Source organism: Schistocerca serialis, chromosome 4 (genome assembly GCF_023864345.2).
Source record: "Schistocerca serialis cubense isolate TAMUIC-IGC-003099 chromosome 4, iqSchSeri2.2, whole genome shotgun sequence".
NCBI lineage: Eukaryota > Metazoa > Arthropoda > Insecta > Orthoptera > Acrididae > Schistocerca > Schistocerca serialis.
The window spans coordinates 61,076,035-62,229,467 of NC_064641.1; the positions used below are offsets into that span (position 1 = coordinate 61,076,035).

Below are 1,153,433 nucleotides of genomic sequence, written 5' to 3' on the forward strand. Positions count from 1 at the left end.
CAGTGCATACATTCAACTTTATTTTGTAATGACCAAAATAAAATCACGTAACTGGCACCAACACAGAACTGCCAACCGAGTAGGATGCATAAATTTAAATAGGAAGTGTTCCTTTCCACTTGAGCTACTCTATTGCGCTATCTGTTTGTTGAAAACGTCGCGCAGTGCAAAAGAAAAGGTATAACTTTGTCTCTCATAAGTATTGACGTGGCCATATTCATTATCCCACAGCGCTGTGGAATGCAGAATTTCTGGAGTAATTGTTGTTGACTTCTGGAGGTGTTACAGCCCTGTGCCAGCTAGTAGCCTTAATGGTAAGTACTGTGCCCGGTAGATAAGATATCGCGAATTCGAGTACATTCACTGCTATATTTTTTAAATTGCAGTTCTGCTGTCGGCTAAACTTATCAATCTAATGGAACTTTTATCATAATTCCCTTCACTTCTCAACTCAAAATAGTCGTATGTGGAAAAAGGGCTAGCTTCTGTGACATTTTGTTAATTTCAGGTTTAACAGACAGCCAGACAGTAGATACATATCGAAACTTTTGTATTATGTATGGGTAGAGCGCATCGTGCCAAACTACGTCGGAAAAGTATTTTCTACATTAGCTGTCGTCTGGTAGTGGCATTTTATTCTTCTTCAAATCTTGTTTGAGAGCTTTAACTCAGAACAAGTTTTCTACGTGCATGTAATCAATAAACCACATGTGCATTATCAGACTCTTATAGATAATATCAGAGAATTCGCACATATTGTTGATGATTAATTTCTCTATCGTGTTTACTATTGTTTTAACAACATTAAAGGAAACGGTACGAACATTGCGAGCTGTATTATAAGAAATGTTATAAAACTACCCACAATAACCTTACGACGAAGGTCTGTTTTGATAAAACTGAGTATCTGTACACAAGCGTGCCTCTATCGTCACGAATTGGTAAAATACTACTCACTTAGATTTTGATTGGGTCTGTGTTTAATTGGTATGCTGTGTCATACTCAAGAGGTATGCAAATGTGGTATTTCATAAATAATGTTATGTATTCCTAGAAACAAAAATTTGCTTGTCAGCAGCGGAATGAGGCGTTACCTGCTGTGCAGCATTGTAAGTTTTTCACCATGGGCCGAAAGTATTTTCTTGAGATTTCCTTAGCGATGTTCGATCTAACTGCTTGTAGCTCTTTCACACAAGAGATAAAAACGCTACACTCAGTGAGACTGGAACTGCGAACCATAACAGACGCTAGTTCACAGGTCAGCACGTTACCACACAGCTGGCGAAGAAGTATGCGTCTTAGGTTCTTCTACCGAGACCAATAGGGGCTAGAACTCGAGAACCACTATTTGAAGGACGAGATTAGTTGCGATTTCCACGTGCAACGACTTTCCTGGGCTGAAAAACGTAAATTTACAATCTTTTGTTACACCTCAAGCGATAATAACTCTGATTATTCTATGGAAATGACAGGTAAAATCAAGTGAACTTAGAGGCTTAATTCCGTGCACACCCGGAAGTAACTCGTCGATCACAGAGTTGCCAAACATACGTTGCCTTGTTGCCAAATCTCAGTTACAATATCAGCAGGAAGAAGACGAACCGATGCGATCTTACCATGGAAGTGACCATAGCTGGTGCCTCCAAGTCGCAGCCTGCAACGGCCTGGAATACGTAATGCGTCTAATTCGCATTTCTGTAACCAAGTTTAGGGACTGGAGCGTAGTTACTAATAACACTCAGAACTCCCTCCCAACTAAGCATCATAAATCAGTAACTCTCATAGTTGTTTTTACATTTCTTTCGTAAGTGTTCTCAAAACCATGAAACTCATTCACAGACGTCCGCAGCTCGTGGTCGTGCGGTAGCGTTCTCGCCTCCCGCGCCCGGTTCCCGGGTTCGATTCCCGGCGGGGTCAGGGTCATTCTCTGCCTCGTGATGACTGGGTGTTGTGTGATGTCCTTAGGTTAGTTAGGTTTAAGTAGTTCTAAGTTCTAGGGGACTGATAACCATAGATGTTAAGTCCCATAGTGCTCAGAGCCATTTCATTCACAGACGTTTCCGTGCCTTGCCGATAGTCGAGCACAACAAATAAATAAAAATAAAAAAAAAGAATGTGTGTGTGTGAGAGAGAGAGTAAAAAATTGTAAAGAAATTAAATCATGGTATGTAAAGAAAGCATTCATTAAAATGACACATTCCACATCATTACGAAATATCCTATTCATGGTCTATGAAACAAGAATTAATCTAATCTAATCATATCATATTGATGACTAGCCATGAAGAGTCATGAATTATCGAAGTTTTTGCCAATACCAGTAATTAAATCTAAACTTCAAAATAAAAGACGCCAGTTTTTGCAATAAACCGGGACTTCTATCAAGACCCTTTCGTCCCTGTTAACTAACCACGAAAGATGTCTGATATACCTCTATTCTGAAGTAACAAAGTGTGCATGCATTTAAAGATGAAGTGCTGATGTGAAGTTCTGTGACGGAGATACGAACCCAACACGTAATCGGATTGTTAACTAAGTAGAATCAAATGTTTCGTATCGGTTTTTATTACCAGCTGCTAGGTGTTTGAATCTCAAATAAGGATACGAACTTTGGTGCCTAAGCAACAATCGAACTGCACACCTACCATGCAACCACGAATATAGATTAAGTATCAATTGCTTACTCACCAATAGTAATATGTGTGGGGGTTTGACCAGAAGTAACCACATCTATTGCGATTGTTGGCAACACATGAACAGACATTAAAAATGTACGTTAATTTTCACTAACAGGCCGGTGTGCGCGTGATAGGGCTTGAAATGAAGTTATGAATATTTTTTTACTGGATCAGGATTCGGACCCACATACTACCTTTGGAGGAGTCCTAGAGAAGATTGCAGTCTTGGGAAAAGGAACGAAATGATTGAACTATACTGTTCCGAGAGATTCAGATCCTCGAAAGAGGAGATACGAATTCGAATCACAGTCCAGCACCAAATTTTTCAACGCCTCGAGTTCAATGAAGTACAAGTAAAGTAAGAGCCCTGTTCCTTTAAATGGCTATCGGTTCATCAAATAAAATAAAATTTTCAAATGTAAGTAAGTATACTGGTGACAGTATTTCTGTTTACCATGACTTACGCTATGTCATTTCCCAACGTAAACCGGCTCTGCCCAGTTGGTAATGAAGGAACGTGAAGGTTTAATGCCGATTCTGCATTATAACGTCTTCCTCTTGATGTTACCAGGGGTAAAGTAAATCCGTTAGTGCCTCTTAAAAGTAAATGCCTGAACCCACGCATTGCACCTGTGATAGTTCGTTCCGCCAGACCATTGTGGTCACATTTCCCAGCCCCAGGAGTGTGCTGTAACAGATGATGTGCTTAGCTTACAAAATTAGTCACGGTGAAAAAACGCGAGACTATTAAATGATTAAGTAGAAGCAAGCTTCTGAAGCGGAGATTATGCTATTCTCATGTCAGCAGCATGTAAAGACTCTTCTAGGCATCATAGGCTCGATGTGAAGAAATGTTGAAATTTTCACAAATTCAGCAAATTTCTTAGTTTGCGAAAATCCACTGGTAAGTGTGAAGTTACCGGATAACTCTATTATTACCGTCATTATTAATATCATTTTCTTCATACCGCTGCTGGAACACTGTACTTGAAGATCATGTGATGCCTTTTGGTCACTACAGAAGTAGTTTCCCAAGAACAGGTTCTTTCACTGTCTACGGAATCCTTTTCATGTTAATATCAAACATCAGTAATTACTCGTGGATTACATTAAAAGTCCAGTAATTGATGAAGGCGATACTTGATAACAGAAACGCGCTGCCTTTCTTCATTTACTTGCACCTAGAAATGGCTATCGAGTACTGCCAAACCAAAAGGCAAGAGATCTTACTGCCTTCCGATATACGCCGCTGTCAGTGCTTCCATATGATTTGGTCGACATGACCTGTTTCAAGTTGTGTATGACAGACTATGTTTTAGAAAATCAATTGGTTTCCTTTGCAATAAACAGAAAGATTTTCATTCTAAGCTATCCAAGTATAAAATTTTCGCAATATTAGTTCATATTTAATATTCGCTTCTATAATGTGGGAAAGTATTTCACAGTTGCAAAACTCGCATCCGACTCATTGACCTTACACTTAGTCGCTGACCATAAATTCTAGCTCAGAGTGACACCAGAGTTGGCCAGTGCTCTTTATCACCGTACAATACGCAATTCACTCATTGGGCTACATAAGTACACTGTAACAGTAATTTCTGTGTGTATGCAATGCATACGGATTAGAATTTAGTGGTGCTCTCTCTTCCACTTCTGTATACAATATGCCTGACCTAAACGGGCCCTTTATCATTACAGGCCGTGGGCAGTGCAAAATCATACTGACAACAGTAATGAGCTTATACTGACAACCCGAGTGTTCGTTTTACCTGATTTTGTAATCATTTAAATAAAACAACATGAACTGCACATAGGTGCAATCGATTTCGAGGTGCAAAGTGTTTGTTATCTTACTTTTGTGACAGGTGGGCATAAGTGAAGACCTTTTATTGTACTGAAATAATCTTTCGTAACAAAGTAACAAGGGTTGTAGGAAACTGTAATTGTGATGGAAGATTATCCACCTGAATGTTTGACACAACTGGTAGGAGAAAACGCTGTATGTTAACCAAACCCCGCGCCTTCTCTCCATATCCTCCTATGACACGAGCACGGGATTCTCCTCGAATACCGCTACAGAGCTATTCCTAGCACAGCTGAGAATTGGCAACATCGTCACAAACATTAGGCAACACTGTGACAGTGCAATCACTTCCGCGTATGGTACTGAATTGACTCATTAAATTCACTTGATATTCCCTTGCCATTTGAATGACTCGTGCTATATAATCCTCATGTAAACTAAGACACTGAGACAGAAAATTCAGTTTTTTGCCTAAAGAAATACTATTCTTCACATAAGTGACAACTTTTATTATCTTTCACGATGCGTTATGAGGCTGAGCGACAAATACCATGATGAGAGTGGCGTACAGGCAGCAGTGTGTCCGTAGCCCGGTGGTACCGCCCGTGTCTCGGGTCAGAACGGCTCAATCAGTCGTTAGTTCTAACCGTGGTAGGGGCCAGCGTATGCGAGCTTTATTTTCTGATATATTTCATGGAGCTGCGAATTTTCAGAAAAAATTCTGTATCGAAATCGGAAGAAAACCTTTACACATCAAATCCTCTTGGTATCTCGACTCAGTTAAGTTGTGTTAATGGTCATAGATCTTGGCTTTCTGACTGCCAAGCTGCTTCGCAATGCCAGCGTCTCTGAAGAAATTCGAATCGACCATCAGCGATACGAATTTCAATATTGTTCTTCACTTAAGACTCACATGCCAGGATGATAAGTATGAAGGAAATGAACCTCTTGATTACTATTGGGCCTCTATGCTAAATTTCGACAGTAGCAATTAGGAACTTCCTGCAGATATTTTCTAACAGCAGCTCTACCAACTTACTTTTTCTCTGGGTAGCTTCAAATATGGGTAATTTTGTCGCCTTAAATCCAATTGAATATTTTAAATATCACTTGTGAACAGCGTTAACTTCTCCATTAATTAAGGTATAGACCTCAAAACAAGCAATTTGCCTGAGTAGCTATAGAGAGGATTCTGATAGGTGTTGACACAATCTTTTGCATCCATTTACCATAGAGAATCAAAGAAAGAAATCAAACACATTACATTGCATTTACTCTCTGTGGCTTGACTGACACATAGGGATCCATGACAATGATAAACTGTTTGAGGAACCTCCGCTTTAATTGTAGTGCACTAGATCGGAAACAATGAAATTAATTCTGTGCCACATTGATGTATTGCATTCTAGTGTAATAAAATAATCATCAAATAAAAACGGTTTTGTGACTCCGTTACTATCAAGAATGAAACACAAATCGTAGACAGATTTTATGGGTCACCACTCAACAACATTAAAGCATTTTACATGGTCGAGAGGCGTTTTCGCAGAAGGCAAGACAATACAGTACCTCAGCCCCCGCCGGTAGGCAGTAAACGGGTCCCAGAGAACTCAGACGCATGCGGTGTTCAGAGGAAGGTGGTCGGCAAAGAAATCTTTCACTAAAACATTGTTGGACCAAACTGTTATTACCAGTGTGACAGAAAGCGAAATCTGTTGTAGATTCTCTTGAATTACACTCATAGCTTCAGCACCGAGAGGAAAGGGGCGATAAAAACTTTGTCGACGTGTGCTTTTAGTTACCAGACTTTGTATTAGCTAGTCTCGCATTTTACCTCAAGATTACGGTCGTAGTCAAGAATAAAGTACTAAGACTGAGGTCAAGACTTCCTCTGGGAAGTGCCGCAGTCTACAACGTTGCCAGGTCGAGCATATTGCCGGACATAGGATTCTGAGAGGAGCACGGCTGTATTGCCCACCTTACGTGAAAGAATCGGTGGTCAATTTTTTACTCTAAGACTGTATCTACAACACATATTGCACGCTGAAGACCCAGAATAATTGAAAAACAAAAGTAGTTTATGATAGCAACGTTAACTATAGCGTTCGAAGTATTCATAGTATTGTATACGTGTGTGTAAACGCCTTCCAATGACCACTCAAGGAAGACAAGGATACACAGTCTAGCATCAGTACTATAAATTAGCCTCAGTTTGCGGATGAACTCAGACTTAGGTTGATAATCATTTTGAATATTTAGCAGTACTGTACCCATTGGTGTTAAACTCATTTTCAACAAATGATTCCCACAGCTACAGGAACACTACTTGTGATACCTCATAGACAAAATACTTAAGCAGTGCTATCAGACGAAAAGATCAACATGACACATACTGTGGGAAGTTTCTTTTACAACCTTCGTACCTGTATAAAGAGCTTTTTCCTATTTGAGATGTCTGTGAACATTGCTGCTTGAGACGATTTAAGGCGAAACCAAATTCCTTCAGCTACGACAATGTTTACAGAAATCGTCTTAACGGCACTAAATCGTGGTTTGTGAATCATATACCGGCCGTACTCTACCGCATTTCACTGGTTGGAAGGCAAAAAGCTTACTGACAAATTTAACAGAAGGAAAAGAGGGACGAAATGTCTCCCACCGAAAAGTCATGTTGTTTTATTTAAATGATTATAAAATAAGGTAAAATGAAGTCAGATTGTCAGTATAAGCACATTACTGGTGTCAGTATGATGTTGCACTGCCCAGGGCCTGTAATAATAAAGGGCCCATTCAGGTCAGGCATATTGTATACAGAAGTGGAAGAGAGAGCAGCACTAAATTCTAATCCGTATGAATTGCATACACACAGAAATTAATGTTACAGTGTACTTATGGACCCAATGAGTGAATTGCATATTTTCCGGTGAGAAAGAGCACTGGCAAACAGTCTTCGCTAAATGAGGTTCCTTAAACTGGTGTCACTCTGAGCTAGAATTTATGGTCAGCGACTAAGTGTAAGTTCATCGAGTCAGATGCGAGTTTTGCAACTGTGAAATACTTTCCTACATTATAGAAGCGGATATTAATTTTGAACTAATATTGCGAAAATTTTGTACTTGGATAGCTTAGAATGAAAATCTTTCTGTTTATTGCAAAGGAAAACAATTGATTTTCTAAAACATAGTCCGTCATACACAACTTGAGACAGGTCATCTCCACCAAATCATATGGAAGAACTGACAGCGACGTATATCGGAAGGCAGTAAGATCTCTTGCTTTTGGTTTGGCAGTACTCGATAACTACACTCCTGGAAATTGAAATAAGAACACCGTGAATTCATTGTCCCAGGAAGGGGAAACTTTATTGACACATTCCTGGGGTCAGATACATCACATGATCACACTGACAGAGCCACAGGCACATAGACACAGGCAACAGAGCATGCACAATGTCGGCACTAGTACAGTGTATATCCACCTTTCGCAGCAATGCAGGCTGCTATTCTCCCATGGAGACGATCGTAGAGATGCTGGATGTAGTCCTGTGGAACGGCTTGCCATGCCATTTCCACCTGGCGCCTCAGTTGGACCAGCGTTCGTGCTGGACGTGCAGACCGCGTGAGACGACGCTTCATCCAGTCCCAAACATGCTCAATGGGGGACAGATCCGGAGATCTTGCTGGCCAGGGTAGTTGACTTACACCTTCTAGAGCACGTTGGGTGGCACGGGATACATGCGGACGTGCATTGTCCTGTTGGAACAGCAAGTTCCCTTGCCGGTCTAGGAATGGTAGAACGATGGGTTCGATGACGGTTTGGATGTACCGTGCACTATTCAGTGTCCCCTCGACGATCACCAGTGGTGTACGGCCAGTGTAGGAGATCGCTCCCCACACCATGATGCCGGGTGTTGGCCCTGTGTGCCTCGGTCGTATGCAGTCCTGATTGTGGCGCTCACCTGCACGGCGCCAAACACGCATACGACCATCATTGGCACCAAGGCAGAAGCGACTCTCATCGCTGAAGACGACACGTCTCCATTCGTCCCTCCATTCACGCCTGTCGCGACACCACTGGAGGCGGGCTGCACGATGTTGGGGCGTGAGCGGAAGACGGCCTAACGGTGTGCGGGACCGTAGCCAAGTTTCATGGTTGCGAATGGTCCTCGCCGATACCCCAGGAGCAACAGTGTCCCTAATTTGCGGGGAAGTGGCGGTGCGGTCCCCTACGGCACTGCGTAGGATCCTACGGTCTTGGCGTGCATCCGTACGTCGCTGCGGTCCGGTCACAGGTCGACGGGCACGTGCACCTTCCGCCGACCACTGGCGACAACATCGATGTACTGTGGAGACCTCACGCCCCACGTGTTGAGCAATTCGGCGGTACGTCCACCCGGCCTCCCGCATGCCCACTATACGCCCTCGCTCAAAGTCCGTCAACTGCACATACGGTTCACGTCTACGCTGTCGCGGCATGCTACCAGTGTTAAAGACTGCGATGGAGCTCCGTATGCCACGGCAAACTGGCTGACACTGACGGCGGCGGTGCACAAATGCTGCGCAGCTAGCGCCATTCGACGGCCAACACCGCGGTTCCTGGTGTGTCCGCTGTGCCGTGCGTGTGATCATTGCTTGTACAGCCCTCTCGCAGTGTCCGGAGCAAGTATGGTCGGTCTGACACACCGGTGTCAATGTGTGCTTTTTTCCATTTCCAGGAGTGTATTTCTAGGCGCAAGTAAATGAAGAAAGGCAGCGCGTTTCTGTTATCAAGTATCGCCTTCATCAATTACTGTACTTTTAATGTAATCTACGAGTAATTACTGATGTTTGATATTAACATGAAAAGGATTCCGTAGACAGGGAAAGAACCGTGTTGGGTTCGTATCTCTGTCACAGAACTTCACATGACGCACTTCGGCTTTAAATGCATGCACACTTTGTTCTCTCAGAATAGAGGTATATCACACATCTTTCGTGGTTAATTAACAGGGACGAAAGGGTCTTGACAGAAGTCCCGGTTTATTAGAGAAATTGTCGTCTTTTATTTTGAAGTTTAGATTTGGTTACTGGTATTGGCAAAAATTTCGATAATTCATTACTCTTCATGGCTAGGCATCAATAAGATATTATTAGATTAGATTACATTAGATTAATTCTTGTTTCATAGATCATGAAAACAATATTTCGTAATGATGTGGAACGTGTCATTTTAAAGAAAGATTCCTTTACATACCATGATTCAATTTCTTTACAATTTTTTACTCTCTCTCTCTCTCTCATTCTTTCCGATTTTTATCTCTCTCTCTCTCTCTCTCTCTCTCTCTCTCTCTCTCTCTGTCGCACACACACACACATAACCACACACACACACACACACGCACACATTCTTTTTTATTTTTATTTGTTTGCTGAGCTCGAAAATATCTGTGAATGAATTTCTTAGTTTTGAGTACACTTACGAAAGAAATATAAAAACAATTATGAGAGTTACTGGTTTATGGTGCTTAGTTTGCAGTCAGTTCTGAGTATTATTAGTAAAATCGCTCCAGTCCCTAAACCTAGTTACAGAAATGCGAATCAGACGCATTACGTATTCCAAGCCGTTGCAGCCGCGACTTGGAGACACCAGCCCGCTGTAAGATCGCATCGGTTCGTCTTCTTCCTGCTGGTATTGTAACTGAGATTTGGCAACAAGGCAATGTATGTTTGGCAACTCTGTGATCGACGAGTTACTTCCTGGTGTGCACGGAATTAAGCCTCGAAGTTTACTTAATTTTACCTGTCATTTCCATTGAATAATCAGAGTTATTATCGCTTGAGGTGTAACAAAACATTGCAAATTTACGTTTTTCAGCCCAGGAAAGTCGTTGCACGTGGAAATCGCAACTAATCTCGTCCTTCAAATAGTGGTTCTCGAGTTCTAGCCCCTATTGGTCTCGGTAGAAGAACCTAAGACGCATACTTCTTCGCCAGCTGTGTGGTAACGTGCTGACCTGTGAACTAGCGTCTGTTATGGTTCGCAGTTCCAGTCTCACTGAGTGTAGCGTTTTTATCTCTTGTGTGAAAGAGCTACAAGCAGTTAGATCGAACATCGCTAAGGAAATCTCAAGAAAATACTTTCGGCTCATGGTGAAAAACTTACAATGCTGCACAGCAGGTAACGCCTCATTTCGCTGCTGACAAGGAAGTTTTTGTTTCTGGGAATACATAACATTATTTATGAAATGCCACATTTGCATACCTCTTGAGTATGACACAGCATACCAATTAAACACAGACCCAATCAAAATCTAAGTGAGTAGTATTTTACCAATTCGTGACGATAGAGGCACGCTTGTGTACAGATACTCAGTTTTATTAAAACAGACTTTTGTCGTAAGGTTATCGTGGGTAGTTTTATTTCATCTTTTATAATACAGTTCACAATTTTCGTAAGGTTTCCTATAATGTTGTTAAAACAATAGTAGGCATGAGAGAGAAATTAATCATCAACGATATATGCGAATTCTCTGATGTTATCTATAACAGTCTGAAAATGCACATGCAGTTTCTTGATTACATGCATGTAGAAAACTTGTTCTGAGTTAAGGCCCTCAAACAAGGTTTGAAGAAGAATAAAATGCCACTAACAGACGACAGCTAATGTATAAAATACTTTTCCGACGTAGTTTGGCACGATGCGCTCTACCCATACATAATACAAAAGTTTCGATATGTATCTACTGTCTGGCTGTCTGTTAAACCTGAAATTAACAAAATGTCACAGAAGCTAGCCCTTTTTCCACATACGACTATTTTGAGTTGAGAAGTGAAGGGAATTATGATAAAAGTTCCATTAGATTGATAAGTTTAGCCGACAGCAGAACTGAGATTTAAAAAATATAGCATTGAATGTACTCGAATTCGCGACATCTTATCTACCGGGCACAGTACTTACCATTACGCTACTAGCTGACACAGGGCTGTAACACCTCCAGAAGTCAAAAACAATTACTCCAGAAATTCTGCATTGCACAGCGCTGTGGGATAATGAATATGGCCACGTCAACACTTATGAGAGTCAAACAGTTATACCTTTTCTTCTGCACTGCGCAACGTTTTCAACAAACAGATAGCGCAATAGAGTAGCTCAAGCGGAAAAGAACACTTCCTATTTAAATTGATGCATCCTACTCGGTTGGCAGTTCTGTGTTGGTGCCAGTTACGTGATTTTATTTTGGTCATTACAAAATAAAGTTGAATGTATGCACTGGGTAACCGAGGCAGCTAGTTCATGGCGCTTCGGTCAACCATGTAAATGAATTTACTGAACATGCTGTAAATTGATACAGGAAGCCTGTGTGTCAGAATTCTCAGCCAGTGTGGCACAACGGCGTTATAATAGAAAAATGAGCCACTGAGAAGGGGATTTGGTGGTCTGTTGGGCTGATGATAGGTTCATGTACCTATGGGCTGGGTTCGATTCCAACTTCGGTCAGTGATTTTAGATAGGGAGAGACAGATTCCATTCTCTTCTGGCTATACCAAGTGAAGAAGATATAATGGCATTGTGGTCTGAAATTCACATTAAAAATGATATGCCTTCTCTACCAGGTAGACGTTACGTTGAGCCACAATAAATTCTGGAGTGGCCAAATGTAGGAACTCTGTCACCAGTAACCTTTCTTATACTAGTTATTCATTTCTAGTGACGAAACAAACGCTATGTAGACTCACAGGACACGTATTCCATCTTTTATCTGAGCTTCTGTAGGTCGATAAAATTGGTTTTGAACTGGGATTGCAACTCAGACCGCCCTTAACGCGGAATTTGATCCCTTCGTGACAATACAGCTCGGCTACAATTTGTTGTTTGTTCAAAACTGCATCCACATATTGCGCTTGAATGGGTTCGAACCCTGGCCCGGCAGTACAGATTTCATTATGTATTATTAAGCTCTACCATGAGAACACCTATCTGCTGGTGGATAATAATTTCGATGTTTAATGTATTTTCATTCGTTGTCGACACTAACAATATTTGACGTTTTTGACTCCCAGTGAGACACAGAACTATTTGCGAGATCACTGTAAGTTCAAGATGACATTCCGAGCTGCTGGCGGAGAAAAATTCGGTAGCTGACGTCTCTTTGTGTGTAGTAAACAACGATGTGTGTGGAGCTCTATTCCCAGTCAGCACTGAACTCTTTGTCATATTATTTCTTGTTCAAACATGTTCACATGTCGCTGCTAGTTCCACAAACCCATATTTAACGTTCGTTTTCTCTAGAATATAACAGCGATAGTTGCCGGGCTGGACTCCTGGGAAGGAAAAAATTAATTTTTCGTCTCGTCATTTCAGCTAAAACATCTTGCTACTAACGAGAAAATGTGGTATGTCACAGTTGATTGTGCTTCGATATCTATCTGATTAGATTTTGGATTCGAATCCCTGTCCAACACAAAGCTTTACCTCACGGCATTTCAAATAAGTTACTTGTTAAGAAGCAATATTTAACATCTCTCGTAGTTCGTTAACAGTGACAATAGGTGCTGGGTAGGAAATCGCGTCCATTAAAAATGTTTGCGTTATGTAATTTAAAGTTGGTATTTGCTAATTGATGCTGTCTAAAATCGAGGTATATCACTCTCCGTATGCCTAATCAGGAATGACTGTTTGTTTCCGTCAGTCACGAAATCTTTGCTTAATTTTCATGACCTGGGTTTGAATCCATATGCAGAACGAGACGGTTCGTCGTGTCATTTGAAGTTCATACATATTCTCAACTAGCTGCTCGTGAATAACTTAAATTTTTAATGTCATTTTGTGTTAAATAATAAGTACGGTATGTTACTTTGGAGAGGAAATCATGAATACGACGAACTTACTACGTGCAGTACCTATCTGACGTAATAATGAGAGTGGTAACATTTCAGGTATTGTCATTTATTGTAATAAATGTGAGCTTACAAGCCTTAAGGACAGTCTTACCTGTGATAAGGTGTTCCCTGATATTTGTAGTATCTTAGTATTACTTTACATCTTGAGTTATTGTGATACAGAGTAGTGTTTTCTAGTGGTGACTTGTTGGAACCATTTTCAATAGTCAAACGACTGTACCAAGGAGCGATTAGAGGACGTGCTAGACAGCTGAGTTATGTGGGTTGCATGCGAATCAGGAGAAATGCAATTCAGGTCGTTCGCATACTTTTGAGCATGACTGTACAGTTTCTTTTTGAGGTATCATGATTCATCTGGCTACTATTAATTTCCATACGAACTGTGAAATGTCTGCCATGATGGTTTTACGAAGTTGGCCATCTTTGGCCATCTCGGCATACAAGTCTCTTTCATTGACACAGTATCATGGTGGAATTCCCAACCACGTGCTTCCTGGACCCCAGCTAACGTTTGGCACCACGTGTTTGCTACCGGACCCCAGCTTGCCAGCCGGCCGTTCGGTTCTAGGCGCTACGATTTGGAACCGGGCGACGGCTACGGTTGCAGGTTCGAATCCTGCCTTGGGCATGGATGTGTGTGATGTCCTTAGGTTAGTTAGGCTTAATTAGTTCTAAGTTCTAGGCGACTGATGACCTCAGAAGTTAAGTCGCCTAGTGCTCAGAGCCATTTGAACCATTTGAACCATTTGACCCAGCTTGCCAAGCGACCCGTGCGGCCACACCAACTTCTAAATTAGACTACTTCCAGGGTGGCACAACTCGCCCATTACCTCACAAGATGATGATGGAGAGGTAAGTGGGGCCCAGCGCAAACAGGAAGTGTCGTCAATGGATGAGAACGTTTGTAGTATGACAGCGTTGTAAAGTAGGCACACATGCACATAAACCGTTGGGAGGCTTGCCAGAGATAAGAGAACATTTCTGACACGTCAGAGTAGACACTGTGGGTCTGTTACCGCCATCAGATGAATACCGCTATACATTTACCGCAGTTGACAGATACGTTCTGTAGGTAGAGGCAGTTCTAATTAGTAACAAAGCGGCAAGACAACAGCAAAGTCATTTTTAACGGCATGAGCAATTCGTTTTGGCTGTTTAGCTAACATCACTACATCTGTTTCCAACATCATACGACCAGCTACCAACCGCCAAGCAATGGAAAGGTAGATGCTGGCATACAACATTAAAACCTGCACTTAAGTGGCTTGCACCTGTTTTGCCACTTGTTTTACTGGGTCCTCTCAAAGCATATGAGCCAGACATTGGAGCATTGACAGCAGAGATAGTTTAGAGAAAATCCTTTCGCCTGCCGTTCGGTGTTATCCTAACTCATATGCTTTCTGTGGAGACAAAACTGCCGTATTTGTTGCAACGAATCAAAGTCCAGATGTCCAAGCTATGACGTTCACCGGCATCCTGTAATGTGGAGTAGGATGTTTTTGTTGACATAGATCTGGAAACGTCGTTTCACGTAATGTTAAGAAGCGATGCAGTGCGCCCACCGTTGCAGGCACCGTATCTCGGGCCGTTCAAAGTTTTTAAGGAATGAAGAGCGTGCAGTACAGAAAATGTATAACGATAAGCCACAACGGTGCCACTCGAAAGAATGAAACGACCGTATTTATCTTACTGCTGTTGTATTAACTCTTTGTTTTTCTATCTGACATTTCTCTGTTTACTCGAGTTCTCGTGAATTCTCATTTACCTAACTGTGTAAAATAAAACAGTTAACGCGAATATTGCTGACTCTTTCAATCGGTATAATCGAATAATTTAACTCGACTATAAGTTTAATTTTTATAATTTCCCAACTTCACGAAAGTATTTTGAATTTTGGTGTTATTGAAGACAAAATATAGGACTTTCCAGAAATCTTGGAACTAAAGGAACGTAGCGGAAAATTATTAATCCTTTTTCTATATTTGTAAACAGGTAAAAATTTAGTACAGTGACCTTAAAATAAAAAGGCGACGCGCCTTCGTTCCATTTATTTTAGTAAGTGAATGGGGAGTGATGTGCCATGAAACAGAACTAGTTCGTTGCAGTGAGTGAGCGGTTCCTATCTGAAACTTGAAAAAAAAAGAACACGTTTTGTCCATTTGCCCATCTGTAATGAAATGCAGTGTAGTATGCAGCAGACTGGTTTATGATACTGCAGTTCGCACTGATGTGCTATTCATAGGCACGTATTTTAATGTTATTGTGGCTCATAAGTCATTAGCATGAGTCGAATGTTAATAAAAATGCAATGAAGAGGGTATTTTTATATTACCAACTTCAATGTGATCGCTACATTCCATTGACGATGTCACTAATTCACTAAACGCCCTTTGTCTATGCTTCACTTACACTTCCCCTTATTTTAGTGGCAGGATAGGTACAAAACCCATGAAAAGAATTAATTGATCTACGATATGATATCACCAATTTACAACACAACAGATCCGTGAATTTCTAATTTCCTCCTTTCAATTTTGCACCTATGATGTGTTTCTTCTGTGAAAAAATTGTAAGTAATTTTACTAATTTATTCTTACGAAATGTTGAAATGTTATATTGTTTCTCTATTGTAAAATTGAATGATTATTAGACGTAAGCTAGTTGTGTGCAATCACGCTGGCTTAGTCAGGGTTATACGTTGATGTCAAAGAGTATACTAAGTCGCAATCGCATTATCGCTGGGCGTGAAAGCGCACAGCCAGACCAGTGTAGAACGGTGCTGATATGAGAGCAGTTGGTTCGAGTCACCGCAGAGAACGATGGAGAGAGTAGCGAGGCGGCATGTGTGTTGAGACATGGTCGTCAGGCAGAGATGCTGAAATACGGAATTCCTCGGCAGTAGTTTGATGTGGCCAGGGACACTATAAGATGTAACCAATTATTTGATTAGACTTGTATACAGCTAGCCGGTATTGTAGTTAATTTTGTGAACGAATAACAGCAAGATATTTCAGAATTTTGATTATCAGTTCCACCTGAGAAAATTTACCATTTAAGTTTCCATCCTAGTCATTATTAGTAATCAGAGACAATCCTAATGAATGAGGAGCAGTTATGATGTTTTTCTATAAATAAAGTCAAACAAAATAACTAAGCAGTGAGGAACTTTCCACTATGCTGAAAGAAGTAACACTACTTAAGGTTTCAATTGTTTGCCAGACAGTAATTAACTAAAGTGTTTGCGCCTAGTAATTTGAACAATAATTTCGAAAGCAGTGCTCAACAAAGTAAAATTCAGTGAAACATAATTTTTGCGTATTTTTTCAATGATAAGTTTTCATTTAACGCATCTGCAATCGGCCAGAATAGTTTGAGTCTTGAGAAAATCATAGCAGTAACTGTACAAAGTGCATACGTTTGCAATTGAAACTTAGCTTTGTAGATTCTGTAACTGTGAATTACGTGAAAATGATTATTTCATACGGTTCTAACCATGATGACGTTTTCCAATTTAAATATCAGCATTTAGTAATGAATAAGTATAAATTCCTTTTGCGCAAAACTAATGACAGTCGATGATGCCATAATTTTTACATTTTACTTAACCATTCAGAGCTAATGGAATTTTGTTGTGCTTTACTCATTACTAAAATGTTTCTACACTTTACGATTTCACTGAAAAGTGTTTGATCACTGTGACATATTCGTTTGAAGCTGTGCTGACGTAACATTTAACAATTTCGTGACATTTTCGCCTGATAACAAACCAAGTAGTTACAAACATTTACCACTAATACAATACAGTAATCGTAGAAACAGTAATTTTATTCACGTAGTGAGCTGGCGACCATTAATTTTCTTTATTCATTTACTAAATATCTAACTTTTTTTGAAATTTTGCTGACTACTGTGATTCCACTTCATTCTTTACTTTTATTTCATTTTAACCGAAATGCATTTCCTTAACGTCATTGCAGAAAGCACGTACATTTCGCGCATTTCATTTATTCTTCTGAGTAGATGACTTTCCCGTACAACAGAGGACTTTAGGTATGCGGTAGGAAACGGGAAAACACCGCAGTCAAACCGATACCGGTGTTTTAGTTCTCAATAACCGGTGTTTTTCTGTATTTCTTTAGTCTCATAACAGGTGCTCTTTTTCTTTTTTTTTGCTAATATCCGAGTAAAACACCGAAATATCAATTAGCTAAGCAGAAGCTCTATAATTTTTCCTTTTTAAATAAACCATTTTTGAAAAAGGAGTAATTTTTTCATAAAATTTGCTTGGAAATATTGCGTTATTGTAGAAAATTGGGAAAGCGATCATTGCTGTTTTAATAACAATGCTAACAGAAAAGAGCAACTAACACATGGCAGCATTAGTGTGAGAATAATGTCCATGTTTCAGTGTGTCATGGCTTAAGATATGCGTGTTGGTGCGCCGTGCAAGACTTGCCCCTACCTGATTCATACCATAGTTCCTCACTGTCGCCGCCGAACGTCCGTTGTACTGCAGACTGGCACCAACTGTCGCCTGGAAATATTTTTATGAAGTGACGCAGTAATAAAGTACAGTGCTTCATTTGCTTTAAGAGGTTAGAGATTTTTCTGCCACTTCTATGAAATAATGATAGAAGAATAAACTCTGGTAAAACTAATAAATTCTAAAGTGAACAACAATTCACACATAGTATACAATAAAAATAGAAATCAGCTGATTTGCTGTCTGTGTCTACATAATATGTATTTATCTGCTTTTAGCCCTTGAAAATGGACAAATTAACATGAAACACAGAGTTCTTCAATCTGTTTTCACCCTTTATCCCTGACTATTAGTTGTGCCCAGATAGGGGTACAATACCCGATTACGACATAATTTTTTAAGCGGGGTTTCAAAAAATTAGAATAAGAGGAGAATGCTAGTGACATTTCGAGAAAAGCAGTAGAATGTGGACAGACTAATTTTTCTTTTATTTGTCTGTTTAATTTAATATTTTGATTCCATGTATCTGAGAGAGGTTAAAGATTTATACTACAGTAACAATCGGAAAAAAACCTAAAATCGATTATTTCAAAAACCGGTCCTTTCGAGAAGGTTTAACAGACGGATTAAACTGGCTTGGGAAAAATTAAGAGATATAACCGAAAACGATTGTTTCGGCGATAATCGGCATCGCTAGCACACGGTACATTTAAATCCCTATCTAACCGGAAGTGTAAAGGGTTGCTATGACTGAATAGCCGTCGGAGTAAGAAGAGGCGAATCGAATGTATTTCACGAGATGGTGAATCACTCGGCTGAAAATGAGGCTGGCTGTTGAACATTGTCCGATGTTGCAAATGACAGTGGTCGACCACCTCCTTTCCTTCAAGCTCTGGTGCCTGTGTTTTGGAACGCTCCCCATGCACGTGAAACAATGCTGTGAGCGTTACCAAACTCCAGGGCTACGTTTGTCACACTTCGTCGGTCTTCCAGTTTCCCCATGATTTGAAGTCATCTAAATGTTGTCTCCTATCCCTGTACTAACGAAGAACAGCATCAGAGTGCACTGTTAACTGCTCTCTGGTTGACACAGTTCAGCATGCACAATGAAGTTTAGAAATGTACAGACTCTGAGAACATCAACTCATGCTCACAAAGGTAGAGGAAACCAGTAATTCTTCAAATACGGTGCGCACACATACCGCAGTCATACATAACACGACGAACCGGATATCACCCCTCGGTGAGCAACTCCAGTTACTACGCGGACCAGAAGCCAAACACAGCACGAGAGATCACTCTTGCGCTTAAATCATCTGTCTCCCTCATACACCCTGCTGCTAGCACTCCTACCTAAAATCTCTCTCCATCATAATGTCTAATTACAGCGGTACTTATCATCTACGAATATAAACTGTATGTGTATCTAGTTTTCGAGTGTACCTTTGTAATTGTTTATTTCACTTTTCGTACAAGATGTAGTTTCACATATCAACTAAAACATACGAAAGCAAAACACGTAGAATGCCTGGTCAGATGTAAGAGAGGGACTGATCGCCCTAATCTTGCCATATTAAACAAATAAATAAATCAGCTCGGCGTGCAGTAACGATGTCTCTCGCAAGGAGCCGAAGAAGCTGTCTCTAGGATACGAGGAGAAGAGAGGTTTAATTAGAGGCAGAAACAGATTCTAACGCACGTACAGCTCACATATTCACTCCATTACCTTGTTCCAAACTGAATGCTTTCAAAGCGTGATTTCGTAGCATCGTCTGTTTTTCCGTCTTAATTTCGTTAAATGAAGAACCTTCTAGTCATTCTACCACTTTTGTTAACAAAAGACCCCGTTTACGGTATCGTTTAGTGTAACACAATCTGTTCACCTCCTTCATCATTTAGTCTTCTGGGTATAATAATGCGTCAAGTTTTATTCCTCTTTAGAAATTCAACTGTGATAGAGAGAAACGTTACGAAGTTATCAGACCAGCGAAGGTGGTTCAGACATATTCTATTTATACAATTCTCTCTTCAAATTCTTCACTTAAGTAAAGTATAACGTCTGAGTACGTCAACACTTTATAACAGAGTCCCCATGGGTCTAAACTACAGATGTGCACTTGAGGACCAACAATCTGCAGCAAATGTTCCTCTTGACCATCTTACATGTGAATTCTGGCTTCAGTATGTCTTTATATCGATGTCCGCACATTATGGGAAGCTGAAAACGAGAGAGGAAGAGAGAGAGAGAGAGACAGAAAGAGAGTGATGTATCTATATGTGTGTGAATCATAAACCATTTCTCTCAAAAATATTTCTCTCCTTCGTCGCTCCTCTGTGTTACCACGGATGATATGTCACTGATCTCATTTGTGCTAAGATCGCAGTGCATGCGAGGTGTGTATTTGCTTCCACCGCCCTGAGAGGAATGCATAAGTTCTAATAAGTGTTCACCACCCTGCAGTCTTCTACAGTTGTTGTTCCCTGCGCAGTAACCAGTTTGTTTAGTGTGTCTAAAATTAATAAAAGAAGACTATCATTTAGGGGCGCAACTTTCGAAGGCAGCAGCCAATAGCGGAAGAGGACCAGAATTTAGGTGGTCTTCCTCACGAGACTCGTACCGAACAAACCATCTGTCATCGGAACCTCACACCACATTACTTCATCTTGTCACTTCTGCTTTCTCAACTACTCTAAGAAGAGCTTCTTGCAGCTGATGGCAGTAAAGCCAGAAATATTACAACATGTTCAAAAACCCAAGGCGTGTTCCGAATGTATTGATCCTCTTACACGATGCGTCCCTGAGTTCATCGAGTCTATCAGTAGGGCTACAATACACTGAATCTTTAAAGTATTCCCACATCAAACAAATCCAAAAGGGTCAACTGGGTAGACCTAGGAGGTCCTAGTATCAGTAAACCACGACAGTCACGACCGCTGCATTAACTGTCAACGATTTGTGATACGTATTCATGCACGATAAGGAATATCGTTCAAATAGTCAATTAGCTTGTACACTGCTGTGTTTGTGAATAAATCGTATTTGGGAAATTCAGTGCTTTCGGGAAGTATGTTTATCACGATTATTTGCTTATTTCACTGTCTCCTCCTTGCCCCCTTCGTTTGTATTTACAATACGCAAACACTGTATATAATGCTGTGTCAAACTGTTTCTGTGTTTCTTGAAATTTATGTCTGCTAGAGAGTGACAGGTAGCCAGCTTACCATACTGGAAACTTCCTCTAGGACGACAGAGAATAGATTTGGTGGTTTGGGTCGTCTAAAAAAGCATTTCCATGCTACGTAACAGTTTTTCAGGGAGTGTGACCTTGACTGGAGGCTGCTGCACGTGTGACGCCCTCGTAGCGACAGCGCGGGACGCTCGCCAGGCTGTGGTCGCGCTGGCTGGTGCCACGTTCCGCTGGCCAGCCTTCCGCCACGCCCATCCCCGGTGCACTCTGCGCTCGCGTAACCACCACCAGTATAAAGGCGGGGCCGCCAGCCCCCGGCATCAGTCGACGACAGCAAACCGAAGGCGACACCATGAAGACTCTCGTGAGTACACTTGCGTATGATGCCGAACACTGTAGAAGCGGTATCATCGCATTTCACACAATATTGTTACCTTCCATGGTTGGAAACTTTGTGTGTTATTATCACATGTGTTATTATATAGCTAAACCCACCGTGTGCTCCACAAACCACAGTACCATGTGTGGCAGAGAGTACATTTCGACCAAAAACCATTTTCGCCTCGCTCATAATCCGCCTTCAAGTCCATGGTTGCTCTAAATGCTTCCACGTCTACATCTACATCCATACTCTACAAATCACTGTGATGCTCATGGAAGAGGGCACTCCCCAGTGGATAACGTGAAATGAAATGATCACGTGGCATTGTTGGTCGGGAGGCCCTGTCCGGGGAAGTACGACTGCCGGGTGCAAGTCTTATGCCAGGTGACGCCCAATTGGGTGACTTGCACGTCGGTGATGATGAGGTGATGATGAGAAAAACAGAACACTCAGTCCACGGGATGAGGAAACCTCCAACGTGGCTGGGAATCGAACCCATGAACTCTGCAAGGTAGGCAAACACGTTATCACTCAGCTAAGCAGGAGGATAGTGTATGATGCATTGGGTTTTTATGCCGTTCCATTCACTGATGAAGTGTGGGAAGAAAGACGTCTTACATACCTCTGTGCACGTAGCAATTACACTAATCTTCACTATGCGGGAATGATTCATAGGAGGCACTAGTACAGTCCTATATGCTTCAGGGATTCTTGAAATTTCCCAAGTAGGTCTTTGGGTGATAGTTGTGTATATCTTCAGGCGTTTCTCAGTTCATCGTTTCCAGAATTTCCGTGGACCCCACGGATCAAGCAAACCAGTGACCGTTTCTGCTGTCCTTCTCAATACAGTAAGCGATATTTGGTATGGGTCCCATACATTTCAGCAATATTCTATGATGTGTCGCGCAATTTAGCATTGATCTCTCTAGCAGTGAAGTGCGGTAATGTGATGTGGGGATTTCAATGTGTACCAAGAACGCAGACATTGACTGAAGGTGAACAAAAAACCAATTATGCAACTTTCTATTTTCTTGTGGTAGTTAAAACGTTATGACTACGCTTCATATAGCAGACAGTAATGATCCTATCACCGTTCTTTGGGGCCTCGGGACGTTATTATCTATAGTGGCGCCGAGTCTCATTCTGCGATTTGGTTCCTACGAAGTCTTCGAACCAAATGTTACACCATGCTGACATTCCTCAAACGTGTATTATTGTTACTGCGTAACGGCGCGAAAGTTTATCGAAGACTTTCCAGCAGCCTAGAAACGTCATAACAAATTGAAAGGTGGGTTTCACACTTTCGGTGCATCCAAGTTAATTCCTACATAGGAGACGTTTGGTCTCCAAGAAACCACCATACACGGGCGCTAATTGTGCACAGCTAAGGTACGACTTACTCATATCACTGAGATGATGGTTTTACACAGCACTTCTTCAATCGTTCCTAAAGACTGAAGGGTGGATCTGTGTCCCTCTGATAGCCATCGAGTATTCCTCGTGGTTCCAGCACCTATAATAAAACAGAGACTAGTTATTTTACGTATTCGACATGTGTCTCACGAAGAATGTAGGGTGAAGACACTAAAGTTGTGAAGTTAAATTTTGTTCTACTTGTTGACCATTCTCAAGAAAAAGGAAAAACTATAAATAGTAATATTCATTTTTATTTCTTCACTTAGTCCCTGTGGTAGCTAGCATCTTAGCCTTGACTTAACTCTTGCAGTTGTTCTACCTTTGAAAAATGTAGCTTTTAGAAATGTACCTAAGGTAGCGAGTTCAGATTAGTTCTGTCACTCCAAGCAGAACATATTTGTATTTGCTCGTCCACTACATAGTGTTCTGCTAATAAAGGTGTCATACTACATGTACTGTACAGCTACCACCGAGAATCTATGCCAACCTTTCATCTCAAGCACGCCTAACTGGTCGAAAATTCTATGCGTCGGTCCTACTGAGAGAGGAAAGGATCTTCGATTGTCAGGGCAGAATATTTAACGCGACCATAAAGGTTCGTAGTTTTGGGCCATCTCTGTACTGCAGTCATAATCCTAATAAGCGTTTTATAATTGTAATAAGAGGACTTAGACAGAAGGATGTCGGAAAAACATGGTTGTCAGTGTTTTATATCGCTTGACGGAGAATGTGTTAGGTACTATAATGCAGTGACTGTGACGTTAGCTTCGTCTTTCCCTCAGTAGACGTTGACGTAACAAGTCTGCAAAGGAATTCAGCACTCACTCTTGAGACTACATACGTTAATTACGCATTCGCGGCATGTGTAACTCAGGTATTCATATTGGAAAAAAATGTTAATGTTTCAGAGTCTGTGAACATTTCATACATTAACTACGTCACTTTAACCAAGATCGAATAAACATAGGCAGCAAATCCTGGTTTTTGCTTCAGATTGTTTGAAGAAACTTACTCGGGATCCCGTGCATCACTCAACATGTAAGAGCGTCCAGTTCTTTATCCGCTGTACTAACTCGTTGTGTTTCACTTAATTATAATAGCGCTGACTGATACAGAGAGGCTTACCCATGAAGTTAGCCTTCGGCTGTAGCAACGCGTATATACATTACGCTCAAAACACGCTCAGCTGTAAGTACTGCTTTGTAGTAATATAATCCGCAATGTCACTCCCAGTCTCCGTGATGCTGATGATATTTCCATGCTGTGATTAGACATCTAAGATCTGGATGTCGATGGGGTATCAGGTAGTCGACGTACTCCTTATCATCAGAAGTATGTAGTTCTTAAGTTACAATGAACGCTACACTCCATTTGGTTTGTAATGTAAAAATATCCAATAGATTTCAGAAATGCTCTTATTATTACTAACGGTTATCGCATTTACTGGGATTGAGACATCCATCATGATCAGTTTCTTTCATCAAGACTAAACTCAAAATAGGTCTAACGTAAGAAGAAAGTTATCAATGATGGTTTCAGTAAATGTTAGTCATTAAATCATACATATCATTACACTAGCATCAAAGGGGTATTATTAAGAAATATATCCGTGGTTTGCACTAAGCTGGTTTAAGACAACTATGGCTCCATTATTTTATTTATGCAAAAAGAAGATAAATTGGCTCACATGGCACGCAGGTTTTCATTAGAAGCTGTAATGAAAAATAATGGTTTAAAACCCATATACGTTAACGCCTGTCAAATACTCCAGGGAAATGAGTTTCGGTAGGAAAGAGGGTAGAATTCTGTTATCATGATAGGGTAGGAAATTCTCAATCTTATGAAGGTTAATTCTACTGTTATCCTAAGACCATCATTATAATGCTGGAGTTACAGAGTGCGAGGGCAGGTAAGTTTTTGATATCTCATCAACATTAATACCGTTAGAGACTGAACAGAGGTTCGTATGGACCATGGAGGTCGTTGAGGGATGGATGTAAGACTAGCGGCGGTGTGTAAGACATCAGTTCTGAATTCTTTGACGAACCATCCCATAATGTGCCGCAAGTGAGTTAGGGAAGTAACGGGAAGAACCTGGATTTTAAACCTACCTGTCCAGCATACCAATCTAGTGTGATGTTCACAATGCTAATAGAGGCGACACTCATTAGCTTAAATGCTTTGTTTCATGGAGTTAAATACTGTGGTTACTTTATAAAGTATGCCATCGCTCTTTGTTACTGTTTCCATGCCACTGTAAAAAGTCACATTTCTACTCTTTCCCCAGTGATACGGAGGTGTGGAACGTTGCCTGACTGAAACTATAATATAAGGATTGCGTTACAAAGAAGCAGCATCACCATCATGTGAAATATGAGATATGGCACAAATGTATATAGCAGTAAGGTTAGTTTGTGGTTTCTACAAAAAATAAATGAACCTGAGGTATATATCCACTAATCAGAAAATGAAATATTGATGTCACAGCAAATACAGCTACTATACAATATAAGTGATGTGTATCCTACCACAGTCAGCCTTTCTGATGACTCAGACTGAGATGCATCATCACACAGCAGAGACATTAGCCTTACAACAGACAATCGAGGTGATGTAGTGTACACTGTGTTGTCTGTGGTTCTTTTCATCGATGGTGTGCCTGTTGTAGTGTCCTTGTTGTATACTGCCACTGAACGGAGACGTTATTCTTGTTATAGATCTGGCTGTGAATCTGGCTGTGCTATGAAGCCTCCGATTTCTTACGGCCACAGATGTTGCTGCTGTCGTGCTGGCTGATGTGCGCAGTCCACTCTCTGACCAGAGGTGTTCTCTTTGCCACAGGTGTTCCTGTTTGTGGTGCTGGCTGTGGTGTGCGCGGCTCTGGCTGTGCCGGGCCCTCTGCCCCTACCACGTCCTGGCCCAGTGCCGATCCCTGCTGCGCCCAGGGAGACCCTGCGTGGCAGCGAGCAGGTCTACTACGGTGCTTACTACCCATACGTCGTCGGCTGAGCACAATGACAATGGAAAACGGCTACCTAATGGGCATCGCTGTGGACTTGATACAGACATCTTTTGGCTAATGTTTACTATTTCTCTATTACATCCGAAATTGCCTTTAATTCTCAATAAATTTTACACTTCCTATTAAGAAGCCTCTGTTATTTTTATTTTATTTGTTAATTTCTTGTAGCTTATCCAGTTAACACTTCTCCTGTATATGGTGCTGTAACTGTACATGGTTTTACGTAAGTATTCAGTTTAAAAATTTACTACCAAGCCATAATGAACGCGATCCTCTCTATGCCGTCTACAGCCACACAACGTATCTTCCATCTAAAACACAAATGCAAAGATACATTGATTTAAGATTCTCGTTATTACTGTGGACCTATACAAACTCCTACTATGACCAGCTATCGGACCACAAAGTGATAACGAGATTTTTTCACTGTCCCATTTAATAATGTACTCTTCAGAATAGCGAAATACCGTTTAATATTAAAAATCCCAGAATTATCTCCTATTAAACATCTCATCTAAAGGGCGACTACAGGGCAGATGGCATTGACGTGACATCGTTACATCCAAACCAATATTCAGACAACGGTATGTTAAACGAAAATATGATATAAATAATGCAGGTCATTAAAATAATCTACTTTGATTCAGTGCTTCCTCATATTATCATTTTAAACTGGTGAATAAGTAGTAACCACGACTGGTTCTTAAGAAAGTAATATTGTTGACTGCAAACAGATTTGATGATGCAGACACTGACAAAGAAGGAAAAGATATACAAAGTTACAGAACAGGACTGCAGAATACAGAAAGATATACAAAATATTGCCTATGGAAGCTGTAAAACTGTGTGGGAAAATTAATCAAAAAATCTCAAATAGATTCATTTGGCAATCTGAGAATGATGTCTATGGGTAGAGAGGAACGTGATAGTCAAATGACGATGAACTTGATAAAAATTTACGAAATATGATGCAAGAATAGAAATGATAAGTAAGAGACAATGGCTGGACTACAATGATCAACTTTAAACAACACCACACGATGTAAATTAAAATCTGGGCCAAAATGATAATGGGTGACTAGTACTTGTTTAAGTCAGAACGCTCATCGATCACGTAGAACAGCTTGCTCTTTCGTCCTTTAAATATAACGGGTGCAATAAATTCACAAGCATGGTTGATTCTTTGCATGTAGAATCAAGTTATCATTACTGATTGTACTAATCATGATCAGTGTGCCGTCACTAGTAACTTGGCGCTCTTGCAGAATTCTGCAGCCTGTCGCACCTACTACTGCTTAGTCTTTATGAATATCTACATATGCCATTCGATTTAAAAATTCGATTTAAAAATTTCCGCCCTGACATGAGAGCTCTTCGTGGATGAGGTGTTAAGGGGACTGTATTTATTTTTCGTTTATCTTGATGATATCCTAATATTTTCTCCGATGGAGGTATTGCATGAGGGAAACCTCACAGCAGTGATCAGCTGGATAAGCGGATATGGTCTACTAATGAAGGAAGCAAAATGTATTCTGCACCAGAAGCAGATAACATTCTATAGGCATACAGTTTTAGCAGTCAGTATTTGTCCATTACAGCAGAAAATAGAGGTCATTAATGATTTAATGACATATCACACCACCACTCCCAATCGATTTGCAGAAAATAGGTAGGTAAAAATTAGGGAGGGAAAAAGAACATTTATTACCAATTAAGGGTGTCCCAGCTATCTTGTCCACCCAAAATATCTCTGGAACAATAACAGCTATTGGAATACGACTTTCACCGGTTGAATGTAGGGCTGGGGCCCATGAACGTACATATTTGGAAACATTCTAAAACGAAAGCATATGTGTTTTTTAACACAAACTTATGTTTTTTTAAATGCACCTCCTATATTTTTTCTTCAGCAATCCATAGCATGACAAAGCACATACACAATGGCGTTGATTGCATCACAATATTCCCATTACATCCCGAGATATTGAGACGCGAAGTTGACGCTTGAAACACCCGACATGCGCTGCTAGCGCACCTCCTGAGGCTCAGGCGTGAACCCCATACTGCCCGTAATCGCGATGTGATTGACATGTGTAATCACACTTCCACCCTGTATATATCCTATCAACTCACTCATCCCACATTATTTCGGTAAAAGAATCATTCACATGATCTATGGAACATTCAACCAACTAAGTAATAAGATTCCTTGAAATCTCGAACTTCTGTTGAATACACCTATTGGGAGCGCTGAAGAGTTTGGCGCCATTGGCAGCAGCACTGTCACGCAATGACATCACAAGCTGACCTGCCCAGGAAAGGACACTAGAGATGCAGTGCGCTTTGGAAAATGTAAAAGCAAACATAGAGAGCAATGCTGTTGAACCACAGTGTAAGCAATGCATCATTAGCTATAGGGAAGACGCTAGCTTGCAGGCTACCGGCCCACCTCTACCAGTACGTCGGAAAGACTTGAAACCCCTTGGGTTTTTCTCCTTTCTCCTGTAAGATCAAGTAGAGAGCATATGACAGAGGGCTGTTAGCCACATACAAAGCAGTGTGGCACTTCTGTCTTTACGTCAAGGCTAGAGCATTCATAATTAATATGGACCACAAACTACAAACATTTCCGCTATCTAGAGCTTGTCAGCCATTTTACAACAGAGACGAAACACTTAAAAGGAGTAGAAAACACTACGGACAATTAACTGAAGGAACAGTTACAGATTACATTTATTAGAAGCTGAGGAACTTATTTGGTGTGGTGTTTTCAGACCATGTCCCAGATTTTTGTGCCTAAAATCTTACATAGAACAGTTTCTTACAATATCCATAACTTCGCCTACCCTAGAAAAAAGTAAGCATTAAGCTGATGATGGGGAGGTATGTGCAGCCCAGCATAAACAAGAACTGTCGCCGATGGTTGGGAACTTGTGTAGTATGACATTGGTGCAAAGTTTGGCAGACATGTGCATAAACCGTTGGGAGGTTTCCCAGAGGTAACAGAGCATTTCTGACACGTCCACATACACATTGTGGGTCTGTTACCTCCATCAGACGGATAACGCTATAAATTGGCCACAGTTGACAGATTTGTTCTGTAGGGAGAGGCAATTCTAATTAGTAACAGAGCTTCAATACAACAGCAAAGCCCTTTTTAACAGCATGAATAATTCGTTTTGGCTCTCTAGCTAACGCCACTACATATCACGAACGGCATTTACAGTCGACTCTGTTCCTTGACCAGTGCACTTCTGCTGTCTCCAACAACCTCATACCACCGGCTACCAACCGGTATGCAATGGAATGGTAGATGCTGGCATACAGCATTAAAACCTACACTCAAGTGGCTTGCATCTGTGTGTTGCCACTTGTTTTACTGGGACATCTCAAAGAGTATCAACCAGATATTGCAGCAATGACCGCAGAGATGTTTTAGAGAAAATCTTTACACCTGGCATTGAATGTTTGCTAATATCCGAGTAAATCACCGAAATATCAATTAGCCAAGCAACAGCGATACAGTTTTTAACTTTTAAATAAACCGTTTTTGAAAAAGGAGTCATTTTTCATAAAAGTTGCTTTTAAATATTGCGTTATTATAGAAAATGGGAAAAGTGATCACTGCAGTTTTAACAACAATGCGACAGAAACGAGCAAAAAACACATGGCATAAGATTGGTAGAATATTGGTGAGACAATTATGTCCATGTTTCAGTGTGTCATGGCTTATGATATGCGTGTACGTCCTCTGTGCAGGACTTGCGCCTACCTGATTCATACAATACTTCATACCATAGGCATAGTTACTCACTTTCGTCGCCGGACGTCCGTTGTACTGCAGACTGGCACCAACTGTATCCTGGAAATATTTTCATGAAGTGACTCAGTAATAAAGTACAACGCTTCATTTGCTCTAAGAGGTTAAAGATTTGTCTGCCAAATTAAAACATAATTTCTTCAACAGAGTTTCAAAAAATTAGAATAATAGGAGAATACTAGTGACATTTCGAGAAAAGCAACAGACTCTGGGCGGACTAAATTTTCTTTTATTTGCCTGTTTAATTTAATATTTTGATTCTATGTATGTGAGAGAGATTAAAGATTTTGACATTTAGTACAGAAACAATCGGGAAAAAACCGAAAATCAGTTATTTCAAAAACCGGTCCTTCCGAGACGGTTTAACAGACGGATTAAACTGGCTTGGAAAAAATTAACAGATGAAACGATTGTTTCGGCGATAATCGCCATTGCTAGCGCACGGTTCATTTAAATCCCTATCTAACCGGAAGTCTATGTTGGAGTAAGAGGAGGCAAATCGAATGTATTTCACGAAATGGTGAACCACACGGCTGAAAATGAGGCTGGCTGTTGAACATTGTCCGATGATGCAAATGACCGTGGTCGACCGCCTCCTTTCGTTCAAGCACTGGCGCCTGTGTTTTGGAACGCTCCCCATGCTGTGAGCGTTACCAAACTCCCGGGCTACACTTGTCACACTTCGTCTTTCTTCCAGATTCTCCATGATTCTTCCCCGTTTGAAGCCATCTAAATGTTGTCTCGTCCCTGTAGTAACGAAGACCACCACCACAGTGCACTGTAACTGCTCACTGGTTGACACAACTCAGCATCCACAAACCTAAGCAGTAGAAGTTTAGAAACTTACAGACTCTCAGAACACCAACCCATTCCCACAAAAAGGTAGAGGAAACCAGTAATTTTTCAAATACGGTGAGCACACTTATCGCAGTCATACATAACACGACGAACCGGATCTCAGCCCTCGGTGAGGAACTCCAGTTTCTACGCGGACCAGCGGACAAACGGACCACGAGAGATCACTCTTGCACTTAAATCATCTGTCTCCCTCATAACCCCTGCTGCTACCACTCCTATCTAAACTCTCTCTCTATCATAATGTCTAATTATATCAGATTATCTACGAATATAAACTGTATGTGTATGTATTTTTCAAAGAGTACCTTTGTTACTGTTTATTTCACTTTTTGTACTACATGTAGTTTAACATGACTATTAAAACATTTGAAAGCAAAATGAGTAGACTGCCTGGTTAGATGTAAGAGAGGACTTGATGGCCCTAATCTTGCCAGGTTAAATAAAATCAACTCGGTGTGCAGCGACGATGTCCCTCGCAAGGCACCGAAGAAGCCGTCACTAGGATACGACGAGCAGAGAGGTTTAATGAGAGACAGAAATCGATTATAACGCACGCTCAACTTACATATTCACTCCATTACCTTTTTCCAAACTGAATGCTTTCACAGCGTGATTTCGCGGAACCGCCTGTTTTTCCGTCTTCGTTTCGTTAAATGAAGAATCTACTGCGCATTCTTCCGATTTTGTTAACAAAAGACCCCATTTACGTTATCGTTTAGTGTAATACAAACTACCTCCTGCATCATTTGATCTTCTGGGTATAAGGCTGCGTCAATTTTTTTTTCCTCTTTCGAAACCAAATGTGCTAGAGAAAAATGTTACGAAACTATCAGACCAACGAAGGTGGTTCAGAAACATTCTGCTTATACAATTCTTTCTTCAAATTCTCAACTTAAGTAATGTATTATGTCTGAGTACATCAATACCTTATAACAGAATCCCCATGGGTCTAAACTACAGATATCCACTTGAGGACCAACAAACGGACAAATGTTCCCCTTGACCATCTTACATGTGAATTCAGGGTTCACAATGTCTATGTCCGCACATTACGGGAAGCGAAAAAAGAGAGGAAGATATATATCATAAACCATTTCTCTCGAAAATATTTCTCTCCTTCATCCATCCTCAGTGTTACCTCGGACGACGTATCATTGATCTCATTTGTACTAAGATTTCAGTACAGGCGAGGTGCGTATTTGCTTCCATTGCCCTCAGTGGAATGTATAAGTTGTATTAAATGTTCACCAACCTGCAGTCTTCTACAGTTGTTGTCCCCTGCGCAGAAAACAGCACGTAGGTCGTGAACCCGAAAATTGAGTCTGTAAGAAACACCTAGCGTGGAACTGATATTTTAGAAATGATTAAATTTGTTTGTACGGAATGCCACTTGCTTTTTATTGGCAGAACACGAGGCACTGCGCAATTACATTCCAATTTAGAGTCACAAATAATTTCTATTCTTCATCAAATTAATGAACTGCGTATTTCTGCAATTACAGTCACACTGCTTTCAACTACACGTCTATATAACCGCACATTGCTAATAAAGTCTTAACATGACACCGACCGCAGCAGACATGTCTGTTCTCCAAGTCTTCCTAACCAGCTCTCACACTTACAAACAAGACACTGCAAAATAAGCCTTAACTTATACCACGGCCGATAACATTTCTGCCCTCCGAGACTACCGAACCACCTCTGTGTGTGTAAATGATAGATTACTAACGAAATCTTAACTGACACTGACCGCGGCAGACAACACGTCTGTCCTCCGACACTGCCGAACCAGCTCTGATCTTACAGCCGAACCACTTCGCCCGCCATCCAAGTTAGGTGCGATCCAATGATGACAGCAGTGATTCGTCTGCCTTTTCGTTTAGCAATTGCTTATTATTCTGCTGGATATTCATACTTGCAAAATAATGGAATAACAACACGCTAATGAGAGGTGCTTCAATTTAAAATGCAAGTAAATGCGGTGTTTAGTTTGCGTAAAATTAATAAAAGGAGACTATCATTTGGGCGCGCAACTTCCGATCGCAGCAGCCAATCGCGGAGGGGACCTGAATTTGCGTGGTCGTCCTCACGAAAGTGGTACTGAACAAACCGTCTGTCATCGGAACTTCACACCACATTACGTCATCTCGTCACTTCTGCCTTATCAACTGGTCTAAGAAGAGCATCTTTCATCTGAATACGATGGCTGCAAAAGCCATAAATATTACAACATGTTCAAACAACCAAGGCGTGTTCCGAATGTATTGACCCTTTTACACAATGTGTCACTGACTTCATTGAGTCTATCAATAGGGATAGAATACACCGAATCTTTCAAGTATCCCCACACCAAAAAAATCCAAAAGGGTCAACTGGAGAGACCTAGGAGGTTCTAGTATCAGTAAACCACGACAGCCACGACGGCTGCATTAACTGTCAACCATTTGTGCTACGTATTCCAGCACAACGACATGACAGTCTTCTGGTGCACAATAAGGAACATCATCCAAATAGTCGTTTAGCTTGTACATGACTGTGTTTCTGCATTAATAGTATGGGGAAACCACTGCTTTCCGGACGTATGTTTATTAGGATTATTTGTTTATTTCACTGTCTCCTCCTTGCCGCCTTCGCTTGTATCCGTAATACGCAAACACTGTAAATAATGTTGTGTCAAACTGTTTCGGTGTTTCTCGAAATTTATGTCTGCTAGAGAGTGACAGGGTGGTTCAGAGAGATTCTACTTACACATGTTGCTTCCTCGTATTCCCAACGTACCCAACTCTAAATTTACTCTAGGACGACAGAGAATACTTCTGGTGGTTTGGGCGTCTAGAAAAGTGTTTCCAGGCTACGTAACAGTTTTTCTAGGTAGTGTGACCTTGACTGGAGACTGCTGCACGTGTGACGCCCTCGTAGCGACAGCGCGGGACGCTCGCCAGGCTGTGGTCGCGCTGGCTGGTGCCACGTTCCGCTGGCCAGCCTTCCACCACGCCCATCCCCGGTGCAGTCTGCGCTCGCGTAACCACCACCAGTATAAAGGAGGGGCCGCCAGCCCCCGGCATCAGTCGACGACAGCAAACCGAAGGCGACACCATGAAGACCCTCGTGAGTACACTTGCGTATGATGCCGAACACTGTGGAAGCGGTCTCGTCGCATTTGACACAATCTTGTTACCTCCCATGGTTGTCAACTTGTTTGTAATTATAACATATCATATTATATAGCTACATCCACCGTGTGCTTCACGAACCACAGTACCATGTGTGGCAGAGGGTACATTTCGACCGAAAATCGTTTCCGCCATCCGTATAATACCCCGTTCAAGTCCACGGTTGCTCTAAATTCGTACACGTCTACATATACATCCACACTCTACAAATCACTCTGATGCGCATGGCAGAGGGCACTCCCCAGTGTATGGCGTGAAATGAGATGATCACGTGGCATTATAGGTCGGGAGGCCCCATCCGGGGAAGTTCGATCGCCGGGTGCAAGTCTTAAGTCAGGTGACGTCACATTGAGCGACTTGCGCGTCGGTGATGATGAGGACAACAGAACACTCAGTCCACATGAGGAGAAAATCTCCACTGCGGCTGGGAATCGAACCCGTGCTCTCTGCAAGGTAGGCAAGCACGTTATCACTCAGCTAAGCAGGAGGATAGTGTATGATGTATTGGGTTTTTATGCCGTTCCATTCACTGATGAAGTTTGGGAGGAGGACGACTTACATACCTCGGTGCAGGTATAGATCAGACTAATCTAGACAACGCGCGAATGATTCACATGAGGCATTAGTACAGTCCTCAATCCTTCATGGGCTCTTGAAACTTCGCAAGTATGCCTTTGGGGAATTGTTGCGTATATCTTGAAGCGTTACTCAGTTCACCATTTCCAGAATTTCCGTGGATCCCAAGGAACAAGCTAACCAGTGACCGTTTCTGCTGTCCTTCTCAATATAGTTAGCCATATTTGGTATGGATCCCATACATTTCAGCAATATTCTATGATGTGTCGCGCAATTTAGCATTGGTCACTCTAGCGGTCTAGTGCGGTAATGTGGTGGGGGATTTCAGTGTGTACCAAGAATGTAGACATTGACCTGCAGGTGGACAAAAAAAAAATAATGCAAATTTATTTCTAGTTGTAGTAGTTAAAACGTTATGACTGCGCTTCATATAGTAGACAGTAATGATCCTATCACTGTTGTTTGGGGCCTCGGGACGTTATTATCTATAGTGGCGCTGAGTCTCATTTTGCGTTTTCGTTCTTACGAAGTGTTCGAACCAAATGTTATACCATCAGCATGGTATTATTGTTACTGCGCAACGGCGAGAAAGTTTATCGAACACTTTCCAGCAACCTAGTAACGTCATACCAAATTGAAAGTTGGCTTTCATACTATCGGTGCATCCGTCATCCATGTTAATTTCTACGTAGGAGACGTTTGGTCTCCAAGAAACTATCAAACACGGGCGCAAAATATGCACAGCAAAGGTATGGCTTGCTCAGATCAATGAGATAGGCTGATAGTTTTATAGAGCCCTTCTTCAACCGTTCCTAACGACTAAAGGAGGACCTGTGTCCCTTTGATAGCCTCCGAATATTCCCCCTGGTTCCAGCACCTATGATAAAACAGTTGTTATGAGAGATACTAGTTATTTTACGTATTCGACATGTGTCTAACCAAGAACGTAGGGTAAAGCCACTGAAGTTGGCAGGTTAAATTTTGTTCCACTTGTTGACAATTCTCAAGCAAAAGGAAAAACTATAAATAGTAATATTCATTTTTATATCTTCGCTAAGTCTCTGTGGTAGCTAACATATTAGCCTTGAGTTAATTATTGCAGTTGTTCTAGCTTGTGAAACGTGAAGCTTCTAGAAATGTAACTAAGGTAGGGAGTTCAGATGAGTTCTGTGACTCCAAGCACAATATATTTGTATTAGCATGTCCGCTATCAAGTGTTTTGCTAATAAAGGTGTTCTGCTGATAAAGGCGTCATATTACAGATACTGTACAGTTACCACCAAGAATCTATGCCCACCATTCGTCTCAAGCCCCCCTAACTGGTCAAAAATTCTGTGTGTCGTTGTAATAAAACACAGCCATTTATATCGATTTGTCGTACTGAGAGAGGAATGGATCTTCGATTGTCGGGCAGAATTTTTAAAGAGACCTTAAGAGTCATAGTTTTGGGCCATCTCTGTACTACAGTACTAATCCTAATAAGAGATTTATAATTGTAATGAGAGGGGTTAGACAGAAAGATGTCGTAAAACCATGGTTGTCAGTGTTTTCTATCGATTTACTGAGAATGTGTTAGGTACTAATATAGTGATTGTGACGCTAGCTTCCACTTTGCATCATTGAACGTCGACGTAACAAATCTGCAAAGGGCTTGAACACTCACTCTTGAAAATACATACCTTAATAGCGCATTCGCTTTATGTGTAACACAGGTCTTCATAATGAAGACAAATGTTAAAGTTTCACATTCTGTGCACATTTTTGTCATTAACTATGCCAGTTTAACCAAGATCGAGCAAACATAGGCACTAAATCTTGGTGTTCGCTTCAGATTGTTTGAAGAGTCTCATTCTGTATCTCGAGCCTCACTCATCATGTAAGCACGTCCAGTTCTTTAACCACTGCACTAGCTCGTTATGTTTTACGTAAGTATAATAGCGCTGACTGGCACAGAGAAGTTTACCCATAAAGTTAGCCTTCGACCGAAGTAACAAGGATCTACATAACGCTGGAAACATGTTCAGCTGTAAGTACTGATTTCCAGTAATGTAATCCGCAATTTCACTCCCAATCTCCGTGATGCTGATGACATTTCCATGTTTAGATTAGATATCTAAGATCTGGATAATAGCATCGAGGGGGAATCAGGGAGTCTACATATATTTGATCTTCAGAAATACATAGGTCCATTTGCTTGTGTAATGTTAAAATATCCAATAGATTTCAGAAATCCTCTCATTATTACTAATGGTTATCGCATGTACTGAGATTGAGACATCCATGATGATCAGTTTCTTTCATCAAGACCAAACTCGGAATAGGTCTAACGTATGAAGAAAGTTATCAGTGATGGTTTCAGTATATGTTAGTCATTAAATCATATATATCACTACACTAGTATCAAAGGGGAATTCTTAAGAAATATTTCCATGCTTTGCGCTAAACGTATTTAAGTATGGCCCCATTATTTACTTTGAGTTCAAAGAAGATAAATAGGTACACTTGGCACGCAGGTTTTCATTAGAAGTTGCAATGAAAATCATGGTTCATAAACCATATAAGTTAACGCCTGTAAAATACTCACAAAGTACAGTACGAAATAAGGTAGAATTGAATTATCATGAAAGCATAGGAAATTCTCTATCTTTGGCAGGTTAATTTCACTGTTATCCTAAGGGCCATGATAAATAATGCTAGAGTTAACAGAGAGTGAAGGCAAGTTAATTTTTAATATCTGATCACCAGTGATACCGTTAGAGACAGAACAGAAGTTCGTATGGATCATGGAGGTCGTTGAGGGCTGACTGAAAGACTAGAAACAGTGTGTAAGATATCAGTTCTGAGTTCTTTGACGAACCATCCCATAATATACCGTAAGTGAGTTAGGAAAACAACGGGAAGGATCTCAATTTTAAACCTACCCGTTTACCATACCAATCTCATGTGATGTTCACAATGCTAACAGAGGTAATACTCATTAGCTTAAATTCTTAGTTTAATGGAGTTAAAAACTGTTGTTACATTATAAAGTATGCCATCGCTCTTTGTGGCTTTTTCCATGGCACTATAAGGAGGCCCATTTCTACTCTTTCCCCAGTGATACGGAGGCGAAGAACATTGCCTGTGTGGGAACGTAGGATAATCTACAAAATTCTGAATGAAACTATAATATAAGGATTGCGTCACAAAGAACCATCCTCACTGTCGCGTGAAATATGAGATTTCACACAAATGTATTTAGCAGTATGTTTAGATTGTGGTTTCTACAAAAAAATAAATGAAACTGATGTATATATCCACTAATCAGAAAATGAAGTATTGATATCACAGCAAATACAGCTACTATACAATAAGAGTGATGTGTATCCTACACAGTCAGCCTTTTTGATGACGCAGACTGAGATGCATCATCACAGACCAGAGATATTAGTCTTGCAACAGACACTTTACGTGATATAGTGTACACTGTGTTGACTATGGTTCTTTTCATCGAAGGTGTGCCTGTTCTATTGTTCTTGTGGTACACTGTCACTGAATCGAGATGTTATTCTTGTGATAGATCTGGCTGTGCTATGAAGCCTCCGATTTCTTAATGCCACAGATGTTCCTGCTGTCGTGCTGGCTGATGTGTGCAATCCACTCTCAGACCAGAAGTGTTCTCTTTGCCACAGGTGTTCCTGTTTGTGGTGCTGGCTGTGGTGTGCACGGCTCTGGCTGTGCCTGGCCCTCTGCCCCTACCACGTCCTGGCCCAGTGCCGATCCCTGCTGCGCCGAGGGAGACCCTGCATGGCAGCGAGCAGGTCTACTACGGATATGTCCCATACGTCGTCGGCTGAGCACAATGACAATGGGAAACGGCTACCTAATGGGCATCACTGTGGACTTGATACAGACATCTTATAGCTAATGTTTACTATTTCTCTGTTACATCCGAAATTGACTTTAATTCTCAATAAATTTTACACTTCCTACTAAGAAACCTCTTTTATTTTTATTTTATTTGTTAATCCCTTGTAGTTTACCCTGTTACCGGTGCTCCTTTACCTGGTGTTGTAGCTGTACATTGTCTTATAAGTATTCAGTTTAAAAATTTGCGAACATGCCGTAATGAAGGTGATCCACTCTATGCCATCTGCAGCCACACAATGTATCTTCCACCTAAAACACAAATGCAAAGATACATTGATTTAAGATTTTCGTTATTACTGCAGACCTATACAAATACACTCCTAGAAATGGAAAAAAGAACACATTGACACCGGTGTGTCAGACCCACCATACTTGCTCCGGACACTGCGAGAGGGCTGTACAAGCAATGATCACACGCACGGCACAGCGGACACACCAGGAACCGCGGTGTTGGCCGTCGAATGGCGCTAGCTGCGCAGCATTTGTGCACCGCCGCCGTCAGTGTCAGCCAGTTTGCCGTGGCATACGGAGCTCCATCGCACTCTTTAACACTGGTAACATGCCGCGACAGCGTGGACGTGAACCGTATGTGCAGTTGACGGACTTTGAGCGAGGGCGTATAGTGGGCATGCGGGAGGCCGGGTGGATGTACCGCCGAATTGCTCAACACGTGGGGCGTGAGGTCTCCACAGTACATCGATGTTGTCGCCAGTGGTCGGCGGAAGGTGCACGTGCCCGTCGACCTGGGACCAGACCGCAGCGACGCACGGATGCACGCCAAGACCGTAGGATCCTACGCAGTGCCGTAGGGGACCGCACCGCTACTTCCCAGCAAATTAGGGACACTGTTGCTCCTGGGGTATCGGTGAGGACCATTCGCAACCGTCTCCATGAAGCTGGGCTACGGTCCCGCACACCGTTAGGCCGTCTTCCGCTCACGCCCCAACATCGTGCAGCCCGCCTCCAGTGGTGTCGCGACAGGCGTGAATGGAGGGACGAATGGAGACGTGTCGTCTTCAGCGATGAGAGTCGCTTCTGCCTTGGTGCCAATGATGGTCGTATGCGTGTTTGGCGCCGTGCAGGTGAGCGCCACAATCAGGACTGCATACGACCAAGGCACACAGGGCCAACACCCGGCATCATGGTGTGGGGAGCGATCTCCTACACTGGCCATACACCACTGGTGATCGTCGAGGGGACACTGAATAGTGCACGGTACAACCAAACCGTCATCGAATCCATCGTTCTACCATTCCTAGACCGGGAAGGGAACTTGCTGTTCCAACAGGACAATGCACGTCCGCATGTATCCCGTGCCACCCAACGTGCTCTAGAAGGTGTAAGTCAACTACCCTGGCCAGCAAGATCTCCGGATCTGTGCCCCATTGAGCATGTTTGGGGTTGGATGAAGCGTCGTCTCACGCGGTCTGCACGTCCAGCACGAACGCTGGTCGAACTGAGGCGCCAGGTGGAAATGGCATGGCAAGCCGTTCCACAGGACTACATCCAGCATCTCTACGATCGTCTCCATGGGAGAATAGCAGCCTGCATTGCTGCGAAAGGTGGATATGCACTTTACTAGTGCCGACATTGTGCATGCTCTGTTGCCTGTGTCTATGTGCCTGCGGTTCTGTTAGTGTGATCATGTGATGTATCTGACCCCAGGAACGTGTCAATAAAGTTTCCCCTTCCTGGGACAATGAATTCACGGTGTTCTTATTTCAATTTCCAGGAGTGTACATACTATGACCAGCTATCGGACAACAAAGTGATAACGAGTTACACATAACTAACTCTCCGAGATCCTTTGTTTTTTTAAATTTGTTACTTCCTTTCTTTCAACACTTTAAGAAGATATCCCGAAAAATCAGACAAAAAATATTTGTAGAGGACTAAAAACAGATTACTGCCTTATAACCTACAACACACTGCCACACATAAGATCTTAGACGCTGTTTTTTGTATTAAACTGTGCGATTCTGAGCCGCCCAGACAGCTGTGCGTGTTGCAAGTCGCTTCTAGGATTCAGGGAGGCATCTGGCCCGGGTCGAACCCACTGAATGGATTAACCATGAGGGCCGGTGTTCTAGCTAGTGTGAACGTGGTTTTCCGGTGGTGAGTATCAAGCTTATACCCACGTTCCACCTCAGTTACACAATTCGCAAACACTTCAAAAGATGAAACTTCCTGGCAGATTAAAACTGTGTGCCGGACCGAGACGCGAAATCGGGATCTTTGCCTTTCGCGGGCAAGTGCTCTACCACTGAGCCACCCAAGCACGACTCACGCCCCATTCTCACAGCTTTACTTCTGCCAGTACCTCGTTTCCTACCTTCCAAACTTTACAGAAGCTCTTCTGCGAACCTTGCAGAACTAGCACTCCTGAAAGAAAGGATATTGCGGAGATATAGCTTAGCCACAGCCTGGGGGATGTTTCCCGAATGAGATTTTCACTCTGCAGTGGATTGTGTGCTGATATGAAACTTTCTGGCAGATTAAAACTGTGTGCCGGACCGACGCTCGAACTCGGGACCTTTGCCTTTTGCGGGCAAGTGCTCTACCACTGAGCTACCCAAGCATGACTCACGCCCCGTCTTCACAGCTTTACATCTGCCAGTACCTCGACTCCTACCTTCCAAACTTTACAGAAGCTCTCCTGCGAACCTTGCAGAACTAGCACTCCTGGAAGAAAGTATATTGCAGAGACACGTTTCATATCAGCGCACACTCCGCTATCGAATGCATATCTTTTCATCAATGCATTGCACATAAAAAAATTAAATTTATTATGTAAATTAAACGGCTTGAACATCCTTTGAAACTAATTTCTTTCGTCATTAGTGCCCGCCCTTGCGTTTCAAAATGGATTTGATTGCTTGAAAGTACTTTATACAAAAAATCATTTTACATGCAAACCCTTTAAAATTTTCCGCTAACTTAGCGTTGCAAGTTATTTTCTGATACATTCTTCCACTTTACAAAACCGCTTTTCTCGGTACATATGCTGTCTAATGACATATTCTTAATCATGAAGAAATACAGTGTGTACTATAGATAGTAACTACGACAATTATCTCTGAAGAAACTTTCTGTATTAGTCCCACAGTCAGCGAAAGTATAACGTGCTACGAGTCAGTTCGTGGAATGTAAGAAGCTTGAAAGTGGTAGTAAAACTAGAAAACCTGAAAATGGAAACGAAAAGACTCAATCTAAATATAGTAGGGGTTAGTGAATTGAAATGGAAAGAAGACAAGGATTTCTGGTCAGATGAATATAGGATAATATCAACAGCAGCAGCAAATAGTATAACAGAAGTAGGATTTGTTGTGAATAGGAAGATAGGGCAAAGAATGTGTTACTGCAAACAGTTCAGTGATAGGGTTGTTCTCATCATACATGCTGATGTCGCAAGCGGAGGATGAAGAGATAGAGAAAGTATATGAGGGTATATATTTTTATCCCCTATTTCAGCCCCTTATGGGTTGAATTTCTCACTGAGAAATCAAATACAAATTTTCTTACATTTAACTTTAAGATGCTTTCATAATGAAACACTTCCATAAAAATTTTCAGCCCCTATTTCATCCTCTTATAGGCTGAATTTCCAGAAGCACTGAAACTTGTATGTTTTTATTTGCAATCGAGAAGTTTGATACCAGTTTTCAAGTATGTAGAAATAAAAATCCTTTAGCAGTAGTTTAAAAATGATTTAATTAGAAATAAACTTTCAACCACCATTTTATTCCGATGGAGACTGTATTTCCAAAATGCTAAAACATTAATTTTATTATTCCTGACCGAGAAACCAATTACCAATTTTTATAGGTGTAGCTCCAAAATTGCCTTAATAAGCGGAATATCTTCAACAAATATTTCATCACCTCCATTACCTCCTTTGGGATGGAATTTCAAAAGATCCCTTCTTTAATGACACCTACAGAATAAGATCAACACCCTTACCAAATTTCAGTTTTCCTTAACGATTTGGGTTGCGTTAGTTAGTTAGTCAGTCAGCAACTCAGTACAGTTCTTTTTATATGTTTTTATAGTCCGTGTATACTTTTACTAACACAAGGCACCTAGGAAACATCCAGAGCATTATGCTCAAATGAGCAGGAGAACATATATCAGAGAGAGAGAGAGAAAGGAAAGACTAGAGGAAGAGCAGGAGAGAAAGAAGAAAATGCAGAAAGAGAGGCAGGAGACAGAAAGCGAGAGTCAAGAAAAGAGTAAAGAATTTTTCATATATTTGCAGAAATCATGTGATGAATTTAGAGAAGACACCAATGTTAGCCTTAATCAACCATAAAGGACAATAGATAATAAGGTTCTAATACTTCCCACTTCATTGGCAGAAGTAATTGTCAAGCAATCGGAGGACAAGGACGATATTAAAAGTTAACAAAAGGAATCAGAAACACTTAAAAAGGATAGTCAGGCTATCAAAAGTGTTTTAGAGATCCTCTGTCACATAGTAGCTAACGATATTGGTGAAGTGCAAACATGGGTAGTTAAAAAAATGTGAGGTGTGATTGGTCTGCAGACAATATCAGTATCACGTGGGGTGAATTCTTCCAGTAATTACGCTCCACCACTACACAGACGTCGGGGAGTGACGGTAAGCAAACTCGAGAAATCAAAGCCTGGAGCAGGTATCTGAGTCAGCTGGAGAGAGTGTGTAGGTAGTCCAAATTGAGAGATAGGAAAATCTAGAGGAAGTTGCAATTGGTGGGAGGAACTTGGCTTTGAAATGGGCAACGGTATCACACAGAAACAGCTTAAATGTGATCCTCAAGATAAAACGCATCCACTTCGGTTTGTGAGAGATTACCTACTGCTTGTTCATATGAACGGAAAATCGACTTGTTGTTACCCATTTACAATGCAGTTTGACGCAATGGGTATTATTAAATATGGAGAAATTTCAGTCATATAATCAATGAGAGGGAGTTGGTTGTCAGGGATCCACAAACGTTTAAGGCTGTAGCTATTAGCACCTGGATTTGTAATAAATCACTGGGTGAATAGATAAATTTTCTAGAATTAGATACAAATCAAGCCAAATATATGGATAAAAAATGTCCAATTCAGATAGTAATTAGCAGGCTACAGTGGGAGCTACAGAGAATCGAATAGACGGATCTTTGGAAAAGTTTTTTTATTCTTGGAATTCTAGATCAACTTGATTACTTAAAAAATTCTGAGGAAGTTTATGGGATTAAGTGGGAGACAAATAACTGTAACGTGGAGAGATGGACAACATGGTAGAGAATCTGCATACCTTAGGTAGATTATTGTCACACATACTACATATCCAAATTTTAACCAAAAATTTAGAGTTGATAGATACAAAGGCCAGGCGGCGAAAGCAGGAAAAATTTGAGAATAGTTAGGAGTGAACGTTGTTGGCCAATTACGTGTGCAGTATGTAATCAAGAAGGGACTATGAATGTAATCAGGCCAGTAATTCATGATCAAATTAGTGTCGCAAATCAAATAAATCGTCCAGGACCCTGCGAGATGGAAGGGACAGTGAACCAATCGACCTTTCTACGACGTCAGGAGGAAGAATTGTGTAGGCACACATCGTCAGGGGTGAAAGACCGGGAGTATGAAGCTAATCTCTACCTTTTGTTGAGGGTCAAGTAAATTACAAGACTGTAAATTTGTTAGCTGTGCTTCTGATTTTGAGAGACAAAAATTTTTGGATGGAGTAAAATGCATCAGGGAGCCAACTTCTTGGTCAGTTAAGGGAGTACATTCACAAGGCATAGTGAGAAACCGAAGCAAAAAACTGGCTACACTGAGATTTTTCATAAAGGGTGTAGAGTTTCTGCATCGAATATACGTGGTATCAGACCTACACGCACAGACTTTGTTGGGAGAAGACTGGCTGAAAAGGCAGGGAGTCATAATATTATTTATCACTCAGGAGGAATGTGAAATATATGAGGGAAAACATGTGATGGTTATATTAAAATGTGATGAGGATAAACTGTAAGCTTATCTGATGCCCATGCTATCAGGACAAGTTAGACACTGTGATGTATGGAGCAGATGCACAAGGGGCCACAGATTAATTAACCTGGCATCGACGAAACGAGAACAGCAGGTAAGGTGTTAGTATCAGATGGAAGAAAGCTGCTGGGTAAAGTGTATAAACAGATAAGCGATGAAATCTAGAATGAGCAAAGGGAATGCAAGCAGAGGAATGGCATGTTATTTGAATTATGAGCACAGTATGAACAAACAAAAGAGAAATTGACAGATGATGTTTAATTATAAGGGCTAAACTTGCAGTATGTAGTCAACAGAACGGTGAATAACGGTGAAGTTAGTATAATATTGATCTCAGGTAGTACTTATAGGCAAGTTCAATCAGAAATTTGGAATGGCATTGAAGGAGCAAATGGTGCACGGTGTCTTGTAACAGGATTACGTATACAAAAAGTGAATGAAAGAAAGAGTAGTAATGTTATAACGACCGGTTTATTAATTTCAGCATCAATGATACTCTTTCTAGACAATCAATGTTGATGTTGGCGAAGATGAGGGTATACATTTATTACCTTCAGGCTGGGTATTTAAGAAATAAAAGTTGTTACGTATTGTTGAACGAGAACTGACGGTACAGTATAAAGAAAATGAGCAGCACATGTTTTTCTGCAGTACAACAATCAGTAGGATGTAAAGCAATAACCAGAGGAAACGGAAGAAGAGAAATGGGAGAAAATTTGTAAAGAAAACCTCTGTACCTCCAAAACTACTTTTAACAGTCCTAGAAAAATCAGTATCTAAACTTAATAGCAAAACAAAGGGAATCCAAGTACTCGGAAAGAGATTAAATAACTTGAGGGCCTCTGATGATATTGTTCTGTTTTCAAATAGTATAGTACAACTCCAAATATCAGTTACCGAAATTGTGATAGTCTTCACTAAAATTAGTCTAAAAATGGAGAATGACAAAACCAAGGTCACGATGAATATGTGGACACTGAAGGGAAATACGTGTGTTGCAGGTACACAACTGCAAAGAGTGACAGAATACATCTACCTCTATCAAATTGTAATTATGAAACGAGACTTAAAACCAGAAATATTTCGAGGTATTAAATTGAGCAGCAGTGTTAAGAAAGTTTCTCCTTATTTTTCAAATCTAATATGTCGACTGAGCTGAATAAAACGGTTTTTGACCATGTATGTTACCAACAATAAAATTATGGCTGTAAGACGTTGGCATTAAAAATTTATTGTCAGAAAGTTCGTAGTAGCTCAAACAGGAATTGAAAGATAAAAGTCCCGAAATGGCAGTGCACTGGTCATGGCAGTTGAAGAAATGATGGCAGGTGGTCCAAACAAATGGTAGATTGGGAACCAGTTAATCAAAGGAGACGAAAGGTAATAACATTAGACAAGTGGGACAGAGACTTGCGAAGGATAGCTAGATTCAAATGGCAATGGTAAGCCCAAGGCTAGCACAAATGGACAATTTAGGTTGCATGACGGCTCAAAGAGACCACATCACCAATAACTGAATTCTCTGATTACGATGAGGTCGATGATATGGAGACATTTAACAAGAAAGCTACGACTTTGCAATCGTTTTAGTGCAAAACTGAATTACAAGAAAATTAATTGATACCTTATAAATAACTGAACTGTACCGTATAATAAAGTACAAAGCTGTTTTGAAATGTCTAGATGGTAATGATATACAGTTTCTTAGGACAGAAAATAGAATGTGAAACTAAGTAAATGAAAGAAGGGGCAATAATATAACATGTAGGTAACACTTCCCGCTGTAAGGAGAGAAGATACCAAGAAGGCAACTGTGTTGAATGTTAAAACTATTTTAAATTTATTTAAGGTTGGATGTGGGAGTAGTGTGAGATGACCCATATGGAAACGGAACAGAATATATATTTAAGAAAGATATGAAGAAGAAGAAGAAGAAGAAGAAGAAGAGAGGTTTGAAGAATTAAATGAGTATTTTATGAGTATTATGTAAAAGATACCAGGAGAGATGAGTAAATGGTTAATTGTAAATGAAGAAACTGAATGAGATGGGTAGTGACCATAGAGTTTTGGAAGGAGTGGATACAGCTGTGAGGCCTTTTTTTTACAGAATGTGGTTGAGAGTGCTTGTCTGTGTGTGTGTGTGTGTGTGTGTGTGTGTGTGTGTGTGTGTGAGTGCGTGTGCAAGATTGTTTAAAAGTGATACAGAAGGCATTTTTGCAGCTAATTGTCAGAAGTTTCTATCTCTATTGCATACTATATTCTTTGGTGACAAAAACATGTCATCTGATAGAATATTCTCTGACAAAAATAGATTTGTAAGGTGAAAGATCGAATGAGAAAATAACATGCAATCCAACGATAGTGGGTAATTTGGATGTATAAATCATTTGCTTTTTTATAAACTAGCTTCCAGCTCTCAACCCCATATCGAAAGGCCAAGAAACGGTACTAATAAAATAAGTAATTAATCTGAACGTAAATTCAAAAAGTTACATATATAATGTTTTGAATTCACACCTGCCTAAAAACGTGTAGGGTCCCCGCGAGCACACAGAAGTGCCGCAACTCGACGTGGCATGGAATCGACTAATGTCTGAACTGGTGCTGGAGGAAACTGACACCACGAACTCTGCAGCTCTGTCCATAATTCAGTAAGAGTACGAGAGGGGGGCGGGGTGAGGGGAGGGGATCCCTTCTTAACAGCTCGTTACAAGACCTCCCAGATATGCTCAATAAAGTTCATATCTGTCGAGTCTGTTGGCCAGCGAAAGTGTTTAAACTTAGAAGAGTGTTCCTGGAGCCATTATGTAGCCATTCTGGACGTGTGGGGTGTCGCATTGTCGTGCTCGAATTGCACAAGTCCGTCGGAATGCACAATGGATAACAATGGATGAACGTGATCAGGCATGATGCTGTCAGAATCGTATTTATCATTGCAACTGCACACGCCTCACACCATTAGAGAGCCTCCACCAACTTGAACAGTCCCCTGGTGACATGCAGGGTCCACGGAGTCATGCGATTGTCTCCATACCCATACATGTCCATCTACCCGATACAATCTGAAACTAGACTAGTCGGACCCGGCAACATGTTTCCACTCATCAACAGTCCAATGTTGGTGTTGACGGGCCCAGGCGAGGTGCAAAGCTTTGTGTGGTGCAGTCATCAAGGGTACACCAGTAGGCCTTCGGCGCCGAAAGCCCATATCGATGATGTTTCGCACGCTGACAGTTGTTGATGGCGCAGCGTTGAAATCTGAAGCAATTTACGGTAGAGCTACGATTCTGTCATATTGAGCGATTCCTTTCATTCGTTGTTGGCGCCATTCTTGCAGGATCTTTCTCCGGCCACAGCCATGTCGGAGATTTGATATTTTACTGGATTCCTGATATTCACATTACACTCGTGAAATGGTGGCACAGGAAAACCCCCACTTCATCGCTGACTCGGAGATGCTGTGTCCCATCGCTCGTGGGGTGACTATAACAGTACGTTCCAACTTATCCGTCTAGCAGCAGTAACCGATCTAACTGCGCCAGATACTTGTTGTCTTACACAGGCACTGGCGACCGCAGCACCATATTCTGCCTGTTTACATATATCTCTGTTTTAATACACTTGCTTATACCAGTTTCTTTGGCAATTTAGTGTATTTGTCCCTCTTTCATTTAACTCTTGACCCCGTTAATAGTACAGGAGGAGCAATGAAAAGGACAGTTTGTCAGTACAAAAATAAGTATCTGTAGTTCTTTATGTCTGTAGTATGTTTCATGCGAGGCAAAGTGACTTTGGCGAGTAGAGTGGAAGAAAGATTTACAGTATTTGTCGACAAAATCCAGCTTTTGATTCAGAGACGTTAAATGCTGCACACAGCTTCTGATCCAGAGACAATAAACGCTACAGACAGAGTCGTGGAAAGAATTGCACAGAGCCTTCATCTTCTTCTTTTTCCCGAACTGAATCCGCGTCTTCACAGGTCTGCATGTAAATCTAGTAGTGGCATTGTTAAAGATAGCGGTTCGCCAGATGGCCTTCCTGTCGTCCCTTCCCCACCCTGGAGGACGGATGTGTGCCCAATTTGTCTGTTTCTAATGTTATCCCATGTGAAAATGTGAGAATGTTTTTTGAACTGTTCTGCGAATCATGTAGCTGAGGCGGGACAAAAGTCTCAGATCGATATTTACCAAGTCGAATGCATGAAAACTCCTATAACCCACTTACAGGCTGACTGCTACACCGGCCGCCATGGGTTAATCCATTCTGTGGGTTCGAAGCAGGACTCCTTGCCTCCCCTAATGCCAGAAGTGATGTGCTAAGGCACGCAGCTAATCGGGGTGTCATAATCGCACAGGGTAATAAGAAGCAACCTCCACGGACCTATAAGTATTTGTGGCAATGTGTTGTAGGTGAGAAGACGTCGATCGCTCCTGGTTCTTTTCTCTCTGAACTTTAGAGATTATTCCTGAAAGTACTGAAAGAAAAGAACTGTCAGAATAAAAATACAACGGATCTTGGGGATTTAGTGGATCTGAAACTTGTGTCATTCGTCTGAGATTCTTACATGATAATTAACAGCAAATTGAAGATGGAAAGGGGAGGGGGAGGGAGGAAAGTGTAGGGAAAAGATTACTGACTTCAGCTGCGCCGGGACATTTCGTAGAATCAGCAGCGGCGAATGAAAGTGATTCGAACCCGGGATTACCTCCTTACATGGCTGTTGTTTTAACCTCTCCACCATCTCGGCACGCCTCACGGCAGACCCACATTCCCACCGAGAGCCATCGATCCCTAGTCCCTGTCCATTTCGTCCGTGCTCCTACTCAGATTTTTGCAGAATGTCGGACATGCGCGTGCATGTGAACTGAAGAATGTGGATCCAATGCTCAGTTCGGCGAATCAGTTATATGAATGAATGGCGTCTGTTCTTTCCTACATGTCGAAAAGAACAGAGATTACCCATTCATATCATTAAATCTAACTGTATTGTAGTTTCAGTTATTTAATTACCAATGAATTATTACTGCTCCATATTTTAATGTAAGATAAATCATGACATTAACTAAACTGAAATCTCACTTGTCATTGCCCCTAACTGTAAATGTTTCTCTGTATTAAACTCCCTATGTTGCTCACTGATATGTTTAATAGTGAACATTATATCTGTGCTCTAACTACTTTTCTCAAAGCCCATTTGCTCCTCTAGCAAAATATTTTCAGAAACTGCTGCTAGTCTCCGTCATTTTAGAGTATATATTATACCCTGTGTTTAGCAGAGTTCTCGCAATTACTTCTGTCTCCGATCTTTTAAACAGGTTTCATTCTAGCTGATTTCCTGTTCTCTTTAATTTTCCTTTTAATCCAGCTTCCAATGACATAGTTTAATAATCTAGATTTCAGTGTGAGAGATGTATATTTAACCAGTTCTGAGTCCAACACTACAAAGTTTTTCTGTTTCTTATTTCACGCATTCCATCTTCTAATTCTTCACTTCTGTCCTTTCTCCTGTACTCTCTTCTTCTTCTTTTCCATATTTTTATTTCCATCACGTCTACTATCGAAAGTTTGTATAATAGCACAGACGATCTCTCTTATTTACCACTTCTAATCTTGCATCATATTTTGTATTTCTGTTCAAATTCATCATCATTTTACAAGCAAATTTCTATCTATTTACCGATTACAAAATAAATCTATCCCAGCTTTCTTGATTGATTTGCCGCCGTAGTTCATTAGCTTCTTTAAGCAATATTTTATATCCCTTTCTATATTCAGCTGTCCTGTTCTGTGAACAATTCAAACTTGTAAAATTCGTTCTCTTCATCGATATATGCAATTCATTATTCCTATTTTTGTTTACAAGTAAAGAAACCACTTGTACTAATCCCTATCAGTACCACCTGTCCTATGGTCGAGCAGTGGATGCAAAGTTTATTAGAGAAGTAATTTTGAGATTTGTAATATTAACCGCTATTTTAATATTCCTGAGAGTACACTACTGAGTGTGATAGTGAAAAAAATCTCGTTAGCGCTTCGTTGTGTGACTTCTAGTCGTAATACCAAACCATAAATGTCCAAAGTAATAACAAGATTCTTAAGTCAACATATTTTTGCACTTGTCGTTTTACATGAAAGATATGTTGTGTATATGTAGAGAGAATAGAATGGACCATGTTCATTATGGCACAATCATAATTTTTTAATCTGAATACTTACGTAAAGCCACCAGATAATGTAGAAGCGTAAATAGGATCAGCCACAAGACAATACCAAATAAAACAAAAATAAAAGAGTCTCTTCAACAGGAAATGGAAAATTTATTGAGAATTAAAGTCAGTTTCAGATTTAATAGTCAAACAGAAAACGTTAGCCAAAAGGTGTTTGTATGCGCTCCACAGTGATGCCGATTTGGAAGCCGTTCGCCATTGTCATTGCACTTAGCCGACGACGTATGGGTAGTATCCATAGTAGACCTGCTCGCTGCCACGCAGGGTCTCCCTGGGCGCAGCAGGGATTGGCACTGGGCCAGGACGTGGTAGGGGCAGAGGTCCAGGCACAGCCAGAGCCACGCACACCACAGCCAGCACCACAAACAGGAACACCTGTGGCAAAGAGAACACCTCTGGTCAGAGACTGCATAATTCAGCCAGCGCAACAAAAGGAACATCTTCGGTAGAAAGAAGTCAAAGACTCACAAAAGGCAAAATGTTACAAGAATATCATCTCTGTTCAGAGACATTACACCAAAAGAACACTACAAACAAGCACACCTCTGACGAAAAGAGCCATTCAACACAGTACACACTATGCACGACAAGTGTCTGTTGCAAGAGCAACATCTCAATCAGCATCAGTGGAAGAGTTGGCTGTGATAGAATACACATGTCTCATCACATACATTGCAAAGTAGCTGTCTTTGCTGTCATATCTGTATTTAACTGTCTGCTTAGTGAACATATGCATCAGCATCAATCATATTTACTAGGATCCACAAGCTAGGCATACTGCTATACATAATTTCGGGCTCGTGTACATTTCTGAAAAATCCCATATTTTACACGTCAGCGAGGCTGCTTCTTGCATTACAAGTCTTGCTCGGTTTCGTTCAGTATTTTGTAGATTCTTTAACATTTCCATGCAGGCAATATACTTGGACTGTCATATCACTGTGGGAAATACAGAGATGTGGAACGATGGAAATCTTACATTAATTACCACTATAGTGTCTCTAAGATTGACGGAAACAGTCACAAATAATGTTGACATACTTCATAAGGCGACCACAGTATTTAGCTACATGTAACTAAGAACTCAAAACTGAGTCTTATACACCCTCGTTCCTCCTTCATCTGCCCTACCCCAACTTCTGAGACACATATCACCAACGATGAAACAGCAAAGACTAACCTTCCTTTTGTGTTTTTGTCAATTTTAGAGTAATTTATGTTAGCCCTTACGATAACAGCAGAATTAATCCTCCAAAGAAATTTCCTACACTTTGATGATAGAATTCTATCCAATTTCCTATTCAAACATGGTTTCCTCAAGTATGTTACAAGTGTGAGACATATGACTTGAGGCCTCTGTTCTTTACTGCAACTTATAATGGATATGTGGGGGTCAAGAGTACTCTTTATCTTGCCTTGGAACAGAGAAAATAATGGATCCATGCTCGCTTCTTAAATCAATGTGGCCCAAACCAATGAAATCCTTCTTAAGAATTCGTCTTTATGATCGTATACTAATGCAGGTTTTCTGTGTGTGACATTCACTGGAACCATCATTCATAACCTTCTCCTTACATTATACTTATTCCGAGTTCAGTAGTGATAAAAGAAATTGATCACCATGGTAGTCGCAATCTTCGTACATGCAATAACCATTGGTAATAATGAGAGCATTTTTGAAATCTATTGGACAGTTTAATGTTACACAATCAGATATAGAATAATGTTCATTGCAACTTAAGACAAATATATTACTGGTAGTATAATGTATGCAGGCTCCCTCACGCCCCATCGATGCTGTTGCACATAAACATCCAGGTCTTACACATCTCATCAAAACATGGAAATATCATCACCATCACGAAGACTGGGAGTACAATTGCGCATTACATTACTGGAAATCGATACTGCAACTGAGCATGTTTTCAACATTATTTACACCATCGTTGCTATGGACAAAGAGGAATTTTATCGGTAAATTTTTCTTTATCAATCAGCACTATTATACTTATGTCAAACATGACGAGGTAGCATTGAGGTTCAGGTACTGCACGCGTATTCATGAGATCGAGGCTAGGGACCCAAATTTTGTTTCTGCATACAATTTGAAGCCAACACCAAGACGTACGGACTATGCTTCTTCGATCCTAGTTCAAGCTCCATACTTAATAGGCTAAACGTTCACGGAACCTTTAACATTTTTTATAATGTGAAGACGTGTAAGTTATACTTACCAAGAATATGCAATCAACGTATTTAGTTGTAAGAATGAGTGCTGGTCCCCCTACAGACTTGTTATGTCGACGTGTACCGAGGGTAGGACGAGATAAACAGGAAGATAAAGTCACAATCACTGCAGTGTAACACTTAATAGATCCTCAATCGATCGATGGAAAACACTGACAACCTGGATTTTACGATATTCTGCTGCATACATCCGCTCATTACTATTACAAATTCCTTATTTGGTTTGGGACTGCAGTAAAGTGATGGCCCTCAATTATGGCGAAGCTATACTCGCTACAAATATTCTGCCCTGAGAGTCGTACATACTTTCGTCTCTCAGTAGGGTAAATCGAAATTAATTTCTGTTTTACTATACTCTCACAGAAATTTTGACCCATTAGGTGTGCTTCAGAGAAATAGTTGACACAGAGTCTCCTTGGTAACTGTAAGAGAACTGTGCTATAGGCACTGTTCACAGTTGACAATTTTACGAGCGGAGCACTCTGTTGTACTCGACAGGAAGATACAAATATGTTCTGCTTGGAGTCTGACAAAACTAATCTTCACCTCGCTAACTTCTGTACGTTTCTAAAATATGTAGTTTCGCAAGCTAGAATAGCTGCAAGAATTGGCTAAATACACCTTTGCTGCCGGCTGGAGTGGCCGTGCTGTTCTAGGCGCTACAGTCTGGAGCCGAGCGACCACTACGGTCGCAGGTTCGAATCCTGCCTCGGGCATGGATGTGTGTGATGTCCTTAGGTTGGTTAGGTTTAATTAGTTCTAAGTTCTAGGCTACTGATGACCTCAGCAGTTAAGTCGCATAGTGCTCAGAGCCAATTGAACTACACCTATGCTAGCTTTCACAGAGACTAAGCCAGAAAATAAAAATTAATATTACCCTTTCTTGTGTTTCCATTTTCTTAAGAATTACCAACAAGTGGACCAAATTTACCTTCAGAACTTCAGTGGCCCTACCCTATATTCTTGGTTAGCGATATGAGTAATACATTAAATGATTAGCCTCTCTATTAGCAATAATTTCCCATAGGTCGTTGGAACCCTGAAGATTCCTGGCTGGCTAGCAAATGACGCAGGTCTCAGTTCTTAGAACGGACTGAAAGAGAGATAGGCAAACTACAGCCCGTCTGAGTATTGTCATTGACGTGTACATATTTTACACTCGTCCTTGATGCTTTCTTGGAAACTAGATGTCTCCTATATAGGAATCCACATGGAAGACGAATGCACGGATCGTGTGAAACCTATTTTTCGATTTTGGCTCACGTGATCCTTGAGGATGAAAATATCGGAGCTCAAGTTGATACGATGTTTCTAAGCTGCTGCAAGCCCTTCGATAAAGTTCCATACCGTCGCATACGAACAGTAATATGTGCTTACGGGATATGAACACAATATACTATTGACTTCTTATCAAATGAAACTTGTAATGGGGAATCAGCGACTCTAGAGGTAATAGGATCTGGCTCGCCTCAAACAACTGTGAGGGAGCCATTACTGTTTACTGTGTGAGGCGTAGGCATCTTTTAAATGCCGGAACGAAAAAATAAAGTTACTTCATTAGTCTCTGGTTTGTCTACAGGTAACTGTTTTCAATATTGATACATATTGAAATCCGTGCACCACAATACCGCAGGAGACCGCTAGAGGCCCCAAACCAAACTTGTGCGACCCATCACAGAATATTGCCCAAAAGTGTGGACGTGTACCAAATAAGACTAAATGGAGATACTGAACGTATAAAGGACAGTGCGAACGGTTAAAAGTTTGGTTGATGCATGGGAGTGTGTCATGGAAGTTCTGGAGAAACTGAGTTGGCAAATACTAGAAGATAGACTCCAACCGTCCTCCGAATACCAATATTTTAAGAACCCATAAATAATTTAGTACAGTACTAGTGCCTCCTATATATTATTCCTGCAGGGACCGAGAAGACAACTTTAGTCTAATTGCTGTGTGCACAGAGGAACGTAAGTAGTCGTTCTTTCCACGCTTCAACCGTGCACGCAGTGGGAAGAATGAAACTTGCTGGCAGATTAAAACTGTGTTCCCGACCGAGACTCAAACTCGTGACCTTTGCCTTTCGCGGGCAAGTCCTCTACCATCTGAGCTACCCAAGCGCGACTCACGCCCTGTCCTCACAGCTTTACTTCTGCCAGAACCTCGTCTCCTACCTTCCAAACTTAACAGAAGCTCTCCTGTGAACCTTGCAGAACTAGCGCTCCCGAAAGAAAGAATGGTAGAGCACTTGCTCGTGAAAGGCAAGGTCTCGAGTTAGAGTCTCGGTCCGGCACACAGTTTTCATTTACCAGGAAGTTTCAGATCAGCGTACACTCCCCTGCAGAGTCAAAATCTCATTCTTAGTGGGAAAAATGGTTCAAATGGCTCTGAGCACAATGGGAGTTAATATCTGAGGTCATCAGCCCCTTAGACTCAGAACTACGTAAACCTTACTAACCTAAGGACATCACGTACATTCATGCCCGAGGCAGGATTCGAACCTGCGACCGTAGCAGGCAGTGGGAAGCAACACTAATATTTGGTACAATGGAAGTATCCTCTGCCATGTGCATCACACTAGAGCCCTTTAGAGAAACCTCAGATTTGGGTACATGGGGGGAGGTGGGGGGATGATGATTCTCAGATGAAAAGTATCCTCTGTCACAGACGCTACGGTGGTTTGCAGAACACAAACGCAGCTGTGGATGTGGATTTAGCTTTATGAGGCCTTACGTGATAATCATACTTTGATAAAAGTTTCTAACAATAGGAGGCAACAAGATTGGGTCAAATGTGACGATACCACTTGTACAGTGTAAGGCATCCAACGAAAGTATAGATATGGGCGCTGTACTCACGAGAGTCTTCATGGTGTCGCCTTCGGTTTGCTCTCGTCGACTGATGCCGGGGTCTGGCGGCCTCGCCTTTATACTGGTGGTGGTTACGCGAGCGCACCGCTGCTGCAGAGAAGGGCGTGGCGGAAGGCGGTACAGCGAAACGGGGCGGCCAGAGCCTGGCTGGCGGACGTCCCAGGGGACCCGCGCTGTCGTCACGAGGGCGACCCGTGACCAGCGTCCACTCAAGGTCACCCACACTAGAAAAACTACTGCGCAACCAGAAGACATTTAAGTTTTTTGCGCAAATATCCCACCCCAACAAAACTATTTTCAGCTGCTCTAAATAAAATCTCGTTACTTTAAGTAACTGATGTGACAGGTAACTCACCATACGATAGCAAATTCAGGCGCAATGAAAGAGATATGTCACATTAAAGGCGATCCAAACAGTCGCTGCGATAGACAAAGTAGTCCTCTATGGATGCAACGAAGGCACGTATTCTTCCATGTCAACGATATCGTTACTGTACCACATGGTACCCTGCGATAGACCGTCCTTAGCATCTAGCACCTATTGTTGCATTTCAGCCGGCCCTGGAGAACGAGCAGGTCTCTGCTTCATCATGTCCAATACATGTTGATTTGACAAGAGATTCGGTGATCTCGTTGGCCATTGCAGTTGTTGCAGCCCACGAAGAGCACGTTGCATCGCAGCAGATGTATGTGGACGTGCATTGTCCAGTAGAAAAAGCAAGTGATTGATGGTCGACCTAACTACGCCTGTCTTCCACTTGGAATTTCGCTGCTGGCGTAAAGAAAAAAGTCCATCGAGGTTGGTGACAAATGTGGGAGACCTAACAACAGTCAAAAGGTAGACATTATGCTCCAGTACAGCCGAGAACTCCACGAAAAACGTGGTTCTCCCAAATCAAGCTATCTAGACGCCGCATCACTACTACAACGCACATCTGGCTGGGTCAAGTCTGTTATCCTTTACATCTTCATAGGATGGAAGGTGAGCTAGCTCCTCACTCCAAAGTCCACACAACTGGGACTGCAGACCTCAGCCGTGTGATACTAGGGTGCTCACGCTGTGAGAGACAATGCCAAAAGTTACTTATTGCCTTGATCAGAGCAGGAATTCCCCAACCTACAACAGTGACGTACCAGTTTCGACAGCTATCCGCAGCTGATTACGTCAGTATTGCACGGGTTCTGCCAGAAACTGATATCCATTAATAAGTCATAAAAGATTCAGTGTGAGAAATTGTGATGTATGGACTGTGTTGAGGGTGGGAATGTACAAAATGTACTATGAAGTTTATCTGGAATTAATGTAATTTCTAATGCCTATGCTGCATGTATGATACTGTATACCACATCTGTAGTTACATCTCTCGCTAAATGGTTAACGCCAAAGTCCAATAAAATAAACGAAAAGAAACACATCACTTACAAAGTGCAGCGGGCCCTGGTTACCTTACCCCCCAGAAACTCCAAATGTGACAGTGAGTTGTAACTGATGGCCTCGCTCACCAAGAGGACTGGGGTGGGACCTCTTTGCTGTGTGTGAAGTTGTTTAACGATTATAGGTACAAAGGAAAGCGTCGAGTGGAGGACAATGAGAGAAACAAATAATCACAATAAATGCTTAGCCAGAAGGCAGTAGTTCTCCCGATACAGTATTTGTACAAATGCATCAATTCACAAGCTAATCGGCACTTTGAATGGATTTTCCTTTTGATAAAAGGAAGTGTAGTTGCTACTGCGGAGATGGCGTACCAGAACACTTTCACGTGGCTGTTCTGGTTTTTTTTTTTTTTTTTTTTTTTTTTTTTGTCATCAATCAGTCTACTGCCTGGTTTGATGCGGCCCGCCACGAATTCCTTTCCTGTGCTATCCTCTTCATCTCAGAGTAGCACTTACAACCTACGTCCTCAATTATTTGCTTGACGTATTCCAATCTCTGTCTTCCTCTACAGTTTTTGCCCTCTAAAGCTCCCTCTAGTACCATGGAAGTCATTCCCTCATGTCTTAGCAGATGTCCCATCATCCTGTCCCTTCTCCTTACGTGTTTTCCACATATTCCTTTCCTCTCCGATTCTGCGTAAAACCTCCTCATTCCCTACCTTATCAGTCGACCTAATTTTCAACATTCGTCTATAGCACCACATCTCAAATGCTTCTATTCTCTTCTGTTCCGGATTTCCCACGGTCCATGTTTCACTACCATACAATGCTGTACTCCAGACGTACATCCTCAGAAATTTCTTCCTCAAATTAAGGCCGGTATTTGATATTAGTAGACTTCTCTTGGCCAGAAATGCCTTTCTTGCCATAGCGAGTCTGCTTTTGATGTCCTCCTTGCTCCGTCCGTCATTGGTTATTTTACTGCCTAGGTAGCAGAATTCCTTAACTTCATTGACTTCGTGACCATCAATCCCGATGTTAAGTTTCTCGCTTTTCTCATTTCTACTACTTCTCATTACCTTCGTCTTTCTCCGATTTACTCTCAAACCATACTGTGTACTCATTAGACTGTCCATTCCGTTCAGCAGATCATTTAATTCTTCCTCACTTTCACTCAGGATAGCAATGTCATCAGCGATTCGTATCATTGATATCCTTTCACCTTGTATTTTAATTCCACTCCTGAACCTTTCTTTTATTTCCATTATTGCTTCCTCGATGTACAGATTGAAGAGTAGGGGCGAAAGGCTACAGCCTTGTCTTACACCCTTCTTAATACGAGCACTTCGTTCTTGATCGTCCACTCTTATTATTCCCTCTTGGTTGTTGTACATATTGTATATGACACGTCTCTCCGTATAGCTTACCCGTACTTTTTTCAGAATCTCGAACAGCTTGCATCATTTTATATTGTCGAACGCGTTTTCCAGGTCGACAAATCCTATGAAAGTGTCTTGATTTTTCTTTAGCCTTGCATCCATTATTAGCCGTAAAGTCAGAATTGCCTCTCTCGTCCCTTTTCTTTTCCTAAAGCCAAACTGATCGTCACCTAGCGCATTCTCAATTTTCTTTTCCATTCCTCTGTATATTATTCTTGTAAGCAGCTTCGATGCATGAGCTGTTAAGCTGATTGTGCGATAATTCTCGCACTTGTCAGCTCTTGCCGTCATCGGAATTGTGTGGATGATGCTTTTCCGAAAGCCAGACTCATATATTCTACACACCAGCGTAAATAGTCGTTTTATTGCCACTTCCCCCAATGATTTTAGAAATTTTGATGGAATGTTATCTATCCCTTCTGCCTTATTTGACCGTAAGTCCTCCAAAACTCTTTTAAATTCCGATTCTAATACTGGATCCCCTATCTCTTCTAAATCGACTCCTGTTTCTTCTTCTATCACATCAGACAAATCTTCACCCTCATAGAGGCTTTCAATATATTCTTTCCACCTATCTGCTCTCTCCTCTGCATTTAACAGTGGAATTCCCGTTGCACTCTTAATGTTACCACCGTTGCTTTTAATGTCACCAAAGGTTGTTTTGACTTTCCTGTATGATGAGTCTGTCCTTCCGACAATCATATCTTTTTCGATGTCTTCACATTTTTCCTGCAGCCATTTCGTCTTAGCTTCCCTGCACTTCCTATTTATTTCATTTCTCTGCGACTTGTATTTCTGTATTCCTGATTTTCCCGGAACATGTTTGTACTTCCTCCTTTCATCAATCAACTGAAGTATTTCTTCTGTTACCCATGGTTTCTTCGTTTCTTCTTTGTACCTATGTTTTCCTTCCCAACTTCTGTGATGGCCCTTTTTAGAGATGTCCATTCCTCTTCAACTGTACTGCCTACTGCGCTATTCCTTATTGCTGTATCTATAGCGTTAGAGAACTTCAAACGTATCTCGTCATTCCTTAGTACTTCCGTATTCCACTTCTTTGCGTATTGATTCTTCCTGACTAATGTCTTGAACTTCAGCCTACTCTTCATCACTACTATATTGTGAACTGAGTCTATATCTGCTCCTGGGTATGCCTTACAATCCAGTATCTCATTTCGGAATCTCTGTCTGACCATGATGTAATCTAGTTGAAATCTTCCCGTATCTCCCGGCCTTTTCCAAGTATACCTCCTCCTCTTTGATTTTTGAACAGGGTATTCTCTATTACTAGCTGAAACTTGTTACAGAACTCAAATAGTCTTTCTCCTCTTTCATTCCTTGTCCCAAGCCCATATTCTCCTGTAACCTTTTCTTCTACTCCTTCCCCTACAACTGCATTCCAGTCGCCCATGACTATTAGATTTTCGTCCCCATTTACATACTGCATTACCCTTTCAATATCCTCATACACTTTCTCTATCTGTTCATCTTCAGCTTGCGACGTCGGCATGTATACCTGAACTATTGTTGTCGGTGTTGGTCTGCAGTCGATTCTGATTAGAACAACCCAGTCACTGAACTGTTCACAGTAACACACCCTCTGCCCTACCTTCCTATTCATAACGAATCCTACACCTGTTATAGCATTTTCTGCTGCAGTTGATATTACCCGATACTCATCAGATCAGAAATCCTTGTCTTCCTTCCACTTCACTTCACTGACCCCTACTATATCTAGATTGAGCCTTTGAATTTCCCTTTTCAGATTTTCTAGTTTCCCTACCACGTTCAAGCTTCGACATTCCACGCCCCGACTCGTAGAACGTTATCCTTTCGTTGATTATTCAATCTTTTTCTATGGTAACCTCCCCCTTGGCAGTCCCCTCCCAGAGATCCGAATGGGGGACTATACCGGAATCTTTTGCCAATGGAGAGATCATCATGACACTTCTTCAATTAAAGGCCACATGTCCTGTGGATACACGTTACGTGTCTTTAATGCAGTGGTTTCCATTGCCTTCTGCATCCTCATGTCGTTGATCATTGCTGATTCTTCCGCCTTTAGGGGCAATTTCCCACCCCTAGGACAAGAGAGTGCCCTGAACCTCTATCCGCTCCTCCGCCCTCTTTGACAAGGCCGTTGGCAGAATGAGGCTGACTTCTTATGCCGGAAGTCTTCGGCCGCCAATGCTGATTATTTATCAAAATTTAGGCAGTGGTGGGGATCGAACCCGGGACAGAACATGTTTTGATTATGAATCAAAGACGCTAACCCTAGACCACAGGTACTGTTCTGGGTTACATAGCACAAATCTTTGCCAATAAGTGTAAGGTCGTTGATTGTCGATATCATCGCCTCCAGGCTTGAAACCGTTGGATTTATTTATTTGGGGATACTTAGAAGTTTTGGTATATTACAAATCTATTGACAGTGTCGCTGAACTCCGGGAACACATTGTGTCATTTTGAATAGTGTTAATATAGTCGGAACAAGCTTGGGATTTTTGAACGCGTACTGTTCTTGATGAAACTTGTCTTCATATGAAAGTTGATCATATGGAACATTTGTTGTAATTAGTTTGTCCTAAAGTGTACATCTACAGTTTGAACCCATGGGGACTCTGTTATAAGGCGTTGATATACTCAGTTCTAATACAGTACTTAAGCTGGGAATACGAAGAAGGAATGTGTATAAACTGAATACGACTGAATCATTTTCCTTTCTTTGATAGCCCTGCTATCTTCTTAATGTTTTCCTCTAGTACAGAAAAATTTCGCAAGAGAATGAAAGAACTTGTCACAGCATCCATCTCAAGCAGAAAAAGTGACGAAAAAAGTAAACGGATGTGTCGCAATAACGGCTCCGTGGATGATTTGTTAAAGAACTGGAAGAAATAGTCAATAAAGTAACTTGCCATTAACAGGCATTACTACGAAGCGAAAAGCTTGAGATCAACAAATCTAATAAGGGCAGAAGGAATAAAGCTAAGACTTAATCGGATGATTCAGCCGTGTCGGCGATCTGGTGTGGAGAAAAACACCCCAAAAGGCAAAGAAGGAAGAATCATCGCTGAAGAAGTTTCAGCTCGTGTATCAACAACGGTACAGAACAACAGGAATAGGGCATCCAGATAATGTATAAGTGGTAACAGATAAAGGCTGTAAGAAGGAACACGCTGAAAGTATATGAAAAGAAGAAGAATTTTTTTAATTTAACAAAAGAAAGTTCGAAGTCTGCGGAACCAACTATGCGCACAGGCTTTGTTGGGAGAAGACTGGCTGAAAAGGCAGTGAGTCAGAATATTATTTATCACTCAGGAGGTATGTGTTATACATGAGGGGAAAACACATGATAGTTATATTAAAATGTGGTGCGGACGAAATGTAGGCTTATATGATACCCATGCTATAGGGAAGTACACAGTATATCAGGGCAAGTTAGTCACAGTGATGCAAGGAGCAGTAGCACAAGGAACAATAGATTAATTAACCTGACTTCGATGAAACGAGAACAGAAGGGAAGGTGTTAGTATCATTTGGTAGAAAGTCGGTGGGTAAAATGTATAAACAGGTAAGCGATGAAACCTAGAATCAGCAAAGGGAATGCAAGCAGAGGTATGGCATGTTATTTGAAATATGATCACAGCATGAAGAAACACAACAGCAATTGACAGATGATATTTAAGTAGAAGGGCTAAACTTGCAGTCTGTAGCCAACAGAATGGTGAATAACGGTGAAGTTAGGGTAATATTGGTCTCAGGTAGTACTTCCAGGTAAGTTGATACGAAATTTGGAATGGCATTGAAAAAGCAAATGGTATATGGTATCTTGTTATGGGATTATATATATACAAAGAGTGAATAAAAAAAGAGTAGTAATGTTATAAAGACCCATTTATTAATTTCGGCATCAGTGATACTCTTTCTAGAGAATCGATGTTGATGTTGGCAAAGATGAGGGTATACGATTTGCTACCTTTAGGCTGGCTATCTAAGAAAGAAGAAGAGTTATGCATTGTTGAACGAGAACTGAGGGTGCAGTACAAAGGAACTGAGCGGCAGATGTTTTTCTGCAGTACAACAATCAGTGAGATGTAAAGAAATAAGCAGAGGAAATGGAAGAAGTGGGAGAGGAATCGTAAAAAGAAGTCTGTACCTCCGAAACTACTTTCAGCAGTCCTAGAAAAATCAACAGCTAAACTGAATCGGAAAACAAAGGGAAACCTAATTCTCGGAAAGAGGTTAAATAAGTTGAGGGCCTCTGATGATATTGTTCTGTTTTCAAATAGTATAGTACAATTCCAAATATCGGTTGCCGAAACTGCGATAGTCTTCTTTACAATTAGTCTAAAAATGGAGAGTGACAAAACCAAGATCACGATTAATATATGGACACTGGAGGGAAATACATGCGTTGGAGGTACACAACTGCAAAGAGTCATAGAATACATCAAACTGGATCAAATTGTACATATGAAAGGAGACTTAAAACCAGAAATATTTCGACTTATTAAATTGAGCCGCAAACTTACGGAAATTTCTCTTCATTTTTCAAATCTTATATGTCGACTGAGCTGAATAAAACAGTTTTTGAGCATGTATGTTACCAGCAATAAAATTATGGCTGTGAGACGTTGACATTAAATGAATTTACAGTCAGGAAGTTCGTAGTAGCTCTAATAGGAATTGAAAGATGATAATCCTGAAATGACAGCGGGCTGGTCATGGCATTCGAAGAAATGATGGCAGGAGACCAGTTAATCAAAGAAAATAACACTGAACTGATGGGACAAAGACTTACGGAAGATAGCTAGATTCAAATAGCAATGGGAAGCCCAAGGCTAGCAGAAATGGATAATTTAGGTTGCACGCCAGCTCAAAGAGACCACATCACCAAGAACTGAACTCTCTGATTATGATGCGGTTGATGATGTGGAGTCATTAAACAAGAAAGCTACGACTTTGCAGCTGTTTTAGTGCCAAACTGAATTACAAGAAATTTAAATAATACCTTATAAATAACTGAACACCATATAATAAAGTACAAAGCTGTTTTGTCTAGGTGGTAATGATATACAGTTTCTTAGGACAGAAATTAGAATATGAAACTAAGTAAATAAGAGAAAGGGGTAATAATATAACTTATAGATAACACTTCTCACTGTAAGGAGAGGAGGACCATGAAGGCAACTGTGATGAGAGTTAAAACTATTTTAAATTTATTTAAGGTTGGATGTGGGAATAATGTGAGATGACCGGTGTAAAAACGGAACTGAATTTATATTTAAGAAAGATATGAAGTAGAAGAAGAGGGGTTTGAAGAATTAAATGAGTATTTTATGGGTATTATGTAAAAGATACCAAGAGGAAGAGTAAATGGTTAGTTATAAATGAAGAAACTGAATGAGATGGGTAAAGACCTTAAAGTTTTGGAAGGAGTGGATACAGATGTGGAAGAGTCTTTGTTCTCTTGTGAGGCCTTTTTTTTACAAAATGTAGCAGGGAACACGCGCGTGCATGTATGTGTATGTGTGTGTGTGTGTGGGCGGGGGGGGGGGGGGGGGGGTGCGCGCGTATTGATGATTGTTTAAAAATGATACAAAATGAATTTTTTTCAGCTAAGTGTCAAAGATTTCTAACTGTATTGCGTACTGTACATTTTGATCACAAAAATATGTCATCGGACAGCATATTCTCCGACAAAAATAGATCTGTTAAGTGAGAGATTGTATAAGAAGATAACACGCACTCCAATGTTTAGCGGATAATTTGGATGTTTTTTTATAAACTAGCTTCCAGCTCTCAACCCCACATGGAAAGGCCAAGAAATGCTGCCAAGAAAATAAATAATTAAACTGAGAGGAAATTCAGTATATATATACATTTCAAAACATTAAAATATAATGTTTTACATTTACACCTGCCTAATATCGTGTAGGGTCCCTCCGAGCACGCAGAAGTGCCGCAACATTACGTGGCATGGAATCGACTAATGTATGAAGAGGTGCTGGAGGGAACTGACACCACGAATTCTGCAGGACTGGCCATGAATCCGTAAGAGTACGAGGGGAATCTCTTCTGAACGGCATGTTACAAGGCTTCCCAGATATGCTCAATAATGTTCATGTCCCTGGAGTCTGTTGGCAAGCGGAAGTGTTTAAACTCAGAAGAGTGTTCCTGCAGCCACTCTGTAGCAATTCTGAATGTGCGGGGTGTCGCATTGAGGTGCTGGAATTGCCAAAGTCCGTCGGAATGCACAATGGACATGAACGGATGCACGTGATCAGGCATGATTCTGTCTGAGTCGTATTTATCACTGCATCTGCACATGTCCCACACCATTAGAGAGCGTCGACCGGCTTGAACAGTCTCCAGCTGACATGCAGGGTCCATGGATTCATGAGATTGCCTCCATACCCATCCACGTCCAGCCGCTCGATACAATCCGAAATGAGATTCGTCCGACCAGGCAACATGTTTCCACTCATCAACAGACCAATGTCGGCGTTGACGGGCTCAGGTAAGGTGCAAAGCTTTGTGTGGTGATGTCATCAAGGGTACACTAGTAGGCCTTCGGCTCCGAAAGCCCATATCGATGATGGTTCGCACGCTGACAGTTGTTGATGGCCTAGCATTGACATCTGAAGTAATTTGCGGGAGAGTTGCGATTCTGTAACATTGAACGATTCGATTCAGTCGTCGTCGGTCCCATTCTTGCAGGACCTTTTTTTGGCCACAGCGATGTCGGAGATTTGATGTTTTACCGGATTCCTGATATTCACATTACACTCGTGAAATCGTGGAACAGGAAAACCCCGACTTCATCGGTAACTCGGAGATGCTGTGTCCCATCGCTCGTGGGGTGACTATAACAATACGTTCAAACTCACCTATCGTAGCTGCAGGAACCGGTCTAACAACTGCGCCAGATACTTGTTGTCTTACATAGGCATATTCTGCCTCATTACATATCTCTGTGTTTTAATACAGTTGAATATACCAATTTCTTTGGCACTTTAGTGTATTTGTCCCTCTTTAATTTTACTCTTGAGCCCGTTAATAGTACAGAAGAAGGAATGAAAACGAAAGTTTCTCAGTACAAAAATAAGAATCTACAGTTCTTTATGTTTGTAATATGTTTGATGCGAGGCAAAGTGATTTTGGCGAGTAGAGTGGAAGAAAGATTTACAGATTTTGTCGACAAAATGCAGCTTCTGATCCAGAGACAATAAACGCTACAGACAGAGTCGTTAAAAGAATTGCACAGAGCCTTCTTCTTCTTCTTTTTCCCGACCTGATCCCGTGTCATCACGGGTCTGCATGTAAATCTGGTAGTGGCATTTTTAAAGATAGCGGTTCGCTTGGAGGACGGATGCGTGCCCCATTTGTCTGGGTCTAATGTTATCCCATGTGAAAATGTGAGAATGTTTTTTGAACTGTTCTGCGAATCGTTTCTCTGAGGCGGGACAAAAGTTTCAGCTTGATATTCACCAAGTCGAATGTTCAAAAACTCCTATAACCCACTTACAGGCTGACTGCTACACCGGCCGCCATGAGTTAATCAGTCGCGTGGATTCGAAGCAGGACTGCTTGCCTCCCCCAATGCCAGAAGTGACGTGCTAACGCAAGTAGCTAATCGGAGTGTCATAATCGCACAGGGTAATAAGAAGCAACCTCTACGGACTTACAAGTGGAAATGTGTTGTAGGTGAGAAGACGTCGATCGTTCCTGGTTCTTTTATGAATATTTTTCTCTTAACTTTCGAGATTACTCCTGAAAGTACTGAAAAAAAAGAACTGTGAAAATGAAAATACAACGGATCTTGGAGATTTAGTTGATCTGAAACAAGAGTACCATTCATCTGTGTTACGTACAGGAAAAATAAGTGCAAATTGAATATGGAAAGGAGGGGAGGGAGGAAAGTAAAGAGAAGTGATTATTGACTTTAGCTCCGTCGGGAGATTTCGTAGAATCAGCGGTGACGAATGAAAGTGATTCGAAATCGGGATTTCCTGCTTACTTGGCAGTTGCGTTAGCCACTGCACCATCTCGGCACGCCTCACGGCCGACCCGCATTCCCACCGAGAGCCATTGATCCTTAGTCCCTGTCCATTTCCTCCGTGCTCCTACTCAGATTTTCGCAGGAGGTCGGACATACGCGTGCATGTGAACTGAAGAATGTGGATCCAATGCTCAGTTCGGCGAATCAGTTATATGAATGAATGACGTCTGTTCTTTCCTACATGTCGAAAAGAACAGAGATTACCCATTCATATGATTAAAACTAACTGTATTGTAGTTTCAGTTATTTAGTTACCAATGAATCATTACAGCTCTATATTTTAATGTAAGATAAATCATGACATTAACAAAACTGAAATTAACTTTTCATTGCCCTTAACTGTAAATGTTTCTCTGTATTAAACTCCCTATGTTGCTCACTGATATGTCTAATAGTGAACATTATATCTGTGCTCTAACTACTTTTCTCAAAGCCCATTTGCTCCTCTAGCAAAATATTTTCAGAAACTGCTGCTAGTCTCTGTCATTTTAGAGTATATATTATAACCTGTGTTTAGCAGAGTTCTCGCAATTACTTCTGTCTCCGATCTTTTAAACAGGTTTTATTCTAGCTGATTTCCTGTTCTCTTTAATTTTCCTTTTAATCCAGCTTCCACTGGCATAGTTTATTAATCTAAATTTCAGTGTGGGAGATGTACATTTAACCAGTTCTGAGTTCAACTCTACCCAGTTTTTCTGTTTCTCATTTTACGCATTGCATCATCTAATTTCTTCGCTTCTGTCCTTTCTCCTGTACTCTCTTCCTCTTCTTTTTAATTTCCATCACGTCTGTCCCAAGTTTGTATAATATCTCAGACGATCTGTCTTAGCCGGCGGGGGTGGCTGAGCGGTTCTGGGCGCTGCAGTCTCGAACCGCGCCATCGGTTTGGTCGCAGGTTCGAATCCTGCCTCAGGCATGGATACGTGTGATGTCCTTAGGTTAGTTAGGTTTAAGTAGTTCTAAGTTCTAGGGGACTGATGACCATATATGTGAAGTCCCATAGTGCTCAGAGCCATCTGAACAATTTTTGCAAAGTTTATTAGAGAAGTGATTTTGGTATTTGTAATATTAACCGCTATTTTGGTGTTCCAGAGAGTACACTATTGAGCGTGATAGTCAAAAAAATCTCGGTAGCGCTTCGTTGTGTGACTGCTAGTCAAAACCATAAAGGTCAAGGTAATAACAAGATTCTTAAGTCAATGTCTTTTTGCACTTGTCGTTTTACATGAAAGAAATGTTGTGTACATGTAGACAGTGTAGAGTTGACCATGTTCATTATGGCACAATCACAATTTTTTTAATCCGAATACTTACGTAAAGCCATTTACAACCGAAACACCATGTAAAATAGCAGCATTAATAGAATCAGCCACACGAGAATACCAAATAAAACAAAAATAAAAGAGTCTTTTCAATAGGAAGTGGAAAATTTATTCAAAATTAAAGTCAGTTTCAGATGTAATAGACAAACAGAAAACGTTAGCCAAAAGGTGTCTGTATGAACTCCACAGTGATGCCGATTTGGAAGCCATTCGCCATTGTCATTGCACTTAGCCAACAACGTATGGGTAGTATCCATAGTAGACCTGCTCGCTGCCACGCAGGGTCTCCCTGGGCGCAGCAGGGATCGGCACTGGACCGGGACGTGGTAGGGGCAGAGGGCCCGGCACAGCCAGAGCCACGCACACCACAGCCAGCACCACAAACAGGAACACCTGTGGCAAAGATATCACCTCTGCTCAGAGATCGCACAAATCAGCCAACACCACAAAAGGAACATCTGTGGTAGAAAGTAGTCAAAGGCTCACAAAATGTAAAATCTGTTACAAGAGTATCCTCTGTTCCGAGACATTACTCCAAAAGAACACTTCAAACAGGCACACATGTGACGAAAAGAACCAGTCAACACAGTACGCGCTACTGCACCACAAAAAGTGTCTGTTGCAAGAGCAATATCTCTTCTCTGCAATGATATATCTCAATCAGCCTCAGTGGAAGAGTTGGCTGTGATAGAATACACATGTCTCATCACTTACATTGCAAAGTAGCTGTCTTTGCTGCCTCGTCTGTATTTAATTGTCTGCTTAGTGGACATATACATCACCATCAATCATATTTACTAGGATCCACTAACTAGGCATACTGCTATACACAATTTTGGGCTCATATACATTTCTGCAAAATCCCATATTTTACACATCAGCGAGGCTGCTTGTTGCATTACAAATCTTGCTCAGTTTCTTTCAGTATTTTGTCGATTCTTTAACATTTCCGTGCAGGCAATATACCTGGACTGTCATGTCACTGTGGGAAATGCAGAGATGTGGAATTATGGAAATCTTACAATAACTACCACTATAGTCATTCTAAGATGGACGGAAACAGTCACAAATAATGTTGACATACTTCATAAATTGATCATAGTATTTAGCTACATGTAACTAAGAACTCAAAACTGAGTCTTATACACCCTCACTCCTCATTCATCCGCCCTTCCCCTGCCTCTGTGACACATATCACCATCGATGAGACAGCAAAAACTAACCTTCCTTTCGTGTTTTTGTCAATTTTAGAGTAATTTATGTTAGCCCTTACGATAACAGCAGAATTAATCCTCCGAAGCTATTTCCTACACTTTGATGATAGAATTCTACCCAATTTCCTGTTCAAACATGGTTTCCTGAAGTAGGTTACAAGTGTGAGACATATGACTTGAGGCCTCTGTTCTTTACTGCAACTTATAATGGATATGTGGGTGTCAAGAGTGCCCTTATCTTGCCTTGGGACAGAGAAAATAATAGATCCATGGTAGTTTCTCAATTCAAATTTGCCCAAACCGATGAAATGCTTCTTAAGAATTCGTCTTTATGCTCGTATACTAATACTGGTCATTCTGTGTGCGACATTTACTGAAACCGCCATCCATAACCTTCTTCTTACATTATACTTATACCGAGTTCAGTAGTGATAAATCACCATGGCAGTCGCTGTTTGTGTGCATGCAGAACCCATTGGTAATAATGAGAGCATTTCTGAAAAGTATTGTACATTTTAATGTTACACAGTCAAATATAGAGTAATGTTCATTGCTACGTATTTCTGGTGGTACAATGTATGTAGACTCCCTAACGCCCCATCGATGGTGTTACACATAAACATCAAGATCTTACACATTCATCAAAACATGTAAATATCAACAGCATCAGATAGATTTGGAGTAAAATTGCGCATTATATTACTGGAAGATGATACTGCAACTGAGTATGTTGTCGACATTATTTATACCATCGTTGCTATGGACAAAGAGGAATTTTATCGGTAAATTTTTCTTTATCAATCAGCACTATTATACTTATGTCAAACATAACGATATAGCAGGTACTGGACGCGTATTCATGAGATCGAGGCTAGGGACCCAAATTTAGTTTCTGCATACAATTTGAAGCCAACACCAAGACGTACGGACTATGCTTCTTCGATCCTAGTTCAAGCTCCATACTTAATAGGCTAAACGTTCACGGAACCTTTAACATTTTTTATAATGTGAAGAAGTGTAAGTTATACTTACCAAGAATATGCAATCAACGTATTTAGTTGTAAGAATGAGTGCTGGTTCCCCTACAGACTTGTTATGTCGACGTCTACCGAGGGTAGGACGAGATAAACAGGAAGATAAAGTCACAATCACTGCAGTGTAACACCTAATAGATCCTCAATCGATCGATGGAAAACTCTGACAACCTGGATTTTTCGACATTCTGATGCATACATCCGCTAATTACTATTACAAATTCCTTATTTGGTTTGGGACAGCAGTAAAGTGATGGCCCACAAATATGATGAAGCTATGCTCGCTTTTAACATTCTGCCCTGAGAGTCATACATACTTTCCTCTCTCAGTAGGGTAAATCGAAATGAATATCTGTTTTACTTCACTCTCACAGAATTTTTTACCCATTAGGTGTGCTTGAGAGAAATATTTGACACAGAGTCTCCGTGGTAACTATAAAAGAACTGTACTATAGGCACTGTTCGCTATATGAGAATTTTACAAGCAGAACACTCTGTACTCGACAGGAAAATACAAATATGTTCTGCTTGGAATCTGACAAAACTAATCTTCACCTCGCTAACTTCTGTACGTTTATAAAATATTTATTTTCACACGCTGGAATACTTGCAAGAATTAGCTCAACACACCTATGCTAGTTTTCACACACACTAAGTGAGACAATAAAAATTAATTTTACTCCTTCTTGTTTTCCCGTTTTCTTGAGAATAACCAACAAGGGGACCAAATTTACTGTCCGAAATTCAGTGGCCGCACCCTATATTCTTGGTTAGTGATACGTGTATTAAGTTAATTGTTTATTCTCTCTTTTAGCAATAGTTTGCCATGGTTCGTTGGAATCCCGAAGAATCCAGTGTGGCTAGCAAATGACACAGGTCTCAGTTCTTACAAAGAACTGAGAGATGTGCAAACCATCAGCCTGTCAGAGTAATGTTAGTAACTTGTACATGTTTTACACTCGTGTTTGATGCTTTTTTGGCAACCAGACGTCTCCTATATAGGAATCCACGCGGATGACGTATGAATCGATCGTGTGAAACCTATTTTTCGATTTTGGCTTACGTGATGATTAAGGATGAAAATATCGGAGCTCAAGTTGATATGGTGTTTCTAGGCTCCTGCAAGCCCTTCGATAACGTTCCACACTGTCGCATACCAACAATAATATGTTCTTACGGAATATGAACACGATATACGATTGACTCTAAGACTTCTTAGCAAACGAAACTTGTAATGGGGAATTAGCGACTCTAGGGATAATAGGATCTGGCTCACCTCAAACAACTGTGAGGGAGCCATTACTGTTTACTATTTGAGGCGTAGTCATCTTTTAGATGCCAGCACAAAAAATAAAGTTGGGTTGTCTACAGGTAAATATTTTCAATATTGGTACATATTTAAATCTACACTACAACAACGCAGCAGACCGCTAGAGGCCCCAAACCAAACTTGTGCGACCCATCACAGAATATTGCCCAAAAGTGTGGACGTGTACCAAATAAGACTAAATGGAGATACTGAACGTATTATAAAGGACAGTGCGAACGGTTAAAAGTTTGGTTGATGCATGGGAGTGTGTCATGGAAGTTCTGGAGAAACTGAGTTGGCAAATACTAGAAGATAGACTCCAACCGTCCTCCGAATACCGAAGTTTTCAAAACCCATGAAGAATTTAGGACTGTACTAGTGCCTCCTATATATCATTCCCGCAGCGACAACGAAGGCAACTTTAGCCCAATTGCTACGTGCACAGAGGAATATAAGTAGTCATCCTTTCGACGCTTCAACCGTGCAGGCAGTGGGAAGTCTGAAACTTGCTGGCAGATTAAAACTGTGTGCCGGACTGAGAGACTCAAACTCAGGACCTTTGCCTTTCGCGGGAAAGTCCTCTACCATCTGAGCTACCCAAGCACGACTCACGCCCTGTCCTCACAGCTTTACTTCTGCCAGTACCTCGTCTCCTACCTTCCAAACTTAACAGAAGCTCTCCTGCGAACCTTGCAGAACTAGCACTCCCGAAAGAAAGGATAGTAGAGCACTTGCTCGTGAAAGGCAAGGTCTCGGTCCGGCACACAGTTTTAATCTGCCATGAAGTTTCATATCAGCGCACACTCCCCTGCAGAGTCCACATCTCATTCTTAGTGGGAAGAATGGTTCAAATGACTCTGAGCACACTGGGAGTTAATATCTGAGGTCATCAGCCCCCTAGACTCAGAACTAAGTGAACCTAACTGACCTAAGGACAACATGTACATTCATGCCCGAGGCAGGATTCGAACCTGCGACCGTAGCAGGCAGTGGGAGGAAACACTAATATTTGGTACAATGGAAGTATCCTCTGCCATGTGCATCACACTAGAACCCTATAGAAAAACCTCAGATTTGGGTAGATGGGGGGGGGGGGATGATGATTCTCAGACGAAAAGTATCCTCTGTCACAGACGCTACGGGGGTTTGCAGAACACAAACGCAGCTGTGGATGTAGATTTAGCTTTATGAGACCTTACGTGATAATCACACTTTGATAAAAGTTTCTAACAATAGGAGGCAACAAAATTGGGTCAAATGTGACGATACCACTTGTACAGTGTAAGGCATCGAACGAAAGTATAGATGTGGGCGCTGTACTCACGAGAGTCTTCATGGTGTCGCCTTCGGTTTGCTGTCGTCGACTGATGCCGGGGTCTGGCGGCCTCGCCTTTATACTGGTGGCGGTTACGCGATCGCAGAGCGCACCGCTGCTGCAGAGAAGGGCGTGGCGGAAGGCGGTACAGCGAAACGGGGCGGTAGCCAGCGGAGACCAGAGCCTGGCTAGCGGACGTCCCAGGGGTCCCGCGCTGTCGTCACGAGGGCGACCCGCGACCAGCGTCCACTCAAGGTCACCCACACTAGAAACACTACTGCGCAACCAGAAGATATTTGCGCAAATATCCCACCCAACAAAACTATCTCAGTTGCCCTAAAGAAAATTTCTAGTTAATTGAAGTTACCGATGTGACAGGTAACTCAACATTGTTGTTCTTGTGGTCTTCAGTCCAGAGACTGGTTTGATGCAGCCTTCCATGCTACTCTATCCTGTGCAAGCTTCTTCATCTCCCAGTACCTACTGTAGACTGTATCCTTTTGAATCTGCTTAGTGTATTCATCTCTTGGTCTCCTTCTACCATTTTTACCCTCCACGCTCCTATCCAATACTAAATTGGTGATTCCTTGATGCCTCAGAACATGTCCTACCAACCGATCCCTTCTCAAGTTGTGCCACAAAGTCCTCTTCTCCCCAATTCTATTCAATACTTCCTCATTAGTTATGTGATCTACCCACCCAATCTTCAGCATTCTTCTGTAGCACCACATTTCTAAAGCTTCTATTCTCTTCTTGTCTTAACTATTTATCGTCCATGTTTCACTTCCATGCATGGCTACACTCCATACAAATACTTAAAACGTCCCCTTAGAAAAATTAATGAATTACTGTGCTGATAAATGTTTTACATTATTTGATTTTCAAACAGCTTAGCAGAACTGAACGTACTCAGACATTTCGCTCTTTACCTATTCTGATCAACACTAAGCTGACAGCCAATATTTTTAGCGCAACGCAATCTGAGTTTCAATAATGGCCCTGACTAACGTTAACCCATTCGTTTCACAAATCACTTACCTCACAAAAATCTTCGTTACTCGAACTACTGTAATACAGCGAGCGCCACTACTGCCACCTACATAAAAGATTCCAACTACTGAAGGCACTAACTACTGATAGGCATAGTTAGCAAATGAAAGATTTTGATAGAGATCATTTACCTTAATAGTGTTCAAAAGCCATACTATATATATATCAGTTCATGACATCCAGTCTTAGAAATTTACTGTCTCTGACGGACACACGTCCAGAACATCCGCTCTCAAAACTCTGGCATCTCTCTCCCCACATCCACCACTGCTGGCGGCTCACCTCCAACTGCGCAACGCTACGCGCTGTTAACAGACAACTGTCCAACACTACAATAGCATATACTCCAACAATGCAAACCAACCACAGCCTTCACAGTGCACAGTCAGTGATTTTCATATAGAGCGCTACGTGGCGTTACCAACATAGAAACCTAAACAGCCTACTTACATGCTTTCAGAAACGACTTCCTGACACTTAAATTTATACTCCATGTTAACAAATTAATATTCTCCAGAAACACTTTCCTTGCCATTGCCAGTCTACATTTTATATCCTAATTCGACCAGCATCAGTTATTTTGCTCCCCAAATAGCAAAACTCGTTTACTATCTTAAGTGTCTCATTTCCTAATCTAATTCCCTCAGCATCGTTTTGCTTTTGTTGATATTCATCTTACATCCTCCTTTCAGGACACTATCCATTCCGTTCAAATGCTCTTCCAACTCCTTTGCTGTATCTGACAGAATTACAATGTCGTCGGTGAACTTAAAAGTTTTTGTTTCTTCTCCATGGATTCTAATTCCTACTCCGAATTTCTCTTTTGTTTCCTTTACTGCTTGCACAATACACAGATTGAATAACATTGAGGATACACTACAACCCTGTCTCACTCCCATCCCAACCACTGCTTCCCTTTCATGCCCCTCGACATTTAAAACTGCCATCTGGTTTCTGTACAAATTGTAAACAGTTTTCCGCTCCTTGTATTTTAACCCTGACATCTTCAGAATTTGAAAGAGAGTATTCCAGACAACATTGTAACTCACCATCTGATAGCAAATTCAGAAGAAATGAAAGAGATATGTCACAATAAAGGGAATCCTAACAGATGCTTCAATAGACAATGTACCTCCCTTTAGAGGAAACGAAGGCACGCATTCTTGCATGTCAACGACGGTCCTAAGCATCTAGCACTTATTGTTGCAATTCAGCCGGCTCTGGAGAGCGAACAAGTTCCTACTTCATCATGTCCAATACTCGTTGATTTGACAAGAGATTCGGTGATCTTGCTGACCAGGATACTGTTGCCCCCACGAAGTTCACGTTGCATTGCAGCAGCTGTATGTGGACGTGCACTGTCCAGCAGAAGAAGCAAAAAAATGTTCAAATGTGTGTGAAATCTTATGGAACTTAAATGCTGAGGTCATCAGTCCCTAAGCTTACACACTACTTAATCTAAATTATCCCAAGGACAAACACACGCACCCATTCCCGAATGAGGACTCGAACCTCCGCTGGGACCATCCGCACAGGCAGAAGAAGCAAGTGATTGATGGCCGACCTAACTACACTTGCCTTACACTTGGAATTTTGTTGCTGGCGTAAAGAAAAATGTCCATCGAGGTTGGTAACAGATGTGGTAGACCTCACAACAGTCAGAAGGCAGACATTATGCTCCAGTACAGCCAAGAACTCCACGAAAAACCTGGTTTTCCCAAATCAAGCTATGTAGGCGCCACATCACTACTACAACGCACAACAGTCAAAAGGCAGACATTATGCTCCAGTACAGCCAAGAACTCCACGAAAAACCTGGTTTTCCCAAATCAAGCTATGTAGGCGCCACATCACTACTACAACGCACATCTGGCTGGGTCAAGACTGTTATCCTTTACATCTTCATAGGATGGAAGGTGAGCTATATCCACGCTGCGAGGTCTACACAATTGGGATTGCATACCTCAGCCACGTGATACTAGGGTGCTCACACTGTGAGAGACAATGCCAAAAGTTTCTTAAGGCCTTGATCAGAGCAGAAATCTCCCAACCTATAACCGTGACGTACCAGTTTCGACAGCTATCCTCAGCTGATTACGTCAGTATTGCACGGGTTCTGTGAGAAACAGATATCCTGTAATACGTCAGACACAAAAGATGTAGTGTGCAAAATTGTGATGTATGGACTATTCACGGTAAATGGTAACAGCCAAACAGTTGCAGGATAAAGATTTATTGAACTCCTTGACCACAGTTTCGGTATATCTAAATATATCTTTATCAGAAGTAAAAATACACTGAAATCACATCCTGCAGTGGAGGTGCAGAAAGCAATCATGCCAAAGGCGTCGTCAGTAGTTAAAATTAAAATATCGTCTGTACAGCATATTTATGAGGAGATGGTCGATGCGAACAAGACATACTATCAGTACTTAGTTCACAGGCTAAGTACTGACAGTATGTCTTGTTCGCATCGACCATCTCCTCATAAATTTGCTCTACAGATGTAGGAGATGTTTTATTTTAACTACTGACGACGCCTTTGGCACGATTGTTTTATGCACCTCCTCTGCAGGATGTGATTTCAGTGTACTTTTGCTTATGATGAAGGTATATTTAGATATACCGAAAACGTGATCAAGGATTTCAATAAATCTTTATCCTACAACTGTTTGGCTGTTATCATTTGCCGCGAAGATTTTCAACAGTTGTTGCTTCAACCATGTTTAAATATTGAAATGTATGGATTGTGTTGAGTGTGGGAATGTACAATGTGTCCCATGATGTTGCCTGGAATTAATGTAATTTCTAATGTCTGCGCTGTATGTATGATACTGTATACCACATCTGTAGTAACTCACGTCTCTCGCTAAATGGTTAATGCCCTGGTTAAACTACCCCCCCCCCCAAAAAAAAACCTCCTCACCAAGAGGACTGGGGTGAGACCTGTTTGCAGTGTGTGAATTCACACCAGAATAGGCCGCTCACCAGGACTCGGCCATACATCACTCGCTTACAGGCAGAACCTACTTAGTTTACAGAAAACATGAGAGAGTGCCATTCCAATCTCAGTCAAGTCTTTCACGACCTCAGTATAGCCGTTCTTGGCTGTATCGTGACATCAGTGGTATTCTGGCCAGAGCTTTATTTGTTTTTAGTACTGATGCTGGCAGCCTGTTTTCAACAGTCCTTGGAGACACACCAAGTGCAAAATGTGCCCACATTTCCTCCCTTGATGATATTCAGCCGACCACTGCTGCTTGAAAAATGCATTCTTGACGTGCTTCTGTACTATATTAACGTCCAGAACCAGTTCTGCTTGTGTCACAGTGTTCCACAGACCACTGCTGAACTCAATGACACACCAACGATACACTGTGCACAAAACATGCAGCAATTTCTTGTTATGTCCATCCAGCTTGCCACAAGACCGCAACGTGGCGCCGTTCAATACAAGTACATACTCGGCGGTGTGGCATGGCTGTATCCTAGAATGAAAGTTGCACTGTTCACCTATAAACTTGGTACAATTACTGCCTGCAGAGTGGAAACAGAATGTACACATACAGGCTTTCTGAGAGCCATTTGATCACTTACGACTGTACATACGAATCACTAATACTACAAGCCTCGGTATGCAGCTATTGTAACCTGGTTCCACTGAACCCAGTCCTTGTGGGTATTGAGTTTTTCTGGCAGTGTAGAAGTAGACTGTGCCTGAACCACCCTCGTTTCTCTGATAAGTTTGTACTGTTTCTCTCTAGTACAGATGAAATAATCCGAAAGAACTTGATACACCATAGAACGTGTGACGAGGGCCTCCTGTAGGGTAGCCCGTTCACCTGATGCAACCATAATACAAGGTGTTTAACTATTGTAGGTACAAATGAAAGCGGCGAGTGGAGGACAATGAAAGTAGAAATAATAATAATGAATGCTTATTAAGAAGGCAGTAGTTTCCCCGATACAATATTTGTGCAAATGCATGAGTTCACAACCTAATAGACAATTTGAATCATGTTTCCGTTTGATTAAAGGAAGCGTAATTGGTATTGGCATGATGGCGCACCAGAAGACTTCCACGTGGCTGTTCTGGGTTACATAGCACAAATCTTTGACAATAAGTGTAAGGTCGTTGATCTTCGATATAATCTCCTCCAGACTTTAAACCGTTGGATTTCTTTATTTGGGTATTTTTAGAAGGTTTCTTATATTACAAATCTATTGATAGTGTCGATGAACTCCGGGAACATATTGTGTCATTGTGAATAGTATCAATGTGTTTGGAACAAGCTTGGGATTTTTGAACGTGTACGGTAGTTGATGAAGCTTGTCTTCAAATGAAAGTTGGTCATGTGGAACATTTGTTGTAATTAGTTTGTCCTCATGTCTACATTTGCAGTTTGAATCCATAGGGACTCTGTTACAAGGTGTTGATACACTCAGTAGAGCTGGGGGTACAATGACACTGAATCACCTTCCTTTCTTTGATAGCTCTGCCAGCTTCTTAATGTTTTCCTCTAGTACAGAAAAATTTCGAAAGAGAATGAAGAACTTCCCACAGCATCCATGTCAATAAGGGCAGGTGATGGAAATTGTAAACGGATGTGTTGCACAACAAAACAAAGGGGTTCAAATGTGTGTGAAATCTTATGGGACTTAACTGCTAATGTCATCAGTTCCTAAGCTTACACACTACTTAACTTAAATCATCCTAAGGACAAACAAACACACCCATGCCCGAGGGAGGAGTCGAACCTCCGCCGGTCTCAGCCGCACAGTCCACGACTGCAGCGCCCCAGACCGCTCGGCTAATCCCGCGCGGCGTCGCAATAACGCCACCGTGGATGATTTGTTAATGAACTGGAAGAAATCGTCAATAAAGTAACACGTCAGCCCACAAGGTTTGTCCCCATTGATATTCTGTTCGGAAGGAGTCGCATAGTTTGACAAGGAACGATATTCAAGGCTTGCCATTTACAGGAATTACTAAGAGCGAAAAACTTGAACAAATCTAACAAGGGCAGAAGCAATAAAGCCAACACTTGATCGGATGATTCAGCCGTGTAAGCGATCTGGTGTGGAGAAAATCACCCCAAAACACAAAGAAGGAAGAATCATCGCTGAAAAAGTTTCAGCTCGTGTATCAACAACGGTACAGAATAACAGGAATAGGGCATACACATAATGTAAAAATGGTAACAGATAAAGGCTGTGAGAAGGAACACGCTGAAAATATTTAAAAAGTGGTAGAAGCAGAAGAAATTTTTTCATTTAACAAAAGGAAATTCGAAATGTGCGAAATCAACTTACGAAAGCAGTCAGATTGGAACAAAGGTGGCCCAAAGAAAGTACGAAGAAGGAAGAGATAAATAAGACAAAACAAAAAATTGGTAATCAGAAAAAGGAAGAGGAAAATTAAGACGACGTGGTGACATAGGGGAAAAAAACTGTAATCACTGAAAACGTCAAATACGTAAAACAGAAGAGAATAGGATGCAACGTATATGACAGAATATAATGCAACAGGAGAAGGAATATAAAGACCAACAGCAAGAACATAGTAATGTTTCATATAAAATGTATAACACGTTTCATTGCGTTTTAATTGAGTAACTTTAAGGATGACATTTGTGTTGACAATGTATATGTGTGCATCAGAGCTAATTTAAATAGAAAAACATAAGAATTGCGTTAATGAGTTTGGCAAAAATGGCTTGTTTCTTTGAAATGACGAGATTTTGTTCTTGGTCTGTTATTCCATATATTTATTCGCCATAACTATTGCGGTCTTCCATGCCATTTTCAAATGACAGCACACTATGGTGTGCGTCAATGCGTAATCGTTCCTTTTAAGAGTACACTGGCCTCACGTATATGTAAACATGGTGGAAAGGCCCACAGTGTCTTCTCAAAAGGAACAATTATGCGTTGACGCACATCGCAAGTGTGGTAATAGCAAAACAAGACAAAACCGCGATTATGAATAAATACATTGGATAAGAGTCCATGAGAGAAACTTTGTCATTTATGAAACGCAAGTAAAGAATCGATCTCCCAAGTATAGTGCTATTCAAAACTTAAGCACGAAACTGATAAAGTAGCGTAACATATAAACAGCTCGGTAAAAATGAATGAAAGCATGGAATCATGAGGTACCAAAGTTGTGTACAGAAAGCTGGCCGTCACATAGGATGAGGTCAGTATGAGTACAGTGCCTAGCCCCGCAGTTGAAGGAATGGGAAAAGGCAGTGTGTGTCAATCAGTGGACAGTTACGGTGCACTGTGATGGTGTTAATCATTACAACATTGGCAGGAGACATTTCGATGACTTCCCGTGGGGAAGAATCATCGGGAAAGTAGAAGAAGGGCGAAGTGTGAATAGTGTATCCCAGAAGTTAGGAACTGCGCATAGCGTTGTTTCACTTGCATGCGGAGCGTTCTGAACCACGGGTACTACTGTCAGAAGGAGAGGAGGTGGTCGACCACTGTCAACTACGACAGGAGATGTCCGCTGCGTTATGCGACAGGCAACTACATTTTACAAGACTGCACGACACGAAATCTCACGCTCTACAGTGGCCCGGCGACTATAGGTGGGTGGCGTCTGTGACCGACGACCAGTACACTGTGTTTCTTTGACACCCGCATTTCGGCGCAATCAATTGGGATGGTGTCACGAGCGTAGGGAATGGGCCGACGAGGAATGGGATTGTGTGCTCTTTCCGGATATGAGAAGTTTCAACCCGAGTACTGATCCTGGACGTGTTCTCATACGGCGAGAGGTGCGAAAACCTAAGGCACCCAGGAACACTGTCAAACATGATCGACTTGGTGGTACAAGTGTTATAGCGTGGGGAAGAATAATGTTGCATTGACGTATTGACCTCCAGTTCCTTGAACACGTTTCTTTCACAAGTGGTATTGCGAGACTGTTCTCCTTTCGTCATATGGTCTTCTGGTGTACATTCGGCCCACATTTCTTTTCATGGATGACAGTGCGGGACCACACCGGACAACACAGGTGGAGGAGAGCTTAGAGCGAGAGGATATTCGGCGAATGGAGTGGCCTGCCCTTTCCCACGGCTTAGCTCCCATCGAGCAAGCATGGGGTGCATTGAGGGTACATAGTACCACACGTTCACATGTACCAACGACCAGCCAGCAGCTGTTAGTCGCGCTGGTGGCATGAATGGAAGGCCCTACCACAAGGACTCCTTACGAACTTTGTGGCCCGCATGGGTGCACGTTGCAGAGGCATGCACTACCGTCCACAGTGATCAGACACTCTCAGAAGAATCGCGTCCCACCTTTTGTTACGTCCAGGGGACCATTACGAATCGCGGTGGCTTCAGTGTAATCATTGTCGTTGAACCTTCTGTATTATGCTGCATCAGTTCTTTCTATGTATGGTCTAAGTTCCATCCAGCTGTGTTATTTTCCAGTGCCACATCACGCGATAATTACTTTCGTCCTTCAAGCTTTACACACCAGGATGAAAAAGACTTCTGTGCACTTTACATATGAGTTAAGGTCCAAAAGCCGGCCGGAGTGATAGTGCGGTTCTAGGCGCTACAGTCTGGAAACGAGGGACCGCTACGGTCTCAGGTTCGAATCCTGCCTCGGGCGTGGATGTGTGTGATATCCTCAGGTTAGTTAGGATTAATTATTTCTAAGTTCTAGGCGATTGATGACCTCAGAAGTTAAGTCGCATAGTGCTGAGGGCCATTTGAACCATTTAAGGTCCAAAATATTTGACGTTAAGCATGTAAGAGAGAAAAAATTTAGGAAAGGTCAGAAATTATGTCCAAAGTTTGTGGGAATCTGCTAAGTGTTCTCATTATCAAACGCTGCTTGAGTACAATCTGGGTAATTTAAGCTCCTTTTAAGAAAAAAACTAGTTTTCCACGCATCGCAATGTCTATGACGTGAAGTCTCACGAACTGTATGTCGTAGAATTATACAATTTTGCAGGTGCGCTCACCTATCATCCTCAAATACTCATGAACAGAGTGCGGGTATTTGCATGCGCTCATATGCACCATCTCTACTCATGTACACTGTCCGTAATTGTAACACTTGCTTTATTGTGTTAAAGCTTTAACACTAAATAATCCCTCATCTTTTTGAAACTTTTAAATTCAATTAATAATTTTATGAAATATTGGAAATCAAGTTCTTATGGCCCTTAGACAGGTTTATGCAGTGTGAACTATGGGCCGTGAACTAGGTTAGCCCTTTAGTGATATTTACTGCAGGACTGTGAGTGCAAGTAAAGTTATGGTAATGTATAGGGGTGCAGCAATACTGATTTTAAAAGGGACAAAAGGGAACATGTGTTCACTGAGACCTCTTTAGAAAAAGGAAAAAGAAAGTTTTGTGACAGAATACTGAGTAGTAATTAAATCTGTGGACGGTACAAAAGAAATGTTGACGTGAAGTAGTCAAATAATTTAGCACAATGAGAGACATCAGTGGTACATCGGCTTTATGTTAAATACAGTGAGGAGACAAATCTCACGTGATACCTACTAATATCGTCTCGGACCTCCTTTCGCCCGGTGTAGTGAGGCAACTGGACGTGGCATGGACTCAAAAAATCGTTGGAAGTCCCCCGCAGAAATATTGAGCCACACTGCCTCTATACTCGTCCATAATCTCGAAAGTATTGCCGGTGCAGAATTTTGTGCATCAAGTGACGTCTTGATTATGTCCTATAAATGTCCGATGTGGTTCATGTCGGACGATCTGGGTGGCCAAATCGTTTTTCTCGAATTTTCCAGAATGATTTTCAAACCAATCGCGAACAACTGTGTCCCGATAAGGTGGCGCATTGTCATCCTAAAAAGTTCCATCATTGTTTACGAATATGAAGTTCATAAATGGCCGTAAATGGTGTCCAAGTAGCCGGACATAACCATTTCCAGTCAAGGAGTGGTGCAGTTGGATAAGAGGACCCGGACCAATCATGTACCAGTCGTACCGGTATGAAATGAGCGTTAAGATACAAATGTGTCGATAGGGAATATTTGTTGTGAATGACCCTCAACTTTTTTGTTTGGTTGGTATGACATCTGTCAAAGATATTTAGTATACATCAAGTCATGGAACAAACTACATCATGTTTTCATCGTATTAACAATGTTTAATCTTGTACCAGAAAGTGATGATTTGCGGAAATCATTAATTTTTTTGTTTTCATTTGAAAAAAAAAAAAAGATCTGCAGAGTCGCATCGAATGATTGTCAAGGCATATGGTGATCATGCTCTATCAGAAGCAACATGCTAAAGATAGTTTCATCGGTTCAGAAATAATGATTTTGATGTAAGAAATGAAGAACGTGTAAGACCGCCAAAAAGGTTCGAAGACGTAGAATTGCAAGCAATATTGGATGAAGATGATACTTTGAGTCAGAAGCAAATGGCAGCAATGCTAAATGTTGCACAACAAACAATTTATGACCGTTTGAAAGCTATGGGAAAGATACAAAAGTGTGGAAAATGGGTGGCACATGAATTGAATGAAAGACAGATGGAAAACCGAAAAACCATTTGTCAAATTTTGCTTCAAAGACATGAAAGGAAATCAATTTGGAATCGAATTGTTGCTGGCGATGAAAAATTTATTTATTTTAAGAATCTTAAACGGGAAATATCATGAGTTAATCCGGGACAACCATCAACATCAACTGTAAAACCAGATCGATTCGGCAAGAAGATAATGCTCTGTGTTTGGTGGGATCAGATAGGTGTGGTGTATCATGAGCTTCTAAAACCCGGTGAAACTGTGGATACTAATCGCTACAGACAACAAATGATCAATTTGAACTATGCATTGATCGGAAAAAGACCAGAATGGGGCAGAAGACATGACAAAGTAATTTTTTTTTCACATCAATGCACCTGCACACAAAGCAAAACTGGTTCAGCTTGGAGCTGCTACCCCACCCGCCGTATTCACCAGACTCGGCCCCTTCCGACTACCATTTGGTTTCATAAATGGGACACGCATTGGCTGAGGATCACTTCGATTCCTACGAAGAAGTCGAAAATTGGGTGTCTGATTGGTTTGCTTCAAAAGACAAATATTTCTATAGGCGTGGTGTCCACAAATTGGCAGAAAGGTGGTCAAAATGTATAGAAAGCAATGGTCAGTACTTTAAGTAAAATGTTTTTACTTTTCAATTAAAAGTTAGTGTTTCACATTCACAAAAAAACGCTCAATTCATACCGGTACACGGTATAAATACAGCCCACACCATTATGGAGGTGCCAACAGCTTCTACGGTGCCTTCTCCAGCTTACATGGTGCCTTGTTGACAACTTTGGTCCATGGCTTGTTGGGGTCTGCACAACACTCGAACCCTATCATTGGATCTTACCTATCAAAATCGGGACTCATCAGAGCAGGTCACGGTTTTCCAGTCGTCTACGGTCCAGCCTATATGGCCACGAGCCCAGAGAGGTGCTGCAGCCGATGTAATGCCGTTAGCATAGGCACTCGCGATGGTCGTCTGCTGCCATACCTTATTAACGCCAAATTTCGCCGTACAGCACTAAAGGATACGTCCCACATTGATTTCTGCGGTTACTTGACGTAGTATTGCTTGTCTATTAGCACTGACAACTCTACGCAAATGTCGCTGCTCTCGGGTATTAAGTGAAGCCCGTCGGCCACACCGTTGGTAGCCTCGGCATACTCAGTGGATCTGGAATACTGAATTCGCTAACGATTTCCGAAATGGAATGTCCGATGCATCTAGCTCCATCTACCATTCCACGCTCAAAGTCCGCTAATTCCCATTGAGTAGCCATACTCACATAAAGTACAGAAGTTTATAGCTGGTGTAGGTGATATTAACTCCATCTGTGAGTGTGTATAACGTTATCCCATGAATTTCGTCACCTCAGTGCAGTAAGGGCGCGAGGAGGAGGTGCTTCGAATGGGAATGTAAGTTCTGCCACTCTCGTTTTTCATGTATGGATCATGACTCGAGCACGTGAATAACACAGCTTAACGAGAAATAAATGAATGCCAAGCGCCGTTATGTAAGCCTACACCTTATCACGCAAGATCAACAGTCGAGTTGCGAGTGTCAGCCATACAGGTGCCACAGCGACTTCAACGAAGTGTCAGGCGTGGACATGCACAAAATAAAAGCCACACGAAGCTACGAAGATAGTACAGTGGTCGCTAATGACAGAATCTCGAGCACAATAGTGCGGGAACACACGGATGAGCCAAAATGGGCGTCAACATCAGGTGTGCGGCGCACCCAAAACCTACTGTGCACGCCGACATTTCCAGTAGGCTAAGGCGATCTACGGATATAGAGCCCATGAAGACACCAAATGCACAGAAGTTGCGACGTGAACGCGCCGAAAGAGAGGGCTACGAGATCCAGACTATGAGGGAGAGCAGTGGACCAATAGGAGTGGGTTCCAGCTCTTCTGTGGTCGGCTTTCATACGCTATTGGCCATTAAAATTGCTACACCAAGAAGAAATGCAGATGATAAACGGGTATTCATTGGACAAAGATATTATACTAGAACTGACATGCTATTATATTTTCACACATTTGGGCACATAGATCCTGAGAAATCAGTACCCAGAACAACCACCTCTGGCCGTAACAACGGCCTTGATGTAGGTTTTCGTATGGATCGAATGAAGGGCAGACCCACGGGTCGTAACACATCTGAAATGTAAAGTCCACTGTTCAAAGTGCCGTCCGTGCGAACAAGAGGTGACCGAGACGTGTAACCAATGGCACCCCATACCATGATGATGGGTGATACGCCAGTATGGCGATGACGAATACACACTTCCAATATGCGTTCACTGCGATGTCCCCAAACACTGATGCGACCATCATGATGCTGTAAGCAGAACCTGGATTCATCCGAAAAAATGACGTTTTGCCATTCGTGCACCCAGGTTCATCGTTGAGTACACTATCGCAGGTGCTCCTGTCTGTGATGCAGCGTAGCGTCAAGGGTAACCACAGCCATGGTCTCCGAGCTGATAGTTCATGCCGCTGCGAACGTCGACCAACTGTTCGTGCAGATGGTTGTTGTCTTGCAAACGTCCCCATCTCTTGACTCAGGGATCGAGACGTGGCTGCACGATCCGTTACAGCCATGCGGATATGATGCCTGTCATCTCGACTGCTAGTGATACGAGGCCGTTGGGATCCAGCACGGCGTTCCGTACCAGGTCGGTTTGACAGAAAAGATAGAGAAGATCCAAAGAAGAGCGCCGCGTTTCGTCACAGGTTTATTTGGCAAGCGTGATAGCATTACGGCGATGTTTTGCAAACTCAAGTGGCAGACTCTGCAAGAGAGGCTTTCTGTATCGCGGTGTAGCTTGCTGTCCAGGTTTCGAGAGGGTGCGTTTCTGGATGATGGATCGAATCGAATATATTGCTTCCCCCTACTTATACCTCCCGAAGAGATCACGAATGTAAAATTAGAGAGATTCGATCGCGCACGGAGGCTTTCCGGCAGTCGTTCTTCTTGCGAAACATACGAGACTGGAACAGGAAAGGGACGTAATGACAGTGGCAGGTAAAGTGCTCTCCGCCACACACCATTGGGTGGCTTTCGGAGTATAAATGAAGATGTAGATGTAGATGTAGATTATCCTCCTGAACCCACAGATTCCATATTCTGCTAACAGTCATTGGATTTCGATCAACGTGAGCAGCAATGTCGCGGTACTATAAACCGCAATCGCGATAGGCTACAATCCGACCTTTATCAAAGTCGGAAACGTGATGGTACGCATATCTCCTCCTTAAACGAGGCATAACAACAACGTTTCACGAGGCAACGTCGGTGAACTGCTGTTTGTGTATGAGAAATCGGTTGGAAACGTTCCTCATGTCAGCACGTTGTAGGTGTCGGCGCCGGCGCCGACTTTGTGTGAATGTTCTGAAAAGCTAATTATTTACATACCATAGCATCTTCTTCCTGTCGGTTAAATTTCGCATTTGTAGCACGTCATCTTCGTGGTGTAGCAATGTTAATGTCCAGTAGCGTAGTACCCGCTGTACCAAGACAGCAGGAGCCGCTGGAGGCCACACGCTGTAACCGGCTGGCTTCAAGTGAGGACACTCAGGTTGGTGATGCTGCAAATATCGTGAGTCAAAAGCTAGTGAACTGTTAACTAAAATCCAAGTGCAGGTAATGTGATATACACAAAATGTGTTTCTCGGTATCTTACAAAATAATAACAGAAAAGAATTTTTATTCGTCTAGGTAAAAGTAACAAAAGTTATTCTTTCTCTGCAAATTATTTAGTTACTAGCCTTGAAATTTCCCTTAGAAAAATTGATTATGACTGTGCTGGTAAACTTCTACGTTATTTGATACTGAAACAGCTGAGTAAAACTAAACGTACTCAGACAGTTTTCTCTTGACTTATTCTGATCGTGTCTAAAATGACACAATATTTTAGCGCAACGCAATCTGACTTTCGATAATCCCTACAAAAGAGTAGCCCTGACTAACGATTACTTATACTTTTCATGAATCACTTACCTCACAAAAATCTTCGTTACTCGAACTACTACAATACTGCCAGCTAAATAAAAGATTCTAACTACTGAAGGCATTAATTACTGATAGCCATAGTTAGCAAATGAAACATTTTGATAGAGAACAAACAATGTATTTACCTTAATAGTGTTCAAAAACGTAACATGCAGTTTTAAAAATTTCCTTTTTCTGGCGGACACACGTCCAGATCGACCGCTCATAGCAACCTCTCTCCACATCCAACGGCCCAACTCTACACAAGCGAATATTACAACAATGAGTCCATCCAGCCATAGACTGCACACAGCGCAATCAGCGATTTTCATACAGAGCACTACTTGGCGTCACCAAAATGAAAACCTAAACAGCCTACTTACAGCCTTTTAATCGCGGCTTCGCCCAGATATGTGTACTCCACTCTCACTGCACCATCCTCCGTCCCCTACATGTATCAACGTCCTTCTACTCACCTCTCTCTCTGACCACCTCCTCGTCCCCCCCTTTCTCCATCCCTATCCTCCTTCCTCTTTTGTTTGTTCACCTCATCTTCCCCACTGTCACTATCCATTTCCTCCTTCCATCTCTCTGCTCACTGTGCCTATCCACATGTATATCCCTTGGAACGTATTTTAGTACTACTGCATAACATGCTGTTCATCCAGGGTAGCCTAAATGTTAGGGGTTACCAATTCTCCTCACCCGCACCCGTAACCTTATGGCAGTAAGGTGATAAGGTAGCAAATTTGGCTGAAATCGATCCAGTGTTTAGGAGGAGATGTAGAATAGTCACATACACTTACAATCAGCCATTTTCATATGTGTGTATGACATGATTTTCCAGGAAGTTACAGCAAGAAGTTCAAATGGTTCAAATGGCTCTGAGCACTATGCGACTTAACTTCTGAGGTCATCAGTCGCCTAGAACTTAAAACTACTTAAACCTAACTAGCCTAAGGACATCACACACATCCATGCCCGAGGCAGGATTGGAACCCGCGACCGTAGCGGTCGTTAGGTTTCGGACTGTAGCGCCTAGAACCGCACGGCCACTCCGGCCGGCACAGCAAGAAGTGGTATTTTTTAAACAGAATACTATATTTTTCTCTCTTGTAGCTGACGTGTTAAACTATTATTTAGGTGAAACAATTTTTTGTGCAATCTTCAGGACATATTTTGATGTACATTAAGTGTATTCGCCATTTCGAATGTGAACAACCGTCACCTGAAGAATGGACTGACGACAATGTAAATTTATGCGAGACTGGGACTCGAATGCGGATTTCCCCTTATCGCAAGCGGTCGCCTTACCATTTGGCTACCCATGCAAATTGCCATATGTCGTCAGCCACGCATCTGGGCATGAATAGCGCACGGTTAACCAAATGGTAAGGCGAGTCCTGATCCGGCATAAATTTACATTGTTGTCATTCATTATAAAACTGATGATTGTTCATATTCGCAATTGCGAATGCATTTAATGTATTTCATAACGACTGTAGTCGTAGCAGTGCCTGTTCCTTTGGACATGTATGCATGTTCAGAGGAACTTAGCATCGTAATTCAGAATAACACAGCCACTTCAACATCGTATCAAATTTTGGTATTTACTTAATTTAGGGGTTCATAATATGAGGCACTTAAAGTAGTAAAGGAGGTTTGACATTTGGGGAGCAAAGGTAACTGATGATGGACGAAGTAGAGAGGATATAAAATGTAGACTCGCAATGGCAAGGAAAGCATTTCTGAAGAACAGAAATTTGTTAACGTCGAATATAGATTTAAGTGTCAGGAAGTCGTTTCTAAAAGTATTTGTATGGATTGTAGCCATGTATGGAAGTGAAACATGGACGATAAATAGTTTGAACAAGGAGAGAATAGAAGCTTTCGAAATGTGGTGCTACAGAAGAATGCTGAAGATTAGATGGGTAGATCACATAACTAATGAGAAGGGATTGAATAGAATTGGGGAGAAGAAGAGTTTGTGGCACAACTTGACTCGAAGAAGGGATCGGTTGGTAGGGTATGTTCAGAGGCATCAAGGGATCACCAATTTAGTATTGGAGGGCAGCGTTGAGGGTAAAAATCGTAGAGGGAGACCAAGAGATGAATAGACTAAGCAGATTAAGAAGGATTTATGTTGCAGTAGGTTCAAATGGTTCAAATGGCTCTGAGCACTATGGGACTTAACATCTGAGGTCATCAGTCCCCTAGAACTTAGAACTACTTAAACCTAACTAACCTAAAGACATCACACACATCCATGCCCGAGGCAGGATTCGAACCTGCGACGGTAGCGGTCTCGCGGTTCCAGGCTGACGCGCCTAGAACCGCTTGGCCACACCAGCCGGCTGTTGCAGTAGGCACTGGGAGATGTAGAAGCTTGCACGGTATAGAGTAGCATGGAGAGCTGCATCCAACCAGTCTCAGAACTGAAGAACACAACAACAACAACAATATGACCTGCATAACATTTTCGTATATTTGGATAAATACCCTGAGTACTCGTGAAATTATATGTTTTTTTGTTCCTTTCAATATTAACTACTTAACGGGGCTTATACATTTTTCACCAGAGATGAAACACAATCTAAAAAGGCTTTATGGATAGGGATTGATGATTTTGATGCTGTGTGCAAGAAGGACCATTGTTTTATTAGTGTGGAAGAGGGTGGAAGTCATACACGAAGTTGGTATTGTATTTTGGTTTGACTTTGCCTAGCTTGGTTGAAATTTTTATCTTAAAATTAGTGACAATAATTACTAACGTTATTCATCAGAATTATTAAATACAATTATACACACATTCTATTATTGATTAAATTGTAATGAAAAATAATAATACTATGTAGAAATCGAATTACACTAGGCACTCGGCCGCAGTTCTTAACCATCCTCTATTTATCTGTATGTGCGTTACAGTATATAGATCGCCAAGATTCAATGGGGAACAATATTCAGGAGCAATGAAGATTATTTAAAACTGCTGTTTGGACTCAACACAATGACGAAAGTATTAAAAGTTGCCACCAGTTTTTATAATTGTTTGGTAGGTCCCACTTCCGCCCGATAATGGGGACGTTTCGCACCAGTAATCTTCCTATTGAGGAGCTATAGTTTTCAGTATTTCAATCTGAAACTGAGTACCAAACAGCCCGAAGTTCTACCAGTATGAATTGAAATTTAGTCATAAATTTCTACATTAAAGAACAAAAAACAAAAATCTAACTTCTAACTTCAGATCTACCGATCAGAGTTTACATTTCCCTGAATGTTTCCTAGTAAGTCTCTAGGTCAAGGTACGAGAGCTTAGAGGTCAGAGGAGGGGGGAAGATGTCTGATATGCACATTGTGGCGAAATTTAAAGAACTGAATAGCTTTATTAAACACGTTTATTCCTGAACTGCATTCAACACAGAACACATTAAAAACCTAACACCATAATTCCTTAATAACAAACTGTAATAACTTAATGAGTAACATTATTCAGCAAGGATTGGGTTGACCATGGAATGCAACATGGACATGCAATTGCTCACACACAAAGAGTCAGGCTCACATAATATTCGAAAGGAAAGATCACCGTAATGACTGAACCATCAAAGCAGACTTGTGACTCTTACTGAAACGGATCATGAAATTCAGGACACATGAGGCAGGAAGTGAAACGTGGGCGATAAAGAACAGCTTCTGTTCCAGCTGAATCTACCTGATACGAAAGCAAAAATATTACTTTCGAGAATCCCACCTTGTTCCTAACAGCAGGGGCTGATCGTTATACGGAAACGTAACTCAGAATTGAACTAACTCCCATTCAAAACTGCAGTTCAGATATGCACAGAAGCTGCACATCGGACTTAAGAAACAGCAACTCTCCATTGCAATAATGAGCAGCCTGGTACCCTCTGTCCAAAATCTAAGCCGCCGCCTCTCGCCACCAAACACTGAGACCGGGCGGGCCTGGTAGGGTGCACTGACCAACAATCAAGACGGATTTGCAAGTAAAAGTAAGCGTTTCCTCCAGTCAGAAGTCAGGAAAGACAACGCCTGATTCTTTCGCCTCAAACTTTTCCACTCGGCTTAACTTCCGAAGTCCGAACACAGCGTCGCCTCCGTGCGAGTTCGGAAGAACCAACCACGGCGCCGCACGTTTAAAACGCTTGGCAGACGGATTTCGCGATTCAGCGGCGCTACTGATCAGCTTCGAAGATAACATCCAACCGCATTTCTCAGACTTCTACTGCGAACTTAAACCAGGATTTTCCATCTGAATTCACCCAGTCGCACACGCTATAATTGCACTCACATTCTTTTGGTCCAGCGATCATGAATGTTTATGTCATGTGGATATGATTACATAGTGTACTCAATGTCAAACACCGTAACACTTAGAATAAAACACACTTAATTACAGTTGCCAGCGTCATCTTCCTCCCTGGCATATAAAATACAGAACGTCTCAGGAGGAGAAAAAAATGTCATGCCTACTTGATCAAATCACGAAATTATAGAACTTCAAGGTTACATGAAAAGTTGACTAATTCATGCCTCTTGATATAGCTATATGAAGATTCTAAGAATGTAGCATTTGATCAACTTTAAGAACGTTCCTGAAGAACGCAACAACTCACAGAGACTTTTTAAAGGCTTTATTTTATGTCGTTACCAGTTTTGGGTTACCATGACCATGTTCATAAGGCTAATGTTTCCATTTGCAGTTAGCTTAGTAAACTAGTTTAACATTCCATGGATTGTTTGTATTATTACCCGCAGTGATGAGGGACGAGTCATTTTACGTTCATATTACTCATTCATATGTAAATACGGCTACATCGTGACCGTTTCCAATGGTTTCAAGTTAGTTATTCCTACCCATCACCTTCTGCACATCATAAAAATGCAAATCCTACGGAATACGGGGAATTATCATACAGAAAATTTTTCGAATTTAACTCCGCTGTCTGTCAGACATTTTATGTCATGGGATAAGTGATGAAAAATTCCGATGCAGCATTATTATGCTAAACACAATGTCAATTAATGAACGCCATCTTTCTCGTATTGTAATTATTTACATCAATGCTGCTTTTGAGTTGCAGTGGGTTATTTGCAATAAACTTCACAAGGGACTAAATAATGGGTGACGCAAACCTCAAAAACGCCTAACTCCATGAACTGTTGTCTACAATGTGATAGTTGGTGAGCACTATACACCATTCTTACAGCTTCCTTGGAAGCTATGAACACTTTATTTCTCAAAGATGAGTTGCACAAGAACACTATACCATATTACATTTTTAATGAAAGTATGCAAAATATGTCAACTTACTAATTTGTCTCTCCTCAAGATTTACCTTAATTCGAAGTCAAAATATGGTTGAACAAAGCTGTTTTAAGAGTTGCACATTCTATTTTGTTTTCAGTTTCAATTCTCGACAATATGGACATCTAAAATTTTTAAAGTTCCCGTCCTAGTTATTACTTCCTCGCCGTGTCTCACACTCATCAACCGTGTAGAACCTCTGGGGGTGCACAATTGACTATGATGTGTCTTGCTTGAAATCGAGAGTTGGATTATTTGCAGAAAACCTCTCAGTAATACTTTTCGTTCTTTTGTTGTTGTGTGTATGTTTGGAGTGACTATAGTATTAGCGTCATCAGCCAAAAGTACTAATTCTGATAATTCTGTTGAAGATAAACATGACTCCCCGAAAGTATGACAAGTATTTGTGGGTGTTTACGTTCTTCACCAACAATCCTTAAGGCCGTGGAGCTGAAGAAGATCCAGAACGAATAAAATAACATTAAGATTGCTAAGACATACAGAACGATATCTACTGAAGCTTTGTGGGTTCTACGAGGATTTACACCAACAACCATTAAACTTTGGAAAATACGGGGATAATCCCAAAAGTAAGGTCTCCTATTTTTTGTAAGTGCAGAACTCTGTTTGTGTGGCAGTTGGTCACGCTGTTATGAAGAGTGCTTCACGCACTGTGTGTAAACATGAGCAAGCCGCAATAAGGCGCTCAGTCTTGGCTTGGCAGTGATTGAGGATGGAGCTCCCGTTGGATGTTACCGCCAAGTGCGAATTGTGCGCAGTTACTCGGTTTTCGAACACAAAGGGAATTGCACCGATTGAAATCCATCGCCAATAAACGGAAGTGTATGGTAAGTCGTGCGTGGCTGTCAAAAGTGTTATTTATTAAGTGGTGCAGAGAGTTTGCAGCAGGTCGGACCGAAATTCACGACAAACAAAGGGAGCGGGAGACCGTCAATTTCTGAGGAGACAGTGTTGAAGGTTGAGCAAATCATACGTAAAGATCGGCGGATCACCCTGGATGATCTCTGCACGTTGGTTCCTGAGGTTTCCCGAAGCACCGCTCACAGAATTTTAACGGAACCACAGAACTACCGGAAGGCGTGCGCAAGATGGGTACCACGCATGCTGACTGAGGACCACATGCGGCAACGAGTTGATGCGTGACGCGCATTTCTTCTCCGCCTTGCAGCCGAACAGGACAACTTTCTGGACTCAGTTGTCACCGGTGACGAAACCTGGGCATACCACTTTATTGCTGAGACCAAGCAACAATCACGCCAGTGGCGGCATCCTTCTTCGCCAAAGCCGCAGAAATTCAAACAAATGCACTCTGCCGGCAAAATCATCACAACAGTTTTTTGGGAACGGAAAGGGGTATTGTTGGTCGACTTTATGCCCATTGGGACCACAATTAACGCTGACAGGTACTGTGAGACTCTGAAAAAACTCAAACGGGCAATTCAGAATTGGAGAAGAGGAATGTTGAGCAAGGGCGTATACATTCTCCATGACAACGCTCGCCCACACATCGCTCGCAAACCGTTGCTCTCCTGCAACAGTTTCAGTGAAACATAATCAGCCACCACCCTATAGTCTTGACTTGGCACCCAGTGACTCTAACCTGTTCCCTAGGCTAAAAGAACATTTGGCCGGAAAGCGATTCAGCTCTGACGACGAGGTGAACAGCATGGCGGTGAGCCGGTATGACATGGGCATACAAAAACTGCCACAGCGTCTACAAAAATAGCTAAACGTTCAAGCTGTAAACTGATGCAAACTATTGCAGAAATAAACAGGTCTATGAAAAATAGGAGATCTTACTTTTGCGATTACCCTCGTAGGTGAAATACACAAGATATTCTATACAAATTGTTTCCCTCTGTAACGTACCAAATACTGAGTGAAAGTAATACTTATTTATATAGTTAAACGTAAGAAACGTTGCTCTTTCTGCGGAGTTGTGAAGATAGCTCATTTATTTACTTCACAGAGAGTTACAGGAATGTCTTGTAATTTTTAACTGATGCACTGAAACCAAATGTGTACAAATCACTTTAAATCAAATTTATATCGATTTCAGTTACCTATCTATTAACGTTTTGGGCGTGGATGTAACATATTGCACATAATTAGCTGTATTCAGACCGACGTTCTGGTGGAGGAATGATAAAGTGTTCACATGAGTGCCCATTTTTCTGAATCAACAACTGAATGCGCTTTCTAAACGAGTTGCAGGCGAGGTTTAAGGTTTCTGGAGTCGCAGAGGGACAAGTGATAACGAAATGAGTCTGCAAAGGAGATTTCTAAAACATTCAAGTATGTGGAGTCTATTGGAGACATGTCGAACGGGTGATATTGTACACATACAAAGAAGAGAAGCTCGAATTGTGATAGATTTGTTTGGTACACGGGAGAGAATCACGGAAAAGCTGCCTGAAGCACCTGATCTGGCAGATGCCTGAATATCGGTATTAAGAGGGGAACCAAGGAATGTACTGCCGACTCGTACGTATCTTTCCCTTAGAGGCCTCAAATACAAGATGAGACTAATTACACAGGAGTTTAAGCTGTCCTTATTCAGTGCTTCACAAAAGGTGATCATTGTAGTACACTTAGTATTTTTGGTTGAGCTGCGTTTCCAGGTCATAGACTAGCAATTAGACTTTCATAATCATTCCGACAAAGATGACTGTGCTCTCTTTCTCCTTACGCTGCTAACTGCATATCAATTAAATGCAAATTTATATAACAACTGTCATAATGCTTGAAGCCTTGAGGGTATTTTCGCTCTGTCGCTGCAACTACAAAAAGTGCGTGCTTTTTTTCACCAGACACATTTCGCTTTATAGCATTATAAGTGGTCTGTAAACAAGTTATTGACATTTTTATTTGCTTTGAGATTGAAAAACAGTTCGTTAACAACATGTTGATTTCTACTTACGTTGATTTCCGCTTGATTTTCTCATCTTAGCGGTAAATGCAGTCTGCTAGCGCATCGTTGACGTTCGTCTTTACACTCTGATTGTTATAGTCTAATTTTCAGTTCCTTTGCAGAACTATATATATTTTTATGTTTTGCACAGCACTGTATTCTGCTTGTTTTTATACTTCGAAGCATGTATCGCCATTTGTGTTTTGTAGAGTTGCCAAAGTAAAATTGCACCAGTTTTTCTTTGACCTACTCTTTGTTTTAAATTTTTCATCTTAATTTTATTGTATGTGCATAATTCTTTTTAATTATATTGCTGTGTACTTATATACTGTGTAAGAGTAGTAAAGTATTATTGATGAAGTTTTTTTGGGTGGGGGAGTTTCGCTGGCTCTCAGCTATGTTATTGCTCGCGTAACAACTAATATATCAGATAACATATGTTGCTACGAAAAGAACTCCGAAATACTTTCTAGGGATGCTGTGCTGTGACTTTCTTTGTATCATTAATTTTCAACAAAACAAAATGTATTATGTTCTTATTATTCTGGATCTGGCTTTCTATTAAAGGAATATTTTTTCGTTACTGTAACTCTCCATAAAGTTCAACATATCTTCCTTACTTTGCAGTTATTGAAAAAGTTACTGAAAATTATTTCGTTATCAATACTGATGTTACAGTACGCAATGTTTGTTCAACATCAAAATTTTGCAGTGGATTTTTGTTAACAGTAAAACACCAATAAGTACCACGACTAACACGAGAACATGAGACTATTATGATAAAAAAGATGTTTTTACTATAATGTTTGCCAGACCAGAACTACGCACAGCAAGATTTCTTTTATGTTATGAAGGTATATTATCTTTTTGCACTGTTAATAATATGTCATCCGCAGCCCACGTCCACCTGTAAAACACATCATAAAATCTGCTGCTCTGCCCTGCAATTCCGAAGCTGGAAGAAATAATTTTAGTTCACTGTTACCTGTCCATTTCTTTGCGGCATGATTGGTTTCATTTAATGCAGTTAAAATGAGCCGCGGCAGCGGCTCGTTCGTTCGTAGCGCAGCTCTGCACCACGAATAATATTTAAATAGCTGAAAATGTCTTTAAAGGATGGGATAAAATACCAGGCAAGCTTATTACAAATCATAATGCACGTTTTCACTAAGTAACTCTATTCAAAACGTTTAAACAAATTAAATTATTACACACCTTTACAAATCAGTACCTAATGGCGTACGTCTCTCAATCTTGACAAAAGAATGCTACACAAGCGTACAATATAACGTCACAGCTTCTTCCTACTCACGTAACTCCAAGAAGGCCACAAAGAAATTAATGTTCGGTCACTACTATTTATACTCGTTGTGACATATTCTCATCTTTGTTTGATATTTAATAATTATCGTTTGTGGCGGTTTCAGTACTCGCCGACGCAGATATTATCTTTAAAAAAATCGGTACATAATTCTATACAAGTATAAAACATGACACATAATGGTTTCTCTTTATTACATACAGTTCACACAATCATTGTCCAAGCCATTACAATCATCCAGTTCAATTATTCCTTTCTCCTTTTTTTAACACATATAATGTGTGTTTTGCCAGAAGACGTCACAGGAGGGAGAAGTCATGATAAGTGGACAAAAGTGTATAGTAGCTTGATGGTTTGCGAGTTGGAGGAGAAGGCGAAGAGCAAGAAGTGAAATAACTGGGAGGGGTCGTGTGGGAGATTGGCAGAGGGTGAAGAATGCGAAAGGCTCTTCTCTTTTTCATGTAATTCCATCAAATATTTTGTATAGATTCTGGTTTCCAGTATTTATCTGGTGATTGGGCAACTGTTTATTTTGTGTTAATGCTTTGTGTACGTGGAAATTTTCTTGGAAAGGGAGGAGGTATCCGTCTTTACTAAGTCTTATGAAGTCATACGTTTTTTAGTATTGCTAGGGCTATGGTGTTCCTTTTTTAGATGACCTGCAAATGTTGAACGGTTTGTTTCGTATTTAAATGCTCTGAAGTGTTCATTATATCTTGTGTCGAGTGTCCCACCAGTCATTCCAATGTCTATCTTTGCAACTGAGCTGACAGATACGAAACTATTTTTATCTGTGTGGTTTTGATTTCAGTTTTGGGATGTGCTTTTGTAAAGAGTTCTTTGTTTTGTAAGCAATGTTCATGCCCGGTTTTTTGAATATGTTACCTATTTTATGTGCGAATTTGTTGTGGTAGATCATTGTTTGCCATTTTTTGTAGTCGTGCAGGTTGTGTGTGTTCATGCGGTTTATTTTTCTGTTTAATTTGTCTACTGTAGTTATTTGTGTCCATTTTAATGCTATTTCTTTTATAATATTTAGCTCTTTCTGGTAATGAGAAGTGATTAGGCGGATCCTGTTCGGTCTGTTTAACATGTATCTAATTACAGCTTGTATGTGATTCTGTGGGTGGTTTGCGGTTGCAATTAAGGTAATGTCACTCATTGTGTGTTACCTGTATATGTCAAATGTGTGTTTATTATTGTCTTTTCTTTTGGTTATGTCTAGAAAGCTGAGTGAGTTTTCTTAGACTTCTTCTATTGTGGACTTTATGTTTTTGTGTACAGTATTTATGTCTTTCTGTAGTTGCTGTATCCTATTTTTAGATTCATCTACTATGCATATTACTTCATCCATGTATCTGTACCAGTAGAAGATAATGTAGCTTTACTTTATTATTATGCCAGCAAATATTAATTTCTCTGTATGATACATGAAAATGGCGGCTAATGTTCCTGAGAAATACGAACTCATGGGTAAATCTTCTTCTTGTATGTAGTACTCTTGGTTGAATTCAAAATAATTTTGTTGTGTTCGTAACTAACAATTTTATTCATTCATCTGTGTGTTCAAGGAGTAGCTGGTTGCACATTTTCAGGTTTCCTTCAATTATTTTTATGGTTTCATTAACTGGCATGCAACTGTACATATCTTCTACAACAATGGTGAGCAGTGTTCCTCTCTTATACGTTCTACTAGTTGAGAGGTATTTCTTATTGTTTTACCATTTTCTAGTTTATAGTAGTGGGTGAGCTGTGAATGCACTTATTTTGCTAGTAGTGATGTAGAAACTGCTCTGAAATTCACTATTAGATGGGCTGCATAATATTATTTGTGGACCTGTGGTTGACATCTAATGTTGAGGGCTTGAGGATTTTGTTGTACAAGTCTCTGTTTGTGTCTGTTGTGTACTCTATATTTTCCAGTTTGTTTTTAACATATGTTTGAAATCCGTTAGTTGGGTTGGTTTCAACTTTTTTATGTTTTTTTGATAGTGAATTCTCGTGTTTATTTCTTCTAAGTAGTCTTCTGTTTTCATGAGGTAGACACTATTACTTTTGTCAGATTTTCTTGTAGTGACGTTTTTTGTTTGCAGCTTTTTCCTTTAGATTTTTAGCTTTTGTTTCATCACAATTGTTTTTGAATTTGTTTACTTTTTTAATCTGTGTTACTATATTTTTAATTTATTCTTTTATTAAATCTATAGATAGGCCTGTGTTTACATTACTGTGGTCATTTTTTGCTTCTATAGTGGGAATATATTCAAATTCTATAATGAGATCTTCTATCTGTTGTTCATTTGTTGGTAAGTCAAAAATGGGATTTAGACCTTCTTCTAAGAACTATTGTTCGTTTTTATCTAGTTTAATATCTTTAAGATTGACTATCCTAAGATAGAAATGGAGTGTGTGAACGTGTTTGTTGCTATGGGATTTTGTACAATCCAATTTGAGATTTCCAATTTCCTTATTAGGCTTTAGTCGCATTTTGTTTATATCTCTCGATGTGCAGTATTCGACTTTTTCCACAACTGAAGCGCAAATAGCAGAATTATTTAATTTTTTGTGCTAGCTGAAGGTGAATTTCGTATAATTGTTGGCTTAGTTTCTGTTTCTTTCGACACAGTGACTTAATTTCGTGTTTCAGGCATGCAAAAAATGTTCAAATGACTCTAAGCACCATGGGACTTAACATCCGAGGTTATCAGTTCCCTAGACTTAGAACTACTGAAACCTAACTAACCTAAGGACATCACACACATCCATGCCCGAGGCAGGATTCGAACCTGCGATCGTAGCAAAGCGCTGTTCCGGACTGAAGCGCCTAGAACCGCTTGGTCACAGCGGGCGGCTTAGGAAGCATTTTTAGCGTCCTGCCTGATAACTATTGCTTGGAGCCACTTCATGAAACAAGTTTACGCTGGTACTTTACGTGTTGGATTTCTTCACACTTACTACTCACGTTCACTGAAGTGGGCTCTAGACCTAATTGTCTTCTTCCAACACACCACAGCCCTTACATAAGAAGCTAAAGAAGCTAGTTGAATCAGGCAACATTGTTGTTAAGAATTTGGCACACCAATGTGCCAATCACGAGAGAGAAATTAAGCACTGTAATTTTTTAAACTAGCAGGTCATTCGACGAAAGACATGAAAGGCAGTTCATTAAGCTTATGCATTACGCATGCTTATTCAATGCATATATGGAAAACTGTACCAGCCGTTTTTTTTAAATTTTGTATTCCGTAAACCGGTTTTCGAAACTTTTCATTCTCACCTGCAGATGGAAGGAGTCTCATCTGTAGATGGTGTATTAGAGGTTACATGACTCAGTAACAAGAAGACAGAAAATGCTGTAATGTATCGCCATCACTACGAATAGTACTATACAAGAAAGGCAACGTTTTTCCACAGGACGAAGAGATTGAAAAGAACTCCTGTCAAAAGTAAACACAGTGAGAATGTTGCGATGGATTCTTTTAAATGGTATTCGCTCATCAGTTCCTCCATCCGTGTTTGTGATAGACTGCTTAATCCTACATGTCTCTTCCTGCTGCAGGTAGCAGAAATAAGATAGCTTTTGTTGGTTACAGTAATATACTCCCACAATAGAAGGGTGCATCCAGAGGTAGATAATGGATAAGTGCAAATTCGATAAAGTATTTGTGTGACGAAGGATAATAGAAGAATTTGGGACAGAGCATAATGTCCTCTCAGTTCATAGCTTCATTACAAAGAAATCAATCTCGTTGTTACCTAATCCCACCGACGTTTCCACGTATTTATAAACTGCATGACTTTCTGACGTTCAGCTATACGCTACGACTGTGCTTTTTATTTCGAAATAACATACCGGTGCCCATTTTCAGGAAATACCTCCATTCACGAATCGACATTTTCAGATAAGAGCAAATGTAATTACTTGCAGCAAGCACAATAATGAAGGAAGATTGGATTTAACGTCCCGCCGACATAGATGTCATTAGAGACGGAGCACAAGCCAGGATTGTAGCAAGGAAGGGGAAGGAAATCAGGCATGCCCTTTGAAAGAACCTGTTCCGGCATTTGGCTGCAGTGATTCAATGAAATCACGGAAAATGTAAATCTGGACGGCCAGATTCGGGTTTGAACCTCCGTCCTCCCGAATGCGAGTCCATTGTGCTAACCACTGCATCATCTCGCTCGATACTCGCAGGAAGTGACCACTAATAGTGTATACAATGGCGACTCAAACCTTTTGAGTCAGATTGAAACAGGTGATAGTGGGTCCACAACTGATTATATTGAGACGGGGAGCCGGCCGAAGTGGCCGTGCGGTACTAGGCGCTGCAGTCTGGAACCGCGAGACCGCTGCGGTCGTAGGTTCGAATCCTGCCTCGGGCATGGATGTGTGTGATGTCCTTAGGTTAGTTAGGTTTAACTACTTCTAAGTTCTAGGGGACTAATGACCTCAGAAGTTGAGTCCCATAGTGCTCAGAGCCATTTGAACAATTTTTTTTTTTTTTTGAGACGGGGAACCAGTATTCGGTAACGCACATTTTTCTGTTTTGTGGAACTACACAGCGCACACGACCTAACAACAACGACGACCACCAGTCTCAAGGCATATATTGCAATGTCTGGAGTAAGGACAATCCCCATGCCACCTACTTGGGTTACCACCAGCAACAATTGTCAATGTATGGGTATGGGTGGGCGTTGTCCAGGATAACCTAATAGGACAGAATTCGTCTTCATCCTGTTTTATTAACCCGTGTTAACTGGTGTTCCTGTTAGATGTGCTGCCACAGTTCTTGGAGATTATACCCTATGTTTTCCGCTAAAGTATGTGATTCCAACACGACGATGCACCAGCCCACTCCGATGTTAGTGTCTGCGAGCACTTCAACAACACGGGCTCTCATTGTTGGATTGGAAGGGGACGTCCTGTTCCATGGCCAGCGCGATTGCTGGATCTCACACTCTGAAGTTTTTCCTGTAGGATTACGTCAAAACGTTGGTATATCAGATCTCCGTGGAAACGGATGAAGACCTGTGTGCTATGATCCATGCTGCCTGTCTCCTGGTACCACAGAGATCTGGGACCTATGAGAGAATGCGACTGAACTTCATGCGCCGTTGCCATGCATCCACTGAGACTCGTGGTCGTCACTTTGAACTATTACTGTGATCTACGTTGTTGCTATGGAGTATACGCTTGTATGTCCATAACGCAATAAATGCCCATTTACGACCATTGGTGCCCTATGCCATTATAATCGGTTGTGGACTCACTATCACCTGTTTCAATTTGAACCTGTAGGTTTTAAAACGCTGTGTATGGAAATAAAGAGTGAAGTACATATCAAATGGAATGTCGAGTGGCTAGGACCTCCCGTCAAGTAGACCGGTCGCCTGGTGCAAGTCTTTTGAGTTGACGCAACTTCGGTGACTTACGCGTTGATAGGGATGACATGATGATGATGACGATAGTACAACATCTAGTCCCAGAGCCGAGAAAATCTCCGATCCAGCCGGGAATCGAACCCGGGCCCCTTTGCACGGCACTTCGTCGCACTGTCCACTTTCCCTTTTTTTTCGTGTTTGATAGTTGTGTTTTGGTCGTTGCTTACGTCACATGACATCCGCTCAAGTTCGTTTGTTGATATTTCGACTCAGTTTTTATTACAGAGGCCAACCAGCTCTCTGACCGAACACGCTGAGCTACCGTGCCGGCATTCACTCAGGTATCGGGTCGGATATCGGGTCGGACCTGAAGTACATCCGAAATAGATTAACTTTACAAGTTCTGGTGCAAAAGAGATGGACACGTAAATCATTGAGAATTGTTATAAGAACCGTATCGTTCGAGTGATTACATCTGTCAAAGTTAACACATCAGATAATCGGAACTGAACGAGTTGTAAGGTAAAACAAAGTTAAATTGCTTCAGATAAGGATTTTTGGTACTACTACTAGTTGTATGAACATTCCCGAAATAAGTAAACCATCTTCAGTCATTAAATATCATAAGCCACCCATCACGGACAGTCTTGCAGCCTGTTCATCTCCTGCACGATATGCTTAGCGCGAAGTTACAGACGTCGAATACAGAATGAAGATTTTTACAGGGCGACAATTATTGAACTATATGAAGTAAAATCGTCATAACTTCTCAACGATTTGCGTTAGGACGTTCAAACTGCACGGTTGGCCGCGGGGCATGATGAGAATGAGTATGCGCAATTTGAAGTGAAAGTGAACAAAATTGGCGCATTTGGGGGACCGAGAATCCACATTTCACCATCGCGAAGTCTCTTCTGTCCCAACGGGTGAATGTGTGGTGTGCAACGTTCGGTCATGCATCAGTGCGGACAACAAGTGATCAGTGCGACATTCTCTGATTGCACGGTGCCTAACGAACGGTAAGTGAGGGCTTTGAAAGATGATTTCACACCCATTATCCAAAGTGACCATGAATTCAACGAGACGTGGTTCATGTAAGACGGAATTGGAACCCATCGAAGCAAGAGAGTGTTTGATGCCCTGGAGGAGCCCTCTGGCGACAGCATTCTTGCTCTGGGGTGCCCAGACACCACCAGCATGGGCCTCGATTGGCCGCCGTATCCGCCGGATCTTAACAGATGCGACACCTTTTTGTGGGGCTATATTGAAGACAAAGTGTACAGCAATGACACCAAAACCATTGCTGAGTTGAAAACAGCCATTCAGGAAGTCATCGAGAGCGTCGATGTTCCGACACTTCAGCGGGTCATGGAGAATTTCGCTATCCGTCTGCTCCACATCATCTCATCAATGATGGCAGGCATACCGAACATGTCATAACCTAAATCCGAATAGCTCTAGTGACGTTTACCATTTGAATAAACTTTTTGCAAACCGTAATTTGTAAGTAATTTACTCTTTTTTCATATAGTTCAATAATTGTCACCCTGTGTCATCGGACAACGTAAATAGTTAACTATTTGAAGTTTTGTTGTCATAAATATTGGTAAATAACGTTAAACTGGTTTTATCGTTACACTGCATAACGAGTCTGGTAATAATCAATGAAAATGGAACCATTTAAACAGTACTCAGTAGATAGAATAATGTTTATTGACAAGTAGGAGTCCAGACAAAGTATACAGAAAACACATTTTGGCCAGGAGCTTTAGAGGGCATGTCCGTGTCGATGCCAAGTCGATAATGCCGTCACTGGAGGATGCTGGAGTACAGTGTCAGGTCATCAGACGACATACGGGTAGTAAGCACCGTAGTAGACCTGCTCGCTGCCACGGAGTGTCTCCCTGGGCGCAGCAGGGATCGGCACTGGGCCAGGACGTGGTAGGGGCAGAGGGCCCGGCACAGCCAGAGCCGCGCACACCACAGCCAGCACCACAAACAGGAACACCTGGGGCAAAGTGAACACATCTGGTCACTGACACTGCAGCACAGCCAACAACAAAACAGCAATATCTCTGGTCAAAGATGTAATAAGGGAACTAGCCACGGAGGTGTAACAACGGAAGATAGCGCTAATGACATGCGCTGTGCGTTGCTTAAAGCCAGCATAGCCATGTTAGTTGCCCCAGATTATTACTAGACTGCCGTCTACGACTGTTTCTTGTTTTTAATTTCAATCTTTCGCGCTCAAAAGTTTTAAATAGAAAATAGTACGGTGATTTCGTGAACAATACAGTGTGAAGAAGACGTTAATCTCATCCTAAACACATATGTGATCCAGTAATGCGACACGTTTCGCCTCGTTAATAGAACTTTCTCTTTGTTATAGGTTTCGAATAACCAAGAAGAGAAGTGTGTTATATGAAAAGGGTGCTTTCGTAATCCAGCATTTTCCTTAATATGGACTGACGAAACTGATGTTCGGTCTGTGTCCTCCTCCCGAAACTGCTAAGAACATATTTTACTATGTTTGGTAGGTTTCCAGTCTTTCCTTCTCGTAGCGTTCACCGAGAGAGTTGAATTGGTAGGAAATCTAAAGTCAAACTACAGAAATAGAACCTCTACAGTAAAAGAAAGCACTGCGACCAAATTTCATGTATATAACACAAAATGTCACCTGAACTTACGAATGAAATGTGATACAAATCAAATGGTTCAAATGGCTCTGAGCACTATGGGACTTAACTGCTGTGGTCATCAGTCCCCTAGAACTTAGAACTATTTAAACCTATCTAACCTAAGGACATTATACTCATCCATTCCTGAGGCAGGATTCGAACCTGCGACCGTAGCGGTCGAGCGGTTCCATACTGTAGCGCCTAGAACCGCTCGGCGACTCCGGCCGACCGAAATGTGATTCCTTTACAGTTCAGAGTGTAATCAAAATGATTAGTACACCCGTAAATTATATAAGTTCTCATTTTTTATCAAAGTGCTTCCACCAGAAGCTAATGTTCAGGACAACTAACATGACGGACATGGGCTTCAATTTTGAGACGTCATGACAGTTCCGCTTAATGTACCTCCATGAAACTAGCAGCAAAAACAGGAAACACCTCTGGAAAAACAACAGTTTTGGTCACAAAAATTACACCGTAGCTAACACCTCAAATAGGAAGAGCATTAAGGAATATCTCTGGTCCGCTCATCACACAAAATACCGCAGATTCATTCAGTCACTGGCAACATCATTCGTGATGCAGAAAGATGAACATCTCTAGTTAAAGATGAATACATTTTAGTAGTCCTATATTAGCTATATAAGGTCTTGAGGATCTCCGATTAACGGTTTACAGGGAGGCGGTTTGACGGAAAGAACGTTATCTATGAGGACTATGTAGCACATCGTCTGAGAGATTGAGGCTGCTTCCTATCAGCTTGTTGGACGGTTGAGTCCATTTGAGGCAGTCCTACCAAGGCACAGAGAGCCATGGCATGCGTTGAACATAGTGAGATCTGCAGCTTCGGGAAACTAAAGAACAGGAAATGCGGCTTTACCCTTTGCGAGTCTTGCTAAGCTGCACCATATTGCTGACATGGTGTGCCACTGAGGTCCAAACTGTCGTTTTAATAACGTTCTTCAAAGCATCCATTCCATAAAATTTGCTAACTTCAATGTATTATTTTATCTAAATTGTGTACACGTTAGCTTTTTATGCAATAACGCGTTTGTCATCAAACTGTGATTCTCCTAACGTGAGTAAAATAAACAATAATTCACGATCTCTGTCACTGTACTTGTATTACTGTGGTTTACAGAATGTTATCAGTAATAAATCGAAATTATAAACAAACCGAAATTGGAGCATCCGTCAAATGACCTCCTATGACTTGATACTAATCAAATAATGAATATCAGCTCGGGTATATTGTTCTCCTTGATCATTCCTCCATGCACGGCACATTTTGTGCATCTTGCTGGCGGAACAGGAGAGTATATGTAACCGAATGGTAAATAACGATAGTAATATTATCCCTAAGAATATGTAACACAGAATATTTAAACAGTTCTCGCACTATCATTAAGCACAACAAACCATCTGCATGCAAGAATGTGCTCAGGCATTATTGACAGTTGCACCAGTGTCTGCAGCTCGAGTCTTCTCACACGACCTTCCTAAATAATCACCCTAATAACATGCACTTCTATGCGCTGTGCACGCAGAAGAGAGGGAAAGAATCGCTGTTGTGATAACCACTCGAAATATCTCTCATCTGTTCCCTGACGTTGTGATGCGCCCTCTTAGACAGATAAAACGGCAGGAGTGAATGCTGCGGTATACTTACGAGGGTCTTCATAGTGCCGCTTTGAGTCGACTGATGCCCCTCGGCTGTCGGGCAGCACATTTATAGCGGCTGGAGATGCACACAGCTCTGCCCCGGGGCATGGGCGTGGCTGGCGCTCCTTCTCTCGGGGTATGAGGTGAGGTGGCGGGGGCGGCCGGCAGCGAGGGCTGCGGAACCTGTAGTCCGGGCTGCGTCGCCAAGGACGCTCAGGCGGGACTCTGCCAGCTAGGCGCACCCGCTAATATACGATTGCGGGATGAGTGGTAAACTATTTCTGCAACTTGCCACGTCGTTCAAATTTATAGTGTTAACCCTACAAAGAGAACCTGAAGAGAAAATAACATGTAAAATCTAAAGCAAGCAGGGCAAGACATTCGTTCCTCAATATATATTTTCTTTAATGTCGTTTGTTGTTAACAATATCAGCTTCTTCTCAGCAAAATACCGCTGTGTGTCGATCTGAAATCGTACCGGAATGATACAACTGCCCAGACTGTTTCACGCATCCCTTAAGACCCGAAGCTAAATTTTAATTGCTCCGCGGAATCGCTGTCTCTGAAATGATCATAACATGGAATCCTAAGCTTATAAATTCCTATAAAACGCTACTGAATGACTGTACTTGCTAATTTCACAACCTGCGACATTGTCGCGAAAAAACAGTGATCCGTATATGTAATAAGTTTCCTTTAATTTACGTCTATGATCACAAACTTTTTGTAAACAGATTACTAGTTTCGGTCTTTAATGACCATCATCGTATCTGCTTCAAAAAAACAAGGTCCTAATGTACTGCAGCCATAGTGGCATCGTCAAACGTTAAATGTGGAATCACCACCAGCATCGTCAAATACGTATAAATAAAGACCGAAACCGGTATTCAGCTAACAAAAAGTTTATGACCATAGACGTAAATTAAAGGAAACTTACACTTACTAAATCGAAAAACATTAATAATAATGAATTGAAGCAAATTACAGCTTACTTCAAATGAAGTGCAAATAAAATCAAACTAATGTTTTATTATATTAAAAGCAATGGCATAGCATAAGACTCTGAGGCACGAACACAGAAAAAGTGTATGCAATTAAGTTTTGAAGCAATTGGTGGGTTGTCTACACTGTTCTAATTGGAAATTCAATCACTAATACGAATGCATCCCACCAAAAGTCTTAGTTACTCCAGTGGTTGAATAATAAGTGAAATGATAATATCTCTGCAACCGGGATTAACGGTACTGTGGCAACGGTACGTACCCTTTGGAAACATCAACGGCTACTTATAGCCAGTACTCACGCTTATTCTCACCAATGCGCTGTCGCAGTAAACCGGCCGTTGGTGGTCGCATATGAATAATAGACTGCGTTTTATTGGCAGGACACTTAGATAATGTAACAGATCTACTAAGGAGATTAAGAAACTTACTGGAAGATTAAAACTGTGTGCCGGACCGAGACTCGATCCCCGGACCTTTGCTTTTCGCGGGCAAGTGCTGTACCAACTGAGCTACCCTCACAGCTTTACTTCTGCCAGTATCTCGTCTCCTATCTTCCAAACTTTACAGAAGCTCTCCTGCGAACCTTGCAGAACTAGCACTCCTGAAAGAAAGGATATTGCGGAGACGTGGTTTAGCCACAGCCTGGGGGATGTTTTCAGAATGAGAAGAATGGTACAGCACTTGCCCGAGAAAGGCAAAAGTCTCGAGTTCGAGTTTCGGTCCGGCACACAGTTTTAATCTGCCAGGAAGTTTCATATCAGCGCACACTCCGCTGCAGAGTGAAAATCTCATTTTGGAAACTAAGGAGATTGCTGTGCTGTTTTAGAATACTGCAGCGCGGTGTGGGATCTTTACCAGACTGGACTGAAGGAGTACATCGAAAAAGTTCAAAGAAGGGCAGCACTTTTTGTATTATCGCGAAATATGGGAGAGAGTGTCACACGAATGATACAGGATCTGGGCTGGACATCATTAAAAGAAAGGTGTTTTTCGTTGTGACGGTATCTTCTCACGAAATTCCAATCACTAACTTTCACCTCCCAATTTGAAAATATTTTGTTGACACCGACCTACATAGTGAGAAACAATCACTACGATAAAATAAGGGAAATCGGAGCTCGTACGGAAAGAAATAGGTGTTTGTTCTCTCCGCGCTATACGAGATTGGAATAATAGAGTATTGTGAAGGTGGTTCCATGAACCTTCTGCCAGGCACTAAAATGTGATTTGCAGAGTATCCATGTAAATGTAGATGTAGCTGAACCAGAATGTCGCTCGTCAGGACTCGGATACCACGCAGTCCCATCCACCGTCGTCGACGTCTAAAACCAGTGACCTTTCACTTTCCACATCCAAACCAAGAGTGTCTATCTTCACATGCCCCTGCTCCCGAATCTGCGGTTTGCGACGTTCTGGCCGAAACCGCCAATCAGGCAAAATCTTATTGTTTTCCCCAGTAGCGTGAAAACTGCCATTAGTAGTAAATTATATCACAGAATGTCTCCAGATGCGGGCCAATCAAAGCGCATCTTCCCCGCCAGTTTGCTCTAGAAATTCCCATCTCACGTCAGTAGGAGATGGGGGAATCAGAGCGTTGTCTACACACTTCCGATTTTCCGGAAGCCTGACCAACGTGACGGCAACGACGTGAGGCTTCCTCTCCCACCGCGTAGGCTCTGGCTCCGAGCACTATGGGACTTAACATTTGAGGTCATCAGTCCCCTAGAACTTAGAGCTACTTAAACCTAACTAACCTAAGGACATCACACACATCCATCGCTGAGGCAGGATTAGAACCTGCGACCGTAGCAGTCGCGCGGTTCCGGACTGAAGCGCCTAGAACCGCTCGGCCACATCGGCCAGCACCGCGTAGGCCCAGTTATTTCAGGACTTATCATTTCTCACCATAAATTATTATCTGGCAGCCAGCACTAGAGACTACCACCCCCAGGCTTCTACGAGACGAAGCTTACCGAGTACCGCGGACCCTGCCGTAGCTTGGTTGACATGGGAACACTGCGACCCATCTCATGTGACAAGCGTAAGACCGATTTAAGCCTCTGAATGCCGTGTGGTCTCCCCTGTTGCTCTCTGAATTCTATGCGAACTTAGCGTTTCTCGCTGATTCTTTGAACGGAACAACAAGCCTCGAAAAACAACCACTGCAGTTTTATAAACTAAATTCTCCAGCATTAAATGTCGTAATGAGACTTGTAGCGTGATGAAACTAAAGTGTCCTGGTCGTCGTTAGTGATGACAAGGGGAAGATGAATTTAGCATATAAATGGAAAGAGGCAAGCCAGGTGGCTTGTGCCCTTTCACCTCAACAGTTAGCAGCTTTCACTCAGTTAATACTAAGTAAAAACCCAATCTGCATCTGGATTGTATCTCCTTACCTCTGGTGTAGAAAGATGTGCAATATTCTCTGTACCCATTTTCAATGAGCTACCACAAGTATTAAAAATGTTAGCAGTAATTCATGCACTTTCAAGTCTAAACTGAAGTCTTTCTTCGTGGCTTACTCCTATTCTGTCAGGGAGTTCTGGTAAAAGATTAAGCTAATACCCATGTTATATTGTTGATTGCGTTAAAGAAAACTTGTTGTTTGTCGTCCGCAAAGGGTTTATTTACTCTCACTTTTTATCTATTATTAATTTTCTGGTGTTACTTTCCTGTACTGAGTCGTTCCACGGCCACAGAGATTTGCTCCTAAGTTTTATGTTACGGATTTGTACACGTATCAGGGATGCTTTTGGGATTTATGTGGGATTATTTAGAAGAAAATCCAAACCTGTTCTGACGCATCCCTGACGGATGAATTTAATGAAATGATAATCGAGGAAGACTGTGTGACAATTGTACTACCTCCCCAATATAACTCACGTAGGGTTAATGTAATGACAGTAACATGAGAGAGATTAAAGCAGTGTCGGCCACATTGTGAAAAATTACACGCTTGTCCAATGTGCTCCCTATGTATATTCCAAAGCCCAGCACACTATGGCTTTGGTCTTCCCTTTGCGGAAGCACTCTGTCCAGCGTGACATTCCATTTAGCAATGCGGTTTGGCATTTTCGATCTGCACGACTTCCTTAAGTTTGGTAGAGTCGTGGTGCCAGCACTGTTTAGCCTTGACGAAGATGTGGCGTAGAAGAATAGCGAAATTCTCCATGACCCGCTGACGTGTCTGAACATTGACGCTCTCGATGACTTCCTGAATGGCTGTTTTCAGCTCAGCAATGGTTTTAGTGTTATTGCTGTACACTTTGTCTTCAATACAGCCCCACAAAAAGGTGCCGCATGTGTTAGGATCCGCAGGATACGGCGGCCAATCGAAGCCCATGCCGGTGGTGTCTGGGCACCCCAGAGCAAGAATGCTGTCAACAGACTGCTCCTCGAGGGCATCAAACACTCTCCTACTTCGATGGGTTCGAGCTCCGACTTACATGAACCACGTATTGTCGAATTGATGGTCGCTTTGAATAATGGGGATGAAATATTCATTCACAGCCCTCACTTACCGTTCGTTAGGCACCGTGCAATCAGAGAATGTCGCACTGATTATTCCATGACCGGACGTTGCAGACCACACATTCACACATTGGGACAGAAGAGACTTCGCGATCGCGAAATGTGGATTCTCAGTCCCCCAAATGCGCCAATTTTGTTCACTTTCACGTTCAAATTGCGCATACTCATTCTCATCATGCCCCGCGGCCAACCGTGCAGTTTGAACGTCCTAACGCAAATCGTTGAGAAGTTATGACGATTTTACTTCATATAGTTCAATAATTGTCGCCCTGTACAAATCTTCATTCTGTATTCGACGTCTGTAAGTTCGCGCTAAGCATATCGTGCAGGAGATGAACAGGAAATATTAATGGACAGCTATTACCTGCTGAATGCAAGACTGTCTGTGATGGGTGGCTTCTGATATTTAATGACTGAAGATTGTTTACTTATTTCGGGAATGGTCATACAAGTAGTAGTTGTACCAAAAATCCTTATCTGAACGCAATGCAACCTTACAACTCGTTCAGTTCCGATTATCTGATGTGTTAACTTTGACAGATGTAATCACCCGAAAGATACGTTTTTTTTTAACAATTCTCAATGATTTATGTATCCATCTGTTTTGCACCAGAACTTGTAAAGTTAATCTATTTCGGATGTACTTCAGGTCCGACCCGATACCTGAGTGAATGCCGGCACGGTAGCTCAGCGTGTTCGGTCAGAGAGCTGGTTGGCCTCTGTAATAAAAAACTGAGTGGAAGCATCGACAAACGAACTTGAGCGGATGTCATGTGACGTAAGCAACGACAAAAGCACAACTATCAAAAACGAAAAAAAAAAAGGGAAAGTGGACAGTGCGACGGAGTTCCGTGCAAAGGGGCCCGGGTTCGATTCCCGGCTGGATCGGAGATTTTCTCGGCTCTGGGACTAGATGTTGTGCTGTCGTCATCATCATCATGTCATCCCTATCAAATCGTAAGTCACCGAAGTTGCGTCAACTCAAAAGACTTCCACAAGGCGACCGGTCTACCTGACGGGAGGCCCTAGCCACACGACATTTCATTTCATATGTACTTCATTCTTTATTTTCATTCACAGTGTCTCAAAGGTACTGGGTCAAATTGAAAAAGGTGATAGTGAGTCCACAAACGATTATTATGCCATAGGGCACCAATGGTCGTAAATGGGCATTTATTGCCTTATGGACATACACTGCGTATACTGCACAGCAACAGTGTAGATCATAGTAATAGTTCAAAGTGACGACTACGAGTCTCAATGGATACATGGCAACGGCGCATGAAGTTCAGTAGTCGCATTCTCTCAAAGGTCCCTGGTGTCTCTTGTACCAGGGACAACGTGGGGTACAATCTCTAAGAACTTTGGCAGAATATCTGAGAGGAAAACCAGTTAACACTGGTTAATAAAACAGGATGACAGCAAATACTGCCCTATTAGGTGATCCTGGACAACGCCCGCCCATACCCATACATTGCCAATTGTTGCTGGTGGCAACCGAAGTAGGTGGCATGGGGATTGTCCTCACTCCAGACATTGCAATATATGCCTTGAGACTGGTGGTCGTCGCTCTTAACAATTCTTATACTATGATCTACGTTGTTGTTAGGTCGCGTGAGCTGTGTAGTTCCACAAAACAATAAATGTGAATTTCCGACTATTGGTTCCCCGTCTCAATACAATCAGTTGTGGACCCACTACCACCTATTTCAATCTGACTCAAAAGGTGTGAGTCACATTTGTATACACTATTAGTGGTCACTTCCTGCGAGTACCGAGCGAGGTGGTGCAGTGGTTAGCACAATGGACTCGCATTCGGGCGGTTGAAGGTTCAAACCCACATCTGGCCATCCAGATTTAGGTTTTCCGTGATTTCACTGAATCGCTGCAGTCAAATGCCGGGATAGGTCCTTTCAAAGGTCATGGATGATTTCCTTCCTCTTCCTTGACACAATCCCGGCTTGTGCCCCGTCTCTAATGACGTCTATGTTGGCGGGACGTTAAATACAATCTTCCTTCCTTCCTTTGCTTGCTGCAAGTAATTACATTTGCTCTTATCTGAAAGTGTTGGTTCGTGAATGGAGGTATTTCCAGAAAATGGGCACCGGCATGTTATTTCGAAATAAAAAGCACAGTCGTAGCGTATAGCTGAACGTCAGAAAGTCATGCAGTTTAGAAATACGAGAAAACGTCGTTGGGATTAAGTAATAACGATACTGATTTCTTTGTAATGGACCTATGAACTGAGAGGACGTTTTATCTATCCCAAATTTTTCTGTTGTCCTTCGTCACACAAATACGCTATCAAATTTACACTTATCCATTATCTACGGCTGGATGCACCATTCTATTGTGGGAGTAAAGTACTGTAACCAACAAAAGCTATCTTATTTCTTCTACCTATAGCAGGAAGAGACATGTAGGATTAAGCATTCTATCACAAACACGGATGGAGGAACTGATGAACGAATATCATTTAAAAGAATCCATCGCAACATTCACACTGTGTTTATTTCTGACAGGAGTTATTTTCAATCTCTTGGTCCTGTGGAAAAAATGTTGCCTTCCTTGTATAGGTATTATTCGTAGTGATGGCGATACATTGCAGCATGTTCTGTCTTCTTGTCACAGAGCCTTCACCCAGGTTTACGCTATGAAATAGTCATGTAATCTCGTATACACCATCTGCAGATGAGACTCCTTCCATCTGCAGATGAAACTGAAAAGATTAGAAAACCGGCTTACAGAGTAAAAATTAAAAAGTAAATGACTAGTACAGTTTTCCATATATGTACTGAATATGCGGTAACATGTTCTTAAGCATCCGTAACGGATAAGCTTAATGAACTGCCTTTCTTGCCTTTCGTCGAATGACCTCCTAGTTTAAAAAGCTACAGTGCTTAATTTTTCTCTCATGACTGCGGAATTGGTGTGCCAAATTCTTAACAACAATATTGCCTGACTGAACTAGCTTCTTTAGCTTCTTATGTACGGGCTGTGGTGTGTTGGAAGCAGACAATGAAGTCTAGAGCGCACTTCAGTTTACGTGAGTAGTAAGTGTGAAGAAATCCAACAAGTAAAGTACCAGCGTCAGTTATAATGTTGTTGTATTAATTTGTTATGAAAGCGGTGATAGACAATAAAAGCGGGTTAAAAGCTGTGAGCTGTCTGGGGAAGTTAACCTTGCATTACTGAGCAACTGTTTCACCAGGTATCCCGTCTAGCTTACCAAATTCCCAACCAGACTAACATTAATTATAATCTTTTAATAGTCATACGACAACCGGTGATATATATATATATATATATATATATATATATATATATATATATATATATATATATATAAAAGAGAATTTAAATAGGAAGAAGTAAATCAGTTTTTATTTGGAAATTTTTTTTTAATTGATCATTGAAATTTCAGCATATTAAACTTGATTCATAACTAAACTGGTGCCTTATTTAGGATTGTGAAAATGTGAGTTTGTAATCTTACAGAACACATCAAATATGGAGCCAAGATTGGGAGACTGCATACAACACTGCATTCATAAAATAACACACGAAGAACGTTGAAACATATGCAAGAGGAAATTAACCGTAACCAACCGATTCAATTTTCACCCAAAGAAGTTACGTTCGTAGCGCAATCCTGTCCGTCATGAAATTACCACACACTGGTATGCTAAATTCATACTAACTCCCTGTGAAATCTTCCCGAAAAGAATAGCTGAGGGCTACTTTGGTGATTACACCACATGCTTCACGTGTTCAACTTTGTTTACAGAAAGAGTGTACTCCACAATAATTTTGATAGTTAAAATAAATTAGACCGAAAAGCAATTTACAAAAGAAAAACCTCGAACTGGTTACTAACGTCTTACTATTAACCAGATGGGTAAAACAATTGTATAAGCACGTGGTACCGGTCTCACAAAGTACACCCCACGTGGGTTGAACATAAAGAAAAGTTGCTATACTGAAAAATATTGTCAGACGAGACATTATAATCTCACGCACATTCGCATTTAAGATTGATGATCTTAGTTAGATTTACTGATCAACACGTGGTTCCACTTTACTCACAAAGTAGTGACAAAGCAGCTACTGGAAGATATTCTGAACTGTACACTCGAATCACACTGCGTTGCAATTTAAGATAACATAAGATATTTTAGAGCTAAACTTGAAATAAAGGTGATTAAATTTTCAGTTAGGCTGATCTTAAGAAATCCATTGTCCTGCGGACTTAGTAGACACGCGCTTAGCCGGAGATCTTACCACTTCAGACGCTCGCCGCGGACAGACTGACCTGGGCTCCTACCAAGGGTGCTTCCGTATACAAAACGGAAGTGACTAGAGAAGCAGCTTCCTATACCAACATGACAAGGGACTGACAGGACCATACGAAGGATAGAAACCTCTTTGCTTTTAGAAAGCGTAGCTACCTGTTCCGACGTTGGTCCTACTGTTCTCTAGCAGACAGGCTTGTCTGCTACCATCCAGCATGCAACTAGAAATACATTTGCTCATTCATTCTTTCACACAGAAGGGAAGGGGGATGACAGTATCTTATCACATACAGTATATAAAAGAAAGCGGATGTAGGTTCCGTTTGAGACTGTGTGACATGAATTTCATATAAACTGTGTTTTAAAGTGTAGTAGTGTGACAGACGTTCTTGTTTATGTGTAAAAGTAACACGTTTCACTGCTCAGTCTCCTCCCAGATAGTCAGAAACACCACAGTAAATTTAGAAGACTAATTTATGCCGTAAATGACAACAGATTTAAGAAATTAACATGAAAGGAATCCAGCAGAGACCTTTCACAGTTTAAACTTGTTTCATGAAGTGGCTCCAAGCAAATGTTACCAGACCCAGTCCCATCGGCTGGTGGAACAAACTTCGAGCATAGAATACTTGTCCGGACGTAACGCGTGCTTGGTCCACCCGCAAACCCTATCGCGGATGCTGCGTGTGGTGGATCCGCCCCCGGACACAGCTCCGGATATATAGTACGCAGCAGATCCACATTCGAACGCTAACTCAGGTATTGTATACTGTGGATCTGCATTCGAATACAGCTTCCTACCTTGCGCGAGGCGGATCCACCTTTCAAACACTACCCTGTGAGTGGCGTATTGTGGATCCGCATCTGAACACCGCTCTCGATATAACTCGCGGCGGATCCACATTCGAACGTTAACCCTACTCTATCGCCGGTCCTGGGAGCCTTCCGCGAGACGTGCATGTATATAGAGATACAGAAAACAGAGCATGCGCTCTCCGGATGTGGAGGTGACTGGATACGCCTGGGTTACATTTACAGGCAATTTTAGAACACAGAACGGCAGGTTATGTCGCGGTCGCATGGATGGATGTGACATAAAATCGAATGAAATGCGAAAACTCATTAGCGCATAGCTATAAACTAACCTAATATACACCGAAATGCGGTGAAAATGAGGATGTACCTGCTTATCTTCTGGTTCGCAGGGAGCAATTTGTACATGGAGTCAAGTATGCTGCAACAAGATGAATGTAGGAAAACGATGACATCGAAGCATGCGGAATAAGGACAGTAGTCAATTTTTTCTCGTTGAGTTCGTATTATAGTGTATGTCTACTGAGGTAGCAGTGATACACGCGAGTTGAATACTGTATCTGATGCTTTTGAGGAGGACAGAAAATCATTCACGTCTAAACTTACTCACCTATGGGTTAAAAGATAACAGAGAGTGTACAGGATGATCGATTGAGACATAGCTGTAACTAGGTACGATTTAAACGTTGAGTAATTTATTCTAGAGAAAGACAAGTTGCTGAAGGTCGATTTTTTTCCAGTGTTCTATCTGGAAGCTTTAGTCACATGATATAGCTTGCGTTCTAGTCGTATGCAGCTAAAATACTTTACACATGGTACATTGGGTGATTTACGTAAAAATGTGTCGAACAACGTTGCGTATAAATATCACTCCGTTCTTGTTCTTCTTAACTGTATGTTATTAAATTAAGGAACTTTGAGATCTGTTACTATAGATCGATATGGTGTGCTAAGCTCCAAGACTTGGTTACATCTCGAGAAATGTGGGGCACTTGGAGGGGTTAGGACTAGGAAAGCTCTATTCAGGCAAGAGAAGAGAAGCATAGCTATATTCGTCTGCTCGGTTGAGGATTAATTGGGTAGCGATGTTGCGGGGTAGGCTGGTCAATGCCGAGGTGAGGACGGTTGTTTAACATAGGAGGGCGAAAATGCTCTGTGAGCGCCATATGCATAGAGATTGATCGAGTACTATGCGCAAGGTCTCAGAAATATGCATAGCATTCTCTGGTATAATTGTATCGTTTTTATGTGTTCGAGAATTAAGTGCGAATGGATGTACTGAGCAGTCATCTATCAATGCTCGCAATGATACTTGCAAAGTAGACTAGGTATGGTTTAACCATGATAATGAAATTAGGAAAACATGCTGTCACATGATTGGCCAGTGTCAGACTTGCTGTAAAATTTTTCGCGATATCAGTTTGATGTATAATATTACAGAAGATCTGTGGTGTCTTATCCATACCATCCGTGCGTTGGGTACCACATAATGATTGAGTGACAATGCTTGTATAAGTTGGGGAACAAATTTTGGTTGATGGACCGCAACTTCTGGGGTTGCTAGCACCGAAAACGGTGATCCCGTACTTGTGCGCAAAATGAACAATCACTAGGGATGGATGGGAGAGTTATCAACTATTGGGTTTGCGACATATAAGTTTAAATGCAGAGGCCGTCAATCACTTTCGGGGGGTGGTTTGGAAAGTCGCCACAACGCCACCAGGCTCTTCTAGTTTCCTTGTGTTGTGGGTGTCCTTTATTTAAAATCATTCATTGTTATGCTATCGACTGTAAGAATATGATTTACAAGGTGCAAGGTATAGTTTCCTGTGAGAGGCCGTGCATCAGTCTGTGTTAATGTCTGTGCTGGGCAGGAATTCTAGCTAGTCAGAGGTCTATGGCGCGCTAAAGTACTAGGACTGTGCTTAATATCGACGAGTACGACGTGAATTTTATAATATTATATTAAAAATATTTTTGGTCTTCTAATACGAGAGCCTGGAGATGTATGTATAGAAGGGGAGCAGGCTCTGATCAGAAAGACTGACGCGTTCCTGCCAACGGGAAAAGGCTCTCGAATTAGCTGAACTGTTCTGAGGGCGACTTGGGTCGACTGAGAGTGCATTGATGCAAAATGGCTATTTTGTACAGTATAGGAAAATGAATTTTATCTTTATTACAAGGACAGGGTACGAGTCGGAATATTGTTATGATTGGTCTGTGTTTAAGTATATAATATTAAATGCCCTATCCTCGGTGAGAGGAGTGTGTATGTAGGTAAACGTATTTGCTTATTTGACTACATGTATGCGTAATTTAGTACATTCAATTGTTCACCGATTATGACTATCTATGCAAAAAGGAATTATTATGTTCTATTGAGCTGGGTTGTATGTGGGGGGGCGTAAATGCTTGTACAAAATTATTGTAACAGGGTTGGTGGCATATAAGTAGAACAAGTTCTGTGAAACTGTGTTGAAGGTCTGAGCGAGTGGATGACGTGACTCAGCTACGACTGCATCATTAGGACATGTAAATAAATGTCGGATAACCTAAATTGAGGTCCTTTTTTCATTTTAATCATATGTATGACTTCTGCTTGGAATTATGTTTGTCTATTTGTTCTAAATGCATACTAATATATGCTTAGAACGGGAGAATGTTTTTTATTATTAAGTGAGTTTTGGCAAGAGTGAGTAGGCTTTTATATATAAGAGTGTTTAGAATTTGTGAGCGGAAATTGTCAGAGCAGCGTGAATGACGTCGGTTACGCTGGCTGGAGTAGAGATAGTGTTTACATGTCGAGTTGGAGATGCAGGAGAGGATAGAGATCTGTGCTATTCAGGAATCCATTTGTGCAGTGTATGTGATTAGACAATAGCTGGAGAGCAGGTATAGAGAGAGCTCACTTCGGCATGCTGGTCCTGTGGCTGAGTGGACCGCAATTTAGATGGACAGATATGTGGCTTTGAAATGCCGCCGATGGCGCTCGCATTTCCGGCGAATGGTTCTGTTGCAGTAAATGAGGTCGTTCTGTTTCTAAACAGGCTGAAGAACGTAATGGATATGTCTTTCTCGGACTTAAATTGCAGTTATCAGATGCGCAAAGATCTGGAAATGGGCTGAAAGATGTGTAGGGTGTGACTAAAGCCAAGTTGGAATTTTACTGTAGCATGCAGGTTCGGGAAAGGTGACACGTTTCGCACTGGGTGAAGCCATCTTGAATAATGATAATTGCGTAATCATCTGACGTGATGACAGAGCGCTCTAGTGCTTGTGATAGGAGCTAAAAACAGTTGAACTTGGGAGCCATTTTTGTTAGGTAAACGAATTGTATGATCTTCCGCCAAAATTCAAACTCCCTACCAGCCCTCTGCTGTTGTCGATGTGTACTAACCCAGTTGGACTCCGGACCTCGTGGCTAACGCACGCACATGATATAAATAATAATAAATAATAAATTATAATAAATGATCATAAATGATAATAAATAATAATAAATAACTGGAGCAGCTGTCCGAATGCAGAGACCTGTTGGAGTGCATCGATCTGTAAGAGTTAACTTTGATGTCCTCTAGACGACCGAATAGCGAAGTAATAGTATGTGTTGGGCGGCTTTGGTGACCAAGTCAGAATTTGACAAGATGATTGATTTGGGTTGGAGTGTTGTTCGATGGGATGTAGATTGTTCGGTTGACTACTTCTGCACATTTGCTTCCTTTATTTAGTTGAGTGAAGATCGATTGTGGTGTGTTGGATACAAGCTTGTCTGTTCTCTAGACCTGGGACAGACCTTAGTTGACATGTAAATTATAGCCAAGATCTCGAATATGTTACATGACTGAAACCGGTATTCGAGAGTGGAAATATCATTTTGCATATGTTTGTTTCTAGTTAGTCAGTTGTTTACAGCATGCTGCACATAGATGAAGTTCGGCGTTTGTAGAGAATTAATTTGAAGTCTATATCTTGGGAATTACGATGAACTAGTTATCGGTAGGGTGTAGCCTAGTGCATGATATTGAGAAGTACAACTAAAATCGTGTAGTATTATGGGGAAAGTACATGTGTTCTTGCAGTCTATGAGTCTGAGGTTATTTGTACAAAAGCGAACAGACAAGGAAGGAGAGACAGTAAGGCGTTTGTGCTGAGGGGGGGGGGGGGGGGAGGAGGGGATGATACTGAATTTGTAAAAAGAGTTCTGAGGGTGACTTAGGTCCGTTGATGTAAGAGGGAAGATTAGCTCTGAGTGTCGGGTCTGTAGAGAGAAAGAGCAGGTTGACGGTGCTTTCCTAAGATTAGAGAGCATTGGGGTATATAAAAGCTGTAGGAATAGGAAATTTTTTTCGCATGCTGTCGAGATATACTGGATAAGTACACTGTTTTGTGTCAAATGTGTATATACTGTATTGTAAAGTTAATGTGGTATACATTGTGTAGCGTCTATATATGGCATTGTAAAGTTAATATTGTTTATGTTATGTGATGAGTAGAGAGAAAGTCGTAAGGACGGTAGAGATATTTCCAGAGTAACTGGGGTCAAGAGAGTGTATTTCCGATACTTAGCTCATTGTCGAATGCCAGTCATTTGAGACCGCGATCGTAAGATTTAACTGTAAGTATAATGACATCAACGACTTCGGTATTCGAGAGTGCGAATATCATTTTTTGGTCTGTTTGTTTCTAGGTACTCAGTGGTTTACAGGCTGCTGTACTTCGAAAAATTTTGATATGTTCTTGTAGTGTATGAGTGTGGAGATGTTTCTAGAAAAAAAGCGAGAAGGCAAGGAAGAAGAGAAAGTAACGCATTTGTGTTGACGGGAAGCGATCGCCGAAATTGTGGAACAATTCTGAGAGGGACTTCTGTCCGTTGATGTAGAAGGGCTGATTACCGCTGAGTGTCACGTGTGTAGAAAGAATGAGCAGGTTCACAGAGCTTCCTTAGGACTGGAGAGCATTTGGGCATATAGTCGGTATTGTAAAGTTACTGTGGCTTACATTGTGTAGGGTTTGTATATAATGGATTGTAAGGTTAGTATTGCTTATGTTATGGGATGAGTAGAGAGGATGACCGTGTGTGTGTGTGTGTGTGTGTGTGTGTGTGTGTGTGTGTGTGTGTGTATGTGTGTAGATTGAGGGGGCTGTGGAGGTAATTTAGCGATCTTTGTAAAAGTAAGCACAGAAAGCCTCAGGAAGAAAAGCAGGATGGTACTTCGATAACGGGTCTTTAGGAAATTAGGCCTGTAAATTCGATAAGAAGGAATAAGAATGATTAATCGGTTGTTCTGAGATATAGGAGGGTTGAGAACTTATGCATATGTTGAGAGCTGGAAGGGTAGGAGGTTAGGAGCGCATACAGTATTATTTTCGTGAACAAGTTCTGTTAGGGTAAGAATTTGAATTTACAAATAAGCTGAGATAACACAAAAGCGAGCGTTAACTATTTCTGGGGGCACTATACAATTTCGGAGAGGTTGACTGGGCTCTTATCTTTTTTTTTTTTTACGTAGTATAATGATCGTTTTAGATTGTGAGGGTAGGGCAGCACTGGGATGTATGTGGACGGTGTGTGTGTGAACTCACTCTCGGCTATTCGGACAACAGACGTGAAGGTGGAGATGTGTCGCAAATAGGCCGGCAAGCAATGGAATGCGGCCTTAACATGTTTTTTGGACCGCACTGAGTTAGGACGGTGGCAGACGACGCGCGCGGCCTGGCTTGAATAGTCATATTCGGCGTCTAGGTGATATGAATTTCTCAGGTGTTAAGTGTGAACGCGGCTGTCATCAAGTCATGTTTGAGGGGTCGAACAGAGACCTTTGAATGAATTGAGAGCTGTCGGACGTGTGCCTTAGTGTGGGACAGGTTGATTGCGGGCGTCTGTTGAGTTATTTTGCTATGCGTTATTTGGACAGATTACGAGTACTGATGATGTTTACAGTTATGTGTACTGCATTATTTAGGAGCAGTTTGATATTGTGCACTGAAATTAGGAGCTTTTTTCGTGTCCGCCGACTGTGCAACATGACACCAGGTCCGTCAGGGCGAGTGTTTTTTGTTTGAGAGAGATAGATATACTCGATGCCTAAATAAAATGTACGTTAAGTATTTGTGGGACGATATAGAATATGAGAGAGTTCGAGTTGGTTATTACTTTTTTTTTGTACTTGGAGGTTAGGTTAGATCTAATTGCTGAGGAAAGTAGCTACGAGAGCGCGAGGAATGTGATTGCAGCATATCTCCGTCTCTCAGCGGCGAGCGATGTTCTCAGCTTAGGTACTGGGGGTGTGCTCTGGCCATGTCCTAGACCGTGTGGATTGAACAACAGTATTCGGGCCATAGTTTAGCTAGAATATTTACAGAGGAGTATGTCCGACGCGAGTATAAAGGTCCAGGCTGTGACGTGGGCGGTCTCACGCTCGTGGTGTGTGAGAGAAGCAAAGACGACGATTTTGAATCATCACAGGTGACTTAGGTTAGTGGCTTCCTTTGCACAATTTTCTTGTGTTGGTAGCGAAATACGAACTGATCATCAGAATTCAAACATGGCTTATTTGTATAGAAAAAATGTGATATACGTTAATGTAGGTTGGCGCACCTTAGTAAACGGCAGTACACATTAGTACATGTTAGCCGACGAACATGGGTCGGTAAGGGGCCGTGGTGGTCGGTAGGGACTTTTAACTATTTCATTCCAAGTCCAGGTGTGTGTGGCACTGGTGAAAATTGATTCCTGGTCTAGGTGGACGTGGAAGGTTTCCGCATCAGAGAGGTTAATTAATTGATCAATTTAATTAAGCAGTCATGGGAACTTTGTTACATCCACTATCGGAGATACTAAGCTCGGCACGCGCGAAGGCTCACGTGTACGGGCGTGTGTTTTCGCGACGATCTTCTATTAGGTAAGTGCATGTGGATTGAATAATGAGAGTGTGTTGATCAATTAACTAAGCGAGGGACGTCGTGGTGGGCACTTGTGATGGACCACTTGTTGTGACGTCATGGCGGATTCCATTCTCGAGCAACCTTTGGGGCCAAACGTGCGGCAGGGCATTCTTTGTCAACCAGGCGCTGGATCAACCGACCGACCGTTATGAAGGCTGCATCGGCAGGTTCCAACCTGTCCAGCGAACAGCTTTGGCGCAAACTGGTCGGTGGGGGCGGACACAATTGTCCACGAAAACATGTTTACATTGCTGGACCAACGCGAGCCTGCGGCAGTAGGCTTTGACGTGAGCGGCCGCTGGACCGGCAGCGGGCAGTGACGCATCCGACGGCCATCACGTGAGGCGACCGCTCGCTTGTCGGTAGCGCTCGGTCCGGTGCGGGTCGGCGGCGACCATATGAACTAATTCAGTTGGACTGGGGACCTCGTGGCGGCTGGACTACGACCTCTAGAATGTGTACTAACTCTATTCGAGAACAAGTGATGACGGCACTGTTTGAAATAAAGACTTCAGTCCTTTTCCCACGAATTCGCAGGAGGTGACTTACGTCAGTAAATTGGTTTCTTTTTTTTTCTTTTTTTCGTAGGTGTGACAGTTTATCGTGTTTGAATTTGTGACAGATTTTTTGTTATGGATGTAAGTGAATTGCCTTTGTGGGCACAAAAATCGACCATCTTGAATAGATAATAATAAATAATAACAAATGATAATAAATGCTAATCAATAATAGTAAATGAAAATAATAATAAATAGAAGTACGGTTTTCCAGAGATCATGGCGTGTGAATTTGAACATGGCGGGATTTTCTATGTTAGTGGAGGTAGGCCAATAATAATAAATAATGATAAATGATAATGAATAATAATAGCTAATAAATGATAATAAATAATAATAAGTAATAATAAATGATGAATGATAATGAATAATAATAAAGACAAGTATGGTTTTGCAGCCATTATCGTTTTGGAATGTGAATTTGGGATGAATTTTCTCGTGGAGGTAGGCCAATCATAATAAATGAGAATAAATGATAATGAATGGTAATGAATGATAATAAATGATAATGAATGTTAATAAATGATAATGAATAATAATAAAGAAAAGAAAGGTTTTGCATCACTATCCTGTTGGAATTTGAATTTCTCTCCTATTTTTTTTGGAGGCTTAGGTTAGTGGACGTAGCCCAAATGGTCTATTTCCCCCCCCAAAATTCAAAATTCCCGCCATTTTTTCTGGAGGTTAGGTTAGTGGACATAGCACAATTGGCCTATTTTCCCGCCAAAAGCCGCCATCTTGGATGACGTCATGCGCTGTTGCCAAGTCTACATGCCGCCATCTTGGATGATGTCATCACCGCCATCTTGAATAAATTTGGCAACAACGCAGCATGTTGTCATACGAATGTTGTCCTACTACTGTCACCGAGACACAGTTGTGCACGACGGATTTTAAAAACATTCTTGATAATTCAAGCGAATGATTCAGGCCCCCCCCCCCCAAGATCACCCTTCATGAATCCCATCAAACAGTTACGGGACACAACTAGAGGACAGTTGGTGCATGAGATCCTGCACCCTGCGCGACTGCTACGGTCGCAGGTTCGAATCCTGCCTCGGGCATGGATGTGTGTGATGTCCTTAGGTTAGGTAGGTTTAAGTAGTTCTAAGTTCTAGGGGACTGATGACCACAGCAGTTGTCCCATAGTCCTCAGAGCCATTTTGCTCCTGCACCGACAACAACAAAAAATTGTTCAAATGGCTCTGAGCACTATGGGACTCAACATCTCATGTTGTCAGTCCCCTAGACTTAGAACTACTTAAACCTAACTAAGGACATCACACACGTCCATGCCCGAGACAGGATTTGAACCTGCGACCGGAGCAGCAGCGCGGTTCCGTACTGGAGCGCCTAGAACCTATCGGCCACCAGGGCCGGCGCACCTACAACACCTCAGCAATTATCGATGGTTATAGAGGCAGCATGGCGCAGTATTTCTGCAGGGACTTCCAAGGGCTCGCTGTGTCCATGCTACGTCGTAGAACTGCTGCGATACACCGGGTAATAGAAGATCCGGCTGTACATTAGGAGGTATTCGGTGACTTTCGTCACCTCGATATAAACATGTCATTATTACAAAATATGCAATTGAGACTGGAGAATAAATGAAAATTGTTTTAAAATTCAAGTCTTCAATTCGCGCTTCACAAATTCGTCGCTTTTGTCATTGATTCTTAGATTTTCACCGATGTTTGCAGACGATGTAACTTGCTGCAAATCTTCACGGTTATTCATGTAATAAGATTCGATTAGTTTAGTTCTAGTTGTTGAAAGCCTTATCTTGAATTCGTTCTCTTATTTAAAAAGTGCTGAAATTCATTACAGCATGAACAATCTTCAAGAAATCTAATACTCTTTTGGCAGTGGTGGAGACCGAGGATGGCGGTAATGTGACCCCAAAACTAATCGTGTAATCCAATACACACTCTCAAGATATAGTGCTCATACATATAACCAGATGAAACCCCTTGCCCATGCAATAGGATGGACGTCCATAAATTTAGTCCTTTCATGATTTCCTAACAATCGCACAACGACGATGCGTTCCCACAATAGCATCAATGGCAGTTAACAACAAGAGAGTGTGCAACGCCAGAAATGCATATCCTCCTATTTACATCTATAGTACTATAAATTTTTTTCCTTGTTTTGTTACCTCAAGATATGACATTTCTGTGTCTTTATATATTGCAATGGTTTTACTATTTGTATATGTTTATGCATTTATGTTGATGTATAATTGGTTTGTTTTGTAAATATTATTTGTATTTTACGCTGGGTCTTACCTAGGGAAAACTATGCTATCGAACGAATACATCGATTGGTCGTGTGAAGAACGAAAGTGCTTAGGATCTTTGGCAGCGTTAACTCTGCCGCGTGGAGCGCGGGCTGAGCAGAAGGAGTCTGGCTGGAGTAGTGCAGTGGAGCAGGTGTGTTGTGTGACGCTCCCGCGAGTTGCCGCGCGTTCGGGGTTGGACAGCATGTAATTCCACTCGGCTGGCTATAACAGTTTCTAGCACGGTGTCGCGGACGAGAAGCATTAGCTGGCACACATCAAGAGCCCGTTTCGCCTGATGACCATGTCGAGAAGAAGGCGCACCAGCATCCAGCTTCTGCAACAGCGACGGCTGACAATGAGTGACTGTCGCCACCTCCTCGATCGATGACTTCAAACCATCAATCAACCAACAAGGATGACTGGAACCACGTAAAGTTTTAGAACTGTATGGCAGACCTCAGCTTTTAAAATTGTTCCATTTACCTCACAAAATTACAGCAACTTAGCATGAACCTTTGTTGCTCATTGTCCCAATTGCATTACCAAGCAGGGTCCCTTCCTTTTCTGGAATGAACCCGAGTGTCGTTGAAATTCAAACGCCAGCATTAAAATAATATTATTCGATTTCACTGCTTTAATTTCAAAGTTCAGTTAAAGTATTGATAGCTGGCTACAATAATTAGATTACACGAGCACAAATTAAGAGTGCGAGTTTTGTTAGCATATTTTAGCTTACCTGTGACTGCAGCTCAGCCTGGTACGTACTAAATTTTACTATTGTTAATTGTTCAGAATCATTTAATTCAAGTTCGAAGTTAAATCTCTTACTTCTAAATTGCGTAGTTTCAAGTAGCTTTTGAAATGATTGTTGAGGTAGCGCAAGACTAACTGTATTTTACTGAATTTCGATATGCTTCAGAAACAAAGTCCACTAAAATCTCAGTCACTAAATTAACTTTCAATTTTCCGGCTTTATTAATTCTTCTGCTAAATTAAGTCAGAGTGTAGCGAAATTTATTACTTCTGAGAAACTTTTGGTTTTCACACTACACGTGTCAACCTTCAGTTGCCACGCTTCTAGTGCTAATTATATGTGTAATAACCTTTTTTTTCAGTTACTATAGTAATTGTCCCCTAATTTCAAATATCTAATTACCGCTAGTTAATTGTTGACGTAACGGCCGCACATTTACATTCTTTATTAACTTTACCCATTTTCAAAATTAATTTCCACCAGTTTCATTTGCATTTTTCCTTTCATTTAGATGTAACCCTTTCCTCCCTCTTTCCCAACAGATTAACTTCGATGACGATTGCTTTTCCCAAATTTCCATTACGTACACGCGGTTTAATTTTTCACTGTAATTAAGGTCGATAAGTGAGGGGGGTCACTAGCTCCAGTCTCATTCGTGTTGAACATTCTGTAACACTTACGTCACGTATCAGGTATCTGGCACTGTTTAAGGTTGTGCAGTATCTTCTAAAGTGTACAGTCTGCAGAGGACGACAATGTGGCTTCGGAATGACATGAAAATTCCAGCGTAACACCTGGAGACGTAGCCTGGCATCACAGAATCACCCACGTGAGAAACTCAGACTGGCTGAAATAGGCCCCAGTATAAACGAACAGTCAGGACATTATGGCCACCGATCTGGCCACCACCTACTCATCCAAGCGATATCAGCGTCACCTAGTGAGTGATGACTGCTAGTCAGACTCAAGCACAGTGCACCTATTACCAGTGAACCTGCTGTCCGTGTACAGAATGGGGAAGGTGCGCGATCTATCTGAATTTGACTGAAGGCAGATTGTAATTTCCCAGAGGCTTGGCACGAACATTTCTCTAGTGTACGAGGAGTGGTGAGTGTCTTCAACAACTGGCGAAACCAAGGTGAAACCACGTCCCGACGCCCTGGGATTGCGCGGCCACACGTTATTTGCAGATGTCGGAAGTCGCAGGCTGGACAGACTGGCAAAACTGGAAGACAACTAACTGTGGTGGAAGCAACATCAGACTTTAATGTTGGAAAAAGGACAAGCGTGTCTGAACACGCTGTGCACCGACCAGTCCTAACGATGCATCTCTGCAGCCAACGAGCCAGGCACGTTCCAATGTTAACACCGCGATATCGGAAACTAGGACTGAAATGGGTACATAACTATTGGCACTGGACGCTAGGCAGTGGCAGAACGTTACATGGTCTGATCAATCCCGACACCTCATTCATCATGCCGATGGGAGGGCGCGAATCCGTCCTCTCTCAAGGGGACAAGCCTTTGACACCTTTACTGCAGGACGGAGCCGAGCTGACGGGGGCTCCATTTTGCTCTGGGAAACATTCACGTGAGAATTCATGGGTCTAGTGGAGCTCGTGCAAGGCACGTGGTTGCAGAACACTGACACCCCTCCATGACAATCGTGTTTCCTGACAGCAGGGTGTAACCTCCCCCTCTCTTATCGACCTTAATGACAGTGAAAAATTAAACCACGCGTACCTAATGGAAATTTGGGAAAAGCAATCGTCACCGAAGTTAATCTGTCGGGAAAGAGGGAGGAAAGGGTTACATCTAAATGAAAGGAAAATGCAAATGAAACTGGTGGAAATTAATTTTGAAAAGGGGTAAAGTTAAAGAAGAAAGTAAATGTGCGGCCGTTACGTTAGCAATTAACTAGCGGTAATTAGATATTTCAGATTTGGGGGAAATTACGGTCACCAGTCCTATGGACAATTACTATAGTAACTGAAAAAGAAAGGTAATTTACACATATAATTAGCACTAGAAGCGTGGCAACTGAAGGTTGACACGTGTAGTGTGAAAACTGAAAGTTTGTCAGAAGTAATAAATTTCGCTACACTCTGACTTAATTTAGCAAAAGAATTAATAAAACCGGAAAACTGAAATTTAATTTAGTGACTGAAATTAATAGTGAGCTTTGTTTCTGAAGCACATCGAAATTCAGTAAAATACGGTTAGTCTTGGGCTACCTCAACAATCATTTCAAAAGCTAATTGAATCTACGCCATTTAGAAATAAGAGATTTAACTTTGAACTTGAATTAAATGATTCTGAACAATTAACAACAGTAAAATTTAGTACGTACCAAGCTGAGCTGCAGTCACAGGTAAGTTAAATACGGTAACAAAACTCGCACTCTTAAGTTGTGCTTGTGTAAACTAAATATTGTAGCCAACTATCAATACCTTAACTGAACTTTGAAATTAAAGCAGTGAAATCGAATGATATTACTTTAATGCTAGCGTTTGAATTTAAACGACACTCGGGTTCATTCCGTAAAAAGAAGGGACCCTGCTTGGTAATGCAATTGGGACAACGAGCAACAAAGGTTCATGCTACCTTGCTGTAATTTAGTGGGAAAAATTTAACAGTTTGAAAAGCTGAGGTCTGCCATACAGTTCTAAAACTTTACGTGCTACCAGTCTTCCTTGTTGGTTGATTGAAGGTTTGAAGTCGTCGATCGAGGAGGTGGCGACAGTCACTCATTGCAAAAGCTGGATATTGGCGCTCCTTCTTCTCGACACGGTCTCCAGCCGAAACGGGCTCTTGATGTGTGCCAGCTAACGCTTCCCGTCCGCGACACCGTGTCAGAAACTATCATAGCAATTCGAGCGCAATTACATGCTCCCAAACCCCGAAAGCGTGGTAACTCGCGGGAGCGTCACACAACACACCTGCTGCACTACTCCAGCCAGACTCCCTCTGCCCGCACTCCACGCGACAGAGTTAACACTACCAAAGATCTTAAACACTTTGGTTCTTCACACGACCTATCGATGTAATCGTTCGATAGCATAGTTTTCCCTAGGCCAGACCCAGCGTAAAAATACAAATAATCTTTACACAACAAACCAATTATACATCGACATAAATGCATATATATTCAAATAGTAAAACAATTACAATATACAAAGACACAGAAATGTTATATCTTCAGGTAACAAAATAAGGAAAAAAATTTGCAGTGCAATAGATGCAAATAGGATATGCATTTCCGGCGTTACAAGGGACATTTCTCAACAAGATAATGCTCCAAGATACAAGGTCAGGAGTGTGATAGAGTGGGCCAATTGATGTGCTGGACCCCAGCTCACCAGATCTGAACCCGAAGGAACACATCTGGGATGTGACTGAACGTGGCGTCAGAGCTCATCGCTCCCCTCCCCGGAATTTACGGGGATTAGGTGAAATGAGTGTGCAGATGTGGTGCCAAATCCTTCCAGCGACCTACCAAGGCCCCATTGCTTCCACGCCACGACGCGTCTTGCTCTAACCCGTGCCGAAGGTGGACATATCGACTATTAGGTAGATGGCTGATCAGTATACATTGAATTCGCTGAAACGGGTAAAGCAAAAGTTCCCTTGTTTCGGCAGGCCCGAGGGCTGTGCTGATGGTTGCAGTTCCGCAGTGGGGGTCACCGTGAACGGGCGCGTGTATGGTGGCTATCATCAATTGTTAATAATATCAATAAATATTCATAATTGTACAGCCAGCACCCGCGGTAAAATTTTCTGATCCAGTGAAAGTACTCCATATGATGATGTCATTCTCAGCAGTAAGCGACGTAGTAGATTGTCGAACGCATTTTGGAAATCTAGAAACACGGAGCCTATCTGTTCTATGCATCTATTGTTCACAATATATCGTGTGTGAACACAGCACTCTGTGTTTCATATGTATTGCTCTTCCTGAATCTGTGCTAATTTTTTGAACGAAACTTACTGTCCTCCAGAAAGATGTAATGTTTGTGAGGCGTGCGCAGCTCGTGTTCTTGCCGTTTATTGCTAGCCATCTTGTCTTTACGATACTGTCGCCTCTTTTCTTATTCGATTTACTGGCGTCACTAACTTGCTGGTTTGCTTGCCCTTGAGTGGCAGCAGCGGCGCTTATCGATAAGTGCACTGTCGTACTATCTCTGGAGCGACCGCTAGTATTTCGGGGGCGTCCTTTTCAGAGTTCAGTCGCGACGGAGCACCAGTGAGGCGCGGACAGCCAGTACTCGCAGACCGCTGCCGACACACATGTACTGTCCGACGGAAGGAGACTTGAGTGGGAACGACCGTTGGTTGGTCGTTCGGCCGGTCGTCTCATGGGGCGACGTGTATTTGGTATTTTGAGCGTTTCTGGGCCTCGTCAGTTGGTCCATCTTGCTGGACGTGGGTCGCTTCCTTCCTTGTGCAGAGACGTCGGGTGGCCAAAGGGCAAGTGCTCCCTCTGCATGGTTGGGTGCGAGCCAGTGTGCCCGGGTCGCCGTATCTCCGAGTCGGGATGGAGCTGCAGTGAGGTCCGGACAGCCAAGACTCGCCCGACCGTTGCTGAGACACATGACTTGTGTGGGGACGACCTTGGTCGGTCGTTCAGTCGGTCGTCTCAGCGGACGACGTATATTTGGTCCCCGACTGCTTCGGGTTCTCTGTATGTGTCGACTTGTCATCCGTCCTTGTTGTTCCACAGTGGTTGCTTCTACGATTGTTCGAGTTCTTGTGGAAGTGTTTCGTGGAACTGTGTCTTCCTTGTGTAATTTCGACTGAGCAGTTATGTTAATGCTGTCTGCGTACTGAGTACGCAGTCGGTCGGTTGGGACAGAGCAGCGAGGAAGTCTCCGCGGCGAGGTCATTAGCGTAGTGTTCCGCAGTGAGTTTTTCCTCGGCGTGTTGATGCTGTCCGTACCGCTTGTAGTTCGACAGCCTTTGGTGTTGTTCATATTTTTTTGATTGGTTATTGTGCCTTGGCTGTTTTTAGACGCCAATTTTGAAGACGTAGTGCTGCTGGTATCTTCGTCCTCGGCTGATATTTTCCGTTGTCGTGCGTTGGTCGGCGGAAGGGAATTGATTAGGTTGTTGGTCTGTCCTTCAGCCTTCCCTGGGTCGGGTTGCCATCTGATTACTTAATCTTGTTCTTGGCTGCCTATCTCACCTAATCTTACGTTAGAGTTACCTCCTCAGGCCGACCCTTGGGGCACTTCTGAGCATCATTGTTCTGTTGTTTTTAGATTTTGATTTTCTTTTATTCTCAGGTACTGTGCCACGGCGTCAGCCGTCTATTGGTTCAGTTTGTTTTAATGTTAAAATAAGGCCTTCAGCCGACTTAGATCAAGGTTTCAAGATTGATGTCTTTAAAACTCATCTAAAAAAAATGCGTATATTTTGCTCTATTGGAAATCCTTATTGTCCAGGCCTTAAGCCTTGAGTTGTTCTATGTTCAGTATGTGGCCTTCATCCGAACTTTTGCATGAAATATTTTAAGATAAGGCCTTCAGCCGTCTTAAATAAAATTTGAAAAATCACTTGTTTAAAACCTTTTAAACTTTTCTTCTCTTATCCAGGCCTTAAGTCCTTAGTTCTTCTATGTCCAGTGTGTGGCCTTCAGCCCAGTATTTATGTAAAATTTTTTTGTAACTAAGGCCTTCAGCCGTGTGTACTCCTTAAGGCAATTTTAATAACTCGTGTTGGGGCCTTCAGCCGTATTGTTTTTGAATCATTTTAAGAGCATGTGTGATTAAGTGTTTTTAGGAAAATAAAGTTTGTGTGTTTTGTGCAACTGACAGTAACTGATTTTGGCCCCTTTCCACAACCATAACCAGACCCGCTCTGTCCTGCGAAACCAGATTTCAGTTTGAGATTAGACTGTGCTCTGTAATTCTGTGAATACGATCTCTTACCCTTTTCGTAAACAAGAATGGCCCGTACAGCAACTTGGTACTATTCGCTGCGGAAGACATTCTCGGTAAATGTGAACTACGAAAGAGGCCGATGCCACAGCGTATCCAGTGTGAAAGCTAAGTGGAAATCCGTCAGGGCGTGATGGCTTGTTTGCTTCGAGTAGTCGTATTTGTCAACACCGGGGGTGGTTATTTCATTCTCTCTCATTTGTGAGGCTCTGTGGCGATCGAACGTTGGTACGGCAGAGTTACGAGGGATAGGAAAGAGCCGCCGTGGTCCGACAGCCGCGTTAGAAAGCAGCTACGAAATCAAAGAAAATTCCACTACAAATCTGAACGTAGCCAAATACAGAAAAACTAAAACTGATTGACGCAAACTTAGCGTAAGGAAAGCCATGCGTGAAACGTTGAAAAAAATGTTCTATCTACCGACTTGACAGAAAATCTTAAGAAGTTTTGGTCTTACGTTAAATCAGTAAACGGATCTAACTCGTGTGTCCAGACACCTCGTGGCCATAGTGGCACTGAAACAGTTGTTGAAACAGAAAACGCCGAACTACTAAACGTCTTTTTTTCAAAACTGATTCACTTATGAAAACTGAAATGTATTACTTCGTTCAATTCGTCACACGAACGCGAAAATGACAGATAGCGAAATAAACGACCATGAAAAGCAGTTCAAATTGCTCAACAGAAGAAAGGCCACTGGACCTGACAGGACACCAGTACCATTATACTTACAGCATAAGAAAGAAGTCGCTCGTCTTGTAGCAGCAATACACAGTAGGTCGCTGAAGGGGCAAAGTGTTTCTAGTGATTGGTAGAAAAAAAAGGTAAGTCACGTCTGTTTTCAGGAAGAGTCGTCGATCAGGGGCACAAAGGTATAGACCTATATCTCTGATGTAGTTTTGTTGTAGAATTCGGAACATTATTGTAGAAACATTTCTTTTTACAATATACGTGGGCTGGAACTTTAATAGTGGCAACTATTTATTTAAAGGTCTTACAAAACAGATACGTGTTTCAAACTTTTACTGACCTTCAAAGTAGTCACCAGCATTGTGTATAACACGTTGCCAGCGATGTGGAAGTCGTAGGATACTCTTAGCAGTGCCATTGTGTTCGAGCGGCGCGGTCTATTGCCAGACGAATTTGTAGCAGTTATGAAGCGCATGCCGTGAAGTGTTTCCTTCAGTTTAGAAATCGAGCTGAACTCACGAGGCCTTAAGTCAGGGGAGTGCAGTAGGTGGCATAGCACTTAGCAGACCCATCAGTCAAACAAAACAGTAATAGCTTGCACTGTACGTGCTTGAGCATTGTCTTCCCAAATGGTGGTCAGATTCTGCTGAAAGAGTCGTCACTTCTGTCTCTACGCTGTTCATTTTTGGAACGCAGCCTACGCCCAGCTTAGAGACAAAAGTGATGACATTTTCTGCAGTACCTGACCATCATTTTCCAAGACAATGCTCAAGCACGTACGGTGCAAGCTATTACTGTTTTGTTTGACTGATGGGTCTGCTAAGTGCTCTACCACCTGCTGCACTCCCCTGACTTAAGCCCTCGTGAGCTCAACTCGATTTCTAAACAGAAGCAAACACTTCACGGCATTCACTTCAGAACTGCTACAAATTCGTCTGGCAATAGACCGCGCCGCTCGAACTGTCAACACAATGGCACTGCTAAGAGTATCCTACGACTTCCACATCGCTGGCAACGGGTTATACATAATGCTGGTAACTACTTTGAAGGTCAGTAGAATTTTGAAACACGTATCTACACTCCTGGTAATTGAAATAAGAACACCGTGAATTCATTGTCCCAGGAAGGGGAAACTTTATTGACACATTACTGGGGTCAGATACATCACATGATCACACTGACAGAACCACAGGCACATAGACACAGGCAACAGAGCATGCACAATGTCGGCACTAGTACAGTGTATATCCACCTTTCGCAGCAATGCAGGCTCCTATTCTCCCATGGAGACGATCGTAGAGATGCTGGATGTAGTCCTGTGGAACGGCTTGCCATGCCATTTCCACCTGGCGCCTCAGTTGGACCAGCGTTCGTGCTGGACGTGCAAACCGCGTGAGACGACGCTTCATCTAGTCCCAAACATGCTCAATGGGGGACAGATCCAGAGATCTTGCTGGCCAGGGTAGTTTACACCTTCTAGAGCACGCTGGGTGGCACGGGATACATGCGGACGTGCATTGTCCTGTTGGAACAGCAAGCTCCCTTGCCGGTCTAGGAATGGTAGAACGATGGGTTCGATGACGGTTTGGATGTACCATGCACTATTCAGTGTCCCCTCGACGATCACCAGTGGTGTACGGGCAGTGTAGGAGATCGCTCGCTCCCCACACCATGATGCCGGGTGTTGGCCCTGTATGCCTCGGTCGTATGCAGTCCTGATTGTGGCGCTCACCTGCACGGCGCCAAACACGCATACGACCATCATTTGCACCAAGGCAGAAGCCACTCTCATCGCTGAAGACGACACGTCGCCATTCATCCCTCCATTCACGCCTGTCGCGACACCACTGGAGGCGGGCTGCACGATGTTGGGGCGTGAGCGGAAGACGGCCTAACGGTGTGCGGGACCGTAGCCCAGCTTCATGGAGACGGTTGCGAATGGTCCTCGCCGATACCCCAGGAGCAACAGTGTCCCTAATTTGCTGGGAAGTGGCGGTGCGGTCCCCTACGGCACTGCGTAGGATCCTACGGTCTTGGCGTGCATCCGTGCGTCGCTGCGGTCCGGTTCCAGGTCGACGGGCACGTGCACCTTCCGCCGACCACTGGCGACAACATCGATTTACTGTGGAGACCTCACGCCCCACGTGTTGAGCAATTCGGCGGTACGTCCACCCGGCCTCCCGCATGCCCACCATACGCCCTCGCTCAAAGTCCGTCAACTGCACATACGGTTCACGTCCACGCTGTCGCGGCATGCTACCAGTGTTAAAGACTGCGATGGAGCTCCGTATGCCACGGCAAACTGGCTGACACTGACGGCGGCGGTGCACAAATGCTGCGCAGCTAACGCCCTTCGACGGCCAACACCGCGGTTCCTGGTGTGTCCGCTGTGCCGTGCGTGTGATCATTGCTTGTACAGCCCTCTCGCAGTGTCCGGAGCAAGTATGGTGGGTCTGACACACCGGTGTCAATGTGTTCTTTTTTCCATTTCCAGGAGTGTGTTTTGTACGAGCTGTAAATAAATAGTTGCCACTATTGAAGTCCCAATCCTCGTATATAAATGACCTAGTGGATAATTTAGGAAGTTCCGTTCGGAAGCTTGCGGACTATGGTGTTCTCTGTAGGAAGACTGGCACACCAGAAGTCAACAGTGTAAAGTAGGAGACTGGTATAACTCATGTTAAAGAGTAAAGTCTTCACTGCTCACCCATTATCATTTAATTAGATAGGTATTTTGACTACTGCTTCACAGTATATTTATTTCCTCATGTAGTCTGTCGTAACTAACCCATTACAGTACTATTCGAACTAAACAGCTACAATCATTACTCCAAATTAATGTTTTCTTCAGCACAAGAAGGGGTGCACAGTGCTGCCATCACAGTTTTTGATCAATTATCCAATGATATAAAATGTCTGGGAAACAGGAACTTTAAATCTGAAAACTGAAAAACTTTGTCCTTGAAATTCCTTCTATTCCACAGAAGAATCTCTGTTTTGGTAACGTGTGAAACGTAATGGAGAGAAATTACTAAATCACATCTGTATTAAAAATATATAAAAACAAAACACAGAAATAAAGAACTGCTTAAGGAACAAGCTGAAAAGCAGGCTTACAAATCCATTTTCAGAAAACCAAGTTGATAACAGATATTAAGGCAGTCCCAAACATAACGAACACCAAACAGGGAAAAATTGAGAGGACTGATTGGTTCGGGTATCCAGGAGAGGTAACTGAACAAGACATTTCGGAGAAGGAAGCCCTTAAAGCAGGAGCTAGTAAGCTGAGGACAGTATACTACCTTACTAAGAACATATACAGTAATAAGAAATCGACATCCAACAATGTTAAACTAACAGACTGCTCTACCGCAATTCGCCCAGAAGCACTTTATGTCGCAGATGGCTTAACTTTGCACACAAGGGCGTGCGGCGGCGCGGTTTAGGTGCCACGCCTCAGGCGGTTATGGAAGCCCTGGAAGTTTCAGAAAGAAGAATGCTAAGGAAAATTTTGAGAACAGTTAAAGAGCAAAAATTGTACAGAAGACGCCATAGTAATGAACTTAAATATTGTAAAGAGTTACATACATGACTACGAAAAGAAGAATGGCTTTCTACGGCACATCCAAAGGTTGGATCCCGACAGACTGACAAAAAGACTGTTTACTTCGCTAAATAAATCTTGGGCAGGTGCAAATAGGATTCACGCACTGAGGGTTCCGTACAAACTTAATTATGTGTATAGACAGTTCATCCATTCCGGAAATCGAGTATATCGACGATTTTTGACTGTTATTGACATTGATGTTGGTAAGACGTCGGCCTCACTTATTCCGAGACTTTAGAGACTGTTTTAATTTCAAGTTTGAATTCGGAGATCAAATGACGAACGAAGTGATGTTCTTCCGTATGACGTAATTATAAATTAACATTGCTTTATTTGTACGATGCCTTCTTGTTAATGATTCTACATCAAGGGGAAGTATCCTATAGGTCTTAGTGAGCGAGTTTGCCAATATCGAATTACGTGACACAAATCGGCCTATCTTTTGGTTGTATTGACTTAGAAGCTTATATTTATTATACAGCCAAGTGAGAACAGATCTTAGTATATGACATAAATTTCATCTTGATACGTCCAGCCCTTCCTGAGGAAAAGCTATGTTAACAAACAGAAAGACAGAGCGTCTGATAACATTTTTTTTCCTTGTTATATATTTACAAACACACAATTTCGGAATTTTTCCTTTACTTGTATACTGAATCGTTGCTTCTGGGCAAATTTCATGAATGAACTGGAGGTAACCTATAGGCTTTGATAACTGAATATGGGAGTATCAAAATATGTGACATTAATGGCGTATCTTTTGATTGCATTCACTTAGATGTTTCACTGTTTTTCATCGCCAGGAATCTTAGACCTTAATATGGGACATAAATTTCAACTTGATACGTCTACCCGTTATTGAGAAAGGGGCTTTTAACATTCGGACAGACAGAGGGTCAGATGGACAACAAAGTGATCCTGTAAGCTTGGTTCAAATGGCTCTGAGCACTATGGGACTTAACATCTGAGGCCATCAGTCCCCTAGATTTAGAACTACTTAAACCTAACTAACCTAGGGACATCACACACATCCATGCCCGAGGCAGGATTCAAACCTGCGACCGTAGCAGCAGCGCGGGTCCGGACTGAAGCGCCTAGAACCGCTCGGCCACAAAGGCTGGCGACCCTGTAAGCATTCCGTTTTTACCGACTGAGGTACGGAATCTGAAAAATGGATAACACATGGCACAAGGAAGTTGAAACGGACATGAACGAACTCTAAATTACTACACAAAAATTGAGGAACGACTGCCACCCAGAAAGAAATTACAGGACTCCGAAGTTTTCGATGAAAAACCAAACAAGGAGACGGAAGCCACTTGTGTAGAAGAAAAAAGACAGAAACGTCGAGAAATGCTGCGAGAAATGCGGACCAAAAAGAAAGGAAAACGGTTGGAATACAAGTAAAAGAAGAACAAAAAAAATGAACGGCATGTAGCCATACTTACATATGAATGATTTCTATGTAAAATGATTCGCTCTTCGTCACTACAATCAATCGTACAAACGACCTATGGAACATGCAGCTCACTAACTGCTGCAATTCCGCGATAATACGTTCCAAGAAGAACTGGCCAAATATCGTTTCCTCCCGCATTCAACTCGTGAAAATTTCGTTGCGTGAAAAACAAAATAGTTAGAACACAAACAAAAGATCACTGGCAGCTATTCCTCGCAACGCACCATTAGAAAGCGGCACAGAAACAGTAGGAAATAAAAGGACTACCCTCCACTAAACAGCATAAAGTGACTTGCGCTATATAGAATCAAATGTAAAATCAGATGTAGATGAAAATTTAGGAAGACGAGAACAAAGAATGAAATTCTACAAGCGAATGGTAGCAAAGAGGTTCAAGGAATTAAAATATCAGGAACCAAATTCGCGGAAAGTACATCAAGTGAAACAGTTAGGGTGGGCAGAATCCAGGAATGTACACTGTGGCCATTAAAATTGCTACACCACGAAGATGACGTGCTACAGACGCGAAATTTAATCGACAGGAAGAAGATGCTGTGAAATGCAAATGATTAGCTTTTCAGATGATTCAAACAAGGTTGGCACCGGTGGCGACACCGACAACGTGCTGACATGAGGAAAGTTTCCAACCGATTTCTCATACACAAACAGCAGTTGACCGGCGTTGCCTGGTGAAAGGTTGTTGTGATGCCTCGTGTAAGGAGGAGAAATGCGTACCATCACGTTTCTGACTTTGATAAAGGTCGGATTGTAGCCTATCGCGATAGCGGTTTATCGTAGCGCAACATTGCTGCTCGCGTTGGTCGAGATCCAATGACTGTTAGCAGAATATGGAATCGGTGGGTTCAGGAGGGTAATACGGAACGCCGTGCTGGATCCCAACGGCCTCGTATCACTAGCAGTCGAGATGACAGGCATCTTATCCGCGTGGCTGTAACGGATAGTGCAGCCGCGTCTCGATCCCTGAGTCAACAGATGGGGACGTTTGCAAGACAAAAAACATCTTCAAGAACAGTTCGGCGACGTTTCCAGCAGCATGGACTATCAGCTCGGAGACCATGGCTGCGGTTACCCTTGACTCTGCTTCACAGACAGGATCGCCTGCGATGGTATACTCAACGACGAACCTGGGTGCACGAATGGCAATACGTCATTTTTTGGGATGAACCCAGGTTCTGTTTACAGCATCATGATGGTCGCATCCGTGTTTGGCGACATCGCGGTGAACGCACATTGGAAGCGTGTATTCGTCATCGCCATACTGGCTTATCACCTGGCGTGATGGTATGGGGTGCCATTGGTTACACGTCTCTGTCACCTCTTGTTCGCATTAACGGCACTTTGAACAGTGTACGTTGCATTTTAGATGTGTTACGACCCGTGGATCTACCCTTCATTCGATCCCTTCGAAACCCTACATTTCAGCAGGATAGTGCACGACCGCATGTTGCAGGTCTTTTACGGGCCTTTCTGGATGTAGAAAATGTTCGACTGCTGCCCTGGCCATCACATTCTCCAGATCTCTCACCAATTGAAAACGTCTGGTCAATGGTGACCGAGCAACTGGCTCCTCACAATACGCCAGTCACTACTGTTGATGAACTGTGGTATCATGTTGAAGCTGCATGGGCAGCTGTACCTGTACACGCCATCCAAGCTCTGTTTGACTCAATGCCCAGGCGTATCAAGGCCGTTATTACGGCCAGAGATGGTTGTTGCGGGTACTGATTTCTCAGGATCTATGCAACCAAATTGCGTGAAAATGTAATCAGATCTCAGTTCTAGTGTAATATATTTGTCCAATGAATACCCGTTTAACATCTGCATTTCTTCTTGGTGTAGCAATTTTAATGGCCAGTAGCGTAATAAGTGTTTCTACGCATTGAACAAACTTACGAATTTTCGGTGCATATCCAGAGCGTTCACGTTAAGACTTAACACGCTATAATCACTGTTGATCGTAATGGATCAAAAAAGCAGATAAAAATTCACTTGGCGCTTTCCTAAGAGACAATCTCCACTCATTCCAAATTCGTAATATGCGTGTAGACCAGATATGGCTAAAATTCAAAGAAATATTATCGGCAGCAATTGAGAGATTTATACCAAATAAATTAACAAACGACGGAGCTGATCCTCCTTGGTACACAATACGTGTTAGAACACTATTGGAGAAACAACGAAACAAACATGCCAAATTTAAAAAGACGCAAAATCTCCAAGATTGGCGACCTTTTACAGAAGTTCGAAATTTAGTGCGGACTTCAGTGCAAGATGCTTTTAACGTCGATATGTAGCAGGAGTTTAGAACATATATTGTGTTCGAACATTATGAATTACCTCGAAGAAAATTGTCTGTCGACACGCAGTCAACATGGGTTTAGAAGACATTGTTCCTGTGAAACAAAACTAGCTCTTCATTCACTTGATGTGTTGAGTGCTACTGATAAGGGATTTCAGATCGATTCCGTATTTCTGGATTTCCGGAAGGCTTTTGACACTATACCACACAAGCGGCTCGTAGTGAAATTGCATGCTTATGGAATATCGTCTCAGTTAGGTGACTGGATTTCTGATTTCCTGTCAGAGAGGTCACAGTTAGTAGTAACTGACGGAAAGTCATCGAGTAAAACTGATGTGATTTCTGGCGTTCCCCAAGGTAGTGTTATAGGCCCTTTGCTGTTCCTTATCTATATGAACGATTTGGGAGACGATCTGAGCAGCCCTCTTCGGTTGTTTGCAGATGACGCTCTCGTTTATCGATTAATAAAGTCATCAGAAAATCAAAACAAACTGCAAAACGATTCAGAAAAGATGTCTGAATGGTACAAAAAGAGGCAGTTGACCCTAAATAACGAAAACTGTGAGATCATCCACATGAGTGCTAAAAGGAACTCGTTAAACTTCGGTTACACGATAAATCAGTCTAATCTAAAAGCCGTAAATTCGGCTAAATACCAAGGTATTACAATTACGAACAACTTAAATTAGAAGGAAAACATAGAAAATGTTGTGGGGAAGGCTAACCAAAGACTGCGTTTTATTGCCAGGACTCTAAGAAAATGTAACAAATCTACCAAGGAGACTGCCTATACTACGCTTGTCCGTCCTATTTTAAAATACTGCTGCGCGGTGTGGGATCCTTACCACTTAGGGCTGACGGAGTACATCGAAAAAGTTCAAAGAAAGGCAGCACGTTTTGTATTATCGCGAAATATTGGAGGGAGTGACACAGAAATGATACAGGATTAGGGCTGGACATCATTAAAAGAAAGGCGTTTCTCGTTGCGACGGAATCTTCTCACGAAATTCCAATCACCAACTTTCTCCTCTGAATGCGAAAATATTTTGTTGACACCGACCTACATAGGAAGGAACGATCACCACGATAAAATAAGGGAAATATGAGCTCGTACGGTAATATATAGGTGTTCGTTCTTTCCGCGCGCTATACGAGATTGGAATAATAGAGAATTGTCAAGGTGGTTCGATGAACTATCTGCCAGGCATTTAAATGTGAATTGCAGAGTATCCATGTAGATGTAGATGTCGGACGTGGTGTACGGGAAAGTGAAAACAGAAGTAGTACCCAACTCTGGAGACGAAAGTCCTCAGCATAATTAACACGCCGGATTCGCTGCGTAGAGTTCTTATCGGTGCACAGCTAGAGTATTGGTATCTGCATCCCAACACTGTAGAGATGGCCTACCTAGTATAGACTGGGATGTCTATGGATTCATTACATGTGGTACAGAGAAGCCATCGTGTGAACTACTTTTGAACACATTATCCGAAAACTGTCTTGAGCAGCTAAATCGAATCTCTTGCCCAACGTAAAGTCCCGAGCGACTGAAAAAAAGCGTAGGTGACGCCTGTATATAAGAAGGGTAGAAGGACGGATCCTCAAAATTACAGACCAATATCCTTAACTCGGTTTGTTGCAGGATTCTCGAACATATTCTCAGTTCGAATATAATGAATTTCCTCGAGACAGAGAAGTTGCTGTCAATGCGCCAGCACGGCTTTAGAAAGCATCGCTCCTGCGAAACGCTACTCGCCCTTTTTTCACATGATATCTTGCGAACCATCGATGAAGGGTATCAGACGGATGCCATATTCCTAGACTTCCGGAAAGGGTTTGACTCGGCGTCCCACTGCAAACTGAGGTACGAGCATATGGGATTGGTTCCCAAGTATGAGTGGCTCGAAGACTTCTTAAGTAATAGAACCCAGTACGTTGTCCTCGACGGTAAGTGTTAATCGGATGTGAGGGTATCATCTGGAGTGCCCCAGGGAAGTGTGGTAGGTCCGCTGTTGTTTTATATCCACATAAATGATCTTTAGGATAGGGTGGATAGCAATGTGCGGCTGTTTGCTGATGATGCTGTGGTGTACGGGAAGGTGTCGTTGAGTTACTGTAGGAGGAAACAAGATGACTTGGACAGGATTTGTGATTGGTGTAAAGAATGACAGCTAACTCTAAATATAGATAAATGTAAATCAGTGCAGATGAATAGGAAAAAAAATCCCGTAATGTTTGAATACTCCATTAGTAGTGTAGCGCTTGACAAAGTCACGTCGATTAAGTATTTGGGCGTAACACTGCAGACCGATATGTAGTGGGACAAGCATGTAATGGCAGTTGTGGGGAAGGCGGATAGTCGTCTTCGGTTCATTGGTAGAATTTTGGGAAGATGTGGTTCATCTGTAAAGGAGACCGCTTATAAAACACTAATACGACCTATTCTTGAGTACTGCTCGAGCGTTTGGGATCCCTATCAGGTCGGATTGAGGGAGGACATAGAAGCAATTCAGAGGCGGGCTGCTAGATTTGTTACTGGTAGGTTTGATCATCACGCGAGTGTTACGGAAATGTTTCAGGAAATCGGGTGGGAGTCTCTAGAGGAAAGGAGGCGTTCTTTTCGTGAATCGCTACTGAGGAAATTTAAAGAACCAGCATTTGAGGCTGACTGCAGTACAATTTTACTGCCACCAATTTACAGTTCGCGGAAAGACCACAAAGATAAGATAAGAGAGATTAGGGCTCGTACAGAGGCATATAGGCCGTCATTTTTCTCTCGTTCTGTTTGGGAGTGGAACGGGGAGAGAAGATGCTAGTTGGGGTACGAGGTACCCTCCGTCACGCACCGTATGGTGGATTGCGGAGTATGTATGTAGATGTAGATGTAGCATCACAAACGAGCAGTGGGCAAAGATTCCTGTTGACACGGTGACAGGTGGGAGAAAACGCGTGGGAGGTGGAAAGAGGAGAGGGACAGAGACAGACACCTAGGCAGGCGTGGCCTCCGCTGCACGCGCTGGCGCCACTCCATGCAGCGCTTCCTCGCCCCCTGTCGTCGCCGGCAGTGTTGACGGCCTTGGGGACTCCACACGCGGGGATCGTGCCAGCTGCGCGCTGTTAGGTAACCGACGCGGCTGATCTAGCCGCTCTGACCTTGGCCTAGACGTCTAGGACGACCTCCGGCGTCGTATATAAGGCCAAGGCACCGGCCAGTCTCCAGCAAGTCCCCGCTTCGAGACTCATCGCTGCACTATGAAGATTTTCGTGAGTATCTCTCGTCGGGGGAAGGGAGACGATTTTCCATTGTATCATTCATTCATACACTGCTGTTCAAGGCATTTTCCGATGTCCACGTTATTGCGACATGACGCAGCCTCACAATATATATATCGCTCGTACTAGTGTTGCAAGTACCACGTTTCCGATAAAAAAGGAAAATTAAAAAAAAAGCGATGTGCTACATTTCTAACAGAGGACGGCTGATCAAATCACCGGCCGAAACTTTCTGGCAGATTAAAACTGTTTGCCGGACCGAGACTCGAACTCGGGACCTTTGCCTTTCGCGGGCAAGTGCTCTACCAACTGAGCCACCCAAGCACGACTCAGGCCCCGTCCTCACAGCTTTACTTCCTCCAGTACCTCCTACCTACCGGCCGTCCATCTAGATTTAGAATTTCCGTGATTGTCCTAAACCGCATAAGGGCCGGTGGTTCCATTGAGAAGGTTCAAATGGTTCAAATGGCTCTGAGCACTATGGGACTTAACTTCTGAGGTCATCAGTCCCCTAGAACTTAGAACTACTTAAACCTAACTAACCTAAGGACATCACATACATCCATGCCCGAGGCAGGATTCGAACCTGCGACCGTAGCGGTCGCGCGGGTCCAGACTGTAGCGCCTAGAACCGCTCGGCCACCCCGGCCGGCCCATTGAGAAGGGCATGCCCGATTTCCCTTCCCTTCCTTCTCCAGTCTAAGCTTGTGCTCCGTCTCTAAAGACCTCGTCGTCGATGGGACGGTTAGCCCTAATTTCTTCCTTCCCCCTACATATGATCTACGAACGAACGTTCAGTCATCTTGCAGTACCTAATATTCCCATTCACTTTACTAATACGATTTCCAATCTCTTCCCTAACTCCTGCTCAGCCCATTTTTAGAGTTGCCTTAAAATGGGCACCCTTGACATTGCTGTCGTTCGAACCACTCATTTCATCAGTACTCGTCAGCACCCAATTATCGTAGTATTAAGAAAACAGTCTTAATCGCGTTGTAAACTTTACAAATTGATCCCGCCGGAGTGGCCGTGCGGTTCTAGGCGCGACAGTCTGGAACCGTGCGACCGCTATGGTCGCAGGTTCGAATCCTGTCTTGGACATGGATGTGTGTGATGTCCATAGGTTAGTTAGGTTTAATTAGTTCTAAGTTCTAGGCGACTGATGACCTCAGAAGTTAAGTCGCATAGTGCTCAGAGCCATTTGAACCATTTGAACACAAATTATATTTATACTTCAATTTTTAAGCCTAGACGTCCACCATCGGTCACCGTCGGAGGCGTTGCTTACGCTTACGTGCTCATAGCTTGCTATATAAACTCAGGCATAAGGTAAATTCTTTACAGTCTCCTGCCACACGTTGTGACGCCACCAGCAGTCGACCAGCGGGTAAAACATTATATTTATGTAATCCATTCTTATAAGATGGTTGTCTAAGATATGTATTGTAATTTCACATGTTCACCCTGAAGATGGCCCCTGCGATGGACTGAATCCGGTCGGCACTAAATAAATAAAAAAACCCGATTAAGACTGTTTTCTTAATACTAAGTTAATTTTATATCAATCGCTGTTATTCCACAATCATGTTGTCCAATCAGCTAATCACATTATCTGTTTACGTCTACTGTACCCCATCTGTAAAGGTCCTTTCACACGAGCTACTTTCTTGTCTCTGTTGACTAATTGTGCCAGTTATACCTACTGCAACGTCCTTAGTGTGTTTAGTTCCGAATTTAGGCTCGTTTGTCGCTAGTGGTCACTTGTGCCTACACATCGGACTCAGAACTGTGAGTGTTCTGAGTGCTGTCTGCAGCTTAGCCCACTACCGAACGGTGGAAGTGTGGGTTATGACGGACTGCTCTAACAAAAGGTTGAAATACAGTAACAGCAGAATACACGAGCTAGCAATCACACCATATTTTGTTAAAGACGAAAGCGAAATTCATAGTGAGCATTCTTGACAAAGGTGATATGGCAAAGTCTCCACACTGCTGAGAACTGAAAGAATACGAAAATTGTCGTTCAAACATTTCAAAATATCAACATTTATTTTCTAGAGAAAACATACAAAAATTGTCTTTCCGCCAATGTGGTGACATGAACAGCCGCGAGTTTGTTGAATTGTAAAGAAACTGCACTGAAGATGGCTACTTATAGCCAAAATCTAGATTTACAATAATAATAAATCCTAACAGAATTGCGACTGACTGCTGAGTGCCACTCCTTCCCTACTGTCTACACTCACTGTGCACGATGGTTCCTGATGGATTCAAAGTTGAATATAAATAAAATCACCTCGTGCAATATTTACAAGTAATTACATACCGGTAGTACCTTTTTAGTGCCAAGTAATATAAAAATATGTTGTTTTTTTCGTTCAGAACAGCTGTCACTATCACTGTTGAAAAAAAATTCTATTTATGTTCTTGTGTAAATAAGTGTAGGATTTTTATTTTCAAGGTATTGTAAAAAATAAAATATTTTTTTTTGCTTTTACATATTTGGTCCTTCTTGTGTGAACATACATAGGACAAAAATGAAGTCCTAATGCAGTCTTAAGCAGTGTATCACAAAAACGGAGCGTACAACAAGACGAAGATTAGTAAGACAGAAAAGCACGAAGTCCTCTACCACAACGTTTGTGAACATGACTGTCAAGAGTCGGTTAACTTGCGATGTTAATATATGATGGAACCGTTCCCTGTTTAGAACGTTCGCAGTCTTCATCACACACAGAACTTTACAGCTCCGCACTGGGCGCAATCAATCAGTCAGTGACGTCACCGACTCACTCGTGGCTTTGTCGGCGGCTGATTTACTCGCTAGCGCACGATGCTCACTCACCACAAGCAGTCGATTTAGTCAACACAGTCGCTCATGTAAAACAGGCTTGAGATATCAGCATTTTGACGTAAGACGCGTCTTATATCACTAAATGCAGCTCCTTCGGTGAATTACTTATATGTGTGTAATGTCATGTATAGCAAACACATCGTCGGTATTCAGAACACAGGAGCGCTTGCTACATCTCCACCAGATTCGAATTCCCCATGTACTATAACTGTGAGGAACTGATCAGGTCGTTCAGAAACAAATGCCGATTCAACTAAAAATAAATGTATTATAAACCTCGAACGAAATTTCAGTTCCCCTGAGGCAACAGTTTCAAATGGATGACAGAAGTGCTGCGTACAGTACATAGCATGTAACAGAACGATACAGACAAGTCTCGGAGGTTTTATGCACCAACGCCTGCCTTTCGGCAGCAAGTGTGACTGTGTATGAGGTGTGTTCAAAAAGTAACACGATTGTTGTACTTTCTTGTATTGTGTGTTACACATATAGGATGTTTACTTGTAGAAACGTTAAATATTGTTTTTTGTGAGTCCGCTATGAGTAAAACAAGGATGTACGAGCGGTCGAAGCATCTCAATGAAGGCTATGAAGACGTGGATGATGACAAGTGCGATGGACTCTCCAGCACATAGTCAAAGACGAAATCGTGGAAGAAGTGAAATAAATGATTATGAACGATGACCGAATCACAATCAGAGAAGTCGCTGATGATGTCGGCATATCAGCTGGCTCATGCCATGAAATTTTTTCGGATACTGCGGGTATGAAAAGCATAACAGCGAAATTTGTTCCAAAATTGCTAAATTTCGAACAAAAGCAACGGCGAATACATGTTGCTCGTGAGTCGCTAGGTTAAATCAGCGACGACGCAGAACTAATGAACGTATCATAAAAGACGGTAAAACATGGGTCTGTCGATAATTTCTTTGCACCCACACTGGGGAGTCCGGGAAGGTGGGCAGGGCTTCGGAGCGTGCTGGATGCCGTATATCCTTGCTGCTCTTCAGTCAAATGCAGTACATGTAGTTGTAGATTTCAAGTAGATTATGTGAAACTAATAGGATTAAAAGAAATAAAAATGTTTGCTTTTATTATCTACTACAGCACATAGTTGGCGAAAGCGTGCTGGTGTTAAAATGATGATGATGATAATGATGATACTTTTGAGAAGACCAGGTTAAGTCAGCTCTAGGTGTGTGGGTAGGAAGGATGGATAGAGGAATGAGGAAGAATAGGAGAATGTAATAGACTGCTATGTCTGAGAGTGGTGTAATGATGTAGCGCTGGGGAGTAGAATGTGTATCTTGGGGCTGCAAGAGGATGGAGCGAGTGTGGGTTCGGAGGCTGGTTGAGGTATTGGTTCTAAGTGATGAGTATAAGACTAGGGTTATATCTGGTAGATGTCGAGAGGGAGGCAGGGATAGGATATGGAGGATGTGAGGGGTGAAGTGTGATATATGTTGGCGTAGCCGCGGCAGCAACCCAGTATTGCATTAGAGAGTCAGTAGGATTTCGATCTTAGAGTTTACGGGATGTATGGGTTTTACGAAGATGTTTGAAAAATCTGAGGAAGCAGTCTGAAAGAATTTTCCAGCTGGTAGAGGAAGCATGCAGGAGCGATAAGATGGATTCGGAAGATGAGGCCGTGTGCACGGTATTCTCGGACTAGTAAGGAATAGAAAAGGTTTCGCGATGAGTAGATCAAGGCAACGTTGTCAGTTCTATGTGTGACTGCGGGACGTAGATACTCAGACACATAAGCTTCTTGCGGAGTCCCCATGGTTTAAACGTGAGTGGCGTTTAAATTCAAGTGGAGAATCATTACTCGAACCAACTTCTGTCTCACTCCGTTCCCAACCACCACTTCCATGTCACGTGCTTCGGCTGCAGTCTGGTTTTTGTAATAGTTGTATATACTCTTCAGCTCCCTCTATTTTATCTCTGCCAACTACAGAATTTCAAAGAGCGTACTTCGATCAACGTTGCCAAATACTTTCTCTAAATCTACAGATTGTATAAACACAATTTGCCTTTCTTCAAACTCTCGTTCTAAACACGTCGTACGATCAGTATTGCCTCACGTGTTCATTCATTTCTCCTCGGTTCAAACTGATCTTCCGTCGCGTCGGATTTTGCCAATTTTTCCATTATTCTGTAAATATTCAAGTCAGTATATTGCAAGCGTGACTTTTAAACTGATTCCTCGGTAATGTTCTCATCTGTTTGCTCTTTGCTCTTACCGTCGTTTTGATGGGAATTCTTGACGTCTACGGATATTTCGCCTGTCTCATACATCTAGCATACGAACTGGAATAGTTTTATCACGGCTAGCTCTCCAACGGCTTTGAATGATTTTGAGGGTATGTTATCTATTCCAGGGTCCTTGTTTAGATTTTCAGTGCTATCTGTAGCAGCTTTTTTATTTGGATCATCACCATTCTGGTTGGTTGATGCGTCCCTCCACGAATTCCTCTCCTGTGCCAACCTCTTCGTCTGAGTGCTCGCCTTACTTCCCCATTTATTTGCTGGATGTGTTTTAGTCTCTGTCTTTCCCTACAGTTTTTAAGCTCTACTGTTCAATCTAGTACCAAGGAGGTTATTTCCTTGTGTCTTAACAGATGTCCTATCATCTGCACCTTTTTCTTGTCGGTGTTTTTCATACATTCCTTTCCTCGCCGATTCTGCTGAGAGCCTTCCCATTTCTTGTCTTATCAGTCCACCGAATTCTCCACATTCTTTTGTAGTGCCACATCTCACACGCTTCGATTCTCTTCTGTTCCGGTTTTCCCACAGCCCATGTTTCATTACCAACACTGCTGTGCTCCATATGTATGTTCTCAGAAATTCCTTCCTCAATTAAGGGATACTAATAGGCTTCTTATCCAAGAATACCCTCTTTTCCAGTGCTAGTCTGCTTTTGATGTCGTCCTCGCTCCGTGCGTCATGGGTTATTTTATTGCCTAGGTACAAGAATTAACTTCGTCTACTTGGTGATCCCAAATTTTGATGCTAATTTTCTCGCTGTCTATAAGCATTAAACTGTTCATTCCATTCAACACATCTTGTAGTTCTTCTTTGCCTTCTATGAGAATATCAATTTCATCAGGATATCTTCTCATTGACAGCCTTTCGCCTTGGATTTTAATTCCACTCTTGAAACACTCTTATTTCCATTATCGCTTACGCGATGTGTAGATTGGATAGTATGGGTGAAACTCAACACTCCTACTTTACATCTTTTTAAATCTGAGCACCTCTTTCTTCGTCTTCCAGTCTCATTGTTCCCATTTGGGTTTTGTACATATTGTATATTATTCGTCTTTCCGCATGTCTTACCCCTATTTTCCTCAGAATTTCTAACATCTTTCTCCATTTTACATAGCCAAACGCTTGTTATTAGAAACACTATGAGTAGATTATACACCAGGCTTTCACTGACAGAGATAATTCTGCAAACTTCTCCTATGATGAAGTGGTGGTGTAGTTATTTCCTGCCCACAACTGTGTATCGGATGTCAGACAAGCGTTCTGCATGATGTTCGTAAATGCTTGTGTATTAATGAGTGATATTTGTATTGATGTTACTGAATCTAGAAGAGGAAGTATTGGTAAGTAGCGTGCAGTACTGTTACCGGAACCTTGCCTTTCGCGATCAATGTTCTTGCTACTGAACTATCCAGAAACGCGTTACGATTCGCCCTCACAGCTTCACCTATGTCAAAAGCTCTTTCCTACTTTCTAAACTTCGCAGAAGCTCTGCTGAATAGCTTTCCGGATTAGCGGCCACCAGTGAGTCATATGATACGCCTTACTCCCCACTGCAGCGCTCGCTGTATCGGATCCCTAACCGCAGTCTGCAGAGGTAAGTTCGACTAGCCCGCAACACAGTAGGCTGCAGTATCGGTTGACAACCAGCTCCGCGTAAGTTTAAGTAGATGCCATACTCCGCATGAGCTTAAAAGACACCACTGTGTTGCCAATGAATTGTTAACAGTTTCTGTGATCCTGTAGAGCAATAATTCTCCTGTGGCTTGCATAACATTGAGACATAAACAAAGAGGGAATTCAAAGAACATTTCCATTGACGGGTGTAAAGCAATTGAGATAATACTATTAATAGCCCAAATAATTTCAAATTTCTTACTGTTTTCAACAACGCTATTGAGAATGAACCGACTTCATCACAGTCAACCTTCAAACATGTTACATGGTGTTTAACGAAACGTCCACTAATTATAATATGCTTATTTCAGTGGCTGGCGACAAAGGCACCTTGAATAGACAGGGATGCGTAAAATGTCAAGTCTACCTTACTTGACCTATTCCTCCGTTTCATTGTTCAGCAGCGTGTGCAGGTCAACGCTTGCCTGTGTGCTAAATTTCATGTAAATTTATTTCAATCTCACCCGCTCCTAACTCCCATCAAATCATTGTTCCTGTACCGCTTCTGATAACATAAGTAGAGTGATCTTGTCTCGATAAACGATGTAGGCCCTACCAGTTCCATTCCTTATGGGTCTAAATCCCTTAAAATCTCAAGGTGTACCGTGAAAACTTACTCCCTGGCGCTTTCATACCTTGAGAGAGTTGAGTAATATTAAGGACGTTCATCGTACATGAAGGAGCTACTGTCAGTTGGCAGATGTAGGCATTTTAATTGTGTGGTGACCTTGACGAATTTATACTGCTGATACTTGTGCCACTACATTGCATATTCAATATTCTTCATCACTACACAATATTTTAATTTGCATTGACCATCCATGCTGCACAGTGCTTGTAGCTGTATTCGAAGTTGATTTGAGTTTATCATTTAGATTTTTAGTATTTTAGGGTTCCTTTTTTTCTTTCGTTTCACTATAATCATCTGATTATGACTTTCTCAGAAATCGTAAGTCGATTAATTTGTAACCCTAAGTTGGAGAAATACAACATCAGGATTTTATTTTCGTACTGTTTTTATAATGAATATTTAAGTTACCACTAACATTTGGTATTTTTGTATACAGTCGTTTTTATTGATGGTGAATAGACTGTTGCCTTTTTCTGATTAAATCGCTGAAGCGTTGTTAATCGACAATTTTTCATTAATTTGGCGTAGTGTTTTATTATCTGAATATGTGTTGTAGCTTTTCCTGATTTTGAGCTCTCTGTTTCGTTCGCCAATTTATAGCAATTCTAATATTCTGCTTTATAGGTAAATTTGCTTAGTCTAGTGTTACTACAACAGACGCTGTTGACGTATTCTATCGAGCCTTGATCCCAAATAAGCACCAAAAACAGCTAATAGCATCTGAGAAAGTAACATTTAGTAATGAACGAAGCAGTTTTGCTGGAACCGATGGCCATCCTAACAAAACAATAGCGCTATAGCGATGTTTCCAAGACAATATACTTTTATATATCTTTCTCCGTTGTCCACGTAGCGCTATACGTTACACTGCCTGAGACCTGCATTCCGAGTGATTTAAATAACCTCTCTGGCTATTGCAAAAATCGTAAACAGTATTTCGTATTTGGTGAATTTTGCTCCATCTCTTCTCTGTGCAGGGTTTCTGTCAGCACATCTGTAGTATAACGTGTTCAGGAAGGACTGAATGAAATGTTGGAATCGGTGAGACGTCCAATACCGAATTTACTGTCGTTTGTTCTGTTTTAACATTTATTGAGATATTCTGTTTGTAGCCTAAAATGAGAACCTGTAGGCTAAGTAACTTTTTAGTAGTAACAGGGATTAAGAGAAAAGCTTCTGTATTTCTAAGGAGGCTAACAAAATGTGAAGTCTATCGAGAAATTTTCAGAAGTGCCACTGCACTATTCCCACACGTCACTACACGACAGGTTGGTGGATAGAAGGCTTCCACACCTTCGTTTGTTTTGGTCTTTACTATTCGTAACACAAATGATCAATTACTCATCTATGGTAAGTCTAGGAACCTAGTGGGCAGGCACACTTTGACTGGAGGTGAAGCTGCTCACACTGCTCCAGTCAGTCAGTTAGAGGAAATAGATCTCAGGTAGTGGGTAACTCTTCTAGTATGGTCCATCGTCAATGTTTCGTATTGCTACGGCACTGTAACGCTATGCGGACATTCATTATATTGTTGTGGATGGAAGGTCATGGAAGACCAACAATCAACGATTATGTACAAGATTCTGCAGCTTTTTCTGGAGGAGAACAAGCTGGAAGAATTCGAAATATGATGTTTTCAAAGAATTAAAAAAAAAAAGCGGACAGATAAAATTATAAATGAATAAATACTAGAAAGAATAGGTTATGAAAAGAGTCTATGGAAGACGTATTCTTAAAGAGGGGATAGTTTACTGGGACATCTGCTGCAGCATATAGAATTCGTTAACTCGGTTCTGAAGGAGCAGTTGAGCGGAAGAAGTAGTAGGGGTAAAGAAAGTCTCTAAAATTTGATTCCAGACTAAAGGCGACAGTCATTTTATCAGTTAGTCATTCACGAATATTTACAGTTCCACAGTTAAGCTGATGACCTCAGCTGCATTCATTACTGAGTTCGCAGCATTACCTGTGTATACTTCTACCAGCTCCTCCTTCAGCGTATCTCTGTTCGTCTCCTCCACTCTCCTCTCTCACCACCGCCTTCACCCCCTGTCTCTGTCAGGCTCCTCCACCCCTGCTCTCTGCATACCTCCTCCTGCCACTCTTTCTGCCCATCTGCTACTCCCCACTTTCTCTGTCCAGCTGCTCCTCCCCCCTCTGTCCATTTGCACCTCTGTCCTTCTCCACCTCTCCGAAGTCAAATCTCCTGCTACCCCCACTATCTCCTTCCCCGCTCTCTGTCTCCTCCTCCCCCACTCTCTGTTGCCTCCTGGCCCCTCTCACTGTCCACTTCCCCCTCCCTCTCTCACTGTCCATCTCCTCCTCTCGCCCCCACTCTCTCTCTCTCTCTCTCTCTCTCTCTCTCTATGTTGATCTCCTGTTGATCTCCTCCTCTCCCTTTCTCTAGCAGTCTTTTCTGTCCATCTTCTCCTCCACTTATCTGTCACTATCTCATCCATCTCCATCTCTATCTGTCCATCTGCCCCCCCCCCCCTCCACCATTCTTTCTCCACATTATCACGCTCACTGCAGTAGGCGGTTGCTGCTTCTTACCCCCACATTATTTGTTGGCAGATAGTAACATGTGTACCAAGTTTGCTTGAAATCCATTAATCGATTAAGATCTTTGCAGTTTGCCTGAATTTACCGACATACCTTTGTAATTGTCTGATTTTTTTCCCTGAAATCTTCTTCAGAATCATAATGTTGTTGTTGTGGTCTTCAGTCCTGAGACTGATTTGATGCAGCTCTCCATGCTACTCTATCCTGTGCAAGCCTCTTCATCTCCCAGTCCCACTGCAGCCTACATCCTTCTGAATCTGCTTAGTGTATTCATCTCTTGGTCTCCCTCTACGATTTTTACCCTCCACGCTGCCCTCCAGTACTAAATAGGTGATCCCTTGATGCCTCAGAACATATCCTACCAACCGATCCCTTCTTCTAGACAAGTTGTGCCACAAACTCCTCTTCTCCCCAACTCTATTCAATACCTCCCCATTAGTTATGTGATCTAATCTTCAGCATTCTTCTGTAGCACCAAATTTCAAAAGCTTCTATTCTCTTCTTGTCTAAACTATTTATCTAACATGTTTCACTTCCATACATGGCTACACTCCATACAAATACTTTCAGAAACGACTTCCTGACACTTAAATCAATACTGGATGTTAACAAATTTCTCTTCTTCAGAAACGCTTTCCTTGGCATTGCCAGCCTACATTTTATATCCTCTCTACTTCGGCCATCATCAGTTATTTTGCTCCCCGAATAGCAAAACTCCTTTACTACTTTAAGTGTCTCATTTCCTAATCTAATTCCCGCAGCATCACCCGACTTAGTTCGACTACATTCCAAGAAAATATAATTCTAAATGCATTCCGACGCTTTCGGGGCGCGTTAGTGGTTCAAATGGGTCAAATGGCTCTGAGCACTATGGGACTTAACTGCTGTGGTCATCAGTCCCCTAGAACTTAGAACTACTTAAACCTACCTAACCTAAGGACATCACACACATCCATGCCCGAGGCAGGATTCGAACCTGCGACCGTAGCAGCAGCGCGGCTCCGGACTGGAGCGCTTAGAACCGCACGGCCACAGCGGCCGGCGCGTTAGTGCCGTTACACTTTAACGCAACTGTGTAGAGCCCAAGTTTCCTCACCGCGTGGCTGAGCCACTCGCCTGTTTCCCAATACTCAGCGATGCTCCACTCATGCGATAGCGAGGGAAGGAACTGCTGGACACGTGCTCCCGCACCGGGTGCAAAGCGAGCGGCGAAGAACGAATTCCACTCACGCGGTTGCGCTGCGCAGATGCTGTGCTTACTCTAGTTGTTATACCTATCCATTTAATATTCTGCCACGTGTTCCCCTCATACAGAGACAACACTATCACTGAGATCGTTTTTCTTTTGTCGGCAGGTGTTTGCGCTGCTGCTGTTGGCCGCCGTGGCGACCGCGCTGGCCGGCCCGCTGCCGCTGCCTGTGCCTGTAGCCTTCCCGGCTGAGGCACGCGAGACGCTGCGACCCAGCGAGCAGGTCTACTATTACGGCTACCCCTACTACGTGGTGGGCTAGGCGCCCGCTGCACCTCGTCTCACGGCTTCGACGACCATCGGCTTCGCTGGCACCTCTCCCTTCCCAACTGGTCAATAAACTCTCTCTCTCAGCAACTGGTGTTCACAATTATTGCATCACCTAAAGCCAACCCGATCAGAATGTACTGTGTAGCGAAAAGTATTTGTTATGGTTCTAAAATCCTTCAAATGGCTCTAAGCACTATGGGACTTAATATCTGAGGTCATCAGTCCCCTAGGCGTACAACTACTTAAACCTAAGTAACCTAAGGACATCACACACATCCATGACTGAGGCACGATTCGAACCTGCGGCCGTAGCAGCAGCACGGTTCCGGACTGAAGCGCCTAGGACCACTCTGCCACACAAGCCGGCTATGTTATTGCTTCTATGTTACTACTCGCATATGCACTTATCGTATCATTCGAGTATACACTACTGGCCATTAAAATTGCTACACCAAGAAGATAAACGGGTATTCATTGGACAAATATATTAGACTAGAACTGACATGTGATTACATTTTCACGCAATTTGGGTGCATAGATCCTAAGAAATCAGTACACGGAACAACCACCTCTGGCCGTAGTAACAGCCTTGATACGACTGGGCATTGAGTCAAACAGAGCTTGCATGGCGTGTACAGATACAGCTGCACGTGCATCTTCAACAAGATACCACAGTTCATCAAGAGTAGTGACTGGCGTACTGTGACGAGCCAGTTGCTCGGCCACCATTGAACAGACGTTTTCAGTTGGTGAGAGATCTGGAGAATGTGCTGGCCAGGGCAGCAGTCGAACATTTTCTGTATCCAGAATTGCCCGTACAGGACCTGCAACATGCGGTCGTGCATTATCCTGCTGAAATGTAGGGTTTCGCAGGCATCGAAGGAAGGGTAGAACCACCGGTCGTAACACATCTGAAATGTAACGTCCACTGTTCAAAGTGGCGTCAATGCGAAGAAGAGGTGACCGAGACGTGTAACCAATGGCACCTCATACCATCATGCCGGCTGATACGCCAGTATGGCGATGACGAATACACGCTTCCAATGTGCGTTCACCGCGATGTCGCCAAACACGGATGCTACCACCATGATGCTATAAACAGAACCTGAATTCATCCGAAAAAATGACGTTTAGCCATTCGTGCACCCAGGTACGTAGTGAGTACACCATCGCATCCTGTCTGTGATGCAGCGTCAAGGGTAACTCAGCCATGGTCTCCGAGCTGATAGTCCATTCTGCTGAAAACGTCGTCGAACTGTTCGTGCAGATGGTTGTTGTCTTGCAAACGTCCCCATCTGTTGACTCAGGGATCAAGACGAGGCTGCACGATCCGTTACAGTCTTGCGGATAGGATGCCTGTCATCTAGACTGCTAGTGATACGAGGCCGTTGGGATCCAGCACGGCGTTCCGTATTACCCTCCTGAACCCACCGATTCCATAACAGCCATTGCATCTCGAACAATGCGAGCAGCAGCGTCGCGAAACGATAAACCGCATTCGCGATAGGCTACAATCCGATCTTTATCAAAGTCGGAAACGTGATGGTACGCATTTCTGCTCCTTACACGAGGCATCACAACAACGTTTCACCAGGCAACGCCGGTCAACTGCTGTTTGTGTATGAGAAATCGGTTGGAAAATTTCCTCATGTCAGCACGTTGTAGGAGTCGCCACCAGCGCCAAACTTGTGTGAAAGCTCTGCAAAGCTAACGATTTGCACATCAGAGCATCCTCTTCCTGTCGGTTAAATTTCGCGTCTGTAGCACGTCATCTTCGTGGCGCGGCAATATTAATGGCCAGTAGTGTATATATATCTGGACTGGGGATTTTTTGACTGAGAAGACTCAGATTGTTATCTAGAATGAAGAAAAGGATGTGAATTCGTGAAACACACGCTTTCACAGTGCATCTTGTACACTGGTACACTGAGATGACGATTGTCATGGGACAGCGGTGTACAAACATGCAAATGACGGTAGTATCGCGTGTACAAGGTATTAAAGAGCAATGGATTGACGGAGGTGATTCATGTGGAAAGGTTTCCGACTTGATTATAGGCGTCGGATGGCATTTAACAGAGGGGATTCACTATTCCGAGATCCACAGTGTCAAGATCGTGCTGAAATTACCAAGTTTCAGGCATTGCCTCTCACTTCGGACAGTATACTGGTAGACACCTTTCACTCAAAAACCGAGAACAGCGTGGAGTTCTCTGCGTAAACAGGCAAGCAACAGTGCGCCAAATAACCGCTGAAATCAGTGTGGCACGTACGACGAACGCATCCCGTTAGGACAGTGCAGCGAAATTTGGCGTTTATGGCCTATGGCAACAGTCGACTGATGCGAGTGCATTTGCTAACACCACAACACCACCTACAGCGCCTCTCTTGGGCTCGTGACCATATCGCTTTGGGCCCTAGACGACTGGAAAACCGTGGCCTGGTCACATGAGTCCCAGTTTCAGTTTGTAAGAGCTGATGTTAAGGTTCGCAGATCCCCCGAAGCCATGGACCCAAATTATCAACAATGCGCTGTGCAAGCTGGTGGTCGCTCCACAGTGGTATGGGCTGCGTTTACGTGGACTGGACTGGAATGGAATGGAATGTTCCGTCACGTGGAGACCATTTTCTCCCATTCGTGGACTTCACGTTCCCAAACAACAATGGAATTTTTACGAATGACAATGGGTCATCTCACCGGGCCACGACTGTTCGCGATTATTTGGAGCAACATTATGGACAACTCGAGCTTGGCCACCCGTCAAACATTTATGGACATAATCGAGAGGTCAGTTCGCACACAAAATCCTACACGGGCAACGCTTTCGCCGGTATGGATGGCCATATAGGCAGTACGGCTCAGTACTTTTGCGGGGGATTTCAACGACGTGTTGAGTCCATGTCACGTCGAGCTGTTGCGTTACATATGGCAGAAAGAGGTCCGACACGATATCAAGAGGTATCTCATTACTATTGTCACCTCGGTGTATGTGTATACCACTTGAGTAGTCCGACTTACTTCGACAGGCGTAAGGACGTCTCAACAAAAGGTGGTATAACTCCAAAATCGTTATCATAATATAAATATGAATATTATAAATAATGACAGATCAGTGACGTATTCGAAACATACGTTATTAGGGAATACAGCTGAACCTTAAGCCGTAAATCTGGGAAGCTGAATTACACAAGACAATCAACAGAATGGAAGGTAGGAGACGAGATACTGGCAGAAGTAGAGCTGTGAGGACCGGGCGTCAGTCGTGCTTCGGTAGCTCAGATGGTAGAGCACTTTCCCGCGAAAGAGCAAAGGTCCCGAGTTCGAGTCTCGGTTGGGCACACAGTTGTAATCTGCCAAGAAGTTTCACAATCAACAGACTTTCAGAAAAGAATTTGCGGTTGAAGTTAAATTATGATGTACAATATTGCTGAGGTTGGATATAATGCAAAACCGAGTCTGATTCCTTGCTACACCAAAAGAAAGCTGACGGCGTAGGTGGTCGTGTTAGTACAGCTACCCGTGAGCACTACAGTAAACGATTTTTTTTTCTTTTGCGTTACTCATAATTTCATTAATTTGGGTTTCTAGCAACAATAGAACCTTGTTTATGCTCTAATCAGTTGAATTAATTGATTTTTGTTGGTTCTTGGTAGAATACTCTATACACTATGAACTAGAAAACACACCTGACACTTGTGCAATATTGTACAATATTTATTGCTTTAAAAACCGTTTTTCTGCTGTTACGCAACCTTCAGGTAAAAAGACAAATGTAGGTCGCTGCGAATTTTTGTGGGATCAAATGTTTTAAATAGTAAATGGTGCATGTTTCCATATTTAGGAAAAGTGTCTCCGAACTTGGTCAAAAAACTTAAATCCAAGAACTTTAAAACATCGTTTCATGTGTACAATACTAGTGGACACTTTTTCCCAATGATAGAGACAGCACTTCAGCTTTGGAAAAGAGTGGAATATACAAAATTACACTTAGTTGTGACAAAATCTATATAAGCCAGTCTGGCACGGAAATATCCACCCGTTAGAAGGAACACCAGAAAAGTTAGAACTTAGGAAAGGAGATTCCAATTTTGAAGACCACCTGCTGAAAGAAGGCTAAAGCTTTAAGGTGCAACATGAAGACTTACGCTTAATGTCCACAAAGGGAGGAATAATTAAAATTAACACAAGTACATTTGTTTACGCTTAGCACTAGATTATCGGACACATTTCCCTTACACGCCACTTGCACACGCTGTTAGTGTGGTGTCACCGCCAGACACCACACTTGCTAGGTGGTAGCCTTTAAATCGGCCGCGGTCCATTAGTATACGTCGGACCCGTGTGTCGCCACTGTCAGTAATAGCAGACCGAGCGCCACCACACGGCAGGTCTAGAGAGACGCCCTGGCACTCGTCCCAGTTGTACAGCCGACTTTGCAAGGAACGGCTCACTGACAAATACGCTCTCATTTGCCGAGACGATAGTTAGCATAGCCTTCAGCTACATTTGCTACGACCTAGCAAGGCGCCGTATTTAATTGATATTGAGATTCTATTAATTTATCATCAAGTGCGATGTTCTACAAATGTGGATTAAAGTTAAGTATTCCAGAAGCTAAGTACTTTTCTTTATAGCATTCATTACGTATCCTGTTTCAGACCTCACGCCAGCCTGCGTGAGTTTAAGCGCGTGCCTTTCGGCTTCCTCTCATTGTGTCTAGGCTGTCTTGTCTAGACACAACAGTTAGCAATCCCAGCCAGATCACTTTGTACTCCTACTCACATGACCCACTTTTTTTTCATCAGTTTTGTTATTTCTCTGGTAATATATCGAAGACGGTGAGACAGCAGCTTTTGCTTGAATAATGATAATTAAAATCAACAGCTGCATTGTGATCCAACGTCGTTTTTTCAAAACATGCTACCAGTTCCGGCATCAAAAGCGGTTTCTGATTGGTTTCATGTGCCCCGCCACGAATTATTCTCATGTGCCAACATTCTCATCTCAGAATATCTATTGCAATCTACGTCTTCAGTTATCTGCTGGATGGATTCGGATCTCTGTCTCCCTTTACTGATTTTACTCTTTAAACTCACTCTGGTACTATGAAAGCTATTCCATGACGTCTTCACAGATGTCCTATCATCTTGTCCCTTCTCCTTGTCAGTGTTTCCCATATATTCGTTTCGTCGCCGCTTCCGTGGAGAACCTCCTTATTGTGTGATCTGAGGTTTTCCCAGCGTAGAGAAATCTTGAAAATCTCTCGGGTATTCAGCCGGGTAGCGACGTCCAAAAGGGGCGATATTTCGGTAAGCCAACTTCTTGCCATCTTCAGTCGTTCTTGCTGTCTGATTCTCTGACGGATGCCGACTTTATACAATCTCCACCCCTCTCCCGCAGCCTCCATCTGGGTGCTTCCGAGCGGTCCGCTGCCGGTGGTGGGGGAAGGGCGGCGCTGGGTGGTGGGGGAAGCGCGGCGCCCCGCGACAGATCATGGACCGCAGTCCTTCCGCGGCTACGGCCGCTTGCGGAACTCTGCCGTCGTCGTGAAAATGCTTCTTCTTCTTCTTCAACCTCCTTCTTCTTCTTCAACCTCATTATTTCTTACCTTATCAGTCCACCTTATTCTCAACATTCGTCTATATCACCACATCTCAAACGTTCCATTTCTTTTATGTTCCGGTTTTCCCACAGTCTCTGTTTCGCTACCATACAATATTGTTCTCGAGACGTACATTCTTAGAAATTTCTTCCCCAATTAAGGTCGACATTTGGTACGCATCTCTTGGCCACGAATGCCCTTTCTGCCAGTGCTAGTCTGCTTTTTATGTCCTTATTCCGTCCATCATGTGTAATTTTACTTCCCAGGTAGCACAATTTTCAACTTCAGCTACTTCGTGATCTCCAATTCTGATGTTAAGTTCCTCCCTGTTCTGATTTCTGCTACCTCTCTTTACTTTCGTCTTTCTTCGATTTACTCTCGATCCATATTCTGTAATCATTAGATTGTTTCATTCAACAGGTCCTGTAATTCTTCTTCACATTCACTGAGGACAGCAATGTAATCAGCGACTCTTAACCACGATATTTTTTTCAATTTGAGTTTTAATCCCACTCTTGAATATTACTTTTATTTCGGTCATTAGTTCTAAGATAAATAGATTGAGCAGGAGGGACGAAAGATTGCATCCTCCCTTGTACACCTTTTAATCCGAACATTTCCTTCTCGGTCCTCCAGGCTTATTGTTACCCCTTGGTATTTTACCAGTCTTTCCCTAAGCTTATCCCAATTTTTGTTAGTCTTTCGAACATCTTGCACAATTTTAAATTGTGGAACGCTCTTTCCAAGTCGACGAATCCTATTTACGTGTCTTCATTTTTCTTCAGTCTTGCATGTATTACCAACGACAACGTCAGAGATGCCTCTCTATCGCCTTTACTTTTCCGAAAGCAAAACTGCGTCCCCTGACTGATCCTAAGCTTTCCTTTCCATTCTTCTGTGTATTATTCTTGCCAGCAACTTGGAGGCATGGACTGTTACGCTGATTTCGCGATAATTCTCACACTTTTCGGCTCTATCTTCAGAGTGTATGATGTGTTTCCGGAAATCCAAAGGTACAGAATGTCCACAATTAAAGTACCAGCCGCGAAGCGTTATAGAAAGAGAACTATTGCTTAGAATGACACGAATTTGAAGAGCATATTATTGGGGCAGAGGAAAACGTCAATAAAGAAAGAAAAATAAAACTAAAAAAATAAAAATCTTTAAAGAAAATTTTATTTATACGTGGTACATAGGGGGCACTGTAATCGTCTTACCGTAAACGGGATCGCTACAAATGACAGATAAATCGCAATACGACGGCTATGATTTGAATTACATATTACACCAGTCGTATTGTTCAATGTGAACGACTGCACAAGTTTGGCAGTCAATACTTGTGGTACTGCCAGTAAGCTGATCCATCACGGTAAGGTGGTATTACATTGGACGCGAAAAATCGGATTTTTACAGTGCCGAGGCCAAAAGCGCATAAAAAGCAAAATGACGTCGGTTTCTAAATGACTTGAGACTGGCGCAAAACATGTTCAGCATGCTGTCAACCGTTTTCTGTCAAAAGTTGCAATCGAGAAACACCATGTTCCACATCAGATCGACTTTCTCTGGGGTGGTCATGTTCAGAGTGCGTTGCGCAATGCGTGCCTTTAATTGAGCTACGCTCGTAATTGGAGCACTGGACACAACATGTTTCAGATAATCTCACAGCCAGGACTCACACTGATTAAGGTCAGGTGATCTGGACGCCCAGACTGTGGGGGAATGACGGTTGGTAGCTCAAGCATTTTCGAAATGCCTCTGCAGCGGCCGATTCACTGACTATGCGATGTGCGGAAGAGCGCCTTTTCGCTTAACAATGATCCAAGATACACATTCATACTGTTGAAGAGTTGGAAAGACGACGGTGCGAGAAAAATCAGCGTCGGTTCGGGTAACAGCCGTCAATCCGCACCACATAATCACAGTGTGCAAAATGAAATGTGTCTGCAGATTTTCCGTGCCCATATTCTGGAATTCTGTGTATTGACATGTATCGGAGGTGGAAATGCACTTCGTGTGTCTTCATAATGTTTCATGGCCACTCATTGTCCACTTCCATGCTAGCAACAAATTCCAAGCGAACGTCTCTCATGGTGGCAGGTCAGCTGGAAGCAACTCCTGATCACAATGTATGTGCTTTTATATGGTTCGCAATTTGCGATGTGTTTCTGGATTTTATGCACCGGGCTCGCAGGTATGTTCAACTTTGGGGCGATTCACAGCGCACTCCACATTTGCACACCATCGTTCCAACCCACCTGCAATGCCGTGACCACAGCTTCGACAGACGCCAGATTAAATGCTTTCCTCCCTTTGCCACACTGCACTTCAAAAGAACCTGTCTTTTCCAATATTGTGGTCATTTTCCTTGGACCTTTAGAAGACGTCGGACTAGCGCCTTTTTTCATTCCCTTGAAAGTTCAGAATCTCTGCAGGGCTACTGATGCACATCCTTGTATAAGAGCTTACCAGCAGCACGCAATACTTCATGGTGGGCGTGCTGGACGCAAAATAAGGAATAGCCGTGTGCCGCGCGTCTGCTGGTGTGTGTATTCTAAAGCTTTTAGCGCCATCTGGTGGTCAAATCTTCGGTGTTTTTGTTACCATACCGTTTTTCCCTCCGTCAAGAATATTCAGTTCAAATTTGACGTCATTCTGACCGGTGGTTCTCTTTCTACAGCGTTTTGAAACTGGAACTTTAATTATGGACGCCCTGTACTTGTATATCACCAGTCTCGTACATTTTACAACATGAATAGTCCTTTTGTTGTCACTTACCCCAATTATTTTAGAAATTCCGATGGAATGGTATCTATACTTTATGCTTTATTTGATCTTAAGTCGTCCAAAGCTCTTTTAAATTATGATTCTAACACTGAATCCCCTGTCTCTTCCATGCCGATTCCTGTTCCTTTTTCTATAACGTCATCAGGCTCCTCTTCATTTAACTGTGGAACTCACATTCTACTTTTGATCTTACGGCTCTTCCTCAATAATTTATTTTTCGATTTCTTCACATTTTTCAAGTTTCCATTTCGCCTTGTGTCTCATTCCCAACTGACATTTATTTCTGTATTCCTGAATTTTCCTGAACATTTTTGTTCTTCTTAATACATGAATTCCGTGCCTAGTTTCCATGTGATCGGAAGGACTGGGACAAGAAGGTAATGAACATCATTAGCGGCCCAACCAATTCTTTAATTGCATTTATTAAACATTGTATTCAGACAAGTTAGTAGAGGACATTGATCTCTCCTCTGAAAGAATTATAAATGACATTAACCCTGAATGAGATTTTCACTCTGCAGCGGAGTGTGCGCTGATATGAAACTTCCTGGCAGATTAAAACTGTGTGCCCGACCGAGACTCGAACTCGTGACCTCTCCGCTGCAGAGTGAAAATCTCATTCTGGAAACATCCCCCAGGCTGTGGCTAAGCCATGTCTCCGCAATATCCTTTCTTTCAGGAGTGCTAGTTCTGCAAGGTTCGCAGAAGAGCTTCTGTAAAGTTTGGAAGGTAGGAGACGAGGTACTGGCAGAAGTAAAGCTGTGAGTACCGGGCGTGAGTCGTGCTTCGGTAGCTCAGTTGGTAGAGCACTTGCCCGCGAAAGGCAAAGGTCCCGAGTTCGAGTCTCGGTCGGGCACACAGTTTCAATCTGCCAGGAAGTTTCATATCAGCGCACACTCCGCTGCAGAGTGAAAATCTCATTCTGGAAACATCCCCCAGGCTGTGGCTAAGCCATGTCTCCGCAATATCCTTTCTTTCAGGAGTGCTAGTTCTGCAAGGTTCGCAGGAGAGCTTCTGTAAAGTTTGGAAGGTAGGAGACGAGGTACTGGCAGAAGTAAAGCTGTGAGTACCGGCCGTGAGTCGTGCTTCGGTAGCTCAGTTGGTAGAGCACTTGCCCGCGAAAGGCAAAGGTCCCGAGTTCGAGTCTCGGTCGGGCACACAGTTTTAATCTGCCAGGAAGTTTGACATTAACCCTGTTTGGATCGAATGTTAAAAGAGTCACACAAATGTTTGTTTTATAGAAAATTATATTGCTATTAATCCTTGACTTAAAATAAATTATTTAAAGAGTTCAATACTTGTCTGAATAAATAATCAAGTTCCTGTGCTTGCGTTAAGGAAAGTTACTAGAAAACATTAATTATAGTTTCAGAACAAATTGGTCACACGCATCAGTACTTAGCTAAACGAATTATTAAATGTCAAAGTTTGGCTTAGAGAACATTACTTTAGAGACATTACTAGTAAAGGGATATCCTAACGGGAGGAAAAGCATTGACACACACAACAGACTGCTGATAAACAAGCCACCCAGTGGCCGGCGACATCCCCCGACGTCGCCAGAGAATTCGGGACGCCTCACAGGCGAACACTCCAAGTCCACAGGCTCCGTCTCTCTAGAACGTAGACACAATCAGATCTTCACACTAATTAACATTTACTGACATCGCAGGTAACATTCAGTTACCTTTAATAAAGAGCGCACAACGCCAGAAATCTGACAACTTCCTTTAAACTTCAAATCATAACAAATAGTTAAGTTGGGGCGCATCCAAACTTATTACATAGTCCCGCAATAAACCCACTGGTGAAATCACATTCGAAAGTATAGGGTAACGGCAGTTATTTCACTGACCAAATTACGTGCGCAAAGAAATTTTGCAAGACAGATACTGTGATAAATCACTCGGAAGCCCGTAATTACAAGGTTAGAGTGACGTTCTCTCAGATGACAAAAGAACAGAATGTAATGTTCATGTTATAATACCAGGAAGGTACAGTGAACTTTTCAAAACTAAACAAGGCAAAACGTACTAAGTAAAAGGCAGGCGCTAATCACGGGTTAATGCTCCTCCCATGAAAGATTGGCGCAACATGCTGCCAGATAACAAGATCATACAAATGATGATTAATTTATACAGAGGCCTAGCCCAGTACTCTTGCCAAACTTAAACAAACCTGTAGACACATTACAGGAGAGAGACGATAGTTAATTACTGATGGAACTTACAATTGTTAAAGAAAAGAGACGATAATTAATTACTGATGGAAGCTACAATTGCGAATGCTGGCATAATGCTGGTTGATCGACAAGGCAACAAACACTCTGGGACGGTTCACTGAAATACCTTAAGAGTACAATGAATACTTCGTACAGAACCGTCCAAAGGTGGTAAAATGGCAAATGGATGGTGACAATAATTTGGGGCTCCAGCGTGATTAAATACAACTCGTGCACCCACATGTAACGCAGTCAGTATTCAAGTGTGTTTACGAAGTTCATCGCTAAAGGAATAAACTATCATAAGAATTTCCTCAAGAAGTAAACCATTAAGGAAACACATCGCGAAATAATCCGTCCAAAAAAAATATACACAATCCGCACAGCAGCAGTCTTAGAAAAAAGGAACACTCAAATTAAACACGCTTCAGAAACGTGCACATTAGTGGCACTTCAAGCTAGGAAGGCTGAGCAGCGATCGCGATCTGATCGTTAATACTCTTATACTTTTACCATCAAATCAAGAGAGAGGAAATTTTTCAAAGTTAATCAGCCGCCAGTAAAAAGGCCACAAAGACGGGGTTGAAGAAGCCCGCAGCCCCCGGCGTCCTTCTGAGTAAGTGTAATGGAGCTGCTTCCCACGGAGACTAACGACCAATGTCCTCCTTCTGCCCGGGCGTTTGCACCATGATCAATTTACACTATTAGCCAGAGTATTATGGACACCGACCTGCTACCGATATAAACTCGTCGAGCTGATAGCCGCGCCACCTGGCGAGGAATGACAGCTAGACAGACTCACGCACGGTCCATGTAGTGTCAGTGGGCGTGCTATCCGTGTGTAGAATGTGTTTGACTGTGGTCAGATTGTGATGGCCAAAAGGCTCCGGACGAGCACTTCGGAAACAGCACGACTTTTCTGGTGTTCGAGGAGTGCTGTAGTGAGCCTCTTCAACATGTTGCGAAACCGAGCTGAAACAACGCCCAGACGTCGTGGGTTGCCGCCTGATGTCGTACGTCCGGGGCTGGGCCGACTGGTAAAACATCACAGGCAGATAGCTGTGGCGGAACTAGCATCAGACTTTAACTCTGGACAGAGTACAAGTGTGTTTGAACACACAGTGCATCGAACATGTCTAATAATGAGCCGATGGGTCTCTTCAGCAGCACCACATCGACAACTACGACTGAAATGGGCGCTTGACCATCAGCACTGGACGCTGGCGCAGTGGAAGAGCCTTGCATGGTCCGATGAATCATGTTACACTTTTCATCATGGCGATGGGAGGGACTGAATCCGTCGTCTTACGGGGGAACACACCTTGTCACTGTACTGCGGGATGCCTCCATTATGCCCTGAGTAACATTCACGTGGGCGTCCACGGGCCCAATGGAGCTCGTGTGAGGCACCATGACGGCCAAGGAGTATCGTGCACTGGTTTCAGACCACGTACACACCTTCGTGACGATTATGTTTCCCGCAGGCAGCGCATTTTTCAACCAGATAATGTACCGTGTCATAAGGCCGGGTGTGTGATGGAGTGGTTCGAGGAACACAGTGACGGTTCCAACTCACCAGACGTGAAACCGATCGAACACGCTTGAATGCGACTGAACGTGGCGTCAGAACTTTTCGCCCCCGCCCAGGAATTTACGGAAATTAGGTGACTTGTATGTGCCGTGTGCTGCCAACTCCTTCCAGCGCCACAGCAAGGCCTCATTGCTTCCAAGCCGTGACGCGTCGCCGCTGTTACCTGTGGCAAAGGTGGACATATGGGCTATTACGTAGATGGTCATAATGTTCTGGCTGTTCAGTGTATGTTGCCTTTACTATCCGCCACCGAAGTACGCCCCGTGTGCTCGGGCTACACACCCTATCGATACTCTCCGTAGTCGTTAAGCCTCCCTAGCACTCTTGCCGTCACTTCTATCGTCTTCACGTCCAAGTCCCCTCCCGAGATCTTTACCGACTGGGTTTCGCGCACACTCCCTCCGATCAAAGATAAATACACTCCTGGAAATGGAAAAAAGAACACATTGACACCGGTGTGTCGGACCCACCATACTTGCTCCGGACACTGCGAGAGGGCTGTACAAGCAATGATCACACGCACGGCACAGCGGACACACCAGGAACCGCGGTGTTGGCCGTCGAATGGCGCTAGCTGCGCAGCATTTGTGCACCGCCGCCGTCAGTGTCAGCCAGTTTGCCGTGGCATACGGAGCTCCATCGCAGTCTTTAACACTGGTAGCATGCCGCGACAGCGTGGACGTGAACCGTATGTGCAGTTGACGGACTTTGAGCGAGGGCGTATAGTGGGCATGCGGGAGGCCGGGTGGACGTACCGCCGAATTGCTCAACACGTGGGGCGTGAGGTCTCCACAGTACATCGATGTTGTCACCAGTGGTCGGCGGAAGGTGCACGTGCCCGTCGACCTGGGACCGGACCCCAGCGACGCACGGATGCACGCCAAGACCGTAGGATCCTACGCAGTGCCGTAGGGGACCGCACCGCCACTTCCCAGCAAATTAGGGACACTGTTGCTCCTGGGGTATCGGCGAGGACCATTCGCAACCGTCTCCATGAAGCTGGGCTACGGTCCCGCACACCGTTAGGCCGTCTTCCGCTCACGCCCCAACATCGTGCAGCCCGCCTCCAGTGGTGTCGCGACAGGCGTGAATGGAGGGACGAATGGAGACGTGTCGTCTTCAGCGATGAGAGTCGCTTCTGCCTTGGTGCCAATGATGGTCGTATGCGTGTTTGGCGCCGTGCAGGTGAGCGCCACAATCAGGACTGCATACGACCGAGGCACACAGGGCCAACACCCGGCATCATGGTGTGGGGAGCGATCTCCTACACTGGCCGTACACCACTGGTGATCGTCGAGGGGACACTGAATAGTGCACGGTACATCCAAACCGTCATCGAACCCATCGTTCTACCATTCCTAGACCGGCAAGGGAACTTGCTGTTCCAACAGGACAATGCACGTCCGTATGTATCCCGTGCCACCCAACGTGCTCTAGAAGGTGTAAGTCAACTACCCTAGCCAGCAAGATCTCCGGATCTGTCCCCCATTGAGCATGTTTGGGACTGGATGAAGCGTCGTCTCACGCGGTCTGCACGTCCAGCACGAACGCTGGTCCAACTGAGGCGCCAGGTGGAAATGGCATGGCAAGCCGTTCCTCAGGACTGCATCCAGTATCTCTACGATCGTCTCCATGGGAGAATAGCAGCCTGCATTGCTGCGAAAGGTGGATATACACTGTACTAGTGCCGACATTGTGCATGCTCTGTTGCCTGTGTCTATGTGCCTGTGGTTCTGTCAGTGTGATCATGTGATGTATCTGATCCTAGGAATGTGTCAATAAAGTTTCCTCTTCCTGGGACAATGAATTCACGGTGTTCTTATTTCAATTTCCAGGAGTGTATATCCGGAGCGTGACGCGAGATATCGAAACGCGGCATGTCTCACCTCCTGCTTACGTCTGTCAGTTGAAATATTTCTTCTGTTACCCATGGTTTCTTCGTTGTTACCTTCTTCGTACCTATGTTTTCCTTTAAACTTCTGTGATTGCCCTTTTCAGAGATATCCATTCCTTTTCAACTCTATTACCTACTGAGCTATTCCTTATTGCTGTATCTATAGCCTTAGAGAACTTCAAGCGTATCTAACCTTTCTTTAGTACTTTCGTATCGTATCCCACTTCTTTGCGTATTGATTCTTCCTGACTAATATCTTAAACTTCAGCCTTCTCTTCATTATTATTAAATTGTGATCTGATCTATATCTGCTCCTGGGCACGTCTTCCAATTCAGTACCTGATCTCCGAATCTCTGCCTGACCATGATGTAATCTAACTGGAATCGTCCCATATCTTCCGGCCTTTTCCAAGTACACACCCTTCTCTGGTGATTCTTAGGCAGAGTATTCGAAATTCTTTGCTCAAATTTATTGCAGAAAATTAGTCATTCTCCTCTCTCATTCCAAGTACCAAGCTTACGTTCCCCTGAAACCATTTCTTCTACTCCTTCCCCCACAACCGCATTCCCAACACTCCATGACTATTAGATTTCCATCTTACTTATGATATTGAATTAATCGTTCAGTGTCCTCATATACTGTACTTTCTCTAATTCTTCATCTTGTGTTTGCGACGTTGGCTCGTATACCTGAGTCATCAGTATTGAAACTTCCTGGCAGATTAAAACTGTGTGCCGGACCGAGACTCAAACTCGGGACCTTGGCCTTTCGCGGGGAAGTGCTCTACCAACTGAGCTACCCAAGCACGACTCACGCCCCGTCCTCACAGCTTTACTTCTGCCAGTACCTCAGTGTTGGTTTCCAGTCGATTCTAATGAGAACAACCCTATAGCGAACTGTTCACAGCTGCTCATTCTCTGCCCTACCTTCCTATTCGCAGCGAATCCGACTCCCGATATACAGTTTTCTGCTATTACTGATATTACCCTACACTCCTCTGACCAGAAATCCTTACCTTCTTTCAGTTTCGTTTCACTGACCGCTATTGAAGCTTAGCATTTCCGTCTTCAGATTTTCTACCTTCCCCACCACGTTCAAATTCGGACATTGCAAGCCCCAGTTCGCAGAATGTTACCTTTTCGTTTGTTGTTCAGTCTTTTTATCGTGGTCATCTCCTCCTTGGCAGTCCCCTTTCTGAGATCCGAATGAGGAACTACCCCTCAGTCTTTTTCCAATGGAGAGATCATCATACCAATTTTACAATTACAGTCCATATGTCCTGAGGATATACATCACGTGTCTTTAATGTAGTGGTTTCCATTGCTTTGTGCATCCTCATGTCGTTGATCATTGCTGATTCTTCTGCCTTTTAAGGGCAGTTTCCCACCCCAAGGGAAATATAGTGCCCTGAATCTCCAACCACTCCTCCTCCCTCTTTAACGTGGCTGTTGCAGAACGAGGGTGACTCCTTATTCCAGAAGTCTTCGGTCGCCATTGCTTATGATTTTTATTCAAAATTTAAGCAGTGACTGGGTTCGAATCCGGGACCCAGGACATTTTGATTACTAGTCAAAGATGCTAACCTTTTTTTTCCTCAGGTATCCTAGACATCTTTTTTGGGGGAGTGGGAACAGCAAGTATGCTTAAAAATCATTTTCTATTTTAATTTTTTGATTTTTATTTTTATATTTATTTATTTAATTTTTTTAATCTGCGTTTCTTTTTGGCACTGTGACTTCAGCAATGTTCGTCTTCTAGATAGTTTGATGAAATATTCCGTGTCTATGTTAGCTTTCTTATGATGCTGCTTTTCAAATTCTGCTTAAGAGTGTCTCTGCCTCTAACTTTGGCAGCATAACGCGCCAAATTCCGTAAAGATGTGTGAATGAGTAATGGCCGTCTGTAGACTAGGAAGTCGCTGAACAGCCTCTAATCCGCCATATACATTGCACTGTGCAATGGAATGTCTGGAGTCCAGTAAACAAAATTGCTTTAAATGAACATACGGTTCGATGGTTGGTTTGGGGAAGGGGACCAAACAGCGACGTCATCGGCTCCATTGGTTTAGAGAAGGATGGGAAAGGAAGTGCCCTTTCAAAAGAACTATCCAAACATTTGCGCAAAGCGATTCAGGGATATCACGGAAAACCTAAATCAGGGTGGCCGGACACTGGTTTGAACTGTCGCCCTCCAGAGTGCGAGTCCACTGTGCCACGTCGCTCGATAAATGAAGATATGGTAATCTTTATTAAGAAAGATAATGTTACTTCTTCTGCAGCTATAACGATAGAACCGTTATGTTCGAAGTATTAACATAAAAAGGAAGTAAAAGAATATAAAAAATAAGTAGTTAAACAAAGAAGTTCACTTGCTGTCGGATTAAAGGTGTATTCTCGTTGCCTTCTTTGGCATGTCACCACACGTTCGTACGTTTGAAAACGAAACTTTGACACTGAACATAAAGAACTTAGCAGTACTGTGTCTAACTGTTGACCAATTTGATACGTTTGTCTTAGGATCACTTCTCGTCCGACGTCACCATGAGAGACGCACGTATTTTCATAATAGCGCTAGATGCCAAGTATGTATTGCACGTAGTCGAAATGCGCCCTCCCACAGTAACGCAATCAGTGAAAGGATTTGGAATAGAGTCTTACACTTAGGATGTGTCTGAAACTGACGATGTTCACCAGTAATGCAGAAAAGAAAGTCCTCTACAGTAGACGATGAATATACTGTAATGCAGTATACGAAGTGTTCCGTGAGGCAAGTACAGCTATTGTGTTTTACATTAGGGTAAAGGTTCCAGTCGAGGAAAACTAGATAATTCACTGATATGGAGTTCTCTACTATCCAGTACATTAATGCCAATTTTTTTCCTGGTGCAATACAGGCTCCGCACAGGCTCCACACTTAAATAACAGCGGCACGGATTCGGCGTGCTGGTAATGATCACGTAGCTGTGTTGCTCTCAGCTGAATCTTACAAGTCTTTCAGCCATCAGGAGGTCGCATTGACGACGTCGTAGCGAGCAGAAGAGTCTGCTGGGTAGGTTTGCGTGTGAGATCGTGTTCCAAATGTTTTTCCAGTTCTTATTCGGATACTTCGTCTCGATGTGGTTCAGTGGACGCTATGCATCGAGTAATTCATAGTCCTTCTTGATGGTGGTTCCACTCTGCTCAGGGGGAATACAATTAATGTCCAAAAAATACTTTCGTACATAGTCAACCCCAACATTGATAGGGCAGACATTGCACGGAGCAGTGCAGTCCACCGGTCTCAAATTTCAAAACAGACATATCGTTAACCCTGGCTCGTCCGCCTGCAGGATCCTGGGGGTCAGGGAGAGTGAAACGCCCCCTTATAACAATTATACATGACTGTGCTTAAACTGACACACAATATTTTTAGCGCAACGCAATCTGACTTTCAAAAAATCCTTACAAAAAAATGGCCCTGACTAACATTAACCTATGCGTTTCACAAATCGCTTACCTCACAAAAATCTTGGTTACTCGAACTACTGCAATACAGAAATCGCCACTACTGCCAGCTAAATAAAAGATTCAAACTACGGAAGGCACTAACTACTGATAGGCATAGTTAGCAAATGAAAGATTTTGATAGAGAACAAATGATGTATTTACCTTAATAGTCATAATATATATAGCAGTTCATGACATCCAGTCTTACAAATTTCAAAACTCCGCCATCTCTCTCCCCACATCCACCACTGCTGGTGGCTCACCTCCAACTGCGCAACGCTACGCGCTGTTCACATCCAGCTGCCCAACACTACAATGGCAGACAACAATGCAAACTGGCCACAGACTGCACACAGCACAGCCAGTGGTTTTCATACAGAGCGCTACGTAACGTTGCCATTAAGAAAACATAAACAGCCTACTTACATAGCCCCCATGCTCCCCACAAAAAATTTTACAAATTGTTTTGGGCAGTGGCCAATAATGATTTGATAAAATTTTTCATAATTACAATAACAAAGATATCAAATGCACCCACTTATTGATACAATGTTGGTCAAAAGCTAAAATTTTCTCACAGTCCATAAAGACAGTCCTGATCATTCATCACAGTAACACTGCAGTGTTTTTCTCAAAGTCTGAGCAGTAAAAGAAAATACACACGGAAGTAGTGGATTTCCATGCAATCTTGAAGAAGTAGTGTTGTCCTTGCAACGGAAAGACTGTGCTGACTCTTGACATGCAGACAGGTATTGGTCCACAACAGAGCAAACCCACAGCAGAGTCATTCGACGTTTTTAAGAATATTGGTAGGTAGGTCATCACAGAGCAGACACACTGTAGTTCTGGTAGAGATTATGGTATTGGTGGGCCACCAGAGGTGCAGACCCGCTGCAGTCCTTGTAGAAATAATGGTATTGATGGATCATCAAAGGTGTAGACCCACAGTAGTCCTTGTAGAGATGGCCAGCAACCATCTGCTGTGACTGTGCAGGTGCACAATCACCATCGAAGAGTCTTGCGGACAATATAACAAGTCCATAACCACCACTTGTGCACTCACAAAGTTTTTGGAATTGTCCTTAGAACCAGCAATGCTGTTATCCAGTCCCTTGCTGAATTATTAACACACGTGCAAACACTAACAGTCCCTACTTCTCACATATTGTCCATATACTATGACCAACAGAAACGTGTGCAGTGAAATGTAACTTACAAGTTAATAATATGATGAACTGGTATCAATTACAATTTTATAACATAAGAATACAATAACAACGGTACAAAATACATCATTAAAAACATAATAATACAGATAACATTTGTAGTAATAGGGCTTTACAAAAGAATGGAAATAAACATATACACCAGCAGCAGCGAGTACTGTTTGTATAAAGCGTTTATTTTGCATTTTGTTTACGACCTTCCACTAAGGAAGGGATTCTATTTGTGTTTATCTGCTCTGCATAGTAACTAACAGTTCTTGATAAAACTTTACGTAGTTTTCGTGTTAGATTTCTTAGTGTTTTCTTGATCGTTTAGAACAGAAAGCGCCCTAAAACCGTCTTTTGTTTGTTTCGCCGCCGTTAGCCACTAGTCACTTGAATCAGCAGTTGTCTTGTGACAGCCAGAGCGAGAGCACCAGCAGCAGCGAGTACTGTTTGTATAAAGCGTTTATTTTGCATTTTGTTTACGACCTTCCACTAAGGAAGGGATTCTATTTGTGTTTATCTGCTCTGCATAGTAACTAACAGTTCTTGATAAAACTTTACGTAGTTTTCGTGTTAGATTTCTTAGTGTTTTCTTGATCGTTTAGAACAGAAAGCGCCCTAAAACCGTCTTTTGTTTGTTTCGCGGCCGTTAGCCACTAGTCACTTGAATCAGCAGTTGTCTTGTGACAGCCAGAGCGAGAGCACCAGCAGCAGCGAGTACTGTTTGTATAAAGCGTTTTTGTACTTATTTGCTGCGCTTAGCTTTTAAATAGTTTTTCTGGGAAAACCTAGCGTAGTTTTCGCGTCTCGTATTTCAGTGAGTGTTTCTTGATTATCAGAGTAGCTCATCAGAAGATTATCTTGGGAATTTGTCACCGTATAGAGTAGGGTAAACATAGTCATGTGTAGGGACTGTGGTTGTTGTGAGCGGACGCAAGGAGAATTGGCCACTCTTCGGGGGCAGGTGGAGGCTTTGTCTGTTAGGCTCATCGAGCTCGAGGCGCAGGCGTCGGCTCGTAGTGGCGTTGGGGCAACTGTGGTGAGACCTATGCCTACTTCGGTGGCCTTGGAATCACATGGAACCCCTGATGTCGCTGCGTCTTCCGGCAGTGAGCATCTTACCGGTCAGCCATCACTCCAGGGTGAATGGCGGACAGTGGTGGGCTCGCGCGTGCCTGGCCGAAAGGCGAAGGTGGGATCTGGCCGCGTGGCAGCTGCCTTACCCCTTTCCAACAGGTACGGGGTGCTTCCTAGTGGTGATGACATCGTTTCCGAGCCACCACAGGATGCCTCGCCTGTTGGGCCAGTGGCCGATTCTCCGGCAAGGTCCCGACAGTCACAGAGGGCGGGCCTATTAGTTATAGGGAGCTCCAACGTTAGGCGGGTTATGGAGCCCCTTAGGTAAATAGCGGGTAGGTCGGGGAAGAATGCCAGGGTGCACTCGGTGTGCTTGCCGGGGGGTCTCGTCCGTGATGTGGAGGAGGCCCTTCCGGCAGCTATTGAACGCACTGGGTGTGACCGGCTGCAGATAGTAGCACATGTCGGAACGAATGACGCCTGCCGCTTTGGTTCTGAGGCCATCCTTGGTTCCTTCCGGCGGCTGGCTGATTTGGTGAAGACAACCAGCATCGCACGCGGAGTGCAAGCTGAGCTTAATATCTGCAGCATAGTGCCCAGAGTCGATCGCGGTCCTCTGGTTTGGAGCCGTGTGGAGGGTCTAAACCAGAGGCTCAGACGACTCTGCGACTATAATGGTTGCAAATTCATCGACCTCCGTTATTGGGTGGAGAACTGTAGGGCCCCCCTAGACAGGTCAGGCGTGCACTACACACCGGAAGCAGCTACTAGGGTAGCAGAGTACGTGTGGCGTGCACACGGGGGTTTTTTAGGTTAGAGGGACCCCCCCTTGGGCGAAACGATAAAATACCTGACGGAGAGGACATTATCATCGTTGATAAAGAACGTCCGTCCTCAGAGACCAAAAACAGGAAAAGTTAACGTAATATTGGTAAACTGCAGGAGTATCCAGGGCAAGGTTCCTGAATTAGTATCTCTTATTGAAGGAAATAGTGCGCATATAGTATTAGGAACGGAAAGTTGGTTAAAACCGGAAGTGAACAGTAACGAAATCCTAGACACAGAATGGAATATATACCGCAAGGATAGGATAAACGCCAATGGTGGAGGAGTATTTATAGCAGTAAAGAATTCAATAATATCCAGTGAAGTTATTAGCGAATGCGAATGTGAAATAATCTGGGTTAAGTTAAGTATCAAAGGTGGGTCAGATATGATAGTCGGATGCTTCTATAGACCACCTGCATCAGCAACCGTAGTAGTTGAGCGCCTCAGAGAGAACCTGCAGAACGTCGTGAAGAAGTTTCGTGATCATACTATTGTAATAGGGGGAGACTTCAATCTACCAGGTATAGAATGGGATAGTCACACAATCAGAACTGGAGCCAGGGACAGAGACTCTTGTGACATTATCCTGACTGCCTTGTCCGAGAATTACTTCGAGCAGATAGTTAGAGAACCAACTCTTGAAGCTAACGTTTTAGACCTCATAGCAACAAATAGACCGGAACTCTTCGACTCCGTGAATGTAGAAGAGGGTATCAGTGATCATAAGTCAGTGGTTGCATCAATGACTACAAGTGTAATAAGAAATGCCAAGAAAGGAAGGAAAATATATTTGCTTAACAAGAGTGATGGGGCACAAATCGCAGAATATCTGAGTGACCACTATCAAACGTTCATTTCTGAGGAAGAGGATGTGGAACAAAAATGGAAAAAATTCAGGAACATCGTCCAGTACGCCTTAGATAAGTTCGTACCGACTAAGGTCCAAAGCGAGGGGAAAGATCCACCGTGGTATAACAATCATGTACGAAAGGTACTACGGAAACAAAGAAAGCTTCATCATAGGTTTAAGAGTAGTCGAATCATAGCTGATAAGGAAAAGCTGAACGAAGCGAAAAAGAGCGTAAAGAGAGCAATGAGAGAAGCATTCAACGAATTCGAACATAAAACATTGGCAAACAATCTAAAGAAGAACCCTAAAAAGTTTTGGTCATATGTAAAATCGGTAAGCGGATCTAAATCCCCTATTCAGTCACTCGTTGACCACGATGGCACCGAAACAGAGGACGACCGAAGAAAGGCAGAAATACTGAATTCAGTGTTCCGAAACTGTTTCACTGCGGAAAATCGTAACACGGTCCCTGACTTCAGCCGTCGCACGGACGCCAAAATGGAATATATTGAAATAAACGATATCGGAATTGAAAAACAACTGCTATCACTTAGTAGCGGAAAAGCATCCGGACCAGACGAGATACCCTTAAGATTCTACAGTGATTATGCTAAAGAACTTGCCCCCTTTCTATCAGCAATTTATCGTAGATCGCTGGAAGAACGTAAAGTACCTAGCGACTGGAAGAAAGCGCAGGTCGTTCCCATTTTCAAGAAGGGTCATAAATCAGATGCGAATAATTATAGGCCTATTTCGCTTACGTCAATCTGTTGTAGAATAATGGAACATGTTTTGTGTTCTCGTATTATGACGTTCTTAGATAATACAAATCTCCTTCATCATAACCAACATGGATTCCGCAAACAGAGATCATGTGAAACTCAGCTCGCCCTATTTGCCCAAGAAATTCACAGTGCCGTAGACACTGGCGAGCAGATTGATGCCGTATTCCTGGACTTCAGGAAGGCATTTGATACGGTTCCGCACTTACGTTTAGTGAAAAAAATACGAGCTTACGGAATATCGGACCAGGTTTGTGATTGGATTCAGGATTTCCTAGAAGAAAGAACACAACATGTCATTCTTAACGGTTCAAAATCTGCAGATGTAGAGGTAATTTCGGGAGTACCGCAGGGAAGCGTGATAGGACCTTTATTGTTTACAATATACATAAATGACTTAGTTGACAACATCGGTAGCTCCGTGAGGCTATTTGCAGATGACACGGTTGTCTACAAGAAAGTAGCAACATCAGAAGACTCGTACGTACTCCAGGAGGACCTGCAGAGGATTAATGCATGGTGCGACAGCTGGCAGCTTTCCCTAAACGTAGATAAATGTAATATAATGCGCATACATAGGGGCAGAAATCCATTCCAGTACGATTATGCCATAGGTGGTAAATCATTGGAAGCGGTAACGACCGTAAAATACTTAGGAGTTACTATCCGGAGCGATCTGAAGTGGAATGATCACATAAAACAAATAGTGGGAAAAGCAGGCGCCAGGTTGAGATTCATAGGAAGAATTCTAAGAAAATGTGACTCATCGACGAAAGAAGTAGCTTACAAAACGCTTGTTCGTCCGATTCTTGAGTATTGCTCATCAGTATGGGACCCTTACCAGGTTGGATTAATAGAAGAGATAGACATGATCCAGCGAAAAGCAGCGCGATTCGTCATGGGGACATTTAGTCAGCGCGAGAGCGTTACGGAGATGCTGAACAAGCTCCAGTGGCGGACACTTCAAGATTGGCGTTACGCAATACGGAGAGGTTTATTATCGAAATTACGAGAGAGCACATTCCGGGAAGAGATGGGCAACATATTACTACCGCCCACATATATCTCGCCTAATGATCACAACGAAAAGATCCGAGAAATTAGAGCAAATACGGAGACTTACAAGCAGTCGTTCTTCCCACGCACAATTCGTGAATGGAACAGGGAAGGGGGGATCAGATAGTGGTACAATAAGTACCCTCCGCCACACACCGTAAGGTGGATCGCGGAGTATAGATGTAGATGTAGATACAACAGTGTTACAGCGATTATGACATAAGTAAATACATAAAAGATCAAAATAATTATTGAAACATCAACTTCACACATGAGCATTAAAACAGAACAAAATTAATAATGTCTAACATCTTTACAAAGTAAATAACATATTATTAATGCAAATTATATTTCAGGATAACAGTATTCCTCATCATAGTTCATGTAGCTGAGTATTAGAAAAATTCTACAACATAAGTCTTATCAGATAAACATATAAAGACAGGAAGAACATAAATACACAAGGGTACACAAACACATAGTGGGATAACACAAGGAAAGGACATGGTTTGTTTTACTGCAGTATTTTGCAAACAAAACTTTCTTTACTTCTCAGAGATCTCCCTTCGTTCTTCATTATTTCCAAAAGTCCTATCTATACCTGCTTTCTGTACTTTTCTCGTATAGCCTCTCAGTGCATTTCCTCAAATTCATCGCAACTCATTCTCTTATAGGCTACCCCCTCTTAAGCTAACTCAAATCTACTGAGCTCAGATGCTAAACTAAGGGACGAGGCAATGCAGCAGCACAAAACAATTAACACAAACAGTAATGACAAAAAAATGGAAAATTGCAAAGCAAGCTACAGTAAATCTAAATTACCAAGCAATGCAACATTACAACTAATATGAGCCAATGTGCAGCAACAAGAAAAATAAATCAGTAGTAAAACTAGCTTAACAGAGTAACACAAAGTGAAATTTAGTAGCACTATGCCTGGCAAACAGCTGCAGCAAATGCAATAACTTATATCTAAACATGAGAAAGCTCAAGCAGAAAAAATATTACAGTAAAAATGGCCATGTTTAATACCTATGTCACATCTTAACACTAGAGTGATGCATCACTGTAACTTGCTCTAGCAGACGAGTTACCAAGTCACTGACAAAAATTATGTATGCAATTCCTATGGAGTGGAAATGTCTTTTTGTGCTCCCTCATTTTTTTTTTTTTTTTTGGAGTACATCCACCATAAAGTTATTTTTTACTGGATCTGTAGGCATAAAATATTTATATTAGTACATCTATAAAATTTTATTTTAACCAATGCTGCAGTGCAGCTAGGAACTAGATATTAAACAAAATAGGCAAAGCAAGGCGTGAAACTTCATTCACTAGCCATATGGCATTTCACAATGCAGTAAACAATCTTTCAACTAGCAAGACAATAGACATGAAATGTTTCTCATCATTTCATTTCAGTAAATATCATAAATTAAGAACTCTACAGTGTAATAATGTTTTCAAGGGTGTCGTATTTACGATGTTTTCTACAAAGGAATGTCAATAGCGAGGATAATGGCCTCTTTTTTTTCTCCACCTGTGCCTCTGAAAGGCACACACTAATGGCATTTTTCCAGGCATCTGTTGTGCAGCTGGATGCCCACGACACATTACGTGAAGGTGGTCACTTAACTTTCTTACCGAAATATTTACGACAGCAGTTTCCGCTACAGTGAGTCTCATATAAAAATATTTCACAGGTCAAGAATTTGCGTTACAAATCTGTAGAAACAAAATCCTATTGATATAACAGAGTCCATAAATTTTCGTCGGCATTGTAATACATTCACGTATTTACATACATTTCATAACTCTTAAAGTATGATTCTTGGTTTCCAACAACCTTTTTCACAAACCAGAGTCCCTAACCACTACTCATTATTCCTTACCTTATTCGTCGACACTTCTTCAATATTTCATCATAACAGATATGTAGCATACTCAAATAACTCATATAGCATCAGCTTATTGATCATAAGCATACCGCAACAGCATAATACACATAGTCATCGTAATAATAACATCATAACGCCTCAGTCAACTCTCAAAATCGTCATAGCTTCCTCCAATAGTTTCAAAACCGAAAAAAAATTCTCTGCTCATTGCAATAGTGTCATCTACCTCAAACGTACTTTAAAATCATGATCCCACACCAAATACATTATTCAAAGCTCTCATAGTATTACAATGGCTCCAAAAAAATATGAACAGTTCACAAAGTACAGACAAAATACAATTTCATAAGTGTGAAATTATCCAACTGTGTAATTGCGTAAACATGTGTCACTGACATAAAAAAAAATTTTTGTTTCTCTGTTAAATAATCAGATAGCTGTGTAATTCTGTGTTGGAGAAATATGGTACCGATGTGTAAAGTTGTAGCCGGCCGGAGTGGCCGAGCGGTTAAAGGCGCTACAGTCTGGACCCACACGACCGCTACGGTCGCAGGTTCGAATCCTGCCTCAGGCATGGATGTGTGTGATGTCCTTAGGTTAGTTACGTTTAAGTAATTTAAGTTCTATGGGACTTATGACCACAGCAGTTGAGTCCCATAGTGCTCAGAGCCATTTGAACCATTTTGTAAAGTTGTATAAGCAAATACCATATTAGCTAGGGATCCTTGTGCTCGCCACACACATGGTACACAAAGTAAGCGTGTACCCCCCTGAGGATTAATGTAATTATACCCTCAGGTGTTACAGATTACAGCAATGGAATGAAATGTATCACGGAAAACCCTTGTATCATTGTACTTCAAATATCTTAAAAAAATAAAAGTTTTAAGTGCGAAATTAATCACTCAAATACGTGTACTGTAGCGCTAAACTGTGCGTCATGTTGTAAGATAATCTCTGTGGAAGTCTCGTAGTTATCGTCCTCCGAAAGCTAAGTTCTGCAGAAGTCAATGTACTTACCTCATGATAAACAAAAGTGAAATGCTTTGTGTATAGATATCGTAGTTGTTACGCTTATTGTTGCGATGAAGAAAGTACTGTACTGTAACGTATTGTTGTGCTACGGAAAAGGCTGTCTCATTGTAGCTATACCACAAAAGTTACTGCTAATACATGTTTTACTTTCCAGAATAAAACAGAAAACTGTGCAGATATAAAACAGAAACACTGCAAAAGCAACATTGTAAATTGTCACTCATTAGTAGCGTCGTGATAAAATCGTGTAGCTGTCACATAAACTAACCACTATGTCATCTGGTATCTCACTGAAAGTACTTTACATCCAGAATGTATTTTCAAGTAAACCAAAATCTTGCATTAAAATCTCATTAGCAGTACCAGTATATGTCCTAAGTATGTAAGCCTCATAGTCGTTACGTAATCGTGCAACTAACAAGCAAGAATGTACAAATACAACACTGTGTCCTCTGTTCACTATAACGATGCATTCGTAATTTCTGTTTAAAAACGTTCCCTAGGTTCTATACTGGATATTTAACTTCAAACATTGTTGCATGTTAACAGTTTATTAAGTCTGACAAAGCATACTAGAAATGTGAAGTGAAAAGTTTTATGGCAAAGACAAAGTTAAAAAGCAGATTGTCTTTCGAAAAGTTTTATGGCAAAGACAAAGTTAAAAAGCAGATTGTCTTTCAATAAACGGTTTTACATGTGAAATGTGGTGTAAACCTTTACTCTTCCTAGTATGCAGAGTTTCAACTTCAACGCAATTATCAAGTGGTATACGTCGGATTCTGTAAGGTCTATTGTAAACTAGAAAGAATTTGTGACTCAAGTTTTTCTTCTTATGTGACAATGAATGAGCTTTAATGAGAACTTTCTGACCAATATATAATTTCTTTGCATTTGCTTTACCGTGTAGTTTTCTCCTTTTGTCTGCTGCAGATTTTATATTTATAATAGCCAAATCAATTATGTCTTTGTGTCGAAGTTTACGCGTATTCGGGAAAGGTACAAGCTCTCTGATTCTGTTCGGTGGTTCTCCATTCTTTAGTACAAGAGTAGGTGGTAATGCAGTGGAGTCGTGAGGCATTTCATTCAGCACGTTTTGAAATAAGTGTAAATATCTGTCCCAATGCTGATGCTTTCTGTGACAATAAAGTCTGCAAAGATTATTGATCTCTTTCATAATCCGTTCAGACAGGTTACAATGTGGTGAGTACAATGAAATAAAAACAGGTTTGATTTTATGGTTCCGAAGCATGCCTGACCAAACAGCAGATCTGAATTGCGGTCTGTTATCTGAAATGACTTTACTACTGTGTCCAACTTCACGTAAGAAATTTTTAACAAAGGCGTGTGGGTTTAGGCCTCTTAGAGGTTGTCAGCACCAGATCTTTAGCTTACGGCAAATAATGGAGAAGTGTTATGAGTGGAACAGGGAATTGTATCTATGCTTTATAGATCTAGAAAAGGCATATGACCGGGTTCCTAGGAGGAAGTTATTGTCTGTTCTACAAGATTATGGAATAGGAGGCAAACTTTTGCAATCAATTAAAGGTCTTTACATGGATAGTCAGGCAGCAGTTAGAGTTGATGGTAAATTGAGTTCATGGTTCAGAGTAGTTTCAGGGGTAAGACAAGGCTGCAACCTGTCTCCACTGTTGTTCATATTATTTATGGATCCTATGTTGAAAACAATAGACTGGCTGGGCGAGATTAAGATATGTGGACACAAAAAAACAGTGTTGCATATGCGGATGACTTAGTTGTGATGGCAGATTCGATTGAAAGTTTGCAAAGTAATATTTCAGAGCTAGATCAGAAATGTAAGGACTATGGTATGAAGATTAGCATCTCCAAAACGAAAGTAATGTCAGTGGGAAAGAAATATAAACGGATTGAGTGCCAAAGAGGAGGAACAAAGTTAGAACAGGTGGACGGTTTCAAGTACTTAGGATGCATATTCTCACAGGATGGCAACATAGTGAAAGAACTGGAAGCGAGGTGTAGCAAAGCTAATGCAGTGAGCGCTCAGCTACGATCTACTCTCTTCTGCAAGAAGGAAGTCAGTACCAAGACTAAGTTATCTGTGCACCGTTCAATCTTTCGACCAACTTTGTTGTATGGGAGCGAAAGCTGGGTAGATTCAGGTTACCTTATCAACAAGGTTGAGGTTACGGATATGAAAGTAGCTAGGATGATTGCAGGTACTAGTAGATGGGAACAATGGCAGGAGGGTGTCCACAATGAGGAAATCAAAGAAAAACTGGGAATGAACTCTATAGATGTAGCAGTCAGGGCGAACAGTCTTAGATGGTGGGGTCATGTTACACGCATGGGAGAAGCAAGGTTACCCAAGAGACTCATGGATTCAGCAGTAGAGGTTAGGAGGAGTCGGGGCGGACCGAGGAGAAGGTACCTGGATTCGGTTAAGAATGATTTTGAAGTAATAGGTTTAACATCAGAAGAGGCACCAATGTTAGCACTGAATAGGGGATCATGGAGGAACTGTATAAGGGGGGCTATGCTCCAAACTGAACGCTGAAAGGCATAATCAGTCTTAAATGATGATGATGATGATGATGATGATGAGGCGTTGGATACAGACCGTCCAGTGGCTTTACGTAACGGAGTGAAAGAAAGAAGTTTTGAAGTAAGTTCAACATCGACTAGAACGTACGAAAACCCATTAGATGTTCTGACAAGCGGTCCCAAGAGATCAACAGCAGCAAATTCTTTTAATTTAGAAGGAATAATAGGAAACAACGGAGCACGATGTGAGACAGTAGATGGTTTCGCCTTTTGACGAAGTTTACAAATAGACAAGACTCTTCGAATTCTCTTTTCCATATTGCTAAAATAACAAGTCGTTCGAAGAATATGATAACATTTAAGTGGACCAAAATGTGCGTAGCTGAAATGAATGTACCAAATGAGCTTATTAACAAAATCGTCTGGAATGCAAAATACCCATAGCTTGTCATCAACAGTGCAGCGTTTGAAGAGTGTGTTGTTTCTAACCAGCCATTTGCTCTTGATGTCTTTCCAAATCGGATCTTTATCTTGTTCATGAGCAATGTCCTTTAAAGATGTGGTGATGAAGTTTTCAAAGGCGACTTTCTGAATGTAAAGAATACTGAAATTTTTCTCGAGGTTGCCTTTTGTGTTACTTTTCTCAAGCCCAGCCGGTGCGCGTGACAGTGCGTCCGCAACAATGTTCTCCTTGCCGGGAATGTAGACTATTGTGAAGTGGAATTCTTGCAGAAACAATGCCCAATGTTTTAACCTGTCATGATTTAATTTTGAAGACATAAGAAATTGTAATGCACGATGATCACTGTATACTTTTACGTGCTTACCAGAAAGAAAGAAACGGAATTTGTTAAATGCCCAAACGATAGCTAAAGCTTCTAATTCAGTAACGGAATAATTTTTTTCAGATTTTGTTAGCACTCGGCTAGCAAAAGCAATGGTTTTCTGAACAGTAGTGTCATTTTTTATGGCTTTTTGAAATAAATGGGCACCAAGACCGACTTAAGAAGAATCCGTGCTAAGGCAGAAATCTTGTGACAGATCTGGATGAGCTAGTATTGGCGCGTTAAGTAGCGATTCTTTCAAAGAATTGAATTCCAACTGTGCTTGTTCGTCCCAGTTCCAAATAGTATTTTTTCCAGTGAGAGAACAAAGTTTTGGTGTAACTAGTATTTGCATATTCAGAAAACGACGGTAAAAATTTACAAGACCTAGAAAACGGCGGACTTGTTTTTTTGTGGATGGAACTGGAATGGCTCTGATTGCTTCTAACTTTTCAGGATCCGGCTGAATGCCTTCAGAAGAAATAATATGTCCCAAAAACTTCACCTTTGTCCTACCGAATTCAGACTTTTCCAAGTTTCTGCAAAATATGTAACACGCTGTTGAGGATGCGATTGTGTTGTTCCCATGAGGCTTCTGCTATCAGAATATCGTCCACATATAAGGTGATGTGACGTTTTAAGAACTCAGGTAATATGGAATTTAGCCCGCGAATGAATGCTGCCGAAGAAATTTTCAAACCAAAAGGAAGTTTCCGAAACTGATAACAAACGCCAAAACAAAGGAAAGCTGTGTATTTTCTACATTCTGGATGAAGTTCGATCTGATAAAAGCTGGATCTGAGATCAATAGAAGACAACACTTTTACGCCATTAAAATTTTGAAGAAGTTCTTCCATCGTTTGCGGCCTGTCTGTTTCAGGAATGATGATAGTATTGATTTTCTATTGATTTTCCTCGAATCTAAGACAAGTCTGATCGATCCATTTTTCTTCTCAACAACATGTAATAGATTGTTGTATGAGCTTACTGCAGGCTCAATAATGCCCTCATTAAGCATAGATTGTATTTCTGTCCTAACACGGTCCCTATAATGTGCTGGAATTACGTATGGTCTAACACAAAATTTAGTATGCTCACGAACACGAAATTGGTATTGAAATCCCTTGATTGTTCCTGTTTTGTGAGTAAAAACTGTGGAATGTGCTTGTAAAATCTCAAAAAAGTCTTGCCTATCAGTGTCATTACAATTCTCAATTGTTCGAATTTTATTCTGAATTAACTCATTAGTATCAAATATGTCGTCGATATCATCCCTGTCAGTACTTGCAGAGTGATTGTTAGTGTCTAGTTCCGTAGAAAATTCCGAACTGTTGTCTAACAGAAGGTAAAGCCGATTAATTTCCTCGTCATGGTTTGAGAGCCAATCTTCAAATTTCAAAGCTATTGACTTACCTTCTTTCTCTAAACATCCCCGTAGAACAATTATAATGACTGTGCTTAAACTGACACACAATATTTTTAGCGCAACGCAATCTGACTTTCAAAAAATCCTTACAAAAAAATGGCCCTGACTAACATTAACCTATGCGTTTCACAAATCGCTTACCTCACAAAAATCTTGGTTACTCGAACTACTGCAATACAGCGAGCGCCACTACTGCCAGCTAAATAAAAGATTCAAACTATGGAAGGCACTAACTACTGATAGGCATAGTTAGCTAATGAAAGATATTGATAGAGAACAAATGATGTATTTACCTTAATAGTCATAATATATATAGCAGTTCATGACATCCAGTCTTACAAATTTCAAAACTCCGCCATCTCTCTCCCCACATCCACCACTGCTGGCGGCTCACCTCCAACTGCGCAACGCTACGCGCTGTTCACATCCACCTGCCCAACACTACAATGGCAGACAACAATGCAAACTGGCCACAGACTGCACACAGCATAGCCAGTGATTTTCATACAGAGCGCTACGTAACGTTGCCAATAAGAAAACATAAACAGCCTACTTACAAGAGAAACATCGCGAGACACTGCGTCTGGACGTGTTTGACGCCCAAGCGTTGTCTTGAAGGACACTTTGAAGGCGTTCCTCTCCCTCGCATGCCAGAAAGCTACAGCTAGAATCTTGTGCGCAAAATCCGGTGGAATTGCTAGTGCCGCCGCCATATGGCCGATTTTTCCCAGAACGTATGCATTACTTAACAGTACTCTTCAAAGAAGTGGGGTATGGAAGAACTAAGGAATGACGAGATACGTTTGAAGATAGACCAATAGGGAATATCTCTGTAGGCAGTACAGTTGAAGAGAAATGGATATCTCTAAAAACGGTAATCACACATGTTGGGAAGAAGAACATACGTACAAAAAAGGTAACTGCGAAGAAACCATGGGTAACATGAAAAATACTTCAGCTGATGAATGAAAGAAGGAAGGAGATCCAGTATTAGAATCAGTATTTAAGAGAGCTTTGGAAGACTTAAGGTCAAATAAGGCAGAACGGATAAATAACATCCCACCAAAATTTCTAAAATCATTGGGGGAAGTGGCCACAAAATGACTAATCACTTTGGTGGGTAGAATGTATGAGTCTGGCGACATACCATCTGACTTTCCGAAAAGTATCATCCACATAATTACTAAGACTGCAAGAGCTGAAAAGTGCGAGAATTATCGCACGATCAGCTTAACAGATCAGGCATTCAAGTTGCTGACAAGAATTCTATACAGAAGAATGGGAAAGAAAATTGAGAACGTGTTAGATGACGATCAGTTTGGCTTTGGGGACGGTAAAAGCACCAGAGAGGCAATTCTAACGTTGCGGTTGATAATGGAAACAAGATTAAAGAAAAATCAAGACACGTTCATAAGACTTATCGATCTGCAGAAAGCGTTCGACATTGTAAAATGGTGCGAGATGTTCGAAAGTCTGAGAAAAATAGGAATAAGCTATAAGGAGAGATGGGTAATTTACAATACTTACAGTGCCAAGACGAAGTAATAAGCAGTGGACGACCAAGAATGAAGTGCTGGGATTAAAAAGGGTGCAAGACACGAATTTTCCCCCTATTTTTCAACCTATAAATTGAAGAAGCAATGATGGATATAAAAGAAAGGTTCAGTAGTGAAATTAAAATTCAAGATGAAAGGTAGAGGAGATTAGTATTTAAACGTCTCGTCGACAACGAGATCATTATAGACGGGCTCAAACATGGATCAGGGAAGGATGGGGAAGGATATCGGCCGGACTATTGACTGTATTGCGTAAGAACGCATTTCCCTCCTCCACATCGTGAGGGAAATAAGGCGAGGACAATATAAAATAAATAAACTTTTGATAGACGAGTAAGGCGCGGTCTACAACGATCAAATTGAGTTCAAACGTCGCATTGAGACAAGCTACAGCGAATTGTACGCCGAGAAAGATGTCGACTTGGCTATCGGTGAGGAACTGCTGTTGGTAATCCCGGCCACACAAACTCTGGATGGCGACGTGGAAATTCTGGGAAGAATAGCTCATCACGAAATTGAAAGTAAAATAAAGGAAGCACTACGGAGGAAAGCAGCCAGAGCAGATGGTCTCCCGGTATATGAGTGTGGAATGTAATTGGTCCAGAGAGACGGAATTGTATAACGAATTGTTAACAGGCACGCCTCTCCCGCCTGCATTTGTTTATGGGAAGGCCAGACTTGTCACAAAAACGACAAGACGAGAAAAGTTAAAAGATTTTAGTCCAGTGACATTACTAAATGCAGATTTTAAAATTATCATTCGCATCTTGAATGCAATATTGAAGCCAGTCCTGCAGAAGGTAATAGGATCATATGAAACCAGCGCCCCAATAAGACGATCAGTGCTAGATACGCCATGTGAATACAGAGATGTTATTAACTTAACGTAGATCTGTAAGTGTCAGATTGCTTTAGCGTTTTTAGATTTTAATCATGAGTTATTATTGGAAACTATCCGAAAAATGGGATTTTGTGGAAGATTTTACACATGAAATGCTGATGTGGCACCAATTCAAAGATTAAGATTAATGGGCAACTAACTGTGCCGTTTCCAACTAACCAATCAGTCTGTCAGGATTGTCCTCTGTCCATGACGTTGCATGAGGACCTTTACTCCGGAATCCGCAAGCGACTTTACCGGGATTAACAGTATTCAATGCTTACGCAGACGACATAGTTGAGGTCGTAAATACAACTGAGGAAATGAATGACCTGTGAAGGATTCTGTTGCTCAGCTCAATCTTCAAAAATCCCAGCGATGTATCTAAGCCCACACGGCAGCAAAGTAGACACGACATTGCTCAAGGGAATCACAGAAAGATTTCAACTCGAAATGAACCACATGCCAAATCTAAGAGCAATGATTTCTACTAACTGGTCAAATAAGTTGAACGCCATTCGTGGCATACTTCGGGAGGACAACACGCGAGCCTTAGATCTACCTCAAAGAGGTTTTTTGTTTTGGTTTTTGAGTCATCGGTCTTCTGACTGGTTTGATGAGGACCGCCACGAATTTCTCTCCTGTGCTAACCTCTTCATCTCAGAGTAGCAGTTGCAGTGTTCGTCCTCAATTATTTGGTGGGTGCATTCCAATCTCTGTCTTGCTGTACAAGTTTTCCCCTCTACAGCTCCCTCTATTACCATAGAAGTCATTCCCTGATGTCCTAACAGATGTCCTAATCCCCTGCCGCTTCTCCTTGTCAGTGTTTTCCACATATTACTTTTCTCTCCGATTCTGCTGAGAACTTCCTCATCCCTTACCTTACCAGTCTGCTTAATTTTCAACATTGGTTTGTAACATCACATCTCAAATGCTTCGATTCTCTTCCGTTCCGGGTTTCCCACAGACCATACAAGCTGTGCTACAAACGTACATTTTCAGAAATTTCTTTATCAAGTTAAGGCTTATGCTTGACACCAGTAGACTTCTCTTCGCCAGGAATGACCTTTTTACCAGTGCTAGTTTGCTTTTGATGTCCTCATTGCTCAGTACATCATTGATTATTTTCCTGCATTGGTTATAGAATTCCGTAACTTTATCTATTTTGTGACCAACATTCCCGATGTTATTATTCTCACGCTTCTCATTTCTGCTACTACTTCTTACTCTCGTCTCTCGTCGATTTACTCTCAATATGTGTTCTGTACTCATTAGATTGTTCATTCCATTCAGTAGATCATGTAATTTTTCTTCACTTTCAGTCAGGATAGCAATGTCGTTAGCGAATCGTATCACTGATATCCTTTCACCTTGACCGAGCAGTGGTTAGCTCACTCGACTCGCATTCGGGAGGACGACGGTTCAAATCCGCGTGCGGCCTACCTGAAATTGTGTTTCTGTTATTTCCCTAGGCAAATAGTTATGTTCGACTTTATCAGTTGTATTTCCAATACATCGTTGGTTACGTGAGAAGGCCTGGAATACAGGTCGCACAAACAGTATAAATAGTATTCAGTCGTGCACTTATACCAAAATACTCGATCTCTGGCCCGTTGGATATTTCCGGAGGTGTGGTTTGGTATACTGAACCCACCAACAAATTCGGTCTCTGTAACGTGACTGATATCAAGACAAATGGTCCAAGTTCTTTGACGGCCTGTTTTAGACCGTCCTTGAGCAATAAGGAGGTGTTAAACTGCCGGTTCCGCGTCCGAGAAACGTTCCTTGCTTCAAGTGTCTGAAGGTTATATGGTAAGCCACAAAAGTTCACTGTCCAATTACTCTCAGTCTGTTAGCCGAAATTCTTCTAAAGGCAGCTCCGCCGGCGCCAAATGTAGCACCCCGCACGGAGATGGTCCGATACACTGCAGCGCCAGCGAGTCCGCGGGTGGCCCTCGTAAACAACAAGTGCTTTGTAGCCACATGATGTTGACGTAGGACGGAATATGAGAACTTAAATCAGTCTTCACAGTACTAATGGCATTAAATACATTGAAGTACCTGTTGTTTGTCCAGCGGTCGTTCGTAACAGTATACACAGATCCCCCCGCTTTATGTACGTACTTTCGATTGTAAATGGCAGATTGTGAAACTTGACAGACCTTAAGGCCAGACCAGCGTAAGATATTGAGAATAGAGTCGCCCCTCTCTTGTATACAGCTTCTTCCATAATCCAATCGCACACTGCAGCGAACGTCATACCGCAAGTGGAACTTGAGGGTCTGTTTACGAATTTGCGATTCCATTTTCACAATCAGTAATGTGCACTTACATGACACAAGTGACCGCGAAAGCTTATAAAATAAATAAAAAAAAAAAAAAAGTTGTTATTTTATATATGTTAATTATTCTATCTGTATGATGGTGATTGTGATTGCAATTGTAATCAATATTTTGCTTATCTGGAACGTGGACGTTTAATTATTCGTTATCAGACGCTTGACAATGGCTTTTTCGTAAAGGCAATGTTACTCGTAGTTGACCGTGAAATAAAACTGAATAATCGGACTTCGTAATTAAATCGTTTCCAAAGACTGCTGCGGTAGGTACGGACTCATAATCTAAATCTCAATATTACAATAATTTGCCAGCCATGCCAATACGTCGTACAGAGGTGATTGTCTACTAAACATAAAAAAGTTACACAGTTAGTTAAATCAGATATATTCAATGAATAAGCCTACAGTTCATAATCCTACTTACTTTTATAAATATAAATTCTTTACAGAATCGAGTGCCTAGTGTGGTTGCAACTCGCAGTATTCTTCTATAACATGAAATATGGCGGTGTGCCAGACAATAAAATAAAATACGTGCTTTCGCACCACTTCAACCAGAGCTCTCCCTTTCTTAATCAAACATAAGAGTAACGTAATTGTGCTTTTGTTTTATCAGCGACACAGCGCTGCAGTTGTGTGCCATAGGCTTTATTTATTTGTCACTGATTATTTATTTAATTAATATATCGCGTTTCCGAGGAAACTCACGCTCGGCATGCAAATGTGCCTTTATAAGCTGTGCGCGCGACTGAATCCATAGATCACAGGTGCACGTTAACTATTCAGGATGGATCACCTAAAACTCGAAAATGTAAGTGCTCCTGATGTGCGGTTTTCGCAGAGTGGATTATTAGTCAAGGGCTCGTACTGTCATCCACATAAACAGATGGTAATAATACATAGAAAGTGGATTTTTGTGCGAAAATAGACTTTTTTAACTGGAACGTTGCCTACTCACATCAACAAACTAATATTAGGGAAATTAGAATGTCAGTAGTGTTTGCTGCAGGATTCTAGTGCGAGTCGTTTACGAGATACCGCATTTTGAAAAGTTCCTACACCAACACTTAAACGATACCTGCGGTAGCAACAACTAAAGAACAACGAAACTGTATACATTGGTTACGTGGAGTATGACGAGTAACGAGACAACTGATCCTTACAAGTTGCATTCAAAATGACCAGCGGCAGTAGCTGACACGCTTGCACTTCAGTATGGCACGACTGTTGCATAAGTGCTACCATTTCAGGGGAGATGTCCGAGCAGGCTGCAGTAATACGTCGTTGTATATCAAGGGTGTAGCTGGTATGTCTTTGTAGACAGCGTCTTTCAGCTTTCCCCACAGAAAAGAGTCTACAGGCATCAAATCTAAGGAACGGGTCGGCCAAAGTACAGGTCTGCATCCAAACCAACGATTGGAAAAAAATTCATGTTTTTCGGATGCCTGATTATATAAAAACATGCTGTTACGACTTGTGATTGTTTCAGTGGAATGGGTGGGACATCTTTCATATTAGAGCCTTATGTTTTACGGCAAGTGGAATGTCTTCTGATAACAGCAATAGCATGTCTGATAGAAATTGTAGATACATGTAGCTATTTAGAGTTCCATCAACAAAATAGGAACCTCCACTACATATTGACTGACCAAGGTTGTTGCTTATCCTCTTCTTTCAGCTGGTGAGGATTTCCAACTGACCGGTAGTGTGTACTGCTAAGTTTGATTTGCCTGTGACATGTGTATGTTGCTTCATCCATAAACAAAATCATTCACAGAAAATCTGTATCACTTTGCAGTTTTCATAGACAACATTGGGATCACTGTAACCGATCTTGAAAGTGGTTGTCATGGAACTGTTGATGAATTAGATTGTGGAAAAGATAAAAAGCTGTTGAAAATAGTATTCACAGAACACTCCTTTGGCTGATACCGGTAGTGACAACTGTCAATATGTGAGTTGCATTTCTTTGAGCGATTTCTGTTCTCTTTTTAGTCTTCCCATTACTAATTTGTTGAAAAGTTTTCTATAATGTATGCAAAGACAGGTCATGAAGGCTTGTTAGGATATTCTTCAGTACACAAATATACTACTGCTCAAACAGTTTGGTGGCATCCACATCAACATAAACAATGTCCTCTTTTTTCGACGGTCCTAAGCTTTGTGAAAGTCTGAATAGCTCCACAAGTATAGTATCTAACTACTACAGCAGCAGAGTACAGACTGACGGGTTTTAAGCAAACATGTAGATCAAAAATGGCTCTGAGCACTATGGGACTCAACTGCTGTGGTTATCAGACCCCTAGAACTTAGAACTACTTAAACCTAACTAACCTAAGGACATCACACACATCCATGCCCGAGGCAGGATTCGAACCTGCGACCGTAGCAGTCGCACGGTTCCGGACTGCGCGCCTAGAACCGCGAGACCAAACATGTAGACATAGGAATCATACCTCAGTTACATGTTTGCTTACATTTCATAAAGTAGGGCAGATATTTGTGGGACCTCGTCTCCTGAAGACAGCAGGGTGGTTTGTGTGCACAGTGGAAGCGTGCTCAGCCTATAACACATATAGTTCATGAATTGAAACCACACTCTGCTACAAGCTGTAGCGTAGGTTTTGCGTTGAGTGGAATTTGGACTGCGGCTTGTGCCGTTGTCATCTCAATTTTACAACGAATTTATTGGATATAAAATATTTTTTTTGACAATAGAGAAATTATAACAGACCAGAACTTAATTAATAGCCCAATACAGATCTTGAAGGCAGTGCTCAACAAGAGAATAACAACACAGCTTTGACCCAATCAAAATAAAATTCATGGCGACTTTGCCCCAGCAGATAGCACTGGGCCAAAAAAGGTTACAATACTTGTTTACAATATCTGGCCACCTGCCACAGGCATAAAAAAATGAAGTGAGTGTTGGTCGAGAGGCCCCATCCAGGGAAGTTCAGTCGACGCCACATTGGGCGACTTGGGTGCCGGTGATGAGGATGAAATGATGATGAGGACAACACAACGCTCAGTCCACGAGCGGAGAAAATCTCCAACCCGGCCGGGAATCAATCCCATGCCCGCTCTCTGGGAGGCAATCACATTACCACTGAGCTAAGAATGCGGACTGCAGGCATGAAAATGATTATAAAAGAGATCAAGAAACTATGAGACCACATTCATACTGAAATAAGCTTACTTACATTAGCACTCAAATAATTATAGGTCCACCACCGCTCCCATCATCAACTGAATCAAATCTGCCATCAACCATCTACAAACCCACATATGCAAATTTTACAATACAGTTTTCTGTGCAGCATGACATATGAAACAGATCACTCTTACAGAGTAAATTAACAAAAGATTTTCGCTAAAATGACATAAACAAAATCAGTCACACTTACTCAGTAATGATTTGATCGCCTTCTGTCAATGGCACATACAAAATCAATCAGGTTCATGGCACATAAACAGAAAACTCAACAGTGTTCACGCTTTTAAAGAAAACATTTGCAAACACAACAACCATAACATGGTGCACAGTACCCACAGACCTTCCATGGATAATATTACTGTACATCTGATATACTGAATGCACAGCCTGTATTCTTCACCACAGACTACATTGCATCACTCGACCGACAAAAATACGGCAAAATATGGCTATAACACCCAGTTATTGCTCCTCTTCTAATCTAGAAGCCCCTGTCTGAACGTCTACTGGAATCGCAGCTCTGTCGCCTGGGAAAAGACACCAATCGCTCCAATGGGTTGCTTGTGACCTCACACTCACCACGTGCTATCCTGGCCGTTAATGTACGGTGAATAGCTACATGGCATACCGGCTGGCGAAGGCTTCCCATACTTGGCTGTCGTCAAACTCACTGCATACATCCACAGCTCTGTGGGCAACACCAGACTGCACGGACCAATCTGCTTACGGAGTTACACAGCATCAGGAAGAGCCCCTGCTGTCCCCAGGACAACTCAGCCGACTGCCCATTGCCGCCACCAGGATGAAGTTCGCGGCGTGCCACTGCTCACAGTCCAACACCGGAGTGTCGCTCACTCGTTGGTCAATCCAATCTTGCCGCTTGAGTGCTGGCCAGCCGAAAACTCTCCGCTCCCGCCTCACGCTGTCCCATCCAAGCTGGGAGCGGGACCGACAATGCATGTGATGTAGGGTACATACATTTTAGAATGACGGTAAAAGATCTTCTCAGTGTTTTTGAGAACAGTGCCAGAGAAAGTCAGCGATCAAAACAGAATATTTGAAATTAATTATGAAACGGTATGGATCGCAAAGGTACAATTCGATAATCAGATGATCATATTCAGACTTCCAAATCCTTATTGATGAACACTGGCTGCACACGAAGCAGGAATCACTGAATGACAATAGTCAACTGCTCTTGTCATTCAACGGTTCCTGCTCGGTGTACAGCTATTGTCCATCAATAAGTTTTTGAATATCTGAAGATGATCATGTGATGGTCGGAACTAGTCACCTTGTAATAAACGTTCCTTTCTGATGTAGAATGTTTTGTAATTAATTTCAAATTGTCAGTGTAAATTTCAATGATTGACGGCATACACGAGAACACATGAGGCAAGTGGTAATGTTCTGTCTGTACTAGTGTTTTAGCTTCTCACTCAAGAGGCCTGTGAGCTGAAGTGCCGTCATGAAGAAACCATATCTTCCTTCTTACCATATCAACAGAGGCTCGCTTTCCAGCAAGGAATGCATAATCACCCGGAGGAAATGCAAATATGCCTCGCCGCTGAGGGTTGTGGAAGGATGACTGGTCGCACGATGCGATCGCCAATACTGTGAGGCCCACACTTTGAGGCAGAACCGGAGCCGACGATACTAAGGTTTCTAGCTTGTTTTTGGTTTTTGGCATTCAATGACAGTGATACGAACTCTGTTTCCATTCGATGTATCATACTTATCTGTACAATGGATATTTTTCAAAGTCTCCATTAGGTGCTATGTTATTCCATCGAGGTTTTGAGTACAATCAATGTGACCGTTGGTTGACCCACCAGGTTAGCCGAGAGCGCTAATGCGCTGCTTCCTGGACTCGGGTTGGCGCGCCGGCCCCGGGTCGAATCCGCCCAGCGGCTTCACGACGGAGGCCGGTGTGCCGGCCAGTCTGTATGTGGTTTTTAGGCGGTTATCCACATCCCACTAGGTGAATACCGGGCTGGTCCCCACGTCCCGCCTCAGTTACACGACTTGCAGACATCTGAACACATTCGCACCATTCCACGGATTACACTAGACACAGACAGTTGGGGTGCACTAATTCCGCCCTGGGGGGGGGGGGGGGGGTACGGGGTGGCGGCAGGAGGGCATCCAGCCACCCCTTAAATTAACCTTGCCAAATTCCGATTAACAATGCTGACCCTGCATCATTGTGGGACAAAGGCACAAGCAAAGGAAAGAATGTGATCTTTCGTTGTCACTGGCATTTTCGTTGCTAGTAGGAATGAGTGATAAATAAGAGAGTGAGCTGGGTGCTGGCCACACTACTGAACCGTCTGGAAATAGGTAGCAGAACGTTCAGGTGCAAACGTAGAGTATGTTGAATACGATATTGCAAAGATTGATTTGAGCTGTTCGGGTAATGTTGTCACTGCACTGTTTGCTTTTGCATAGTTTATGATGTGTTTGAACAAGGGAAAGTTTAGGATTTTTGTTTATTGGTTCTGGTTCGTTAGTTCGACTGTCGAAATGTGATTAAGAAAAATTGCCTGTTCACACGGCTTGCACTCAGAAGTTTAAATTTACCACCGCTTTACCATTTCAGAAACTAATTTCAAGGCAGAGTAATGTTTTTGATAATAAGTAGTGACTCATGCAAGGATTCCTTTTCTTCAGCTGGTCTGCTGCTGCGTTGCATTTTAATGTTCATCACTCGCGGGGAATGCAGACATTCTGTTGCTACAGGTAAGCTGTGAAAATTTGTTAGGAACAATTTAACATCTGCTAGGAAACAATAAAATTATTCACAGTCAGGTGTTACATTTCAAAATTAATATCAGTTTCGATTCAGGTAAAGTTCAGTATAGATCTAATACCGTATACCGACATTCTCGTTCTTACAGTGCAGCGTTGCATTCGAGTGTGTGTCATTTAGCGCTTAGAATTTTATTTAGTTACTTTGCATATGTAAATTCACAGGGAATTTTCACAGAAACATTTTGGACATCTATTCTTTCACAATTCGATTTATAATTTTATGAAGAATTTTTATTCTGATAGCTTTGTGTGTTGGAACTGGAAGTCAAGCACTGTGACGTCACACATTGTAGCACTGTTCACGACACTGCGCAACATATAATTCAACACGACAGCTGATTCAGTATGCGCTTTACGTTTTCTAAAAGTTAATTCAGACGCAAAATATGATCGTTCTCCTTGTTGGGTTAGATTCGGAGATCGGCATCAACACAGCTGGCAATGTCAGGTAATCATCACAATTCAAATACACTTGTAGAATTTCAGACAATTGGCTACTCCTTTTATCGGACAGCATTTACATAATCACGCTACTCGCATTGTTTAGGACTACAGTACAGACATACACGAAGTTTGGAATACAAAACCAGTTCAGTTGACAACGACAAACCCAACAAGCTACACGGCGCACTGCCACCGTACCTCGGACATTCTCCATAGTACATAGATGGGTGCTGCAAAGGTTGGCGACACTAACCCTCGTAAAAGCAGCCTCATATCTGAATAGGGTGGATGACAAAAATCTCATCTCCGTGATGGCCTGTGCGACGAACAAGTGACAAAACCGTCACCGCGGAAACAAATTCGTTGGTAATAATGCCAGCACTCGTTACGTGATACGGAAAGTGGCGGTTGGCTTGAGAATGTTCCACAACGTCGTCTGGCCTAACCCAAGTTGGTGGGCCACCTGCGGGGTGCTGATACCGTGGACACTGTCAAAGACGTTTTATCTCCACATTCAAATGGACGTATATCCTTTGCAACCAATTTCCGGGCCATGTGTCTATATGATCATTTTTGGCACATTATCCTCTAAGAATAAGTTTTTCCTCATTCTGAAAAATCACTCTGTATTTCGGGTGGCTCTACTGCTTCTCCCCATATATTTTTGTCTCCTTCCGCTACAACAGCACCACACAGCAAGTTGTGACATAGTCACAAAACACTGTTAATTTTATTACAATTCCTGTCTTGAATCGCAATGTTTATTTGCAATCAGGTTATTAATTTAGGGTGGTGATAACCATCTTCAGATCCGAATACCAAAGTGTTTGCATTAACATATAACGACTGTGGTGTCACCGCCAGACACCACACTTGCTAGGTGGTAGCTTAAATCGGCCGCGGTCCATTTAGTACATGTCGGACCCGCGTGTCGCCACTGTGTGATCGCAAACAGAGCGCCACCACAAGGCAGGTCTCGAGATACGGACTAACACTCAACCCAGTTGTACGACGACTTTGCTAGCGACTACACTGACGAAGCCTTTCTCTCATTTGCCGAGAGACAGTTAGAATAGCCTTCAGCTAAGTCCATGGCTACGACCTAGCAAGGCGCCATTAGCCTTACATAGTTTGAGAGTTATCGTATGAAATGTCTCATCAAGAACAATGTATACAACAAGGATGATTAAAAGATAAGTATTCGAGGAGCTGCATACTTTTCTTATTAGAATTCACTACTTATCCTGTTACAGAATTCACGCCCGTCTGCGTTAGATAGCGTGCATTTCGGCCTCCTCTATCTACAAGGTGTTGGCACATTTGCCAACACATCAACGACATTAGAAGTGGTGGGGCAATGATTTTGAATGCAATATCACACCCAGTGGCGAGATATGTACAGGGTGATAAAAAAGTCAGTATAAATTTGAAAACTGAATAAATCACGGAATAATGTAGATAGAGGGGTACAAATTGACACACGTGCTTGGAATGACATGGGGTTTTATTAGAACCAAAAAAATACAAAAGTTCAAAAACTGTCCGACAGATGGCGCTTCATCTGATCAGAATAGCAATAATTAGCATAACAAAGTAAGACAAAGCAAAGATGATGTTCTTTACAGGAAATGCTCAATATGTCCACCATCATTCCTCAACAATAGCTGTAGTGGAGGAATAATGTTGTGAACAGCACTGTAAAACATGTCCGGAGTTGTGGTGAGGCATTGGCGTCGGATGTTGTCTTTCAGTATCCCTAGAGATGTCGGTCGATCACGATACACTTGCGACTTCAGGTAACCCCAAAGCCAATAATCGCACGGACTGAGGTCTGGGGACCTGGGAGGCCAAGCATGACGAAAGTGGCGGCTGAGCACACGATCATCACCAAACGACGCGCACAAGAGATCTTTCACGCGTATAGCAATATGGGGTGGAGCGCCATCCTGCATAAACATCGTACGTTCCAGCAGGTGTTTATCACCCAGGCTGGAGATGATGCGATCCTGTAACACATCGGCGTACCTCTCACCCGTCACGGTAGCAGCTACAAAACCAGAATCACGCATTTCCTCGAAGAAAAAGAGGCCCGATAACGGTAGATGTGGTAAATCCAACCCATACCGTGACTTTCTCGTCGTGCAGGGGAGTTTCCGCGACAGTTCTAGGATTTTCGGTAGCCCAAATTCTGCAGTTGTGGGCGTTGACAGACTCTTGGAGCGTGAAATGAGCTTCGTCGGTCCAGAACGTTACTCAACCAATCGTCATCTTTCGCCATATTTTGAAACGCCCACACCGCAAATGCTCTCCGCTTCACTAAATCGCCAGGTAACGGTTCATGATGCCGATGGATTTTGTACGGATAGCATCGGAGGGTACGCCTAAGTGCCAACCAAACAGTAGTGTATGGAATGCCGGTGCGACGTGCGACTGCACAAGCGCTGACTTCCCCGTGCATAGACGATCCCGCTACAGTCTCCATTTCTTCCTGAACTGTCTCAGCAGCATTACACCTTGTGCTCGGTCGGCCAATACGGGTTCTATCGTGTAAACAACCCGTGGCTTCGAACTTCGAAATCATTCTCGCCACAGCTGCATTTGTCAACGGACCTTTGCCCGTTCGAATCCCCTTCCTATGGCGATAGGATCGTAACGCTGAACTAGCACAATCCCCATTCTGATAATACAGCTTCACTAAAATCGCCTTTTCAGGTAACGTCAACATGCTGCGACTGCTGGTGCATCTGATTCTCTCTCTCATTACAGCTCCTTTTATACACGATTATCATGCGCAGTCACTGACGTTTTGCTGTCCAGCGCCATCTGTCGGACATTTTGTGAACTTTGTTTTTTATTTTTGGTTCTAATAAAACCCCATGTCATTCCAAGCATGTGTGTCAATTTTTACCTCTCTATCTACATTACTCCGTGGTTTATTAAGCTTTCAAATTTATACTGATTTTTTGATCACCCAGTACAATGCAACACGCTTCTACTCAGGTCTGATGATGTTCATTACCGACCGAAATTAATAATCTGATTACAAAATAGACGTTGTGATCCAAGACTGGAAGTTATTCCTTGACGTCGTAACTTATGTACTACCATCCCGGCCCTCCTCTAGTCAGCATTTGCTACATATTCCTTTCCCCATGGATTCCGCAAGATTCACCTCATTTCTTATCAGTGCATATAGTAACAGTAAGATTGACGTTAGCAAATTTCAGTTTAGCATTCCTTGGTTAAGAAAGGCATGTTTTCCAAGTATTTTGCAGGATCACACGCCATCATTGCATGTTGTTGTTGTTGTGGTCTTCAGTCCTGAGACTGGTTTGATGCAGCTCTCCATGCTACTCTATCCTGTGCAAGCTTTTTCATCTCCCAGTACCTACTGCAACCTACATCCTTCTGAATCTGCTTAGTGTATTCATCTCTTGGTCTCCCTCTACGTTTTTTACCCTCCACGCTGCCCTCCAATACTAAATTGGTGATCCCTTGATGCCTCAGAACATGTCCTACCAACCGATCCTTTCTTCTAGTCACGTTGTGCCACAAACTTCTCTTCTCCCCAATCCTATTCAATACTTCCTCATTAGTTATGTGATCTACCCATCTAATCTTCAGCATTCTTCTGTAGCACCACATTTCGAAAGCTTCTATTCTCTTCTTGTCCAAACTATTTATCGTCCATGTTTCACTTCCATACATGGCTACAGTCCATACAAATACTTTCAGAAATGACTTCCTGACACTTAAATCTATACTCGATGTTAACAAATTTCTCTTCTTCAGAAACGCCTTCCTTGCCATTGCCAGTCTACATTTTATATCCTCTCTACTTCGACTATCATCAGTTATTTTGCTCCCCAAATAGCAAAACTCCTTTACTACTTTAAGTGTCTCATTTCCTAATCTAATTCCCTCAGCATCACACGACTTCATTAGACTACATTCCATTATCCTCGTTTTGCTTTTGTTGATGTTCATCTTATATCCTCCTTTCAAGACACTGCATACGTAACATAATTCTGGCTGATCGTGTTCGATAAACCTCGAAGCAGAGAGTGACAAGGACGAGCCCAGCCCTGTCGTTAGGCCTAACGGCACAGCGCAGCTCAGCGCAGTATAAAAAGCCGCCAGCGGCAGCGACTGGCAGCTTCTTCCGACAGCAGCAGCACAGCCACACCGTCAGACATGAACAGCTTCGTCGTGAGTATCGCTCCTTCTCTTTGTTCCGTACTCGCTTTCCGTCCCTTTTGTCTCCTTATTAATAACGCCCCACAGTCTCAACCTATACGTGAATCCCACCCCAGCCTTCAACTGTTTGGCGCTTTCAGCGACTCTGATTCCCTGTTAACGCTGGTTGTAACAAGCAACGTACTGTGACTTCTATAAGCTCCCTTTTGTTCCGCAGCTGCTCAGCCTATTTACACTACATTACCTCTCCTTGTACATTAAACTCCAATAATCTCATCGTAACAGCACTAAGTTTCACTCTATACAGTTCACTGGCCCCACCTATCCATAAAATGATACGTCCACTACATCTATTAGTTTACTCATCTTGAGTCGTAAGGGGCGATCTGTATTAACTGCTTGAGAGAGGGTGAACTTCTTAGTCAAGATCGCTTGTAAACAACCTTTATTGTAGGATACCGGTTTCGGGACTCATGGTTATCACAAATGGTTCAAATGGCTCTGAGAGCTATGGGACTTAATACCTGAGGTCATCAGTCCCCTAGAACTACTTAAACCTAACTAACCTAAGGACACCATACACATCCATGCCCGAGGCAGGATTCGAACCTGCGACCGGAGCGGTAGCGCGGTTCCAGACTGAAGCGCCTAGAACCGCTCGGCCACACCGGCCGGCATGGTTATCATCTTCAGATCTCCAAAAATGTTATTACATGGCCCTATATAACCTTTTATTGAGAACTGAAGAAGGTAACCATGCTTACCGAAACCAGTAATCGACAATAAAAGTTTTTCACAAGCGATCTTGGCTAAGAAGTTCAACTTCTCTCACTTAATCCGCTAAATCATTCTTCATTCGTAGTGTCCCCCCAATGGCACTATAAATTGCCACTGTGTTTGCTATCTCTTTTTGAGAAGGAAGTGACTGCTATTTCCTTCGAATCGATAATGTCGGAGAAGAGGTCCTTTGCAGTGCAACACTTTTTAACGCTTTTCTTCTTGTCTTTTCCTCCATCTGATATCACTGATTCTTTCTTATAAATCCTTTCATTCCGTCTTTCTAGTTTTCTCTCTCCCATTATCACTTCTATTCCTATTCTCGTTTTCCTCTCTCATTTCTTCAATCTTCATTCGGCTACTTTGCTTTCACGCTCCTCATATTATTATCTCACGTATGTTGGCACCTGATGTGTTAAGTACTTACTTATATCTGTCTATGTTGGTTGTACGGTCAGATAACGATCATGTGGACAGTAGATTCGTGCTAGCCCCCACACTTCCTCTCTTTTCATAAAACGATTTCCTACTTACGTTACAATGTCTGTAGCACAAAGGCTGTAACTTCTTGGTTAAAAACTCTCTCAGGCAATTACAAGACCTTGGAATTTTTCTGAACATTCTTAGATTATTGTTATCCATTATGGCAGTGAAACAGTGCAGCTGAGATCAATAAATGTTTCCAGAAATAACTACAACTAATCGCGTTTCCTGATGCTTCAGCCGGCCGGAGTGGCCGAGCGATTCTAGGCGCTACAGTCTGGAACCGCGCAACCGCTACGGTCGCAGGTTCGAATCCTACCTCGGGCATGGATGTGTGTGATGTTCATAGGCTAGATAGGTTTAAGTAGTTCTAAGTTCTAGGGGACCGATGACCTTACAAGTTAAGTCCCATAGTGCTCAGAGCCATTTGAACCTTTTTTTTTTTTTTTTTTTTTTTTTTTTTTTTTTTTTTTTTTTTTTTTTTTTTGATGCTTCAATTTTAATTTACCATGACGGGTTTTGAATCACTTAGCGCCTCATCATCATATGTACACACTTTTAATGAATGTTTGGAGCATAGTGGGGATCATGTAAATTTATGAGCATTCGCCGCCTTATTCCTGCTGCATATTTTACTCTGAAAAACATAATTTATGTTTTCCAACTACGTTAAATCTATAGCACGACAAAAACTTTGCCCGTGGCAAAGTTTTGTATAGTGCTATTAATGTGTGCACCTGGAATGAATCCATGGATACTGATAACTCTACACGAACCCCACAATACTCCAAATATTTGTTAAAAGTGAGTACCTTCTGACGATGAGTCGCTAGATGGTGTGAAACCATTCATCTTAAATAAAAATTGAAGCATCACGAAAGTTGATTGGCTGCAGCTATGTCTGGAGATCACTATTATAACTGCTACTTAAATCGCGATAAACACAGGTGTGTGAGTTTTGTTTCATAGCAGAAGTAAATGATTATGGCATCATCTTGGCTAAAATATGCCGGAGGTAAAATATTCCCCCTTTCGAATCTCCAGGCGGGGACTACTCAGGAGGATGACAACATCAGCAGAAACAAAATTGGAGTTCCACGGATCGGAGCGTGGAATGTTAGATCCTTCGATCGCGAAGGTACGTTAGATAATTTAAAAAGGTAAATGGATAGTCTGAAGTCAGATATAATGAGAATTAGGAGCAACAGGACTTTAGGTTAGGTGAATATAGGGTCAGAAATACAAAATGAAACAGCGAACGAGTTATCGTAGCCAAGATAGACACAAAGCCAACACCCACCATTGTATCACAAGTTTATATGCCAACTAGCTCCGTAAATGATGAAGATATTGAAAAATTTTGCACAGAGCATAACTTCATGATCGCTAACACTTGGTTTAAGAATCACGAAACAAGGTTGTATACGCGGAAGAGACCTGGAGCCGCCGGAAGGTTCCATATTGATTATATAATGGTCAGACAGAGATTTCGGAGCCAAATCTTAAATTATAAGACATTTCCAGGAACGGGCGTAGACTCTGCCCATAATTTATTGGTTATGAACAGTAGATCAAAACTAAAGAAATTGGAGAAAGGTAGGAAATTAAGGAGACAGGACTTGGATAGATTGAAATAACCACAGATAGCAAAGTGTTTACGAGGGAACATTAGACAACGATTGATTAGAACAGGGGAAAGATGTACAGTAGAAGATGAATGGGTAGCTTTGTGAGATGAAGTAGTGAAGGCAATGGAGGGTCAAATAGATAAAAATGTAAGGACTAGTAGAAATCCTTGGATAAGGCAGGAGGTATTGAATTTAACTGATGAAAAGAGAAAACATATAAAAAGCAGAAAATGATGAAGGGAAAGGGTATACAAATGTCTAAAAAAAAGTATTGATAGGAAGTGTAAAATAGAGAAGCAGGAATAGCTAGAGGACAAATGTAAGGATTGAGAAACATATTTCACAAGAGAAAAATTAAAGAGACCTTTCGAGAAAAGAAAAGGAAATGTAGAACATTAAGATCTCAGATGGAAAACCAGTCCTAAGCAAAGAAGGAAGGAGCACATAAGGAGCTTCTAGAAAAGATGAATTTGAAGGCGATATTTTGGAAGAGAGATGAAGAAGAGATTGGTGGTACGACACTGCGTGAAGAATTTGACAGAGCACTGAAAGACCTAAGTCGAAACACGGCCCTGGAAGTAGACGACATTCCGTCAGAACTACTGACAGCCTTGGGAGAGGCAGCCGCGACGAAACTCTTCCATCCGGCGTGCAAAATACGTGAGGCAGGAGAAATATACACAGGTTTCAAGAAGAATGTAATAATTCCAATCCAAAGATAGCAATTGCTGACAGGTATGATTATTACTGAACTATGTTTAATCAGTCATGGCTGCAAAATGCTAACACGAATTCTTTACAACAGAATGGAAAATCTGGTAGAAGCTGACCTCACTTAAGATCAGTTTGGATTCCGGAAAAATGAAGGAACACGGCTTGCAACACTGACCCTACAACTGATCTTGGAAGATAGCTTAAGGAAACACAAAACTACCTTTTGTAGTCTTAGAGAAAGGTTCTGACATTATTGACTGGAATACTCTCGTTGAAGTTTTGAAGGTAGTATGGGTAAAATACAAGGAGCGAAAAGCTATTTACAATTTCTACAGAAAGCAGGTGGCAGTATAAGAGTCGAGGGGTATGGAAGGAAAGCAGTGACTGAGAAGGGAGTGGGGCAGGGTTGTAACGTATCGCCGAAGTTATTCAATCTGTACCCTGAGAAAGAAGAAAACAAAACCAAAATTTATTGTGGGGATCACAGTTCAGAGAGAAGAAGTAAAAAACTTCGATTTTTCTCGAGGACGTAATTCTGTCAGACAGCAAAGGACTTGGAAGAGCTGTTGAACGGAAATGACAGTTTTGAAAGCAAGATATAAGATGAACACCAACAAAAGCAAAACGAGAATAATGGAAGGTAGTCGAATAAAATAAGATGAAGCTGAAGGAATTATATTAGGAAACGAGAAACTTAAAGTGATATACGAATTTTGCTATTGGGACAGCAAAATAACTGGTGAAGGCCGAAGCAGAGAGGATATAAAATGTAATCTGGCAGTGGTAAGAAAAATGTTTTTGAATAAGAAAAAAATGGCTCTGACCACTATGGGACTTAACATCTGAGGTCATCAGTCCCCTAGAACTCAGAACTACTTAAACCTAACTAACCTAAGGACATCACACACATCCATGCCCGAGGCAGGATTCGAACCTGCGACCGGAGCGGTCGCGCGGTTCCGGACGGAGGCGCCTAGAACCGCTCGGCCACCGCGGCCGGCTTTTGAAGAAGAGAAATTTGTTAACATCGAATACAGATTTAAGTAATAGGAAGTCTTTTCTGGAAGTATTTGGTGTATAGCCCTGTATGTAAGTTAAACGTGGACGATAAACTGTTTATACAGGAAAAAAATTATCATTATTGACGGGTGTTCGAGTTGAAAGCTTCGTTTTCGTCTGGGATAGCATGCAGTAGTAAAATTTCGTAGACTAGTGATGAAGCTACGCTCGTCTACTGATACGCTACATTGCCAGCCCTCTTTTCAGAGCTAAATTAGAAGAATGTCCGGTGTCGCACAATTTTCGGTTTTGAGTGCTGAAGAAGTAGTGTTGCAGAGTCTGATGCTACGTAAATTTGATTGGTGACTGGGTGGCGATGGCCAAATACCAATTAGGAAAATAAGTCGTGTTTCAAAATCAGTTAATTCCGGTTTTTGATGTCAGGAGGCTGGCTTACGTCGAAAATGCCGAAGACTCAGATGCGTGAAAAAGACTAAAAGCGCCCTATATCGAACATCAGATGTAGAATGACTGGTGAAAAGTTTGTCACATAGATAACGTGATCTTTTCAGATTAGGATATTGCACTGACAAATAAGCGATCGGTATCTCCTATTGCAGTCACTTCAGTTTCCAGTCAAAAGCAAATGTCGAGACTCAGGCACTGAGCCATCGGAAATTACTAAAATCTTATCTTCTGAAAGTTTTCATTTTAGCGCAAATGTTTTTTTCACTGCAAATGTGTCTTTCTTGTATCTGTTACTTTGAAGATGACTTATGACTATGATACCTTTTAAAAAACGAGGGTTGTTGAGCGAGCAGTGGAAGGGTTCATGGTAGAAATAATTAAAAGGCCTTACGGAAGGTGAGTAAATAACGGTACAAAACATGGCACAGAAACTAATGTAAAGGATGTAATTTGCACATTCAGAGAAATTCATCAGAGTGCCCGAAACTTATTCTTCCTAAATTTGACACTTGTTTTGGAGGTGCAGCTTATGTGAGAAATGGAAACTCGCAGTAACTTTCAAGGATTTCGGAATTAGTTTATGGAGCAGTTTACATTCACTCAACCACATTTTTAGCATGTACTTTCCAGGTCGGTTATGTTGATTGATGACGAAAAACTGAGATTTATTTGCGTTTATGGAAACCACAGAAGGCTTAAATTTGGATGGCTGGACGGGGATTTGAACGATCGTCCACCAAAATCCGAGTCCACCGTGCTAACCACGGAGCCGCCTCGCTCGGTGCTAAATACGAGTAGGGACACAGTAGTTAATGAATCACAGAAAAAGGTCGGTTCCTGAATAAGCTGAGAATATGACCACGAAAGAGTGATTTCATATGATTCACTTATTCGGTCATTTACACTCAAATTCTGACACACTCTTACAGCGAGATTGACTCATTACACCTTACAAGGTAGGCGTGCAAATCAGTCATTTAATAACTTACATCGCAGTACAACGGGCCTTGTAAGAACTGCTCTGGTTGTGAGAAGGAGTAAGCTGTCTGCAGTTGCATGAATGTCAGAAACTTAGTATAGATGAGGTGAGACAAAGACAGTAGACAAGCCGCATATCTCGGGAGTGAACATCGGTGTCTTTTAAGATGGCGAGAAGCGCAGTACCAGGAAGTTGCTACTTCGCAGTGAGAAACCTTAAGAGACTGGATTTTCAGAGACCTTAATTTGTCTAAACTCGTAATAGACACTAACTGTAAGCTTTTCGTACAAATTTTTCATTAGTTTCAAAACAAAGCTTTCCGTGGGTCTGAAAGTCTATCTATTACTAGTTTAGACGTATGACTATGAGTTACCGACATTTACTGTGAAAACCTTTTAAAAAACGAGGATTGTTGAGCGAGCAATGGAAGGGTTCGTGGTAGAAATAATTAAAAGGCCTTACGGAAGGTGAGTAAATAACGGTACAAAACATGACTTGGATGTAAATCTTTATAGTTTGCGCGGGCGTGCCCAGGTGGAAGACGGTATGTCAGGATACCTCACAAGCCATTCGACGGCAATACAATCGCTTTATTACTCAAATAGTTCGTGTGCCACCCTCTGGCCCACATCTTGCGGCGCTGGAAGGTGGTCCACGACACATGGAACCAGCAGCGAAGTTTAGCAGTAGGTCACCATTAGGCGTTCTGTTCAGCACGGCCCAGGTGTCGTGAGAGCTTGCGCAGACATCCCTGGCTGGCGGTGAAGTAGTCTGAGAGATGATGTGGCCGCCTGCCACAGCCCGCCTGCTACGAGATGGCTGGCTGCGTTGGTGGTGAGAGAGGCCTCATCACGACGCTCAGACGATTAGGCGGCAGTTGAAAGCCCTGGTAGATGGTCCTGTCAAAATGATTAACCATACGTACAATCAGTGAGGACTGAAGGCGTCATTTAGCTGGATCTTCCCCCTGTTGAGCCCATGTTACTGTAGATGTTGTACCAATGTCCCTGGAAACCACAGAACGCAAGCTAATTAATATATGTTGGCAGCACTACTCTCATCACGGTTTTGGAGTCGCCATTTTCAAGGGAACCATTCCTGTATTTGCCTTAAAAGAATCAGTGCATCAGTCATATAAATACCCGGATGTATTTTGTAGGTAGGGCTCATACAGAGACACACAGACAATCGTTTCTCCTTTGCTCTATTTTCAAGTGGAACAGGACAGGAAATGACGAGTAGTGGTACAAGGTACCCTCCGCCACGGACTGTATGGTGGCTAGCGGAGTGCGTAGATATAGATGTAGATATGAAATAGAATCATCACATAAGTAAAGCAGTTGGCATACTTATGTATAATAAAAATCTTGGGTGTTGTTGTGGTCTTCAGTCCAGAGACTGGTTCGATGCAGCTCTCCATGCTACTCTACCCTGTGCAAGCTTCTTCATCTCCCAGTACCTACTGCAACCTATTTCCTTCTGAATCTGCTTAGTGTATTCATCTCTCGGTCTCCCTCTACGATTTTTACCCTTCACGCTGCCCTCCAATACTAAATTGGTGATCCCTTGATCCTCAGAACATGTCCTACCAACCGGTATCTTCTTCTAGTCAAGTTGTGCCACAAATTTCTCTTCTCCCCAGTTCTATTCAATACCTCATTATTAGTTATGTAATCTACCCATCTAATCTTCAGCATTCTTCTGTAGCACCACATTTCGAAAGCTTCTATTCTCATCTTGTCTAAACTATTTATGGTCCATATTTCGCTCCATACGTGACTACACTCCATACAAATACTTTCGGAAACGACTTCCTGACACTTAAATGCACACCCGATGTTAACAAATTTCTCTTCTTCAGAAACGCCTTCCTTGCCGTCGCCAGTCTACATTTTATATCCCCTCTACTTCGACCATCATCAGTTATTTTGCTCTCCAAATAGCAAAACTCATTTACTACTTTAAGCGTCTCATTTCCTAATCTAATTTCCTCAGCATCGTCGTTGTTGTGGTCTTCAGTCCTGAGACTGGTTTGATGCAGCTCTCCATGCTACTCTATCCTGTGCAAGCTTTTTCATCTCCCAGTACCTACTGCAACCTACATCCTTCTGAATCTGCTTAGTGTATTCATCTCGTGGTCTCCCTCTACGATTTTTACCCTCCACGCTGCCCTCCAATACTAAATTGGTGATCCCTTGATGCCTCAGAACATGCCCTACCAACCGATCCCTTCTTCTGGTCAAGTTGTGCCACAAACTTCTCTTCTCCCCAATCCTATTCAATACTTCCTCATTAGTTACATGATCTACCCATCTAATCTTCAGCTTTCTTCTGTAGCACCACATTTCGAAAGCTTCTATTCTCTTCTTGTCTAAACTATTTATCGTCCATGTTTCACTTCCATACATGGATACACTCCATACGAATACTTTCAGAAATGACTTCCTGACACTTAAATCAATACTGGATGTTAACAAATTTCTCTTCTTCAGAAACGCTTTCCTTGCCATTGCCAGTCTACATTTTATATCCTCTCTACTTCGACCATCATTAGTTATTTTGCTCCCCAAATAGCAAAACTCCTTTACTACTTTAAGTGCCTCATTTCCTAATCTAATTCCCTCAGCATCACCCGACTTAATTAGACTACATTCCATTATCCTTGTTTTGCTTTTGTTGATGTTCATCTTATATCCTCCTTTCAAGACACTGTCCATTCCATTCAACTGCTCTTCCAAGTCCTTTGCTGTCTCTGACAGAATTACAATGTCATCGGCGAACCTCAAAGTTTTTATTTCTTCTCCATGAATTTTAATACCTACTCCGAATTTTTCTTTTGTTTCCTTTACTGCTTGCTCAATATACAGATTGAACAACATCGGGGAGAGGCTACAACCCTGTCTTACTCCCTTCCCAACCACTGCTTCCCTTTCATATCCCTCGACTCTTATAACTGCCATCTGGTTTCTGTACAAATTGTAAATAGCCTTTCGCTCCCTGTATTTTACCCCTGCCACCTTTAGAATTTGAAAGAGAGTATTCCAGTCAACATTGTCAAAAGCTTTCTCTAAGTCTACAAATGCTAGAAACGTAGGTTTGCCTTTCCTTAATCTTTCTTCTAAGATAAGTCGTAAGGTCAGTATTGCCTCACGTGTTCCAGTGTTTCTACGGAATCCAAACTGATCTTCCCCGAGGTTGGCTTCTACTAGTTTTTCCATTCGTCTGTAAAGAATTCGTGTTAGTATTTTGCAGCTGTGACTTATTAAGCTGATAGTTCGGTAATTTTCACATCTGTCAACACCTGCTTTCTTTGGGATTGGAATTATTATATTCTTCTTGAAGTCTGAGGGTATTTCGCCTGTTTCATACATCTTGCTCACCAGATGGTAGAGTTTTGTCAGGACTGGCTCTCCCACGGCCGTCAGTAGTTCCAATGGAATATTGTCTACTCCGGGGGCCTTGTTTCGACTCAGGTCTTTCAGTGCTCTGTCAAACTCTTCACGCAGTATCGTATCTCCCATTTCATCTTCATCTACATCCTCTTCCATTTCCATAATATTGTCCTCAAGTACATCGCCCTTGTATAGACCCTCTATATACTCCTTCCACCTTTCTGCTTTCCCTTCCTTGCTTAGCACTGGGTTTCCATCTGAGCTCTTGATATTCATACAAGTCGTTCTCTTATCTCCAAAGGTCTCTTTAATTTTCCTGTAGGCGGTATCTATCTTACCCCTAGTGAGATAGGCCTCTACATCCTTACATTTGTCCTCTAGCCATCCCTCCTTAGCCATTTTGCACTTCCTGTCGATCTCATTTTTGAGACGTTTGTATTCCTTTTTGCCTGTTTCACTTACTGCATTTTTATATTTTCTCCTTTCATCAATTAAATTCAATATTTCTTCTGTTACCCAAGGATTTCTACTAGCCCTCGTCTTTTTACCTACTTGATCCTCTGCTGCCTTCACTACTTCATCCCTCAAAGCTACCCATTCTTCTTCTACTGTATTTATTTCCCCCATTCCTGTCAATTGCTCCCTTATGCTCTCCCTGAATCTCTGTACAACCTCTGGTTCTTTTAGTTTATTCAGGTCCCATCTCCTTAAATTCCCACCTTTTTGCAGTTTCTTCACTTTTAATCTACAGGTCATAACCAATAGATTGTGGTCAGAGTCCACATCTGCCCCTGGAAATGTCTTACAATTTAAAACCTGGTTCCTAAATCTCTGTCTTACCATTATATAATCTATCTGATACCTTCTAGTATCTCCAGGGTTCTTCCATGTATACAACCTTCTTTCATGATTCTTAAACCAAGTGTTAGTTATGATTATGTTGTGCTCTGTGCAAAATTCGACCAGGCGGCTTCCTCTTTCATTTCTGTCCCCCAATCCATATTCACCTACTATGTTTCCTTCTCTCCCTTTTCCTACACTCGAATTCCAGTCACCCATGACTATTAAATTTTCGTCTCCCTTCACAATCTGAATAATTTCTTTTATTTCATCATACATTTCTTCAATTTCTTCGTCATCTGCAGAGCTAGTTGGCATATAAACTTGTACTACTGTAGTAGGTGTGGGCTTCGTATCTATCTTGGCCACAATAATGCGTTCACTATGCTGTTTGTAGTAGCTTACCCGCATTCCTATTTTCCTATTCATTATTAAACCTACTCCTGCATTACCCCTATTTGATTTTGTGTTTATAACCCTGTAGTCACCTGACCAGAAGTCTTGTTCCTCCTGCCACCGAACTTCACTAATTCCCACTATATCTAACTTCAACCTATCCATTTCCCTTTTTAAATTTTCTAACCTACCTGCCCGATTAAGGGATCTGACATTCCACGCTCCGATCCGTAGAACACCAGTTTTCTTTCTCCTGATAATGACATCCTCTTGAGTAGTCCCCGCCCGGAGATCCGAATGGGGGACTATTTTACCTCCGGAATATTTTACCCAAGAGGACGCCATCATCATGTAATCATACAGTAAAGCTGCATGCCCTCGGGAAAAATTACGGCTGTAGTATCCCCTTGCTTTCAGCCGTTCGCAGTACCAGCACAGCAAGGCCGTTTTGGTTATTGTTACAAGGCCAGATCAGTCAATCATCCAGACTGTTGCCCTTGCAACTACTGAAAAGGCTGCTGCCCCTCTTCAGGAACCACACGTTTGTCTGGCCTCTCAACAGATACCCCTCCGTTGTGGTTGCACCTACGGTACGGCTATCTGTATCACTGAGGCACGCAAGCCTCCCCACCAACGGCAAGGTCCATGGTTCATGGGGGGGGGGGTCCTCAGCATCACCCGACTTAATTCGACGACATTCCATTATCCTCGTTTTGCTTTTGTTAATGTTCATCTTATATCCTTCTTTCAAGACACTGTCCATTCCGTTTAACTGTTCTTCCAAGTCCTTTGCTGTCTCTGACAGAATTACAATGTCATCGGCGAACCTCAAAGTTTTTATTTCTTCTCCATGGATTTTAATACCTACTCCGAATTTGTCTTTTGTTTCCTTTACTGCTTGTCAATATACTGATTGAACAACATCGGCGATAGGATACAACCCTATCTCATTCCCTTCCCAACCACTGCTACCCTTTCATGGCCCTCGACTCTTTATAACTGCCATCTGGTTTCTGTACAAATTGTAAATATTCCTTCGCTCCCTGTATTTTACCCCGGTCACCTTCAGAATTTGAAAGAGAGTATTCCAGTTAAATATCTAACGCTTGGGTATAACAGCAGGTATTTAACTTATACTAGGAAGAGAAGCACAAATCATCGCATATGTTTGTTGCCAAAGCTGAACTGGCACACATTTAAAGACAGGCGCCAACTGCCACGCAGTGACCTTCTTATAAAGTTCCAGGAAACAAAGTTAATGAAATAATGCATTGCAAAGGACAAGCTATACTAACACAAATTTATTTCTCTGCCGGTTTCAGTACATAAAATCATCGTCACTGGTGCAAAGCTGGACACTGGTGATTTACAGATACGTATCAGTATAATGGGACTATTAATTTGTCATTGTACCAATATGACTGTGTAAATCACCAACTTCCAGCTTTCCCTCCAGTGGTGATGGTTTTATTGAATAGAAACCGGTCGAGAAATAAAGTTGTTCGGTAACGCTAGTGTTTGTGATGCATTATTTCAAGTACCTGACAGCTGCAGACTGTTGCATCAAGAAAAGTTATAAACTCAGTTAAGCAAGAAATCTAGAATGTACCACAGCCCCATGCGTATACAGCGAGGTCAAAATTAGTCTAATAACAGGGCGCAGAGAGCCAATCTTCCCGCGCTCCATATACGAATAGAACGGGAAGAAACCCTGTGCAGAGTACGGATGTGGAAGTGATTTAGGGAAACCACGGAAAACCTAAATGTGTTTGGCCGGGCAGCGGTTTTAATCCAGATCCCCTCGTAACGTGTTTCCTGTTTCTTGCAACTGCACCAACTTGCTCGGCCCTTATCTTAAGAGGCCGCCGAGGGGCGCCTTTGAGGCGTCCTCAGGGGAAAAGCCGCGCTGTCCTTGCGACGTGAGTGCGTGCCGTTTGCCCGCCGCAGCCAGCTTCCGCCAGCACGCGCGCACATTTGCACACAAAGCGCCGCTCTTAAAGCAAACAATAACGCCTCAAGCGCGACCTTTGCCGCCACAGACTGATCGAATCACAGCGGTCTGGGGCAGCAACTCAGGTCCTTCTAACAAAGCGTTCCCTATAACACTAAATACTAGGCTAGGAACTTTATTCTATAGGAGTTCAGTAAGCAATGCCACACTTTTTTTCTGAAAGCAGGTTAGTTTTATTCAGGATTCCAAAACACCATGTTATACCCAACTCTTTACCCCATTATTTTTCATAAAATAAACAAACTCGTTGTTTTTACAGTCGCAGGCTTTCATTTTGTAATAGGTAAAATAAAGAACACCAGAGACATACAACACTTCGTTATTTAAACGGTCTGAAGTAAATTTTTCAGTTGCGAGAGCATTCAGTGGATTCTGCTCGAATGTTTCCTGTGTCAGGATGCTGAGACGAATGAGCTCACACAAATTTCGATTCTCACCATGTTGCACCGTTCTGCAATAGGGGGGAATTCCGGGTTCGAGTCCCGGTCAGACACAAATTTTCATTGTCATCATTCCACTATACAGCTAATGGTTCCAGAATGAGATTTTCACTCTGCAGCGGAGTGTGCGCTGATATGAAACTTCCTGGCAGATTAAAACTGTGTGCCGGACCGAGACTCGAACTCGGGACCTTTGCCTTTCGCGGGCAAGTGCTCTACCATCTGAGCTACGACTCCCGCCCCGTCCTCACGGCTTTACTTCTGTCAGTACCTCGTCTCCTACCTTCCAAACTTTACAGAAGCAATGTTCGCAGGAGTGCTTGGGTAGCTCAGATGGTAGAGCACTTGCCCGCAAAAGGCAAAGGTCTCGTGTTCGAGTCTAGGTCCGGCACACAGTTTTAATCTGCCAGGAAGTTTCAGCTGATGGTTGTCTATAATTTCAGCTGTGAGTACCTTTCATGCATTTGCAAATTTTAATCCCATAGAGAATGTTTGAGACTATCTGGAATAGCGAGTGAAACTTGGCAGTCAGCATCCCTGTTGTGCATGACTCAACCATCAATGAGGTCTTGATCTGGATATGACATACTGGAAGGAGCTATAAATTCTCTTAACGAACTGAAGCCCTTGTCGAGGCTAGAAGTTGTATTGCACTGTATTAGCGTTATATGTTCTGGGCATAACTGATTTCTTGTCCGATGTGTTTATATTAAAATTTAATGTGTAACACTCCATCCCCTTTGTCCAATTTTTGCGTGTGTTCGCCCCTGACAAACAATTTACAGAGAATCTGGGAGTGGAACTGTACGCAAAAATGGATAACACTAGATTTAAATGTCGCGTTGTCACCCCTAATTAATCTGCGGTGGTAGTGTTGACGATAAATCACACATATTTTTACTTCCAAACATGAACGATCACGAACACTTAGTGTGTTAAATGACATCAAACACATACACAAAAATAAAATAAAGCAAAAGGGTGAATTCAAGATCAACTACTGAAAGTAAAGGCTCTACTGAATCACAATAATTTTGTTATAACCTTCAGGTCAATGCTGAGTGTTAAAATCGGTCCAAAACGCCATCTCTTATAACTTATATACGAAGAAACACTACACCCCAAAGTACCGTGCAACCTCTGTGGAAACAGCAATTGCACGTGATCCAACTATTTAACGTTACTCCTAACACAGACCGAAGCGGGAGCGATCGCACCGTAATATTCCTGTTGTAGCGGCGGTCTCCGACGGCGACGGCGCGGCCATGCGGTCGGCGTGTGGCGTCTCGGAAAGTACAATCCTACAGTATTCGAACAACAGACTACTGTCCGTAAACTTCTCTAATTGCAACAATGTTTCCGTCAGCAAAGAGCTGGCGCGGTTAGCGTCCTCTCAGAAGGAAAGATCAAGAAGGGAGACAACTTGACTAACGTCCTCTCAGTACGAGAGCCCAGAACGGAAGGCAGCTACCTCTGTTTTCCCACCTCAACTTTTACCGAGCGAATCACATCACTAGAAGCTCCTTAAATACCCGGTTTGCCAGTGCCGACCAATGTACGGCCTGGGAATAGAACTCTTTTCCACCATTCCTTTATTTCTACAAAATTTCACAAGTAAATACCGCCCGCGTCGGCTGGGAAGAACCACAGCTGTGGGCAATAACACGTTTACTGAAAGTTTTCCCCCAAGAGACCACTCGAGATTTTCCCCGCAGGATTCCCCGTCGTAGCGAACACAGACTCTTGAAATTGGAAGTTTTGTTATTCGGAACTCCTGTCCTGCCCCACTTGAGTTACTCGAAATTAGTGGGACATAGGCGAGAGCAAGCACAGGAAAGCCCTTCCAGCTTTCCACTGCTCTGTTTTGGTAAACACTTGAACACCTGCAGCCGCGCGTCCCTCACAGGCTGGGGGCCGCTGTGGCCTCTCTAAACGGGCTACAGAACTCCCCCAGTTCACCATTCATGCCATCAGGCTGTGGCCGTCGGCGGCTAGCTGAGGACGTAGCCGAGCTCTGTCTCGCATACTGCCTTTCCGCAAAATCTTGTTGTTGTTGGGGTCTTCCGTTCTGAGACTGGTTTGATGCAGCTCTCCATGTTACTCTATCCCGCGCAAGCTGCTTCATCTCCCAGTATGAAATGCAGCCTACATCCTTCTGAATCTGCTCGGTATATTCATCTCTGGGTCTCCCTCTACGATTTTTACCCTCTACACTGCCCTCCAATACTAAATTGGTGATCCGTTGATGCCTCAGAACATGTCCTACCAACCGATCACTTCTTCTAGTCAAGTTGTGCCACAAACTCCTCTTCTCCCCTATTCTGTTCAATAACTCCTCATTAGTTATGTGATCTAGCCATCTAATCTTCAGCATTTTTCTGTAGCACCACATTTCGAAAGCTTCTTGTACAGACTATTTATCGTCCATGTTTCGCTTCTATTCATGGCTATACTCCATAAAAATACTTTCAGAAACTACTTCCTGACACTTAAATATATACTAGATGTTAACAAATTTCTCTTCTTCAGAAACGCTTTCCTTGCTATTGCCAGTTTACATTTTATATCCCCTCTACTTCGACCATCATCAGTTATTTTGCTCCCCAAATAGCAAAACTCATTTACTACTTTAAGTGTCTCATTTCCTAATCTAATTCCCTCAGCATCACCCGACTTAATTCGACTACATTCCACTATCCTCGTTTTGCTTTTGTTGATATATATATATAAACATTTCGTATGGCTAATACAATGCAGCAGTAAGTAAGTAGTAACACAAACAACGTATAAAAACAATGATATTCCATCTTATACCCTCCTTTCAATACACTGTCCATTCCATTCAACTGCCCTTCCATGTCCTTTGCTCTCTCTGACAGAATTATAATGTCACCGGCGAACCTCAAAGTATTTATTTCTTCTCCATGGATTTTAATACCTACTCCGAATTTTTCTTTTGTTACCTTTACTGCTTGCTTAATATACAGATTGAATAAGATCGGGGATAGGCTACAACCCTGTCTCACTCCCTTCCCAACCACTGCTTCCCTTTCATGCCCCTCGACTATTCTTACTGCCATCTGGTTTCTGTACAAATTGTAAATAGCCTTTCGCTCCCAAAATCTTATAATTACAAAATTGCAGAATTCTCACGTGCCGATGCGTTTCCACATAGATTTCCTACACCGTAATTTAGAGTATTACTCCAACTAAACCTCAAGTGTCACGTTAAATGGACTCATGTAAAGTGCAAGGCCGTTGCCACCTTACAAATGAATCGTTAGTGAAAGAGGCCTTACACCAGTTTATCAGTCGTCAGGAAGGGATTCTTCGTGGTCTTACCTAAGGAGCAATAGTTCCACGCCTACAGCGTGACACTGTCAGAGTGTGGTAATGTGACGTGACGTGACGGTGTGTTTGTGTGTTGGTGACAGGTGCGTGTAGTGGCGGCGGCGGCGGCTCTGCTGCTGGTGCTGGCTTCGCTGGCGTCGGCGGCGCCTGCGGCCGTGGCTGCGGGGGCGGCGGAGGCGTCGCAGCGCGAGTCACTGCAGCCGGCCGAGACACTGTACTACTCGGCGTTCGGCAGCGTCGTGCCAGGCATCTACCCGGGCGCCGTCTCCTACCTGGGCTGAGCCCTCGTCACCACTCGCCTCTGCCACCCACACCGCCACACCCACTCCACCCGGCGCCGTCCCCGGACTCTCCTAGCTCCAACCAGCCGCGTCACTCTACATAGGCAATAAAGCAGCACTTTCAAAAATACAATCTGCTCTTTGTTTTATTTGGGGAGCAATCCTTTCTACGAGTATATTTTAACCGTTGTGAGTCTCAGTGAAGTGGAACGAGACGCGTTACACTGTACCTTGTTGGAATGATATGCATTTACCCTTGACTTTAGGAGATGGAAGTGATTCACTTCACCGCACGTTGTAGTATGAAGGGTTACAGCACTGCTAAATGACGAGATCTCTCGTCACATCACATATGCAAGTACACATACAGCAACAGAAGAAATGGCAAATACACTCCTGGAAATTGAAATAAGAACACCGTGAATTCATTGTCCCAGGAAGGGGAAACTTTATTGACACATTCCTGGGGTCAGATACATCACATGATCACACTGACAGAACCACAGGCACATAGACACAGGCAACAGAGCATGCACAATGTCGGCACTAGTACAGTGTATATCCACCTTTCGCAGCAATGCAGGCTGCTATTCTCCCATGGAGACGATCGTAGAGATGCTGGATGTAGTCCTGTGGAACGGCTTGCCATGCCATTTCCACCTGGCGCCTCAGTTGGACCAGCGTTCGTGCTGGACGTGCAGACCGCGTGAGACGACGCTTCATCCAGTCCCAAACATGCTCAATGGGGGACAGATCCAGAGATCTTGCTGGCCAGGTTAGTTGACTTACACGTTCTAGAGCACGTTGGGTGGCACGGGATACATGCGGACGTGCATTGTCCTGTTGGAACAGCAAGTTCCCTTGCCGGTGTAGGAATGGTAGAACGATGGGTTCGATGACGATTTGGATGTACCGTGCACTATTCAGTGTCCCCTCGACGATCACCAGTGGTGTACGGCCAGTGTAGGAGATCGCTCCCCACACCATGATGCCAGGTGTTGGCCCTGTGTGCCTCGGTCGTATGCAGTCCTGATTGTGGCGCTCACCTGCACGGCGCCAAACACGCATACGACCATCATTGGCACTAAGGCAGAAGCGACTCTCATCGCTGAAGACGACACGTCTCCATTCGTCCCTCCATTCACGCCTGTTGCGACACCACTGGAGGCGGGCTGCACGATGTTGGGGCGTGAGCGGAATACGGCCTAACGGTGTGCGGGACCATAGCCCAGCTTCATGGAGACGGTTGCGAATGGTCCTCGCCGATACCCCAGGAGCAACAGTGTCCCTAATTTGCTGGGAAGTGGCGGTGCGGTCCCCTACGGCACTGCATAGGATCCTACGGTCTTGGCGTGCATCCGTGCGTCGCTGCGGTCCGGTCCCAGGTCGACGGGCACGTGCACCTTCCGCCGACCACTGGCGACAACATCGATGTACTGTGGAGACCTCACGCCCCACGTGTTGAGCAATTCGGCGGTACGTCCACCCGGCCTCCCGCATGCCCACTATACGCCCTCGCTCAAAGTCCGTCAACTGCACATACGGTTCACGTCCACGCTGTCGCGGCATGCTACCAGTGTTAAAGACTGCGATGGAGCTCCGTAGGCCACGGCAAACTGGCTGACACTGACGGCGGCGGTGCACAAATGCTGCGCAGCTAGCGCCATTCGACGGCCAACACCGCGGTTCCTGTTGTGTCCGCTGTGCCGTGCGTGTGATCATTGCTTGTACAGCCCTCTCGCAATGTCCGGAGCAAGTATGGTGGGTCTGACACACCGGTGTCAATGTGTTCTTTTTTCCATTTCCAGGAGTGTATGTTCTTAAAAGTATTACTGATTGGTTTCACGCGAATGATCTAACTCTTGCAAAATGACGTCATAATAATATAAATATTTATACAGGGTATTACAAAAAGGTACAGCCAAAATTTCAGGAAACATTCCTCACACACAAAGAAAGAAAATATGTTATGTGGACATGTGTCCGGAAACGCTTACTTTCCATGTTAGAGCTCATTTTATTACTTCTCTTCAAATCACATTTATCATGGAATGGAAACACACAGCAACAGAACGTACCAGCGTGACGTCAAACACTTTGTCACAGGAAATGTTCAAAATGTCCTCCGTTAGCGTGGATACATGCATCCACCCTCCGCCACATGGAATCCCTGATGCACTGATGCAGCCCTGGGGAATGGCGTATTGTATCACAGCCGTCCACAATACGAGCACGAAGAGTATCTACATTTGGTACCGGGGTTGCGTAGACAAGAGCTTTCAAATGCCCCCATATATGAAAGTCAAGAGGGTTGAGGTCAGGAGAGCGTGGAGGCCATGGACTTGGTCCGCCTCTACCAATCCATCGGTCACCGAATCTGTTGTTGAGAAGCGTACGAACACTTCGACTGAAATGTGCAGGAGCTCCATCGTGCATGAACCACATGTTGTGTCGTACTTGTAAAGGCACATGTTCTAGCAGCACAGGTAGAGTATCCCGTATGAAGCCTCATCCGTAAAGAGAACATTTGCAGTGAAATGAGGATTGACACATTGTTGGATGAACCATTTGCAGAACTGTGCCCATGGAGGCCAATCAGCTGCTGATAGTGCCTGCACAAGCTGTACATGGTACGGAAACAACTGGTTCTCCCGTAGTACTCTCCATACAGTGACGTGGTCAACGTTACCTTGTACAGCAGCAACTTCTCTGACGCTGACATTAGTGTTATCGTCAACTGCACGAAGAATTGCCTCGTCCATTGCAGGTGTCCTCGTCGTTCTAGGTCTTCCCCAGTCGCGAGTCATACGCTAGAATGTTCCGTGCTCCCTAACACGCCGATCAATTACTTCGAACGTCTTCCTGTCGGGACACCTTCGTTCTGGAAATCTGTCTCGATACAAACGTACCGCGCCACGGCTATTGCCCCATGCTAATCCATACATCAAATGGGCATCTGCCAACTCCGCATTTGTAAACATTGCACTGACTGCAAAACCACGTTCGTGATGAACACTAACCTGTTGATGCTCTGTACTGATGTCCTTGATGCTAGTACTGTAGAGCAATGAGTCGCATGTCAACACAAGCACCGAAGTCAACATTACCTTCCTTCAATTGGGCCAACTGGCGGTGAATCGAGGAAGTACAGTACATACTGACGAAACTAAAATGAGCTCTAACATGAGCGTTTCCGGACACATGTCCACATAACATCTTTTCTTTATTTGTGTGTGAGGAATGCTTCCTGAAAGTTTGGCCGTACCTTTTTCTAAAACCCTGTGTATGTGTGTGGAGAGAGAGAGATTGATTTTTGATTGAGATTTTTACTGTAAGTCGTAACTGGTACCTGAATTTTGGTTGCTGCCTCCTTGAATGATTAGCTTCTGCACCAGTTGGTGACGTATTATAATTTGGAGGAAGTTATTTATCTTTAAATTTTAAAATACGACTCTGTTAGTTACTTGGCCGTATTGCGGATAGCTTTGAGCCCAAGTTTTCGTAGCTTTTCATACCAAAGGGACCACTGTTGTAAGTAAATGAGATTAAACAGCAATCTGCTTTTCGTGAGAAAAGGAGATTGCTTGGCAAACTTCCTTCAAACTACACGTCCTGCTACATCGAAATTGGTCAGTGGAGTTAAAACGGCTCTTAGCACTATGGGACTTAACATCTATGGTCATCAGTCCCCTAGAACTTAGAACTACTTAAACTTAAGTAACCTAAGGACATCACACAAAAAGGCCAGCCATCATTAGGCGGATAAAATCCCTGACCCCGCCGGGAATCGAACCCGGGCGCGGGAAGCGAGAACGCTACCGCACGACCGCGAGCTGCGGACTGGTGGAGTTCAGCAATATACTATTGTACAAGAACATAATCCAATTACTGCAATTAAGAAATTATGAGAGGTTGTTACTTACTGAATGAAAACTATAGAGAATGCATTTCTGTTCCTGTATTTTTGTGAACTTTGTACACTTACAATTCTGTCGATTGATAGACGGCGACGACAATGAAGTTCACCTCCTTTTTCAGAAACAAGATATTTCTGTTCTCCACTTGCAAAAAATTTGTATACGTAAATGTTTGGCAACTCTTACACATACTTTACTCGGTTTTATCACTAAAATATCCATTTTCATTAAATGTAACAATACGTTCTGAGCGACGGTCTAGCAACACGCCGCCTTTCTACAAGATACAGATTAACAGTCCTCTTCTTTTTTAAATAAATCAATTGTCTTTTTTTAAGAGTCCATACTCAAAGATTCACAACTACTATTGTTGCGGGGACTGCGCGCTAAAGAGTTTCTTGCTGTCCAGCTGCACTTCTCTCCACTTCAAGTACTTCTTGAATCAAATTTACATTTACTGTATTTACATACATTACTGAGCTTCTCAGAATAAAATCAGGCACAAATTAGTTTTAAAAAAAGCAGTGAGGCACACATAACATCACACTCTCAATTTCAAGAAGACAACATATTCACTTCCTTACGTCCGTACCTACTACATCAATGATAACTGTAATAAATGGTGAGGAAATACCAAGTAGCGTGGAATACCGACAATATTGTAAGTGCGATATTGATTAGAATTTAAACTGAAAGAAAAAAATATTTTCCAAGTCCCAAAACAACTTAATTCAGCCACATTGGCAAACACACCACTGAAAAACTTGGAGAGAGGCAAATGAGTAAGTTGATATATTCTGCATATTTTCTTTCAGTACTGTCATATGGAATAGGGTTCTCGGGTGACTCAGCTTTAAGAAAGGAAGTGTTCATTGCTCAAAAACGTGCTGTAAGAATAATATGTGGTGCTAACGCACTGTCATCATGTACACATCTATTTAGGGAGTTGAGCATTTTTACTACCGCTTCACATAATATTTATTCCCTCACGCATTTTTCTGTAAATAATCAACTGCGGTCTAAAAATACCAATGATGTAAACAGTTCCAATCTTTAGCAGCAAAACTTTTGCTCACTTAATCCAATACTATTAAATGTCTGACCGACACCAAACTTAAATTTCAAAACTGACTAAAATGTTTCTGCTTGACAACTCATTCTACTCCGTAGAATAATTTATAATTTTTTGATGTTTAAAGTTGACAGGCTGGAATTATCAAATCACAGCGATGCTAAAAGAACCCTGGATAATCAGTATGTAGCCATATTTACATATAAATGTATGATGTGTAAATATAATGACTCTCATCACATTATTAACATTAATCATAAAAATTGATCCACGGAGCATCAAACTAAATAACTAATTAGTTGTATGTTTCAGAAGAACTTGTATATGCACTAATTCGAATACAGCATTCCATATCAGATATATTCAAGTTTGTTGATTACAGTAGTACAGCTGTCATTATGTAACCAAAACAAATGCTCACAAAAGTTTTGTGCAAAAGTAACAATTAAGTTGATGTTAGTTTTCAAAAATTCCAGCTTCTACTTCAGTACAACTTCGAGTTCTCTTGACAACACCACATGTAGCTTTTCAGTTGTCTGCATTCCTCTGTTGGGGGCTGCACTGTTCATAATCTAAACGATCATTTCGTCTATTGTATTTAATTTTTCTTTGTAGCCTTCGCCTTTCTACCGTCCCCACCATATAATGCGAACTGTCCTACAAGGTGGAAAGTATCTCTCTCAGAAATATATTTCAACACTGGCGCAGGCAAGGGGAAGATTGAGAGCAACGAGGTACGTTCCGTTAAGTAGTAGTTGACTACAGCCACTCATAAGTTCACTGTAAATCTGAGCTGATGGCTCTTTACAAACGTATCATGGAAATCCTCAAAATTCTATACCTGACTATCGTTACCACTGAGCATTCAGTCCCTGGTGAAGCACCCTGTATCCGAGAAATGTATACACGTAACAAAGTCAGGGTATGTCACTTCAGCACCCATTAGCTCAAAACGACTCGAGGTTCAGAGTCAGTAGCAGTTAAGACCTGCAGACTGTGTGAGCGGTAAGAACTGTCACCTCGGTCGTTCTGATGAGACACCTCGTTCCCTCTTACCATTAAACAGCATTGATACCAGTCAGATATCTACTAATTTTGTTCTTAACTGATTCTTTTTCCATTAGAATGGTTTGATGTGGCCCACCACTAATTCCTCTCCTGCGTCAATTTCTTCATCTCAGAGTAGCTCATGAGCCCAACGTTCTCAGTTATTCGTTGGATGTATTGCGTTTTCTGTCTTGTTCTACAGTTTTTACCTTCTACATGCTCCTCAAGTACGGTGACTGTTATTCCTTGATATCATTGTACATGTTCAATCAAGCTAGTTTTCTTCTTGTGACCTTGCTGATTCTGCAGAGATCTTTCTTACTCCTTAAATAATGTATCTGTCTCTGCTAATCTATCTGAAGTAATTTTTTACGACTAATTTCGCTTTTTTAAGCACATGGGACACAGTTTTCGATGTAATGGTCGGCATCTTGCTTTCGCGTGTTCCACCAGCAGTTTTGGCCATCTCTGCATTGTGTGTCTTGGCGGCTCTGTGTCTGGCTATAACTGAATCATGGGATTCCGTACTACTAATTGTCATCCACCATATCAATGCGTGAAAGTTTTACCTACACTGGTCAGTTGAGCTTGTGCTATTTCGGATTCTGATAACCTGACTCAGGAATTGGATACTCTTAAGGTTGTTTAAAGGCAAAACGAATATACTGATTATCATATTGTTTGTGCTTCCCAATTTGGACCACCATGGAGGCAACAACGGACGTCTATAAATTAGTTGCTTTTTTTACCCTTTGTGGGATGTAGCTCTTCCAAAATTTCATGAATACACAGAAAATACGGTGTTAAAAGTGTTCTTCTGCCTCTGGCCAAAACTAGAGCCCTTCTTGGATCTGTTAGAGATGATCTGGGAACGACGATGTCTGGATATACCAAATTCCCTACTGTGGAAAGGCTGACACTGGACAGAGTATTCGTAAGATTCATGACGGATGTGTGAAACATCAACGTCACACACGATTGTTCCAGTCGTTTGCTTCAGTCTGAAAAACCTCAATAAAGGGCATTGTATGTCTTTTAAACAGATTCAAATTTATTGCTCCGGCTTCCCTTTACAGGGACCACGTACTTCCGGAATCAATCGAAATTATTATGAATAGAAAAAAAATGTTCCTTTAAGCAAGGAGTGCACACCTATTTTATTAAATACAAAACAACAACGATCAGGTTTTCGACTTGCTGCGTCTTAATCTGCGATTCATCGGTTTTTGTTAGTTTCTACAGTAAGTCTTTTACCTCGCAAAGGTCAACCCTCCCGTTTCTCGCGCAAAAGCAGCAGCCTGTTACGGAGGTACACTACTGACCATTAAAATTGGTACACCAAGAAGAAATGCAGATGATGAACGGGTATTCATTGGACAAATATATTATACTAGAACAGACATGTGATTACATTTTCACGCAATTTGGGTCGATAGATCCTCAGAAATCAGTACCCAGAACAACCGCCTCTGGCGGTAATAACGGCCTTGATACGCCTGGGCATTGAGTCAAACAGAGCTTGGATGGCGTGTACAGGTACAGCTGCCCATGCAGCTTCAACACGATACCACAGTTCATCAAGAGTAGTGACTGGCGTATTGTGACGTGCCAGTTGCTCGGCCGCCATTGACCAGACATTTTCAATTGGTGAGAGATCTGGAGAATGTGCTGGCCAGGACTGCAGTCGAACATTTACTGTATCCAGAAAGGCCCGTAAAGGATCTGCAACATGCGGTCGTGCATTATCCTGCTGAAATGTAGGGTTTCGAAGGGATAGAATGAAGAGTATAGCCACGGGTCGTAACACATCTGAAATGTAATGTCCACTGTTCAAAGTGCCGTCAATGCGAACAAGAGGTGACCGAGATGTGTAACCAATGGCACCCCATACCATCACGCCGATTGATACGCCAGTATGGCGATGACGAATACACGCTTCCAATGTGCGTTCACCACGATGTCGACAAACACGGATGCGACCATCATGATGCTGCAAACAGAACCTGGATTCATCCGAAAAAATGACGTTTTGCCATTCGTGCACCCAGGTTCGTCGTTGAGTACACCATCGCAGGCGCTCCTGTCTGCGAGCAGCGTCAAGGGTAACCACAGCCTTGGGCTCCGAGTTGATAGTCCATGCTGCAGCAAACGTCGTCGAACTGTTCATGCAGATGGTTGTTGTCTTGCAAACATCCCCATCTGTTGACTCTGGGAATGGGACGTGGCTGCACGATCCGTTACAGCCATGTGGATAAGATGCTTGTCATCTCGACTGCTAGTGATACGAGGCCGTTGGGATCCAGCACGGCGTTCCGTATTACCCTTCTGAATCCACCGATTCCATATTCTCCTAACAGTCATTGGATCTCGACCAACGCGAGCAGCAATGTCGCGATACGATAAACCGCAATCGCGATAGACTACAATCCGACCTTATCAAAGATAGAAACGTGATGTTACGCATTTCTCCTCCTCACATGAGGCATCACAACAACGTTTCACCAGGCAACGCCGATGAACTGCTGTCTAGGTATGAGAAATCGGCTGGAAACTTTCCTCATGTCAGCACGTTGTAGGTGTCGCCACCGGCGCCAACCTTGTGTGAATGCTCTGAAAAGCTAATCATCTGCATATCACAGCATCTTTTTTCTGCCGGTTAAATTTCGCGTCTGTAGCACGTCATCTTCGTGGCGCAGCAGTTTTAATCGCCAGTAGAGTATGAAGGAGCCGCTGTATCTGATGTTACCTCATTTCCGGCGTGATTGTGCACCTGCAATCTTATCTGAAGATGGCGGCCAATGGGGTCGTCGAAATATCGTTACGTGAGTACCATGAAATCCGGCTGCATACCCATGAAGAGTATCCAATTTTCCCATGTAAACCATCTAACATCTGTCTCATTTGAAGTAATAACATCTTAAAATTACATTCTTTGTGAGTTCCAACACTAATTTCTTCATCACTGCTTGACAATCTTGTTGATTCAACACTACTTAAACCTTCATTGACGTCTTGTTCCCCCATTTACTGCAACAATATCGTCATATACTTCGTAACGAACTTCACTAAAAGGTACTGAAGCACCACTGTCATTGGTAAATAATTCCTTAATATTGTTCTCAGTATTAGCAATCTCATGCCACGCATTTTCATTAATAGATCTCATCTGATTTACATAGCTTTTATTCACAAATAAAAAAAATACGTCTTAGAATTTCAAGATGAATTTCTGCTAAAACTACGACAAAAGTTACCTTATTTAATAATATTTCAAGTACAACTTAAATTCAAAAATGGCTCTGAGCACTATGGGACTTAACATCTATGGTCATCAGTCCCCGAGAACTTAGAACTACTTAAACCTAACTAACCTAAGGACAGCACACAACACCCAGCCATCACGAGGCAGAGAAAATCCCTGACCCCGCCGGGAATCGAACCCGGGAACCCGTGCGTGGGAAGCGAGAACGCTACCGCACGACCACGAGATGCGGGCTAACTTAAATTAATCACTGTGAAGTGAGGCACCGCCCAGCGCTGTTATGAAGCTGAAGGCACGTACACTGATCTTGTCAAGCAGCCAGTCTTTCACTGGTTGCTGGTAAAGTGCATCTACCGAGTGCTATACTAGTAATCACTCATACAATACGGAATGTGCTGCTGATGCCACCAAGCTGATGCCGTACACGTTGAACTTATTTGCTGGTCAGACCACCGCCAGCTGCAAGTAGTGCAGCTCCGTCGTCGCTGCAGTCATAGAGTCAGCCGAACACTGTCCGTCGTGCGAGGCGCCTGTACTCATCCATTTCTACTTTACACGCCAACATCAGTCCAACATCGTGGTGATTAACATCCACTCTGAGTTACTATTGTTTCTCACTGTTCCATAAACATCGCCTGAACACATCTACTGTTCTCAGTGTTAACACACCATCTCACATAACGGCCTTCAGAATGACACTTGAGTTCATTACATATCCAACACCGCTTGCAAAACGGCATCTACATCGATTGCTTGTCAAACGTTCTACTATCATTGTCCATTAATATTGTTCCACAACAGCAGTCTCAAACCAATGTTCTTTCCTAATGTTCACTGTCATAATATACGATACTGCTTGTAATATTTATTATTATAAAGAAATATTCAACGTCAATGTTCATAATAATGTAACAGTCCAACATCAAAGCTCTATCCTAAGATTCAATGTTTAATGTCTCATAGCAGTTATTCAATGTTTAATGGTAATATTCACTGTTCAAAATTTTTCCTGCCATGCTAATTGCACACTATTTACTGATTTTTTTCCCGAAGTTCTACAATAATATTCACTGTTCAAAATATTTCTTGGTATGCCAGTTACACACTACTTAATGACTCTTTCGCTACAAGGAATACCAACTGTAGCGACTCCTTTACCTCACCGCCTTATTAATTAACAAATCAGGAAGAGACGTGGAATGTTCCTGGCAAGACACATTACCATGTCAGACACGCTAACATCTTCTACCTGCACTGGACAGAAGGGCCTGAATGTTTATCTCATGTCTTCTAAAATTGTCTCAGTTTCACCATCAACTTTTTTCTCTGTCGACTGCAGATTCTAAAATCATGGAATAAACAGTGAATAATGGAATGAGAAACAGGAAAATCTCAACGAAACTACAGTGGAAGTTTCGAAATAAATCAAGAAAATGAATCTTTACGATTACAAAGTATTCGACATCGAGTCTAGCGTCAATTTTAGCCTTGAAGTTCACCGATTCTAACTGCCATTAAGGGAGCACCATGGAAGTTCCCAGAAATATCTCCACACGATTTTGATAGAATTGTGAGATCGTACACATTTTTAAACTTTCACTTAATTCCAACAAAATAAATAATCACTCGTAGCAACAACATGTACATGCCTCCAGAAAAACTATGAACACGACTGACTGATGAGTTAGCCTGACTCATTGCCTCATGCTCAGAGTGCGCTTGTGATTGGTCGATGTAGTCCGTCAGTGATTAATAACGTTAAATTAAATCATTAATTAAATTTTTATCTTGAATTTAGAGTCACTGAAAATATAATTAGAAAGCATTCTGGATGAATAATGTCATTAGTATGGTTGTAACTCTGCACATCCATTTAAACAATAAATATAAAGTATGCCATTGGTGCCAAGGCGAGTATATGAATCACAGCACACTCTGTATATGCTCCAGTATGACACTGCTTATACTCACGCTGTAGCAGTTCCATTTCCTTTTATTTATTCATCGATCGATTGTTGTACTCGGGGTCGACGTACTGCATTGCTACACTAGTTGAAAAATGGATTGTGGATTCCGACACACTCCTGTAAATAATGTAGCCTACAGGTGTACAGTCGCATTTCACGGTACTTTCATTTCACTTTGCACAACACCCCAATAATACACAGTTATATTGCCAGTGCACTATTGTTTAACTTTCGATAAGCCTCATTAATAGTTTGCAAGCAAACTCCATGTACTGCTACAAAAGTTTACTGTTGAACAGCTACGAGCTGTAAAAACATAACCACAAAGTTCACAGTTCTTGAAGAGTAATCAGGTACATATGGAGCAACACTGTCACCGTTTTTACACAAGGCCTAATTGTTTAACAATTGTTCCTCAGTTAATTTGAATCATTGTTGTTGTTGTAACCAGCACAGGTTACTCGTCTGAATCTCGACAGCGGACTGACTGTCACGTGACCAAAAATCATGCCCTTGTACATCACCACAATAATAGGTGCTGGAACTACACATTGTTTGAAGTGAAATTTACAATTAAAACTAAAGTAATTAAGTTAATTGAATACATAGAAAAATTGGTTCTTTTTAGCAGTTTCTTCTACTACGAGGGTTATGCCAAATTATTTGTTTAAATCGTGAAATTAACAAATATAGTTACATAAACAATACTATTGACAAAACTGTTAATTACTTTGGAATTAATGAAGGGCTGATTTTGCTAACATGTTTTGAATAGAGCTAAATAGAGACTTTAGGATAACTAGTACTTCGTCTTCCAAATGCTTACAATTATTAAGGAATTTATACTTGTTTAAATGTCAACAATAGAGTTTCAGTTACGAAACAATCACTGATTTCATCCTATAACAAATGATACTAACCAGTAGTAGTCAAAAAATTAGAAAATCAATTACATACATAAACTAAGCACAAAATTGGATCTGGTGTTATATTCTTTAAAACTGAGGGCCGACCTTTCTCTTTTATGGAAATACAGATAATATTCACTAATGTTAATGGTAAGTAGTAAAAAGTAACAAAACGAATTTATGGAAGCAGATGGCAAAATAAGAGGAGAATTAAAATTATCCCAACTTGCTTCGTCACAACACCACCTATCCCCCTCTTCGTGACCACACCGTCTCCTGCTTTCTGGTGAGGGTAGCTCTACTGATCTTGAATACTTGCTAACTTGCAGCTGTATGAGTTTCCATATATTGTATTATAAAATGTGCCAAAACGTGGCCTGAAATGCTGTGTAAATCCCACACACGGAGAAACGAGTTTTGAAATAACACATATTGTGCTAGCTTTTATTTTTTCGTAGTATTATTCGGACAGCTCTTCTAAACTTCTCTAGGGATCTTGCGGCAGCTGAGATCATACAAACGTACTCAGCAGAATAATGTGAGCGGAATAGCTACCAGCCATACCACTGATCCATTTAGGGGCACACTACAGTTACAAACCCTCTGCTTCAAGCCTCTACCTGGATGAGAACGAGAGAGTCACAATCAGTTGTGAAGACAATGCTGCAGATCGTGAAATTCGTTGATACTCCATGACGAAGACTGGTCTTCTCCATACTTTCTGCCATTCACTGCAATGAATCATGAATGACACGAGAGCCCAGGCGACAGGTATCGTTTGTTGTAACATATGCCACAACCTGCAGGTGCCTGCTCCCTGCTGTTCCATCAATGGCTGCCGGGGCGCCTTCTGTAACACGTTTAATGAAGCCCCAAGACATAATACACAATGCGTGCCCAAGGCGATGCTTCCTCTCCCTCGCTAAAATGCTGAAGATTAATATATCTTTGTCCTTTTATTTCCGCTATTACTTCAACCTGACGCGACATAGCAGACTTCCTTCCAAATAAAGTGTGTCGCATTGGCTTAGTGATAAGCTGAAGATTAATATATCTTTGTCCTTTTATTTCCGCTATTACTTCAACCTGACGCGACATAGCAGACTTCCTTCCAAATAAAGTGTGTCGCATTGGCTTAGTGATAAGCTGAAGATTAATATATCTTTGTCCTTTTATTTCCGCTATTACTTCAACCTGAAGCGACATAGCAGACTTCCTTCCAAATAAAGTGTGTCGCATTGGCTTAGTGATAAGCTGAAGATTAATATATCTTTGTCCTTTTATTTCCGCTATTACTTCAACTTGACGCGACATAGCAGACTTCCTTCCAAATAAAGTATAAAGTGTGTCGCATTGGCTTAGTGAAAAGTGTAGAACCTTCATTTCTCCTTGTTCTTTGTCGCTCTTGCAAACGGACCTGAGATCTATCGCTGCCTAGCCATTCACAGCCTAGTTCCCCATAGTGACAGGTCGCCCAACATATTCGCAACAGTTTCCAATCGCTTGATGGTAGTCAAACCGATTTATAGCTGCAAAGAGTAGCAACTAAAACAGCTCGAGCGCGAGAACAGCATCCACAGTGCATCCAGACTTGTGTGGTGTTCATCGAAACTTTAAACAAATATTCTGTCTGGCGCTCTCTTACTTTTAGGCTTCGTTACGGTACAAATAATACAAATTCCCTTTAAGATTTGAAGTTACAACGCCGGAAAAAGAGATCTGTATTATAACGAGAGGAAAATCTGGGATAAATTTTACTGATTCCTAGATGACAACTTCGGATAGAAAATTTTTATCAAGACTATACGCACAGAATCACTTTAGCAACATCGAAAACGGTGCTAATGTACGAAAATGTGTAAAATATTATTAACTCTAGAGGTAAAAAGTAAATGAATCGGGTTAACATAATATGCGCAAAATACAGTATTACACAATAGTAGTTGCTCCGTAAAATGTTTACGTGGCAAGCATAAAATTTTAAACGCTTACTTAGAAGAAATAGGTCAGATAGCGAAAAAAGCAGTTATCCGTGCTCTAGATGTACAGTCTTGGATCAGTAAGTAAAATGTCCTCGGTCCTGGGTCCGAATCCCGTCAACGCCGAAATTCTGGATAATAGTCAGCACTCACGGATGAAGACCTTCACTATAAGAGGTCACCCTCAATTTGCCAATGGCCCCGTCAAAGAGCGCGGGGGAGCGGACAGAGGTTCAGGGCAATCTCTTGCCCTTTTGGGTGGGAAACTGCCCCTAACGGCGCAAGAATCAGCAGTGATCAGCGGCATGAGAATGCAAAAGGTAATGGAAACCACTGCATTAAACAAACAATGTGTGTCCGCAGGACATGTGGTCTGTAATTGAAAAAGTGTCATGATGATCCCTCCACTGGCTAAAGATTCCGGAATAGTACCCCGTGCGAATCTCTAGGGGGGGGGGGGGGGGGGGGGGGGAGGGTCTGCCAAGTGGAAGGTGACTATGAGAAAAAGATTCAATAACCAACGAAAGGCTAATGTTCTAAGAGTCCGGGCCTGCAGTGTCAGTGGTGGGGAAGCTAGAAAGACTGCAAGAGGAAATTCTAAGGCTCATTCTAGATATAGTTGGGTCAGTGAAGTGAAATGAAAAGAAGATAAGAATTTATGGCCAGATGAGCATAGCGTAAAATCGACAGCGGTAGAAAATGGTATAACGGAAGTAGGATTCGTTATGAATAGGAAGCTAGGCCAGAGACTGAATTATTGCAGACAGTTCAGTGATACGGTTGTTCTCATCAGAATCGACAGCAAACGAACTTCGACAATGGTAGTTCAGGTACGTGCCGACGATGCAAGCTGAAGATGAAGAGATAAAGTATATGAGCATATTGAAAGGATAATGCAGTACGTAAAATGAGGAGAAAATATAGTCGTAGGGGAATGGAATGGAATTGTAGGGGAAGCAGTACAGGAAACGGTTACTGGAGAATAGGGGCTTCGTGCTAGGAATGAGAGAGGATAAAGCTAATTGAGTTCTGTAATAAATTTCAGCTAATAATAGCGAATACTCTATTCAAGAATCAGAAAAGGAGGAGGTAGACTTGGGAAGGGCCGGGTGGTACGAGAAAATTTCAGTTAGATTACATCATGGTCAAAAAAATGGTTCAAATGGCTCTGAGCACTATAGGACTTAACTTCTGAGGTCATCAGTCCCCTAGAGCTTATAACTACTTAAACCTAACTAACTTAAGGACTTCACACACATCAATACCCGAGGCAGGATTCGAACCTGCGACCGTAGCGGTCGTATGGGACCACACTGTAGCGCCTAGAACCGCTCGGCCACTTCGGTCGGCTCATCATGGTCAGACAGAGATTCCGAAATCAGATACTGGATTATAAGGCGTACCAAGGATCAAATACAGACTCACATTACAATGTAGCACTGTTGAAAAATGTGAAGAAATCGAAAAAGAAATAATTGCCAGGAACACTGACTCAGCATATAGAAAAGTCAAAACAACCTTCGGTGAAATTAAAAGCAAGCGTGGTAACATTAAGAGTGCAATGGGAATTCAGCTGTTAAATGCAGAAGGAGGATAGGTGGAAAGAGTACACCGAAAGCCTATATGAGGGAGACGATTTGTCTCAGAATTTAAAAGAGCTTGGAAGGCTTAAGACCAAATAAGGCAGAAGGGATGGACAACATTCCATCGGAATTTTTAAAATCATTGATGGAAGTGGCAACGAAAGGACTATTCACATTGGCGTGTAGAATGTTTGAGTCTTGCGATATACCATCTGACTTTCGGAAAAGCATCATCCACACAATTCCGAAGACTACAAGGGCTGACGTCATGCATCGATGTTGCTGACAAGAATGATGTATAGAAGAATGGAAAAGAAAATTAAGGATTATTCTGGGTTCAAGAAAGGTAAGGGCAGCAGGGGGGCAATTCTGACGTTGTGGTTCATAATGGAAGCGAGACTAAAGAAAGATCGAGATATGTCAATAGGATTTGTCTACCTGGAAAACGCGTTTGACAATGTCAAATGGTCAAGATGTTCGAAATGCTGAGGAAAATATGGTAAAGCTATAGGAGAGACGCATAATATACAGCACGCAGAACAGCCAAGAGAACTATGTGCTCGTATCAAAAATATTGTAAGACAGGGGTGTAGTCTTTTGGCCCTGCTGTTCAATCTATACATTGAAGAAGCAATGATGGAAGTTTTCAGAACACACAATTATAGCTTACAACTGTTGATTTATGCACAAAACAAATAATCTGCCGGAAACTGTCTAAAATATGCTTTGTATCACTTAAATCAGAAACGTCTGAAGATAATACGATGTCGAGTTTCTGAAATATCGGGCCTTCTGGACAACAACACCCCGTGAGATATCCGAGAAACGTTCAAAATTTTCCTACGTCACGAAAACCTGAAATCACAAAAAACACACCCTGAGATTATGGGGGGGGGGGGGGGGGGTGATTTAATGTCTGAATGAGCATACTGTTTCCAAAATTGAAAGAAGCACGTAAGTAGTTTACAGTTGACAATAGAGTATGAATTTTGCTCAACACTGGTATGTAATACAATAGATCACAGTGCGCCTAATAGCTTGACACTGTCAATAAAAGATAGGGAGCCAGTGACATCAAAGGTAAAATGTTAGTATAGTCTGCAATATCAAATTGAGCCTATCTGGCACAATTGGTCTCACAGAAAGCAAACACTGGAAGCAGGCAGATGTATGTTAATTCAAGTGCGAGGACTTTTTACTTAGTTAAATTAACACCTTATCGTTCATTTATATCACTCAAAATAATGACTGAAAATCGTCCTCCGAAGACCTACAGTTAGTTTTTTTTTCTTTTTTTTTTTTTTTTTTTTTTTTGTCATCGGTCTACTGACTGGTTTGATGCGGCCCGCCACGAATTCCTTTCCTGTGCTAACCTCTTCATCTCAGAGTAGCACTTGCAACCTACGTCCTCAATTATTTGCTTGATGTATTCCAATCTCTGTCTTCCTCTACAGTTTTTGCCCTCTACCGCTCCCTCTAGTACCATGGAAGTCATTCCCTCATCTCTTAGCAGATGTCCTATCATCCTGTCCCTTCTCCTTATCAGTGTTTTCCACATATTCCATTCCTCTCCGATTCTGCGTAGAACCTCCTCATTCCTTACCTTATCAGTCCACCTAATTTTCAACATTCGTCTATAGCACCACATCTCAAATGCTTCGATTCTCTTCTGTTCCGGTTTTCCCACAGTCCATGTTTCACTACCATACAATGCTGTACTCCAGACGTACATCCTCAGAAATTTTTTCCTCAAATTAAGGCCGGTATTTGGTATTAGTAGACTTCTCTTGGCCAGAAATGCCTTTTTGCCATAGCGAGTCTGCTTTTGATGTCCTCCTTGCTCCGTCCGTCATTGGTTATTTTACTGCCTAGGTAGCAGAATTCCTTAACTTCATTGACTTCGTGACCATCAATCCTGATGTTAAGTTTCTCGCTGTTCTCATTTCTACTACTTCTCATTACCTTCGTCTTTCTCCGATTTACTCTCAAACCATACTGTGTACTCATTAGACTGTTCATTCCGTTCAGCAGATCATTTAATTCTTCTTCACTTTCACTCAGGATAGCAATGTCATCAGCGAATCGTATCATTGTATTTTAATTCCACTCCTGAACCTTTCTTTTATTTCCATCATTGCTTCCTCGATGTACAGATTGAAGAGTAGGGGCGAAAGGCTACAGCCTTGTCTTACACCCTTCTTAATACGAGCACTTCGTTCTTGATCGTCTACTCTTATTATTCCCACTTGGTTGTTGTACATATTGTATATGACCCGTCTCTCCCTATAGCTTACCCCTGCTTTTTTCAGAATCTCGAACAGCTTGCACCATTTTATATTGTCGAACGCTTTTTCCAGGTCAACAAATCCTATGAAAGTGTCTTGATTTTTTCTTTAGCCTTGCTTCCATAATTAGCCGTAACGTCAGAATTGCCTCTCTCGTCCCTTTACTTTTCCTAAAGCCAAACCGATCGTCACCTAGCGCATTCTCAATTTTCTTTTCCATTCTTCTGTATATTATTCTTGTAAGCAGCTTCGATACATGAGCTGTTAAGTTGATTGTGCGATAATTCTCGCACTTGTCAGCTCTTGCCGTCTTCGGAATTGTGTGGATGATGCTTTTCCGAAAGTCGGATGGCATATCGCCAAACTCATATATTCTACACACCAACGTGAATAGTCGTTTTGTTGCCACTTCCCCCAATGATTTTAGTTACAGTTACTTATGATTTGGAATTTCTGATTTATGTAACATTCTGGGACTTACTTATTTCATTAACACCGTAATGTTCTGGGACATTGTATGTTTGTATAATACGGAGAAAGTTCTGTTGAGGCAGGCAGTTCAGATCCTCTTATAGTTTGTGTCTGCTCAATATACGTGCCTTGAGTATGAAGAGTAAGTTTTGCTGACGACCCTACTCTCATTACTGGTACTGTATTAGGAACTCTACGTCACAATATATTCCTTCTGCCGAACAAATATCTCCTCTGTAGGAATCAAAATGGATCCTTATGAAACTTAAATCCTTCTCTTCGTCCTCGCCATAAATTCGGCATTAGATAACGGCGTCAAGCTTGTCACAGGTTTTGTTTAAGACTTTTCATATAGACCATCAGTGACACCTTGTGAACAATATACGAGCTTACACAATGTCAGATCATCTTATGATCTTTTATATGAGATTCGTCACTTTCTAGGAGACGGATATCGAAGTGTAGTTGCTAATGGAGAGAAACTATTTGATTTTAAATTACGTAGGGTGAACCAAAAGCAATGTATAGATACGATAAGGCCTTCGGAAAGGTAAGGGAAGCAGAGAAGCAGATCGGACGTTATGACTGATAGTGTAACCAACACGTAAGAAAATTCTAGACACATTCATATGACCTGTCTACCTAGAAAAAGCGTTTAACAACGTAAAATGGTGCAAGACCTTCGACATTCTGAGCAAAAATAAAAGTTAGCCGTTGGAAAAGACGAATAACACAAGAGGTACAACAACAATGAGAAGGAAAGACAAAGAAGGATAGAGATGTATTCTTTCGCACCTAATTTTCAGTCTGTAGATCAAGTAAGCAATGACGGTAATAAAAAAAACTTTCAAGAGTGGGGTTAAAATCCATACTGAAATGAAATGAATGATAAGATTCGCTGATGGAAGTTTTATCCGCATTAAAGTGGAAATGAATTTCAGGACGCATTGAATATAATGGACAGTCTAACGACTGCACACCATGGGTTGTGAGCAAACCAAAGAAACACGAAAATAATGAAGAGTAACAGAAATGAGATTAGCAGTAAACTTGACATAAAAATTGGTGACTACGAAGTACTCGAAGTTAACGAATTGTGCTGTCTTGGAAGCAAAGCAACATATGATGGGTGAAGCAAGGAGGACACAAAATATAGGCAAGTATAAGCAAAGAGGGTATTCCTAGCTAAGAAAAGTTTGCTGGTATCAAACAACGGCCTTAATTAGAGGAAGAAATTTCTGAGAATGCATTTGTGGAGCACAGGGAAACACTGACAAGGAGAAGGGACAGGATGTTTGGACCCATGTCAAGACATCAGGAAATAATGTCCATGGTACTAGAGAGGGCTGTAAGGGGTAAAAACTGTATAGAAAGACAGAGATACATCCAAAAATTATTGAGGCCGTAGGGTGCAAATGGTGCTCTAACATGAAGAGGTGGACGCACTGGAGAAACTCGTGGTGTGTAGCATCGATCCAGTTGAAGAGTGATGACTCCAAAAAGAAAAAAAAAGATTTGATAGATTATATCCAAAACTCCGTGATGTAAATCAGGATACCCTTGTACATAGGCAAGTCGTAATCCGAAAAACTGTAAAGAAATGCAGGAAGAATACATAGGATTGCGCTTGGAATTGGTACCGATAGCTGATCCCCACCCCGAACAAATGTAACACAGAGAGCGTAAGTAGGAAGAAAGACCCATTATTGAGCGATTAATCGATTTCCAGTTAGTTTAAAGTGTGACGAACGTAAAATTATTAAGGATATACGTCCGTACCCACCTAAAGTGGAACAACCATATAAAATTAGTCGTAGGAAAGGCAGATACTGGACAAAGAACTATGCCAAAAAATATACAGGAAGTTCCATAGGTGTGGAACCACCCTTAAAGAAAATCGGGTTGATAAACTGAAATTTAATTGAAGTAGTATGAGATGGGAAAGACGGAAAAGCCTGCGAGGTTATGTTACAAACATGGGGACCATTCCGGAAGCCGCCGTCTTTGCGCAACTCGTAAATGGCCAATCAAAATGGGCTGGTGTAACGGATGGAAAATCGCACAGGAAAAATAATGGTGCTGTTCATTTGAGCACCGCTTTCCTCATTCTCGAGTTATCACTGATGTGTCTGCCTCACATGTGACTTCATACCTGATGGTGTTAACATAACCTGTATGTACTGAGATCATCCTCATATCGAGAAGATCATCCATGCTGACGCAGAGGATTTTAATCAATGTCAGGCAGCCACGTCAACGATTAGCCGCAGCGCAGCCGTGAAACTCCTCGGAAAATTCCGTGAAACTGGCTCTGCCGCAGACAAATTGAAGGCTGGACGATCGATGACGGTTGTAGATTATGCAAAATTAACTGCTGTTCTGGCATTATTCAATAGGAGTCCAGGGCACAGAACTCACTGCAAAACTCAGAGGCTGCAGAAATGGCACCCAAAACAGAAATTAAATGTTAAAACATCTCACTGAGGGCATTTGGATCTTATGGCCGTGCTTGGGTGACACGTAAATTTGACAATATTGTCGTTTCCCATATGACGCAATGTTTTTGGATGAATGTAACTTCTGTGTGAACGGAGAGGTAAGTAAACAGGATCACAGACACTGGTCAAATATCATTATTTACTGGATGGATCCATCAAAGGTGGGTGGAGCATCGAAAGTGATGATACGGTGTGGAATACTGAGTTCTCTAATTGGTGGGTCCGTCTTCATTCAGGATGCAGTAACAGCAGCCCTTTAGCTGCTGTTGTTAGACGAATATTTACTATAGTTGCTGCTGTCTGAAGACGGAATATCAACTTTGTTCACCACTTCTCTGCGGGCTAGTGCCTGAACGCTTGAATATTAGTTTTCCCAGAGATGAACAGGTCCTTGTGATCTAACAGAGAAATCGCCACTTTCCTAGTATTTAAGTGCATTAGAGATTTATGAGTGGTATGCGTGGTACATGAGAAGGCAACTGAATATGTGCGGTGAAGATCAGAAAACTTGCACTCCTCGGAATCCAATTTATTGATGCTTTTGCTCGAATTGCAGTACATTTGTCGATTGAAGTTCTTGTCGAATATATGAGACGGATAACAAAAACCTTACAAAGTGCTGAGAAACCCATCGAGTACTTACTGCAGCCTTCATATGTCATCACTAGCATTTGCCTTGTCCTGTGCAAAACATGACATTGCTCTAGAATGAATAAAGTTATGCTCAAATGTAAATCTCAGCTATTCTTCTCACGAAATTCTCTATTGTATGACAAATTACATGACTCCCTTTCCGTATGAAAAGTACAAGTTGCATCCAATACTGCGACTTCCAAAGAGGATGCAGTGTTGGTATTTTATTACTTGTAATTTGCCAAATTTAATTTCGACTACTTTTTCTGGCTTGTGCTTACATGAGTTCCTGGCCAATAGTAGATGGTAATTTTGGCATACGTTTCAGTGTGAAACTTCTTTATTTAAATGTGTGAATCTGTACTTAAACTGCTGAATGGCTGAGACCCACAATATCTGCTCAAAAAAATTACAACCTTACTTCAAATAATTAATTCAAAAGAATGGCCCTGACTAAAAAGAAATCTTAACAATAACCTATACATTTCATTAAGCACTTACCTCGCAAAAATCTTCATTACGCGAACTACGGCAATACAGCGAGCGTCAATACTGCCAGCTAAATAAAAGATTCTAACTACTAAAGCCACTAACTACTAATAGGCACGTGCTTAGCAAAGGAAAGATTTTGTTGCAAACCGAATAACTTATTTGTTACCTTAATAATGTGACATGCAGTTCAAACACGAATATAAATCGTCATTGACATCTAGTACAAAGGTATATAATCATGAATAATATTCAATCTCCAAGTCGAAAATGTACACATGGTTAGCCCATGCTAACACTTCGGATCTCTACCCTCCATCAATGCTAATTTCTCACATTTAACATCCGTCACTGCTGGCTGTTCACCTCCAACTGCCCAACAGTACTTCCATCACTACTAGCGATTAACTTCCAACTGCCCAAAAGTACTGGCGATTAACTTCCAACAACGAGTCCGATCAGCCACAGTCTCTTACAAATAAAGTGCAGTCAGAGATCCAATGCAAAGCGCTACACAGCGCTGCCAACACAGAAGCAGCCCACTTACAAGTGGACCATTCGTACCATAACATTGTAGTTCTGTTTGTAATCCGTCTGAACTGTTGCAAAACGTTTATTATTAATATTGTCATTATTAATTTTATTATTATAGTGTTAGTCACAGTGGTCAGTTATAAACCACTAGCAGGATGAAGTCTTCCAATTTCTGCCAGTTGAGAAGTAAGGTGTCCAGCATGAAGTGATTTATAAACAGTAGGCCTATGCGTAGTGCACACATTTTAATCTGGTTGATTTTAAACGGGGGTGCAAGGTGTAGGTGAAGCAGTTGCCGCTAGGGAGTGGAGTCCTGCAGAGGAAGAAAATTTTGTAACAAGTGCGTACCCTCACTGTGGATAATTAGCGCTCTTCTCTGAGAAGCAGATAGCACTCGCGATACACTGAGAATAACTTCGATATTCTATAACAAGAGATTATTAGAAACAAGCAATAAGGGAGAATGTTGTACCTAGAGGACAGCGTATCTACGAGAACACGATGTTTTTTGTCGGTACTTTGGTCAACAGACTGATTTTAGAATCACATGAACGAATGCGCTAGAGACCACCATAAGCAGTTTCCTCCATTTTACGTTATTTTTAGAGGTTGCGTTTTGTGTAAAGCTATCTGGCGTTTACTCTTAATTCTTCAGAGACAGAATTTTATGGTGAATACTGTGGTGTCACCGCCAGACACCACACTTGCTAGGAGGTAGCTTAAATCGGCAGCGGTCCATTTAGTGCATGTCGGACCCGCGTGTCGCCACTGTGCGATCGCAGACCGAGCGCCACCACAAGGCAGGTCTCGAGATACGGGATAGCACTCGCCCCAGTTGTACGACGACTTTGCTAGCGACTACACTTACGAAGCCTTTCTCTCATTTGCCGAGAGACTGTTAGAATAGCCTTCAGCTAAGTCCATGGCTACGACCTAGCAAGGCGCCATTAACCGTATCTGAAGATAGTCTTATTTGTATTATCAAGAGCGATGTACCACAAGGATAGAATAAAGTTAAGTATTCGAGGAGCTGCATACTTTTCTTATTAGAATTCACTACTTATCCTGTTCCAGAATTCACGCCCGTCTGCGTTAGATAGCGTGCATTTAGGCCGCCTCTATCTACAAGGTGTTGGCACATTGACCAACACATCAAATACAGTGCTACGTATTTTGAGATTTACACTACTGGCCATTAAAATTGCTACACCAAGAACAAATGCAGATGATAAACGGGGATTCATTGGACAAATATATTATAGTAGAACAGACATGTGATTACATTTTCACGCAATTTGGGTGCATAGATCCTGAGAAATCAGTATCCAGAACAACCACCTCTGGCCGTAATAACGGCCTCGATACGTCTGGGCATTGAGTTAAACAGAGCTTAGATGACGTGTACAGATACAGCTGCCCATGGAGCTTCAACACGATACCACAGTTCATCAAGAGTAGTGACTCGCGTATTGTGACGAGCCAGTTCCTCGGCCACCATTGACCAAACGTTTTCAGTTTGGGAGAGATCTGGAGAATATGTTGGCCAGGACAGCAGTCGAACATTTACTGTATGCAGAAAGGCTAGTACAGGACCTGCAACATGCGGTTATGTATTATCCTGCTGAAATGTAGGATTTCACAGGGATCGAATGAAGGGTAGAGCCACGAGTCGTAACACATCTCAAATGTAACGTCCACTGTTCAAAGTGCCGTCAATGCGAACAAGAGGTGACCGAGACGTGTCACCAATGGCACCCCATACCGTCACCCCGGGTGATAAGCCAGTATGGCGATGACGAATACACGCTTCCAATGTGCGTTCATCGCGATGTCGCCAAACACGGATGCGACCATCATGATGCTGTAAACAGAACCTGGATTCATCCGAAAAAATGACGTTTTGCCATTCGTGCACCCAAGTTCGTAGGTTGAGTACGCCATCGCAGGCGCTCCTGTCTGTGAAGCAGCGTCAATGGTAACCGGAGTCATGGTCTCCTAGCTGATGGTCCATGCTGCTGCAAACGTCGTCGAACTGTTCGTGCAGATGGTTCTTGTCTTGCGAACGTCCCCATCTGTTGACTCAGGGATCGAGACGTGGCTGCACGATCCGTTACAGCAACGCGGATGAGATGCCTGTCATCTCGACTGATAGTGATACAAGGCCGTTCGAATCCAGCATTTGCATATCCCAGCATCGTCTTCCTATCGGTTAAATTTCACGTCTGTAGCACGTCATCTTTGTGGTGTAGCAATTTTAATGGTCAGTAATGTACAGGGTGGCGCATGGGAACGGGAAATTTTGAACGTTACAGTTGGCAGCACTGTAGCGCCGGAAGATGTTCGAAACTTTGCACAATTGATGTGAACGCATTGCCATTTAGTAATCATGGAGAATTGGACTGGTGCGTAACGTGCAGTATGTAAGGGGTCCGTAGGCCCTTACTATAAGTTTTGCGACAGCACAGGTCGACAGGACAAACAATCGATAGTGTGCGTCGGGTGGCGAGAGCGAGAGCGAGTGTTGAGATAGTAGTAGTGTGGTACGCGCTGCGGGCCGAGCCGGGTAGAGGTCTGTTGCTGGAATGCAAGACCGTACCGACAAAGGGAGTGGCCATCGCCGCGGTTTAACCCCTTTGTGTTAGAAATATACGGGAAAGTGTAAAAGTATAATTAATAGCGTGATCAGTGAGATTTCTGTGCCGATATTTGTAATTACGCGTCTACCGCGCCGGCATCATCTGGATTGCAGTGTTGGATTGCAGTGTTGGATTACAGTGATTGAAATTACGTGTGACGATAATAAATAACGAAGAGGCCTGTGCTGTGATTAGCCGTTATTAATTCTGTACGACGAAGGCAGTGGCTGTCTCCTTACGTTGTGTTTTTGGTGATAAATATAGGTTGTTGATTAATGAAGCTGTGTTGCTGTTCTTCTTGGCACCAGACATTCATTATTGCAGCATTCGAGAAGGACAAAATGGAATGTAACAACTCCGTAGCAGTCCAATCCGATTGCCAGCCCCATTAGGTACACGGTCACATAAATTAATATCTATTTGGGCTGCTATCAGATCCCGATAGAGCGGGATAAGTAAGTAGAATAAACCGGAGTGTTACAAGTAGCTGTGAGAGCGTTTTACAAAAATGGTGATAGTGCGACTGCCGCGCGGAGAACATTTCGACAGCATTACCAGCTTGGACGTCATGGACGTGTCCCATCTGCGCATGCGATTACAACGTGGGTGCGTAATTTTGAAGAAACAGGATCTGCCTTGAAAAAGAAAGCTCCAGGTGGCATTCCAACGGTACGTACCCCAATCGAGAGAAGTCCTCGCCGCTCCGTTCGACAGCATGCATCTTCGCTAGGGATTAAGCGACGAAGCTTACAAAGAATACTGCACGAATTAGTCTTCCATCCCTATAAGTTGCAGATTGTGCAACACTTACATGAACGAGACCCAGCGTCACGTATGGAGTTTAGTAGCCAGATATTGGCTAAAATCGACGAGGACGCGAATTTCCTTGGTAACTTATGGATATCAGACGAAGCCCATTTCCACCTGAACGGATTGGTGAACAAACAGAATTTTCGTTATTGAGCACAGGACAATCCTTGTGAGTTTCACCAGCGACCACTACATAGAGCCAAGGTCACAATATGGTGTGCTGTATCATTTCATGGTGTTATTGGCCCTTATTTTTTGAACGTGAGGATGGTAGTGCAGTGACAGTAACATCCGCTCGATATGTTGAAATACTTCAAACATTCTTTACACCGAGACTGTACGAGCTTAATCTTAACGTCGAAAACATGTGGTTTCGGCAGGACGGAGCCACGTCACACACTGCTCGACAATCGATGGCAGCAGTTCGTCAATTGTTTGGAATACGCATTATTTCACGTAACGGTGACATTGCATGGCCTGCGAGGTCCCCTGATCTTAGTGTGTGCGATTTCTTCCTGTGGGGATATCTTAAAGGCAAGGTGTACCGTACACGTCCTGCAACAATCCATGAACTGAAGGAGAACATTGAAAACGAAGTCACTGCCATTCCCCAAGATTTGCTACACCGCGCATTCCAGAGTTTTCATAACAGTCTGTTAGAGTGTGAACGCCGAATGGGAGCGCATCTTTCCGATGTCATCTTTAAAAGGTAAAGAGACACTTTTGGACATTTTGATTGTAAAGACATACTGAATAATGGCATACTGAATGCATTCACTTTCGTTAATAAATTACTAGTTTTATGAATTTATTCATGGAAATGACGTTATTTCGAAATTTCCCGTTTCCCTGCGCCACCCTGTATTATGTAAGTGTTGATGGTTAAGGCTTACTTTGTCTGTCGTGCAATGTCTTTTCCCTTGAAACAGAAGATCTTTTAGTACAAAACATATGACACTCAGAAATGAACTGAGTTTCTTTAATCTCTTAACAGTTTTATATTGTTTGAAAATTCAAATTTGTGTTAGTTTCTGTGCTATCGTCCAAAGATCGCGGTGCCACACCCAAGTCGGCAACGCCCATAGACACCACAGACTTTAGCGATGTCTCTCTGAAATCCGCAGCAACAAGTGGGAGACGCTCCTTCTCTCCCAGCAGCACAGCGCCATCGCACAGAGGTCGATGTAGAGCCGAGCATCGACTCACCCAGACCGAATTCGTGACCTCCGATCGAGCAGTCAAAAAATACTGCTTAGGAGAGCAGTGATATTCAAGTCTCAGGTCGATCTGTACTTCTGTAAGTACTGAACTTCTACAACAAGAGAAGAGCTTTAGGCCCTAATTGTGTGCATAGAGTGATACTTTACTATTCAGTTGTTAATATTGATCCAATCGTGCATAGATTGTATGAAGTTAATTAAATATTTTTATCATTATTGTAATAAAGTGAACTAACGTTTCACATGTTTTAGTTCCTATCAGGCACCTCCCACATCTATCAAAGAACCCACAGTTACAACCAGACGATTGTAGTTTCGTCGGGTCATAACAGTTCTTCTATTTCAAAATAGAAATCGTACCTGGTTTCTGATAATACTTCTATTTGATTTCAGTTTCTGCTTATTGGTGTGTAGTAGAGTAATAATGCAACAAATAGACTATTAAATATAGTACTGACAATTATTTCTCTATTGTATCTCTTTTAAATTTGAATTGAATATTTTTTCTAAGTGCATGATCATGTTGTACCCTGGAACATGCTTTCAGATTTAGAAAACTTTAATTTTCTGGAGTAATTTTTGTAATTTCAGAAAAGGGCTGTAACACTAAGAAAGTGAATGCCACAATTTCAAAACGGAATAAGAAAATACACTTCTGAGCAAAACTTAAGGACTTCAGAAAGCCGGCCGAGGTGGCCGAGCGGTTCTAGGCGCTACAATCTGGGACCGCGCGACCCACTGCGGTCGCAGGTTCGAATCCTGCTTCGGGCATGGATGTGTGTGATGTCCTTAGGTTAGTTAGGTTTAAGTAGTTCTAAGTTCTAGGGGACTGATGACCTCAGAAGTTAAGTCCCATAGTGCTCAGAGCCATTTGAACCATTTTTGACTTCAGAAACTTTCGCATGATACGTCACTGCCACCTAACATACCTCGATGAAACTTGGACCATACATAGAAAGAAGTGCTACAATATGCTGTACTACAGACATAGAAAGTAGTTCTACAATATACTGTACTACAGAAAGTAATAAAGGAATACGCATTGCAACGAACAGGAAATAACACTTTTATCCCAAGAAAATAACTACACTGATGTCGTATTGCGATGGCGCGGTTCCTTCCGTCCCCTTACGACGAACCTGCACCTATCTGTGAATATTGTCTCAGCAGTTCATCAGTAGGGAAGCCGAGCGAAATCTATTGTACTTCGACGTGAACCAAGCTCCAATTAAATCTACGTTTCAGGAGAATGTTTGAACACGAAATGAAAGGTTGGAAATTTTGTCCTTAATTAATATATTCTGAAACTTAGATGAAGAAGTATCACTTCCAAGCCTGTGCTAATCTCAACACAGTCACTCACAATCCCTTTCACTCCCATTAGCAAGTTTATGGTGTTGCATTCCCCGAAAACGTAATAGCTACAAAAATACGGATTGTTTTTGATTGAGAATGCTCGCCAAATATTAAGTCTGTCGGTACCTAATGCAGTCACAGTTTTAGCCACCGATCTGCTCAACAAGCCAAGCGGAATTTATGTCTTTCCTCGTCGCAAAATTCACTCAAAAATTCCAAAGTTTCTACACACCCATCGGAATAATTATGCCGTCACTTTACAACACTTTTGATGTACGAAACACTGCTAGATCGGGCAACTTATCGTTTCCATCGGAACTACTACTACTACTACTACTACACACGTCCGAAATGTTTCATGGCTAGGCTCCCACCCTTCCTCTAGAATACTCTAAGTCTTCTCTACCAGGAGAGAAAGGCGCGCGAAGAATATTGCTTTACCATTGGTCAGTTTACTCAACAGCCAATAGCAAAACAACATTTACCGCGTCAGTCCGCGCTTTTCATCAATAGCCAATCGCAAAATAGTAAACCTAACGACTGCAACTTTTACCGACGTAATTATCTAATATGCTGAAGTTTTGTTTATGCATAAAGTTAGTTACTATTGTTATTTATATCTGAATTAACTTTCCCTTTACCATAAACTTACTTTCCAAATCTATTCTACAAAAATCCCCTTTGTCGACATCCATACTTCTTCGAAATGTTCCCACACTAAATCCCACTACATAACTCGTTAAACAATTATCTTCATATTAACCTTAAACCACACTCACGCATCATTCATACTGCTATAACACGTTTATAGCATTTTACATACACAAAAAGACATAATAACACTTTATGAAAATACTAGAACAGTTTATGAAAACATTCTATTACTTTAGTGCACTCTAGTGGGCACAATCGAAACTAAATCACAGTCCCCTATCCAATACTGTCCTCTATCGGCTGATACATAAACTACGTGCGCGTCCAGTCTCGCGTCACCATCTGTCACCATCCGGCTCTGAGACACACCTCCCACTTAACCGCCTCCAAGGTAGGATCGGTGTACTACAAAAGGCTGGACATGATAATTAATAAGAGTGTCTGATCACCACGGACAGCAATGCATGCTCTGCAACGTGCTCCGATTCTGGCTGCAAGGTTGATTAGTTCTTGTTGCAGGGCGTACCAGTACCCACAGAGTGGTTGCAACTTCTGGTTGGTGCTCGTTGCAATGCGTCTCCACAACGCGTCCTTCAAGTGCTGAGTCGGGGGAACGGGCAGGCTGGTCCAAAGACCCTCCATCCCTGCTGTCCGAGGGGGTCCCGCACTGTCGTCCATACAAACTAAGTCAGAGACGAATACACCCCTCAAAATACGCACGTGGCGTACGAGTACAGTGTCACAATAACTTTGGCCGGTGGATGTACCGTGTTCAGAGATTTGGAGGTCTGTTTATCCATTCAACGCTATGCTTGCCCTCACCACCAAAAGGATCACGTTCGTCATTGTTCCTGGGTGTATTACGTTTTCCCATCTTTCGCCATATGAGGTTGCGTCCAGAATCTCTGGTCAGGTTGAATCTGCTCTTATCCGAGAGGAGCACACGGCCCCACTACTCGTTGATCCAGTTCTTGTGCTCTCGGCACCATCCCAAACGGTGCCGTAGATGTGCCTGTGTTAATGGAACCCAACGCACTGGTCGCCGAGCAAAGATGCCACTGACATGTAGTGGTTGTGCCACTTTGCAGTGTCAGATTACGTGCCTTGCAGTCCTCTGAAGGGGAGACGGATGGCAAGTGGGCTTCAAAAATTCGATTTTTAGATTTTAGCATATTTGAAATGCCTGGTCTTTCCTGCGTGAAACAGTTTTTGTTTTATATAAATACCAAAATTTTTTTGTGAGATATGATGGTTTTCCTGACGCTCTGTGCAATCTGGCATTTAAATGCCAGACCTTCCTTTTTATGCCATGCAGAGATAATGCACAGCATTTAATTAAATGAAATGAAATTAAACCCATATTTAGAGACCTTTGTAAAGAGACCTTGTTGAAGAAATGTATTCATGGGAAAACCCAAAATTTAAATGAATGTGTGAATTGGCTCTGAGCACTATAGGACTTAACGTCTGAGGTCATCAGTCCCCTAGAACTTAGAACTACTTAAACCTAACTAAGTTAAGGACATCACACACATCCATGCCCGAGGCAGGATTCGAACCTGCGACCGTAGTGGTCGCGCGGTTCCAGGTTGTAGCGCCTAGAACCGCTCGGCCACTCCGGACGGCGAAGTTGTGAATTATGTCATTTAGAACCGGTTACCGAAAACTGTATTTGTTCAGCTTACAACCCACAAATTTGGTGTTTATGATGCTATTTTATGCTTCAATGATTGTGTAATTAGAAAACTGAATGTTTTGGAATTATTGGGCATGAAATCTAGTGGAAATACTGCAAAATCGTTGGTGCAAATAGATAAAGATAGAACCCGCAAAGCAGATACTGCTAATTTAAAATGCACTAAAGAAGCCAGACAGAAAAGAAGGGAGACCGAGAGAAGAAAAGAAGATCATTATGATTCAGATGATGGTCAGTATGGTGCAGGAAAATATTAGTGGTAAGAAATTCTCATCAATTACTATACTAGAATTACAGTATTAAACTTTAAATGGATTTCTTTTTTACTTTGAGATACCATTATTTGATAAACTAATGGGGTTAGAAACATGAAATTTGGTCAATTTGTACTGCAGGTAGTAATAAGTTATTACAAGTAAATTGATAACCACCAAACAATCAGAAACTGTTTTATAATAATTAATGTACAAAAAAAATTTAAATTATGCTAGTGAAAGAATAAACCTTTTTTGTTCTTCAAAACCATTATGTTCATTTTACTTGTAAATTGAGGCATATATGTTATATATATGCAGTAAACATTTCATTGTTTTATCACTTATAGTTCTTTTGAAAAGTGTACCTATTCAAAGGATAAAATAGCATTGGCAGAACAGGGATAAAAATTGCCTTCCGTCTCCCCTTAAATGTGATTTCAATTGCATCCCCTGCTTGACGTGAGTCCTTTGTCTCCTGTAGCACGATTTAACGGTCATCTGCAGCCGTATTTGACCGTGGTTGACCAATTGCTCTCCTTCGGCAACAGTGCTTGTGGATCGAAACACTTCCCGCGCAAGTAAAACAATGCTATGAGCAATGCCAAACTCCTGAGCCACACTCATAAAACTCCGTTCTTCTTACAATTTTCCGATGATTGATCTCATGTGAAGTCTTTCATATGTTTTCTCCGGGCCATGTTGTAATGAAATACACCAACAAGCGCACCGTAACTGTTGATTGACTGACAAACATTGATTTTCCTGTTCGTTCAACAGTGTCGTGTTGCGGATCCAGCCCCATTTGGAGCGATAGTCAAGCTGGTCTCACGCCGTGTGAGGGTCCAACTTTTTGTCTTTGGCTGGGAGATCTCTGGCAACATGCTCTCGCACTTTATTCACTTCTACAGAGTGTTTAATACGTTATGTTACTTCATATAGGTCGTCCTTAAGTTTTGCGGAGCAATGTAGACATACATAAATGTATGTTTTCGAGACGAATACGACATTGTCGAAATCATGATGGAGTATACTTACAAATGTTAAGCTGATGTTATGTGATCTGATGATGAGCTTGTAAATGTAAAATGAAATAACAGTAAATATATCAACTTAGCAGCTGTCGGTGTAGTCTCCAACACGAATTTCACATTTAGGGAAACACACTGGATGGCGTTCAAATGGTTAAAATGGCTCTAAGCGTTAGGGGACTTAACATGTGAGATCATCAGTCCCCTGGACTTAGAACTACTTGAACCTAACTAACCTAAGGACATGACACACATCCATGCCCGAGGCAGGATACGAACCTGCGAGCGCAGCAGTAGCGCGGTTCCGAACTGAAACGCCTAGAACCTCTCTGCCACGGCGTCCGGCACTGGATGGTGTAACTTGTGGAAATAATTATGTGTTTCCAAAAGTTTCGAATAGCGAAATGGCGTTGCTGTATTTAACATGCGAGACGTCAGTCAGAGGTTTGGGCCTCAAGGCCGCCGTCTGGTGGCCCTGAACGCCTGTGGTCTTAACGTGATAGGCATAGCGTGCAGGTATTACTCTTTTCAGAGCACGTGCACGCCGTTCCAGACCGCACACACACACACACACACACACACACACACACACACACACAGAGTTTATGTTATGTTTTCTTGTCTGTCTTTTCAAATATGTGTTAATTGTAGACACAGCAATAAATGAATTGTAACAACAGCCTGACGTTTTACATTGCAGCGCACATAATCAAAGAAAAAACTAGAATATAAACTACCAGGTAACATCAAAAAGTGACACATCATTATGTCCAGCCAAATATCTTTACTGAACGTTACACTACAACTGAAAGTGACATAGATATAAACAACTGTTTATCAACACGGCCTTCAAGTCTCTGTAAAGGGATCGGAACGTTTTATCAATCGTTCAGTTCCTCGACCGTGGAAGTCCACTCTTTCGTCACGGAGCTATTCGAGGACCTTTTCGTGAACGTCCCTGTGGGTGAAAAGTCGCTCTTGCCCCAGACGTTCTTTCAGTTTGCCTAACAAATGGAAATCGCGTGGTGGCAATGATTTCTATCTTCCCAATCAGTTTCACCGTCGTCTGTATGGCCTTAGTCACATTGCTAGCGCCATTTTCCTACGACTAGACGAGACACTGCATGTTTTTCCATACACCGCCAGAATTTCACGGTGACTATGTGCAACTTAGACGTTTTATCCACGAGAATGGTATTGTCGTTACCAGGTGGCGCGCCACTTCAGCCTTACATTGTGGGTGGTACACCTGTTACCAGTACCGCATCACAGATGCTTCGTCAGGAGACACGGGACACAAACCCTCTTCTGCTTAATGCGCCATTCTTGTTGAGCAATGTTTTGCGTGTGGGGCGTCTTGTGTAACTTACTTTTTAAAGTCATCTCGTATCTTCCAAGTATTTTATCAAGGGGCTGCGTAGAGTAATACACTACTGGCCTTTAAAATTGCTACACCACGAAGATGACGTGCTACAGACGCGAAATTTAACCGACAGGAAGAAGATGCTGTGATATGCATATGATTAGCTTTTCAGAGCATTCACACAACGTTGGCGCCGGTGGCGACACCTACAACGTGCTGACATGAGGAAAGTTTCCAACCGATTTCTCATACACAAACAGCAGTTGACCGGCGTTTCCTGGTGAAACGTTGTTGTAATGCCTCGTGTAAGGAGGAGAAATGCGTACTATCACCTTTCCGACTTTGATGCAGGTCGGATTGTAGCCTATCGCGATTTCGGTTTATCGTATCACGACATTGCTGCGCGCGTTGGTCGAGATCTAATGACTGTTAGCAGAATATGGAATCGGTGGGTTCAGGGGGGTAATACGGAACGCCGTGCTGGATCCCAACGGCCTCGTATCACTAGCAGTCGAGATGACAGGCGTCTTATCCGCATGGCTGTAACGGATCGTGCAGCCACTTCTCGATCCCTGAGTCAACAGATGCGGACGTTTGCAAGGCAACAACCATCTGCACGAACAGTTCGACGACGTTTGCAACGGCATGGACTATCAGCTGCGGTTACCGTTGACGCTGCATCACAGACAGGAGCGCCTGAGATGGTGTACTCAACGGCGAATCTGGGTGCACGAATGGCAAAAAGTCATTTTTTCGGATGAATCCAGGTTCTGTTTACAGCATCATGATGGTCGCATCCGTGTTTGGCGACATCGCGGTGAACGCACATTGGAAGCGTGTATTCGTCATCGCCATACTGACGTATCACCCGGCGTGATGGTATGGGGTGCCATTGGTTACACGTCTCGGTCACCTCTTGTTGGCATTGACGGCACTTGGAACAGTGGACGTTACATTTCAGATGTGTTACTACCCGTTGCTCTACCCTTCATTCTATCCCTGCGAAACCCTACATTTCAGCCGGATAATGCACGACCGCATGTTGCAGATCCTGTACGGGCCATTTGGATTCAGAAAATGTTCTACTGCTGACCTGCCAGCACATTCTCCAGATCTCTCACCAACTGAAAACGTCTGGTCAATGGTGGCCGAGCAACTGGCTCGTCACAATTCGCAAGTCACTACTCTTGATGAACTGTGGTATCGTGTTGAAGCTGCAATGGCAGCTGTATCTATACACGCCATCCAAGCTCTGTTTGACTCAATGCGCAGGCGTACCTAGGCCGTTATTACGGCCAGAGGTGATTGTTCTGGGTATGCACCCAAATTTGGTGAAAATGTAATCACATGTCAGTTCTAGTATAATATATTTGTACTATGAATACCCGTTTATCATGTGCATTACTTCTTGGTGTAACAATTTTAACGACCAGTAGTGTATATTCAGTTTTGGCAAAAGAACAATGTAATTTCCAGGCAGGAAGATCCTGTGGAATTATACACTGACGGAAAAAAATCGCAACACCAAGGTGTTGTGCGACATAAACCAAAATTGTTAGGCGTATTTCTACATCTGAATGATCTCTATTCAAATTTCGCGCGAATAGCCAGTCGCTAGTAGCGCCACTATGAGGATGCAAATCACGTTCACCTTAAATAAGCACTGTAACGGCCGTGAGCGTTAGTTATCTTTAAAACTGGACGTAGTGAGTTGATGCTAATCAAGAAGATCTTTTAGGCGACAAAGACGCCATTGTCAACGCCTCACTGTGCTTCAACAAAGTAGTATAATAGGGCTACAATAATCCAGATGTGGCTTTTGCAACACTGCAGAAACACTTGGAAGGAATGTAGCCACAGTACATGATTGCTGGCAGCGGTGGTTACAAGAATGTTCGGTCGCAAGAAGACCGGGTTCTGGACGGCCACGTGGCACTACCAAGAGAGAAGACCATCGTGTTGGGCTATGGCGCATCCTACTGTATCTGCTGCTGCACTTTGAACAGCAGTTGGCACCACTGTGACACAACGAACTGTTACACTTCGGTTACATCAAGGACAGCTATGAGACAGGCACTCTGTAGCATCTATTCCACTGTAACGGTGACACCGACCACCTTAAACGGCAATCGATGGTAACGTTAAAGAATTTTCGACATATTGCAGCCCTGTCAGCAACTGTGACGAATTAATATGTGAAAAATCCATCTTAGTTGCGAAGTGTTACTATTCTTTACCAAGGTTTCAGCTAGACTAATCTAGCCTTCTTCAGAAGTATAAAATAAACTAATACACGCCAGAATAAGGCACGATCAACGTAGCGTCCACGGCTAACCGACCACTTTCCACGAAGTGGAGCCGGGGCTTTTCCTCAGCTAAGCAACTTAGCTTGTGTAAGGGATCCATGATCCCACGAACATGGATGCTATTATCCGACACTCAGGTCGATAGCACACAGGAATCGATTGTCGAGCGCTGCAGGAGGCGGTGAGACTAGTGTCGAATGACAAGTAGTACTGGACAGACGGGCAAGAATGGCGGTCGAGTGAGTAGTAAACGGTAAATTCACCGGAGTATGACAAATGTGATTGTCCCCCTGATCGTCGTGGGGTAGACACTCATCGATATCGACTCGCGAGTGAAATGAAACAAAAAGTGACAAGTGTCGAATTACGTGTTTCGCGTCAAACGCGTCGGCTAGCAACAACCATGGATTGCAGTGAGGATTGTTGTGAATGTTAAGCATCATCATTGAGTGTGACGAAGTACCTAAAATCAGCAACCAATAAAAGATATAATCGTAATTAGACGTGTAAGGCGGAGGTAGCAACTGCCACATAATTAGTGTGTTATTATAGAAAATACATTTCAGTTCGTACATCGCAAACTTTACGGTCTTTAATTATAGACAAACACTCATTAACTTTTCCGTCTCAGAACAGCCGCACTCGGTTGAAATACCCCCGAAACCACAGCAGAAAAACCGATAGCCTTTCATCCATTAAGCACACGGTCATATAATCATAATAATTAACTGTTTGGCGGCTTCGGTAAATCACACAAAACGCAATAAAGGACATAACGGGGGTGTTTCACTTGACATGGTACCTTGGTACTTTAGCTTTTTATGTTTGACCGTGTCATATTCTGGCATGTATTAGTTTCTTTTATGCTTCTGCAGAAGGCTACATTACTCTAGCTGAAACCTTGGTAAAGACCAGTTACATTTCGCAACTGAGGCGGGTTTTTGACATGTTAACGTTAAACCTTGCGAGGAATTTTTGAGGAATTTGTGATCGTGAGATAACCTAATGGGAACATGTATACATAGTCAAAGAATTTCCATGACAGATACGATATTCTATATAAGCAACACTACAAATTGACATAGGAATATCGATACAGACACAAAAAAGGTCGAATATAGGTGTTACACAACTGATCCCAAATCACCGCCTTTTGCGATTTGAGTGGTGTCAAGCGAGAGCTGACTGGAGGGCAAGGTGGAGGTCTGCTGTGTTTTGTGACGAAAGCTTGTTCTGCCTCGGTGCCAGTCATGGCCGTGTCTTGGTTAGATGGAGACCAGTTGTGCGCTTGCAACCAACCTGTCTGCATGCTAGATACTTCGGACCTACGCCTGGATTTATGATTTAGAGTGCAATTTAATATGACAGCACGAGCACTCTCGTGGCTATCCTACGCACCCTGACAGCGTATTTGTACGTCAGTCTCGTGATTTGACCTGTTGTGCCGCCATTCGTCAGCAGCATTCCAGGGGGTGTTACACAACAGGATAACTCTAGCCCACATGCCACTATTGTAACCCAGTATGCTCTACATTGTGCTGACGTGCTGTCTTGGCCTGCTCGACCACCATTTCTGTCTCCAACAGAGCAGATACGGGACATCATCGGACGTGTCATCCACAAACAGCATTAACCGTCCCTGTATTGACTGACCAGTTGCAAGAGGTATTGAACTCCATCCCACAAACTGAAGTCCGGCACCTGTACAACGCAATGCATACACGTTTGCATGATTACATTCAACGTTCTGGCGATTACACTGATTATTAATGTACCAGCATTTCACATTTTCAATGGCTTATCTCGCCCTTACCTTAATCTGTGATCTTGCAATGTTAGTCACTTAAATATGTTACCCAGACAAATGTACTCCCCAAATTTCATAGCTCTGCATTAATTACACTCATGCTCATAAATTAAGGATAATTGCAGAGTATGGTGGCACAGAACGTGGCACTACACAAAAGTGGCGCTAATAGCATAGGCACGTAGGGAACACACACGACGACAGGTGGTCGAGCAGCTGCTGGGGTATGGCCTCCCGTTCTTGCACCAGTGCTTGTCGGAGCTCCTGAAGGGTCCTAGGGGTTTGAAGACGTGCAGCGATACGTCGACCGAGAGCATCCCAGACGTGCTCGATGGGGTTCAGGTCTGGAGAACAGGCAGGCCACTCCATTCGCCTGATATCCTCTGTTTCAAGGTACTCCTCCACGATGGCGGCTCTGTGGGGCCGTGCGTTATCATCCATCAGGAGGAAGGTGGGACCAACTGTACCCCTGAAAAGGCGGACATACTGGTGCAAAATGACGCCCCGATACACCTGACCTGATACAGTTCCTCTGTCAAAGACATGCAGGGCTGTACGTGTACCAATCATATTCCCACCCCACAGCATCAAAACACGACTTCGATACAGGTCCCTTTCAAGGACATTAAGGGGCTGGTAACTGGTTCCTGGTTCACGCCAGATGAAAACCCGGCGAGAATCACTGTTCATACTATACCTGGACTCGTCCGTGAACATAACCTGGACCACTATTCCAATGACCATGTACTGTGTTCTTGACACCAGGGGTCAGTGGAATGCACCTTGAAGGTCTCCGGGCGAATGAACCATGTCTGTTCAGTCGCCTGTAGACTGTGTGTCTGGAGACAACTGTTCCAGTGGCTGCGGTAAGGTCCCGAACAAAGCTACCTGCAGTACTCCGCGGCCGTCTGCGGGCACTGACGGTGAGATATTGGTCTTCTTGTGGTGTTGTACACCGTGGACGTCCCGTACTGTAGCGCCTGGACACGTTTCCTGTCTGCTGGAATCGTTTCCATAATCTTGAGATCACACTTTGTGGCACACAGTGGGCCCGTGCTACGACCTGCTGTGTTTGACCAGCTTCCAGTCGCTCTAGTATTCTACCTCTCATAACATCGTCAATATGTGTTCTTTGAGCCATTTTCAACACACAGTCACCATTAGCGCGTCTGAAAAAGTCTGCACACTTACTCGCAATACCTTACTCTGACATGCACCAACACACCTCTGCGTATGTGGACTGCTGCCAGCGCCACCGTGCGACGACCGCAGGTCAAATGCACCGAATAGTCATACCCCGAGGTGATTTAAACCGGCAAACCGCCCACCAGAGCGTTGTTTCACCATGTATCAGATTTATCCTTAATTTACGAGTATAAGTGTATTTTTTGTTGCTGTTTCTATTGTTTTTGCGTCAGCTTATGTTCATTCTCCAGCTATTGATTGACAAGAGGAGGGGATACTAACTGAAAGCGGAGTGAGTGCCTCGAAGACGTTTAAAGCTGTAGAACACGGTACGTTTTCCTGCACGGTGACTGTTCATCAGAGACAATGGTATCGTCTGCAGTGTCCCAGGGAAGTGTGTTCTCTATATACAAAACGAACTGACAAATAGGAAGACCAGCTACTTGTTTGCTGATGACGCTGTAGTGTACAGAAAAACTGTGTGCTGATGTAATTTCTATTTCTCCAGAATCGAAGATTTCTCCAATTGCAGAAAACTGTAAGTTAACGCAGATGAGTAGGAAATACGATACTGTAATGTTCGATTACAGCATTAGTAGTGTGCTGAATGGCACAGCCACTCCATAAAATATCTGGCGGTGTTGTTACAAAGTGACGTGTAATTTAACGAACACCTAAGGTAGGTCGACTTCAGTTTACAGGGGGAATTCTTGGAATTTGTAGCTGACCTATAGCAGAGACCACTGCAGAACACTTGTACAACGCATTCTCTGCTATTGCTGTATAGCGGAAGATAATACCTGCACATTCGCTTCTGGGCGCGAACCGCGGATGAAACAGCGGAGATAAAAGCCATGTACCAGCTCCTAGGCAGCCAGTACATCAGCGCACCGATGATGAGAACGTGGTCACTTGCCGAAATACTGTGCACGTAGGACACTGACATCCAGCCATTTACCTACGGCCTACTTCATCATGAATTACACCAGGACAAGTTAAACATCACATCACATACCTCTAAGTGTTAAGAAGTGGTCGCAGCACGAAGAAACTTGAGAAGCTGCGCCACTGGACGATATGTTCGCCGAATGCCTTTGCATTCATTATGAGATGCCGTGAAGAGCGTGTGGTACCGAACTTCGCCAAGTTAATGCGTAATGTTAATTCTGCAGCGCCACAAGAATGAAGAAACATATCAGCCTAGCCATAGTATGCCTGTTCTTGTCTGAGGTCTACAACAGGCCAACCAGTACAGTTTCCAGACGTGGTAATCGACTGATCCTGTCACCTGGTCCACAGTGAACTCCAGATATCAAACAACGAAATTCGTGCGTGTATTACCTTCTGATGCTCCATGCAAGACTCTCCTGAATCTCAAATACAAGCAATCCGATGAGGACACGGTTTCAGTTTTTACGAGAGGAATCAGTTTTCTACTCCTATATGAGCACCTGTCATGGACGTCATCAGCGCAGTAAAACACGACAACTGGACGACTTCCAGGAAACAGATCTGAAGAAGTGTGCCGCGAAACCTGTCAAGCTCCCACGCGAACAAAACCTACGAAACCAAACATCCCTAGCGAGCCATATGGAAAATAAGTTTCAACTATCGTGGTCTTACCATCCGACAAAGGCTGCTAGAAGACCGTGTATATCGGCAGATCGACACTGATCCCATCAAGAGTGTGGAGAGACAGACGAGTCGCTTCTCGAAGCGTGTGGCCTGCAGATGAAAATATTAAAAAGCTACGACAGAGAACTTAAGTTCACAAGGATAGTGCGAATTTACGCCTCATTTTTAGCAACATTGCTGCCTAAGGTTGTTTTTTGGGTGGGGGCTGGTTTGGTGCGGCCCCACACTAATTCGTATCCTGTGCCAAACTCTTCATCTCAGAGTACCTCTTGCAACCTACGTTCTCAATTATTTGCTGGATGTATTCCATTTTCTCTCTTCCTCTATAGTTTTTGCCCTCTACAGCTCCCTCTAGTAACATGGAACTCATTCTCTCATGTCTTAATAGATGTATTTTCATCCTGTCCCTTTTCCTTGTCAGTGTTTACCATGTACTCCTTTCCTCTCAAATTCTGGGCAGAGCCTCTTGGTCTCTTACCTTATCAGTCCACCTAATTTTCAACATTTGTCTGTAGCACCACATCTCAAATGCTTCGATTCTCTTCTGTTCCGGTTTTCCCTCAGTCCATGTTTCACTACCGTACAATGCTGTACTCCAGACGTACATTCTCAGAAATTTCTTCCTCAAATTAAGGCCTATGTTTGATATTAGTAGACTTCTCTTGGCCAGGAATGCCCTTTTTGCTATTGCTAGTCTGCTTTTGCTGTCCTCCTTGCTCCATCCGTCTTTGGCTGTTTTACTGTCTATGTAGCAGAATTCCTTAACTTCATCTACTTCGTTACCATCAGTCCTGATGTTAAGTTTCTCTCTGTTCTAACCGCGCGGGATTAGCCGAGCGGACGCCGGCACGGTAGCTCAGCGTGTTCGGTCAGAGGTTTAGCAACCCTCTGTAATAAAAAAGCTGAGCTTATCGATCAACAACGAACTTAAACGGATGTCTTACGACGTCCGACCCGAGCAGATGCAACGAACAAAATCGAACAAAATGAGATTAAAAAAAAAAAAAAAAAAAGCGGTCTGGGGCGCTGCAGTCATGGACTGTGCGGCTGGTCCCGGCGGAGGTTCGAGTCTTCCCTCGGGCATTGGTGTGTGTGTTTTTTTCTTAGAATAATTTAGGCTAAGTAGTGTGTAAGCTTAGAGGGCGATGACCTTAGCAGTTCAGTCCCATAAGATTTCACACACATTTGAACATTTTTGAACATCTCTGTTCTCATTTTTGCTACTTCTCATTACTTTCGTCTTTCTTCGGTTTACTCTCAATCCATATTGTATACTCATTAGATTGTTCATTCCATTCAGCAGATCTTGTAATTCTTCTTCACTTTCAGTCTGGATAGCAATGTCATCAGCAAATCGTATCATTGTTATCCTTTCACCTTAAAGTTTAATTCCACTCCTGAACCTTTCTTTTAATTCGATCATTGCTTCTTCGATGGTCAGATTGAACAGTAGGGACAAAAGACTAAATCTCTGTCTTACACCCTTTTAATCTGAGCACTTCTTTTTTGATCGTCCACTCTTATTATTCCCTCTTGGCTCTTGTACATATTGTATATGACCCGTCTCTCCCTACCGCTTACTCCAATTTTTCTCAGAATTTGGAACATCTTGTACCATTTTAGATTTTCGAACCCCTTTTCCAGGTCGACAAATCCTACGAACGTGTCTTCACTTTTCTTTAGTCTTTCTTCTATTACCAACCGCAACGTCAGAATTGCCTCTCTGATGCCTTTACCTTTCCTAAAGCCAAACTGATCGTCATCTATCACATCCTCAGTGTTCTTTTCTGTTCCTCGGTATATTATTCTCGTCTGAAACTTGGATGCATGAGCTGTTAAGCTGATCTACACACTAAGATGAATAGTCCTTTTGTTGCCACTTCACCTAATCATTTTAGAAATTCTGACGGAATGTTAACTATCCCTTTTGCCTTGGGGCGATCACTTTTAAATTCTGATTCTAATACTGAATGCTCTATCTCTTCTAAATCGACTCCTGTTTCGTCTTCTATCATATCATACTAATCTTCCCCCTCATAGAAGCTTTCAAGGTAGTCTTTCCACCTCTCCGCTCTCTCCTTTGCATTTAACTATGGAATTCCGGTTGCATTCTTAATTTTACCACCCTCCCTTTAATTGTCACCGAACGTTGTTTTGACTTTCCTGTATGTTGAGTCTGTCCTTCGGACAATCATTTCTCTTTAGATTTCTTGACATTTTTCATGCAGCCATTCCGTCTTAGCTTCCCTGCACTTCCTATTTATTTCATTTCTTAGCGACTTGTATTTCTGTATTCCTGTATTTTTGTATTTCCTCCTTTCGTCGATCAACTGAAGTACTTCCTCTGTTACCGATGGTTTCTTCGCAGTTACCTTCTTTGTAGTTATGTTTTTTCCTTCAAACTTTTGTGATGGCCCTTTTTGGAGATTTACATTCCTCTTCAACTGTACTGCCTACTGAGCTGCCGGCCGTTCTGGCCGAGCGGTTCTAGGCGCTTCAGTCTGGAACCGCGCGACCGTTCAAATCCTGCCTCGGGCATGGATGTGTGTTAGTTAGCTTTAAGTAGTTCTAAGTTCTAGGCGACTGATGACCTCAGATGTTAAGTCCCGTAGTGCTCAGAGCCATTTGAACCTACTGAGCTATTCCTTATTGTTGTATCTATAGCCTTAGAGAACTTCAAGCGTATCTCGTCATTCGTTAGTACTTCCGTATCCCGCTTCTTTGCGTATTGATTCTTCCTGACTGATGTCTTAAATTTCAGTCTACTCTTCATCACTATTATATTGTGATGTGAGTCTGTATCTGCTCCTGGGTACGCCTTACAATCCAGTATCTGATTTCGGAATCTCTGTCTGACCATGATGTAATCTAACTGAAATCTTCTCGTATCACTCGGCCTTTTCCAAGTATACCTCATCCTCTTATGACTCTGAACAGAGTATTCGCTATTACTAGCTGAAATTTATTACAGAACTTAATCAGTTTTTCTCCTCTCTCATTCCTTATCCCAAGCCCATATTCTCCTGCAACCTTTTCTTCTACTCCTTCCCCTACAACTGCAGTCCAGTCCCCCATGACTATTAGATTTTTATCTCCCTTACGTACTGTCTCACCCTTTCAGTATCCTCATATACTTTCTGTATCTCTTCACTTTCAGCTTGCGACATCGGCATGTATATCTGAACTACCGTTGTCGGTGTTGGTTTGCTGTCGATTCTGATAAGAACAACCTTATAATTTTACTGTTCACAATAACGCACTCTCTGGCCTTCCTTCCTGGCCTTCCCACTCCCGTTATACCGTTTTCTGCTGCTGTTGATATTACGCTATAATCATCTGACCAGAAATCCTTGTCTTCTTTCCATTTCACTTCACTGACCCCTATTGCATTTAGATTGAGCCTTTGCATTTCCCTTTTCAAATTTTCTAGTTTCCCTACCGCGTTCAAGCTACTGACATTCCACGCACCGTATCGTAGATCATTATCCTTTAGTTGATTATTCAGTCTTTTTCGCGTGGTCTCCTCCCCATTGGCAGTCCCATCCCGGAGATCCGAATCGGGGACTATTCTCGAATCTTTTGGCAATGGAGAGATCGTCACGACACTTTTTCAATTACAGGCCACATGTCCTGTGGATCCACGTTACGTGTCTTTGATGCAGTGGTTTCCATTGCCTTCTCCATCCTCATGCCGTTGATCATTGCTGATTCTTACGCGTTTATGGGCAGTTTCCCATCCATAGGACAAGAGAGTGCCTTGAATCTCTGTCCAATCCTCCACTCCCTTGATAACGTAGTTGTCAGAATGAGGGTGACTTCTTATGCCGGAAGTCTTCGGCCGCTAATGCTAATTATTAATCAAAATTTAAGCAGTGGTGGGATTCGAACCCAGAATATTTTGATTACAAACCAAAGGTGCTACCTCTAGACTCGCGAGCGCGAAATACGTATATGTTATATTTAGCCTTTATCCCAGGAAATGTCCATTTAGTATTTACAACTCTGTGGATTTTGTTGGGCGCCTGAACAACTTGAGGCTTAAGGATATCCTTGACCACTCTGATGTTTCCTCTCTTTTCACGAGAGGGGTTTATAAAATTGCTTGGAATTTGTTGGCTAAAGATTTGACCGAGGAGAGTGGTTTCCAACCTTTATAAGTACAACTAGATATTAGCTAGTAAGTCTCGTTCCCCCTTCTCCCACCATCACTAATATTAGCGCCTAACTTTAGACGATTTTTCATTTAATTGACGAGAGTAGATTATATTTATTTTTTGTAGGTGTCTTATTAAGCCAGGAACTGATGAGTCAATGTGCTCAATTGGTACAGCAGTGTGCTGTACTTTGATGCATATTTCAGACTTCTGCCTCTAGCCAGTCCAGTAACAGACATTTAATATACACCGACGAGAAAAACATTGACATCTGTTTACTGTGTTCAAAGATTTGGACGGCAGTACACTAATGGAATATAACGATTCTCGCACCCTAATACCTGGACACCAAAACGATCATTTTCGACGATGATAGGCGCATACTCACTTGACGGGATGTGGGAACATGTAATGCACAGAGGAACTGTGTCGAACATGATCGTTTTCGTAGCCCAGGTGTCATGGTGTGGGGATGGTTACTGTTGCATGGGCGTGCTAACCTCCAGATCTCTGTACGGAGTGCACTTACCAGTCGGCATCATTGTGATACTGCACCCCTCCTCACGTTCGTCTTTTCATGGTTTTCTATGGATGACAATACGTGTTAACATCCAACAGCGCATGTAAGGAGCTCTTGGAACGAGTGGATATTCGGCGAATGGACTGATCTGCTCGTCCCCAGCAGTTAAACGTCGTCGAGCAGGTGTGAGATGGATTGGGGAGACGTATTACAAGTCCAGATGCACCAACAGCCATTCAGCAACTGTCAACCGCACTGTTGGAGGAATGCAACGCCCTACCACAAGAACCCTTAACAACCTTTGTTGATCCATTATGGACTGTGGGACAACGGCTGGCATGTATTTCTTGATGCAATAATATACCAACAGCCGTATGTATTGTAGGAATTTATTTTATGAACTTCTTGTATGCTATCAGTTTCGGCATTACGTTATTGCCATCTTCAGGCCTCACACGTCAAAGTCGTAAAATCGCTATACACGGAACGAGCCTTAACAATCTTGTAGCTACCATGGAAGCACGTTGCAGAGCCTGCATTGCCATCCGTGGTGATCAGACACGCTACAAAGAACCGCGTCCCGCCTGTTCTAACGCCCAGGGGACCATCATGAACCGCGGTGACTTCAGTGTAATTATTGTGTTTGAATAAACGTGTCATTTCTGTTTGTCTGATTGAGTATTTCATTCAGTTACCCTCTGTGTTACAAAGCAGCAGTTTTATCTATATATGGTCCAAGTTCCGCAGAGCTATGTCACTTGACAGTGACACACCCTGCGGAAATTACTTGCGTCCTCCAGTTTGAACAATGCTACACGTGTCAATCATTTTCGTCATTTCGAGATTGAGCTTCATTGCAGCAACTATCAAAACCGGTTAAAGGTTTCCGAATTGTTATTAAGAAGACTGCAAAGTCATTTGAGTTGTACGTGTAAAAATTATTAGGGTAGAAGGATGGTTTACAATCTATGGGTAAATGTAGCTTCACCGTATGCACTGAAACGGGTCGATAAGACCCACTTTAACAAAAATTAAGGGCAGCTTTTGCCTTAACTTCCCGACAGCGACTAGTTTTCTAGGTGTCTGAAGTTTCGCTTCGTTATCAATCGCATAACTTCTGGCAAAGAAGAGTGCGCCTGTGTTTATTTATCCAACATTTATTTAGACAGCTGGGCGGCCCGTTTCCAGGGGTATTGGTTCCTAGTTTGGCTATCGCCTTTTATCTCTCCACTCACTCGGGGTGAAAGGACTTTCCAAAGAAAGAAGTGACTACAATTCGAAGAGGCTTGCTAAGTGACAGACGCGCCATAAGAGTATCGTTGCCGCATCATGACTAAATCATTCCATTACATTAATTCTATCTTTGTCTGTGATTAACTCGTAACATTTCTTTGCGAAGATAACGTATAGATTTCTTGATTTTTCTTATATAAAATGTTTCTTGGGGTAAATTCATATCTTTCATACACTACCGACGGGCTTGCTTTGTTTTGATGGGACGACTGTTGAACTTTTAGTCTAGTGGTGCCCTTTGTAGTGTAAACATGGAAAATATTACTTTCAATCTGTTACTGCGTTTTTGCTATCCGAATATTGCATTCCATCTATTCATTTTCTCCCAATGTAGTAGTATTAGCCAACCACATGCTCTCCAGTACAAAATTATCTTCTCGTTGTCTTTTTAATCAATACATCATTTTCCCCTGAATTTAAAGAATACCCACATGCTTGCGTAATTGTGACGTATTTTGTGGTTTCTGAATTTACGAAAAGTGATTGTTTTTTGACAATTAGTCAACCACATGCCCTCCATTTCAGATGGTTCAAAAGGCTCTGAGCACTATGGGACTTCTGACGTCATCAGTCCCCTAGAACTTGGAACTACTTAAGCCTAACTAACCTAAGGACATCACACGCATCCATGCCCGAGACAGGATTCGAACCTGCGACTGTAGCGGTCGCGCGGTTCCAGACTGTAGCGCCTAGAACCGCTCGGCCACAACGGCCGGCCCCTCCATTTCAAAGCTATCTTTTTGTGGTCATGTTTAACCTATACATCGCTTTCCCTTGAGCTTAACAAATACCCACATGATGTGTAATTCGGTATTATTTTTCGATTTTTGAATTTACGAAGATAGAGCCATTTGTAGGCCCCCAGCCGAACACGTATCATGAGTATGCATGCTACTGGAGTGCTACACGAACAGCCACCTGAACTTGTTGTTATATAAATAGGATGGTTATGCACGGGAGTTGTTCAGAAAATGAACTCCGGTCGGCGTTGAAATGGAAAAAGACACTGAAAATCAGATGGAGTTCGGCACAGATGTGTTGTGCAGTTTCTCTAGTATGCCCCGTAGATCGAGTCACGTTGTTCTTTTCAGTTCTGGGCACACAGTGAGCATGTACACATGCCTAGGAAATAGTTCCTCCCGCAAAATATGGCTTCCTGCTGAGAGATTTCGCCCGATTTCATGCAGCGAACACGCAGAATTACAGACAAATATCTCTAACGTAGGTTTGCTGCAGAATTCTTGAACATACTCTCAGTTCTAATACAATAACTTTCCGTAAGAGCCCGCATCTCGTGGTCGTGCGGTAGCGTTCTCGCTTCCCACGCTCGGGTTCCCGGGTTCGATTCCCGGCGGGGTCAGGGATTTTCTCTGCCTCGTGATGGCTGGGTGTTGTGTGCTGTCCTTAGGTTAGTTAGGTTTAAGTAGTTCTAAGTTCTAGCGGACTGATGACCATAGATGTTAAGTCCCATAGTGCTCAGAGCCATTTTTCCGTAAGAGAGAAAACCTTCTGGCCTCAAATAAACACGGTTTTAGAAAGGTGCCCTCGTTACAAACTCAGCCTGCCCTTTTCTTGCGCTTTTCTCACATGGGATCTCGCGAACCATGGATGTAGGACAGCTGGCGGATTCCATATTCCTAGATTTCGATAAAGCGTTTGACACAGCGCCACACGATACCTGTTAAGAAGGTACAAGAACACGGAACACGTTCCCAGGTATGTGTGTACTCGAAGACTTATTATGTAACAGAACCCAGAAAGTTGTCCTCGACGGCGAGTGTTCATCAGAGACAAGGGTGTAGCCAGGAGTGCCCCAGGGTAGTGTTATTTTCTACACAACTGGCCATTAAAATTGCTACACCACGAAGATGACGTGCTACAGATCCTAAATTTAACCGACAGGAAGAGGATGCTGTGATATGCAAATGATTAGCTTTTCAGAGCATTCACACAAGGTTGGCGGCGGTGGCGACACCTACAACGTGCTGACATGAGGAAAGTTTCCAACCGATTTCTCATACACAAAAAGCAGTTGGCCGGCGTTGCCTGGTGAAACGTTGTTGTGATGCCTCGTGTAAGGAGGAGGAAAGCGTACTATCACGTCTCCGACTTTGATAAAGGTCGGATTGTAGCCTATCGCGATTGCGATTTATCGTATCGCGACATTGCTGCTCCCGTTGGTCGAGATCCAATGACTGTTAGCAGAATATGGAATGGCTGGGTTCAGGACGGTAATACGGAACGCTGTGCTGGATCCCAACGGCCTCGTATCACTAGCAGTCGAGTTGACAGGCATCTTATCCGCATGGCTGTAACGGATCGTGCAGCCACGTCTCGATCCCCGAGTCAACAGATGGGGACGTTTGCAATCAACAACCATCTGCACGAACAGTTCGACGACGTTTGCAGCAGCATGGACCATCAGCTCGGAGACCAGGCTGTGGCTACCCTTGACGCTGCATCAAAGACAGGAGCGCCTGCGATGGTGTACTCAACGACGAACCTGGGTGCAGTAATAGCAAAACGTTATTTTTTCGGATGAATCCAGGTTCTGTTTACAGCATCATGATGGTCGCATCCGTGTTTGGCGATATCGCGGTAAGCGCACATTGGAAGCGTGTATCTGTCATCACCATACTGGCGTATCATCTGGCGTGATGGTATGGGGTGCCATGGGTTACACGTCTCGGTCACCTCTTGTCGCATTGCCGGCACTTTGAACAGTGGCCGTTACATTTGAGATGTGTTACGACCCGTGGCTCTACTCTTCATTCTATCCCTGAGAAACCCTACATTTCAGCAGTATAATGCACGACCTCATGTTGCTGGTCCTGTACGGGCCTTTCTGGATACCAAAAATATTCGACTGCTGCCCTGGCCAGCACATTCTCCAGATCTCTCACCAACTGAAAACATCTGGTCAATGGTGGCTGAGCAACTGGGTCGTCACAATGCGCCACTCACTACTCTTGATGAAGTGTAGTATCGTGTTGTAGCTGCAATAGCAGTGTACCCGTACACGGCACCCAAGCTCTGTTTGACTCAATGCCCAGCTGTATCAAGGCCGTTATTACGACCAGAGTTGGTTGTTCTGGGTACTGATTTTTCAGGATCTATGCACGCAAATTGCGTGAAAATTTAATCACATGTGAGTTCTAGTATAATATATTTGTCCAATGAATACCCGTTGATCATCTGCATTTATTCATGGTGTAGCAATTTTAATGGCCAGTAGTGTATCTATGCATAAATGATCTGTTGGACATGGTAAGCAGCAATCTGTCACTGTTCGCAGATCACCTGCGGTGTACCGGGCTCTCTCGTCGAGGAATGACTGTAGGAGGATAAAAGATGGCTTACACAAAATTTCTGGTTGGTGTGAACAAACTTATAATTCTCGGATACAGCACTGGCCTGGAGATTTCTGCTTGGCACGGTCACGGCGGTTAAATATCTGGGCTTACCGTTGCAGAGTAATATGAAATGGAACGAGCATGTGAAGACTGTGGTAGGAAGGCGAATTGTCGACTTCGGTTTATTGGGAGAATTTTGGTAAAGGGCGGTTCATCTGTAAAGGAGACTGCTCATAGAACACTAGTGCGACCCATTGTTGAGTTGCTGAGTACTGTTCAAATGACTGGGATCCACACAGCCTCGAATTAAAGGAAGATATCGAAGCAATTTACAGGTGTGAAGCTAGATTTGTTACCAGTAGTTTCGAATAACACGCAGGTATTACGGAACGCTTCTTATCGGAGGGAAAATGACGTTCGTTTCGGGAAGCACTATTGAGAAAATTTAGAGAACCGGCTTTTCAGGCTGACTTCAACATGATTCTACTGCCTCCAACGTACATTTAATTTAGGGATCATCAACATAAGATTAGAGAGATATTAGAGTGATTATAGCTCGTACGGAGGCATATAGACTGTCGTTTTTCCCTCACTCTATTTGCGAGTGGAACAAGGAAGGAAATGACTAGTAGTATACCGAGTACCCTCCTCCACGCACCATACGGTGCCTTGTGGAATATGTACGTAGATGCAGCTGTAGAACCCTACGTAACGTAACTGTCACGCGTTTCCTTCTTCATAACAATTCTCGGCTGCACACTGCAGGAGCATTGAAGACGCCCCTACAGCATTTTCGATGGGATGTGTTTGATCACACGCTCTACTGCCCAGACTTGATTCCCTCTGATTTTCATCTCTGCTCACATGAACCGCTGGCTATCAAGACAGCATTTTTGCGCAAACAACCAGCAGCAGACCAGCATAGAGAATTGACAGAAAGAACTGGCCGCTGCCTTCTGTATAGCGAGTACTGAGAAGTTGTACAACGCTAGGACAAATGTCTAAGTCAGAGCAGCGACTACGTAGAGAAGTAGCTGGAAGATCTACATCTACATTCTACATTTATATTCCGCAAGCCACCCAACGGTGTGTGGCGGAGGGCACTTTACGTGCCACTGTCATTACCTCCCTTTCCTGTTCCAGTCGCGTATGGTTCGCGGGAAGAACGACTGTCTGAAAGCCTCCGTGCGCGCTCTAATCTCTCTAATTTTACATTCGTGATCTCCTCGGGAGGTATAAGTAGGGGGAAGCAATATATTCGATACCTCATCCAGAAACGCACCCTCTCGAAACCTGGCGGGCAAGCTACACCGCGATGCAGAGCGCCTCTCTTGCGGAGTCTGCCACTTGAGTTTATTAAACATCTCCGTAACGCTATCACGGTTAACAAATAGCCCTGTGACGAAACGCGCCGCTCTTCTTTGGATCTTCTCTATCCCCTCCGTCAACCCGATTTGATACGGATCCCACACTGATGAGCAATACTCAAGTATAGGTCGAACGAGTGTTTTGTAAGCCACCTCCTTTGTTGATGGACTACATTTTCTAAGCACTCTCCCAATGAATCTCAACCTGGTACCCGCCTTACCAACAATTTATTTTATATGATCATTCCACTTCAAATCGTTCCGCACGCATACTCCCAGATATTTTACAGAAGTAACTGCTACCAGTGCTTGTTCCGCTAAGATGAACATAGTCAGACAGACAGACAAGATAGTTTTACAGTTTTATTATTAATATATAGACCAGTATCACAAATTCGTTGTAAATTTCTCGCTTTAAAAATATTGGGCATTTCGCTTTGAAAACTTTATGTAGTTCACAAAAGGCACTTCTGTCAATAGCTAAAATTTTCAAGTAGTGCGCTGAATCGCTTTTGAAACTACTGCAGAATCTTAAAGCAATATATTGGCTATGGGAACAAAAATGCCAGCCTGGACGCACGTTCTATCAAGAGTGGCACTGGGATGTTCTCCACCCCTTATCGTTCCACTTTAATGTGAGTCACATCTCGACAATACTGTCGTCATGTAAGTCGACGACTTTCAGCTTTACTTCAGTGCCTGACATGAAAAGATCAATATTTCTATAGTCTAGATGAATGATCTTTCTTCAGTGGTCAGATGAGTGCAAAATGTAGGAGTCGAAGTAAACACGAAGAAAGACACAATGGAATTAAAGACATCAGCCAGTGGGCATTGATTTATGTCAACGGGGCTAGTTGAAAATTTGTGCTGGGCCAGGATTCGAACCCAGGTCTTCTGCTTACTAGGTAGATGCGCTGAACAACACATCTGGTCATAGTGGTCACTACAAATGCACGGACTACCCTAGCACGCCTCCCGTCAGAGCCAAATTACCAACAATACGCACACTACTAATGTAGTGCCACTGCTACTTAGCCTCATTACTCCCGGCACCTTACTGATTCCCATAAGAGTTCGAACTTGGTGTGCATCGACACTAAAGGTATCATAGGCTGCCATCGCCTTTCTGACACGTCCAAACCAAACAGGGTGAACACTAATAAAACTGGAAAAGTGCAGAGACAGATTCCTAACTATAAATGGAGGAAAGAAGTTCATATGAACAAGTGCCCGGAAATGCAGTCCCAGAACTCAATACAGAGCTGTATCGCATCCACATCACAACAGATATTCAAAGTGGGCCGAATGGGATTGTAGGTGATAGGGATAGTAGCGGTAGTCATGCAGAATATACATAATCGTATATGGCTTAAACCATGTTGGTGGGCCACTTGCCTGGAGCCTGTACTAGTGTTCGTCTCAATATCCTGTAGAAACCAGACCATATCTGGTGTACACACAGTCCGATGCCTCCCTGCACCTTCGTCTTTCTGAAAGGAACCATGTCCACACAAACGCCCAAAAATGGCTTGAAAAGTTGTTTAATGTGGTTGTTGCCTGTGAGTGTACTTGTTTTGATATAGCCATAGCGATTCTGCCTCTCCACCGTTTCCATCTGCTTGTCCGAACATAAACACCATTTCGGCTTGTTCCGACATGAAAACCGACTCTTTCTGCTGCTTACAAGACGCACACAGCCTGCTAGCAATATACAAGGAACGTAGGGCACGTGGTCAGAGGAATTGTCATTCGTCAGCGCCATTAACAACGGCATGATGTATTTCTGGACACATCTTAAAGTACCCTTTGTCCTCCATTTCCAGTCGGGAATACGTCCCTGCTGTTTGTCAGTTTTATTAATTTTCGCCCTGTATAATCCACTTGCTCAATGTTTGCACCATTTTAGTAGAGATCTGATCCTGGTAACCTATGCTGCAACACTAAAGTAATTTCGTTCAGTAGGTTGGACGCTTTCTTACAACTGTGTTTTATAGACATGTTTCTGTACTGGAAACTTTGCCTACAAGCACATCGATCCACAGGATCTTTGTTGTGTTTACTTATAGGTGTAATTACTTAAAGGTATGATGTTCTAACGTCTCCTGACTTGTTTCTACTAGATGCGGATACCGTTTATTTTCACGTAGGACTTTCTGATTTATGTCTTTTGGGGAAATTGACTCACTGTATATTTGTTGGTGAGGTTTCCCTCTTGTATTACTTATCCTATGGTATTGCCTCCTTTGGTTAGGCCACAGTGTTCACTCAGGCGAAATAATTGTACACGGTAGGTCATTGCAGTTAGCTTACTGTGTTCGTACATCTAGATCAGCTCTTCTTGTTACGTTGACCCAATGCATATACATGATGTGAGGTATTAGTGACCCATACGATGATTTTGCTTTCGTAGTTATCCTACATTATATTCATGCTTTATTTATGTATGGATTTCTCCCCCTCCTCTCCATTCCCCCCTTTTGTATATTAATGCCCGTAGGTCGCATTTGTGTAATGGATTCCCTACCCTCCCCCCCCCCCCCCCCAACTCCCATCTCTCTCCTTCCCGAATAAATGTTTCTATTTTTCTACATTTTTTTCTAATTTTGATGTAGACTGTCATTACCTGTATTCACACTCATCGCAGTTATAAGCGGTTGTGCTTCCTTCTATCTCTATTACAGCTACCTACTGTGTTGATCTATTACTTATGTATGACGTAAATTATTAGTGGCTTAGGTGGTAGTTTTGTCATCACGGTTATTTCACATTATATTCAGGTTTTATTTATGCAACGGTTTCCTATCTCCTACCCCTACCCCCCATCACCGCCTACCCATTCCTCTTCCTACCCCCATAACCGCCTTCCCATCCCTGTCCCTTTTTCTGTAATTTTGATACAGACTGTCATTCTCTTTATTTATATCTACCCGAAGTCATTAGATGTCTTATTCACCCAGTTGATGAGATTTTCCGCGATGAATCACGTTAGTTAGTTCACAGTACGCTTACACAAGGGAGTCCGCAGCTTGTGGACTCGCGGTAGCGTTCTAGCTTTCCGAGCACGGGGTCCTGGGTTCGATTCCCGGCGTGTTCAGGGATTTTCAGCTGCCCCGTGATGACTGGGTGTTGTTGTGCCGTCTTCATCATCCTCATTCATCGCCATTACGGTCGGAGGAAGGCAATGGCAAACCACCTTCGCTAGGACCTTGCCTAGTACGGCGGTCCTGGTCTCCCGCATCGTTCCCCTACGCTCAGTCAAGAAGCATGGGACTTGATTTCCATATACTAGAGGACATCCAGTTATGATCTTGACCCTCCACATGTACATTGCTTCGCATATTAATAGTCCATACTGTGTTTATGTAATTGATCTCCCTTTTTCGAAGCTAGTTCTGCTTCGGCGCAGCTGGTTTTTGTCATGCGTGGATGTCACCAATTTCGGTTTGTATCTAATAATACCGATACACGAACGCGCAGGCGGCACGAGTTCCTTTGTGTTGCGTGCTATGTGTAACGAGATTCGGCCTTTTCTCATGCCGTTTGCTGCCGTCTTCGGCTAGTAGGTATGTTACGTTGATTTCATCTCATGCCTTTGGTCTACAAGCCTTATTCAGGTATCGTGAACTGTTACTAATGAGCTCACACATATAGTCCATTTTACTGGGTAATCCTTGGAGTCCCTAGACCGCTATTCTCATATACGTCCGCAAATTTGTGATGGGATTCCATTATATAGCCCTCTCGCACCGTTAATGTCTGAAGTATTTAATATGTCAAACCAATATTGATATGCCCTTCTTTCCGGGTATATTTTTGATGAAGCTTAAGGTACCAGGTTCCTTATTAACACTAAATGTCACATAATATATAGCCACCCCTTTTTTTATTGTTTTACCTGATCAGATCCCATCTCATTTCACGGCTTGTATGTTTCGTATACTCTTACGTGTTTTCATTAATGCACATTAGTGTAAATTTTCACAATGTAGAGTACGTACTTTACTGTGTTCCAATAGCGCGACACTTAAGTAATTTGATCTACCTATATTATTTACTTATGTCTCCTGACCCAACAGAAAAACAGGTTTGATAAATGGTCCTTTTTCCATTATTTAGACCTCTTCTCACTTTCTTTTCTTATGAACTTCTATAGGCTTACTATTGGTTTTGTTCTCTTTATTTTCTTAGGTCTTTAGGTATTTTATTTTAGCTTCTATACTATATATGGACAACCATTTTCATTTTTATTGCTGGTTACGACAAAGACGAGTTGTACAGGTGTATGTACCTCATATCACTAGATTGTTTGAAATCTGTTGTATGCAAGATCATACCCAAGATTAGTGAACATGTCTCTTATTGTTATATTGACTGGTTTGCATTGTTTTAGCTTTGCAAGTATGTACATGATTGGTTCTGTAATGAGTGTTAAGTGTTTGTAGTTACTAAATTCTCTTTGCGTTACATTCTTTGTACACTACTGAGTTTCACTATAGGTGACCGAGTGCATATCTGCACTGACATAGAGTGCACACCGCAATATATGTACATATATTACACTACTTAAGGTTGTATATATATCCTTTTCAAACAAGAGAATGTATTTTAATTCTAGGTGCAGTTTTGGTTCACTAATGTTACTGTTTTCATTTTGCTTCTAGGGCCCGATTATGACGAAGTGTATGGAACAGTAAACTGATAATGAAATTACAGCTGATGGAAGTGTTGAAAATTATAATGAAGCAAATCAATGTTGTTAAGTTTTTAATACACGAAGTCAAATAGGTAAATCTAAATACCCCAGCCAAGCAAATTCGCTGCTAATTTGTATTCGTATAGGTAAGATTGTGGCGCTTAAGCCTTTCACTGACGTAAATTTCGGAGAATATGTCACGGAGTTAAAAATCTAATAGCACCATTTATTTGTTCTTCGGTGCACTATTAAACTAACAGGGCCATCCATTGGTTCTTTGGTGTGCTGCACCATAGTGAGTCAACACCTGACCTACTAAACTGAGCAGACGATTTTAGATAAAACTTTAAATTACGCTATCTTGTTTTTCCGTTTTCCTATTTCGGTGAAATAAAACCTATATGTTACCTGACGCCGCGCTCAAATTACCTTGGAGAATCCCATGTAACTTCGTCTATTTGTTTTAGAGATTAGCGTAGTCAGACAGACAGACACGATAGTTTTGCAGTTTTATTATTGATATATAGACCAGTATTACAAATTCGTTGTAAATTTCTCGCTTCAAACATATTGGACATTTCACTTTGGAAACTCTATGTTGTTCACAAAAGGCACTTCTGTCAATTTTTACAGCTGTCTTAGTTTATTTGCGGTCCATTCTGTAGTTTTTTCAATTACTGCTAAATAGAAAACTGAATTGGTTCTACGCTTACTCTGTTAATGTGCAGTAACTTTTTTCGATGATTCGTTTATAAATTGTTTTTGTTAGTAAAGTTCTTCTATATACTTTCAAACATGCTCTGTCGAGATTTTTCATTCGCAGTTGGAGTTATCTACACTAGAGGCACACAAACAACGCACGGTCATCAGAAAAACGTATTCCTTTTACGTTTTATCAGTTTAAGTATCAGGGAGCTTCCTCTGAGCCTTCTTGTCCGACTCATCCAGTTATTAGTTTTGTTTCGTCATACGGAAGAAGTGTAATAGAAATATACAGTATTATACTACTAATATAGATTCGATCAGTGCGTTATGGGTGTATCTGAAACTGAATGAAAAGTTTCTCAAGCGCCACGAATCCGATACAGAGTGACAATTGACAGCAACTGCTTCTCTCTATTGCTTTACTCACGACATGCAAATGGTGCGTTGTTCGATGTCTTCTTCCAAACTTGTCTTATTCTCTACTCCTATTTCTTTCGTTAGAGGCAAGATAGGAAACGAGTTTAAGCCGCGAAGCTATATTTACTCTTTCTTCACTACTCCAGCTGTTCAGTTTCTTCCTTTGACCTCTTCTGCTGTCCATTTTCATCCCTGATTTCTTGGAAATGTTTTGTTTTAGTAACTTTCCCACTTCTTCATTTTGGCTTTGTGTTTTGCTCTTCCCTGGCTCCAATTTATTGCCCATTTATGCTATTTCCTTCTAGAACTTCACGCATATTCCCAAGTCGATTGATTATGCCTTTTAAGCTTTGGAAATGCAATGTCTGCTAGAAATGATTGGTCCTTTCTTTTTATTAAAATTCAATATTGTTTTCTATCCTGTTACTGACAGCTTTCGTAAATATCTTGTACGCTGCACGTATGTGATGTTGCGCGCCGTTCCAGTGTGGGCGTGTCAAAACATTTCATTGTCATTACATGACAAACTATATTCAACAACACCTGGAAACCGTTACAGAAGTCCATGAATGAAGCCCTCATAGTCGTCGCCCTCTCCGGAGGAAATAGCAAAATAACAATGTAATCACGTTTTTTTAAATGAAGTACAGTACTAGCTTTCTGAGAGTTCAGATGTAATTATATTATCAACCCGCAGTGGATTGTTTACACGTACAAGACATATTCAGAAAGTACAGGGTGTTACAAAAAGAATATACGTAGTTCGAATGCATATATTTATTAATTTTTAAGACGTACAATATGAAACTTTACACATATATTTAGGAACCTCTCAAGTTCAGTTTACAGATGTTCAATATGTCATCCATCAGCTTGCGACCGAACCGCCGAATCTTTCCATCAGTAAATGGGGTATGTTCTCAACTGACTCGGTTGTTTTAACCCCCTCCACTGACAGAATGACCCGCTTCCTACTTCCGTATGTATAAAGCCGATACGGACTTGTAGCTGTCACGCCTTTGCGCTTACTGCTACGTATTTTAACCGTAAATAGCTCAGTCCTAATGGTAAGAGGTAGTAGTGAATTCACGTTATTAATCTTTGAAGACAGCACAGCTGCCACAAGCTCAGCTCACTTTTACTCCACTCCTACCCTCGCCATTGCACCACATTAACTAGGTGCTACATGGACCTTGCTAAATTCACTTGCGTATACATTTTTGACCGTTACTCGCCAGTATTTACCTAATGATTAGTACACTCCTAACCGGACTATTTCCCAAAGAGCTGTGATGATTGAACGGGTTCGATCCACAGCCTACAGTGCCCTCAATGGCGGCTGGAACTACGAGCTGTAGCACTCGTATAAGCTACTGCACGTCCGCCATAAAATCTGGGCGCAGGAACTCTTACAATCAGCCCCAGTGGCATAGAGACGGCTTCGACAACCATTCGTCGCGTTCTACTCCACAAACGGCGACGATATTCGCCTCTTCGCTGTTGCACAACCACTTTTGCGTGAGCACAGTTACGCACGTCCGATCACGCCAACACTCCCCAGGCCATTCCATTGTTCAGTCCCTGTGTCTCCAGCTACCTCTAGCTATGCTCGTATCACCAAGAGTGGGGGCGTTCCCCTACCACCTTTTCACCGAAATCATTTAGTATTTAAGAATATTCATATTTATTACCCTGGAGTTCATACCAGTCATAATAATTTACTACTAGCGCTTTATAACAGTAAATCACACAGTAATAACTTATAATTACCAAGAAAAAGAATACATTTGACTCCGAGAGCTTAGTGCATTGTCTGACAGACAGCGCTAATTCCCAGTTTCGCCAATAGATGGCATCAGGGTGCACTCCCTGGCAGTCTCACACCAGCGCGCCCATTTCGACGCGCGGGCTCCAAATTACTGTCAGCCCACCATCATTTCAGTTCCGTTACACATGCCCCACTTCTTATTGAAGTATCTAACAGTGATAATTCAATAAGAAGTCTCTCCTATAATGAATCTGAAATTTTCGTTTAGCTTTTTACCAAGGGTTTTCCCTTTCTTACTTATACACCTCGGTACTTATATTACTTATTTAAAATTAAACACCAATTCTTTCTATCTTTCCTGCTAAATATTACATTAATGATTTACATATATTCTTTCCAATTTTCTTACTTCTAAACACAGCACACTTTAAACATCTTTTTTACAAAAATTTTAAATACACTTCTTTTATCTCAGGCAAGTAAAACACCCTTATGCGCCTATTACTTTAGAGCCCGTCCTTTTCACTTTACCTCCTCACTTTTCTACCTCTTCCACAACACTTATTTACACATCTATTAAGGCTTTCTTAGAAGCTCAGTCTTTCCCAGTCTGTTTAGTCTCTACTTAAACTAGAAGTTTCATTAGAATACTACAACATATTTTAGTGAACATTTACCTTTCACATAGAACAAAAGAAACAAAACTATTTACATATTGGTTTACTTTAATATTTATTTATATATTTATTTTCAATCTGGTAGAATTCGTGGTTCATACCTTTTGAGATCCACTATGTTTCTTACTCCCAGGCGTTTGCCTGTTAATGGGTACTCTAAATAATAAGCATTCACATTGGGTATGGACACTATTTTAAATGGTCCATTATATATATATATTTAAATTTGCTGATCTCGTTATTAATTTCACTTGACTTTTAATGTGTTTTTACAAGAACGAGATCACCTATTTTGAATTTAGGATTCCTTACTTATTCGTCATGACGACGAATTCTCGCATCTGCTTGTTTTCTCATCTTGTCTTTTACTAAGTTCTTTTTACTATCATAATCTAATTCAACTCTATCTGGAAATTCTAGTAGGTCTTCTACTAGACTTTTACTTCTCGTCTTTTTCAGGATTTCTTCTGGAGTAAATCCAGTGCTCTCGTTTGTTAATGCATTCATGATTTCTTCGAATTCACTCACATACATGCCCCACTTCTTGTGGTTGCTATGGCAGTATGTCCTAAATAACCGACCTATCTCACGCATATATCTTTCTGCCGGATTGCTTGATGGGTGATAAGCTGAGATATGTACCACTTCTACCTGTTTCTCAGTTATCCCATCCTTCCACATTTTTTAGCAAAACTGAACACCATTATCTGATAGTATTCTCTTTGGCTTCCCTACTTTCACAAAATAATCACACACCATTTTATCATACACAGCTCTGGCAGTAGCTTTTCTCAAGGGATATAGCTTTATATACTTTGAGAAAAGTTCAACTGCTACAAATATGTACACAAAACCCCCCATGGTTTTCGGTAATGGTACAAAGATATCTACTGCTACTATTTCTAATGCTTCATCAGGTTTTATTGATTGCATGGGCCCTTGATTAGTTGCTTTTGTTACTTTCGCCTTTTGGCATAGATCACAAGATCTTATCCTCTGTGCTACCCTTCGTGCCATGTTGTTAAAGGTAATACATTCATCTAACTTATCGGTACACTTCCGTGCACCACAATGGCCATATGCCAAGTGAACATAATCTATCAGCACTTCAGTGTGTTGTTACGGCCAACATACTCTCCACTTCCCTGGATTATTTAATCTTTGAAGATACAATACACCTTTGTGTATTTTATATGAAGCCCTTATGTTAGTTGCGTCCGGATTGTCAAACTTGACCTTTACCGACTTGAGTGCATCATCATCACTTTGATATCTTCGTATATTCCGACATATTTCCCTAATTTTTTCTCTTCCCTCCGCTTTTTTGAAGTAATTCACCTCAAAAACATCTTCCCTATTCTTTACACTTTCTAGTGTCTCACATCCTTCCAGTAATCTCGACAAAGCATCCGGTACTGCATGTTCTTTCCCTTTAACATACCTGATCTCTATATCAAATTGTTGTAAAAACAGCGCCCATCTGGTCAACCTGTTATGTAACAATCTGCAGTCCTTCAAAAATATTAAAGCTTTGTGGTCTGTATGGACCACAGTCTTATGTCCCCATAATAAAAGTTGAAATTTCCTAAAACCCCATACTATAGCTAAAGCCTCCTTCTCTGAAACCGTATAGTTTCTTTCATACTTAGACATGGTTCTACTCGCAAATGCTATTTGTCTATGAGTTTTTTCCCCATCTATCATTACCTCCTGAAATATGGATACTCCCAATCCATAATCTGAACTATCTGTTGCCATGTGGAATGGTTCACACAGGTCGGGGTGCCATAACTTTATGTTTTTAGCCAAATTGTCTTTTAGCCGGTTGAATGCTGTTTCACATTCCTCAGTCCATATATACACACTGTTCTTCTTAAGTAGGTTGTTCAGATGTGGGCTATTGAACACCTGATCATCCACATACTTACGATAAAAGGAACAAAGTCCTATAAACGACTTTAGTTGTTTTTTATTCTTGGGAGCCGGACAATTTCTTATTGCTTTGACTTTATCGGGATCCTTTTCAATTCCCTCTAGTGTTACTATGTGACCTAAAAACTTTATTTCTTTCTTCACAAACTCGCATTTTTTCAGGTTCAGGGTCATTCCTCCTTTAATTAAAGCTTTGAACACCCTGTCGCATAACTCCATGTGCTCTTCCCATGTCCTTGTAGCAATTAACAGATCATCTACATAAACCGTGATTAGCGAACTAAGTTCACTCCCTAAAATTTTGTCTAAACCCCGATTGAACACTGAAACGGAAGTATTTAGGCCAAATTGTACCACTGTGAAATGGTAGCATTTGCCATTGAATAAAAATGCCGTGTACTTCCTAGACTCCTCACTTAATGGGATTTGCCAGTATCCTGCAGTTAGGTCTAAACTAGTCATGTACTTTACACCATTAAACTTCTACAATAAATTATCTATGTTCTCTGGACGATCCAACTCCCTCTTCACTACTTTATTCAGAGTACGAGCATCTATCACTATTCGTACACTTCCATCCTTCTTACCTACTATCACCAGTGGGTTATTATATTGGCTATAACTCCGTTCAATGACCCCACATGAAACCATTTTATCTATTTCTTTTTGAACTGCTTCTTTCTTAGACACGGGTACATTATATGGTGGTTTAAAGAAAGGTTCATGCTCCTCTACCTCCATGCAGTACTCATAATTTATCACTTGTCCCGGTCTGTCCAAAAATACCTCCTGATTTTCTTTCAGAATTTGCCATAGATCCTCCCTTTGGGCATCAGATAATCCTTCCGTTTTATCCACTACATTTCGAAGGAGTGTCTCCTTATTTCCATCTTCAACTATCTGCCTCACCAGAAACCAATCGAATTTTTGACCTATTCCTGAATCATGATCATCTCTAAATTCTACCCATCACAGCTGGTTCTCTTCCATTACTCTAGATGATTCAAATGGTATTTCTAATACCGCACTATCAACTTTACAAACTATTATCCCTTTGTCACAATCTATAATTACTTTCTGTTTTATTAACCAGTCAATGCCTAAAATGATCTCGGCACTGAGCTCTGGAACTACTAAAAATGCATTCGAAAATTGCTTGTTTTTTATCTTAAATTCCATCATCACTTGATGTTTAACAGGTTTACTACATTTCCCTGTCGCCCCTATCACTTTAACACCTGTTACTGGCATCATGACTACTCCTCGTTGCTCTTTGATCATCTCAAAAAATGCGTGCGAAATAGCACTTATTTGAGCACCTGTATCCAACAATACATATAAATCGTACCCACACACATTAATGGGCAGGATTGTTTGCATCCTATTGTCCTCTTTCATACTTTCTTTATCTTCCCATAATAAATCCTTTTCCACCGCCAAGTCTTGCCATATTATTTTTCCGGTTTTTATACTGACCATTCCATCTGGAGGTTTCTTTCTCCTTTTCATCCTAAATTCTTTCACCACTTTTTCCAATAGTCCTTCGTCTAGGCTCTTTAATGCCATCTCATTCTCATTCGAATCTGTCATGCCTGAACTCTCAGTTGCGGGATCGGAAACTTCCTCTACTTCTTTTTCTCCCTGGATGCTTTCTGATGATTCTGACGATAATTCCTCCTCCTTAGAAATATGACCTTCTTCGGATTCAAATAATTCTCGCAAATTATAATCCCTTTCTCTACTTTCCCTTTGTTGATAGTGCATTCGCCACTCTCACTTTCATTATTTTCCCCTACTAATGGAATTCCAGTCTCACTCAACTCATCTGCTTCAGTACTACAGGGATCACAACACTCTTTCTCTTGGTTAGATACACTTTCTCTAATTTCTTTAAAAGAATCTTCATCACAGTCATGTACTCTTGCTGTCACTAGGTACACATCATAATCGGTATGGCTCTCTAACACTGTCATATTCGGGTCCAACTTAATCACTTGAGTGGAAGATCTTTCTAATTGTGCTGGCTGGCTTTTGAGCTGATGTACATATTCTGCATACGAAGTAATTTCTGAATCGGCATGCGTCTCTGCACTATGCCCCTTTTTCTTATCCACCCTTTCCTCTTTAATTACTTCTCGATGCGATTCGTCGACTATTCGTATGAACCTTTTACCATAAGTCACATCACTCCTCCCTTGCCCCTGCCTCTCTGCACAGTTGCCATCCCTACCGACAAACAACGCCTTCTCTGACTCTTCCTTCATCAATTCGTCACTCTGACCTCGAATTATACTTATTTCATTCACGTGAGCCTTCACATCCGACCGATATTCTTTTCCTACTTCATTTCCTTTAATAATTCCTCCCTGCTCTCTCTCCTCTGTTTGTATCCCTGCATTATACTTCGCAAAGTTTCGTTTATGTAACTGCTCTTCAGGCGAACGACGTACTATCCTACTATAGTACTGACTACTCCGATCTTCCCTATATTTGGGCCATTTCTTTCTTTCCGCGCGCGTTAGGCCCTTGACCTGCGCGGTATTTAGTTTTCCTGATTTTGATAATGCATCCCGTTTCCCTGATAGTGTCCTCTCCCTCGCTGAGAGTTACCTCCTCGACCTCTTCCTCTCATCATGTTAATTTGCGGTTCATTCCTACCACCTTTTACTATTCCATTCTGATTTCTGAAACCTCGAAACTCTCTAGTTTCACGCCACCTATCTTCATTCTCGATTTTTTCTAAAAATTCATCGAATGTTTGATGAGTGCCTCCTACATAACGCTTTGAATCGTCAGGTAGCTTTTTCCACAACTCCCACACTATCTCCGATTCTGATCTACGATCTTTAAGATAGTCCAAACGCTTGAACCATCCTTCACAGTATTCTTTCATGAGCCCACGCCCATGTTCTGGCATTCTGGCGACAACGAATTCTCTCCACAACCTATCTCTCTGTTGTGTGCTCCAGAATTCCTCAAGGAACTTTTCTTTGAAGTCTGTAAACTTCAAATTGTCGATATCCAAATTCAATCCCCAACGTTTAGCATGACCTGCTAAAGCGTCTATTACTAAATTAATTTTTTCTTTATCCGACATGTCTGTTGGTAAGACACGTTCACAATTTTTTATAAAATCCATTGGATGCCATCCACCTTGTTTCTTTTGAGGATCGTATTTTTCCTCCCTACTCAGTATTTCCGATTTTTGCATTACCAGTGGGATACCACTACAGTTAAGAAACGTCTGATTCTGAACTTGCTGACTTAACAATTTTATCTCATTACGCAGTGTATTTTCCTGCTCCTGCACACATGCATCAAAACTCAACATGGTATTGCGCAGTGTTTCAATATCAGCTGCCGTTTCTTTAACAATCTCTTTCTTCACAACTGGTACTATCACCTGTAATTTACTTTCAATTATCGGTTCTAATTTTTCACTAACCAAAGGTTCCACTGATTTCTCTATTCTCTGAATTTCGGTATCAAATCTTTTCTCTATTTCTGTGACTTTTCTCTGAACATTTGTTATTTCAGCCCTAATGCTATTTACTGATTTGTTTACCTCTGTGATACGCTGGCTTTGCGTATTCAAAATATCTAAATTGGCTTTTATTTTACCAGATAGGTTTTCCTCCAACTGGGATATATGACTAGCCATTTCTGCTTTCAAACTAGCATTCCCTTCTCGAATTTGCGCCATCATCCTACTTAACAAACTTGTTAATTCCATATCCTCTCCCTTGTGACTTGCATCCACAGATACATTGGGTTCACTTTTCATTACCTTTGGTTTCACTTCCCGTTCCTCCTGTATTGTGGGTGTGGATTCATCTATAAGATTTTCCAACCCTACAACAGTATCTATGGTCCCTAATTCTGGGTCTGACCTTGTAATGTTTTCGTCTTGCTTGTTACTATTCGACTCCATCTTATGCTGCTGTATTTCGTGCCTAATAGAAATGTTTATTAAACCAGGTATTACTTGTTTAACTCCTACTATTGGACTTTCTTTTGCTGCTTTGCAGGTTGTCGTCTTAAACTTACCAATTGTGGTATATTTGTCTACAACAGAATTTTAAATTTAAAATTTTCTTGAAACTACAAGTTTATATAAAACACTTTTATTGCAGCCATTATTCTACAAACTTCGTAAGTCCTGTCACGGTCGCCACATGCGACCGAACCGCCGAATCTTTCCATCAGTAAATGGGGTATGTTCTCAACTGACTCGGTTGTTTTAACCCCCTCCACTGACAGAATGACCCGCTTCCTACTTCCGTATGTATAAAGCCGATACGGACTTGTAGCTGTCACGCCTTTGCGCTTACTGCTACGTATTTTAACCGTAAATAGCTCAGTCCTAATGGTAAGAGGTAGTAGTGAATTCACGTTATTAATCTTTGAAGACAGCACAGCTGCCACAAGCTCAGCTCACTTTTACTCCACTCCTACCCTCGCCATTGCACCACATTAACTAGGTGCTACATGGACCTTGCTAAATTCACTTGCGTATACATTTTTGACCGTTACTCGCCAGTATTTACCTAATGATTAGTACACTCCTAACCGGACTATTTCCCAAAGAGCTGTGATGATTGAACGGGTTCGATCCACAGCCTACAGTGCCCTCAATGGCGGCTGGAACTACGAGCTGTAGCACTCGTATAAGCTACTGCACGTCCGCCATAAAATCTGGGCGCAGGAACTCTTACAATCAGCCCCAGTGGCATAGAGACGGCTTCGACAACCATTCGTCGCGTTCTACTCCACAAACGGCGACGATATTCGCCTCTTCGCTGTTGCACAACCACTTTTGCGTGAGCACAGTTACGCACGTCCGATCACGCCAACACTCCCCAGGCCATTCCATTGTTCAGTCCCTGTGTCTCCAGCTACCTCTAGCTATGCTCGTATCACCAAGAGTGGGGGCGTTCCCCTACCACCTTTTCACCGAAATCATTTAGTATTTAAGAATATTCATATTTATTACCCTGGAGTTCATACCAGTCATAATAATTTACTACTAGCGCTTTATAACATTAAATCATACAGTAATAACTTATAATTACCAAGAAAAAGAATACATTTGACTCCGAGAGCTTAGTGCATTGTCTGACAGACAGCGCTAATTCCCAGTTTCGCCAATAGATGGCATCAGGGTGCACTCCCTGGCAGTCTCACACCAGCGCGCCCGTTTCGACGCGCGGGCTCCAAATTACTGTCAGCCCACCATCATTTCAGTTCCGTTACAAGCTTCAAGAGCAATATCACATCGATATAGTCGGGCAAGCATGTCCTTCGTCACTGATGTTATAGCAGTACGGATCCGGTTCTTCAACTCTTCCAGGTTCTGTGGGAGTGGTGGTACATAAACGTTGTCTTTAACGAAACCCCACAGGAAGAAGTCAGAGGGTGTCTAACCCGGTGACCGTGGAGCCCAGCTGAGACGTGCTAAGTCGCCAGCTTCTGGACGACCAATCCAACGAATCGGTAGGGTTTCATTCAGATATTGACGCACTTGACGACTCTAGGGAGGGGGTGCCCCGTCTTGTTGAAAAATGTTGTAGCCAGTTGTAACTCCCGACTGGCACGACGAGTTGATTCTGAAGGACTACGTTGGCAAGCAGTTTCAATTCGTGCAAGATTTTCTTCAGGAACGCGAGGGCTGCCAGGGACACTTCCCTTTACATACACATCCTGTATCTAAAAACTGTCTATACCATCTGCGAACGTTCCACCCATTCTGAGGATCAATTTGGTACCTCGACCTGAAACGTCTTTGCACTGTAATCTCGGAATTGCACTTCGCAAACTCGAGAATACAAAATGATTTCTACTGCGGAGTAGGCATTTTAAACATCTGACGGTTATCAAGTAAAACAGAAGACACTGACATCTAGTGGCTATTAATATATACTAGACTATGTATTCGTTTCTCCAACAGCCGAGCCGAGGCGCAGCAATCGATAGTTTTTAATACATATATTCTTTTTGAAACACCCTGTAAGTGTACTGACCAACGGCCTTGCCGTAGTGGTCACACCGGTTCCCGTCAGATCAACGAAGTTAAGCGTTGTCGGGCTGGGCTAGCACTTGGATGGGTGACCATCCGGTCTGCCGACCGCTGTTGGCAAGCGGGGTGCACTCAGCCCTTGAGAGGCAAACTAAGGAGCTATTTGATTGTGACGTAGCGGCTCCGGTCTCGCAAACTGACATACGGCCGGGAGAGCGGTGTGCTGACCACATGCGCCTCCATATCCGCACCCAGTGACGCCTGTGGGCTGAGGATGACATGGCGGCCAGTCGGTACCTTTGGGCCTTCTTGGCCTGTGCGGGAGGAGTCGTAAGTGTACTATGGCCATATGGACTGTGTTATTTTGGTTTTTGTGGGTTGGCAACACTGAGAGGAAGAGGGGGAGGTTCCACTGACCAGACAGAGTATCGCAGGAACACGGTAGTACGTTAACATATGTTCTAGTGTCTAGTGAAATATGTCAGTATGAAATCCCGCCAAATACGAGCCACGTGCTATGATCCGCTTGCTACTCGCGGTAGGAATAACACCTCTGAAATTTCCTCGTGAATCTGGACCGTTTACGGCGAAAGTGATGTGAGCAGAAATATTGTTTCATTGGTGTAGAGAGGTTAGTGGAGGCAAAACAAATAATCATGACGAGATGAAGAACAGAACGCCTTCCATTTTGACTGATGAGTTGGTGCAGAACATCAAGGACACTGTTCGTGAAGACCGCCGGTTAATAATACGTGAAATTTCTGCAATGTTTACACGGTTCTCCAGAATTTCCTTGTACGAGATACTCACAGAAACGTTAGGATAGCAGAAACTGTCCCAAGATAGGTCCCAGAACAGCTGACAGAGTAGCACAATAAAAATCGGATCAACGGCACCTGGAAGTTTCTTGAGCGACGTGTGTTGCAAGGTGAGTATTCTCTGCGCTCTGTTGTGGCTGGAGGTGAAACGTGGATGGCTCGTTACACTCCTGAGGCAAGAAGACAATGGCCACAGTGGCGTTACCCCAATTCCCTATCTGCAAAAAATTCGAGACCATATTTTCGAGCAGAGCACTCATGACATCAGTGTTTTGGGGCCGAACAGGCATCATTTTGGTCGAATTTCTGCCTCAGGAAAATACCACCAATGCTGAATGATACCGTGACACCTTCAAAAAAAAGGAGCGTTGGAAACAAAAGGATGGGGATGAGAGGAGTTTTCTTGTCGCTCGACAACGCCCATGCTCACTCAGCGTTAGCCAGCAATTGAGATTTTTTGGAACCTCCCCCGTATTTCCCTGACTTGGCGCCGTCAGATTATCATCTCCTCACCTCCCTAAAGGCAGAAACGAGTGGAATTAAATTTTCATTCGATGAGCAGGTGCAGAAAGAAGGTCCGAAGTGGAGAGAAGGAGCTGGCGGGAGAGTCCTTCGATGAGGGCATAGAGAAGCTTGTGTCACGATTCACCACATGCACTGAACGGCATGGTGAGTATGTGGAAAAATAGTCAACAATTGTATTAACAATATTCTGTAAATTTTTCCGATAGACTTTTTTTCTAAAATATATAAAAATCTGGATCACTTAATTTCTGAACACGTCTCGTACGATGAGCAGAATATACAGGGTGCCCAAGGATTATTTTCACAACTTATTAACCTTAAAACTATACTTGATTTTTACAAGTGGTTTTCAACTTGTGGTGAGATAACTCATAAAGTTCTTTTTACCTTCCAGGTAACGCAGTTTTGACTCAAAACTAGACTTGAAAACCTGATAGAATGTGGACGCACAGGGGAAAGCACTGGTTCATACAGACGACATCTGATTCGCAAGTGCAACGAAACTTTTGAACACGACATGGAACACAACCACCGTCCCGAGCAACTATTTGAGCTAGGCATGCGTCATTTATGGAAACAAGTAGTGTTCACCATAAAAAGGGGGCGGATCAACCGTCTGTTTAAGATGCCAACGTGGACAAGGCTGGCGTTTCCAAAGAGTACGACAAAATCTGTGCGTACGGCGGCCAGAGAGTTGGAAATGAGACGACCAACAGTGCACAACATGTTACATAAGAGATTACGGCTATATGCCTACTAGGCATTAAAGCCTAAGGACAAATCTCAGCACGAACAGTCTGCAGTGGATAAGCTATGCTAGCCGAGTTGACGCAATCAATGACTCTTTGCAAAAGATTTGTTTCCACGATGAGACAAAGTTTCATGTATCCGGCAAACTGAAAATTCATATTTGGTGTTCACAGTATCCTCATGTTACACATGAAGTGGAAAGAGACAGTGCCAAGATTAATGTTTGGTGACGACTGATGCACAATTCCATCATTGGTCCACTCTTGTCGTCGAGTCAACAGTCGACGGTGGTGTTTAACTGGATATATTATAAGAGTTCACTGTGCCACAGCTGGAACACCTGCAACACGATGCCATATTACAGCAGCCGGAGGTACTACCTCACTGGTTCCTAAATATCAGGTAAATTGTAGATGAAAAGTTTCCAGATAGATGGATTGGATGAGATGGTCCAATTGGATGATCGCCTCGATCCGCCGACCTCGCACCTCTTGACGTCTTGCTGTGGGGTTTTGTAAAGGAACTGTTTAGAGGTCTATAGAACTTGAAGGCACGCATTCGCAATGCATTTGAACATGACACCGTGAAGATCTTGCACTGAAGAGCCTACGAAGCTGGTACAACCGCCCAATATCGTGTAGGGCCCCCGCGAGCACATGGAAGTGCCGGAACATGACGTGGCATGGACTAGACTAATGTCTGAAGTAGTGCTGGAGGGAAGTGACACCATGAATACTGCAGGGCTTTCCATAAATCCGTGAGAGTGCGAGAGGGCGGAGATCTCGTCTGAACACACGTTGAAAGTCATTTCAGATATGCTTGATAATGTTCATGTCTGGGGAGTTTGGTGGCAAGTGGAAGAGTTAAAACTCAGAAGAGTGTTCCTGGGGCCACTCTGTAGCTATTCTGGACGTTTGGGGTGTCGCAGTGTCCTGCTGGAATTGCCCAAATCTGTCGGATTGCACAATGGACATGAATGGATGCAGGTGATCAGACAGGATGCTAGCATACATGTCACCTGTCAGAGTCGTATGTAGATGTATCATGGGTCCCATATCACTCCAACTGCACACACCCCAGACCGTTATAGAGCCTCCACCAGCTTGAACAGTCTCCTGCTGTCATGCAGTGTCCATGGATTCATGAGGTTGTATCCACACCCGTACGCGTTCATCCGCTTGATACCATTTGTCCGAGCAGGCATAATGTTTCCAGTCATTAACAGTCCAATGTAGGTGTTGACGGGCCCAGGCGATGCATAAAACTTTGTATCGTGCAGTCATCAAGGGAACACGAGAGGGCCTTCGACTCCGGAAGTCCATATCGATTATTTTTCATTGAACAGTTCCCACGCTGACACTTGTTGATGGCCCAGCATTGGAATCAGCAGCAATTTGCGGAAGGTTTGCACTTCTGTAACCCTGACCGATTCTCTTCAGTCGTCGTTAGTCCCCTTCTTGCACGATCTTTTTCCGGCCGCAGCGATGTCGGAGATTTGATGTTTTACCATATTCCTGATATTCACTGTACACTCGCGAAATGGTTGTACGGGAAAATCCCCACTTCATCGCTACCTCGGAGATGCTGTGTCCCATCGCTCGTGCGCCGACTATAACAGCCAGATTCTTTGGCTCTTCAGTGTATATCGTACTTGCAGAGTAATGAACTCCCGAATAGACATTAACCGCGCCACTAAGGGTGTGAGGGTGCAGACACTGATGTGTAAGAATGTGGAAACAAAACTTTATGAGTTATCTGATCACATACTAATAACCGTGTGTTAATATCTAGTATAATTTTGAAGGTATTACAGAAAGTAAAATATAAATAACTCTTTTATTTAAAGAAATTGTAGTGTCGAACAGCCATAATTAATTTAAGTCAACAAGGCTGATTTCCTAGAAGGGGCACAGGGCTGCGAGGGATCCAGAGCGGATCCAAGTTGTTGGCTCTGAGCACTATGGGACTTAACATCTGAGGTCATCAATCCCCTAGAACTTAGAACTACTTAAACCTAACTAACCTAAGGACATCACACACATCCATGCCCGAGGCAGGATTCGAACCTGCGACCGTAGCGGTCGCGCGGTTCCGGACTGAAGCGCCTGAACCGCTCGGCCACACGGCCGGCGCGGATCCAAGTAAGTTAATACATAAAGCGAGGATGGTGACGACACAAAATAATCAGGCAGGCTCTAAGTAAAGGACTTATCCAGTCAGACAGAAACACCACAAGATGTATATAGGCCAATAGATATGTCTCGTCTTTTCATGGAATTATCTTACTCTGCAGACATTCTCTACGCAATGTTTTCGGCGAGAGAACCCTCCAATGTGTGGTGCTTCTGGCGTCCAGGTCACTGTGCGCCACGTTTTATTGGATTGCGTTTTATTTTCTGACCAGTGGGCCGCGGCTGACTTGTCAGCGGACCTGCCATCTCTTTTAGGCAACACTCGGATGAATGTGGTTAAAGTTTTAAAGTTCTGTGCCATGTCAAATATTTTTACAAAGATTTTAGGGAGAGGATCTTAATTTGCTCACTGTGTGACAAGCTCGCCCATATTTTATGTAAGTGGCCAGCTGATGACAATATCCTGTGGCATTCTTGTTGCTACGTTTTCCCTTCCCTTACGTTTTACTTTCCTATGTAGCATTTTCCTTCTTTTCCTGCCTTCTTTGCGTGTGTGCTTCAGTTCTATTAGGTCTGTCCACATTCGTTCTTTTTAATGTGTGTCAGGGCGCTGATGACCTCGACGTTGAGCGCCCATAAGCCCCAACACACACGCACTCTACGCAATGTTGCAAGCTCTTTTGCCTTACTTTGCTGCCGGCTTTAATCATTTCTACCGAGTCACCATTGTCTCTAATCCCTTTCCTCCATACGTGGAATGTCTTCGTACAGTTCATCTGGCAATACTACCACTAGCACAAAAAGTGATGAGTGAGTTGTGAGGCAGAGGTGGTGTGTTGCTCCAGGGCCCTGAGCAGAGTTCAGTGTCACCTCGGCCGCGGCTCCGCGGCTCCCTTAATTTTTACGGTCGCTTTGGACGCCCACCGGGCGCGATTCGGCGTCGTATCCGGGCCGTGCTCTGGCCCCGCCCTCGGCCTTGGGCTGCAGGGAGGGTAAGGCGCGCGCCTATAAAGGCGGCGGGCGGCGACTGCGGGGCACAGTTGTCCGCTCCAGGCACAGCAGACCCTCAGCCAACAATGAACAAGTACTTCGTGAGTATACAGCAACTGCTCTCTGTGTTACCGAAGCCCTAGGTACTGACCACTGTGCTGTTCGGAATACTGCAGTGTGTAGTGTGGAGTACACAGTGATTCTTCGATATGAACGATGTTATTCACTTTAAGTTCTTTTGTTAATGTCCCTGTACCTACAGATTGGAAAATCGCGCAGGTCGCACCAGTGTTTATGAAGGGTAGTAGGAGTAATCCATCGAACTACAGACCTATATCATTGACGTCGGTTTCCAGTAGGGTTTTGGAGCATATACTGTATTCAAACACTGTGAATCACCTCGAAGGGAACGATCTATTGATACGTAATCACCATGGTTTCAGAAAACATCGTTCTTGTGCAACGCAGCTAGCTCGTGATTCGCACGAAGTAATGGCCGCTATCGACATGGGATCTCAAGTTGATTCCGTATTTCTAGATTTCCGGAAAGCTTTTGACACCGTTCCTCACAAGCGACTTCTAATCAAGCTGCGGGCCTATGGGGTATCGTCTCAGTTGTGCGACTGGATTCGTGATTTCCTGTCGGGAAGGTCGTAGTTCGTAGTAATAGACGGCAAATCATTGAGTAAAATTGAAGTTATATCAGGTGTTCCCCAGGGAAGCGTCCTGGGACCTCTGCTGCTCCTGATCTGCATAAATGACCTGGGTGACAATCTGAGCAGTTCTCTTAGGTTGTTCGCAGATGATGCTGTAATTTACCGAAGACCAGTATCAGTTGCAAAGCGATTTAGAAAAGATTACTGTATGGTGTGGCAGGTGGCAGTTGACGCTAAATAACGAAAAGTGTGAGGTGATCCACATGAGTTCCAAAAGAAATCCATTGGAATTCGATTACTCGATAAATAGGACAATTCTCAAGGCTGTCAATTCAACTAAGTACCTGGGTGTTAAAATTACGAACAACTTCAGTTGGAAAGACCACATAGATAATATTGTGGGGAAGGCGAGCTATAGTTTGCGTTTCATTGGCAGGACACTTAGAAGATGCAACAAGTCCACTAAAGAGACAGCTTACACTACACTCGTTCGTCCTCTGCTAGAATATTGCTGCGCTGTGTGGGATCCTTACCAGGTGGGATTGACGGAGGACATCGAAAGGGTGCAAAAAAGGGCAGCTCGTTTTGTATTATCAGGTAATAGGGGAGAGAGTGTGGCACATATGATACGCGAGTTGGGATTGAAGTCATTAAAGCAAAGACGTTTTTCGTCGCGGCGAGATCTATTTACGAAATTTCAATCACCAACTTTCTCTTCCGAATGCGAAAATATTTTGTTGAGCCCAACCTACATAGGTAGGAATGATCATCAAAATAAAATAAGAGAAATCAGAGCCCGAACAGAAGAGTTAGGTGTTCGTTTTTCCCGCGCGCTGTTCGGGAGTGGAATGGTAGAGAGATAATATGATTGTGGTTCGATGAACCCTCTGCAGCACTTAAATGTGAATTGCAGAGTAATCATGTAGATGTAGATGTAGATGTAGATGTAGATAAGGAACTTTTTCTGGGCATGAGGTCATAAGTGATCTAAACGAGAAACGACTCGTTCGGCTGAATGACATTGCAAATCGACGAAAAACTATGCGTGTGCCTGACTGCGTTAAAGAGAGAGGGAAGGAATCAAAATAAGAGTTCAATACCCTCCCCGATCCCCATATCAATCTATGATCAGTAAGCGGTTCGAAATGCTATATTCATTCACTGACTGACCATACTGGCACCAAAATAGAAGATTACAGAGAGAAGGCCGAAATACTGAATTCGGACTTCCGAAATTGTTTCACCGAGGAACATCGTAACACGGTCGCTCCTTTCAATTATGACCGCCGAAAAGGTAGATATTGAGATGACCCATCGCAGAATAGAAAATTAACTACAATCGCTTAGTAGCGAAAGGCATCAGGACCATATGAGATCCCTGTAAAATTCTATACAGATTATGCAATAGAACTTTCGTTCCTTCTAGCATCAGATTATCTTAGATCAATGCAGCACCAAGAGGTTCCTAGAAACTGTAAAAAAAGCGCAGATCATTCCCGTTTTCAAGGAGGGCCACAAAATAGATTCACATAATTATAGACGTATATCGTTGACGTCAATCGGTTGTTTAATTATAGAACATGCTTTATGACCAAGGATTATGACGTTTTTGGAGAAATAAAACCTCTTTTATCAACATTAACATGGATCCCGCAAAACAAAGATCTTGCGAAACTCAGCTCACACTGTTCCTCCATAAAATCCATAGCTCTGTATACAATGGACAAGAAGAGAATAGAAGCTTTCGATATGTGGTGCTACAGAAGAATGCTGAACATTAGATGGGTAGATCACATAACTAATGAGGAGGTATTGAATAGAATTGGGGAGAAGAGGAATTTGTGACACAACTTGACTAGAAGAAGGGATCGGTTTGTAGGACACGTTCTGAGGCATCAAGGGATCACCAATTTAGTACTGGAGGGCAGCGTGGAGGGTAAAAATCGTAGAGGAAGATATTTGATAACCGTCTGGAACTGCCGTTTAGTGAAAAATATACGAGCTCACCGAGCATCGGACGAGATTTGCGACTGTATTCAAGACTTCCTTGCGGATAGAGCTCAACACGTCGCTCTTAAGGAAACAAAATCGATAGATGTAATTTCTGAAGTGTTCCAAGGGAGTATGAGCGAACCGCTACTGTTTGCAGTGTATATAAATGATCTACTAGAAAGCATCGGAAGTTGCTTAACACTATTCGCAAATGAGGCGAGTGTCTGTAAGAAAGTAACAACGCCAGAAGATAGTATCGATTTGCAGAATAGACTGCAAATGATTGATGAATGCTGCAGGCTCTGTAACGTATATCCCATACATGTTGTTGTTGTTGTTGTTGTGTGCTTCAGTCCTGAGATTGGTTTGATGCAGCTCTCCATGCTACTCTATCCTGTGCAAGCTTCTTCATCTCCCAGTACCTAGTGCAACCTACATCCTTCTGAATCTGCTTAGTGTATTCATCTCTTGGTCTCCCTCTACGATTTTTACCCTCCACGCTGCCCTCCAATACTAAATTGGTGATCCCTTGATGCCTCAGAACATGTTCTACAAACCGATCCCTTCTTCTAGTCAAGTTGTGCCACAAATTCCTCTTCTCCCCAATTCTATTCAATACCTCCTCATTAGTTATGTGATCTACCCATCTAATCTTCAGCATTCTTCTGTAGCACCACATATCGAAAGCTTCTTTTCTCTTCTTGTCCAAACGATTTGTCGTCCATGTTTCACTTCCATATATGCCTACACTCCATACAAATACTTTCAGAAACGACTTCCTGACACTTAAATCTATACTCGATGTTAACAAATTTCTCTTCTTCAGAAACGCTTTCCTTGCCATTGCCAGTCTACATTTTATATCCTCTCTACTTCGACCATCATTAAAGATTTTGCTCCCCAAATGGCAACACTCCTTTACTACTTTAAATGTCTCATTTCCTAATCTAATTCCCTCATCACCTGATTTAATTCGACTACATTCCATTATCCTCGTCTTCCTTTTGTTAATGTTCATCATATATCCTCCTATCAAGACACTGTCCATTCGGTTCAACTGCTCTTCCAAGTCCTTTGCTGTCTCTGACAGAATTACAATGTCATCGGCGAACCTCAAAGTTTTTATTTCTTCTCCATGGATTTTAATACCTACTCCGAATTTTTCTTTTGTTTCCTTTACTGCTTGCACGATACACAGATTGAATAACGTTGGAGAGAGGCTACAACCCTGTCTCACTCCCTTCCCAACCACTGCTTCCCTTTCGTGCCCCTCGACAACTGCCATTTGGTTTCTGTACAAATTGTAAATAGCCTTTCGCTCCCTATATTTGACCTCTGCCACCTTCAGAATTTGAAAGAGAGTATTCCAGTCAACATTGTCAAAAGCTTTCTCTAAGTGTACAAATTCTACAAACGTAGGTTTGCCTTTTCTTAATCTAGCTTCTAAGATAAGTCGTAGGGTCTGACCGTCCTTTCAGTTATGAATGCCGAAAAGGTAGATATTGATACGACCGATCGCGGAATGGAAAAACAAGTACAATCGCTTAGCAGTGAAAGGCATCAGGACCATATGAGATCCCTGTAAGATTCTATACAGTTTATGCAAAAGAACTTTCGTCCCTTCTAGCATCAGATAGATCACTGCAGCACCAAGAGGTTCCTAGCGACTGGAGGAAAAGCGCAGATCATTCCTGCTTTCAAAACGGGCCACAAAATAGATTCACATAATTATAGACTTATATCGTTGACGTCAATCGGTTGTATGTTCTTGGAGAGAGAAAACCTCCTTCATAAAAATTAACATGGATCCCGGAAAAAGAGATCTTGCGAAACTCAGCTCACACTGTTCCCCCATAAAATCCATAGCTTATACAATTGCGCTCAGGGTGATGCAGTGTTCCTCAACTCCAGGAAGATATTTGATACCGTCCGGAACTGCCATTTAGTGAAAAATATGCGAGCTTACCGAGAATCGGACCAGATTTGCGACTGAATTCAAGACTTTCTTGCAGACAGAACTCAACAGAAACAAAATCGATAGATGTAATTTCTGAAGCATCCCAAGGTAGTGTGGCCGGACTGCTATTCTTTGCAGTGTATATAAATTATCTACTAGAAAGCATCGGAAGTTGCTTAACACTGTTCGCAAATGAGGCGAGTGTCTGTAAGAAAGTAACAACGCCAGAAGACAGTATCGACTTGCAGAATAGCCTGCAGAGGATTGATGAATGCTGCAGACTCTGTAACATATGTCCCATACATATAAAAAGAAATCCGTTGCTGCTCAATTAGACTGTTGATGGCAAACTGCTGGGAACAGTATGTACCGTAAAGTATCTAGGCGTAACTTTCCAGAGCTACAAGTGGTATGATCACATGAAGCAAATAGTAAAAGAAGTGGATGCCACACTGAGGTTGCATAGGAAGAATCTTAAGGTAATGTAAATCATCCACGATGGAAGTTGCATACAAGGCGCTTGTTCCACCGATTCTTGACTGTTGTTCATCTATGGTATCCTTACCATGTAGGACTGATAGAAGATGTAGATAAGATCCAACAAAGAGGGACGCGCTTCGTTACAGGACCTTTTGGTCGGCGCGAGAGCCTTACAGAGATTTTCAACAGACATCAGTGGCGTACGTTACAAGAGAGGCGTTTTACCTCACCGAGGGGTTCACTACTGAAATTTTGAGAGAGCACTTTCCGGAAAGAATCGGACAACGTACTACTTGCTACCACATGCACCTTTCTAAATGAGCACTATGAGAAATTCGAAAAATTAGAGCTAGTACAGAGACTTCCTGGCAACCACACTTCCCGCGTGCCATTCGCGAGAGCTACGGGAAAGTGGGGATCAGTTAGTGGTACGAGAAGTACCCCCCGCCATACACTGTTAGGTAGCTTGCAGAGTACGATGTAGGTACAGACTATTCACAGGGCTCCATAAATAACCTATCTATCTCCGTTAAAGTAATTATTTAACTACAGCTGCGCAATGTCTGTTCGAAAATAAGACGTCATTCATAAGAACACAACTTACACAGCACCAGAATGTTTAATTGATTGCGTAACGAGGTAAAATGTGCTTTTCCGAAGTATCACATCAATTTTTTGAAAGCAACGACGAGGTGCCTCTTTCAGAGCAAGGATATAGTTAATGGAATTCATGTAAACTGAGGAGCGGCTTGTATCCAAAACGTTTACTGGTCCGCAGTACCACTAGTTAGAGAAATACCTAATAATAACTACTGTACCTCCATTTGTATTCACGAACGGGACGTGAAAATGACTCTACATACTAGTATAGACTCTTGGAATCAATGTGGTGGGTTTCAAATTCTTTGACTTCATTCCTCAACAGAATGTGCAGGTAATGGTTAATCGTTTGTATGTCAGTTGCTCTAACGACAGTACATATATTCTTCCATACAGGCCTAAATGAAAATCTCTGCATGTTTCTCCCTCAGTATAACCACATATCTCAAAAATTAGATTCGAGCACTTCAAGAACACTTTTCTGCCACTGTTGACACAACATTTATATTTTTTTCTTGGCTTCGTTCATCCTAACTTTATTAGTTACTCATGGGTGAGTAATTTCTTATTCTTCAGCATACAATATTACATGTAGTGCTTCCTTCACTGATGAGTCATAACTATTTCGGAATTTGTTATGTAAGTCGACGTGCGGTCGCTTGGACTGTAGCAGTAATAATTCCAAACACACAGTCTGTTACAGATAGCTGCCTCTGAGCATCGCTCAGTATCCGAGTTTTAATGGATATACCTTAGATTACGCACTTGGGCACCGAAAATGTTATCACATGTCCTAAGGTGTAGCGTACGTAACTCCTGATAAAACAAGGGCTTTATAACGCAAGAACGGGCACAAAGACAGTCACGGTGATGCACGATTGTGTTCTATAGAGATTAGCGGAAAACAGATGGACAGTGACATTTTCCTATTGACTAGTTGCACATTTCTGTACGGATTTTGTCTGTTCCTGGCACAACGTACAGCTATTATTAAGGAAAGGGACAGTGCTGTGGAAAGAGCAACGAGATACTGAAATGTACGGCTACTTTCAGTGAAACACGTGGTGCGGTCTTTTCTGTTGTCTCCGTGTCCTGACTTGAGCAATATTGTTTGTTCACCTTCGTCAGAAAAGAAAGATACGGGTCATGCGTACCCTTTTAACTATAAAGACAAAAACCTTAACATCAACATGATCGTGTGTGAGTTAATACTCGTAAGTGAGGCGATAAAAATGGTTACCTATGAGGAGATGATCACATTCTTCAAAAAATTCTGCAAATGTGGACGAGATAAAACCCTGGAGATTTCAGTGCACAGTTGAAAAGCGAACACTTGGCGTAAATTTCACAGTGTGATGGAGCCAATATGTAGTCTTCCCCGCCAAGTTGCTATAGAATTAATACCATTACAAAGAACCTTAGAATGAAGAACTATTAAGCTTCAGTCTAAGTTCAATGAAGAGCGTCGCTTGTGAACAACAGAGACTGAGGTCACCTTTCGCTCTTTTGTAAAAGCTCAAGCCAGGTATACTGTTGGATCGATATGGAAAACGCGTGAAATTATCAAACAACCACTCTGTGTCGGCGCAGTCATGTTGAAGTATGTGAAAGTGTTCAACTTCACGAGGCCTACATTTTGGTGGTGGCGGTCTTCGGTGCGCAATGGTCTCCCGAAACGTATCAGCAAATGCCATCGCCGTCCCGCTGCTTCGTGACTCAATTGTCAGTACCACAGTGCGGTCACGGCCAGGCGGTTTCAATGTCAACGGGTATCAGTGTCAGAGGGTTTCAATGTCAGAACCGCAACCGACCTGTAAGATGCAAGGTCTCACTAGACGGTAAACTCAGCTGGGTGACATAAGAGTTGCGGTACTGCTGTTATAGAGATCCTGTAACTTAAGTCCTCGTCATAAGCAGGTGAAGCTGCCTAACTAGAACCAATTTTGAAACACGAATGCTGTTAAACAATGAGGTAAAAATAAAATGTCTCAGTACTAGTCACAGTTTCTCAAGCAGTCTTTACTGCAGTACACACGTACGTGCGTTTCTTCATTTTTCTCGGATTGTGTCTCCCTGTAAATTCAGACATTCTTTCCGTAGTGTATAATGGTTTTATTATTTTATTTTAGTGGGTGACATGGTATTTGCCGTGAGTGTTTCCAATACTTTCTCCGAAAAATAAAAAAAAAATTAAAAAGCTGTGACAAAACGCAAGGCTTTCCTTTAAGCCTTCGCTACACATTCTGTGAATCCTGAGCTTATCTTTACACGTATATTGTAGGTATTTACGTGGCGGATGAAACGTCTATTTATCGTACTAGGTATGTGATCATTTACTACGCTGTTTTCAGGTAGTCAGCTGACAGGTTGCGTCATCAGTAAACTATTAGTATTATGAGTTGCATTGGTGGCGCTTATAGCTTCCTAGTATATTTAGCTCATGAGAGCTAAAAATGGAAGATTTTCAGGTTTAGAAAGGTGTGGTAAGATCATGAGTCTCATCAATTAGAAGAGACTATCTGTGAATTGAGAAAAACCAAAGAAAAGTAATAAATACATAATTTAGTAAATAAGGGTAACTGCTTGTTATTCCTCTTATCTGCGCAGCCAAGATGGAGATATTGCCGGCATTCATCGAAGAGAAATAATTTCCCGTCAAGTGTGCTGTTATTTGACTGTGATCGTTCGTAAAAATTCGTAAGCAGGTGTTAAAGATATCATTACGTTAAAACTGGTTGTTGTTTTGTCGTCTTCCATAAATTATTATTTCAGTTGTGTGAGATTTTTCGAGGCATGGCCCCACCATCAGCCAAAATGAAAACAGGAAAACGTTTTACTTGCATAAACACACTCTTAAATAAATATCGACGAAAAACAGGGGTACATAGGCGTATTTAAGTTAAATGTTTTTGCATTGTCACTTTTGCTGATGATGTGGTCATACCTGGAAACATGTCGCACAGTTAAAAGACAACTTTTGTGACTTCTAACTGATTCTAAGAGACATGTGAGAAATAAACAGAGATTTCCGTACCGACACTTCCTCGAATTCTACTTCTCGTGCATCTAGGTCCGTGAACTATGTGAACTTCCAACTTCTAACCCTCTGTAATCACTTACTGGCAACTCATGACCACTTCAAACAACTGCATTTTTAGTTAAGCACAATACCATCCTTGTTATCACTAATTTGGAATGGCCATCCAGTTCACCTCATTACTGGATGCTCCAGAAGCTCCAACAAGCAAATTTTCATAATAATATGAGTAACATAAAATGTTAGGTTTTGCGCACACATACAGACGCATTGCCCACTGGTGTTCATCTCGGGATCTTCAGCTGACGGCCACCAGTACGAATCCTCGGCATTGTCAAACATTCTGCGTCCAGTGCTGCTGGCAATGTCCATACTGCCATCAGCAGTGAAGGCGAAATCTTTCACAATGCTAACTTCTCTGGGTGATAAAACTTCAGAAAAATCACTAAATGAACGTTGAATGTACATCCCGAGACCAGCTCCAACAGGGAACACGTTAATGTTAACCCTTAACGATACTCGCCATTTAGTTCGTGGGGTAGTTTTCGACCCCAAAAACAAAAACCGTCAGGAAGTTATTTACTTCACTAAACTGTTGTTAAGGAATCAATAAAAGAAAGACTTCTATTTAAAAAAATCTATCTTCATTAAAAAGAAAATGTGATCTTACCAACAATTAACGTTGTTACATTAACACTGGCCTCGTAAACAGAGTTTTTGGAATTAGTTTAAAAAATAGAAAATTTAGTTCAAGAATCTCCAGAAATATTTTTTGAGATACAATAATTACAAATTGACTGAACTATAAAGAGAAAAGGAAACAATGACATTTTGAACAGGCGTGTTTGACGTTTAGAACCTGTTCTGGCAGTTTCCGTGTCTTTAAGGCTTGGACATACGTGACATCGTTACACCTTTGACCTTCTTGGCTGATTCGCACCCGCTTGGACTTGCGTTTCAAATTCGTCGATCCTGCTACAGTTTTAAAAATGTTTGCAGAGAACTTCGTCCATAGCAGTGTGCAAGTCCCTAGAAAAATTTCAAGAACTCATTTTCTTCTCCTTGATATCTGCTGTGATCAATGCCATGCCGAGTTGTTTTATAAAATCTGTATACACTATCTTGCTATTCTTGTTTATAATATTTTTTCCTTAAAATAGCCAGATAGTCTCACTATTTCTTGGAATTCTACGAGACCATTCTTTTCTTCTGCCTCTTCATCGTCCTCTGATTCACTGACAGTTTCACGATCAGATATTTCTGTTTCATTGTCACTGAACTCGACCACATCATGAAAAGATGCTGGTGTATCCGATGAGTTATCAGTCTTAATTAGCTACGAGTAACTCCAATATTTGATCATCGTTCAAACGCCGCCCATTCCGTCTAAAAAAATAAAAACATTTAGTTTTTAAGTAGCGTTTGTTAGTTCGTGGGATAGATGTCAACCCCAACTGGTACATTTCTACAGAAATAATGGTTTGTGGTTAGCACGCGCCTGCACAATGAGAAAACACAGCCGGTACTAAGAAGGGAAACTCCCCATCGCATCCTCCTCAGATTTACAGGTAAAATGGTCCATTGGATAGCTCGTCAAAAACTGAATACGTATCAGGCACGAAAACAGGAAGAAGGTGTACTGAACTGTGGAAAAAAGAAGCTAAATAGAATGAGTGAACGGTCCAGATTTAATATGTGCAATATCGAACAATGTTAGAGACCGACGTGCCGCATAGACTGCTCACAGAAATAAAATCGGTTCTAGGCGCTCCAGTCCGGAACCAAGCGGCTGCTACGCAGGTTCTAATCTTGCCTTGGGCATGGATGTGTGTGATGTCCTTAACTTAGTTAGGTTTAAGTAGTTCTAAGTCTATGGAACTGATGACCTCAGATGTTAAGTCCCATAGTGCTAGGAACCATCTGAACCATTTTTGAACAGAAATAAAAACAACAAATAAACGGGTATGAACTGTATTACGAACAACGAAGGAATTGAAAAGTCAGAACTTCCTAAACGGAACGCAGAAATAAAAACAACAAATAAATGGATATGAACTATATTACAACGAAGGAATTGAAAAGTCAAAACTTCCTAAATGGAGCATGTGTTACACGTGTAGAACAAGTAGGAGGTGCATGCGTTTGGAGGTCCCTTTTTCACGCGTCGCTGTTGCAAACGGACATTACATCTCGACACATAGTACACAAATTTGCATACAGCTGACAGTGCGCAGTTTTGTGGAAAAAAGTAGGATACGAAGGAGATATGAACCCGGATCTCCCCCTTCACAGTCTTATCACCGTGACCACACAACCAAGACACGATGGTCATTAATGTCGCTCGATAATGCACATATTTTTAGATCGTTCGCTGTTTCTATTTTGCTTCTTCTTCCCGTATTTCAATACATCTTCTTCTTACTTTCGTGTTTCCTCTGTGTTCACGTTTTGTCAGGCTGACCAATGGACTACCTTATCACTAAATGTGAGGGGGGTGCGATGGGGATTTGCCCTTGTAACGTGGGGTAATAAATGACGCCACGAATGCAGTTAAGGGTTAACAGTAACAAAGAGTTCGTGACAAGTCTCCGTTTGTACTCGACATGACAGTGAACCTAACGTTGTCAGGAGGGTCGCTGAACACTTGAGTAGCCTCTGGCGTGTGACTGAGGTGTGTTGGTGTGTTCTGCAGGCTCTATTCGTGGTGTTGGCGGCCCTGGTGGCTGTGAGCGTGGCCGTGCCGTACCCCGCGCCGTACCCGGTGGCCGCCCCCGCCGCCGCCCCCGCCGCCGCCGCCCCCGCGCTCGCCGGCAAGGAGTCACTCAAGGGCCAGGAGGCGGTGTACGTGGGTTACGCCGGCTACCCCTACCTGTACGGCGCGCCCGTCGCATACCTGGGCTGAGCGGCCGCCCGCACACCGCTCGACGACCCAGACATGGACCTCGCTGCTCACGACGACTGCTCCACACGCTTTTCACTCTTCGTTATCGGCGTACGCTGCCATCTACTGTCTCTCTCCCTGCGTCATCTTACGAAATAAACGTTTGTAGATAAACACACTATTGTTTCATTTCCTACAGAAACCTAGTACAAACTTAGTCTATAATGACATTCCTCTGTTCCTTTCAGTCAACAGAGCACCTTTCAATCAACAGCGGAGTGCACTAACAAGTAAACTTACCCAACAGATACACTTCGATTTCGATCGGTTTTGAGTATCTTGTACTATAGAACAAAATAAGATCCACAAATTTTTGCGCATACACCCATACGGCCATTAAGGGGCTGAAACACTACCTTGACAATGTTGAATTTAATATTTCTTATTGAATACCACTGAAACAATAACACATATGAAAAAAAAGTCTAATAAAAGTTTTATGGCTTTTAATGTGCATCCAGATTTGTCGAAAAAGTTTTTTTTTCCTTATCTCTTCCCAATTATTTTGCTTTGCATTTCGACATTTGGCTAACATCAAAACATATAGTATCATTAATACAAAATTCAATCATATATAAACAGTATTCCAATGACACATTTGTCAAAAATAAGCTAGAAATTCTCTAAATCAAAGTTCACACAGCAATTTTTAACTCAACCAGTTCTGCACCTTTCTCATTAGGGATCAGATTTACAATAATGGGTCAACAATTACATACAAAAAAATTCCAAATGTAACTTAATTAAACTTAAAAAAGGTTGCAACTTCAAAATAAAAAATACACCAAATGTAAAAACAACACACAAATACATTACAAGATATATAATATTTCATAAAATTAAAAGAATATATATCGGGGAAAGACATCACACAATCCAACATTGCAATTGGCATAGAGACACATCAGACATGTATACAGCGATTTAGAGCGATTTCTAGCTTATTTCTGAGAGATGAACCTTTGGAACACAACTTCATCATATACTACAACGTATTCAAAGACGATCAACATCGAATTGTATCCCTCTGGTAAATTTACTTATAAGTAATATCACACAAGTTCCAAGGAGAAAACTAAATATTTTTATTGCAGCCTTTATTATTGTTCTTTATCTAAAAAACTCTATTTATAGGTGTAAAATTTATGTGCACATGATAATTTAACAACAATAAATTAAGGGTGTTTCCAAGTCTTGAGGGTAAACTTCTAGGAGTGATAGATCAGTTCATGAGGAAGAACTTCTGTTAGAAATAAAATATTCACTGAGGCTTCCTTTAGTATTCGCCAGCACCTTGGACGACGAGATTTCACCGAATTAGCAGGGTCTGCTAACTGTGGGTGCCGCATTATATCTACTCTAGAAAACTGATAGAGTGATTATCATCACGAAAACCATAAGAATGAGTGTCTTTAAATGGAGAAACATATTTTAGAAGCGAATCAAGAATCTGAATTTTGCTTGGCCTACCACTTTCTTGTAGAGCAGACGACTGGATGTCAGGCAACACACACTGCATACGAGTGTGCCAGTGTACCTATGGTCTGCCACCTCTCAGGGGCACAACCAGCCTAGTGTCACCAGAAAGTGTCAGCAAACATTTTGAACATTTTGTATCGAACAAAAATGTTTCCCCATGACGTGATCTAAAACCCTAGATGTTTGTCGCAACGACTTTGAAACATCTTGTATAGCTGCACAGTTAAAGGTAAGCAAGTAGGGTTAATACAACCATCCTTTTTTGGTATGTAAACATCTTTCCCAGTTAAGAATATTGACTGTAGGTTAAGCGGACATCCAGCCTCATATTACAAAAAAAAAATTGAGGGTGACGTCATGTGATACTGAACCCACATTTCTGTATTTCTGAAATGAAATAATTCGATAAAATAATATAATATAATAAAGACTGACGAGAATGTGATTGGTGATTTATAATAAGATCTGTCAGTAATTCATTTTCACAACAAATACCTTAACACAGTCAAAGAAATCATTCACACACACACACACACACTCACGTGCTGTACATTTTTATAAATTACGAACAAAAGTAATACTGCAAATTTTGAAAACAGTGCAGTGTCGGAAATATTGTGCAGCTAGTAAAATACTCTGACATGACTATCATGGCTTTTCAAGAAGCGAAGATATACACCTTTAAAATGAATTTTAGTGCAAAATAGCATTGGTGAACTTAATTGACACTACTCAAACTATCACACACTTAGGTCTTTCAGTCACTGTTTGAAAACTTCGTATGAGAAGTCGTTTTATTACGAAGGTTAAAATAACCATTAGAACTCTAAAGTCACTCCTAATAGGTTATTTTAAAAATTAAAATATTTCAAGAAATGTTGAGAGCTGCACTTAAAAAGGTTTGATGGCCTTACCTGTGTTGCTGGACGTGCACATTGTCAAGGTAAGTAACGCAATTTACGTGACATTTCTCTCTCTCCCTCTCTCTGTCGCCGAAGCTCAAGTGTAATTTTGTGGCTGTTACTCCATGATATTAAAGGATTCCCTCCATCGTCTCAGCATATTGCCATTTTATTTGTTTCAAGCCAAATTTCCTGTGCTCGATACCATTATCTACGACCACCATTCACACACACTGTCTGGCACTGAGTGACTGTGTGCACACTCTGTCCTACATCAGTTGATTTCGAGATTTTTTTTTCGGAATTTCGTATCTTTGATAGGTCATCGAGACAGATTCCAGAAATGCTCTCTCTCTCTCTCTCTCTCTCTCTCTCTCAGTCTTAGCAAAACGTTTAAACGCATATACTATATTTTATACTATAAATTGTGCTATTTGTGCGTATTTAAATATTTACTAAAACAGCTCAGATGTAACATTGAAAAATTATAAAACAATAAAATTACAGTTTTGCATGGAAATATAAAAACTGAAATTGTTTCCCATACACTAACAGGTGTAACTGGTTGCTACTTCTATTACTTTTATATACATGTACTGAAGTGTTTCAAAGTAAAGCGAAAACAGAGAAAGGAAAATTAATTATGTGCCAGTGCCTCAATGCCATTATGATGAAGTAAAACGTACTTATTTCCCTCTGCCAAATCTCTATTCACTTACATGCCCTGTTTCCTCCATCATCTTGGAAGCGATCAATCCTATATTCAAGTATTTGAGTAATGAACCAATCATAACAAACTTGAACGACGAATGGAAGATTTTAGCAGAGTAAGTTTGAAACTAGGACTCAAAATCAGTCACAATAAGACTAGTGTAGTGTACAATGAACGCACCAGGGAAACATAGTAAAAATTAGTGACGAAATAACAGTAACAATGGCTGAGTTTTTGTACACACGGCAGTTGAACACCTCGACTGGATCGACAGCTACAGATATAACTAAAATAGCAAAAAATTTTAAACACTAAACCGTGATCTTACGAGTAAGCTTCCAATGTTTCTGAAATGAGTACTGCCATTTCTGACTTACGGTAATGAGACAGGGACTTCCTACATACAAAAGCCATTCAAAAACTGAGGGTATTTAGCGACCAGTGGAAAGACGCGTATTGGAAATTGGTACCAGAGACAGAACACGGATAAATGAGTAAGTGAACATATTGGCTTGGATGCCCTAATCATGACCATAATAGATATTAGGTGGAGGAACGAGGGAAAAGGGGCCTGGTAGACTGCTGTTAGAGGGAACACAGACGCTTCTGTTGGATTCCAAGAGACTGGAAAAGATGAAGACGATGACGTAATGGATTGTGGGCAGGAAACTACAGAACAAATCCTGGAGCGACACAGTCGTGAACAGTGCACAGGGACGTCTCGGTGTGGCCTTCATGCAGTAGTGGAAGTCAGACAGCACACGATTATGATGATGATGATTATGCTCTAATCGTGAACAACGATTTAATTGCCTCATCACACGTTCATTGGAAATATTACACTGGGGAATCTTTATCACTGGCTATAGACAAACAGTATTCACATGCCCATATACTGAATTTATTAAATCCTAGCTTTTTGAATTTCTTGGAGCATCGCCGGTACCTTTTTGCTGATGTTGCACTGGTACACACAAACACACACACACACACACACACACACACAAACACACACACACACACACACACACACACACACACACAACCGAGCGAGGTGGCGCAGTGGTTAGCACACTGGACTCGCATTCGGGAGGACGACGGTTCAATCCCGTCTCCAGCCGGCCGGTGTGGCCGTGCGGTTAAAGGCGCTTCAGTCTGGAACCGCGTGACCGCTGCGGTCGCAGATTCGAATCCTGCCTTGGGCATGGATGTGTGTCATGTCCTTAGGTTAGTTAGGTTTAATTAGTTCTAAGTTCTAGGCGACTGATGACCTCAGAAGTTAAGTCGCGTAGTGCTCAGAGCCATTTGAGCCAATCCCGTCTCCAGCCATCCTCATTTAGGTTTTCCGTGATTTCCCTAAATCGTTTCAGGCAAATGCCGGGATGGTTCCTTTGAAAGGGCACGGCCGATTTCCTTCCCCATCCTTCCCTAACCCGAGCTTGCGCTCCGTCTCTAATGACCTCGTTGTCGACGGGACGTTAAACACCACTAACCTAACCTAACACACACACACACACACACACACACACACACACACACACACACACACATACACATACATACACACACGCACACACACGAAACACACTCAAGCTTTCCAGTCCAGGCATTGATACAGTAAATCACAGTACCACAGCAACAGTAAGCCAATATTAACGTTGTCGTACTTTTACGAAATATAATACAAAGAAACTTACAACCTATAAACACACAAGAACTTGGAATGAGAGAAGTTTGGGCAGTTGCTTTCATTGCTTCATTACTGATTCTCTTAGAGCCTAATGCCAAATTAATGCTCCTTTAAAAGCTTGAGTAAAGTAAACGCGATGACGCGCACAGCAACTCAGTAGCTCCCAGTACTAAATTGGTGATCCCTTGATGCTTCAGAACATGCCCTACCATGCGATCCCTTCTTCTGGTCAAGTTGTGCCACAAATACGAGGGCAGTTCAATAAGTAACGCAACACATTTTTTTTCTGGAACAGGGGTTGTTATATTCAGCATTGAAATACACCAGGTTATTCCCCAATCTTTTAGCTACACAACACTATTTTTCAACGTAACCTCCATTCAATGCTACGGCCTTACGCCACCTTGAAATGAGGGCCTGTATGCCTGCACGGTATCATTCCACTGGTCGATGTCGGAGCCAACGTCGTACTGCATCAATAACTTCTTCATCATCCACGTAGTGCCTCCCACGGATTGCGTCCTTCATTGGGCCAAACATATGGAAATCCGACGGTGCGAGATCGGGGCTGTAGGGTGCATGAGGAAGAACAGTCCACTGAAGTTTTGTGAGCTCCTCTCGGGGAGCGAAGACTTGTGTGAGGTCTTGCGTTGTCATGAAGAAGGAGAAGTTCGTTCAGATTTTTGTGCCTACGAACACGCTGAAGTCGTTTCTTCAATTTCTGAAGAGTAGCACAATACACTTCAGAGTTGATCGTTTGACCATGGGGAAGGACATCGAACAGAATAACCCCTTCAGCGTCCCAGAAGACTGTAACCATGACTTTACCGGCTGAGGGTATGGCTTTAAACTTTTTCTTGGTAGGGGAGTGGGTGTGGCGCCACTCCATTGATTGCCGTTTTGTTTCAGGTTCGAAGTGATGAACCCACGTTTCATCGCCTGTAACAATCTTTGACAAGAAATTGTCACCCTCAGCCACATGACGAGCAAGCAATTCCGCACAGATGCTTCTCCTTTGCTCTTTATGGTGTTCGGTTAGACAACGAGGGACCCAGCGGGAACAAACCTTTGAATATCCCAACTGGTGAACAATTGTGACAGCACTACCAACAGAGATGTCAAGTTGAGCACTGAGTTGTTTGATGGTGATCCGTCGATCATCTCGAACGAGTGTGTTCGCACGCTCCGCCATTGCAGGAGTCACAGCTGTGCACGGCCGGCCCGCACGCGGGAGATCAGACAGTCTTGCTTGACCTTGCGGCGATGATGACACACGCTTTGCCCAACGACTCACCGTGCTTTTGTCCACTGCCAGATCACCGTAGACATTCTGCAAGCGCCTATGAATATCTGAGATGCCCTGGTTTTCCACCAAAAGAAACTCCATCACTGCCCGTTGTTTGCAAGGCACATCCGTTACAGACGCCATTTTAACAGCTCCGTACAGCGCTGCCACCTGTCGGAAGTCAATGAAACTATACAAGACGAAGCGGGAATGTTTGAAAATATTCCACAAGAAATTTCCGGTTTTTTCAACCAAAATTGGCCGAGAAAAAAAATGTGTTGCATTACTTATTGAACTGCCCTCGTATCTTTTCTCCCCAGTTCTATTCAGTACCTCCTCATTAGTTATGTGATCTACCCATCTAATCTTCAGCATTCTTCTGTAGCACCATTTTTCGAATGCTTCTATTTTCTTCTTGTCTAAACTGTTTATCGTCCACATTTCACTTCCATACATGGCTACCCTCCATATAAATACTTTCAGAGACGACATCCTAATACTTAAAACTATACTCGATGTTAACAAATTTCTCTTCTTCAGAAACGCTTTCCTTGCCATTGCTAGTCTGCATTTTATATCCTCTCTACTTCGACCATTATCAGTTATTTTGCTCCCAAAATAGCAAAACTCCTTTACTACTTGAAGTGTCTCAATTCCTAGCCTAATTCCCTCAGCATCATCCGATTTAATTCGACTGCATTCCATTATCACCTTTTGCTATCGTTGATGTTTATCTTATATCCTCCTTTCAAGACACTGTCCATTCTGTTCAGCTGCTCTTCCAGGTCCTTTGCTGTCTCTGACAGAATTACAATATCATCGGTGAACCTCAAAATTTTTATTTTTTCTGTGTGGATTTTAGTTTTTCTTTTGTTTCCTTTACTGTTTGCTTAATATCCAGATTGAATAACATTTGGGAATGCTACAACACTGTCTCACTCCCTTCCCAACCACTGCATCCCTTTCATGCCCCTCGACTCATATAACTGCCATCTGGTTTCTGTACAAATTGTAAATAGCCTTTTGCTCCCTGTATTTGACCCCTGCCACCTTTAGAATTTTAAAGAGTATATTCCAGTCTACATTGTCAAAATCTTCTACAAATGCTAGAAACGTAGGTTTTCCTTTCCTTACTCTATCTTCTAAGATACGTCGTATGGTCAGTATTGCCTCACGTGTTCAAACATTTCTACAGAATCCAAACATATCTTCCCCAAGCTCGGCTTCTACCAATTTTTTCCATTCATCTGTAAAGAATTCGTGTTAGTAATTGCAGTCATGACTTATTAAACTGATAGTTCGGTAATTTTCACATCTTTCAACACCTACTTTCTTTGGGATTTGAATTATTATATTCTACTTGAAGTCTGATGGGAATTTCGCCTGTCTAATACATCTTGCTCACCAGATGTTAGGGTTTTGTCAGGGCTGTCTCTTCCAAGGCTGTCAGTAGTTGTAATGGAATTTTGTCTACTCCCAGGGCCCAAGTACATCGCCCTTGTATAGACCCTGTATATACTCCTTCCACCTTTCTGATTCCCTTTTATATATATGTGACGGCTATTCAGAAAGAAAGATCAGGGTGTACATAAAGTCTGGGAACATTTTCAATTATTTATTGCACAAGAACTAATCATTGTATAGATGTCATACATATTGCATTTTCAAGCGAAACTCTGAAAGTTTTTTTTACAAACATTCGATATGCCAAACATGTGTGACCTGACAGATGTCAATATGGTAATCGAATTCTTGCCATACCCGTTCCAGCATGGCATCATCGACAGTGGCAGCCGCTTCCTGTATACTCTCCTGGAGCGCTGCTACATCACGTGGATGAAGCAATACATACACCAGATCGTTAATTTATCCCCAAAGAGAAAAGTCACACAGAGTGAGATCTGGTGATTGGGGAGGCCATTTCATGAAACGGCTGTCCCCTTCTGTAGCAAGGCCGACCCATCGATGTGACAGCTCTATGTTCAGGTACCCACGAACATCATGATGAAAATGGGGTGGAGCACTGTCATTGGATCCATTTAGAGTTCATGGGATACACGATGCATCGATTTGTTTGGACTCCTGATGAATGTCTCTCATACGTACTCCACATTCACTTCACTCACGCTGGGACGTCCGCTTCTCTTTGCAGGGCACAAGCAAACCATAGCATCGAATTTATTGTGACAGTGGTAAATGGCCTTCCTTGTTGGTCGCCTCTTACTGTAATTGGTTCTAAACACCCTTTGAACAGCTGTAGCACACTTGTTTTTGTCGAATTCCAACACACAGAAAGCTCGGTCTGCACCTGAACTCGCCATGTTGCTACTAGTGCTGACTACGAATTACCAAACTACACTGTGGTGTTATTAAAGAAAAGAAAATTTTAGTGTTACTCTTCAAATTGACATATGTATGATATATGTATGATGTTTGGTTCTTGTGCAATAAATAATTGAAAGTGTTCCCAGATTTTATGTACACCCTGTATATAGGTTGATGCACTGAACAACATGAAAAGATGAATAAAAGACAATAGGATTTTGGAAGTGTATAAAATAAAGTAGATACAGGCAAGACATGCCACCAGATCATTTTCAGTTGTACATCCCCGCCCCACCATTAGGGTTAGTAGCGTTATGTTATTCCCACAGTATTTCATATAAATAATGGGTCATGTATAGACCAAACCTGTTTGAAATTTTTCCAAGAGTTCTTGAGTTAGAGTCAGGAATTTAGCGACCTACCAGCAATTAGGCACTATGATAGTGATGAAAGAGATTGTAAATTAAGTGAATCATAAATACAGTAGTTATTGAAGAACTATGAAGAAAAGGTTAAAACACAAAAAAAGAAGAGAAGCAATCAAAAAAAAACATAAATAGAAGTTTGCTAGAACATATTATTCACAGTGAAGCTAAAATATTTGGATGAAAACCTGTTGGTATATTTAAATTTGTTGGTAACAATTGACAAAGTAAATTAACCACTGATGAAAGAGAATATGAAGGTATGCATGAGTTGAGGGATCTGTTACTAGAAAACAGATTACAGGGATGATATTGATGAAAAATTTGATGTCATTGATTTATCAAATTGTAGCGATATGTTATTCAATTTAGGAGCATTATATTCCAACAATAATCCAAATAAAATGAGATTAAATAAATTTATTAGATACAACAGATTGATAATAATGACTGAAAATTATTTTGCAAAATTATGACAATCACTTGCAAGTTCAGATTTTTCAGAGATAAAAAAGGTGAAGCCTTAATTAAAAAATACAGAAAACAAATTCAGTGTATGTGTATAAGTGATGTTAATGATTTAATCGATAGATCAGTAGTAATTCATGGACAGGAATCGGCTGGACATAAAAATTGTTATAGTGAAAAGGTTGGAATAACACACATAAGTAAATTTTGTAATTTCGCGATCAACAATCCAAAAGCAAAACCATATCTGATTAGATTTTTGAACAACATGGCATACCTATTCTAGAAAAATGAAAAATATTGAAAATGATTAGTTAATATATTGATTATTTTATAACCATAATGCAGCTCCCTGATTATAATTATTGGGGTCCAGGAACAAAATTTGGATGAATATTAGCTACAAATCACCAAGAAATAAATTCACCTGAGGAAGTTTCCCAAAAACATCATACTGCATATTGAGGTAATGAAGATTTAGAAAAAGACACAAAGCAGATAAAGATTTTCAGCAACCTGCAAAGGAAAGAATGAATGATTCTGATGCATATTTTGGAGAAAAGTTAGCTGCTACAGTAGCTAAAGGAATAATGTGTGGAAGGAGAAAATTAGATATGCATTTAGATATTGAAGGTAATGGTTGGAGACTCCAAAAATTATTATGTTTGTAACAAATGTTCTTCATACAAATGAATTTATATAAATGAATTGATTATACTTTCCTACCTAGAGGCAAAACTAAACCAAAATCAGTTACAATTAATCTCGATAAATTTCAATTACATAGTACTGACAGTTAGACAGTTTTTCAACTAACGCACAAGAAAGAAAGAAAGGAAAGAAAACTGGTGGTAATTTATTCATAACGTTAGGTAAATCTGGTGTGAAAAAGTTATGAAACATCAAGCAAAAAAGGAAAGAAAGTACTGGATTAACAAAGCATGAAGGATTTCTTCCATAACTTTTGATCAGATCACCATATTCAGCTATTCTTGGTTCATTAGCTGGCAGAACAGCTGTATTGCAAAAGCAGTAATGGACAAGAAAATAGGTGAAAAGAATTAGAGGAACAAAAAAGATATGATTTAGCAATTGACAAGAAGGCTTCATCTGGCGCTCGAGTGAAGACAAAAAATTTCCAAAAAATAATCAAAAACATAATGAAACTTTATCGGATTTTGATATGCAAAAACCTGTTAAATAACTAAAAATCAAACACTTTCTTGGTGTCTTTATGATTGATTACTTATCTAATCAACCAAAAAAGTTTGAGTCAGGAATAGTAAATTTAAGTACTTATGATAATGTAGGCACTCATTGAATATGTAATTATAACAATATGTGTTTGATTCATTTGGAAGAAATATTCCCAAAGAATGTATTAAGTATCTTGGTACATGTGAGTTGCTTTATAATGAGCAGCGAATACAAAATTTAATGAAATCATATGTGGCCATTTACATATATTTGTACTAAAGCTATTGTCAGATAATAATAAGTTTAATGATATTTTGAACATAATAAATCGACATTTTTGCAAATAAGGCGTTGCCTAAAGGTCTTAACATAAATTTTCGAGCTATAGAAAAAATAGAGAATATAACTAAACCATTTCAGAAATAATTAAATAAATCTTTCCATCATACTAAAACTTATGTTAATTTTAAAAAAAGAAGATAAGTAGAAGTGGGCAACGCAGTTAGTGGTTATGATGCTGTTACCAAACAATATTTAGAATAACAATTAAAAGATCTTATTACAATTAGTGAATATACAATATTTAACACAGTTCAATAATTACATTACTAAACTAGAATTAATATTAGCTAAAGCAGACTTAATCAGCAACTAACTAATTTATTTTCCAACAAAGAAATAGAAGAAGCATTGTCAGATTGTTTACTACTGAACAATCTAATTTCACTTATTAAATCGATTAAATGCGATAAAATCCATGAAAAAGTTGAATAATATGAAAGTAAAGTTACAATAAATATTTTATAATTTCTAAGCTTAATTTAAATTTTTTACCTTCTTTACTAACTTCTCAGCTATATGTTATGAGTCAAAACTATGACTTTCATAATAAATCGAATGATACTTCACAGAAATTTGAAAAGGGGAGTTATATAACAATTTGTAGACTGTTTAAACAAATATCATTAAAACAGGTGATAAAAATAGAACTCGTTCTTTTTCAGGAAGAAATATTTCAAAATATTATTACAAACAACATTGAAACGAATTCCAAGAGAAATACATACGTAAATAGTATTATCTATAGAAACCATAAGAAGTGATAATGACACTAATTTAAAAAATATGAAAATTGAGAAGAAGTTAAAGATTTAAATCGTTTTTATAAGAATCCCACTTACAAGGAAAAATATTCAAATAAATGTAAAAAAAACTATTCTAGAATAGAACAAGAAGTCTTGACTGCAATTTATTTTGTAATGGAAACCAAATACAGTAAATGTGAATTTTAAATCTAATTATTTTATATGGTCGATATGAAATGTATCTATTTTATTTTCCAGGGTAATCCTCTTGTTGTTCTGTGGATTCAACGCTTTTTTATGACTGACTGTATTGCTGTGTACATAGTTCCACGTAGTCAGCGCGTACACAACTTTCCCACTAGGCGCGCCCCGCTAAGCACAACAGCGCATGCGCAGCGCTCGTCCATCTCCGCACTATGAGGTGGCGCTGCCATAAAGACGGACCAAATTCTGCTTCCACTGATCCGCGTATTAATATGTCACGCAGCCAATGAGATTGCTGCTAACGTAGAACCTTTTCTCCTAGCGGATCACATTTGTGCAGTGATACCTGAACACGCGAGGTATTATAACGAATGTACAGACCTCCAATTAGTCAGTCTGCATTAGTCAGCATTAGTCTATAGTCAAGTTTCAGTCTGCACCTAATAAGATTATCATATTCCTGTACATAGCCATGAAGATAAATGAATAGACACTTTGTCAAGCATCATGGATATGTGAGAATAAGATTAAGGTACCAAGACCAAAGGAACTTCAGATTGTCAATTGTAAACAGCATCCAGAATCAAGTTAAGTAATTTCTATGGTTTTATTATTTTAATAAATGTGTGTGAAAGTTAATCAAGTTCTGTTTAAAGTTGGTCACCGTCAATCTGCTGCTGGTGCTCTAAGCGTGGAACTGGAATTTCCATCGTCTGACCTAACGGAAGATGATAAACACGCCACGATAAGACCACGAGACATATTGCTGACACTCGCCTACTTCATTAGAGCGACGAGTCAAATAATCTGATGGTGTGTGTACCGAAGGTCTTATAGTACGCACACCCCATGTATAGATGTCAAGTTTTTCACTTTGAACCATGCTCATTGTTCTACATTTTCCAGTGTTGTAGAACAGACAATTCTTGTAGCCCTGAAGGCATATTTTGAACGTTATGACACATTTCTTGATGTGTTCTGATTCTTGCTCTTCCAAATCATCAACTTTATAATCATTTTTTATTTACACCACAAAACTCTTCCATTTGAAATGTTGCTTTTTTGAATAATTAATAGAATGTCCCAATCGTTTAATGAAGCATTAATTTTTTCTATGTCTATTAATCTGCAAAGTAAGGAGAAAAGGTTAATATTTAATGAAAGGAATGTATTTTAATGCTCTTCAGTTAAGGAATTTTCTAGAGAAATGTTTATGTATCAAAACTGTAAAGCAAGGTGAAGGCAGTTGCCTAATTTGGATTATATAGAAGAAGGAGCTGTGAGCTCTATTTCTCTCTCGTTTGTTTTTGATGGCTGTTTCCAAAATGTAAATGTCGCTTTGTAATGTTTGGCAAATAATTACACTACTTTAATTTCAAAGGCCATGTTTTAATTAAGACTGCACTTTCTGTTCTCATTAAGCCCACATATCCAATTACTATACTGCATTTTAGAACTTTTTCAGGCTGCAGCGAATGAAAGTTGTTGACGAATTGTTTGGTGGCCACAGCTGGACGCTATTAATGTTCAGATGGTTATTATTTTATCAAACTTTTGTTTCAGCATGGCTGAGATATCTTTTACTGGTCTTTTGTATCAGTATCCAGGCAATGTAATTACGCAAAGAACGTAATTTTTAGGTCGGTCACTGGCCTCTAAATAATACCACATTCCATGATTAATGAGGAGTCATAACATACCAAGATTAATCTAAATCATAAGCTTTTATACAGTTTTATCTAAAATTTTCGAATACATAGGTGATAACAAATCATCAGTTTTAAGATATAAATCATGATTTTCCTACTAATTATTTGAAACACATTTTCTCCAAATTTATTTTGCATGACTATAATCATCACTTACTTTGTATCCTTTCAGTCTGTTGTAAAATTCCCTTTTTGTTGGAAGTTTTGTTTCTTCAGACTTTTCTCCTTTATCCTTATAAGGTTAACCTCCTTTATTTATTTAATTTCTTAGTTCTTCTCCAGGAAAATTTCTAATATTTTTTATTTGACTCTTTTTTGAATTTAAAGGAAGTTTATCAAGACTTACAGGCATAAAATTAGATGTATCAATAAATCTAATTTTTAAATTTTCTTTTTGTGTACCAAAAATAAGCAACTACTTTCATTATTTGGTATTAAATATATTTCTTTTTCATCAAAACCAAGTTGTTTCACAAAAAGGTCAGATTCATAGTCAGACAAATTATGCAAATTAATTGCTAGAAAATAGTGTTTTAACTGTAAATTGCAATTGTTACATAATGGTTTTATATATTTTCCAATCAAATGATCGTGATGACTGACTTTAATTGTTTTTGATAAATTTTTCTACATAAAGAACAGATTTCAGATTTTATTTTACTGATTGTTATTCAGAAGTTAATGGTTTTATTTCTTCAGTTCCTGAATAAATCTCTCCAAGTTCTTCAACATCTTTTTTAATATATTCTACAAATTTCAATATTAATTTGGTCCTCTATGAACAACAAAATTTTTATAATGTCCATTAATATTTATATTATAATAACAAAAATCACTTGGCTCATATTCTTGGTATTTTATAGTAAAATAATGTTGTAGATCATCATGACCCTTACCCATTTTAATAATAAACTAAAATTCTGCATAAATAACAAAAAGAGCACTGTGCTACAGGTCGTTCCAAACAGCTCCACAATTTGTTCAATAGTCTGTCGTCAGTCTTCGTTGATGACTGCATGAATGATTTCAACATATTTATGAGTTCACACTGCGGACAGACGATCAAATTATGTTTGTCAACCGACATTTCATCATTTTTGTAATGTAAAAACACTCAAACACTTGAGTTTTCACCATTACGTCCTCCTTCTTCGCCTTTTTTAATGTTTGATGAGTTTCTGTTCCACTTTTTTCAAGCAAAAATCAAATTTTCATCACCGCAGGCTGTTCAGGAAAATCCACCGTTGAGAAAACGACTATCACACAAAACAGATGTCACTATAAACTCTGCCGAAACTAGTCCTGACTTCCAGCGACGTCTCTCGCCTTATTGACTCTTGAATGTTCGCTCTATGAGCTACTAGTAGCAAAACCCGGTACTATAAAACCACCGCCCACCAAAAACTTAGGTTTCTTTTGGGTACCCTCTCGTATACGGCATTATGCGTCAGATATTCAAGAATAAATGAATATCTTACGCATAATGCCACGATGGACGATAAATAGTGTAGACAAGAAGAGAATAGAAGCTTTCGAAATGTGGTGCTACAGAAGAATGCTGAAGATTAGATGGGTAGATCACATAACTAATGAGGAGGTGTTCAATAGGATTGGGGAGAAGAGAAGTTTGTGGCACAACTTGACTAGAAGAAGGGATCGGTTGGTAGGACACGTTCTGAGGCAGCAAGGGATCACCAATTTAGTATTGGAGGGCAGCGTAGAGGGTAAAAATCGTAGAGGGAGACCAAGAGATGAATACACCAAGCACATTCAGAAGGATGTAGGTTGCAGTAGGTACTGGGAGATGAAGAAGCTTGCACAGGATAGAGTAGCACGGAGAGCTGCATCAAACCAGTCTCAGGACTGTAGACCACAACAACAACAACAACAATTCAAGAATAAATCCCGGCAAGATGCGACAATAATGTTCTGAATATGGCTCTTTTTGTCCCGTTATTTAAATAAAATACAGAGTATTAAAATGAAATTTCTCAAAATCGCAAGAGATACTCTAGAGCAGATCACACAAAATAAAGAATATGGAACGAACTAGAGGTGAAAGCAAACCACAAAAAAGTAATTAGCGCTAGGCCTACATCGACAATAAAAAAACTTCCCTAAACAACTTTGAATATAAGCTATAGGGGAGGAGAACCATCAGTAGACCCAAGAAGAGATGGATAGAATTTGTGAAGACAGAACACCATTAACTGCCTACTCTATTAAATGAAAAAAGGGGAAGAAAAACTCCTTCCCCCGTCGTTATACAGACTGGGTCGAGCATCAACGTAGTAAATTGTGTTACTGGCTATGGTCAGGCAGGAGAAATACAAGAATTTCGTTTCAAAACGACGAATTTGATTGGGAACTTCACATGTTTTGAACAGCTAGCCCGTAAACAGCAGTGATCGATTTCAAAGCTACTCTAACGCGTCCATCAGTGTTATAGCAACTGTTGCTGACTCTGTGAAGACCACAGCATTCAGTTCACCATCTCTTGTTTTAGAAACTTCTTGTAAGGTATCTTCTGCGGATGAACCTTTAAAATTATCAATATAGCGGCATACTGGTTGGAAACCACATATGAGGTGTTACATTGATACATGCGTCTACTTTTTCAGTTAACAACATAAAGTCATTGGTGCCCAATAATTTTGAGATCGTCACCGCCTGGATGAACACATATCTTCCAATACCTCCGACAGTTTTTAGCACAAAACAAAAGTATTTACTGTCGTCATTAATCAGGTGTAGCTACATACGTCTTATGTCACTCACAGGAAAGTAAATTTACACATCAGCATTAGCACCTTCCGAAAAGGATATGTGAACTTTTCCTTAACGCTGCAGCCACCGACAGTTACAAAGTCTCTCAAATAGTACCCGTCTACAAGAAGGGCAGTAGAAGTGATACACAAAATTACCATCCAGAATCATAGCGATCCATTTGTTATAAAATCTCAGAAATATTCTGAACTTGAGCATTACGACGTATCTCGAACAGAATGGTCCCAGCATGCTAACCAGTATGGATTTCAGATACGTTGCTCACGCGAAACCCAACTTAGTTTTTCTCACACAACACCTTGATACCGACTGCTTAAGGCAATCAGATTGGTTGTGTATTTCAAGGGGTATCGTGTGACGCTTGTGACCAGATAGAGGATTTCTTGCCGGGGATGACACAGCACTTTATATTGTTTGGATTGTCATCGACAGATGTAGAAGTAAATTCAGGTGTGAATCAGGCAGATCTGTTAGAATTATTGCTGTTCATGTTGTATATTAATGACCTGTCAGTAATGTTAATTGCAATCTCAGACTGTTTGCGCTTGTTGCTGTCACCCATAATGAAGTACTGCCTAAGGAAGAATGGCACAACATATTGTCTCATCGTGATAAAATTTCAAAGTAGTCCCAAGACTGACAAATTGTGTTAAACATTCAGAAATTAAAAACCGTGCACTTCACAAAACGTAAAACACAATAAGCAATAACTTCAACATCAGTGAGTCAAAATTCTAGCCAACGAACACATGTAGACTACCTGGTTGTAACCATCTGTGGAGTTATAAACTGGAATGATCACATACCTTCATTTGTATGTAAATATTTCTCAAATTTGTGGGCCTCATACCAGTTAGGATTAACTGTGGATACTGAAAGTATTCGAAAAAGGGTAGTACGACTGGTCACAGGCTTGTTAGATTCACAGCAAAGCGGCACAGAAGTGTCAATGTACTTGAAATGGCCTAGACGTCAACTATCCTGCGAAAGCTTATTTACAATGTTTCGAGAACCAGTATTAAGTGATAAATCTAACAACAACTCTTCGAGTTGCGATATAGCCATACAAGCCGATGATGTCTTATGATGACCTGGTACACTTGCGATGTGTAACTTATCGATTAGCACGCTATTTACCTGAAGATGAACCTTGTGTCCTTTGAGATGGACAGCCAATATCAAGAAATACAGGTGGTCGGAGATAAAAGAAAAACGAAAGAGAATACATATTTTTAACATCTGTAATAAGAATTTAGGTCTGTTTAAAAGTCTTTACTCCGTAAGTATGGCACATGGTGTTTCCGTGACGACAAATTTTCAGAGATTATCGAGAAAGGCACAGGAAGCCGCCGCTTTAAACGACGCGGTCGAAACTGACGAAACCGAATATGTTGTAAATCAACACTGTCAGTGAATAGGAGGAATTACCAATCAGTTGTATAGTGTTAAATTGATTATAAGTCTACCGACTGCCGACAGATAAGTCCCACAGAATTTCTTAGAGTTAACTGCTCGATATCATTAAGTGGTTGCTCCTAGTTACTGCCGGCAATTAGTAACTGACGCTGTACACACTGTGACGATCGTCTTATGGAGATCTCATTGTTTTCCTCGTAGAACTTCTGTAGTACATCGTCGACCGCCCCAGTGTTGTCTGAAAGATCACATGCGACGATATTTCTGACTCTTAAGTCTCTAAAAACGTTTAATGCAAAATGAAACCAAGTGAAACCAGAATAGGTGAACGATCTTTCTCTTCATATCGTCCTTTGTGGCAAAAGCTAGATGTGCAAACTTGGCAGGGCGCCATCATGTCGGAAGCACGTAAAACCATGAAAATAAACTATCTTACCTCTTAGCAACTTGGCCAATGGAGCTTCCCGTGTCCACTCTAGCCCCCCCTCCCTCCCCCAGCACGAGTATAGATATATACAGCGCGGCGAACGCAGACTCCACTGTCATTATTCTGAGGTTCTTCTGGAATATTTTCTGAACATTTTGGTATATCAGACCCATAATCTCAGATGGCTCGCTACAGAGCGACTGGTGGTTTCTACTCTGCGACGACATTCCTATAGACTCCTCTGTCGACTTTCATATGACACTGGGGTGGTCAATGATGTACTACAGAAGTTGTTCCAGCAAAGTCATGCCTCCATGACACCTCAGGAGACGCACCTTGACTAAGTGAATTTAAAGACTTGAACAAGATGTGGACATAAAAAAAGGAAATGCCGTCTACTAGCAATTCCAACATTGTCAGCAGGCTAAAGAAGCTTCATTATTTTCGTTAATAATTTTCAATCAGTCTCTTCTGAGCCAGTGTTCGTCAGCTCATATTAATATACCCACCCTTCTCCATTAAAGTGAAAGTCTGTACCATCATCACAGAAGCACCCTAAGTTTGTGTGTTTCCCACTGGTATTGTTTCCACAGTAAATACACTCCTGGAAATGGAAAAAAGAACACATTGACACCGGTGTGTCAGACCCACCATACTTGCTCCGGACACTGCGAGAGGGCTGTACAAGCAATGATCACACGCACGGCACAGCGGACACACCAGGAACCGCGGTGTTGGCCGTCGAATGGCGCTAGCTGCGCAGCATTTGTGCACCGCTGCCGTCAGTGTCAGCCAGTTTGCCGTGGCATACGGAGCTCCATCGCAGTCTTTAACACTGGTAGCATGCCGAGACAGCGTGGACGTGAACCATATGTGCAGTTGACGGACTTTGAGCGAGGGCGTATAGTGGGCATGCGGGAGGCCGGGTGGACGTACCGCCGAATTGCTCAACACGTGGGGCGTGAGGTCTCCACAGTACATCGATGTTGTCGCCAGTGGTCAGCGGAAGGTGCACGTGCCCGTCGACCTGGGACCGGACCGCAGCGATGCACGGATGCACGCCAAGACCGTAGGATCCTACGCAGTGCCGTAGGGGACCGCACCGCCACTTCCCAGCAAATTAGGGACACTGTTGCTCCTAGGGTATCGGCGAGGACCATTCGCAACCGTCTCCATGAAGCTGGGCTACGGTCCCGCCCACCGTTAGGCCATCTTCCGCTCACGCCCCAACATCGTGCAGCCCGCCTCCAGTGGTTTCGCGACAGGCGTGAATGGAGGGACGAATGGAGACGTGTCGTCTTCAGCGATGAGAGTCGCTTCTGCCTTGGTGCCAATGATGGTCGTATGCGTGTTTGGCGCCGTGCAGGTGAGCGCCACAATCAGGACTGCATACGACCGAGGCACACAGGGCCAACACCCGGCATCATGGTGTGGGGAGCGATCTCCTACACTGGCCGTACACCACTGGTGATCGTCGAGGGGACACTGAATAGTGCACGGTACATCCAAACCGTCATCGAACCCATCGTTCTACCATTCCTAGACCGGCAAGGGAACTTGCTGTTCCAACAGGACAATGCACGTCCGCATGTATCCTGTGCCACCCAAAGTGCTCTAGAAGGTGTAAGTCAACTACCCTGGCCAGCAAGATCTCCGGATCTGTCCCCCATTGAGCATGTTTGGGACTGGATGAAGCGTCGTCTCACGCGGTCTGCACGTCCAGCACGAACGCTGGTCCAACTGAGGCGCCAGGTGGAAATGGCATGGCAAGCCGTTCCACAGGACTACATCCAGCATCTCTACGATCGTCTCCATGGGAGAATAGCAGCCTGCATTGCTGCGAAAGGTGGATATACACTGTACTAGTGCCGACATTGTGCATGCTCTGTTGCCTGTCTATGTGCCTGTGGTTCTGTCAGTGTGATCATGTGATGTATCTGACCCCAGGAATGTGTCAATAAAGTTTCCCCTTCCTGGGACAATGAATTCACGGTGTTCTTATTTCAATTTCCAGGAGTGTAGTTTTTAACTGACCTAATGATGGTCGCCATAAACATCTAAAAGTAACTTTTTTTTATTTTTGACATGTTGAGTATGTGTCAGACAATAACTAAACACACAGTTAACGATCATACACGGTGTACTTCTTCTTGAAGCAATGTAGCTTTAAAAAAGTTGCTTTTAACTACGAAGCTAATTGTTTTGAATCCCCAGCTACTAACATCTGGTCTTCTTCACTACATTTCTCGTACATTTGTCCTAAAGTTTTTATTACCTGACTAAAACTTCCTCAAAATTTGAGACGTCTCACCCTGAACTTAATTTTGGTCCAGCAGCTGGTTTGAGCCCTTCGTTTCTATTCCGTTTCTCATCCTTTTATGATTTCTGACACTGTACTATTGCATCCTGTATTCCCTTCACATCTGTATGAGGCTTTTCATTCTCTAGTTCACAAAGCATCCCAATAGACAAAGTTAACGCGCTATCTGTAACAGCAGAAGCTATAAAGATGAAGTCCGTGAGATATAGGGACCATAATCAATTCCTACTAAAACACCATGCACTTAAAACTATTATAAATGTAACCGAACTCGGCGATTCCTTGTGTGACCGATTCGCCTTTGTATTTTAAATGCTGAAATAGCGTGTACTCGAACCGTTTTTTAACATAACGTAGTAAAGAAAGGAATGCTTTTTAACTACGAACGTGACAATATTTAGCCATCTTACCAACTAATACTGCTTAAAATGGAACAGTTTTTGTATTTCTCCAGAAATCAAAATACGTCGTTGGCCGCGCTACAGAAAGTGAATGAATCCAGTTGGCACTCGGGTTTAGGACATCCGCGTGTGTACCGCTATCAGCAGGGACTACCTAAAAAAAAAAAAACCTAACCTTTGTCCCACCCGGCTCACTGCGTTTTGCTTCTCAGAAAAATACAGCTTTTAGTTCGCCCAGAACAGAGTTTTCAATAAAACTGCACAACATTACACTGTTTTACTAACATTAACAATCTCTAACACAAATTTTGATATGTGTTACTTGCCACAATACTACCAGAATACTATTGTTAGCAAGGCACTATTTCTTATTTAAACTTGGATCCAAAGCGAGGTGTAGATAATGGGGTTCGATTTTCTGGACTGGTACACCACAGAAGTTATTACACATAGAACACTTTAAGTGATCTACCTGGATTTGATCTTATCCACACCCCAGTACCAAATAGCTTTCAGCTGTGTAGCATTACCTCAGGACAGATCCGCTGAAAGAAAACTATATCTATGAAGCTTGTTTTCGTCGCAAGATCTAAAAGAGCAACTTAAATACACTACTGGCCATTAAAATTTCTACACCAAGATGAAATACAGATGATAAACGGGTATTCATTGGACAAATATATTATACTAGAACTGACATGTGATTACATTTTCATGCAGTTTGGGTGCATAGATCCTGAAAAATCAGTACCCAGAACAACCACCTCTGGCCGTAATAACAGCCTTGATAGGCCTGGGCTTTGACTCAAACAGAGCTTGGATGGCGTGTACAGGTACAGCTGCCCATGCAGCTTCAACACGATACCACAGTTCATCAAGAGTAGTGACTGCCGTATTGTGACGAGCCAGTTGTTCGGCCACCATTGACCATACGTTTTCAATTTATGAGAGATCTGGAGGATGTGCTGACCAGGGCTGCAGTCTAATATTTTCTGTATCTAGAAATGCCCGTACAGGACCTGCAACATGCGGTCGTGAATTATCCTGCTGAAATGTAGGGTTTCGCAGGGATCGAATGAAGGGTAGAGCCACTGGTCGTAACACATCTGAAATGTAACGTCCACTGTTAAAAGTGCCGGCAATGCGAACAAGAGGTGACCGAGACGTGTAACCAATGGCACCCCATACCATCACGCCGGGTGATACGCCAGTAGGGCGATGACGAATACACGCTTCCAATGTGCGTTCACCGCGAAGTCGCCAAACACGGATGCGACCATCATGATGCTGCAAACAGAACCTGGATTCATCCGAAAAATGACGTTTTGCCATTCGTGCACCCAGGTGCGTCGTTGAGTACACCATCGCAGGCGCTCCTGTCAGTGATGCATCGTCAAGGGTAACCGCAGCCATGGTCTTCCAACTGATAGTCCATGACGCTGCAAACGTCCCCATCTGTTGACTCAGGAATCGAGACGTCGCTGCACGATCCGTTACGGCTATAACTGCGGATAAGATGCCTGTCATCTAGACTGCTATTCATACGAGGCCGTTGGGATCCAGCACGGCGTTCCGTATTACCCTCCTGAACCCACCGATTCCATATTCTGCTAACAGTCATTGGATCTCTACCAACGCGAGCAGTAATGTCGCGATATGATAAACCGCAATCGCGATAGGCTACAATCAAACCTTTATCAAAGTCGGAAACGTGATGGTACGCATTTCTCCTCCTTACACGAGGCATCACAGCAACGTTTCACCTGGGAACGCTGGTCAACTGCTGTTTGTGTACGAGAAATCGGTTGGGAACTTTCCTGATGTCAGCACGTATTTGTCGCCACCGGCGCCAACCTTGTGTGAATGCTCTGAATAGCTAATCATTTGCATATCACAGCATCTTCTTCCTGTCGGTTAAATTTCACTTCTGTAGCACTTCATCTTCGTGGTGTAGTAATTTGAATGGCCAGTACTGTACTTTCTTTAAGTTTACGTTTTCGAATGTGTTAGAAATAAATGTACTTTAATTACTGTAGTGGCGACAATTTTGCTTGAAAAGAAGATGAATGCCGAGTGAGGTATTTTTACACGGATTAATGGCTGCCATGGTTACTTTCAATAATTATGTTAATTAATATTGTGCTAAAGCAAATTTAAAAGTAAGAAATCTCATAAAATTGAACTTTAGAATAACATTTCAAAGCGACCACACTTTTTGTCTCTTCAAATTGAAAGTAAACGATTATTCTTGGAAAATACTTTTATGTGACATTGAAAGATTGTCGTAGTACCAAAGTTAATGAAGTACAATATTTTGACAATGAGCTCGCTATTCCATTATAAAAAAAAAACAGACAGACATTCTTGCTTTCCGACAGAAAATAAGCTGGATGCGGTTTCAGGAGCTACAAGCCAATGACACACCAAACATTAATCATTTCACAGCGAATTTTTACTCTTTAATCCTCACATCGCCAGACATGGCTTGCCACGACACGTACACGGCCAAGGCTCGACTGTAACCGCCTCTGGTTTTCCATTCTTTTCCTCCATTGCGATGCACGCGCCAAGATCATCCAAAAGATTGGCGGTCGAAAACCCATAGTCGATTGCCTACATTTATGATTTCAATTTGTTTACATGAATTAGATGTTCTGATACCCTTAGAATGTTACAGTTTGTACATTTGTAACTTACATTAATTTCCATATTTTATTTTCCATAAAGTTATTGATGTTTCCAGAAAATACGCTCTTCTTCCAATGAACATTTATCACAGAAATAAGACTTTTACATATTGACACCGTTACAGAGATTTCCTCAACACTAACCTACAGTATAATATCGATAATTTCGATGGTGCAAGAATTTTCTGAAACAGTTCACTGATTTAATCCTACTATACCACTTGATGTAAATTTGCACCTGAGGAATAATATCCTGAAAATTCAATCTTTTATTCAGAATCAGTTTTCATCCCCTCGATTTGTGAACATGTTTAGGTATGCGTGGTTCAAGAGAAAAACCCGATAAATGTGAACCTCCCGTAAATTATTGCCTTAAAATTTGTGATACATACTGTGAATTGTGTAATAATATTGCAATAAACAGATGTGCGTGGTGTACATTTGTATGCAGCACTTCTACCCAATAGATAATACGACGTCACCTCATTATCGCACTAACTATCAACGATAACGTAACACAGCCTAAATGCTGTAAAATAACAAAGTACATGTCAAACTTAATATCCAAACGAAACGATAAAGGAAACGAAACAAAACAAACGACAAACAAATAAAAGAAAGACCATGAAAATACGAAACGGGAATAGCCTCTCGTCACCTCCACGTTGGTTATTCCTGGACTCGACACACAGCGAGACCTTATTGAGTCAATTAAATGCTTCAGGAACCCGTCTTTTATGGTTGCACTGTGAAATTGCAAACAACACTATCGCCATGCATGACAGGCGCGGATATAGCGGTATATAATGGTACTTCAAACTTATATCTAACTATTGCGACTTCTGGATGTATACGGTTGAATTTGTTCTTAGACATACTATTAGCCGGCCGCTGTGGCCGAGCGGTTCTAGGCGCTTTGGTCCCGAACCGCGCTGCTTATACGGTCGCAGGTTCGAATCCTGCTTCGGGCATGGATGTGTGCGATGTCCTTAGGTTAGTTAGGTTTAAGTAGTTCTTAGGAGACTGATGACCTCAGATGTTAAGCCCCATAGTGCTCAGCGCCATTTGAACCAAACCTACTATTAGATTTACTACACGTAAACTTTTCACCATTTCAAAAATTGTGGGGGAAAGAGAAGATTTCTACATATATCAAAATGTTTAAAGATGTGATTGCATAGTTATAAAATACAGTAGCAACCATTGAAATTATATTTCAACATTTTTGTTATATCACCTACTGCTTCCACGGTATTTGCTCAGAAAGATGACAATCGCATTTTCTTTGGGAAGGTTTTCACCAGTTCAACGGCCGTAAGGGCACGTATAAAAAAAATACTTGTCTCATATTATGACCTAGACTACAACATATTCGAAGTGTTTCGGAACCGGCGAGTGGTTCTTATCTTATCAGCTGTTAAAACCAACCCTGAATACTTGTGTGCGTTACATCCGCAACACTAGTCTACTTCACTATATCTGTGATCATACGCATGTTACGCTGGTTGCGGACAGAGAAGTTGCGTATCTACCCCACTTTACGTTTACTTCACCAGCTGCTCAGTGCATGCCTATACATCCTAACACCTTGCACTACGGGTTAAGTACTCATCTCATCATAAGGAAAACTCAGCCTCTAGAACAAGCAGAACTCCACTCTACGCACAGTTCACTGCTCTTTCGCTTTTAAGGAGAACATGAATCACTACCTTTCCACTGCCCTGTTGCTTATAAAGAAAAGCTGAAGCACTTCCTTTAGTCACCCTCATGACTTTTCCACAAAAATTAACGTACATGACATGTTCTCCTTCTCTCAAACAGCAAACGAAATGCTTCGATCTCCTCGAAATTCGACTTCTTGCTCTTTTCATACCTCACTCAGTCACGTCACTTTCTTCTTCCCCTGTCTTCATTAAAGTTGTTTTATCATATATCTCTTTCTCTCCCTTCTCAAATGTCAATTGCTGCTATTCATAGTACCAGTCTGCCTTCTTGTAACTTGTCTCTATGGTCGTACATACGAACGGATGGAAACGATATTTTGTTTCTATCTTTTTGCAGTATAGTAAATACTAAATGTTTTATAATCTATGTTCTATATCTACAGTGAAGAGCCAAAGAAACTGGTATACCTGCCTAATATCGCGCAGGACCACCGCGAGCACGCAGAAGTGCCGCAACACGACGTGGCATGGACTCTGCTAAAGTCTGAAGTGGTTCAAATGGCTCTGAGCACTATGGGACTCAACTGCTGAGGTCATTAGTCCCCTAGAACTTAGAACTACTTAAACCTAACTAACCTAAGGACATCACACACATCCATGCCCAAGGCAGGATTCGAACCTGCGACCGTAGCAGTCGCGTGGTTCCGGACTGCGCGCCTAGAACCGCTAGACCACCGCGGCCGGCTCTGAAGTGGTGATGGAGGGAACTGACACCATGAATTCTGCAGGGTTGTCCACAAATCCGTAAGAATACGAGGGGGTGGAGATCTCATTTGAACAGCACGTTTCATGGCATCCCAGATATGCACAATGCATGTCTGGGTAGTTTGGTGGCCAGCGGAAGTGTTTAAACTCGAAAGAGTGTTCCTGGAACTACTCTGTAGCAATTCCTGATGTGTGGGGTGTCGCATTGTCCTGCTGGAATTGCCCACGTCCGTCGGAATGCGTAATGGACATGAATGGATGCAGGTGATAAGACAGGATGCTTACGAATGTGTCACCTGTCAGAGTAGTATATAGACGTATCAGGGGTCCCATATCACTCCAACTGCACACGCCCCACACCGGTTGTCTCCATATCCGTACACGTCCATCCGGTCGATATAATTCGAAACGAGACTCGTTCGACCAGGCAACATGTTTCTAGACCTCAACAGTTCAACGTTGCTGTTGATGGGCCCAGGCAAGGCGTAAAGCTTTGTGTCGTGCAGTGATCAAGGATACACGAGTGTCCCTTCAGCTCCGAAAGCTCGTATTGATGATGTATCATTGAATGGTTCGCACGCTGTTATTTGTTGATGGCCCAGCATTCAAATCTGTAGCAATTTGCGGAAGGGTTGCACTTCTGTCACGTTGAACGATTCTCTTCAGTCATCGTTGGTCCCATTCTTGTACGATCTTTTTCCGGCCGCAGTGATGTCGAGGAATTGATGTTTTACCGGATTCCTGATATCCAGGGTACACTCGTGAAATGGTCGTACGGGAAAATCCCCACTTCATCGCTAGCTCGAAGATGCTGTGTCCCATCGCTCTTGCGGCGATTATAACACCACGTTCACTCACTTAAATCTTGATAACCTGCTATTGTAGCAGCAGTAACCAAACTAACATCTGCGCCAGACACTTGTTGTCTTATATAGGTGTTGCCGAATGGCATAGGCATGCCTATACCAGTTTCTTTGGCGCTTCAGCGTATATACAAAAGGCTTATGTGTGTACTTACTGACAGTTTTTCTCGACGGGCAGCCATTGTCACCCACTCGTGGTCTCATGCTGTTAGTGTGGGAGTTTGGTCGAGGTAGGTACCAGTTAGTGCGTGTTGCGAGCAAAAATTCGCTAAATACGGAGCAATAAATATCCTTAGGAAGAGTTATATACTCTGCGACATACGAACGTTGTTGTACATTTGAAAATGCGTTTTTTGTTTCCCTCGTCCGACATAATACGATGCTTGTGCGGTTTCATCATTCAGCCTTCAGTAACGATGCGTAATATCAAACACATGTTTCTAATCTCTCAGAGCGGTTTCATCAACTGATGATCAAGAGTCACAAAGAAGAAAAACCAGAGAGACTGAAAGATAAAAATACTCGTAACTAACAAATGAATATTCGAACGGTACACTACAACGATTTCGAACAAACGGTTCGCTTATTCTTCGTGAGTATAATTCTTTTCTGCTCCAGTCAATGAGGTTCAAGGCCATGTCTTGAGACGCCCTGGACAGGGCTCGTATATTTGCGCACCACACTCAGCCACCGCCACGCAAGTCACCAAATTTCCTTACTAACAGGATAAGTACGTTCATTATTTCCTTAATGGGATATACGTCTGTATGCATATCATATCTATAATGGTTCTCGTGCCTTTTCTCATGCCATATATTCTGATCCGGGCAACACCGGTCTCCTCAGCTAGTCTTTTTTATTATACGCAATGAATACACTGTACAATATGTTGAACGCCTGGGTAGAAGTAAGGCAGCGCCTGATGGCCCTAATCTTCCCCAGGTTAAATAAATCAATAAATGCCTCTGGCAAAATAGCCCCCATTAGGTGTTACGCACTTGCCAGATTTTTTTCCAATCCGCGAAACAGTTCTGGAAATCGATTTTTTTTTGTGGGTAGCTTTTAGCTCTCTAAAAGACGCGTTTATGATCTCATATATGCTCCTGAAATGACGACCCTTCAAGCTTTTGTTCGTTCCTGGGAAAAAAGTCACACGGTGACTTGTCTGGTGAAAACTGAGGCTGAGGTGTCAATAGAGTATGCAAGAACCTTACGAACAAACAACTAAGTGGGAGCAGATGCAGTATTGTGGTGCAAAAGCGATGAATCGTTTCACCACAAATCTGAGCAGTTTTTGTCTGATTTCTTCATGCTAACTGGGCTTGACTTTTAAGTAGTACTCCATATTCGTCGTTCGAACTTCTGATGAGAGCCCATGGTACATTACGCCGCTAAAATTGGAAAGCACAGTAGCAGAACCTCCACACCAGCTCGTACTTGTTGTGGTATTCTTCGATCCTGCCGGTCTAAAAGGCTTCCACTGCAGTGATTTTTCCTTACTTTTGCAGTAATATCCTCAATCTCATTTTTCTTCACCTGTGATAAAACGTTGGAGTAGTTCTGCATCAATGGTGACTTCATCTAGCGACATCTGAAATAATTGAATTCGCCGCTGTTTTTGTTCGAAATTCAACAATTTTGGAAGGAATTTTTCTGTCGCACATTTCATATCCGGAACATTTAATAAAACTCATGTCATGAGCCTGTTGATATGTCAACACCGTCATCGACTTCTCTCACTGTGAATAGGTAGTCGTTCACATTCATTTCATTCAGTTTTACGCGATGTAGTTGGCTGATGATGTGCTGGGGTGTCCATAGAACTCGTCTCCTTCAGCGTCTTCAAGACGCTTTTAGAAACGGTTGTACCATTTATAACACCTTTGTATTTCTCATATGAGCTTCGCAGTATCAGTATTTAAGATATTCAAAACTTTGCTCCACTTATAGCAAAATGTAATACAAATTCTCTGATACGTTTTTTTACAAAACATAATGACTGATACTATAGCTAACAACAGAGCAAATATCGACTAGATATCCCGTATCGCTAACAATGAACACATGTTTTTCAGACGACACCAACGACAAAAATAATCATGCGAATCTCACCGTTTTAGACATGACTAACAGTAACAAACGTAAATAAATTTTCAATAAAAGAAGTATACAGCCAACCGGATGCCGACACTTACTGTAAAAACCTTGACCAGGTTTCAGTACCACTAAGTGTACATTCTTCGGAACGTTTTAAACATATTATAAAATAAACGTCTAAAATAATACACTACGTGCCATTAAAATTGCTACACCATGAAGATGACGTGCTACAGACGCGAAATTTAACGGACAGGAAGAAGATGCTGTGACATGCAAATGATTAGCTTTCCAGAGCATTCACACAAGGTTGGCGCCGGTGGCGACACCTACAACGTGCTGACGTGAGGAAAGCTTCCAATCGAATTCTCATACACAACAGCAGTTGACCGGCGTTGCCTGGTGAAACGTTGTTGTGATGCCTCGTGTAAGGAGGAGAAATGCGTACCATCACGTTTCCGACTTTGATAAAGGTCGGATTGTAGCCTATGGCGATTGCGGTTTATCGTATCGCGACATTACTGCTCGCGTTGGTCGAGATCCAATGACTGTTAGCAGAATACGGAATCGGTGGGTTCAGGAGGGTAATACGGAACGCCGTGCTGGATCCCAACGGCCTCGTATCACTAGCAATCGAGATGACAGGCATCTTATCCGCATGGATGTAACGAATCGTGCAGCCACGTCTAGATCCCTGAGTCAACAGATGGGGACGTTTGCAAGACAACAACCATCTGCACGAACAGTTCGACGAAGTTTGCAGCAGCATGGACTATCAGCTCGGAGACCATGGCTGCGGCTACCCTTGACGCTGCATCACAGACAGGAGCGCCTGCGATGGTGTACTCAACGACGAACCTGGGTGCACGAATGGCAAAACGTCATTTTTTCGGATGAATCCAGGTTCTGTTTACAGCATCATGATGGTCGCATACGTGTTTGGCGACATCGCGGTGTACACACATTGGAAGCGTGTATTCGTCATCGCCATACTAGCGTATCACCCGGTATGATGGTATGGGGTGCCATTGGTTACACGTTTCGGTCACCTCTTGTTCGCCTTGACGACACTTCGAACAGTGGACGTTACATTTCAGATGTGTTACGACCCGTGGCTCTACCCTTCATTCGATCCCTGCGATGCCCCACATTTCAGCAGAATAATGCACGACGCATGTTGCATTTCATGTACGGGCCTTTCTGGATACGTAAAATGTTCGTCTGCTGCCTGGCCAGCACATTCTTCAGACCTCTCACCAATTGAAAACGTCTGGCCAATGGTGGCCGAGCAACTAGCTCGTCACAATACGCCAGTCACTACTCTTGATAAACTGTGTTATCGCGTTGAAGCTGCATGGTCAGCAGTACCTGTACACGCCATCCAAGCTCTGTTTGCCCAGGCGTATCAAGGCCGTTATTACAACCAGAAGTGGTTGTTCTGGGTACTGATTTGTCAGTATCTATGCACCCAAATTGCGTGAAAATGTAATCACATGTCAGTTCTAGTATAATATATTTGTCCAATGAATACCCATTTATCATCTGCATTTCTTCTTGATGTAGCAATTTTGATGACCAGTAGTGCACATGATGAGCTAAGAAGCTCAAGTGAAACAGCATAAAATATGGAGTAAAGCCCTTCATGGAAGTAGTGCTAATTCTTACACAGGTGCGACTTGTTAAAACAGCAGACACTGGACTGAACGTGTGGCTAACAGTCGCGATAATAGGTAAACGTGGTGTAGAACACGTCACTTAGTGTGCACTAGTAGCGATATAAACGGTGAACCGTGTGAAATACGCAGCTGTTACAATAATATATCAGCATGATACATATTTACATAGCTTCACAAGCTGCGTGACATGGTCACGAATAAAACAATGACCCGAATATAGAATAAATTTCCTTTACTTTACGTCTATGGCCACCTTCTTTTTTTTTTTTTCGTCGTCAGACTACCGGCATCGGGCTATAATGACCATCTTCAGATTTGAAGATGGTCATTATAGACCGAAACCGGTAACCAGCTGACAAAAAAAAATTGTGACTATAGACGTAAAGAAAAGAAAATTTATTACATATATAGCTATTTTAAATAAAGTAAATTGTATGTCGTAAAAAAAGAAAGAACGTGTAAAAAATACAAAAGGATTATAATAATATCTATAAAAAAGAGTACGACAATATGCAGCATGCAATGAATATAAGGGTTAATTGTAAATACGTGCTGAGAATAAAGAAACGTGCTGCATGCAAAACGGTGGGAAATACGCTCTAAATAAAATCTTCAAATCAGAATGTGGTATACGGTGCCATCTTGTGTGCAGTCAGTCACGAAGTGCAGAGTCCATAAACGAAAGAGAAAAACAACGTTTGTGAAATAGAACGGAACGAAAACATGAACCAAAGCATCATGTAGTTGCGAGAAATTGCTTAAAGGCGCTAAGGGAAGTTTTTGTTTCTTAACTGCAGTTAAAATAAGGCCGTCGCTACTGACCATACGTTTAAAGATTTCCAGGTCTTCCAAGTATTTAAGTTTCCACGATTTCTTCTCTCTATGTAGAATCGTCAATTTATCTACTCATTCGATTACGTGACGATATTAATAAAAGCTCCGTGAAAGTAGAATTACGAACACTCGTACCTCTCTTCCCTAGCAAGTGTTCCTTGTATCTTGTATAAATAACCCTATCGGTCTGACTGAAATAAAGCACCGGGCACATACCGCAAATAATTTTGGAAACTCCAGGGCTATTTAAATGTACATTTGAATTTTTTAAACTGTGGATTAAATTTTTTTGTAAGCTGTTATTTGCGGAGAAAACCTTTTAATATCGTGCCAGGCCTCCTTTTGCCCAGTGTAGTGCAGCATCTCAACATCGCCTAAAAAGTCTTTGAAAGACTCCTGCAGAAATATCGAGCCTCTGCAACCGACCACAATTCCGAAAGTGTTGCCGTGTAGGATTTTGTGCATGAAATGACCTCTCGATTATGTCCATAAATGTTTGGTGGGTTTCATGTCGGGTGATTCTATCTATCTATCACTTGAGCCTTGTCCCACAGTGACTCAGGGTCAGCCATCGATAAGCGGATTTGGCATGTTAATGGTTAAGGGGTGGCCGGATGCCCATCCTGCTGCCACCCCAGGACGGAATTAGTGTACCCTAACTGTCTGCGTCGAGTGTAATCCATGGAACAGTGCGAATGTTTTCAGATATCTGCGAGCCCTGTAACTGAGGCGGAATATGGGGACCAGCGCGGTATTGACCTAGCGGGATGTGGAAAACCACCTAAAAACCACATCCAGGCTGGCCGGCACATCGGCTCTCGTCGTTAATCCGCAGGGCGGAGTCGATCTGAGGCCGGCGCGCCTACCCGAGTCCAGGAAGCAGCGCGCTAGCGGTCTCGGCTACCCTGGCGGGTCGGTTTTATGTCGGATGACCTGGGTAGCCAAATCATTCGTTCAAATTGTCCGGAATGTTCTTCAAACAGTTGTGAACCGGTGACATGGCGCGTTGTCATCCATAAAAATTGCATAGTCGTTTGGAAAATTGAAGCACGTGAATGGTTGGAAGTGGTCTCTAAGTAGTCGAAAATTACCATTTCCAACCAGTGATCGGTTCAGTTGGACCAGAGGACGCAGACCAATCCATGTAAACACAGCCCACACCACAATGGAGCCACCACCAGTTTGCACAGTGGCTTATTGACAACCTGAGTCCATGACTTCGTGGTGTCTACGTCATATTCGAATCCTACCATCAGCTCTTACCCACAGAAATCGGAACTCATCCAACCAGGCCACGGTTTTCCAGCCTTTTAGGCCCCAGTTGATGTGGTCACGAGCCCAGGAGAGGCGCTTCAGGCAATGTCGTTTGTTAGCAGGGGCACTCTGGTCGGTTTTCTGCCGCAAGAGCTCAATAACGTCAAATTTCGTCCCCTGTCCTAACGCATACGTTCGTGTTACGTCCTACACTGATTTCTGCGGTTATTTCACTCAGTGTTGCTCTACTCAAGCGCCGCTGCTCTCCGTCGCTGAGTGAAAGGCCGTCGGCCAGTGCACTGTCCGTGGGGAGAGGTAACCCCTGAAATTTGGTATTTCGGCACACTCTTGAAACTCGCGGAATATTCACTACGATTTCCGAAATGGAATGTCCCGTACGCCTAACTCCGCATTCGAAGTCTGTTAATACCCAAAGTGCGGCCATACCCACGTCAGAAACATTTTCACATGGATCACCTGAATACAAATGACTGCTCCGCCAATGCACTGCTCTTTTATACCTTGCGTATGCTATGCTACCGCTATCTGCATACTTGGAGATAGCTATCCCATGACTTTTGTCACCTCATTGTATCTTAATAAACGCTGAATCTTGTACGGCACATTACCTGCATAAGGTACTGAAATACATTCTCCTTTATCATCATCCCTGTTCAGAGCGTTACCTTGAAAACTGATACTTTTTTTTATCTTCGAAAATTGTTTCCACTGATCAGGACTGATATTAAAGGGGAATGTTATACAATAGGCTAAATTACAAAATTTTCGAGTCGTCGCTGCGGCAGCGAATGACATGAGGGTGCCGTCGGCCCGAGTCGGTGTGCAAGGCCAGCTGGACACATCGTGGTGAATGAGGAGCAAAGCCAAGCGAGTAATCTGAGAGAGAAACCTGGAGTACCACCGAGCAGCTGGGCTGTTTGGATTTTATCGAATGCTGGGGAAGCCGTGGTCCAGTAGGCGGACGAAAACAAGAGTGTGATGTCCGAGCAGTGGAACTGCAGCACGCCTGGTGCCGTTTGGTAGAGCGGTTCGTGCAAAGCACGAACTCGAGCAGCGCCTTGAGCTGTATGAGAGTCTTGTCATGCAGTGCTTCCCTCATTTCTTGACTATTTATTAATTTGCGGCTGTTAAGTGTTTTTCTTATAGATTATCCCTAATTCTGTGTATTTGTAATACAGTCAATCTGGTCAGTCATGTAGTAGGACTGAGTGAACCACGGGATATGTAACTGTAGCTTTCGCTAGGCGATGTAAGTGAGTCTAAATAAAAGAGATCCTTACACATTTTTTGGTACCTTCAATCTAATTTTGTTGTAATTACCGCTCTGGTTTCCACAAACTATATTTGGATGTTATTTGGAAACATTTTCTCATATTCTAGTAATTTTCAATTCTAATGAAATTCCTTACGCTTCGTTATTTTTCTGATTTCGTTTCACTGTATTACTTGGCAGAGACACTGTGCGTACGACTATTCACAGCAAGCTTTTGTACACTTTTCTCACCGTTATAGTAAGATTGTATTTGGTTCTCTGGCCAGATAGCAGTCAATTCATTTTTAATCTAGAACGTGTTTTTAAATTCTTCTCGTTCCTTGGGTTGTCTCAGAGTAATTTCATTATGTTATACGTGCGGTCAGTATTTTTGCGGTCTGTTACCTGATTATGATTTTTAGTGAATTCTAATGGTTCTTGTATTTTGCCTTGATAGGTCAATAATCTATTACCGGACACTTTTTGCTATTCATCCACTGGTTATTGGATTTTAACTCATTGCTTTTATAAGTATTGCAAGATTGGTTGTAATATAAGATCTCTCCCATGTTGTTAAATAAAACACTTAAAATTATGATCATCCTCCGCTCAACCCCACCCTACCACTTCCCGTTGCATAACAGTTTTCTTCATGACAGTTTTCTTTAGTGCTATATAATCTTAAGAACTGGAAGTTTTGTTGACAAGAGTTGTCTCGTTTCTCGACTGAAAACTACGAGAAGTAATGACCATGGCCATTTAATATTTTTGTTCCGTTGACAACATTCCTAATTTGGTTGAGGTCGCATAACTGCGACTAATTCAGTTCAAAGCGACAACCACTTTCTTTCATCATATATCCAAATCGCGAATTTTTTCACTTCTACGCCGTCGGTTATATCGTCTGAAAAATGTATAAATTAATCTAAAGTCAACAATAAACATTACTCTCTCCTTCAGAGTTATTGAACAGGTTTCATTTGAACACAACTCATTATCAAACATATTTCTCTTAGAAGGAAACGGTGATCATTAATGAGAGAAGAATGATAGTAGCAGTAGCAATAGTAGAGGAAAGTATCTAAGACCGGACTCTGGCCCCAAAGCGGACCCCTAGGGCTCCAGACTCTGCATTGTGTTGAACTCTGGTGTAAATCCCTCTAAACATAAGTTTAGGCTTGTGGCACTACTGCAACGGTCGCGTCATCTGCTCAAGCTGCCGCTTGCTCAAATGGAATGTTTTTCATGAAATCAAAGTTTTGAGACAGTGCTACTTATTGCTTCTTTTCTTTAGGATACTGGAAGGTGAGTAATAATTTCTGAAGTGTTGGCAGAAGAGCCAACACCGTGTTGCTAGAGGAGGCCGAAATGCACGCTTTAAGCTCACGTAGATTGGCGTGAGGTCTGGAACAAGGTAAAGTAATTATCCTATAAAGAAAAGAACGTAGTTCTTGGAATACTTAACTTTAATCCACAATTGGAGAACATCGCTCTTGATGGTACATGTTTTATAATTTCAATATTAACTGGTAATGGCGCCTTGCTAGGTCGTAGCAAATGACGTAGCTGAAGGCTATGCTAACTATCGTCTCGGCAAATGAGAGCGTAATTGTCAGTGTAGCATCGCTAGTAAAGTCGGCTGTACAACTGGGGCGAGTGCTAGGAAGTCTCTCTAGACCTGCCGTGTGGTGGCGCTCGGTCTGCAATCACTGACAGTGGCGACACGCGGGTCCGACGTATACTAACGGACCGCGGCCGATTTAAAGGCTACCACCTAGCAAGTGTGGTGTCTGGCGGTGACACCACAATTTCTATACACATTCTCTAATGGGAAGGCTTGGGAATCATGTTTATATTCAAGTTATGTTATTTTGACATTTATCCAAAAAGTTATTTTAACTATAAATCTGATGATATGGGTGCCTAAAATCTGACCTCCTTCTGGTTCCCAAATCGGACCCCTTATTTCTTAATGTATTCTTTTGTATTTCTGTTACAGAATCCAAGGGAACAAAACGTTGAAAACGATGCAGAAGTGGTGGAGTCCAACTAAAATGAAAGAGGCTATAGATGCTATTAGAAGTAAAAGGATGGGCTGGAGAAAAGCAAGTAAGCACTATAATGTCCCGAAAACTACACTAATGAGATTATCTAACATGAAATACAGCACTCCAGAGGAAGCAGCGAATGTTAAAAGGGGCAGACGTACAGTTTTAGGCAGTACCCTTGAAGATGATCTTGTCAATTATTGCCTTGCAATGGAGGCTTCGTTTTTCGGGCTTAGTGACCTGAGTAGAATGGCTTTTCAGTTCGCAGAAAACAATGGACTTGAACATCGTTTCAATAATGACATCGCTGGAAGAAAGTGGGTTAGACTTTTTTTGAAACGTCATCACGCTAAATTATCAGAAAGGAAACCTACTGGTCATCTTAAAACAGGGCCTTTGGTTTCACCAAAGAAAATACACAGAAGTTCTACAAACTTCTAGAGGAAGTTTACTATTAAGAAAAGTTTACCCCAGACAAAATCTGTAATGTGGACGAAAGCGGAATCACTGTCGTACAATCCAAAGTTGCGAAAGCAGTCAGCCTGAAGGTGAAAAAACAAATAGCTGCTTTAACATCAGCAGAAAGAGGAGCTCTTATGACTATAGTCTGCTGTATGAATGCTGCTGGTTTATGAATGCTGCTGGTTCATTTGTACCTATTCTGGTAATTTGTCCGAGCAAACATATGAGTGACCACTTGAAGAAAGGGACACCACCAGGCACAATATTTGCAGGGCAGCCTTCTGGTTGGATCGAAGCCAGTCTATTCACTCGGCGGTTCCCAAACTTCATTGGAAACACAAATCCTACAAAGGAAAAGCCTATGCCACTGATCTTGGACGGGCACTTTAGCCACACAGACCACTGACTTAATTGATCTGGAGAGAGCAAACCATGTTACCATAGTGTCATTGCCTCCTCATAGCTCGCATAAACTGCAGCCGTTGGATATGACGTTGATGAGTCCTTTGAAATTCCACTACAGCGAAGAAGTCATGCAGTGGATGAGAAAATCAACGGGTTCTCTGGGCTTATGACATCATGGAGCTATTTGGCAAAGCTTGTGTCAAATGTCAAAAAATTGGTTCAAATGGCTCTGAGCACTATGAGACTTAACATCTGAGGTTATGTCCCTTAGAACTGAGAACTACTTAAACCTAACTAACCTAAGGACATCACACACATCCATGCCCGAGGCAGGATTCGAACCTGCGACCGTAGCGGTCGCGCGGTTCCGGACTGAAGTGCCTAGAACCGCTCGGCCACCACGGCCGGCTGTCAAATGTCAAACAGCTCAAATTGCTATCAATGGTTTTAAAGTTACAGAGATATAGCCCTTGAACAACACTCTTTTCTCAGATGCAGAATACACTGAGGAAGCAAATAAAAACCAAACAACCTCTTTTTATGAAACCGGTAAGAGGCAACCGTTGATATCAACAATCCATCAACTTGTTTGGCAAACCAGGCAGAGCCATTCGATCCAAACAAGCCATCAACATTTTTGGCAGATCAGCCAGAGCCATTGAATCCAAACAAGCCATCAACATTTTTGGCAGATCAGAGGTTAACTCCACCACCATGTGGTGCATCACCTGAATTTAGCTCGTCTACCAAAAAAAAAAAAGTCGATTCGACATAATTCCGGTCCCACATATCAAAAAGCGGACCTCTACTAGGGGACGAAAAGGGTATAGTTCTACTGTGATCACTTCCTCGATCTACAAAACACAACTGGCTGAAAATCAGAAAGCTAAAGAAGAAAAAGAAGCTACAAAGCAACAGAGACGTGGTCAAGGACAAAAAGGCAGACGTGGTCGCGATAACGGTTCCGTATCAGTCAGGTCTTCAGGAAAAGGAAAAGCACCAGTAAAAAAGCGACTTCATTTCAAGAAAGAAGACGATAAATACGGCAATGAAGATGAACATGCCACCATCTCTAGTGGAACGTCAGAATTAGATGTTATTCCAGGAGTTACGCCTTCCCAAGATGATGAAGAAGCTGAGTGCATCTTCTGTTCCAGGTAGTTTTCAGAGGACACAAAAGGAGAGTTGTGGGTCATGTGCCTGATACGTAGCTTGTGGGTACATACAGAGTGTGCAGGGGCTGAAAAAGACAACTGCATTTATGACTACTGCTGCTAAAGGCAATGTATTCATAAATTGTTCGATTTTTGTTTCATTTTGTAATTTTTTCTGCTTCAAAATACGTAATTGGTTTCATTAAAGCAATAATTCTAAACTTAATTGCGTTTTATTTCACTGTGGCATTTCTGACTCATTTTCATTGCTATTTAAAATATTTTAAAAGGGAGTCTGAATTAGGCACCAATTTTCCAAAAAGAAAAAATACAAGTTTTTTTGTAATTTTTTCAGAGTAAGAAAACTATTTCAAACTGTTAAAAGTATTTCTTAAAGAAGTTGGCAACTAAATGAAGTATGTATATAGAATGCTCATAAAGGGTAAATTTCAGATATTATATATTTTAAAAAATAAAAACGAAATGGGAATCCACTTTTGGGTACTTTCCTCTAACAGTAGAAGCTCTAGTAACAGTGACAGTAGTGTTAGCGGTGTGTGATGGCTGAAGATGAGTAAAGATAAAAATAGATATTTACAGGTCTACAAGCACCAATCTAAATGTAGTAATATTATAAAACTGTAAATATAGTTGAATGGTATTACTTTAACTAGCTAAGGACTTACTGCAGTGAATATAGATAAGAAAAACTAGAGGCATATATTACTTTGTCACATAAATCGGATTAGTCTGTGTTTGAATTGTTTGGCATCAATACATTGTACATGGTTACATTTCACGATTAAAACAATCTGAGGATATGAAACTTCGTGACAGATTAAAACTTTGCTGTTAGGCTCCGACACTGACATTGATACCTGTCGGCACATGCTGCAACGGAGGAGAAATTACGTTCTGAGAACATCCTCTATATTGTAGCTAAATCATTTATAGCGAATGGCATGACTAATGAGGTACGCAGGACTTTTTGTGGAGCTTGGTAAGCGCATAGGAGAGAAGTACTGCGTAACAGAAGCTGTCAAGACGAGCGTCAGCCGTGCCAGGGTACACCAGATAGTACGAGAAATGGCCGCGGAACACTTGGACCCTGCACAGGGTCTTATTCTGTCAACAAGTTTCACAACAATGGACATTCTGCTGCAGTGAAGCATTAATTCTGGGTTACAAGGGCATGTCCAGCACACAGCTATCAACAATAAATAAACTCGGCCTCACTATAACGCCCAAGGGCTTGTCACTTTCAGTCCACAACAATCCCAGTGCGGTATTATACTCATCCCGCATTTTTAGCAAAGTCTTCCCTTGCAAACATCACAGAACGCGAAACAAACTCATAAATGAAAGCACTAAACATTTACCGATCTTGACTTTATCTACAAGAATGTGGCCGCTGTTGGTGTCAATATATTTGTTAAATCTACATCGAAGAAACCTGGAGATCACGTATACTCACCTGTCAAACATGTTGTTGTTGTTGTTGTGATCTTCAGTCTTGAGACTGGTTGATGCAGCTCTCCATGCTACTCTATCCTGTGCAAGCATCTTCATCTCCCAGTACCTACTGCAACCTACATCCTTCTGAATCTGCTTAGTGTATTCATCTCTTGGTCTCCCCCTACGATTTTTACCCTTCATGCTGCCCTCCAATGCTAAATTTGTGATCCCTTGATGCCTCAAAACATGTCCTACCAACCGATCCCTTCTTCTAGTCAAGTTGTGACACAAACTTCTCTTCTCCCCAATCCTATTTAATACCTCCTCATTAGTTACGTGATCTACCCACCTTATCTTCAGCATTCAACTGTAGCACCACATTTCGAAAGCTTCTATTCTCTTCTTGTCCAAACTAGTTATCGTCCATGTTTCACTTCCATACATGGCTACACTCCATACAAATACTTTCAGAAACGACTTCCTGACACTTAAATCTATACTCGATGTTAACAAATTTCTCTTCTTCAGAAACGCTTTCCTTGCCATTGCCAATTTACATTTTATATCCGCTCTACTTCGACCATCATCAGTTATTTTGCTCCCCAAATAGCAACACTCCTTTACTACTTTGTGTCTCATTTCCTAATCTAATTCCCTCAGCATCACCCTATTTAATTTGACTACATTCCATTATCCTCGTATTGCTTTTGTTGATGTTCATCTTAATGTCCTTTCAAGACACTGTCCATTCCGTTCAACTGCTCTTCCAAGTCCTTTGCTGTTTCTGACAGAATTACAATGTCATCGGCGAACCTCAAAGTTTTTACTTCTTCTCCATGAATTTTAATAGCTACTCCGAATTTTTCTTTTGTTTCCTTTACGCTTGCTCAATATACAGATTGAATAACATCGGGGAGAGGCTACAGCCCTGTCTCACTCCCTTCCCAACCACTGCTTCCCTTTCATGCCCCTCGACTCTTATAACTGCCATCTGATTTCTGTACAAATTGTAAATAGCCTTTCGTTCCCTGTATTTTATACCTGCCACCTTCAGAATTTGAAAGAGTATTCCAGTTAACATTGTCAAAAGCTTTCTCTAAGTCTACAAATGCTAGAAACGTAGGTTTGCCTTTTCTTAATCTTTCTTCTAAGATAAGCCGTAAGGTTAGTATTGCCTCACGTGTTCCAACATTTCTACGGAATCCAAACTGATCTTCCCCGAGGTCCGCTTCTACCAGTTTTTCCATTCGTCTGTAAAGAATTCGCGTTAGTATTTTACAGCTGTGACTTATTAAACTGATAGTTCGGTAATTTTCACATCTGTCAACACCTGCTTTCTTTGGGATTGGAATTATTATATTCTTCTTGAAGTCTGAGGGTATTTCGCCTGTCTCATACATCTTGCTCACCAGATGGTAGAGTTTTGTCATGACTGGCTCTCCCAAGGCCATCAGTAGTTCTAATGGAATGTTGTCTACTCCCGGGGCCTTGTTTCGACTCAGGTCTTTCAGTGCTCCGTCAAACTCTTCACGCAGTATCTTATCTCCCATTTCATCTTCATCTACATCCTCTTCCACTTCCATAATATTGTCCTCAAGTACATCGCCCTTATATAAACCCTCTATATACTCCTTCCACCTTTCTGCCTTCCCTTCTTTGCTTAGAACTGGGTTGCCATCTGAGCTCTTGATATTCATACAACTGGTTCTCTTCTCTCCAAAGGTCTCTTTAATTTTCCTGTAGGCAGTATCTATCTTACCCCTAGTGAGACAAGCCTCTACATCCTTACATTTGTCCTCTAGCCATCCTTGCTTAGCCATTTTGCACTTCCTGTCGATCTCATTTTTGAGACGTTTGTATTCCTTTTTGCCTGCTTCATTTACTGCATTTTTATATTTTCTCCTTTCATCAATTAAATTCAATATTTCTTCTGTTACCCAAGGATTTCTATTAGCCCTCGCCTTTTTACCTACTTGATCGTCTGCTGCCTTCACTACTTCATCTCTCAGAGCTACCCATTCTTCTTCTACTGTATTTCTTTCCCCCATACCTGTCAATTGTTCCCTTATGCTCTCCCTGAAACTCTCTACAACCTCTGGTTCTTTCAGTTTATCCAGGTCCCATCTCCTTAGATTCCCACCTTTTTGCAGTTTCTTCAGTTTTAATCTGCAGTTCATAGCCAATAGATTGTGGCCAGAATCCACATCTGCCCCTGGAAATGTCTTACAATTTAAAATTTGGTTCCTAAATCTCTGTCTTACCATTATATAATCTATCTGATACCTTTTAGTATCTCCAGGATTCTTCCAGGTATACAACCTTCTTTTATGATTCTTGAACCAAGTGTTAGCTATGATTAAGTTATGCTCTGTGCAAAATTCTACAAGGCGGCTTCCTCTTTCATCTCTTCCCCCAAATCCATATTCACCTACTATGTTTCCTTCTCTCCCTTTTCCCACTGACGAATTCCAGTCACCCATGACTATTAAATTTTCGTCTCCCTTCACTACCTGAATAATTTCTTCTATCTCGTCATACATTTCATCTATTTTTTCATCATCTGCAGAGCTAGTTGGCATATAAACTTGCACTACTGTAGTAGGCATGGGCTTTGTGTCTATCTTGGCCACAATAATGCGTTCACTATGCTACTTGTATTAGCTAACCTGCACTCCTATTATTTTATTCATTATTAAACCTACTCCTGCATTACCCCTATTTGATTTTGTATTTATAACCCTGTAATCACCTGACCAAAAGTCTTGTTCCTCCTGCCACCGAACTTCACTAATTCCCACTATATCTAACTTTAACCCATCCATTTCCCTTTTTAAATTTTCTAACCTACCTGCCCGATTAAGGGATCTGACATTCCACGCTCCGATCCGTAGAACGCCAGTTTTCTTTCTCCTGATAACGACGTCCTCTTGAGTAGTCCCCGCCCTGAGATCCGAATGGGGGACTATTTTACCTCCGGAATATTTTACCCAAGAGGACGCCATCATCGTTTAATCATACAGTAAAGCTGCATGTCCTCGGGAAAAATTACGGCTGTAGTTTCCCCTTGCTTTCAGCCGTTCGCAGTACCAGCACAGCAAGGCCGTTTTGGTTAATGTTACAAGGCCAGCTCAGTCAATCATCCAGACTGTTGCCCCTGCAACTACTGAAAAGGCTGCTGCCCCTCTTCAGGAACCACATGTTTGTCTGGCCTCTCAACAGATACCCCTCCGTTGTGGTTGCACCTACGGTACGGCCATCTGTATCGCTGAGGCACGCAAGCCTCCCCACCAACGGCAAGGTCCATGGTTCATGGGGGTGGCTGTCAAACATAAGGTTTATGAAACATGAAAATTTTATTGTGCAGAGATGACCTTGATGGCTAGATTTATAAATAATTTTTATTTCCAACCACATTCACATTTATTTTGTTAGACTGCCTTTTTCAACTGCATCTAGCAATCATCTAGCTACAGTACATGTTTCTATCGCACCTTGATGTGCAAATGACGGTTTGCAACGGTAAAAAATGGTAATACTGTAAAACCTTATAATCTAAGACTGTAAACGTTATTGTGTTTTGAACTAAAAATTAGAATAGCTCATCAAACATTTCCGGACTTCACCACTAGATCTCAGTAGAGGCGAACCTGCCAGTGTGATAGGAGGTGGGGAATATTGTGTTATTAGCAGAGAAACTGTAGCAGGGGATAGGAAGGAATGGCTGAGGAGAGCTCAGTGACTCCGAACGTGGGTTAGTGACTGGATGTCGCCTGAGTAAGCAAACTTCTAAACTGCCCATGTCGACTGTTGTTGACGTGACTGTGAAGTGGAAACGTGGAGGTAGAACTACGGTAATCCTATACCATGATGACCTTGTGTACTAACGGATAGACACTGTAGAATACTGCAGCATAAAATCTGGAGAAAGAATCAGTTGTGAGTTCCAAAGCGCTGCCAGCAATCCAGCTAGCACAACCATTGCTTGTAAGGAGATGAAAAGAATGGGTACTATGGTACAGCAGCTCCTCACAAACCACACTTTTCTGTGGTCAGTGCTAAGCGACACTTGGTGATCTGTAAACAGCGACGTCACTAAACAGTGGATGACTGAAAACGAGTGACTGGGACTGACGAATGACGCCATACCCTGCCAGAGTACGAAGGAATAATTTGGGTCGGCGATCACCTCAGAAATTTACCTGCTCTCATGTGTAGTGCCAACAGTAAAATAAGGAGGTGACAATGTGATCTCCTTATTGTGCTTAAGAAAACATTAAATGCGGAATGGAATGAACGGATTTCGCTGCGTCGTTTACTGCCTACAGTATAGAAACAGTTAGGAATCTGTGCTCACTGCCGTAAAGCAACATCTGTGAATGGTTTGTGGACAATAACATTCGTAAAATGAGCTGGCTTGCCCAGAATCCAGAAATCAACACAATAGAACACCTTTGGGATGAGTTAGGACGTCGACTTTACTCCACGACACCCCAGCATCCATCATCACTACGTTCTCTGGTTTCGGCTGCTATACCTCCACAAACATTCGGACACCTCATTGAAAGTGTCGCCAGCACGATTCAGACCATCATAAAGGTGAAGCCTAGACGCACCCCATACTAGTGCCCACTGAAGTGACTCGATACTTTCGATAAGATAGTGTATTTTAACAAATTCAGCAACGACAGTCGCCTTCCAATTGATAAATGTGTCGTAGATCATAAAATGCATGCTAAGCCAGGCATTCATAGAGAAGAAAGAAACTGAAAATGTAAATGATTAAAACCAATGCTACCATCAGTTTTGACGAGAAATCTTTAGAAGTAGAATTCATAACAAAATACAAAAAAATTATATTAAAAATCTCTTGAGAACGGATTAAATAATAAACGAATAAAGTGAAGCACTTTGGATCATATTGGAAGATCTTCAGTTCAAAGACTGGTTTGGTGCAGCTCTCCATGCTACTATGCTACTCTATCGTGTGTAAACCCCGTATAACTACTGCGATCTACATACGTCTGAAGCTTCTTACTGCATTCATCTCTTGGTCTCCGTCTACAATTTTTACCCCCCACATTTCCCTCCAGTACTACTCGTAAATTGGTGATCGTTTGATACATCAGAATGCGTCTTACCATCTCATCCCTTCCTTTAGTCAAGTTGTGCCACAAATTTCGCGTCTCGCCAGTTCTGTTCAGTACCTCCTTGCCAAATGAAATTTACATTAAATTATGAAACTAAATGGGATAGGAAATCCTAATAGATATCGGCGATAAAACTCGTCACAAACTAGTAATATAATACAAGTGACTTTAGACGAAGATAAGAACAATTGCTTTTAAGAAAATCATCAATACTGCCATCAAAAGACACAGTGAAAGTGATAGTCCATGACCCTCCTGGACCATATAACACCATTAACATTATGGTGTCTGCAAATAATTATTTTAACAAACATTCAGCAGCACAATAGCTGGAGCGTTTCTCGTGTGACACATGTGGTCGTTCCCCAGACACCCGTTTTGGGGTCAGTGTCACCTCGTCGCAGGTAAGGAAGTCGACAGCATGTCTCCCTAAATTTTTACGGCCTCTTGGAACGCCCACCGGGCGCGATTCGGCGGCGTATCCGGGCCAGACGGCGACCCCGCCTCGTCCTTGGGCCGTGGGGAGAGCGATCGCCCGCTCGCCTATAAATGTGCCACTCGGGATTCGGAGGGCACAGTTGTCCGCCAAAGACACAGCAGACGCTCCACTGGTGGCCCGCTCAGCACACCCTCAACCAACAATGAACAAGTACTTGGTGAGTACTATCCGTGTTCCCATCTTATCAGGCTCATGAGGATCTCCAGGATACTGGCAGGTATGACATTTGGAAGAGTGTAGCATCGATCGCGAACTAGCGACGGGTTCTTCTGCGTGGTGATCGATGTCTTTGGTTGCAGGGTAGTTAATTTATGTGTGGTCTAGATCGTCCACTTTTGGGATGTGAAATAATTCAACAGGGCGCCTGTAAATTGGGTAGTTTAGTTTGTTATCAAAATTTCCATGCCGAAATAGACCTAAGAAACTCTTTCCCGTGAATCTGTATTATAAAATGTTTGTTTCGAATTTGAAAGTGCTGCACTTCGCTTGTCGTGTGTTGCAGCTTTCCAAGTATTTCGGAGTTACTGAGTAACACTCTGGACTGGCATTCTGGAGGACGGTTGTTTCAAACCCCGCCAGGCCATTCACATTCAGATTTTCTGTGGATTTCCTAAGACGTTTGAGACAAACACTGGGATGGTTCCTTTGAAAGTGGCACAGCTGATTTCATTCCCTAACCTTCCCATTTGCGACCATATGCTGCACGTCTAAAAACTTCGAAGTTGACGAGGGATTACGCTTTTTCTTTGAAAGTTGGCAATATCTAACGTTTGTGAATTTAACCAATAACATTCATCATGGAATGCATTAACTTTGCTCATATGACTTGAAGATTTACACACGAACCACGTTTCATCCTTTCCAGCATTTCCGTGTATTTTTTTGTAAATATTCGGCTTTTTGTAGTTACTGATTAAAATATACTGCGTCCGTTCTTTAATACCCTAATTTTTTCCCTCTTATGTCTCATTTTAATATGAATATATAGCCACAAATGTTGGCGAATAATTTACTTAAGACTCTTCTCCAGTGTTGACTCGGATTTTGAAGTGAAATGCGTGTCTCCTGGTTAGCTCATTTTAACTGTAAGACGTAGCCGGCCGGGGTGGCCGAGCGGTTCTAGGCACTACAGTCTGGAACCGCGCGACCGCTACGGTCGCAGGTTCGAATCCGGTCTCGGGCATGGACGTATGTGATGTCCTTGGGTTAGTTAGGTTTAAGTAGTTCTAAGTTTTAGGGGACTGCTGACCTCAGAAGTTAAGTCCCATAGTGCTCAGAGCATTTTTTTTAACGTATTTGTGAGAAGTCTTTGGAAGAACGTAAAAATCTTTTTCTTGCAAGAGTGATCTCCTTCAATGAAGAGCCACAAAATCTTTTTACTTCTTCAGTAAGACTGATTTTGGGTTTCAGTTTTCCAGTGGTTGACCCTCCCAGTAATCTGTAAGGTTGCCAACAGTTCTTCAAAAACCTGCATATGTGTCCCTTACTTATGATACAATCAGCATTCATTTTAAAGGTAAAGCGAACGAAAAGCCGAAATTGCTTGAGTGTCAGATCGCATAAAACTAATGACCAAACAGTCACTTAGGTGTACAACAGATAAACATTAGCGTGTGTTTCATCAACTCTTTCCTCTCATTAAAATCCCTGCCACGGTTCTGTTCTGGCGACACCGAGACGGAGACCACCTCAAAGCTGACTACTGTACTTCACGGTTCGGAAGATCGCTATAAATGCATTACTAACTAAAATAGCGTTTGTGTTACTGCAATAAACTTGTACGTGATATATCAAATTCGTCAGGCACGAGAGGTATCCGGCATTCTTTTAATCTGATGTCTAATTTTGGTACTCATCTTATGTTCCTATAGTATACAGAAATCGCATATAAACCCTTAATGTATTTAGTGGAAACTGAGGACTGGAAACGGAACAGTAAGATATATGTGTTGGTTCAGTAAGTTTTCTTTTCTATTCGACGACAGGCTTACACAAGCAGCAATTACTTAAGATAGCTACTAATGGATTTTGAAGGATTAGTTCACCTCTTTCGACTTCTCATTCTCCAAACATAGACATACAATACAGAGCAATAGCTTACTTTTGTAACTAACAAAGTTATTTCTCTCAGTCTGTGAGGACCTGTTATTTTATTCACCTGAGATGAAGTGCAGAAAGAATAAATCAGGATTACCGGAATTTTACATAAAGCAGTACACTGTAGAGCTGTAAATAGTTAAGAACGTAGAACTGGTCAAATTTGCCATACTGGAAAATGCTAGAGACTTCTATGCACGAATAGAGGAAAAAACTGCACACGAGTATGTTTCTTTGAGGAACTATCTTATCGTTCGCAAATTGTGAAAGGTGTATCACAATTATCGGATGTGAATCTAAATAGGACAGTGCTCAATGTTGAGAAGGGGAAACGTTTAGCTAAGACTCAGGAGTGACCAAATTTGTCATAACATACAGCGTTCCGATTCAGGGCTAAATGCTAGAGACTATGATGCTGGACAAGAAGGTACTACGTATGCACGATAACCGAATATCATGCATCATTTTCTGCTATACTCATTTTCAAACTAAGAAGAGCGTAAGAGCACTGCGCTTTGCTTCCTTAGGTAATTGTTCTAGTATTCAATGCATTGTGGCATAGTGAGACTTTTTTGACTACTGAAGCCAGTACAGGGCTTCTAAAGCAAGACTTTTGCTATCTAAGCTATGCTACAACTTATCGTCGACCGTCTCGATCAACAAACCTGGGAGTGTAACTAAAATGGGGAGTACCTTGAGCAAAATCCACATTTTAATCATACGGTCGTCTGAAATCGATGGAGACGGGAATGCAATTTGATATCTGCCAAAAAGGTTCAAATGCTGTATACCATTATACGAAAACAAGAAAAGTCTAAAACTAGCACAAATGGAGATGCCTGTGTGTCTGTACTAGAGCTTTAACGTGATCGAGCGATCGGGAACTACCATAAACATGGCGCAATACGTCTCTCAGGATTGTATTAATTCCTATGTCACTCTGCGAGTCAGTTCTCCGAGCTATCGAGCGTTCAAGTGCAGGCGATTTGAATATCTATGGGTTTCAATGTACAAGCCACACAAAAGCGACACCCGTGGTGTAAGGTCATCATTTCGCTGTCATTGGGATTTTACAAGATGTGAATCATTTTGCAATTTTTTTGACATTTTGGCGACTTTACTAGACGGTAAATGACAACACAATTTGCAAAGAATCTACGATGGCTGCTCACATTGTCTCATAAATCGTTTATATATAAGGAGCGATCAAAGAACTTCACTTTGAGGGCGTTGTCTACAGCGTACATGCAACGTAGCGCGACTGCGATGCTGGTATATAAGCAGCGACTTGTATGCAAGGTATCAGCGTGCCATTCGTGTCTTTCCGACGTCCGTCCGGTAAATGCGAAAACGTGAACTCTGGTGACTTTATTACCAAATGCGTCCAAACAAGACCAAAGTGCTGTTATTCTTTTCTTGGCTGCCGAAGGAAAAAAGGGCCTATAACACTTCTTTGGGGCTCAACAGATATGATTTCTGTTTTACTCGATGACATTCCGTCGATTACTACAAACTGTGTCCTTTCTGACAGGAAATCAATAACCAAGTCGTACAACTAAGACATTAGTCCACAAGAAATCAATTTGATTAGAAATCGATTGAGAGGAAAGGTATCAAAAGCCTTCCGAAAATCTAAAAATCAATTTGAGATCCCCTGTCGATAACACTCATTACTTCGTGACAATAAAGAACTAATTGTGTTTCACAAGAACGATAGTCTATAAATCCGTGTCGCCTGTTTGTCAATAAATCGTTTTCTTCTAGGGAATTCATAATGTTCGATTACAGTATACGCTCCAAAATCCTACTGCAAATCGACGTCAGTGATATGGGTCCGTAATTCAGCAGATTGATCTTATTTTCTTTCTCAAGTTTTGGTGTGACCTGTGCATTTTTCTAGTCCTTAGGTCCGGACCTTTCGTTGGGCTATCTGGCTATATGACTGCTAAGTATGGGGCTATTCTATCAGAATACTCTGAAAGAAAATGTTTCGCTAAAGGAGCATCTGAATGTTCCAGACCCGATGACGATGTTCAGAAATGCTAAGTCGTTGCCAGAACCGGACCCTGATTCCTTTTCTGTTTCGGAAGACTTGTTTCCTGACGAAAAAAAAGAGACTTATTAAACAACATTGGTAATTATGCAGAAAAGTAATATGAATCTCCACTTTAGTCACGTTGCACATGTCTTTGTTTCCTGTATAAACTTTATCTAGCACACGTCTTGTTACCTTAATTTTTCAACTACCCCTATAGAAGAATGGAATGTTTCAGATTCTCACCAAATATTTTAAGGTACATATCTCTAGTAAATATATAGGAAATGTATTCGCCGTTGAGAATTTGAACCAAGGTCGGCTGTATATCAGAATTACGACGGTGAGAAGTCGTGCCGGACCAGGACTCAAGCCAAGATTTCCCGCTTTACGCGAGCGGTTGCCTTAACCGCTTCGGCTATCCGTGCACGAATCACGGCCCGACTCAATCTTCCATATATCGTCGTTCATGTGTCTCAAAACTGCACTCGTACGTTGCATATTCTCGTCCAAGGCATATTTAGTGAAAGTTGAGAGTCTGGTATCGGTGAATAAATACGAAATAACTGTCCTTGCGTCATTAAGAATTACGCTTATATGTCTGACAGAACATTCTATCGTACTTATCAATAACATAGGCATTGTTGTTTCGTATTCGAATAGATAGATTATTGTACCAAAGGTTGATGATGAAGCAATATACAGGGTGAGTCAAAAGTCCTCGGACAACTTCATAAGTTGGAAGATTAAAGGGAAAATTGAAATGTAATGATGGGAACATAGGTTTGACGTGGGGCTGCTACTTTTGGAGTGAATGTCATTCATGACCGCCATCTTGAGATCCGCCATTTTGGATTCAAGTCATTTTTTTAAAAATGGGAAGGGGGTTGTATGACACATCAAATAACACTCGCTTGAGCTCTGGAATTGAGTGATGTAATTTGTTTTTGTCTATCTTGTACAGTTTAGAAGTTATTAACGTGGTTGCGGCCACTACAGTTGTGCATTGCGCGGGATGGACAACACGTAGAACATGTGTTGTAGCAGTCGGTATGAAGGCAATTTCCCAACTTTGAACATTAATAACCTCTAAACTCTACAAGATAGACAAAAACAAATTACACCACTAAATTCCAGAGCTCAAACGAGTGTTATTTGATGTTTCATACACCCCCTTTCCCATTAAAAAAAATGACTTGAATCCAAAATGGCGGATTTCAAGGTGGCGGCCATGAATGACATTCACTCCAAAAGTTGCGGCCCCACATCAGACCTATGTTCCCATCATCACATTTCAATTTTCGCTGTAATCTTCCAACTTATGAAGGTGTTCAAGGACTTTTGACTCTCCCTGTGTTTATCTCCGTACAGTTGTTGACACTGGTTGTGTTTGGTGTGTACTACAGGCTTTATTCGTGGTGTTGGCGGCCCTGGTGGCGGTGAGCGTGGCCGTGCCGTACCCCGCGCCGTACCCAGTCGCCGCCCCCGCTGCCGCCCCCGCCGCCGCCGCTCCCGCTGCCAAGGAGTCGCTCAAGGGCCAGGAGGCGTTCTACTTGGGCTACGCGGGGTACCCCTACGTGTATGGCGGGCCGGTCGCCTACTTTGGTTGAGCTCCCACCCCGGGCCAAATACTACATGGACACCGATCTTGCTACTCACCATGACTACACAACTGCTCAACATCACCGCTTCCTCTCTTCGCTACCAGCGTACGCTTCCATCTATTGTATCTCTATCAGTGCCATCTTGTGTAATAAACGTTTATAGTTAAATACAGCCATACAGCTTTATTTTCTGCAAAATCCTTACAACTTTATCCATCTAGATCACAATAGATACAACTGGAAAGGGAAGAAAATACTGAATACTGATAGGACACGCTCAATGTTTATCTTTACACGCTCAATGTTTATCTTTACTCAAATGGCCACGATATTTCTTATTTAGTCTTGAACATTCATACAATTCTTAGTACCACTCTGTATAACTATGGAACTTCGACAGCGAAGCTCAGTATGTGAAATGATTTATAATCCTAAGATGATGTTATCAGTAGAGTGCTTTGATAAGTTTTTGAACTCTAGCCCAAGTGTGGTCATACTGACCGACTGAGTGTGGGTAAGTGGTCGTTTGTAAATTACGAGGGACGTCCAATAAATAATGCAACACTTTTTTTCTGAAAGCAGGTTGGTTTCCTTAGGGGTTCCAGTTCAACATATTTTTCTCCACTCTTTTGCCTACAAAACCCTGTTTTTCAACATAATCTCCATTCAATGCGACGGCCTTACACCACCTTACAGGGAGGCCTTTATGCCCCAATGGTACCTTTCTACTGGTCAACGTCAGACTGCATCAAATGGTTCAAATGGCTGTAAGCACTATGGGACTTAACATCTGAGGTCATCAGTCCCCTAGACTTAGAACTACTTAAACCTAAGTAGCCTAAGGACATCACACACATCCATGCCCGAAGCAGGATTCGAACCTGCAACCGCAGCAGCAACGCGGAGCCGGACTGAAGCGCCTAGAACCGCTCGGCCAAAACGGCAGACTGCATCAATGACCCCACCGTTAGCCATGTACTCCTATCAGTGGAGTGCATCCTTCATTGTACCAAACAGCTGCAAATTGAAAGGTGTAAGATCCAAGCTGTAGGGTGGATGAGGAAGAACAGCCAACGAAGTTTTTTGAGCTTCTCTCGGGTTCACAGACTTGTGTGAGGCTTTCCGTTCTCATAGAGGAGGAGAATCTCTTTTGCATTGTTGTGGCGACGAACATGCTGATGTCGTGTCTTCAATTTCCTGTGGTTAGGCCAATAACTTCAGTGTTATCGTTGCATTATGATGGAGAACATCAAACACGATAACCTCTTCAGTGGTCCTGAAGACCGTCGCCATGGTTTAACCGTGTGAGGGTCCGAATTTGAACTTTTTCTTCGGGGAAGATATGATGTGCCACCACTCCATGTTGTTTCCGGTTCAAATGTATGAACCCAAGTTTCTCTGGCTGTGACCATGTTCAACAAAAAACTATCAGCCTCGTACCGCTCAAGCAGTTCCACACAGATGGTCCTTCTTTGCTCTTTAGGGTCTTCCGTTAGGCTACAAGAAACTCAGTGGATGCACATCTTTTAGTACTCCAGTTGGCGGACGAGTATCTCAGCACGACCAATGAAGACATCCAGTTGAGCAGCGAGGTGTTTTTTTATTTTTTTGTGGTGCCTACATCAGTTCGAATGAGAGTGTCCGCACGTCCCAATATTGCAGGAGTCACAGCCGATGCGGCCGGCCAGCACGTGGGAGATCGGGCAGGTTTGCGCTCCCTGTTTCGATCGTAACAGACGCCTTGCCCAAGGCTCATCATGCTTTTGTTCTCTGCTAGGTCTCCGTAGGTATTGCAGAAATAAGTGCCTTATTCCCTGTAATTACAGTTTCCAGAAAATGAACTGCTTTTGTGTGATGAAACGACAGTCAAACAACTTAAGGTAACATCTATGACAAACTAGCTTCAAGAGTACAGACAATACCACTTCAACATTTTACAATACTTCTTGGATTTTCTCTCTTCTGTCAATTCTTTACCCCAGAGTATGGCTTACTGTGGGTGGTTAACCAGGTTTGCCACTGGATCAAACATTTTTCTGCAGGAAAGGTGCTGCACTTTATGCCCAGCGAGGGATAGCAATAGCTCCGTTGGAAAATTTGGAAACTTGTGGTAAGATCTTATGGGACCAAACTGCAGAGGTCATCGGTCCCTAAGCCTACACACCACTTAATCTAACTTACACTATGGGCCACACCCAGGCCCGAGGGAGGACTGGAACCTCCGACGGAGGAAGCCAAACGGACCATGACAAGGAGCCCCAGACACCACGGCTATCCTGCACGGCACTCTGTTGCTCTTCAGGTTTTACGTTAATGATTTAACGGATAGTATTAGGTGCAGTCTCATACTCTTCCAAGATGATGCAGTTCTCCCAAGATGATGCAGTTCTCTGTCAATGATTTAACGGATAGTATTAGCTGCAGTCTCATACTCTTCCAAGATGATGCAGTTCTCTGTAAGGAAATTCTATCTGGCAATAATTCCAGAATATCAGCATTATGCAAACTAGCTCTTAATGGAAAAAGTTGTACATGGACTGTGAAAGTGTGGCTCTCCGTTTAATTATATGAGTCATGAGTCACAACTATAGACAGTATAATCAAATAAATGAAGGTAATACCCTCATAGGCTGAATCTTAGGTCCAGAAAATGGCAGGCTGCGACACATTGGAAAGATACTGGAAAAATGCAGTTTGTCTGCAAAAAAAATTACAAGAACAGCAAAATCTACAGTTCATACTTGAGAATACTGAAGTCTCAGAACAGACTTGCAAGGGACATGGAGCGTATGCAAAGAATTTGAACTGGAGCAGTTTTTAGTGAGCGGATACTTGAGAGTGGCACATTGACTGAAATCATGATGATAACTAAATAAATACATTTAATAATAGCTTAGGTCATCTGCAGCAAAACACGGGGGAAAACACAAAAACACCTAGAGGATTGCCTACAGCTTAAAACAATAAAATAGGCTATGATGGAAAGTATTACCGACGTACATGTGAAAATGAAGCGGTGTAAATATAACGAGGCATGCCTGTTTGAAAAAACATGCCCTAATACTACATAATTTAGCCATAGTGGCATCGTCAATTGATAAACACAAAATCAGTGTCAACATCGTCACACATATAGAAAGTATGGTATACACAAGAGTCATCTTGTTAACAGCACTACTGTGTAAAACAAATATCCGTACAGTAGCCACAAAATGTCTGTGTCGCAAGCTCGCCAAGATGTCGCAACTGTAGGCGTACACACACACTTCAGTTATATAATTGTATGATATAAAATAAAAAGAATATAATCTGTGAAGTCTGAAGCGGTCTTACCAGGTGTACAAGCTTTCTTTTTCTTTATTGTTATTTTAACATCTTATACAAAAGTGGGATATTACGCCGGCAATATTACGCCGCTCCTCGGCCACAGATATTACAAATAGCAACAAGGAAGACATAGAAAACCAAAACATAATGATGTACAAAAAGCAGTAGACACATCAGTAAAAAACACGTAGCTGTTCACAGGTGAAGTAAAATAAAAAACCAGAATGAGATTTTCACTCTGCAGCGGAGTGTGCGCTGATATGAAACTTCCTGGCAGATTACAACTGTGTGCCCGACCGAGATTCGAATTCGGGACCTTTGCCTTTCGTGGGCAAGTGCTCTACCATCTGAGCTACCGAAGTGCGACTCACGCCCGGTACTCACAGCTTTACTTCTGCCAGTATCTCGTCTCCTTCCTTCCAAACTTTACAGAAGCTCTCCTGCGAACCTTGCAGAACTAGCACTCCTAAAAGAAAGGATACTGCGGAGACATGGCTTAGCCACAGCCTGGGGGATGTTTCCAGAATGAGATTTTCACTCTGCAGCGGAGGAAGGTAGGAGACGAGATACTGGCAGAAGTAAAGCTGTGAGTACCGGGGGTGAGTCGTGCTTCGGTAGCTCAGATGGTAGAGCACTTGCCCGCGAAAGGAAAAGGTCCCGAGTTCGAGTCTCGGTCGGGCACACAGTTTTAATCTGCCAGGAAGTTTCAAAATAAAAAACGTTCATCACTTGTACACGAACACTGATGACTGAAGTAACACACGTGAACGATGGAGCGTGGGTGGTGAAACACTAAAGCACTAACACGACGACACACACAAAGAACCGATGGCGATGATCTCCAGCGAGCGAATCTTCCATTGACGTGTACGAGTCTGGGGACCTGCCAAAAGGGGGAAAAGGTGGGGAAGGAGGGAGAGGGGAGGGTGTAGATGCAAGTGGCAGAGGAGATGGGAGGGGGGAGGAAAGAAGATAAGGGGTAGGGGAATCCCAGGGGGGTAGGGGGGGAGGAAGGGAGGAGGAAGAGAAGGGAGAGAGGGTGCCCTAAGGAAATAGGGTGTGGGAGGATCAAAAATGGCTCTGAGCACTATGGGACTTAACTGCTGAGGTCATCAGTCCCCTAGAACTTAGAACTACTTAAAACCTAAAGACATCACACACATCCATGCCCGAGGCAGGATTCGAACCTGCGACCGCAGCGGTCGCGCGGCTCCAGACTGTAGCGCCTAGAACCGCTCGGCCACTCCGGCTGGCGGGAGGATCAAAGTTGGTAGGAGGGGTAGATGGAGGGGATGAGGGCATCATCAGGGAGGGGGAGCTGGTGGAAGCCACCTTGGGCGAAAGTATGGAGAGTGGAGAGATGGAGAGCAGGTGGGATGTGGGAATACAGGTGCGGAGAGGATGGGAGAGACAAGCGGTTGAGGGGGATCAAGTTTATGGGAGGTGTAGAGGATCCACATCCATTTGAGGAAAAAGGGGAGGTGCGGGAACAGAATAAAGTCATACAGGATCCGCGTGGAGGAGGGGAGACAGATGCGACAGGCAAGGCAGAGCGCATGGCGTTCTAGGATTTGAAGGGATATGTAAAAGGAGGGGCAGAGATCCATCCAGGGTGGGTACAGCAGAGGATAGGGCATATGAGGGATTTATAGGTGTGGAGGATGGTGGAGGGGTCCAGACCCCATGGGTAGCCAGAAAGGAGCTTGAGGAGACAGACGTGGAAGCGTGCCTTGGCTTGGATTGTCCAGAGAGGGGGGGTCGAGGAGAGGCAATGGTCAAGGGTGACGCCAAGGTACAAGAGGGTGGGGGTGAGGGTGGTAGGACGGCCATAAATGGTGATATAGAAGTCGAGGAGACGGAAGGAAGGGATCGTTGTGCCTACAATGATCACCTGGGTCTTGGAAGGATTGACCTTGAGCAACCACTGGGTGAACCAGTCAAGATGGGTTTGGAGAAGGTTTTGGGAGCGTTGCAGGATGGGGATGAGGGCAAGGAAGGCGGTGTCATTGGCGTACTGGAGAAGGTGGATGGGGGGGTGGAGGTGGCTGCATGTCTGCCATATACAGAAGGTAGAGAAGAGGGGAGAGGACGGAACCTTGGGGCACACTGGTTGAGGGGTAGGTGTAGGAATCCATGTTATGGATGGTGACATAGGAAGGACGTTGGGAAAGAAAGGACCCAATTAGACGAACATAGTTAATAGGAAGGACGAAGGTTTGGAGCTTGAAGAGGAGACCGGAATGCCATACACGGTCGTAAGCACGCTCAAGGTCGAGGGAGAGGAAGATGGTGGACCGACGGGAGTTGAGCTGTTCGGAGAGGAGATGAGTGCGGTGAAGGAGAAGGTCATCGGCAGAGAAGGATGGTCGAAAGCCACACTGGGTAGTGGGAAGGAGGCGGTGCTGGCAGAGATGCTAGTGGATGCATCGGGTAAGGATGGATTCCAGGACCTTGCTGAAGACTGAGGTAAGGCTGATTGGATGGTAGGAGGAGACAGCAGATGGCAGTTTGTTGGGTTTGAGGAACATCAGGATATGGGAGGTTTTCCACAGGTCGGGGTAGTAGCCGATGGACAAGACCACATTATATAACCTGGCCACGGTGGAGAGGAAGGAGGCGGGATCTGCATGGAGATGGCGATAGGTAACACGATCATCACCGGGAGTGGTGTTACGTTTCATGTGGAGTGTAGTGATGATATTCTGAGTGGTGATGGGGGCATTGAGTTCATTGTGTGTGATGTTGTCCAAGTACTGGAAGCCAGGAGCGAGTGGAGGGACAGAGGTGTCAGTTCGATCGTGGACATCTGGGAAGAGGGAGTAATCGAACTGGGGATCATCAGGGAGGGTAAAGTTATCAGAAAGGTAGGAGTCAAAGTGATTGGCCTTACTAAGGTTGTCTGGGAAGGGTTGGTCACCATTATGGAGAGGGTAGTAGGCGGGGGATAGTTTAGATCCGGTAAGGTGGCGGAAGGCAGACCAGTACTTGGACCAGTTGATAGGAAGTGTAGCATTAAGACAGGTGCATGTCTGTCGCCAGTCCTGGCATTTCTTAGCCGTTAGCAAGTTTCTGACTTGTCGTTGTAGTTGCCGGTGGCGTCGTAGTGTGTCCAGGTCACGCATGTGAAGGAAGGCATGGTAGAGACGGTGGGATTCGCAGAGGAGGAGAATGGTCTGTGGGGGTAAAGTGGGATGGTGCAGGTGGATGGCGACAGTAGGGACATGGGCCTCCATGGCCCCAGACAAGGTCTGCTGGAGAAAGGAGGCGGCATGGGTAACATCATCAGGGTGGTGGTATGTGAGGGGGGCTATCGACCTGGGTAGAGAGGGTATCCTGGTAGGCATTCCAGACCACACACTAATAATCATGGACGTATTTCAGGGGAGGGTCGATGCAAGGATTGGGATGGGGGCGACGACCATCTGAAATGGTGAGGAGGACAGGGAGATGGTCGCTGCCAATAGGGTCAAGGACGTCCACTGCTATGTGGCCAAGGAGGCTAGGGGAGGAGAGGACGACATCTGGAGTGGTATTGGATTCGGAGCAGGTGTGCTAGGGAATGTGAACGAGGTCGCCTTGGAGGGAGGAGAGGAACCATTGCCACTGCCGTAACTGGGCAGCAGGATATCTATGGATGTTGAGGTCGGCGGCGATCACGTAGGAGGAGGAGGTGCGGTCGATGTGGGAAAGGAAGTCAAAAGGGGCGTTAGAGTGCTCGTAGATGGTGGCGCAGGTAATGGTAAGACTGGGGAAGAAGAGACTGAGAATTAGGTGTTTTGTGGGGTCGGGAAGGTGGGATTGGAGCTGAACAGGGATCTGTCAATGTTGGCCAATGGCGTATCCGCCACATGCTATCGGGAGGAGATTATCGGAGCAGTGGAGGAGGTAGGGTGATGTGTGTACGGTATTCTGGGGGTGAAGAAAGGTTTCGTTGAGGAGGAAGGCATCCACACAGTGGGCCGTGAGGGTGTGCAGGAGTATGTTCTTGGTTGCGGGAAGGGAGCAGATGTTACTGAACAGGATACAGTGCTGTCGCACCATGACAGGAATTTAGACAAGGGTGCCAACATAAGAGAAGGTGAAGTGGGCTTGGTTATGGGTGGCATAGTTATTAAGGTGGAAGACAGACAGGGTGGCGACGGATATCTGCTGGAAGGTGTGGGGGTTCTGGAACAGGTGGACATTTTGGAGGACAATGATGACAAACCTGATTATATCCTCGGCGGTGGGGGAGGGGACGAAGGGAGTTGCCAGGAAGGGTGGTGGCGTCCAGAGGGTGGACGGGTATGGTGAGTTCAGGAGTGGTGGTGGGGGGGGTTGGGCCTTGCACTTCTAGGAGTAGGTAGGGTGCAGGAGGTTGCAGGTATTGCAGGAAGGAGGAGTCTGGAGGTTCGACACTGCTGGAGGAAGTGCACCTGATTGCAGTGCGGGCAGACAGGGGCCTCGTGGCACTTCAGTGTCGAGTGTGCATTATAACGCAGGCACCTCTGCCTGCAGAGGGGTCGACTTTGTACCGACGATGGGGCAGGCTGGGTTGAAAATCCAGCATACTGCCCGTATTTCTAGGTGCAGGTGCACCTTAAGCTCCACCAACACCTCCTCCTTCGTGATCATCAGACAAAGCTGAATGATGACAGCAGTGAGAGTCGGTGGATGATGCAGGGTTTGTGGTTGGCGGGAAGGGGATGGGGATCCGGGGCGAGGGTGGCATTGGGGCAAAAGCGGGTAATGGGAATTCTGGAGAGGATGTCTGAGTGAAGGGTGGGGCTAGAGGGGGTGATAAGAAGGGAGTCGGGGTGGAGAGTGAGGAGGGAGATGGTGGCTCCGGGAAAGTGCTGGTGAGGTTCTGGGCCTCAAGGAGTGAGGGATCAGGACAGGACAGGAGGTATTTGTAGGAGGCAGGGGAGGAGGAAGGGAAGGTGGTAGAAAGGAGACATCCATGGCATCCATGGGAATAGGAGGAGGAAGAAGCTGGGATTCCTTGGGAGGAGGCAGGGGTGACGCTGGGATGCTTAACTGCAGCAGAAGGATGAGAAGGGGCATGGGGGACAGCAGCAACCAGGAGATGGTGGGAGCTGGCAGGTCCCGGTGTGGGCGCTGGTGCTGGTGTTGGCGAAGGTGAAGGCAATGGCGAAGGCAATGGTGATGGTGATGGCGATGGAGACAGTTGGGCATGGGCCTTGGCCCTGTGGGCCACTACCCTGGTGGGGGCCGCAGGGACGGTGGCAACAGGGCAGGGAGGGAAGGGAAGGGATCAGAGGAGGAGGCTAAGAGGGAAGGAGCCAGGGACAGAGCGACGAAGAGTGCTGGAGAGGGGAGGGTGAGAAGTGGGGGCATGGAATGTAGGGGGGCCACTGGGCACACCATGTTATCATGGTGACAGCGGCAGACGGTGAGGTATAGACGATGGCAGTGGTGGTGGTAGTGGTGGTGTATGTAGTCATGATTAGAAGGGGAAAAGAAGGAAGAGAATAGGTCAGGACTGGACAAAACGAAAGAAGAAAACAAGGAACTCACAAAGATGGACGAAGACAGACGAAGACGCTGACTGAGGCAAAAGCCCCTTCCACTGCTGCCACCGGTGGGAGGGCGACCGCAGGAGCTGGTGGGCTGCTGGGCTTCTGGGTTTCTGGGATGGCTGCCGCTGCTGCTGCTGCTGTTGGCTGGATCGCTAGCTGGCTGGATCGCTGGCTGGATCGCTGGCTGTCTGGATCGCTGGCTGGCTGGATCGCTGGCTGGCTGAATCACTGGCCGGCTGGATCGCTGGCTGGTTGGCTGCTGCTGCTGCTTCTGCTTCTGCAACACCTAACACTTCGATAAATGGCAAGGCCGCCGGAGATGGTGTACAAGTCACACAGTAATAAAATAAAGAAATTAAAACATGACAACGGTTACATTGTTAAAAAGTAAATTGTTAAGTGACAATAACTCTAATAAGCTCCTGTGGCGAATTTTAGATTAAAATGATATGAAATGCGACTAGCTTATGGAACACACAGAATAATATAAAAGTGGTAAAACAAATAATGAAACAAGCCAACTGAATGTAAACAGACAGTTCTAAATAATAAGAGCCCTCTGTTGGCGTTGCCGCCAGGATGCCACATAGGCGACAAGTGGTCGGAGGAACTTAACGACCAGAGGTATCCCACAGCACGCCGTTCCAGAGAAAGAATGGTAAAACACCGTATTAGACCATTAACAAGATTATCTAGTTAATAAAATATATAAACAGAGAAGGGACAGAGAACATAAGAGTTATACACCCAAAATAGGAAAATGAAGTTAACATGTAAAAAGGCCGTGCGCTCAACTTGTTAGATGAGCTTGGCATTTATAAAGCGAGAAAACAGGAGCCAGTAAAAATGCTCAGGGGCATATAGATTTTGTACCCAGTGCCTATGTTGCTTTGTTTGACAAAGTTCTGCTTTAATCTCAGAATTTTTCTTTTCTTTATTGTAATTTCATTCTCGTGCCCCGTATGGGATGTAGAAGCACAGCAAATGCAGACATTGGTAGTTAGCATATACACTGACATGTGGACATTCATTGAGAGACAGTTAAAAAAGGCGGCATAAAGTTAAAATAACACAGTTGGCGATTTGTGGAGCACTTAAAATACGCTGGAGTCTCACACACATATTAAAAGTCGGCCACTGTACAAAAACACACAGAGCTTGAGGCACTTAAAAAAAACAGCACTGTAAGTGATACAGCACACACAAAGAATAAAAACTGTCGGTAGGGACCTGTCGAAGGATGGGAGGGCTGAGAGGAGAGAAAACGAGGGTAGAGGAAGGTGCAGGGGGGAGGGGGCTGTTGGGCGTGGCAGGAAAAGAAAAAAGGTGGGTGGGCAACGCACCAAGAGGCTGGAGATGGGCGAGGTGGAAGATGAAGAGGGAAGGCAAGTCAGAAGGAAGTGCAGAGACACAGAAGTTTGACACAGGAAAGGGGTGTATGTAGGAGGTAGGAAAACCATGCAGAGGAAGGGAAGAGGAGGGGAGAGGGAGCCCTGAGGAGCAGGAGGGGGAAGGTGGGGTTAGAGTTAGTATGACACGTAGAGATCAGGGAGAAGCTCATCATCAGGGAGGGGTAGGTGTTGGAAGTTACGTTGGAAAAGGAGGTGTAGAGAGGATAGAAGACATTGGGGGGGGGGAGGGGGAGGGGATCGATTTGGTGGATGATGTACAGGGTGGAGATGTGTTTGAGGAAAAGAAGATGTGGGAAGGAGATGAGGTTATAGAGGTTATGCATGGGGGATGGAAGGTGAATACAGAAAGAGAGGCAGAGGACATGCATTCCAGGATTTGGAGGGCTTTATGAAATCTGCGAGGAGCCAAAACCCAAGTGATGTTGGCATAACAAAGGATGGGGTGGCTCAAGGCTTTGTAAGTGTGATGGATGGTGGAAGGATCCAGTCCCCATGTCTGGCCAGACAGTAGTTTCAGGAGGTGGAGTCTATTGTGGGCTTTGTGTTGGATCATAAGGAGATGGGGAGTTCAGGTGAGGTGATGGTCGAGGGGGAGTACAAGGTATTTCAGGGTAGGAGTAAGGTGGATAGGGTGACCATAAATGCTGAGGTAAAAATCGTGGAGCTGGAAGGAGTGGTAGATATGACCTATGATGATTGCCTGGGTCTTGGAAAGGTTAATGTGAAGGAGCCACTGGTTCCACCAGGCAGTGAACTGATCTAAGTGGGTTTGAAGGGCATGCTAGGACTGTTGAAGGGTAGGATAAAGGGCCAGGAAAGCGGTGTCATCAGCAAATTGGAGGGAGTGAACAGGAGATAGAGGAGAGAGGAAGGGATGGAGCCTTTGGTCACACCAGTGGGGGGATAGAAAGTATGGGAAATGATATTATGGATAGTGACAAAGGAGGGACGATGGGAGAGGAAGGAAGCAACGAGGCAGACGAAATTGATGGATAGAGCGTAGGTCTGGCATTTGGAGAGGAGCCTGGGATGCCAGTCACAGTCATAGGCATTCTGGAGCGACAGATGTTAAGTTGGAGTGAAAGAAGTTTGGCAAGGTTGAGGAGCTGGTCGTCTGCTGAGAAGGAAGGCTGGGTAAAGGGAAGGTGGTGGTTAAGTGATGGTTAAGGTGGTGATGAACACGGTGGGAGAGGATGGACTCAAAGACCTGACTGAACACTGAGGTGAGGCAGATGGAACTATAGGAAGAGGTGTCAGAGTCAGGTTTTTGGGTTTAGGGAAAAGCAGGACATGGGAAGTTTTCCACAGGTCAGGGTAAATGTCAGTGGAGAGGACATTATACAAAGGGGTTGGGTTGTTTTGGGGGAGGAGATCAGACAGCGAGGTCATCAGTCTCATCAGATTAGGGAAGGATGGGGAAGGAAGTCGGCCGTGCCCTTTTAAAGGAACCATCCCGGCATTTGCCTGGAGCTATTTAGGGAAAACGCGAAAAACCTAAATCAGGATGGCCGGACACGAGTTTGAACCGTCGTCCTCCCAAATGTTATACAAAGGGCAGCGAGGAAGGAGGGGGGGACCCCTTGAGGTGACAGTAGGTGACACCATCGTGACCAGGGGCAGTGTTGTATTTAGAGTGGATGACTAGTTTGTTGTCATGTGCGGTGATGGGAGCGTTTATGTCTGGAGGGGTTAACTGATCCAAGTACTGGAAACTAGGGGCGAATGGTGGGACAAAGGTATCATTGTGTTCAAGGATGGTGGGGAAGAAGGAGTAGTCAAGATGTGGATCGTCAGGAATGGGGAAAACATTGGAGAGGTGGGAAGCAAAATGGTTAGCCTTAAAAATGGTTCAAATGGCTCCAAGCACTATGGGACTTAACTTCTGAGGTCATCAGTCCCCTAGAATTAGTCAAACCTAACTAACCTAAGGACATCACACACATCCATGCCCGATGCAGGATTCGAACCTGCGATCGTAGCGGTCGCACAGCTCCAGACTGCAGCGCCTAGAACCACTCAGCCACCCCGGCCTTGCTGAGGTTGTCAGGGAAGGGGCAGTTGTCGTGGAGAAGAGGGTAATGCGGGGCTGTATGGCTACCAATAAGGCGGTGGAAGGTTGACCAGTACTTGGAGGAGTTGACAGGGAGGGCAGAGTTGAGGCATGTACATGTCTGGCACCAGTACCGGCATTTCTTTGCTGTGAGGAGGTTTCAGATGTGTCGTCGTAATTGCCAGTGGTGGAGGAGAGTATCCCAGTCATGGATGCAGAGGAAGGAGTGCTAGAGCCTGTTGGATTCATGGAGAAGAAGGTCAGCCTGTGGAGGAAGTGTAGAGCGCTGAGGGTGGATGAGTTTGGTAGGAACATGGGCCTCCACAGCGTCAGTGATGGCCATCTGGAGGATGGAAGAGGCATTAGTGACATCAGCAGGATGGCGCAAGGTAAGGGGTGGCTTTTAACCTGTGAAGCAATGGATTCCGAGTAGGCATTCCAGTCAGCGTGGTGGTAGCTGTGGACATACTTCAGAGGTGCAGCAGAGCAGGAGACAGGAAGGGGGTGGGGGGCGATGGCAGAAGAGATGTTGAGGAGGACAGGGAGGTGCTCACTGCCAATTGGGTCGAGGAAGTCCATGGTGTGACGCCCAAGTAGCGTGGGGGAAACGATGATGATATTTGGGGTGGAGCTACTTTCAGGACAGGTGTGCTGTGGGAGAGGAACAGGGTCACTGTGGAGAGTGGCGAGGAACTAATGCCATAAATATGTGGGCAGAGTCATAGCTGTGGATGTTGAGGCCGGCACAAATCACATAGGCGGAGGAGGTATGGTCAACATGGGAAATGAAGGTGAAGGGGAGGGGAGCTGTGGGACAGACATAGGTAGTGGTACAGGCAATGGAGGGAAAAAAGATGCTGAGGAGAAGGTGTTTGGTCAAGTAGTTGAGCAGGGGCTGTTGCCGGACAGGCATAAGCTTGAGGTAGCCAGTAGCGATGGGAAGGGGGTTGTCGATGGAATGAAGGAGATAGGGAGACGTGTGGACAACATGATGAGGTTGGAGGAAGGTTTCATTAAGGATGAAGGAGTCCACCAGGTGCTGGGAAGGGTATGCATAGAGGTATTTGTTGGCAGGGAGGGACAGAATGTTGAGGTATAGCAGACTATACTGTTGACACACCAGGAGGTAGGAGGGGGGAAGGGAGTCGGAGGGGAGGAGCAGAGAGGACCTTAAACGAGGGTGCCTAGATAGGCAAAGGTAAAGTGGACTTGGTTGTGGGAGTGGGTGGCATAGGTATTCAAATGGGAGATGGAGCGGACAGCAAGGGAGATATGCTGGAGGGTGTGGGGGCATTGGAAAGGGGGGATATTCTGCAAGATGATGGTCAGGGACTGGATGATGTCTTCAGCTGTAGGGGGAGAACGGAGGGAATTGTTGAGGTGGATGGGCTGGTTGATGGGGCGAATGGGGACAGTGAGCTCAGAGTTGGTGGGAGGCGGTTTGGCTATGTATTTGGAGGCGTATATGAGGCGGATTCGTTGCAGGTGTTGCAGGAAGGAGGAGAGGCGAAGTTAGGAGACTGATTCAATGAACACCTCTCTTCTATATATCTTGCCTATAACTTTACCTAGTGTAGAGTGCCTTACATGTTTACTTCGTTTTCCTACATTGGGCGCATAACTCTCGTATTTTATTGTCACTTTTCTGTTTATATATTTAATTAACTAGATAATCTTGTTAATGGACTAGTACGATGTTTTGCCATTCTTTTCCTGGAACGGCGTGTCGCATGGTATGAGCTGCCCTCTGTCAGTTACTTTCCTCTGACAACTTCTCGCCTATGCGGCATTCTGGCGGTAACTTCAACACAGGGCCTGTTTCGTTATTTGTTGTATCATTTTTTTTATTTTGTGTGTTCCGTAAGCTAGTTCTAACGTATCTCATTATATTTTCATCTAAAATTCGCCACAAGAGTTTATTAGAATTATTGTCACTTAACAATTTACTTTTTAACAATCTAAATTCGTCGTGTTTTAATTGCTTTATTTCATTACTGCGTGACTTATACACCTGGCAAGACCGCTACAGTCTTTACAGACTGCATTCTTCTCTTTATCTTATATCGTACAATTACATAATTGAAGAATGTGTACGCCTACACTTGCGACATCTGGCGAGCTTGGGATACAGTCATTTTGTGGCTATTGTACGGAAATTTGTTTCACACAGTAGCGCTGTTAGCAAGATGACTCTTATATATACCATATTTCCTGTATGTGTGACGATGTTGGCACTGATTTTGTGTTTATCAATTGACGATACCACTATGGCTCATTTTATTATGACACTTTAAAAAAACATGTATGCCTCGTTACGTTCAAACCGAATAATTTTCATTTGTATGTTAGTAATATCTTTCGTCATGGCATATTTTATTTTTTTAAGTTGCAGGCAATCCACTAGAGTTATTTGTGCTTTTTCCCATGTTTGCTGCAAATCTGAAGACGGTCATTGCTGACTGAAACCGGTAGCCTGAGAACCCACATATTTATGATCATGGATGTGGAATAAAGAAATTTTTTATACAATTTCTTTCTGTTCCATGCACTTGTAAGAACAGTGGAAGATCAGGAAGAATGCTCAAAAAAGGCAGAATGCTTCGCGTGGTCCTTTAGAGTCTCGACACAAAAACTACAACAATAATAATAACAATAACATAGGGTGTCACAAAAAGCTGTTTTAAAAATTTGAGATATTGTGGAGGATGAGAGGGTGGAATTTGCAACGTTTTGATATAAGAAACCTATAGCTGTAAATTTGAAAGAAAGTGTCTACAGCCACCACAGGCCTGTTGAAAATCACGCACTACCTGTACGAAGAGTTACTAGGTGAGACTCTCAGTGAATATTTGGGGTGGAGTTCTTGGAGTTCACCTTATTGGACCACACATCTTGCCAGATTGCTTGAATGGTTCGTGGTATTTGAACTTCCTGGACAATGCCTTGCCTGAACTTCTGGAGGACGTTCCCATGCAGTTGAGCGCTATCTGTGGTTTCAGAGCGATGGTGGTCTACGGAATTTTGATCGTCGAAACAGGGATATCTCACAGACACCTTCAAACGGAGAGAATGTCCCGTGCCCTGGCCTGTGCGTTCCCTTCTCTCTGAGTTTACGTAAAGCCCCTTGTGTTCTCGGCACCCGTAGAAACAGTATCTGACCGTGCTGACTGCATTTCAACAGCATTTTAACTCATCAGAGCGGAGCGCGAATCTCATAGAGAATCATACAAAACATAGTTCGTCGTTGCATATTCTGTGACGATGTGTATGATAATCGCACTGAACATTTACTCTATAGCAGTGAACGCACGGTTTAGGATCATAGTATTTGATTATACTCTATGTCGATGGATGTTTTCCCATCTACTGTTTAATGCTGTTTAATTTAGCCTACCGACTGCGTTGAAAATGCATAGTGCTTTAGAAACTTTATTTCTGGCTATAGGTTTCTTATTGCAGTATGTGCCGCAGGGGAGTGTCATTCACAACATACATAAATGACCTTGTGGATGACATCGGAAGTCCACTGAGGTTTTTTGCCGATGATGCTGTGGTGTATCGAGAGGTTGGAACAATGGAAAATTGTACTGAAATACAGGAGGATCTGCAGCGAATAGACGCATGGTGCAGGGAATGGCAATTGAATCTCAAAGTAGACTGCTTGAATACTTCTCAGCAGTGTGGGATCCGTACCAGATAGGGTTGATAGCAGAGATAGAGAAGATCCAACGGAGAGCAGCGCGCTTCGTTACAGGATCATTTAGTAATCGCGAAAGCGTTACGGAGATGATAGATAAACTCCAGTGGAAGACTCTGCAGAAGAGACGCTCAGTAGCTCGGTACGGGCTTTTGTTGAAATTTCGAGAACATACCCTCACCGAAGAGTCAAGCAGTGTATTGCTCCCTCCTACGTATATCTCGTGAAGAGACCATGAGGACAAAATCAGAGAGATTAGAGCCCACACAGAAGCATACCGACAATCCTTCTTTCCACGAACAATACGAGACTGGAATAGAAGGGAGAACCGATAGAGGTGCTCAGGGTACCCTCCGCCACACACCGTCAGGTGGCTTGCGGAGTATGGATGTAGATATAGATGTAGAATTTCATATAGGTTACATAAAATTAGATCAGATATACTTTCGTTCGAATAGGTCCACACCGAGGAGATCTTGCACGGTGTAGACTAGCTCAGAAAACATAAAAAATATTTACAAGGGGAAATAGACATGCTAATATACGTTTCACATATCCGATATGAAATGATCCTCTTTTATGTGAAATAAGACAAAAAAATCTTACACATATAAGTAGCGAAGAAAAAGTTTCCGTCCGAAGGCGACGCTAACCTCTTGCCCACATGTCGGTGCTCGCATACCCACATCGGCGTCGCGCTGAGCTGCTGCAGCAACGCCCTGAAACGGAAAAATTTTTATCGCCCCCTTATATTAACAACCTATGTTCCCAACAATTTAAGACAGTCAACTTCTTCCACCTACTTGACGTTATATTTTAGGCACATGCAGGGGGTAGACCTCTTAAAACTTTTGAACTACATGTTGTGTATTTTTTAAAGTTTTGTGACATAGAATTGACTAGGAACCTGTTATTGACGTCCATGAAAATTTCATTAACCGGTCTTTCTAAAACAATACCTCATTTGTTATTTATTCCAATGTTCATATTGACTGCAAATAAAACAAACGTGGCATCTGGTAATGTTAAAGGTGAAAGACCATTGATATACACAAAAAAGTAGGAGTCCTAAAATGCAAACTTGTGAGACTCCACAAGTAATTGGTTTCCAGTTTTATGATGCCCGATAGCTTAATATATGTCTCTTTGCTAATGCCACACATTGCCTCGTGCCATAGGTATCGGATTTGAACCATTTTTCAGCATTTCCCGTTACACTCTAATATTCTAATTTACTTAAGAGGATATTGTGATGTACACAGTGAAGTGCCTTTGTCAGACCACAAAATATGCCCGTAACCTGTAATTTATTGTCTAATGATTTAAGAACATTTTCGTTGTATGTGTAGATACCTGTCTCAACATCAGAACCCTTTAGAATTCCTAACTGTGATTTCGACAATAAATCATTTACTGTCAGATCGTTAAAAAGCCGACTGCGTATTACCAGTCATAAAATTTTCTAGAATGCTACCAAAAATGAATTTGGACGGAAATTTGACGTTATTTGTTCATTTCCTTTTTTAAACAAAGTCTTTACTTCTGTATATCTCAACGATTCAGAAAATGTTCCACTGATAAGTGATCGGCTGCACAAATAACTTAATATGTTACTAAACTGAGAACGACACACTTCAGTTAACTTCGTTAATATTTTATCATAACCACTAGAATTGCATTGATTTTAAGGATTTTATGGTGGATATTATTTCTACAGGTGTAGTGAGGTTAATATTCATATTACTGAATTTATTTTTAACAGATGGTCTGAGATATTCCATGGCACCATCTAATGAATATGAAAACCTCATATTTTCAGTAACATTCATGAAAGGCTAGTTAAAAATTTTTGGAGCATTGCTTGCATTTGTTCCAGTTTATTTACTCTTAACGTTATCTGCTCCTCTTCTCTATATTTCAATAATTCTCCTCCTTCACTATATCCCGTATTGCCTTCTTTCTTATCTGATGGGCTTACCTTTTTCTCGTAACGCATTTCCTTTGATGTCGGTATTACTACCCTTAATATTCTTTCAGTTTATCCAGTAACGACCAATAGAATCCACATAGCTGTTTCTGACAACGGATATAGTTTTCATTCTGTCTTACCAGGTAACTTTATTCCTTGAGTAATCCATTGGTTCTTTGTACACTTTGGTCTAATCTGGGTTAGTTTTAGGTGAAAAGGCAGCGGGGGAGGGGTGTGGAAAGATGCTGGTACAAACATACAGTTAACAAAATAACAACAAAATTTTGTGTAAGCGATTTCCAATTTGTTTTAAATTTTCCTTTTGTATAATTTTTCCTTTGGTATAAACAACTAATGAGGAAGTATTGAATAGGATTGGGGAGAAGAGAAGTTTGTGGCACAACTTGACCAGAAGAAGGGATCGGTTGGTAGGACGTGCTCTGAGGCATCAAGGGATCACCAATTTAGTATTGGAGGGCAGCGTGGAGGGTAAAAATTGTAGAGGGAGACCAAGAGATGAATACACTAAGCAGATTCAGAAGGATGTAGGTTGCAGTAGGTACTGGGAGATGAAGCTTGCACAGGATAGAGTAGCATGGACAGCTGCATCAAACCAGTCTCAGGACTGAAGACGACAACAACAACAACAACATAAACAATTTTCACAGAACCATTAAAAGATCTCTTTAAAAAAAACTTTAATCAGACATTACTATTCACAAACATTCCAAAGCATAGGCGGACATGAGTGTCCCTTAAACAAAATGGGTATTTATTTTAGTGGTATCAAAGCCCTTAAACAAAACGTACGTTTACCTTAACAACACAGTGTACCATTTATCAGAACATGACGTATGTCGCTTTGCAGAAAGACAAGATTTTACTTAAACTGAGTCAAACATACCAAATAGCAAACATGAGATATGTCACTCTTAAGAAAGAGGAATTATTTAAATAGAACCAAGAGGGAAAACGTTACTTAGCACGTCACTGTTGAGAAAAACTTGACGTACGTCACCACAGGGTCCCAAGAAACACAGCACCCTTAGTTAAAATGATCTTTATTCCAATCCAAAAACATAAGTATCTATAATCCTGGGTAAATATGTAACTTAAAATAATCAATTAATATTAATAAAATAAAACATACATTAACTGGCCGTTAGGTGCGGCAAATTAAAGGTAGTAAATTTTACCTACTTTAAATTTTCCCTCCTTCTTATTTAAACATTTTATACCCGCGTGAGGTGTCGAAAATAGAAACCTTTAATGGCCAAATCTATCTGTGAAATACGCAGCGCCGAATGTCAAATACAGGACAAAAATTAAACCAAACTGTTAAAATTTTGGTATAATCACCATTACACACTGCAGCCTTTGCAATAAAATCTTCATTACTTCAGTGACGTAATCAAATATCAGAACAGGTTTTGATTAAGGTGTAAGTTTTAACTGTGGTGGTACAGCACCTACTGCTGAAATAATATTAGTTAGCCTTAAAACAACGTAGAAAATCCTCAAGATAACGCTATTCAAGGAATTAAATTACTCGCCGGGTCATAAGGACCCGAGCCCCAACAAGGCTATACACTAGCATCTTAATTACCGTCATCAGAACCGGCGACGGGACAACACGTCGCACTGCAAGGCAGAATGGCGTGACGATACACAAATCTGAAATGAACTGTCGACCAACCGTCGCCTGGGGTCAACTGATACTCGTTAACTTACAACAGCGCTTTCGCACGTAAACGGGAGAAAACAATAAATTACAGTAATTAAGTAAAATGCAAAGAACCGAATACAGTCACCTTAGCACGAAGAATTGACATCATTGGACACTGCGCTAATACAACCACTGCAAATGCTTCTGAACGTCAACAAACAGTGTGTAAACAACAGGTCCATAAATCTAGTACAGATCAGTGACTAGTGCACTGTCGGACCAAATCAAACAAGCGTCACCTTAAACTTACAATGACGATTAGACACGACAACAAAATATTTTAATAATAAACAGTTACCAATAAACGCCTTCAAGAGCAAAATTCAGTACAACTTATTTAGATACTGGAAATGACTGGTGCTATGCACGAGCTGATTTCATTAGTCCAGGTTGATGACGACTACCTGCACATAATCGTGTATCAGGATCTCTGACCATGCACACTCATGTAATAAAGGCACAGTAACCACACTGGCAGAAGCACTTGCACTAGTGTGACGTAGGAAGTCGAGATGAGGGGTACACTTAGCGTGGAAGGACTTGGCCCCTGCTATGTCACTCCTTAACACAACAACTAGCAAATCAATTATTAACAATTTATTCAAAACAAACTTTTATGAAACAGATTAGAGGCAATCAACACCGGGGCGTTCTTAAGGCAATATCAAAGTATACAGTTACAACAACTTACTTAAAAGATGAGCCACGGAGATTTCAAGACTTAAGAGACAAATTACAATCTGAAGATGATTTTAAAAGTGGCACTGGTAGTTTCCCTGTTTTTTAAGGCATTGATCTACAATATGGAAGTGATTTACAACACCCACGAGTTCGTTACGAACCCAAATAACACAAGGAGCACAACAAGTTAATTAATAGAATTGATTCCCAAGCAAATTAAAAACGACCTTTTCTTTACATACACATAAATAGGTTCTATAACTACCAAACGGGCAGTGACGCCAGGCTGTCCTGGACAAAAGGTGACTTAAAATGCCAGAGGCAGCAGACCAGCCGTCCGAAACAACACCTAAACACCGGGGTCCCACCGGGAGTCGCTTCCCATTAGACGACACGTCACAGCTCCTGTGCACCGAAGCAGAACGTGGCGCTACTCCCACACGCCGCAACTCGCCGAAAACTGGGACACAAACAGACCGCAGAAAGCACGGCAAACACCAAGCAAACATCAATTAATATAAGTTAAGAGATCAATAAACAATATTAATGAAGAACCCATAAATGCTTTCAATAAACGTGAGTGAAATTTTTCAGCAATATCAATGCTGTAAAACATTTAAACTAAGAACTGCACACCATTCCAGTGCTGAAAATATACTATCAGACCTTTATAATCTCGTAGTTTGTCAAACAAAATTTATACATACGATTAAGGCCGACAATATGTATAAAGATGAAATGGAAATAATTTCAAGATAATATCACGTTATTCAAATGCACAACTTCACAAGGACACTAGGTTATGCACTTTAATTTCGTTGCATAGGTCTGCGATGTAGCCACCAATTGTGTAAGCTTCGCATGCAGAAAATTACAACTAGATCAAAAAATGGTTCAAATGGCTCTGAGCACAATGGGACTTAACATCTGATGTCATAAGTGACCTAGAACTTAGAAGTACTTAAACCTAACTAACCTAAGGACATCGCACACATCCATGCCCGAGGCAGGGTTCGAACCTGCGACCGTTACAACTAGACTATGACCTAGTATCTTGAATACTTTACAGTCATTGCGTCTTTTCGGAAAACTGATATTTTAAAGGTGGTAGTGGCTGCTAGTCTCCATGTGGTCACACACCTTGCCAGCTGCTCTAACTTCAGCAACACGTACACTACAGCAGCGAACAAACAAGTACACTCGCTGGAACACAAATCGTTCATCGAAACGAAGGCACCAAAACCACTAACACCTTCGATGAAGAGAGTTCTTGGAGATGGTCTCGAGGGATGGGTCTCTCCGAGAAAACAGGCACCGAAGCAAAGCCCGGAGATGACGTCAGGCAGGTCCCCCACAAACTCGCGACCGTCTTGCAAGGTAGACCGGCCGCGCCGCTGGTGACCGAGCCCGTGTGTTTTCCTCCTTCGTCCCCGCGAGCACGTCCTTCCGCCTCGTAGCGAGTCCGGCTTCAACTCTCCGACCGCCGAAACAGCCGCCAGATCACAACAGGGGCAAAGATCGTAGTACAGCCTGGTAATCGATAGTCACGTGCCAAAGAGCTGGTGTGCCAGAAAAGGCGCACCACAACTCAACTAGGCGGTCCTCACTACTGTGCCACTCGAAGTGAACAGGAAGCCGAGCGAAATCCACGGGCTTGACACTTATGTATTGCCAAAACTGAGCTGTCAATAAGGCAACTCTACAAGTGCAGTAATGAGTAGCCCAAACTTCCACTAGCTTCTGGCAGTACCAACAGAACCATGCGTGCCTTCATTCAGTGTCGTCCAAACACCGGCTGCTACCGCCAGCTCTCGTCAGCCCAACTACTCCCACAGCCAAAGTAGCACCGCCCGGCACCTCCCCGCTCCACACAGCCGCTCTCCTCAAAACCCCTCTGGCCTCAGCCAGGCACCAGACACCTTCGTAGCTTGTAACCACGGTTATATCGACACTCAAGAAACCACCGATACACCCAATGCACGACACAGAGTTTAAATGAAAAACATTTGTTCACATAACAGGCAGACTTTATACCCGGGACTAATTTAAATTTACACTAAGGACTTATTTGTTATATCAGTCAACTTCTTTTCTTGATATTGTCTGAACATTATTACCTTTAATAAGCTATACTGAGTCTGGGATCTTACCAAGGATGATGCTTCAGTAGTTTACTAACATATCACTTTCTAACTCCAGTCTGCTGGGATGAACTCACGCTGAGAATAACGTTACTGATTCATCTTCGATTTCAGCAGGTATTTCATTCTTAAGATTATTAGTTCAGGTTTTGTGTAAACTGAGTTGCAACCTATCTTAAAACCTACGAATTTCAGGAAAAGTGATATTTCATACTCACTTCTTGGCCTCAAAAATGTTTCATTGTGCTATACTAAATTCGAAGGCCACTGTCTTCTTGTATTGATAAAAGTTCAGTTTTTTCTGTTTGTAGGTTGGGAGCATAATAAAAGTAAGAGGTATTAAATCCAAATATTTCTACTGTTTTCCCGTATTAGGAAAACAATAAAAATATCTAAGAGGTGTGTCATGACCATATAGACTATTTGTAACACTCTTCAACAGTCCAGAAAGGATGCTTTGCGACAAATGTATATAGAAAGCTTTACGATAGCCGATGATAGAAGACCAAATCCGTCTTCATACATTTCTGGAACTTTTAATACGCGACAACCAAATGACTGCGTCAGATCGAGATCCTGTTGGAGTAACTCGAGGCCATCGCCTGCATTTCCACTAACAAGCTACACGCACAGCACACCTGCTGTGTAGGTTGCCTGCGTATATTTGCAAGGAGTACGTAACGTACTAAACATAATGGAGTATTCTTTCTTTTTTTCTTTCTTTTCCTATTACTTTCCCTGTTTCCCTACGAGGTCGACATTGTTATATCGGTTTTTGCGGCCTCATCCCGTTCCTAACGCCAATAATGGTGCATACTTACCGAAAATAAAAACAGTTACCCTCCACAGTTCAGTGTTCTAATTATCAAAAATAGCGCCGTTGCAACTTTCAGGTTCACACGTTCGTCATCGATAATCTCTCGACAGTTACAATGTGAGATTTTATTCTGGGTGCTACAAAATGACGAAATAAGCTTAGATTAAAATTTCTAGGGGGCATATGTGCTACGTAAAGAATCAACATTAGAAAATTCTATATTTTTTCAATTGTTGTGAGATTAGAAGGTACATATAAATACAAATCAACAAAGAAAGAAATTGATAATGCAGAAATTGGAATTTACTTAAGAACTGGGAGGTACCAAATAAAACTGATCAGCAAGTTCAACACTTTAGAAAAAGAAACTTCCTGGTAGATTAAAGCTGTGTGCTGGACCAGCTCTCGAACCAAGCACGTTTGACTTTCACATGCGAGTGCTCTTCAGACTGGGCTAACCAAGCTCGTCCAAGCGTGTTTATTTATACGATGAAATTCTAAAACCATGCTACACAAACATGTACTGTGGAGTAAAACGCTCAGTGTTACTGACAAGACGTTCGATGTAACATGGCCAGTCACAAATTTGTAACACCGTCTTTGATATAAATGATACTAGGTACAACTCTCCACATATCCTTACAGACCATTGATACAGAGGTATGATACAGAAACATCAGACGTTTATTTGCAATTTTATCTGATTTTGAGAAAAACTATTAAATTTGGCGATTGCCGTACTTATCAACGTATTGCAGTCTTAGCCTAGCGAAAAGCTAGTTTTAAGGAGTGTTTATAGCTTGGCTGTTGATGCAAACTAGGTGTTTTCCAAAAAGCTGTACACGAGCACAGTCATATCCTACGAGTCCGTAATGTACTGCATTTGGTCCTCTCGTGTTATGTTGGATATTCCACTCCAAGAGCGTATGCCAACATAAAGTAAAAATTTTGTTATTAATTGTGCAGCGCGGGATTAGCCGAGCGGTCTAGGGCGCTGCAATCATGAACTGTGCGGCTGATCCCGGCGGATGTTCGAGTCCTCCCTCGGGGATGGGTGTGTGTGTTTGTCCTTAGGATAATTTAGGTTAAGTAGTGTGTAAGCTTAGGGACTGATGACCTTAGCAGTTAAGTCCCATAAGATTTCACACATTTGTTATTAATTGTTAACAACAGGGCAACGATGTGATAAAGTATATTTAACCGCTGATTATTCGACTCTCGCTAAATTTACGATTGCGACAAAGTATAAAACAGGATATTTTGTACTGAATTTGGTGTGTAACATACCACTAGGGATCCAATAATTGTAGATAACTAATGTATAACCTAAACATTACGTCACCGTTTTAATAAAATTTGGAGCAGTAATATTTGAGATGGTTCAGTGGCAATGTATCATTTCCCCATTTAGTGTTCTGTAGCTACTATTTATACTGCTCTTTCTAGAAAAAGTGAATTTATTGTTTAATTTTAAATTATTTCTTGGAGTACACACAATATGGTACTCTAAATATGGATTTAAAGATGGTCGAGAAGTTCTTCTCTCATCAGAAACGAGAAACTGACCGTATGTCAAGTCACAGTAACAGATATTAATCGTACCAAATCTTGTGAGCTATCAGTCGATTCCTAGTGAAACGTCTCTGTGGAGTCGTTTCATAAGACGCTTGTCTCACTGTATGCTGTGCATCCTATTCTGTTCACCGCCTGAGTGCGGTTTGATTTATTAACTTTCCCAGAAAGACTGAGCAATCAAACTAAGGCTTGTTAAATGATATTATATTTGATTCTTTTGTGTTCTATAGGAAATCATGACTTGCATTTATTACGTTTTTCCCTTAACCCTACCCTATGTGTCCGTGGATGTGACTGAATGAGTGGTTTTACGTGTGGTTTCAGGTTTCTTTTGTGGGGGACGCTGAGTTGGTTGCCGTCTGCTAGGAGCAGGTGACGTTTGCTTCTCGTTTGGAGGGTAGCACAGGATGACCAATTTAGGATCCGAGTACCAGGACAGAAAGGTTTACCCCTTTTAGTCTGAGGTTGGTTTGTCTGTCCGACTGGTGGCGGAAGCCTACCCTCTGGTAGCTTCCGTTACATAGGTAGTTAGGCGAAGCTCGGTGGAGAAAGAACACTCTGCATCTAGCGGTTGGTAAGTACAGTTCATAGCTCCTAGAGAAGGTTTCTGCTGATAGAAAGTAGGTCGAATTAGAACTTCCTTATGTTAAACCCATGGAATATTTAAGTACTTCAGCTTAACTGAAGCGTGTGTAGTTATGTATTTTCGGAAAGTGGCATAATTATTTTGTTATAAAAATCGGCGATGATGGTGGTTGAAATTAAAAGTGCTGAAGTTACTTTGTACCTTTCGGACATCATGGTGTAGAATTTCTAGCAATGAATATGTTTAGGAAAAGCTAGTCAGTATAACATTGGGTGAACGTGAGAATAATAGTGTTTTCGAGCGAATGTGATTTTTATTATTCTTATTTTCTATGTTTTCGTGGTAGATGCTATTGTCTCTTTGTGCTCGTCTTGTACCTCGTGGTGGTAATCGATGATCCTTCTGGTCTACTACTGCACTGCAGTATGTTTTGATATTACTAGTTTAATTGTTTCGTGTGTATAAGTTCAGTAAAATATCAGTTTTTCATGTGCATTGAGGAAATGTTTGTAACGGTTTGTTTCTGAACGGACCACATGTAACTAACAAGATGAACAGCATTGTATGTCGTACATCAATGATCTTGTTGAATTACACGTGAATTCCTTAATTTTCATACAGTACGCCGTTCATTTTGATTTTTCCTCCCATTTTTGTTCATCACAAGCAAGCAGATCAACTTTAAAAAATCAGGGAACAGAATATTAATTTGGAAACTGGCATGAATGAGAAAGATAAAGGACGCTGAATTCATCTTTTACGTAGCACATTTATTTCATGACTGAATGTGATGCACATCCTATGAACAGACATAACTGGTACCTGAATAAAAAAATTTAGCAAAATAATTGGCCAAAAAATGGTAGAATAGAGCAATCAAAAAAGGAAAAAACACACAAAAGGGAAGTGGAGCATTATGGGGGGGGGGGGGGGGGGGGGAGGGGGAGGGGTTTCTGCCTTGCCGAGTTAATTTTATTTCGTGGCGGTAATATCATTCTGGTTTTGTACCATTAAAATTGCTTACATTTGTGCTTGGTTCATTGTCTAATTTCTGAACAGTTAACTCGTAATCAAGTTTACCACGTGCTGAAGTTCAGCCGTTCGTAAGCGGAAGGCGCGGATTCCATGTCGTATATCTACTATACAAACTTTGCGAATGGGGTAAACCTCTTTCCAAGCCAGTGCATGAGCATAATGGTGAAAAGTATCTCTGAACTATTTCTGTCGTGGCTATGTAGATGGAACGATTGAATTATTGTGCTCCACTTCCCTTTTGTGTGTTTTTTCCTTTTTTGATTGCTCTATTCTACCATTTTTTGGCCAATTATTTTGCTAAATTTTTTTATTCAGGTACCAGTCATGTCTGTTCATAGGATGTGCATCACATTCAGTCATGAAATAAATGTGCTACGTAAAAGATGAATTCAGCGTCCTTTATCTTTCTCATTCATGCCAGTTTCCAAATTAATATTCTGTTCCCTGATTTTTTAAAGTTGATCTGCTTGCTTGTGATGAACAAAAATGGGAGGAAAAATCAAAATGAACGGCGTACTGTATGAAAATTAAGGAATTCACGTGTAATTCAACAAGATCATTGATGTACGACATACAATGCTGTTCATCTTGTTAGTTTCTTTGAAAAAATTGCATTCTTATAATTAAATTCTTAATTTAATTGAACTGATAATTTCCAGTTCGGTCTTTTCTTAATTGCTAGGAAGGGCTTGGGCTGGTGGCGACCCTGTAATTTTTAAATTTATAAGTGTCCTTGTGAGGTGGCTTAACCAGAAGGGTTAAATCTCCATCATTCTTGGTACGTAACGTAAGGCAAGCCTTGGCCAGGATCCGTTTACACTTGTACATACATACTTTAGACTACATTTCAACAACTACAGAATTTACATAAAATGAGAATCGCAGATATTCCATGCAAGGAGTAAAAACGGTAATATCTATAGCAGAAAGAACTATTTCAAATCCAGTTACTGATACCTATTTCACAGAGACTATAATAAATAATGGCTTCTGTCCAATACTTAACAAAATAGAGCGACAGTAGATACGCCCCAGAAATAGCACAAAAATCAGTAAAGCCTCTTGTCGAAACTAGCTGAGGTTTCCCGCTGCCAGTTGTTGACATATTGCATGTTGGCTTCTGTCTCTGGTTCTTTTGTCGTGCTTCGGGTTCTCTGGACGTCAAACAACCGTCAGTCGAAGAACCCGAGGCAGAAGCCAAGGCGTAGTACATTAACAATCTCTTGTATTCGAAGGAATCCATTTTTTTCAGTTCATCTGTTACTATCATCTGTTACTAACATCTGTTCAACTTGGAACTGCTCGCACTGAGCACCACCTATGAACTGCTACTTTAGAAACATGCACCAAGTAGTTTTGATGGAAAAACCAAGGAAATGGTAGCAAATAAATGAGTTAATGTAGTAGTAATCACTTCACTTAACAGAACTTTAATGTAATTGTGCTTTTGATTTAAGACAATTAATTTTCAATTCATGTTGTACAACAAATATTTATGAATGAGGTTTCACTATCCCAGGGTGATCGTAATTTAAGTTGTAAACATATACAGAAGCAATGAAGTTTCAGTAAATATGGTTCTAAAACGTATATCTTAAGATATAGGAGCACTACTTAATCTTCGATACGGTGAAATAAAACTCGTCTACTCCAAGCTCTTTGCTGTCCATATTCTGTAAGGAGGTACTATGGACCAAAACAAGGAGATAATCTGGTAAACATGGCCTCTAACATGAATACATTAAAAGCTATTGAGCATTTATTCAGAAGACGACATATGTTCCACAGTAGCGAAGATGAAGACGTGTTCATAGCTCTTAAGATACGCGTTTTAAAATGGTTCAAATGGCGCTGAGCACTATGGGACTCAACTGCTGAGGTCATTAGTCCTCTAGAACTTAGAACTAGTTAAACCTAACTAACCTAAGGACATCACAAACATCCATGCCCGAGGCAGGATTCTAACCTGCGACCGTAGCGGTCTTGCGGTTCCAGACTGCAGCGCCTTTAACCGCACGGCCACTTCGCCCGGCATACGCGTTTTAGTGCCCATGTTTACTGAGACATATTTTGCTTCTGGTATCACGTACTTTCAATTGTATGCGTTTAGGCCACTGATTATGATACACCCTGTGTAAGCTGACTAATCTTGTGATGAACTACCTCTTATTATGAATTCTCGTATGCTAATCACAAATCTTAGAATTAAATAATTTAGTTTACCAAAGAAATCGCTCCATTCCTATTAATTAACATAAAACGAAAGTAGTGCGATCGGACACTGATATTGCTTCACATAACCTTTTTTTCGTTTACATCAAATAGTTTTACTCAGTTTTGATACAGGATAAATTAATTGCTCTACATAAATCATATGTTACACATCCACTGATATCAATCTTGGGTATATGTCTTCAGAAAATCAACATCCGTTAGTGTCTTACATGGCACCTTGTGTCTCGAGAACTTTAGAATATTTCCCAGTACGTTTCCTTACAATACACACTCCAGTTTGGCACTCGTAAAAATTACACTTCAGTAATTTTTCTAGTAAAAGACATAGCGCTGCTAAAAAAAAGTCGCAGCTGCAGAAGTAGACCACACAAAGCATCCGGGTCTATAAAAGGGTCAACGGCCATGACAGCACTCAGATTTGTGATCAGGTTTCAGTGCAGGGTAGGCGGTCGTAGCCTGGCTTCAGCCACGTGTACCTTGAACGACAGGACAGAATGGAGCTTCAGTACAAGTCCTGCGAGGCACTTATTTTTATCAGATATTGGTAAGACATCACCCAATTGTGACAGGTTAGTCATTCATGAGCCCCGAAATAACTGAGTGGCAATTATGGTTACAATCACTGTTTGTCATTCTGTGAAAATTACAAACCGACCCGCTGTATGTGAAAGGGCGCGTGATAAATCAGTTTTGTCGTTTTACGACCCGTTGATACTTTTCGAAGACGTGTTGATCAACAAATAAATTATTCATTTGACACCCTGGATGTGGAGCTTGAGCTCATTTTCGGATTTGGCAAAAAGTCTTTGGCTCGAAGCGCGCAGCTCGTGGTCGTGCGGTAGCGTTCTCGCTTCCCACGCCCGGGTTCCCAGGTTCAATTCCCGGCGGTGTCAGGGATTTTCTCTGCCTCGTGATGGCTGGGTGTTGTGTGATGTCCTTAGGTTAGTTAGGTTTAAGTAGTTCTAAGTTCTAGGGGACTGATGGCCATAGATGTTAAGTCCCATAGTGCTCAGAGCCATTTTGGCTCGAATAATAACTACTTTGTGACCGATTTCTGCAGCATACAGTAAAAGTAAGTAGGTGAAGCAAATATCAATGATTAAACTAGACGAGACTGTAGTTTACAGTTTAAAATCAAAATGTTTATTAATAAGTCAAGTCCTTTTGCTGTTAAAAACTCCGGAGATAGCGACGCAAGCTGGCGGCCAGCGCACGCAGGGCTTAACTAATGTCTCACTAATAGAGAACAAAGATCATATCCTACACCTAAGACTTTTTTTCATCACTGCGCTTCACAAAAACTTGTACTTTCACAAAAATGTTTCACAACAACTTCAAAATCTGACTCTGACTTCTCTCGTAAAATAATTTGGGTGTGTGGGTTGTGTACCGTGTACCGCCCAGAAACTAAGAACACACGAAATCTTTACTTTACCGTCTCCCAGCACGAACTGTTCACTCCCTGATCTCCGAGAGCAAAGCGTTCTTTTTCATTCAAAAACAACAACTCTCGCCCAATACTTCTCTCCTGCATGTTGTCCCTGTGCGACAGCTATCAATCCCTTCATTGGTTGTCGCTTATTACTGCCTCCCTTCCCGTCGCGCCATCACTAGTGACGTATCTTGACACAAGATAATATTTTCAACTTTCAACAATATTAACCTATTTACGTAATTGAAATCTTATGTGAAGCGGCTAAAACTCATGATAATTTGATACTATACAATTTACAAATAATCAATTATTTCTTATATAATGTTAAATCAATAGTTTGCAACATCGTTGTTCGCCTTTCACGTTCATTAAATTAAATCACAAGAAATGGCGCAGCTAATGTTTGTGCTCAGCAAGAGAGCGTTCTCAAAACCTCTCATTGTGCATACCTTCCTTACCTAACCTATAATTTGCGTATTGAAAAGCAAAGCAGCCGTTAAATATTATTAGGTTCTCATTTATATTTTCATTGCATCCCCAGCCGCCAGGAGGGATGGACTGTCATCGAGACAGTCATCAGTCTGCCAACGACCATGGAGGTCTTTGATTATGACTCTAGCAGTAGTCATTTTCGATTACTTCCCATGTCACCAACTTCCCACTCTTGCTTGGAAGTGATAGGTAAGTGGTACAGCCGGTTAGTGAATTGCACGTGTACCATATTTGGTTGATTTGGCTACATATATTTATGCTTTACATGTCACTTCTTTGTACTGACACCCTCAACACTCAGAGTTGTAAGTGAAGCAAATGGAGCACCGCAGCCGTATTTTCAAAGTAATTATTAATCAATACCTGAAAATATGAAATGTATTCTCAGTTGTGATTATGAACAACCATCAGCTGTATAAGAAAATGGCGACGAAGAAAATCTGTGCCGGACCAGGACGCTAACTCGGATTTCCCGCTTTATGCGAGCAGTCCCCTTATTCGCCTCGGCTATACGTGCACAACTCATGGCCGGACCAAAAGTTCCATAAGTCTTAGTTCTCGCCTAACAGCCTCTACTCGTACACACATTATGTAATTCCCTTACGGCTGAGGGCATTTTAGTTGAAAGCCGCTGCCTGATATTGGCGGATAAATACGATATTGCAGTGCCTCTGTTGTTGAGAAGAGAGTTACAGTGTTCCCTCGGATTTGCACACACGTCCAAAGAAACACTACATCGTTCCTCTTAACAAGCTAGGCACTGCAATACCGTATTTATTATTCAGACTACTAGTTTTAAAGCTGCATTTGCGTCATTTTCAGGCCCTGTTTAGCAAGAAAAAACTTATATAGTTCCAAGGCCTTTGTCTAATTACTTAATTGATGTACAAAATAGGATATCACAACTGCTTTAACATCGAAAAGGAAAAAAAAACACAATCAAAGTAGCCTATGAGTGTACACATCAATACATGTAAATGCTTTTTTTTTCATACACATCTTTTTTTTCAAAAACTTGAATCATAAAATGAATGAAAGTACTGTACATAAACACACACAGTGGAAAAATGTGTCATTCTAATCATACTTAGGGTTATTCGCATGTATGAAAGATATGGAATCTTCTAAGGTAACTATTGCCTTACTTTAAAACTACGACAGTAGAAAGCAATACAGTTCCTAGCAATTGTAAATTTTGATAAGGGTAAAATATCAAACATGATTGAACTGAAAAACATAAAGTGATATACAAGAAGGATCACATATAAAAGGTTATAGAAGTGCTGTACCGAACGAAAGTAAAGTAAGCCAACAGTTACCTTAGAAGGTTCCATCTTTTTCATATATGCTAATAACCACGTGTGTGATCACATTGATAAATTTTTGTGCCATATGTTTTTACGTTCATGTAATTTTTATCCATTTTATGATTCGCTTCTGCAAAAAAAATAAAAATAAAATAAAATAAAATAAAAAAGTGCATGAAACCTTTCCATGTATTGATGTTGTGTTTTCCCCTTTTTTAATGTTAAAGCAGCTCTGGTATCTTATTTTTTACATCAGTTATTAGACACGAGCGTTGTAAGTATATAGCATTTGAGATATAGTGCTACAAACTATTATTGAAAATTAGGTGGTCTGATAAGGTAAGAAGGTTCTCCGCAGAATCGGCGAGGAAGGGTATACAGTGAAAACATTGACGAGAAGAAGGAGCAGGATGGTAGGACATCTGTTCAGACATCACGGGGTATATTCCATGGTAATAGAGGGAGCTATAAAACTGAAACCAAACTCCACCCGAATAGGCCATGAGGCCCAGCAGTACCGACCGACCGCCGTGTCATCCTCACCCCACAGGCGTCACTGGATTTGGATGTGGACAGGCATGTGGTCGACACACCTCTCTCCCGGCCGTACGTCAGTTTACGAGGGCGCGGCCGATACTCTATCAAGTAGTCCCAAAGTTTGCCTCACAAGGGCTTGCCAAAAGCGCTCGGCAGACCGTATGGTCACCCATCCAAGTGCTAGTCCAGCTCGACAGCTCTATACTTCTTTCTGATCTTTCGGGAACCGGTGTTACCACTGCGTCAAGGCCATTGCCAATAGAGCGAATTACAGAGTACAAAAACTGCAGAGGAAAATAGAGGCTAGAATACATACAACAAATAACTGAGGACTCAAGTGGTACTCTCACATGAAAAGGTTGGCACAGGAGAAGAATTAATGGCGAACTCGCATCAGACCAGTCAGAAGAGTGATAATTGAAAATAAAAAAACAAAAATAAAAAATAAAACATCACGCTGTCTTCCTGGTTGTTGTTCTTGGATTGCGTCTGCAAGAAGTCTGAGTTGTTGACAATAAATGTCAGCAGTGATGGATACACAGCGGGGAAGCAATTCGTAGCACAGCACACCGTCGCTGTTCCACCAGATGCGAAACGTTATCTCTTGTGGATGCGCGCAGGTCTTTGTACGGGGATTTGACGCTTTGTTTCGGCTGAACCTTTCCTTTCTTTTATGTTAGCACAAAGATACCCTTTCTCGTCAGCAATAACGATACAGGACAGGAATGGTCGGTGTTATTCACGAGCAAGCACAGACGCACATACGGGCACCCGCTGCTTTTTGTGATGTTGCCTCAGAGCATGAGGCACCTGTATATCCGATTTTTTGAATCTTCCCCGTTGTATGCAAATATCGCACGATAGTCCAAGTCTATGGCTATCCGGACACTTTTGTTTAATCCACTGTAGAATTATGATATTTAAGCCAAGCAATCCTGATGTTAGTGGCACCTCTTCACCAGAAAGTGAGACAGCACTTTGCGGCGTTTTCATGTAGTTACCATTTCATCAAATTTCACACTTGTCGCGTCCCTGAAGTCCTCTTCGAAGTCTGTTCACAGTACCGCAGAAAAACAGCAAAACTACATTAAAATTTATGTTAAACTTCACCATGAACCGACAGCTAAAAAATTACTTGCTTACATCAGAAAATTAGTCATACTGAAAATATTAAATTTTTAACGTCGAACTGAAGATTCGAAAAAATTTTGTACGTGCAGTTGGCGTCCGTTTACTCCACTGCACAATATTTCGACTGGGTACCTCCCAGCCATCCTCAGGTGAGCCACCGAACGCTGACGAATGCTTCTCCCGTTCCGCAATTTGTTAACGCGGTGGTTTCATCAAAAGTTAGTGATTTTGATGGATAAATGTCTGTGACTGGTATTCTGGAGCCAGCAAATAGCCACAGTTACCATACACAAAAATGGCTCTGAGCACTATGCGACTTAACTTCTGAGGTCATCAGTTCCCTAGAACTTAGAACTACTTAAACCTAACCAACCTAAAGACATCACACACATCCATGCCCGAGGCAGGATTCGAACCTGCGACCGTAGCGGCAGCGCGGTTCCACACTGAAGCGCCTAGAACCGCACGGCCATAACGGCCGGCAGTTACCATACACAAGCACAAAACTGATTTAACAAAGTTGTACATAAGTCTACGAATACGGCACAAGATTCACCAAAATATTATTAGTATACTGTTTATCCAGCTGCCTAATTTTATTTCGAGATAAGCATCATTTCATTCAAGAGCTGTAGCCCGAGGGCAGAGACGTCACGTTAGTTTTAGTGAAATATCACAAGCGAGCAGACAGTCGTGGAGGTGACCTGTCGCCAGATAAGATGCGAACCAGGTGCGTAGAGCCTTATGACAGCCCGTGTAACAATGGTGGCTTAAATGTTCGATGTTAAGCTGCCAACACTGGACCATACAGCAATTAAAGTGTTCAGTTTACATCATAACAAGCAATGAATGTGCGTCAATAGAGAGGTAGCGATCTCATAAAGTGATACTGCATTTCAAACAATAGCTTCCAGTTTCACTATATTTAGGTTTCCAAGCCAATAAGAACTCTGTGTTTTCTCCTCAGCCGACCGGGGTGGCTGAGCGGTTCTAAGCGCTACAGTCTGGAACCACACGACCGCTGCGGTCACAACGCTATACGACATCGGATTAATAAGAATTGTGAAGGTGGTTCGATAAACCCTCTGCCAGGCACTTGAATGTGATTTGCAGTGTATCTATGTAGACGTGGACGTAGGAAAATTAGAAAAAAATATTCCGGTTTTTGTTAGGAAAATGAACACTTGTTTCGTAACTTAATTAAATGCCTTTTGGTCTAACACTGTCGACTTTGAGGCTTCTAAATTTATCATCAAGTGTACCTTAAGCCTATACATCTGATGATGAAACAATAAGTCTGGAAACCGACTAAAGTGTAACAAATTAAAGACATGTAAATAGGTAACCTATTTTATTCCTAATTATGCGAATGCGTTAGTCATAGCCCGTTCAATGATAGGAAGTTTAAATATATTCCCTTTCGTGCGGGTGGCTGACACTGAAAATTAAAAGCACCATAACAGGTACTGGGGCCCGAGCTGTTTTTCAAGTAAAATATCGTGACGATAGAGCATAACAGTCTCAAGTTCGAGACCCTCGATCCCCATGTTTATAGTAATAACATAGCAGCGTTTGTTGCCCGGTCTGCGCTAATGATACGATGCTACTCCAGATGAGAATCTTTCTGGTAATTAATGCTGCAGAAAAAGTTTTAGCGCCTGTTTATCCGATTTGCAGAAAACTGATGATCGTCGAAATTGGCAATAGGTTTCTTTAAGCATGATGAGGCAAGTCATGTGAGCTCAGCCCCTAGGCACGCAATAGCGTCATACTTATTCTCGTCAGAGGCTGCCTGCGGCAAAACGAGATCTAGCACCCAACTGACTGGCCACTCTGAAGAAAGGTGTTATTGGCCACCAACGCCGCCAGTGATCCACAAAAAGTGGTCCGCCGCCGAGCTGCTGGGAAGAGAATTACACGTAGCCGTGATGCCATGCCTCAGATAGCTGCCTACACGTTGATACCGTAGAAGGCGCCGCCAGACCCTGAAGGCTGTGGGTTCGACTCCCCGTCACGCGCTGTACTAAGACTTATCCAGTGGTGGCGCACCTCAAACTGAATATTTAATTACGTCAGCAGCGTTGCAAAAAGATGTACCATCCTCATAGCTTGCACAGTAAACGCCTTTTCTTATCGAAAACGTGAATAATTCCTAGTCATTTTTCACAAACACGTCCTAGTCAATGATGAAGATGACGAGAGCTTGTTGCTCGTTGACACTGAGAAAGTATCAATATAATAAATAAGAGGTTGATGAGTAATTAATTCAATTTAAACGAAGCATTTAATCAGAATCAGAATACAGATTCTTGTGTTAGGTACACTACTGGACATTGCTACACCAAGAAGAAATGCAGATGATAAACGGGTATTCATTGGACAAATATATTACACTAGTACTGACTTGTGATTACATTTTCACGCAATTTGGGTGCATAGATCCTGAGAAATCAGTACCCACAACAACCACCTCTGGCCGTAATAACGGCCTTGATACGCCTGGGCATTGAGTCAAACAGAGCTTGGATGGCGTGGACAGGTACAGCTGCCCATGCAGCTTCGACACGATACCACAGTTCATCAAGAGTAGTAACTGGCGTATTGTGGCGAGCCAGTTGCTCGGCCACCATTGACCATACGTTATCAATTGGTGAGAGATCTGGAGAATGTGCTGGCCAGGGCAGCAATCGAATATTTTCTGTATCCAAAAAAGGCCAGTACAGGACCTGCAACATGAGGTCGTGCATTATCCAGCTGAAATGTAGGGTTTCGCAGGGATCGAATGAAGGGTAGAGCCACGGGTCGTAACACATCTGATATGTAACGTCTACTGTTCAAAGTGCCGTCAATGCGAACAAGAGGTGACCGAGACTTGTAATCAGTGGCACCCCATACCACCACCCCGGGTGATGCGCCAGTATGGCGATGATGAATGCCCGCTTCCAATGTGCGATCACCGCAATGTCGCCAAACATGGATGCGACCATCATGATGCTGTAAACAGAACCTGGATTCATCCGAAAAAATTACGTTCTGCCATTCGTGCACCCAGGTTCTTCGTTGAGTACACCATCGCAGGCGCTCCTTTCTGTGATGCAGCGTCAAGGGTAACCGCAGCTATGGTCTCCGAGCTGATAGTCCACGCTGCTGCAAACGTCGTCGAACTGTTCGTGCAGATGGTTGTTGTCTTGCAAACGTCCCCATCTGTTGACTCAGGGATCGAGACGGCTGCACAATCCATTACAGCCATGCAGATAAGATGCCTGTCATCTCGGCTGCTAGTGATACGAGGCCGTTGGGATCCAGCACCGCGTTCCGTATTACCCTCCTGAACCCACCGATTCCATAGTCTGCTAATAGTCATTGGATCTCGACCAACGCGAGCAGCAATGTCGCGATACGATAAACCGCAATCGCGATAGGCTACAATCCGACCTTTATCAAAGTCGGAAACGTGATGGTACGCATTTCTCCTCCTTACACGAGGCATCACAACAACGTTTCACCAGGCAACGCCGGTCAACTGCTGTTTGTGTGTGAGAATTCGGTTGGAAACTTTCCTCATGTCAACACGTCGTAGGTGTCGCCATCGGCGCAACTTTGTATCTATGCTCTGAAAAGCTAATCATATGCATATCACAGCATCTTCTTCCTGTCGGTTAAACTTCGCGACTATTGCACGTCATCTTCGTGGTGTAGCAATTTTAATGGCCAGTAGTGTACATAAAAAATATTAAACTTGGGCTTTACACCGTTTATTAACGTACCAGCATTTCACATTTGCAACGGCTTATCTCGCGCTTACATTAACCTGTGATCTTGCAATACCTAGATAAATATATTCCCGAAATTTTATTACTATTGCGATTTTCGTCAGTCACTTTTCTTTTACCGGTCAAACACGTCGCCAGAGCCGCACGGGGTAGTCGTGCGGTCTACGGTGCCTTGCGACGATCCGCGCGGCTCCTCCCGTCGGAGGTTCGAGTCCGCCATGGGGCATGGGTGTGTGTGTGTTGTCGTCAGTGTAAGTTAGTATGAGTTACATTAAGTAGTGCGTAACCCTAGGGACGGATCACCTTGACAGGTTGGTCCCATAGAAACTTACCGCAAATTTCCGATTTCCACGTCGTCAGTTACTTAATTCTAAATTCCGAACTTCGGGAATACGAAAAATGTTGTGATTAAATAAATAAACATTTGGAACAAATTAATTTGGCACGCGATATAGAATTGTAATAGAACAGTTAATTTGAATTATCCAACAACCATACGAATCAGCAATGAAAAAAGTCCTGCTTTAATAAACGCGAATAAAAATCATTGGTTTCTCGATAAGTATTACTGGAAAGGAACATGGTTAACAAGAAGAATTAATATTGATAGTAAGCAAGAAATGATTGTCTTGTTTCAAAACCTCACCATGCTACAAAAATAGTCGTGGTATATCTCAGACAAAGAACACAACGTGAGAACAGTGAAATTGCGAAAGATATTCGTGTGAAATGAAATCACACCCACAGGAAAGATTATTACAAAGGCTACAACAAAAGAAGATGGAATACCAGAGATGAAGGCTCAGTGTGTCACATGAAAAACACATGGGTGCAAACACGCAATCTCGCACATTACAACAAACGCGAAACTCAGGAAATGAAATGAAACCGAATGACAGATAATGAATTCAATCACGAACATACAAAAACAAACACATAAATTCGCACATAACAGTCACAAACTAAGTGGATTTATACATAGGTAGACTAAAACACTCTCCCACAGTTTAGTTCCGACTGGATTAAATATCATTCTAAAGAAACGGATTATTAATAGACATGATATCACTCTCTAATTCAAATGAATTATACGCATGACTTGCAATGGTTACACCTGAAAGAAGCGCATTAGAATCTCATCTAAAGTAAGTCTTACACATAGTAATTTCCCAACTTATATTGTTGGAGATGATCTCAAATACCTACCGAAGCCCGAGAGTATAGTGAGGCCATTACACTACCGGATCGGGGTTCATAGGTAACAGCGGAAGCAGAGGTACCTGCACCTCGTGGTCTCGCGGTAGCGTTCTCGCTTCCCGAGCACGGGGTCCCGGGTTCGATTCCCGGCGGTTTCAGGGATTTTCTCTGCCTCGTGATGACTGGGTGTTGTGTCACGTCCTTAGGTTCGTTAGGTTTAAGTAGTTCTAAGTTCTAGGGCACTGATGACCATAGATGTTAAGTCCCATAGTGCTCAGAGCCATTTGAAGCCATTTGGTACCTGCACCAACACGCACAACAGCCGCTGTCCAGTGGCCACTAATGTCTCATTGACCCAACATAGTTCTATCCAAACTCTACATAAAAGACGTGTAAACTGCCATTATCTTCAAAAGAACCGTTAGTCGAGAGCCAAAACAGTTTGAAGCTTCACACGGAAACTCAAGCACTCTCTCTACCAAACGAGAGAAGAATTAGGAAAAGAAACTCAGAAATATAGCAGGGATACATAAGCTATTAATAGACATATAGGTGCGTGAAACATAAAACATAAATTGGCCAATTAGAAGATATGAATACTGAAATGTTGCCGGTACCTGCCGGGGTGGCCGAGCGGTTCTAGGCGCTACACTCTGGTCGCAGGTTCGAATCCTGCCTCGGACATGAATGTGTGTGATGTCCTTAGTTAGGTTTAAGTAGTTCTAAGTTCTAGGGGCCTGAAGGCCTGAGTAGTTAAGTCCCATAGTGTTCAGAGCCAATACTGAAATGTCGCTATGAATAAAGCACTCTGCTTTTCATTTTTTATCCATGTAAGAGCATCGATACTATTAGAGCTGCTAACAAATTTCGGAAAACCGATACATCAATACAACCAATGAAACGGCTGACATACAGAGATTTCCAATTTTTTTCCTAAGTATACTTTCTACCATCGTCATGCTTGGCCAACTCTGTAATGGACATAAAGGTAAGCCTACACTCTTAGTTCAGTTCGAGAGCTCGCTACACCTCCGGTGGCTGGTGCTACGACGTTGCCTGTGTACGCCGTTCCAACTAACGTGCCTCAAAGAATCTTTAAATCTTAGACCGTACCCGCGTTGCCCGCCACTCTATTGCAAGACAAGATGGTCAACGCGGAAAGCTGCCCGCTGATATGCGATAGACGGTATTTTAGACTTACGCTGTGCCATCTCGTTGTTATATCACGTGTTCTCTTTGGCACAATACTGCGTCACTGTCGAAGTCTTCTCGGGCAGTACGTTTATGCCTTCTTTGTGGTCCAATACGATACTTCTGATGTAATAGGATGCATGAAAAAATGAAATGTCGTGTGGCTAGGGCCTCCCGGTGGGTAGACCGTTCGCCTGGTGCAGGTCTTTCGAGTTGACGCCACTTCGGCGACCTGCGCGTCGATGGGGTTGAAGAAAATCTCCGACCCAGCCGGGAATCGAACCCGGGACCTTAGGATTGACATTTCGTCACGCTGACCACTCAGCTACCGGGGCCGGACAATAGGATGCATGAGCGATAACAATGTGAAAATCGTCTCGAAATTGCAGTATAATATAAATCTCTGATGTCAGCATTGGAACTCCAATACGCCCCAAGTATATCTACGATTCCAGTTGTTAATACGCATCACAAATTTCAAGCCTGATCTAAACTATAGATTCTCAAAAGCATCAGAAGTATATATTCGGAACATACGTACAGCGATATAAAACGAGTTTGAAAAAAATGTTCAAATGTGTGTGAAATCTTATGTGACTTAACTGCTAAGGTCATCAGTCCCTAAGCTTACACACTACTTAACCTAAATTATCCTAAGGACAAACACACACACACACACCCATGCCCGAGGGAGGACTCGAACCTCCGCCGGGACCAGCCGCACGGTCCATGACTGCAGCGCCCCAGACCGCTCGGCTAATTCCGCGCGGGTAAAACGAGTTTATGATGGAAATTTGGTACAGTGAATTTTAAATGTAAGCTTTTCGATGAAGTTCCTGTGGCCTTCCTTAACAAGAAATATACTTTTTCTTCAGCACGTTACATGTGACTACTTGCTGTACACTCTCACCGCTTAAAGGATGTGCTCCACATGTCTTCGTCGCATTTCGCTGCAGTACCGCACTCGTCTTTGCTGTGAGTTGCAAATTTTTTGAAAAACCTGTGGGTAATTTCGTAAATCTTGAAAGACCTATGAATCATCTGCACCGTTTCTTCAACCTTATCGATGCTAGTGTTGATATGAGATCTGGAAACTGTGGCGGCCAGGGAAGATACTACAGTTCATCCTCGTGCTCACAAAATCAGCTCTGGACGATGCAGCCCACCTGAACACGGCCCTGTCCTCTTGGGAAACAGCATCACCGTTGGGGAACCAACATTGTACCATCCGAGGGACCTGATGAGCAAAAATGGTCGCATATTCCTTGGCAGTAACGTGACTCAGGTCTCCACCTAACTCACACCATGCTTCACTCATGGGGCCTAAACTCGACAAGAAGTTGGAAAAAGTGTGAAAAAAAAAGACTTTTCCGACCAAATGATACTCTTCCATTTCTCCATAGTCGAGGTTTAATGGCTTCGGTGCCAGGTTTTGCCATCATAAGCATTTGAATCACAGATGTATGATTTTAGAATTCGAGCTCTCTCTGCGGTTCCCTACTTATGAAGCCCCCTCCATGTTATTTTGGGAGTGACGGGATTCGGGAGTGCGACCTTTAGTTCTGCAGTGTCGTCTGCTTCTGTCTCCTCTCTCTTTTCGTCAAAACTCTCTTCAGTGACCGTCCGTTGCGATCACTCAACACACAGTTTCATCAGAGCTGTGATTTAGCGGATGATGTTTTTACTCTTTTCCTGTATGCCGTATAAATCCTTGACATGGTATCTCCTGTAACACCAAACACTTCGGCTACCATGGTCACGGAAGTGCCCACCACGCGAACACCAACAATCTGCCCCCGTTCAAATCGCTTAGCTTCGACATAATGCACTGAGAACGCTAAAAGTAAAAATAAGGTCTAGGTTTAAATTATTGTCTGGACTGGTGTAATGTAATAACTAATAGGCTTGTATTGTTTTAACAAATTACAGTTATTGCCGGCGGCTGCCGTTTACGAAATTTTGGATCAACAATGGACAAATCGTGATAACTCTGTGTATACCGATACGCACGAAAGAATCTGTCTAAATACAAAGGCTGCCGCCTGCTACACATTACAGCAATAGTAAGCTTCCATTGTGGTAACAAATTTCAGCTTCTGATATGGAGTTATTTCAACGGTCAGTCAGTCAACAGCTTACTGTCGAAGAGTGAGGTGATTATGCAATGCGCTTGCGATTGTATAAAAGGAAGTGTTACTGCAGAAATACAGTGTTGAACCAACAAACTTTCTTTGCTTCCTTTTCTAATAAAATACAGCTTATTACCAAAAACATAGATGAGAGTGTGAGAGTATTTAAGAAATGCTAGTGAATGAGTGAAATGCTTTCTGAATCTTCAGTTACTCTTTCTCAGTCTTCGAACGTACGATGTGCTCTTTCTGCACAATCTTTAGGTCGTCATCCTAAACAAAGTGTTGAATGCGAGATTAAGAATCAGCATAAATATAAGTGTAGGCACAAATGGTTGTACTTTGACCGGAATCTGGGTGGGGGATTCTTCAAAATTGTGTGAAATACTTTTAAAAATGATATCAAAGATCTACAAACTACAAAAAAACTGGGGGTGTGTTCGCTTCTGTACCTTTCAATAAATTTAGAAAACCTGCTTGAAGCACAATTTTCCATTACAAATATTTTTCCTTAATGGAAGACGAAAGTGCAAGTGTTTCTAACCAAACTGAAATGTTTTTGCTAGTTGGTTACGTTGCATCGCCTCCACCTTTCGAAGCGAAGGAAAGGTTTTTATGTATGATTGAATTGAAACGTACTATAGTTGACTCCATATATACATCAACTGATAGTGAGCTAAGGAAAGGAAAACTTTCTTATGGTAAATTAGTTGTAGCACGCTCTTTAGATTGTACTACTAATTTTATGATTCTGTCATTGAGATCCGCACTCGATTATCAGAAAAAAGGGGGCACGATATTCTATACATTATCTGCAGGACACATGTTTTGTCATTTGCTGCCACCAACTGTAAGAATAAACATCTTGTAACAAAACACACATTACATACTGATAAGGACATTTATAAACTTTTTCATGTTTCTCCGAAATGAGAAAATGTATTGTATGAAGTTCAGTATGCCTTAGAGCAACCTGGCTTAAAAAGGCCCGAAGCTGTTGACATCCGCTTTTGATTTCCGCTGATTGGGTAGCTATCCCACAGTTCATGCTATATTCCTATTCCATTACGATGAATTGTGAACGTATACACAAGGACGGTGCGGATTTAACATGTCCTTCTGGATGAATATTCTTAGAAGTGATGAGTTGCAATTTCATTGTTGGTTTAGTGCTTTTGCATTAAACACCCTCTCAAATTTAAGTAAAGTATTGCAAAAACAATCACTCAAAATTTCACTGCTCCCTGTATTTGTTTTAGGAACTCTGGAACATTTAAGACACATCGACTGCCTTTGTGGTTGCGATGGAAATAGTGCGGAAAATGATATACTAAATAAAATTAGAAAACTGCAAGTGGACACAACAGAAGTTATAACTGTGCTATTGACGTACGACAAGAAACAGACGATGAAAAACGTAAGGAAATTTGTGAAAAGCTTCATTAATGAAATTAGCAATAGTTCGAGGACAAGACTGTGAAAGTGGTAGATCTAAGTGCATATTTTGAAAGTTTTAAAACATTTCAAGAATTTAGTGATAATGTTTTTAAAAAACTGTGCATGATGTTAGGACTTAAAATATTGACACTGTTATTCCAGACTTTTGTTCTTTTCAGTATGTTTCTCGTAGTCAATCAGAAGATTTGTCTTCTGATGTTTCTTTTATCTTAAGGGCAGTCATCGACTATGAAGAATTAAGGACACTCGTTGAATATGTGCTGTGCATTTCCACCTCCAGTGTAGAAAGGCTGCTCAGCACAATGAATAGGGTGATCGCAAAATTAAGAACCAGGATGCTTCAAGCTTCTGTGAATGTATCAACAGAGGTGGCCGAAGAATCCACAGAAATTTTCATTGATACTGTCAAAAAAAGCCTCGACGTATTAGTTTGGTGTAACTGTAATTTATTGCACGCAGTCGTATTGTTTTACTAATTCTCATAATTTTATTCTTGAAGATAATTAATTAACTTAGCCTATGCGTACTGTGTTGGTTTTAGTGTGCAAGTTGTTGTTTTCTGTTCTGTATTGCAAGTGGTGTGCTTTAATTGTATGTACAAGTGCTGATCACTAAAGTGCATGATTTGTAGGCACCTTCTCACGGGCAAATTACACAGTCTTTTTATGGAAATATTATTTGAAGGTTTAATGCCCGCAAAATGAAACATGCAAAAAGCTGTGTGAAGCACTGTACTAGCTCGTATGTTAATAAAATGTCTCACGTTCGTTTTGCATTGCAATTTCATTGAAATAAATACTGCCATAATGTCATGGTTTCGCATAGGGAAATATTATTGCTTGTCGTATTTATCATTGATTATTTCGGAGTACGTTAATTTCTGTGAATTTACGTATCTGAAATAAAAGATAGATGTTATGCGCAACCATAACAATGAACTATTAATCTTTGCAAATAAACTGAAATGAACACTGATGCTAAGTAACATAATTAATTCAAACTTTTTTAAGTTATTGTCGCGGCTCTGTGCCGTTTAATATTGGCAATATTCAAATAAGACGTTTCGGCCGTGCAAATGGTCGCCAACAACTCGCTGTATTGCGCATTCTGATATTCTGAAAAATATAAGTCATAAGCTTCCTAACATGTAGGGATGCTAGAGTCACATAAATAAATGTTTTAAGAGCTAATAAACACATATTTAACCAAAATGCAACTTAAGTACTTTTAAATGTCTCTCACATCTATCCTCGTCCAAGATCGGTACTAGAGTAAGTAAATACATAAAATCATTCGACTGATTCACAATTATTAATATTTTTAACATGCAACAAAGAATAACATACACGATAAATCGACATTATTTCTAAATACAATTACTTTGAATGATAAATGTTTTCTCTGTAGACTTTTTCGTACGTCTTTCATAAATAATAAAGGTCTTAATTCGTAGCACTGTTCCTGATTCGATAAGAATAAATATTGCTCTCCCAAAGGCAACGAGTACAATACTTATTACTTAAAATCCGCACCCACCCCTTTTAAAGTTTAATATCCCCCCCCCCCCAAGTAAAGCGACTGTATTCATCACCAAGTGTGCATAACAACACGGTTCACAGCGTCTGAACATGACGACTTGGTCGGTCGCGAAATCTGGCGCAGAAAAGTGGAAACAACGATTCGCCCGAAGACCCGAAAGTAAGCCACGATTTCTCTTCTCTCGTGAGGAGAGCCACCGGTTGCCTCACAGGGGAGTTTGAAACTCTGAGGCAGAGTGTCGGTTGGTGCAGGCGTGGCCACTGGGACAATGAGGATCAGGGGCTGCTAGGCTGCTTCCCGCGGCGCGGACCGGCGGCCAAGTTCAGGGACAGCCGGAGCTCTGCGGACACGCCCGGCCTCCGCTAATGGGGCAGCGGCAGCCAAAAGGCCGGCAAAAAGCGGAGCCGGTCGGCGAACCCGTGGGCAGTCCAGGGCAGAAGCCGCCAAGGACGGGGGCCGACCGCTCCGTATATAAGGGACCACTGGCCACCGCTGGGGCATCACTCGACTTCCGAGGTTCCTCTGCTCTCTGGCCGCAGCTCGTCTCCAACCACCTCCGCCGACACCATGAAGGCTTTCGTAAGTACCACGTGCCCAAGTGGCACAGGCCGCTCCTAACCGTAACCCGCATAATCTAGGTCTAACTCTGCTTGCTCAGAACCGTTGAAAACAGTAATACTCTTATCTTGCACGGGCCCTCCACTACTTTGGGTTTTTTGCGTGTGAGACGGTATCTTACCGTAATGCGGGAACTGTTTATTTCTTAACTTCCCATCGTACGTTTCAGCTCTACGTTTGTCTGATTGTCCTTGTCAGTTTTGTAGAGCACCAAAAGTCGCTCTTTTCTAGTACTCGTGGTATGTTCTCCATTTCCGCAGTAGGTGCCTGGTTCATGAGAAGTTTTAGTTCACCAAGTCTCACGGTAAATCCAACTACATTGGGCCTCTTGGGCATGAAGTGACATGTCAGTCTACGTTACCGTAACTTTTACCTTTCTTTAATGAGTTTTCTACCACCAGACCACTCCTACCTGTAAGACTCACAGTCACGTTTGGTCTAGGGCTTCTAGGTCGAACTTTGCTTGCTGCGGACTGTTGAAACTATCGATGCGTAGACCAATTCCTTTCGTATCGAACGGTAACGCATTTAATCTCAAGAGCACTTTATTACATCATAGCAATCATAGTGGAGAATTATTGGCAAAAGAGAGACAGCGCAATTAATGTAGAAATCCATAGTAGGTCTTGAGTCTTCTCAATAGAATTTCCACTTTGCCAATGTTCATTTCGAATTGACAGCATTATCTTCCAGCCTTTAGTCGTAAGGACATTAGCTGCATTGTCAACACGCCAGAAAGACATATCTGTGAGAGTTACAGTGGGTTCTTAATTGTAATTTGTGGTATTTTTACGGAACACACCTAGAATTAGAGATGAATATGTGGAGATTTTTGTTAAAGCTTATAGTATGCCATAGACTGTCGCTGATTTCTGTCCTATAGAAATGCTGGTCCTTTGCACCACTAAAAGTTTGTTCCATTCCAGTACTCGTGCTGAGTTCTCCTTTTCCGCAACTCGTTCAGTGTGAAATTGTAGATGATGTACCCTCCAGACATATGCAGGTACATCGAACTCCACGAGAGCGCTTCTAGGGCATGAAACAGTAGTTGATTTCAATGTCTGACTGGCGGTTGTGTGCTCAGACGATACCGTATTCCTTCGTATATTTACACGTGTTATATTACACTTATTAACAAAGAGGATCAATTGGTAAATCTACATCTGGCTGCTCTGCAGTTCACACTTAATTGTTTTAGCAGAGCGTTTATCAAACCCCTGTCAGATTATGTTTCTAGCCTTCCAGTCTCGAACAGCCTCGAAGAGGAATAGTTAAAGTTTCCTCTGCGACTTCTGATTTCTCTTATTTTATTACTCTGCTTATTTCTTCCTTTGTTTGTGGGAGTCAACAAAACATTTTCGTGTTAGCTTTCAGTCTTTTCCTGTCACATATTCCGCTTGTCCGATAGAGGGTAATAATCTTGAAGGGCAGATACGAGGGCTCGAGTACTGACCTAACACAGTTTTAATTTGTAACACTCATTGTTTCCATGACATTCTTACATTTTCTACTGATTGTGATTGATCTGAGGTATTAGAAAAAACTGGTATCCTGATGACTCTTTAATTGAACAATTTAGGTCTTTCTACATGCACACGTCCATAAAATTACGTATTTGAGCACCTGTAGTTATTGTATCACCCGCCATTATCATTGTCAGTGATTCTAGACATTGCAACAATTTCTCCTAGGTATAATTTCTGGAGAGAAGCATCCTTAATATTGCAGTAATGTGTAAATACGGTTTAGAAAATATTTCTTAAGTAAATTTATATAATTGTGGACCAAGTGCAGTCCCCTGAGGAACATACAGAGTTATTCGTATATCTGATAAACCTTTGTTATCTTGAACAGCATAGTCTAGTCTAGCTCCCAGATATAGCTACATTTGAACGCAGATACTACTGGTTTAAGGAAAATGTATGTGATACAAATGTGTGGACACCATTACTTTTTTGACATGGTAAGCTGTTCTGCTGAGTTGGCGTGACACGGTGTGTTTCCTGCAGGTGTGCGCCGTCCTGATGGCCCTGCTGGTGGCCGTGGCCTTCGCCGCTGAGGAGAAGGACCTGAAGGGCTCCGAGGCAGTGTATGTGGCGTCGCCCTACGCGGCCACCTACGGCTACTACGGCTACCCCTACGCCGCCGCCTACCGTGCCGCCCCCGTCGTCAGCGCCTACTCCGCCTACCCCTACGCCGCCTACCCCTACTACTACCGCTGAGGTCTCCGCGAGACTCCGCAGCTGACCACTCAACACATGACGGATCAACGCCACACCCAAACACACTTGCCTTATAGCACACTTTTTTAAAAATACAACTGTTTCACAAAACAATATCAGTGTATAAGTTTATTATTTCTCTCCCTATCAATAATCCATTCCACATGATTCCCTTACAGTCTTCCCCAAACTAAAGCAGCATCTTGAGATTTATGGATAGTTCCCCAGCTGCGTAATAATGTTGGAAACGCTGAGTGGTACTAAAAGATACAGAGCAAACGAGGGTATAAATCTTTTAAACAAGTCACATTCACATCAAAAACTATTTTTCCATACACAAAGTCAAAAGGTTTCGTTTGTCAACATTTACAAAAATGCGAGATCTCACTGGTAATGAAGATGGCCATGTAACCAAAGTAGATCAAAATCATCACACTTGAACACTAGACTTCCCATGTTGATTATTAAATAACTAGAAACGTCTCTGAAGATAAATAATCAATGGAACCCAGGAATTAAAGTATTTTCTCTCCATGTGATTGTATGAATTGATGTGAAATAGCCATACATTAGAAGAGACTTATATCGAATTTTGTGTAACTTTTGATATATGACGTGTGCTAATTTCAAGGTGTCAGGCCACTTAAATATTATGGGACCTCTCAGTTTTCATCTTAAACTGGGACACCAGTTGTTTTACAGCTCTAAAACTAGATTCATCCACTTATACTTCACATTTGGTGAATACGAAAAGAGCAATTGGTGAGCTTGTCCATTACTTCCATAAACCTATAAATTATGCCTGCTTTGGGTAGTATCCACTCAGTCAAGTCATTCTATTAAATTAATCAAGTTGTCTTATATTCTCAACTTTCGCTCAGTCCAAAAAATGTCCCACAGACAAACAATTTGTGCACCTCTCTAGAGGCAAAACTGCGAAAATGATATCATATTGTTGATACTTTCATGTTTTGCCGCTGTTTTATACACACTCTCCTCATTTGGACACATCTGGCTCTTGTTGCCAATTTTTCCATGTCACTTACTACGCACTGAGTTCTCTAAATACAAAATAACCTGCAGAACTTTCACCAACGTCCATAAATCTATGCTGATCAACAATTAAATAAGAGTTAGTCACTCTTTCATAAGATAGGTATCACACTACCTCAGTTATTAGAGTGTCGCCGGCTGGAGTGGCCGTGCGGTTCTACGTGCTACAGTCTGGAACCGCGAGACCACTACGGTCGCAGGTTCGAATCCTGCCGCAGGCATGGATGTGTGTGATGTCCTTAGGTTAGTTAGGTTTAAGTAGTTCTAAGTCTAGGGGACTGATGACCTCAGATGTTAAGTCCTATAGTGTTCAGAGCCATTTTTTTAGTTATTAGAGCAATTTGTCATAGTACGTGAAATGATTCATTAGTAGCTGCAGATACGATTATTACTCGCCTCATAAAAGACGATTGATAGTTTTTTTCTGATCCACAACACAAGCAGCACTGAAGTAACCTCTGAGGAAGAATGGCTGCAAATGTTAACAATGTACTGGAGGTAATGGATTTGACAGAAGAGAAGAGCGAGGAGGAGGAGAAAGAGAAACATGGCAGGGCACGAGTAATGAAGAATGAAAGATCATCACTAATTGAGAAACGCATGTACTTGACTCCTTTTTGTACTAATGTTAAGCTTCCATAGTCCTTATACAGATTGTTTTTGCTTCTGGTACTATAATCATGTTTTGCACTATTTTGTGTAAAAAGAGAAATGTTGGAAATGACAAAGGACATCAGTGAGTATATGTACAGAGAAGTAGCAGTTACAATACCAAGTTTCTTAAAGATGTATCTGCATGATGATCTGGGACTGACACCAGATATAATTCCAATGACTCGTTTCTGAATTTTGACAATGTTCTCGAGAAGATTTTCCCCAAAAGATGGTTCCATAACTCATTAGTGAATGGAAGTAGGCCGAATAAACTAACTTCTCCATTTTTAAATCACGTATTTCTGCTGTCATGCGTACTGCAAATGTAGCTGAACTAAGGCGTTTCATTAAGTTTTAGAGTGTTGGTTTTCCAATTTAGGTAGGGGTCAATTTGTAGCCCTAAAAATTTGACACTGTCCACAGATTTAATTTCATGTTTGAATACATTATACTCATAGGGTCAGGTATTCCTTGTGAGGTACTTAACTGTATGTGCTGGGTATTGTCAAAATTCAGTGACAATCCGTTTGCTGTAAACCACCCATTAATACAAATATTTCATTAGCTGATTGCTCAGTTAGATCACAGGTACTCTTTTTTATACCAATACTTGTATCATCTGTAAATAAGATAAAATTTGCACTTTGTGACACTGCATATGGAAGGTCATTAATATATAATAGGAACATCAAGGGACCTAAAATAGAGCTCTGGGGCACCCCTTGTCTGATGGCTTCATATTTTGAATAACTATTGCTATGTGGCAAGCCTGATACAAACACATACTGTTTTTTATTAAAGAGATAGGATGAGAACCATGAGTCTGCTACTCATGTTATCCCATAATAATATTTTAACTTTTGTATGAGGCTAATATGCTTAACACAGTCGAAAGCTTTAGCCAGATCACAGAATATTCCAAGTGGTAATAACTTTTGATTTATCATCTGTAAAAGTGAATATAGTTTGATCAGTTTACAGTCCTTTCCTAAATCCAAACTGATTACGAATGAGAATATTTTTCTGTACTAAGTGTTTATAAAGCCTATTCTACATAACCGTTTGAAACACTTTTGAAAATACTGCCAATAATGAAATGGGATGGAAGTTTTCCACTGATGATTTGTCTCCTTTTTTGTGTAATGGTTTGACAATAGCATATTTAAGCCTATCTGGAAGAGTACCACTGTGGAGGGCTTCATTACATGAGTAACTCAATAGCGACGTATGTCACTTATGGACAAGTATTGTTTTGTTGGAAATTGTCACCACAATATTGTCACACAAGAGGTAACACATGAAGACTCAGAGTTCCCTCAGTCACTAAGAGCTGTGATTTAAGGTCAAACAGGCGGTTCCCCACACCATGAGGCCCCCTGTAGCACCACTGTGCCTCTCCCCTGATCACCGTAATGTCCAATGGTGCTCATCCAGGGTAGTGTAGAACCGTAGTTCATTGCTAAAAATGTGATGCCATTGATCAGCAGCCCACGCTTCCTGGTCACAGCAATCGTTTGCATTGTGTGTTGAGAGCAGCCTTTGCATTGGGTCTATAATTCCATAATCCAGTTGCTGCTAGCCTCCGACCAGTTGTGCGGGATTACACAGAATGTTCTTTGATGCAAAGTGAGTATTTCATGGGGCGGCTTTATGCTTGGTATAGAGTTCGGTGGTCTTCCTTGTGGAAGTCAGATGTAGTCGACCAGATACTTGGCAACGATTATGCCTAGCATCACTTTCCCATGCAGAACAAAATTGGGTTAGTGTCACATCCAAATGGTCCAAATATCTGGGTATTGCACGATTCGAGCAGCCAACCAAATGGAGACCCACAATGAGGTCACTCAAACTCTGTCGTGCGCCGATAACGCAATCTGGCACGCGTACGACGCATCCCTTCGTTTTTCATAGTAATCTCTCGATAGCTGACGTTGTTCACGCCTGTTATATGCCCTATCACGCCTTGTAACAAAACAAAACATAAACAACACTAAACATGAACAACACTAACGCACTTTGGTGTTCTTTCAATTTACCACAGAGAATTTTAATTTTAGTCAGTTACATACTCGCCGATAGTGTGTACGTGTACGTAGTTACAACGTCTGATCATTTCTGGATGCAGCAGTTTTTTGTCAGCCAATGGACATATTTCATTTTTTGGACAGAGTTAAATGACTGTGTTAATTTTTTTCGGAAAAATTGCAAAATTAATAAGAGAAAGTGCACGGTTTGTTTCTTTCCTTAAATGTAACATGAAACTGAACTGTGCCTGGAGATGAATGACCATCTTCCAGATTCCGGAATTACGATGGAGAAGAAGTTTGAGAAATGTTTGGTTTATGAATTGTAACAGCTGGGCTACTAGCTAAGTTACATTTCATATTGCGACTATCATCAGATGACAGCGATTTGATATGTGATACGTGCATGAGTATCGAGGAACCGATGAAATAGACATAAAATGGGGTAGTCGTGTAATTTGTCCACCTGCAACCATTCTAAATGGTACTTGGTACCGGAACAATATCTTGACTGCAACTGTTCCGTTCTTTTCTCGACATCCTTAAAGAACACCTAACATATACAGTTTTCCTGCATTGGTCTGAAGAATTTGGCCCCAATATTTGTAAATGTTTTTCCGATACTCCATACACACCTTACAAGCGACAAGTGACTCTTTTTCTGATCTTTCTCTTTTACATTGAGCTCCTGAGTATGCATTATATGTAGCAGTCACTGTAACATTAAACAATCATTAATTAGAGTAATATTTAGGTTCAGTTTGTCACAGATTTATTTTCAGTACAGAACAAATATCACACCGAAGGGAAGGAGACATATTCTTAAAAATCTACAACTGCTGCAATACTATTGTCATTTTGGACTTAGTACATCCTCGACATGACGCAGGGTCAGATTCCTCATGTGAGAGCTCTCGGCTTGGAGATTCAGGTTTCACTTTCGGCCTAGATTACCCGGTCCACTCACATATATCAAATGGCAAAACACATACACCTATTATATTGAGACGGAGGTTGTACACCATCTGATTAGAACTGTCCAGGCACCTATCACTGGACATTAATATGAGGTGTGTCCACCTTCTCCTCTATGGGGTCCACAGCCCGTAGTTTCACGGTCGTGTTCTCGCTTCCCAAGCACGGGCTGCCAGGTTAGATTCCCAGAAGGGTCAGGGATTTTCACCTGCCTCGAGATGACTGGGTGATTGTGTTGTCCTCATCATTCATGAAAATGATGAGCAAAGGTTGGGACTTTGTATGGGCGCTGATAACCGCGCAGTTGAGCGCCCCACAAACTAAACATCATCATCATCTCCTTTATGGTGGGTTGACTCCGTTGGAGTGTGCGAATGTCTGGAGGAATGGCAGCTAATTCTTCCTAAAAGAAACCGAAATCAGGGTAAGTAACGATGTCTGACGCTGGGATTCTGGAGAGTTGTCGAAATTCAAACTCATTTCACAGACGTTCCATTTGGTTTAGCTCAGGACTCCGAGCAGGTCAGTCCATTTCAGGAACGTTATTGCCCACAAACAGTTACCTCACAATTGCTGCAATAAGAGGTCTACGTACAAACCACCCTCATACCATATCATCACCTTCTCCATACTTCACTGTTTGCACTGCACAGGACGGCAGATAACGCTCTCCAGACAATCGCCAAACCCAGACCCTTCCGTCAGATTGTCAGAGGGCACGGCGTGACTCATCACTCCAAATCACTCGTTCCCCGTCATCCACCATCGAGTGGCGTCAGTATTTGGACCATGTCAGGCGTCACTTAACATTGACTACAAAAATGTGTGGTTTACGGGGAACTTCTCAACCATTGGACGCCATTCTTTCTTACTCTTTGCGAACAGTCACTTTCTCAGCAGGACTGCTGATAACACTTTGGAACTCTACGAGTGATTCTTATGTCGATTTCATGCCATTTCTTACAACCCCCATCCGCATTGCTCGATGGTCTCTATCACTCAGTACATAAGGTGTGTCTGGTCTTGGTTTAGTTGTGGTTGTTCCTTTGGATTTTCACTGCACAATCACACCACCATCAGTCGACCTGGGCAGATCCAGAAGGGTTGTAATGTCCCTGATGGATTTGTTGCTGAGTTGACGGCCAGTGACTGGACCACATTCGATGTCACTGAGCTTTCCTTACCGACCCAGTCTACTGTTGCTGCTTCTCTGCCGACAACACAGCACTCCCCTCCTCGTTTTATGTTGGCGAGTCTGCTGCTTGCCATATCCAGTGGTCAATTATGTATTACACAGGGGCTTCTGGATACTGAGTAGGTCCTTTTTACGCTCTGCGGCCGCTATTAAAAAAGAGTCCATTACTTGTTCAAACTTTAGACGTTTCGAGCACGGCCTAGCATGACAATATCTGACAAAAACATCAGTCACCATGAAAGCACAATTTATAGATGAAATTTTAAGGCTGAACATACTTGAATTCATTAGAAACCAAGTTTACACACCAGGGGAAAGAAATTAACTTACAGTATTGTGTGAAAGGGTATCCATCGTCATAACGGTACTCAGTTGACCCGCACCACATACTCTAGTTACAAAACTAGCTATAACATAGCACCAAGTGGCATGATTTTCGTAGAGTTGGGATCTTGCATTAAATGTCGAGACAGAATAATTAACAAATTCAGTCCCAGAAACAACTGTAGAAACATAAAATAGCAATAAACATTTTAGAGGAAAATTAAGAATCACGGTTAGAAGGGTGGAAATCAATTTACATCATTAACCCTTGTGATGACCAAGAGATGATGTGAAGGATCGGAAGGGACGACAGAGGGGACTCTGTGGAAAGGCATAAAGCAATCTTAACTCATGCAAGTGACAGCTAGCGACAAACACCATTGGCAAATCTGTAACTACAAGTCTACTAGGTATTGCGCCACTAGTAAACTATTGTTTTCTTTCCCATACAAATAAAAGCACTCCGTCTTCAGGCCGCGTGTGGCCTACCGGGACCATCCGACCGCCGTGTCATCCTCAGTGGAGAATGCAATAGGAGGGGCGTGGGGTCAGCACACCGTTCTCCCGGTCGTTATGATGGTATTCTTGACCGAAGCCGCTACTCTTCGGCCGAGTAGGTCCTCAATTGGCCTCACGAGGTTGAGTGCGCCCCGAAAAATGGCAACAGCGCATGGCGGCCTGCATGGTCACCCATCCAAGTGCCGACCACGCCCCACAGCGCTTAACTTCGGTGATCTCACGGGATCCGGTGCAACCATTGTGACAAGGGCGTTGCCCTTCCCATACAAATAGTAATAAAATTTCTGAAATGCCCATACCATGGCTAGTACTTCCAGCTCTGTAGTAGTATAAGACCTTTCACAGTCTGGTAAAATCCGACTTGCAAAGGATGCACAAAAACCTACAGCTGAGGGTTCAGTCATAAGTCCATACTCTGAAGACATATGAGGATGACATAAAATTTGTGAGCATACTGGCAATGTCTTAATTGCTTCAAACGATTTCTGACATTCTGGTGTCCACTGCCAAAGTACATCTTTCCTCAACAATCAAAGCAAAGTTCTGGGATTCATAGACTGATCTCAAAGCGATTCTTCTTTAGTTCCTGGAACTTCAAAATTATTAATCGCTCGTATCTTGCCACTATGAGATAGAATACCTTCCAAATTGATGAGTTGACCAAGAGACTTGATTCATATTTGAGAAAATGTGACTTTTTATGATTATCTGTAATCCCACTTCCCTTAATTGTTGGTGAGATGACCAAAAAACTTGATTTGCATTAGACAAAAATGTGACTTCTTATGATTAGCTGTAACCCCAGTTTGCTTAAATGTCTAGCACTTGTGGAAGTAGGGTAATTTGTTCCTCCAATGCCGTTGTTGCCAATAGAAGGTCATCCACAACTGAAGTTAGTTGACTCCTAAGTACTGGTCTCAGCACTGTGTCTAATGCCTACATTAAACTCTTGAGGTAATGCTCAACCCATAGGGAAGAGCCCTGAACTAACATGACCTTTCAGTATAAATGTAGGCAGTATATTTCCTTGGCTCTGGTTTTATTGGTCCTTGCCAATATGAATGTCAGAGATCGATGTTTGTTGAGTATTTTACCCCTTGTAACTTTAGTATTAACGCACCCACATTCTCCAGGCGTTTCCAAACTGGTACAATAATCACCTGATCTAGGCACTACAGAAAGGAGATACAATATGGACTGGTGGATGTCTCTATCAAATCCCATCTCAACATCCTCTAAATTTCGTCTTCAAGAGTCTATCATAGTGACCAGGGAGCTACATAAAAGATGTGGTAAACGTTTGGTGAGGAAACACATCTAAAAGGTATGTATATATCCTTTAATGATTCCTGGCCGTTCCTCAAAAACATCCGAATGTTGCAATACGATGTCTGTCAATTGCTGCTATTGTAAAGGTCAAGGTGCTGGGCTTCTCATAATGTTTACTGAACTTCTGTGTAGTGTAGAAGCACACAAATTTTCCAGACAGTAAATTATGCATGTAATGGCGTTTCTCATGAATAACACATAGCTGATTCTGCCTGCAATATTTTCCACGACTCCTTTCTTGCTTTGTTGTTGTGGTCTTCAATCCTGAGACTGGTTTGATGCAGCTCTCCATGCTAATCTATCCTGTGCAAGCTCCTTCATCTCCCAGTACCTACTGCAACCTACATCCTTCTGAATCTGCTTAGTGTATTCATCTCTTGGCCTCCATCTACGATTTTTATCCTCCACGCTGCCCTCCAATGCTGAATTTGTGATCCCTTGATGCCTCAGGACATGTCCTACCAACCGATCCCTTCTTCTAGTCAAGTTGTGCCACAAACTTCTCTTCTCCCCAATCCTATTCAATACCTCCTCATTAGTTATGTGATCTACCCAACTTATCTTCAGCATTCTTCTGTAGCACCACATTTCGAAAGCTTCTATTCTCTTCTTGTCCAAACTAGTTATTGTCCATGTTTCACTCCCATACATGGCTACACTCCATACAAATACTTTCAGAAACGACTTCCTGACACTGAAATCTATACTCGATGTTAACAAATTTTTCTTCTTCAGAAACGCTTTCCTTGCCATTGCCAGTCTACATTTTAAATCCTCTCTACTTGGACCATCATCAGTTATTTTGCTCCCCAAATAGCAAAACTCCTTTACTAATTTAAGTGTCTCATTTCCTAATCTAATTCCCTCAGCATCACCCGACTTAATTCGACTACATTCCACTTCTTGCTTAGTAAGCTCTAATCAGGTTACCACTCTGTTGATCTGGTATGAGATATGACCCTCTGGAAAGTCGAACTTTATGTCCCATTTTCAAGAGAAAAGTCCTCACTGAGGATGTAGTCTACTACTAAACCTTCAATAACTAAAACATTTATCAGTTATTAACGTCGGAATCACCTGACTTAATTCGACTACATTCCATTTCTTGCTTAGTAAGCTCTAATCAGCTTACCACTCTGTTGATCTGGCATGAGATATGACCCTCTGAAAAGTCGAACTTTATGTCCCATTTTCAAGAGAAAAGTCCTCACTGAGGATGTAGTCTACTATTAAACCTTCAATAACTAAAACATTTATCAGTTATTAACGTCGGAACTGTCTAAGCGTAGTCTTATGTGGCGGGAATCACCTCAGGATTTGAATTCATGTTGTTTCTCGGCTCTATTTGAAATGGATCTTCATTTCCACAATACGATTCAGTGCTCGAGGTTTGTGGCTGTACTGAATCACGTACAATGTATTACTATGCTGTATTGCTATCGCACTTGTTCTACTTCTTCAAACACCTTCTCTACTTGGCAAGTCATCAGAGTTTTCCATTGTTCGAGATTCGAATCTCTCTATCGCTTAATCCTATGTAGCTCCTCCTGAACTTTTGAATCGCATGATATATTAGAGCCAAGTAAGATTGCAACCACCAACTTAATCTTTCCATCTACATTTTGTTTAACTTCCACTTCACTTGTCTCAGACTAAGTATTTATCTCTGAGGAAAAGTATCGCTTACGTTAGTCAGACTTTTCCGGTAACCTTTTCTGATGGCCTGAATTAATGTTGGATGCCTACACAACTTAGTCCGCAATAGGAGGAGTGGTAGTTTCAAGCCGAGTTTTCAGTCCTTGTTGTGGAAACTGTTCCTGTCACTTTTTTAGTTCTGTGATTTCAGTTACTAATTCTGTAACTCTAGTAGCAAGATTCGCCTGTTGCCGTGCAATCCCAGATACTTCGCACTGTTAGACAATAAAATCCTGCTCAGAGGGTAAATTTGCTAAGTCTTCCTTACTGGGTATACTGACAAAGTCTTCCTTGGTGGGCATTTCGGACTGTCTGGCGGAAAGTAACCTTAACTGTCTTAAAGTTTCTATCTCTGGGTCACACGCAGTTGGATCTGCCTTGCCTGCTTCTTCTAAAGCCTGCGCATTTGATTGTTGTTGTTCCATCTCAAACTGATATCTAGTTTTCACCAAAACACATAGAAATTATACATAACCTAACAGCCTCACTTTCGAGAAACTGTAAGTTAACTCTGATAGCTAAAGTCACACCAAATAAAATATTTTCTCGCTGCACTGAGATACTGACTATATATAGAGGAAAGTTTAATAGCACTGTTAACAGACTTTTTTCCGCGCTGGACAGCCGCACGGTCTGTGGCCAGGGTCCGCGGGGCTCCCCCCGTCGGAGGTTCGAGTCCTCCCTCGGGGATGGGTGTGTGTGTTGTCCTTGGCGTAAGTTAGTTTAAGTTAGATTAAGTAGTGTGTAAGCTTAGCAGCGGCAGCCGAAAGGCCGGCAAAAGGCGGAGCCGGTCGGCGAACCCGTGGGCAGCCCAGGGCAGAAGCCGCCAAGGACGGGGGCCGACCGCGCCGTATATAAGGGACCACTGGCCACCGCTGGGCATCACTCGAGTTCCGAGGTTCCTCTGCTCTCTGGCCGCAGCTCGTCTCCAACCACCTCCGCCGACACCATGAAGGCTTTCGTAAGTACCACGTGACCAAGTGCCACAGGCCGCTCCTTTGTAACCCGCATACTCTAGGTCTAACTCTGCTTGCTCAGAACCGTTGAAAACTGTAATATTCTAATCTTGCACGGACCCTCCACTACTTTGGGATTTTTGCGTGTGAGACGGTATCCTACCGTAACGCGGGAACTGTTTATTTCTTGACTTCCCATCGTACGTTTCAGCTCTACGTTTATCTGATTGTCCTTGCCAATTTTGTAGAGCACCAAAAGTTTGCTCTTTTCTAGTACTCGTGGTATGTTCTCCATTTCCGCAGTAGGTGCCTGGTTCATGAGAAGTTTTAGTTCACCAAGTCTCACGGTAAATCCAACTACATTGGGCCACTTGGGCATGAAGTGACATCTTTTCCAAAGCTGTCGATGTCAGTCTACGTTACCGTAACTTTTACCTTTCTTTAATGACTTTTCTATCACCAGACCACTCCTACCTGTACGACTCACAGTCACGTTTGGTCTAGGGCTTCTAGGTCGAACTTTGCTTGCTGCGGACTGTTGAAACTATCTATAAGTAGACCAATTCTTTTCGTATCGAACGATAACGCATTTAATCTCAAGAACACTTTATTACGTCATAGCAATCATAGTGGAGATTTATTGGCAAAACAGAGACAGCGCAATTAATGTGGAAATCCATAGTAGAATCTGTCTTGAGTCTTCTCAATAGAATTTCCACTTTGCCAATGTTCATTTCGAATTGACAGCTTCATCTTCCGGCCTTTAGTTGTAAGGACATTAACTGCATTGTCAACACGCCAGAAAGGCATATCTGTGAGAGTTACAGTGGGTTCTTAATTGTAATTTGTGGTATTTTTGTGGAACATACTTAGAATTACAGATGAATATGTGTAGATTTTTGTTAAAGCTTATAGTATGCCATAGACTGTCGCTGATTTCTGATCTATACAAATGCTGGTCATTTGTACCACTAAAGGTTTGTTGCTCTCCAATACTCGTGGTACGTTCTCCTTTTCCGTAACTCTTTCAGTGTGAAATTGCAGATGATGTACCCTCCAGACATATGCAGGTATATCGAGCTCCACGAGAGCGCTTCTAGGGCATGAAACAGTAGTTGGTTTCAATGTCTGACTGGCGGTCATGTGCTCAAACGATACCGTATTCCTTCGTATATTTACACGTGTTATATTACACTTATTTACATAAAGGATCACTTGGTAATCTACATCTACATGACTGCTCTGCAGTTCACACTTAAGTCCCTGCAGAGCGTCCATCAAACCCCTGTCAGATTATGTTTCTAGCCTTACAGTCTCGAACAGCCTCGAAGAGGAACAGTTAAAGTTTCCTCTGCAACTTCTGATTTCTCTTATTTTATTACGCTGCTTATTTCTTCTTTTGTCTGTGAGAGTCAACAAAACATTTTCGCGTTTTGAGGAGAAAGTTGGTGCTTGAAGTATAGCGAAAAGATCTTGTCGCAACGAGAAATGCCTTTGTTTTAGTTATCACCATCCCAGCTTCGGTGCCATACTCTTCCCTTTTCGTGATAATACTAAGTTGTTTGCCCTTCTTTGAACTTTTTCGATGTCCTACGTCAATCCCACCTGGTAAGGGTCGCACACCACGCATCAGTACTCCAGAGGACGGCGGGCAAGCTTAATTGATTACACCTGCGATGAAAATCATAACGTATTTAATTCGTGGAGAGCCATGAGTACTTTGAGACTTTTTCACGGTGGAAAATACATAATTTCAGGGATATCTTGTTTGTGGAACGCTTTTCGCAAGTTACCCATAACTCAGTCAGTGACATTCCTATATGCAAGTAAAGGTTTGTTCTACTTCAGTACCAGAGGCACGTTGCTGCAAAGGAGGGCTCTCCCTTTTTTTGCGTTACGCTCACAATGCTCATAGGCAGACTGGGCTGTTAGTACGGCCTGAGAGAATTCAAACTATTGTCTTCTTACAAGCTGCCTAGTTAACTCACTATTCATAAACATTACTTATCCAAGGGCTAACAGAAAATAATGTTCATTTTAATATTATGGGCTTTCAAGGAAAATTATGATACTTTTCGGACTTACTCTTATTGACATCACATTGGATTTACTGTTCTAAAAACACATTTTACGCGAAGTTTCCTCGACAGTAAATTTCATTACTGGGTGGCTAACTTTCACCACACTAAAATTTCCATTTTACAATAAATCTCAGCTCTAGTCCGCGCAAATTTTTCGTTTCTGTTACGTTCATTCGGAGCCAGTGGAGGAAACAAGAGGACTCTCTCTCTTTTTTATTATATCACTGAAAGTACAAAATCAAATCAAAATTTTTTAGATAAAAGAAATCCTTCTCAGTTCGAAAACCATTGGATAAATAGGACAGTTTAAATTAGCAGTTGTCTGTGATCACAATGCAGTGAATCGAATAGTATAGTTAACGATCATAACTTTTAGGATTTAAATTATAGTTCCACATTCAAAAACATTCTCAGGTCTACTAACTTTCTGAAATATTTTAAACGTCTGTAACTGATTTTCTGTTTGTTCAAAATCATTCGAAACCAATATCGCACAAACTATATTTTATTCAAGGCAACCGGTTCCAACAGACTTAGCTGCCATCTTCAGGTTTTAAACATTTTTTTGTAGAAAAACATTTTCTATTTGATTGATACCTGTTAGACTTTATCATGCAAAAGTTCGCAAGGATTTTAAGAAGTAAGATGTACTTACATTTTTTAATCAGGATGCTGTTTCCTGGTAAATTATTCTGTCAAGAGAAGACTTCAGTCAGATCCATGGTGTGGCAGTAAAACTGTTACATAAAAAAGCAGCATTTTTAGTATCGTGAGGAAGACGCCGAAACGTACCTGACACGATGAAACTAGTGGAAGTGAGGCTTCCTCGTCTATGCTAGGACTCCTGTCTGTCTTATCTCAGAATAGAGGCGCACATGAGTACACAGACTGTCCTTCTGCCATGCTTTTCCCAGCTGTTGATTGGCTATCACAGAGTGTATTTTATGAGGAACACGATTTCAGATGGAAGAATTCTCAGTTGATTTTGTCGACTATTTACGTCATATATTCGTGAAATTACCTCTTAACAAAAAAACTACAGAGCTGTAATGAGTTTGAAACTCATAGATTATAGTAAGGACGGACTGGTATATGGACTTCATCACATTGTTTTGATTTTTACACCCTGTTGCCGAGAGAAAGAATTTCTTTTTGAGAATGTTATGTTGTCTGCTGTTGAATGAGTGACACTACGGCTGAGGATGGTTAGAGTCCCAGCTTTTTCTTGAAGTTCGCAAGCTGCCATTAAGTTATTTAGGTAAGAACACAGTCATCTCAGTAGTGCTATAATTCCTAGAATCGACTTGGTACACAAGTTCGTATAGGCAATGCTTATGGCTTTTTCGTTCGTATTTCATATTACTCTAACAAAGAACATAAAACCCATAGCAATTCCGCAGGGACAGTGATTGTTCGTTTTAATATTATTTTCATATGTAGGCAGTTTGTCTATTTTACTGTTTTATACGCTCAAACTGAATTTTGGCTTTCCTGAGGCAACTGTTGTGTGAAGTTTGTACCAGTAAGCTAAGGGAGACTGTGAGAGTTCACTATTCGACTGCTTTGGGTGATCTTTCTACATAAATCTAATATGACTCCGTTTCATGCATTAGATGTATGAAGATCGATATTCGTGTTTTTCTTTTTTTAAACTTCTATAGATTTACGGGTATCAGTTAAAGTTACTGGAAATATGTGGTGGCAAATCTAATTACGAAGAGTAAAAAGATTATGCCGTAACTTTAGTTCATGATCAGTTTCCTGTGTAAAAGCGAAAGCCAGAGACGTAAACGCGAACACAGCCACGCAGCAACGTCTTTTTCTCATTATATATTTTCAGTTATGAGAGGAAACACATCACCGATTATCTATAGTTGTCAAAATTCAACACTATACTCCATGTGTGACATATACGTAGGTAATGGGGAACGCCCTTGTGAATGCATAATAAGACATGCTTATTTTCATGTATGCAACATCTTTCGGTAGTCATTCATTTTTCAGCTACATTCATTTTTCAGCTACCTCCAAAAGCTCTCCTGTAAAGAGGTGAAGGATCCATCACTTCTATTCACCCTCGTGGTACTTTCTTTTGTTAGCAGAACGTAATATGGAACAAGCACGCCGACAAAACACTGTAGAATAAGAAAGTTATGTATTTAACACCCTCCCTGGCAGGCTACAGCTCCATAGGGTTCTGGCAGTAATTCTATATTGCGTATACTGTGTGAAACTTCATGTTCTCACTACATATTACTTTATCCATAAAATAGAGGCAATTCAGCCAAGCCAAACATAGTCAGTTTTGTTTTGACTGAACTCTCGGAATTTCGTGGATTTATTTACTATACCTGAAAAGGTAAAGCCAGGATTCAGATCAGGATACTTGTAATTTGCAGGATGTTTTGACTTATCACATACACTCAAAGTAGCGTACAGACTGCCAAAAGTAAAATAATTGAGTCTCTCCTGTGGCTAAGTCATTCTTCATTAAACGTGTTCACTCAGAGTGCAGTACAAGATCTTCTGTGGAAGATGTGATGAGCAGTCAGCTTTCGGTCTTTTCCTGTTACACACTCCGCTTGTTCGATAGAGAGGGTAATAATCTTGAATGGCAGATACGAGGGCTCGAGTACTGATCTAACACAGTTTTAATTTGTAATATAGTAACTCCCTCATTGTTTCCATGACATTCTTAAACTTTCTACTGTTTGTGATTGGTCTGAGGTATTAGAAAAAACTGGTACCCTGATGACTCTTGAATTGAACAATTTAGGTCTTTCTACATGCACACATCCATAAAATTACGTATTTTAAGCTCCTGTAGTTATTGTATCAGCGGCCATTATCATTGTCGGTGATTCTAGACATTGCAACAATTTCCCCTAGATATAATTTCTGGAGAGGAGCATCCTTAATATAGCAGTAAGGTGTAAATATTATTTAGAAAATATTTCTGAAGTAAATTTAAATAATTGTGGACTGAGTACAGTCCCCTAAGGAGCATACAAAGTTATTCGTATATCTGATAAACCTTTGTCATCTTGGACAGCATAGTCTAGTCTAGCTCCCATATATAGCTACATTTGAACGCAGATACTACTGGTTTAAGGAAAATGTATGTGATACAAATGTGTGGACACCATTACTTTTTTGACATGGTAAGCTGTTCTGCTGAGTTGGCGTGACACGGTGTGTTTCCTGCAGGTGTGCGCCGTCCTGATGGCCCTGCTGGTGGCCGTGGCCTTCGCCGCTGAGGAGAAGGACCTGAAGGGCTCCGAGGCAGTGTATGTGGCGTCGCCCTACGCGGCCACCTACGGCTACTACGGCTACCCCTACGCCGCCGCCGCCTACCGTGCCGCCCCCGTCGTCAACGCCTACTCCGCCTACCCCTACGCCGCCTACCCCTACTACTACCGCTGAGGTCTCCACGAGACTCCGCAGCTGACCACTCAACACATGACGGATCAACGCCACACCCAAACACACTTGCCTTATAGCACACTTTTTTAAAAATACAACTGTTCCACAAAACAATATCAGTGTATAAGTTTATTATTTCTCTCCCTATCAATAATCCATTCCACATGATTCCCTTACAATCTTCCTCAAACTAAAGCATCATCTTGAGATTTATAGACAGTTCTGCAGCTGCATAATAATGTTGGAAACGCTGAGTGGTACTAAAAGATACAGAGCAAACGAGGCTATAAATCTTATGAACAAGTCACATTCACATCAAAAACTATTTTTCCATACACAAAGTCAAAAGGTTTCGTTTGTCAACTTTAAGAAAATGCGAGATCTCACTGGTAATGAAGATGGCCACGTAACCAAAGTAGATCAAAATCATCACACTTGCCCCACTAGACTTCCCAAACTGAATATGAAATAAGTAAAAACGTCTCTGAAGATAAATAATCAATGGAACCCAGGAATTAAAGCATTTTCTCTCCATGTGATTGTATGAATTGACGTCAAATAGCCATACATTAGAAGAGACTTATATCGAATTTTGTGTAACTTTTGATATATGACGTGTGCTAATTTCAAGGTGTCAGGCCACTTAAATACTCCGAGGACCTCTGAGTTTTCATCTTAAACTAGGACACACATTGTTATACAGCTCTAAAACTAGATACATACACTGGATGCCGATCTTATACTTCACATTTGCTGAATACGAAAAGATCAATTGGTGAGCATGTCCATTACTTCCACAAAGCTATAAATTATTCATGCTTTGGGTAGTATCTACTCAGTCAAATTATTTTATTAAATAAAGGAAGTTGTCTTATATTCTCAACTTTCGCTCAGTCCAAAAAATGTCCCACACACAAACAATTTGTGCACCTCTCCAGAGGCAAAACTGCGAAAATGATATCAAGTTGTTAAAACTTTCGTCTTTTGACGTTCTTTTATACACACTCTTCTCATTTGGACACATCTGGCACTTGTTGCCAATTTTTCCATGTCACCATGTCGGCCTGCAGAACTTTCACCGACGCCCTTAAACCTATCCTGATCAATGATTAAATAAAAGTTACCCACTCTTTGATAAGATAGGTATCATACCACTTCAGTTATTGGAGTAATTTGGCACAGTTAGTGAAATGAGACATTAGTAGCTGCAGGTACGATTATTACTCGTCTCATAAAAGACGAATAATACATTTTTTTCTGATCCACAACATAAACAGCACTGAAGTAACCACTGAGGAAGAATGGCTGCAAATATTAGCAATGTATTGGCGGTAATGGATCTGAAAGAAGAGAAGAGCGAGGAGGAGGAAAATGAGAAATATGGCAGGACACGGGCAATGAAGAGAGGAGGGTAAAAGGACATACTAATTGAGGAACACTAAAAGAAACAAGCGGAGCTGAGAAAACAAGTGAATACACTGCCTCACAAAAAAGCGAAGTACTCTGAGGGGAAGGACAAAACGTAATGAAAATTCACAAGTTGAGAAGTTATATGATATTTTAGTGATTACAAATCGAATCAAATTAACAAAGAACTTGGCTTGACTTTTCCATACGACATTGCACCCCCTCCAACTTGGATTGATGCACCGATTCGGTTGGGAAGGGTGTCATAAAGCAGTTGGATGCTCTCCTGAATCAAACTGGTCTACAACTCTTGTACCTGATCCTGTCACCCTGGACACTGGCACTATGACAGAGTTGACATCCCAGATGTACCCACACATGTTCTGTTGGGAACAGATTTGGAAATCCTGCAGGCAATAGGAGTTCGTCACCATCACACAGACATCAATCCATTACACTACATTTATCGTTTTCCATGGATCCCTTGGAGAGGAGTGTCTGGGATGTGGAAAGAGTCAAAGGTTTTTTCTCTTTTTCTTTTTTTTTCTCATGTACATGGATATTGTACAATTCTTGTGTAGACGGAGTTATGAGCTACAATAATTATGAAGATATTCGTCGACAGAGTAAAAGGAGTTGGCCAGCAGGAAGTTCTCTCATTCATTCTGAAACCGTTATTTATTACTTACAAGACCTTTGATATACTCTGGTAAGTTATTGACTATATGAGTACCCATGTATTTGACTCCTTTTTGTGCTAATGTTAAGCTTTTATAGTTCTTGTACAGATTGTTTTTGGTTCTGGTATTATAATCATGTTTTGCACTATTTTGTGTAAAAAGACACATGCTGGAAATGACAAAAGGATATCAGTGAGTATGTGTACCGAGAAGCAGTAGTTAGAATACTAAATTTCTTAAAGAGGTCTCGGCATCATGATCAAGGACTGACACCAGATATAATTCTAATGACTCGTTTCTGAATTTTGAAAATGTTCTCTTTTTGAGAGGAGGTTTCCCAAAAGGTGATTCCATAACGCATTAGTGAATGGAAGTAGGCCGAATGAATTGACTTATTCATTTTTAAATCACCTATTTCTGTTATCATGCGTACTGTAATTGTAGCTGAACTAAGGCGTTTCATTAAGTTCTAGAGTGTGATTTTTCCAATTTAGGTTGCGGTCAGTTTGTAGCGCTAAAAATCTGACACTGTCCACAGTTTTAATTTCATGTTTGAATACGTTATACTCATAGGTCAGGTATTCTTTGTGAGGTACTAAACTGTATGTACTTTGTATTGTCAAAATTCAGTGACAATCTATTTGCTGTAAACCACCCATTGATACAAATACTTCATTAGCTGACTGCTCAGTGAGATCACTGGTACTCTTTTTTATACCAATACTTGTATCGTCAGCAAATAAGACAAAATTTCCATTTTGTGACACTGCATATGGAAGGTCATTAATACATAATAGGAACAACAAGGGACCTAAAATAGAGCTCTGGGACACCCCTTGTCTGATGGCTTTATATTTTGAATAACTATTGCTATGTGGTAAGCCTGATACAGACACATACTGTTTTCTACGAAAGATATAGGCAGAGAACCATAAGCCTGCTACTCCTTTTATCCCATAATACTTTAACTTTTGTATGAGCATATCATGCTTAACACAATCGAAAGCTTTAGCCAGATCACATAACATTCCAAGTGGTAATAACTTTTGATTTATCATCTGTAAAAGTGGATATAGTTTGATCAGTTTATAGTCCTTTCCGAAATCCAAACTGGTTGTGAATGAGAATATTTTTCTGTACTAAGTGTTTATAAAGTCTATTGCACATAATTCTTTGCAACACTTTTGCAAATATTGCCAATAATGAAATGGGATGGCAGTTTTCCACTGATGATTTGTCTCCTTTCTTATGCAATGGTTTGACAATAGCATATTGAAGTCTATCTGGAAAAGTACCACTGTGGAGGGATTCATTACATGAGTAACTCAAAAGATACGTATGCCACTTATGGACAAGTATTGTTCTGTTGGAAATTGGCGCCACAATATTGTCACACGAGAGGTAACACATGAAGACTCAGAGTTCCCTCAGTCGCTAAGAGCTGTGATTTTAGGTCAAACAGGCGGTTCCCCACACCATGAGGCCCCCTGTAACACCACTGTGCCTCTCCCCTGGTCACCGTAATGTCCAATGGTGCTCATCCAGGGTAGTGTAGAATCGTAGTTCATTGCTGAAAACGTGATCCCATTGATCAGCAGCCAACGCTTCCTGGTCACAGCAACCGTTTGCATTGTGTGTTGAGAGCAGCCTATGCATTGAGTCTATAATTCCATAGTCCAGTTGCTGCTACCCTCCGATCAGTTGTGCGGGATTACACAGAATGTTCAGGGAATCCGTTACTTGTTCTTTGATGCCTGGTGAGTATTTCATGGGGCGGCGATATGCTTGGTGCACAGTTCGGCGGTCTTCCTTGTGGAAGTCAGATGTAGTCGACCAGATACTTGACAACGATTATGCCTAGCATCACTTTCCCATGCAGAACAAAACTGGGTCAGTGACACATCCAAATGCTCCAAATAGAGACCCACAATGAGGACACTCAAACTCTGTCGTGTGCCGATAACGCAATCTGGCATGGGTACGACGCATCTCTTCGTTTTTCATAGTGATCTCTCAATATCTGTCGTTGTTCACACCTGTTATATGCCCTAGTAGACCTTGTAACAAAACAAAACATAAACAACACTAAACACGAACAACACTAACGCATTTTGGTGGTCTTTCAACTTACCACAGAGAATTTTAATTGTAGTCAGTTACATACTCACCAATGGTGTGTACGTGTACGTAGTTACAACGTCTGATGATGTCTGGATGCAGCAATTTTTGCCAGCCAGTGGATATGTTTCATTTTTTGGACTGTGTTAATTTTTTTCGGAAAAATTGAGAAAGTAATAAGAGAAAGTGCACTTTTTTTTACCTTAAATATAACACGATACTGAACTGTGCCTGGAGACCATGACCATCTTCCAGATACCGTCATTACGATGGAGAAGAGGTTTGAGAAATGTTTGGTTTATGAATTGGAACAGCAGGGCTACTAGCTAAGTTACATTTCATATTGCGACTATCATCAGATGACAGCGATTTGATATGTGATTTGTGTATGAGGAACCGATGAAATAGACATAAAATGGGGTAGTCGTGTAATTTGTCCACTGCAGCCATTCTAAATGATACTTGGCACTTGAACAGTATCTTGACTGCAACTGTTCCGTTCTTTTCTCGACATCCTTAAAGAACACCTAGCATATACAGTTTTCTTGCACTGATCTGAAGAATCTGGCCCCAATATTTGTAAATGTATTTCCGATACTCCCTACACACCTTACAAGCAACAAGTGACTCTTTTTCTGATCTTTCTCCTTTACATTGAGTTCCTGAGTATGCGTTTTATGTAGCGATCACTGGAACATCATTAATTAGAGTAATATTTAGGTTCAGTTTATCACAGATTTATTTTCAGTACAGAACAAATATCACACCGAAGAGAAGGAGACATATTTTAAAGATCTACAACTGCTACAATACAATTGTCATTTTGGACTTAAAACATCCTCGTTATGACGATCAAAAGTGGAAGGGTGAGGCTCCTCATGTGACACCTCTCGGCTTAGAGAGTCAGTATTTCACTTTCGGCCGAGATTACCTGGTCTAATCACATGTATCAAAAACTCATATACCTATTATACTGAGACGGAGGTTGTACACCATCTGATCAGAATTGTCCGGACACCTATTGGTGGACGTTAATATGACGTGTGTCCACCTTCTCCTTTATGGTGGGTTGACTCCACTGGAGTGTGCGAATGTCTGGAGGAATGGCAGCTAATTCTCCCTCAAGAGCAGAAACCAGAGTAAGTAAGATGTCGGACGCTGGGGTCTAGAGCGATGTCGAAGTTCTAACTCATCTCACACACGTTCCATTTAGTTTATCTCGGGACTCCGCGCAGGTCAGTCCATTTCAGCAACGTTATTTCCTACAAACCGTTACCTCATAATTGCTGCTTTGTGACGAGGTTCACTTTCAAGTTGATACAAAGAATCTACGAACTCCTTCTCTACTGTACGCGGCACACAATGCTATAGCATTTTATCATATCCTTCAGCATTTAGAGTTTTCTTAATTATACGTTTTTCACTGATGAGGCGTGGTTTCATTTATCTGGGTACATGAACTCGCAAAATTCTGATATGTGGAGTACCGCGAATCCAATGTGTATTCATGAGGAATCACTTCTTTCTGTGAAAATAGGAGTTTGGATTGCAGTTTCTAAATGTCGGATTGTGGGTCCCATACTTTTCATCGAAACAATAAACGCACAACGATACTGCAGTCATATTCTGTACCCATTCATAGGAGAACTTGTGTTAAGTGAAATACTGAACGGTTATTTTCAACAAGATGGTGTAACCCCACATACAGCTCGCGTTTCAATGTCACTGTTTGCCGATATTTTTGGTGATCGCATAATTTCACACGGATTGGCTGACCTAACACCACCTGACTTTTTCTTCTGGGGTGCAGCAAAAGCAATTGTCTATAAAAACCGTCCAAAATCCATCGATGAAATGAAAACTACAATATCCACTTTCACTGCTTCTGTTACAGAAGAAATGTTACAGCTTGTGTTTGGAAACATTATTAGACGAATTGAATTGTGTATTCAACAACAGGGGGTACACTTTCAACATTTAATGTGAAAAATTTAAGCAAAAATGAATATTCAATAAATTAATAACTTGTATTTCACTGAGTTTCATTTCGGCATATTCATTGCGGCATACGGCACGCGCGGCTAACAATCATACGGCACCGCAGAGAGACTCTTTGAACGCCCTTTGTATTTATAGGTGAACGACAATCTCTGTCATGAGATGCGACTGATTCAAAAAGCAATGAATTCTTCTGATATGCTATGACGAAGCTCAGCATGTAGAATGAACGGGTCATCTGGCAATGTTATACATTAACATACAATTCTGTTTTTCTAAAATTTTCGTGAATCGCCATGACCGCGTTGCAGGATTCGATCAACTAGTCAGCCTTCACGCTTTCCTGTGTTTTACGTCAAAAAAGTTCGTGTATGTGAAATAAGTCTACATCTACATCCATATTCCGCAATCCACCTGACGGTGTGTGGCGGAGGGTACCCTGAGTACCTCTATCGGTTCTCCCTTCTATTCCAGTCTCGTATTGTTCGTGGAAAGAAGGATTGTCGGTATGCTCTGTGTGGGCTCTAATCTCTCTGATTTTATCCTCATGGTCTCTTCGCGAGATATACGTAGGAGGGAGCAATATACTGCTTGACTCTTCGGTGAAGGTATGTTCTCGAAACTTTAACAAAAGCCCGTACCGAGCTACTGAGCGTCTCTCCTGCAGAGTCTTCCACTGGAGTTTATCAATCATCTCCGTAACGCTTTCGCGTTTATTAAATGATCCTGTAACGAAGCGCGCTGCTCTCCGTTGGATCTTCTCTATCTCTTCTATCAATCCTATCTGGTACGGATCCCACACTGTTGAGCAGTATTCAAGCAGTGGGCGAACAATCGTACTGTAATCTACTTCCTTTGTTTTCGGATTGCATTTCCTTAGGATTCTTCCAATGAATCTCAGTCTGGCATCTGCTTTACCGACGATCAGCTTTATATGACCATTCCATTTTAAATCACTCCTAATGCGGACTCCCAGATAATTTATGGTATTAACTGCTTCCAGTTGCTGACCTGCTATTTTGTAGTTAAATGATAAGGGAACTATTTTTCTGTGTATTCGCAGCACATTACACTTGTCTACATTGAGATTCAATTGCCATTCCCTGCACCATGCGTCTATTCGCTGCAGATCCTCCTGCATTTCAGTACAATTTTCCATTGTTACAACCTCTCGATACACCACAGCATCATCTGCAAAAAGCCTCAGTGAACATCCGATGTCATTCACAAGGTCATTTATGTATATTGTGAATAGCAACGGTCCTATGACAATCCCCTGCGGCACACCTGAAATCACTCTTACTTCGGAAGACTTCTCTCCATTGAGAATGACATGCTGCGTTCTGTTATCTAGGAACTCTTCAATCCAATCACACAATTGGTCTGATAGTCCATATGCTCTTACTTTGTTCATTAAACGACTGTGGGGAACTGTATCGAACGCCTTGTGGAAGTCGAGAAACACGGCATCTACCTGTGAACCCGTGTCTATGGCTCTCTGAGTCTCGTGGACGAATAGCGCGAGCTGGGTTTCACACGACCGTCTTTTTCGAAACCCATGCTGATTCATACAGAGTAGATTTCTAGTCTCCATATCGAGGAATTCACTGAACGTACCTTGATTAATATAGGTAATTATATATTTTCAGAATTTACACACCTCACTCTGAGTACATTCTCATCCCCCGCCGGAAGTAATATCATAAATTACAACTTTTCCTTTAACCAAAGGAAGTGTCTTAAGTTCATAATACCATCCCATCGGTGTAAGCGTCGCTCATTCCAGAGAGTACACAGCTAACACAAAGCAGTCATTTCTATAGCCACTCTGGCCGCGCTCGGCCGCGTAGCAAAACTTCACTTATTATGCACTTTACACACATACCGAGAAGTGCATAGAGGGATGGGGATAGCATAGAAACGGGACAGTGCGTGCGGAACACGCAGGCACTACTCAGTGGCTGCTGGAGCACTGATTAATCTTGGTGACTTGTTATCACTGTTCGCTCGTATCTTCAAACGAATAACACATTAAATCCGGGACCCTTCTATCGATTGTCCGTGTGAAATAACCACTTCAAAAATACACTCCTGGAAATTGAAATAAGAACACCGTGAATTCATTGTCCCAGGAAGGAGAAACTTTATTGACACATTCCTGGGGTCAGATACATCACATGATCACACTGACAGAACCACAGGCACATAGACACAGGCAACAGAGCATGCACAATGTCGGCACTAGTACAGTGTATATCCACCTTTCGCACCAATGCAGGCTGCTATTCTCCCATGGAGACGATCGTAGAGATGCTGGATGTAGTCCTGTGGAACGGCTTGCCATGCCATTTCCACCTGGCGCCTCAGTTGGACCAGCGTTCGTGCTGGACGTGCAGACCGCGTGAGACGACGCTTCATCCAGTCCCAAACATGCTCAAAGGGGGACAGATCCGGAGATCTTGCTGGCCAGGGTAGTTGACTTACACCTTCTAGAGCACGTTGGGTGGCACGGGATACATGCGGACGTGCATTGTCCTGTTGGAACAGCAAGTTCCCTTGCCGGTCTAGGAATGGTAGAACGATGGGTTCGATGACGGTTTGGATGTACCGTGCACTATTCAGTGTCCCCTCGACGATCACCAGTGGTGTACGGCCAGTGTAGGAGATCGCTCCCCACACCATGATGCCGGGTGTTGGCCCTGTGTGCCTCGGTCGTATGCAGTCCTGATTATGGCGCTCACCTGCACGGCGCCAAACACGCATACGACCATCATTGGCACCAAGGCAGAAGCGACTCTCATCGCTGAAGACGACACGTCTCCATTCGTCCCTCCATTCACGCCTGTCGCGACACCACTGGAGGCGGGCTGCACGATGTTGGGGCGTGAGTGGAAGACGGCCTAACGGTGTGCGGGACCGTAGCCCAGCTTCATGGAGACGGTTGCGAATGGTCCTCGCCGATACCCCAGGAGCAACAGTGTCCCTAATATGCGGAAGTGGCGGTGCGGTGCCCTACGGCACTGCGTAGGATCCTACGGTCTTTGCGTGCATCCGTGCGTCGCTGCGGTCCGGTCCCAGGTCGACGGGCACGTGCACCTTCCGCCGACCACTGGCGACAACATCGATGTACTGTGGAGACCTCATGCCCCACGTGTTGAGCAATTCGGCGGTACGTCCACCCGGCCTCCCGCATGCCCACTATACGCCCTCGCTCAAAGTCCGTCAACTGCACATACGGTTCACGTCCACGCTGTCGCGGCATGCTACCAGTGTTAAAGACTGCGATGGAGCTCCGTATGCCACGGCAAACTGGCTGACACTGACGGCGGCGGTGCACAAATGCTGCGCAGCTAGCGCCATTCGACGGCCAACACCGCGGTTCCTGGTGTGTCCGCTGTGCCGTGCGTGTGATCATTGCTTGTACAGCCCTCTCGCAGTGTCCGGAGCAAGTATGGTGGGTCTGACACACCGGTGTCAATGTGTTCTTTTTTCCATTTCCAGGAGTGTATAAGGAGTTTTCAAATGTATGTTGCTAGCAGTGTACAAGGCTGCGGGGAGTGAAAGGACCAAGTCCATAGAGGATTCCCAACAACGAACTTCATTTACCTGGCATCTAAACAACGAACACAGAGACACAATGACATTACAACTTACTAGTTGTTGAAATGATGTATAAAGTAAAAAATCCAGAAAACTCCTGCGAAGCAACAAGCGTAACGCTTAAGAATAAATAATTTAATTTGAAAGAAATGGCAGTGACTTCCTTACATAAAATAATTTAGGGCAGACACCCGTATACAGGGTGTTTCATAATTAATAGCGAAAACTGCTTAGAATGTCACCTGACCTCAACTCCATGGATTTTTCTATCTGCGGTCATTTCTAACGTGAAGTGTGCGACACAGCCATCGATGTGGTTAAGGATCGTGCGCAGCGTATTGTTCAGTCTTTTCAAGTTTTACGAGATGATCCTGGAATTTAAAAAAAATCTTAGCTCACTGTAGGGAGGGATGCAGCATTGTATCCAAAAGCGAAGAAAATCTCCTTTATCATGTACGAATACACAGTAAATTGTAGGATGTTGAAGAGCTATTCTACCTCTAGTTAAGGTAGACCGCAAGTGATATTTGAATCCAACTAGATGAGGAATTAATCTAAAATTACATGTTTCGAACAAATCTGTACTAATCTGGACAATATTTCATACTAAAGTCATTGCCGGAAAGCAACTACACATTCGCAACTATGTTGTGAACGATTCGTTTCCGGACCCATGTCTATTGGATCGTTTTTGCCTCTGTTATCGTATACCTCATATTTCCGCTGTTAATCATATTCACCCTAAATACAGGGGGAGAGAGTGAGAGAGAGAGGGAAGCATTTTTTTATAGAATTGGCATCACTGAGTGGTAGATGGGGATCCCCTGACCATAGTGAACATCGCAGAAACTTGGTAGTACGTAAACTCACGTTGACGTGTGCAGTTGCGTGAAAGATAGCTGTAAAAAATCCCACCAAGTGCGAGCCACGCCCTGTGGGCCGCTTCTTACTTTCGTGGAAGGAATAACGTCTACGGAAATACTTTCGTGAATGAAAGATGTTTACTGCGAATGTGTTACGAACAGCTCGAGTGTGTTTAAGAGGCTTAGGCAGAACAAATTTTCATGGGGAACAAAGCGGAGGAAGATATTCCATTTTGATTGATGAGTTGGTGCAAAAAATCGACAAAACGTTTTGTGAAGGTCGTAAATTGACAGTGGATGAAATTTCTGCGATGTTTCCAAAACTCTCTTGTGCGGGACACTCATAAGAAACAGGGATACCGAAAACTGTGAGCAAGATTAGTCCCAAAACAGCTGACAGAACAGCACAAGAAAAATGTGATCAGTAGCGCCCGCGAGTTTCGCGAGCGACCTGAACTGGAATGTGAAGATTTTCTGAGCTCTGTTGTGACATGAGATGAAACATGGGTGGCTCATCACGCCCCTGAGACAAAAATAAGTCGTCGCGGCGGCGTCAGATCAGTTCCCCATCTGCCAGAAAATCAAAAACCACAATTTCTGGGAAAGACTCATGACCTCATTGTTTTGGGACCGAAAAGGCATAATTTTGGTTGCATTTCTCCCTTAGGGGGAGTCCATCAACGTACAAAGATAATGTGAGACCTTAAAAACTCAAAAGGAGAATTCAGAGTAAAAGGATGGGAATGCTGGAGAGAGGAGTGTGTTTGCTGCACGACAACGCCCGACCTCATACAGCCTTAGCCACCAATGCATTCTTCAGCTTGTTCGGTTGGGATGTTCTGAATCGCCCTGACATGGCGCTTTCAGATTAAAATCTTCTCATCACCCTGAAGGTACATATGAGCGGGATTAAATTTTCAACCGACGAGCTGGTGCAGTAAGAGGCTCTGAAGAGGGGGAAGAAGCTGGCCGGTGAGTTCTTCGGGGAGACCATAAAGAAGCTTGTGTTGCAGTTCACTACATGTACTGAATGGGATGGCTATTATGTGCAAGAATCGTCAACAAGTGCAAAAATAATATCTTATAATTTTTTTTCAAATACTTTTTTCTAAAAAATATATAAATCTAGTATACATACTTTCCGAACATGTCGCGTAGTAACTGTCATATAAATTTAACAATTATCTTTCTATGTTAGTCCTTTACCTTCAACACAATTCTTGATGTAAAAGACATATTTCTTATATACTTCACTAACAGAAACGTATACAACAGTGGAAAAAGAAGAGTAGACTTTCAAGTCCCGTCGACAAGCCCTTCGGAGATTGATGTCTGAAATACTCCTCTGGCCTGCCGGAGTGGCCAGGCGGTTCTAGGCACTACAGTCTGGAGCCGAGCGACCGTTACAGTCGTAGGTTCGAATCCTGCCTCGGGCATGGGTGTGTGTGATGTCCTAAGGTTAGTTAGATTTAATTAGTTCGAAGTTCTAGGCGACTGATGACCTCAGAAGTTAAGTCGCATAGCGCTCAGAGCCATTTGAACCAGTCATACTCCTCTGTGATACAGACAAGAGGGAAATTGAGTCAATAATTAAATCACTGAAGACCAAGGACTCTCATGGATATGATGGAGTGCCTAGCACAATATTAAAGTACTGTACTGCACTTGCTAGCCCCGTATTTAGCCATATTTGTAATTTTTCCTTTATGAATGGTCAATTTACTGAACGATTAAAGTACTCAGTAGGAAAGCCGCTTTATAAAGAAGGAGTAAGAGATAATGTAGACAATTTTAGACCTATTCCTATCCCATCAGTGTTTGCTAAAGTTATTGAAAAGGCTGTGTACGTAAGGATAATTGATCATTTTATACCACATAATTTGCTATCAAAGGTACAGTTCGTCTATAGAAGTCGTTTAACAACTGAAAATGCTATATTCTCTTTTCTCTGTGAGGTTAAAAAAGATTTCAAACACTAGGCATATTATTTTATTTAACCAAGGCGTTTAATTGTGTTGGACTATTACGGAATACGTGGAGTAGCTCACAATTGGTACACCCCTTACCTTAGCAACAGACAGCAAAAGGCCATTATTCACAGTGTTGAGAATGGCTGTGATGTGGGGTCTGAGTGGGGTACAGTCAAAGTGAGGGGTTGCCCCATGGATCAGTGCTGGGGGGGGGGGGGCACTCCTGTTCCTTATTTACATATCTGATATGCCCTCTAGTATTACAGGTAACTCTAAAATATTTGTTTGCTGATGACACTAGCCTGGTAGTAAAGGATTTTGTGAGCAACATTGGTCCGGTTTCAAATAGTGCAGTTCATGACCTACGTTCATGGCTTATAGAAAATAAACTAACGCTAAATCACAGTAAGACTCAGTTTTTACAGTTTCTAACACATAATCCAACAAGGCCTGACGTTTTAATTTCACAGAATGGGCATATGATTAGTGAAACTGAACAGTTCAGATTTCTAGGTGTTCAGGTAGATAGTAAACTGTCATGGAAAGCCCACGTTCAGGATCTTGTTCAAAGACGTAATGCTGCCATTTTTACTATTCGAACGGTATCTGAAGTGAGAGATCGTTCGACACAAAAATTAGTCTACTTTGCTTATTTTCATTCGATTATGTCGTATGGTATTATATTTTGGGGTAACTCTTCCCGTTCTAAATGGATATTTTTGGCTCAGAAACGGGCAGTTCGGGCAATAAGTGGTGTAAGTTCACGAACCTCTTGTCGACCCCTGTTCATGAGTCTGGGTGTCTTGATATTGGCCTCTCAATATGTATATTCCTTACTGTCATTTATTGTTAACAATATTAGCTTATTCCCAAGAATAAGCAGCTTTCACTCAGTTAACACTCGGCAGAAATTAAACCAGCATTTGGATCGGACTTCCTTAACTCTTGTGCAGAAAGGTGTTCAGTATATTGCTGCATCCGTTTACGATAAGCTACCACTAGAATTCAAAAATCTTAGTAGTTATCCACGCGCTTTCATATCGAAACCGAAGAGTTTCCTTATGGGTCAGGAGTTCCTTAAAAAATTAAACTGATTCTTGTTGATTGCGTTTACTTTAACTTATGGCTTGACTTTTTTCGGGTTCATAAACGTTTAATTTTATGTTTTATTACTTTTATGTTGTAAATTCATGTAGTGACACGTTCCATGACATTGGCGATATACTCCTCAATTTGGTCCTACGGAACTTCATGTGTAAATAAATAAATAAATAATCAGTATCGCCAGAGACGGAAGACTTGTTCAAGGAGATATGGTTGAGGGACGAAATGAAAGTCTCTGTCAGTCATTAACCAGAATGATTTACGGACTCCATCACAAAAATAATCAGTATCGCATTACGGTAGTGTTGCAGCCCAGCCTTGAGAGTCCAGCAACATCGTAAAAGTGATCTCTGGAGCAATATTAACCGCACAAGCAGTACATTTGCTATTGAAGAAACACTACCAATACAGAAATACTTTAAATTAGTGGCGAAAGAAGAAAATAGAATCCTTATGGTACTACGAACAGGGACAATCGACTGAGGAAAGTAGGAGCATCACGAAACCTTCACTTGCTAGACATAAAAAAGAGATCAGGCAATGTGGCTTATGCGTGCTGCCTAAGCTCTCAGGCGACACTAACAAAACTCGGTCATTTCCACACTGCTTTATGTTTTACTTTTATTCGTTTAATTCTTTAAAGGGGTTCTTGTTCCACGTGGCATTTCAACCAAACAGTAAAATCCTGGACAGAAAGAAGGTCACCATCGGTCTAATATCTTGTGTCTGTTTTACTGCAGGTCTACATTTCAATTAACAGTGTAACTATCAGAAATAATAGGCAGTCATGTATACTCAACATAATTATAACAACACATGTTCCAGTATAAATGTCCTCATCAGCTTCCTTCTCTGTGAATAGATCTTCGTTGTCTCCACTTTCGCTGAGTGATGGTTCCCTTCTTCAGGTATAAATTGATGAACCAAAACGTGACCATTAGCTTAGTACCATGCTGGTCTACATTTGTAACGCAATAAAACACCGATCCTGCATGACATGGATTTTATAAGTCCTCTATTGGTTTCCGGAGATATCTAACACCACATAACTACGCACTGGTCACACAATTTCCAAACATTCTCGTGGTTTTTGGGTGATTAAACATCAAGTCAGAGACGTGTACGAACTGGAGGATAATCTGAATACGGAGGCTTTTAATCTTCAAGTCGTCCTAGGCAACTTTCTGTAGGTACTAAAGTCTACACATGTATGAGAGACATCGAAAACAAAAGAAGTACGGAGGAAGAAGTAATTAAAATAGAATTCAGAAGAAACTTTTTAACTTAGGTATAAATTTTAATGTTGAAAGCGAGGTAACAGTAAATTTAACTGAGATATAACTAAAGAATGAGCAAAATATTTTAAATAAAAGGCTGCAGTGTAACCTGAATCCTTCAACTGACTCGAATGCAATTAAAAAATCTTTGTGCATGCGAAATTAGCGTGTGATAACGTGAAAATGAGTAAACAAACCAACACATCAGTTAAGGTAAGTAAGTCAGTCGCAAGTAAACTACACTCTGCTCACAAGTACAGAAAATAACTGCAGGTACTTATGCGTTTAAATAAGAAGCTAGACTCACAGAAGAATGCCGTAACTAAGACAGAAGAGGGCGCCACGGTGGTCTTGACAAATGCTCGATAGGGACTACATCGAGAAAATCGAGGTTTTTTTTTTTACCAAGTACGAAAAAAATTTACGTATGATGTGATGAAACCTTGAATACGCGAACTAGTTAGCAAATAAAGCAGCATAAAGAGAATAAATCTATACAGCCAATTATGAATAGCAACTACACTTCAAATTATAAAATAAAAAAGCAGTTTAACAATAAACTGAAGCCAGCATATTTAAAAAGGTATGAATTTACGGGGTATACCTGAGAATGCGTCACCAACGTCATTGGACATTATCAATTTATACACAAACAGCGCAGTGAGAGAAACGATAGAAATCAGCAAAAACGATCTCCTCACATACAAAAAATAGCAATAGGGGAAAGTGACTGAAATTTTGGAAATGACTGAACTATTTCTATGAATTACTCCACATTTAATGTCAAAATTTATCGACAGAGATATGGATTGGCAATGGACAACAATTTAGCTGGAATCTTGGCCAACATTTTATAAATAATTTAGAAAACAAATTCCTTAACGTAAATCCTAAGATTAAAGATAAAAATATATGTTGCAGGAGAAGTGTAGATGATTCGATGTTATTATACAAAGTAAACGAAAAGGACATTGAGTTTTCAATGTCAATTTTGTCTCCTTTGTATGATAAACTCGAATTATCTACGTATCTTCCATAACATACGATTTGCACAAAAAATGAGTTCTCAGCACACGAAGATTAAATTCACTGTGGAGTCTGAGAGGAACTGCTTGGTAACTTTGTTTGTACATGTGTCCACAGCCCCGACATAATTTTCAAAACATTGCCAATTTTCAACCATTGCCCATAATGTTTATTTGCTGTTGGCCAGTTTCGATTTTATAGTTATTATCAAGCAACAGTAAGCTAATCTCCATCAACATGTCGCAACAAATGTGACATACAAATTAGTGCAACAGCCCACACGTGGAACTACTTATAAACATTAACATGACCTCTATCAAATAGGAACAGAACTTTAGAATGCATATGGGACAATCGAGTACAAAATAATTGACATCCAGCCACACCGAACCCACATTATTCGATAAATATGTTCATGTATGGAATGATGTGAATTCTCTATATATATGTCCATACGCAGTCCTCTAATATTCAGGCTCCACCATAAAGTCTGTAACAGTAACATTAATTTTCGAGTTTCAGGTGTGTGCAGGTTCAAGTTCAATGACTACAGTAAGCAGTAGATAGGGCAGGGATGGACTTCGAAACTCGATTCGACGAGCCACATACTCCCAAAATGAAACAGCGTTTCGTGCACATACGGCAACTTTGTAACGCTCTATCTCAATCATTGATCAGAATTTTGACATCCTGTACAGATTTCAAAATACACTATTACTTACGGTCTTAGGGGAAGTCGAAAGAAAAGCAAGATGCGAATCTAATTTTGAACGACCAGAGCTAATTATACCACAATACCTATTTCATGACCATAAGGTGACAGTTGTTGCTTGCGGAAGTCCAAGGCGGCAGAGGAGAGAATTGTGCAGTGAGACCGCTGGAGATGTATGCAGTGGTTGAGATCGACAAAGGGGCACTCCTGTTCTGGGCTCTGCCTGTGGCGCCGGTTGGCAGACGACTGTCCGGATCGCGGCACGGCGCCAGAGCAGCGGCGAGCAGGGTCAGCACGTCGCGACGGAGACGGACACAGGGCAGCTCTGTGGGTACGGATGCCGTCCACATTCAAGTTAGATTTTTGTGACGTTCCTATAATTTCTGTTTTACCCTCAACAAATCGTAGGTTTTTTATCAAGTATTTACAAGAACAGTATTCTCAACAAGATAAGAAAGTTATTATTAACTCACTGTGGGTAAACATTTTTCATTCGTATATTTCAAATGTATGTGCCATCTGCTGACAATTGCCCTGCGGGCTATATTTGTAACATGAATTCTCCCCGAACCACTATCTTATCCTGTGACGTAACATGTAAATTATTCTGATAAGTTGGATGGGTTACTGTTATAAGCGAAACAATCTGGTACGTTCTACTACATTTGAAATTTGATGGTATGGTATAATACCAATGTTGGATTTCGTAGTTATTTGACTGTTGGTTACAAATCCCCACTTGAGTATTTCTGGGTCATGATCTCGTACTCCAACTATCATAGTTCCTGATGAGCACTGCTTGTTCTACTGTCTATTGGGTCAAGCCGTTGAGTTTACGAATGGCTGGTAAGACGAAATTTCGTAGCAGTTTCACTTGCACTTGGCTACCTTCTTTACAAGTTTGGTCCAATTAAATGAGTACAGCAATATGTACGCTGCAAATTAACTCTTTTTTAATTGAATTCCATTTATGCAAAACGTGTAGATTATCTGCAATATAATATGCATGGCTGTGCTAATTTACTACTTTTTAAACTTACACACGGTCTCGTTGCACCAAACAATTTTCATGACGAAGTGATCATCCACATCGAGTACAAACTTTTATTACTCACACAGTGTTTTTCGATTTGGATCGACTTCAGACAATTCAAAAATATCCGTGAGTAATACACTTCAAATCACACGTATGCGAAATATCACAACAACTATATGATAAGATTTAACATTTCCTTTCGGTTAGAGCTAGTATGTCGTTTCTGCTCTCAGCATGTAGTTAAGGATTTCTGGTCAGACGAATACAGGGTAATATCAACAGCAGCAAAAATTGTACGAGTGAAGTAAGATTCGTTATGAACAGCGAGATAAATCAGAGACAGACATACTGTGAAGGGTTCAGGCATATACACTGATGTCGAAAGTGGAATATGAGCAGGTGAATAGGAATGTTGTTACAACGGAAGGAACAGAAGAAAGGGTTAAGGAAAAATAGCATGAAGTTTAAGAGAATCGCACGGAATAATCCGTGCGGAAGGAACAGGGATACTAAAGTACTGAGGAATGAAGAGACGCGTTTGAAGTTTGCTAAGGAAATGGATACTGTGATAACGACTACTACACTAGGCACTTCAACTGAAGAGAAGTTGACATCTCTACAAACGGCAATCATATACAATGAAAAGACATTTATAGTTACTAGGAACGAAAATGCGAAGAAACTTTGGGTGAATATGAAATACTTTAGTTTACCGACTACAGAAGGAAGTATAAAAATGTTCAGTGACAGAGAGCAATATAGCAATATTAATCACTCAGCAACGAAATAATTAGGAAGCGCAAGGAAGTGAAGGCGATGACTGCAGGAAAGACTCACGCAGCCTACAGAAAAGACAAGATTTCGTTGAAATTAAAAGCAAGGTCGCCAACATCAAGAATGCAATGAGAATTCCACCGCTAAACGCAAAGAAGAGGGAGGGTGGGTGTAAAGAATACACTGAACTCCTCTATGAGAGGGAGGAATTGTCTGATGACGTGATAGAGGAAGAAATTTGAGTCAATATGGAAGAAATAGAGGATCCAATATACAAACCAGAATTTAAAAGGGCTTTGGAAGAGATAAGACCAAATAAGGCAGAAGCGATAGATCGCGCTCCATCTGAATATCTAAAATCATTTGTGGAAATGGTAACCAAACGACCATTCATCTTGCTGTGTGGACTATGTCAAACTGGTGACACACCATCAGACTCGAGGCCGTGTAATATGTCTATAGTCCTATTAGGCTCACCGCAGAGGATGCGGTTTTTGTACAGGGAGTTGACATCGTTGGGAGCTTGCGGATAATTAGTGCCTGATGTAAATATTCAGATCTGACCTTAACATAAATAGATGGAAGTATCCGATAGCGTTTGAATACGGAATTGCTGTGAATCACTGGAGGCTGTCACACCCTCCAAATACCTAGAAGTTTCTGGCCGGAGTGATTTAAGGTATGAGCACAAAAATTTATAGGATGCCAGACATTGATTTATTGGAAGAATCCTGAATGCAATTTGTGCACAAAAAAGATCTCTTTTAGAGCCCTCGTTCGATCACTTTTTGAGTATTCTTCATTGTTCAGGGACCCTTGCCAAGTTGGATTAACGGAAGAGAGCTATGCTATGAATATTGATGTGTTTAGTAGCATGAGAGTGTACAAGAAACACATAACTGACTACGGTGTGAGGCGTTAAAACAAAAGCGTTGCGTGTCGTGAAGAATTCTACAAACTTCCAGCAGCCCACGTACAGAGTCATCAAGAAGCATACAATTTCCTCCAACGTGCAAGTGGCTCATAAAGTAATCAAACAAGATCGTGAATAATACATCTACATCTACATCTACATGATTACTCTGCAATTCACATTTAAGTGTTTGGCAGAGGGTTCATCGAACCACAATCATACTATATCTCTACCATTCCACTCCCGAACAGCACGCGGGAAAAACGAACATCTAAACCTTTCTGTTCGAGCTCTAATTTCTCTTATTTTATTTTGATGATTCCTACCTATGTAGGTTGGGCCCAACAAAATATTTTCGCATTCGGAAGAGAAAGTTGGTGACTGAAATTTCGTAAATAGATCTCGCCGCGACGAAAAACGTCATTGCTTTAATGACTTCCATCCCAACTCGCGTATCATATCTGCCACACTCTCTCCCCTATTACCTGATAAAACAAAACGAGCTGCCTTTTTTGCACGCTTTCGATGTCCTCCGTCAATCCCACCTGGTAAGGATCCCACATCGCGCAGCAATATTCTAACAGAGGACAAACGAGTGCAGTGTAAGCTGTCTCTTTAGTGGACTTGTTGCATCTTCTAAGTGTCCTGCCAATGAAACGCAACCTTTGGCTCGCCTTCCCCACAATATTTTCTATGTGGTCTTTCCAACTGAAGTTGTTCGCAATTTTTACACCAAGGTACTTAGTTGAATTGACAGCCTTGAGAATTGTACTATTTGTCGAGTAATCGAATTCCAACGGATTTCTTTTGGAACTCATGTGGATCACCTCACACTTTTCGTTATTTAGCGTCAACTGCCACCTGCCACACCATACAGCAATCATTTCTAAATCGCTTTGCAGCTGATACTGGTTCTTCGGATGACCTTACTAGACGGTAAATTACAGCATCACCTGCGAACAACCTAAGAGAACTGCTCAGATTGTCACCCAGGTCATTTATATAGATCAGGAACAGCAGAGGTCCCAGGACGCTTCCCTGGGGAACGCCTTATATCACTTCAGTTTTACTCGATGATTCGCTGTCTATTACTATGAACTGCGACCTTCCTGACAGGAAATCACGAATCCAGTCGCACAACTGAGACGATACCCCGTAGACCCGCAGCTTGATTAGAAGTCGCTTGTGAGGAACGGTGTCAAAAGATTTCCGGAAATCTAGAAATACGGAATCAACTTGAGATCCCCTGTCGATAGCGGCCATTACTTCGTGCGAATAGAGAGCTAGCTGCGTTGCACAAGAACGATGTTTTCTGAAACCATGCTGATTACGTATGAATAGATCGTTCCCTTCGAGGTGATTCATAATGTTTGAATACAGTATATGCTCCAAAACCCTACTGCAAACCGACGCCAATGATATAGGTCTCTAGTTCGATGGATTACTCCTACTACTCTTTTTAAACACTTGTGCGACCTGCGCAACTCTCCAATCTGTAGGTACAGATCTATCGGTGAGCGAGCGGTTTATATGATTGCTAAGTAGGGAGCTATTGTATCACCGTAATCTGAAAGGAACCTAATCCGTATACAATCTGGACCTGGAGACTTGCCCGTATCAAGCGATTTGAGTTGCTTCGCAACCCCTAAGGTATCTACTTCTAAGAAACTCATGCTAACAGCTGTTCGTGTTTCAAATTCTGGAATATTCCATTCGTCTTCCCCGGTGAAGGAATTTCGGTAAACTGCGTTCAATAACTCCGCTTTAGCGGCACAGTCGTCGGTAACAGTACCATCGGCACTGCGCAGCGAAGGTATTGACTGCGTCTTGCCACTTGTGTACTTTACATACGACAAGAATTTCTTCCGATTTTCTACTAAATTTCGAGACAATGTTTCATTGTGGAACCTATTAAAGGCATCTCGCATTGAAGTCCGTGCCAAATTTCGCGCGTCTGTAAATTTTAGCCGATCTTAGGGATTTCGCGTTCTTCTGAACTTCGCATGCTTTTTCCGTTGCCTCTGCAACAGCGTTCGGACCTGTTTTGTGTACCATGGGGGATCAGTTCCATCTCTTACCAATTTATGAGGTATGAATCTCTCAATTGCTGTTGCTACTATATCTTTGAATTTGAGCCACATCTCGTGTACATTTGCATAGTCAGTTCGGAAGGAATGGAGATTGTCTCTTAGGAAGGCTTCTAGTGATACTTTATCTGCTTTTTTAAATAAAATTATTTTGCGTTTGTTTCTGGTGGATTTGGAAGAAACGGTATTGAGCCTAGCTACAACGACCTTGTGATCACTAGTCCTTGTATCAGTCATGATGCTATCTATTAGCTCTGTATTGTTTGTGGCTAAGAGGTCAAGTGTGTTTTCGCAACCATTTACACCTCGCTTGGGTTCGTGGACTAACTGCTAGAAATAATTTTCGGAGAAAGCATTTAGGACAATCTCGGAAGATGTTTTCTGCTTACCACCGGTTTTGAATTAGTATTTTTGCCAATATATCGAGGGAAGGTTGACGTCCCCACCAACTATAATCGTATGAGATGGGTATTTATTTGTTACGAGACTCAAATATTCTCTGAACTGTTCAGCAACTATATCATCGGAGTCTGGGGGTCGGTAGAAGGAGCCAATTATTAACTTAGTTCGGCTGTTAAGTATAGCCTCCACCCATAGCAATTCGCACGGAATATCTACTTTGACTTCACTACAAGATAAACCACTACTGACAGACACAAACACTCCACCACCAATTCTGCCTAATCTATCTTTCCTGAACACCGTCTGAGACTTCGTAAAAATTTCTGCAGAACTTATTTCAGGCTTTAGCCAGCTTTCTGTACCTATAACGATTTCAGCTTCTGTGCTTTCTATTAGCGCTTGAAGCTCAGGGACTTTCCCAGCACAACTACAAAAATTTACAACTACAATTCCGACTGTTTCTTTATCAAAGCACGTCCTGTATTTGCCATGCACCCTTTGAGATTGCAGCCCACGCCGCACTTTCCCGAGGCCTTCTAACCTAAAAAACCGCCCAGTCCACGCCACACAGCCTCCGCTACCCGTGTAGCCGCCAGCTGAGTGTAGTGAACTCTTGACCTATTCAGCGGAACCCGAAACCCCACCACCCTATGGCGCAAGTCAAGGAATCTGCAGCCAACAGCGTCGCAAAACCGTCTGAGCCTCTGATTCAGACCCTCCACCCGGCTCTGCACCAAAGGTCCGCAGTCGGTTCTGTCAAAGATGCTGCAGATGGTGAGCTCTGCCTTCATCTCGTAAGCAAGACCGGCAGCCTTCACCAAATCAGATAGCCGCTGGAATCCAGAGACAATTTCCTCAGATCCAAACCGACACACGTCATTAGTGCCGACATGTGCCACCACCTACAGCTGGCTGCACCCTGTGCTCTTCATGGCATCCCGAAGGACCCTTTCCACATCAGGAATGACTCCACCCGAAATGCACACGGAGTGCACACTGGTTTCTTCCCCTCCCTAGCCGCCATATCCCTAAGGGGCCCCATTACGCGCCCAACATTGGAGCTCCCAACTACCAATAAGCCCACCCTCTGCGATTGCCCGGACCTTGAAGGCTGAGAATCATCCTGTGAAACAGGGCAGGCAGCTGCATCTGGCTCAGCCAGAGACAGTACCTGAAACCTGTTTGTCAGACGCACCGGGGAGGCTTTCTGATCAGCCTCCGGGGACGTCTTTCGCTACCTGCCACGCCTTGGAACGACCTCCCAATCAACCACAGGGAACTAAAACTTTTGTGTTCGTTCACAATCTTGCGAAGAGAATCATTTGTGCGATTAGTATTTAGTAAACATAAGTCTAAGGTCTTACATACGATGGCGTGTCCGCTCGAAGAAATTTTTCTTGACAATCGCCGTTTTGTACTCCGATTTCTACTTTCAGAAACACTTTCTCGAATGAACAAACAAATAGCAGTAACGAGTTTCAAAGTGAGGGTGGAAAAGTTTAAAAGTGTGATGGATGAGCACCGCTCCGGCTGCCAGAAGAACAAACTGCTGAAATATGACGGATCAGTTCTGACGCAACTCGTTCGATCATTCAAAACAAACTGAACTTTCGGAAGACTTGTGCAAGACGGGACTCCACAGAGCTTATCGTTCATCATAAAAGAAGAGAGTTTTCACATTTCCGTCGAGCTCAAAAAATCCTGTCAATACCGAAGGTGATACATTTTTGGATAGGATTTCAAAATGTGGTGGAACTTGGATACATTATTTTCAGTCTGAGCTCTTGGGTGAAAGGATGCAATTGAAACATCCTGAATTGATTGTCCGTAAGAAATTCCAAACACAGCCATCGGCTTGTAAGGTCATGTTAACCATCTTTTTGGGTGGCCATGTTACGATTTTCTGGAAAGACCAACGCACTGCCGGCCGAAGTGGCCGTGCGGTTAAAGGCGCTGCAGTCTGGCACCGCAAGACCGCTACGGTCGCAGGTTCGAGTCCTGCCTCGGGCATGGATGTTTGTACTGTCCTTAGGTTAGTTGGGTTTAACTAGTTCTAGGGGACTAATGACCTCAGCAGTTGAGTCCCATAGTGCTCAGAGCCATTTGACCAACGCACTATCAACAGCCTATACTACCCAGGCGTGACTGAAAACAAGTCTACGCTGAAGAGGAAATTACCGGAATGGAAGTGGAAGAGCTCTCGACCTTATACTGCGCAACTAACGTATCGAACTATTTAAAAATGGTTTTTGAGCTCCTATCTCGTCCTCGCTACAGCCCTACCCTTACACGTTTGGACTTTTTTCTGCTTGATGTGATGAAAGAAACTTTGCGTGGTATCAAGTCTATCGACAACGAAGAAGTAAAGAAAACTGACTTCGATGTCGTACTAAAGAATAGGATAAAAAGGCTTATAATATGGGAGATGTGCGTTGTAGATGGTAGGTGTTACGTGAAAAAACAGACAAAGGATTTTGCTGATTTAATAAACCATTTTTGCGGTCACCTATTTGTACGTTCAGTTAGTTAGTGACCATGTATTACATGTCAGTACACGACGTCGAGTTACAGAAACTCGGGTTTATACAGAAGGGCAACAGTAATCTGTATCGTCGCGTACTACTTGTGAACGGAATAGGAAGAAAAGGGGGAATGAGACTACTATACCATGTACGCTCCACAACACACTGAACAGTTGTTTTCGTAATAAAAGTGTAAACGTATACTTCTTAGTGGTCAAACGTACCCTGGTTCTCCTAAACGTATGCTCACTTCCACATTGTTTGGTTGAGTTCAGCGTGTGGTGACTCTTCAAATTTAATGACGTGAATCTTCAGTTCCATAACGCTCTCCTTTCATTTAACATCAGACCTGCTACTCTGAATCGTGTGAACCGTCTATTAAAAGGGACCTAATACACAAATCCCCGAATATGTGGAACAGATACAGTGCATAAAGTCTTACTGGGGCCAAACACGTAATTCTTACGATAGAAAAATGTAGTGCGCTGGAAAACTTGCTATCGATGTTCAACGGCTCTAAACGTTGAACTGAACCAGAAACACACGATTTAAAACGCTGAAACTCGTGGTCCCGCACGCGAATTTCGCAGAAAAATATCCAAGAGATAATACTGTAATAAACGCCCATCGTTTGTAACGGTCCAGTTATACTGGTCATCGATGCACTTTTTTTACTTCATCCTATAGAATAGTAACGCTGGAGGGTTAGACTGAAAATGTCTGCTGAGTGATGCAGTTAGGGCTAAAATGAAGTCATTTTTATTAATAGTTTAATTTTTAATAGCGGTTGCCTGTTTCATGTTGACGAATGAGACGCCACGTAGCATTTTAATCCGCCAGCGGATGGAGAACCTGGACGTAGGAGGCCTGAACTATGACGGCAACGCGATAACGGCTCGGGAAGCTCAGAACTTACAGAAAATGTCGCCTAGCTAAACGAAGATTCTCTAATAACTTTTAATGAATCAGTCATTGGCCTATGTTGGTTCGAGACTGATTTTTTTCATTTATTTGTCTTCTGACTGGTTTGACGCAGCCCGCCGCGAATCATTCTCCTCAGACATTCTCTTCATCTCTGAGTACCACTTGCACCATTCGTCCTCCGTTATTTCCTGGATTTTTTCCTGTCTCTCTCTTCCTCTACAGTGTTTAACCTCTACAGTTCTGACAAGTACCATGGGAGTTATTCCCTGATGTATCAACAAATGTCCTACCATCCTGTCTCTTCTTGTCTGTGTTTTCCCTGTGTTCCTTTCTTGGCCAATTCTGTGAAGAGCTCCTCAGTCTTTATCATTCCACGTGTTTTTCTACATTCGCGCCGTTCCAGACTGTAGCGCCTAGAACCGCTCGGCCACCACGGCCGGCCTACAGAGAGTACATTCCTGCCAAGACTTCCTGCAGTATCACGGAAGCAACATCCAGCTTCTCGTGTCCTATTACACGACCTCGTTCAAAACCAGTGAGGTGTTGATAATGGCCTCTTTGACATTCCTGACTGTCATCAATTCACCACGTCAAATCTCATAGGTAACTATTGATCACGACCGTTACAGCTTTCATTTAAAACAAACCTGACACGCATCCTCGTAGTGGCACTACTAGCGCCCCTCTTATGAGACTGGCGCCAAATATGGATATACTCCGCTAGCCACCAAGCGGTGTGTGGCGGAGGGCACAATTCGCGTCAAGGTCATATTTCCCACCCTCTCTTCCACTCGCGGATCGCGCGAAGGAAAAACGACTGTGTGAACGCCTCAGTACGAGCTCTTATTTCCCTTATTTTTGAATGATGATCATTATGTGATTTGAAAGTTGGTGGTAATAATACGTATATGCTCTACATCGTCGGTGATGATTGGATTTCGGAATTTAGAAAGCAGCCTCTTCTGTTTAGCGCGTCGTCTATCTGCAAGTGTGTCCCACTTCAAACTTCCTATGAGATTTGTAACGCTCTCGCGATGGCTAAATGTACCAGTCACGAATCTTGCCGCTCTTCTTTGGATCTTCTCAATCTCTTGAATCAGACCCAACTCGTAAGGGTCCCACACAGACGAACAATACTCTAAGACTGGACGAAATAACGTATTGTAAGCCATTTCCTTTGTTGAAGGACTGCATCGCTTCAGGATGCTACCAATAAACCGCCGGCCGCGGTGGTCTAGCGGTTCTAGGCGCTCAGTCCGGAGCCGCGCGACTGCTACGGTCGCAGGTTCGAATCCTGCCCCGGGCATGGATGTGTGTGATGTCCTTAGGTTAGTTAGGTTTAAGTAGTTCTAAGTTCTAGGGGACTGATGACCATAGATGTTAAGCCCCGTAGTGCTCAGAGCCATTTTAACCATTTTGAACCAATAAACCGCAATCTAGAGTTCGCCTTACCCGTTACTAGTGTAATCTGATCATTCCATTTGAGATCATTTCGAATAGTCACACCCAGATACTTGACTGATGTTAACGCTTCCAAAGACTGATCATTTATTTTGTACTCATACATTAATGGGGATTTTCGCCTTGTTATACGCAGTAGATTACACTTACTAACATTGAGAGATAACTGCCAGTCATTACACCACGCATATATTTTCTGCAAATCCTTAGTGACTTGTTCACAACTTTCGTGTGATACTACTTTCCTGTGGACTACAGCATCATCGGCAAACAGTCTAATGCCGCTGTCGATACCATCAGTCAGATCGGTTATGTAAATCGTAAAACGCAGAGGACCTATTGCGCTGCCCTGGGGCACACCTGATGGTGTAAATTCACGGCAACGAAGTACCGTTACATGATACAGTGGTCTGGTGCCACAGGCGCTTCAGTTGTGACAGAATAAGACTGAAGGAAGAAGAGTGAAGTGGGTGACCATCTCTCTGTGAAAGACTGGGAATTGCAATAGAGCTGGAGCCCATTGTGATCCGTGACCGCCGTATCACAATCAGAGTGACAATACACTCCTGGAAATGGAAAAAAGAACACATTGACACCGGTGTGTCAGACCCACCATACTTGCTCCGGACACTGCGAGAGGGCTGTACAAGCAATGATCACACGCACGGCACAGCGGACACACCAGGAACCGCGGTGTTGGCCGTCGAATGGCGCTAGCTGCGCAGCATTTGTGCACCGCCGCCGTCAGTGTCAGCCAGTTTGCCGTGGCATACGGACCTCCATCGCAGTCTTTAACACTGGTAGCATGCCGCGACAGCGTGGACGTGAACCGTATGTGCAGTTGACGGACTTTGAGCGAGGGCGTATAGTGGGCATGCGGGAGGCCGGGTGGACGTACCGCCCAATTGCTCAACACGTGGGGCGTGAGGTCTCCACAGTACATCGATGTTGTCGCCAGTGGTCGGCGGAAGGTGTACGTACCCGTCGACATGGGACCGGACCGCAGCGACGCACGGATGCACGCCAAGACCGTAGGATCCTACGCAGTGCCGTAGGGGACCGCACCGCCACTTCCCAGCAAATTAGGGACACTGTTGCTCCTGGGCTATCGGCGAGGACCATTCGCAACCGTCTCCATGAAGCTGGGCTACAATCCCGCACACCGTTAGGCCGTCTTCCGCTCACGCCCCAACATCGTGCAGCCCGCCTCCAGTGGTGTCGCGACAGGCGTGAATGGAGGGACGAATGGAGACGTGTCGTCTTCAGCGATGAGAGTCGCTTCTGCCTTGGTGCCAATGATGGTCGTATGCGTGTTTGGCGCCGTGCAGGTGAGCGCCACAATCAGGACTGCATACGACCGAGGCACACAGGGCCAACACCCGGCATCATGGTGTGGGGAGCGATCTCCTACACTGGCCGTACACCACTGGTGATCGTCGAGGGGACACTGAATAGTGCACGGTACATCCAAACCGTCATCGAACCCATCGTTCTACCATTCCTAGACCGGCAAGGGAACTTGCTGTTCCAACAGGACAATGCACGTCCGCATGTATCCCGTGCCACCCAACGTGCTCTAGAAGGTGTAAGACAACTACCCTGGCCAGCAAGATCTCCGGATCTGTCCCCCTTTGAGCATGTTTGGGACTGGATGAAGCGTCGTCTCACGCGGTCTGCACGTCCAGCACGAACGCTGGTCCAACTGAGGCGCCAGGTGGAAATGGCATGGCAAGCCGTTCCACAGGACTACATCCAGCATCTCTACGATCGTCTCCATGGGAGAATAGCAGCCTGCATTGCTGCGAAAGGTGGATATACACTGTACTAGTGCCGACATTGTGCATGCTCTGTTGCCTGTGTCTATGTGCCTGTGGTTCTGTCAGTGTGATCATGTGATGTATCTGACCCCAGGAATGTGTCAATAAAGTTTCCCCTTCCTGGGACAATGAATTCACGGTGTTCTTATTTCAATTTCCAGGAGTGTAGGAAAGGTGAAAATCAGTTATGTCTCAGTTTTCAACATTCTGCAAGATATTTTGAAATTAACTTGCCGTATGCTTGGATCCGCTCCATGACAACGAGAACGTCCCACTTCATTCTGTGCAGATCACAGAAACAAACGCTGCTTGTTTGAAATATCAAATTTTGCCTCACTCACGTATTCTCCCAGCATGCCATCCGGTTACCAAATCCTTTTCGTTCAGATAAACGCGCCCTTGCGTGGCAGGCATTACCGGAACGATGATGAGGTGGTTTTCGATCTGGAATGTTTCGTGCACAACCAAAACGCACACTACTGTAACCAAGGTATCTGCAGCATCGTCCGTCGTTTGGCAAAATTTGCCGCGTTGAAGGACTAACACGATCGTCAAGTTCCATAATAGCAGCTTGATTTTTTCCGAGGTAATATTTACGCCTTTATGACTATGCCTCGTATGCAACAAAAGCTTATACAGAGGGTTCCTTACGGATAAAGCGCATTTTAATGCTGCATGTTCGCGAGATGATAGTGTTATACCTCGCGTAAGGAAGAGAAATGGCTACCTGCATGTGTCGGGATTCGAAAGCGGCAGGATCGTGCCTTATCGAGACTACAGTCTATAGATCCGTGATAATAATGCCCAGTATTCCGTTCCAGTTACGTGATCATAAAACGTATGGGTTTAGGACAGCCATCTACAACGCCATGCAGGATCTCACGTGACAAGCTCCCTAAAAGATATAGGGGGTGTTCAGTCTCTCTGCAATTCCGTATCATCGTTACCCGCGCGTACCGTATGATTGTTGGCCTGGCTGAGTTACTTCCCTTCAAGCTGGGGCACTTTCAACATTTAATGTGAAAATTTGTAAGTAAAAATGAATATTCAACAAATTAATAACTTGTATTTCACTGAGTTTCATTTCGGTGTATTCACTGCGGCATTACGGTACGCGCGGCTAACAATCATACGGCACTGCGGAGAGGCTTTTTGAACACCCCGTATATGCTTTTCGCTCGGACGTGTGTCATGGCGCAGCCATACTAGGACGCTTGAGACAAGAGATGGGCTTGTTTACAGCACGACAAGTATCCCACAGGGACAGTACGACCGACGTCAGGAGCATAACAAACTGTCATCGTGGCGACCATTGCTTCCCATTAAAATGCAGGAGAGAGAACGTGCACCATCATTCATGCGGCCAACGACAACACAGGATGCAGGAATGGAAACTACGTTGTCTTTTCAGGCGCGCCGCAGTTCTGCATAAAGCATCACGACAGACGTGTCCATATGTAGAGCTCCGAGGAGAACGAACGTTCCCACATTACAGTCGTAATCGTCTTACGGATCCAACATCTGGCCTAATGATGCGGAGTTGAAACTGTGTACACAACTCGTCGCCTCTGATTCGCGTAGCCGTTAATGTGGACCGCAGCCGTTACGTTTCTGACATGTTAGAGTCGATGACAGTGCCCTCTCTTCGACGTGTCCGTGACATTGTCTTTCAACAAGAAACGTAAGATCACACTTGCCCCGGCCTACCTCGATGCAGGTGTTAGAATGTTGAGCTGATCAATACGTTCTCAGATCACTCATTCACTGAAAACATCTGGTTATGGTTTGCCTAGAGGGTAGCACATCACCACTCGTCAGTCATTACTGATGATGAACTGCGCTTACAACTGAAGCAGCATAGTTTAACATACCTGTATTTACCATCCAAGTTCAGTTAGATTCGCTATCCAGCCAGGATACAGCCACTTTGCAGACAAAGGTGGAACTCTGTGTAGGGGTTAACTGGCACACAGCTTCTATTTCCTGCCACCGCTGGGGTAGAGCGTTGTCACCGTGATACGGAGTGTATGTAAAGGTACATGATGCACCGTAACTTCAATCTGCTTGGAAACATCGTAAAGAAAGGAAACCGCTTAATCGCTTTTCTGACGGGTAAGGAAACTTATTTGTTCTAGTAAACCTCTACATCGATTTGAGGCGCTGCTGGTGGAGGTTTCCGAAAGTGTGACTAACTGTGGTTGCATGAAGGTGTGATAATCTTCTGTTTCTGATCCATGTGAGCGTGTGATATCCATTTTGGTTTTGATATCCCTTTGGGGCTAGTTGTCATGCCTATGACAACTCGTTCCACGCAGCCCCATCAAAGATAGAATCCTGGCTTAAAGACTTAGTAATAAGAAAGAGCGATGTACAGCCACCAGTAAGAGCGACATGGCTAAGGGTGACAATTCGAAGAAGAAAGCGCTTCCTAGAAAAAAAATAGTCGATTTGAATTTTCTTGTACGGATTCCCATGATCGCGTGTGAGATATTAGCTAGGCCTAAAATGAAAACAGATCGGTTTTCATTAATGACAGTAGATGATGTGGAACCTGTCCATGACGGAGGGCATTCACCCACAGCCTCCTCCAAAGACGTCCAGGGGCTAGCGTTGCTGCCTGTGGATCACGGGGTCCCGGGTTCGATTTCCGGCCGGGCAGGGGATTTTCTCTCTTCTCGAGGACTAGGTGTTTGTATTGTCCCCATCATTTCAACATCATTCGTGAAAGCGGCGGGTATGATTGGAACTTTGTACGGGCGCTGATAACCGCGTAGTTGAGCGCCCCACAAACCAAATATCATCATCATCATCCTCCAACGACGGCAGTTCCCACGAACCCTGGACACCCTCAGACATACGTATACCACATCGAACATCGAACAAGACCGACAACGAATACCCCACAATATCAAGGGCCTCCTGATCACCATGTTATTTTGAAGTATAGTACCCGCTACTCCACTGGAAAGATTGTCGAAACCGACGGCAGCAGGATTCGTGTGTCCACCACTGATAAAAAAGGGTAAAACAAGAGATGGCCAGAACAGGACGGTTCCATTTAGTACTAACAAAATGAAATTTTCCAAAAATATAGGTCACCTGTTCAAATAAACAAGCACTCAACTCCGAGATTTGTGGTTGATTTAAAACATTGAACGAATTCTATGTGAATAATTACAGTTAGGTACAAGACTAAGCAGAAATTACTTTTCTTGAAGAATTCATTATTTGTTATACATTACGTTCATAGTGTTGTTTATACCTTCAAGTATTATTTCTTTCCAAGGAATTTGTTTTTTTGAAAAACATGTTCTCTGAAGAAGAAGTCACACGAAGTTCTGATTAAACATTTTTTTTCCTCGAAAATTGCTTTGTTGTACCTAAGTATCCCAATCTATATCAGCTTTCGCCGATTCACCTCTAGGAGTATAACAAGTAACCTCTTATACGGGATTAGTTGGCGTAATTGCAATCTTTAGGATGAGTATTTTTGGTGTTACCTACATACTTTTTCATTAATGCGCCCTTTATGATTTTTCAGTCAGAAGATAAGCTATCCGCCGCACTCGCCAGAATCACTCCAAACACGCACAAAACATTGAAAAATCAAAAACCAAAATCTGTGCCAACTGGTTCCAGTTCTCCCTATTAAATTTTGCACTATGTATGGCCATGTTGTTGTTGAGGTCATCAGTCCTCAGACTGGTTTGATGCAGCTCTCCATGCTACTCTATCCTGTGCAAGCTTCTTCATCTCCCAGTACCTACTGCAACCCACATCCTTCTGAACCTGTTTAGTGTATGCATCTCTGGGTCTCCCTCTACGATTTTTACCCTCCACGCTACCCTCAAATACTAAATTGGTGATCCCTTGATGCTTCAGAACATGGCCTACCAACCGATCCCTTCTTCTAGTCAAGTTGTGCCACAAACTCCACTTCTCCCCAATTCTATTCAACTCCTTGGGTATGTGATCTACCCATCTAATCCTCAGCATTCTTGTGTAGCAACGTATGGCCATCAATCACCTATAGGTGTACTTATGTATAAATAGTACGGCACACGCAGAAGTGAAGTTTCAGTAATTGCTGTCCTTGCTGATGCTGCGATTTTAATGGCTAGCAATGATCTTGGCACTCGTCGCCGAAGCACATACGTCATCAGCGTGCGCCGTTGAGCGGAAACCCTGTCGTCAATTTCGCTGGCCGGCCGGCGTGCCCTGCAATTACTGACCTTTGCTGCTGACACGCAGAGCCGTTGGCGAGCAGGTCCGGCAAGCAGACGCGGCGGCAAGTTCAAGAGCGACACGGCGACCACGCCCGGGCCAGCCAGCTCCAAGGCCGCGTCCGCGAACTGCTATAAATGCCCGGCCCACCGCCGTCCAGGCATCACTGTCTGCCGAAGCAACAGATCGACGCACCATGAAGGCTTTCGTAAGTACCTCCTTACAAATATGAAGCACCATTCAGTACAAGTGTATTCACTACTTAAGATGATATCACCATCAACAGCAACAGTAGGAGACGTTCAACATCCGCTTTCATATGGAGGTCTCCAACAGACTTGCCTATACATACACATCTGCATACATACGACACAAACTACTATGAAGTATATCGCAGAGACCACTTATCGTTGTACCACATTTAGGACCTTCAGCGACTTGCATCCATACTGTACCTGCATCTTGTTGTGATCTTCAGTCTCAAGACTAGTTTGACGCTACTCTTCACGATGGTCTATTTCTTGAACGTCTTTTTGCTATTGCAATTTATAACCATTTGAATCAGCTTACTGTAGCCAAGCCTTCCTCTTCCACTCAAATTCTTACCCCAGATCCCACACTTTCCTCCACTGCCAAACTGAGGACTCTTGATGCCTCAGAAAATGGCCTATCAACCGATTCATTCTTTTACCCGACTTCTGTCACACATTTCTTTTCTCCCAGATTCGAATCAATACTTTCTCATTAGCAATCCAATCAACCCTGCTAATACGGTCGGCCTCGGTGGCTGTGGGGTCAGCGCAGCAGATTGCTAACTGATCGAACCCGAGTTCGAACTCCAGCTGAGTTGCAGTTTTTCCCTACTCGGAAACTGGGTGTTATGCTGTCCTCATTCTAGTACCGTCATAATTGACACGAAAATTGCCTGCATGGCATCATTTGACTAGTCTCAATACATGTACCAAGGTGCAACTTGGTCCTAATGAATGCTCAGAATTGTCTAAACACACTATCGTATCTTCCACTATTGAGGTGGATCTACGGACACGCTCCGACAGTCAATTAAAAAAACTTCAGTATTCCCCTACAGCGTCACATTTTTATCCTTGTATCAGTTTTGGTTGATGTTCGTTTTACAACGTCTTTTCGACACTTTGCGCAATTTATTCAACCGATCTTCAGAGTCTATGGCCATCTCTGAGGGGATTGATGACCTCAGAAGTTAAGTCCCATAGCGCTCAGAGCAATTTGAACTATTTTTGAGCCATCTCTGACAGAAATGCAAAGTCATCAACAAACCTCAAAGCTTTACCTTCGAAGAATGCTACAATCGCGGGTTTTCCGTTCCTTAAACTATGTTCTAACGTAAGTTGCATAGTCAATACTGCTCTCGTGTTCCTACATTTCTCCATAACCCAAAGTGAACTTCACCGAGACAGGTTTCTACAAGTTTTTCCATCCTTCTACAGACAAACTGTGTCAGGATTTTGCAACTATATCTCACTAAACTTACGTCTTGGTAATATTCACAACTGCAAACTCCCGCTTCTTTGGAAATGGAAAGATTACATTCTTCTCGATGTCTGAGGATTTTCCCTTGTGTCATATACCTTGCACACGGGGTGGATTAGTTTTGTCCTAGCAGGCTCTCCTAAAAGATCTCGATAATTCTGAAGAAATATCGTCCACCCCAAAGGCCTCAGGCCCTTCTTTTTACTTCTTAAACTTCAGCAAAGATTCGCCTTGGCTCATACTGCCATCCATTCGCCTGAATACAGTTCCCAGCCAGTTCCATTTCACTTTCTTTGTGGTCATAACTGTGACTTTCACCCCAATCTTTATGTAATCCATTTGTTTACTATCGTATCTATATTAGTAATCCCCAATCTGCATTTCTTCATTGCTCGCCGAGTAACCAGCGGGTTTTCAATGGTACGCGTACTCTTCCCGTTTCAGGCTCGTGGCGGTCGGAAACTTACATGACAAATTAAAAGAGAGCGGTGAAATAAATAAATAATAAATAAATTAATAAAAACCTTTCATTGAAGATATTATGAAATACTGAATTTTTTCTGGCGTAATTCGATGAACTTATCTGGAGAGAGAAGTCTTTGATCTGAGCAGTCAGAGTCCGTAGTAGATCTGGTTGTCGAAACTTTTCTTTCCCTCATTTCTGCCTTATGAACTGTGGAACTCCTGTTCAGCAATATCACACATTTGCAATTATAAAACAGAGATAATATTGTAATTCAGACATGATTTCCACTGTTTTATTGCCTTGACAACATTGATTCCACAAGTTAACCAGTTATGCAGTACTATTTTTGTCAACAGTTTCATAGTGGCATAAGAATTTGATCCCGGATCATAGTGTTGGGGGACAGAAAATTATCGGTATTCTCTTGAATAACACGAAATATGAATTTTCCGTTTTTTCTGTATTTGATAATCAAAACAAAAAAGATGTTTCATCAACTGGTCTTCCCAAGGACCTAACCATTCTCTTTTTGCGAGTTTTCAGCACTAGCTTAGTCATATCAGAGTTTAAATGGCCCCTGTTGTTGCAAGAATCCAGACTATTTGTTCGGCGTATTGTGGTTGATTAAAGTGTTCTTTCGTGTGTTGTGGTCTCAGTGAATAAGACAGAAGCTGACGCTGACAGAGGCTGGCACTCTAAGCTCATGAGAGAGAGGTAAGGCCCTCTACGATACCTCTGTGGCAACATAGTGGCTTAGCTTATATTGCCAGACAATATATCATGCAAAAACGACCCAGTATCCGTACAGCGTATGTAACACGCCTACATACTCGTAAAGAATCTGAGCTCAGCTCCAGCAGTTTTCTTGTGTTAGTTGGTTCTAAGAAACATGTTCTTGTGGACTTACACTATTTATAATAGATGTTCGCTGCAAAACATTTCAATAGAAAGTAAATCTTTACCACTTGCAGAACAGATTCTGGTGCCGTTTGAAAACTTCCATTCGATGTTGAAGGTTTTTAGTTGTGTCTGACACAAAGGTTTTACGCAGCACTAATAAGACACAGGACTTGCAGTCACGAGGACTATGTTTCCAATTCCTGCCATCCATTTTTAGGTTTTCTCCTAAATTGCTAAAGGCAAAAACTAGTGTGAATCCTTTGAAAAGTAAAGAAGTGATTGTTTTCTCTATCCTTCGTCTTCCGAGCCTATGCCCTGATTCTAATCACGTTTTCGTCGACGAGACGTTGAACTCTAAGCCTCCATTTTCTCGTTTTCAATTATAGCTGTGTTTCTCGACGGTATTGTTTATAGTGTGTAAGAGTTTGTCCCGCACATTGTTCTATATTTCGTAACGAGAGTCTCAAGGCTCATACAGTTGAGGTTTCCTATTATCTGCTACCTACATCAAGCTCACCAACTCATTTCTATAAGAATTTTCTTCTGTGTACTAAAATAAATTCAGAGTGGTACATTCTGTTTAACTTGCGCTAAAAGGCAGTACAGAAGGCCTGCAACCATTACACAACTAACTCAGCAAGCCCATAGTAGTGCTTCAGGAAGCTACCAACAAAAAACCTATATTGACGAATTGCAGTCATGACCCATCATCAGAATAGCGGAAACAAGTTTGTTATGATAGTTTCCATTAGGTTCGTTTCCAATTTTCTGATGACAGAGTGTGCCTAAAACGTGACAAAGTATTTGTAGGACTGATTGTTATTTGGGGACTTTAAGTAGTATTCAGTGTGTGCGTAGATAAAAATGCTGCCAGGTGATTATATTACCACAGCAACAAGGAATGTGTATGTTCACTTTGTTACAGTAATGTACGACATTTCAGTTAATGGTGTGTTCTGTGTTGGCAGGTCTGCTCTTTCCTCGTAGTGCTGCTGGTGGCGGCCGTGTTCGCCCAGGAGAAGGCCAAGGAGACCCTGAAGGGCGCCGAGGCCTACTACGCCTACGCCGCCCCCTACGCCTACAGCGCCTTCGGCTACCCCGCCGTCAGGGCCTACTCCGCCTACCCCTATGGCGCCGTTGGCTACCCCTACTACTACCGCTAAGATGACATCAGTTCTGACATGATGTCTCCTGTACTGATTCTTCTGTTTGTCTCTTCCTTCTAAATACAACTGTATCACAAAACAAAAATTGTGTCGATTTCATTTATAATCTTATAACATTAACCTTGTTAAAGAAATCTAATATGTAGTTTGCCCCTGGGTCAATTATTCTGAGATATGATGATGGTGATGAAGTCCCATACTCCTTGATGGAGTGTAGGGGACCGATGTGGAAGACCCGCACTGCCGTACTAGGCAAGGTCCTAGTGGAGGTGGTTTGCCATTGCCTTCCTCCGACCGTAATGGGGATGAATGATGATGATGAAGACGACCCAACAGCATCCAGTCATCTCGAGGCAGGTGAAAATCTCTGACCCCGCCGACAATCGAACCCGGGACCCAGTGCTCGGGAAGCGAGAACGCTACCGCGAGACCACCAGATAAACCACCGATTTTTAAAGTTTAGATAAACCACCCATTTTTAAAGTTTTTTTAACGATGTATATTCACTAACACAAAATAACACAGGCTGTAGCTCCACAAGAGTCATCAATATGCACGACAAAAGTTTGCTGCCAGAAAATATCCGTCTCATTTCTGGAAATAAATACCTATAAAACCAGCTCAGTTTAAACAACCAGTACCTCGAAAGCATGTCTCTCATTCGACACTTTTTGGGTGATTACTTGCCTAAAATGATGATCCGATTTTGAGAATGATGGTCTCGATTCATCTACCTTCATTACTGGCATCCACAAGGTGAGTCTGAGACAGAATGTGTCATCAGTTTCAGAGACCAGAATCAACACACGAGCATAATTGCTGAGTCTGTGTCCCAATCTCTGTATGGTAGTATTTGGAGTAGGGGAATATTATGGAAGGCACATTTATCGAGATCTCTCTGATAAAATTTAGCATTTTGTGAATCACACAAGATTATTTCATCTTGAAAGATGGGTCAATATCTGACTATTGTCATACACTGATTAATACACATCCGTCATCACTACACAATGCTGAGAATAAATGATGACTTATGATACAAAAAGTATCTACTTGACATTGCTTATCTTATTTATTATTAACAGCAAAACACGGATGGCTAATGAGAACGTCTGAACGATTGTAGCAAGCACCACTCAATACTACATTCAGATTTTATCGGGACATCGGAAGTTAGACGTATCGAATAGGTGGTATCATGTTCCTATGTTGCGGCTTTAGTCTATATTGATAACAGTAGCTCGTTGCCATGCGAACGTAATATGGAAACCAATCCTTGCTCCAGTTGTCGCCAGTTGCTTTCGGCTGGTTAAATGCTCGTCTAATGGTAACAGGTTTCACCACTTACACTTTGTTCTCCAGATGAGACTGTGTTTACCTAAGTAAATCATTTTAGATTTCGGATACATCTCGCAACTCAAAACAATGTAACGTTGCAGCCAAACAATCCATATTTTCACATTTATTCATGACAGTTGCTGTCACTCGGTATACAATCAAAGGAAGTAAACCTTACTGTTGTTCACACGAGAAAAAAACGAACTTTACACTACAAAAACTAGATTTTACACTATATAAATATCTCAAACATTCCCTTACAAGAAGTAGCAGCTAATCGCTATAGCAGGAAACCAGTTTGAATCAAGTACCTAAATCTGTATCATATACCTTCAGTAATCAACTTGTTCTCCTCAATTCTTAACAAAACAGAAAAGGAAAGCAATTTATAAGACGGCGCAACGCATCAAAGTGGACAGCCTTGCTACTCTGCAATGCACGTATGAAATGCATTGCATACCCCTTCTGATTTTCACTGTACTCTAGAGATTACTGTTCCCACTGCAGCAGGCATAACAACTGCTTCAGTGTCCTCCTCATACTATGACACTTGCTAAAGTAAAACTTCCTTGGAATAACAGATGCCTACGTACAGTTCGGTTGTGAATCTTCCTGATCTTAGACAGATGCAAATCAGTTTCTGATTTTAAAAAATACGTCAATTCAGAAATGTTGCTGAAATAAACGTTCAGTGAACTTTAATACTGCAGTGTATATGAAAGCTGTTCCCCATGATAGCATCCTTGTGTAAAATGTTCTCCGTCATCCTCAAGCGCCACTTGCTTCCACCACCCTCATGACCACAAATTGATAGGGATTTCTTTCATACTAAGAGATACTTCCCAAAAATCACGATCTCACACTCCACAAAATATTTGTTGTTAATCTTTATTAATACATCGTGTGTCTGTTTCTCAGAGAGAAGGTTTCTCTTGAAGACACTTTGTGTAGTAGAATACAGTTTACGTAGAATTCAGTCATGTCAGTTCCATGAGACCATGTGAGGCAAAGATACGTGGTCATGGAACTAGTCAGTACATAGTTTACAGAATGGTGATCAGAAAAATGTCATATCATCAGTTACGTGGGGAACTCTTGTACGTAATAGGAGTGTGTTATAAGGAAACCTTTCCACTTAATATCGAAGACGTGGGTTTACCATTCACTGTTTTGAGTTCCTTTGAAAGCCTACTGAAAATTAATCTGCTGAACACCTTCGTCTACACCGCTTGTAGCAGTCTTATCCAGGTACATATCGACTTCTAGTTTACTTACCACGGAATGAATGTTGCAGATTAGACTAACTGAGCCAATACTGTCAACAACAAATCCCATGAAATGGCACATGAAAAGGGATGGTACAGTAAGAGTTCCGAAAAACCTGGCCAAAGACCTACACAAGGTCCACGAACTGACACTGCAGATCTATATGACTGTCCTTTTCTGAGCTAAGAATATTTCTTGTGAGTGGACAAAGCTGTCTCAGAATATTTATCAGTAGGAGACTGCACTTGAAAGAAAGCAAAGCAAACAAGTATTCCCGTTCTAATTTCACTTACAAGAATTCTTTTCATATTCACCCGTTGCAAAACTTAAAAGAACTGTCTTCGCTAACGATCTGACCGTTTTAGGACAATAAAACTTTACTTTTACAAGAGATCAATTTAAGAAACTACTTGCATTTCGTTTACTGCAGTTTAGCGTTGATCCATCTTACGTAACCGACTAACCTACTTCCCTCATCATTTCAATTATGTTCCACGCCGTTAACAGCAGCACTTGTGTCATCTGCGAACAGAAAAGTTTTTGAATCATTTTTCATATTTAATGGAATATCATTTATGCTGAAATCTCTTCTCTGTGTGTTGAATGTATCGACGGTACTCACATTCAAATGCTTTTGCTAGTTCTCAATCTATTATGTAGCCCTGCCAGTGCCTCACACACTACTACAACTACTACTACTGCTACGTGATCAGGCCCAGTGGACCGCACGCTTCTACAAGTTTCATTCTCCATTGTATTCTGTCCATTGCTGCTATTCGCCATCCGTCAACATCTATTGGCACTTGGTTTAAATCTTCATGGAGTCCATCCCTCCAACGCTTCTTGGTTCTCCCTGGGGGTCTCTTTCCTGAAGGTGTGAAATCCAGGACCTTCCGAAGCCATCTGTGATCCTCCATCCGGGCCACATGGCCGGCCCACTGAATTCGTTTGATTTTGACAGTTCGTACTATGTTGGGCTGCTGGTATAGTTCATCAAGCTCTTGGTTGTATCTGAGCCTCCATTTCCCTGTATCTGTATCCAGAAAAGGACCGAAGATCTTCCGAAGCACTTTTCTCTCAAAAACTAGGAGCTTATGGAAGTCCTGCTTCCGGATACTCCATGTCTCACAGCCATATAGAACAACAGGCTGGATCAGGGTTTTGTACAGTCGAATCTTGAACTGTCTGGAAAGATATACGGACCGAAGCAGCTGTGCTAGGCTGTGGTAAGATCGGTTTCTTGCCTCACACACAAAAGAATAAAATGCTTATTTTGTGGATACTCTTCTTCCTGAATCAAACTGCAAGACAGCAATAAAATATATGCACTAAGATGTCCATCTACCGTCTTAAATAGGACTTTGTTACATACTTTCGAAAGCACTACCTCTGTGTCACTTTCTATAAAGATGGTTTTAATAAGGAGTCAGTCCATCAGGAAACTGACCACACCTGAAAGACCTATTGCATGGTTGACAGCACAAAGTTCTTATACGATACTTTGATCTTCAGAACACAACTTGATATTACGTGATATCCACAGAAGACTTTATTCTTTATGTTTTAATGACTGACTCAGCTATATCTTTGCTTTTAGGTCCATGTGATAAAACTGTCTCTGAATACAAACTTTCGAGAGTTCTACATTTACCTACAGCAATAATGCTTTATCTTGCAGACCACTGGAACATCACCAAAAGCAAAACAATAATAATGGAATGTAGTCGAATTAAATCGGCTGATGCTGCGGTAATTAGATTAGGAAATGAGACGCTTAAAGTAGTTAATGCGTAATGCTATTTGGGGAGCCAAATAACTGATGATTGTCGAAGTAGAGAGGATATAAAATGTAGACTGGCAATGGCAAGGAAAGCATTTCTGAAGAAGAGAAACTTGTTAACATCTAGTATAGATTTAAGTGTCAGGAAGTCATTTCTGAAAGTATTTGTATGGAGTGTAGCCATGTATGGAAGTGAAACTTGGACGATAAATAGTTTAGACAAGAAGAGAATAGAAGCTTTCGAAATGTGGTGCTACAGAAGAATGCTGAAGATTAGATGGATAGATCACATAACTAATGAGGAGGTATTGAATAGAATTGGAGAGAAGAGAAATTTGTGGCACAACTTGACTAGAAGAAGAGATCGGTTGGTAGGGCATATTCTGAGGCATCAAGGGATCACCAATTTAGTATTGGAGGGCAGCGTGGAGGGTAAAAATCGCAGAGGAACACCAAGAGATGAATACACTAAACATATTCAGAATGATGTAGGTTGCAGTAGGTTCTGGGAGATGAAGAAGCTTGCAGAGGATAGAATAGCATGGAGAGCTGCATCAAACCAGTCTCTGGGCTGAAGACCACAACAACAACAAACATTATCAGGAATTGACTATTAAATATTTTGAACAGCTGTAGTAGATCACTAACAGTTTCATAATCACACAAGAGAGATGTAACTTGTTGAAGACCCGTATTTTGCTCTAAAAACTGCTCCATAATTAAGAACCCATTTTCAATTTTGTTCCGAGAACATTCTGTTTTCGTGGTGTAGCGCATTCACGTTGCCGTGCTGACTGTGGTGAAATTCTGTGACTGTAATCTCACAGCATTAGATACTATGGAACATCTCCCTTTGTCTCCTGCATGATATTCTAAATCCAAACTCATTGCTTATTTTTACTGCGTGTCTGATGGCAACATTTTAATGTGGAAGATATGTTAAAGAAAGTGTAAAGGTTTGTAGAATTATATTATATTTGTAGTTACAATTACATTTGTTCTAAAAGTCTTGCAAAGTTTCGAATTAGCTTTAAATGTTTGCTATGCAAGTGGATTCATTGTAACATATCGTTCCCTAGCAATGGTTGTGTGCTATTATGTTCAACAGAGCCTGTATCCGGGAGGAAGAAATTGTTCTCTAACCTGGTAGTGACTGGGCGATCTTTTCATAATTATCCTAAATTGGATGTGGCCGGATTCTCCATGACTGGCTTACTCCTCTGTGATTTGACAGCATTTTCTGAGATCTTTCGCATAGAAAAAAGGAGAAGTGCTCTGAGGTAGCAGCACCTTCCAAAAGGTCTTTTAGAGGAAGGGCGCACAATGAAAAGGTCAATATTTTGCTCCCAATTCTGATTGACCAGAATGACCAAAAGACTAATTAATTTCGTGGAGTGATTTGGAAGACCGAGAAACTGGGGAGTCGGCTGGCTTCTCTCGTGGGGTGTAGAAGTCGTTTACCCTCTGAGTAGGGATGAGAAATACCGACCGGATAAAACCGATACTGGTATTTTAGTTCTGAATAGCATTATTTATTGGGATTTTTATGGTCTCGGTTACAATAGGTGTTTTTTATTTTTTGTTAATAACCGCGTACAAAACCGAGATATCAATTAGCCGTAACTGTGGTGTTAAGATTATTCGATTTTTAATAACACTTTTATTTAAAGAAAAATGACTTTTATTCGTAAAATTTGCACTCGTTTCAAATATTGCATTATAAAAGAAAATGGGAAAGCTATTTATGCAATTTTGATCATGTCGACGGAAACGAGTAACAAACACATGCCATAAGAAGTGGTACAGCATTGCTAAGACAGTAACGTCCTGTTGCCGTGTGTCGTGGCTTAAGGTACGGGTGTACATACAGTGTCCAAGACTCGCACCCCCCCCCCCCCTCCCCCAATCAGGGCTATACAGCAATTTCTCGCTGCCATCGCTGGACATCCGTTGTATCGCAGCATCGCATCAAGCCTTATCTGAAAATATTTTTACGAAGTGAAGTAGCAATGAAGTACAATGCATCGTTTGGTTTAAGAGATTAAGGATTTGTCTGCCATTTCTACGATCTAATAAAAGAGAGGACACTATGGTAACATTAATAAATTAAAAACTTAACAACAGTTCATTTATAATATATAATAAAAACAGGAAGTAGCTGATCTGCTGATTTCGCCTGCGTAATACGCCTTATGAAGCTGGACAAATTAACAAGATAAATAGGGTTCTTCAACCACAGTTCTCATCCTTCAGCACTGAATACTTGTTATGCCGAAATAGTGGTGAGCTCGCCGATTAGAATATGAGTTTTGAGCAGAGTTTCAAAAAATTAGGATCAGTAGAAGAATACTGGTGATTTTTGTAGTATTCAACCACTTATCACTTTTCGAGAAAAGCAACGAAGGGTGGGTGGGGTAAGTTTCCTTTTATTTGTCTATTTAATTTAATATTTTGATTATTTGTATCTTGAAACTGTCAGAGTCAAAAAATTTCAGTCTTTGCTCTATTACTAAGTTTATTACAGGAAGTAATAAGACTAAATGTCGAAAATCGATTATTTTAGAAACGGGTAATTTTGAACGGTTTTAACAGTCGGGTTAAAGCGGCGTGGAAAAATACCATACAGTTGATTGTCATGCCTACCTTTGAGGGAAAGGGAGTATTTTCGTAGCAAATTTCACAAGTTTGGAGAAGGTGATCCCTTGAGAATAGTCAAATCATTACTTGCAACACTGACATTTGAGAGAATCTGAAAGGCCCTTAGTAGGAGAGTACTCCTTCAACAAGATACGGTCTTTGACTTTAGATTGTCCCACATGCAGCGGCAGGGTTGAGCGAGGAGAATGGTAAAATGCTTTCATAGTATTTGTAGAACCCCAGCAGCATCGTCATCACACACACACACACACACACACACACACACACACACACACACACATAGAGAGGAGAGTAATGTCCGGATCGGTGGTTTGGAAGGAACGGTCCAACACCCTGGCCATCCCGGCCTCCTGGCATTACGTCTCTTGACCTTTTTTTCTGGGCCTATATCAAGGACAGAGTCTTCGTCACACCAGCTGCTGACGTTGACGAACTGACGGCTAGGATACAAGCTGCTGTGGCTACTGTGACAGAATACCTGTTACGAAACACCTAGCGGGAACTGGAATACCGCCTCGACATTCTCCGAGTTACAAAGGGAGCACACGTTGAGGTTTACTAACGTAAGTGGTAAGTGGTCTTAAAAAAACTAGTAACACTAACCTATGTAAAGGCATCAAGTGTAACTTATGTCAAACGGTTATTCTGTTATAAATTGTTATAATCAAGGCAAGACTTTGTGCTCACCCTATATATATATATGTTTTGCTCTCCTAACATGTTTTGCACCTCCTTCTTAAGCCATTCCCCTGTCTTGGAAATAGGGCAATCAGAGCGCTACTAAGCCAAGGTACACACTCACGCACATGTACACACACACACACACACACACACACATAATGAGAGGGAGATAGAGAGGGGGGGAAAAGATATTTTGATCTCCCAATCGCATCCCAATATTTTACTGCCATAGTTAATGAAACAGGCAACTGCTACATACCCGAGAGTCACTGTCTCGTTCTGTTAGTTCGATATCCGATATTCTGCTCCGGTCTTGTTCTCATAGATCGAACTGTAACACTCAAGATGTTACAACAGTAGTTGGATCCCTGACTCGCTACTCCACCATATTTGTTTTCGTAGTTCAGCCATCCATCAGCTTTGTTGTCGTAGTTGAGTGTACCATCTTCGTTCCCATAGTCCTATCTCTGCCTCCTGTGCTCCACCATCATTGTTCTTGTAGTCCGTTCCTTGTACCCAGGGGCATAACGTTAGGGCCTGCAATGCGAGCGAGTCCAGATATTTCAAGGGCTCACAGAAGAGCAAAGAAAATATGATTTGTATTGTTATCTAGATTAAAAATTAATATAAAAATAAAATATGTACAAACTTAAATACGGAGACATGTATAAGATAAATGGTCAAGTCAAATGGCAGCCTGCAGAGGAATAGTCAGATCAAAACGGTTTCGTAGAATCGGTCAACGTCGAGTCGATTTTAGCATAGCTAGATGAGTGTGTAAACTATGCTTGACCTTGCCGTCTCTCTTAAAACTAAATTTTCAGCATGTTCCTCGGTACTCACAAAAGAAAACTGCATGTTAGTTACAACAAAGCAATAACAATATATACCAAAATATCACATTTAGGTAGAAAATTATTTTTACATTATGTGTAGTGTTCAACAATTTGTACTTAGCAAAAATTTTTCGAAATATTTCGCTTTTGTAACGCCATTTTTCAGCAATCAATGTAAGTTTTGCACACCAGTGTATTACAGAAGACGTTGTTCCCAGAATGAACATGTGCTGAAAGTAAAAAGAGGGTGAATAATTGTTTTGAATAACGCAGTGCTTTGCTAGCCATGATGGTCTTGGATGTGGTACGTCCTTTTTTTGCTCCAACTTTTGAACTGACTTGCTCACCCAGTGGGAGGGACATCTATTATGATGAGAACTCAGATTCATGGTATTTTATTTCGCGTATGCGTCTTTTACTTCTGGCAATGATTTGTTACAGAAGAATTTGCGAAGGTACACAGATGTTTCAAGAATCGATACTAAACTTTTTCTGTATATGACTGGATAGGTCAGTTCGAAGAGCAGAGGAAGCTAAAGACATATCTGCTTTAACTAGATCCCCGGATAGTAACGTACCAGAACGTTCAAAAATCTTCAAGTTGCGTAAAGCTGTATATTGTCTGTAACAAGAGGTGAATTCAAGGTCACTGGTCTGGTTCGCTATTACGATAACATACTGTTTTATCGTGATCGTCTTTCAGATTTCGGTTTCCTTAGTGTTCTGACGTAGAGTAGTGACGATGTTCCTCTCTGTAAGACTGTCTCAAGATGGCGAAACAGGCCATAGCTGTTAAAGTTATGCGATTGTGAAAGCAAATAATTATTGTTTTGCATAATATATGAGGTTTTCTATTTACTGGTTGTGACAGTGATAAATACTATAGAAACAGAAAGATGCACAGAGGTCAGCATTTCCCCATAGCCAATCTACAGACTGCTTTCCCGCTCTAATAAGTGTGGTCGCTTCAAGAAGTGATCATTTGTATACAATCGCCAAATGACGACGTCGTCGACAGTCTATTGCTTTTACGTTATGACAACAAACAATCATAACGACTTTTTAAAATCGAGGAGTAGCTACTCTGTTGCCATGTTAGGTTAGCAGTCTGACCTATTAACGCTGCTGTAAGAAGGCTCGTACAATCACAAGGTGGCAACGAAGCCTAGCTCAATTGAATAGCCGAAAGAAAGACTAACGGTAGACCTCGATGTAGTGCAAAAGTAATCGTACTTTCGAAAATTGAGACTCTAACCACCTATACAGGGTGGTCCATTGATCGTGAGCGCTAGATGGCGCTGCCATAGGTCAAACGGATATCAACGGCGTTTTTTTTTTTTTTTTTAAATAGGAACCCCCATTTTTATTACATATTCGTCAAATACGTAAAGAAATATGAATGTTTAAGTTGGACCACTTTCTTTCGCTTTGTGATACATGGCGCTTTAATAGTCACAAACATATGGCTCACAATTTTAAACGAACAGTTGGAAACAGGTAGGTTTTTTAAATTAAAATACAGAACCTAGGTACGTTTGAACATTTTATTTCGGTTGTTCCAATGTGATACTTGTACCTTTGTGAATGTATCATTTCTGAGAACGCATGCTGTTACATCGTGATTACAAGTAAATACCACATTAATGCAATAAATGCTCAAAATGATGTCCGACAACCTCCATGCATTTGGCAATACGTGTAACGACATTCCTCTCAACAGCGGGTAGTTCGCCTTCTGTAATATTCGCACATGCATTGACAATGCGCTGACGTATGTTGTCAGGCGTTGTCGGTGGATCACGATAGCAAATATCCTTCAACTTTCCCCACAGAAAGAAATTCGGGGACGTCAGATCCGGTGAACGTGCGAGCCAGGGTATGGTGCTTCGATGACCAATCCAACTGTCATGAAATATGCTATTCATTACCGCTTCACCGCACGCGAGCTATGTGCCGGACATCTATCATGTTGGAAGTACATCGCCATTCTGTCAAGCAGCGAAACATCTTGTAGTAACATCGGTAGAACATTACGTAGGAAATCAGCATACATTGCACCATTTATATTGCCATCGATAAAACGGGGGCCAATTATCCTTCCTCCCATAATGCCGCACCATACATAACCCGCCAAGGTCGCTGATGTTCCAGTTGTCGCAGCCATCGTGGGTTTTCCGTTGCCCCGTAGCGCATATTATTCTGGTTTACGTTACCGCTGTTGGTGAATGACGCTTCGTAGCTAAATAGAACGCGTGCAAAAAACCTGTCATCTTCACGTAATTTCTCTTGTGCCCAGTGGCATAGCTGTACACGACGTTCAAAGTCGTCGCCATGCAATTCCTGGTGCATAGAAATACGGTACGGATCCAATCCATATTGATGTAGCATTCTCAACACCGACGTTTTTGAGGTTCCCGATTTTAGCTGTTACTGATGTGCGGATTAGCCGCTACAGCAGCTAAAACACATGTGGCTCAACACTTCCTGTTTCCTTAAATAACCTAACTATCCGGCGAACGGTCCGAACACTTGGATGATGTCGTCCAGGATACCGAGCAGCATACATAGCACACGCCCGTTGGGCATTTTGATCACAATAACCACACATCAACACGATATCGACCTTTTCCGCAGTTGGTAAACTGCCCATTTTAACATGGGTAATGTATCACGAAACAAATACCGTCCGCACTGGCGGAATGTTATGTGATACAAAGTTCTTATACGTTTGTAACTATTACAGCGTCATCTATCACAAAGCGAAAAAAGTGGTCCAACTAAAACATTTATATTTCTTTACGTACTACACGAATATGTAATACAAAATATGGGTTCCTATTTAAAACAACGAGATGATATCCGTTTGAGTTATGGCAGCGCCATATAGCGGGCCAAGCGCCATCTGGTTTCCCTCTTCAAGCTAGACGAGTTTCGTTCTTTGTAGCTTTTTCGTTTGATGCTTATTTCGTGAGATATTTGGCCCGATCACTATCAATGGACCACCTTGTATAATAAATTCGCTGGAAGAGAACTCAACAGAGATTCTTTAACAAAACTTAACTACTCACATACATTACCAAAGTACCTGGGAGTAACTCTCGGTAGAATGTATCTGTCAGATGACATCTACCAAAAACGGTTAGAAAATGGAAAATAAGAAACAAGAAAATCCAAAAGCTGTGTCGTACAACGTGGGAGCATCGCCACCCACTCCACATTGCTCTGCTCTTCATCTTGCCTTCCCAATCATTGAACATTGTATTCCACTTTGTATTCCACTTTGGCTAAACAGCCCACATGCACAAAACTATAGCGAGCTAAATAACATTATGAGAATGATTGCTGATGTCTTCATGTAAAATTCGATACAATCGCTAGCACTAAACCATATTCTGCATCCTCAACTACAACTCATAAATGTTCTCCCAAAAGAGTACAAAAAGACATCGGATAGTAAAAATCTAGCAATGCCCCTGAAGCCACCGATGATGCCAACCAAACCGACTCCGCTCTAGACGACCGCAGACGTAAACGACAAGGTTCGCTGTGGAAGATGGCAAATGAGTATATTTGTTACACAAATGGGATAAGTAACACACTTCGTGACTGTGGAGTCTCCAAACTCGATAGATTACGTAAGTATCCCAGATGGTTGTTCATTTGCATGCTGTTTTATTTCTACAGAGTGATTTTTTCCACCGGGTGGAAATTACGTGGATTGAACGATGAGAGCCGGCCCGTGTGGCCGAGCAGTTCTAGGCGCTTTAGTTCGGAACCGCACTGCTGTTACGGTCGCAGGTTCGAATCCTGAATCGGGCATGGATGTGTGTGATGTCCTTATGTTAGTTAGGTTTAAGTAGTTCTAAGTCTAGGGGACTGATGACCTCAGATGTTGAGTCCCATAGTGCTTAGAACTATTTGAACTATTTTTGATCGATGAGAGGATACGGAACAGAAAAGGTCTAACGAACTTATATCCAGTAATGCGTGGTTTCCATGCTGCAGACCATTTATTCAACCTTACTTTATTACAGAGACTGTGGTCTAATATGCGCTGTACCATGAGCCGCAGTTGCCGTATACACGGTTTCCTCCTAAAGGGTCGTACAGTTCCTCACACGTCTTGTCCTAGCGCCATCTCTTACCTTAGTAATTGGTAATGTTGTGTTCGACTAACTTCTCTTGCTGACTCACCTAGTGGTGGATATGATACACAATGGTTCCGTATTCCAATCGCGAGCAAGAGCTTGCCGACATGGTGTTTACTTACGGAAAGGCAAATGGCAACGGGTAGCGGGCAGCAAGGTTGTATCAAGAGACCGATCCCCACCGACAACAATCACAGCATTCAATGTTCGCAACAGTGTTTCGCCGTTTGTTTGAGACAGGGTCGTTTCAGGAAGCGGGAAATGAGCCCAAAATATTCGGACACACAGTGGAAGGCGACTGCCGTGTCAGTACCAGGCAGTTCGCCGGCCAGTACAGGGTAGGCCATTTTCCATGACAATTGTTACTACCTTTATTACTTACAGCGCATGCAGGGCTTACTAGCGACAGACTTTCCACATCGGAAGCAGTTTCGTCACCGGTTTCTTCAAAAGGCAACCACGATTCCGGTATTTGTGTCATCCACCTTTTAGATGACATGGTACCTTCAACTTTCATAACAGTTATCTGTGGGACAGTATGCAGAACCCCCATGGTATGGTGACAGCGAATCATGAGCGTCCGTGTAACGAGAATGTGTGGATCGGGACAATTGGCTATCGTATTTTGGGGCCAGTCTTCCTTTCATGTCACTTAAAAGGCCGGAACTACGGGTGTTTCTTGCGGGTGACTTTGCCTGCCCTGCTGGTAGAAGTGATATTAATGAGTCAAAGGGTTATACAATTGTTAAATGATTGTGCTCTAGTCCACTTAGCCATCAACGTTCGGACACATCTCAGTCATGTCTTCTCGATCGATTGATAGGAGGAGGGGGCCATGTTACATGGCCTGCTCGTTCACCGGATCTCACCCTGTGCGATTTTTGGTTATGAAGACATTTCACAAGTATCGTGCATGCAGAGCCAACTCCAGGTGTGGGGACATTGGAGCAGTGTATTCATGCTGCCTTCGACACTGTTCGGATGCAGCCTGGCCGTTGAGAGAGGCGCGTAAACGCAAGCGTTGAGGCACATAGAAACCATTTTCAACAATTTCTCTGTAACGATGCATGGATGAATAAATGGTCTCTAGCACGGAATCCATGCATTTCCGGACGTAAGTTCATTAAATCTTATTTGTTCCGTATCCTCTCATCTATCAGCCCTAGAGTTGGAAAACGGTGGAAAAAATCACTCAGTTTATATGTATTATTTTCAATATATCAAGAAGCCATATGATAAATAAGGAAAAGTATCAGCAGAGAAATGATTCCAAATCAAGGAAACTAATGTGTCTGGGAAGAGATGATCTCAGCCTCTGGCTGATAGTGCACCTGAAGTGTAAGAACGCGCCAGTGAAGAAAATACCAGGGTTATTCCAAAAGTAAGGTCCGATTGATTGCCAAATTGAAACCACAGTGAACATCAGAAATGTTTTACTTGTAACAATTAGCTACACCTTTCAGCTACTTCTCTACGTAGTCGCCGTTCTGACTTAGACTTTTGTCATAGCGTTGTACCAACTTTTCAATAGCCTCATCATAGAAGGCAGCCGCCAGTGCTTTCCGCCAATTCTCCACGCTGGCCTACACCTCGTTGTCTGTGTCAAAATGTTGTCTTCAAAGACAGCGGTTCATGTGACCAGAGATGAAACTCAGGGGGAGACAATTGCGGACTGTATTGTGGGTAATCTAACATTTCCATTTGAAAACGATGCAGGAGCATCTTCATTGCCCCTGCAGAATGCGGCTGAGAATTGTCGTGAAGACGAAACAGCACGACAGTTATGTAATGTTGGCTGCATAGCTTCAGGCGAAATTTCTCACCAGGCCCTCGTACTTGGCGGCAGACACTATTTTCTAGACATCTTTACGCACTCACTGCGAGCTCAGAAATGAGAAGAGCGACGTGATGCTAACTGGGGTTATACTAGAGACACTACCCAACACATCTGTGCAAAGCTTTATCGGATTTTCATAGTCGTTTCCATTTCGCGACCGATCGGACCTTACTTTTGGAATAACTCTCGTACTTACGCCCGGATTCAGTAATGCAACGTGATCGTTGGCACGCGCAAAAAACCAAGAGATAACAGCTTATCCAGAATCCCCGACGGCGAGACAAGGCGTCGCCCAAACCGACGTGTCCAGCGGGCAGCGGCAGGAGTCCAGCCGGCAGCCAAGGCCGCACCGCCCTATAAGAGCGGCCGCCGGCGCTCCGCACAGTAGTCACTGCAGACCGCGCACCACACACACCTCAAAGCACCATGAAGGCTTTCGTAAGTACCGGCCACAGTAGCTCCTAGCATAACATAGGGGGCGACGAGGTCAGACACTCAGACTCGTATCAAACGTTGTATGTCGATAGAGTATCAACCAGAACGCCGATTTAGTTCGTGCTCTGTGTGCTGTCGTCTAGTAGAAAATGAAAGTAACCTCATACCCACGGAAAATAGGAAAAGCGTATGTATGGAGGAATGATTTGAAGATCTCATGTAGGTAAGTTGGTAGAGCGCCAGGTCATCGTACCGAAGATCCCCGTTCAAACCCGCCGGCACGTTTCTTCACCGTGTTTAGTCAAAGTGTTAGGTGCCCTCTGTAATTAAAAAAAACTGAATGAACGAATCAACGTTGATCTTAAATGGGTTCATGGAACGACCGCCGCGAACAAATGCAACGAACAAAATGAGATAGAAAAACAGTTATGATGCTTCCTTAACTGCCTACATGGAAGAACATTTTCCTGACATGTAAAATGAGTTTCCGGAGTTTTTAGCAACGTTTTATTAGCAGTCTGCTTTCGCTGTGTTAGTTGAAAGTAGAAAACCTACAGAGTACATTTGTAAAGGTAGGTATGACGTCTCGTCCGACAGAAAACCATACCTATCTCTGCAAATGCACTCTTACTTTCAACTAACAAAGGCCGCGCGTGATTAGCCGAGCTGTCAAAGGCGTTGCAGTCATGTACTGTGCGTCTGGTCCTGGCGGAGGTTCGAGTCCTCCCTCGGGCATGGGTGTGTATGTTTGTCCTTAGGATAATTTGGGTTAAGGAGTATGTACGCTTAGGAACTGATGACCTTGGCAGTTAAGTCCCATAAAATTTCACACCGATCTGAACACATCATCTGCTGTCAAAAGAACGTTGCTACAAACTCCGGAAAGTTCTTGTAGATGTCAGGAATATGTTCTCCCATGTAACAGTTTCTCGCGTAAACAATTAAAACAAATAGTTATCAGTGGAGTATGAATGCGGGATCTTTGTTACGGTAACCTGGCGCTCTATCATCTCATCTACGCGAGATCTTCAAAGCATTCCCTCATACATATGCTTTTCCTATGCTCCGTAGTTCTCGTGTCATTTTTAATTACCGATTACGCATCTTCTACTGGACGACAGCTCACAGCACGAACTAAATCGGTGTTTTAGTTGATACTCTATCGACACACAACGTTTGGTACCGATCTGATTGTCTAACATCTGGAGATTTGGGTGTATGTAAGAGAAAAATCAGACTACTACTTCTCTGCGTAAGATTCCTTTCACTGGTTCGTGTCATTTTCCTCACTATACGACCAGTCTCTCTAGGAGACTCTAATCGAATGTATACCCAGGTTTGAGAAGTTGTTAATGTCTTTACTGGCTAAATACAGGACATTGTGGTATCTGAGAGCCCAACACGTGAGGGAAGGTGTTCCGTAGGGATGTGAGAAGGGATCGCTAACGTTAATAACCTATGTTAAAGATTTAGAAAATATTGGTTGGTATATTCATCTGATACTTTCACGAGATAGTATTCATTGATACAAATTATGGCCATATCCAGCCCATTCTTAGCAACAAATAAACATGTACCAAAAAGTTATAGTGAGCTCTCACCGTGTCGGAACATTTACTTGTCCATTTCACAAAACGTCGTAATCATAGAGTTGCAATTGCAACTGAAATCACTTTTGTCAGTTACGGCAGTTGAAAGAGGTTGAGACTCTTGAGAGATTATAACTGTGTGCTGTACCAGTAATGGAAACTGAAACTTCCTTTCACACGCAATGCTATCTTTACACGACTGACCACCCACCCTCATAGTGGAAGTTCTACCAGTACCTCATACCTGAAGGTCGTTATATGGCCTATAACGGAACACCTGAGTTCTGCTCTAACTTGCGCTGATGTTCGCTGTTATAAATTTAAACGGTATTTGAAAAATCTAATTGTAAATGTATATCTCTCAGAGTATTAGGGAATGGCAGAAAAACTTGAACGGATGCTATTCTCAGTGAATGGAAATTTCAAATGGCATAGGCAAGTGGTAAAACGTAAGTAAGCAGTTAGGAGACTCTTTGACGGTCACAATAAGCATTTCCCGTCAGATCACCGAAGTTAAGCGCTGTCGGGCTTGGCTAGCAGTTGGATGGGTCTGCCGAGCGCTTTTGGCAAGCGGGATGCACTCAACCCTTGTGAGGCAAAGTGAGGAGTTACTTGATTGAGAAGTAGCCGCTACGGTCTCGTAAACAGACATACAGCTGGGGGAGCAGAGTGCTGACGACACACCCCTCCATATTGGCATCTAGTGACGCCTGTGGGCTGAGGATAACACGGCTGCCGGTCGGTACCGTTCAAGCTCCAATTCCTCTTTACCAAGGTATATTATGATTGATTTTCTGTCACTAAAACTCTGTATGTTACATATATATGTGTTTCCCCTACCCGCAGGTTTGCTCTTTCCTCGTAGTGCTGCTGGTGGCGGCCGTGTTCGCCCAGGAGAAGGCCAAGGAGACCCTGAAGGGCGCCGAGGCCTACTACGCCTACGCCGCCCCCTACGCCTACAGCGCCTTCGGCTACCCCGCCGTCAGCGCCTACTCCGCCTACCCCTACGTCGCCGCCGGCTACCCCTACTACTACCGCTGAACACGGACACAACTTCTATGAGGATGCAGCTCTTACTTCATTGACTGCTGTACTCTCTTCCTTCCTTCAATAAATACAACTGTATTACAAAACGTAATATCCTGTCTTTTTACGTTACCATCCACTCAATGACATTCCGAATATCAGAAAATGAGAGGAAAAATACTTCTGGTAAAGTGCTAAGTATATCAGATATTCAGGCCATTTCTTTCATTCAAATAAACAGCCACCTGCGGCCAAATTCAATGCAAGAGACAGCAATAAATGTATTGATTTTACCTTAGAAATTAAGATATGATATACATTCTTCTTCTTTGCATCTGTCATTAGACGAAACACAGAAAATTAAAATTAGAGTGACTTTTTCTAAGAATTTACTGGACGGTGTAGTGTACTAGATTGTATTCTAAGCCAGATCCCTTCCTTTCGTGCGCTGTGTGGTACAAATTATATGTAATTGGCAGTGTCTCCGCATCCAATCCCAGGCCCTTATACAATTATAATTTGGCACAGTCATCACAGCAAGTACTCTGCGTCCACAAAAACAATTATCGTATACAGAAGGTTATCAAAAATAGTTTTACACTTTTAAGAAACGGATTCCTCTCACCAAAACAAGAAACAACTTCATATAAACATAAACATGCTTCCGAAAATTGTTCATTTTTAGGGCTCCATATCTCAGTCGGTAAAGACGAACCCCATAGGATTACTTCGTTGTCCAACTGTATGTCTGACTGTTACGACCCCTTTTTTCAGGAACAGGCAGAGGAATCAAGTTGAGATTTATGTAACATGCTAAGGTCTACGATGCCTTGACGATATAAATAAAGCTTCTAAATCAAGAGAATCAAATGATATGCCCATTTTTTGATATTCACAAATTCACTCATCTAAGCCCGTGCTGTACTTCCCTTTGACCGAAAATCATGAAATTTGGCCAGAAGCGAAGTTTCACAGTAAAAGTAAAGAAAAAACCTGAAAATTGTTAATTTGTAATTAGATCACACAAAAACATTTTTTTTATCATTACGAACGTACATTACACTGGTAATCCATCAAAAATCTCAGGAACTACTAAACGAATTATAATCTCATTTTCATCAACAGGTAAAGTGATTCACCAGAAAGGTATTTGTATATAGTTTATAAATATGTCATGCATCTGGCTGACCTATGATGGTGTGAAGCCCCTTGACGCTGTGAAAACGATGCCTGTGCCATCTAGCAGTGACGCCCAGTAGCATCGCAATTCCTTTACCGACTGCACTTCCACATGCAATCATTTCCTGCGACCACGACATGTAATGTATCTATGATGTAAAAAGCAAAATAATACTTCTAACTGATGTAAGATTGCGTTTCCATTCTTTAGGATGCGATTCCAATATGCCATAAAATATCCGTTGAAGTGTTCCACAGAGCCATTCGACACTTTCGTTACAACATTAGCCCTATGGCCGGCTGTAACTTTTTCTTCTCTGGAGACTTCCGTCAGATATTACCAGTAACTGAAACAGAGACAAGTGAAGATGAAGTCAATGTATCTGCAATTGACAGTTAGTACAGTATGTTAATATATTTCCAAAATTAATAATATAAATGTAAAACTACCATACCGCGTGCAAATTACACGAAAATTTAAACTTAAAGTTTAAAATTAAAACATTCTCTAAATTCTTGGAGTTCCCAGGACCGTTACCTTGCCAGTATTGAAACTGATAACAGTCGAAAATCGTTCATATTCTTTACTCCCAGGTTGGATGATCTACCTATGCATGTACATAACATATATATGTTTGCATGGAACTCTCAGATAGCAAGTGCTACTCACGCATATCAGTCTTTTTTTAGTTACTAACACGGTTTTATATTCAGTGCTTGTTCAAGTAAAATCAAAAACTGAAGTTTGTAAACAGGAATTATAAATCTTTTTGTTGAATAACCAAGTACTGATATCAATCAAGACAATGTACTGAGCCCCTCGTTACATCCTTGATGCCAGTGTGTTGGCATGGAGTCACATTTACATTTGGCATTTATGTTACACTTTGTCCAATTTTACACAGTACTGTCCTAGTCTTATCTTAGTGTAGCTATGGAGAAAAACACACTTCTCCTAAGGAACCATGAAGCAGAAAAGCTAAGTACAGATGACAACTGAACACCTGGTAGAAACCTTTCGGCAACTTTTGCATTTGATACTGACGCAGCGTGTGAGATGGTGGAGCAGTGAGACAGTGGAATAAATTTGGAGACAGGGCGGATGGAACCCTGATCCTGTTGCTAGATTTAGGTTTTCCGTGGCTTCCATAAACAGTTTCAGTCTAATGTTGGGACTGTTATTTTGAAGAGGACACTGTTGAGTTCATTCCCCATCCGTCCCCAATAAGAGTGCGTGATGAGTAAAGTTGGAATGAACTGCGAAACTCAAAGCCATAATACTAGATGTTAAAAAGAATCTACGTAAGCTGTGCGATCTTACCTAGAATTTGAAACTGCGACGTTCTGCTGCAACAATAATGCCAGTAGAAATCAAGCAAAAAATTGAAAATACTCAAAAAAAGTGAAAGAGTACTTTACTAATAACGCCGTCTGCAACTAATCACAATATTTAAACTCGGGGATTTAACTTCGTGTTAGCACAAATGGCTGTGTTTTTCTAGTAGAAACAGCAGCTGAGATGAATGAGAGGAAGAGCAGTGGGCTTTCGTTTTCAATAAAAAATAAAAATACAGCTTTTATCCTTAGACCATCTAGAAGCAATTCCTAAAACTAAAATTTTGAGTTAATTAACACTGTTTGAAATTGGTTGTTAGTTTATTCTGTGCACTACAAGTAGCCTGTAGTGTCTGTTTTTCAGGTTAATGTACGACTCGTTCCGCATCTCCGAAGCTTTTCCGTTAAGATAAGAATTATGTACCACGATGTGTGTGTGAATGAATGAATGAATGAATGAATTTATATGAAATGGCTTCCACCACAGAGCACAAGCTATCTTGCAGAGTGAAGTAGTAGGCCTTCAGTGCGCTTCTAGCATTTGTCTGCCTTTTCTTCTGCATGTAGTAGAGATTTCCCATCTTCGTCCATCAATTTTATCCCCAGATGATGTGTGTGTGAATGAATGAATGAATGAATGAATTTTATGAAATGGCTTCCACCACAGAGCACAAGCTATCTTGCAGAGTTCAGAAACCTGTACCGAAATTTTTAATAGAAATCAACATAAACACCATTTCCGCCCTTTTTATTGCTCATGAAAACCACACATTGCATGTTGTACCACCATCCAGCAGGACCTTCAGAGGTGATGGTCCAGACTGCTGTGCACACCGGTACCTCTAATACCCAGTAGCACGTCCTCTCGCATTGATGCATGCCTGTATTCGTCGTGGAATACTATCCACAAGGTAATCAAGGCAAGCACTGTTGGTCCAGATTGTCCCAATCCTCAACGGCGATTCGGCGTAGATCCCTCAGAGTGGTTGCTGCGTCACGTCATCCATAAACAGCCCTTTTCAATCTTCCCAGGCATGTTCGATAGGTTTCATGTAGGAAGAACATGCTGGCCACTCTAGTCGACTCATTTTCATCGCGTTTTGAGCTTTCTGTTGGAGATTTTCACGCTAGTTACCAATCGAGTGTAAGTCTAAAATATTTAGTGAATTAGTTAACTGTATAGGGCGGCTATAAATTATTAGATAAAAGCTATGGATGCGGAAGTTGTGGGTAATAATTTCAATAATTATTGCTCCTGTTTAAGATGGATTTACCTGAGGAGCCACAGGCTGCGCCTGGAGAAGAGCTATTTGAGATGGAGGGATCGTTGGAATTTCTTAAGTGTTCATGTCTAAGGAACAGTGTCGTCAGCATAATGGATGAATTAGACTCTTGGGGCGGAAATTTGAATTTTTAACACAGACAAAGGGTGGTTGGTTAGACAGAAAGGAATCAATTATGCGGACGTAGTTAAATGGATGAGTATGTATCAAGTTTGAAAAGGAGACTGGAATTCCATAAAACGTCATAGGCTCCTTTAAAGGACACAAAACAGAATTTTCTATTGTTACATGGATGAGATAAGAAATGTGCGAAGTGGGATGAGATAAGAAATGTGTGAAGTGGAGAAATTGTTCGTCAGAGAATAGAAGCCTCACCTGTAAACAAAGAGGGGTAAATGTTTGTTCAGGTATTTATGGGCACATTGGAAGATGATGGGTTTGAAAAAACGTACTAAACAATGAGGCTAAACCGTCGTTGGAAGGTTTGTTTGGTTTGAGAAAAAGTAGGATTCTGGAGGTGTTCCTCAGATCAACATTGTATCCTGTGGAGTAAATGGTGTTACAAGGAGTTTAAAGGGCTACGATGAAAGAATGGAGACATCCTTTTAGATGTCTGTAGGCTATGCAGTCGTGACTGGAAGTAGTGTTGCATTTTTTTCTGTGATACTTGTTTTATGTCACGTGGTGTAATTGATGAGTTCTACTCTATCTGTGGTATATTGTGCAAGTAATGGAAGCTGGGAGCAAGTGATGCTACAGAAGTACCGATACTTTCACGGACTGTAGGAAATACGGAGTACTAGCAATGGGGATCCTCAGGAATTTTGAAGATGTCAGAGAGACAGGATGGAAAGTGATTAGCTTTGCTCGGCTCGTTGAGAAGGAGTATTGAGGAATTATGCTGCTACATGAGAGTCTGTGGAAAGAGTTCCAATACTTGCAGTAGTTGGTGATGGGGACAGGGCAGGTGAGGGAGGGGGGGGGGGGGGTGTAGCGTAAAATCGGGTGCATGGTTAGTGCCAATTCCAATTGAATAAGTCTCTGGTATGTGTTTACAATAGCGGTGACGTGTGATTCTATGCCGGTTCCAGTGCTTCAGGGGCGAGCGGTGTATGCGAAGGGAGTTTTGTAGGCGAAGTAGGACTGCTGGAGGTAGGAGAGATGATTAGGATAAATGTGCTTGTTACAGATGTGGGTTAATGTGGCGCCTAACAAGCCCTGGCGAAGGAAGTATCCAGCACGATATGCTGAAAGGTTTGCGACTGGCTTCTGACATGGTTCAAATGGTTCTGAGCACTATGGGACTCAACTGCTGTGGTCATCAGTCCCCTAGAACTTCGAACTACTTAAACCTAACTAACCTAAGGACATCACACACACCCGTGCCCGAGGCAGGATCCGAACCTGCGACCGTAGCAGCAGCGCGGCTCCGGAATGGAGCGCCTAGAACCGCACGGCCGCCATGGCCTGCTGGCTTCTGACATGAGCGACTATGTATTTCCCGTAGGCATTCCAGTTCATTCGAGAATCTTGGATACGCTTTGGGTGGATATTGATGGATGGGATCGCAAGTAGGGGGTTGTGAATGGAATGTATATCTTATCATTCACATTAGGGATCACGACTTCTATGGTGGTTTTTACAAGATTAGGAGAAATGAGGATAGCGAGGTATTACGTTGTGGAACGGAGATTGTTTTACCGTCGAGGGAATGAGCAAACTGATTCCACCACTGCAGTTCTTCAGGAAGTCTAATATTGAATTTTAGATCAGCGGCAATAAAATAGGTGGAAAAGTTACAGTCTTTGACTACAAAGATTTTGCTGTTATCGTTCCACCTGACCGAAACGTAAAAACTGTGCCTTTAGGGACGAAATTTGATCAAACAAAGAACTGAACTATGTAGTTTTGTAACAAAGGGTTACAAATGATAAAACAATTGTACTGACAGATTAAAACATTTCGGGAAGGCAGCTTTACCTTGCTTCAGAACCAGTAACTTTCTCTTGGAGGAAGGTCTGTTGCTGCACAGCCGATGCGAGGTGTAGCCGGGAGAACAGATGGAGATCACGTCACAGCGAGCAATCGTTAATCGTTGCACCAGTCGTTTTCAAAATTAAAAAAAAAAAAAGAAGAAACAGACACACTCAGTCACCACTGAGTCCACTCTATTCGTTTAGCGTTGCTTGAAAATCTTTGTTATTATACTTAAAACTACCAAGGTTATCAAGTATGAAAGATTTCCTTTTGATTGTGCATTTCCAAGCATCCCCTCATGTTAACCAACATGCGCTTAAGAGCTTTTAAGTGAGTCTTCAATGCGCTACCACACCCATCGTAGCAGTGCTACCTTAAAATTTGTCATGAAATTCCACCCTGTGTTTCCTGAATTCCAATGTATTTGGCTCGTTTATTTTGAAAGTATTGTGTCCTAAGTTATTCACGAAGCTACCTCTGGATTCAAAGCCTATGCTGATATTAGCTTTGTTCTAAGGCGTATTTAACAAAAATATCTTAAAGCGAGACTCAATGCAGTCAAAAAATGGTTCAAATGGCTCTGAGCACTATGGGACTTAGCCGCTGAGGTCATCGGTCCCCTAGAACTTAGAACTACTTAAACCTAACTAACCTAAGGACATCACACACATCCATGCCCGAGGCAGGATTCGAACCTGTGACCGTAGCGGTCGCGCAGTTGCAGACTGTAGCGCCTAGAACCGCTCGGCCACTTCGGCCGGCTAAAGCAGTCAGATAGCAATTAAATAATCACACAAAAAATGGCTCTGAGCACTATGGGACCTAACATCTATGGTTATCAGTCCCCTAGAACTTAGAACTACTTAAACATAACTAACCTAAGGACATCACACAACACACAGTCATCACGAGGCAGAGAAAATCCCTGACCCTGCCGGGAATCGAACCCGGGAACCCGGGCGTGGGAAGCGAGAACTCTACCGCACGACCACGAGCTGCGGACAATAATCACACACATTTGTTTATGTTTTCTTAATGAAAATTATAATTATGTAAAACTTCTCTCATCAAACCATTACGTGAACAACACGCCATTGCTTCACGTGGATTGCGAGTTTCTCAGTGACGCTGTTATTACGGGAACGTTGTCAGTTTAACCCTTTTGACATGACTGTACCAACGATTCTGGTTCGGCGACGCTGCACTGTTATGCTGTCTCCCGGGGTCAGAGGTTGTTTTATAAGTTCCCCCCTACCTACGATTACCCGTTACTACACAAGACAACGAATTCAATTGTTCAGACAGGAAACACCAGCGGCAGCCTACGTACACAACATGCGTTCCTTGTACCCAGAACAACCACCTCTAGCCGTAATAACGGCCTTGATACGCCTGGGCAATGAGTCAAACAGAGCTTGGATGGGCACTGAGTCAAACAGAGCTTGGATGGTGTGCACAGGTACAGCTGCCCATGCAGCTTCAACACGAGAACACAGTTCTTCAAGAGTAGTGACTGGCGTATTGTGACGTCCAGTTGTTCGGTCACCATTGACCAGACGTTTTCAATTGGTGAGAGATCTGGATAATGTGCTGGCCAGGGCAGCATTCGAACATTTTCTGTATCCAGAAAGCCCCGTACAGGACCTGCAACATGCGGCCATGCATTATCCTGCTGAAATGTAGGGTTTCGCAGGGATCGAATGAAGGGCAGAGCCACGGGTCGTAACACATCTGAAATGTAACGTCCACTGTTCAAATGGTTCAAATGGCTCTGAGCACTATACGACTTAACTTCTGAGGTCATCAGTCGCCTAGAACTTAGAATTAATTAAACCTAACTAACCTAAGGACATCACACACATCAATGCCCGAGGCAGGATTCGAAACTGCGACCGTATCGGTCGCCCGGCTCCAGACTGTAGCGCCTAGAACCACACGGCGACTCCGGACGGCGTCCACTGTTCAAAGTGCCGTCAATGCGAACAAGAGGTGACCGAGGCGTGTAACTAATGGCACCCCATACCATCATGCCGGGTGATACGCCAATATGGCGATGACGAATACATGCTTCCAATGTGCGTTCACCGCGATGTCGCCAAACACGTAGGCTACAATTCGACCTTTATCAAAGTCTGAAACGTGATGGTACGCATTTCTCCTCCTTACAAGAGGCATCACAACAACGTTTCACCAGGCAACACCGGTCAACTGCTGTTTGTGTATGAGAAATCGGTTGGAAACTTTCCTCATGTCAGCACGTTGTAGGTGTCGCCACCGGAGCCAACCTTGTGTGAATGTTCTGAAAAGCTAATCATTTGCATATCACAGCATCTTCTTCCTGTTGGTTAAATTTCGCGTCTGTGGCACGTCATCTTCGTGGTGTAGCAATGTAATGGCCAGTAGTCCATATTTTTCTCTTGTACAAAAGTTCCCGTTAACTTATTCACAAAATGCATTCATGGTTATAGAATACGGTAGTGGGAATCAGTATAAAGGCACTGATATTTGAAGGAAATTTAAAGTTGTTGGCAGAAATCGTTGAGCGCAGTGTATACGCAATAGTATGAGGTCCAGTATAGTGACAAATGCAGTCAAATGAGGATGCATTTGATGTCAATAGTACAGAAATAACAAGACATCAACCATTCAGCTAGCAGAGGATGGATCGCGGTATAAAGGCAATCAGCTCTGTGCGGAGATATTATGTGTTTACTGTGTGTGCGTTCCTTTCCTACAGATAAGAAACAGAAATTATCAGTAATAGTGTGTACTGTGTCTATAAGCCATGACTGTGACATAGTCACGCGGAAGACATTTATCATGTGACGAAGAAGCAAAAATTTGGGCGTAGAAGGAAATAGAACTCTCTAAATGTCAAATCACCAAGAACTTGAACCGTTCAGGTACAGTGATCTATAATTTCGTTAGATTCGTGCACAATATCGACGGAACAGAAAATATGTGCGACGTAGGAAACCATCAGAGGCATCTAAACGGTTACTTTTACGCAAAGCAAGGGTCGCAAACCGTTATTCTTCTCACCTTGCTGCTAATTAGCAGTTTCCAGTAACGGCGAGACATGAGCGTCAAATGGGAACATCTTGTAATCAAGAAACTACTGCAGAAACAAGCTCAAACTCCCAAACACAAACAGTTTAGATTAGAGTTCGCTGAAAAACATATGTCATAGACTCGAGAATGGAACAAAGTGATCTTCATGATGAGAAAAAGATAACTTAGGTGGTCCGAATGGATTTCAATATGACTGGCATTATCCGAGAACAGAGCAGCAAGTAAGAATGAGTAGAAATTATGGTGGTGGAGTTGTTGCGACTGGGCTACATTCTACACTACAGCACTACAGGCGCATGGGTGAACACAATTATGAACTCTGATGTGTACCCTGAGATGTTAGAAAAGAATGGCGTATAATGTATGATGCCCTAGGGGACGAAAGTATAATGTTTCAACAAGATAATGCATCTGTCAAGGTTTCTGCATAACAAAGAAGTGGTTTCAAGATCGAGGGCTTGCCCTGACCTACACGCAACATGGTCTTGAGCCCCGTGGAAAACATTTGTGGAATACTAGCAATGCGTGGCAATTTGGGGCCGTATGTGCGCTGAAAGGAGCGATACGGGAAGACAAGGCGACAATTTCACTGCAAGACCTACAAACCCTAATCAAATTAGCGCCGAATTTTTTAGGTAACTAGGTTGGACAAAGAACTAACAGTGCAATAACACAAGAGGACAATGAGTGCCTTTATATCAATGTCCATCTAGGAAATGCCAATGCCATGTTTTGTTACTCGTCTTATGAAAGATACTGAATAATATCGTCATAATTGTTTATGTCTTATATGTATCTGCTACTTTCATAATAAATTCGATACATCTATGCTTCAGACATTGTATATTACTTTGGTAGGAACCCTGACTTTATACTGATTTCCACTACTCTACATTGCTTACGAAAAGTTCATGAAATACCGTTTTCATAGTGTGCAGAACACGTCTTGCAGTATTAATGTTCATTACTGAAAACAAAAATTTCAAAACTTAATAATAAATAAAAGTTACGACACTGATATTTCAGATGCTCACGAGACAAAATCGCTTCTCTCCTAACTACAAATCTCCATTCTTTGTGTCCTGCGTAATTGTACAGCACTACACGAACTAGTGGGAGCTGCGAGAAACATGTTTTGCTGCTACCGTCGAGCAGCTATGACTCGTTGAGCTTTCTGGCCGCGTAAATCTTTCTGGAAGTAAAGGGTGAGGGATGACTTTCTGTTCTCATTCGTTGGGACAAAACTATAGGAAACAAGCACAAGTTCACGTTCACTTAGGAAGAGGAAGAGATAAGTCCACTCCTCGTCCAATGCGCCTACTTTAACTAAAATGTATCTTGTACGTAAATGGATCTATTTGAAAAGTGAACTAACTGTAATTAGTAATGTCTTTAACTGTCTGCAGTGCATAACTAAAGATATTCCTTCAACAATATACATTCTGGCTACTTTAGATTCCCCTTTCAGTCCGAGCACAATGTTATAATGTCAACAATAACACTTTCCATTCAATCTCTCATTCACTCTGACGGTTCTTCAAATGCTTGATACTATCGAAAATAACTGTATGTGAAAGTTATGTATATATATATATATATATATATATATATATATATATATATATATTAAAATAATTGCTCATATGGTAAAAATTAGGAGTTATCAGGTATGGGCTGATAAAATGATTAGCTCACTGTCTGCGTGATTTTATTACAGTACCAGAATTTCGTTACTTGTACAGAACTGCTAAACAGGTACTTTAGAGGAACAAGAATATTTTAGTACTTATCGAAGTTGCACCCGTAAATTTTTAAGTGGGAGTTACCATTATTAGTTCCAGTCTTGTGTTAAAATTTCATGGTAATCGTAACGGTATTCTGTTCGAAACGATAATGAAGAACTACGCGTTGCAGTTATCACACAAAAGACACATTAACAACTGAAGTGAAAAAGTCATGCGATCCCTCCCCCCGGAGCCGGCCGAAGTGGCCGTGCGGTTAAAGGCGCTGCAGTCTGGAACCGCAAGACCGCTACGGCCGCAGGTTCGAATCCTGCCTCGGGCATGGATGTTTGTGATGTCCTTAGGTTAGTTAGGTTTAACTAGTTCTAAGTTCTAGGGGACTAACGACCTCAGCAGTTGAGTCCCATAGTGCTCAGAGCCATTTTTTTTTAATCTCCCCCCGACGTAGTGCAACAGTTTGACGTGGCATATACTCAACAAATAAGCCCCCCCCCCTCCCCCCTTCAGAAATACTGAACCATGCTGCCTCTATAGCCCTCCACAATTGCGCAAGTGTTGCTGGTGTAGAAGTTTGTGCATATCTGGTAGTCCAACCATTCACTCGAATTGACCAGAATGTTAAGGCAAAAGTCCTGAGTTCAAGTCTCGGTCTGGTACCCACTTTTAATCTGCCAAGAAGTTTCATATCAGCGCACACTCCGCTTCAGAGTGAAAATCTCATTCTGGAAACATCCTCCAGGCTGTGGCTAAGCCATGTCTCCGCAATATCCTTTCTTCCAGGAATGCTGGCTCTACAGGTTTCGCAGAAGAGCTTCTGTGGAGTTTGGAAGGTAGAAGACGAGGTACTCGGGGAACTGGAGCAGTGGGGAGGGGTCGTGAGTCGTGCTCAGGTAGCTCAGTTGGTAGAGCGCTTGCTCACGAAAGGCAAAGGTACCGAGGTCAAGTCTCGGTCCGGCACACAGTTTTAATCTGCCAGGAAGTTTCATATCAGCGCACACTCCCCTGAAGAGTGAAGATCTGATTCTGTTCAAAATTTTCTTCAGACTAATCGCGAACACTTGTGACCCGGTGACATCTCACATTGTCGTCCGTAAAAACGGAACGTGAGGTACATGAATGGCTGAAAATGGTCTACAAGTCGCTGAACATAACAACTTCCTGCGAATGATCGGTTCAGTTAGACCAGAGGACCTAGTTCATTCCATGCAAACACAGCCCACACCATTATGGAGAGCCGGCCGAAGTGGCCGTGCGGTTAAAGGCGCTGCAGTCTGGAACCGCAAGACCGCTACGGTCCCAGGTCCGAATCCTGCCTCGGGCATGGATGTTTGTGATGTCCTTAGGTTAGTTAGGTTTAACTAGTTCTAAGTTCTAGGGGACTAATGACCTCAGCAGTTGAGTCCCATAGTGCTCAGAGCCATTTGAACCATTTGAACCATTATGGAGCCACCACCAGTCTGCACAGTACTTTGTTGACAACTGGGACCCATGGCTTTGTGGGATCTACGCCATACTCGTAACCTACCATTAGCTCTTACCAACTGAAATCTGGACTTTCTGACCAGGCCGCGGTTTTCGAGTCGTCTGGGTTCCAACCGATATGGTCACGATCCCGTGAGAGGTGCTGCAGGCGATGTCGTGCTCTTAGCAAAGGCACTCTCGTCGGTCGTCTATTGCCATGGCCCATTAACGCCTGCAGGCTGCTGTGACCGAGCGGTTCTAGGCGCTTCAGTCCGCAACCACGCTACGGTCGCAGGTTCGAATCCTGCCTCTGGCATGGATGTGTGTGACGTCCTTAGCTAGTTGTAAGTAGTTTCTAAGTCTAGGGGACTGATGACCTCAGAAGTTAAATCCCATAGTGCTTAGAGCATTTTCAACCATTTTTGAAGGCATTAACGCCAGATTTTACCACATTGTTGTAATTGATACGCTCGTTGTACGTGCCACAATCATTTCTGCGATTATTTCATGCAGTGTTGATTGTCGGTTAGCACTGACAACTCTATGCAAACGCCGCTGCTCTCGGTCGTTAAGTGAAGGCCGTGGCACTGCGGTGTCCTTGGTGAGAGGTAATGCCTGAAATTTGGTATTCTCGGCACATTCTTGACACTGTCGATTTTGAAATATTGAATTCCCGATCGATTTACGAAATGGAGAGTTCCATGCGTATTGCTCCAACTACTATTCCGCATTCCAAGTCTGTTAATTACCGTCGTATGGCCGCAATCGTATCGGACACCTTTTACGTGAATCACCTGAGTACAAACGACTGCTCCTCAGTGTACTGCCCTGTACGCGATACTCCCGCCATCTGCGTATGTGCATGGCGCTATCCCATATGACTTTTTCATCTCGGTGTAGCTCTTGGCAGACATCCAGTGACGTCATCTATCGCTTCTTACAGTGTGAGAAAGAAATCTCCTCCCTATTGGCAACTGCACAATTGTAAGGTGTTTTGTATCGTAATTAAGCGAACAACTGCTGTTCCCGTACGTCACTCGCAATGCTGCGAAAACTTTCTGTCCCGTACGCATTCTGCACCGCGACCATTGGCTCGCACCCTAATCAGGAGATGACGAGCGCCGACGTATCCGGAATCTGCACCGGCAAAACAAGGCGTCGCCCAAAACAAAGCTGCAAAGTGGGCAGTGCGAGGTGTCCAGCCGGTAGCCAAGGCCGCACGGGGCCCTATAAAAGCGGGCGCGAAGACCCAGTCAGCATACAGTGCAGCCCAGGCAGCATCCACACCTCAACCACCATGAAGGCTTTCGTGAGTACCGCCCACTGCAGCCAGCAGCGCGGCGTTAGGGACAGTAGGAGCGTTACGAAGGAGGGTAGCCGAGCTGTCCAGTGGCTTAACCACTGTGCAGCCTTCCCATTTAACTCATTGTGAGAAACTTTGAAGATGCTGTACCAAGCATTTGAGACTAAATGAAGAGCAGGATGTTTTATTTTTTATTTATTTATTCCATTAGGACTTTCAGAAAATCTCTTACATGGGGTCAAAACAGTATATATCAAAACTCACTAAGAGATTTGCTTACCAGGTTTCACAATTTCTAAGCATTCTTGTGCTTGTACCATTATGATGATATTTATAATTACTAACGCAAGTAAATGGCTGAGATGTGAATGGGAATTTGGAGTGATAAGGGAGGCATGCTAGTGTAGTCCATGCAGTTATGCAAAGCCAGTGTGCCAGGGTGGTGTAGCGGTTAGTACAGCCACCTAGTGTGCAGGGGGCCTGGGTTCGAATCACAGCTTTTGTACAAACTTTCATTTGTTGCCCCAGTCAGGATATATATATCACTGACTTTTGAGACTTGAAAAGGTCTCAGAAAGGGTATACTTTCATTTGAGTAATGTTGGTTAGTAATAATACTAATAATAATAACAGCAACAGACATTCAGTATAATAATAAATTAACCAGACTAGCGGTTCTGAAGTCATGATTAAAGTCATTGGAAACAGGAGTCACAATGTCAGAGGGGTAGACTGAAATGACAGTGACAGTATCTGTTCAGAAAGCAGACTTTCAGCAGATCGTTAACGAGGAGGAAGATGGAGGACGAAGAGATGAGCTCAGTAAGCTGCAAATAATTACGTAGAACAAACATCTGGTCGTTGTGGTTGATTATGCAACATTACCTCTAATTTGAAGGTAGATTTCTGTACAATTTCTCGACATTCCAGTCTGGTTCCCAACGCAGGAAATTATTTTGAGAAAATTACTGTGTTATGTAGTGGTATAACAGAGGATTTTTTGAGAACGATTTCCTCTGCTACGCTGTTCACATGGAGCCCTTAGAGCTCAGGACAAGTAAGAGGGAATGGAATGATAGCCGGGACAGTAAAGTAAATAGAGGGCATATATGGGTTTTATAGATGATGGATGTCTCAGCGGGCCATGATCCCTGAGGTGAACTCATGGCAAATGTTGCAGGCGTGGGTTGCATTTGAAAAGTCAAACCTTTCGTTTGCATGATATCCTGTGCTGTTCTCTGGATTAATCTATGCATACTGTTACCTCAGTATCTGTCAAGATCACAAAAGTACTATAGTGTCTTGCAGAGCACAGGTCACTGTAGAGACGCCTCATAAAAAAATATGAGAAGTTATTTTCACTTATGATATCACTGCCATTATTTACAACACGTACCTATAACTCAAAGCAAAGGAATGTTATATACAATCTGCTAATTTGCGCCGATATCATTGAAATACTCAATCGTTTAACTGAAACAATATTCCTACACTCCCTGAAAAATTAGCTTCTGCTGAGGTGCTACAACATTGGCAAAGTTCTTTTAGAATAATAACGTTGGTGCACCTTTAACTTGTGATATACAACTCTTCAATTATGGATAGATACCCGAGAAAAGGCAACGCGCGTTTGTTGACTTTATTGACAGAATGATGGCAGTGTGTCATCCATAGTATCTTTGCTCAATTTTCTTGAAACGATACTTAATAAGCCATTCCAATAAAATATGTGATCTTTATAGTCTGTGTGAAGCGTAAATGACCTACAGCGTTTGTGTTAAAGCCAACATAAAGTAACTACTGTGACGACATTTATCGGTACTCTAATTTTGTCATTGGTCTTGGAAATTCATTACAATTTTTTACAGATTCCATACAGAGTAGGTCATAGGAACGTATGAGAACGTTAGTGATGGGAAAACACATCTCAAATAGCTTAGACACATAACAGAGACATGGATGCTTTATAGACTGGTAATAATTAATGACTTTCTTGACCAATGTTCTATGTTTTGTAATCAATTCTAGTAGAGTATACATACTAGTACAATAACTAAAACTCCCAGAAATATAACCTGAAAAGAATGAACCTTGATAAATCTCTATAGTATTTTACGTGAAAAATCACAATTATATGTTATTGTTCATTTTCTACATCAGTTTCTCGAACCTTCTTCACCTACAAGCCATTTTACGAAAGCTTTCTGCCACGAATCTACTGTTTGCAAGGCATTCTGATGCACGTATGCTTCTGCTGTCCACAGGTTTGCTCTTTCCTCGTCGTCCTGCTGGTGGCGGCCGTGTTCGCCCAGGAGAAGGCCAAGGAGACCCTGAAGGGCGCCGAGGCCTACTACGCCTACGCCGCCCCCTACGCCTACAGCGCCTTCGGCTACCCCGCCGTCAGCGCCTACTCCGCCTACCCTTACGCTGCCGTCGGCTACCCCTACTACTACCGCTGAAAATGGACACGACTTCTATGAGGATGCAGTTCTCACTTCAGTGACTGCTGTACTCTCTTCCTTCCTTCAATAAATACAACTGTATCACAAAATGTACCCCTGAGTCTTTCTAATTATTTATATTTCCTCTGTTCAACAATGGACAGTACTCCTTACACCAACTGCACCGATAAGGGTTTCTTATATTGGTATAACACTCTAAATTACTCATGCAAACATTCAGAATGAACAAATAATTTAAATAAACCTTCACAGATGAGAAATTATCATTAAGTTCTAATAATTTGTTAGATATAACAGGTTCTTCACTGTATTCCAAGAGATAATGGAAGATTGGGACAATGAGCTAATGGATGACAGGTTGATGAGAAATTCCAGAACCAAAATGGATTCATATAACTGAAGACCACATACACATCCACACAGCCAGCCAACACACACACACACACACACACAGACACGAACACACACACACACACACACACACACACACACACCGAGTTGCCAGCAGTCATCGTTCCCAGGAGAAAGGGACATTAGTCGACTCTTACCTTCTGAAATCTATGTGCTGTATTTTTATCCCTACAGTCCTGGTAGTAACGGGTTCCTGGCAACACACGCTCAAATCGGTTGCGATATAACGCACTATACGTGAACAATTGACCTGCATAGCTTTTACGAGGCGTAATGACGTCCACTCGACAAACGAAACACTTTTGTCTGCCCTCTATGGAACATTATAAACAAATGGTTCAAATGGCTCTAAGCACTATGGGACTTAACATCTGAGGTCATCAGATCCTAGTCCGGCTGAGAGTATCAGAGCAATGGTGCAGGATCACAAAGATCCCTGCAGGGGATCCATCACTTGTTTCCGGATGGCAGACTTAGGTGTGAAGTGGCTATGTTGTGCTTGGTCATCTGAATCAATACCTCTCCATAAGTTAACCGACCTTTCATTCTAATCTTCAACCTTCTTTTCTTACACTACATTTCAAAAGATTCTATTCACTTCCTTTCTGTACTGTTGTCGACCACGTTTCACTTCCATACAGACTACAGCTTAAACAAATACTTTTCCAAAAGTATTCCTAACACATATTTGGTGTTCTCTGGCAGAGTTTGAAAGGGGCCTCATTGTTGGCCTCTACTTGGCCGGCTGATCGAATCATGCAATATCAAGCTTTGTTGCGTATTCGGATGTGACAATGGCACGACGTTGGACTGCATGAGAATGTGAGGGCAACCATACTCGTCATAATGGTTCCGGTCGACCACGGCTGACCACCACAATGGAGGATCGCCGCAACGTGGACCAAGTCATTCAATTGTTATTTATTTCTACTTAATGCAGATACGTGCTGCCACGCTGGCCACCATATTGTCCACACTTGTTGCTGCCAGCTTTGTCATGTATGGTCTGAGATGGCATGAACGGTTAACTAAATTAATTACTTCTCTAACAGTAGACCATTAGCAATAAATACTCTGCTTCTTTGCATGGAATTACGCTTCAGATAGGGGAAAGTACGTCGTCGGCTGCTGTTTTGGAAAACTGTTGAGTTTTAATGCAATGTGTAGTGATGTGGTACAGTAGTGGGATACATTGTGGAATATATGTTAGCCAGGGTTTCTCTAATTGTAGTCTTAATAGATTATGTTGTTAGACTCTGTTTCAGTCGTAGTGACTCAACAAATTATTTGTTTAGTTCTTATTTCAATTCTAGATTCAGAAAGTACAGGTTGTTGTTGTTGTTGTGGTCTACAGTCCTGAGACTGGTTTGATGCAGCTCTCCATGCTACTCTATCCTGTGCAAGCTTCTTCATCTCCCAGTACCTGCTGCAACCTCCATCCTTCTGAATCTGCTTAGTGTATTCATCTCTTGGTCTCCCTCTACGATTTTTACCTCCACGCTGCCCTCCAATACTAAACTGGTGATCCCTTGATGCCTCAGAACATGTCCTACCAACCGATCCCTTCTTCTAGTCAAGTTGTGCCACAAACTTCTCTTCTCCCCAATCCTATTCAATACTTCCTCATTAGTTATGTAATCTACCCATCTAATCTTCAGCATTCTTCTGTAGCACCACATTTTGAAAGCTTCTATTCTCTTATTGTCCAAAGTACTTATCGTCCCTGTTTCACTTCCATACATGGCTACACTCCATACAAATACTTTCAGAAACGACTTCCTGACACTTAAATCTATACTCGATGTTAACAAATTTCTCTTCTTCAGAAACGCTTTCCTTGCCATTGCCAGTCTACATTTTATATCCTCTCTACTTCGACCATCATCAGTTATTTTGCTCCCCAAATAGCAAAACTCCTTTCCTACTTTAAGTGTCTCATTTCCTAATCTAATTCCCTCTGCGTCACCCGACTTAATTCGACTATATTCCATTATCCTCGTTTTGCGTTTGGTGATGTTCATCTTATATCCTCCTTTCAAGACACTATCCATTCCGTTCAACTGCTCTTCCAAGTCCTTTGCTGTTTTTATTTCTTCTCCATGGATTTTAATACCTACTCCGAATTTTTCTTTTGATTCCTTCACTGCTTACTCAATATAGAGATTGAATAACATCGGGGAGAGGTTACAACCTTGCCTCACTCCCTTCCCAACCACTGCTTCCCTTTCATGTCCCTCGACTCTTATAACAGCCATCTGGTTTCTGTACAAATTGTAAATAGCTTTTCGCTCCCTGTATTTTACCCCTGCCACCTTCAGAATGTGAAAGATAGTATTCCAGTCAACATTGTCAAAAGCTTTCTATAAGTCTACAAATGCTAGAAACGTAGGTTTGCCTTTCCTTAATCTAGCTTCTAAGATAAGTCTTAGGGTCAGTATTGCCTCACGTGTTCCCATATTTCTACGGAATCCAAACTGATCTTCCCCGAGGTCGGCTTCTACTAGTTTTTCCATTCGTCTGTAAAGAATTCGCGTTAGTATTTTGCAGCTATGACTATTAAACTGATAGTTCGGTAATTTTCACATCTGTCAACACCTGCTTTCTTTGGGATTGTAACCATACAGTAAAGCTGCATGCCCTCGGGAAAAATTACGGCTGAAGTTTCCCCTTGCTTTCAGCCGTTCGCAGTACCAGCACAGCAAGGCCGTTTTGGTTATTGTTACAAGGCCAGATCAGTCAATCATCCAGACTGTTGCCCCTGCAACTACTGAAAAGGCTGCTGCCCCTCTTCAGGAACCACACGTTTGTCTGGCCTCTCAACAACTACCCCTCCGTTGTGGTTGCACCTACGGTACGGCTATCTGTATCGTTGAGGCACGCAAGCCTCCCCACCAATGGCAAGGTCCATTGTTCATGGGGGGGGGGGGGGGGGGGTCACAAAACTATAGCGAGCTAAATAACATTATGAGAATGATTGCTGATGTCTTAATGTAAAATCAAAATCAAATACAATCGCTATGAGCACTAAGCCATATTCTGCATCCTCAACTACAACTCATAAATGTTCTCCCGAAAGAGTACAAAAAGACATCGGATAGTAAAAATCTAGCAATACCCCTGAAGCAAGGTCCATGGTTCATGGTGGGGGGGTAAGTACAGGTAAGAGTAACATATTAAGTTGAAATGCTTGGCGCTATAAGCCAAAAGCAAACACACTCTACACTTTTTGAGCAGTTTCCTGGTAGAAAATGACTTACTTTATAACGTTAGAACAGTTACCTGTACAGAATTCCTTACCGTTGCGCCTACATTAAGTAAGTGTGTGTGTGTGTGTGTGTGTGTGTGTGTGTGTGTGTGTGTGTGTGTGTGTGTGTGTGTGTCTGTGCCCACTCCGTTCAATGTTCATTTACGTTTTCCAGTTTCTTTTATGAGGTATGTAGTTTCATATGTTGCAGCATAGCTTAATAGACCATGGTTCTAATCAACTGCTCATGGTGGTAGTTCAGATTTTAGCACGTACTTACACATTATAAGCTTACGAATCGTTGTTTATACTTTGTTAAACTCATGTGTTATGTATGTGCTCTCTAACTTTGTAGAGTACCTGAAAATGACCAACATGAAGGTGTACCTTACAAGGGTTGGGAAGAAAAAGGAAGTAAGGTTAGGGTTTCATGTCTGAAACATCACAATGGTTGTTTTATAGTCTTGAATTGTGCATTTCATCTCGAGTGAATAATGATATTTAACCAAACAGAAAATCATACGTTTCCTCCGAGTGAGGAACTTGCATAATGTTTAAATATATGCATACACATATGTATATGTACTCATATGTCTTAGATTCATCTTTCCTTCACATTTTTCTCCATTCTTGTAACTTTTGCAACGGAAGGTCCCTGTAAGTGTTATTAAATAATAAGAAATGTTTACATGGGCGATGTAGGCTGCTTTATCTCTTTATTTCAATACCATTACATGTTCACTAAATACTGAATGCTTATTATTTTTTAGCAGTCAGTCGGTGAGAAGAATTGGCTGGTTTCGTTGAGATTTGCACACATTGTGGTCATCTCATTGAGATGGTGATCACTGATATTTATTACGTAGAACTGGCAAATTTCATCTTAACGAAGTTCTGTCTGTCAGCGGGGACATAAGTTGACACACTTACAATTTTGAAGATTCGCAGTCGTACAGTTTTCAACCAAGCCGGTTAATTCTAAAAGAAATATTTCGTTTTCACTTATTAATGACATCGAGAGAGAGACATAGTAATATCATTATGAAAAACTCAGGACAGTACTCTCTCTCACCGATGCAACGAGCGTGTATGCGTCATCAGAAACGACGATTCGCTCTTGAAGCAGTCCGACATAGGACATTTGTTTAAACTGAAAGATTTTTCGTAATTCTGTCTTTGCTCAGATCGCTTATAAACAACGTTACATGTACCATCGACGACGATTAGAGATAGATTACGATCTGGGACTGTGGAAGGATGAGTAAGGAAATCAGCCATACCGTTTCAAAGGAACCATGAATACATTTACTTGAAGCATATTAGGCAAGTCACTGAGAACCGAAACAGATATGGTTCGACTCGCATTTGATTTACTGTCCTTCAGAATACAAGTCCGGCATCTTACCACTGCTTGACGTAGCTCGGCAGGCAGTGAGAAGAGGTAATTCCATTAATATACAGCAGAGGGTGAGGTGTTCACAGTATACCGTTAAACGTCCTTTAAACTTATCTAAGAATTCAATCTGTGGTTTCAAATTGAAACGTACCATCCCTCAGTCCTACTGGAACTGAGTAGCCCTGTTACGGATGTGGCATACATGATTCTTATGCACAAACAAGCAAATGAAATCCGTGAGCAACAGGTATGAACGTAAGAGATTTATAGCTATTTCGTTTCTAGGTAACATATCGTATAAAATGCAACGTGCGCTCCAAAAACACGTCTGTAGTGTAGCATTTTCCACGAACAACAGCTTAAAATGGAATTTTGTATGTTTTAGCAATAACAATTATAATAAGCTATTGCAATCGGGAGTTTATAAATTGAACTGTAATGATTTCCCAGCTTATTACATAGAGCAGACAGGTAGATCTATAGCCATTAGATATAAAGAACATATGCCGGCGAGAATGGGTACGAATAAGAATGGGTCAACGTTTGCCGAACACATCATTAAAGAAGGACATACGCCCCAACCTGTTAATGACACCGAGCTATTGTGTAAAGAAGCCAAGGGTATGAAATTACATTTACTGGAGGAGATGCAGATATAGGCTGCCGTTAACACCACAGTACAGATGTACATGTTTGGAATTTTGCGATGACGGAGAAGCACGGACTGCTGATTAACGGCGTCGTATTGTGTTGAGTGAAGAATAGCGCTTCTGCAGTACCGTAAATGACCATCATGGGCGACGTGGGTAGAGATCACATTCTTCAGATGTTTCGGAGGAGCAAAGCGCTGCTACTCCTTGCGTCATGGTGCAGGAAGCCACTGGATACGACTTCACGTCACGACTGGTAGCGTAGCAGTGATTGGGGGAGCTCTAACAGCACAATAGTACGTCAAGGACACTCTGTGTCCTCTTGGGGTACCTCTCATGCTACAATAATGTGGTGCCATTTTTCAGCAGAGCAATGCAAGTGCATACGTGGCATGTGTGTGCACGAGCTGGCTACGTCATATTTATGTACTCCCATGCTCCCAAACCAGTCTCAGGACTGAAGACCACAACAACAACATGCTCCCATGGACAGATAGATCCCCATGTCTGCCCCTAATACAACATGAGTCCAGGATATGAAGGACCAGTTGCAACAGTTGTGGATCAGTTCGCTTCATAAAGTCTTTATGATAGCCTTCCCCACCGATCAAGTGAATGTGCATCCTGACCAGATTCCAGATGCCGGCTGCGGGGGAGAGGGCGCGGGGGGGGGGGGGGGTGGAAGAGCAACATGATTCTGGTAAGTGGACTCACCCTGCCAAGTTCCTTTCAACTAAGTCTCATAATTTTAAGGTTGTGAGTTCGATCTTCACCCAGGGCATTTAATCTGTTCTACATCATTGCTGAATTAAAAGCGTTGGTGTTACCGAGCGACGTGGTGCAGTGGTTAGCGCAATAAGCGCGCATTCGGGAGGACGACGGTTCAAAACCGTGTCCGGCCATCCTGATTTAGGTTTTCCGCGTTTCATAAATCGCTTCACGCAAATTCCGGGATGGTTCCTTTGAAAGGGTACGGCCGACTTCCTTCTTCATCCTTCCCTAATCCGATGGGACCGATGACCTCGCTGTTTGGTCCTCTTCCCCGACTCAACCAATCACCGTTTCAATTAATCTTTGAAATTCCTTTCCTTCTCTGACAGAATATCAGTATCACTGACGAATATAAAATTTTCTTTATTCTCCCTGAGTTCTGACTCACTTCCCAAATTTGTCCTCAGATTCATTTTCTGATTGATTCATATACAAATAAAATACCATGGAGATTTGCCAACAAACATGTCTCAATCACTTCTTAAGTCCTGCTTCCTTTTCATGTACAGTCGTGGACAAAACGAGCGAGACCCCTCGCCTTTTCGTTATGCTTAACAGCACAGCTTTAAAGTCTGCTACGCAGCATATCAGGCAAGGTGACGAAGTGCTACCAACATACTATGCACAGGTGTGAAAATGAAAAACTATCCGAAATTTGTCAGACTGTTTTCAATCATGTGTGAGACTATATTAATGCTGATTAGTGTGTTAACCATAACACCTAAATATAAGATATAAATTAAAGAAGAAGCGCTAATTAGTATGAACTGTACTAATAAAAATGAATTTCAGCGTATCGAGATAACATAACTGCTTTAGTAAGACAAAGTACCCCAGATCGTTACGAATTAGCAAAATATTATGCGCATTTGGCCGTGAAATGGTCCGTGTCAACGTTCAGACCAGTCATGCTGGATTACCGTTGCTGACCTACCATGAAAGTGTGCAAATTTAGCAATGCGTAAAGATTCATAACTAAGTTCAGTTAAAAATCATTCAGTGCCACACTTAAGTCAATTAAATTATTGACAGAAGCGGAAAACAGTAACAAGTATGAAATTCTACAAGAGTTCCACATCGACATCCACAGGGCGCCGGTACAGAATAAAGGTAGCAATAAAACGTATTGGGGCTGCGAGAATTTCTTAAAATTCCTTTACTGATAGTCTATCTGCCTCCATCGAGATCAGAACCGAAAACAAACCAGATCTCCCTTGCAGTAGCTAACATCTTTCATTACGCTTAAAGAGTACCCAGGCAAACAGCCCTCTGTTATTAGCCCGGACATGAATAAGCGGGCAATTTCGCAATGAAAATGGCAAAATGATCTGAATTTTCCGTTTCTTAGAGCTTTCTGGACTCAAAAACATGAATTGTCCACCTATATGTCACAGCTTATGTGACAACTATTCGGGATGTTTATCGAAATAACAAAAAACTGTTATTAGCGAGTATATTTAGTAGGATAATTCTTCACCACCCCAGGAAATAAACGGCGACGTAGCTGTCAAACGTATTCTACAGTGTTTCGAATTCTCCATTAGACGTGCCACAGCTAGAAAACGTTCATTAGCCGAAGTGTTCCTTAAGGTAGCTAGCAATGGGAATGCTCGCACATCTAAAACGCGGTGGCATTAACAATGGGATCTGAATAACCACGTGTATAGGCAAATGGATTTTGTTTGCATTGATTTGGATCGAAAGCATAGCTACGATTAATATGCTGATGTATCGACTGCAACTGGAACATTTCGAATAAAGAGTAGGGGAAATTATTATGCGGCCCTCATCTTCAGTAACTGTGGTAGCTATTTTCTTTGTTAGGATTTCGTCACGTAAATCGGTAAAAATGGAACCCTACTAGTCTCACTTTCTTTACCGTCTGTCTGTCTACCCAATCCTTAAAACCCGTTTACCTCGAGTACGGCTGGACATAATAAGCGGAAATCTATCGCACTTCCTGTGGTATACGGTCCCTTGGTGGTGTAAAAAGTGAGCTATGTCAACGCAATCTAAAGATACGGCCGTTTATGTAAAGAAAATTTACGTGAAAGGTCAAAAAATACCTCGAAGAACTACACCAACAAACTGCTTAGGTCATCAGTCCCCTAGACCTAGAACTACTTAAACCTACCCAACCTAACACACATCCATGCCCGAGGAAGGATTCGAACTGACGGCGCAAGCAGCCGCGAGGTCCGCGATATGACGCCGTTGAGCACACGGCTAACCCGCGCCGGCAAGCTGTTTTAATATCAACTGATGTTACTAAAAAGTTATTTACTTCTGGTGAATGATTTTCTGCGCAGTTCATTTAAGACAGAATAACTAAAATATATTTGATGTTACGGAAGCGGAAGGACGCCTAATTCATTTCCCCTTGTCTTTATTCATGATGTTAGAATCGCAATCTGAGCATACGTACTATCCATAACTACACTTTAGATCCAAGTCATAGTCACATGTATGCGAATACAACACATTGGCTTATACTTGAGGTGTTTCGTTTCCCACGAAGTGGTGGCGTCTTCGAAGCGCGAGTTCTCAGCACATCAGCTGAGCGAACTTGGGTAGTATGTTAGTAGCACTTCGCCGCCTTGCCAGTTATGCTGTGTAGCACACTTTAAAGCTGTGCGGATCAGCATAACGAAAAGGCGAGGGGTCTCGCTCGTTTTGTCCACGACTGTACTTCGACTATTAGAACTGCAGACTGGTTTCTGTACCTGTACGCTGTATTTTTTTCCGTGACACCCTGACTAGTATTTCTGTGAACTATATCGAACGATTTTTCGAAACCTACAGACGCTATAATTATAGTTTTAGCTCTGTTATATGTTTCTTTTCAGATAAGTAGCGGACTCAGTATTGCCTCGTGAGGTCCTATATTTCTCCATGCCCAAGTTAACATGTACCAGATTTCTATTCTTCTGTACATAACTCGAGTCCGTACTTTTGACTTATGACATATTAAAATAATGGTTTGGTAACATTAGAACTTGTTAATTCCCAAAATCGCTTCACATGAACATCGCGGTAATTTTTTTGCATCTGATCACTTTCGAACTACGAACCAAATAACAGAGAAATATACATACAGTAGATAAAATACAATTAAACACTAAACATAACCTTCATAAATATTAGAAAGTCGTTCTGTCTGTTTCTGACAAACTTATACGAATCCTTCCAAAACATATAACCACGAACTTTAGCAACCTAATACAACATAACTACGATATCACTTACGTCCATGCTGAATTGGAAAAATTTGCTGAAAATTTTATCTTTGGAAAAGAGTCAACCAACCAAAGATGTAAAATGAGACCGAAATTATTTACAGAAACTATGGAACATGTCTTTAGAATACCAGTTAGGAGGTAACAGGAATCACAACTTAATGAAAGAAATTAAAGTATTGACGATTTCTTGGGAGATAGTGTTCTCTTCACACAGACCAAATGAAATGCTCGTGCTTCTGTTCTTACACCCATCTCCAATTGGCATTCTGGCCACAAATCAAGCTACTTTTCCCTATTTCATACACACACACTACATTCATTTAATCGTATTCTCTCTATCTCCCACTATATATTGTAATTTCGCACAGCCAAACACTAAATTAAATACAGTGTCCTGTCATGCAGATGCCTCATGAAATTTCTCTTACCATGATATAATAATAAAATGACCTGTGCTTTCTGGTCTCACTGCTGCTCATACAAGACGGTGGAAATGTGACGTAAGGACTTTGGTAAAGAATAGAATTTTTGTTTTGTTGCTGCCGAAATAGGTACAGTAGAGCAATTTCTCCTCACTTAGTACGCTCTAATAAAAATTTATAGTGCAAACTGTTACAGATATGAAGAAGTACAAGAGCAGTACGGTAAAAGCCGACAGACATAATCTATTCACAGAAATTGTGAAAGGATAAACAACGGTCGAAGTGAAATTGGTAACATTAATTAACATACTCCGCATACAACTGTGAGGTAATTAACCTACTCCTCACACAAATGTACTGTTATACCACTTGATCAAACTGTAGTGCTACAGTAGAATGCTGAATATTAGATGAGTATCATAGGTAATTAATGAGGAGGTAATGAATAGAACTGAAGAGAAAAGAAATTAGTGGCACAACCTGACGAGAAGAAGGGATCGGTTGATGCGACACATTCTGAGACATCAAGGGATCACTAATTTAGTATTGGAGGGAAGTGTGGGGGGGTAAAAATTGTAGATGGCGAGCAGGCGATGCACACAGAAGCAGGTTCAGAAGGATCTAAGTTGCATCAGTTATTTGAGAATGAATAGGTCTGCACAGGACAGAGTACCATGGAGAGCAGCATCAAAACAGTCTTCAGACAGAGGACCACAACAACAACAACGACAGAGTAATTATACGTACACAGAACTACTTAAAAACTGGCATTGTGTATGTACACATGCGAGGATACGACCAATATGGGTCTCCATCACATCAACACTAATTATTTTAGACATAGCAATATTTATACACTTCTTCAAAAATTGTGTTAGCCAATAACTTCTTTGTGACACATAAACATCATTCAATAATACGCCATGTTAGTGGAAGAAGCCTAATAAACCAAAATTTTGTTAAAAACTGAAAATGAAATTCTGATTTGAAAAGATTAGCCTAGAAAAATACCTACATCCAGCACCCCCAAAAAACTACATTATCGAAATTCTTGAAACTTAGGCGATAAGTAGTTTCAATCATTAAATATCAATTTGAATATATACCTTAGATTTTCATTTTTGTGACAGGGATGTACACTAGCAGGTAACATAAAATGTGATAATCACGAGCTACACTTACACAGACACAAAAGTTACAAACAGAAATATAAAAATTCTCGTTCGATATGTCATACTTTCCGACAGCGTTTTCAGTTGAAAGTGCTGATTCTTGCTGTTCTTACGCTGCTGATTCTGTGACTACAGGTGATATGAGACTCTGGCAGTACAGACGCCTCTATGTACATTGGGATCACACACAGAAATCATGAATATCTTTAGGATCTTCTTTGCGATTCACTTCTCAACATCATGCAAGGTAGCCTTGCATGCCACTTTTCTACTTCAATGAAACGCAAATTATGACCTTGAGTCCAGCCGGTCGCTGTGACCAAGCGGTTCTAGGCGCTTCAGTACGGAACCGCACTGCTGCTACGGTCGCAGGTTCGAAGCCTGCCTCGGGCATGGATGTGTGGGATGTCCATAGCTTACTTAGATTTAAGTAGTTCTAAGTCTAGGGGACTGGTGACCTCTCATGTTAAGTTCCATATTGCTTAGAACCATTTGAACCCTAAATCCAATCACTCTTGATTACAGTCTGCCGGGCGCAAGTTTTAGTTGCTCTGTAGCTACATCAAATTCCTTCCCGCCTCAACAACTGTCTGTTTCAGCGGGAGTTCCCTCGTGCTTTTCTTATCAAACTGTACATAAGTTTTTCTGCTGTCGTATACATCAGCCAACCGATTTTATAAAGTATATTTACCGTCGTTCCACTATATTGTCACGTGATAGCCACACTCATGTTAAAATCCGAAAGCAGGGTCATCAATGGAATATAACACTTAGCGCTGAAAGCACGTTTATTATGAACACCGGCTTACAGCCAGCATAGAACTGAACTCCTGGGCGCTATTTAAAACATTGAGTTATTCACAATCCTAGTATTTCAACAAACATTGAATGTTCCATAACTATCAATACTGGCAACGGCCTTGCCGCAGTGGATACACCGGTTCCCGTGAGATCACCGAAGCGCTGTCGGGCGTGGTCGGCACTTGGATGGGTGACCATTCAGGCAGCCATGTGCTGTTGCCATTTTTCGGGTTGCACTTAGCCTGGTGATGCCAATTGAGTAGCTACTTGACCGAACAGTAGCGGCTTCGGTCAAGAATACCATCATAACGACCAGGAGAGCGGTGTGCTGACCCCACGCCCCTCCTATCCACATCCTCCACTGAGGAAGACACGACGGTCGGATGGTCCCGGTAGGCCACTCGTGACCTGAAGACGGAGTGCTTTTTTTATATTAATCATAACTACGGGCATACGATGTTGTAATAACTTTCCAGAAACGATAGATACTCGATAACAGGTAATTGCCGGTGCACTGTTCAAATGGCTCTGAGCACTATGGGACTCAACTGCTGAGGTCATTAGTCCCCTAGAACTTAGAACTAGTTAAACCTAACTAACCTAAGGACATCACAAACATCCATGCCCGAGGCAGGATTCGAACCTGCGACCGTAGCGGTCTTGCGGTTCCAGACTGCAGCGCCTTTAACCGCACGGCCACTTCGGCCGGCCCGGTGCACGGTTTTGAAGTGGCACACCAGTCAGTGACGCTAACCATTACGCCTCTTGTTATATGCGGGTACTCACGCCTGCGCAATAGATCCAGGAAACCGTCGAACATGATTGTTTGGGTGATCCAGATATTATGGTGTACGGAGGCATAATGTTGCATGGGTATAATGACTTGCAAATCTTTAAACACGGTACACTCAGCGGTCAACTTTACTGTTTTATTGTAATCCTTCCCCATGTGGGTCTTTTCAGGGGTGTATTCGGCTCTGACTTTATGACAATGGGCGACCGCATCGAACTGCGCGGGTGGAGGACCAATTGGAAGGGAACGGTATTCGCCGAATGGACCGGCCTGTCCGTTCCCCCGATTTAAATTCCATCCATCACGTGTGGAATGCGGTGGTGAGACATGCTACAGCGCGTTCACTTCCACCAACGCCCGTCCAACTGCTGTCAACCTCGCTAGTGAAGGAATGGAACGCCATGCAGCAAGACCTCTTTACCTGGCTTGTGGCCATCATGGGAGCACATTGCAGAGCATACAGTACCGTCCGCAGTGATCACACACTCCGTTAAGGACCCTTTCCCACCTTTTGTAATCTCCATAGGACGATAGTCAATCGCGGTCACTTCAGTGTAATTATTATCTTTCGATGAAAGTGTCATTTCTGTTCTTCTCATTACGTATTTCCTTCAGTTATCACTTATTTATAACTCATTCCTATTTCATGGAGCTATGTTACTTGACGGTGACACCCAATGCGAAAGTTACTTTCGTCCTTAAGTTTTGCACACCAGTATATTACAGAAGATGTCGATCCCAGAATGATCAAGTGCTGAAAGTAAAAGTAAGCTGAATATTGCTCTGAATACCGCAGTGTTTTGTTAGCCATGGTGGTCTTGGATGTGGCACGCCCTTGTCTTCCTCTAATTTCTGAATTGACTTGCTCACCCAGTGGCAGGGACATCTAATGTGTTGAAGACTCAGAATCATGGTATTTTCTTTCGCGTATAGCTTCTTTTACTTCTGGATATTATTATTATTTTTTTTTATCTGACTGGGTAGGTCAGTTCGAAGGACACGGGAGGGGGGGAGGGCAATGACATATCTGCTTAACTAGGACCACGGACAGTAATGCACCACAATGTTCAGAAACAAGTTGCGTGCAGCTGAATATTGTCTCTTACAAGAGGTGAATTTAAGGTCACTGTTGTGGTTCGCCGTTACGATAACATCCTGTTTTATCATGATCGTTCCTTCAGATTTTGGTTTCCTTAGTGTTCTAACGTAGAGTGGTGATGATGATCCTCTGTGTAAGATTGTCTGAAGATGACGAAACAGCTCATAGCTCTTAAAGCTATGCGATTGTGGTAGCAAATAATTTTTGGTTTGCATAATCTGTGAGGTTTTCTATTTACTGGTTGTGACAGTGATGAATACTATAGAAACACAAAGATGCACAGAGGTCAGCATTTCCCCAAAGTCAATCTACAGACTGGCTGCCCGCTCTAATAAATGCGGTCGCGTTGAGACGTGATCATGTGTATACAATCACCAAATGACGATGGTATTCACGACCTCGTCCACAGTCTGTTGCTTTCACATTATGACAATAAATAATCAGAACGACTTTTTGAAGTGGAGAAGTTTTGCCAACGAGCCGTGACCGTATCTCCCGAGCTCTGCTACATCAGTTCTCCATGGTTTGCGGCTTGTGTAGCTACTCTGTCGCCATGTTAGGTTAACGGTCTGACCTATTAACGCTGGTGTGAGAAGGCTCGTACAATCACATGGTGACGACAAAGTTTTTGCAACAATGCGTAGCTCAGCTGAACAGCTGAAAGAGATCCTAACGGTAGACCTGGATGTAGTGGAAAAGTAATCGTACTTTCGAAAAATGAGACTAGAACCACCTATATAATAAATTCGCCGGAAGAGAACTCGAAACAGATTTTTAAAAAAAAACTAAACTATTCACATAAAATACCAAAGTACCTGGGAGTAACTGTTGGTAGAATGTATCTATCAGATCACATCTATCATAAACGATTAGAAAATGAAAAACAAGAAACAACAAAATCCAATAGCTGTGTGGTACAACGTGGGAGGCTCGACACCCACTCCACATTCTTCTGCTCTTGATCTTGCCTCCCCAACCATTGAACATTGTGCCTCACTTTGGTTAAACAGTCCACACGCAGCGAGCAAAACAACATTATGAAAATCACTGCTGATGTCTTCGTGTCAAATGCTATGCCATGAGCACTCAGCCATATTCTACATCCTCAACTATTGTGCATAAATGATCGCCCGAAAGAATACAAGAAGACTGCGGATAGTAAAAATCTAGCAATGCCCCTGAGGATATCGATTATGCCAAGCAAACCGACTCCGCTCTAGACGACCGCAGACATAAAAAACAAGGATCGCTGTGGAAGTAGAGAAAACATTGTCACTGCTAAACAGAATTAGAACCCAACATGGTAAATGAGTATATTTGTTACACAAATGCGGTAATTAACACACTTTGTGACTGTGAAGACTCCAAACTCGATAGATTACGTAAGTACACTAGATGTTCGTTTGCCTACTGTTTTATTTCTACAGAGTGATTTTTTCCACCATGTTGGAATTATATGAATTGATCGATGAGAGGATACATAACAGAAAAGGTCTAACGAACTTATATCCGGAAATGCGTGGTTTCCGTGCTGCAGACCATTTATTCAAACATACTTTATTACAGAGACTGTAGTCTAATATGCGCTGTACCATGCAGCTGTGGCTGACGTATGCATGGTTTCCTCCTAGAGGGTGGTACTGTTCCCCAAACGTCATGCCCTAGCGCCCTGTCTTGCCATGGTAATTAGTAATGTTGTGTCCGACTAACTTCTCTTGCTGTCTCACCTAGTGGTGGATGTGACACAGCGTTCTACACAATGGTTCCGTATTCGAATCGAGAGCGAGAGCTTGCCGACATGGTGTTTACTTACGGAAAGGCAAATGGCAACGGGCACCGGGCAGCAAGGTTATATCAAGATACCGATCCCCACCGACAACAACAACAGCATTCAGTGTTTGCAACAGTGTTTTGTCTTTTTTTTTTTTTTGAGAGAGTGTCGTTTCAGGAAGCGGGAAATCATGAAAGATGTACCCGAAATGTTGGGACACCAGACTTGGAGTAAAATATGATTAGCACAGTGGAAGGAGACCGCCCTGTCAGTACCAGGCAGTTGGCTCTGCAGTACAGGGTAAGCGAGACGATCGCATGGTCCATGACAATTGTTACTACCTAACAGCGTATGCAGGGCTTACTAGCGACAGACTTCCCATATCGGAAGCAGTTTTGTCAATCGTTTCTTCACGATTCCGGTGTTTGTGTAATCCATCATATTCACAGATGAGGCCACCTTTTACGTGACATGGTACCTTCGACTTTCATAACAGTCATCTGTGCGATAGTATGCAGAACGCACATAGTATGGTGACAGCGAATCATGAGCATCCGTGTAACGGGTAACGGAAAAGTGTGGATCGCGATAATTGGCTGCCGTATTTTGGGGCCAGTCTTCCTTTGACGTCGCCTAAAAGGCCGGAACTATCGGCGTTTCTTGCGGGCGACTTTGCATGCCCTGCTGGAAGAAGTGTCATTAATGATTTGAAGGGTTATGTGGCTGTTAATTATTGTGCTCTTGTCCACTTAGCCATTAGCATCCGGACGCATCTCAATCATGTCTTCCCTGGTCGACTGGAAGAGGGGGCGCAGTTGCATGGCCTGCTCGTTCACTGGATCTCAGACCGTGTGATTTCTGGTTATGGTGCCATCTCAAAAGTATCGCGTATGCAGAGCCACCTCCAGGTGTGGGGACATTGGAGCAGCGTATTCATGCTGCCTTCGACACTCTTCGGATGTAGCCTGGACGATGTGAACGTGTGAGAGAGACGTAATAAGGCCCGTACACGCATGCATTGAGCCACATGTCTCTGTAACAATACATGAATAAATAAATGGTCTCTAGCACGGAGACCATGCACTTTCGGAAATGAAGTTCATTAAACCTTTTTATTCCGTATGCTCTCATCGATCAATCCGTAGAATTTGTACACTGTTGAAAAAAATCACCCTGTAGAGGTGTATTTTTAAAAATATGTTAAGGAGGCATATGATAAATACAGAAATATGTCTGCAAAGAAATAGGAGCTTCCAAAACAAGTAAACTATTGTGGCTGGTGAAGAGATGTTCTCTGCCTCTGGCTGACAGTGCACGTGAAGTGTAAGAACGCGTTAGTGAAGAAAATACTTATATCCGGATTCCGTAATGCAGCGTGAACGTTGACAGCCGCACAAAACCAAGAGATGAGAGCTTATCCGGAATCCCCGACGGCGAAACAAGGCGTCGCCGAAAACGACGTGTCCAGCGGGCAGCAGCAGGACTCCAGCCGGTAGCCAAGGCCGCGCCGTCCCTATAAGAGCGGCCGCCGGCGCTCCGCACAGTAGTCACTGCAGACCGCGCACCACACACACCTCAAAGCACCATGAAGGCTTTCGTAAGTACCGACCACGGTAGCTCGTAGCACAGTCTAAGAGGCGATGAGGTTGGGTAGATATCTAACACTCGAACCTCCAGATATCAGACACTCAGGTCCTTACCAAATGTCGTATGTCGATAGAGTATCAACCAGAACAACGGTTAAGTTCATGCTGTGTGCTGTCGTCCAGTAGAAAGTGCTTAAAGGTAATTGAAAGTAACACCAGAACTACGGAGCATAGGAAAAGCGTATGTATAGGGGAATGAGTTGAAGATCTCGTTGGTAGAGCGCCAGATCATCGTACCAAAGATCCGCCGTTTAAACCCGCCGGCACAGTAGCTCAGTGTGTTCCGTCAGAGGGTTAGCTGCCCCCTGTAATAAAAAATCTGAATGACTGGATCAACAGTGGACTTCAACGCGTGTCATAGGAACTCTGCCACGAACAAATGTAACAAACAGTAACGAACAAAATGACATACAAGAAAACACCAATGACGATGTTTTAAATTGTTTTCGCGTGAAATCGTTATACGGAGAAACATTTTCCTGATATGTAAATGTACTTTTCGGAGTTTGTAGCTATGTTCTTTTGGCATCCTGCTTTCGCTTTGCTAGCTGAAAGTAGCAAACCTATAGAGTACATTTTTTATTGATAAGTGTGGCGTTCCGTCTGACAGACCACAGTTTGAAAAAATCATCATCAGGGGACTTTGAACGCGGAATTTTTGGTACGATAACCTGGCGCTCTACCAAATCATCTACGTGACATCTTCAAATCATTCGCTGATGCATACGCTTTTCCTATGCTCCGTAGTTCTGGTGTTACTTTAAATTACCTTTAAGAATTTTCTACTAGACGACAGCACACAGTACGAACTAACTCGATGTTTTGGTTCATACTCTGTCGACACACAACGATTGGTACCGATATGGGTGTCTGACATCTGGAGGTTTGGGTGTAAGTAACAGTAAAACCAGGCTCCACCAGCTCACATTTCTTGCACTGGTTCGTAGTAGTTTCCTTCAGTATGTGACCAGCCTCTCTAGGACACATACAGAGGAATACCCAGCCATATCAGGAAAGTTGTTAAGGTTTTTCTTTCTTTCTTTCTTCCACGTGAACCTTTGTCCCGCAATGGTCGCAGGGTCGGCGTGGTTACAACGGAATTGGTAAGGTTAACTGAAAGGGGTGGCCAGATGCCCATCCTGCCACCACCCCATACCCCCCGGAATCAGTGTACCTCAGCTTTCTGCATCTAGTGTAAATCATGAAATAGTGCAGAAATGTTACAAATGTCTGCCTGCCGTGTAACTGAGGCGGGATGTGAGGACCAGCCCGGCATTCACCTAGCGCGATGTGGAAAACCTCGTAAAAACCACATTCAGGATGGCCGACACAACGGCCCACGTCGTTAATCCGCCAGGCGGATGCGATTCGGGGCCGGCGCGCCTACCCGATTCCAGGAATCAGCGCGTTAGCTCTCTCAGCTAACCTGGTGGGTCAGGAGTTGTTAATGCATGTACTGGCTAAATTCAGAACATTGAGGTACCTGAGAGCCCTACACCTGAGGAAGGGTGTTCCCTTTGGAAGTGAGAAAGTATCGCTGCTGTTAATGACCTACTTTAAAGATTTAGAAAACAATATTAGTTGGTACATTTCCCTGATAGTTTCACGAGATTGTGGAGAAATCCAGCCAATTCATAATGACAAATTAGTATGGAGTGAAGTGTTACAGTTAGCTGTCAATGTGTTACTTGTCCATTTCACAAAACGTCGTAAACATAGACTTCATGAGTTCACTAGTTCCAAGGCCTGTTCGGACGAAGTTTAGCTTAATTTAGTTTATACTTTCCTCTTCAAATTTTCTTTACCAGGGTATATCACAATAGATTTTGTATCTCTAAAACGCTGTATGTTACATATATCTGTGTTTCTGCTGTCCACAGGTCTGCTCTTTCCTCGTAGTGCTGCTGGTGGCGGCCGTGTTCGCCCAGGAGAAGGCCAAGGAGACCCTGAAGGGCGCTGAGGCCTACTACGCCTACGCCGCCCCCTACGCCTACAGCGCCTTCGGCTACCCCGCCGTCAGGGCCTACTCCGCCTACCCCTATGGCGCCGTTGGCTACCCCTACTACTACCGCTAAGAAGACACAAATTCTGACATGATGTCTCCTGTACTGATTCTTCTGTTTGTCTCTTTTCTCTAAATACAACTCTATCACAAAACAAAAAGTTGTGTTGATTTCATTTCTTATCTTATAACATTACCCCGGACCAAAAGAATCTAATATTTAGTACGCCACTAGGTCAATTATTCTGAGATAAACCACCCATTTTGAAGGTTTAGATAAAAACCATCCATTTTTAAAGTTTTTTTAACGATGTATATTCAGTAACACAAAATAACACAGGCTCTTGCTCGACAGGGAGTCATCAATATGCAGGACAAAACTTAGTTGCCAGGAAATCTCCGTCTCATTTCTCGAAGTAAATTCCTATAAATCCAGCTAAGTTCAAACAACCAGTACTTTGGAAAGTGTGCCACTCATTCGACACATTTTGGATGATTATTTACATAATTCTGATTATCAGAATGATGGTCTCGATTCATGTACCTCCATTACTGATATCCACAAGGTGAGTCTGAAATAGTATGTGTCATCAGTTTCAGAGATCAGAATCAACGTATGAGCATAATTGCTGACACTGCATCCTATTCTTTGTATGGTTGTATTTGGAGAATGGGAGTATTATGGAAGGCATGTTTATCGAGATGTCTCTGATGAATTTAGCATTTTGTGAATCACACAGTATTATTTCATCATTAAGGATGTGTCAATGTCAGACTATTGTCATACCATACACTGATGAAAAACACATCTGTCATCATCGAACAATGCTGGGAAGAAATGTTGCCTTATGGTAAAAAAGTATCTACTTGACATTGATTATCTTATTTATTATTAACAGCAAATCACAGATAGCTAAGGAGGACGTCTGAACGATTGTATCAAGCACCACTCAATACTACACTCACGTTTTATCTGGACATGAATAAGCATCTAATCCTAGACCACTTAACCAAAGCTCATTGTGCAGGCCGCGGTGGTCTAGCGGTTCTAGGCACTCAGTCCAGAACTGCGAGACAGCTACGGTCGCAGGTTCGAATCCTGCCGCGGGCATGGATGTGTGTGATGTCCTTAGGTTAGTTAGGTTTAAGTAGTTCTAAGTTCTAGGGGACTGATGACCACAGATGTTAAGTCCCATAGTGCTCAGAGCCATTTGAACCAAAGGTCATTGTGGAGTTTGACACGTCGAATAGATGATGGCATGTTCATATCTTGCGGCTTTAGTTTCTATTAATAACAGTAGGTCGTTACCACGAAAACGCAATAAGGAAATGGAAAAATCCCTACTTCAGTCGTTGCCACTTGCTTTCGGCTGGTTAAATGCTCGTCTAATGGTAACAGGTTTTACCAACACCTTTTTCTCCAGATTAGACTGTGTTTACCTAAGTAAATCAGTTTAGATTTCGGATAAATCTCGCAAGTCAAAAGAAAGGAACATCGCAGATAAACAATCCATATTTTCACATTTCCTCATGATAGTTGCTGTCACTCGGTATACAAAAGAAAGTAAACCTTGCTGTTGTTCACACGAGAACCAAACGAATTTTTACACTACAACAACCAGAGTTTACATTATGTAAAAATCTCGAATACTCCATTACAGGGAGTAACAGTTAATCTCAATAGCAGGGAACCAGTTTGAATCGAAGTACCGAAACCTGTGTCATTCAACTTGTTTTCCTTAATTATTAAATAGAAAAGGGAGGCACGGTATAAGACGGCGCAACGCATCAAAGTGGACAGCGTTAATACACTGTAGTTTATGAAACGCATTGCATACCGCTTCTGGTTTTCACTGGAATCTAGAGATTACAGTTCCTGCTGCAGCACCTATGACAACCCCTTCAGTGTCGTCCTCATGTTATGACACTTGCTACAGTAAAACATAGATGCCTGCATACAGTTTGCGAATCCATCCGATCTTAGACAGACGCAAATCACTTTTTTATTTAAAAGATATGTCAATTCAGAAATGTTGTTGAAAGAAACATCCAGTGAAATCTAATTCTTCAGGGCGTTATGAAAGCTGTATCTCACGATAGCATCCTTGTGTAAAACGATCTCAGTCGTCATGCTTGCCATAAGTAACTATCTGGTTGTCTACAGAGATATTCGTTGTTAATCTTTAACTGATACAACCTGTGTGCAGTAGAATATAGTTTAAGTACAGGCAGTAATTTAATCATTCATTTATCAGGTTCCTTGAGACCATGCTAGACATAGGTACCTAGTCGTGGACGAGTCAGTACATAGTTTACAGAATGATGACTAGAAAAATGCCATATCATCAGCTATGCGGGGGATTCCTGTATATAATAGGAGAATGTTATTACATTCGGAGACGGCATTTAACACTCACTTTTTTGAGTTCCGTTGAAAACCTACTGAAAATTAACCTGCTGAACAGCTTCCCGCACACCGTTTGTGGCAGGCTTATCCAACTACACATCGACTTCCTGTTTAGTGTTCATTGAATGAATGTTGCAGTTTCCTCTGAATGATCCAATACCGTCGACAAAAAATCCCATGATATGACACATGAATAGGTATGGTACAGTTACTGTTCCGAAAAACCTGAGCAAAGACCCACACAAAGTTCATGAACTTACACATCTTACTACTCTTTTCTGAGCTAAGAATATTCCTTGTCAGTGCACAAAGCTGTCTCAGAATATTTTGCAATAGGAGATTACTGACTGAAAGAAAGCAAAGTAAAGAAGTATTCCAGTTTCAGTTTTAAGAAACTACATTCATAGCTTTTGTTGCAGTTAAGCGTTGATCCATCTTACGTTACCGAATAACCTACTAGCCACAACATTTCAATTATTTTCCACACCTTTAACAACAACACTTGAGTCATCTCCGAACAGAAACGTTTTTGAATCACTTCTCATATTTAATGGCAGATCATTGATGCTGAAATCTCTTCTCTGTGTGTTAAATGTATCGAGAGTACTCTTTAGTTCTCAGTCTATTCCGTATCCCTGTCAGGACCTCACACACAAAAGAATAAAATCAAACATCTGTGGATACTCCTTTCTAGAACCAAATAGCGAGACTAGCAAAAAGTTATATGTACTAAATTGTTCATCTACTGCCTTAAAGGACTTTGTCACGTGCTTTCGAAAACACTATCTCTTTGACACGTTTTATAAAGTGGATTTACTAAAGAGTCAATCGGACAGGAAACCGACCACATCTGAGGGTCCCTTTGTATATTCGACAGTACAGAGCTCGCATGTGATACTTTGATCTACAGAATACTACTTGACAGTTCATTATATCCACTGGAGTCTTTATTCTTTATGTTTTAATAACTGAGTCAGCTTTATCTTTCCCTTTAGGTACATGTGACAAAACTCTCTGAATACCAAATTTCGAGAGTTCTACATTCACATACAGCAATAATATTTTGATTTTTCTTGCAGTTGTCAGGAATTGATTATAAAAAATTTTGCAAAATTCTGGTGGATCACTAATAGCTTCATAAACACACAAGATAGGTGTAACATGTTGAAGACCAATATTCTACTCTGAAAGTTGTTCCACAATTAACAGCACAGTTTCAATTTCGTTTCGAGAACTTTCTGTTTTCTTGGTGTAATGCATTCATTTTGCCGTAATGACTGTAGTAAAATTCTGTAACTGGAATCGGACAGCATTAGATACTGCGCAACATTTCCATCTTCCTCCTGCATGATATTCTACATCCAAACTGTTGCTTATTATTTCTGTGAATCTGACTGCAAATTTTTGATGTGAAATATATGTTAAAGAAAGTGGTAAAGGTTTATAGAACTGTATTATATTCGTAGTTAGAGTTATATGTGTTCTAAATTTCTTGTCAAGTTTATTCTTCGAAACTAGCTTTAAATGTTTGCAATACAGGTGGACTCATTGTAACATATAGTTTCCTAGCAATGCTTGTGTGCTATCACGTTCAACACAGCCAGTATCCGGAGGGGAAGAGGGTGTTCTCTAACCTGGTAGTGACAGACCGATCTTTTTCTAATTCTCCTAAACTGGCTGTGGACGGATTCTCCCTGGCTGGCCTACTGGTTTGTGGTTTCTGAGACTTCTCGCACAGAAAAAAGGAAAAGTGTTGTAAGGCAGCAACACCTTACAGAAGGTCTGTTAGAGGGAGGGGCTGGACATCCGTTGTATTGCAGAATAGCACCAAGCCTTATCCGAAAATATTTTTACGAACTGGCGTAGCAATGAGGTACAATGCTTCATTTGCTTTAAGAGATTATGGTTTTATCTGACATTTCTATGAAATAATAAAAGAGAAAGGAAATTACGGTAACATTAATAAAACAACTTAACAACAGTTCTTTTGTAGCATACAATAAAAACAGAATGTAGTTGATCTGCTGACTGCGCCTGCGTAATAGACCTTATCTGCTTGTAGCCGTTGAACTCGGACAAATTCACACAAAAAATAGAGTTCATCGACCTCCCTTCTCATCCTTCAGCACTGAATATTTGTTATGCCGAAATAGTGGTATGATCCCCAATTAGAACATGAGCTCTGAGCAGAGTTTCAAAAAATTATAATCAGTAGGAGAATACTGGTGATTTTTGTAGTATTCAACCACTTATGACTTTTCGAGAAAAGCATCGAAGGGTGGACGGCTTACGTTTCCTTTTATTTGCCTATTTAATGTAATATTTTGATTATTTGTTTCTTGGAACTGTGAGAGTAAAAAATTTTCAATCTTTGTTCTATTACTAAGTTTATTACAGGAAATGATAGGACTAAAAGTCGAGAATCGATTATTTAAGAAGCGGATTATTTTAAACGGTTTTAACAGTCAGGTTTATGTGGCGTGGAAAAATACGATATAACCGAAGACCAGTTGTTTTAATAACTGTCATGCCTACCTCTGAGGAGAAGGGAGTATTTTCGTAGTATATTTCAGAAGTTTGGAGAAGGTGATCCTTTGAGAACAGTCAAGTCATTCCTTGCAACACTGATATTTGAGAGAATCAGAAAGGCCTATAGTAGGAGAGTACTCCTTGAATAAGATACGGTCTTTGACTTTAGGTTGTCCCACATGCAGCGGCAGGGTTGAGGCGAGGAGAGTGGCAAAATGCTTTAACAGTATTTGCAGAACCCACGCAGCGTCATCAGTACACACACACAAACACATACATACAGTATATATATATATATATATATATATATATATATATCTTCTAATATGTTTTGGAGTTCCTTCTTGAGCGATACGCCTTTCTTGGAAATAGGGAAATCAGAGCTCTGCTAAGTCAAGGTACGTACACAAACATACGCAGGCACACTACACACACACACACACACACACACACACACACAAATACAAAACACACATATACAAACATGTTATGGGTGTGGGAGGGATAGAGAGAGAGAGAGAGAGCGAGAGAGAGATAAAGGGAGGGACTTTTGATCTCTGAATCACGACCCAATATTTTACTGTCATAGTCAATGAAACAGGCAACTGCTACATACACGAGAGGCTCTGTCTTGTTCTGCTAGTTCGATATCCCACATTCTGCTTCCATCTTGTTCTCATAGATAGATCTGTAAAACCCAAGGTTTTACAACAGTGGTTGGATCTCTGTCTCACTACTAAACCATATTTGTTTTCGTAGTTCCTCCATCCATCAGCTTTGTTCCTATACATCAGTCTGTGACCCTCTGCTCTGCCGTCTTCGTTCTTAAAGTCCTATCTCTGCCCCCTCTGCTCCGCCATGTTTGTTCTTGTACACCTTCCTTGTAGCGATGGACATAACGTTAGCGATGGCAGTGCCAGCGGTCACGGTATTTCAGGGGCAGATAGGAAAGCAAATAAAATATTATTGTATTGTTATCTAGATTAGAAATTAATATAAAAAATAAAGCATTTATAATCATAAATACAGAAACAAGTATAAGACAAATGTTCAAGTAAAATTACAGCCTGCACAGAAACGTCAGATCAAAATGGTTTCGTAGAATCGGTCAAAGTCGATTCGAGTTTAGCACAGCTCGATGAGTGTGTAAACTATGCTTGAGCTTGCCGTCTCTCGTAAAACTACGTTTGGAGCGTGTAATCTCCTACTGCAAAATATTCTGAGATACCTTTGTGCACTCACAAGGAATATTCTTAGCTCAAGAAAGAGTAATCAGAACTTCTTGTAGGTCTTTGCTCGGGTTTTTCGGAACTGTAACTGTACCATACCTATTCATGTGTCATATCATGGAATTTGTTGTCTACAGGCATCTATGTTTTACTGTAGCAAGTGTCATAATGTGAGGACGACACTGCTATGCATGCTACAACAGGAACATTTGACGTTCCCTCTCCCCTTTTTGTTGTCGCTGCTGATGTTGAGCCGCTACAGCTACAGCTCGGTCGGTGGAATGGAGACGCAACGCGCAGTGATGGTTGTCCCCGTCGGATAACGTGGACCAGCACCTGAAAATCTCTAAAGAAAATTGTTCCTCGCGTAATGTATGATAGTCCGTTTGCGAGTCCGCACAGTCTTCTCAGCGATGCGAACTGCTGATTTTAATTGTCTGTAATGGTTTTATGACGATTTGCTATGCCCGGTTAGTTAGTTATTGCAGTATTGAGTGCATCATTCATCACCGGCGTCGTTTCACAACACTGAAGCGAAGAAAAATTCATTTGCAGTTCAGTATTAGTAGTTGTTGTTACGTTGCTAGGCAGAATTGTTCACTACGGCACGACGCAAATCCAGAGATAATCTATAATGCTATTTTGCTTTCGTGCGTCGTGATATTATTTCGCGAAAACACTCCTTTCAATGCTCAATGTTCATCAAATCACTCTTACAATCAAAATGTTCACAGTTGATTAATTTTGATCATCAACCATCACACAGTTCAATTAATGATGGAGCCAACACGTGTGATTTCCATTACTGACGAACAATTTCATTCTTCCTTCTTAGCAGTTAGTTTATAATCGTCACACCACACGCACACCTATGGAGCAGATCAATTACGATTCTTTTCTGTTCGGTGATCGTGACTATTACGATAACTTTTACAATCGGCATATTCGTAATATCTTCCTGCGGTCGTATTAATGTTCCCTACTCCAAGCTAATCAGGTATTGCAGTCTTCGATACTGTGTCCATTATTCGCTATAACTGTTCGCTTTGATGAAGGTTGAGTCCAACAATAATATCTCCAATAATTTAAGTTCATTAACTCGTCGTACACTATCAGAACATCACTTCAGTTCCATTTCTCAAGTCAGAATAACTGAGAACAAAGCCCGCGCATCTCTATCACACAATATTTTTTTTTTTTTTTTTTTTGAAAGAAACAATCTCTTAGCGTTCCGTTTGTAGTACTACAACAAACGGTGCTCTCTCTCGACTTGATAGTAATCAAGCTAGCAAGCGACTAACTTTTCCATGATCGAGCATTATAGGTGTAGTGAATTTCCTTTTCGCCGCGTTCACAACTCTCTTTCACAGTAAATGTTATCTCTGACCGACATATTACTTTGGAATTAACTTTCGTCGTACTGATTTGCAGTTATTACTAAGATGTATGATAGCTAATTAAAAATAACCTTCCTTTCTTTCTAGCTTTATATCATGATATACTCATTAATCAATGAAATTGGTGTTCATCAAAACTTTAAGGTGTTATACTATTGTCAAAGTTGTCGTACCTGTCAGGATAACACTGCTCCCTACTTTAAATTATCATGACATTCTCATTTGGGTTTTCGGGTTTCTTGGGGTGTTACAAACAGTAATCTCTAGATTACAGTGAAAATCAGAAGAGGTATGCAATGCGTTTCATAAACTACAGTGTAGTAACGCTGTCCACTTTGATGCGTTGCACCGTCTTATACCGTGCCTCCCTTTTGGTTCTCGTGTGAACAACAGCAAGGTTTACTTTCTTTTGTATACCGAGTGACAGCAACTATCATGAGGAAATGTGAAAATATGGATTGTTTGTCTGCAATTTTCCTTCCTTTGACTTGCGAGATTTATCCGAAATCTAAACTGATTTACTTATGTAAAACACAGTCTCATCTGGAGAAAAAAGTGATGGTAAAACCTGTTACCATTAGACGAGCATTTAACCAGCCGAAAGCAACTGGCAACGACTGAAGTAGGGATTTTTCCATTGCCTTATTGCGTTTTCTTGGTAACGAGCTACTGTTATTAATAGAGACTAAAGCCGCAACATATGAACATGCCACCATCTATTCGACGTGTCTAACTCCACAATGAGCTTTGGTTAAGTGGTCTAGGATTAGATGCTTATTCATGTCCAGATAAAACGTGAGTGTAGTATTGAGTGGTGCTTGATACAATCGTTCAGACGTCCTCCTTAGCTATCTGTGATTTGCTGTTAATAATAAATAAGATAATCAATGTCAAGTAGATACTTTTTTACCATAAGGCAACATTTCTTCCCAGCATTGTTCGATGATGACAGATGTGTTTTTCATCAGTGTATGGTATGACAATAGTCTGACATTGACACATCCTTAATGATGAAATAATACTGTGTGATTCACAAAATGCTAAATTCATCAGAGACATCTCGATAAACATGCCTTCCATAATACTCCCATTCTCCAAATACAACCATACAAAGAATAGGATGCAATGTCAGCAATTATGCTCATACGTTGATTCTGATCTCTGAAACTGATGACACATACTATTTCAGACTCACCTTGTGGCTAACAGTAATGGAGGTACATGAATCGAGACCATCATTCTGAAAATCAGGTCATCATTTTATGTAAGTAATCATCCAAAATGTGTCGAGTGAGTGGCACGCTTTCCAAAGTACTGGTTGTTTGAACTTAGCTGGATTTATAGGCATTTACTTCGAGAAATGAGACGGAAATTTCCTGGCAACTAAGTTTTGTCCTGCATATTGATGACTCCCTGTCGAGCAAGAGCCTGTGTTATTTTGTGTTACTGAATATACATCGTTAAAAAAACTTTAAAAATGGATGGTTTTTATCTAAACCTTCAAAATGGGTGGTTTATCTCAGAATAATTGACCTAGTGGCGTACTAAATATTAGATTCTTTTGGTCCGGGGTAATGTTATAAGATAAGAAATGAAATCAACACAACTTTTTGTTTTGTGATAGAGTTGTATTTAGAGAAAAGAGACAAACAGAAGAATCAGTACAGGAGACATCATGTCAGAATTTGTGTCTTCTTAGCGGTAGTAGTAGGGGTAGCCGACGGCGCCATAGGGGTAGGCGGAGTAGGCGCTGACGGCGGGGTAGCCGAAGGCGCTGTAGGCGTAGGGGGCGGCGTAGGCGTAGTAGGCCTCGGCGCCCTTCAGGGTCTCCTTGGCCTTCTCCTGGGCGAACACGGCCGCCACCAGCAGCACTACGAGGAAAGAGCAGACCTGTGGACAGCAGAAACAAAGATATATGTAACATACAGCGTTTTAGAGACACAAAATCTATTGTGATATACCCTGGTAAAGAAAATTTGAAGAGGAAAGTATAAACTAAATTAAGCTAAACTTCGTCCGAACAGGCCTTGGAACTAGTGAACTCATGAAGTCTATGTTTACGACGTTTTGTGAAATGGACAAGTAACACATTGACAGCTAACTGTAACACTTCACTCCATACTAATTTGTCATTATGAATTGGCTGGATTTCTCCACAATCTCGTGAAACTATCAGGGAAATGTACCAACTAATATTGTTTTCTAAATCTTTAAAGTAGGTCATTAACAGCAGCGATACTTTCTCACTTCCAAAGGGAACACCCTTCCTCAGGTGTAGGGCTCTCAGGTACCTCAATGTTCAGAATTTAGCCAGTACGGGCATTAACAACTCCTGACCCACCAGGTTAGCCGAGAGCACTAACGCGCTGATTCCTGGAATTGGGTAGACGCGCCGGCCCCGAATCGAATCCGCCTGGCGGATTAACGACGTGGGCCGTTGTGTCGGCCATCCTGGATGTGGTTTTTACGCGGTTTTCCACATCCCGCTAGGTGAATGCCGGGATGGTCCCCACATCCCGCCTCAGTTACACGACAGGCAGACATTTGTAACACTTCTGCACTATTTCATGATTTACACTAGACGCAGAATGCTGAGGTACACTGATTCCGTTGGGTATGGGGTGGTGGCAGGATGGGCATCTGGCCACCCCTTTCAATTAACCTTACCAATTCCGTTGTAATCACTCCGACCCTGCGACCATTGCGGGACAAAGGTTCACGTGGAAGAAAGAGAGAAAGACCTTAACAACTCCTCTGATATGGCTAGGTATTCTGTGTCCTAGAGAGACTGGTCACATACTGAAGAAAACTACTACGAACCAGTGCAAGAAATGTTGCCGTGAGCAGGTGGAGCCTGGTTTTACTGTTACTTACACCCAAACCTCAGATGTCAGACCCCTATATCGGTACCAATCGTTGTGTGTCGACAGAGTATGAACCAAAACACCGTTTTAGTTCGTACTGTGTGCTGTCGTCTAGTAGAAAATTCTTAAAGGTAATTAAAAGTAACACCAGAACTACGGAGCATAGGAAAAGCGTATGTATCAGCGAATGATTTGAAGATGTCACGTAGATGATTTGGTAGAGCGCCAGGTTATCGTACCAAAGATCCCGCGTTCAAAGTCCCCTGATGTTTTTCTTTTAACTGTGGTCTGTCAGACGGAACACCACACTTATCTATGCAAATGTACTCTATAGGTTTGCTACTTTCAGCTAGCAAAGCGAAAGCAGACTGCCAAAAGAAAATTGCTACAAACTCCGAAAATTACCTTATTACCCTTACATGCAGGAAAATGCTTCTCCATATAACGGTTTCACGCGTAAACAGTGAAAAATGGTCATCGGTGTTTTTTATGTCATTATGGTCGTTATTGTTCGTTGCATTTGTTCGTGGCAGACCTTTGATGACACACACTGAAGTTCATTGTTGATCCAGTCATTCAGTTTTTTATTACAAAGGGCAGCTAACCCTCTGACGGAACACCTGAGCTAACTTGCCGGCGGGTTTAAACGGCGGATCTTTGGTACGATGATCTGGCGCTCTACCAACGAGATCTTCAACTCATTCCCCTATACATACGCTTTTCCTATGCTCCGTAGTTCTGGTGTTACTTTCAATTACCTTTAAGCACTTTCTACTGGACGACAGCACACAGCATGAACTTAACCGTTGTTCTGGTTGATACTCTATCGACATACGACATTTGGTAAGGACCTGAGTGTCTGATATCTGGAGGTTTGAGTGTTAGATATCTACCCATCCTCGTCGCCCCTTACGTTATGCTAGGAGCTACTGTGGCCGGTACTTACGAAAGCCTTCATGGTGCTTTGAGGTGTGTGTGGTGCGCGGTCTGCAGTGACTACTGTGCGGAGCGCCAGCGGCCGCTCTTATAGGGACGGCGCGGCCTTGGCTACCGCCTGGAGTCCTGCTGCTGCCCGCTGGACACGACGTTTTCGGCGACGCCTTGTCTCGCCGTTGCGGATTACGGATAAGCTCTCATCTCCTGATTTTGTGCGCGTGCCAACGGTCACGCTGCATTACGAAATCCGGATATAAGTATTTTCTTCACTAACGCGTTCTTACACTTCACGTGCATTATCAACCCGAGGCCGAGAACATCTCTTCACCAAATAGCTTACAGCTTTTCTATCGGGTGACGTCGTCGATCACCGCCGATATTTCGACAGTAACACACCCTTTCAATCTCAAGGCACAAATGCAAGAAGGAAGCAATGTGCAAGGGAATTTAATACCTTGGTTCACAGAGGAGAATCAAGGAACATACCGCACGCAGAACAATTGTCAACACTAACAAAGATAACCAACATCAGAAATATCGATAGTGACTATTAATCAACACGTGAGGTAGCACTAATTCTGTCCCTCTGTTTTTTGATGAGGGACAGAGCCAGATTCCAAGCAGCATTTAAACAAAATCCACCATCTCTGTTTATAAGGTTGCTGGATAGTTTGATTTCAACAGCTTCCTTAACATCACTATCCCAATAGCTGGACGCGCAAGCCAGAATCTCAGTGTTCTTGTATTCAATAGGATGACCGGTGTCAAGGCAATGTTCTGCAATAGCGGATTTGCTAGGATCTTGTAAGAGTGTGTGACGCTTATGTTCAGTACACCGGTCTTCCACAGTCCTGATTGTCTGACCAATATATGACATGCCACAACTGCAAGGAATTCGATAGACACCAGCCTTACCCAACAGGGCCTTAATCTTAGAAGGTGCTCAAAATATACATTTCACATCATATTTCCGCAAAATACGGCCAATCCTGTTGGAAATGCTTCCTGCGTAAGGCAAAAAGGCCGTAGACTTAGGTGCCACTTCGTTGCTATCGTCACTCACCCGTTGCACAGAAGGCTGATAGCGCAACGCACGTTTGATCTGCCTCTCACTATAGCCATTCTGATGAAAGGTGACTTCCAGATGTGATAGCTCAGCTGCCAAACTTTCAGGGTCTGAGATAACGTGGGCCCTGTGAACCAAGATACGAAGTACTCCTTCACGCTGAGCTGGATGGTGACAGCTATCAGCTCGCAGATACAAGTCAGTGTGAGTAGCCTTCCTATAAACAGAATGTCCCAACGTGCCGTCCGTCTTCCTTCTGACCAACACATCATGGAAGGGAAGGCATCCATTCTTTTCCACCGCCATAGTGAACTGAATATTCGGGTGGATTGAATTCAGGTGCTCCAAAAGCCGGTTTAAATTCTCACTACCATGAGGCCAAACAACAAAAGTATCGTCTACATATCTGAAAAGGTCGGTGACTCCAGTGCACGTTCCTCAAAGTCCACCATAAACAAATTGGCCACAATAGGTGACAACGGGCTTTCCATTGCAACTCCATCAGTCTGTTCGTAGTACTGACCATTGAATAAAAAGTAAGTGGAAGTCAGCACATGTCGAAACAAATTTGTTAACTCGACACAAAACTTAACCTCAATTAGCGGCATTGAATCAGAGAGAGCAACGCGAGTGAAAAGAGAAACCACATCAAAACTGACTAGAATATCAGAGTCATTCAAACGCAATCCCTGCAATCGACATAATAAATCTGCAGAGGTCTTAATGTGATGTTCACACCTACCTACTAATGGGCTCAACAAACTAGCAAGATGTTTAGTGACACGATATGTCGGAGCACCAATATTAGAAACAATGGGCCTCAACGGGACAGCCTCTTTATGGACCTTAGGGAGGCCATATAATTTAGGTGGTGCAGCACAGTAAGAATTAAGGCTCTTGATAGTCTCCTGTGACAAAGAAGTTTTCTTCAGGACGTTGTCAGTCTTTCTCTCAATACTCTTAGTAGGGTCAGCACCGACTTTGCGATACGCCGATTAAGAAAGTAGACAATGCATCTTTTGAATGTAATCGTGCTTGTTCAACAAAACCGTGGCATTCCCCTTGACTTATGTCCAGAAATGAACTTATGTCCAGAAATGAATGGTTGCCGTGCTAGAGATCATTTATTTATTCATGCATTGTTACAGAGACATGTTTTGAAAATGGTTCCCATGTGCGTCAACGCATGCGTGTACGCGCCTTAGCACATTCTCTCTCACAAGTTCACATCGTCAAGGCTGCATCCGAAAGGTATCGGGGGCAGCATAAATACGCTGCTCCTACGTCTCCATACCTACAGTTGGCTCTGCATACACGCTACTTTTGAAATGTCACCATAAATCGCACGGGCTGAGATCCGGAGCACGAACAGGCCATGCAACTTGCCTCCCTCGTCCTATCAGTCGGCCAGGAAAGAAGACATGATTGAGATGTGTCCGGACTTTAATGGCTAAGTGGAGTAGAGCACAATCATTTAACAGTGGCATAACCCTTCTTCCAGCAGGGTAGGCAAAGTCACCCGCAAGAAAAGCCGATAGTTCCGGCCTTTTAGCAGATGTGAAAGGAAGACTGGCCCCAAAATAAGGTAACCAATTATCCAGATCCAAAAATTCCCGTTACACGGATGTTCATGACTCGCTGTCACCATACCATGGGGGTTCTGCATACTATCCCACAAATGACTGTTATGACACGTAATAGGAGTCCTTGATCCCGGAGGACGTTCGAGTCCTCCCTCAGGCATGGGTGTGCGTGTTTGTCCTTAGGATAATTTAGGTTAAGTGGTGTGTAACCTCAGGGACTGATGACCTTGGCAGTTAAGTCCCATATGATTTCACACACATTTGAACATTTTCAACAAAAGGTGCCCTCATCTGTGAATATGATGGATGATACAAATACCGGAATCGTGAAGAAATCATTGACAAAACTGCTTCCGATATCGGAAGTCTGTCGCTAGTAAGCCCTGCATACACTGTAAGTCATAAAGATCGTAACAACTGTCATGGACCACGCGGTCGTCTGGCTTATCCTGTACTGTCGGGCCAACTGCCTGGTGGTTACACTGCAGTCTCCTGCCACTGTGTTAATCGTATTTTCCTCCAAGTCTAGTGTTCGAACATTTCGGTACATCCTTCATGATTTCCCGCTTCCTGAAACGACTCTGTCTCAAACAAACGGCGAAACTCTGTTGCAGACATTGAATGCTGTGGTTGTTGTCGGTTGGGATCGGTCTCTTGATGCAACCTGGCTACCCGCTACCGGTTGCCATTTGCCTTTCCGTAAGTAAACATCATGTCGGCAATCTCTCGCTCTCGATTCTAATAGAGAACCATTGTGTACAACAACGCTGTATCACATCCACCACTAGGTAAGGCAGCAAGAGAATTTAGTCGAACAGGACATCACCAATTACTATGGGAAGAGAGGGCGCTAGGACACGACGTTTGAGGAACAGTACCACCCTCTAGGAGGAAACCATAGATATTGCCAAAAAAAGGCTCTCAGCCCTGTGGGACTTAACATCTGAGGTCATCAGTCCCTTAGAACTTTTAACTACTTAAACCTAACCAACGTAAGGACATCACACACATCCATTCCCGAGGCAGGATTCGAATCTGCGACCGTAACTGTCGCGCGGTTCCGGACTGAAGCACATAGAACCGCTCGGGAACAGCGGCCGGCGTGGATACTGCAACCGCAGCTGCATAGTACAGGGCATATTAGACTACAGTCTCTGTAATAAAGTATGGTGAATAAATGGTCTGTAGCATGAGAACCAAGCATTTCGGAACATCGTTAGACCTTTCTTGATCCGTATCCACTCATCGAACAATCCATATAATTTCTACTCGGTGCAAAAATCACTCTGTAGAAATAAAACAGTATGCAAATGAACAACCATCTGGGGTACTTATGTAATCTATCGAGTTTGGAGACTCCACAGTCACAAAGTGTGTTACTTATCCCATTTGTGTAACAAATATACACTTTTACCATGTTGGGTTCTAATTCTGTTTAACAATGACAATGTTTTCTCAACTTCCACAGCGATCCTTGCTTTTTATGTCTGCGGTCGTCTAGAGTGAAGTCGGTTTGGTTTGCATCGTCGATATCTTCAGGGGAATTGCTAGATGTTTACTATCCACAGTCTTTTTGTACTGTTTCGGGAGATCATTTATGAGCAGTAGTTGAGGATGTAGAATATGGGTTAGTGCTCATAGCCATTACATAGGATTAGGCATCAGCTGTCATTCTCTTAATGTTGTTTTGCTCGCTGCATGTGGGCTGTTTAACCAGAAAGCACAGGTCATTTTATCATTATATCATGGTAAGACACATTTCATGAAGCATCTGCATGACAGGACACTACGTTTAATTTAGTGTTTAGCGCTACGAACTTACAGTATCTAGTTGCACGTAGAGAAAATAGGACTAAACGAATGAGGTGTTTGTATGAAATAGGGAACAGTAGTTTCATTTGTGGCCAGAATGCCAATTGGAAATGGGTATAAGAACAGAAGCAAGAGCAGTTAATTTGGTCTGTGTGAAAAGAGCAGTATCTCCCCAACAAATCATCAGTACTTTAATTTCTTTCATAAGGTTGTGATTTCTGTTACTTCCTAACTGGTATTTTAAAGACATGTTCCATAGTTTCTGTAAATAATTTTGGTCCCATTTTACATCTTTTCCAAAGTTTAAGTTTTTACCTGATTTTTCCAATTTTATATTGATATAACTGACATCAGTGTCACGTTTTATTAAACTTCCTGGCAGATTAAAACTGTGTGCCCGACCGAGACTCGAACTCGGGACCTTTGCCTTTCGCGGGCAAGTGCTCTACCATCTGAGCTACCGAAGCACGACTCACGCCCGGTACTCACAGCTTTACTTCTGCCAGTATCTCGTCTCCTACCTTCCAAACTTTACAGAAGCTCTCCTGCGAACCATGCAGAACTAGCACTCCTGAAAGAAAGGATATAGCGGAGACATGGCTTAGCCACAGCCTGGGGGATGTTTCCAGAATGAGATTTTCACTCTGCAGCGGAGTGTGCGCTGATATGAAACTTCCTGGCAGATTAAAACTGTGTGCCCGACCGAGACTCGAACTCGGGACCATTGCCTTTCGCGGGCAAGTGCTCTACCATCTGAGCTACCGAACCACGACTCACGCCCGGTACTCACAGCTTTACTTCTGCCAGTATCTCGTCTCCTACCTTCCAAACTTTACAGAAGCTCTCCTGCGAACCATGCAGAACTAGCACTCCTGAAAGAAAGGATATAGCGGAGACATGGCTTAGCCACAGCCTGGGGGATGTTTCCAGAATGAGATTTTCACTCTGCAGCGGAGTGTGCGCTGATATGAAACTTCCTGGCAGATTAAAACTGTGTGCCCGACCGAGACTCGAACTCGGGACCATTGCCTTTCGCGGGCAAGTGCTCTACCATCTGAGCTACCGAAGCACGACTCACGGCCGGTACTCACAGCTTTACTTCTGCCAGTATCTCGTCTCCTACCTTCCAAACTTTACAGAAGCTCTCCTGCGAACCATGCAGAACTAGCACTCCTGAAAGAAAGGATATAGCGGAGACATGGCTTAGCCACAGCCTGGGGGATGTTTCCAGAATGAGAGTTTCACTCTGCAGCGGAGTGTGCGCTGATATGAAACTTCCTGGCAGATTAAAACTGTCTCGGTCGGGCACACAGTTTTAATCTGCCAGGAAGTTTCATATCAGCGCACACTCCGCTGCAGAGTGAAAATCTTATTCTGGTCACGTTTTATTAGTTTGCTTTTTTGGTTAATGGTTATACTTTATTAGAAGGATTCATATATGTTTGTCAGAAACAAATAGCAGAACGATTTCATAAAATTAATGAAGCTTATATTTGCTGTCTAACTGTATTTCTTCTATCTATGTATCTCTGTTATTTGGTTCGTAGTTTGAAAATGATACAAAATATCACCACGATGTTCACCTGAGGCGATTTTACGAACCAACGAGTTCTAATGTTACCAAACCATAATTTTAATATGTCATAACTCCAAAATACGAACTCGAGTTATGTCCAGAAGAATAGAAATCTGATACATGTTAACTTTGGCATGGAGAAATATAGGATCTCATGAGGCAATACTGAGCTCGCTACTTATCTGGAAACAAACATTTATGAAGGGTAAAACTGTATTTATAGCATCTGTAGATTTCGAAAAATCATTCGATATAGTCCACAGAAATACCAGTCAGGTTGTCACGGAAAAAGTACAGCGTACAGGTACAGAAACCAGTCTGCAGTTCTAATAGTCGAAGTACATGAGGGGCAAGCAGTACTTGAGAAGTGAGTGAGACATGGTTGTATGCAAATCCCCGTGGCATTTTATCTGTATATGAATCAATCAAAATATGAATCTGACGACTAATTTGGGAAGTGAGTCAAAACTAAGGGAGAATAAATAACAATTTTATTTTTGTCAGTGATACTGATATTCTGTCAGAGACGGCAAAGAATTTCAAAGATCAATTGAAAGGTTGGTTAGCTGAGTCGGGAGATGTGACGAAACAGCGATGTCATCGGTGCCATCGGATTAGGGAAGGATGGTGAAGGAAGTCGGCGGTGCCCTTTCAAAGGAACCATCCCGGCATTTGCCTGACGTGATTTAGGGAAAACGCGGAAAACCTAAATCAGGATGGCCGGACACGGGTTTGAACCGTCGTCCTACCGAATGCGAGTCCATTGTGCTAACCACTGCGCCACGTCGCTCGGTAACAGCAACGCTTTTAATTCAGCCATGATTTACTGCATATTAAATGCCCTGGGTGAGGATCGAACTCATGACCTTAAGGTTATGAGATTTAGTTGAAAGGAACTTGGCAGGGTGAGTCCACAGTCCACTTATCAGAATCATGTGCCCCCCCCCCCCCCCTCCTCCGCCGTCCACTGGTCCGGATGCATGCACTATCACGATGGGGAAGGCTATCATAAAGACCTTAAATCCTCTCTGAAGCGAACTGATCCACAACTGTTCCATTAGCGACAGGCATGGGGATCTTTCTGGCCATGGGAGTACCTAAATATCACGCAGGCAGCTCATGAAGATACATGCCACCTATGGACTAGCATTCCTCTGTTGAAAAGTGGCACCACATTCCTATAGCATGAGAGGTAACCCAAGAGGACACAATGTCCGTGACGTACCATAGTGCTGTCAAGGGCTCCCCCAATCACTACTACGGTACCAGTCGTGACGTGAAGTCATACCCAGTGGCTTCCCACACCATGACGCAAGAAGTAGCAGTGCTTTGCTCCTCCGAAACATCTAAAGAATGTGACCTCTACCCACGTCACCCATGATGGTCATTTACGGTACTGTAGAAGCGCTATTCTTCACTCAACACAATACTACGCCGTTAATCAGCAATCCATGCTTGTCCATCATCACAAAACTCTAAACATATGCATCGATGTTGTGGTGTTAACGGCAGCCTACGCACGGAACGACAACTTGAATCAGATTTTCACTCTGCAGTGTAGTGTGCGCTGATATGAAACTTCTTGGCAGATTAAAACTGTGTGTCGGGCCGAGACTCGAACTCAGGACCTTTCGCGGGCAAGTGCTCTGAGCTACCCAAGCACGACTCGCGACCTGTCCTCACAGCTTCATTTCTCTTCTACTTCCCGAAGTTAACGTAACATCTACTCCTATTTCTTCCCTTGACACTGGTTTTTTTTTCCCTACTGTTCCACTTTCGTTTCTTCTTCAAGTCTGCAGTGAAGTTCCGACAGCAATTATTTGCATACTTGTCTGAGTTAAATTACGTACGTTGTTCTGCCGAAAATCAGTTGATATGTTGTTTTGAGCTTTGTAGACATCACAACGTTTTCCTCTGCCAACTTTCCCGCTATGCAATGTCCTATATATATTTACATTGCACAAATATCGGTCTTCTTTGACTCACCAGGATTCGCGAACATGGAACTGTAAATTGTATATTGATAGCAAAACATTCGTTCATTCCGTTGGAGTAGTAGTTATCACTGTAGTTTTTTTGCATCGACAAATCAACATCCTCTCGTATCAAAGTTCCAGACTTCATGCAGTGTCAGCATCGCTGTTTCGTTTGGCTTTGACAAAATCATCGATTTCATTAATGTTAATTTCAAAATTATATGAATGTCGTTAAACATTAGAAATTAACTAGCCGTCGGGATTGCTTTCATCACATGATCGTTGAGTTTCAACAATGAACTCATTACTATAACTGCCCTCGGTTCAATAGTCTGATGAATTACTTTTTGCTGAAACATTAATTGATACTGAACTTCAATCATTTTTCTCGTCATCATACTCTTTACTGTCCTGTGTGGCATCATAACGCTCGATATCTAGCAGTACTATATGCTCCTTCAAATCCTTGAATAACTCTTTCATGTAATTACGAATGTATATCGCATGTTGGTTCAACATTTTTTGCTCAAATCTTTACTCAACTTTTGATTATTATAATCTAGTTTTTGATCAAATTTTGCTCATGATAATCAAGTACTTTTTTTTAAATTTTGATTATATCCCTTCAATTCTCATAACAACTGCAATATCATATCATCCTTTTCTACGTTATCAACACAATTAAAATGTTTCTTGCCATTCGTAGTTCATGTTCAAATTTTACATTCAGTTTCAGTTACCTCTACAAACTGCATCATGTTAATTACACCTGATTCATTAATGAGATCCATTTAACCACTGCCCTGATTAACACTGCACTCTACATTTATTTCACGATCGTTCTAGGTCTGACTTGCCATTGTTATTCGAATACTAACACTGCAAACACTATTTATAACTAACCAATAGTTATAACTAAGTAACAGTTCACCGTCTATATCTCTTTTCATGTCCAACGTTGTTTGAAAACTCGAGAGGCGGCTGGAAATTCTAGATTCACTCACCATACATTCAAGCAGGCTCCGGATCTGAAGGCTGTTGCAGGATGAGATTTTCTTGTCAATGTCTCCGTATATAACTGACCTGTTTGTGTGCTATATCAAGTGATGACGCAGCCTCTCTCCACTCCAAGGACCTAATGATGTTTGCTCTTTCGCTGGAAATTTGAGGAAGCGAACAATGACAGGCTAAATAGAGAATAGTTGCTAACGAATCAATGATTTTACGGTATGTTACCGAAATGATTACTCATTTCAACATTCTAATTACATTCAGCTTTAGCAACGCCACAATACGACATTAAGCATATTGCACTGAAAAATTACGACCGTCACAACGTGGTGCAGATAATTATAGTTAAGCTACACTACCGGCCATTAAAACTGCTACACGAAGAAGAAATGCAGATGATAAACGGGTATTCATTGGACAAATATATTATACTAGAACTCACATGTGATTACATTCTCACGCAATTTGAGTGCATAGATCCTGAGAAATCAGTACCCTGAAAACCGTAATAACGGCCGTGATATTCCTGGGCATTGAGTCAAACAGAGCTTGGATGGCGTGTACAGGTACAGCTGCCCATGCAGCCTCAACATGATACCACAGTTCATCAAGAGTAGTGACTGGCGTATTGTGACGAGCCGGTTGCTCGGCCACCATTGACCAGACGTTTTCAGTTGGTGCGAGATCTGGAGAATGTGTTGGCCAGGGCAGCAGTCGAACATTTTCTGTATCCAGAAAGGCCCGTACAGCACCTGCAACATGCGGTCGTGAATTATCCTGCTGAAATGTAGTGTTTCGCAGGGATCGAATGAAGGTTAGAGCCACGGGTCGTAACATATCTGAAATGTAACGTCCACTGTTCAAAGTGCCGTCAATGCGAACAAGAGGTGACCGAGACGTGTAACCAATGGCACCCCATACCATCACGCCGGGTGATACGCCAGTATGGCGATGAGGAATACGTGCTTCCGATGTGCGTTCACGGCGATGTCGCCAAACACGGATGCGACCATCATGATGCTGTAAACAGAACCTGGATTCATCCTAAAAATGACGTTTTGCCAATCGTGCATCCAGGTTCGTCGTTGAGTACACCATCGCAGGCGCTCCTGTCTGTGATGCAGCGTCAAGGGTAACAGCAGCCGTGGTCTCCGAGCTGATAGTCCATGCTGTTGCCAACGTCGTCGAATTGTTATTGCAGATGGTTGTTGTCTTGCAAACGTCCCAATCTGTTGACACAGGGTTCGAGACGTGGCTGCACGGTCCGTTACAGCCATGCGGATAAGATGCCTGTCATCTCGACTGCTAGTGATAAGAGGCCTTTGGGACCCAGAATGGCGTTCCGCATTACCCTCCTGAACCCACCGATTCCATATTTTGCTAAAAGTCATTGGTTCTCGACCAATGCGAGCAGCAATGTCGTGATACGATAAACCGCAATCGCGATAGGCTACAATCCGACCTTTATCAAAGTCGGAAACTTAATGGTACGCATTTCTCCTCCTTACACGAGTCATCACAACAACGTTTCACCAGGCAACGCCGGTCAGCTGCTGATTGTGTATGAAATATCGGTTGGAAACTTTCCTCATGTCAGCACGTTGTAGGTGTCGCCACCGGCGCCAGCCTTGTGTGAATGCTCTGAAAAGCTAATCATTTCCATATCACAGCATCTTCTTCCTGTCGGTTAAATTTCGCGTCTGTAGCACGTCATCTTCGTGGTGTATCAATTTTAATGGCCCCTAGTGTATTACTTCCAAAAATGCAGGTCTCATTCGAGTGCAGTTAGCAAGTACATCGATCCAACGTCAGCTTGTGACGGATCTACAGCGTTTTATCGGTTTTAGTGTCATCACGATATAATATCAAGGTTTCAATATATTGTAATAGTAGCCAAGTAGTAAGATAAGTCAAGGAAAAGGATGTGATATTTATCATTTTATATTAACTAATGTCTATGTTGACGCGTAAGTTCTAGAAAAATCCGTTCTGTGGAGCCAACCAAGTATTCGTACAGAGACTACCTCACGAATTCATGAATCCTGCATGTCAGCAGGGGGCTGTTGAAGCTGGTGGAGGGTCTGTAATGGTGTGGGACGTTTTCAGTTGGAGTTATCTGGGACTCCTGATACGTCTAGATACGACTCTGACAGGTGACACATACGTAAGCATCCTGTCTGATCACCTGCATCCATTCATGTGCATTCCGTCGGACTTGGGAAATTCCAGCAGGACAATGCGACGCCCAACATGCCCAGAACTGCTACAGAGTGGCTTCAGGAACACTCTTCTGAGTTTAACCACTTCCGCTGGCCACCGAACTCCCCAGACATGAACATTATCGAGCATCTTCAATAAAATTCTTCAGGGTATCAGACCGCATCGTCATAATTTAAAATGCGCCAACGTTTCGGCCAGCGTTGCAGCTAGCCTTCATCAGGGCCTTACGTTAACTGCTAAATGAACACACTTTATTCCTTAAATAGCTGCACGAGAAAACCGTGTCGTTACTTGATTGGCTGTAAAAGGAGGAGGAGGAGGGGTGAAAGGTATGCTTTATTGGTGTTTCCTTTATTATCTGTCATTGGCTGAAATAGCTGTTTTCTATTGGTCTTTATATTAATTCACCCCATTGGAAGAGACGGACGAATAGCGGACAGGTGATGGCTGTGACGTCACACTGTTTCCATGCTGTCCAGAAGCCGGCTGCGGCGTGCCATTGCTTTGTGTGCTCGCGACCACTACTGCGGCTCTCCGCGTGTCTGCATGGGCCGCCACGGCTCTGCCGCCGCTCCGTAGCCCTGCTATTGCAGGCAGCCAAGACCTCGGAAGCTTGTACCCGTCCTCTCTATTCATGTTGGCGGGTCTTTTGGCTGTTTTATCGCCTCTCTAATCTTTCTTTTGAAAGTGAGAGGCTGTTTCGCCAGGACGCGGGCTTCTTGAAAAAATGTTGGTTTCCCGCACTCGTCTCGGTGTTCCGCCACTGCTGACTTAGTGTGTTGTTTCAGGCGGATATATCTTTCATGTTCCGAGAGCCTTGTGCTAATCGGACGTCCCGTCTCACCTATGTAGACTAATCCACACGCACAACCAATTTCATACACGCCAGCTGTGTGTAGTTTGTCAACTGCATCCTTGGTAGAACCGAGCATGTCTGATATTTTGTTTCTGCTTCGGAAAATTGGTTTGATGTCGGCTTTTCGTAGAATTTTGCCAATACGTTCGGTGACCCCTTGTACATATGGTAACACAGCAATGCTCTGTGCCTCCTTCTCCTCTTCCCTATTAGTCTTCTTCCTTGTCGACATGGTGCTGTCTATCATCTGCTTCCCATAGCCATTAGTTCCGAAGATGGACCTGAGGCGTTCAAGTTCTGTCTTCAGATGTTCTTCGTCGCTTATCCTGTACGCTCTCTTCGTTAGCGTGTGCAGGGCGGACTTCTTCTGCGTGGGGTGATGGTGGGAGGAGGCGTGAAGGTACCTGTCCGTATTGGTTGGTTTCCTGTACAATTTGTGGCCAAGTTTACCATCAGGTTTTCGATAAACTTCCACGCCGAGAAAAGGCAGCACCCCATTCTTCTCTGTTTCCATTGTAAACTGAATTTTCCTATGCTGTTGGTTAAGGTGCTTGTGGAAGATCTGTAACTCCTCTTCTCCGTGGGGCCAGATGACGAAAGTATCATCGACATAGCGAAGCCAACAATTTGGGCGTAGTGGTGCGGACTGGAGGGCTGTTTCCGCAAATGCCTCCATGAAAATTTCTGCTGCGATAGGCGATAGGGGTGAGCCCATAGCTACATCGTCAGTTTGTTCATAAAATATATGTTGTTGTTGTGGTCTTCAGTCCAAAGACTGGTTTGATGCAGCTCTCCATGCTACTCCATCCTGTGCAAGCTTCTTCATCTCCCAGTACCTACTGCAACCTACATCCTACTGAATCTGCTTAGCGTATTCATCTCTTGGTCTCCCTCTACGATTTTTACCCTCCACGCTGCCATCCAATACTAAATTAGTGATCCCTTGATGCCTCAGAACGTGTCCTAGCAACCGATCCCTTCTTCTAGTCATGTTGAGCTACAAGTTTCTCTTCGCCCCAGTTCTATTCAATACCTCCTCATTAGTTATGTGATCTACCCATATAATCTTCAGCATTCTTCTGTAACACCACATTTTGAAAGCTTCTCTTCTTGTCCAAACTATTTATCGTCCATGTTTCACTTCCATACATAGCTACGCTCCATACAAATACTTTCAGAAAAGACTTCCTTACACTTAAATCTATACTCGATATTAACAAATTTCTCTTCTTCAGAAACGCTTTCCTTGCCATTGCCAGTCTACATTTTATATCCTCTCTACTTCAACCATCATCAGTTATTTTGCTCCCCAATTAGCAAAACTCATTTACTACTTTAAGTGCCTCAGCATCACCCAACTTAATTCGACTACATTCCATTATCCTCGTTTTACTTTTTTTGATGTTCGTCTTGTATCCTCCTTTCAAGACACTGTCCATTCCGTTTAACTGCTCTTCCAAGTCCTTTGCTGTCTCTGACAATTACAATCTCATCGGCGAACCTCAAAGTTTTTATTTCTTCTCCATGGATTTTAATTCCTACTCTGAATTTTTCTTTTGTTTCCTTTACTGCTTGCTCAATGTATAGATTGAATAACATCGGGGATAGGCTACAACCCCATCTCACTCCCTTCCTAACCACTGCTTCCCTTTCATGCCCCTCGACTCTTATAACTGCCTTCTGGTTTCCGTACAAATTGTAAATAGCCTTTCACTCCCTTTATTTTACCCCTGGCACCTTCAAAATTTGAAAGAGTATTCCAGTCAACATTGCCAGAAGTTTTCTCTAAGTCTCCAAATGCTAGAAATGTAGATTTGTCGATCCTTAATCTATCTTCTAAGATAAGTCGTAGGGTCAGTATCGCCTCATGTGTTCCAACATTTCTACGGAAAACAAACTGATCTTCCCCGAAGTCGGCTTCTACCAGTTTTTCCATTCTTCTGTAAGGAATTCGCGTCAGTATTTTGCAACCATGACTTATTAAACTGATAGTCGGTAATTTTCACATATGTCAACACCCGCTTTCTTTGGGATTGGAATTATTATATTCTTCTTGACAGGATATATTACGAAAATAATTTGAGTCTGAAACTTTTCAACACTCTAGTAATTTTTAAGTAATTGATGGTATGTAAATGTTAAAGCTTGAACTATCATGATATTGAGGGTCGTATTTTAATGCTAAAAAATAAGTTTTAGTTATTGATTGGAATATTTCTACGTGCTAGTTCGCGTATCCATACTATACATATATACTGAGTGAATAGATACTCGTGAGTCTGACAAATCTAAATGATACAGCTTAATATCAATTACTACGTTATTTACAGCTGAAGAATAACTTTCTGTGAAGAAGGGTTTCCGATAGTGCTGTGAGATTGAATTACCATTTAGTTCAAGCATACGATTACTATTTAGTCACATACTTGTTCGTACAGCGTTTCTAGGAATCTCATTTTCTCTCAGAGGTTCGATAGAATTCTATGCGCTTCACATCTTCAAAAAAAATGGTTCAAATGGCTCTGAGCACTATGGGACTCAACTGCTGGGGTCATTAGTCCCCTAGAACTTAGAACTAATTAAACCTAACTAACCTAAGGACATCACAAACATCCATGCCCGAGGCAGGATTCAAACCTGCGACCGTAGCGGTCTTGCGGTTCCAGACTGCAGCGCCTTTAACCGCACGGCCACTTCGGCCGGCTTTCACATCTTCACGATTAAGTATCAATTTTATTTTATTTATATTTGTTTCCTCGGTTTTCTCATGCACTGTGACCGGGCGTTGCTGTTGGAACATTTTAACAGACTAGTTACATGGACGTTCGTAGACTGCAGTTCCGGCGCAGTGCAAGTTCACCCACACAGATGTACTAAACTCTCGGGTTGCAACGCTAAGTTCGCCCATAGCACCAGCAATCACTATATCAGAACGCATTATCAGCGGGCGACGATTACTCAAAAATGATAACAGAGCTGTAGTAATATAATACATATTCCACAATGAAGATAATCGATAAATTTACGCCAAAATTTTTTTTAGAAATTTCTGGTAGGGTCTTATGGGACCGAACTGCTGAGGTCATTGGTCCCTCAGCTTACACACTACTTAATCTAACTTAAACTACCTTACGATATGGACAACACACACACCCACGCTCGAGGGGACTCTAAACTCCGACGGGGGCAGCCGCACGAACCGTGACAAGGCGCCGCAGATCGCTCGGCTACCACGCGTGGCAAATTTACGACAACTGTCAAAAATGAAGACAAATATAGAGGCACGAAAGGGTATAGGAGCCTCATAGCTTCAATCTCGCTGATGGACTAGGTTTTCCTGTATTATGTTCATATGGTCTGAAATGCTATTTCGCTGAAAATACATACTCAGCTGGAAAAAATTCAGCACCCTAGAGGACTGCGCTGAGTGGCCCCGGGGTATAATATGTGCGCACTGAGGGTTTTAGTGTTAGTGATTCATTTGTCACGGTCATCTACGATCGGATGGTGCTCAGGAGGCTGCGGGCAGTAACAGTGGTGAGTTTAAAGGTGAACAGCGTTTGCAACATTCATTCTAGAGTATGATCACGCCCCATCGACGAGTACATACTCCTGTCGAACAGCTTCGGCTATTTGAATGGCGTCGCATAGAGGGCCTGCTGGAAGCTGGATGGACGTATCGACTGATTGCTCCTTATGTTAGACACAGTGTACCGGTGGTGTGTCGCTGTTTTAAACAATGGTCTGTGGAATATTCTCAAACCCGTAGACAACGTTCTCGACGTCTGTGCGGCATAGGCGCCCGTAAAGATCGACGCACCGTGCGAACAGTGATGGTCGGACGAAAACAGGGCAAATGTGACACCTGCTGTGTCTCCAGAGACGCCTGGGAACCGTTTGCTTGCAGCAGGATTTACATCACGTATGTCTTTGGCCGAGCTACCAATGGCACCAGAAACCGACAACCATGGCTACTCCGGTGTTGTGAAACATTTTGCTGGAGAGTGGAATGGCGCCTTGTTGTCTTCAGTGATGCGAATGGTGGACGTACACATACCAGGTGATCAAAAAGTCAGTATAAATTTGAAAACTGAATAAATCACGGAATAATGTAGATAGAAAGGTACAAATTGACACACATGCTTGGAATGGGATGGGGTTTTATTAGAACCAAAAAAATAGAAACGTTCAAAAAATGTCCGGCAGATGGCGCTTCATCTGATCAGAATAGCAATAACTAGCATAACAAAGTAAGACAAAGCAAAGATGATGTTCTTTACAGGAAATGCTCAATATATCCACCATCATTCCTCAACAATAGCTGTAGTCGAGGAATAATGTTGTGAACAGCACTGTAAAGCATGTCCGGAGTTATGGTGAGACATTGGCGTCGGATGTTGTCTTTCAGCATCCCTAGACATGTCGGTCGATCACGATACACTTGCGACTTCAGGTAACCCCAAAGCCAATAATCGCACAGACTGAGGTTTGGGGACCTGGGAGGCCAAGCATGACGAAAGTGGCGACTGAGCACATGATCATCACAAAACGACGCGCGCAACAGATCTTTCACGCGTCTAGCAATATGGGTTTTTTTTTGTTCTAAAAAAACCCCATATCATTCCAAGCATGTGTGTCAATTTTTAGCTCTCTGTCTACATTATTCCGTGGTTTATTAAGTTTTCAAATTTATACTGACTTTTTGATCACCCGGTACATGACGTAGACATGGTAAGCTGTCTATTCCAGATTGCATTCGCCAATGACACACAGGTCCCACCCCAAACTGCATGGTTTGGAGGCCATCAATTATAGTCTCGTTTGGCGTTTCGCTGAATTGCAAACAAAAGATCGAACATACTTCGGATAATCCATCGCAGGATGTTTCGGAACCTTTATGGTCCTTTGCATGCGAAAATGCACTCCTGCGTTGGTGCCAGTGTGGGGGGATGGACTGTGCATTGGTACCACTGTTTGGCCACTATTTACTGTCGCATGTGGGTTTCATTTGGTCTGAATCTTTTATCGTATACTTCTACAATGATGAACTACATGTCACTTCACTTAAGTAAAGTGACCTTGAATCTGCATTTTTTTCCGGCAGTATACATCTCATCTTTTGTTTCGCTCATCTTAGCTGTCTTTGTTTCGTCTTTACCCTCCTTAACCAGGGTGTACGCTATGGTACGTCATCTGACATCCAGTCGCATAGGCAACTGGAAACCTCGTTTTTTTCGCCCGGTCTCTTCTCCCCGACTAGCTGGTCGTCCCATCAAACACTCACCAATTTGTCTCGCAGCATGATCCGGCTTCTTGTAATGTTAAGAGGTCAGTTCAGAGGTCAGAGAAACTTAAGGGCATACCACCTCCAACAGGGCCACGTCTAGTAAGGCACCAGTTGGAGGACAGCTGTACATTATGTGCTGTTGTTGTTGTGGTCTTCAGTCCGAAGATTGCTTTGATGCAGCTTACCTTGTTAGTCCATACATACCTCTTCCTCTCTGTATAACCACAACAAACCTCATCCATCTGAACATGCTTACTGTATTCAGCTCTTGGTCTCGCTCTAGTATCTATAGCCCCCAGACTTCACTCCAATACTAACATGACGATACCTTGATGTCTCAGAACGCTTTTTATCAGCCGATATATTCTTTTAATCAAGTTGTGCCACAAGTGCTTTTGTTCACTCCTCATTACTTACCTGATCTACTAAACTCATCTTCAGCGTTCTTCTGCGACATCGTATTTCAAAAGCTTCTATTCTCTTCTAGTCCGAGCTGCTTAGCGTCCGTGTTTCGTTTCTGTACAAGGCTACTCTACAGACAAATACTTTCAGAAAACGCTTTCGAACACATACATTTGTATTAGAAGTTAATAAATTCTTCTTTTTCAGAAAGTCTTTCCTTGCTATAGCCAGTCTTCATTTCATAGCAGAATTCATTTGTTGGCTTTAGGGTCTCATTTCCTAGTCTAATTCCCTCACCATCTCCTGGTTAAATGTGACTACATTCCATTGCTCTTGTTTTGCTTTTGTTCATGCTCATCTTACATCCTTCAGTTCTACGAACTTCCAAATCCTTTGTTGTTCCTGACAGACTTACAATATCGACGGCAAATCTCAAAGTTTTCATTTTTTCTTCTTTGATTCCTTCTCCAAATTTTTCCTTGGTTTCCTTTCTTTCTTGCTATCGGGGATAGGTTATAACCCTGTTCACTCTCTTCTCAACTGCTGCTTGCGTTCCATGTCCTTCGATTCTTGTAACTGCCGTCTCTTTCTCTACAAGTTGTATATAACCTTTCGCTCCCTATATTTTGCCCCCGACACCTTCAGACTTTCAAAGAGTATACTCCAATGGGCGTTGCAAAAGCTTTCTCGAAATATACAAAAGCTATAGACGTATGTTTGCCTCTCTTTAACCTATGTTCTAAGATAAGTCGTAGAATCAGTATTGCCTCGCATGTTCCTATATTTGCCTGGAACCGAAATTGATCTTCCCAGAGGTCGGCTTCCACTAGTTTTTCCCTATTCTGTAAATAATTCGAGTCAGTTTTTTTGCCAACATGACTTATTGAACTGATAGTTCTGTAACGTTCACGCCTTCCAGCACCTGCTTTATTTGCAATTGGAATTATTACATGTTTTATGAAGTCTAAGGGTATTTCCCCTGTCTCAAACAAACCACATGGTACTCTGCCATGGCTGTCTCTCCCAAGAGCATCAATAGCCAATCCCAGGGGCCTTGTTTCGAATTATGCCTTGCAATGCATTCTCAAATTATTCTCGCAGTATCGTATCTCCTATCTCATCTTCATTTACTTTTCTCTACCCTTTCTATAATATCACGTCCAAGTTAATTTTCTCTGTACACCCCCTTTATATATTTCTTCCAACTTTCCCTTATATGCTTACTACTCGTTTTCCATTTGAGCTCTTGATGTTCGTACAGCTGCTTCTACTTTCTTTTTAATCATCCTGTAGACAGTAGCTATCTTTCCCATAGCCATAAGTGCTTCTGTGTCCATTCATTTGTCCTCTACTCACATCAGCTTAACCATTTTTGCACTTCATGTCAATCCCATTTTTCGATGTCTATATTCACTTACGCCAACTTCATTTACTGCATTTTTATATTTCCTCCTCTCATCACTTAAATTCTTTTGTATTCTTATTTTGTACACGCGTTTCGACACGGAGAGAAGTTAATGAATAAACACATATAATAAATGAACATAGCACTTTATTTAACGCTGAAAGAATACTCATCTTTTGTTGCTCTCGAATCTGCTGTGAATTTAGATGACAAGCGTGGGATTATATAACTCTTATTTCACCATAAATATTCAAGAAGCAGCCGCAGACATCGTCGTATTGAAAATTTGTCTCATTTGAACACTGAATGTTCTATGCGCCACTACTGTTTACGACTTGTCAGCAGGATTACAGCCCTGTACTCAGTACACATTAGGCCGACATGAACGCGGCAGAATGAGGACTCGACGGTACCAGACACAAGCAACTACAGGCGGGGTGGAACCAGGAGTCAACTTTCCTCCTGCGCCGTATATCAAAGTAGGCAGCGCCGCGGTGGCGCATAGCTGTGCCGAAATAACCGGCTCGAACGTCACCGGATTAGCGCCGCCGGTGACGCTACGTTGACATGCGGTATTTTTTCGGTAGTCGAGTGCTGGAGCGTAGTTGTCGATAATCAACGACACTGGCAATTCAACATCTCCCGTGAAATCCAAGTGTTTCTACTAAGCCTTGGTTTCTTAATGATTTCTTCCTTTGCAAATTTAACTACACTCCTGGAAATTGAAATAAGAACACCGTGAATTCATTGTCCCAGGAAGGGGAAACTTTATTGACACATTCCTGGGGTCAGATACATCACATGATCACACTGACAGAACCACAGGCACATAGACACAGGCAACAGAGCATGCACAATGTCGGCACTAGTACAGTGTATATCCACCTTTCGCAGCAATGCAGGCTGCTATTCTCCCATGGAGACGATCGTAGAGATGCTGGATGTAGTCCTGTGGAACGGCTTGCCATGCCATTTCCACCTGGCGCCTCAGTTGGACCAGCGTTCCTGCTGGACGTGCAGACCGCGTGAGACGACGCTTCATCCAGTCCCAAACATGCTCAATGGGGGACAGATCCGGAGATCTTGCTGGCCAGGGTAGTTGACTTACACCTTCTAGAGCACGTTGGGTGGCACGGGATACATGCGGACGTGCATTGTCCTGTTGGAACAGCAAGTTCCCTTGCCGGTCTAGGAATGGTAGAACGATGGGTTCGATGACGGTTTGGATGTACCGTGCACTATTCAGTGTCCCCTCGACGATCACCAGTGGTGTACGGCCAGTGTAGGAGATCGCTCCCCACACCATGATGCCGGGTGTTGGCCCTGTGTGCCTCGGTCGTATGCAGTCCTGATTGTGGCGCTCACCTGCACGGCGCCAAACACGCATACGACCAGCATTGGCACCAAGCCAGAAGCGACTCTCATCGCTGAAGACGACACGTCTCCATTCGTCCCTCCATTCACGCCTGTCGCGACACCACTGGAGGCGGGCTGCACGATGTTGGGGCGTGAGCGGAAGACGGCCTAACGGTGTGCGGGACCGTAGCCCAGCTTCGTGGAGACGGTTGCAAATGGTCCTCGCCGATACCCCAGGAGCAACAGTGTCCCTAATTTGCTGGGAAGTGGCGGTGCGGTCCCCTACGGCACTGCGTAGGATCCTACGGTCTTGGCGTGCATCCGTGCGTCGCTGCGGTCCGGTCCCAGGGCGACGGGCACGTGCACCTTCCGCCGACCACTGGCGACAACATCGATGTACTGTGGAGACCTCACGCCCCACGTGTTGAGCAATTCGGCGGTACGTCCACCCGGCCTCCCGCATGCCCACTATACGCCCTCGCTCAAAGTCCGTCAACTGCACATACGGTTCACGTCCACGCTGTCGCGGCATGCTACTAGTGTTAAAGACTGCGATGGAGCTCCGTATGCCACGGCAAACTGGCTGACACTGACGGCGGCGGTGCACAAATGCTGCGCAGCTAGCGCCATTCGACGGCCAACACCGCGGTTCCTGGTGTGTCCGCTGTGCCGTGCGTGTGATCATTGCTTGTACAGCCCTCTCGCAGTGTCCGGAGCAAGTATGGTGGGTCTGACACACCGGTGTCAATGTGTTCTTTTTTCCATTTCTAGGAGTGTATCTTACCTCTCAACACATTCGTCCTCTACTGCTATTCCTTTCCTTTTTTCAGTCCAACGTTGCTTAATGCTCCCTTGAAACCCCCAACAGCTTCAATTTTCCACATTTTTGCAATTTATTCACTTTTAATCTGCAGTTCATTACCAATAAATAATGGTCGGAGTCTCCATGTGCGCCCCTGGAATTTTTCTGGTTTCTAAATCTTTGTCTTACCATTGCCTGCTACAAGAGTTGGATTTCACGTGACTAATATGGATCGCCCTTACCGGTATTCACTGTAACACAAAAAAAGGTGCACCATGAAGGAGTTATACAAATTGACATTCACCCAGATATCGGCGGAAAATGCAAAATTGTGAACTTTGGCGGCTGATGGAGGAATGTGTGACGCTGCAGCCCATTTCCACCGTGTAGCTGGCAAGAATAGCAGACAGGGTATATATCGACACCAGGGCAAAAGTCTTTGCGAATTTCATTTCGTGTACTCAGTTGGACAATACCTATGCCTCACAGACAGGCACGTGAACAACATACGCAGATGTCAGCATTTGAGGGAAGATGTGTGGTTGAGCTCAAAGAAGCTGGTTGGTGTAATCGGTGATTCGCTCGATATTTGAATAGGAGCGATGCCACTGTTCGACAGCGTTCTCAGGAATGGTTGAACCACGGCCGAACACTGTTTGAAGAAAGCAGCAGTCGACCTAGAGAGGCGACAGAACGTAACGACCGAGAAATCGCCAAAGAGGCGCTCAGAGCCCGAACTCGTCATTATCACTGATGCAACGTGCAACTGGTGCTCCAGTGACTACAAGAATCATTAATTGGGCTTGTAACCTCCCCCTTACTAATCGGTCTATCCTGCTTGCGATATAAAATATGACCGTGGATCGGTGTATACCTAATGGAATTTTTCTAATTGGATAAGGCTATCTTTCCCGAAGAAGTAATACCGATAAGTAGGGGGAAAGTGTACAACCTATCTTTCTGATAGAAAAGCCTTCTAAAAACAAAAAAGTAATTAAACCGAACAGAGCTACAATTTGGAAAAATGAAAGTTATTTTGTGCATTCACTCACAAACAACACTGGACAGAAAAGGGGTACCACTGATCATGAATCCAAAAGTTTCACTAATGAACGAAAAGGAAATAATTACGGTCGCCAGCCCACTAGGGAGATTTACATCCAAAATCTTGTACAAAATGATGGGAAAGAAAAACATTTATTTATTGAAGGTTGTCACGTTTTTTGACACTAATTTTAAGTGTGTGTGTAATGATAAAGAAAACTGAGAAGTCACTTTTACGTTAACTTAGTCATTAAACTTTGCAAAAGGCACTCTAGTAATAATTTGAAAATATGCACTTTAACTGATTGTTAGTATTGAACTTCGTTACGTGAACAATGACTTTCAGAGACCTCAACGTAACGTCATCAAACAAATTTAGAGGAAGGCAAGCACGTTTTACTTTGCAGTTACTTAATTTTCAAATTGGGTTTCATATTATTGTCTGAACAACTGAGCCTTTTTTACTGACTTGAACAGAATTAAATACTAGAATACGTACCAAACCAAACAGACATGTGCTCCAAGCTATATGTAAAATAAATAAAACTTCAGCAGTCTTAATTTGTGCATTTTGTTTGGACCTGGATTTTTTCCAGTGATAGATTCTCAAACTTCGGTTGCATATAAGGAAAAAAGGGAACAAGGACCCTGCTTGCTAACAATGTCTGGGGGCAATGAGGACACAATCGCCCTTAATTTAACTGATTATTACTTAAATAAAGTTCATTAATCAAATCACATTCAGTTGTGCTGCTGGGTTAGCCGTTAATACTTTCTACCAATGAACAGTCTCACTTCAGTGTTGTGGGTGCGACGAAACTCTGTGCCGACGACGAACCTGTGTTGCTGGAACTGCTGCTGTTGTTGAAGACGGTAGCATCTTGTGGGGTCACGGCTAATTACAGGAACGGGCAATTGTAATTAATACAGCCTCTTCCGCCCGTCCACTGTCCTTCCTCCTGCTACTAGTCATCTGGCCGGCGAGCGTACATGATGCCGCCGAAATGGTACTCTCTACTGCGAGAGCGGTAACACCACACTTCATGCGCTGGAACCCGTCTCTGGCTCCCTCCGCGCCCTCTGCGCAACAACCCCCTACCCAAAGATTTTACAACGCCCAAGCACTGCTATTATCGTTGCTAGTCGATGCAAATAACAATTCCTTTGGCTTTTTCCCAGTTTCACAGTAAAACATAGATAAATACAATAAAACGTCAACATTCTACCTAAATGTACACATACAGTGAAGCAATGTCCTTACTTATTAAAAGAAAGCATTCTAAAAAATTTATATCGGTAGCAGGTGGAATGCATCCTGCATTTTCAGTGTTACTGGCTGAGCTCACGGCGCCCCTTTGTTCACCAACGAGCTCGTTTGCAGTGGTGTCACGTACATACGGTGTGGCATCTCCTTGACTGAATTAGGATATCTTCAGTGGTGAGTCCAGTTCCGACCTGATTCCCGACGACCAGCGAAGACATGTCTGGAGACGTCCTCGACAGTGGTGGGATACAAATCAGACTGTCGCTCACCATATAGCCCGACAACCGGGGTGATGGTCTGGGATCCCATTTAGTTTCACAGCAAGACACTTTATCATTATCTTAGTTCATAGCGGTACTTGGACGATATTTTGCAACCCGTTTGTTGCCCTTCGTGGTAAACTAGCCACCGCTTACCGTTCAACAAGGTAATGACCGCCGGCACACAGCAAGACTGTCTACTGCATGTATTCGAGCTTGAAAACCCTATATTGGCCAGTAAGGTCGCCCATGTTGTTGTTGTTGTGGTCCTCAGTCCTGAGACAGGTTTGATGCAGCTCTCCATGCTACTCTATCCTGTGCAAGCTTCTTCATCTTCCAGTATCTACCGCAACCTACATCCTTTTGAATCTGCTTAGTGTACTGATCTCTTGGTCTCCCTCTACGATTTTTACCCTCCACGCTGCACTCCAATACTAATTTGGTGATCCCTTGATGCCTCAGAACATTTCCTACCAACCGATCCCTTCTTCTAGCCAAGTTGTGCCACAAACTTCTCTTCTCCCCAATCCTATTCAATACCTCCCCATTAGTTATGTGATCTACCCATCTAATCTTCAGCATTCTTCTGTAGCACCACATTTCTTGTCCAAACTAGTTATCGTCCATGTTTCACTTCCATACATGACTACACTCCATACAAATACTTTCTGAAACGACTTCCTGACACTTAAATCTATATTTGATGTTAACAGATTTCTCTTCTTCAGAAACGCTTTCCTTGCCATTGCCAGTCTACATTTTACATCCTCTCTACTTCGACCATCATTATTTATTTTGCTCCCCAAATAGCAAAACTCCTTTACTACTTTAAGTGTCTCATTTCCTAATCCAATTCCCTCAGCATAACCCGACTTAATTCGACTACATTCCATTATCCTCGTTTTGCTTCTGTTGATGTTCATCTTATATCCTCCGTTCAACTACTCTTCCAAATCCTTTGCTGTCTCTGACAGAATTACAATGTCATCGGCGAACCTCAAAGTTTTTATTACTTCTCCATGGATTTTAATACCTACACCGAAGTTTTCTTTTTTTTTCTTTCACTGCTTCCTCAATATAAAGATTGAATAACATTGGGGATAGGCTACAACCCTGTCTCACTCCCTTCCAAACCATTGCTTCCCTTTCGTGTCCCTCAACTCATATAACTGCCATCTGGTTTCTGTACAAATTGCAAATAGCTTTTCGCTCCCTGTATTTTACCTCTGCCACCTTCAGAATTTGAAAGAGAGTATTCCAGTCAACACTGTCAAAAGCTTTCTCTAAGTCTACAAATGCTAGAAACGTAGGTTTGCCTTTTCTTAATCTTTCTTCTAAGATAAGTCGTAGGGTCAGTATTGCCTCACGTGTTCCAACATTTCTATGGAATCCAAACTGATCTTCCCCGAGGTCGGCTTCTACCAGTTTTTCCATTCGTCTGTAAAGAATTCGCGTTAGTATTTTGCAGCTGTCAACACCTGCTTTCTTTGGGATTGGAATTATTATATTCTTCTTGAAGCCTGAGGGAATTTCGCCTGTCTCATATATCTTGCTCACCAGATGGTAGAGTTTTGTCGGGACTGGCTGTCAGTAGTTATAATGGAATGTTGTCTACTCTCGGGGCCTTGTTTCGACTTAGGTCTTTCAGTGCTCTGTCAAACTCTTCACACAGTATCATATCTCCCATTTCATCTTCATCTACATCCTCTTCCATTTCCATAATATTGTCCTCAAGAACATCGCCCCTGTATAGACCCTCTATATATTCCTTCCACCTTTCTGCTTTCCCTTCTTAGCTTAGAACTGGGTTTCCATCTGAGCTCTTGATGTTGATACAAGTGGTTCTCTTATCTCCAAAGGTCTCTTTAATTTTCCTGTAGGCAGTATCTATCTTACCCCTAGTGAGATAAGCCTCTACATCCTTACATTTGTTCTCTAGCCATCCCTGCTTAGCCAATTTGCACTTCCTGTCGATCTCATTTTTGAGACATTTGTATTCCTTTTTGCCTGCTTCATTTACTGCATTTTTATATTTTCTCCTTTCATCAATTAAATTCAATATTTCTTCTGTTACCCAAGGAATTCTACTAGGTCTTGTCTTTTTACCAACTTGATCCTCTGCTGCCGTCACTACTTCATCCCTCAAAGCTACCCATTTTTCTTCTACTGTATTTCTTTCCCCCATTCCTGTCAATTGTTCCGTCACGCTCTCCCTGAAACACTGTACAACCTCTGGTTCTTTCAGTTTATCCAGCTCCCATCTCCTTAAATTCCCACCTTTTTGCAGTTTCTTCAGTTTTAATCTACAGTTCATAACCAATAGATTGTGGTCAGAGTCCACATAGGCCCCTGGAAATGTCTTACAATTTAAAACCTAGTTCCTAAATCTCTGTTTACCATTATATAATCTATCTGAAACCTGTCAGTATCTCCAGGGTTCTTCCATGTATACAACCTTCTTTCATGATTCTTGAACCAAGTGTTAGCTTTGATTAAGTTATGCTCTGTGCAACTCTCTACCAAGTGGCTTCCTCTTTCATTTCTTAGCCCCAATCCATATTCACCTACTACGTTTCCCTCTCTCCCTTTTCCTACTACCGAATTCCAGTCACCCATAACTATTAAATTTTCGTCTCTTTTCACTATCTGAATTATTTCTTTGATTTCTTCATACATTTCTTCAATTTCTTCGTCATCTGCAGAGCTAGTTGACATATAAACTTGTACTACTGTAGTAGGCGTGTGCTTCGTGTCTATCTTGGCCACAATAATGCGTTCACTATGCTGTTTGTAGTAGCTTACCCGCACTCCTATTTTCCTATTCATTATTAAAGCTACTCCTGCATTACCCCTATTTGATTTTGTATTTATGATCGCCCATATCACTCCCTATTTGAGAACGTTTGAAGCATTATGGGCAGGGCCCTCCAACGAGCCAGGAAGTTTGACGATCTATCGCCCCAACTGGACAGAATTTTGCGCGATATCCCTCAGGAGGAAATCCAACAACTCTGTCAACCAATTTCAAGCCCAATATCTGCTTGCATAAGGGCCAGAGGTGGCCAATGCGTTATTGCCTTGCTCAATTTGCAAAATTCTTTCTAATGTTTTTTATTCCAGTCTTTGATCACAATATCAATTCTTTTGACGATGACTGGTTTCAGTCAGTAATGACCATTCTCAGATCTTTTCTACACCTAGATCTGCGAATGGTCATTACTGACTGAAACCGGTCATCGTCAAAAGAATTGATATTGCGATCAAAGACTGGAATATAAAACATTTGACAGTATTGGATCACTGTTCATATACGCGTCTGTGTCGCAGCTGGTGAAGTTCTCTCTCTTGAATAAATCATTCATTTTTTCTCAAACTGTAGTCCTTTGATTGTCTCCGATTTCCGTCCCATTCGGGTAATCCTCATGGTGCATCGGTTTTATTTTATTTGTTTATTTTTGTCTTACAGTTTATTTCTGTTTTATCGTTATTGTCACTAACATTTTGATTTTCTTAGCGTTGTAATGCACTCTAAAGACCACGTTTCTCTTTTCGTGCTAGCAGGTATCGAAATCGGTCATAGCTCTTAAAGTTACGCGCCTGTGGCAACAAATAAATTAGTTTCTAAAAATGTAGAAGATTTTCGGTTTACTGGCTGTGATAAACGGTGACAAATACTACAGAAAAAGAATGATGCACAGATTCAGTGTCTCGCCAAAGTGATTCTACCGACAGTTCGCCGGCTCTAATAAGTGCGGTCTCGCCAAGAAGCGATGACTCGTATACGATCGACAACTGCCAATAGTAGATCGTCGACAGTGACGGATAAATAATATAACCAGCCATAACGATGTTTAATAGCGTGGACCATTGGTACCTCGTCCTGAAACCATTCCACAATAACAACGTTGTGCACAGCAGCCGACAGGATTGCTGATGTCCTTCCTAATGGATACTTCCACAGTTTTTAGTCGTCGTGTAGCTACTCCTTCCCCACGCTAGGCAAACAATCTGACTTATTAACAACAGTGTGATAAGGCTCGTACAGCCACATGATTACGCCGACGACTCGGTACTTGCAACCAGGTGTAGCTCAATTGAACATTCAAAGGAAATGCTAATCAAGGATCTAGATGTAGTGGGAAAGTACTTTAGAAAATGGAGAAAATGTCACCAAGAAGGTTTCCTGCTTCCACCTAAATAATAAACGCGCCGGAAGAAAACTGTACATACAGTTCGAAAATACTACTCTTATAATAAAAAAACCTTGATAATACCCTTTCTTTCAGAGAGCATCTAACAAAGAGAGTCGAAGATTTAAGAACAAGAAAGAACGTCGTCCGAGGTAATGTGGTACAGTCTGAGGAGCATCGACATACGGCCCGCGCTCATCTGCTCTCAGTCATGTCTTCTCAGCCTCTGAATACTGTGCGCCAGTCTGACGAAACAGTCCTTTTGCACAAAAAATAGACATCGAGTTAAATAGGACCATCAGAAGTCAGTCCTTGCCCAATGGCTACCAGCACTAAGCCACATTCCATCCATCCATCCAATTAAGAGGAAAACATGCTTCTACAAAGGAGCACAAAAAGATTGAGGATGATAAAAATCTACCTATCCACCCATATCTCGACGATCCAAACCAGAACCCATTTCGCTGTAGATGGCGACCAACAAAACAACAAGGATCGCTGTGGAAGATGAGTTAAACATTACCATCGCCTGGGCTCAATAAAGGCCTGGCTAACAAAACAATAATATGCCTTGTAGCACCTAAACACAACCAAGATGTGACCTACAACACGAAACACGGTCAGCGACGGCGAAGAATCAGAGACCACCAGACACGTCATAAAATAATGCCCTACAAGACTTCCTGCTGGCGACAGTTTACATATATACTTTTCACACATACGTACAGTCGTGGACAAAACGAGCGAGACCCCTCGCCTTTTCGTTATGCTGATCCGCACAGCTTTAAAGGCTGCTACACAGCATAACAGGCAAGGCGACGAAGTGCTACCAACATACTACGCACAGGCGTGAAATTGAAAAACTATCCGAAATTTGTCAGACTGTTTTCAACCATGTGTAAGACTGTATTAATGCTGATTAGTGTGTTAAACACAACACGTAAATAAAAGATATAAATGAAAGAAGAAACGCTGATTAGTATGAACTGTACTAATAAAAATGAATTTCAGCTTATCGAGATAACATAACTGTTTTAGTAAGACACAATATCCCAGATCGTTACGAATTAGCAAAATATTATACTCATTGGGCCGCGAAATGGTCCGTGTCAACGTTCAGATCAGTCAGGCTGGATTACCGTTGCTGACCTACCGTGAAAGAGTGCAAATTTAGCAATGCGCGAAGATTCATAACGAAATTCAGTTAAAAATCACTCAGTGTCACACTTAAGTCAATTCAATTATTGACAGAAGCGGAAAAAGTGGGCGGTAACAAGTATGAAATTCTACAAGAGTTTCATATCGACATCCACAGGGCCCCAGTACAGAATGAAGGTAGCAATAAAACGTATTGGGGGCCGAGAATTTCTTAAAATTCCTTTACTGATAGTCTATCTGCCTCCATCGAGATTAGAACCGAAAACAAACCAGACCTCCCTTGCAGTAGCAAGCATATTTCACTACGCTAGCAGACAACCGAGGCAAACAGCCCTCTATTATTACCCCAGTACATGAATAAGCCGGCAATTTCGCAATGAAAATGGCAAAATGATCTGCTTTCTGGACTCATAAACTTGAATTGTCCACCTTTATGTCACCGCTTATGTGACAATCATTCGATATGTCTATTTAAATAACAAAAAACTGTTATTACCGAGTAAATTTAGTAGGATAATTCTGCACCACCCCAGGAAATAAACGGTGACGTAGCTGCCAAACGTATTCTGCAATGTTTCGAATTCTCCATTAGACGTGCCACAGCCAGAAAACGTTCATTAGCCGAAGTGTTCCTTAAAGTAGCTAGCAATGGGAATGCTCGCACATCTAAAACGCGGTGGAATTAATAGTGGGATCTGAATTACCACGTGTATAGGTAAATGGATTTTATTTGCATTCCTGTAAACGTGATCTGGATCGAAGGCGTAGCTACGATTAATATACTGATGTCTCGACTGCAACTGGAACATTTCGAATAAAGAGTAGGGGAAATTATTATGTGGCCCTCATCTTCAGTAACTGTGGTAGCTATTTTCGTTGTTAGGATTTCGTCAGATAAATCGGCAAAAATGGAACCCTACTAGTCTCACTTTCTTAACCGTCTATCTGTCTGACCAACCCTCAAAACCCGTTTACCTCGAGTACGGGTGGACATAAGAGGAAATATATCGCACTTCCTGCGGGATACGGTCCCTTAGTGGTGTAAAAAAGTGAGCTATGTCAACGCAATCTAAAGATACGGCCGTTTATGTAAAGAAAATTTACGCTAAAGGTAAAAAAATGGCTCTAAGAACTATGCCACCAAACTGCTCAGGTCATTAGTCCCCTAGATCTAGAACTACTTCAACCTGCCTAACCTAACACACATCCATGCCCGAGGAAGGATTCGAACTGACGGCGCAAGGAGCCGCGCGGTCCGCGATATGACGCCGTTGAGCGCACGGCTAGCACGCCCCGACAAGCTGTTTTAATATCAACTGGTGTTACTAAAAAGTTATTCACTTCTGGTGAATGATTTTCTGCGCAATTCATTTAAGAAAGAATAACTAAAATGTATTTAATGTTACCGAAGAGGAAGGACGCCTAATTCATTTCCCCTTGTCTTTATTTATGATGTTTGATTCGCAATCTGCGCATACGTACGATCCATAACCACAGTTTACATCCAAGTCATAGTCACAGACATGCGAATATAACACATTGGCTTATACTTGAGGTATTTTGTTTCCCACGAAGTGGTGGCAGACGATGCTGTGGCGTCTTCGAAGCGCGAGTTGCGCCAGTGCTAGGTATCTCAGCACATCAGCTGAGCGAACTTGCATAGTATGTTGGTAGCACTTCGTCGCCTTGCCTGTTATGCTGTGTAGCAGCCTTTAAAGCTGTGCGGATGAGCATAACGAAAAGGCGAGGGGTCTCGCTCGTTTTGTCCACGACTGTACATACACACATACATACATACATACATACATACATACAAACATACTTACCCTATATGTTCTTTTGTAATGTTTTATTATTTATTATTGTCCACAGTCTGTTATTATCTTTGTAAACCCTCGTCGCCAGTTTTTGTAATGGTCTCGTTGCTACTGCTGTGCAGGCCGAGTTGTCATTGTTACGGTAGGCCGAGTTTGAGATTTCGTGAAACAGCTTCTTGTGCAATACTCTACTAAGACAATTTCTCCCTGCCACGATTGCACACCAACGCCCCATCGTCAGGTAACAGGTTAGGAGAACGGAGATTCTACAACATTCCAACAAATTATTAATAAAGTCACACAAACTAGTCAATATCTACACCCTCGGCGCCGCCCGTGGCGCTGGTGGACCTCGCGCAAGTGGCGAGTCTCGTGGCACTGGCGCCAGCTCACATACACTACTGGCCATTAAAATTGCTACACCACGAAGACGACGTGCTACAGACGCGAAATTTAACCGACAGGAAGAACATGCTGTGATATCCAATGATTAGCTTTTCAGAGCATTCACACAAGGTTGGCGCCGGTGGTGACACATACAACGTGCTGACATGAGGAAAGTTTCCAACCGATTTCTCATACACAAACAGCAGCTGACCGGCGTTGCCTGATGAAACGTTGTTGCCTCGCGTAAGGAGGAGAAATGCGTACCATCACGTTTCCGGCTTTGATAGAGGTCGCATTGTAGCCGATCGCGGTTTATGATATCGCGACATTGTTGCTCGCATTGGTCGAGATCCAATGAATGTTAGCAGAATATGGGATCGGTGGGTTCAGGAAGGTAATACGGAACTCCGTGTTGGATCCCAACGGCCTCGTATCACTAGCAGTCGAGATGACAGGCATCATATCCGCATGGCTGTAACGGATCGTGCAGCCACGTCTCGATCCTCGACTCAACAGATGGGGACGTTTGCAGGACAACAACCGTCTGCACGAACAGTTCGACGACGTTTGCAGCAACATGGACTATCAGTTCGGAGACCATGGCTGCGGTTATCCTTGACGCTGCATCACAGACAGGAGCGGCTGGGATGGTGTACTCAGTGACGAACCTGGTGCACGAATGGCAAAACGTCATTTTTTCGGATGAATGAGGTTCTGTTTACAGCATTATGATGGTCGCATCTGTGTTTGCCGACATCGCGGTCAACGCACGTTGGAAGCGTTTATTCGTCATCGCTATACTGGCGTATCACCCGGTATGGTATGGGGTGCCATTGGTTACACGTCTCGGTCACCTCTTGTTCGCATTCGCGGCACATTCAACAGTGGACGTTACATTTCTGATGTGTTACGACCCGTGGCTCTACCCTTCATTCGATCCCTGCGAAACCCTACATTTCAGCAGGGTAATGCACGACCGCATGTTGCAGGTCCTGTACGGGCCTTTCTGGATACAGAAAATGTTCGACTGCTGCCCTGGCCAGCACATTCTCCAGATCTCTCACCAATTGAAAACGTCTGGTCAATGGTCGCCGAGCAATTGGCTCATCACAATACGCCTGTCACTACTCTTGATGAACTGTGGTATCGTGTTGAAGCTGCATGGGCAGCTGTACCTGTGCACGTCATCCAAGCTCTGTTTGACTCAATTCCCAGGCGTATCAAGGCCAGAGGAGGTTGTTCTGGGTACTGATTTCTCACGATCTGTGCACCCAAATTGCGTGAAAATGTAATCACATGTCAGTTCTAGTATAATATATTTGTCGAATGAATACCCGTTAATCATCTCCATTTCTTCTTGGTGTAGCAATTTTCATGGCCGGTAGTGTATTTGCGCCTGTGGTGCTTTTGCCCTGGCTCGGACGACACAGCAGTTACTTCTATATGTAACATCCTAAAAAGGAGCGCTAGTTTTGAATTGTCAAATTATGATCTTTACTTTTAAAAAGACATGAAAAAATACACAAACATGTTCATCACACATTCCCGTATCAGGTACGGCATATGACCACCTTCAAGGCGCTGGCGTGCAGGTACTCGGTGAATTCGCTATGACTCCCTGACAAGACTCAACCTGCATTTCGCCAATAACACATCGAATTTCTTCCTTTAACTAGCGCATGTTTCGCCGTTTATTGACATTGAATGGAGGCGCTGGCGTGTGGCTAATTTGCCGTTCACCACCACATACCACAGGGAACGAGCGTACGTGGGCAGGTATGGGGTGTGAACGGCTGCCACACCCAGGTCTAGCGGATGGTTTGGTGTTGTTGGTCGACGTTGTTACGGAGTTGTCGTGCCTGATAGATACGGTAGTAATGTCTCGTGCTCGGCGCCCTCGTCGCCAGTAGATCCTCGGTCATGTAGCTCAGTTCGACCAGGAAATCGCAAATGTGGGCAAGAGACACAGCTATGTGGCCCACGGCGATCGGTGGACGGAGATATCGCGGCGCGGCGATCTCTCCTAGACCACGGTTAACGTCATAGCAGCAAATAATCCTTACCCAATAATGAGAATCAAAATCGATATAGGGATTAATGAACACAGGGTTGCCGTAGCGAGGCTGAATATCGTTATCCCAAATCCTCCAAAAATAAACAAAAAAAATATACGTATTCATAAAAGCAGTTAAAAATTCGCTTGACGCCTTCCTGAGAGACAATCTCCACTCTTTACAAATTAACAGTGTAAGGTCAGAGTAAATGTGGCCTGAATTCAGAGAAAGAGTGTCGACAGCAATTGAGAGATTTATACCAAATAAATTAACAAATTACGGAGCTGATCCTCCTTGGTACACAAAATAGGTCGGGACACTATTGCAGAAACAACGAAGAAAGCTTACCAAATTTAAACGAAGGCAAAATCCGCAAGTTGGCGGTCTTTTACAGAAGCTCGAAATTTAGCGTGGACTTCAATGTGAAATGCTTATAACAGTTTCCACGACGAAACTTCGCCTGAAACCTGGAAGAAAATCCGATTAGATTCTAGTGTATGCAAAGTATCTAGCAGCAAGACGCAATCAAGGCCTTCTCTGAACGATAGCAATGGAAATACGAGAGCTATTCCGAAAGTAATTTCCGATCGGTCTTGAAATGGAAACCACTTGGAAAATCAAAAATGTTTTATTTGCAACATTTAGCTACACCTTCCAGCCACATCTCTACACAGTCACCGCTCCGATTTAGACATTTCTCGTAGCTTTGTACCAACTTCTCTATGCCCTCTTCATAGAAGGCAGCCGCATGTGCTATCCGCCAAATCTCTACGCTGATTTACAGCTCCCTGTCTATGCCAAAACGTTCCCTTCATAGCCAGCAATTCATGTGAGCAGAGATGAAACTCAGAGGAAGCCAATTAAGGGCTGTATAGTGAGTGATCACTTACCACCAAAAACGCTGGAGGTATATCTTTATTGCCCCTGCAGAATGCGGCTGAAAATTGTCAAGGAGAAACTGTATGACAGTCGTGTTACGTGGGCTGCATGACATCAGGCGAAGTCTCCCACCAGGCCCTCATACTTGGCGGGAGACTCTAGGCATCTTCAAGCGCTCATCGTGCGCTGAGAAATGAAAAGAGCGACGTGACGTGATCGATGGGCATACTAGAGACACTGCCCAACACATACGTGCAAAGCTTCATCGGACTTTCACAGTGGTCTCCATTCTGTGAACGATCGGAACTCACTTTCCGAAAAGACCTGGTACTATCGATGAAAGGGCTGTTAAAGCAGAGTTACTAAACAGAGCCTTCCGAAATTCCTTCACCAAGGAGACGAAGTAAATAATCTAGAATTAAAATCAAGAACAGCTGCCAACATAAGTAACTTAGAAGTAGATATCGTCGGAGTAGAGAAGCAACTTAAATTAATTAATAAAAGCAAGCCTTCCAGTCCAGATTGTCTACCAATTAGGCAGTGGGAGTAATTCACTAAATCACAGGCCCATATCATTAACGTCTATACGCAGCAGGATTTTGTAACATATATTGTGTTCGAACATTATGAATTAACTCCAAGAGAACCGTCCATTGTCACACAGTCACCACACATTTAGAAAACATCGTTCTTGTGAAACACAACTAGATCTTTACTCACATGAAGGGTTGAGTGTTACTGACAAGTATTAGTGGATTACGGTTCCCAAAAGTTTTGTCTGTCTTTAGGAACATCATGGGAAATTAGAATTTTGTAATCAACATTACAAAATCTGAGAATATGGGAGAGAATAATTATCAGTGTTACATCCGAAATGTTTTCACACCATTTGTAGAATTCATTGTTTTTGATGGACTTGACATACCGACACCCCTGTCAATATAATTCGGATTCCACCCAAAACTAACAGTGGGGTTCAGCATCTCGATAAAAAGTTTTCAGCGGTACAAAGCTTTTTTCAGAAAGCTGTCAGACAACACAATTTTCGATAGCTCTTTGTCGTTTCAGGTTCATCAGGGGAACATCATTGATAAACTTGAGTCATTTCTGCATTGTCTGTTTGTATCATCACATTTAACGAGATTGATCAAGTATGCCTTGTCTATCTCTTAGGCCTTAATCTAACAGAGTTCCTCGTTACGGTTTCATTCACTACCTCTTGTTTATCTTTCGATACTTCCTCTTAACTCTCCCTTTCCGTTCCGCATCTCCCATCCCTGGAACAACTTCCAGACTCCCTCGAAAATGTTTCAACCGTCGTTCTTGTCGGCAATTCAGCCTTGACATTTAGTGGCGACGTAATCTCCACACTTGCTAAGACCCCTGAGAATTTGCACAAAACTTCTTTGGTTTTTCCTTCGGCGTGTACGAAGTTGACAGCCTCACCCACTGACCAAGCTTATACTGTGCCATTCTTGCCGTACGACCCACGCAGAACAACGGCCACACCATTTCTTAATCCATTCCGGTCGTGTGATTAGGGCCTCCCGATGGGTAGACGGTTCGCCGGGTGCAAGTCTTTCGATCTGACGCCACTTCGACGACTTGCACGTCGATGGGGATGATTAGGTCAACACAAAACCCAGAAAATCTCCGTCCCAGTCGGGAATCGAACCCGGGCCCTTAGGATTGACATTCTGCCGCGCTGACCACTCAGCTACCGGGGACGGACTACATTCCGGTAATTTCTAAATAAAACTAGTAATGATTATAAAGTGTCTCAATGGATTAGTTTTTCTTTTATCTGTTGTGCCTGGTGTAAGGAAAATGTTTGTTTTTGTCATCCGTGATCGAGTTCTCCTGACAACTGCAGAGAATAAACAAGGGACTGTTTCATTGTTAGTAAAATATACGTTATTCAAATTACATAAAAAGAACTTTGCTACAGGAATTGTTATAAAATATTTAATCTCAACAAATTAAAGTTGCAACTGATGGAAGTTATCTATTATATAACACAATGCACTGCTTTGATATTTTTTCCTCTGCTAGTAACTTCTGTAACAATTACATCTACAGTAGTCGATGTGGACTGCAAGTTATTTAAAAAATTAATGACCTGAGACATTTCCAATATGGTTTAAGTCCTTAAAATTCGCATGTGTTCACTTCGGAGTTTACGCTATGTGGTGCTACGTTCTCTTTTCTCTGCTGCGTCTGCTTGTTCGCCGATTCGCACAATGGGCAGGCAAGGACTATACAAGTCGCTGCTGTAAGCTGTTCTTTGTGCTGTAAAAATAAGCAACTTTAAGGTTTTTTATAAATACTTGCAGTGCGTCTTAGTAACTAAAATTCTGAGAGGACACTTCTTCCGGTGTGAAAAATTTCAGGATACATTTCGACAAATCGGTTTGAACCATTCCCTTACAAGGTTCCCGAGTGACCCTTCACGAAACAGTACTGCAGCATAAAACACTACACTTAGTGCCGTAAATACTTACTCCCGAATGCTCGATGTCATGGACAGCCAATCAGAAAAGCTCCTGCCCTCAAATACTTCCGATAGTTCTTCACTCATCCTACAGGATTAAAGAAGGCAACTATAAAAGAACTTCTGAATTCAAATAAAAACAAAACCAAGTCCGAATTATTTCCGGAAATAAAATATTCATTCATTTAACATCTAACCTTCCTTTTGGCTGCTTTCATACAACAGCCTACACACAGGACAAGAGTTACGTTTACACAAGATTTCTACACAAATACTTTTACATAGTTTTCAATAAAATAAAACATTCACACTACACGTGTGTCCTGCATACATTCTCTCACTCCGTCCACAACAGTTTCATCACAAAACATAATAAAAGAAGAATTCTGAAATGGTTACTTTTACTTCAGCAAACTATTGTAGGAAAAGCAAAGGTAATTTTTAGAAAAAAATTTCTATAAACTGACCTTTTTACTTGTAGTTTCAGGTGACATTATAAGCAAATACACTCCTGGAAATGGAAAAAGAACACATTGACACCGGTGTGTCAGACCCACCATACTTGCTCCGGACACTGCGAGAGGGCTGTACAAGCAATGATCACACGCACGGCACAGCGGACACACCAGGAACCGCGGTGTTGGCCGTCGAATGGCGCTAGCTGCGCAGCATTTGTGCACCGCCGCCGTCAGTGTCAGCCAGTTTGCCGTGGCATACGGAGCTCCATCGCAGTCTTTAACACTGGTAGCATGCCGCGACAGCGTGGACGTGAACCGTATGTGCAGTTGACGGACTTTGAGCGAGGGTGTATAGTGGGCATGCGAGAGGCCGGGTGGACGTACCGCCGAATTGCTCAACACGTGGGGCGTGAGGTCTCCACAGTATATCGATGTTGTCGCCAGTGGTCGGCGGAAGGTGCACCTGCCCGTCGACCTGGGACCGGACCGCAGCGATGCACGGATGCACGCCAAGACCGTAGGATCCTATGCAGTGCCGTAGGGGACTGCACCGCCACTTCCCAGCAAATTAGGGACACTGTTGCTCCTGGGGTATCGGCGAGGACCATTCGCAACCGTCTCCATGAAGCTGGGCTACGGTCCCGCACACCGTTAGGCCGTCTTCCGCTCACGCCCCAACATCGTGCAGCCCGCCTCCAGTGGTGTCGCGACAGGCGTGAATGGAGGGACGAATGGAGACGTGTCGTCTTCAGCGATGAGAGTCGCTTCTGCCTTGGTGCCAATGATGGTCGTATGCGTGTTTGGCGCCGTGCAGGTGAGCGCCACAATCAGGACTCCATACGACCGAGGCACACAGGGCCAACACCCGGCATCATGGTGTGGGGAGCTGGCCGTACACCACTGGTGATCGTCGAGGGGACACTGAATAGTGCACAGTACATCCAAACCGTCATCGAACCCATCGTTCTACCATTCCTAGACCGGCAAGGGAACTTGCTGTTCCAACCGGACAATGCACGTCCGCATGTATCCCGTGCCACCCAACGTGCTCTAGAAGGTGTAAGTCAACTACCCTGGCCAGCAAGATCTCCGGATCTGTCCCCCATTGAGCATGTTTGGGACTGGATGAAGCGTCGTCTCACGCGGTCTGCACGTCCAGCACGAACGCTGGTCCAACTGAGGCGCCGCGTGGAAATGGCATGGCAAGCCGTTCCACAGGACTACATCCAGCATCTCTACGATCGTCTCCATGGGAGAATAGCAGCCTGCATTGCTGCGAAAGGTGGATATACACTGTACTAGTGCCGACATTGTGCATGCTCTGTTGCCTGTGTCTATGTGCCTGTGGTCCTGTCAGTGTGATCATATGATGTATCTGACCCCAGGAATGTGTCAATAAAGTTTCCCCTTCCTGGGACAATGAATTCACGGTGTTCTTATTTCAATTTCCAGGAGTGTATATTACAATTCTTAACTCTGTTTTCCAGTGCAAGAAAACTTACCACAGGTTTCAGGTAAAATTTTGTATTTCTGAAAGTATTAAATGTAATGAGCTGATGTTTTGACTGTACAGTCGTAGTAGCAACACAAGACTAAAAGGTGGTCTATTGATCGTGACCGGGCCAAATATGTCACTAAATAAGCGTCAAACGAAAAAACTACAAAGAACTAAACTTGTCTAGTTTGAAGGGGGAAATCAGATGGCGCTATGGTTGTCCCGCTAGATGGCGCTGCCATCCATTTTTTATTACATATTCGTGTAGTACTACAGAAATATGAATGTTTTAGTTGGACCACTTTTTTCCTTTTGTGATAGATGGCGCTGTAATAGTCACAAACGTGTAAGTACGTGGTTTCACGTAACATTCCGTCAGTGCGGACGGTATTTGCTTCGTGATACATTACCCGTGTTAAAATGGGCCGTTTATCAATTGCGGAAAAGGTCGATATCGTGTTTATGTATGGCTATTGTGATCAAAATGCCCAACGGGCGTGTGCTATGTATGCTGCTCGGTATCCTGGACGACATCATCCAAGTGTCCGGACCCTTCGCCGGATAGTTACGTTATTTAAGGAAACAGGAAGTGTTCAGCCACATGTGAAACCTCAACCACGACCTGCAACAAATGATGATGCCCAAGTAGGTGTTTTAGCTGCTGTCACGGCTAATCCGCACATCAGTAGCAGACAACTTGCGCGAGAACCGGGAATCTCCAAAACGCCGGTGTTGAGAATGCCACATCAACATCGATAGTACCCGCACCTTATTTCTATGCACCAGTAATTGCATGGCGACGACTTTGAAGGTCATGTACAGTTCTGCCACTGGGCACAAGAGAAATTACGAGATGATGACAGATTTTTTGCACGCGTTCTGTTTAGCGACGAAGCCTCATTCACCAACAGCGGTAACGTAATCCGGCATAATATGCCCTATTCGGCACCGGGAAATCCACGATGCCTGGGACAAGTGGAACATCAGCGACCTTGGTGGGTTAATGTATGGTGTGGCATTATGGGAGGAAGGATAATTGGCCCCCATTTTATCGATGGCAATCTAAATGGTGCAATGTATGGTGATTTCCTACGTGATGTTCTACTGATGTTACTACAAGATGTTTCACTGCATGACAGAATGGCGATGTACTTCCAACATGATGGATGTCCGGCACATACCTCGCATAAGGTTGAAGCGGTATTGAACAGCATATTTCATGACAGGTGGATTGGTCGTCGAAGCACCTTACCATGGCCCGCACGTTCACCGGACCTTACGACCCCGGATTTCTTTCTGTTGAGAAAGTTGAAGGATATTTGCTACCGTGATCCACAGACAACGCCTAACAACATGCGTCAGCGCATTGTCAATGCATGTGCGAACATTACGGAAGGCGAACTACTCGCTGTTGAGAGGAATGTCGTTACACGTATTGCCAAATGGATTGAGATTGACGGACATCATTTTGAGCATTTATTGCATTAATGTGGTATTTACAGGTAATCACGCTGTAACAGCATGCGTTCTCAGAAATGATAAGTTCACGAAGGTACATGTATTACATTGGAACAACAGAAATAAAATGTTCAAACATACCTACGTTCTGTATTTTAATTTAAAAAACCTACCTGTTACCAACTGTTCGTCTAACATTGAGTGCCATATCTTTGTGACTATTACAGCGCCATCTATCACAAAGAGAAAAAAGTGGTCCAGCTAAAACATTCAAATTCCTTTAAGTACTACACGAATATGTAATAAGAAACGGGAGTTCCTATTCAAAAGAATGCAGTTGAACTCCGTTTCCGATCGAGGTGACGCAGTGGTTAGCACACTGGACTCGCATTCGGGAGGACGACGGTTCAATCCCGTCTCCGGCCATCCTGATTTAGGTTTTCCGTGATTTCCCTAAATCGCTTCAGGCAAATGCCGGGATGGTTCCTTTGAAAGGGCACGGCCGATTTCCTTCCCCATCCTTCCCTCACCTGTCCGCAGCTCGTGGTCGTGAGGTAGCGTTCTCGCTTCCCACGCCCGGGTTCCCGGGTTCGATTCCCGGCGGGGTCAGGGATTTTCTCTGCCTCGTGATGACTGGGTGTTGTGTGATGTCCTTAGGTTAGTTAGGTTTAAGTAGTTCTAAGTTCTAGGGGACTGATGACCATAGATGTTAAGTCCCATAGTGCTCAGAGCCTTCCCTCACCCGAGCTTGCGCTCCGTCTCTAATGACCTCGTTGTCGACGGGACGTTAAACACTAATCTCCTCCTCCTCCTCTCCTCCAACTCCGTTTGACCTATGGCAGCACCATCTAGCGGGCCAACCATAGCGCCATCTGGTTTCCCCCTTCAAGCTAGACAAGATTCGATCTTTGTAGGTTTTTGGTTTGACGCTTATTCCGTGAGATATTTGGGCCGGTCACGATCAATGGACCATCCTGTATATGGAGTATGAAAAGTGTAGAATGAAAAGTAATAATATTTTTTAGATTCATATTGAATGTGAATATACACTCCTGGAAATGGAAAAAAGAACACATTGACACCGGTGTGTCAGACCCACCATACTTGCTCCGGACACTGCGAGAGGGCTGTACAAGCAATGATCACACGCACGGCACAGCGGACACACCAGGAACCGCGGTGTTGGCCGTCGAATGGCGCTAGCTGCGCAGCATTTGTGCACCGCCGCCGTCAGTGTCAGCCAGTTTGCCGTGGCATGCGGAGCTCCATCGCAGTCTTTAACACTGGTAGCATGCCGCGACAGCGTGGACGTGAACCGTATGTGCAGTTGACGGACTTTGAGCGAGGGCGTATAGTGGGCATGCGGGAGGCCGGGTGGACGTACCGCCGAATTGCTCAACACGTGGGGCGCGAGGTCTCCACAGTATATCGATGTTGTCGCCAGTGCTCGGCGGAAGGTGCACGTGCCCGTCGACCTGGGACCGAACCGCAGCGACGCACGGATGCACGCCAAGACCGTAGGATCCTACGCGGTGCCGTAGGGGACCGCACCGCCACTTCCCAGCAAATTAGGGACACTGTTGCTCCTGGGGTATCGGCGAGGACCATTCGCAACCGTCTCCATGAAGCTGGGCTACGGTCCCGCACACCGTTAGGCCGTCTTCCGCTCACGCCGCAACATCGTGCAGCCCGCCTCCAGTGGTGTTGCGACAGGCGTGAATGGAGGGACGAATGGAGACGTGTCGTATTCAGCGATGAGAGTCGCTTCTGCCTTGGTGCCAATGATGGTCGTATGCGTGTTTGGCGCCGTGCAGGTGAGCGCCACAATCAGGACTGCATACGACTGAGGCACACAGGGCCAACACCCGGCATCATGGTGTGGGGAGCTGGCCGTACACCACTGGTGATCGTCGAGGGGACACTGAATAGTGCACGGTACATCCAAACCGTCATCGAACCCATCGTTCTACCATTCCTAGACCGGCAAGGGAACTTGCTGTTCCAACAGGACAATGCACGTCCGCATGTATCCCGTGCCACCCAACGTGCTCTAGAAGGTGTAAGTCAACTACCCTGGCCAGCAAGATCTCCGGATCTGTCCCCCATTGAGCATGTTTGGGACTGGATGAAGCGTCGTCTCACGCGGTCTGCACGTCCAGCACGAACGCTGGTCCAACTGAGGCGCCAGGTGGAAATGGCATGGCAAGCCGTTCCACAGGACTACATCCAGCATCTCTACGATCGTCTCCATGGGAGAATAGCAGCCTGCAGTCTGTGCAGAATTGTAAGATTCCATTATATTCAAAATTCATTACAATCATTTTCTCTGAAAAATCAGTCGAGAAGTACATATTGAACCACCCCCCCCCCCCCCACCACCACCACAACCGCCACCTCCCCCACATTATTATATACATGTCTTTCTTCAGTACCGAACATAGCACAGCGTGAAGCTTAAAGAAAAACCCCTGTAGTCTTAACTGGGCGTCCAAAGAGGTATGTAATTACAGATGCTTTTTCCATTAAATTCAGACACCTCCGCAAACCTTAAAATATTTGGCCTCTGCAATGTTCTGACATGTCTTTTGAATGAAATGTTACTTTCGTCATGGCCACTCCTTCGACCTGCTAGGAATTCCTTGCATGGCAATGAGATAGTAAATACCCCTCCAAAGGAAGTCTTTTTATATCTTCGCTACCTAGAAGATGCTTTAAGATACAAATAATGTCAGAGTTGAGATTCATTTACATTCTTTCCAAGTCCTCTAACATTTTGATGAGATAAGCTTCCTGAGCCCTCTAATCTGCATTCCCAATTTATAGAAATTACTTTCAGTATTAAAGGAATTTTCCTGAAGCAGGAATACCTGCCAGCTGGCTTCATTCTATATTCTGCCATCTATGTTCTAATTGCTGTAGATTATCATTTGGTGTTAAAGAATTCCAAACATAAATCAGACTTTCAGTATAGTTTAAATTCCTACAGAAGAGGTACCACAATCTGTTCTACGAGCGGCGCAATACGTAAGTAAAAAATATTACATCAAGACTGGACATAATTAGTATTTGAAGCCAATTTCCTTGTTCAGTGAGTAACTTCACGGTGTGTGACGTGTTGACCCCAGGGAAGTACTGACAAACAATCCTATCCGTTTGAAATCCGGTACACATGGTGGTCGATTAAAAAGATCTCTGTCAAAGGGAAAGTGTTCCTAGCAAGATCTCATTGTCTGCATTACAGTTCGTGTCACTACCAGTGGCGTACATTCAGGAGAAGCAACTTAACCACTGTTTTGATAACTATAACTGTCACAGTATATTTGCAGTGATATGGTTATTCAATAATATCTAGGTAAAACCGTCACATTTCTTCGAAAAACATTGAACTAATACTTCCTTCGTATTATATTTTCGGTGGAGCATTGTCAGCAGAGACGAAGGTGCTTCGCTGAGCCGAAACAGACTCGCGCACTCACATCTGTTAGGTCACGGACAGTGTACCGTGTTTTTCTGCCACAACCGTTGCTTGCTTCGGATGGGCATATAATTCAGAGATAGAGATAGGTAGTATCTAGCTACATGATATAGAATTACGTCTATAAGTATTATAAAAGAACTTCTGCCCAAACCTTTTTTGCGCATTCTTTCTCAGAAGTAAAGGAGATAATTACAAATGGACAGCCAGCACCAGAACTACTGAATTTGGTTCAGTAGACCAGTAAATTCGCTCGATATTTTCAGTATAATATGTACACCAACGTGACTGGTTAGCTGGTAGCAATGGCCCAAATGGATTGTTTTGTTGGTATCGTTTGTTTTTTTGTAAAGGATAGAGATACTAGTTGAACTAAAACCGGTTGAACGCATTTTAGGAATTTAGTGAAGTCGAGAACCGAGCACGGACTGTCTCCTAACCTTCTAAGATCGTCCATAGTTGTAGCTGCTTTTGGGAAAAACAGAACAGACACTACCCAAGATGACAAGCTTAAAAATGAAATGTCCCTACATAATCAAAAGGTAAGGCGAAACAAGAACATCCTTAAAAGGTATTAATGCAATTTTTTGGGGAAAAAAAACAAATTATTATAATCAGAGAAAATGGTCTAATACAAGCTGTATGTGCTACCGTTGTATTAACTGTAAGTTCGTTTTTCCGCCGTCGTGGTTGACGAAACTTTAGATGTGGCAAATAAAGCACAGTTTTCTGTTGTCCTGCGGTATGTATGTGAAGGAGGGATAAAGGAACGTTTCTTGGGTTTTGTGATATAAAGAGTGACAAGCACGCCCTGGCCATTGCAGAACTTATCCGGCACTTTTTATTATCACAGTTCGGATGTAATGAAAAATTGATTGCACAAAAGTGAAACGCCCGCTGAATCCTCTGGGTAGAACAGGTGATTAGGATTGTGGAAAGGGCCAAATAAGGTGTCGGTAAGGTTCACTCAAAATTGTAATTTATTTTAATTTAATAACACCTTTAAACCAAAACACACATAGCTGAAACTTTAGAACAACGAGTTTCAAAAAGGCAATTATTTCACGGCTGAAGGCCTCCAAACAAGAAATCTTAATGTAACAAGATAAACCTCAAGTGGTAAAAACACGCAGTTAAAATTGCATTATATAGAGCGAGGCTGAGAGCCTCAAGGCAAGGGTGGATAGACAAACACAAACAAGATGCAATACAAACGGCTGAAGGCCCACAATAAAATTTTCAAGATTTTAAAATACATTAACATAACCTTTCAAAGGCAGAAGGCCGTAATGGTTTTTTTTTCTTTTTTTTTTTTTAAGTATAAGGATTTAAGCGGCTGAAGGCCCACGATTTTCCAAAATTCAAAAATACATAAAATCCATAAAAATCAAGATTTTTTTAAATCATTGCCTCTGATAGATTATAAACAGACAATTAAATACTGGTGAGAAGGACAATAAAGAAAACGACACTCAGAAGCCTCCTGGGAGGTCGGCCTGCCCTCGTTCACTTAGGCCAGAGACAGGTGGTGAGCACAACTCTACTTGATCCGTCAGAACCCAACCAGGGGACAGCCACGGACCGACCGACAAAAGGACTTGCTTGCCACCAATCGGTACATGAGAACTCAAACACAAATGTTAGTAACGTGATTATCCACAGTGAAATATGTATTAGTTGTGAAAACTACACACCATGTTGGACAGCGACAACAGGTGAGGAAAGGACGCTCACTGAAACTACATTAATGGCCAGGGCAGGCAACCAAAACACTAACGGCCACAAGGCAGAAAATTCCGCTGGTGCACTTGAATTGTAGTCAACCAGTATAGTTAATTGCACCGAATGCAGCTAAATTTCAGCAGTAGAAACACTTGATGTTGCTCCCAGGAAAACCTCCCCAACCGCGAACCACTGAAACGAACCACACAACATGAATGGACGTGGCTTAGATAGCTGAAACCACTACTCAACTTTGACGTCCTGGGTCGGTGAACCGCGAAACTCGTAGCGATCAGACAGCTCCACACACACTCCGACACTGCGCAGGAACCGCCAGCGGACCCAGCCGACTGCACCGCACGGAGATAACCTCACTGGTCCGCAGCAACCGACCGACTCACTGCAGACCCCCTAGCCGTAAACTATATGCACAAAACCAAAGATGGTATATGGTGCAAACATCGATACACATCGCTGCTGCCACACGTAGAAGGAAGAAGAAGCACGACGTAACTGAAACAAGGGCGGGAAACCAAACACAGATAGACAGCGAAGTTCACGAAAACGCATAGTTAGGAGTGAGGAGAGCTCAAAACGTTTGACCGTGCGGCGACTATGCCTGTAAATGTGAATGTCGTTCAAGAGTTAATCAGAGTCACATATCCTGAAGCCAACTGTTCGTTGTTATGCCCATGTACGAAAATCTCGTTTTGTCTCAAACACCAGTCAAATACCAGAGTGGAAAATATCCTTTAATTCCTTTATGAACTTACTGCTGTTTATTTTTTTAATTTTTTAAGAGGTCTCCTAAACGTGTTAAAGCCGGCCGCTGTGGCCGAGAGGTTCTAGGCGTTTCAGTCCGGAACCGCGCTGCTGCTACGGTCGCAGGTTTGAGTCCTGCCTCGGGCATGGATGTGTGTGATGTCCTTAGGTTAGTTCGGTTTAAGTAGTTCTAAGTCTAGAGGCTTGATGAGCTCAAATGTTAAGTCTACATCTACATCTACATATATACTCCGCTAGCCACCAAGCTGTGTGTGGCGGAGGGCACAATTCGCGCCAAAGTCATATTTCCCCCCCTCTGTTCCACTCGCGGATCGCGCGAGGGAAAAACGACTGTCTGAACGCCTCAGTACGTGCTCTTATTTCCCTAATCTTTGAGTGATGATCATACGAGATTTGAAAGTTGGTGGTAATAATATATGCTCTACATCCTCGGTGAAGATTGGATTTCGGAATTTAGATAGCAGCCCCTTCTGTTTAGCGCATCGTCTATCTGCAAGTGTGTCCCACTTCAAACTTTCTATGAGATTTGTAACGCTCTTGGGATGGCTAAATGTACCAGTCACGAATCTTGCCGCTCTTCTTTGGACCTTCTCAGTCTCTTGAATCAGACCCAACTGCTAAGGGTCCCACACAGACGAACAATAACCTAAGACTGGACGAACTAACGTATTGTAAGCTATTTCCTTTGTTGAAGGACTGCATCGCTTCAGGATGCTTCCAATAAGCCGCAATCTAGAGTTCGCCTTACCCGTTACTTGTGTAATCTGATCATTCCATGTGAGATCATTTATAACAGTCACACCCAGATACTTGACTGATGTTACCGCTTCCAAAGACTGGTCGTTTATTTACTCATACATTAATGGGAATTTTCGCCTTGTTATATGCAGTAGGTTACACTTACTAATATTGAGAGATAACTGCCAGTCATTATACACCACGCACTTATTTTCTACAAATCCTCATTGATTTGTTCACAACTTTCGTGTGATACTACTTTCCTGTAGACTACAGCATCATCGGCAAACAGTCTAAGGCCGCTGTCAATACCATCAACCAGATCGTTTATGTAAATCGTAAAAAGCAGAGGACTTATTATGCTGCCCTGGGGCACACCTGAAGTTACTCTTGTTTCTGTTGAAGTTATCCCGTTCAGGACGACATACTGCTCCCTGTCTGTTAGAAAACTTTCTATCCAAAAGCGTATGTGATTGGATAGACCGTAAGCGAGCACTTTTTGTAGAAAACGACAGTGCGGAACTGAGTCGAACGCCTTTCGAAAGTTGAGAAATATGGCATCAACCTGGGAGCCGGTATCTAAAGCCTGTTGCATATCATGCACAAAGAGGGCCAGCTGTGTCTCGCATGACCGCCGTTTCCTAAAACCGTGCTGGTTTCTGCAGATGAGCTTCTCAGAGTCTAGAAAGGTCATTATGTCTGAACACAAAATATGTTCCATGATTCTACAACAAATCGATGTCAGTGAAATTGGACGGTAATAATGTCCATCCGATTTTCTACCCTTTTTATAGATTGCTATGACATGGGCCTTCTTCCAGTCCCGTAGAACTTTCCACCTTTTCAATGATCTCTGATAGATGACGGATAAGAGGGGTGCTATATTTTGTCCCATAGTTCTTAAAAACAAAACAAAAAAATGTTAAATTTTTTGATAAATTTTTGCAGTGTCACCTTTCACATGGTCCAACACGATGGAATTTCTCATCACTATTGGTAAACACGGTGTGCATGAACATAACTAAATTTCTAGATGTGTTTAATGCTTTACTAGAAAATCCCAAGAAATCGATATACATGTTTTGGCACCAATTAATGGTTTTATAGCACTTTTATAAGATTTCAATTTTGTTTTTCTCCTGAATACATTTGACAAAATAATTTACCTTCGTCGATGAGTTGTGCAATATCCTTCACAATCAAGCAAGTGATATTTTGTGCTGTGCACATAAGATCTAAGAAACTCGCCGCTTCAAAACTGCGCTACTTGGTGACTGAAAGAACATTTTCCTATAAAACGTGGCTCAAGTACGAGAACCATCGAAAAGGAAAAATGTCAACTACAAACGCATCTATTGCGAAAGGTTTGACAACCTTGATAGCGCCATGGGTTTAAGATTTCAACATTATTCTAAATGAAATGTTTAAATTTACTGTCACTTCAAAATTACCGGTAGTATTCTAACCAATTCCCCGAAAGCAGCTTCCAAAGTCTCTTAGATAAATATGGAAAGCTCTCTGACGCCATTCGATTGAAAAATGAGCTGGCTGTAGTCTACAGTTTAGAAATAAAACCATGAGTGATCTTGCAAAATTACTGAGCTCTAAATCAATGCCAAACAAAAGCTTTCATCATTTAAATATGTTAGAGTAATTAATGTATACAATGCCTATGAGTATATCTTCAGTAGAAAAATCGTTTTCAGAGCTGAAGAGAATTAAAAGCCACACTAACAATTGCACTGGAGAAGAGGGACTGTCTCATTTGGAATTATTTCAGTTGAAGCTTGCCCAACAGGAGAGCTCAGAAAATATGCACATTTCTTTGAGGAGCTGGTTACCAAATATGCTTCCCAAGAAAGAAACATGGAATTTCAGTTCCGATGACCTACAGAGATGATCGACCGAGCTACATATTATGTCTAATTATTGCAATTCCCATTCTTTATGTTTAAATATTATCAGATGTTATTTCAGACTTTAAGATTAAATTTTATTGTTTTAAGTTAAAATATTAGTAGTTGTGTTAATGACACGTGCCTGCTAAGTGATTTACTATTGGTTAATTAAAATCATAATATCACTGTTATCAATTAATGTATGCATAACATACACTCCTGGAAATGGAAAAAAGAACACATTGACACCGGTGTGTCAGACCCACCATACTTGCTCCGGACACTGCGAGAGGGCTGCACAAGCAATGATCACACGCACGGCACAGCGGACACACCAGGAACCGCGGTGTTGGCCGTCGAATGGCGCTAGCTGCGCAGCATTTGTGCACCGCCGCCGTCAGTGTCAGCCAGTTTGCCGTGGCATACGGAGCTCCATCGCAGTCTTTAACACTGGTAGCATGCCGCGACAGCGTGGACGTGAACCGTATATGCAGTTGACGGACTTTGAGCGAGGGCGTATAGTGGGCATGCGGAAGGCCGGGTGGACGTACCGCCGAATTGCTCAACAAGTGGGGCGTGAGGTCTCCACAGTACATCGATGTTGTCGCCAGTGGTCGGCGGAAGGTGCACGTGCCCGTCGACCTGGGACCGGACCGCAGCGACGCACGGATGCACGCCAAGACCGTAGGATCCTACGCAGTGCCGTAGGGGACCGCACCGCCACTTCCCAGCAAATTAGGGACACTGTTGCTCCTGGGGTATCGGCGAGGACCATTCGCAACCGTCTCCATGAGGCTGGGCTACGGTCCCGCACACCGTTAGGCCGTCTTCCGCTCACGCCCCAACATCGTGCAGCCCGCCTCCAGTGGTGTCGCGACAGGCGTGAATGGAGGGACGAATGGAGACGTGTCGTCTTCAGCGATGAGAGTCGCTTCTGCCTTGGTGCCAATGATGGTCGTATGCGTGTTTGGCGCCGTGCAGGTGAGCGCCACAATCAGGACTGCATACGACCGAGGCACACAGGGCCAACACCCGGCATTATGGTGTGGGGAGCGATCTCCTACTCTGGCCGTACACCACTGGTGATCGTCGAGGGGACACTGAATAGTGCACGGTACATCCAAACCGTCATCGAACCCATCGTTCTACCATTCCTAGACCGGCAAGGGAACTTGCTGTTCCAACAGGACAATGCACGTCCGCATGTATCCCGTGCCACCCAACGTGCTCTAGAAGGTGTAAGTCAACTACCCTGGCCAGCAAGATCTCCGGATCTGTCCCCCATTGAGCATGTTTGGGACTGGATGAAGCGTCGTCTCACGCGGTCTGCACGTCCAGCACGAACGCTGGTCCAACTGAGGCGCCAGGTGGAAATGGCATGGCAAGCCGTTCCACAGGACTACATCCAGCATCTCTACGATCGTCTCCATGGGAGGATAGCAGCCTGCATTGCTGCGAAAGGTGGATATACACTGTACTAGTGCCGACATTGTGCATGCTCTGTTGCCTGTGTCTATGTGCCTGTGGTTCTATCAGTGTGATCATGTGATGTATCTGACCCCAGGAATGTGTCAATAAAGTTTCCCCTTCCTGGCACAATGAATTCACGGTGTTCTTATTTCAATTTCCAGGAGTGTATTTATAATTAATATGTAATTAATTTATTTTAGTACTGATCAGCTGCGGAGGGAAACAGTGTGCAAGAGCACACAGTATTGCAGGTGCAGGCAGAACGACCCAAAACAAGGAAACGCGATATTGTTCAACCTCAAGGAATGATAATTCATGTGAATGATAATTCGTGTCATAATATGAATATGATTGTTATGGAATTTAATAAGAGGTCACATTTGTGGTATTACTACATTATTACATTACAAATCTATCATGTTACGCACATCAAAAAAAGTTTTACATCATCTCGGTTCCTGGAACTCCTGAAGGTAGACGTTGACTGAGGATATTGTACAACAGACACAGTCCCTTTGACTGTCCAGATATTTCACTAAACCTGCCAAAAGATGTAAACAACTATGTATTAGCAGTGCCTATTAGACGGAGGGGGTCCGACAGACGATCAGTTCCAGTCATTCCAACAGGAAGGAGGTACACGGCTCGTGTTGTCAGTAGTTCAGCCATACCTAGACAGTCAATACCGCGGTTCAGTCGCGTCCGCATTGTTACTTTGTGCCAGGAAGGGCTCTCAACAAGGGAAGTGTCCAGGCGTCTCGGAGTGAACTAAAGGGATGTTGTTCGGACATGGAGGAGATACAGAGAGACAGGAACTGTCGATGACACGCCCAAGGGCTATTTCTGCAGTGGATGACCGCTACCTACGGATTATGGCTAGGAGGAACCCTGACAGCAACGCCACCATGTTGAATAATGCTTTTTGTGCAGCCACAGCACGTCGTGTTACGACTCAAACTGTGGGCAATAGGCTGCATGATGCGCAACTTCACTCTCGACATCCATGGCGAGGTCCATCTTTGCAGCCACGACACCATGCAGCGCGGCACATATGAGCTCAGGATTGGCGTCACGTTCTCTTCACCAAGTGTCACATGCTTTCAACCAGACAATCGTCGTGTTTTGAGGCAACCCGGACAGGCTGAACGTCATAGACACAATGTCCAGCGAGTGCAGCAAGGTGGAGGTTCGCTGCTGTTTTGGGGTGGCATTATGTGGGGCCGACGTACGCCGCTCGTGATCATGGAAGGCGCCCTAACGACTGTACGACACATAAATGCCATACTCCGACTAATAGTGCAACCTTATTGGCAGCATATTGGCGAGGCTTTCACCTTCATGGACGATAATTCGCGCCCCCATCGTGCACATCTTATGAATGACTTACTTCAGGTTAACTACACCGATGACGAAGAAATTGAAGATATGTATGATGAAATAAAAGAAATTATTCAGATAGTGAAGGGAGACGATGGGTGACTGGAATTCGACTGTAGGAAAAGGGAGAGAAGGAAGCGTAGTAGGTGAATATGGATTGGGGCTAAGAAATGAAAGAGCAAGCCGCCTGGTAGAATTTTGCACAGAGCACAACTTAACCATAGTTAACACTTGGTTTAAGAATCATGAAAGAAGGTTGTATACATGGAAGAACCCTGGAGATACTGAAAGGTATCAGATAGATTATATAATGGTAAGACAGAGATTTAGGAACCAGGTTTTAAACTGTAAGACATTTCCAGGGGCAGATGCGGACTCTGACCACAATCTATTGGTTATGACCTGTAGATTAAAACTGAAGAAACTGCAAAAAGGTGGGAATTTAAGGAGATGGAACCTGGATAAACTGAAAGAAAAAGAGATTGTACAGAGTTTCAGGGAGAGCATAAGGGGACAATTGACAGGAATGGGGGAAAGAAATACAGTAGAAGAAGAATGGGTAGCTTTGAGGGATGAAGTAGGAAAGGCAGCAGAGGATCAAGTAGGTAAAAAGACGAGGGCTAGTAGAAATGGGTAACAGAAGAAATATTGCATTTAATTGATGAAAGGAGAAAATATAAAAAAGCAGTAAATGAAGCAGGCAAAAGGGAATACAAACGTCTCAAAAATGATATCGACAGGAAGTGCAAAATGGCTAAGCAGGGATGGCTAGAGGACAAATGTAACGATGTAGAGGCTTATCTCACTAGGGGTAAGATAGATACTGCCTACAGGAAAATTAAAGAGACCTTTGGAGATAAGAGAACCACTTGTATCAACATCAAGAGCTCAGATGGAAACCCAGTTCTAAGCTAAGAAGGGAAAGCAGAAAGGTGGAAGGAGTATATAGAGCGTCTATACAAGGGCGATGTACCTGAGGACAATATTATGGAAATGGAAGAGGATGTAGATGAAGATGAAATGGGAGATACGATATTGCGTGAAGAGTTTGACAGAGCACTGAAAGACCTGAGTCGAAACAAGGCCCTGGGAGTAGACAACATTCCATTGGAACTACTGACGGCCTTGGGAGAGCCAGTCCTGACAAAACTCTACCATCTGGTGAGCAAGATGCATGAAACAGGCGAAATACCCTCAGACTTCAAGAAGAATATAATAATTCCAATCCCAAAGAAAGCAGGTGTTGACAGATGTGAAAATTACCAAACTATCAGTTTAATAAGCCACAGCTGCAAAATACTAACACGAATTCTTTACAGACGAATGGAAAAACTAGTAGAAGCCGACCTCGGGGAAGATCAGTTTGGATTCCGTAGAAATTCTGGAACACGTGAGGCAATACTGACCTTACGACTTATCTTAGAAGAAAGATTAAGGAAAGGTGAACCTACGTTTCTAGCATTTGTAGACTTAGAGAAAGCTTTTGACAATGTTGACTGGAATACTCTCTTTCAAATTCTAAAGGTGGCAGGGGTAAAATACAGGGAGCGAATGGCTACTTACAATTTGTACAGAAACCAGATGGCAGTTATAAGAGTTGAGGGACATGAAAGGGAAGCAGTAGTTGGGAAGGGAGTAAGACAGGGTTGTAGCCACTCCCCGATGTTATTCAATCTGTATATTGAGCAAGCAGTAAAGGAAAAAAAGAAAAATTAGGAGTAGGTATTAAAATCCTTGGAGAAGAAATAAAAACGTTGAGGTTCGCCGATGCCATTGTAATTCTGTCAGAGACAGCAAAGGACTTGGAAGAGCAGTTGAACGGAATGGGTAGTGTCTTGAAAGGAGGATATAAGATGAACATCAACAAAAGCAAAACGAGGATAATGGAATGTAGTCGAATTAAGTCGGGTGATGCTGAGGGAATTAGATTAGGAAATGAGACACTTAAGTAGTAAAGGAGTTTTGCTATTTGGGGAGCAAAATATCTGATGATGGTCGAAGTAGAGAGGATATAAAATGTAGACCGGCAATGGCAACGAAAGTGTTTCTGAAGAAGAGAAATTTGTTAACATCGAGTATAGATTTAAGTGTCAGGAAGTCATTTCAGAAAGTATTTGTATGGAGTGTAGCAATGTATGGAAGTGAAACATGGGCGATAAATAGTTTGGACAATAAGAGAATAGAAGCTTTCAAAATGTGGTGCTACAGAAGAATGCTGAAGATTAGATGGGTAGATTACATAACTAATGAGGATGTATTGAATAGGATTGGGGAAAAGAGAAGTTTGTGGCACAACTTGACCAGAAGAAGGGATCGGTTGGTAGGACATGTTCTGATGCATCAAGGGATCACCAATTTAGTGTTGGAGGGCAGCTTGGATGGTAAAAATCGTAGAGGGAGACCAAGAGATGAATACACTAAGCAGATTAAGAAGGATGTAGGTTGCAGTAGGTACTGGGAGATGAAGAAGCTTGCACAGGATAGAGTAGCATGGAGAGCTGCATCAAACCAGTCTCAGGACTGAAGACCACAACAACAACAACAACTACACCGCTCGACTAGAGTGGCCAGCATGTTCTCCAGAAGCTTGCACAGGATAGAGTAGCATGGAGAGCTGCATCAAACCAGTCTCAGGACTGAAGACCACAACAACAACAACAACAACTACAACGCTCGACTAGAGTGGCCAGCATGTTCTCCAGACATGAACCCTATCGAGCATGCCAAGGATAGACTGAAAAGGCTGTTTATGGACGATGTGATCCTCCAACCACTATGAGCGATCTACGCCGGATCGCCGTTGAGGAGTGTGACAATCTGTACCAACAGTGCCATGATGAACTTGTGGATATTATGCCACGACGAATACAGGCATGCATCAATACAAGAGGACGTTCTACTGGGTGTTAGAGGTACCGGTGTGTATAGCAATCTGGACCACCATCTCTGAAGGCCTCGTTGTATGGTGGTACAACATGCAATGTTTGGTTTTCATGAGCAATAAAAAGGGCGGAAGTGATGTTTATGTTGGTGTCTATTCCAATTTTCTGTATAGTTTCCGGAACTCTCGGAACCGAGGTGGTGCAAAGCTCTTTTTGATGTGTGTGTTATATCAATGACTCTTCAGAATATTTAGGATAATTCACGCAAAGAAGGGTGAGTGTTGTACTAGGGGTTACCTAGGCATGCATGATGTTTCCTGGTCGGTGTTTCTGTCTAGCAACCGGTTTTAGAACCACATGAAGCAATGCGCACTAGAGGCCGCCATAAGCAGTACGACATTATCTACTGTTTTTACTGTTCTGAGACATGAGGTTTTGTGCACTGTTTTCACAATTTTATCTCTACAGATTCAAGTAACATGTAATGTATTGACTATTTAGAACATATTACTAAGTCTTCATTTACAAATGTTACAACGAGGCATCTCTAAGGATATCAATGGGCTGAAACCTTACTGAACGCGATCTGTTCGCTTTGGAGCGTATAGCGAGCGCAATGTTTCATATGGTAAACGCTCTCTTTTTTCAGACGCAGTTAATTTTCCCCATTGCAATACAGAAGGGTAAAATTTGTCTCAAAGACCCCTGCTACTTGCCTCTGTCAAAGGGCATAAGCGTGGCGCCCTGCGCGGCTATCCTCAGACTCGGCAGCGCTTCAGACAGCAAGGTATCGACACATGAAAAAAAAAAAAAAAGTGGCCAGAGCTCATATGTTTATGTGACTAGTAAGGTGGGTTCAAATGTCCCATTGGCCCAAATTTCACCAAGTTCTGCAGGTCACCGTGGACGTGTCATATGACTGAAAGCTCGCCACTGCCTCCCTCGCTCTCCTCCTATTCACATCTCACCAACACCACTTTTCTTGACGCCTCTGCGGTTGAGCTCTGATCCGCAATGCACAGCATTGAAATCCCGCGATTACTTGTGAGCTGCTGAGGAAAACATTTCATACACATCCCCACTCAGAATCTCAGAATCGAGACGAAAAGGCCCTGATCAGGTGGTATAAAGAGCGTCAGTGAAACCACATGTCATTGTCGACTCTCCCCAGACAATTCAACCCTTCTCTAAGGATATCAATGGGCTGAAACCTTACCGAACGCGATCTGTTCGCTTTGGAGCGTATAGCGAGCGCAATGTTTCATATGGTAAACAGGGTGGGACCACCAGGGACTGTTCAAAATCATTCGAAAAAATTTTAAGGTGACCAAAGCAGCAAAGGGTGCTTGCGGCCTCCTGTTGTGTGGTCAGAGAGGTGTGCAAAATTCAAATGCACGTAAATAAAACGGCAATGGGTTGCTCTCAGACTGCTCAGTTTGGCAACGCCCTTAGTACCACCCATGCACCTTTCTTGAGCACTTTACAAATGTACCTGTACAGTGACAACCCTTGACCGATTCCCTGGTGCCTGCAGGGAGGCAACCTCTCGACACCATTCAGCTGAGTGGCACTATACTGTTGCTCTAGCGCTTACTTGCGGCCATGCGGAATCTGAACTATGAAGAATCTGTAGATGTCAATGGTTGTCGTTGTATAGGTGCATTTCGTAAAGTGCTCAAAAGAGCTGAGTGGGTGGTGCAGAAGATTTTGCCGAATTAAGGCGTCGTAGATTGTGAGGTAACGGTCGAGTTGTGGCGCCCTGAAAATACAGGGCGAGTGAAAAGTCCTTGGACACCTTCATAAGTTGGAAGATTACAGGGAAAATTGAAATGTGATGATGGCAACATAGGTTTGATGTGGGACCGCAACGTTTGGAGTGTATGTCATTTGTGGCCGCCATCTTGAAATTCTCCATTTTGGATTCAAGTCAGTTTTTTTTAATGGGAAGAAGGGTGTATGACACATCAAATAACACTCGCTTGAGCTCTGGAATTGAGTGGTGTAATTTGTTTTTTTCTATCTTGTATAGTTTAGAAGTTATTAATGTTCAAATTTGGGAAATTACCTTCATACCGACTGCTACAACACATGTTCTATATGTTGGCCATCCCGTGCAATGCACAACTGTAGTCGCTGCAACCACATTAATAACGTCTAAACTTTTAAGGGGATTAAATGGCAATAATAAAAGTTGTATAAGTGGGCAGCTTCTGTGTTGACAGCGTTGTGTAGCGCTTTACATTGGATCTCTGATTGCGCTTTCTTTGTAAGAGACTCCATGGTTGGTTGGACTCCTTGTTGGAAGTTAGTCGCCAGCAGTGATGGAAGTACTGTTGGGCAGTTGGAGGTGAACAGCCAGCAGTGATGGATGTTAGATGTGAGAAGTTAGCGTTGATGGAGGGTAGAGGTCTGAAGTGCTGGCGTAGGCTAACAACCCGGAAGTGTCCGACTTGGAGACTGAAAATTATTCATGATTGTATACCTTTGTGCTGGATGTCAGTGACGATTTATATTCGTGTTTGAACTGGTTGTCACATTATTAAGGTAAAAAAATACATTATTTGGTTTGCAACAAAATCTTTCCTGTGCTAACCACATGTCTATTAGTAGTTAGTGGCTTTCGTAGGTAGAATCTTTTATTTAACTGGCATTATCGACGCTCGCTGTGTTGCAGTAGTTCACTTAATGAAGATTTTTGTGAGGTAAGTGCTTAATGAAATGTATGGGTTATTGTCAGTATTTCTTTTTAGTCTGGGCCATTCTTTTGAATTAATTATTTGAAATCAGGTTATCCTTTTTTTGAGCAGTCGGATTGCGTTGCGCTTGAAATTTTGGGTCAGTGTTGACACGATAAGTAAAAGTAAAGAGAGATAAGTAAATATTCCATAATTCGAATCGGGAACAGCTGCCAACATGAGTAACGTAGAAGTTTCAGCTTCTCAGTCATTCAGCGATTTAAGTACAGACAGACACATTTAAATAAAGAAATTTCAAAATGTACAGAAAAAGTGCATACAACGGAAGAGTAGACTAAATGGAATAAGAGGGAATCTGACGAATGAAAGTAAATCAAAAAGGAAAGTAATTACAAAAATAGTAACAGATAAGGAATAATTATAGACACTAACTCTGTTCAGTGAAAAGGTGTTATCGAAGTTGTAAGTGGAACTCATACTGACAGCACAGATATAAAAGAAGGTGACAGAGGTACTGCTTTGCTTTTCTTCCTTTGGCCTTTTTTGCACTTTGACAGCTGAAAAATCTGGTCTGCTCAGGTGTAGGTGGCGTATCCCGGATCTCAACAGCAAAACAGGTGCGTTGAACCGGCGGGGCACGAGACCTGCTGCAGACAAAATAATGCAGCGTCAAGGCTGCCCGAGGCGGGGCAGCTATAAAGGCGGCCCCCGGCCCCGGGTCCACACAGCAGCCGCGACTCCCAGGCATCGCTACTCCCCCTCCACGTCACACCATGAAGGCTTTCGTAAGTACCCTGGACCACTGCTGACTAGCAGTGACGGAAAAGCCGACCGGTTAAAACCTGTACCGGCATTTTACTTCTCAATAATTGATTTTTTTCGATAGTTGTTTGATCTGGCTTATAACATGTGATCTGTATGTTTTCCTAATATCCGGGAGGAAAAACAGGAATATCAATCAGCCATAGCAGCACTATTAAAATTTTTAGTTTGTAAATAAAGCTTTTTAAAAACGGGGTAAATTTTTTCGTAAAATTTCCATTGGTTTAAAAAATTGCCTAATTACAGAAAACGGAAAAAACGGTCAGCGCTATTTTAATAATGGAAGCTTCGCAGAGACGGCAATACACCTGCTACCACGTGGCGTGTCCTACCGTATGGTACGCATGTACATGCAGTGTGCGAGACTGTATGGTAGTTTCTCACTATTGTCGTTGGACGTTATTTGTATTGCGTAATGGCACCGCCGCTAGTGTAGAAGCATTTTACGAATTGCGGTTCCAGTGAACTACAACGCTCCATTTCCTTTAAAAGATTAAAAACGGAAGCCACAACAAACTGGCGATATAGTAATAGGAGAAAAAAAACAATTCATTCAGTTTAAAGTAAAAATAGAAAGTAGGTGGTCTGTAGCCCATGTCTACACAATATGCGCCGCGCGGGATTAGCCGAGCGGTCTATGGCGCTGCACTCGTGGACTATGCATGCGGCTGGTCCCGGCGGAGGTTCGAGTCCTCCCTCGGCCATGGGTGTGTGTGTTCGCTCTTAGGATAATTTAGGTTAGGTAGTGTGTAAGCTTAGGGACGTATGACTTTAGCAATAAAGTCCCATAAGATTTCACACACATTTGAACATTCTTTTACACAATACGCTTTTATCTGCTTGCAGCACTTGAAACCGAAATATTAACTCGAATCATAGAGTTAGTCAACCTCAGCCTTCACCTTTTAGAACTGAATATTCGTAATGCCCACATAGCGGTATGATCCTCGATTATCACACGATTTTTGAGCAGAGTTTCCAAAAACTAGAATCAACAGGAGGATATTGGTGATTTTTTGTAGTATTCAGTCACTTATCAGCGAATGGTAGGTCTAAGTTTTCTTTTATTTGCGTATTTAATTTAACATTTTCATTCTATGTATTTTGAAACTGAAGGAGTCAAAATTTCTCATTCTTTGTTCGATTTCTACGCTTGTTACAGGAAATAATTGGTACGAAGAAACGGAAATCGGTTATTCCAGAAACAAAATGAGCGTCCTTAACACCGAGGTTAAACTGACGTTGGAAACAACCGATAACACCTAAAACAGATTGTTTCAGCGATAACCACCATCCCTACTCATTATGTAATCAGAATTCCTTCATTTCTGGCGAGTGCCCAGCTGGCTGGCTCTGAGCACTATGGGACTCAACTGCTGAGGTCATTAGTCCCCTAGAACTTAGAACTAGTTAAACCTAACTAACCCAAGGACATCACAAACATCCATGCCCGAGGCAGGATTCGAACCTGCGACCGTAGCGGTCTTGCGATTCCAGACTGCAGCGCCTTTAACCGCACGGCCACTTCGGCCGGCTGCCCAGCTAGTTCATAGAACGTGTGCAATAATGTCGTTCTGCTTTTGATCTGCTAAAAATCTGAGTGGTAATTTCAGTGACGAGTAATGGGCAATAGGCAAGAAATTCTGTGAGCCAGCTTTAGAAACAAGTGATGTTGAGTGCATTCGCAGCTTCTCCCCCGAAAAGACTTCTATGAATGTATTCCTTTGCTGAAGAACAGCTTGTGTAATCTCAAATGGATAAATCTCTACCAATCTCTTAAGCTGACAGCACTTTGTTCAGTAATACATGTCTCCATCGAAAGATAAATAGGAATTTGTCATCTGTAATATTATTACCGTCTCTTTGTTCACTAAATGTATTCCCATTAACGAACAATATATTTAAGCAAAATCGATGTTGGAGTCACTAAAACCCAGCATCGTACCCATTCAAGGACGCTATGAAATCGATAATGAGTAAGTATGTGCTCAGAAGTATCGTCGCACATACTACGCGGTGTATTATGTTGAAATAGTTCAAATGGCTCTGAGCACTATGCGACTTAACTTCTGAGGTCATCAGTCGCCTAGAACTTAGAGCTAATTAAACATAACTAACCTAAGGACATCACACACATCCATGCCCGAGGAAGGATTCGAACCTCCGACCGTAGCGGTCGCTCGGTTCCAGACTGTAGAGCCTAGAACCGCACGGCCACTCCTGTCGGCGTGTATTATGTATGCTATATGATGAAGTAAGTGCTAATTATCAGTATCACGTATTGAATTTTTTTCGTTAATGCTTCTGAGCAAGTTCTTGAAAGCGCAATTATTTCGTCATGTTCCAAGGAACCTGATGAAGGAGTAAAGCGCCTCAGATGTCATCTGGATCGTGGCTGTTAAAGGCAATTAAATATTAGGAACAAAAAAAGTGAATATTTACAGTAATTTTTACTCTTCCGCTTGATTGTCCGCCCCGGTAGCTGAGTGGTCAGTCGGCTTTCAGCCGTGTTACTGTGCGGACGGGCTCGGCGCGCCGAGCAGTGCTCCGCAGGTGTTGTTGTTTACCCGCTAGCGCGCGGTCGCGTCGTTGTCCTGCCGTATAGTACCTGTACCGACCCGACATGGCGTTCTCATATCGAAAAGCTACAATCAAACTAACGTTCAACGCATCGTACACGAGACCGAAGGCCCATGAAATTGAACGGTTTCTACGAGACATCATGCACATCGAACCACAAGAACTGATAGGAATTCATCTGTCTATTGTAACCAGCACAGTGTACCTCAAACTGATTGACGAAGCGGCCTGCGACAGGTTACTCCAACGATCTGCAAACGGCTTTCGCTTCTGTCACGCAGACGGTAACGTGAGCGTGGTAGGAGTTGACCATGCTGGTCTGGGGGTGCGTACCGTGCGCATCTTTGAACTACCGTTCGAAGTTCCTGCCAACCTAGTCGTTGATGCGCTGCGGCCATACGGCACAGTTCTGAGCCACACAGAGGAGAAATGGAACACATTCGAAACGTACCCTGTCCTTAACGGGGTACGACAAGTGCGCATAGAACTTAAGAAGCACGTTCCATCGTATGTTTTCGTTGGTGGCTGCCGCGCAATTGTTATATATGATGGACAACCGAGGACCTGCTCGGGCTGCGGCCAGGAGGGCCATGTTAGAACTGAGTGTCTGCAGCGCCGCCTCGTTCAGGTGCCCCGCAATGAACTTCCCCAACGATCCACTATGACCTCTCTCCCGCTCACATATGTGGAGGTGGCACGACATGATGTGATGGATGATCAAAACCTGCTACCTCCTCAAGCCGCTGCCAGCTCCGTTGGAGAGTCAGCGCCGTCGACGACGTCGCAGCCAAACGGTGCAGAGGTTCCTACAGCCTCCGCCCACCGCAGCGTCGTGGGCACCCAGCCACCGTCACTGTCGGGATCAGACACAGGGGTTCCTAGCGACCGAGACTGTGTCGAGCCCCGCCCTCCAGTGGATGTCGAATCTCGGACCCGAAAGCAAAAATCACCCAAGCGACATAAGAAGAGGCGATTGTCAGCTGACGAACAGGACAGGAATGTGAAGCCGGCGGAAGACATCGACTTCGTTGACTCGCCCACAATTGCAACGGACTCCAGTGGCATCATTCACCAGAAGGTGCCTGAAGACAAGGAACACTCTCCTCAATCTGGTGGCCCAGAAAACGAGGCGCACTGCGTCGACTCCCAAAATGTGGGCTCCTGTGAAAGCGTCCAGCCCCCAATGACATCACAATCGTCTCTTGGTGATTGGGCAGACGATATGGAGGCAGATGATGCACAGCAAACATCGATATCTCCACCAGAGCCCGTGGCTGACATTGAGCCCGGAGGGCTCTGCCAGTCAGGGACTCCTACGGCACAGTAATGCACAGCATGCAGATGGATGGCTGTGTGGTGTGTGAGATCACTGTGGGATTGCACCGGCACACTGCCTCCGCCACTTGATATGTCTCAGTCATACCGTGTGGGGACAGTCAACGTAAATGGTGTCCACTCCACTGTCAAGACCCGCATGTTACACGACATGATCAGAGCGGCAGACTTGGACATTGCCCTTCTCCAGGAGGTCCGTCCCGAGCTGTGTTTAGACCTATATGGCTACACCACGTACAGCCTACCCGTAGGTGATGGCGCAGGAGGAACGGCCATCCTTCTCCGAGATGGCATAGACGCGACGGACGCGACGTACTTGCCGAACGGGCGAGGCATCGCACTCACACTTGGCGCAGTGCGCCTCATTAAGTCTACGCTCCCTCCGGTAATTCGCACCGTGGTGACAGGCATGTCTTCTATTCGGAGGAGTTGGCCCCACTTTTGCAAGGAAATATGGACCATTACATAGTGGGCGGCGATTTTAACAGTGTTCTGCGGCCCGAGGACCAGATACCGCATTACGTCCCATGCCCGGCTCTACAAGCATTGATACGTGACCTCGCGCTCCACGACACATGGCTCTTACATCATGGGACCCAGAGTGGATATACGCACTTTACCAGCCATTCTGCCAGTCGTCTGGACCGGATATACGTCTCGCGTGCCCTCCGAACAGCAACCCGTGATGCAGAACTCTGGCCGATGGCCTTCACGGACCATCTCGCGTACATCTGCACTGTCACCTTGCCCCGACAACTCACAAGACGCAGCAGGGGCCCGTGGACGCTGAACGTCTCCCTCCTTCGCGAGGAAGCGTGTCGGCGAGCAGTCACTGACACGTGGCGTCGATGTATCAGGCGCCTGCCTATGTATGCTTCCACGTTGCTGTGGTGGCTGGGATGTGTCAAACCTGCCCTCCGAAAGACCTTGATGGCCTACGGGCGTGACAGATCGAACTGGCAAAGGGCAACATCGGAATTTTACTATACACCGTTACGTGAGCTGGCGACGCAACCGCCGTCTCCCGAACGTCAGATGTCCGTACAACGCATCAAAGCTCGTCTACTTCGCATCAGGACAGAGCAGCTAGACGGTGTCCGCATCCGTGCGCGAGTGCAAGACTGTATCCCCAACGAAACAGCGTCAGTTTATCACATTGTGCGCGAGAGGCGCCACCGCAAACGTCAGCTCATTACGGCGGTAAACACGGAGGACGGCGGGCGCGCAGTGACACAAACGGACATCGCGCACACGTTCGCCAGACACTATGGGACCTTGTACATGGAAGATCCGCGAAATGTACGTGATTATGACGAGCTGTTGCACGATTTTCCTGCCCCTCGGGACGTGGCACCCGATGATAGTCTTCTGTTGCCCATTACACCCGACGAGCTGACATCGGCCTTGGCACGTGGAGCACCGAACAAGTCGCCTGGACCGGACGGTTTACCCCTGGAATTCTACCGCACTTTTTACTACCTTATGGGTGACAAGTGGCTCCAAATGTTTCAAGACCTGATCCGCCTGATTTCACTGTCCCCACAGAATTCACAGAAGGCATCTTGATCCCAGTTCCGTATCCGAATGGTGGTTGTAGGTGGCAGGATTTTCGCCCACTCACACTCCTCAACAACGACTACAAGATCCTCGCCCGTATCCTCCGCGCGCGTCTCCACACCGCTATCGGGAAAGCCATCCACACCGATCAGACATGTTTAGGTGGTGTCAGCAACATTCATACGGCGTTAGGAGCATACCGCGACGTAATTGCTTTGACGGCGGCCTGCAAAATACGAGGCGCCCTTGTCGCCGTAGATTTTGACCACGCATTCGACCGCGTCGATCACGGCTTCTTACGCGCAGTTTTGCATCGCATGGGCCTCTCTCCGGAGTCTGCACAGGTGGTCCTTCGACTAGTCCACGGAGCGCGCTCCCGCATGATGGTCAACGGTTATCAGTCTGGTCACATTGTTGTTGGACGGTCAGTGCGACAAGGGTGCCCCCTGTCGGGCATATTATTTGCTGCAGCGCTTGAACCAGCTTTACATGGTCTACGGCAGCGATTAACTGGTATCTCCTTGCGGAACGTGACCTTTCGTTGTGGTGCATTCGCCGATGACGTGGTGTTCCTGGCCAGATCAGAGGATGAAATGCATATGGCGCTACAGTGGCTACGCCAGTACGGGGCGGTCGCTGGGAGCGTCATCAACGTGAAGAAGACAAAATACATGGATGTCGGAGGGGGGATTTCCCACACAACGGCGGTGCCCTTTGACAAGGTGCCCGTACTCAAGTGTTTAGGAGTGCAATTCTATAGCAATGTCCGCCGCACGGTGGCGGCTACGTACCGCCGGCTCCTACACCAGACACGTGCTCTGCTGCAGGACAAAAAACTGCGTCGCTTGGATATGCTCCTCAGAACACGTTATGTCAACACCTATCTTGTCTCAAAACTGAACTATTTTGCGCATATCCTTCCCTTGACAGCTACGATGGCCGACAGATTTCAAGCAGCATATGGACATTTCGTAAGCACCGGTCTGGTTTTTAAAGTCCGATACGCCACCCTGACACTGCCGCAGCGGGCGGGCGGTATCGGTTTAATTCACGTATATAACCGTGCGCGATCGCTTTATCTCAACACTATGCGTCGCACGTGGACCTCTGCCCACGCCACTCTGACGGGCACCCTGATAGCGGAAGTGGCACCACACTCTCTGCATCCCCCGGTTTCTGTAGGACACATTTCACCGGCACTCACCCACATCAGAGACTTCTTTATTGACTTCAGCTACTTACGGTCAGAACTTCCGACGACACGGAAGCCCACCACAAAAGACTATTATCGCCTCTATCAGCAGCGTCAACCTGTAAATACGGTCACCCACAGACATCCTGAAGTTGCCTGGAACACGGTGTGGCGAGCGGTACACACGCCTTTTCTACCTACGACGGTGCGTTCATTGTGGTACGTGGTTGTGAATGGGAAGTTCGCTACTCGTCAGAGGTTACATTCCATACATCTGACGGACGACCCCTTGTGTCCGACATGCTCAGTCGCTGACTCGGATGCACACCGTCTGACGTGTGCCGCGACCAGCGAGTGCTGGCTACTGACGCAGCACATGCTGGCATTGCTCTTGCGGCGATTGCCGGAGTCTATCTCCCCTGATGACGTATTGCGCCCCGACGTCGTATACTTTCCATCAACCAGAACGAACGCCGTTAACTGGCTAAAAGGCATGGCCGTTTACTACATATTTTGCGATGCTCCCAAAGGCACACTCGACTTTTGGTCCCTATTGATGACGACACATGCAGCTTTCAGCCGCCACCCTATGTACAGAACTCGATTCGCAAATTATTTAGGTTCATTATTTGCGGATCCTCCTGCTCACTGGGGCGTTCCGGGTATGAGACGCTGAAAATGAAGAAGAATCCTGGAGCATATTGATCCTCTACGGACGGAATAGGGGGGAACCCCTCCCAACAGACGAGAAGACGACTCGGACACTCGGCTACGGCAGTTGTAGGATCTTTCTTTGTAATGAAACAAAAATAAATCTATAATAAAAAAAAGTTATAAAAATTAAAGAAATAAATAAATAAAAAGAACAACATCGACAAACCCACTCCACCCCCTTCCTGATCCTTCGATCCTCGAACTCGAACACGTTGCTTGGGCGTGGCGGCGGGATGGATGGCCAGGCTTCGGGTGTCGACCCCTGCCCTACCCGTCGTCCTGCTCCTGCAGCGGTTCGTTAGTAAAAAAAAAAAAAAAAAAAAAAGTGGTCAGCGTGACAGACTGTCAATCCTAAGGGCCCAGGTTCGATTCCCGGCTGGGTCGGAAATTTTCTCCGCTCAGGGACTGGGTGTTGTGTTGTCCTAATCATCATCATTTCATCCCCATCGACACGCAGGTCGCCGAAGTGGCGTCAAATCGAAAGACCTGCACCAGGCGAACGGTCTACCCGACGGGAGGTCCTAGCCACAGGACATTTCCATTTCTGCTTGATTCACTAATATCTACGTAAAGTTCCGCACTGCACTTTGCTGTCTGTTTTTGAAAGATGATCTCAGGAAATTCTGTAAGGATTTTGAAACGGTTTTCGTTAAACAGTGGTTCACAATGAAGACTTGTGTATATAATGGATAATCATTTCGTGTAAAGTGCCTGAACTATGATGATGTTTGTCTATTAAGATGTGGATTTTGAGAACTTTCCTGCCGTCTATTACTTAATTCATTCAGTTACATGAAAGTGGTGATATTCAGTTGTGTTAAGTTTTAATTGTTTAAAGTTTTAATCATAGGTCTACGCACTGACCTATAGACAAAAATAGCACTACACCAGAGAAGCCATCTCGCGATAGGTACTCTTACTCTTACTGGGTTGGGTCGCCGCTATTGCATAACAGGATGTTAATTTTGTAGTTCAGAAGAGCTGCCCCCATCATACATTCTTAGAAGAGTAAACCTCAGGATATCATTTATAAGTAGCCAAAAGAACTACCAGTTGGTTAGATCAGATAAAAAGGGGTTCAAAGGGCTCTGAGCACTATGGGACTTGACATCTATGGTCATCAGTCCCCTACAACTTAGAACTACTTAAACCTAACTAACCTAAGGACAGCACACAACACCCAGCCATCACGAGGCAGAGAAAATCTCTGACTTCGCCGGGAATCGAACCCGGGAACCTGGGCGTGGGAAGCGAGAACGCTACCGCATGACCACGAGCTGCGGACGGTTATATCAGAGTTTGATATACAGGATGTTTTATAACTAACGTTACACACTTCTGGAGGTTGTAGAGGGGACTTCGTAGATCACGCTCTACATTGGAACCCATGTCCAGAAACGTCATCCATCGACGCTACAGAGCGTCAAAGCTATGGGCACCGGAGCCTTAAATGTATGTATATTCAGGGCGCTTCCGTGATCATGTTGCAGATGTTCTAGGATGATGGAGAAGGATAAATGTATGAGACTGAGATGTCACTGTACCGGAAACGAACGAGTCGAAAGTTGTAATCAAAACTCGTTCGTAACCGAGCGAGGTGGCGTAGTGGTTAGCACACTGGACTAGCATTCGGACGGACGACGGTTCAATCCCGCGTCCGGCCATCCTGATTTAGGTTTTCCGTGATTTCCCTAAATCGCTCCAGGCAAATGCCGGGATGGTTCCTTTGAAAGGGCACGGCCGACTTCCTTCCCCATCTTTCCCTAATCCTATGAGACCGATAACCTCGCTGTTTGGTCTCTTCCCCCAAACAACCAACCAACCAAAACTCGTTCGCATACCTCAGACAGTGGAAGACATGTAAAGGACTGTAGGGTAGGTAACTTTTAGAGGTGATAGTACGGACCAAAACAATAAAAAATTACCTATAAACAGGGGCTCTAAAATTCATATCTTATGAGCAATGAGCGCTTGTTCAATAGAGGACATGTGTTTCACAGTAGCGAAGGTGAACAAGTGATCATAGCTTCTCAGGTAAGCATTTTAGAGCCCACGTTTACTGGACATTTTTCCCTTATTTTGGTCCATACTACCATCTCTGAAAGTTGCCTACCGTACAATTTTAGCAAAGCCGATATCAGTACATGTATTCTACTATCAAAGGTATCATAACGATTTTCGCTTATAACTTTAGACTCGTTCGTTAATGGTCCAGGAACCCCTGCCTCAGATTGATACATTTATCCCTCTCCATCATTCTAGAAAGTCTGTAACGTCACCATGGAATCAACCTGTGGGTAAGTGCATTTACAGGCGCAGGTTCCTATAACTTTGACGCTCTGTAACGTCATTGGATGACGTATCCGTACATTGGTTCCTATGGAAAACTTGACCTACTAGGGACCCTCTGCAACCTCTAGAAGTGTGTAACACGAATTGTGAACGCACCCTGTGTATGTAGAAAAAACAGATGTGTTTAGACTCTGATAAAATAAAAGCTAATGCTAGAAACTGACTCTTTATACAGTCTCTGCTGCAATATGTCTGAAAAAAGTTTCGAACCATTCGCCTGAAGTATCAGATACCAATGTATGTTACACTTCATATCTTCACCGTATTTGATTTCTGTCTGACTGCTTGTATTTCACCGTTGTCCACAGGTTTGCTCTTTCCTCGTAGTCCTGCTGGTGGCGGCCGTGTTCGCCCAGGAGAAGGCCAAGGAGACCCTGAAGGGCGCCGAGGCCTACTACGCCTACGCCGCCCCCTACGCCTACAGCGCCTTCGGCTACCCCGCCGTTAGCGCCTACTCCGCCTACCCTTACGCTGCCGCCGGCTACCCCTACTACTACCGCTGAACACGGACACGACTTCTACGAGGATGCAGTTCTTACTTCAGTGACTGCTGTACTCTTCCTTCCTTCAATAAATACATCTGTATCGCAAAACATACCATTTATTTATTTACTTAATCGTATGGTGATTTCATACAACATACAGTTGATATAAGGCAAATGATTTTATACAATGTACATATGTTATAAGACAAGATTAAACCTTAAAGACGGTCTTTTTCAACCAGTTAATTCAGCTAGGTGTGAGAGTGAACAAGTCTCAGGAATTACAGGGTATGAATGAAATGGACTAAATGTTCAATTGTCTGCTCTTCTTGATTACATTCACACATTGGTGAACTGATCCAGCCCCATTTGTACCTGAAGTAGCTATAACTACCATGTCCAGTCCTTAACCTGTTGAGGCGGCACCAAAGTTTCCTCGGTAGGTCAAAACCATTTGGCTTCTTTGTGGGATCAAGGTGATGGGCTCTTGTTCCCAATGTTTTTGTTGATAATTCATGCTCCCAGCTTTCATTTAGATCAAACCCATCCGCGATGAGTTGTCCTGCAGTAACACTTGATGGTCTTCTTGATCGCAATCGTTTCTGTGGCAGATGACAGAATTCCTGGTGCAGTGGTAGAGAAGGTGATGCAGAGATTTTCTTGGCCTCCCTCAGTACAGGTAACCAGTGGCATGGGGTTGATTTGATGGAACCAGTAATGCAGTGCATACATTATGCCCAGAAACATAACTAATAACCGTCCTTTTCAGGATCATCCAACTAGAGACGAGAAAACATACCATGGAGTTGTGTCAATCACTTCCCATTGCCCGTGCAACATCTGGCAATACTCTAGATACCAATTACACAGAGCCGGCCGCGGTGGTCTAGCGTTTCCAGGCGCTCAGTCCGGAACCGCGCGACTGCTGCAGTCGCAGGTTCGAATCCTGCCTCGGGCATGGATGTGTGTGGTGTCCTTAGGTTAGTTAGGTTTAAGTAGTTCTAAGTTCTAGGGGACTGATGACATAGTCCCATAGTGCTCAGAGCCATTTTTTGTTAGGAACCCTATTCTAACAGAACAATATGGGGATAAATAGGCTACAGCAGCTAATGAGAGACTCACGTCCCTTTCATTTCACATGATTTTTGGACACTTAGTGAACATGTATACACTAAGTGACCAAGAGTCCGTTTGTCAAACACTTGTGGTCGCCCTGCATAGAAGTTTACACATGTGGAAACGTTGTGTCTGAGGTATTTAAATATCCAGACTAGATACTGCTGACCTCAGAAAACGTAATTCTGGTGTAATCTCCGGTTTTCATCGAATATCGTCTCATTTTCAACGTCGGTTAACTCCTGAGTTACCTGTAACTAACTGCTCATATATCGTAAACATTTACGCTGTACGCAAGATCAGCTCTGACACTATGTCTTCTGTACTGATTCTCCTGTGCCATTCATCTCTCTGAACAAAATGAAATGACTTGTTTCTTTTTGTACAGTCGTTGGTTCCTTTCTCTAAACCTCTTCTGTTATACAAAGATAGCTGGAAACTAAAAAAAATTATACAAGCAGTTAAAATCTACTTCGCATGCAGTACATAAATTTCTGATCAGCAGTTTATTGCAATTTTTACGAAGCCTCCATATAGTGTTATCCGTGATGTAGTATGTACAGTGGCAACTCATGCATAATTTTACCAGTGCACTGACTTACAAGGATAGTAATCGTAACTAAATTGAGCAATTAATTTTACGTGTATAAACTGAACTGTTTAAATATATTCAAATTTTATAATTAATCGTTATGCCAGCAGCAAGAATCGAACCCACGCTGCCAATTTACTAGTCAGCGCGTTTAACCACTATGGCATCGCGCGATTAAATGGACGGCTGCTCATAAATCTCTCATAGCTTACACTCAAATTTTTCGAGAGTTTTCTACCTTTTCCTACGGCTCACTCAGGCAAAGTATTCTAGGATCTTGAAAGGGGTATCAACCTGCTTCTACTCGCATGGTTTCATTTTATCTGCAGTTTCTGTTAATAGAATCAATGAACTTCAATCAGCAAACATCTTTTTAATTTAGTAATGTATGGCACATTATTGACTTCAGATTAAATATTTCTTCAGAATATCATCTGGTCTTCCTAAAACCACCTTGATATTCATAGAAATTACTCTCCAGTGTTTTTTTATTCTATTTGGGTATAATCTCGGAAAATATATAATATGCAACTGGTTGCAAAGAAATTCTTCTGGAGTTGTTAACACCCTGTTTATTTTCTTTCTTCGTAGTGGAAACGTCAGGGCCACCTTACACTCTCCTGGGACCTTGTCTGTTTTCCATTTTTTCTCAAAGATTGATTTTATCTCATTTTTTATTTTTGGCAGAGTCCATTTCATAAGTGCTGCTGTAATAGAGCCTCCTCCACTAGCTTTAAAAGGTTTTTAATAAACTCTTCAATTTCTTTGATAATCTTCTTCTAGATTTTCATGAGTTTTTGAGTATTCCAGCTTCTTTGATAATCCGGTGTGAATCTTCATCTAGATTTTCGTGAGTGTTTGAGTATTCGAGCTTATGGATTGGTGCTGGACAAGTAAGAAACTGATCAAAATATTCTGCAAGTATACCGAAATTATCAATTTTATGTAAGCCAAAAAAGTGAGCTGTGTCCCATGTCGCTCTATTGTTAGATTTGCATCTGAAGTAGTTATATGTAATTCTTCAGACCTCACTTTCTCCTCCACAGATCTATTGGAAAAGAGCCTCTTTAGTAGGTCGTCTGTAGAAAACACTTCCATACAAAATTTCCTCGTATACTCACTTTTTCTACCACCATCTAGATTGTTGATATACAAGGGTCGTAATCGTAACTAAATTGAATATGTTAATTTATAAAACGAACTGTTTAAATATATTTAAATTTCATAATGAATCATTTAACATTGTGAGAAATAAAATGAAATGAACAAAATGTTGGTAACAGCAGTAATCTAATCTGGGTCGATGAATTACAAGTCCATTCTCTACACCACTCGCCCACAGCACCATTACGACAATGGGTCCCCAAAAAACCCCATATTCTACGGTTGCACAGTATGCTACATGCAGTTTCAAAGAAAAATAATGACCTGGTGCTGTGAGCAGCGTCGCGGTCGTAGTTCTGGAAGGACGAAGTCACATGAGACAGCTGTGTCCCTTCTCTGAGCTAATCGTAGCGTGTCTGACCATCATTTCAGCCGTCAACACTGGCTTCTGCGGAGAGAGAGCACTACAAAACATGTTTTCGTCCGTTTTGTTTGCACACCGGCATGCATTCGAAGAGAAATGGCTTAATTTTTGAGCAATTTCCCTCTCACATTCAAATAGAAATGGCATAGTTTTAGTATGATATTTACAGCACGCGATAACCGTCCGCCGCTGGGTACGTACAAAAGAAAAAGGGGTGAAGGGGAGGGGGATGGAGGGAAGAAGGTGGGACACGTATGTCTCACATAAGAGGGCGACTAGTGAAAAAATTACATGTAGCAGTGCCGCGAAAGTTGGATACATACATTGATGTACCACAAAGAAAAAAAGATTGAGAAATGCGGGGCCAGAGACTAAGGTCTGAAACGTATAGTAACGTTAGTCATTTCTTTGTTGCACTGCGGGTGTCTGTTGACTTTCATCCTTGTCTGATGTTCCATTAATGTTGCCTCATACCCTCAATAACTCTGCAATTATTCCATGAGCTATCATTTGAAACTAGTTCACATAAATTATATTTACAGGAAGATGATACAGCTGTTATATGCTCCTTATTCGCACATAAGAGAGAGAGAAATGTTGAACACAGTTAAGCACAAATCATTGTGTGTGCATAAAAAATACAGCCTTAGACATTTAAGTAAAAGAGAAGCACTTGGTGTAATTTACACTGATAAACGCATTATAAATGATAACTGATTCAGACGTCACAGTGAAAGGTCGCAGTTATTATCAATGGACTTCAAATAACTTGTGTATACTCGCTGTCTGCACTCCTGACAGACTATGGTCTGTTGTTGGTCTCGTGCCGCTATTTTTAGCTGTGAGGTCGACTCATGATGCCCGTTATGTTCTTTGGTGCTCTTTTGTCTTACAGAGCCCGCATTGACATTTCGCGGAACGCAGATACTCTCAGAGTTTCCCAGCTCTGATGGATGTGATGAATGGCGACATATTAACGAATTGAGTGTCGGATACCAAGACTTGTTTAAACCGGAACCCACCTGCCTGTTTATTAGGTTTTCCGACATATAGATTTCGATAGATTCCTTAATCACGCTGTCCGAGACATTTCATGATTATATTAGAGCCAGACTCGGAAACCGTTGATTTGCTTTATTGTTTTAGTCGGGTGTGTTGCTGTCGTTCCATGTATCTTTTCTACACCGTTCTAATAGTCTGCCCGAGGTTACACAAGGCACATTCGTAGCGAATGCGGAACACACACGATTTTCGGAGACCTAGATCCTCTTTAGCATTTCAAAGAAGACTTTTTATTTTTGTTGAGGTGAGTCAAAATTAAGAACACCTGAGAAAGAAGTGGAGGCTGAGACGGAGAAAGAGAAGGCAGGAACTGCTTACCTGTCTTATGATGGCCCGATATCCGGAAAGACTGATAGACTGCTACGGGCACGTGGCACCCAAAGTACAGGGTTATTACAAATGATTGAAGCGATTTCACAGCTCTACAATAACTTTATTATTTGAGATATTTTCACAATGCTTTGCACACACATACAAAAACTCAAAAAGTTTTTTTAGGCATTCACAAATGTTCGATATGTGCCCCATTAGTGATTCGGCAGACATCAAGCCGATAATCAAGTTCCTCCCACACTCGGTTCAGCATGTCCCCATCAATGACTTCGAAAGCATCGTTGATGCGAGCTCGCAGTTCTGGCACGTTTCTTGGTAGAGGAGGTTTAAACACTGAATCTTTCACATAACCCCACAGAAAGAAATCGCATGGGGTTAAGTCGGGAGAGTGTGGAGACTATGATATGAATTGCTGATCATGATCTCCACCACGACCGATCCATCGGTTTTCCAGTCTCCTGTTGAAGAAATGCCGAACATCATGATGGAAGTGCGGTGGAGCACCATCCTGTTGAAAGATGAAGTCGGCGCTGTCGGTCTCCAGTTGTGGCATGAGCCAATTTTCCAGCACGTCCAGATATACGTGTCCTGTAACGTTTTTTTCGCAGAAGAAGAAGGGGCCGTAAACTTTAAACCGAGAGATTGCACAAAACACGTTAACTTTTGGTGAATTGCGAATTTGCTGCACGAATGCGTGAGGATTCTCTACCGCCCAGATTCACACATTGTGTCTGTTCACTTCACCATTAAGAAAAACTGTTGCTTCATCACTGAAAACAAGTTTCGCACTGAACGCATCCTCTTCCATGAGGTGTTGCAACCGCACCGAAAATTCAAAGCGTTTGACTTTGTCGTCAGGTGTCAGGGCTAGTAGCAATTGTAAACGGCAAGGCTTCTGCTTTAGCCTTTTCCGTAAGATTTTCCAAACCGTCGGCTGTGGTACGTTTAGCTCCCTGCTTGCTTTATTCGTCGACTTCCGCGGGCTACGCGTGAAACTTGCCCCCACGCGTTCAACCGTTTCTTCGCTCACTGCAGGCCGACCCGTTGATTTCCCCTTACAGAGGCATCCAGAAGCTTTAAACTGCGCATACCATCGCCGAATGGAGTTAGCAGTTGGTGGATATTTGTTGAACTTCGTCCTGAAGTGTCGTTGCACTGTTATGACTGACTGATGTGAGTGCATTTCAAGCATGACATACGCTTTCTTGGCTCCTGTCGCCATTCTGTCTCACTGCGCTCTCGAGCGCTCTGGCGGCAGAAACCTGAAGTGCGGCTTCAGCCGAACAAAACTTTATGAGTTTTTCTACGTATCTGTAGTGTGTCGTGACCATATGTCAATGAATGGAGCTACAGTGAATTTATGAAATCGCTTCAATCATTTGTAATAGCCCTGTACATAAAAAAACGCACAACGAAGGAATTATCCGGATGGGACGGAAATCGGTAGATGAGCAAGAGATTACAATTCGGGAAAATTAGTAGATTTATTCAAGAGAAAGAGCTTCAGAAATCGAGCGAATGGGTCCAAATGGTTCAAATGGCTCTGAGCACTATGGGACTTAACATCTGAGGTCATCAGTCCCCTAGAACTTAGAACTACTTAAACCTAACTAACCTAAGGACATCACACACATCCATGCCCGAGGCAGGATTCGAACACGCGACCGTAGCAGCAGCGCGGCTCCGGACTGAAGCGCCTAGAATCGCTCGGCCACAGTGGCCGGTCCACCTCTGACCCTTACGCAAGCAGTTATTCGCCTTGTCATTGATCGGTAGAGTTGTCGGATGGCCTTTTGAGGGATATCGTGCCAGATTCTGTCCAACCGACGCGATGGATCGTGAAAATCCCGAGCTGGTTGGGTGGCCATGCCCGTAATACTCCAGACGTTCTCAGGGAGACAACCGACAACCTTGCTGGCCAAGGTAGGGTTTTGCAAGCACGAAGACAAGCAACAGAACATCTCGCCTTTTGCGGGCGGGCATTATCTTGCTGAAATGTAAACTAAGGTGGCTTGCCACGAAGGGCAACAAAATGGGCTGTAGAATATCGTTGAAGTACCGCTCTGGTGTAAGACTGCCACGGATGACAACCAATGGGGCCTTGCTATGAAAATAAATGACACCCTATGCCTTCACTCTTGGTTTCCAGGTCGTATGGTGGGCAATCAGGTTGGAACACCCCTCACGCCCGCTGTCTGGTACGTCTTCAGACACGTGTTCGGGCTGGGATCTCACTGGAGTAGAATTGTCTTCAGTGATGAGCCCCGCTTCGAACTGAGTCCCGATGACCAGCGAAAACGTGTCTGGAAACGCCCAGGACAACGGCAATAAACAAATCAAAATCATCCAATTTTTTGAAATTGTAATCATTTGTTTATCTGTAGACTGTAGATGCATATTACGTCTATCGACTTCCATCGTATTCGGATAATTCCTTCGTGGTGCACCGTACTTTTTTTTCTTCTTACGATGTATTTAGCTCCTATCACTATAAACAAAAATAGCGAGTCTTCTTTGTATTGCTAAACGCGCTGACGTTATTTCTAAGATGCTGAACAGCATTTCGTGAGCAAAGTTTCAGGAACAGCATTTCTACGTTCTCTCCATTGGTGTACATTGCACTCATTCAAAACCTGCAGCTGAAGACGGTTGACTCAATGATCGGTCGACATTTTTCTTGTGTGTCTGTTTACTGTCAACTCCAGTAAGCTGACGAGTTACGCTAACCCAGGCGTGCTAGCACACGAGCATCAAAGCCAGTTTTCGTGTTACAGTTTTAATAATGTAATGTTCACGTCAGTGGCGCAGTGCAATAGGTATTGGAACGGAACTTGGGGAGAGGAAGTCTGTTACCAAATAAAAAGTATAGGGTGCTGTGTAGAACGATACGTACTGCTACTCACATCTGCGTGTACCAGTTCATGAGAGAGGCAAATATCACGGCTAACAGCAGCGAAATAACATTCGCTTGATACAGTTTTTAGTTTCATTTTGCTTTTGAACAAAAGGTTATTTGCGGTGGTCAACATAAATGGGACACCATGTGTATGTATTATTTTCAATGATATAATGCCACTTCCCTGTGTCAGAATGCCAGTGTTGTAAATAGGCTGTTTAGGTTTTTATATTGGTAACGCCATGTAGCGCTCTGTATGAAAATCACTGGCTGTGCTGTGTGCAGTCTGTGGCTGGTTTGCATTGTTGTTTGCTATTGTAGTGTTGGGCAGTTGGCTGTTAACAGCGCGCAGTGTTGCCAATTTAGCGACTTTGTCGCTATAAATGGCGACTTTTGCCGTCGTCTTAGCGACCAAAAAAAACTTTTTAGCGACAAAAATTATTTAGTGACTTATCTGGCGACTTTTGGAGTACTGACGACTTTTGAATTACAAATCAAAACTATTTTGGGCCAGTATTTTCATTAACAAAACTAAGATTTTAACTATAGAGTGGGTACTACACTGACTTTGTTCTAGATTTACTAAGTTAAATTAAGTTCTTAGCAGATCATGTAGCATTGTTCAGCATTTAGTAAACCTGAATGTGGGAATTGTCCACAGAGTAAGAAAACCTTGACTATAGGACAATTCATTATTCATTACCCACTAGCCTGTTATCGTCGATAGCGTATCGATCTATAATTCTTCAACTTCTGAACTACCTTTATTTTTCGAATTGACAAAAAACATACGCAATGTTAAGTATCATAAAATACATTTCTGTCCAGCAACCTCTAATTTTTCGAAATGTTAACTCGCAGTCAAATTATTAATACATGCACAGTGGTAACGCAAGAACAATTCGGTGGGGGTATCTCAGACATTATTACGTTTTAAACAATGAACAATAGGACTGATATCGAGTTACCGAGTGAGTAGATTGTTTCGTGACCTCTAGTTCGCATGAGTTTTAAAGTATTTTCAGTGATTATAAATTGGTGAAACTTGTGTTGTGTTGGCTTACATAATGAATTTACGGCAGAAGAAGAAGCAGTACGCTCAAAAATACCGGGATGCGTGGGAAGCAGAACCTGAATTCAATGGGTGGCTGAAACCAGTCGTTGGAGACTTATCCAACGCAAGATGTCAAGTATGTGCAACAGAGTTTTATGCTAAACTGTGTGATATTAGAAAGCATTCGAAAACTATTAAGCATAAACAAAAAAAACACAAACCACCTTACCTGTGAAAATTGTTCCGAAAACTACAGTTAGAATAGCAAGCAGAGAGGAAGGCGCCCTTTCTTTATTTATTGCTGAACATTGTTATATTTTAGCTGTAGATCATTTAGGAATACTGTGCAAGAAGGTGTTTTCCGGCGACGAGGGCGCTGAAAACATGCAATTACATCGTACAAAGTGCACTAATATTATAACTGAAGTTTTGGCTCCATGTTTTACACAATAATTGGTTGAAGATATAGGTGGCCGAAAATACAGTGTACTAATAGATGAATCCACAGATGTATCAATATCTAAAATGCTAGGTATCGTTATACGGTACTATAGTGTAAACAACCAAACCATTAGATCAGCATTTCTCAAACTCGCTGTAGTAGAAACTGCAGATACAAGAAATCTGGCTGATGTTCTTGTGAATTCTTTGAAAGATCTCAAACTTCCAATCCCTAATATGGTAGGAATTGACACAGTTAATGCTTCTGCAATAGTTGGAATAAACAATGGGCTTTTCGAACAACTCAAGAGAGAATATGGTTTGAAGCATTTGGTAGTGATCCGTTGTATATGTCAGTGAATACCAACTACAGTTCTATATAAGTAGGCTGTTTAGGTTTTTATATTGGTAACGCCACGTAGCGCTCTGTATGAAAATCACTGGCTGTGCTGTGTGCAGTCTGTGGCTAGTTTGCATTGTTGTCTGCCATTGTAGTGTTGGGCAGCTGGATATGAACAACACGTAGCGTTGCGCAGTTGGAGGTGAGTCGCCAGCAGTGGTGGATGTGGGGAGAGAGATGGCGGAGTTTTGAAATTTGTAAGACTGGATGTCATGAACTGCTATGTATATTATGATTTTTCAACACTATTAAGGTAAATACATTGTTTGTTCTCTATTAAAATCTTTCATTTGCTAACAATGCCTATCAGTAGTTAGTGCCTTCCGTAGTTTGAATCTTTTATTTAGCTGGCAGTAGTGGCGCTCGCTGTATTGCAGTAGTTCGAGTAACGAAGATTTTTGTGAGGTAAGTGATTTGTGAAAGGTATAGGTTAATGTTAGTCAGGGCCACTCTTTTGTAGGGATTATTGAAAGTCAGATTGCGTTGCGCTAAAAATATTGTGTGTCAGTTTAAGCACAGTCATGTATAATTGTTCAAAGGGGACGGTTCAATACCAACTACAGTTCTGTCAGAGCATGAAACAGAAGAGTTATTCGATCTCCTGAGTGACGACGATGAATAGCTCACGTCCAGGTATGTATATATTTTGTAACCTAATTTGAGTTCTTGCTTTCTTCTGTTACAAATATAGTTGTATATTTCTAGTATATTTGACTACTGTGATTGAAACAACAATTTATGTGTAGCGTCAATTATGATAACATGTTTAATTAAGCGTTAGCGTATTTTATATGTATGTTGTTGCAAGTGATGCGTCATTTAATTAAGACAATATAGCAATTAGGTATGAGACAATTTTTATTAATATTTTATTACCCCCCCCCCCCCCCCACCACCACCACCACCACCACCACCCACTGGCTTATTGCACCATTCACAGCACGAAATTTTCAGTACACTCCTAGTAAAATCAGTTCTAGCGACTTTCTAGCTACTTTTGATATTGAATCTAACGACTTGGGTTTTTTAGAGTTTGCAACACTGACAGCGAGTAGCGTTGCGCAGTTGGAGGTGAGCCGCCAGCAGTGGTGGATGTGGGGAGAGAGATGGCGGAGTTTTGAGATCGGATGATCTGGACGTGTGTCCATCAGAGACAGTAAATTTGTAAGGCTGGGTGTCATGAACTGATATATATATTATGACTTTTGAACACTATTAAGGTATATATAATGTTTGTTCTTTATCAAAATCTTTCATTTGCTAACTATGCCTATCAGTAGTTAGTCCCTTCAGTAGTTAGAATCTTTTATTTAGCTGGCAGTAGTAGCGCTCGCTGTATTGCAGTAGTTCGAATAACGAAGATTTTTGTGAGGTAACTGATTCATGAAAGCTATAGGTTATTGTTAGTCAGGGCCATTCTTTTGGAGCGATTTTTGAAATTCAGATTGCGTTGCGCTAAAATATTGTGTGTTAGTTTAGTGTTGATCAGAATAAGTAAAGAGCGAAATGTCTGAGTACGTTCAGTTCTGCTCAGTTGTTTGAAAATCAAATAACGTAAGGGGTTTACCAGCACAGTAATTCATTAATTTTCTAAGGGGACGTTTCAGTGTAAGTAACACAATTTCATGCAACCATGATAGTGAGTTGGGCATTTAATACACCTCTTCCTAACATGCCCTGCACGTACTGGAAAGAAGACCAACTCTCGTGGGTTTACCGTCCAGTCATTGGAGACGAAGTCCGCCCGCGGTAGCTGAGTGGTCAGTGCGACAGAATATCACTCCTAAGGGCACGCGTTCGATTCCAGGCTGGGTCGGAGATTTTCTCCTCTCAGAGACTGGGTGTTGTGTTGTATTAATTATCACTTCATCCTCGTCGACGCGCAAGTCGCCGAAGTCACGTCAAATCGAAAGACGGCGAACGGTCTACCCGACGGGAGGCCCGAGTCACACGACATTTATTTTATTGGAGACGGAGTACAGGCTTGCTTTCGGCAGAATATTGCTCGTGACCTTTTAAAGGAAAGGAAGCAAGCATCCCAGTATTTACGGAAATCGCAGAAAACGTAAATATGGTGGGGAATTTAATCCGTTGTTCTGCTGTATAAGAAAAGTGGAGTCAAAAATATTGCAACACTAAGAACGAGTTATGCGACATAAACGAAAGCTGATAGGCGTGTTTCTGCATCTGAAAGATTATGTCTATTCAGATTTCACGCCTGTCGCGTAAGACTGGCGCTAGTAGCCGCACAACGAGTATGCAAATCAGGTTTGCTTTAGATCCGCGCTGTAACGGTCGTGATCGTCAGTTAACTTTGAGATAGGACGCGGTGAGTTGATGTCAGTCAAGAATGCCTTTAAGGCGACGAAGAGGCCACATCAACAACGTACTGAATATGAATGAGGTCGTGTAATGGTGCTAAAAAAAGCTGGATGTTCCTTCTGCGATATTACAGAAGTACTTGGCAGGAGTGTAGCCACTGCACATGGCTGCTGACAACGATTCTTCTTCTTCTTTCTTGGCTCTACAGCTCATGATGAGCCTTGACCTCTTCTACAATTTCCTTCCATTTCTCTCGGTCCTTTGCCAACACTGTTGTGTTGGGAGAAGAGCCAACACCGTGTTACTAGAGGAGGCCGAAATGCACGCGTTTTAGCTCACGCAGGCTGGCGTGAAGAGGGAAGAACTATACTGACGTGAGGTCTGGAACATGACAAGGAATGAGAATTCAGAAAGCGGACGTAATTAGTTTGATACTTAACTTTAATTCATTACTGATGAACGTCGCTCTTGACGGTACATGATTCACAATATCATCTGTACAGATTTATAGTAACTGAATATGGCGCCTTGCTAGGTCGTAGCAAATGACGTAGATGAAGGCTATGCTAAACTGCCGTCTCTGCAAATGAGAGCGTATGTAGACAGTGAACCATCGCTAGCAAAGTCGGCTGTACAACTGGGGCGAGTGCTAGGGAGTCTCTCTAGACTAGACCTGCCGCGTGGCGGCGCTCGGTCTGCAATCACTGATAGTGGCGACACGCGGGTCCGACGTATACTAACGGACCGCGGCCGATTTAAAGGCTACCACCTAGCAAGTGTGGTGTCTGACGGTGACACCACAAATACTCTCCAGTTTCTTTAGCCCATATTCCTAAGATCTTCGATTACTCCATCTTCTCATCCGGCTCTTGGTCGACCACGTCCTCTCTGCCCTCCTGGCTTTCTTTGTAATATTCTTTTTGGTACTTCTGTATCATTCATGCGAGTCACATGTCCCGCCCACCTCAGTCTGTATTATTTCACTATTCTTCTGGTGGGTCGGTCTTTGTATATGATGTACAACTCACGGTTGTATCTCCTCCTCCATCTTTCTCTTTCACAGATTGGGCCGATAATTCGTCTGAGTATCTTTGTTTCAAATGTATCCAGTGTTTCAATATCTTTAGTTGTTAATGTCCAGGCTTCAGAGGCATACGTAAGCACTGGTCGTATAAGTGATTTATACATAGTAAATTTTGTGGTAGGAGTCAGGAGCCTTGAGGATAGAAGTCTCGTTAGGGCAAAATAGTCTCTGTTGGCTACTATTAATCTCTGCTTCATTTCGTAGGATGTATCATTTAGATGTGTAACTGTCGAGTCCAGATACTTGAAATGTTCAACTCTCTCAAATGTATAATTGCTCATTGTTATAGCATTTGCCAGATTTTCTCTATGTGCTTTTCCAGCTGCCATATATTTTGTTTTTTGTTCATTAATAATTAACCCCATGTTCCTACTGGCCTGTTCAAGAGCTGTAAATGTCTCTTCCATTGCTTTTTGGGTTCTTGCTATTATATCTATATCATCTGCGTAGGCCAGTATCTGCACTGATTTATAGAAGATCGTTCCCCTATTCAGAAGGTTTGCGTTTCTCATCACCTTCTCTAGGGCGGCATTAAAGACAAGGCATCCCAATACATCCCCTTGTCGTAATCCATTTTTAATACTCAATGTGTTGGACATCATTCCTCCTATTCTTGCACTACCTTGCGTTTCGCTCATTGTCATTCTCACCAGCCTTACCAACTTTCTCGAGATTCCCAGTTCATCTAGAGCTTGATATAACTGCTCTTTATTTATGCTATCATAAGCTGCTTTGAAATCTACAAAGAGATGATGCGTGCCAACTCCGTATTCGTTTGTTTTTTCCAGGATTTGCCTTAAGGCGAATATTTGATCTATAGTTGACTTCCCAGGAAGGAATCCGTCTCCCTCTGCATGATCGGGAGTATTCTGTCGAATAGTATATTAGAGAGTATTTTATATCCCAAATTAAGTAGTGTGATCCCTTTGTAATTACCACACTCCATCTGACAACGATTGTTGTTGTTGTTGTGGTCTTCAGTCCTGAGACTGGTTTGATGCAGCTCCCCATGCTACTCTATCCTGTGCAAGCTTCTTCATCTCCTAGTACCTACTTCAACCTACATCCTTCTGAATCTGCTTGGTGTATTCATCTCTTGGTCTCCCTCTACGATTTTTACCCTGTATGCTGCCCTCCAATACTAAATTGGTGATCCCTTGATGCCTCAGAACATGTCCTACCAACCGATCCCTTCTTCTAGTCAAGTTGTGCCATAAACTTATCTTCTCCCCAATCCTATTCAACACCTCCTCATTAGTTATGTGATCTACCTATCTAATCTTCAGCATTCTTCTGTAGCACCACATTTCGAAAGCTTCTATTCTCTTCTTGTCCAAACTATTTATCGCCCATGTTTCACTTCCATACATGGCTACACTCCATACAAATACTTTCAGAAACGACTTCCTGACACATAAATGTATACTCGATGTTAACAAATTTCTCTTCTTCAGAACGATTATCACGAGAATGTACGGCCGCAGGAAGACCGGGCTCCGGACGGCCACGTGGCACTACCGAATGGAAAGACCATCGTGTTCGGCTTATGGCTCTGGCGCACCCTACCGCATCTACAGCAGCAATTGCTGGCAGCTGATGGCGCCACAGTCACACAATGAGCTGTTACAAATTACTTCAAGGACAGCTCTGAGCCGGACGCCCTGCAGTGTGCATTTCATTGAATCCAAACCGCCGCCATTTTCGATTACAGTGGTATCAAGCGAGAGCTCATTGGAGAGCGGGGTGGAGTTCTGTCGTGTTTTTAGATGAAAACTGGTTCTCCGTCGGTGTCAGCGACGACCGGGTGTTCATTAGAAAGAGGCCAGCTGAGAGCCTGCAATCAACCTTTCTGCGTGCTAGACACGCAGAGCCTACACCTGGAGTCACGGTGGGGGCGCATGCACCCTGACTGCAAGTTTGTATGTCAGTCTGGTCATTCAACCTGTTGTGTTACTATTCATGAACGGAATTCCAGGGTGCGTTTTTCAACAGGATAACACTCGCCCACATACTCTACAGAGGGTCGACACGATGTTTTGACCTTCTCGATCACCAGATCTATCTCCATTCGAGCACATGTGGGAAATTATCGGTCAACAAATCCAGCGTCATCTACAAACAGCATTAACCGTCCCTGTATTGAGTCACCTCGAAGAAAATTACTTATTGATACATAACCAACACGGATTCAGAACGTATCGTTCTTGTGCAGCGCAGCTAGCTCTTTATTCCCGTGAAGTAATGAGTGCTGTCGACAAGTGATCTCAGATCGATTCCATATTCCTACATTTCCAGAAGGCTTTCGATACCGTTCCTCACAAGCGACTATTAATCAAATTGCGTGCATATGGAGTAGCGTCTCAGTTGTGTGACTGGATTCGTGATTTCCTCTCAGAAAGGTCACAGTTCGTAGTAATAGACAGTAAATCATCGTGTAAAGCAGAAGTGATATCTGGCGTTCCGCAAGGTAGTGTCATTGGCCCTCTGCTGTTCCTGATTTACATAAATGATCTAGGTGATCTGAGCAGCCCCCTTAGATTGTTTGCAGACGACTCTGTAATTTACCGTATATTAAAATCATCTGACGATCAATTCCAATTACAAAATGATCTAGAGAGAATTTCTGTATGGTGCGAAAAGTGGCAATTGGCACTAAACAAAGAACAGTGCGAGGTCATCCACATGGATACTAAAAGAAATCCGAGAAATTTTGGATATACCACAAATCGCACAAATCTAAGGGCTGCCAAAGCGGGTAAATACCTAGGAATTACAATTACGAGCAACTTAAATTGGAAAGACCACATAGATAATATTGTGGGGAAGGCGAAACAAAGACTGCGCTTTGTTGGCAGAACACTTAGAAGATGCGACAAACCCACTAAAGAGACACATTACACTTGTCTATCCTCTGCTGGAATATTACTGCGCGGTGTGGGACCCTTACCAGGTAGGATTGACGGAGAACATCGAGAAAGTGCAAATAAGGGCAGCTCGTTTCGTGTTATCGCGCAATAGGGGTGAGAGTGTCACTGATGTGATACACGAGTTGGAGTGGCAGTCACTGAAACAAAGACGGTTTTTTTGCGGGGAGATATACTTACGAAATTTCAATCACCAATTTTATCTTCCGAATGCGAAAATATTTTGTTGCCATCCACCTACGTAGGGAGAAATGATCATCATAATAAAAATAAGAGAAATCAGAGCTCGAACGGAAAGATTTAGGTGTTCCTTTTTCCCACGCGTCATTCGAGAGTGGGATCGTAGAGAAGTAGTATGAAAATGGTTCTATGAACCCTCTGCCAGGCACTTAAGCGTGAATTGCGGAGTAACCATGTAGATGTAGATGTAGAACTCCAGACCATACAAAACAGTGCATGCACGCTTGAATGCTTGCGTCCAACATTCTGGGGACTACACCGGTTGTTAGTGTGCAAACAATTCACATTTACAATTGCTTATCTTATATTTATATTAACTGGTGATCTTCCAATCTTAATGATTTAAATAAGTTACCTCGACAAATGTATTCTCGTAATTTCATTTCTTTTTTTTTTTTTTTTTTTTTTTTTTTTTTTTTCTTTTGGCGTTGCGGTTTTTTCCGTCAGTGTACGTGTGTTGCCACTTCGCCAAATCTCTCGGCGCGTGTAGTCCATCACGGGATGATTCGACTGACGTTGTTATGTAATTTTGATAACTATCAGCCGGCCGTAGTGGCCGAGCGGTTCTACGCGCTACAGTCTGGAACCGCGCGACCGCTACGGTCGCAGTTTCGAATTCTGCCTCGGGCATGGATGTGTGTGATGTCCTTAGGTTAGTTAGGTTTAAGTAGTTCTAAGTTCTAGGGAACTGATGACCTCAGCAGTTAAGTCCCATAGTGCTCAGAGCCATTTCAACCATTTGATAACTATCAAATACTAGTAAACATTTCTAAACGAAATAACCTTACAGTTTAACAATCAACGTCAAGATCTGAAGATGGAACGGTACCTCATAAAAATAGCTATTCAAGGATATCAGCTGTAGCCATCTTTAGAAGTAACCATACAGAAATGATTTGGAAAAACTATGGCGAACGCTCATCACGATAGCTTTACACAGAAGTGAACTTAGGTCTCCATGAGTACCCATTATCTTAATTATACCGTCAGGTCGGCAGAATCTCACATATGAGATGACCCAGACATGGTAAAGTAATGCCACAATTGGAAGCACTGTTCGCGTAGATACTGCTTTCACAAACGTAAAGGGTTATACCGCATGCTCAAATATGATGCGAAGGACACGATCATTAAGCCGAAAAATCTTTTATTACACTCCAGAATGGACAGCTCTATTACCATTAGTTTGACACTGGAATATACGAATACAGAGAGGATGTCCGCTGATACCTAAGGCGAACGGGATTAATTCTCCAGGCGCACTTTCTTAGCCAGGCATTTATCGGAAAAAGTGGAAAATCTTTTCGGAGAAACGAAGAATTTGTGAAGGATTCGAAACAGTTTTTAGAAACATTACTCACAAGAAAGGTATCCGCAACTGAATTTCTGAGGAGTTGCGACGTGAAATTCTCATTTACTAACATCAACGAATTTGAAACTATGGTGATCACTGGGGGTAAAACTAACCCAGATATGTGTGACATGATAGAAATTACGTCTACAGGTTTCCGCCTACGTGGCTACCCGCCATAAACGTAGTACTGAAAATTTCCTGCCACGGTAACAAGGAGTGTAAACAACTATCACAAAACCCCCTTGGCGCAGGAGGACAATAATATTTTGATAAGATTCTCTCTCTCTCTCACTGCCTGCAATCCGTTTTTACTCAGAGACGACCACTCACCAAAGGCAGCCTGAAAATTTTTACCCGGTAATTCCACTTCTGCAAAGGAGTGCGAGAAAATAGCGTTTTGTAAGTGGACAGGCCACATCCGTCCCAACGATACAGAAGAAAACTGAAGTGGTGTGATGGAAACCTCTATTATTTTAGAATTTCGGAGAGGAATATAACAACTCAGATTATTACCAAACAGCCACGAAAATTTGCATACCTTATTATACGGTACTGTCTTTTGTGATTCACTGAGTGCACAGCTTCTATTCTATCCAAAGCACGGTGTGGAAAGCTGCTCGGTATACAACTGCTCCCCTTCGTGTAGTTGAGGTACGTACAAAATGACAATATATTCGAGGCGCATAATGCGGGGCTGTAGTTCGGCAGCAGCAGATTAATGGCCACCTGCCTGAACGTGTCTCGCCAGAGCACCGTTATAGGTGATTATGTTGCCAAACCTGCCGCAGCTAACCAGTCGCGCATGCTGTACACGTGGTCTGGTACACGGGTAACGCCCACAGAACACACATGAGAAAGTTCGGTATTGGAGCTGCGTGTCTGCGCGTAAAATGTATCGGTAGTTTGCCTTGTCCACTGCGTCTCCAAACGATACTTAGGCATTTACATTACCTATGCAGGGATGACGAATTCATTATATGACGTGACCGATTAACAGTTTTCTCAGAACAAGATATGATAAATTTGTTCCTTGAGAAATTTGTTCCTTGGACATTCAGTTGTAGAAGGATCCACACAGTTCTGATTCTAACAGTTCTCTACAAAGTTTTGATTGTTCCATTCCTCCACAACTGTCGTCGGGACTGTCAGCAACGATTCTAGCAATCTCGTCGACACTAATATACCATGCCATCGATTATTTTACATGTCATTCAGTTACCGCCACATTCCCAACATTGCGGATGGTATTCGCATATGTGGCTTTCCACTAACAGCATACTTCTTTTCAACCAGTATGCCACGTTGTACTACGTTTGGTCGACATAATCAGACACTCCATAGTTCCCTTTACTTTCAGATTTCGCTTTCTGCCACTCTCTACTAACATCTAGGGTGCTAATGATACTTCACCCCAGTAGTGTATTGTTGCAGATAGTATTCAGTGTTGTGCAAATAACTCCAGGCATTCAACAGTAACTTACATCATATGTAACATTCCATTGCCATGGGCGTCACCACGGGTTTTAATCTATTGTACCGCCGCACCCCCCCCCCCCCCCCCCCCGCATCATAGTATTCATACTCATCAATAAGTGATATATGATAAGTGATATATGTATTATGATGGTTAAAAGGCTCCAGGCAGTACTGCTGAGAAGTACACGCACACACACACACACACACACACACACACACACACACACACACAAACACACACACACACATATATATATATATATACATACATACACTACTGGCCATTAAAATTGCTACACCACGAAGATGACGAGCTACAGGCTCGAAATTTAACCGACAGGAAGAAGATGCTGTGATATGCAAATGATAAGGTTTTCAGAGCATTCACACAAGGTTGGCGCCGGTGGCGACACCTACAACAAGCTTACATGAGGAAAGTTTCCAACCGATTTCTCATACACAAACGGCAGTTTACCGGAGTTGCCTGGGGAAACGTTGTTGGGATGCCTCGTGCAAGGAGTTGAAATGCGTACCATCACGTTTCCGACTTTGATAAGGGTCGGATTGTAGCCTATCGCGATTGCGGTTTATCGTATCGCGACATTGCTGCTCGCGTTGGTCGAGATCCAATGACTGTTAGCAGAATATGGAATCGGTGGGTTCAGGAGGGTAATACGGAACGCCGTGCTGGATCCTAACGGCCTCGTATCACTAGCAGTCTAGAAGACAGGCATCTTATCCGCGTGGCTGTAACGGATCGTGCAGCCACGTCTCGATCGCTGAGTCAACAAATGGGCACGTTTGCAAGACAACAACCATCTGCACAAACAGTTCGACGACGTTTGTAGCAGCATGGACTATCAGATTAAAGACCATGGCTGTCGTTACCCTCGACGCTGCATCACAGAGCGCCTGCGATGATGTACTCAACGACGAACCTGGGCGCACGAATGGCAAAACGTCATTTTTTTTCGGATGAATCCAGGTTCTGTTTACAGCATCATGATGGTCGCACCCATGTTTGGCGACATCGCGGTAAACGCACATTGGAAGCGTGTATTCGTAATCGCCATACTGGCGTATCACCCGGCGTGATGGTATGGGGTGCCATTGGTTACACGTCTCGGTCACCTCTTGTTCGCATTGACGGCACTTTGAACAGTGGACGTTACATTTTAGATGAGTTACGACCCGTGGCTCTACTCATCATTCGATCTCTGTGAAACCCTACATTTCAGCAGGATAATGCACGACCGCATGTTGCAGGTCCCGTACGGGCCTTTCTGAGTACAGATAATGTTCGACTGCTGCCCTGGCCAGCACATTCTCCAGATCTCTCACCAATTGAAAACATCTGGTCAAAGGTGGCCGAGCAACTGGCTCATCGCAATACGCCAGTCACTACTCTTGATGAACTGTGGCATCGTGTTGAAGCTGAATGGGCAGCTGTACCTGTACACGCCATCCAAGCTCTGTTTGACTCAATGCCCAGGCGTATCAAGGCAGTTATTACGGCCAGAGATGGTTATTCTGGGTACTGATTTCTCAGGATTATGCACCCAAATTGCGTGAAAATGTAATCACATGTCAGTTCTAGTATAATATATTTGTCCAATGAATACTCGTTTATCATCTGCAATTCTTCTTGGTGTAGCAATTTTAATGGCCAGTAGTGTACATTTACATATTAGCTTGGTTCATAAGTTCGTAGAGTTTTTCCATAAGTTTAACAAACACAACAGATACATATAATAGACACTTTAGTCATCAATAATCTATTCTCCCTTACTTTTTACAACAGTCTGCCAGCGTTCGGGTAACTTGCAGATTCCAGGTCACATGGTTCTGAGGTGAAGAACTCGTCGACCCATGTATGAAGCATTTTCATCCGGAAAGGATGTTCCTTGAAGGTTGATCGATAGAAAGCAGAAGAGGTAAAGATCTGAGAGCGCAAGATCAGGTAAATTAGGCGTCTGTGGAAAGAATTACCGACCTAACTGCTATAAAGTGCTTTTTGTCAGTCTAGCAGAAAGTGGAAGACGTTCTCATGAAATAGCATCACTTCACGTCGTATTCCTGGTCGCTGTTCCTGGATTGCGTTTGCAAGACATCTCAGTTGCTGACAATACATATCAGCAGTGATGGTTACATCTCAGGGAGGCAATTCATAGTACACTATATGGTCGGTGTTCTACCAGACAGATAACATTATCTTTCGTGAATGCACGCAGGTCTTTCTATGGGGAGTTGCTGCTTTGTTTGGGCTCAGCCATTCCTTTCTTTTCCTTATTTTAGCATAAAGACACCATTTATCGTCACCAGTAATGATACAGGATAGGAACGGTCGGTGTTGTTCACGAGTCAGTTGATGACAAGTAAGCAGAGATTCATGTACCGCCACCCGCCGATTTTTGTGATATGGCTTAGAGCATACAGTACCCATACACCAGGTTTTTGAACCTTCCCCATTACAAGCAAATGTCATACGATGGTGCAGTTCCTCAAATTTTCCAGGTGTCAAGTACGCTAACATGGAACATTGTGCGTTTAAAAGATCTTCATCAAACTCCGAAGGCGTTCCTGAATGTTTACAGTCACTAACGTTCAAACTATCCTCCTGAACCCTCCTGAAAAAGAGAACTCCACTTTCTTGCAGTGCTGTATCCAGTGGCAATATCCCCACACACGGCGCCAATGTTTCTGGCTGCCTTCACTGCCGTCACCCCACTATTGGTCTGCAGCTCGGGGTCTAGTGGTTAGTGCTGCTGCCTCTGGATGGCTGGGTCCTGGGTTTGAGTCTGTAATGTGACAAAGTGCCGTTTAGTGAATGCCAGGCATAGTCAAGGCGCAATGGTAGAGAAAGTGGACTCTTATGCCATCTGTGGGCCAGAAGTGAAGGCAAAGTGAAAGTGCTTCCGCCTGGTGGCAGCTAAATTAAAGAACGCCATGCGGGAGACATGGTCTGGCTCGTGCTGCACTCTGACAGCGAAATAACAAGAGAATTAAACTAAATAATATTGTTATGTGCAGCAAAAATATAAATGTAATGTCACTTTAATATACGACAGTGACTGTAATTGAATATTGAAATGCTATGGTATGTTTAATTGTAAATAGAGAACTTGGCATAATGTAAAATAATATTTAGGTGTGGGGGGGGGGGGGGGGGGGAACCCCGAGAATGAGAACAGTGTACAGGTTGGCGCGTAATATTGGCGGTAGAAGTAAGTTGGCTTAGCTTTGAGGCAGAACAAGCGTTAAGTGGCTTAAAAGTGACTGCCGGTGTGTGCTACGTTAACGTTGCTAACAGACCATTTAGAAGTGAGCTGATAACAGGTATGGACTTCGTTTATCGTATGGCTACAAGCTAAATGGACAGTAAGGCTTGTAAGACGCGGTATTTCGACGGAGATGGGCTGTGAGCGGCAAAATAGTACGGTTTCCCGCTCTGAGGTACATGGCACGGCATGGTGCGATGCTGTGTTAATTGCGACGAGTTGCTTGTGCCAACTGCGAGGTGTGAAGGGACCAGCAGCCGCATCCAATGGCGTATTGCGATCTCAATAACTGATGAGGTCCATTGGTGAGCTTACTTCGGTAGCAACGAACTTGAAGTTGTCTTACAAGAGTATTATTATGAACAGTGGTTGTTATACCGAAGCCATTACCAGTACATTTACATTCTGTGAATCAGTTTGTGTAATAGTCAAACCAAGTTCTCTACAGTGTGTAAAGTTTGGAGGCAATAATAATTTTGTGGTTTAAATTGCATTCCCTGGGTATAATCAATTATATAAAGGAAATAGCCCATTATTAGCCCATACCCAGTGATAGTCAAACCAAGTTCTCTACAGTGTGTAAAGTTTGGAGGCAATAATAATTTTGTGGTTTAAATTGCATTCCCCGGGTGTAATCAATTATATAAAGGAAATAGCCCATTATCACCCCATATCCAGTGATTTCTATGTGCTGCAACATCAGTGAAAAGTTATGGTGCGTGAGTATCGGCGTAGCTGTATTACAAGAGAAAATAGTCGGAATTAACGCCGAAATTGCCAGCAGATGCCGCATCATGCAACGGATGAAAGATGGCAGGTACTGTGCCACCATAATTACTATTCAGCTCGATGTGGTGCCTTTTCAGTACATTGCCACAATCAAAAATAACTCGGTCCCATTCGAGCAACATGATTCTCAATTAGTGTTTTCAGTAACTATATTTGCAAGCAGATCTATATTGTTTTTCAGTTCAGCGTTCAAGGAAATTACTGCCACCACAGTACACATCCCGCCTTCAGCACAATGCAAGCTCAGTGACATTAAATTCAGTAATTACAATTTGTGTAGTTTACATTAACGTAAAACAAGTTCAAGTGTTTATCATATGTGTTTATGTGTTGTGAAACGATTTCAGGCTGTGGTATTGTTTTAAATGAATAATGTCCTCCTGCTAGGCAATATCAAACATTAAGAATTAAGTGCTCCCTGCTCAGTCACTTCAAAGAGATTATCAGTGCTACTAATAATCAAATATAGACGTAAAAATAAGTTTCTTACGCGCCATTGTAATTATTTATTCCAAAAATTCCGTGTAGTAGATGGATCACCATAGGGTGTCTATTCAAACCTGTTACACGCGAGAGCCGCTTTCCGGAAGTCCGATGCCGCATGGTCTAATAATAATACAGTAAATTCGGGTAGTGGCATCGCAACTCCCAGCCGGGTCGGTGGTTTTCTTCGCCCGCGGACTCGGTGCTTGTGTTGTCCTCATCATGCGAAAAAATGGCGAGACGGGACTGTGAAACCATTGGAAATCTGTATGGGCGCTGATAACCGCGTCGCTGAGCGCTCCACAAATCAAAACATCTTCATTATCATTACTCTCTTATTGAACTCTGACAGAAGAATATGTTGGAAATGTTTAGCCATCCATTTTCTAGCTTTTACAGATCACTCACTACCTCCAAATGACAATATGACAGAATGTTAACTCAAATATCAACAATGAAGTACAAAAAAAAAAAAAACACGACAATCGATAAATAAACCCATAACAACCGGAATACCAACATGCAAAACGAAAACGCTGCGAACTTATACATCATCTTCTTCTTCTTCTTCAGTAGCGCTACAGCCCTTGTGAGCCTTGGCTTCTTCAACAATCTTTCTCCACATTTCTCGGTTATTTACTGCTCTTTTCCACCCCCAGACTCCCATACTGGTGATATCCATTATTACCTCGTCGATCCATCTTCTTCTAGGTCTCCCTTTTCGCCTAACTGAATGGATCATATCTTTCATCACTTTCTTTGGAATTCTATCCTCTGCCATTCTCTCCAAGTGTCCTAGCCATCGTATTCGCTGTGATTTCACAAATTTTACTATGTCCCTGCCTTGTATTAACTCTTGTAATTCGGCATTGTAGCGTATTCTCCTGCCTTCTTCCTCCCTTATTAGCCCATAGATTTTGCGTAGTATTTTCCGCTCAATGGTTCTTAGTGCATTTTTATCGTGTTCTGTCAACGTCCATAATTCTGACCCATATGTGATAACTGGGCGGACGAGGGAATTATATATTAGCAGTTTAGTTTTTCTTGTTACAAGGCTATTTTTGAAAAGTTGCATGTTTGCAAAGTAAGCTCTGTTTCCTGCTTGTATTCTTTCCCTTATGGCCTTTCCAATACTCTTATCATTTGTTATTAGGACTCCCAAGTAGTTAACAGAGGACACTCCACTGAAGCATTTCCCATTGATGTTTAGGTTTTTAGGGGTTTTTCTGGCCTCAGATTGTGACATTATCATATATTTTGTTTTGTTTTCAGTTACTATGAGGCCAATTTTTAAGGCTTCTGTTTCCATTGCCCGGTATGTTTCCAGGGGTGTATTGCTATTTCTACCTACTATAGCAATGTCATCAGCGTATGCACATATCTGGCTAGTTTTCATAAATATGGTGCCTGTTTTCTTGATTTTATTTACTACACTATGCAGGGCTATATTGAATAGGACAGTGGAGAGACTATCCCCTTGCATCACACCTTTATTAAAGCCAAAGATTTCACTTGTTCTGCAAAGGACCTTTACTCTTGCTCTTGTCTCTGTCATTGTCATTCTGATTAGTCTTATTAATTTAGCACATATACCAACTTCTTTCAGTACTCTGTATAGTTCTTGCCGATTTACGCTGTCAAAGGCTTGTTTGAAGTCGATGAATAGGAAATGCAGATCTATATCATATTCATACAACTTTTCCATTTTTTATCTTATCACAAATATTTCATCAGTTGTTCCTCTGTCTGGTCGAAAGCCACACTGATATTCCCCTAGTATGCCTTCTGCACACTTCCGTATCCTTTTGTTTAATATACTTGTGAAGATCTTATAAGCTGTACTTAGGAGTGTAATATCTCTATAGTTTTCACATACTGTTCTGTCCCCTTTCTTATAAATGGGGATTATTATTCCAATTTTCCAATTATCTGGCATAGTTTCTGATTCCCATATATCTGATATTAACGTGTAAATTGTGTGTAATTAATGTGTAAATTAATTATACATCAATCTAATGTGTATTGTCTGACAAAATATCCAAAAGCCCCTGTCGCATGTCACTGCAACATATATATATATATATATATATATATATATATATATATATATATAATTTGTAAGTAAATAATTACAATCACAATCCTCCATGACAGATGGAATGGCCACCAAAGTGCATTTGTGTTTGTTTGGCTTGTTTATATATATATATATATATAATTTGTAAGTAAATAAATACAATCACAATCCTCCATGACAGATGGAATGGCCACCAAAGTGCATTTGTGTTGTTCGTATTTAATGTTTTTATCAGGCTTGTTTGGATATATAAGGGAGTGGACAGCCCAGGGTTTGAATAACAAGAGATGTCGGGCATTCGTGTGAGACTGTGTAATCAATACCTGACAGAGTTTGAAAGGAGCCTTGTCGTGGGTCTCTAATGGGCCAACTGGTCGAACTGTGAGATATGCAGATTTGTGGGGCATTCGGATGTAGCAAAGACCCAGTGTTGGACTGTGTGAGAACGTGACGGCAACCAACTCGTCATTTAAGCTGAGGTCGTTTACGTTTGACCACAACAAGGGAGGATCACCGAGTTGCGCATCAACAAATCATTAGGCCTTCACATCCATGCCTCCTATCTGAGAACAGGTAATGGACTCCTGCAACATTCTATGGTATTCCGCGTTATTGGCCGGAGGCTAGCAGCAGCCGAACTGGGGAATTAAGGTCCCATCTGTAAGCAGCCGTTAAGACCACGACACAAATGTCTGAGTTTGGAGCGGTGCCTTGAGTGGAAAGTTGATGAACGGATGAACGGCATCCCACTCTGTTGAGCAATTAATCTCAGCTATGCAATATCCCAGATGACAATCGTCAGCGTATATGGCACTGGCCCGGGGAAAGGTCCCTTTCTTCCAATGTTTTGTAAAGGCATAATGACCGTACACCGGGCGGCATGGTTTTGGAAGCTATTGGCTGAAGTTTCACGTCAAGGCTGGCAGTGATTGAGGGAACTAACGGTGCAACCGTATGTTGCGCAAGTCCTGCATCCTATACGTTAGCTCTCATGCGACAATATCGTGGTTCCTTTTGCAACAGGGCAATGCTCATCTTTTTTTTTCACACATACTATGTGTCTCTATGAACTGTCTGCACGATGACGAAGTACACTACTGAGCATTAAAATTGCTACACCACGAAGATGACGTGCTACAGACGCGAAATTTAACCGAGAGGAAGAAGTAGCTGTGATACACAAACGATTAGCTTTTCAGAGAATTCACACAAGGTTGGCGCCGGTGGCGACACCTACAACAAGCTGATATGAGGAAAGTTTCCAACCAATTTCTCATACACAAACAGCAGTTGACCGGCGTTGCCTGATGAAACGTCGTTGAGATGCCTCGTGCAAGGAGCAGAAATGCGTACCATCACGTTTCCAACTTTGATAAAGGTCAGATTGTAGCCTATCGCGATTGCGGTTTATCGTATTGCGACATTGCTGCTCGCGTTGGTCGAGATCCAATGACTGTTAGCAGAATATCGAATCGGTGGGTTCAGGAGGGTAATACGGAACGCCATACTGGATCCCAATGGCCTCATATCAATAGCAGTCCAAATGAGAGGCATCTTATCCGCATGGCTGTAACGGATCGTGCAGCCACGTCTCGATCCCTGAGTCAACAAATGGGGACGTTTGTAACAACAGTTGAACGACGTTTGCAGCAGCATGACTATTAGCTCGGAGACCGTGGCTGTGGTTACCCTTGACGGTGCATTGCAGAAAGGAGTGCCTGTGATGGTGTACTCAACGACGAAACTGGGTGCACAAATGGCAAAACGTCATTTTTTCGGATGAATCCAGGTTCTGTTTACAGCATCATGATGGTCGCTTCTGTGTTTGGTGACATCGCGGTGAACGCACATTGGATGAGTGTATTCGTCATAGCCATACTCGCGTATCACCCAGCCTGATGGTATGGGGTGCCATTGGTTACACATCTCGGTCACCTCTTGTTCGCATTGAAGGCACTTTGAACAGATGACGTTACATTTCAGATGTGCTACGACCCGTAGCTCCACCCTTCATTTGATCCCCGCGAAACCCTACATTTCAGCAGGATAATGCACAACCGCATGTTGCAGGACCTGTACAGGCCTTTCTGGATACAGAAAATGTTCGACTGCTGCCCTGGCCAGCACATTTTCCAGATCTCTCACCAACTGAAAACGTCTGGTCAATGGTGGCCGAGCAACTGGCTCGTCACAATACACCAGTCACTACTCTTGATGAACTGTGGTATCGTGTTGAAGCTGCATGGGTAGCTGTACCTGTACACGCCATCCAAGCTCTGTTTGACTCAATGCCCAGGTGTATCAAGGCCATTATTACGGCCAAGGTGTTTTTTCCGGGTACTGATTTCTCAGGATCTATGCACCCAAATTGCGTGAAAATGTAATCACATGTCAGTTCTAGTATAATATATTTGTCCAATGAATACCCATTTATCATCTGTATTTCTTCTTGGTGTAGCAATTTTAATGGCCAGTAGTGTACTTCCACGGCCAGCGAGATCACCAGATATGTCCTTGATAGGGGACCAGCTCCGACATCAACTCCACCCATTGTCAGTACCCAGGATTTCAAGGTCAAGTTCCTGACTAGTTTTTCTCAAAATAGGAGACAAAGGCTTTCTGACGCCATTCTCAACCGAGTAAGAGGACGAATCCTCGCCATAGTGGGTGAAACATCGCACTGATAAGTAGCCTCACACTGCTAAGTTGTTTGTGAATTTGATTCAGTTTTGTAATCACAGCAATAACTTCACAAATCTTCTGTCCCATGGAGTTTCATTTCGTTTCCTTTTTCTCTCCTGTGCGCTTCACTTTTTCGTCGGGCTGTGTATATGATTATTTATGCTTCATGATTAGCATAGCTTTGTCAAAACAGTCGTGGGAAGTGTCACAGCTTTTAATGAACGGTAATGAGACATACTGAATAGCAACAACTTTCGAAAATCCTTTCACATTTGATGAAAGCCAAGGTATAGGAAGGGTGTTATCGATGGAGTACCTAAGGAAAATTTGTAATAAAATCCTCGGATATTGTAAGAAGTATTCTATTTCCAGTGTAACTAGAATATTATCTTTTGCTCTTCACTACATTAACACCAAGTCACAGACATTCACTGTAAATATTTGAAAAATGAAAACATGTTTCGTCGTCCCAATCAAGCTGACTGGTTTCCTTCACTGGGCCAGTCAGTTTCCGTGAATGACCTAGAGTGTAATAGTTGTTAAATACTATACACATGCAGATGAGTGTTAATTTTTAATTTCAGGAGTTTTATGCTGTCGTCTAAAACTCAATAACACACTTTAGAAACCAAGGAGGCTAATAGTACAAAATTCACCTTCAGAACCAGAAGAAAGATGTGTACTAGAAGAAATGAAAGAAAACATCAGGAGTTCACGCTCTTTATATATCGACTCATTGTTGAGTCTACCTCTGCAAACAGGTGCTCGTTATGCACTGATATATGCATATTTGTTAAATTACCTACATTAATGGCTTCTGATGACAATAAACTTTCAAAATCTGACAAAAGGTCATCAGATAACTGGGAAAAATGACGAAGACATGTAACGTAAATGCTCATCTCACGAATAAAATCATCCCGATCCCCACTGAAGGAGTCTATGCTACACCTTCGATATAAAACCTTCAGCTCTATTAAACTCAAGCAAAATGCGGTACCAAATCCAAAATAAGAACAAGAAACTAGATCTCGCACTCCATTATCCAGGTTGAACCAGAACTGCACAGACAGACTTTGAGAGGTGGTTCAGGGTCACCTTCTGAGTGTTTTGGTTAAGGTATCCATGGTCTCCGACCGTTCGTTGCAAAGTAATAACGTAAATATGATTTACTGAGTTTGTTACCAGCAACAAACCTTAGTTGCTAAAGTGCTATGACGTCGTCGTCTTCATCCACTGTGTTAAGCCATACACGAGGTACACATCAGTCGACTCAGTAAACCTATCTACAGCACCACAGTTAACGCACAACTAAAACCACAGGAAAACACAACCGTGGACGGAACCGAGCAGTACTCAAAGCAAACATGAGGCATCGCTCTCAACAGCAGCTACACTGAGCGAATGGAGACAGGACGTACAGTGCATACCGTCGACATCTTCACTGTTGTGCACCGTTTTCAGTGTAACACACATACAAAGATAACTGGCGCAATAAACCAAACGAAATTCAATACCTCTGTAACGAACCACCGGCGGCCATGAGTTCCTTATGCGAAAATACTCGCAAGGAACCCTTTGAGTGCGAGGTCGGAATTTCAATCTTTAGTAAGGCTAATTTGAAAGTGTTGTCTTAACAGTTAAGGCAGGAAAAATATTATCTTCTAATTGCTGAGTATGTGTATCAGGAGGTCGACAGAAAATGACTGTCTGGGAGGTGCAGAGATCAACCTATGAGATATATGTATCACACATCACAAAACAGACAGCCTCAACATTCAAGAAATTCTCAAAAGAAACCACTAATGGTACCATGAATACCCAATGAAAAATGGCGCACCACAGTGATCACAAAGGTTCGCACTCCCACGATCGAAAACGAAATCCTTGCAGATACAAACCGTGCAGAAGGTTCAGCTAGGTATCCAGCCTTTGAGAATGCATATAGAATCATTTTGGTGTAACAGGGTGATAAGAACTGATGGAATGTGATGGCGTGCAGCCAATTGTGAAACAGTCTTCCGTGGAGCGTCCCGCGAAACGGGCTATCCCGCTAGGTGTAGCTGTAGATAGTGCGATAATATGTTTTATAGCCATGGAAAAAAACACACTTACAGAGGCTGAGTTTGTTCAATGGTTCCAGGTGGTATAAACTGAAATGTAAAAGAGGAGCAGGTATACTTGGAAAAGGCCGGGCTATATGGAAAGATTTCAGTTAGATTACATCATGGTCAGACAGAGATTTCGGAATCAGATACTGGCTTGTAAGCCGTACCCAGGAGCAGACATAGACTAGTAGTAATGAAGAGTAGGCTGAAGTTTAAGACATTAGTCAGGAAGAATCAATACACAAAGAAGTGGGTTACGGAAGTACTAACGAATGACGAGATACGGTTGAGGTTCTCTAAGGCTATAGATACAGCAATAAGGAATAGCTCAGAAGGCAGTACAGTTGAAGAGGAAAGGATGTCTCTAAAAAGGGCCATCACAGAAGTTGGGAAGGAAAACACAGGTACAAAGAAAGTAATTGGAAAGAAACATGGGTAACAGAAGAAATACTTCAACTGATATATGAAAGGAAGAAATACAAAAAAGTTCCAGGAAACTCACGAAAACTGAAATACAAGTCGCTGAGGAATGAAGCAGATAGGACGTGCTGGAAAGCTAAAACGAAATGGCTGCAGGAAAAAAGTAAAGACATCTGAAAAAAAATGACTGTCGGAAAGACAGACTCAGCTTACAGGAAAGTCAAAACAACCTTCAGTGACATTAAAAGCAAGGGTAACATTAGGAGTGCAATGGGAATTCCACTGTTAAATGCAGTGGAGAGAGCGGATAGGTGGAAAGAATACATTGAAAGCCTCTATGAGGGCGAAGATTTGTATGATGTGATAGAAGAAGAAACAGGAGCCGATTTAGAAGAGATAGGGGATCCAGTAGTAGAATCAGATAAATAGCTTTGCCGAGCGGTCTAAGGCGCTGCAGTCATGGACTGTGCGCCTGGTTCCAGCGGAGGTTCGAGTCCTCCCTCGGGCATGAGTGTGTGTGTTTGTCCTTAGGATAATTTAGTTTAAGCTTAGGGACTGATGATCTTAGCAGTTAAGTCCCATAAGGTTTCACCCACATTTGAACATTTTTCAGAGCTCTGGAGTACTTAAGATCAAATAAAGCAGTAGGAATAGATAACATTCCATCAGAATTTCTAAATTCATTGGGGGAAGTGGCAACAAAACGACTATTCACGTTGGTGTGTAGAATGTATGACTCTGGCGACATACCATCTGACTTTCGGAAAAGCATCATCCATACAATTCCGAAGAAGGAAAGAGCTGACAAGTGCGAGAATTATCGTATAATCAGCTTAACAGCTCATGTATCCAAGTTTCTGAGAAGAATACTATACAGATGAATGGAAAAGAAAATTGAGGATGCGCTAGATGACGATCAGTTCGGCTTTAGAAAGGTAAAGGCACGAGAGAAGCAATTCTGACGTTGCGGTTGATAATGCAAGCAACACTAAAGAAAAATCAAGACACGTTCATTGCATTTGTCGAGCTGGAAAAACCGTTCGACAATGTACAATGGTGCAAGATGTTCTAAATTCTGAGAAAAGTAAGGGTAAGCTATAGGGAGAGATGGGTCATATACAATATGTACAACATCCAAGAGGGAATAATAAGGCTGGACGACCAAGAACAAAGTGCTCTTATTAAAAACGGTGCAAGACAAGAATGTAGCCTTTTGCCCATACTGTTCAATCTGTACATGGAGGAAGCAATGATGGAAACAAAAGAAAGGTTCATGAGTGGAATTAAAATTCAAGGTGAAAGGATATCATTGATACGATTCGCTGATGACATTGCTATGCAGATTGCCTGAGTGAAAGTGAAGGAGAATTAAATGATCTGCTGAACGAAATGAACAGTCTAATGAGTACGGAGTATGGATTGAGAGCAAATCGAAGGAAGACGAAGGTAATGAGAGGTAGTAGAAATGAGAACAGCGAGAAACTTAACATCAGGATTGACGGTCACGAAGTAGATGAAATTAAGGAATTCTTCCGCCTAGGCAGTAAAATAACCAATGACGGACAGAGCAAGGAGGACATCAAAAGCAGACTATCAATAGCGAAAAGGGCATTCCTGGCCAAGAGAAGTCTACTAATATCAAATATCGGCCTTAACTTGAGGAAGAAACTTTTGAGAATGTATGACTGGAGTAGAGGACTGTATGATAGTGAAACATGGACTGTGGGAAAAGCGGAACAGAAGAGAATCGAAGCACTTGAGATGTGGTTCTACAGACGAATGTTGAAAATTAGGTGGACTGATAAGGTAAGGAATGAGGAGGTTCTGCGCAGAATTGCAGAGGAAAGGAACGTGTGGAAAACTCTGATAAGGGGAAAGGACAGGATGATAGGATATCTGTTAAGACATGAGGGAATGACTTCCATGGTACTAGAGGGCAAAAACTGTAGAGGAAGACAGAGATTGGAATACATCCAGCAAATAATTGAGGACGTAGGTTGCAAGTGCTACTCTGAGATGTAGAGGTTGGCACAGGAGAGGAATTGTGGTGGGCCCCATCACTCCAGTCAGAAGACTGATGACAAAACAAAATAAATAAATAAACAGCTCCCTTGGTACTTTTTCTTTCCAGGTTTCCTTCGATATGCATTTCCTCTTCAAATACCGATTGATTGGAGTTGAATAGAAATTCCCTACTGAACGATGGGATAAGTTTATCTCATCTATAAATTTCCGGGCCGATTCCGTAGTTTGCAGTACATTGTCAACCTGAATCTTTGCTTCAAATTTCGTTACCTTATGGCTTCCAGTTCTGTAAAACTGTTTTAAGTTATGCAACCATCCACGCTGCCTCCCTTGAAATCGCTGCAAACTATGTCGGCGCAATTGCGACGGTTAAAGGAAGTGACCGGTCCGTTAACGTGTTCCCAGTAGTGACGTCAAGTGATTTGTCAAGCTATTAAATTTCTGCTTGTTATATGCCACCATTTATATGTTACATTTTACGAATTTGTTTGTTAATTATTTTTCTAAAGTCTTGGTTTAGTCTGTCGCAGGCTATTTTGTGTACCGGGAAACAGGCGATACATCTTTTCTGCTGCTCAGAAGCTTATAATATTTGACTATGGTCTCTCCCTTTTTAATGTACATAGCATTTAATATAACAGATTAATTGCTGTATGCATTCAATTACTCCAAGTTCATAAACCTTGCCATTCGTGTGGTTCTGCGGTAAGCCAGGGTAATAGTCAACGATGCGACAACACCACAGACTACCCCACGATGCAGGCGTCGTAGGGAGCTCCCTTCACAGTGAGCCCAGACTGTTCTAGCCACCACTCTCGCAAAGTGTGTTCCCGCTGTCAAACATCTTGCACGAATGGGTGACGTCCATGTCATAACTGACCACTTACCGAGGCTGGGAGAGTTATTTTCAAGATTTGTTAGGCCACCTGAAACCTATAAGTCGTGGGACTAAGAAGTGAGTCTCGAGAGCGCCATCGCCCATGCACGTCGGTACCATTCGTAGGAGGCACAACAAAACCGTCTGTGGATACATCTGCAAATAGCTGGGTTGACTGAACCAGTCTTATTTTCTTCGTGTATCGTTGAGATCGATTGTGGTTGAGGTAAGCTGTCTTTGCTTTACGCATGTCTTATCTCGCGGCTTGGCAGGCGAAGCAAGTTGGTTGTTAGCCTTCGACGGTTAACCCTCGAGATTTAGTGACCTTTACGGGGAGACGAGTGTCAATGGCTGCGCAACTAGCGGGAGGATCGTTACACGTTCTGCTGTGAAATTGGTTGGGCCTTTTGCCGACATGGGCAGCTTGGAGATAAAAGTTCTGTGACTTCGCTGGGAACAAAATTTGAAGGGAAGCGGTGAAGCTGTGAAACCCGCTCCCTCGTATTTTGTACCTGATATGGAGTAAGTCGTCGTAATTGTTTGTTCACCGACGCTCTAAGAGAGTTTAAACTTATTATTATGGTGAGACTTTCATAGTCGAACCTTAAGACGGTGTGGAAGAGTTCAGTTGGCCTAGTTAAATGGTGGCCGTTATTTGAAAATTTTCTGGTTTGTGTCTCTTGCAGTGTTTCTGTTGTATTTTCTTTATTTAAGTTGTTCTATCATGTTATGAATTGGCGTCTTAGCTTGGCACTAGTGTTCAAGTGTTATTAAGCCACCCTTTACCTGTTATTGTTTCATTATATCTATTTTTAGGGAAGCCCTTTTAAAGGGGTAATGTCAATGAACTGTTTTAATTATAAATTGTGACTACCAATCATGATTCTATCCCGCTTCCTCTTTTATGGTATTTAAGATATGGTGTGTAAATGTGGTACGACTAAGGAATCACGTATCAGACATTTCAGTCACAGATCAACACTGGTGCAATAACTAAGTTGCGATCTGCCAAACTATGTCTAATTCTGTTAACCTCCACGTCTTTAGTATGCCATACCTTTGGTGGGATTCGTTCTAACTCCAGTTCCTGTAAAAGGGGTATAGATTGATCGATAAATACAAGAATCGGTCTCTAGACACCTGATATTAGTGGTGGTTGAGCAACCAGACGCCCCAAATGTCTTTGGAACAGACTCCTTCTCGCAGTAGGGGTGCTGTAAAGTTTGGAAGGTAGGAGACTAGGTACTGGCAGAAGTAGAGCTGTGAAGACGTGACGTTAGTCGTGCTTGGGTAGCTCAGTTCGTAGAGCACATGTCTCGAGTTCGCCTCTCGGTCCAGCACACAGTTTTAATCTGTCAGGAAGTTTCATATCAGCGCACTATGCATCATTTCAAAATGCCACCGTTACCTAGATACCCTCGTTGTGACAGGATCAGTTTAAGAACAGCTCTTGGAAAATCAATAACGACTATTCTCACTGCTGCAGGAAACAGGCATGTGTTGCCATTTTCAAAAGTACTCCATCTTTCAGCCGGAAGTTGAGTATTTGGGACATGTAATGGGCAAGAATGGGGTGCAACTTACAAAGGTCCATCTCCAAGCCATTAGGAACCATCCAGCACTCAGGAATCTGACAGAATTAGAGGCAGTGTTCGATAAACCTAATTACTTCAAAATGTTCGTACCTTAGGCAGCCACAATAGTCTTTAAACGGTCTCTGTAGAGCAGACGTTCCATTCCATTAGTTAGAAGAATGTGAGGAAGCTTTCAAGGTGCGAAAAATGTGGCTGACCAAAGCAGATTGCATGCCATCTATGGAAAGGAAGCATCTCATTGTAGACTGGGCACAATCCAAATCCAGTGAGCACAGGCAGATCGGAACACCGAACTATGCACACATCGAAAACATTATCGACAGGTCAGCCACACTAATCACAAATCGAAAAAGAGGCATCGACCATCATCTCTGACGTCCAGAAAATGAAGACCAATTGGATACTATCGTCGAGTCCATTACCAACCAAAAACCACTGTTGACTACTTGTGCCACAATCGGAACTTTCCCCTACGTACGGCACAGCATCTACAACTGTCATCAATACAAGATCGTTTACCGTTCCACGGCTCGCCAAGCCAACAAAGATGCTCTATCATGGCTTTCAACGGGGACAGACAAGAAGTTCGACCGATCAATAAAGATCTGCGCCGGTTGGAAGCAAGCCACCAGCAGCCCTATAGACATCCCACTGTTAGTGACGCAGGTGGCAGAAACAACAGAAATAGATGCCCTCCTCTTAAGAGTCTGCCAGTATACATGCAAGACTTCAACCAATGGAACATGAAGAACTGAGCTTCTCGACTTATGACACTAACTGCTGGTACACCAATGAGTTACTTCAGCAGAGACGCCGGCCAGAGTGGCCGAGCGGTTCTAGGCGCTACAGTCTGGAACCGCGCGCCCGCTACGGTCACAGGTTCGAATCCTGCCTCGGGCATGGATGTGTGTGATGTCCTTAGGTTAGTTAGGCTTAAGTAGTTCTAAGTTCTAGGGGACTGATGACCTCAGCAGTTAAGTCCCTTAGTGCTCAGAGCCATTTGAAACAACCACTTCAGCAGAAAGTGATGATGTTTGGGTAGTGCTGCCAAAAGCCTTAGGAGGGATGTCTTGGCTATACTATAGAGGAAATTGAGGTATAAATAGGAAAAAACAGCTCGCACACAGTTCTATATACTGGCCGGGCTTAGCCACAAATATTATCGACATAACTCAGCTCTACACTATTTGAGCCACATCACAGTCAACACCACGTCAGAGGTTCCAATCCTTACCAAAAAATAGAGAACTGTGTGATTTTCCGGGACCTTTCGAAAGACTGATGGGAATGGTGCCTACAGACGTAATGTCCCATTTCCCATACGACGTTCAGATATCACGTACAAGAGCTCAGGAGACCATTATGGTCTTACAAGAATCTATTTGTTATTGAAGGCTTAACTGAGATTCTCATTTCGGACAATGGGCCTCAGTTTTAGGCTAGAGAGTATCTAAAATAGAGTACAATGAATGGTATCCAGCACATAATCCCAGGACCATTCCACCCCTAGCCAGAGGACATATAGAATGACTGGCCCACATTTAAAGAACCATATACGGTGTTTATTGAAAGAGTCAAAGCTAACAGACGCCTCTACCATGTTTTGCGCGATATCCATTAACGGAGAAAGCCGAGGAGAAATGCTATAGGACATATGGGAGACAGGTGTGGACATCACTCTGTCTACCATTGCCAGACACGCATCTACTGACGTGAGAGTTAAATACGCTACTCCTTCAAGCTAGGGGAGTCAGTCTTCCTACAGAGATTTGGGCGCCAAGTTCCCTGGGTTCCTGCTATGGTCACGAAATTGAATGGAGCCCTCACGGTGACAGCCAGTTCTTACGTCGGCGTCGTAGACGACACATGAATCAGATGCTTTGGCGACATTTTCAGGAAAGCCCAGAATCACAAGTGCTGCCAGTAACGCTACAGAACCCAGCATTTTCTGCACCGGCAGCTTCAAGGCTGATGTTCCATTATTAGAAGAGAAAAATGACGACCAGAACCAGCGCCCTATTCCACTCAGCCATCGACTTCCGGTGAGACACCTCTACTGTCAGCAGTGTACCCCGAAATTATGGATACTCCTTGCCTTTCCCTTTTCCTTTACACAAAAATAACTGGTGCAATGGGTTTCCTAAGTCACCCGTCACTAAAAACCCGGCAAACGTGTTTTTATTAATGAACAGAAATTGATATTGCAAGTTTATTACTCCTGGGGCAAAGCATGTCAATAGCAATCATGAACAGAGCACATAAAATTGACGAATGAGAGTGGCGGATTGATGGTTGGAATACTGCACTAGTAATGGGAACTGCCGGCTTCTCATGTGTACCACAGAATTTTTGTACTTTGTTACTTTACTTTAACAGAACAATGATCACATATGAAGAACACTAACACTAGCAAAAAGATGATTCATTGCCAAAGAACAGTCCGTAACAAATATATGTAGGCCCCAGTACAAGGAAGAAATCATCTGGAGCACACTGTGGAAAGTGGGAGAATTGAAGAAAACAGGATCTGAAACATTTGAAATATCGTGTTACAAAAGGATAGGGTAAGATACATGGGTTGGTAAGCTAAGAGATGAGGAGGCTCTCCAAAGAACCAGGCAGGAAAAGTATTACTATCGGAAAAAAATTAGTACAACTGGAATGATAATGTCGATTTTGATTCGATGACAGCATATGCCACCTATGAAATAGTAGATATCCTGATAATGGTTTCAGGATCATCTGTCAACAAATAGCGTAGTGACATGGCAGTAGTAAAGGCAACAGCGCAATCACCCCCCTCTGCATTGTTGCCAAATTTATTCAATATGACGAATCCAATATGGTGGCCATAGATGTGGCAATGCCACAATAACGTCATGGCGGGAAGGTCGAATTATTGAGGAAAATCGGTCGCTTGGGATATCTCCATTAACCTAAGAATACGACTGGAAAATTATGGCGGGAAAATAGGTCAATTGGGCTACCTCCACTAGCCTAAGTCATCCAACCACCACCTCGTCAGTCTCCATCGAACTGCTGGAGAGGAAGGAGTGTACTTCATTTATTTTCAGTGGGAAACTGGAACAATTTGTTTAGGGATAGGTTACACATAGTTTCTCTATTAAACTGATATAAAACACTTACCCTGACATGCAGGGATCACAGTACATAGCCTATAAACCCAGATGCAGAATAGGAAGGAGTGTATTTATTTTCAGATGGAGAGCTGCAAAAATTTATTTACGGGTTGGATTTCACGTAATTTATCTATTATGCTGATACAAAACACTCGCCCCAACATGCTTGAGATCACAATACATAGCCTGTAGACCTGCAAACTACTCGAGAATTACCGAAACAATGCAGTACACTGATGTACAGCCACTCAAACAACACGTAAATTATCAAAATAATGCATGTTAAACGCTGTGCTAACAAGTTCACTGATTGTAAACTGTGAAAATAATGTACTGCACAGCCTACAATATGTTCGCAGACTAATGCAGTACACTGATGTTCACTACATGTAAAATTGTCAAAATAATGCCTGTATAATACTCTGCAAAAACGCTCACAAAGCTTAAACAGCCGAAATATGCAGTGCACAAACATTCATTGCATGGTAAAATGCTTTTCAACTATCGTTAAGAAATTCGATCGTGACATATCAGCGATCTGTTGCCTACAGAGGTCCAAGGCATTCACGCCAGGGCGGAGCGCTGACATGTGTCCTGTCCATCCCATAGGCGAGATGCGTCTAGGCATGCACACCTGGCCACTGTGGCTGGTATGCTGATGTATCACCTTTGTACCTGTGGGTCCAGCACGGATTATCATCAACCCTAGGAGACACGCTCCTCTAATTGCTAAGTGTGCTGGCCTGTCCCACAGGTGAGAAGCATCTGACTGCCACCCATGCGTGAACGATGACTTGTTGAGAGCTACTATACTTGTCAGCTCTATGACACGGCCTAATTGCCGAGTGAGGTGTTTTCCTAGAGACCCAGACTCGCAGGTGCGACAATAAGGTTGTCAGCATTGCACTGACATCTCATGTCTATGTAATTGACAGCCCTCTGGACATGCTATAGAAGTCTGTTTCACTGCTTTCGGAAACTATTTACGAAAATCTCCTGGAATACCACAGGATGCATTCTTCCCAGCGATCGTAACGAGATAGCCTGTCCATTACATATCACTCCTTCCCAGAAATCGAAAAGTGCCGCAGAAATGGTTTACTGCTTTTGTTGCAGGAGCTTTCGTGATGTCTCAGCTTGTCTGCATGGAAATTCTTGTCCTAAAAAGACAGTCTGTACAAAACAGAGGTCAGCACAAGTTACTAAGGTCTGTGGCGACCTACCTTCGAGGAAGATAAGCATGTAATAGTTAAAAGATTGTCAATGTTATGCAGACATCTCATGTCGATGTAGCTGACGGCCAAATGTCTCTCTGGACAGACGAATACTATAGAAATCTTTTGCACTGCTTTCAGAAAGTGTTTGCAAAAATATCGCAGAATAACAACAAATGCATTCTTCCTGATGGCCCTAATGAGGCACCCTATCCATCACATGTTACCCTTCTTGGAAATTGTGATGTCCTGGTTTCAACAAACGTCTTAGAGACAGCAAACTTTCGCTCCTGTTCTCACCACTAAAAGCCTTCATCATCTCTGTGCATGTTTGCAGAAACACCGTTAATAATAAAAGCATTCTTGTTGTTTGGAAAGAGAGGCGATGATTACCTCAAGCCCTTGCAGGAAATAGTGACATCCCATAAGGAATTCTCGTTGGCTCTCCGTTCATGAATCTCTCTTATTGGTCGCCTATGGAGTATTCTGATTGGCTCTTACTGAATTTACTTGCCAAACTGCTGTTGCTGTCAGTGTGGGAGCACTGTCGGCCATTTTTTTCTGCAGACAGACAAATTATGAGACTTTCAGTGGCAAAACTTTTTTGTACAGATCGAAAAAAACATGCAGCAGCCATATTGCACTGACAGTTAAACCCTGCAAATGTGGTCTACAGATTATGAAATACGGAAAGATACTTCCTCAATTACACTGCTCTGCCACTGATGATGAAAGCTCAAATATTTCAGCGTGAAACCGATCTCCAACCCGGCTGTATCACGACATATCATGTCAATGTGGTAAACACACAATTCGTATCTGCACCATACAAAATCATCACTGCTGCATCACGCACATAGATATCGACCACCAGACACTCGTACATATACCGCGAAGACAGATAGCGTAAGGACATGAACTATGTATACTCCACACAGCGCTAGATATTTCCTGTGAGCTCGGTAGGAAAATGGTTCAAATGGCTTTGAGCACTATGGGACTTAACATCTGAGGTCATCAGCCCCCTAGAACTTAGAACTACTTAAACCTAACTAACCTAAGGACGTCACACACATCCATGCCCGAGGCAGGATTCGAACCTGGGACCGTAACGGTCGTGCGGTTCTAGACTGAAGGGCCTAGAACCGCTCGCCCATACCGGCCGGCTCCCCGCTCGGTAGGATATCGAACACTGAGGTCATGAGTCATCTGTCCCAGCACACACGCTGGGCTGATGATCGACCAGAGCACTCACAGTGGACTGTGTTCCCTCCCCAAACTGTTGCACAAAGTCTGGGCTGCTTCCCACTGCATATGGCTTGCTTGCTTGTTTTCTACACCCATATCAAGAATCTGGGATTACAAGAACACATGTATCTTCACATCATTTGCCTGAACATTATACCATTTACTCTATTTATCGATATCAACCACATAGTTTGCAGGTCTGTAGGCTACGTATTCTTACCCTAAGCACGTTGGGGTGAGTGTTTTGTATCAGCATAATAAATAAATTACGTAAATCCACCCTACAAATAAATTTTTGCAGCTGCCCAACTGGAAATAAATAAAGCACACTCCTTCCTGTCCTTATTCTGGGTCTGTAGGCTACTTGGTGCGATCCCTGCACATCAGGGCGAGGGTTTTGTATCAGTGTAATAAAGAAACTACATGAAATCCATCCCTAAGTAAATTGTTCCAGCTTCCCTGTGAAAATAAATAAAGTACACTTCTTCCTCTCTAGCAGCTTGAATGGAGACTGACCGTTTCCCGCCAATTCCGATGAAGAGGTGGTGGTTGGATGACTAAGGTTAGTGTTGGTAGCCCAATTGACCCTATTTTCCCGCCATTTTCCCCCCAAATTTTCCCACCTTTTCTTAGGTTGGTGGAGGTATTCCAATGGACCTATTCTCCCACCAAAATTTAAACTTACCATCATAACATCATTGAAATGTGCCGCAGCTATGGCGGCCATATTGGAGCTGCCATCTTGAATAAATTTGGCAACAATGCAGAGTGGGTTGATGGCCCTGTTATCCTACTATTCATAGCTGCCAGAGTGGCACCTGTGTCTATCCTTTTTTAGGGATTGCCCACAGCCAGAAGGGCAGTATCGAACATGTGGAGCAAGTGGCACCCATACCATGGAGATGCATTCATGCATCCTTCAGCCAACTGAGTGAGCTTGAAAGTAATCAGATTGTGGCCTTCGAGTAGCGGCGTGATCCTACTGGAGAATTGCCACACATGTTGGATGTGTTGCATCAGTTGTGCAATGATGCTTGTATCAGTGGTCACGTAATCATTCTCACACCCATAGACGAGGTACTGAATGTCCATGCAGCACAGATGACCGCTAAGATCCTCATATTGTAAGGGCAGCTGTGGCAGATCGTACAGCTACCGCAGCACAGACAAGAGGGGTTGTTAGCCCAGACGTGTCAACACGAACTGTTCTAAATCAATTATTAGCAGCTAGACTATCTACACCTCACAGAATCGAGGTGCACGGTTCGACTGGAGCTGTCAGAGGGTCGACTGGAAGATGGAATGTCGCGCTGTGGTCTTGAGCGATGAAAGCAGATTCTGTTTTCACACATGTGATGGTCATTTGCGCCTATAATGTACACCCGGTGAGTGCTCACTCGAAGAGTGCGTTCGTTCAAGAAACACTGGCCCATCCCTGGTTTTATGGGCTGGGGTGAGATAAGCTACATCTCTCGTTAACCTTTGGTGTTTCTGGATGGGACGCTAACCTGCGCTCAGTATGTGCAGAATGTCGTTAGACTCATTCTTTTGCCATTCTTGCAACAGGAAGGTGATGTGTTGTTCCAACACGATAATGCTCACCTACAAACTGCCCGTGAAATCAACGTTTTGTCTGCAAGACGAGCAGCAACTTCCCTGGCCAGCACAGTCTGCGGACTTGTCTCCAATCCGGCGTGTGTGAGATATTATGAAACGAGAAGTTGCTCGTGCGCCTTGTCAACCAAAAACTCTTACAGAAATTCATGAACAGGTCGAGCAGGTATAGCATAACACACCCGAGGACAGCCCCTGCATTACTACCCGTCTACAACACATGGGTGTTCCAGCAGGAGTCACACCTCGTACCTCAAAACTACTTGTGTTATTGATGATTTTCACGGGTTTGCAGCCGGGTTCCATCGTCCTGACGACAACACGATATTTCGGCGGACCATCTGGCCGCCATCTTCAGGTGAGATTGAGTGCACAATCACGGCGGAACTGAAGAGACCTCATTTTTTTTTTCTTTATTGATTTTCAATTCCCCCCGAAGGGGGCGGGCTGGCAGCAGCTTACTACGCTGCTCTCCAGCCTATAGGCTTTTTTTAAATAAAGGAAGAAGAAAGAAACAAGAAAAAACAGGCGATAAAATGGTGATTTAAAGTGTAAAATGGCGTAAAATTGCGGAAAGATGAAACAGAAAGCAAAAGGGGTTGGCAATGTAGATAAAACACACAGGAATTAGACAAGTAACATAGTAGACACACAATTAAAAAACATGGCGACAGTCTGGTTTCTGTTCGCAAGAGAGAAAAGGCATACCCAGCGAAAGTATGATGGCCGTTCGCAACAAGTCCCAAAAAACACAACACGGAACACTCACCGTAAAACACGCACTGTAGAACACTCACTGTAGAACACTGCACGAAAGTGGCAGCACAAAGACGACACTCCCGAGCCAAAGGCAGATGGGGGGGGACCTGCAGGAGGTGGAAAAACAAGGAGGGAGGAGAGGAAAAAACGAAAAGGGGGGGAACCAAGGAGGGAGAGGACTAATAAAGGGGGAGAAGAGCAGACGCGAGAGGGAATGAGAGGAGGCAGAGGAGGTAAATGGAAAAGGACGCGGGGGAGAGAAGGGGGCAAAGAGAGGGGAGGTGGGGAAGAAAGAGGATGAAAGGTGGGGAGAGGGAACCCGGGAAAAGGACAGAGGAAAGGAGGGGGAGTGAGGATCAGAGTGAGACCTCAGATTCGGCGGCTCCTTTATACCACGGGTACTGGCCGTTGCGCATGCGCGAGCAACGGAAGAGCTGCCCTCTGTGAGGCGAAGAATTGCAGCGGCGTCAGCGGTGAAAACTGTCAAAAGCAAGGAATCGCAAAATTAAAATGCAGCCGGTCTGAAACCAGACCGTTGTTGTTTTATCTGTGATAAAATAGGATTCCACGTCTTGCTTAAAGGAGAACCTTTGTCTCTATTAATAATATCATCAGACAGACGTATTTCAGTTGATTCTTTCAACACACAATCCCAGTAACGGGAAGCCGAGGCAATAATTTGCGTCTCTTTGAAGGACATATTGTGCCCTTCATTAAGACAGTGTTCAGCAACGGCTGATTTTTCCGGCTGGAGCAGACGTGTATGCCGTTGATGTTCCACACATCGATCTTGAACTGTACGAATAGTCTGTCCAATGTAGGCCTCGCCGCAGTCACAGGGAATCTTGTATACCCCAGGCTTCCTCAGTCCCAAATCATCTTTACCGATCCAACAAGGGATCTAGTTTCGGCCAAAGGCATAAGGACGCTTTTAATATCATATTTCCTGAGGATTCTTGAAATTTTCGAAGAAATACTTCCCACGAAGGGTAAAAAAGCAACAGATTTGGAAGTGTCCACCGTTGGTTCTCATAGGGGGTCCAAATTGAAAAGGACGAGTAATTTGGTGATCAGAATACCCATTCTGCCTGAAGACAACCTTAAGGTGGTCCAACTCCTGTTTCAAGTTATCGGAATCCGAAACAGCATAAGCCCTATTGACCAGTGTGCGTAAAACTCCCATGCGTTGATGTTGTGGATGACAACTTGTGGCATGGAGGTAGCGGTCCGTATGCGTAGGTTTTCGGTATACACTGTGGTCCAAAGTCCCATTTTCTTTCTTATGTACTAAGACATCCAAAAATGGTAATTTTCCATCATTTTCAATTTCCATCGTAAATTTGATTCGTGGATGAAGGCAGTTAAAATGATCTATATATCGATGAAGAGATTCCATTCTATGTGGCCAAACGATGAAAATATCATCTACGTATCTCGAAAAACATGTTGGTTTAAGAGAAGATGTCTTAAGTGCCATATGTTCAAAATCTTCCATAAAGAGATTGGCGACAATAGGGGAAAGACGACTCCCCATAGCCACGCCGTCAGTTTGTTCAAAAATTGCTTCATTAAATAAAAAATACGTCGATGTCAATACATGACGGCACAGCTCACTAGTTTTTTCATCCAAGAGTTGACCAATTAGTAATAAAGACTCCTCCAAAGGTACCTTAGTGAAAACTGAAACAACATCAAATCTCACTAGAAGGTCAGATGTTCCAGGGCGTAGAGACGTCAGGCGTTGAATAAAATCGGACGAGTTGGATATGTGGTGTTCACACTTCCCAACGTGTGCGCTCAGAACAGAAGCAAGATATTTTGCCAAATTATAAGTAGGGGCGCCCAGATTACTAACGATCGGACGAAGAGGTGCCCCAGGTTTATGTACCTTGGGTAGACCATACAACCTGGGTGGTATTGCCGCCCCTTGATGAAGTTTTTTAATGATATCCTCAGACAATGAGCTCTTCTTAATAAGAGAGATGGTCTTCCGCTTTATCCGATCGGTAGGATCGCTCCGTAGCTTACGGTTTGATGAATCCTCCAACAGACAAGCCTTTTTTGCCAGATAATCTTCACGAGTAAGAAGAACAGTGGCACTGCCTTTATCAGCAGGAAGAACTAAAATATCCTTATCTTCCCTCAGTGCTCGAACGGCCTTCCTTTCACTAGAAGAAAAGTTTTTCCGTGGTGATGGTGCTCGACGAAGATGATGAGACACTTCCTATCTAATTTCTTCTGCCCGATCTTCGGGAAAACGGGCGATGGCCTGCTGCACAGCACTAATAATATCGTCAGTAGGCAAATGCCTCGGTATGGGAACGAAATTCAAGCCTTTCTTTGTGTTATTGACCCGTAAGTGTAATCATTTCATGAACTCCAAATGCACTGTTGCAACAGTGAATTGGAAAGTTCTAGAATTATATGTTAATTTTTTCCGACAGTGTATGTGCGAACAGTACCTAGAAGAAAAGGCAGGATGTAGAACATATGTTAAGGCATCAAGGAACAACTTCCATGGTACTATGCACCGTAGAGAGAAAAGCTGTGGGAGAAGAAAGAGACTGTAATACAATGAGGTGGCGAAAGTCGTGAGACTGTACAGATGGTGGTAGTGTCGCGTACTCAAGGTACGAAGGGGCAGTGTATAGGCGGAGCCACGATTTATACTGAACTGAGGAATGTTAAAAGGTTTGAATATCGCCGTACGACAGGAAGTAACAGACTTTGAACGCGCGATGTTAGTTGTAGCAAAACGCGTAAGATATTCCATTTCGGAAATCGTTAGAGAATTCATTATTCCGAGATCCACAGCGTCAAGAGTGTGCCGAGAATACCAAATTTCAGGCATTACCTCTCTGCACAGACAACGCAGTAGCCTGCAGCCTTCATTTAACTACCGACACCAGTGGCGTTTGGATAGAATTGTCAATGCTAACATTGCGTGAAATAACCGCAGAAATCAGTGTATCGTATCTGTTAGGACAGGGCGGCTAAATTTGGCGTTACTGATCTATGGCAGCGGACGACGTACCCGAGTGCCTTTGTTAACAGCATGACATCGCCTGCAGCGCCTATCCTAGCGTCGTGATCGTATCGGTTTTACCCCATACGACCCGAAAACCTTGGGCTGGGGAGATGAGCCCCAAGTTTAGTTGGTAAGAGCTGATGGTAGGGTTCGACAGTGGCGCACACTCCAAGAAGCCATGGTCCCAAGTTGTCAACAAGGCACTGTGCAAGATTGGTGGCGGCCTCATGGTGGTATGGGCTAAGTTTACATGGAATATACTGTGTCCTCTGATCCAACTGAACCGATCATTGACTGGAAGTGGTTATATTCAGCTACTTGTTCTCAAACAACGATGAAATTTTACCGGATGTCTGAGGGCCATGTCCCAGGCCACAGTTTGCAATTAACTTGAAGAACATTCTGGACAGATCGAACGAATGATATAGCCATGCCGATCCCCCGATATGAATCCCATCGCACATTTGTGGGATATAATCGAGAGGTGAGTTTGTGCACAAAATCCTGCACCATCAACAATTTCTCAATTATGAACTGCTATAGAGACAGCATGCATCAATGTTTCTGCAGGGAACTTCCAGCAACTTGTTGAGTCCGTGCCACGCCGACTTGCTGCACTAAGCCAGGCAAAAGGAGGTCTGATAAATGTGAGGAGCTTATAACACTATCCCTGCTACTGTTATACCATAACTTCAAAGGCTGGAGATAGTACGTATAATGAAATTATGTTGTTAAACCAATTATGGCATTCAGAAGCAGTGCAATGTTACCCCCTGAAACGAATTTGTTGTTTTGGCCGTGATGTGCCTAAAGGAGATTGCCTATCGGACGTGAAAGACAGAATTACGTAATTATACAACAAGTAACAGATAGTATTTTACCTATTTGAACTGTTCAAATGATAAAGGAAAATGGTCGCCACCCTAATTAGGCATGTGTAACATTCCTGTTCAAAAAATAGATTTAAGTAACTTCAATGGATAGACACAGCCTATACTTTCCCACACAAGAGTACAATGAACCCAGTCACAAGCATATGTTAACGTTAAAGAGAGTGCTGACAGTTATAGCAGAACAAACCTATATACATAAGCACAACATATAACGACATACACTTTGGCATTCAGGGCTTAGTCAAACCGAATAGTTTCAATAACATCACTATTAAAGTTTACTGCAGAATTATAAAATTAAGCATGAATTTAGTCCCTCTTTTCCAAATACTTTTATACCTGGCATGAAAATTAAATAGAGTTCACTAGCAAACAATTTCTCACTGATCTCTGAACAAAAGAAGTTACTATTTTTAAAGGTAAAGATCTTTCTGTTAATAATTTTCTATCAGTGAGCACAAAAGACAGAATATGGATCCTGTTAAATTGGCAATACATTCTATAACAGACGTAGGGACCAAGATTTTAGCAAAATTGAATATATAACTTTCAACAGTGATAGTTTTTAACTTTTACTGCACTGGGACACAAACGGACATAATTAGAATACAGTGACTCACCTTTTTGCATTTTTCAACAGGCTGCACTATGAATCATTACTATGAAAAACACTATGAGCCACAGTTTTGAAAGCACTTAGATTCGAAACTGACTACAAATTGTTTTAATATTTGTTTTTACTATTTCATTACTTCAAAATCAATTATTCACTTTATGCTTTTTGAAAACCTACAAACATTGAAATAAGCAGTTTCATTTGCAAAAATACCTTCAGCAAACATCATTTACTATCTCATACACTTTTGCCACATTAACTTTGAATTTAATTACTTTCTTCTTACTATATTTAAGTGGCATTATTTAGTTAACAACTGGGCTTTAATATTTTCACAACATGGACACTCAGTAAGAATATTTAGCATGGAAAGGATCCGAAGTGGTGATGTGACTGGGGATAATTCAAGGTAAGCTTTCAAAGTATAGTTTTTTGTTTACCTTATTATTTGAAACAAATAAAACATCCGCATAAACTGATCTTCATTTTACATTTCACAATGCCTTATTTCCGTTGTAGTGATTGCGCAATGTGGTGGCGAGTACGTCCTGGCAGGTGGATCAGCAGTTGATAACGATAAAGATCTGTCATTTCTTGGTGGCAATGATAGATACCATCTCCAAAACAGAGCTAGCTCATTAATCTATCCATCCGAGACTTTGGCACATTGGAAAAGGACACAAAAAGTCTCTCTCGGCACCAGCACAATCCACTGTTATTACATGAGCTGTTGGTGGTTCAGTAGCTCGTGTCCTACTAACTCTTGGTTCCACCTTTCTATCCCTGCCAACCACATTTTGCGCGCGCTGCAACTTTTCGTTCCAGAGGGGAACTACACCACCTTTTCCTCTTACAATAAACTAAAAGCCCTAAGTGAAGCTCAGTAATTACATAGCTGCAACCAAATATTTTAAATAAAACGGAACATTTGCACATATTGACAACCCTACAAAAAATTATTTAAACAACATTACTCAGTCTTAAAGATAACCAAAGATATTATGTGAGAAAGACAACACATATCATTTGCTCATATTGTACATATTACATAGGTTACACTTCCTACAATCTAAAAGACATCAAAGTTTTTAACAGAGAAAAGAGTATACACTTTTATACAGTATTGAATTAATCATACAATAATTACAGAAGCTCAACGTTGGGATGTTGAACAAAACAGAAAGCAAAATGAACCAGCAGAGCATTAGAGCTATGGTGTTACAAGCTATCCCATGGCTTCTGTCATCTCAGTGTATATGCGTCAAATAATTGAGGACGTTGGGTCTAAGTACTGCTGTGCAATGAGAAATTGTGCACAGGAGAGGATATTGTCGTAAATCAAATCAGTTAGACATCTGAATACCCCGTTACAAAAAAAAGATGGCTGGCACTAACATTGCTCCGACAGGGCTGTAGTGTCTCTAATTAACTGACTGTCGACAACGTGTGAAATCAATAGGGGAAGTAAATTTAATTTCCTTACAAACACAAGCCACACACCGATGTTTTGAATAATGAAGTGTAGAAAACATTCCCTTAGAACTACTGACAGCCTTTGGAGAGCCACTCCTGACAAAACCCTACCATCTGGTGAGAAAGATGTATGAAACAGGCGAAATACCCTCAGAGTTCAAGAAGAATATAATAATTCCAATCCCAAAGAAAGCAGGTGTTGACAGATGTCAAAATTACCGAACTGTCTGTTCAATAAGTCACAGCTACAACATACAAACGCAAATTCTTTACGGACGAATGGAAAAACTGGTAGAAGCCGACCTCGGGGAAGATCAGTTTGGATTCCGTAGAAATAATGGAACACATGAGGCAATACTGACCTTACGACTCACCTTAGAAGAAAAATTAACGAAAGGCAAACCCACTGCGTTCCTAACATTTGCAGAGTTAGAGAAAGCTTTTGACAATGTTGACTGGTAGGGGTAATATAAAGGGAGCGAAAGGCTATTTACAATTTGTACAGAAACCAGATGGCAGTTATAAGAGTAGAGGGACATGAAAGGGAAGCAGAGGTTGGGAAGGGAGTGAGACGGGGTTGTAGCCTCTCCCCTATGTTATTCAATCTGTATATTGAGCAAGCAGTGAAGGAAACAAAAGAAAAATTCGGAGTAGGTATTAAAATCCATGGAGAAGAAACCAAAACTTTGAGGTTCGCCGATGACGTTGTAATTCTGTCAGAGACAGCAAAGGACCTGGAAGGGCAGTTGAACGGAATGGACAGTGTCTTGAAAGGAGGATGCAAGATGAACATCAACAAAAGCAAAACGAGGATAATGGAATGTAGTCGTATTAAATTTGGTGATGCTGATGGAATTAGATTAGGAAATGAGACACTTATAGTAGTAAAGGAGTTTCAGGAAGTCGTTTCTGAAAGTATTTGTGTGGAGTGTAGCCATGTGTGGAAGTGAAACGTGGACGATAAATAGTTTGGACAAGAAGAGAATAGAAGCTTTCGAAATGTGGTACTACAGAAGAATGCTGAAGATTAGATGTGTAGCACACGTAATTAATGAGAGGGAATGAATAGGATTGGGGAGAAGAGGAGTTTGTGGCACAACTTGACTAGAAGAAGGGATCGGTTGGTAGGACATGTTCTGAGGTATCAAGGGATCACCAATTTAATATTGGAGGGCAGCGTGGAGGGTAAAAATCGTAGAGGGAGACCAGGAGATGAATACACTAAACAGATTCAGAAGGATGTAGGTTGCAGTAGGTACTGGGAGATGAAGAATCTTGCACAGAATAGATAGCATGGAGAGCTGCATCAAACCAGTCTCAGAACTGAAGACCACAACAACAACAACAACAATGAAACACGTGTATGACACAGTCACATTACAGATTGGTGGTATCAGATAATTAGATCGACCCAGCTTCGCTCCTGATTCTCGCACAGTGGTCGTTCTCTCGGAACTGCTTCGCCACTGAGCATTAGAGCCCGTGAGAAGGCGGTCCCAGTCTGGAACAGTTCCAAGCCATCAGTCAGCAGCCGGCAGGCCACCTGTGGCAGCAGTCACGAGCACTGGGCGTGGGAGACGGAGCTGAGCTGATCCGCGCTGGCGTGTAATTCGTAGGGCGTGGCCGGACCACCTCTGACCAGTCCCTTTTCGTGCACAGCGCGCGGCCAGTGCGGTTTCCGTGTCCGCCCGGCCCCCAAACATAGACACCCAGCACGAGTTCGCTTCAGAGATAATTACAATGCCGTACTGCGTCAGGAGACTCACTATTGATTAGTATGACTATTTCGATGCTGCAAAATACTAACACAAATCCTTTACAGAAGTCTGGGTAAACTGGTAGAAGCCGACATCAGCGAGGATGAGTTTGGATTCCGGAGATGGTTTGCAACACGCGAGGCAATACTGGCCCTAGGATTATCTTGGAAGATAGGTTAAGGAAAGGTAAACCTTTCTTGACTTAAGGAATGTGAAACGTCCCCTTAGAAAAATTATTGAATTACTGTGCTGATAAACCTCTTACATTATTTGATTTTCAAACAGCTGAGCAGAACTGAACGTACTCAGACATTTCTCTCTTTACTTATTCTGATCAACACTAAACTGACACACAATATTTTTAGCGCAACGCAATCTGACTTTCAATAATCCCTACAAGAGAATGGCCCTGACTAAATTAACCTATACGTTTCACAAATCACTTACCTCACAAAAATCTTTGTTACTCGAACTACTGCAATACAGCGAGCGCCACTACTGCCAGCTAAATAAAAGATTCGAACTACTGAAGGCACTAACTACTAATAGGCATAGTTAGCAAATGAAAGGTTTTGATAGAGAACAAACAATGTATTTACATTAATAGTGTTCAAAAGTCATAATATATATATCAGTTCACGACATCCAGTCTTACAAATTTACTTTCTGATGGACACACGTCCAGATCGTCCGCTCTCAAAATTCTGCCATCTCTCTCTCCACATCCACCACTGCTGGCGGCTCACCTCCAACTGCGCAACGCTACGCGCTGTTAACATCCAGCTGCCAAACGCTACAATGGCAGACAACAATGCAAACTAGCCACAGACTGCACGCAGCACAGCCAGTGATTTTCATACAGAGCGCTACGTGGCGTTACCAATAAGAAAACCTAAACAGCCAACTTACAAATGATTTTGACTATGTAGACTGGAATACACTCTCAGAAATTCTGATGGTAGCAGGGGTAAAATGCAAGGAGTGAAAGGCTATTTACAACTTGTACAGACACCAGACGGCAGTTAAAAGAGTCTAGGAGCATGAGTATCAATGAAACCTTTGAGGTTCGACGATGACATTGTAATTCTGTCAGAGACAGCAAAGGACTTGGAAGAGCAGTTGACCGGAATGGACAGTGTCTCGAAAGGCGGATATAAGACGGACATCAACAAAAGCAAAACGAGACTGATGGAATTAAACCACGCGATGGTGAGGAATCACATTAAGAAACGAGAAACTCACAAGGGAACCTCCCCATCGCACCCCCCCTCAGATTTAGTTACAAGTTGGCACAGTGGATAGACGTTGAAAAACTGAACACAGGTAAATCAAGAAAACAGGAAGAAGTTGTGTGGAACTATGAAAAAATAAGCAAAATATACAAACTGAGTAGTCCATGCGAAAGATAGGCAACATCAAGGACACACCGCGCTCGGGCGCGCCGTGGTCTCGTGGTTACGGTGAGCAGCTGTGGAACAAGAGGTCCTTCGTTCAAGTCTTCCATTGTATGAAAAATTTTTCTTTCTTTATTTTCGCAAAGTTATGATTTGTCCGTTCGTTCATTGACGTCTTTGTTCACTGTAATAAGTTTAGTGTCTGTGTTTTGCGACCGCACCGCAAAACCGTGCGATTAATAGACGAAAGGACGCGCCTCTCCAATGGGAACCGATAACATTTGATCGCAGGGTCATAGGTCAACCGATTCCTCCACAGGAAAACACGTCTGATATATTCTATACGACACTGGTGACGGCATGACAGGAATATGTTGACGACCCACCGAACTTGTACACTTGGCGAATGGGCAAAAAGATTCTTCTACCTTGCCCGATTTAGGTTTTCTTGTTGATGTGATAATCACTCCCAAAAAACTGATGAAAACACAAGAATTTGTCACATAAACTGCAACAAATGAATGCAACCGTTTCACAGTCGCACACTTTTCCCTGTGCTCTGTCAAAACATACGTTTTTAACGTTTTCAAATTTTTCCGTGCGTAGACCGTCAAATCCTGCATATGTCCAAGCAAATCTGAACATGTCCTGGAATTTTGGAGAGCGAAGTTGATTATGTGTGAGTGCCTGATCTTTGATAATTGTCCGAAAAAAATAATTAAAATATTCTCTTGAGGGGAGTGTCTTGAACCAAGGACCCCTAGTTCCGCAGGTGCCCACGCTAACCACAAGACCACGACGCTCTCCATCTCATACACACCCTTATGCTGCTTATGCCACACATGGATTACTCAGTTTGTATATTTTGCTTATTTTTTTCATAGTTCCACACAACTTCTTCTTGTTTTCTCGATTGATCTGTGTTCAGTTTTTCAAGGCCTATCCACTGTGCCAACATATAACTAAATCTGAGGGGGGTGTGATGGGGAGGTTCCCTTGTTAGTAGCACAGTAGATGAGTTTTGCTATTTGGGTAACAAAATAACTGATGGTGGACGAAGTAGAAACGATATAAATTGTACACTGGCAATGGGAAGAAAAATTTTTCTTCAGTGGAGAAATTTTGTTAACATCGAATATATGGTTCAAATGGCTCTGAGCACTATGGGACTTAACATCTGAGGTCATCACTCCCCTAGACTTAGAACTACTTAAACCTAACTAACCTAAAGACATCACACACATCCATGCCCGAGGCAGGATTCGAACCCGCAACCGTAGCGGTCGCGCGGTGCCAGACTGAAGCGCCTAGAACCGCTCGGCCACACCGGCTGGCATCGAATATAGATTTAAATGTTAGTAAGTCTTTTCTGGAAGTGTTTGTATGGAGTGTAGCCGAGTATGTAAATGGAAGTGAAATATGGATGATAAACGGTTTAGGCAAGAAGAGAAGTTTTTGAACTGTAGTGCTACAGGAGAATGCTGAAGATTAGATGGGTAGCACACGTAATTAATGAGGGGGTAATGAATAGAACTGGGGAGAAAAGGGATTTGTGGCACAACCTGGCTAGAAGAAGCGACCAGTTGATAGAGCAAGTTATGAGACATCAAGGGATCACCAATTTAGTACTGGAAGAAATTGTGGGGTAAAAACCTTAGGGGGAGACGAAGAGATGAATACAGTAAGCAGATCCAGAAGGATTTAAGTTGCAATAGCTATTCAGAGATGAAGAGGCTTGCACAGGATAGAGTAGCATGGAGGGCTGCATCAAATCAGTCTTCGGACTGAAGATCGCAACAAGGAGCTCATTTTACTGGACTTAAGACTTATCAACCGCACTACATTTCTTGACAAATATCTTTACAATTTAGTTTACTATTAAATCCAGTAAGCTACAACAGTGAGGCTCATTTATCCCTCACATTATAGGGTGTCCCAAAACGTTTATCTCGATTTACAGTGGCCGCAGTGTGAGAATTTGCAACGGTGCAAGAATTAAACTGGGACAATATTCCAGGATTTTCCTTTAATTAAAAGCTTTGAAAACGGAATTCACAGTTTCTGCTTTTGCTTTGCTACACTCAGTTTCAGTTCATGTGTCATCCACGAGTGTCTGGGCACTAAATTTGGTGCCACTAACAACCTTCACATATGATCAGGATTTCTTTGGATTTTGTGGGAGATCTTTCGATAATACTGTGGTACAGTAGTCTTTGAAGGTTTCACGCATTGCGCTCTTGACAGTGGAATGCAGTTCATTCAGTATCTATCTATAGCCTTTGTATTGTTTTACAATTATTGTACTGTAGCATGTGTTTCCTTACAAGCTTCTTTACGGTGACTGTATGCCATGGAGTGTGTAACACCTCCATTTATTTATCCCGACCTGATCTGATCGAATAGCAGCCCAATATTTATCATTAATATGACTGTGTACCTAATGGGGCTGGTAATCGGAATTGACTGCTATGGAAGTTGTTACTTTCCAGTTCGTCCTGTTCAATATTGTAATAATGAAATGTCTGGTAACAAGAAAAACACCAACACAGTTTCACTAATTACGAACCTATATTCTTCTCAAAAACACAAAATAAAGGGAGACAGCCACTGCCTTCGTCATACATATCTAATTACGGCTAATCTCAGCACAGGCTTCTTCATTTTCCATTATCGTCACACGCTAATCCATCACTGCATCCAACACTGCAATCCAACACTGCAATCCAAGGTGATGCCGGCGCGATAGACGCGAAACCGAATATCGGCCCTAGAAATGTCACTGATCACTTTCGTAATAATACTTCTTCACCTTCCCGGTATTATTTTTGTACAAAGGAGTCTAACCACGGCGATGGCGACTTCCGTCTCCGTTAAAGCCTTACATTTCAACAAAGACTGTAACCTCCCCCTCACTTATCGACCTTAATGACAGTGAAAAATTAAACCGCGTGTACCTAATGGAAATTTGGGAAAAGCAATCGTCACCGAAGTTAATCTGTCGGTAAAGAGGGAGGGAGGAAAGGGTCACATCTAAATAAAAGGAAAAAAGCAAATGAAATTGGTGGAAATTAATTTTGAAAAGGGGTAAAGTTAATAAAGAAAGTAAATGTGCGGCCAATACGTTAACAATTAACTACCGGTAATTAGATGTTTGAGATTTGGGGAAAATTACGGTCGCCAGTACTATGGACAATTACTATAACAACTGAAAAAGAAAGGTTATTACACATATAATTAGCACTAGAAGCGTGGCAACAGAAGGTTGACACGTGTAGTGTGAAAACTGAAAGTTTGTCAGAAGTAATAAATTTCGCTACACTCTGACATAATTTAGCAATAGAATTAATAAAACCGGAAAATCGAAAGTTAATTTAGTGACTGAAGTTCATAGTGAGCTTTCTTTCCGAAGCACATCGAAATTCAGTAAAATACGGTTAGTCTTGGACTACCTCAACAATCATTTCAAAAGCTACTTGAATCTACGCAATTTTGAAATAAGAGATTTAACTTTGAACTTGAATTAAATGATTCTGAACAATTAACAGTAGTAAAATTTAGTACGTACCAAGCTGAGCTGCAGTCACAGGTAAGCTAAAATATGGTAACAAAACTAGCACTCTTAATTTGTGCTTGTGTAATCTAAGTATTGTAGCCAGCTATGAATACTTTAACTGAACTTTGAAATTAAAGCACTGAAATGGAATTATGCTGCCGTTTGAATTTCAACGACACTCGGGTTCATTTCGGAAAAGGAAGGGACCCTGCTTGGTAATGCAATTGGGACAATGAGCAACAAAGGTTCACGCTAAGTTGCTGTAATTTTGCGAGGCAAATGGAACAATTTGAAAAGCTGAGGTCTGCCATACAGTTCTGAAACTTTACGTGCTTCCAGTCTTCCTTGTTGGTTGATTGAAGGTTTGAAGCCGTCGATCGAGGAGGTGGCGACAGTCACTCATTGTCGGCCGTCGCTGTTGCAGAAGCTGGATGTTGGCGCGCCATCTTCTCGACACGGTCACCAGACGAAACGGGCTCTTGATGTGCGCCAGCTAATGCTTCCCGTCCGCGACACCATGTCAGAAACTATCATCTCAAGTCGAGCGCAATTACATGCTGCCAAACCCCGAAAGCGCGGCAACTCGCGGGAGCTTCACACAACACACCTGCTCCACTCGCTACTCCAGCCAGACTCTCTCTTGCTCTGCCCGCGCTCCACGCGGCAGAGTTAACACTACCAAAGATCCTACACACTTTGATTCTTCACACGACCTATCGATGTAATCGTTCGATAGCAGTTTTCCCTAGGCAAGACCCAGCGTAAAAATACAAATAATCTTTACACAACAAACCAATTATACATCGACATAAGTGCATAAATATATATATATATATATATATATATATATATATATATATATATATATACAAACAGTAAAACAATTACAATATATAAAGAGACAGAAATGTCATATCTTGAGGTAACAAAACAAGGAAAAAAATAATAGTACAATAGATGGAAATAGGAGGATATGCATTTCCGGCGTTACACGTGCCCCACGTTGTCTGAGGATGTTCGTGTAATGTAAACAGACTCAGAAAATGTCCCAAAAAAAGAAACAGCGGAAATGCATATGCTCAAAACATCAACAAAATTTAGCATTCGTCTAATTAACCATAAATCAATTTTTAGACTATAATAATTGAGTGGAGACACTCCTAATCTTATTCCATTCTGTCATCTTGCACAAATTAAAACAGGTTGACAACATATTAAAATTCATAGAAGATATAGAAAATGGTTTAGCTATTCCAAAATCGTCAAAATCCGTAACACTATCAAGAAATGGAATACTATTTACAAAATTAATCAGAGTACATGGTCATAAAAACAGGTAGATCAAAATACGCAAATAAATAATTAAATAGACTACACATTTTGTATAACCTTTTCATAATTAATATTCTCGTCACGAGAATCTATTTAACGCTAAACAAGAAAATAATGTACAGCAGCCGGCCGAAGTGGCCGTGCGGTTAAAGGCGCTACAGTCTGGAACCGCAAGACCGCTACGGTCGCAGGTTCGAATCCTGCCTCGGGCATGGATGTTTGTGATGTCCTTAGGTTAGTTAGGTTTAACTAGTTCTAAGTTCTAGGGGACTAATGACCTCAGCAGTTGAGTCCCATAGTGCTCAGAGCCATTTGAACCATTTGAATGTACAGCAGATCGACAAAAACATAAATATTAACAGCAGAATTCTTTCACATCAGCTGTCCGGGAAGAAAAAACAACTCCACCTTCCGTACTCGCAAGTACAAAGAATGCGGACAGCGGCACAAGAGCCAACAGCGGCACAAGAGCCGACAGCGGCTCGCCTCGCCAGTATTGTTGCGCCCGCCTGTGCGGCACGCTTGATCTCACTCGCCCTTGTAACGGCGTTTCCAGAACGTCCGTTTCACTGAATTCTTTCGGAAAAACTCACTCCCGAGTAATCTCAAGGAGTCCATAAACACTATCACAGTGGATAACTCAACACTGTCCATCATCACACGCATGTACTAGCCTGAAACTTAAAACAGCGTCTAAGTACATCGGCAATGACTAGTAAATCACATATTTATGAAATCTTACAGCTATTTACAAAATCATATTTACATTCCTTAATCTACTGTGACTCAGCTGAAAATTTAAACTAGCAGCTTGGATTTTTCAATTGATTTATAATGACTCTTAAATCATTTAGTAAAAATTAATTACTTATTAATTACAACTTCTTTTATCTCCTCTTGGTCAGGCAAAAGCATGGCAATCTTGCAAATCGTTAAATCTTACACTCTATTTTACATACTGTATAAATTACCCATTGTGTGGTATTAATCGATCCTAGGTCGGTACAATTTCAAGTCTACAATGTTCTGTATACCTAATAGCTTTCCAGAGCTTGGATACTCTAAGCAATAAGCATTTGTGTGAGGTATACCAATGACTTTATATGGTCCATTATAAACAAACTTAAATTTAGAGATTTCATGGTCTATCTCGCTCGATTTCTCATGAGCTTTTACAAGTACTAAGTCTCCGATTGCAAACTTAGCAAGACGCGCTTTAGCGTCATGACGACGTATGCGAGCATCGGCTTTTAGCTTCATTACTTCTCGCAAACGATCTTTTTTCACACCAATACTAATGTCAATCCATGGAGGGAATTTGATTATCTCTTCCAATTCACTTTCTACACTTTTGTCAATGCCGAGATTCCTCACGTTACGGCAGTTCAAATTCTTTCCTACGTCAATGTCATCCGGCCAGTTAACAATGTGTATAGGCTGGTATTGCCTATGCACACCGTCTCCTGCCTCGTCAAAACCAACTACCATTGTTTTATCTAGTGACATACATGTCAAAGTTTTGCTTTCGCAATTAATCACTGCACGGTACTTTAATAGCCAATCTAACCCGATAATTACTTCCGTAGTTAAGTCTGGCACGACGACAACCTCTTGTTCAAATCGTGCCCCACATATCTCGAAGTTGACAAAAATCTGTTTTGTGACCGGTTTACTGGCCTTCCCAGTAGCACCGATAATTTTCACTCCTGTTACTGGCATAACTACGATGCCAGGTCTGTCTTTCAGTAACTCAAATATTTTCCCAGATACAGCACTCAATTCTGCACCGGTGTCAATCAACACGTTTAGTTGTAGGTCGTGCATATTAACAGACACTACTATCTGTCTACACTTGTCCTCGACGGTTTCTTTATTTTCTCACAGTAAATCCTCGTCTATATCCAGGTCATTCCAGAAAAAACCATCCGGCTTTGATCCTAAATCCGGTTTATCTGGCGGCTTTTTCAGCCTCTGTTCACATAAGTTTTAATTTCAACACGTCTGTCCTGAGGCTTAGTCTGTAGCTTCGCCTCCAATACCGAAACCTTTTCCTGTAACTCGTCAACTAGTGAGTGTTGATTTGCTATCAATTCACTAATTGTCACCTTCGTTGATTCCTCTTTAGTCAGATTGATCTCATCTGCCAATCTACCTGGAGAAATATGCCCAGTAGTATCTGAAATTACTTCCTCTGGATCTGCGCAACCCACACTGCTATCGTCTGACTGTATAATGTCAGCTCTAACCTCATACACGCTGTAATCTACGTGCTTTTCTACCAATCGTGTCCGGCTATCAGTAAAATTTTCGTAATCTTTCTCCTTAATATTGTCGCAATGTTTAAACTGGATGTTCGCGTCGGATGGGTCGGCTACTTCTACCACTACAACTTTCGGTAAAGTCTGCCGGTTAGGGCCAGAACTTTCCGTTACTACTTCAACATTCAACTCCTGCGGGACGAAACACGACACATCTTGCTCGTGCTCCCCATTAACATCAACTATTTCTGGTAAAGTCTGCCGGTTAGGGCCAGAACTTTCTATCACTTCACAACTACTATCTTCCTGTGGGACGAGACGCGGCAAATCCTGCCCGCGCTCCCCATAAACACTTCTCCCGTACAGGCCCCTATAATCTCTTAGTTCGTCGTATAAGCGACCGAACTGCCTTAACCAGACCTCACCCCTCTCTGCATCCCCTCGCTCAATGACGGACGTTTTATCCGACATCTGATATTCTCTCAACACTTGCGAATCATTCTTAAACTCAATCTCCAGTTCCGCTGTGGGTGTTACAGCTGCCACTTTATAATCGATTTCCGGAACACTACTTAAATTGTTCTCGCTGACAGTGAATGTATTTTCTACTGCCGTGTATACAGCTGATCTACTACTTGTGGGCGCACTCCTTTCTCTTAACACTGGCACACTCTCCCGCCGTTGATTATTCCATACGGAATTTTCATAACGACGACACCTGGGTTTTCTCTTGTTATTGGGCCTCCAAAATTTCTCCACGCCCGGTCGGCCTCTCACCGGCGCGGCTAATGGTTTCCCTGTCTCGTCCCAGCAGATACGCTCCCCGGATGCTGCTGAGGCGGCTGATCACACCCTCTGGCGTTATTGCTATTCTGTGAAGCCCGTATCACGTTAGTATGATACTGGTTTCCGTCATTCCTGTTATTATTTGCATTGTACCGATTGTTATTACGGTCCGAACCATTATTGTTATTGCTGCCATGGTTGCGGTATGCATTATTCCCATGGTTATCGTTGTTGTGGTTGCTGTGGTACCCGTTGTTGTTACCACGGCCTCTACCACTGTCGCGATTATTGCGCCAATTGTCCTCGTCCTCCACTCTTTCCAGGAAATCATTTATTGTCCTGTAATTGCTTCCTACGTAGCGTTTTGTATCATCTGGAAGCTTTTTGTAGAGTTCCCAGACTATTTCGGATTCCGTGCGGCGATCACGCAAATATTCCAACTTGCGGATCCAGCCCTCACAAAACTCCTTCATCGAACCGCGCGAATTCGCATCGAAAGGCCTCGATACGACAAATTCGCGCCAGACACTTTGCTGTTTTTGCTCTGACCAGTATTCAGCCAGAAACAAATTTTTAAATTCGTCAAAAGTCAGGTTCGTAATGTAGAGGTTTAAGCCCCAACGCTTGGCATCACCAGCCAACACATCAATAATCGCATTAATTTTTCTCTCATCAGTCCATGATCTGGGTAAAACTCTTTCACAATTCTTAATGAAATCCGTCGCGTGTATACCGCCTTTTTTCAAGGGGTCGAACCGCTCCTCTTTCGTCAACAATTCCGAACTATGTGCATAGATTGGCACATAGTTCTGTTTTTCGTCAAGTTTCTTTTCTAATTCCGACACTCTCGTAATTACTTGGCAAGTGGTTGTCGCAAGCGTTTCTACTTCCCTTTTTTTCTCTTCGCAGGTATTAGCCAGCTTCGTCACTTTGGTATCTACTTCGGATACTAAAGCCTTTAAAGTTTCCACTTTCTTTTGATCCTCTTTTTTCACAAATTGAATTTGTTCCGTCACCTTATTCTCGATGATCGGAACAACTGATTCTCCTACACTTTTCTCGATTCTGCTAATTTCGGAATTAAAACGAGTATTTATGCTCGCAATTTCCGCCTGAACGCCTATCATTTCCTGTTTAAGATTACCAATTTCGGTATTAATTACAACAATATCTTCTTTGATTTTATCAACTTTTGTGTTAACAACTCCAACATTGTTGATAACAATGTTAATAGCTTTGTTCTGATTGTCTAGCATCCGTTCAAATTTTTCAGACTGAGCTTCTTGCTTGGCAGCCCGAGCTTCTTGCTTGGCAGCCTGAGCTTCTTGTTTGGCAGCCTGAGCTTCTTGCTTGGCAGCCTGATCTTCTTGCTTGGCCGATTGACTCTTGATTTCGTTAATCAAAACATTCAATAAATCAGTTAAATTCCCGGAAACTACCGGTTTTACTTCCGTAGCGGCTTCCTCTTTAATTGTCACCCCATATTCGTCATCAAGGGATTCAGATTTGATTTTCACTTCCGATTCCGAAACATTTTCTGAAGTTTGGAATTCCATTTCTGCTCTTTGTTGCGTTTCGGCGGTCGCGTCTTTCATGCTCGCCGCCTGCCCCTGAACAATGGGTACCGCGGTGCGCGTTTCCCACTGTTCGACCGATTGTTCCGTATCCAAGTCTACCAAATTTTGGTAATTGTTGCCTTCACTCATTTTAATAATTTTCAATATAAATGCCAAATCTCAAATATAATTAGGATTCCTCACACTAATATTCTCGCTGACGTATTGACCATTTCGTAACCAGTACTTTGTTACGAGATTTGCACAATGCAAAATTAGTGTCCAGAACAACCTCAAATCTGAAGATTGTCCTGTCACCAGGTCGCCACGTGTAACCTCCCCCTCACTTATCGACCTTAATGACAGTGAAAAATTAAACCGCGTGTACCTAATGGAAATTTGGGAAAAGCAATCGTCACCAAATTTAAGCTGTCGGTAAAGAAGGAGGAAAGGGTAACATCTAAATAAAAGAAAAAAAGCAAATGAAATTGGTGGAAATTAATTTTGAAAAGGGGTAAAGTTAATAAAGAAAGTAAATGTGCGACCGATACGTTAACAATTAACTAGCGGTAATTAGATGTTTGAGATTTGGGGAAAATTATGGTCGTCAGTCCTATGGGCAATTACTATAATAACTGAAAAAGAAAGGTTATTACACATATAATTAGCACTAGAAGCGTGGCAACTGAAGGTTGACACGTGTAGTGTGAAAACTGAAAGTTTGTCAGAAGTAATAAATTTCGCTACACTCTGACATAATTTAGCAATAGAATTAATAAAACCGGAAAATCGAAAGTTAATTTAGTGACTGAAGTTCATAGTGAGCTTTCCTTCTGAAGCACATCGAAATTCAGTAAAATACGGTTAGTCTTGGACTACCTCAACAATCATTTCAAAAGCTACTTGAATCTACGCAATTTTGAAATAAGAGATTTAACTTTGAACTTGAATTAAATGATTCTGAACAATTAACAGTAGTAAAATTTAGTATGTACCAAGCTGAGCTGCAGTCACAGGTAAGCTAAAATATGGTAACAAAACTAGCACTCTTAATTTGTGCTTGTGTAATCTAAGTATTGTAGCCAGCTATGAATACTTTAACTGAACTTTGAAATTAAAGCACTGAAATGGAATTATGCTGCCGTTTGAATTTCAACGACACTCGGGTTCATTTCGGAAAAGGAAGGGACCCTGCTTGGTAATGCAATTGGGACAATGAGCAACAAAGGTTCACGCTAAGTTGCTGTAATTTTGCGAGGCAAATGGAACAATTTGAAAAGCTGAGGTCTGCCATACAGTTCTGAAACTTTACGTGCTTCCAGTCTTCCTTGTTGGTTGATTGAAGGTTTGAAGCCGTCGATCGAGGAGGTGGCGACAGTCACTCATTGTCGGCCGTCGCTGTTGCAGAAGCTGGATGTTGGCGCGCCATCTTCTCGACACGGTCACCAGACGAAACGGGCTCTTGATGTGCGCCAGCTAATGCTTCCCGTCCGCAACACCATGTCAGAAACTATCATCTCAAGTCGAGCGCAATTACATGCTGCCAAACCCCGAAAGCGCGGCAACTCGCGGGAGCTTCACACAACACACCTGCTCCACTCGCTACTCCAGCCAGACTCTCTCTTGCTCTGCCCGCGCTCCACGCGGCAGAGTTAACACTACCAAAGATCCTACACACTTTGATTCTTCACACGACCTATCGATGTAATCGTTCGATAGCAGTTTTCCCTAGGCAAGACCCAGCGTAAAAATACAAATAATCTTTACACAACAAACCAATTATACATCGACATAAGTGCATAAATATATATATACAAACAGTAAAACAATTACAATATATAAAGAGACAGAAATGTCATATCTTGAGGTAACAAAACAAGGAAAAAAATAATACCACAATAGATGGAAATAGGAGGATATGCATTTCTGGCGTTACAAGACCTCCACACACCTCTACCCACAACATGGCACTGGCTCAACTCCACACTCGCTCTCGCAACACGACACAATCGATTGTTCGCCCTATCGACCTGTGCCGAGCGCAAATTTATAGTAAGGGCCTACTGACCCCTTACATTCCCGCCCTCGAAAATTCTTTGGAGCCTCTGGCGTAAAAGAATCGGCAAGGAAATTAGATATCATTACATCTGAACAAAACACACAGTGTAAATAATTAATGAAATTACAATTCACCAAATAATCGCTCGACTCCGGTAGTGGGCTGCCTCCACAATATTGAATGTAACACACAACATACAATCAAAAATTATTACATGAACACATGACATATGAGTCATTATATTACAAATAATATCCTATTGGCTCTGGTAACACACTGCCCCTACAGAAACATCATACAACATCAATCTGTCTTAATTAATATGGCATGGTAAATATTTTTACAAACTTATCTTACATTCAATTACCAAAAATCTTCACTTTCAAAGGTTTGTACGAGTCATTAACTACATATTTGTTAAATCAGACTAAGAACAGCCGACCAGTTGCAAAGGATAAAGCAATCTTTACCTAGGTTTCAATAGATATAAATCTATCTTCTTCAGAAGATGCAGTATTATAACAACATGAAGTGGTATGTCCTTATCGTTTAGGCAAAGCGCTTAGGCGCTCTGCAACTTCTATGTACCTATTTTATTTGTTTGACAAACCCTGTTGTCAGGGCTATATTTTATATGATTAATGTAACTATGCAGATGTTTGCCTAAACGATAAGGACATACCACTTCATGTTGTTATAATACTGCATCTTCTGAAGAAGATAGATTTATATCTATTGAAACCTAGGTAAAGATTGCTTTATCCTTTGCAACTGGTCGGCTGTTCTTAGTCTGATTTACGTGAAACCATTGCTGTAGCGCAGCTATGTTTAAAGTACTACATATTTGTTATAACTTGCTACAGCAAAGACAAGAAAACAAACTAGTTGAATGCCAGCTACCCCTTTGGTATGCCGTCCTTTCAGCGGGGTTCCTGCCATCCATACTACTATCACTCTAACTTATAACTCACTTGGCCAACACACATTAAAGTTAAGGAAGAAATTCACAACTTATTCATTTTAGCTTTTAACACAAGCAAAATTGAATATCAAAACTAAATATAGCATTTACTCCTTGACTTATGCAATTACTTTACAATCCCTCATACCTCTACAGATTCCATAATATTAAATGCTCCATTATACCACTAAGTATGTCTTACATAACTATTTGAAACGCCATAACTAATGTGGTCACCCAATGAAAATTTTAAATTACTGATCATTTCATTTTGCCCAACATTTACTGCCATCACTAATGCTCAGATGAAAAATATAATATTTCCTATTATACTGACATTAATCCAAATCTGCTATATGGATATTTATTATTCATTACACAGTGCCAGAATTTTGCTTCTAAAGCTTGATGTAAGTACAACCATATTTGACTTTAATAGCTAATTGGATACATGAATTACTCATTACTCATGAGTTACACTTCCTGTTTTATCAGCATACCTCAGATCAACATATATACCTACAAATAACTTGCAAACAGATATTGTTCATGTGCTAAATGACATATTTCAATACTTCAAACATCTCATACTCCATACATTTCATTACACATAACTCCCTCAACTTAACAGCAACTTCAACTGCAAATAAATATACATCTTCAAACTCCATCAACCCTCCATATTCGCTGCAATAACTACATAAAAATACTACTCCAGGCTCCTTGGCCTCTCCATTCGTCATATTTCACATCATTTATTCGAACAACTATCTCCTCATGTATTTGTTTCTTTATATGCCATCCTAATTACAAGCTGATACATTACTTCAATTTTCTTACAACACTTTGACCTTTTCATGCCTCACAAAACAACTCTATAAGATTACACAAACTCTTGTTTGACCAATTAGCTTCCCACCACATTTTATAAACATTATCTTTCTTATCTGGTTCTCATTTTGTTACTTCTGGCACTAATAATTTTGCAATATACTGACACTAAACTGATTTTTGACTTATTGATTCTCTGACATCTCACACTCTACATCAACAGTAACTACTTATCCTTATTTTAAGTCAACTATAAATCTGCTACATGGTTCCTGACTGAATTACTTGGATGACCACTACCAATCCCAACTACTACACACTAACTTTCTTAACCTAAGGATAGAGAAAGATGGTAGAGGAGTGAAACTTGAAACAAGAAATAAAGTCTCACCCAGCTGGGAGTGTACCAGTCGCCACTTGGTATACCAGCAAAAGAGTTGCTAGCTCCCTACACCTAACTTTCTTCGATTCGTACCTCGTGATCCCTTTGTCTATCATCTCTTCTCTCATAATTCCTGTCATTATCATCATCATCTCTCCCATGATTGTGGTGAAACTGTTGACCATTGCCATGGTTCCTACGTCCATTACCCCCACCTCTACCTCTGTAATTTGGTGGGCCATTAAAACGAATTTGATGGTAATTATTTCCATCTTGGTTCTGTTTACATATCTGATTGTTTTCCTGTGCATGAATAGTTTCTAATTGCTCCAATACTTCCATTAAAGTATCTTTATCTTTAATCAGGCTTCCCGATAAGTTTTCTTGCATTCTCCGGCTCAATCTTCTTTTTATCGCTGATATCATTATGTCATCACTCAGGGGTTGTTCCAAGGTCTCGTTCAATTCCCACAAATGTTCGGCAAACTCTCTCAACGTTCCTCTCCATGTATTAAGTGACTTGCGTTGTAGTAGGTCCTCAAGTGCTGCACACTGATGACTTTTGGACCAGTATTTCTTCAAGAATTCCCCTTCAAACTGATCATAACTAGTAGTCCCTTCCTTCTTCCTGACTCCCCAAGTGAAGGCCTCTCCGTTCATCATATCTATTGGAAATTGAATCTTGTCTGCGTCTTTGAAATGTGCTGGGAAAACTCCTCTTAACCATTTCATAAATATCATTGGGTGCAACCCTCCTTTTGGTTTAAACTTCTGCCCTGTATTATTTTGGACATACCGATTATCACTGCTCATCAAGGTAACGACTCTACCTTCCCCAACAGTTAAAGTGGCATTGCTAATTCGTTTATCAATTTCTTCTGTCTTGCTCTCCAATTGTTGCACTCCCTGTTGTAATTGCCTGACCTCCATTGCAACCCTCTTGTTATCCTCTTCTCGTTGCATGGCTATAGCATTTCTCAGATTGATAGCCAGTTGGTTTTGCCTATCTCCTATCCCCTTAACCACATCATTGCATTGTTTCTGCATCTGCGTCACCTCGGCGATTCGATGATTGCAATTTGTTTCCACTTCGGTGATCCTTTCTCCCAATTCGGCTTTAGTTTCTTCAATATCGTCTTCTATCTTTTTTGTTAACTTTCCTTCCATCTTCTCCACGTCTCCCTGGACTTGGTCTATGTTCTTCTGTAGCTTACTCTCTCTCTCGTTGATGTCCATCTTCAGTCGTTCGTGTAACTCCTGCATTTCCTTCTTCAGATTATATTCTATCTTCATTTGCGATGTTTTGATCTCTTGTGCTACAGTTTCCTTAAACGATTTTTCTAAGCTTTCTTTGGTTTCTTGTAAATCTTCCTTTAATGATTCTCTAGTTTCTTGTAAACCTTCCTTTATTGTTGCCTTGATTTCCTTTAGCCAGTCTGCTAACATCGACCGTATATCTGCACCCTCTGAAACTGGCTTATCTCTCGTCGTTTGTCCCGGTGTCTCGGAGTAACTAGTTGAATGTGCTAATGGACTTTCTAATGACAATTCATAATCACTGATTCCTGAATCATCTCTGTCTTCCTGTCCTATCCCTTTCCTTTCAACTACTGCCTTACAAACCCGCTTATCTTCAGTAGACATGTTTGGTTTATTTTTAATGCACAGGCAAGTAATATAAAATAACCTCTAGTAACCCAAAACACTCCTAATTACCGCTAAACTAATCAAACAGTAACTGTAGTATCTTCAGTTAATCCCAAAATTGATACAATATGTATGAGTACTGAACATAACGACTCTCAAAACCTAACAATTTCTAATATCAATTTTCACATACACAGCTTATGTAAAATGTTTTAAATAAGACAAATCACACCATTCATTAAATATATAAATGTAAAATCTCCAAAAACAATGAGCATATCTGTATAATCAAAATTTAGACAGCGCAGTATGCATAAATAAGTATGCTATATTTCAGAGTATGTTTCGCAAACTTTTCGCAAATTACTGTAATTGGGCACTTGTCCTAATGCAAAACACAGTTTAAAACTGTTTATTTATCGTGAAGACAGTATACTGCAATGTAATGTTAGGCTAACCAGTTGTCTTCACTCACCAACTGATGTTACCACGAGTCGCGATGTTTTGACATTTGAAGTGGGCGTGGCGCTGTACTGCCGCCAGAGCCGCGTGAAGTCGCACTGAAAATCTGTGGCAAGTCGTCGTAGTTCTCAGTCGGCCACTCCGTGGCGCTGCAGGCGGGCGTAGTTTGTAGTTCGGCCGCTAGATGCCGGGTTGGCGCTCGGTGTCTCGAAGTCGTGCTGATCGCTGTCCAGTATAGTGCGTCTGCACCTGACCTACTCCTTGCACAGGTAGTTGGGATGACATGTGAAATCACCTCGCAGATCGAAGCTCTTTGGCGCAGCTGCTGCATGGGTCTGCGTGACGTCATTCAACAATTGCGTCGCCACATAAATTGTCGCCTGCATAAGAGTTTATGTGTCCACTTGAAGTTGCTCGATTTTCATTATTCAAAAAGCAATTTCGATCATAACATTACTACTAAACACTTCTTTAAAAGCTTCCGTGACGAATTCTTGGCTCGTTTTGTTGTGGTAATGTTCACACATGTCTTCCTTTAGTGTTCACTTTTCACAGTTTTTCGTGCGGATCTACGCGTTTGCACATTATAACACAGTTTATCGACACTATTACTCTTATCTAATATGGCGAGAAAAACAGTTTATTCACAATTGCAAGACGCTATTACTTCGTATTGTTCAAAATGCACTGTTTCTTGTCGCGATTTTGAAGTTTGTACTCTGTCTTCATCCAAAATTGAAATATATCTTCTCGCGTTAAGCAAGATAAAATTACCTATTGTTCTTACGATTCGTCCGAAGATTGCACTTGTCCTTTCATGGCAAGCCAAGGTGTAACACCTCCGTTTATTTATCCCAACCTGATCTGATTGAATAGCAGCCCAATATTTATTATTAATATGACCGTGTACCTAATGGGGCTGGTAATCGGAATTGACTGCTATGGAAGTTGTTACTTTCCAGTTCGTCCTGTTCAATATTGTAACAATGAAATGTCTGGTAACAAGAAAAACACCAACACAGTTTCACTAATTACGAACCTATATTCTTCTCAAAAACACAAAAAAAGGGAGACAGCCACTGCCTTCGTCATACATATCTAATTACGGCTAATCTCAGCACAGGCTTCTTCATTTTCCATTATCGTCACACGCTAGTCCATCACTGCATCCAACACTGCAATCCAACACTGCAATCCAACACTGCAATCCAAGGTGATGCCGGCGCGGTAGTTGCGAAACCAAATATCGGCCCTAGAAATGTCACTGATCACTTTCGTAATAATACTTCTTCACCTTCCCAGTATTATTTTTGTACAAAGTGGTCTAACCACGGCGATGGCGACTCCCTTCTCCGTTAAAGCCTTACATTTCAACAAAGACCTCCACACACCTCTACCCGCAACATGGCACTGGCTCAACTCCACACTCGCTCTCGCAACACGACACAATCGATTGTTCGCCCTATCGACCTGTGCCGAGTGCAAATTTATAGTAAGGGCCTAGGACCCCTTACAAGTGTACCTCGCATCAAGAACTGTCCTGCTAGGTACATATCTACCAGGGCATGTCATCTGTTTTTGTAAACTTCTGTCATCTGTTTTTGTAAACTTGAGCAGCCGTTGTTCTAGATCCTCTTGACCAGATTGTTGAGACGTAGGTGTTTCAACTTCCGCATTGAGATATGAGACTGGTTCCTTACCCATTTTCCTGAATGTTGTAACCTCCCTACCGCAATTTTTAAAAGAAAGAAAATTGACAATACTTAATAGAAATGGGAGCCAAGTGTAACCTCCCCACAAAATTTTAAAAGAAAAAAAGGACGATACTAATCAGAAATGCTGATGGACATTGCTCTATGCGTAACCTGCCCACAATGAAATGTACTGACAATGGCAACAAAAATGTGAAATTCGCAATCTGACTCAAATATAAATTCCTGATGAAAAATTAAAGTCCATTCAGTGATAAGAAAATTTAATTAAACCGAAATATCGGTCTTTGGCCCTGTGTAAAACAATCAGAATTAAAGTCTTACCTCAGAATAAATGGATGTCACATATCTGCTCTTGTTGTTGCGCACCGCTTGGAGGAACTGCATTGCAAATAATAATATTCTCTTTTTTTTTTCTAGTGAAATTTTTCTTCAAAAGAAGTGGAATGAAATGGGAAGTGCAACGAGATCTTTAGTTCAATAAAAAAATTAAATTTTTGAGAAAATGCTTTTGAAATAAAAAATTATTATTGGGGAACTTGTTGGAGAATAATTACAAAAAAATAAAATTTTTCATTATCTAATGATTATATTAATTAACAGTATACCTTATTCCTCATCGTGACCATTGTTGCCGACCGCCTACATCACACAACCGCACTGGGCTGCTACTACTGACCGACCGCTCTGCATGACGACTACAGACAGAGTACTGCTCTCAACTAGACAGAGCTACAGACTCGCAACGACTGACTGACAGACTCGCAACGACTGACTGACTGCTACTCTGCATAGCGACAACTAACTCGCAAAGACTACTACTGACTGAGAACCGCTCGCAACACTCGCGCGGTCAAGCGCATACTCTCTGGTCACAGATGCTACAATGCCTCGCCATCGCTGCTGCGTTACATACGTGTTTCATAACCCTCCACTCGGGGGGCAAAAATTTGGCAGCGATGGTGAGTCATTTGGACTTGCCAATCGCGGCAAAATTTTTCTTTAATTAACAAAATCCTACAACTTACAGAATATTTAAATGTTGTGCACACGCACTAAGTACAAAATATATCAGACAAAGACAAAATGTGAGTACAAAACATAGTAGCAAATCAGAAAAAAGTATATACAAACTTTTTGACAGATAAAGTGCACAGGCACTGAAAAAATTCTTTAGCATATGCAGAACAAATAAACAGACTGGCAAGAATAATTAGATGTAGTACATAAAGTAAATGTTGTGCACACGCACTAAGTACAAAATATATCAGACAAAGACAAAATGTGAGTACAAAACATAGTAGCAAATCAGAAAAGTATATACAAATTATTTGACAGATAACAAAGTGCACAGGCACTGAAAAAATTCTTTAGCATATTCAGAACAAATAAACAGACTGGCAAAAAATATTATGTTGACAAGTGTACATGCACTGAAAAATGTCTTTAGCATTTTCGCAACAAATAAACATAATGGCAAAAAAAAAAAAAAAAAAATTCATGTCCAAAGTGCACATGCACTGAAAAATGTCTTTAGTATTTTCACAACAAATAAACATAATGGCAAACATCATGTCGACCAGTGACATAAGTGTACTCACACTGGAGTTTAGCGAATCGAAAAATGTATAACCTATGAACATAAATGATGTTACCAAAAAAAATTTTTTCTTTATGTGACAAGAATCAGGATAGGAAAGGGAAGGATTGCATCATGGTTGTAGCACTTTAGATTGCACACAGCTGCTCTGAAAGTCCATATCTTTCCACAGTAGTACAACACCAAGTGACACAACTTGAAGTTCTTTTCCCATCAGAATTTATCAGTGAAGCCAAGACACTGAACTGTCGTAGTAATGTTCCATGTTTTCATTTTGGCAGTACATTAGGTACACCAAACAGTGGGACCATAATAATGTCTTCATCGCTCATGGTGGTGGACAGCATGTCGTGTCAACACCACACTCTTACAAGGCACACCAACGTAGAATTAGTGCAAAACCAAATATAGTGCTCCATGATCACTGGGATAAACAGGACAAATGGACATTGCAGTAATTCAGGGTAGTCAGCTTATGAGGTGAAGGACATCAAGTCACATAATATTGACAATTACAGTCTTCATTGATAGTTCGTGGCATTCATAGCCCAGTTATTGAACATTTCTGTACCAAGTATGTAGTATTACAGAAAAATGTTCATTAATTGTTTTACATAGAATCAGTAGCCTTCTTTTCCTGGTTACAAAATATTATGAAATAATCGCATTCTTTTTAGTTACAGAGTATAATTAAGAATCATTAACCTTTTCCTAATTACAGTTAATTAATCATTTGTCATTAATTAATCATTTGTCTAATTACAGTTAATTAATCATTTGTATAATTACAGTTAATTAATCATTTGTCGTTAATTAATCATTTGTCTAATTACAGTTAATTAATCATTTGTCGTTAATTAATCATTTGTCTAATTACAGTTAATTAATTAATCATTTGTCATTTCAATATACTAAGAATTATTAGTCTTAATTAATTACAAAGCATTATTAAACAGTACCATAGTTAATTAATTATGTGTCATTCCAATCTATTAAGAGTCATTAGTCTTTTCCTAATTACAAAGCATTATGAAACAGTCACATTCATTTCCAACAACAAAGTATGAACATTGAAAACAAGAGTTAATTAATGGCATAATTAATAACAATTTCGTTGATTGACATTAATTATTGGCACTCAGTGGCCATCAAGTATTGAATAGAATAAAACATAGTTCATCATTCAGTATTATTCAGATCATTACAAAGTCATTATTAAAAATCAGTTAATTACAGTCAAATCATTAGTAATCACAGGCATTACAATAAACAGTGGCAGTTATTAGCTAGTGACAAAGCATTATTTTGAATATAGTCTCATTAAGAGGTCATTACTCGAGTGACATGCTATTCAGAGTTGATCAGTATTATTCAGAATTATCACAAACTAGTGACATTATGTGGGACTGGTAATACATTTTTTTTTGTAGCAATGCATTGCGTTGGGATCGATAATTAATTGCTGAGGCATAATACTTTTTGCTTTTGACCTATTGCTGCAAATGAGGATAGGTAACGTCATTCGTCATGAGTCAGCTGTAGCAAGATTATGTAACAAGGCAGTACATGTGATCACATTTATAAATGATAAACACAAATGGGTAAAAAAATATAAAAATGCAAGTACTAGAACAGGTATAATAAGTAACAGGTTTAGTAAGTGTCATGAAAAACTTCTCCTGGAAAAAATACAAAAACGGATTATTGACCTGAAAGAAGAAACGCACACTATGCTGAAAAGTAGTGAACTTCGAATTAACAAGTAGTGAAATGTGTATAAAATGTGTTCCATAGCTGTCCTTTCCAAAACTTTCCGTCATCCTACTATGCAATGTAACACCTGCTGTCAAAGCAAACCGCAACAAATACTTAAATAACTACGTGGCATAAAGAAAAAAACTTCATTATCCATATCATCATAACTTCACCATTATCATCTCCTGTAAAGAAAAACTTCATTATTCATAATACCATTTCCTTCATCATTATTCATCAGTATTCACTATCATCTGCAAAAAATCACTTCATTACTCATTACATAACTATTCCTTATCTCTAGCATATTTCATCACTAAAACTAAGATGTGTAGTTCTCTCTGACAGCCTGCATCAATCACCTTGTATTCTGAAAGAAAAAATTAGTTAAGACTGCTATTCTGTGATGAGTATAGTATAGTCTTGTTAATGCTTGTTAATCCTGATCCCTTTACTCTTCCTCATAAAGTTATTGCATCTCCTTTCGTTTATTCCGTAGGTGAAATTCCCATTTATGTTAAATTTATTTCTTAGAATCATCATTCCTTTCTGAAATTGATGAACAAAGATTAATGTCTTGCATTTAAATCCTATACCCACTAAATAATGACTGGTTTATGGTGACACAATTAACCATACAGCATAACATGACAGAAAACGTAATATGTCCAAGACATTGACAGTGTTCGGATGCGAAAAAATGTACACAGAATAATACAATGCAGTAGCAAAAAAAATGTGAAACAGTCACGATGTTGAGATGTCATAAGGCAAAAAAAAAAAAAATGTCAAAGTCGACTGGTGTGTGTTATATCTTAACTATTTCATAGTGCATACAAACAAAACTGGAGTACAGTCATATACACAAAAAAATGGAAAATGTGCACGGTCTGATGTGTAACGACAAGAAAAGCGACCTGCTAACCTTACCTTGCCGGGCACTTGCCAAGAAAAAAAAATACGATAATCATCAATAAGTAGTCACATAAATATAATTGCAGAAATAGTCGTAAATGTGTAAATTCATCTGGAAAAATATGCACGGTCTGATGTGTGACGACAAGAAAAGCGACCTGCTAACCTTACCTTGCCGGGCACTTGCCAAGAAAAAAATACGATAATCATCAATAATTAGTCAGGTGAATTAATTGCATTAGTAAATGGCATCATAGTGTGTTGAATCATACAGTGGTTTCACTCAATAAACGGTTTAATGTTTGAGATATGGTGATTGCCTTTCGATTTTCTGGTTCTCAAAGTTTCGACGTGTACAACATTGGGGTGAGGGATGCTGCGAATCCGATACGGACCTGCGTATAGAAGTTCAAATTTACTGCACTTACCTTTTAATTTGCTGGATAAATAGTGTGTACGTACTAATATCTTCTGTCCAACGTGAAAGTCGCGGCGTGTACAAACCTGTTTTTGCTGTCTTCTCCGGCGCTCTGCGGCACGTTTGATGTTGTTCAGCGCAATGTCAATTATTTCGTGGTGTCGTAGGCGACGATTTTTGGGGAATTCTATTAATTCTTTAATTTTGTTCGGTGGTTCAACGTTTTTCAGTATAACAGTCGGAGATAGCATAGTGGATTCATTTGGAATGGAATTAATTACATCTTGGAATGAGAGTATGTGTGTGTCCCAATCAATATGTCTTTTGTGGCAGTATATTCGGCACAGTTTACCAATTTCTTTCATTAATCTTTCACAGGGGTTCGAAGAAGCGTGATACTTGGATATATAGATCGGAGAAATGTTTCTGGCTCGTAACATGCGTGTCCATACGCTACTACGAAATTGTGATCCATTGTCGGAAATTACTTTCATTACATGCCCTACATGAAATAGAAAATGTTTTACAAATGCTTTAGAAACAGTTTTAGCAGTAGCTTTGCGTAACGGAGTGAAAGTAACAAATTTTGAAGTGAGCTCAACAGCGACAAAAATGTAGCAAAAACCTCTGTTAGTTCTCGGAATCGGACCAAAAATATCTACTGCGGCCATGTGTCTTAATTTCACAGGTATAATGGGATATAAAGGAGGAATATGTGAAGTGGTGTCTGATTTAGCTTTCTGGCAAATTTTACAAGACGCTAAAACTCGTCGTATACGTTTTTCCATGTTGGTAAAATAACAGTTCTGTCTCAGTATAAGAAAACATTTTCGTGCTCCGTAATGTGCGTAACTTAAATGAGTGTACCAAATTAGTTTGTTAACCAGTTCGTCAGGAATGCATAATAACCAAATGTTGCTGTCAGGATGAGAGCGGCGAAACAGAATGTCATTGCGTACAGTGTAGTGGTTCCTAATCGTAACATTTTTCCTATCTTGCCAAAGGTGTTTAATTTCTTTCCACACATTGTCCTTATTTTGTTCTTGTGCTATGTCCTGTAATGACGATGAAATAAAATTTTCAAATGCAACTTGCTGAATGTACATGACACTGAAATTTGCTTTGCAGAAGTGGGTTGCTACGTCTTGCTGATTGTTGCTGAGAGAACGCGATAGTGCGTCTGCTATAACATTTTGTGTGCCGGGAATGTGAACAATCGTAAAATTAAATTCCTGTAAATACAGCTTCCATCTACTTAATCTATCGTGAGTGAATTTGGCCGAAAGTAAAAATTGTATCGCTCTGTGATCTGTGTAAACTGTGGTATGTCTGCCGTAAAGAAAGTGCCTAAATCTCGTGAAAGCCCATACAACACATAATGTTTCAAGTTCTGTGACGGAATAATTTCGTTCAGCAGGTGACAAAATGCGACTTGCAAATGCGATGTTTTTAATTACTGTAGAACCATCTTCTTCTATTTCCTGGAAAATGTGTACGCCTGAAGCGGTGTTGGAACTGTCGGTAGCAATGGAAAAATTTCTAGTAAGATCTGTGTGCGATAAAAGTGGTGCATTCAACAGAGCATGTTTCAAATAACATTCTCGTGAGCAAAATTCTGTGTGTCAAAAGTAATGTTTGCGTTACTGTAGTATGCAATCTGTGCTGTATCTGGTTAAATTCTATCGTTCGTCCTGTTATTTACGGGAGGATGCTGTGGCATATCCACTATATGAACTGTTCTGTTATTTCTTACTGACGTGTTACGCTATGGATGACACCTATTGTCTGTTCCATTCATGATTATTTGTTGTTGCTGATGTTGTTGCTGCTCATAAGATCGACTGTTATTAAATGTACGCTGAAAATTGTGCTCATCATTCTTTTTACATCTGTCCTGATAGTAATTTCTATACGGCGCATTGCGATACTAGTTGAAATAGTGTGTTATCTGTACGTAGTTATTTCTTTGTTGCCATGCGTTACTATTTGTTGGAGCTAGGACTATACGTGCACGCGGCGAAACATTAAAGTTTGGTTGACCTTGTAGACTGCATTGTTGGTTAGGTATGCTAAGCGGTTGACTTTCATGCTGTTGCGGTGAAAAACGTCTATTGTTACAAAAAAAAATGCGTTTGCTGTTAATTTTACACATACTGATGATTACGATTTTTATCTGTTATTTAAGTTCTCGTGATTCTGGAGTGCCTAATGAAAATTGTCACATTCGGTAAAAATTTGTCTTATCGGGTTTTCATTACATATTCTTAATACTAGGTAGAGCAATAGTTAAAGAGCAGTTTTGATAGATATAAAGGATAGTAGAAGAGAAAGCAGCAGTGCAGAAAACTAAAGATGAAACAGCACTACTACAGCTCGGGGCCCTATGCTCGCTACGGCACATATTCATTAAAGCGTAATGAATCCCCTGAGGTCATTTACGCACTGCAAATAAGTTTTAGCTTTTGTGTTACAGGCAATAGCGGTAAAGATTCAAAAGCAAATAGTTGTATCCATGTTAATTCTAGTTTCTGCATAATACGGAATGCTGATGAAAATACAATAGCAAATTGTTGCATCAGGTTCAAAGCTAGTTTCTGCATAACAGATAATAGCGGTGAAAGTACAAAAATAAATTGTCGTATACAGTGCAAATCGTGTATCTGTGTTCTGCCATTATTAAATTCCTTACATTTTCTTACAAATGCAAACTGCTTATTATCAACGTTCTCGTCACTGAATTTGAGAACACGTTCGGGTTTGTGTGTGAATCTGTTCGTCTCTGTCATTTCGGTTTTCAAGTTGCGTAGCTTTTCAGATTTTAATTCGCGTGGCTTTTCGGATTTTAAGTCGCGTAGTTGCTGTAAATTGCTCACATTATACACGCTGCGTGAGTCTGACAAATGTTCATAAAGTGGCGTCTGTTGTGGTATGTTATTAACTGAAATGTTTTTCATCTCTGTTACTTCTTGTTGTAAATTTGATAACTTCCGACGTAACGTGTTGTTAGATGAATCGATTTCATTAATTGTCAGCTGTAAATTTTGAAATTCACGTGTTTGGATAAAAGAAACCGGTGCAGTATCGTCTGATTTATTGTCATTAGTATTTTCGATAACATCAATACGACTGGCCAATTCATCACATTTTTCAGTCAGTATTTTAACCTGATCATCGGTTTTAGAATCAGACGCATTAATCTGTTTTTGCAACTTGCGCGTAGTTTCGCTCAGTTTTTTAACATCAGCTTTGATGACATCGCAATCCTGTGTTAGATCTAGTTGTTCGAATCTATCTGTCACTGTTTGAATATTTACTGTGTGTATATCCGTTTTTGCTTTAAGATCAGAAATTTCATCCCGTAATTCCGCGTTCAATTGTTCTATGGTATTAATTTTGTCGGACACTGTAGTAATATTATTGTCTACATACGTCTTCGCTTTCGCGAATATTTTACGTTTGTCCTCTTGTCTTTGTGCAGTGATTGTTTCCATAACTTGTCGTTTTACTTTGTTTTGATCCTGAATAAATCTGCGGAAACGCGTATCACTGTTCTGTATGTGCTGGTTAAAGCGCTCGTTAATCTGAGTGTTCTGCTGTTCGAATTTCGCGTCTATCTTTGCGTCCATAGTGCGCGAAAGTTCTACCGTCATTGCTCTAAACTCGTCCCGTAATTGTGTAGCTTTTTCAGAGCACTGTTTGGCGACTCCGCTAATTTCGTCTCTGAGTGTATCTGTCGCGGCTGTTTGCATTTCCCTTAATTCTTGCGCAACCGACTTTATTTCTTCGCTATTTTTTTGTGAACAAGCCTCAATTTCCACGCGCAACTGTTCCTTAGTGTCATGGCACTGCGCGGCAACGGCTGTAATTTGTTCACTAAGTTGTTTGAAATTTTCGTCATTATTGTCAAGTTTTTCATTTAAGTGTTTGTTATCTTCCCTAAGTTGTTTGACCTGTTCATTGAGTTGTTGTTTGAGATTTTCGTTATCTTGTTTGTTCTGTTCCCTAAGTTGTTTAAAATTTTCGTCATTATTGTCAAGTTTTTCATTAATTTTATTAAATTTTTTATCCTGTTCACAAAATTGTTGTTTGAGCAATCTTGCCATAATTTGTTCAAAGCCAAAGTTAGCGTTTATACTCTCTGTGCTGTTTAGTGGTGGATCTGGAACTCTCTCGCTTACTGTAACCATTTGGTTATTCTGTATTTTAGAAAAAGGTTTGCCAGTTAGACATACACTGTCAGACATTATTTCGGAATTAAATACATCTGTCCTACTTTGTGTGATCTGTTCATTTTCATTAGACAGATTTGACTGTACATTACTTGAATTTTCCAAATCGGGTGTGTTAAGCTCTACAGCGCTCATTACCATAGAGCATTCTGCGTCATCAATTGTCGTCAAGTTAACAGACGAGACAATTGAGTTCGTTTGTTCATCATTAAGGTGAAAGTCATCATTAGTGGTTGGAATGCACTGATTGTTAGTGAACGCAGGATTGTCATCATTACGTTGCGTATCACAATTACTATCGGTCACGTTGTTTAAGTCGGTAATTTCATTTACAATACTTCGCGATACACTATTCACAGTCTTTCGCGGCATTTTTACAATAGTCAAAATTTTTCACAAAACAAATAAGCACAATGCAAAAGCAACACACAAATACAACAAAGCAGCAAATTGCCGTTGACCTGTAGAAAGAAAGTCACAATATTATTAAAAGCGTTGCGCCAAATCCTAATTATCTAAGCAAATAAGAGCAGATATCTGACTGTCGCTCAAAAGACTCTCAACGAAATACGATCCTGGACTGGGTGTCGCCAAGTGTAACCTCCCTACCGCAATTTTAAAAGAAAGAAAATTGACAATACTTAATAGAAATGGGAGCCAAGTGTAACCTCCCCACAAAATTTTAAAAGAAAAAAAGGACGATACTAATCAGAAATGCTGATGGACATTGCTCTATGCGTAACCTGCCCACAATGAAATGTACTGACAATGGCAACAAAAATGTGAAATTCGCAATCTGACTCAAATATAAATTCCTGATGAAAAATTAAAGTCCATTCAGTGATAAGAAAATTTAATTAAACCGAAATATCGGTCTTTGGCCCTGTGTAAAACAATCAGAATTAAAGTCTTACCTCAGAATAAATGGATGTCACATATCTGCTCTTGTTGTTGCGCACCGCTTGGAGGAACTGCATTGCAAATAATAATATTCTCTTTTTTTTTCTAGTGAAATTTTTCTTCAAAAGAAGTGGAATGAAATGGGAAGTGCAACGAGATCTTTAGTTCAATAAAAAAATTAAATTTTTGAGAAAATGCTTTTGAAATAAAAAATTATTATTGGGGAACTTGTTGGAGAATAATTACAAAAAAATAAAATTTTTCATTATCTAATGATTATATTAATTAACAGTATACCTTATTCCTCATCGTGACCATTGTTGCCGACCGCCTACATCACACAACCGCACTGGGCTGCTACTACTGACCGACCGCTCTGCATGACGACTACAGACAGAGTACTGCTCTCAACTAGACAGAGCTACAGACTCGCAACGACTGACTGACAGACTCGCAACGACTGACTGACTGCTACTCTGCATAGCGACAACTAACTCGCAAAGACTACTACTGACTGAGAACCGCTCGCAACACTCGCGCGGTCAAGCGCATACTCTCTGGTCACAGATGCTACAATGCCTCGCCATCGCTGCTGCGTTACATACGTGTTTCAATGTATAAATCTTTCTTGTAGTTTTAACCGCCCTTTGTACTTTGTTAATGACTCGTGGTCACTGACATCAATTTCCACGGGGATGTCCTCAAAGACGTCACGTCTATTTAGTGCCAGTAGGTCTATTAGCTCTTATTTTCTAAATCGTTTTCATGTCACGGCCACCACTTACTAATTCAACTGATTGTTGAGTAATTAAAGTCTCCTCCGAAGATAACAACTTGATTGGGGAACACAGATACTAGAGAACAGATTTTCTCCTAGGTCTTTCTGTAAGGATTTTTGTTACAGCTGTGGGTGAGTAGAGAGGTCAATGGAAGAATCCACTTATAAGTTTATGATTACCCTTGATACCGAGTTTTCAGAAGGGAGCATTTCATTCGGTATTACACTAATACTTCGGGGTCCTATAGATCTGTTATCATCTGAACAGGAGATAAGCTGAAGAAGGCTTTCCTACTGACCAAATCGACCGGCAGCAGATGTAACGGCACGTCTCTGAACTGCTTGGATGACTCCTTTAATCTGGCTTGGTGAATACCGCAAACACTAAAGCAACACGGAAGAATGGTATTCTCAAGTGTTCTGTATACTGCCTTATAGGCGCGCAACACTTTCACAGGACTCTCACTGCAAACCGTGTTCACTTTTTCCTACAAGTGAATTTGTGTCCTCGGTCTCTTTTCATTTCATACCGTTACGTACGTAAAGCCTAAATATTTTAATAATTTTTTATTGAATTTTCTTGATCGCAAAGTTTTACAAGCAGGATTATCGGTTTCGGCTGTACAACAGCCATCGTCGGAATCTACAATAGAAGTAAAAGAAGAAAGGAAAAACATGTCTATCTTCTACAATAAGAGCTTAAAAACAAAAGATAAATGGTTCAAATGGCTCTGAGCACTATGGGCTTGACATCTATCGTCATCAGTCCCCTAGAACTTAGAACTACTTAAACCTAACTAACCTAAGGACATCACGCAACACCCAGTCATCATGAGGCAGAGAAAATCCCTGACCCCTCCGGAAATCAAACCTGGGAGCGCGGGCGCGGGAAAAAACAAAGGACAGAAAATATAGTACAAGCACGACATGCACATCCATCATTCTCTTGCACAGCAACAAATCATAAACCTGTAACAATAATGTAAGTAAAACTGCTGTGCCTGCTTTTCAGCCGCGCATATGTAGGACTCAAAGACATCCTAGAACTCGGTGACGCATGCATAAAGTACAGATAATCATACAAAGTACTTAAAAACGGGTTCACTTACACGCATAGTTTTTTTAAAGTATTCTCAGTTGCATTTAAGTAAGCAGAATTATTGTATGTATTTAACTATCTGAGATATATATTTGTCTTCTGACATCTTATTATGGTTTCTTCCTCTACTTATTGGTAAATACTTCCATTTTTAACGTTGAATAACACGTGCGCTGTCTTTGTTCTACTTACTTCTGTTAACTTCAAACTAGTTTTCGCCTTATTGGGTCATCTTCAGAAAACAATTGACAAGCGTCACCTGGCAATTTAAAGCTGGTCAGAATTTAACAAAACGTTTTGTTCATGATGCACACAAAACTCTCATATGCGTTTAGACCATTAATAGGTCACTAGAAAAACGCAGTCGAGCAACTTGAAAAGTCGCTTACCGCTTCCACGGTTGGTTTAAACACGGCATAACGACGTTTAGTGACAGTATCCCATCCCATGTCTCACACAGCTCTTAAAACACATGGCTCTTGATTTCCATACACTTTGGTCTGGGTCTTTCATTTTTCAGTTTATCTTTTTCACCAAATAACAGCGTGTGCCATTCAGAACCACACTGCAAATACTATATCATAGCTTCCTTACGTTTCTAATAGCCTCCCCTGCCCGCCCACTCTTTTCAGCATGTCAGTTATTTGTCCTTCAGCCGGCCGCTGTGGCCGAACAGTTCTAGGCGCTTCAGTCTCGAAACGCGTTGCTGCTACGGTCGCAGGTTCGAATCCTGCCTCGGACATGGATTTATGTGATCTCCTTATGTTAGTGAGGGTTAAATAGTTCGAAGAGATATTGAATTTAATTAATGAAAGGAGAAAATACAAAAATGCAGTAAATGAAACAGGCAAAAAGGAATACAAACGTCTCTAAAATGAGCTCAACAGGAAGTGCAAAATGGCTAAGCAGGGATGGCTAGAGGACAAATGTAAGGATGTAGAGGCGCTTATCACTAGGGGTAAGATAGATACTGCCTATAGGAAAATTAAAGAGATCTTTGAAGAAAAGAAAACCACTTGCATGACTATCAAAAGCTCAGATGGCAACCCAGTTCTAAGCAATGAAGGGAAAGCAGAAAGGTGGAAGGAGTATATAGAGGGTCTACACAAGGGCGACATTCTTGAGGAGAATATTATGGAAATGGAAGAGGATGTAGATGAAGATGGAATAGGAGATATAGTACTGCGTGAAGAGTTTGACAAAGCACTGAAAGACCTGAGTCGAAACAAGGCCCCTGGAGTAGACAACATTCCATTAGAACTACTGATAGCCTTGGGAGAGCCAGTCCTGACAAAACTCTACCATCTGGTGAGCAAAATGTATGAGACAGGCGAAATATCCTCAGACTTCAAGAAGAATATAATAATTCCAATCCCAAAGAAAGCAGGTGTTGACAAATGTCAAAATTACCGAACTATCAGTTTGATAAGTCACGGCTGCAAAATACTAACGCCAATTCTTTACACACCAATTGAAAAACTGGTAGAAGCCGACCTCGGGGAAGATCAGTTTGGATTCCTTAGAAATGTTGGAACACGTGCTGCAATACTGAACCTACGACTTATCTTAGAAAATAGACCAAGGAAAGGCAAACCTACGTTTCTAGTATTTGTAGACTTAGAGAAAGCTTTCGACAATGTTGACTGGAATACTCTCTTTCAAATTCTGAAGGTGGCAGGGGTAAAATACAGGGAGCGAAAGGCTATTTACAATTTGTACAGAAACCAGATGGCAGTTATAAGAGTCGAGGGGCATGAAAGGGAAGCAGTGGTTGGGAAGTGAGTGAGACAGGGTTGTAGCCTATCCCCGATGTTATTAAATCTGTATATTGAGCAATCAGTAAAGGAAACAAAAGTAAAATTCGGAGTAGGAATTAAAATCCATGGAGAAGAAATAAAAACTTTTAGGTTCGCCAGTGACATCGTAATTCTGTCAGAGACAGCAAAGGACCTGGAAGAGCAGCTGAACGGAATGGATAGTGTCTTGAAGGGAGGGTATAAGATGAACATCAACAAAAGCAAAACTAGGATAATGGAATGTAGTCGAATTAAATCCGGTTATGCTGCGGGAATTAGATTAGGAAATGAGACACTTAAAGCAGTAAATGAGTTTTGCTATTTGGGAAGCAAAATAACTGATTATGGTCGAAGTAGAGAGGATATAAAATGTAGACTGGCAATGGCAAGGAATGCGTTTCTGAAGAAGAGATATTTGCTAACATCGAGTGCCAGGAAGTAGTTTCTGAAAGTATATGAATGTAGTGTAGCCACACATGGAAGTGAAACGTGGACGACAAGTAGTTTAGACAAGAAGAGAATAGAAGCTTTCGAAATGTGGCGCTACAGAAGAATGCTGAAGATTAGACGGGTAGATCACATAACTAATGAGGAGGTATTGAATAGAATTGGAGAGAAGAGAAATTTGTGGCACAACTTGGCTAGAAGAAGGGATCGGTTGGTAGGGCACATTCTGAGGCATCAAGGGATCACCAATTTAATATTGGAGGGCAGCGTGGAGGGTAAAAATCGTAGAGGGAGACCAAGAGATGAATACACTAAGCAGATTCAGAAGGATGTAGGCTGCAGTAGGTACTGGGAGATGAAGAGGCTTGCACAGGATAGAGCAGCATGGAGAGCTGCATCAAACCAGTCTCTGGACTGAAGAGCACAACAACAACAAAGTCTAGGGGAGTGATGACCTCAGATGTTAAGTCCCATAGTTCTTAGAGGCATTTGAACCATTTATACTTCCATTCATTATAGCCATTGTGGATGACGAACTACGAGTGCGATTTAACTTGGCAGTTTATGTAAGTTATATGCAACCAGTCACGTTTTGAATTTCATACGATGCATTGGACAGTTAACTAGTATTCTAACCTTTGCAGACTCATCAGGAGATGGGGGTATTACAGAACCAATATCCTTTGGACCAAGTGCAGTTAGACGCTGGTGCCGCGGAGATTGAACTGTCTCATGATATCCAACAAAATCTCCAACTGACGCTGAGACCGCAGTGGCTCAAATGGTATAATAAATAGTATGAAAGTGACTGGTCGCATATAACTTACACAAACCGCCTATTTGATCCTTATCTTTCGTTCTTTGTTCGTAATCTCGACATGTTTGCAAGGCTCGTAGCTCGCTTGATATTCTAAGGATAATAATCCTTTGAACACAAGTGTCTACTAAATGCCTTATGACATTCAGCAGTAAACTATCGAAGAAGTTCTTTACGGAAAAGGTTATGATAATACTCCACACGCTTATTAGTATAAAACAGAAACACAAAGCGTTGATGTATATAGTAATGCGGCTTGCGTCTTGAATTCAGAATTACTCATTTCCGCATCCGTCGTTATTGCCGAAACGTAAGTTTGAGTACCGATGTGAGGTCAGCAGACAGTAGAGAGTTCAGGGACAAGACGAGGTATTTTACGTGCCGTAACGCAGCACTAAATCCAGTGCAAGACAAAGCTGTTGTTCATCGCTGTACACAATGGCCGGCTACGACCTGAGGGACTCTAAAAACGCCCCCCTCTTGTACTGGGTCGTAACTCTGTCGACCTTGCCCACTTCGTTGTGCGCATGCGCAATTGAAGCTCCACCTGCATCTCGTTGCTTCAAGGACGCTCGGCACGTTTCCCCCTCTTAATTAGGGAAGAGTTACAAGCGTTTCAGACAGAGGGGGAGCAACAAATCAGTGAGCAACTGCGAACTTTCCTTTGTCCGTTGTCCAGCAGGGCAACAGGTCGTAATGGACGGATTTGGAACGAGGAGGAGTCCGTTTCCCACAGTTCCGTTTGGAAACATTCCCTATCCGTTGAAGTCTTCTGGGTCCAAGGGACCATCCGAGCGAAGGCTACTTGGTAGTAGAAAGACTCAACTATACCAGTTACCGAAATCTCATGAACAATTTAAAAATGAATTAGGAAGGCAATAAAAATTACGAAAAAATATAAAAAATTACAATAACAAATACAGTAAATGATATGTTTAAATACAATACTATACAAAAATTAAATCCTGTACATGATAAAAGGAGTGTACCAAAAAGAAGCGTTCCTAATTCCTGGTGTTTGTCAGACAAACTTATCATTTATGCTCACGGTCTATTGAAAATAGGGCCTGCTGAATAGTGTACATCTTTTTCCATCTAATGTTCACTGTGCAACGACCATATAAAACAAGGTGTAGGAAAAGCAGGTGCCAGGCTGAGATTAATTACTGTTCCTCAGTCTGGCACACTTACCTGTTTGGATTAACAGTAAAGACACAACTAAGCGCAGCGCATTTCATCACAGGTTATTATAAGAAAAACTTCAGTAACAGCTCATACAAGTGTGACGGTATGAGTCACAGAGATGTTTACTGTTAAAATTCAACAATGTGCATTCCAAGAAGAACCGACCAACAAAAACTGACTGAAGTATGTTACACCATGAAGCACGTCCGATATTTATCAAACCTATACATCGTTCATCATACGAAAAAACCTGATATATACAAATAGAAACTTGATGATTGGTCACCAGCTCTTGGAAGTAGGTCCTACTTATGTATTATATATATCACACTACTGGCCATTAAAATTGCTACACCAAGAAGAAATGCACATGATAAAAGGGTATTCATTGGACAAATATATTATGCTACAACTGACATGTGATTACATTTTCACGCAATTTGGGTGCATAGATCCTGAGAAATCAGTACCCAGAACAACCACCTCTGGCCATAATAACAGCCTTGATACACCTGGGCATTGAGTCAAGCAGAGCTTTCATGGCGTGGACAGGTACAGTTGCGCATTCAGCTTCAACACGACATCAGAGTTCATCAAGAGTAGTGACTGGCGTATTGTGATGAGCCAGTTGCTCGGCCACCATTGACCAGACGTTTTCAGTTGGTGAGAGATTTGGAGAATGTGCTGGCCAGGGCAGCAGTCGAACATTTTCTGTATCCAGAGAGGGCCGTACAGGACCTGCAACGTGCGGTCGTGCATTATCCTGCTGAAATGTAGGGTTTCGCAGGGATCGAATGAAGGGTAGAGCCACAGGTCGTAACACATCTGAAACGTAACGTCCACTGTCCAAAGTGCCGTCAGTGCGATCAAGAGGTGACCGAGACGTGTAACCAATGGCACCCTATACCATCACGCCAGGTGATACGCCAGTATGGCTTCCAATGTGCGTTCACCGCGATGTCGCCAAACACGGATGCGACCATCACGGTGCTGTAAACAGAACCTGGATTCGTCCGAAAAAATGACGTTTTGCCAGGTTCGTCGTTGAGTACACCTTCGAAGGCGATTCTGTCTGTGATGCAGCGTCAAGGGTAACCGCAGCCATGGTCTCCGCGCTGATAGTCCATGCCATTGGGATCCAGCACGGCGTTCCGTATTACCCTCCTGAACCCACCGATTCCATATTCTGCTAACAGTCATTGGATCTCGACCAACGCGAGCATCAATGTCGCGATACGATAAACCGCAATCGCGATAGGCTAGAATCCAACCTTTATCAAAGTCGGAAACGTGATGTTACGCATTTCTCCTCCTTACACGAGGCATCACAAACAACGTTTCACCAGGTAACGAAGGTCGACTGCTGTTTGTGTATGAGAAATCGGTTGGAAGCTTTCCTCATGTCAGCACGTTGTAGGTGTCCCCACCGGTGCCAACCTTGTGTGAATGCTCTGAAAAGCTAATCATTTGCATATCACAGCATCTTCTTCCTGTCGGTTAAATTTCGCGTCTGTAGCACGTCATCTTGGTGGTGTAGCAATTTTAATGGCCGGTGGTGTATTATTTTGTTACTTTGTATGAAACTTTAAGATATTCTGATGTATTAACAGCCACATAAGATTTTCTTAATCACACTTTTATTTCAAAAATCGTGTACAGTCGCAGTCTATGAAAACGCTGTAGTTGTGCTTTGACCGTCGTGCTGTTAATACGGACTGTGAAAATAGCTGACGCTGCTTCCTGCTCCCTAATCAAACAAGGGCACCGTTAGAAGGGCGTGAAATAGATTGTTCCTAATGTTTCTAAAAATTTTGCGGAAAAAATCGGCTTTGAAGATGTCGAAGCAATTGTGCTTATTAATATTAAGGGATGTGTCGTATGGGTACGCGTGGTATAATCGTCTTCTGTGGATTGCTGGGTCGAAACTTCTTGTGTTCTTTCATTTCTCACCATTTATTTTCATTCAGTTCGAATACCTACGTCATATAACATTCATCAAATGCATGCTGATTTATACATATCTAATCATCACTTCTAATGAAAAATGGACACCTTGTTTCTAATCACATAATGCACGCAAAATCCCTGTTTCCATACCAAATATAAATCCTTAACCATCGATATTTTCTAGAAGATTGTTAACAAATATTGTTTAAATTAAGAAAACTTTTCGAATTAAATTTTTGGGACAAAAATGAAAAATCAAGTACCTTCATTTTGTCTATGTTCATTGTTCTAAATCACAGATGTGGTCTCATACGAGCCAGAGTAACAAGCTCCGTAGAAACACGAAAAACAATGACTTTCACCGCATCGAACACACTGCAAAAATGTGCATTTTGCAGTTACTACCGTCCCACCGAAATCCCAACACTAGCCGAACACGGGCGGGATGCAGAACATGACGTCATAAAAGAGTAGGAGACAATATGGCATTTGGATGGCTTTGTATATTCTCTTATTGATTGTCTCGTTATCAACGAAGCAGATAACAGTTCCAGTACTGACAGTTAATGCATTCCTCGGATTCGGATGTGGGAGGAGTTCAGAGATTAACAGACGACTGAATGCAGGTAATACCTTCAGTGGCTTTAATATTTAACTGCTGTATTCGGTGAAATCCCTGCAACACGTTTTTGCATCACACATAGCTCACGCAGAAAAATTATCCTGTATTTAAGTTAGGAATTTTCATTACTCTTATTCTTAATTACAATACTATATTAGCTAAGAACAAGAGCATATTATGTTTTCCGTCTTGTCGCTGGAGTTTTACAGTACAGTTTTACAGCATGTTATTTCGTTTTCTTTAAAAATTAAATGATATTCGAAGCTATATTGTCACTCTGCTCTCTCTTTTCATTCGGGAGGACGACGGTTCAATCCCGCGTCTGGCCATCCTGATTTAGGTTTTCCGTGATTTCCCCAAATCGCTCCAGGCAAATGCCGGGACGGTTCCTTTCAAAGGGCACGGCCGACTTCCTTCCCCGTCCTTCCCCAATCCGATGAGACTGATGACCTCGCTGTCTGGTCTCCTACCCCACAACAACCCAACCCCTCTCTCTTTTCACCTCTTAACTGCAGCATTTCACTTCACAGCAGTGGGTCTTGGTGTTCCTTACAACCATTTACTTTTCTCATTTCACTTCACAGTACCTTAATTGGTCCAGATGGTTGGCTAGTGCTGTCCAAGATAAATGTGCCGATAAAGCTGTTGTCCGGTATTGTCTCTCGGGTGACGTGCGCGTAACGTGCAACATAAAACACACCTTTATTACTGTAACTTTATCGTACTCAGGACAGCTTGGCTTCCGCTCCACGTGAAACGGAATCGAATGAGATTCCAGCTAACACGGAAGGATGCATGGTGTAATGTTTACATTTGGTATATTCTTACGGTAAATGCCGTATAGTGAGATATTCAACACTGACGGGTATTAAATGACTGAATATTCACTCATTCAAAAGTGGCGTCTATCGTCAACATCAGTGTCAGTTGGCGATCAACGACCATCTCCTGGCACCCGAATCAGATGAAATCAAAATCTTAATGTACAAAAGTCATAAAGACACCGAATACAAAAGATAACTTACGAAAAATTGGCAACTGCCACTCACATTTCAATCATGTTTAGCCATAAAAAGTATTAGCTGTCAAATTCGTGAATAATAATACAGAAGAACAATAATTTTCCCACATCAGCAACCTTCGTCATGCATACACAACGGGAAACTGGACATGTGCAATCTGAACATAGCATGAGTAGCCAAAGTACTTGTAGCATCAAAAATAACAGCCGTCCGTTGTAGCCGAGCGGTTATAGGCGCTTCAGTCCGGAACCACGCGGCTGCTACGGTCGCAGGTTCGAATCCTGCCTTGGGCATGGTTGTGTGTGATGTCCTTCGGTTAATTAGGTTTAAGTAGTTCTAACTCTAGGGGAATGATGACCTCAGATGTTAAGTCCCGTAGTGCTTAGAGCCATTTGTACCATCAAAGATAACATCATAAAGATGTCCACTCGATATAAATCATGACATACAAAGACAATTTTAAGATAAATAACCATAATTACAACGATTACGGTACAGTCATAAGTAATTTTTCTTCAAAATTCACAAACCCTGGTAAGCGGTTCCTTATATCTAAGTAAAATAATGGGAAACTTAATCATTTGTTCCCGTATTCCTATCTGTTGGAACATGTGATACACTGAATACACATTGTACTCAGAATTTGGATCTGTAGTTTAATAATGTTTCAAAGTTTTTTTGTCACAGATTCCAATATTTACATTATTGTCATGTAAAGTCTATTAAAAAGAAGGCACATTGTGATGTGTACGAGGTGCGACAAAATTGGTGTTGTCTCCTTCAAAGTAGTTCCCTTCTGATCGCATACACTTTTTCCAGCGCTTCTGCCATTGATGGTAACATTTCTGGAACTCAACTTCTGTAATATCCTCCAAGAACCTCGACACAGCCTTTTGGAGATCTTGTGTTGTTTGAAAATAGTGTCCCTTGACTGCCGTTTTGACTCTTGGAAATAGAAAAGAAGTCGTACAGAGCGATATCTGGTAAGTAAGGTGGCTGTGGTAGTACTGAAATTTGTTTTGAGGTTAAAAATTGCTGTACTGACAGAGCAGTATGGAATGGACATTATCGTGATGCAGCATCCAATTATCAGCAATGTTGTGACAGACACGAAGAACTCTTTTACGAAATCTTTCTAAAATTTCTTTGTAGTAATATTGGTTAACTGTTTGTCCAGGAGGCAGTCACTCTTTACGAACAATTCCCTTGGAATCAAAGAAGCACACAAGAATGCATTTCACTTTTGACTCTGACATGCGAGCTTTTTTTGGTCTGGGTGATCCCTTTGAGCACCATTGCGAACTTTGGCGTTTTTTCTCTGGATCGTACTGAAGAAAACCAACTTTCATCACTAGTGATAACACGGCTCAACAGCTCTGGATTGATTTCCGTTTGCTCTAACAGGTCGGCTACCACATTTCTCCATGTTTCTCGCTGTTGTGATGTGAGATTTTTGGGGACCATTTTTGCACACATCTTTCTCATACCAACATCTTCACTTATTATTAGACGAACCATTTCTCGATTGATGTTCATTTCTTCTGCAGTCATTTTAATGGATAATCTTCGATCAGATCGTAATAGTTCACGCACCCTGGCCAAGTTGACATCCATCCATGAGGTTGATGGTCGTCCACTGCGGTCTTCATCTTCAACATTCGTTCTGCCTTCACTGAACATTTTATGCCAACGAAAAACTTGAGCGATTGACATAACCTCCTCTCCAAAAGCCTTCTGAAGCTTACCGTAAGTTGTCGTTGCGTTTTCACCCAATTTAACGCAAAAAGAAATGGCATACCGTTGCGCAATATTTTGCAGTTCCATTTCCGTGACGAGAGACGCAACACGTGTTAACTTATTACAGCACACCACACGACTGAGCAGTTGCATCGGTGTGTTGTTTGGACTAGAAGCAGCTTACAGACCAAGGTCAAAGATATTGCGCCTATGCAAGCCTGCAGGGTTGCCACATCTTGCAAAGAAAATCAGTCTCATTACTTTATTATCGCACCTTGTATATACGTTAACTAAACAAAAATATCTGAAAGTGTTTCTGATAATTGATGCTTGTGCTTTGCGTATGTCCAGTTTGTTGTTATGTGTGTATCACGAAGGTTGGTGATATGGAAAAGTTGTTGCTCTTCTGTAGTATTATTCATGAATTTAAGAGTTAATGCGATATTATGGTTCAGCATGATTAACATGTGACTTGCAGTAGCCAATTTTTCGTAAAATACTTTTCGTATTTCGTGTTTTTATAACGTTTTGTACATTGAGTTTTTGTTGTCATATCCGTTTTTAAGGTCGATTCTGATGCCAGACGATGGTCTCTGGCCGAAACCAGCAGCAAATTAATAAGCTGTTATAATGCAGCCAAGCGTCATGAATATCCTGAAACATACAAACGCTGCACACAATTGCCTAAAGAAAACATTTGACCCATACAGCAGTCGCTGATACAGGAGCTGCATGAGAAAGACTCCAGTGGGAAAGTTACTTCACTGCGAATACGCTGTGAATAATTTCACGGACGCCTTACAAGACATGTTGACAAATTACGGTGCAGCAATCCGTCATAGTGTTAATTCCTAGGCCACAGAATAGCCTAGTTTGGTATGTCATGTCGTTCGCCAGAGGAGATGGGCCAGTAATTTCTGGTGTCGAATCTTCGAAGATGAAATCATTGATCGACACTACATTGTAGGTGCTCTGGCAGATGAGATATACTATCGAGACTTAAGATGCTCTCCTTGATTATGGCAGTCTAGACATCGTATGTGAATTCACCACGATGGGCACCAGGCCCATGTTATACAAGAACCGAATTACAGATTTCCTGAAACATAGGACACCGTGGCCCTCAGGAAGGTCCCGTACGATCCCTCGATATAACACCAGCAGATTTAATTCTCAGTCAAAAAAATATATTTTCCGTCACAGAACCCACAACTCCAGTCGACTTCGAACAGCGTCAAAATGGGTCTTGTGACTGTGTGACGCAAGCAGCTTTACACCTCGTCTACAGGTTGTTTAGAGGGCGCACTGAGTTGCTCATCCACAAAAATGGGCACTCGTTTGAACACTTCACTTAACCGAACATACCGCCACCAGGACATCCATCTGAATTCAGGCTATTACATGCAGGATATTGCATTCACTTCTAAAACTGACTAGCTAAAACTGATAGATACTTGATTTTAATTTACACTGTTTGTTACCTTCAGGGATTAAAGTGATTTGTATACAGTTGGTTTAAGCACGTCAGCTACTTGATAAAAAATTACTGTTCTAATTAAAAAACTGTAACTCCTTGCAACTCTGGAAAATAACTAAAGAATTAAATTCCCAAACCAACAGAAAAGTTTCGTTTTGCGAAAGGCTTGCTGAGATGTGTATCGTGAACATCCATATTCACCTACTGATCTTTCCTCCCTATAAATAATTTACAGCCTAACACTTCGGATTTTACTTATTGTGTTATTCACTTTATGTCGTATAATACTTGGAGAATGGATTGATCACGTATAATCGGTGCCTGTAGAGTCTTGGGTGCATTGCCACGGTTCGCGCGTCTGCCTCCGTCGGAGGTTCGAGTCGTCCCTCGAGCATGGGTGTGTGTGTTGTCCTTATCGTAAGTTAGTTTAAGTTAGATTAAGTAGTGCGTAAACCTACGGACCGATGACCTCTGCAGTTTGGTCCCATAAGAACTTACCACAAATTTCCAAAAATGTTCATTAAGCAATATGCTGTCTTTTAATTCCGAGTTCTTTAATCCGTGTAGTGAATCCAACGGCGACTTTGGCGTTATTCCAAACTGCTCGCCTATGTTGTTTCACATATTTCATTCGGAGACGTGACTGCATGCTTTGTTTGAATCTGGCACGGTGGTGAAGGCAATTGTCGGTGTTGCTCGTGTTTGTGCTGTATAATGCATATCTCTGTCCGTAGGTTTTCGCAGATGGCGGAACCAGCAACTACGTGGGTTGGAACTTAAATAGTGGCAACTATTTATTCACAACCGATACAAAAGAGTTATATGTTTGCACCTGTTACTGTCTTTCAAAGTAGTCACCAGCGTTGTGTAGAACCGGTTGTCAGCGATGTGGAAGGTGTAATATACCGTTAGGAGAGCCCGTTCTGTTGATGGTGCAAATGGAGAGGTCTACTGCCTGCCGAATCTTTGGAATAGTTCTGAAGCGAATGCCACGAAGTGGTTCCTTCATCCTCGGGAGTGTGGTGGATGGTACAGTACTTCCCAGTTCCATCGACCGAACAAAGCAGCCACAGCTTGCGCTGTATGCGCACACGCATTTTCGTGCAAAATGATGTGTGCGTTGCGCAGAAAGTGTTGCCGCTTCTTTCGCAAAGCTGGTCGCAGGTGATGCCCCAAAAACGAACAGTAGTACTGTGCATTGACGGTCTGCCGTGGAGGAACGTAATGCGTTAGGATAACACCGTCACATTACAAGCAGTAGACCACCCCATTCCCACCATCAACAGAACACGCTCTTCTAACGGTATACTACTCCTTCCACAACGCTGGCAATGTGTTCTACACAATGCTGGTGACTACTTCGAAGGAAAGTAACGGGTGCTAACATGTAATTCTTTTGTATCGGTTGTGAATAAATAGTTGCCACTATTTAAGTTCCAGTCCTCGTATAAGCGTTAGCATCACCCACTTCTCATTTTCAAATAAGGGTGCACTCAGGACAAATACCTTCAGAGAAGATTTCCTAACACTTACATCTACAGGGTGTTACAAAAAGGTACGGCCAAACTTTCAGGAAACATTCCTCACACACAAAGAAAGAAAATATGTCATGTGGACATGTGTCCGGAAACGCTTACTTTCCAGTTTAGAGCTCATATTATTACTTCTCTTCAAATCACATTAATCATGGAATGGAAACACGCAGCAACAGAACGTACCAGCGTGACTTCAAACACTTTGTTACAGGAAATGTTCAAAATGTCCTCCGTTAGCGAGGATACTTGCATCCACCCTCCGTCGCATGGAATCCCTGATGCGCTGATGCAGCCCTGGAGAATGGCGTATTGTATCACAGCCGTCCACAATACGGGCACGAAGAGTCTCTACATTTGGTACCGGGGTTGCGTAGACAAGAGCTTTCAAATGCCCCCATAAATGAAAGTCAAGAGGGTTGAGGTCAGGAGAGCGTGGAGGCCATGGAATTGGTCCACCTCTACCAATCCATCGGTCACCGAATCTGTTATTGAGAAGCGTACGAACACTTCGACTGAAATGTGAAGGAGCTCCATCGTGCACGAACCACAAGTTGTGTCGTACTTGTAAAGGCACATGTTCTAGCAGCACAGGTAGAGTATCCCGCATGAAATCATGATAACGTGCTCCGTTGAACGTAGGTGGAAGAATATAGCGCCCAATCAAAACATCACCAACAATGCCTGCCCAAACGTTCACAGAAAATCTGTGTTGATGACGTGATTGCACAATTGCGTGCGGATTCTCGTCAGCCCACACATGTTGATTGTGAAAATTTACAATTTGATCGTGTTGGAATGAAACTAAAATGAGCTCTAACATGGAAATTAAGCGTTTCCAGACACATGTCCACATAACATCTTTTCTTTATTTGTGTGTGAGGAATGTTTCCTGAAAGTTTGGCCGTACCTTTTTGTAACGCCCTGTATATTAAAGTTTCTTGCATCCTCTCTATGTTTTGACATTTGTACAGTCATGTTGGGAAAAAAATAGAACACCTTGAACGACTAGAGATACGATGTTCATATTTACAGGGTATTTACATTAGTGTGTTCTGCAGAAATGATACATTAGTGTGTTCTGCAGAAATGATTAGCATTTCAATCACCTCGGTTCAGCAGGTGTCCTGTTGCCTAGTAGGCACACGGTCCGCCATGGGCCCTGATAACTTGTTCCATTCATGATGGCATCGACACGTATAAGGTGCGAATGGTGTCCTGTGGTATAGCCATCCATGCTGCATTCACCTGGTTCCAAAATTCATCTGCGGTGTTTGACATTGTTTGACAGCGCTGCACCCATCGTTTCACCATATCCCACACATATTCGATTGGCGACAAGTCTGGTGATCTCGCGAGCCAGGGCAAAAAAGGCCGACATCCTGTGAAACCCTTTATATAAATGATATGCCCTCTAGTATTATGGGTAACTGTAAAATATTTCTGTTTGCTGATGACACTAGCTTGGTAGTAAAGGATGTGGTGTGCAACATTGACTCGGTTTCAATTAGTGCAGTACATGACGTCAGTTCACGGCTTGTAGAAAATAAACCAACGTTAAATCACAGTAAGACGCAGTTTTTACAGTTTCCAACACACAATTCAACAAAACCTGACGTTTTAATTTCACAGAACGGGCATATGATTAGTGAAACTGAACAATTCAAATTTCTCGGTGTTCAGATAGATAGTAAGCTATCGTGGAAAGCCCACGTTCATGACCTTGTTCAAAGACTTAGTAAAGCCATTTTCACTATTTGAACGGTATCAAAAGTGAGTGATACTTCGACACGTAAATTAGTCTACTGTGCTTGTTTTCATTCACTTATGTCGTATGGTATTATATTTCGGGGTAACTCTTCCATTCTACAAGGATATTTTGGGCTCAGAAACGTGCAGTTCGGGCAATAAGTGGTGTGAGTTCACGAACCTCTTGTCGACCTCTGTTCACGAGTCTGGGTATTTTGACATTGACCTCTCAATATGAATATTCCTTATTGTCGTTTCTTGTTACCAATATTAGTTTATTCCCAAGAATAAGCAGCTTTCACTCGGCTAATACTCGGCAGAAATCAAACCTGCATTTGGATCGGACTTCCTTAACTCTTGTGCAAAAAGGTGTGCAGTATACTGCTGCATCCATTTTCAATAAGCTGCCACTCGAATTCAAAAATCTTAGCAGTAATCCACGCGCTTTCAAATCGAAACTGAAGAGTTTCCTCATGGGTCTTCTATTCTGTCGAGGAGTTCCTTGAAAAATTAAGCTGATGCTTATTGTATTGCTGATAGCGTTTACTTAAACTTATGGACTGACTTTATTTTCAGGTTCATGAACATTTATTTTTATCTGTTATTACTTTTATGTTGTACGTTCATGTACTGACACGTTCCAAGACCTTGGAGATTTGCTCCTCAATTTGGTCCTACGGAACTTTACGTGTAAATAAATAAACAAATAAGAAGGCACTTGTTCGGGCAGTAACATGTGGTCATGCATTCTCTTGCTGAAAAATGGCGTCTGGGGTGTTGTGCAGAAGGGATATGGCTATGGGTCATAGAATCTCATTCACTTAGGCCACACTGGACACAGTGCCCTGGACACCCACCAACTGCAATTTGTGGTTGTACCCAACAGCACACCACACCATAAGGTCGTGAGTTGGGGCTGTACGTCTAGTGTGAATGTAGTCACTGTTATACCCCCCCCCCCCCCCGCCTGCGGCGAACCAAAGTGCGGGCGACCATCATATTCAAACAGCCAGAACATGGATGCGTCCGAAAACACTATCCGACGCCGTTACTATCCGCAGTGACGTCGCTCTATACATCACTGCCGTCTAGCATGTTTCTGCACATTCGTCAAAGGTGGGTGGAGAAGTGGACGGAGGGCACGTAACCCATGTCGTAATAAACGGTGACGGTCTGACACCCCTTATAGTGTACTCTGTTCCGCTGTTGCTCCAGAGCCGAGAAGGACGAAGATCTGTCCTGCAATGCCATTAAGATGAGATGTCGATCTTCCCGCAGGGGAGGCGGGGGCGGGAAGGGGGGGAGTGTCTGGGTGGTGTGACCTGACCCATCTCGTCGTGTTCTCCGTCCTTTCGTGAACCATTCTGCACACACACACACACACACACACACACACACACACACATACATACACACACACACCCGTTGGACTGCCGAAATACTTCGCCCCACACGAGCAGCAATTTTCTGGATGAATGCATCACATTCTCTCATGTCAATAACGTTCCCTCTTTGAAACTCACTGATTTGACGATACGTTCACGCTTACGTCTGCGAAGCATCCTGCACGTCTGCTCAAGTCACAGTGATCCATTACCTTCGGTTTATGGCAGCAACGAGAGCCGCTGACACGTTTTACCGGTCGGGAGTGTTGCGCTGCGATATCGATGTTCACCTTGAACCCATAGGCGGATATGGTTCAAATGCTAATCGTTTCTGTACAACATACTAATGTACATGTCCTGTGAATATGAACGTCCTATCTGTAGTCGTTCAGCGTCTTCTGTTTTTTCTTAGCTTGAGCATATTAACGACTAGAGTTTGTAATCCTTCTATAGCCCACAGTGTTCGGCCTATTTATCGACCAACAGCTTTTGCAGTAAGCTACCAACACTTCTCGGCCCGGCACCTCATCTAATGAGACTGTCATTGGACACGTGTACACGTACTTTAACAACCTAAAAAAAATAATGGTAACACAAAATGTGCTTGTAATAGGAGTGATGGACAGAGCCTATACTAATCTGCGTCTTGAAATGATTTGCTATACTCCTCCCTGAGTACCCACGACAATGTTTTTGTTATTATCCAGTGTCTTCTTTTCTACTTGATGTATAACAATATTTTAAGAACAGGAAGAGGTTGTGGCCAGTTCTTTATTCATTGGTGAAATTGTGCCAGCCGCTTCAGTCATGATGACGATGAACAACTTCTTTGGGCTTGTTGCCATTTTTAGTGACTGACAAACACTGTTGCCAGTGTTGCAAGCACGGGCCTGCGAGGAATCAAACAAGCAGCAATTTACTTTAGCCTTGGCGAAGAATATTTGTCCGGCCACACCCAGTCCATAGTAAGCGCTTTGCACGAATCCCGGAGGGCGTTGCTGTCAGCGGACAATTATTAAGAAGTCTTTCAGGCTGATACACCGTCAAGATATTACGCGCCTCAGTATTTAGAGTTACCGCACAGTCACCATCGTTTCACTATCATTAGTAAGGGAGCAGTCCAGGAGTCTTGTCCTAGAGGTGTTCAAGGTCACGTAATTCCTCGCGTACTGTAGTGCTATAAGGCAGCTTCTTTTTCTTCTTCTTCTCCTTCTTTTTCTTTTCGATGTTCATTTTCAGAGACCCGTGCGCTTTGACATCAGTACTCAGGACGGGTTAGATTACACATTACGTAACGTACTGTCTTCATTTAATCAGGCAGTTTTTATTATACAAAAGCCTATATGTCTACAACGGTCATGATTTTGGCCTACATCTACATCTACATCTACATGGATACTCTGCAAACCAAATTTAAGTGTCTGGCAAAGTGTTCATCGAACCACGTTCACAATTCTCTGTTATTTCAATCTCGTATAGCGCGAGGAAAGAACGAACACCTACATCTTTCTGTATGAGCTCTATCTTGTCGTGGTGATCGTTTCTCCCTATGTAGGTCGGCGTCAACAAAATATTTTCGCATTCGGAGGAGAAAGTTGGTGATTGAAATTTTGTGAGAAGATTCCGTCGCAACGAAAAACGCCCTTCTTTTAATGATGTCCACCCCAAATAATGTATCATGTCAGTGACACTCTCTCCCATATTTGCGATAATACAAAACGTGCTGCCCTTCTTTGAAATTTTTCGATATACTAGGTCAATCCTATCTGGTGAGTATCCCACACCGCGCAGCAGTATTCCAAAAGAGCACGGACAAACGTAGTGTCAGCAGTCTCCGTAGTAGATCTGTTACATTTTCTAAGTGTGCTGCCAATAAAACGCAGCCTTTGGTTAGCCTTCCAATTTAAGTTGTTTGTAATTGTAATTCCTAGGTATCTAGGTATTTAGTTGAATTTATGGCCTTTAGATTTGACTGATTTATCGTGTAACGGAAGTTAACGGATTTCTTTTAGCACTCATGTAGATGACCTCACACTTTTCGTTATTTAGGGTCAACTGCCAATTTTCGCATCATTCAGATAGCTTTTCTAAATCGTTTTGCAATTTGTTTTGATCTTATGATGATGACTTTGTTAGTCGATAAACGACAGCGACATCCGCAAACAACCTAGAGGCTGCTCAGATTGTCTCTTAAATAGCTTATATAGATAAGGAACAACAAAGGGCCTATAACATTACCTTGGGGAACGCCTGAAATCACTTCTGTTCTACTCGTTGACTTTCCGTCAATTACTACGCACAGTAACCTCTCTGACAGGAAATCACAAATCCAGACGATATTCCATAAGCACATATTTTCGCTACGAGCAGCATGAGTGGCACAGCGTCAGAAGCCTTCCGAAAATCCAGAAATACGGACCCGATCTGAAATCCCTTGTCAATAGCACTCAACAAAAAAAATTGATCAAATGTCTCTAAGCACTACGGGACTTAACATGTGAGGCCATCAGTCCCCTAGACTACTTAAACCTAACTAATCTAAGGACGTCATACACATCCATGCCCGAGGCAGGATTCGAACCTGCGACCGTAGCAGCAGCGCGGTTCCGGACTGAAGCGCCTTTAACCGCTCGGCCACTCCGGCCGGCACAAAATATGTTCCAAAATTCTGCTGCATATCGACGTTAATATACGGGCTTGTAATTTAGTTGATTACTCCTACTACCTTTCTTGAATATTGATGTGGCCTGTGCTGTGCATTTTTCCAATCTTTGGGTACGGATCTTTTGTCGAGCGACCGGTTGTATATGATTGCTTAGTATGGAGCTAATGCATAAGCATACTCTGCCAAAAAAAAAAAAACTATGCAACAAGTACTAACCTGATCTAATCTAATCTAGGAACCTAGTTGGTATGCAGAAGACTTGCTTTTATTTAGTGATATAAGTTGCTTCACTACTCCGAAGATATTTACTTCTGCGCTATGTTGGCAGCTGTTCTCGACTCTAATTGTGGAATATTTACTTCGTCTTCTTTTGTGAAGGCATTTCGGAAGGCTGTGTTTAGTAGCTCTGCTTTGGCAGCACGGTCTTCGATAGTACACCATGCATTCAAAAGTATCCGGACACCTGGCAGAAAATGACTTACAAATTCTTGGCGCCCTCCATCGGTAATTCTGGAATTTAATATGGTGTTGACTCACCCTTAGCCTCGATGACAGCTTCCACTCTCACAGGCATACGTCCAATCGGGTGCTGAAAGGTTTCTTGGGGAATGGCAGCCCATTCTTCACAAAGTGCTGCACTGAGGAGAGGTATCGATGTCGGTCGATGAGGCGTGGCACGAAGTCGACGTTCCAAAACATCCCAAAGGTATTCTGTATTTTGTATCCCGCCTGGAAGGCGGCTCGTGGGTAGGAGCAGGGGCAGGAAAAATACGTCGGTACTGTATGTAAGTAAAAGTGGGTTACTGGTGTAAAAAACAAGTTAATACATGGTTACATATCTTGAAATGAGGTGCGATGCTAAGACCCGTCGTATGCAGAGCAAATCTGAAGCGAAGTATCCCGGCTGTTTGCTCTTGATCAAATGGACTGAATCTGCTCGTAGATCTCAACAGCGCCTGCTAGAGGGCGCTGTCGTCGGGGTCTCGTAGTAGTGCCAACTTAACTTACGCCGTGGCATTGTAGCTATCAATTCCACACTGCAGGATTCAAGTCAGCACTCTGTGCAGGCCAGTCCATTACAGGGATGTTATTGTCGTGTAACCACCCCGCCACAGGCCGTGCATTATGAACAGGTGCTCGATCGTGTTTAAAGATGCAATCGCCATCCCCGAATTGCTCTTAAACAGTGGGAAGCAAGAAGGTGCTTAAAACATCAATGTAGGGTGCTGTGATAGTGCCACGCAAAACGACAACGGGTGCAAGCCCCCTCCATGAGAAACACAAAACCACACCATAACACCATCGCCTTCGAGTTTTACTGTTGGTACTACACACGCTGGTAGATGACATTCACCGGGCATTCGCCATACCCACACCCTGTCACCGGATTGATACATTGTGTACCGTGATTCGTCGCTCCACACAACGTTTTTCCACTGTTCAATCGTCCAATATTTACGTTCCTTACACCAAGCCAGGGGTCGTTTGGCATTTATCGGCGTGATGTGTGGCTTATGAGCAGCCGCTCGACCATGAAATCCGTTTTCTCACCTCCCACCCAACTGACATAGTACTAGCAGTGCATCCTGATGCAGTTTGGGATTCCTGTGTGATGGTCTGGATAGATGTCTACCTATTACACATTACGACTCTCTTCAAATGTCGGTGGTCTGCGTCAGTCAACAGACGAGGTTGGCCTGTACGCTTTTGTGCTGTACGGATCCCTTCACGTTACAACTTCACATCGGAAACCGTGGACCTAGGGATGTTTAGGAGTGTGGAAATGTCGCGTACAGACGTATGACGCAAGTGACACTCAATCACATGACTACGTTCGAAGTCCGTGAGTTCCGCGTAGCGCCCCATTTTGCTCTCTCACGATGTCTAATGGCTACTGAGGACGCTGATATGGAGTAGCTGAGAGTAGGTGGCAACACAATGCACCTAATACGAAAAGCGTATTTTGGGTGGGGGGGGGGGGTGTTCGAATACTTTTGATCAGTCGCCAATACCTTTTCTTTGAATTCAAGCCACATGTGGTCTACACTTATATTATTAATTTGGAAGGAGTGGAGATTGTCTCTCAGGAAGGCGTCAAGTGAATTTTTATCTGCTTTTTGCGTAGGTATATTTTTCGTTTATTTTTGGAGGATTTGGGGGTTACAGTATTCAATCTAGCTACGACAACCCTGTGTTCGCTAATCCTTGAATACGTTTTGATGCTTTCTATTAGTTCAGGATTATTTGTTGCTAAGAGTGTTTTCGTAACCGTTTACTATTCGCGTGGGCTCCTAAACTGACTGCTCCAAAGAATTTTCAGGAATCGGATTTAGCACAATTTTGGATGATGTTTTATATGTACCTCCAGAATTAAACATGTATATTCACCAATACATCGAAGCTAAATCAAAGTCACCACGAACTACAATCGTATGAGTCGTGTACGTGTTTGAAATTAAACTTAAGTTTTCTTTGAACCTTTCAGCAACTGTATCATCTGAATTGGGAGGGTGGTAAAAGGACCCATTATTTTATTCAAGTTGTTAACAATGACCTCTGCCAATATTTACTCACAGGAACTATCTACTTCAATTTCGAAACAAGATAAACTACTTCTAACAGAGACGGCTGGTGTGGCCGTGCGGTTCTAGGCGCTTCAATCTGGAACCGCGTGACCGCTACGATCGCAGGTTCGAATCCTGCCTCGGGCATGGATGTGTGTGATGTCCTTAGGTTAGTTAGGTTTAAGTAGTTCTAAGGGACTGATGACCACAGATGTTAAGTCCCATAGTGCTCAGAGTCATTTGAACCATTTGAACTTCTAACAGCAAGAAACACGCAACCGCCAACCACGTTTGGCCTATGTTTTCGGAACACCGTTAGGTTCTTCGCAAAAATTTCGGCTGAGCTTATCTCCGGCTTTACCAGCTTTCAGTGCCTATAAAGATTTGAATATCAATGCTTTCTATCAGCGTTTGGAGCTCTGGTACTTTCCCAACACAGCTACGACAATATACAACTGTTATACCAATGGTTTCTGTATCTACGTTCTTCCTGTGTTCGGCCTGCACCCTTTGTGGCTGAAGCCCTTCTTGTATTTTCCCGAGACCCTCTAACCTAAAAAACCGCCCAGTCCAAGCCACACAGCCACTGCATATAGTGGACACCTGACCTATTCAGTGGAACCCGAAACCCAATCACCCTTTGGCGAAAGTCGAGGAATCTGCAGCCTACACCGTCGCAGAACCGTTTGAGCCTCTGATTCAGACGCTTCACTCGGCTCTGTACCAGAGGACCGCAATCGGTCCTTTCGACTATGATGCAAATGGTCAGCTTTTCTTTCATTTTGTAAGCAAGACTGGCAGCCTTTACCACTTCTGTTAGCCACTCGAAAGCAGAGAGAATCTCATCCAATTCCAATTGACACCACCTACAGTTGGCTGCAGCCTGTGCTCTTCATGGCATCCACGAGGACCTGTTCCACGTCTGGGATGGCTCCAGCTGGTATGCACAAGTAGTGTACATTCGTTTTCTTTCCCTTATTGGCAGCCATGTCCCTAAGCGGCCCCACAACGCACCTAACGTTGGAGCTGTCAACTATGAATAATCCCACCCTCTGTGGTTGTCCAGGTCTTGTAGGCTGAGAGGTTTCCTCTGAAACAGGACAGGTGATGGCATCTGCTGAGTGACAATGTCAGCCACGGACAGCACCTGGAACCTGTTTGTCAGACAAACTGGGGAGTCCTTGTGTGCGGTCGCCTAGGAAGTCTTTCGCCGCCTGAAATGCTCCAAGGCGACCTCCCACTTGGCAACAGGTGAGGGGTCAACCTCAGTGCAACCAGTAACTGGGCTGGCCATTGGCGAGGACCAATCAGAGGACTCAGACGTACTGGACATCCATTGTATCCCCATGGCTGGTCCACGACAGTGGTGCCCATCCACAGCAGCCTGAAGCTGTGTAACCGAAGCCATCACAGCCTGGAGCTGAGAGCAAAGTGCGACCAACTTGGCTCGCATCTGCACACAACAATCGCAGTCCCTGTACATACATAAGGCCATGTAAAACTAAACTGTGAAGACAAACGGACTACCGGCATGTGCTGCGGAACTCTACTGTAGACCCTGACGAAAACGCAGGATCTGTGTCTAATAAATTATATTAATACACAAGATTCATATACTTAACTATCGAAGCACTCAGGTGAAAGTAAATAATTCGCCCCTGATTAGGAACTTGTAATATTTCACAAAATCAGTTTACTTTTGGACACAAACGAAAAAGTGGAAACTGTGGCTATTAGATATTAAATTAACACGCAGAAACTCAAGAAACTGAACTATTAAACCACACAGATGATATTATAAAATTCGCTCCTCTTTAGAGATGTGATCTGGTAGCAGTATTGCAAATGTTTGCGTGTGTAAGTAGGCGAACACCGAGATACTGGTGACATTGAGAATATGTGCTGCCAGATATATATTTCTGTAGAGTATGTGATGTAATTTGGTTTTCACAAGTATCTTTATAAGTCATCTATACATAATGGTCACTTGATAATGGTCATAAAGGCCGAAATCATGGTATCATCATGGATTAAATAATTTAGTGTAAACAGTACAGAGGACCATGGCAAAATTATTCCACCTAATATGAAAGATGTATGAGACAGGCGAAAAACTCTCAGATTTCAGGAAGAACGTAGTAATTGGTTGGTTCCAATGGTTCTGAGCACTATGGGACTTAACATCTAAGGTCATCAGTCCCCTAGAACATAGAACTATTTAAACCTAAGTAACCTAAGGACATCACACATCCATGCCCGAGGCAGGATTATAACCTGCGACGGTAGCGGCCGCGCGGTTCCAGACTGAAGCGCCTAGAACCGTTCGGCCACTACGGCCGGCGAACTGATGTTTACATCAAAAATTATCGTACATACTTATATTAAAATAATAATGAAGCGTCAGAGCCTATTAAATACGCGAATGTTATAAAAAAATTTAGATGTGACGAGCCGCTAACCCATGCCGCTAGCACACCATCTTACGAATCATAGACGCTATCCAGACGCCAAGCCACTTGAAGCTAATTCCAGCGCTACTCACTACAGTACGCGGATACCAAGTCACTGGTAGTCAGTCCTAGCATATTCCTACTAGCCAAAAGCTTTAATTGTAGCTATGTTACTAACTGAAATTTAGTTATGACGAATTGTACCGAAGGTAAATGGCGTGCATGTGTGCACGTGTGCCATCTCATCGGTAGACGCTCAGGCGCACGCTCAGAATATCTGACATGCTAGATATTGCTCTGCACGTTCGGAAAGACTCTCTAAGGTGCTATTAGAAGCTATGACGTCAGAGACACGGCACGCTCAACGTTCGGATGCACGGTCCGTGTGCCGACGGCTTTAGACAAGAACTGAAAGGAAAACAATGCATGTTCACGCTTGGCACAACCACATTGCTAACAGTGGTAACTGCATGTATGTGGCACAGTAAAAGGTGTCTGATGGGTCCATCGTTAGGCTTCGTCACATATTGGACTTGTCCGGAACACGTCTTGTCGACTTCCCTGTTTTTTCATTTCTGCCAACCCCAGCTACTTAGCAGTTGTAGTGCCAAAAATGCGTACTGAAGCTTAACGTTGCAGTTTCTGTTGGTAGCCCCGAGCGCCGATTACGTCATCATTTCCCCTCAACGTCTCCACCCTCTGCAAAGACCAGTCTTGACATTTAGTTTTCGTTCATCATTTCCAGCAACTGTTTCTGAAGAATGCCTATGTGGAGAAATAGCACACCAGTTGCGTTAAAAATTCTCGAGCAGTTAATACAGAAAATGATATTTCAGAAAACAAAACTTATTTCCTTTTTCATCAGCGGCGTACTTAACAGTTACTGCTCTGCTTCTCAGAATAAGAGTTCTTCCATGCTCTCCGTACTTTAGCGGAAAAACGTACCCTTTCTACATCTACATCCATACCCCGCAAGCCACCTGACGGAGTGTGGCGGAGGGTACCCTGAGTACCTCTATGGGTTCTCCCTTCTATTCCAGTCTCGTATTGTTCGTGGAAAGAAAAATTGTCGGTATGCTTCTGTGTGGGCTCTAATCTCTCTGATTTTATCCTCATGGTCTCTTCGCGAGATATACGTAGGAGGGAGCAATATACTGCTTGACTCTTCGGTGAAGGTATGTCCTCGAAACTTTAACAAAAGCCCATACCGAGCTACTGAGCGTCTCTCCTGCAGAGTCTTCCACTGGAGTTTATCTATCACCTCCGTAACGCTTTCGCGATTACTAAATGATCCTGTAACGAAGCGCGCTGCTCTCCGTTGGATCTTCTCTATATCTGCTATCAACCCTATCTGGTACGGATCCCACACTGCTGAGCAGTATTCAAGCAGTGGGCGAACAAGCGTACTGTAACCTACTTCCTTCGTTTTCGGATTGCATTTCCTTAACATTCTTCCAATGAATCTCAGTCTGGCATCTGCTTTACCGACGATCAACTTTGTACGATTATTCCATTTTAAATCACTCCTAATGCGTACTCCCAGATTTGGCTTTATTATCAGAAACTTCGTAGCTTACAGTGCCATATGTGCACTACCTTACTGCTGTGCTTTTTTATAGGGCTAATTATTAAGGCAACGAAATGAAATTACCTAGTTTATATACGATTATTAGCGAAGCTGCGTCCAGCAGTCATTGGAGAAAAATCATATCTAAGGGAATAAGGATTAAAATTTTGTTTATCTCTATCTGGGCACCTAAGAAATTACGTTTAGCTACGACATCTAGGGTTGTCAGGTGTTCTGCCGGATATCAGCGTCGTACTTGCACGATATTTCGGTAGCGTAACTCGTTACTTTCATCAGGTGCGACCTGAGACCTGAGACTGGGATTTTCGCAGTATGTCACGAATGTAGCTGAGCGTATATTTCAGGTGCTTGGTGGATTTCTCTTGGACCCTACTTTGGACTTTAAAATTGCAGTTCATTATACATACTACACATGTCTTCGACAGATCACTGAAAGACCTAAGCCGAAACAAGACCCCGCGAGCAGAGAACATTCCATTAGAACTACTGATAGCCTTGGGAGAGCCACTCCTGACAAAACTCTACCATCTGGTGCGCAAGATGTATGAGACAGGCGAAATATCCTCAGACTTCAAGAAGAATAAAATAATTCCAATCCCAAAGAAAGCAGGTGTTGACAGATGTGAAAATTACCGAACTATCAGTTTAATAAGTCACAGCTGCAAATTACTAACGCAAATTCATTACGGACGAATAGAAAAACTGGTAGAAGCCGACCTCTGGGAAGATCAGTTTGGATTCCATAGAAATATTGGAACACGTGAGGCAATACTGACCCTACGGCTTACATTAGAAGCTAGATTAAGAAAAGGCAAACCTACGTTTCTAGCATTTGAAGACTTAGAGAAAGCTTTCGACAATGTTGACTGAAATACTCTCTTTCAAATTCTGAAGGTGGCAGGGGTAAAATACAGGGAGCGAAAGGCTGTTTACAATTTGCACAGAAACCTGATGGCACTTATATGAGTCGAGGGACATGAAAGGGAAGCAGTGGTTGGGAAGGGAGTGAGACAGGGTTGTAGCGTCTCCCCGATGTTATTCAATCTGTATATTGAGCGAGCAGTAAAGGTAACAAAAGAAAAATTCGGAGTAGGTATTAAAATCCATGGAGAAGAAATAAAAACTTTGAGGTTCACCGATGACATTGTAATTCTCTCAGAGACAGCAAAGGACTTGGAAGAGTAGTTGAACGAAATGGACAGTGTCTTGAAAAGAGGGTATAAGATTAACATCGACAAAAGCAAAACGAGGATAATGGCATGTAGTCGAGTTAACTCGGGTGATGCTGAGGGAATTAGTTTAGGAAATGGGTCGCCTAAAGTAGTAAAGGAGTTTTGCTATTTGGGGAGCAAAATAACTGATGATGGTCCAAGTAGAGAGGATATAAAATGTAGACTAGCAATAGCAAGGAAAGCGTTTCTGAAGAAGAGAAATTTGTTAACATCGAGTATAGATTTAAGTGTCAGGAAGTCGTTTCTGAAAGTATTTGTATGGAGTGTAGCCTTGTATGGAAGTGAAACATGAACGATAAATAGTTTGGACAAGAAGAGAATAGAAGCTTTCGAAATGTGGTGCTACAGAAGAATGGTGAGGATTAGATGGGTAGATCACATAACTAATGAGGAGGTATTGAATAGAATTGGGAAGGAGAGGAGTTTGTGGCACAACTTGACTAGAAGAAGGGATCGGTTGGTAGGACATGTTCTGATTCATCAAGGGATCACCAATTTAGCACTGTAGGGCAGCGTGGAGGGTAAATATCGTAGAGGGAGACCAAGAAATGAATACACTATGCAGATTCAGAAGGATGTAGGCTGCAGTACGCACTGGGAGATGAAGCAGCTTGCACAGGATAGAGTAGCATGGAGAGCTGGATCAAAAGAGTGTCAGAACTGAAGACGACAACAACAACAACATGTCTTCGATTGTCTAAAGCATGTTCTTACGATGAGTGTTGTCTGGTAGGAATGTAGCGCGCATCTGGCAGATCATTGGTCAACGGTGACATCCCCAATCACACTACTGGCATCTGTCCTGCGTGCCTCGAAGCCGCGAGTGAGGTACTGGCGAAGTGAGGCTCGGTGAAACGTCTGATTAAACTGGATGACACGTATACGGTTCATAATGTTTGAGCTGCCGACAATTCACCCGGACAGTATGGCCGTGGTCCATGGAACTCTTTATCCCTGACGTTTCGTCCAAGGCTACGTTGGACATCTTCGGAGGTGCTCCTGGTTGTGCTGATTCTTGCCGACTGACGAGTCGGACGTCGAAGAACGGCCTAAGCACCGTAGAAAGTGGGCGTGGTCTGGATTTCACGTGATAGCAGAGATAAATCTTGTCAAGGATAAAATATAACTATCGATCATAGTACGTCAAAGCACTTGCCACGACTGCTTCTATGTTTGGTAGCAAAGGAGGCAGATTGTTAATGAAACACATTTTTCATTAAAATGGCCAACACTTCATTTCACAAATATCATTCTTTCCCTAAACGTTACGGCAACATATTGCGGGAATGTGCCAGGCAATAGTTTCTCTGGTGCAGTGGGCGTCAAACTTTTTTTGATCAAGAGACAATACAGACATTTTGAGACGTTATCTCGGGCCGCATATGTACCGATCTTATTGTTAATTGGTAACCTAACTAAGCTGGTATGTTACGAGCCCCCAAAAGACTAACTATACTGAGGACGTGAAAAATTTGGCGCCGGGCCCCAAGTACTGGCCATATAAAGTCGGCGCAATTCGGGACACTTCTATCGACTCTTCTCTGTTTCATACTGCAGACATTTCGACGACCCGACAGTTCTGACACTATAATTATCCGACGAATAATTGTTATGTTGTGTATGTGGATGAATGACTCATTAATAACAGCCGCCCGGAGTGGCTGAGCGGTTCTAGGCGCTTCAGTCGGGAACCGCGCGACCGCTACGGTCGCAGGTTCGAATCCTGCCTCGGGCATGGATGTGTGTGTTGTCCTTAGGTTAGTTAGGTTTAAGTAGTTCTAAGTTCTATGGGACTGATGACCTCAGATGTTAAGTCCCATAGTGGTCAGGGCCATTTGAACCATTTTTAATTAATAACAATAATTCGACTTACATTTAAATTCATTTTGCGATATGGGACACAATTTTAGATATTTACTAATGTTTTGAATGACATTTTTCTTCTACCCATTTTATTACATTACAATAGCCTTAATTTAATTTCATATTCCTTGCTACGAAAACGTACCACATTTCAAAATGATCTTTACTAGTTGCACATTCAAGAATCCATGTTATTTCAGTGTCAAAATTTATACCACAGCTGCTGATCGGTACAATTCCTGCATACCCAAGAGTTATCCGGGCTGGAAGACAAATAATAAAACATTCCCCCTCTCACATCATCTAACGCCGCAGTGGCAGCGATATTTACCCCCGTTGATACTGCGGTAAGCTGCCAATTGTATTTAGCTCACAGCCGCATTCGTGAACTTGAATTAAAATGAATCACATCTTAAAATACGACTGTCTCTGCACTTTTGTTTACTACTGAATAGGAAAATTACGCTCAAGAAGCACATAATGTTAGTCCCTCATTATCAGTTTTGCTGTTAGTTGCTAGATGTATATTATTACACACGGTGCATCGGAAAATTTCGGTCAAAGGTCCCAGAAAATAAAGGAAACAACTGTTAGAAACAAAATACCTTTATTGGTCTTCAAAGCAATTGCCATTAACTACATCACACTTCGGACATCGGTTGTAAAGCTGTTGGGCAAACGCTTCTCGTGAAATTTTAAATTTTAGGAAGCATTCTGTAATTGGAGAAAAGCAGCAGCCGTTACAAAATGACAAAAATCAAATAAAAACAGTCTCCATCGCATTTTCAGATTTTTATTCGTTAGCAACAGGTTTCGGCTTTTTCCTCGGACCATCTTCAGGCTTTTCCTCCCATTATGGGCGCTGGTGCCAGCAGAAGGAGCGAGACCCTAACATCTGCATCTACATCTACATGGATACTCTGCAAATCACATTTACGTGCCTGGCAGAGGGTTCATTGAACCAACTTCACAATTCTCTATTATTCCAATCTCGTATAGCGCCCGGAAAGAATGAACACCTATATCTTTCCGTACGAGCTCTGATTTCCCTTATTTTATCGTGGTGATCGTTCCGCCCTATGTAGGTCGATGTCAACAAAATATTTTCGCATTCGGAGGAGACAGTTGGTGATTGGAATTTCGTGAGAAGATTCCGTCGCAACGAAAAACACCTTTCTTTTAATGATTTCCAGCCCAAATCCTGTATTATTTCTGTGACACTCTCTCACATATTTCGCGATAATACAAAACGTGCTGCCTTTCTTCGAACTTTTTCGATGTACTCCGTCAGTCCTACCTGGTAAGAATCCCATACCGCGCAGCAGTATTCTAAAAGAGGACGCACAAGCGTAGTGTAGGCAGTCTCCTTAGTAGGTTTGTTACATTTTCTAAGTGTCCTGCCAATAAAACACTGCCTTTGGTTAGCCTTTCCCACAACATTTTCCATGTGTTCCTTCCAATTTATGTTGTTCGTAATTGTAATACCGAGGTATTTAGTTGAATTTACGGCTTTTAGATTAGACTGATTTATCGTGTAACCGAAGTTTAACGAGTTCCTTTTAGCATTCATGTGGATAACCTCACACTTTTCGTTATTTAGAGTCAACTGCCACTTTTCGCACCATTCAGTTTTCTTTTCTAAATCGTTTTGTAGTTTGTTTTGATCTTCTGATGACTTCATTAGTCGATAAACCACAGCTTCATCTGCAAACAGCCGAAGACGGCTGCTCAGATTGTCTTCCAAATTGTTTATATAGATAAGGAACAGCAAAGGGCCTATAACACTACCTTGGGGAACGCCTTAAATCACTTCTGTTTTACTCGATGACTTTCCGTCAATTACTACGAACTCTGACCTCTCTGACAGGAAATCGCAAATCCAGCCACATAACTGAGACTTAGAAGTAAGAATGTCACTGCTCTGCATAGTACAGAAAATAGATTCTTAGGTAGTTACGTTAGATCGCAAACCGGGCGAGCTCGAAAAGAGAGTTACTTAAAACCACACATCAAACAAAATATCCGGGGGACTTGACTTGTTTAGCAGCTGCAGCTGGAATCAAAACTCAGCGAGGGGTAAAGACCACTGGAGACGCCGTACGGGTACTTGCACAGGCCGAAATACAGCAGTACGTACACGTGGGCAAGCACTGCGTCAATAACGATGCCACGGTTCAGTAGCCAAGGCTGTCAACACATTACGCCACTAAAGTCAAGAGCTCCGGCAATAAGGTCTTCAGGTCGTTCAAGACTTAATAAAGCCTTTAGACTAATGGAACGTTCGTTACGCAATTACATAACTCTAAGTTAAGTGAATAAGGTTCAAATGGCTCTCAGCACTATGGGACTTAACAGCTGAGGTCATCAGTCCCCTAGAACTTAGAACTACTGAAGACTAACTAACCTAAGGACATCACACACATCTATGCCCGAGGCAAGATTCAAACCTGCGACCGTAGCGGTCATGCGGTTCCAGACTGAAGTGCCTAGAACCGCTTGGCCACACCGGCCGGTTAAGTGAATGAGGCTTAAACCTTTCAACTATAAGCAGAAATTTTAATTACTGTACTAAAACTGAAAGCGTAAAAATATAAGACGCTTGTGTTAACTGTAGCAGTCTTAACGATAGACATCGAATGCTCTTTTGCAACTAAAGAATGATAGATACAATCTTGACGCGAACTTCAGGCTTAACATTTACAAGTAAGGTTGAAGTTGCACTCCCTCAAGGTTTAAATCCATCTAAAACAAATTTAAAAGAACAGTAGTTTAAAACATCAAAAGTTGATTCAGCATTGCTGAAACCTTACAACAAATAAGGAATTACATAAAACTAAGGAACAATAAATGGGAACACCAGCGCGCATTAAGTACTGCCAGCGGAATCTGACCAGAGCAGTTGAAAGACAAATTTTCCACTTCAGTCAGTAGCCCATCCAACTAAACATTCATGTAACCTGACACTTACTCGGAGATTCCAACAGATCAGCTGCGCGTACATCACTTCTTATACAAGGTGGTCCATTGATAGTGACCGGGCAAAATATCTTACGAAATAAGCGTCAAACGAAAAAACTACGAAGAACGAAACTCGTCTACCTTGAAGGGGGAAACCAGATGGCGCTATTGTTGGCCCGCTAGGTGGCGCTGCCATAGGTCAAACGGACATCAACTGCGTTTTTTTAAGTAGGAACCCCCATTTTTAATTAAATATTCGTGTAGTACGTAAAGAAATATGAATGTTTTAGTTGGACCACTATTTTCGCTTTGTGATAGATCGCGCTGTAATAGTCACAAACATACGGCTCCCAATTTTAGACGAACAGTTGGAAACAGGTAGGTTTTTTAAATTAAAACACAGAACGTAGGTACGTTTGAACATTTTATTTCGGTTGTTAAAATGTGATCATGTACCTTTGTCAACTTATCACTTCTGAGAATGCATGCTGTTAAGCGTGATTACCTGTAAATACCACATTAATGCAATAAATGCTCAAAATGATGTCCGTCAACGTCAATGCATTTGGCAATACGTGTAACGACATTCCTCTCAACAGCGAGTAGTTCGCCTTCCGTAATGTTCGCACATGCATTGACAATGCGCTGACGTGTGTTTTCAGTCGTTGTCAGTGGATCACGATAGCAAATATCCTTCAACGTTCCCCACAGAAAGAAATCCGGGGACGTCAGATCCGGTGAACATGCGGGCCATGGTATGGTGCTCCGACGAACAATCCACCTGTCAGGAAACATGCTATTCAATACCGCTTCAACCGAACGCGACCTATGTGCCGGACATCCATCATGTTGGAAGTACATCGCCATTCTGTCATGCAGTGAAACATCTTGTAGTAACATCGGTAGAACATTACGTAGGAAATCAGCATACATTGCACCATTTAGACTGCCATCGATAAAATGGGGGCCAATTATCCTTCCTCCCATAATGCCGCACCATACATTAACCCGCCAAGGTCGCTGATGTTCCACTTGTCCCAGCCATCATGCATTTTCCGTTGCCCAATAGTGCATATTATGCCGGTTTACGTTACCGCTGTTGGTGAATGACGCTTCGTTGCTAAATAAAACGCGTGCAAAAAATCTGTCATCGTCCCGCAATTTCTCTCGTGCCCAGTGGCAGAACTGTACACGACGTTCAGTGTCGTGGCCATGCATTTCCTGGTGCATAGAAATATTGTACGGATGCAATCGATGTTGATTTAGCATTCTCAAAACCGACGTTTTTGAGATTCCCGATTCTCGTGCAATTTGTCTGCCACTGATGCGCGGATTAGCCGCGACAGCAGCTAAAAACACCTGCTCGGGAATGATCATTTGTTGCAGGTCGTGGTTGACGTTTCACATGTGGCTGAACACTTCCTGTTTTCTTAAATAACGTAACTATCCGGCGAACGGTCTGGACACTTGGATGATGTCGTCCAGGATACCGAGCAGCATACATAGCACACGCCCGTTGGGCATTTTGATCACAATAACCATACATCAACACGATATCGACCTTTTTCGCAATTGGTAAACGGTCCATTTTAACACGGATAATGTATCACGAGGCACATGCTGCCGGCACTGGTGGAATGTTACGTGATACCACGTACTTATACGTTTGTGACTATTAAGCGCCATCTATCACAAAGCGAAAAAAGTGGTCCAACTAAAACATTCATATTTCTTTACGTACTACGCGAATATGTAATAAAAATGGGGGTTCCTATTTTAAAAAAACGCAGTTGATATCCGTTTAACCTATGGCAGCAGCATCTAGGGGGCCAACCATAGCGTCATCTGGTTTCCCCCTTCAAGCTAGACAAGTTTCGTTCTTTGTAGTTTTTTCGTTTAACGCGTATTTCGTGAGATATTTGGCCCAGTCACGATCAATGGACCTCCCTGTATACGTATAAATCGAAATCACAAAGAAAGTCAGTAAAGTTACATCCCCGGCTTCAAATAGTTTACAGTAATTGCAAGAAAATCTCATCTTAAAAACTCCACACGAGAGGTTCACTTATGGAATAAACACATAATTTTTATTAGTCCATAAGCGATCATGGAAAGCACTACCGCAGCCGCCAACATACAAACTGCATACCCCTGATGACGTACGCAGCACCTGTCTGGGGATACGCTGCGCCCACACGCCAGCGCTGTCTGCAGCTCATACAGAATAAAGTACTCAGAATCATAAGCAACTCTCCACGCTACACACGCATCGCGGACCTTCACTGGGAATACCGGTTAGATACCATCTTGCAGGTATTCCAAAAACTCTCCACATGACTGTACAATAACACGAGACACTCGCGCAACCCGTTTATCCTTTCTCTGGGTAACTACGACCACAACCATAGATGGAAGCATAACAGGCCAAAGACACTATTGGCTAGGAACTAAACATCTATGGTGCATAGCACGCTAACACGACAGTACTGGTGAGCCCCTGAACACAGCTACTACTGGTAACCCCAGATGCTCGACCAACCAAAAAATAGGCAACCGCAGGGAAACCGTACTGCACACAGCACGCAAGCCAACCACACACACCCCCTACACTGTCTGTGAGCCGATCTATGACCGATCGCCCACTAATGCACAACGACCTTGAACTGTTGCAGGGACGCAGCAACTGCAGCAAGCCCCGCAACGAGCTCCAGCAACGACAAAGGTAACGATGCACGATACCTCGCACTAACATAACCACACCTTGCATGCACTGTCGCAGCTAGCAAGCCGCTACTGCCCTTACTATCCGTCCTACTGTCGCAGAGGTTTTTTTTTCCCTTGGCGCTTGCCTTGGCACTTTTTTTCCTCTGCCCTTACAACCGCTACCCTTCGATCGCTTTCGTCCACTCTCTATCTCCTGATGGACCATGTTAATGAGTAATCTTACCCAGACGCATGGATAACATCACAGCCCGCATCCTGTGACTCCTGATTCAAAAACTAACATGTTATACGGAGGTGACAGTGGAACTTATGGTTTGGTCACCACAATGGACGGTGTCGTGCATATAGCTCCGAATACAACAAGAGATCATACGGCCAGCATGTCAACTGACTAGCCCCTCTGTCCGTACCTAATGCCGCCTTGTACCGCGCCGGCCGGAGTGGCCGTGCGGTTCTGGGCGCTACAGTCTGGAACCGAGCGACCGCAACGGTCGCAGGTTCGAATCCTGCCTCGGGCATGGATGTGTGTGATGTCCTTAGGTTAGTTAGGTTTAAGTAGTTCTAAGTTCTAGGCGACTGATGACCTCAGAAGTTAAGTCGCATAGTGCTCAGAGCCATTTGAACCGCCTTGTACCAACACCCACCAACCAACCGCGGCACGGGTCCCGCCTTTTCCTCACTCACAAACAGCTACAAACCGAGCGAATCAGTGCGTCACTCGTGTGTGTGCCCGGGACGCCAGTCAGTCAGAGGATCCAAAGATTGCTACAATGCCGCCAAGGCTCACTTACATCTCAGCACAAGTCTCGTTCTTGCTGCTACTTGATTTTTCTTTGTCAAGTATCCAAATGTGTTCACTGCTGATTTTTGTGTTGTCTTATATTGTCATAGCTTTCTTTAAGATGGTGTATGCAAACGCGTTACAATAAATGAATTTATCAGCGACCGAGACGTCTCCGAGAATTTGTTACGTGCCGAGTCTGAATGGTCCAAAATGGCTCTGAGCACTATGGAACTTAACATCTGAGGTCATCAGTCCCCTAGAACTTGGAACTACATAAACCTAACTAACCTAAAGACATCACACACATCTATGCCCGAGGCAGGATTCGAACCTGCGAGCGTAGCGGTCGCGCGGTTCCACACTGAAGCGCCTAGAACCGCTCGGCCACACCGGCCGGCAGTCTGAATGGACGCTTATGTTAAACACAGATTTGTTCGTCAGTCAGATAGTTAAATAATTTATAGAGGCTGTGATCCCGCATTACAAGATGCTATTCCCCCAAAAATCACTTCATAATCTGTATTGCATACTTGCTTCCGTATTATTTGCGACAAAGTGACTACTGTCTGAGAAGCATCTCTCTGCCTCGTGATGACTGGGTGTTGTGTGATGTCCTTAGGTTAGTTAGGTTAAAGTAGTTCTAAGTTCTAGGGGACTGATGACCATCGATGTTAAGTCCCATAGTGCTCAGAGCCATTTGAACCATTTTTGAGAAGCATCTAATAAGCTGTGAGGACGGGGCGTGAGTCGTGCTTGGGTAGTTCAGACGGTAGAGCACTTGCCCGCGAAAGGCAAAGGTCCCGAGTTCGAGTCTCAGTCCGGCACACAATTTTAATCTGCCAGGAAGTTTCATCTAATAATAAATTGTAAACTCTGTCCACAGGCACAGGCGGACCCGTCGCTACCGCGGGGTCACTGTCTGACAGTGGGGTCACAGAGTGCGGTATGGAGAGTCATCGTGTCAGCATACCGCTCTGTCTGCCGTTGTCAGTTTTCTTGACCCGGAACCGCTACTGCTCGGTAAAGCAGTTTCTCCATTGCTCTCGTGAGGTCGAGTGCACTGTATTCCAACGGAAAAACCCTCGTAGTACCTCGAATCGATTCCGAGTCCTCCGCATGACAGTCAAATGCGCTGGTCACTCATCTGATAGAGGGAGATGTAATAACAAAACAATCTACGTACCGACTACAGTCCAATCATACTTCTTTGGGTACACTGGATGCCACTTTGACCGTTAATGTCTTCCAGTTAACAGCGACGTAGAGGGTTCGCTCGGATAGAAAGTCTTCAAACCAGCCTCACACCCGATATTCCGTGAGCACGCATTTTGTTTATTAGACGAAGATGCGGAACAGTATAGAAGACTTCCACAATGTTATCTACAAGGTCAGTGTTTGAGGAATTCATGTTCACTTCGACAGGGTTGTTTAAATGCCAAAAAATTTAACTATACGTTATTGAAAATGTATTCCAGAATTGTACAACACATTGGCTTCAACCTCCAGACCTGCGATGTTTCTGAAAGGCACAATCGACTTACGTTATTTGCTGATCACTTGAGGCATTCTGTTGTTGAAGGGATACGACGTACTGTTCGAAAGAGAGGATTCAGCTTTGACGCATATTCCACATATGTAAGATAAAACAACATACTGACCGACCCTCCTAGGAACGTCTGCTCTCAGAATTTTAACGCTAAACCACTCCGTGATGCAGAATGCCTCTCTTGCAGCATATGCCACTGAATTTGGTTGAGCGTCTCCGTCACGCTTTCGCTCTTGCTATGCACGAGTAACGGAACGTGCTCCTCTTCTTTGTTTTTTTTTTTTTTTATTTCCTCTATCAGTCCTACCTAGTACGGATTCTAGACTGACGAACAATACTCAAATATCGCTCGAACGAGAGTTTTCCTGCCATAACGGACTGTCTTATTTCTGTGCCACCCATTTTCGCCTCAGAGTGATGATCAAAAAGAGAAACTGCTGTACAGTCTTTTCCTGTGAATCAATTTCAGAATGCAAATGTCCTGCTTCACTCTATCATATTTCGGTGTCTTCATGATCAACCAGTGTCTACTTCCAGGTCTACATAATTATGCCGCACGGGGTAGCCGCGGAGTTTGAGGCGCCTTGTCACGGATCGAGTGGCTGCCCCCGTCGGAGGTTCGAGTCGTCCCTCGGGCATGGGTGTGTGTTGTCCTTAGCGTGTTAGTTTAAGTTAGATCAAGAAGTGAGTAAGCTTGGGGACCGATGATCTCAACAGTCCAATAGGACTTACCACAAATTTCCAAATTACAGAATTGCTCTGCAATTCACGCTTAAGAGCCTGGCAGAGGTTTCAACTAATCCCCTTCACACTCTTTCTCTACCGATCCACTCTCGAACAGCGCGAGGAAAACGAACATTTAAATCTTTGCGTGCGAGCTCGGATTTCCCTTATTCTGCTACGGTGATCATTTCTCACTAGTCAAATGAGCTTTATTAAAATATTTTCACATTCAGAGAGGAAAGTTAGTGACTAAAATTTCAGAAAAGATCCCGCCGTATCGGAAAAGCCTTTGTTTTCATTATTGCCAACCAACTCGCATATCATATTCGTGCCACTCTCTTGCCTATTTCACGATGATACGAAACTAGCTACCCTTCTTTGAACGTTTTCTGTGTTCTCTGTCAGTCCCCTCTGGTACGATTCCCATACTGCGCAGCAGTACTCCAGAAGAGGACGGACGAGCATGGTGTAGGCAGTGCTTCAGCAGACTTGTTGTATCTTCTAGGTATTCTCCTAATAAAACGCAGTCTTTGATTCGGCTTCCCTATAACGTTATCTATGTGATCGTTCCGATTTAAGCTGTTCGTAACTGTAATCATAAATTATTTAGTTGAATTGACAGCCTTTAGATTTGTGTGATTTATCGCCTAACCGAAATAAATGACTTTTTTTTAGTACTCGTGTGAACAACTTCACACTTTTCATTATTTAGAGCCAGTTGTCACTTTTCACGCAAATACCTTGTCTAAATCATTTTCCAATTGGTTTGCATCTTATCGTGACTTTACGAAACGGTAAATGACAGTAATGATCTGCCAACCATCTATGAGGGCTTCTCACATCGCCTCCTACCCTACATTGTTCATATAGAAGAGAAAGAGAACACCTATAACACTTCTGTTTTGCCCCCTGACTTTCCGTCAATTACAGCGAACAATGACCTTTCTGAAAAGAAATCACAAATCCAACCGCACAACTGAGATGATACTTTATAGACATTCAAAGTGATTCGAAGTCTCTTGTGAGGAACGGTGCCAAAACCCTTCTGGAAAATTAGAAATATCGAAGATCTTGATGCACTGAATTCACTTCAGCAGTAATATTTGTAAGTTTTTGGGAAGCAACGAAGCCCCTGTGACCAAGTATGGGGACAGAAAACGTGCTCGCCAGTGGATGATGGCGTGTCCTGCAGAGGCGACTCAGCGGGAGGCGGTGGCGGTTGTCCTTGTTGCGGGCATCGGGGGATACCACAGCTGGTCCATCGTCCGCGTGGCCGGGCGTGGTGGCCAGTCCAAGGTCGAACGGCTAAGGACCACCTCCCGGTATATAAAGGACGGCGCGCGCTGGACCTGCATCACGGTATCCAGCCGAGCTCAATCAGACATCATGAAGGCTTTCGTAAGTACTGCACGCTCTCTCCATTTAGCCGCCTTATCTACTGCTCTGGGACCGTTCGTCGCTTCTAGCGTTTGCCTTCTTGTGCCACGCTAGACGAGGAGGAGGGAACTGGTGTTTAACGTCCCGTCGACAATGAGTCATTAGAGATTAGATGGGCCACGTTAGAAGTTGAATACCCAGAGGTTGAAATTTTTACGTTTGTATCGTAATACCGCACGTTCCTGTCGCGCTATGATACCGCAGATGCTTTTAGTAAAAGAATGCATCAAAGTGCTTCAATTCCGTTTCTTAAGCCACATATGTTAACACAGATCCAAGCTATGTGCTACAATGATTAAAATACTAGTATCCTATTTGGCTGAAGTGCAGTTCAGATTGCCGTAGGTTCACTCCCACTTAGATTTCTTGTGATTTCCCTAAATTTCTCCAAGCGAACTTCACAATGATTCTTCCAACAGACCAAACCTATTCCAACCACATTATCCTCCAACCAACATGTGCCTTTCATTTAAATATTGTACTTAATTCAGTTTCGTTTCGATATATAAGAATAGATTCTAAGAATAACGCTTAGATTGTGAATAAATTAATGAAACATACTGCACGAGTTTTGCCGACAAATAATTCGATAACATAAACTGAGAAGTAGAACAATATCTGTAAAATGAATTTCTTGAATGTTATAAACTCGCTTCAACTGTGTAGTTTCCTCAGTTCTTATCCGAAGCTAGGAGTGCATAATGTCGCACTGAGGCATTGGAAGATGCATGTGAAAGCTCAGTTGTTCTGGCTCTGCGAACAAAACGTGTCGTTTTCTGTGGTTTGTTATTCAAGCTGCTGATTTAGAATAGCTGACACAAGTCATGTCACACTATTCAAAGTTAAAAAATACGCTCTCTTAGATATATTTCAGAAGGAGAACGCAGCGTACAGGTACTTGTGTGACCCGTTATTCAGTACTGCTCGAATGTCTGGGATCCCCACCAGGTCGGATAAAAGGCAGAAATCGAAGCAATTCCGAGGCTAGGTGCTAGATTTGTTACCGGTCGGCTGTATCAGAAGGATAATACTAAGGAAACGCTCCGTTAGCTTAGATGGCATTTCTTGAAGGGAGGAAGATGATCTTGTCTCTAGACGCTATTTAGGAAGCTTCGAGAATCAGAATTTGCGACGTACTGCAGAACAATTCTGCAACTTCCAGAACTGATAAAAGTAATTATTGCTCGAATAGTGACAAAAAGGAAATTATTTTCTCCTCTCTTCATTTGTGAGCGAGACGAGAAAGTAAGTGACTAGCAATGTTATAGATAACTGTTACCATGCATTGTACAGTGTCCTGAGGTGTGTGTTGATTAGATATCGATATCACTAGTAAAGCTACCTATAATAAGCGTGACAAACATCTTCGCGTTACTAAAAGGAGCCGATGCATTTTATTTTGCCGACTGGATGAACAATGTTGAAGCACATTTTAGGAAGACGTGATTACAAGGGAAGTGACAACAAATTTTTAATAATTTTATTTACATAATTGCTGCAAATGCTTTTAAAAGATTCTTGCAGAATAATTCTGATGATGAAGGCTTGCCCCTTCGAAACGCGTCAGTCCTAGCGTATTTACATTGTGAAAAGTAGTTGAAATTACATTTTAATACTACGTTTGACAACCACGACCTTGCATCCATCATGGATAATATCAAAATCCGATCATTTTAGTTACATTCATGACTAGAAAGATTCTTTTTTGAGTCATCAATCTAGTGACTGGTTTGAAGCTGTAATTCAACTTCTCCTACGTTGATCTAACCTCTCCAGCTTTACATAACTACTACACCACAAATTCTTTAACATCTCTTTTGCATAGTCTAATGTTTGTCTGCCCCTGCCATTTCTCGTTTCCACTTCTTTCAACAGTGTCAAGTTTACCGTTCTGAGGTACCACAGCAGATGTCCGACAAATCTGTCCCTCCTTCTTTCGTCACCTGCTCCTTTTATTATTTCTCGATTTCGTACAGTATCTGTCCAATTAATTGCCAACATTCTTCGATAGCACCATATCTCATACGTACCTCCTGCATAGCCTTTGTGGAGGTGCTCGACTCGGAGGTAACCCGATCCGAATACTGCTGTTGGACGGAATTTTGACTGCCAGTATTTGACCGGCAATGGGAGGGTCGATGGTAGCCACGAGTTTCTGACCACGAGTCTTTTTGACGATGTCACGGATTAAATACTACACCTCTCCACAGAGTCTCGTGGACTGAGGGCAAGTGACAATGTTGATGTTGAGCCGTCCATCGGATGGGCATGTTAAGCTAAGCAGCTCCCTTGCTGATATTCGAGAGAAGCAGGCTATGTGCTGGCACCGAGTGGTTCAACGTCTCCCTTCTATCATCATCATCATACAATACAAAAATACCTCTACACTACACACACATCCATTACACTTACCTACACTCTACGAATACGTGTACTACAAAACTCTCACAAACCCGCAAGGGAACTGGCCAGCCTACACCGAGGACGGACACCTTTCTTACACGCAGATACTCCACGGATATCCCAGCCAACAATGCCATACTACATTGACATTCGTATCTCATCCGCTTCCAACTTTTCTTCGCTGGATTTCTAGTTGCCCTCATTTACCATTCTTTGCTCTAGAAATTCACTTTCCTCTTCTTTTCCAAAATAGTCTCTGACATCAGCAAAAAATTTTCAGAGGTTAAAATTTTCTACGCCAACGCCCTTGCCGCGGTGGTAACACCGGTCCCGTCAGATCAACAAAGTTCAGCGCTATCGACTAGCACTTGGATGAGTGACTGTCCGATACGCCGGGCGCTGTTGGCGACCAGGCTTCACACTCAGCCCTTGTGAGGTCAATCTAGGAACTACTAGAGTGAGAAGTTGCTACTCCAATCTCGTAAACTAACAACAGCTGGGATGGCGGTGTACTGATCACATACCCCTCCATATCCGCATCCAATGAGGCCTGTAGGCTGAGTATAACAGGGCTTACCTTCTGAAGCCTGCTCGGATGGAGTTTATTTTTTCAGTTTTAAAAGTTTTCTACAACTGCGACATTCTAATTCTGATGCCTTCACCGAGCGAGGTAGCGCAGTAGTTTGGGAAGACGACAGTTCAAACTCACATCCACCCTTCCAGATTTAGGTTTTCTTTGATTTCGCTAAATCGCTCCAGGCAAATGATGGGATGGTTCCTTCGAAAAGGCATGCCCGATTTCCTGCCCATCCATGACACAATCCGAGCATGTGCTCTGTCTCTAATGACCTTGATGTCGACGTGACGTTAAACTGTATCTTCCCTTCCGATGTTTCCTTGCTTTATTCATCGGATATGCTTTCTAGAAAGAAAACATGTTTCACTTCTTCCACTACACTGTCTTTCTCAATTTTGACTTTGTGTAAATATTAACCCGTTTTTACTATTAATTACCTTCAACTTGGACTTAATACGGTGTACATCTGTTCGCAGGTGTGCTCTTTCCTCGTAGTGCTGCTGGTGGCGGCCGTGTTCGCCCAGGAGAAGGCCAAGGAGACCCTGAAGGGCGCTGAGGCCTACTACGCCTACGCCGCCCCCTACGCCTACAGCGCCTTCGGCTACCCCGCCGTCAGCGCCTACTCCGCCTACCCTTACGCTGCCGTCGGCTACCCCTACTACTACCGCTGAACATGGACTTCGATATGAAAACACACTTGCTCTGACCTTTCACTCTCTTCCTTCTTCGAATAAACAGCTTTAAACAAAAGAAAAACGCTTTCAATTTTCACTTCATCCTGTCACAAACTTCACTACATTTATTGGAATGTACTCGTATGACAAGAATGCTGCACTAAGTGTATAAATATATACACAAAGTCTGACGTTGTCTAAAGAAATAGTTATCATAGACCCATAATACAGAGAGATAATCGACCAATAGCGTGAATACACTTGACTACACTCCTTGAAATACCTGGGAAAAGAAACAGGAACTGAAAGTTATTTACAACATGTACAGGAACTAATTGCAGTTCAACATTTCATGTGACATGAAAGGGAGACTGAAGCTATAAAGGAATTGAAATAGAGTTGTAGACTGTATCCAATGTTATTTGATCTGTGCCCTTTGCAAGCAGTTAAGCAATCAAGAGAGAAATTTAGAAAATATTGAAAGTTGAAGGAGAAAAAGAAAAACTGTAAGGTGTGCTGATGGTATAACTCTCTCATCGACGTCAAACCACACTAGAGAACAGCTGATCAGACTGTGTACTATCTTGGAAAGAGCTTACAAGATGATCAGCGACAAAGTGAAACAAGCAAAGTGGACTGTAGTCAAATTAAGTCAAGTAATACTTGGAGAGAGCAGAAAATGAAATTCTAAAAGTAGTACATATGATTTGCTATTTGGGCTGCAAAATAACTGATGGCAGAAAGAAAAAGGTTAACGCTGCTAATAGTAAGTAAAGCTCCTCTTTAAACGGAAATATTTTAACAGCAAACATAAATTTATTGTTAGGAAGTCATTATTAAAAGTATTTGTTTGAAATGCACTGGTAAACGGAAATGAAATGTGAATATAAACAGTACAGAAAATAAAGGAATAAAAGTTTTTGAAACGAGGTATTCCAGAATTATTCTGTGATGACGATGCTGGTGATAATGATGATATAATGATGATGATGCATATGTTTTTAAAGGATTTAAATACGGAGTTATTAATTCCTTCATCCTCACGTTCTGTTCAGAGATGTAGTTGGAGGACTGTTTTCCCAATTTCGATAGTAAGAACGCCATCACGTGTGCCAGTTAACTGTCAAATAAAAATTCAGATATCACTAAAGTAAGACTAAGATCATTGTGTAAAAACGCTAAAAAATTGTTAGGTAATGCGTATAATTTTTACCTTTTACGTTCAACGATGGAATCAGAAATATTTTTTATATTGTTTATACTGGGTCCAGAAAGAAAGGACCGATCGAGTAGATGGTTAGATCTGGTGTCGTAACTAACGAACAGATTATGCATAGAACTGGCAAAAAACAGATTTATGACACTGTTTGACTAAAAGAATAAATAAGGTGATGTAACGCATCCTGAGGTACGAAATAATATTTAATTTAGAAACGGAGGGAATTGTGAGACAAAAAAGTTGTAGAGGGAGACAAAGGCTTGAATACAGTAGCTTGAAACGGATATAGGCTAGAGTAATTGTACAACGATGGAGAGACTTTCATAGGATACAAGAATACTTTAAAGAGGAGAGCTGCATCAAATCAACAAGACTGAAGCAGTTAATACTTCCACTATCCGATTCTTTTTTCTTTTCAAGAACTTGTTCTTTTTGATGTGCGTCATTTTAAATTATATAATAAAAAAAGGCAACGCAAGGAGCAGCACACGTGGCTGTGGAGTGGATGATTGAGAGAGGTAAACATAGAAGGGCAGCAGCATTCACAGTCACAAACACAGTCCTTTATTGTCTAAACTAAATAACGCTTCCATCAGACTTTTTTGTAAGCTCAAGAACTATTCCCTCAGGCCATTCAGTTCTGAACAATCGGTTTGATGAAAATCATTCAGTGATCTATAAGACTTGAAGTTCCAACTGATTACTGAGCTGTAATTCAAACATTATGTAAGTCAGTCGTGTTCACCTCACACAAGTTCAGAATTTCCACCAAGCCGTTAACTCAGACTGCAGTAATCTCACTTCCAAAATGGCTTTAATAACGATTATCATAAATTGTCACACAGACTGTAAATTTAAATGAACGAAAATTTGAAATCAGCTTTAGTTACAGTAATTGAATCGAACAGTAATAAGACTATATGCCATAAGGGGGATAATATTTTAAGCAGTAAATAATAAAACTGAAATCTGGGTTAGCAGGACAGAGCGGATCAGGTTATCGTTGTGGAAAGGGGACAAAATCAGTTACTGTCAGGTGCAAAAAATATACAAACTTTATTTTTCTAAAAACACTCAATCTCACGTGCCCTTAAAAGGATTCAAAAACAGTACGGCTGAAGGCCCGGACACAAGTTATTAAAATTGCCTTAAGGAATACACACGGCTGAAGGCCTTAGTTACAAAATTTTTACATAAGTACTCGGTTTAAGGCCACATCTGAACATGAACAACTCAAGGCTTAAGGCCTGGATAACAAAGATTTCAAATGGAGGCAAATCTCCTTTTTAAAATAGTTTTAAACAAATCGATCTTGAAAGCTTTGTTTAAATCGGCTGAAAGCCTTAATTTAAAATTAATACAAACTAATCTGATAGACGGCTGAAGGCTTCGCACAGTACTTCAGACTAAAAGAAAATCACAATCTAAAACCAACAGAACAGTAGTGCTCAGAAGCGTTCCAAGGGTCGGCCTGAAGAGGTAACTCTAACGTAAAGTTAGGTGAGACAGGCAGCCAAGTAAGATTAAATAATCGGATGGCAACCGACAACCCGACTCAAGGAAGGCTGAAGGACCGACCAACAACCTAATCAATTCCCTTCCGACCGACCAACGGCACGACAACGGAAAACATCAGCGAGGACGAAGATCCAAGCAGCACAATAACCACTCAAAATATTAAACACCGAAGGCTGTCGAACTACACGCCGTGCCGGACAACATCAACACGGCGAGGAAACACACACTCGCTGCTCTGACGCAACCGACCGACTGCCTACTCCAGTACGCAGACAGCATTCATAACTGCTCAGTGGAAATCACAGAAGCTAGACACTGTTCCACGTAAACACTTGCACCAAGAACTCCGACAATCCTAAAACGAATCACTGTGGAACAACAAGGAGAAATCACAAGTCGACACTCAGAGCGGTTCCATAAGTGGTCGGCGCCAAAATACACGCCGTCGATGAGACGATCGACCGAACGACCAACCAACGGTCGTTCCCGCTCCAGTCTCCTTTCGTTGGACAGTATACAGGGTGGTCCATTGATCGTGACCGGGCGAAATATCTCACGAAATAAGCGCCAACGAAATAACTACAAAGAACGAAACCTGTCTAAATTGAAGGGGGAAACCAGATGGCGCTATGGTTGGCCCGCTAGATGGCGTTGCCATAGGTCAAACGGATATAAAATGCGTTTTTTTTAAAAGAGGAACCCCCATTTTCATTACATATTCGTGTAGTACGTAAGGAAATATGAATGTTTTAGATGGACCATTTTTTCACTTTGTGATAGACGGCGCTGTAATAGTCACAAACGTATAAGTACGTGGTATCACGTAACATTCCGCCAGTGCGGGCGGTATTTGCTTCGAGATACATTACTCGTGTTAAAATGGACCGTTTACCAATTGCGGAAAAGGTCAATATCGTGTTGTATGGCTCTTGTGATTAAAATGCCCAACGGTCGTGTGCTAAGTATGCTGCTCGGTATCCTGAACGACGTCATCCAAGTGTCCGGACCGTTCGCCGGATAGTTACGTTATTTAAGGAAACAGGAAGTGTTCAGCCACATGTGAAACATCAACCACGACTTGCAGCAAATGATGATGGGTTGTTGGGTTAAGAGACCAAACAGCGAGGTCATCGGATTAGGGAAGGAAGTCAGCCGTGACCTTTCAAAGGAACCATCCCGGCATTTGCCTCGAGCGACTTAGGGAAACCACGGAAAACCAAAATCAGGATGGCCGGACGCGGGATTGAACCGTTGTCCTCCCGAATACGAGACCAGTGTGCTAACCACTGCGCCACCTCGCTCGGTCCCAAGTAGGTGTTTTAGGTGGTGTCGCGGCTAATCCGCACATCAGTAGCAGACAAATTGCGCGAGAATCAGGAATCTCAAAAACGTCGGTGTTGAGAATGCTACATCAACATCGATTGCACCCGTACCACATTTCTATGCACCAGGATTTGCATGGCTGGCTGGCTCTGAGCACTATGGGACTTAACATCTGTGGTCATCAGTCCCCTAGAACTTAGAACTACTTAAACCTAACTAACCTAAGGACGTCACACACATCCATGCCCGAGGCAGGATGCGAACCTGCGACCGTAGCAGTCGCGCGGTTCCGGACTGAGCGCCTGAACCGCTAGACCACCGCGGCCGGCTGGAATTGCATGGCGACGACCTTGAACGTCGTGTACAGTTCTGCCACTGTGCAAATGAGAAATTACGGGACGAAGACAGATTTTTTGCACGCGTTCTATTTAACGACGAAGCGTCATTCACCAACAGCGATAACATAAACCGGCATAATATGCACTATTGGGCAACGGCAAATCCACGATGGCTGCGACAAGTGGAACATCATCGACCTTGGCGGTTTAATGTATGGTGCGGCATTATGGGAGAAAGGATAATTGGCCCCCATTTTATCGATGGAAATCTAAATGGTGCAATGTATGCTGATTTCCTACGTAATGTTCTACCGATATTACTACAAGATGTTTCACTGCATGACAGAATGGCGATGTACTTCCAACATGATGGATGTCCGGCACATAGCTCGCGTGCGGTTGAAGCGGTATTGAATAGCATATTTCATGACAGGTGGATTGGTCACCGGATTTCTTTCTGAGGGGAAATTTGAAGGATATTTGCTGTCGTGATCCACCGACAACGCCTGACAACATGCGTCACCGCATTGTCAATGCATGTGCCAACATTACGGAAGGCGAACTACTCGCTGTTGAGAGGAATGTCGTTACACGCATTGTCAAATGCACTGAGGTTGACGGACATCATTTTGAGCATTTATTACATTAATGTGGTATTTACAGGTAATCACGCTGTAATAGCATGCGTTCTCAGAAATGATAAGTTTACAAAGGTACATCTATCGCATTGGAACAACCGAAATAAAATGTTCAAACGTATCTAAGTTCTATATTTTAATTTAAAAAATCTACCTGTTACCAACTGTTCGTCTACAATTGTGAGCCATATGTTTGTGACTATTACAGCGCCAACTATCACAAAGCGAAAAAACTGGTCCCAATAAAACATTCATATTGCTTTATGTACTACACGAATATGTAATAAAAAATGGGGGTTCCTATTTTAAAAAAACGCTATTGATTTCCGTTTGACCTATGGCAGCGCCATCTAGCGGACCAACCATAGCGCCATCTGGTCTCCCCCTTCAAGCTAGATAAGTTTCGTTCCTTGTAGTTTTTTCGTTTACCGGTTATTTCGTGAGATATTTGTCCCGGTCACGATCAGTGGACCAAGCCGTACGTGTGTCTCCAGCGGTCGGCGAGGTTCGGCTGTCCGCACCTCACTGAAGCTCCATCCCGACTGAACTCCGACAGAGGACGACCCGGAAATACTAGCGGTCGCTCCACAGATAGTACGACAGTGCACTTATCGATAAGTGCTGCTGCTGCCACTCACGGGCAAGCAAACCAGCAACTTAGTGACGCCAGTAACTCGAAGAGGAAACGAGGCGACAGTACCGTAAAGACAAGATGACAAGCAACAAACGGCATGAACATGAGCCGCGCACGGCACAAAAACGTAGAAGCATAAATGTTACATTGCTCCAGTGCTAAAAATCAGATTTCCGTTCCAAAATAATTAACATCGACAGCGATAAAACGTTACGCCCAAATGACGACAAAAGTAAGATCATAAAAAACGGCAGTAATTAATCATACAAAAATTTTGGGCTTTCATTCAAAGAAACAATTTAAAAGATATTACGATCACATCTACAGAAAAGTAATCCTTGACAGTCAGCCAATTATACAATAAGGCATCCAAATAACCAAGCGATTGAAAATGTGACCACACCGAAAGTGCGGCCAAACTCTTCGGCAAAATAACGAGGTGCCGTCGCTGTGGAAAGACCACACAGATGCAGATGCAGCAGGTCACTCTAACCGTCCCGCTGAAAACACAGGGAACCGCCGCACCTGCTCCTCGTGTGGCTCGGTCCACTGAAGACACACCAAACAGCTGCTCGCGCTGCTGCCTTCCAGTCGCAGAGCAGACGGGAAGGTAAAACACCAGGCGGGACCAGAAAGCAGGCGAGGTCTGCTCTTGACCAGTGTCCGTTTCCGACTTCTCTTGCTGGTTGCGAGCCACCTTCCTGCTGCGCGAAAATGCCGGCAGACGGTGCTGCAGACCCATCAAAGTGGCGACGGAGAGAGAGCGGCGAGCCATGCGGCTCACTTGTAATGATTTTTGGACAACATGGTTGTGGAGATGAAGCAGCGATTAGTATGATTAATTAATTATTCAAAAACAGTCTTAATCGCGTGTATTATTATTATGACGCCAACGGCAGGAAACTATGTTATGTAGGTAGGAGTGACACCACCAGCAGTCGACCAATGGCGTAAACGCCCAGAAGATGACCCCTACGTCGGGTTGAAACCGGTTGGCGTCATAATAATAATAAATGCGATTAAGACTGTTTTTGAATAATTAATTAATTCACTTGTAATGGTTTAATAATGGCAGTCAGGTACTTGTAAGCATGGACACAAAATAGTTGTGCCTACAAAATTATGTATTGTGTCCGCTAGCAGAAGCTGCTCTCGTTGGAAATTGCACTTGCGTCGGTTGGCCCCAAAGAAAGCACAAACTCTTCAGTCTTGTTAAAATTCTCACACAACGTAGTAGCACACTTAATCCAGGATCACCAGCAAGTAATGAGCAGGTTATATGGAAGGGGCAGGCCAGTGATTTCCACACCTCGAAACCCTCCGTAGAATTTTCTTCAGGGCAGAGATGAACTGGTTTGCGATGTCGTATTCGCTTCTTACGGATTCATAAACACTATATAGAGCGCGGAACAAGCATGTCACATGGTTCGACTTAGGGAACAAAGGTTTCATTTGGTTATCACCTGAAAATATGTATTCAGTCAGGTCCATAGTTTTTTACACTCGATAGCACTAGGCCACAGTTTTTGATAGAATTCCGTGGTACTGACAGTGTCTTTCTGCAACCCACACATTTTTGACAACATGAGCTAAAATCTCTCCGTTGCTAACGTAAAAACTAGAATTTTCAAAACATATCGTTCCATTGAGCCTGTGGTTTCGTCCAGAATGATTTCCACATCACAAAGTACTCAGGCATTGACGTCGTGGTGTATTTTTGAAGAAATTCCTTGAAGGCTTGATGGTATACCTTACTGAGTTGAATTCCTGCTTGTCTAAGAGCTGCATACAAATCATCGTTGAATTTCCTCAAACTCTGGCTTTTTGAAGAACGCTGTTCAAATGCATTTCCTCACAGAGGTTGCCGTGATTTGTTTGTTTGAGGAATTTCGTTCTTTTTATGTTTAGAGGTGGAAATGTGTTGTTTGACCTGAACTCACTGGCGTTTTCCATCTAACAAAATTCCTCATCTCAAATAGTTGTCTACATCGCACATGGAAACAGAAAAAAGTCAGGCTATGGACACATTCAGCATGATAAAATTTAGTAATGCATTCGTTTAGTAAGAAACTCACATTCACTAACTACAACCAGCCGATTCTGGTGAAATTAAAATGGTGTAATGGAATGCACTCATTGTCATTTGCATTGATGCAGGCTATTTATAGCGATAAAATGAGAGAAAGAGCATTTGTCGTACATACAGTCCCACATTTATTGAAAGAGGTAGGGTTACTATTCGGATTTTTACTGCCTGATGAGGAGACGTTAATTGATAGTTTAATATTTTATATTGATTAGAATTGGACAAGCAGACTGTAGTCACGTGAGGATGCAATTTTATATCGGGTACTGCAAAGTAATAATATAAAAACCTACAAAATAAATACTAAATAACGATATAAAAATAGTTTTCATACATTAATCGCCGGCCGAAGTGGCCGTGCGGTTAAAGGCGCTGCAGTCTGGAACCGCAAGACCGCTACGGTCGCAGGTTCGAATCCTGCCTCGGGCATGGATGTTTGTGATGTCCTTAGGTTAGTTAGGTTTCACTAGTTCTAAGTTCTAGGGGACTGATGACCTCAGCAGTTGAGTCCCATAGTGCTCAGAGCCATTTTGAACCACACATTAATCCAAATAAACTACCTCCAAAAAATGTTGAGTGGATGAAAATCAATACTTTGGAAGACTATAAGGTTTGTGTACCTCCTGTTAGATTTAATTCTTGTGGAAAGACGTACTCTTAGATCTAGAAATCAGTTATATAAAGCACAAATATTTTGACAATTTGGAATCTTGTGCCTAATTAATTGATAAATTTCTTATTTCTGCTAACACCCTTGCTTTTTGAAGGGGAGGAGGGGGGGGGAGGGGGAAGTCATCACTCTTATGGCTGGTTTGATGCAGCCCATCACGAATTCATCTCCTATCATTATCTTTTCATCTCAGAGTAGCAATTGGAGCCTGCGTCCTCAATTACTTGCTGGATGTATCCCTGTCTCTCTCTTCCTCTATAGTTTTCACCCTCACAACTCCCTCTGGCGCCATGGAATTTATTCTTAACAGATGCCCTGTCATCTTGTCCCTTCTTCTTGTCAGAGTTTTCCACATATTCCTTTCCTCACCTGTTCTGCGGAGAACCTCCTCATTCCTTACCTTTTCTGTCCACCTAATTTTCAACTTTCTTCTGTAGCAGTACATCTCAGATCCTTCTGTTGTCCTCTGTTCTAGTTTTCCCACAGTCCATGTCTCATTGCCATACAACTCTGTCCTCCAACGTACATTCTCAGAATTGCTTCCTTAAATTAAAGTCTGTCATTGATACTAGTAGACTTCTCTTGGTCAAGAGTGCCCTTTTTGTCAGTGCTAGCCCGCTTTTTATTTTGCTGCCTAGATAGCAGAATTCCTTAAATTCGTCTACTTCGTGATCACTAATCATAATGTTAAGTTTCTCGCTGTTCTCATTTTTGCTACTTCTTACTACTTTCGTCTTCCTTCGATTTAATCTCAATCGGTATTCTGTACTGATAAAACCATTCCATTCAATAGCTCCTGTAATATTAACATTGATACCCTTTCTCGTTGAATTTTTGCGGCTCGTGGTCTTGCGGTAGCGTTCTCGCTTCCCGCGCACGGGGTCCCGGGTTAGATTCCCGGCTGGGTCAGGGATTTTCTCTGCCTCGAGATGGCTGGGTGTTGTGTGTCTTTCATCGTCATTTCATCCTCATTCACTCGCAAGTCGCCGTAGTGGCGTTAAAGAACTTGTGGCGCGGTGGCCGAACCGCCCCGCGAGGGGTCTCCCGGCCACCAATGCCATACGCTCATTAATTAACCTTGAATTTTAATCCCACTCTTGAAGATTTCTTTTATTTCCGTCATTGCTTCTTCGAAGTATAGGTTGAAACAGCATGGGAGAAAGACTACATCCTTGTCTTACATTCTTCTTAATCCGAGCACTTCGTCACTGGTCTTCCAGCCTTATTGTTCCCTCTTGGTTCTTACACGTATTGCATATTACTCATCTTTCGCTATAGCTTATCCATATCTTCCTCAGGATTGCGAATATCTTGCCCCATTTTACGTCGTCGAACGCTTTTTCCTCATCGATAAATCTTATGAACGCATTTTGATTTTTCTTCAGTCCTGCTTCCATTGCCAACCGCAGCGTGCCTGTGGTTGTATATGAGGAAACACTTGTGTGGCGCTCCTGTTCGCTGCGTCTATTATTCACGGACCTAGCCGAATGTCTAACAAATGACGCGCCACGTTCGCACTGTAATGCGATGAATTTCCGGCTTTCAGTATTGTTTTCGCATCTGTAGCGGCTTCGGACTGAATACAATTTGGCGGTAGCAGCAACGGCTTCGTTTCTTCGGCACGTCGCCAATAAATCGCTTAAGCGGCCGCACGAATGAGATAACCGTGCCACGCCCTGTTCCGCTAACCGTCAAACTTGTCCCACACGTACACGGTCATTGCCAGAATTGAACACGGCCGAACTACACTCCTGGAAATTGAAATAAGAACACCGTGAATTCATTGTCCCAGGAAGGGGAAACTTTATTGACACATTCCTGGGGTCAGATACATCACATGATCACACTGACAGAACCACAGGCACATAGACACAGGCAACAGAGCATGCACAATGTCGGCACTAGTACAGTGTATATCCACCTTTCGCAGCAATGCAGGCTGCTATTCTCCCATGGAGACGATCGTAGAGATGCTGGATGTAGTCCTGTGGAACGGCTTGCCATGCCATTTCCACCTGGCGCCTCAGTTGGACCAGCGTTCGTGCTGGACGTGCAGACCGCGTGAGACGACGCTTCATCCAGTCCCAAACATGCTCAATGGGGGACAGATCCGGAGATCTTGCTGGCCAGGGTAGTTGACTTACACCTTCTAGAGCACGTTGGGTGGCACGGGATACATGCGGACGTGCATTGTCCTGTTGGAACAGCAAGTTCCCTTGCCGGTCTAGGAATGGTAGAACGATGGGTTCGATGACGGTTTGGATGTACCGTGCACTATTCAGTGTCCCCTCGACGATCACCAGTGGTGTACGGCCAGTGTAGGAGATCGCTCCCCACACCATGACGCCGGGTGTTGGCCCTGTGTGCCTCGGTCGTATGCAGTCCTGATTGTGGCGCTCACCTGCACGGCGCCAAACACACATACGACCATCATTGGCACCAAGGCAGAAGCGACTCTCATCGCTGAAGACGACACGTCTCCATTCGTCCCTCCATTCACGCCTGTCGCGACACCACTGGAGGCGGGCTGCACGATGTTGGGGCGTGAGCGGAAGACGGCCTAACGGTGTGCGGGACCGTAGCCCAGCTTCATGGAGACGGTTGCGAATGGTCCTCGCCGATACCCCAGGAGCAACAGTGTCCCTAATTTGCTGGGAAGTGGCGGTGCGGTCCCCTACGGCACTGCGTAGGATCCTACGGTCTTGGCGTGCATCCGTGCGTCGCTGCGGTCCGGTCCCAGGTCGACGGGCACGTGCACCTTCCGCCGACCACTGGCGACAACATCGATGTACTGTGGAGACCTCACGCCCCACGTGTTGAGCAATTCGGCGGTACGTCCACCCGGCCTCCCGCATGCCCACTATACGCCCTCGCTCAAAGTCCGTCAACTGCACATACGGTTCACGTCCACGCTGTCGCGGCATGCTACCAGTGTTAAAGACTGCGATGGAGCTCCGTATGCCACGGCAAACTGGCTGACACTGACGGCGGCGGTGCACAAATGCTGCGCAGCTAGCGCCATTCGACGGCCAACACCGCGGTTCCTGGTGTGTCCGCTGTGCCGTGCGTGTGATCATTGCTTGTACAGCCATCTCGCAGTGTCCGGAGCAAGTATGGTGGGTCTGACACACCGGTGTCAATGTGTTCTTTTTTCCATTTCCAGGAGTGTACTACAAGACGGCGTAGGTTGTCATTTGCCATGAAACAAACACCAAATTTTTCAACTTCGGACTTCTGTATGAAGGAGTGGTTAACACGCTTTCATTCACTGTAGAGATTTTGAAAGATGTTATTACGTAACCGTGAACTGACTTTCACCTATTATGACCGCTGTTCTATCCTTGAGTTTTATTCGAATTGCTGCTTTCATTGTTAGTAGATACAAAATGAAGATCTGGCGTCTAAAAGCGCTGTTGGTGATCTGTTCATTCTCTCACATTAGGAGTAATGAAGCGCCAAACGATGGATAGGAGTTTAAAGTAAACTGTTAATAACTTCCTGAAACTGGTTCTTATTTCACTGACACTTCTATTCGTTTGCGCTCATTGTTACTCACGTAGTAACAATCGTGCAAGATTGATTTTTTTAGATTTAAAAGTATATAAAAATGTTTGAAATAATTTGTTAACAGCGTATAACATGTGACTATTGCTGCATGTATATATTTATGTATGTACAAAGAGATGAAAATGTTATCTTCAGCCGACCGCTGTGGCCGGGCGGTTCTAGGCGCTTCAGTCTGGAACCGCGTGACTGTTACGGTCTCAGCCTCGAATCCTGCCTCGGGCATGGATGTGTGTGGTGTCCTTAGGTTAGTTAGGTTTAAGTAGTTCTAAGTTTTAGGGGACTGATGACCTCAGATGTTAAGTCCCTTAGTTTTCAGAGCAATTTGAACCATTTGTAATCTTCATTTGAGCATCAGACGCATACATCAATTACTTCGAGATCTATCTGATCTTGATACCAAATACGCAGAAAAAAGATCCATTTGAACATACATTGGAAAATGCTTAGATTTTCTAGTTATGATTGAAATGACGTTGTATAATGGCTAGATGTTATTGGCAACTCATGGGAAATCTTGACAATATCACAGGTCAAGTAAACCACGTAATATATTCAAAAAGTGTTCTTGCTTCTTCGCAGGCACAAAACCACTGGATTACGGACTCTGACATCTTCAGACACGTAGGCTTCCTTGAAACGTAGATAGAGCTTATCTTTGTTTCATTAAGTTATTTCTGTGTTGTCACCTTAGGTAAAAATGCAAAGGAGTAAAGAAAGGTGAACGTGTAGATCCAGTGTGACGCAGTGATTCTTATCAGTTAAGTAGTAAACCGTGTACACTACTATATAACAAACACGCAATTTTTTCAGCTACTGACGTCAGTATAAATCAGTGGTTAACATACTTTCATTCACTCTAGAAATTTTGAAAGACGTTATCACGTAACCGTGAACTGATTTTCACATGTAATAATGTCTACATCGTTAATATAGTCACATGTTATTATCGGTAGTTGCTCTCCTACCATTAAAAAGTATTTATTGTTAAGTAACTGCACGAAGTTTTTCATGATACCGAAGAAATTCCAGTTATCTTCTGATTTTCATACATAACTGATCGATAGCTGAGACTTTGACGTAAAAAATGTTACTGCTTCATTGAAATGATCCATAAAACCTGATACATGGTGAGTGTCATAGATCCTATTGCATCACTTTGACTACATTATGTATCAACTTCATTAAGCTACTGCAGACGATGAAGGGTGTCAGACTTCATTGGTTCAAGTTATGTAATGTAAGTGAAAGGCTACGCTGTAATTAACAATGAATCAGTAAACATAGCCATATTATGCCCTTGAAACAGTCTTGATTAGTTGAAAAATATTTATAGAGAACGATTTCATTGATAGAAACGACTATTGCATACACAATCCACATCTGCATACATACCTCGCGAGCCACCATATGGTACTTAGCGGAGGATATCTTCTACAGGCCATGCAAACTACCGTGGCCGGTAGAGGGCAAGCGTGGGGAAAGTGGTAATGATGGGAGTTGTGGGCAGGCGCTGAGTTGAAATGACAAGCGCTGGAGGCGAAGTGCCGTTCTAAAATGAAGCTCACATTGTTTGTATATATTAAGTGGAGACCCTTCGCAAGCACACTTCCATGGTGACCAAAAATATCTGTCACCTCTGTTTTGGTTAGTACCTAAAAAGAATTCTGTTGAAAATGCAGCTATTTGTTTTCGCTTGGCTTGTTAGCCATTTATAATTGTCAAAGAAGCTTCATGAGTGGCAATTTTGGGTAAAAGCTACACATTTCTCTTGTTCTCATATTAAAACACAGCGGAGTTCATAGAAAGTCTCCTCACTAACAAGTTGTGCACATACAATTGCAAGAAAATTCTGAAACAGTGGTTTATTAAGTAAGGAACCGAGAAAAAAAATAGGGCCAGTAGCTTAAAAAAGGGACATCCTCGATACAAAATAAACGTGTAATGTCATCATACATACCCGATAGCATTTCTCATTTCATCAGCTATCTATGGCCCTTAAAAATTAAATTCTTTTATTAAAATTTATGTAGTTAGTGGAATAATTCGGTGGATAATGAAGTTTAGCATAATAAACATGTGACAAAATATACTCCTCTTTGTGTGTTATCATTTGCCAAATTCTCTTTTCGATATCTCAAATCGTTTATGAAATATGAGGAATGTTGTGGATATTTAACTCTGGGGCTTGTCGCTGGGACTGCGCCATCAAAAGTGAGTGTGCTACATCAGAACATTTTTCTCGAGATTGGTGGCAGATTCAGAACTCCACCTAAGTCCAAAAAAAAAAAATTCGTTATGTTAACTAAATTTCATATGCAGCAACATATTGTGTGATACTCACCAAACGCAAAATCCTATCGATCGCTAAGTTTCACTGAAACTTTTTCGAATTCCTCCCAGTGTCTTACTTCCACGTAAATATCACAATAACTACGATCATTAACAAAGTGATTGTTACGTCATCATGAAACTGACATATAAAGCTACAAGTAACGCAAAAATGATTTTTTTTAGCAAACAGTTTCCGTAAAGTCGTTTGAGAAAAATCGCAGGGCGTGCTCCTTGATTCTGTCATCACCGACCGCCCGGAAGGTGGCAAACAATATCGATCTCCCCTTCTGAACAAACAAATGAACTCGCCCACGCTTTGGACGATAACTGCTCTCCGCGCGTGGGCCGCCGTATCGCACGCGGTCTCAACCACTGCTAGTCACTTCCCTTCCCATTCTACTCCTAAACCGAGCAAGGAAAAAACGACTAACTATATGTCTTCATAAGAACCCTAATTTCTCTTATCTTCGTGGTCATTACGAAAAATGTATGTTGCCGGCAATAAATCATTTTCACAACATTAAAGTGTTAGAAAACACGTATTATTATGTTTTAAAACCACTAATACGCTTTTCTTTTTGCAAAACAAGTTAAATGAAAATATAATGACCCCATAACAAAAAGAACAGGGACCTCCATTTAAAATTGCAATCTCCTCGAGTTTAAAAGAGGCTTCAGCGTAACACCTCTCGACTCATGAATGATGACGTAGACACTGTTTCTTTCTACACTACTGGCCATTAAAATTCTACTCCAAGAAGAAATGCAGATGATAAAAGGGTATTCATTGGACAAATATATTATACTAGAACTGACATGTGATTACATTTTCACGCAATTTGGGTGCATATATCCAGAGAAATCAGTACCCAGAACAACCACGTCTGGCCGTAATAACGGCCTTGATACGCCTGGCCATTGAATCAAACGGAGCTTGGATGGCGTGTACAGGTACAGCTGTCCATGCAGCTTCAACACGATACCACAGTTCATCAAGAGTAGTGACTGGCGTATTGTGACAAGCCAGTTGCTCGGCCACCATTGACCAGATGTTTTCAGTTGGTGAGAGATCTGGAGAATGTGCTGGGCAGGGCAGCAGTCGAACATTTTCTGTATTCAGAAAGGCCTGTACAGGACCTGCAACATGCGGTCGTGCATTATCCTGCTGAAATGTAGGGTTTCGAAGGACTCGAATGTAGGGTAGAGCCACAGGTCGTAACACATGTGAAATGTAACGTCCACTGTTCAAAGTGCCGTGAATGCGAACAAGAGGAGACCGAGACGTGTAACCAATGGCACCCCATACCATCAGGCCGGGTGATACGACATTCTGGCGATGACGAATACACGCTTCCAATGTGTGTTCACCGCGATGTCGCCAAACACGGATGCGACCATCATGATCCTGTAAACAGAACCTGGATTCATCCGAAAAAATGTTTTGCCATTCGCGCACCCAGGTTCGTCGTTGAGTACACCATCGCAGGCGCAGCGTCAAGGGTAACCGTAGCCATGATCTCCGAGCTGATAGTCCTTGCTGCTGCAAACGTCGTCGAACTGTTCGTGCAGATGCTTGTTGTCTTGCAAACGTCCCCATCTGTTGACGGGGACATTGCTGCTCGCGTTGGTCGAGATCCAATAACTGGTAGCAGAATATGGAATCGGTGGGTTCAGATGGGTAATACGGAACGCCGTGCTGGATCCCAACGGCCTTGTATCAGTAGCAGTCGAGATGACAGGCATCTTATCCGCATGGCTGTAAGGGATCGTGCAGCCACGTCTCGACCTAAGGACACCACACACATCCATACCCGAGGCAGGATTCGAACCTGCGACCGTAGCGGTCGCGAGGTTCCAGAGTGAAGCGCCTAGGCCGGCCAGAGTGGCCGAACGGTTCTTGTCCTTAGATTGTTAGGTTTAAGTAGTTCTAAGTTCTAGGGGAGTGATGACCTCAGAAGTTAAGTCCCATAGTGCTCAGAGCCATTTGAAGCGCCTAGAACCGCTCGCCACACCGGCCGGCCATAACCTCCACTGTCTCCCTGTCCGAGCAGGAGGCTTATACTGCCTCTCAGGACCTATCCTTTTCGTATTTTCTATTATGTATTTTTTAAGATTTAATAGTTCGTCCAAAGCCAGCTCCTAGTGGAAAACAATATTTTGCAGTCCCAGCAAAACTTTACTGGATGGAGAAATATATAGTACTGTTTCAACGGGGCTGCTTCGTTCTTCCAATAAGTTCATGGTATCAAATTACGCCTGTTAGATTACAGAATAATAAGGCGCACCCATAAAAGTTTGATAACGTGTTAGCCATTTTGGCATATCGGCAAGTCTGAGGTTTGCTTGTTTATTGACCAGATCAACACATAAAAACTTAAGTTTGTTTCTTTAAATTAACAACACAGAAATTTTCAGACAGTGAATCTGAAATGGTGCACCGATACCACCAAAACTGGTAGCCATATAAATAAATGGCATGGTAAGGACGGTTGTACGTATTCCATTTTATTACATATTGACTTTCATTTGTGGACTTCGCAGTCGAGCACTAAGGCAAGCATTTTCAACTATCGTGCACGTTGATATCCCTGCATTTGTGGTGTTTACCAGATAGGTTTCTTCACGTCTTTAAAAACGTGTCAGAACCGACTAATAAAGTCACATGATTCACTCGAATCACATTCCTCTAAAGTACTTCAGTCATTCTCCACACGACTATGATTTAAAGGATCAACTCTAGTAGCAATTACGCATACGCTCTAAGTAAAACGATATATTGTTCAGCAATCAAACCCTAAGATTCTGCACTACAGGTAAGGTGTAAGGTATACAATTACAGCCATTCCATGAAATCCGCCCAGAACCAGTTTGTATCTTCAGTCTCGTGAACTGTCTTCGATACACATCCTAACTGGGAATACCAGCATAATGAAACGCAGTAATATACACACACCCAAAAAGTTTTGCATCGACTCGGATCCGAGAGTTCCGGAACCTGTACAGAAAATTGGAATAGAGATCAACATAAACATCATTTCCGCTCTTTTTATTGCTCATGAAAACCACGCACTGCATGTTTTACCACCACACACCGAGACCTTCAGAGGTGGTGGTCCAGTTTCCTGTACACACCGATATATTTAACACCCAGTGGCACGTCCTCTTGCATTGATGCATGCCTGTATTCGTCGTGGCATACTATTCACAAGTTCACCAAGGCACTGTTGGTCCAGATTGTCCCACTCATCATTGACGATTCGGTGTAGATGCCTCAGAGTGGTTGGTGGGCTTCAATCCGGAACCGCACTGCTGCTACGGTCGCACGTTCGAATCCTGCCCCGGGTGTGGATGTGTGTAATGTTCTAAAGTCTAGGGAACTGATGACCTCAGATGTTAAGTCCAATAGTGCTTAAAGCCATTTGAACCATTTTGGTTGGTGGGTCATGTCGTCCATAAACAGCCCATTTCAATCTATCCCTGGTATGTGCGATAGGGTTCATGTCTGGAGAACATGCTGGCCACTCTAGTCGAGCGATGCCGTTATCCTGAAAGATGTGCACGATGGGGGCGCGAATTGTCGTCCATGAAGAGGAATGTCTCGCCATTATGCTGCCGATAGAGTTGCACTACCGGTCGGAGGATGGCATTCACGTATCGTAACAGCCGTTAGGCCGCCTTCCATGACAACCAGCGACGTACCTCGGCCCCACATAGTGCCACCCCAAACTCCACCTTGCTGCACTCGCTGGACAATGTGCCTAAGGCGTTCGGCTTGACCAGGTTGCTTCCAAACACGACTCCGACGATTGTCTGGTTGAAGGCATATGCGACACACATCGGTGAAGAGAACGTGATGCCAATCCTGAGCAGTCCATTCGGCATGTTGTTGGGGCCATCTGTACCACGTTTCATGGTGTCTTGCTTGCAAAGATGGACCTCGCCATTGATGTCGGGAGTGAAGTTGCGCATCATGCAGCCTACTGCGCACAGTTTGAGTCGTAACACGACGTCCTGTGGCTGCACGAAAACCATTATTCAACTTGGTGGCGTTGCTGTCAGGGTTCCTCCAAGCCATAATCCGTTGCTAGCGGTCATCCACTGTAGTAGTAGCCCTTGGGCGGCCTGAGCGAGGAATGTCATCGACAGTTCCTGTCTCTATGTATCTCCTCTACGTCCGAACAACATCGCTTTGGTTCCCTCCGAGACGCCTGGACACTTCCCTTGTTGAGAGCCCTTCCTGGCACAAAGTAACAATGCGTACGCGATCGAACCGCGGTATTGACCGTCTAGGCATGGTTGAACTAAAGACAACACGAGCCGTGTACCTCCTTCCTGGTGGAATGACTGGAACTGATCGGCTGTCGGACCCCCTCCGTCTAATAGGCGCTGCTCATGCATGGTTGTTTATATCTTTGGGTGGGTTTAGCGACATCTCTGAACAGTCAAAGGGACTGTGTCTGTGATACAAAATCCACAGTCCATGTCTATCCTCAGGAGTTCTGGGAACCGAGGTGATGCAGAACTTTTTTGATGTGTGTAGGTTTTCTATCATCAATAAAAAAAAATTCGTCGAAATTCATGAATAAGCGAAAAACTCTATCATTGATCATTTCCCCGAGTATTTCTAGATCTCAGTACACGAATCTGAAGTCACAGGTAATGACAGAGTAGGACTCGCATTCCTGTGTCCGCGCGCTGACTGCAGATTGCGAAGAGGTAATTTCATTTCCCAGTTAGGCTTCTAGTTTTTCAGCGAAATCTACAGATGTAGCTTCACAGCACAGCGTACATCTTGTAAAGTGCCCATAACTTGTGATTTATCAGTCACAACACACTCATTTAGCTCGAATGTTATAGTGTCTTGTACACTGGCTGGTTGTCCTGTCTTCCATTTGATAGTATCCCGTATAGTTTCGTCTTATTACCTGGACTATTAATTTCTGTCAGGATAGATTTCCTGGACAACTTACAAATACTGAAACAAATTTACTAGGGAATAAAATGAATCTGCCATTAGCATCTCTTTCCATATACATGTATACCTTACCCGTGCCAACTCTTTTAACTTACTCTGACACCATGGCATCATGTTGTTTTTAACTAATCTCTCTGCTTTGTATGAATCTGCCTTGGAATGGTAAAATACTACATTTTTTTTATTTCCAGTGCTTGCACCATTACCTTAATAACTGGGTACACATTAATTATTCCAGGATGAGCATTGACTCTAAAAATGTTATCAATCAATGTCCTACTATCTTGTTGCATACGAGCTAGAAAGTGGGCTACTGAAATTAGATTGAAACACCCAAATATTTAATCTAATTCATTTTTTCCTGTCATATATTTTAAGAAATCTACACGAAATCTCCACAAACTACTGACAGTTTCTTCTTGTCTGACAGATACCTCAATAATGCATCTACATTTCTCATAAATAGCTGGGAGTTTCCTAGAGGGGATCTGTGGATGTTACAATTATGAGTAAAGTATTCTGCAATCAAAAATCACAAGCACATGCGCCTAGGTTCTGATCAACAAAAAAATATTTGTTTCAATACTTTTAACTTCGTGTCCAACTTTTACACACGTTGTAAGTCTTTCTTTTTCAGTGTTAACTCTACAACGAAAAGGATCCTAGTCTATAAGCCTTGATATTTAACTTAACTCATGACGGGCATAACAAAAGCTTCCATGGAAAACAAAAATCTCATGATGATAGAAAAATAAAATTAGAAACTCGTATCATGAAATAGCCGATGACGTGGCAAAAGTGGCTACACAAGATGGCACATGAAAAACATTAAAACAGCAGCATCAGCTAGTATATCCATAAAATAGTTCGTGGGAAGGGCGAGGGGGGGGGGGGGGGTTGGGGGGGGGGGAGACAGGACAGGGATGATATGGAGTATTTGTAATATTTTTGTAACCTACGTAACTGGGACTTTACACCGAGCAAGGTGGCGCAGTGGTTAGCACACTGGACTCGCATTTTGGAGTACGATGGCTCAAACCCGCGTCCGGCCATTCAGATTTAGGTTTCCCGTGATTTCCCAAAATCGCTTCAGGAAAATGCCGGGATGGTTCCTTTGACAGGATTCGGTCAATTTCCTTCCTCGTCCTTCCTTAATCCGATGGAGCCGATGCCTCGCTATTTGGTCCCTTCTCCCAAAACAACCAACCAACCAACCGATTTCACAATCATTTTCTGAAGGAGAACCCTCTCACTGCGCTGTATTTTTTACCTTTCCCTAAGAGCTAGGGGGAGCAGGCACCATACCCCCTTGCTCCCGTCTTTAGGTTACCTGCCCTCGACCGCTTCCCAATTTCCCTGGGTGTGGCATTCCTTGAACATCAACCCCAAAGGCCGTTGCCCAGTTGCGGAGCTTTTTTGCCCATTGAAGACGTGTAGCTTTACGTATCGCTATGACTAGTGGCCTTTTGCAAACAACCTAACTCCAAAGGTGCACTGCATGCTGTTGCTCTTGTGGTCTCCAGTCCAAAGACTGGTTTTATGCAGCTCGCCATGCTACTCTACCTGTGCAAGACTCTTCATCTCCGAATAATTACTGCATCTTATATCCTTCTCAATCTGCTTACTATATTCACCTCTTGGTCTTCCTCTAGAATTTTTACCTCTCACAGCTCCCTCTAGTATATCTGGTGATTTCTTGATGTCTCGCAATGTGTTCTATCAACTGATTCGTTCTTGTAGTCAAGTTGTGCCACAAATTTCTTTTCTCCCCTATTCTATTCAGTTCTTCCTCTTTAGTTATGTGACCTACCCATGTAGTCTTCAGCATTCTCCTGTAGCACCACATTTCAAAAGCTGCTACTTTCTTTTTATCTAAACTGTTTATCGCCCATGTTTCACTTCCAAACATGGCTACACTCCAGATAAATACCTTCAGAAAAAAGTTCCTATCACTCAAAACTATATTCGATGTTACAAATTCCTCTTTAACAGAAATGCTTTTCTTTCCATTGCCAGTCTACATTTTATATACTCTGTACTTCAGTCATCGTCAGTTATTTTGCTATCCAAATAACAGAACTATTATTTTAAGTGTCTCGTTTCCTAATCTAATTCTCTCAGCATCACCTGACTTAATTCGACTACATTACATTACACTTATTTTGGTTTTGTTGATTTTCATCTTATATCCTCCTTTCAAAACGCTGTCCATTCCGCCAACTACTCTTCAAAGTCTTTTGCTGTCACTGACAGAATTACAGTGTCATCAGCAAACTTCACAGTTTTGGGAAAAAGCGTATTTGTGCCATCATCTGTACAATTATATGTTTATTTCTGCCGGTTTAGATTATTACAACAATATTCAAAGGAGAAAACAATATACATCAATGGATCAATCATTTTAATCATATAAGAGCCAAGCAAATGTGGAACGTAAATAACTGTCATATAATTGTCTTAACACTGTCCATATAAACGCACTGTGCCTTGGCACAATTAGAACAGTGCACACTCTGTGATAACTAAACACTTAAGTGACTGAATAACATCGGGGATAGGCTACAACCCTAACTCCCTTCTCCTCCACTGCTTCCCATTCATGCTCCTTTACTCTTATAATTACCGTATGCTTCCTGTAAATGCTGCTATTGGCCTTTCGCTCCCTGTATTTTACCCTGGCTGCCTTCAGAATTTCAAAGAAAGTATTCCAGTGAGCATTGCCAAAAGCTTTCTCTTGTCCACAAATGCTATAAACGAAGGTTTGTCTTTCCACAATCTATGTTCTAAGATGCGCTATACACTTCGCAGTGTTTGCTAGGTAACTGGCTAAGATGGGCCTGTATTCACTGTCAGCAGCAATTTCTCTCCGTCTTGAAGCCTATTGCTACTCACAAGGCGTGACACTTGTCTCTGGTCCCTTCAGCTAGGATCCATTTACGAGCACCGTTCTTACACCGTGATGTCTGCGTGTGGTACACCATTTGTTGGAGAGTTCGCGCTGATGCACCAATAAATCAGGCATTTCATTCACAATGCGGTCATGAACACGTCCATAAGCGACATCTGCCGGTCTGTCACGTCCCCACGTGCATCTGTCTAACTGTGCTGACAGACTAGCAGCACGTACACACCAGCTCACTGCCATGACTTAGGTCAGCGATGAAGGGAGACGTGATGATCATGTACCATTCCACAACATTGACGGTGCTGGAAAGCGGCCAGCGTACTCTTTCAAGGAGATGAATAATGAGAATAATGAGCCAGGTTGATAAGTTCAACATTCGCAGTGACCATACATTGAGGTGCCAAAAGTCGTGGGATAGCTCCGAATACCATGTCGGACCTCCTTTTACACGGCATAGCCCAGCATCTCGACGTGGCACGGACTCAACAAGTCGTTGGAAGTCCCACGCAGAAATACAGCCGTCCGTAACTGAGAAAGTGTTGCTGGTGTAGAATGTTGTGCACAAACTGACCTCTTGTCCCATAAATGTTCGAAGGGATTCATGTCTGGCGATCTGGTTGGCCAAATTATTCGCTCGAATGGTCCAGAATGTTCTCCAAACAAATCCGAACAATTATGGCCTGGTGACCTGTTACGTCGTTATGGGGACATGAAGTCCATGAATGGCTGCAAATGGTGTCGATGTTGCCGGACATAATGGCCGGTTCAGTTTGAGCAGAGGACCCAGTACATTCCATGTAAACACAGCTCAGACCATTATGAAACCACCACCGGCTTGCGCTGTGCCTTGTTGATAACCTGGGTCAATGCCTTCGTGGGGTCTGCGCCACACTCTAACCCTGCCATCAGCTCTTACCAACTGAAATCGGAACTCGATGACCAGTTCACGGTTTTCCAGTCGTCTCGGGTCAAAACGATATGTCCACGATCCCAGTAGAGGCACTACAGGCGATGTCTTGCTGTTAGCGAAGACACTCGGGTCGGTCGTCTGCTGCCACAGCCCATTAATGGCGCATTTCGTCGGACTGTCCTAATGGATACGTTCGTTGTATCTCCCACATTGATTACTGCGATTATTTAACGGAGAGTTGCTTGTCGGTTAGCACAGACAACTCTATACAAACGCCGCTGCTCTCAGTCGTTAAGTGAAGGCCGTTGGCCACTGCGTTTTCGTTGGCGAGAGGCAATGCCTGAAGTTCCATACTCTCGGCACGCTCTTGACACTGTGAACCTCGGAATATTGAATTCCCTGACGATTTTCGAAATGGAATGCCCCCATGCATCTAGCTCCAACTACGAAGGTAAGTAAATTATTATACGCTATTTAGTTATATTTTTGTTTATTTTGGTAGTACTGTCGTTTTATGTTGATGACGCATGCTTTGTTTATTTGTCGTTATATCTTTGCAATTTTCAAGCTGCTAGGTTAGTTTCTTTCTCGCTGCCGTGCTGTTAATCATGGCTGCTCCGCTGTGTATTTGCACCAAAGAAGAGCAACGTTCAGTGATCCGTTTTTTGTGGTCGGAAGGCGTATCAGGGGCCGAATTTCATCAAAGACTTTCGGTACAGTACGGGAACAGTGTATTGCCACAACGGAGTGTCTACGAATGGATTGAAAAATTTCGAAATGGTCGCACAAGTGTTACGCACGAAGAAGGAACCGGACGTCCATTTACCGCCACAAATGAAGAAACCATTGAGCGTTCACGTGAAATGATTCTCTTAGACAGACGATTAACTACTGACGAAGTGGCACATCGTCTGCAAATTAGTCACGGTTCTGCCTACGAAATTATCCACAGCAGACTTGTGTTTCATAAAGTTTGTGCAAATGGATCCCAAAACAACTCAGTTGCATAAAGAAACGCGTTTGGACATCTGCAAAAAACATTTGGATCGCTATTGTAACGAAGGGGACAACTTAGACAGTATCATTACTGGTGATGAAACATGGATCCATCATTACGAGCCGGAGAGTAAACGGCAGAGTATGGAGTGGAAACATCCAAATTCGCCGCGCAAGAAAAAGTTCACGACCCATCCGCCCGCAGGAAAACTGATGCTTATGGTTTTTTGGGACGCACATGGTCCAGTACTGGAACATTATGGGAAAAAAGGCACAACAATAAACGTTGTACGTTACAGTGAGATGCTTAATGCCAGGCTAAAGCCTGCAATTCGAAGCAAACGCCGAGGATTTCTGTCAAAAGGTGTTGTGGTGTTGCACGACAATTCCCGTTCCCATACTGCTGCCCACGCTGCTGAAACTTTCCAGAAACTCAAATTTGAAGTACTGGATCATCCTCCATAAAGTTCCGATCTTGCCCCTCCTGTCACTTGTTTGGTCCACTCAAATAGCCATTAAGGGGCCGTCAATTTGCCTCGGACGAAGCAGTGAAAGAACCGGTGCATTCCTGGCTCGCAGCTCAACCGAGAACCTTCTTTTATGAGGGCATCAGGAAGTTTGCACAACGATGGACCAAGTGCGTTGAAACGCAAGGAGACTATGTCGAAAAATGATGTTCTTGTAAGTTTCCTATTTGATTACAATAAAATTTTATAACTACTTTGTGGATAGTAATTGACTACCCTCGTACCACTCCGCGTTCAAGGTCTGTTAACTCCCATCGTGCGGCCGTAATGACGTGGTAAACTTTCCAGAAGAATCATCTGAGTACAAATGGTAACTCGATCAATGCATTGCCCTTTTATACCTCGTGTACGAGACACTACCGACATCTGTATATATGCATATAGCTATCCCCTGACCTTTGCTACCTCATTCTATGTTATGTCTTCATTTCCGTGCTAAATATGTTTTGGACACTACCCTTTTCCAGGAGGACAACAGCAGTTTTCTCAGGGCTGTACACATACGCTGCTGGGATGACCAACGCTCAGGCAGCCGACCATACTTTCAAAAAATGGTTCAAATGGCTCTGAGCACTATGGGACTTAACATCTGAGGTCATCAGTCCCCTAGAACTTATAACTACTTCAACCTAACTAACTTAAGGACACCACACACATCCATGCCCGAGGCACGATTCGAACCTGCGACCGTAGCGGTCGCGCGGTTCCAGACTGAAGGGCCTAGAACCGCTCGCCCACACCGGCCGGCCACCATACTTTGATTTCCCCATTTGTGCATCCTGTTTCAACCTCATACCAAATGTCAGAGAATATTTGCCATCTCGGGTGAAACGCATCTCCACAATATGGTAGTATCACGAGATGTAATCATCATTGAGTGGCTTAAGCTCGACGTGGTATACTTGAAGAAACTTGTGACCCCTCTTGGCCGCCTAATTGAGACTACTGGCAAGCCAGATGTCACATGAGGTGATCAGTTTCTTCTCCACGCTCAAGATTTTCATTTGGATGGTATCAGTTTTTTTGTCTTAGTGTAAGTATATCTGGCATTTATCCACATTGAAAAAGAGATGCAATTCATTACATCAAGTGGTAGTGTTGTCCAACTCTTTTTGCATTTCCATCGACGATAGATTTCTGTTCACTGTAGCTGTGACGTTACGAACGTCACCACGAGCACCGGCACTTGAACTACCTGCGGCGGCCGGCAGCTGAGAGGAGCGCGTCTGATCCGCCATGGGCAGCGAGGAGGGGCCGGGGGGGGGGGGGGGGGGGGAGGGTGCTCTCTGGCATCTTGCATCTTGGTCGCGGTGGTGTTGTGAAGAGGGGTGCTCTGGATTTGCAGTGAGAGGGTGATGATACTTTAGTCGGTGGCTTTGGTATAACAGACTGTGTGCGAAGCTTGTGGCCCATTCTGCCGCCATTTTAACGCGGCAATTCGGCATTAGATGCTAGCTGTACGGATCTTAGGTTTCACTGGGACAACAAGCGAAGTTAGCTTACTGTACAGCAGGCATATGCTTTAACAGTGGCCTTACTTCCAGATCTGGCAATAACCTTGACAGTTTGATTAGACTATTCGTTATAGTTAGGTTTCATTAATCTGTTTTCGCCAGACCACGTGTTAGCAATCACTTGTAGCTCAGACAGGTCTTGGTGTGCAATGCATTGAAGACGTCCTTGTATATTTCCATATTATTATACATATGAATTACGGGTGCTTCCGAGAACTGAGTTGGGACTAGGCCGATTAGCGTCTGTTGATTAATTCCTCAGTGTATATTGTCGTTCGACTGATCTGTGGCCGTATTGTAATCAGACAGCTATTTGTATTGCAGTTCTGACGCTTATGTATTCGAGCGCAATCACTTGTGACGAGGCAATTACTGTAGCTGTTTACTTGACTGATATATTATGTGTTTAGCAAAATTTGGAAGCGATGTCTCTGTTATGAGGCAAAGACATGGTGAATACCTGAGTTGTGATTTGGTCGACTAGTGCCAGTTGATTGATTTCCTGATTGTATATTCTCGCTTCGCCGCTCTGTGCCTGTATTGTAATCAGACAACTAATTTATATTGCAACCTTGACGTGGAATGTATTCGTGGATAATCGTCTTTGACGAAGAAATAATTTTAGTTATTTAAATGACTTGTTTATTATCAAATCTGCAATGTGGGCTCGTATGTTCTTCGAACAAAACGATGTTGAGTCCCAGTAAAACAACAAAATCTTTTCCGTAGACAGATTACTGGGAAGATTTCTTGGATGGATTAATGAATATATATATGTCTGTGTGTGTGTGTGTGTGTGTGTGTGTGTGTGTGTGTGTGTGTTCCGCATCTCCTCCTAAACCAGACTTGGTAAACGTATCGCTTACTGTCGGACAACAATGGCTGTGGGGGTAAGAACCATATACCTATCATAATTCAAGAGATCTGATATCATAAACAATGAAATGCATGAAAAACTGCTACACCAATGCATGATGATTAAATCTATTACTTCTGTAATAAAATTATTTAAAAACAATCTTGGTCGCAGCCGATGTTTCCCTCCGACCGATTTCGGTCTTTTTACTACGGGCCATTTGGATGACGGTGATGGCGCCTGACCCTCTGTGGGGGCCTCACTCATTTTTGACCTCTGTGTTATTAACTATATGCGAAATACATTAGTATCCACATATGCCGCTAAATACACCTACAGAATTATAGCATGGTAGGTAGAGGCACGACGTAATAAACACGGAGATGCGTGAAAAAAATACAGCTTCCAGAATTACGTTTTAATACATTTAGTATTAACTGCTAAGACACTGCTACAGTCGACTCAACTTAAGAAAATCCCTGAAGCCTGGCAGCGATTTCGACAGCTTTGAACTGCCAAGTTCACAAAGAGGCGTTGCCGCAGGAGCTTTTACAAAATCACGTTGTTAACACGTGAAGCACCTACGCTCTGCTTACGGAAACTGTTTCAAAATTTCAAAGATGTTTTCAAAAATACAGGGAAATGAAAATTTTTCGATTCACACTACAAACACAGTTCATTTTTGTTTACGTTTCTAATCGAAAATTGGGAAAATGAATACCAGGACAATGCCGGGTTTGTCAGATAGTTCCACAATAGATCGTCGTTGATACATATATCCAGATATTTTGTCATTGTGTGCCAGAGAGCGCCAATTGGGTAATCAATTGCTGCCATGTTGTGCTTAAGTACTGAAGCTCATCTACGAGCCCTGCAACAAGTTTCGCTCCTGTGTAGGACTGTGCATTTCGTTGCATTTTTCTAGCTTTACAACTTCCCTATGAATAGCAGCTTCCTCTGCAGTCTCCTGCGATCCCGCCGTGTCATTTACATACAGTGATCAGTAACATGTCTACGGCATTTCCTATCGGCAAATCTTTAGTTGCTTTCTCACTCGATGATTTTTCGCTTTTGAGAGCGAAGCACTGAGCTGTATTTGCTAGGGAACTTTCTGTTCAGTAAAAAAAAAAAAATGTTCCAGTCTTCAGTAGGGCTTCATAATTTGTCTTCTGGACGTCAAGGAACATGTCTATAGATGTGACACACGTGTTTATTGTGTTCTTGATCTCATGAAAAAACAACGCCTATGATATTCACACGACTGTGGTTTGGAGTAATTCATGTTGACTCTGACAGTGAAATACTTCAAAAAGACATAACACACAAGGTAATGGAATGAAAATGTTTGATATGGTTATACGCGTATCATATAATATAATTATTATTCAATTTATTTAACACGGAGATTAAACTTACATATTTCTCACAAAAGAACAGAAAAACGAGTGAGTGAGCTAGCAGACTCCGGAGAGAAGAAGAGTGCTTCTTCTTCCTTTTCTCGCAGCGTGTTGTATATGCTTCCTTTTACCAAATTCACAGTAATTAAACACATTTCATAAGAATGTTTAGACTAACATGTTTTCTCGGTTAAGATGTAAGTTTCAAGGAAGTATACCTAAGATGCACCTTTCTTCTAGTACAAGACAATTTTCACCTATTTTGAAAGTTATATTTCAGTGTTCTATTATTAATATATAGAGTGAAGTGATATGCTGTATTTGGATGAGTAATACAGTCTAAGTAGGATGTTGGTTAGTAACGGCCTATTTCTATCTATTTCAGATGAGAAGGTCTCGGTACAACCTCGAGTTATTCTCATCTCAAATGGTTTGCGCTGATGTATGTTTACACAGATTATACAGATTGAATGCTGATTGAGCACAGTGGTGTCCAGTACTCCTTCCCATTCGCTTGGAACGATTTGTTTCTCAAGTGATCTACGATAAGATGCTCTTCCGAATGCGAAAATATTTTGTTGAGCCCAACCTACATAGGTAGGAATGATCATCAAAATAAAATAAGAGAAATCAGAGCTCGAACAGAAAGGTTTAGGTGTTCGTTTTTCCCGTGCGCTGTTCGGGAGTGGAATGGTAGAGAGATAGTATGATTGTGGTTCGATGAACCCTCTGCCAAGCACTTAAATGTGAATTGCAGAGTAATCATGTAGATGTAGATTAAGTTATTTTACACAATTAATAAGGAATCGAGCAAGAGGAAAGACTGCAGTAACAGTGAGTAACATTAATGTCCATACAGAATGAGTTAGTGTCTGTCTTCAAAGAATGAAGTGTCAGGGCGACACGATGACCGCCACGTAACTGCAGTGCGCTCTGTATTCCCAGGTGGGTGATTTAGAAGTTTGGCCTGAAGTCAAGGACACAGCAAGCGGTCGATTCGCTGAGTCCGGTTGTGCAGCGGGCGTTGTCGACAGAATTCGGCCATGTCCAGTATAAATACAGGGCCACGCCAGCTGATCGGCATCACATCGCAGCCGCAACACGCCGCTACATCATGAAGGCTTTCGTAAGTACACACAACCACTCGGTAAATTCGGCTCAGCTTCAAACAGATGGTCGTTATTGTTTTTCCGGAGAAACTGTGGTCACGTTAGCTACCTTCAAGAAGATACGCTTTTGTTATTGGATCACATAACTACATGCCGCTCTCATTTTCATAATATTCTCCTCTTTCGTATGTATTACACAACTGCTAACGAATATTTTTGCTCAGAAGTTACAGGAGTTATGCGTCGTATCTGTCTTTGAGTTTGATGGTAGTTGCAGAATAAAGCTGCTAAAATGTTTAACGATTGTAATGCAAAATAACGTAAGTAAAGAAGTAAATCCTTTATGCCCAGACTTCTAACTAGGAGTACATAGAGTGTCTGAAATTGTATGACAATGGATTTCTGGTTGGTCCTTCAAAGAAACAGTCTCTAACAACCTACTTACGACATAATCTGACGACCTCTATTACAAATTCGACAACACGGAACAATTGCGGTGAAAGAAATCATCAGTCATTGTCTAGACTGTGGACAAACACATATCCAGTGCATTAATAGGAGACTGGTAGGACCCAACTTCGTACAGTGCATTAATAGGAGACTGGTAGGACCCAACTTCGTACATCACAGACGGACAATCATTTTAAAAAAGCAGAGAATATTATACTCTAGCAACAAAAGAGAATTCAGGGAAGTTGGTAGAGAAATTTTAATGAAATATCACCAATCCCTAATAAGGATTGTATGTGAAGCCTACAATAAGATTGACTGCCAGATTTTTCAGAAAGATGAGAAAATTATAGTATATTCTTGTCATATGTAAACTCAAAAAACAGGTCCAAAACTTCTATCCTGCCTCCTGTGCATCAGTCTGCCATTCAGAGAGAAGATGTCAGACACAAGGGCAAAATATTTTGTTAAACATTCAACAATTTCTTCACGAATGAGGATAACTAGGCTACCAATGCTTCGCCATCACACACATTTTCAAATAAGAGATACTGAAGTATGTACAATGGAATAATTTTCTTCTTGTTGAATTTGCAGGTTTGCTCTTTCCTTGTAGTCCTGCTGGTGGCGGCCGTGTTCGCCCAGGAGAAGGCCAAGGAGACCCTGAAGGGCGCCGAGGCCTACTACGCCTACGCCGCCCCCTATGCCTACAGCGCCTTCGGCTACCCCGCCATCAGTGCCTACTCCGCCTACCCTTACGCTGCCGCCGGCTACCCCTACTACTACCGCTGAACACAAACACGTCAGTGGAGAAGTGATGGCTGTAATAGGGGACTTTACAAAAAATAAAATTTGTATATAGCAAAATTAAATCGTATCTGTTTGCTTACTCCAGCCTTACGCCCTTACCACAAAGACTTCCAAGAGTCCATTATGATGAAAGAAACAGAAATGCTTACACAGCAAGTCTCACAAAGAAAAAGGTAATAGATTATAACATAACGCTACAGCAATTGAATATGAACTGGAAGTATACAAAATTAAATTCTCTTCTATAATAAAATAACACACAGGACTAAACTATATCTAGAAAACCTACGCTTTGACCAAGCAAATGTAGCCATTATAATCATCACAGTGGACATTGTTATCGCTGTTTAACCACAATTCATGTAAACTGTAGGTGAGCTATATTTCAGTGTCATGCTGATATAACTTACTATTTCATTGTGTAATAAGTTGTTCTATAATTTTTATATATGGTTGGTTCCAGCCTCAAATCTTAAACGCAAAAACACGACTATCTCTTGGCATTACTGCAGCACCAGCAGCACGCAGTATGTATTTTTGTTAGCAGAGAGGCATGCAAACTAGAAGCTATTTGTTGACGGAAACACTGCATTGTCGTCAAGGTTTGAGTGGAAAAATCCTTTTTAAGGTTGATGTAAGGCTGGCACATTTGCCTCTCGTGACATTTAGTGCTCACTGCTTGTTATATACAGGTGTCCAAGTGCTTTTAATTAAATAGTGTATATCTTCATGTAGCTTCTGAATAACACACTGCATTAACTTTTCTTCATTAATAAATGACTTACCAAACAACTGCAACTCTGCAGCAATCAAGAACCTGCCTCTTTGCCATTGCCAGCTGAACAAGAAGTCTTTGAAACCCGAGGTTACACTCATACAAAACATCTACATTAATTATTCCATATTTTCTAATATTTAATCTGTAATGGAACATTTTACAGGACAGCGTTTTTTAAAAATTTAAGTAAATTCGTATTGCAAGCCGTATTAAAATTTTAGGAATATATTAAAAATTATTAATTTCATTTGGCGAGACCATGAGGTAGCTACCAAACACTTTAGTCAAAATTTTGTAAAACATGGTTCAAATTGCTCTGGTAGGTAAATGTTTGACAAATATTTGTTAGTGAAATTTATAGTAATATATTTTGGTACAGGATGACATGTATTGTATCTATCAACGTATGATGTGAGCAAGATACCACAACAGTAAAACTAAATGGCAATGTTGTGACTGATACGTCAGAAGTTGTACATACTTTTAACAATCACATCTTAAATTTAGCAGCAAAAATAGAATCCAGTGGTTCTGCTGAGGAAGCAAGAGAATATTTTTAAAATGTGGTTCCAGCTAACTTAAAGCAAGAAGAAGCAACAACTTCCTTCACTTAAATTAATAGAATTATAAAAATTCTAAAAAACAGCCCCTCATATAGTGTCGATGGAATTTCAAACAGAATTCTGAAACGGTGTTCCAGCTTAATAAATGTCTTTAGTGATATAGGCAATTAACCACTGGCATAAGGAATTTTGCCAGATAGGTTAAAATGTGCAGTTGTTAGGAAGGAGACAAAATGGCCTTAAACAATTATCGTCTAGTTTCCTTGCTGAAGTCTTTTCCCAAAATTTTCCAAATTGTCTAGTTTCCTTGCTGATGTCTTTTCCCAAAATTTTCCAAATAGTCATGTACTCAAGAGTGGTCTCACACTTCAGTAGGAACATTTTACTTGTCAAGTCACAGTTTGTTTTCCAGGTGAGCTGCTAGACTGAGAATGCTATTTACACATTCACTTATCATAATGTAGCACAAGCCTTAAATAATAAAGTATATCCAGGTGGCAATTTTTTGTCATCTGTTTAGAGCACCTGATTGTGTAAATCACGTGACTCTCTTGGAAAAACTCAAGTTTCATGGAACTGATGATGGCATTACACACAGCTGGTTTAAATCTTACTTAAGAAACAGAATACAAAAGTTTGTGCTGAATAATTCGAACAATGTAGGAAGGTGATGGTAAACCTTTAGGGATGTGAGGTAGTGGTCCAATAAACTCTTCTGTAGCTGACGCTTCGTCCAGGACTACGCTGGATATCTTCAGAGGCGCTCCTCCGCTGAGTCTTGTCGACTGACTGGTCGGACGTCCAAGAGTGAAATATATACTGTAGGAAATGAGACGTGGTCGATGCGAAAGAGGTAGAGAATTTTGCGACCATCACAGCACTCTTATTCGCTTATGACATTCGTCACAAATAATCCATCACAATTTGAGAAGAACAGTGATTTTGAATGTAAATTAAAATCATTCCTCCTGAACAACTCCTAGTCCATTGACCCATTCCCAGTTAAAAGCTGGTAGCCAGTAAAAAAAAAATTGCCTAGTGCGAGCAGGACTGATACACTGAGGGTTCTGTACAGACTTGTATATAAATAACCATCCATTAATTATACACTCTTTGCCTGTTATCAATGCTGGCAAAATATTGGTTCCTGGAATTCCAAGACCGTATCAAAATCTCCACAATAGTTCCTCAGACCAGCCCAAACATACAAAAAGAAACAAGTGAGAGATTTCAGTTTATGTATGTAGAGAGAGAAGATTTAGTAAAATATTTTTATTTACTTACTTAAGTATGACTACCACTTACCTTTTATGTTTGCTTTGAGTAATGTTCGTCTATTACACTTTTGACAAATCAGGAATGCAATGTATGTTCATATGGCGAAAGATATTTTTATGTGATATAATTACAGTTTAACAAGTTCCAGATTTTTTACTTTACATGTACTGTGACACCTTACTTCTTGCCGAATCTCATGATCCTAGGTCAATGGGAAGTACCCTATAGGCTTTGATCACTGAGTTTGCGAATATCACAATATGTAATATAAATCGTCGTATCTTTGTGTTGATTTAGAAGCTTACAATCTTTCCATCGCCAAGAGACCATAGCCCTTAGTGTGTGATACAGATATGAATTTGATACATCAAACTGTTCCAGAGGTAAAGTGCCTTAACAGATGGACAAACAGGAGATTGATAAAAGTAACAAAAATGTTTTTCGTCTTATATAATTGGAAACTAACAATTTTCGGATTTTTTCTTTTACTTGTACTATGAAGCATTGCTTATTGCCAATTTTCATGATTCTAGATCAGGAGGAGGCACCCTATATGTTCTGCTGAGTGAGTTTTCAATTATCAAAATATGTGACATAAATGACCTTGTCTCTTTACTGAAGTGACTTATAACCTTAAACTATTTAAACCTTCAAGGAACTACAGAGCATAATATGTGACATAAATTTGAATTTGATACATCACCCTGTTCCTGAGAAAAAAGGACAGACAACAAAACAATCCTATAAGGGTTCTGTTCTTGCACACTGAGGCACAGAACCCTAAAAACTGAAAACCTTGTTTTTAAGTGTGGTTCCTTGTTTTTAAGTGTGGTTTGCGCTGTCCCCGCCCCACTGATGAGTTTTATTATTTGCGTCATTCGGCTCTGTCTTAATGTTGACTAAGATCGTCAAGTGAAAGAGGGGACGGCGCAGCTGATGAAGAAAATGTCGCCTACGACGATCGCGATCATTCACCAGTAACTGACGCTGTCTGACTGCCTCTCGTAATAACTCTTATTCAGAACTCTTTTTTTTACAGTAGTTACAGCGATTTAATTCTGATACCTATGTACAGCCACCTCCTGAGGTACCGCCTACTGCGTTACCGGCCATTAAATTCCTTCTTCCTATGTTCGCTGTTATACACAATGTTCCTCATTATTCATTCTTCGTTTTTTTTTCTCGAAGTCCAACAATCGCCTCGGAGTATCCCGCCGCAGCGACTCTGGACCTCCATGGAGCGGCATCATCAGCCTCACTGGGTTTGCTCCATGGCGGCCTGGTACTTGCTGCGTCAACGAAAGTCCGCGCCGGTTTCTGGCTTGGTGTGTGAATTTTCTGCACATATAAAAACCAATTTATACACTTAATTAACAAATCCTAACCCGCAACTCAATTTTATCATTTAATTAGAATTTGTGCTAGGCTAGGGGCGATAGATGGCGCATGCAACAGACCACTTGTCGTCTGTTACACCACACATCCCTCCTGTAGCCCCGGCCTCCACAAATCCTTTGACATTAACTATATACAAAATTATAGTAATTATATAACCTTAAACTCTGCCTTCCATAGACTATCTCGATTACTTTCTGCATGTTGTTGTTGTTGTGGTCTTCAGTCCTGAGACTGGTTTGATGCAGCTCTCCATGCTACTCTATCCTGTGCAAGCTTCTTCATCTCCCAGTACCTACCGCAATCTACATCCTTCTGAATCTGCTTAGTGTATTCATCTCTTGGTCTCCCTCTACGATTTTTACCCTCCCCGCTGCCCTCCAATACTAAACTGGTGATCCCTTGATGCCTCAGAACATGTCCTACCAACCGATCCCGTCTTCTGGTCAAGTTGTGCCACAAACTTCTCTTCTCCCCAATCCTATTCAATACTTCCTCATTAGTTATGTAATCTACCCATCTAATCTTCAGCATTCTTCTGTAGCACCACATTTCGAATGCTTCTATTCTCTTCTTGTCCAAACTATTTATCGTCCATGTTTCACTTCCATACATGGCTACACTCCAACAAATACTTTCAGAAATGACTTCCTGACACTTAAATCTATACTCGATGTTAACAAATGTCTCTTCTTCAGAAACGCTTTCCTTGCCATTGCCAGCCTACATTTAATATCCTCTCTACTTCGACCATCATCAGTTATTTTGCTCCCCAAATAGCAGAACTCCTTTACTACTTTAAGTGTCTCATTTCCTAATCTAATTCCCTCAGCATCACCCAACTTAATTCGACTACATTCCATTATCATCATTTTGCTTTTGTTGATGTTCATCTTATATCCTCCTTTCAAGACACTGTACATTCCATTCAACTGCTCTTCCAAGTCCTTTGCTGTCTCTGACAGAATTACAATGTCATCGGTGAACCTCAAAGTTTTTATTTCTTCTCCATGGATTTTAATACCTACTCCGAATTTTTCTTTTGTTTCCTTTACTGCTTGCTCAATATACAGATTCAACAACACCGGGGAGAGGCTACAACCCTGTCTTACTCCCTTCCCAACCACTGCTCCCCTTTCACGCCCCTCGACTCTTATAACTGCCATCTGGTTTCTGTACAAATTGTAAATAGCCTTTCGCTCCCTGTATTTTACCTCTGCCACCTTTAGAATTTGAAAGAGAGTATTCCAGTCAACATTGTCAAAAGCTTTCTCTAAGTCTACAAATGCTAGAAACGTAGGTTTGCCTTTCCTTAATCTTTCTTCTAAGATAAGTCGTAAGGTCAGTATTGCCTCAAGTGTTACAGTTTTCTACGGAATCCAAACTGATCTTCCCCGAGGTCGGCTTCTACTAGTTTTTCCTTTCGTCTGTAAAGAATTCGTGTTAGTATTTTGCAGCTGTGACTTATTAAACTGATAGTTCGGTAATTTTCACATCCGTCAACACCTGCTTTCTTTGGGATTGGAATTATTATTTTCTTCTTGAAGTCTGAGGGTATTTCGCCTGTTCCATACATCTTACTCACCAGATGGTAGAGTTTTGTCAGGACTGGCTCTCCCAAGGCCGTCAGTAGTTCCAATGGAATGTTGTCTACTCCAGGGGCCTTGTTTCGACTCAGGTCTTTCAGTGCTCTGTCAAACTCTTCACGCAGTATCGTATCTCCCATTTCATCTTCATCAACATCCTCTTCCATTTCCGTAATATTGTCCTCAAGCACATCGGCCTTGTATAGACCCTCTATATACTCCTTCCATCTTTCTAATTTCCCTTCTTTGCTTAGAACTGGGTTTCCATCTGAGCTCTTGATATTCATACAAGTCGTTCTCTTATCTCCAAAGGTCTTTTTAATTTTCCTGTAGGCAGTATCTATCTTACCCCTAGTGAGATAAGCCTCTACATCCTTACATTTGTCCTCTAGCCATCCCTGCTTAGCCATTTTGCACTTCCTGTCGATCTCATTTTTGAGACGTTTGTATTCCTTTTTGCCTGCCCTCATTTACTGCATTTTTATATTTTCTCCTTTCATCAATTAAATTCAATATTTCTTCTGTTACCCAAGGATTTCTACTAGCCCTCGTCTTTTTACCTACTTGATCCTCTGCTGCCTTCACTACTCCATCCACCCATTCTTCTTCTACTGTATTTCTTTCCCCCATTCCTGTCAATTGCTCCCTTATGCTCTCCCTGAAACTCTGTACAACCTCTGGTTCTTTCAGTTTATCCAGGTCCCATCTCCTTAAATTCCCACCTTTTTGCAGTTTCTTCAGTTTTAATCTACAGGTCATAACCAATAGATTGTGGTCAGAGTCCACATCTGCCCCTCGAAATGTCTTACAATTTAAAACCTGGTTCCTAAATCTCTGTCTTACCATTATATAATCTATCTGATACCTTTTAGTATCTAAAGGGTTTTTCCATGTATACAACCTTCTTTCATGATTCTTAAACCAAGTGTTAGCTATGATTATATTGTGCTCTGTGCAAAATTCTACCAGGCGGCTTCCTCTTTCATTTCTTAGCCCCAATCCATATTCACCGACTATGTTTCCTTCTCTCCCTTTTCCTACACTCGAATTCCAGTCACCCATGACTAGTAAATTTTCGTCTCCCTTCACTACCTGAATAATTTCTTTTATTTCATCATACATTTCTTCAATTTCTTCGTCATCTGCAAAGCTAGTTGGCATATAAACTTGTACTACTGTAGTAGGTGTGGGCTTCGTATCTATCTTGGCCACAATAATGCGTTCACTATGCTGTTTGTAGTAGCTTACCCACATTCCTATTTTCCTATTCATTATTAAACCTACTCCTGCATTACCCCTATTTGATTTTGTGTTTATAACCCTGTAGTCACCTGACCAGAAGTCTTGTTCCTCCTGCCACCGAACTTCACTAATTCCCACTATATCTAACTTCAACCTATCCATTTCCCTTTTTAAATTTTCTAACCTATCTGCCCGATTAAGGGATCTGACATTCCACACTCCGATCCGTAGAACGCCAGTTTTCTTTCTCCTGATAACGACATCCTCCTGAGTAGTCCCCGCCCGGAGATCCGAATGGGGGACTATTTTACCTCTGGAATATTTTACCCAATAGGACGCCATCATCATTTAATCATACAGTAAAGCTGCATGCCGTCGGGAAAAGTTACGGCTGTAGTTTCCCCTTGCTTTCAGCCGTTCGCAGTACCAGCACAGCAAGGCCGTTTTGGTTATTGTTACAAAGCCAGATCAGTCAATCATCCAGACTGTTGCCCTTGCAACTACTGAAAAGGCTGCTGCCCCTCTTCAGGAACCACACGTTTGTCTGGCCTCTCAACAGATACCCCTCCGTTGTGGTTGCACCTACGGTACGGCTATCTGTATTGCTGAGGAACGCAAGCCTCCCCACCAACGGCAAGGTCCATGGTTCATGGTTCATGGTTTCTGCATGTCCGTGTATTATTTCCCATGTAGTATTTCTTACCTTTATCATACCTACTTAATATATAAATTCTATTTATTCATTATTTGTTTCATTAATCATTCTTATAGCACAATGTCTATCATATTATTGTCTCAAATTCTAAGTCATTATAGCTTCATTAACTAGAATCCTTAATTACTAATCACACTGTTTACTTTTCCTTACACCCCTTTTCTCATCATAACGATTACACACATATGTGAACTTTGCTCTACTTCTGAATATGAAAATATCGTCATAATTACTTCAAGTTTAAATGGTGGTACCAGAGGTTATACTTTACATTCTTCTTTTTTCCTAGTTTGTTCAGCTCATTTTCATACACCTGATACTAGTATACACACTTTAGTAACCAGTTGATTATAACAATACATTGTACTCATTATTAATTTTACTAATTTTACTATTGGTTTTCATAGCTTAATTGTTCTATACAATGGTTGCTTTGTATTAATTGCTGTAGACATTGAGGAATAGGTACAACTGTTAAAAATATTTCTGCTAACAAGATATATAATATCATCATTATTACTGTCAATCATCTTTCACAGTTAATATGGAGGCGAATTTGCATGTCTGTTAATGCAATTCATCTATTAATACATTCATGGTGGTGGATAACCATTCTACACCTGGAGAGCCCTTCCCTTCTGGGTCCTGATAGCATCTCGCCCTAACTATACGAGAGCCCTGCACTTCTGGGTCCTGATAGCATCTCATTTAATAATGGAGAGCCTGCCTCTTGGGTCAGGTTACATCTCCTTAAACATATCTGTATGTAGTTACCTCTCTTTTCTCTCTTTTGAGGTAAGAACCTTCCATTCTACAATATTCCTAATACATAATAACCGAAACTGCCAACCCTGTAAGACTATGTTTCACCAATCACGTTTCCTCCTTATTTATAATTTATCTATATATATCCCTTCATCCATATACTTTAACATTCCTGTACCTGCCTCCGACTTAAAATAACATTAGCCTCTAGCTCTTTTGCTTTAATTTTTAATTATGGTTGTTGCCAGTCAACTACGTAATGATGTCTAAGTATCTACTCTCCTGATACTCCTCCCGTTAAGGAGACATCATTATGTGTAGTATTGACACTGCGCATAAGCTTGATCATATAAATCCTATATCCCAAATAATAAATAAAAATATACAAAGAAACATACCCACTTCCTCAGTCGGTAAAGTATCCATGTTTACTATGAATAGCTATCGCCTTCTTTAATGAATGGCTTCATATGTTCCACATTGTATAACCCTATATCTTTACCTGTTGTGTGATCTATTAGGTATACTGCCTTTGGAAAAGGTATGTTTAATATCTCGTATGGTGCTTGGAATCCTAAAAAGAATTTCTCTTTAGAACTAGTTAAAGATGAAATATGTGGGTGAGATCTTAGTAGTACTTTACCACCCACTTTAAATGTAGGTGTCGGTTGACACTCATTAACTTTTTTAAGTCTATTGTTGGCACTTGTTAATAACCTCTTCATGATTTCTTCATTAGTAATACATTGTCTGTTTAATGTATGTTGTGGCTGTGGGAAACATTTTAGTAATTATTCTCCTACAAATGTTCCCTGTACAACTTCAGTGGGTACTAAACTCGTTGATATGTGTGGCAATTCATTAAGTACTGTTTCTAATTCCTGTAATCGTAATGCCCATTTAGTATGTTTATCGTAACAATATGTTCGAAAGTATCGCCCTAGTTCCTTCATAACTATTTCTGCTGGATCAGATTCTGGATGGTATCTTGAAATTTTTATGTGGTTAATTGCCTCCCATACTAAGAAATTCCACAATGTTTTACCAATGTTTTACTAATAAACTGTGGGCCATTATCTGATAATATACGTTTTGGTTTTCCCACATCGATGAAGGATTTCTGCAACGAAGTGATAACTGTCTGTCATTGCTGCCTTTATAGGATAAAGTTTCACATACTTAGACCAACAGTCCAATGCTACTAAAATGTATTTCACACCTCCTCTACTAGCTGGCAATGGAACGAAAAGTCTAGTGCTACTATGACCAATAAGCCCTTAGTATTATAGGAAATAACTTATACTGGTGTATGCATTTACGATCTTTTGCTTTCTGGCATTACTCACAACTTCTAATTACCACTGTATCTTCCTTGACATATTTGTAAAATAATAAACCCTATTTAAATGTCTTTAACACTTTTGAACTCCAAAATGTGCATACCCCTTGTGTATGTACCATATTAGATCTTTTACTACAGTGTGACGGATGTATATTCTCCAATCCTTTGTTTGTATTCTGTTTCTCCAAAATAATACATCCTGAGCCCATAAACAATGTTCCTTAGATGTTGTTGGTAATCTATTACTTTCCAAAGATCTTACTACTGGACCAAAATAATCGTCTTTATGTATATCTGATTTGATCCTACCCTGTAAGCTATTCTCTATGTTATTTCATGACCTACACCTACATCTGCATCTACATGACTACTCTGCAGTTCACATTTAAGTGCTTGGCAGAGGGTTCATCGAACCACAATCATACTGCAGCCAGGCGACTAGCGCGAGTTTTGGTGTTCTCGTAAAGATAAGTCATTTTAGATTTTAAAACATATAGATTAGTACTGATTAGGTGGTAAATAGGTGTATTAGTGTGCCTTTTAAGTGTACCATTAAAAGCTTCATTTTTCTTTACGTAATAAAGCAGAAAACGAGAAAAGACCGTACAGTCGTATTTTCTGTTTACGTTCTGCTGCAGCAAATCTATAGAATTTCGTATAGTTGTTCCTTGCTCTCTCCAACAACTTAACTTAGCGTACCTCTTCATTATTTAACTGGCATTTCCGGAAAGTAGCGTAAAGTTTAAGTTGTTGTTTCAGAAACTTTACACTTTTGTTTTTGTTTACACACAGTTGCGTATAGGCCAAATTTGTGTAACCGAATTTTCGTGTTTAGCTATAATTTAACTGACTTATTCATAATAAACCATTACGTTTATCATGAGTGAAAAGTGCTTGACTTGCCGTAGACTTGTTAGGTCGGGGATTTGGTGTGATGGGTGCTGTAGTTTTTTCCATGTGAGTGACTGTAGTGACGTGGGAATAGGGGAAGTAAATGAGACTCATCAGTGGTTTTGTAGGATTTGTGTCATAGATATGAAGATACTAGAACAGGAGGGGAAAATTGCCGCCCTTCAGGCTGAGTTACACAAGGCCAGGGGAGATCTTGACAGGTTAAGGAGGGAGAAGGGTAAAGAGAGGTGGGAAGTGGCAACTGGCAACAGGAGAAACAGGCCTAGAACTTTGTCTGACACCTTCTTGGTGAATGGGGAAAATAGATTTGACCTGTTGCTTCAGTTAGAAGCTGGTGAGTCTCAAGCAGTTGCAGGTGTAGAGAGGGCACAACAAACTTTGAGCAGCAAATTGAAAAGTAAGAATGTAAGGAAATCAGTAAACAGAAAGAAAGTGTTGTTGTTAGGTAGTTCCCATGGAAGAGGTGTTGGCCAACTTTTGCAGGATGAACTAGGATCAGAATACCAAGTCACCAATTTTTTAAAACCTAGTGCTGGTCTGGAGCAGGTGATAGAGGATTTAGGATCACTTTGCAAAGATTTCACTAAGGAAGACACCGTGGTTATAGTGGGTGGGGCAGGTAACAGTATTGACAGAGATCCTGGGTACAGTATAGAGTGTGACCTGGTGAAGATTGTATCAGCATCAAAGCATACTAGTCTTGAGTTTGTATCTGTTCTTGGGCGCCATGACCGACCTCATTTGAACTCTTCTGTCAAGAGAGTTAATTTGGAGCTGGAACAGCTGCTTATGTCGGGTGCAGGGTCACACATTGGTGTGGTTCCTGTTGAGTCTCTCAGTAGATGGGATTATACTAGGCATGGCCTTCACCTCAACAGGAAGGGGAAGGGTAAATTGGATGGGGAAATAGCAGGAAAGTTAAAGGGGGGAGGCACTATCATGAGTGGTAAAATACCAGTGGTTATAGGGTTCAGAAAAGACCCTTTTTTAGGGTAGGGAGGACAGAAAGAAAGCAAATTTTAAGAGCGGTTAGAACTGAGACAAACCTTAAGGTTGAGAAAGAAATCAAAAAACATAATTCCAGGTTATTACATCAGCATAAACAGCTATTAATTAAAAATTTTCAACAGTCTGCAGATATTATAACTCTACCAAATTTTAACTCAGTCAATGTGAAATGTCAGCTATCTTTATTGCATCAAAATATTCGAGGACTGAGAAATAAAATTAATGAATTAACTATCTGCATAGATAATCAGAGTCTTCAAACCCAGCTGACATAATCTGCCTCTCTGAACATCATGTGACCACTGGTATAGAACTTTCAAGTGTTACAGGGTTTAGGTTAGCATCTCACTTTTGTAGATCAGAAATGGAGAAAGGAGGAGTTGCCACATTCGTTAGGAACTGTCATAGATTTCAGAACATAGACATTCATAAATTTTGCCTAGAACAGCATATGGAAGCATGTGCAACAGAATTAGAATTCACAAAAAATCCTTCATAATATTAAGTGTATATCGAGCACCTGCAGGTAACTTTGTTTTGTTTGTAAACCACCTTGAAGCTGTACTGGCCCATTTAACAACCAAAAACAAAGAAATAGTGGTTGCTGGTGATTTCAATGTAGATTTCCTTAAAGACTCTCCCAATAAGAACTTATTTGAGTTAGTAACACTATCATTCAACTTAATTCCCACTGTAAAGTTCCCCACTAGGGTAGCCACTTGCTCACAAACAGCCATTGATAATATCTTTATAGAAAAGTCCAATTAACAAAATTATATTACAAAACCAATAGTCAATGGCCTCTCCAACCATGACATGCAGTCCCTTCTGTTAAATGTTAATACTGAACAGGATATAAAATCTGTTAAATCTGAGCTCAAGAGGGTAATCAATAAGCCAAAAATTGATTATTTTAGGACACTCCTCAGAGACATTCACTGGACTGATGTTTACAGTACTCAAGGCATGAATGAAAAATATAACACGTTTGCTAATAAAGTGCTTACCTTATTCGAACACTGTTTTCCCCTTAAAACTTACCAAGGTTAGAGCAAAGTCTACAAAAAAGCCATGGATTACTCAAGGAATAGGGGTATCTTGTAAAACAAAAAGAAAACTGTATCTGTCAATCCGAAACAGTTCTGATGTTGATGCTACAGCACATTACAAGAAATACTGCAAAATATTAAAGACTGTAATACGGATGTCAAAGCAAATATATTACAAGGAAAAGATAGTCATATCAGATACCAAAATAAAGACAATATGGGATATAGTGAATGAGGAGACCGGCAGAACCAGACATGAAGAGGAACAAATAGCATTAAGAGTAAATGATACATTGGTGACAGATGTGTATAGTGTTGCAGAACTTTTTAACAAGCATTTTATAACTGTTACTGAAAAGATGGGGTTGTCAGGTTCGGTAGATGCTGCTATGGAGTACCTCAGACCAGACATTTCAAGAAACTTTCATAATATGAATTTGACCCTCACTACCCCAACAGAAATAATGTCCATCATAAAATCTTTAAAATCAAAAACATCTAGTGGGTATGATGAAATATCAACAAAGTTAATTAAAGAATGTGATTCTGAGCTAAGTAATATATTAAGCTATCTGTGTAACCAGTCATTTATCAGTGAAATATTTCCTGAATGGCTGAAATATGCTGAAGTTAAGCCACTGTTTAAGAAGGGAGATAAAGAAATAGCATCAAATTTCTGTCCAATTTCACTGTTGCCAGCATTCTCAAAAATTTCCAAAAAAGTAATGTACAGTCGGCTTTATAACCATCTTATCTCAAATAACATACTGTCAAAGTCACAGTTTGAATTTCTAAAAGGTTCTGATATTGAGAACGCTATCTACACATACAGTGATAATGTGCTTAATTCATTAGACAAAAAATCTTATATCTCTGGCAGGAAACAAAGGGTGTTATTAGGAGAGAAACATGTATCAAGCCATCAGGCATTTTCCAACTGGGAACTAATTACATGTGGGTCCCACAAGGTCCCATTTTGGGGCCTTACTTTTTCTTGTGTGTATCAATGACCTTTCTTCAGTAACATTACCAGATACCAAGTTCATTTTGTTTGCCGATGATACAAACATTGCAATAAATAGCAAATCAAGGGTAGTCTTAGGAAGATCAGCTAATAAAATATTTGTGGACATTAATCACTGTTTCCTAGCCAATTCTTTGTCACTAAACTTTGAAAAAACACACTACATGCAGTTCAGAACTTGTAAGGGAAGTCCCACAAGTATATGTCTAACATATGATGACAAGAAGATAGAAGAAGTGGACGGTGTTAAATACTTGGGATTACAGCTTGATAATAAATTCAACTGGGAGAAGCACAACACAGAACTGCTGAAGCATCTTAACAAATCTCTGCTTGCAGTGCGAATTTTGTCAGACATAGGGGATATAAAAATGAAAAAGCTGGCATACTATGCTTACTTGCATTCCATAATGTCATATGGGATTATTTTTTGGGGTAATTCATCCAGCCAAGAAAAAGTTTTCCAGGCACAAAAACGTGCAGTAAGAGTTATATGTGGTGTGAACTGAAGAACATCCTGCAGAAGCCTGTTGAGGGAACTGGGGATACTAAGTACTGCTTCCCAATATATTTATTCCTTAAGGGGCTCCGGAACGTCCTATACTTGCAATGTTAAAATAACGCTTATAAATTACATCTTTCCTCACAAAGTATTTGAGGTAGGAAGTTGAACTTTTTACAGATTATTTATTGGAATATGGGCTACAACTTAACACAGGGATTTTACAAAATTTTAGTTCAGTTATTAAAGATGATTTTTTTTTCAATTGTAATGAAAACTCACAACATTTTTTGCAATTTTTTATTTATATATTCAAAAATATACAGTTTTTTTGGAAAAAGGCTGTGTTAAATTATGCAGAAGGTACTGTGTAACATTTACTGAGAGTTAGAAAAAAAAATGTTTGGAAGATCCTTAGAAAACATGTAATTAGTATGAGAAAATAAAAGTTTTGGTAATCGAGCGACAAAGATTGGATTAACTTTTTAGTGCATTCCAGGTCCATAGGATGGATTATCTTCATCCTCTGCTAACTCCTCCTCCAGCTTCCTCTTGTTCCTCCTCCTGTTTACTCTTGCTTGTATTTCTAGACTCTTTACAGCCCTGTCTGCAGCCCAAAGGTGTTCCTTGTCTAAAGCAAGCATCGCTCGTTGTTATGTTCGTAGATTTTGCTACCATTTTCTTCAGTTGCAGTTACTGCAACACTGTTCCAAAAGGTGGTCATGTATGAACACTTATCACATTTCAGTTGTATTTCACTAGCAAGTCCTACATGCTTTATTATGGAGAGTTCCAGACCAACTTCACTACAATGAATACATCTTACACAGTTTGAAAAAATTCCTTTGAGAACCGACATATCAAATATTTCATTCACATCCGATTCGCCCATAAAACATTCATAGTTTTCACTCATTGAACCAAGCTTCTTCTGTGAAGTATTTTCTTTTCCACTTTGACTGCTATGGGCAGGTGTACTTGAGAGGTTAGGTTCACTCACTTGGTTATCGTCTTTATTGTTTACAGTAATAACACATACCTTTGGCTTTCCAACATTTCTCCTTTTCTTAAAAGCCTTCAGAGGATTTCTAATAACTTTACTTTTACTCATTATTATACTTCAACAAAACAGAGACTCAAGAAACAGAATTAATTACGAATATTTTCGAGATAACGACAGAGTAAATAAACATGAAACAATCGACAATCACACCAGCGATATATATTGAACCATCACAGGTTAGCCACAACACATACTTTATCTCACATCACTAAAATGTACCTGATGAACACGTACGTTAATAATAACACCATTTGACAGCAGTTTAACAGCGCCACAGTGGGTCACGCCCATGTAGAACACATTTCAAAAAAAATTTAAAAATAGTTGTAGTCTTCGGAATTGAATAAATTATATATCTATTAAAAGGTAATAGTCTGCAGATTCAGAAAACGCAAAAAAGTAAAAATTGAACTTTTCATGATTTTGAGCCTTTCCGGAGCCCCTTAATGAAATTTGTCATTACAATATATCACTTTTTCAAACCAACAGCTCAATTCATGGAATCAATACTAGAAATAAGAATAGTCTTCAGAAGGATTTAAAGTCACTTAGTGTTGTACAAAAAGGTGTGCATTATTCAGGAACACACATTTTCAATAACTTGCCAGCAGCCATAAAAAGCTTAACAACCAATGAAATTCAGTTTAAGAGAAGCCTAAAGGATTTATTGGTGGCCAACTCATATATATATATATATATATATATATATATATATGTACAATATAACTTCTTCGCAGTTTCAGTGCAGTAATGTGTTCATTGTAAATGTGTGAGTGTGTGAGTGTGTGTGTGTATGCGTGTGTGTGTGTGTGTGTGTGTGTGTGTATGTAAGTACAATCTAACTTCTGCACCATTTCAGTGCAGTAATGTGTTCATTGTAAATAAGTATTATAGTAGTTGTATTACATGTTTATTAACTTATAAATAAATAAAAACTTTTATATTTTAAATTCAGTGCATTAGTATTTGTAAAATGACTTTCATATAGTGTTCATTAAAAAATTACGATCATTCCACTTGGGACCTGTGGAATGGTACATTAGCTTATTTGTTTTAGTTGTAAATATTTGTCCTGTATTGTTGTTTTTCTGACATGTTCCACATCCTGGAGGACCTCCTCACTACGGATCAATTGGAATGAAAGTAAATCTAATCTAATCTGAAATCTAAAACCATTCCACTCCCGAACAGTGCGCGGGAAAAACGAACACCTAAACCTTTCTGTTCGAGCTCTGATTTCTCTTATTTTATTTTGATGATCATTTCTACCTATGTAGGTTGGGCTCAACAAAATATTTTCGCATTCGGAAGAGAAAGTTGGTGACTGAAATTTGGTAAATAGATCTCGCCGCGACGAAATACATCTTTGCTTTAATGACTTCCATCCCAACTCGCATATCATATCTGCCACACTCTCTCCCCTATTACGCGATAATACAAAACGACTGCCCTTTTTTGCACCCTTTCGATGTCCTCCGTCAATCCCACCTGGTAAGGATCCCACACCGTGCAGCAATATTCTAACAGAGGACGAACGAGTGTAGTGTAAACTGTCTCTTTAGTGGACTTGTTGCATCTTCTAAGTGTCCTGCCAATGAAATGCAACCTTTGGCTCGCCTTCCCCTCAATATTATCTATGTGGTCTTACCATCTGAAGTTGTTCATAATTTTAACACCCAGGTTCTTAGTTGAATTGACAGCCTTGAGAATTGTACTATTTATTGAGTAATCGAATTCCAACAGATTTCTTTTGGAACTCACGTGGATCACCTCACACTTTTCGTTATTTAGCGTCAACTGCCACCTGCCACACCATACAGCAATCTTTTCTAAATCGCTTTCAACTGATACTGGTCTTCAGATGACCTTACTAGATGGTAAATTGCAGCATCATCTGCGAACAACCTAAGAGAACTGCTCAGATTGCCACCCAGGTCATTTATATAGATCAAGAACAGCAGAGGTCCTAGGACGCTTCCCTGGGGAACACCTTATAAAATAAACTGTAAAAGTAGATCTTGGTCCTTCCGTTCGATCTTCTATTTGCATACCTAATGGCAATCTTGACAAAGCATCTGGAATAATATTGGATTGTCCTTTGACATAGTGTATTGACATATCATACTCCTGAAGAAACAGTGCCCAGCACATCAATCTACTGTTGAGTAGTTTACTCACCATTAGAAATTGCAAAGCCTGATAGTCTGTGTATACATGAAAGTGTGTTACGCCCAAAAGATAATGAAATTTACGGATTGCTCAAACCAAAGCAAGTAACTCTTTTTCAGTCACACTATAATTGATTTCATGTTTATTTAATGCACGACTTGCGAAAGCCAATGTGTAATGTGTCCCATTTGTGTTGTCAAAATCATCTTCAAACAACTCTGCACCCAACCCGTACTCAGATGCATCTGTCGACAAACAAAATTCTAAATCTGAACGAGGATGATGCAGTATTTCAGACGTCAATATTGATTGATTGATATCTTGGAAAGCCTTTTCCTGATTGTTTCCCCATATCCATGTCGTTCTAGCCTTTACTAATCGTAACAAGTGTGGATTATTCATGAATTGTCCCTTTATGAAACGTCTATAAAAGCCTACTAGTCCTAAATATGACTTCAGTTGTTTTGAATTCTTCAGTGGACATTCTCTTACCGCTTTTAATCTATCTGGAGCCGGCGAAATTCCATTTGATCCTACAATATGTCCAAGAAACTTTACAGTTTGTTTCGCAAACGACGATTTTTATAGTTTTATCGTTATTCCTCGCTGTAGTACTGTATCTAAAGTACTATGTAATAAACACAAATGCTCCTCCCAGGAAGCTGATGCTAACATTAAATCATCAACATATACTACTATTTGTTTCAATAATTCTGGGCCCATGGCTTTATCTAATGCCCTAATGAAAACAGCTACACTAAATTGAGTCCGAAAGGTAATACTTTGAAGTGATAACTTCATCCATTGGATGAGAAAGCTGTGTATTTACATGCATGTTTCGATAATGGGATTTGCCAGTATCCTGTAATTAAATCCATTGTTGTAAAGTATCTTGTATTTGAAAATTTTGTAAGTATATTTTCAATAGGTAATAGTCTATCACGTTCCATTTCAATATCCTTATTTAAAGTTCTAGCATCTAACACCAATCGTACACCTCCACATGATTTTTTTACAATTAGCAGTGGGTTATTATATGTGCTATTGCTTCTTTCAATAATGTCATTTTCTAACATTTTTTCGATCTCTTCTGATACTGCCTGATGTAGTGCCGCTGGGATCAGATAATGTTTATAGTGAAATATTCTGTCACTTTTCATCTTAATGTCATACACGTTGTAACAACAACAACTGTACATATAATAATTTTTTTCTTCTGATTTTAGATAAATTAGTGTAAGCAATGTTTTGATTTTATTTCTTTTTCTTTTCGTGTCATTATGTTAAAGAAACTGTGAGCAACTTTCGATGTGAATGTTAATATTTATGTCAAATTTCAAGCAATGCTATAACAGAATTGAAGTGTAACCCTTGTTGAATCTATTGTAACATGTTTGAAATTGTAATTGTGAGTCTGGTCCATGCGTAGGCAATGTATAAGGATATGTGGAATGTAAAACCTTTGGTGAATACCCTATCTGTAGGGGAGCGGTAAAGGGTGGATGGCAGGCGAGCGCGGGAAAATGCACACGAGCGCAGCACGGCATAACGGGCTCAGCAATACAGTCGGAGTTGGGCATCGGTCTGAGGAACACGTTCCAGATTGAGGAGGCTATCCTGGAAAAAGTGGGTTCATTGAGCCTCGGATGTGCCGTTTCCGACGACTACACAGCATGGCTATCTTCTATAGGCACTGAATTGAAAAGGATTGCGACGCTAAGAAGAAGCAAAGTGCCGATACACCAAGAGTCATAGCTGTGATTGTACACTCCAGGAAATTGAAATAAGAACACCGTGAATTCATTGTCCCAGGAAGGATAAACCTTATTGACACATTCCTGGGGTCAGATATATCACATGATCACACTGACAGAACCACAGGCACATAGACACAGGCAACAGAGCATGCACAATGTCGGCACTAGTACAGTGTATATCCACCTTTCGCAGCAATGCAGGCTGCTATTCTCCCATGGAGACGATCGTAGAGATGCTGGATGTAGTCCTGTGGAACGGCTTGCCATGCCATTTCCACCTGGCGCCTCAGTTGGACCAGCGTTCGTGCTGGACGTGCAGGCTGCGTGAGACGGCGCTTCATCCAGTCCCAAACATGCTCAAGGGGGGACAGATCCGGAGATCTTGCTGGCCAGGGTAGTTGACTTACACCTTCTAGAGCACGTTGGGTGGCACGGGATACATGCGGACGTGCATTGTCCTGTTGGAACAGCAAGTTCCCTTGCCGGTCTAGGAATGGTAGAACGATGGGTTCGATGACGGTTTGGATGTACCGTGCACTATTCAGTGTCCCCTCGACGATCACCAGTGGTGTACGGCCAGTGTAGGAGATCGCTCCCCACACCATGATGCCGGGTGTTGGCCCTGTGTGCCTCGGTCGTATGCAGTCCTGATTGTGGCGCTCACCTGCACGGCGCCAAACACGCATACGACAATCATTGGCACCAAGGCAGAAGGGACTCTCATCGCTGAAGACGACACGTCATCGTTCGTCCCTCCATTCACGCCTGTCGCGACACCACTGGAGGCGGGCTGCACGATGTTGGGGCGTGAGCGGAAGACGGCCTAACGGTGCGCGGGACCGTAGCCCAGCTTCATGGAGACGGTTGCGAATGGTCCTCGCCGATACCCCAGGACAACAGTGTCCCTAATTTGCTGGGAAGTGGCGGTGCGGTCCCCTACGGCACTGCGTAGGATCCTACGGTCTTGGCGTGCATCCGTGCGTCGCTGCGGTCCGGTCCCAGGTCGACGGGCACGTGCACCTTCCGCCGACCACTGGCGACAACATCGATGTACTGTGGAGACCTCACGCCCCACGTGTTGAGCAATTCGGCGGTACGTCCACCCGGCCTCCCGCATGCCCACTATACGCCCTCGCTCAAAGTCCGTCAACTGCACATACAGTTCACGTCCACGCTGTCGCAGCATGCTACCAGTGTTAAAGACTGCGATGGAGCTCCGTATGCCACGGCAAACTGGCTGACACTGACGGCAGCGGTGCACAAATGCTGCGCAGCTAGCGCCATTCGACGGCCAACACCGCGGTTCCTGGTGTGTCCGCTGTGCCGTGCGTGTGATCATTGCTTGTACAGCCCTCTCGCAGTGTCCGGAGCAAGTATGGTGGGTCTGACACACCGGTGTCAGTGTGTTCTTTTTTCCATTTCCAGGAGTGTATGTGTGCAGTGCGCCTCGCCACCTCGCCGCTCGCCAACCGCCGCATCGACACGAACAGGTTGAATCTTTAGAATTGTATTCGTGTGGACCAGTGTTAATTTTGTTCCCGACTGTTCAATAACAACTTAACTTTTACCAGAATTGTCCTATCAATTAATTATCCTTATCACTAACCTAGACAGGGTCCTTTCCACATGTTGTGCAATCCAAGTGCCCCAAAATGAAGATTTAAAGTTTATGTTAATAAGAATTTCCTGCAGACCTTTTTATGCTAGAATGAATTCTAAGGAGCTTTATTGTTAATGAAAATATAAGCGAAGAACGAAGGTCTGACAAAGTTAGAAGTTAATTTTGGAACTGGTTTAGTAATGAAGCTTAATTAATTTGAGACAAAAATAATGGTAGTTAAATGAGGAAGTAATAAGACAAAAAGAGTAGTAACTCATATTTTGTATATCTTGAGTGATTAATTTTTCCAATAGTTGATAGTTGCAACACAGTGATCATAACAGTTTCAGGGTCCCCCCCCCCCTTCCACTCTTTTCTTTTCTATTCATTTAAATTCTGGAGTGTACTAAACTGATTTGACCTGCAAAGTTAAAGTCAATATAAAACATAAATTTATCAGTGTTTTACCCTTATTAAAATTGACATTGTTTGTGTGTTTCAAAAGTGCTATTTCTAGGGTAACCTGTGCCCAATTTCAATCAGATCAATAGACAAAACGCAGTTTGTATTAATCATTATAGTGTAATGTTGTGTATTTATAGCTTGTCCAAATTAGTACAAAAAGGGAAAATATTAGTTCAGTAGATTTTTCTGGTTCTAAAATTTACCATATAATGCAGTATTACTACGTGTTGTTATGCTTGTACGTACATCCACTTGTACAAGGAAAAAGACTCACTTAATGCCTAATTAGGCTGGCGACCGTATTATTAACAATTGGTAGCATCTGCTGTGTATGTTTCTTGCCCGTCCTAACGTGTAGTTGCACTTTAGACTTGCTTGACGTATCATTGTTGTTACTGAGTGGGCGTAAGTCTGATTTTGCCTCCATTCAGGTACACACGGTCAACATATTTACTAAAAACCATTCTTATAAGGTGAAGCCCGTCAACTTATCATAGTACAGGCTTTAAAGAGTTAACGCACGTTGACGAGCGTAGCGTTACAACGTAATCTGCAATTACTCCTAGCTAAGTTGAAAAAACTGGTTTATATTGTAGTAATATGTCGTGCAACTGTTGTCTCTGTAATTCATTCAAAACATCTGATTCTGTACACTTGTTGGTAATTGCCCCTTCAATATCCTCATCGACTGTTATTGATGTAGTATACGTCATGTAAGTTGTTATTCCTCTTACTAATTCTTGTGGTGACAGTATGTCACAACCTTTTTGAATGAATGGAACTTGAAGGTTTAATTCCTTTATTAATAATGTATTGTTAAGAAAATCTAAACACACTGCATGTTTATACAACCAGTCTGCCTCTAACAAAATTTGTATCATCAGATTTCTTGCGACTAAAAAGAGTGCGATGAAATGTGTAGGGTAAAAAAATTCAACGTAGTCTTGTTTCTTCTGTTACTACCTTACTTTTCTTTCCATCTATTCCTCGTAAGTGGACTCCTGTGACTGGTAATACTAGACATTTAAAGTGTTTCCTCAATTCTGTGAAAACTTGTAGTGATATTATACTGACCTCACTGAATGAGTAGCGCAAATGAAATTGGATAGCTTTCCACATAGCCTTGTACTGTTGGTAATACAGTGGTGTGTAGTGGCATTTCTAATTTGTTCCGTTAATAAATCGTCCTTAATATTGTAAGTAGGCTGTTCATGTTTTCTCTATGTAAGTAGGCTGTTCATGTTTTCTCTATGTAAGTAGGCTGTTTATGTTTTCTCTATGTAAGTAGGCTGTTTATGTTTTCTCTATGTAAGTAGGCTGTTCATGTTTTCTTATTGGCAACGTTACGTAGCGCTCAATATGAAAATCACTGGCTGTGCTGTGTGCAGTCTGTGGCTGCTTTGCATTGTTGTAATACTCCCCATTGTAGTGTTAGGCAGCTGGCTGTGAACAGCGCATAGCGTTGGGCAGTTGGAGGTGAGCCGCCAGCAGTGGTGGATGTGGGGAGAGAGATGGCGGAGATTTGTAATTTGTCATGAACTGCTATATTTATATATGATGATATCAAGGTAAATACATTGTTTGTTCTCTACTAATATCTTTCATTTGCTAACTATCCCTATCAGTAGTTAGTGCCTTCCATAGTTTGAATCTTTTATTTAGCTGGCAGTAGTGGCGCTTGCTGTATTGCAGTAGTGGGAGAAACGAAGATTATTGTGAGGTAAGTGATTTAGTGATTTGTGAAAGGTATAGTTTAATGTTAGTCAGGGCCATTCTTTTGTAGGGAATTTTGAAAGTCAGATTGCGTTGCGCTAACAAAATATTGTGTGTCAGTTTAAGCACAGTCAGGTACAATTTTTCAAAGGGGAAGTTTCATAATATCATTGTGTTCTAAAAAATTTACACAACAATGAACATCAGTTGGGTCTGAAGTACTTACTTCACATTATGCGCTGCGACTCTCTGCCCAGAACATGCCTCGTTTTCCGAATTTGTGGTCTGTCGATAGTAATCATTATCATTTCTTTGATTCTTAAAGCCCTTGGATCGTTGAACTCATTCTTGTTATTATTATTTCTCACTCCTGACCTATGATTTGAATTAGATGAAGCATTATATCCATTCGGTAGCTGCTGTATCGTATTTTGTATGTTAGAAGTTTGTTGTCTAGTATTAGATAAATATCTGTTCGCTCTGTCTGTTTGCTCTTTATCAAACGTATCCAGGGGTTCCAATACAGTCAACAGCTGTGTTACTGTTTCCCAACCTTTACAAAAAAACTTCTTTTGTATCTGTACTGGCAAATGTGTAACATCGGCCAGTTGATCCTCAGGTATGGGATTGTCTAAGTATCTTGCTTTCATTAAATGATTTTGCACGTAAGCTTTCAGTGTTCCCTTATCCCTCTTATAAAATGGTGGATTCAGAAGGTATTTTCGTAACTTATCTTGAGCTCCCTTTGACCAAAACCTTTCTGTAAATTTATTTTCGAAGTCTAACAATGAATCAAATTCTTGTAAGTGTGTTATTCCCCAATCGTGAGCTTCATATTCCGTATATCCTATTACAAAATCGATCTTACGCGACTATGTCCAGGTCCCAGATAATGAACTAGAGAAAGCCTTTAAAAACACAATTGGATGGGTCTTACCATCAGATCTAAAGTATGCAAAATGTTTCACTAAATTATCGTTATACTCAATAAAGTGACATTTTTTGTTTAATTTAGACATTTTTAAGTGTTCTAGTTCAATTATCTTATCACTCATGTTTATCAATACTTGATTCTCTACCTCGTTTTGTAGCTGTGTAAGATCAGGTAACTGGGACATAACATTGGTCGTTATTGATGTTATTTTACTTTGTATTTCAGTAGTCTCTGTAGAGATAATATGCACCTTATCTTCAATGTCAACCTTAAAAGTACCCCATGTGTTTGTTAAGGTCGATATTGGTTTTGGGAAATCTATAAGCAACTCAGTCCTAATCGTATCTAGGTTAGAACTGCGTTCCTTATCCCACTCTTCCAGTTTTTGATAGATTTCTGTTTTATACTAAATTAGTATAAAAGTTATTATTACTTTCATTAATTTGCTGAGTAGTATACTCTTGAATGTCAGTTATAAAAGATTCAAGATTTTTCATATTTGCCTCTATCTGGTCATTAAGTCTTTTATCCAAATCTTGTTTTAAGTCATTTAAAGTCTTAGCCTGTGCGTCAAATTTCTTGCTTTGTTCGTCTGCAAAGTCAGTGAAAGCCTGTTTCTGTCCCTGTTTTAAGTCATTTAAATTCTGAGCCTGTGTGTTTGTAAAGTCCGTGAAAGCCTGTTTCTGTTCCTGATTAAATTGATTAAAGTTCTGATCGAATAAATGTTGCATTTGTTGTAACAGCTGCTCCATATTTGCACTCATATTGCGTGATAATATTGGCATGTAATAGTAATATTATGCTCGTAATATCACTGTATAGAAATCACTGTATATCATTATATCATTTTTTGTTTATAAACGTCACTGTATTGAAAACACTGTATATTCGAACTATCACTGATCACATCATAGTAGTTAATTATATTTAAACAGTTGTAGCTCACCAAATGTGAACTGTAGTGGTGGCGCATTGGCTAGCGTCGTCTGCTGGCGTGTCTCGGCTGTAGCATGGCTGGCGTCGTCTGCTCTGATATAGTTAACTTAGTTGGCGATATAGCTGTAACTCGTAGCGTCGCTCACTCGTTGGTTGTTCTCGATGTTTGTATATGCTGGTTAAACCGTCGTATCATGTGTTTGTTTGCGTTTTGTTACTCCGTGCTTTTCGTTATACTCGATCACTTTCAAAGAATAAAAAGTTTCATTTCTCTCATATGTTCTAATTTCTTACGTAAACGTTTTTATCTTAATTAGATTAATTCGTTGCTTCAAGGTTCTTGCAACGACGCGATATCGTCTTCCAATTTCAGGGTCGCCAAGTGCGCTGTCCCCGCCCCACAGATGAGTTTTATTATTTGCGTAGTTCGACTCTTGTCTTAATGTTGACTAAGTTCGTCGAGTGAAAGAGGGGACGGCGTAGCTGATGAAGAAAATGTCACCTATGGCGATCATTCACCAGTAACTGCCGCTGTCTGACTGCTCCCCGTAATAACTCTTATTCAGAACTCCTTCTTTACAATAGTTACAGCGATTTATTTCTCATATCTATGTACAGTCGGCTCTTGAGGTACCGCCTACTACGTTACCGGCCGTTAAATTGCTTCTTCCTACTTTCGCTGTGTTACACAAAGTTCCTCATTATTCATTCTTAGTTTTTTTTTCCTCCGAAGTCCAACAACCGCCTCGGTGTATCCCGCCGCCGCGACTTTGGACCTCCATGGAGCGACGTCATAAGCCTCACTGTGTTTGCTCCATGGCGGCCCGCCACTTGCCGCGTCAACGAAAGTCCGCGTCGGTTTCTGGCTCGGTGTTTGAATTATCTGCACATATAAAAACCAAATACTTCCGTAGTATATATACACACAACTAACAAATCTTAACCCGCAACTCAATTTTATCATTTAATTAGAATTTGAGCTAGGCCAGGGGCGATAGATGGTGCATGCAAGAGACCACTTGTCGTCTGTCACATCACAGGTTGCATAAGTACGACTAAACTAATAATGTGACAATCAATGTTAACACCAATCATGTATATGTGTCCTGTAAGCTTACTAATTCCACATTGTTTCCATAAAGGCATTGTACAAATGGCCTATGGAACATGTAACTAACTGAAACACAGTAAATGCAAGTAGTAATTTAATAATTTAGTACTAATTATGAAATTTAAAAACATAAATTGACAGTTACTACAGTACGTAACATATATTTGCAGAACTCACTACACCTTGGAAATAACTTCCCCCAAATGTCTCAAGTCTGCTGGATGCAGCTTTCGTAAAAGTCCTTCACATATCCTGCAAAACTGCACTTATTTCAAGTCTAATGGCAGTCTTAAGTTCAACGACTGTCTGGCAACTGATTGGCAAAGACTCTTTCTTTGAAATATTCCCAAGGGAAGAAATCTGGAGCTGTTAAATGAAGAATGTGAATGCTATGTCAAATCGCCTAGATGGGATATCAAACAGCGTGAAAAACTGCGACAGAGTATAACAATGCTGTAATGTGCTGTGTGAACCGTTGCGCCATCCTGCTTAAAATAAATTTTACACAGAAGTCCTCTTGGCTGCAATACCAGAATGAGGAAATTAACGTTTGCAACATGCCTGGCGCCAACCTGAAAAATATAGGGACCAGAACTGGATGTATTTCTTTCTAACATATAAAGTCATGAAACAGTTTACTTCATCAGACATCACCAATGAAATAATCTAAAGCCACTCTAACTAATTAAATAATGACAGTGGCTCACTTTGCTGCAAATGCCGAGAAAGAAATCGACTTTATTCTTTTACCCACACTTCCAAGTACACATACACGCAGCAGGTCCTCATGTGTCTGTGTGGGACGAATCATCCTTGAAACGAAATAACAAACAGTTTCAACCTCTACATCTATGTCTACATAATTATTTTGCGGTTCGTACTTAAGCACTTGGCTGAACGTTCAGACTATTTCCTTACAATTTCTCTCTACATAGGTGTGCAGCAACAAATATTTTCACATTTGGAGGTGAAAACTGATGAGTGGAATTTTGCGAAAAGATCTCGTCTCGTATGCTCAGAAAAATATCACATCAACAGACACAAAAACATTTTCAATGGACAACTGCATTTAGCTTTTTCACAAACATATTAAACATAGTTTCAGCCTCACCTAGGTCTGACAAAGATTTTCAGAAGTTTCGTCTTGGTTGGCGTAGTAGTGACGTTAGTGGAAATCCCCTCCCAAATATTCCCCTTTGCCCTGTTCACATTTTCCAGCGTCCCAACGGCCCCAAACTTTTATTTTATGTTACTGACTGACCACGTAACTACGGGTGCTTGATTAGTTAAGACAGCTTTACAAAAGTTGGTTCAGGTTGTACACTGTAGACTTCATTTACGATACCTCCCACTGTAACTAACAAATATGAGCTCATTTTATATCCTCACCTCGCCATCTATGAGGCCGTTCTGAAAAGTAAATCCTTTGATGTTTTATGTTATAGCTCCTAAAACCTTTTAATGAAAACAAACGTTATTAACATTTTACATTTTTCCGCTAGAGACCTCCTAATTGTAGAGTGTAACATGGCGTTGTGTAATGGAACAGTGTTTTCTGCGTGAATTACGGCATGCTGATATCGAGGTTAGAATTAGAAGAGTTCTCTTTCAGCATGACAATGCCGCACCACACACCAGCGCTGCAACATCTGCAAGAATTCGACGCCTTGGGTTCCGTGTCATCACCATCCTCCACACATTGCCGACATTGCCCCATCCGATTTCCATCTGTCTCCAAAAATAAAACAACTTTCACGGATTTCACTTTGATAAAGATGATGCGGTTCAAGCAAAGTGGAGGTTGTGACTCCATCTACAAACCCAACCGCCCTACGGTGCTGGTGTCAAAAAACTGATCTCTCACTGAGGGAAATGTGTTAGTCGCCTTGGTGGCTACGTTGAGAAACATATATGTAGATATAAAGAATAAGAACTTTCACCAATTATCCCAGGTACCCCTAAAATTGTGGATATAACATTTATCTAGCTTAATATTAAATTTTATCCCTTCCCATGCTCTACTACATATTAGCCCTTCACATTCTCGTCCTACCACTAGGGATGTTTAACCCTACAGTATATATTCTGCTAGTTACTATATGATATATGTACCAAGTTGTGCTGAATTTTCTCCAAATGTAAAAGATTACATGTTACCTCATTCCGAGCCCAGTCTGACAAATAGGGTTTGTCTTAACCTACCGCTAATTGTCTGCTGATACTAAGTAAAATGAGAGCCTAATATAGTTGAAATTACATCAGGCTCTGAAGAGTAATGTTAGGTTACACACAAAAACACACATACAGACATTAATATTAACTAGAAAATTGTTTTCCATAGACCACACTACCTAATCCTATTCAGATCATACATTCTTTACGGTTCGTACCCGAAGCATTACACAGTATTAACCATCGCTCACTGATGACTCAGGTACTAATTACAGAAAAAGTATGAGCTGACGGCAGCTGTTTTCGACTGAAACCCGTCATTCAGTAACCACCGGATTGAATTCATCAAAACTACTACAATTATTGTAAATAAAATTAACAACTGTGTTCACAAAAAGGTACGGCCAAACTTTCAGGAAACATTCCTCACACACAAAGAAAGAAAATATGTTATATGGACATGTGTCCGGAAACGCTTACTTTCCATGTCAGAGCGCATTTTATTACTTCTCTTCAAATCACATTAATCATGGAATGGAAACACACAGCAACAGAACGTATCAGCGTGTCTTCAAACACTTTGTTACAGGAAATGTTCAAAATGTCCTCCGTTAGCGAGGATACATGTATCCACCCTCCGTCGCATGGAATCCCTGATGCGCTGATGCAGCCCTGGATAATGGCGTATTGTATCACAGCCGTCAACAATACGAGCATGAAGAGTCTCTACATTTGGTACCGGGGTTGCGTAGACAAGAGCTTTCAAATGCCCCATAAATGGAAGTCAAGAGGGTTGAGGTCAGGAGATAGTGGAGGCCATGGAATTGGTCCGCCTCTACCAATCCATCGGTCACCGAATCTGTTGTTGAGAAGCGTACGAACACTTCGACTGAAATGTGCAGGAGCTCCATTGTGCACGAACCACATGTTGTGTCGTACATGTAGAGGCACACGTTCTAGCAGCACAGGTAGAGTATCCCGTATGAAATCATGATAACGTGCTCCACTGAGCGCAGGTGGAAGAACATGGGGCCCAATCAAGACATCACCAACAATGCCTGCCCAAACGTTCACAGAAACTCTGTGTTGATGACGTGATTGCACTATTGCGTGCGGATTCTCGTCAGCCCACACATGTTGATTGTGCAAATTTACAGTTTGATCACGTTGGAATGAAGCCTCATCCGTAAACAGAACATTTGCACTGCAGTGAGGATTGACACATTGTTGGATGAACCATTCGCAGAAGTGTACCCGTGGAGGCCAATCAGCTGCTGATAGTGCCTGCACACGCTGTACACGGTACGGAAACAACTGGTTCTCCCGTAGCACTCTCCATACAGTGACGTGGTCAACGTTACCTTGTACAGCAGCAACTTCTCTGACGCTGACATTAGCGTTATCGTCAACTGCACGAAGAATTGTCTCGTCCATTGCAGGTATCCTCGCCGTTCTAGGTCTTTCCCAGTTGCGAGTCGTAGGCTGGAATGTTCCGTGCTCCCTAAGACGCCGATCAATTCCTTCGAACGTCTTCCTGTCGGGACACCTTCGTTCTGGAAATCTGTCCGATACAAACGTACCGCGCCACGGCTATTGCCCCGTACTAATCCATACATCAAATGGGCATCTGCCAACTCCGCATTTGTAAACATTGCACTGACAGCAAAACCACGTTCGTGATTAACACTAACCTGTTGATGCTACGTACAGATGTGCTTAATGCTAGTACTGTAGAGCAATGAATCGCATGTCAACACAAGCACCAAAGTCAACATTACCTTCCTTAAATTGCGCCAACCGGCAGTGAATCGAGGAAGTACAGTACATACTGACGAAACTAAAATGAGTTCTAACATGGAAATTAAGCGTTTCCGGATAGATGCCCACATAACATCTTTTCTTTATTTGTGTGTGAGGAATGTTCAAAAATGGCTCTGAGCACTATGGGACTTAACATCTGAGGTCATCAGTCGCCTAGAACTTAGAACTACTTAAACCTAACTAACCTAAGGACATCACACACATCCAAGCCCGAGGCAGGATTCGAACCTGCGACCGTAACGGTCGTTCGGCACCAGACTGTAGCGCCTAGAACCGCACGGCCACTCCGGCCGGCTGTGTGAGGAATGTTTCCTGAAAGTTTAGCCGTACCTTTTTTTTGTAACACCCTGTATATGTGTGTGTGTGTGAGTGTGTGTGTGTGTGTGTGTGTGTGTGTGTGTCTGTACATATATATATATATATATATATATATATATATATATATATATATATATATATATATATATAATGCCTTTATGCCATAAGTATAGCACCTGTAAGGACTAGACGATTGGGGGATTGATCAACATTCGTTATGGACTACAAGATTGAACAGCATTTATTGACAACAAAAGTGAACCTTAAAACAAACTCAGACAAGAAGCAACGCAATAATTTTCTTTATGATTACAGGAACATCCGGTTAAACCTGAAACTGAATGGTGAATATGTAAGCATCAGAAACGAATTTCTTGCTTAAGACTGTATTGATTCTGTTACTCATTGTTTTCCAATTTCTGCCAAGACACGCTCTGCATATCCGACGGCCCAGCACAGCGACAAATTCAGGACCGCCTGGGACGGCCCACACAATCCAGGCCAGGTATCAGAGACCGGACGCAGCCGACCGCTTGCTTGCCACGCTACTTCATTCCTGCACCAGTTCAACTCTGAGAGAGTTGAGTCTCAATACCGTACCCCGCCCCCTCCCGCCAAAGGTCAGCTCACTTGCAAGTTGGACACGATCTTTCGACTCGCAGAATGGGCCATATTCATCAGGACGCTTTATTTTGTTGACTCCTCTCTAATCTAACTATTAGCGTGATTGATTTCGGTGTGTTCTCACGTCCAAGCCTCATTACTCTAGCCAATTACTGCACCAACTACGATGAATCGAAAAAATTCAGGTAAGACCAGATATTTTTGGCAAAGAATCCATATCTGTAATAAAAGAGAGGTTCCCATTCTGGAATATGAAACGGTGGCTAGGTCAGAGGGTGGCGAATTTTAGCACAGACAAGTGTCCCTCCTGAAAATATTAACTTTTCATCTGAATCTTTACGTATGAAATTTCCAGATATTGAGTTGTTGCAAGTTAAAACAAACAACCTGATTTACATTGATAGTGGCCAGGCCAAATCTCTGACGAAATAAGCATCAAACGAAAAAACTACAAAGGAAGAAACTCGTCTAGCTTGAAGGGGGAAACCAGATGGCGCTATGGTTGGCCCGCTAGATGGTGTTGCCATAGGTCAAACGGATAGCAACTGCGATTTTTTGAATAGGAACCCCCATTTTTTATTACATATTCCTGTAGTAGGTCAAGAAACATGAATGTTTTAGTTGGACCACTTTTTTCGCTTTGTGATATATGGCGCTGTAATAGTCACAAACGTATAAGTACGTGGTATCACGTAACATTCCGCCAGTGCGGACGGTATTTGCTTCGCGATACATTGCCCGTCTTCAATTGGACCGTTTACCAATTGCGGAAAAGGTCGACATCGTGTTGACAAACGGCTATTGTGATCAAAATGCATAACGGGCGTGTGCTATGTATGCTGCTCGGTATCCTGGACGACATCACCCAAGCGTCCGGACCGTTCGCCGGATCGTTACGTTATTTAAGGAAACAAGAAGTGTTCAGCCACATGTGAAACGTCAACCTCGACCCACAACAAATGATGATGCCCAAGTAGGTCTTTCAGCTGCTGTCGCGGCTAATCCGCCGATCAGTAGCAGACAAATTGCGCGAGAATCGGGAATCTCGAAAACGTCGATGTTGTGAACGCTACATCAACATCGATTGCACCCGTACCATATTTCTATGCACCAGAAATTGCATGGCGACGACTTTGAACGTACAGTTCTGTCAATGGGCACAAGAGAAATCACGGGACGATGACAGAATTTTTGCCATCGTTACATTTAGCGACGATGCGTCATTCACCAACAGCGGTAACGTAAACCGGCATAATATGCATTATTGGGCAACGGAAAATCCACGATGGCTGCGACAGGTGGAACATCAGTTACCTTGGCGGGTTAATTTGTGGTGCGGCATTATGGGAGGAAGGATAATTGGCCCCCATTTTATCGATGGCAATCTAAATGGTGGAATGTATGCTGACTTCCTGCGTAATGTTCTACCGATGTTACTACAAGATGTTTCACTGCATGACAGAATGGCGATGTACTTCCTATATGATGGATGTTTGGCACATAGTTCGCGTGCGGTTGAAGCGGTATTGAATAGCATATTTCATGACAGGTGGATTGGTTGTCAAAGCACCATACCCATGGCCCGCACGTTCACCGGATCTGATGTCCCCGGATTTCTTTCTGTGGGGAAAGTTGAAGGTTATTTGCTATCGTGATCCACCGACAAAGCCTGACAACATGTGTCAACACATTGTCAATGCATGTGCGAACATTACGGAAGGCAAACTACTCGCTGTTGAGAGGAATGTCGTTACACGTATTCCCAAATGCACTGAGGTTTACGGACATCATTATGAGCATTTATTGCATTAATGTGGTGTTTACAGGTAATCATGCTGTAACAGCATGTGTTCTCACAAAAGATAAGTTAACAAAGGTACATGTATCACACTGGAAGAATCGAAATAAAACGTTCAAACGTTCAATTTAAAAAAACCTACCTGTTACCAACTGTTCGTCTAAACCTATGTTTGTGACTATTACAGCGCCATCTATCACAAAGCGAAAAAAGTGGTTCAACTAGAATATTCATATTTCTTTAGGTACTACACGAATATGTAATAAAAAATGGGGGTTCCTATTTTAGAAAACGCAGTTGATATCCGTTTGACCATGGCAGCCACATCTAGCGGGGAAACCATAGCGCCAAGCTAGACAATTTTCGTTCTTTGTAGTTTTTTCGTTTGACGCTTATTTCGTGAGATATTTGGCCCCGTCACGATCAATGGACCACCCTGTAGAGGTACATATACAGGGTGTTACAAAAAGGTACGGCCAAACTCTCTGGAAACATTCCTCACACACAAATAAAGAAAAGATGTTATGTGGACATGTGTCCGGAAACGCTTAATTTCCATTTTAGAGCTCATTTTAGTTTCGTCAGTATGTACTGCACTTCCTCGATTCACCGCCAGTTGGCCCAATTGAAGGATGATAATGTTTACTTCGGTGCTTGTGTTGACATGCGACTCATTCCTCTACAGTACTAGCATCAAGCACATCAGTACGTAGCATCAACAGGTTAGTGTTCATCACGAACGTGGGTATGCAGTCAGTGCAATGTTTACAAATACGGAGTTGACAGATGCCCATTTGGTGTATGGATTAGCACGGGGTAATAGCCGTGGCGCGGTACGTTTGTTTCGAGACCGATTTCCAGAACGAAGGTGTCCCGACAGGAAGAGGTTCGAAGCAATTGATCGGCGTCTTGGGGAGCACGGAACATTCCAGCCTATGACTCGCGACTGGGGAAGACCTAGAACGACGAGGACACCTGCAAAGGACGAGACAATTCTTCGTGCAGTTTACGATAACCCTAATGTCAGCGTCAGAGAAGTTGTTGCTGTGCAAGGTAAAGTTGACCACGTCACTGTATGGAGAGTGCTACGGGAGAACCAGTTGTTTCCGTACCATGCACAGCGTGTGAGGCACTATCAGCAGCTGATTGGCCTCCACGGGTACACTTCTGTGCATGGTTCATCCAACAATGTCTCAATCCTCATTTCAGTGCAAATGTTCTCTTTAAGGATGAGGCTTCATTCCAATGTGATCAAATTGTATATTTTCACAATCAACATGTGTGGGCTGACGAGAATCCGCACGCAATAGTGCAATCACGTCATCAACACAGATTTTCTGTGAACGTTTGGGCAGGCATTGTTGGTGATGTCTTGATTGGGCCCCATGTTCTTCCACCTACGCTCAGTGGAGCACGTTATCATGATTTCATACGGAATACTCTACCTGTGCTGCTAGAACATGTGCCTTTACAAGTACGACACAACATGTGGTTCGTGCACGATGGAGCTCCTGCACATTTCAGTCGAAGTGTTCGTACACTTCTCAACAACAGATTCGGTGACCGATGGATTGGTAGAGGCGGACCAATTCCATGGCCTCCACGCTCTCCTGACCTCAACCCTCTTGACTTTCATTTATGGGGGCATTTGAAAGGTCTTGCCTACGCAACCCCGGTACCAAATGTAGAGACTCTTCGTGCTCGTATTGTGGAGGCTGTGATACAATACGCCATTCTCCAGGGCTGCATCAGCGCAACAGGGATTCCATGCGACGGAGGGTGGATGCATGTATCCTCGCTAACGGAGGACATTGTGAACATTTCCTGTAACAAAGTGCTTGAAGTCACGCTGGTATGTTCTGTTGCTGTGTGTTTCCATTCCATGATTAATGTGATTTGAAGAGAAGTAATAAAATGAGCTCTAACATGGAAAGTAAGTGTTTCCGGACACATGTCCACATAACATATTTTCTTTCTTCGTGTGTGAGGAATGTTTCCTGAAAGTTTGGCCGTACCTTTTTGTAACACCCTGTATACAAGGATCTACAGTTATGCATAACCGTCCTACGAGCCTTCTTAAAAGTGGTAATGACGTGAAGTTTTTTCGAATTGCTTGAAACAATTTATTGATCATGGGACATACGATAACCTACTGGATTAACTTGTTTTGCACAGTCCGAATGCAGTCGAGGAAGTGGAAAGACTGCAGGAAACAGTGAGTAACATACAAACTGAATTGGCTTCAGTCTTCAAAGAATAAAGGGCCGAAGTGACACGGTGACCGCCACATAACTGCAGTGCGCTCTGTATTGCCAGGTGGGTGATTAGTTTTGGAAGCTTGGCGTAAAGTCAAGGACACAGCAAGCGGTCGATTCGCTGAGCCCGGTTGTGCAGCGAGCGTTGTCGTCGGTCGAGGTCGGGCCGTGTCCAGTATAAATGCGGGGCCAGGCCAGCTAACCAGCATCAGTTCGCAGCTCCAACAGCCGCTACATCATGAAGGCTTTCGTAAGTACAGCCGCCACTGGGTTAATTTGGCCCAGCTCCAGACACACGGTCGTTACTGTTTTCGCTGAGAAACTATGGCTACGTTAGGTACCTTCAACAAGATGCTCTTTCTTGTTGATGGCTCACATAAGTACAAACCGCTCTCTTTCTAGTAACACTACTCTTTCTTCTATATTCTACAAGTGGTAACAAATATTTTTGCCCGATAGTTCCAGAAATTTTGCGTCACATCTCTCTTTCTTTATCCTGGTCGTTGCAGAATATAGCTGGTAAATAGGTTACGGATGGGAATACAAAATAGTATCTGTGAAGAAGTACATCCTTAATATCTAGACGAAAAAATGGCTCTGAGCACTATGTGACTTAACATCTGAGGTCATCAGTCCCCTAGAACTTAGAGCTACTTAAACCTAACTAACCTAGGGACATCACACACATCCATACCCGAGGCAGGATTCAAACCTGCGCCCGTAGCGGTCGCGTGGTTTCAGACTGAAGCACCTAGAACCGCTCGGCCACACTGGCCGGCAGTTGTGATTAAAGCTCAAAGAAATAATCAACCATTGTCTAGACAATAGACGTACCCAGTACCATAATAGAAGGTGGAAAAGACCCACCTTGGTGTACCATATACGGAGAATCTTGTATAAACTGAGGCTATTACACTCTATCAACGAAAAAGATGTAGAAAACGTAGCGGAAGTCCATGAAACTACAACAAGAACTGTGTATGAAGCCTGCAGTATCTTTCACTGTAGGATCTGGGTGAAAAATTAGAAAATTATAGGAAATTCTGGTCATCTGTTAACTCAACAAACGGATCCTGTCTCTCATACCCTATTCTAGCATTGAGATTGAAGATGACAGGCATACAGCTAAAATATTTAATTACATATTTAACTATTCACATATGAAGGTACCACTTCACCAGGGTTTCATTGTCACACACATTCACAAATAAGAGATACTAAAGTATGTGTAGCCCACCTGGCTAGCCGCGCAGTCTAACGCTCTGCTTCCCACATGAAAAGGCGTGCCGATCCCCGGCACGAATCCACCCAGTGGATTAGTGTCGGCCGGGCGGAATGGCCGTGCGGTTCTAGGAGCTACAGTCTGAAACCGAGCGACCGCTACGGTGGCAGGTTCGAATCCTGCCTCGTTCATGGATGTGTGTGATGTCCTTAGGTTAGTTAGGTTTAATTAGTTCTAAGTTCTAGGCGACTGATGACCTCAGAAGTTAAGTCGCATAGTGCTCAGAGCCATTTGAACCATTTGATTAGTGTCGAGGTCCGGTGTGCTGGCCAGCCTGTGGATGGTTTTTAAGGCGGTATTCCATCTATCTCAGCGAATGCGGGCTGGTTCCCCTTATTCCGCCTCAGTTACACTATGTCAGAGATTGCTGCACAAACACTGTCTCCATGTAAGCGTACACCATAATTACTGTACCACAGAAACATTTCGGGTTACACTCGTCTGGCATGAGACGTTCCCGGGGAGTTAAACTGGGGGCTGAACTGCACAGTAACCCTAGGTTCAGTGTGGGGCGGCGGTGGGGTGGGTGGACTACTGTGGCCTGTTGTGTGGTCGTGAACCACTGAGGGTTACAGAGGGACGAAGCCTTTCCGTCGTTTCTAGGTCCCTAGTTTAATGCACAATACACAAAGTATGTATCATGGAATTATTTTGTTGTTGTTTTTCAATTTGCAGGTTTGCTCTTTCCTCGTAGTCCTGCTGGTGGCGGCCGTGTTCGCCCAGGAGAAGGCCAAGGAGACCCTGAAGGGCGCTGAGGCCTACTACGCCTACGCCGCCCCCTACGCCTACAGCGCCTTCGGCTACCCCGCCGTCAGCGCCTACTCCGCCTACCCTTACGCTGCCGCCGGCTACCCCTACTACTACCGCTGAACATGGACATTACAGTGGGGAAGTCATCGATGTAATAAACGGCTTTGCAACAAATAAAATTTGTACATAGCAAAATTAAATTATTTCTGTTTTCTTGCACCAGCCATACACCCTTACCACAAAGACTTCCAGCAGTTCATTGTGCTTGAATAGGCAGCAAAAACACCTACGCTTGCATAGCAAGTCTGACAACAAGGAGATAACAGTAACACAAGTCTACAGCAATTGAATATAAGTTGGAAATATACAAAATTATATCTCCTTCCATAATAAAATGACGCATTGAATTAAACAGTACCTGGGAAGCCAGTGCTTGGGTACTGAAATTTTAGCCATTATGATCATAGGTAGCAGAAGTCTAAATCAACTGTATATGAACTAGAAATACTGAAAATTAAATCCTCTTCTACAATAATATCACACATTGGACTAAACACTATCTGGGAAACCTGTGCTTGGCCCTGCAAATGTAGCTGTATTGATCGTTGCAGTATGGATTGCCTTCGCTGTGTAACAGCGGTTGAGGTAAATTGTAATTTTTTTAGTTATATTTCAGTATAATGCTGATATAACTTACCATCTCTTTGTTTACGTTTTTCTGTAATTATTATATATCGTTGATTCCAGACTCAAATCTTAATTTACGAACGACGAGTATCTGTTGATGCAGAAAGTGGTGTATACTTTGGTTAGCAGAGAGATATGCAAACGAGAAGTTTTTTATTGAAGAAAACACTACAGTGAAGAGAAGAATTCAGTTAGAGAAATCCTCTCGTGTCATTTAGTGTTCAATTCCACGTTACAAAGACGTGTGGTGTACTTTTAATCACATAGTGTGTATTAGCATGTAGGATCTGAATAATAGTTGACAATAAACATTCTTTATTAATAATTTTAATAATTGACTTACCATATTGCTGCAACTCAGCAGCAATCACGAGTTTGCGTATTTTCCACTGGTAGTTGCAGAAGAAGTCTTTGAAACCCAAGGTTCAAAACATGGTTCAAATGGCTCTAAGCACTATGAGACTTAACATCTGAGGTCATCAGTCCCCTAGACTTAGAACTGAGTGAACCTAACTAACCTAAGGACAATAGACACACCCATGCCCGAGGTAGGATTCGAACCTGCGACCGTAGCAGCCGCGTGGTTACAGACTGAAGCGTCTAGAACCGCTCGGCCACAGCGGCCGGCCAAACCCAAGGTTACACTTACACAAAATATCTACATTAATTGTGTCACACATTCTTATGTTTAATCTGTAATGGGACAGGTTCCTTAACCTAAAATAAATTCGCGTCGATGCCACAGAATGTTTCATAGTGTTTTGACGATTTCATATCAAACACATTAACTAAATGCGGAAAGTAGTTGAACATTTTCGCAAGGTACTGTAAGTAGGCTGTTTAGGTTTTTATGTTGGTAACGTCACGTAGCGCTCTGTATGAAAATCACTGGCTCCGCAGTTTGCAGTCTGTGGCTGGTTGGCATTGTTGGAATATTTGCTATTGTAGTGTTTGGCAGTTGGATGTGAACAGCGTGTAGCGTTGCGCAGTTGGAGGTGAGCCGCTAGCAGTGGTGAATGTGGGGAGAGAGATGGCGGAGTTTTGAGAGCGGATGATCTGGACGCGTGTCCATCAGAGACAGTAAATTTGTAAGACTGGATGTCATGAACTGATATACATATATTATGACTTTTGAACACTATTAAGGTAAATACATTGTTTGTTCTCTATCAAAATCTTTCATTTGCTAACTAAGCTTATCAGTAGTTAGTACCTTCAGTAGTTAGAATCTTTTATTTAGCTGGCAGTATTGGCACTCGCTGTATTTCAGTAGTTCGAGTAACGAAGATTTTTGTGAGGTAAGTGATTCATGAAAGGTATAGGTTATTGTTCGTCAGGGCCATTCTTTTGTAGAGATTATTGAAACTCACACTGCGTTGCGCTAAAAATATTGTGTGACAGTTTAGTGTTGATCAGAATAAGTAAAGAGAGATATGTCTGAGTACGTTCAGTTTTGCTCAGCTGTTTGAAAGTCAAATAACTAAGAGGTTTATCAGCACAGTAATTCATAAATTTTTCTAAGGGTACGTTTCAGTACGTACAACATTTATTCAAGTTTACTTATTACCACATCGTAAAAATGACGATTATTCGCGCCTACACAATACTTCAGGCGTTTCACCCAGTTTTTGAAAACATCTTATGTAACTAGAATGAGATTTTCACTCTGCAGCGGAGTGTGCGCTGATGTGAAACTTCCAGGCAGATTAAAACTGTGTGCCGGACCGACACTCGAACTCGAGTTCGAGTCTCCGTCGGGCACACAGTTTTAATCTGCCAGGAAGTTTCACATCTTATGTAACTGCTGGGGGAATTCTGGAAATTTCACCATGAAATCGATCTTTTGACGGTTGAAAGCTTATTGGCCTGTCGCAGTATTCTGTCGCCTTCAAATAACCCCATGGGTAACGGTCTGGCACGGTTAATCAGGCAAGGGTTACCACCGCACTTCACGGAGAACTTACAAGGTTTTGTTGGATGTGTTGCATGTTGCGCCGTCTGGCTGGTACCAAGTTTTCCTAACGAACGACTAGGGCTTGGCTGTAAATTGCTACGCGCACGTGTGATGTTCTAGGCTGTTCTGGCGGTTTTCTAAGGGTCGGTTGACTGGCAGTTGCATGGACGTTCCTTACCCAGTTCAATATGCTCCACGAGCAGAATTGGATATCGCAGCTAAATCTAATAACACTTACGAATGGCTCGTTACATGCGCGCGACAGATTCGTCGTAGCGAAAATAGTACGCTACAGCTAAGGACCATGTTGCTTCGACCCTTGTGACCTAATTGCTGGTATGTCCATGGGATGAAACTTGACACTCCGCACTAGTAAAAGGCGGCGCCGTCGTCGCCGTATCTTGTTTCTAGCGCGCGTTATCCAAATCTGAAATCGTCAAAACATTGTGAGACACCATGTACATAAAAATTTAGGGAATACGTTAAAAATTATTAATTTCATTTAAGAATATTCCGAGTTAGCTACCAAGCAGCTTAGACAAAATTTGAAGAAATATGATTCAAACAGCTTGAATAGATAAATGTTCTAAAAAATATCTGTGTAGCGAAATTCACTTCAATATACACTCCTGGAAATTGAAATAAGAACACCGTGAATTCATTGTCCCAGGAAGGGGAAACTTTATTGACACATTCCTGGGGTCAGATACATCACATGATCACACTGACAGAACCACAGGCACGTAGACACAGGCAACAGAGCATGCACAATGTCGGCACTAGTACAGTGTATATCCACCTTTCGCAGCAATGCAGGCTGCTATTCTCCCATGGAGACGATCGTTGAGATGCTGGATGTAGTCCTGTGGAACGGCTTGCCATGCCATTTCCACCTGGCGCCTCGGTTGGACCAGCGTTCGTGCTGGACGTGCAGACCACGTGAGACGACGCTTCATCCAGTCCCAAACATGCTCAATGGGGGACAGATCCGGAGATCTTGCTGGCCAGGGTAGTTGACTTACACCTTCTAGAGCACGTTGGGTGGCACGGGATACATGCGGACGTGCATTGTCCTGTTGGAACAGCAAGTTCCCTTGCCGGTCTAGGAATGGTAGAACGATGGGTTCGATGACGGTTTGGATGTACCGTGCACTATTCAGTGTCCCCTCGACGATCACCAGTGGTGTACGGCCAGTGTAGGAGATCGCTCCCCACACCATGATGCCGGGTGTTGGCCCTGTGTGCCTCGGTCGTATGCAGTCGTGATTGTGGCGCTCACCTGCACGGCGCCAAACACGCATACGACCATCATTGGCACCAAGGCAGAAGCGACTCTCATCGCTGAAGACGACACGTCTCCATTCGTCCCTCCATTCACGCCTGTCGCGACACCACTGGAGGCGGGCTGCACGATGTTGGGGCGTGAGCGGAAGACGGCCTAACGGTGTGCGGGACCGTAGCCCAGCTTCGTGGAGACGGTTGCGAATGGTCCTCGCCGATACCCCAGGAGCAACAGTGTCCCTAATTTGCTGGGAAGTGGCGGTGCGGTCCCCTACGGCACTGCGTAGGATCCTACGGTCTTGGCGTGCATCTGTGCGTCGCTGCGGTCCGGTCCCAGGTCGACGGGCACGTGCACCTTCCGCCGACCACTGGCGACAACATCGGTGTACTGTGGAGACCTCACGCCCCACGTGTTGAGCAATTCGGCGGTACGTACACCCGGCCTCCCGCATGCCCACTATACGCCCTCACTCAAAGTCCGTCAACTGCACATACGGTTCACGTCCACGCTGTCGCGGCATGCTACCAGTGTTAAAGACTGCGATGGAGATCCGTATGCCACGGCAAACTGGCTGACACTGACGGCGGCGGTGCACAAATGCTGCGCAGCTAGCGCCATTCGACGGCCAACACCGCGGTTCCTGGTGTGTCCGCTGTGCCGTGCGTGTGATCATTGCTTGTACAGCCCTCTCGCAGTGTCCGGAGCAAGTATGGTGGGTCTGACACACCGGTGTCAATGTGTTCTTTTTTCCATTTCCAGGAGTGTATTTTATTACGGGTTGGCACAAATTGCGTCTATCAGCTTCTAATGATAGCAGAATCATGGTGAATGCAAGTACTAATTTTGATACAATTGTGAAATACAAATACATGAATTCGTTGTTACTACAGAGTGGACCACATATGGTCAGACATAACTACACCTTGGAAATAACTTCCTCCAAATGTCTCCCGTTTGCTGGATGCACTCGTGAAGGCATCGCTGGATAGCTTCCGTGAAAGTCGTTCACATTCCTTCGAAACTGTGCTTATTTCAAATCGAATGGTAGTCAACAATTGTGGCTCTGAGCGCTATGGGACTTAACATCTGAGGTCATCAGTCCCCTAGAACTTAGAACTACTTAAACCTAACTAACCTAAGGACATCACACACATCCATGCCCTAGGTAGGATTCGAACCTGCGACCGTAGCAGTCGCGCGGTTCCGGACTGAAGCGCCTAGAACAGCTCGGCCACCCTGGTCGGCAGTCAACAATTGTCTGCAACTGATTGTCAAAGACTCTTTCTTTCAGGCAATGCCAAGGGAAGTAACTCAGAGCAGTTAAATCTGAGGAATATGATGACCATGTCAAATCGCCAAGGTAAGATTTCAAACAGTGTGGAAAAATGTGCCAGAGTATAACCATGCTGTGATGTGCAGTGTGAACTGTTGCGCTATCCTGCTGAAAGTAAATCTTATTTAGCAGTCCTCCTGCCTGCATTTCCGGAATGAGGGAATTAACTTTTGCTACACGCCCGCCAGGGTGATAATGTCGTGAAATAAATATGTAGACATGACGAATAAGAACTCTGACCATTTAAACCAGCCACCCCTTGGTTCAAATGGCTCTGAGCACTATGGGACTCAACTGCTGTGGTCATAAGTCCCCTAGAACTTAGAACTACTTAAACCTAACTAACCTAAGGACAGCACACAACACCCAGCCATCACGAGGCAGAGAAAATCCCTGACCCCGCCGGGAATCGAACCCGGGAACCCGGGCGTGGGAAGCCAGCCACCCCTAAAATTGTGGATATAACATTTATATAGTTTATTCTTAAATGTTATCCCTTCCCACCCTCATCTACATATTAGCCCTTCACGTTCTCGTCCTATCACTAGGGGTGTCAGCCATACAGTAATCATTTTACAAGATACTATATAATATATGTACCAAGTTTTGTTAAATTTTCTCCTATTGTTTCAGAGTTTTGGTTACACGTTATCTCGTTTCCACCCTTATCAGACAAATAGGGATAGTCTCACAGCTACAGTAACTGTCTGCTGACACTTATTAATATGTGGGCCAAATATAATTGAAATCACTTCAGGCTCTCCAGAGTTACTCTGGGTTACACACAAAAATACTCATACATATACAGATATCAGTATTAACTTGATAATCGGTTTCAGTTGACCATACAACCAAACCATGTACTGATCATGTTTTTTTTCTGTAATTGGTATGTAAAACATTACACTACGTTAACTACACATAGGCTGTTCAGTTTTTCTGAAGATACTGAAACTTCTGGAAAATAACACTTTGGACCAAAAATTTTAAAATTATAATTTATTCATCTCAGAGAGGGACATGAATGATACAAAATTCAATCACCCACCACACCTCATGTGTGGGGGGCAGAAAGGGTGCAATATTTAAATCTTAAATGGAAGCCATTTTTTATTGCAGATTCGTATTCTACGGAAAAAATGTGTATGTTTTGTCTGCCACATTTTATTTTCGTTACGCAGAAGATGGCGCTGTAATCGAAAAAATGATAATTGGTAGAACATTGTATGTTTCAAAAGGCTATCCAATGACACTTGATTTAACAACCACCTACACGGTGGGAGGGTATGACAGGAAATTTTTTCGCAACTTTTAATAGGACAGCACTGACTGTTATGATAAGTCATAGTTCGTTACGTGGCCAGAGTGGTGCGTCCAGCAGTCCCCTTTTCGTTTTGGCGGAGGAATACAGTGTTGAGAATATGGTTTCCCATTACAAGTTTTGAAACAATTGCCTCACCGTTCTTGCAGTGTGGAGGTGGGGTTTTAATTCAAGTGTTATTGGACAGCATTTTGAAACATACGATTTTTCCCCCATTTCCATTTTTCCGTCTACTGGGTCATGTATAGCAAACGAAAAAATGTTCCAGAGAAAACCTATGCAGGGACTCTATAGATGAGGCTGACGAATGACACTTCCTCTGACCATTTGCCGTTTGTTCCTTGTGTGTTGTAGTTGACAGGGGGTTGCAGCGATTGTCATGCACGATACACATAACCGTACTTTGACTTATGCAATGCTGGCGCGCCAGTTGTTTGGAGCTTGTACTAGGTTTCATCTCAATATCCTGTACAATTCAAATGGTTGAAATGGTTCTAAGCACTATGGGAATTAACTTCTGAAGTCATCAGTCCCCCAGAACTTAGAACTACTTAAACCTAACTAACCTAAGGATATCACACACATCCATGCCCGAGGCAGGATTCGAACCTGCGACTGTGGCAGCAGCGCGGTTCCGAACTGAAAGAATTCAGTCCTCCACATCTGAAGTACGTACAGCCCGGCTCCTCCGTAAACGTTCGTTTGTCTGAAAGGACCCTTGGTTACATAGACGCCCAGAAGGGGCTTTAAATGTTATGTGATGTGGTTGGTGTCTGTGAGGATACTTGTTATGGTATAGCTTTGCTGCCTCTTGTCCGTTTTCATCTGCTTGGAAGTACACAAACACCATCTCGGCTTGTTCCCGACAAGAATATTGGACCAGTCTGCTGCTTACAGTATGCTAAGTTAATCACCCAACCAGCAACACGCGAGAAACACTTGGCAAATGTTCACAGCAATTGTCATTCGTTAGTGCCATCTACCGTGGCAACGATGCACGTCCCGACACATGTTCATAGGACCTTTTCCCTCCAATTCGAGTCAGGAAACCGTCCCTGCAGTTTGTCGGTTTTATTAATGTGAACCCTTGATATTAAATGAGGATGCCTGATTTTGGTGAGTCCCCTCTAATCTCACCATCAGGGTAATTAATTTCTGTGTGTATGGTTCAAATGGCTCTAAGCACTATGGGACTTCACTTCTGAGGTCATCAGTCCCCCCGAACTTAGAACTACTTAAACCTAACTAACCTAAGGATATCACATATATCCATGCCCGAGGCAGGATTCGAACCTGCGACTGTAGCGGCCGCGCGGTTCCAGACAGTAGCGCCTAGAACCGCTCGGCCACCCCGGCCGGCCTTCGGTGTGTGCTCCCGTGCAACAGCCGTAACTCTCGCGCTGATTAGTACACCATCTATGACGAATGGAGAAAACTGTTCCAGAAAATCCTTTGTTATTTCTTGACGTAGAATCCGAATCTGCAATAAAAATGAAATTTCCATTTGAAAATTAGAAGATGCCGCACCCCTTCCCCATGGGAACGGACTGAGGTTTTTTAGCACAAACATTAAATTTTCGTTTGGAACATTTTTTACCTATGATGCGTGTTCTTGCAGATATTTAATTGTTTCAAATTAAAACAAACACTCTATACACAGTTGAAGCACCTAAAACTTGCACTGTAATTTTTTTCCAACAAAATACTTCTTACTTGTTCAGACGTGAAAGATATTTCGCACATTAGCAGTTTACTTCATGTGGGACCCTAAATGTAGCCTATCCCCGATGTTATTCAATCTGTATATTGAGCAAGCAGTAAAGGAAACAAAATAAAAATTCGGAGTAGGTATTAAAATCCATGGAGAAGAAATAAAACTTTGAAGTTCGCCGATGACATTGTAATTCTGTCAGAGACAGCAAAGGACCTGGAAGAGCAGTTGAACGGAAAGGACAGTGTCTTGAAAGGAGGATATAAGACTAACACCAACAAAATCAAAACGACCATAATGGAATGTAGTCGAATTAAGTCGGGTGATGCTGAGGGAATTAGATTAGGAAATGAGACACTTAAAGTAGTAAAGGAGTTTTGCTATTTGAGAAGCAAAATAACTGATGATGGTCCAAGTAGAGAGGATATAAAATGTAGACTGGCAATGGCAAGGAAAGCGTTTCTGAAGAAGAGAAATTTGTTAACATCGAGAATAGATTTAAGTGTCAGGAAGTCGTTTCTGAAAGTATTTGTATGGAGTGTAGCCATGTATGGAAGTGAAACATGGACGATAAATAGTTTGGACAAGAAGAGAATAGAAGCTTTCGAAATGTGGTACTACAGAAGAATGCTGAAGATTAGATGGGTAGATGACATGACTAATGAGGGGGTATTGAATAGAATTGGGGAGAAGAGAAATTTGTGGCACAACTTGACTAAAAGAAGGATCGGTTGGTAGGACATGTTCTGAGGCATCAAGGGATCACCAATTTAGTATTGGAAGGCAGCGTGGAGGGTAAAAATCGTAGAGGGAGACCAAGAGATGAACACACTATGCAGATTCAGAAGGATGTAGGTTGCAGTAGGTACTGGGAGATGAAGCAGCTTGCACAGGATAGAGTAGCATGGAGAGCTGCATCAAACCAGTCTGTGGACTGAAGGCCACAACAACAACAACAGTATTGCATGGCCTGCTTCACATACTACCTCAAAAGCTATATCCACATAATCAATAAATTCATTTAATGCAGATTTTGTAGCATCGAAACCCTGTGGAATGAGTTTAAGGGCTTCATTGACACTAATGTTAGATACTACTGCTCCACCAATGGCAACTGCAATGTTGGAGGAAGCTATGACACTTTTGTCTGCTGATGCGTTCTTCAGAGGCGGGACGAGACAGCGTCGATGCTGCAAGTGGAGTGCTGTGTTGAGGTGAAATGAGCTGAGCTGAGCTGAGCAGGGTGTAACCGCTTGACGCCCACACCCTCCGCTGCTGGGTCGCGCTATCTCTGCGTGTCGATGCCCTGGCAGTCTGCCCTGGACCAGACCCGCAGCTCAGTCTCGTTGTCGTTCGGTCGTTGCTGCAACCGCCACGTCGTCGTGAAGTTGTGTAGACAGGGCTGCCCTGGTTACGTCTTCCTTCGTCAGGCGTCGATATCCTGTCCTCTGCGTCTTTCTGCTGCTCTTCGCACTACGTCTGTTCTCACTGTAGTGAAAGTGCTGCATCTCATATGAGTCACGAAACCGTCAGTCTACTCATGACGTCGGTCTGAGTCAGTGTGAAGACCGTTAAGGAAATACCCCGCGCCTGGCACCAGAAAATGTTTACCTATATCGTGTCGTAACACAGGATAAATGAAACACAGGGGGTTTGAAATCAGTCAGCAACTTCTGAGCCGTCGGACTAACTACTACACTGAAGAAAAATTCTAAACATTAGAAAAAGCAAAGAAGGCTTTTGGTTGCACAACAGAAGTCGGTGTCTGAATCCACGGAGGCGAACGCTACCAGGACCCGTGAACACTAGCATCACATTAAGCACAAACTTGACAGCAGCACTCCAAATGAGGAAAACAGGCCTACCGGAGCTTACCAATGCTGGCCACGACACAGAGTTGGCGACCCAACGACCTGACTGAGAACTTCTCCCTAATAACAAAATCATGGGTTTTAAACAACCGTGGCGGCGCAATATTTCTCCCTTCCTGCAGTCGACCCACCGACATGTAGCGAGCATTGACCGATCGGACAAGTCCCTCTCAAACTCCAAGGTACCTCCAGCCAACCACATTTACATTCCTCCCCTTATCCCACTCGGTAGGTTGGAATGCTTCTGGACTTTACATGAACAAACTCCGAATTTGGTAGCAACAGCGTTCAGCTTAAATTTGAAACTCACTGCCACTCATATTATGGCCAGAAGTAACAATGTTTTATGTCACTTAGCCCCCATCCTCAGTCTTTTGTGAGAGAGGACTGATGTAGTAGCAATTTCTTCTTCTTCTTCGACTACTGCCTTTATCCCGCATGGTGCACAGGGTCGGCAGGGTTAAGTATGGATTTGGCATGGTTAATTCTAAGGGGTGGCCAGATGCCCTTTCCGCCACCTCCCCATATCTCTCAGGATGGAATTAGTGTACCCCAGCTGAGCTGCATCTAATGTAAATCATGAAATAGTGCGAATATGTTTCAAATGTCTGCGAGGCGTGTAACTGAGGCGGGACGTGGGGACCAGCCCAGTATTCACTTAGTGGGATGTGGAAAACCACCTAAAAACCACATCCAGGCTGGCCAGCACGCCGATTCTCGTCGCTGATCTACCGGGCAGATTCGATATGGGCCGGCGCGCCTACCCAAGTACAGGAAGCACTGCATTAGCGCTCTCGGCCAACCTCGCAGGTGCTGTAGTAGCATTGTAACCTGTGTAAAACTCCTGACATTTCAACTCTCAGCAGCAAATATCAGTCTTGCTGCCTCTGCTAAGACGTGCCTTTTCATGGCCATCTACTGCGACACCTTACAACAGCGTCCAGGCAGTGGACGGAGTTACCAGTCAATTCTCTGAAGTGAAACTTCTACCCCAAGACAGCTGCCCAGAGTGTCTGCAATTTTCAGGGCACCATTGGTACTATTTAGCTCCGGTAACCAAAACGCTACCAATTTTGCCTACTCTCTATATTGCGTCTCTCAATTCCTATCTTGGAGTGCCTTTGATGGCTCCCAACAGTCTTAATCGTAGCAACTTATAGGTCTTTACGTCATCAAGCCATCATAGGATCAAAATCGACTCCATCTTTCCAGCTGTGCTAATTTCTTTTGGCAGTGTATATGTATTTATCTACAGGGGAATCACCTAAAACTTATACAGAGAGTGTATTTTTTGTGGAAATATACACTTTTTTAAATAGAACCAAGGGTACTGTTAATAATAAACTAAAAATGAGGTAAATTAGAATTTCAATGGTGTTTGAGGCTGCATTCGAGTGCAAGTCGCTTGCGAGATATCCTGTTTTGAAAAGTTGCCCCACCGACACTTCTTTGTGCCACTCAACCTGCGTTGTTGCTAGGTACGCTGTTGTTATGTTTGCTTACAGTGTGCTTATGTGTTTCGTGAGTGCATTTCGACTTGCTAATTAGTTCGTGTGTGACAGTCCAAGCAGTAGGTCGTGAGTGGACTAAGGGATTTACCTGTGCAGAAAAAGCCGACATCCTAATGGTGTATGGAGTGTATACGAAGCATGTAATTCGTTCTTGTATGGTGTACGTGGCAAGAAATCCCAATAGACTTCAACCAACACGGCAATTATTTATCAAGTTCTTCAGCCAGTTACGTGAAATTGGTAGTGTGACACCTATACAAAGTAACAGAAGAAAAAAAGTGACGATCGAAGAGGGGAAATAAATGTTTTTGCTGCTGTTGCAGTTGATCCGCACGTTAGCTCCCGGGCAATCGCACGAGAAAGTGGCATGAGTCAGACAAGCGTCCTACGCATTTTCCATCGACATAGTTGCATCGCTATCGTATCTGTCTCCATCAAGTGCTGCACGGGAACGATTATGAGAATCGTGTAAACTTTTGGACATGGGCGCAAAGACAGGATAATCCACATGAATCGTGTACCTTTTTTAGTTACGAAGTTACATTTACCAATCATGGCCAGGTAAACCACTGAAACATGCACTGCGGACAACGTTCGTTGGCGTCGTCTGGCGGAACGTTAGCGCCCATGGAGTGTAAACGTGTAGTGTGGTGTAGTGAACCTGTAACCTCCTCCTCACTTATCGACCTTAATGACAGTGAAAAATTAAACCGCGTGTACCTAATGGAAATTTGGGAAAAGCAATCGTCACCGAAGTTAATCTGTCGGTAAAGAGGGAGGAAAGCGTTACATCTAAATGAAAGGAAAAATGCAAATGAAACTGGTGGAAATTAATGTTGAAAAGGGGTAAAGTTAATAAAGAAAGTACATGTGCGGCCGTTACGTTAACAATTAACTAGCGGTAATTAGACATTTGAGATTTGGAGGAAATTACGGTCGCCAGTCCTATGGACAATTACTATAGTAACTGAAAAAGAAAGGTTATTACACATATAATTAGCACTAGAAGCGTGGCAACTGAAGGTTGACACGTGTACTGTGAAAACTGAAAGTCTGTGAGAAGTAGTAAATTTCGCTACACTCTGACTTAATTTAGCAAAAGAATTAATAAAACCGGAAAACTGAACGTTAATTTAGTGAGTGAAATTAATAGTGAGCTTTGTTTCTGAAGCACATCGAAATTCAGTAAAATACGGTTAGTCTTGGGCTACCTCAACAATCATTTCAAAAGCTACTTGAATCTACGCAATTTAGAAATAAGAGATTTAATTTCGAACTTGAATTAAATGATTCTGAACAATTAACGATAGTAAAATTTAGTACGTACCAAGCTGAGCTGCAGTCACAGGTAAGCTAAAATACGGTAACAAAACTCGCACTCTTAATTTGTGCTTGTGTAATCTAAATATTGTAGCCAGCTATGAATACCTTAACTGAAGCTTGAAATTAAAGCAGTGAAATCGAATGATATTACTGTAATGCTGGCGCTTGAATCTCAACGACACTCGGGTTCATTCCGGAAAAGGAAGGGACCCTGCTTGGTAATGCAATTGGGACAATGAGCAACGAAGGTTCATGCTATGTTGCTGTAATTTAGTGAGAAATAATTAACAGTTTGAAAAGCTGAGGTCTGCCATACAGTTCTAAAACTTTACGTGCTACCAGTCTTCCTTGTTGGTTGACTGAAGGTTTGAAGTCGTCGATCGAGGAGGTGGCGACAGTCACTCATTGTCGGCCGTCGCTGTTGCAGAAGCTGGATGTTGGCGCGCCTTCTTCTCGACACGGTCTCCAGCCGAAACGGGCTCTTGATGTGCGCCAGCTAATGCTTCCCTTCCGCGACACCGTGTCAGAAACTATTATCGCAAGCCGAGCACAATTACATGCTGCCAAACCCTGAAAGCACGGCAACTCGCGGGAGCGTCACACAACACACTTGCTTCACCGCCCTACTCCCGCCAGACTCTCCCTGCCCGCGCTCCACGCGGCCGAGTTCACACTACCAAAGATCCTAAACACTTTGGTTCTCCACACGACCTATCGATGTATTCGTTCGACAGCATAGTTTTCCCTAGGCAAGACCCAGCGTAAAATACAAATAATATTTACAAAACAAACCAATTATACGTCGACATAGATGCATAAATATATATACAAACAGTAAAACAATTACAATATACAAAGGCACAGAAATGTCATATATTCAGGTAACAAAATAAGGAAAAAATTTATAGTACAATAGATGGAAGTAGGCGGATATGCATTTCCGGCGTTACACGTGCCCCACATTGTCTGAGGACGTTCGTGTAACCTAAACAGACTCAGAAAATGTCCCATAAATGAAACAGCGGAAATGCATATGCTCAAAACATCAACAAAATTTAGCATTCGTCTAATTAACCATAAATCAATTTTTAGATCATAATAATTGAGTGGAGACAATCCTAATCTTATTCCACTCTGTCATCTTACACAAAAGAAAACAGGTTGACAACATATTAAAATTCATGGAAAACATAGAAAATGGTTTAGCTATTCTAAAATCATCAAAATTCCTAACAGTATCAAGAAATGGAATTCTATTTACAAAATTAACCAGAGTACATGGTCATAAAAAACAGGTATATCAAAATACGCAAATTAATAATTAATTACATAGAATACACATTTTATATAACCTTTTCATAATTAATATTCTCGTCATGTGAGTCCACTTAACGCTAGACAGGAAAATAATATACAGCAGATCGACAAAAACATAAATATTGACAGCAGCATTCTTTCACATAGGCTGTCCGGGAAGAAAAACAACTCCGCCTTCTGAACCCGCAAGTACAAAGAATGCCGACAGCGGCACAAGAGCCGACAGCGGCACAGGAGCCGACAGCGGCTCTGCCTCGCCAATATTGTTGCGCCCGCCTGTGCGGCACGCTTGATCTCACTCGCCTGTGTAACGGCATTTCCAGAACGTCCGCTTCACTGAATTCTTTCGTAAAAACTCACTCCCGAGTAATCTCAAGGGGTCCATTAACACTATCACAGTGAATAACTCAACACTGTCCATCATCACACGTATTTACTAGCCTGAAACTTAAAACATCGTCTAAGTACATAGGCAATGACTAGTAAATCACATATTCATGAAATCTTGCAGCTAGTTACAAAATCATATTTACATTCCTTAATCTACTGTGACTCAGCTGAAAACTTAAACTAGCAGCTGGGATTTTTTAATTGATTAATACTCAGTTACTCTTAAATCATTTAATCAAAACTAATTACTTATTAATTACAACTTCTTTAATGACCTCTTGGTCAGGCAAAATCATGGCAACCTAGCAAATCCTTAAATCTTACACTCTATATTTACATACTGTACAAATTACCCTTTCTGTGGTATTAATCAATCCTTGGTTGGTACAATTTCAGGTCTACAATGTTCCGTGTACCTAATAGCTTTCCAGAGCTTGGATACTCTAAGCAATAAGCATTTGTGTGAGGTATACCAATGACTTTATATGGTCCATTATAAACAAACTTAAATTTAGAGATTTCATTGTCTATCTCGCTCGATTTCTCATGAGCTTTTACAAGTACTAAGTCTCCGATTTCAAACTTAGCAAAACGCGCTTTACCGTCATGACGACGTATGCGAGCATCGGCTTTTAGCTTCATTATTTCTCGCAAACTATCTTTTTTCACACCAATACTAATGTCAATCCGTGGAGGGAATTTGATTATCTCTTCCACTAAACTTTTACTTGTGTCATCTAACAGGATTTCCTCTGGAGAAAATCCCGTAGACTCATGTCTCAAGGTATTCATAATTCTCTCAAATTCTGCTACATATTTGCCCCATGCCCTATGGTTGTGGTGGCAATAGGTACGGCAAAGTCGGCCTAGCTCGCGCATATACCTCTCAGCGGGATTTCCAGCCGGACAGTAAGCTTCATTCCACAACTTAGAAGTAAATTGTGCCCCATTGTCTGATAGAATCGCCTTGGGCTTGCCAATATGAACAAAATAATCGTTCACAAGCTTGCTATAGACCGCTTTGACTGTAGATTTCCTAATCGGGTATAGTTTGATGAACTTGGAAAAAGCTTCTAGCACTACTAAAATGTAGGCAAAGTTTCCTGATGACTTGGGCAAAGGTCCGTACAAGTCCACGCACAGTAATTCAATGGTGTCGTTAGGCCTTATACTTTGCATAGGACCACGACTCGTACAGTTGGTAACCTTCACCTTCTGACATAAACCGCAAGTTTTCACTCTGTCTCTAACGCGTTTTAACATCTTGTTAAAATGCACTACTTCACTCAGCTTTTCCGAATATTTCTTTGGTCCACAGTGACCACACGCCAAATGGTAGTAGTCTATTACTTCCGTAGCGTATTTGGTGGGGCAGCATACCCGCCAAAAATTACTATCTTCACCCTTACGTATGTACAAGATATGATCGTATATCTTGTAATACTTCCATAATTTCTCTCCTTCTGGACTCCTTTCGTCATATCGGGTTTTCACAATATTTAAATAACCGTCCTCGTTCTGATGACGACGTAGATCCTTACAGATGTTCACTATTAATTTACCTCCCTCAACTTCTTTAAAATAGTATAATTTGACCACTCCATCTGACTCATCTTTCAATACATCTTGATTAGACTCGGGCAACCGCGATAGCGCATCCGCTACGCAATTGTCGGTCCCTTTTACGTAACAGATGTCATAGTTGAATTGCTGTAAATACAGCGACCACCTAGTCAGTCTTTCGTGAAGTAGTTTACAATCCTTCAGATAAGTGAGCGCCTTATGGTCCGTATGAATAATCACCTTACGGTCCCATAGGTAACCCTTGAACTTCTTGAATCCCCACACGATAGCGAGATACTCCTTCTCAGAAATCGTGTAGTTTCGCTCACTTTTTAATAAAGTTCGACTCGCGAACGCTATCGTCCGGTGTTCTTTATTCTCTCCTTTACCAGCTTCTTGGAACAGTTCTACACCCACCCCGTAATTCGACGAATCCGTTCCCAGATGGACGGGTAGCGATAAATCAGGATGAAATAGTATGGTAGATCTTAACATCTCGTCTATTAATCTCTCGAAAGCGGCCTGACATCCGTCAGTCCACACAAACGGAAAATTTTTGCGTAAGAGGTTATTCAAATTTTCATCATTAAACACTTGTCCTTTTACAAATTTACGGTAAAATCCTGTGAGCCCTAGAAAACTTTTTAACTGTTTCCTAGACTTGGGTGGAGGACAATTCCTTTTTGCCTCTAGTTTCTCTGGGTCTTTCGTAATACCAGCAGTGGTAATTACATGCCCCAAAAATTTCAGTTCCTGCTTCACAAATTCGCATTTCTTTAGCTTTAGAGTCATTCCGCCATGGCGTAATGCTCTAAAAATTTCATCTAACAGGTCACAATGGTCATGCCAAGTGGCATTGGCCAACAATAGGTCGTCAACATATACAGTTAATCTTGAACTCAAAGCCGGCCCTAGCACTTTACCTAGGGCCCTGATGAATACGGACACAGATACATTAAATCCAAACGGCAGTACTCTATACTGATAACACCTGCCCGCAAACAAGAAGGCGGTGTATGGTCTAGATTCTTCTTCGAGTTCTATTTGCCAGTAACTAGCCGTCAGATCGAGGCTAGTCATGAACTTAATGTCATGAAAACGTTGCAAGATCTCCTCCATACTCTCTGGTCTGTCTGTTTCGCGTTGAACGACCCTATTCAGCGTGCGTGCGTCAATCACAATGCGCACACTACCATCCCGTTTTGCTACAATGACCAAACCGTTATTATATGGACTCGTACTTCTTTCAATCACTCCCCATTCAATCATCTTATCTATCTCCCGTTGCACTGCTTCCTTTTTGGACAGCGGTATAGCATATGGTCTCACGAAGAATGTTTCGTGCGGTATTACATGCAACTTGCATTTATATCCTTCCACAAGTCCCGGTTTGTCTGAAAACACACTCTTATTTCTCATTATTACTTCATACAGGCCTCGTCTTTGTTCGTGTGTTACGTTTGACACACCGTCTACAATAGTTTCCAATTCACTTTCCACACTATTGTCAATGCCGAGATTCCTCACTTTACAGTAGTTCAAATTCATACCTACGTCAATGGCATCCAGCCAGTTAACAATGTGTATAGGCTGGTATTGCCTATGCACACCATCTCCTGCTTCGTCAAAACTAACTGCTATTGTTTTATCTTGTGACGTACACGTCAAAGTTTTGCTTTCGCAATTAATCACTGCACGGTACTTTAATAGCCAATCTAATCCGATAATTACTTCCGTAGTTAAGTCTGGCACGATGACAAACTCTTGTTCAAATCGGGCCCCACATATCTCGAAGTTGACAAAAATCTGTTTTGTGACCGGTTTACTGGCTTTCCCAGTAACACCGACAATTTTCACTCCTGTTCCTGTTCCTAACACTGCTTGACTTTAGCAAGGCTTTTGATACAGTTGACTTTGATATATTACTAATTAAAATGAAACAGCTGAATTTCTCAAACAGCGCTATACACTGGTTCGACGGCTACCTCAAAAACAAAAGTCAACAAGTCATTTGTGGGTCGGAATAGTCATCATGGAAAAACGTGCACTCTGGAGTTCCCCAAGGCTCCGTCCTTGGTCCATTACTCTTCTCACTGTACATTAATGATATTTCTTCAGTGATTCAATCCTGCAACTACCATCTATATGCCGACGACATCCAACTGTACATAAGTGCAAGCCCCAAGAACATTGCTGACGCTGTAGCGAGTATGAACGCAGATCTTTGCTCTGTTTCTCGATGGGCACAGAACCTAGGTCTGAAACTAAACCCCAAGAACTCCCAGGTCATACTTATATCTCATCCAAAGTTAATCAGTCGGTACTTTCGCGAAACAGTCCCTCAAATACTCCTCAATGGTACCCAACTACCATACCAAAAAACAGTAAAAGACCTTGGAATAATCTTGGATGAACACCTAAACTGGGAAGAACAAACAGTCACAGCTTGCCGGAAATCGCTCTCCTCCCTACATGCAATTCAAAAATTTAGAAAAATATTTCCAACCCACGTTAAACAAAAATTTGTCCAAACACTAGTCTTGCCTAATCTTTCCTACTGTGATGTAGTTCAACACGGCACAAATAGTGAAAATTCGAGATGCCTCGACCTAGTGATGAATGCTTGAGTTAGATACGTATGCAATATACGGTTGTATGATCATATCAGTCCATACTCCCAGCTAGGTTGGATACGCCCACATAAGGCACGCGATCTCCACACGATGTGCTTACTTCATCGATTTCTTAGCCACTGGTGCCCCCAATACTTATCTTCTCACATTAAACACCTATCATCATTCCACAACCGCAATACCAGATCGGATCCGTCTAGCATCTTGGCTGTACCTTTACATAACACAAAATCTTTCTCTGTGTCATTCTCCATCTCAGCCATACGACTATGGAACGCGCTCCCCTGTGATCTGCGTCTTATCCAGAACCACTTAACATTCAAGAGGGAACTCAGGACTTACATATTAGGGACGGTATAGCCACCATTGTCGTGCCCCTCTCATGTTTTTCTTTCTCCTCTCCATCATAGCTTCGAATTTTACCATTCTATTTCTCTTCCTCTAACCTATCTACCTCTTCTATATCTCTTTCACCCCATTCTATCGTCTTATGTCTCTGCTTGATGAGAATAACTCACAAGCTGCAAGAATATAACGAGAAAATTCCCAACTAGCAATAGGACTGACATTCATAAAAGAAAAAATATGTTTACTTTCCTATACATGGTCATTACTATTATTATTATTCCTGATTATTATAATTATTTTTTGATTGTTATGATTATCATTGTACTACTTTTATAATCTCTAATTTTTTTCTGTAACATTAATACTGTATAACATGTTATATGTCCTTAATGTTCTGTAGAAACTGAAATTTGTTGAATCTGAGTATGCCTGGTTAGGTGTAAGAGAGGGCCTGAAGGCCCTAATCTTGCCAGGTAGAATAAATGCATAAATAAATAAAAATAAATAAATAAATAAGTACGATACCAGGTCTGTCTTTCAGTAACTGAAATATTTTCCCAGATACAGCATTCAATTCTGCACCGGTGTCAATCAACACGTTTAGTTGTAGGCCGTGCATATTAACAGACACTACTAGCTGTCTTCACTTGTCCTCGACTGTTTCTTTATTTTCCCACAGTAAATCCTCGTCTATATCCAAGTCATTCCAGAAAAAACCATCTGGCTTTGATCCTAAATCCGGCTTATGTGGCGGCTTTTTCAGCCTCTGTTCACATATAGTTTTAATTTCAACACGTTTGTCCTGAGGCTTAGTCTGTAGCTCCGCCTCCAATACCGAAATCTTTTCCTGTAACTCGTCAACTAGTGAGTGTTGCTTTGCTATCATTTCACTAATTGTCACCTTCGTTGACTCCTCTTTGGTCAGATTGATCTCATCTGCCAATCTACCTGGAGGAATGTGCCCAGTAGTATCTGCAATTACTTCCTCTGGATCTGCGCAACCCACACTGCTACCTTCTGACCGTATAACGTCAGCTCTAACCTCATACACGCTGTAATCTACGTGCTTTTCTACCAATCGTGTCCGGCTATCACTAAAATTCTCGTAATCTTTCTCCTCAATACTTTCGCAATGTTTAAACTGGAGTTTTGCGTCGGATGGGTCGGCCACTTTTAACACTATAACTTTCGGTAAAGTCTGCCGGTCAGGACCAGAACTTTCCGTTACTACTTCAACATCCAACTCCTGTGGGACGAAACACGACGAATCTTGCTCGTGCCCCACATTAACATCAACTATTTCTGGTAAAGTCTGCCGGTTAGGGCCAGAACTTCCTATCACTTCACAAACACTATCTTCCTGCGGGACGAGACGCGGCAAATCCTGCCCGCGCTCCCCATAAACACTTCTCCCGTACAGGCCCCTATAATTTCTTAGTTCGTCGTATAAGCGGCCGAACTGCCTTAACCAGACCTCATCCCTCTCTGCATCCCCTCGCTCGATGACGGACGTGTAATCCGACATCTGATCTTCTCTCAACAATTGCGAATCATTCTTAAACTCAATCTCCATTTCCGCTGTGGGTGTTACAGCTTCCACTTTATAATCGATTTCCGGAACAACTACTTAAATTGTTCTCACTGACAGTGAATGTATTTTCTACTGCCGTGTCTACAGCCGATCTACTACTTGTGGGAGCACTCCTTTCTCCTAACACTGGCACACTCTCCCGCCGTTGATTATTCCATACGGAATTTTCATAACGACGACACCTGGGTTTTCTCCTGTTATTGGGCAGCCAAAATTTCTCCACGCCTGGTCGGCCCCTCAACGGCGCGGCTAATGGTTTCCCTGTCTCATCCCAGCAGATACGCTCCTCGGATGCTGCTGAGGCGGCTGATCACACCCTCTGGTGTTATTACTATTCTGCGAAGCCCGTATCACGCTAGTATGATACTAGTTTCCGCCATTCCTGTTATTATTTGCATTGTACCGATTGTCATTACGGCCCGAACCACTATTGTTACTGCTGCCAAGATTGCGGTATGCATTATTCCCATAGTTATTATTGTTGTGGTTGCTGTGGTACCCGTTGTTGTTACCACGGCCTCTACCACTGTCGCTATTATTGAGCCAATTGTCCTCGTCCTCAACTCTTTCCAGGAAATCATTGATTGTCCTGTAATTGCTTCCTACGTAGCGCTTTGTATCATCTGGAAGCTTCTTGTAGAGTTCCCAGACTATTTTGGATTCCGTGCGGCGATCACGCAAATATTCCAAATTGCGGATCCAGCCTTCACAAAACTCCTTCATCGAGCCGCGCGAATTCGCATCGAAAGGTCTCGATACGACCAATTCGCGCCAGACACTTTGTTGTTTTTGCTCTGACCAGTATTCGGCCAGAAACAAATTTTTAAACTAGTCAAAAGTCAGGTTCGTAATGTTGAGATTTAAGCCCCAACGCTTGGCATCACCAGCCAACACATCAATAACCGCATTAATTTCTCTCATTAGTCCATGATCTGGGTAAAACTCTTTCACAATTTTTAATGAAATCCGTCGCGTGTATACCGCCTTTTTTCAAGGGGTCGAACCGCTCCTCTTTCGTCAACAATTCCGAACTATGTGCACAGATTGGCACATAGCTCTGTTTTTCGTCAAGTTTCTTTTATAATTCCGACACTCTCGTAATTACTTGGCAAGTGGTTGTCGCAAGCGTTTCTACTTCCCTTTTTTTTCTCTTTGCAGGTATTAGCCTGCTTCCTCACTTTAGTATATACTTCGGATACTAAAGCCATTAAAGTTTCCACCTTCTTTTGATCCTCTTTTTTCACTAATTGAATTTGTTCCGTCACCTTATTCTCGATGATCGGAGCAACTGCTTCTCCTACACTTTTCTCGATTCTGCTAATTTCGGAATCAAAACGAGTATTTATGCTCGCAATTTCCGCCTGAACTCCTATCATTTCCTGTTTAAGATTACCGATTTCGGTAGTAATCATAACAATATCTTCTTTGATTTTATCAACTTTTGTGTTAACAACTCCAACATTGTTGTTAACAACATTAATAGCTTTGTTCTGGTTGTCTAGCTTCCTGTCAATTTTTTCAGACTGAGCTTTAATTTCTGCCGATTGACTCTTGATTTCATTAATCAAAACATTCAATAAATCAGTTAAATTCCCGGAAACTACCAGTTTTACTTCCGTAGCGGCTTCCTCTTTAATTGTTACCCCGTATTGGTCATCAAGGGGTACAGATTTGACTTTCGCTTCCGATTCCGAAACATTTTCTAAAGTTTGGAATTCCATTTCTGCTCTTTGTTGCGTTTCGGCGGTCGCGTCTTTCATACTAGCCGCCTGCCCCTGAACAATGGGTTCCGCGGTGCGTGTTTCCCACTGTTCCACCGATTGTTCCGTATCCAAGTCTACCAAATTTTGGTAATTGTTGCCTTCACTCATTTTTATAATTTTCAATATAAATACCAAATCTCAAATATAATTAGAATTACTCCCACTACTTATTCTCGTTGACGTAACGGCCTATTCGTACCCAGTAGTTTGTTACAAGATTTGCACAATGCAAAATTCGTGTCCAGGACAACCTCAAATCTGAAGATTGTCCTGTCATCAGGTCGCCACGTGTAACCTCCCCCTCACTTATCGACCCTAATGACAGTGAAAAATTAAACCGCGTGTACCTAATGGAAATTTGGGAAAAGCAATCGTCACCGAAGTTAATCTGTCGATAAAGAGGGAGGAAAGGGTTACATCTAAATGAAAGGAAAAATGCAAATGAAACTGGTGGAAATTAATTTTGAAAAGGGGTAAAGTTAATAAAGAAAGTACATGTGCGGCCGTTACGTTAACAATTAACTAGCGGTAATTAGATATTTGAGATATGGGGGAAATTACGATAGCCAGTCCTATGGACAATTACTATAGTAACTGAAAAAGAAAGGTTATTACACATATAATTAGCACTAGAAGCGTGGCAACTGAAGGTTGACACGTGTAGTGTGAAAACTGAAAGTTTGTAGGAAGTAATAAATTTCGCTACACTCTGACTTAATTTAGCAAAAGAATTAATAAAACCGGAAAATTGAAAGTTAATTTAGTGAGTGAAATTAATAGTGAGCTTTGTTTCTGAAGCACATCGAAATTCAGTAAAATGCGGTTAGTCTTGGGCTTCCTCAACAATCATTTCAAAAGCTACTTGAATCTACGCAATTTAGAAATAAGAGATTTAATTTCGAACTTGAATTAAATGATTCTGAACAATTAACAATAGTAAAATTTAGTACGTACCAAGCTGAGCTGCAGTCACAGGTAAGCTAAAATACGGTAACAAAACTCGCACTCTTAATTTGTGCTTGTGTAATCTAAATATTGTAGCCAGCTATGACTACTTTAATTGAACTTTGAAATTAGAGCAGTGAAATCGAACGATATTACTTTAATGCTGGCGTTTGAATCTCAACGACACTCGGGTTCATTCCGGAAAAGGAAGGGACCCTGCTCGGTAATGCAATTGGGACAATGAGCAACAAAGGTTCATGCTATGTTGCTGTAATTTAGTGAGAAAAAATTAACAGTTTGAAAAGCTGAGGTCTGCCATACAGTTCTAAAACTTTACGTGCTTCCAGTCTTCCTTGTTGGTTGACTGAAGGTTTGAAGTCGGCGATCGAGGAGGTGGCGACAGTCACCCATTGTCGGCCGTCGCTGTTGCAGAAGCTGGATGTTGGCGCGCCTTCTTCTCGACATGGTCTCCAGCCGAAACGGGCTCCTGATGTGCGCCAGCTAATGCTTCCCGTCCGCGACACCGTGTCAGAAACTATTATCGCAAGCCGAGCACAATTACATGCTGCCAAACCCTGAAAGTTCGGCAACTCGCGGGAGCGTCACACAACACACTTGCTTCACCGCCCTACTCCCGCCAGACTCTCCCTGCCCGCGCTCCACGCGGCCGAGTTCACACTATCAAAGATCCTAAACACTTTGGTTCTTCACACGACCTATCGATGTATTCGTTCGACAGCAGAGTTTTCCATAGGCAAGACCCAGCGTAAAATACAAATAATATTTACAAAACAAACCAATTATACATCGACATAGATGCATAAATATATATATATATATATATATATATATATATATATATATATATATATATATATATATATATACAAATAGTAAAACAATTACAATATATAAAGGCACAGAAATGTCATATATTCAAGTAACAAAATAAGGAAAAAATTTATAGTACAATAGATGGAAATAGGAGGATATGCATTTCTGGGGTTACAAACGGTCAGCTCATAGGCCCGTTTCTTATAGACGGAACACTGAACACGCACAAGTATCATAACGGACCACCTTCCATGAATACTAAAAGACGTTTTTCTGCAGACTACAAGGAACCTGTGCTGTCAACATGATGGCTGTCAGGCCCACGGATTGCCGCGCAGAGTAGCCGCGCGGTCTGTGCCAACATGATGGCTGTCAAGCCCACGGATTGCCGCGCAGAGTAGCCGCGCGGTCTGAGGCGCCCCGACACGGTTCGTGCGGCTTTCCCCATCGGAGTTTCGGGTTCTTCCTCGGGCATGGGTGTGTGTGTTGTCCTTACCGTAAGTTAGTTTAAGGGGAGACGGAAAGCAAGTGTGCTTCAAAAATTCGATTTTTAGATTTTAGCGTATTTGAAATGCCTGCTCTTTCCTGCGTGAAACAGTTTTTGTTTTATATAAACACGACAATTTTTTAGTGGCATATGGTGGTTTTCCTGACGCTCTGTGCAATCTGGGGTCGGTGACAGCAAGGCTTACGACCGGGTATGTGCAGAACAACCCTATGGTCCTAATGCCACAATTTCTAAATTAGAGTGCATGTGGGGTCCAGCTTGTGAAGATTATTGAAAGAAAAGTCAAAAATAGTATTTGAAGATGGTAAGAAGATAGGTGGTAAAGCTCGCCTGACAAATGTTGAAATAGATAGATTACAGAATTATTATGACAACGCAGAGAGTAGGCAAAAGTGGTAGCGTTTAGGTTATCTGAGCTAAATAGTAACGATAGAGCCGTCCACATTGCAGACGCTGTGTGGAGCTGTCCCAGGATAGAAGTTTCACTTCAGAGAATTAACTGGTAACTCCGTCCACGGCCTAGACGCTGTCGTAAGGTGTCACTGTAGAAGATGGTCACGCCGGCCATAATAAGACTCGCAGTGACGTTTAGCTTTGAGCTGAACGCTGTTGCTACTAAATTTGGAGTATGGTAATGAAACAATCGTCCTTATCTGTCGTGTGGCACAAGGAGAGGAATCTAAGTGTGGTTGGCTGGAGACGCCCTGGAGATGGACAGTGACTTTTCAGAGGGGCCAAAGCTTGTTAAGTGCCGATGGATTTGAGAACCCACTATGAAGAGAGAAATATTGCGCCGCCACGATTCCTTAAAACCCCCTTGTTTTTGTATTCAGATCGGTGGGGCCCCTCAGTAAGCACCGATATGTCCGTTTTCCTCACTTCTTCTCTCAAGTTTGTACTGAACATGTTGCCAATGTTCGCTAATCCTGGTAGCGTTCACCCCATGGATTCTTACACTACCTTCTGTTGTGCAGTCAACTGCCTCCTTTGTTTTCCCTAATTTTTAGAATTAGCCTTGAGTGTAGTAGTTTGTCTGATCACTAACAAATAGTCTTAATCAGATCCCTGAATTCCATGAGTCTTCTGTTGCAAACATGCTTTCGAGTCCCAAAATCCATGCCTTTCGTAGGTGCCCTGTGACAGTATTTAAAGCTGATCGAAATCATCATCCTGGATTCACTAGAAATTTGTCTCTCTGCATTTGTTCCTCACCGCTCGAAAATTGCAGACTGACTCCAACATCCCTGTCTTTGCTCTATCCTGTGTTACGACACGAGAACCATACACCACCAGGGGGATATCACATGTAATGGTAATGGTTTCAACGTCGTTCGGCAGCACATAACCTAGAGGCATGCTACCACAGCGCCATCTGTGTGTACCCTTTAATAGGGAATGATCACAGCCAGAAGGCTCAATATGGTGCAAACGTGTGAAGCAACGAGGCAAGCATGACACGGAGATGCACTCGTGCGTCCTACAGTCAACCGAGCGAGACTGAAAGGGATCGAATTCTATCCTGCCGAGTGGCAGGATGATCCGTTCGGAGATATTTTTATGTGATATAATCATAGTTTAACAAGCTTCAGATTTTTTTTTACTTTACTTGTACTGTTAAACCTAACTTCTTGCCGATTTTCACGATTCTAGATCAATGGGAGGTACGCTATAGGTTTTGATGAGTGAGAGTATCAATAGATGCAGCATAAATGACCGTATCGTTTGAGTGCTTCGATTTAGAAGCTTACGATTGTTACAGCGCCAAGAGCCCATAGCCCTTAGTATATGACACAAATTTGAATTTGATACACCAAATTTCTCCAGCGATAAAGGGTCTTAACAGAAGGGCAAACATAACACGAATAAAAATATTATAAAACATTTTTTCCTGTTATAAAACTAGAAATTATTAACTTTAGGATTTTTGTACTTACCTTGTATTGTGAAGCAATACTTCTTTCCAATTTTCGTGATTCTGGGTCGACGGGAAACATCCTGTGGGTTCTGATGAGTAAGTTTTCGAGTATCAAAATATGTGACATAAATGAACATATCTTTTGATTGAAGTGACTTAGAATCTTAAAATATTTCAAACCTCCAAGGAACTACAGAGTTTAATATGTGAATAAATATGAACATCGTAAATCTATCTGTTTCTTAGAACAATGGTTCTTATTAGTCGGACAGAGAGACGAACAACAAAGCGACTCGATAAGGGTTCTGTATCTGCATATTGAGGCACGGAAAGCAAAAAAAAAATCTGTTTTTTAAGTGCAGTTGCATGAGTAAGACTAAACTAATGTGTTCATCAGTGTTAACACCAATCCTGTATACATGTCCTGTAAGCTTACTAGTGCCACAATGTTTCAATAAAAGAATCGTTCAAATGACCTGCCGAATACGTAACTAAGAGAAACACGGCAAATGCAAGTAGTAATTTGATAATTTAGTACTAATTATGAAATATAAATACATATATTGGCTGTTACTGCAGCATGTACCACATATTGGCGCACCTTATTACACCTTGGAAGTAGCTTTTCCCAAATATCTCCTGTTTTCTGGATGCACTCGTGAAGGCATCGCTGGATGTTTTGCGCAAGAAACCTTAACATATCCTGTGAAACTGCGCTTATTTCAAGTCGAATGGCAGTCTTAAGTACAACAAATGTCTGTAACTGATTGGCAAAGACCCTTTATTTGAAGTAATCCCAAGGGAAGTAATCTGAAGCTGTTAAATCTGAGGAATGTGATGACTATGTCAAATCGCCAAGGGGGGTATCAAACAGTGTGGAAAAGTGTGTCCAAGTATGACAATATTGTGGCGTGCTGTGTGAACCGCTCTGCCTTCCTGCTTAAAGTACATTTTATTTAGCAGTCCTCGTTCTTGCAATTTCGGACTGAGGAAATTAACTTTTGCTACGTGTCCGGCACCAGCCTCAAAAATATAGGAACCAGAACTGGATCATCGAATCATGAATCATGAAAAATTTTGCTTCGTTGGATATCACCAATGAAATAATCTAAAGCCACTCTAATTAATTAAATAGCGACCGTGGACCACATTACTGCACGTGTCGAGCCAGTCACCGACTTTACTCTTTTACCCCCACTTCCAAATGCAAATACACACACCAGGTAGTCATGTCTGTTTCGTACAAATCATCCTTAAAATGAAATAAGAAACTGTTCCAATCTCTACATCTACATTGTATTTCGTACTTAAGTGCTTGCCCGAAGGTTCATTGAACTCCCTTCAGACTATTTCGATACCATTTCTCCTTACGTAGGTATGCATCAACAACACATTTTAGCATTTGGAGGACAAAGTTCGTGACTAAAATTTCGTGAAAAGATCTCGCGTCGCTTCCAACCAAGGTATTTACAGAAAAAAAAGAGCTGTACAAGTTACCGAAGCTGAAACAGGCATTCCTACGATACCGCGTAGAGAACTAAGAATTACAATAAAAAAATTCTTTCATACTCACAAGAATATCGCTTCAACACACACAGCCGGCCGGAGTGGCCGAGCGGTTAAAGGCGCTACAGTCTGGAACCGCACGACCGCTACGGTCGCAGGTTCGAATCCTGCCTCGGGCCTGGATGTGTGTGATGTTCTTAGGTTAGTTAGGTTTAAGTAGTTCTAAGTTCTAGGGGCTTATGACCACAGCAGTTGAGTCCCATAGTGCTCAGAGCCATTTGAACCATTTTTCAACACACACACACATACATACATACATACATTTCTACTTCTTTCTCGACCATTCAACTGTACTTATAATAAAATAAGTTAAAAGTAGTTTCAATCCCCATCTAGATCTGACAAACTTCCAGGTGTTTTGTCTTGGTTGTCATACAAGTGTCGTCACTGAAAATCCCCATCCACATATTCCCCTTTGCCCTACTCCCACACTTTCATTTTATATGACTGAAGGAGCATGTAACTGCATCTACTTGATTAGTAAAGAACGTTTCACAAAAGTTTCTTGAGCTTGAAAATTGTTGGCGTCATTTACAATACTGCAACCAACAAATAAGAGCGAATTTATTATTCTCGCCTCACTATCGACGAGAGGGTGCTGGAAAGTAAATCCATCGAATTTTTTATGTGATAAATTTTACAGCTGTTTAAGGAAAACGAACTTTACTAACATTCTACATTTTTATTCTTCATGTCTACGTATTTACTGTTAGAGGGCTCCGAATTGTTGCGTGTAACATGGCGTTGAGTAACGTAACTGTGTCGATGCGTGAGTTAGAGCATGCTGCAATCGAGTTTAGAATTCGAGTAGCTCAACACGTAGTAAAAGCTTTCGTTCAGCATGACAATGCCAGACCACAAACGAGAGCCGCAACAGTTGCAACTATTCGACACCTTGTGGTTACTGTCATGCAACATCCTACATGCACTCTCGACATAACCTCAGCTGTAAAATAAACTTCGAGGACTTTTCTTTGATACTGACGAGTGGACGTTCTGAGTCCATCAACAAACTCAAACCTATTGCAGTGCTGGAGTCAAAAAACTAGTCTCCTAGTGGGATACATGTGTTAGTCGCCAGTGTCACTACATCGAGAAATAAATATGTAAACATGAAGAATAAGAACTTTTACCATTTATCCCAGCAACCTTGTGGATATAACATATACACAGTTTATTTTTAAATGTTATGCCTTCCCGTTCTCGTGTACATATTAGGTCTTTATATTCTCGTACTGCTGCTGGGGGTTTTTAATCTTACAGTATATATTTTACTAGATGTTGTTGTGGTCTTCAGTCCAGAGATTGGTTTGATGCAGTTTGTAACCTCCCCTTCACTTATCGACCTTAATGACAGTGAAAAATTAAACCGCAAGCACCTAATGGAAATTTGGGAAAAGCAATCGTCACCGAAGTTAATTTGTCGGTAAAGAGGGAGGAAAGGGTAACATCTAAATGAAAGGAAAAATGCAAATGAAATCGGTGGAAATTAATTTTGAGAAAAGGGTAAAATTAACAAAGAAAGTAAATGTGTGGTCGTTACGTTAACTATTAATTGACGTTAATTAGATATTTGAGATTTGGGGAAAATTACAGTCGCCAGTCTCATGGACAACTACTATAATAACTGAAAATGAAAGATTAATGCACATATATTTAGCACTAAAAGCGTGGCAACTGAAGGTTGACACGTGTACTGTGAAAACTGAATGTTTGTCAGAAGTAATAAATTTCGGTATACTCTGACTTAATTTAGCAAAAGAATTAATAAAACCGGAAAATTGAAAGTTAATTTAGTGAGTGAAATTAATAATGGACTTTGTTTCTGAAGCACATCGAAATTCAGTAAAATACGGTTAGTCTTGGGCTACCTCAACAATCATTTCAAAAGCTACTTGAATCTACGCAATTTAGAAATAAGAGATTTAAGTTTGAACTTGAATTAAATGATTCTGAACAATTAACAATAGTAAAATTTAGTACGTACCAAGCTGAGCTGCAGTCACAGGTAAGCTAAAATACGGTAACAAAGCTCGCACTCTTAATTTGTGCTTGTGTAATCTAAATATTGTAGCCAGCTATGAATACCTTAACTGAAGTTTGAAATTAAAGCAGTGAAATCGAATGATATTACTGTAATGCTGGCGTTCGAATCTCAACGACACTCGGGTTCATTCCGGAAAAGGAAGGGACCCTGCTTGGTAATGCAATTGGGACAATGAGCAACAAAGGTTCATGCTATGTTGCTGTAATTTAGTGAGAAAAAATTAAGTTTGAAAAGCTGAGGTCTGCCATACAGTTCTAAAACTTTACGTGCTACCAGTCTTCCTTGTTGGTTGACTGAAGGTTTGAAGTCGTCGATCGAGGAGGTGGCGACAGTCACTCATTGTCGGCCGTCGCTGTTGCAGAAGCTGGATGTTGGCGCGCCTTCTTCTCGACACGGTCTCCAGCCGAAACGGGCTCTTGATGTGCGCCAGCTAATGCTTCCCGTCCGCGACACCGTGTCAGAAACTATTATCGCAAGCCGAGCACAATTACATGCTGCCAAACCCTGAAAGCTCGGCAACTCGCGGGAGCGTCACACAACACACTTGCTTCACCGCCCTACTCCCGCCAGACTCTCCCTGCCCGCGCTCCACGCGGCCGAGTTCACACTACCAATGATCCTAAACACTTTGGTTCTCCACACGACCTATCGATGTATTCGTCAGACAGCATAGTTTTCCATAGGTCAACCGAAACCCGTCATATTGTTACTGAAGTGTCGAACTGCGAGCAAGATTACAACAATTTATTCTAAGTAACATAATCAACAGGGTTCTTCTTCACGATATGCACCCACTGGTGTCCAAAATTAGAGCAACAATCGGAAAGTTTGCAAGGATGCTTTTATTTTGCTGCCGGCCGCGGTGGCCGATTGGTTCTAGGCGCTCAGTCCGGAACCGCGCGCCTGCTACGGTTGCAGGTTCGAATCCTGCCTCGGTCATGGATGTGTGTGATGTCCTTACGTTAGTTAGGTTTAAGTAGTTCTAAGTTCTAGGAGACTGATGACCTCAGATGTTAAGTCCCATAGTGCTCAGAGCCTTTTTAACCATTTTAATTTGCCACAAAACAGTACAAACATGTGATAGTAAAGTAGAAACAACGCAAGGAATTCAGAACATAAACAACTGCGACATACATATCGGTAGACAAAAATATTCTTCGTTTTTCCAATAAAGGGATTTGCACACACATTCAGACAACTGGTTAATGCGCTCAGTGTGGGCTGTGACCCCCTCTGGCAGCAATACAGGCATGATAACGACGGGGCATGATGTGAATGATGTCATTTATCTCATATTGAGGCAATAACGTCCATTCTTCCTTCAGAGCTGCTCGCAGGCTTTGAGAGTGGTTGGTGGATGCTCACGTAATGCAAGCCATCTCCCTAGCGCATCCCAGACATGCTATAAGGGATTCAAATCGGGAGAGCGAACAGATCACGACGTGCGTGCAATATCTTCCGTTTCCAAGAAAACATCAACCAGCCGTGCTCTCTAAGGTCGAGCATTAGCCTCCATCAATACGAAGTCTGCGCCCACGGCACGTGCAAATGTGGCCCCACAATCTCGTCACGATGCCTAACAGCAGTTCAAATTTGTCGATTCACCTGTACAATTTCATGAAGAGGGGTTCGGGTGGTAAACATAATCCCTGCCCACACCATCAGGGACCCTCCTCGATATCGCTCTCTTTCCACAATGTTTGGGTCCCTCCAGATACGAATCCAATCGACAATTATTCTAGAGACTAAATCGGGAGTCATCTGTGAAAACCAAATTGGCCCACTGTTCGACGGCCGTGGAGACGCGTTAATGACCCCACTCTAGATGTTCTCCTCTGGAAGACTCGTCGGAGGTAGACATACTGCAGGTCTCTGACAACAAAGGCCACTTTGCCGAAGCCTTCTGCACACCGTTTGCCTCGATTCAACTTGTACAGTGGATGCTGCGAGCTCACGTGTCAGTCGCCGTGCAGTGCTAAAGCCTTTGTTCGTTGATAGTCGCTTTTCTGCTGTTGTGAGGTGCGGTAGGAAGTTCTTATAATTATTAAATAATGGTACCGCAGTGGTCCAAGGAAGCGATTGAAGTATTGATATGTACTTATAGGGAAGAACAGTGTCTGTACGTCGAGAAAAGCGCAAACTATTATAATAAACCATACAAAGCAGTTCTTCAAATACCAATACATCCATCCGTATAAAATTTGCAAAGGATGTACGATCTTCTATCCTATAAAATGAAATCGTATATAACAGTCTTTATTGGTATATTTATAAATTCAAACAGTAATGAAATGGTGATACTTTTCAAAGAAAAGTAGGTGTTTTGCGAACTAACCTCAAATCTTCATGAAGCATGGAGAGCACACCTTTTCCAGCGTTTCTCCACTTAATCCAGTTTTTCCTCCATTCTTTCTTTCTTCTTCTCTCATTAGCATGCATTTCTGCATCGTTTACCACCAAAACAGCTAATAACGACAGTTTGCTCTGAACCTGTGTATCTGAAGCAGCCATTTTCGTTCGATACAACATGCAGCCGATCACAACTGTTGTGTGCGTACTGTAAGACCTTCAGTACACACACCATCAGATTATCTGACTTGTCTCTCTAGCGAAGTAGGCGAGTGTCAGCAATATGTCTCGTGGTCTTATCGTGGCATGTTTATCTTCTGCCGTTAGGTCAGACGATAGAAATGCCACTTGCACGCTTAGAGTAGCAGATTGACGGTGACCAACTTTAAAAAGAACTTGATTAATTTTCACACACATTTATTAAAATAATAAAAAGCATAGACATTAAGTAACTTGATTCTGGATGCTGTTTACAGTTGACAATCTGAAGTTCCTTTGGTCTTGGTACGTTAATCATATTCTCACATATCTCTGATATTTGACAAAGTGTCTATACATTTATCTTTATGGTTATGTACAGGAATATGATAATCTTCTTAGGTGCAGACTGAAACTTGACTATAGACTGGTACAGACTAATGCAGACTGGTACAGACTGGTGCAGACAAATGCAGACTCACTAACCGGAGGTCTGTACACTCGTTATAATGCCTCGCGCGTTCAGGCATCACTGCGCGAGTGTGACCCGTGAGGAGAAAAGGTTCTACGTTAGCAGCAATCTCATTGGCTGCGTTACATATTAATACGCGGATCGACGGAAGCAGAATTTGGTCCGTCTCTAAGGCGGCGCCATCGCGTAGTGCGGAGATGGACGAGCGCTGCGCCTGCGCTGTTGTGCTTAGCGGGGCGGGCTCTACTGGGAAAGTTGTGTACGCACTGACTACGCGGAACTATGTACACAACAACAACACAACTAGCTGCCGATCTTGCACCGTGGGAGAGCTTTGGCATGGAAGATAGCCGGCTCCTTTCCCTGCATGCCGGCAGGCATGCACACCATCTTGAAAACTTGCGGCGAACCTTCCTCCGTGTGAGACGGGCTTAAGGCTGTACAGTTGTGACCTTACAGCCAAATGACGGTCCTCTTTTCGGAGGTCACACGTGGCCGGCCCTGCCCTCGTCTTCGGGGTACAGTTTCGCTCTCTATAAACCGTCGCCACATCCGAGAAACAAAACATCGATTCACACTAAGCCATCGGGCCACATCAGTTTTTTGCGACTGTGCTGCTTCCGTTCTTCTTATGGCCCTCCACCGCAGAGAGTCTAGTGGGCGTCCTCTTTGTGCCATACTGCATCGTATCGCGACATTTCTGCTCGCGTTGGTCGAGATTCAACATACTGCACCGTCTGTGACTGTACACACAGCGATACACGGAAAACACTACCCCGTTTGATAGGTGCCCTGACGTCATCGTTGACGAGGTTGTCCGTTCACCGGAATGCCATCTTCCATGCAGAACACGATTGTATGGACATCTGGTTGACTGTGTTATGATTATATCGCGAATTAGACACAAGAGGAGGAAATAACGCTTTGTTGCTTTAGACACACACACACACACACACACACACACACACACACACACACACATATATATATATATATATATATATATATATATATATATATGTGTGTGTGTGTGTGTGTGTGTGTGTGTGTGTGTGTGTGTGTGTGTATATATATATGTGTGTGTGTGTGTGTGTGTGTGTGTGTGTGTGTGTGTGTGTGTGTGTGATATGCCTGTGTGTGTGTGATATGCCTGTATGCATGATAGTACATGTAACGACTAGACGAGTGGTGAGTCGAACACCTTCCGTTATGGACAACAGGATTGAACAGTATTTATTAATAACAAAAGCGAACCTTAAAACAGATTCAGACAAGGAGCAACGCAGTAATTTTCTTCGAAATTATGGGAACAACCAGTTAAACATCGAAATGAATAGTGAATATTCAATCACCAAGAAACAAATTTCTTGTTTAAGACTGATCAGTTAAATTTAAATTCTAAACTGAACTGAGTTAGTTTTAAATCAACTGTGAAAAATTCAATGTAAAAATTGCAGCACAATTAAAATTTCTAATGTCATATCGGCTTTCAAAAAGCAGTACAATCGGTTAGGTCTTAACAGAGCGGAAAGTACTTTAAATACCCTGAACTAAACAATCAACAGGAAAACACATTACTGCAGCATAACAGATTTCTCAAAATCAAGTTCTATAGCCTAAGATCGAATGCGGGGCCGAAGAGCGTAAACAAGATTGGCCCTGATGTCACCGGGACCGCCACGCCTCACAATACTCTAGCTGAGAAACACTAATCAGCTGCTTCTAAAACACACAACGCACAAATTTTAAAACAAGGAACCAATACGTATAAACATACTGCAGCAATATGTCCTCAGCGATCCACAGGCTAAGCAAGCAAATTTATTTTTCTCCCGTCATTTCAGAAAGAAAAGCCTGTATGTATACTAAATACTATGTCGATATTTCAATCGACATTTTTGAGTAAGAATTCAACAACCATCCGAGTACCCAAAACATACGAGAGAATATGCAGTTACCATGCGAGTATCCAAAACATACGAGAGAATGTGCAGTTACTGGTCGATGTCCAACACAACGCTTCTCATACGCAAAGCAAACAAAAGGTTATTTAACAACAAGAAAACTTCAGCTTGAGCGCTAAGAAGCAGACAGTTAAATTTCAGTGCTAGGTGCTAGGACGTCCAATAAGAAACATTAAATTTCTAACACAGAAATACACATACACCAAGTGGAAAACAGTAAATTAATAACCGGTAAACACCCCAGGACGATGTTCCCTACGGGAGATTAAGCTTACCCAACCGCGGTAACAGGTTCCAGTCAGAATACCAACGGCCTGCCGTCGGAATAACTAACTTTCCAGGCACCACACGTTAGCACGCTCACGTAGACAAACACAGCGACAGGGATGCACAAGGAGGATTGTATGACAAGATAACCACCCTAGGAAGTACGTCACATGGGAACTGAATGCTAACGGAAGATTCCACAACCTGCTCATCCGGCTTATTAAATGAATGCTCGCAGGACACCTGCTTCCCGCTACAAGTAGTTGGCCACGATCGTCGGTGCAGTTGGAAGGCAACAGCAAAATGCGCCCCTCGGCCAGTAACAGTCCCCCAGCTGCCAGCTGCCGTGTACTGGCTCCGTGCGGTCGCGCAGTTCTGGTCACTAACTCGCTGTTTTCCCACTACTGCCAACACACGCCCCGCAGATCCGACGGCCCAGCACGGCGACAAATTGAGGATTCCCTGAGACGGCCAAACCGGCCAAGACCATGTACCAGAGACCGGACACACCTCACCTCCTGCTTGCCACACGACTTCCTTCTTGTTCGCCAGTTCAACTTCAAGATAGTGAGACTCTACACCGTAGCCCCTCCCCCTCTAGCCAAAGATGAGACAGTTCCCCGTGGGATGTGATCTTTCGACTCTCGGCACGGCCCATATACAAATATATAAAATGAAATGATCGTATGGCATTGCTAGCCGGGATGCACCATGTAGGGGACTTTGGCAGCCGTATTTGCAAGTCCTTTTTAGTTGACGCCACTTCGGCGACTTGTGGGTCAGTGATGATGAAGGACACGCAACACCCAGTCCCCTTCCTGGAATCGAACCCGGGCCCTCTGCATGGTAGGCGAAAACGCTATATATATATATATATATATATATATATATATATATATATATATATATATATATATATATATATATGGATGCTTGGTTTTGTAAATTCTCCCTAATACCACTATCACCGTGATTGATTTCGGTTTGTTCTCACGTCCAACCGTCATAACTCTCGGCCAATTACTGCACCATATGCTACGAATGGCAAAAATTCAGATAAACGCTAGGTAATTTTTAGCGTAGAATCCGAGTCTACAGTGAAAAAGGGGTTCTCATTTAAAAATAAAAAGTGGGGGCTGTGTCAGAGGGAGGCGAGTTTTAGCACAGATAGGTGTCTCCCTTGAAGATATTAACTTTTCATCTGGAATATTTTTTACGTATGATGTGTATTCTTCCAGATTGCTGCAAGTAAAAACAAACACCCAATATATCCTTTGAAGACAGAGGCCAACCTGTTCTGTATGGACAATAATGTTGCTCACTGTTTCTGCAGTCTTTCCACTTACTCGATTCCATCTGGATTGTACAAAACAACTTAACCTCTTCCTACCAATAGGTTATCCTATGTCCCTTGAGCAATAAATTATTTAAAGGGATTCGAAAAACTATATGTCATTACCATTTTTAACAGAAGTCATAGGACAGTTACGCTTAGCTGTGCACGTAAGTATATATATATTTACATACGGGGTGTCCCACTTACTTTGACCACCCTAAATAATTGTTTGTCCAGATGCAAATTACAAAATGTTTCAAGCAAATGTTCTTCAGCCGTCAGTGGGACATCAATCAGCATGACTGTCTTCGTTGTAGCTTTGTTCTTTCACAAAGATATGAACAGCGGTATGACTTTTTTAAATGGCATTCTGTATTTTTTATTCGGTAATTCATTTCTTCTTCTAAAGACCTATTCAAAAATGTATCACAGTGTACCACTCACTGAAACACAACGTTATTAATTACCTAACACAACACTGACGTTGACGCTCCCAGCGCTTAGTGCAGGTAGTAGGATTAAAGGAACACATCCACGGCTGACGTTGACAGAGGACAAATATCAACATAAGTAGAACGCACACCCGTCATTCCGTCAACCATCGTCAGTTGAAGAGTTGTGTGAGTGGAATCTACACCAACTAAGAGAAGGTAGAAATGCATCAATGGAAAATGTAAGTTAGCAGAACAGTGACTGCAATACCATTTTCTTATGTACGGTTATATTTGTTACAGTACTTTAGTCGTTTTAAATACTGTTGTGTAGAGTAGGAATACAGTAGAGGCTGTCCTTCCTACAAAATGCATCGACAAAACGTTTCTTTCATTGTTGTTGTTGTTCAAGGTAGGCGAAATGCTACGCAGGCAGCGGAACTATACAGAGAGCGATATCCTGACAAGAATCCACCTTCCTGAAGGATGTTTTTTCGTCTTGTTGCGACGCTTCAGGGAGCGGGAAGTTTCAACCCACGACAACGCAATCGTCGTAGCACTCGCACAGACGAAGCTACCGAAGTTACTGTTCTCGCTTCCGTTGCTATGAATCCACATGTGAGCACACGACAGCTTGAACACGAGACTGGCATTCCTAAAACTAGCGTACATCGTATTCTTACACGTCACCTGTTCCATCCTTACCATGTACAGCTCAATCAAGAATTGCAAGGGTACGGTTTCCAGAATCGTGTACAGTTCTGTCAGTGGACACAGCAGCAAATCCTCGACAACCCGAACTTCTTCTCCAATGTTCTACTTACCGAAGTATGTTCCTTCTCAAGCAAAGGAGAGGTAAATACAGGGAACAGGGAATGCGTTATTGGTCCAGCGACAACCCACGATGACTTAGACAGATGGAACATCAGCGTCAATGGAGAGTTAACATCTGGTGTGGGATGCTTGGTACTACAATTATTGGCCCTTATTTCATCAATGGTAGTCTAAACGACACAGCGTATGCCAACTTCCTCAAACGAATTCTTCCTCCTCTTCTGATTGAAGTGCAGCTAAGAACCAGATTGCTTATCAACACGATGGATGTCCATCACATAATGCCTTGCGTGCACGTCGTGTTCTGAACCAAAGGTATCCTGCCAGATGGATTGCTCGAGGAGTAACAGTTACTTGGCCTGCAAGGTCTCCTGATTTAAATCCTCTGGACTTTTTTCTTTGTGGATGCATTAAAGTCGTTGTCTATCGCGATATTCCAACAGCACCAGAGGACATGCAGGAACGTATCGAGATTGCTTGCAATTCTCTCCAGAAGGCAACACTGGAAGCAGTAAATAATTCTTTCATTCAACGAGTGCACCAGTGTATCGGTGTCCAAGGTCACCATTTGAGCACCTCTGAATGTTCTACTCCTGGGCAATGGTACAGGAGAGTCAAAGTCAATTTTGTGTTATGTTTTTACTTGGCTTTCATTTGTTTTCTGACAACTCGAGCAAGTCGGGCTCAAAGTCAATGTTGTGTTGCGTAATTAATAACGTTGTGTTTCAGTGAATGGTACACTGTGATACGTTTTTGAGTAGGTCTTTAGAAGAGGAAATGAGTTACAGAATAAAAAATACAGGGTGCGATTTAGAAAAGTCATAGCGTTGTTCATTTTTTTTTTACAAAGCTACAAAGAAGGCAATCATATTGATAGATGTCCCCCTGACGACTAAAGAACATTTGCTTGAAACATTTTGTAATTTACATCTGGATAAACAGTTATTTAGGGTGGTCAAGATAAGTGGGACACCTTGTAGATAAGTACATACATACATAGCTTTACAGTTAAGTGTAACTGTCCTATGACGTCTATTTAAATGGTAATAACATGCTCGTAGATTTTTCGAATCATTTTAATGATTTAAGGGACATACGATAACCTACTGGTAGGAAGAGGTTGTTTTGCACAATCCAAATGGAATCGAGCAAGTGGAAAGACTGCAGTAACAGTGAGTAACATTTGTGTCCATACAGAATAAGTTGGCATCTGTCTTCAAGGAATAAAGTGCCAGGGCGACACGGTGACCGCCACGCAACTGCAGTGCGCTCTGTATTGCCAGGTGGGTGATTAGTTTTGGAAGCTTGTCGTCAAGTCAAGGACACAGCAGGCGGTCGTTTCGCTCTGAGTCCGGCACTGCAGCGGGCGTTGTCGTCGGTCGAGGTCGGCGGTGTCCAGTATAAATACAGGGCCAGGCCAGCTGATCGGCATCACATCGCAGCCGCAACACGCCGCTACATCATGAAGGCTTTCGTAAGTACAAGCGCTACTAGTTTAATTCGGCTCAGCTTCAAACACATGGTCGTTGTTACGTTCGCTGAGAAACTGTGGTTACGTTAGCTGTCTTCAACATGATACACTTCTTTTGTTGTTTGATAACCTCATAACAACATGCCGCTGTCATTCTCATCAACCGAGCGAGGTGGCGCAGTGGTTAGCACACTGGACTCGCATTCGGGAGGACGACGGTTCAATCCCGCGTCCGGCTATCCTGATTTAGGTTTTCCGTGATTTCCCTAAATCGCTCCAGACAAATGCCAGGATGGTTCCTTTCAAAGGGCACGGCCGACTTCCTTCCCCGCCCTTCCCTTATCCGATGAGACCGATGACCTCGCTGTCTGGTCTCCTCCCCCAAAACAACCCAACCCCAACCAATTCTCATCACAATCTTCTCTTCTGTATTGTTCAATTAGTAAAGAATATTTTTGCCTCATAACTGCAGGAATTTTTTTCGTCGTATTTATCTTCCATTTTAATGATCGCTGCACAGTAAAAATGATAAAAGGTTTAAGGATATGAATGCAGAATAATATAATTAATAAAGAAAATCCTTGATGTCTAGACTTCTGTATTTAACGGCTAAAACTAAGAGTGTGAAATTTTATGACCTGAGATTTCTGTTTTTTTTTTTTTTTTTTTTTTCACCAGAGACACAACCTCTAGCTGTCTACTTACAGTATGATCTGAGAGTATGTAGTTCATATTTGCAAACAAAGAAACTATCACCCACTGTCCACACTAGAGATACATGTATCCAGCACAGTAAGAAATGGCAAGGACCTACCTATGTGTATTGTATACAGAGAATCTTGCGAAAACAGCGACTACCACTTTCTGGCAACAAAAGTGAATTTAGGGAAATTGAGAGAGCAACCGTAATGAAAGTACATTAATCTTTAACAAGGGCTGTATGTGAAGGCTACAATAACTTTCACTGTCGTATCCTTTTGAAAAATTAGAAAATTTTAGGACATTCTGGTCACTTGTAAACTCAATAACAAGACCCAAAAATGTGTCCTGTCTCTCGTGCACAAGTCAAGCATTGAAACTGAAGGTGGCGGAAACAGAGCCAAAATATGTAATTCAGTATTTAATACTTTATTCACGAATGAGTTTACCACAATACCAATGTTTCATTGTCACGTGCCACGCACATCCACCAATAAAAGATACTTAAATAAGTATAATAGTCAGTCCGGAACAGCGCAACTGCTACTTTCGCAGGTTCGAATCCTGCCTCGGGCATGGATGTGTGTGATGTCCTTAGGTTAGTTAGGTTTAAGTAGTTCTAAGTCTAGGGGACTGATGATCTCAGATGTTAAGTCCTATAGTGCTTAGTGCCAACTGAAACATTTTGAAAGTATAATGGAATTATTTTCTTCTTGTTGAATTTGCAGGTTTGCTCTTTCCTCGTAGTCCTGTTGGTGGCGGCCGTGTTCGCCCAGGAGAAGGCCAAGGAGACCCTGAAGGGCGCCGAGGCCTACTACGCCTACGCCGCCCCCTACGCCTACAGCGCCTTCGGCTACCCCGCCGTCAGCGCCTACTCTGCCTACCCCTATGCTGCCGCCGGCTACCCCTACTACTACCGCTGAACACGGACATTACAGTGGGGAAGTCATCGATGTAATAAACGGCTTTGCAACAAATAAAATTTGTACATAGCAAAATTAAATTATTTCTGTTTTCTTGCACCAGCCATACACCCTTACCACAAAGACTTCCAGCAGTTCATTGTGCTTGAATAGGCAGCAAAAACACTTACGCTTACATAGGAAGTCTGACAAGAAGGAGATAATAGGCTACACAAGGCTACAGCAATTGAATACAAATTGGAAATATACAAAATTATATCTTCTCCCACAATAAAATGACACATTGAATTAAACAGTATCTGGGAAGCAAGTGCTTGGGTACTGAAATTTTAGCCATTATGATCAACATAGTGGGGACAGCTTTCGCTCTTTAAAGGTGTACTTGAGTTACATTTCAGTAAAATGCTCGATAACATACGACCTCCACGTCTAAGAACTTGCTCTAAATTTTTTTATATATAGTTCTTTCCAGACCCAAACTGTATTGCACAATAGAGGAGCATCTATTGGCGTAAATATCACATGATCGGGATGCGATGTGTGTTTTGGTTAGAAAAGAGGAATGCAACGAGAAGTTGTTTATTGAAGGAAACACTCTACTGGGGTGAAGATTTCATTTGGAGAAATCCTTTTCAAGACAGAGGAAAAGTCAGCACAGTTGGCTCTCGTACTGTGTCAATAGCTGTCATAAACCTCCTTATTTGCCACTGGTAGTTGAACAAGTAGTCTGTGAAACCCACGTTTGCATGCATGTATAACCAAAGGAACACTGAATCGTACTTCTGAGCAACACACATCGTATTTATCTGCCGCGCCCTACGCCTACAGCGACTTCCAATTAAACCGTCTCCTCTCTATGGGGATATACATAACGAATTTGCGATCATAGGCTGTAGACACAGGGTTGAGGACATGTGGAGGTTTGGGTCTGGCAGTGAGTGGTGCTCAAGTAGCCTAATCGTAAGGCGACCGCTCGCGATATGCGGGTTCGGGTCCCAGTCTGGCACAAAGTTTCAATGTCGTCAATCCATTATACAGCCGATGGTTGTCACTATTCGCAACTGTGAATACATTTCATACACTCTATACCGTCTTCACTTTCCCCCACCCGATTTTCATCTGTTTCCTAAACTTAAGGAACGCTTTGGAGGACATGACGCAGTGATGAAATGATGCAAGCAGAAGTGAGAATATGGATCTGTCTACAAAGCCAAACCATATTAGTGATTGTTACTATTTGCTACTGAAAGCAGATAAGTGGACAACTAACTCAATTATGTTTCCTGTAAATCTTATGAAAAGAGCAAGTGAACAGGAATCTTTTACTGGCGTGTATCGGTAGTTCAATGTGTGTAATACACACTCATGCTCATAGTAAGGATAATTGCAGAATGTCGTGCCATACAACGTGGCACTACACAAAACTGGCGCTAATAGCATAGGCACATAGGCAACACACACGACAGAGATCTGTAAGTCCACGGTATAAGTTGAGTAAACCTTCCTGAAACACATGTGCTACAAAACGCCACTGTTTCCTGCGCATGTAACCCAACATCAATATGGGATATGATCACCATGCACACGTACACTGGCCGCACAACGTGTTAGCATACTCTGGATCCGTTGATCGAGCAGCTGCTGGAGTATAGTCTCCCATTCTTGCACCAGTGCCAGTCGGAGCTCCTAAAGTGTCGTAGGGGTTTGAAGACGTGCAGCGATACGTCGACCGAGAGCATGCCAGACGTGCCCGATGGGGTTTAGGTCTGGAAAACAGGCAGGCCACTCTATTTTCCTGACATATTCTGTTTCAAGGTAATCCTCCACGATGGCAGTTCGGTGGGGCCGTGCGTTATCATCCATCAGGAGGAAGGTGAGACCCACTGCACCGCTGAAAAGGCAGTCATTCTGGTGCAAAATGATGTCCCGATACACCTGACCTACAGTTTCTCTGTCAAAGACATGCAGATGTGTACGCGCACCAATCACACACACCTGACCTACAGTTCCTCTGTCAAAGACATGCAGAGGTGTACGTGCACCAGTCATAATCCCACAGTACACCATCAAACGACGACCTCCAAACAGGTCCCTTTCAAGGACATTAAGGGGTTGGTATCTGGTTCCTGGTTCACGCCAGATGAAAACCCAGCGAGAATCACTGTTCAGACTATACCTGGACTCGTCCGTGAACATTACCTGGGACCACTGTTCCAATGACCATGTACTGTGTTCTTGACATCAGGCTTTACGGGCTCTCCTGTAACCAGGGGTCAATGGAATAAACCTTGCAGGTCTCCGGGCGAATAAACCATGCCTGTTCAGTCGTCTGCAGACCGTGTGCCTGGAGACAACTGTTCCAGTGGCTGCGGTAAGGTTCCAAGCAAGGTTACCTGCAGTACTCCGTGGCCGTCTGCGGGCACTGATGGTGGGATATCGGTCTTCTTGTGGTGTTGTACACTGTGGACGTCCCGTAGTGTAGCGCCTGGACACGGTTCCTTTCTACTGGAATCATTGCCATAATCTTGATATCACATTTTTTGGCACCAGGCGGGCCCGTGCTACGACCTGCTGTGTTTGACCAGCTTCCAATCGCCCTAGTATTCTACTCCTCATAACGTCATCAGTTTGTGTTCTTTGGGCCATTTGCAACACACAGTCACTATTAGCACGTCTGAAAACGTCTGCACACTTACTCTCTGCACCGCACTCTGACGTGCACCGACACACCTCTGCCTATGTGGACTGCTGCCAGCGCCACCGTGCGACGACCGCAGGTCAAATGCACCGCATGGTCATAACCCGAGGTGATTTAAACCCACAAACCTCCCACCAGAGCGTTGTTTCACAATGTATCAGCATTATCCTTAATTTATGAGCATAAGTGTATTTAGATCGAACGTAATAGCAAAGTATTGGCTATTGTAAATATCCATTGCATACGAGGATGCGAATCCTAAACGGAGTTATTCCACTGTAATACAGGTCAGCATTCAACTGCAGTGAATGATATTGTAACTTCTATATGAAATCTCAATTCAAAGACCACGCGGTGTGGCCGCACGGTTAGAGGCGCCATATCCCTGGCTGCGCGGCCCCTTCCGCCGGAGGTTCGAGTCCTCCTTCGGGCATGGCGCCATGGGTGTGTGTGTTGTTCTTGGCATAGGTTAGTTTAAGTTAGTTTAAGTAGAGTGTAAGCCTAGGGACCGATGACATCCGCACTTTCGTCCCTTAAAAGCTCACACACATTTGAACACATTTTGAATCCAACGTTGCTGTTAGTGAAATTTATGCTTCAGTAATGTTTGATAATAAGTATTATCTTTAATCTAGTATGTTTAAGTAATATACGAGACTTCGCATTCAGCAACCTTACCTTACATTGCGCATGCGCAAAGCCTCTCGGTAGCTAGCACGCGCACCTGTCCGCGATGTTTTTGGCGCGTCAATGTGCAGCGTGATCGTGTGGTTGGAGACGTCAAATTAAAATCTGACGTCTTATGTTCCTGCCTGACCACTCCCTCGGATTTAGCGGCGTATTCAAAAATAAACAGCCCAATATTTGTGACAAACGAGTAATTACAAATGTCACTGCTGCTCATTTCACTCGCAGTAATTTAAACTGTAGTCCGAGGTCCCTGCCTAACCACAGCCTCAGATACCGCAATATATTTGGAAATAAACAGCAAATACTTGTGACAAACAAGGAAGAATTGGTGTCACTGCAAATGCATGTGGCAAAATGGTTCAAATGGCTCTGAGCACTATGGGACTTAACATCTGAGGTCACCAGTCCTCTAGAACTTAGAACTACTTAAACCTAACTAACCTAAGGACATGACACACATCCATGCCCGAGGCAGGATTCGAACCTACGTCCCTAGCAGTCGCGCTGTTCCGGACTGAAACGCCTGAAACCTCTCGGCCACCGCGCTGGTAGCAAACAAGGAACTATAGGTGCCACTGCCGCTCTTTCCACACACAGTAGTTGTAGCTGTACTGAAGGCCGCTGCCTGAGTCGAGCGGGGCGGGCAGCGTTTGGCGCTGTTTCCCACGCCGCGTGCAGCACAAATCTATTTCTCTATACGGACGTGGCCTGGCGGCAAGCGTGTAGGGAAGCGCTTGCAGCAGGCTGTGCCACCCTCCAGAGGAGCCGGCGTGTGCAACACAAACCACTTTGTTTTACTCGTCCGCGGCGAGTCACTCCTCTGAAGAAATTAACTAGTTAAAAAATTTATTTTTCTGCATTTGGTTTGTACATAGGTGGATTTACCCAATTTTAGGATGCTGAATACACTGGTAAAATCAGTTTTTCTCCACATTTTGAAGATACACAGCAGAATAAAAAATGGTAATAGCGAAAATTGACACAATTAAGTTCAAATGGCTCTGAGCACCATGGGACTTAACATCTGTGGTCATCAGTCTCCTAGAACTTAGAACTACTTAAACCTAACTAGCCTAAGGATATCACACTCATCCATGCCCGAGGCAGGATTCGAACCTGCGACCGAGTGCTCACGCGGTTCCAGACTGAAGCGCCTAGAAACGCACGGCCACACCGGCCGGCGACACAGTTAAGTGAAACAAAAATATGAATTCAGAAAGTTTGAAATCAATACTATTTTGTATGTGTATGTGGGCACGATGCCAGTAAAAGGTCCAAATTAGTTCACAAGGTATTTGAAAAATCCGACGACGGAGCTCTTCTTTTGTTTGCCGTTTCATCACTCTCCCTAACAAGACCCCAGTAGTAGTCACCCATCATCGAAGGGTTCCAATGGCCTTGTTAAACGGTGTTCCATGGTAAGAATGTCTTGGTGAAATCGTTCAACATGCTCATCGCTTACGGCTCCCAAATTTTCCGGGGAGAAATCAAGGTGAGACTGTAAAAAGTGAATTTTAAGCGACAATCTACACCCCATGTTCTTATAATTGTACAGCAGATCATACACAATGGTAACATATTTTTTGTCTTTTCTGTTAACCAAAAAGCACTTTATAATTGCTTTAAAAGAAGGCCAGGCAGCTACTTGGATATCTGTGAGTTTGGTATCAAAGTTTGGATCTTTCAGCAATTTTCTTATTTGTGGTCCGACAAATATACCCTCCTACAGCTTTGCCTCACTTAATTTGGGAAACTTTTCTTTTAACTGATTGAAGGCCTCACCTTCTTTATCCAGAGCTTTTACAAAGTTCTTGATAAGGCCCAACTTGATATGAAGGGGAGGCAAAATGATTTTACCGGGCTCAACCAGTGGGATATTTTTCACATTTACGTTTCCATGGACATATGACTTCCTTATAGGCACAAAAAGTAGCAGTATTTCGTGAATCCAGCTTGTAAACGTGTAACGAGTGCAACAAATTTAAAATCGCAGCAAATCTGCCATTCATGATCCTTATATTTGATTGCCTCTAGCAGCAAAGCCATGGTTTCATCAGTTTCTTGCATGTCTGCTGCATAAACAAAAGGTATCGATAAAATGCATTGCCATTATGCAGCAGTACTGCTTTCAAGGTGATTTTACTGGAGTCATTAAATAGCCGCCACTCCTATGGATTATGTTGTACACCTAGCTGCATCATCAGACCATCTCTACATACACACATTGAATTCTGCATATCGAAATACTGAACGAAGGAAGCACTTCTTGATATGACACAGAAAATTTTTGTCCCTGGAGCTAGAAGGTTCCGTCGTTGCAGTCTCGACCCCCAAGAGTTCAGCTTGCTGTTTCGAATGTTTTTGATCGCGAACCAAATACTTCACTTCCTTTTGATTAAAGGACTGAGGCGAAGTGTCATAATATTGAGGGCAGCACTCTTCTGTATCTTCAATACTTTCTGATTCACTTGACGTGGTGTCTGGTTCCGTGGCTTTTAAGTTACAGACAGGAACAGGCAACCCCTCATCATGGGGCACAGGCAAATGCACTGAAGATACATTTGGATGCTTTATTTTATGTTTACTTTTGCTTCAATGTCCCAAAATATTTCTAAGACAGAAGTGACAGTCTGAATAATGGTCTTTAGGTTCACACCACACCATCGGAACAGCGAATGGGGTGGCTCGGCGTTTTCCTTTCAACCAGTCGGTTACGGTTGTAGTACAGGTTATGCAGGCAATATGAGGTGCTAAATTTTTATCTTAATCACCAACAGGACAATCAAAATACAATTTATATGCCTTCTTAAGCAAATCAGTGCTTGGTTTTCTTCTGGCTTCTGAAATGAATTTCTCACATACATAACAAAAGTTGTCAGGGTGGTTTAGACAGCAACGAGATTTACTAGTTGCCATTTTTCTTAGTGTAAGTTTTAAACACAAAAAGTTTGCACTATCTTTCACAGGAAACACTCACTGAGGATCTCTCTCACACCACTGGATTACCACACCAAGCATTTACTGACGATTTGTAGGTCTTCTAGCTCTCCTCGGCAAATCAAAAACAAGCAATTAAACACCAAAGCAGAAGAACAGCATAAAACGAAATACTGAATACGAAAAATAAAAAACCTTATAAAACTCAAAAATGGTACGCGCTGGAACATTTTGAAAGGTATATTCGAATTCTACGTACCAAAACACATACTAGTTGATGTATCACATCCCAGATGCAAAGTGGTTGTTGACTAGTGAATTATCAGAACGGTACAAGAAACGCCACAAATTTCGTAATCTAGTCATTCTCAGAACAAAAAGAGGTCCGCTGGAAGAAAGATACGCGGTGAAATAACAATGAAGGTTAATACAGATGGCAAATAAATATTTTTATGTAAATTGAAGATGGAGAGAGGAGAAAGGAAAGGAACTAACGATATCAGCTGCATCGGGACTTAATGCGGAATCAGCGGTGACGAGTAATGATATTTGCCGGGCCAGGACTCGAACCTGAAACCTCCTGCTTACTAGGCAGTTCCGGCAGTTCCGTTAAACGATGCACCACCCGGACATAGTGTTAATCGCACACATGCGTTCTATCTCGACATGCTCCTCGGCCAGCCCACATTCCCACCTAGCGACACCGCTTTTCCGCAGTCGCCGTCCATATCCTCCATGCTCGCTAATTTTAGATTCCTGCTGGAGGTCGAACGTAAATGTGTATCCGCTCAGATGGTCATGGAATCGAGGTTCATTTTGGCATATCAATTATATGAAAGTGTTGTGTCTGTTCTTTCGGACATGTCCAACACAGCAGAAACCACGCATTCACATAAATACTTTTACTGTATTATCATTCTGTTCTGACAAAAGTAAATCACGAACATATTTCACATATTTGTTGCCACTAACGATGTCAGATGCAATCGTTTAAATTGTTTAATATTATTATCGTTTACAATAAAATTTTAAAAAGCCAAAAAATAGGTGCCGAATTCACTTTACTTAAGGTAAATAAAGCTTTTCCTCTTGCGGTGTAACTGAATGGAAATTGGTGCAGCTACTTTGGTACTCTGGAAATTAGTACTCTGAAGCGTGCATCGATCTTTTTCAAAACGTAATCAAATATAGACGCAAACATTCTCGTACATTCATTTGGCAGAGTCCAATCGTAAACCCTCATCCAATGTACTAAACTTTCCAGACAACTGTCTCTGTTTTCCTAGAACACTTGGATCTTTCCATACATTGAATAAATCTAATTTCAGGAATGTATACCTTTGCAGTATCAAATAGGATAACAATGCGTCCGACTTTATCGTCCGATTGTATTATTGTTATAAGAAAACCTATGAAGTCCGCCCGGCTGGCCACGCAGTCTAACGCGCTGCTTCCCGAACGGGAAGGCGTGCCGGTCCCCGGCACGAACTCGCCCGGCCAGCCAGTGGATGGTTTTGAAGGCGGTTTCCCATCTACCTCGGCGAATGCAGGCTGGTTCCCCTATTCCACCTCAGTTAGACTGTGCAAACACCGTTTCCACATATGTGTACACCATAATTACCTCACCACGCAGCCCGCATCTCGTGGTCGTGCGGTAGCGTTCTCGCTTCCCACGCCCTGGTTCCCGGGTTCGATTCCCGGCGGGGTCAGGGATTTTCTCTGCCTCGTGATGGCTGGGTGTTGTGTGATGTCCTTAGGTTAGTTAGGTTTAAGTAGTTCTAAGTTCTAGGGGGCTGATGACCATAGATGTTAAGTCCCATAGTGCTCAGAGCAATTTCAACCATTTTTTTTGAACCTCACCACGCAAACATTTGGGTTTACACTCGTCTGGTATGTTCCCGGGTGGGTCCACTGGGGGCCAAACTGCACAGTAACCCTGGGTTCGGAGTGAGATGGCGGTGGGGTGGGTGGACTTCTTTGGCCTGTTGTGGGGCTGTGAATCACTGAGGGCTACGGCGGGACGAGACCTTTCCGTCGTTTCTAGGTCTCTGGTTTAATACAATACAATCCTATGAAGGGTGAGGTTTATCATTAAGGACCAGGACATGATTCTTTGATTGGGGTTTCTTAATGGCCAGAATTTCAAGTAATGCTAGTTGCTTCCTTTAGTTCCTTTGTAGAGGACATCACATTTCACATCATGTGAATGGCATTCAGAGCATGTTCAGCAAAGGTGGAACTTTTCTTTCTGAATCACCAACGCCTTTCATGCTCAGTCAGTCTAGTGGTTATAGACCTACCTGATTGACCTAGATATAATTTGCCACACAGATTGGAGGAAATTCTATAAATCCCACTCTGTTCTAAAGGTGGAATCTTATCTGTGCTATTGAACATAAGGTGGGCAACAGTATTCCTAGTGCAAAAAGGTGGAGCATATTTCCTGGACATTAGTTTCCTGGCAAGAACCTGTGAAGTCCTACCCACACATAGCATCAGGGTCCATTTCCTATCCGCGTGGTTTTCTGCTGTCTGAGGCGGATAAAGGAGAGTTGTTATCCGATATCTCTATTTTTTCCCCTGAGTGTATTGCCAAACAGTGTAGGACTATAACCATTACTGTATGCTATTTCTTTAATTATTTTCAGCTCATTTTCAAAATCTGTTTTGGGTTGGAGTACAGATAGTAGGCGGTGCACCATGGAGAGGAATGCTGCATGTTTATGTGTTATGAGATGCTGGGAACTGGCTGGTATTACTGCATCTTAAATAAATGGTGTTGGTTACTGATATCAATGGTGATGTCTAAAAATCTGATAGTGTCTCCTCCCAGATCCACTGTCAAGGTGATTTACAATAATGTGAATTCAAATGTTTAAAAAAACTGATTTAATACTTTGGTGGTACCTGTCCACAAGCATAATACATCATCCACATACCTAGTGCAATACTGTATTTTAGAACTTAGAGACACTTTATCTAAAAATGTCTGCTCAAAATTAATAAAGATTTCAGCTAAAAAGGGACTCGATGGGGACCCTATTGCTAACCTGTCTGAGTCACTGTACAGAAACTGTTGGAATGGAAATAATTCCGCTTCAAGCATGTTTCAATTGGCATCCTGATGTCTTCTGTCTCCACTGGATTTGTTCTAGTTTTATGTGACCATTCTGTCAATATTTCCATTCCCTCTGCAACAGGAATATTAGAAAACAGGCTGCTAACATCAAAAGAGTAGTTTTGCTCTAGGTGGAATCGGTACATCTTTTAGTTTTTTCACTAATGCAAGTGAATTGGGTATTCCAAATTTTGGTTGAAATTTAGTTTTTTAATTAGTGAATCTAACTATTTTGCTAATTTGTGGCATGGTGCTGAAACTGAAGATGCTACAGGTCTTATTGGAACACCTTCTTTCCGAAGCTTAGGTAACCCACATAATCTGGGTGTTATTGGATTCACATTTGTGAGGTATTTAGCATGGCTATCAGTAAATATGGATTTGCAGGTTTTAATGAGGTTCTTCACGTTCATAGCATATTTCATTGTGGAATCGTTAGGTAACGCAGGGAACTCTATAGGGCTGAGGAATGTAAACACTTTATAATATATTCTGACTTATTGAGTAACACTAAACGGTTCCCCTTGTCACTCTCGGTAGCAATCACATCTTAAGAAGACCATTTTTTTCTTTAATGTGCAAAACTCTATTTGCTCCCTGGAACTAGCGTTGAACTTATATTATTTACAGTTTTTAATTCATGAGCTACCAAATGTTTCGTAGACACGTCGTCTGACAAAGAATATTCAACATCCACTTTCAGTATGTCTAGCTGTTTTTCGTAAATATTGGACTTCGGAGCATAGTTAATTCCCTTACTCAAAATTTGGAATTCTTCAGAAGAGAAATTTAGATCTAATAGGTTAACGACACGTTCCGCAAATTGTTGACGTTTAGTGATTATTGGGGTTCGTTTCGGTTGAGATAACTGTTCTATTTTAGCTTTCTGGCAGAGGTATATCAGGTTTGTTATGGCAAGTGATTCTTCCCGAACTGCTTCATAAAATACGTCGAATTCACATGGGTGTAGGAGTGACGTAATTGTCATGTGAACAACTTTGAAATGTAAACACACATTATCACGTACTACACACCAATTTTTCAGTGGTCAAGAAGCCAAAGCCGGTTTATGACGAACTATCAAGTATTATTCTGGAACATTAAAATGTTATCTTCATGTTATTAATTTATCTTACTTAGTTATTCTCACTTACACTCGTATATGGAAAGCAAGCATTGATATTTTTGTCCCTATTTAACATACAAGAAGTAAAACAAAAATAGCTCCATTACTTACTACCATGATTCTGGGACGTTCTCATGGTTGTAAGACAAATACCGGTGGAAACATCCCCCATCCGCTTTTTCGTACTCCACTCCCAGCTCTTGGTAAAGGACTGGCCTCTATAACGGTAAGTATAGCGCGATCTGTACTCTGCGAAATACAGTTACGCTTATTAAAAACATATCGTACATAAAATTAGTCAAAGCATTGCTGCAGTGGATACTCCAGTCCCTGTCAGATCACCGAAGTTTAGCACAGTTGGGCATGGCTCGCACTATATGGTTGAACGTCCGGAACCGTCCGCTGTTGGCAAGCGGAGTGCACTCAGCCCTTGTGAGGCCAACTGAGGATTTACTTGAGCGAGAAGTAACGGCTCCAAGTCACGAAATCTGACACTGTCTGGGCGAGCGCATGTTCTGAGAGCTGTTGACGCCGTTGGTCCTTCTGAGGCTTTCTCGGTTGGGGAGTATACATGAAACGAAAATACTTCTCACATACATTGTAGAGTCAAAACAATACGACCACTGCCCAAGGAGAGAATAAATATTGCGTATTGGGGTTGCAAGCACTTGGTGAGGTAAGGTGAACCGTAAAATTACGACTGGTTCACCAAAGGTTATTAATCTCAATCAATACACAAAATGTAAAGTGGAAGTAGGTGCCAAGGAATAACTGGTGAAATTACAATTTTCAGTAACATTTTTTGTTCAAATTTGGTGCAAGACTCTACGATATTAAAAAGAACAACAATCACTTAACAAATAAGTGACCATTTACAATAGGAAAGGACCTTTAAGTTATTAAATTATTATAAAAAATTTCACGCCAGTAAAAGGCAAGTACAGGCAAGCAATTTAACGTATACAACGCGACGCTGTATAATATTTCAAGCTCAGCTAAATTACAGGTGAATTTCACTGCATTCATTAAATGGAGCAGAATCTAACTTGTCTGCAACATATAAAGACAATCCTGTTTACAAAAGTTCTCAAAATAGAAAAACCAAAGCGCATGAGTCATGCACACGGGGGGACACTCACAGTTAATAACATTAACATTTCCAAAATATATAAAAAAACAAATTTTATAATTTCTGCCATTTAACTTACGGCAAACACACACGCTCGCCAGGTAGGACTTGCGAACCTTTACAACGTTCTCCTTTCAAGGCAACAATTTCTGCCCATAATGAAATGGCGAACTTTTGCATGTTTGCATGACAAGTAAACACACTAATAACCAACTAACTGCATGCAACACATAAGCACGTTGAGTAAAAGCCTTAAAAGGTGTTGAATTGGAAAAACACACAACAGTTTTTGCTGACTAGAAATAATATAAAAAATCCACTACGGCGTACGTTAACAACCTTGATTAATTATAGCCAAATACACATAAACACAAATTTGTGTAAGTTACGGCTTCCAGATGAACAGGAATTCGTTATGCAATTGACTAGTTCTTACCACAAGGCAAAAGACATTTTTCTTCTTTCTTAGAGTAACTTTTACACTTGAATCTAGTAATACTAGTCATGGCAGGCGAGAGAATGGATCAGGTCTTAGTGCCTTGCATTTTAAACAGTACAGTCATTGGTGTCTTAGAATTTCACAGACATGGCAGAGGCTAACAGTCGAATAAACACGTAGGTAAGCTGGGAGGGGAAAGAAGCAATCCGAACCACAGATTTACTCTGACTTCCCCCCTTTCGTACTCAAAAGGGGACAAAAGGAACACCCTTTCTAATATTACCACCTTCTCGCGGGTGGGCAGACGAGAATGAATGGCGGGAAACCCCCAAAAAATAAGGCTGGTATAAATAACAAGAATAAGTAAATTGAATTCAATTAAACTTCATAAAATCTGTTAACAATCAATACTCAACTTCTGGTGCGTTACGACTCCCAGGACTAAACCAACGCAACACCTCCAAATGCTCTGCCGAGCCGCCCGCTGTCAGCCGTTTCAACGGACGGAGGAAGGCGAGCCGATTTTCAGAACCTCCTCGCCGGTCGACAGCATACGGCCGAACTGAAGATTAGGCCCCTTGCGGACCCACGCTCGGGAAGATTCCTTTCTCGACGAGCAGTTAACGCCCCATACCACGGAACCGCTGCTCCCGTCGCTTACGCTGATGCCGCGGTCTGCGTGCTGTCCCTCTAGCACCGGCAGAGAAGTCGCTTCTTGATACCCCGACTGCCAACTCTCCACGAGAGCCCATACGGCCACTTCTTAAACCAACGCGAGCAGCCCACTTTTCCTCATTCCCGCTAGAGGGAGACACCGAAGCCTTCAATTGCGACAAAGGCGCCACGGCCAGAAAACGGAAGGAGACTGCTTCACACTACGCGCTGCGGCGCGCTTTTCAAAGCTAACTTTACTACGGCTTATAGGGAAGTACGGGATGGTTATAATTAAATTTTCGATCTTTGGATCAGTGCAGACGGAAAACTATTTATCATACGTGTACCCAGCTCTATAAGAATAATGTTGACTGTGCGTTGCGGAATTTGTGTTGTCAGTAGTGTTAGTGTCTTTTTTGCCGTCAAGCGCCGGCACTGGCACGGAGACATAGGGCTGAAGCACAAGCATCAGTGACCACCACAGTCGCAGACACTCAATATGAGTCTGGACAAGATGAGCAGAACTTTACCCGTAATGCTCTTTTATTAAAACAACAGCAACAATGCTGCTGCTCTTCGCAGGTATCGATACATTAAAGGAATACGGAGAGATCCTCTTTCTGCATTTGGTTTGAAGAACATGATTTGGAAGTTCGAATTAATTGATGATTTGGGAATTGCTCCCGGGAAAGACCAATGGCCAACTGCGTCACAAATTGTTGAAGAAGTTAACTGTCCCCATGGCTGAGAAAGCTGGAGGCAGCGTCCGATCTTCAAGCAGCGCATGATCTGTGTCACGACAGCTAAACATCCCACGGCCGACCGTTCGAAAAATGCTAAGAATAATTGTAAAATGGTATCCATACCAACTTTGATATCCGTACGAACTTAACATTACTTACCAACTTTTCCTATATGATGCGGACGCTCGACTAGACTTTGCTCTTACGTTTCTTGCAAGAGCTTAAGTTCATGATGTGTGGCCTTGGAACATTTTGTGGAGTAATGACGCACACTTTACACCCACTGGGGCAGTGAACAGTCACAACTGTCGCGTTTGGGGATCTAACCGCCAACGAACATTCATAAAGTTCTCTTCCACAACGATAGCGTGAGTATGTGGCATGGCTTCACGGCAGATCTCATGATTGGCCCATTTGTATAATGAACTCGGATCCCAAGGACCAACGACATGCGGTGCGAACGCCACACATTACTGTGATCTCCTGCATAACAGTGATCCTTGTTCTACGGGAGATAGGTGTTTTGCGCTCATCGGTTCTCATGCACGATTGAGCTCCACTTCACATTGCTCGTGAAGTCATTCCATTACTATGTAACACATTTTTGGAGAAGCGGAATCATTGGACGATCAGTCCAAACCGCGTGGCCACCAAGAGCACCAGATTTAAAACCGTGTGATTTCTGGCTGTGAGGTTAACTGAACGAGAGGGTTTATCAAGGGGACACAAAAACACGTTGGATGAAGATGAGCATGGCAACAGAGGCAGCAATAGAGCAGTCTCTAGTGCGATTCCAGGCTACAGTGGATGCTGATGGTCGTCATATTGAGCAATTATTGTTACCTGGAACGTAAACACGGTAAGCAATAAACAAATTTTACCTTTCATTGAGAAATTAAAATTGTTCCTATCAATGTTTTACTCGTTATTTCTCTTCCACATGTCTTCAAAAATATTTCCACAAAGTTCCTTTGCCCTACGATCACTCTTTTTTCACGGGAGCCCAGTCACGTAGCGAAAGTTTATTAGCAACCACCCCTTACATAAGTTGTACAGAAACGAATGGGGAAGGATTCTAAAGGCGATAGGCACTACAGCATAAGCGATTTTACGAAGAGCAAATAGTTTTGGCCGAGCGCCTGGTAATGAGCATCTCAGAAACAGCGATGGGGGGCGGCTGTTTGCGTTCTTCGTGTTTCTGTTATACCGGTTCTAAGGTATCCCCTTGAGGGCCGGCAACCCATATTACACTACAGAGGACGAGGTTGTCTATGCCCAAGGCGTACGAAAAGCACCGGCTATTTACATACAAGATTATGGAAACAGACATTCCGAGCACTACTTCCTGCATGAGGAGCTCGAGCCACGGCCTGCAGGAAGTATCACTACGCCAAAACCTGATTGGCTGGAGACAGCTGTGTAGGGGCTAGAACCAGCCCCGAAGTTCAGTTCACGCCGGATGCCGACCTCGTATACTGCGACCGTTGAAGATTACGTCTTCGTCCCGGAATGGGACTGTTACTAGTGTGTGAGTGTGTGACCACGAACCTTTGTGGAAAACTGGAAATGAACTTTTATTTGCCTGAATTAGGAGACTATTACTGGCATCGTTTTTGTTACCTTTTGTTTGTATGTTCAGTCATCAATCTTGTGAACTTACATCAATAAAAGCTGTGCTTGTGAAAAATTGCAAATTGTCAGTCACAACAGTTCCTGTAGTGAAAATGTATGGAAATGGTAGGATGGTGAAACCACGAAGAGGTGATAAGGAATTGGACGTCGATACCTCATCGCAGAACGTGGAGACTGGAAGCTTTCCCACCCTGTAAAGTACGATAGGCGGTGATCTGCGGCAGATCCGCCGAGAGAGTACTGGTAGCCAAATTAAATAAGTTTGGAAAGTGGACGGCTGAAAGGTGTTTAATTTGACATTCTGAGTACTATTGGTGTAAGCACAAGTGTATCAGAGCGTATCATTCAGCACAAATGAACATGGAGCTCCACAACAGATAACCACTAAGAGTTCCCGCGTTGGCCCAGTAACGTCTATATTATGGCTGCAGTCGGTACAGGATCATAGATATTGGATTGTAAATAAGTGGAAAGGTGTCACCTGGTTTGATTAATTACGTTCCTTCTTACACCAGGTCAATTGTCGGGTCCAGATATGCCGTCATTCGTGTGAAGAGCTGCACGAAACATGCACTGTGCCACAAACACAGGCAGAATTGAGCTATGAGGGACGTTCACCAGGTCTTCCATGAGACTTGTAGCATTAATAGTCACCATAACTGCTGTAAACTACGGAAATGCGCTTTAAGACAAAAACAACGACGCACGACGAAGAAATTATCTCAATGGGACGGAAACCGGTAGATGTGATCTACATGTACAGACAAAAAAATGATCACAATTTCAGAAAATTGGGTGATTTATTCAAGCAAAAGAGCTTCACAAATCGAGCAAGTCAATAACGCGTTGGTTCACCTCTGGTCCTTATGCAAGCAGTTACTCAGCTCGCCGTTGATTGACAGAGTTTCTTCATGACATATTGAGGGATATCATGCCAAATTCTGTCCAATTGGCGCGTTAAATCCTCAAAATACCGAGCTCGTTGGAGGCCCTTTCCCACAATGCTCCAAACGTTCTCCGTTGTGGAGAGATCCAGTGATATTGCTGGCAGATGGAGAGTTTGACAAGCACGAAGGCAAGCAGTAGAAACGTCATATGTGGGCAGGTATTATCTTGATGAAATGTAAGCCCGAGATGACTCACGTTGATGCAACAGAACGGAGTGTACAATATCATCGACGCACCACTGCGCTGTAAGGGTGATGTGCGTGAAAACCAAAGGAGTCCTGCTGTGAAATGAATGGCACCCCAGGTTACCGAGCTGTAGGGTGGGCAACAGTCACTCTGGTATCCCACCACTGTCCACGACGTCCCCAGACACCTCTTTGCTGGTCATCGGGGCTCTGTTCAAAGCGGGACGCGTCTGTACACGCCCCATACAGCGGTGAGATATCATCCTGACTGTCGCTCGTCATACACCAGAGAACCAGGAATGATGGTCTGGAGGCAGTTTCTTTTCATAGTGGGACCCTTTTGGTTGTCATCCGCGACACCCTTCCAACACAGTGGTACGTCGACGATATTTTGCACTCCGCTTTTGTTGTCCTTGATGGTAAGCCATATCCAAAGCTGACAAGTTCACGGAATTGTTTGAACTGCGCACTGACATATACTGACCCCCCACAACATTATAACCGCCTGCCTAGTAGTCGATATGTCAACCTTTGCCACTAATAACAGCAACGACGCGAAGAGGCATGGAGGTCTTGGTAGGTGGCTGAAGGGAGTTACCACCATATCTGCATACATACAAGTCGAGGGAGACCCGTGGTCTAAAAAAAAAAAAAGAAAAAAAGGGTTGCGTCTTTGATTCATAATCAAAACGTCTTCGGTCCCGGGTTCGATCCCCGCCACTGCCTAAATTTTGATAAATAATCAGCATTGGCGGCCGAAGACTTCCGGCATAAGAAATCGGCCTCATTCTGCCAACGACCTTGTCAAAGAGGGCGGAGGAGCGGATAGAGGTTCAGGGCACTCTCTTGTCCTAGGGGTGGGAAATTGCCCCTAAAGGCGGAAGAATCAGCAATGATCAACGACATGAGGATGCAGAAGGCAATGGAAACCACTGCATTAAAGACACGTAACGTGTATCCACAGGACATGTTGCGTGTAATTGAAGAAGTGTCATGATGATCTCTCCACTGGCGAAAGATTCCGGAATAGTCCCCCATTCGGATCTCCGGGAGGGGACTGCCAAGGGGGAGGTTGCCGTGAGAAAAAGATTGAATAATCAACAAAAGGATAACGTTCTACGAGTCCGGGCGTGGAATGTCAGAAGCTTGAACGTGGTAGGGAAACTAGAAAATCTGAAAAGGGAAATGCAAAGGCTCCATCTAGATATAGTAGGGATCAGTGAAGTGAAGTGGAAGGAAGACAAGGATTTCTGGTCAGATGAGTATCGGGTAATATCAACAGCAGCAGAATATGGTATAACAGGTGTAGGATTCGTTATGAATAGGAAGGTAGGGCAGAGGGTGTGTTACTGTGAACAGTTCAGTGACCGGGTTGTTCTAATCAGAATCGACAGCAGACCAACACCGACAACGATAGTTCAGGTATACATGCCGACGTCGCAAGCTGAAGATGAACAGATAGAGAAAGTGCATGAGGATATTGAAAGAGTAATCCAGTATGTAAAGGGGGACGATAATCTAGTAGTCATGGGCGACTGGAATGCAGTTGTAGGGGAAGGAGTAGAAGAAAAGGTTACAGGAGAATATGGGCTTGGGACGAGGAATGAAACAGGAGAAAGACTAATTGGGTTCTGTAACACGTTTCAGCTAGTAATAGCGAATACCCTGTTCAAGAATCACAAGAGGAGGAGGTATACTTGGAAAAGGCCGGGAGATACGGGAAGATTTCAATTAGATTACATCATGGTCAGACAGAGATTCCGAAATCAGACACTGGATTGTAAGGCGTACCCAGGAGCAGATATAGACTCAGATCACAATATAGTAGTGATGAAGAGTAGGCTGAAGTTCAAGACATTAGTCAGGAAGAATCAATACGCAAAGAAGTGGGATACGGAAGTACTAAGGAATGACGAGATACGTTTGAAGTTCTCTAACGCTATAGATACAGCAATAAGGAATAGCGCAGTAGGCAGTACAGTTGAAGAGGAATGGACATCTCTAAAAAGGGCCATCACAGAAGTTGGGAAGGAAAACATAGGTACAAAGAAGGTAGATGCGAAGAAACCATGGGTAACAGAAGATATACTTCAGTTGATTGATGAAAGGAGGAAGTACAAACATGTTCCGGGAAAATCAGGAATACAGAAATACAAGTCGCTGAGGAATGAAATAAATAGGAAGTGCAGGGAAGCTAAGACGAAATGGCTGCAGGAAAAATGTGAAGACATCGAAAAAGATATGACTGTCGGAAGGACAGACTCAGCATACAGGAAAGTCAAAACAACCTTTGGTGACATTAAAAGCAACGGTGGTAACATTAAGAGTGCAACGGGAATTCCACTGTTAAATGCAGAGGAGAGAGCAGATAGGTGGAAAGAATACATTGAAAGCCTCTATGGGGGTGAAGATTTGTCTGATGTGATAGAAGAAGAAACAGGAGTCGATTTAGAAGAGATAGGGGATCCGGTATTAGAATCGGAATTTACAAGAGCTTTGGAGGACTTACGGTCAAATAAGGCAGAAGGGATAGATAACATTCCATCAGAATTTCTAAAATCATTGGGGGAAGTGGCAACAAAACGACTATTCACGTTGGTGTGTAGAATATATGAGTCTGGCGACATACCATCCGACTTTCGGAAAAGAATCATCCACACAATTCCGAAGACGGCAAGAGCTGACAAATGCGACAATTATCACACAATCAGCTTAACAGCTCATGCATCGAAGCTGCTTACAAGAATAATATACAGAAGAATGGAAAAGAAAATTGAGAATGCGCTGGGTGACGATCAGTTTGGCTTTAGGAAAAGTAAAGGGACGAGACAGGCAATTCTGACGTTAAGGCTAATAATGGAAGCAAGGCTAAAGAAAAATCAAGACACGTTCATAGGATCTGTCTACCTGGAAAAAGCGTTCGACAATATAAAATGGTGCAAGCTGTTCGAGACTCTGAAAAAAGTAGGGGTAAGCTATAGGGAGAGACGGGTCATATACAATATGTACAACAACCAAGAGGGAATAATAAGAGTGGACGATCAAGAACGAAGTGCTCGTATTAAGAAGGGTGTAAGACAAGGCTGTAGCCTTTCGCCCCTACTCTTCAATCTGTACATCGAGGAAGCAATGATGGAAAGAAAAGAAAGGTACAAGAGTGGAATTAAAATACAAGGTGAAAGGATATCAATGATACGATTCGCTGATGACATTGCTATCCTAAGTGAAAGTGAAGAAGAATTAAATGATCTGCTGAACGGAATGAACAGTCTAATGAGTAGACAGTATGGTTTGAGAGTAAATCGGAGAAAGACGAAGGTAATGAGAAGTAGTAGAAATGAGAACAAGCAGAAACTTAACATCATTAACATCAGGATTGATGGTCACGAAGTCAATGAAGTTAAGGAATTCTGCTACCTAGGCAGTAAAATAACCAATGACGGACGGAGCAAGGAGGACATCAAAAGCAGACTCGCTATGGCAAAAAAGGCATTTCTGGCCAAGAGAAGTCTACTAATATCAAATACCGGCCTTAATTTGAGGAAGAAATTTCTGAGGATGTACGTCTGGAGTACAGCATTGTATGGTAGTGAAACATGGATTGTGGGAAAACCGGAACAGAAGAGAATCGAAGCATTTGAGATGTGGTGCTATAGACGAATGTTGAAAATTAGGTGGACTGATAAGGTAAGGAATGAGGAGGCTCTACGCAGAATCGGAGAGGAAAGGAATATGTGGAAAACACTGACAAGGAGAAGTGATAGGATGATAGCACATCTACTAAGACATGAGGGAATGACTTCCATGGTACTAGGGGGAGCTGTAGAGGGCAAAAACTGTAGAGGAAGACAGAGATTGGAATACGTCAAGCAAATAATTGAGGACGTAGGTTGTAAGTGCTACTCTGAGATGAAGAGGTTAGCACAGGAAAGGAATTCGTGGCGGGCCGCATCAAACCAGTCAGTAGACTGATGACCAAAAAAAAAATAAAAAAAAACAAGAACAGAGAATATCACATACTTACATTGTATCGTGTTGTTACGTTTCAGTGTCACAAGCACTAAATGATGAGATAGGTTATATCAAGGAATTGAATAGGTAAATCAGTATGCAAGTAGATATAAAAATCTAATAATTATGAGGCATTGGAACATAGTAGGGAAAGAAATGTTAGAGTTATCGGAGAATAATGTCCCGGCAATAGAAAGTTTCCTTGGGTTCTGCAATAAATTTCTGCTAGTAACAGCAATTACACAGTTCGAAAGTCACAAGAAAATGAGATATATTCAGAAAGGGCAGGGAGACGCAGGAAGATAGTTGCTGGCTTATGTATATCGCCAATTTCGTATAGGGGGGTAATACAGACAATTCCGAAATCTGTTATAGGATAGTAAGGCGTACCCAGAAGCAGGTGTAGACGCTGTTCACGATTTAGTAATGACAAAGACTAGGCTGAAATAAAGCAATCGTAGGAAGAATCAAAGTACAATCACTGAGGAATAACGACGAGTATTCAAATTCTTTTAAGGCTATAGATACTGAGGCAATAAATGTCAAGTATGTAGTTCAGTTGAGGAGAAAAAGACGTGTCTAAAGAAGCAATCACAGAATTGGGAAAGCAAATATAGATACAAGAAAAGTAACTGCGAAGGAATTGTGGATAACAGACGAAATACTTCAATTGATTGACGAAAGAAGGAACTATAAAAATTTACAAAAAAAATGGTTCAAATGGCTCTGAGCACTATGGGATTTAACATCTGAGGTCATCAGTCCCCTAGAACTTAGAACTACTTAAACCTAACTAACCTAAGGACATCACACACATCGATGCCCGAGTCAGGGTTCGAACCTGCGACCGTAGCAGTCGCGCGGTTCCAGATTGAAGCGATTAGAACCGCTCGGCCACACCGGCCTCCAAAAATTTACAAGATTCGATGCTAAATATGACAGCTGAAGGAAGACCAATCCCAGATGATCAATGCAGACAGCAGGTGGGGATCACAAAGTTCAGGTATCGTGACGTAACATTAACTAGGTCTTAGCTTAGTTCTATATACGTGTATGCATTTGTGTCATTCGCCGGTCAAGAGCTGAGTGAAAGCAGTTAAGGGGCAATAGGTCTCTACAGTTTGCTACAGCACAACTGAGGAAACCTGGACTTTTGTGTTCTAGTAGCAGCAGTGCTGTCAGGTTTTGCAATGCGCTCACAACTGCGGTAAATTCTTTGGCAGAGTCTCTCGTATCACAGCGCTTGGCTACAAAATAACGGACACTATTTGTATTCATCCAAAATGACAACGTTCTTACTGATAGTGGCCTACGTCATCGGCTAGGTACTACCTGTTCTCGTATGTAAGGTAGTAACTGACATGCGGCTGTCGTATCGGTACACAGGAGCTTCTAATGAGCAAGCAACAGTTTCAGAAAAGTAAATCGTTTCGTCTGACGAATTTTCTTAATGTGTCCCTTAATCATTGAAGCGTCTCGAACAAGCTATTTATAATAAATCAGCTTGCTTGTAAGCTTCCTGGAAACCCATGATCCAAATTTTTTGTCTGTCACGGTTCCGTTCCAGGAACCGTAAAATACAGACACTGTTATTATACGACTGCAACACATGATCCCATCAAAAGAGCCGCCCACTACCCAAATAGGTAAACAACAGTTTTTGTTTCCTCTAGCACACCGATTATATCAGTTAATGGTCAGGACTAGACAGTGTTAAATGAGAAGCTGAGTTAATAGCCGTTAGAGCGCCGTCAGAAGGTGCTCAGATGTTTATGAGCCCAATAACAACGCGGATGTTATTACTACGAGCAGCATGTTTCATAACAAGACAGACCACCCAGTTCCTTGTCCTTGGACAAGTTCGCTATTAATGGACACTGTATATGTACTGCGTAAAATTTCATACGGCCGTATCTCTTCAGTTTTAGTCTCTTACTAACGGCTTCATTATAGGCCCCCCTACGTTCATTAGTGGAGTTAATCCAGAACTGGACAGATGTCTATTTCCGCGATGTTATTGCTGTGATGATTAACTTGGGTACACAGAAGACAGAAAGAAATTCTGGTTGGAATGTAGGAGCTCATTCAAACGAGTATTTCTATGTATGTTAATACTGAAACTGTTAAAGTAAATAGCTGAAATACAGGGTTGATCAAAAAGTAACGCGGCCTTATAGGAAAACGGCTAAGTTGCAAAGGTTGTCGAAAGTGGCTTCTATAATGTGCTTCATATAAAGGAATACGGCGTGCATGTTATCCAACTCATTTTGTAATGTTTGTTGAACTGTACTGACATCTCGTTCAGTTTATTTCTCCCATCTTGAATAATGTCAGTTTTGTTAGCAGAATCCTTAATCTCTCCACAAGAAAAAGCCAGGTGGGTATAAATCAGGATGCAGAGGGGACCACATCCCCTCCTGAAGCACTTGCCAATGAAAATACTGAGCTACGGATACCACTGTGTTGTTTGGTGCAGCATTGTCTTGCTGAAAATATGAGTACTGCAAACAGTCTTCAGATGTTTATAAGTTGTTGCAGTGTGTGATGCTCCCTGTTCATTGTGTCATGAAACAATGTGATGTAGATTAGCACAATAATACCCACTTCTTGGGTATGCAGAGGGGATACATACAACTCACAGGGACTTTCCGTGGCCAGTATGCATGAATTCTCTACATTTTCACAAGCATCGAAGTGTAATCATGCCACAATAGATTAAACCAACCATCTAGTTCTTAATTTTGCGTTACAGATGACATAATACACGCTTCTTCTTAATTTGGTGTTGGTGTTGTTGTTGTGTTCTTCAGTCCAGAGACTGGTTTGATGCAGCTACTATACCCTGTGCAAGCCTCTTCATCTCCCAGTACCTACTGCAACCTCAATCCTTCTGAATCCGCTTAGTGTATTCATCTCTTGGTCTCCCTCTACGATTTTTACCCTCCACGCTGCCCGCCAGTACTAAATTGGTCATCCCTTCATGCCTCAGAACATATCCTACCAACCGGTCCTTTCTTCTAGTCAAGTTGTGCCACAAATTTCTCTTCTCCCCAATTCTATTCAATACCTCCTCATTAGTTATGTGATCTACCCATCTAATCGTCAGCATTCTTCTGTAGCGCCATATTTCGAAAGCTTCTATTCTCTTCTTGTCTAAACTATTTATCGTCCACGTTTCACCTCCATACAAGTACTTTCAGAAACGACTTCCTGACGTTTAAATCTATACTCGATGTTAACAAATTTCTCTTCTTCAGTCTACATTTTATATCCTCTCTTCCTGGACCATCATCAGTTATTTTGCTCCCCAAATAGCAAATCTCATTTACCACTTTAAGTGTCTCATTTCCTAATCTAATTCCAACAGCATCGCCCGATTTAATTTGACTACATTCCATTATCCTCGTTTTGCTTTTGTTGATGTTCACTTATAATCTCCTTTCAAGATAATGTCCATTCCGTTATTCCGTTTTTTCATGCCCCTTTGGCGTTACAGATGACACAATACACGGGCAGGAAGCTACACGTTTACCGCAGTTTTCAGATAACAACTCATGAACAGCACGAACTCGGCGTGGACGCTTCTTTAAATAGTGGTCTAATGATTTGCTAGTACTACCAACAGAGAGACCAGTGTGGCTAGATAGGTGTCACATAGACTTCACAAGATTCAAACAGTTTGCAGTTTTCACTTCAGTAAACGTTTCAGTCGACCAATTTTCCTGCCACATTACCTGCCTCCTGTGAGGTGGGAAGGAGAGACACACAGTAGTCAGTGGAAATCCCATTAGCTTCTATTATTCTTGCAAATCTAGATTTCGGCTATAAATAGCCATCCTCAGCGCATTTTCGTTATATTTCAACAAACTGGCAGCAGTTCATGTCACCATATGTTTTTACAGGTGTATAGGCTGAATGATACTGAGCTATTTTCCTATAGGGCTTAATTTTTGAACGACCGTGTTTTTTAGCCATAGAGCCAATTTACTTTAACAGTCTCAGTACGTTCCGCCTATACACATGTAAGAACATATGGTGACATGAACTGCAGTGAGTCTGTTGAAATGCAACGAAAATGCACTGAAGATAGCTATTTACAGCCGAAATCTAGATTTGCAAGAATAATGGAAGCTAATGGGCTCGCACCTGATTATGTGCCTCTTCATCCCTATAGTCGACAGTCACTGTGCACGACGGTTCCAGATGGAATCAAAATTGGTTCTGTAAGTTGTACTGTCGCTTGGTGGTGGATTTTTTTGGTACATACTAAGCATACTTACTGTGAAGGCACTTTTAGTTTTGCTTTGACTGATACATCTATTACTTTCTGCTGTAATGGGCAACCCAGTTATCCTCAAACAAGGCACATAACTGAACAAGCCTGATTAGCATATTTTAATCGGCATGTGTTTTGTACAGGTCATAGAACAATAACTCAGACTGCCTAGTTGTTTGGGACTGTCAGCTATCACTGTCTTGCCTGCTTAGTATATCGTTTCAGGTAACATGTGTTTTGCACTGTAATGGAAAAATCTTAAACAGTTTAGAATTGGAAATTGGTGTTCCATCGTGCCTTGCACCTACTGTTGTACGAAGATCGAACTTTGCTCTTTGCCAAGTGCAGGTTAAGGTGTAAGATAGATCAATAGCGTCACGTGTATTTTGATAAATAGCACAGACGTTTCAGCTGTGGAAGTACTGTAAGTTACTACAGTGTTGTTAATTTCTTTATGCACACATCAAAAAAAGTTTTGCATCACCCCGATTCCCAGAACTCCTGGAGGTAGACGTTGACTGTGTATATTGTATCACAGAAACAGTCCCTTTGACTGTTCAGAGACGTCACTAAACCCGCCCAAAAATGTACAGCGCTTATTAGACGGAGGAGGTCCCACAGCCGATCAGATCGTCATTCCACCAGGAAGGACGTACACGGCTCGTGTTGTCTGTAGTTCAACCATGCCTAGACGGTCAATACCGCGGTTCGATCGCGTACGCGTTGTTACTTTGTGCCAGGAAGGGCTCTCAAAAAGGGAAGTGGCCAGGCGTCTCGGAGGGAACCAAAGTGATGTTGTTCTGACGTGGAGGAGATACAAAGAGACAGGAACTGTCGACGACATGACTCGCTCAGGCTGCCCAAGGGCTACTACTGCAGTGGAGGGCCGCTACCTTCGGATTATGGCTTGGAGGAACCCTGACAGCAATGCCACCATGTTGCATAATGCTTTTCGTGCAGCCACAGAACGTCGTCTTACGACTCAAACTGTGCGCAATAGGCTGCATGATGCGCAAATTCATTCCGGACGGCCATGGCGAGGTCCATCTTTGCAACCACGAGACCATGCAGCGCGGTACAGATAGACCCAACAACATCCCGCAGGGACCGCTCAGGATTGGCATCACGTTCTCTTCACCGTGTGTGTCGCATATGCCTTCAACCAGACAATCATCCGAGAAGTGTTTGGAGGCTACCCGGTCAGACTGAACGCCTTAGACACACCGTCCAGCGAGTGCAGCAAGGTGGAGGTTCACTGCTGTTTTGGGATGGTATTATGTGGGGCCGACGTACGCCGCTGGTGGTCACGGAAGGCACCGTAACGCTTGTACGATACGTGAATGCCATCCTCCGACCGATGGTGAAACCATATCGGCAGCATATTGGCGAGGCATTCGTCTTCATGGACGACAATTTGCGCCCCCATCGTGCACATCTTGTGAATGATTTCTCTCAGGATAACGACATCACTCGACTAGAGTGGCCAGCGTGTTCTCCATACATGAATCCTATAGAAGATGCCTGCGGTAGATTGAAAAGGGCTGACGACGTGACCTACCAACCACTCTGAGGGATCTACGCCGAATCTCCGTTGAGGAATGGGGCGATCTGGACCAACAGTGCCTTCATGAAGTTGTTGATAGTATGCCACGACGAATACAGGCATGCATCAATGCAAGAGGATGCGCTAAGGGGTACCGATGTGTACAGCAAACTGGACCACCACCTCTGAAAGTCTCGCTGTACGGTGGTACAACATGCAATTTGTGGTTTTCATGAGCAATAAAAAGGGCGGAAATGCTGTTTATGTTGATCTGTATTCCAATTTTCTGTACAGGTTCCGGAACTCTCGGAACCGAGGTGATACAAAACTTTTTTTGATGAGTGTATATTTTGATAAATAATAAAGACATTTTAAACATGGAAATAACACAGTACCACCTGACGTGTATATATATGTGTCAATATCTTTACGTATGTTTGATAAATAATCAAGCTACTTCAAATACGTTTGAACATGGCAGCAATTTACATAATTTCAGGTTGTTCGGATCATTATGAACATGAAGCTAATATATTTACTTCAAGTCTTTCCGATACATTTTAACATAACCAAGATGGCGGCTCTGGGGCTACATACTGATCGGCTGTTCCTTTTTAAAATAAAATTTACTGACGAGATAGAATTTTACATATAGTGTTTGACAAAAACATTATTTTAATGAAGCATAAGGCAGTCATTAATGAATGAAGGTGTGTGTGTGTGTGTGTGTGTGTGTGTGTGTGTGTGTGTGTGTGAGAGAGAGAGAGAGAGAGAGAGAGAGAGAGAGAGATGGAGGGAGCGAGATTGAGAGATAGAGAGAGAGATGAAATTTACTGATAAAGCAGAATTTTTGCAGACGAAACTGTCAGGTTTATGATGACAAAACATCTCGTCCCCTCTTCCCCCATCACTACTGCCCCTATATGTAGGCAACCCGTGCCGCTTACGGAACAAAGTGGTACTAAGTACGGTTTAGTACACATACACGCAAAAGTTTCCAGGGAGTGCTATCGGTGCAGTATGGAGAAAAACTGCCGCACGGCATGAGATTCCTCATCCAGATTCAAAACAAAAGTTCATCTAGCAAAATCAAATCGGTTGCATTTTGGAAACATGTCTACGAAAACGAGGATCTGGCAACACTGTCACATCATGCAGCGCATCTGAATGTACAGAACTACACTCCTGGAAATTGAAATAAGAACACCGTGAATTCATTGTCCCAGGAAGGGGAAACTTTATTGACACATTCCTGGGGTCAAATACATCACATGATCACACTGACAGAACCACAGGCACATAGACACAGGCAACAGAGCATGCACAATGTCGGCACTAGTACAGTGTATATCCACCTTTCGCAGCAATGCAGGCTGCTATTCTCCCATGGAGACGATCGTAGAGATGCTGGATGTAGTCCTGTGGAACGGCTTGCCATGCCATTTCCACCTGGCGCCTCAGTTGGACCAGCGTTCGTGCTGGACGTGCAGACCGCGTGAGACGACGCTTCATCCAGTCCCAAACATGCTCAATGGGGGACAGATCCGGAGATCTTGCTGGCCAGGGTAGTTGACGTACACCTTCTAGAGCACGTTGGGTGGCACGGGATACATGCGGACGTGCATTGTCCTGTTGGAACAGCAAGTTCCCTTGCCGGTCTAGGAATGGTAGAACGATGGGTTCGATGACGGTTTGGATGTACCGTGCACTATTCAGTGTCCCCTCGTCGATCACCAGTGGTGTACGGCCAGTGTAGGAGATCGCTCCCCACACCATGATGCCGGGTGTTGGCCCTGTGTGCCTCGGTCGTATGCAGTCCTGATTGTGGTGCTCACCTGCACGGCGCCAAACACGCATATGACCATCATTGGCACCAAGGCAGAAGCGACTCTCATCGCTGAAGACGACACGTCTCCATTCGTCCCTCCATTCACGCCTGTCGCGACACCACTGGAGGCGGGCTGCACGATGTTGGGGCGTGAGCGGAAGACGACCTAACGGGGTGCGGGACCGTAGCCCAGCTTCATGGAGACGGTTGCGAATGGTCCTCGCCGATACCCCTGGAGCAACAGTGTCCCTAATTTGCTGGGAAGTGGCGGTGCGGTCCCCTACGGCACTGCGTAGGATCCTACGGTCTTGGCGTGCATCCGTGCGTCGCTGCGGTCCGGTCCCAGGTCGACGGGCACGTGCACCTTCCGCCGACCACTGGCGACAACATCGATGTACTGTGGAGACCTCACGCCCCACGTGTTGAGCAATTCGGCCGTACGTCCACCCGGCCTCCCGCATGCCCACTATACGCCCTCGCTCAAAGTCCCTCAACTGCACATACGGTTCACGTCCACGCTGTCGCGGCATGCTACCAGTGTTAAAGACTGCGATAGAGCTCCGTATGCCACGGCAAACTGGCTGACACTGACGGCGGCGGTGCACAAATGCTGCGCAGCTAGCGCCATTCGACGGCCAACACCGCGGTTCCTGGTGTGTCCGCTGTGCCGTGCGTGTGATCATTGCTTGTACAGCCCTCTCGCAGTGTCCGGAGCAAGTATGGTGGGTCTGACACACCGGTGTCAATGTGTTCTTTTTTCCATTTCCAGGAGTGTAGATGTACCATACCACGCTGTCGTGCAAGTCATCAAACCTCAGTGAATAGGCTCCTACGGTATCAAACCCACATCCACCATAGAGGTATTGTTCGAATACCCGTCAGGTTCCTTTTTTGTTCATTCAAAAGTTCTCGTCGTTCATAGGTGGGACAATATTTTGTCACATAATAGGCTATCACACGGGAGTGGGATCTATTAAACAGCATACATGTGTCTACTAACACCACAGTGCGTAACCATAAATGATCGTGTCAAGTCACGTAGAGCAGTTTCCAGATGGAGTACACAGACGATGAATACTTCGATATGCTTTTGGTGCTGAGTGCATCCGATAGCAAAGCTGCTGCTGCTCGTGCGTGTACTGAGCGGTACCCTCAAAGGCGACTTCCCCGTAAGAATGTTTTCCGTAATCTTCGTCCACAAGTAATGGACAGAGGTCGTCCAAGGACTGCACGTATTCCACAAACAGAGGACGCGACTCTTGAAACCGTGCACCAGTCACCTCGGCGAAGTAACGCGATATTGCAAAGCAGTTCCATATATCTGAAAGACTGGTTGGTGAAGTGTTGCACGACGAAGAACTGCATCATTACACGCTAACTCGACGTCAGCGGCCAGAAGACCGAATTCGACGAGCACAGTTTCGTGAATGGCTTTTCGCCAAGTAGAAGGTAGCGAACATTTTATAAACAACGAGATACGGACTGACCTTCACTCGTGAAGGTTTTTTTTTTTCCAACCTCCACAAAAGCTATTATTGGTCGTAACACAATCCACATGTCACCCGTTTCTTTCAGGCACGTTTTGGCATAAACCGGTGGGTTTGATCGTGTTAGGAGTGCTTTTGGGCCGTTACCTATTGAAATTTTTGAAAACCTTATCAGCGATCTTATATTAATGTGATAATTAAAAACAGTATTGATCGCATACTTCTCTTAATCGGAGTGAGCGGTTTCAATCCTTAAGGATCATCTTCAGACTCCAGATCGGCAGGTGGATCGGCGCTGCCTGCTCCATGGAAGTCCACTGACGTTCTGGAGTCTGAAGATGATCCTTAAGGATTGAAACCGGTTACTCCGATTAAGAGAAGTTTGTGATCTAGACTGTTTCTTAATTATCACCTGACCTATTGCCTGAAAAGTTGGATGGGCCCCTGTATCGTACGTTTCTCTGCAATATTTCATCTAACGCAGTAGAAGACTTTCCACTTGGTGTTGGCAACAGCTATTGTTTGAGGATGATGGTTCACCACTCCACTTTGCAGTGAAAGTGAGTAACTATTTAAACGAAGCGTTTCCATGAAATGGAATGGTCGTGGTGGTCCAATTTTCTGGCCGCAACGTTCCTTAATCCACCAGATTTTTATTTGTGGGAACACTTAAAGGATTTTAAAGGAACAAGTGTATAGTACTCCCCTGATGGATTACACGACCTAATAGATTGCGTGCAGGCCGCTTCGGCAATGGTGGATGCTGGTGTGTTGTATGGGGTCCAGCAAAGTATGACCTAGCGAGTGGCGAAGTGTCTGCAAATGGAAGATGGTCACTTTGAAATCTTGTCTTAAGTGAACATTGCTCGTACGTGTAGTTACCAGCTCTGTGAAGGTAACACTGGATGTCAAACTTAAAGAATCGTATCATTTTATATGCCATAAAGTGAAATCTAGTGTTGATTACTTACCGTGTTTTTTATACGTCACTAGACACAGACGATGTTACTGTATCCATTTCTATTGGCTTTATTTGTGTCATGGACGAAAAAACTTGGCCGTTTACGACTATAACAAGCTCATGCTATGGGTTGGTGGGGTTGATTTGGGGGAGGGGACCAAACAGCGAGGTCATCGGTCCAATTGGGTTGGGGACGTATGGAGAAGGAAGTCAGTCGGTTGTGCCCATTGAGAGGAACCCTCCCGGCAACTGCCTGATTCATATTACGTCTTAATGTTTAAATAACGATAACAGTAACAGAAATACACAACATACAGCATTGTGGGGGATACAGTTTTGGACTTTAACTGAGAAAAAAAGTTTGTCACGAATATCGGCGAGCCTGCATATTCGTTCCCCACAGGATTGCCTCGACTCATTTAGCTACTGTGGAACAGCTCCGACTGAGTGCTGACTTCATGTTACCTGCTCCTGCCCATGCTGCAAGTAGTTACAGCATTGTCAGAGCCCTGTTTTTCAAATCGCGTTTCTATTAAACGTATTATCGGGACTAGGTTTTGCTAAATACACTTTTATCTTGTTTTGAGGTGTAAAATCGCTTGCCGACCGCCAAATGCAGTATTTTTTCTCTTCACACTGTACACTGTTTTAAACGTTTTTGCACCGTAACATAAAAACCTATTCTGAAACCTAATGAATGATGCATAGTGTACATGAAAATTATATTGATAGTATTGCGTTTGGGAATTCACTTTTTTATTGAACACGTATGGTGTTAAGTAACAAACGTACTGGCAGTTAAGTGTGATAATCCCAAGGCCTTCTCGAAACCGTGGAAACACATTACAGTTACACGTCTGAACCACAGGACGTTCATACATCGTTTTCATTAAAGGCAGTTGTTTCTGAAATAAACATCTTTGACGTGAAAACCTGGCATATTAAGAAGTGTTTATGCTCTCTAGTATACAATCACTGCGTTTTTGCACACGCTTGTTGTTATAATTCCCGGAGGCGTCTGTTTTGCGTTCTTTGGCCGACAGCATTTTATTTATTCGAGACGGTGTTGTCCGAGGGCGTTCCTATGGTCATTACCGTCCCGCTTCCCATCTGTGGACCTAGTTCTCTGTGCGACAGGAATCCAAAACCCGCTAAGTCCGATGCTTTACTTCTCCTTGGTGAAGTTGTCGCCATTGTTGCAGAGCTCGATGCATTCTCGTAACAAAAGAGTATAGTAATTCCTTTGTGCCGAGTGTCAGAAATTTAGGTCAATTTGGGCGACCTCAGGAAGCATTTTTGGCAGTAAAAGAGGAATTTAAGATCATGTCGGTGTACAGTTAGGCGCACCCATGGTAGAAAGGCATAACAGTATCCAGCCGAATGGTCACAGGAGGTTGTCGTTTTGGAGCGGAACGAAGTCCGAGAGCAATCAGGAGAGGGGAGGTTGTACGCTGTGCTTAGCTGGAGACCAGAACCAGAGAGACAGTCCTTACACCTTTAGACACTCTGGCAGTGTCCTGCAGTCAACACATGATTATCCTCCCCTTACGTTCGTCTAATGAACTACGCGAAACACTGCTCCAAGGATACAGAAGCAGCTATAGGTATGTAAAATTGGGCAAACGAGACAACCGACAGGAAATCCACGAACGTGATAAATACAACTAGAACGAAAGAAAGAAACAGAAAGTAACGTATACAAAGAGAGAATTCTGAAAAAGGCCGTTCTCACTGCTACCGTTTTAGAAGATCTGCAGTGCTGAGCCGTCCTTTGTGGCCGAGCGGTTCTAGGCGCTTCAGTCTGGAACCGCGTGACCACTACGCTCGCAGGTTCGAATCCTGCCTCGGGCATGGATGTTTTTGAAGCTTCATGGCGCGTTTTAAATGGGAATCAATTTGCCAACTGTTATTATTTTATTGCGATGGTTGTATGCATTACTTTGTACGCCCCAATCTGTGGTCAGTTCTAGTCTACCACTTTAATAAATTCTTTGTAGCCTTACCGCCAAAGTATTGCAAATGCATTATACCAAGAAGCATATAGGTGAGAAATGAACTTTAAAGATATAAAATTTTTCAATGTGTCGCGTCTGGCAGCTCAAAAATGTCCGGCAGCTTAAAAATGTGGAAGAAAAGACGTTTTTAAACATTCACAAAAGAGTTGCTAATTAATTATTTAGTGTTTGTTGACTAGTTTCGGACTTCGCCCATTTCCACAAGCCACTTCCTACACAGAACAAAGTCTGTTACAGATAAAGGTATCATAAATAATGTGGTTCATACGGTAACTATTTACGTATTTTGTATTTATGGTGTGTTTGGTGTGGACAGTTCTGTTTACGTCACCACACTTGATTCTGTCTCAGATCTGCGTTCGAAGATGTCACAGTTGTATTTACACGTTACCGTGCCGTATTATGTCAATATATATATATATATATATATATATATATATATATATATATATATTTGTTATCACTGTATTACGCTGGCGTATTTATTGCAGGTATTATCGCAATTTTGAGAGAAACACACTCTCGACACCAACATCAATTACAAAGTAGCCAAAACATGACGGTATAACTATTCTGGCAGTTAAAAAAACGAATGCAACGAATGTAATAAAGCCTACGATGGACAGACGGGCGTTTAAGGAGACCTGCACGTGAAATGACTTAAATTTTCGAAACCATGTGAGACGACGCTTCATCCAGTCCCAAACATGCTCAATGGGGGACAGATCCGGAGATCTTGCTGGCCAGGGTAGTTGACTTACACCTTCTAGAGCACGTTGGGTGGCACGGGATACATGCGGACGTGCATTGTCCTGTTGGAACAGCAAGTTCCCTTGCCGGTCTAGGAATGGTAGAACGATGGGTTCGATGACGGTTTGGATGTACCGTGCACTATTCAGTGTCCCCTCGACGATCACCAGTGGTGTACGGCCAGTGTAGGAGATCGCTCCCCACACCATGATGCCGGGTGTTGGCCCTGTGTGCCTCGGTCATATGCAGTCCTGATTGTGGCGCTCACCTGCACGGCGCCAAACACGCATACGACCATCATTGGCACCAAGGCAGAAGCGACTCTCATCGCTGAAGATGACACGTCTCCATTCGTCCCTCCATTCACGCCTGTCGCGACACCACTGGAGGCGGGCTGTACGATGTTGGGGCGTGAGCGGAAGACGGCCTAACGGTGTGCGGGACCGTAGCCCAGCTTCATGGAGACGGTTGCAAATGGTCCTCGCCGATACCCCAGGACCAACAGTGTCCCTAATTTGCTGGGAAGTGGCGGTGCGGTCCCCTACGGCACTGCGTAGGATCCTACGATCTTGGCGTGCATCCGTGCGTCGCTGCGGTCCGGTCCCAGGTCGACGGGCACGTGCACCTTCCGCCGACCACTGGCGACAACATCGATGTACTGTGGAGACCTCACGCCCCACGTGTTGAGCAATTCGGCGGTACGTCCACCCGGCCTCCCGCATGCCCACTATACGCCCTCGCTCAAAGTCCGTCAACTGCACATACGGTTCACGTCCACGCTGTCGCGGCATGCTACCAGTGTTAAAGACTGCGATGGAGCTCCGTATGCCACGGCAAACTGGCTGACACTGACGGCGGCGGTGCACAAATGCTGCGCAGCTAGCGCCATTCGACGGCCAACACCGCGGTTCCTGGTGTGTCCGCTGTGCCGTGCGTGTGATCATTGCTTGTACAGCCCTCTCGCAGTGTCCGGAGCAAGTATGGTGGGTCTGACACACCGGTGTCAGTGTGTTCTTTTTTCCATTTCCAGGAGTGTATATGTTTTACACTGTTTCTGGAGATGGACGACGTTGGCCGATATAGGCCATATGTGAAAATTTTCTGATTGCTTCAGAGAGAAAATTAAAAAAAAGTATCAAACAGTCAGTTATGGTACTCCACACATGAAACGTCGTTTCTCATAGGAAGCGATAATGTTGTGTCTATGGATTTTTCGTAATAAGCAGACTCCCTTCACTCCTTATCCAGGCTTTGACTGGCTAAATGGGAAGAGCAAACCGTTACTTAGGCGTGTATAAAATCCGTTTTTTGTTTGTATTTTTTATATTTTTTATTTTTTTCATTTAATTTTTTAAATTTTATATTTTATTTTTAAATTTGTAAGTTACTATGGGTATTTACATTTCGTACATTCTTTTCATATATTTCGTCCAACACTAACATATAGCTTCATTCAAATTTTTGGACATAAGAGATTGCTTCCAAACAAGCCCACGTGTCACCATACTCTTTTACTGTTCTTTTTCAGCCTTTCATCAAGTTTCGTAAAAGTTGTTTTCTTTCGTTTGCCTTCCATACTTAATTCTGACGTCATTAATGCACATGCCGAGTTCTCTGCTTCTGTTTTCATACACTCGATCACGTCTTTAATTTTAGGACTCGGTTTGCCCAGAAGATTATTAATTTTGTTGTGCCAGCTTTCTAGAATTTGGTGGTACGATTGCACCGTCTGTAGCAGTTCCAAAGACTGATCGGGTTTTCGTCATTTTCCAACCATTTATCTACAAAATAGTCGAAAAACTGAGAAAGATTGGCGATATCCGGTGGTTGTCAGTGTACTATATCACGATCCAGCCATCGCAGACATGTCGAAGGAACGCCATAGCAGTACACATTTTCTCTGTATTCGCAAGAAGTCCCAAGTCTTGCACTTTCCTCCGGAGAGATTTCTTCACATGGAAGTGGCAACCATGCAGATGAACCAACGGGATCACAACTTCTAGCGCAGAAATCTCAGCTGATTCCAAATCAGCGGTGACATTATTAGGTTTCCATTCTGATACATTATTTACATTACGGAAAAGACGAATATATGTTTCCTTTTTCTTTTGTTTGGTAAGGATGCCAAAGCCACGGGACTGATGTTTGTTTCGTACTTTGAGCTTCCGAAGTCTGCATGAATAGTATATATCTGTGAAAATTGCTTGCTACAGCATTTGAAGGTCCCAGCCATAAAAAAGTCTTATTTAGTCTTTAGAACCTCTCTTCCTGCTTTTCCGCTAAAAACTCTGATCTTATCTCCAAAGCTGTCATCACTTAAGAGAAAACTGCTGCCGTCATTCACGGTTAGTAGCTCTGCTTGAAGATCAACTTCTTGTCGTGTTTCTGGCTCTTTCTGATTTCCGTGTGATTTGGTTTCCTATCTGGCATTTCGGTAAGAAAACCATACCCTCGATTGTACAAGTCGCCTAACTCTTCGGTATGTATTTTACAAATCGAAGTCTCTTCCTCTCGTGATCTCCTCTTCGCTTGGTTCAGCGTGGAGAGCCCATGTCCAGGATCTTGTTCAGAAATTAAATGCTGCGTTATTTACCATTAGAACAGTATCTGAAATAAGTGACAGTTCAACACGAAAAGTAGTCTACTTCGCATATTTTCATACACTTATGTCGTATGGTATTGTTTTTTGGGGTAATTCTTCTGATTCAAAACGGGTATTTTTGTCTCAAAAACGGGCTGCTCGAGCTATGTGTGGTGTAAGCTCGCGAACCTCTTGTCGACCCCTATTCAATAGTCTGGGAATTCTGACATTGCCCTCACAGTATATATTTTCTTTAATGTCGTATGTTGTTAGCAATATTAGCCTATTCCCAAGAGTTAGCAGCTTTCACTCAGTTAATGCTAGGCAGAAACCAAATCTGCATGTGGAATGCACTTCCTTGACTCTTGTGCAGAAAGGAGTGCAGTATTCTGCTGCATCCATTTTCAATAAGCAGTCGCCCAAACTCTTTTAAGTCTAAACTGAAGAGTTTCCTCATGGCTCACTCCTATTCTGTCGAGGACCTCCTGGAAGAGCTAAAAAATTAAGCAAATTCCAGTGTTACATTGTTGATTTTCTTTATTTAAACTTAAGACTTATTGCCTGAATATGTTTTTTATATTTCATTTTATCTGTTTCTACTATCGTGTTATAATTCCATGTATTGACTCGTTCCATGACCATGGAGACCTCTCCTTAATTTGGTCCCACGGAACAATAAATAATAAATAAATAAAAGCGTCAAACGGTGCCCCACATTGATGTTTGTTTGAACTAAGCACGATACAGTCTTTGGTCTTTAGCATTCCTCGGCAATATGTTGTTCTATTTTTCGAACAGCGCCACATCACTGTCCCATCTGCTTTGGTTCTCTTTGCGATGTACGAGTAACCATCATAGTGGGCACATGGTTTACCGTGGGTGGTTGATGACAGTTTTATACCGAACGTATAAGCACAGGAGACACAAGGCGAAAGAGCTGAACACTCCGAAAGTTAGACTCGCACTGACAGTGACTGGCCAAGCGGTCATTCACTTAAGTGGACGAAGACTGCACGCGTCAGGTTGGCCGTGCCGCACAGGGGTCGTTTCCGGTGGATGACAACTCCCAGGGACGCAGGCAGGCTCCACCCTTGAGCAGGTAGCTTCCAGTAAAATTGGGTGCGAATTTCACAGATTTCTGGGTGGGTGTGATTTTCACCGGGTGTGATTATCACATATCATTGCGGATTTTTTGGTCAGTGTATTTTTACGAGGATAGACAGCTCCACTGTGGCGATGATTCTATTCGTCATGTAGGCCACAATGGTCGGCACTTGAATGCTCAAAACGAAAGTTTAACTAGAAAAGTTTTAAAATGAACAATAAAAATTCACGATACGCGCCAGGCTCGCTTGGTGAACTGCACACTTTTCAGAAATAAAAATAAAATTTCGGCCAATTTTATACAATGTTTCGTATCGTTGAATCCTTGCACAACTAAGTTCAGTTTCTCCGTCTGTCGCAGCCTGCAATTTCGTTTACGTTCTGTCATACTGGTGTTAACTGTTCGATTTACACTCATGCTCATAAATTAAGGATAACTGCAGAATGTGGTGCCACACAACGTGGCACTTCACAAAAATGGCGCTAATAGTTTGGGCACAAAGGGAATACACACGACACAGATCTGTAAGTCCACGGTGTTGGTAATAAGTTGAGAAAATCGTCCCGAAACACATGTGCTACAAAACGCCACTGTTTCCTGCGCATATACCCCGACATCAGTATGGGATATGATCACCACGAACACGTACACTGGTCGCACAACGTGTTAGCATACTTTGGATCAGGTGGTCGAGCAGCTGCTGGGGTATAGCCTCCCATTCTTGCACCAGTGCCTGTCGGAGCTCCTGAAGTATCCTAGGTGTTTGAAGACGTGGAGCGATAAGCGACTGAGAGCATCCCAGATGTGCTCAGTGGGGTTTAGGTCTGGAAAACAGGCAGGCCACTCCTTTCACCTGATATCTTCTGTTTCAAGGTACTCCTCCACGATGGCAGCTCGGTTGGGCCGAGTGTTTTCATCCATCAGGAGGAAGGTGGGACCCACTGCACCACGGAAAAGGCGGACATACTGGTGCAAAATGACTTTCCGATACACCTGACCTGTCACAGTTCCTCTGCCAAAGACATGCAGGTGTGTACATGCACCAATCATAATCCCACCCCACCCCATCAAACCACGACCTTCATGAAGGTCCCTTTCAAGGACAATAAGGGTTTGGTATCTGGTTCCTGGTTCACGCCAGATGGAAACCTTGGCGAGAATCACTGTTCAGACTGTACCTAGACTCGTCCATGAACATAACCTGGGACCACTGTTCCAATGACCATGTACTGTGTTCTTGACACCAGGCTTCACGGGCTCTCCTGTGACCAGGGGTTAGTGGAATGCACCTTGCAGGTCTCTGGGCGAATGAACCATGTCTGTTCAGTCGTCTGTAGACTGTGTCTGGAGAGAACTGTTCCAGTGGATGCGGTAAAGTCAAGAGCAACGCTACCCGCAGTACTCCGTGGCCGTCTGGGAGCACTGATGGTGAGATATCGGTCTTCACGTGGTGTTGTACACTGTGGACGCCCCGTACTGTAGCACTTGGACACGTTTCCTGTCTGCTGGAATCGTTGCCATAATCTTGAGATCACACTTTGTGACACACGGAGGACCCGTGCTACGACCTGCTATCTTTGACCAGCTTCCAGTCGCCCTAGTATTCTGCACCTCATAATGTTATCAATACGTATTCTTTGAGACATTTTCAACAGACAGTCACCACTAGGACGTCTGAAAACGTCTGCACCGTACTCTGACATGCACCAACACACCTCTGCATATGTGGACTGCTGCCAGCGCCACCGTGTGAAGACCACAGGTCAAATGCACCGCATGGTTATACCCCGACGTGATTTAAACTCGCAAGCGCCCACCAGAGTGCTGTTTCACCATGTATCAGTATTATCCATAATTTATGAGCATGAGTGTACTATTCCGACATGCACTTCGCCGCAAGCGCGTATAATTCGGAAAATCCCTCATGGTGAAAATCATAGAACTCCGTCTTAAGGCCACAAGTGGCCCGTCGGGACCATCCGACCGCCATGTCATCCTCACTGAGGATGCAGATACGAGGGGCGTGTGGTCAGCACATCTCTCTCCCGGTCGTTATGATGGTTTTCTTTGGCAAGAGCAGCTACTATTCCGTCGAGTAACTCCTCAATTGGCATCACGAGGCTGAGTGCACCCCGAAAAAAGGCAATAGCGCATGCCAGCCTGGACTGTCACCCATCCAAGTGCCGGCCACTCCCGACAGCGCTGAACTTCGGTGATCTCACGGGAACTGGTGTACCCACTGCGGCAAGGCCGTTGCCATCCTCATGGTGAAGAGACCCTGTTTGTCTTTGGCCAATTTGAAGGACTCTGTCTTTTTGTGCAGTGTTTACGAAGTGTTATCGAAGTATGTAGGACAGAAATGTTGTGCCCCTAAAAGGCGTCGTTTCTCTGGCTGTTGCTCTTTGTCACACTTTCGTTTTCTTTCATAGAATATCCATTGCCCCTTAGAGTTCATTCTAAATGCTGTACTTGCTCGTAGGTTGGCGCCACTCAGTATGACCCAACTTTGCCCCATTACTACTAAAACATGAAGGAAGGGTAGCTATTCTCTACTTCAGTGGTAAATTGAATGTGGTTTGCTGAATGTTTCGTTTTTTTTCAGGCAATCACCAAGCCGTTTGTCGCCACAACTCCAAACGTCAAACCAGTCATCCATGCATCTGCACTACACTGTTTGTCCCAGACTAGTATCTGCTTTTCGACTTGTTTCACTACAGCAAAATGTCATCTTTCTTGTATTATTGAAAAGAATTTATTACCAGTGCTTGTGCCGTTTCCCTTTAGGTTTTACTGTAATGTTTGTAATTTATGTTTATATTAGCACATTGTATTTTTATCACCGACTCAGTATTGTGATGTAAATTGTAACAGCCCTTCTAACTTAGATTCAAGACTCGATTTAGCGATATTTATCTTCTCAAACATGTTCCCACAATATACTTTGGCCTCATATCGTTGCTGAAATCATGATGGCGGTGGCCAGTGTGTGGAACTCGCATTATGTCACTCTTTGGCTAACGCGCAGAAATGCAACTCAGTTTAATATCATCTGTGTGATAGTGTAGGTCAATCCAACAACGTTGTGTTTTTTTCGGTACCACAACTCCTGCTGAAAAAAAACCTGTTAGTTTATTTGATATTCCTCTGAGTAACCTTTCTTTTTTTCTATTTTGACGTTGTTTGATTTCTATAAATCTTCCTTACTTCACTTCAAGTAAGTCTACGTATTCAGATCGTTTTAACAACGATAGTGTTATTGCGATATATAATTCCACATGTTTTAAATTGGCCTAAAGGCTACAAATTCGGTCAGTTGTGGAACCGTGTCGTCATTTAGAAAATTCGTAGATGCTAAGGATTGACAAACTACAAAACTGAAATTTCCTGGCAGATTAAAACTGTGTGCCGGACCTAGACTCGAACTCGGGACCTTTGTCTTTCGAGGGCAAGTGCTCTATCCTCTTTTTTTTATCTCATTTTGTTCTATATTGTTCGGTGAATTTGTCCGGGGTGGACGTCCGATAACACCCGTTCTGGTTCTTCGTTGACTTTTTTTTTAATCACAGAGACTAGCTAACCCTCTGGCTCAACACGCTGAGCTGCCGTGTCGGCACCGACTTAGTTACCCAAGCACGATTCACTGCCCGTCCTCGCAGCTTTAGTTCCGCCAGTACCTCGTCTCCTACGGGTGGCGCGCGAGTCGTGCTAGGGTAGCTGAGTCGATAGAGCACTTGCCCGCGAAAGGCAAAGGTCCCGAGTTCGAGTCTCGGTCTGGCACAAAGTTTTAATCTGCCTGGAAGTTTCGTATCAGCGCACACTCGGTTGCAGAGTGAAAATTTCATTCTGGATACGACGAAACTGTTTCACAAAGAAGTTAGCACCCACAACACTACGTACACTTTCCGTTGAAACTCTGTCCAACTGTTTGTAAAAAAATCGTCAAGTCTACGTCTAGAAACTTGATGTCACCTGGAACTCTAAGGAGTCCTTTAGCAGCACCTTTTGAAAGCATCCTACTTGCTACTTAAACTTGAACTGAGTGCATAATTGGCATGACTTCGGTATTTATGCCCTAAAAATGTTCCCCTTCCGAACAAAATTTTGGCCCATGAATGAACAACAACATGATCTGACTTCCATTAATGATAATATTCGCTGGTAGGCAGGACGTTCACGGCGCAACGGGGATCTCGCACTTGTGTTTAAGTAATGCAAAAATATCATTCTAGGACAACTAAAAGTGTAGATCGAACGCTTGCGATGAAGATGTAGGCCTAACACCTATTCGCAAAAAGCGTGAATGACCAAAGCCATGTTTAACATATTCAGGATATCAGCACGTGTCTCGAAGTTATGAGCAGCTTAAACTTACGAGTACGTCTTGTTTGCTTTAATCTGCAAGCAACGAAATAAATATTTTATTTGCCAATGGTAGTTTCAGGTGATTCAGCTGAAGGCAGAATGTACTCAGCGAATTGTACTCACATCAACTACGAATTAGGACAAAGGATAAGTAACCATATAGGAACTGAGCATGAAAAACATAATAATTTGTGACCTCTAATTTGAAGTTACTTTCGATCGCTATTCAATAAGCAATCACGAAAATTCAGTAAAAACGTTACACGGTAAAACAATGCCATATATCATCAAAATCAGAAAGAAGAGAAACCCACATATAATCTCAGATCACTGTGAAATACAAATTATAAAAATGAATGTACCTGTGTATGTATGATCCACATCTCCTACTAATCCAATGGACCAATTTCAACAAAATTGGTACACATATAATTACTGTCTGGAAAGAATGACTTTGGAGGTAATAATCACCCACCTATCACAGGGGTGTGGTATGGAAGAAAAAGCAGTGTGGCTCATGACGCTATTTATTTCTTTGCTTGCAAGTTAAAGCAAAAAAGAGGTAAGTTAAGCTGCCGACAACTTCGAGGCATGTGCTTCCATCCTAACTAAGTTAAGTATGGCTTTGATCATTCATGCCATACGTGTTAGGCCATACGGAGCACTGCCTATATCTGCATTGCACGAGTTCTCTCTATACTTTTAGTTGTCATGAATGTATTAGTTATCCAGTATTTGCGAATGAGAAAACATACGCTGCAACAAACTTCAGAAAAAATTTGATTCCTTTACGAAACTTTTTCTCCCTGTCGATCACCCCAAAATGATGAAAGGAAAAACATTTATCGCTTACTGCAATTTCGTTATTCATACAGTAAAACTCCATATCAAGCATAACGTTTTAATTTATCACCTCCTTACTTCTAATTGTATGTGTGACACATTTTGCATACAGTATTCACATATACCATCAAAGTACAAGAAAAACTAGATCATTTTTCGACACTTATAAGATATGACCTCATAAACAGTGAATGCGAGAAAAATTACCGCCTCGTGCAAGACATTTAAATTTATCAGTTCGTTGCTATTAACTGTATTTGCAACACTTTTCGCAGATAGTATCCACCTTAGCCACTGAATTTACCTAGGAAAATATATCATCGTACGACACATACTCCAGGAGATACATAAAGACATGCGGGAAAAACTGCCATATCACGTACGACGTTTTAATTCATTCCTTTTCCACTACTAACTCCATTCGCAACACATTTGTTAGGCAGTATCTACATAAGACGCTGAATGACCGACAAGAATAAATCATTGTATGACACGCAGTTCAGGAGACACAACGTCATAAAATTTGAGCTGCATGAAACTCAAACTTCAGGGTGAAATTCACTGGACATACATGTGAAATCATAAATGAAGGTTGTATACGTGGAAGAAGCCTGGAGATACTGACAGGTTTCAGATAGATTATATAATGGTAAGGCAGAGATTTAGGAACCAGGTTTTAAATTGTAAGACATTTCCAGGGGCTGATGTGGACACTGACCACAATCTATTGGTTATGAGCTGTAGATTAAAACTGAAGAAACTGCAAAAAGGTGAGAATTTAAGGAGATGGAACCTGGATAAACTGACTAAACCAGAGGTTGTACAGAGTTTAAGGGACAGCATAAGGGAACAATTTACGGGAATAGGGGAAAGAAATATAGCAGAAGAAAAATGGGTAGCTTTGAGGGATGAAGTAGTGAAGGCAGCAGACGATCAAGTAGGTAAAACGACGAGGGCTAGTAGAAATGGGTAACAGAAGAAATATTGAATTTAATTGATGAAAGGACAAGATATAAAAATGCAGTAAATGAAGCAGGCAAAAAGGAATACAAACGTCTCAAAAACGAGATCGATAGGAAGTGCAAAATGGCTAAGCAGGGATGGCCAGAGGACAAATGTAAGGATCTAGAGGGTTATCTCACTAGGGGTAAGATAGATACAGCCTACAGGAAAATTAAAGAGACCTTTGGAGAAAAGAGAACCACTTGTATGAATATCAAGAACTCAGACGGAAATCCAGTTCTAAGAAAAGAAGGGGAAGCAGAAAGGTGGAAGGAGTATATAGAGAGTCTATACAAGGACGATGTACTTGAGGGCAATATTATGGAAATGGAAGAAGATGTCGATGAAGATGAAATGGGAGATATGATACTGCGTGAAGAGTTTGACAGAGCATTGAAAGACCTGAGTCGAAACAAGTTCCCGGGAGTAGACAACATTTCATCAGAACTACTGACAGCCTTTGGAGAGTCATTCCTGACAAAACTCTACCATCTGGTGAGCAAGATGTATGAGACAGGCGAAATACCCTCAGACTTCAAGAAGAATATAATAATTCCAATCCCAGAAAGCAGGTGTTGACAGATGTGAAAATTACCAAACTATCAGTTTAATAAGTCACGGCTGAAAAATACTAACGCGAATTCTTTACAGACGAATGGAAAAACTAGTAGAAGCCGACCTCGGGGAAGATCAGTTTGGATTCCGTAGAAATATTGGAACACGTGAGGCAATACTGACCCTACGAATTTCCTTACAAAATAGATGAAGGGAAGGCAAACCTACGTTTCTAGCATTTGTAGACTTAGAGAAAGCTTTTGACAATGTTGACTGGAATACTCTCTTTCAAACCTGAAGGAGGCAGGGGTAAAATACAGGGAGCGAAAGGCCATTTACAATTTGTACAGAAACCAGATGGCAGTTGTAAGAGTCGAGGGACATGAAAGGGAAGCGGTGATTGGGAAGGGAGTGAGACAGGGTTGTAGCCCCCCCCCCCCCCCCGGTGTTATTCAATCTGTATATTGTGCAAGCAGTGAAGGAAACAAAACAAAAATTCGAAGTAGGTTTTAAAATCTATGGAGAAGAAATAAAAACTTTGAGGTTCGCCGATGACATTGTAATTCTGTCAGAGACAGCAAAGGAATTGGAAGAGCAGTTGAACGGAATGGATAGTGTATTGAAAGGAGGATATAAGATGAACATCAACAAAAGCAAAACGACTTAAAGTAGACTCTTAAAGTAGTAAATGAGTTTTGCTATTTGGGGAGCAAAATAACTGATGATGGTCGAAGTAGAGAGGATATAAAATGTAGACTGGCAATGGCAAGGAAAGCGTTTCTGAAGAAGAGAAATTTGTTAACATCAAGTATAGAGTTAAGTGTCAGGAACTCGTTACTGAAAATATTTGTATGGAGTGTAGCCATGTATGGAAGTGAAACATGGACGATAAATAGTTTGGACAAGAAGAGAATAGAAGCTTTCGAAATGTGGTGCTACAGAAGAATGTTGAAGATTAGATGGGTAGATCACATAACTAATGAGGAGGTATTGAATAGGATTGGGGAGAAGAGAAGTTTGTGGCACAACTTGAATAGAAGAAGGGATCGGTTGGTACGACACCTTCTGAGTCATCAAGGGATCGCCAATTTAGTATTGGAGGGCAGCGTGGAGGGTAAAAATCGTAGAGGGAGACCAAGAGATAAATACACCAAGCAGATTCAGAAGGATGTAGGTTGCAGTAGGTACCGGGAGATGAAGAAGCTTGCACAGGATAGAGTAGCATGGATTGCTGCATCAAACCAGTCTCAGGACTGAAGACCACAACAACAATGGGATAGCGTGGAGAGATGAGGAGAAACGAGGAGATGGAGAGACAGATGGGGGAGGAGGAGATAAGCAGAGGTAGGAGGAGGAGGAGAGGGACAGAGATAGATAGAGGAGGGGATGGACAGAGAAAGGAAGAGGAGTTGGACTGAGAAAGGAGGTGGGCAGAGATATGGGGAAGAAAGAGAGGGGGAAGAAGGAGATGAACAGAGGGGGAGAAGCAAATAGACAAAGAAGGAGAACAGACGGAGATGGTCAGAGAAAGGAGCATGAGGAGATTGACAGAGAGTCGGGGGAGGAGGCCGTGGAGAGAGAGATTGGGTGATGGAGATGAACAGAGAGAGGGGGGTGTAGGAGATGGGCTAATAAAAGATTGGAATAAATACATACCCAGGCAATGCCGGGTATACAGGTAGCATTAAATAACTGGAAAACGAACGTGAACCATGAGTCACAACCGCGGTTGACTTGAGAGACCAATGTAATACTTGTACATGGAATAAAGCCTTGATCGCGATAAGCAGATATAACTTTGTTCACAAAGAAAAACACCTGTAGAGCTGAAAATCAGGTAAATAGAATATTACGCCGAAGTAAGCTAGCAAGCAAGCAACGCTCTCAATATGAATTCCTGAGTGTTATAACTTAAAGATGATCACCATCGCATCTGACCTTAAAAAAAAAGCGAAGCGCATTGGCTGCATGCAGCCCCCACACAAAAAGAAGTATATGACTGGACAGAGCGGTCAGCACAAGAGAAATGATAAGTGTACTGTCCGCATGGCCAAGTTAACTCAAATCTTAACCACCCAGTCAGTAGGGCTCTGCTTCAGATTACAGCCTACATAAATGCTCTTACTATGCACACACAAATGTGACTTCGCTAACAGACGAGAACAGAGCACAAGAGAGTCTTTCCACCTTGCTAATGACTTACAAGTTGCATGGTGATATTTAAAGCGAAACAAGTTTTCTAAAGGTATACTTAGATGGCCATAAAAATTACATATTGCCGACAATATACCCCAAATATGTTGTCGGGCAACACTACGGCCACAGGAACTGCAGTCATAAATACAACATACTAGCCACTGTTACCCGACAATGTTTGCGGCAATACATGCCAGGGCCAGAAATGTTTGGACGGGGACACACTATAGCCACAGAATGGACGAAAGCAAGCTAATGCGAGTCAGTACGGCTCTCCTGTTTTTACATCACACAAGTAATAAAGTTATCAGAAAGAAGAACAAAGGAAATCGCTTTTTGTGGATGTATCCATTTTTAAGTAGGCGGAACGAGTCAGTTTCAGAAAATTTAACTTGGGAATTGATGCTGTTTCAGGATTTTGATAGAATTTCGAAAAGTGATTTCGAATATTTCGTCCAATGAATTAGTTCTAGAACCGCTAAAAACGATACAAACATGAGAATCTGTAAACCAGTTACAATACGACTTGTGAGCACTCTTCGGGTTTTAGGTACTGGTGGTTCGTATAAAAGTTTGATATGTCTCTTTAAAGCGCACTATTCTTCAATAAGACCCATGACACATAAGTACACTACTGGTCATTAAAACTGCAACACCACGAAGATGACGTGCTACAGACGCGAAATTTAACCGACAGGAAGAAGATTCTGTGATATGCAAATGATTAGCTTTTCAGAGCATTCAAACAAGGTTGGCGCCGGTGGCGACACCTACAACGTGCTGATATGAGGAAATTTTCCAACCGATTCCTCATACACAAACAGCAGTTGACCGTCGTTGCCTGGTGGAACGTTGTTGTGATGCTTCTTTTAAGGAGGAGAAATGCGTACCATCACGTTTCCGACTTTGCTAAAGGTCGGATTGTAGCCTATGGCGATTGCGGTTTATAGTATCGCAACATTGCTGCTCGCGTTGGTCGAGATCAAATGACTGATAGCAGAATATGGAATCGGTGGGTTCAGGAGGGTAATACGGAACGCCGTGCTGGATCCCAACGGCCTCGTATCACCAGCAGTCGAGATGACAGGCATCTTATCCGCATGGCTGTAACGGATCATGCAGCCACGTCTCGATCCCTGAGTCAACAGATGGGGACGTTTGCAAGACAACAATCGTCTGCACGAACAGTTCGACGACGTGTGCAGCAGCATGGACTATCAGCTCGGAGACCACGGCTGCGGTTACCCTTGACGCTGCATCACAGACAGGAGCACCTGCGATGGTGTACTCAACGACGAACCTGGGTTCACGAATGGCAGAACGTCATGTTTTCGGATGACTCTAGGTTCTGTTTACAGCATCATGATGGTCGCATCCGTGTTTGGCGGCATCGCGGTGAACGCACATTGGAAGCTTGGAAGCGTGTATTCGTCATCGCCATACTAGCGTATCACCCGGCGTGATGGCATGGGGTGTCTTTGGTTACACATCTCGGTCACTTCTTGTTCGCATTGACGGCACTTTGAACAGTGGACGTTACATTTCAGATGTGTTACGACCCATGGCTCTACCCTTCATTCGATCCTTGCGAAACCCTACATTTCAGCAGGATAATGCACGACTGCATGTTGCAGGTCCTGTAAGGGCCTTTCTGGATGCAGAAAATGTTCGACTGCTGACCTGGCCAGCACATTCTGCAGATCTCTTACCAACTGAAAGCGTCTGGTCAATGGTGGCCGAGCAACTGGCTCGTCACAATACGCCAGTCACTACTCTTGATGAACTGTGGAATCGTGTTGAAGCTGCATGGGCAGTTGTACCTGTACACGCCATCAAAGCTCTGTTTGACTCAATGCCAGCACGTATCAAGGCCGTTATTACGGGCAGAGGTGGTTGTTCTGGGTACTGATTTCTCAGCATCTATGCACCCAAATTGCGTGACAATGTAATCACATGTCAGTTCTAGTATAATATATTTGTCCAATGAAAACCCGTTTATCATCCGCATTTCGTATTGGTGTAGCAATTTTAATGGCCAATACTGCATCTACTGCATTGTTTTGGTAAAAGAACTGAAAGATTTCATTCAAGGAAGTTTGAAATAAGAATTCAATTTTTCAAATGGATCAAATGGCTCTGAGCACTATGCAACTTAACTCATGAGGTCATTAGTCGCCTAGAACTTAGAACTAATTAAACCTAACTAACCTAAGGACATCACACACATCCATGCCTGAGGCAGGATTCGAACCTGCGACCGTAGCGGTCGCTCGGTTCCAGACTGTAGCGCCTAGAACCGCACGGCCACTCCGGCTGGCTACAATTTTTATATTTTGCTTTTGTTCATCAGCAGACACTGTTTACATTACCAATTCCTGTTTCAAGTATGTCTCGAGATAATACGAAACTCACGGCATCGAATGCAAACGGTGTGAATGAAGAACTACATGCGCTTCTATTGCGACTTTTCGGCCTTGCACTGGCATAAGTTCGTGGACTTCGGAATTTTTGGTATGTTTCCTCAAGCGTGATTCTGAACTCATCGACTGCAGCTTCCCAGCTATCCTTTTTCACACTGCGCTCTTTGTGCTCATTACTTTCGATATCCCGTAGCTCTGGTTCCAGACGAATCGCATTTATAAAAATTATTGTTTACTACTATGTCCACTCGTTCATAGCTATACACAACAAGCGCTCGACAATGAACTACGAAATAAGCACTACGTACGCCCAAACTTTTCGAACCAAAGCGGAACGATATTGTTTCCACTCAGACACGTGACTGCAGCGCTGTCGTTGAGAGAAGTAGGAAACACAGGTGAGACCGAGAGAGAAGCATTTACAGACGAGGAAAGAGATAGATATTGCCGTGCAATACGAAGTATTCTCCACTCTCGGTGAACAACACGGCAACCCCTCGGCAACAAGTCGACAACTACCTGCAACATCAGCAATATTGCCCATCCATACCTCAACCCTGCCTTCTATTGCAGGCACTTTGCAGCAATGTTGACAGCAACGCTGTTGCTGCCAAAATTTCCGTAAAATAAGGCCAATCTATAGATACGTTAACAGACGGCTTTCACTTAAACAGCGGAACTACGTCGAAGCTGACCACCATCACTACACTGTTGGCAGGGCGTGGTCTCCGCTGTATCGGCCGGTATTGCGGCTCCGCCGGGCGGGTGATGGATCTGCGGCACTTGTCGCAAAGTCAAGGCCGCGGGCACCCGCCCACTCGGTGCTTTGGCGGGCGTTGCCTCCCCAGCAAGGCCGGCCGCTGCTGTATATATATTGGCGCTGACGGCAGCCAGGCACCACAGGCAGCAGCCACACGCCCTTACACCACCATGAAGGCCTTCGTAAGTATTCAGCCTCGTTGATAATGTCTGCGTTGAAAGCCAGTTACGAAACACTCGGTCGACTTGCAGTTAACTAATGTTGCTACTTGCAGGGCGACGTAGTGGGAAACAGTGGTTAAACACAACTTTGAATTCAATTTGATTGATTTAAACATCGGAATGTACCTGTAATTGATAATGTGAAAGTATCAGTTCACAGTTGCAGGTTTAGGTAAACAGGTGGCGATTTTCTATCGGTAGCGGGAAATAAAATAATTCTGCGTTAAATATGGGTTTCGATCTTATGATAATCTTCAGGTACCGTAAAATTATTTGCAACCTGTTCTGTTTGATGTGAAAGTCGATGCAGCATGTCATTACGTCACACAAATGCAGGATGCTTTTCGATCGGTACCCCTGGGATTTGCACTGGCATGATAGAGGCTAGCACGAGTGGGGTGGTTGTAGGAATCTGGAACATCCTATAATAATTAGTATTGGAATACTTTAGTAAGTAACTTTTACTTAACTTCGTCCAGCTACAACACAATTCTGGTATTACGTTTGTAATACATGCGCGAACTAGAGGCTGCGAACCTAGCGAGCTGAAGGTTATTCTAATCTGACTTCGCTCACGACCTGTAGCTGACTCGGCCCGGTACGATCTGCAAGTCTCTGTCCGTGCCATACGGCGGCGCTGCAAGCGCCAGCGAGTCCAGAGAGGTTGCAAGTGCTGGACCGCTATCGATTATTGCAACCTCTAGCGTGGTGTCTAACGTTGACACCACACTGTTCGTGGCATCAAATAAAATAAAAGCCATTCCAGATCACCGGCGTCAATATTCAAATAAGTTATATGTTCAGTAGTAAAATGTACTTACTCAGTTAATCTTCTTTTTATTCTGTGGAGGTGCCTAATTTTACGATACCGAGAGCGGTTCCGAAAACTGACTTCTTTTCAAATATTTACGAGCTGTGGTGCACCAGATGAACAAAATATATTAAGGTTCAATATGCCTTCAATTGTGGGGTCTCTAGGGACGAGCCAAAAACTCGAACTGGACAAAGATGAAGCAGAAAATTGACTGCTACCTTTTCAAAGATACCATCCTGCAATTCGTGTTACAGGATTAAGGAGAACTTCCAACTAAATTACTGGATGGAAATTTGAATTTCTCTCCACTACACTGTGAGTTTAATTTCCTAAGCACTGTTCCAGCTCGCTCAAATCGTACTCTATGGTATTGTTAAACGGCCATTCACCTACAGTAGATAAATTACAAAAAATGGTTGGTACCACCTCTTCTTCTAGAACATCCTGAAATGGCATGGAGTAGATATCAAATTACGTGAAAATGTAACGTCGAATGCACGTATCCCAAAGAGGGGACGTTTGAGAGAATATTGCATCACAATGTCGAGTAATCATGTTCTAGGTTACCTAAAACGGGTCAAAATCAGAGAGAAAATATAAAACTTTGAGGGTCTTTGAAGACTCTGGAAACATCCTGCAGCCTCTAACACACCATTCACAGAGTAACAGTGAAAATTTTAACAATCATCTTACTTGCTCCAGCAGGCACAGGCACAGGAAAGGAGAGTAATATAAAAAAAACTTACCATACGTTAGATACTAGTATCAGTCATTTCGGAAGTAGACGACTCCATCTATGGTGCGTTTGTTACAATGTGTTTGTTACATGAGTATGAAAGTTCTCACTTGGTCTACAAATTTTACTGTAATTAGCAATTGGTAAGATCACAAAATACAATTTTATATGTTAAAAATGACGAAATTCCTCCAGCTGTGTTAAGGATTTGGCTTTATTGGCAACTAGTTTCGATGTTAAACTTCCTGGCAGATTAAAACTGTGTGCCAGATCGAGACTCGAAATCCAGACTCAGTGGTAGAGCACTTGCACGAGAAAGGCAAAGGTCCCGAGTTCGAGTCTCGGTGTCGCACACAGTTTTAATCTGCCAGGAAGTTTCATATCAGCGCACACTCCGCTGCAGACTGAAAATCTCATTCTAGTTTCGATGTTGCTACAACATCATCTTCAGGCCCATACTTGTTGACAGTAACCATATGTGTCTAACAACAGTAGTCACCACTGACTACTAGTGTTAGACACATACGGTTACTGTCAACAAGTATGGGCCTGAAGATGATGTTGTAACAACATCGAAACTTGTTGCCAATAAAACCAACACCTTAATACAGCTGGAGGAATTGCATCATTTTTTAACATATATTATACTAGCTGACATCCCAAGTCGTCCGTTTGAATTGTAGATATATGAAGATTAAATACAATTTTAAATCAAACTGATCTGATTGATATTTGATAGTGAGTCAACAGACGCTTTGTTTCTTCTACACTATTAAAGATACAAAATGCAAAAGTGGCCAAGCTTTGCTGATACAAACCTCCAGATTGTTCATTTGGTCTTCAGTTTCAGTTCTGACCAATATACGATATATTTTCAAAAACCTCGAAAAAGTCAACTACTTGCCCTAGACGCATACTAAATTTTTGTGTTGTGCGCTTTGATAAGCGCAGCTCAAGTCTATTTTGCACAGGGAACTGCAGCATTGTTCACAGCAAGAAATTAATTTTTCCCCTGTCCACAGGTGTGCTCTTTCCTCGTAGTGCTGCTGGTGGCGGCCGTGTTCGCCCAGGAGAAGGCCAAGGAGACCCTGAAGGGCGCCGAGGCCTACTACGCCTACGCCGCCCCCTACGCCTACAGCGCCTTCGGCTACCCCGCCGTCAGCGCCTACTCCGCCTACCCTTACGCTGCCGTCGGCTACCCCTACTACTACCGCTGAACACGCCTCACTGGGCTTATGCATCACACTTGAGAAGCCGTGCCTACTGTATTTCAGATCACCAGTGCCATAAATAAATGTGTATATAGCAACAACTACTTCCTTTCATTTACCATCACCTGTTAATCCTAACTCCTTAGTGCGCGCCACCGGATTTACGCAGACGCGCACACACGCACTCAAAGAGAGGGGAAGGGGGGAGGTGGGGTAGGAAGGGGTGGATGGTGAGAGGGAAGGTGGTTGGATGGAAGCGAGAGCTAGAAGAGGGGAGAGAGAAACAACTGCAACCTGACCAGACGAATATAAAGTCCACTTTCTCAGCTATTAAAGGCATTGCATCTTTCAGTGGGGAAGGAATAACATGACCTACTGTATGTAGTACTCATGCCTATAACACAGCAAATATGAGTCTTGTCCAGAAATTAAGTTCCGATCGATCGCTAAATGTAAACCACAGTGAAAATCAGAAACAATTTATTTGCAAGAGTTAGCTACACTTTCCAGATACTTCTCTACATAGTCGCCACTCCGACGTAGACATTTATCGGAGCGTTATACCAAATTTCCAACACCATCATCATAGAAGGCAGCCGCCTGCACTTTCCGATAATTCTCTACGCTGGTCTATAGCACATAGCCTGTGCCCAAGTGTTGTCTTCGTGTCCAGTGTTTCATGTGAACAGAGATGATACTCAGAACTAGACAATTAGGGGTGGATTGTGGATGATCGAACACTTCCCATCGAAAAGGCTGCAGGAGTGTCTTCACTGCCCCTGCCAAGTGCGGCTGAGAATTGTCATGAAGAAGGAAGTGCATGGCAGTTGTGTTAGGTGGGCTGCATTCATTAAGGCGAAGCCTCTCAGCAGGCCCTCCTACTCGGCAGGAGACATTGTTGTTCTAGGCACCTTTACCCGCTCACAGTGCGCTAACAACTGAAAAGAGCCTCTTGATGCGATCGACGATCATACTAGAGACACTACCCAACACATCTGTGCAAAACTTCATCAGGTTTTCGCCGAGATGCCCATTTCGTGACCGATCGGAACTTACTTTCTGAACAACCCTCGTATTTCGTTTCATTAAGTTCTAAAAATTTATGTAACAGAACAGTCTATGTTTCTATTAAAAATTAACTGTTTTGATTTCAAACGAAAGGTATAATTAATGTAAATTATTTCCATGAGTCATACCAGTGACAAATATAATATATTTAAGTGGAAACTATTTATCTTACAAGTGAATTAATTAAATGAGCATACAATAATATTGTACTTTATAAAAAATTGGAATCAACATGTGACAGGTCTAGCTAGTATACTTCACTATATTTCGAGTAGGTGTCTCACATTATCCATTTAAACACAGAAACAGCTATGGGCACACTAGCAACTAATATTTCTGTGATTGGGACTATGTTGTCCCAAATGCAAGTAAACAGCTCTCCTCTCGTTGTCAACGAAATACTAGTAATGAAACTATGTCTGAATTGAGAACATCCACACAAGAAAATTCCAAAAACCCTGATTGTGCATATGAGTGGAACACTAGGTCGGCTAAACAATGATGGAAGAAGACATTGTTGTCTCACTGAGGGAATTACGTGGCGTTTTCCATGTAAAATACAAAAGTCTGAATCAATAGGATTTTACGTTTAGCTCCTATGCTTACCATGACGAAGCGACTGTCCTAACAACTTCACTAAATAGATAGTTAAATTATTGTATCTTGCACAATGCTTACAGCCATCATGATAATGTAAGTCTGTATCCAGTGCCACCTAATTATGCTATGCAGAGAGGTTTGGGATCCCTCTGGGCTGTGCACCAACGCACTAACAGGTGTTAATGACCTATGACGCAAAGAAAAATAATCATAACATGAATAGTGAAAACTCCTTGTACACCGAGGAGGATAAAAGTCAAATGATTCATTGAAACAGTAACAGCATAAATGCGCAGCTCAGAATGGTTTCAAAATTAGAAGCCGTCTCTATTGATGCAAAATGCCCTTCTACAAGACGGTGTGAAGGACTCTTAAGGTTAAATTAGTAACCACTCCACAGTGTATGAACTGAAGGCATGTAAAATAGGTAATGATTTGTCTTGAAAGTACCTACAGCAAGAAACTGACATAATTTCATTATAAAATAGCCTTTCTCATTATTAGCATTATCATTTGTGCTATTTGCATCATTTTCATGTCAAATTGACATCATTAACAGGAAAATCTTCTATTCACGTAAAGAGTTTTCAGCTCTCGGTCACATATTCATAGTCTTTTTGCTCAAAGATAATGTAACAATATCAGCGCATCAGTGGTTAGTTATTTAGGCAGTTTCATGTTCCATGAATCATTTGTGTGGTTAATCGTAATGATGTGGAATGACTAATTCTACATTCACATTATTCATTCATGTGTAAATACAGCTACATACTGACCATTTACAAATGGTTGCCTTTTAAAAAAATACAAGTGTCACTTAGTAACTGATACCCACCAGCTTTTACACTTTACAAAAATCTACTTAAACAAGGAAAGGTCGACTTAGGATGATCTGTGACCATAGACCAAATGGAACATCTTAGAGACCTTAGTTAGCGGAAGCTGAACAAAGACTCGCGGCACACTTGTATTTCTGTTGCAGCACCGTGTGGTCGACTTCTCTCGGAGTGGCGGTTGGGCGATTAAGTGACAGAGAGTAAGGTGTTAGGCAAATCCAACACCTTCCATGAAAACCCTGACATGATAAGCAAATCCAGTAGTATGTCACATAGCTCGAATAAATCGTGACATTAAATTAACCAAAGTAATACGAGTAACGAGTGAGCAAATGGAATACCACAGACTAACACAAGAATGGCTAAATGCATGTCATGCCTTCCCACCGTGAGACAGACGCAGTTCCGAGGGGAGAAACGAGAACAGAAGCTGAGAGCAGAACCGTGTTAAGCTGGAAGGCCCTACGATAAGGGACGGACGGACACCCACGTCGCCAGCTAACCGCTAGGACCACACCACCCGCAATTTTTAGCGTGAGACCTTTTCGTGTCTCTGTTACGTCAGGACCACCCCCCAGCCAATGTTAAAAGCTGGAGTTCTCCAGAAGAACAGTATAGATCTTACGATAACACAAAAAGGGCTACACTACCCGCAAGAAAACTTGACTTTTTCGCGTCTCTGTTACATCAGGACCACCCCCCAGCCCATGTTAAAAGATAGAGCCCTCCAGAAGAACAGTATAGATCTTACGATAACGCTAAAAGCACCACACCAGCTGCAAGTTTTAGCGTGATACTTTTTCGCGTCTCTGTTACGTTGCAAACTTTAAAAAACATTGCCCCACCACGAAAAGTATAACGCTTCTCATTGGATAGACAGAATTTTTGTAGGCGGAGCTTAAGGTTAACATTGAGACCCTGATTGGTCAGATGAAAACACAGCCAGATAGCTTTTTTTTTAAACCAACTTCGGTAAATTGTAGTAAGGAGAAGTTAGGGGAGAGTTGCTTCGGAGACGGCGAGGTGAGCGGAGCTGTGCTGCCCGCCGCCCCTGACGAACACCGACAAGGTAATGAACGCACGCGATGCCACATAACAGCGCATAAAGCTTCACTCAGAATTGCAGAAGTCTCATCTGTTACACCCCCTTTTTGCGTAATACTAGTGTCGATCGGCAATTAAAGCTCATGGTGTTCACATTTGCCGCATGAAGTAAAAATCTGAAACGCGATGATTTTTCTGTTATATAGTTATTGAGAAGCCACATCAACCACTGTAATTTATGACAAGTTAGATAAGTAATTAAAAATAATTGAGGGTCACTGTAGACCATTTGGATAGTTTTCTCTTTTGTGAAACTTAATTTAAACCTAGATTATAGATGTGATATGGCATAGGTCATCCTTCGATCCATTGTAGAACTTGGAATCCCATTCAGGGAATATTCGTTCACATTTTTGTTGAACACAGTTGGTTTTTACCATCCTGTATTAAAACATTTCCTTTTATTAATAATGCAATTTATAAACAATGTTTTGTGAGTAGAATAAAATTTCCAGAGGTAAACTTAACTGCTTTTTCGACGTTATTTTACCAGCTAACTAAAAATAAGAAAGCCTTGAACCCCTTCCACTTAATTTAATTAGTATTAAGATTCTTTTACAGGGAGTGCAGTGGAGCTGACGCTGAAATCATTAAGTATTTGGTTATATCATCGCTAGTCTCACTGAACTCTTCTGAATTCAACATGTCATGTGTGCTCTGACGTCTCCTTGCCAGCAACAGGCCCCAGGTTCAAACAAGTCAATTCCCTAAAAAAACACGCTCAGAGCGTCGTTGCGCGAAAGTGGTAGGGAGACACGATATAGAACAAACAGAAACCACGCAGAATGTTAGAAAATGGCGACCCTGCCAGGATGGTAAAATACCATGATTGAAGGTCGACCACATGCCTAACTAGGTCAGAAAAATATCCTGTTGAAAAATTTTAGTAATAAAAAAAAATTTTTTTTGAGCGTTATAAATAGTCGAAAACAGTAGCTGCAGCGATAGATAGTAAGAAAGTATTCAATAGATAGACATTCTAGCAGGGACAATAGCGTAATTAAGTTATGAATTTTAAAAATTGTTAGAATTAAGTTTTCTCTCCAATGCAAGCTCACAGGTGGCGGATACATCGTTGACAAGTTGGTTCTGACCCAACAAGTAAGTGAATTGATTGTCAAGTCGTGTGTGCAAAAAGTTTATGAAATGTGTGAGATCGTATGAGCGCATGTTGACGCGAAGTAGGGCGCGTGAATTGCTTTTAAAACAGAAAATAAAGGATTCGGAAAGATTAGCAATGGCAGATCGAGACCTTGACCGAATTGAGGTAGAGACCCAGCATGAAAATGGACAGAGAATAGAGGACAGTACAACAGACGATGCAGTATCGCGAGAAATAGGACATATGACGCACCATAACGAGGATAATATACGTCAAGGCATAGAAAACGTAAGTCAGCATTCGACAGAGCAGGAAAGTAGAGAGACAGTCGATGAGGATTCTAACATGCGTCTTGAATACGTAGAACCGATAGTACAAGTAATCAGAGCTCCCTTACCACAAACTACAAGGAATGCGAGCAGAAACGTGTCACAGCACAGTTCAATGCAATCGGTTGTAAACCAACACTTGGGCGAAAACACAGAGCGTAGGAGTCGGAAGAAAACGCAATAGGGCCCACCAATCTGGCAGAATTATTACAATTAATGACGGAAACCATGTCAAGACAAAATAAAGAAATTGCGAACCAAATTAAGATTCAGAATGCAGAAACCTCGAGACAAATGCGTGAGATTAAAGAACAAACAAAAAAATTCAGTTACACCTAAGTCATATTGAAGACGAGGCAAAAGAATCTCGAGAAGTGATCGGAAACTTAATAATAGGTCACAATCAATTGCGAACAGACATTGACAAGGTACAAGCGGACGTACAAACATTGCGTAATGACACTCAGGACGAGATCAAAACATTGCGTAACAACACCCAGGGAGAAGTCAAGAAACTAGAGAAACAGATAAACGTAATTACTAGACAAGCAGCAGGTGCAGCGCGTAAAGTGGTTGAAAACAGTGTGTTACACAAACGTATCACAAAAGCATCGCTGAAAAGATATGATAACCGCATAGCCAAAATAGAAGCGCAAACGAAGCGACAATTTCAGAAATTGCGAACAGAGTTGTTGCAAACCATTGAAGAGCGTAGTGAACAGGATCGAACAAGCACAGAGTCTGCAACCACATCCGTATCTGTAACAGCACCGGAAAAACAAGCAATTAACGAAGATATTACACATTTGCGATTCCAATCACAGGCGGAAAGTAACATACGTGAAATCAGACAGCCTGCACAGCAACAAACACGTTTCGAAATTCTTGATGAACAAATGTCATCACAAACACATGCGGAACCACAAATATATGTTTCAAGACAGTTTGGATCGTGCAATGAAGTAGCAAGGTTAGCCAGACAAGATACCCAACCAATATCTGACAATGGAAAGCCAGGTCGCGAAGAGTACAGTGCAATGCATTCAGCTACACGTTCACAACCGATAGAAGAAAATTATTGCGTACCACTCCAACGATACTACGCAAGGGTAGGCGAAAGTTTCAGTGGACAATATCCAATGGATCTACCACAACCGGAAAGAACGACGGGAGAAATGATCAGAAACAAAAGTGGCGAAGAATCGCGAATTTCATATGGAACTATGACGAAGTACGACAACGATCATTTCCTCACAGTCAGAAAATTTCAACACTTTCGAGAAGGAAACTCATTACATCCACGAACTTTTATTGATCAATTCCGAGTAGGATTACCAGAACACTGGACGCTAGCACACAAATTAGACTTTATATGTGCACACATGTCAGAAACAGTCGCAGAAACCATGCAGAATGTTGCAGCGACATGCCGATCGTACGAAGATTTCAGAGAGAAGTTTCTCTCACGATATTGGTCCAGCGAATCACAGAACAGAGTGAAGTACGAATTACTACAGAACCCATATTTTGAAAATTCAGGAGAGAAGAGTTCCGTGAAATTTTTCGAATTAATGGCAAAGAAAAATCAATGCTTAGATGTACCATACAGTGACGGAGAGTTGATTAAATTATGCGCGATGAAGCTACCATTGAAATACCAGCAATCATTAGTAGGTCGCGGAGGCAATGACGTCGAATCATTTAAAGGTATTCTAAGGGAACTAGAGTTCATATTTTCGGAAGATGACGCAAGAAAAAGACGAAGCGCACGTGAAAACGAAAGCAAAAAGCAGTGGAATCCACAATACACAGTACGAAGAAACAATAATTACGAACCACGTGATAACTTACGCACCAAGAAACGACAATAGATTTCAACAAAGAAACGGTTATGGATTTAGAAGAGAATATGGCAATAACTATAATTCACTCAGGAACGGCAACAACTATTACAGAGGGAATAACGACAACCGGAATGGGTACTGGAGAACCAATAGACCGACAAATTATCAACAAAGAAACCACTATCAACAAGCTGAACAAGAAAAGAATACAGATAGAAGAGGTGGAGGTAAGACCACCAAACCCCGAATTGACAGCTAAGCGCCCATGCCAAAGAGAATGACGCACCGACCCAGGACAATTGCAGCACCTTGAACAGAGAAGTAAAAATCTTATCACGAGAAGAGAAGAAGGAAGAAACAAATCCGCAGGGACCAGATGAAAACGAAGACAAGAAAATAACAATATCGTGCTGGGACGAAATTAATTGGGAGAATACTGACGAGGAAGATGAATTACCAGAGGCATGCACAGCGAATGTAGGAGGAAAGGACGAAGTAATGAGTATTGCAGAGCTATTTGAGATGGAAACCAGGGAAAGCGAATTCAATGAGGATAATGCGCACTCAACAGAAGTTGAAAATAAGTTACGAGTGGGCACACAACCCAACGTATATAATGAAGAAAGTTATGAAGCGATAATTAGAGCATTTAGATGCGATTATGTGGAAGTAGCGACGAAGAAGGAGACAGTGGTAGGGAGACACGATATAGAACAAACAGACACCACGCAGAATGTTAGAAGAGGACAATTAAATAAAATCATATTTCGGGTTGTTCAGTTAGCACTGTCTCCTAAGATGAATGCTTTTACTAATGCTTGCTAGCAGATTTATGAAATTAATTAACAGACACCGTTGTCTCGTTTCTTACGAGCCCACGTGGACTTAGCTAAGTTATTTGTTCCACGTTCTCTTGATCATTCCTTATGTTAACGCTTTGCACTCCATAATTATTTTTAAAAAGTTTCAGATATGTTTTATGAGTAGATAATAAAGTCATTGAATTGAGTTTCTTTTCTCATTCGTTTGTGTAAGCACAAGTGCTATTACTGAGGTCGCACTGCTACCACGCCTTGCGTAAACAATTTTATAGTTATTTAGCTAATATGATATATACGTTTTTGGTATTTTAGAAAGTAGAGTATTTTTGTAATTCGTAATGTTGAGCACCATTTGGTCATTAATGATAATCCTGACAAGTCTTTCGTTTCATCCGGATATGTGTGACAAGGCCTAGAGAAATGTAAACTCGACGGAAAAAGGACTGGTTAATAATTCACGTTTATTTAAAGTCAGTTGTTCAATAATGTAATTGACTAAATGTGGGAAAATGAGATCTGTTCATGACTCACTTCTTGTAGGTAGGTAGAACCTGAATTACGTGAAGGTCACTATATATCTACATTACTTCAGCATCGTTAGATGATACTAAGGTAATTGTGAACGTTGGTGACTATGATAACCAGTAGAACAAGAAATTTGGAGTCATGTGTCTTATTACTATTCATGACTCGAGTGGTATTTTGATAGTATACCAATTTATTACTTGTCGCATTTTGACCAATCTGGAACGCTCACGCTGGAACACATGCAGCTCATTATCATATGCATAACATCACATACGCGTGTTACCTATAAGCAGGAGCAAGGGCAACCAATGAGATGGGATCCATAGTACTAAGCGCTCTGTCTGTTTTAAAAAAATTGTGTATGTGTGTGCTAAGGTCATCAGTCCCTAAGCTTACACACTACTAAATCTAAATTATCCTAAGGACAAACACAGACACCTATGCCCGAGGGAGGACTCGAACCTCCGCCGGGACCAGCCGTCTCTTTAAAACAGACGACAGCCTGCGTGATGACACGAAGCCTGTCGGGCCCTTTGGTGCTTCTCGGGAGTAGTAGTCTGTGTGTCTGTCTGTGGTTTTACCTCACCTATCCTTTCGTTTCGCTCTCTTCCACGGCACCACGAACTAAACGTTACACCCGTCAGAGATACGGATTTTGTGATGTATTGGAGGAGGGAGAAGGGAGCAGGAGATTTACTGAAACATTTTTAAAAGCCTGTCATATGGAGAAAGTGTTGTTAGAGTGTAGCGAACGACTACACGAATTCTGATAATGAAAAGATATACGAGGTGAAAATAGGGGAAGAGGGAATAATATTGACGAAGAGTGACTAAATCGAACGGGTAACTAGTGCTTCGGCGATTGGGTATGTGAACCCAATACTATGAACACTATGTGCAATGAGCATGCCACCACTGTAGGCCAAACGCAGCCAATAAGGAACTGATCGTCGTTTCCACTGAAATATCCTTGTACGTAATTCTAATCAGTACGTGGGAAACTGAAATCTCTCAACATCGCACGTAAACAAACTGCCATCTTACCTCCCTACAGCACCAACCCACTGGTAATGATGAATAAACGACCACAATTTTATACATAGCTGGTAAAGTTGTGTACGAAATTGTGCGATGGCTGACATGAAAGCTAAGCTTCCACAGTCGGTGTTTACGCTGATTATGCTTCTTTCGGTTTGAGTATTGCCTGGCTTATTGCTGCAGTCGCCATCCTGAAGACTGGTTTGATGTATCTCCCCGCGCTAATCTATCCTGTGCAAATCTCTTCATCATTGAACAACTACTGCAACCTGTATCTAACTGAACTGTCCTTACTGTAGTCGAGCCACGTATTTGCCTCAAAAATTTCATTTCCCACTCTATCCTACATTACTAGTTTAAATATCCCTTGAAACCTCCTCTATGTCAAGTTGTGTCACAAAGCACTTTTCTCCCCGATCTGATACAGTACCGCTTCTTTACGTAGCCGGTGGACCCACCTTCAGTATTCTTTAGCAGAACCATATCAAAAGCCTCTCTTCTCTTGTTGTATGTACTATTTATTGTCTACATTTAACTTTTATATGAGGGTTCTAAACATACCAGTCCCACAGTCTAATTAAAAATGTTGATAAATAATAAACAAAAAACTATTTCTTCAATATTTTTGTCTAGAGAAACCGGCGTAGGAATGTATATTATTCATTTTATGGGACACTGAATGCAGATAGGCAAAGCCTATGTTGACTGTTGCAGAAATCAGAGGTTCAAAAAATTGCACTCGCTTTCATTTTCTTGATGTCGCAATAGATGGTTTTGCTCGTTGTCCTTTAATAAAACGGGTTACTCTTTCTGCAAGATGCCAAGGTGTTCACATGTTTTACGAAGAAATTTCTTTTCTCTATGATCAATGAATCGTTATAATGCCTTCATGAAACAATACTGTCGATAATTAGTGTCTGTTCGTTTACGTAATAACGCAACTGGATAAATAAGTAATATTCTTGAATAAAAAATTTTTAAACTTCCTGTATTTAACCACAGTCGAAACAGTAAATTCTTCAATATAAGCATTTTGCATGAATTGTTGAATTTTTACAAATTCATATATACAGTTGTCATGGAGACGTCCCAGATTTGGCTCCCCACGTCTGTCCGTCATAAGCATTTCATACTGACTCTCTCTCAACAAACTAACTACTGAATAACACTAAGTAAAATAAAGATATTACATTTCAACAGTTCACACATATCGATGTGATCTGTGATAACCTTTATGTAGAAAATGTTATTCGAGTTCCTAGCACGTTTTGTAAGATATAAATTGTTAGATAGCTGTTACGTATAACTTTTATAACGGGTTTTTAATCATTTGTGTCTTTGAAGAGTAAGTTTATCTGCTTTCAAATTCAGGTCTGAAAATGTTATGAATACGGTAAATAATCCCCCTCGCCTGCTTGTGAAGCACTTCACGTTTATTGCCGTCACCTGACTTTTTTTTAAACATACTAAAACATTTACTGATACACTTTCACAGCTACACTGCTACAAGAAAAACAAAAGAAACAGAAAAACGAAACAAAACTGACAGTTGATTGAAAAATTCGGTTGTCGCAAAGTACAGCAACAGTGCAGCATAGAGGAGTGAGAGTCACGCCGTATAACTGTAACCCGCTGCCTCTTGTACGGACAACGAATACTATTGGACCGCCAGCGGTTAATGGAGGAAGATACGCAGAACGGCTGAAAATTGGGCCGCCTCTCTACATGACTTTAGCTATCATAGAAAGCAAGTCTGATAACATAGGATAATTATCGTTTTTGGAAAAAAGACGAAAATGTAAAGAAACAAGTCTTCAAAAGATAATGGAAAGAATATAATATAATAAAATGGATCCGCAAATTCACACGGATAAAATAAACTTTACAGAGGCCAAGAAATATCGTTAGCATAAGAATGGTATCGAGAGCTTCACGTGACACAGCTATATCGCCATCTACTACTGTATGGACACCACAAAAGTATAGTTTCGTTTCAGGCTATACTTCAAACAAATACTGTCCGACAGGACTTCCTAATACTAGAATGATAAGTCCGTTTGTTGTCCATAAAATTCCTAACCTAAACTATTACTGCTTCTGTTTAGGACGATCACAGAGGAATTTGTGCACTTTATTCAAGGAAAAAAAAGGCTGCATTCCGCCTAAATCAACATCTTAAGTCAGCAACTGTTGACAGTCTGCTCAAAACTTGCAATAAAGCAACAGACGTAAATGTATTATACGTTCAACCCAGTGTCCTCAGAATAAACTTTTACAAATCCTGGAAATACGTAAGCATTTCATATTACTCGACTCAAATAACAATAAAATTTCCTTTCTTCTAGCCATAGTCATTCATTAATATTATGCAGCCATGTGAATTTATTATATAATTTTCCAACACTAAGAGCCATTTGGCCAGCCACATGAACTGATTCGAAAGTCAGAGTCTCGAGACTACTGTAATTGCCATAGTGCAGCTGGAGCGTAGCTTTTCAGCATCTCATTTAAGGCATTTCTCCTCTCCAACATTTTGTGTTGTGGCCTGTCCTTACAATGATATTTTAGCTACAGGCAATGGAAGGATGTGCGACACAACTAGTATACTAAATACACGTTGCATGTCAGATTGTGCTTTGTTTACACTGGTACCTCAATTGAAACCGAGTTGGACTAGTTTTCTATTATATTTAATAAACGGTCACATTACAAGCTGTTGGATAAAGTGTAAGGAGACATTTGTTGCCCGAATGCGTTGGATAAGAAAAAGGAACCTAGCGGGTTGTATCCTCCTAAAATGGAAGGAAAAATAAGAATACGAAATTAAAGACAAAATCGAGGTAACTGCGAGTACTCGTGCAGCGAGGTATCGTTGCAAACTTAATTTTGTGTATAAATATCTCATCCATCCCAGGAATCTAGAATCTTGACGATTTTTTCCTGTTATCTATATCGATACAGGGAAGATATACGTCTACCCATTTCTAAGAAGAAGTGGTCTTATCAGAAGGAGAGACAGTCGGAAAAAAAATAAGAAAAATATATAAATATAATAATGAATTAACAATTTTCGAATTTTTTTTGCCTTACCCGTAGTGTGACACCTTGCTACTTGTCACACTTCTTGATTCTAGCTCAGTGGGAAATACCCTGTAAGTTTTGATGAGTGAGCTTTCTAGTATCGAAAGAAGTCAGATAATTAGCCTTATCTTTTGAATGAATTGTCTTAGGACGTTAAATTTCTGAACCGCCAAGGGACTATAGACCTTAGTGTGTGACGTAAATTTGAGCTTGATTCATCAACCCGTTGCTGAGAAAAATGGGTTTTAACAGAAGAACAGATAATACACGACAAAGCCATATCTTTTTCGTATGATATAATTACAGATTAACAATTTTTGGATTTTTTCCTGTTCTTATACTGTGAAACTTTAATTCTTACAAATTTCATGATTCTGGATCAACAGGAAGTACCTTACAGGTTTCGATGAGTAAGTTTGTATCAAAATATGTGACATAAATGATGGATTGCATTGACTCAAAAGCTTCATTTTTTTACAACGCAAAGAGGCCGTAGACCTTAATGTGTAACATGAATTTCAACCTGACGCGTCAACCGGCTCCTAAGAAAAATGGTGTTAAACAGTCGGACAGATAGACAGGTAAACAAACATGGAGAACAAATCCTTGTAATGGTTCTGTTTTTACCGATTAAGGTACAGAACCCTAAAAAGGTAAGATCGTTAGGATTCTTGAAAGAAAAGAGCTTCATTAGTGAATATTTATTATCTGGCTAAGTGAGAGGGCAGTAACTGCGACAAAGTGGCTATTATGGAAGATAGGAGGACGGGCCGAATCTGGTGACGTTTTACTGCCGATCACTTGACTACCGCGACACAACCAACTACCATGTGCTGCGTGCTGGTGTGCCGCGACCTACACAGTGGACCTACACGCTGCCAGCTGACGCCTCTGACACACTTCGCCACCTCCACGCAGCCTAAGAACATGATATAACAAAAGAGCCAAATGACGCAATACGAATTTAATTTCGTGACATGCATCAATCTTTTTTTTTTCGAATTTTCGTCCTGTGAGGACACACTGCAGTTCACTTTAAAGGTTATTTTTCTAATCGACAAAAACTGCTGTATTGCCTTTCGTTAGGAGGATTAAAGTAACCTTTTATTTTGGATTCTCCACTAACGTATAGTTTACACTCCGCAACCAAGTGAGTTTCAAATACATGCTACGCAAAAAAAAAAATTACAAAAATGTTATCACATTTCATTATTATTGTAACACAACTACCAGTGATTTCTATGTTAAGAGAAATGTTAAACTCTATCACCTTGAACTCTGCTGGCATAACAGAGAAATGACAACACTTCTCTCACATCCCGCCAGTCATAAATGCACTGTGCCACGTTCGTTGGTGAACAGAAATAACTATAATACTATCAACAGCTGTGGTGCAGTGTTTTCGATGCTTCTGATGTAAAGAGAAGTGTGTGAAAGCATGAGCAGTTACTTTTCACAGCTATGTACAACAAATCAATGATAACAAATGTCATATTGATATGAGGCACTTTATATGTTGAAAAATATCGGCCACAGTATTATAAACTCTTATATTGTAGGGACTATTTCTCCTAATTTATGGCCATGTGTTTATGAGGCAAGTGATAGATACATTTGCTAGTGTCTCTGAGTAAAATGCCGGTCAGTGTATACATACTTCTGCTATACTCATATGCAGATAAAATTTATACAAGATAATCTCATTAATCACCTCCAACGTATGCAGTTTCTCAGACTGTACTGTTTCTCCTGGTTGGTCTTGGGTTTTAAAAAATGCAAAGTAAATATTACGATAAATTTTATAAAGAACCGACAAGTTAAACCAAGGAAGAAGAGATAGAACTACAATGGACATGTTATTCCATGGACTCTTGCGCTTCTGTGCATGAACTATCTTTCCTCTGTCATTCGCTTATCTTATCTGCTTGGATTCGGACCTAAAAGGACGTTGTAGTGTAAAGATCATCTTGCTGTACCAGCTAATAATGTAAGTTGTACTTAAAACCAGAAAAATACGATGGTTATTTTGTCAAAAGAATTTGTGTATGCGATCAATCAACTTGTAATCTGATACCTGGATTGTCCTACGTAGATATGGGCCTTAGCAAAGAATTTTCATTGTTAGGCGCCTTCTTAGAAAATCTTTAACATTTTTCTTTTAGCCCATCTACGAGACGTGCCATCGATTAGGACAATTAACTTTCTTTCAGATCCTACGAGCCTGGCGGCCGCTGATAATAATTTACCAATTTTTACTTACAGCTTTTCTTTATATACCGAAATAACACCCCAGGCAGAAAAGGTCTGGTCACAGAATTCCAGTTCCATTACAGGATTTCATTTGTAGATGCTACTCTTGTAGTGGGGAGTCTTGCGTGCCTCAATGATACAGATAGCCGTACCGTAGGTGCAACCACAATGGAGGGGTATCTGTTGAGAGGCCAGACAAACGTGTGGTTCCTGAAGAGGGGCAGCAGCCTTTTCAGTAGTTGCAGGGGCAACAGTCTGGATGATTGACTGATCTGGCCTTGTAACACTAACCAAAATGGCCTTGCTGTGCTGGTACTGCGAACGGCTGAAAGCAAGGGGAAACTACAACCGTAATTTTTCCCGAGGGCATGCAGCTATACTGTATGATTAAATGATGATGGCGTCCTCTTGGGTAAAATATTCCGGAGGTAAAATATTCCCCCATTCGGATCTCCGGGCGGGGACTACTCAAGAGGACATCGTTACCAGGAGAAAGAATACTGGCGTGCTACGGATCGGAGCGTGGATTGTCAGATCTCTTAATCGGACAGGTAGGTCAGAAAATTTAAAAAGGGAAATGGATAGGTTAAAGTTAGATATGGTGGGAATTAGTGAAGTTCGGTGGCAGGAGGAGCAAGACTTCTGGTCAGGTGAATACAGGGTTATAAATACAAAATCAAATAGGGGTAATGAAGGAGTAGGTTTAATAATGAATAAAAAAATAGCAGTACGGGTAAGCTACTACAAACAGCATAGTGAACGCATTATTGTAACCAAGATAGACACGAAGCACACGTCTACTACAGTAGTACAAGTTTATATGCCGACTAGCTCTGCAGATGACAAAGAAATTGATGAAATGTATGAGGAGATAAAAGAAATTATTCAGGTAGTGAAGGGAGACGAAAGTTAAATAGTCATGGGTGATTGGAATTCGAGACTAGGAAAAGGGAGAGAAGGAAACATAGTAGGTGAATATGGATTGGGGATAAGAAATGAAAGAGGAAGCCGCCTGGTAGAATTTTGCGTATAGCATAACTTAATCATAGCCTTTTCTTGGTTCAAGAATCATGAAAGAAGGTTGTATACATGGAAGAACCCTGGAGATACTAAAAGGTATCAGAAGATTATATAATGGTAAGACAGAGATTTAGGAACCAGGTTTTAAATTGTAAGACATTTTCAGGGGCAGATGTGGACTCTGACCACAATCTATTGGATATGAACTGTAGATTACAACTGAAGAAACTGCAAAAGGTGGGAATTTAAGGAGATGGGACCTGGATAAACTGAAAGAACCAGAGGTTGTACAGAGTTTCTGGGAGAGCATAAGGGAACAATTGACAGGAATAGGGGAAATAAATACAGTAGAAGAAGAATGGGTAGCTTTGAGGGATTAAATAGTGAAGGCAGCAGAGGATCAAATAGGTAAAAAGACGAGGGCTAGTAGAAACCCTTGGCTAACAGAAAAAATATTGAATTTAATTGATGAAAGGAGAAAATATAAAAATGCAGTAAATGAAGCAGGCAAAAAGGAATACAAACGTCTCAAAAATGATATCGGCAGGAAGTGAAAAATGGCTAAGCAGGGATGGCTAGAGGACAAATGTAAGGATGTAGAGGCTTATCTCATTAGGGGTAAGATAGATACTGCCTACAGGAAAATTAAAGAGACCTTTGGAGAAAGGAGAACCACTTGCATGAATATCAAGAGCTTTGATGGAAACCCAGTTCTAACAAGGGAACCTCCCATCGCACCCCCCTCAGATTTAGTTATAAGTTGGCACAGTGGATAGGCCTTGAAAATCTGAGCACAGGTCAATCGAGAAAACAGGAAGAAGTTGTGTGGAACTATGAAAAAAATAAGCAAAAGATACAAACTGAGTAGTCCAGTGCAAGATAGGCAACATCAAGGAGCCTGTGAGCTCAGGAGCGCCGTGGTCCCGTGGTTAGCGTGAGCAGCTGCGGAAGGAGAAGTGCTTCGTTCAAGTCTTCCCTCGAGGGAAAAGTTTAATTTTTTGTTTTCAGACAATTATTATCTGACAAACTCTTATGTTTTCATCACTTTCTTGAGAGTGATTATCACATCCACAAGTAAACCTAAAAGGGCAATGTAGAAGAACCTTTTTACCCATTTACCTATGACCTTGCGATCAAATGCTTTCGGTTCCCATTGGAGAGGTACTCCTTTCGTCTACTAATCAGACGGTTTTGCGGTGCGGTCGCAAAATACAGGCACTAAACTTATTATATTGAACAGAGAGACGTCAGTGAACGAACGGACACATCATAACTTTGCGAAAATGAAAAAAGCTAACTTTTCACTCGAGGGAAGACTTGAACTAAGGACCTTTCGTACCGCAGCTGCTCAGGCTAACCACGGGACCACGACGCTCCTGAGCTCACATGATCCTTGTTGCCTATCTTACCATGAACTACTCAGTTTGTACCTTTTGCTTTTTTTTTCATAGTTCCACACAACTTCTTCCTGTTTTCTCGATTGATTTGTGTTCAGTTCTTCATGGCTTATACACTGTGCCAACTTATAACTAAATCTGAGGGGGGTGCGATGGGGAGGTTCCTTTGTAAGCAAAGAAGGGAAAGCAGAAAGGTGGAAGGAGTATATAGAGGGTCTATTCAAGGGCGATGTACTTGAGGACAATATTATGGAAATGGAAGAGGATGTAGATGAAGATGAAATGGGAGATATGATACTGCGTGAAGAGTTTGACAGAACACTGAAGGACCTGAGTCGAAACAAGGCCCCGGGAGTAGACAACATTCCATTAGAACTACTGACAGCCTTGGGAGAGCCAGTCCTGACAAAACTCTACCGTCTGGTGAGCAAGATGTATGAGACAGGCGAAATACCCTCAGACTTCAAGAAGAATATAATAATTCCAATCCCAAAGAAAGCAGGTGTTGACAGATGTGAAAATTACCGAACTATCAGTTTAATAAGTCACAACTGCAAAATACTAACGCGAATTCTTTACATACGATTGGAAAAACTGATAGAAGCCGACCTCGAAGAAGATCAGTTTGGATTCCGCAGAAATGTTGCAACACGTGAGGCAACGCTGACCCTACGACTTATCTTAGAAGAAAGATTAAGGAAAGGCAAACCTACGTTTCTGGCATCTTAGACTTAGAGAAAGCTTTTGACAATGTTGATTGGAATACTCTCTTTCAAATTCTGAAGGTGGCAGGAGTAAAATACAGGGAGCGAAAGGCTATTTACAATTTGTACAGAAATCATCTACATCTACATCTACATGACTACTCTGCAATTCACATTTAAGTGCTTGGCAGAGGGTTCATCGAACCACAATCATACTATATCTCTACCATTCCACTCCCGAACAGCGCGCGGGAAAAATGAACACCTAAACCTTTCTGTTCGAGCTCTGATTTCTCTTATTTTATTTTGATGATCATTCCTACCTATGTAGGTTGGGCTCAACAAAATATTTTCGCATTCGGAAGAGAAAGTTGGTGACCGAACTTTCGTAAATAGATCTCGCCGCGACGAAAAACGTCTTTGCTTTAATGACTTCCATCCCAATTCGCGTATCATATCTGCCGCACCCTCTCCCCTATTACGTGATAATACAAAACGAGCTGCCCTTTTTTGCAGCCTTTCGATGTCCTCCGTCAATCCCACATGGTAAGGATCCCACACCGCGCAGCGATATTCTAACAGAGGACGAACGAGTGTATTGTAAGCTGTCCCTTTAGTGGACTTGTTGCATCTGCTAAGTGTCCTGCCAATGAAACGCAACCTTTGGCTCGCCTTTCCCACAATGTTATCTATGTGGTCTTTCCAACTGAAGTTGTTCGTAATTTTTACACCCAGGTACTTAGTTGAATTGACAGCCTTGTGAATTGTACTATTTATCGAGTAATCGAATTCCAACGGATTTCTTTTGGAACTCATGTGGATCACCTCACACTTTTCGTTATTTAGCGTCAACTGCCACCTGCCACACCATACAGCAATCTTTTCTAAATCGCTTTGCAACTGATACTGGTCTTCGGATGACCTTACTAGACGGTAAATTACAGCATCATCTGCGATCAACCTAAGAGAACTGCTCAGATTGTCAGCCAGGTCATTTATATAGATCAGGAACAGCAGAGGTCCCAGGACGCTTCCCTGGGGAACAACTGATATCACTTCAGTTTTACTCGATGATTTGCCGTCTATTACTACGAACTGCGACCTTCCTGACAGGAAATCACGAATCCAGTCGCACAACTGAGACGATACCCCATAGGCCCGCAGCTTGATTAGAAGTCGCTTGTGCGGAACGGTGTCAAAAGCTTTCCGGAAATCTAGAAATACGGAATCAACTAGAGATCCCCTGTCGATATCGGCCATTACTTCGTGCGAATAAATAGCTAGCTGCGTTGCACAAGAACGATGTTTTCTGAAACCATGCTGATTACGTATCAATATATCGTTCCCTTCGAGGTGATTCATAATGTTTGAATTCAGTATATGGTCCAAAACCCTACTGCAAACCGACGTCAATGATATAGGTCTGTAGTTCGATGGATTACTCTTACTACCCTTCTTAAATACTGGTGCGACCTGCGCAATTTTCCAATCTGTAGGTACAGATCTATCGGTGAGCGAGCGGTTGTATATGATTGCTAAGTAGGGAGCTATTGTATCAGCGTAATCTGAAAGGAACCTAATCGGTATACAATCTGGACCTGAAGACTTGCCCATATCAAGCGATTTGAGTTGCTTCTAAGAAACTCATGGTGGCAGCTGTTCGTGTTTCAAATTCTGGAATATTCCATTCGTCTTCCCTGGTGAAGGAATTTCGGAAAACTGCGTTCAATAACTCCGCTTTAGCGGCACAGTCGTCGGTAACAGTACCATCGGCACTGCGCAGCGAAGGTATTGACTGCGTCTTGCCGCTTGTGTACTTTACATACGACCAGAATTTCTTCGAATTTTCTACCAAATTTCGAGACAATGTTTCGTTGTGGAACCTATTAAAGGCATCTTGCATTGAAGTCCGTGCCAAATTTCGCGCGTCTGTAAATTTTAGCCAATCTTCGGGATTTCGCGTTCTTCTGAACTTCGCATGCTTTCTCCGTTGCCTCTGCAACAGCGTTCGGACCTGTTTTGCGTACCACGGGGGATCAGTTCCATCTCTTACCAATTTATGAGGTATGAATCTCTCAATTGCTGTTGCTACTATCTCTTTGAATTTGTGCCACATCTCGTCTACATTTGCATAGTCAGTTCGGAAGGAATGGAGATTGTCTCTCAGGAAGGCTTCTAGTGACACTTTATCCGCTTTTTTAAATAAAATTATTTTGCGTTTGTTTCCGGTGGATTTGGAAGAAACGGTATTGAGCCTAGCTACAACGACCATGTGATCACTAATCCCTGTATCAGTCATGATGCTCTCTATCAGCTCTGGATTGTTTGTGGCTAAGAGGTCAAGTGTGTTTTCGCAACCATTTACAATTCGCGTGGGTTCGTGGACTACCTGCTCGAAATAATTTTCGGAGAAAGCATTTAGGACAATCTCGGAAGATGTTTTCTGCCTACCACCGGTTTTGAACAAGTATTTTTGCCAACATATCGAGGGAAGGTTGAAGTCCCCACCAACTATAACCGTATGAGTGGGATATTTATTTGTTACGAGACTCAAATTTTCTCTGAACTGTTCAGCAACTATATCATCGGAGTCTGGGGGTCGGTAGAAGGAGCCAATTATTAACTTAGTTCGGCTGTTAAGTATAACCTCCATCCATACCAATTCGCACGGAGTATTTACTTCGACTTCACTACAAGATAAACCACTAATGATAGACACAAACACTCCACCACCAGTTCTGCCTAATCTATCTTTCCTGAACACCGTCTGAGACTTCGTAAAAATTTCTGCAGAACTTATTTCAGGCTTTAACCAGCTTTCTGTACCTATAACGATTTCAGCTTCTGTGCTTTCTACTAGCGCTTGAAGCTCAGGGACTTTCCCAGCACAACTACAGCAATTTACAACTACAATTCCGACTGTTCCTTGATCCAAGCACGTCCTGTATTTGCCATGCACCCTTTGAGATTGCAGCCCACCCCGTACTTTCCCGAGGCCTTCTAATCTAAAAAACCGCCCAGTCCACGCCACACAGCCTCCGCTAGCCGTGTAGCCGCCAGCTGAGTGTAGTGAACTCCTGACCTATTCAGCGGAACCCGAAACCCCACCACCCTATGGCGCAAGTCAAGGAATCTGCAGCCAACACGGTCGCAAAACCGTCTGAGCCTCTGATTCAGACCCTCCATCCGGCTCTGCACCAAAAGTCCGCAGTCGGTTCTGTCAACGATGCTGCAGATGGTGAGCTCTGCCTTCATCTCGTAAGCAAGACCGGCAGCCTTCACCAAATCAGATAGCCGCTGGAATCCAGAGAGAATTTCCTCAGATCCAAAGCGACACACGTCATTAGTGCCGACATGTGCCACCACCTGCAGCTGGCTGCACCCTGCGCTCTTCATTGCATCTGGAAGGACCCTTTCCACATCAGGAATGACTCCACCCAGAATGCACACGGAGTGCACACTGGATTTCTTCCCCTCCTTAGCCGCCATATCCCTAAAGGGCCCCATTACGCCCTAACATTGGAGCTCCCAACTACCAATAAGCCCACCCTCTGTGATTGCCCGGACCTTGAAGGCTGAGAATCATCCTCTGAAACAGGGCAGGCAGCTGCATCTGGCTCAACCAGAGACAGTGCCTGAAACCTGTTTGTCAGACCCACCGGGGAGGCTTTCTGATCAGCCTCCGGGGACGTCTTTCACTGCCTGCCACGCCTTGGAACGACCTCCCAATCAACCACAGGCGAGGGCTCAGCCCCACTGCGGGCAGCAACCGGGGCAACCACAGCGGCAGACCGATCTGGGGACAGACGGGACGAGGTTGACATCCCCGTGATACCCAAGTCCGGCTCCCCACAGTGGTGTCCATTGGCAACAGCCTAAAGCTGCGCGACCGAAGTCAGTGCCGCTTGCAGCTGTGAGCGAAGGGATGCCAACTCAGCCCTCATCCGGACACAGCAATCACAGTACCTGTCCATTCTAATCGATGTTGAACAACAGTTACTGAAACACGAGTCCATGCCTAGATAATGCAAGGGAAACACGCAAAAAATGTATTAACTAACCTGTACAAATGCCTAACGACTGCGCTACAATCTGCCTCAATTTACGAATATAGTAACTAAAACTCGCAATTACACCTCCTATACGAAACTAACACGCAATTTAAATAAGAATCTACTATTCAGGTACTAAGGCGCGATGCTACAACTCTCAAATACTCAGATGGCAGTTATAAGAGTCGAGGGGTATGAAAGGGAAGCAGAGGTTGGGAAGGGAGTGAGACAGGGTTGTAGCCTATCCCCGATGTTATTCAATCTGTATATTGAGCAAGCAATAAAGGAAACAAAAGAAAAGTTCGGAGTAGGTATTAAAATCCATGGAGAAGAAATAAAAACTTTGAGGTTCGCCGATGACATTGTAATTCTGTCAGAGTCAGCAAAAGACTTGGAAGAGCAACTGAACGGAATGGACAGTGTCTTGAGAGGAGGGTATAAGATGAACATCAACAAAAGCAATATGAGGATAATGGAATGTAGTCGAATTAAGTTGGGTGATGCTGAGGGAATTAGATTAGGAAATGAGACACTTAAAGTAGTAAAGGAGTTTTGCTATTTGGGGAGCAAAATAACTGATGATGGTCGAAGTAGAGAGGATATAAAATCTAGAATGGCAATGACAAGGAAAGCGTTTCTGAAGAAGAGAAATTTGTTAACATCGAGTACAGATTTAAATGTCAGGAAGTCGTTTCTGAAAGTATTTGTATGCAGTGTAGCCATGTATGGAAGTGAAACGTGCACGATAAATAGTTTAGACAAGAAGAGAATAGAAGCTTTCGAAATGTGGTGCTACAGAAGTATGCTGAAGATTAGATGCGTAGATCACATAACTAATGAGGAAGTATTGAATAGATTTGGGGAGAAGAGGAGCTTGTGGCACAACTTGACTAGAAGAATGGATCGGTTGGTAGGACATGTTCTGAGACACCGAGGGATCACCAATTTATTATTGGAGGGCAGCGTGGAGGGTAAAAATCGTAGTAGGAGACCAAGAGATGAATACACTAAGCAGATTCAGAAGGATGTAGGCTGCAGTAGGTACTGGGAGATGAAGAAGCTTGCACAGGATAGAGTAGCATGGAGAGCCGCATCAAACCAGTCTCAGGACTGAAGACCATAACAACAACAACAACAACAACTCTTGTTGTAGTTTACATCGAACAGACTTGTGAAATATTCTCTGGTGCAATCAGCACACGACTTCTCACGAGCCTGGAATAATATCTGTGGTGTTGGGTAAAGAAGGAAAGTGCAATTAACTATCGACTATTACGTTACTACCCTGAGTACTGAGCTAGTTTATTAATTAGTGATCTGTGTGGGGCTAACTTAAAAGATATCGCACTATTAAAAACATTCTTGTGAGTCATTTTCATAAAAGTGTTTTCAACCGCTACTATTGAGTCATTTAGAATACGATTACATTGGCAGACTGCCGGCCGAAGTGGCCGAGTGGTTCTAGGCGCTTCAGTCTGGAACCACGCGACCGCTACGGTAAGTTAAAACACAACACTGTCCAACGTCTGGTATGAGCAACTATATTCTGAGACGATAAGAAATCACAGGTTGCACTTTTTACATTCTAAGTAATAACTGCTTATCCCAATTAACATTCTTGATGATTATCTGTCTGCAATATCACTTGGACGAGAGTGCGCGTAACCGACACGACGCGGGTGATTGTTGATGATGCGCAAGCCGAATGATTGAACGAAAGTTCTTACGCTCGTCACACATACACAGATTTCTTTTGGTACCAGTCCTCCTTGACACTAGTAATTATTTTTAACACTGTTCACAAAGTTAAATTTACAATTCACAGTTCTCAATTGTACGAGCGTGCTCGTAACCGTCGCGGCGCGGCTGATTGTTGATATGCGGAAACGCGATGACCGAACGCACGTTCTCACGCTCGCTACAAGACACTGGCACTTGACTGCACTCTTTTATGGTAACTAATTCCTACTGATTCACATCAGTTCATTCTGGGAGACCGAACACGGCGCGGATGATTGATACTGTGCGACACGCAACGAGAGGATACACAAATACGTTATCGGCGGCACTGCTCATTTTTAATTACATCTTGGCGCACTTTCCTCTGAATTACTTCCATATTTAGTCACTTTAATGTAATAGCACTTGTAGCAACACTTCAGTCTGAATACTAACAATGCTTCTTACATGCAGAGCTACCCACAACACAACATAACAGTTCCGTGTCCCGTGCTCGACTCTCTACAGACGCGGCTGCCCACAAAGATACTTCACAACTAAGCCAGCGATATGACAGTACGCTTACAACACATCCATGCCCGAGGCAGGATTCGAGCCTGCGACCGTAGCAGCAGCGCGGTTCCGGACTGAAGCGCCTAAACCGCTTGGTCAAAGCGGCTGGCAATGGTGCTATCCAAAACAAGTTCCGAGGCAAGTAAGATACACCACAGGCCAAGGATGACAGGTGTGAATGAGCTCTGCAGAAATGTGTACGGAGAGATAGACGTGTAACTGTTTAGCAGTGGACCGCCCAGATGAACCAAGGGGTCTGTCTGTAAACTGAAGGGCGAGCAGCGCTTTTGTGGAGGAAGTGGTCTTTCCCGGAAGAACGCTGCCACCGGCCTACAGGGGCACCCAAAATCTGTTGCCCGTTACCTGTCTAGAGGTGTAGATCGGCGTGCAGTGATATACGTCGTTTCTGTTCGTATGATCTTAGTTGCCAGTGTCAGTCAGTTAACTTTGAATACTTACTGATATACGTCGATTTCCGGAAGTGATGGATAATCGTCTAGCATTGCAAGAAAATGTGCAAAATACGAGGAAGAGGAGGTATTTGCGGAGTAACGAGCGTTCGATCGTCTCTAATGTTATTACATCGTGTAATAAAGAGGCCACCGAAAAAGAACTGTTGGCTAATATTCCCAGTCCCAATCAAAGGGCTGCAATTTATGCAAACGTCATCCTCATCCAATAGGACGCATAAGGACGGAAAGCGAAAATAAGCTACGAAGGAAAACTAATAATCTTGGCATGAAACCGATCGTTATAGACAGTTTCTAAATCACGTAAAACCTTTGACGCTTATGGAACACTAAATCTCTATCTCGGTCAGTCTTCACCTGATTCTGAGATATATTGCTTGAAATTTCTGCGCAATAGGTATTCTAAACACTGCTGAAATTTTCTTCGAAACATGTACGTGGATTCTGGACTTCTAAGCAAAAAGCTTGACATACGAGATGCGTTCACGTATTAATTTTTAATTTTTCGTAATAGCTTTATTTGTTAATCTACAGCAATGTGATCCTCTTCAAAATATTCCCCATTACATACTATACACTTGCGCCAGTGCTTTTTCCAATTTACGAAATTCTTTAGGAACTGTTTCTTCGGGGTAGTTTACAGGTCTCTTAACTGTGCATTTTTAATCTCATCCATGCTTGTAAAACCGCTGTCCTTTAAGGCCTGCTTTGAAATGTTTATACCACTTGTATGCCATTTGTTCACTTATAACAGGCTCGCCAAAAGCGATATTTAACATTTCTAAAAATTTCTTACACTTCATTTCATTCCTATAACAAAATTTAATACAGATTCTCTAATCTATTTTTATACAAAACAAATAATCATTGATGCTACCAAAACACATGTAACCTTTTTGACAGCTGACAACAGAGTAAATACCCAATATGCATAACATTGTACACATACTTTTGAGACATGTTTACGAAGACAGTAACAAAAAGTAGTGCAAATTGGACTAATACGACACGCAAAAATATAAATTTCTGCTTACTCTTTAAACGCTCTTCGAGTTGGAAAAATTGTTAAGTTTCAGTGCAGTCCTTCAAAGAAAACTTCTACCTTTTAGTAGAAACACAAAGTAAGAACAAGCCTCAAATTCTACAGATTGATTGCATTATATGGGGTTCGTTTTACGAATAGCAATAGAGGAACATACAATACATTCACACGAACAGGCATTCGGTACTATGTTTGTAGTATAATCCTGACTTCCATTCTTTTCTTAATATTATTTACTCTATAATATTGTGTTTCGGAAGAAGGTATCGGTTTTTGTATTCCTTATGGTCTTAATACATTTGTCTAAAAATGAACGCAGCCGAGACGTATCTGTACACGGCATCGCCACAGATTTATAGCGCGCGCCGCGGAAGTGGAGGTACTACATTGTGAAACAGCCTGTAGAAGAGCCTTGTGACGAAGTTGGGTTGGCAGAGTGGGGGACTCGCTAGATCGCTCTTCAGTATACCGACAGACTATACCAACAGTGGCTCCTAAATGACCGTTTGGGGAACGTTGTTCCATATGGGCCTCCGCAGCAGGCACCCACGCTGACCGCTGTTCATCGCTGACGAAGGACGGGATTTACACACCAGTACGGTAATTGAACGTCCACTGAGTGGCGACAGCTGCCCTTTTCAGATGAATACCATTTTGTGCTCCATCGAACCGATCGCCGTTGGCATGTACGGCGTGAAACGTCTGAAGTTAAACACCCTGCAATAATCGTCGGAAGGGTTCAGGCCAAAGGCATTTCCTGCGTGATCTTGTCATTCTGGAAGGTTCAAATGGCTCTGAGCACTATGGGACTTAACATCTGTCGTCATCAGTCCCCTAGAACTTAGAACTACTTAAACCTAACTAACCTAAGGACATCACACACATCCATGCCCGAGGCAGGATTCGAACCTGCGACCGTAGCGGTCACGCGGTTCCAGACTGAAGCGCCTAGAACCGCACGGCCACTCCGGTCGGCTTCTGGAAGGTACGATGGATCAATACAAGTATGCACCTACGCTTGGGGACCATGTCCGCCCCTACGTGCACTGTGCTTTTCCTCGCCAGATGGCATCTACCAACAGGACAATGCAACGCGTCACACAGCTCGCAGTGTACGTACATGGTTCAAAGAACAGCGCGATCAGTTTACTGTACACCCGCGGGCACCAAAGTCGGATTTAAACCCGATCGAGAATCCGTGTGGTTACCTCGATCGGGCCGTTCACCCCATGGATCGTCAAACGAGAAACGTAGCGCAGGTGGGCACGGCGCTGGAGACGGCGTGATTCCGCATACCTCTCAGTACCTTTCAGAACCTCTTCCCATACATCGCGCAGCGGTCTCCGCTGTAGAAGGTAGTTGTTCAGGCTTTTAACAGGTGGTCACATTAATGTGACTGATCTTTCCTCGTGTTTTATCACTACCGCTTTTTAATCCTACTAGTGTTTAATTTTATCACATACTAGGCGAACCGACTGCATTTCAGCAATGGATGAGTAGACGAACGTTTTAACTTTAATCTAAATATGTTACACTAAGTGTTATTTTTTATCTTCTTTTTCAATCTTTCGACTAAAATACAAACTGTCGTTTCACTCATGTCTTTGTATTTCAGTATTCTATATTTGGTCTGTATTTCACACTCATTATTTTAGCTACATAGGAGAATCAGAGAACTAGTGGAAAATATAAACAAAAGGATATTTTAACCTGTCTAACGACAGCAAGTGCGACAAAGCGTTATCTTTCAAAAAAACTGATTTGGCTGTAGACCACACTGCAACTAAACATGTAAAGGCGGCTTAAAGGGTGAAACACGCAGTGGAATCATACCCATCATAATGTTATCTTCACGTTATTTAAACTAGCAGTGTTGGTAAATCCTCGGTTCTTTTCTAAATTGGAACTAATCTTTAAGTATCGGTAAATCAGGAACAGACAAGTACCGTTAAAACTGTTGGATGTGAGGTACGCCAGTTATGCAAAACACCGTTGTTTTCTCAGTACCCAAACACCAAACATGTTTCGGCACCACTATGCCATCATCAGTGGGCTTTCGTAAAATAAAAAAAAAAGGACGCACCATTTACACACAAAAGGAATACCATATAAAAGACAACACACACAGCTAAGAAGCGCACAGAGAACATACACTGGTACACACACACACACACACACACACACACACACACACACACAAAGATGAAATGTAAACAAAATTCAAATTTGGCACCGAACTCTCTGGTGAACAAATGAACACTGACTGGGCTGGGACACACAAGAATCACACTGTGTTTTGGTGAAGTGAAAAGTGTTTTTACTACGTTATTTGTGGAAAATACTTGTTATAGTTACGTGTGCATGAAAACACCTCAGTATGATGCGGAGAATGGAAGTGCTTGCCACACGAAAACGTAAGTAAAAACGAATATAGGCGCGAAAACATCGCGACAAACTAAATTGCATTCTGGAAGATAGGTTAATTCCCAGCAAAAAACTTTCTCATCAACATCGTTTTGTTGCAGATGAGAAGCCACCTGCAGTAATTAACACACAAGTGATCCAGAAAATTCATGCACACCAAATGAAAAGGTATTTACAAAAAGAAACGATCCCTAAAGAGAATCATTTAACAAAAATGTTCACATTGCAGAATAAATAAAATCGAAAACCCACGGATGATGGCACAGTGGTGCCGAAACATGTTTGGGTACTGAGAAAAAAAACGTGTTTTGCATAACTGGTGGACCTCACATCCAATAAACTGCAGACACGGCCAATACAAGGAGCTGCAAAACTAAATGTTGAATACCGTTAAAACTACAAAATAGCGGTAAACGGAGTGCGTTCAGCAATACCAGTCTTCTTTTTTGGGAAAAGGAATACAGGTAAATCACAGACACCTAGTGTGTAGTGCATGATGCGTATTTTAGTCTTTCACCGGAACTGCAGGAAGTGGGTAGGAGCAGCAGCGCTTATATTCTGTGCACAAACAAAGATCATGCGACGAGTTTCTTACCGAGACATCGCATTTGAACGTAGTTAGTTTGTGAGAGAAGCGGGGTTTTCCCTCCCGTAAAAAGGAGAAAGTTCTATCGGGAAGTGCCAGAATTTGAAACTAGAGGGCTGTTGGTCTATCGGCACGGGCAGTTTATTGTTCCGCAATACTTCTGCCCGTATTGGTCGGTATCCCAAAACTGTCATTTGAATATCGTATGGAAGCATTGAGGAGGGTGATCTTGCCACGCCAGACCTCAACGGCCTCACGCCAGTAGTGCGTGTGAGGACAGGAGTTTTGTTCGCTCGGCCGTGCAGAATCTTAGTGTTCAGCACGCAAGTTGTAGGTGTTGTGTTGGCAGAAGAGCCAACGCCGTGTTATTAGTGGAGGCCGAAATGCACGCGTTTTAGCTCACGCAGGCTGGCGTGAGGTCTGGAACATGACAAGGAATTAGAATTCAGAAAGCAGACGTAATTACTTTGATACTTAACTTTAATCCATTAATGATGAACGTCGCTCTTGACGGTACATGATTCACAATATTATCTGTTCAGAAGACATTCATAGTAACTGAATATGGCGCCTTGCTAGGTCGTAGCAAATGACGTAGCTGAAGGCTATGCTAAACTGTCGTCTCTGCAAATGAGAGCGTATTTAGTCAGTGAACCATCGCCAGCAAAGTCGGCTGTACAACTCGGGTGAGTGCTAGGGAGTCTCTCTAGACTAGACCTGCCGTGTGGCGGCGCTCGGTCTGCAATCACTGATAGTGGCGACCCGCGGGTCCGCCGTATACTAACGGACCGCGGCCGATTTAAAGGCTACCACCTAGCAAGTGTGGTGTCTGGCCGTGACACCACAGTAGGAACATGGGCTTGTCTGCAACAAGACGAGTACCAAAAGTAAAGGCATAGAAGAAATGAGTCAGTAAATCTTGCGAATGCGGAAGGAACGTAGTAGTGCCGCGTTCCTAGGAGTGTAACTATTGGTAAGAGCAAACAGCCTAAATTAGAAAGGATTCGAGAGATGTGTCAACATACTGAGACGCCTATGATGAAACGCGTCAGGCTCGAGGCAGCCTGTCCGTTCCGTTCTCATTGAGATTGCTATTCAGTCGGATGATAAACAGATCCTTTCGGCATTAGTACCAGTCATACACTGGTACTGATATGCAAATCTGTTTTGTATGATTATTGCGAAGGCTACTATTCCCCTCTAACAGAATAGTTCTTCCATTCACTGCATGTCGATTCGCACTTGGGCCCACTACTGGTTTTCCTGAGTCTTTGCACGACCTTCATCAGGGTGTGGGCAGCCAAGCATTTCTGACAACAGAGTGTGGAGGTGTGCAGCATGCCTGACCTAACCGATTGTTCAATGGGTGACCTGGCAGCGCTCTCCACTAAGGCAGTCATCCTTTAGGATGTAATGAGCTGCTGGCCTTCCTATCAGGGGTGACAATGACCTCTGACTTGTCCTAAAATTCCTGGACATTGGGGTTGCTGCCGTTGCAATTTTCTGTATGGCCTAAGAGGCAGTCCCTACAAAGAAGGTCAGACTGCGAATTTCGATAGTACCGAGGCTGGAGCCTGGCCGATCGGCAGGCAGATGTTCACTGAATTTCTAGGCCTCAGTTTGGTCTGTAAAATACACTACTGGCCATTAAAATTGCTAAACCACGAAGATAACGTGCTACAGACGTGAAATTTAACCGACAGGAAGAACACGCTGTGATATGCAAATGATTAGCTTTTCAGAGCATTCACGCCGGTGGTGACACCTACAACGTGCTGACATGAGCAAAGTTTCAAACCGATTTCTCATACACAAACAGCAGTTGACCGGCGTTGCCTGGTGAAACGTTATTGTGATGCCTCGTGTAAGGAGGAGAAATGCGTACCATCACGTTTCAGACTTTCATAAAGATCGGATTGTAGCCTAACGCGATTGCGGTTTATCGTATCGCGACATTCCTGCTCGCGTTGGTCGAGATCCAATGACTATTAGCAGAATATGGAATCGATGGGTTCAGGAGGATAATACGGAACGCCGTGCTGGATCCCAACGGCCTCGTATCACTAGCAGCCGAGATGACAGGCCTCTTATCCGCATGGCTGTAACGGCTGCCACGTCTCGATCCCCGAGTCAACAGATGGGGACGTTTGCAAGACAACAACCATCTGCACGAACAGTTCGACGACGTTTGCAGCAGCATGGACTATCAGCTCGGAGTCCACGGCTGCGGTTACCCTTGACGCTGCATCACAGACAGGAGCGCCTACGATGGTGTACTCAACGACGAACCTGGGTGCACGAATGGCTAAACGTCATTTTTTCGGATGAATCCAGGTTCTGTTTACAGCATCAGGATGTCGCATCCGTGTTTGGCGACATCGCGGTGAATGCACATTGGAAGCGTGTATTCGTCATCGCCATACTGGCGTATCACCTGGCGTGATGGTATGGGGTGCCATTGGTTACACGTCTCGGTCACCTCTTGTTCGCAGTGACCGCACTTTGAACAGTGGACACTACACTTCAGATGTGTTACGACCCGTGGTTCTACCCTTAATTCCATCCCTGCGGAACTCTACATTTCAGCAGGATAATGCACGACCGCATGTTGCAGGTCCTGTACGGGCCTTTCTGGATACAAAAAATGTTCGACTGCTGCCCTGGCCAGCACATTCTCCAGATCTCTCACCAATTGGAAACGTCTGGTCAATGGTGGCCGAGCAACTGGCTCGTCACAATACGCCAGTCGCTACTCTTGATGAACTGTGGTATCGTGTTGAAGCTGCATGGGCAGCTGTACCTGTACACGCCATCCAAGCTCTGTTTGACTCAATGCCCAGGCGTATCAAGGCCGTTATTACGGCCAGAGGTGGTTGTTCTGGGTACTGATTTCTCATGCACCCAATTGCGTGAAAATGTAATCACATGTCAGTTCTAGTACGAGTATAATATATTTGTTCAATGAATACCCGTTTATCATCTGCATTTCTTCTTCGTGTAGCAATTTTAATGGCCAGTAGTGTAATATCGTACGACCTGATAAGGCCACTCCTGTTTTTCCATCTCCGCCTTCGCTTATAGTTCATCGACCCGCGCGTCCGAAGCGGGAAGTTTCGCCTTTGTGACTGGACAATTCTCTTAAATTAGCTCTAGTGGGCAAGCTGGCGTCTTCTTTCGGAGGGCGATAACTCCGACATTTTATATTGTTTAGACTGCCACCGTTTCCCAGGGTGGGACTCTCACGGAAAAATGTTGTAAAATTGTTTGAAGCAGAAGATTAGGTGACTGGCTCGCGTAACAACAAACTTTGCGTAAGAGAGAGGGAAATGACTGATAAGTGCTCTCTCATTGGTGGCGGTTAGAACATTTAGCAAGATTTGGCACTCAATAACTTTTGCCGGACTTTTCGCAGAGAACTCGGCAGATCGTCGTTCTTGACTTTACTCTCGGACGTAACACGAAGCGGGATGGTACTCTGGGACGGGACGTGAAACTATAAAGTTCTGCCGGTCTGAACGCGGACCAGCACAGATTCTAGATCGTGATCAGAGGCGCGGAATTCATTCACTGTGCGGATCATGGAATCTTTTGTCACGCCCATGTCGTCTGCAGCGAGATCGAAGCTCGTCTTGTTTAGTGCTGACGGCAGAACGAGGCGAGATGCTAGTGATGAGGCAGGGATAGGCGCATCTTGAATTAGACACGGCGCACCATGTTTTAAGACGTACTCTCGCTAACCAACACTCCATTATTTGTTTCCCTGCATACATGTTCCTAATATCATCTGAACGACGCAATCATCATATTCGAAATAACCGTGTATTTAATTTGCGTGAGTGCTTTCATGTTTTAGTTAGCAGATAATGTTCTTGTCCTTCCCGCGGAATTTATCGCTCAATTTCTGGCAACTGTGTAGTCGTACAGAGTTCATTTTATGATATATTCATGTATGGTGTGTGAGTGAGCTAATTATCAGATCGTTTGTAACGTTCTGTTCCCCATGTAGAATCCTTTGTAATAAATTATAATCACGGGTACCGCTCTTTCACTTCAGATGAAGCTCTCTCTGGTGCTTTTACCACTCCTAAATCCAAACTGATCGTCATCTAACATATCATCAGGTATCCTTTTCCATTCTTCCGTAACTTACGCTTGTCAGCAATGTGGATGTATGAGTTGTTAAACTGGTTGTACGATAATTCTCGCACTTGTCAGCTCTTACAGTCCTCCGAAATCATATCGTATATTGCCAGGCTCATACATTCTACACACAAACGTGAATAGTCGTTTTGTTGCCACTTCCCCTAATGATTTTAGAAATTCTAATGGAATGTTATCTATCCCTTCTGCCTTATTTGATCTTAAATCCTTCAAAGCTCCTGTAAATTCAAATTCTAATACTGGAGCCCCTATCTTTTCAAAATCGACTCCTGTTTCTTCTTCCATCACATCAGACAAATCTTTCCCCTCATAGAGGCCTTCAATGTACTCTTTCAACCTATTCGCTCTCTCCTTTGCTTTTAACAGTGGAATTCCCGTTGCATTCTCAGTCACAGAATGGAGCGATCATCCTGACACTTTTTCAATTATAGGCCACATCTCCTGTGTTTCCATTGCCTTCTTCATCCTTATGTCGTTGATCATTGCTGATTCTTCCTCCTTTAGGGGCAGTTTCCCACCCCAAGGACAAGAGACTGCCATGAACCTCTGACCGCTCCTCAGCCCTCTTTGAGAAGGTCGTTGACAGAATGAGTGTGACTCCTTATGCCGGAAGTCTTCGGCTGCCAATGCTGACTATTAATCAAAATTTTAGTGGTCGCGAACCCAGGACCGAAGATGTTTTGATTACTAATCAAGGACGCTATCCCTAGTCTATAAAACTTTATACTGTTAAAAAAAGTAAAATAACGGTACAAAAAAAAAAGTAAGACTCTTGTCCACTCACCATCTACTGTCATTCACACCACATTCGTTCCTCCCTCTGCATAATAATGTTCGTCTTTCTCTCCCTCTTCCCTCATATTCACTTCCCGTAGCTTAGATCTAAGTGCCTGTAATTTGTCTATCTCGTTCTGCTTTTCATGAACTGCCATAAAACTGCGTTTCTCTACTATAGCTACCTGTTTCCACTGTTTATGATACAGTGACTTCTAAGTGCTATATCCTATATTTAATGTATGACACTTCATAACGTGTGTTGCAATGAACACGACGTAAAATACGTAGAATTAAAGAGAGAACCTGATAGCCCTACGCTTGCCAGGACAAGTACATCAATAAAAATAAACAAATCCCAAAAACTAACGTCAAATAGTAATTTACTTTTTAAAAAACAAATAAATTCCATGTAATTAATACCACCCACTGCAAGACTCTAGGTGACACTTGGGGGCATCGCGTCCAGGTGACGCAGTATGGACAGCACCTAAATGGAGCACAGACGAACGGAGAATCATTGTAGCGAGGATACGGGTCGCAAATGCGAAACTGCATTGTCATAATCTTCGTTGACAAAGAGCAGACTGCTGTGGCTCAGAGCCTGGGAAGGGCCATCTTGTAAATGGAGGAACTGGTCCGTTCTTTGTGTGCTACTCTCGCGGGAGTCTATGAAAAGTGACTGAGAGACTGTGAAGCCACAATTAGATGCAAGCTATTGGACTCCCATGCCTCATCACATAACGGAGAAGTCAGAGGTTGTCCACTCTGTAACATCTTAAGGGATGGGAAAAACCCACTGTGGTTTAATAGCCGTGTTAGATCACTCCTACGTAAACAAGGAGAGCTCCATCCCAGGTTCAAGAGAAGTTAAGAAGTTAAAACCTAGCTGACGAACAAAAGGTAAATGAAACGCAAATGTGCATAACGAGAGCAATGAGACAGCCATTTAATGACGTTGATAGTAAAATGTTGTCAACTGATCCGAGTAAAAATCCGAAGATGTTTCGGTCGTACGTAAAATCAGTTCAAAATGTTCAAATGTGTGTGAATTCTTAAGGGACTAAACTGGTGAGGTCATCAGTCCCTAAGCCTACACACTACTTAACCTAACTTAAACTAACTTTCGCTATGGACAACACACGCACCCATGCGCGAGGGAGAACTCGAACCTCGGACAGGGGCAGCCGCGCGGGCCGTGACAAGGCGCCTTAGACCGAGCGGCTACCCCGCGCGGCATAAAATCAGTCAGAGGTTCGAAAATGTCTATTCATGCACTCAGTGGCCATACTGGCTCCGAAACGGAAGTTAACAGAGAGAAGGCAGAAATACTGAATTCAGTTTTCCAAAATTGTGTCATCGTGGAAGATCATAACACAGTCCCTCCTTCCAATCATCGTTGTTGTTGTTATATTGTTGTGGTCTTCAGTCCGGAGACTGGTCTGATACACCTCTCCATGCTACTCTATCCTGTGCAAACTTCTTCATCTCTAAGTAACTACTTCAACATACATCCTTCTGTATCTGCTTAGCTGCCCTCCAGTACTAAATTGGTGGTCCGTTGATGCTTCATCGGTTTTTTTTTTGGTCATCAGTCTAGTGACTGGTTTGATGCGGCCCGCCATGAATTCCTTTCCTGTGCTAACCTCTTCATCTCAGAGTAGCACTTGCAACCTACGTCCTCAATTATTTGCTTGACGTATTCAAATCTCTGTCTTCCTCTACAGTTTTTGCCCTCTACAGCTCCCTCTAGTACCATGGAAGTCATTCCCTCATGTCTTAGCAGATGTCCTATCATCCTGTCCCTTCTCCTTATCAGTGTTTTCCACATATTCCTTTCCTCTCCGATTCTACGTAGAACCTCCTCATTCCTTACCTTATCAGTCCACCTAATTTTCAACATTCGTCTATAGCACCACATCTCAAATGCTTCGATTCACTTCTGTTCCGGTTTTCCCACAGTCCATGTTACACTACCATACAATGCTGTACTCCAGACGTACATCCTCAGAAATTTCTTCCTCAAATTAAGGCCGGTATTTGATATTAGTAGACTTCTCTTGGGCAGAAATGCCTTTTTTGCCATAGCGAGTCTGCTTTTGATGTCCTCCTTGCTCCGTCCGTCATTGGTCATTTTACTGCCTAGGTAGCAGAATTCCTTAACTTCATTGACTTCGTGACCATCAATCCTGATGTTAAGTTTCTCGCTGTTCTCATTTCTACTACTTCTCATTACCTTCGTCTTTCTCCGATTTACTCTCAAACCATACTGTGTACTCATTAGACTGTTCATTCCGTTCAGCAGATCATTTAATTCTTCTTCACTTTCACTCAGGATAGCAATGTCGTCAGCGAATCGTATCATTGATATCCTTTCACCTTGTATTTTAATTCCACTCCTGAACCTATCTTTTATTTCCATCATTGCTTCCTAGATGTACGAACGTCGAAATGGTAGTTACTGAGATAACCGATCGCAGAACAGAAAATAACAGTCGCTTAGTAGTGAAAAGGCATCAGGACCAGATGACATACATAAAAGATTCTACAAAGATTATGCGAAACTATTTGCTCCCCTTCTAGTAGCAGTTTATCGTAGATCGCTGGAGCAGCAAAAGGTACTGAAACAAAGCGTAGGTCAATCCCGTTTTCAAGAAAGCTCATAGGAGAGAGGAACATAACTGTAGGCCTATATCGTTGACGTAAATCTGCTGTAGAATTAAGGAACATATTTCATGCTCAAGAATTATCACGTTTTTGCAGACTGAAAATCTCCTCCATAAAAATTAACACGGATTCTGCAACTCAGCTCCCTCTGCTCCTCCATGAGATCCACAGAGCTTTAGACGACAGCGCTCAGGTTGATGCCATGTCCCTTGACTTCAGGAAGGCATTTGACACAAAGCTGCACTACCGTTTAACGGAAAAAATACGAGCTTACCGAATATCTGAACAGAGTTGGGACTGGATTCAAGACTTCCTTGCAGACAGAACTCAACTCGTTGATCTTAACGGAACAAAATCGACGGTAAATGTAATTTCCGAAGTACGCCAAGGAAGTGTGTAGGACCATTACTGTTTCCAACGTATATAGATGATCTAGTAGAAAGCGTCGGAAGTTCTTTAAGACTGTTCGCAAAAGGAACGGAGAAGACAGACAGTATCGATTGGTAGAGTGACCTGCAGAGGGTTGATGAATGATGCAGGCTCTGGCAGTTGACCCATAACGTAAATAAATGTAACATATTGCGCATACATACGAAAAGAAATCCACTACTGCACAACTACACTATTGATGAGAAATGGCTGAAAACAATATCTACCGTAAAATACCTAGGAGTAATTATCCAGGGCGACATAATAAGAGTAGGTGTGGTACTGAGTAATTAGATTTTACGAAATCGACGAATAATGCATCTAACCGACGGCCTTAATCCATGGCTTTAAGTGCGAGTAGGGCTTCACAATGATCTCTGTTTTCGAAACTTGCTGATTGGCATGGATCAGGTCGTTCTGTTATAGGTTCCTCATTATGTTTGAACTCAGAACATGTTCTAAGATTCTACGACAAATTGATGCCAAAGATATTAGATGGCAGTTTTGTGGATCACATCTACTAGCCTTCTTGTAGACAGCTGGGATGTGTGCTTTCTTCCAACTACTGGATACACTGTTTCGTTTGAGGAATTTACGATAGATTACAGTTAACAGAGGGCATAACTCAGTCGCGAATCTGATATGGATTACCTCGGTCCCTGGAGCTTTGTTCAATTTTAACAATTTCATCTGTTTCTCAACGACACTGACACTAATATGGAAATACTGCTGGGTTTTCTTTTGTAAAGGAACATTTGAAAACAGATATAAGTATTTTTGCTTTTGCTTTTCTACTCGCAACTTCAGTTCCAGTACGGTTCATTAGTGACTGGACACTAACTTTGACGCCACTAACAGGCTTTACATATGACCAGAATTTCTTTGGGTTTTGTGAAAAACTTTTTCACAGTATCCTGCCACGACAGTCATTAACAGCTTCATGCAGAACTCTCTTGACTGTCAAACACCTTTCATTCAGCGTCTTTCTATCTGTAGCCCCTGTGCTTTGTTTTATACCTATTATGCAGTAGTACCCCTTTCTTGTTTACAGTGACTATATACCATGGACGACCTCTTCCATTATGAACTGTCCTACTGAGGGCATGCAAATCTCATACGCTTTCTGTCATACACTCTGCCAAAGCCAAGAACCAACGTATTCCACGACTCGCCAATATATGTGTCCTTTATCCGTCTTTCAGACTTCTGTCGGCCCGTGCAAATTTCTGTGCCCTGTGACACGTAATGAGCAGAACTGCATGAGTGCAGTATTAAGAAGATGCATCTCGATAGTATGATAGTCCAGCAATGAACTGTAGAATGATGTGCTGTTATGTTCCTGACTATTTGCTCCTAGAAACGGTGGAGATCAAAGTGATCAACAGGTTGTCACCCATAGCAATTGACTCTCAGGGAGAGTGAGGAGGAGTGTATGATTTTCCATGAAATCGTACTCAGACTGTTGCGATTTTTTCCATCAGTATGTGTAATTAGTTGTCACCCAACACCCAATACTGTGGAACTTAATCTGCGTGAAATGCACGTGCGGTGGTATACTGGAAATTAAGTCTAATAACCAAAGCATAGATGACTCTCTAAGCTCTGAACTTGGTACCAGTGCATGACGCAGACAATGGGAGGTCGAGATATTAATTCTGGCAAAACAAACATACACAACTCTCAGAGCAAAATATTCATGGCACGAGACTCTCTAGAGCAGGTTCAACATCCACTCTGTTTTTCTGTGTAAATATGCACTTTCTGATCAAAAGTATCTGTACACTCGTCTGTAATGCAGAACTGTCCACTAGATGTCATGATAGACGGATCCGCTAGTACGAGGGCTATTCAGAAAGTAGGGAACGTTTTGGCTTTAAAAAGAAACTAAGTACAAGAAATACATTTTCTTATATACATATGAAAGAGCGACTGACTTACTACTCTTCCACATAGTCACCAAACACATTGAGGCAGTTATCATAGCGGTAGACAAGCTTTGAAAGACCTTCGTCGTAAAATTCTGCCGCCTGAGACTTCAGCCAATGAGTCATGCCCGTCTGGAGTTCCGCGTCGTCATCAAAGCGCTGCGTTGCAAGTCAATTCTTCATCTTGGGAAACAAGTGGAAGTCGCTTGGTGTAAGATCGGGGCTGTAGGGTGGGTGAGGGAAAATTTCGCATCTGACTCAATTAACGAGTTCTTTCGTGCGGCTTGCCGTGTGAGGTCGGGCATTGTCGCGCAAAAACAAAATTTTGGACGTCAGCTTTCCTCGGCGTTTGTTTTGAACTGCTCTTCTAAGGGTGTGCAAAGTTTGACAGTACTGGGGAGAATTTATGGTTGCTCCACGTTCGAGAAAATCAATGACAAGCATACCCTGCCTATCTCAAAACACTGTCGCCATCAACTTCCTTGCTGACAAGGTTTGCAAACATTTTCTTGGTTTTGGGGGACCTTGTGTGTCCCCACTCCATGGACTGTGAATTTGTCCCGCAACTGACGTGTTTCACCCAAGTCTCGTCGCCAGTTACGATTCGATCCAGTAATGAATCATCATGTTTGTGGTAGGTCTCCAGAAATATCAACGTTGCCCCCTTTCGCTGTTCTTTGTGGTACTCTGTAAGCATTTTGGGCACCCATCGTGCACAAAATTTGTGGTAGCCTAGCTTTTGAGTGACAATTTCAAACAACAAAGTCCATGAAACTTGTGGAAAAGAAAGCGAAAGCTCCGTTATTGTGAAGCGACGGTTTTCACGAATCGTTTTATCAACTTTAGCGACAAGATCGTCAGTCACAATGCTCGGGAGTCCACTCTCCTCTTCATCATGAACGTTGGTTCGATCATTTTTAAACTGAATGAACCATTTCCGGACGGAACATTCAGTCATTACGTTGTTTTCGTGCACTTCGCACAGTTCACGATAAATTACTATAGGTTTTAGGTGTTTTTCCCACAAAAACCGTATCACAGACCGCACCTCAAAACTGGCGGGATTTTCGATTGCAGCGCACATTTCAAATTCAAATATCGAAACAACCGGACGTGCAGAGATGTTCCCGCTGTCACGGGTGGATGCCGACTGAGCTGCCAAGCACGCACATGCCAAAATATACGCGATCGGCGCGCGCCTAGCGGCGTCGGACGGAAACGTTCCCTACTTTCTGAATAGCCCTCGTATAAAAGGAGGGATGGAGTATTTTGTTATCAGTAGAGAAGTAGTAACAACAGAATGGGGCGGACAGAAGAGTTCAATGACTCCGAATGTGGACTCGTCATTGCATGTCTCCTGAGTAATAAATGAGTCAGGAACGTTTCAGTCTCCTAAAAATCGTAGTCCGATTGTAAAGTGGAGACGCGAAGGAATAATCAGGTAGATCTCTTATACTGAGGGACAAGGACCGTCGAGCATCGCGGAGAGTGCCTGTACAAAGACGCATGAGATCAGCGGAAGGAATCACTCGTGAGTTTCAAAATGTTACCAGCGGTCCAGATAGCACAATGATTCTGCATAAGCAATTAAAAGCAATGGGAAACATTGGTCGAGCAGCTCCTCATAAGCTACACATTTCTGTAGTCAACGCTAAGCGACGCCAGTGGACAGTGTGTGACCAGAAATAAGTGATATGGGCTGACGTATCACGCTATTCCATGTGACAATCCGATGGAAGGATTTGGGTTTGGCGAATGCGTGGAGAACATAGTGTCAACGGTGAAGTATGGAGAAATTTGTGTCACAGAATGGGCGTGTTTTTCGTGGTTGGGGTTATATTATCCCTTCCTTTTGTGGTTATTAATTATCGTTATTATTAAATGAAACACAGGAAACGGATAATATAAGAAATATACATATACTGATTTGTAGGTGGCCAAAGATAAACATTAAATTATGTTTCAAATGAGCGCCAGGCTCCCTACAAATTATTTCAAATGCTTTCGGCGAAATGTAATGCAGGCTGGGTTCACTGACCTTGAATAAATCGTATCTTTGAAAGTATGCATTTTTTGACGAAATAAAATTAGTGAAGCTTTGCACTTTAGGTAATTTAATAACCTGAAATAATTCTTTCTGCTCCGGCTGTGGTGATATGTTACACAAAAAAATTAATTCAAATACGCCGCGTAATGGCGGCCAATTGTTGACAGCCAAAGATCACCACTATTCGCTTCGAGGAGACTGAAAATATGTTAAATAACTTCTTGCAATTATTAATTCAGAAAGAACTGTTTGCATGGGTTCTTTAAGTAACACAGTGCACCCACTTTTTGTAAATATATTTCCACTAACCACATAATACACATTTGAATTATTCGCTACGTACGAGAACAAACAGAACAAAAGCTACCGCTTTACAATAGCAAGAGTACCTTGCATACTGCAGAAGAAATGATCTGACTCGAAGTGATTTCAATATTTTTTTTTCTCTTATATATAATGACAAAGATAATAATCTTAGTTTCGAGAACGTTATGCACTACAATCTCCTCTAATATAAATAATGTCTTTTTCTTACACTGCAATCGATATAGTCTTTCTTTGAAGCTAATGTAATACATTTTCATAATAAATTTGTCGTTTATGTCCATATAATATTATTCAGAGTCCTTTTATTATTTACTTCAAATATATCGGCTCGAATATTTCAAAAGGGACACGATAGGGTGTAGTGCCCTTATAGCGCTTAAAAAAGCGCTAAATGAGTAAATACACTGTATGAATACGTTTTATAGCATTGTAGAGGAACAGTTCGGACATAACAATGCACCCTGTGATAAAACAGAGTCAGTGAGACAATAGTTAGTGAGCAATATTATACCTGAATTGGACTGGCCTGCACAGAGTCCGACCTGAACCGATAGGAACACCTTTGGGATGATTTGCAACGTTGGCCGCAGTATCGAACATCAGTACCTCTTCTAGTTCGGCTCTTGAGTAAAAAAAATGGTTCAAATGGCTCTGAGCACTATGGGACTTAACTACTGTGGTCATCAGTCCCCTAGAACTTAGAACTACTGAAACCTAACTAACCTAAGGAGATCACACACATCCATGCCCGAGGCAGGATTCGAACCTGCGACCGTAGCGGTCACGCGGTTCCAGGCTGTAGCGCCTAGAACCGCACGGCCGGCTCTTGAGTAAGAATGGGCTGCCGTTTGTTGGTTGGTTTGTTTGGGGGAGGGGACCAAACAGCGAGGAAGGATGGAAAAGGAAGTCGGCTGTGTTCTCTCAAAGGAACCATCCCGGCATTTGGCTGAAGAGATTTAGGGAAATCACGGAAAACCTAAATCAGGATGGCCGGTCGCGGGTTTTGAATCGTCGTCCTCCCAAATCCGAGTCCAGTCTCTAAACATTGCGCCACTTCGCTCGGTCTGCCATTCGTCCGTAGACATTAAAACACCTCATTGAAAGAGTTCTAAGCAGCGTTTAAGCCGTCATAAAGATGAATGGTGGACACAGTGTGACGGTACAAACTCCCGTTACTAGATGAATATTTCTAGTACGCAAGGACTGCTTTATGGAGAGCGAGCGAGGCATGGTGCGCGATTTGCGGAAGCGCGTGGCGCGCGAGATTTGCAACGGTCTCCACCGCCGGGAGGCCACGTAGCCCGCAGCTTGGGGCATTGTTTGGTTTTTCGCACGTTACGCGAAAACTATGTAACTTACGGTGAAGAACGATGAGGCAGTGGATTGAGGTCAGCAATATGCACCTTCTGAAAGATCGATCTTTATTGCATTTCACGAGAAACAGAAGTTATAGTAACCTCAAAACCGGCTAATATCACGAATATTGAAAGATTAATAAAAATAGTAAATAACAACTTACAGGGATGAGCGAGCACTCATTAAAAACGTTTCGTCATAGCGGATCGAGTGCCGTAGTCATATGTTAAGATTCACAAATAATTAAGCCCGTAAAGAGCAATAAACAAAGTTTGAGGGAAAATTGTTTATAAAATTCAATAGAAAATTCATGACGTAAAAGAACGGCACTATATAATATTTTGGGTGGCATCCCACGTATTTTAAACTAGTTGAGTTATGCTATACACATAACTTGCAATAGTTTTCATTGTTTGCAAATTATTATTAACGTTTATCGCCCATAATTAATTAATTATTCTAGATATGAAGATTTTGAGCAGCGCAATGTGTAGATCGCTATAGATTACGTCTAAAAACGGTGATATATGCAGTTCTATGTTAAGTCTTTGCAGCACAGGTGTCAACAAACGAATTTGCGCTAAGTGGCGAAATTTTGAAAAAACTAAAACCTGATTTACGGGCGATAGAATAATCCTAGAAATTAATGTAAAGTAGTACATAAGATGTACTTTTTAGCGCGGTTCCGATGGTGCACTTATTTCTGTCGAGGGATGTATCTATCAAAATTTGTAACCTTAACTGGTGAGAATGGCACTTAAATAACCAGGGGGTTGGACATCCGAGCATATATAAGCGAGCGGCCATCTTGGCCAGGGGCACTCCATCGTTCACCTGTGCCATTGCCATCTTTAGTGTTTGTGCGTCGTATCAACAGTTTGCCGTGTGGTTTATCGTCGAGTGTGAACGGCTCCGTGTTTGTTTTTATGTGTCTACTGTTTTATTGCCCACCGTTCTGTACCTTATGTGTATTCTTCCTGTTTTTTTCTCTCATTGTGTATTCTCTGGCTGAAGAGCAGCGTAGAATGCTGCTGACAGCCTGCCTGTTGTACAGGTTTTAAACTAACAATAAAGTAAAAATTGGCCAGTCGTTTTGGGGGGTGGGTGGCGAGCAAGCCCCACGTGAGGGTGGCCCATGTGGTCTTTTGAGAATTTCTTCTCGCGCCGATTTATTTCGACAGAGTATTGTTTAAGTGTGCAAGCATATATTTGGTGAACTGGAAGTGCTAAGATTACCTGTGTGAGTACACTGGGTGTTGTGTGATGTCCTTAGGTTAGTTAGGTTTAAGTAGTTCTAAGTTCTAGGGGACCGATGACCATAGATGTTAAGTCCCATAGTGCTCAGAGCCATTTGAACCATTTGAGCCATTTGTGTGAGTACGATTTACGAGGTATACATCGTCGTAAGTGAACATGTGCCGAACTGTGATTTCGCGCCAAAACTGTTAGAACAAAAAGGACAGTGGGACTTGTGGTTCTGTTCGAATTATTTTAATAATTTTCGTTCATAGCAGCCTACATTACTGCTATTGGGGGCTCGGAGTCAAATTATTATTAAAGTAAAACTGTAAACCGTCTCACCAGTGCTAATTTCATTGTGTGAAAGAAAAGGACAACGCCAATAAATAGTGATTGAATTGTGTCGTGAAAAACTGATTTTAGTATAATAATCGCCTAATTGTTGTTCCCTAGCATAAACTGTACTTATGTCTGAGTGAATAATTAATTCGAAAACTATAACAAATGCGCGGGTGTGGAAGTGTACTAATGCGCCAAGTATGGAAATCATCCCCTGAAACTTACGTGAGAAACAAAATTTGCAATAACATTTTTTAACCAACATTTGTATATGCACACTCGTGTGAACGCTTCAACCGCACTTCTTTATTTTACCGCCCCCTCGCAACAGTCAATAGTAATGTCCACTAACAGTGTCCACATACATTTGATCAAATAGTATACTTAGTTGATAGCGGACCACTGCGGCAACGATCAGAGCGACCGCAAGCAGATACCGCCGTTTTGTTCTCATTCTGTGACACTATTATTGTGGTACTATACTTGTAAAACAAAGATAAATGACATGAGAAATTGTGCACGTTTAACATTTTTAATCACAGGTTTCATCTTGTAACTGGTACCGTAATGTTGTCTGGCTTGTAGCTTACTGAAAGCCATTGCACTATTGCTTAGGAAATGAAGACATTTCTTAACCGTGAACTTGTACTACTCAAAAATATTAACATAAATATTTTATTGATGAAGTGTGCAAACAAACTACACTGCCTAAATAATTTATTTTTAAGGATTTCCCATATTTTCTGGAAGATTCAAACAACGGATGAAAAGAGAAAAGTGTTTCATACAGTTACGAGATATGAAACTGTCAAAGTTAATCTGTTGTTAAACTATTAATATAGAAAGATGTGACGCTTAAAACAGTTACAAAGTTTCATAATATTAAAAGGTTTATTTAAAAGGGAGAAAGACTGTAAATGCAGTTACTGAATATTGTCAAAGATTACGAATAGTAATTTAATGGAAGTCTAAAATTGAATGGTATCTCAAGCGACGAGCGACTAAAGTACATCTCTGGATAATGCTACAGCAACATTATAAAATAATCAACAACCGATATACTACGCCGCCGTACCAACTGCCACAATATGTCGGTGCTAATACGAGGGTGAGTGAAACGAAAACCTTAAATTTGTAATAACAAATCCAAATTTCGCGCCGTTATCCTGTAAGTTGGTAAGCGTGCTACAAACAGCGTGCAGAATGGTGTGTAGGTGACAGCATAGTGCAGATGCACACATACCGTCGCAGTATCAGTGTAAAGATGGCCGCCCCACTTGCGACTTGCACCAGGGAAGAACAGCGTTCTGTTATTCGTTTTTTTTTTTTTTTTTGCGTAGTGAAGGTGTGAAACCTATTGAAATTCATCGACGAATGAAAGTTCACAGCAGCAAGTCTACGAATGGAGTAGGAAGTTCGCAAATGCTGTAACTTCAGTGGAAGATGCTCCTCGTCCAGGTCAGGCACAACGAGTTGTGACTCCACTGAACATTGCAGCAGCTGAAGCCATAGTGAAGGAAAACCGCCGAGTGACACTGAATGGCATTGCAGCATGTTTACAGATTAGTCATGGGTCAGCACACCACATTGTGCATGATGTGCTCCAGTTTCACAAAGTGTCTGCAAGATGGGTGCCACGGCAGCTGACTCCTGAAATGAGAGAACGACATGTTGATACTTGTGAAGAACTTCTTCGGCACTTTGAACGAGAAGGTGATGGCTTCCTTGCAACAATCGTTACTGGGGACAAAACCTGGGTTCACTTCCACCAACCGGAAACGAAGAGAGCAAGCAAGGAATGGCGCCATTCCTCATCACCAAAACCAAAGAACTGAGGAAGTTTTGAACAGAACCATCAGAAGGGAAGGTCATGCTGACTCTCTTTTGAGACAAAAAAGACGTCATTTTGCAGCATTACATGCCTAGAGGGACCACTGTCACCACAGATGTCCTAAAAAATCATCTGCGGCCTGCAACCAAATCAAAGTGACATGGATTGCTGTCAGCAGGTGTCCTTTTGCAACATGACAATGCAAGGCCCCACACTGCCCGTAAAACAAACAATCACAGACCTGCATTTTGAGTGTCTTCCTCATCCACCGTACTCACCAGACCTTGCCCCAAGTGATTTCCATATGTAAGGACCACTCAAAGACGCAATGGGAGGAAAGATGTTTCTTCCTGATGAAGAGGTACACCACGCGTTGCATGAGTGGTTGCGCGGACGACCAAAAGAATTTTTTTTCTAAAGGAATTTATGCAGTTTGTAACCGCTGGAGGACTTGCATTGAGTGTGGGAGAGATTATGTTGAAAAGTGATCCGGCTTTGTAACACTTCTGCACAGTAAATAATATTTTTAAAAGATATTTAAGGTTTTCATTTGACTCACCCTCGTAATAAATATTCCTGGATGGAGCCTCCAAATAGATTAATAGTACGTGCAGATACAGCCACATACTTAAGTGTGGAATTACATGAAGCATGATGTTCGCGATACGCGTGCACTCGGTCACATTAGAGCAAGCCGTACCGCTGCACGACGTCGGTTAAGGCAGAGACCGGGGCATTGACCTATGGTTCGAGGCGCGCCGTTACACCAACGCTCGTTTAGAGTCTCCGGGTCGGGCCTAAGTTAATACATACGGCACATACGCTGACGCGGAACGGGCGTTGTCCAGGGGAGGCGCACGTCACCAAACTTGCAGCCACCAAGGCCGGCACAGCCCTATAAAACGCTGCCGTAGCCTCGAGGGGCATCAGTCACATCGCTGTCACCGCCGCTGACAACCGACGTCACCATGAAGGCTTTCGTAAGTGGCAATCTCTGCTGCGCTAGGCGCTCTGTCCTCTCCTATCTAAATCACACATGCAAAAAGGAATCTGTGTGTGTGTGTGTGTGTGTGTGTGTGTGTGTGTGTGTGTATGTGTATGTTCAAATGGTTCAAATGGCTCTGAGCACTATGGACTCAACATCTGAGGTCATCAGTCCCCTACAACTTAAAACTACTTAAACCTAACTAACCTAATGACATCACACACATGCATGCCCGAGGCAGGATTCGAACCTGCGACCGTAGCAGTCGAGCGATTGCGGATTGGAGTGCCTAGAACCGCTCTGCCACAGTGGCTATGTGTATGTGTGTGCCTTCCAGCGTATCTCTTGAATGCATGGAGCAACTGCAATCATATATGACACCTGTATGTAACTTCGTATGCTAAAAAATTAACAGTTGGGATAAAACGTTCCAAGCACATTTAGACAGTCGGATGGGAGTGTGAAGGACGTGACAAGTAAAAATAGGTAAAACTAAATATATTACTGTAGCATCAATAGTTTTCGAGGTTAGTCGGCGAATTGGTTACAACACAGACATTAATTTTAGAGGTGAGAGGTTCTATAGGAAGTGGTGGCATGTCAAGCATAACTGTGGATTTTTAGAGTACTTTTAACCAATAGATTGCTTATTATCTAAAAAAAAAAAAAAGATCTATGCGACCAGGACACTCTCCGAGAGGGAGAGGGAGAACTCAAGTAAAGTGAGAGGGGATGAAGAAATCGGGACGGAAGAGTGACATGTAAGGATAATTCTGGAACGCCTGGATAAATGTCACCCAAACTTCTCAAATGATTTAATATTAAGGAAAAAAATATTGTGCAGACACAACAACCGTAGTAGGTGCAAGGCTGAAAAAGAGAAGATTATTTACAAATATTCAAAAACGACGCCGAACGTTTTGGTCGAGCGATTCTAGGTGCTTCAGTCTGGAACCGCGCGACCACTATGGTCGCAGGTTCGAATCCTGCCTCGGGCATGGATATGTGTGATGTCCTTAGGTTAGTTAGGTTTAAGTAGTTCTAAGTTCTAGGGGACTGATGACCTCAGATGTTAAGTCCCATAGTGCTCAGAGCCATTTGAACCATTTTTCGAAAACGACAAATACCAAAGTCGAATTATACTGGATTAACAAGCCGACTGAAGATAGTCTTGATAAATATAGTATGTCTGTGGAAGGTCGGTCAGGACCTAAAATCTTAATTCGGAAAGGGGGAGAATGAAACACTGTTTTTACTCGATACCATTCATTCCGATGGATCTCCATTCTAACTTCAAGTGATTACAATGTAAAATCAAACTAGGATTTCTGACCTCTATAAGGTGCTCATATGAGTGAATATTACCAAACCATCACTTCAATTAGTCGTGGTTGCAAAATACGGACATGAATTATTTACAGGAGAATGGAAAAACGGGCAGATGCTGAACTCAGGGATGTCTGAGTTCCGGAGAAATTTAGGAACACGCGAGGCAATACTGGCCCTACACCTTATCTTAGGCGACAGGTTAAGAAAAGACGAACCTACGTTTGTAGCACTTGTAGACTTAAGCTTTTGACAACATTGACTCAAAGAGACTCTTTGAAACTCTGAAACTAGTAGGGATAAAAAAAAAAGCAGAGCGGAATGTTATATACCGCTTGTACAAAACCAAACTGTAGTTATCAGAGCCGAAGGACATGAAAGGAATGCCGTATATGAGAACGGAGTGAGAGAAGGTTATAGCCTATTCCGATGTTATTCAATCTGTACATTAAGAAAGCAGTGAAGGAAATCAAAGAAATACATGGAGAAGGAATTGAATTTCAGAGTGAATAAATAAGAACTTAGCGGGTTGCCAATAACATTGTAATTCTGTAAGAGTCAGCAACGGACTTGGACGAGCAGTTGATCGACATGGACGGTGTCTTGAAAAGATTTCCTGAGTATCAACAGAATTAACAAGAGCAATGGAATGTAATCGAATTAAATCAGGTGCCGCTGAGGGAATCAGATTAGCAAATGAGACGCTAAAAAAATGGCTCTGAGCACTATGGGACTTAACTTCTGATGTCATCAGTCCCCTAGAACTTAGAACTACTTAAACCTAACTAACCTAAGGATATCACACACATCCATGTCCGAGGCAGGAATCGAACCTGCGACCGTAGCAGCAGCGCGGTTCCAAACTGAAGCTCTTAGAACCACAGGGCCGCGACTAGACGCTAAAAGTAATAGTTCAGTTCTCCTATTAGCATAATAACTGATGATAATCTGGAACGTAGAGACAAAACAACATACCTAGGTGTCGTGTTGGACAGATCACTGACATACAAATATTATTGCGAAAAGACCCGCCAAAAGACTACGGCCAGGAACAACATCTTGAGGCAACTATCGAATAGTAAATGCGAAGCCAGACTGACTGTATTAAGAACAGCTGCCCAAGCACTTTGCTTTTCCACGGTGGAATACGCGTGTCCCGTACGCTTCAGATCCGCACTTGTCAAAACAGTCAGTACAAGCCTAAACGACATATGCAGGCTAAGAATAGCGCGCATGAAACCCAAATCACTTGGGAAGCTACATAAAGGGGTCAGATTCTCAGACTCTGAATCCCGAAGAGCTGCTCATCAACACAAAGAAAAACTAAAATAGAATTTCGACAGACGCGTCGCGGCCCCCTATGCGAACCTATCAGCCTTAAATCGCGCAAGAGATCCCTTAGCTATATGATCCCCGAAGTATTACCCTGGCTCACAAGAGATGCCCAGCGGTAGTGCATCAAGCTGAAGAATTTGAATGACTCGCATCAGGAGACTTGTAGCGCCTGTGAAAACAAATCTAATTAAATGGGACCTAAAAGACGAAGCAGGCAACAAATGCGACTATGCTGAAGTTCAGGGCGTGGAACATCTTCTACCATGTTCCAACTGCCCCACGGGATGTACCTTTGACAACCTTTGGCTTGACAAGAAAGAGGTATTGGACGGGGCCCGATATTGAGTCGAAAATCTTTAAAGAAATTTTCCGGACGCAAGAACATAAAGTAATCGATGATAGCCGAAGTAGAGAGGATGTGAAATGCAGACTGGCTATAATAAGGAAATCCTTTCAGAAATACAGAAATTTTTTTACGCCGAATGTAAATTTTTTTTTTTTTTTGGTCATCAGTCTACTGACTGGTTTGATGCGACCCGCCACGAATTCCTTTCCTGTGCTAACCTCTTCATCTCAGAGTAGCACTTGCAACCTACGTCCTCAATTATTTGCTTGACGTATTCCAATCTCTGTCTTCCTCTAGAGTTTTTGCCCTCTACAGCTCCCTCTAGTACCATGGAAGTCATTCCCTCACGTCTTAGCAGATGTCCTATCATCCTGTCCCTTATCAGTGTTTTCCACATATTCCTTTCCTCTCCGATTCTACGTAGAACCTCCTCATTCCTTACCTTATCAGTCCACCTAATTTTCAACATTTGTCTATAGCACCACATCTCAAATGCTTCGATTCTCTTCTGTTCCGGTTTTCCCACAGTCCATGTTTCACTACCATACAGTGCTGTACTCCAGACGTACATCCTCAGAAATTTCTTCCTCAAATTAAGGCCGGTATTTGATATTAGTAGACTTCTCTTGGCCAGAAATGCCTTTTTTGCCATAGCGAGTCTGTTTTTGATGTCCTCTTTGCTCCGTCCGTCATTGGTTATTTTACTGCCTAGGTAGCAGAATTCCTTAACTTCATTGACTTCGTGACCATCAATCCTGACGTTAAGTTTCTCGCTGTTCTCATTTCTACTACTTCTCATTACCTTCGTCTTTCTCCGATTTACTATCAAACCATACTGTGTACTCATTAGACTGTTCATTCCGTTCAGCAGATCATTTAATTCTTCTTCACTTTCACTCAGGATAGCAATGTCATCAGCGAATCGTATCATTGATATCCTTTCACCTTGTATTTTAATTCCACTCCTGAACCTTTCTTTTATTTCCATCATTGCTTCCTCGTTGTACAGATTGAAGAGTAGGGGCGAAAGGCTACAGCCTTGTCTTACACCCTTCTTAATACGAGCACTTCCTTCTTGATCGCCCACTCTTACTATTCCCTCTTGGTTGTTGTACATATTGTATATGACCCGTCTCTCCCTATAGCTTACCCCTACTTTTTTCAGAATCTCGAACAGCTTGCACCATTTTATATTGTCGAACGCTTTTTCCAGATCGACAAATCCTATGAAAGTGTCTTGATTTTTCTTTAGCCTTGCTTCCATTATTAGCCGTAACGTCAGAATTGCCTCTCTCGTCCCTTTACTTTTCCTAAAGCCAAACTGATCGTCACCTAGCGCATTCTCAATTTTCTTTTCCATTCTTTTCCATTATAAGCAATAGGAAGTCTTTTCTGAAAGTATTTGCCTGAAGTGTAGCAAGCTTTTGAAATGCGGTCCTATACAAGAATTCTTAAGAACAGATGGGTAGATCGCGGCCGGCCGCTGTTGTCGAGCGGTCCTAGGCGCTTCAGTTCGGAACCACGCGGCTGCTACGGTCGCAGGTTCGAATCCTGCCACGGGCATGGATGTGTGTGATGTCCTTAGGTTAGTTAGGTTTAAGTAGTTCTAAGTCTAGGGGACTGATGACATCAGATGTTTAGTCCCATAGTGCTTAGAACCATTTGAACCATTTTTGGTAGATCGCGTAACAACTGACGAGATACTGAATCGAATAAGGTTGAAAAGAAATGTGACACAACTTGATTAAAAGAAGCGATCGGTTGCTAGGACACGTTTTGAGGCATCAAGAAATTGTCAGTTTAGTACTGGAGAGAAGTGTGGGGTGTAAAAGTTGTAGAGGCAGACCAAGATATGAATACAGTAACGAGGTTCAGATGTATGTAGGTTAGAGTCGATTGATTGGTTACGTTCTGAGGTATCAAGAAATTTCGTTTAAGAATTGGAGGTAAGTGTGGGATGTAAAAATTGTAGAGGGAGACCAAGATAGGAGTACAGTAAAGACGTTCAGATGGATGTGGGTTATAGTATTTATTCGTAGAAGAATTCTGTAGAGGCTACAGCAGCGCAATAGGCGGCATCGAAACGGTCTTCGGACCGAAGACAACAAAAACATCTGAGAGCACCATATTACTTTTGCGGACGGCCTTATCTTTCTTCCTCAAGGATGCAGCTATTCTTGTATCAGTAAGAGACACAGCTTATACAGTATACAACCAACTTCGCGTAAAATTTTCATTAAAAAGACTTTGTAAGAGACTCTCGTACATGATATATACGCTGTCTGTATATTTTTAGGAAATGTGTGCGCCACATATGTTTTTACTCTATAAACACATTTCATTTCTTTGCTACTTTCTTTGGAAAAGTAGGTAACGTGGCAAGGTATGACAATCATCTAGTTACGTTTTTCGATGACTTCCATTTTTCCGATGGGTCATCATGCCATTTATATTGCAGAACCTGTTTTGGGAACGATTCTCTTCAAGTATATGTTCAAAAAACTATCAATCTGGGTTCGGAGAAAGTAGCGACCGCAGCTACGTACAAAAAAATTTTCTGTGTCTTCAAGCTGTGTCATGTACTCAATACGTCGACACGTAGAACTACGATAGAACGACGATAATGTGCAGTCCATTTCAAAACATGTGAAGTAGATTTTCAGAAAAAACTCATATAAATCGCACTAGATTATATCCACGTTCGTTGTTAATGAACGACCGAATGATTCAGGCATCCGAAAACTATAGTACAACGGCATTTATTCCATTCTACGACGGAGCGACGTGGCGCAGTGGAAAGTCATTGGGCTTGCATCTGGGAAGACGGTGATTGAGATCCCCGTATGGCCATCCATATTTAGGTTTTCCTGTGGTTTCCCTGAATGATCATATTTAAATAACGGGACAGTTTCTTTAGAAAGGACACAGCCAATTCACTTTCTCAGTCTTTCTCAATCCGAACTTGTGCTCCATCTGTAATAACCTCTCTTGGACACTAAGCACTGGTTTTCGTTTATAATCCAGCTTCCAATTGCGGCATACCCGCAAAAACTGGTACCCGTACTAGATAGATATGGTATCACATTATTGTTTCGACGGCCGCGGAAAATTATACAAATGCTGCTTTCAGTTGAACACTGCCTTTTTTTTTTATACATAGCGTTTGCAACATACGATGTAAATGTCACAAAAATTACTTAGGGTATGCAGTCCGAAACTTGTCTATGCGCTGTATTGGACATAAAAGTCGTTTAAGTACAGAAACTTGGGAAATTCAGCGACAGCGGAACGTAGTCTTACAATAGGATATAAGAACTCTGAAAATTCGAATATTGTATCTCATAACTCGTCTTACGAGGACTTTGTAATTTAAAAAGCTGTCGAATATCGTCCGTACCTTACTACATTTGAATCATACAGTGATTGTAGAGTTAACGGAGCCTGTGGCTGGGCGCTAGAAACTGCTCTATTCTCCAATTCCCACATTTTCGGATGCAAATCCTGACATGGGGGAAGGCATTCCACAAATATGGTAAGTTAAGGAGACGTACACAAACACTTCATTCCCAGAATTAAGCCCCTGAGCAGAGGATGGTGAATATCTTCAAAAGCCCGAGTTCAAACATGAACACCGAGGAAATTTTATGGAGATGGTGATCCTGTGATGCTGTTACAAGCTTTTAGGCACGATAGAGAAGGATAAATAAAACAATCTTTGGTAAGATACCCTGGTCCGGAAACGATCGAGTCGAAAGCTACAAGCGAAAACCGTTCTCATACCTCCATCAGTAGAATACATGTACCGATACCCTTGCTGCTAGGGTAATCAGCTTTCAGAGATGGTAGTATGGACGTTATTCAGCGGTTGTTCACATATCTGGGTAGGCTGAACCAGACTCATCTGAAAAAATGAAAAAGTTACTATTCAAACATACCGATACATTATCTAAAACTGGCACTAGTTAATAATTGTAGGTCGTCTAAAAGTTTTAAATCATGTAAAACCAAAGAAAAGTTTAAGAGTAAAGGTGAAGAGCCTTTTTTTATAATGATCTGACACATGATTATAATCTACAATTGTCACACTTTTCGGCAAACTACCTTCCACCGGAAGAATGTTTTGTAATGTTAGAATGTGTTATCTAATGAATTCTTTGCCACTTAGATAATGTTACAACTAAATCTGAAAAAGAGTTACGTCAGTTTCATTTTTGTCGTCCTGTATGCGATGAAAGTAACATCATGTGTATGAGCTCGTAGCTGTTTGGCCGCTGATATGATGCACACAGTGACAAGGTAGGGCACTTAAGTAAGTATTAAACAACTGTGGTGTCAATGGTATTTAACTCCCAAACATTCTGCAACTAGCAGAACAGTACGTTACATCGTAAATTTCGCATAAAATTCATAGAATAAGACAACAGAGATTGCGTCACTACCAGTGTGTGTTAACACTTTGCCGTCAGCACGTCTCCTCCAAATTTATTTGCTTGTCGCCGGCAGCGCTGATTCGTATTACTTGGCTTGTCGCCGGCCGCTTGTCACCTTTCCGTTGATGACAAGCTTCCATCTCATCGACTTTTGCGCGCTTTAATTTTTCCGGATATCCTCTATTTTGCCGTATCGTTCCACAAACTCGAATTGTGTTTTCAAGTAACTTCTCTGCAAGTTCTACATTGTTATAATAATTATTCATGTAGAGGTGATACCACGCTCCATCAGAAGGTGACAATAGTTCCGTCACTGTTTTTGCTAAAGGTTGTCCAACGCCGGAATATATCTTGAATGAGGAAATGTATCCCGTATTCGAATCACACAGCATCCGAATGAGTATGCCATATTTCGTAATTTTCGACGGATTGTAAACTTTAAAATTTAACTGTCCACTCCACGGTATCGTTTGTTCATCAATTGAGATGTTTTGACTTAGGTTAAAAGATCCTTTAAACTTTTTGAAAAAAAAATTAATTGTAAATTGCACTTTGAAAAGCCGGTCGGCATTATTCGGTTTATTGTTGTTGTCAGAAAAACGTAAAAATAATAATATTGTCTGAATCGATTGTGAGACATCGTTTTGCGAAATATCGATGTGTCTGTCAACGGGTTCGTTGACCAGTAATCATCGATCCTTACTTTTTTTATACAATTCTCATAGGGATAGCAAGCCCAAATCATTTTCTAAGTTCAGGTCCCCTAACGTCGACAAATTTGGCTTTTTTTTATCCAGTTTCCTTCTATTGCAATTTTGACTGTAATACTTGTTGGTTTCGATGCTAATATATTCAAATAGATCGTTCCCAATATATAATTCTACGATATCCACGACGCTCTGTGTATCTTTGGGAAATATGTGTGGACCCGGAGATCCTTCAAATTTATTATTGGTCCTCAGTAAATCATAGTCTGTCTTCTTCTTCGTCTGATTCATTCGAATCAGTTAGCAACCGTAGCGTTCGATGAATTCTTCTTGGACGTATTTCAGCAGCTTCCGACGATTCTGCTTCACTTACATTTTTTTTTATATCCAATGTCTTTTTCCGAATCGGCAAAGCCGTCCGGAACGTCAGACAGGACGTCCGCGTATTCATCGTAAATAATCGTATCGTCTCTTTTCGTCTGCCATGCCGAAAGTGCACAAGTACTTATAAAAACAAAAAACTTGTTGACGTGTGTAACTTATTGTTACCTAAACAAAACATCAACAGAATGAAAAAGATACTTAAGTGCTGTCACCGGCCACTGAGCGATACTATGCACACGACATCACTGGGGTGTCGCCGTGCGAACTAAAGAAGAAACGGATCTACTTACGCCACGCTCCCCAAAGCGCAGCACTGTAACAGTATCTTGCGAATTATAGACACATGAGTCGCTGAATGTGAATTACCTGCTACATACTTCAAAGCTTAGCCAAACACAGGCACATCTCATGTATTGACGGGCAGGGATTGTCAGGCGCTGCCAGTGGTGGTTGTAAAAAATGACATCAAATCAGCGGGATGAATCGCTCGTGAGTTTCAAAGTGCTGCCTGTAGTCCAGACAGCAGAATGGTTGTGCGTAGGGAGTTAAAAAGAATGGGGTACAATGATTGAGCGTCTCCTCATGAGTCACACATTTCTGTACTCAGTGCTACACGACGCTCGAGGTGATACAAAGAGAGACGGCATCTGACAGCGGATGACTGGAAATGAGCGATTTGGAGTGATGAATCACGCTGTACAGCGTGGCAAACCGATGAACGTGTTTGGATTTGGTGAATGCCTGAAGAACATTACTTGCCACCATGTGTAGTGCCAGTAGTGCAATACGAAAGAGTGGGTGTAACAGTATCGTGGTGTCTTCGGGGTTACGGTGTGGTATCCTTACTGTGCTTAAGAAAATGCTACATGCGGAAGGATATGAACACATTTTACAGATTTGTTTATTGCATGTAGCAGAGGAACAGTTAGCAGTCGCCCCATCATAAGCAGCATCTGTGAGCAATGGTTTGTGGACAAGCCGTCATGAATGGGAAGGATAGATATACACTACAGCAAGTGTAGATGTCCTCATTCTTTTGATCAGATAGTGCATTGTTGTTGTTGTGGTCTTCAGTCCAGAGACTGGTTTGATGCAGCTCTCCATGCTACTCTATCCTGTGCAAGCTTCTTCATCTCCCAGTACCTACTGCAACCTACATCCTTCTGAAACTGTTTAGTGTATTCATCTCTTGGTCTCCCTCTACGATTTTTACCCTCCACGCTGCCCTCCAATACTAAATTGGTGATCCCTTGATGCCTCAGAACATGTCCTACCAACCGGTCACTTCTTCTTGTCAAGTTGTGCCACAAACTCCTCTTCCCCCCAATTCTGTTCAAGACCACCTCATTAGTTACGTGATCTACCCATCTAATCTTGAGCATTCTTCTGTAGCACCACATTCGGAAGCTTCTACTCTCTTCTTGTCTAAAGTATTTATCGTCCAAATTTCACTTCCATACATGGCTACACTCCATACAAATACTTTCAGAAACGACTTCCTGACACTTAAACCTATACTCGATGTTAACAAATTTCTCTTCTTCAAAAACGCTTTCCTTGCCAATGCCAGTCTACATTTTATATCCTCTCAACTTCGACTACAGTGTGTGTTCTGTGTTTACAGGTGTGCTCTCTGCTGGTGGTCCTGCTGGTGGCGGCCGTGTTCGCCCAGGAGAAGGCCAAGGAGACCCTGAAGGGCGCCGAGGCCTACTACGCCTACGCCGCCCCCTACGCCTACAGCGCCTTCGGTTACCCCGCGATCGGCCCCTACTCCGCCTTCCCCTACCCATACTTCTACCGCTGAGTGTGGACGTGTGGGACTATGTTGGAACGCCGCTCTAGAAACGTCTAGTTTGTTTTTTGTCTTCTTCTCCATTGTCTTTTTCAAATAAAATTTTATATAAAATAGATGTTCACTTATTTATTTGTTCGCCGATGACACTGAAATTCTGTCAAAAGACTTAGAAGAGTAGTTGAACGGAATGGACAGTATATAAGATATAAGATGAATATCAACAAAAGTAAAACGAGGATAATGGAATGTAGTCGAATTAAGTCTGGTGATGCTGAGGAAATTAGTTTAGGAAATGAGACACTTAAAGTAGTAAACGAGTTTTGCTATTTGGGGAGCAAAATAACTGATGATTGTCGAAGTAGAGATGATATAAAATGTAGGCTGGCAATGGCAAGGAAAGCGTTTCTCAAGAAGCGAAATTTGTTAACATCTAGTATAGGTTTAAGTGTCAGGAAGTCGTTTCTGAAAGTATTTGTATGCAGTGTAGCCACGTATGGGAGTGAAACATGGACAATAAATAGTTTACACAAGAAGAGAATAGAAGCTTTCGAAATGTGGTGCTACAGAAGAATGCTGAAGATTAGATGGGTAGATCACGTAACTAATGAGGAGGTATTGAATAGAATTGGGGAGAAGAGGAGTTTGTGGCACAACTTGACAAGAAGAAGGAATCGGTTCGTAGGACATGTTCTGAGGCATCAAGGGATCACCAATTTAGTATTGGAGGGCAGCGTGGAGGGTAAAAATCGTAGACGGAGACCAAGAGATGAATACACTTAGCAGATTCAGAAGGATGTAGGTTGCAGTAAGTACTGGGAGATGAAGAAGCTTGCACAGGATAGAGTAGCATGGAGAGCTGCATCAAACCAGTCTCAGGACTGAACGCCACAACAACACTTATTCATTTACCTATTCCTCTACTACAGTTTTACTGTTGAAGCGTCCCCTTAGAAAATTAAGAATGACAGTGCTGGAAAAACTCTTACGTTATTTGATACAGAAACAGCTGAGTAAACCTCAACGTACTCAGATATTTCTCTCGTCACTTATTCTGATCGTCACTAAACTGACACACAATATTTTAGCTCAACGCTATCTGACTTTCAATAATCCCTACAAAAGAATGAATCACTTACCTCACAAAAATCTTCGTTACTCGAACTACTGCAATACAGCGAGCGCCAATACTGCCAGCTAAATAAAAGACTCTAACTACTGAAGGCACTAACTACTGATAGGCACAGTTAGCAATATATATATATATATATATATATATATATATATCAGTTCATGACATCCATCTTTAGAAATTTCCTTTTTCTGGCGGACACACGTCCAATCGTCCGCTCATATTAACATCTCAAAACTCTGGCTTCTCTCTCCCCACATCCACCACTGCTGGCGGCTCAGGTTTTCATGTTGGTAACGCCACGTAGCGCTGTGTATGAAAATCACTGGCTGTGCTGTATGCAGTCTGTGGCTGGTTGGACTCATTGTTGCAATATTCGCTATTGTAGTGTTGGGCAGTTGGATGTGAACAGCGTGTAGCGTTGCGCAATTGGAGGGAGAAGCTCTCCTGCGAACCTAGCAGAACTAGCACTCCTGAAAGAAAGGATATTGCGGAGACATGGCTTAGCCACAGCCTGGGGGATGTTTCCAGGGAAGGTTCGCGGGAGAGCTTCTGTAAAGTTTGGAAGGTAGGAGAGGAAGTACTGGCAGAATTAAAGCTGCGAGGACGGGGCGTGAGTCGTGCTTGTGTAGCTCAGACGGTAGAGCACTTGCCCGCGAAAGGCAAAGGTCCCGAGTTCGAGTCTCGGTCCGGCACACAGTTTTAATCTGCCAGGAAGTTTCAACCTCTCCACAAGATTACGACGTTCGACGGCAGTAGCTCCACGAGTCTATGAGAGGGATACTTACAGTGATTAGTAATTTGCATTGTAAATCCCATTCAGTGGTTTATTACATTTTAAACCTATTGCATTATTACCTGTCATAGGTTCCTGATTCCAAAATTCCTATTGGCATGACCAATTACAATAAATATGTAAGAGAATTTAACACAGTTAAATAAAATGTTGTCCCTTTGAAAAAAATCATGAGCAAATCTAAGTTAACTAACAGATACTTTCCTTAAAACAATCCTTCAGCCGAGTATTCTTTTATTTGAACCTAATTATTTAATTTCATTTAATTTGAATTCAGGCAGTAAACAACGTAAATATTGAAAGAAAAATCGTTTATACTTCTATATTATCATCGTGTGTCGATCGCTTGGTGTGCAGTACTTCATAAAGAATTTCATTAGTTTGAAAGTATGATTTTTCTGATCTAATTAAATTCATCTAAAAACAAAATTTGTAAATATAAATGCTGGTGACCTGCGACGTCTATGAATCGTGTTCATTTCAGTGCTACGGTACTCACAGTACGTTTTATCGTATTAAAAATGTTCCTGTCAACATTAGTAAACACAATGACTCAGACATGATAAATTCAGTAATTTTGGGTAATAGTTGCATCAGCAGACATGATACAATGTTATGTAACCGAGATGTAGTAGCAATCGTAAATTATGAAAGCTACTGTTGTAGTCAGCTGATTTTGCAGTGTATTATTTCAAAATTATCCATCATTTCAAGAAACTAAATTATTCAGCCAGTGCAAATATTTATTTCCTTGAAACCTCAGTGTCTGTATTAATCCTTTTATTCGTTAATAATCCCCTATGAAAATTTTTGTAGCTGAGTGAATTATTATTGCCATTCTTGGCTATATGTTTCCCCCAATACATTTGCTTTAGAATTGATGTGTTGGGAGGAACTGTGGCTGACAGACTCTAAGGACCGGATACTTAACTGGAACAATTAACAGGTGCTTTTTGACAATAATTTCTTGTGACAAATTACCTTCGATGTGGTAGAATGCTACCCTTGGAAAACGATGACGGATTAGCTAAATGCCCGACACAATCTCATGTTCTACGCCTCGAATAACAGCGCCTGACATTATTGTTTACTGAGCGTGAAGTAGTTGAGGAGGTTCAGGCATGGCTCCCCCGTTCACTTGACTTTCATCTTTTAGGTTTCTAGCTAAGGGGTCATTTAAAGCCATTCACGTATTGCGCACTCGTGGAGAATGTGCACATTTTACAGGAGCATCTGTCCCATGTATGTGACAAAATGCAAGGGGGACCAGGTATGTTCGCAAGGGTTCATGATTCTCTGAGAAGGAGGACTGAAGGATGTATAAGACCGGGTGGTCACCATACTTAGCACCCCCTGTAGCGTCGACAGACGGTTACCATAAGGTAGAATGGCTCATATGTCGGAAAGTATTTGAGGAGTGGAAATGTCAAATGTTCTAAGAGCCAATCTCAAATTTGGAAGGATAATCAAAAAACAATGTATCTCTTTGTATGCATGATCTATTTGTATACAAAAAATTGAGAAGCTTTTCTGATAGCACAAAATTATGCTGCTCAACTCATCACTGCAAAAATTATGAGACAAATTAGAAAATTAAAAATGTGTTAAGAGCTTCCTATGTGCCATACCTGCGTACTGATTAATTCTAAGTGCTGTTATAAATTTTTTTGTTTCAAGTGCCATTAATACTGAGACACTGCATTTTATTTATGATAGTAGAAGCACATAAATACAGCGTTAACGTTTTAACTAGTTGAGCTCTACTCACAAAAACCATTTCTCATATCTTTTGAATTTTTTATACGGGAATTACAATACTGAATTCAATGAAAAAATCTTCTAGTATTGACATATGTTTCTTAGACAACTCCCTTCTCTATCATATGTTGCTAAATTTACTGTAGAGCTCCCTGTGTTGTTGAGGAAGCTCTTTCTGTATTCCAACTGATAAACAAGGTTGGTCTTACAAATGAAGAATGGCGTGGCATATATTGGACATGGCCTTTATTCTTTTCCGTATACTGACATTTACCTACTCTCTTTCAGAATAAGAATTTTTATAGCTATTGAGTATGAGTATGAGACACTTCATTCACACTATGCTTCCAGAACTTGCACGTCTGCACTGACAACGAAATTTCAACAGCGTATTTAAATTCAAAGGAAGTCTGTACGCAGGGGTTCATGACTCTTAGAGGAAAAGGACTGTAGGATGTGTAACACTGGGTGGTCACCACACTTAGCACCTCCTTGATTGGACTTACATGGAATCGTTTCATAGCTTTAACTGACTAAATAATATTGCGTAAATTTTGCGTAACAAATGTCTTGCTTATATTTCCTCGTTTCTCTATAAAAAAACACTGTACAGGTAAAAACTCTGGGCCCACTCGCCAAAAGCTTGTGTAGTTCCTCAAACCATCCCAGGCTAACGATAAACATTATCAAAAAACTAAATGTTAGAGATCTTAACGCGTGGCAACTGCAACTCCAGATGGTACAAAGAACAGGCGCCAACTAATAATGAATGTTGGAAATATTTTCTCCTTGATTTGGCACTTGGAACAAATCGAGGAATATGCAAAAGAGTACCGAGAACATAAAAGCACTGAAAACTGGTTTGGTGCGAAAATAGCACTTAGAACGTTTGACATTTACACACTTTATTTGTTTTTGGACTCGTGTTTATTAGGCTTTTTTTCTTTCTTTTTGGCAGTGCTCCTGTGACAATCTGAGACAAGTTTCTGAATAACCTGTATATGTGTGGTGTGCTTAACCGTGATCCACTAGAAATTCTAGTCTCTTTTCATACGTTGTACAAGGTATGCACATAGTCACACCACCCATTTGAGGTGAGCTGTGACTGTAATGAAAGAAGGCATGAATTCCTTGAATAATAAGTACACTGGATTAACTATAATAATATGTTCCCTGTTATTTTTCTTGTATCTACTGCACTTCTGCGCACAGTAACATATTCAACAGTTTCTCAAGCCACCAGTTTTATTAGTAGCTTATTGCCATCTTTGAGGGCATTTCCCATATATTTTGTTGGAATATGATAAAATGTGTATGTGTAGTGCGTATCATAGAGTATGAATATTTTATTATGTCGCTGACAACAGACTTAAGGGCCTTTACTAGATAGTCAAGAGTGTACAAAAATATTAAAATTATGCAGCTTCCGTTGATATTATACCCAAAGGGACATTCATCCAGCATATTCAAGCTGCTGAACACGAGTGTTTTAAAACTGTTAATAGCTATTTTTTTCTGTGGCATGGACAGGAAAATCTTCTGGATTTATGACGCGATCAAGTTTAACGTCTCTCTTTTATTTTATTTGCACAGTTAATATTTTCGTTGATTCAATCTTGGAAAACGTTCTATATCCATAACCGGTATCGGCCACCATTTGGTATCATCACAACTAGAGAAAGACGACAATATCTATTTTGTGTGTCAACTTTTAACTTACAAGACAACATAATAAAAAAAATGAAAATCTCTCAAATGCTTAATGAAATAATTTGTCTAAAAGTAAGAAATAAAATACATTAGAGCAACATTTGACATGCCTGTGAATAACGCTCGAAAACATGCAGAGCAAATGAGAAGCATCAAATGTTTATCTATTGTATTTCATTTCACGCTTTTAGACAAATAATGTCACAAAACTTTTGATTGTTTGTTTTTTAAATTTTTTTACCTTCATGTTTTGTTCAGAAAGCATGAAATGAAACATATTTAAATATCAATCGGTATTCTACTATTGTTAATAACATACTAGTATACATAAAGAGAAAACAGGGAAGTTTCAGCTGATTTTGTAATTTGATTTTTCGTGAACTGATAGAGCTCTAGGGAGCTGTCTTCAGCACTAGTCTTTAGTTCAACTGCACTTTGTGAACACATCTATATTGTGAAATTGGTCTGACATTCCATGTAACTATTATGTTTATATTACGCACGTGTAAGTTGATTGTTACCTAGCCAAGCATTGTTAATGCATCTTAACAGGCCTGCCTTGAAACTGAACTTCATGGTTCGAAACTAGTCGTCAGCATAATAAAACGCAACTGTGATGAAATTACAATACACAATTTATGTTAGCAAAGTTGTTGGTCTTTTCCTGACTTCATGTTGTAAATACGTAAATAAATAACTGTTAATCTCAGGCTTAAATTATATTTCAAGATGTTTAACTAGTCTTGCAACTTTTTCTGGTTAGGCAAACCATTAAAAATAAATATACCCAGTTGTATTCCCAATTGGTTCACTTCACTGTGTCGGCATTGTCTTTGTGCACTGTGGTTTACTACGAGGATAACTTACTTATTATTTTGTCAAAGTAACGAGCATTTCATCAGCTCGTCCTGCATCATTATTTTTGGAAAAGCACACGCTCAGCTTGGATCACCGGACCAGACACAGTTCACTATGAAAATTCGAGCAAACATCCATTGTGTAACTTTCCCTCAAATCACTGATTAAATTTTTCTTAATTACCCTGATTAATTTTTTGCAAAATTAGACCACACGCAGGTCAGTTTGACACCAGAGTTGTCAATTTCCCGCTCTTCGTGCGCCTATGAAAATTCGGAGAAAAATATAGTGTGTAATTTCTTGGGACTCTTGTCTTCGCTTTACTCAAACATTTGACCATGAATAAAAATGAAAATTACTTTTCATACCTATAAAAAGCAGAAGCAGATGGGTACCAAGTAATGCTTTGTCAGACTGGATAAAATGCAGGTTAAATATGTTATTTACACTTCTCAAGATCAGGCGCGCGACTCCTGGACGCAGAGTTGTCAAAGTTTATAAAAGTAGCTTAGTAAAAATTCCCTTTTAATTAAACGATCTTTTAAAATAATAAAAAAGACTTTTCTGAGGAGATTAAAAACAAGTAATACACAGAAGTGAGGTACTGCATTAACTTCTCTTACCATAATGTCGAGCTCATGTTGGTTGGATTGCAAGTACCCGCCCCTTGCGGCGGAGGTTCGAGTCCTCCCTCGGGCATGGGTGTGTGTGTTTGTCGTTAGGATAATTTAGGTTAAGTAGTGTGTAAGCTTAGGGACTGATGACCTTAGCCGTTAAGTCCCATAAGATTTCACACATTTTTTGAACCCGCCCTTGACCTTTGACACAGTACAAAATTCTTTAGACATATGTGGTCCCTTTTTGACTTATTGTCTGCTGTCTTTCAGCTTGTGATCTTCGGATGAGTTCCTTTGATGATCTTTGTGATTTTATGGCGTTTCGGCAGCACCAGTACATGGCAACTGTGAGAGATCCACTATCCACAGTCCACCATCAGTGGTGGAGGATAAATCTTTGACAGTGTCTGGTCACTCGTGTTGTCGAAACAACAGAGAGATCATTAAACAAAAGGCGGGCAAAGGCTGACCTTGTCCGAAGGTTTCTGACTGAGATTGAGACCCCGAGACTATGCTAGTGGCTCCAAACTATGATAACTGTTAATGAACAAAGTAAGAGCATATGGACTATCAGACCAACTGTGTGATTGGGTTGAAGAGTTCCTAGATAACAGAACGCAGCAAGTCATTCTCAATGGAGAAAAGTCTTCCGGAGTAAGACTGATTTCAGGTGTGCCGCAGCGGAGTGTCGTAGAACCGTTGCTATTCACAATATACATAAATGACCTTGTGGATAACATTGGAAGTCCACTGAGGCTTTTTGCGGACGCCGTGTGACGAGGGCCTCCCGTCGTGTAGACCGCTCGCCTGGTGCAAGTCTTTCGATTTGACGCCACTCCGGCGACTTGCTCGTCGATGGGGATTAGGACAACACAACACCCAGTCCCTGAGCGAAGAAAATCTCCGACCCAGCCGGGAATCGAACCCGGGCCCTTAGGATCGACAGTCCGTCGCGCTGACCACTCAGCTACCGGGGGCGGATGATGCTGTAGTATATAGAGAGGTTGTAACAATGGAAAATTGTACCGAAATGCAGGAGGATCTGCAACGAATTGACGCATGGTGCAGGGAATGGCAATTGAACCTCAATGTAGACAAGTGTAATGTGCTGCGAATGCATAGAAAGAAAGATCCCTTATCATTTAGCTACAATATAGCAGGTCAGCAATTGGAAGCAGTTAATTCCATAAATTATCTGGGAGTACGCATTAGGAGAGATTTAAAATGGAATGAGCATATCAAGTTGATCGTCGGTAAAGCAGATGCCAGACTGAGATTCCTTGGAAGAATCCTAAGGAAATGCAGTCCGAAAACAAAGGAAGCAGGTTACAGTACACTTGTTCGCCCACTGCTTGGATACTGCTCACCGGTGCGGGATCCGTACCAGATAGGGTTGATAGAAGAGATACAGAAGATCCAACGGAGAGCAGCGTGCTTCCTTACAGGATCGTTCAATAATCGTTAAAGCATTCCGGAGACGATAGACAAACTTCAGTGGAAGACTCTGCAAGAGAGACGCTCAGTAGCTCGGTACGGGCTTTTGTTGAAGTTTCGAGAACATATCTTCACCAAGGAGTCAAGCAGTATATTGCTCCCTCCTACGTATATCTCGCGAAGAGACCACGAGGATAAAATCAGAGCGATTAGAGCCCACGCAGAGGCATACCGACAACCTTTCATTCCACGAACTATACGAGACTGGAATAGAAGGGAGAACCGATAGAGGTAGAGAGTACCCTCCGCCACACACCATCAGGTGGCTTGCGGAGTATGGATGTAGATGTAGATGTAGTTGTAGATGTAGATGAACTGCTCGCTGTTACTAGTTTCAGTCGGTCACCGCTTTCTCCCTTCGGGCGCAAGAATTGCCAGACAGGTCCCACGATATTGCGGCTTTCTGTAAGAGGGGGACCGCGCCTACACGTGATTCGTAAGGCTGAAGCTGTTGCAACAGCCAGGTGGAGCTACCAGTTATAACCAATTCACAGGAGGACCTGCTCTCGCCACCAGCGAAGTGCAAACCGGTCACTGTCAAGGATGCGTAATAGCCCGCCTCGGGAGCATAACAACAGTGCAAGCCGTGTACTTTCTCCTACCGCCAAACAAGTGCTGTTAGTCTGACGATGGGCGCTGTCGCGACGAATCGAACTGCAGTTGCTTTCCCCAGGCGGAATGGAATAGACTGACTTGTCACACAGCTGATACATAATCCATACATTTTCGTAATGTCCTTGCAGAACAAATCCGCAATCACTGGCTCTCAAACGGATTTATTACACCGCTATACAACACGATTTTTGACGTTTACGTAACTTTTGCTACTCATGAAGTAGTTTTTTGCGTTTTTTTCAGAGCTGTTATTAGTTTTTTTCTGTGGTGTCACCGCCAGACACCACACTTGCTAGGTGGTAGCTTAAATAGGCCGCGGTCCATTTAGTACATGTCGGACCCGCGTGTCGCCACTGTGTGATCGCAGACCGAGCGCCACCACAAGGCAGGTCTCGAGATACGGACTAGCACTCGCCCCAGTTGTACGGACGACATTGCTAGCGACTACACGAACGAAGCATCGCTCATTAGCCGAGCAGATAGTTAGAATAGCCTTCAGCTAAGTCAATGGCTACGACCTAGCAAGGCGCCATTAGCCTTACATAGTTTGATAGTTATCGTATGAAATGTCTCATCAAGAATGCTGTATTCACACAACAAGAATTAAAAGATAAGTATTCGAGGAGCTGCATACTTTTCTTACTAGAATTCACTACTTATCCTGTTCCAGAATTCACGCCCGTCTGCGTCAGATAGCGTGCATTTCGGCCTCCTCTATCTACAAGGTGTTGGCACATTGGCAACACATCATTTTCTATCACGTGCAGCTGTTTTCACAAATGAAGTAGACTCTTTTTCATCCAAACCTAAGTTCCACAGAGAGAAATCTTATTGCCAGTAAGGTCAATTTTATTTTAGTAAGACGGATCAGTTGGCCACACTTGCAAGTCAATCTGGTTGTTAGGCAAGAAAATTTAGTTCATTTACGGCATACTATACTGCTGTAAGGTTATATTTGTGCAGTTAAATGTGGTTTTGCAGATTCTCAGAAATGAGTTCCCACACCTGTTTGAATACCCCAAACATATTCTGTGTTCGTTGTAGACATGTAATTGATAAGCAAAGGCAGGACATTTATAGTTTCTTGAAAAATGTCCACTATGCTTATTTTGGTATACGTATGTATGTATGTTGAGGGACTGAAACTGTGGAAAAATGGGAAGAGAAAAACAATGCCTTTTGCAGTTGCCTTGGTTTGGAGGGCGCTGCAAAATCATATTTATGATTTTTATTTTTGTATGGTTAACGTCGAACGTCATAACACACACACTATGAAAGGTATAAAATATCCTAACACTTCTTCGGCCTTGCAGCAAGTTAGGCATAGTGAATCTCTCCCAATTCCAATTCGACCAACCGTTCTTGAATATTTGCAACAAGAGAGCAGCTCAGAAAATGAATGTGATGACAGTGATATTTACAAATCGAAAAAAGATTGTGCACCAGAATTGTGCTCGTAACGTGAAAGAAGTGGTATTTGTCGACTTATCAGCAGCGTATGACACTGGCAACCACCATCTGTTACTGGGGCCGAGTCTAGTGTCCTTTCCTCAAAGTCTTCCGTAAAAAGGTTTGCTACCAAAGGCGAGAGAGGACTGAGGCCTAGACTCGGCAGAACTTAAACCGAAAGTTTTCTGGCGATGTGTAGATGACACCTTTGTAGTGTGGCCCATGGTGAAGAAGAACTGTCACGATTCTTGAAACATCTGAATGCAATCCACAAGAACATCCAGTTTACGATGGAAGTAGAGAAGGATGGTTGCTTGCCGTTTTTGGACATCTTGGCTACTAAGAGAATGGAGGGGTCATTAGGGCATTCTGTCTACCGTAAGCCAACACATATGGACCTTTACCTGCAAGCGTCGAGTTGTCATCATCCTGCACAAACTACCGGCGTCCTTAGAACGTTGGTGCACTCAGCTCTTGTTGTTTCTGATGGAGACAGCCTTACAAAGGAGCTGGAACATTTAGAGTCGGTTTTCAGAGGCAATGGTTACTCTCCACGTCAGATCAGCGCTAAGAAGGAAGAAACGTGACCACCTACAAAATGAAGAAGATAAGTAGCTATTCAAGTCCAGGGCGTTCCTTGCATACGTCGGCAACCTTTCATCTAAAATAGGCAGGATCCTAAGGAAACAATAAGTTAAAGTAATCTTCCGGCCACTGGCGATGATTAGTGCCCTTCTCGGTTCAGTAAAGGACGATCTGGGTCTGCGGAAGGCCGTGATCTATAAAATTCCTTGCCAGTGTGACAAAGCTTACATCGGTCAGACGACACACACAGCACATGAAAGGTGCGTTGAACACGAACGCCACACTCGCCTTTCGCAGCCCAGTAAGTCGGCCGTAGCTGAGCACTGTATTACCACAGGACACGCTATGGATTTTTCTGCCACGAAAATCTTGGCCCCAGATAAAACTTTCTGGGATTCAGTAATTAAAGAATCTGTGGAGATACGCCTAGCGCAAAATTTCATAAATCGTGATGGCGGTTTTCAACTGGACAAGGCTTGGGACCCGGTGATTTCTCTAACTTCCTCTGAGAGAAGACATTTTATTCATAGTGACACGTCTGGCAACATCTGACGTCTGTTTTTAGCGCCGCAGACGCGCATTCCGACAGAGGGCGGACATGTAGTTTTCACCTTTACGCATGCGCCTGCGCGCCACAGATAGAACAGTAGCTACAAAGGGCGCGGATTTCCATAGAGGACGCTCCTGTGACGGAGGCCAATGCGCATGCGTCTTCGCGCCAATTTTTTGCTATAAAGCTGACTCCGGGAACTTGCAGTCTCCTGTGACGGACACTCACCTGAAGATGGCTGGACGATTGCCAGCCGAAATATCGTGGCAAGAAGTGTACATGATCCGGCTGCAATCCCGAAATCTCATCGATCAAATGCTTCTTTATTTACGGTTCAAAACATGGGCGAAGATATGAGGTTGAACACATAGTCGTTCATTGTGTTACTGGTCAAACAAGGCACACGGTTTCTCAATCTCCAATACCTTCGTGCACCAAAGCTACACTGACGGAAACGGAAAGTGTCACACCCTGAAGCACCAGTAGGATGTCTATCTAACTTCGTGTAGACGTTCTTCAGATAACAAGTGCGAAATTATTAAACTTTCATTTCATTCGATGATAGCCCCCAGATGCCATCCTGATGAATTTCTTGCAGCGCCTGAAATATAGCTGTATGTATTTATGGAGATCGCTGGCCGGAGGCAGGTATGAATTTTAGTGACTGGGAAAGAAAACGCAGAGAATCCCTCAGGGCTGAATTTTGGGACCATTCCTATTCCTTATATATGTCAATTAGCTTCCACTTCAACATTCAACAAGCAGAATTGGTACTTTTTGCAGACGATATTAGTGTTATCATAAATCCCATTAGAAAGCAACAGAAGATTTGATGAATGATATTTTCCAAAGAATTACTTAGTGGTCCTCCATAAATGGACTCTGCCTAAATCATGAAAAAACAGACAATATTCAGTTCTGTACAACAAATAGAGTCATACTAATAATTGATGTAGCACAAGAGCAGGGATCAGTAAGTTTGAAAGAGTGCTCCAGATTTTTAGGTTTATATACTGATAAAAACTTGTACTGGAAGTAGCATGTTACTGACCTTTACAAACAATTAAATTCAGATACTTTCGCTCTAAGTATAATTGCTACTCTTGAAAACAAACGTACCAGTTCCTGGCACAGTTTGCGTATTTCCTGTGGAACAATTTTCTGTGATAGCTCATTACTTACACAGAAAGTACTGACTGCACAAAAGTTGGAAGTAAAAATGATATGTGTTGTTGACACACGGACGTCACGTAGGTACCTCTTCAAGATGCTAGGCATTTCAAATGCTCCGTCACAATATATATTTTTGCTAATAAAATTCGTAGTAAATAATGCATCAAAATTTGAGAAGAACAGTGATGTACACACCTATAACACTAGAGGGGAAAATGATCTTTATTACCCACTGGTAACTCAGTCAGTGGCTCAGGAAGGAGATCAATATGCTGCAACAAAAATTTTTGACCGTTTGCGCAATATCGTAAAATATCTGACAGATAGCGAAGCAAGTCTTAAATCTAATTTAACATCATTTCTCCTGGGCAACATCTACTACTTCATTGATGAATTTCTACTTAAAGACTGCTAGCCAGTGCTTGAGTAGGGCTAAAATAACAATTTGTTCGTTAATGTTAACACTAATCATGTATACATATCCTGTAAATTGACTCGTGAAACATCATTTCGATAGTTCAAATGATGTATAGAACACGCAACTAACTACCTACATCTTTCCGTTGTACTCCCGACATGTTCTAAGGAAATGAAGTGACTAGGCAGTTTTGTCAAACCTCCGCACATCCCTCAAGGCGTTTGTGGTGTTAGCTGCAGCTGCAGCTGTTAGCTTGCTTTATCCTGCTTTAATATGCATTTTGGTGCACTAGTGATGATATATAAGAACAACATGTTCAACAATTACCAAATCTGTGCTGTTATCATATTCAATAGGTTCCCACACTATGGAACTGAATAGGTATAGGTCTTGAGAATCACTGCTTCTCATGACCTTTCACCATGTCGTCTACGAACTCGTTGACGTCCATCTGAGAGCCACAAGCAGCCTCATCGCTAAACACCGCAGAATGCCATTCAGTGTTTCAGTTGACACTGGCTTTACATCATGCAGTACAGTGCAGTACAGTGCAGTACAGTGCAGTCTGCAGTACAGTGTCAGAGTTAAACGACCTGTGGTAGCTCGATTCCGACTTCCGAGGCCCTGATGAAATCCCAGTTCGGTTTTACAAAGAATACTCTAGAACATTGGCACCTTACTCAGATTGCATTTATCATGAATCTCTCGCCTTGAACAACGTTCCAACTGACTGGAAAAATGCCCAAGTCACTCCTTCATGCAAGAGGGGTAAAAGAATGGACCCACAAAATTAGAAACCAATATCTTTACCATCCGTTTGCTTCAGAATCCTTGAACGTATTCTCAGTTCTAATATAATCAGCACTGTCTAGAAAGCATCGCTCGTGCGAAAATCGGCTCGCCCGTTTCTCATATGATACACTGCGAACTGTGGATGAAGAGCAAAAGGCAGATTTCTTATTTTTAGATTTCCGTAAAACGTCTGAACAGTGCTACACTGCCGACTGCTAACGAAGTTACCAGCATATGGAATAGGTGGGTGTCCCGAAGACTTCTTAAGTAACAGAACCCGGTGTTGTACTCGACGGCGAGTGTTCATCATAGACAAGGGTATCGCCAGGAGGGCCCCAGGGAAGTGTAACAGGACAGGTTTTATTTTCTATACACATAAATGATGTGGTGGACAGGGTAAGCAGTAGCCTGCGACTGTTTGCTGATGATTCTGTGGTATATAGGAACGTATCGTCATGGAAGAATCCTGGAGATACTAGAAGGTATCAGATAGATTATATAATGGTAAGACAGAGATTTAGGAACCAGGTTTTAAATTGTAAGACATTTCCAGGGGCAGATGAGGACTCTGACCACAATCTATTGGTCATGAGCTGCAGATTAAAACTGAAGAAACTGCAAAAAGGTGGGAATTTAAGGAGATGGGACCTGGTTAAACTGGCAGAACCAGAGGTTGTAGAGAGTTTTAGGCAGAGCATTAGAGAACGATTGACAGGAATGGGGAAAAGAAATACAGTCGAAGAACAATGGGTCGCTTTTAAGGATGAAATAATGAATGCAGCAGAGGATCAAGTAGGTAAAAAGACGAGGGCTAGTAGAAAACCTCGGATAACAGGAGATATATCAATTTTAATTGCTGAAAGGAGAAAATATAAAAATACAGTAAATGAAGCAGGCAAAAGGGAATACAAACGTCTCAAAAAGCGCAAAATGGCTAGGCAGGAATGGCTAGAGGACAAATGTAAGGATGTAGAGGCATATCCCACTAGGGGTAAGATAGATGCTGCCTACTGGAAAATTAAAGGGACCTTTGGAGAAAAGAGAACCACTTGTATGAATATCAAGAGCTCAGACAGAAACCCAGTTCTAAGCAAAGAAGAGAAAGTAGAAAGGTAGAAGGAGTATATAGAGGGTCTATAAAAGGGCGATGTACTTGAGGGCAATGTTATGGAAATGAAGAGGACATAAATGAAAATGAAATAGGAGATATGATGCTGGGTGAAGACTTTGACAGAGCACTGAAAGACCTGAGTCGAAACAAGGCCCCAGGAGTAGACAACATTCCATTACAACTACTGATAACCTTGGGGGAGTTAGCCGTAACAAAACTCTACCATCTGGTGAGCAAGATGTATGAGGCAGGCGGAATACCCTCAGACTTCAAGAAGAATATAATAATTCCAATCCCAAAAAAAGGAACTGTTGACAGGTGTGAAAATTAGCGAACTATCAGTTTAATAAGTTACAGCTGCAAAATGCTTACACCAATTCTTTACAGACGAGTGGAAAAACTGGTAGAAGCCGACCTCGGGGAAGATCAGTTGGGATTCCCTAGAAATATTGGAACACGTGAGGCAATACTGACCCTATGACTTATCTTACAAGCGACATTAATAAAAGGCAAACCTACGTTTCTAGCATTTGTAGACTTAGAGAAAGCTTTCGACAATGTTGACTGGAATACTCTCTTTCAAAATTTGAAGGTAGCAGGGGTAAAATACAGGGAGTGAAAGGCTATTTACAATTTGTACAGAAACCAGATGGCAGTTATAAGAGTCGAGGGGCATGAAAGGGAAGCAGCAGTTGGGAAGGGAGTGAGACAGGGTTGTAGCCTATCCCCGATGTTATTCAAAATGTATAATGAGCAAGCAGTAAACTAAACAAAAGAAAAATTCGGAGTAGGTATTAATGGAGAAGAAATAAAAATTTTACGGTTATCCGATGACATTGTAAGTTTGTCAGAGACAGCAAAGGACTTGGAAGAGCAGTTGAACGGAATGGACAGTGTCTAGAAAGGAGAATATAAGATGAACATCAACAAAAGAAAAACGAGGATAATGGAATGTAGTCGAATTAAGTCAGGTGATGCTGAGGGAATTAGATTAGGCAATGAGACACTTATAGTAGTAAAGGAGTTTTGCCATTTGGAGAGTGTAACACCTCCGATTTATGTATCCCGCTCGATCGGGATCTGATAGCTGCCCTAATAAATATTAATTAATGTGACCGTGTACCTAATGGGGCTGGCAATGGGATTTGACTGCTACGGAGTTGTTACATTCCATTTTGTCCTTCTCAAATGCTGGAATAATGAAATGTCTGGTGACAAGAAGAACACCAACATAGCTTCATTAATCAGGAACCTATATTCGTCTCTAAAACACAAGAAAAACGAGACAGCCACTGCCTTCGTCATACATATTTAATAACGGCTAATCTCAGCACAGGCTTCCTCGCTATTCATAATCGTCACACGCAAATTCAATCACTGTAATCCAACACTGCAATCCAACACTGCAATCCAAATGATGCCAGCGCGGTAGACGCGAAACCAAAAATATCGGAACAGAAATATCACTGATCACTCTCGTAATTGTACTTCTTCACTTTCTCGTATTATTCTAACACAAAGGGGTTAAACCGCGGCGATGGCCACTCCCTTTGTCGGTACAGCCTTGCATTATAGCAACAGGCAACCACACGGCTCGGCCCGCAACCTGGGAACTGACTCAATTCACACTCGCTCTCGCAACCCGACACTATCGATTGTTTGCCCTGTCGACCTGTGCCGAGTGCAAACTTATAGTAAGGGCCTACGGACCCCTTACATCCCCGCCCTCGAAAACTTCTTTGGAGCCACTGGCGTAAAAGAATCGCAAGGGAATTAGACATTGCTACATCTGAACAAAACACATAGTGTAAATAATCAATGAAATTACAATTCACCAAATAATCCCTCGACTCCGGTAGAGGGCTGCTTCCACAATAATATTCTACAAAAGGTTATCACATCTCATAAACATGGCATTGTCCAACTCACAATTTTTTATCAAGCAGCAATAGTCCTCTATAGTCCAATATTGAATGAAACACACAACATACAATCAAAAATTATTACTTAAACACATGACATATGAATTATTATACTAGGAATTAGTTGTTACAGGTTTTTACACCCATTCTCAGGTAATCGTCGATATGAAATACGAAGTTCTAATTATAATACATCAGAAAACACAATGTAAATAAACATTTTCCTTTTTCAAACGTCCGTTTAACAACTAAATGTCCTAAATATATCATAGTAGGTTTATCCGGGTCCTTGTAGCTCTCACTCTTGACCGGACCTCACCTGGAGTGTCATTCAGTTTTTCGGTCCCTCCACCTCTTCCTCTATAATCAGACGAATGATTAAAATGATTCCTTGGGTCATTACTTCCCTCTCGGTTTTGATCATTAGCTTGATTGTGTTCCTGCGATTGAACAGATTCCAACTGTTCCAGTATCTCCATCAAGGCCTCCCTATCTTTAATTAGGCTCCCGGATACAGTTTCTTGCATTCTCCGGCTCATCCTTCTTTTTATCGCTGATATCATTACGTCATCACTCAGGGGTTGTTCCACGGCCTCGTTCAATTCCCACAAATGTTCGGTAAACTCTTTCAACGTTCCTCTCCATGTGGTAAGTGACTTGCGGTGTAGTAGGTCCTCAATTGCTGCACACTGATGACTTTTGGACCAGTACTTCTTCAAGAATTCCTCTTCAAACTGATCATAACTAGTAGTCCCTTCCTTCTTCCTGACTCCCCAACTGAAGGCCTCACCTTCCATTCTATCTATTGCAAATTGAATCTTGTCTGAGTCTTTAAGATGTGCTGGGAAAACTCCTTTTAACCATTTCATAAATATCATTGGGTGCAAACCTCCTTTCGGTCTAAATTTCTGCCCTGTATTACTCTGGACGTACCGATTATCACTGCTCATCAAGGTAACGACTCTACCTTCCCCAACGGTTAAAGTGGCACTGCTCATTCGTTTATCATTTTCTTCGGTTTTGCTCTTCAGTTGTTGCATTCCCTGTTGTAATTGCCTGACCTCCATTGCAACCCTCTTGTTATCCTCTTCTCGTTGCACGGCTATAGCATTCCTCAGATTGACAGCCAGTTGGTTTTGCCTATCTCCTATCCCCTTAACCGCATCATTGCATTGTTTCGGCATCTGCGTCACCTCGGCGATTCGATGATTGCAATTTGTTTCCACTTCGTTGATTCTTTCTCCCAATTCGGCTTTCATTTCTTCAATATCGTCTTCTATCTTTTTTGTTAACTTTCCTTCCATCTTCTCCACGTCTCCCTGGACTTGGTCTATATTCTTCTATAGCTTACTCTCTCTCTCGTCGAAGTCCATCTTCAATCGTTCTTGTAACTCCTGCATTTCTTTCTTCAGATTACATTCCATCTTTATCTGCGATGTTTTGATCTCTTGTGCTATAGTTTCCTTAAATGACTCCAAGATTTCTTTGGTTTCTTGTAAATCTTCCTTTAATGATTTACGGAATATTTCTTCCCTTTCTCTAGCTTCTTGTAAACCCTTCTCTAATGATTCTCTGAAACCTTTCTCTAATGATGCGTTATTTTCTTGTAAACTTTTCTCTAATGATGCGTTATTTTCTTTTAGCAAGGCTGCCAACATCGACCGTATATCTGCACCCTCTGAAACTGGCTTATCTCTCGTCGTTTGTCCCGGTGTCTCGGGATAACTAGTTGAGTGTGCTAATGGGCTATCTAATGACAATCCATAATCACTGATTCCTGAATCATCTCTGTCTTCCTGTCCTATCCCTTTCCTTTCAACTACTGCCTCGCAAACCTGCTTATCTTCAGTAGACATGTTTGTTTATTTTTAATGCACAGGTAAGTAATATAGAATAACCTCTAGTAACCCAAAACACTCCTAATTACCATGAAACTAATCAAACAGTACCTGCAGTATTTTCAGTTAATCCCAAAATTGATACAATACATATGAATACCGAACATGACAACCCTCAAAACCTAATAACTTCAAATATCAATTCTCACATACACAGCTTATGTAAAATGTTCTAAATAAGATAAATCACACCACTCATAAAATCTATAAATGTAAAATCCCCAAAAACAATAAACATATCTGTATACTCACCATTTAGACTGCGCAGTATGCATAAATAAGTATGCTATATTTCAGAGTATGTTTCGCAAACTTTTCCGAAATTACTGTAATTTGGCACTTTTCCTAATGTGAACTTCCGTTTACAATTGTTTATTTACCGCGAAGACGGCGCACTACAATTTAATGTTAGGCCAACCAGTCGTCTTCATTCACTAATTGACGTTACCACGAGTTGTGATGTTTTGACGTTTGAAGTGGGCGTGGCGCTGTACTGCTGCCGGAGCCATGTGAAGTCGCGCTGAAGATCTGTGGCGAGTCGTCGTAGTTCTCAGCCGGCCACTCTGTGGCGCTGCAGGCGGGCGTAGTTTGTAGTTCGGCCGCTAGATGCCGGGTCGGCGCTTGGTGTCTCGAAGTCGCGCTGAAGACCGTCGGTGTAGTACGTTTGTGCTTGACGTACTCCTTGCACAGGTATTTGGGGATGACGTGTGAAATCACCTTGCAGATCGAAGCTCTTTGGCGCAGCTGCTACACGGGTCAGCGTGACGTCACTCAATAATTGCGTCGCCACAGCACATTGTCGTCCGCATAACAGTTTATGGGTCCACAAGAAGCTGTCCGATTTTCACTATTCAAAGAGCAATTTCAGTCAACATATTACCACTAAATACTTCTTTAAAAACTTTCGTGACGAATTCTTGGTTCCTTTTTGCTATTTTAATGTTCACACGTGTCTTTCTTTAGTGTCCACTTTTCACAGTTTTTCGCGCGGATTTACGCATTTGCACATTATAACACAGTTTATCGACACTATTATTCTTATCAAATATGGCGAGAAGAAACAGTTTAGTCACAATCGTAAGATATTATTACTTCGTATTGTTCAAAAATGCACTGATTCTTGTCGCGATTTTAAAGTTTAAGCTCTGTCTCGATCCAAAATTGGCAAAAATATTTTCTCACGTTAAGCAAGATAAAATTACCTATTGTTCTTTACGATTCGTCCGAAAATTGCACTTGTCCTTTCACGGCAAGCCAAGGGTGTAACACCCTTAGATTTATGTATCCCGCTCGATCGGGATCTGATAGCTGCCCTAATAAATATTAATTAATGTGACCGTGTACCTAATGGGGCTGGCAATCGGATTTGACTGCTACGGGGTTGTTACATTCCATTTTGTCCTTCTCAAATGCTGTAATAATGAAATGTCTGGTGACAAGAAGAATGCCAACACAGCTTCATTAATCAAGAACCTATATTCGTCTCTAAAACACAAGAAAAACGAGACAGCCACTGCCTTAGTCATACATATTTAATAACGGCTAATCTCAGTGCAGGCTTCCTCGCTGTTCATTATCGTCACACGCAAATTCAATCACTGTAATCCAACACTGCAATCCAACACTGCAATCCAAATGATGCCAGCGCGGTAGACGCGAGACCAAAAATATCGGCACAGAAATATCACTGATCACTCTCGTAATTGTACTTCTTCACTTTCCCGTATTATTCTAACGCAAAGGGGTTAAACCGCGGCGATGGCCACTCCCTTCGTCGGTACAGCCTTGCATTATAGCAACAGGCCTCCACACGGCTCGGCCCGCAACCTGGGAACTGACTCAATTCACACTCGCTCTCGCAACCCGACGCTATCGATTGTTTGCCCTGTCGACCTGTGCCGAGTGCAAACTTATAGTAAGGGCCTACGGACCCCTTACAAGAGCAAAACAACTGATGATGGTCGAAGTAGAGAGGATATAAAATGCAGACTGGCAATGGCCAGAGGAAGCGTTTCTGAAGAAGAGAAATTTGCTAACGTTGAGTATAGATTTAAGTGTCAGGAAGTCGTTTCTGAAAGTATTTGTATGGAGTGTAGCCATGTATGGAAGTGAAACATGGACGATAAATACACTCCTGGAAATGGAAAAAAGAACACATTGACACCGGTGTGTCAGACCCACCATACTTGTTCTGGACACTGCGAGAGGGCTGTACAAGCAATGATCACACGCACGGCACAGCGGACACACCAAGAACCGCGGTGTTGGCCGTCGAATGGCGCTAGCTGCGCAGCATTTGTGCACCGCCGCCTTCAGTGTCAGCCAGTTGGCCGTGGCATACGGAGCTCCATCGCAGTCTTTAACACTGGTAGCATGCCGCGACAGCGTGGACGTGAACCGTATGTGCAGTTGACGGACTTTGAGCGAGGGCATATAGTGGGCATGTGGGAGGCCGGGTGGACGTAACGCCGAATTGCTCAACACGTGGGGCGTGAGGTCTCCACAGTACATCGATGTTGTCGCCAGTGGTCGGCGGAAGGTGCACGTGCCCGTCGACCTGGGACCGGACCGCAGCGACGCACGGATGCACGCCAAGACCGTAGGATCCTACGCAGTGCCGTAGGGGACCGCACCGCCACTTCCCAGCAAATTAGGGACACTGTTGCTCCTGGGGTATCGGCGAGGACCATTCGCAACCGTCTCCATGAAGCTGGGCTACGGTCCCGCACACCGTTAGGCCATCTTCCGCTCACGCCCCAACATCGTGCAGCCCGCCTCCAGTGGTGTCGCGACAGGCGTGAATGGAGGGACGAATGGAGACGTGTCGTCTTCAGCGATGAGAGTCGCTTCTGCCTTGGTGCCAATGATGGTCGTATGCGTGTTTGGCGCCGTGCAGGTGAGCGCCACAATCAGGACTGCATACGACCGAGGCACACAGGGCCAACACCCGGCATCATGGTGTGGGGAGCGATCTCCTACACTGGCCGTACACCACTGGTGATCGTCGAGGGGACACTGAATAGTGCACGGTACATCCAAACCGTCATCGAACCCATCGTTCTACCATTCCTTGACCGGCAAGGGAACTTGCTGTTCCAACAGGACAATGCACGTCCGCATGTATCCCGTGCCACCCAACGTGCTCTAGAAGGTGTAAGTCAACTACCCTGGCCAGCAAGATCTCCGGATCTGTCCCCCATTGAGCATGTTTGGGACTGGATGAAGCGTCGTCTCACGCGGTCTGCGCGTCCAGCACGAACGCTGGTCCAACTGAGGCGCCAGGTGGAAATGGCATGGCAAGCCGTTCCACAGGACTACATCCAGCATCTCTACGATCGTCTCCATGGGAGAATAGCAGCCTGCATTGCTGCGAAAGGTGGATATACACTGTACTAGTGCCGACATTGTGCATGCTCTGTTGCCTGTGTCTATGTGCCTGTGGTTCTGTCAGTGTGATCATGTGATGTATCTGACCCCAGGAATGTGTCAATAAAATTTCCCCTTCCTGGGACAATGAATTCACGGTGTTCTTATTTCAATTTCCAGGAGTGTAGTTTGGACAAGAAGAGAATAGAAGCTTTCGAAATGCGGTGCTACAGAAGAATGCTGAAGATTAGATGGGTAGACCAAATAACTAATGAGGAGGTATTGAATAGAATTGGGGAGAAGAGGAGTTTGTGGCACAACTTGACAAGAAGAAGGGATCGGTTGGTAGGACATGTTATGAGGCATCAAGGGATCACCAGTTTAGTACTGGAGGGCAGTGTGGAGAGTGAAAATTGTAGAGTGAGACCAAGAGATGAATACACTAAGCAGATTCAGAAGGATGTAGGTTGCAGTACGTACTGGGAGACGAAGAAGCTTGCACAGGATAGATTAGCATGGAGAGCTGCATCAAATCAGTCTCTGGACTGAAGACCACAATGTCCAAAATCGTCATTGACTGACTGTAGAAAGATACAAGATGACAGGAAAAATTTCTACTTGGAGTGATGAATGGCACCTAAACCTAAGTGGAAGAAAATGTAAATTAATGTGGACGAGTAGGAAAAACAAAACCACACTGTTCGAGCACAGCATTAATACTATGCTGTTTGACACAGACACATTGGTTAAATATCTAGCCGCAACGTTTTCAGTGCAATATGAAATGGAATGAGCATATTAAGATTGTGTTAGGGAAGGTGAATGATCGACTTTGGTTTATTGGGAGAATTTTAGTACAGTAAGGTTCATCTGAAAAGGAGACTTCACTTATGATACTGGTGCGACCCATTGTTGACTTGTGTTAGAGTGTTTGGAATTCGCTCCCCGTCGGATTGAAGGAAGGCATTGAAGCAGTTCAGGGACAGACTGCTGGATTTATTAGCGGTATTTAGAATAATGTGCAAGTATTACGTAAAGGCTTCGGAAACTCAAATGGACAGGCGATGTTCTTTCCGAGGAGCACTATTGAGAAAATTTAGGGAACAGGTACGTGAGGCTGACGGCAGAACAGTTTTACTGTCGCCGACGTATATTTCGCATAAGGACCATGAAGATAAGGTTAGAGAGATCAGGACTCGTCGGGAGGGACACAGACAGTCGCTTTACCATTGCTCTGTTTGCGAGTGGAACAGGAAAGGAAACGACAAGTAGTTTTACAGAGTATTACAAGGTACCCTCCGCCACGCACCATACGGTGGCTTGCAGAGTATCTATGCAGAAACTGATATAGATGTAGAACTTCCAGTACTCTATTCGCGAGGTTCACAGTGGCAGTCCGACTGGAACCTCTTCCTGGATTTCAATTATTATCACCTGTCTGTCAGAGCCAGTCGAACAATCCTACAGTCTTCTCGTGAAGTAGTTCTTTTGGAAGGACCTGTGGCTATTCTTCTTACCGGAATACTGAACCAAGTCCATTTCGTCACCACTTATTCTGCAGTCATTGCACTACAGATAAAGCGAGCGAGGTGGCGCAGTGGTTAGCACACTGGACTCGCATTCGGGAGGATGACGGTTCAATCCCGCGTCCGGCCATCCTGATTTAGGTTTTCCGTGATTTCCCTAAATCGCTCCAGGCAAATGCCGCGATGGTTCCTTTGAAAGGGCACGGCCGACTTCCTTCCCCGTCTTTCCCTAATCCGACGATGACCTCCCCCAAAAACCAACAACAACTACAGATATGTATTTGTGTGATCTGTCGGCATGATGTAGCCACGTCCCTCGTACAAATGGTTCGAATTTTCTCAGATTCCGTCAGCCGGTGATAAGTTTAATGTGCTCGTTCTCTGGCATGCTGTTTTGCGGTCTCCACGTAGAAAGTTCCATTAACGTTAGACTCACCCAATACCTATCATGTACTCAATCCGTCCGTCATCCGTAGCAACGGCTTTTGTGTATTGAAAGTACTCAATATAAGTTCGTAAACGAATTACATCTTCGTTGTCATATCCACAGTTACAGCAATACTGGAGAGTATCAGCTCGGTGGCATGTGGTCAAAATGTCGGTGGTGTTCACACTTTCCACATCCATTAGTGTAGTAGAAATCTCTCACTCCATCCAAATTGTGAGCTTTACTTCACTTAACAAAATGAGATGAAGGCATGAACGGTGTTTGTTCTCAGAATTTTTTTAATGAATACCAAATTAAACAATATGATTTTTTATGTGCTACATAAGCCACTGTGGTGTAAGTAACAAGTGGTTGATGATAAAACTTTTGTGAGAAATATATTCGGATCAGACACTTGCCACATTTGTTGCAACAGCCCGATAACTTGAGGTTCAACATACAGTGTACTCTGTCCGCAATGAAATTTATTTGGCATATCTGTCTACAGTCATATCAAGAACAATTACCACCGTTTAGGGACGCGAGCAAACGACAGAGAAAGAGCACGCATACGCACACACAAACAAACACACACACACAGAGAGAGAGAGAGAGAGAGAGAGAGAGAATGGGGAGGGAGAGAGAGAGGGGGGGGAGGGAGAGAGAGAGAGAGAGAGAGAGAGAGAGGAGAGGGCTACTTCCCTGTTGTTCCCAGATACCGCGACGGCGGGTCAAGTAGCGAACCTGGTCGGCCTTGCGTGTTTGGCCCGCCGGGGCATCGAGCCAGGTCCCTGGCTGGAGGTCTACCAGGTGGGCCGAGTGGACACGCCCTGTGCCGCCCGCGCAGAAATCCACAGTTCCAGAATTCTGGAAATAGCACGTCACGTACACTATCGCACCACGAAAGACGTCCATCACTGTTTCCTTGGTCACATTTTCTTCGAAAATATTCGAAAAAGTAATGTACTCTAAAACAGTCTCACATTTAAGTAAAAACAATTTACTTACCATATCACAGTTCGGATTTCAGAAGGGTTTCTCGTCTGAGAATGCTATTTATATATTCACTCGCAACTTAGTTCAAGCTTTAAATAATAAAACATCGATAGTTGATGTTTTTTGTGAACTTCTCGAGACGTTTCATTGTCTGGATCATGTTGCACTCTTACAAAGGAAAACTTAAGTTTTATAGAATTTTTGGCTTTACACAGAACTGGTTTGAATCGTACTTAATAAATATAATGCAGAAAGTTGTGCTGAATAATTCAGACAATGTTGGAAAGTAGGAGAGTTTAGTGACTGGAGAGAAATCACAAAGGGAATCCCATAGGGTTAAATTTTGAGTCCAGTTCTGTTCCTTATATGTGTGAATGACTTCCCACTTAACATTCAGCAAGCAGAGTTGCTACTTCTTGCAGACGATACTATTATAATAAATCCCATTAGAGGGAAAGCAATATAAGAAAGTGTTACTGATGTTTGTGAGAAACCACTACTTTCAGTTGTCTACAACTAATACTGTCATATCAGCAGTTGATATAATAAAAGAGTAGGAGTCACTGAACGATGCAGAATGTTCCAAAATTTTGGTTGGGCGTATTGATGAAAACTTGAACTGGAAGAAGCACACTACTGAGCTTCTCGAACAATTAAGTACAGGTACTTTTGCTCTTCGTATAATTGCTGGTCTCGGAAACAGATGACTCAATCTCCCGATATATTCTGTATGTTTCCTTTCATTTATGTCTTGCGGAATAATTTTCTACGGCAACTCAACACTTAGGAAAAAAGAATTGATTGCACAAAAGCGAGTAGTAAGAATAACAGGTGATGATCACCCTGGTTAGTCATGTAGGTACCTCTTCGAGAACTTGGGTGTTTTAGCTGTTCAAATGTGTGTGAAATCTTATGGGACTTAACTGCCAAGGCACATCAGTCCCTAAGCTTACACACTACTTAACCTAAATTATCCTAAGGACAAACACACACACCCATGCCTGAGAGAGGACTCGAACCTCCGCCGGGGCCAGCCGCACAGTCCATGACTGCAGCGCCTTAGACCGCTTGGCTAGTTTTAGCTGTACCAACACAGTATATACGTTCGCTAATGGAATTCATGGTAAATAGTCCATCTGAATTTGAGATGAACAGTGATACCCGTATCTCTAACACTAGATGGAAAACTGACCTTTCCACGTAAAGAGGGAGATGAGGGGCAGAGAGTCCATTACGCTAAATACGATGTCTGTCCAACACTATTGGTGTAGCGTAGCCCCACTTCTTCTACCTGTGCTAGTGCACTCCTTGCTCAGCGCGCCTTGTTAGTTCAAAATACATTGTACTAGCTTAGTGGCCGCTGCTTTGCTCCCGTAGATCATACACTGAAGTGACGAAAGTCATGGGACAGCGATATGCACACATACAGACGATGGTGGACAAAGTATAAAAGGGCCGTGCATCGGCGGAGATGCCATTTGTACTCAGGTGATTTTCGTGAAAAGTTCTCCGGCGTCATCATGGCCGCACGACGGGGGATTAACAAACATTGAACGCGTTTGGGCTAGACGCATGGGTCATTGCATTTCGCAAATCGCCAGAGGGTTCAATATTCCGAGATCCAGTGTGTCAAGAGCTTGCCAAGAATACCAAATTTCAGGCATTGCCTCTCACCACGGACAACGCGACTTCACTTAACGACCGAGAGCAGAGCAGCGGCGTTTGCGTAGAGCTGTCAGTGCTCGCAGTTCAGCTACACTGCGTGAAATAATCGCAGAAATCAATGTGCGGCCCACGACGAACGTACACATTAGTTCAGTGTGGCAAAATCTGACGTTTGTGGGCTATGGCAGCAGACGATGGATGCAAGTGCTTTTGCTAACACCGCGATACCGGCTGCTGCGCCTCTCCTGGACTAGTGGCCGTAACGGTTGCACCCTAGACGACTGGAAAACCGTGGGCTGGGCGGACGAGTCTGAATTTCAGTTGTTAAGTGCTGATGGTAGGGTTCGAGTGTGGCGCAAACCCACGAAGCCGTGGACAAAACTTGTCAACGAGGCAGTGTGTTAGCTGGTAGTGGCTCCATAGTGGTGTGGGTTGTATTTAGATGGCACTGACTGGATCCTCTGGTCCTGCTGAACCGATCATTCAATGGCAATGGTTATGTTCGGCTACTTGGAGACTGTTTGCAGCCATTCATGGACTTCATGTTTCCAAACAACGATGGAATTCTTATGGATGACAATGCGCGAAGTCACCGAGCTACAATTGTCTGCGATTTGTTTGAAGAACTTTCTGGGCAATTCAAGCGAATGATTTGGCCATCCAGATCGCCCGACAAGAATCCCAGCGAACATTTGTGGGACATAATCAAAAGGTCAGTTCGTACACAAAATCCTGCACCGGCAACACTTTCGCAGTTATAAACGGCTATAGAGTCAGCATGGCTCCGTATTTCTGCAGGGGACTTCCAACAACTTGTTGAGTCCATGCTACGTCGAGTCGCTGCACTACGCGGAGCAAAAGGATGATGATGATGATGATGTTTGGTTTGTGGGGCGCTCAACTGCACGGTTATCAGCGCCCGTACAAATCCCCAACCTTTGCTCAGTCCAGTCTCGCCACTTTCCTGAATGATGATGAAATGATGAGGACAACAGAAACACCCAGTCATCTCGAGGCAGGTGAAAATCCCTGACCCCGCCGCGAATCGAACCGGGGACCCCGTGCTGGGGGAGAGAGAACGCGACCGTGATACCACGAGCTGCAGACCCGAGCAAAAAGGAGGTCCGACAAGATATAAAGGCGTATCCCATGACTTCTTTCACGTCAGTATATGATCTGCACAGACTTTTGTTTGTTGTTCTTTAATCGAATTTTTATGTTGTACCCTAATTGCAACAGCTTCTGAACTTTGAACGCTATTTAAACCCTTAGAAGCACTGTCCTTTCCGAATGCACTTCTGACCAAAAAGCAATTCTGGTTTCTAAAGCTGGCCGGGGTGGCCGAGCGGCTCTAGGCGCTACAGTCTGGAACCGCGCGACCGCTACAGTCGCAGGTTCGAATCCTGCCTCGGGCACGGATGTATGTGATGTCCTTAGGTTAGTTAGGTTTAAGTAGTTCTAAGTTCTAGGGGACTGATGACCTCAGAAGAAGTCCCATAGTGCTCAGAGCCATTTGAACCATTTGGTCTCTAAAGTCGTAGGTCTCCGTTACTCCTGCCTTTGAGTTGTAATATTTCCATAGAAACTTTCATCCCCTAACACATATTTCTTTAGATGTCAAACACAAATTTTTAGAGATTTATCTGTAAAAAGGTTTTAATATAACGAAGTAATTTCATTCTCCATTTCAGCCCCTTAGGGACTGTATTTGCAAAACCCACTGTAACACGTATTTTCGTATTTGTAACCGAGAAGCCAAATACAAATTTTCAGAAATTTAGCTGTGAAAAGGTTTTAGTATAACGGAATAATTTCATCCTCTGTTTCAGCCCCTTAGGGATCGTATTTGCAAACCCACTGTACCACGTATTTTCATATTTGTAACCGAGAAACCAAATATAAATTTTCAGAGATTTAGTTTGAAGATGCTTTTGTAATGAGACATTTACATAACAACTTTCATCCCTTATTTTACCCCCTGAAGGGCTGAATTTCGAAAAACACTGAAACGCGTATTTTTTTATTTGTAACCGAGAAGCCAAATGAAATTTTCTTAAAATTATCTTTAGAAATGCTTTCTTTATGAATTTTTTTAATTTTCATCCCTGCTTCCTCCATCACCTCATTAGATGTTGAAAAAGTCCAATAGCAACTTTCATACACGTAGTTTTAAAAAAGCGTCATTAGTACCGGTACTTTAATAATCATTTATTTTCAAAAACTTTCGGCCACTATGCTACCCCCTTAGTGGTTGAATTATTTGTGACTGAGAAACGAAATACCAGTTTTCCTACTTTAGCTTCAAATTTGAAGGAAAGAAAAAGTCTGATCCCCTACTTCACCTCCTTAGCGATGGGGTTTCGAAGCATCCCTTACTAAACGATGCCTACAGCATAACATCAACGCCCTCACCAGACCTCAAGTTTCTATCCTTAGCGGTTTGAGCTGGGCGATGAAGAGTCAATCAGTCAGTGAGTCAGGACGTTGCCCTTTGTATACAGAGATTGCTAGCAGCAGTTGCAAGTTTCACTGCCGCACTACTGTTGTGGAATATCCCTCCTGCCCAACATCAACGAGTTCCACCAACAGTAGAATAAATGAAACAAAATGAAAAGTAAATCATATTGATCAGTATGATCACGAAATTTTGGTTCCAAATTTATAACTACCCCCAGTTACTGCAGAATTAAAATACGGGCAGATAGCTTTGGCGCGCGGAAGTGTCACATGATGACGCTGAGGATATCAAAATAAGGATGGTATTTGAGAAAGAAAGTCTTACAACCGACATAAGCCGTCTGGTTTTAGTATGTATAGGGTGAGACTAACTTTCTGTTGAAAGACATACCCAAAGAAAGTTTAAAAACTGTAGGGGAGTAAGCTCTTACGAAGTGTATCATTTTAATAGTTTGCAGCCAACCATAATTTCATAATTGTTGTATTAATTAAAATAATTTTCATTTATAGACGGAATCACGTTTATGTTTTAGGATAAATGGAATAAAACTGTTCTCTCGAGATCAGTAAGTCGAAGTGTAGTCATGGAAACCATTAATGACAATTCATTGCCAGCCTAGGCACCATGTTCATCTGTGTCTGCAGATAAAAATTATTTTCCTAAACTCAGAGATTAACATTCTCTTTATTTCATTGACTTTCATTTTTACAACTCTACACCTACTGCCAATGTATAATAAACTCCCTTGTCCTATTCACAAATCTGAATTATGGGTACACCATGATGTACTTAGCCAACAACGACCATGTTCATGATGTTCTGTACAAAGATGGCAACAGATCTGAAGTATAAAAACATACGAAATCCTATACATGATATTGTGGTGTCAGACACCATGTTTGACCCTGCAGTCACTATGAATCAAGACCCAAAGGAATTAAAGACATTAGTCTCCAGTGGGCGTCGATGTAATCGTATATCAACGGGGCAAGTTGAAAATTTAAGCCCAACCGGGACTCGATTTCAAGTCTTCTGTGTACTAGCCAGATACACTGACCACTATGTCATCTGGACATAGTGGTCACCAGAACCGCAGTGATTGTCCTAGCACGTCCCCCGTCAGACCAAAATTCTCAACTTACACCACACACTACTGATGTAGTGCCATTGCTCCTTAGCTTGGTATGCATCTGCACTGAAGGGATCATTGGCCGTTCTAGCTTCTTTTCACTTCTTGTTTGTCCTGATCGTCCACACTTCACTTCTGTACAAGCAACACTCCTCACAAATAGGTTCAGAAAACACTCCCTCAAATTTATTAAGCTGTGATATTGCGACTTACGCTTCCCGATCTTCATAACAGTTTCTTCACCATCTGATTCACGAAAGTTCTTCTATTTATTGTGACTAGTTACGGTTCTCTTCGGAAACCATAACCGGCACTTAAGGTCTCTTTATCATGTGCAGTTAAACAAACTTGACAAACAAGCCACGAGCTCTGACAATGGTTTTCAAAGCGAAGCAAACCGCTCATCGTAAATAATGAACTGTTTTGTTATCCAAATTGTGGTAAACTATTGTAACCGTAAATTTATTTTAGATGTTAAACTGTTTGCCTTTTTCCAAAACCATTTCTAGCTATTGCCACTCTAGATTTTCTATCTTCTGTCCCTTGCCCAGCGTCTGTTATTTGTTGTCTAAAATAGCAAAACTTATTTACTACGTTTCCTGTCTCATTTATGAACCTAATTTCCTCAGCATCCCTGACTTAATTCGACTACAATCTCATTTTTGTCGACGTTCATTTTATAACCTCTTTACAAGACATTATCAATTCCGTTGAACTGATTTTCGGAGTCATTTGCCGTCTCTGATAGAATTACATCGTCATCGGCAAACGTTAATATTTTTCTTCTAACTGAATTTCAAATTTCTCTTTGGTTACCTATTCATCTTCCTCAATGTACAGCTTGAATAACATGGAAGGTAGGATACAACCGTGTCTCACTTTCGTCTCAACTACTCCAACCCCCCCCCCCCCCTCCTTCGTAGCAGCAGATAACTTTTGCTCTCGGCATTTTATCCCCACTTTTTTCAGAAATTCAAAAAATATGTTCCAGTCAGCATTATAAAACTCAGGAAATAGAATCGATGAAAGGGAGATGAGAACGTAAAACATGCTTACAAAAATCAAACAACATACTGTCAGTAGTTTGTAGGTTACGAATAAAATTTAGCAAATTCTTCTACATGCATGTTGGTGAACAAAGCACATGAACTGAAACATCACGAGTGAGAATACTGAATAACAGCGATGAATACATGACTACTTTGGATATGTTTCATACGTACCACAATCATCTACAGATCGAAAAAAGTACCATATCACAAACAAGAGCAGTCGTCAGCACGGTTTGAGGTAATCCCTGTAGGCACTACAAATACAAACCGAGCCGGGTAGGGCAGTGGTTAGCACACTGGACTCGCATTCGGGAGGCGACGGTTCAAACCCGCGTCCGGCCATCCTGATTTAGGTTTCCTTGGTTTCCCTAAATCGCTTCAGGCAAATGCTGGGATGGTTCCTTTTTAAAGGGCACGGCCAATTTCCTTCCCCATTCTTCCCCAATCCGATGGGACCGGTGACCTCGCTATTTGGTCCCCTTCCACAAATCAATCTGTAAAATTTTGATTAAGAAGATAGAGCACTATTTTGTTTTCTGAGAAAATTTAGAAGAGATGGTATGATTTTCACGCCACCATATTTCAAAGAGTTAAACTACCTGGTGCTCTGTTAGCCTCGGATGACTCAATAGAATGACACTGTTTCGACAGAAAATTGCGTCAGCCGTGCGTTTACGCACAGACAGAAGTGGCAGTCACCTCTCATAGTTAGTCCGTCTACCATAAGGATACGACGTGCAAGTGAGTTGTGCATCCAGTGGCAATAACAAAGCTCGGGACGAGTGTTCTAAGCAGTTACGTATTGCGTGTGACGCTTAGCTTGGCAGAAGTTACTGACGCGTACAATTCAAGTTAATGTGTAAACGTCGAGCGGTATAACCTTTAACAGCTGCATGAACTATTTATATTTCCTCAGGTGTTCAGTGAAAATCAGTTGTTTTACAACGGAAAATGAGACGTCGTTACAAGTGTTACACACGCCTCTATGCATAATCGCCGATTAGTTTTCGACGAAGTGGGTCTTTTCCTTCGTGCAAAACGTGAGTACTCAGTGCTACTTAAAAAGTGACCTCGTTCGTGTTGGAACTTTTTAGGGATAACAATATTATGTCCGTATTGTCACTTTCGTATGAATTCAATTTTGACGTAGTCAGGTTTTACTCTAGTAAATTTTACTTTCGATGTATTTGTAAGAATAAGATATATTTTCGTGGTTATTTGGAACAGACCAAGAATTACGAGTATCTTTATTTTGGCACAGTATTCTGCTACGACGAATGTTCTCAACCAAATAGTTACGTTAATGTGGCGAACATTTTCTCTAGTGTTTTCCTTAGTTTTGGTCGATTTGTTCCACTTCTAGAATTGAATTGCGTAAAATTCCAACTTAAACAACTTGTCTTTATTTCATTGTAGATCTCTTTGTACATGCATGTGGCGCTTCTGAATCCTCAACGTCTCCGCTTCCTCCTTTCGTATTAGAGGAAGTCTGAGTTCTTAGTTAATGCATCACTTCTTCAATAATATTGGTACCACTGAGAATTCTTCAAATTTTTCAAAGGTCTCTTCGTCGAACCATTTCTACGAATTACTCTTATTTCACTAAATACCTTCATTTTTCCGTATCTTCTTCGGTAGTAATGAAAAATATCACATGATTATTTCATAAAGTCAAAACGTAAAAGATGGGTAAAGTTACGATCTACGACATCATACACATCTACATCACTACTCTGTAATTCGCATCCAAGTGCATGATAGAATGTTCACGGAACCATTTTCAGGCTATTTCTCGATCATTCCACTCTCGAACAGCACGTGAGAAAAATGAACAGCTCAGTCTTCCTGTGCGAGCTCTGAATTCACTTATTTTATTATGACCGTCTCTAATGACCTCGTTGTCGACGGGGCATTAAACACAAATCTTCAATCCTTCCTTTTTATTACGATAGTCATTTCTCCCTATATAGATGGGAGACGACAAAATATTTTCGGACAGGAGAAAGTTGGTGACTGAAATTTTGTGTAAAGGTCTCGGTGCAACGGACGAACGGCTTTGTTTTAATGACTGCCGTCCCAGCTCATCCGTCATATCCGTGACACTCACTCCCCTGTATCGTGATAATACAAAACAAGCTGCCCTTCTTTGAACTTTTTCGACGTCCTTCGTTAATTCTATCTGGTAAGGATCTCATATCACACAGCAGTACTCTAGCAAAGGACAGGCAGATGTAGTCTTGCCATTCTCTTTAGCGCATTCTTTTGCTTCTTGTAAGTATTCTGCCAATAAAACACAGTCTTTGCTTCGTTTTCCCACAACATTTTCTATGTGATGGTACCAATTTAAGTTGTTCGTAACTGTAATCCCTTTAAATTTGTGTTATTTATCGTTTTACCGAAATTTAACGGGTTCTTTTTAGAACTCGTGTGGAGAACCTCACACTTTTTACCCCTCTTGGCCAATTATCACTTTTCACACCATACGTATATCTTGTCTGAATCATTATATAATTCACATTGATCTTCTGATGAGTTTACTAGACGGTGAATGACAGCACCATACGCAAACGATGTAAGATGCTGCTCAGATGGTCTCTTAAATCATTTATATAGATCAGGAACAGAAGAGGGGTTACAACGCTTCATTGGGGAACGCCAGATATCACTTCTGTTTTATTCAGTGATTTTCCGTCACTTTCTGTTTGACAGGAAATCACGAATTCAGTCGCATAACTGAGACGATACCCCATAGGCATGCAAACTGATTAGAATATTCCTGTGAGGAACGATGTCAGAAGCGTTCTGGAAATCAAGAAATATGGAATCAACATGAGATCCCCTGTCGATACCACTCATTACTTTGTGCGAATAAAATGCTAGTTGTGTTTCACAAGAATGATATTTTCTGAATCCGTATGACTATGTGTCAACAGAATGTTCTCTTTGAAATATTTCATAATGTTCGAACACAGTATATATACCAAAATCTTAGTGCAAATTTATGTAAGTGGTACGGGTCTGCAATTCAGCCTATTAGGTCCGTTTCCTTTTTTGAGTATTGACGTGACCTCTGCAGTTTTCCAGTCCTTAGGTATGCATCTTTCGCCAAGCGAGTGGTTGTATAGGATTGTTAAATATGGAACTCCTACATCATTAAGGAGACCCAAAATTGGTTCGGGTCGGAAGATTTACCTTTACTAAGTGACTGGAAGATTTGCTATTATTAAGTGCCTTAAATTGCTTCGCTACACCGGGGGTATAGCTCTACTTCAAAGTTAGTCATGCTGGCAGTTGTTCTTGACTTGCATTTTAAAACATTTACTACGTCTTCTTTGATGTGGAAATTTCGGAAAACCTTGTTTAGTAACTACGCTTTAGTAGCGCTGTAATTGCAAAATTATTTAATACACGTTGCTCGCGAATTCCGAAAATTCTTCTACTTACTTTGCAGCGAAGCAACGTTGCTACGAAATTCAGAGATACTTGATGATGATTTGCACCACGGCAAAGATTGCCAGCTTCCCTTCAACATAAACCAACGCACTGTTACGCGCGAAAAGAGACGAAAGGATCCGTGCAGTTTGATTATGCAAATGGACAATCAACTGCTGTTATCAGTCGCAACTTTCAAGTAACTAGAGGTGTGTGTCCTGGGCTTTTCAATGTGAAGCGAAAACATAATTACATTCATGAGGAAGACGGAAGACTAACGCCCCAGATTCACATTTAGTGGTGGTAATGAAAGGTAATTCAACTTCGTTCGGTCAACTTTTTAATATTGTTCGAAGGTCTGGGATGGTTACAAAGATAAATTAACTAAGAAAATTAAATTATTGAAAAAATTCAAAGAAGACCTTCGAGCTTCGTCACGTATTCCTTCAGTAAGCGTGATAGTAACCAGGGGTGCTCGACCAACAGCAGTGGGAGCCACTACAAGAAAGACGTGGCGGATTGCACTTACGTGAAAGAGTCAAGGAACATATCACTTCCCCCAACTTAAATCCAGTTCCTCCAACTTAAATCCAGCGTAGTCACCCAGATAATTTAAAGTAACCAGGCTCATACAGGTGGTCAATAACCTTTCTTTCCGCATACTGTATTTGAAATGAATTGGAGGAAACGGTACTGGTGATACACTACGTAGCCTTCACCACATACAGCGCTGTGGCTTGACGAGTACGTGTGCAGATGTAGTTATGGAGGCTGTTGCCCCAACTAGTTGTTCTTAGCATCACAGTCTTTCACTAATCATCCTCCTATCGGAGGCAGCGTGGGGTAGCCGCGCGGCCTGGGCGTCTTGTCACGGTTCGCGCGGATTCCCCCGTCGGAGGTTCGAGTCTTCCTTCGAGCATGGATGTGAGTGTTGTCCTCTCCGAAAGTTAGTTTAAGTTAGATTAAGTAGTGTGTAAGCTTAGAGACCGATGACCTTAGCAGTTTGGTCCCATAAGACCTTACCACAAATTTTCCTACCCGATGTGTTACGCCGTGGCTAGTTCCGACCTTTGAACTCACATGCCCAACCAGTTATAAGGAACTAATAGTTTCAAATTGGCTCCGAATCACCGTCCGATTTGTTATTTCTACATCTTCAAATCATTGTCAGAGTCGAAAGACGTGATACATTAGATAAAAAAATCCGACGTCTGGATGAGGATTTAGCCTAGAACGACTGGGCTTTTAGCTTGCCACTTACTCTCTTACACATTTACATACTAAGCCACACTGAAGACTATATACTAATTTTAAGTATTCCACATTGGTTGTTATCTTTCCCTCAAACACTCCCCGTTTCTCCCTTGATTCTGACCTTCGAACGCCCATTATTTTAAACTTTCTGTCTTTCAGCGTCTTTAGTTTTAATGCTTTGATTCTGAAAGCATTTCTTTCTGCTGATATTTCTTTAATATCGTTTATTGCTGGGCTTCTTTGTAACTTCTAGAAGCCAGTTTGTCGTTAGTTTCTTTTCCCCGCAGCAATTTATGGCCACTTTTGTTAGCTTGCAGTCGACCTATCTAACATTCATTTATATGAATTTACACCAAATAATTCAAAAAATGCGTCGTTTGGTATTGAAACTGTCACAAAAGTTCAAAATTTTTGGCGTCATTACATGAGTCCCCAATTGACCATGAAACAGACAAGATTCTATCTGACGAACCAATGAGACGTGTCGCTCGGGAGCTGGCAAGGGACTTTTCTTTTTTCTTTTCATAACTGACGCTTTTGGGGAAACCTGACTGTTAAGTGTGTTAAAAGGAACGGTCGAGTGTGTGACTAATGGAAGTGTGTGCAGTGCAGTGTTTTTGTCTTGTTCATGTTCTTGCTGATAATGAGAAAGCCCGAGGATGATATCAGGTGGTTGCGCATAAACATACTTCTCTATAGTAACAACAAAGGGTCAGCCAAACGCAACGCCTCTACCTGACAAAGGGGTCGCCATCAACAGTGTCCCATGCCCTCACTCCTCTAGACGCTACGGAGAGGTTTGGAATTTATTCCAGAACACGGGTGCAAAGTCTGGTAGTCGGGAATTTTACGCCGCCGCCATGACCACCTCACCGCTCTTGCAGACCAAATACTGCCGATGAAAGCAATTTTAGGATATTCAGCCCATTTATCAATCGTGTGATTATAGCCACAATATGTTTCGGGACAACGTTATTCCATTTTCAGACGCTTAGAACTTTTAATGCCATTAGGCCTCGTCACAACTTAAAAACAAGCTGCACAGGTGCGTTGTCAACTCAGCCATAACACATGAAACATCACAAACCAATGCATCCACCGTTCCCGAGGTGCAGTCACAACTGTGACGAGGCCTAATCACATAAAAAGTTTTAAGCACTTGAAATGGGATAACGTTGTCTCGGAACAGTTTGTGGCTATAATCACACAACTGACAACTGAGCTGCAAATTCTCAATATTTGGTGGATGACAGTTGTGTGATGGCTTCACACCAGTTATACTGCCGCTGAAAATCAATTCCGTCTGGAACCGCGCTGCCGCTACGGTCTCAAGTTCGAATCCTGACTCGGGCACGGATGTGTGTGTTGTCCTTAGGTTAGTTAGGTTTAACTAGTTCTAAGTTCTAGGGGACTGATGACCTCAGATGTTAAGCCACACAGTGCTCAGAACCGTTTGAACCATTTGAAAATCAGTTACAGCACTGCGATTCGAACAGGATTGAGAGCCACATTAAAAGGGTGCGTTCGTGGCCTCGGCTGTAGTGCGCAATTTCTGCCTGAGAACGACAAGATTACAGCAGGTCGACGTGTAACTACCACTGACACAAATGGGAAGACGTCGTAAATTATCTGCAAGAACACAGCTTTGTGCGTAAGAAACCAGCCTGTAGTGTGAATGTGTGCGTCACGACATTGCAAAAACATCACAATCATAAACTTTGAGTGGCTGCGGCCACTTATGGAAAGAAGGTGGAAAATAGTACACGTCGTTGTTCTTGAAATATAACGCAGCGCACGTCGCGGGATACTGACAACTTATTAAATTTATTTATGAGATGGACAGAATCTTCTCCATCATAAATGTTGATGGGAAGAGAAGTTTTGTAGAGTTGTTGGTTATTAACAAGGAGAGCTTTTGCATGAGACAGTGTGACCATAACAATGTATATTTATACGATGAGACTCTCACCACGCCGGCCGAAGTGGTCGTGCGGTTCTAGGCGCTGCAGTCTGGAACCGCGAGACCGCTACGGTCGCAGATTCGAATCCTGCCTCGGGCATGGATGTGTGTCACGTCCACAGGTTAGTTAGGTTTAACTAGTTCTAAGTTCTAGGGAACTAATGACCTCAGAAGTTGAGTCCCATAGTGCTCAGAGCCATTTGAACCATTTGAACTCTCACCATCTGTTTTAGTTGCTGGCGAATCTTTCGGGTTGTACGCTCGTGCTCCACGAACTATCGTTCCTAACATTTCGTCCAGAGCGGCGTTGGACGTCTTCAGACGTGTCCCTGGCTCCGCTAAGTCTTGTCGACTTTCCCAGTCCATCCAGAAGCAACTCTTCGATGTCCAACGCAGCTCTGGACGACATTTTTGGAAGACAAAGTTACACTTCTTCCGAAAGTCTAGCCAGGACGACGTATTCCGCCGGACGAAGGTGCAGGGGTAGTGTCGTAACGCTCGTGAGTAGAGGTGTTCATGACGAAATCGCTAACGCGCACGTGTGCTGTGACGTTCGACTCGGAGGTACCTGTATCCAACCTTGGTGCTGTTCAGCATGAGAATTTGGCAGGAAGTGTGTAATCACCAGACTTTGTGCCAATGTCCTGGGTTAAATTCCACACGTCGTTACAGTGACCCGTGACGCGGTTGACAGTGATCCGTCCGTCGGATGGGTACTTTAAGCACCCGCTTCCTTCCCTTCACCCACACCAACACGGTAACTGCACAACGCTCTATAAGCACTCATCACAACAATCCGCACTAGAAAGATGTGTTGGAGGCAACGTAATGGAGGAATGGAATGGCAGTGCTCAGGCCGTCAGTTCTGGATTGCTGCATCGTTTCCTGAGTATGGGTTTGATTTGGACATGTGTGTGTATTCCTGCTTTAATTAATACTGTAGGAAGTATGTCCCGATGGGTTTCGAATCTTGAGCGTTCCAGTGATTGGGATCTGAAACTTTCTGTGGGTGAGACTCGCAGTACGGTGATGGAAATATTTTCCCCCTGTAGAGATGAGACAGGTTACAACCGTGTCCGAAGCTGACGCGAGTGAATACTCAAATAAAGCGGGAATGTTTGTTTTTGGAAAGATTTTTATTTACTTGTCCAGACACAGCTCTGGAAGTCCTGGCGTTAGGAACTTGCTTATTAATAATAGTGATGCTGTAACTGTTGGTTGGTAATATTTACTGATGAAATGCAACCTAACGCTGGATTGCATACTTACGACTATCCTCTGTGGCCGTTTTTTAGTACAAGTTTAAAAGAGAGAGAGATTATTAATTGATCACCGATGCGTCGGTTCTCGATTGTGGTCAGGAGACGTACGAATTGATTACGCGAATAATTGACTTTTGACCCGGATTGCCTTCACGCAATCATAATCTTCGATGAAAATACCTAGGGGACCTATTTGAATATAAAAATGAAAATGAAAGCCAATTAGTGGAATTAACAGATCGGAAGTTGAACACATTAGTAGTCTCCCAAATACAATCCAGACACCGCGATAAAGAGCGAACCTGTAACGAAGCTCATATTCAATTTTAACATCGTTTTTGGTTAGTGAAAGAAAAGAATAAGAAGAAAATTACTGCATCGTTAAATATTAATATATTTTGAACAAATTGGCTTTAAACGTCTGAACATTGACAAATACACAATAAATGAATGACTTATATGTGATATTTATTTTGTGGATGGCGCAGTCCAATAATCACTGCTTTCAGAATGAGATTTTCACTCTGCAGCGGAGTGTGCGCTGATATGAAACTTCCTGGCAGATTAAAACTGTGTGCCGGAACGAGACTTGAACTCGGGACCTCTGCCTTTCGCGGGCAAGTGCTCTACCATCTGAGCTACCCAAGCACGACTCACCCCCCGTCCTCACAGCTTTACTTCTGTCAGTAGAGCACTTGCCCGCGAAAGCAAAGGTCCCGAGTTCGAGTCTCGGTCCGGCACACAGTTTTAATCTGCCAGGGAGTTTCAATCGCTGCTTTGTCAGTCCGTTCCTTCTTAAAATTAAATGTCCTTGCGTGTGCGTAAGTACATTGTATCCCCACCCGAGTTACCGAACTGTTTGATTGTCGTTTCACATAGTTTTTACACAAAATAAAAATACAACTTGTAGCAATGCTATGTAGTACGTCTTAACATGTCGACCAAAAGTACAACGGATAAAGAAGGCTCTAGAATATTTCTTAACAATAGACAGATTGTTCTTTCTTCTGTTTCGCTGTTTCTTGCTATCAAGCGCTGCGGCAATGATTTTAAATATCTGCGTCCAGCGGGTCATAGTGTTTATTTAGAGTATTTAAACGCTGGACGCGCATTTTGATATAGGTGCACATTAAAAAAATATTTCATCTCTTTACTCTCGCGCTGTGATGCTTAGCATCTTTACGAACTACAGCTCGTTGGCTGTCCTTTTCTTTAATGACAAATATCTCACGTGCAAAGTAGCTGTAATCCAATAATATTACAACCTCGATGTTTGAGATAACGTTAGCTCTCTCAGCGAAGCGCGTTTAATCTCACCTATGCTTGTAACAAGATGGCTCTTTACCGTGTTCTTTATTTTTGGAAACATGGGGTTATGTATCACGAATACTGAGACTGCGACTTCATTACCGTCTTCGCGACACTAAACGTTTCCACTGGAACGACTAAGCCGTCTGATCGAAGGCAATAATGGAGGAACACAGAGGTAATGCTCAGGACGACCGTGAGGGACTCCTGCATCGTTTCCTGAGGGTGGGTATGATTTGGACCTGTATATGTGTACCTCCATTGATTAATGCGGTAGAAAGTATGTGCTGCTGGATTTCGAATCTTGAGCATTCTCATAACTAATTGTTCTACATCTACATCTATATAGATACTGTGCAAAATCACATTTAATTGCCTGGCAGAGGGTTCATCGAACCACCTTCACAATTCTCTATTATTCCAAACTTGTATAGCGCGCGGAAAGAACGAACACCTATATCTGTCCGTACGAGCTCTGATTTCCATTATTTTATCGTGGTGATCGTTTCTCCCTATGCAGGTCACTGTCAACAAAATATTTTCGCATTCGGAAGAGAAAGTTGGTGATTGGAATTTCATGAGAAAGTTCCATAGCAACAAAAACGCCTTTCTTTTAATGATGTCCGGCCCAAATTCTATATCATTTCTGTGACACTCTCTCCAATATTTCGCGATTTGAACTTTTTCGATGCACTCCGCCAGTCGTATCAGGTAAGGATTCCACACCGTGCAGCAGTACTCTAAAAGAGGACAGCCAAGCGTAGTGTATGCAGTCTCCTTAGTAGGTCTGTTACATTTTCTAAGTGTCCTGCCAATAAAACGCAGCCTTTGGTTAGCCTTCCCACAACATTTTCTATGTGTTCCTTCCAATTTGAGTTGTTCGTAATTTCAATACCTAGGTATTTAGTTGAATTTACGGCTTTTAGATTAGACTGATTTATCGTGTAACGGAAGTTTAACGAGTTCCTTTTAGCACTCATGTAGATGACCTCACACTTTTCGTTATTTAGGGTTAACTGCCACTTTCCGCACCGATCAGATAATTTTTCTGAATCGTTTTGCAGTTTGTTTTGATCTTCTGGTGACTTTATTAGTCGATAAACGACAGCTTCATCTGCAAACAACCGAAGACGGCTGCTCTGATTGTATCCCAAACCGTTAATATAAATAACGAACAGCAAAGGGTCTATCACACTACTTTGGGGAACGCCAGAAATTTCTTCTGTTTTACTCGATTACTTTCCGTCAATTACTATGAACTGTGACCTCTCTCACAGGAAATCGCAAATATAGTCACATAACTGAGACGATATTCCATAAGCACACAGCCGCATGTGTGGCACAGTATCAAAAGCCTTCCCGAAATCCAGAAATACGGAATCAGTCTGAAATCCCTTGTCAATAGCACTCAAAAAATAATTGCGAATAAAGAGCTAGTTGAGTTTCACAAGAACGATGTTTCCTAAATCCATGAGGACTGTGTGTCAATATACCGTTTTCTTCGAGATAACTCATAATGTTCGAACACAATATATGTTCTAAAATTCTGCTGCATATCGACGTTAAAGATATGGGCCTGTAATTTATTGGATTACTCCTGCTACCTTTCTTGAATATTGGTGTGACTTGTGCAACTTTCCAGTCTTTCGGTACGGATCTTTCGTCAAGCGAACTGTTGTATATTATTCATAAGTACCTAATTGGTATACAGTCTGGACCAGAAGACTTGCTTTTATTAAGTGATTTGTTGCTTCGTTACTCCGAGGATATTTACTTCTACGTTACTCATGTCGGCAGCTGTTCTTGATTCGTATTCTGAAAAATTTTCTTCGTCGTCTTTTGTGAAGGCACTTCGGAAGGCTGTGTTTAGTAACTCTGCTTTGGCAGCACTGTCTTCGTTAGTATCTCCATTGCTATTGCGCAGAGAAGGCATTGATTGTGTCTTGCCGCTAATATATTTCACATACGACCAGAATCTCTTTGGATTTTCTGCCAAGTTTCGAGACAAAGTTTCATTGTGGAAACTGTTATAAGCATCTCGCATTGAAGTCCGCGTTAAATTTCGAGCTTCTGTAAGGGATCGCCAGTCTTGGGGATTTTGCGTCTTTTTAAATTTGACATGTTTGTTTTGTTGTTTCTGCAACAGTTTTCTGGTTAGTTTTGTGTACCAAAGAGGATCAGCTTTGTCGTTTGTATACGTCGTTAGTATAAGTTTCTCAATTGCTGCTGATACTATTTCTTTGAATTCAAGCCACATCTGGTCTAAACTTATTAATTTAGAAGGAGTGGAGATTGTCTCTCAGGAAGGCGTCAAGTGAATTTTTATCTGCTTTTTAGAATAGGTATATTTTTCGTTTATTTTTGGAGGATTTGGGGGTTACAATGTTCAATCTCGTTACGACAACCCTGTGTTCACTAATCCCTGTATCCGTTTTGATGCTCATTATTAACTCAAGATTATTTGTTGCTAAGAGGTCAAGTGTGTTTTCACAACCGTTTACTACTCGCGTGGGCTCATGAGCTAATGCTCGACATAATTTTCAGAGAATGCGTTTAGCACAATTTCGGATGATGTTTTATGCGTACCTCCGGAATTAAACATGTATTTTAGCCGAAATATCGAGGGTAAATTAAAGTCACCACCAACTATAATCGTATCAGTCGTGCATGTGTTTGAAATCAAATTCAAGTTTTCTTTGAACCTTTCAGCAACTGTATAATCTGAATTGGGAGGTCGGTAAAAGTATCCAATTATTATTTTATTCCGGTTGCCAACAATGACTTCTGCCCACACTAACTCACTGGAACTATCTACTTCAATTTCGTGTCAAGATAAACTACTACTAACAGCAAGAAACACGTCACCTGTTGTTTCATCGCCTGTTATGACACGATATATTAGAGCTGCATCTTCGCTGGCTTCATCTAGCAACTTCTGAGCAATTTGCATTCATCGCTGTTTTTGTTCGAAAATCAACAATTTTGCAAAAATTTAGCTGACACACGTCACATATCAAAAACACCAGAAAAAATTGTATGGCATGAGCCAATGATATGCCAACATCATCAGTGTCGTCTCTGACTGTGATTCGATGATGGTTCATAACCATTTCTTCCACTTCTTCCACGATTTCATACGTTGATGATGTGCGGGTGCTTTCGCCATCTTCAACGTCTCCACTGCCTTCTTCTAAACGCTTATACCACTCGTAGTCCCTTCTTTTACTCACAGGAGACTCACCAACACCAGTAGTTAACATTTCTAAAACTCTGCTGCATTTTATTCCGTTCTTACAGTAAAATTTGATACAAATTCTGTGATTCATTTTTATACAAAATAAGTAACCGCAGATACTACCAAAACATGTGTATTTTTTGACACCTGACGTCTAAATACCTGGTATGGCTAACCTTGTATAGATACTTAACTAACTTTCTCACCAATATAACAAAGAAAAAATCGCGCGTATCGGACTAACACAACAGGGGATATATCAAATACTCCCATTACCTTTAGACACATCTCGTACGTCACCATTGTGCAAGCAACCTTACGGTGTGTGATGGAATGCACTTCTGGCCCCTCTATCTTTTCTTCCTTCTTGTATAGCGCTCAACAATCTGGCCTGAGAGAATCTTGTAGTGTAGAGACATGAGGCTGGTCTTTCGCATAGCCTCACCCTTTCGTCAGTTATGAGAATACGAGGGTCATTCAGTAAGTAACGCATCAAGTTTTTTAGAGGCGTAAATATCTCTAGCGAAACGTCTCTTTACGTGCTCCAAATTTGACATTTCTGCTGCACATGTGCGAAATTTCGAACAATTCCGACAGATGGCTGTGCCGTGGTAAAGCATCAAGGAACTCGTTAGAAGGAACGTGCTATAATTAAGTTCTTAGTTGCGGAAGAGGAAATCGTTGTGAACATTCACAAATGATCGTGCGCACTACATGGTAAGTATACAGTTAATTGAACTATTGTTGCGCGATGGATGAAGGTAGGTGGAAGTGTAGAAACTGAGCTACTTGATCGATTATTTTTGGACGTCCTGTGACAGTCACCGGTCACGAAATGGTGAATCGTGCCATTATTCGTGCAGATAGGTGCATCACAACTCGGAAATTGGCGCTAAGCTGTCGGTGAGTATTGGAAGCGCGTTTCCTACGACAGAGACTCTTGGATATTCAAAGGTATCCTCAAGAAGGGCTCCACCAATGCTCACAACAGCCCACAAGATTCAAAGAAAAACCGCTTCATCTGAAGTGCTGGAGCAGTTTCAGGTCAGTGGAGGGGCCTTTCTGCCACGCGTTGTTACAAATGACGAAACCTGGGCACTTTGAGCCAGAAACAAAAAGGTAGTCAGTAGAGCGGTACCGCCCACAATCACCAAAACAGGTGAAAATTAAGGCAGGCCATTTTGCTGGTAATGTCATGGTGACAGTCTTTTGAGATAGTGATGGTGCCATTCTCATAGATGTGCTGCCAAAACACTCATTAGTCTAAAGACGTACGTGAAGACTCTGTACAAACTCAAGAGCCACTTCTGACGTGTTCGGTCTGCAAAGAATCCAACAGATATCATGCTCCAAGACGACAATGCGCGTCCACGCATGTATCTCAGAACGTGAGGACGCGCTGCTAAAATAGAATGGACATCACTGCCTCATCCACCATTCAGCCCTGACCTGGCGCCCTCAGACTTCCAGCGGTTTCGCCCACTTCAGGTTTCTCCCCGTTGTAATGCACCTCTTTCTCCGGGGGACAAGTATTAATTATTATCAATAGTAGCATATTAAGCTACTAATTATCATTTTAAACCAGTGTAGTCTCCCTGGTGTGCCTAGTTGGCCACAAGTCCCCGTCAAGCTGTTCATTCTAACAACAGAGTACATACAGGATTGAAGACATGGAGAAAGAAAGGTATCGTCACAGTTTGAATTTAGAGTAATATAACTTTCTTACCTTTATTGGTCGTTGTTACACGCTCGTGATCCAGTGATGAGTCTCGCCATCCGCTGTTTGTTAAATCAATTTGAGGTCTAGGGTGTGTATTCTGTTGCGTAAGAACTGACACATATTTGAACTTCCAACTTTTATTTTATAAATGCTGATCGTGACGATATTCAATAATTTTCAATGCAACAGCTTTTCCAATACATCATTTCGTTCCCTCTTTCCTTGACCTTCTCAAAGCAAGAGTATTACAAGACGTCTCAACACCAACTGCCTATTGTCTCTACACCCGCCAACCACCGGCTCCTGTTCACAGAGCTTACTAACTGTGCAGTACTGCCAGCCTTGGTTGTATATCGATATTTTACACATCGCACGTATACATATATGAAAAACATAGTATGAAAAATGAAAAGTGTTTATAATATAGTTCTGTGGCAATATACCTCATGATTGTCCTCGTATTAACAGTTTTGTAACAAAATAATATGTTTATGTTTACGTAGTTAAAGTTCACTTGCTCCTTCAAGTTGATTGACGGCACCGCACACCTCGCCAGCTGGTGGTATCGGTAGTTTCAGTAGTCCGTTACATTACACCGTGGAACACGTGAAGGTGATTAGATGTTGTTAATGCAGTGAAAACGTGGCTATGAGCAAGGACAAGTGCTTTTACCATGAGAGGATAGATACTCTTACATGCCACTGGCATATGGCCATAGAACACGATGGAACTTATGTCGAAGAATGGTACATCTAAAAGAAATGTTGATTGACATTGTCCCCAAACGTCCTGAGAAGAAAACTGTGTGTTATTGTTTACTGAATGGCCCTCGTAACTGCAGACGGCAGGGCCACGAGCGGGCAGGTCTCTTGCCGGATGCGACATTAGGGCGGACCAAGCAGGAGGTCGCGTGTGCTGCGGGCAGCCTACCGCGGGCCGGCAGGGGCGCACGGGCCGCCACGCCCTGGCCCCGGGCAGGTATCTGTGTGTGTGTGTGTGTGTGTGTGTGTGGGCGGACGCCGGCACGCACCGGTTGGCATTGCAAAGTGGCGCGTCACGCGCCAGCCACGCACCGGCCCAAAATAGTCCGCCCACCGACACGTCCGCCGGGTTCTAAGTGGCCAGCTCTTTGTTCCGGTTTTTGTTACCGTACCACCAAACGGAGCTTTGTCATTCACTGGAACCATCACACTGCACAGAATCAGACACTACTAGTCTACTTATTGGGAAATTGTTGCTGATTTGATATCTCTCTAGCGTTTAGTTTCACGAATGTGAGAAAATATTCTTGTGAAACAAGGCTTGTTGTCTGACGAGTGTTATCGACACTCAAACACAGAAGAACTCAAGGGCATTCCATGTTCCTATAGTTTTGTTCCTCGAAAAGGGTTTCTAATCGAATTGCTAGCCTATGGACAATCGCCTAAGTTATGGTACTGGTTTCGTAATTTCAGGTCAGATAGGGAACAGTACGTAGCAACTGGAGTGAACTCACATGAGCAAAAAAATGGTTCTGAGCACTATGAGACTTAAGAGGGGTAGGACGTCAAACGGGACGACTTGGAGCAGGAGAGACACCACACGAATTTTTAAGTTCCACTGTCTATACTTTTAAAAGTAAATGCATAAAACTTTGTCAGAATGACCACAAAGGATTCAGGATTTACACTTATAGTGGTGGAAGTTCAAAATAATTTATTTTTTTACATTTGTATTTCACCTTATGTTCACTTACCATTCGCTGCAGTTGTTGCTATTGGCACACTTTTCTTCATAAGTAGAATTTTCCCAATCTATTAAAAACTGTGGTAAACATTGAGATAATTAATAATTTGAGTTTCTTCTAAACATAAAGTTTAAAATGTAACAGCACATCCATTTTTTCATAAATTTCTAGAGTTTCATACACCTGTAAGTATGGTTTGTATGCTGTGCAAAATTCATCGAAGAATCTCTCTTACTTATGAAGAAACGTGTACCTATAGCAACAAACGCAGCCGATAAAGTGAAAAAATGATGAACTTAGATATGTAAAATTTTTTTTTCTGTTTTCTGTTTTATTCTCTTATTTTTTTGAACTTCCAGTGCTATGATTGTGAATCCTGAATCCTTCCTGGTCATGCTGAGAAAGTTTTATGAATTTATTCGTAAAAGTATAGACAGTGGAAATTAAAATGTCCTGCGGTGTCTCTCTTGCTCCAAGACGGCCCGTTTGACGTCCTACCCCCTTTAACATCAGAGGTCATCAGTCCCCTAGAACTTAAAACTACTTAAACCTAACTATCCTAAGGACATCACACACATCCATGTCCGAGGCAGGATTCGAACCTGCGACCGTAGCGGTCGCGTGATACCAGAATGAAGCGCCCAGAAACGGTCGGCCACAACGGCCGGCCTCACATGGCAGCTGAGATATATCTGTCGATCCCAGGGAAGTATGAGCGGCTACTTGCTTTAACTTGTGACATAAAGTTACGCAGGGAACATGTAACCATTGTAATATCTACGATTTTTTCCTTCACGTGGACCCACAGCCTATAAGACTTATAGGAAGATACATGATGTGATCAAAAGCATCCGGACACGTGGCTGAAAATGACTTACAAGTTTGTGGCGCCCTCCATCAGTAATGCTGGAATTCAATATGGTGTTGGCCCACCCTTAGCCTTGATGACAGCTTCCACTCCCGCCGGCATACGATCAATCAGGTGCTGGTAGGTTTCTCGGGGAATGGTAGCCCATTCTTTACGGAGTGCTGCACTGAGGAGAGATATCGATCTCGGTCGGTGAGGCCTGGCACGAAGTCGGCGTTCCAAAACATCCCATAGGTGTTCTATAGGATTCAGGTCAGGACTCTCTGCAGGCCAGTCGATTACAGGGATGTTATTGTCGTGTAACAACTCCGCCACAGGCCGTGCATTATGAACAGGTGTTCGATCGTGTTGAAAGATGCAGTCGCCATCCCTGAATTGCTCAGCAGTGGGAAGGACGAAGGTGCTTAGAACATCAATGTAGGCCTGTGCTGTGATAGTGCCACGCAAAACAGCAAGGGGTGCAAGTCCCCTCAATGAAAAACACGACTACCTCATAACACTATCGCCTCCGAATTTTATTGTTGGCAGATGACGTTCACCGGGCATTCGCCATATCCACACCCTGCCATCGGATCGCCACATTGTGTACCGTGATTCTTCACTCCACACAACGTTTTTCCACTGTTCAATCGTCCAATGTTTACGCTTCTTACACAAAGCGAGGCGTCGTTTGGCATTTACCGGCGTGATGTGTGGCTTACGAGCAGCCGCTCGACCAAGTTTTCTCACGTCCCACCTAACTGTCATAGTACTTGCAGTGGATCCTGGTGCAATGTGGAATTCCTGTGTGATGTTCTGGATAGATGTCTGCCTATTACACGTTACGACACTGTTCGACTGTCGGTCTGTACGCTTTTGTGGTGTACGTGTCCCTTCACGTTTCCACTTCACTGTCACATCGGAAATCGTGGACCTAGGGATGTTTAGGAGTGTGGAAATCTCGCGTACAGGCGTATGAGACAAGTGACACCCAATCACCTGACCCCATTCGAAGTTCGTGAGTTCCGCAGAGCGCCCCATTCTGCTCCCTCACGATGTCTAATGATTACTGAGTCACTGATATGATTACCCGGCAATAAGTGGCAGCACACTGCACCTAATATGCAAAACGTATGTTTTTGGGGGTGTCCGGATACTTTTGATCACATAGTGTACATGTACAGTACAATTGCAGAAATAGTAAACAACTTACGTTATGCTGTAGAGAAGCAACGTCAAATGATAAAAACAGTAGAAGTATTAAAGAAGCATCGCACCCAATGGCGTCATCAGAAAAATGAGCTTGTCGTATTAATAAAAATTGTACAGTCCGATACTTTAGAACTGTTGACATGATTTAGCTTAAAACGGTTATCTGGTGTATTTCAAAATTATATGATAAAAGTAAACAATAACGCAACAAAGTCAAGTGAGTTTTAAAACATTTACGCCCAGTGACGTCATGAGAAATTGGGCGTGTCGTAATATTATAAAAACGTGCAATCCGAAAATCTGTTAACTTGGTTTGGTTTAAAATACGAGTAGTTACATTCTGACTTGTCTCAGTATTGCAACTGCATGCTTTTAAAAATAAAAGCTGAAAGCAGTTATTTGGAATTAATAAAAGTATAAAATAGTTACAATGGATTAGGTGTCCAATTTGAGAGAGTAAAGGTATGACATCTAAAGAGTAAAATGAGTACCACAGGGAACTATTGAGGGCTCTTGCATAGTTTTGATGCATCGACGATTGCTTACAGATGCAGGAGGGAATGGATATGGAGAGGGGGATGAGAGGCATAGGTAGGAAGAGAGGCGACTGGAGTATATGTTAAGAGAGGGAGGAGAAGGAGGAGCTAGACAGATAGAGAGAGAGAGAGAGGATGTAACACGAGATGGACAGAAATAGGGGAGGATGAGATGGACAGAAGGAGGAGGAAGAGATGTACAGAAAGAGGGGAGAAACGAGGAGATAAACTGAGAGGTGGGAGGAGGAGATGCACGGATAAGGAGGCAAGGTGATTATGAGCAGAGAGGGGCAAATAGGAGATGGATGAAGAGATGTGCACATTACACTGATAAGCTAAGACATTAGGACCACTGGCCACCATGATATTCGATGACGCCTGGTGGCGTTGCGGGTACATGACGCGATAACAAAAGTATGTAAGCAGTGCAGGCACGGATCTGGTATCACCCTAACGAAGATATGGGTTGCAAATGTGGAAATCCAGAGAGATAAGCGACTTTGGCAAAGGGCAGATTATTATTACGCAGAGTCTGTGAACAACTATCTTGAAAACGGCGAAGCTGGTCGAATGTTCAAGTGCTACTGTCGTAAGCTTCCACAGAAAGAGGTAGAAGGACAGTGAAACTACCACTAGGAGCTAAATGGTTGGACGTCCACGACTCCTCATAGAATTTGTGGTGTGGAGGCTTGTCTACTCTGTAAAGTAGGATAGATGGTGATCTGTGGCATCTCTGCCGAAAAAGCACAATGCTTGTGCACGTACCAATGTTTCGGAGCCCACTGTTCATAGTACATTGTTGAAAATGCAGCTCCGCACCCTTATGTGTTCACATGTTGACCCAACTACATCGTCAAGTACGATTGCAGTAGGCACGGGACGATCTGGATTCTACCGTCGATCAATGGAAACGTGTCGGCTCTTCAGGTGAACAACATTTTTGCTACACTAGGTCGATGGTCGTCTCCACAAACGCCGTCATCGAGATGAACGGCGGCTCGAAACATGCAGCGCCCTTGGATGCAGGCTCGCGGGAGTAGCATTATATTATGGAAGACATTCTCCTACGCTTGCATGGAACCTGTGGTAGTAATCGAAGACACCCTGACAGCTGCAAATCATCTGCGTTACTTCATGATTGATGTCTTCCCCGACGGCGAAGTCATCTTTCAGCAGTATAACTGTCCATCTTTCGAAGCCAGGAATAAGCTGCAGTGGTTTGAGGAGCAACTGACGATGATGTCTCGGCGACCAAATGCGCCTGACGTAAATCCTACGGAATCCATCAGGGTCAGTATTGGGAGCCATCACCGCGTACGCAAATCAGCGGCCCGTTATTTACGCGAATTACATGACCTGTGGGCAGGTATCTAATGCCACATACCTCCAGAAAACTACCAACAAACCTTCGGATCCCTGAGACGCAGAATCAATGCTGTATTTCGTTCCAAAGACGGACAAACAAGCTATTAAGCAAGTGGTCGTGATGTTTTCGCTTATCAGTGTGTACGTGACATACACGTATGCAGGCGAAGCAGCAGGGAAAAGGCTAGTCTTAAAATACGGAAAGCGCAGAATATCTATGCATAATGGGACCTTCTTCCAGGCCTCTGGAGCGAAGTGGACCAAATTTGGCACACAAACTTCTTGTCCTGAGACGACCAACATAGGGGAGTGGGGGAGGGGAGTCTATAATAGTTAAGGAGATACTGACGTGAATCTTTTTAAACACAAGCCATATAGGCTGCCCTGCGCGACAGGTGCGTTGTGTGAGAATAGTATCACCCTGCACTATCCCACCATCGTCTGGGACGTCTCCAGAAACTTCTTTGGCCTGAAATCTATATGACTGGAGCACAGTTGTAATCGGTGACGAGCCCCACTTCGAACGGGGCCCGATGAACAGTGAGGATGTCTCTGGAGACGCCCTAAAAAGTGGTGGGAGACAAGCCTGCCTATTATCTGCCTACAGCCTGGCGACGGGGAGCGATGGTCTTTGGTGCCATTTCTTTCCATGCCCCGTTTTGTTTCCCTTCATGTCGAACCATCTTGGGCTTATACTTCAGCGAGGTAATGCTCCCCACGCATGGCGAGAGGTTCTGGTGCTTGTCTTCTTGCTTGCCAAACAGTAAATCGGTCACCAAGGTGGCATGATCTCTTCTCAGTAGAGAAATTTTGGAGCATTATGGGCAGGGCCCTCCAACCATCTCTGGATTTTGACGATCTGATGCGCCAGTCGGACATAATCTGACACGATAACCCTCAGGAGAGCATCCAACAACTCTATCAATCAATGCCAAGCCGAGTAACTGCTTGTATAAGGGCCAGGGGTGGACCAATGCGTTATTGACTTGCTCAATTTGTAAAGCTCCTTCTCTTGAATAAATCATTCAGTTTTACTGAAATTACAATGCCGGCCTGGGTGGCCGAGCGTTTCTAGGCGCTACAGTCTGAAATCGCGCGACCGCTACGGTCGCAGGTTCGAATACTGCCTCGGGCATGGATGTGTGTGATGTCCTTAGATTAATTAGGTTTAAGTAGTTCTAAGTTCTAGGGGACTGATGACCTCAGAAATTACTTCCCATAGCGCTTAGAACCATTTTTTCACTGAAATTACAATCATTTGTTTCTGTCTACATGTATATCACATCTACCGCTTTCCATCGAATTCGGATTATTCCTTCGAAGTGGATTTTTTTTTTGTCATAGAATGTATATCCGGAATTAATAAATACATCGAGGTGTGGTTTTCGCCACGTTGTAGCGAATAGTATGGCGAATTTCCTGACGTTTTCAAGTAATCTTTATCACTTTGTAATCGCAGAATTACGACAGCGACTTCGTTTCTTTCTAATGGAACTATAAACTTCCCAAGCGTCATCATCGACAGCCAGATGGAGCGTTTATCTTAATATGGCCTACAACCAGAGGCCGAATCTGTTCACATTTTTAATAAATGACTGTGTGATCAAGACCGTTTTTTAATAATATTCCTTTATTGAAAGATCGCTGTTCCCAATAATTTTATCTAAAATTATGATTTTCAACGGCATACCATGTATGGGACTTGACCACACAGCATCAAGATAACAGCACCGCAAACCACTGTCCCGCCGTCAGGAGAAGAGGTTCCACGAAACACGTAAGTCAGGTTTGGTTCTTGTGTTAATCTGTGCGCTTGAAGAAAATCAGTCTGTGCTCTGCTGCTGTAGCAATCAGATGACTTGTTAGTAAAGGTACTGAGACTTTCAAAATGCATACGACAGTCGAAAATGTGAGTATCGTCTACGGCGAATGTCGTCACACTACGCTGAAGCGCCAAAGAAACTGGTACAGGCGTGCGTATTCAAATACGGAGATATGTAAACACACAGAACACGGCGCTGCAGTCGGCAACGCCTATAAGACAACAAGTGTCTGGCTCAGTTGTTAGATCGGTTATTCCTGCTACAATGGCAGGTTATTAAGATTTAAGTGAGTTTGAACGTGGTGTTATAGTCCTTGAACGAGCGATGTGACACAGCATCTCAGAGGTAGCGATGAAGTGGGGATTCTTCCGTACGATCATTTCACGAATGTACCGTGAATATCAGGAATCCGGAAAAACATCAAATCCCCGACATCGCTGCGGCCGGAAAAAGATCCTGCAAGAACGGAACCAACGACCACTCAAGAGAATCGTTCAACGTGACAAAAGAGCAACCCTTCCGCAAACTGCTGCGGAACCATGCAGCCTGCGAACCATTCAACGAAACATTATCGATATGGGCTTTCGGAGCCGAAGGCCCACTCGTGTATCCTTGATGACTGCGCGACGCCTCGCCTGGGCCCGTCAACATCGACATTGGACTGTTTATGACTGGAAACATGTTGCCTGGTCGGACGAGTCTCGTTACAAATTGTAGCGAGCGGATGGACGTGTACGTGTATGGAGACAACCTCGTGAATCCGTAGACCCTGCATGTCATCAGGAGACTATTGAAGCCGGTGGAGGCTCTGTAATGGTGTGAGGTGTATGCAGTTGGAGTACTATGGGACACCTGGTACGCCTAGATACGACTCTGACAGGTGACACTACGTAAGCTTCATGTCTGATCACCTGTATCCATTCACGTCCATTGTGCATTCTAACGAACTTGGACTATTCCATCTGGACAATGTGACACCCCACACGTACATAATTGCTACAGAGTGGCTCCAGGAACACTCTTCACACTTCCGCTGGCCACCAAACCCCTCAGACAAAAATGGTTCAAAGACACGAATATTATTGAGCATATCTGGTATGCCTTGCAACGTGCTGTTCAGAAGAGATCTCCACCACTTCATACTCTTACTGATTTATAGACAGCCCTGCAAGCTACATGGTGTCAACCCTCTGCAGCACTACTTCAGACATTTTTTTTTGTGTGTGTGTGAGCCCCTCCACACGCTCGAATAAGCATGGTGACCAACTTAAAAGGTCTACTGTCACCTCTGCATTGTTAGTATTTAGAATCGAGGAGTCGCAGGAGTGAGGAACTGCGATGTTATCCGTACGTCTGGGTAAGATTACCCATTAATACGGGCGCATCTGGGTGATAGGAGTGGTCGAAAAAGCTTGACAGAATCAAGCTTGAAAGAAGAGCGGTTTGAAGGGCAGAGGGGAAAAAGTGCCAAGGCAAGTGCCAAGGGAAAAAAATATCTGCGACAGCGTCAGGTTGGGTAGTACGGGCAGTAGCGGTTTCTTGCTATCTGCGACAAATCGTGCAAGGTAAGGTTATGTAAGCGGTTGGGTATTATGCATCAGTACCATAGAAGCAATGCCAGATTGTCATAGACTGGTCAGTCCTGTCGAGGTGGTGAGCGCTGCTGCTGCTGGGCCGACAATGTCTCCTGGGCCAGCTGCTGCTCCTGTAACATAGCCATGTCGTTGTCGTTGTAGGTTTGTCAGTTCTATGGTCCTCAAAGGAACTGGCTGTGTGATATACAGGGTGATTCAAAAAGAATACCACAACTTTAGGAATTTAGAACTCTGCAACGACAAAAGGCAGAGCTAAGCACTATCTGTCGGCGAATTAAGGGAGCTATAAAGTTTCATTTAGTTGTACATTTGTTCGCTTGAGGCGCTGTTGACTAGGCGTCAGCGTCAGTTGATGCTAAGATGGCGACCGCTCAACAGAAAGCTTTTTGTGTTATTCAGTACGGCAGAAGTGAATCGACGACAGTTGTTCAGCGTGCATTTCGAACGAAGTATGGTGTTAAACCTCCTGATAGGTGGTGTATTAAACGTTGGTATAAACATTTTACAGAGAATGGGTGTTTGTGCAAAGGGAAAAGTTCTGGACGGCCGAGAACAAGTGATGAAAATGTAGCACGCATCCAGCAAGCATTTGTTCGCAGCCCAGGAAAATCGACTTGCAGAGTTAGCAGAGAGCTGCAAATTCCACAATCAACTGTATGGAGAGTCCTACGAAAAAGGTTGGTTATGAAACCTGAACGTCAACTACCCGAGGCGATGGATCGGCCGCCAGGCAGCCCGTGACAGAGCACTTCATCACTGGCCTCCAAGAAGCCCTGGTCTTACCCCCTGCGATTTTTTCTTATGGCGGTATGTTAAGGATATGGTGTTTCGGCCACCTCTCCCAGCCACCATTGATGATTTGAAAGGAGAAATCCAAACTGTTACGCCTGATATGCTACAGAGAGTGTGGAACGAGTTGGAGTATCGGGTTGATATTGCTCGAGTGTCTGGAGGGGGCCATATTGAACATCTCTGAACTTGTTTTTGAGTGAAAAAAAAACTTTTTAAATACTCTTTGTAATTATGTATAACAGAAGGTTATATTATGTTTCTTTCATTAAATACACATTTTTAAAGTTGTGGTATTCTTTTTGAATCACCCTGTATGTTGGGACTTTGTTGTGAGTCGTGTTTGGCTTCCCTGCAAGACATTAGTCGAGTCAATGCCACGTTGTGTTGCGGCACTTCTGCGTTCTCGCGGAGCAGGTGTACCACTTTCTTTGGCTCTTCAGTGTATAAGAGCAGCGATGTGGTTGTATGCCGAAGAATATCCCGATCGTAGCACTCATGATCTGTCTTCGCAATTAAAAGTTCTACAAACTTGAAGTGTCGAAAATAAAATACGCGAAGGAAAAAGACGAGCAACTGACGAAAGAAATGTCACTAAGAGGCGTCTCGGAAGTACGAGAGGGATAGACCAAACGAGTGTTCTGCGAATAGTACATTCCATCGCATTTCGATCTCTTCACATCCCGTTTGACCTACAGCTTCAAGCAAATGACTTCAAAAATTAGTTAAAGTTCTCCGAATGTTATCTATGAAAAGTACAAAGTGATGCGGCAAACCTATGCAAAATTTCGTTTAAGGAAGAAGCGTCGTCTACAAATCAAGGGTAATTCAGTTTTCGCAATATGCATTAATCGTCAGTTAAACAATCATGCTGACTCAAAGAAATGGATAAAAACAACGCTCTTCATGTCGTTGGTCCCAGTTTTATTGACGGGAATCTAAATATACTCAAGTATCTCGAGTTCCTAAGAGATGCTGCTGCCGCAGTTATTGGTAGACATCCCACTGGACGTAAGGCTATCAGTGTTGTACCAACATAAAGGATGTCCCTCCCATTCCGGACATGTAGTGACAGACCCTCTTAAGAGAAAATTTAGAGAGTATTGGAACGGTCGTTCAGAAAACTTAAGCTTACCAAACATAATACTTCTGTACTTTTATCTGCAGCGGAAATTAAAACAAGACGCCTATTAGGAAACACCGACGACTCCCAAAGGCATGTGTGCTGCTGTTAACTCCAGATTAAATTCAACATTCAGTATTGTTTCTCCAGACTCTCTTGTGTAGCACTGCTCAATTTCAACATTTTACTCACTTGGTATGACAGCAGTGACAATAAACACCTGAGTTACGTGATTGCTTACATTTGGTACAATAGGGAGGACATTGGTTGCCAGATTTCTCAGTCGCCTAACCGGGACGTCTCCGATTTCGTGGTCGTCAAACCGTCAGGCAATAAAAAAACGCATCTCAAATTGTAACACAAATTACATTTGTTAAGAATAAACACTAAAGATACAAACAAATTTTACACATATGTACATACGAACACACACGTCAACTGCACTTATAAAGACATCAGGTATATATATCTTTAGGAGCAAAAACAAAAAACTTAATATAACCTCATGTACACTCCTGGAAATGGAAAAAAGAACACATTGACACCGGTGTGTCAGACCCACCATATTTGCTCCGGACACTGCGAGAGGGCTGTACAAGCAATGATCACACGCACGGCACAGCGGACACACCAGGAACCGCGGTGTTGGCCGTCGAATGGCGCTAGCTGCGCAGCATTTGTGCACCGCCGCCGTCAGTGTCAGCCAGTTTGCCGTGGCATACGGAGCTCCATCGCAGTCTTTAACACTGGTAGCATGCCGCGACAGCGTGGACGTGAACCGTATGTGCAGTTGACGGACTTTGAGCGAGGGCGTATAGTGGGCATGCGGGAGGCCGGGTGGACGTACCGCCGAATTGCTCAACACGTGGGGCGTGAGGTCTCCACAGTACATCGATGTTGTCGCCAGTGGTCGGCGGAAGGTGCACGTGCCCGTCGACCTGGGACCGGACCGCAGCGACGCACGGATGCACGCCAAGACCGTAGGATCCTACGCAGTGCCGTAGGGGACCGCACCGCCACTTCCCAGCAAATTAGGGACACTGTTGCTCCTGGGGTATCGGCGAGGACCATTCGCAACCGTCTCCATGAAGCTGGGCTACGGTCCCGCACACCGTTAGGCCGTCTTCCGCTCACGCCCCAACATCGTGCAGCTCGCCTCCAGTGATGTCGCGACAGGCGTGAATGGAGGGACGAATGGAGACGTGTCGTCTTCAGCGATGAGAGTCGCTTCTGCCTTGGTGCCAATGATGGTCGTATGCGTGTTTGGCGCCGTGCAGGTGAGCGCCACAATCAGGACTGCATACGACCGAGGCACACAGGGCCAACACCCGGCATCATGGTGTGGGGAGCGATCTCCTACACTGGCCGTACACCACTGGTGATCGTCGAGGGGACACTGAACAGTGCACGGTACATCCAAACCGTCATCGAACCCATCGTTCTACCATTCCTAGACCGGCAAGGGAACTTGCTGTTCCAACAGGACAATGCACGTCCGCATGTATCCCGTGCCACCCAACGTGCTCTAGAAGCTGTAAGTCAACTACCCTGGCCAGCAAGATCTCCGGATCTGTCCCCAATTGAGCATGTTTGGGACTGGATGAAGCGTCGTCTCACGCGGTCTGCACGTCCAGCACGAACGCTGGTCCAACTGAGGCGCCAGGTGGAAATGGCATGGCAAGCCGTTCCACAGGACTACATCCAGCATCTCTACGATCGTCTCCATGGGAGAATAGCAGCCTGCATTGCTGCGAAAGGTGGATATACACTGTACTAGTGACGACATTTTGCATGCTCTGTTGCCTGTGTCTATGTGCCTGTGGTTCTGTCAGTGTGATCATGTGATGTATCTGACCCCAGGAATGTGTCAATGAAGTTTCCCCTTCCTGGGACAATGAATTCACGGTGTTCTTATTTCAATTTCCAGGAGTGTATTTTACAGGCTAACTACAATATCATATAAATAATCCTGACCCTTTAGCCCTTTTCTGTGTGCTTTGCCTTTGACTTGGCCGTTTTTAACACAGCCTCATTATTTAATAAGTAATCGTGCATTTCGGAACAATCAAAATCATAATTTTCCAAGCACAGATGAATACTTTGAACAGCGTCGACTGAAAGTGTATTCCACTCGTTCGACCACTGTAATCTATCACGGAAAATATTCTTTCTACGTTACCTCTGTGGCGTGGTATGGAGAAAAGATTCTTGCAGATTCAATATAAATATTTATATTTCTCATGGAATTCTGTTTCTAGTTTGGAAAATATAACTATCAATTTTTTTGGGAAGATGTGTTGCTTTTCCAATCTGGAGACCGTAATTCACACGTTAGAATGGTTTTTACTGCGATTATTTACTTAAATAAAAATATGTCATTTATAATAACATTGTTTCCAGTGTTTCTCCGATTTTTCTACATCTTTCGAGTCAGGTATTTTTTCCAAAGTTATCTCCGAAAACATCAAGTATTTCTAAATGGACTTGTCCACGGTTCAGAACAGTCGATCATTAATTTATAAAATTTTAATACTTCCTCATGAAAGACGTCAGTTTGTTTCTTGGAAATTAGTCCATTTTCTTGGCGTTTACTTAACACTGTATTAACCTGAGAAGGTAAAAAATCGATTTTTAACTCTTTTTTGCTGTGTTCTCCGTCGAGGTAATAACATTTAAAACGTGTATAACAGACTTTTTTCTTCATTAAATTTTTAATACTTGGAAATGAAAAGTGCTGCATCGGCTATGAAGAAACCAAAGAGAAACTTTACTGAGAGTATTTCTGAAAAAAATCAAATAGAATTTTGGGCGATTTATCTTCTGACAAAAAAGGTTTAAAGCATCAAATAACTTTATAGTACGTTCAGTAACTGGTAACAATGATATCCATCTCGTTTTAGAATATGGAAGCAGAGATTTACTTTCTGTTTTAACGATTTTACGGATATCTTCTAGCCTTTCTGTCCTGACAGTGTATGTAGCAAAATAATTAAATAACTTTTCAATTATGTGATCAATGTCACACAATAATTGGTAAACTGCTATTTGTAATGTATTATGTAATGTATGAGCAGGGCGTACAATTCCTTTAGTATCTACTTCAGTTTCTGGTTTCAGGTTATTGTATACTTTGTTAGTTCCATGTCTCTCTCGTGCCCCCCCCAAAATTGACGTTAGCATTGTCGCCTCCAAACCCAATGCGTTTCTTCACGTCAATTTTTAAATCATTTAAAACCTGTACACAAAAATTGATCACCATATCTGACGTCTCTTCTCTTAAGCTTCCTAGTATCAATAACTTTTTATGTATCCCTATATTTGTAAAATATTGAATAAAAATTGATTTTCTTCCCATTTTCATGGTTACTTGTATCGGTGCTAATGCTATAAAATGAGCAACTTTGAAGTTCATTACGAATGACATCAACTGAATGAGGTCCAAGAACTTGCTTAATCAAACATGTTGTTTCTGTTCTAGCCGAGGCATACAGAGTGGCAGTGTTTGGTTCATTAGATATTTTTGGTATTAACTTATCAAGACAGTCTTTAGAAGCAAAAGACTGATGTTTTTTGATCACATGGCATGAAAAAAAATTTTCTACTACAGCCTTTTGTTTTTCTTATAAACTATCGTGATTTACTAAGTAATTTGTGGGAGTTTTATTTGTACTTGAGGATGATACGTTGAATATATGACTCTGCTTTCCAATGCGATCCTTTATATCCGCAATTTCTCCATGATCCGGTCTTAAAAATGCATTACAGAGTTTGCAGAACGCTTCATATTCTGTTCTGCCTTCTTTAATAAAGGAGTATTTCTTGCTATATTTGTCAGAAAATTTGTACTTTCTCTTTGACAATTTGGACAGGGGTAAAAAATTATAAAATGCGATATCTATAAACTTCGTCATTAATTTAAAGAAAACTATATATTTTACGCACAGTAAGACGACAACTTTTTAAAGAGTTCACTTTAGAGGGGAGTGACCGGGAAGGGGCAGTTCATGAGCAAGCTGTTTACAGCATTTCGTGCATTATGATGATTACCTGACATTGTCAGCTGTATCAGAGGCGATCTTACAATCTAAACGCAGTTGTTGTTCTTATTACAGAAGTTCACTCGCCCATATTACATGAAAATACACAATGATTACTAGTTTCAGCGAAATTGGATCGTAATCTTCAGATCATGTGCACAGAAATAATTTTTACAAGGCCAATCCATTTCGTCGATTTAATTTCGCTAAAACTAGTGATCACTGTGTACCTTTATGCGATCCGGGTGAACACATTTCTGTAATAAGAAGAACACTCGTGTTTATTCTGTGCATTGCTGACAACATAAACTTTGGCCGATCATCCGCTACGGTAAAAATGTCACACGAAAATAAAAAGGGTTCGCGACTGCGCATTGTAAGGACGTACACATTCAAATCTGATATTATTTGTAGTAATAAATATTAAAAAATAACTATGACTCAATAAGTAGAAAACCAATCACGATTTAAACTACATGCCGTACTATTAGATAGCAAGTGTTGGGAGCAACGAGGGAAGTCACGTTATTTACCGATTTATACCGACACAAACAGAGTGGGACTATGAGTTCTATAAAGAGACGTCATACTGTAATTGCTAGCTTTAGTAAAATTTACTTACATTGGTAGCAAGCTGTAGACAGAAGCTGAAGAAAGATACAATATGATATCTACTTTGTCGTCAAATACATTTTAACCATCTGAATATAATAACAAACAGAACCTCTGTGTGTACGTTTGCAGACTGAGTGTAGAGTTGGTGCTACAGGTTTGACAGTGCAAACACGGTTAAGAATCGAAAAGGCGATAAACCTGAAAATTTCAACATCCCGAACTTCAAAACCGGGACAATCCCGATTAATCTGGACGCCTGGCAATCCTAGGGCGGGCTTTAGTGACATCTCTTCTCCTGACGGGGCGACAGTGGTTGCGGCACCGTTATCTTGATACTGTTTCATCAGGACCAATACATGTTATGCCATTGAAGTTCTCTGAGAAGCATCTTCCAAATTTCACAGAAAAAGTATACAGAGCCGTGGCAAAAAACGAAGTCATTCTCGTAATTCGGAGACTAAAAACGATAAAAATTACTTGCCGACGTCAGGAAATTCGTCGTATTGTCCACTACAACTAGGCAAAAACCGCACCTCGATATATTAATTTTATTAATTTTGGATATATCTGGAGTGGCTACCTCACCCTTTATAGAGGGACTACACAAAGGAAATGATCGCGAAGACAACATTATAGATATGAATGGGGAAGTAGACAAAGATGAGGTACGATAAGTAATGTGTTACTGAGAGAAGAATCTGACAGAGCACTGAAAGACCTGAGTCGAAACAAGACCTCTGTAGGAGACGACATTCCCTCAGAAATCCTGATAGCCTTGGGAGGGCCAGCCGTGACAAAACAATTCCACCTGTTGTACAAGATGTGTGAGAAGGCAGAATACCCTCAGACTTCAAAGGAAACGTAATAAATGCGGTACTAAAGAAAGCAGTTGCTGTCAGGTGCGTGACAGGTGCGAATATTATCCAACTTCAGGTGTAGGACAAAAATATGGAAATACGTCGAAAATTGCATACTTGAACATAAATGTAGATTCTAACCAAGCCTGCGTGTTGTGTCATTGTATCTGACCACGAATAGCACCTGTGGAATGTCTCCAAACGTTGTAAGTCGCGGTCACAAAAGTGTTCTGTCTAGTTGTGAGTACACTATGTCGGACCTAAGTGAATCCGAATGTGGGCATAAATGTTTGATGTTTCAAGAGGCGCCGTATCAAAGATTTATACAACATACAGGAAAGGCGGGAAAAGAACATCCGTTAACTCACAACACGGACGAATGTGTGTGTTCAGCGATCGTAACGGGCTGTCATTGAGGAGGATTGTCACGAAAAATAAGAGGACGACAGCTGCAAATGTCCCTTCAGAACTCAACGTCATATTCCCAAACCCTGTTAGCAGCCAAACAACACAAAGGGAGCGCTATGTGCAAGAATTGCTTGGCGAGCTGGAATTTTAAAACCACTCATCAGTGGTAGAAATGCCTGTAACAGGAAAACGTGGTGCCGAATCCATAAAACCCGGGCTATGCAGCAATAGAAGAATATAGTTTGGTCGCATGAGTTTCACACTGTTTCCAATTTCTGGCCGTGTTTACGTCCCAAGAGTGAAGGATGGTGAGAGGCTGGTGATGGTTTGGGCATCCATATCGTGGTATTCCGTGGACCCCACGATTACTCTGCAAAATCGCATTACTGCCAAGGATTACGTGACCATTGTCGCTGATCATGTCAAAAAATGGTTCAAATGGCTCTGAGCACTATAGGACTTAACATCTATGGTCATCAGTCCCCTAGAACTTAGAACTACTTAAACCTAACTAACCTAAGGACATCACACAACACCCAGTCATTACGAGGCAGAGAAAAATCCCTGACCCCGCCGGGAATCGAACCCGGGAACCCGGGCGCGGGAAGCTGATCATGTCCATAGCATTGTACAGTGTTTGTTCCCCAATGGTGACTCAGTGCTCCAAGTTGACCAGCCTCTGTTCACACAGTCCCCCATCGGCCAGGACTGATTTTGTGGGTACGAGGAGAAACTATCACATTTACCGTGGCTACCAATATTATAGATTCTTTGTGGTCTGGCGACGTTGCCACCATCCATACAGTTGTGTACTGCCGGTTGCCGCATCTCCAGCCCACTAACGACATGTCGCCTGAGCCTTAGACGAAACAATCCGCAGCAGCACACAGATACGCCAGGTACTCACTGCCGAATATCCAGCAGCCACCAAAGTGTCGTGAGCTTCCAGTCTCGCCGCCAAACTGCACTGCCATGGTGGCACTATCTGGCCATTGGCTTCGGCGGACAGATCGATCTCCCAAGATGACGAGACTGCATGTCTATCTTTTTCAGGTTTGCTCCTACCAGTCTCATCCGAGCCCCATCTGTCATGGGAACATTGAAGCCATCTGCCTTCAGCCATCGCTTCTTCTTCATAAGCACTCATCCCAGGAACTGCCACTCCGACTCTGAGGCTTCTCCTCCCTACATCTTCTTCGAGACGGCTACACCATGTCTTCCGCCGGGAGTGGGGGGGGGGGGGGGGGGGGGAGGGATGGATGGATGGATAATGTATTCCCTGGCGACACAGCCACCAACCATACAGTGCCGCTCCATGGGTTGCCGCAGCTCCGGCCTACTAGCGACGCTTCCTGTGGAGATCAGATGGAAACAACACGAACATGCAAGGTTGTTCACAACTGAACCTCCAGCCACCGAAAAAGAACTGTGTGGACCAGCCTTCCTGCCAGGTGGGTAAGCACCGTCACAAACAGCGCAGCCATCGCGGCGCTCCCTTGCTTCCACAAATCACGGGGCCTCCGTTGGTATCCTTCCACCAGACGAGTATTCAGGTCCCAGCAGCCTGCTCTGCAGTGACTTCGCCCTCCAAACTTTACACCAGCCGCGCCTAATCGGAGTTCTTCCGCCGAGCGGGCTCTATGCCGGCCTAGTAGTCAATCAATCGGAGTTCTTCTGCCGAATACTCGCTATGCTCCATGCCCTACGCGGCCACACCTAGTGGCCCATCAGTCGGATTTCACTGCAACTCTACGTCTTTCGGGATTTTGTCTCTGACTCATCTCCAGGCTCGGCACCACATGAGCCACTATCACCACGGACTTCGTCAACATACTGTAAGTTGCCTGTTTATGTGTTTGTACGTTGGCAGCGCTATAGACTGCATTAATATCACTGACAGAGGTGTGCGCCATCTGTAAGAGACTCTGCGGCTGGTCGGACTCGTAGTTAGAGGTGAATAGCCAGCAGTGACGGCAGTTTGAAGTGAATAGCCAGCAGTGATGGCAGCTGGAAGTGAGTAGTCAGCAGTGCTGGAGGCTGGAGGTTAATAATTAGCAGTGTTGGAGGTTTGCAGTATTAGCGGGAGCGGACCGTCTGGACGTGTGTCCGTCATGGAGATTTAATGTGGGTAACGAAATTATTGACAATTATATAATTTTTCGAACTGGTTGTCACATGATTAAGGTAAAATCTGCTAAATACATTGTTTGCTCTGCAACAAAATCTTTCCTTTGCTAACCACATGCCTATTAGTAGTTAGAGCCTTCAGTGGTTTGTTGTTGTTGTTGTTGTTGTGGTCTTCAGTCCTGAGACTGGTTTGATGCAGCTCTACATTCCACTCTATCCTGTGCAAGCTTCTTCATCTCTCAGTACCTACTGCACCCTACATCCTTCTGAATCTGCTTAGTGTACTCATCTCTTGGTCTCCCTCTACGATTTTTACCCTCCATGCTGCCCTCCAATATTAAATTTGTGATCCCCTGATGCCTCAGAACATGTCCTACCAACCGGTCCCTTCTTCTTGTCAAGTTGTGCCACAAACTCCTCTTCTCCCCAATTCTATGCAATACCTCCTCATTAGTTACGTGATCTACCCATCTAATCTTCAGCATTATTCTGTAGCACCACATTTCGAAAGCTTCTATTCTCTTCTTGTCTAAACTATTTATCGTCCACGTTTCGCTTCCATACATGGCTACACTCCGCACAAATACTTTCAGAAACGTCTTCCTGGCACTTCAGTGGTTAGAATCTTTTATTTAGCTGGCTCTAATGGTGCTTGCTGTATCGCTGTAGTTCGTGTCATGAAGATTTTCTATGAGGTAAGTGACTTATTAAATGTATGGGTTATTGTTAGGATTTCTTCTCATTCAGGGCCATTCTTTTGTGTTGCGTAATAATCAGATTGCGTTGCGTTTGTATATTATGGGTCATAAATGAATAGGATAAGTTTGAGTTGTATTTGTCAGGGAAAATTCTGTAGGTCAGAAATGAAATGATTAAAAAATGGGAAAGTGGCACTTGCATTCAATTTCATTTAGCAGTTTCAGAATTAAATAACTTAGAAGTTTCACCTTCTCAGTTATTCCCCTCCAAGCAAAAATATATTAAGAAGTTTCAATATGGACTTTCCAGTGCAATGACAGTGATTATCTGCTAGGAAATTCCAGTGTAACATAGTGATTATCTCGTACGACATTCCACTGATCCATTGATTTGTTATCAGGCTGAACCGAGAAGTACAGACTCACGTTCCAAGAAAGTTTCATTGTATTTAGTTTATTAGGTTCAATAAAGTTGCATTACTACTGGCTACCAGGGAAGGTTAATCGTAATGTGTGTTTCCCCTCAGTCACGAATGCTACAATACGGAATGTAGTGGAATTGAATTAGGTGACGCTGAAGGAATTAGATTATAAGATGAGACACTAAAAGTAAACGTAGAGTTTTGTTATTTCGTCAGTAAAACAACTGATGATAGCCAAAGTGGAGAGGATATAAAATGTACATTGATAATGGCAAGCAAATCGTTTCTGAATAAGAGAAATTTATTAACATCTAATATAAATTTAAGTGTTAAAGAGGCTTTTCTGAAGGTGTACCCTTGTACAGGATAGAAAAGTGAACAATGGAGAAGTTCAGACAAGAAGAGAATTGTAGTTTTTGTAATGTGGTGCTAAAGCAGAATGTTGTAGATTATATGGGTAGATTGGTAACTAATAAGGAATTAGTGAATAGAATTGGGAGAAAAGAAATTTGTGGTGTAACTCGACAAAAAGAAGCGTTCGCTTGTAGGACACGTTCTGAGATATGAAGGAATCGTCAGTTTACCAATGGAGCGAAGTGTGTAAGGTAAAAATTGTAGAGAGAGACCAAGAGACGAATGCAGTATGCAGGCTCAAATGGACGTGTGTTGCAGTAGTTATCCAGAGATGAAGAGGCTTGCACAGGAAGGAGTTGCGTGGAGAGTACTTTTCCCATTCATTTTAGATCTGTTATCTTTAAAGTCTAAACAAGTCGTACATATTTAGTACGAATGGTGCCATACAATGTTTTATATCATATATATAATTACAAATTTGTTGACAGCAACCATTGTTTATATTGATGCAGAAACAGAACACAATATTGAAGAAACAAACAAAATAAAAACAATATAAATAAACGGAATTTAATTCTAGTTCTAAGCGAATAACTTCCAGTGCTATATTACTTCATCTCTTACTGGCAAGCTCGGGAGAGCTCCAGTTTAGCCGACTAATTACGAGGATAACTACTCCTAGACCTATTGTTGCTACACTGTTCTACATTTCCCACAGTGGTATGTGCGTGCCTCGGCAACACTCGAGTCTAATCATAACCGTGCGGGTGTCCATCTTTTTTTTTTACATTTTTTATTTTATTTCTGTTCATTACGTTTATTCGTGCCTATCATTTTCTATAATTTCAATAGACATCATCTTGCAGATGTAGAAAGGCGCCTATCAACTTTCGTTTATGTCGCACAACTCCTTCTTGGGGCAGCGATTTTTTTCTGTCAGTGTATATTAAAATACATATATGCACTCCAATAGTTTTCGCTACCGTCGAAGCTGCAGTCGTAATGACTAAAACCGACGATCAAAGGCGAAAGTGTTGACTTAAAGAAACTGTGTCATTCGAAAAATGTCACATGCAGCTCGAATTTTTGCCACGAGGTGCTCTTCAGCCTCGACAAGTGTACCGCGCATGGCTTTTCGCATGACGCCACACCAAGAAATCAAGGAGTCATATCAGGTGAACGAGAGGTTCACGAAGTAAGACCTCGTGTTCGTTCTGTCTTTCAGGAAACGTCTCCCCAGATGTTCACAAACAAAATGTGCACATTTAGTTTGCCATCATCATTTTTTTTTTTAACGAGATACATTCATGGAAGGTCACGCCATCTGTAGTGTATTAGTAGCGTTGCCTGTCCCCACTCCTCGTCGTTTACATTTAGATATATTGGTTGGAGTTTCTCACTCCAAAATGTTAGTTATTACGCACAAAAAAATGGCTCTGAGCACTGTGGGACTCAACTGCTGAGGTCATTAGTCCCCTAGAACTTAGAACTAGTTAAACCTAACTAACCTAAGGACATCACAAACATCCATGCCCGAGGCAGGATTCGAACCTGCGACCGTAGCGGTCTTGCGGTTCCAGACTGCAGCGCCTTTAACCGCACGGCCATATTACGCACATAATAGCCTAAATCAATATATGACCTCGTGCAGACAACTATTCGTAGTTTAGTTTAGTTATGTCATGTTCCTTAGACCATTTTCACGATTATTTTATCGATATGATGTGAAACAAGTCAGATTACAAGATAAATACATACACACACGTGAATAGTGTTAGTATTAATATTACTGAAATTTTTAGTTCTACTCATGCAAATTATTATTTTTTTTTTTTTTTTTTTGCCAGTTCTGAAACAGAAACTCGTCCATAGAATAGAAGAAGTTGTACAAAAGAAATGATTTTAAGCTAGATTTAAAACTAGATCTGCTACCTGCCACATACTTTTTGTTGTTGGGTAAATGATCAAAGATTTTTGTTGCTGAATGATCTCCTCCTTTTTGAGCAACTGACAGCTTCAATAACAGATAGGAAAGGTCATTTTTTCCTCTAGTGTTGTACGTATGAACATCACTGTTCTTCGCGAATTGAGATGGATTATTTATAACGAATTCCATTAGTGAATATATGTAACCTGACTGTGCAGTTAAAATGCCTACTTCTTGGATAGGTGCCTTCATGACGTCCTTAGTTGATCACCACTAATTATTCTCACTGCTCTCTTTTGTGTTATCAATACTTTATGTCTAAGTGGTGAGTTACCCCAGAAAACTATTCCATAAGACATTATTGAGTGGAAATACGCAAAGTCCGTTAGGAGGCTGATCTGTTTATTACCAAGACTAGCGACTATACAAAGAGCGAAAGAAGCTGAACTTGATTGTTTGAGAAGCTCAGTAATATGGTTCTTCCAGTTCATGTTGTCATCAATGTGAACACCCAAAAATTTAAAGAAATCTACCCTGTCAACTGAGCACTGTTCATATGCTACATCAATTGTCGGCATGACTCTATTCAGTGTACAGAACTGGATATAGTGAGTTTTTTCAGAATTAAGGGTGAGTCCATTTTCTGAGAACCACTTAATAATTCTCTGAAAGACATCCTTAACAATATTCTGAGCTGATTTTTCTGGAATGGGATTTATTATAACACTCGTGTCATCTGCAAAAAGTACTAGTTCTGCTTGCTGAACGTTAAGTGAGAGGTCATTCACATGAGTAAGGAACGACAGAGGACCCAAAATTGAACCCTGTGGGACTCCCTTGCGATAACCCCTCATTCACTAGAATTCATCACACCCCCCCCCCCCCCCACCAGCACAGCGTTTTGCTTTTGTTCGTTAAATATGATTCAAACCAGCTGTGTGTATAGCCTTCAATTCCATAAAACCTGAGTTTTTCTAAGAGTGTGACATGATCCACACAGTCAAATGGCTTGGAAAGATCACAAAAAACACCAATTGGCGATAATTTGTTATTTAGGGCTTGTACTATTTGATGGGTAAATGTGTAGACAGCATTTTCAGTCGAGTTTCTCGTCTCACTTTTCATTTCTTAAATTTCGATTCAGTCGTTTCTGTACCAGGACTTCTTATCTCGGATTAGTAAGTTAGCACTTCTCCGTCATTCGTGGAAGATTGTATCAGCATCAAGTAAACACTCTATACATAGGACGCAGAAAAAAACTGATAACGTCAAAGTAAGATAGCAGACATCGAATCCAGCAAAATTCGCCATCCCTACCATATGCTGTTCTTAACGCCAGCACTTTTTAGATGGTTTTCCACTCTCGTTTTTTCCTCTTGGTCCTTGTACATACTGTTTATTACCTACTTTTTCCTGTAGCGTTATACCTATGTTTATCAGAATCTCAAACATCTTACAATATTTCAGGCTCTCGATAAGACAGTAATGAAACATGTAGAAATGTCAACCACTTCAACAGCCGAAGGAAAAAAAGTTGCTCTAATGACCTAGTCGCGAGCGCCACAGTTCAAAAAAAAAAAAAAAAAAAAAACAAGAAAAAGTAGGAAACAAGTTCAAAAATAGGCAGTACGTGGGTCCCGCTACGTTACGTGATACTCCTGTTGGGCCATATTAAGGAAACCTGTCCGCACAACCTCTGTTCGCGGCAACACCAGTCAATTAACGGAAGATAACGGCTTTCGCTACATTCGACGCAGGCAACGGCCAGAAAGTAAGAGATGTGAAGGATGTGCATAGGCTTCAGAACACCAAAAGTTGTCCAGTGAACAAAACAACAATATAAATCACCCATTTCCACGGATTCTTATCTTCGCGGCAGATTGCGAAGTATTACATTCGCTAAACGCACGATATATAAGCAAAATTAAACTCACAATAAAGAAACATAAAATCTGAAGTCCCTCAAAGTTTGGTATTGGTCTGCTCTTGTTCCTAATCTACATAAATCACATTCCTGTGTTTAAAACGTGTATTCAAAAACTATAACGTTTTATGATGATGTAAGGATATTAATGGACAACCCAGACCCAACCATAGCAGGCACATCCAAGAGAAGAGATGGAAGAAGTTAATACAGATTTATAAAATAAAAGTAATCTGCAGGTATCAGAAATAGACTTAAATAACTACATGCAGTGTGTTCCAGTTTCGTCAGGACTGCTTGTGCGAAGTTGCAAGCTGTAATACTATCTCGTGGCGAGCTGCGGCGTTACGATCATTTTCAGTTTCATCAACAGCCATGTAGAAGGTCAAAATGCTAGCACCGCTGCACCAAGCGTCCTGGCTGCGAACCTAACAGCACGTGTCTGATGTCCGTCGGAAAATGGCGGTAGAGTAGCGGGATAACATCAAGTTTTTTGAGTCCTCCATCTTTTGTGGGCGAGAATTCGTCGAATTCGACCTGAATACTGGCAGGCAGGTCCCTGGCTGTTCCACCACGACAATGCCCATCCCACAAAGTGAAGATCATTCGTGAGTGTTTGGACTGCAAAGGGATCACATCCTGGATCACCAGCCGTATTCGTCGGATTTGGCCCTAGACGATTTCTGGTTGTTCCCTAAATTGCCGTTGGCAATGACAGGACACCGTTACGACGCAGTTAAAGACATCCAAGGAAATTGTACTGCAGTACTGAATGCAATTCCAGAAAATGAATACAGTGACTGTTTGAAAACAGTTATAAAACAAGTAAATAAATTATATAAAACTTCAACCAGTCATTTTTTTGAATAATTGTTTTTTATTCCATGAACAGGTTTTCAAACCTTTTCAGGTTCATCTTCAGAAGGTTTCTGGAAGTTACATCATTATTTCTAGCATAATGCTGGGTGCTGGTTCTATGACAAAAAGATGGAACACGCTTTACTGTATCACCATGACTATTGCGTATCTGTCGATATGGATGTAAATTTAGTTTTTTACTTACTGTGACAGTATGGGCGGCTTTTTTCGTCAAGTGCCCATCTGTCTGCCTCCATTTTGATGTCCAGTTGTTGTAGCAGTACACGCCTTTTCACACAAACTATATTAATTTACTCTCTGACAGCGAGACTTTGATAGCATCCAGCATGCGCTTTACGACTGTTCCTTTTAACAAAGATCTTGACAAAAAGATATAGCATAGGCCTACTTTGCAAGAGATGTAATTTGTTCTTTTTTACATGTATTGAAGTCGGTATAAGGGCAAATATTTTAATTAGACTGGCGATAACATGAGAGCACAAAATGGAATAAATAAATTACTACAAGAAGAAACTTTAGGTGATCTGATGTCTTATTTCTATTTGTGTATTAACGTATAATACAGGCAGCTTACAGCAAATATTTTAATCATGAATGGTATTAACATAAATGCCCAGGAATCAATAATACAGAGTTATTGTATTTTCAATGAGATACAGCTCTTTGTATGACTAGGACCTTTATACTTGAATTTTTAAAGTAATAAGAAACCTTCAAATGAATTGTTGACTTATTTCTGTTGTTACATGGACGTGATCTGGGAAATAAAAAGAGTAGATTATGTTTATTTTAGCTAAAGGTAAATCTATAAAAGTTGTGGTGTTTGTAATAGACTAAAGCTGTTTGTATGACCATAAACTTTATATTTAAAAACGAAGAACAAAAGTTCAAGTGAACTATTGATTTTTTTTTTCCTTACATTAGAGTGATCTGGGATATTGGTAAAGGCAGCTTCTGTTTGTTCCAGCCAGAAGTAATATGTATAAAAGTACTGATTTATGTTAACAGTAGAGGGTTTCACCATTTAGAAATATAGTAAAGGTTTTTTCTGTAGTCGGATATTACATTGACATCAGTGTAGTTAGGGTGTAAGGAGAGGGATTGGGGGAATCGTAAGGGAGGGAGGGGGGTGATGGGGAGGTGGTGTAGGGTTGGTTGAGTGGTTACTAGTTTTGAACTAGTAGATCTTCAAAGTTTTGAAGGAAAAATTTGTTTCTCAGTTCAATTTGGTCATTGAGTAGGTAGTCAGGTGCTGTGTTTGTGCACATAAATATTTCAATTTCTTCAAGAACGTCAAGTATCGTGCCTTTGATGGCAAAATGGAGTATTTGGAGATTCTGTTCTATGTTGTTTGCAGAATGATTGTGTTGGGGAAGATGTGAGGCAAAGCTGAACTTCTTCAAGTTGTTAAGACGGAGTGCATCTATGTGTTCTTTAAATCTTGTTGTGAAGCTTCTACCAGTTTGTCCAATGTAGAAGCTTGGTCATGAGTTGCAAATGAGCTTGTACACACCTGACTTTTGATACTGTTGTATAGTGGTTTTGGTGCTGTGTATGATTTTATTTTGTATTTTGTTGTTGGTGAAGAAGCTTATTTTTATGTTGTATGTCTTGAAGCGGTTGGCAATTTGGTGAGAAATCTTCCCTAGGAAAGGCAGGCTTATAACTGTGGTCTTCTTGTTTGTGAGTGGTTGTTCAGCAGTTGGTTGATTTAATTTTGCAGTATGGATTAGTTTATCTATTACTGCATGATTGTACCCATTGTTGGAGGCAATTGATTTAATAATTTCTGTTTCTTTTTGTCTTCAACTTGTGTCTATTGGGATTTTAAGCATGCATTTAACAATTGTTGTGAAGAATGCTTTTTTATGTTGGTCTGGATGGCAAGAGGATTTGTGTATGGTAGCACTGGTGATTGATGGCTTTCTGAAAATTTGAAATTTATGCTTTTGATTTTTATTTGAGATTGTTAAATCAAGATAGTTAATGCCTTTTGGTGTTTCATATTCTACTGTGAATTGAATTTTGTTGTGTATTTTGTTAAGGTCTTTGGCTGGATTAACTATTTCTTCTGTTGTTCCATTGAACAGAATGAGAGTGCCATCAACATAGCGTTTGTAGTAAAGCAGCTTATCTTTTAGTCGGATTTGGGATCTAAAAAAGTTTTTTCCAAGATTATGTCTGCTAGCAAGTCTGCAAGACTACTACCCATTTCCAGTCCATCTTCCTGAATGTAAAACTTGTTGTTCAACAAGAAGTGGTTGTGTGATAATATAAGCTCCATGATCTCTATGAGTTCGTAGATTTCAGCTTCACACATTGTTCCATGTTTGTGTAAATTATTTCTTATTAAAATAATTGTTTCTTTGGCAGGTATGTTTGTATATAGATTGACTACGTCAAGTGATGCAAATATAGCTGTGACTGGGATGGGGATATCTTTTATGCTATTGAAGAGCTCATAACTCAGAATGAGATTTTCACTCTGCAGCGGAGTGTGCGCTGATATGAAACTTCCTGCTTGGTAGAGCACTTGCCCGCGAAAGGCAAAGGTCCCGAGTTCGAGTCTCGGTCGGGCACACAGTTTTAATCTGCCAGGAAGTTTCAGCTCATAACTGTTTTTGATGTAGAAGTTATTTTCAAATGCATATGCCTTGCGGATAATATCATTAAGTTTCTTGATGATTTTCTAGCTAGGACTATTGATGGAGTTCACAAGTTTTAAAACAATTTCAGTTGTGTATTGTTTCAGGAAGAAACTATTTTGGATAACTACCGTGATTTTGTGAACATAATCTGTGACTCCTATTTTTCATAGTCACAGTCCTAAGGGAACTGTAACACTCTGTCTACAGTAAATAAAACAGTATGAGGGTAATTCGTTTAGGTCAATGTGTACAACAGGAAAATAATATTCAGCATATACAGGCTGATCTCGAACTCCACTGACAAAATTTCGGAGATTGTTCCCAGACGTTTGTTGGGTATTTTAGTGTAAGCGACGAGTGGTGTCCCGTGGCACGTTATCCAGCAATTGCATGCCTTTTAATTTCCTCACTCCAATTTATGTTTGTTTCTGCACAACAGCGGAAAGATCGACGGTATGCTCCGTATTGTGTGGAAACAAACTTGTTCCATTTGCTAGTGGTACTAGCTGTCGACAACGGCAATGCCCATTTTACTATTAACCGTCAAACTTGCATTCAGTTCTGCTCAATTCTGTCTCCAGTTTGTTTTTCTGGCAGTCGTAGTTGTAGATGAAGTCACTGTAGACTCTGCCGTGATCATGGTGGTCGACATTTCGAACAACACCAGTAAAAGAAGAGTTCTGCATTTGTTTCGTACTGTATTGTATACTGCCAGAGCAGGTCGAACACATTGTGACAAAAGTATACATTTTTCGTCTGAAGATGTTACATTCTCCATGTTTTGTGTTGTACATTTCGGTGATTGCATATTACAGGCTTTTTAACTGACGTGAAGGTATTTTCACACAAACGCAGGTAGCTGGGGTAACAAACCAAATACGTCATAATTACAATATTACTCTATGACGATCCAACAAAGACCACGGATCCCGCATACCAAATTACTCTGAAAATATGCTTGAACAACCTCCGAAATTTTGCAGGTGGGTGTTTGGGTTCACTTCGTAGATCAGGGCTGGTCAAGAAATCGGCACGCGAGAGGACTCTGACTCACATGCCTCAGCTCTCTCGCCTGGCTGCACATATGCCCCCAACACCACACAAGGCTCCTTGACAGAGAGAGAGAGAGAGAGAGAGAGAGAGAGAGAGACAGGGCGGGGGGAGGGGGGGGGGGCTGTGAACGTGCTGCATTTAAATGGCAACGCACTCGCACTGAATGCGGCTTGGTTTCTATTTCGTATTTCTCACCAACATAAATCACAAACAAAACAAAATTTCAGTATTATTTCATTACTTTTGAGGCGCTGAAGATATAATATATTTTTTATCTGGTACAACCTGCCGACTTACGGACAAACGCAGAAAATTTCACTCATTTTCACACTCAGGTTGCCATGTAATCTTGACCTATATAGTTTCAAAATCGAAAAAAGCCTTCTACAAACGTATGTTAATCGAAATATCTTATTATGTTTGTAACGTCATTGTGGAGACATAGAAAGTCTTCCCAAGGAAAACAACGTATACCTCCAGTCTAGTTTTAGCGTAAAAGAATTTATCTTTTAAATGGGAGTTACACTATACATCAATTAGTTCCATCTGCACATGCGTTGGGGCGCTTTCAAACAGCTCGAAAACGGATGTAACATTGGCATCATTGTAATTCTTTCAGGGCCACAACGAATTCTTGAAACCTCGCGTTTACGTTAACACCAGTGAGCTTAGGGAAATGGACGGTGTTTTTTGTCACAATTTGTCCCTTCCTCATTGCGATTTTGTGTTTAAACGCATCCTCATAAAATCAGAAATAAGTTATTTCTCAGCTAGGAATGTCTTACTGAGGGCAGTGTGCAGTCAAGCCCACCTAAAAAGCGACGTCTGCATTCCAATAATGATGTTCTAATTTTCGTTCCTCCTCTTCTTTTTCCCTCGCAAATTCAGTAATAGCGGGTTTTAAATCAAAGATTCATTCCAGGAATGCCCCTTGACTTAACCAACTTACTTCGCGATGATATATAAGTCTCCACACTCTTCGGTCAATTGCATCGAAAACTGTTGCAACAGTGAAATAGTGTATGCGACTTCAGAAAATTTACAAGTTGTGCCATCAATTTCATCACGTGCTCCAAATCACGTCTGCAAATCAGCTCCAAGTGCTTCTTCTTATACAAAACAATGAATCCCGTCTTTCAAACGCTGTAATTTTTCCTTTCATCGTTAACAATATTTCTTTTTTCTTTTTTTTTTTTGCGTGGTGGCAAATTCACAGTAGCCTTCGATTATGTAACAACTGTATATCGCGTAATAAATATTGAGAATTATGATCCTTCTGTTCTGCCACTCCCATTCATTTTTGAACGCCTGTGACGATAGATCGCTAGACTCCTTCTCTTTGTGCAAACATCCACTGGACCTGTGAACTTCTTTTACACCACAAACAAATAGCGCTGACATCACGATCCTGCCAAACTGAAGAAAGTCGTGCCGACCGAACAATGTCGCACCACAAGGCTAAATGAAATATACTGCTGTAGGGCCGGCCGCGGTTCTAGGCGCTCCAGGCTGGAACCGCGCGACCGATACGGTCGCAGGTTCGAATCCTGCCTCGGACATGGATGTGTGTGATGTCCTTAGGTTAGTTAGCTTTAAGTAGTTCTAAGTCTAGGGGACTGATGACCTCAGATGTTAAGTCCCATAGTGCTCAGAGCCATTTTGTAGTGCTGTACGGAGTAGTTACGAGGAGTACCGAGCAAAATCGAGACAGAACATCGTGCTTGCCTGAAGTTTGGAACGCCATGGCCAACCCTGCTTTAGATAAAGTAATCAGAGAACTTTGTTTTACATGTTCTACACTCTGAAGAATCTGCCTTTGTGTTGACTCTTTGACCAGAGGCGACTGCTCATTTTACACTTTACTCTCGTTGCCTTACGAAACAATCTCTTGGAATAATACAGCTAAATTAAAGAAAGTATTAAGCAGGCAGTAAGAATACTTTGTAAAGCATAGGACCACACATATTGCAGAAGCCTCTTCACCACCACATTCAGTACTTATATCTTGCTAATAATAAAAATGGATCACTTGAACTGCGAATTTCACAACCACAGCACAAAACAGAAAAAAATTACATCTGGACTTTGAACCCTTGCCTGGAATTCAGGGTGTTGCTCTCTGTTATAGTGTGAAGACTTTCACATATCCAAGCTGACCGATGAAAGAAATCACGAATCTTTACAAATGCAAAGCACAATTAAAAACATACCTTATTAGCAACTCCCACAAATTAGCCGATTATCTAGGTTCTAGATTACTGTTACATACGAGACAAGTAACACTGTTCATTTTAAACAAGATTGTTCTCGTTATATGATAAACAGCACATAGTCTTATAGACCTTAATCTAACAATGGTAACAATGGTAGATAATATATATATATATATATATATATATATATATATATATATATATATATATATATATATATATTCAAAGCACTATGGAAGCAGCAGTTTTGTTCTGTTAATTTTACTATCTTAAATTTAGCAGTAGTACCCAAAAAAAGTTTCACAGCATTCTAACGATACTTAACAGTCATTGGAGTTCAGACATTATCTTCACTTTGTTAATGTACGTATGCATTGACTCGTTCCACATTGCTGAAGCCGTCTGCTGATATAATTTATCAGAATACGGTGAACGAATGAATTGAGTGAGTGTTTTTGTTTCATTACATACATCTGTAAGGTACATACACTACTGGCTATTAAAATTGCTACACCATGAAGATGACGTGCTACAGAAGCGAAATTTAACCGACAGGAAGAAGATGCTGTGATATGCAAATGACTAACTTTTCAGAGTATTCACACAAGGTTGGCGCCGGTGGCGACACCTACAACGTGCTGACATGAGGAAAGTTTCCAACCGATTTCTCATACACAAACTGCAGTTGACCGGCATAGCCTGGTGAAACGTTGTTGTGATGCCTCGTGTAAGTAGGAGAAATGCGTACCATCACGTTTCCGACTTTGATAAAGGTCGGATTGAAGCCTATCGCGATTACGGTTTATCGTATCGCGACATTGCTGCTCGCGTTGGTCGAGATCCAATGACTGTTAGCAGAATATGGAGTCGGTGGGTTCAGGAGGGTAATACGAAACGCCGTGCTGGATCCCAACGGCCTCGCATCACTAGCAGTAGAGATGACTGGCATCTTATCCGCATGGCTGTAACGGATCGTGCAGCCACGTCTCGATCCCTGAGTCAACAGATAGGGACGTATGCAAGACAACAACCATCTGCGCGAACAGTTCGACGACGTTCGGAGCAGCATGGACTATCAGCTCGGAGACCGTGGCTGCGGTTACCCTTGACGCTGCATCACAGACAGGAGCGCCTGCGATCGTGTACTCAACGACGAAACTAGGTGCGCGAATGGCAAAACGTCATTTTTTCGGATGAATCCAGGTTCTGTTTACAGCATCATGATGGTCGCATCCGTGTTTGGAGACATTGCTGTGAACGCACATTGGAAGTGTGTATTCGTCATCACCACACTGGCGTATCACCGTGCGTGATGGTATGGGGTGCCACTGGTTACACGTCTCGGTCACCTCTTGTTCGCATTGACGGCACTTTGAACAGTAGACGTTACATTTCAGATGTGTTACGATCCGTGGCTCTACCCTTCATTCGATCCCTGCGAAACCCCACATTTCAGCACGATAATGTACGACCGCAAGTTGCAGATCCTGTACGGGCCTTTCTGGGTACAGAAACGTTCGACTGGTGCCCTCGCCAGCACATTCTCCAGATCTCTCACCAATTGAAAATGTCTGGTCAATGGTGGCCGAGCAACAGGCTCGTAACAATACGCCAGTCACTACTCTTGATGAACTGTGGTATCGTGTTGAAGCTGCATGGGCAGCTGTACCTGTACACGCCATCCAAGCTCTGTTTGACTCAATGCCCAGGTGTATCAAGGCCGTTATTACGGCCATAGGTGGTTGTTCTGGGTACTGATTTCTCAGGATCTATGCACCCAAATTGCGTGAAATTGTAATTACCTGTCGATTCTAGTATAATACGAGGGCTATCCACAAAGTACATTACGTTTTGGAATTAAAAATAAATAAAGTATTGGAAATTTTTTTTATTATATACTGATGAAAGCCACACTTAAATACTACTTTTCTACATAGTTGCCATTTAAATTAAGGCACTTACCGTAGCGATGGACGAGCTTGGAAATTCCTTCGTCGTAAAATTCGGCCGCAAGCGCCTTCAACCACGTGGTTATCTCTTCTTGAAGCTGTGGGCCGTCATCAAAACGCTGCATAGCCAGCCACTTCTTCATTGCTGGGAATAAGTGGAAGTCGCTCGGTGCCAGGTCGGGACAGTACGGCGGATGAGGAAACAACTCCCACTTGAAAGATTCGAGAACTTCCCGAGTGGCATTTGCCGTGTGGGCCCGGGCGTTGTCGTGAATCAGCAAGATCTTTGAGCCCAACTTTGCCCTGCACTTGTTTCGTATTGCTCTTCTGAGGTTGTGCAGAGTTTGGCAATACCTTTGAGAGTTAATTGTAGTGCCTCTTTCCAGGAAATCCACAAAAATCACACCTTTTGTGTCCCAAAAGAGGTAACCACGTGGTTGAAGGCGCAGGCGGCCGAATTTTACGACGAAGGAATTTCCAAGCTCGTCCATCGCTACGATAAGTGCCTTAATTTAAATGGCAACTATGTAGAAAAGTAGTATTTAAGTGTGGCTTTCATCTGTATATAATAAAAAAAATTCCAATACTTTATTTATTTTTAATTCCAAAACGTAATGTACTTTGTGGATAGCCCTCGTATATTTGTCCAATGAATACCCGTTTATCATCTGAATTTCTTCTTGGTGTAGCAATTTTAATGGCCAGTAGTGTATATAATTTTCTGGGCAACAGAGCATTAATTGCACGTCAAGATAAGGGATACATACTGCCCCGAAACTAGAGCAAAAGTTTGCTCCTAGGTTCGTCTTCACCCCCATTATTACTTAACCTTTACACTGTAGATTTACATTCACATCTGCCAGACAATGTCGAGATGGTACAATACACAAACGACCTATGCATTCACATAACTAGTTTTCACTTTATTACGGATGTCTCTCACTATAGAGACGTTTCAGGATTGGTTGCATCGGAAGTTTTTAGACATATCACCAGCAAAATCGATGACACGTTATGAACATATACAGCAAGAAACAAGAACGATTTTATTGACTCCATTTCATATACTAGTCAAACAAGTTGTCATGTAATTTGGCCTCTGTATCGACCAGAAGCTCACTTAGGCCATGCATATGACATACGTTCAACAAAAAAGTGAAAATGGTATTAATATTACACGTTCAATTACAGAAGTTTGGGGGGGTCAACCCGAAAGTGCACTCTATATAATACTCTAATATGGTTGTAGATGGACTGCCTTCGCCTTTGCTTTGGTTCTGCCCTACAAACGCTTGACAGACGCCAGTACAAAGTGAACAGACGCCCTGCAGTCAACGCCTCCTCTTGTCGGAGATAATTAACCTCCACACGAACTCAAACACGCACAGTGTGGGCCGGCAACAGCCTTCCTTCTCGAGGATAAATCTGTTGGCAAAAGGAAAGAAGGAAAATTATAATTTAAAGATCCGTACCTAAAGATTGGAAAACTGCTCAGGTCACACCAATACCCAAAAAGGGGAGTAGGAGTAATCCGCTGAATTACAGGCCTATATCACTAACGTCGATTTGCCGTAGGGTTTTGGAACATATACTGTATTCGAACATTATGAAGTACCTCGAAGAAAACGATTTATTGACACATAGTCAGCACGGTTTCAGAAAATATCGTTCTTGTGTAACACAACTAGCTCTTTATACTCATGAAGTAATAAGTGCTATCGAGAGGGGTCGCCGGCCGGTGTGGCCGTGCGGTTCTAGGCGCTTCAGTCTGGAACCGCGTGACCGCTACGGTCGCAGGTTCGAATCCTTCCTCGGGCATGGATGTGTTTGATGTCCTTAGGTTAGTTAGGTTTAAGTAGTTTCAAGTTCTATGGGACTGATGACCACAGATGTTACGTCCCATAGTGCTCAGAGCCATTTGAACCATTTTTTTGACAGGGGATGTCAAATTGATTCCATATTTTTAGATTTCCAGAAGGCTTTCGACACCGTTCCTCACAAGCGTCTTCTGACTGAACTGCGTGTCTACGGAGTATCGCCTCAGTTGTGCGACTGGATTCGTGATTTCCTGTCAGAAAGGTCACAGTTCGTCGTAATAGACAGAAAGTCATCGAGTAAAACAGAACTAATATCCGGCGTTCCCCAAGGAAGTGTTATAGGCACTCTATTGTTCCTGATCTATATTAACGACATAGGAGACAATCTGAGTAGCCGTCTTAGATTGTCTGCAGATGCTACTGTCATTTACCGTCTTGTAAAATCATCAGATGATTAAAACGACTTGCAAAATGATTTAGATAAGATATCTGTATGATGCGAAAAGTGGCAATTGACCCTGAAAACGGGAAAGTGTGAAATTATTCACATGAGTACTAAAAGAAATCAGCTAAATTTCTCTTTCGCGATAAGTCACACAAATCTGAAGGCTGTAAATTCAACTAAATACTTAGGGATTACAATTACGAACATCATGTCCATTATAATTATCCGGGCTGTTATGCCGTGGTCGGTTGATAAATTCTGTGGTGATTCCCAACGTTACGAATATCCTAAATTGGAACGATCACTTAGATAATATTGTGGGTAGAGCAAACTAAAGACTGCGATTCATTGGCAGAACACTTGGAAGGTGCAACAGGTCAACTAAAGAGACTGATTACACCACGCTTGTCCGCCCTATTCTGGAGTATTGCTGTGCGGTGTGGAATCCGCATCAGGTGGCACTGACGGCTGACATCGAAAAAATACAAAGAAGGGCAGCTCTTTTTGTATTATCGCGAAATAGGGGAGATAGTGTCACAGACATGATGCGTGAATTGGAGTGGCAATCATTAAAACACAGGCATTTTACGTTGCAATGGGATCTTCTCATGAAATTTCAATCATCAGTTTTCTCCTCCGATTGCGAAAACATTCTGTTGACACCCACCTACATAGGGAGAAATGATCATCACGATAAAATAAGAGAAATCAGGGTTCGCACAGCAAAATTTAAGTGCTCGTTTTTCCCGCGTGCCGTTCGAGAGTGGAACGGTGGAGAGACAGCTTGAAGGTGGTTCATTGAACCCTCTGCCAGGCACTTAATTTTGAATAGCAGAGTAATCACGTAGATGTAGATGCAGAAAGTCCCGTCCACCGTCCGATCATTGGAGACGGAGCATTAGCTTGGATATCGAAAGGATGTGGAAAGAAAAAGGCCGTGTCCTTTTGAAAGGAACCATTCCGGCATTTGCATGGAGCAGTTTACTGAAATCACGGAAAGCCTAAATCTGAATGCCCAGACGGGGATTTGAACTGTCATTCCCAGGAATGTGAGTCCAGTGTGTTGACCACCTCGCTCGGTGTGTTGGCCAATAAATGCTTCAATAGCAGGTACTGATTTATAAAGCAACTTCCATCACTACTATATATCTTTTATAATATTTCACCACTGTCATCGAATTGCAAAAGTCTCGCGCCACCATTGTTTCATGATAGAATACGGGCATATGACAACATATTTAGACATGTTATGTGTAAGTAGGCTGTTTAGGTTTTTTTTTATTGGTAACGCCACCTCTGTATGAAAATCACTGGCTGTGCTGTGTGCAGTCTGTGGCTGCTTTGCATTGTTGTAATACTCGCCATTGTAGTGTTGGGCAGCGGCAGCTGGATGTGAACAGCGCGTAGCGTTGCGGAGTTGGAGGTGAGCCGCCAGCAGTGGTGGATGTGGGGAGAGAGATGGCGGAGTTTTGTAATTTGTGATGAACTGCTATATTTATATATGATGATATCAAGGTAAATACATTGTTTGTTCTCTATTAAAATCTTTCATTTGCTAACTATCCCTATCAGTAGTTAGTGCCTTCAGTAGTTTGAATCTTTTATTTAGCTGGCAGTAGTGGCGCTCGCTGTATTGCAGTAGCTTGAATAGCGAAGATTTTTGTGAGGTAAGTGATTTGTGAAAGGTATAGTTTACTGTTAGTCAGGGCCCATTCTTTTGTAGGGATTATTGAAAGTCAGATTGCGTTGCGCTAACAAAATATTGTGTGTCAGTTTAAGCACAGTCATTTGTATAATTTTACAAAGGGGACGTTTCATATGTCGACCCTTAGCCGAGGATACCTCACTGGAATCTTCTGATTTTTTCTTGTAGTTTCTGTAATTAGTGTAGCTATTGTTTATTGCTAGCGCGTAATTGTAGAGAAAATCTCCTTTGTAGTTGCAGACTTTCATTGTTGTACAATAAAACAGTTGTGGCATGCATGTAGATTTGCACCAAGTATTTCACAGCTGCAATTAACTAGATATTATTTTCAGTGCTATGTTAATGTGTTCTCTTATTTTTGATCTTCAAATTGTGTTTTTCTGTGTTGTCGTGTGAAATACTGTGACAATAATGGCGTGTGAAGAACGTAATACTACGCTCCAAAGTAAACTGAGAAATGACAGTGAAAATGAAAGCAGTGTGTTAGCGCCACCGAGTAATGAATTAACTGATGTTCAAAGTAGTAATTTGGTAATTGTGCATAGGGAAATGGAGCGGGCGGAAAACAATGGCGTGGACAGTGAAACAATTAGTGAAGAGGGAAGCATTATCGATCGATCGGTCGGCAACAGCTCGCCTCAGGAATCCGAAATGACAGGACACAATTTTGCAAATACTGTAGATTCAGGTTTTGCGTCCTCACCGTTTTCTCAAATGAGTCAAGACACATTTTCCGCTTGTCAAAATGTGAATGTTGCCGGTGCAAATTCACTGCCGAAAAGCACTAAGGAACATGTTTCAGACACCAGTGCATTGGTATTACAATTAATGCAACAAATGGGACAAAAGCTTGAAAAGTTAGACACAATGGAACAAAATCTTCAAAAGTTAGACACAATGGAACAACACCAGAGACAAACACAGCAACAGTTAGACGCAATGGGACAGAATCTTCAAAAGTTAGACACCACACTTGAACAAACACGTGAAGATTTAACTAGTGAGTTACATAACATTGAATCGAAATGTCAAAAAGTCTGTAATGACGTAAATACACAAATTTGTGAGCATTTTCAACCTATTTTTTCGCGGCATGAAAATGCATTACAGAATCACGAAGCAGCCATAAAAGAACTGCAAACCATTGTTCATGAAAATCACGACACCTTGCAAGCTAAAATTGACTCAGTTGCATCTACCGATTCGGTTACGCAACTTGCAAAAACTCAGGAAAACTTAAAGGACACAGTAGATACTCTGAAACTTGGTTCAGAAAAACATACAGAGGAAATAATTTCACTATCGGATAAAGTAGCCGAACTTTCAGATCAGTTCACTAACTTCTCTACAAAGGTAGATGATGATCTGAATAACACAACACCTGTAGCCTTCACTGACACTGAAGAGTATGTAGAAATTAGAAAATTCGAACAAAATCAAAATCAAATCAATACACAGTACAAAGGAGAAATCCGGGAAGTGCAAGATCAGTTGGCACAAGTAGTACAAGAATTACGTATTTCAGAGGACACTCGCGCCCCAATACGGGAAGAGGGACATAGAAATACGGAACAGTCACAAAATAATAACACAGCGCATTTCGGAAATTATGAAAGAAATTGGCAATGTGCACCGAATTTTGAGATTGAACAGCCGACACGACGTAACAATGACCAACATGCGACTCGCCGACATGATGATTTTGACTATAAGCTGTTCATTACTACACATAAATTCAAAACATTTAAGAATTCCGGCAACGACATTCATCCACAAGCGTGGCTCCATCAATTCTCTCATTGTTTTCCTCCCAACTGGTCATTGGAGCACAGGTTAGAATTTATGTGTGGCTATTTAGAGAATGAACCAGCGGTAAGAATGCGATCGGTCATTCACGATTGCCACAGTGAAGGAGAATTTTACCATGCCTTCCTCTCAGCATATTGGTCTCAAGCCACACAAGACCGAGTAAAACATGGTATCATAATGATGAAACATTTCGAACAATCTGAATTCTCCAGTCTTGTGAAATATTTTGAAGACATGTTGCACAAGAATCAGTACCTTTCAAACCCATACAGCCCCTCAGAACTCATCCGCATTTGCTTACTCAAATTGCCTGAACATTTACGACATATTATTTTAGCAGGACGTTCCAAAGATGACATTGAAGCTTTTCAGGGTCTGTTACAAGAATTGGAAATTGACACTGACAATCGGGGAACGCGGAAACAGGAGCACAACAATTACAGGTCACATCTGTCACAATTCCACGATGAAAGAAGTAATAACTCGACACGACAAGGCTATTCTCACAACACAAATCATGACCAAAACAGACACCACCCGTATGACAACCGTTGGCAGAGTAGTAATAACTACAGGGAAAGATCACCTCTCCGTGGTAATGACTATCACAGAGACAATAAGATAAACAGACAATATGGGAACCAAAATAAATATTATCAAGGGAGACAGAATAACTTTAGACGCAACGGACCAGCGCGCAGTTACGATTCAGGGAGAAATTCTTCACCATGTGACCGACAAGAAAGAAACTATGGAAACTACCGACATGACGACAGACGATATGATCGTAACGACAGACCTGAATTGCATCAGAACTGGCGGGATTCAAACAGAGCAGGGCCCTCTCGTCACGGTGAATTTGTAGAAGTTAGGTCTCCTAATCCCAATAACGACGCGCGCCAACAAAGGAACGGACAATGACTCGCACCGCAGGCATCCGCGTGCGCCGGCTGGCTCAGAGAAAAATAACATAGACGCTAACCTTGAGAAAAAAATTCCAGTATTCTTTACCGACGTATACCGCATGACAATTGCATTCAAGTTCAAACTCTGAGTACTATGAAGAGTAAAGGTTTACACCAGATTTCACATGTAAAACCGTTTATTGAAAGATAATCTGCTTTTTAACTTTGTCTTTGCCATATAACTTTTCACTTCACATTTCTAGTATGCTTTGTCAGACTTAAGAAACTGTTAATATGCAACAATGTTTGAAGTTAAATATCCAGTCTAGAACCTAGGGAACATTTTTAGACAGAAATTACGATTGCATTGTTATAGTGAACAGACGATACAGTGTTGTATTTGTGCATTCTTGCTTGTTAGTTGCACGATTACGTAACGACTATAAGGCTCACATAGTTAGAACATATACTGGCACTGCTAATGAGATTTTCATTCAACATTTTGGTTTACTTGAAAATACATTTGGGAGTTAAAGTACTTTCTGTGAGATTAAAGATGACTTAGTATTTGGTTTCTTTGACAGCTACACGGTTATATTACGACGCTACTAATGAGTGACAATTTACAATGTTGCTTTTGCGGTGTATCTGTTTTATATCTGCACAGTTTTTCTGAATTCTTCTGGAAATCAAAACATGTTTTATTAGTAACTTTTGTGGTATAGCTACAAGGAGACAGCCTTTTCCATAGCACAACAATACATTACAGCACAGTACTTTCATCATCACAACAATAAGCGTAATAACTAAGATATCTCTACGCAAAGCATTTCACTTTTGTTTATCATGAGGTAAGTACATTGGCTTCTGCAGAACTTAGCTTTTGGAGGAAAATAACTACGACACTTCCACAGAGATTATCTTACAACAAGATGCACATTTAGCGCTACAGGACACGCATTTCAGTGATTAATTTTGTACTTAAAACATTTATTTTTAAAGATTTTTGAATTACAAAGAAAGTTTTCCGTGATACATTTCATTCCATTGCTGTAATCTGTAACACCTGAGGGTATAATTACATTAATCCTCAGGGGGGTACACACTTACTTTGTGTACCCTGTGTGTGGCAACCACAAGGAACCCTAGCTAATATGGTATTTGCTTATACAACTTTACACATCGGTACCATATTTCTCCAACACATAATTACACAGCTATCTGATCATTTAACTGAGACAGACAAACGTTTTTAGTACATCAGTGACAGATGTTTACGTAATTACACAGTTGGATAACTTCACACTTACGAAATTGTATTTTGTCTGTACTTTGAGAAATGCTCACATTTTTTGGAACCATTGTGAGACTATGAGAGCTTTGAATGATGTATTTGGTATGAGATCATGATTTTTAAAGTACATTTGAGGCAGATGACACTATTGAAATGAGCAGAGAATTTTTTTTAGGTTTTGAAATTATTGGAGGAAGCTACGACGATTTTGAGGTTTGGCTTAGGTGTTATGGTATTACCATGATAACTATGTGTATTATGCTGTTGCGGTATGTTTATGATCAGTAAGCTGATGCTATATGAGGAGTTTGATTATGCTACGTATTTCTCATGATGAAATATTGAAGAAGTGTCGATGAATATGTATATGTATAATGAGGTAAGGAATAATGAGTAGTGTTTAGGGACTCTTGATTTGTGAAAAAGGTTGTTGGAAACCAAGAATCGTACTTTAAGAGTTAAGAAATGTGTGTATATGCGTCAATGTATCACAATGCTGGCGAAAATTTTTTGGACACTGTTATATTTATAGGATTTTGTTTCTACACATTTGTAACGCAAATTCTCGACCTGTGAAATTTTTTATATGAGACTGTCACTGTAGCGAAAATTGCTGTCGTAAATATTTCCGTAAGAAAGTTAAGTGACCACCTGCACATAATGCGTCGTGGGCACGCAGCTGTGTCAGACGCCGGGAGTACAAGTCATTAGTGAGTGCCTCATCAGAAGCACAGGTAGAAAAAAAGAAAGGGGAGGCCATTGTCCTCGCTATTGACATTTCCTTGTTGAAAGCATACTGTGGAGCTCGTAATTTATGATATTTACTAAATTGCCTAATGAAATGACGAGAAATATTTTTATGTCTATACACCTGATTATGACTACTGTCTCTCTAGTTGAGAGATTTTTCTAACTAACTTATGAAATGCCATATGGCTAATGAATGATGTTTCATGCCTTCCTTTGTATATATTTGCTCATTTTCTTTAATATCTAGTTTCTAGCTGCACTGCTGCATTGGTTATTATAAAATTTTATAGATGTACTAACATAAATATTTTCTGTCTACAGATCGAGTAAATAATAATTTTTTCAAAAAAATGAGGGAGCACAAAATGACATTTACCTTCACAAGAACTGCATTCATAATTTTCTTTTCAAGTAATTGGTAACTTTTTGGTAGAATAACTTCTTGTGATGCACCACTTTAATTACTTAGACATTAAGATGTGATTATACATTTCCCTTATCTGCATTGTTATCTTTAGTGTACTATTTTTTCTGCGTGAGTTATGTCATGTTTAGATATAAGCTGCTGTTTGCCAGGCGTAGTGCTACTGAACTTTAATTTTTGTTACTCTGCTAAGCCAGATTTATTTTTTTGTTTGCTGCGCATTGCCTCATATTAGTTGTAATGTTGAATTGCTTGGTAATTTAGATTTACTGTAGCTTGCTTTGCGATTTTCCATTTTTTTTCATTGCTGTTTATATTAATTGTTTTATGTGCTGCTGCATTGCCTTGTCCCTTAGTTTAGCATCTGAGCTCAGTAGATTTAAGTTAGCTTAAGAGGGGGTAGCCTCTAAGAGAATGAGTTGTGATGAATTGGAAGAAATGCATTGAGAAGTTATACGAAAAAAAGTACAGAAAACAGGTTTAGGTAGGATTTTCTTGGAAATAAATGTTGAGGTAAGAAATGTGTGAACATATAAATACAGAAAGCATGCTTAGATAGAATTTTTTTGGTGGAAACAAAGGATGAAATAAGAGGAAAGATATATGAAGTTTTGGGTTGGACTGCAGTACCAAATGTTACACTGAAAACGAACCCTGTCCTTTCCTATTGGTGTTATCCCATTACGTGTTTGTGTACCCTTGTGTATTTGTTTTCTTCCTGTCTCTGTGTAGTTTCATAGAATTTTTTTTCTTTTAATATTAAGCTACATTCACTATGATGAGGAATACTGTTATCCTCGAATATAATTGGCATTAATAATATGTTATTTACTTTGTAAAGATGTTAGACATTATTAATTCTGTTCTGTTTAATGCTCATGTGTGAAGTTGATGTTTCAAATGTTATTGTGATCTTTTATGTATGTACTCATGTCACAATTCCACTGATGTATATGTTAGTTCGATTCTTTTGTAAAGCCTGTACTACAAATGTTATTTGTATTGTTATGTTTTTAATGATGTATTTTGTACCTTTGTTATTGTATTCTTATGTTATAAAATTGTAATTGTCACCAGTTCATGATATTATTAACTTGTTAGTTACATTTCACTGCACACGTTTCTGTTGGTCATAGTATATCGACAATATGTGAGAAGTTGGGACTGTTAGTGTTTGCACGTGTGTTACTAATTCAGCAAGGGACTGGATAACAGCATTGCTGGTACTAAGGACAATTCCAAAAACTTTGTGAGTGCACAAGTGGTGGTTTATGGACTTGCTATATTCTCCGCAAGACTCTTCGATGGTGAATGTGCACCTGCACAATCGCAACAGATGGCTGCTGGCCATCTCTACAAGGACTACAGTGGGTCTGCACCTCTGGTGGCCCACCATGCCATCTCTACAAGGACTACAGTGGGTCTGCACCTCTGGTGGCCCACCATGCCATTATTTCTACAAGGACTACAGTGGGTCTGCATCTTTGATGACCCACCATGCCATTATTTCTACAAGGACTGCAGTGGGTCTGCACCTCTGGTGGCCCACCAATACCACAATCTCTACCAGGACTCCAGTGGGTCTGCTCTGTGATGACCTACCTACCAATATTCTTCAAAACTTCGAATGACTCTGCTGTGGGTTTGCTCCATTGTGGCCCATTACCTGTCAGCATGTCACGAGTCAGCACTGTCTTTTCGTTGGAAGAACAACACTACTTCTTCAAGACTGCATGGAAATCCACTACTTCCGTGTGCATTGTGTTTTACTGCTCAGACTTTGAGAAAAACACTGCTATTCTACTGTTATGTACGATTAGGACTGTCTTTATGGACTGTGAGAAAATTTTAGCTTTTGACCAACATTGTATCAATAAGTGTGTGCATTTGATTTCTTTGTTATTGTAATTATGAAAAATTTTTTTCAAATCTGTATTGGCCACTGCCCAATCCAATTTGTAAAATTTTTTGTGGGGAGCATGGGGGCTATGTAAGTAGGCTGTTTAGGTTTTTTTTTATTGGTAACGCCACCTCTGTATGAAAATCACTGGCTGTGCTGTGTGCAGTCTGTGGCTGCTTTGCATTGTTGTAATACTCGCCATTGTAGTGTTGGGCAGCGGCAGCTGGATGTGAACAGCACGTAGCGTTGCGCAGTTGGAGGTGAGCCGCCAGCAGTGGTGGATGTGGGGAGAGAGATGGCGGAGTTTTGAAATTTGTCATGAACTGCTATATTTATATATGATGATATCAAGGTAAATACATTGTTTGTTCTCTATTAAAATCTTTCATTTGCTAACTATCCCTACCAGTAGTTAGTGCCTTCAGTAGTTTGAATCTTTTATTTAGCTGGCAGTAGTGGCGCTTGCTGTATTGCAGTAGCTTGAGTAGCGAAGATTTTTGTGAGGTAAGTGATTTGTGAAAGGTATAGTTTACTGTTAGTCAGGGCCCATTCTTTTGTAGGGATTATTGAAAGTCAGACTGCGTTGCGCTAACAAAATATTGTGTGTCAGTTTAAGCACAGTCATTTGTATAATTCTACAAAGGGGACGTTTCATATGTTCCACGTGTGGTGCATCTGTGCGAGATGCGCCATATGTGGAACTAACATGTGCCTGCGCCTGTAAAGGTCTTCTGAAGTGGGCAGGAACGTGCACACTGTCTCCACACAGATGGATAACATATTTCGTATGGTGTCGGAAGTGCATATTATGATGAGCAGATACGTCATAGCGGCCAATTCCAGCACCCTTTTGAAGCGTCGGTACTTGCGGAGCTCTCTGTAATACCACGTGGACTCAAATATACTGACGACATATATGGATACAATGGTTATTCGGACAGCTCATACGGAATCAAGTCACCAATAATATCAAAGTTACTTGGTGCACCAGATTTTACGCCGTATAGCAGAACTACAGCGTGTAGCAAGAAAATCGCCAAGCTGTGGGTGAAGGAGCGCAATGGCATCACGGGCAATGAAATTGTCGACGCTCTCGCTACGTGTGCCATCCACCGTGGGGCAAACACGTACGAACCTCATCCTTACCGGACCTCCTTCTAGACGTGCGGCGGCAGATAAGAACCTTGTAGAACAATACGTTGGACATTTTGTACCAACAAAAGGGGAAGGTCCTAGCGAGGTAGCGCTGTGGTTAGCACACTGGACTCACATTCGTGAGGATGACGGTTCAAACCCACGTCCGGTCAGCTTGATGTAGGTTTTCCATTATTTCCCTAAATCGCTTCAGCGAATGCAAGGGTGGTTCCATTGAAAGGGCACGGCCGATATCCTTCCCCATCCTTCCCTCATCGACGGGACCGATGACCTCGCTGTTTTGTTCCCTTCTCCAAATCAACCAATCAGACTGGGAAGACATTATGCAGCTGCACTATCAACCATCTCTGCATGGCCATGGTACTCCCTTGGTATGTACCACAGAAAGTTTCTGGTCACCATGTTCCGCCGCCGGCCGTATTGGCCGAGAGGTTCTAGGCCCTTCAGTCTGGGACGTGATGTGTGTGATGTCCTTAGGTTAGTTAGGTTTAAGTTGTTCTAAGTTCTAGGGGACTGATGATCTCAGATGTTAAGTCCCATAGTGCTCAGAGCCATTTGAACCATGTTCCGCCTCCGCTTTAACTACAAATGGTTCTCATTGCACCTGTATCAGCTGCAGTTGACTGACTCAACCCTACGCAATTATGTCGTGGAGGATGACATCGACCACATCACTTTCAGTTGCCCACTGTGATACTACGCGACAAAGAAGTCCCTGCAGTTTTTAACGCTTAGTGAGTAACAGTTTCCCACCAGAATCAAGATGCTGCTTACAAAGCATGATGTGTCACTTTCTGAACATATACTGGGTGAATCGCCTGAAACTTACACCGCAAATATTGCTATTGATGTGCGGTTTTCACAAAATGGTTTGGTAGGCAGGAGCTCGTATTGTTAGCCAATAAATGGATTGTAATAGTACCTAGAAAGTATATTTTTGTATAAACAAACAATTTTTAAAATAGAACAATGCCTATTAACATTCATCATCATCAGTGTTCTGCCAAAAGGCAGATTTTCACATGGTAGTTCTCCAGGGTGTCCGGTTTTTTGCCATCTCTTCAGGTCTGCATAATTTCCTCTTCGCTTTATGTCGTCTATCGTCTTGTATCTCCTTCTTCCTCTCAGTCTTCTCCCACAAACCAATCCTTCCAAAACATCTTCTAGCAAGCATTCGCTTCTCAATGATTGTCCCAACCAGTTCTTTTTCCTTTCTCTTACAACCTTCAGCAGACATCTCCTCTCACCCACCCTTTCCAATACTCTTTCATTACTCACTCTTTCCATCCAGCTTATTCTCTCCATTGTCCTCCATGTCCACATCTCAAATGCTTCTAACCTATTTTCATCCTCTCGTCTCAGCGTCCGTGTTTCTGCCCCATATAGTGCCACCCTCCGACAAAACATTTGCCAAGCCTTTTCCTTATACCTTTATCTAATTTGCCACACAAGAGTCTCCTCTTTCTGTTGAATGCCTTCTTCGCTATGTCAATTCGAGTTTTCACTTCCTGGTGACATCTCAGGTCTTCAGTTATTGTGCTTTCAAGATATTTAAATGCATTAACAAACTAAAATTAGAACAAAGTAGAATGTGAGAGCTGATTGTTGCAGATTTCTAGAGTAAGCCATTTACGAGATATCGTATTTTTTCAAGTTTCCAGACCGACATTTGTTTGTGCCATTCAACCTGCGTAGTTGCTACTAAAATGTTATTATGTTTGCTTACAGTGTTCTTATGTGTTCCTTGAGCGCATTGTGACTTGCTATTCAGTTAGTGTGTGACAATCCAAGCAGTAGTCGTGAGTGGACGATGGGTTTTTTCCTCTTGGTGTATGGAGAGTGTAGGAAGAATGCAGTTCATTCTTGTACACTGTATGCGACAAGATAATCCAATAGACGTCCACCATCTCGGCAATTATTTATCAACCCCTTCAACCAGTTAGAGCAAAGAGGTAGTGTAACACTTAGTCAACGTAACAGAAGGAAACAAGTGACGACAGAAGAGGGGGAAATTAATGTTCTCGGTGCTGTTGCAGTTGATCCTCTCGTTCGCTCTCGCGCAATCGCACGAGGAAGTATCGTGAGACAGACAAGTGTTCTACGCACTGTCCATCGACATAGGTTCTAACCTTAACACATTTCTTTCCATCAAGAGCTGCATGGAGAATCATGTTAGCTTCTGTACATGAGCATTAAGACAGGATTCTCCAGATGTATCACATATCTTGTTGGTGAGGAAGCTACATTTACCAATCATGGATAGGTAAACTGCCGTAACATGCACTATTGGTCTGTTGGATTCGTCAGGTGGAATGTCAGATCCATGGAGGGTAAATGTGTGATATTGGATAGAGAACCATCAGCTCATAGGCCATTTTTCAGAGGCGGAACAATGAACGTGTCCAGGTATCGCAGCCTCCTAACGATCTCCTTCCACGGATTCTAGAAGACCTTCCTCTGCAGGCTAGGACCAACCTATGGTACCAACAAGATGGCTCTCCAGCCCATAGAGGACGAAGTACTACAGCATGTCCTCACGAACTGTTTCCAAATCGCTGGATTGGACGCAGAGGACCTTGGCAGTCCCGTTCCCCGGATTTGAACCCTGTAGACTTTTTTCCTTGGGGAAAGTTGAAAGACGCTGTCCAGAAGGAGATATTACCTACATCGCTCGGATATCTCCGCTGAAATTCTAGCACGTGTGCAGCACTCGTTCCATGCCACACTGGAATCGTGTACTGCCACTGCCGGTGGTCATTTGGAACCCAACCTGTGATGGTCAGTTGTCTCGTTACACATAGCAGGTGTATGCAATTGTGTTGGTCTTTAGTTTGTGTTTCCACAGGTATTGCACAAGTGTCGGTGCGTGAACTTTTCAAAATACGACATCTGGTAAACACTCGCACTAGAATAATGCAACAAATGCCACTGACATTCTAAGTTACTCCACTTTTAACCTGTTAAGGTCAACAGGCACTAGAATAATGCAACAAATGCCACTGACATTCTAATTTACTCCACTTTTAACCTGTTAAGGTCAACAGGCACTGCTTCATTTAAAAAAGTGTATGTTTGCCCAAAAAATAAACTTTCTAAGTATTATTATAATCTTTTTGCTGGCTTAAAATACGTCCCCTGCCTATTAATCTAGTCTGCGAAAACAGCACGTCAATAGCACTTTCAATTTTCGCAGTATCTGCGGCCCAAGTTTTAGGAGACCCACTCTGCATTTAACTTTTTAATGCCTCGACACGACATTAGATAATTACATGTTTACAAACAAAGTAAATATTCTATGCGAGTCATGGGTGTATGTGTGTGCAGATACGTAATTTAATCTGTAGCTCATCATGTGTCAAATGCAGAAGTCAATCGAAACCACTGCATAAAAGACACATAACGTGTATCCACAGGACACGTGGTATGTAATTGAAAAAGTGTCATGACGATCTCTCCCTCGGCAAAAGATTCCGGAATAGTCCCACATTCGGATCTCCGAAAGGGGACTGTCAAAGGGGAGGTGACCACGAGAAAAACACTGAATAACCAACGAAAGGTAACGTTCTACGAGTCGAGGCGTGGAATGTCAGAAGTTTGAAAGAGTTGTGGAAGCTACAAAACATGAAAGGGAAATGCAAAGGCTCAACCTAGATATAGTTGCCGAGCGGTGTGGCCGTGCGGTTCTAAGCGCGTCAGTTTGGAACCGCGTGACCGCTACGGTCGCAGGTTCGAATCCTGCCTCGGGCATGGATGTGTGTGATGTCCTTAGGTTAGTTAGGTTTAAGTAGTTCTAAGTTCTAGGGGACTGATGACCTCAGTAGTTAAGTCCCATAGCGCTCAGGGCCATTTGAACCATTTTTTAGATATAGTTGGAGTCAGTGAAGCGAAATGGAAAGAAGACAAGGATTTCTGGTCACATGAGTATAGGGTAATATCAAAAGCAGCAGAAAGTGGTAAACAGGAGTAGGATTCGTTATGATTAGGAAGGTGGACAAAGAATGTGTTGCCGGCCGCTGTGGCCGAGTGGTTCTAGCGCTTCAGTCCGGAACCGCTTCACGGATGATATTTCTATCCCCAGTAAAAGTGAGGAAGAAGTACAGAACCTGCTGAATGGAATGAGCAGTCTAATGAGTACAGCATACAGACTGAGAATAAAACAAAGAAAGATGAAAGTAATGAGAAGTAGCAGAAATGAGAACAGCCAGAAAGTTAACATCAGGACTGATTGTCACGAAGTAGATGATGGAACTGTACTACCTAGGCAACAAAATAAGCAACTATGAACGGAGTAAGGAGGACATCGAAAGCAGACTAGCACTGGCAAAAAGGGCATTCCTGGCCAAGAGAAGTCTACTAGTATCAAATGTGGGTCTTAATTTGAGGAAGAAATTTCTGAAAATGTACGTTTGGAGTACAGCATTGCATGGTAGTGAAACAAGGGCTGTGGGGAAACCGGAACAGAAGAGAATCAAGCATTTGAGATGTGCTGCTACAGACGAATGTTGAAAATTAGATGGACTGATATGGTAAGGAATAAGGAGGTTCTGCGCAGAATCGGAGAGGAGGGGAATATATGGAAAACACTAACATAAAGAAGGGACAGGATGATAGGACAGCTGTTAAGACTTCCATGGCACTAGATTGAGCTGTAGAAGGTAAAAACTGTAGAGGAAGACAGAGATTGGGATATATCCAGCAAATAACTGAGGACGTAGGTTGCAAGTGCTATTCCGAAATTAAGAGGTTGGCACAGGAAAGGAATTGTGGCGGGCGGTAACAAACCATTCAGAAGACTGATGACAAAAAAAAGAAAGAAAAAGAAAAGAAAAAAGTCATGTGTCAAATGCTGACCGAGTGGATTATGCCCGAAGGCCACAACAGCTGAGAGCCTAACGCTAGTTAGCACTATGATTTTTCGTATAATTAGTTTATTTTGTTATTAGCAATTGACCTTGAATCGGATCAACCTGTTTTAGAAATCTTGTGAGTCCCATTAAGACGGTGCTGGAAGGCTACCCAAAACAACGTCGGGACCGCTTCTCTCCAGCATTCTCCTCCAATAGAGCTGGTGAACCATTCCTAAAGATCCCAAAGCTACAGTTACGTTACACTTTAGCAGATCTAGTCAGTGAGAATCTCAAAATATTAGTTATTAATTGTCAGCGTATTCCCTGCAATGTCTCTCAAAGAAAGCAGTCGCCCCCACGGATTACGAACTGAGAGTTGGTTGGTTGAAACCCGAAGTGGAAAGTAGGGAACTTTTCGACAACACTTGGAAAGTATACTGGAAAAATGGATTAGACTCTCCAGGAGGACTGTTTATAGAAACAGGCAGAAGCATTGCATCTTGGGAGGTGCAAAATGATTCCAACTGCAAACTAATATGGGCAAAGGTAACTGGAGTTCCGTGTTTGTGCCGACCGCCAGATACACACACATCTACATTGTATCTTATGTAGATAGTCCGCAATTCACCTTATGGCGCGTGACAGAGGGTTGTTGTTGTTGTGGTCTTCAGTCCTGAGACTGGTTTGATGCAGCTCTCCATGCTACTCTATCCTGTGCAAGCTTCTTCATCTCCCAGTACCTACTGCAACCTACATCCTTCTGAACCTGCTTAGTGTATTCATCTCTTGGTCTCCATCTACGATTTTTACCCTCCACGCTGCCCCCCAATGCTAAATTTGTGATCCCTTGATGCCTCAAAACATGTCCTACCAACCGATCCCTTCTTCTAGTCAAGTTATACCACAAACTTCTCTTCTCCCCAATCCTATTCAATACCTCCTCATTAGTTACGTGATCTACCCAGCATTCTTCTGTAGCACCACATTTCGAAAGCTTCTATTCTCTTCTTGTCCAAGCTGGTTATCGACCATGTTTCACTTCCATACATGGCTACACTCCATACAAATACTTTCAGAAACGACTTCCTGACACTTAAATCTATACTCGATGTTAACAAATTTCTCTTCTTCAGAAACGATTTCCTTGCCATTGCCAGTCTACATTTTATATCCTCTCTACTTCGACCATCATCAGTTATTTTACCCCCTAAATAGCAAAACTCCTTTACTACTTTAAGTGTCTCATTTCCTAATCTAATCCCCTCAGCATCACCCGGTTTAATTTGCCTACATTCCATTATCCTCGTTTTGCTTTTGTTGATGTTCATCTTATATCCTCCTTTCAAGACACTGTCCATTCCGTTCAACTGCTCTTCCAAGTCCTTTGCTGTCTCTGACAGAATTACAATGTCATCGGCGAACCTCAAAGTTTTTACTTCTTCTCCATGAATTTTAATACCTACTCCGAATTTTTCTTTTGTTTCCTTTACTGCTTGCTCAATATACAGATTGAATAACATCGGGGAGAGGCTACAACCCTGTTTCACTCCTTTCCCAACCACTGCTTCCCTTTCATGCCCCTCGACTCTTATAACTGCCATCTGGTTTCTGTACAAATTGTAAATAGCCTTTCGCTCCCTGTATTTTACCCCTGCCACCTTCAGAATTTGAAAGAGAGTATTCCAGTTAACGTTGTCAAAAGCTTTCTCTAAGTCTACAAATGCTAGAAACGTAGGTTTGCCTTTTCTTAATCTTTCTTCTAAGATAAGTCGTAAGGTTAGTATTGCCTCACGTGTTCCAACATTTCTACGGAATCCAAACTGATCTTCCCCGAGGTCGGCTTCTACCAGTTTTTCCATTCGTCTGTAAAGAATTCGCGTTAGTATTTTGCAGCTGTGACTTATTAAACTGATAGTTCGGTAATTTTCACATCTGTCAACACCTGCTTTCTTTGGGATTGGAAGATTGACAGAGGGTATCCCGTACCAATACTTGTCATTTCCTATCCTGGTTCACTAGCAAATAGAACGAGAGAAAAATGACTGCCTGTATGCCTCCGCATCAGCCCTAATTTCTCGTATCTTATCTTCGTGCTCCTTAAGCGCAATGTATGTTGGCCGCAGTAGAACCATTTGCCAGTCAGCGTCAATTGCCGGTTCTCTAAATTTTCTCAATAGTTTCCAGAATGAGATTTTCACTCTGCAGCGGAGTGTGTGCTGATATGAAACTTTCGCAGGAGAGCTTCTGTAAAGTTTGGAAGGTAGAAGACGAGGTATTGGCAGAAGTAAAGCTGTGAGTACCGGGCGTGAGTCGTGCTTCGGTAGCTCAGTTGGTAGAGCACTTGCCCGCGAAAGGCAAAGGTCCCGAGTTAGAGTCTCGGTCGGGCACACAGTTTTAATCTGCCAGGAAGTTTCTCAATAGTGTTTCTCGAAACGAACGTCGCCTTCCCTACAGGGATTCCCATTTCACTTCCCGTAGCATCTCTGTAACATTTAAGTGTCGTTCGAACCTATCGGTAACAAATCTAGCAGCCCGCTTCTGAATTGCTTTGATGTCTTCCTTTAATCCGACCTGGTACGGATCTCAGACACTCGAGCATTACTCAAGGACAGATCGCACCAGCATCCTACATGCGGTCTCCTTTATAGATGAACCACACTTTCCCAAAATTCTCCCAATAAACCGAAGTCCACCATTCATCTTCCATACCTTAATCCTCATATGCTAAGCAGGACACTAGCAAGGTTTATTCTTCCTACTCATCCGCATTAACTTACATTTTCCCACATTTAGACTCAGCTGCCATTCATCACACCAACTAGAAATTTAGTCTATCTTCTACCCTCCTACACTCACTCAAGTCGACACCATACTGTACACCACAGCATCTTCAGCAAACACCCGCATACTAACTTTAGTACACACTAACTCTTAGTACAGTATAAAAAGTATATTACGGAAACTTACTTAGTATTGGTCTATCAGAAGTCTTTTTCATAGAAGCATAATACCATTGCATGCCCAGAAATGCACACATTGTATGTGATTATTTTGAACACTGATTGACAATTTAGAGTAACTGAATCACGTCTATGTATTGTTGTGATAGCAGCAAGGAACATATATAAAAACATATAAGCATTCCTTATATACCTTGGTTACATTTTTTATGCATGCTTTTACATACGTTCCTTATTGCCGACACAACAGATAGAAAGATGTGATTCGGTTTCTGCACCACAATTTGTGCAGTTGGTCACTTTCACCCTCTGAACTCACCACAAGTCTTTATCCTGGCTGTTATTCTCTTTAACATGTTGTTAAAATACGCAGTTTCAGCCATTTTCTCTGAATGACCAAAGGCTAAGTGATAATAGTCTGCTATTTCGGTGATGTACTTGGAGGGCCAACACACCCACCAAGTGTAGCTATCCTCATCTTTGGACATATACAAGATATTGTTGTACATCCTGTATCATTTTCTCAACTTTTCTCCGACTTTATTCTTTTTGTTATACTTGGTCTTCACTATTTTCAAGCATTCGTCCTTGCTCTGATAACGACGCATATTTTTACAAATACTCTCTACCCTCTTTCGTCCTTCAACGTCTTGAAAGCAGTACAACCTCAGAACACCTTCAGATTCGTCTTCCACTATTCGCTGATCAGTTGCAGATAAACGGGACAGTGCATCCGCTATGCAGTTGTCTGTACCATTTACATAACATACATCATGATTAAACTGATGTAAATAAACAGACCATCTTGTCAGTCTTTCGTGCAGTAAACGACAATTTTTGAGATAAGAGAGCGCCTTATGCTCTTTGTGAATTAGTACTTTTCGCTTCCACAAGTAACCTTCAAATTTTCTAAAACTCCATACGACTGCGAGAGCTTTCTTCTCAGAAATCTTACAGTTTCGCTCACTTTTCGTCAGCGTCCGACATGCAAGCGCAACCGTCCGGCGTTCCTTGTTCTCTCCTTCTCCTACCTCCTGGATCAGTTCCACACCTAAACCATAATTTGACGAATCCGTTCCCATATGAAATGGTAACGAATGGTCAGGATAGTATAATATATTACTCTGTAACAACTCGCTTTTCAGTCTCTCAAGTGTGGCCTGACACTCGTTTGTCCACACAAGCGGTGTATTCTTACGTAACAAGTTGTTTAAGTTTGAATCATGGAAAGCTTGCCCCTGCACAAATTTGCAATAAAATCTGGCTAATCCAGTAAATTTTTTAATTGTTTTCTAGTCTTAGGAGGTGAACAATTGGCGATTCCTGCAGTAATAATCACGCGATGAAGAAAATTCAATTCTTGCTTCACAAACTCAGACGTTTTCAATTTCACAGTCATTCCACCTTTGCGTAACACATTGAAAACCTCGTCTAAAAGGTCGTAATGTACTTGCCACGGTAGAGAGACAGCTTGAAGGTGGCTCATTGAACCCTCTGCCAGGCACTTTATTGTGAATAGCAGAGTAATCACGTAGATGTGGATGTAGACGTCGCATTCGCCAACAACAAATCGTCCACGTACACTATCAGTTTGTAACATAGGGCCACACCTAGAACTTTATCGAGTGCCCAGATAAAGACAGACACTGATATGTTCAGTCCAAATGGCACTACCTTATACTTGTAACACCTACCTGCATACAAAAAAGCAGTGTATTTCTTAGATTCTTCCTTGACAGTGATCTGCCAGTAGCTTTACATGAGGTCCAGGCTGGTCAAATATATACATTACGAAATCCTTGCAGTATCTCCTCCATACTTTCTGAGCCATCCTTTTGACGTTGAACAACGTTATTCAGTCTACATTTACATCTACATGGTTACTCTGCAATTCACGCTTAAGTGCCTGGCAGAGTGTTCATTGGACCATTTTCATACTACTTCTCTATCATTCCACTCTCGAATGGCGCATGGGAAAAAGGAACACCTAAATCTTTCCGTGCAAGCTCTGATTTCTCCCTACATAGGTGGGTGTCAACAAAATATTTTCGCATTCGGAAGAGAAAGTTGGTGATTGAAATTTCGTAAGTAGATCCCTCCGCAAAGAAAATCGCGTTTGTTTCAGTGACTGCCACCCCAACTCGTGTATCATATCAGTGACACTCTCACCCCTACTGCGCGATAACACGAAACGAGCTGCCCTTCTTTGCACTTTTTCGATGTCCTCCGTCAATTCTACCTCGTAAGGATCCCATATCGCGCAGCAATATACCAGCAGAGGACGGACAAGTATAATCTAGTCTGTCTCTTTAGTAGTTTTGTCGCATCTTCTAAGTGTTCTGCCAACAAAGCGCAGTCTTCGTTTCGCCTCCCCACAATATTATCTATGTGGTCTTTCCAATTTAAGTTGTTTGTAATTGTAATCCCTAGGTATTTAGTTGATTTGCGCCATTTATCGTATACCCAAAACTTATCGCATTTCTTTTAGTACCCACGTAGATGACCTCGCACTTTTCTTTTTTTAGTGCTAATTGCTACTTTTCGCACCATACAGCAATTCTCTCTAGATCATTTTGTAATTGGAATTGACTATCTGATGATTTTACTAGACGGTAAATTCAGCGTCATCTGCAAACAATCTAAGGGGGCTGCTCAGATTATCACCTAGATCATTTATGTAAGTCAGGAACAGTAAAGGGCCTATGACACTACCTTGCGGAACGCCAGATATCACTTCTGTTCTACTCAAAGATTTACCGTCCACCACTACGAACTGTGACCTCTCTGGGAGGAAATCACGAATCCAGTCACGCAACTGAGACGATACTCCATAGCCGGCCGGAGTGGCCGAGTGGTTCTTCGCGCTACAGTCTGGAACCGTGCGACCGCTACGGTCGCAGGTTCGAATCCTGCCTCGGGCATGGATGTGTGTGATGTCCTTAGGTTAGTTAGGTTTAAGTAGTTCTAAGTTCTAGGTGACTGATGACCTCAGAAGTTAAGTTCCATAGTGCTCAGAGCCATTTGAACCATTTGAACGATACTCCATATGCAGGCAATTTGATTAACAGTCGCTTGTGAGGAATGGTATAAAAAGCCTTCTGGAAATCTAGGAACATGGAATCGATCTGATATCCCTTGTCGACAGCACTCATTACTTCATGAGAATAAAGAGCTAGCTGTGTTGCACAAGAACGATATTTTCTGAATCGTTGTTAGTTATATATCAATAAGCCATTTTCTTCAAGGTGATTCATAATGTTCGAGTACAGCATATGCTCCAAAATCCTACTGCAAATTGAGGCCAGTGATATGGGCCTGTAATTCAATGGGTTACTCCTATTTCCTTTTTTGAATATTGGAGTGACCTGTGCTACTTTCCAGTCTTTAGGAACAGACCTTTCGTCAAATGAGCGGTTGTATATGATTGCCAAGAAAGGCGCTATTGTGTACTTGCATCTATCACTGTCCTAACACTACCATCTCTCATTCCTACTACAATCAAGAGATTGTTATAGGTACTTCATAACATTCATTTCCAGCATTCCATCTATTTCTTGCTGTACAGCCCTGAATTATCCGGAAACACTTTTTTATTTCTCATAATTATGCTATACTAGTCTCGTTTCTGTCCAGGTGTAGCATTTGGTACACCTTCTACAATACTCTCTAACTCGTCTTCCAACCTATTGTCAACATTTAGATTCCACATACAGTAGTATTCCAGATTTCTGCCAAAACCAATCTCACCAGACCAAGTAACAACGTGAGTAGCTTGGCATTGACTACTCAAATCATCATCTTTTTCTTTCGAACTCTCACTAATTTCGGTCTTATCCTTTGAAATGCACAGTCAATTACTGTGTGGTATTTCATTAATCAGTTTAAGCCAGTTATTATCTCGGTGCTCAAATATGACACGACGATAAATTCATTTTCAAATTGTTTCCATTGAATTTCGAAACAGACAAATATTTGATGGGATACAGATTTGCTACTCTTTCCAGTAGCACCGATTATTTTAACTCCCCTTATGGGCATTACTGCTACTCCTAGTCTTTCTTTTAATAAATGGAAAATTTTTCCAGACATAGCACTTGGCTCTGCACCAGTATCAATTAAAACGTGCATTTGTACACCGTTGCTTATCGACGGGCAGTATTGTTTGTCTAACCTTATCTGTGTCTAGTTCTTCGTTTCCCCATAACAATTCCTCATCCATATCAACGTCATTCCAGAAAAATCAGCCCGGGTCTGATACCGACAGCGGTTTATCCGGTGGTTTTCTAATTTTCTTTTCTTGGATATTCTTAATTTCTATCTACCTGTTCTGCGTCTGTTGAAGCCGTTTCAATCCCCAACACGGTTACCTTTTTACCAATTTCTTCGATTAACGAACCTTGTATTACCAACAATTCGCTGACTGTCAAGTCAGGTACATTTTCTTCGGAAAGATGGCTATCATCTTCCAAATTGCTTGGAGGAATGTACTCTGTTTCTGCTTTTAATTCTTCTGCAGAGCTTACGCAACCCACACCTCTATCTTCTGAGTGTACGACGTCACTCTTAACCTTGTAGATGTCGTAATCTACTTGGTATTCAGTTAGTTGTGCCCGGTCATCTTCAGCAAACTTGTCTTGCCCCTCTTCAGAAATTTGGGGTCGGTTTTCTTTAGGACCAACGTTGGGGTCGGCTACTTCAATTACTACATCATTTGGACAAGCCTGCCTCTTCGGTACAGAGCTTTCTGTTTTTCCACAAACGCTAATTTCGTGCGGTTGAGAAGCATCAAATATTGTCCGCTATCCCCATTAGCACATCTCCCATACAATCCTCTTATAAGCCTCTGGTCCGTCGTATATCCGACCGAACTGACCTAGCCACAGCTCTTCGCGTTCCGTGTTGCCCTGAGCGATGACGGAAGTTTTATCCAATATCGGCATTTTCAATTCCGCCGGAGAATCACGCTGTATTGGAGCCTGCGGTATTGTTATTGCTTTAACAGCGACCGCCCCTTCCTTAATGACCGGTACTCTATTTTCATCGTTATTATGAAGAGTGACCGCTTTTTCTAATGCCGCTTCAACTTCAATTATTCTTAACCTAACTGCGTTACTGCCTCTGTCTTAATGCACATTCTACCATCGCTAATTTACCTATTCCGACCTGTCATAGCGACGTTAACTAAGCTTTCTTCTGGGCCGCCAAGATCTTCCCACGCCCGGTGGGCCCCAAACCGGAGCAATTAATCGTTTCCCTGATTAAGTACTGCAAGCCCGTTTCTATCAGCCTATTGCAATTACTGATTCTGTTCCCACCTACCACCTCCCCGCTGAGAACCACGAAGCATATTCACCTGGCACTGGCCTCTGTCATTTCTGTTACTGTTGTTCCCACTATGATTGTTATGTTATAGTGGTGTGAGTTGTTACTATCATGGTGGTTGTTACCATTAATGCCATGGTTATTGTTATTATGGTTGTTGCTGTTGTGATAATTGTTACTATTACCACGGCTTTTAACATTTTCGCGGCTATTCCGCCAGTTATCTTCATCTTCTACCTTTTCGAAGAATGCAGTAATACTTCTGTAAATACTGTCTATGTATCTCTTGGAATCAACTGTAATCTTCTTCCACAATTCCCAGACAATCTCTGATTCAGTCCGCCGATTACGCAGATATTTTAATTTGCGGATCCAATTTTCACAAAATTCTTTCATCGAGATGCGAGAGTGTTTTGACGCCACGAAATCGCGTCATTCACTCTACTGCTATTGCTCTGACCAATATTCTTTCAAAAATGCATTCTTAAATTCTTGAAAACTCAAGTTCACAACATCGAGGTTTAAGCCCCAGCGCTTAGCCTCGCCCTCTAGCATGTTGAGCATTAATTTTTATCTTATCCATCCATGATTGAGGCAATACCCTTTCACAATTTTTAATGAAGTCGGCAGCGTGCAATCCAACCCGCCTTTACGCTTGTCCTTCGATAAGATTTCAATATTATGTGCGTGGTATGACACATAGCGCAGCTTTTCGTCTAATCTCTCTTCTAGTTTGGTTACTTCTGTAGCTACTTGGCAAGTGGCCATCGCTAACGTTTCCGCTTCCCTCTTTTTCTCATCACACATAGTCAACTGTTTCTTCACTCTACTATCTAAGTCTGATATTAAAGCTTGCAAATTTGTAAGCTTTTCCAAATTTCTAATCTTTTCCCTATTGTCTTTTCGCGCTAATTCTACCTTTTGAATTACTTTATTTTCAATAATGGGATCAACAGTCTGATCCAGTTTCTGTTCGATCCTCTCTACTTCGTCTCAAAACGACTGTTTATGTTTTTCCTATTTTTGACTGTACCTCTGTCATGTCCTGCTTAAGATTACCGATTTCGTTATTCATTACAATTATTCCTTTCTTGACTGCATCTACTTTCGTGTGAACAACTCAAATATTACTGTTAACAATCTTGATTGTTTTGTCCTGATCACCCATTTTACTCACTTGTGAATCAATTTTACTGTTAATTGATTCGGACAGAGTATTTATTAATTCGAACCGATCATTAACTTTACTGTGATTCTTGAGTTTCTCCCAGCATATTTGATAATCAAAATATCCACGGCTGTACTGCCGGTCTACAGCGTCCAACGGGCGCAATATTTCGGCGATCATACATGTCGCCATCATCAGGTGAACTGACGGACTGTGCTCCTGTGAACGTGCCGGCACGTTCACAGGAGTGGATATTTTGATTATTAATTTTACTGATCATCATACTCAACAAATCGTTTATACACTCCTGGAAATTGAAATAAGAACACCGTGAATTCATTGTCCCAGGAAGGGGAAACTTTATTGACACATTCCTGGGGTCAGATACATCACATGATCACACTGACAGAACCACAGGCACATAGACACAGGCAACAGAGCATGCACAATGTCGGCACTAGTACAGTGTATATCCACCTTTCGCAGCAATGCAGGCTGCTATTCTCCCATGGAGATGATCGTAGAGATGCTGGATGTAGTCCTGTGGAACGGCTTGCCATGCCATTTCCACCTGGCGCCTCAGTTGGACCAGCGTTCGTGCTGGACGTGCAGACCGCGTGAGACGACGCTTCATCCAGTCCCAAACATGCTCAATGGGGGACAGATCCGGAGATCTTGCTGGCCAGGGTAGTTGACTTACACCTTCTAGAGCACGTTGGGTGGCACGGAATACATGTGGACGTGCATTGTCCTGTTGGAACAGTAAGTTCCCTTGCCGGTCTAGGAATGGTAGAACGATGGGTTCGATGACGGTTTGGATGTACCGTGCACTATTCAGTGTCCCCTCGACGATCACCAGTGGTGTACGGCCAGTGTAGGAGATCGCTCCCCACACCATGATGCCGGGTGTTGGCCCTGTGTGCCTCGGTCGTATGCAGTCCTGATTGTGGCACTCACCTGCACGGCGCCAAACACGCATACGACCATCATTGGCACCAAGGCAGAAGCGACTCTCATCGCTGAAGACGACACGTCTCCATTCGTCCCTCCATTCACGCCTGTCGCGACACCACTGGAGGCGGGCTGCACGATGTTGGGGCGTGAGCGGAAGACGGCCTAACGGTGTGCGGGACCGTAGCCCAGCTTCATGGAGACGGTTGCGAATGGTCCTCGCCGATACCCCAGGAGCAACAGTGTCCCTAATTTGCTGGGAAGTGGCGGTGCGGTCCCCTACGGCACTGCGTAGGATCCTACGGTCTTGGCGTACATCCGTGCGTCGCTGCGGTCCGGTCCCAGGTCGACGGGCACGTGCACCTTCCGCCGACCACTGGCGACAACATCGATGTACTGTGGAGACCTCACGCCCCACGTGTTGAGCAATTCGGCGGTACGTCCACCCGGCCTCCCGCATGCCCACTATACGCCCTCCCTCAAAGTCCGTCAACTGCACATACGGTTCACGTCCACGCTGTCGCGGCATGCTACCAGTGTTAAAGACTGCGATGGAGCTCCGTATGCCACGGCAAACTGGCTGACACTGACGGCGGCGGTGCACAAATGCTGCGCAGCTAGCGCCATTCGACGGCCAACACCGCGGTTCCTGGTGTGTCCGCTGTGCCGTGCGTGTGATCATTGCTTGTACAGCCCTCTCGCAGTGTCCGGAGCAAGTATGGTGGGTCTGACACACCGGTGTCAATGTGTTCTTTTTTCCATTTCCAGGAGTGTATTTCCAGATATTACTGGTTTTGCCTCTTTCTGTTTCTTCTTAATGGTTTCCGCGTATCCGCCGTCACTGGATTCGGTTTTGATTTTTATTCCGAATTCCGTAGCATCTGCAAATGCCAGGAATTGCATTTTTGTCACTTCCTGTTTTTCAGTGGCAGCGTCTGCGATGCTAGCCGCCGATTCTTCAACAATTGGTTCCGCTTCAGCGCTCCCCTTTGTTCTATCTATTGTTCCCCATTAAGTACAATCAATTTATCAGTTTCATTTATGTTCATCATGTTGCCTGTTTTACTGATCAATGCAAATTTAGAAATTTTGTGGCTTATTTCCACCACTTACTAAGCCGTATATGATCGATTTCATGCGGAGCAAAAGGGTTTAATTCGCTACGAATCTGCACAGTGAGAAACTCGTGCTAAGAACAAAACTAAATCGTGTCCTGCCACTAGCATTGCCATGTGTAACCTCCTCTTCCTAAACGGCCTACGGGATTGCGATATAAACGACAGTGTTCGCGTATGCCAAATGAAATGTTACAATGAGTAAGGCTATCGTTACCGAAGAGAAATAATAGCAGCTACTAGGAAGCAAGTGTACAACATACCCTTCTGAAGGAAGAATCTATTCTAAACCTAATCTAAATACTGTTAATTTTGAAACGGTGGAATATAGTAATATAGTGCAATCGCTCACGAACCACACAACGGGGGGAGGGGGGGGGGGCGAGGGGTGTCACATAATATTTAATGCAAAAGATACTGATTAGCAAAAAGAAAAGGATAATTAAACGGTCGCCAGGCCACTAGGGCAATGAATATCCAGACACCTAAGAAAGGTAACGGCAAAGGAAATTAATCAAATAATCACTGGCGTGGCAACAGAAGTTTATCACGCTCTTCCACAACACAATGTTCACGAGAAAATAAATGAATCAGAAAGCACTGAGTTTGCAGTTATTTATTCTGAAATACTAAATTTTGAAAGTAAAGTTAAATGAAGTTGCTGGTAAAATGAATGACTGACTGTAACTGAAACTTTGTTACGTAAAAGATAACTTTTAGTAGCCTCAGCGTAACGGAATGGGAAATTTGGAAAAACGCAAGCAATTTAATTTTAATTACTGAAAGACTGAATTGAATTTACTTTAAACAAATCAGCAACTGATGCACTTTTAACATCAGAACAATAAAATACATACCAAGCAACCAGAAGTGACTCGCTAAGGTAAATACAGTATAAATGAAATTTCGCACTCTTGATTTGCGCTTTATCTTTAGTAATTAGTTTTGCCAGTGAAATTTTACGGTACTGTAGGTGAGTGAAGTTGAAACTCAAAATCGCATGTTAGTTACGCCTCTGTTATGCAGTATAAAAATGAACAGTTACTGTGGCAGCAAAATTTATACTGAAATTGGTCATTAGCAAACAAACAAGGCTGGCAGTACAAATGTTCAAATGTGTTTGAATTCCTAAGGGACCAAAGTGCTAAGGTCATCGATCCCTAGACTGACACACTACTTAAACTAACTTATGCTAAGAACGACACACACACCCATGCCCAAGGGAGGACTCGACCCTCCGGCGGGAGGGAGCGCGCAGTCCTCGACATGGCGCCCTAAACCGCGCTGCCACGCCGTTCGGCAAGAATGGCAGTAAACAGTTAAACAATTTTCATATTTTTACGGCATTTGGTGATTGCATGGAATCGAAACGGGATCCTGCTTGGTAATATTGTCTGAGGACAATGACCACGAGGTGCCCTATAAGTTTTAACTATTGCGGGTTGTTACTCAAGAAAAGTTAGTCACTCAAGTTTGTGAAAGAAATTATACTGCGTAATCCCTGCAATATTAGTTATACTTTGTCAGTTAACAGTCTTATGATGTAGCTGTGCCGATGACGAAAAATGTAGGCGACGACAATGCTGAGGTGCTGCTATTGCTGCTGGTTGCGAATCACAAGTCGTTTCCAGAGCCACGGATAATGATGGGACTGGCAATGGTTAGAACTACAGCTTCCTCCGCCTGACCACTCAGACCGCATTCTCAATACCCGAAGGCTAACAAAGTCCCGCCCTACACTGGCGCGATCATAACTGCACGCCACGTCTGCAGAAGCGCCCAACAAAAACACTTCCACAGTCTTTTGAGACTCAAGCTGCTCTCTCTCTGCTCTGCGTTCGAAGCGCAACTGATACTCTCCATATACGAAGATAAACAACAACACAGCTACTGCCCTTCGTCGTTGCTATCGATACATCCAAACAGAATTCCCTTGACGATTACCCAGCAATTTACAATATTTACATTATAATTATAATCAGTTAGACATCAGTACAATATTACATATATTAGTATGAAATATTGTTCCTGTAATGAGGCTTACAGATTCAGAATTAGCACTATATTACAAGTTATCGAGTTATATTAAACGGAGAAAAATTTTGGATGTGCAGGAGATATTTTATCTGCATTTTCGTTGTTACACTGCGAACCGCCGCAATAAGGTGTTAAATAAAAAAAAAAACTATCCGAAAAATTTAAGGTACCAGAATAACAAACAAAACAGATGCCCTAGATTTAGCATTAAAAAAGGGTCCGCCGCTAACAAAATAATTGAACACAAACATGCTAAAACAAGTATTAATGTCTTTCTTCTTGGTGTCACGTAGCGATTTAAAAATTGCACACTGCACAAAGCTGGTGTAGATAAGTAAGCGCACCATCATATAAGTTACTTGACCATTAATTGGGGCTTAAGCCCCAGGGGTATGCACTGGATATACACCACAGTGGCTAGACCTAGGATTTCCTATGGGGCCACAGTGTGGTGGAAGAAGGTAGAACAGCGGGTTGCTGCTAAAGAGCTTGCTAAGGTGCAGAGATTGGCCTGCTTAGCCATAACGGGTGGAATTAGCAGCACACCAACCGCTGTAATGGAAGCCATGCTGGATATGCCTCCACTTCACCTTTGGGCTAAGATGGAGGCAGCAGCTGGGGCATACAGATTTAAAACTGGCCAAAACTGGGTCTCATTCCGATATCCTGAATCACACACTAACATAGTGAGTGAGGTAAATATAGGTATGGCTGGGGAAATGCCCGCTGACTATATAATAACTCCGAACTGCTTCGACAAGCCTTACAACATAATAATTGGAAGTAGGGAGCAGTGGCAGAAAACAGTTCGACACCGTACAGGGGACATCGTTTGGTTCACCGATGGGTCGAAAACAGATCAAGGCGTTGGGGCAGGGTTGTATGGGGTTCAACCAAGACTGGAGAGCAGCATCTCTCTAGGGAAACTGGCCTCTGTATTCCAAGCCGAAATTACTGCAATCAGGGCATGTGTGGAGGAGAATAGGAGTAGGTGTTACAATGACCGTAGCATCTACATCTATTCAGACAGACAGGCAGCCCTGAAATCACTGGCAGCTCCTGCAACAAGATCTAAGATCGTTGCAGATTGCCACAGGGCTCTGGTGGAGCTAGGGGGAAGCAATAGGGTGTACCTAGTGTGGGTTCCTGGCCACTCAGGGATCTGTGGCAATGAACAAGCCGATAGATGGGCTAGGATGGAGAGCAACAACTCCATTATTGGACCGGAACCTGTCTTGACAATCACCAAGGCTATGATCAAATTAGAACTACGGAACTGGATTTGGAAACAGCACGTACGATATTGGACCAAGGTCCATAAACAAAAACATGGTAAGGTAATGACGCCCAAGCCATGTTTTATAAGAAGCTATGTAATCCTGGGATTGAACAGAAAAGAGATCAAACTCATGACTGGACTGATGACTGGCCATGGAAAATTCAAAAAACACCTACACACAATGGGTATAATGGAAGGGGGCCCTAAATGTAGGATCTGTGATGAGGGTGAAGAAGCTGCATCACACCTAATCTTTGAATGCATGGCATTGGAGAGTAAAAGATACAGAATTTTCGGGACAACTAGACCTGAAGAAATTGTGTCTAACAAAAAACTGGTAGAGGGACTCCTTGCACTATTTAAGGGCACTAGTTGGCTTTACTAGATATACAGGGAGCGATTCCGCACAATAAACCTAGTTTCGGTGCGGGCAGTGGCGGGTTAGACATAATCTGTTTTAGCTCTCCTGCTAAAATCAATCAATCAATCAAATCAAATTACTTGACCATTGAACTGTAAACATACCGAAAAAAAATCGCAACGCAAAAAGTAATGAACGTAGAGTAATGAAATTTCGAGAACACACTTGTCTGGCTAACATATTTAAGTGATTAAAGTTGCAAGATAAGAGGATAATGTAAGGGCGAGTTATGCCATTGCAGATGTGAAATGCTGGTACATTAATGTCTGGTGTAACCCCTGGATATTGAGTGCAAGCACTCAGACGTGAATTCATTGTGTTGTTCAGGTGCCCGATGTCAGTTCGTAGGACGGAGTTCCATGCCTGTTGCATTTGGTCGACCAATACAGGGACGGTTAACGCTGTATGTGGATGACGTTGGGGGTTTTCTTCCGATGATAAACCACATGTGCTCGATTGGAGACAAGTCTACAGGAACAGCTATATTTGGGCGAGCGTTATCCTATTGGAAAACGTTCCTTGGAATCCTGCTCATCACTGACACCACAACTGGTCTAATAACCAGACTGACGTACAAATTTGCAGTCAGAGTGTGTGGGATAACCACGAGAGTGCTCCTGCTGTCATATGAACCATAACTCAAGGTGTAGATACAGTGTGTCGAGCACGCAGAAGTTGATTGCAGGCCATAAACTGGTCCCTCTCTAACCAACACACGGCCATCACTGACCCCGAGGCAGAACCAGCTTTTATCAGGAGACACAGCAGATCTCCACCCTGCCGTCCAGTGAACTCTCACTTCACACCACCAAATCGCAAATGGCGGTGGTCTCGGGTCAATGGCATGCACGCTACAGGTCGCTGCCATGGAGCTGTCCTTGAAGTAACCGATTTTTTACAATTCGTTGTGTCACTGTGGTGCCAACTGCTGCTCATACAGCTGCTGCAGATACAGTACATGCCCCACAGCCACACGCGGAACACGCGGAACACGATGGTCTTCCCTCTAGGTAGTGACGTGGCTGTCCAGAGCCCGGCATTTTTGCCACCGTACATTCTCGTCGCGTCCACTGCTGCAAGCAGTCATGTACAGTGGGTACAATCCTGCCAAGTCTTTCTGCAATAGCGCAGAAGGAACGTCCAGCTCTCGTACCATATTACATGACCTCGTGCAAAATCAGTGAGTTGTTGATAATGGCGTCTGTGTCGCCTTAAATGCATTCTTGAGTGAAATCAACTGACCACGTCCAATCTCAAAAGTAATTAATGCTCATGACCGTTACAGAGGGTATTTAAAACAAACCTGATTTGCATCCTCATAGTGGCACCACTAGGGCTACTATTATGCGACTGTCACGAAATTATAATAGACAACACCTTTCTGATGTACAAACACGCCCACCAACTTTCGTTTATGTTCCAAAACTTCTTCTTCGTGTAGTGATATTTTTTTCCGTCAGTGTATATTCATTCAGTAATATTACAGGCACCGCATCTGGCGCCTGCCTGCTAGCAACCCGTCTGACATCCGCGCAATGCTTGCCACCCTGCACACAGGTGTCATCGTGGAAAAAGTTCGTTCGGCAACTATCACCGAACTGAGTAAGTAAACAAAATGTAAGTATAACACATGACGGACAAACGGGCGTGATACGGTAAGAGAACAACATCCAAGGGACAACCAGTTACAGAAAGCCACAGATGTGCACGGAGGGAATAGTTTCACAGCGATTATTTTCAAAAAGCTTTGTTGCCCACAGTAGCAAAAATGTAGTGAGAAGAACGCAGTGATTCATCACTGCGATATTTCAATAGAGTAAGCGTCACCGTGTAATGCGACTGCCATCATCCGAACGTGAGAATTCGAAAAATAGTTCAAATGACTCTGAGCACTATGGGACTTAACATCTAAGGTCATCAGTCCCCTAGAACTTAGAACTACTTAAACCTAACTAACCCAAGGACATCACACACATCCATGCCCGAGGCAGGATTCGAACCTGCGACCGTAGCGGTCGCGCGGCTCCAGACTGTAGCGCCTAGAACCGCACAGTACGTTGTTTGATCCTCTAGACAACCAGCCGAGCATTGTGTTTTTTCCGAGTGCCAGTGGTACCAAAGTGAGTGATTATTAATATCATGTGCATCAATTATAACAAATACAACAACATTTAAACAAAAAAATACACATGTCAGTTATTTACACTATGTAAATATCAAACGGCCCAGACTGCACATGAATTTCGGAAGACTCATTCCAGTGGAGCGTCTCATTCGATGTTTCACGCACAGTCCAGTGGTCGTTAAACTTTTTTGCGCGAGATCCTACGCAGACATTGTGGGGCGACACGTCAGGCTGTCTATGCACCGGTCTTATTATTAATTGGGAACCTACATAGCCGAGCGGTCTAAGGCGCTGCAGTCATGGACTGTGCGGCTGGTCCCGGCGGAGGTTCGAATCCTCCCTCGGGCATGGGTGTGTGTGTTTGTCCTTAGGATTATTTAGGTTAAGTAGTGTGTAAGCTTAAAGACTGATGACCTTAGCAGTTAAGCCCCATACGATTTCACACACATTTGAACATTTGGGAACCTACATAAATTAGTATGTTAAGTGCCTCCAATAGACTAGCTATACTAACGGTGCGTCAAGTTGTCCACCAGCTGCCGCGTACTGATCGTTAAATGTCGGCACCATCCGGAAAGCTTCGTGTTAGCGTTCTCCGCTTCAGATTATTGCCACTCTCATCGACCCCAAACTTGTGGCATAGGAATTGTTGACTAAGTGTTGTTGTGTTGTCTGTGTGAGCGAATAATTAATTGATTAATAACAATAATTGGACTTGTATCTAAATTAATAATGCAATAAAAATGTCGTGTGACTAGGGCCTCCCGTAGGGTAGGCCGTTCGCCTGGTGCAAGTCTTTCGATTTGACGCCATTTCGGCGACTTGCGCGTCGATGGGGATGAAATGATGATAATGAGGACAACCTAACACCCAGTCCCTGAGCGGAGAAAATTTCCGACCCAGCCGGGAATCGAACCCGGGCCCTGAGGATTGACATTCTGTCGCGCTGACCATTTTTTTTTTTTAATCTTACTTTGTTCGTTTTCGTTCGTTGTATCCTTTCTGGGCGGACGTCGAAAGACACCCGTTCCAGTCCGTTGTTGATCCATTAACTCAGTTTTTTTATTGCATAGGGCAGCTAGCCCTCTGACCGAACACGCTGAGCTACAGTGCTAGCAATCCACTCAGCTACCGGGGGCGGACCATAATGCAATGTGACAGACCGTCATAAAAGTTTACGAAATGTTTCGAATGTCATTTTTCTTCGAGTCATTGCATTGCATTACAGTGGCCTTAATTTAATGTTCCTTGTTACACATAAGTACCGCATTTGAATACTGTCGTAGCTGTGACTGCAATATTGAATCCATGTTACTTCTGTGTCATTTATACCATATCAGCTGACCAGTATGAGTCATGTAAGCTCGCGAGCTGTCGATACTGGAAAACAAACAATAATAATTCCCCCCCCCCCCCCTCTCACATCCCCTAAGCCCGCAGTGGAAGCGCTACTTGCCCCTCTGCCCCTTACGTAAGCAGGCAGACTTCACTAACATCAATTAAAACCGAGCATATCTGAAAATATTTCTCTCTGTATGTATTTTTATTTGTTACTGAGCAAGAAACCAACAGCCTCAAGAAGATTTTAACGTTAGTTGACGTTTATGGCTTCGGCTATTAGTGGTTAGATGTACCCTATTCTAAAATACAGCTGAGAAACGCGGACTGCGCAAATACGAGCCGCAGTTTAACGACCACGGACGTTGACTCTTGATGGCACCGGGGTAACGTCTGCTACGACTTTCATTTACAACAGGACTCAGTGTCTGAATGTCACCACAGTCACATGTGCTGCAGTGCAAAAGCCCCACTCGTGCATGTTGTATCTACACACTTCTTACGTCCGGTATCTGCTAAGTTGTATCCTTCCTCAGATGATGTATCCTCCCTCAGATGATGAAAGCCTGGAACTTTAACAGCTGGGCTGTCAATAAATTGATGGTTCTGGGTTTACTTGACTTGCCACTCCCGTTTCCACTCAGCGTCGTGGTTGAACCTAGTGGAGAGCGTTTGGAGTCATCCCTCATAGGCTGGTCTTCTGGAGTTCAGGCGTTTCCTAGGCAGCGAGAGTAAATCTTCGTGAAGAGGAATTGATTCATTCTTGGGAAATTGCTGACAAAGGTTGTGGAGACCCACTTTTAGAGGAAGACGGACAGATGGTCGAGAGTATTGCAGCAAGCATTTAGGCGTAGATCTAAAGGTTCTCACAGTTGTTTTCCCTTGAACATCAGCTTTCTTCACATGAACGCTGCAGAGCCAAACTGGTGTGCAATATTCTGCTGCAGAGTATACCAACGCAACGAGTGCTCCAAGGAGAACTAATGTCTTTGCTACCCATGTACTTCTGGCAACTTCCGCAACAGGTTCACCCTTGTATGTATCTTCTTGCACCCAAACCTCCAGATGTCAGACACTCAGATCGGTACCAAACAGTGTATGTTGATAGATTATCAACCAAAACAGAACATGCATAAGGAGTAACTAAAAGTAACGCCAGAACTATGGAACACAGGAAAAGCGTATCTGTGAGTGATTGTTTTGCACATCTCGGATGAGTGATTTGGTAGTGTGTGAGGTCGTCATGCCAAAGGTCCCGTGTTCAAGCCCCACCACTGTTTTAAATGTTTACGGTGAAAGTGTTATATGGGAGAACATTATCCTGACGAGTAAAAGGACTTCTCAGAGTTTGAAGCCATGTTCTTTTTGCAGTCTGCTTTCACTTCATTAGTTAAAAGTAACGAACCTATACGGAATATTTGTACAGCTAGGTGTGGGGTTCTGTCAGACACGTGCGACAGAAAACAGACAACACTCGTGGTGAAGCAGCTAGTGCATTTATAGTTACACAGAATAAAAATAAACAGTCGAAACATTAGAAGAAAGAAACAATTGCATCACATGTGTGGAAGTGTTAATAGTCCTATACAAAACTTACACACATAATACAGTAAAAAAAGAATTGCCATCTTAAGCATTCGAACTGAGGACCCTTGGTACGACGATATAACGATCTACCAACTTCCCCACGGAAGCTATACCTATTACGGTACTTACCCATAGTTATGCTTTTCCTGTGCTCCGTAGTTCCGGATTTAATTTTAATAAACATTTACGCCCGTTCTGCTGGACGACAGCACGTAGTATTAACTACATCGGAGTCTTGGTTGATACTCTATCGACATATAACATTTTGTACCGATCCGAGTGCCTACGACCTGAAAGTTTGGGTGTTAGCTGTGCTGGAAAGGAGTTTTTGATAACATCATCGTTCTGTCTAATGTGAAACCTAGAAACTATTTTGGTTTGTCGTTGTATTTGACTATGCCAATATGATCAAATTGTGGGGCGATCTTTGCTGATGCTATATGATCAGAGACGTGCAAAAGACATACTTCTCTTTCAGAAATACTAGGTATAAGTCGCAATGTCCGGAAATATTCATAAAGTTTAGTTAGGTTGTTTGCAGGTATTGTTCCCATTCAGGAAGATCTACATTCTCATATGAAACTGCAGGGTCGTCTGCATATTGGAATTTCCAGTAGCTCTGTTGTGTAGAGATTGAAAAACACCAGAAAAGAAAAGAGCCTTGAGGCAACCTATCACTGAGTACACGACGTCTACACTTCTTTCTGATTTTGTGTCCTTTAAACCTCCGCTTGCTCAACATTTTTCTTAAGAGGTTACCTATAGTTTTACATGAAACTGCTTTCCTAAATTTCAATATTAGGCACTCGCACCACACAGTGCCATAAGATGCAGAGAGGTCAACAAAAACTACCCCAATCTTGTGCGACGAAAATGTGCAAAAGCGTAACAAAGTTGAAGAGTTTTATGGACTTTTTTCCACAGGTGAAATATTTGAATACATGAGTGAACAAAAAAATATTTCTACTACACAAACGACAATTATTTCCAAACGTTTGAATCAATGTGTACCAACAAGCGAGGATGAAATTAATGAATGTTGTGGATGGGACTGATGAAATTTTCATCCACATATTTATATTGGTTCCAGAATGTAATGTTTTTTCAAACATTCCGCCACAGGGTAGTAAGTAGAGATGGTTAAGAAATGCTGTTGAGAATGCTGCATTTCATATACATTACAAAAGTCGATGCTTTAGACCGTGTCTCAAAATTTCAGTTCATCATAGACAAACTGAGCAAATATTTGGCCGGCCGGAGTGGCCGTGCGGGTCTAGGCGCTACAGTCTGGAGCCGAGCGGCAGCTACCATCGCAGGTTCGAATCCTGCCTCGGGCATGGGTGTGTGTGATGTCCTTAGGTTAGTTAGGTTTAATTAGTTCTAAGTTCTAGACGACTGATGACCTAAGAAGTTAAGTCGCATAGTGCTCAGAGCCATTTGAGCAAATATTTTAATAAAAATTTTATGATCCTATCGAAATACTATGTAGCGAAGAGTCTAATACGATTCCAAGGACGAATTACACACATCAAAAAAAAGTTTTGCATCACCCCAGTTCCCAGAACTTCCGAAGACAGACGTTGGCTGTGGATATTGTGTCATAGACACACTCCCTTTGACTGTTAAGAGATGTCACTAAACCCGCCCAAAGAAGTAAACAACCATGCGTGAGCAGCGCCTATTAGGCGGAGGGGGTCTGATAGCGAGATCAGTTCCAGTCACTTATCCAGAAAGGAGGTACGGCTCATGTTGTCTGTAGTTCAACTACGCCTTGACGGTCAATACAGTGGTTCGATCGCGTCCGCATTGTTACTTTGTGCCAGGAAGGGCTCTCAACAAGGGAAGTGTCCAGGCGTCGCGGAGTGAATGGTTCAAATGGCTCTGAGCACTATGGGACTTAGCATCTGAGGTCATCAGTCCCCTAGACTTAGAACTACTAAAACCTAACTAACCTAAGGACATCACACACATCCATGCCCGAGGCAGGATTTGAACCTGCGACCATAGCAGCAGCGTGGTTCCGGACTGAAGCACCTAGAACCGCTCGGCCACAGCAGCCGGCCGCGGAGTGAACCAAAACGATGTTGCTCGGATGTGGAGAAGATACAGAGAGACAGGAACTGTCGATGATATGCCTTGCTCAGACCGCCCAAGGGCAACTACTGCAGTGGATGACTGCTACCTACGTATTATGGCTCAGAGGAACCCTGACATAAATGCCACCATGTTGTATAAAGCTTTTCGCGCAGCCACAGGACATCGTGTTAAGACTCAAACTGTGCGCAGTAGGCTGCATATTGGGCAAATTCACTCCCGTCGTCCATGACGAGGTCCATCTTTGCAACCACGACACCATGCAGTGCAGTACATATCGGCACAACAACGAGCCGAATAGACCACTCAGGATTGGCACCGCGTTCTCTTCACCGATGACTGGCGCATATGCCTTCAACCAGACAGTTGTCGGAAATGTGTATGGAAACAACCCGGTCACGCTGAACGTCTTAGACACACCGTCCAGCAAGTACAGCAACGTGGAGGTTCCCTGCTGTTTTGGGGTGGCATTATGTGGGGCCGATGTACGCCGCTGGTAGTCATGGAAGGCACCGTAATGACTGTACGATGCGTGAACGCCATCCTCCGACCGATAGTGCAACCATATCGGCAGCATATTGGCGAGGCATTAGTCTTCATGGACGACAATTCGCGCCCCCATCCTGCACATCTTGTGAATGACTTCCTTCAGGATATCGCTCGACTAGAGTGGCCAGCATGTTCTCCAGACATGAACCCTATCGAACATGCCTGGTATGGATTAAAAAGGGTTGTTTATGGACGATGTGTCCCACCAACCACTCTGAGGGATCTATGACGAACGCCGTTGGATAGTGGGACAATCTGAAGCAACAGTGCCTTGATGAACTTGTGGATAGTATGCCAGACGAATCACGCATCAATGTAAGAGGACGTGCTACTGGGTATTAGAGGTACTGGTGTGTGCAGCAATCTGGACCACCAGCTCTGAAGATCTCACTGTATGATGATACAACGTGCAGTGTGTGGTTTTCATGAGCAATAAAAAGGGCTGAAATGATGTTTATATTGATCTCTATTCCCAATTTTCTGTACAGGTTCCATAACTCTCGGGACCGAGGTGATGTAAAACTTTTTTTGATGTTTGTATTACGAGGTCAGATTATGTCACGGCTTAATGGAAAGAAGTGTGTTTTAATTTCGTCATTGCATGCAGATGTGCAGACTGGAATTAATTCTGCTAACATAGAGCGCACCTGTAACACGCACAACTGGCCCTCACGATCAAGGAGATCAGCAAGACGACAGCAATTATTGAATTACACGCTCAAGGACCTTGGCCTAATGACGCAGCTGTTGACGATGCGTCAGCAGCATCAGCTAACGAGAACTCTTTCCTAGAAAAATTGGCAAAAAGATACCACGAACTACAATAACTGCTCATTCATTTTAATTGTAAATTGTCATACTGGAATACTATTCAGCTTTATTTTCAGTAACATTCGAAGCAGCAGTTAAAACTTGGTTTCATTCATTTAATTATTTCTTTTCACAACTGTAATAACTTTGCAAACTTATTAATTTCCTACACAGTCATTTTTTTACGAACAATAGTTTGTAGCTGGTGTTTGTTTAGATTTGCGTGTTTTGTGGTTCTGCATTTAATTTTGTACGAAATTTTGTGGCCTCTCATTGAATTTTAGGCATTGTGCATTAACCACCACCGCATTAGTAGGTAGAAATCCGCCACGGGTTGTCAGCTTGTCTAGGAGAACATTTTATCATTGGTAATCTGAACAGGGCTAAAGGGTGATCATTGATGTCACAGTTTTTCGTGAATTATTTGCATGCGTGAATGTAAAATTCAGGGAAAATGAAGAAAATTAGAATACACCTGGTTCCAGGTAACTTAAAATTTCCGGACGACGTATATTTAGGGGAGACAAATCAGAGTATTGTCTGTTCGAGAAGTTGGACACGGTCGGTTCTAGGTCAGTCGACGTTCGAGGAGACGTTATTTCAGATGTTTCAGTTACATTGTGATGCCTTCTGATTCGCCACACCTCATAGTTTGAGATTCGTTGCCCTAGTTTTCACATGGGAAATTAACATTTTGGTGGGGGGAATTAAAAAAACTTATTTAACTAGACAGTTACAATGGTATATTGTTTATGTTGACAAGACGACAACAATGCTACTGAAATTAATCGTTAAATGAATTAAATTATTTTACCATAAGTTTATTTCAGAAAACACTCATACATATTGTTTAATAACTAGCTTTTCAGCTAACTGGTCATTATCATCTCATACATAAAAATGAATATATATTTGTTTGTTTGTTTGTTCGTCTTCTATGCATCCCTGTAACATTCATCTGATTATAATGAGACTTTGATAAGTTGGTGGACGCATGTCTGCAAAGGTCCCTGTAGAGGTAAGAACCACCTACCACCCACTGGAGTGGGGGTGTAGACAGGTGACATTGAAGCTTAACGCAGGAATGCCTGGCACAATTTCAATCAAATTTTATATGTACATGAGCCATTATTTGTACAATTATACATATAAAAACATTGTGGGTTTGGGACAACATGACATGTAAAAATACTTTTGAATGTACTATATTAGTATGGAATCTAGTTTTCACGTTTGCTTGACTTTATGGTGTCAGTTGTGATGACATTTCACCTGTAGGGATCACGCAGAGAGAGAGAGAGAGAGAGAGAGAGAGAGAGAGAGAGAGAGAGAGAGTGTAACCACCTATTGCATCTATTGGTAATTATTTCCTACAATTAGTTAAAAGTAGGAAGCACTATCTATTCCTCATTTGCCTCACTAGTGGTACAGCAGGAGAATTTATTTGTTTTTGCAGATGATGAAAAGACCAAAAGTATTCTATAAATTGTAGGTGGAGGGGGAGAAACTATTGATGTCAGCTGCATAGAAACTTTATGCAGAATCATGGGCGATGCGTAAAAATGCGTGCTGGACCAGGATTCAAAACTGTGATCTCCTGCTCACTAGGCAGTTGCGCCATACAGACACAGTGTTTACTGCAGTTATGTGGACTGTCACAGCACGCCTGGTGGCAAACCCACATTCCCACCTACCACCACTTATCTGCAGTCCCCATCCATATCCACCATGTTTGCCTATTTGAGATTCCAACAGGAAGTCGAACGTTCTTGTGCATCGGCATTGAAGACGGTGAATTCATTGCCCATCAAAGCAAATCAATTATATGAATACAAACTATCTGTTCTTTCAGAAGTGGTTCTCCATCCACATCCCTGCCCACATTAAATCCGCCAACCACCAACAGTACCTGCATTTCGACAACTGGCATCCCTTCCACACATAAAGAGTCTCCCAGACAGCCTGGCCACATGGGGATAATGCATCTGCAGTGACAAGAACTCCCTTGTGACCAGTATGCTGGGTGGCCTCAGCAAGGCCTTCACAGACAGGCAGTATCCACCAGACCTAGTTCACAAACAAATCTCCTGTGCCATTTCCCACCATCCCCAAGAACCAGCTACACAGGGGTGCCCCTTTGTTACACAATATTGGAACAACTGAATGACAACCTCCATCAGGGCTTTGATTACCTGTCACTGTGTCCTGAAATGAGGGACATACTAACCAAGATTCTTGCTGCCCCTTCTAAAGTGTGTTTGTCATCCACACAACATTCTAGTAAAACCCTATGTCACTTCCAATCCCAAACCCTTGCCACAGGGATCATATCCCTGTGGAAGACAAAAGGTCCAAGATCTGCCCAATCCACCCACCAGCACTTCTTATTCCAGTCTTGGCAGAGGCTTATCCTACCTCATCAGAGGCTGGGCCACCTGTGATACCAGCCATGTCATATAACAGCTTTGCTGCAATCATTCCACAGCTTTTTACATCAGTATGACTACCAACCAGTTGTCCATAGGACGAACAGCCATCTGAGATCAAGAGGAACGTACACCACCCTGTGTCACAACATTCAGCTGAACACAATGTTTGATTTTAGCGGCTGGTTCATTAGCCAAGTCAGCTGGATAATCCCCTCCACCTTCAGCTTTTCTGAACTGCACAGACAGAAATTATTCTTACAACACTTTCTCCTGGAAGAGCTGAGCGGAAGTTGTGGAGACAACATTAGGAATTGTTTCAGAAAAACTGGCATTGTTCCATTAGAACGCCAGGAAATATTGAATCTGCTGCCTAACAAACGTGTGGATGCAAATCCTGTTGGTATTGAAGAAAACCTGGATGAATCTGTAAAAAGCCTGCTTTGGGAGCTACGCTATGGGAAAGAAAAACCGAGACCAAGAACCAGGTGGACGGAAAAGCTCCATGTTGAACCAGGAAGAATGCTGGAAAAGATGAACCAGAATCAGAAGAAGAACTGGAGACATCTCATGACAGCAATGACGAAGATGAGGAATACTATATTGGTGGCCCAGAAGAAAGTGAGAAAGAAACTGTGAAGTAGTTGAGCCAACCACAGAAGTTGATTACATGAACCTCACTGTAGGAAACTTTTTGCTTGTAAAACTAAGACCAAATAACAAAAAAGGATAAGTTATATTGTTCACAAGTCTCAGGTGTGTCAGAAACCAGCAGTGGTAGTAATAGGATTATAGAAGTAAGGTTTTTAAAACAGTGTAGATGCCATAAAGAGACTTTTGTATGGCCAGAAATCAAGGAGTCAAGTATTGTATACCCTTATGAAGTTATCGCATGTATTCCAAAGCCAGTGACGCTTCGCTATGGTCGCCTTCAGTTCCCAAAAATGTTTTCTAATTTTATTGTGGATAAATAGTTTTTTAAAAACATACATTGTGTTTCAGTTCAGACCAGAACTGTTAGAACACGATAAAGCAGCCATTTCATATACTGTATCATTTCACCCCCTTACCTGGGGTGAAGTGATAAAGGAGTTTCTTAAAAAAAATAATAGTTAAGGAAAATAAGTAAATTAAAAAGGATTATATGGACAGATACTCCAAACATAGATCTAATCAGCCACTGGTACAAAGAGATTTTTTTTTAAAATTATGTGTGTTAATATGTTTTTAATTTGCAAACTGTATCACTTCACCCCACTTTGAGGTACTCAATGTGACTACAAAACTTGATAGCAGTTGACCCAGTGTAAGCCCCAAGTGATGCAAGGTTATCCTGTGTGTGAGTGGACCATAAGAAATCACAACATATACGGAAAAAGAAGTCAATTATTTGTGACAAACAGGAATATAAATTCCATTGTTGCTTATTTCACTCATAGTAATTCAAGCTGCAGTTTTAGGTTTCTGCCTAACAACAGACTCACAAATCGCTACGTATTTTGAATAAACAGCCTAATACACTACTGGCCTTTAAAATTGCTACACCAAGAAGAAATGCAGATGATAAATGGGTACTCATTGGACAAATATATTATACTAGAACTGACATGTGATTACTTTTCCACGCAATTTGGGTGCATAGATACTGAGAAATCAGTACCCAGAACAACCACCTATGGCCGTAATAACGGCCTTGATACGCCTGGGAATTGAGTCAAACGTAGCTTGGATGGCGTGTACAGGTACAGCTGCCCATGCAGCTTCAACACAATACCACAGTTCATCAAGAGTAGTGACTGGCGTATTGTGATGAACCAGTTGCTCGGCCACCATTGACCAGACATTTTCAATTGGTGAGAAATCTGGAGAATGTGCTGGCCAGGGCAGCAGTCGAACATTTTCTGTATCCAGAAAGGTCCGTACAGGACCTGCAACATGCGGTCGTGCATTACCCTGCTGAAACGTAGGGTTTCACCGGGATCAAATGAAGGGTAGAGCCACAAGTCGTAACACATCTGAAATATAACGTCCACTGTTCAAAGTGCCGTCAATGCGAACAAGAAGTGACATGCGGTCGTGCATTACCCTGCTGAATGTAGGGTTTCACCGGGATCGAATGAAGGGTAGAGCCACAAGTCGTAACACATCTGAAATATAACGTCCACTGTTCAAAGTGCCGTCAATGCGAACAAGAAGTGACCGAGATGCACCCCATACCATAACGCCGGGTGATAGGCCAGTATGGCGATGACGAATACACGCTTCCAATGTGCGTTCACCGCGATGTCACCAAACGTGGATGCAACCATCATGATGCTGTAAACAGAACCTGGATTCATCCGAAAAAATGACTTTTAGCCATTCGTGCACCCAGGTACGTCATTGAGCACACCATCGCAGGCACTCCTGTCTGTGATGCAGCGTCGAGGGTAACCGCAGCCATGGTCTCCGAGCTGATAGTCCATGCGGCTGCAAACGTCGTCGAACTGTTCGTGCAAATGGTTGTTGTCTTGCAAACGTCCCCATCTGTTGACTCAGGGATCAAGACGTGGCTGCACGATCCGTTACAGCCATATGGATAAGATGCCTGTCATCTCGACTGCTAGTGATACGAGGCCATTGGGATCCAGCATGGCATTCCTTATTACCCTCCTGAACCCACCAATTCCATATTCTGCTGACAGTCATTGGATCTCGACCAACGCGAGCAGCAATGTTGAGATACGATAAACCACAATCGCGATAGGCTACAATCCGACCTTTATCAAAGTCGGAAATGTGATGGTACGCATTTCTGCTCCTTACACGAGGCATCACAAAGTTTCACCAGGCAAACACCAGTCACTGCTGTTTGTGTACGAGAAATCGTTTGGAAACTTTCTTCTTGTCAGCACATTGTAGGTGTCGCCAATGGCACCAACCTTGTGTGAATGCTCTGAAAAGCTAATCATTTGCATATCACAGCATCTTCTTCCTGTCAGTTAAATTTCGCATCGGTAGCACGTCATCCTCAGGGTGTAGAAATTTTAACGGCCAGTAGTGTATTTGTGACAAGCGAGGATACAAATATCATTCCTGCGAGTTACATGACCAGCAATTTTATTTATCTCCTAAAGGTTTTCACCATGATGTGCCAATAACTCACATTTAATTGTAAGAAATCATTCCAAGAGTGATGCATTTGTGATGAATCTTCAATGCACCGTTGCCTTAAAATGGTGATAAATCTTTAATGTGACACTTTCTTGAAATGGAATACTGTCAAAACATGGTAGCTATCAAATGAAAACAACTAAATGCGATGAAATCCAATATAACATTTCCAAAGTTCATTTATCAATGGCCATGAAGTTTCCTGGGGGGCTATCTAAGATCACACTTGGCTTATCCAGAAGTAACGTCAAAATGACGTGGCACTCAGTGTGACGATGAAACTCAATAGCAATCAATAAATTAAGAACTATGGGTACTCCTTATTGGATTTATCGTATGTTTTGTCTTCGTTTTATAACTAGCATATTTTGACAATATGCCATTCCAAGTCAACAGTGCTTCAAAGATTTATCACTAGCATATCAGTTGATTGGTTAATGTTCTTGGTGTCCATTTAGTGTGTGCGCTTGTCTGTATCTTTGGTCTATGCGAAAGAAGAAAGCAATAGAGAGTATCTTGTAATTTTCCAATTAAAAAAAATGGTTCAAATGGCTCTGAGCACTATGGGACTTAACATCTGAGGTCATCAGTCCCCTAGAACTTAGAACTACTTAAACCCAACTAACCTAAGGACATCACACACATCCATGCCCAAGGCAGGATTCGAACCTGCGACCGGAGCAATCACGCGGTTCCAGACTGAAGCGCCTAGAACCGCTTGGCCACACCGGCCGGCTTTCCAATAAATTGAATACATCCAAGCTAAAGAACAATGGGTGCAAATTTTAACAAAAAACTTTAAAATGTCATAAAATGAAGCTTTCCTGATATGCAAGTGCTTAAGGACAGCTGTACTTTTGTCATGTGGGATGTCAAAATTAGAATACTATTTACTACACAAGATCTGTGTGATGTGCATGGAAATGAATCACAAGAAAAATGTGACAGAAAAAAAATGAGTTTGATTCAAGGCTGTCAATCAGCAGCTGTGAAGCACATTTTAAGAATAGAAACAATCAACTGTCAATTGCACAATTTTTTATTAAATTAATTTCTTGACTAGTTTCAAAAAGTTAATTTAATAAAAAAAAAACTGTGGAGCTGACAACATTATTTCTATTCTTAAAAGAAAAAAAGAAAAGTCAACAAGGTAAAACGTTACACAACAAAAACAATTGTCAATAAAGTAAAGTCCTGTGTGTTTTGTTGTGAAACTTCCATGGGTATACATGTAACATACAAAGTAACATACAAAATAGATACCTCTCGAAGAACTCGGCAGATGCTTCAATAATTTCATAGTTTCAAATTTGACAAAACTAGAGAGGTACCTAGTAGCGTCAGAGCTCTACAGAATATAACATTTCAGTTGAACCATCTTGTGTGAGAAGAGATTTTCCACTATCCTCATACACAAGGTACTGTCTGTTTTGCCAGGTGAATTCAAACTTTTATCTCTAGCGTAGGATTCGTCATCAAGTGGTGAGAAGACTGTGGAAACTCAAGCTGCAGCGCTCATAACAGAAGAGAAACGACTTAAAAATAACTATCAAGAAGAGAGTGTTACCTTTGATGTTCATTTTAACAAAAACAAAAGAATCGATCTGATCTGTAACAACTGTGGTGGACATAGACATTTCCCAAAAGAAAACAAGAACCCTACGAAGAAAGAACACTGTTCTAAATGGAAAAAATATTATCACAGAGAAGAGTAGTGATACTTAACACACAAAACTTCCAGAACGAAGAATGAGACCTTTCAAGCCCTGTCCTCTCTGTAAAAGAACAATCACAGAAGACTATTATTTTAAGAACAAAGACAACACAAAAATAGCATTTTTCCCATTAGAACATATCGAAAACTATCCAGTCATTGAAGGAAACAAGAAAGAAGACATCACTCAAGAGCACAAGAAAGATGATGTCACTGAAGAGAACAAGAAAGAAGTCATCAGCGAAGAATGAAAGAAAAAAACAGTGTACTTATTACATATGATTGCAACGAAGAAAAAAATTCAGAAGAATTTAATGAGAAGGAAGAAATGGGCATGGTTCCTTATAGTGCATGCGCAGGTCATGTCTGTAATGAAGTAGACAAGTTAAAATATGTGAGAGGTTATGACATCGTTGTTGAAGTTGCCAAACAAGACGACCAATGAAGATAGTGGCAAGAGAAAACTCTTTGGGTGAAAACTGTATTATGAAGGACCTTACCTATGTTTCTAAACTGAACAAAAATCTGATTTTTATGAATGTTATTACTGAAAAAATTGCACAGTTTTGTTAAACAATCTGTTCAAATTCGTAAAGAAAAATATTCATTCTAAAGTAATATAAACCCATAAATGTATTCTAAGAAATTAACAAGAAATCAGGAGCAAGGTTATCCAGCCATTAGTTGAAGTTCAAAGACCAAGAAAATGTGTAATGGTTTTCCTTATAGTTCATGCTTAGCTGAGAAACTGTGTGAAGCTTGTGTGAGAGTTAAGCTAACAAGAAAGGCATTTTTCATCATGAGAGAAAGAGCAACAATACCATTCCAAATAATACATATTGATATGTTGGGGAAAAAGAGAGAGAGAGAGAGAGAGAAAGATATAGGTCAGAGGTTGAAAGATTCATAAGGAAATGTGTGTTGGAAAGTGAAAATCAGTTCAATCTCAAACTATTAAAAATAAGATGTGATGGTGGTGACAAGAACACCAGTCATGGGTTTAAGAATTGTTGTGTAGGAAAAGCAATTGTACTAGACACTTGTGGCTTGAGAGTATACATTCTGGGTGTTCACAAACTTTTAGATTCAGATAAATTAGAAAGTGTGAAATTAATAGTTTTCACTGTATAGCACTTGTGATTATCAACAAGTTTATACTACAGCCACTGCCAGTAATAATAATAACATGCATAACTTACCTGACAAAAGAAAGAATTTTTTGTGGAATTTTGTTGATTTGTACATAATTAAGAATAGTTTGGAGCAATAATGAAGTAATATGTAAGCTTTCACAACTCTCCATTTCGCATTTTTGCGTAAGTGGGAGTTTTCACGCTTTTTCCAATTTTTTTTTAACAAATGCACAACATCTGAACAGATGTATTAGTTCACAAAGTTACTTCTGGGCTGAAAATCAGATATTCGTACGCTGCACCCACACAGCAACTTGTGCTAAATGTACACTTCCTTGCTAAATGTTTACTTATAGTCACATTTACTCAATTTTGTCACTCTCTCAATGAAAGGATCTGTTCTCGGATGCCCTAGTGCCTTTGCTGCTAACTTTTAATGATAATCTACTTTTCTGTTCCCAGAATGAGATTTTCACACTGCAGCAGAGTGTACGCTAATATGAACCTTCCTGCCAGATTAAAACTGTGTGCCAGACTGAGACTTGTACTCGGGGCCTTTGCCTTTTGCGGACAAGTGCTCTTACCAACTGAACTACCTATGCACTTCCCACGACCTGTCCTCACAACTTTACTTTACTGTTGGCATTTAAAATACAATCAACATAGTCTATGTTTACACTGCACATGGGTGCCAATCCTCGCACAGTAAACAACTAACTCCACAAACAAAGTGCCATTTGCGGAAATGATTAAACTCAAGTAGTAATGTCTACCAACATGGACACTTGAGTAGAACACAAATGAGGCACTGAGATCCATAAAGTCTAAAGCACACTGCCATCAATTACACATTTAAATGAGTATCAGAAAAATCAGTGATAGAGTTTCTCGTAATTTTCATATATACAATGTGGGCCTACAGCAGAGGTAAATGTGACTCACCGGAAGATCAACATATTTCTGAAGCATGAATAAATGCTAAAATTTCACAATGGATGGTGATGTGCTTTAGGCCCTTATGATTCTGAGTGCTTCAAGCGGATTACTGTATGATAAAATGTATGCTTAATATACCACAACTCATTCAGATACCCACAAGATAGGTTTACTGTCAGTACAACTTTATCATACACTGATGTCCAATCTAATTTTACTACAGTACGTAGTGAGTGAATTAACATATATGAGGAGTGTGCTATCATCTAGCAGGATTTATGCTGAGTGAATGGGGTTAAAAGTCTGCTGCAGTGCACTACCACCTGGTGGCACTGATGTGAACTTCTAGTTGAGTGACAAGGGCCAGCTGTGCACATCATGAACTGTGCACGTAGTTTATCAAATCTGTTTGCATTTGGGCTGTAAGGCATGCATCACGCGAGTTGCACATGCACAAAAGCTCCTTAAAATGTGCACAAATGAAGATGTGTTTGCGATGCTGATGCCAATTTTCACAGAGTCTAGAGGAGCTGCAATGCAATATATTTAAGTGCTATATCTTTCAGATTGCAGCATCTACGTTATGTTTAACAACATTCAAAGAAAAGTAACTCTGCAAGTTGTCGAAGATTAGGGTGTTTACATGCTCTTTTGCTCTTATACAGCAGCCATCACTGGTCCTAGAATATAGTACTCCAACTCAATTGGGAAGAAGAGCAACTAAATTTAACAATAACGAACAACGCGCGAGCTATGATCTTTGCAGTAACTGAAGAAAGAGCTATGGGGAAAAGACATGCTTAAAGTTACAAGTTAATCAATAGAAGCCCAACTAACATCAACGTGTCACACCTGTTGAAAAATATTTTGGGAGAAGATCAGAACTGTTAAGACTTCAAGCTTTCGGAGTTTTTACAAAAAATCTACACTATTTGAAGAAATTTGAAGACAGAAATAAATCAAAAATTTTTGGCTGGTTATAATCCATTTGTCTACAGATTGTCTGATGCAGAAAGAAGAAGTATTGTATCAGTATGTCTTGTATGAGTGACAAAAGAAATTTCAAAGGAAACTCCCGTTACTAGTGAAGAATCAAATGACATTGCCTATAAAGTAAATCCAGGTTTCCTAAAAACAGAAGAACTTGTAGTCAGATCAGCGCATATCTAGAAACATAACTGAAGAAATGTACATAGCTGTACATGTGGGTGATGGAATAATTACAGGAAAAGTGTGGAGAAAATGGGAATCATGTTGAAGAAACTTGAGAAGAACTTTGAAACGTCCGTGGTATAAAATCCAGATATATACCAACGGATACAAATGATTAGGACAGATGATGAATATTTCTGGAATAAGAACTGTATGAGAAGAAAATACTGTAAAAGTTCAGTATAACTGACTGCAAGGCTCCCCTAGCTCCAAAGGAGAAGGCAAGCGAAGAAAATCACGAGAGTTAACACATCAAATTTCCTTATCATGAAGCCACAGGAAGTCTTCTTTATTTACGATGTAAAACTAGGCACGATCTTGGATTCACAGTCACTTATGGGAGCCACTTCACTGATGATCCAAAAAAAGGAACCTCTTTCTGTAAGTCCACAATGTTAGTGAACACGCGCGCGCCCACACACACACACACACACACACACACACACACACTGTAATATCCAGTCGCACTGGTCAGAATTCTCCAGCTTCTCAAGCCACTGTAGCACAATTCTGGCCAAGCGACATGGACAGTTGTTCTAATAGTCGATGCCATTGCTGTCGGGCATGGTGGGATGCAGGTGCCCGCAATAATATTCATGTAATAGATGGCTGTCATGGTGCCTTTGATTACTACTATAGGCCCCAGGCCCCACAGTAGCCCAGCTGAATACCCCCCCTCCACAGCACAACAATGCCCTGCTTAGTAAAGCATTACAATGTTCACACAAGACAGTGTGCTTCTCATTAGTATACTAGTCCACATGAACAGCTGACTTCATAGTTTCCTCCCATGTGCACTTGTCAACAGCATCTTTCATGGAGGTGAATACACCTCTGGCTTTGTTCATGCTTTGAACAGAGTCATACTGAAGTGACCCTTTGTCATTGACAGAACTGCCAGAGCTATGCCCCCTCTTTGCCTGCACCCTTGGTGGGGTCCCGCCATGCCTTCAGTACAGCCCTGGCTTTGATAGACTGACCGAATAACCAATTGGTGGAGAATGTTTCCCACATGTTCACCAATTCCCTGCATGTGTGCATAATGGAGGTGCTTTTACTCCAACTGCTCCTTGCCGTTGGCTTTTTTACACGTTGCCATAATTATTCTTCTTCTTCTTCTTCCTGAAGCATTTCTGCTTGTGCAGGTCATTCACCACCCTTCTTAGAACTGTTCTTTTCTAAAAGCTATTGTCTCTAAACATATAATGTACTTTACACAGTTAGAACTCTAGATTCCTGCATCATTTGTAACATATGGCTTCATGGTTAATACACAGCGTACGATTGTTCTGCTTGGGAGGGATGTCAGTAAGCTTATTACACTCTTTCACATCAAGAAAGAGTAGTACATCCTTTACGCTCTGTTTTGAAGTACATGATAAACTGTAAGTCCTTTAACAACCTAAGTAAATCAGTTCAAAGTTCTTTTCAATTTCCACAGGAAGTTGGATGTGACAGTGCAGTTGGATACAGAGGTGGTGGAAGCAGTGCAGTTCCTCTTCAGGTTGCAGTCGAAACTTTTATAAGAAAATGAGATTCATCAGATGTAATGTAAGTTAGTGAAACTAACAGTAACTGTAAAATATTTTCTGGCTTGAAGCAATAGCTTATGTAAGGCCTGTCTAGTGAGACAGAAAGATGAAAAAATAGTCCAAATACACAGCATTTCTATCACATTGTCAGCTGTGCTATAATCTCTTAGTTAAAAAAGGTTACCTCCAAAGCTGAGATTTTTGATTGACAATAGAGGGGAGGCTGCTGACCGGAAGTGAGCTAGTTTGATTCCTGGTGGTAGAGTGATATTCCAGTCGAAGATATGGCCAGCAATGAAAGAAGAAATGGTAGTGAATGGTTTCTGATCACCCGTCTGTGAGGTGAAGTCCTACATTAACTCTCTCAATCTTTAAGGAAAGTAGGGTGTTAATCACTATTGATCAATCTGTCCTTCAAATGGATACCTAGTTGGCCATTCTTTTGGTTTTACTTGCAAGAGGAATTTCACCCTCATCCTTCCTTCAGAATAAAAAATGCTCTATACCTACTAATCACAATCCTTTCCAGCTGCACATATTCTTTAGGAAGGATAGGCACCAATATGATCAATAAAGAAAACCTTTCCAATTAGCATCCTGAGCTACCCTTTGTGGTCTCCCGGCAAGGATTTACTTTAATTTATGATTTTTACAATTAGAGAAGATATGTTAATCTCTAATTATTATTCTCTCTTTACAGGAGAATGCTGTTACATTATGCAAATTATTTGGTAACCAATATATGAAGCTGGACTTATGAGAATCTTTGTATCAGAGAAGAGCTTGAAATGCCACTGGCTGAAAATAAATAAATAAATAAGTCTTCACAGACGAAGAATGAATGAAAAACACTGTTGCTTCTAACATGCTGTAAGACTGTGGCATATCTTTGGTGCAGGGTCAAAGGGGCTCACGTCAAAACTATAAACTTTTTTTTGAGGAGAGCTACAGCAAAGACCACAATCCACTCTAAAATCCAAATAGGTATGTATTTAAACTAACAGCACATTACTACATAGTAAATATTCCCTATTTTATGGCTCAAATTTCCTTGGGCTCGTAAGTTTATTTTTCCCCTCTTTTCATCCCGTAAATGTAGATATGTGCTGCAGCCCATTCCATAATAATTTTATGACCTTAATGACTGTGACATGAAACAACTTTATTTGCAAATTATTACCACATTCAGACAACATTATATGAGGCACACTAAATATTAAACAAGGAAGTATATACTGTGTAAATATTTCTATAACAACACATTATGAATTTTATGAACAAGAACAATATTGTGGATTCAGTTATTCCAGAAATCAGCCTGATGTTATAAATAAATCAAACAGGATATGACAAGAATGCTACTCCTAGTCAATTTCAGTTAGATCTGGATCTTGTGCAATTGTATCACGATCTGTAGGAAGACTTTTATAAAAGTTATGAAACACTGGTGGTGTAAGAGGCAGTAGGTCAAGTAAATCCTCCTCCTTTTCACTGGATACAGACATGAGTAATTTGTATTTCCTTTCCACTTGGTCCACTGATGGCCTGCCCCTTCTTCTGAAACTCAACGTCTTGAAAGGTTCGTCACCCAAGGAATTCTTGTAGTTGACCATTCCTTCATTGTTAGTATACTGGAGCCATTGAACGGCATGCCATGAGTAATGTTCTCAATCTGTGTTTTTCTTTCTAGAAATCAAACAAGATTTGAGCGGTCCAGCAAAGTCATAAAACTGATCTTGTTTAATTAAATAACATTTAATTGTAGTTTTTTGCCAGTGCTCCTTGGCAACTGGTACAAATCATGAGGATAGTAAACTGAAACCTTGAATTTTTTTCCTCTGTTTCTCTATCGTGGAATGGTTGATGTCACATTCCATGTGCTTCTGTCCAGCAACTAGGCATTTATGATTGATGACCTTGATGTGATGGAAGTCTCTCAAAGCCTTAATGAACATTGCTGCAATATGGGAGTTTTTATTTTGACCCCCACATGTGTAGCCAAATGCATGTATAAGCACGAAGCAATTTCATTTCCTACCCCACCAGCTAAAGCTTCATGCCACATAGTTGATGGATTGTCCTGTACAATTGTCATGTACTGTCAAATTAAATGTCCACAGCTGACATTTGTAGAAAGCTACAGAGGAATCAAGGCATGGTGTAGGAACGCATTGCTGCAGATAAAAGCTGAAATGTTTTTTTAGAATCATCTTGCTTACACATATCATTGTCTTTTGCTTTTGATAAATAAGCAAAGTCAGCTGCCTCTTGATATAGTTTTTGTTCGGCCAAGTAATTTTGTAGATCTGCTGCATTACCGGTTTCTTTTGCAACTTCTATTTTTATATGTAAGACATCACATTTGTGGCATATATCTACTTCGGGTTTTTTGAAGGAGGGTTTCAAGGCATGAAATTCCCTTTCGTAGATAAATCTGGATACAGGTTTTGCTTTGTTCTCTGTGTATAACTGGTACATAATTTGCAAATTCAGATGAGAAGGGAGATATCTCTTGTCATTGCTCCTTCTGGTGCAATGACTGTCATACGAAGGGAAAGACAATAAATGAGCTCTTACTTCATTCAATTCTTCCTCACTCATATTACGTTTCGGAGTATGTTTTCCATGCCCTTTACTGGGGGGGGGGGGGGGGGGGGGGGAGGGGGGGGGGTATTCCAGTAGCGCTTCGTCTTTTATTTTTAATGGCGTGTCTAACAAATTTCTCATGCTCATCCAGTGTGCTGAGGGAACAGTGTTTGCATACAGGTTTCCTTTGACCATTGATTTCAAAACATTATTCATGGGTAATATTCCTGTTTCTAGAACATGTTTCCTTTCTGGTCTCCTGGTTGCCACATGTTTAGTAGTGACACGCTTTGCTATAAATGCAACTCTTTTAACATTGATACCGAGACCCCAGTATTCCGAAAAAATAGTTTTGGGAATATCATTTTCCAGTATGAAAAAACATTTATTTTTGCACTATTTAAGAGGTTTCATCTTTCTAGCATGTACTCCCTTCCCACTAACATTAATGTACGACTGTCCAGTATGTAGAAGAACAGCTCGTTCTTTGCGCAGTGCTCTAACCCAACGATATTGAATAGCCATACCTTCACCATTGCCATTGCTTGTAGAAGGCTGCTCAATTCCGTATCTTGAAAGAGATGTCTCCATCATAGGGTTCGCAGGAATATTTTGTGCAATGTATTCTTGCTGCTGATCTGAATCATCAAGAGGGACTTTCAGTTTTTTAGTAACATGACTTTTTCTTCTCATTATTATTTCATCATCTAGGCAGCTCTGACTTTCTGAACCTGGTACATATATCTTGTCTTGATGACAGTCACAATCATAATCCAAAATATCTAACAGTGAAGATGCTAGTTTGTTCATTGATAGTTTGTCAGGGGCTCCCTCCATTATATACCGTATTTTATTGTGTTCGGATAATGGTGAAGACAATATTAAATTGTTATCACTGCTTTCATCTAAAAATAAACAATAATATATTTTGTAGACATTAGCAGTGTTTTGTATTAAGTATCCTCAATTATTGTTTCTGTAGTTTTACAAGAAGTGCAATTTGACACAACTTTTATAAAGCAGTCTGTATGACTACAGTTTATTTAGTGTTGCAAAATGGAAGCTACTATATCAGTTTAAAGATCCACTTACTTGTGTTAATGCCAGTCTGTTTCTGCAGTGAATGAACCATTTCCTTCCCACAGGTAAACACTATCGAACACATTCAATAATCAGTGAATGTTAAATCTTCCTTCTTTCACAATGCAACAACAATGCACATATTTATAGCACAAACTTCCCAAATAATACAGTATTGCCAAAACGGGGAAAGATTACCGAATACCAAATATAAATTAATAATGTTTTAGATTAGATTAGATTTACTTTCATTCCAATTTATCCATAGTGAGGAGGTCCTCCAGGATGTAGAACACGTCAGAAAAGCAACAATACATGACAAATATTTACAACTCAAACAAATAAGCTAATGTACCATTCCACAGGTCCCAAGTGGAATGAGCATTTTTTAATGAATGCTATATGAAAGAATCATTTTACAAATACTTATGTACTGAATTTAAAATAAAAGAAGTATTTTTATTTATTTATAAGGTAATAAATGTGTAATACAACTACTATAATACTTATTTTTCACTGAAATGGTGCATAAGTTAGACTCTACTTACTTAAACACACACACACACACACACACACACACACACACACACACTTATTTACAATGAACACATTACTGCATTGCTGTACTAAATTGTGCAGAAGTTATCAGTTGGTTCTACTGAGAAATTCTTCAATTGAGTAGAAGGAGTTGGCCACCAATAAATCCTTTAGGCTTCTCTTAAACTGAATGTCATTGGTTTTTAAGCTTTTTATGGCTGCTGGCAAGTTATTGAAAATGTGTGTTCCTGAATAATGCACACCTTTTTGTACAAGACTAAGTGACTTTAGATCCTTGTGAAGATTATTCTTATTTCTAGTATTGATTCCATGAATTGAGCTGTTGGTTTGAAAAAGTTATATTTTTAATGACAAATTTCATTAAGGAATAAATATAGTTCCCTAAACAGGCTTCTGCAGGATGTTCTTGAGTTCACACCACATATAACTCTTACTGCACGTTTTTGTGCCCGGAAAACTTTAGCTTGGCTTGATGAATTACCCCAAAAAATAATTCCATATGACATTAGGGAATGAAAGTAAGCATAGTATGCCAGCTTTTTCATTTTTATATCCCCTATGTCTGACAATTCACATTGCAAATAGAGATTTGTTAAGACGCTTCATCAGTTCTGTGGTGTGCTCCTCCCAGTTGAATTTATTATCAAGCTGTAATCCCAAGAATTTAACACTGTCCACTTCTTCTATCTGCTTGTCATCATATGTTAGGCATATACTCATGGGACACCCCTTACAATTTTTGAACTGCATGAAGTGTGTTTTTTCAAAGTTTAGTGACAAATAATTGGCTAGGAACCAGTGATTAATGTCCAAAAATATTTTATTAGCTGATCTACACTTGATTTGCTATTTATTGCAATGTTTGTATCATCGGCAAACAAAACAAACTTGGCTTCTGGTAATGTTACTTATGAAAGGTCACTGATATGCAAAAGAAAAGGTAAGGGGCCTAAAATGGAACCTTGTGTGTTACTAAGGGCATACGTCAACATAAAACTTATTCAGCTTATAATACACTGCTGATACTAAGGGCATAAGTCGACATAAGCCCTTAATTCACAACAAATGTTAGCAAATATGACTTAAGGCACAGTGCCCATTTGATTCAGTAGGCCTTGTTTTGCACCCTGATGTAAGCCCTTTATACCACACTAAAGCTTGGGTTTTCCTTGTCATTGTCATTTAACAAACCATAATTGACCAAAAAGTGACTTACATCCTTACGACCCTGCACTACTAAAGATATATATCCTTTAAACGCCTGAATCGTTCAACTCATAATTGGCAAGCTGCAACTAAGTTACAAATATGCATGCAGAGCAACAAAGAAATCACACATAGCCAAATGTTATTAGTAAACAGTAATAGATTGGTGGCTCATCAACTGTTTTCAGTCAGTTAATATGTCATCATTAAGAGTTTCAGATGCAATAACTACATATCACTTTAAACAGCAATGTATCTGAAGCAGGAGATATTTCTACCATGACAGGAAACAGCCAACTCTAATGTTCATGGGTCTGGTGATTAAATAAATAAAATACATACACCTAACCTCACCAGATGAACAGGAAGATTATGGTTTAACATCTTGTCAATAGCATTATCACTATAGATGGAGAAAAAGCTCAGACTGTAAAAAGATGGGGACAGAAACATGTCACATCATTTTCATATGAACCAAAACATTTGTCTCATATAATTTAAAGAAACCACGAGAAATCTAAATCTTTGTTGCTGGATGGTTGAATGAAGTTCCTCTCAAATAAAAGTTCAATGCCCTAACCATTATGTCACTTCACATCATACAAATAATGTCACCTTGATCCTGTGAAAGTTTAACAGGCTTGCAACTTTTGATATAAAATGCTACTTGTTGTGGCATGAAGTGGACTAGCTTGTGAAAGCACTGAAAAAGTATTCTTGACACTTGTTGTTTGGGTGGTTGTATCAAGTTTTTCTATAGGATTTTTTTGCCAACAAATATTCCATTACATGGTGGCTAGGTGTTTAGTAATACTTAGCCCATGACTCAAACCTGATCTTGGAATAAAATATTATTGATTAGTGGTGATTGGAAAGTAATTTAATATGAAGCAAAACTGTGTCAATAATGGAAAGCTTATAAGTGGGGAGCTGTGTGAAGAGGAAACAACATTTAATTATGCAAATGCTGCAGCAATCAATTAGAAGATGTACAATGTAGTGGACAAAATTGAAAAAGCTAATGAAAGGTTGTGTAAAATGATAAAGCAGAAAGATGATTTAGTAAACAGAGACAGAGTGAACAGTACATGTGTAGTACAAAATAGTAATGGTGAGGTGTTTGAATTAAAAGAAAGTAGAAGGTACGTTAGTACAAAGAGACCATGCAAAAATATATTTGATATATGGGATGAGGAATATATGGGACTGGTTAAATTAGAAACTACTGGTTTGTTTAAAGAGGATGTGAATCTTTAAAGTATAGAACACCCAAATACAGGAATCATTATGTGAGGACAGTAATTTACTTATACAAAAAAGTCAAGTAAAGAGACAGATAGCTCTGTCATTGAGAAGATTCCACCTAATGTAGGCTTATATGCTGCTGAAAGTAACAAAATGTGGAAGAGAACCCATTTAAAGTTACTAAAGAAAGAGTATGACAGCAAACGTAAGGAGTTAGCAGATGGACATATTGAAAACATCTGTAAGGTAAATGATGAAAGTTTCATGATGTTGATTCTGTCTCATAATGACTGAGTTCTATTTAACTTTACTGGTATTGGAAATCATTATTATTTTGTTAACTGTTTGAGGATACTGGAAATTATAATGTGGGGTAATATGTGTACAGCATACAAGGCAGTAGGTTTACATGCAAAGTTGCAAAGAAATGTGTTAAAAGGAAAATGGTTTGTGTGTCAATGCTTTATTTTGTTAAAATTTTGAGGGAAAGATGTATCACAAGTACATGCAAATATCATTTCTTTAATAGAAACAGATGATGCAAAAGGCGACGGCGATTTGAATGAACATTAGCATGTGAGCCCTAAGGGGTTCATGAATCCTTTTCAAAATATTTATCTGGCTATCACAAGGTACTGAACTATTTTCTGTTTTTCATTCTTCTGCATTTCATCTTTCCATGTTACCTTCTTCTGTCATTCTGTTCTCTCTCCATTCAGTAATAAGGGCACAAGTGCTAAACTTTATTCAGAATAATATCACTGTAACATGGAAAATTTATTCACATGTATTACTGGGAAGTGAAAAGTAATCTCACGTTTTCTTAAATGAAGTTGAAATTTACAGTTTCAAAATAGAAAGTACTTCTGATAGTAACAACATTTAATGTGTTTCATATTCATGTTCTTTCTACTTCAATAGAGAGTAATATGTTTGAATACTGACTGTATTTAAGGAATTATTATGCTTTATTAATGAATTATGGTCATATATGGGGAAAAATTATGTTTTATTTATAAGAATGTGGGTATGCCCTAGATTATTTTATGAAAATTAGAATGTTAAGATTGATGAATTGTCATAGTGTAAACCTATTGTCAGCAAATGGACAGTGGTTATAATGGAAAATCTATTCATAAAATTAATATTGTTGTGAATAGAAAACTTCAAACTGGAACTTCATATACTTTAAAAACTTTACTTACTGTCTCCATTACATTTTGAAATGGATTTTGATCAGAGGAGACGAACTGTTTATCGGTTTACAGGCACATAGGTAAATGAAAGTGGATGTTTATGAGACCACACCAGTAATAAAATTTTTTCGGGCTGTGTGTCTCAAGCTATATATAAAACGCATATTTGCTAAGGCTTTTTGTTGTGCCTATCTACAACTCATTATATCCACAACATGGGTATTAATGTTTCAAATGCCTTTGATAAGAAGTTGAAAATTTTGTATGTGTGCTTAACAGTTGTGGACTGAATATGAATGTTTTCAGTTCTGCACATCCATATTCATTTCACAACCGTTTATATTCATTATGCCGAACAGTACTTATTTACAGCAAGGGGTAAGATAACTTTGAGATGTTCCGACTGCGAACCTGATGGATATAAGAAAAATATAAGAGTTACAATCAATAGTTATGTAAATGAAAAAATGTGTTGGTATAATGAAAATTAATGGAAATGGTTGACAATAAACAATTTTCACTGAAATCATGTTGTTGTTGACTATTAACAATTCCTGACTTCTCAAAAGTACTAATGTAGGAGTAGAATGGGTATGGGGAAGCATTTTTGCTGAATTTGTTCTGTATGTCTTTGTGCAAGCAAACATAAATTACATTTTTCTTTTTGATTTTTTCTCTGTTCCATTATGTATAATAACAACTGAAAAATTTAAGAAGTGACCAGTGAACCAAGGCAATCAGTGAGAGCTAAACAACAAATTCCTTGTTGCCATAGGTTGCAAATGAGGGCATGGCTGTTTTGAAGTGCACTGAAATATGGTTTTGTAGTGCAAGTGTCTTTTAGATGAAGTAATTGAAGATAACTGGACGAACATGCATATTACTGAAATCAACTTCCTTTACGCAATTTGGACTAGTTTTTGTGCATATGAAAAGCAAAATTAAAAAAAGAAATGTGAAGCTAGTAATTGAGAAGTCATGTTGTACGAGTATATAAGTGTTGCAGAAACGTGTACGTGAAGCTGCCAATTCAAATTTCTTTTTATGTAGAGATAAATGTATTTTTTATGTAAAGGTAAATGTAATTTTTCCTTCTTTATTTTATTTGTATATGCTTCCTGTGTATCTAGTAAGCTGCCATTTTTGGAGTTGAGTGTACAGTTTAGGAAGATTTCTGTTTTAAGTGACTTTACGTGTGTGCAAATTTTGCCTGGAAATAATATCTGGCACTGTGTGAAGATGTCCTGCATTTTATCAGATCATCCTTTATTTTAGCTCAAGTGTTCCCTTGTCCTGACAAAATACATACCAGGGCATATACTGTCCTGTTTCTCATTAACTGTCCCTTATATTTTGAAAGGTGCATTTTCAAGAGAGATGTAGCATAACCAAAAGGAGAATAAACGTGGTCATACCCAAAGAATAAAGAAAATACTCCTGTTGATTAAACCAAACTAAACCATGGATGATTTTTGAAATCCTTTTATTGGTACTACTAAAAGCTTTCACATGGCAAGCAGTTCATCACTTCCACTTTCTTTGTGCATTGCCTATTGCTTCAGCTCACCACATTTAAAAATGTGGTTTTAATGGATTTAAAGAGTCACAGCTAACCTTACTTGATGTTGCATATTGCAAACATTTCATATAAATGCCAAAGAGAAAGTACATATTTACTGACTAAAGCTAAGTTACCATTTCTGAAATTAGAATAGTAAAGCGATAACGTATTTTGCACATTGTGTAAAAGTACTTCTTGAGTCTACAATGGGAGTCAATATGATGTTCTGCAATACATTAACGTTAAGAAACAAGATAGCAGTTTCAAGCACAACTTTGTCACAAAGTATGATGTCTTTTTGCACAAAACATGAGAATAGTGTCACTGCAAAAGAAGAAGAAAATCATCTCACTGCTGAGGAAGCTTCAGTAGCTTTCCATGCGATGTAATGAAACATCGTGTGGCGAGGGCCTCCCGGCGGGTAAACCTGATCGCCTGGTTCAAGTCTTTTGAGGTGACATCACTCTTCAGCAACTTGCACATCGATGAGGATGAAATGGTGATGATGGAGACGACACTAACACTCAGTCCCTGAGTGGAGAAAATCTCCAACCCAAATGGGAATCAACCCCCCCCCCCCCCCCCCGCCCCCCGCGCGCGCAACATGACAAGTCAGCGTGCTGTCCACTCAGCTACGGTGGGGCGGACAATGAAACATAATCATTCCTTCAGGTCAATACTTGTATAGTCAAGGTGAAGTTTGGAACACACTATTCAAAAAGTGTAGCTGAAGAGGAACCAGTTAAATAAAGTATTTTTTTCAAGTGATCAAGAGTGTGACCCTGGTAAAAATAAAGAGGCAGGTGAAACAGAAAGAGATAATTGCAAATCGAATATTAGATGACTTCCATTCATCCACTAGAGGGCAGCACCAGGTGATGGACAAGAGCTACTGGATGAGAAATATTGAGAGTGGACTGGGTTATCAAAAGAAGAAGAAGAAAAAGAAGAAGCAGGAGTCAAGTCGAAGGAAGGAAGGAGGTTACAGTTTAACATATTATGGACAGCGCAGACATTACAGACTAAAGCACAGTCGAGTGGAGTGGGGGTAAGGAGAATTGAAACTACATGGATGATGAATTAATGCGCTACTTTTTATGAACTGATAAATAGTAAGGTTTTGGTTTGTATAAATTGAGATGAGGAGTGTGACTTAATTCATTTTTACATCACAGAAATTGTTACTAATTTTGTGGATTTTCAGTAATGACAAATTGTAGAAAGTTTAATTGTTATGTGAAGAAGCTATCTCAGTTTTTGGTGTTATAACAGAAAAAGTTTTGAATATATTGCAACTGCATCTACAGCAAAAAGTGTGTAATATTAATTTCAATTTTCTGAATATCCTGGTCCTAGCTTTTTCAACACAGGATATTCAATAACAGAATGCAGTATGACATTAATCAACAAGTACTGCAAGTAAAAGAACACTTATCTTATTAGTAACAATAAGAACATTAAGTACTGAGTTTTGGTACATCCTGTGTTTCATTGTTGTGTTAAATGTGAGAATCTTTCATTTCTGTTATGATTGGTCATGTTAATGGTACCAAGAGTACGGGATCCCATTTTGAGATTTGTAGATTGTCAGTTGGCGAGAGAAATACTAACTTTTGAAGTGGCAGAAGTTGGTGTTTGAGTAGGTACATCAAGTAGGTCTATAGAATTTTCTTTTACCATTAAATATCAAGTACCTCAAATTCTGGCCTACCATTTCATCACCTCTCATTACAAATTTTATATTTAACAATGGACTTTATGTATCACACTTGTTCCACACAATGGTAAAACTTTTTATGAAGGGCTTTGTGAAACAGGCACTCTGATCATTATTTTTAAAACCCATGGTATTTTCATGAAATGTTAATGACACATGTACAGGTATATTTTATAGTAAGGATGGTCGCAGTGGTTTTTACATCTTCTTGATTTGATACATTGTAACATAATATTTACAATGGAGATGGAAGAATGTGGCTGCAAGCCCTTTTTACAAGTCTTGGTGTAACATAAGGGTATCAGATCACAGTACTATGGGGCATGTGGTGCATCTAAAGTACACTGATAATTCATACTCGCATGTGATCAACTAGCATTACTGACAGACAACGACCATTCTCCAGACAATGGTACATGGAGCTCAAAGCATTTCAAACACAGATAACCTGCAAACAGAATAGTAACATCTCCAAACTAAATTTGTGCTATCAGATAAAGAGTGTGCTACCAATACATATAAACCACAAGGAAGAAGATAATGATAAGAGTTTCACAACAACAGCCTGTCCAGTCACGAATCGGAAAGTTTCCACTAGAATAAGTAGAGTAATTAGGATACACTAAGTTCAAAAAATGTTTTCTCCTTCCAGTCAAAACTTCAGAGGTTTTGAGCTCTAGCAAAGATAACATAGCAACCACACAGACCAAGAATTTATAGGATTCCAGATAAATGCAACAAGTCTTACACAGGACAAAAGAACATATACCCTTCACAAGTGTGTTGTAGATCACCAGTGACATACTAGTCTCCTATCCAACAAATCTGCTTAAGAACATTGCATTTCTGTGAGTCATTTGATGTCCCACAATGAAACCTACAACTCTGCAGACACCATGGGTTAAGGTATCTGTAGAAATTTGACTGCCACAAAACATCAAACAGGACAGGTTTCACTTGGATACCACAACACAGAATATATCATCTATGTAATCAGCATTTTTCTGCTAATTAATTAAAGAAGAATCATCAATCGAATATCAAAAATCTGTGTTATCACTACGGAGGGCATAGTTACGTAAAAGCTTATTCCAGTCACAGATACACAGTTACTTGTGAATACACCACGAATGCACCAGCGGTGGGTTAAATGGAGGAATTCACTATGCTTTCGCCTGTTTACACCAAAGAAGACAAATTCAAAATGTCAAGGCACCATGGATAACTGGCAGCTTCATCAAAATTGTGTGGAACAGTGAAACCTATCTAGCTCCCCAACAGTTTGCTCCATCGATTCTGAGCCAATGTTACTGCAGTCTCAGCAAAATGACCCATTCTTCAGTAATAATAAATAATATCGACAGGTCTGACCTCGGCAACCAGAGACAATGGTCGTGTGTGTGTGTGTGTGTGTGTGTGTGTGTGTGTGTGTGTGTGTGTGTGTGTGTGAGCTGCATTAGCATGAATGTGTGTGTATGTTGTCTATTTCAGAAGAAAGTCTTATGTCCGAAAGCTTAACATGTTTAGTGGTCTTTTCGTTGTGCAGGTCTGCGACTCAACATCTATGCTATACGGTGAGAAGCAATCTATCTGTTTCATATACTGTCATTCTTCCAGACTGGATTTTCCATTGTTTAATATTGAGAGAAGGCCCCTTCCCTCTACCACCACCCATAGAACCCAATTCTCTCAAAAAAAATTCCTGACATCTACTGTTAGATTAGATCAGAGCAATTTTTCATTACAACGATCAACTGACACACACACACACACACACACACACACACACACACACAACACACACACACACACACACACACACAAATTCTGCAAGGCCTGTATCGCATACATTACACCTATGGGTCTGTGGGTTCGTCCTAGCACATTCAAACAAGAGACTCATCTCCTTTTTGTTGCTTTCTAGTAAGCTGTCTTACCGACTAAGCTAGGGCATTCAACGTATGCTTATAGTAGTGGTATATTTTACTTTATCACAGCACAGATCTGCATGACACAGGCAATGTTCATAAAAGATTATAAATCATTTTAAACAATATTGAGACTCCCCAGAAAACATATACTACACTCCACCATTGATAAGCACCCACCGACATTTTGGAAAGTCAGCGTCCTTGCTCTATTTATGAAGTAGGTTAGATTTTAACCCCCTTGGGTGGCATGGATACCACGATGCCCCTGTGCTTGGAGACAAGTGCTCAATGCGGTGCTTACTATTAAAAAATGCAGCACTTGCTATTAAACAGACGCCGAATGAGCTATATCTTTCCCTAAAAGAACGTTCTGAATACTGTACACACTGTCTTCAGTTGCTGGAATTACCAGAATAGTTTTATGAGGTACTCACGTATAACAAAAACATGTAGTTTCAATGATACACCGCACTAAGGATCTCTCCAAAACATGTTGTTCAGAGTATGGTTTATCATGCCACGGTGGCGACCTTGCTGCATAAAGGTTCTTTTATATTATGAATGGATACAATTTGTGTGTGAGTATGCAAGTATTATTTAATTAAGTAAAAGTAGATTTGCAGTTTCACAGTAGCTCACTTTATTCTAAAAACTGAATATTAATGCAATACTGGCAGTAGGTATATTGAGATAATCAGAGTCTAGTGCTGGAAACTTCACTGCTCTTTGAGCACTTGTCCAGTGGATTTGAGAAACGAAGTAATAAAATTTCTGGTAGCCACATTATTTCAGATTCTGTGTAGCTTTTAATTTTAAAAAATCAACTATATTACAGTGCCTTTTAGGGCACTTGCACGAAGCGTACTTCCAAAATTCAATGTAGAATAAATTAAAAATTTCATAGTATTTGGGGTCACGAGTGAATAAATTGGCTTTTAAATTAGTATTTAGGACATGGAAAATAACATCTTATACATCACACATAAGCTTTGAAACTGTGCTTTTCAGAATGCAGTATAGACCTAATCATTGGAAAGACGTAATCACCAGATGTCAAATATCAAAGTGTCACTTATAGTTTTACTTGAGCCAGACTGGCATCTTTAATGCGAATATCTGATTTTTTAACACATCTCCAATCACCTCCAGGTAAGCACCAGAAATCTATTTTGCTGAATTTATTTCAAACTGTGCAGACATATTTCACTTAACTGTCAATGACTGCCATTCAGAAGAGGTGTGAAAGACGAACACAAAGTCTGGAATATGAAACTCTGAACACCTAAAGCACTGTAAAGTGGAAACACATACATGCACCAGATTTGAAAACCACTTCATGGAACAAAATAAGCAGCCTACTGGCATAAAAACGCCAGTAAGCAGCAACAATAACTTGTAGACAACTAATGTCCACCTACCACAACCCAAAAGATCCACTACAATACACTTCAGTCATAAGATGCACCATCCTCGTCACTTCACAAATTATTTTTCTAGGTTATAATCTACACCTAAAATTTCCTATAAAGATTTTGCCTACTTGTGGTTTCCAACAAACTGCGATTTCAGTCCATAGATTCTGAGCTATATTCCAATTATATTTTTCATCCTCAGGATGACACAAACTACTCCTTTGACCAAACTTATCAGTTTCCCACAGTCATGTTTAATATTGTGTTGGCCATTATGACTGAAAAAAGAAACTGACTTAAATTTCACCGATTGTTGTCCAAAATCTGTACGTTCTGGTGATGAGATCAGCTACATTATGGCCGTGCAAGTAGTGGTGTTCTAATTTGACAAAATTGGACGATGCCAGTTGGCAGCGGAGTCCACAAATATCGGTGTTACTCTGACCACAGCCTTACGAATTGTAATTGCTGACAGTAGGTTACTTCTCTGCATATTTCATGTTAAACTCTTTGGCATTGGTAGTGGGAAAGCAATTATGACGTTATTTAAGACGATCAATAACCAGTTATGAAGTTATGAGAAAATTCCAAACTGTAATGTATGTCAATACAATGCAAGACGCCAAATTCAATATGTCTGGTTTATTAAATGAGCACAAACATTTAAATTCCCAACAAATCAAGAAGAAACCAGCATAACTATCATTATTGAAAACCCTGACAATTCTGTTCACAATATTAAAGCCCACTGGCAACGAAGTACTGATATATTTGAAAAGAATTCAAATGCTGAACATATAAAATTTTTCACCACATTTGGATCTGATTTGTCAAAGCTACAAACTCCGTCGAGTATTACATAATTTATTGTCAAAAAAATAACCAGTGAAAAGCTAAAAAAAATTAATGTACCACCTAAATCAATTGCTCGTGTCCATTCATCACACACAAAACATGCCACAAAACAAACATGGATTTGCAGCTCTCAGTCAGTGCAAATGGCAATTACAAATCAGTTCACGATTGGAGGAAGCACACCTTAAACTAAACACAAATTTGTAAAGGGAATACGTGTTACAAACCCAAGAGTGTTCGAGGCACTGCTGCCTCCTATTGTCAAAGGAAAAGGAAATACGCTAACAGGATATTGTGTGGATTTGATGGGCAGTGGAATATACTATAGGAGAGGTGGGGAGGATTCTAGATTGGATGTTTGTTGTTCCCTCATACAATGGTAAATAGTCAACTCCCAGGTGAAGGACAAGGTTCAGTTGATCCCATCTAGGACAATACTGGGCAATGAGTGGAGTGGTCATATGCAGCTGGTTCTTGTGAGTGTGAGGATACAGTGCAGCCAAGGGTATTCTCGTCACTGCAGATGGACCATCCATGATTGGTCAGTATATGACACTGACTTTTTGATGTTGTGTTTATGGCTGTCAAAATGCTGGTACTGCTGATAGTGGCATGATATGGACAGAAGTATGGATCAAGCTTGTCAGAGAGGTGGAAGTCAGTGTCCAGGAAGGTGACACATTGGGCAGAGGAGAATCAGGAGAAGCAAACAGGTGAGAGGAGACTGAGGCCTTGTTTACATAGGACTGGGCAATGGAAGCTAAATCATGGGCAAATTCTTAAATTATTATTCAGTACTATCTTTGAGTATGACCACACTAAATTAAATTGCAACAATGAATATCACTGGAATTTTGATAAGCACCACTTGGTTGTTGCCAAATATGCAGATGCAGTATCAGACTGAAGTTTCAATTACTCAGAAATACTTTGTAAATATATATATCCTACCATATTTAAAGAAGAATGACTGGAAAAGTTACCACCATGCTTAATTTTAATTATCCTGAGACTTCAGACTATTGGCACATTTAAGTCCATGTTTTACAAATGTCTCTGACATGCTCAAAAACAAAAGTTCCCCTATGTAAAAAGACTTTAATTTCTCTGCACAACAATGGAGACAAATATATGCAACTTAAATATAGTAGATATATTAACTGCTGTCAAAATACATCATCTAAAGTCTCTTTGTCCTAACCAACTGGCAACTGTGATAAAGCAAACTTCAATACCGAATAGAGTCATAGCTGTCAGTTTTGTTGATACTGTAGTCTCCATAGTCCTCTGGTGCAACTTGTTCATATCCTCCTAGCACCATTTATGCTACTATTGTGACTGCAGTGATGGCTGCAACAACAGTTCTTGTGTATTACACTCCACGATGTCATGCGTTTATCTTCATATCACACAAAGGAAACTTTTAACAATTAACAAACTGCTTTATATTTTTATTTGACTGAATAGAGTGAATGTTACACATACACTTTAACAACATACATGTAAAGGCTTCCCCCACAGTTACCTATGATCTGTAAGACGGACAGCTGCACAAACATTAGTAACTTGCTTTTTGGAAAAATTTTTGTACTAGACAACACAGATACGTATTAATTCCATTGGCAATGGTAACAAAAGTACTGATGCATATCTTCGCGTATGTGGGCAGACAATGATGCTACTCACCATATAGAAGAGATGTTGAGTTGCAGATCGGCACAAAAAAAAGACTCTCACAGTTAAAGTTTTTGGCCATTAACGCTTTCATCAACAAAACACACACACACACACACACACACACACACACACATGCACATGACTGCAGTGTGGTTTCAGTTGCTTGAGACTACAAGGCCTTAATGGCCGAAAGATTTAATTGTGAGGGTCTTTTTGTTGTGCCTATCTGCAACTCAGCATCTACACTATATGGTGACTAGCAACTTTCCTTCTCTAATATTGTTACATTCTGTCCTGGATTTTCCATTGTTTGAGCAGATGATGATGTTCATTAGACAAAACAATTAAAGTGGAATGAACACACTGTAGGATCCACCCATAGAACAGTATCTGATGAACCTAGTTAGGAAACGTGTATGTAAACATGCATCCAAACATAATTAACAGCTCTTAGTATCAACATAATTTTACAATGATATAGGAAAGACAGATTGCTACTTACCGTAAAGAAAACAGGTCAAGTTGCAGGCAGGCACAATTAAAAGACACTTACATAAAGCTTTCGGCCACAGCCTTACACACAAACACACACACACACACACACACACACACACACAAAAAAAAAAAAAAAAAACCGCTAACTCCAGCATCTCGGGCCACAATTCGTATCTGGAGTTTCCGTTGTTTGATTTAATTTCACAATGAGTAACACATGATGGAGGCAGGGGATTAATGCAAATGAATTTCAGAAAACATTTACTTATTTTGACAATAAGTACAATTATCAAGTATGTAAAGTTTACATCTGTAATCTACAGGTCAGTAGGTCTACCCTGTATGCAGTTAGCAACTGTTAGTCGAGTACGATCAGGAAATTTAAAAAGTAATGTTGCCTCTCCTTCCCCCCCCCCCCCCCCCCCTCCCTCCAGCAGTAAGCCACTCTCACCACTTATCCACTTGCACAATCAATACAATCAATCCACACTCTCTGAAAATTATTTCGAGCAGTTAGTTCATGAACCCACACGAATAGTAAATGGCTGTGAGAACACACTTGACCTCTTAGCAACAAATAATCCTGAGTTAATAATGAGCATCAAAATGGATACAGGGATTAGTGAACACAGGGTTGTCGTAGCGAGACTGAATATTGTAACCCCCAAATCTTCCAAAAATAAACAAAAAATATACCTATTCAAAACAGCAGATAAAAATTCATTCGACACCTTCCTGAGAGACAATCTCCACTCCTTCCAACTTAATACTATAAGTGAAGCCCAGATGTGGCTTGAATTCAAAGAAATAGTATCGGCAGCAATTGAGAGATTTATATCAAATAAATTAACAAACGATGGAGCTGATCCTCCTTGGTAAACAAAACAGGTCAGAACACTGTTGCAGAAACAACGAAACAAACATGTCAAATCTAAAAAGATGCAAAATCGTCAAGATAGGCGATCTTGTAAAGAAGCTCAAAATTTAGCGCGGACTTCAATGCGAGATGCTTATAACAGTTTATACAAAGAAACTTTGTCTCGAAACCTGGTAAAAAATCCAAAGAGATTCTGGTAATATGTGAAGTACGTTAGAAGCAAGAAACAATCAAAGCCTTCTCTGCACGATAGCAATGGAGATACTATCGAAGACAATGCTGCCAAAACAGAGTTACTACACACAGCCTTCTGAAACGCCATCACAAAAGAAGACAATGTAAATATTCCAGAATTCGAATCAAGAACAGGTGCCAACATGAATAACGTAGAAATAAATATCCTCGGGGCAGTGAAGCAACTTAAATCACTTAATAAAATCAAGTCTTCTGGTCCAGACTGTATACCAATTAGGTTCCTGCATATGCTGATGCATTAGCTTCATACTTAACAATCATATACAACCGTTCACTCGACGAAAGATCTGTACCCAAAGACTGGAAAGTTGCACAGGTCACACCAATATTCAAGAATGGTAGTAGAAGTAATACACTTAATTACAGGCCCACATCATTAACATCGATATGCAGCAGGATTCTGGAACATATATTGTGTTTGAACATTATGAATTACCTAGCAAAAAACAGTCTATTGACACACAGTCAACGTGGGTTTAGAAAACATTGTTCTTGTGAAACACAACTAGCTCTTTATTCGCATGAAGTGTCGAGTGCTATTGCCAACAGATATCAGATCGACTCCATATTTCTGGATTTGTGAAAGGCTTTTGACACTGAACTACACAAGCGGCTTGTAGTGAAAATGCGTGCTTATGGAATATCGACTCAGTTATTTCACTGGATTTGTGATTTCTTGTCACAGTTCATAGTAATTGACGGAAAGTCATCGAGTAAAACAGAAGTGATTTCTGGCATATCCCAAGGTAGTGTTATAGGCACTTTTGATGTTCCTTATCTATATAAACAATTTGGGAGACAATCTGAGCAGCCATATTGGGTTGTTGGCAGATGACGCTGTTGTTTATTGACTAATAAAGTCATCAGAAGATCAAAACAAATGGCAAAACGATTTAAAAAAGATATCCGAATGGTACGAAAATTGGCAGGTGACCCTAAATAACTAAAAGTATGAGGTCATCCACATGAGTGCTAAAAGGAATTTGTTAAACTTCAGTTACATAATACATCAGTCCAGTCTAAAGGCCGTAAATTCAACTAAATACCTAGGTATTACAATTACGAACAATTTAAATTCGAAAGAACACATAGAAAATGTTGTGGGGAAGGCTAACCAGAGGCTGCGTTTTATTGGGAGGACACTTAGAAAATGTAACAGACCTACTAAGGAGACTGCCTACACTACGTTTTTCCGTCCTCTTTTATAATACTGCTGCACGGTGTGGGATCCTTATCAGATAGGACTGACAGAGTACATTGCAATAGTTCAAAGAAGGGCAGCATGTTTTGTATTATCACGAAATATGGGAGAGAGTGTTACTAAAATGATACAGGATTTGAGCTGAATATCATTAAAAGAAAGGTGTTTTTTTGTTGTGACAAAATCTTCTCATGAAATTCCAATCACAAACTTTCTCCCCCAAACTCGAAAATATTTTGTTGACACTGACCTTCATAGGGAGAAATGATCACCACGATAAAATTACAGAAATCAGAGCTCAAATGGACAGATACAGGTGTTCGTTCCTTCCACGACCTATATGAGATTGGAATAATAGAGAATTGTGAAGGTGATTTGATGAACCCTCTGCCAGGCACTTAAATGTGTTTTGCAGAGTATCCATGTAGACGTAGATGTAGATCTGTACCACATTGTTCAGATCTCAAAGAAAGTACTGACAAAATGCACCTTTCTTTATCTTTTCACCATGTAAATTGGTTGCAAGTTTTCTTAATGATTCAGTAGTCTTGCTTTTTATGCTGTTCACTTTTTCATCTAGTGTAAATTCTGACCTTTTTAACTTCCTAAATTAATAATTTTCTGGTCTTTGATGAATACAATCATAATATATATTATGAAGGAATAATTTAGTGTACACTGTATAGTTTTTGTACCATAAAATTCAAGCACAAGTTTTCCTTGACAAAAATGATTTTCATTACATCTGGTGAAAGAGAGGAAACTAGATACTGTAATATAAAATGAGCAATAGAAAAGTCAAGTGAATTGGTGAGATCGAAGAATTATAAAATGGCGGTCAAATTAAAAACAAGAACAATGATCTGTTGAGGTCCTGTTCACAATGAGGTCATTATACATAGATTAAAATTATTTTGTGACTGACATCTCAGCGAGTCAAGTGGTAGGGGCCAACTTTCATCCAATCACAGTTCTTTCTCGAGCACCACGTGCTCACTGTGTTGCCTGTTTGGAACGTACGTGCAGTGCTTTGTGAAGTAAGGCTAGCTGTATGCGGCAACAATGCACCCAGCACTGCAATCTGTCAATCACAATACTATATAATTTTAATCATAAAACTGAGAGAAATTACAAACATCCATCGGAATAATATATTTACAGCGATACTGTCACAGTCAGATGCACAACACAATGATTGCTCACATTCTTTACACATACAACAGCCTTCTGCTGAACATGATTAATTTGTTGTTTTGCCTCAACTTCGTGTCTTGCTGCAAATGGTTGTACCATCGTGAAAGATGTACATATTGTTCCTTTTCTTGAAATGTCAAACTGGACTGAAACACAAAAACAAAAAGAGATATATATGACACTGGTTAACATTGGTCCATATAATTTAATAACACCTACATTACATCTTAGGCGAAGTCTGTGACTGTTACAAATTGAGTGAAAAAGAAAGACACTGCAGTCAGTCACTACTATCCATACATTAAATTCAAGAACAGGAAGTCACTTATGGGACAATTTATAAAAACTCCTAACACAGTCAAACTCAGTCAACTGCATTTTTGCACAGACCCCCAGTAGCACAATGAAAGGTACAATCAGTGCAAGCTGTAGTTAATGTGCCACAACATTTACGAACATTTAATTTCATCTACAGATGTCAATAATTTGGCACTAAATAAGATAGAAACAAAACACACTTGTGAAGGGATACAAAAAATTTCAGAAACACATTCCACTCTCTCTCTCTCTCTCTCTCTCTCTCTCACACACACACACACACACACACACACACACACACACACACACACACACAATAAAAACCCAAGTTGTTTGATCCACACAAATCACAAAGCTTATTTAGGAAATCCATATCATCAATGACAACATACAAGTAACTGACACTTTCATTCACAGTATTGGCTGCAGCAACAGACGAATATATAAAAAAATGTTACGCTGTATTTAGCTGTTTATTTTACATTACACAGAAAGGAAATAATCATAAAATTCCACACGTCAATATATATACTGAATATACTGAAAGCTCATTGCATTTTGTGCTCTCAAAACAACCACTTGTGAAAAGACATGTATATCTGCCAGCTGAATTTCTAAGGCATGCGATAAAAACCTTTATCTTCCCTTACAACAGTTGAGTCGACCTATCCTCATAGCAGGTGAGTTCCTCTTAACCTTCACCAACCAATCCCTCTTCCTGAAGGAGGAACATACTAGTTCTGATCATTATAAGTAGTATTTTCTATTTCAAGTGTTCCTTATTGGCGGTACTTGGAGTTCTACCACTGAATGAAGGTACTGGCCAGCCATGCTGTCTCCTTTAAATTTAACAGTTTTCTCAACTGAATTACCCTACTGACACTGGTCACGTGTCTCACTGAACCCTTCAGATAAGGACAGCTAGTGTAGCAGTCATATGTTATTGAAACCCATGCAATGTATGGAACGAATGATTAACACTGTAAATACTGGACTTGGGGATCTCATGTAGTACATTCAAAACATGGAGCACATCCACGTACTTCTGTGTCCACATCTTGCTACACAAAGTTTGGCCAAAATAAACAAATATATAAGTACTATGGCACATAAAGACTTAATGTCTTCCAGTGTAGTTCTCATAGAACTACAATCTGTGCAATATTAAAAATACAGGATGAACTTCTGAAAGGGGAAACTGAGTTACATTGTATAAGCAGGCTATCAATGTACTTTCTAGGAACTGGATATGGAATAAGTTTAAAAACAACTGCAGTCAGAACATGTCATACTACAAAACTTCAGAATATTAGCTGAGTACAGCCTAATCCTTGTTAAGCAACTCCAGCAGCACTGTAATTATTCTTGGAAGTGGTAGCAGATGTCCTACAAACTTGTGTTGTCTTTTTGTGCGATACGGCTCCTGTGTCGGACAATGCAGACACACATTGAGAAGCATGTTTGAGTGTGTATGTTTTCGTTAGCCTGCTAGCTACAAGGAACGATATTATCCAAAAGGTTACCAAAAAATAAATGTACTGTCCCAGCGAAAAACGAATCCATGTACCAGTAAAGATAACCAGTATGCATATAGTACAGGCCTTCAGCAGCAGAATATGTGAGAAAACTGAGACCATTACTCCCAAGCTTGCATGTAATTCTATGCAGCTATTGTTACGTGATATGGTCAAAATCAATTCACCAAATGTTTAGGGACTTTAACTGAGCAACTAAGAAAGACCATTCATAAGATCATGAGTATATGTTTATGTGACAGTGGTATAATTATTTAAAACACATGTTAGAACTATTTACTGGGACAAAGTCATTCTTTGACATCAGTATACATGAAAGAGTACGCACCTATTAAGGTACCACGACAGCAACAGTCCCAATAATGGTTAAAGATAATTATTATAAGCCCAGCAATGTCCATACATGCCAGGAAACCTCACTGCTCTGAGAACAGACTGAAGACTTTCATCTCTGTAGTGGCCCCGAGACTGTGAACAAGAAAAACTTCTTGTCCTGCACATTTCTCTAGTTCAACAGCTAATGAGAGAACCCCTGTAGGGACACCTGTGGCACTCTGCGGCTTTGAAACATCAGTGAGGTGTTCTCAGATAACACACTTGGTAGCAAATGTCCCAATAAGGGCAGCATCTACTCTCAGTCCAACAAGTAGTCAATCGCCATGATTATTTAGATTTCGAACCCATCTTTTAAGAAGAAGATTAAACCTAATGAGAAACCTAAATGTCAAATGTAGCTTTTCAGTATGTTTTCCTTGATGTTCAGTGCACTGAACATCATGAAAAAAAGAAAAAAAAAAGAAAAAACACTTAAAATCAATGCATAGTTTCTTCTGGAGAAAATTTAAAACAAATGTTACACTTCTAGTCCTTTTAACCAACAAGACATAGTTACTATAGCTGAGTAGTAGGATAAAGTAGAAAACCATCCACAAATAATGACTACAGAACAGCAGTCAGAAAAGGGCAAAAGGGGGACGGGGAGCAAAAGGGGGAGAGGGGGCAAAAGGTGGAGAGGGGGCAAAAAAGGGGAGAGGGGGCAAAAAGGGGGAGAGGGGGGGCAAAAGGGGGAGAGGGGGGGGCAAAAGGGGGAGAGGGGGGGCAAAAGGGGGAGGGGGGGCAAAAGGGGGAGGGGGGCTAAGGGGGAGAGGGATGGGGAAAGGGAGAGGGGGAGAGGGGAGAAGAATAAATGCTGACAGTTATGACGGTATTCCAATTATAATTATGCCTGTCCCTTACAAGATTCTCTCTAAAGCACTGCCAAACAGAATCAGAAGTTAATATTGATAAACAGATTGCTGAGACCAGGTTAGTTTAAGATTCAGCTTTCCCATCAAAAACAAATTTTTCAACCTGAAGATCATTATCAGACAAAAGGAAACTAGGAGGTTAGACTATATTGTTGTGTTAGTTGACTTCAAGCATATGATTCTGGTGACTGAGAATCATTATTGACTGTTCTGATGTTTCATTTGATGATACATCCAGAAATTTAGTTAAACAGACACTCTCCAACACAATAGGAAAGTAAAATTCAAGAATAGTATTTCAGAGCCCTTTCAGATAAAGACTGGAGTCAAACAAGGATATGGTTTTTCTCCACCAAATTTTAACTGCATATGAGAAAATGTGAAGCCAAGGAGAGAGAAAGCTGCTGAACAAAAAAGAAGTGAATGAAGACTGCACGTTTGTCGACTGTCTGGCTTTCACAATGACTCGGAAATTTTTGCCAAAATCATTTCAGCAATCACGAAGATCAACCACCTTAAAGATACAGCACACACCGTAGGGAAAATTTAGAGAACCAACATTTGAAGCTGACTGCCAAATGACTCCACTGGCGCCAACATACATTGTGCATAAGGACCACGGAGATCAGATACGAGAAATTGGGGCTCATACGGAGGCATACAGACAGTCGTTTTTCCCTTGCTCTATTTGCAAGTGGAACAGGAAAGGAAATGGCTAGTGGTTGTACAGGGTACCCTCTACCACGCACCATACAGTGGATTGTGGAGTATCTATGTAGACGTAGATGCACTGCTACAACAAATATTCTTTGAGGAGATGAAATACATCAGCAATTGGCCAGAATGGATTGTAACTAGGCACCTGAAAATGTACCTTATATTTTTGGCAAAATTAACATGATTTTGTAAATGATCAGATATAAAAATTTAAGAGATTTCCACATGTTGGGCCAGAAGATGAAATTGATTTAAGAGACATAGGAGAACACAGACTGAAGGTGAAATAATAATAAAACAGCATAAATAGTTTTTATTCTCTATAATAAAAGCTTCCAGAGTGGATGTTTGCTTTTGCACAAACATCAACAGTTTTTCCTGAAATGGTCTCTGCTCATTTTCTTCTTCTGACTAATGGCTTAACAAATTACTGCTTCTGTTGAGAAGCAGCAGTATTTTCTCACCAGTGAATGGAGTGCTACTCCGATTTAAGGAGTTTCTGGACATTAATTTTCTTCTCCCACTCAATTATGTAATTACAAAATCTGAAGAACACTGTTTTCGAAAGCACTGAAAGCACTGAAAAACAAATTTCAATGGTCTCTTGTGGACACTTACAACTGGGCGACCCATACCACTACAGGTAGAACCAACAACATACTTGGAGGTAGAACCAAAAATAATTGTCTACTTGCACTTTACAGGAACATACTCAGTGTGGTCGAAACATACTGATTGGCTTCGTTCCCTGGATTCTATAGTGCCAACATTTGAAAGTTCTCTATGATGGCACGGGCATATTCTTAGAGCAGATGCAACAACAGTGGTGAATACTAGTTTTTGTTTGAGAGTAAATGGTAACTGGCCAGCAGGACAACCTAGACAGTGATGGCTCGATACCCTGCCACAAAGATGTCAAGATATCAGGGCTGCACCCTGAACAGGCACAAGATTGGATAAAATAGTGACAGAGTCAAAACACTGGACCCTGCCAGCATGAGGGACAGACATTGCAGAAGAAGAAAAGAAAATATTGTGGGCACTATAACATGGCAGTCAGCCACGAGTGTGAACAAATGAGTATTTCGAATGCCTAAGGGATGACAAGCGCTGCAGGGTAAAAAGACCAACGTTCCTTTCACGGGGCTGTCAGCCTACATTTGTGTTGTGTTTCTGTGAAAGTAGAACTGACACATGATCATAGGAATCACTGATCCTTTCTAGTGTTGTGGCAGCCTTAATTCAACCCTGTAGTGGACCAGGACTATTCTGTGACAAAACGAGAAAATTAGTCGATCTGTTGATGCTATATAGAGGCAACCAGGAGGGCCGCTTCATTGTGTATGCCCATACTACATGAATCACAGAGGCTGACAGAGCTGCAGCACGAGCGGAGCACTCGAGACCTGGCTTCTACATGGGCAGAGCATGGCACTGGCGAAAGACCACAGCTAATGCACCTGGCAATGAAGAAAGTGAATGCCAGGATGGCCTGTTAACATGAACAAAATGCTAATAAACAGGTTGCGACTTCAGTTACACGATGATAAAGTTTGTTGTGCGATATGCATGAAAACAAATTGTCAAACAAATTATAATTTTTAATTAAGCTGTAAAATGACAGAAAATTCTGCACACGAACACTATTATTTAACCTCAGTGTGTTAACATTTTACTAAGTACTATGATGCAATATTTTACGTAAATATGATTCGTTATGTTAGTAAAACATTATGAAATCTGCTTTGAGTCTCATTGTGCCACAATGACAAATAGAATACAGACATGTAACTGACTAGCTTCTGCGATTTCCTTTCTCAACACTCCCACAAAATCTGATTTCTCTTGATCTTCTTTCTAATAAATTTATTATCTGTGTGATGTAAAAGCAAGAGAGCCACACTCACTCATGATTTTCCATTTTGTGCCACAGTGTGTCCCCGCGCAAACACTTCTGACGTGGAAATGTATTGCCGCAAATATTGTCAGACAACTGTGGCTATTGTCGTACATGTGGCTGCAAGTTTTGTGTTGCCTTAGTGTGCCCCCACAAACATTATCGGGATAAACTATTGGCAATATGCTATTTTTACAGCCTGTCTAAATGTACCTTTAGATTAGTTGACTGACAAGGTCAGTTGAAATCCAATACATAAGTATACAGCAAGTTGAAATCAATAACAATTAAAAAGAGAATGTTACTGTTCTGAGTGCACATTTTGTACAATGATAATGAGTATCTATTAAGAAATTCTGGCATTTTTTACAGTCTAAGTAATCTAAGAGATCTATGAGAGATGAGCATTGCTGGAGACAAAATAAATGTCAAGGGTGACTTCCAAAGGACATTAAGAAGCTATAGTTATCATGTCAGGGTTATCTTTTAATAGCAGAAATACAATCACATTGAAAACATGGTTTTTGGTGAACAGTTCTCTTACTTAAATTAGTCTTGCTTCACATCACTCACTGCATACATGTATAAATTTGCAGAGGAAGATTAGAATGAACAATGATGGGAATATATCTTCAAGATATTCACTCACAGGGCTATTTAACTTTTTTAAAAAAAGAAAAAAAATAGAAAAAAGTTCCAACACACAAAGCTTCAAATCTTCCCCATACAGTGGTACTAAAATGCTCAGACATAAATGTACTGCCAAAGAATGAACATAATAATGCAAGTTAGAAACTAATTCTATCCCAATAGCAGAGAGGTTTTCCAACTGTACAGTGTGCACATATTTCTTCAAAAAACACCTGAAGAGTTGATATCTATGACAATGCAATTAAAATTCACTGAAATGTTCCTAGGATAAAACATTTGTATTCTGACCATAATTACATAACTGAAAAACATGTTTTCAGAAATGTCGTCACTTTATCTGTGGCAAAAATACTGCAGATGATACACAGTGACATTCTACATCTATATCTATATTCTGCAAGTCACTTTACACACATGTGTAAATTTATTCTGTGACTGTCCAGAAAAGTGATTACAGAGGAACAGTGTGATACAAGTTATTGTATTATACTGCACCAGGGCATATATTGCATTCTCTTTTTTTTTCTCTTTTAAAAGGTAAAACAGTTTTGTTTTATGATTCTAAAACTCTAACGTTCAATCAATCTAAAGAAACAACTTCCTTCTTCTGCTACCAATCTCTATGAACTACACTATAATAAATTTATTCGAACAATACAAAAATTTTTGTTGATATATTATTTCAAAGTGACCACACTGAGCAGGAAATTTCAGATCCCTAGCTATTCAAAATAAGTGAGCACCACATCAACCACTCCTACAATTTATCACAATATTTGGACTCAAGGGTGCAAATTTCACACAACTCTAATGTCTGAAGCAAAGAAATTTTGACTTTGCCAGCTTATAGACAGAAGATTATATTCTGTCTAAAGCTACATACATGGTTTTTTTTATTTAACATATTAGATAAAAATAGCAGCTGAGAAACACACTGATGGAAAGAAGAAAATAGCAACACCAAAAAATAATTAATGTAGAGTACTGAAATTTTGGGAATACACTGAGCCAGATGTCATTTTCTGGAATGGAGTTCCATGCATGTTGAACTTGATTGGTCAATACAGGGACAGTTAATGCTGTTTGTGGATGACGCTGGAGTTATTGTCCAACGATGGCCCATATGTGCTCGACTGGTGACAGATCTGGTGATCAAGCAGGCGAAGACAACATGACACTATTCCGTAGAGCATGTTTGGTTACAACAATGGTATGTGGGCGAGCATTATACTGTTGGAAAACATCTCCAGAGTACTGTTCATCAATGGCAGCAAACAGGTCAGATCAACAGACTGACATGCGAATTTGCAATCAGGGTGCATGGGATAAAAACAAGAGTGGTCCTGTTGTCACATGAAATCACATCCCAGAACATAACTCTAGGTATAGGTCTAGTATGTCTTAGCATGCAGGCAAGTTGGCTGCAGGCTCTAGACCAGGGACGGCCAAGAACTCCACACGCATGCCGAAGTTTCACACGCGTGCGGATCGCTCCCTTCTGACATCACACGTCCCCCACTCCCGCACCAGCTGACTGCGGGCGCACGCGCGGAACTACAAACACGCCTCACATGACAGTGCATTCGTGTAAGGAACACCACCCTGCTAGCATGTGGCTTAGTTTCTTATTACGATATTTGATAATATTAAGCTCTGTACAACACATCATGTTGAGCAATACTGAATCTTTGTTGGCTGTTCGTACACCTACAGAAAAATAACAATAACGCGGGTTTTGAAACTGCATTACATCAACAATATCGTGCTTCTCACATCGTCACTCGTAAAATTCTTACAACATTTAAGCTGATATATAGAAACAGACTTGAAAGTAGTCTACAGCATGCAGTATGATGTGGAATAACTGATTCCAACTACATGTAAAACAAGCAAATTTTATATTCTGGAACTACTGTACAAAATTTGCATTAACTACAATTCTCAACAAAACATATGACAAATACAACAAAATTATCACCATTAATTTAATTATTTTTGGTTCACTGTAGACAAAATAAAGTACATATCCGGCACAAACTGACGGTACACAAACGCAGACAGTTTCTCATATTTTCGTCACTCAGATTGCCACGTAATCCTGACTTATTTAGTTTCATGATCGAAGTAAACCTTTCGCACACGTATGTCGATCCAAACACTTACATAACTTTTGCAGCTTCGTTGTGGAGATGGGGAAACTCTTCCCGAGGAAAACCTTCGTAAAATTCCTGGACAGTTTTTACGTAACAAAATTTGTCCTTTAAACCGGAATTACACTGCAGATCGATCAATTCCATTTGCAAATGCACTGGAGTACTTTCAACTGAAACGGCAAAGGGTCTACAAAGTAGTTCAAAAACAGATGTCAGACTGGCAGTGTCCTGAAAACATTTAGAAAATTGTGCTTGTAGTTCCTCCAACACAGAAACGAATTCGTCAGAAGTTGCGTTCTCTCTGACTTTAGAGAGCGTAGGGCAATGGGCGGTATTCATTTTCATGAGTTGTTCCTTCCACAATGTGAGTTTCTTATTAAATGCATCCACTTTTTTCATCAGATCAGAAATAAGCTGCTACTCACCTTGCAAAGTCTTATTGAGAGCGTTCAAGTGTGCAGTAAGATTAACTAAAAAGGCGAGGTCTGCAATCCATTTTGGCTCTTCTAATTTTGGCTCTGCCTTTCCTGTTTCCTTCAGGAACTCAACAACAGCGAATCTTAAATTGAAAAATCTTTCGAGGCATGATCCTCAACTTAACCAACGTATTTCTTAGTGGTAAACAACATATCCATACTCTTCGTTTAGTTCCATGAGAAATTGTTGAAACTGACGGTGTACTAAGCCATGCGACTTCAAAAAATGTACTATGGTGACTACCAACTCCATCACGTGCTCCAAATTAGCATACTTAGCACAAAGAGCTTCTTGGTGGACAAAACAATGAATTCCGTACAAATCTTGTGTCGATCGTCCTAGTTTTTTACAAAACAATGTTACAAGCCCATTTTGAGCACCTCGAATTGCTGGCACTCCATCAGTGGTGACTGCAACTAACATTTTTCAATTCAGGCCAACGGCTTCAACTGCCTCTTCAACTGCTTTTAGCAAGTCGGTACCCATCATTGTGTGTTTCATTGGTATTAAATCTAACAGTTCTCCCATCACGTGCAAATTTGTGTTGACTCCACCAACATAAATCGCTAGTTGTGCTGTGTCCGAAATGTCGGTCGACTCGTCCAAAGCAATTGAGAATGCAATATACTTGCAGGCACTATCAATTAACTGCCTGTAGACATCCGCTGCTATTGTCTGTCTGGAAAGACTGATTTCACTAAATTTCTTTACTTCCAGTGGCGTCAAGAGTTCCGCCGCCTCAACAATACCCTCCTTGATGAAATCACCATCACTGAAAGGCTTATTCGCTCTTGCAATTTCGAGCGCTATTTTGTAGCTTGCTCTTAAAGACAGGTCGCTACGTTTGGTTGCAGGCTAAAGAAAGGAAACAAAAACTGAGTGAACTCTAAATTCGAATTCTAACAACAAATATGTACAAGTATAAAAATCAGAAACACAAATATTTGTAAGTGGTACTCGCATTCGGTCCGTCTCGCTGCATAACACTACGTCTTCTTAATTCCGCCAACTTGTTTGATCTATGAACCCAACTAAATCATTGAGTCCTTTGTGTGTGGTGTTATAATGCCGTTCTATTGAAAATTTGCGGTGGCCGGCGAGTATGCGACTGCATGATAGACACCAAGAATTTTCATCCTTCTCTTCGAAAAAATATTGCAATTCCCATTCAGCTCTGAAGGCTCGTGATGTTGTGTCACTACCCTGCCTCTTTGTGAGCGTGTGTTCCATTGCAGCAACCACTGTACAGTACTTAAAACTTCCTACGAATCGCTAACAAATAGCGAGGAATAAACATGGCTGCCACTACGAATCAACTAATGCACCCTATGCCGGATGAAAAGATGTCGCATCGCACAGCTAGTCTAATGTCGCGCCGTGCCGAGCAGTGCCGCGAAAGACCGAGGAAAGCCGAGTAGTGGCGAGGTGGTCCGAGTCCTGGACGGCAGGCGTGCGGCACATCTGTACACGCGTGCAGTTTGGCACACCGTGACCGTCCCCCTGCTCTAGACTGGCCTCCTCCTAACTAAAACACGGCCATCACTGGCACTGAGGCAGAACCAGCGTTCATCATCAGAAAAAACAACAGACTTCACTCTGCCCTCCAATGAGCTCTTGCTTGACACCACTAAAGTCACAAATGGTGATGGTTTGGGGATAGTGGAACACATGCCACAGGGCGTCTGGCTCGGAGCTGTCCTGGAAGTAATCAATTTGTAACAGATCATTTCACTGGAGTGTCAAATGCTGCTCAAACTGCTGCTGCAGATACAGTACAATGTGTCAGAGCCCTTTTACACTGAACACAATGGTCTTCCCTCTCAGCAGTGGCATGGTAGTGACACATGGCCGTTTGAAGCCTGGTCTTCTTTCAACCATACATTCCTGTGACCACTGCTGCCAGCAATCGTGAACAGTCGCTACATTCCTGCCAAGTCTTCCTGCAATATCGCAGAACGAACATTCAGCCTCTCATAGCTCTATTACACGACCTTGTTCAAACCCAGTGATGTGTTGATAACAACATTTTTTTCGCCTTAAATGCAGTCTTGACTAACATCAACTCACCATATCCAATCTTAAAGCATGTAATTCATACACATCTGAATTGCATCCTCATAGTGGCGCTACTAATGTCTTTCTTATGTGAAATTTGAATAGACATCACCTTTTAGTTGTAGAAATATGCCTACCAACTTTCATTTATGTATCATAACTGCCCCTTGTTGTTGCAGTTTTTTTTTGTCAGTGTATTTGAGAAGGAACACTGCCTTCTTTCAAAGTAGCTGGTTTTCTGCTAATATGTAAATTAATGAGAAAGTACTTGACATAATAATTATCAGTATGAGTAGGTAGTATAGGTCATAATTTGTTGTATACTTTCCAGAAGTAGTTGGCAGTGGCCCCTTCTGTCTATTAATTTAACGTGACTTGTTTTATATCCTGAAAGCTTTCCTTCACAATGATATTATAATTAATTAATTAATATCACCATGTGGCTCGGTGTTCATCTAGTGTCGCTGTGATGAGCACTAACTCTATTCATCCCCCGCCTCTTCATCCTCTCCCTCCCCCCCACCTCTCTCTCTCTCTCTCTCTCTCTCTCTCTCTCTCTCTCTCTATCTAGTCATACTTAAGTCCCTCTGTCTGCACCAGGTTGAGCTCACCACATTCCTATCCTGTTACCTTGGGACCTTCACCTCCTGACTGTAAGCCAGATGTGTGTGTGGTGTGTGTGTGTGTGTGTGTGTGTGTGTGTGTGTGTGGTATTATCAATTCCAAAAACAGGCATTGTCCATTGCTTTAATGTTCAGATACGTTTTCAATCATATTTTTAAGTGCATCTTGACTGCTCAACACATCAACTACATGGTAGAGTGGTTAGCTTTACTCTTTGCTTTATTTGAGGTCCATTATTTCATCATACATCTCTCTCAAAACATTATTCTGGATACGGCAACTATTGACTATAAAATATATCTAACGGATAACATTTTATTTTTGCACAGGTAACTGTTCTAACAGCAGATACAAGAATGAAGTGTAAAGATTTCAATTGAAGCAAACACAGTATCTGTAATAATTATCAAAAACAAAATAATGTCAGTGTTCACTAGCTTCTTCAGTGTTTCAGAACTAGCATGCAAAGTAACACGACCGTCACCAGTGTGCACGAAACATTTAATCCAAGGACTTTATTCTACCAATGAAATTAAAGTAATTTCTGTTTAGTACTCACCATAACATCATACAACAGATGGTAATACATCTTGTCCACTAAAGTTTGATGATATGAGACAAAAAATGTTTTGTCTGCCAAGAAACTATTCAATTCCTGAAAAAATATTGACATAAATATGTGTGTACAACATGTACCAGTTGACTAACAAATGTACCACACAATGAAAAGTACAAACAAGACATTTTACATTTATTTTTAATTAGATTATATTTGTCTCTCTCATATTTGTTAGGAATTATATTGGTGCAATAATTAATGTGTTCCACTCAAAACTGTATTGAGCTCATCCTATTCCCCTGCTGAAACTGCTGACCCCCACCCTTTCATAAAACTACATGGATTCAGAAAAGTTTATAATTTTTTTCATGGGTTATATAAAAACAAAGCAAACTGAACACTATTACTTAAATCAACTGTACTGATGAAAAAATATTTGCATGCAGCAAATGAAATATATCATTGCAGTTAGTACACTAAAAATTGTATAAACTTTCTAAAAATGTTGAAGTTAAAACAAAAACTGTATCTTATTTTTTATGGCAGCTACTGTACATTGGGTTTTGTATGACATATAATGAAGAAAAGATTTTAATTGCTCCTCATAAATTACTAATAGTGTACAATTATTAATAAGAAATTTAAAAAAATGTGTTACAATTAAGAATTGAGAAAATTTATTTATTATAATTTTACTTGGCATTTCCTTGCTTTGACCAAAGCAAATTCATTGATTATGCATGTGAAGTCAAGTTTGACAGCTGTGTCGTATTCTATCAGTAATATAGCTAAATTCTGCAGTCTTCTTTTACCCACAGTCAACCATAAGCAGATTTTTTTATCGTTTTTAACTTGTTGAAACCGAGCTCACAAAATGCTGCAGATGAAGATGATGACGACGACAATGATAACAAAGACTTAAAGGTACTCAGCTACGAGAGTATAGTATCTCTCTACATCTGAAGTCTGTGAAACAGGGTACAAATACGTTGTCCGATTGCTAATCTTAATAATTTTCTCATCCTGAATATCTTTCAAGTTTCATTTTCATGAGTTTGATTACAAGGAGAAGCAGTACACCCAGCAGTGGTGGTGAAGATTGTTAGATCTGGAAGGAAAGGGGGCAATGTGTGTCATGGTGAAGTTACGTGCCCCTCAGGGCAGTGAATAATTCTCCCCTCTATGTTTGTCCACCACGAACACTACACAAAATATATGAGGGACATGCATAAAATAGTTTGATATGCCAGTCCAATGACTAAGACTTTAGATTTTACTACAGTATCTACTCTCTCTCTCTCTCTCTCTCTCAAGAAACCAACAGCTGTTGTCTTCCGCAAGCATTAGAGGTAGATATTTTGTTCATATGTGGGTCCACAGTGGCCAAGAATTTTGTGAAAGAAAACACTACCTGTAATACACTCTATAGTTATCCTTTTTTATTAAAGATAACTACACAGCCTACTACCGACAATGTTTTCTTTCACAAAATTCGAGACAGAGGTACATCTAATTTCAGTTTACATCATAGGTCAGTTAGGATGGTGCATTTTTTGAGTATATGAAGTACCATCAAAGGTGCTCCATACACACACAATGGGGAGGGGGGAGTCCTCTCGTTGCAAGACAGTTTGGCGGTTACCAACATGTAAGACGACAGATAATTTGCAAGGTGCCTAGAGTAAAGTTCGCCACTCTTAGCAGCCTATTCGACCATCCAGAGTTTGTTGTCCATGCAGTATATTGCCTTTCTGTGTCCCAAGCCCTCAAGATACAATGTCTGAGATGTGGCAAAAAATCAGTGCCTAAGGCTCTCAGTTGCAATGTTTCCATTGTGGTTGCAAGCTCAGCAAGTCTGTTGGCAAGTTCACAGCCTAAGATACCTATGTGGCTCAGTGTACAAAGAAAAGATGGAGAGATTCCTGCTCCATGGCAGTTGTAGAGCAGGTCATGAATGTTGGAGACCAGCACATTTCATGGAGAGCATTGGTCTACTGCTTGTAGTCTGCTCAAGGAATCACTACATACAACAAAGTTCCGTTTGAGAGAGTCTCATGTTGGAGATCTCATAATACGGTCGTCAGTTCTGCAGTAAATGTACTACACACACTCAGAAGACTGTGTTGCTCATAAACTCCTGCATCAACACAGCCATAACAAACATGGTCACTGACCTAAGAGCCACCTGTACATATGATTTCATTAGCTGGATATTCATGGTATACAGATTTCTGCTGTAATTCCCTTGGTGCCACAGGGCATGCCCATCCTTATTACTGGCCTAGGAACATATCACATGGGAATGAGATGTGGTTCTTCGCATACAAGCAAGTGGAGGAAGTTGGGAGTTCTCTACACAAGTCCTCAAACGGTACCTCAGCTGGTTTACGGTTTCAGAGGTGGTTCAAAAGCAGCTGGAGTCTGTCATTTCAGAACAAAATGGGAGTATCAAGCGTGTTCCAGTTGCTGGTTGACAGTGACCACATAGTTGGTCAAGAAGAGCGAATGTCATACTCTCAGACAAGCGATGCGTGATTCCACGAGGAAGCCCATATGAAAAGCTCCATTTGACAGTCTTTATCACAGAATACAGGGTCCAATAAACATAGTACAGATTGTGCTGCTGAACAATAAGCAAATACATCCCAAATCTGAAGGAGATAAAATCAGTATTTTATAAAATCTTAATAAAACCACTCGATCCATTCTCAAAGAGGCATTGCTAAGAAAATGGCTGTGTGTTCTGCACTCCTCCATCATATAAATGTTAAATATTTCTTTGTGAAACCAAATAACTAACTTGATGCTACATCATGGGTAGAACACTTTCTTTGCAGCACTTCATTAGCTTAGGCCAACTTCATTAACACTTCAAATCACACCTCTAAAAGCCACAAAAACTCATAATCTATTTCTCTGAGAAGGATCACTACACCTGCTGCTGTTTCAGCAGTCCACTTGTCTCTTATTAGTCATTTTAGCGCATTTTGAAAAACTGACATTCAAATCTTAACATACAAGATATAAATCACATGCCACTGACTGACACTGACATCATGCAGCTCATGTGTGCTCTCTTTCAATCTTGTTCACCCACTGCTGCTCAATTAGCAGCAGCAGTTTTGCAACTAGGGTCAGCACAGCTGCTCCAAGCTTCATCATCAGCCAGATGGGTAATGATACATCATTTTAACATATATTCTTTTCAATTTTAGTTTTTATCTTTCCCCTGTATTATCTGAAGGTGGCCTACTACTACAGGTAGAAACCAGTCATACTTTTAATAAATGACTGTGTAATCGAGACTGTTTTTTCTTATTTTACTTACCTGACAGATCACTGTTTCCCAATAATATTATCTAAAATTATAAGTGTTTTTCTTCTATTTTTCACGGCATATAGCAAAACATGTAATGAATGAACAGCAGTAATTTTAGTTTGCAATATAGGCACAGTTTTATTGTTTTTACTCCAAGAGCTCATGTTCAAACATGATTCAAGAATCATTTTGCTTCCTCCAACATATTGATCTTATAACGACTACAGCAGTAAAACTGAAAAATTTGAGCAGTCTTGTCAACTTTCCTTTCAGTATCTCATCCATAAATTGAACAGGAAGGAAACAAATCCTGCCATATGCTCTATGGTGGCACGCAAAGTGAAAATATATATGTAATTCAAAATTCTGTGACATAAAGCAACAATGTGTGAATGGTATAAGCATGAAATGACCATGTTACCCACACTGACAGATTGAATAGTGTATCTCCCCCTCCTCGCTCAAAGCTTCCTTGCAGCTGTCCATCGAGAATGTGAAACGAGCAAGTTGGAATCTAATCCGTGTGTTATGTTTTCTGCACCAAAGAATAACTAGAATTTTCTGCTCCTTCAATTCTACTTGTTTATCTCATATATCTGCATAAACTACAGGTAATCTGTACAGGAATATGTAAAATTTTTATGCAAAATCTCCATTACACCGAGCGAGATGGCGCAGTGGTAGCACACTGGACTCTCATTCGGGAGGATGACGGTTCAATCCCGCGTCCGGCCATCCTGATTTAGGTTTTCCGTAATTTCCCTAAATCGCTCCAGGCAAATGCTGGGAAGGTTCCTTTGAAAGGGCACGGCCGACTTCCTTCCCCATCCTTCCCTAATCCGGTGAGACCGATGACCTCGCTGTGGGATCTCTTCCCCCAAACAATCCAATCCAATCTCCATTACACTTATATTTCAGTTATTTATATTTATATTCCTGAATACAGTGATGCAATTGGTTTTACTAGAAGCTCAAGTAAGTAAAATATGCAGCTAACTGAAGTTAAGACATCATCATATGATGATAAAACATTGTGAACAAATAAGCAGCAAAGGAGGCATTGTTACCAATCATTCAAAAGCAGACATTCCCGACTTTCCGAGAACATATTTGGAATTATCTGAAATTAATTAACTTATAAATAACTGATATTAAAAGTTCGGACCCTCAAAATATCAATCGCCTATTTTGCTTTAATTACTGCTAGTTGGTGAACTTCAGCAATATAATATCATTGCTGTATTTTTTCTGAATCAGACAACACCTCTTGCTAATTAAGTCAGTTGTTAATTAAGATTATGAATAATTTAGAATCATAAATTATTTACTTCAAGATGGATGCCATACTCATAATTGGGAGATTTCAGAAAAATGCGTACTAATGTTATATTTATTGTTGTGAATTACTAATCCGAACCATATTTGGGATTACTGAAGAATGGGATACAATGCATCAGCTTTGACCAATGATGTCAGAAGTTACCAGAGATGATGTAGTGCACAGATTTAAAAGCAAAGACAAATGTTCAGAAACAAAGGGACGCAGAACAGAGAAAACAATGGAAAACATATCACGTACATCCATATTTCAAACACCATGTTAAATATAGTGCTTCTCTGAGTCCTAATATCTTATAGCTCAATTGAAGCACACGGTTGTCGTTGTTGTGGTCTTCAGTCCTGAGACTGGTTTGATGCAGCTCTCCATGCTACTCTATCCTGTGCAAGCTTCTTCATCTCACAGTACCTACTGCAACCTACATCCTTCTGTATCTGCTTGGTGTATTCATCTCTCGGTATCCCTCTACGATTTTTACCCTCCACGCTGCCCTCCAATACTAAACTGGTGATCCCTTGATGCCTCAGAACATGTCCTACCAACCGATCCCTTCTTCTAGTCAAGTTGTGCCAGAAGCTCATCTTCTCCCCAATCCTATTCAATACCTCCTCATTAACTATGTGGTCTACCCATCTAATCTTCAGCATTCTTCTGTAGCACCACATTTCGAAAGCTTCTATTCTCTTCTTGTTTAAATTATTTATCGTCCACGTTTCACTTCCATACATGGCTACACTCCATACAAATACTTTCAGAAACGACTTCCTGACACTTAAATCTACACTCGATGTTAACAAATTTTTCTTCTTCAGAAACGCTTTCCTTGCCATTGCCAGTCTACATTTTATATCCTCTCTACTTCGACCATTGTCAGTTATTTTGCTCCCCAAATAGCAAAACTCCTTTACTACTTTAAGTGTCTCATTTCCTAATCTAATTCCCTCAGCATCACCCAACTTAATTCGACTACATTCCATTATCCTAGTTTTGCTTTTGTTGATGTTCATCTTATACCCTCCTTTCAAGTCACTGTCCATTCCATTCTTCCAAGTCCTTTGCTGTCTCCGACAGAATTACAATGTCATCGGCGAACCTCAACGTTTTTATTTCTTCTCCCTGGATTTTAATACCTACTCCAAATTTTTCTTTTGTTTCCTTTACTGCTTGCTCAATATACAGATTGAATAACATCAGGGAGAGGCTACAACCCTGTCTCACTCCCTTCCCAACCACTGCTTCCCTTTCATGTCCCTCGACTCTTGTAACTGCCATCTGGTTTCTGTACAAATTGTAAATAGCCTTTCGCTCCCTGTATTTTACTCCTGCCACCTTTAGAATTTGAAAGAGAGTATTCCAGTCGACATTGTCAAAAGCTTTCTCTAAGTCTACAAATGCTAGAAACGAAGGTTTGCCTTTCCTTAATCTTTCTTCTAAGATACGTCGTAAGGTCAGTATTGCCTCAAGTGTTCCAATATTTCTACGGAATCCAAACTGAACTTCCCCGAGGTCAGCTTCTACAGTTTTTCCATTTGTCTGTAAATAATTCGTGTTAGTATTTTGCAACTGTGACTTAAAAAACTGATAGTTCGGTAATTTTCACATCTGTTAACACCTGCTTTCTTTGGGATTGGAATTATTATATTCTTCTTGAAGTCTGAGGGTATTTCGCCTGTCTCATACATCTTGCTCACCAGATGGTAGAGTTTTGTCAGGACTGGCTCTCCCAAGGTTGCCAATAGTTCTAATGAAATGTTGTCTACTCCGGGGGCCTTGTTTCGGCTTAGGTCTTTCAGTGCTCTGTCAAACTCTTCAGGCAGTATCATATCTCCCATTACATCTTCATCTACATCCTCTTCCATTTCCATAATATTGTCCTCAAGTACATCCCCCTTGTATAGACCCTCTACATACTCCTTCCACCTTTCTGCTTTCCCCTCTTTGCTTAGAACTGGGTTTCCATCTGAGCTCTTGTATTCATAGAAGCGGCTCTCTTTTCTCCAAAGGTCTCTTTAATTTTCCTGTAGGCTGTATCTATCTTACCCCTAGTGAGATAAGCCTCCACATCCTTACATTTGTCCTCTAGCCTAGCCATGCCTGCTTAGCCATTTTGCACTTCCTGTCGATCTCATTTTTGAGACGTTTGTATTCCTTTTTGCCCGCTTCATTTACTGCATTTTTATATTTTCTCCTTTCATCAATTAAATTCAATATTTCTTCTGTTACCCAAGGATTTCTACTAGCCCTCGTCTTTTTACCTACTTGATCCTCTGCTGCCTTCACTACTTCGTCCCTCAGAGCTACCCATTCATCTTCTACTGTATTTCTTTCCCCCATTCCTGTAAATTGTTCTCTTATGCTCTCCCTGAAACTCTGTATAACCTCTGGTTTAGTCAGTTTATCCACGTCCCATCTCCTTAAATTCCCACCTTTTTGCAATTTCTTCAGTTTTAATCTACAGTTCATAACCAATAGATTGTGGTCAGACTCCACATCTGCCCCTGGAAACGTCCTACAATTTAAAACCTGGTTCCCAAATCTCTGTCTTACCATTATATAATCTATCTGACACCTTTTAGTATCTCCAGGATTCTTCCATGCATACAACCTTCTTTTATGATTCTTGAACCAAGTGTTAGCTATGATTAAGTTATGCTCTGTGCAAAATTCTAACAGACGGTTTCCTCTTTCATTTCTTAGCCCCAATCCATATTCATCTACTATGTTTCCTTCTCTCCCTTTTCCTACTGTCGAATTCCAGTCACCCATGACTATTAAATTTTCGTCTCCCTTCACTACCTGAATAATTTCTTTTATCTCATCATACATTTCTTCAATTTCTTCGTCATCTGCAGAGCTAGTTGGCATATAAACTTGTACTACTGTAGTAGGCATGGGCTTCGTGTCTATCTTGGCCACTATAATACGTTCACTATGCTGTTTGTAGTAGCTTACCCGCACTCCTATTTTTCTATTCATTATTATACCTACTCCTGCATTACCCCTATTTGATTTTGTATTTATGACCCTGTATTCACCTGACCAGAAGTCTTGTTCCTCCTGCCACCGAACTTCACTAATTCCCAGTATATCTAACTTTAACCTATCCATTTCCCTTTTTAAATTTTCTAACATATCTGCCCGATTAAGGGATCTGACATTCCACACTCCGATCCATAGAATGCCAGTTTTCTTTCTCCTGATAACGACGTCCTCTTCAGTAGTCCCCGCCCGGAGATCCAAAAGGGGGACTATTTTACCTCCGGAATATTTTACTCAAGAGGACGCCATCATCATTTAACCATACAGTACAGCTGCATGCCCTCAGGAAAAATTACAGCTGTAGTTTCCCCTTGCTTTCAGCCGTTCGCAGTACCACAACAGCAAGGCCGTTTTGGTTAATGTTACAAGGCCAGATCAGTCAATCATCTAGACTGTTGCCCCTGCAACTACTGAAAAGGCTGCTGCCCCTCTTCAGGAGCCACACGTTTGTCTGGCCTCTCAACAGATACCCCTCCGTTGGGGTTGCACCTACGGTACGGCTATCTGTATCGTTGAGGCACGCAAGCCTCCCCACCAACGGCAAGGTCCATGGTTCATGGGGGGAGGGTAGATAAAATGAAACTACTAAAACCATTATGAAAGTTGAAAAATTAATAGTTATGGAGACATGGAATTCAACAGTATATAAAGGATGAGAAGGAAAAGTAGTAGGATACCACAGACTGGGGGCAAGCAGTGGCAGGAGAAGCCACCCAGCAGTATCTTGCACATGCATAATTTATCACACAATGAATAATCCAGGATGGAATGTAACAATATTATGAAAACGCAATTTGCTACTCACCATATAGCAGAGATGCTGAGTTGCAGATAGGCACAACAAAAAGACTGTTACAAATAAAGCTTTTGGCCATTAATGCCTTTGTCAACAATAGACCACACACACACACACACACACACACACACACACACACACACACACACCACACACACAGAGAGAGAGAGAGAGAGAGAGAGAGAGAGAGAGAACTATTCCACTTGGTATGCAAGACATATAAGACTGGTGAAATACTCTCAGACTTCAAAGAGAATGAAATAATTCCAACTACAAATAAAGCAAATGCTGACAGCAGTGAATATTACTGAACCATCAGCAACCTGTGGCTGTTCATTGATAATGCTATGGTCTACAGAAAGCTGTTATCATTGAGTGATAACAGTAGGATACAAGAAGGCTTAAACAAAATTTCTAGTTGGTGTGATGAATGTAGAAAATTCTAAGTTAATTCAGGAAATTAGGAAAAACAATCCCGTAACATTCAAACGCACACTAGTAGCACGCCACTTGACAGTCAGGTGGAATAAATAGTTACATATAACAACGCAAAGCAGCATGAAATGGAACGAGCATGTAAAGATTGTACTGGGAAGAAGAAAGGTCAACTTTGGTTCGTTGGGAGACTTTTAGGAAAATGCGGTTCATCTGTTAAGGAGACTGCATGTAGAACACTAGTGCGGCCCATTGTTGAGTACTGGTCAAATACCTGGGCTTTCCACCAGGTCATATTCATGATAGACATCGAAGCAATTCAGAGGGGACCACTAATTTGTTACCAGCAGATTCAATCAACACGCAAGCATTATGGAGATGCTTTAGTAACTTAAATGGGAATCCCTGGAGGGAAGGCAATGTTCTTCTCGAGGAACATTACTGAGAAAATTTAGAGGACCAGCTTTTGAAGCCGACTGCAGAACAATGCTACTGCTACCAACATATATTTCACATAAGGATTACATACTTAAGAGAAATTAGGGCTGGTATGGAGGTATGTAGACAGTCATTTATCCCTCACTATTTGTGAGTGGAAAAGGGAAGGAAATGACTTAGTGGTACAGGGTACCATCCACCATGCACTGTACAGTGGCTTACGGACTATGTATGTAGATCAGTTTAACAAGGTGTCGCAAATAAATTACAAACAGGCATATGTTAAGCTGTCTGTGAAGATACGGTCCTGTGACATAGCAGTAGGAGCCACTGTTATATGCATGAAAGTGCTTCGACAGATGGAAAGCCTCCACACAAGGTTACTACACAACAGAAAGAGCCGACACGGGGTAGCAGGAAACTTCCACTCAGAGCGGCTATGTGACAGACTCTGGGATCGGAAGGCAGCCAGAGCGACAGAAGATTCCCCAAGCATCGTAGTAACGTCACAGGAGACTATATAAACAGTAGCTTAACAGCCTGTCGAGGATTCTGCAAGTAGTCTGCCTCCGACATGGTCACTGCACTACTCTGCCTCAGGGGCGGGACTTAGACTCACGGCATCTAGTTGCACAGAGTAGTAGTTACACCTCCCACAGTTTGGTTCAGGTGTCAGTGCCTCGTAAGCTTGAGTAATGTTTACTCTAACTCTCTCTCTTCTTCATTAGAAGCTTACTCACAATCACACCGAGTTCCCTGGTTTAAAAGTTATTCCAGCTTTACAGATTCTGCTCCAGAACTACAAGCTGGACAAGCCCACTCCGCCTCAGCCAGGTTAGTGTCTAGCTCCCTCTTCCTGATCCGCTCGCAGGAAACCAATCAGACACGACATAAAAATTTGGTGTCAGGTGTAGGCTGTTTGGGCCACTGTTTGGACAGGTGTTTGGGCCGCTGTTTGGGCATCGGTTTACAAGATTTGGCATAGGTTTGCCAAACATTTAGTTACGGCCCATAAACTTGAGGAATAGGTGAGAAGCTTCTTATTTCGGATAAAGCTCAGCCCGAAGTTGAAATTGACTGACGGCTTAGAGACAGAAATTAGTCGGGGCAGACATTAGGAGGCAAGGCACGCAGAAGAAGACCAGACGGGCTAAGGAGGCCCACCCTTCGAGCGCATTCGACCAGGCCCCTGCATCGCAGGTTGACTACGCCCTCACGCCATTCCATCCACTCCACCAACGGAAGACGATGACATCTGAGGCCATCAGGTGGACAAGGTAGTCCATCAGTAGCAGCTACATCGCCAAGAAGACAGACTTGCGGGTCTGCCACAGCCGATGACGCACAACAACAACAGAAGAAAATTTAAAGTAGAAGGTGAGACAAAGGTTTAATAATAACATCATGTCTAATGAACAAAATGTTTGTGATAGTCAGGCAAATCCATCCGCACCTACAAGGCAATATATTAACCTCAGTGAGATGATCAAATTGCTATCGCATCCTTTTGATGGAAATAAGGCAGAATTAAATGAATTTTTGGACAATTGTGAAGTGCTTTTGACTTGGTAGCACCAGAGCAGCATGATGTTTTGTTGAAATTTGTAAAAGCACGTATAGTTGGGGCTGCTAGAAGCAAATTGCTAGTGCGAGATTTAACTGTTACTTGGCCTTCAGTCAGAGCTATCTTAGTAGAAAATTACGCATGCAAGAGAACGCTAGACTATTACGCTTGCAAAATGTTCGCGAGCAGACAGGAACCATGGGAAAACATAGCACAATGGGGTTCGGGAATAGATGCACTTCAGCACCAGTTCCGTGAGGCAATAAAAGAGGTGATGACGGACTCAGAGTTAGCAGGAAACCTTGCATAGTGTTCAAATTAGGTCGTGCAGTATTGTATGACACCAATATTAAGACAACAGTAAGGGCCAGAGGTGAGTCAATAACTCTCTCCGAAGCAGTAGATATTGCATCAACAGAAGAAAGCGCGATTGCGTCTGCATGAGAGAAACCAAAGGAAAGGAGAGCTCAAAAAATAGAATCTCATAAAATTCAAAAGTGTTTTAACTGTGGAAAACTGGGGCACATAGCAAAGAAGTGTTCTGATAATAAGATGGTACGCAGTGTAGGCATGGTACCAGTACAGATGAAACCGCGAAAAGAACAAAAAAAAAAAGGGCAACAAAGAAAGTTTTGCAGAAAAGCACAAAGAAGGTAAGGTTAATGGAGAAGATTACGACCCAATGACAAATATTATGTGTTTTAAGTGTAATCAAAAAGGTCATTACGCTCGAAACTGTAAGAAATGGCCCTTAATACGAAGGGAATATGGGGCACAGGGAAACTAAGAGGAGGCACAATGAGGCAGCCGCATTGCGACCTATCTGGCAAGGTATATAAGGTAGACTGCACTAACAGAAACGAGTATATCACGGTAAGATGTGAAAAGGGCATACGGAATCCAATGAGGCTTTTGATAGATAGTGGGGCACAAATAAGTCTGTTGAAAAAGAACAGTGTACGGGGATCAGAAAAGTGATCCTACTCAGAGTATTAGAATTAAAGGTACTAGTAAAGATGTTGTTAAAACAGAAGGCGCCCTAGAAATTGAGTTACAGGTTGAAGACGGAATTGTAAGACACTAATTCCATGTAATAGGAGCAGAAGTGGATCTGCCATTAGATGGACTTTTAGGCAGAGATTTTCTTGCAAAGCATAAGGCAATTATAGATTATGGTACAAGAGATGTTATGATTTGTGGGAAACGATTTAAGTTGCGAACGGCGTAAGAGTAGTTGTCGTTAAGAGAGCGTTAGGAGGCGCTACTAGAAATGTGAAGAGCACCGCAGGTGCTAGCGGGATAGAGACACCGCGGAATGTTTATCCGTTTACGGTTGGAACCGTGAAACGAAGTCAAGATGTGTCGAAGGAAGGAGTGAGTACTTCGACAGTGGTAAAAGCAGCGTATGAGAAAAATGTTAGAAAGAAGTCTATGGCGGTAACGGCTGGATGTAAGAAAAACGTTTGTAAGAGGTTGATGAGTCCCACAAAGCTGCCTAAAAGGAGAAGATTTTGCAAAGGCAAGAAATGAAAATTGTAATAATCCAGTTTCGGTAAAAGCCGAGTTAGTAAAGGTAGAGCCTGGCAAAAGGTCTAGACGAAGTTATGTAGAGGTGTTGCACAACACAGATTCGAAGGTCGATTTAGCTGCAGTTGAAGCTGCGGAATTAGAAAACTGTTATGATAGTAAGCCTACTGTGAGATGTGAAGGATGTACAATGAAACAAAAGTGTACGTTAATTGTAGGCCCTACAGAAGAAAAGATAGTAACAGTACGAGTAAGTTTATCGGATGCATCGGAAGTGATCATTCCAAGACAAGAATTACAGGCAGGTTTAATTGTGCACAATGCATTAGTTGCTGTAAGGGAAGGTAAGTGTATAATAAGTGTCTTAAATACTAATGAAAAGAAAGTTGAGCTAGACAATCCTGTGTTGTTAGCCGAGGAGCTACCTCTGGTGGAAGAAGCGACGGCAAGACAAGTACAAAAAGTACATTCAGATAGGAAATCCAGAGCCAGTAATTTAAAAGAAGTACTGCGCGTAAATCACTTAAATAGTGAAGAGAAGAAAGCTATAATAGAGATACGTTTAGCTTACAATGATGTGTTCCAACTGCCCGGAGATAAGTTAACCTATACAGAGGCTGTTAAGCATGCAATTCCGCTAATTTCAGAAGCCAAGGGAAAGGTACTTAACATGAGGCCTTATCGAATACCACAGGCACAGAAAGAAGTATTGCATGGCGAAATTGATAAGATGTTACAAGATGACATTGTAGTACCCAGTAATAGTGCCTGGTGTTCACCTTTAATAATAGTGCCCAAAAAGATGGACGCCAGCTGAAAGCAAAAATGGCATGTAGTAGCGGACTACAGACAATTGAATGAATTAACAGTTAATAATGTATTTCCCTTACCAAGGATAGATGAAATTTTAGACTGATTGGGTAAAGCAAAGTATTTCTCCACTCTGGATCTAGCCAAGGGCTACTATCAAGTGCTATTAGATGAACGAGACAAAGAAAAGACTGCTTTTAGCACTCCCTATGGCCATTATGAGTATAAAAGGATGCCTATGGGATTCAAAACGGCTCCAAATACTTTTCAAAAGTTAATGAATACTGTCTTAATGGGACTTCAAGGTGAGAAGGTATTCATTTATTTGAACGATGTGATAATTTTCGGTTCTTCATTAGAGGAACATAATCGCAGGCTAGAAGAGGTTTTTGAGAGACTCAGACGGTATAATTTAAAATTGCAGATAGACAAATACGAATTCCTGTGAAAAGAAGTTACATTTCTGGGACATGTACTTACAGCTGATGGACTGAAGCCAGACCCCTGTAAGGTTGAAGTTGTGCAACAGTATCCAAGGCCAGCGAACACAACTCAGTTGAAGGCATTCCTTGGATTAAGTGGCTATTATCGGCGATTTTTGGACAATTATAGTAAGATAGCAAAGCCATTGTACGAATTGTTGAAAAAGGGAACTGTCTATAAGTGCAGAAATGAGCAAGAAGAGGCATTTCAACAGCTGAAAGAAAAATTGTTGAAGCCCCCTATTTTACAATACCCCGATTTTAGTAAGGACTTTATTGTCACCACAGACGCAAATCAGACCTCGCTTTGAGCAGTCTTATGACAAGGTAAGTTAGGAAGTGATTTACCTGTTGCATATGCATCAAGAACTTTGAATAAAGCAGAGAAAAATTAATAGTACAATCAAAAGGGAAATGTTAGCCATATGTTGGGCAGTCAAACATTTTCGACCATATCTGTTTGGACTTAAGTTTACTGTCTGTACGGATCATAAACCACTGTTGTGGATAAGTAGTGTATCAGATCCTTCATCCCGATTGTTAAAATTTAGGCTCAAACTCTGAGTATGACTATCAGATTGTATACAAAAGTGGCAAAAGAAATCTGGTAGCAGACGCGCTATCAGGAATATGAAACATTGAGACAACAAACCAGAATGTAGAGACGAAGGGACACTATCTGCACTTGAAGAAATATTTTAATTTACAACAATGGCAGGTGAGTAAACTTGAATCACAGTTCACAGAAACCAACAGACACAGAAGCTTGACACAGAATGAAACAAAAACTATACATGAAAACTTTTCATACTTATCTTAGATGACTGAGTGAAGAAAGTCAAATCTGCATTTACAGAATTTTTTAGACTTGGGTAACTCTTTTGACAATGTTGACTGGAATACACTCTTTTAAACACTGAAGGTGGCACGAATAAAACACATGGAGCAAAAGATTATCTACATACTGTACAGAAACCAGACAATAGATATCAGTCGAACTGAGGCGGTGGTCGAGAACGGTGTGAGACAGGGTTGTACAAGGCATAAACATTTTGTTTTAATTATCACCTTGAAAAATTAAAGTTATGCAATTAATGTTTGTTTGTTTGCAGATACATATTTGCAATCTGGGTATACATCAAAATACAAGCACGACAGCGCCCTAGCACGTCACTAGAGACACCTAAACAAATAGGCACAGCGTATCTTCACTTCATCAATGATCAATGGACTGTGCGCCCCCCCCCCCCCCCCCCACCTTTTTTAGGTCCCTCGAGCAATTTGCTACACTAGTGTGGCACTGGGATTTAAATGTTTATCAGATGCGCATACAAATACCAGCAAATAAACTAAAAATGTACTAGACCCAATATTAAGCCTATACTGCGTGCACACTCACTAAGTACTAAAGGAAATGTAAAATAAATTTGAAAAGGGTGTCAAAGTTCAGGGATAGAAATAAAAATCTTCAGTTTTGCCAGTGAGATTATGATTCAGTCAGAAACAGCAAAGAATGTGGAAATCTATTGCACACATTGGATAATGTCTTGAAAATAAGATAAACTTAAGTAAAACAGGAGTAATGGAGAGTAGTCGAATTAATTCAAGCAATGCTGAGGAATCAGACAGATTTGGAAATGTGACACTACTAGCTGCGAACACGTTTTGATATTGTTGTTGTTGTGGTCTTCAGTCCAGAGACTGGTTTGATGCAGCTCTCCATGCTACTCTATCCTGTGCAAGCTTCTTCGTCTCACAGTACCTACTGCAACCTACATCCTTCTGAATCTGCTTAGTGTATTCATCTCTTGGTCTCCCTCTACGATTTTTACCCTCCACGCTGCCCTCCAATATTAAATTGGCGATCCTTTGATGCCACAGAATATGTCCTACCAAACGACCCCTTCTTCTAGACAAGTTGTGCCACAAACTGCTCTTCTCCCCAATTCTATACAATACCTCCTCATTAGTTGTGTGATCTACCCATCTAATCTTCAGCATTCTTTTGTAGCACCACATTTCAAAAGCTTCTATTCTCTTCTTGTCCAAACTATTTATCGTCCACATTTCACTTCCATACATGGCCACACTCCATACAAATATCTTCAGAAACGACTTCCTGACACTTAAATCTATACTTGATGTTAACAAATTTCTCTTCTTCAGAAATGCTTTCCTTGCCATTGCCAGTCTACATTTTATATACTCTCTACTTCGACCATCATCAGTTATTTTGCTCCCCATAGAGCAAAACTCATTTACTACTTTAATACGCATCTCAATTCCAAATCTAACACCCTCAAGCATCACCCGATTTTATTTGACTACATTCCATTATCCTCATTTTGCTTTTGTTGACGTTCATCTTATATCCTCCTTTCAAGACACTGTCCATTCCATTCAACTGCTCTTCCAGGTCCTTTGCTGTCTCTGACAGAAATACAATGGCATCAGCGAACCTCAAAGTTTTTATTTCTTCTCCATGGATTTTAATTAGTACTCCGAATTTTTCTTTTGTTTCCTTTACTGCTTGCTCAATATATAGACTGAATAACATCGGGGATAAGCTACAACCCTGTCTCACTCCCTTCCCAACCACGACTTCGCTTTCATGTCCCTCGACTCTTATCCATCCGGTTTCCGTACAAATTGTAAATAGCCTTTCGCTCCCTGTATTTTACCCCTGCCACCTTCAGAATTTGAAAGCGAGTATTCCAGTCAACAATGTCAAAAGCTTACTCTAAGTCTACAAATGCTAGAAATGTAGGTTTGCCTTTCCTTAATCTATTTTCTAAGATAAGTCGTAGGGTCAGTATTGCCTCAAGTCTTCCAACATTTCTACGGAATCCAAACTGATCTTCCCTGAGGTTGGCTTCTACCAGTTTTTCCATTCGTCGGTAAAGAATTCGTGTTAGTATTTTGCAGCCGTGGCTTATTAAACTGTTAGTTCGGTAATTTTCACATGTCTCAACACCTGCTATCTTTGGAATTGGAATTACTATATTCAACTTGAAGTATGAGGGTATTTCGCCTGCCTCATACATCTTGCTCACCAGATGATAGAGTTTTGTCAGGGCAGGCTCTCCCAAGGCTATCAGTAGTTCTAATGGAATGTTGTCTACTCCCGGGTCCTTGTTTTGACTTGGGTCTTTCAGTACTCTGTCAAACTCTTCACGTAGTATTATATCTCCCATTTCATCTTCATCTATATCCTCTGCCATTTCCTTAATATTGTCCTCAAGTACATCACCCTTGTACAGACCCTCTATATACTCCATCCACCTTTCTGCTTTCTCTTCTTTGCTTAGAACTGGGTTTCCATCTGAGCTCTTGATATTCATACAAGTGGTTCTCTTTTCTCCGAAGGTCTCTTTAATTTTCCGGTAGGCAGCATCTATCTTACCCCTAGTGAGATTTGCCTCTACTTCCTTACATTTGTCCATTTTGCACTTGCTGTCGATCTCATTTTTGAGACGTTTGTATTAATTTTTGCCAGCTTCATTTACTGCATTTTTATATTTTCTCCTTTCATCAATTAAATTCAATATATCTTCTGTTACCAAAGGATTTCTACTAGCTCTCATCTTTTTACCTATTTGATCCTCTGCTGGCTTCACTATTTCATCCCTCAAAGCTACCCATTCTTCTTCTACTGTATTTATTTCCCCCATTCCTGTCAATCGTTCCCTAATGCTCCCCGTGAAACTCTCTACGACCTCTGGTTCTGTCAGTTTATCCAGACTCCATCTCCTTAAATACCCACCTTTTTGCAGTTTCTTCAGCTTCAATCTACAGTTCATAACCAATAGATTGTGGTCAGAGTCCCCATCTGCTGCTGGAAATGTCTTACAATTTAAAACCTGGTTCCTAAATCTCTGTCTTACCATTATATAAACTATCTGAAACCTTCAATTATCTCCAGGCCTCTTCCATATATACAACCTTCTCTTACGAGTCTTGAACCAAGTGTTCACTACAATTAAGTTATGCTCTGTGCAAAATTCTACCAGGCGGCTTCCTCTTTCATTTCTTACCCCCATTCCATAGTCACCTACTACGCTTCCTTCTCTTCCTTTTCCTACTATCGAATTCCAGTCACCCATGACAAATTTTCATCTCCCTTCACTATCTGAATAATTTCTTTTATCTCATCATACATTTCATCAATCTCTTCGTCATCTGCAGAGATAGTTGGCATATAAACTTGTACTGCTGTAGTAGGCGTGGGCTTCGTAATTATCTTGGCCACAATAATGCATTCACTATGCTGTTTGTAGTAGCTTACCCACATTCCTATTTTCCTATTCATTATTAAACCTACTCCTGCATTACCCCTATTTGATTTTTTATTTATAACCCTGTACTCACCTGACCAGAAGTATTGTTCCTTCTGCCACCGAACTTCACTAATTCCCACTATATCCAACTTTAGCCTATCCATTTCCCTTTTTAAATTTTCTAACCAACCTGCCCAATTAAGGGATCTGACATTCTACGCTCCAATCCGTAGAATGCCAGTTTTCTTTCCCCTGATAACAATGTCCCGTTACGTGTGTCGTCATCTTAAGTGGGCGTGAGTAGTGAGTGGATGGGCAAAGTATCTATTAGGAACATTACCTATGTAGATTGTGGACAGTCGGGAATGTGGGTCTCACGGGAAGCGTGCAAGGGATAAGACCCTGCAATACCGCTATTCATCTGTGTCCTCGGTGGCTCAGATGGATACAGCGTCTCCCATGTAAACAGGAGATCCTGGGTTCGAGTCCCAGTCAGGGCATAAATTTTCAGCTTACCCCATCAAGGTATGTCAACAACATCTATCGGCAGCTGAGGGTTTTCAAGTAATTATCATTTACACTACGTTCTATTGAACTGCTCTACGAAAGCATGTTTCCCTTTACCTCCACCACTCAGGTTGCTGAACATTTTCTTAGGCATTGACTATCGCAAATGAAGTTTTCAATATGAAAACTCTCTGGGTCATGATAGTGGTGCAAAAGCTATTTTGATCAGATTATTAGCTGAATGTCTCAGTTCCTGTAACAATACTGTCATATTTGACAGTCAGTCATGAACTTTAAATACCACTATTATCACTACGTAAACTTGATACTTAATTTTCCAGTACGGTGTGGAGACCATTCTGTTTCCTGTGTGCTGGTCCACAGTATCCTTTCTTCCAGGAGCGCTAGCCCAGTAAGGCTTGCAGAAGAATTTCCGTGATGTTTAGAAAGTATGAGAGTGTTACTAGCAGAATTAGTGCTTTAAGGCCAGGTAGCACACCCGTAATTGCACATGGAAGACAATGTAATAGGTCTGGCTCCTAGTCTGATTCACAGTTTCTTTCTGTCAGAAGACTATGTAGTTTCTCTAGATAGCACCATCAATGACTACCAGGCTGTTATCTGTTGCAAAACAAAAGCAGCTTACATGTGTACCTCACCCACATTCCTCTTGCAACATCTCATACTGCCTATATTCATTTCTACCATTACTTCCATTTCCTCTATCATATCTGCATAATTTTGACTTTAGAGGTCTGGCTCCCCCCCCCCCCCCCAAATCACCACATGGAAACTTGTTTTTGACACACACGGGAGTTTTCCAATGCTCTAAGTCACAATAAGTACTGTTAAGTCCTGGCATATGCCAAAATCTATAACAGATGATTTGCAATTTATGTTTCAATGTCACAACCAGTTGAAACTGTCCCCTTTGCAGTCACAGACCTGTGCACGCGAGCATACCTGTTATTTATGGGAAGTTATTAAATTATGTTAATTATATACAACTACTGTATCTGTAGAAGCATGCTTCACATTCAGTTTGACATCTTATACTGTGTACTGGCAACTATGTTAGTGAAAGACAGTTATCACACACAAAAAAACTTGTCTACGATATCCAAGATACAAGAATGACAAAATGAGCAAAAGAAACAGTTAGGTCTCAGCAGCACTTTGAAAAATTTCTGACCCTATACAGCATTTTGTCAGCTGACAGTCTCTGGAGTAAATTGCACTGCTGCATAGTCTAACAAGGAGTACTAGAAATGGGGAGTGTTTAACATGTTCTAAAGTAAAGAAAAAAAGTAGACAAAAGATATACAATAAAAGGAATCAGCACCCCACAACATAATGTTTTGTAGTATCTACTTCTACAGTGCAGAAATTTCACCTTTAGTACACGTTGCTGCACGCCAGGGGAATCCATTAAATTAATGTAGCAAACTGCATATTCAACCCACTGTCTCACACAAGCTTCTTCTTCTGCTGTTTTTCCTAGCAGTGAATTATCTGCTTTCTTAGCTAATGACAATGCAATTGTTCCAAATCCGGTTACTAGTTCATTTGGTAGTCTTCCACTGCTCAGATCCGATGCACTAATCTGTAAAGACCAGCATACCATCCATCAAATTACAGAAAAATAGGCTGAGTCATAATTTAATTAAGAGCTATAAACAGAAATCTAAAAATGTCAATATTGCTGAAGCTTCCTATTATGATACATCAAAATGCACATTAAAAAAGGAAGAATAAACTAACTAGGATTGATCACAAAAGACCCAGATTTATGAAAATGAAACTTACAAAAACACACTCAATTTCAGAAGTTTGTGTTTACCATCCACCTCAGTTCTCAGATCCTTGACATCATAACATAATCGTCTTACATTTCCTTCATTCTCTGCTGAAGGCTCAAATATGACACAGCTCAAGGTGAATTTCAGCTGTGATTTATGCTTCTGCACTGAGAAATTCAACCAGTAACAGCAATTCACATTTAGCAGGACTATAATCAACATTTTTGCTGCCATTTTAACTCACTGTCAGACAACACTTCCGAGAAACTATCTATTCATGAATCAGTGCACTATACTGCAGAGGCACAAACTGTTTACTGTAGTCAGCCGTTTTCTTATCTGTTGGTCCTTACTTTCAACATGAGTTCATTACGCACTACAGTAAACACAATGTGAAATGAGACCTAAAATATATGAACACTTAAGTGAGGCCTTTCCAACTTTCTCGTTGTGATATGGGATACATACACTTTCGAGCATCCAAACCAGTCATGGGTTTATTTCTGCACAGTTAAACTGGACCCTAAACAATTCCATCTGATATTGTACCTAAAATGCATGTAGAGCTTACTGCATTAAACACAGATGAAATTCTGTTGTGAAGTTCCCTATTACATAAGAAGGGGTACAAATTTTGCTTATGGAAATTATTACAGAGAGAACTAGAAGTAATAGCCTAAATTTCAATACTGGAAACAAATACTGGCCTTGTTATATTTGACAGTCAGGCGCAGCAGCACAACAAATCGTAAGCAGCAATGAAGAAAGTGCGCTTTGCAAATGTTTGTGTTATCATGTTCCTCTTAACAACATTTGGAAGGAAACCTATCTATTTTCGACAGTTAGTATTCCTTGCTTTTATCGACGACACAGACTACTTAGCCATATGTCTGTCTACATTTTACAACACTGCAATCCCATCCAAGCTGTCTTCGCAAGTGAAAGAATTCTAAGAGGCAGAATTCATGTATATCCAGACTCCCCAAGTCCGAGGCAGAGGGTACTTCCCACTATACCACAGACTGGGGTTTCTTCTCGAATGAAGTACGGGAGCAATAACTGCATCTGCAAATAACCCAATCATTTCTCTGTTGTTCCTGAGAGAGCTTATCAAGCTATATCTCAAAATCTGCAATTTTGTTTTCGGAGAGTACTTCACAGTTAACTGTCAAGTGATTATTATACAACGTAAAAAACACTTCAATTCCATTAGAAACACTGCATGTGGTTTCAACTCGTGTAAGCTAAGTACCCTTCAATACACTCTCTAAACTGCAATACAATGGAAAGCAATAAAAAAAACTTATCCCTGTTTGGATTCTACTGCACAGTCACACACATTCTGCCAGCTCTTAAGTGAACCTGGGCTAGTACTAAGAGACAAATGTGAAAAGTCTTGAAAATACACCTGAGAAAATATAGACAGCATACCGTTACATTTCCTCCAGCATCCGATTTTAAATTAGGCGTCTCCACACCAAGGCTTCTAAATAGCTGCCGAAGTCGATTTTCATCACATAACACCATTTTCGCACCTTCGTTAACTGTCAACAAACAACAACAGTACACACACTCACACAGGTTTCCGGATCAGAGATTATGATTGGGCGTTCAAGCAACTTTTTCGCCAGTCACAAAAGCGAGGGATAAAATCAGTAATTACGAATTTCAGTTTTTGTGGTACGATTGTGAAAAATAGCCTATCATTAAACAAATAAATATCTGTACTGAATACGTAAATTGAAAACTTCATCAATAAAAAAACAAAAATAAAACTGTGATCCACACTATCTTTTTTGTTTCATGAGCTTTCTTCCGCAGTATCTTAAAAATCTGATATTTGTTAATTGTAGTGAGCGCCAGTTTCGATCAACTCACTTAATATAAGGAATTCTGCTGGGAAAATCTATACGTAGTATCGCCAAGGACCCAATGTATCACCTCAACTGCCTAAAGTCAATGTTGTGCATACATGAAAATCATTTTCTAGATTTATTTCTGATTATCTCATCAAACTGAAAGAATATAAGTGTGAGATAATGTAGAAATCCTTATGAAAGCAGTAAGACATTTCTATATATGATACATTTCATCTGCAATGGGTGAAGTTTTACTTCTGAACCCCTGTGATAACTTGCATGTTGCAGACACATGGAGGTAAACTCCATGTGCAGACCACAAGATTATTTTACTTTGATTTCCTCTTTAGTGTTTGAAAGATTTGTAAATTTTGCTGTGTGATAAATTAATGTTATAGTAGCTGTTGTAACGTCGTTGCAAACGATCTTGCAAATTGATCTGTTGATTTTCTTAGTCTTTTGTTAAAACATTTATTCATAATTTCGTCAGTGTCATTCCAACCCATCTTATTGTACTTTAATGTTTGTTATATTTCAGTTTTGTCAGCACTTGGTCACAACAATCAATATTTGTTATTTTGTCTATGCAGTAAATTTGAGCTACTTAGTTTCATTGCATTACAATGACAAATCCTATATCATTATATAGTGTGTATATGTGAACAAGGAAAAAAATTCCCAGATTTTCCCCGGATTTCTCAGTGAAAAATACTCTTTTGCCTGAGTGAAAATACATTTTTTCCGTGTCAAGTGACAGTATACTTTCCCATGGAACTATAAAACATAGCAGTCATTGAATGGTTATTGTTTTGTACACTGGCGTAGAACTTCCCTGCACTTCAGGGAAAATAAAAAAAAGGACAGCTCTTTGATGTGCAGAAACATGTATGCTGCATATTTTCGTAGAACGATACACTGCATACTTTCATATTACGAAAGTGTAAATTTGAATTCCACCACCACCAAACACAGCACGTTACTTTCTGAAGCATTGAAATTGCGATGCCGTTTTGTAAGCCAATCACAGCTCATGTCACTGGATCTCGCCAGCTAATAACGGCAGATATTCAGAGCATAGGACATGTGATGTAGTCAGCAGTTGCCAGAGAGCACCAGAAAACAGACGTTACTGCTTGTGTGCAGCTAAGATGGTGAAGGAAACCCATATGTTCGTACGTATAAAGCATTAAGAGATCATACATTATTTCATAAAAGAAACAGGATATCAGAGGATATTCCAATAGCATCAGGATTTCATAAACTGTACTAAAATCCATAATTCGGCTTGAAGTGCACATTTGTATGTCCAGATTTGCAATGAAGTAGGCCACAATCTGACATTAAGTGTGGTTTTCAGGATGTACATTTTCTTGGAACACCATTACTGTAGCACCTCCTGTTTGATACTTTATTATGGCATAATGTCATATGTGCCAGAAGATGAAAAGGTGCACTAGAAATTAAGTGAACAGTTGATTCAAAAATGGTTCAAATGGCTCTGAGCACTATGCGACTTAACTTCTGAGGTCATCAGTCGCCTAGAACTTAGAACTAATTAAACCTAACTAACCTAAGGACAGCACACACATCCATGCCTGAGGCAGGATTCGAACCTGCGACCGTAGCTGTTCCGCAGTTCCGGACTGAGCGCCTAGAACCGCTAGACCACCGCGGCCGGCTGAACAGTTGGAACTAGCCTATATAATGGAATGAAACGCTTCGTTTGAAATAAATTGACTGCCTCAGCGAAAAAGATTAATAAAAGACAAATTTCTTTAGCAAACCGACAAAAATAACTTCAATATTCTGTAAGGCGATTAATTTTGACCTGGCAAAATCGTGGAAATAAAATCAGAAAACCTAAACTAATAATGTATTTCAGCCTTCCGTAATTATGTGAATGTATTTCAATTCACTTGTCAGTTCCCAGCCACAGAAATCCATTTTGTTTTCATTTAAAGTGGGAAATATAAATGAAGAGGAAACAGCAAAAACACTAAATGTAAACATGGGTCGCATGAAGACTAACCCCCTCTACATTCACTACAATTCAGACTGCTCTGCACGAATCTGACAGGTTGGGTGCGCCAGAAAAAAATTTCCAGTTAGCATGTGGCTTCAAGTAGCCAGAAGTGGGAGAAGTAACAGCTCATACGCCATTGAACTGCGAATGCATATGAGCAACTGCTGAGAAGAATCTAATGTAAATGTTGTGATGTCAAACTCATCGGAAGCAGTTTGTTGATACAAAGTATTGCATAGTCTTCGTCCTGAGGTATTTCACACATTTTGACAGTCAAATACAAAAATTGAACAAAAAACTAAAACAATGAAAAATTCCGGAAATTTCAAAAAATTCCCCCATTTTCCCTGGATGAAAAAATTCCCGTGTTTTTCCCAGATTTCCCGATTGTCCCAGAGCATATACACCCTGTTATAAGATGATCCCTGGAGGAATAAATAAATGTTGCAACTATATGGAGGGTTTTCTGCATACAGAAAAATAATTTAATGTGGACGTATGTACTGTGCAGCTGAAACTGTAAAGAGAATATATACACATTTCTATATCATTCTATGGAAGTCACCAGCGGACAACACACTGATATTAAAAAAGGTATCATTGTACCCCAGGCCACTTTGACAGCTGTCTGGCAACAGCCTGAAGTAGGGAGAGAAAGGAAGTAGCTGTAGGAAGTGAGGTCACATTACCTGATAATGTAAAGCTCTACAGTAATTTATTTTACATTGACAGAATTTATGCTGCTGCACCTAGATTAGAACCAAAATTTAGTACTTTATCTTGAGACATATGAGCAAATTTCATTGTTTCTGAATTTACAAACCTGTAACTTTGCACCGAGTTGTCATGCACCTCTACAAATTTGTAGGTGTGTGCCATCTCTTACCAGGGTCATTGAATGTAGCAAATCAGAGACGTTTAAGTTGAAAATGTTTTCCTTTCGTGTTGTTTACGAAAATGACCCATCAATGTGCGATTGTTCATCCCATTCCCTCAGAATCAAACAAATAATCCCCCCCCCCCCCACACACACACACACACACCCGCATCACCATCACCGCAAACTTATTTTAACTAGCTATCAACCTTTGCTCTCATAGAATCTACCACCTACCTACGAATGATTCAAATAAAAATATTTTTCACTCTAACAGCTTCTTATGCAGAACAAAACCAGAGAGCTATTACATTACTCACTAGTAACCATTTGCGTCCAAGAGGGCTCTTTCTCACAAAAATGTACAAACACCTGTCCACATTTGTGTACCTTTATAATGTACACTAAGTTTTGTTTGTGCTGTCAGGGGATTCGTAATGTAATAGCTCATTTCAATATAAATATGTTACCACGAGGACAGCAAGCTGAAGTTGCAGTATTGACAGATTCTCCATGTAAAGTAACAAGGTAGAGTGTGCTTTCTTCAGTTCATCTGCAGATAACTAAATTGGATTATGTACAAATGTGTTTTTTTCTTTTGTATACTCCCTCACACAAACACTTTTCAGTTGATTTTTTTCTTCCCACTAACCTAGCTCTTTCATTTCTCTCGTGTACTGGTATCCTTGCATTTTTTGTTCCAGTTCTCTTGCCTACAGATGAAATCATTTTCTCTGAAAACATTGATGGGAAGACTGAAGTATCCCCACTGGTGAGTGCATTGCTCTAGATAATGAAGTACCTGCATTCAACTCCTGCCAGTTCACAACTTTGATCTTCCATTCATGTTTCAAATAAAAATCTAAGAATGGAAAGTCAACAATATTATGAAAGGGTAAATTGCCACTCTCCATAAAGAACACTGAGTTGCACGCATACACAATGAAGAGTGTGTGCATATAAGCTTTCAGCCAATGCCCTTCTCAGAAAAGAAAAACGCACACACATTCACACGAGCTAGAACACCTCACACACATGACCGCTACCTCCAGCCAGACTGCAAAAGAAACGTGTTGAACCAGAGCAACAATCCAGAGAAGGGCAGGGAAGGGTGAGGGACAGTGCGACATGGGTGAGGGAACAGGAATTGGTGATGCCTGGCGGAGCACACTATGACTAGAGGTGGCAAGATACGGATGACAGATGCAGCACCGGAGGGAGAAGATAGGGAAAATGTGAGAGCAGAAAGCAGAAAGGCAGAGAAGGAAGAAAGACCAGTGGATGCAATAGCAGGGAACAGCACAAAATAAGGGTGAGGTGACAGGTCAGAGGGGGCTGGAAACAGTTTGATGGACGATGTGGGGTCAGTAGGTTAGTGTAGGTCAGGGATGGGATGATTTCAGAGCTGTTGTAAGTATGTCTCCTATTTGTGTAGTTTAGAAAAGCTGGTGGTGAATGGAATGATCCAGATGGCCTGGGTTGTGAATTAGCTATTGAAATCAAGTAGTGTACGTGAGCTGCGTGTTCTGCCAAAAGATGATCCACTTTGTTCTGGGTCACAGTTTGGGGGTGGCCATTTATCTTTGCAGACAGTTGGCTGGCAGTCATACCAATATAAAAAGCTGAACGATGACTGCAGCAGAGCTGTTATATGTAACAGCTGCTTTCAAAGGAGGCCTTACCTCTTTTATGGGGTAAGAGAAGCCTGTGACGGGACTGGAACAGAAAGTGCAGAGCTAGTGGACTGGGCAGATCCTCCACATAGACTTTGCACAGGGGTGGTGTCTGTCTGTGAAGGTCTTTGTGAAACCTTTAGCGTACCGGGCAAGGGGGTACCATCACTGCAGATGTGCTGTCCCCAGGTGGCTCACATGTGTAGCAGTCTTTTTGGTGTGTCTGTCTGCAGCTCATTGTGTCATCTTTACATTGACTTGCAATCAGTCGTTTTCTTGATACTGTGAAATAAAACTCTTGTTTATATTTTTTTTTATTTATTTATTTATTGTTCCGTGGGACCACATTTAGGAGAAGTCTCCATGGTCATGGAACGAGTCAATACATGAAATTATAACACGATTGTAGAAACAGATAAAATGAAATATAAGAAACATATTCAGGCGACAAGTCGTTAGTTTAAATAAAGAAAATCAAAAATGTACACTGGAATTTGCTTAATTTTGTATCTCTTCCAGGAGCTCCTCGACAGAATAGAAGGAGTGAACCATGAGGAAACTCTTCAGTTTAGACTTAAAAGTGTTTGGGCTACTGCTAAGATTTTTGAGTTCTTGTGGTAGCTTATTGAAAATGGATGCAGCAGAATACTGCACTCCTTTCTGCACAAGAGTCAAGGAAGTGCATTCCACATGCAGATTTGATTTCTGCCGAGTATTAACTGAGTGAAAGCTGCTAACTCTTGGGAATAAGCTAATATTGCTAACAACAAACGACATTAAAGAAAATACATACTGTGAGTGCAATGTCAAAATTCCCAGACTATTGAATAGGGGTCGACAAGAGGTTTTCGAACTTACACCATACATAGCTCGAACAGCCCGTTTTTGAGCCAAAAATACCCTTTTTGAATCAGAAGAATTACCCCAAAAAATAATACCATATGACATAAGCGTATGAAAATATGCGAAGTATACTACTTTTCGTGTCGAAATGTCACTTATTTCAGATACTGTTCTAATCGTAAATAAAGCGGCATTTAGTTTCTGAACAAGATCCTGAACATGGGCTTTCCACAACAGCTTACTATCTATCTGTACGCCTAGGAACTTGAACTGTTCCGTCTCGCTTATAACATGCCCATCCTGTCTGATTAAAATGTCAGTTCTTGTTGAATTGTGGGTTAGAAACTGTAAAAACTGAGTCTTACTGTGATTTAGCATCAAATTATTTTCCACAAGCCACGAACTTATATCATGAACTACATTATTTGATAATGTTTCAATATTACACACAAGATCCTTCACTACCAAGGTGGTGTCATCAGCAAACAGAAATATTTTTGAATCACCTGTAATACTAGAAGGCATATCATTTACATAAATAAGGAACAGCAGTGGCCCCAGCACCGACCCTTGGGGAACGCCCCATTTAACAGTGCCCCATTGGGACTGAACATCATTACCACTCTCAATATTGCGGAGGATTACCTTCTGCTTTCTGTTCTTAAAGTAGGAGGCGAACCAATTGTAAGCTACTCCCCTTACTCCATAATGTTCCAACTTCTGCAGTAATATTTTGTGGTCAACACAGTCAAAAGCCTTCGTTAAATCAAAGAAAACACCTAACGTTCGCAACCTTTTATTTAATCCGTCCAAAACCTCACAGAGAAAAGAGACTATAGCATTTTCAGTTGTTAAACCGTTTCTAAAACCAAACTGTACATTTGACAGCAAATTATGTGAATTTAAATGCTGCAGTAACCTTGTATATACAACCCTCTCAATAACTTTAGCAAACACTGATGGCATAGAAATAGGTCTATAATTGTCAACATTATCCCTGTCTCCCTTTTTATAAAGTGGCTTCACTACCGAGTACTTTAATCGGTCAGGAAACCGACCACTCCTAAAGGAAAAGTTACAGATATGGCTAAGTACTGAGCTAACATACGTGGAACAATACTTCAGTATTCTGCTAGATACCGCGTCATATCCATGAGAGTTCTTGGTCTTTAGTGATTTAATTATTAACTCAATCTCCCTCTTGTCAGTATCATGGAGGAGCATTTCAGGTAACAGTCTCGGAACACTTTTTTCTAAGAGCGCTGTATGATTCCCTGTTGGGACTAGGTTTCTATTTAGTTCACCTGCTATATTCAGAAAGTGATTATTAAGTACTGTACATATATGCGACTTATCAGTAACACGGACATCCCCACTACGCACTGATTCTATATTCTCGACCTGTCTCTGCAGACCAGCCACTTCCTTTACGACTGACCATATGGTTTTAATTTTATCCTGAGACTTAGCTATTCTATCTGCATACCACATACTTTTGGCCTTCCTAATAACTTTTTTAAGCACCTTACAATACTGTTTGTAATGGGCTGCTGCATTTAGATTTTGACTGATTCTAACGTTTTGATATAATTGCCACTTTGTTCTACAAGATATTCTTATCCCTTTAGTCAGCCACCCAGGCTGCCTGTTTGTGCTAGTACCCTGTTTTGAACGTTCTAACGGAAAGCAACTTTCAAAGAGCACGAGAAAAGTCTTGAGGAAAGCATTATATTTATCGTCTACTGTATCAGCACTATAAACATCTTGCCACTCTTGTTCCTTGATAAGGTTTACAAAAGTCTGTACAGCAACTGGATCAGCTTTCCTAAAACGTTGGTAACTATATTTAACATGTGTTGCAGCACAAAAAACTTTTAGACTTAAAATTTGTGCATCATGATCTGAAAGGCCATTCACCTTTTTGCTAACAGAATGCCCTTCTAATAATGACGAATGAACAAAAATATTGTCTATGGTTGTTCTACTGTTCCCTTGCACTCTCGTTGGAAAGAATACGGTTTGCATAAGATTATATGAATTAAGGAGGTCTACCAGCATCCTTTTCCTTGCACAATCACTTATACAATTAAAATTGAAGTCACCACATATAACTAACTTTTTGTATTTCCTATAAAGTGAACCAAGAACCTCCTCTAGCTTTAGCAAAAATGTTGTGAAATCGGAGTCTGGGGATCTATAAATAACAACAGTAAGAAGTTTAGCTCCACTAAATTTAACCACACCTGCACAACATTCAAACACCTTTTCAGTGCAGTACTTTGAAACATCAATTGACTCAAATGGGATACCGTTTTTCACATACATGGCTACTCCCCCACACCGCAAAGAGCTCCTAGAAAAGCTGCCAGCCAACCTGTATCCTGGTAAAGGAAGCCTCTGAATTATCTCCTTATTTAAGAAGTGTTCAGATATACCAATAATTTCAGAGTCAACATCTATAAGCAGTTCACTAACTTTATCTCTAATACCTTGTATATTTTGATGAAATATACTAATTCCCTCATTAATCGGATACCCAAGCTTTGTAGAGAGTGGTTTCTTTGTTAGAGAGACTTCCCTTAAGCAGGAATACCTATCAGCTGGCTTCAATCTAAAAAAGGTACAGCTCTAACACCCACAACTACCGGAATTTTCCCATGAGTGATCCCACCACCCCCACCTATGCTGTCACCTATAAGTATAGATTTTGGAATTCTCCGAACACTGAAGAAATGAGACAAAACAGAAGCTGCAACACATAATTAAATGTGTTTTGTCCTTGGTTAATAAAAGCTGGAATACATTATTCATGGCCACATTAAAATAGTATGTCGCCCAGAGAACACATCATAATCATAAAAATACAGAACAGAATGTACTTTGAGAAAACTGTTTAAATGGTTCAAATGGCTCTGAGCACTATGAGACTTAACTTCTGAGGTCACCAGTCCCCTAGAACCTAGAACTACTTAAAACTAACTAACCTAAGGACATCACACACATCCATGCCCGAGGCAGGATTCGAGCCTGCGGCCGCAGCGGTCGCGCGGTTCCAGACTGTAGCGCCTAGAACCGCTCGGCCACTTCGTCCGGCGAAAATTGTTTACTTCACTGTGTTAAGGATTCACTTGCCTTACGAATTTGTGCCTGTGGGTGTATGATTATTGTAGCATACATAAAAGAGTATTTCATAACAGCATGCTGTAAGGATATCCAACAGCTAGATGCAGAAGGTGACACTAGGTGGCTATAAAAACTGTGCAGATTGTGAATGGAATTTTATGTGGAATCAATACTCACAGGCAAACACTTAACCTACTGTACCTCATTAATGTAAGGTCCCCCCTCTCATGCAAAGAATCTTTTAGCTTTGTTTCCTGACAGTTGAATAATCACTGAAAATCAAGTTCACCGTAACGGCTTTGAGTTCTCAAGTCTCGTGTAAGAGTTTTCACATATCTCCACAACACTTCCAATTTTACAAATTGTTTGCTGCATGGGGTCTAATATTTTAATTTTGAAAAGGCTACATTACAGCTCACCACATGGATGAGATATTGAGGCAGGCACAACAAAAAGACTGCTACACATGTGAGCACTCAGCCAGAAAGACATAGTCCTCACTTGTGGGAGAGTTTTGATTGCATCAATATGTGTATTTTCTACATTAGAAGAAGACATTTCGGCAACAAGTACACATCTATAGCAGTATTTTTGTTGTATTTTTCAGCAACTCAACAGCTCATCTACATATCATCAACCTATCCTTTTCTTAATATCATTGTTATTCAGGGTGTATATGCAGACAAGGAAAAAGAATCCTGGATTTTTCCTGGGTCTCCTGGGTAAAAGTACACGTTCTCCCAGGTGAAAATACACTTTTTCCATGTTAAGTGACATTATACTTTCCCTCGGAACTGTAAAACTAATCAATCCATTGAATGTTTAAAGTTTTATACACTGGCGTAGAACTTAATGGCACGTTAGGAAACGAACTGCAGGAAAAAAAATGCGTTTTGGAAAGATCTTTGATGTGCAGCAACGTATACGCTGCATACTTCCTATTACGAAAGTACACTATGTGACCAAAAGTATCTGGACACCCCCAAAAACATATGTTTTTCATATTAGGTGCATTGTGCTGCTACCTACTGCCAGGTACTCCATATCAGCGACCTCAGTAGTCATTAGACATCGTTAGAGAGCAGAATAGGGCGCTCTGCAGAGCTCACGGACTTCAAACATGGTCATGCGATTCGATGTCACTTGTGTCATACGTCTGTGCGCGAGATTTCCACACTCCCAAACATCCATAGGTCCACTGTTCCCGATGTGATAGTGAAGTGGAAACGTGAAGGAACACGTACAGCACGAAAGTGTACAGGCCGACCTCATCTGTTGACTGACAGAGACTGCCGACAGTTGAAGATGGTTGTAATGTGTAATAGGCAGATATGTATCAAGACCTTCACATAGGAATTCCAAACTGCATCAGGATCCACTGCAAGTACTATGACAGGTAGGCAGGAAGTGAGAAAATTTGGATTTCCTGGTCGAGCAGCTGCTCATAAGACACACATCACGCTGGTAAATGCCAAACGACGCCTCGCTTGGTGTAAGGAGCGTAAACACTGGACGACTGAACAGCGGAAAAACGTTGTGTGGAGTGAAGAATCGTGTGGCCTAGCGGTTCTAAGCGCTCCAGTCTGGAACCGCGCAACCGCTCCGGTCGCAGGTTCGAATCCTGCCTCGGGCATGGATGTGTGTGATGTCCTTAGGTTAGTTATGTTTAAGTAGTTCTAACTTCTAGGGAACTGATGACCTCAGATGTTAAGTCCTAAAGTGCTCAGAGCCATTTGAACCATTTGAGTGAAGAATCATGATACACAATGTGACGATCCGATGGCAAGGTGTGGGTATGGCGAATGTCTGGTGAACGTCATCTGCCAGCATATGTAGTGCTAACGGTAAAATTAGGAAGCGGTGGTGTTATGGTGTGGTTGTGTTTTTCATGGAGGGGTCTTGCACCCCTTGTTGTTTTGTGCAGCACTATCACAGTACAGGCCCACACTGATGTTTTAAGCACCTTATTGCTTCACACTGTTGAAGAGTAATTCGGGAATGGCGATTGCATATTTCAACACGATCAAGCACCTGTTCATGATGCACGGCCTGTGGCGGAGTGGTTACACGACAATAACATCTCTGTAATGTTTCAAATGGCTCTCAGCACTATGGGACTCAACTGCTGAGGTCATAAGTCCCCTAGAACTTAGAACTACTTAAACCTAACTAACCTAAGGACAACACACACATCCATGCCCGAGGCAGGATTCGAACCTGCGACCGTAGCGGTCGCGCGGTTCTAGACTGTAGCGCCAGAACCGCTCGGCCACCAGCGGCCGGCCCCTGTAATGGACTAGCCTGAATCCTATAGAACACCTTTGGGATGTGTTGGAACGCCAACTTCGTCTCAGGTCTCACCGAGCGACATCGATACCTCGCCTCAGTGCAGCACTTCGTGAAGAATAGGCTGCCATTACGCAAAAAACTTCCAGCACCTGATTGAACGTATGTCTGCGAGAGAGGAGAATGTCATCAAGGCTAAGGGTGGGCCAACACCATATTTAATTCCAGGGTTACCAATGGAGGGAGCCACAAACTTGTAAGTCATTTTTAGTCAGGTGTCTGGATACTTCTGATCACATAGTGTATATTGTGGAATGCCACCAAACACAGAACGTTAGTTTCTGAAGTATTGAAATCGAGATTGCGATGCACTTTCTGAAAACTTTCGCATAAAACAGTTATCTTTTTTGGGTGTGTTATTCTTAGATACATCACACAAATGTACCAGGATATTTTAAACAATTACGTAAGTGTCTCGTTTTCTCAGCTCGAAATTCTTCTAAGTGGCTGGCCCTCAAGGTGCTAAGCTTTAAATGAGAATCAAACACTCTGTGATTTAAGAAGTTCAAAGCGCGTTTGCACACATAGCATAATTCATGTTGCATAAAATGAAGTGTACTTTGAAAGTAACGCTTTTCAAACCACCAATCACAATACTTTCCCGCGACCTGTTAGAATTCTTTCCAGCAGTTGTCTGAGGGCGCCAGAAAACGGCGTTACTGTGCGTGCGCAGCTACGATGATGTAGGTAGCCCCTATGTTCGTACATATATAGCGTTAAGAGATCTTACATTACGTCATAGACGAAACAGGACATCAGAGGATTCTCCAAGAGCATCGAAACTTCGTAAACCATAGTAAAATGCACATTTGTATGTCCTGATTCACAAACAACTAGGCCCCAATCTGAAGTTAAACTTTTCAGTGTGGTTTTTGGGATGCAACTTTCCTGGAGTACTAGTACTGTTATTATTTCATGTTTAGCTCTTTTTTATGGCATAATGCCATACGTCCCAGAAGATAAAAATGTCCACTTGAAATTCCACAAACAGTTGACACTAGCCAATAGCGTTTCAAATAAATTGACTGCCTCTGCATAAATGATTAATTAAAGCCACTTTTTTAGGAAATCAACAAAAATAATTTCATTGTTCTGCAAGGAAATTAATGTCTGACAGCCAAAAACCTGAAAATAAAATGAAATCAGAAAACTGAAACTAACATACTTTAACCTTCTGCAGTTATGTGAATGTATTTTAATTCGCTTTATAGTTTCTGGTCACAGAAATAGGTTTTGTTTTTATTTGGCCTGAGAGTTGTGACCAAAGAGGAAACAGCAAAATCACCAAACGTAAACATGGTTGATGTGAGACTACTCCTCACCTCACTACAACTCAGACTGCTTGGTGCATGTGCAAGTTTGGCAGCTTGGGCGCACCAGCATCTTCCTGCTTGTTACTATTGCTGATATAGCTAAGAAGTGCAGTTCAAGCAGCCAGAAGCGGGAGAAGGTACTACTCATATGCGACACTATTGAACATATGCATAAGCCCACTGGTAACTGCTCAAACGAACCTAATGCAAACCATTGTGATGTCAAGCTCACCAGAGGCACTTCGTTGTTATGAAGTATTGCATAGTCTTCATTCTAAAGCCTCTAACACATTTTGCTGTTGGTAGGCGCTTGTGTGTCCACTGTGTTTAGTTGTTCCAATTGGTGAATTTCCTTTGTAACATAAGTTTTATTTTTTTCCTCTCATCTATGTTTTATTGCTGCGGTATTATTTTTCAGTGGCCTAAAGTGAAATTCTTTGTTAGAGTATCAGTTCTTACCAGTCATAACAACAAAAATTTAACTGAAAACTAAAACAATGAACATTTCTGAAATTCTAAAAAATTCCCTGGTTTTTCCTGGTTTTCTCTGGATGAAAAAATTCCTGGATTTTTCCCAGTTGCCCTGGGGCATATACATCCTGTTATTCCATCCTAAATTTTCTGTTGTTTGATTTCAATTTCTAAAGTATTTTCACACTGCTGTGCATGTCTGGCTAACCAGAAAGAATCCTTGTGATCAAATCTTAGCCATTACGTGAAGAATTACACATTAAGAGAACTATGTACAGCAGAGACACAATGAGATAGCCCTGAAAGTTGTCAACACTGGTACACAACTCAGGCAACCACAAGTACCGTTAAGGATATAGGCAGCACACTACAAAAGTCGGATTTTTGTGATGAGTGAGAGCTGGGACCATGCATTATGTAATTTTACTGAGAAGCAATGCAGCACCATTTGTAAGATGTAAATCACTACATAACATTGCTAGGATGACAGTTTCAGTAATAAATACTTATCAACCTCAATAAGTGATAGGCTTTCAATGGTACCACCTCATATTTCCAATTGGTAATTACTTATTGTGTAAAATGATAATGAAGATGTGTGGTTTGTGGGGTGCTCGACTGCAAGGTAATCAGCGCCCGATTATGTAAAATGGACAAAGAATCAACAAGACACAAATGCTGGAAGACTACACCTTTATTGACAGTGATATTCTTATAACTGTTATAGACATCTGAATAAAACAGATGTGAGAATAAGTTGTACATGATCTACTATCGGATATCTGTAGTTCAAAATAATCAATCAACTGGATTTGGTAGGGTGATGCACTAAACAGTTTATCAATGACAAAGTTTAATGGTTAGGAATGATTTCACTCTCGATTATCATAGAGGATTAAAAGTACTTACTAAAATGTGCTTACTAAAATGAAATATTACACACTGAACACTTCAACAACAACAAAAACCATTTTTCTCACTGCATCCAAAATTTGAATCCTTCTCAAAAGGCTTTCCTTTGAAACAAAGAAGATAATTCGGTGTGATTACTCTTGAAGAGAGCCAAGTAATTTAATTGGCGAAACACAGATAATAGTGTGGTTGAAACAAATTACAAAACCCATAAATACAATTATCTAAAACTGAAAACCAGTATTTCTTGGTAAAGGTCATACAAAACAACGAAGTATAAGGCAAATGCTAAAAATAAGGTTGTATTTCACCACCAGGTTGTATTTCAAATTACATTGAGGAATAGCGCAACTCCTGAAGATATACTTCAATTTAACAGTATCAGCTCTTCAGTCCAAAGAAAATAATGCATGACAGCGATGATAATAATTTAATAGCGCTAAGCTACTTCCAGTGTGGCTACTCAAACTTGGAAAAAAATTCCCTGAGAATTCCAAGTGTGAGACTGATGATTGTGTCAACATACTGCTGATAAAGTAATGGCAAGAGAGGAAGGGGGTCAGAAAACAACAATAATGGCTTTTCTTTTATCTCAGTTACACTACATACAACCATAAGTAGTAGTTTAAACACAGTTTTTAATCATCGATAATTTATGTGAAATATTATCCATACAACTAACACACTTTGAGATATTAAGTATTTTAAAATTTGCAATTAATAAAATTCAATTTCAATGCTAAACTAAAATGCAGAATTCTATGGAATTTTATAAAATTCCTGGAATTCCCTGAGATTTGCCCAGTGAAATGTAATTCCCTGAGAATTCCAGGTTTTCCAGAAGAGTCACCACCCTATACTTCTTAGCAGTTTTGCGTAATGAAAAGCATTTAAAATGAGTATTTTAAGTGTGAAGTTTATGGAAACTATTACAATTATTGCAAGACTCTGAGGCAGCATATTTCCAAAGTGAACCCACAGCAGCTGAACGAAATCATAACTCATGTTACAAATTATGTATCTTCATATTACTATTAGTGCTGAGTATTGACGAGAATTTTACTTGTAAAACAAATTAAAACGCCACCAACAAAACACTCGTGGCATAACACGACAGAAAACATTGAACTGTGTGATGTACACATTTGAAGCTGACTCTAAAAATTTTTGGATTGATCATAAGCTGAAAGAGGAAATGGAATGTGCTATACAGCCCAAATTCGTCAGACAGCATGCCACTAAATTTGTTGACGATTGCTCGACTTGTAAGTATGTTTGCCTTTGTTCAGGTCAATTTATCTCCAAAGTTGAAGGGAACTGAAAATGTTACGAAGCAACAAAATCAATGGATAGTGTTGTGCAGAGATGAAAGTCCTCTATAAGGAACAAAAGTGCCTTGATAATTTTTGGTTGACTCATGTTGGACATGACCTAGACTTAAGTATCTAAATCTGACACCAAAAGAACTGGAGATCGTTGCTGCTCATGCTGTTGTAGGACTCCTGTTTCCCATTGTTCTTGACAAAATTTGATCAGCAATGCAGGGTTCAAACTTAGATAGGTTATATCTCACAACAATGCAGGAGTTGCATAACTTTGCAGCTTCTTATAATTTGGCTTCTTGGTCAGTCGCGCATGAATGATGCAATACCATCAAAGCATAGATACATCAAGTTAAGCAATGTCATAATCCATGTGTACTGCTTCAATAAGCCATAGTAACCTGTATATGGGATTAAGAAGCGAAGATTTCATGTTAGTAATAATAAATAATGCACATGATGAATTATTAGCAAAATACGGAAATGATTATATTTGTGTTGATGGGACTCTCAGTCTAAATGGCTATTATTCTGAATTTATCAGGATACTAGTACTGGATGATATGAGGCAAAGATTTCCATACACTTTCCTCATTTCTGACGAAAATGACAGGGATGTGTTGACTATATTTTTCAACTATATAAATTCTCTGGTTGGACAGCTTTGCCTCAAGGTATTCATGTCAGATTTGTCAGAGACCTACAGTATTGTTTGGAACAGGATGATAAAAGTTCCTAAAATGAGACTTCTCTGCACCTGGCAGGTGGATAGAGCATGGAGGAACAGCACCAAAAGTAAAATTCTGCACAAGGACAACAGAAATCAGGCGTGCAAGCTTGTTAAGAAATTAATGCAGGTGAGAGAAGTTGCTATGTTTGAAGAATTGCTGCAAAAAGCACTCCGGAAGCTCTGTAGTGATCCAGATACATCCGAATTTGATCATTATTAAAAGACTTACTATGAAAAAAATGCGAAATGTTGGGCATATTGTCACAGGATGCAAGCTGCACTCAGCACAAACATTCACCTGGAGAGTATGTACAAGGCTTTGAAATACATATATGGTAATGCAAAGCAAGTGAAATGAATGGACAAAGGTATATCTGCATTGATGTTTCTAACAGTGAAGCTGTTTGATATGCTTATTGTGATCGTGAAAGGAACAGTAACTAGTAAAGTAAAAGACATTAAATTACACACAAATTTATTTTAGTAGGCGACTTCATTACTAAGGTACGCAGTGGTTGGGAAGTACCTGCTTCAAGATCATCTTAAGTTTATCTTGTGAAAGACAATAATGTCTTCTGTAAGTGTAGATTAGTGTGCAATAAATGTGAAGTATCCATTCATTGGCATTCTTGCACATGCATTAATTACAGTATTAAACATGAGTAACCACATTCACAAATGGATTGAAGAGCAGAGGTGATAATCCCTTGTAAAATCATGAATTGTCAGATGCACTTGTTACTGATGCTGGAGATATGTCTATGATTAATGGGAGGGATGCAGTTTTAGACAAAGTAACTGTAAATGCTAACTTCGATACCCAGGGAGCACTATCAAATGAAAAGAAAAAGATTATTTGAAGGTTGCTGGAATGTTACCTAGCCAAAAAAGGTGATATCATCGATGGCAAAAGTAGATGCTGCTTGAACCCATAGTTGTTCTTTCACTAGCCCAGAAAGGAGACACAAGAGAAAGAAATGTGCCACAGACGAGGCTGTTTTCTAAAAACAAAACCGATCATCATGTAACATCCTACAGCAATGTCTGTAGCTTTGTTCCCAGATTCTTGTTGTGTCAGATTCAAATGACTTAAGCCTAGATTGCGTTCAACATGAGCCAACACAAATTTAAAAAGACACCTTCCTTCCTTCCTTGTGGAGGACTTGCATCCCTGTGGAGCTCTTTCCATTATCTTTGTCACCACCTACCATTTTTAGGTGTCTTATCCCTTCACGTTTGGAGACTCACTGACTTAAACGATGACAAACATACATACACGTTGAGCAGTCATCAAAAAACGTAATGTCACTGTGTTTGAGGAATCTGGATTGTGTAACACGTTCCATTTCCTCTTTCCACTTTTAAAATTTCGCCTTCAATAAGAAAATTCCAGATTTCACGCTACCTCTTTGTTCACGGAAGCACTTAAGTGACGCCACTGCTGTGGCACTGCAGGTGCATGTGTGAAAAAAGTTCCAACCACGTCATAGCGGAGAAGCGAGGCAACTGTTCACGAATTGAAGCATCTAACCAACATCATTTACACAGAATGACTGGCCCAGTCATTTGAAGGATATGAGAGAGAACAAAAGAAAATTGTAAAAACAAAATAAAGGCGTGTTGGATTCACAACGCCTACTGAGTGGTTAAAGCTGCCTTAAACTTATTCTTAAATGAATGCAGTTTCCTACTTTTCTTATTACGTCCACATCAAAAGACGTGAAGTTAAGGCTCCAGGATAGGCCAGAAACTCAATCTCTCCAAAGAAGGAACAGATTATTGGATCTCGTATCTCTGTGATGGAATTTTATAGTAAAAATATTTTTGCTGCATATTTGTTCTTCTTAAAGTGTGCAAATAACTTGGCAAGACCAGTCAGCAGTCTCCTGTTTCCTGCAATAAGATGGCAACCATCTGGAGTCTGCTTGCTGTACTCTGCATATGTAGTACTGCTTATTACTTGCGCTATATTTTCAATTTTTCTGTGGAAGGAAAATGATACCTCACCTAAAGTCCGACACATGCTCCAAAATCCCATGCAATAAACTGTTTTCATAATTTTAAAATGCATTTTTTGCAGATGTCTCTCAACTGATGGAATGTCTCACAGGCAACTGAAATTGAGACAACATAAATTTTAACCAATAGTAGAAGCTAACTCCTCTAATGCCTGAGCAAACCAGAAGATAATTCACCACACTTCACTTGTACAAGTGTTTACACTAGAGGGAACAGAAGAGAACATGAGCATTGTTTATGATCACTATGTTATTGTTTTTTGACACAAATACCCAGCACATTATATAATTAAAAGCCACTAAGCAAAATTTTGACATATTACTTTCCATACACTGTTTTTGTTAACATAAGCTAAACAGCATAATAAACAAGAATCTAGGTGCAAGCATTTGTACATAGGCATTAAATTTATGGGTAAAGTGCACTTAACACTAAATTGCTGTTCCAACTTTCATTAGCATCAATCGAAAACTTATGTAGAGGACAAGGGGTTATTTTTAGGAAATATGGTGCGAAATTGTGATTTAGCGTGTTTCAGTGCGCGATGCGGAGGTGAGCGTCGGCATCGGTTCGACCTATTGGGCGTTCAGTCGCTGTTACGTCGTCGTCATCAGTGACACTGTCCCCGAGGACCGGCCGGAGGAAGGCGTTGCCCGCTGCTGCACCGGCGATTCCCGGGGTCGTCACGAGCTGCAGCATCTGCAGGAGGCAGGTGTAGGCCGGGCCTCGTGCTGCGTCACGTTCCACGTTCCCCGGGCTGCGCGCATCAGCATGTCTCCACCAAGACACGAGCGGTGGGGCTGAGCTACCCGAAAATGTATTGGAAGAACCAACAATAAAGAGGAAGATTGCTAAAAACAGCCACCTTCTTCTACCCAGCCACGCCCTACAACCCCGACAATGTCACCCGCTCCAGTCATCCTATTACACTTAGAACATGTATCGGTTGACACTTTTCCTTACTATTTAAAATTAGAACACTAGCATTTACACAATGATTACTAGCAACTGGATTTGTTTACATCATTTCAATGGCTGCTTTAGCTCAATTTCTGTAGTATGATGTAGCACATCATGAATTTTACATATTAAGAAGATGACATTGGTAAAATGGGAAGTGAAATATACATACATGTTACATAGGCTGCTTGATAAAATGTGTGATATAGTTTGTCTGCGACTGAATGCTGAAAACTAGCGCCTCGAATTTTTTATTCAGTCCTCAATATTTGTTGAAATGTTACATCTCATGTATATTACCCAGTCAACTTTCCCTCTCTGCTGACAAGAGTTGTAGCTTTCTGCCACTACAGGACTCTGAATTGTAGTACATAACATGATGGTGTGTAATGTGACTATGTCAGTGCATGAGAAATAGCGTAACTGCAGAACATATGCTTTCAACTGAAACCTGTGAATGGTGATGTTATATCGACATCAGTAATGTGCAACATTGGGTTGTTCATGCTTGTAGTGAAGGATACAGTGGCATTAATTTCAACATGTGTGACAGTGCTCAGAGTGGATGATCACAAATAGCAACCAATGAGACTCACCAGCGACAATCGTTGCATAACACAGGCACAGCTCTCAGGTAAGTGTAGCATATCACAGGAGTGTGTACAGGTCATATTTTCAGAACTGCAGTAGAGAAGACTGTGTGCACCATGAGAACCTGGAGTGCTCACCCCTGACAGGAAACTAAGGAGATTGGACACTTGTCAACAATTTGTTTTTCGTTTTTATCGTAGGTGTGATGGGTTTCTTAACGACATTGGTGAAAGCTTAGTTCACCATTTTGACACTGAAAATAGGGGCACATCAATGGAGTTCCTTCACAAAGGATCACAGATGACAAAAAAGTTCAGGATCATATCGTCAGCAGGCAAAGCCATGTTCATGGCGTCCTGGGATGTTGAAAGTGTGGCATTTAGAATTCATGCCTAAAGGCATCACCGTAAACTCTGCAACATATTTCAAGGCCCCCAGAAAATTCATAGCAGGAATTCGAAGAATTTAGCCTCACATGGAGCACCTGCTCCCTCAACATGACAATGCCAGAACACGCACGAGTGCTGTGACATCTGCAACAATCGGACAGCTAGGGTTCACTGTCATCAATTGGCCTCCATACAATCCCGACTTGGCTCCATCCGACTTTCATCTGTTTCCTAAACTTATAAAACACCTTCGAGGAATTCACTTCAGTGGTGACGAAGTGGTGCAAGTACAGGTGAAATTGTGACACCATCAACAAAGTCAAACGTTCTATAGCGTCAACAAACTGCTCTCTCATTGGGAAAAAGTCTTCATCGCCAGGGTGACTGTATTGAGAAATAAATACATAGACATGCAGAATAAAGATGTACAATTTTAATAAAGTTTGTTTTATTTAAAATGTTTAAGAGTTTCCACATAAAAAATTAGAGGCATTACTTTTCAGTATGCCCTTGTATCATAATAAATCTTTTGTGGTATGTCAACCACGTAATTAGAGCTAGCATGAAGATAAGAATGATCAGATCTTTCTTGAGATTTTAATCATCATGATAGATAAATATTCGTAATTGTCTGCTTTCAAAAAAATTAAAATGATTCTCGTTTTTACTACAAAGGTTGTGCTTATTGCTGCCTTATATAAGCATCTCATCTTTCTCAGAACTCTCCTTTAAGTGCTTCGGCAATTTCCCATCAGCTGTGTTACATTTTCACCAATTTAACAACGACAGAAGTAGAAAAGATTGCAGACGAAAGACGAAAGCCTTCTTTATTGCTAGCGATGTGAAATTCCTGAAAACCAGCAGAACACAAGCAAAGACTGCCTACCAAGAGATTTCTCAGCTGACACACCTAGACTTTTTTTTTAGAATCTGGACTCTGACTAAGCATCACAATCCATAATTCTTCATGTAATAAAAATAAATATTGATGTTTTGAAACTGGTCTGACATGATTCACCACTATTATTTTCAAAATTTAATGCAGAATGCCACCTCCTTCTCACTGGGCAGAGGTAATGTGAGGACACACATGCTCTGGAGATCATGTTTCTTGGAAATGAGGAAGAGAAGAAGGGTGATTCACTTGTCAGAACATGCCTGCTTTCACACAATATAAAACCTCTCATGAACAGGCTATGATTCAGCAAGAGTTCATTGACACATAAGAAAATTTGGGAATCCCCTCTCTGCAGATTGGAAGGAGGTTAGGGCATAAGATCTGGAAGACTCACTAACAAGTTTGTTGTTGATGCTGCACTATCAGAGACATCACCATTATCATCACAGTGCCAGTTGACATCGTTTTAGCTCCTGCAGAACCAAAATGTTTAAGTGTCACAAATATTTATTTTATGATTAACAATGAGAAAATTCATAAATGTTTTTTACTTTATATTTTAATGTCTGTCTTGCAGCTGACATCATACTGATTACTCATGCATTTTCCTTCAATGTTGCAGATTCTGAAAGTAGTTGGAATGAGATTGGAGACATTCCCCATAAATTCTACAGTTGCAGCGACTCTCTACAAAAAACAATGTAAGTCAGAGATCTATCTTCTGCTTGGAGATGGCTTTCCTTCAATGTTACAGAATCTGTGAACAGCTGTGAAGAATCCAGTACATCCGTCCCACCTTGTGACTGAGCAACAGAAAATCTGAAAGTAGTATGTAAGGGTATATTGGTTCAGGAAGTCGTAGATACCAAATGTTTATATACAAAATCATATAATATAGCAATTATAAGACGGAAAGAAACAATTTTTCGTAAGCAGCACTTTTGTCAAAACACTATTTATTATTCTGAAACTTACTCTTTTCCATATAATAGGTACATATGTATACGCTTTTTCCTTATACTTGCACCATATCATTTCTCAGTTTAAGCACCAGACAACAGCAGCAAATTGTATGCGTGATAGTCATGAGAGCCAAGTACTATGGCTGTACCTTACTGTCTCCTGTCAACATATTTTTCAAATATGGCAAAATTTTGGAAAACAACACAAATAAAAATAGGTGAAAGCTTGCAGGTAATAAAATTATAATCATATAACCAGTACCACAAACTGATTTACTTTGTAAGCATTACAAACTAGTATGGCTATAGTCAACTTATTAATTGTGTGCTACTAATACAAACCCTTATAAATGCATACATGGATATGTGCTAATTAAACTTGTTTTGGTCATGTGATTCAGTGTTCTCTGATTTTTTATACAGTAAATAGATAAAAAATAAAATGAGGTTAACCATTAAATTACCCCACTAGACATAACACATCAGTCACTTAATGTTTCAATTCCACAGCATTTATGTTATCAGTCACATTCTGCCTTTAGTTAAAATCCATCAACTGAAAGGAAACAGTAGATGAACTGGCAAAAAGAAAGCTCATAATATGAAATATATCCATTTTTGGCACTTGAGCTCATGTGACAACAGTAAGTACATTCAGTGCACCTTCAGGAAACTTTAACCTCTTCATAAAAGATCTGGAAGCTCTGTTGTCCCATTCACAGAAAAATCAGGAAATAGTTGTTGCTGATGATTTTAATGTGGATTTATTGAAACTTTTCTCAATGAACAATTATTGCAATCAGTAACACTGTCATTCAATTTAATTTCTACTGTGAAATTTGCGACTAGGATATGTAAATGCTATGAGACTGCTATTGACAGTATCTTTGTAGACAAATCTAGGGAAAAAGTCGTATCACAAAGACAATACCAAGTGACTTACCAGATCGTGACATGCAGCATCTTATGTTAAATGTTGAAACTCGTCAGGATACAAAATCTATTAAATCTGAGTACAAGAGGGTAATATCGGTCAGAAATACGCAAATTTAGGAGACTGCTCGAAGTCATGAACTAGACAGATGTTTACAATACTTCCGACTCAAATGGAAAATACAAAGCATTCATTAATAAAGTTACTTCCTCACTTGAAAATCGTTTTCCTCTAAAGGTAATTCAAATAAAACAGTAGCCTATAAATAAACTATGGATTATGCAAGGAATAATGATATAATGTGGGACAAAAAGGAAACTCTATCTACTATCTAGGAACAGCTACGATATTAGCATCTAATGCATTAGAAAGATTACAAATAACTTCAGTAAAATGGAAATGACACTTAGTTCTCCCAAAGAAGTAACAGCCATCATAAGATCATCAAACTCAGTGTGCTCTATTGGTTATGATAACATATCAATGAAGTTAATCAAAGAGTGTTCATGTGAGTTAGGTTATTTTTTAAGTCATTTGTGTAATCAATCTATTATCAGCAGAACATTTCCAGACTGGCTAAATTATGTCGAATTTAAGCCTCTTTACAAGCTAGGGATAAAGACATACCAAAAAACTATCGACCAATTTCACTTTTGCTGACTTTTTTAAAAATATTTGAAAGAGTAGCATTCAAGCATCTTTTTAAGCATCTGACTGAAAATGAGATATTGTCCAAGTCACAGTTAGGTTTCCATCTTTCAATATAGAGAAGGCTGTTTACACATACAGTGAGAATGTACTTAATTCATTAGATAACAAATTAGACATTACTGGCATTTTCTGTAACCTATCGGAAACCCTTAACTGTATGAATCACAGCATTCTCTCATTTAAATCAGAATATTATGATGTCACTGGCAGAGCTGCAGAATGGTTCTGGTCTTACCTAACTAAAAGGAAATAAAGGATGTCGTTGTGGAATATCTGTGGAGTAGGCAATCAGTCTTCATCTGATTGGATATTAATTATGTATGATGTTTCTCAAAGTTCTTTCTTGGGTCCATTGCTTTTTCTACATTAATGACCTTTCGTCTGTTTCATTGCCAGATGCTAAGTTTGTTTGTAGATGATACAAACATTGCAATAAATAACAAGTTAAGTACAGACTTAGAAATGGCTGTTAATCAGTTTGTCACCATTAATAAATGGTTTAAAGCTGATTCACTGTCATGAAACTTTAGACCTACTATATGCAACTGAGAAACTGTAAGAGATTTTCTTCCAGCATGTGTATAATATTTGAAGATATACAGATAGAAGAGATTGACAGTGTTAAATTTCTGGGCTTACAACTCGATAATAAAGTCAGTTGGGAAGGGAGTACCACAGAATTACTGAAGCACGTAAAGAAGGCTATATGTACAATGCAAATGCTGTCAGATGTAGGAGATATAAAGGTAAAGAACATGCAGACTTTGTTTGCTATAATTCTATTATGTCATATGGGATCACATTCTGGGGTAACTCGTCAAAATGAACAAAACTTTTTAGAGTGCAAAACCATGTAATAAGACACATTTGTCTTGTAAATTCAAGAACATCATGTAGGAAACTGTTCAAGGAATTGGGTATTCTAACCACTGTTTCTCAGTGCATTGATTCCTTAATGAAATTTGTTGCAAATAACATGTCTTTGTTTACCAACAATAGCTCAATACATAATTCTAGTACTAGGAAGAAGAGCCATCTACATAAAGATCTAAGATCACTTACCTTGGTCGAAAAAGGGGTCCAGCATTCAAGAGCACACATTTTCAATAAATTGCCAGCAACCAATAAAACAGATTTCAGATAAAGCACAATTAAAACAGAGTTTGAAAGACTTTTTGGTTGGAAACTCCCTCTACTCTATAAATGAATAATTTAACAGGGACTGTTAGACTAGTTTAATTAAGAATAACTGTTCAATTTCAGTTTTGACAGTACTTGGTCACAACAGTCAAGATTAGGTATTTTGTGTGTGATAAATTTGTAAAAAGTGCATAACTATGTTTCATTCTGACAGTCTGTCAGTTCTGTAAATATTAGCAGTTCCAGTTTACTGTAATGTATTCATATATCTCGACAATCTCCTGAAAATGGTCAGGAAAATGAGTAATACAGACATTCAAATGTTTGACGTTTTTTGTGTTATGCTTTCTGACATGTTCACGCCCACGAGAATCACCTCATGAACGAATACTGAATCCAATGGAATCACATAAACACTTACATTTGAGGCTGTGTTGATATTCCTCTAGCTGTCTGTCGTGGTAAAGTGCGAGTGTGCCAAGCACAGCTGTATGTTAGTGACCTCAGTCTGTTAGTGGGATGTCACCACTAAGTAGTCACTGCTTCTCAATGCTGACTACTGCTGGCAGCTTGGAGGGACCCCATACATATATAGAGTTGTGCCCAGAGACCCCCCCCCCCCCCCCAAGCATGGGAGTAGTAGTGGGGATGAACTGGACTGCCGTGCACCTACACTTGCATAGCGTCTGGGCATGTAGTTGCATTTAGCTCCACACTCTTTATAAATAGTGAATCAAAACAATTTGGGCCTATGTGTCTTGGTAACAAACCCGAGTTCAGACTGTAATTTGGAGGGGGGGTGGGGGGAGCGTGTCCTTAGTCACCTCATTTCTCTTCACATACAAAGTCCTTTTGCCCTAGCAGTGCTACTTGGTTAGCTCCAAAAAAGGGTGTGAAATTTGTCTATCCCTTCTGCCATTTTATTTACTTCCTTTGCTTCTGACGCGATTCTTACTTCGCCAATTATACTTGGTTATATTAGCTAGCAGAGTCTGTGATACCCAGTTTAGGCATCTTCTGTATTTCTTTCTCTGTTGCAGTTTTTTGGCTTGTGGTGTCAGGTACAGTTTTGTAAAGTGATGTTGATGCAGCTGTATTTTACTTTACATGGTGGTCCTTTGATTACAGCGACTTCCCGGTAAATACTTTCTTGTACTCATTCAGCAGAGTGGCTACAGGTAGCTTCTATTCCCTCGATTTTCTGGTTGATTTACCTTTCTTCCATTGTGTGTTCTTCTATTTTGCGGTGCTGGTTAAATGTGAAATATTTTACGTAATCCATTTGTGCTACCTTCCATAGTCTTCTTCTGTTAAACACAGTATATCCCCATAAAAGCATCAGTAGATTCTATAGTCTTCTCTTCAAAAGTAACTGTTTGCTCTCTCACATCTTTCCGAATTCTTACTTCGTTTCCTCCAAAGTTAACCTCTACTCAACTTCCTGTCGTCCAGCCTGCTCCTAATTTACAATTCGCAAATATGTTTGGTGCAATTGGGACTAGGATTTTGTTTCTATTTGTGAGAAAACGTACAAATTTGCTTCCAACTCTCAACAACTTCTCATACAGGTTTTTCGAACTGGAAGAAATATCACTTTCTGAATCTAAAAGATTTTGCACTTCCAATTTCTTGATTTTTATGTACATATTATCAGCGACCTTTTCACCTTTCACCTTACCACATTTTCTGATGTTAATTCCAGTTGCTCTTCTTTCAGCTTTTCAGTGAGTATGTTAATACTTGAGCTAACCCCGCGTTTCCAGTTCCATATTAGGTATCTCCTAGAACTTCACCTAGTTTCCCATTTCCTGCATACAGGCTCCTCCTTTCAATGGTTCTTCGTGCATTCAATATGCTTCTTCATCCCAGCTACTGTGTAATCAGCTGCGCCCAGAAGTGCCACGCCATACTTTCCTTCCTCTTCTGTACCAGCCTCATTCCCGTCACTACACTAATCATAGTCTCGCTGCTGGTTGCTCATTTCTACCTACCATCGACACCCATAGTGATTGTTGTTCACCTACTGCGTGCTCTACTGGGCATATACACTCCTGGAAATGGAAAAAAGAACACATTGACACCGGTGTGTCAGACCCACCATACTTGCTCCGGACACTGCGAGAGGGCTGTACAAGCAATGATCACACGCACGGCACAGCGGAAACACCAGGAACCGCGGTGTTGGCCGTCGAATGGCGCTAGCTGCGCACCATTTGTGCACCGCCGCCGTCAGTGTCAGCCAGTTTGCCGTGGCATACGGAGCTCCATCGCAGTCTTTAACACTGGTAGCATGCCACGACAGCGTGGACGTGAACCGTATGTGCAGTTGACGGACTTTGAGCGAGGGCGTATAGTGGGCATGCGGGAGGCCGGGTGGACATACCGCCGAATTGCTCAACACGTGGGGCGTGAGATCTCCACAGTACATCGATGTTGTCGCCAGTGGTCGGCGGAAGGTGCACGTGCCCGTCGACCTGGGACCGGACCGCAGCGACGCACAGATGCACGCCAAGACCGTAGGATCCTACGCAGTGCCGTAGGGGACCGCACCGCCACTTCCCAGCAAATTAGGGACACTGTTGCTCCTGGGGTATCGGCGAGGACCATTCGCAACCGTCTCCATGAAGCTGGGCTACGGTCCCGCACACCGTTAGGCCGTCTTCCGCTCACGCCCCAACATCGTGCAGCCCGCCTCCAGTGGTGTCGCGACAGGCGTGAATGGAGGGACGAATGGAGACGTGTCGTCTTCAGCGATGAGAGTCGCTTCTGTCTTGGTGCCAATGATGGTCGTATGCGTGTTTGGCGCCGTGCAGGTGAGCGCCACAATCAGGACTGCATACGACCGAGGCACACAGGGCCAACACCCGGCATCATGGTGTGGGGAGCGATCTCCTACACTGGCCGTACACCACTGGTGATCGTCGAGGGGACACTGAATAGTGCACAGTACATCCAAACCGTCATCGAACCCATCGTTCTACCATTCCTAGACCGGCAAGGGAACTTGCTGTTCCAACAGGACAATGCACGTCCGCATGTATCCCGTGCCACCCAACGTGCTCTAGAAGGTGTAAGTCAACTACCCTGGCCAGCAAGATCTCCGGATCTGTCCCCCATTGAGCATGTTTGGGACTGGATGAAGCGTCGTCTCACTCGGTCTGCACGTCTAGCACGAACGCTGGTCCAACTGAGGCGCCAGGTGGAAATGGCATGGCAAGCCGTTCCACAGGACTACATCCAGCATCTCTACGATCGTCTCCATGGGAGAATAGGAGCCTGCATTGCTGCGAAAGGTGGATATACACTGTACTAGTGGCGACATTGTGCATGCTCTGTTGCCTGTGTCTATGTGCCTGTGGGTCTGTCAGTGTGATCATGTGATGTATCTGACCCCAGGAATGTGTCAATAATGTTTCCCCTTCCTGGGACAATGAATTCACGGTGTTCTTATTTCAATTTCCAGGAGTGTATATTCAAATTTTGGCGGGGAAATAGGTCAGTTGGGCTACCTCCACTAACCTCTTCTCAGTAGCCATTGATCGAGCATTAGACACTAGCTCCTTCCATTGTGTTCACCTTGAGGTCCAGAGACCAACCGACCTAGTTCAGGACACCACCACCAGAGAGCGCTGCTGGCTCTCCCACCTTCCCCTCCACTCCCCCACACCTCCTGTCATGTAATCCAAGATGTCGGCCCAGGGAAAAAAATGCTGGGAAATTTGCTCAGTCGATGTCGAGCTGCTGGACTAGGGGAACTTCACAACGGTTGGCTAATACAGCGTGCACAAGGCATTATTTAAACAATTTGTTTAAGAATATTGTTTATTTATTTCTGTAGTCACAGCAAGCCTCAAAACTAACGTTTGTGTTTAAAGAGTTGAGACGATGTTAAACAATGGTGGTACTTTTTTTATCCCAGTAGTAAAAGGAACCAAGTAATTACACTGTCACTGATTGTGCTAAACATATCTAAAAACTTTCTCACATGGGCTTCATGCATCAGAGTCACAGTCAATGTAAGAAGCTATGCACTGGGCTGCTCTACACGGGCTGCTGGCCACTGGCAACTGCAGGGGCTATGCTAGGCACTTCCTGTCACGCTGGAATATGAAGACCTTCTTTCTTTCTTTGTGGCACATGGATGGATACCCCTTGTTGTTGAACACAAACTGCTTCATGAGTCATTAAATCTAGTGTTTAAGCACAGTGCAGAATATTGTCACATACATATCTTGTAGATGTCACAAAACTCTGCAAATTCTGCTGCTTCAGAAGATGTACCACAGGAAATTTTTATTAAACAATTCGTTTTGCAAATTGTATATGTATCACAAAACTACTAATCGGATCACACTTCCACACAATGCGCTGTGAGAGTTGTAGTTGGAACTGCGACATCTCCAAACTCTATAATTACATGATTATTTACTTTCTAAGCCATATCAGTGTCAGAAATGATTTGTCAATCGAGAATTAATTTACCGATATCAGCTGGAACATCCGATTTTACACACCAAACCGGTGATATTTGGAAGTAGAAATAAATATTTCTGTAACTCTAAACAAGACGCCCACCCCATTTCGAGGTTTAACTACTTGTTTGAAGGCAGTCCCAAACAGACAAATATTTCTGAGTTCTATAGCTCCTGTGTTGTTCGTTACTTTTCTGAATCGCATAGTGGGGCTTAGTTTATATTAGCAGCTGGAGTCACGGACGTTATTTTCCTCACTTCTCGAAGCACATTCTAATGTCTAAGCACAGATGGGAAAATCAGAACAATTACGTATCTAAACGTTCATGACACATTTCGAACCCCACAACAGATCGTGAAAAAAAAACACAAGTAGAATAAGAAGCACTGCCCTACGGACGAGAAAGATGGCTGGAATTTTCGGTGAATTTTCGATGTCCTACAACTACTGGTCTGGGGATGCTCTAAAGCCGTAACGGTGGATGGGGGGCAGCATTCCACCTGTCTAAACCAGAAGAGACTGGTCTACTCGGACTTGGCTCTGAACACTCGAACAAAGAAGAGTTCACATGACCCTCAGACGTCATGGAACTTTCCGTTGATACCTTGCCCCTGTCTTGTTCGAATCAATCTGTAGAGGCTCCTACGCCCCATATAAAATGTCTTGTGACTCTCCCACTTCAAGGAACTTCCAGTGAGTGGAGAACTCTAAATTACCAACCAAATTGCAGCTGCCGGTGTCAGAGCCTGTCCGCCACTTTCTGCAGACGGACAAGCGACTAGAATTTCAGTGACAAATTATTTTGTACAGCAGTCATATTAAACTGACAGTTAAACACTGCAAAATGGGCTGCAGATCATCAAATATGGAAACTATCGCCAAAGACTCTTCCTCAATTACACTGCTCTCGAGGAAATCGATCTTCAACCAGGCTATATCACCACAAATGATTGTACCAACATACCACATCGATGCAGATATTTCCTTTCGTTCAAGGTGGTCGGTCATTCACTGCGGCCAACAATCACAAGGCAACTGCCGCCGCACATGCTGGCCTGATGCGCGATCAGATTGCCCTCCACGGACAGCAGTCATTCTCTGAACTGGTGTACAAGAGCTAGGCTGGTTCCCCCAGTAAAAAGGCGTCTGCTAATGGTATTGCTTTAAATCTGGACTGCTTGGTCTAATGGTTTCTTCGATCATCTCTAGGCTCTGGGTTACAAGCACATATGTATTTTCACATGGTTTGCCAGAATATCATACTACATATGCAGTAATTCTCGATATTCACCATATAGCAGTATGCTACTGGTCACTTGCACAGTATGATTCTGAAGGCAAAGGGTGCAGATTGTGTGTCTAGAAACCCTAAACTTTAGCGAAGTCATTATGTGAGACGTGCAGCAAGCCACTGACTAACTACACTCCTGGAAATGGAAAAAAGAACACATTGACACCGGTGTGTCAGACCCACCATACTTGCTCCGGACACTGCGAGAGGGCTGTACAAGCAATGATCACACGCACGGCACAGCGGACATACCAGGAACCGCGGTGTTGGCCGTCGAATGGCGCTAGCTGCGCAGCATTTGTGCACCGCCGCCGTCAGTGTCAGCCAGTTTGCCGTGGCATACGGAGCTCCATCGCAGTCTTTAACACTGGTAGCATGCCGCGACAGCGTGGACGTGAACCGTATGTGCAGTTGACGGACTTTGAGCGAGGGCGTATAGTGGGCATGCGGGAGGCCGGGTGGACGTACCGCCGAATTGCTCAACACGTGGGGCGTGAGGTCTCCACAGTACATCGATGTTGTCGCCAGTGGTCGGCGGAAGGTGCACGTGCCCTTCGACCTGGGACCGGACCGCAGCGACGTACGGATGCACGCCAAGACCGTAGGATCCTACGCAGTGCCGTAGGGGACCGCACCGCCACTTCCCAGCAAATTAGGGACACTGTTGCTCCTGGGGTATCGGCGAGGACCATTCGCAACCGTCTCCATGAAGCTGGGCTACGGTCCCGCACACCGTTAGGCCGTCTTCCGCTCACTGCCCCAACATCGTGCAGCCCGCCTCCAGTGGTGTCGCGACAGGCGTGAATGGAGGGACGAATGGAGACGTGTCGTCTTCAGCGATGAGAGTCGCTTCTGTCTTGGTGCCAATGATGGTCGTATGCGTGTTTGGCGCCGTGCAGGTGAGCGCCACAATCAGGACTGCATACGACCGAGGCACACAGGGCCAACACCCGGCATCATGGTGTGGGGAGCGATCTCCTACACTGGTCGTACACCACTGATGATCGTCAAGGGGACACTGAATAGTGCACAGTACATCCAAACCGTCATCGAACCCATCGTTCTACCATTCCTAGACCGGCAAGGGAACTTGCTGTTCCAACAGGACAATGCACGTCCGCATGTATCCCGTGCCACCCAACGTGCTCTAGAAGGTGTAAGTCAACTACCCTGGCCAGCAAGATCTCCGGATCTGTCCCCCATTGAGCATGTTTGGGACTGGATGAAGCGTCGTCTCACGCGGTCTGCACATCCAGCACGAACGCTGGTCCAACTGAGGCGCCAGGTGGAAATGGCATGGCAAGCCGTTCCACAGGACTACATCCAGCATCTCTACGAACGTCTCCATGGGAGAATAGCAGCCTGCATTGCTGCGAAAGGTGGATATACACTGTACTAGTGGCGACATTGTGCATGCTCTGTTGCCTGTGTCTATGTGCCTGTGGTTCTGTCAGTGTGATCATGTGATGTATCTGACCCCAGGAATGTGTCAATAAAGTTTCCCCTTCCTGGGACAATGAATTCACGGTGTTCTTATTTCAATTTCCAGGAGTGTATAAATTTATATTGTCTGCGAAGATCTTTACGTGAAAACCCGAAACACAGGGGAAAGTGGTAGTTCCATTCGTATTTTTAACGAATACCGATCTCAATTATGTAACAGATTCCAAATCATTCTTGTACTTTACAAAGTGATCTAAGGCTTTAATACATAGAATTGTATGTGTTTCTCCCGTCTAGAGAACCAGCAAATGTCTGTTCCACCTGTTTCTCTCCATCTAGATGCAAACAACACATATCAAAATTGTTGTTCAAAAAAAATGTGAAATCTTATGGGACTTAACTGCTAAGGTCATCAGTCCCTAAGCTTACACACTACTTAACCTAAATTATCCTAAGGATAAACACACACACCCATGCCCGAGGGAGGATTCGAACCTCCGCCGGAACAGTTGTTCTATTAACCAAATAAGGACCAGAAATGTGTAGAATGGCAGTACAAGCAGTCAACCGGTCAATTTACATTGGAGGGAATAATTGTCCAGCGCAAACACTAGCCATATTGAGTCTTCTCAAATTTCTACGGAGAATACTCGCAACACAAGCGATCACGAATGCTGCCCAGCACATGTTGAGTATTCGTTCGCTATTCACCAACCTAGAAGGCGACATGATTAGGTCACCTGCATTCCCGTACCCCACATCTTCAGTTCAGGCTGCTCAGCGATGACTCTCGCTGTAAGCCGGAAACGGTAATTCGTTCCGGTCACTGGCTACCTCTGCCACAAACCCGCATGCCAGGCAGAATCGTCCTAGGAGGCCAGACACATATTTATCAACGTAATTGCAATTAAATATTACGATTGTAGCCCCAATATGACGACATTCGACAACGAGCGAAGTATCGGAAATACCTCCTTCTGATGGCTGTTGTACTGGAAATATCAGTATCAATAACCTCCTTATGACAGGACCAAATTTTCCACGTAAAATCTCTCACCTCCCTTACGGCTATTGATGCGCTCCCATATCAAATCCATACCTTCTTCATGGCAGGACATAGTCAATTTCTTTACGTATGTCAGAACAATGACCACAATAACTTTACACCCCAATACATATAAGTCTGCTGATCACAGCGAATCTGCCACACATCCCCCACCAAGTACAATACTTCACCAATAACTTAATGCTAGTGACACCAAATAATATGTAGCGAAAATCCGCGATGGATTGATATGCCTCATTTGTTTCTCTTCAAAATGGTTCAAATGGCTCTGAGTACTATGTGACTCAACTGCTGAGGTCATCAGTCCCCTAGAACTCAGAACTAGTTAAACCTAACTAACCTAAGGACATAACACACAGCCATGCCCGAGGCAGGATTCGAACCTGCGACCGTAGCGGTCTCGCGGTTCCAGACTGCAGCGCCTAGAACTGCACGGCCACTTCGGCCGGCTTGTTTCTCTTTTGTGTGGTACCACTGTCTTAGGAAAAGAGACGTAATCGCCTTATAAGCGACCAGCTACTGAAAAACTCGATCTCAACGACTATGCCCCACACTGATGAGCAATACTCAAGTATAGGTCGAACGATTGTTTTGTAAGCCACCTCCTTTGTTGATGGACTACATTTTCTAAGGACTCTCCCAATGAATCTCAACCTGGTACCCGCCTTACCAACAATTAATTTTATATGATCATTCCACTTCAAATCGTTCCACACACATACTCCCAGATATTTTACAGATATAACTGCTACCAGTGTTTGTTCCACTATCATATAATCATACAATAAAGGATCCTTCTTTCTATGTATTCGCAATATATTACATTTGTCTATGTTAAGGGTCAGTTGCCACTCCCTGCACCAAGTGCCTATCTGGTGCAGATCTTCCTGCATTTCGCTACAATTTTCTAATGGTGCAACTTCTCTGTATACTACAGCATCATCCGCGAAAAGCCGCATGGAACTTCCGACACCATCTACTAGGTCAATTACATAATTGTGAAAAGCAATCGTCCCATAACACTCCCCTGTGGCATGCCAGAGGTTACTTTAACGTCTGTAGACGTCTCTCCATTGATAACAACATGCTGTGTTCTGTTTGCTAAAAACTTTTCAATCCAGCCACACAGCTGGTCTGATATTGCGTAGGCTCTTACTTTGTTTATCAGGCGACAGTGCGGAACTGTATCGAACGCCTTCCGGAAGTCAAGGAAATTAGCATCTACCTGCGAGCCAGTATCTAATATTTTCTGGGTCTCATGAACAAATAAAGCGAGTTGGATCTTAACGATCGCTGTTTCCGGAATCCATGTTGATTCCTACAGAGTAGATTCTGGGTTTCCAAAAACGACATGATACTCGAGCACAAACCCAACCCAGAACCATGGACCTTGCTGTCGGTGGGGAGGCTTGCGTGCCTCAGCGATACAGATAGCCGTACCGTAGGTGCAACCACAACGGAGGGGTATCTGTTAAGAGGCCAGACAAACGGGTGGTTCCTGAAGAGGGGCAGCAGCCTTTTCAGTAGTTGCAGGGGCAACAGTCTGGATAATTCCCTGATCTGGCCTTGTAACACTAACCAAATCGGCCTTGCTGTGCTGGTACTGCAAATGGTTGAAAGCAAGGGGAAACTACAGCTGTAATTTTTCCCTAGGGCATGCAGCTTTACTGTATGGTTAATGATTATGGCGTCCTCTTGGGTAAAATATTCCAGAGGTAAAATAGTCCCCCATTCGGATCTCCGGGTGGGGACTACTCAAGAGGACGTCGTTATCAAGAGAAAGAAAACAGGCGTTCTACGGATCGGAGCGTGGAATGTCAGATCCCTTAATCGGGCAGGCAGGTTAGAAAATTTAAAAAGGGAAATGGATACGTTAAAGTTAGATATAGTGGGAATTAGTGAAGTTCGATGGCAGGAGGAACAATACTTTTGGTCAGGCGAATACAGGGTTATAAATACAAAGTCAAATAGGGGTAATGCAGGAGTAGGTTTAATAATGAATAAAAAAATAGGAATGCGGGTAAGCTACTACAAACAGCATAGTGAGCGCATTATAGCGGCCAAGATAGACACAAAGCCCACGCCTACTACAGTAGTACAAATTTATATGCCAACTAGCTCTGCAGATGACGAAGAAATTGAAGAAATGTATGATGAAATAAAAGAAATTATTCGGATAGTGAAGGGAGACGAAAATATAGTAGTCATGGGTGACTGGAATTCGGTAGTAGGAAAAGGGAGAGAAGGAAACGTAGTAGGTGAATGTGGACTGGGGGTAAGAAATGAAAGAGGAAGCCGTCTGGTAGAATTTTGCACAGAGCACAACTTAATCATATCTAACACTTGGTTCAAGAATCATAAAAGAAGGTTGTATACATGGAAGAAGCCTGGAGATACTGACGGATTTCAGATAGATTACATAATGGTGAGACAGAGATTTAGGAACCGGGTTTTAAATTGTAGGACATTTCCAAGGTCAGATGTGGACTCTGACCACAATCTATTGGTTATGAACTGTAGATTAAAACTGAAGAAACTGCAAAAAGGTGGGAATTTAAGGAGATGGGACCTGGATAAACTGACTAAACCAGAGAATGTACAGAGTTTCAGGGAGAGCGTAAGGGAACAAATGGCAGGAATGGGGGAAAGAAATACAGTAGAAGAAGAATGGGTAGCTTTGAGGGATGAAGTAGTGAAAGCAGCAGAGGATCAAGGAGGTAAAAAGACGAGTGCTAGTAGAAATCCTTGGGTAACAGAAGAAGTATTGAATTTAATTGATGAAAGGAGAAAATATAAAAATGCAGTAAATGAAGCAGGCAAAAAGGAATACAAACGTCTCAAAAATGAGATTGACAGGAAGTGCAAAATGGCTAAGCAGGGATGGCTAGAGGATAAATGTAAGGATGTAGAGGCTTATCTCACTAAGGGTAAGACAGATACTGCCTACAGGAAAATTAAAGAGACCTTTGGAGAAAAGAGAACCACTTGTATGAATATCAAGAGCTCAGATGGAAACCCAGTTCTAAGCAAAGAAGGGAAAGCAGAAAGCTGGAAGGAGTATATAGAGGGTCTTCACAAGGGCGATATCCTTGAGGACAATATTATGGAAATGGAAGAGAATGTAGATGAAGATGAAATGGGTGATATGATACTGCGTGAAGAGTTTAACAGAGCACTGAAAGACCTGAGTCAAAACAAAGCCCCAGGAGTAGACAACATTCCATTAGAACTACTGACGGCCTTGGGAGAGCCAGTACTGACAAAACTCTACCATCTGGTGAGCATGATATATGAGACAGGCGAAATACCCTCAGACTTCAAGGAGAATATAATAATTCGAATCCCAAAGAAAGCAGGTGTTGACAGATGTGAAAATTACCGAACTATCAGTTTAATAAGTCATGGCTGCGAAATACTAACGCGAATTCTTTACAGACGAATGGAAAAACTAGTAGAAGCCGACCTTGCGAAAGATCAGTTTGGATTCTGTAGAAATAGTGGAACACGTGAAGCTAAACTGACCCTACGACTTATCTTAGAAGCTAGATTAAGGAAAGGCAAACCTACGTTTCTAGCATTTGTAGACTTAGGGAAAGCTTTTAACAACGTTGGCTGGAATATTCTCTTTCAACTTCTGAAGGTGGTAGGGGTAAAATATAGGGAGCGAAAGGCTATTTACAATTTGTATAGAAACCAAATGGCAGTTATAAGAGTTGAGGGGCATGAAAGGGAAGCAGTGGTTGGGAAGGGACTGAGACAGGGTTGTGGCCTCTCCCAGATTTTATTCAATCTGTATATTGAGTAAACAGTGAAGGAAACAAAAGAAAAATTCGGAGTAGGTATTAAAATCCATGGAAAAGAAATAAAAGCTTTGAGGTTCGCCGATGACATTGTAATTCTGTCGCCCGCATGTCGTGGTCGTGCGGTAGCGTTCTCGCTTCCCACGCCCGGGTTCCCGGGTTCGATTCCCGGCGGGGTCAGGGATTTTCTCTGCCTCGTGATGGCTGGGTGTTGTGTGCTGTCCTTAGGTTAGTTAGGTTTAAGTAGTTCTAAGTTCTAGGGGACTGATGACCATAGATGTTAAGTCCCATAGTGCTCAGAGCCATTGGAGCCATTTGTAATTCTGTCAGAGACAGCAAAGGACTTGGAAGAGCAGTTGAACGGAATGGATAGTGTCTTGAAGGGCGGATATAAGATGAACATCAACAAAAGCAAAACGAGGATAATGGAATGTAGTCGAATTTAGTCGGGTTATGCTGAGAGCATTAGATTGGGAAATGAGACACTTACAGTAGTAAAGGAGTTTTGCTATTTGGGGAGCAAAATAACTGATGATGGTCGAAGTAGAGAGGATATAAAATGTAGACTGGCAATGGCAAGGAAAGCGTTTCTGAAGAAGAGAAATTTGTTAACATCGAGTGTAGATTTAAGTGTCAGGAAGTCGTTTCTGAAAGTATTTGTATGGAGTGTAGCCATGTATGGAAGTGAAACATGGACGATAAATAGTTTAGACAAGAAGAGAATAGGAGCTTTCGAAATGTGGTGCTACAGAAAAATGCTGAAGATTAGATGGGTAGATCACACAACTAATGAGGAGGTGTTGAATAGGATTGGGGAGAAGAGAAGTTTGTGGCACAACTTGACTAGAAGAAGGGATCGGTTGTAGGACATGTTCTGAGGCATCAAGGGATCACCAGTTTAGTATTGGAGGGCAGCGTGGAGGGTAAAAATCGTAGAGGGAGGCCGAGA

The 1,153,433-nt window shown here is 42.1% G+C and overlaps 6 protein-coding genes, 10 long non-coding RNA genes and 1 other non-coding gene across 35 annotated transcripts; 11 read left to right on the forward strand and 6 right to left on the reverse strand.

The window, feature by feature from the left end:
• Positions 1 to 21,137: 21,137 nt before the first annotated feature.
• LOC126474230 (uncharacterized) lies at positions 21,138 to 25,981 on the forward strand. Its single transcript, XM_050101695.1, has 2 exons — positions 21,138 to 21,396; positions 25,672 to 25,981. The coding sequence occupies exons 1-2, from the start codon at positions 21,138 to 21,140 to the stop codon at positions 25,908 to 25,910; spliced, it is 498 nt and encodes a 165-aa protein (XP_049957652.1). The 3' UTR covers positions 25,911 to 25,981.
• Positions 25,982 to 33,550: 7,569 nt separating this feature from the next.
• On the forward strand, positions 33,551 to 38,258 carry LOC126474029 (uncharacterized). Its single transcript, XR_007586560.1, has 2 exons — positions 33,551 to 33,638; positions 37,951 to 38,258. It is a non-coding gene; the product is annotated as an uncharacterized LOC126474029 (long non-coding RNA).
• A 12,245-nt stretch (positions 38,259 to 50,503) lies between these two features.
• Positions 50,504 to 61,291, reverse strand: LOC126474231 (uncharacterized). Its single transcript, XM_050101696.1, has 3 exons — positions 61,275 to 61,291; positions 55,536 to 55,783; positions 50,504 to 50,808 (listed from the first exon to the last, which is right to left on the reverse strand). Exons 1-3 carry the CDS (start codon positions 61,289 to 61,291, stop codon positions 50,573 to 50,575), a joined length of 501 nt encoding a protein of 166 aa, XP_049957653.1. The 3' UTR covers positions 50,504 to 50,572.
• Positions 61,292 to 67,833: 6,542 nt separating this feature from the next.
• On the reverse strand, positions 67,834 to 72,752 carry LOC126474060 (uncharacterized). The gene is made up of 2 exons (XR_007586564.1): positions 72,629 to 72,752; positions 67,834 to 68,140 (listed from the first exon to the last, which is right to left on the reverse strand). It is a non-coding gene; the product is annotated as an uncharacterized LOC126474060 (long non-coding RNA).
• A 31,103-nt stretch (positions 72,753 to 103,855) lies between these two features.
• On the reverse strand, positions 103,856 to 106,750 carry LOC126475129 (uncharacterized). Its single transcript, XR_007586672.1, has 2 exons — positions 106,512 to 106,750; positions 103,856 to 104,172 (listed from the first exon to the last, which is right to left on the reverse strand). It is a non-coding gene; the product is annotated as an uncharacterized LOC126475129 (long non-coding RNA).
• A 37,108-nt stretch (positions 106,751 to 143,858) lies between these two features.
• Positions 143,859 to 155,561, forward strand: LOC126475131 (uncharacterized). Its single transcript, XR_007586674.1, has 2 exons — positions 143,859 to 143,957; positions 155,311 to 155,561. It is a non-coding gene; the product is annotated as an uncharacterized LOC126475131 (long non-coding RNA).
• On the reverse strand, positions 144,217 to 144,291 carry Trnas-cga (transfer RNA serine (anticodon CGA)). Its single transcript has one exon. It is a non-coding gene; the product is annotated as a tRNA-Ser (tRNA).
• Positions 155,562 to 348,327: 192,766 nt separating the features above from the next.
• On the forward strand, positions 348,328 to 354,160 carry LOC126475130 (uncharacterized). Its single transcript, XR_007586673.1, has 2 exons — positions 348,328 to 348,409; positions 353,791 to 354,160. It is a non-coding gene; the product is annotated as an uncharacterized LOC126475130 (long non-coding RNA).
• Positions 354,161 to 399,369: 45,209 nt separating this feature from the next.
• LOC126475124 (cuticle protein 4.9-like) lies at positions 399,370 to 418,129 on the forward strand. 2 transcript variants are annotated; one of them, XM_050102724.1, is made up of 3 exons: positions 399,370 to 399,526; positions 401,575 to 401,788; positions 418,017 to 418,129. In XM_050102724.1, exons 1-2 carry the CDS (start codon positions 399,515 to 399,517, stop codon positions 401,785 to 401,787), a joined length of 225 nt encoding a protein of 74 aa, XP_049958681.1. In that variant the 5' UTR covers positions 399,370 to 399,514; the 3' UTR covers position 401,788; positions 418,017 to 418,129. The 2 variants fall into 2 exon arrangements, with proteins under 2 accessions (XP_049958681.1, XP_049958680.1); XM_050102723.1 differs by lacking the exon at positions 418,017 to 418,129 and having other exon boundaries at positions 401,575 to 401,901.
• Positions 403,309 to 418,129, forward strand: LOC126474233 (uncharacterized). The gene is made up of 3 exons (XM_050101697.1): positions 403,309 to 403,401; positions 412,310 to 412,516; positions 417,800 to 418,129. Exons 1-3 carry the CDS (start codon positions 403,309 to 403,311, stop codon positions 418,013 to 418,015), a joined length of 516 nt encoding a protein of 171 aa, XP_049957654.1. The 3' UTR covers positions 418,016 to 418,129.
• Positions 418,130 to 450,840: 32,711 nt separating this feature from the next.
• Positions 450,841 to 455,059, forward strand: LOC126475125 (uncharacterized). The gene is made up of 2 exons (XR_007586669.1): positions 450,841 to 451,138; positions 454,777 to 455,059. It is a non-coding gene; the product is annotated as an uncharacterized LOC126475125 (long non-coding RNA).
• Positions 455,060 to 469,801: 14,742 nt separating this feature from the next.
• LOC126475122 (uncharacterized) lies at positions 469,802 to 872,109 on the forward strand. Of its 15 annotated transcripts, none has more exons than XR_007586667.1 (2): positions 469,802 to 469,956; positions 507,678 to 507,960. XR_007586667.1 is itself a non-coding variant. In XM_050102718.1 (2 exons), the coding sequence occupies exons 1-2, from the start codon at positions 485,729 to 485,731 to the stop codon at positions 872,012 to 872,014; spliced, it is 393 nt and encodes a 130-aa protein (XP_049958675.1). In that variant the 5' UTR covers positions 485,714 to 485,728; the 3' UTR covers positions 872,015 to 872,109. The 15 variants fall into 15 exon arrangements, 6 of the variants coding, with proteins under 6 accessions (XP_049958675.1, XP_049958678.1, XP_049958677.1 ...); XR_007586668.1 differs by lacking the exon at positions 507,678 to 507,960 and adding an exon at positions 472,389 to 472,680; XM_050102718.1 differs by lacking the exons at positions 469,802 to 469,956; positions 507,678 to 507,960 and adding exons at positions 485,714 to 485,926; positions 871,820 to 872,109.
• Positions 516,969 to 519,294, reverse strand: LOC126475128 (uncharacterized). The gene is made up of 2 exons (XR_007586671.1): positions 519,172 to 519,294; positions 516,969 to 517,251 (listed from the first exon to the last, which is right to left on the reverse strand). It is a non-coding gene; the product is annotated as an uncharacterized LOC126475128 (long non-coding RNA).
• On the forward strand, positions 818,240 to 820,112 carry LOC126475127 (uncharacterized). The gene is made up of 2 exons (XR_007586670.1): positions 818,240 to 818,413; positions 819,838 to 820,112. It is a non-coding gene; the product is annotated as an uncharacterized LOC126475127 (long non-coding RNA).
• Positions 872,110 to 918,618: 46,509 nt separating the features above from the next.
• Positions 918,619 to 929,112, forward strand: LOC126473978 (uncharacterized). Its single transcript, XR_007586545.1, has 2 exons — positions 918,619 to 918,671; positions 928,829 to 929,112. It is a non-coding gene; the product is annotated as an uncharacterized LOC126473978 (long non-coding RNA).
• A 32,102-nt stretch (positions 929,113 to 961,214) lies between these two features.
• Positions 961,215 to 1,070,716, forward strand: LOC126473996 (uncharacterized). Of its 4 annotated transcripts, XR_007586551.1 has the most exons (5): positions 961,215 to 961,533; positions 992,651 to 993,048; positions 1,060,614 to 1,060,723; positions 1,061,405 to 1,061,688; positions 1,067,909 to 1,070,716. It is a non-coding gene; the product is annotated as an uncharacterized LOC126473996 (long non-coding RNA). The 4 variants fall into 4 exon arrangements; XR_007586549.1 differs by lacking the exon at positions 992,651 to 993,048; XR_007586550.1 differs by lacking the exon at positions 992,651 to 993,048 and having other exon boundaries at positions 1,069,290 to 1,070,716.
• Positions 1,070,717 to 1,081,693: 10,977 nt separating this feature from the next.
• On the reverse strand, positions 1,081,694 to 1,115,930 carry LOC126473995 (eukaryotic translation elongation factor 1 epsilon-1). The gene is made up of 4 exons (XM_050101385.1): positions 1,115,747 to 1,115,930; positions 1,113,910 to 1,114,119; positions 1,093,984 to 1,094,079; positions 1,081,694 to 1,081,896 (listed from the first exon to the last, which is right to left on the reverse strand). The coding sequence occupies exons 1-4, from the start codon at positions 1,115,840 to 1,115,842 to the stop codon at positions 1,081,765 to 1,081,767; spliced, it is 534 nt and encodes a 177-aa protein (XP_049957342.1). The 5' UTR covers positions 1,115,843 to 1,115,930; the 3' UTR covers positions 1,081,694 to 1,081,764.
• Positions 1,115,931 to 1,153,433: the final 37,503 nt, after the last annotated feature.

What these genes read in the sequence shown, in the direction of transcription:
- LOC126474230 (XM_050101695.1), top strand. Translation starts at nt 21,138, where the DNA reads ATGCTACGTAACAGTTTTTCAGGGAGTGTGACCTTGACTGGAGGCTGC. An exon ending in GCGACACCATGAAGACTCTC is followed by an intron (nt 21,397 to 25,671) that starts GTGAGTACACTT and finishes TCTTTGCCACAG; the next exon opens with GTGTTCCTGTTTGTGGTGCT.
- LOC126474231 (XM_050101696.1), bottom strand. An exon ending in GCGACACCATGAAGACTCTC is followed by an intron (nt 50,809 to 55,535) that starts GTGAGTACAGCG and finishes TCTTTGCCACAG; the next exon opens with GTGTTCCTGTTTGTGGTGCT.
- LOC126474233 (XM_050101697.1), top strand. Translation starts at nt 403,309, where the DNA reads ATGGCTGCAAATGTTAACAATGTACTGGAGGTAATGGATTTGACAGAA. An exon ending in AGAAACATGGCAGGGCACGA is followed by an intron (nt 403,402 to 412,309) that starts GTAATGAAGAAT and finishes GTGTAAGCTTAG; the next exon opens with CAGCGGCAGCCGAAAGGCCG. An exon ending in CCGACACCATGAAGGCTTTC is followed by an intron (nt 412,517 to 417,799) that starts GTAAGTACCACG and finishes TGTTTCCTGCAG; the next exon opens with GTGTGCGCCGTCCTGATGGC.
- LOC126475122 (XM_050102718.1), top strand. Translation starts at nt 485,729, where the DNA reads ATGACGAGCGCCGACGTATCCGGAATCTGCACCGGCAAAACAAGGCGT. An exon ending in CAACCACCATGAAGGCTTTC is followed by an intron (nt 485,927 to 871,819) that starts GTGAGTACCGCC and finishes CCCTGTCCACAG; the next exon opens with GTGTGCTCTTTCCTCGTAGT.
- LOC126473995 (XM_050101385.1), bottom strand. Translation starts at nt 1,115,842, where the DNA reads ATGGTGTTATGTGATGAAAATCGACTTCGGCAGCTATTTAGAAGCCTT. An exon ending in ATGCTGGAGGAAATGTAACG is followed by an intron (nt 1,114,120 to 1,115,746) that starts GTATGCTGTCTA and finishes TGGTCTTTACAG; the next exon opens with ATTAGTGCATCGGATCTGAG. An exon ending in TGCAGCAACGTGTACTAAAG is followed by an intron (nt 1,094,080 to 1,113,909) that starts GTGAAATTTCTG and finishes ATATTTTTTCAG; the next exon opens with GAATTGAATAGTTTCTTGGC.